Below are 1,153,433 nucleotides of genomic sequence, written 5' to 3'. Positions count from 1 at the left end.
GCCTTTGGCCTCCTCAGACCACGGTGTTATGTGTGTGCGACCCATCTCCTACGCCAAAAATGTGGCACAATGAGGTTCATAGCAAGTTCAACATTAGCTATTTACAGGAATTGGAATGTCAATGAATAGCCACGAACACATGGGAGTCCTGTGCAAGACTCATCACACAATACTCGTCCACACTTCTGTGGCGATGCAATGTGTGAAGCCAGCCCTATGTCTTGCACTAGTGCAATATAGCAAGGGACATATGCAATGGAAACGGAAAACGACAGAATTTTACATGATCCTCTGCGATCTTATTGAGCATCTGCCATCCCCAGAACGTCAGGTGGAGTTTCAGTACGTCAAGGCTAAGATTTTGGCCCTTACTCAGCGCCGATTGGAAGGCGTGGTTATCTAAGTGCGATGCCAAGACATCATCAATGGAGAAAAGCCCTCAATGCACCATGTCGTCGCAGATCTCAGACGCTATCGAGTGATGTTCCATTCTTTACATTCGCCTGATGATCGATGGCTGGTATCACAAGCCCATGCCACAACAGCATTTATAGATCTCTATCATCACGACCATTGTGAGGCAGACCCTAATGTTGTGGCACTTACAGACAAACCACAGACGATCCATTGTACCCTTGATGACAGGTGGCAGACTCTCGTTTAGCAAAGATCTCCACCGAAGTGCCGGCCGGTGTGGTCGAGCGGTTCTAGGCGCTTCAGTCTGGAACCGCGTGACCGCTACGGTCGCAGGTTCGAATCCTGCCTCGGGCATGGATGTGTGTGATGTCCTTAGGTTAGTTAGGTTTAAGTAGTTCTAAGTTCTAGGGGACTGATGACCTCAGATGTTAAGTCCCATAGTGCTCAGAGCCATTTGAACCATTCCACCGAAGTCATAAATGATGCAATCCCCAAGGGCGCTCTCAAGAGATCGCTAGGACCAGCTGTCCTGTGGATAGAATTTTATAGATCCTTTAAGGACTTGATGCTGCCATGATGGAGGGAAATGTACCAGGAGCTACATCCCGTATGGTTAGAATTTTATAGATCCTTTAAATCCTTGATGCTGCCATGATGGAGGGAAACGTATCAGGAGCTACATCCCGTACGACTGAAATTTCTGGAAGGTATGATTATTCCGATATCCAAACCCTGTAGAGGCACACGACATGACAGCTATTAGCCGAACACTTACCTCAGCTTAGAATTTAAGATTTTTACACGCGTCCTCATGATGTGTATCAGACAAAACCTGCATCAGGTTCAAATGGCTGGTTCAAATGGCTCTGAGCACTATGGGACTTAACTTCTGTGGTCATCAGTCCCCTAGAACTTAGAACTACTTAAACCTAACTAACCTAAGGACATCACACACATCCATGCCGGAGGCAGGATTCGAACTTGCGACCGTAGCAGTCGCGCGGTTCCGGACTGAGCGCCTTAACCGCGAGACCACCGCGGCCGGCCCTGCATCAGGTCTTGTTGTCCGAACAGACGTCCTTGGTCGGTGATTCTAGTATACAATGAACGCTATGTGATTATAGAGATGTCATCGACATTGCATCAGTTTGTCAACTACAGGGAGTCATGATTTCTGTCGACTTTGAGCAGGTATTCGATCGCGTGAACCTCACCTTCCTCGCAAAGGTGATGAATTGGATGACTGACTATTCCATCTACCTTCGTTCTTGTAATCGTGCACCTGCCTTGTGATGATTCATCAAGAGTGATGGTCGATGGACAGATGACGACACTAATATCGATTGCATAGTTAGTCCGACAGGGTTATCCGCTTTCAACGGTCATGTACGTCATCAAACTAGAAACATTTCTCTGTGGCCTGCAACGTCGTTTATCGGGCATTGTCCTGCAGGGACACACGTTCAAATACCGAGCCTGTGCAGACTACCTTGTCTTCGTAGTAAGCACCAATGAGGATGGTCAAGAGGCAACACAGTGGATCAAGCAATATGGGAGAGGAACGGGCAGCCATATTAATGTCGCCAAGTCCTTTGGATCGACCAGTGGAAGGGGACTCCCAGATGAAAGAGTGGCGCCGTTCAGGATGATGGAGACTCTACGTTGTCTAGGAATAGTTTTCACTCGAGTCACCCGTCACACCACAACGATCAGCTTTCGGTGTCTTCTTCAGAACATTAGGATGGGCGTTCGAAGTCACTTGTGAGCAAGAGGCGTATTGCGAAAGGTGCACTTTATTAATATTTACATGGCGTCCCGCATATCGCCCAAGATTTACCTCTCTCTACGGTAATGGCGCATCGAATGCAAGTGGCCTTTCGTTATTCTGTCAGTAATGGGCATATATTCAAGGGCAAGAATCACACCATCACAGCCCCTAAGTGAAGAGGGTGCTGTGGTCTTCAGTCCTGAGACTGGTTTGATGCAGCTCTCCATGCTACTCTATCCTGTGCAAGCTTCTTCATCTCCCAGTACTTACTGCAACCTACATTCTTCTGAATCAGCTTAGTTTATTCATCTCTTGGTCTCCCTCTACGATTTTTACCCTCCACGCTGCCCTCCAATGTTAAATTTGTGGTCCCTGGATGCCTCAGAACATGTCCTACCAACCGGTCCCTTCTTTTTGTCAAGTTGTGCCACAAACTCCTCTTCTCCCCAATTCTGTTCAATACGTCCTCATTAGTTATGTGATCTACCCATCTAATCTTCAGCACTCTTCTGTAGCACCACATAAGAGGGGGTATATCTCTGCTTATTGTCTACGTGCGTGCTACGGCTCTTTACGTACATACAATCTTGATGTTATGGAATCGCAGCCTCAACAGTATCACTGGATTTGTGGTCAACGAACTTGCACCTACTTCATGTCAATCGCGGGTCGTCATAGTCTACACTGCACCAGCACTGCCACATATCAAACTTTTTCTTTACTGTGGCCCCCACCACACGAGATATTTGTCGCCTTTTAATGCGGACTCATTGCCCGGAACGCTGCCAAAGGACATCACCCAGAACTTAGATTATTAGCGGTGTTAAGCGTAGTTCATCAACGATACCTCACCGCGGAAACGAAGCGCCGCCTGATACATCGTCGTTACCGGTAAATACCGGACGCTACACAAACACCATACCGTCAACCTGACTGACACCCTCACCTCTTCCTGAGGTGTGATGTGGACGACACGGACGAGCACCGTCTCATCTTCGTTGTGGCGGCGGACGTATGGTTCCTTCTCCGGCAGATACTGGCCCTTTATCTCTGGATTCCAACGCACATGGCAGTCCCAAATATGCTCCTCCACACGGATGCGCCTTATTTTCCGCCATCAAAGATGCATTTGGTCATGCGGATAAGGGTATGGCCAGCCTTCACCTAGTAGTGGGCCCAAGCACGTAAACGACTTTCGAATGTTTTACTAACATTATACCACATAATAAGAAGCCCGCCGCCGTGGCCGAGCGGTTCTAGGCGCTTCAGTCCGGAACCGCGTTGCTGCTACGGTCGCAGGTTTGAATCCTGCCTCTGGCATGGATGTGTGTGATGTCCTTAGATTAGTTGAGTTTAAGTAGGTCTAGGGGACTGATTTCCTCAGATGTTAACTCCCATAGTGCTTAGAGCCATCTGAACCATCTAATAAGAAGACACGTTAAATACCAGTCCTTTTTTGCTGACTACCTAGGGAGCACTTTTCCCACAGGCCTCACAGTTGGGACCTTCCCGGTGAGCAGCGTTGAGAGGCTCACTATGGCCTGTAAATTATCATATAAACTGCTTCCTCTAACATCATCGCTTGTTTGTGGTAATACAGTACACACATAGGCTAAGAGAGAGGTCAGTACTTAATATTAGACAGTCAACTTGAAACTTTCATTTTTTCTGATAGCGCTATAGAAGCTCTATATTGAAAAGTTAAAGTTGTTTTGAATTTGAATGTTGTCTTTTTTGATTGAAGCAAACACTGAATTTACTACCAGCATAGACTGCAGAGGTTGGAACTGATCCCTTGTACTTCATTGGATTTAAGCGAGGTGTCAGAACAGTGCAAGGTTGAAAGCCCTTTATGTTGTACTGATTCAGTAAGAATAATAGAAGTTAGGAATTTTAACCAACTACACTAAACTTCATAGCCGTGAAGCGGTACTGATGATTTCGCATTTCCCTGTGTTGTTAATGATACAAAACTTAAAAGAAATTTGTTCTCACACAGTAGTATACCAATTATAACTTGGATAACAGGTTGCTTTTCAGTCAATTAAAGACGTTGCTCTTCTTACATGATACGTTATCAGATTCAGAAAAAGCACTAATCGTCTCCCTGTTACAAAAATAAACTGAAATAATTAGCGGCTCTTGCCTTTTTGTAGTCGATGATAGTGAGCTGGTGGCGATGAGACACGATGCGCCACACTGTAGAGCTCACGTACTATTTTCACGGTCTCTTTCTTTGCGTACCTGTTTACTTGCAATTATACTATTTCAACAAATGTGCTTATTACTGGATCCGAGGATAATACTCATAATCTTGAGCAGAATGCAGCCTCATTTTGTCTGCTCTGTGATTTCCCTCGCCTCGCTCACAGCGCAGTACAGCCGTGTCTCTACAGGAGCACACACCACTACGAACAGTTTTACACACTGACGTTTTGGGTGCGCCAATGTGTAGCGCCCCTCCCCTTGTTGAGCCCGGATAAGTCCAAAGAATTACAAGCTATCTGTCAAACCGTGGTGAGCTAACACATTCTCTTAGATAATTACAATTTATTTGATGTAATTACTACACAAGTCTTCTGATGCAATTTAAATAGAAAATCCATAAAGCAGTAAAGTTGCAATAATCATGTAGAAACGATAAACACAATAAACGGTGTTAGACAAATAAAAAGACATCCGACGAAACAAATATATAGCTGTGTTAGATGTTTGTAAGTTGGCAGTGACTCCCTTCGAATCAGTTTTCACGTCCGTCTACGTTCCCCCATTTATATCGTGCACCCGCTCATCATGTTCAACACCTCATTAAACACCTAGAACAAATTCTCCGGCCCTACATCTCTTGTAAACTAAAGTCCCAACACAAAAATGTATATTAAGTCCTCGTGAACCCTTGTGAGCTCCCAAGCCACTACTATCAATTCTTCAAGCCACTCCGTACCTCCGAACATTCCAGTAGCCGTTCGCAGTGCAACTTCCATCGTCCTCGCCACCAACACTATGAAATAACCCCCAAAATCTACCCTTTCTATCTCTATTCACCCCAAATGAAGGCTGCAATCCATTCTTTCCCTACCTAGCTGCAATCCTACTTGCCTCCCAATATCTATATCTTATACATTAGTTCTTTTCCATATAGAACGCAACATTTCTGTTTACAATATCTTATTCAATCCCACAACCATATCAAATCTTTCCACCATCTCTGTACGAACTCATGTCACCAAAATCGTGCGATGAATCCATTGCTGTTTCATCTTGTTAAAATTTTTTTGCTTGGCCCTATAGTTGAAATTTAAATGACTAATGAGTAAATTCAAATAATTTTATCGTTTTTGTAACTTGTAGAAAACATTGTTTTAATAGCTTCAACAATTTATGGCTCACTGTGTACCTAGAGCACTTGTTAGTCTTCCTCTTTCTCTCTCTCTGACCCTCTCACTTTCTCCCTCCCTCCCTCTCTCCTTTTCTCTCTCTCTGTCTATCTGACTCTCTCCATCCCTCCCTCTCTCTCGCTCTCGGACACACACACACACACACACACACACACACACACACACACACACACACAAACTACGCGCGTACGGACTCACATCCATAGTTGATCGCCGGTTTTTGTAAAGGAGTTTGCCTTTCGACGTTTTACTCAACTGAGAGAGCTGGCTATTTACACAGCCATCCTGTATCGCTTTCTATTCTTTCCGGCAGAAACAAACTGTGGCGCGTTCTCTGCCATCGCAGGTGAACTTGAGCGTACTATACAGGAGGTTTCACAAACAGAAGGCGTAATTTTAAGTATTTATTACCCATAAACAGACACAAGAATTAATTACAGAATGTGTACGGAGCTACGGCAATCGAAACAGTGGTATTCGTCGCAACGCTTTTCTCCCTTGTGGTAGTTGCTGTGGCAGAGGACATTAACAGGATTGTTGATTCCGAGGCGAAGGATACGTTGTGTGTTGTGTTTGGCGCTCAGCATGTACTCCCATCAGGTGCTGGCTGAAGTGCACTTCATGTATGCTAAAGCAGACGGCAGTAACGCACTGGATCGTCGCTTGTAACAGGAGACGTACCCACAGGGAAAATATCCAGATCGAAAGACATTAGAACTTCTCCATCGCCGTCTATACGCCCATAAGTACACATCTTCCGGTTTCCAGAGGGAACGACCAAGATCTACCACTCCAGATGCAGCCGAGGAGATTCTGAACTTTGTACACATTACCCATTCTGCCAGCACACAAGGTTAGCTTTGTAAAATGAATATTCCTCATACGGCTGTCTGGAGACTGTTGCAAGAATAACAGTTGTATCCTTTTCATCTGAAACGTGGACAGGCTTTGTCGTTAGCAGATTAACCTGCACTAGTTACGTTCTGGAAGTGGTTCTTGCAGCAGTGTGATACAAATCTGTACTGTCTTGCCTCAGTGTTCTACATGCATGAAGCATAGTTCACACGAGATGGCATTGCCAACTTCCGCAATCAGTATGTATAGGCATATGAAATACCACATCCAATTGTTGCATCTCATCACCCAGTGCGGTTATCCTCCAACCTGTTCCTTCAACCCGTGGGCCACTATCATTGATGATCCGCTAGTTAGATCCCAGTTAGTGGACCTCATGCTCACCTGATTTGAACTATATCGATTTCTACTGGATACAGCCATTTGGAATCATTGGTGTATCCATCTCCGGGGCCTGACATGGAATCCCCTTGGAATTGAATAATTCCTTTCAGGCTGTAGGGAAATACGCAATACTCGTGGGATTTGGGATAGTGTTCGCAGTGTCATGAGGCATCGGTGCGAGGCCTGTATTCAAGCGGCAAATGGGGATTTTGAACATTTTTAACGGCAGCTACCAGAGGCAAGAAAAAGCTCATAACTCGAAAACCAAGCGTTTCCAGACGCATGTTAGTTAGTTTCGTGTTCCGTGGATCATGTGTACGACTAATCGTAATAATGTAGAACGGGTCAATTTATATCCACATTATACATTCATACGTAAATATGGCTATGGCTACATGCTCATTATTTACATCTTCTTCATAGTTCAACAAAATTAGCTACAAATAATTTATTGCTTGTTGTTTTTACACTGGTCCACGACAACTTGTTTCGGCATTTGCGGGTTTTTCAAGTGTTCCTGTTGACATTACATTTCTAAAGTATTTTATTCTACGTCTACATAACAGTACTATGACATTTTTATCTTATGTTATACTAACGTTCAGATGGAATGACGTCCATAAAACACCTTGGGACGTAATTTCTTTTATTTCCTGCGTTATAGGTTAGTGTGGGTCATGTATTTACCTTTTGTGGAAATTTCGAGTAACTTTTCGACAGTTGTCAAATGACAGCTCGTTACATTGATCCATTATGTTTGCAAGTACAAGTCAGAGATATTTTTTGCCGGAGATATTTTGCATTATGTACATGTGCAATCTTGATGCTATGTATTGTTTTTTGTTTATCGTGTTGTGTTCATCCTTTATCTTTTTCTGTTGTGGTAATAAAGTTTTCCAGATAAAAATCAAATGTGTGTGAAATCTTATGGGACTTAACCGCTAAGGTAATCAGTCCCTAAGCTTATACACTACTTAACCTAAATTATCCTAAGGACAAACACACACACCCATGCCCGAGGGAGGACTCGAACCTCCGCCGGGACCAGCCGCACAGTCCACGACTGCAGCGCCTTAGACCGCTCGGCTAATCTTGCGCGGCTTTCCAGATAATTTTTGTGTTTGAAGTCCATTTGTTCTTTTAGTATTAGGATATCTATTTGTGTGTGCATAAATTTCTAGTTCTTCCAGTATGTTCACGGTTTGATCTTTTGGTACCCTATGTAGAATTTTCGATGCATTTCGATTGAGTTCATTATGTGGTTCTTTTTCTTAAGTGTAGGTAAAAACTTGATTGGTTACTTTCGCAGTCTCCCCTGTCTTCTTTAAGTGTTATACTAAAACTTCGTCCTGCTTGTCGAATGTAATAACTATTGCAATCGTCACATGAAATTTTGTATACACCTGGAGAAGAAAAGACAGAGACTTCTCTTTTTCCTGATCTGAGCTTTGCTAGAGCTAACTTTGTAAAAGTTTAAAGATGATGCCATATTACAACCTTATGCAACCTACGGGCACGGAAGAAGATCGTCTACATCTTATTACGTACTGTTGTGAGTTAATAATTCCTACACTTCACCTTTTACGCATTCCAAAATTAGAAATTCTTCTACGGAATAGAAGAAGTTGTCAAGGAGAAACTTTTTCAGTTTTTTCTCAAATTTAACTTTGCTGTCTATCAGGTATTTTATCGCGTAAGTGATCAAACATCCCAGGCAGCATTGTGAACCTCTTATCGAGCTCAAGATAACTATAATGTGGAGTAATGAATGCCATTTTTTTTCTTCTGGTATTATAATTATGTACATCATTGTTCTGTTTGAACTGCAGCGGATAATTTACAACAAACTTCATGACGGAATAAAATATTCTGGGAAGCGATAGTCAGCATGCCTAACGCCTTAAACAGATGCCTACAAGATGATCGTGCGCGACCACTAGTTATTATTCTTACAGCACGCTTTTGAGTAATGAACATTTTCTTTTTTAAAGCTAAGCTACCCCAGAACATTATTCCATATGCCATTATTGAACGAAAACATGCAAAATATGTCAGCTTGCTAATTTGTCTCTCGTGAATATTCGTACTTATGGGAAACAAGGGTGAACTAAGTTGTTTTAGGAGTTCCAAACTGAGTTTTTTCCAGTTTAAATTTTCATTATTGTGGACACATAAAATTTTTGACGATTTCTCCCTGGTTATTATTTCCCCGCTATGTGTTGCCCTTATCATTGGTGTAGTACCTCCAGATGTGCAGAATTGAATATGTTGTGTCTTTTTGAAATTGAGAATGAGACCATTCGCAGAAAAGCACTCAGTAATACTTTTAAGAATGTTATTTATTATTACTTCTGTTGATGTGTGGATGTTTGGATTGATTACAACACTAGTATCATCTGTAGAAAGAGCTAATTATTATTACTGCTGTATGTTAGACAGCAGGTCGTTTACATATATCAGTTACAGCAATGGACCTAATATTGAGCATTGTGAAAGCACATAGAGAATTTTTTTATCCTCTACATATTGGGAGTATAGACTATACAAGAAGTTTTGCCTTCTGTTTCTGAAACACCCGGTATAAGATCTAGAATCAAGCTTTTTATGGAGATATTATCGGTATGCTTTGAAGTCAACAGCAAATGTTACCTTATGTCCAACAGAAACTTTTCGGTTAACAAGCAAAGAAAACTTTCTGACTGTGAATCTGTCTTACTGTTATAATTTTGTTAGTGGGCCATCACATGCGAACCAGTAAGATGCCTACGAACGAATTTTTATGTCGAATATTTCGCAGCTAAGAACGGTTGCTCCTAAGCTTCCGTGTGAACTCTATTCTCTCTAATTTTTACATTCGCGGCCTTTAACGAGATATTCGTAGGAGGAAGCAATATAGTGCTTGACTCAGCCTTGGAGAGAAAATGAAATAAAGCTGAATCTTACCACATGTCTATGTTGTACTTTCATCAAAATGTCTGAAATCAAATGAAAACTTTCACATATACAGACTAAAAAGCAGAAAATAACGATTCAAATAGAAAACTTTTTATATAAAACGTTTTTAAAACGGACTAAGAAGTATGAAATAATCTCTACTAGCCCCATACAGATTCCTAATGCCATACGGATAGTCCTGAAAATTTGTGCTTGTGAAATTTTAATAGGGATGACAATACTTGCAAAACCGAAAAACGGAAAACCTTTGCCGCATGCAACAGGTAATAGTAAGGAGTGCAGAGAGTAATAGTCGTTGAGAAAAAATACAGACCAGTTCAAATAATTTTAAGTACAATAAAATTGCTAGCAACTTTGATGGGTTAGTCATTCACTAATTACCTATTGCATGCGTCTCATGGTTTCTGTTTTAAATGTACAAATATTGTCATAGCTATTAAAATTCACAACCACAAACTTTCAGGGCTTTCTGTATGGAGCTAGAACAAATTATTTAAAACATTTAGTCCATTTTAAAAACGTTTTATATTAAAACGGTTTTGGCTTAAATAATTATTTTTAATTTAAATTTATTGAAGCTCTGGCTCTCTCTTTCCCGCTGGTTACAGCCAAAAATCGATGATTCTTTTTCCGTAAATGCTGAGGTGACGTGAACAGAAAACACATACGACACAATATTTTTAATTGATGCCTTGGTCAGTTGCACTTAAGGCAAATACTGTCAATTGTGGGAAGTATTTTTTCGCGAAAAATATTTGTCATCATTTGTTAATTTCCTTTGAATTTCTTTGCCAAATATAGTTTCATTGCCGGCCGGAGTGGCCGAGCGGTTAAAGGCGCTACAGTCTGGAACCGCACGACCGCTACGGTCGCAGGTTCGAATCCTGCCTCGGGCATGGATGTGTGTGATGTCCTTAGGTTAGTTAGGTTTAAGTAGTTCTAAGTCCTAGGGGACTTATGACCACAGCAGTTGAGTCCCATAGTGCTCAGAGCCATTATAGTTTCATTATATGGATCATCCTTGTATATACGATTATCCCTGTATATATTGTCTATCGCGTTGAGTTTATGTTGAGGATCACGTCTTTCTCAGTCATATGATTTTTCCCATTCAAATATATTACTCTGATTTATATATACATATGTTTATGTAATAGTTAATGCTTCTTTGTTTTCATCAGAACCACTTGCTGTATTATTTGTTTCCTTTTCAGCGGTACAAACGAACTAAATATATTTATAAATTTCAAACTTTGCAGCTTGTTACAACAATCGAAATGCGACAATACTGGCGATGCAACTAAAGGTTTTTCGTGTTGCTAGCGTTTGTGTATCGTGTAAATAAGGTTGAAATGGTTAAGCAGCTCAGCACTCGACAACAAGAATGTGGAAAACCTAGTAAAAATCACACTCAGGCTGGTGACAAAAGCGATTCGAAGCGACGCAGAATCAAAGTGAGACCGCTCTAACCTTCCCATGTCTGGCACACAACGACCAGACACATTTTAAGAATTACTACCTTAAAACTGCTCAGTTGAACTACATTATAATGTCTTGTACTCATGTACAAATAAGCTATGAGCGCATTCGCTCAGTCTTACTGTGAGCAGAAATATATTTCAGTTAGTTAGCTAGGGGATAATTATAATTTTGCAACACTGGGTTTCTCCGGAGTAGCCCTAGTTTTGGGGACGTCCAGAGGCTACTGGAGGGAGTTTTATACAAATGGCTGGGGTAAATACGGAACTTTTTTCGTATCTGCGAAAATTCGGTTGACTGGAAATAAACAGATTGTAATAAACATCAGTTAAAATTCATTAAATGAGAACCAGCCCGCAGGTAGTTTCTTCGTATTAGTCTCTAAAAAAATCGAGGAAAGCACGCTTAGACGCTTCCTTTACACATACAGGATGTTGCAAAATTATCTTTACCACTTTGATCCTGTATATTTCCCATGTTAGTTAATGACTGGCCACTCCCATCAATTGGCATATTGGAATGTGGGTGGAATTGTTATTGCAGACCAGATCTGACTCTCAGGCCTTGCTGACTCCCATTAAATTTTTTTCTTTGGGCGACACCTGCAGGAAAGGTTATCTCGCATCAGAGTAGCAACAGCACATGTTTACTAGGACGTACTAGGCTGAACATGATACTGGAATATCGTTTAGATATCCTGTGCGCTACAGATGGCGCACAGGTTTAAGGTGGCCTTCCCCCCCCCCCCCCCCCCCCCCTTTTACGTGACAGTCATTATTTTTTTTAGCACTGTTCCGAATTTTTTCAGCAGTATTTCTAGACATCTGTTTGTTCCGGATTTAGCAACGGTGAAACGATTTATCCCAAATTAGATATTCGTTTCACCTGTATCAACATGCTGGTACTGAAAGGGTATTTTCCCAAATAGGTAATGTATGGAGCACTGAAAAAATACAGTCTGTTGAAGAAACTACGAAAGCAGTGTTCGTGACTAGAGTGAATTATGATCTAACTTGAGTTGAATCTTTTCATATGCTGTTGTACTATACACATGATCTGAAGAAAATTTTCAGCGCTGAAAAAAAACTATATGTCTGCTCGCAATTCTTCATTTTAGAAGGTAGTAATTAAATATAAATTAATGTTCTTTTTGTAACAAATTAAAGTGATAGTTTACACATATTACATTTAATTAAGAGTTTTTTCGCAATATCAATTTTTTAATGTGTCCCGAATTTGGGTCTGGAAGCTATGGTCGCCTTAACACACTGAACTCTATTAAGCGGCTACTAGAACTTTAGGTACGTATAACATCATGCCGCAAACTGCACGTTTCTACCTCTCCCCACTTCTGCAATATGTGTGATCAAAATTGTAAAGATACAACGGTGAGTCAAATTAAAAATTTAATTATTTTTTAAATATTATTTATTGCGCAGAAGTGGTACGAAGCTGCATCACTTTTCAACATAATTTCCCCACACTCAATGCAAGTCCTCGAGCGCTTACAAAGTGCATAAATTCCTTTAGAAAAAAATTCTTTTGGTAGTCCGCACAACCACTCATGCACCGCGTGGCGTACCTCTTCATCAGAACGGAACTTCTTTCCTCCCATTGCGTCATTCAGTGTCACTCGGCTGTTTTCCTTCACTATGGCTTCAACTGCTGCAATGTTCTGTGGAGTCACAACTCGTTGTGCCTGACCTGGATGAGGAGCATCTTCCACTGAAGTCACACCATTTTCGAACTTCCTACCCCATTTGTAATCTTACTGCTGTGACATACATGCATCACCGTACTGAACCTTCATTCGTCGATGAGTTTCAATAGGTTTCACACCTTCACTACGAAAAACCGAATAACAGAACGCTGTTCTTCCCCGGTGCAAGTCGCAATGGGGGCGGCCATCTTTATACTGATACTGCGACAGTATGTGTGCATTTGCACTATGCTGCCACCTACAGGCCATTCTGAACGTTGTTTGTAGCTCACTTACCAACTTACAGGATAATTTCGATTTGTTATTACAAATTTAAGGTTTACATTTGACTTACCCTCGTAATATTGGAAAACCATGTATTTTCCGCACTTATTTGTTGAGGGAAAAAGAAGCAGCAGACAATTGGCGATTGCGTGCACCACGACGCAGCTCCGCCCGCCGAAAAACTGAATATTTTTAATGGCATTTTCCTTCTACTCATTCTGCTGTATCGAAACTGACTTAATTTACTTTCATATTCCTTACTGCAAATGAGTACTACGTTTGATCTTGGACGTCTCTATAGTGTTCTTTCACAAATCCTTGTTACTCCCGTCTGTATGATTTATACCTGCTGATCGGTAGGAGGCGCACGCAAGCTGGCGTTGTCAGTACATTATTTTCCAGACGCCATCTTTCATGACGGTTTATATGTGATAAGTTACGACAGTGAAAGGAAGCTGTGGTCACTGGAGACAATGCCATAAGTTTCCCCAAAATCGTAGCACAACATACACATGTCATACTAACAAATGTAAATCCACTTGATGATGGAGGCTTAAACCTTCTAAACGCGTCGTGGGGATAAATAAACAATAAATGATAACAGTAAATTTGTTATTTGATTCGATGAACATTTTGGAATTCACACGAACGTTGTGACTGGACTGAAGATTTATCGGTAGAGAGATTGAGGCACGTTGTTTTGAATAGTCATCGACAGAAGTGGAAGTAGCTTCAGTTGCACATGATGGGAGTATGTATGTTGGGAGCATTCTCTTCATGATGAGGACACAGATGAATAACAAATGTAGCAGCTGAGTGGAGTGACAATTACTGTGTGTGGTGTGGCTGGCTGAGATAGGCCAGGATGGTTATAGTTCACTATCGCGGGTGCAATGCTTTGGTGTTAGGCGTCAGGCAAGAGACTGTCAAAGAAATAATACTCGTTGAACGAGTCCTTTATTTCATAACAAGTACAACAGTGGAAATGGAGTTGGAAATGGAGTGGCGGCCAGTGCTTTTCGTGGCTGAGTCAGTCATTGCTGGTAAAGCGTGCTGGCAGTGGCATTGGTAGTTCCCTCTCTAGATTGTCGCACAGATGACAAAATGGTAGATGTCAAAATAGACGACAGAGGGATAGAGAAACAATTAAAATCGCTCAAAAGAGGAAAGGCCGCTGGACCTGATGGGATATCAGTTCGATTTTACACAGAGTACGCGAAGGAACTTGCCTCCCTTCTTGCAGCGGTGCACCGTAGGTCTCTAGAAGAGCGTAGCGTTCCAAAGGATTGGAAAAGGGCACAGGTCATCCCCGTTTTCAAGAAGGGACGTCGAACGGATGTGGAGAACTATAGACCTATATCTCTAACGTCGATCAGTTGTAGAATTTTGGAACACGTATCATGTTCGAGTATAATGACTTTTCTGGCGACGAGAAATCTACTCTGTAGGAATCAGCATGGTTTTCGAAAAAGACGATCGTGTGAAACCCAGCTCACGCTATTCGTCCACGAGACTCAGAGGGCCTTAGACACGGGTTCCAGGTAGATGCCGTGTTTCTTGACTTCCGCAAGGCGTTCGATACAGTTCCCCACAATCGTTTAATGAACAAAGTAAGAGCATATGGACTATCAGATTAATTGTGTGATTGGATTGAAGAGTTCCTAGATAACAGAACGTAGCATGTCATTCTCAGTGGAGAGAAGTCTTCTGAAGTAAGAGTGATTTCAGGTGCGCCGCAGGGGAGTGTCGGAGGACCGTTGCTATTCACAACATACATAAATGACCTTGCGGATAACATCGGATGTTCACTGAGGCATTTTGCGGATGCTGCTGTGGTATATCGAGAGGTTGTAAGAATGGAAAATTGTACTGAAATGCAGGAGGATCTGCAGCGAATTGACGCATGGTGCAGGGAATGGCTATTGAATCTCAATGTAGACAAGTGTAATGTGCTGCGAATACATAGAAAAAAAGATCCCTTATCATTTAGCTTCAAAATAGCAGATCAGCAACTGAAAGCAGTTAATTCCATAAATTATCTGGGAGTACGCATTAGGAGTGATTTAAAATGGAATGATCATATAAAGTTGATCGTCGGTAAAGCAGATGCCAGACTGAGATTCATTGGAAGAATCCTAAGGAAATGCAGTCCTAAAACAAAGGTAATAGGTTACAGTACACTTGTTCGCCCACTGCTTGAATCTGCTCAGCAGTGTGGGATCCGTACCAGATAGGGTTGATAGAAGAGATAGATAAGATCCAACGGAGAGAACCGCGCTTCGTTACAGGATCAATTAGTAATCGCGAAAGCGTTACGGAGATGATAGATAAACTCCAGTGGAAGACTCTGCAGGAGAGACGCTGAGTAGCTCGGTACGGGCTTTTGTTGAAGTTTCGAGAACGTACCTTCACCGAGGAGTCAAGCAGTATATTGCTCCCTCCTCCGTATATCTCGCGAAGAGACCATGAGGATAAGATCAGAGAGATTAGAGCCCACACAGAGGCATACCGACAATCCTTCTTTCCACGAACAATACGAGACTGGAATAGAAGGGCGAACCGGAGGTACTGAAAGTACACTCCGCCACACGCCGTCAGGTGGCTTGCGGAGTATGGATGTAGATGTAGATGTAGATTGGTCGCTGAGAAGGTTGCCACGCTGTGTTTTCCCTCAGGCTGTGGGAGTAGCTGGCAGACTACTGACGTCAGTATGGCGGCAAACAGCGAGCGGACAGCACACAGCTTGGGGCAGTTGTCTGCCGCCAATGTTCGGTGCGACGTGTACTGGTCCAACTGAGATCAGGCTACAACCTCCACCAAGGATGATGACGGTGTCATGTGCCCACATTCTTCTCATGTGGTGATGGCTGCCCAGCTGGATAGCCCACTTGCTGAAAGGCACCAAGCTGTCAGCATTCTGATTCAGCACAATAGCTCCGTCAAGATAACATTACAGGCCGCTATACAACTTTTTTTCTTTATTCACATGAAGTGCTGAGTGCTATTGACAAGGAATTTCGTATCGATTCCGTATTTCTGCATTTCCGGAAGGCTTTTGACACTGTACCACACAAGCGGCTCGTAGTGAAATTGGGTGCCTATGGAATATCGTCTCAGCTATGTGACTGGATCTGTGATTTCCTGTCAGAGAGGTCACAATTCGTAGTAATTGACGGAAAGTCATCGAGTAAAACAGAAGTGATTTTTGGCGTTCCCCAAGGTAGTGTTATAGGCCCTTTGCTGTTCCTTACCTGTATAAACGATTTGGGAGACAATCTGAGCAGCCGTCTTCGGTTGTTTGCAGATGACGCTGTCGTTTATCGACTAGTAAAGTCATCAGAAGATCCAAACAAATTGCAAAACGATTTAGAAAAGATATCTGTATGGTGCGAAAATTGGCAATTGGCCCTAAATAAAAAAAAGGAAGGTCATCCACACGAGTGCTAAAAGGAATCTGTTAAACTCCGGTTACACGACAAATCAGTTAAATTTATAGGTCGTAAATTCAACTAAATACCTAGGAATTACAATTACGAACAACATACATCGGAAGGAACACACAGAAAATGTTGTGGAGAAAGCTAACCAAAGACTGCGTTTTATTGGCAGGACACTTAGAAAATGTAACAGATCTACTAAGGAGACTGCCTACACTACGCTTGTCCGTCCTCTTTTAGAATACTGCTGCGCGGTGTGGGATCCTTACCAAGTAGGACTGACGGAGTACATGGAAAAAGTTCAAAGAAAGGCAGCACGTTTTGTATTATGGCGAAATATGGGAGAGAGTGTCAGAAATGATACAAGATTTGGGCTTTAAACCATTAAAAGAAAGGCGTTTTTCGTTGCGACGGAAACTTCTCACGAAATTCCAATCACCAACTTTCTCCTCCGAGTGCGAAAATATTTTGTTGACACCGACCTACATAGGGAGGAACAATCACCAAGATAAAATAAGGGAAATCAGAGCTCGTACGGAAAGATATAGGTGTTCATTCTTTCCGCGCGCTATACGAGATTGGAATAATAGAGAATTGTGAAGGTGGTTCGATGAACCCTCTGCCAGGCACTTAAATGTGATTTGCAGATTATCCATGTAGGTGTAGATGTATTATGTTTTCTCTTACTTCTTTGCTGCTTTTCTTTCATCATACATGGGAAAATGTTGTTTCAGAATGAGTGTACATTTAATTCTTGGTACAATGATGTTGCTGTTTACCTAACGTAATTGTTATGAATGTGATTGCCGTTTTCAGTTATTCATGTTGTATACTTTCTTACCTGTTAACATGTTCTATCTGAATTCATTTTCTGTGGAGGCATTAATATGAAATTTTGATTTTGTATAAAACTGTTAATCGATGTAATCAGAATTTTTGAAAGTGTTTTTGTGAAGAAAGGCATTTGAGCGATGTAGAATCATATCGAGAGGTTGGCAGAGAATGCATCAACAAAGAATCGGGAGCGAGAAGATAAGAGTCGACGTCATTGTCCTGCTGCTTATGTACTGCTATGCGTTGTGTTCATGGCCGGTGAAAAATATCAGTGTTCGAACACTGCTACATTTATGATCTTGATGTTTACCGCTGTTAAGGCACTAGTGACTTCACGTGTCACATTCCTCATTTGCCAGAACTGGGTTTTGACTCATTAAGCATAAAACTTTGAAATGCAGACCGGTAAGTTATGTGCACGCCGTAAAGATACTGTTTTCAATTGTAGACAGCGTAGACTGTTTAGTGCATACCAAGGACTGTGGAATGAAACAGAAAATATTTAACGCACTTACGTGTCGTATAGTGACAAAAGAACTTTAACGGTGAATGTATGATCTGCTAATTGCCGCATAACGAAGTGACTGCGTCGACAGTTGCATACGGCACTTCTTGTTCTGTTTAAACAACGGACTAATGATTTACAGTATAAGTGAATTAATTTACTTTCGTATTGTTGACGGATATACAGTGAAAAGTCCCGCTCTGCGATTGTAAAGCATAAATCTGAAAATTGTGGCTAAAGTGTTTAACAAACAATATGACGTCAGATTATGTTGCGTATTAATGGAAAGGATCGTGCGTTATTTTCGTCAAAAAATGGTTCAAATGGCTCTAAGAACTATGGGACTTAACAGCTGAGGTCATCAGTCCCCTTAACTTAGAACTACTTAAACCTAACTAACCTAAGGACATCACACACATCCATGCCCGAGGCAGAATTCGAACCTGCGATCGTAGCAGCCGCGTGGTTCCGGACTGAAGCGCCTAGAACGGTTCGGCCACCGCGGCCGGTTTATTTTCGCCATTATATGCAGATACACAGAGTGGAATTAATTCTGCAAACAACGAGCGTACCTGTTACGTTCACAACTTGCGTTCACGATCAAAGAGATCAAGAAGATAACAGCAGTAATCGCATTACTCGCTCAAGGATCACGAATCTAACGATTAGGATGTCAGCGACTCTCCAGCAATATCAGACAAGTGGAAACTGTTGTGGAGGAACATTGGCTAAGAGATACCACGAACTACATCTTTCTAATCAGTGATACAAAAACTCTTAATATAGGGACAACAGTAACATAGTCACTTCTTTTACGTAATTGTAAATTGTCATATTATAATATTAATCAGCTTGATTTTCAATAACATTCAGAGTAGCGGTGAAAACTAGTTTCATTCATTTATTACTTTTCATAACCGTAATAACTCTGCAGACGTATTAATTTCCGACACAGTAATTTTTCCAAACGATAGTTACTAACACTAATGAGATTAGAGCTAAAAAGTTTTTGTTTCTTGTAATTTGCTTTTAATTGCCAATGTTCACATATTTATGTATTCTGTGATGTTTCGTTGTTCTGCATGTAATCTTGGACGACGTATTGTGGTCTGCCGATGAATCTTTCGCACTATGCACTAACCGCCATTCGCTGGTAGGTAGAAACATGTCATGAGTTGTTCAGTTTGTTTAAAATAATATTTTATCGATGGTAATTTGTTTTATTTGGCATAATGGGTGATCATTTCTAATGTTATATAGTTTTTGGTCAATTACTTGCATGTTAAAATGTGATGTTTTGCCAAAATGAAGAAAAGCATAGTACTTATGATTCCAGTTAACTTAAAATACCCGGGCGTGTCAGATTATATGAGACAGATCGGGGTATTGTCAGTGTGAGTAGTTGAACACGGTCAGAGACAGATTGTGGTATTGTCAGTGTGAGTAGTTGAACACGATCAGTTATAGTACAGTTGAAGTTCGACAGGTGCTCTTTTGGATGACTCAGTTACATTCTGTGATACCCTATTATTCGTTATCGCCAGCGCTGGCCTCTAGCTATTGACAACAGTCGGATGGTGGTAGCATGCTGATTAATCTCTAATGGCAGATGGGTGTGGAGCTCTCCACATGACTAGTGGTTGCCAATGACTGTGTAACGTAGACTGAGAGTCTGAAGTAGGTGGTATATATTCATATCATGCCAGATAGTGTTCCTGAAATGGCATCAGTCCTGCCCACCAAGTCATAACAGAATGGAGGATCTGGACGTAATCGTTAGGTGGTCATGATATCATTTGTCCCCAGTAGACCTGTAATGTGTAGCAAATTCTCCTTTCAGAAGCCCTGGGCAGTGTCTTTTTTAATGTCGCGTTACTGAGTACATGTTCTTGTCTACTGAATGTATGTTCTTGCACAGGACACCTAGTTAGTCCTCCTTATGATGCCATTTTGTTGAGTTAGTCACTACACTAGGCCGAACTATGGCACAACACATCTTGCCTGTCCTTCACAGTAGTAGTATAAGAATATTATCAATACATGGGGTCAGAACAGCGAAAACAGTTTCCTTTTTGAAACGTCTTGGCAGATTAAAATTGTGTGCCGGACCGAGACTCGAACTGGGGACCTTCTCCTTTCGCGGGCAAGTGCTCTGCCATCCGAGATACCGAATCACGACTCACGCCCGGCCTTCACAGCTTTACTTCTGCTAGTATCTCGTCACCTACCTTCCAAACTTTACAGAAGCTCTCCTGCAAACCTAGCAGAACTAACACTCCTGAAAGAAAGGATATTGCGGAGACATGGCTTAGCCACAGCCTAGGGGATGTTTCCAGAATGAGATTTTCACTGTGCAGCGGAGTGTGTACTGATATGAAACTTCCTGGCAGATTAACACTGTGTGCCGGACTGAGACTCGAACTCGGGACCTTTGCCTTTTGCGGGCAAGTGCTCTACCCAAGCATGACTCACGCACCGTCCTCACAGCTTTACTTCTGCCAGTATCTCGTCTTCTACCTTCCAAACTTTACAGAAGCTCTCCTGCGAACCTTGCACAACTAACACTCCTTTCTTTCTGGGTAGCTCAGATGGTAGAGCACTTGCCCGCAAAAGGCAAAGGTCCCTAGTTCGAGTCTCGGTCCAGCACGCAGTTTTAATCTGCCAGGAGGTTTCATATCAGCGCACATTCCGCTGCAGACTGAAAATCTCATTCCAGTTTCCTTTTTGTTTCCTTTTTCCATCAAGTCTCACTGAGGCAGGCGGCGCAGTGATAAGAAACTGGACTCTTATTTGGGAGGAGGCAGTCCAAATCACTGAACGGCCAGCCCCGTTTATGTTTTCCATTATTTCGTTAAGTTACTTAAGAGGAATATTGGGATGGTTCCACTGAAAATGAACAGACGATTTCCTTCCCCATTATTCCCCAACAGGAGCTTGTGCTCCATCTAGCCTTTCTTCCTTTTCTTTCATATTGTCTGTCATTTAGATTGCAAATCAGTGTTATAAAATTCCATTTATCACAACTCAGACTCTACAGTGCGTTGATACCAAAAGAATTCAAATGGGATGCTTGCTGAAGATGGTCCTAAACTGTATATTCATGAAGGACAAAATTTAAGAGAGTTGTTGGGCTAGAAAGTGAGCTCTTCCATCGAAATAAAAGCCAGAATACTGATACTTATTTACTCATTTCAATGTGTATGCTATCATATTTCCTGAATTATGTGTCACATAGTGATACAATTTTGCAGGTACATTCAGTGCTATGTGTGGATGTTCCCTGTTAAATGAGTTGCAAATAGAGTATAAATTAAAACTACATGCCTGGTGTTGAATTTTTACTGCATGAATAGCAAACACATAGTAAGCGATAACTTTTTTCCCTTTCATTATTTTTCGGAAAATGTCAGAGGGAAAAAGTTTAGAAAACGTTTGAAATTATGTGTCACGTTTGTTAAAAGTCGCTAAGTGCTCTTACTCTCAGATACTGAATGAATATAGCCTGGGCAATTTTGGCATGAGACGGACGCTGCATGGGGGCATATACAGTTTCTTACTTTAATACTTGACTTATTGTTTTAAATCTTTAATGAAATCGTCAGATTATACCTCTTAATGAGTAGATTACTGCAGTGTTTTAAATTCTTAAATTCGGCCAATTATTGTATGAAATATTGAAAATAAAATTTTTGTTGCACCTGAAAGCCGTTAGACAGGAAACCTGCAACTGGTTTCGGATGACCATTATAACCATTAAAGTTGTCAGACGGTAACCATTAGACCACCACGAAATCATCATATTTCCATCACAACCTATTTTCTATGCAATTTTGTATGCATCGAAAACTTGAGGGAAAAAATCTGAACTTAACGTTACGCTGCATATACAGGATGTAACTTGGAGAAATTTCCGTTAATTTCCGCGTACAGCGAAAGCGTGCGGGGTTGCCGAGCACTATTTGATTAAGCAGAGCTGGTTAACGTAATTCTGTCGCGGTTGGGATGTATTAGGAAGACAAATGTTTGCGGGCTGTGAATTTCGTTCCATACCAGATGTCGGTAACCAAGTTTCACTCGCATATAGAGAACACCGACATGTACATCCTGCAGCTTTGTCTGCATGCTAATCCGTCATGATGGTGGAAATAACCTGTGTGTCTGCATGTTACTGCAATTGTTTTGGGCCAGAATTTTGTCCGATTACGTTTACTCGTGTAACTACATATGTGGACACCTGTATTTAGTTGGGAATGGTTTGTTAATAAGGGGTGGGACCCCCATTTGTTCGTAATACACGGTGTCCGAAAAGTCTTTCCCTGATTACATAAATTGATAACTCAGGCTAGAAGTAAGATACAAATATGAAACTGGTGTCTAATTGTTTACAAACTATCAAAGTTTTTTTTCACACATCAGTAAACTTCCACTTCCATTGTTGCCCAATGACAGTACACGTCGATATGACTTTGCGGTCGAAATGCTATCACGTATTGAGGACGATGATGGTTATCTCAGACGAATTGCCTTTTCCGACGAAGCGACCTTTTTTGCCAGTGGAGTAGTGAATCTCCATAATGTGCGCATGTGAGGTTCACAACCCCCTGGCGAGGTCATGGAGTGCACCAGAGGCAGTCCAAAGGCGAATGTTTGGTGCGCGCTATTGCACGATCGAATTATCGGGCCATTCTTCTTCGCTGAGGCTGCCATCACATCTGCAGTGTATCTAGACATGTTGCAACTGTATGCTGTTCCTCAGTTGCTTCAGTATCACCCCGATGTCTTGTTTCAGCAAGACGGTGCACCGCCTCGTTGGGGTTTGGACGTCCGTGCCTATCTCGATATGACTTTTCCTGGGCAATGGATTGGTCGTGATGGCCCAACGGTTTGGCCTCCACGATCTCCTGACATAACCCCATTAGATTTCTTTTTATGGGGTTATGTAAAGGACGAGGTCTACCGATCACGTGTACCAGATCTTGAAACCCTGCGGCAATGGATAATCACAGTTGTTGAATCGATCCCTCCAGTGATGTTGGCTAATGTGTGTACGGAAATTGAATATCGCCTAGATGTGCTACGTGCTGCCAAGGGTGCTCATGAGGAAGTTTACTGATGTGTGAAAAAAACTTTGATAGTTTATAAACAATTAGACACCATTTTCATATTTGTATCTTACTTCTAGCCTGGGTTATCAATTTATGCAATCAGGGAAAGACTTTTCGGACACCCTGTACAGCTGTTATTCTTCTTGGAATACTGGCTTATAATGATTTTATAGCCTCCAGTGGAATGTTATGCTACTCTTCAATCAGAACCTCTTCTATCTCTGCTAGTGTCGAGGGAGTTGGAAATTTGCTCTGCAGTCTGCGCTCCAATACCGCCCATAATGTTTCTATAATGTTCAAGTCAGAGAATTGTGCTGCCCAGAGAAGACACTGTAGTTCAGTTGCATGTTCCTCCTGCCACGATTGTACTGTCCTGGCTGTGTGAATGGGTGAATTATCGTCCTGAAATAAGGCATCATTATTGGCGAACAACATTTGAATCATGGGGTGCACCTGAGCCCCTAAACTGTTCACATAATCGTTGGCTGTAACGCGGCCGATGAGAGTAATGATGGGACCAGCAGAATACCATGATATGGCTGCCCACACTATCACACTTCCACCTCCATATTTAACCGTTGGAATCAAAGAATCAGGATTGTAGGCCTCTTTTGGCGTTCTCCAGACATAAACAGGGCCCGATGTTGGAAATTACGAATCCGTTGACTCGTCGGACTGTATGACGTGTTTCCACTGACCAACCGTCCAGGATTTGTACTCTTGACACCATTTTTTTTACGCTTCTTTGCGTTGGGTGTCGTCACAAATGATTTCGGTATAGTAGCTCGTTCATGAATATTCGCTCTGTGGAGCACTCCGCGGACAGTGTAGACAGACACGGAGCCCCGAAGATGGCTATTGAGCTCTGCAGTCACTTCAACCGCCGTAGGTTTGTGTTGTTTTGACACAATTCGTGTAATCATAATGTGATTTCTGTCATTTACTTTTGATTTGCGCCCACTATTATGTTTACACGATGATGTATTTCCATGTTTTGTGTAGGCTGTCATGACTGTTGAAACAGTTGCTCTTGAACCATTCAATAAGTTGGCTGTCTTGGTTACTGTCGCTCTAGTTAATCGGGCCCTCACACCCAGCCTTCTTTGGAACTCTGTTAGGCCTTTCATTGCACGTCGACCTTGGCCTCTGAATGCAAATACGAAGTGTGCACTATTCGTAAACAGCCTGCACTGTCCGTACTAAAAACGCAGACTCCAGCATAACACGTACCATACCTGTATTGTTGACCGTCAAACACAACCATCCCATTGCTACCACTGTTCACATTATTTTGCCTGTCTACTGTAGTTGGTAAAAAAAGGAATCACCACAAGTCATTTCTCTCATTGCTGACTGTCATAACCCCATGAACCAAATGTCTCCATCCTGCACCGTTACGAAGCTTCCCTTACAGGCTGCTGGAAAGGTAGATCAAAGTCTTCTTGATCTGTTCGATCTACCTGTTTGTTGATCTTTCCCTAAATTTCTTGTCCTCGATCTTCCCTTCCTTGATTTTTTCTTTAGGGATTCTTCATCTCTTCTCGCAGTGTGGCCGAATAACTGGAGAATTTTTTGGTTGAAACGAGAAGAAAGACGTCTGGAGATACTGACTTGCTCAATAACGGGCACAATTGTTCTTCTTTCACACCATTTTATGCGCAGGATCCTGCGCCAGCACCAAAGCTCAAATTCATCAATACGATGCTTTTCTCTGGCCTTAAGGGTCCACGTTTCGCAACCACAGAAGAAGCCAGAAAATACGAGTATTTCAAGAAGCTAGATCTTTGTGGTGTTCGTTATTGCTCTGTATAATGAAAACGGCTTGTCTGTGGTTACTACACAGATACCATAATTCCTGTTAGGTAAGACACCAATTGCAAATGTACGAAAAGATATAATATCTCTCTCATTATAACTCTCAAGTCCTCCAAGTGGTGAATCACCTCCTCTTAATATAGCAATCGTCAACCACAAATTGCCACTAACAACTTCTGTTGTTGTACAAGAAAATTGAATCTTGCAACCTACAAACGTAATAGCCCCTTGAAGTAACTCTTGTTGACCAGTCCCATTTGGAGTAATAGAAAAACTGTCCACACTCTTGTAGACCGGCATTCTGCTCTTCCTTCTATAAGTCCTCCTCCTGTAAGGCATGGCTGTGTGCTTCGTGCGGCTGCCTCGAGTCGAATGAGCGTGCAGCTGCCTCTGTAGCGGAAGTGCCTACTGATAAGACTGGGCGTGGCAGGAAGTAAGCCCGCTCAGTAGCGCAATGGCGGCACCAGAAACGGGTCTTTCCAGCGGATCGCGCTCACTTAAAACTGTAGCGCGATCCGCTGAACCCTAGCGGCGGCCGAGCGAAAATCGTTCAAGGTCACCCGCCAATATGGCGGCGCACACAGCCATATACTGTAGTATAGCCATCAATGCTACATTCGCCTGGTTCCAAATTTCGTCTGTGGTGGTTGGCATTGGGTCACAGTGCTGCACCTGCCTTTTCACCAAACCCCTCACATTTTCGACTGGTGGCAAGTCTGGCGATCTGGCAAGCCAGGGTAAAAGGCTGACATCCTGTGACAATAAGAAGGCACGGGTTCATACAGCATGTAAACTGCTGAAAACTGCTGTAAACTGCAATAAACTGCTTGAAACTGGCGTCTTGGGTATTGTGCAGAAAGGCTGCGGGGCCCAGGATGTCATTTACGTAGGTCACGCTAGTCACAGTGCCTGGACATGCACAGCTGTGATTTTTGATTGTACCCAACAGCACTCTACACCATAAGGCCTTGAGTTCACACTGTATGACTTGTGAGAATTCAGTCACTGTAAATGGGAGACGTCGATGAAATTGACGAAAAATGTCAATTTCGATTTATTTTTTATTTTTTAGTACAACTCATGGAGAGTAAGATCCCAAAGTTTCAATGTTGAAAGTGTCTGAAAATTAATTAAAAGTGTGACGCGGCCTCCCTGCAACGCCCACGTTTTGAAGCAGCACTTCAGTAGAAGTTCAGTGAACAACGATTCTGAGTATTACTTTCAACCAAACGTGTGCGGGATACATCTAGAAGGCCGTGATACATACTCTTTGGTTTTATATATCATCTTTGGCCCATCCTGCACTTCTCAAAAAGTGTGTTCACGGCAAAACCCAAAATCCAAATGAGTCTCTAAATTCACTCTGATGGAGACGATGCCCTAAAAACACATTTGCATTGGCTACAGTTGTCAGAATTGCAACTTATGATGCAGTTATTGTATTTAATGATGGGAACGTCGGGAGGATGAAGGTATTAGAAAGAATGGGCTTCAAGATAGGAAATTTTACTCAAGATATCCTGAGAAAAGTAGATTTACAGCGCATCTCTGCAGCTGAAAAGTCAGTTGAAGACCCGGTAAAGGAAAGAAGACAGACAACAAGAAACCAGAAGAGAAGCCTTGAAAGGAAAGACGACACAGAGTACAAATGTGGTGCCTTCTGAAGAAGTGACACAAGGAAAAAAGTTGGGTTGAACTTAAAATTGCATTTCCTGAAAAGTTTGTTTTTAAAGTTTATGTACCTTTTCCTCAGATTCTATGAATGCATTATGAAATTTTGTACACATATTTCTGTAAACCTAATAAACCTTGTCTCAAGAGAAAATTTTGGAATTCTGATTACAAGCTGAGATATGGGGCAAAGTGCTTGGAATTTTGCATGAATTTAAAATTGTACTTGTGGAATTATAATTAAAAAAAATATAAAAATTCTCCTATTTGACCTATTCCAAAAATCTCATGAGAGAAGCTTACAACACATAAAGATATGGAGCAGAGAAATTTTTGTACAAATCTCTTGAATACTTTCTGAGAAAAAGTAACATACATTATTTTATGAAAATAAAACTTCAAATTTCATTAAAAAAAGTTGGCGAATGTGCAGCAGTATGTTAGACGGCAATGGTGAACGAGACGATATCACTGGGTACAGGTATGGTTTCGGATAGTGTTTTCGGACGAATCTAGGTTCTTTTTGTTTGAAAATGATGGTCCCATTTTGGTTCGCCACAGACAGATGGAGTGGCATTACGGGGGGACGTTGGAGATATGGCAATGAAATTTTGTACCACGCTTTACATGAAAGTAACACATTTACATATAAAATCCTTTGATTATACATATATATATATATATATATATATATATATATATATATATATATATAACACACACACACACACACACATATATATATATATATATATATATATATATATATATATATATATATATAACACATTTACACACACACACACACACACACACACACACACACACACACACACACACACACACATATATATATATATATATATATATATATATATACACAATCAAAGGATTTTATATGTAAATGTGTTACTTTCATGTAAAGCGTGGTACAAAATTTCATTACACATTACACATTTACATATAAAATCCTTTGATTATACATATATATATATATATATATATATATATATATATATATATATATATACAATCAAAGGATTTTATATGTAAATGTGTTACTTTCAAGTAAAGCGTGGTACAAAATTTCATTGCCATATCTCCAACGTCCCCCTGTAATGCCACTTCATCTGTCTGTGGCGAACCAAAATGGGACCATCATTTTCAAACAAAAAGAACCTAGATTCGTCCGAAAACACTATCCAAAACCATACCTGTACCCAGTGATATCGTCTCGTTCACCATTGCCGTCTAACATACTGCTGCACATTCGTCAAAGGTAGGCAGAGAAGTGAACGACGCGCACGTCACCCATGCCGTAATAAACGGCGACGATTGGGGAGGAATTGGAGGAATGAAGAATTGCGGAATATATATCAGTCACGAAACAAAACCCAAGTCCAGCAAGGGAAAAGTTGTCGAGTGTTTATGAGACAACTTGAGATGTATCGGTAGGTCGGTAGGTGCCTCGCAGTGCAAATTTTGTAATAAGTTACTATGAACTCATTTGAAAATATCAAGTACGTTACGACGTGTTGACCAGTAGTTTTCTCACTCCATAAATATTTTAAAAGAGGACAAAGACTTACTTGCTGACAAGCGTGTGGAATTGTGTGCTAAGGACTTGAAGCCATAAGCAGTATATAAGCTTTCTAAACTTAGGGCAAACATTGATTGAAATGGGGAAATAAATATCGCTCAGTGGATATTAAATACCGCAATCTGATGGTATACAACATTGTGCGAAGAAAGCGTATGAAAGAAGATTCTTATTTCAAACATGTAGTTTTTACATTAACGTAATATGAAAAACGGACTACGTGTTTTCTAAAATGCGTTTGGGGCATTTAGTATGAACTGTTTTGGCAACTTATAATGAATTCAGCGAACCCACAACACAAACCATGGAAAAACTTATTAAAATTGATATAACGAGGATCATACTGGCTGGAACACACTAAGGTTAAAGAAACTAGAGTTCCAAAACCTTACGTCAGTTAACATAACGATGTAATACACATCTTCAGGTTCTTAGATCCAAAGGGTCTCGACCTTCAGAGATAGTTCTGCTTACTACAGGAAAGTTGTAGTAGATGTGACCTGATGAGGGTTCGAATTAAGAATAGTTAGTACTAATCTAATGAGGGTGAACTCGCAAAACAAATAAATACGAATAAGTGTGAAATACGACGAAAAATAAGAAAAGGAAAAATAAAATCCATCATTTTCTGGCCTACAATGAGTCAACATGCAGATGTATATCATTGATCCTTGTCTTGTGATACGCGGATAAAAAAATACTTTTCATCAACTTACCGAACCCTGCTCGTAACCCTACAATGGAAGCGTACAGAATAAACTACTGCTTAGCGTTGCATAACAGGAAGACGGGCACCCAAGCAATATTCATTTAGCCTGTTTGGGTTGCGCACAGCTTGGCTTGAATGGGAGTAAAGCGGCCTGCACGTTCTGCTGTTAACGTGCAGCAGCCTGCCTGTGTGGCTAACAGACAAGCATGGGCCGCTTAAAAGCGGGATGTGTACACCGTTGCTATGTGGCAAGAACACTGTTGTCACATCGTTCATACTCTGGGTACCAAACGCCGTATGCCAGAAGGACAATACGGGACGCCGCACAGCATTTCGCATCACAAACGCATTGAGGAATGTGCGGATTCTTGACTGGTCTTCCCAGCCCGTTGTTTTGTCTCCGACAGAGCGTGTCTGGGATGCGATGGGAAGACTTCTGTCTTCATACCAGCCGCCAGCCAGCAATCTTCACCAAATGACACTTCACGTGCATTACCCACACCAATACGTGTTTCGGTGGCTGGACTCTTCCGTGCTGCAATGAATATAGAATTGTGTTTGTGCCCACGAGGACCACTTCATTCTGTTGTTGATCAACATCAGCTCCGAATGGAGTGGAATGAAAGTTTAGTCATTTAATTGCCGTTACTTGATGAGCGTCTACACAAGGTTCGATAAATACTGGCTTTTTCATTTCCTTGGTGTTTATCGGAATTTAGGCCTAAATTCTAGCATATAAATGTACAGGGTGAAGCAAACTTCGGGCACTCGGAATCCACAGCATGATTCCTTGCATACCAAGAGTACGAAAATGTCCTGTGCATGTTTTCGGTAGAAAATGGACATCAAAGAAAGGCAATTTAGCAACACTGTAGTCGCGTGTACAAGTCTGTTCATCACGTACTCAGCAGCTCTGTTTTCTGTTTAACGCAGTGGATACGCTCGGGTTTGATAGTTCAATTCCGGGCCTAGATGGCCTGCATCATAAGGTAAGACTTTATACAACAGGTACAGCTGGTCTTACACAAAGCATCAGAAATTGTTTGTGTGGTGTCGCCGCCAGACACCACACTTGCTACGTGGTAGCCTTTAAATCTGCCGCGGTCCGTTAGTATACGTCGGACCCGCGTGTCGCCACTATCAGTGATTGCAGACCGAGTGCCGCCACTCGACAGGTCTAGTCTAGAGAGACTCCCTAGCACTCGCCCCAGTTGTACAGCCGACTTTGCTAGCGATGGTTCACTGACTACATACGCTCTCAATTGCAGAGACGAAAGTTTAGCATAGCCTTCAGCTACGTCATTTGCTACGACCTAGCAAGGCGCCATATTCAGTAATTAGAGTGAATTCTGAACAGACAATATTGTGAATCATGTCCCGTCAAGAGCGACGTTCATCATTAATAGATTAAAGTTAAGTATCAAACTAATTATGTCCGCTTTCTGAATTCTCATTCCTTGTCATGTTCCAGACCTCACGTCAGTATAGTTCTTCCCTCTTCACGCCAGCCTGCGTGAGCTAAAACGCGTGCATTTCGGCCTCCTCTCGTAACACGGTGTTGGCTCTTCTGCCAACACAACAGTTTGAATAGAATTATTCCGTTTTCAAAGAAGGTTACTCGTTTCTCTTTCTTGCTCTACACCCCTGCATGCTGTCCGATCCATTGTAGCATTGCTTCAGTTTTCTTCAGTTGTACCTCACTGCCTTCCTCTCCCCAGCAAAAAAATTGGCCTCTTTTAGTGAATGTCGTATGTATTTTTAACACCTCCACGTTGATAAGTTTTATAGTTATTTCTGACCTGCGACATATAATACATTTTAACTGATTATCACATGTTTCATCAACACGTTTAAGAAACAGTGTACTATATAACTATGGACTGAATTATATATACACCTTGACTTGGAATCGAGCTCGAGTATTCTAACGCAAAACCTTACCCCCAACACTAACTAGGCAGCACACGTACAGATACTGTATGAAGATAATTGCTGTACATGTGATTACAATGTTGACAAATTGGTTTTCTTTGACATAAGTTTTGTACCAAAAATAGGAATAGGTTGAAATTTTATTACAGACACTTTTGTACTGTTAATCTGCAAGTAATCGCACTGTAGAGTCCGTCTGCTCGAATTTTGTATCACCCTTTTGATCAAACTATGAACTGTTGATGTATAGAGTGTGGACAAAAATATGGAAACACCATGCCCAATTCGGTATAGAAAAAGAATTGACATTCAAAGCAGCTTGCAGTCTGAGCACTATGGGACTTAACATCGGAGGTCAAAAAATGGTTCAAATGGCTCTGAGCACTATGGGACTTAACATCTATGGTCAACAGTCCCCCAGAACTTAGAACTACTTAAACCTAACTAACTTAAGGACATCACACACATCCATGCCCGAGGCAGGATTCGAACCTGCGACCGTAGCAGTAGCGCGGTTCCGGACTTAAGCGCTTAGAAGCGCTCGGCCACCGCGGCCGGCGATAAATGCATATCCAGTATGTTTTTCGAGAGAATCTTATATTGTTCTTCCTGCAAAACGGTGGAAAGTTCAGGTAACGATGGTAGAGGTGCATAGCGATCATATATCCTTCTCGTCTTGGGAGGAAAATGTGCCTGGTCTGTACCCATTGGAACGCATTATCAGGCGCCAGTTGCGTGCCCGTGAACCACCATACGGTAATTTGCGTGAAATGCTTGACCTGTTCGTAGACATCTGTTGCACGTACTTCTGGAATCCTTTCAAGGACTTTTAGAATCCATTCCAAGCAGAATCCCTGTTCTACTGTGTTTGAAGAGTGGAACAACACGCTGTTAAACAGGTGGTCATAATGTTTTGGCTCAGCAGGATAGTTAGAAACTGTGTTACAGGCTGTGTACTCAGGCACAGTAGTTCACGGCGGGTAAATTACCCACACTATACTCATCCAGTATTTCAGTATGAAAGCACTTAGTGACTTCCAAAAAATTTTACACATAATTTCAGACTTCGAAACTTTGTCTTGCTGACCGCCCTCCTCCATGAACACAAATGCAAAACAAAGAGAGGAAAAACACTTGCCGCTTACTTCATTTTCGCTGTTCATGTAATAAGACTTCAGCGTTGGACATGACATTTCAATTTATTGCTTTCCTTCTACTAACTCTACTCGCAACACATTGAAAGGTGGCTACACTGAGCCACTGCGGCAGAGATTGCGCCAAAGAGTATTATTAAGCCGCCTCCACAGTGCTTGGAGAGAACTCGTAGAAGACAGTGCCTGTTAAGAACTCGTAGAAGTCAGTGCTTGTCCAGAGCTCGGAGTAGGGAGTGCCTGTTAAGAACTCGTAGAAGTCAGTGCTTGTCGTGAAGTCGGAGTGGATATGTGGTAGTAGGGAGCGTTTGTTCCATGTTTTATGCAGTTATTTGATGGGAGAGATAGCAGATGTTATTCTAATGAATATATTGTAATGATCAGAGTGCATTTCGTCAATATATATGAAGGTAAAAACCACTATGTTCTTTTATTATTTGTGTGTCTCAAATAATGCATCATTACAGGTTCAGTCAACAAAGCATCTGGCTTGTGTTCTTGTATTAGAGTGTAATTCTGCTTTCCTTACGCAATTATAGTATTTGTAATTTTCTTTTATCACGTCAGTATAATTGGTATTTAAAAATTCTTGTCTTGTTGAAGTGCATCTGCGGCTGCTAGAAGAGAGAAATCAGCTAAGCGTCCTGGTCGTTCAAAAATCTTGTCAGTTGGTCAGAAAGTGTTAATTAGGTCTCATCGTTTGTCTCACAAAGGAAAACGCTTGTGTCGCAAAGTTTTTCTGCTTTATAACGGTCCATATAGAATTCGTAAAATTATTCATGATAACACTGTCGAAGTAGAAACTCTTACATCTCGACGCTTTAAAGGAATACATCATATATCTAACGTAAAAATTTTTGTGGAATGACATACTTTAGAGAAACTCACAGCTACATGTAAACATGCGGAGAGTACAAGGATACCGCGCTGTGTTTTGGCGGCGGCACATACTCAAAGCAACAATCAAGTCTGCGCGCCGCACAAGGCAGTCATTGACCGCGAACAATTGCTTCCTACGTCACGCGCCTACAGCTGATCGAGCGCTCAGTGCGAATGCACTGACAGCCGTAAACAAATACACAGTTTAATTTCTCCGATTAAATTCAGTATAAAGCTATAGTGACTTGATGAATTATGTTATTAACGTTCAGTATTTTTCAGGATACGGTTGTATAAGATATTTAAGAACTTCAGGTAAATTCTGTGTGTCTCCGACGATAAGAGGACTTGCTATCGAGAAAATTTCAGGAAGAATGTAATTTCGAAGAAAAAAGTAATAAACTAAAAAAAGGTAACTGTTAATTGAGTTTATTTTTCAGGTAACATATTTCCACTTAGGTACGTACTTTAGACGTAATTTGCTGCTCGCGATTACGTGATTCATACTTTGTGCTAAATTTCATGTTCTATGAAATTACTTGTGAAGCGACGTGCTTGCGTACGTTAACTGATTTTGACAATGATTATTAATGAACAGGGTTGTTGTTTGTATATATTATGCATCGCTTGGCTGCTATGCTTTTTCACTGATGTCATATTTTTTAATTATGTGCATGCTGTGCTTATTTATTTAAGTTAAAATTGTCACCTGATTAATTGTGCTGATGTGGTTAGGTATGTAAGCTATACTTTGTGATTTATCTGCTTGCGCCTTCATGTTTACTTATTAAGATGACATATGAACATTTATTTGCTTATGCTGATATGATGCTAATGACCTGTTTGCTGCCTTGCGTATGGATTCCATATTTATATATTTCTGTTTGTTGTCATAACTACTCTTTAATTTGGTGTATAGAAATGCTGATATACTGTGTATGAACATGGAGTTTAGGTCACACTACGGTATTAATCATACATTGTTCGCTTGGCAGAGCCTCGTTGTAAGGATTGTGCTGCATCCACTTTTTGACATTCTGTTCTCTACTGGTATATTTACTCGCTATTGCTTGTTTTGCTTACGCTCAGTGCCTTATATTTTTAAGATAAGAAAATGAATTGCTATAATTCGACGAACGACATTGGTACAAAGAACTTCGTTGAAGCCATATGAGCTGGAGGTTTTATGGAAGCTGTATAAATGTATGCTAATAGGAAAGAAGCTAACGACATGACATACCAAAACTAGGTTTAGACCATTAACAGTTATTACACTGCATTTTTCGTGAGCAATTGAAATAGGAAGTGACACTTGACACAAGAAATACTCCACATTTTTGCTTCTGTTTGCCATAATTCTTGAAGTGGTGTACACACTGTGAAATATTATGATCATTCACACTCCGTAATCGTACTTAATTACTAAGAGTTATTCGAACTAAGTCTGTAGAGGTCATGTATGCATTTCTTTGTTTATAATTCATAATGAGCAGAAGATTTGGGTCAGAGGGATTACACAGAGGTTGTGTGTTGGCAATGTGTCTTCAGATTGTGTGGGATGATGAACTGAAGTTTGCATTAGGATTTTATCTGTACTTGTTCGAGGAGACTGACTAAAGAAAAGAGTTGTTATGGAAATGAAATGATATTGGTAATAAGGTTTATATGTATCGACGTATTGAAGAGGTATTATTGAGATTATGTGAAGTTGATGATTATTGGAGCTTTTGTGGACAAGAGGTAAGGTAAATGATATTGATGATAAGATTTATATGTATCGACGTAAGAGGTATTATTGAGGTATAGAGATTATGTGATGCTGATGATTATTGGAGTTTTGGTGGATAAGAGGTAAAGTAAGTGAGGAGCATTTTTTGTTGTTGACAGAATTACATTTACACAGTTAACACTATTCAGTTACACAGTAGTACTTAATGTGGATGAAAGATGAATGAGTGTGTTTTGTGTGTTTTCCTTTCCTAATCCTACCCACCTATTTCCTAAATATTATTTTATTTGTTTGTTGTGGCTTGCACTGACACCCATAAATATTATAGGTTTACTGATATTTGAGTATTTGTAATAGTTATTATGACAATTATCTGACATCATTTGAGTATTTGTTATGATTTGTATGTTTAGTGTAAAAGCATTTGTATGTGCATTCAAACTATTGTTCATGCCTGAACTATCGGATTAGTACTAGTGAATATTATGGACTGTTACTTGCACTTTTTCTACATGATTGGTGCCACTAGGACATGTTTAATTTGTGCTTATATACTCTGATGAACAGTGTGATCAGTAATAGTGAATATCATGGACTGCTCTCTGGACCTGCTCATCATTGCTAGGTGCAACTGATGGACTACTTGTATGGAAATGAAGTCACTTCTTGCTGTCTGCACCTACTCAACATTGCTGGGTGCCACTAATGGAACTGCTTCTACTGAAATGATGTCACTTGTCGGTGTCTGCACCTGCTCAACATTGCTGGGTGCAACTGATGGACTGCTTCTACTGAAATGATGTCACTTGTCGGTGTCTGCACCTGCTCAACATTGCTGGGTGCAACTGATGGACTGCTTCTGCTGAAATGATGTCACTTGTTGGTGTCTGCACCTGCTCTCAACATTGCTGGGTGCAACTGATGGTCTGCTTCTACTGAAATGATGTCACTTGTCGGTGTCTGCACCTGCTCAACATTGCTGGGTGCAACTGATGGACTGCTTCTACTGAAATGATGTCACTTGTTGGTGTCTGCACCTGCTCAACATTGCTGGGTGCAACTGATGGACTGCTTCTACTGAAATGATGTCACTTGTTGGTGTCTGCACCTGCTCTCAACATTGCTGGGTGCAACTGATGGACTGTTTCTGCTGAAATGATGTCACTTGTTGGTGATTGCACCTGTTGACCATTGCTGGGCTGGCATTATCAACTATTTGTTTTTTTTTGAACAATTAAAAGTATTTTATGTGAACATTTGTATAAACTGATTTTTTGTGTATTGTGTGAACTCTTATGTAAAGCCACATGTATGAAAAGAATTTGTATTGCCTACTGTATTTTATATATTAGGTTATTGAAAGGTCAGTGCGAAGCCAAAATTTTAACTAATTATGTGATGTTTAGGTATTAATATTATCTTTTATTTTTGTCTGTATTTTTGTGGACGAATTTGGTGGTATTTTCACCACCAATGCTGGCAAAAATACCATCAAATTCTGGCCTGTGGAGGAGGGGCATATGAAAGGTGGCTACACTGAGCCACTGCGGCAGAGATTGCGCCAAAAAGTATTATTAAGCCGCCTCCACAGTGCTTGGAGTGACCTCGTAGTAGTCAGTGCCTGTTAAGAACTCGTAGAAGTCAGTGCTTGTGGAGAGCTCATAGTAGTCAGTGCCTGTCGAGGTCTCGTGGTAGTCTGTGCTGAGATGTTGTAGCAGAGAGTGTTTGTTGAGATGTGCTATTAGGCAGTGCTTGCTGAGATGTGATATTGGAGAGTTCTGGTTGAGATATAATGTAAGGATTAGAGTGATTTTCATCAATATAAATGAGGTAACTAACTCCGTTTGTTTTTAATTTGAGTATCCTAAATAATGCGTCATTACAGGTTCAGTCAACAAAGCATCTGGCGTGTGTTCTTGTATTAGAGTGTAATTCTGCTTCCCTTACGCAATTATAGTATTTGTAATTTTCTTTTATCACGTCAGTATAATTGGTATTTAAAAATTCTTGTCTTGTTGAAGAAGAACCGTGCCAGATGTACGTTGAGTCACACTCCCACACACAGAACAATTACCTTTGTGCTTGGGTTTTGTAGGTTTTATAGTTGCTGGGGACTTAATTAATTAACTGTGTTTACGAAAATTTTCTTTCATTGTTTGTTTCAGTCAGATTGCGTAATAATTCTAGTCAGGGCCAACCGTTTACGAAACAGCGTAATCGGTCATACAGCTACAAAAAACTAAAAAATATTTTCAATCATATATTTAATTAAGCCCCCATGCAACATTTTACAGACAGTATCGAAATACGTTACTAAATGTAACTGCAAAAATTCCATCATTGTACGACACATAATTCAGTCGATATGGCGTCGAAAAGTTTGAGACGCGTAAGAAAAAATATGTCTTAAAACGGAGCGACTCGATTTTTTAAAGAAATGGAGGTTGGGAAATTACCGTTTTTTTACTATTTAACAGTTACCAATATTACTCTACTGGCCATTAAAATTGCTAAACCACGAAGATGACGTGCTAAAGACGCGAAATTTAACCGACAGGAAGAAGATGCTGTGATATGCAAATGATGAGCTTTTCAGAGCATTCACACAAGGTTGGCGCCGTTGGCGACTCCTATCACGTACTGACATGAGAAAAGTTACCAATCGATTTCTCGTACACAAACAGCAGTTGACCGGCGTTGCCTGGTGAAACGTTTTTGTGATGCCTCGTGTAAGCAGGAGAAAAGCGTAGCATCACGTTTCCGACTTTGATAATGGTCGGACTGTAGACTATCGCAATTGCGATGTATCTTATCACGACATTGCTGCTCGCGTTGGTCGTGACCCAATGACTGTTAGCAAAATATGGAATCGGTGGGTTCAGGAGGATAATACGGAACGCCGTGCAGGATCCCAACGGCCTCGCTTCACTAGCAGTCGAGATGACAGACATCTTATCCGCAAGGCTGTAACGGATCGTGCAGCCACGTTTTGATCTCTGAGTCAACAGATGGGGACGTTTGCAAGACAACAACCATCTGCACCAAGAGTTCGACGACGTTTGCAGCAGCATGGACTCTCAGCTCGGAGACCATGGCTGTGGTTACCCTTGACGCTGCATCACAGACAGGAGCGCTTGCGATGGTGTACTCAACGACGAACCTGGGTGCTCGAAAGGCAAAACGTCATTTTTTCGGATGAATCCAGGTTCTGTTTACAGCATTATGATGGTCGCATCCGTATTTGGCGCCATCGCGGTGAACGCACGTTGGAAGCGTGTATTCGTCATCGCTATACTGGCGTATCACCCGGCGTGATGGTATGGGGTGCCACGGGTTACACGTCTCGGTCACTTTTTGTTCGCATTAACGGCACTTTGAACAGTGGACGTTACGTTTCAGATGTTTTACGACCCGTGGCTCTATCCTTCATTCGATCCCTGCGAAACCCTACATTTCGGCAGGATAATGCACGACCGCATGTTGCAGGTCCTGTACGGGCCTTTCTGGACACAGAAAATGTTCGACTGCTTCCCTGGCCAGCATATTGTCCAGATCTCTCACCAATTGAAAACGTCTGGTGAATGGTGGCCGAGCAACTGGCTCGTCACAATACACCAGTCACTACTCTTGATGAACTGTGGTATCGTGTTGAAGTTGCATGGGCATCTGTACCTGTACACGCCATCCAAGCTCTGTTTGACTCAATGCGCAAGGGTATCAAGGCCGTTATTACTGGCAGAGGTGGTTGTTCTGGGTACTGATTTCTCAGGATCTATGGACCCAAATTGCTTGAAAATGTAATCACATGTCAGTTCTAGTATAATATATTTGCCCAATGAATACCCATTCGTCATCTGCATTTCTTCTTGGTGTGGCAATTTTAATGGCCGGTAGTGTATACTATCACTTAGTTAACAATAGCTTTCAGTTCCAGCAATCAGACCAGAAATATAATTCCCTTACGGAGCAACGTCTATTTAGAACTTATATTAAAAGAAAAAAAAACAAGTCATTTCCACGATCACTAGATATAAATTTATTTCTAAAAGTCTTTCCAAGAGCCCAAGGTAAAGGAATTAATGTCTGAAGGAGCGGTGGCGAGGGGATGGGGTGGAGCGACACCAATGATTCAGCTGCCCCTACAGAAGTCGTTTCGTGTAAACCGCAACTCTCTATATGGTCTTCAAAAGCCATGCTCGAGATTTTTGTATTCACTTGCTCGCTATGCGCGACATATTAGTCCGACAGGAAACTGAACGGAATCTTCCTGTAGGACATTTAACGTAGTAAAATTTTGTACTGCAATACGTTTTCGCTGGAGACCACGATTTTCGAGTTGTTAAAGAAAAACGTACGAAACTGACCTTCAAGGGCAACTCCAACGCCACACTCATCCATCACCAGTCAGGATTTCTGTGATGTTATTTGTGATACTCCTTCCTACAACTGTACTGAAATTTTCGACTACAATAATCATTCCCCATAGCCGATCTTCCTTGTTCTCTTTTGATTGGGCTATTACGCCACCAGAAAAGTCGGCTATTCCGTTAACGTGATTAATTGAAACGTGCCCTTGATGGCAATGAAAGAAAAACGACTCGTGTGAATGTTACGCTAAAACTAACGACGTTGACAGTTCGATCCAAACTTAACCCTTACAACCGCAATAGTTCTGTAGCCAGAAGGCCTGATAAATACAATGACGTAACTGTTTATTTTATGCCGTCAAAAATCACAACATTTGTTAATTTTACGATTTTTAAGTGTTCAACTGGCCCCGTTAATCGTGGCCTTGCCGTCGGTGGCGCGGCGTGCGTGCCTCAGCGGTGTAGATAACTGTACCACACGTGCAACCAAAATGGAAAGGGGTCTTTTGAACGGACAGAAGAGAGGCAGCAATTGTTTCAGTAGTTGCAGGGAAGCAGTCTGGATGACTGATTGACTTGGTCTTATAACCTCAACCAGGTACAGGTACTGCAAACGGCTGAAAGCAAGAGGAAACGAGAGCCAGAATTTTTCTCGATGAGATGTAGCTCTACTACGTGGTTAAATGATGATGGCGTCCTCTTGGGTAAAATATTCCGGAGGTAAAATAACCTCTCATTCGGATCTCCGGGCAGGGACTACTCCGGAGGACGGCGTCATCAGGAGAAACAAAACGGGCATTCCACGGGTCGGAGCGTGGAATATTAGATCCCTTAAGCAGGCAGGGAGGTTAGAAAATTTAGAAGTGGAAATGGACAAGTTGACGTTCCATGTAGAGGGAAATGATGACGTTCGGTGGCAGAAGGAACAGGACTTCTGGTAGATGGATATAGGGTTATAAATACAAAGTTATATAGGGGTAATACAGAAATGGGTTTAATAATAGATAAGAAAGTAAGAGTGCGGATACGTTACTATGAACAACATAGTGAATGCATTATCGTAGCCAAGATAGACCTGGAATCCTCATGTACCATAGTAGCACAAGTTTATATGCCATCAAGTTCCGAAGATGACGAAGAGATTGAAGAAATGTATGGTGAGTTAAAAGAAATTATTCAGATAATTAAAGGAGACGAAAATTTAATTCTTAAGGGGGCTGGAATTCGATAGTAGGGAAAGGAAGAGAAGGAAACGTAGTAGGCGAATATGGAGTTGGGGAAAGGAACCAAAGAGGAATCCGTCTGGTAGAATTATGAACAAAGCATAATTTATTAGCGCCAACACTTTGTGTAAGAATCATAAAAGGTTGTGTACGTCGAAGAGACCTGGAGACACTGGAAGGTTTCCACCTGATTATATAGTGGTTAGATAGAGATTTAAGAACAAAATTTTAAATTGTAAGACATTTCCATCGGCAGATGTAGAGTCTGAACACAATTTATTAGTTATGAACTGTAAATTAAAACTGAAAAAATTGAAAAAAAAGATAGGAAATTAAGGAGATGGGACCTGAATAAGTTGAAAGAACCAAAGGTTGTTGAGAATTTCGGAGGGAGCATTAGGCAACAATTGACTAGAACAGGGGAAAGGAATACAGTAGAAGAGGAATGGGTAGCTTTACGAGATGCAATAGTAAAGGCAGCGGAGGATCAAATAGGTAAAAAGAAAAGGCCTAGTAGAAATCTTTGGGTAACAGAAGAGATACGGAATTTAATTTATGAAAGGAGAAAATTTTAAAATGCAGAAAATAAAGCAGGAAAAATGAAATACAATTGTTTAAAAAATGAGATTGACAGGAAGTGCAAAATGGTAAGCAGGAATGGCTAGAGGACAAGCGTAAGGTTTCTAGAAGCGTATTTCGCTAGGGAAAGTGTGGATAACACCTACTGGAAAATTAAAAAGACCTTTGGAGTATGGAGATGCAACTGTATGAATATCAGAGAGCTCAGATGGAAAACCAGTCTCAAGCAAAGAAGGGAAAGCTGAAAGGTTTAAGGAGTATATATAGAGTCTGTAGAAGGGAAATGAACTTGAAGGTAATATTATAGAAAGTGAAGACGACATAGATGAAGATTAGATGGGAGATATACAGTCATACTGCGAGAAGAATTTGACAGAGCTATGAAAGATGTAAGTCAAAACAAGTCAGAACTGATTGCCTTGGGGGAGCCAGCCATGACAAAACTCTTCCATCTGGTGTGCGTGATGTATGAGACAGGCGAAATACTCTTAGACTTCAAGAAGAATGTAGTAATTCAAATTCCAAAGAAAGCAGTTGCTCACAGGTTTGAAAATTACCGGAGTATCAGTTTGGTAACTCATGGTTGCGAAATACTAACACGAATTCTTTCCAGGAGAATGGGGAAACTGGTAGAAGCCGATCTCGGGGAAGATCAGTTTCGATTCCGGAGAAATGTAGGAAAACGCAAGGCAATTGTGACCCTACGACTTACCTTAGAAGAACGGTTAAGGAAAGACAAAACTACGTTTATAGCCTTTGTAGACTTAGAGAAAGCTTTTGACGATGTTGACCGGAATGCTCTCTTTGAAGTTCTGAAGGTAGCAGAGATAAAATACAGGGAGCGAAAAGTTATTTAAATTTGTACAGAAACCAGACGGCAATTATAAGAATCGAGGGGCATAAGAGAGAAGCAGTGGTTGAGAAGGGAATGAAACAGGGTTCTAGCCTATCCGCGATTCTATTCAATCTGTGCATTGAACAAGCAGTGAAGGAAACCAAAGAAAAATTTGGAGTAGAAATTAAAGTTCAGGGAGAAGAAATGAAAAGTTTAAGGTTTGCCGACGACATCGTAATTCTGTCACAGTCAGCAAAGGACTTGGAATAGCAGTTGAACGAATGGACGGCGTCTTGAAAGAGGGATGTAAGATGGACATAAACAAAAGCAAAACAACGATAAGGGAACGCAGTCGAAGTAAATCAGGTGATGCTAAGGGATTTAGATTAAGAAACGAGTAGATTAGTACTGCTATTCGGGCAGCAAAATAACTCTGACGGCCGAAGTAGGGAGGGTATAGAATGTAGACTGGCAATTGCAAGAAACACATTTCTGAATAAGAGAAGTTTGTTAACCTCGAATATACACTCCTGGAAATGAAAAAAGAACACATTGACGCCGGTGTGTCAGACCCACCATACTTGCTCCGGACACTGCGAGAGGGCTGTACAAGCAATGATCACACGCACGGCACAGCGGACACACCAGGAACCGCGGTGTTGGCCGTCGAATGGCGCTAGCTGCGCAGCATTTGTGCACCGCCGCCGCCAGTGTCAGCCAGTTTGCCGTGGCATACGGAGCTCCATCGCAGTCTTTAACACTGGTAACATGCCGCGACAGCGTGGACGTGAACCGTATGTGCAGTTGACTGACTTTGAGCGAGGGCGTATAGTGGGCATGCGGGAGGCCGGGTGGACGTACCGCCGAAGTGCTCAACACGTGGGGCGTGAGGTCTCCACAGTACATCGATGTTGTCGCCAGTGGTCGGCGGAAGGTGCACGTGCCCGTCGACCTGGGACCGGACCGCAGCGACGCACGGATACACGCCAATACCGTAGGATCCTACGCAGTGCCGTAGGGGACCGCACCGTCACTTCCCAGCAAATTAGGGACACTGTTGCTCCTGGGGTATCGGCGAGGACCATTCGCAACCGTGTCCATGAAGCTGGGCTACGGTCCCGCACACCGTTAGGCCGTCTTCCGCTCACGCCCCAACATCGTGCAGCCCGCCTCCAGTGGTGTCGCGACAGGCGTGAATGGAGGGACGAATGGAGACGTGTCGTCTTCAGCGATGAGAGTCGCTTCTGCCTTGGTGCCAATGATGGTCGTATGCGTGTTTGGCGCCGTGCAGGTGAGCGCCACAATCAGGACTGCATACGACCGAGGCACACAGGGCCAACACCCGGCATCATGGTGTGGGGAGCGATCTCCTACACTGGCCGTACACCACTGGTGATCGTCGAGGGGACACTGAATAGTGCACGGTACATCCATACCGTCATCGAACCCATCGTTCTACCATTCCTAGACCGGCAAGGGAACTTGCTGTTCCAACAGGACAATGCACGTCCGCATGTATCCCGTGCCACCCAAAGTGCTCTAGAAGGTGTAAGTCAACTACCCTGGCCAGCAAGATCTCCGGATCTGTCCCCCATTGAGCATGTTGGGGACTGGATGAAGCGTCGTCTCACGCGGTCTGCACGTCCAGCACGAACGCTGGTCCAACTGAGGCGCCAGGCGGAAATGGCATGGCAAGCCGTTCCACAGGACTACATCCAGCATCTCTACGATCGTCTCCATGGGAGAATAGCAGCCTGCATTGCTGCGAAAGGTGGATATACACTGTACTAGTGCCGACATTGTGCATGCTCTGTTGCCTGTGTCTATGTGCCTGTGGTTCTGTCAGTGTGATCATGTGATGTATCTGACCCCAGGAATGTGTCAATAAAGTTTCCCCTTCCTGGGACAATGAATTCACGGTGTTCTTATTTCAATTTCCAGGAGTGTAGATTTAAGTGTTAGGAATTCTTTTTTGGAGGTATTTGTCTGGTGTGTAGCCATATATGTGGAAGAGAAACATGAACGATAAACAGTTTAGACAAAAGAGAACAGAAGGTTTCGAAACTTGGTACTACAGAATGTGGGTCGATCACGTAACCAATGAGGAGGTACTGAATAGAATTGGGGAGAAGAGGTATTTGTGGCACAACTTGACTCGAAGAAAGGTTTACTTGATAGGACACGTCCTGAGACATCAAGGTATCACCAATTTAGAACTGGGGAGAAGCGTGGGGTGCGAAAATCATAGAAGGAGACCAAGAGATGAGTACAGTAAGCAAATTCAGAAGCATGTAGGTTGCAGTAGTTATTCGGAAATGAAGAACCTCGCACAGGATAGAGTAGCATGGAGAGCTGCATCAAACCAGTCTTCCGATTGATGACCACAACAACGCAAGTGCTCGGCTAAGCCGGTGGCGGAATAACGCCAGTCAATGAAGACCGAAAAATGGCGAATGTGGGAAATACTTCGCGCAGTAGCAAATTCTTGTACAGTGATAGGAGGGACTGCCGTGAAGAACATTCCAGAAATCCTGACTGAGTGTGGGAGTGGGGATGTGTTTGAAGGTCACTTTTGTACGTTTTTCATGAGTAACTCGAAATCTACTGCCTCTAACGAAAACGAATCCCAGTACAAAACGTAACTAGTAAGTAGCGTTTTGAAATTAAACAAAGATGTGCTAAGATATCTCAACAATTTTATTTTTACATGAAAGCCTGTACCTTAATCTAATTTTCTACATAATTTCCGTCAATATTGAGGCACTTGTCATAACGTTATACCAGTTTTTGAATACCCTCCTCACAGAAGTCTGCCGCCTGACTTGTTAACCACTGCATCACCACTGTTTTGACTTCGTCATCGTCTTGAAGGCGCTGACCGCCCAGGTGTTTCTTCAAGTGCAGGAACAGATGGTAGTTACTGGGCCCAAGATCGGGGCTGTACAGAGGATGATCTAGAGTTTCTCATCGAAAAGATGTAATGAGATCTTTGGTCTGATTCGCCACATGCGGATGGACATTGTCTTGCAGCAAAACGATGCCCTTGCTCAACTTGCCTCGTCTTTTGTTCTGAATTGAACGGCGCAGATTGTGCAATGTCTTACAGTAAGCTGCTGCATTGATTGTCTCATTACGAGGCAGGAATTCCACAAGCAATACTCCCAAAAAACTGTGCACATGATTTTTCGGGCAGAAACTGTTTGCTTATACTTCACTTTTCTGGGTGAATCTGAATGCCGCCATTCCATGGACTGTCGCTTTGATTCTGGTGTGACGTAGGCCACCCATGTTTTATCTTGAAGAAACACCTGGGCAGTCAGCGTCTTCAAGACGATGACGGAGTCAAAACAGTGGTGATGCTGTGGTTAACAAGTCAGGCGTCAGACTTCTATGAGGAGGGTATTCAAAAACTGGTACAATGTTATGACAAGTGCCTCTATATTGACGGAAATTTGTAGAAAAGTAGATAAGGTACAGGCTTTCATTTAAAGATAAAATTATTGAGATATCTTAGCACGTCTTTTTTTAATTTCAAAATGGTATTTACTTAAAAAACACGCCTCGTACATTATATTCTCTACAGTAAGATGCTATTATTTTTTGCTGTAGGGTTAATTACTTGCGCGTAGCCAGTGAGAAAATATGAAAATCTCGTAGCGGTTTTTGGCGGCCAGAATAGAATTGCGGGATGCATCAGACGACATCGGTAGGGGCAACTGAATACCAGGTATGTCATGTGCGTGGAAAGATGTTCAACCCTGCAATAGGCAGTAAACTGTCATCTGGACTTTGCAAATGTACACGAGCAAGAGTGCAGACAATGATCACCGAGTGTTGTGGGGTTCTCTGAGTTCTCCTCTAGCCGTGTTGGATGCCTTAGCTTAGCAGATACGGGGAACTTCCACGCGCGCGTGTTTACTGCCGTCGTGAATGTGTACAGCAGAGATAAATTTCCCCACGTCACTACGCTGTGCAGCGCAACCAGATATTGAGCCCCTTGGTTCCAGGCTGCACTATCCGACCTAGTTCCCCGTCTGTTCAAACCTTCTGTACTGTATCGCGCAAGTTCACATCTGTACTTCTGTCTGCTGTATGCCCACGTTCGCGAAGCTGCGTCACAAATAACAACTTCAACAGCATATTACAGTGCCAGCCCTTCTCTACCACAACGTCCTCTACTAATGGCTCAGAGGATTAATCTTCCGTCTCCAGGTACACATCAAACAGAGCAATAGAATAACTGAAAATACAGTAATTAAAATCAAAAGTAATACCATAACAATAAAAAATTGTCTTAATGGCTGACAGTTACTGCCACCTGGGAATGCAAATTTACTTCAGCGTGGCAGCTCTTAATAACCATGAAATGTGTCAAATCAACCTTCATTCTCTGTATGCATGGTAGCTGTCATTAAGTTCATACTATTGGATAATAATTGCAGCAGAATGGAAAAGAGTTGAGATTCTGTTAAGGGGGGTAGGACGTCAAACGGGCCGTCTTGGAGCAGGAGAGACACCACAGGACATTTTAATTTCCACTGTCTATACTATTACAAATAAATTCATAAAACTTTGTCTGCATGACCAGGAAGGATTCAGGATTCACAGTCATAGCAGTGGAAGTTCAAAAATATAACAAAATAATTTTTTTTTACATGTGAAAGTTCATCATTTTTTCACTTCTATTGGCTGCATTTGTTGCTATAGGTACACGTTTCTTCATAAGTAAGAGAGATTCTTCGATGAATTTTGTACAGCATACAAACCATACTTACAGGTGTATGAAACTCTAGAAATTATTTAATTTATGAAAAAATGAATGTGCTGTTATATTTTAAACTTCATGTTTAGAAAATACTCAAATTTTATAGTTATTTATCTCAATTTTTACCACAGTTTTTAATAGATTTGGAAAATTCTAGAGTTTCATACACCTGTACGTAGGTTAAGACAAGGTTAAGACAAGGGCTCGTGATAAGCGAGAAATCCGCGTTCGAGTCCCAGTCCGGCACAAATTTTCCTTTGTTTCTAGTAAACGGTACGGTTGATTGATAATTGTATTCGCAATTTGCAAATGCATTTCATATATTTAATATGGCTGTAGATCATCAGAAGTGCCTGTTCCATCAGACACTCATGCACTTTCGAAGGACATTTGTATATAACTATACAGACTATACAGAAAATACAATAACTGTACTTACAATTACTGTAGAGACTTACTTTGACAAATGTAAGATGGGCTACGAACGGTTTTTTTTAAAATGCGTGACTGCTGCTTTTGTATTTAGGTGCACTCTCGGTAAATAATGTATTTTTTTATTTAACCGGGATGAAAATTTTGTTTAATAACGTTTCATCTGTAAACAGCACAGAGAATGGAAATGTAGGATGCATTTAACACAGTGCGAAAACTGTTCTCTGAGTGGATGATTACTTGGTTCTAGGTTGTACACACGCAGTAAGTGAAATGGATGTGACAGTTGTTCATAAAGGACGTTTCTTACACTCGTGTGATTCGTTCCAATGTTACGCGCAATGACACGAGGGCAGATGGAACGGTCTTGCTCCACATGCTGCTTCCTCAAATTTCAGAGTTCGTACTTAGCGACTTTGCCCCTGTCCAGGTAATCTGTTAAATGATGTAGTCTCACGCATACGTTGATGCACAGCAGTAACCTCAGATGATGCGGCATACGGTGATTGGGATATTTTGGTTGATAAAACCTCTGCGCTACTCGCCATGTAATAGGCACCAACCATAAAAGTGTACTCAGCCCAAGCACATCGCTCCATTAATAAACAACTGCTGTGCCGAGTCAAGACGTACAAATAAATGTGAATGTTAAACAGGTATCTCGACTGAAGAACAAAGTATGCCCGCCGGAAAGGCCGAGCGGTTCTAGGCGCTACAGTCTGGAACCGAGCGACCGCTACGGTCGCAGGTTCGAATCCTGCCTATGGCATGGATGTGTGTGATGTCCTTAGGTCAGTTAGGTTTAAGTAGTTCTATGTTCTAGGCGACTGATGACCTAAGAACTTAAGTCCCATAGTGCTCAGAGCCATTTGAACCATTTGAAGAATGAAGTATGCCCTTTACCAGCGAAGCGGGAACCATTACAGCAACAAATCAATTATTACAACTGAAGTGCGAATACGACCTCTACCGGATTGAAAAATGCTCTTAGGAAATTACGTCATCAGAAATAATTTTCTTGATGGCATTGCTTTCCTGTGCGAGACTGAGTAAGAATTACAGAACCACCTGAAAGGCATCAACCTTCTACTCACAACAGACAATAGATAATCATACACTACTGGCCATTAAAACTGCTACACCAAGAAGAAATGCAGATGATAAACGGGTATTCATTCGACAAATATATTACACTAGAACTGACATGTGATTGCATTTTCACGCAATTTGGGTGCATAGATAATGAGAAATCAGTACTCAGAACAACCAACTCTGGCCGTAATAACGGACTTCATACGCCTGGGCATTGAATCAAACAGAGCTTGGATGGCGTGTACATCTACAGCTGCCCATGCAGCTTCAACACGATACTACAATTCAAGAGTAGTGACTGGCGTATCGTGAAGAGCCAGTTGCTCGGCCACCATTGACCAGACGTTTTCAGTCGGTGAGAGATCTGGAGAATGTGCTGACCAGGGCAGCAGTCGAACATTTTCTGTACAGGATCTACAACATGCGGTCGTGCATTATCCTGCTGAAAACTAGGGTTCCGCAGGGATCGAATGAAGGGTAGAGCCACGGGTCGTAACACATCTGAAGTGTAACTTTCACTGTTCAGAGCACTTCAATGCGAACAAGAGGTGACCGAGACGTGAAACCAATAGCACCCCATACCATCACGCCAGGTCATACGCCAGTATGGCGGTGACGAATACCCGCTTCCAATGTGTGTTCACCGCGATGTCGCCAAACACGGATGCGACCATCATGATGCTGCACACAGAAACATTCGTGCACCAAGGTTCGTCGCTGAGTACACCATCGCAGGCGCTCCTGTCTGTGATGCAGCGCCAAGGGTAACCGCAGCCATGGTCTCCGAGCTGATAGTCCATGCTGCTGCAAACGTCGTCGAACTGTTCGTGCAGATGGTTGTTGTCTTGCAAACGTCCCCATCTGTTGACTCATGGATCGAGACGTGGCTGCACGATCCGTTACAGCCATGCGGATAAAATGCCTGTCATGTCGACTGCTAGTGATATGAGGCCGTTGGGATCCAGCACGGCGTTCCGTATTACCCTCCTGAACCCACCGATTCCATATTCTGCTAACAGTCATTCGGTCTCGACCAACACGAGCAGCAATGTCGCGATATGATAAACGGCAACCGCGATAGGCTACAATCGGAAACGTTGTGGTAAGCATTTCTGCGTACACGAGGCATCACAACAACGTTTCACCAGGCAACGCGGGTCAACTGCTGTTTGTGTATGAGAAATCGGTTGGAAACTATCCTCATGTCAGCACGTTGTAGGTGTCGCCACCGGCGCCAACCTTGTGTGAATGCTGTGAAGAGCTAATCATTTGCATATCACAGCATCGTCTTCCTGTCGGTTAAATTTCGCGTCTGTAGCACGTCATCTTCGTGGTGTAGCAATTTTAATGGCCGGTAGTATATATCCTTGAACAGAGAATTACAAGAAATGAGATGAGCCTAGGAAGAAGTGAGACAGTAGATTGTGCGACGTTTTGGTAGCGAGATGGAATCAAAAAAGAAAATTTGCAACATGACAGACAAACGAACTGAACATGTCAAGCAATGCGAGGAGACCGCACGAGTCCAAGGAGAAAGGATAGTAATCGTAGAGGGGTGGCTAGCTGAGGTCGAAAAAAAATTATTTGATATTACTACCATGGAGACGAAGGTGAACAATTTTGAACCAAGTGTGGTCGAACAACATTGGCAGATGAATTGAGTTGAAAGATATTTAAATGAAATATGGGAGAAGGTTAATAAAGTTTCAGGAGAAACTAAGCATCAGCTAAAAGGAGCGTTAGAGCGACTGACGGTTAGAAATCGAGAGATTATGGAACAGGAAATTCGCAGTACGAGAGAAGGCTCTGCAAGCGCGCAACCTATTCTCTTCGCGGAGACTGAAGAGATAAATTCCCTCCTTTGTTCTGAATAACCAAGACGAAAGAAATAAATGGTATCACGAGAACATGCATGCAAAGGTCAACAATTATGAGTATTTTAAGGAAGTTGCTCATGTCTTAAGCTGGAGGAAAAACGAAAATAGCAGTCACAATTGCACTCCGCATTGAGAAAATACGCGGTACGTTATGTGAGCAAGCACAGCAGTGAGCCGTGATCATGAATATTGTCCTGTTTCTCATGAGCAAAGAGAGAATCACTACTCTTCTACGAGTGGTTGCATAATGTTGCACGAAGTGGGTCTTTTGGTTTTAAACACTTTCTGTCAGTGTACAAGTTTCAGACGTTCAGTGACAATGGAAGTGTACTACATCTTCACACATGGACTGTACAAACTGATCACCCATTGCCTGGCAGTTGGCCTCTAGCTCATCAGTTAGAATTCATAGGCGGGTATCTGGATCATGAAGCTGCTGCACGAATGCAACCTGTAGCATTAGAGTGCGAATCATATAGGAGGTTCAGAGACGTATATTTATAGAATTATTGGCCGAGCAAGGTGGGGAACCGAATAAAATGTGATATTGTGGTGAGCCGGAATTTTGAAGGATCGAATTTCCTTAGTCCAGTGAAGTTCTTTGAAGTGCTAAGGAAGAATTTATTTTTGGATCTATTGTTTAGTTCCACCGAAACTGTTCGTCTGCGTTACATAAAGCCGCCAGTGAATTACAGACAGGTTCTTGGAGGACGCTGCAAAGTTGGGGAAGCATTTAAAGGATTACTACATAAACTGAAGTTTGAAGTTTGTGAGAGAGAATGAGAATGCAAGGAATAGGCCGTTGGAGCCAGAAAAAACAAATTTCAGACCTCAGCCATATTGAAATGACCATTGCTATGATAGATTTCGCCCACAAGATAGAGGTCATTTCCAACATTATGATTAAAACAGTGGGAAGTGAAGCAATTTCCACAAAAATAGCGAGTTTTTATTTTACTAGGGATCACGTGACCAGGAGAGACGTGTGTTACTTGTCAAAATAGTAGAAATATATTCGTTTGACTTGTGGAACATGGCGAGAAATTATCACCCTCTACCACAGCAGTAAATTGGAGTACTGAAGAAGGGTAGTCAAAGACGAACCTGGAGGAGCTGTCAGGTACGTGTAACATAATACAAGACTTAATGTTCATGTGTTAGTAGTTTTCTTTGTAATAGTCACATGGTATGTGAGTGTTATGTTTATTGTTATAGCAGATTTGCTACCCTTATCTTTTCTCAGGTGAGAGAAATTTGTGTTAGTTTATTCTCTTTGTGGTGGCCCTATTTCATGTGCAGGGCGTTTTGTGTTAGACAAAAGGTTTGAAAAAATCTCAACATTTTTCAAGTAAACAAAAGCCATGCTGCCAAAAGATGACAATAATTGATAACTAGCAAGTCCGAAGTATAGTCAACGCAAGTGCAGTAGAAGTTGAGACCATTAAGTCGAAAAAGTCGTGTGGGGTTCGTCGTGTGTCCAACATTAAACAATTCATAGATTACAATTGTAATGTAGAGATTAGTCTCTAGGATTGGATCCAATACGACAAATTGTAGTTTGTCGTCGAATTTTTGGAGGTTATGGTTAAATTTATTCGTCATGGTTTACAACGTATCTGTCAGATATTTTTTTCCTTGTGCAATCTGAAGAGGTTTGTAGAGTCATTACTGCTGTGTCTGCTCATTTCTTTTTCATTTAAGTTTACATGTTGGGACTTCCGTACCATCGTGATTGCTTTAAGTCCAATTTATTTTCAATAAAGATAGAGATGAGTAAGTTATTGATTCCATGAGTACTAAGGTTGCCAGAATAATTGATAACTAGCAAGTGTTGGAGGGCTGTGGTCTTTTGAATAAAGATAGAGATGAGTAAGTTATTGATTCCATGAGTACTAAGGTTGCCAGAATAATTGATAACTAGCAAGAGTTGGAGGGCTGTGGTCTTTGGCAAATATACAGATGTGATAGATTTCGGAAGTTTCAGACAACTGTGTTTTTTATTTATGAGTTGCTTTCATAAAGAATGGAAGTCGTAGAGTGATAAGAGAAATTGCAGAAGCTGACTGATAGGTGGTGCTGTTTGAACTTGTCATAGAAATTTTATTTCTTCTATTTCGGTATGAAATGAGTGCCCAATCATTTTTTTTAATGATTTACTTCTAACAGGATGATGAAGTTGCAGTTGTAGGTAAATGTATTTTTGCGTTGTGTAACCGGTGTCTGAGTTACTCTAGGCGTAGTCGTCGTCGAGGTTGACACCTTTTTTTTTATGGGGGAGTAAATTTGAGGTGAGAGGTTTTGCGAGACCCTGTCAGAAGCATATTTGAACCTTTTTTGTGAGCGGTGAGGGTTTTCCTTTTAGTTCTCGAAAGGAGCTTTGATTAGGGGAGCAAACCAATGTCTTCCCTAAACAAATAAGAGGAAAGAGAGAAATACATAAGTTTGGACACAATATAGAAAAGGATAAATTTATGGCAGTTGGATCACTAATGGAAATGAATATGCTTATATGGTAAATATGCTTTATTTAAGTGTTTATACTGTATGTGTTGTTGTGCTTAGAACCCAACTCATACACAGGAGACAACAGAAAAAGGAAGGAATTGGAAACAAGAAAGGAAACCCATCATGTGGAACAACAAGAAATGGAAACGTAAGGATCATGAGATATGAGTACTGACACAAGAAGGAACGTGGCAAGTAAAACGAGTGAAACTATCATAACTGTAATGGAAAAGGTGAGTATAACAGGTTGTTGTTAAATCTGAATCAGAAGTGATGATGCTACACTTTCGGGATGAGATGTCATCCATGAACACCATAGCTAATTAACTTAGCGCTTGCAGCCTTGCTCACAAAGACCGTAGACCTGCAGAGATTTTTTTGTTTTGCTTTTATTTAATCGAATTTTTATGTTGTTCATAAACTGCAACATTTTATAAGCCTTTCATGCTAATTAAGGCCACTTCTCCAAAAGTGCTTCTGACCATAAAGGGATTCTGGTAGCTGGAGTCCAAAGTTCTTGTTAATCATGCCTTTTGCGTTCTTATGGAGATATTTACAAGCGACTTTCAACCCCTAACAAATACACTGAAGAGTCAAAGTATCCGCTACAGCTTCCTAATCTTGTGTGGGCCCCGAGCGAGCACGCAGAAGTGCTGCTACACAGCATGGCATGGACTTGACTAATGTCTGAAGTACTGCTGGAGGGAATTGACACCGTGAATACTGCAGGGCTGTCCATAAGTCAGTCAGAGTACGAGGGTATATCTTCTGAACAGCACGTTGCGTGACATATGCTCAATAATGTTCACGTGGGGGACTTTGGTGGCCAGTGGAAGTATTTAAACTCAAAAGAGTGTTCCTGGTGTGGCTCTGTAGCAATTATGGACGTATGGGGTGTCGTATCGTTCTGCTGGAATTTCCCAAGTCCGCCGGAATGCACAATGGACATGAATGGATGCAGATGATCAGACAGGATGCTTACGTGTGCGGTACTTGTCGGAATCGTATCTAGACCTATCAGTGGTCCCATATCACTCCAACTGCACACACCCAACTGCGTTACACAGCCTCTACCATTTGAACATACCCCTGTTGACATGCAGGGTCCAAGGACTCATGAGGTTGTCTCCACATCCGTACACGTCTATCCGCTCGATACAATTTGAAACGAAACTCGTTTCCACTCATCAATAGTACAACGTCGGTGTTGACGGGCCCAGGTGAGGCGTAAAGCTTTGTGTCATGCAGTCATCAAGGGTACACGAATGAATCTTCGACTCCGAAAGCCCATATCGATGATGTTTTGTTGAATGGTTCGCACGCTGACACTTGTTGATGGTCCAGAACTGAAATCTGCAGCAGTTTGCGGGAGTGTTCCACTTCCGTCACGTTGAACGATTCTCTTCAGTCGTCGTTGGTCCCGTTCTTGCAGGATCTTTTTCCGGCTGCAGCGATGTTGGATATTTTATGTTTTACCGGTACATTCGTGAAATGGTCGAACGGGAAAATCCTCACTTCATCGCTACCTCAGAGATGCTGTGTCCCATCCCTCTATATAACAAGTTCATATTCACTTAAATCTTGCTAACTTGCCATTGTAATAGCAGTAACCGATCTAACATCTCCGCCAGGCACTTGTTCTTTTTAGGCGTTGCTGACCGCGGCGCCGTATTCTGCCTGTTTACGAATCTCTATATTTGAATACGCATGCCTATACCAGTTTCTCTGTTGCTTCAGTGTATTTCTCTATATTTAACCGAAATGTGAAATGTCAATTTTCTTAAATTTAGCTTTAAAAAACTTTTAATGTAATGAAATATTTCCTCAAAATTATCATCCCCTATCGCACTCCCTTAGGTGTTGAATTTCCAGAAACATTGAAAAAAGTTATTTTTTTAAAATTTCTAATCGAGAAGTAAAATACCAGTTGTCATGGATGTAGCCTTAAAAATCGTTAAGAAGTTCTTTAGTAATTATTTGTTTTTAAAAAAACATACACCCACTATTTTACCCTTTAGTCGTTGGATTTCCAAAAATGCTGAAACATTTATTTTCATTTTCTGACTGAGAAACCATACACCAGTTTTCGTAGTTCTAGCTTCAATATTCTCTTAATAGCGACGTACTTTCAAAAACCCTTTCACTCCTCTTAGGAGTGGAATTTCGTACGAACCCTTCTTAAATGATGCCTACAGTATAAGAGCCACACCCTTTCCAAACTTCAATTTCCTATCCTTAGCAGATGGGGCTAGGCGATGATGGGCCCATGAATCAGTCATACCCTATTTGACCCCTAAGGCTTGGCTTTCCGAAAGCAGAGAAGCCAAACACCAAGTTATGAGCTTTTGCTTTAAAAATTTTTTCACAATGAAATATTTTCATAAAATGTTTCACCACCTATTTTATGGTTTAAATTTCCAAAGACAGTGATATGTACATGTTTTATTTCTAACAGGGAAGTCAAATAAAAATTTTCATAGATTTAGCTTAAAAATTCTTGTGCAATGAAGTTTTTCCATAAAAACTTTCGTTCCCCGTTTGCAGCTTCGTACTTTCGATTGTAATCATGACTTTAATAAAAATGGCAAAAATAATGTTAATCAGAACACTGGGAGGAGTTGTGGTCTAAATAACAATAGATTTATTCATTCGCAACATAACAAAACAAATGGATAAAGGAATGGCACACAAACATTTTTTTATTGGACTAACGCTTTCAATGATATGCGGTCTATGGCGAACAAAGTGATCAGCAAGAGATCAACACACGACACTAACCAGAACTAATCGCTTTATCTGACTTCATACATGTGAATCCGTGATATCGCCCAAAAACTATGCTACTATCAAGCATCTCTACTATTCCATAAAGAAAAATATGGTTCCAAAGAACAGGGTGCTGAGTAGCATATACTGGAGCCCTACGCCATAGCAGCGAATACTTTACCCTCCTGCAGGTCAGGGCAGCACATCACGATGTGCTCGGCGACTGGAGTCATGGACGGCAGCAATCTGTTATTAATGGCGCGCGCCTGAATAATGTAAGTATGCGGTCTCGCGTGCGGCTAATTCGGGACGCAGGTACTTCCCTATGAGCCTCTGAAACACCAGAGGATTCCAGTGTGCAGGTGGACCGATTTGCTAGTCTGCCAAACAAATATGACTCCGTGCCACGACTATGCGTGACGGAATGTGTCAAATGTTTAGACGGCCGACTCAAAACAAATAAGTACATCCACACATCACTCGGTGTGTGGGTGATGCTAGAAGCAGTACCTCTGACAGTTCAGGTGGCGACTGGCACAGGCTCTAAGTGACACACTAGCGAAGGACACAAGTCTCACCATTTAGGTAAAGACATGCAGTTCCTTATCAGCGAAGTGCCAGCACAAGAGTGTCCTCTTCTCTTTTACTCAGTTTCCTCGTCAGATCGGTAGCCTAGCACACTTACATCTTAGACTACTCCCACTTTAGCACAAGCCAATCACGAGCTGGAGGACGGCAATCACAGCTGGAAGACCGCCCCTTGCTTTGCATACACAGGTTTGCTCAATTGGCGACTTTAAAAATTAATTGGGAGAAAAGGAAAAAATATTCAGCGCACACGTTTATGCAATGTCTTTTGCTAATAGCATGAACTGGATGGAACCACAGCCCTCCATAAAAGATTGTTATCTCCCCTGTCGTGCCCATTTCAAACTTTTCAAATAAGAGCCATAAACTCGCTAAAAGCCTCGTGCCTTCACAAATATGTTTCGTACCAGCGTCTGGACGTCTGGGCGCCACTGACCTGTCCCACGGAAATTCGCAGAAATACACAGTCATCTCATCAGCTTCTTGTCCAACAACGGCCCATCCTCTGCTTTATTGCCGGTCGTCAGTGCTCTGCCCATAGCAGCAGCGACTCCTTGGCGCTTGTCAGCCCACCTGGACGCGGCCGCCGACCGACCGGCGCCATCCAACGCGTCTGCACAATGAGACCGAGGAATTCGGCAGTCCACAACTTTTTCACCTAGGTTCCGCAGAAAAAAACGCTCCCTTCGGCCCTCAGCTGGCGTATGCTTTCACTGCAGTCGTTTAAATTGGCACCCTCTTCCTCTGAATGCGGGTAAAGTTTACCGGTATTCCTTGACTAGAGTACACAAGCAATAGCATTAACCACTGCCAACCATTTCATCATATGAATGAAGTCAGACCATATCCAGGTATAGCAACCAAGTAATAGTGGTCAACTTCCCTAAGAACACTGCAGAGGATAACACTGTATCAGAAGTGAGAGTGCCATACAGTCTCCCATTTCACCTCGATAGGGGCTGAATTTTCAGTAACAGTGAAACACGTATTTTTTAATTTCTAACTCAGAAGCCTAATTTAAATTTTCATAGATTTATCTTAAAATTCTTTCATAATAAAATATTTTCCTAACCCCATTAGGAGTTCAATTTACAGAAACACTGAAATGTTTATTTCTGTTAATTGTAACTCAGCAGTCAAATACAAATGTTCATAGATGCAACTGTAAAAATATCTTCCTAGTTTTTGAATGATGATGTATCTCCAGTAAAAGTTTTCACTCACTATTTTATCCCCATAGGGTTAAATTTCCATAAATGATGAAAAATGTATTTCTTTATTTCTGTCCGAGAAACTAAATATCAATTTCTGTAGTTCCAGCTTCAAAATTGCCTTAATAGGGACATTAAAAAAATCTTTATCCCCTATTTAGCTCCCTTATGGTTGAAAGTTCGAAAAATCCCATCTTAAATGACGCCTATAGTATAAGTTGCACACCTTCTCCAAATTTCAAGTGTCTATCCTTAGCAGTTTGGACTGGGCGATGATGATGAATTAGTCAGTCAGTCACGGCATTGCCTTTCATATACAGAAATTTTCTTTACGATAATTACCATGTAATAATTATAATAATAATAATAACAATAATAAATCCATTCCCAACAGAACTCAGGAAATGAACGCAGAAAAAGGGAACGACTCATCATACTCGTTTAATAATCCCTGTGACACTTATCTTGGAACCAAGGAATAAATAGAGGCAAATGCTGACTATTTATTCTCAAGATTGTGACGACCAACGAAATAGAGATGACAGTTACGTTACAGATCATAACACACGAGCGGTGCAATAAAATATGATGAAATGTGGAAAGATATTGACGAGATGCGAGGAGTTTGTGTAAGGCATATGCTCATACAGGTATGAAGCAGCGTTCTGTTTAAGAGATGAGACAGACATTGTAGGATGTACTGAGAGAGAGATTAAGTTGAGTAGATATAGATTTTTTGGGATTTTAGCTAGCTTCTTGTCCAGGCCTTGAAGGCTCGAGTGACGTTGACCGGCCCCCATATCATTCTCTGCCTTACCACGTCATGTGGCGTGGAGGTTGATGTGGAAAGCACACCGCACTCCCGGTCGTTTTGCCGACTTCATAGTGCATGGAGCCTCTACTTCTCCTTCAAGTAGCTCCTCAGTTGACGTCTTAAGGCTGAGTGTAGTCCATACCAGTCCTTCCACCAGAAACAAATCCTTGGCAGTACCAGAAATTGATCCTGTGTCCCCCACATGACAACCGTCTATGCTGACTACTCAGCTATGTAGGGGTGCTTTCTCAGATTTTGGTCTAAAATAAGCACTCACCAACACACCCTCGAAAGTAAAGTTCATGTGTATGGTGTCAGAATCTTTTCTAACGAAAAATGGTTCTGGGAGTACGATGGTCTGTCTTCTACTGTCTTTAATCTAGTTATGCACAAAGTCATCCGAAAGAGCGAAGGAGAAGTAAAATACGAAAACTGTTGGAAACCCACACGACTTGAAATATCTAAAAACGATAACCAGATTTCCTGCCTAGATTTCGCTGATAAACTGACAACACCGGCAGACGACGAGACGACAGAAATGCTTTCAGAAATCGAAATACTTCTGCTCAAAACATCCAGCTCAATAACTGATGGACAAATCCAGAGAATTTCATACTTCAAGCAGTTAAGGGCAATCATTTTTGCAAATTCGATGTGAAAACTAAAGACACCTTAGCGTAAAATCTGCAAGAATTGCAACAAAAAATGTACGTCCATGTATAAAAAATCAGGTACTATAATGAAGTTCTCAAGCTTTCCACTCGTGTGAAACGCTTACACTCTACGAAAATGTGATCTGGAAGATAGCCTAAAAGAAGAACGCCAAATTATAAGAGAGAACCTCGGATTAACAGGAAACAGAAGATGGATACAGACTAAAGTTTGGAAAAAACGTTCGTAGAATAACTCCGAAGAATACCCTTGATCCAACAGGTCGAACAGAATTTGGAAGAGGCTCATACAAGCCATCAAACATTTTCACCAAAAACTTAACGCGACAAAAGATCGGCGAGTTTAAACTAATGCCAGAGAATGAAGTCATCACCATATACCAGTGACAGAGTGGACTGAAGAAAGGAAAAGAATTCACCGAGGAAAAGTAAGAAGTGCTTCGAAACTCACAAGACGGAAAAAAAAGTGCGCGTTTTCCGGTACGGTCCAATCACGAGCGTATATACAGAGTGGTCCATTGATAGTGACCGGGCCAAACATCAAACGAAAAAACTACAAAGTACGAAACTCGTCTAGCTTGAAGGGCGAAACCAGATGGTGCTATGGTTGGCCCGCTAGATGGCGCTGCCATAGGTCAAACGGATATCAACGGCGATTTTTGAAATAGGTAACCCCATTTTTTATTACGTATTCGTGCAGTACGTAAAGAAATATGAATGTTTTAGTTGGACCACTTTTTTCGCTTTGTGATAGATGGCGCTGTAATAGTCACAAACGTATAAGTACATGGTATTACGTAACATTCCGCCAGTGCGGACGGTATTTGCTTCGTGATACATTACCTGTGTTAAAATGGACCGTTTACCAATTGCGGAAAAGGTCGATATCGTGTTGATGTATGGCTATTGTGATCAAAATGCCCAACGGGCGTGTGCTATGTATGCTGCTCGGTATCCTGGACGACATCATCCAAGTGTCCGGACCGTTCGCCGAATAGTTATGTTATTTAAGGAAACAGTAAGGGTTCAGCCACGTGTGAAACGTCAACCACGACCTGCAACAAATGATGATGCCCAAGTATGTGTTTTAGCTGCTTTCGCGACTAATCCGCACATCAGTAGCAGACAAATTGCGCAAGAATCGGGAATCTCAAAAACGTCAGCGATGGGAATGCTACATCAACATCGATTGCACCCGTACCATATTTCTATGCACCAGGAATTGCATGGCGACGACTTTGAACGTCGTGTACAGTTCTGCCACTAGGCATAAGAGAAATTACGGGACGATGATAGATTTTTTGCACGCGTTCTATTTAGCGACGAAGCGTCATTCACCAACAGCGGTAAAGTAAACCGGCAAAATATGCACTATTGGGCAACGGAAAATCCGCGATGGCTGCGACAAGCGGAACATCAGCGACCTTGGCGGGTTAATGTATGATGCGCCATTATGGGAGGAAGGATAATTGGCCCCCATTTTATAATGACATTCTAAATGGTGCAATGTATGCTGATTTCCTACATAAAGTTATGCCGATGTTACTACAAGATGTTTCACTGCATGACAGAACGGCGATGTACTTCCAACATGATGGATGTCCGGCACATAGGTCGCGTGCGCTTGAAGCGGTATTGAATAGCATATTTCATGACAGTTGTATTGGTCGTCGAAGCACGTTCACCGGATCTGACGACCCCAGATTTCTTTTTGTGGGGAAAGTTGAAGGGTATTAGCTATCGTGATCCATCGACAACGCCTGACAACATGCGTCAGCGCATTGTCAATGCCTGTGCGAACATTACGGAAGACGAATTACTCGCTGTTGAGAGGAATGTCGTTACACGTATTGCCAAATGCATTGAGGTTGACGGAATTCATTTTGAGCATTTATTGCATTAATGTGATATTTACAGGTAATCGCACTGTAACAGTACGCGTTCTCAGAAATGATAAGTTCACAAAGGTACATGTATCACATTGGAACAACCGAAATAAAATGCTCAAACGTACCTACGTTCTGTATTTTAATTTAAAAAAACCTACCTGTTACCAACTGTTCCTCTAAAATTGTGAGCCTTATGTTTTTGACTATTACAGCGCCATCTATCACAAAGTGAAAAAATCGGTCCAACTAAACCATTCATATTTCTTTACGTACTACATGAATATGTAATAAAAATGGGGATTCCTATTTAAGAAAACGCAGTTGATGTCCGTTTGACCTATGGCAGCACCATCTAGCGGGCCAACCGTAGCACCATCAGGTTTACCCCTTCAAGCTAGAGCCGGCCGAAGTGGCCGTGCGGTTAAAGGCGCTGCAGTCTGGACCCGCAAGACCGCTACGGTCGCAGGTTCGAATCCTGCCTCGGGCATGGATGTTTGTGATGTCCTTAGGTTAGTTAGGTTTAACTAGTTCTACGTTCTAGAGGACTAATGACCTCAGCAGTTGAGTCCCATAGTGCTCAGAGCCATTCAAGCTAGACAAGTTTCGTCTTTGTGGTTTTTTCGTTTGACGCTTATTTCGTGAGATATTTGACCCGGTCAGGATCAATGGAGCACCCACAAAAATTTGCGTCACCTCGGTTCCTAGAACTCCTGAAGATAGACGTTGACTGTGGATATTGTACCACAGACACAGTCTATTTGACTGTTCAGAGATGTCAGTAAACCCTCTCAAAGATGTAAATAACCATGCATGAATAGCGCCTATTGGACGGAGGGGATCCGACAGCCGGTCAGTTCCAGTCATTCCACCTGGAAGGAGGTACATGGCTCGTGTTGTCTGTAGTTCAACCATGCCCAGACAGTCAATATCGCGGTTCGATCACGTCGGCAGTCTTACTTTGTGCCAGGAAGGGCTCTCAGCAAGGGAAGTGTAAAGGCATCTCTGAGTGGACCAAAGCCATGTTGTTCAGACATGAAGGAGATACAGGGAGACAGGACCTGACAGCAACGCCACCACGTTAAATAGTGCTTTTCCTGCAGCCACAACACGTCGTGTTACGACTCAAACTGTGCGCAATAGGCAGCACGGTGCGCAACTTCAATCCCGACGTCCATGGCGAGATACATCTTTGCAACCACGACACCATGCAGCGCGGTACACATGAGCCCAACAACATGCAGAATGGACCGCACAGGATTGGCATCACGTTCTCTTCACCGATGAGTGTCGCATGTGCCTCCAATAACACAATCGTCGGAGACGTGTTTGGAGGCAGCCCGGTCAGGCTAGACGCCTTAGGCACACTGTCCAGCGAGTTCAGCAAGGTGAAAGTTCCCTGCTGTTTTGGTGTGGCAATATGTGGAGCCGACGTACGCCACTGCTGATCATGGAAGGCTCTGTAACGGTTGTACGATACGTGAATACCTTCCTGCGACCAATAGTGCAACCATATCGGCAGCATATTGGCGAGGCAGTCGTCTTCATGGACGACAATTCACGCCCCCATCGTGCACATCTTGTGAATGACTTCCTTTAGGATAACGACATCGCTCGACTAGAGTGTTCAGCATGTACTCCAGACATGAACCCTATCGAACATGCCTAGGATAGATTGAAAAGGTCTGTTTATGGACGACGTGACCTACCAATCACTCTGAGGTATCTACGCCGAATCGACGTTGGGGAGTGGGACAATCTGAACCAACAGAGCCTTGATGAACTTGTAGATAGTATGCCACAACGAATACAGGCACGCACCAATGCAAGAGAACGTGCTACTGAGTATTAGAGGTACCGGCGCGTTCAGCAATCTGTACCACCACCTCTAATGGTCTCGCTGTATGGTGGTAGAACATGCAATATGTGGTTTTCATGAACAACAAAAAGGACGGAAATGGCGTAATATATATATACATATATATATATATATATATATATATATATATATATATATATATATATATATATATATATATGGTGGGCCATTGATAGTGACCGGGCCAAATATCTCACGAAATAAGCGCCAAACGAAAAAACTACAAAGAACGGAACTCGTCTAGCTTGAAGATGGAAACCAGAAGGCGCTATGGTTGGCCCGCTAGATGGCGCTGCCATAGGTCAAACGGATATCAACTGCGTTTTTTTAAAGAGGAACCCCCATTTTTATTACATATTCCTGTAGTAAGTAAAGAAATATGAATGGCTTATTTGTACCACTTTTTTCGCTTTGTGATAGATGGCGCTGTAATAGTCACAAACGTATAAGTACGTGGTATCACGTAACATTCCGCCAGTGCGGACGGTATTTGCTTCGTCATACATTACCCGTGTTAAAATGGACCGTTTACCAATTGCGGAAAAGATCGATATCGTATTGATATATGGCTATTGTGATCAAAATGCCCAACGGGCGTGTGCTATGTATGCTGCTCGGTATCCTGGACGATATTATCCAAGTGTCCGGACCGTTCGCCGGATAGTTCCGTTATTTAAGGAAACAGGAAGTGTTCAGCCGCATGTGAAGCGTCAACCATGACCTGCAAAAAGTGACGATGCCCAAGTAGGTGTTTTAGCTGCTGTCGCGGCTAATCCGCACATCAGTAGCAGACAAATTTCGCGAGAATTGTGAAATTCAAAAACGTCGGTGTTGAGAATGCTACATAAACATCGATTGGGACCATATTTCTGTGCACCAGGAAATGCATGGCGACGACTTTGAACGTCGTGTACAGTTCTGCCACAAGAGGTATTACGGAACGATGACAGATTTTTCTGCACGCGTTCTATTTAGCGACGAAGCGTCATCCACCAACAGCGGTAACGTAAACCGGCATAAATGCACTATTGGGCAACAGAAAATCCACAATGGCTGCGACAAGTGGAACATCAGCGAGCTTGGCGGGTTATGTATGGTACGGCATTATGGGAAGAAGGGTAATTGGCCCCCATTTTATAATGGCATTCTAAATGGTACAATGTATGCTGATTTCCTACGTAATGTTATGCCGATGTTACTACAAGATGTTTCACTGCATGACAGAATGGCGATGTACTTCCAACATGATGGATGTCCGGCACATAGCTGCGTGCGCTTGAAGCGGTATTGAATAGCATATTACATGAAAGGTGGATTGGTCGTCGAAGCACACGGATCTGACGTCCCCGGATTTATTTTTGTGGGGATAGTTGAAGGATATTTGCTATCGTGATCCACCGACAATGCCTAACAACATGCGTCAGCACATTGTCAATGCATGTGCGAACATTACGGAAGGCGAACTACTCTCTGTTGAGAGAAATGTCGTTACACGTATTGCCAAATGCATTGAGGTTGGTGGAAATCATTTTGAATATTTATTGCATTAATGTGGTATTTAGAGGTAATACGCTGTAACAGCATGCGTTCTCAGAAATGATAAGTTCACATAGATACATGTATCGTATTGGAACAACCGAAATCAAATATTCAAACGTACCTATGTTGTGTATTTTAATTTAAAAAACCTACCTGTTTCCAAATGTTCGTCTAAAATGGTGAGCCATATGTTTGTGACTATTACAGCGTCATCTATCAGAAAGCGAAAAAAGTGGTCCAGCTAAAACATTCATATTTATTTATGTACTACACGAATATGTAATAAAAATGAGGTTCCTATTTTTTAAAAAACGCAGTTGATATCCGTTTGACCTATGGCAGCACCATCTAGCAGGCCATCCCTAGCACCATCTGGTTTCCCTCTTCAAGCTAGACAAGTTTCATTCATTGTAGTTTTTTCATTTGACGCTTATTTCGTGAGATACTTGGCCCGGTCACGACCAATGGACTACCCTATATATATATATATATATATATATATAAGTTTTTGATTCCGAGAATTCCGGAACCTGTACTGAAAATCGGAATAGGGATCAACAGAAACATCATTTCCGTCCTTTTTACTGCTTGTGAAAACCACACATAGCATGTTGCACCAGCATGCGGCGAGACCTTTAGAGGTGGTGATACCGATTGCTGAACACGCCGGTACCTCTAATACCCAGTAGCATGTCCTCTTGCATTGATGCATGCCTGTATTCGTTGTGGCATACTATACACAAGTTCATCAAGGCTGCGTTGGTTCAGATTGTCCCACTCCCCAACATCGATTCGACGTAGACCCCTCAGTGTGGTTGGTAGGTCACGTCGTCCATAAACAGACCTTTTCAATCTATCCTAGGCATGTTAGAAAGGGTTCATGTCTGGAGAACATGCTGAACACTCTAGTCGAGCGATGTCGTTATCCTAAAGGAAGTCATTCACAAGATGTGCACGATGGGGGCGTGAATTGTCGTCCATGAAGACGACTGCCTCGCCAATATGCTGCCGATATGGTTGCACTATTGGTCGCAGGAAGGTATTCACGTGTCGTACAACCGTTACAGAGCCTTCCATGATCAGCAGTGGCGTACGTCGGCTCCACATATTGCCACACCAAAACAGCAGGGAACTTCCACTTGCTGAACTCGCTGGACAGTGTGCCTAAGGGGTCTAGCCTGACCGGGCTGCCTCCAAACACGTCTCCGACGATTGTCTTGTTGGAGGCATATGCGACACTCATCGGTGAAGTCAAGGTGATGCCAGTCCTGAGCGGTCCATTTGGGCCCAACTGTACCGCGCTGCATGGTGTCATGGTTGCAGAGATTGACCTCGCCATGGATGCCGGGAGTGAAGTTGAGTATCATGCTGTCTATTGCGCACAGTTTGAGTCGTAACACGACGTGTTGTGGCTGCACGAAAAGCACTATTCAACATGGTGGCGTTGCTGTCAGGGTTCTTTCGAGCCATAATCCGTAGGCAGCGGTCATCCACTGCGTTAGTAGCCCTTGGGCATGTCATCGACAGTCCCTGTCTCTCTGTATCTCCTCCACGTCCGAACAACATTGCTTTGGATCACTCAAAGACACGTGGACACTTCCCTTGTTGATTGCCCTTTCTGGCACAAAGTAACAATGCAGACGCGATCGAACCGCGGTATTGCCGTCTACGCATGGTTGAACTGCAGACAATATGACCCGTGTACCTCCTTCCTGGTGGAATGACTGGAACTGATCGGCTGTCGGACCCCCTCCGTGTAATTGGCGCGGCTCATGCACGGTTGTTTACATCTTTGGACGGATTTAGCGACATTCCTGAACAGTCAAATAGACTGTGCCTGTAATACAATATCCACAGTCAACGTATATCTGTATAACTTCAGGAGTTCTGGGAACCGGGGTGCTGCAAAACTTTATAACAAAGAAAAAAATTGAAATTAGCTACCAGTGAACATTGATTTAAATGAATGAGCAAAGTTGAAAATGTGTCCTCCACTAGAGTTCGAACCTGGGTTTCCTGCTTACCAGGTAGATGCACTGACCGCTGTACTATTGGACACGATGGTAATTGCGCCTGGACTGACTACCCTCCGCCAGAGCCAAATTCTCAGCTTGACTACGTACTACTGATGTGCCCGTTGCCCACTACCCTCATTACTAGCGGAATTTTACCAATTCCTGTAAGAGTTCGAGTGTGGTGTGCACCCGAACTCTTACGGATATCGGCGAACTGTCTCAACTTATGAGGATAAAGGGCAAGGGACAATTCATTAATAGTGTGTAGATAAGTAGAGAATTAGGATCTGATGGGAGGCGTAGTAGGATAGTCTATGCAGTTGCAATGGCCACCGTGTCCAGATGGCACAGTGGTCAGTGCATCTGCCTAGTAATCAGGAGACCCGGGTTCGAATCCTAGTGCAGGACACCTTTTCATCTTTCCCCATTGATGTAAATCAGTGTTCAATATTAGCTAATTTCATTAATTCCTTTGTGTCTTGATTCATAATGGCTGCAGGATTGAAATGGTGGCTGTTCTTCTGGACGTGTCCGAAAGAACCGACACCACATACATACTATTCAGACAGCCTGCAGCCACGTAATCGATATACAATGAGGTGACAAGAAGAGTGGGATTCCGCGTCGGACCTCCTGTTGCCCTCCGTGGTGCAGGAACTCGACGTGGCATGGACTCAATAAGTCGTTAGAAGTCCCCTGCAGAAATATTGAGCCGTGCTGCCCCTATCGCCGTCCATAATTGCGGAAGTGCTGCCGGTGCAGGATGTTCTGCACGAACTGACCTCTCGATTATGTCCCATACATGTCCGATGGGATTCATGTCGAACGATCTGGGTGGCCAAATCATTCACTCGAATCGTCCAGAATGTTCTTCGAACCAATTACGGACACTTGTGTCCCGGTGCCATGGCACGCTGTCGCCTATAAAAATTCCATCCTTGTTTGGGAACATTGAGTCCATAAATGGCTTCAAGTTGTCTCCAAGTAGCGGAACATAACTATTTCAAATTAATGATGACGTAGTCCATTCCACCGTAAACACAACCCACACCATTATGAAGCCACCCCCAGCTGGCACAGTACCTTGTTAACTCCTTGGGTCCATGACTTCATGGGGTCTGCTCCACACTTGAGCCCTACCGTCAGCTCCTACCACTGCAATCGGAACTCGTCTGACCAGACCACGGTTTTCCAGTCGTCCTTGAGTCAACCGATACGGTCACGAGCCTAGGAGAAGAGCTGTAGGCGATGTCGTGCTGTTTGCAAAGGCACTCGCGTTGGTCGTCTGCTGCCATAATGAAGACCGTCGGCCACTGCGTTGTCTCTGGTGAGAGGTAATGCCTGACATTCGATATTCTCAGAATTCTGTTGACACTGTTGATCGCAGGATACTGAATTCCCCAACGATTTCCGAAATGTAGTGTTCCATGCGTTTAACTCCAGCTACCATTCAACATTCAAAGTCTGTTAATTCTGTCGTGCTGCTATAATCACGTCGGAAACCTTTTCACATGAATCGCCGCAGTACAAATGACAGTCCGCCAACGTACTGCTCTTTTATACCTTGTGTATGTCCACATTGTTATCCTACGACTTTTGTCTCCTCTCATAGCTTTGGGTGACTGTTAGCAAACGGAATCACACTGTAAAAAATGTGAGGATTGGGAAAGAGCTACACTGTATTTTTGGACAAAAGTATACCTTTTCCCATACTCATCCTAGTGTCTACACCCTTTCTTTGTGTAACTAGCGGCGTAGTCCTACAGGTGTTGGATGTGTCTGTAAGTTTATTTCGTTTACTGTATTTAATTTGTCATAAATGGTTCAGAACCGTTGCCTTATAAAATGTGATACGCTATCAGAAACAACGACATTAACAGGATATTTCAAAATGTGAAACATGGGTGTAACAACTTTCTGGTATACTATCCAATGAAAAGGTTAAGGGGAGGTTTACTATCTTTGGCCCGAGAAAAGCATGTTATATGAGAATTTTTTTTCTCGGAATGTGTTATAGATATCAATGTCAAATTTGGTCAAAATGTATATTGATATTTCCTCTACAAACTGAAATTTTTTCGATCGGAAATGTCTAAGAGCAAAGGTGGAAGTGCCGTCAGAACGAAACAAAATTTAGATGTAGACCTCCACGCGCGTTATGTCACCGGTCAGCCGGCTCTTCTGGAATCAAAATTGAGTTGACCTCAGCGAAGTATATAAGATTCTGTAGGACTTCTACCTCGCTTAAGTTATTTAAACCATAAGAAACAAAATGGGGGCCATTTGAAAAAATAGGGTTTTTTCATCCATTTTTTGACTTCGTCAGCCAAGTAAAAATATTTATAGTTGATGGTTCGGAATAAAAGTGGTACAACTCCTAGACAATTTAGTTAGCTTCGTCGGAAACAAAGAATCATGCAAATCGTTTCAGTAGATCTGAAGTTACCATACCGCGTGATAAAAAAAAAGTCATTTGGAGAAAAACGCGTTTGAAGTTTTGACTACATATAAATGCAATGTTATGCATCGTACGTTCAATCTGCTATTCCGGGTCCATAAACTAGTCCTTCCTCTCCCTCATAGAGGGCGTTCTGCTCGATCTGGGCCATCCTGCGCTGCTCGTACGGCCGGTGACCAGCGGTTTTCGGTCGCTGGAATCCGGTGGTCGTCCGTCGTTGTCATGGTCTTCAGAATTGCTGAATACCATTCCTTGAAGCTGCTCACTGCCAGCAAAGTCGCCAACTCTACAGTCTTCGCACCAGAATGCAAATGGTTGGAGGCTAACTTCCAAACACACGCGTTCTAACTTTCATTTCAATTTTGTGTGTTTCCTCCCAAGCACCGGTACAATAACTCGTCCTCCGAAAGAAAAAAACTGGCGCGTGAATAAGGCCGATTTTAGTCAGGTGCATTATTTGTTCAACCGCGAATAACAAACATATCCGATCCGTATTCGGAAAACCGTTTCAGCAGATGATTCTAAACATTTTTATGGATCCAAAAATGCAATTAAAAAAATCGATTTTTTGAACCAAAAGATAGTAAACCTCCCTTTAATTTATGATCGCCGCGTTGGTGTGCTAAAGTAGTTTCATAAACAAAATTTGTACAATAGCTCTAAGATGTCTTCTTATATTTTATCAGTTATTCTGCGACATTTTTACAATGTTCTTCACATCTCCTGAGCGAACTGGCTAACAACACTATTCTGCCATATGGGACTGCACAAAACGACATCGGTAGGAACAGCTGACACCCTGTCTATTGATCTTTGATCTTTTCATTGTGTTCTATGGCTCTGAGCACTATGGGACATAACATTTGAGGTCATCAGTCACCTAGAACTTAGAACTACTTAAACCTAACTAATCTAAGGACATCACACACATCCATGCCCGAGGCAGAATTCGACCCTGCGACCGTAGCGGTCGCGCGGTTTCAGACTGAAGCGCCTAGAAACGCTCGACCACTCTGGCCGGCCATTGGGTTCTATATCGGAACGTTGTTACTTACAAACTTCACGTTTTGATACCTCTTCTTAACTATGTAGATTCTGCTGTGAAATACACTTTATAAGCAACGTTTCTGAACCATTTAACAAATTAAGTACTATAATTGAAATAAACCTACGGAGACATCCAAAACTTGTATGAATACACCGCTAATTATACAGAAGAAGATTGGAGACATTTAGATAAGTATGACAAAGTGAGGTATATCTTGGTCCAAAAGTACAATATAACTCATGGCCAATCCTAATTTATATTTATTATAGTATGTTTCCTTTTGCTAACATCTCTGTGAGGGAACTTATGTTGATTGCATGGCTGTCGCCTGTGTGGATACCGTTCCTCGTACAGACCTAGTGCACTTTGCATAAAATAAGACCAGTATGGTCAGCTGAATCATCCCTATAGGTCGTCAGGCACTTTTTTTATGGTAAAATCTTATGGGACCAAACTGCTGAGGTCTTTGGTCCCTAAGCTTACACACTACTTAATCCAACTTAAACTAACTTACGCTAAGGGCAACACAACACCCATGCCTGAGGGAGGACTCGAACCTCCGACGGGAGGGTCCACTCGAACCGGGACTGGACGCCTAGACCCCGCGGCTACCCCGCGTGGCTGCGGGCACATTTTCTCTGGTGCTTCGGCGAATTCTTGCGATGTGTAGATGGAGAGGGCTCAAACAAATACTGTACGTAATTCGTCACTGGTTTAATGTGAGGCCTCTGCTAACGGGAAGTGTCGAAGTGTTTTTGGGTTCAAATGGCTCTGAGCACTATGGGACTTAACTGCTGAGGTCATCAGTCCCCTAGAACTTAGAACTACTTAAACCTAACCAACCTAAGGACGTCACACACATCCATCTCCGAGGCAGGATTCGAACCTGCGATCGTAGCGGTCGCGCGGTTCCAGACTGTAGCGCCTAGAATCGCTCGTCCACCACAGCCGGCAAGTGTCGTTTCTTTTTAACGTTCAGAGAATATGGTATTTAAAGCGGAATTTTACGTGACCATCGTACAGAGCAGCCTCAGATTAGTAAAGTGTAAAATTCGTTTTATTTAGTCTAGTGCGACATTCGTTTTATCGATATGTGGTAAAAGGGACAGTAAAACAGAAAGGATAACGAGCAGTCTGGCAGCGACTGGGTAAGCACTGCTTCACAGCGGTAACAGACAGCGTTGTCGAGGGCAGCACTCTCTCTGTTCAAACATACTGATTAAACGAATATCATACGACTACAATATTATACGGTATTATACGGCAGTTAAAAGTAACAGCATACGCAGGAGAACATGGAAACAGAGCAGCTGAGCGGTATTTCGGCCTTCCACCAACAGAAAAAACAATTCGCTATTGGCCATCTATTAAAGAACTGAAAATAGAGAGGAAGACTGAAAGTGCAAATAGGGGACTGTATGCAAACTAAAAGACGATTTACTGAAATGGATTCAAGGACACTGTCAAAATGGCACTGGAATTAATACAAAACTGATTCAAATACACTCTCCTAAGCTTGCGCTACAGTGGAACTTAACAGACTCCAGGGGTGTAGTCGATTGGTGTTGCAGGTTTATGAAGCGTCATGGACGTAGCTTGCGAACCAAAACCAATATAGCCCAGAAAATGCCATAAGAGTACGATGAGAAAATATTATCTTTCCATCGCTTTATTATTCAATATCAAAAGAAAATCCCGCCTGGAAGGCGGCGCGTGAGTCTGCTCCTATAAACTGAAAGGTAGGCCGAATGTAGGAAGCTAGGAGGAGCAGGTGAGGTAGAGCTCCCGGTACTGGAGCTAAAAGCGGTTTTACTGTCACAACACAATAACTTGCATACATAATAACGTGAATAGCTAACTTCGCACTGACGAGTACGTAGGTGCGAAGCCGGATGTATCAAAGTTCACAAAAGTTACACAGGCAGATTCTGTAGTGGCTCGCCCACTATGAAATAGGAACGATGTTGCTTGGTCGTCTACTCGGAATCAAATGGGTAGAATCTGGAGCGGCCCTCGTAGAGCTGCACAGCGCCGGCTAGAGGGCGCTGCCGTCGGTGTCGATGTCGTAGTGCCAACTTAAGAACTCGTACCTACACCCTGGCATCGTAGCTATCGATACCACAAAACTAGTGTGGAACTAAGCTACATAGCGAATATGGACGAACTTCGCTGACATTTGACGTGCCGAGTAACAGAACTGTTGCCGTGAAAGGTGCTAAAAATGTAACTATAGAAACAAATGAACATGAAAAAATGCACTACACTGCTGTCCTTTCATGTTGTGCTGACGGTTCCATACTTAATGCAAAGATAATTTTCAAACACAAAACAATGTCCAAATCTTCTGAAATACCGCCAGCTGTTGTTGCTCACGCATATGTCAATAGTTGGATAGATGAGGCTAGTATGAAATTATGGAGAGTGTGGGACAGAAGGAAAAGTGTAGCGCTACAGTCTGGCACCGCGCGGCCGCTACGGTTCGAATCCTGCCTCGGGCATGGATGTCTGTGATGTCCTTAGGTTAGTTAGGTTTAAGTAGTTCTAAGTTCTAGGGAACTGATGACCTTAGAAGTTAAGTCCCATAGTGCTCAGAGCCATTTGAACCATTTTTGACAGTCGAACATTGGGGAAGGTGCTTGACAAACATCGCGTGAAATAGGCGTGGAGAATCACTCGTCAGTTCCAGATTGCTACCAGCAGACCAGACAGCATACTGACTATACGTAGGGAAATAAAAAGAGGGTACAATGGTCAAACAGCTCTTGATAAGCCACACATTTCTAAAGTCAGTGAACATTGAGCGTTGAGCGTGCCGAGTTTCTGACGTCATAGCGTGGAATAGCACGTTCGGGAGTCTTTCCGAACGTGCAGAGCAATATCTGGCATGTCAGATATTATGAGCGTGCGTCGGAGCGTTGACCAATGATATGGCACAACGCCACCTACGTCACACGCACGCCGTCTCCCTTCAGCACAGAGTTGTGAGGCGCCATATTGGCATTCATTTCAAGCCTATATGTGTATATGCCGTTTCTGAGCACCAGCAAATTGAGTATCACTGGAGAACCCGTTGTTAACTGTGTGATTTTTTCCAATAAAATAATGAGAAACATCATATTCGTAGCAAAAGAATTATTGTAACTTGCGTATTATGAGTGTAGGCTATTTGAAGGCAGCGACACACTGAAGATCCACCCAAAACGCATTGTTCTTGGTACAACTTATTATAATCAAATTTCAATTAGTAACATATTTACGATTAAGGTTTTGAGCGTGGGGTAAGATACAATATTTATTGACACGTAGCGTGTCGTTGGTGTAGCGTATTGAGTATGTGCTGTACGGGTGGTGCAGTGGACAGAGTTTTGTATTAGTATGAAGGAGGTGGAGAGTTCGATCTTGGGTTCAAGTTTATGTTTTTGCGGAACCATTATTCTCCTTCGAATCATTTTTGCCGGCACGGTAGCTCAGCGTGTTCGGTAAGAGAGCCCGTTGGCCTCTGTAATAAAAAAAACTGAGTGGAAGGATCAACCACCGAACTTGAACAGGATGTCTTGCGACGTCCGCAACGACCAAACACAACGATCATTAACGAACAAAATGAAAAAAAAGTAGCGTCACTGTCCCGTACTGAGTTGTTTGTTGGGGCGGTGGTTCATGTCTTGCCACTTGCAAATTTTTTTCCTAACATTCCCGTTTTTATTAGGTTCTGATGCTTTATTATTAGTTTAATGTAAGTATATGCTATAATATTTGATGTTATGTAAATATAAGTTCACCTTTTTTTGAGGGGTGACTTTGTTCGATTGGCTTAATCTACAGGACAGCTTGCGCTACTTGTATAAAGATATTTTGCTCCGTTTCCTTTTACGCTTCGTAATTCACATGTTGCAAAGATTCTGCTACTGGGTAGGAACAGTGATCAAGTAAGACTGACCTTGGGGTTTTACTAAAATGCGGGAATGTTTATCTTATGAGGAAAAGTATTCCAAATTTGTACCGCACTGTTTGTAATGGAACTTTTATAAGCCTGTGTCCTTATTGATTGGACATGATACTTTCTTTTCGTGGACGATGGAGGAAATGCGCGTTTTAAAAGACCTAACGTCGGAAATTTACACGCGCCCGTTGAGTAAACAGTGTGATTTACGATCTAGAAACATCCCTGAACTGCCGCTGGAGTGCGTTGCGATCGCATATATCACGTTAGGGCCCATGTACTGTATGCCAAGTCGCATCGTTTCTGAGCGTTCAGCAGCACGTTGAACTTGGCACGCTCAACATTAACGTTCGACAGCACGGTTCGTGTGCCGACGGCTTAAGGGTGGCATGGAGTGGCATAAAGAGCTGCGGTACTAGACAGTGGATGACTGGAAACAAGTGATTTTCAGTGATGAGTGAAGGAATCCTATGGATGAGTTTGTGTTTGGCGGATGGCTGGGGAATGTTGCCTTCCATCACATGTAGTGCCAGCGGAGAAGGTGGTGTTACGGAATGGAGATGTTTCTCGTATTTGGGGTGTCGTCCCCTTATTGCGCTTAAGAAGACGCTAAATGGAGAAACATGAACACATTTTACGCCATTATGTATTGCGTGCAGTAGAGGAACAGTTCGGCTACGTTGAATGTTTCTGTCAGCATGGCAATGAAATCTGTCATTAAGCAGCATCTTTGAGGCAATGGTTTCTGTATAATAACATCCCTGAAATGGACTGGCCTGCGCAGGGCCCCGATTTGAACCAAACGGAATACCTCTGGGATTAGTTAGAAAGTGGACTTGGCCACAGAGCCCTACGTCTGACATCACTACCTTCGCTGGTTTCGGCTCTTCTGGTAGAATGGGATGCGATTATTCCATAGACATTCAGACGATTGAAAGTACCTCCAGCAGAGTTCAAGTAGTCATAAAAACGAGGTATTGCCACAATTCATATTAACGTTCACTAATATTTGTTCGAATGATAAAATCTTTTCGGATTGACAGGCGAGTCAATGTGTTGTTTTCCAGCAACGTTTCAGCAAGTTTCTTCCTTTCGTTCTTCAGGCGAAGTGTCGGGTTCATGCTGGTGCTTTCATCTAATACTTTCCCCTCTTTGGGGAAGTGTGAGGGGGAATTTGTAGCCTTTTTGGCTTTTACTCCCCTGTGTACATGTGTGTGTGATTTTTCTATATATTTTTGGTGTCTGTGATATGTGATGAATTGTTGTGAGTGTGTCTGGTACTTGCCTGAGGTAGGCGAGATGATTGGTGATATATGGGAAGGAACTGGATTAGGGATTGGGTATTGGGATTTTCTCTTCGACTTAATCGTCGAAGATCGTCATAGGGCGCTTGTGTTTATCGCGGGACATGTCATACCGACCTAGGGAGTGGACGAGTGCATTTCCGGATCTGGAAGTACCTTCATAGAAGGCCCTTGCCAGATCCTGGAAACGCTCTCTGAGGAGTGGGATTTCAGCTGCGGCGTGCAGGTCGTCTGTGGGGAATCCGAGAGGTAGATGCAGTGCCCTTCTGAGGGCGCGGTTCTGCAGCCTCTGGAGTTTGTCCAGGTGCTGCTTTGCCGCGTATCCCCAGACAGGGCACGCATACTCCATTACTGGCCGGATCAGGGCCTGGTATACATTTACTGCTACTGGGCAGGGAAGGGAGCTGGTTGTGTTCAGGATAGGGTGTAGGATGGACATTCTGGCGGAGACCTTCCTGTGGACCTCGTCTATGTGGGGTTTCCACGTAAGACGAGAGTCCAAGGTTACGCCAAGGTACTTGGCGGTTCTGCGCCAGGGGAGTTGGGTTCCATTTAGGTGGAGGTGGAGAGGGGGTGACGTTGAGGAGGTTCGCGCCTTCCGAGCCTGCGGGTAATCAGCATTGCCTGCGTCTTCTCCGAATTGATGGCGATGCGCCAGCGACGGGCCCAGGTTTCTGTGTCGTCTGAAACCCTTTGTAGCCTACGAATGACCAGGTCCTTGTTCGCATTTCTCGTGTAGAAGGCTGTGTCGTCTGCGTACTGCGCGGTGTGCACCAGGGGGGCCGCTGGAGTGTCCGCAGTGTACAAGCTGTACAATACGGGCCCCAGGACCGATCCCTGTGGCACCCCGGCACGAATACGCCTTCTGGTGGAGGTGGCAGTTTCTACTTTGACGGAGAAAGTCCTATTCGTGAACTATGCTCCCTGGAAACCCTTGTGAGTACAACTTGTAGAGTAGCCCTCTATGCCATACTGAATCAGTCGGGTTCATGTCTCGTTCGGATCTTTATAGACGCTGGACCATGGGCTTCTCTGCATCCTCGGCGCCGGTCGGGCCAATCAGGCGCGAGTGGAATCGGCGCGGCGGAGAGTGGTGGGGGGAGCCACGGGCGCCGGATCCTGGCGTCTCGTCTCGGTGCGGCCTGTTTATTCCATCCGCCGCCACCGACCTGCCTCCTTCGGTGCGCTCTCGTCTCATTATTGATAATGTTGTGTTCCACGCGCTGCTGAGTTGGAAACTACAATCCCGATGGACCAGGTTATCACTGACCCGTATCTCCACTGCCTCTTTAATAATAGAGTCCCAGAAACCTTTCGCTCTACACAGTCTCTTGGTTTCTTCAAATTGAAACGTGTGTTCTTCACTGAGGCTGTGCTCCGCTACCGCGGATTTTTCTTTTTGTCCTAGGCGGACGCTCCTTAGATGTTCAGAGATGCATTGTGTTATCAACGCTATGTCTGTCCGATATACTGTTTCCCACATTCACAGGAAATACTGTAGACACCCGGTGTTCTTAGACCCAAGTTGTCCTTCATTGATCCCAGCATATTTCTGATTTTTGCTGGAGGATGGTAGATGGTTTTTATCTTGTTGTTCTCCAGTATCCTGGCAATCTTGGCCTTGGGCGGCCCTGCGTACGGGAGGAACGTCAGACCTTTGTTGTTCTCTTCTTCCTGAAGGCGCTTCTCCTTCTTCTTGTTGCCCATCTTGAGAGCGCGTCTAATCTGCGTTTCGGTGTATCCATTCTTCTGGAAGGTTTTCTTCAGATGCTGAATCTCAGTAGATAAACTGTCCTTGTCGCATATGTCATTAGCTCTGCGGACAAGAGTAGTGAGCACGGATTTCCGTCGTGCCGGGTGATGGCAGCTGTTGGCGTTGAGGTACAGGTCTTTGTGTGTTTTCTTTCGGTAGACCGAGTGTCCCAGTGTGCCGTCCGTTTTCTTCTTCATTAGGATATTGAGGAAGGGTAGGCACCCATTCTCTTCCAATTCCATTGTGAACTTGATGTTCTCGTGTATGCTGTTCAGATGGTTGAGAAATTCCATTCGAGTGTCCTCGCCGTGCGGCCAGACCGCGAAAGTATCGTCCACGTGCCGATAAAAGACCTTGGGTTAAGGCGTGCTGTTTCCAAGGCGATATCCTCGAGGTATTCCATGTACAGGTTAGCGATACATGGTGCCAGTGGGGATCCCATTGCGACTCCATCCACCTGTTGGTAAAACTTGCCCCCACACTGGAAATACGTGGTCGTGAGTGCATGGCGGAATAATTCCACTGTGTCTTCGTCGAAACAATTCTCCAATAGTTACAAGGAGTCCTCTAACGGTACTCTCGTGAAGAGGGATGTAACGTCAAAACTGACCATAATATCATTTTTGTCAAGACGCCGCTCCTTGAGTGTCTTAACAAACTCCGTCGAATTCTTGACTCGGCTGTCAACCGGAGAAGATTTTATCATCGAGATTCGCCGAGAAACCCTGTATTCTCATATTTGTTCGGATGGTTTCTATCGTACACTGGATACAGTACGCTCACATTAAAGGCGTCTACATTCAGGAATTGTTCTGTAGTGTAGAAGGAATTATGAAGCAGTGATTTCACTTAGTATCTGAAGCTAACTTTATTGCCTGTTAGATTCTTCATATTACTGGGTATGTAGTCAACGATCGCTATGGTTGAATAACTCAGCCCATTCTGCGTCAGACGAGGGCGAACCGATGAATAATGTTTCATTTCACCTTCTATTATAATGTTTACAAACGTTACTGTCATTTGCGAACTGCGATTGGCGAAATGAGGCTTTGAGGTATGACGTATAGAAAAATTCAGCTTCCAGACAGGTTCCTGTGCAGATCAAATCCGATCTGGGCCCACCGACAGATACACAGTGAAAGACAAATTACGCCTGAAATTTTTTGTATGCTTTTCACTTGCTACCCCCTAAAGGCAGAGCAGTCGTTCCGAATGTCTTCACACTGTAGAGTCAGGAACATTTCAGCCATATAGCAGAGAACTGATTGTGGAGCAGGGGAGACGCAACTGGGACTAAAACAAGTTAGCGATTATACAGGTTGTATGTTATCCATCTATGCACTGTCTGATCAAAAGTATCTGGACACATATTAGTGGGCGCTGATATGGGATACGTCGATTCTTCACATTTATGGCGGCTTGAACTTTGCTGGGAACACTTCCAATGAGATGTTTGAACGTCTATGCAGGAATGGCAGACGTATCTTCCAAAAGTGCCGAAATCAGAGGAGGTAGTGATGTTGGAAGCGGGGGTCTGGAGCTATAACTCAATCGCAAAGATTGCGTTCATGTCGGAACTCTGGGCAGCAAAATCCGTATTAGGGATATGAATAACAGTAACAACGCTCAATACTCAATAACTGTTCAAATTATCACAAAAATTACAACAATCAAAAAGTCAAGAATGATGAGGTGTTTCCAAAAGCAGCATAGCTATATGAAGGTGTTTTACTCGCAGCTAACGGTTTCTCGTAGATATTGACGCATCTTCACGTTTATTATGGTTACAGTTCCGTTATGTAGATGGACAATGACGGAGCCCCCCCTTTCTGGAAGTAAAAGTCAAACCACGTGGTCGGTTGTCATAACGAAACTGAGTTCACCCAAAAGATGCTCGTAAAAATGTACAAAGCATGATTTCTGCATGCGCCGGGCCGGATAACACCAAGTAGGACATATTATGAGATCCGATAGACACCAACTGTATAGAACCAATGTAGTAGAACGTAAAGTTGAGGTTAGCAACACGCTTCAGTAGTGTATTGCTGGCCTATACCTACATCTACATCAATTTGGACACTCCGCAAATCATATTTAAGTGCCTGGCAGAGGGTTCATCGAACCACCTTCGCAGTTCTCTAGTATTTCAATTTCGTATAGTGCACGGAAGGAACGAACATCTATATCTTTCCGTGCGAGCTCTGATTTTTCTAATTTTATCATGGTGATAGTTTATCCCTACGTACACTATATGACCAGAAGTATCCGGACACCTGGCTAAAAATGATTTGCAAGTTCGTGGCGCTCTCCTTCGCTAATGCTGGAATTCAATATGGTGTTGGCCTACCCTTAGCCTTGATGACAGCTTCCACTCTCGCAGGCATACGTTCAATCAGGTGCTGGAAGGTTTCCTAGTGAATGGCAACCGATCCTTCACGGAGTGCTGCACTGAGGAGAGGTATCGATGTCGGTCGGCGAGGCCTGGCAAGAAGTCGGCGTTCAAAACATTCCAAAGGTGTTCTATAGGATTGAGGTCAGGACTCTGTGCAGGCCAGTCCATTACTGGGATGTTATTGTCGTGTAACCACTCTGCCACAGACCGTGCATTATGAACAGGTGCTCGATCGTGTTGAAAGATGCGGTTGCCATCCCCGAATTGCTCTTCAACAGTGGGAGGCAAGAAGGAGCTTAAAAGGTCAATGTAGGCCTGTGCTGTGATAGTGTCACGAAAACAACAAGGGGTGCAAACCCCCTTCATGAAAAACACAACACCCAGAACACCACCGCCTCCAAATTTTACTGTTGGCACTACACACGCTGGCAGATGACCTTCATCGGGCATACGCCAAACCCACACCCTGTCATCGGATAACCACATTGTATACCGAGATTCGTCACTCCATACAACGTTTTTACACTGTTCAATCGTCCATGTTTACGCTCCTTACACGAAGCGAGGTGTCGTTTGGCATTTACCGGTGTGATGTGTGGTTTATGAGCAGCCGCTCGACCATGAAATCCAAGTTTTCTCACCTCCCTCCTAACTGTCATAGTACTTGCAGTGGATCCTGATGCAGTTTGGAATTCCTGTGTGATTGTCTGGATAGATGTCTGCCTATTACACATTACAACTCTCTTCAACTGTCGGTGGTCTCTGTCAGACGCCGGCCACTGTGGCCGAGCGGTTCTAGGTGCTCCGGAACCGCGCTGCTGCTACGGTCGCAGGTTCGAGTCCTGCCTCGGGCATGGATGTGTTTGATGTCCTTAGTTTAGTTAGGTTTAAGTAGTTACAACTCTAGTGGACTGATGACCTCAGGTGTTAAGTCCCATGCTGCTTAGAGCCATTTGAACCACACACACACACACACACACACACACATATATATATATATATATATATATATATATATATATATATATATATATACAGGGTGAGTCACCTAACTTTACCGCTGGATATATTTCGTAAACCACATCAAATACTGACGAATCGATTCCACAGACCGAACGTGAGGAGAGGGGCTAGTGTAACTGGTTAATACAAACCATAAAAAAATGAACGGAAGTATGTTTTTTAACACAAACCTACGTTTTTTTAAATGGAACCCCGTTAGTTTTGTTAGCACATCTGAACATATAAACAAATACGTAATCAGTGCCATTTGTTGCATTGTAAAATGTTAATTACATCCGGAGATATTGCAACCTAAAGTTGACGCTTGAGTACCACTCCTCCGCTGTTCGATCGTGTGTATCGGAGAGCACCGAATTACGTAGGGATCCAAAGGGAACGGTGATGGACCTTAGGTACAGAAGAGACTGGAACAGCACATTACGTCCACATGCTAACACCTTTTTATTCGTTTTTTTCACTGACGCACATGTACATTACCATGAGGGGTGAGGTACACGTACACATGTGGTTTCCGTTTTCAATTACGGAGTGGAATAGAGTGTGTCCCGACATGTCAGGCCAATAGATGTTCAATGTGGTGGCCATCATTTGCTGCACACAATTGCAATCTCTGGAGTAATGAATGTCGTACACGCCGCAGTACATCTGGTGTAATGTCGCCGCAGGCTGCCACAATACGTTGTTTCATATCCTCTGGGGTTGTAGGCACATCACGGTACACATTCTCCTTTAACGTATCCCACAGAAAGAAGTCCAGAGGTGTAAGATCAGGAGAACGGGCTGTCCAATTTATGCGTCCTCCACGTCCTATGAAACGCCCGTCGAACATCCTGTCAAGGGTCAGCCTAGTGTTAATTGCGGAATGTGCAGGTGCACCATCATGCTGATACCACATACGTCGACGCGTTTCCAGTGGGACATGTCCCTGCAGATGCTGCTCGCCGACCGTGGCCCGTGTTTGTTACAACACGCAACTGAACGTCGGAGGTTTCAAGCGTCAACTTTAGGTTACAATATCTCCGGATGTAATTAGCATTTTACAATGGCACTGATTACGTATTTGTTTATACGTTCAGATGTGCTAACAAAACTAACGAGGTTCCATTTAAAAAAACGTAGATTTGTGTTAAAAAACATACTTCCGTTCATTTTTGTATGGCTTGTATTAACCAATTACACTAGCCGCTCTCCTCACGTTCGGTCTGTGGAATCGGTTCGTCAGTATTTGATGTGGTTCACGAAATATATCCAGCGGTAACGTTAGGTGACTCACCCTGTATATATATTAATTGATGACATCCATCTTTACAAATTTCCATTTTCTGGCGGACGCACGTCCAGATCGTCCGCTTATAGTAACCTCTCAAAACTCTGGAATCTCTCTCTCTCCACATCCACCACTGCTGGCGGCTCACCTTCAACTGCCCAACGCTACGCGCTGCTCACATCCAACTGCCCAACACTATACAAGCGAATATTCCAGCAATGAGTCCAACCGGCCACAGACTGCTCACAGCGCAGTCAGTGATTTTATACAGAGCACTACGTGGCGTTACCAACATAAAAACTTAATCAGCCTACTTACAAACATCAAATCTTCGACATCACTGCGGCTGGATAAAAGATCCTGCAAGAACGGGACCAACGACGACTGAAGAGATTCCTTCAATGTGACGGAAGTGCAGCCCTTCCGCTAATTGCTGCAGATTTCAGTGCTGAGCCATCAACAAGTGTTAGAGTGCGAACCATTGAACGAAACATGATCCATATGGGCTTTCGGAGCCGAAGGGCCAGTCGTGTACCCTCGATGACTGCACGATACAAATTTGTACGCCGCGACTGGGCCCGTCAACACCGACAATGGACTGTTGATGACTGTAAACAAGTTGCCTGGCCGGACGAGTCTCGTTTCGAATTGTATCGAGCGGATGGATGTGTGCGGGTATGGGGACAGCCTCATGAATCCATGGACCCAGCACGGCAGCAGGGGACTGTTGAAGCTGGTGGAGGCTCTGTAGTGGCGTGGGGCATGTACAGTTGGAGTGATATGGGATCCCTGATACGTCTAGATTCAACTCTGACAGATGACACGTACATAACCATCTTGTTGATCACCTGCATCTGTTCGTGTCCAGTGCGCATTCCGACAGACTTGGGCAATTCTAGCAGGACGATGCGACACCCCACACGTCGAGAATTGCTACAGAGTGGCACCAGGGACACTCTTCTGAGCTTACCAGGTGTACCGGTATGAAATGAGCGTTTTTTTTTAAATGAAACACTAATTTTTAATTGAAAAGTAAAAACATTTTATTCAAAGTACTGACCATTGCTTTCTGTACATTTTGACCACCTTTCTGGCAATTTGTGGAGACTACGCCAATAGAAATGTTCGTCTTTTGAAGCAAACCAATCAGACGCCCAATTTTCGACTTCTTCGTAGGAATCGAAGTGTTCCTCAGTCAATGCCTGTCCCATTGATGAAAACAAATCGTAGTCGGAAGGGGCCAAGTCTGGTGAATACGGTGGGTGGGGTAACAGCTCCCAGCCAAGTGTTTTGAGTGTATCCTGAAGCAGTTTTACTTTGTGTGCAGGTGCATTGTCGTTTAAAAAAATTACTTTGCCATGTCTTCTGGCCCATTCTGGTCTTTTTTCGATCAATGCATAGTTTAAATTGATCATTTGTTGTCTGTACCGATTAGTATTCACTGTTTCACCGGGTTTTAGAAGCTCATGATACACCGCTCCTTTCTGATCCCACCTAACACACAGCACTGTCTCCTTGCTGAATCGATCTGGTTTTGCAGTCGATGTTGATGGTTGTCCCGGATTAACCCATGATTTTTCCCATTTAGGATTCTTAAAATAAATCCATTTTTCATCGCCAGTAACAATTCGATGCAAAATTGATTTTCTTTCATGTCTTTGAAGCAAAATTTGACAAATGGTTTTTCGGTTTTCCATCTGTCTTTCATTCAATTCATGTGGCACCCATTTTCCACGCTTTAGGATCTTTTCCATAGTTTTCAAACGGTCAGAAATTGTTTGTTGTGCAACATTTAGCATTGCTTCCATTTGCTTCTGATTCAAAGTATCATCTTCATCCAATATTGCTTGGAATTCGGCGTCTTCGAACTTTTTTGGTGGTCTTCCACGTTCTTCATTTCTCACATCAAAATCATTATTTCTGAACCGTTGAAACCATCTTTTGCATGTTGCTTCTTATAGAGCATGATCACCATACGCCTCGACAAGCATTTGATGCGACTCTGCAGCACTTTTTTTCAAATGAAAACCAAAGATTAATGCTTTCCGCAAATCATCACTTTCTGGTATGAAATTCGACATTGTTAACACGATGAAAACATATGATGTTGTTTGTTTCATGACTTGATGTATACCTAATATCTTTGACAGATATCATACCAACCAAACAATCAAAATTAAGGCTCGTTCACAACAAATGTTCCCTATCGACACATTTGTATCTTAACGCTCATTTCATACCGGTACACCTGGTAAACACTTCTGCTGGCCACCAAACTCCCATATATGAACATTATTGATCATACCTGACATGTCTTGCAACGTGCTGTTCAGAAGAGTTCTCCACCCCCTCGTACTCTTACGAATTTATGTACAGTCCTGAAGGATTCATGGTGTCAGTTCCCTCCAGCACTACTTCAGACATTAGTCGAGTCCATGCCACGTCGTGTTGCGGCAGTTCTGCGTGCTCGCCAGGCTCTACACGGTATTAGGCAGGTGTACCAGTTTTTTCGGCTCTTCACTGTACTTCTGTGGGTGTTCAAATAGCGATGCCGTGAAATGCGATTTGAGCAGGTAACTGACGCGGATACAGTGAATAAAATGTGTTCGGTAGAGGGAGAGAGCGAAAACAAGGCGATCGAAGGACCCGTTATTGCGCACTGAAATTCGTTGACCTGTTATTCGAACTCGCAGGACAAAATTAGATTACCTGTAGCAGAGGTCGGCAAACCGCTGCTCGCGAGTCACATGCCGCTTTACGGCCCTTTGAGTGTGGCTCTTCCACAAAATACGATGTGAGGGCGCACTTACAGTGCGAGCTAAACTCCGTGTCCCATGCGCAGAAGTCGATTTTCGGCTTGGGTGAGTCTATTTTGAAGAAGTGGCGTTAGACGGGGATGTAACTGCAATTGCCAATCTCTCTCGGCAGTCAGACCTCGTACACTTCCTGCCACCCGCACCACTTTTGCTGCTTATGACGACGTGGGTGGTGGATAATGCTTCAAGGTCGAGCGCGTGAAATAACTTTCAACGTGCTGCAGTTCATGCAAAATAAAGCAGTGGAACAAATATCTGCTCCGCTGAAAAAATGCGAAATTGTTTCTCGGTAAGTGCGCAAAAAAATTCGATCGGGGAAAAAAGATAATTGTGTTAAAAATTAACTAACAAGGGATCATTTGGAAAGCAATTTTATAGTACCTCTTGACTTCTGAGTCGGAAATAACTGAAACACACTATTGTATTAACTTCCGTTATTGCGTAACAACACTTCTAAATACGAGGGAAGCTTTTCGCAACCCGTTACAAGAATTCATTCAGAAACAGTAAAACCTTTTCTGAAAAACGTCTTAATGCTTCTGTAACAGCATTAAATTTTTCCCCTTTTAGTGTCAGCACTATAAACTCTGAAATGCAATTTTTCGATTTAAAAGACAAGAAGCTAGAAATCTGAATGTCTTTGTGTTGATACAGAAAGATTGGAAAAAACAAACATGAACTTCGTTCACAGCACAAGTGGTCTGCTGGAGAAGGAAGATACGTTGATTTGTAACACCTGAATTAGTATTCCTGACTTATATAATCAGCGGAGCTAGGTAACCTTTGCTGGTTTTTCCCGATTCCCGTATACATATTCATGCGAAGTCATTTTTAAGCATACAATCTTTACTTACGAACATTTTACAAGACAATTTTTCACATTAGCATTTTTCAGTAATTGTCATGATTTAATTTTATAGGTATATTACAATTTAATTTTATCAATAAATAATATTGTTATGTTGTTGTGATTTATCTGTAAATAATATTGTTATATTGTTGTTAAGCATGTTATCAGTTTTTGTTCAACGTACCTGTAATTCAATTAAAACTTAAAACTTTAAGTAAAATGTATTAAGTCAATTTTCGGGAGCGTTACGAAGAGGTAGTGTCGAGTACTGAGAAAGATGTGTTGAGGTGGCTTATTTGTCTAAAAAGGATGAACGAAAGGAGGTTGACAAAAGACATGTACAAGACGAGTGTTAATGGCAGGATTGGAAAATGTGGATCTCAGGGAGTGTATCACAATCACATTGATGATGTTTTCAGGAAAGCCGAACTAAGGAGTGCCGTAGTTACGTTAATAACATCGTACCTACCTATACATTTTAAATTTAACAAATCTACCTCTCAGCTGCAATTCCAGTCGCTGTACTGTTGATATTTGGCTCTGTTGACTAATGAGTTTACCATCCACTGGCCTGTGCCATTGTTTTTAGTTTCTGGAACATGTGAAACTTCGTCAGGAAAGAAGAAAAATTGTGATACGAAATATAGAACATTGTGTTTTAGGTGGAATTTTGTAAACGCTTTTTCAATTTTCAGCGAATAACACGTGAGCAATGTAGTGCTCTTACAAATGTGACATGTAGCATTTCTTTGCAAATACAGTGTATTTCAGTTTTTCGTAAAAACATACGTATTGTGGCTTTTTCATGTTTTTCGGTTATCTGTGCAGTCTGGGGTCCACATTAATTCAGATAATCGAAGCCCTTAAGATGGTATGTCAAGATCTATACAATATTTTGAAGTCAATTAGGTTCTCTTTTGACAATAATGGCGTGTAACAAGGCGAGTCTGGACGACAATATCGTCTGTAGTGTAGAGTCTGGCTGCTTTAAAGAATAGAGTCTGTTCACAAAAACGTTATAGTGAAATATAAGCTAATGAGCAGCAACATCAAGTACATAGATGAAAGCTGAGCCAAAAAGAAAGAGAAGTCTCGATTGGTGAGTGTTTCATATACAATGCGTCAGTACATAAAAAAGACCTTGATTAAATTAGCGATAATTATGGTTTGCTTGGTTCAAATGGCTCTGAGCACTATGGGACTTAACATCTGAGGTCATCACTCCCCTAGAACTTAGAACTACTTAAACCTAACTAACCTAAGGACAGCACACACATCCATGCCCGAGGCAGGATTCGAACCTGCGACCGTAGTGGTCGCGCGGTTCTAGACTGAAGCGCCTAGAACCACTCGGCCACCAGCGGCCGACGATAATTATGACTGTGAGTGTTTCATATGCAATGCATAATTACATAACAAAACTGTGATTAAATTTGCGATAATTAAGACGAGCTGTATAGAAGGTGTAAAGGAATAGCATCTGAATATTATCGTTTCGTTGCCGTGTATCTGTACATTGCAAACTGAGGAAATGACACAAGCGTAAGGACCCTATAAGGAATCTTTTGAAGGGCCTGCGTCATAGTAAAACTGTGATATTTGTCACATTTGTAGTGTCAGATAATGATGCAATGTTCCACATGGGCAATAATCTCTCAAATGCGTCTTGTGCCAGCTTCTCTGCTCCTCAAACAAATACCAAAAGAAATGGCCTCTTTCAACTTAATCTGAGGACTGATATTCAGTTGTGTCAAATTTTATGGATCTGTAATGCATATCCCAGACGTTTTTAATGTATGTCGTAAACAAACTGAAGAAAATTCCACTCTTTACTTATGGCGGGGTGGGACACCGATTAGAATCCGTAAATATTTGTTAAGCGCGACATGGAAAACACGCCACGATCCACGCATACAACAGGACATTTTGCTTCATGAATAGCTCACGTGGTAGGAGTTATCTGGAATAAGAGGTTCGAAATGAACTACAATGTATTTGTAAAATGTAGTGCTTTAACAGTGTCTTGTAATAGTGTAGATAACTGAAAAATGCTAATCTTCTGTTGACAGGGAGAAGAAAATTCGAGAGTATGATAGAATGAAATGTTAGTTCAACATTCGTGCGCCATACTGCGTTTTTAGTAGGTGTACAATTAAGGTGAATAGTAATTTTAAATAGAGAATAAATTATTGGGAGACGAATATGAATCGAGACTGAGCAGTGGTTAAGGTTTGTGGAGACAGAACAGGTAGATGACTGATACCTGTATGTGAGATGACGACGTCTGAGCAGTGGCGAGATTGTTACAAGTTAGTTAGTAAATTGTTACGAGTTAGTAAATTGACGAAAGAATAAAACAACAAAGACTGGAAACATATTGTTAATCTACATATAACGTTATAAATGTCAATTGTAGATGGGATAGTCAGAGCCGTATTTTGGATCTATAGAGCGCTAGACTGAACAAATGGTGCCAGCGCTACCAGGTAAGATAAAAGATGCTGAAAAATGTTTGGGACATTTAAAAGAGCAATTCTTTTCATAATAGGTGGATTTGAACTCGTATAATTCAGTGTTTCAATTGCAAAAATAGCATTTCGTAACTATCAGCAAACACGTTTGTTAGGCAAATCCAATACAACAAGAGGAAAGTATTGGTCAAGCAGATTTTACCTATGTTAAGTTCAAACACAACTTTTTCCCTAGTAATCAGTCTTCAAATGAAAATTTTATCTAAACATTGGCATCTACAATTCGTATTAATCAAGCTAATTACATCATTTTTATAGCTTCGTTGTCTTAAAATATTATTTTTAGTATTAAACGATTGAAAAATGTTGAACCTGTCTTCCAAATTAAGTCTCGAAGTCTGTTTTTGATTTATTTTTATTCTGAAAATGACATTTTCCCGCTGCTGTCTGTGATGAGTGACAGGTACATTTTTAGAGAGACCTCGATATTAGGAAAAAAAAATTTGACCTTCTATGGGTGTTTGTTTGCATGTAATGAGATATGTGAGAAACTGAATTACTATGATAAAGAACTCATCACAAATTGCCAAAATAACTTTAATAATTCTTTAAAAATGGGTTGACTTTACCACCTATGGATGCTTTTGCCCAATTGCTGCTGGAAATTTGATTGTAGACTTTCCACTGAAAAATTCAGCCAAGTAAGCCCTTGCAGAATAATTACGTTTACGTTGTTACTACTATCACACTGAAACACAGACTTTTTTAATCTAAAATTTTTGTGGTGCTGTCCCCTTTGTGGTGCAGCCTAGATATCATGCGCGTAAATGCGACCCTACCTGTATTTCGCGCATGTCTATGAAACACTCAAGTGTTTCGTATCATCCGTACCGAAGTCTGTGAGCGTAAACAGTTAAGGGAGTCCGCGCTCCTCCCATCTAGCGGCAGTGATGGGTACTACTACTGTTGCCCTGCCACAGTCTTCCGAGAAGAGCCGCAGATGCTCCCTGTCGCTTTTCTCGCACGCATAGAGTAGGTTTATATTGGAGGTGCATCAAACGACAAAAGCGGCCATATTAGCGTAGCTGTGAAAATTATAGAAAAGGTTCCCGCAGGAGCGTTGATACTGGAGTGTGGTTCTGACCCATGCTTAGAAGCTGAGAAGCGAAAAGAATTTGGATAAATTCCTCTTACAGTCTTTTTCACTTGCATCTTGAATGGTTTTGGAAGTTTTATTGGTGAAACAGGTATCAGGTCTGGATTGCTGGACCAGAAAGGCCGTCATAATTAGGTTCCTTTTAGACAATTTTTCGAATGGAGAGACAGTTAAATTATAATAATTAGTGGCTCAGTGGCGAGGACCATCCAGTTGCGAAAAAAGGACCTACAGTTTAACGTGGAATCCGAACTACTGGCGACTCTGCCCATCGTTCAGAGGTGAAGGCCTCATTAAACGCGGACTGAAAATTTATGTGGTCCAGTCAGATATCGATCCCGGTTCGCGGTTAAAGGCGCTGCAGTCTGGAACCGCAAGACCGCTACGGTCGCAGGTTCGAATCCTGCCTCAGGCATGGATGTTTGTGATGTCCTTAGGTTAGTTAGGTTTAACTAGTTCTAAGTTCTAGGGGACTAATGACCTCAGCAGTTGAGTCCCATAGTGCTCAGAGCCATTTGAACCATTTTTTGATCCCGGTTCCACTCGGTACCCAGGGACACACTTTACCAATAGGCCATCAGCCAAGACCGAGTTAAACAGGAAACAAAACATCTGTGAAAGAGTTTATTTTCATAACAATAAACGTAGTAGTAATGGATACAGATAAAAATGAGGTTACGTTGAATATTTGTGGTCCATTAATTTCGACTTCCGGCGGAAGTTCGACAGTGAAATTGTTTTCACCGTAAGATTATATTTAATGCTTTCTCTATGAGTTATTAAATTATGCAGTAAACAAATACATTTAAAAATATCATTGGTCACATCTATAGAATTTTGTACTTACGTGACTAATATTCCTCACTTAGAATACATTATTCTAAATGAAAATTTTGCAGTTCTTCATGATTTTGATTATCTAGTAGTCAAATATTCTCTTTCAGCATGTGATGCTTTCCGTTGGTTACATTTATGAAATAATAAGTAGCATCAAACAGTTCTGCTGATACAACAGAACATCATGTTCGTAGTTTCTGAACAAGTAACCGGAATGAGCAAGGGAAATTACTCGAATAGTTTTTCTATCTGCACTCTCGAAGCAATTATAAAATCCAAATATTGTGGTATTCATCCACTGTTTTTCTGAAATCATCGACATCTGAAAATATCATTTTTGACAATCTTCCCTTGTAACTGTAGTTGCGTTCCTTACGATTTCCGCAACAGATGGAACTTCAACAAGATTAGAAAAAGCTAGGCTGATAAAAGACTGACTAGTAGATAGATTTTTGTAAACAAACACCGAGATTCAGTAAAATACATGTATTTTTTCAATTTATTATGTATAAATGTTTATGCAGTGTGGTTTTCAAGAGTAAGTTTGTAAAATTACGAGCGTTTAGTGATCTGAGTGTATTTGGACGGGTGTATGTAGTTAGAGTTACAAACGACGGCTGTCAAGTTTAGGCTCGGTCTGTGCATCTAACGACACACATTCTTCGACAGCCCAAGAGCATTCAGTAAGCTTCTTAGTGCAGTGCTATGAACATCGTAGCCAGTGCGAGCATTAAACGAGGACGTACCGAGTTCTCTAATGAATTTTTATTCCACTTGTTGCGAGTTCGCATGGTTGACGATGTTGATATGAAACAAAGTCTGCATATCAAAAAGTTTTACATTTGCCGCTACCAGCACAAAATTTGTGGGTTGCTTAAAATATTTAATTAGCAACGTGTTTCGAGGTTAGACCTCATCATCAGGCTACAGTAGAAGTACGAAATCATTTAACAGAAGTCAAAATAGACATTAAGATTGCTTTGTATAATCTTGGCACATGCTGTGGTTATTCTGTGGAGAAAGAGAGGGATAACCTAATAAGAAGCGAGTTAATTTTGTATGGTGGCCTGCTGTTCAGATGAAAAATTTCTAAATACGTAATCATTCATTTTGTTCTTGTATATGGTAGTCTTCTTACGATGTGCTGAAGTACCTCTATTTCTTGGCTCTTTTGAACATGTGAGCGATGTTTCAGAAACCTCTAAAGGTAAGTTGAAACACGGTATCACAAATAAATGAACAGTGCAGAAAACGAGATGGCGGTCAGAACAAAGCTTATTTCCATTTGACTATCGATATTTCGATCCTGGTGTTGTCAGTAACTTGTTCTTGTGTATGGCAGTCTTCTTATGATGTGCTGAGGTAACATGTGTTGCTGTAGGGTCATTCATGTTGGTTGGCGAAACGTATTACAAAATGAGCGACTGTGGTAATTCTGTAATAGAAACGGCAGTATCCAACGTTCATCTTAAGAACAACAAATACGTTGCTATGACCTAGACACATAGTACCTTAATATTACGTATTTTTTACTTTAAGAGTATTGAATTGAAATTGGTGAAGAAATGTGAGTTCATAAACTCTGTCATTAAATTTAGGATCTCGTTTCTCCACTTTTGGTCATGGATAAAAATTGAAAATAAATTATTTAAAAAGAAATTGATGTTTCTAATTACTATCGTTTATAAAGATGATAACAAATGAAGAAAACATAACACATACACTTTTGATACATCGCAAGAAAGAGAACGATGCAACCAATTACGACAACATAATACGTTTGCAGTCAAACAAAATTATAGATGTTTATAAAGATGCTGAGTGTGCCTTAACTACGATTAATGTACATGATCGTGTAGTGTGATACTAGGATGATGATAGCAGTCCATGATCCAACAGATCGCTATCTTTAACTAACCGTAACTCTATGTTTAAATCGAATCTGTAGTTCGTAATTTGAAGCCGAACCCATGAAAGCGCCAGATGTTGCAAAGAATTAGTAAATATATTCATAGTTGCTATAAAAATGAAGAAATATTTAAATATGAGGTTGCGAATTAACCATGAATAACTTTCTTTGTTCTAGCGTGTATTTATCAGGTGGTCCTAATAAAACTAACTGGGTTGACAGTGCTGCAGAGCGAGCTGTATGTATCACAGAACGTTGAACCATCATAGGTATGTTCATTAATCGGTATGCTCGCAGAGTGTGATGAACCACCAGGAGAAAATTTGGCGCTGTAAGCAGTCAGGATGTGGTGTGAGTGCAGGAAAAGGGAAGGAACGATCAAACACAGGATAACGGCGATTCTGGCACGTTTATTAGGATACAGTCGCAAGTTACAACAAGTGTTCAGTATGGTCTCCCAACTCAGCAACATGCTCCATCTGTAACACGGCGTGGTCGACAGTTGCTCACAGCATATCCGGTGCAATCAGAATGGTATGTCATGGTACATTATCCTTCTGATCAGGTAGAGTCTTGATGTTTCCCTGACAGACGCCATCTTTCCGATATCATCACTACCACAAGTCACACGGATTGAGGTAGGGGGGTCTGCTAGAGGTTACCAAAGGTTTCTCAAAGCAAATCATTTACCTAGCAAGTGACATATGTTGTAGCCCCATCTTGCGTGAAAATAGTGGTGTGGACACAGCTGGGAATCACGTGCATCGCTAATCCCTTACAACGTGCAGATGTCACTGTATCCTAACAGGCCTATGAGGTGTCAGATCCTCAAAGAAAAATGGACTGAGGATGATGGAGCTTCTGAAACCACACCACCTAGTCACATAAACTGAGTGCAGTGCATGTGCTGCAACACATGTAGTAGAGTAGAGCACCATATGCGACAGCTGTGTGCAGAGAAAAATGTGCCTAGTCCATCCAAAGAACATTCCCCAGCCACATTTCATACGTTTTCTACACTCCTGGAAATGGAAAAAAAACATAGACACCGGTGTGTCAGACCCACCATACTTGCTCCGGACACTGCGAGAGGGCTGTACAAGCAATGATCACACGCACGACACAGCGGACACACCAGGAACCGCGGTGTTGGCCGTCGAATGGCGCTAGCTGCGCAGCATTTGTGCACCACCGCCGTCAGTGTCAGCCAGTTTGCCGTGGCATACGGAGCTCCATCGCAGTCTTTAACACTGGTAGCATGCCGCGACAGCGTGGACGTGAACCGTATGTGCAGTTGACGGACTTTGAGCGAGGGCGTATAGTGGGCATGCGGGAGGCCGGGTGGACGTACCGCCGAATTGCTCAACACGTGGGGCGTGAGGTCTCCACAGTACATCGATGTTGTCGCCAGTGGTCGGCGGAAGGTGCACGTGCCCGTCGACCTGGGACCGGACCGCAGCGACGCACGGATGCACGCCAAGACCGTAGGATCCTACGCAGTGCCGTAGGGGACTGCACCGCCACTTCCCAGCAAATTAGGGACACTGTTGCTCCTGGGGTATCGGCGAGGACCATTCGCAACCGTCTCCATGAAGCTGGGCTACGGTCCCGCACACCGTTAGGCCGTCTTCCGCTCACGCCCCAACATCGTGCAGCCCGCCTCCAGTGGTGTCGCGACAGGCGTGAATGGAGGGACGAATGGAGACGTGTCGTCTTCAGCGATGAGAGTCGCTTCTGCCTTGGTGCCAATGATGGTCGTATGCGTGTTTGGCGCCGTGCAGGTGAGCGCCACAATCAGGACTGCATACGACCGAGGCACACAGGGCCAACACCCGGCATCATGGTGTGGGGAGCGATCTCCTACACTGGCCGTACACCACTGGTGATCGTCGAGGGGACACTGAACCAAACCGTCATCGAACCCATCGTTCTACCATTCCTAGACCGGCAAGGGAACTTGCTGTTCCAACAGGACAATGCACGTCCGCATGTATCCCGTGCCACCCAACGTGCTCTAGAAGGTGTACGTCAACTACCCTGGCCAGCAAGATCTCCGGATCTGTCCCCCATTGAGCATGTTTGGGACTGGATGAACCGTCGTCTCACGCGGTCTGCACGTCCAGCACGAACGCTGGTCCAACTGAAGCGCCAGGTGGAAATGGCATGGCAAGCCGTTCCACAGGACTACATCCAGCATCTCTACGATCGTCTCCATGGGAGAATAGCAGCCTGCATTGCTGCGAAAGGTGGATATACACTGTACTAGTGCCGACATTGTGCATGCTCTGTTGCCTGTGTCTATGTGCCTGTGGTTCTGTCAGTGTGATCATGTGATGTATCTGACCCCAGGAATGTGTCAATAAAGTTTCCCCTTCCTGGGACAATGAATTCACGGTGTTCTTATTTCAATTTCCAGGAGTGTATATCGAGTGCACTGTCGGCGCAATGAGGTGTGTAACACACAGTGTGTGGAAGGTGAAGTCCAGATGGAAAGTGGGAGTGGATTTCAAACAATACAATAATTACTGACTACTTTGATTGGTCAGTGTGACTACAAGAAGGGTCTTCTGCTGTGGAGCCCCATATTCAACACCTTATCGCCTACTTGTGATTCTACCATCCTTAAACCGCTTTCCACGGCAGTTCACGCCAGTAGCACGCTAACAGCCAACCAGCAATGCCATTTCTGACATGCTTGTTCTCAGGTAATGGGTAATAACACTCTGCCCTTTGTCAAGGTCGTTTATGCGAGAGGATTTCCCAACTTGCAATCCATTTCATAGTAAAAATATTTCCCCATTTCTCTCTGCTCCACTTGTATTGATTGCTGACCATATCGCGTGTTCGTAACTCCATCAGATATTGACCAATGGTCAAAATTTTTTGGCTCATCGGTACAAATTTCTCCGGCACAAATTTTGATCACATGACTCTCCCATTCTATAACTGGCAAGTTGAAGCCTCCTACTATTATGGCAGTGGTAGGCTCTCACACATAGTGGTGTATATATTACACATGGCATTCTGGCAGTGATTGGCCTCCAAATATATATTACACATGGCATTTCTGGTGGGATACGTGATTTATTACATGTGGCATCCTTTTTCAAATGGTTCAAATGGTTCTGAGCACTATGGGACTTAACTTCTGGCATCATCAGTCCCCGATAACTTAGAACTACTTAAACCTAACTAACCTAAGGACATCACACACATCCATGCCCGAAGCAGGATTCGAACCTGCGACCGTAGCGGTCGCGCGGTTCCAGACTGTAGCGCCTAGAACCGCTCGGCCACCCAGGCCGGCGACATCCCTTTTGGGTTGGGTGTATCATACATGGAATCACTGGGGCAGAATGCGCTTTTCCCAACAGATAGCGACCAGTGGACTTGAAACCCGAAAAGCAATTAACACTGAAGCGATTGCACTTTATAGTACAAGAGTAGGGAAATGCTTTTCTCTAATGTGCTGTGAGAAACAGATTACCGATTCAATAAACACTATTAAAACTATTACAACTAATGCATGGTGAACTTTCGTAGTTGACGTTTCGAAAGAGCAACATGTGGCTTCTGATGGACAGTAACTTTGAAAATTAGCAACCGGTAGAACTTTAGGAAACTTTGTGTGGAATGAGTCTGGATAGCCGGCCGGGGTGGCCGAGCTGTTCTAGGCGCTACAGTCTGGAACCGCGCGACCGCTGCGGTCGCAGGTTCGGATCCTGCCTCGGGCATGGATGTGTGTGATGTCCTTAGGTTAGTTAGGTTTAAGTAGTTCTAAGTTCTAGGAGACTGATGACCTTCGAAGTTAAGGTCCATAGTGCTCAGAGCCATTTTTTGAGTCTGGATAAATAGTTTGCAGACAGTAGATACCAAATTTTGTAAAAACGGTCTGTAACGGAAGACAAAAACGCAATCACGAGAGGGATGCAGAATGATAAGTGAGAAGAAAGAAGACATTATGAGGAGAAGCCATGATGGGAATGAGGAAACAAACGCTCAGTGCACCTGCAACAGGTGTCCAGGCAGGGAAGAAAAGCTTTAAATAACGTCTGTGAAAGACTGATAGAGTTTCGATTTTCATAATAAACTGAGACTGGAACCCATCTTCATTATAAATGAATACAGGTGTATAAAATGTTTTCTACGTACATCAAAATGTGAACTGAATACGTAGAAAACTGCTGGAAATCTATTTATTGAGTCTCACTTCTCTGTTGTCCCATTACAGTAAATGTTTTTATTATTGCTGCAATCAACATATAAAGAAAAACTTTTGAAAAAGAATGTCTCCGCTATCAAGATTACCAATCAGGTACTTCCACTGAGCGCTTCATAGGAAATCTTTTTAAGCAGTGTATTGCTTTAATATCTTAATCCATGCTTTCGAAATGATGTCAGATGTTTTATACATGTGTTGCTATTTGTGAAGTCATAGTCCATTAAACAGATGATATATTTATCGCGTGCAGAGTGGAAGTTACACCTGTTTCTCCTGTGTAGTACCTCGACCAGATGTTATATCTAATTTTATATTTCACTGAATGCAAACACTGTTCTTGTTTTAGGCTAGAGCTGATTCCAGCTGTAGTTTGTTGATAGTGGAAAAAAATTCAAATAAAGTGATCAGATCTGCTCCCTTTTGAAGAATGGTACTGAAATGGTCAGTTCAGTTCGTTTCATGAATGTTACTAATCTCTGTCGGCTTATCATGCTGACAGGGTTTAGTCCATTTGATATTTCACTCTGCGGCAGGTAGAAGTAGCCTTTGGAAAAGAGAGGTGTAGTTTTTTATTTTTTTTATTTTTATTTCTATTTTTCAGCTCTGCAGAGCCTGCTTTGTTCCCAATCTTCACTGTAAGTGCATCTGTGTGAGTAATGCGAACGTTAGAGGATTCTGAAGATGCTTCCAGTATCAGTAGAGCTCACGGAGATAGCGTTTTTACTAGAAACCTAACTTGGTATTCTGGAAGTGTATAAATCAGAGAGTTTTTCGATCCGCGGTGCGGCGAGAATTAGTCTAGTACACCACAGGACCGCAGTTGGTATTCTGCCGCTGCTGCAATGGTAACATCATCCAACACTGGTCACCGAGTGTACGGTCCAAACAACGGTAATTTCAGGCATTCTTTCATTGGCATCTGTAAGTATCGGACGCTTGTTTTAACAGTCCACTCGTAAGGGGAGAAACGTATCCATGTTACTTAAGTTTAATTTTAAATGATAGTTAATTTCATTTATTGCATTTGCGATGGTTTGGCAAGCAACTCGCAATCCCTTTTATTTCAATATTCTTGCGTCCCAATCTGTTTGCGCGAATTTGGAATTATGCCATCCGTCCTGGTAGTGGAGCGACCAGTTGCGTGATATTACCTTATAATGTTACAGTATCCTTAACGTACTGGTTGCTAACGGGATTTGCTTTTTCGATAATCCACGTGTTGGTTTGTGAGTCGTGATTTGCGAATATCTTTATGTGCTTGTCATTGCGTCTGACTGGATAGCGTTTAACTGTTGTGAATTTCTTGAAGAGATTGTGAACTTTGACGTTCAGCTCACCTCATGGTCTCCACTATGTTACTGGAGTTAAATACTGTTGCTCAAACTACAGATAAAGATCACAGAGTTGAACGGATACCTATATATGGAGATAGTGGATTTTGAACTCTTCAGCTCACCAGATTTCCTGAGTCCCATCATTTCGGGTCCATGTGCCCAATCACTTTATAAGGCATGTAACGATGAGCAAAATGAATCTATTTGCGCAAGAAATTCTTTCTGTTGCTGATTTGAATATTTTTATCCCTTTTTGCATGCTGATTGTGGAGACAACTCTCCAGGCCGAGAACTGAACCCTAACACCATTTGCTGCTCACTGGTCATTCGAACAATAGCAAATTGTGGAGTAAGTGTTGCTAGGGTACTAAATGTATTCAAAGGAGAGTAATCTGAGTGCTCTGTCTCCCCTATTATGCAGCTGGGCTGTCACAATTATGTGTCCTCAATTGTTTTATCAATTTATCTTATCTGATTGTGTATTGACGAACTGTTTATCCAAAGATTGACTATAGAGACCAGATGTCTGTTGATCAATGTACCTCTTGATACTATAAATGTATGATGATGACGGAGAAGTTGTTTTGATATTAACATGCTTAATATATTCGTACAGTGATTATCAAACATTGCTCTACTTCACGTTGCTTTGCCTCATATTCTAATCTGTCCCCACAGATGCCCCGAGGTATAGATATTAACGGCACCTAACAAAGATTCTGAAACTGAGAAAGAGTCAATGGTTAAGAAGTAATTTAGTGATTCTACATGCTTACTGCAGAGAAGTCATCTTCATCCTAGTTATCGATTGTGTGTAACAATAGTAATAAAATGTCTTCAACTACTGAACTGGTTCTATAACTTTTAACTGATTTGATGGGCATGCCGAAACATGAATGTGGTGTGAACGGATGTGAATCCAGTCCCAAGTGCCCCTAGAGGTATGAGTTGATCCCCACAGATAACCATTATCAAGGAGTGCATTTTAGAGAAGCAGCTAATGAGATAGTTAAAACTCCCCCCCTCCCCCTTTCCTGTGGTCGACCCTGTTTAGGATACTTCTTTCTGCAAGCGTTTTACGAGAAGCTGATAGATGATCGGTAGTATAGTACACTACTGGCCTTTAAAATTGCTCCACCACGAAGCTGATGTGCTAGAGACGCGAAATTTAACCGACAGGAAGAAGATGCTGTGATATGAAAATGATCAGCTTTTCAGAGCACTCACACAAGGTTGGCGCCGGTGGCGACACCTACAACGTGCTGACATGAGGAAAGTATCCAACCGATTTCTCATACACATACAGCAGTTGACCGGCGTTGCCTGGTGAAACGTTGTTGTGATGCCTCGTGCAAGGAGGAGAAATGCGTACCATCACGTCTCCGACTTTGATAAAGGTCGGATTGTAGCCACAGCGATTGCGGTTTATCGTATCGCGACATTGCTGCTAGCGTTGGTCGAGATCCAATGACTGTTAGCGGAATATGGAATCAGTGGGTTCAAGAGGGTAATACAGAACGCCGTGCTGGATCCCAACGGCCTCGTATCACTAGCAGTCGAGATGAGAGGCATCTTATCCGCATGGCTGTAGCGGATCGTGCTGCCACGTCTCGATCCCTTAGCCACCAGATGTGGACGTCTGCAAGACAACAACCATCTGCACGAACAGTTCAACGAAGTTTGCAGCAGCATGGACTATCAGCTCGGAGACCATGGCTGCGGTTACCCTTGTCGTTGCATCACAGACAGGACCACCTGCGATGGTGTACTCAACGACGAACTTGGGTGCACGAATGGCAAAACGTCATTTTTTCGGATGAATCCAGGTTCTGTTTACAGCATCATGATGGTCGCATCCGTGTTTGGCGACATCGCGGTGAACGCACATTGGAAGCGTGTATTCGTCATCGCCATACTGGCGTATCACCCGGCGTGATGGTATGGGATGCCATTGGTTACACGTCTCGGTCACCTCGTGTTCACATTGACGGCACTTTGAACAGTGGACGTTACATTTCAGATGTGTTACGCCCTGTGGCTCTACGCTTCATTCGATCCCTGCGAAACCCTACATTTCAGCAGGATAATGCACGACCGCATGTTGCAGGCCCTGTACGGGCCTTTCTGGATACAGAGGAAGGTTCGACTGCTGCCCTGACCAGCACATTCTCCAGATCTCTCATCAATTGAAAACGTCTGGTGAATGGTGGCCGAGCAACTGGCTCGTTACAATACGCCAGTCACTATTCTCTATGAACTGTGGTATCGTGTTGAAGCTGCATGGGTTGACTCAATTCCCAGGCGTATCAAGACCGTTATTAAGACCAGAGGTGGTTGTTCTGGGTACTGATTTCTCAGGATCTATGCACCCAAACTGCGTGAAAATGTAATCGCATGTCAGTTCTAGTATAATATTTTTGCCCAATGAATACCCGCTTAACATCTGCATTTCTTGTTGGTGTAGCAATTTTTATGGCCAGTAGCGTAATTTTTTTTTCATTTTCACGCGCCATACATTTCCTTTCGTGGTGCCAATCAGCGTTGATCTACGTCAATCATTTTGGGTAAAGTATCATGCATAGAGTTCAGTCTGTCTTGTAGTGTGTTCAGATCACAACTGGAACAGTTAAGGTGTCTTTTAATGTCGAATCAATAACGCATTCCAGCAGAGGTAGTGGGTGGCAGTAATAACTGTACACTGCGTTGATACCTGGTCTTTTTCTATTTTATCTGTAGTATATTATAATTTTATTTGACTTTGGAGTGTATGTCTCCATAAATTTTGGATTTCAGTCTGAGAGCATGAATTAGATAGCTGGCAGTAATATGTAGCTGTCATTCTCTTGTAATGATCTAATTATTGCACTTTGGTTATTTTGTCTTTTATGTAATGTCGCGTTACGGTGTTACTTTGATAATGTCCCAATTTCAACATGTATGCACGAATATTGTCATATGGCCATGAACTTCATGTAGCAACAGAATTCAAAAATTCCTTCCATTGTGTCTAGTGATGTAATGTCTTTGTGTCCCGCAGGTAGCATTTAGCTCTTAACTTCTTCATTTTATCGAAAGTTGGTTGCTGTAGTCAAATGATAATGCTCAAACTGTAGATCTTAAAGTATAGAGTTGAACAAATATCTATACATGAGATGAATTTCTATTTACTTTCCCGTTTCTGGATTTCGGACACTATTAAATATTTTGACCACGACATATTATATTGTGGTCAAGGCATAATAAAAGTGTTTGACTGCAATCAATGGCCACGCCATTTAATAGTACATATATGCAATTTATAGATATCTGAATTTCTTAAAGGCAGTGTGAACTAAGGACTTCCGCTCAACTTGTGCTCCCCACAATGCTACTGGAGTCAAATGTTGTTGCTCAAACTACATATCAACAAATATCTATAAGTGTGTTGAGTTTCTCTTATATATATAAATGAGACGGACATTCGTAGATGTGATGTAGGTTTGGAGACAAACAAATGATTAAAATTTCAGAAAAATTGGATGATTTATTCAAGAGAAAGAGCCTCACGAATTGAGCAAGTCAGTAAGGCGTTGAACCACCTCTGGCCTTTATTCAAAGAGTTATTCACCTTGGCATTGATTGATAGAGTTATTGGATATCCTGAGAGATATCGTGCCAAATTATGTACAATTGGCGCGTTGGATCGTCAAAATCCTAAGCTGATTTCAGAGCACTACCCATATTGCTCCAAACTTTCTCAACTGGGGAGAGATCTGGCGATCTTGCTGGGCAAGGTAGGGTTTGGCAAGCACCAAGAGAAGCAATAGATACTTTCGCTACCTGCGGAAGGGCATTGTTCTGCTGAATCACAGGATGGTTTGCGTGAAGGACAACAAACCACTGCGTGGAATATCGTCGGCGTACCGCTGAGCTGCAAGGGCGCCTCGGATAGCACTCAGAGGGGTCCTCCTATGAAATGAAACTGCGTCCCAGACCATCACTCCTCGTTGTCGAGTTGTATGGAGGGTGTCAGTCAGGTTGATATCTGAAACTGTCCAGGGCATCTCCAAACACGCCTTCGGGTTGAAATCTCATTGAATGGAGTAGATTTGCCTTTAGTGACGAGTCACAGTTCGAACGAAGCCATGATGACGGTCTGAAGAGACTCCCAAACACGGTGGGATACCAACCTGAATGTCACTCGCCGTAAGACCCAACAAGCTAGAGTGATGGTTTGGGAGGCCATTTAATTTCATAACACGAGACCTCTGGTGGTCACCCTTACAGCACAGAGGGTACGTGGACAAATTCTGCGCTCCTTTGTTGCCCTTCATGGTAAGCCATCCTGGGCTCAATTTTCAGGAAGAAAATGTCCGTCCGCGCACGCAGAGTTTCTAAAGCTTGTTTCGGTGCTTGGTAAACCCTAACTTGGCCAGTAAGGTTGCCGTATCTCTCCTCCACTGAGGACGTTTCGAGCGTTATGGTCAGAAGTTGTCACTATACCCCTCACGTGGTCATCCAACAACTAAATCAATCAATGCCAAGCCGAATAACTGCTTGAATATGGGCCAGAGGTGGATCAACGCGTTGTTGACTTGCTCAGTTTGTGAAGCTCTTAATCTTGAATAAAACATCCAGCTTTTCTACGATTGTAATAACTGGTTCTGCCTACGTGTGCATCACTATCGTTTTCTGCACATTCGGATGATTACATCGTGGTGAGTTGGTTTTTCTTTTTTTTCTCTCTTAGAGTGTGCTTAATACGCGTTTAATGAAATCGAAATGTTGTTTCCAGCATGATATACAGTAGTATGAAAAGGGTATTTTGATTCCTGGTTAGTAGCAGTAACGATGTGTTTTTGTAATAGGAGCATGTCCTCCTCTGCGCCGTATTTGTGAGTTTTGAGAAGAAGGACAGAGCGATGTAATAGCGTTTGCAGCCACAATTTTTTCAAAAGCAACTGTGGAATACTCTGTATTTGAGATACATAATTGCACTTCATTTTCATGTAAACATTATGCAACAGTGCTCGAATTTAGAATGTACACTACTGACCATTAAATTTGCTGCACCAAGAAGAAATGCAGATGATAAACGGGTATTCATTGGACAAATATATTATACTAGAACTGACATGTGATTACATTTTCACTCAATTAGGTTACATAGATTCTGAGAAATCAGTACCCAGAACAACCACTTCTGTCCGTAATAACGGCCTTGATACGCCTGGGCATCGAATCAAACAGAGCTTGGATGGCGTGTACAGGTACAGCTGCCCATGCAGCTTCAACACGATACCACAGTTCATCAAGAGTAGTGACTGGCGTATTGTGACGAGCCAGGTGCTCGGCCACCATTGATCAGACGTTTTCAATTGGTGAGAGATCTGGCGAATGTGCTGGCCAGGGCAGCAGTCGAACATTTTCTGTATCCAGAAAGGCCCGTACAGAACCTGCAACATGCGGTCGTGCATTATCCTGCTGAAATGTAGGGTTTCGCAGGGATCGAATGAAGGGTAGAGCCACGGGTCGTAGCACATCTGTTCAAAGTGCCGTCAATGCGAACAAGAGGTGACCGAGACGTGTAACCAATGGCACCCCATACCATCACGCCGGGTGATACGCCAGTATGGTGATGACGATTACACTTCCAGTGTGCGTTCACCGCGATGTCGCCAAACACGGATGCGACTATCATGATGCTGTAAACAGAACCTGGATTCATCCGAAAAAATGACGTTTTGCCATTAGTGTACCCAGGTTCGTCGTTGAGTAAACCATCGCAGGCGCTCCTGTCTGTGATGCAGCGTCAAGGGTAACCGCAGCCATGGTCTCCGAGCTGACTGTCCATGCTGCTGCAAACGTCGTCGAACTGTTCGTGCAGATGGTTGTTGTCTTGCGAACGTCCCCATCTGTTGACTCAGGGATCGAGACATGGCTGCACGATCCGTTACAGCCATGCAGATAAGATGCCTGTCATCTCGACTGCTAGTGATACGAGGCCGTTCGGATCCAGCACGGCATTCGGTATTACCCTCCTGAACCCACCGATTCCATATTCTGCTAACAGTTATTGGATCTCGACCAACACGAGCAGCAGTGTCGCGATACGATAAACCGCAATCGCGATAGGCTACAATCCTGTCTTTATCGAGTTCGAAAACGTGATGGTACGCATTTCTCCTCCTTACACGAGCCATCACAACAACGTTTCACCAGGCAACGCCGGTCAACTGCTGTTTGTGTATAAGAAATCGGTTGGAAATTTTCCTCGTGTCAGCACGTTGTAGGTGTCGCCACCGGTGCCAACTTTGTGTGAGTGCTCTGAAAAGCTAATCATTTGCATATCACAGCATCTTCTTCCTGTCGGTTAAATTTCGCGTCTGTAACACGTCATCTTCGTGGTGTAGCAATTTTAATGGCCTTAGTGTAGTACAATTATAACATCCATCAAACATTTCAAAATATCGCTAGATGTAAATGACGAAGAATAACGTAACAAACCATAGGCTATGTGAAAGGCGAACGATTGAAGTGTTTTTTATATTGTCTTTAAGTCATCTATGTGGTCACCCTTCGCCACACCGCACACATCATATTGGTAGCCCAGTTCTGCCCATGTTCGACCCAGCAGATCAGGAGTGACAGTAAGAACAGATTCTGCAATGCGTTTTGGAAGTATTCGAGGAGGAAATGTGGTGGGCACCGTCTTATTGAAACACGAAATCCCCGTTATCAGTCTGAAGCTGAAGTATGAGCCGCAATTGCAGCATGTCAGGATTGACGATACCATGAAGAAGAAGGGTCCACTGACTGTGTTGTTAGACACGGCTCAGAATACGTTAACTTTCTTATAATCCCGGACGTGTAAGACAGTTGCATTAAGATTCGTTGTCATTATATGCGGGTGTCGCGTAGGTTGACCTTTGTCAAAAGATAAAAATTGGCTGTGTCCTAAAGATAAATTTCCATGTGTAGTCGTCATGCTGTTGTAAATTGGTGGTGTCTTGTGAAACCTGCCAAAGTTATTTCTTTGCACACTCGCTACCGATTGAGAGCGGGTCATTTTCCAATCAAACGTGTCCGCGCAAAGCTAAAAAAGCCTTTTAGAATTTGTCTTCCACATACTGTAAATTTTGTTACTCTATGTTTAACCACTTACCTGTACCGATTTTTTAAAATGTTTCACCGACATTATAATTTCCCTGCATTTTCCTACTTTCTTGAAAACTCTTCTGTCATTAAAAGGCAGTGCATCATTGGAGTCCTCGTTTATAAACCTCTTTAATGCCGTAGAAAGGGGATGGTTCCAATGAAAACAAACGTAGTTCTTTCAATATTTCAACAAATACTTACCCACAAGACACAATCATTTCTTGAAACTCTGGCATCAGTTGTGATGAGTTTTATTCATATTCCTTTTACCAGGGAGACACTCACAACAGGGAAAAGTCTACAAAAGACATGATGTACAGTTACATAGAGCGACGACTCTTGATAAGATTTTTATTGTCGCTTACATAAACATGAGACTAATTTACATTACAAACAGAAATGAAAACTTTGTTACAGGCATTTTTACAAATATCACCATCACAAATTTACACTAACTACACATATTCTAGTATTCAGCTAACATCAACAAAGTTGTTCCCAATCTACATGTTACATAGAAGTACATCAACTTTTTTAAAGAAGAGAATGTTATTTATGCCTTAGTACATTCGCAAAGAGTGGGACAGGTATTGTTCACGCTTTCACAAAATGTACTTTTGACACTATTATTGGATGTAAAAAATATACAAGTGTTAGTGTGCGTGCGTGGAGAGGAAGTCATTTGAAGTAGAAAATTATTGTATTGGTCGTAACAGAAGCCTCTCTCAAACCTGACTGATTGTCTGCACAAGTTACAAAAATAGTGCGTGTGTTGTTTTCGCCTGATTGTGAAACCTAAGCTGTCATCTGTAATACCTGCATTGTTAGTCACTGGCACATATTGTGACCCTTAACACATCATACATTTTCATCTTTACCAGTAGCACCGCAATTTTTGATAAACTGTTCAGTCTTTGTCTTTTACCCCGTGTGATTCCTATACTTTCCTTCCATGCAGCTATTAATTTTGGTCATAAACAACCTTAATTGTATAAACAAAATGTTAGAAATGCTTGTAATGCAAGCGAAAGCCACTTTTTTTTACCAGAGCCCTTTAATAGCTTTTTGATATGATAAAGGGTAAGGGAATGTGTAAATGAATTGTTACACAATATCGAAAACGATCTTCAACTGCCAGTCCAAACTGCAAAGGAAACAGTTTAGAAACAATTACTTTATTAAAACTGTCTTAGACGAGGGGATGATTTCTATATAAACGGAAAGAATAACTGATTAATGAAGCTCGCTATCAGGCAGTGTTAGAGGAAAATATATACATCAAGGTGTTTCTGTCTTGCCTGAACTCGTTTGTGCCTATGGTATATAAAACAGGTTTAATAACTGACGAAAGAAATGTATAATTGTTTCTCTACTTGGTAATTTGTACTGAAATAAAAAGGGGCTGTCAGTGTAGTTAAATATAGCGTTTAAGTACATTGAACTGTTATGAAAGAAATAGTGTCTTTCACAAATAAAACAGTATCTTTCCATCGGATTTGGAATCCTACACAATTCAGCGATTTCGGGACACAGATTTTTAACGCTGAAAGTAGTTACACGCTTTTCGAAAATAATTTTATGCACTGCAATGACGGATGGAAATAGACAACTGAACCTCTGAAAGTGTGGAAATGGGAAGTTAGTTTTTCGAAGAATAAATGGAAGTTATTATAGGGTATTAGCAAACCGATTCTACTGCTATTGGCTGCTACGCCCTAGCTACGAACGTTTACCTGCCCGCAACGATAGATATCTACCCGACAAGATTAAAAATATGATGTAATCTGATTCTAATTTACAGATTTTGTCTACACACACCAATGACTAAAGCACAGTTATGGTCACATCTGTTAACTCATCTCCTGCTTCTTAGTTTTCTTGTGTATGAGCGACGAAAATTACGATGTAAGAAAATTTTATACGGTTTTTGACAAGTGCTGTCGTGAATAGACTGAATGTAACGTGTCATAGATTGTAGTGGAAACTTTGGTAACAGTATTTTAGATGTGATGAAATAGAAATACACATGCTAAAAATAAACAATTTAAAGATAAATCTCAAAATACTTTAGAAATGGCTTTGCGAAATGTTATCACAAAATATTTGCCAACTTGAGTGCAATATATTTGCTTTAGAATATTTTTGTTAGATGCATTGGGACCAATTTATTACGGGTGAAAGGCTGTCACAGGGCACTTGAGAAGACAACTCCAGCATCGAAACTGGTATTAGTATAGATTAATGCTCATAAATACTGGTAAATAGAGGCAAATATGCAAATGTAATACCTGGATACCCTGGAGACAGACACTGTAGACAGTATGACAGATTTGATACACAATAAATGAAGTATATACATCATTCGCTCATAACAAATATTACCGATCTCTTCACAAAATATATAACAGTCGCTATGCATATTTATTTCTTAGATTTATTTACACATAATTTGATTGTTTACGCTGTTCAATGTTTATGCAAGACAGCTCTTCTACAATTATCGTTGACAGTATGCATACTACTGACTTTTACGATGGCAACACTTAAGTGCTCGGTTTTCTTGCAAAAAAGAGAAATCGTTACTATGCAACAAACGCCATAAAAATACAAACGAACGTAATAATGGTATTTGTACAAAATCTTCTTCAGCTTCGTAGTAAACTATATGTAACACTATTACACGAGTACTACATAGGTTAACAATACTAATCAGAAAACATCGCGATGATCATATGTTAAGGTGCAGAGATATGAATGACTATTCTGTTCACTAGAGGACATGTCCATTGATAACACAGTGTAGAACTGATAATGCATGTGTGTAAACACGGAAGAGAAGAAAAGCCGAAAGAACGGAATACCGAATAGGAGAGCTACGAATGACAATGGAAACCACCGCTAAAACTGCGTTTCATAGATTTGTAAGCGTTAATAATGGCTGAATTGCAAGAGGTTGTACTAAAGAGCAGGGCTGCAGGTGCTATGTTGAAAACTCAATGGTTCCCTGCTCAGCTCCATCTGCTCTAGAGGTATATTATGGTGCTATATCTGCTCTAGAGGTATATTATGGTGCTATCATAGGAGAAAATGATTACATATTTGGTGTTCAGATTCCAGCGCGGCATTACATTCTTTTGTCACGTCTAAGGCTTGTGCTATCAAAGGCTGAAAGCGACAGTTTTCTGTCTTTGATGCAGTAAATACAAGGAAATTTTCTGTTTAGTAAAAGTTATGACATTAACGAGAAAACAACAGTCGGAGCATACCTGATGTTTATTAGAACGTCAGTAATGAACACCATTCACTGTAGGACATAAGTATATTTGAACTATGCAGAATTTCGTCGAATACTGGCGGCTATATTCCACAATGAACTTCAGAATGTAGCAGTTAGGACGCATAAGAAGTGTTTTAATGACTTATTTGATGTCCTCTTCCCCTGAATCACAGGCCAAAATTTATGCAAAAACCGTTATTGTTTTTAGAAAGTGGTTGGGGAAGCTCTATGTACACCGTACTTAGGAGGTAAAAAAATTGTCTATTAGATATGCTAAAAAAAAGCAGAAGTAGTTTCAGGCTCATTGTTCTGGGGCATTCATACTTAAGCTCACTTGGTATATCTGTACACTGCCACCAGTAGTGTTTTTATTTGTTATGTCGAAACTGACATGATTTGATAAAAACGAAGTGAATCAACTTAGGCACAAGGTAATGAATTCATTTAGTTCCCAGGCGCTGAATCTTTGCCACCAGCTACAAGACGACATTTTGCATAATCGAAGTCGATGAATGCACAGATTACCATTAAGTAAATTTTATTGTTTTATAATTGGTAGCTTTGCAAAAATTGACTTTTCTCGGCCTAGTGGTTTTTGGCATGGCTTCTGAGTAAAGATGCCTCCGACTGTTCCTCATTCATAGGGCTATAATGCGAAATCGGCTGACTAAACAGATTCCCGTTTTGACAAGGAAAAATTTAACCACAAGCGTTTCTTGATTCAGGATCCTTAAGACTGCCAGTTGTTAAAGGTTATGAAGCGGAAGTGAAATAGGTTAGGCATCTGGTGCTCTTGGTTGGGCACTAGGTGCTCTGCTACCTAACAGAATCTTGTACAGTGTTTTTAAAAGTATAGAATGTTTTAAGAGATGATTTCATATTGTTCGGTAGCTAAACTCAATTCTCTGGAGTAATAAAAACCAAATAAAACAAAAAGGATTATATAGAAAACAATAGCAGAAGAGTGTGTATAAAGGGTTATTCCTCAGAACCTGCAGGGCTCTAGAAGACGTCTGCTTGAAAACTACAATACGTACAGAAAAATGACCAGTGGATACAGCATCTCTCTAAAATTCATAAAACACGCGGCGGTGTATTTACACTAAGGGGCAGGCGTGCAGAACATCGTCCACGCCGTAGTGCAGTATCAAATTAGTTTGCATCTGCAGGTAGGCAAGCCAATGAACAGATTTCCAAAGCGGGCTGCATTGCGCTTTCCGTCAGTAGCGACTTGAATTATTTGCACGCTCGTATTGATGTTTTCCGCATCATATGCAGTACCCATACTCGATACCTGTAGTTTGAGTGAGAAACTTGGAGAGATGGAGAGATACTCTATCCACTGATTGATTCTGTTTTATATATGACTTCTATATTTCACGTAGTCATCTTCTGAAAGCCTGAAGTTAGTTATGAAAACGAGTCAGAAATTTGGAAAATAAGAAATAGAGAAAACAGATAAGCTATTAACTATGAAAATGGATTACTGGAGACGAAGTGCAGGAATGTCAAGATTACAATGGAGGAAGAAATCAGAAAAATGATGGAATGGGAAGGGGATATAATGGGAGGTATTGAGCTATTGCTGTGATACGCCATTTAGAATGAATTGATGATAGTAAATGGCCAAAGACGATATGGAGACGGATCCCAGAGGGAAAAACGAAACGATGTCGACCGCCTAGAATGTGGGTGACAGCTGTCAGGGAAGCTATAGACTCTTGGAATCTCCAGTATGAAGATTTGGAAGACTGTAAACAGTGAAGGCTGAGAAGCGAGAAAAAGCGTTATCTGTAAACAGCTCGCAATATATATATATATATATATATATATATATATATATATATATATATAGAGAGAGAGAGAGAGAGAGAGAGAGAGAGAGAGAGAGAGAAGAGAGAGAGAGAGAGAGAAAGAGAGAGAAACGTGATAGTGCGTGTCTTAAGGTACGGATATCTGTAAATTTTGTGTACAGAAACGCATTTCACTATTCATGTTCTTGACTAGAAAAGCAAGATGCCACTAAAGACTGAGATCATGTACTGCTTCCAAATTTTTTTACTGCATCTTTGTAGAAAACGTTTTCAGCCATTGATTAGCCAGAAAATGTGGTGTACCATCGCGACTTTTGGGTTTTTATCAATACTGCTAGCCTCTACGATATAGAGGTACAACTGATAATCCACAAGTTTACTTCTGACGTACCACTTAGTTACAAGTTTTACTGCACGGCGAACTGTGCATCAGATGCAAGCGAGGAATGCTACATATGTTAAGCCAGTTTATGCGTAACACGTATTGACTTTAACGCAGCGGTCCCGAAGGAGACTGAACCGAGAATTGAGCCTACGATACTGAAGCGTATCTCACAACAACTTCACCGCATATCTCACGTCCACGGGCTCCACTGTGAAGTGCAGTACGGAGAACTAGGCACTCGCGGACACGGTCACTGCAAGAGCTCTGTTCTCCAGCCGGCACAGCTGAGTGGTTCGCAAGCGTCTCCTGTGTGTGAGCGGATCGCCCAAGTGATGAGGATGTAGCAGCAGTCTTCTTCGGACAGGGCGCGGCACTCCCGAGAGGACTCGGCGGCCGCAGGGCTGCGGCGCGCCGCGGCGCCGTCGACGTCGCCGTCGTCGCTGCCGCCGCTGGTGAGGACGGCTGCCCTTAGGAGCCCTTGCCGTTGGAGTTGCAGAGACACAGCGAGGCGAAGACGCGCAGCAACAGACCGCGCGCTCGCGAGTGCCAGCGACCCCTCTTCCTGCTGCCGGCAGCTGCAACACACAGGGCACACACCCTGCTCTCACCAGCCGACAGCCTCAGTGCGTCATTGCATATAGCCTAGCGTTTGCGAAAAGTTGCAAAGCCTAGTGGTTTAACTAATGTACGTGAAGGGCAGTCAGAATATGGTTGAGCGTTCCAAATACACTACTGGCCATTAAAATTGCTACACCACGAAGATGTGCTACAGACGCGAAATTTAACCGACAGGAAGAAGAGGCTGTGATATGCAAATGATTAGCTTTTCAGAGCACCCACAAAAGGCTGGCGCCGGTTGCGACACCTGCAACGTGCTGACATTAGGAAAGTTTCCAACCGATTTCTAATACACAAACAGCAGTTGACCGGCGTTGCCTGGTGAAATGTTGTGATGCCTCGTGTAAGGAGGAGAAATGCGTATCATTACGTTTCCGACTTTGATAAAGGTCGGATTGTAGCCTAACGCGATTGCGGTTTATCGTATCGCGACATTGCTGCTCGCGCTGGTCGAGATCCAATGACTGTTAGCAGACTATGGAATCGGTGGGTTCGGGAGGGTAATACGGAACGCCGTGCTGTATCCCAACTAGCAGTCGAGATGACAGGCATCTTATCCGCATGGCTGTAACGGATCGTGCAGCCACGTTTCGATTCCTGAATGAACAGATGGGGACGTTTCAAGACAACAAACATCTGCACAAACAGTTACACGACGACGTTTGCAGCAGCATGGGCTATCAGCTCGGAGACTCTGCATCACTGACAGGAGCGCCTGCGACGGTGTACTCAACGACGAACCTGGGTGCACGAATGGCAAAACGTCATTTTTTCGGATGAATCCAGGTTCTGTTTACAGCATCATGATGGTCGCAACCGTGTTTGGCGACATCGCGGTGAACGCACATTGGAAGCGTGTATTCGTCATCGCCATACTGGCGTATCACCCGGCGTGTTGGTATGGGGTGCCATTGGTTACACGTCTTGGTCACCTCTTGTTCGCATTGACGGCACCTTGAACAGTGGACGTTACATTTCAGATGTGTTACGACCCGTGGCTCTACCCTTCATTCGATCCCTGCGAAATCCTACATTTCAGCAGGATAATGCACGACCGCATGTTGCAGGTCCTGTACGAGCCTTTCTGGACACAGAAAACGTTCGACTGCTGCCCTGGCCAGCACATTCTCCAGATCTCTCACCAATTGAATACGTCTGGTCAATGGTGGCCGAGCAACTGGCTCGTCACAATACGCCAGTCACTATTCTCGGTGAACTGTGGTATCGTGTTGAAGCTGCATGGGCAGCTGTACCTGTACACGCCATCCAAGCTCTGTTTGACTCAATGCCCAGGCGTATCAAGGCCGTTATTACGGCGAGAGGTGGTTGTTCTGGGTACTGATTTCTCATGATCTATGCACCCAAATTGCGTGAAAATGTAATCACATGTCAGTTCTAGTATAATATATTTGTCCAATGAATACCCCTTTATCACCTGCATTTCTTCTTGGTGTAGCAATTTTAATGGCCAGTAGTGTATTTATTGTGCAACTTATAAACATTTGAACTGGAACGAACATGCGAGAGGTAGTCAATAGTTTCAGTTAAAGTAGAGCTACATGTTTACACTCTAAGAAAAAAATGAACCGACTAACGCGAAGGAATTATCCGAAAGGAATAGAAATCGATAGGCGTACAGGTCAACAAATGGTTACAGTTTCAGAAAAATTTGATGATCTGTTCAGGAGAACGAACTTCGCAAATTGAGCAAGCATGGTCCACTTCTGGCCCATATGCAAGCAGTTATTGGGCTTGGCACTATTTGATAGAGTTGTTGGATGTCCTATGAACGATATCGTGCCGAATTCTGTCCAATTGGCTCTTTAGACCGTCGAAATGCCGAGGTGGCTGGAGAGTGCTGCCCATAATGCTCCATACGTTGTCAGTTGGGGAGAGATCCTACGATCTTGCTCGCCAAGCTAGGATCGATCGTGTGAAAACCAGCTCGCGCTATTCGTTCACGAGACTCAGAGGGCCATAGAGACGTGTTCCCAGGTAGACTTCTTGACTTCCGCAAGGCGTTCGATACAGTTCCCCACAGTCGTTTAATGAACAAAGTAAGAGCATATGGACTATCAGACCAATTGTGTGATTGGATTGAAGAGTTCCTAGATAACAGAACGCAGCATGTCATTCTCAACGGAGAGAAGTCTTCCGAAGTGAGAGTGATTTCAGGTGTGCCGGAGGAGGGTGTCTTAGGGCCGTTGCCATTCACAATATACATAAATGACCTTGTGGATAACATCGGAAGTTCACCGAGGCTTTTTGCGGATGATGCTGTAGTGTATCGAGAGGTTGTAACAACGGAAAATTGTACTAAAATGCAGGAGGATCTGCAACGAATTGACGCATGGTGCAGGGAATGGCAATTGAATCTCAAGGTAGACAAGTGTAATGTGCTGCGAATGCATAGAAAGAAAGATCCTTTATCATTTAGTTACAATGTGGCAGGTCAGCAACTGGAAGCAGTTAATTCCATAAATTATCTGGGAGTAGGCAATAGATTGATTTAAAATGGAAAGATCATATAAAATTAATCGGTAAAGCAGATGCCAGACTGAGATTCATTGGAAGAAAACTAAGGAAATGCAGTCCGAAAACAAAGGAAGTAGGTTGCAGTAAACTTGTTCGCCCACTGCTTAAATACTGCTCACCAGTGTTGGATCCGTACCAGATAGGGTTGATAGAAGAGACAGAGAAGATCCAACGGAGAGCAGCGCGCTTCGTTACAGGATCATTTAGTAATCGCGAAAGCGTTACGAAGATGATAGATAAACTCCAGTGGAAGACTCTGGTCGAGAGATGCTCAGTAGCTCCGTACGGACTTCTGTTGAAGTTTCGAGAACATACCTCCACCGAGGAGTCAACCAGTATATTGCTCCCTCTTACGTATATCTCGCGAAGAGGCCATGAGGATAAAATCAGAAAGATTAGAGCCCACAAAGAGGCATACCGACAATTTTTCTTTCCACGAACAATACGAGACTGGAATAGAAGGGAGAACCGATAGAGGTACTCAAGGTACCCTCCGCCACACACCGTCAGGTGGCTTGCGGAGTATGGATGTAGATGTAGATCTGCCGAGCACGAAGACAGGCAGTACGAACTCTCGCCCTGCGCGGACGGGCATTGTCTTGCTGTAATGTAATGCCAGAATAGTTGTCATGCAGGGCAACAAAACGGAGCGTAATATACCGTCGACGTACCGCTGTACTGTAAGGGGGCCGCGGGTGACACTCAAAGGGCTCATGATATGACATAAAATGGCGCCTCAGACCATCACTCCCGATTGTCGGACTGTATGGAGGGCGACAGTCAGTTTGGTAAACCTCTGCTGTCCAAGGTGTCTACACACACGTCTTCGGTGGTCATTGGGGCTCAGTTCGCAGCCATACCCATCGCTGAGGACAATTCTACTCTATTCGACGAGATCCTAGGCCGAAGACATGTCTGGAGACGCCTCAGACAGCGCTGGAATATCAACCTGACTTCGCCCGCCTTACGATCGGACAACCAGGAGTGATGGTCTAGGATGGCATTTCTTTTCACAGCAGCACCCTTTGGTTGTCATCCGCAACACCCATACAGCACATCAGTACATCGACGATATTCTACGTCTTGGTTTGTTGCTCTTCATGGCAAGGCTTACAATTCAGCAAAATAATGCCCATCCACACCCGGTGAGAGTTTCTACAGTTTGTCTTCATCCTCACCAAATCCTACCTTGAACAGCAAGGTCGCCGATACTCTATCCAATTGCCGGCTATCGTGGCCGAGCGGTTCTAGGCGCTTCAGTCTGGAACCGCGCTACCGCTACGGTCGCAGGTTCGAACCCTGTCTCGGGAATGTGTGTGATGTCATTAGGTTAGTTAAGCTGAAGTAGTTCTAAGTTCGAGGGGAGTGATTAACCTGACATGTTAAGTCCCATAGTGCTCAGAGCCATTTTAACCATTTGAATCTATCCAATTGAGAACGTTTGGAGCATTTCGGGGAAGGGTCCTCGAACAAGCTCGGGATTTTGCTGACCGAACGCGTCAACTGGACAGAATTTGGTACGATACCGCTCAGGAGGACATCTAACTCTATCAAACAGTGCCAAACCGAATAACTGCTTCCATAAGGGCCCGAGGTGAATCAACGTGTTATTAACTTTCTCATTTTGTGGAGCTCTTTGTCCTGAATAAATCCAGTATTTCTGAAATTGTAATCATTCGCTTGTCTTCACATTTATTGATTTTCGTTCCATTCGGATAACTTTTTCACAGCCCGTCGTCGTTTTCTTTTTTTTTTTTTTTTTTTTTTTTTTGGTCTTACAGCAACTGCATAAAGGTGTCGCTCGAAACCCCTCGATTACGCGTAGTCGATTAAAGGAGCCAGGGTATAGTGTTGTCTCGCGTTCTCATTTTGTATGTTTCCGAAACATTATTATCTAGACATGTTTCAAATACACGTAACTATTACAAATTAACGTAACAAGTTAGGTTTTTCTAATATAACTGTATTGAAAGGGCGGTCCTTAAGAGAGAAATTTCCATGTCGGCAATGATGCCATCGCCAAATAGGAACTTTCGTGGATTGGCTTGTAGGTGAGCACGATAGCTAGTGCTACAATCGTACCAGTGGACAATACGATTTCTCTTCAGAAAATAACTTAAACTTTTCGACTTACGCGGCAAAGGAGATATATAGTGATACACAGTGTGATGCACTTCAAATGGCTCTAAACACTATGGGACTTAACATCTGAGGTCATCAGTCCCCTAGACATAGAACCTAACTAACCTAAGGACATCACACACATACATGCCCGAGACAGGATTCGAACCTGCGAACTTAGTAGCAGCGCGGTTCAGGGCTGAGGCGCCTAGAACTGCTCTGTCACAGCGGCCGGCTGTGATGCACTACCTTGCATATTACGTCCCACGAGTGTTTGGAGTGTCGATATCTCTTTTAGTGTTCGTGATACTCTTATCTGAGTATAACGTGTGTAAGTGCTAGCGGCGATTTTTGAGATGTGCAATTTTCAGGAGCAACGATGCAAATTAAAATTTTGCGTGAAACGGAGGATAACTTCGACAGAAACGTTTCAACCTTTGAAGCAATCTTGCAGAGATGATACTATGCGTCGTGCGGAGTGTTATAAATGGTTTTTACAGTTTAAAGTAGACATCAGTCAACTGAAAAAAAAAATGAGCGTATGGCATTGGTGGCCGGGAGACCCCTCGCGGGGCGGTTCGGCCGCCGCTCCACAAGTTCTGTAACGCCACTACGGCGACCTGCGAGTGAATGAGGATGAAAGACGCACAACACCCAGTCATCTCGAGATAGAGACAATCCCTGACCCCGCCGGGAATCGAGCCCGGGACCCCGTGCGCGGGAAGCGAGAATGCTACCGCAAGACCACGAGCCACCGACAGTCAACTGAAGCTGACCCTCGACGGGGAAAACCTTCCACTCCAGCTAATGATTCATACGTTCAGAAAATCAACAATCTGATGCATGCAAGTCACCGATTGATTCTCAGAGAAATTGCAAGAGGTTTTAGCATCCCAATAGGGCCATGCCATGAAACTTTGACGGAAAATTGGAACATGTGTCGAGCTGCAGCAAAATTTGTTCGTCGTTTGGTGTCGTAACAGCAGGAAAGAAAATCGAGTCGACATTTGTCAGGGAACTCCTTAAACAAGCCAATGACAAAATGAAATGAAATGAGCGTGTGGAATTGTTGGCCGAGAGACCCCATCCGGGAAAGTTTGGCCGCCGAGCCAGTGACAACGGAATACTCATGCAAAGGATCATAAGAGGAAACGAAAGCTGGTTTACGGCTATAGCACGGAGACGAAAGTTCATGTTCTCAGTGGATTGACAAAGGACCTACATAGGGAGGAACGATCACCACGATAAAATAAGGGAAATCAGAGGTTGTACGGAAAGATATAGGTGTTCATTCTTTCCGCGCGCTATACGAGATTGGAATAATAGAGAATTGTGAAGGTGGTTAATTGAACCCTCTGCCAGGCACTTAAATGTGATTTGCGGAGTATCCATGTAGACGTAAATGTAGACCCACACGCTCAAAAAAAGCACGGCAGTCTAGATACAGTGACAAAGTGATTCTCAACTTTTTTTTCGACTTCAGTTGAATTCTGCATTTTGAATTCTTTGCTCGAAGTTAAATCATGAATCGTGTCTACTATCAAGGCGTTTTGCAACGGTTCCGTGAAAAAATCCTCAAAAAGAGACTAGAGCTGTGGCGAGACAACTCATAGTTCTTGCACCACGACAAATGCGGCTGCAAACTTAGCTCTGTCAGTTCTTCAGTTTTGTGCCAAATATCCTGTCCTCCTGCAGCCTTCTTGCTCGCCAGACCTGGCTCCCAGTTACTTCTTCTTATTTCAGAAATTAAAATCAGTGTTGCAAGGACGCCGTTTTCAGAGCAGCCTACTGATGACGTAACATTCGTCACAGATCTCGAAGCCTATCACAAATGAAGCTCTGCCGGCCGGAGTAGCCGAGCGGTTCTAGGCGCTACAGTCTGGAACCACGCGACCGCTACGGTCGCAGGTTCGAATCCTGCCTCGGGCATGGATGTGTGTGATGTCCTTAGGTTACTTACGTTTAAGTAGTTCTAAGTTCTAGGGGACTGATGACCTCAGAAGTTAGGTCCCATAGTGATCAGAGCCATTTGAACCATTTGAAATGAAGCTCTCAGGAATGCTTCGTGAAATGGAAACAGCGAGGGAAATGTGTGAATAGGGTAGGAGGAATACTTTGAAGATAGCAAGGACCAATAATCTGTAAAATTAATAATAAAGTTTAAAAAATAAAGTTTGGTTATGTTCTGAACAGACCTCACATACTCACTGTTGTGGTCAATACATCCACACTGAACTAAAACTTTTTCCTTCTATTTTTACTGTTATTTTTGTGAACAAATACTGAATATACCTATTATAAACCAGCAGCAATAATGATTTCTTCTTTGAAAAAAGTTATGTTTATACACGTAATTTGTACTGTAAATACGTTCCTTTTCCTTCCAATACGTTTTACTACAGTTCATACTGGTTTTCTCAGTTTATATACCCCAGTTCAGCTATGGTCGTTGTGGTCTTCAGTCTGAAGGCTGGTTTGATACATCTCTCCACGCTACTCTATCTTTTGAAAACCTTTTGATCTTCGAATAACTACTGCAAGTTAAAAGCTTCTCAGTCTGCATACTGCATTCATCTCTTTGTCTCCCTCTACGATTTTTACTCCCACCCCCACACATTTACTTCCAATAAGAAATTAGTGTTCTATTTCTAGTTCAGAATGTGTCGTATCAACCGATCCCTTCTTCTACTCAAGTTGTGTCACAAATTTCTTTTCTCTCCAATTCTGCTCAGTACTTTCTTATTGATTACGTGATACACCCATCAAATATTCGCCATTCTTCTGCAGCACCATGTTTCTATTGTCTTCTTGCCTAAATTGTTTATCTTCTATGTTTCACTTCCATACATGGCTACACCCCACATACTTCCAGAAAAAACTTCCTATCAGTTGAATTTATATCCGATATTAACAAATTTCTCTTCTTCAGAAAAACATTTCTTCCCTTTGCCATTCTACATTTTGTATCCTCCTGGTACCGAGAGAGGTGGCGCAGTGGTTAGCACACTGGACTCGCATTCGGGAGGACGACGGTTCAATCCCGCGTCCGGCCATCCTGATTTAGGTTTTCTGTGATTTCCCTAAATCGCTCCAGGCAGATGCCGGGATGGTTACTCTGAAAGGGCACGGCGACTTCCTACCCACTTCTTCCCTAATCCGATGAGACCGATGACCTCGATGATTGGTCTCTTCCTCCAAACAACCCAACCCTACTTCTCTACTTCGGCCATCATAAGTTATTTTGCTGCCCAAACAGCAAACCTCATCTATTACTTTAAGTGTCTCATTTCCTAATCTAATTCTCTTAGCATCATCTGATTTAATTCGACTACATTTCATTAGCCTTGTTTTTCTTTTGTTAATTGTCCATTCCGTTACACCGCTCTTCCAAGTCCTTTGCTGTCTCTGACCGAATTACAATGTCATCGGCAAACCTCAAAATTTTTATTTATTCTCCATAAAGTTTAATTCCTACACTACATTTTTCTTTGTTTCCTTTACAACCCGCTCAGTGTGCAGATTGACTAACATGGGGGATAGGCTACAAACCCGTCTCATTTCCTTCTATATCACCACCTTTTTTTTTTCTTTTTTTTGCCCCTCGACTCTTATAACTCCTGCCGGGATTCTGTACAAGTTTTAAATAGCATTTCGCTCCTTGTATTTTACCCCTGCTAGTATTCTAGTCAACATTGTCAAAAGATTTGTCCACACAAATTTTATAAACGAAGGTTTGCCTTTCTTTAACGTCTCTTTTAAGGTAAGACGTAGGGTCAGTATTGCGTCGCGTTTTCCTACATTTATCCGCAAACAAAACTGAGATCAGTCTATATCAGTTTTTTCATTATTCTGTAAGGAAATCGTGTTAGTATTTTCCAGCCATGAATTATTAAACTAATTGTTCCGTAATTTTCACACCTGTCGCCTACTGCTACCTTATGAACTGGAGTTATTACATTCCTCTTGACGTATGATGTTATTTTGCGTGTCTCACATACGTTGTCCACCAGATGGGACAGTTTTGTCATGGCTGGGTTTCCCAAGGATCTCAGTTATTCTGAGGGAATGGCGTCTAATCCAGGGGGCTTGTTTTGACTTAGGTCTTTCAGTACGCCATCGATTTCTTCTCGCGATATCGATCTCTCATCTCATTTTCATTGATGAGTTCTTCCATTGTTATAATATTGCCTTAAGTAGACCGTCTACATAGTCCCTCCACCTTTCAGCTTTCCCTTCTTTGAGAGCTTGATATTCATTGAACTGCTTTTCTTTTTCCAAAAGCCTCTTTAATTTTCCTGTATGCAGCATCTATCTTTCCGCTAGTGAAATATTCTGTTAAGTACTTGTGTTTGTCCTCTAGCTATTCCTGCTTAACCATTTTGCTCTTTCTATCAATCTCAGTTTATCCATTTGTATTTTCTTTCGTCTACTTCATTTTCTGCATTTTTATATTCTCTTCTCTCTTCAATTAAATTCAATATCTCCTGTGTTATCGCAAGATTTCTGCTAGGCCTTGTCTTTTTACCTATTTGATAGTATGCTGCCTTCACTATTTCGTCTCTCAAAGCTACCGAGTCGTTTTATACTGTATTCTTTTCCCCTGTTTTAGTCAGCCGTTGCCTTATGCTCCCTTTAAAGCACTCGGCAACCTCTTGTTCTTTAAATTTATCCAGGTCCTATCTACTTAATTTTCTACGTTTTCCCCAATTTCTTCAGTTTTACTCTACAGCATAACCAATAAATTGATAGGCCTGAATACGATCGAACACACGTGGGATGTGATGTTACGTGGCGTCAGAGCTCATCGCCCCCCTCCCCGGAATTTACGGGAATTAGGTGACTTGTGTGTGCAGATGTGGTGCCCACTCCCTCCAGCGACCTAGCAAGGACTCATTGCTTCCGTGCCACGACGCGTCGCCGCTGTTGTCTCTGCCAAAGGTAGACATACCGGGTATGAGGTAGGTGGTCGTAATGTTCTGGCTGATCAGTGTACGTTCCGGGTTTTACCACAGACTCAATTCTGCAGCAGTACGGACAACAGGTGCCGAAATGGCGTCGCAAGTGGAAACGTACTTGGGACAGTACGATTCTTGTAAGCACAACGTCTAAACTGCACACAGATTTACAGTGAATTTCTGGCGATGTATGGACGAAAACCAGTGTTGCGTCCAGCTGTGCTGAAGACGTGCCAACAAGTTGACCAGGGGTGCACAGCCACGAGTGATGCTGATCGGGAAAGAAGGACATCGGGATCGACCAGAGACAAAGAGATCAATGTCTGAAATGTCCGTGTGTGTGTAGGGGGGAGGGGGCGGGGGAGGGAAAGGGATTTTCCAACGACGAGGGCGTTCACACAGCAGAGACAGAGAGGTCAATGTCTGAAACGTCTGTGTGGGGGTGGGGGGGGGGGGGGGAGGGGGAAAGGGATTTTCCAACGACGAGAGCGTTCACACAGCGGTTCTCTTTTTCTTTGGAAATTTGTGGTAAGGTCTTCTGACACCAAACTGCAGAAGTCATCGGTCCCTCAGCCTACGCACTACTTAATCCAACTTAAACTAACTTACACTATGGACCACACACCCCCACGCCCGAGGGAGGACTCGAACCTCCGGCGAGGGTAGCCGCACGGACCGTGATAAGGCGACCTAGACCGCGCGGCTACCCCGCGCGGTCAGCGGTTCTCGAATGCCTCGGTAATCGAGGAGGGGACTTCTACCGTTGAGGAACTGAATGGTTGGAAGGAAGTTCCGGGCGTTGTTCAGTGTGACCTGGTGACTGTGCTGAAAAACAGTATCACATATCAGCCTCACTTCGAAGCGTAGTGCAGCATTAAGAGAAAGTTACATGCATGCCGTAATGATGTGTAACTCACTTTTTGAAGTCCCGTCATAAATAAAAAATCCATGCAGCAATTGCGTTTTTTCGTGCGTGGAGACACTAGTTTCAAGAATTTATTCCCGTTTTCATGTGCAGTGGAAATTTGGATAAGTATTATATTTGATGTGTGCTTGTGTGTTGTTCTGCTTATCTCACCTTGAATTCATCTTTTTATGGTTTTAAGCTCTTTTGCAACTGTCTTACTGATTTTGTAATACGTTATGATTTTTAGGTAAGTCAAAGATTGTAAGACATGGTTTGCGTGTGTGTGAATTTCCGCGTGATGGAGGGCGCACAATAACTTAAGACCAAATAAGTCGATTGCAAGGCAAGATAATGCGGATGAAGAAATACGCAGACTTCACATGCGATACTAATGTAATCTATACAGCACTTGAAAATGAGATAAATTTCTGAAACGCACAGTACTATGCATGAAACAATGTATCTGGCGCATTAATTTATTACTGCGATCAGTTTGACAAAGGTCGCAGCTCGCTGGGTCTACGGTTGCTCACATCCATTCAAAAAGACCGCCGAACCTAGAGAGCTGCTGAAGTATTGCTACTGTGTCAGACCAATCCATAAGACGAGTGCTGTGTATCTCACAACTATGTCGAGACAAAGAAGCTAAGCAATCAATTGAAACATGTCGTTTCACCACTGCCTGCAAAAGGCGAAGAGCCATGATCGGGCAAAGATATGCTGCGTGCTTTTTGGGACTGCCTTGGTGTGGTGCCAACAGATTGTGCTCGTAAAGGGCAAACAGTCACAGGCGCAAACTACCGAAATCTACACATTTTACGGCACTGTGTACTGTGTATAATAGAGTGAAAGACAGATACGATAAGCCGGCCGTGTTGGCCGAGCGGTTCTAGGCGCTGCAGTCCGAAACCGCGCGACTGCTACGGTCGCAGGTTCGAATCCTGCCTCGGGGAATTGATGTGTGTGATGTCCTTAGGCTAGTTAGATTTAAGTATGTCTAAGTTCTAGGGGACTGATGACCTCAGATGTTAAGTCTCATAGTGCTCAGAGCCATTTGAACCATTTTTGAACGGATACGATGACTGTTTGTATCAGCATGACAATACAGAAGGAACTATGAGGCAATGATTTGCGGATAATAGCATTCCTGAAATGGACCTCAACCCAATGGAACTCCTCTGGGATTAGTTAGATCGATGACTTTTCTCAAGATTTCAGCACCCAACATCACTACCTCCTCTGCGTTCTGGTCTGCAGTAAAATGGGCTGTCATTCCTACACAGACATTCGAACATCTCACTGAAAGTGTTCCTAGCAGAATTCAAGTCGTCATGCAGGCGAAGGTTGGACACACACCATATTAATCTCCACAAAGAGGTGCTCGGATACTTTTGATGAATTAGTGTACGTGTAGATGTACTCACAAACAAAAATAACGTATAATACATAGCCTGTAAACATACTCGTTCTACATCCTTTTTTTAATTCGTGCAAATGATTTACGGAGCATATAATTGACTAAGTGAGTACAAATACTAAGTATGTGGAGATTTGAGAAAAAATTAGGGTTACACAACTGCACATTCCTTCTGAGTTGGGAATTAAGTAAGGAAAAGAAAAACAACTTCAGTAAATCTTACACAGCTACTTAATGCTACATACATTATAACAAGCGGTGTCACACTTTCCCATAGCAGGCAGCGCACTATAAAATAAGATATGGACGCCACAGCATTTAGAGGTTAGTGGTTTCAACACTCATTTAAGCACATAAAACTGCGCCGTCAAGTGTGTTAATTAGCAACTAATTCCTGAGTAATCACACCCTGACCAAGTTAAACAAGATATCGTATGCAGTTTGATTAAAATTAATTTTTCTGATCACAAATGCAAAACAGATGCCATCCTGGAACAATTAGAACTCCAAGAAGAGCTTCAAATAGGCGAATACCATTGGGGTTTAACGATAAAGTCATTCAAGAGGCGTACTGATCCGCCTCCCCCCCCCCCCCCCGCCCCTAATTGTCATCATATCGTGTAGTCTTGAGAAAACATGAACTCGTGATGACTGGGTGTTGTGTAATGTCCTTAGGTTAGTTAGGTTTAAGTAGTTCTAAGTTCTAGGGGACTGATGACCATAGATGTTAAGTCCCATAGTGCTCAGAGCCATTTGAACCATTTGAAAACATGAACTGGATAAACATGATAAACTTCCCCAACGAATTCCCGATTGACGTGAAACTCCTCCCCGTAGTCAGGGCCACCCTGATGGACACGAAATCGAAGGAAGATTTCCACAGATGTCTCTAGCATTCCTTTGAGGCAAAACACAAATCCTACAAGATGATTTTTTCTTTCCTCTGCTATTAGTCTGGATTCACGAAATTTCATCCGAACCAGGCCAACACCTTTATCTCACTAAGAATGGGGACCATATTTAAAGGAAGCACATGTCGCGTGTAAGTTGGTCGACACACCCCAGTATTCCGCGGCCAATGGTTAATGACCTGCAGTCAGATCAAGTCGGCAGGTGTGCTATGAGTGTGTAACCGAAGAGAACACAGTGATTTTTGTGAGGCGAGGGACTGTTCGCAGAGTATTTCCATAGGGAAATTCGTCCCTTACATGGTGAAAACTGTATTTCATGGGAATTTGTGTTCGACTGGATGCAGGACTTCAGTAAACGACAAGAAAAATCACAAGCAAGGAGCGTTCTGGCCGCCCTGGTTATCCAGTGATGGCACATCGTTTCCCGGTGTAAGGTTATTGCACTACTGCCAGGACACATCGGAGCTGCAATTTAAGGAACCGCATGAATGTGTTATACCCCGAGAGGTTATTCGTTAGATGCGAACGCTGGCACAAGAATTCTATGATGCAGGCTTTTAATGCCTTGTCGAACGATGGGTTAACTATTTAAGTTTACAAGGCGAGTATGTTGTGAAGGGAAATATATTTCAGGCTGGTACACGCGGCTCAGATATTTGTATCACAGTTTGCGACTTATTTATTGACTCACCGACGTAGTAAGCTTTTAAACGGAAGACAAGCTCTGTTGGTCCATTCTGCCAGTTATCTCAAGTATTTAACTGAATACATCACAACATTGTGTTAAAGTTGCAGTATATTTACGAAAGGCATGGTTCACTACATCACTGGCATTGTTTCTGCATAGGAAAAGTTACGTTGAAAGTTATTCTATGTTGTTAAGGTAGTTTAGAGGGACACTTTACTATCTCAAAGACCAGAAATAACAAAGGTAATACAATGTTCTGTTCTTCATTTAAGTGAATTACAAAATGTCTTTCATTTTATCTTGATGAGGAGAAAGTAGTAGTTCTTTCCGTAGATGATGTAAGTATTGTTTTCAAGTAGAGCAAAGGAACCTTATCATGGAATGTAGTAAACACTGTATTGTGAATGGATTTAAATCTTCGGATATACTGGGCGTTTGAAGGTCTTTATATCACACATCTAGGGGTGATAGATCACTTCATCGAGAGAAACGTTTGTTAAAAGACAAGATGTTCGCTGACGCTTCCTGGGGAAGCCAACCCTGGGACGACGATATTTTGGCGAACTAGCAAGGTGTACTAACCATGTGTGCTACATTTGAATACCATCCCCCCCACTAAATTCGCAGATTTTCGACAAGAAAACGTTAAGAATAAATATCTCTAAGCGGAGAAATACGGTTTAGAAGCTGTTCCGGAACTTCAATTTTATCTTTTGACGCGGAGCAGATGGCTGGATTAAAAGCAACAGCCATTGCATACGCACGCTGCAAAGTGTCTATGTCCTGACACCTGTCACGTGCATAATCAGTAATACAAGACGTCCAGCGTCCCTGGGAAGCGTCAGTGAACATTTTGCCTCCAGCAAAAGTTGTTTCCTATGAAATCTACATCATACTCCGCAAGCCACATAATGGTGTGTGGCGGAGGGTACATTCTGTACCACTACCTGATCCCTCCAACCCTGTTCCACACGCGAACAGTGCGTGGGAAGAATTATTGCCGGCAAACCTCTGTATTGGTTCTCATTTCTCGAATTTTCTCCTCGTGGTTAATACGAGAGATGTATGTGGGGGGAAGTAATATGTTGTCTGACTCCTCTTGAAAAGTGCTGTCCCGAAATTTCAGTAGTAAATCTCTCCGTGATGCACTATGTCTGCCAGTGGAGTTTGTTTAGTATCTCCGTTACGCTCTCAAGCCAACTAAATGATCCCGTGACGAAACGCGCCGCTATTCGTTGGATCTTCTCTATCTCCTTTATCAGCCCTACCTCATAGGGATTCCAGATAGATGAGCAATACTCAAGAATCGGGCTAATAACCGCCTTATAAGCCACTTCCTTCGCGGATGAGTTATATTTCCTTAAGATTCTTCCGATGAATCTGAGTCTTGTGTCTGCTTTTCCCACTATCTGTTTTACACTACTGGCCATTAAAATTGCTACACCACGAAGATGACGTGCTACAGACGCGAAATTTAACCAACAGGAAGAAGGTACTGTGACATACAAATGATTAGCTTTTCAGAGCATTCACACAAGGTTGGCGCTGGTGGCGACACCTACAACGTGTTGACATGAGGAAAGTTTCCAACCGACTGCTCATACACAAAAAGCGGTTGACCGGCGTTGCCTGGTGAAACGTTGTTGTGATGCCTCATGTAAGGAGGAGAAATGCGTACCATCACGTTTTGGACTTTGAGAAAGGTCGGATTGTAGCCTATCGCGATTGCGGTTTATCGTATCGCGACATTGCTGCTCGCGTTGGTCGGGATCCAATGACTGTTAGCGTAATATGGAATCGGTGGGTTCAGGAGGGTAATAGGGAACGCCGTGCTGGATCCCAACGGCCTTGAATCACTAGCAGTCGAGGTGACAGGCATCTTATCCGCATGGCTGTAACGGATCGTGCAGCCACGTCTCGATCCCTGAGTCAACAGATGGGGACGTTTGCAAGACAACAACCATCTGCACGAACAGTTCAACGACGTTTGCAGCAGCATGGACTATCAGCTCGAAGACCATGGCTGCGGTTACCCTTGACGCTGCATCACAGACAGGAGCGCCTGCGATGGTGTACTCAACGACGAACCTGGGTGCACGAATGGCAGAACGTCATTTTTTCGGATGAATCCAGATTCTGTTTACAGCATCGTGATGGTCGCATCCGTGTTTGGCGACATCGCGGTGAACGCACATTGGAAGTGTGTATTCGTCATCGCCATACTGGCGTATCACCCGACGTGGTGGTATGGGGTGCCATTGGTTATACGTCTCGGTCACCTCTTGTTCGCATTGACGGCACTTTGAACAGTGGACGTTACATTTCAGATGTGTGACGATCCGTGCCTCTACCCTTCATTAGATCCCTGCGAAACCCTACATTTCAGCAGGATAATGCACGACCGCATGTTGCAGGTCCTGTACGGGCCTCTCTGGATGCAGAAAATGTTCGACTGCTGCCCTGTCCAGCACATTCTCCAGACCTCTCACCAATTGAAAACGTCTGGTGAATGGTGGCCGAGCAACTGGCTCGTCACAATACGCCAGTCACTACTTTTGATGAACTGTAGTATCGTGTTGAAGCTGCATGGGCAGCTGTACCTGTATACGCCATCCAAGCTCTGTTTGTCTCAATGCCCAGGCGTATCAAGGCCGTTATTACGGCAAGAGTTGGTGGTTCTGGGTACTGATTTCTCAGGATCAATGCACCCAAATTGCGTGAAAAGGTAATCACATGTCAGTTCTAGTATAATATATTTGTCCAATGAATACCCGTTTATCACCTGCATTTCTTCTTGGTGTCGCAATTTTAATGGCCAGTAGTGTATATGGTCACTCCACTTAAGGTCGCTCTGGATAGTTACGCCTAGATATTTTACGGCAGACGCTGTATCCAGCTGTTTGTCATCAATAGTGTAGCTGTACAGTAGTGGATTTCTTTTCACATGTATGGGAAATATGTTACATTTATTTACGTTCAGGGTCAACTGCCAGGGTCTGCACCATTCATCAATTCTCTGCAGGTCGTTCTGCAAATTCTTACTATCTTCTGGCGTTGCTAATTTGGTATAAACAACTGCATCATCTGCAGATAGCCTTAAAGAGAATCCGACGCTTTCTACTAGATTATTTATATATATTGTGAACAGCAACGGTCCTATCACACTTCCCTGTGGTACTCCAGATATTACTTTTACATCTGTCGATGTAGTTTCGTTAAGAGCGACGTGTTGAGTTCTATCTGCAAGAAAGCCTTGAATCCATACTACGATACTCCGTAAGCTCGTATTTTTTCGTTAAACGACAGTGCGGGACGGTGTCAAATGCCTTACTGAAATCAACGAACACGGCATCAACCTGAGCGCCGTTGTCCACTGCGCAGTGGATCTCATGGAGGAACAGAGCGAGCACCGAGCGTGGTGGCGCAGTGGTTAGCACACTGGACTCGCATTCGGGAGGACGACGGTTCAATCCCGCGTCCGGCCATCCTGATTTAGGTTTTCCGTGGTTTCCCTATATCGCTCCAGGCAAATGCCGGGATGGTTCCTTTGAAAGGGCACGGCCGACTTCCTTTCCCATCATTCCCTAATCCGATGAGACCGATGACCTCGCTGTCTGGTCTCCTTCCCCAAACCAACCAACCAATCAACAGAGCGAGCTGAGTTTCGCAGGATCTCTGTTTGCGGAAATCCATGTTGAGTTTTATAGGGGATCTGTTCATTTTCCAAGAACGTCATAATTCTTGAGCGTAAAATTTGCTCCATAATTCTACAACGGACTGACGTCAACGATATAGGTCTATAATTGTGTGGATCTGTCTTACGGCCTTTCTTAAAAACGGGAATGACCTGCACTTGTTTCCAGTCGTTAGGTACCTTTCGTTGCTCAAGCGATCTGTGATAAATTACTGCTAGAATGGGGGCAATAATCTTTATAGAATCTTATAGGTATCTCGTCTGGTTCTGAAGCCTTTCCGCTACTAAGCGATTGTAGCTGCTTTTCAATTCCGCGATCGGTTATTTCAATATCTGCCATTTCGACGTTCGCACGACAATTGAAAAGAGGGACACAGTTACGATCTTCCTCGGTGAAACAACTTCGAAAGACCGAATTCAGTATTTCGGCCTTCTCTCTGTTATCTTCCGTTTCGGTGCCTGTGTGGTCGCTGAGAGAATAAATAAATTATTTTGACCCACCTACTGATTTTACATACGACCAAAATCTCTTAGGGTTTTCACTCAGGTCGGTTGACAACGTCTTACTTTCGAAATCATTGAACGCTTCTCTCATTGCTCTCCTTACGCTCATTTTCGCTTCGTTCAGCTTTTGTCTGACATGATGTATCACCTCTAGACGTTCGACGCTAAGACTTTGAAACACTCTGTATGTAGTGATGAAAACAATGTCGTAAATCTGGTACAGTATTTACACAGTCCAGCCACATTAGTGTGAGCACCAGCTATGTTCGACGTCAACGTGTAACAACCACTGACAGATGACGGGTGGCAGCACTAGCTGCGGAGGGTGGAAAACAGTGCAGTCGCTGTCGTAATGTAATATATTGACTATTCCTTGCTACTGTGGTATTATCTTGAAGCTGTGAGAAAGGAGGACAGGCGCTCCAAGGCGCGGAAGCAGAGACGATGCTGAGAGCAGACGAAACTAGGAGAGATATTGTTACGTGAAGTAAACCGTAAAGGGAGAGCCTTGCGAAAATGCACACGCCCCCAGAAGCGGTTCCAGGGTGTTAGCTACTCTTCAAGGAATTAACATGTAACTTCGTATGTCGTCTAGACGCTGTGGTAGGCTGCCACCGTAGAACTTTGTAACCAACAGGCACGTATTGGCGATAAAGCCAGCTTGATACCAGCCCTGAGAACAGCAACGTCAGTAGGCTCACAAGGGTTAGAAAGAGAGCGAAAACGCCAAAAAAGTGTAGACCTAGCAGTCCCCACTCCGGGGAAGCCTGGGGGGGCTAAATGACGTTTAACAATTATGTCGCAAGCCTTATTTGCCAGAGCAGTTACGTTTAGCTTTTAGCTGGACAATGTTGATACCAAATATGGACTTAGTGCAACTGCCGTAACATCCCCGCCTTTGGAGCAGTAGAGGGGACCTAACTAAACCGTGATTGGCAGGCGCCTGCAAGAGTCCTGCGGGATTGGCTGGGTGGCTTTAAGGGGGAAAAACAGTGCCCCCACGCGACTCTTTAAAACTCCTAGATTCCGCATTTTGGCGAAATTCTCAGGCAGACGATCCGGGCGCCGAATCCGCGTCCGTCGACTCCAGCCTCGGTCCACCTTCGTGTAAGTCTGCTCTCACACTTGGAGTGTCTCAGTGAACAGTGTCTCATTCAATATGTTTTGTTTTGCAACCAAGTTGTTGCCTTAAGACGCTGCTACTATCTGATACTGTGGTTAGCACCCACTCCTCGGACTTCTGCACTGGCTTCTGTTGTAACAGTGTTATTCATGCATTTTCTAACCCTAGAACTATCCTCCAGGGTTTTAGTTAGTCCTGTCTGGAATAAACAACTCTGTTTGTCCAAGAGTCTCCACAACGAGTTCCCTACCAACTCTCACCACCTGCATTTCTAGTAAATGCCTGTACCACGGTTGACTCAGATAGAAGAAAACAATCAAATGTCGTCACCGTGAATTGTCCTTCTGCCTTCTGCTCTGTACCTATCGGGAGTGCAGACTGACCAGCAACCCCTTTTCTCGTTCTCCCACCTACGTCAGGACACAACAGTAAAGCGGAAACGGTGCGACTGATCTGATCCAAAATCGCATGATCATTGGCGTCGGGCCAACGATGGAAGCATTTTCGAAACGGCTAGGTTTTTAAACTGTTCACTTGCCGCAGTAGTTAAAGTACATGGCAAAATGGCGCTGTCCAATGTGGCGCAGAGGCTGCTGTGGTACACCACGGACGTTAGATGGTACGGGTGAACGCTGACTGCGGAGATATGTATGGACGAATAGACGTGGAACTGTCGAGCAGCTGACCGCCCAGATAAAGCAAGAGGCTGCCAAGATTCGCTCCTCAACGACTGTTGGGCTTTCGCAGCAAGCATCTGGTTCATGCACCCATGTTGACTGCTGTTCAACAGCGAAGGAGGGTGTAATTTGCACGACAATATAGCAACTGTACGTCTGCTGAGTGGTAACAGGTGACCTTTTCAGATGAATCTCGTTTTATGACCCATCAGACACATGGCGATAAGCGTGTGCATCGTGAAACGTCTGAAAGCAACGACCCTGCAACAGTCGTTGGGAGGGTCCAAGCTGGAAGGCATTCTGTAGGTGATTTCGTCGTCTGGAAGGAACAACGGATCAGCAGGTGTATGCATCCATCTTTGGGGGCCATTTACACCCCTCCATGCAGTTTTTTTTTTTGGCACGATGGTATCTACCAGCAGGACAATGCAATGTGTCACACAGATCGCAGCGTACGTGTGTTGTTCGAAGAGCGCCAGCATGAGTTTACAGTACTCCCCTGGCCACCAAGCTTCCTGCATTTAAGCCCAATCGAGACTTCGTGGCACCATCTCGGTCGGACGGACCTCAGATGGCAGCAGTGAATGCTGACTGCGGAGATATGTGTGGACGAATAGACGTGGAACTGTCAATCAGCTGACCGCCCAGATGAAGCAAGAGGCTGCCAAGATTGGCTCCCAACGACTGTTGGGCTTTCGCAGTAAGCACCTGGTTCATGCACCCATGCTGACTGCTGTTCAACAGCGACGGAGGCTGGAATTTGCACAACATAGCAACCGGACGTCTGCTGAGTGGTAAGAGGTGACCTTTTCAGATGAATCCCGTTTTATGATCCATCAGGCAAATGGCGTTTAGCGTGTGCGTCGTGAAATGTCTGAAAGCAAAGACCCTGCTACAGTCGTTGGGAGGGTCCAAACTGGAAGGCATTCTGTGGGTGATTTCGTCGTTCTGAAAGGAACGTTGAGCTGAGTGAACATTAACCGAGTAGTGAAACCTCCACTATTTTGTGATCACGCCATTTGTTCGTCCGTTGCTGCCCACAGGGTTGCAGTGAGACGAACAGCAACAAGTGGAGCGTGTCGAGTTGGCGGAATCTATTATCTGTCTTCTACTGCCTGTTGTTAATTTTGGAATTTTGTGTTATTGTTAGTGAAGTGCAACCAGCGGTATTTTACTACCTAGTGGCCGCTAACGCCCTAGTTACCTGCCCTGGAGGTTAGTGTATTTTTGCGTCAGTGCACTTTTCATCGTCTTGCCGATGCTGTCCAGTATGACGTGTAGTTCGACAGCCTCCTTGATTGCGGTGTGTAATGTGGTTTCTTCTCCCTTTCGATGTTCTAAACACCGGATTCTGAAGACACAGTGCTGTCTGTCACTTCGTTCTTGCTTGAATTATTTCGTTGTTGTACTGGTTATCACACGTTAGGTGGATTTGGTAAGAGCATTGACTGGCGTTTAAACTGTCCCTAGTTTGAGTTGCCATCCTGTTAGGCTGCCTGTATCACCGCTTAAGCAGCTGTAGGGACTTTACTCAGGTCGATCCTTGGAGCACTGTCTGTGGATCATTGCCTTCTTTATTTGGTCTGATTGTGTCAATTGTTTAGAAATAATATTTGTTTAAATTATTCCTATTACTTGTGGCCTTCAGCCGACAAATCATTTGAATTCTTCTTAATAGGGCCTTCAGTTGTCAGTGTAGCTTGTGTTGCAGTCCATTTTTTTAAAAAAATGTTTGTTTAAAAAAAATTATTTCCTTAAATAAAGTGTATGTGTTTACTGCAAAACCAACGGTAACTGATTAGGCCCGGTTCTCACCTTTTCCTACTTTCCCCAAGTCCCACGTTTCAGACTATTTGCATCTGGTGCAGAGATCGGAAACATAAACTATAGCCTCACAGTACATTTGAGGGTAGATGCAATTTACTGTCAACAATCCATAGGCGTTTGAGAGTAATAGTATTTTCACAAATGCAATACTGCGAAGGTTATTCGAAAAGCTCTGCGCACTTTAAAATAGAATTGAAGAAAATAAGCCGGCCGCGTTGATCTCGCGGTTCTAGGCGCGCAGTCCGGAACCGTGCGACTGCTACGGTCGCAGGTTCGAATCCTGCCTCGGGCATGGATGTGTGTGATGTCCTTAGGTTAGTTAGGTTTAAGTAGTTCTAAGTTCTAGGGGACTGATGACCACAGCTGTTAAGTCCCATAGTGCTCAGAGCCATTTGAACCATTTTTTTTTGAAGAAAGTAATTTATTTTATAGGCCCTCAATATGATGTCCACTCTTGGTTAAGACAGCTTCCGAACGATTTAGCGACTTCAGTATTCCGGGTAGGGCACCTCCATTGTTCAGCTGTCTGTTTACTCGGGTCACCTCACTGGAAGCTTCATCAGTTTGATGACATTGTGACGATTGAGACTTAAGCTCTCGCTCAAACTCTCGTATCCACGTTTTATCAAGTGCAACAATCCGTTTCAAAAACTATTTGTCTTTTCGATAACGTTTAAGCAATATTTCAGCGATTATTATGCGACCTGCTTTCTGTTCTTCACTCATATCATACGGAACCCATGTGGCAGCAACTTTTATCATCTTTAACATTTCAGTTATGATTCTGCAAACTGAAGTGACGATATCCTGGCCTCATGTGCAATTTCCTCACATGCTTTTCGTTGGTCCTGTCTCAATATGTCATTAACAATAACTTGAGAGACATAGTCCGTTGCAGTTGATGGTCTTCCACTTCATGGGTTGTTCTCAGTGACTACCCGACTTTTACGGAAACGAGCAAACCGCCATGATACTACGCTATGATCCTCTACTCTATTCCCACACACCTCTCTCAAAGCGTTGTACATTTCCGTTTGGTTCTCTCCATGAAGGGATTCGATTTTGATGTAGGAACGCCGGTCACTACGTGTAATCCGACCTGACTCGGTTTCAGCTTCCATTTCAAAAATGAATTACTCAAGACACAACCACGCGAACCAGCAAACACATACACGACCCTCACGCCGGAAGTCCCGTTCACAACTGGCATGCATTTCAACTTTACCACGTCACCGTAACGGTCACACATGGGCAGTACGCAGGATTTTTGAACTGACCCTCAATGGAGAGAGTGGCAAAACTCTCTGAGCATCTACTCGCGGAAATAAAATGACAAACTGGTTTCACTTGGGTTTTTAAAATCTTGACAGCTTATTAAACAATCTTTGAACAGCGGTAAGTAGTCACTTACTGTTGATTTTGTGGTGGTCTTCAGTTCTAAGGCTGGTTTGATTCAGCTCTCCACGTTAGACGGTACTACGCAAGCCTCTTCATCTCTGCATAGCCTATATCCTTTTGAACCTGATGACTGTAGTCCGGCGTTGGTCTCTGTCTACAGGTATTACCCCTCACACTTCCCATCATTTCCAAACTGTTATTTTCTTGATGCCTCAGGATGTGTTCTACCAACCGACCCCTTCTTTTAGTCAAGCTGTATCATGCATTTCTTTTTTCCACAGTTCGATTCAATAACTCTTCATAAACTGTCCGAACCACTCATCTCATCTTTAGCATTCAATGTAGCATAACATTTCTAAACTTTCTATTCTCTTCTTGCCTGAAATGTTTATCGTCCACAATTCACTTCCATACGGGGCTACACTCAAGGCCTGAAAGTGAAATTTATACTCGATGCCAACAAATTTCTCTCACTTAGAAACCTTGCTGTTGCCAATCTACAACTTCTACCCTTTCTGCTTCATCCATCGTCAGTTACTTTGCTGTCCAAAGAGCGAAACTCATCTACAGCTTCTAGTGTCTCGTTTTCTAATCTAATTCCTCAAAATTCTCGTAATAATTTACTTGTAATTGGTCAGCATGAATAAATATATTATTTAATAAATTTATGTCTGTCCTTCTAGTCAAATTTCCTCGTCACAATATTTATAGTGAGTATGGTTTTCGGAACATATTCTTCCTGACTAAGCAACTGAAAGCACCTGGTCAGAAGGAAGCATTATTGGATTAGACCGATTAGATTAATTTGAATGAGAACTAGATGAACGTATTGTAGCTGGAAATATACAATATGACAAAGTAACCAGCCTCCGAAGCAACTCCACTCTCTGATGAAAACGTTGGAAACCAAGTAGAGAAAGGAAGTAAAAGAATACACTGGTGGCAACGGCCGTTGCAAACATTGTCGTATGAATTTGACCAGATAAGATCACGCGTACAGTTGTAGGAGAAATTAAATACTAAAGCTAACCAGGTAAGGTTACCGTGTTTTGTCACTGTGCCTTCAATACCGTTGCTGGGGCCAACGTACAAATATTTTGTTTCTCGGAAATTTTATAAACAAGTCAACAACGAACAGCAGTATCTTCTTCCGCGAGATCCCTCTGTGTGCACAGTACGTCATAAGATTGTTCAGAGCTCATGCACAATACTGCTTTAAATCTCCCAGTATCAGTGTCTTCAGAGTTTTGCCCAAAGTCATCTGAGTATAATTCTATTGCCACGAGTACCGTAAGCCAGTCGTTGTGGCCGAGCGGTTCTAGGCGCTTCAGTCCGGAACCGCGCTGCTGCTACGGTCACAGGTTCGAATCCTGTCTCGGACATGGATGTGTGTGATGTCCTTAAGTTAGTTAAGTTTAAGTAGTTCTAAGTCTAGGGGACTGATGACCTCAGATGTTATTCCCATAGTTCTTGGAGCCATTTTTGAACGAGTACCACATGATAACCTTCAAGGCGGGCTTTGAGTGAGCAAATATTTACTATTTAATGAGTGAGACCAACACCCGTGGGATAGGGGACTACTCGTCTAAAAGCAGACCATTCACAGTTGCAGTAATGATCATAAAGTTACCGCATGGAAGAGAAAACGTTTCTACAGACCATTTTGTATATACCTCTGAACCCTTACACATATGATTATTCGGCTTGGCATTGACTGAAAGAGTTGTTGGATGTCCCGTGAGGGATATCGTGCCAAATTCAGTTCAACTTCCGCTTTAGATCATCCAAATCCCGAGATAGTTGGGGGGCCCTGTCAATAATGCTCCAAATTATCTCAATTGTGGATAGTTCTGCTGACCTTTGTTACCAAGGTAGGGTTTGGAAACCACGAAGACAAGGGTTAGATACTCTCGCCGTGTGCGGAAGGGCATTATTTTACTGAAATGTAAGTTGAGGATACTAGCGAAGGACAACAAAACCGGGCGTAGAATATCGTCGACTTACCGTTGTGCTGTAAGAGTGAACTGACCGGCTGTCGAACCCCCTCCGTCTAATATGCGTTGCTCATGCATGGTTTACATCTTTGGGTGGGTTTAGTAACATCCCTGAACAGTCAAAGGGACTGTGTCTGTGATACAATATCTACAGTGGACGTCTATCTTCAGAAGTTCTGGGAACCGGCGTGATGCAAAACGTTTTTTGATGCGTGTATATTACATAAAATCCGTGGTCTACTCATATCAGTTCAAATCGATCGCCGAACGCAGACTGCAGCGGAAATGTTGCTGTGTTGGGCCAATAAGTATGGACTTTTTAGCTATTTAATCACCGGCCGTCTTACTATGACAAAGGAGAAAAGTAAGCTACGCAAACGTGGTCATTCACAGCTACCGAAATAGGTGTCGAAACCAACCAACGTCGGGTAAGGTGATGCTGCGTGTTTCTTGGGATTGTCATTGTGTCGTGCTAACCGTCACAGGGATATACTACCAAAACGAATCCTCGGGGATGTACAGGGTGGTTATATTAAACTTTCACTACTTGAGAGCGTTCCCGTAAAAACGAGTGATTGTAGGGCAATGAAACTTTGTGGAAGCACTCTTAAGGACATGTGAATGAGAAATAGCGAATAAACCATTGAAAGAACGACATTGCACTTGTTAACTGCATCGTGTTTACGTTCCAGGTTACAAACGATATTCAATGTGGTGACTATCTGATCCTCCAGAATGAGATTTTCACTCTGCAGCGGAGTGTGCGCTGATATGAAACTTCCTGGCAGATTAAAACTGTGTGCCCGACCGAGACTCGAACTCGGGACCTTTCCCTTTCGCGGGAAAGTGCTCTACCAACTGAGCTACCGAAGCACGACTCACGCCCGGTACTCACAGCTTTACTTCTGCCAGTATCTCGTCTCCTACCTTCCAAACTTTACAGAAGCTCTCCTGCGAACCTTGCAGAACTAGAACTCCTGAAAGAAAGGATATAGCGGAGCCATGTCTCCGCTATATCCTTTCTTTCAGGAGTTCTAGTTCTGCAAGGTTCGCAGGAGAGCTTCTGTAAAGTTTGGAAGGTAGGAGACGAGATACTGGCAGAAGTAAAGCTGTGAGTACCGGGCGTGAGTCGTGCTTCGGTAGCTCAGTTGGTAGAGCACTTTCCCGCGAAAGGGAAAGGTCCCGAGTTCGAGTCTCGGTCGGGCACACAGTTTTAATCTGCCAGGAAGTTTCATATCTGATCCCCGATAGCCTAGAATGGTGCTATAGATACAATTTCACAATTGTTCGCAGCACTTTTCGAAGTGTGGACCATGGAATGTTTAGATGCCGTGGCACAGCTCATGCACTGACTGAAGATCGCACATTGCGTCCAGCATCCTCAACCATGGCAACCGTAACTTCTTCAAAAATATGTGGCGCAATTAGCTGTCGGCCTCTCCCAGGATCAATTTCCAGATCACCAGTTAATTCTAACTTATGAATCATGTTCGTCAACTCCGGTGGGTAAAGAGCACCTCTCCGTATTCCTGTAATGCGTCGATACCCGCGAAGAGCAGCAGCAGAAAAAAATGGTTCAAATGGCTGTGAGCACTGTGGGACTTAACTTCTGAGGACATTACACACATCCATGCCCGAGGCAGGATTCGAACCTGCGGCCGTAGTGATGGCGCGGATCCAGACTGAAGCGCCTAGAACCACTTGATCACAGCAGCCTGGCATTGATATTTTTCTTTTAGTTTCGATCCGATGATGTGTCTGCCGACACGTGTAATCTGTGTGGACAAATAAAGACACTTAATTCTGTACAATCGCTTCATCGTGGTCGCCGACCTCTGTGACGACTTTCTTCCTTCCGTTATCTTCTTCTCACCCACACTCATCTCTAATCAAAGTTGTAACAGAACTGCGTTCTTGGAATGTAAGATTCAGAGAACACACCTTCTTACAATTTTGCTTCTGATAGATAAGGATGCTCCTCGCAGCGATGCTTCTAACATTCTCCATCTTTGGGTGGGGCTTTCAGAAGCTGTTTCATTATGATAAACTTAATGTGTAAAGACGGTAATAGAAATTTTTCGTGTTTACGCGTTTTTGCGTAATAGTTCACTCTCTACAGACCTCAAAAATTTTATTACAGGTTAGCTTATTCGCCCCCCCCCCCCCCCACCCCATGAACCATGGACCTTGCCGTTGGTGGGGAGGCTTGCGTGCCTCAGTGATACAGATGGCCGTACCGTAGGTGCAACCACAACGGAGGGGTATCTAATCATAGCGTGTAGGCTTTCACGGCCGGCGTCTTCAGTAATTAAAACTTCCGGGCTAAGAGGCCGTGGTCCAATAGTAGAATTACTTCTCCCTGACGTTTCGTTGCCAGCTGCGGGCAACATCATCTGAGGTGAGTCTACGACTGGCTGCTAGGCCGTGGAGGTCCTGTTTATATAGAGCGCGTAGAGGGCGCCACCACTCGTCACGTGTTGTCAACAGTAAAACTATCTCTGGCTGGCGTCATTACTCTCGATCGAAGGCAATCGATTGTCACATCTTTGGTGTCTATAAGATTCCCTGTAGTTGTGGGAAGGTTTACATTGGAACCACGAAAAGAAGTATCAATACTCGCCTAACTGAACACAAAAGGAACTGTCGACTGGGACACACGGACAAATCGGCTGTAGCGGAACATGTTTTTGAAACGGGTGACCATGAAATTAAATTTAGTGAGACGAGCGTGCTAGCTAAGACACCGCATTATTATGCACGTATGTATAGAGAGGCTGTAGAGATTTTTAAACACCACAATAATTTTAACAGGAAAGAAGAAGGCTTGAAGCTAGATAAGATATGGCGATCGACTCTGTACCAAAGATGTGACAATCGATTGCCTTCGATCGAGAGTAATGACGCCAGCCAGAGATAGTTTTACTGTTGACAACACGTGACGAGTGGTGGCGCCCTCTACGCGCTCTATATAAACAGGACCTCCACGGCCTAGCAGCCAGTCGTAGACTCACCTCAGATGATGTTGCCCGCAGCTGGCAACGAAACGTCAGGGAGAAGTAATTCTACTATTGGACCACGGCCTCTTAGCCCGGAAGTTTTAATTACTGGAGGGGTATCTGTTGAGAGGCCAGACAAACGTGTGGTCCCTGACGAGGGACAGCAGCCTTTTCAGTAGCTGCAGGGGCAACAGTCTGGATGATTGACTGATCTGGCCTTGTAACACTAACCAAAACGGCCTTGCTGTGCTGGTACTGCGAACGGCTGAAAGCAAGGGGAAACTACAGCCGTAATTTTTCCCGAGGGCATGCAGCTTTACTGTATGGTTAAATGATGATGGCGTCCTCTTGGGTAAAATATTCCGGAGGCAAAATAGTCCCCCATTCGGATCTCCGGGCGGTGACTACCCAGGAGGACGTCGTTATCAGGAGAAAGAAAACTGGCGTTCTATGGATCGGAGCGTGGTATGTCAGATCCCTTAATCGGGCAGGTAGGTTAGAAAATTTAAAAAGGGAAATGGATAGGTTAAAGTTAGATATAATGGGAATTAATGAAGTTCGGTGGCAGGAGGAACAAGACTTTTGGTCAGGTGAATACAGGGTTATAAATACAAAGTCAAATAGAGGTAATGCAGGAGTAGGTTTAATAATGAATAAAAAAAATAGGAGTGCGGGTAAGCTACTACAAACAGCATAGTGAACGCATTATTGTGGCCAAGATAGATACGAAGCCCACACCTACTACAGTAGTACAAGTTTATATGCCAACTAGCTCTGCAGATGACGAAGAAATTGAAGAAATGTATGATGAAATAAAAGAAATTATTCAGACAGTGAAGGGAGATGAAAATTTAATAGTCATGGGTGAATGGAATTCGAGAGTAGGAAAAGGGAGAGAATGAAACATAGTAGGTGAATATGGATTGGGGTTAAGAAATGAAAGAGGAAGCCGTCTGGTAGAATTTTGCACAGAGCATAACTTAATCATAGCTAACACTTGGTTCAAGAATCATAAAAGAAGGTTGTATACATGGGAGAATGCTGGAGATACTAGTAGGTATCAGATAGATTATATAATAGTAAGAAAGAGATTTAGGAACCAGGTTTTAAATTGTAAGACATTTCCAGGGGCAGATATGGACTCTGACTACAATCTATTGGTTATGAACTGTAGATTAAAACTGAAGAAACTGCAAAAATGTGGGAATTTAAGGAGATGGGACCTGGATAAACTGAAAGAACCTGAGGTTGTACAGAGTTTCAGGGAGAGCGTAAGGGAACAATTGACAGGAATGGGAGAAGAAATACAGTAGAAGACGAATGGGTAGGTCTGAGGGATGAAGTAGTGAGGCAGCAGAGGATCAAGTAGGTAAAAAGACGATGGCTAGTAGAAATCCTTGGGTAACAGAAGAAATATTGAATTTAATTGATGAAAGGAGAAAATATAAAAATGCAGTAAATGAAACAGGCAAAAAGGAATACAAACGTCTCAAAAATGAGATCAACAGGAAGTGCAAAAAGGCTAAGCAGGGATGGCTAGAGGACAAATGTAAGGATGTAGAGGCTTATATCACTAGGGGCAAGATAGATACTGCCTACAGGAAAATTAAAGAGACCTTTGGAGAAAAGAGAGCCACTTGTATGAATATCAAGACCTCAGATGGAAACCCAGTTTTAAGCAAAGAAGGGAAAGCAGAAAGGTGGAAGGAGTATATAGGTGGTCTATACAAGGGCGATGTACTTGAGGACAGTATTGTAGAAATGGAAGAGGATGTAGATGAAGATGAAATGGGAGATACGATACTGCGTGAAGAGTTTGACAGAGCACTGAAAGACCTGAGTCGAAACAAGGCTCCGGGAGTAGACAACATTCCATTAGAACTACTGACGGCCTTGGGAGAGCCAGTCCTGACAAAACTCTACAATCTGGTGAGCAAGATGTATGAGACAGGCGAAATACCCTCAGACTTCAAGAAGAATATAGTAATTCCAATCCCAAAGAAAGCAGGTGTTGACAGATGCGAAAATTACCAAACTATCAGTTTAATAAGTCACAGCTGCAAAATACTAACGCGGATTCTTTACAGAAGAATGGAAAAACTGGTAGAAGCCGACCTCGGGGAAGATCAGATTGGATTCCGTAGAAATGTTGGAACACGTGAGGTAATACTGACCTTACGACTTATCTTAGATGAAAGATTAAGGAAAGGCAAACCTACGTTTCTACCATTTGTAGACTTGGAGAAAGCTTTTGACAATGTTGACTGGAATACTCTCTTTCAAATTCTAAAGGTGGCAGGGGTAAAATACAGGGAGCGAAAGGATATTTACAATTTGTACAGAAACCAGATGGCAGTTATAAGAATCTAGGGGTATGAAAGGGAACCAGTGGTTGGGAAGGGAGTGAGACAGGGTTGTAGCCTCTCCCCGATGTTATTCAATCTGTATATTGAGCAAGCAGTAAAGGAAACAAAAGAAAAGTTCGGAGTAGGCATTAAAAATTCAGAGTAGCAATTAAAATCCATGGAGAAGAAATAAAAACTTTGAGGTTCGCCGATGACATTGTAATTCTGTCAGAGACAGCAAAGGACTTGGAAGAGCAGTTGAACGGAATGGACAGTGTCTTGAAAGGAGGATATAAGATGAGCATCAACAAAAGCAAAACGAGAATAATGGAATGTAGTCTAATTAAATCAGGTGATGCTGAGGGAATTAGATTAGGAAATGAGACACTTAAAGTAGTAAAGGAGTTTTGCTATTTGGGGAGCAAAATAACTGATGATGGTCGAAGTAGAGAGGATGTAAAATGTATACTGGCCGTGGCAAGGAAAGCGTTTCTCAAGAAGAGAAGTTTGTTGACATAGAGTATGGATTTAAGTGTCAGGAAGTCGTTTCTGAAAGTATTTGTATGGAAGTGAAACATGGACGATAAATAGTTTGAACAAGAATAGAATAGAAGCTTTCGAAATGTGGTACTACAGAAGGATGCTGAAGATTAGATGGGTAGATCACATAACTAATGAGGAGGTATTGAATAGAATTGGGGAGAAGAGGAGTTTGTGGCACAATTTGACTAGAAGACGGGATCGGTTGGTAGGACATGTTCTGAGGCATCAGGGGATCACAAATTTAGCATTGGAGGGCAGCGTGGAGGGAAAAAATCGTAGAGGGAGACCGAGAGATGATTACACTAAGCAGACTCAGAAGGATGTAGGTTGCAGTAAGTAGTGGGAGATGAAGAAGCTTGCACAGGATAGAGTAGTATGGAGAGCTGCATCAAACCAGTCTCAGAACTGAAGACCACAACAACAACAGCTTATTCGGGTCCAATGTTCATTCCTGTCCCACTAACCAAGTAACATGAGAACTAAATAATTGTAATAGTATCTGTGATATAAATGGTTGTATCTTTTAAACACTGAGTGTCAACTGTAAAAATGGTGAGTGAAACGGCTTTTATGTTTCCGGAATCATATTATTAAAAAAAACATATTATCGTCGTTGAGTAGGAGACGTGTTCTAAAGTTTTGTGCTCAACTCATTAAGGATCTCACTGCTCGCCTTCAACATTGTGTCATTACCTTAGTGCCTTAGTGAATATTTTTATGCCATATTTTTCACACACATCATCAACACAGTGTACGTGATTTCGCAGTTTATCTTCAATTTCGTTAATTTTTATAACGTCGTCTGTGTACGATAAAATGTTTAAAATTATATCCTCGGTTAATATTGTACCTACGTCAGCTTTTTATTTTCCGCTGTCAACTGTGTCGTTTATGTAAATGTTTAAAAAGTGTTTGTGATATGGAACAATTTTTTTGAGTTGTCTCTTATTATTTTTTGATCCCCGTGTTCCTAAACTTATTACTATTTCGTACCTCCATGTAGATTTTTGTTCATCTTTATGACCTTCTTATTGCAGTATTTTTTCCATTTTGTATGTTCCACTTATAATTTATTGAAGAGGAATGGTACGATGCTAACCAGTCTATACTAACTGCACGGAAGCACGAAAAGAGCTGTCGCTAGTGTTACGTAACGAATGATTAGTGATGTAACGGTTCACTGTCGTTCGGCATGACAGCAGTATTTGAAACACAAATGGACCGGGAAGTTAAATCAAAATGCCAAATAACTGTTTTTTGCTCGAGAGCGCTTTTATCGTTCATTTCCGCCAGTACCAATGGGCAACAAATGTGTGCTCATTCAGTTATTGCCAACCAGTACGTGCATACAGGAACGATATGACAGCACACATTGGAGATATGTCGAAATTTGAGCCTTGCAGACTTACACTGTTCAGTGAGACCAGTATTTTGCAACTGCTATGTGAAAAGGACCTGAAAATATTGTTGCCTAGCCGTATGATTCTTTTAACCTGTTCTGTCATTTTAACAGAAATACTTGTTATGCTTCCTTTTCGCATTGCTAAGATTGTTATTCCCATTTAAAAATGGAACTATTATCTTGATGTTATTTTTATTTTCTGCCATGTCTACCATCTTCTGGGATACACTTTAAATAAATAGGATTTTTTTTCTTTCTTAACTAAGACAGAGAGCCTCATCTAAATCATACAAGTTTTGCTGTTATATTATTCTTCACCTTTTACATAATCCATAGAAGCGAAAGCTATTCTCTCTAGACCTGTGTATCCAGCTGACATTCAGTCACATTTTTTGAAGACCATAAATAACCGTTTAATGCTGCTTCTCAAAAATTTCCGGGAGAAATTATTTCAGCTATTTTTTAAGTGAATGTTGCTTCTTATTCCCAATTAAGTATTTGTATAATTTTATTTTTATTTGTTTAAAAAATAACCTAGTGCCCATAAGAAATTAGATTCTTCCAGTGACTATTTCTTTATTTTTTAATAATTAAATGTAAATACATCTGTATATAGTTAAGAAAAGTGAAATGACAAAGCCTGTATGAATGTACTACCTCTTCGCAAACAACAACGAAAGAAAATGTTATCGAGCGTTGCATATTTCTTGTGTAACCCCCCAGAAAGCGCCATCTGGTAACGAAATGCAGAGTTACAATGCTTCCAACTGTGCTTAGCTAATGGATAGCTGAAACGCTGTCAGGTACAATGTGACAAAACTCTTAGTAGTCATGGAATGAGTGCTGGAAATGTATGTTGTTTCAGAGCTGTCCATTGTGACCGAGCGGTTCTAGGCGCTTCAGTTCGGAACCGCGCTGCTGCTACGGTTACAGTTTCGACTCCTGCCTCGGGCATGGATGTGTGTGATGTCCTTCGGTTAGTTAGGTTTAAGTAGTTCTAAGTCTAGGGGACTGATGACCTCAGATGTTAAGTCCCATAGTGCTTAGAGCCATTTGAACCATTTTTGTTGTTTCAGAGCAACATTATTAACTAAAGGGACTAACACAGAGCTGGTTTACTAATTAAGGATAAAACAGTTTTCGTAGTGCAAGCAAAATTCTTTTATTGCGTATTCAGCCAGCGGATGTGACCAGAAGCTCAAAAATTTTATGAAGCTGGGTGAAGATACTGCTACAAACTACGAATTCAAATTTCAGACTTTAGAATAAGTCCGTTGGGACGTCTCAGGGAGGACAGAGCGCTGAGTCGACCCTGCAAAGCAGTGCTAGTACTTGTGAACTCGAACCGTCAGCATGAAATGTATTCAAGTTGCGAATATGGACAACCATCAGCTGTGTAATGGAATGACGACAGTGAAAATTTGTGCCGGACCGGGACCCGAGCCCAAATTTCCCACTGATCGCGGTCTGTCGCCTTATAATTTTGCTGTCCCACCACGAGTCACTATGACCCCCAAACTTCGATCTGCCGGCAGTCTTGTGCCTAAAAGCTGTGTTCTTATATCTATTACACACGTTCCTATTCAGAGAAGATATTTTACTTGAAATTCGCTTGCCTGGTGCCGGTGGATAAATACGATATCGCAGCGCCTGCGTTATTCCGAGTTACGATAGAATGTTCCTTTGGAAATGCATTGATGAAAGAAGAAAATTTAGAAGTGCTGCTGTATGAATATCAAGAACTCAGATGGCAAGCCAGTACTAAGCGAAGAACGGAAGCTGAAATTTGGAGGGAGTATATAGAAGCACTCTAAAGGGAAATGAGGCTGAGCACTATGGGACTTAACTTCTGAGGTCATCAGTCAGTGAAAATGAATTTCAACACAATAAAATAGAAATGGAAGACGAAGCAAATGAGGAAGAGATAAGAAATGTGATACTGCGAGAAGAATTTGATAGAGCACTGAACGACCTAAGTCTAATAAGAGTAGACGACATTGAGATCCTCGAGAGAGAAAGCCATGACAAAACTATTCCATCAGGTATGCAAGAAACTTCAGACTTCAAGAAAAATACAATAATTCCAATTCCGAAAAAAACAGGTACTGACAGGTGCAAATATTACCGAACCATCGGTTTAGAAAGATATGGCTAAAAGTACTGACATGAATTAGTATTTTCAGAAGAATGGAAAACTTGTAGAAGTCAACATCCGATATAAAGATCAGACTGAGTTCCTCCTCCTACCCTCCAATGACCTCGATGTCGACGGGAGTTTAAGCCCCCGTGCTCCAACGACTTATTTTATACTAAAGGAAGGAAGCTCTAGATATAAGGCATTTGTAGTTTTAGAGAAAGGTTTTGACAATGTTGACTGGAATACGCTGTTTGAATTTCTGAAGGGCAGCAGGGATAAAATGCAGGGAACGAAAGTTTATGTACAACTTGTATGGAATTCCAAAAAAATAGTTCATGCAGAGTAATGAAATTTTGGGAATACACTTGTCTAGGTAACACACTTAAGTGATTAACATCGCAAGATCATAGCCTAATGCAAGTGCGAGATAAGCCATTGCAAATGTGAAATGCTGGGACATTAATAACCATTGTAACCACTAGAAGGCCGAATGAAAACAAGCGAACGTGCATGCATTGTGCTGTAGAGGTGACAGATATCAGTTTGTGGAATGGCGTTCCATTCCTGTTGCACTTGGTCGGTCAGGCTCAAATGGCTCTGAGCACTATGGGACTTAACATCTAAGGTCATCAGTCCCCTAGAACTAAGACCTACTTAAACCTAACTAACCTAAGGACAGCACACAACACCCAGTCATCACGAGGCAGAGGTTGGTCGGTCAGCACAGGAACAGTTAATACTGTTTGTGGAGTTGTCGACCCATATTGTCCATTGGAGACTGATCTGGTGATCGAGCAGGCCATGGCAACATGTCGACACTCTGTAGACCATGTTGAGTTTTAACCGCAGTATGTGGACGAGCTTTATCCTCTTGGAAAACAACCCCTCGAATGCTGTTCATGAATGACAGCACAACAGGTCGAATAACCAGACTGATGTAGAATTTTTCAGTCAGGGCGCGTAGGGTAACGACGAGAGGACTCCTGGTGTCACAAGGAACTGCACCCCACACCATAACACCAGATGTAGGCCCAGCGAGTCTAGCACGCAAGCATGTTGGCTGCAGGCACTCAACAGGCCTGCTTCTAATCAGTATACGGCCATCACTGCCAGCGAGGCACAACAGCTTTCGTCACAAAACACATCAGATCTCATTTCTGACCTCCAAAGAGTTTGTCCGCAGCTCGTGGTCTGGCGGTCGCATTGTCGCAACCCGAGGACGGGGTCCCGGATTCGATTCCCTGCGGGGTCAGGGATTTTCACCTGCCTCGAGATGACTGGGTGTTTGTGTTGTCCTCATCATTTCCTCACCATTCATGAAAGTGGCGAGATTGGACTGCACAAAGGTTGGGAATTTGTACGGGCGCTGATAACCACACAGTTGAGCGCCCCACAAACCAAACATCATCGACATCATCCAAAGTGTTCTCGCTTGGCACCAGTGAAGTCTCAAACGGTGGTGGTTTGGGTCAGTGGAACGCACGCTGCAGGTCGTCTGTCTCGGAGCATTCACTGAAGTCACCGATTTGTATCAGTACGTTGTGTCACTGTGATGCCAACTGCTGCTCAAATGTGGTGCTGCAGATGCAGTTAGATGAGCCTGAGCCATACGGCGAACACGATGGTCTTCCCTCTCGGTAGTACCACGTGGCCGTCCGGAGACTGGTCTTCCTGTGACAGTACATTCTCCCAGCAATCATGTACAGGGTGTTTCAAAAATGACCGGTATATTTGAAACGGCAATAAAAACTAAACGAGCAGCGATAGAAATACACCGTTTGTTGCAATATGCTTGGGACAACAGTACATTTTCAGGCAGACAAACTTTCGAAATTACAGTAGTTACAATTTTCAACAACAGATGGCGCTGCGGTCTGGGAAAAACTATAGTACGATATTTTCCACATATCCACCATGCGTAGCAATAATATGGCGTAGTCTCTGAATGAAATTACCCGAAACCTTTGACAACGTGTCTGGCGGAATGGCTTCACATGCAGATGAGATGTACTGCTTCAGCTGTTCAATTGTTTCTGGATTCTGGCAGTACACCTGGTCTTTCAAGTGTCCCCACAGAAAGAAGTCACAGGGGTTCATGTCTGGCGAATAGGGGGGCCAATCCATGCCGCCTCCTGTATGTTTCGGATAGCCCAAAGCAATCACACGATCATCGAAATATTCATTCAGGAAATTAAAGACGTCAGCCGTACGATGTGGCCGGGCACCATCTTGCATAAACCACGAGGTGTTCGCAGTGTCGTCTAAGGCAGTTTGTACAGCCACAAATTCACGAAGAATGTCCAGATAGCGTGATGCAGTAATCGTTTCGGATCTGAAAAATGGGCCAATGATTCCTTTGGAAGAAATGGCGGCCCAGACCAGTACTTTTTGAGGATGCAGGGACGATGGGACAGCAACATGGGGCTTTTTGGTTCCCCATATGCGCCAGTTCTGTTTATTGACGAATCCGTCCAAGTAAAAATAAGCTTCGTCAGTAAACCAAATGCTGCCCACATGCATATCGCCGTCATCAATCCTGTGCACTATATCGTTAGCGAATGTCTCTCGTGCAGCAATGGTAGTGGCGCTGAGGGGTTGCCGCGTTTTAATTTTTTATGGATAGAGGTGTAAACTCTGGCGCATGAGACGATACGTGGACGTTGGCGTCATTTGGACCGCAGCTGCAACACTGCGAACGGAAACCCGAGGCCGCTGTTGGATCACCTGCTGCACTAGCTACGCGTTGCCCTCTTTGGTTGCCGTACGCGGTCGCCCTACCTTTCCAGCACGTTCATCCGTCACGTTCGCAGTCCGTTGAAATTTTTCAAACAGATCCTTTATTGTTTCGCTTTTCGGTCCTTTGGTTACATTAAACCTCCGTTGAAAACTTCGTCTTGTTGCAACAACACTGTGTTCTAGGCGGTGGAATTCCAACACCAGAAAAATCCTCTGTTCTAAGGAATAAACCATGTTATCTACAGCACACTTGCACGTTGTGAACAGCACACGCTTACAGCAGAAAGACGACGTACAGAAAGGCGCACCCACAGACTGCGTTGTCTTCTATATCTTTCACATCACTTGCAGCGCCTTCTGTTGTTGAAAATTGTAACTACTGTAATTTCGAAAGTTTGTCCGCCTGAAAATGTACTGGTGTCCCAAGCATATTGCAACAAACGGTGTATTTCTATCGCTGCTCGTTTAGTTTTTATTGCCGTTTCAAATATACCGGTCATTTTTGAAACACCCTGTACAATGGCTATACATTCCTGCCAAGCCTTTCTGCAATATCGCACAGGGACATCCAACTCTTCGTAGCTCTATTACAAGACCTTGTTCAAACTATGGTGTTCATAATGGCATATTTGTCGCCTTAAAGGAATTCTCAACTAATATCAACTCACCACATCCAATCGCAAAGACAACTAATGCCCACGACCATTACAGCGTGTAACTGAAGCAAACCTTATTGGCATCCTCATAGTGGCGCTACTAGTACTGCACTTACGCTACTGGCGCCAGAATTTGAATAGACATCATCTTCCAGATGTAGAAACGCTCCTATCAACTTTCGTTTAAGTCGCACAACAGCTTCTGGGTGTTGTGACTTTTTTCCCTCACCGTATACGAAAATGAGAGGGAAACAGTGATGCAGGAGTAAGAGAGACAGGCGTTAAGCCTCTCGGAGATGTTGTGCACTCTGTACATTGAGGAAGGTTTGAAGAAAACTAAGGACAAATTGGGAAACGGAATTAAAGTCTATGGAGGAGATATAAAAACGTCGAGGTATTCTGTTGACACTGCAGTACTGCCTGATACTGTAAACGATTTCAAATAACAACTGAAGGGAATGTATAGTGTCTTGAAATGAGGTTATCAAGTGAGTTTCAATAAGTAGTAGATAAGATATGCTGTTTGGACAGCAAAATCAATGATGAAAGGATGTAAAATGCAGACTTGAAAAGGAAAAGCGTGTCTGGAAAAGAGATATTTGTTAATAACGAATGTAAGTTATATTCCCCCCCATGAACCATGGACCTTGCCGTTGGTGGGGAGGCTTTCGTGCCTCAGCGATACAGATAGCCGTACCGTAGGTGCAACCACAACGGAGGGGTATCTGTTGAGAAGCCAGACAAACGTGTGGTTCCTGAAGAGGGGCAGCAGCCTTTTCAGTAGTTGCAAGGGCAACAGTCTGGATGATTGACTGATCTGGCCTTGTAACAATAACCAAAACGGCCTTGCTGTGCTGGTACTGCGAACGGCTGAAAGCAAGGGGAAACTACAGCCGTAATTTTTCCCGAGGGCATGCAGCTTTACTGTATGATTACATGATGATGGCGTCCTCTTGGGTAAAATATTCCGGAGGTAAAATAGTCCCCCATTCGGATCTCCGGGCGGGGACTACTCAAGAGGATGTCGTTATCAGGAGAAAGAAAACTGGCGTTCTACAGATCGGAGCGTGGAATGTCAGATCCCTTAATCGGGCAGGTAGGTTAGAAAATTTAAAAAGGGAAATGGATAGGTTGAAGTTAGATATAGTGGGAATTAGTGAAGTTCGGTGGCAGGAGGAACAAGACTTCTGGTCAGGTGACTACAGGGTTATAAACACAAAATCAAATAGGGGTAATGCAGGAGTAGGTTTAATAATGAATAGGAAAATAGGAATGCGGGTAAGCTACTACAAACAGCATAGTGAACGCATTATTGTGGCCAAGATAGATACGAAGCCCACACCTACTACAGTAGTACAAGTTTATATGCCAACTAGCTCTGCAGATGACGAAGAAATTGAAGAAATGTATGATGAAATAAAAGAAATTATTCAGATTGTGAAGGGAGAGGAAAATTTAATAATCATGGGTGACTGGAATTCGAGTGTAGGAAAAGGGAGAGAAGGAAACATAGTAGGTAAATATGGGTTGGGGGACAGAAATGAAAGAGGAAGCCGCCTTGTAGAATTTTGCACAGAGCACAACATAATCATAACTAACACTTGGTTTAAGAATCATGAAAGAAGGTTGTATACATGGAAGAACCCTGGAGATACTAAAAGGTATCAGATAGATTATATAATAGTAAGACAGAGATTTAGGAACCAGGTTTTAAATTGTAAGACATTTCCAGGGGCAGATGTGGACTCTGACCACAATCTATTGGTTATGACCTGTAGATTAAAACTGAAGAAACTGCAAAAAGGTGGGAATTTAAGGAGATGGGACCTGGATAAACTAAAAGAACCAGAGGTTGTACAGAGATTCAGGGAGAGCATAAGGGGGCAATTGACAGGAATGGGGGAAATAAATACAGTAGAAGAAGAATGGGTAGCTTTGAGGGATGAAGTAGTGAAGGCAGCAGAGGATCAAGTAGGTAAAAAGACGAGGGCTAGTAGAAATCCTTGGGTAACAGAAGAAATACTGAATTTAATTGATGAAAGGAGAAAATATAAAAATGCAATAAGTGAAACAGGCAAAAAGGAATACAAACGTCTCAAAAATGAGATCGACAGGAAGTGCAAAATGGCTAAGCAGGGATGGCTAGAGGACAAATGTAAGGATGTAGAGGCCTATCTCACTAGGGGTAAGATAGATACCGCCTACAAGAAAATTAAAGAGACCTTTGGAGATAAAAGAACGACTTGTGTGAATATCAAGAGCTCAGATGGAAACCCAGTTCTAAGCAAAGAAGGGAAAGCAGAAAGGTGGAAGGAGTATATAGAGGGTCTATACAAGGGCGATGTACTTGAGGACAATATTATGGAAATGGAAGAGGATGTAGATGAAGATGAAATGGGAGATATGATACTGCGTGAAGAGTTTGACAGAGCACTAAAAGACCTGAGTCGAAACAAGGCCCCCGGAGTAGACAATATTCCATTGGAACTACTGACGGCCGTGGGAGAGCCAGTCCTGACAAAACTCTACCATCTGGTGAGCAAGATGTATGAAACAGGCGAAATACGCTCAGACTTCAAGAAGAATATAATAATTCCAATCCCAAAGAAAGCAGGTGTTGACAGATGTGAAAATTACCGAACTATCAGCTTAATAAGTCACAGCTGCAAAATACTAACACGAATTCTTTACAGACGAATGGAAAAACTAGTAGAAGCCAACATCGGGGAAGATCAGTTTGGATTCCGTAGAAACACTGGAACACGTGAGGCAATACTGACCTTACGACTTATCTTAGAAGAAAGATTAAGGAAAGGCAAACCTACGTTTCTAGCATTTGTAGACTTAGAGAAAGCTTTTGACAATGTTGACTGGAATACTCTCTTTCGAATTCTGAAGGTGGCAGGGGTAAAATACAGGGAGCGAAAGGCTATTTACAATTTGTACAGAAACCAGATGGCAGTTATAAGAGTCGAGGGACATGAAAGGGAAGCAGTGGTTGGGAAGGGAGTAAGACAGGGTTGTAGCCTCTCCCCGATGTTGTTCAATCTGTATATTGAGCAAGCAGTAAAGGAAACAAAAGAAAAATTAGGAGTAGGCATTAAAATTCATGGAGAAGAAATAAAAACTTTGAGGTTCGCCGATGACATTGTAATTCTGTCAGAGACAGCAAAGGACTTGGAAGAGCAGTTGAATGGAATGGACAGTGTCTTGAAAGGAGGATATAAGATGAACATCAACAAAAGCAAAACAAGGATAATGGAATGTAGTCTAATTAAGTCGGGTGATGCTGAGGGAATTAGATTAGGAAATGAGGCACTTAAAGTAGTAAAGGAGTTTTGCTATTTGGGAAGCAAAATAACTGATGATGGTCGAAGTAGAGAGGATATAAAATGTAGGCTGGCAATGGCAAGGAAAGCGTTTCTGAAGAAGAGAAATTTGTTAACATCTAGTATTGATTTAAGTGTCAGGAAGTCATTTCTGAAAGTATTCGTATGGAGTGTAGCCATGTATGGAAGTGAAACATGGACGATAAATAGTTTGGACAAGAAGAGAATAGAAGCTTTCGAAATGTGCTGCTATAGAAGAATGCTGAAGATTAGATGGGTAGATCACATAACTAATGAGGAAGTATTGAATAGGATTGGGGAGAAGAGAAGTTTGTGGCACAACTTGACCAGAAGAAGGGATCGGTTGGTAGGACATGTTCTGAGGCATCAGGGGATCACCAATTTAGTATTGGAGGGCAGCGTGGAGGGTAAAAATCGTAGAGGGAGACCAAGAGATGAATACACTAAGCAGATTCAGAAGGATGTAGGTTGCAGTAGGTACTGGGAGATGAAAAAGCTTGCACAGGATAGAGTAGCATGGAGAGCTGCATCAAACCAGTCTCAGGACTGAAGACCACAACAACAACAACAACAAGTTATATTGTTAGGGAGTCTTCTTCGAACGCAAATTTCTGGAGTGTAGCATTGTACAGAAGTGAAATGTGTACAATAAACAGTTCACAAATGGTTCAAATGCCTCTAAGCACTATGGGACTTAACATCTGAGGTCATCAGTCCCCTGGACTTAGAACTACTTAACCCTAACTAACCTAGGGACATCACACACATCCATGCCCGAGGCAGGATTCGAACCTGCGACCGTAGCGGTCGCGCGGTTCCAGACTGAAGCGCCAAGAGCCACTTGGCCACACCGGCCGGCGTACGGGTATGGAGACAACCTCATGAATCCATGGACCCTGCATGTCAGCAGGGGACTGTTCGAGCTGGTGGAGGCTATGTAATGGTGTTAGGCGTGTGTAGTTGGAGGGCTATGGGACCCCTGGTACGTATAGACACGACTCTGACAGATGACACGTACGTAAAAATCCTGTCCGATCATCTGCATCCATTCATGACCGCTGTACATTCCCACGGATTTGGGCAATTCCAGCAGGACGATGCGACACGCCATATGTCCAGAATTGCTACAGAGTGGCTCCAGGAACACTCTTCCGAGTTTAAACCCTTCCACTGGCCACCCAATTCCCCAGACATGCACATTATTGAGCATATCTAGGATACCTTACAACGTGTGTTCAGAAGAGATCTCCACCCCCTCGTGCTCTTACGGTTTATGGACAGTCCTGCAGGATTCATGGTGTCAGTTCCCTCCACCACTACTTCAGACAGTAGTGGAGTCCACGCCACGTCGTGTTGCGACATTTCTGCATCCTTGCGGGGGGCATGCACGATATTAGGCCGGTGTACCAGTTTCTTTGGCTCTTCAATGTGTCTATGAGTCTGAGTAACTCAAAACATTTATACGTCAGTATGAAGGAAGCTTTTTCTTTTTTCAAGATGTAACTACTGTCAGCATACCATCCCCTCTAAACGGTTGGTGGTAACCCAAAGCTTGAAACAACTGAGTTCGCAGAGGTCTGTGACAGACTAAGCCCATCGAATGCCCGGGGATGCAAAACCAAATGAGGCCCCCAGTCTGTTTACAAATTGATGCATTTGAGTGTACATTTTGAAAAAAATGATAACTATAGATGTAATCAAATACATGTAATGTGTGTATTCTACCTTCAATAACTGTATTATACATGATTGAAGATATAGGTAAGAAACTTAAAATACAAACCAGCATTTAGAACAGCTGCAGTTAGGTAGATTGTTAGGAAATAATAAAGAATTGAATAAGAAAATTAAGTTTTGTTTTCCATGTGTGGAAACAATGCCTGAACAGTTATGATATCAATTACTTTAGTAACCTTAGTACGAGATAGTAGTTATTACTGATATTTTTATAGTACATGTTTTCATGACTTTATTTTATTGGAATTCTCAACAACGTCGTTGAAATAAAGTTCATTTGAATATTTTATTTCAGTTGATAAAATGAACAGATTGGCTAGTCGTTCTTGATTCATTGTACGGAGAAGATAATTTTTTACCAGTTTCAATATAGAAAACTCTTATCGCATGATGCTACTGAGACACATGTGGTCAAGAAGTTTTGGTTTATGAGTGATGTACAGGGTAATGATACACTGAAGTCCCATTCCATTATAAAATGAAGGATTTCTTGGGGTCTCCATCTAGCGGCAACTTCCTCACCATTATCGACTGGACGTATATGCCTACGATACCTTTCTATTGCTTGCAGCGCCTGTTCCTCATCGACGTCATGGTAAATTTCTACCAGATTCTTCAGTGTTGCTGCCAGAGCATCATCGGAAGCTTCAAGCATAAATTTGTTTCAAAAACGTGGAGGATTTTTGTGATTCCCCTTTCGACGATGTATCGTTGTGACAATTCTTGTATGAGTCGGTCGAGGCATTCAGTGATCGATAATCCAGCGTGATGAGTTAGTTTACCTGTCATTGTTTTATTTACGCTCCTTCTTCCTCTTTGGAAAATGTTAATGTCCATATTACTACAGTTTTTAGTGCCAAAAATAACAGCATTGTAGCACGTTCCATCACAAAAAACTCATTCACGATTTTTAATTTGGCGAGTCCTTTATCCAAAGTTGTTTTTGAAGACGATAGATATTGTTGGACTAAATTTACTTCCTCCATTATCCTGTGCCGAAAGATTATGTAGGTCAAGATGGTAAAATATCACATAGCTGGAAGGAGCAGGCTTGCTGCAGATCTAATAATAAGGTTTGCGTTGGATGGATCTTGAATATGTTCCAAAGTGCTCACAATACAAATCGACGTGAGTTCTGGGGTTTGGAAAGTAAGTGGCGTTCCTTCGTAATTTGTCACCCCTGAAAATGAAAATAATACTATATGTTTTTCTCTGCACAGCTACCCCTCTTACTAACCTAAATCGACCGCTAATTTACCTTCATTCAACTTCCTTAATTGCTCCTCGTATGTAGAGTTTAGCAAATGACTCGTTTTTATCATATAATTAAAAGATATATTCGAGTCAGAGCCTTTAACAATGAGCCGCTACTGGTTCGTCATTATGTCCCGTAAGCTAAAGACACAGTCCCGCCAGACGCCACACTAATTTTCATCCAGCTTATTATCAACTACTACTCGCACCCTCCTTCTAATACCACCTGTGAATATTTTGTCCACAACTACAGAAATTTCGCAACATTGCATTGTCTGTAGGTCGGTGAAGTAGATGGGACAAAGAGCTTCAAAGTTGACATTCGTTACCGCCGTAAAAATCAGTGATTGAGTGTCACAGCTAGAGGAAGGTGCTTACGCGTAATGTTGTGAGTGGTTTTATTTCATTCAAAACGCGTTAAAATATCAGGAAGCCAGTGTGTGAATAGCCCAGTTACATTTTGTTATATCTGTAGAACTTACGTGATAAGTACAAGACGTCGACAATTTACACAGTTTGTGCAGACATCATATTTTGCTTATTCCGACATGAAGCTCAGAGATCAGAACAAGTCATTAGCTCCACCCTTTTTGTGTTACACATGCGTGGAGCAATTAAAGAAGTTGAATGATGGTAAATTCAAATGCTTGAACTTCCTATTCCTACGGTATGGTGCGAGCAGAACGATCACGTCCAATACTATTACTTCTGTATGACGAAAATATCGAGATAAAACGGACGAAACATGATCAAAATCTTGTATCCGAACTTAGATTCGCCGATTACTCTGTCCCTCATGGTCGAGGGTTGCTGGTCTCCTCTCCACTGACGTCAATGGATACATTTGAATTCTTTTAACCAGAGGTAAGTCAAGAAAATAGTGAATCTGAGTATTCCATGTGTGGTACCGAAAGAAACCCGCAATCTATTACTCAAACAGAACTCAACGATATGGTGAAAGACTTGGGACTCTCAAAAGACGCTGTTCAATTATTGGGATCATGTCTGTGTGAAAATAACTGACTTGCACTACATCATATTCAGTGTACAAAAATCGTGATAGAGACTTTAGGCTTAACGGCGTTTCGTAAAGACATTGCCGAATTAGTGACGAAAGTGGGAGCTCAGAAGCATGGAAGTACGCAATGGAGATTATTTATAGATTTTTCAAAGCGAAGTTTGCAAGCAGTGTTGGAAATGAGCTAGGATCAATTACAATTCCACATTCAGTACATTTAAAAAAGATATGCAGTACTATGAAAATACTCTTTCAAAATGTGAAGTATGAAGTACACCAATGGCTTGTGTGTGGTTGTTTAAAATGACGGTCACACTTCTTGGCCAGCAATCAGGGTACACCAAAATGCCTAGCTACATTATTGAATGGGACAGTTAGAGTATATTATGAGCACTAAGACGCAAAACCTGGTAGCGGGATCGAAGAGCATTGTGAATAAATTATTTGGTTAACCCAGATAACATTTTACTGCCTCCATTGCACATAAAATTAGGGCTGATGAATCAGTATGTGAAAGCACTGGACGAAACAGGATACTGTTTACAGTACTTGTGTAGCCAGTTCCCAAATCTATTGTCTCCATAGTTGAAAGTAGGAATATTTGTTGGACCAGATATACGAAAGTTGATGTCTGATGACCACTTTCAAAATATAATGACGGAAATAGAACAGCAAGCTTGGAGAGGTTTAAAAATGTCGTGCATCGTTTCTCTTGGCCAGAATAAGAAGCCTGATTACTAGGAAGTTGCAGAAAATATGCTGCAATCATTTAAACAGTTAGGATGCAAGGTGTCTGTAAAACTATATTTTCTAATGTCACACTTAGACAATTTTCAAAAAAAAATTGGCTAACACATCAGAGCAGCATGGTGAATGGTTCTATCAGAAACTTAAAACTCTGGAACATCGTTATCAATGTCGGTGGGGAACAAGGATGAGTTCTGACTACTTCTGGTGCATCACACGTGAAGGAGAAGTGACGCATAAAAGGAAGAATGTTAAACAGTCATTCATAGATAAACTTAAACGGAAGTAATACTTCTGCCTGGCAAGTGTCCACCAGAATACTACTTCGTCTGATTCATACGCCTTTCACGATTCTTTTTTTTAACCATTTTAATGTTCCATTTCGTCTCCATCGTCCTGTAATTTCATTCCGATTTCACTGGATACAGATTTCGACGACGACGACGGTGATGATGATGAAGATAATGACGATGATGGTAGTAGTGCAAAACTCTGAGGTGTTGTAGAGAAACAAGCTTCAGTTTCGTGATCAGCGAAGTCGATTTAGTGAGAAATTCATAGTTTCATGCAAAGCCCAGACTAAAGTCAAAATTTGTCGACCTGTGCAATTGTTTCCAAGTTTTATTTAATGGCTTGAAATGAACTGCAATGCGAACTTCGGAATGAATCAGATAATCGTTTCAAACTTTTTCTTTTTTCTCCATCATTAAAAATCTTCCGATTATCTTTGTCAATGATCAAAAAATTTTTCTTGGTTTGTGACCGCATTGTCAATACGTAAAACTATCCACGTTTCAGTCACTGTTGCAAGTGACCTTCTTCAAGGTGTTTTTGTTTACACCCTGAAGAACGATAGTTTTACATATTGAAAATGCGGTCACAAACCCAGAAAAATTCTATTGACTGTGACAATGGCCGCAGAAGTCTACGTCTATGTCTTTGTCTGGTTTCACTAAGTTTCAAACCCGCACAACATGTTTCCATTTTTCTAAATCTGATAGTTTCTGAGGCTGTGGTTCATGCTTTGATGTATTTGGAATCAATTTCTCCAATGACAGAAGGCAGAAATAAATTTCTTTTTCTTTGTATCGCTCTCAGATGTAAATAATCGGCAGCAAAAACAGTACTGTTTCCTTGTTTATGGTGATTATAACATCAATTTCCTTAAATATTTAGTCTTTTGCAAATGTAACACCACGACGGAGCTAATCAATAATGTGTTTCTTTAGCGTGTTCGCTTGATCTTTCTGCAGATTAAAGAGGTCTCTCCTTGTTTTGATGTATTTTACTACCTTTTTCAATAACCATAATTCCGATATGCTTGGAAACATATATTGACCAATGTGAAATATCACTGGATGAAGAAAAGTCGACGTCAGATGCATCAGAAATATATTCATTCTCAGTAATTTTCTCATCATTACTATCTTCATAATTTTTTTCAGTTCCACACAGATCAAAGCCTTCAATAAAACCACAATCAGTAGACGTTTTACTCGTGTTTGTATTCATAACATCAAACTTACCGGTACGCTAGCGCCAGGTTCAACGGTATGATCTGCCTTCTCTGTCCTTCGCCATTTTTATTCTCTCCACGAGCGGAAAGGTATTTGGATAAAGATGCAGCGAGTGATTTATCATTTTCAGTCTTTGCTTTTCTTAGCTTTCGTTTTTGAAAGACAAATACGTGAATTCCTTATATTAAAAAAAATTCGCAAGCTTATTTTGGTGAAATATCATAGCTTGGTTGAAACTGGTTCAAACGGATCTGAGCACTATGGGACTTAACATCTGAGGTCATCAGTCCCCTAGAACTTAGAACTACTTAAACCTAACTAACCTAAGGACATCACACACATCCATGCCCGAGGCAGGATTCGAACCTGCGACCGTAGCGGTCGCGCGGTTCCAGACTGTAGCGCCTAGAACCGCTTGGCCACCCCGGTCGGCTCAAATCACTGTTTAACCCTTTTAACACTCCCACCAAAAATAAAAAATACATGAATCAAGTAATATTTCTTATCAAGCTTTATGAAGAATGAAATTAAATGAAGTTGACGTGAAACTCAAGGTAGTACAAAGCGCATGCAGGGCAGACTTGTTTGGTACTACCCGAGAATCTCACAAGGAAGTCGAAGGAAAGTCCTGAGCGGCTGCTATATTCATTTGGCCTCCTGGCAAGTTATAAGTTGTAAAATGATTTTACTACAATAAGGTTCATATTACAGAAAGTATTTTCTCTCAGGAGTAGAGTGTACGTCAATATGAAACTCCCTGACCGATTAAAACTGTGTGCTGGACCGAAACTCGAACTGGCTCCTTTGCCGTACACGGGCAAAGTACTCTGCCAACTGAAGCACTGAGCATGACTCACGAATCACGTACCTTCCAAACTTCAAAGAAGTTCACAGCAGAATGTTCACATTGATGCCTTCGTTGATATTCTTCATAATAATTACGTGTAACCTTTGAAAAAGTAACTTTTAGATTGTAATGCTTTGTTTACATAATTAATAAATTACTCGCAAGCTTTTCACTGTACTTAAGTGCGCCTGTGTAGGCGTTTCACGTAGAATATTTGCGTCTGGCAGACAGCTGGTTATCATTCTATTGTTTTTAAGTTTCATGTAACATTTTACAAAAATCTTACAAATTCTGTACGTATGTACTGACAGTTGTCATGGTCCGATAAAGGTAAGTAGATACCTGTGTTTATATTTTGCATGCCTACGGTGCCTGGAACTCCAGATCGCCTCTTATTTACTGAACATATGTTGTCCCTGTTTGGGATTTGCTTAAAAATGATATTATTCAGGGCCTCAAGATTTGGAGTCTCCTCCCCCGTCCCACCAGGACCAGATGCTGGAGGCGGGTTGGCCCCTACATCCCCCAGCCCCCAGACCCCCTTAGTCCGCCACTGGCTGAAATGGGAGTTCTATTGGAATAGAAGGCTGCTATCTCTGGCTCACAGACACAATAGCGTCCCGCCATCTGGACGGCTGACGGCGCAGACCAAAGCCTTATCTCCATAGAACTACCGCTAACAATGGCCGCAGCTAAGACACGTCAACTGCCATCTTGCGGTCATAAGTAAAGCCATTACAGTCTGCGATGTTTGGGCTCCACTGATACTGGTGATAAGTTCTGTGTAATGTTCATAAATATTTGCTAATAATGGTCAAATAGGTGAAAACCACAAAACACATTTTCTTCTTCTTCTTTCTTCATGAAATAGCCTTTGCCTGATACGTCTTCTTATTCAGTATCTCTTATTATTTGTGGTTTGTTTGTATTGCACCGCTCCAACTCTTTCTCAGCCTACTTATTGTTTTTTTCCCACTTTGGTGATAATTCATTATTATTTTTGACGTCCTGCTTTCATTCATTCTTGTGACATGATGTATTTGCTTACTTCTACACTTACTGTCTGTACATTTATGCTTCTAAGTCCTATATGTTGACTAATTGTCGTGTTCTTTATCACATCAGCTATTCTACAGACTGCTGTTTTTTTCTTAAAAGCCTCGTTTTGGCAACTTTCGTCCTTTCTTCACTTCCAGCTGTTGTTTTACAAGTCTCACTGCCATAAAATATGGATGGCATTGTCATCATTTTGTAGAATTTTATTAGAGCTCCTTCTTCAATATTTTTTCATTGTTCTGTACATGGTCTCGTCAGCGTAGCTGAATATTTAAACTGATTTTTCGATACGCCTTTTTCGTTTGTGAAGAAGGTGGTGTATCTCAAGAAACTGATGTGATTCACTCTTTCGTTTTCTGGTTGTTTATTAGAGTTTTACTTGGGAACGAGTTTGACTGCTAAAAGTCACAAATTTTGCTTCTTGGGTTGAGATTGTTAAGTTACAGCTCTCTTGGTAGTTATATTTAACCCGCAAATGGATTTTTGAGGGGCGTCCTGCCGTGGGTAACGCTTATTTCACAATACTTCCCGCAAACGTGACGTCATTTGACGTCACGCCCAATATCGACGACCGCATGATCAGCTATCGACCTCGTTAGCATTCGATATGGGCCTCTCACAAGATTTTTTGTGCACATACCGGAGATTTACAAAAGCACGTCATTCCTGGAATGATTTACTATAATTATTGCTATAATAAGATGTCACATAACGATTTATCGACGGTTAATGCCTTCATATAAGAGTACTCTTTTAGGAGTGAGTTATTATCGTCGATAATTTACAAAATTAAGGATGAAACACATTTTTTTACATTTTGCAGTATGGCGCTTCACTGTAAGGCGGCACTGAAAGTTTATCACAAACACATCATCATTATGCCCGCATCTCGTGGTCGTGCGGTAGCGTTCTCGCTTCCCACGCCCGGGTTCCAGGGTTCGATTCCCGGCGGGGTCAGGGATTTTCTCTGCCTCGTGATGGCTGGGTGTTGTGTGCTGTCCTTAGGTTAGTTAGGTTTAAGTAGTTCTAAGTTCTAGGGGACGTATGACCACAGCAGTTGAGTCCCATAGTGCTCAGAGCCATTTGAACCATTTGAACATCATCATTATCATTAAATGCTACTTTATAATGCATTAACGATACAAGCTTTCAATATAGAATATGATAACCAAGACCATAGTTATACGTAGGATGGTTAAGTGTTAGCATAATGAATAAAGTCGTGGTTTCTGGAATCGAAGGTTGTTGGTTCGCATTTCGTTATGTGTATTTTTTTCATGTTAGCGTTGTTAACACGTTCTGTTACTGCCTTATGAATGTAATACACGTATGTTCAGCAATATTAGATGTTATTTCCAGTCAGTCGATCTTGGGAACGAAGAATGAAATAAATATTTAGCGATTTCTGAGTATGTGGTTATCCAGGAACTTAAGAGGTTAGCTTAAATTTCTGGGTCGGAAACGAGCAACCACAAAATTCGTATTCTTCCGTCTCACAAATATGTGGCTCTTTGTTTCAGAGTATGTGCCGCCTTTCGAGTGTGTGGTTAGGCAAGAACCTAAGAGCACAGCTTAAATTTCTGCGTGTGAATCAAGGAGCAGTAATATTCATATTCGTGCTTGTCACAAAGTCGATAACCGATCAGGTGGTCGTCGAAATTACACGTGACATCAAAATGACGTCACGTTTCCGGGAATTTTTGCGAAAAGAACATTACCCTTCCACTCTCAGCTGTGAGAAGTCGGTCGTCAGCAAAGAGTGTTGTCATTATATAACTTCTTTGGTTAAAGTTACGGGTGTAAAACCATAATCTCACAATATCGCCAATAGAAATAATAAAAAGTATCGGAGATGAAGTGTATCCATATCGTGAACCTAGATTTGTTATTACTTTAACGTTCCCTTTTGCAGCAGTGACAATTTTCGGGTCTAGGTACAAGTCGTTAAAGGATACGTACCAGAAATGTAAGTTGCCTACAAATTATTGCGGCTGTAAAACTGGTTGTAGTTGAAAGAAGAGTAACAGAAGGGGAGCTTTCACAATTATTTACGCAATGTCTGCTGAAGAACACAAGGAAAAGAAAACTGAAACAAACCTCTAATTGGTTTACCTCAGATGGATGGAGCAAACAAGACACAATTTTTTTTAAAAAAAGAAAAAAGAACAATAGACATAACTGCCTCCCATTCGTGCTCAATACTCACTAAACATTTTCAGCTACGGCACAGAAAAGCATTGGATGTTGATCAAGCAAAGGGACAAGCTCAGTTTAGAACTGGGATAGCGCAATGGACCATTTGCAGACCGAGATCACAACCCTAGAACAGGACAGTGGATATGAATGACCGCTTTGCCTTGGAGGAGTACATTTTACGGAAGTTTCTTTGGTCTGGTTTCAACATAATTTGTAGTAGCAGCCTAAGACAAAGAAGATTCAGTCTGTTTTTACATATTGAAATATGTATGCAGTAGTGTGCAAAGCAAAGATGGAAGAGCCAGCCGGTGTGGCCGAGCGGTTGTAGGCACTTCAGTCTGGAACCACGCGACGTCTACGGTCGCAGGTTCGAATCCTGCCTCGGGCATGGATGTGTGTGATGTCCTTCGGTTTGTTAGGTTTAAGTAGTTCTAAGTTCTAGGGGACTGATGACCTCAGATGTTAAGTCCCATAGTGCTCAGAGCCATTTGAACCATTTTGAAAGAAGGAAGAACGTAAACATCGCTTGATGTATCACTGCCAAGTACTACAGTTCGATGAGACGTAGAACACATGTAGAAACATTTGCAGTATAGTACGGAAAGTAATCGAAGGAAAAACGCTATGAGACGAACATAAATGACACTTTCATTCAACGACAGTTATTACACTGTCTCACCGAGATTCATTATGTTCCCCTGGACATTACAGAAGGTGGGTCATGGTACTTGCAGTACTGTCCATTAATATTGCTACACCAAGAAGAAATGTAGATGATAAACGGGTATTCATTGGACAAATATATTATACTAGAACTGACATGTGATACATTTTCTCGCGATTTGAGTGCATAGATCCTGAGAAGTCAGTACCCAGAACAACCACCTCTGGCCCTAATAACGGCCTTGATACGCCTGGACATTGAGTCAAACAGAGCTTGGATGGCGTGTACAGGTACAGCTGCCCATGCAGCTTCAACACGATACCACAGTTCATCAAGAGTAGTGACTGGCGTATTGTCACGAGCCAGTTGCTCGGCCACCATTGACCAGACGTTTTCAATTGGTGAGCGATCTGGAGAATGTGTTTTCCAGGGCAGCAGTCGAACATTTTTTGTATCCAGAAAGGCCCGTACAGGACCTGCAGCATGCGGGCGTGCATTATCCTGCTGAAATGTAGGGTTTCGCAGGGATCGAATGAAGGGTAGAGCCACGGGTCGCAACACATCTGAAATGTAACGTCCACTATTCAAAGTGCCGTCAATGCGAACAAGAGGTGACCGAGACGTGTAACCAATGGCACCCCATACCATCACGCCAGGCGATAAGCCAGTATGGCGATGACGAATACACGCTTCCAATGTGCGTTCACCGCGATATCGCCAAACACGGATGCGACCATCATGATGCTGTAAACAGAACCTGGATTCATCCGAAAAAATGGCGTTTTGCCATTCGTGTACCCAGGTTCGTCGTTGAGTACACCATCGCAGGCGCTCGTGTCTGCGATGCAGCGTCAAGATTAACCGCAGCCACGGTCTCCGAGCTGATAGTCCATGCTGCTACAAACGTCGTCGAACTGTTCGTGCAGATGGTTGCTGTCTTGCAAACGTCCCCATCTGCTGACCCTGGTATCGAGACGTGGCTGCACGATCTGTTACAGCCATGCGGATAAGATGCCTTTCATCTCGGCTGCCAGTGATACGACGCCGTTGGGACCCAGCACGGCGTTCCGTATTGCCCTCCTGAACTCACCGATTCCATATTCTGCTAACAGTCATTGGATCTCGACCAACGCGAGCAGCAATGTCACGATACGATAAATCGCAATCACGATAGGCAACAATCCGACCTTTATCAAAGTCGGAAACGGGATGGAACGCATTTTTCCTCCTTACACGAGGCATCACAACAACGTTTCACCAGGCAACGCCGGTCAACTACTGTTTGTGTATGAGAAATCGTTTGGAAACTTTCCTCATGTCAGCGCGTTGTAGGTGTCGCCACCGGCGCCAACCTTGTGTGAATGCTCTTAAAAGCTAATCATATGCATATCACAGCATCTTCTTCCTGTCGGTTAAATTTCGCGTCTGTAGCACGTCATTTTCGTGGTGTAGCAATTTTAATGGCCAGTAGTGTAATGAGATGCGTGATCACATCGGACGGCAGTCTATGCTCTGGAACGTACTCCGACGGTGCCCGCAAGTCTGGTATGGAGGTCTTGTGTTAGGCTGTTCCATTCTGCCGCCAGCATGGATGACAACAGCTGGACGGTTGTTCGTGCATGTGGACGTGCTGCAGTATGTCTGCCTAACGCATTCCAAACGTTTTCGATAGGGTTTATGTCGGGGAACGAGCAGGACAGTCCATTCGCCGAGTATCCTCTCGTTCCAAGGGATCCTCCACGTGCGCTCATCGATGCAGTCGCACACTGTCGTCCATTGAAAATTAAGTCAGGGCCGAATGCACCCCTGAAAAGGTGCATATGAGGACGGAGTACAGTGTCACGATAACCTTCTCTCGTTTGGAGGTCAGTACACCCATGCAGAATTATGCCCCGCTACATAAGATAAAACAGGGCCACCAAAACAACCATGTTCGTCAATGTTTCTGGACGTATTTGGTGTTGCTACCTCTCCGTATAGGAGGATACGCCCAGAATCATTACTCAGACGGAGTCTGCTATCATTCGAGAAAAGCACGCGACACTAGTTCTACATCTATATCTACATGGATACTCTGCAAATCACATTTAACTGCCTGCCAGAGGGTTCATCTAACCACCTTCACAATTCTCTATTATTCCAATCTCGTATAGCGGCAGAAAAAATGAACACCTGCATCTTTCTGCACGAGCTCTGATTTCCCTTATTACATCGAGGTCGGTGTATTTTCGCATTCGGATGAGAAATTTGGTGATTGGAATTTCGTGAGAAGATTCCGTCGCAACGAAAAACACCTTTCTTTTAACGATTTCCAGCGCAAATCCTATATCATTTCTGTGGCACTCTCTCCCACATTTCGCGAAAATGCAAAACGTGCTGCCTTTCTTTGAACTTTTTCGATGTAATCCGTCAGTCCTATCTGGTAAGGATCCCACACCAAGCAGCAGTATTCTAAAAGAGGACGGACAAGCGTAGCGTAGGCAGTGTCCTTAGTTGGTCCGTTACATTTTCTAAGTGTCCTGCCAATATAACGCAGTCTTTGCTTAGCCTTCCCCACAACATTTTCTACGTGTTCCAATTTAAGTTGTTCGGAATTGTAATACCTAGGTATTTAGTTGAATTTACTGCTTTTAGATTAGAGCAAAGTTTAACGAGTTCCGTTTAGCACTCATGTGCATGACCTCACACTTTCCGCTATTTAGCGTCACCTGCCAATTTTCGCACCATTCAGATATCTTTACTAAATCGTTTTTCAGTTTGTTTTGATCTTCTGATGACTTCATTAGTCGATAAACGACAGCGTCATCTGCAAACAACCGAAGACGGCTCTTCAGATTGTCTCCCAAATTGTTTATATAGATAAGGAACAGCAAAGGGCCTATAACGCTACCTTGAGCAACGCCAGAAATCACTTCTGTCTGTTTTACTTGATGACTTTCCGTCAATTACTACGAACTGTGATCTCTCTGACAGGAAATCACAAATCCAGTCACGTAACTGAGACTATATTCCATAAGCACGACATTTCACTACGAGCCGCTTGTGTGGTACAGTGTCAAAAGCCTTCCAGAAGTCTAGAAATACGGAATCCATTTGAAATCCCTTGTCAATAGCACTCAGCACTTCATGCGAATAAAGAGCTAGTTGTGTTTCACAGGTACGATGTTTTCTGAACCCATGTTGGTTGTGTGTCAATAGACCGTTTTCTTCGAGGTAACTCATAATGTTGGAACACAATATACGTTCTAAAATCCTGCTGCATATCGACGTTAACGATATGTGCTTGCAATTTAGTGGATTACTCCTACTACCTTTCTTGAATATTGGTGCGGCCTGTGCAACTTTCCAGTGTTTGGGTACAGATTTTTCGTCCAGCGAACGGTTGTATATGATTGTTAAGTATGGAGCTAATGTATCAGCATACTCCGAAAGGAACATAATTGGTATACAGTCTGGACCAGAAGACTTTCTTTTATTAAGTGATTTAAGTTGCTTCACTACTCCAGGGATATTTACTTCTACGTTACTCATGTTGGCAGCTGTTCTCGATTCGAATTCTGGAATATTTACTTCGTCTTCTTTTGTGAAAGCATTTCGGAAGTCTGTGTTTAGTAACTCTGCTTTGGCAGCCCTCTCTTCGACAGTATCTCCATTTCTATCGCGAAGAGAAGGCATTGATCGTTTCTTGCCGCTAACATGCTTCATATACGACCAGAATCTCCTTGAATTTTCTGACAGGTTTCGAGACAAAGTTTTGTTGTGGAAACTGCTATAGGCATTTCGCATCTAAGTCCGCGCTAAACTTCGAACGTCTGTAAAGGATCGCCAATTTTGGGGATTTTGCGTCTGTTTAAATTTGGCATGTTTGTTTCGTTGCTTGTTGCAACAGTGTTCTAACCCGTTTTGTGCATCAAGGAGGATCAGCTCCGGCGTTCGTTAATTTATTTGTTGTTGTTGGACTAGTCCGTATGCTCTGGGCACCGCCGCAAACGATGCCGCCGATGTGTGGGTATCAACGGTAGACAACATATTGTTGCCGTGCCACAGTGGAGCTTGAGATTGCGTGCCTTGTAGTCCCGTTGAATGGGGATGCACTGCACCCGCTGTTTCACGTGGGTCCCTACTTGCCTGTTGCACAACGTGGCTGTTGTCCGCTGCTGTAGTTGATCGTAGTGGATCACTTCCCCTCCTTGTCTCGGGTTCGGAACGCTCACCTTGCACGTGAAACAATGCACAGTACCAAACTCCTCTGCTACCCCCTTCTTCGAGTTTCCGGATGACTCTTCCCCATACGAAGTCATCCGAATGTTATCTCTGGGCCATGTAGTAATGAAGAGCTCCACCACGATGCAACATAACTGCTCGCTCATTGACAGACACCGTCTTTTCACGTTCCATCAACTGCCTAGTGTCGAGGGCCAGTCACATTTGGTGCACTAGTCACGCTGACTTCACTTCTGGTGACGTCCAGTTTTCTGTACACGACTGGGAGACATCTGGCAACACGCTCCCACAATTTTCATCATTTCAACCGAGTTGTTAATGTGTTGTGTTACTTTATCTACAGGGTAGTAATTATTGAACTACATGAAAAAACTTAAATTAGTTACAAACTACGGAGTGCACACACTTTATTCAACATGTACTCGTAAACGTTACTACATATATTCGGGTGTAGGTTGTGACATGTTCGATATGCCTTCCATCATTAGGTATGATGTAGCACAGACGAATAGCGAGATTCTGCATGATCCGCTGAAGTGTCAGAACATCGATGCTGTCGATGACCTCCTGAATGGCTGTGTTCAGTTCAGCAATGGTTTTGGGGCTATTGCTGAACACCTTGTCTTGAATACGAGTATAGCCCCACAAAAAGGAGTCGCATGCTTTCTGATTCGGAGAATATGGCGACCAACCGAGGCCCATGCCAGTGGCGTCTGGTTACTCCAGAGCCAGAATGCTGTACCCGAAGTGCTCCTCCAGGACACCAAACACTCTTCAGCTTCGATGAGGTCGAGCTCCGTCTTGAATGAACCACATCTGGTCGAACTCAGGGTCACTTTGGATAATGGGTATGAAATGATCTTCCAAAACCATCAAGGAGTATCGCACAGATTATTCCGTGACTGGACACTGCACACTACACAGTCATCCATTTAGGGTGAAGAGACTTCTCGATTGGGAAATGTGGTATCGCAGTCACACAAATGCGCCAATTTTGCTTATTGAGGAACCCATCCAAATGAAAGTGGGCTTCGTCGCTAAATCAAACCATACTACTTCCCATCATGCCCCGCAGTTTGAATGTCCTTAAATAAACTGTTCGGACGTTTTCGGAATTTTGTTTCACATAGATCAATAGTTGTCACCCTGTATCTTGTCCTTACGTTTCACTCGGCTCTGTATATCAATGATATAGCTTCTATTAGACTTGAGCAAAGCAAAGGGAAATTCAGAATTGAATGAGCATTCAAGGCAAGTCGATTCAGCATCTTCAGACTGTCATGCTTTGAGCTCAAAGGGGTCGTAAGGTTACACGAAAGTTATCGCTTTCCCATCAGTACCATTAACCTAGATATACCAGTAGTCAGTTTTTCTATCCCTAGCGCAATAATATTTCGCTGCGTCACATAGTCAAAAATATCATATATTCATAACGATGGGTTTACATCCAGTTTGGTGATTTTGCTCAGCTGCCGGTAATCGACGCAGGAACACCATATGTCATCTTTCTTCCTCACGAGGGTCAAAAGGAAGGAATAAAGACTCTCTGGCGGCTAAATAATCATCTTCTGCACTTTCTCCTGAATTGTACGTCATCCAGCTAGAGACACATTTAGGGAGAGTTGGTGGGAGTGTACAGCAGTAATTCACCACCATATGACAGTTGTTAGGTGCTGCTGACTTTGAGGTCAGACGAGTCTGAATGACGAAGAACGTAGTGGCTGACCATCTCTCGGCAAAGAACCGGCAATGCCAAGGAAAGCGGAGACCGTGGTGCTAACAATCGAGGCTACAGTGGGAAAGTGAAAATCTCGTGTTCCACATTTTAAGCCTGGCAGAGGTCGCCGCTCGCAGAGTCCCGGGCCTGTTCACATCCATTCAGAAAGCACGCTGAACCGAGACAGCAGTGGAAATGTTGCGGGCGTAATCGGACAAGCCATACGGCTTCTTTAGCCGCCTCATCACATTGGACGAGAGGTGGGTGTACTACAGAGATACCAAGATGGTTAAAATGTTTAAATGGCTCTAAGCACTATGGGTCTTAACATCTGTGGTCATCAGTCCCATGGACTTAGAACTACTTAAACCTAACTAACCTAAGGACATCACACACATCCATGCCCGAGGCAGGATTCGAACCTGCCATCGTAGCAGCAGCGCGTTTCCGTACTGAAGCTCCTACAACCGCTCGGCCACAGTGGCTGGCAGATACCAAGACAAAGGAGCAAATGAAGCCCAAACTCACTGTGCAAACATTAGTGCACAACCAAAAATACCTGGAGGCGTACTGAGGAAATAGATGTGTTACAGATTATATTGGAGTGAACAAGAAGTCTGCTTCTTTAGTGCAAGCGATTAACATCTTCAGAGGATGTGACGTTTTCGGCGACCATTATTTGGTTGTGGCCAAATCAGCAGTATTAATAAGGTCGAAGAGACTCAAATGCTCAAAGTAAGATTTTCGAAAGGTCCTTCAACTTCAAATCTCTACCGACAGAGATTGTTTCATAAAAAAACCTACAGAAAACTATATGAACTTAGGTGGGGAAACGTAAAATATAGTACAAGTGATACAGAAGGTAAAGCCTAGGAAAAGAATATATATGGCAAAGGGAAAAAGGTCTTAAAATCTGGATTGAAGAAACTGATGAAATAATTAAAGAAAAACAAATAACAAACATGTGTTTTCTGCAACCTCCAAATGACCAAACAAGAGAAAACTACTGACTGATGAGAATAAAGGAAAATCACTGATAAGAAAGGCTCATTGAGATAATTGAGGTTAATTTGTAGCAAAGATACAACATGGTGCATACTGCAGTCAAGACTACGCTTTCAAAATAATAATACACTTGCATAGATCTGAGAAATATATAGCACAAATAAATGCAGTAAGTCAGGAACAATAGAGAGAACATCACAAGAATCTGTAGTATAATCCAAAGGCAAGTAGTCATTACTAAAATATAGCTATGATGCTAACGCAGATTTAATTACCTTACAAGAAATCGAAGATATAATTAAAAAACTAAAAATGCAAGAAATGCCCGGGACCTGACAGGATTAATACAGAGTTAATTGAAAGTAGTAGATTACTGCTTAAGGTGAGAACTTTACATCTGATCAATGCCTGCTGGCTAAACACTATAAACCCACAAGATTAGCTTCCAGCAAAAGTATTATCAATGTTTAAAAAGTAGATAGCAGCAAAACGTCAAAATAGAGAGGTGTCAGTATGTTAAATACTGCCTACGAAATATATTCACGTGTATGAAATAATTACAGAAGCTCTATTTCTAGAAGATCAAAGCGGCTTTATGAAAGCTAGACCATGTAACGATAATATATTTACTATGAAACAAACGACAAGGAAAGGTGAAAATTTACTCTAATTTACCGATGTAATTGGGTTTCACTGATTCTGAAAGAGCGTCTGGCGGGGTGGGTAGAGAGAGCGTGAGGGATATCGCAAATCACTGAATAAACTGCTTCGATAGTCTATATAGTACAACTTATACTTCACAGGGTAAAAGATTTTAATAAACCAAGGTATGAGACAAGGGCGTAGAAAAATTAATGCCACCTACTAAATTTAATTCGAAAGGATTATAATTTTATGGTAGTAGTACATAAAACTACGGCAATGTCATTCCATGGGAAGTACGAATCGAAACTGTAATCGAAGATCAGGATCTAGAAGAAATTCTGCACTTCGATTACCACGGGAGCTATATTACTTTTAACGAATAAGAGACAAAGAAAGGTAATACTATAATCTGCTGGGAAGAAATCCTGGGTTATGAAGATTTTGGATATGTTCAGGTATTTGAAATCAAATTCTCACGAGCAGTCGAAGGTTGCACTAAGTTAGACAAGGTTCCTAATGAAAACATTAAACAAGATCTGAATTTTTTGCAGTAAACGACAAAATAGAAGGACACGAAAAAAAACTGAAAGGAATATCTGGACCGAATGGAAGAAACAAGGATTCCAAAGATGGTCTCGCAATAAAATCCCACACAGGGACAAAAGACAGGCAGTTAAAAAGAGAACGCGCGCGAAAATGACGATAGTCAAAAGTTAATAGGGATTCGTGCGTCTCCGGAAAGATGTATACGCGAAGCAAGCAACAACTACTACGGTCAAACCTTAATAAAAGATCTGGAAGAAAACCCGAGAAAATTTTGATCCTATGTAAAAGCGAAAACCGGGTCTAAGTTTTCCATTCAGTCCCTTGTCGAGCAGTTTGGTGTGGCAGTTGAAGATACCAAAACGAAAGACGAAGTTTAAAATTTTGCGTTTAAGAAATCGTTCACCAGGAGAATCGAACAAGCATACCGTTGTTTGACCATCGAACAGACTCCTGTTTGGACGACATAGTAATAAGTATCCCCGGCGTAGAGAAACAACTGAAAGAGTTAAAAACAAATAAATCACCAGGTCGGTATGCAATCCAAGTTCGGTTTTACAAAGAGTACTCCGCGGCGTTGGCCCTTGCATTTATCGTGAATCTGTCGCCCAGCACGAAGTTGCAAGCAACTGGAATAAAGTGCAGGTGACTCCAGTATATGAGAAGGGTAAGAGAACGGACCCGCAAAATTACAGAGCAGTATCCCCAGCTTCGGTTTGCTGCAGAATCCTTGAACATATTCTCAGATCGAACATAATAAATTTCCTTGAGACCGAGAAACTTATATCTACGAATGAGCATTGTTGTAGAAAACATCGCTTGTGCCTTTTCTCACATGATAAATAGAGAACTATGGATTACGAGCAAGAGGCAGAAAGCATTTGACATGCTGCAGACTGTTCAAATGTCTCTAAGCACTATGGGACTTAACAGCTGAGGTCATCAGTCCCCTAGACTTAGAACTACGTAAACCTAACTAACCTAAGGACATCACACACATCCCTGCCCGAGGCAGGATTCGCATCTGCGACTGTAGCAGCAGCGCGGTTCTGGACTGAAGTGCCTAGAACCGCTCGTCCACAGCGGCCGGCTCGCTACACGATCATATGGAATAGTTTCCCAGATATATGAGTGGCTCCAAGACTTCTTAAGTAATAGAACGCAGTATGTTATCCCCGATGACGAGTTTTCGTCAGAGATGAGAGTATAGTTAGGAGTGCCCGAGAGAAGTGTGATGGGACTGCTACCATTTACTACATACTGTACATAAATGATCTGGCGGACAGGGTGGCTTGAGGTTGTCTGGTGATGATTCTCTGTTGCACGGTAAGGCGTCGTCGTTGAGTGATTGTAGTAGGATACAAGATGACCTAGACAAAATTTCTAGTTTGTGTGATGAATGGCAAGTAGCTCTAACTATAGAAAAATTTAAGTTGATGAGGATGAGTAGAAAGAAAGACGATCATGTTCGGATACAGCATTAGTAATGTCCCGCTTGACACAGTCACGTCTTTTAAATACCTAAGAGTAACGTTACACAGCGATGCGAAATGCAACGAGCATGTGAGAACAGTGATAGGGAACATGAGTGATCGACTTCGGTTTATTGGAAGAACGTTAAGAAAGTGTGGCTCACCTGTAAAGGAGATGTCATGTAGGGCTCTAGTGCGACCTGTTCTTGAGTACTGCTAAAGGTGTCTAGGATCCGTTCCAGGTTGGATTAAACGGAAACATCGAAGCAATTCAGACGCAGGCTGCTAGATTTGTTACCAGTACGTTCGAACAACGTGCAAATATTACGGAGGTGCTTCGGGAACTCAAATTGGAATCGCTGGAGGGAAAGCGAAGTTCTTTTTGAGAAACACTATTGGGAAAATTTAGAAAACCGGCATCTGAATCTGGCAGCATAATGATTCTACTGTCGCCAACATACATTTCGCGAAGGAGCCAAGAAGATAAGATACGAGTAATTAGGGCTCGTACAGAGGCATATACATAGTCATTTTTCCCTCACTCTATTTGGGGGAAATGACTACAAGTGGTACAGGGTACCCTCGGCCACACACCGTACGGTGGCTTGCGAAGTATGTATGTAGATGCATATGTAGAAAAGATGGAACTGAGGCCAGAACAGATCGATAGGTCTAATCTGCGAAAGCTAGAAGAAAATAAAAACAAACCATTCATGTCCCTGATATATTTCCTGCCATGTGCTGCTTAAATCGCCTGACTTGTGTGAAAGTGATGATATTCACTTCCTTAACGCAGTTCTCAGGATTTTTGCCGTAACTCTAGACAGTGGCCTGTAAAGAAGTCACTACTACACTAGACAAGTTGTCTGATTATAGATACTCCGTGCTACCTGTACGAAGCTGGAGTGAGTTGCTACTTTTTCTATAAATATCTGACAGTGCTAGAGCTCTTTTACTGAAGAAAGCCCGTAGCAGCATTGCTCCCTCGATAGGAGTACTTGTTCATAACTTTATCGTTCCGAATTTAGATGTTGTGAAAGTCGTTACTCTCTTTATTAGTAATCATCACCGAATAATAATCTGTATTAGGTATACTGTCCATTCACTGCGGTTACCTCGTTTGTGAACCTTAACACTGCTATGCGTTCCCATTCAATTTTTTTTCCTCTTCCGAAAATTTCAGTCATTTTCTTCGTTGCTCCTTCCATTTGTAACTTGAGCGTCAGAAGCGGCAAGCTGCAACTCTACCTTGCACCATTCCTAACACGAACTTCCTTTCCACTTTTATTATTCCCCTTGGTATTTCTAAATATTGTAGATTATTCGTCTGTCTCTACAACTTAGACCAAATCTTCTAAAGACTGTGAACAATTGATTCATTTCACATTGATGAGACTTTGAAAGTTGTCTGTTATATTTCTATAGTTACTAAGTTCCATAAATTCAGTTTGTTCTATGTCGATTATCTGCGAGTGACTCCAATTGCATCTTTAGGACCACTAATCGACTTTTATTACCGTCTCTGCTACGTAGTGTACTTGATGAGATTCTTTGGCCAGTGAGGTGCTTAGGAGTGCAGTCGCTTGCCATGATTTTGCAAATTTCGAAGCAGAACGATAACGATGGCTTCTTCCGATTCCGTTCGTGACCGTGGCAGGTATAAGGTGTTATTTCTTATTGAATGAAATGGTGTCCTATTGAAAGTGGCTGCATTTGTACACGCCGAGGAAGGGAGAGGGAGATAAGAAAACGACGCACCAAGAAAGAGTTATGCATATAGGTCGCAAATTGGTATTCATATGGGTATTGAAGAAAAATGAAAAACTGTAAACTCTGGTGGCTGATGAATGATTGTGTGACGCTGCAGCGTAGCTAACAAGGATAGTAAACAGGGGACATGTCGATATCAAGGCATAAACACTACGAATTTCATTCCGTGTACTCAGTTGGACTGTAATTATGTCTCACAGACAAGCACGTGGACAATATATGCAGATGTTAGTATTTGAGAGGGAACGTGTGGTTGGGCTGGTTGGGCTCAAATAAGTTGGCTGCGGTAATCGGCGAAATGCTCGACATTTGAATAGGAGCAATGCCACTATTTGAAGATGTTGGGAGGAATGGGTGAACTATGACCGAACACAGCTTCAAGAAGGAAGCGGTCGACCTAGAGAGACGACGGAATGTGGGAACAGAGCAATCGTTAAAGAGGCACTCAGAGCATCGGATTTATCATTATCATTATCCGACGTGCAAGTGGTACTTCAGTAACCGCAAGAACCATTAGTAGGCGGTTCACAGAAGAGGACTGAGCTCACGGTGCCCTTTACGCCGACTATCACTGACCATTGTACACCAACAAGTCCCTTTGTAGTGGGTCGGGCACAATCGGCCTGGAATCTGACTGGTGGACAACTGTCCTCAGAGAGGAGTCCCGCTTCGAACTGAGCCCCGATGACCAGCGAAAACGTGTCTGGAGAAGCCCTGGACAGTGGTGGGTTACCAGCCTGGCTAGAGCCCACCATATGGCCTGACAGCCAGGAGTCATGGTCTGAAGTGCCATATAATTTCATAGCAAGACCTTTTGGTTGTCATCAGCGGCACCCTTGCAGCACAGCGTAGGTAGACCATATTCTACGCCCAGTTATGTTGCCCTTCCTGCAAGCCATCCGGGACTTAAATTTCCGCAAGATTTTGCCCCCCCCCCCCCCCCCAACACGGCGAAAGATTCTATTGCTTGTTTTCGTGCTTGCCAAACCTTACCTCACCCTAATTGAGAACTTCTGGAGCACTACGAATACGGACCTCCAATGAGGTCGGGATTTTGACGTTCTAACGCGGCGGTTAGACATAATTTGGCACCATATCCCTAAGGAAGACATACAACAACTCTATCAATCAACTGCAAGCCGAATAACTGCTTTCATAAGGGCCAGAGTGGACAAACGCGTTATTGACATGCTCAATTTGTGTAGCTCTTTCTGCTGGCCGGAGTAGCCGAGCGGTTCTAGGCGCTTCAGTATGGAACGGCGCGACCGTTACGATCGCAGGTTCAAATACTGCCTCGGGCATGGATGTGTGTGATGTCCTTAGGTTAGTGAGGTTTAAGTAGTTCTAAGTTCTAGGGGACTGATGACCTCAGATGTTAAGTCCCATAGTGCTCAGAGCCATTTGAACCATCTGAAGCTCTTTCTCTTGAATAAACCATCTATTTTTCTGAAATTGTAATCATTTGTTTGTCTGCATACATCACATCTACCGATTTCCGCCCATTCGGATAACTCTTTAGTTGTGCGTCGTTTTTTGCCTTACAGTCTATCCAGGTGACAGCAGCAATGCATTGCGTGTGTGAGATATTTTATTGAAACAAAGTTCCTCTCGTGAAACGACTCTGGATAAAAAGGTAATAGAGTTACATTGCTAAATTCGGACAAGCTATTTTGGCTTGTCGAAATCTGACTGTCTCAAATATTGAATATTGTGGCAGATTGACTCTCACGAATTAGACTCAGGTGGCTTGGGGAATATGACGTGGATGTGTATATAGATTGTTTCCGGTCAGTTCGTGAAATGCATTTGCGTCACGATCTTGTTTAGCAAGGTGGTATTTTATTCATCAAATAGGCTGCATCATAAATGATTTGTCAATATATGTTGCACAACTGATCTTGTTTGGGTATGTTAAAGTCAGCACGTTCTTCATGTCTCTTTCATCGACGTGCAGTACGCAGGTTTTGTATGTATGAGGCACAATAAATCCAAGTTGACCTAAATCTTATACCTTTTATTTCAAACCCATACCATTCACATACACACATTAAAAAAGTTTTGTATCACCTCGGTTCCGAGAGTTCAGGAATCTGTACAGAAAATTGGAATAGAGAACAACATAAACATCACTCCCGCTCCTTTTATTGCTCATGAAAACCACACATAGCATATTGAACCACGATACAGCGAGACCTTCAGAGGTGGTGGCCTAGACTGCTGAACATACCGGTACCTTTAATACCCAGTAGCACGTCCTCTTGCATTGATGCGTGCCTGCTTTCGTCGTGGCATACTATTCACAAGTTCATCAAGGCACTGTTGGTCCAGATTGTACCATTCCCCAACGGCGATTCACCGTAGATCCCTCAGAGTGGTTGGTTGGTCAAGTCGTCCATAAACAGCCCTTTTCAATCTATCCCAGGCATGTTCGATAGGGTTCACGTCTGGAGAACATGCTGGCCACCCTCGTCGAGCGATGTCGTTATCCTGAAGGACGTCATTCACAACATGTGCTCGATAGGGGTGCGAATTGCCGTCTATGAAGACGAATGCCTCGCCAATATGCTGCCGATACGGTTGCACTATCGGTCGGAGGATGGCATTCAAGTATCGTACAGCCATTACGGCGCCTTCCGTGACCACCAGCAGCGTACGTCGGCCCTACATAATGCCACCCCAAAACAGCAGGGAACCTCTCACCTTGCTGGACTCGCTGGACAGTGTGTCTAAGGCGTTCAGCCTGATCGGGTTGCCTCCAGACACGTCTCAGACGATTGTCTGGTTGAAGGCATATGCGACACTCATCGGTGAAGATAACGTGATGCCAATCCTGAGCGGTCCATTCGGCATGTTCTTGAGCCTATCTGTACCGCACTGCATGGTGTTGTGGTTGCAAAGATGGGTCTCGCCGTGGAAGTAGGGAGTGAAGTTGCGCATCATGCAGGCTATTGCACACAGTTTGAGTCGTAACACGACGTGCTGTGGCTGCACGAAAACCATTCTTCAACATGGTGGCGTTGCTGTCAGTGTTCCTCCGAGCCATATCCGTCGGTAGGGGTCATCCACTGCAGTCCTTGGGTGGCCTGAGCGAGGCATGTCATCGACAGTTCCTGTCTCTCTGTATCTCCTCCATGTCCACCGCGCGAGGTGGCGCAGTGGTTAGCATACTGGACTCGCATTCGGGAGGACGACGGTTCAATCCCGTCTCCAACCATTCTGATTTAGGTTTTCCGTGATTTCCCTACATCGTTTCAGGCAAATGCCGGGATGGTTCCTTTGAAAGGGCACGGCCGATTTCCTTCCCAATCCTTCCCTAACCCGAGCTTGCGCCCCGTCTCTAATGACCTCGTTGTCGACGGGACGTTAAACACTAACCACCACCACCACCACCACCACTCCTCCATGTCCAAACAACATCGGTTTGGTTCACTCCTAGACGCCTGGACACTTTTCTTGTTGAGAGCCCTTCCTGGCACAAAGTAACAATGCGGACACAATGCAAATATAAAGCCTTGTATGAATACTTGGTGTGGTAGTAACAGGACTAAATATTTTTGTGGCCAGTCCACCTTATATTTAATTCAGCATAACTTTTACTCATAACGAAGATTCAGAAATAAGCCACTCTTTGTATTATTAAGCTAGTTTCCAGTCACATGAGGTCAGTCACTTCGAGAACTTCGAAAAAGCAGCTGCATTACCTTCTGATCACAGGTTTTGTGATGCGGTGGTATTAGAAGCTCTCCACGGTGAAAAGTAATCATGCTACATATGACTGTACAAATTTGGACCCGTATCGTACTAATTAGACAAAAGATAAATTTTAAGAAGATTCAATCTGTTTTCAGTAAAAGGAAAGTTAGCCAGTGGGACATTAAATTACATCAAGTATGAAATTTTATGTCCGTTGCGCTATTTAAGTATCGGTATCTGAGAACCATAACTGAGAGTAGTCAGATTGCATTATGTTAACTGGGGCTTATTCAGTTTTGCAGGAGGGACAACCTTTACGTGAGAGTTAATCACCTACAAGTGTTGGAGCACATTAAAATATAAGCAAACATCTTCACTATACAGACACTATACAGCATTTTCTAGGTCTAGAAACTCTAAGAAGATAGCCAGCTTTTCTTTCTTCCTTTCTTTTCTTTTTTCTTATTCCGCCCTCCATTATTGTGCTCAATGTCAGAAATGCTTCTCTGACATCTTTTTCATTCCTGAACGCTATTTCATTTTCTGTTGATTTCGGTGCGGGTTCTTGGTGATAAGCAACCCAACTCACATCACGAACTCCCAGGGTACATTATGTCAGTTGGGTTGCCTACCTTAAATTACACGAAATTTTTCTGAGCCAGTCTTATTTTGCCCACCGTGTATAATTTGGACGGCAGAAGGGACAAACTGCAACAACGCCTTAGACCTTCTTATCACGAACATGTATTCCACTTTTACTACTTCTACTTAGGTTTTGTAAATGTTGTGGGTTATTCATCTGTCTCTATACTTTAGACCAAATCTTCTAAAGATTTTGAACACTGGGTCCAATCTGCCTTCCACTATGACGCCCAGTGTCAAAATTGCTTATCTGATATGTTTTCCATTACCGAAATCAAACAGATTTCTTGTTGGTTTTGCTGTGGCTACTTGATTATACATGTGAAAAAAAAAAATTTCCCACCTTTTGCATTAATTATTTATTTTTGCTATAAATGTTTCGTATTATGAGCCCACTGTTTAAAATAACTGACAAATATGTTGTGCTCAATGGCGTAAACATAAACAGCAAAGAAATTCCTAGTATCAAAGAAAATTATTATTATTACTAAATGGTAAGTAATTATAAAGTCCTCGAAACGTCTTAAAAATCATAAATGGCTAAAAATAACATAAAAATGATATAGTAAGTGAAAGACAACTTCTCAAATTGCTTTTTGAACGTTGTATTGACAAATTAGTTTGGAAAGTCGCGGGGGCACAACTGACCTTAATTGCTGGAAATGGCGACGAACCAGGCAGAGAAATTATTCTTTGAGATAGGATTTGCCCGTTGCCAAACAGTAGTGAGTGCGCAAAGTGCTTTCTGTGCAAGTTTCGTAAATCACCAGTAGTTCGAAACCACATAGCGAAGTTGTACAAGAATTTCGAGTTGGATGGTTCTTTGTGCGATGCAAAATATTCGTGCGGACCGGGTGTGTCAGAGCAGAAAATGGACCCTGTAAGGGACGTGATGTTACGAGGTCCCACAAAGACTTCCTGTCGAGCTAATGTGGAATTGAAAATCCCTCAGCCAATGGTTTGGAAAATCCTTCGTAAATGATTAAGAATGAAGTTTTACAAATTACAGCTTCTGCAAGCCATAAGCCACGACGACAAACTGCGACGTCTGATATGCACAATGACGACTTCACGAGAAAATTAATCATCACTGACGAAGCCACATTTCATCTTTCGGCAAAGGGCAACCGACATAAATCACAGATATGGGAGAGAGAGAATCCACATTCCATTGTGGAACACACGTCCGAGATTCCCAGAAAGTTAACGGTTCTGCGTCGTGTCCATCAAGACAGTCTATGGACGCTTCTTCTTCTCTGAGAGAACCGTCAATGGTATCATCAGTCTACGCATGCTGGAATTGTGGCTCAAGCCACAACACGAAACGTATAGCAGAGATTTCATTTTTCGACAAGATGGCGCCCCTCCACATTTCAGCAACTGTGTTCGAGATTAACCTGAATGAGACGTTGCCACATCGCTATATAGGATGTGTTGCGGCTGCTGATCTGGCGCTGCTCGAATGACTACTTCGGTCACCGGACATGAAGGTTTGCGAATTTTTTTCTCGTGAGATTACATCAAGGATAGCGTTTATTTTCCACCTCAAGCACAGAACCTCGAAGACTTCCGAGACCATTTTGCAGTAGCTATTCTGACCCTCATTCCTGGTATGATGGGACAGAGCTGCACAGAATTGTAGCACCGATTAGTTGCATACCGTGTAACGAAGGATAAATAAATAGAACATTTACAAACATTGCAAAAAACTTTGGGAGCTACTTTCACATATTGTATCAATTGATACCTTATTCTTGGCCATTTATCTGTCCCGAGTTTAGGAGGTGTTTCATGGACTTAATGATTACCCTGTATACAAAATAATACACTCTCAACACGGCACAATAACATAAATAAAAAAAAAACGATTACTTGGCAAAACATATGTGGATTGGGCAAACAATCAGGTTTGGCAGTATCAAGAATTAGGGAGGAACAAAGGTCTGTTTGTTCACTCAGCAGCTGTTGAAGATGGTTCCTGAGAGGCCACTTCGTCTTCAGTATTTCGTGTAGTGACAGCTTCTGCACATTGTGCCCAGAGTACAGTATTTCTACATATACTGCGTAGCCGTGTCTGGTTTCTCGACAATTTATAGCAAAATTGGTCTGATCCACTCCATTTTGGTTCAATTGGGATTGCTTTTCTTTGTGGTTAAGCAGCAGACATTTGCCTTCTGTCTCTGTAGAACTGCAGGTCACAGAATTTTTCTTTTCCATCAGAATAACGCTAAATGTGGTAGATAATTTCCCAACAAACAGTAATATACATGTCTTTCTAAAGGCCGTATGGGACATGGTGGTGGATAAGCTAGTGTTTTAGCTTGATTTTTTTAAACTTTTTCTTAAGAATGCTGTTGATAAGAATGCGTCGGTAACCATTATTTAAATTATTGTTTTGGCTGGTTGTAATTATTAATCAAAGTCAGTGGTGTACATTAGAACTGACAGTAAATGGTGGATCATACATGTTTTTAGGAGGTAGACAATGGTCTAGTAATCCGAAATCTAGGCAGCGAAAAAGAAAAGAAAGTGAAACGGATGACAAAAATAGTGTTTTAACCAAATAAACTGATTTTCGTTCAGTGCGTTTTGAAAATACTTTCTATTTATGTGTATATTATTTTGGTCACTAGTCTAGAAACATGACCTGCCAGAGTAATCGTAAGAGTTCTCAAGTTTTTTCGCACGTGGCTTCTGTGATTATGCGTTAATTCTTTACTGGAAAACTGAGGGCGAGTCGCCCATTTCATGGAGTTTTGAGACCAATTCCAATAAGATTCTACTTCTTGCACTTCCTAAAGACTTTAGCGGATCGGACTGTTATTCACTGCTCTGTCCAACTCCTGTCGCATTACTTAACACCTGCCCCGCGGAGTGGCCGCGTGGTTTGAGGCGTCATGTCGCGGATTGCGCGGCCCGTCCCGCCGGAGGTTCAAATGGTTCAGATGGCTCTGAGCACTATGGGACTTAACTGCTGTGGTCATCAGTCCCCTAGAACTTAGAACTACGTAAACCTAACTAACCTAAGGACATCATACACATCCATACCCGAGGCAGGATTCGAACCTGCCGGAGGTTCGAGTCATCCCTCGGGCATGGGTGTGTGTGTTGTTCTTAGCATAAGTAAGTTTAAGTAGTGGGTAAGCCTAGGGACCGATGACCTCAGCAGTTTGGTCCCTTAGGAATTCACACACATTTGAACTTTCCACCTACTTCTTCCACATCAATTTCCTCTTTCACTTCAGTCACGCTTCGGGACATTTTATCGCTATCGTACAAACCTTTATCGGTTACTGTGTACGAATTCGGGCTCTAAAATCGACCACATGCATGTAGGAGCAATTGGAAAGTACATATGTGTAATAAATAAGCCGTTTCTGTGACGTCTTCTCCGTCTTTGACCTGTCGCGAGAGTCTACTGGGTCGGCACGTTATATCGGTTTTGGCAATGTTAGTTACAGCTGGTGCCCTTATGCCCTCCATAAGGCTACCACTTCTTTTTTTAATTGGCTTTCGGGGCGTGCCAATACTGCCATCTGAATAGTGGAATGTCAACATCCTGTCCCCGAGCGGAGAAAATGCCCGACCCGGCCGGGAATCAAAACCAGGCCCATTCGGTTAGCAATCTGCGGCGCTGACCGTGCAGTTGCCGAAGCGTAAAACGCCACCACTCCCCCCTCTGTCTCTCCTGATAATACTTTATTCTATCATTTCCAAGGGGCTTTATGGAATCGCTTTTATTTGCTATGTGACGATTAACAAACCTGGATTCTTACTAGAAAAAATGTTAAAAATATTTAAATAAGACAACTTCAGCAATCTTAGACGTTTTTACAGGAACAACATCTTTAATATCCAGGTCATTACACATAGGAACACTGTCCTGCTGGAAGGTAAAATTGTTTTCCATACCTACCTTCTTCCGTCTTTGTGTCCATGTTTGCCTTCGATGTATGAAGCTATGGATCCATAAATCATCATTTATCTATCTAGGGGCATTGAGCTTGGAGCTGTTTAGTTAGACTGCCGCTCGGTGTCTCCTTGCCAATTACAGCGTACTATCCATCATGTTATAAAACGTTAAATCTGCCTTCATCAGTCGAACTAGAAAAACGAGCTTTCTGCGTTATGTCGATTTTTAGTACGAAAATCAGCCCTTCTTCTAAACTAATTTACAAACCCAAGCAACTTTCCTAGTTACTCACTCCCTATAGCCTTATGCGCTGTACATATTCCTCACTGCGTTTGATAATAATTTTTCTCCCTCTTTGAATAGTTTAATCACTACTTTTGAACACCTAATTTTAATGTTCGTTTTAATGAGTTTCGTAATAAACTGCTTGTCTTTCTTCAGGACTGACTGCGGCCGTTCACTTCTTGAATATTAATGATTTTTTTCTGTTGAAAAGCGCTCAGTTATGTTGCCACTGTCGAGAAGCAATCTTTAGTGTTACTCTAACTGATAAACGTTTATTGTCAAAAAGAATTGTAGTTTTTTGCTCCTCTTTAATTGACATCCAATGCTTACGAGGTGTTTTTCGGACAGTGACGTTTCGACGACTACCTCTTCCTAGTTTGTAAAATAGCAATGCGTCATCTCTTATTTCAGCCTTCTTTGCACATTTACACTGACACAGTATTTCCTCCCACACAAGCTTCAGCGCTAAGTGCTTTTGTACGAAAACTCCATCTGTAAGCCAGCAGATAAATTCACTCAATTGTAATACAAAAATTTCTCCACAGGAACCATAGAAAGTAAATGAATAAATAAAAATAAAAAATTCACATGTGTCCGAATACTTGTTTATACGTGTCTGAATTCTTTACTCATACGTAAAACTGACGACTGCGTAAAGTTTTACTCATATGACATACAGTGTTTTTAAGATTTTTGCGCATCATCTGGAAAATTAATACTGCAGCATTTAAAACCTCCATTATATGCTCTTGTTATCACTTCTCCTATGGAATTTCCGTAGTCGAAATATCTAGGTGTTCAAATACTTTGTACCATTCACTGTATTTGGTCATACTGGAATGTGCAGTGTGGTTGCAGAGAATGGCATGTGGTGTGCACAGATTAAGTGCAGGCTGACACTGACTTAAGCCGTACCTATTGTCTACCACAAAAATCTCGTTTGCTTATCTGTAATATCATTCACTTTTCTCCATGAATATTTTTATATTTCTACAAGCAGTGTCTAACATTGAAATGTAGCTGAAAATTCCTTGCAGCCGACGCGGAAGCCGGAAGATCAGAAATGTCACTGCGCTTATGTCGAATGGCGGTGTCGTGTAACATGGAGATGCCCATAGGTTCACAGAAACCGTCCTAGTTATCGTAGAAAGATTTCCAACAAACTGAAGCAGGTGAAGAAGTGAGTATTTTTGTGCTTGATAAACTCTCGTTACTTTATACTTTCCAAAATATGTAAGTAACAATTTGCCTTTACGTAGTACTGCACAATTTTTTCATCAAAATCGAGCGCTCTTGAAAGGAGGATTGCAGTAATATGTGACTTCTCACGCTCTTTCGCGAAATATTTCGCAAAAAAAGCCTTGCTGCTCACCGACTAGCCTTTGAGTATAGTTGAGGCCTATGACGCGTAGCTACACTACTGGCCATTAAAGCTGCTACACCATGAAGAAACGCAGATGACACAGGGATATTCATTGGACAAATATATTATACTAGAACTGACATGTGATTTCATTTTCGCGCAATTTGGGTGCATAGATCCTGAGAAATCAGTACCCAGAACAACCACCTCTGGCCGTAATAACGGCCTTGATTTGCCTGGGCATTGAGTGAAACAGAGCTTGGATGGCGTGTACAGGTACAGCTGACCATGCAGCTTCAACACGATACCACAGTTCATCAAGTGTAGTGACTGGCGTATTGTCACGAGCCAGTTGCTCGGCCACCATTGACCAGACGTTTTCAATTGGTGAGAGATCTGGAGAATGTGCTGGCCAGGGCAGCAGTCGAACATGTTCTGTATCCAGAAAGGCTGCTGTGGAAAGCTTTTGGAGGGAATATTTTTCGGCGAAAGGTGTGTGTGTGTGTGTGTGTGTGTGTGTGTGTGTGTGTGCGCGCCCGTGTTTGTGCGTGTGTGTGTTTGTGTACAGTCAAAAGTAAGACACATTCAGGATGAATCTGGCAGAACTGCAAGGCAGAGTATATTTAGACATGCACTACAACAGAGGACAATGTGCAGATTCGCTTGATTTGAGGTGCTTGAGCGTATGCTAGAAGGCTGCTCAGGACTTTGTTTCTGGTCTAAGTTACGACGATCTTGCAGAATCATATTGTTATATTCTTGGTATAGCCCAGTTCAGTGATAGTATTCATGCTAACACACAAGTCAACACGGCCTCGTAATGATATGTGGTAAAGTACTACACTAAAATGCCACCAGCCGTCTTTCCATTTGTCTTAACGTAATTCCTAACACTCAGGAAAGCCTTCCATATATATATATATATATATATATATATATATATATATATATATATATATATAGTGCCTATATCATTCTTTTTACAATCATAATGTATGAAAAAAATATATTAATTTGTTCCATTCAAATACTTCACAGTAAGTTAAGAAGTAACTAGCATTCATTTAACTCTAGCAAAAACAGATAAAGATTGTGGAAACAGAGGCAGCTATGATGAACATTAATTACACTCCAGCAGTTGTAGATGTCACAGTTGATAGTTCCATTTAATAAACGTAACTTATGTAAATTAGCTTCTCAAAGTGAATGGCGTAATAAATATATCACTGCATAAATTTTCTTCCCAGTGTTTCGCTGATAAATAATTTCACCACAATCTACAAATAGATTTGTGTGTTTGTACATGTTCATCAAATTTTAGCTCTTTATCACAATAATTTAATTTCTTTGTTCCACAGTTGCCGCACAGTGACACCAAATTATGGCGCTAATTATCCAACTTTCATATACACTACACACTAACTCATCATCAGCATCATCGCTTCCGTACTCCCAACTTCACTCTTTCTCTGTACCGATTTTATATATGTTTCACCATCATCTAAACCGTAATCACTTTCCCTTTGTATATAATCTCACACACTCCCCTCCACATCACCCCATTACACCGAAGCACCAAAGAAACTGTTATAGGCATGCGCATTCAAATACAGAGATATGTAAACTGGCAGAACACAGTGCTGCCAGTGCTGCGGTCGGCAACAAGTGTTTGGTGATTTTGTTAGATCGGTTACTGCTGCTACAATGGCAGGTTATCAAGATTTAAAGAAGTTTGAACGTGGTGTTACAGTCGACGCACGAGTGATGGCACACAGCATTTGCGAGGTAGTGATGCAGTGGGGATTTTTACATACGACTATTTCACGAGTGTACCGTGAATATTATGAATCCGGTAAAACACCAGATCTCCGACATCGCTGCGGCGGTAGGAAAAAGATCCTCCGAGAACGGTACCAACGACGACTGAAGAGAATCGTTCAACAACAGAAGTTCAACCCTTCCTCAAATTGCTGCAGATTTCAATGATAGACCACCAACAAGTGTCAGTGTGCGAACCATTCAACAAACCATCATCAATAAGGGCTTTCTGAGCCGAAGACCCACTCGTGTACCCTTGGTGACTGCACGACCCAAAGCTTTACGCCTCGCCTGGGCCCGTCAACACCGACAGTTCACATAATATGCAAAAAACTGGTGATTTCTCAAACTGGGGAACAATCAAGAATGGGGTGCCGCAAGGTTCGGTCTTGGGTCCTCTGCTGTTCTTAATATATATTAATGACTTGCCATTCTGTATTCACGAAGATGCAAAGCTGGTACATTTTGCCGATGATTCAAGTATAGCTATCACACCCGAGAGACAAAAATTAACTGGTGAAATTGTAAACGATGTTTTACAGAAAATCATTAAGTGGTTCTCTGCAAATGGGCTCTCATTAAACTTTGACAAAACACTGTATATGCATACAGTTCCACACAGTAAATGGAATGACCCCATCAATAAATATAGACTTCGATCAGAAATCGGTAGCTAAGGTAGAATATTCAAAATTTCTAGGTGTATGCATTGATGAGGGGTTGAACTGGAAAAAACACACTGAGGATCTGCTGAAACGTTTGAGTTCAGCTATTTATGCTATAAGGGTCATTGCAAATTTTGGCGATATACATCTCAGTAAATTAGCTTACCACGCCTATTTTCATTCTCTGCTTTCGCATGACATCATATTCTGGGGTAAATCATCATTGAGTAAAAGAGTGTTCATTGCACAAAAGCGTGTAATCAGAATAATTGCTTGAGCTCATCCAAGATCATCCTGCAGGCACTTATTTAAAGAGCTAGAAATCTTCACTGTAGCATCACAATATATGTATTCACTTATTAAATTTGTTATTAACAATCCGAACGAATTCAAAAGTAATAGCAGTGTACATGGCTACAACACTAGGAGAAAGGATGATCTTCACTACTCAAGGTTAAATCAACTTTGGCTCAGAAGGGGGTAAATTATGCTGCCACAAAAGTCTTTGGTCACATACCTAATAGCATAAAAAGTCTGACAGATAGCCATATAGCATTTAAAAGGAAATTAAAAGAATTTCTTAATGGCAACTCCTTCTACTCATTAGATGAATTTTTAAATATAGTAAGTGAGTAATTTCCCAACCTCCACAAAAAAAAGTATTGAGTCTCATGTAATATTTTGTCTAATGTAATATCTTGTATGGACACCTTTTATTAACCTGACACGTTCCACATCATTACGAAGTGTCGCATTCATGATCTATGGAACAAGTACTAATCTAATCTAATTTAAAACATTGGACTGTCGATGACTGCAAACTTGTTGCCTGGTCGGACGAGTCTCGTTTCAGATTATATAGAGTGGATGGGAGTGTGCAGGTATGCAGACAACATCATGAATCCATGGACCCTCCATGTCAGTAGAGGACTGTTCAAGCTGGTGGAGGCTCTGCAATGGTGAGGGGCTTGAACAGTTTCAGTGATATGGGACCCCTGATACGTCTAGATACGACTCTGACAGGTGACACGTCCGCAGGCATCCTATCTTATCATCTGTATCCATTCATGTCCACAGTGCATTCCGACGAAATCTCCACCCTTTTGTACTCTTACGAATTTATGTACAGCCCTGCAACATTGACGGCGTCAATTCCCTCCAGCACTACTTCAGATGTTAGTCGAGTCCATGCTACGTCGTGTTACGGCACTTCTTCGTGCTCGCTGGGGCCCTACACGATATAGGCAGGTGTACCAGTTTCTTTAGATCTTCAGTGTAATTGCTATAAAACCCACTAATTTGTGTCTTCATACTCGTCTTCGTTCTGTTTTGTCTAATATGCGCTCTCCTCTTCTTTATCCTTTTATTTATTTATTAAATTCTTCGTAATAGCCACAATTTACGAACAAACATTGAGCTGTGTGTCTCTCTCACTTCTCCGTTGTTTGGGTCATCTTGTTTAATCTTGTTTGCTGTGTAATATAAAAAGGTTAGAATCCTCCCGCGGCCATGGGTGTGTGTGTTGTTCTTAGCAGAAGTTGGTTTAACTAGTGTATAAGTCTAGGGACCGATGATCCCTTAGGAACTCACACAAGTTTGAACATTCTTGATTCAACCACTTGTCTTTGTTTATACATAAGCATTTCTGTAAATGTTGTAAATTATTCCTGTGTGCTGTAGATAGTGTTTTTGAACCTAATCGACCAGTTATGAGGAGCGATAGGTATCATATAGACAATCAGTAGATGTTAAGGAACATGTACTTCTTAGTATGTGATTTCTGAGTGACGTATGTGAGAAACGTGTGTTACTTGTTGTAAGCAGCACATGTGTAGTTGTTGAACTGCTACTAATCCTGAAGTTTGTCTCATATTAACATGTGATTTTCTGCATCCAACACGGACTACCAACTGCTTGTGCTTAGTAGCATGATTATTTCTTACGGTGTATTTTATCAAATCAGAATATACTTCGTACAAATGTGTGGTGCGACAGAGGCAGAAATAAAATTTTCCGTAGCTTCCAATAGCGTCAAGTGTTTGAACACATCTGAGCTTTCGAAGGAGTGCACCTCGGCCGTTAGCAAGTGATGTGTAAACACCAACTGTCAATGGCCAAGCAGCACTTCTCAGAAAGCTCGGGGATATTTAAGCACTTGTCGCGGCTGGAAGGTTGAGATACTCTAATCGGATTATACTTGTCTGTAAGATAGACACCTCAACAGGCACTTGATTCCCTCATAAGCAATTACAGACATAACAGTATTTTGGGACAAGATGCAAGACGAATGTCTCAATGTCATCCTCTGTCTAGGCTGTCAGAATTCTTGCATCCGAATACAAAATAAAAGTGCAAACATTGATCCTCTGTGCTTGAATAGGCTTAGTGAGAAAATTTCTGAGGTAAGTTGGCGCTGGCAGTGTAAAGCGTAGTTTATGGAGTTTGGCAGCCATATAACATAGTCTTTCTTTTTCCCTTGGCGAAGGCAATCTTACGGCAGTGGCGCTAGACATCGCCAGATTGTGCAACACTCACTGCAAATTATCGTTGTCATTCATGTTAACGTTTTTCAGATTATTGCCTATTGTAATAGACGGCTGGGAAGACTAAGGCGGACAATAGATCCACACTGATACGAGGGAACTCCAAAAGATAAATTATACATTAATATCTCAAGCCCACTAACTTATATTGAATGCTGCAAAACACTTCAAAGTGACACAGATACATGATTCTGTTTTTCAGCGCAGTGACCAAGCTTCTGTAAACAGCGATCGGAATGTTCTATCAGTCGATCAATCCGTCAACGATAGAAATCCTTTCTTTGATCACTGAGCATTTCGAGAACCACTATTTGAATGTCCTCATCGTAAAAAAAAGTTCTTTCCCCCCAATATGTTCTTACAACCTGACGAAAAGCTGGAAACTGCTCGGTGCAAGATCGAGACTTCTCGATCAGCATCACCAACTTCTGTGTGGTCTTGATCAAATTGTTGCCACCATTTCACTACGGCTGGACCCGACATTGAATTTGGTCCATGTACGCCACAATTTCAAAGTGAATCTGAGCGCAGTTTAGTTTTGCTCAGAAGAATCGTGGTGCCCCGCGTACTTCAACTTCGGAATACGTTTCAAGTTGCCACATCTTCTCAGCCAGAGACTGTGATCCAGCTGTTATCCGTACTACAGCAGAACTGTGTCTGCAGGAATCCCGGAAAAGTTACTCTTTTCTGACAATGCGTCACTCTTGTTGCTCACTGGTTTTAACGTGGGGCGATACGTGTAATTTTCTCTCTGAGGACTGTACATATAACAGCAAATTAAAATTTATGTGTAGTAAGCTGGCTTATGAATTTTTAATACTACGTCAGATGTTAAGACAAGGACGCTACAGAGGTGGGATCTGCACAGTCTTATTGTTCAGATTTTGCGGGGGCTCACTAGTCAGAACCAACGAGGTGGTTTGTTGTTACTGACTTTATGTGATAATGTCCCATTAAATAACAGTTCCTAAGTGGGAAACAAATTTCTTTGTTGATGAAAAGAAACTGCACACTTCACAACTAAGGGGCTCCATTATACATGCAAGGCCCGCAAGTATGACACAGATGTTAAAAAGGGAAGGAAAGAAGCTCAGCTGTAAACACTTGACATAGGTCAAGTGAAAATCGCAGTGCCTGCACGTTATCGGAAATGGATTGCTCCTTACATCAGGCGCTCGCCATTTCATTGTGATCAAATGCGTAGACATCGTGCCTTGCCCATCCCGCACTCAACTATCTCAGTCACGGCCTGTTCAAGGTCATTCCACTCACGTGACTCGTTGAACTATTCCGTTGGTCAGGTCCGATCGGAGGTCTCTGTTTCCAACTGCAGCAACTACCTAGGATTCAACTGTTCATGGGAATGCCAATGTATTTTGTGTGTGTCTACACTATCTGATCAAAAGTATCCCCACATCCCCAAAAGCATACGTTTTTCATATTAGGTGCATTGTGCTCCCACCTACTGCCAGGTACTCCATATCAGCAACCTCAGTAGTTATTACACATCGTGAGAGAGCAGAATGGGGCGCTCCGCGGAACTCACAGACTTCGAACGTGATCAGGTGATCGTGTGTCACTTGTGTCATACGTCTATACGCGAAATTTAGATCCTCCTTAACATCCATAGGTCCATTGTTTCCGAAGTTTTGTGAAGTGGAAACGTGAAGGGACACGTACAACACAAAAGCGTACAGGCCGACCTCGTCTGTTGACTGATAAAGACCGCCGACAGTTGAAGAGGGTCGTAATGTGTAATGGGCAGACATCTATTCAGGCCATCACGTAGGAATTCCAAACTGCATCGGGATCCACTGCAAATATCACGATACACAATGTGGCGATCCGACGGCAGGATGTGGGTACGGCGAATGCCCGGTGAACGTCATCTGCCAGCGTTTGTAGTGCTAACAGGAAAATTCGGAGGCAGTGGTGTTTTGGTGTGATCGTGTTTTTCATGGAGGGTGCTCGCACCCCTTATTGTTTTGCGTGGCACTATCACAGCACAGGCCTACATTGCTGTTTTAGGCACCTTCTTGATTCCCACTGCTGAAGAGAAATTCGGGAATGGCGACTGCGTCTTTCAATAATATCGAGCACCTGTTCATAATGACGGGCTGTGGCGGAGTGGTTATATGACAATAACGTCCCTGTAATGGACTGGCCTGCACAGAGTCCTGACCTGATGCCAACAGAACACCTTTGGGATGTTTTGGAACGCCGACTTCGGCTTATCCAAGAAGCAGCAACCGCTTTAATAAAGTCACGAAATATATTTTAGCAACACAAAAGCATGATTTTAACAGAACTGAAACCTACTTTATTTCTCTACACAATCGTTTCCTTTATTTAAGTATATATTATACCAGTCAATGATCTTTCGACTTCCTATGTTGTCGTCAGCTACCGACAGTCCCTTAAGTCTGTTGTTCACTAAATTCTTCATCTCGTCATCACTTACTATCACCCAGAAACTTTCACAGCTTCGTGGAAAGGTGAGAATCGCTATGAGCAAGGTCCAGATTTGAGGGTGGGTGATTTACCATTTCCCATCGAAAATGATCCAGGAAGGCCCTCGTTGAGGCATCAGTATGAGGGGGGGCTATGGCAATGAAGAAGCACAATACTGCGAGACAGTAATTCGGGCCCATGATTTTGGACTGCTCGCCGTAATTTCTTAGAATGCAACAGTATCGATCTGCATTAATCGTATCACCTTTTGGTATCAGATCCACCAAGAAAACGCAATTATGATCCAAAAAACCGTCGTCATGAATTTCCGTCGTAAGGTGCTCTGCTCGAACTTACGGGGGTTCTTGGTGATGATGTATAATGTCACTCGAGAGATTGGAACTTGGTCGCGAAGGTGAAGTGAGGTAGCCACGTGATATCACGAGTAACAGTTTCATCAAGATAGGGATTTCCATTTGCTGATACCACGACAAAAATTCAATGCTGCAATCGTTCTCTGGTTACCTGCGGCAACTCAAAAGCCAGGGAACTCACGGTGTACAGATTTTGTTGTAACCAACATGTTTGGACACGATTTCACCATGCAAATAACGAGATATAATTTGGAAAGAAATATATTAAGTTACGCGACTGTCATGTATAACTTACACGTAGTCCTTCACTTGATTCTTTAAATTATCTTCATGAGTGCAGGGCATCTGGGTTAATCTCTTCATACGCAATTGTTCGTCGACAGTTAACAGTTTCAAACCACTTTCTCTCAATTCTTTGACACATTACTGTGACGTCAAACACTTCCTTCAGGTGACGGAAAATCTCTTTAGGATGCTGTTAGTGAACCTTTAAAAGTCCAGCAATACCTCTGATCTCATAGCCAGCTGGACTTTGTGATCACACAAAATGCACAGTAACAGCTTGTTTCAACTGGACCTCACGTTATACTAAGACAAGACGTCGAAGAAACGATTCGACACAGACTCGGACTGCTGTAGATCGGGTGTGAAAAGAAATCTGACACCATTCTGCTGAGTTGTCATTAGTAACAGACAGGGGCAGTAAAAATCATGTTATTTAAAAGGCAGTTTCGGTGGTTTTTTGCCAGTTTCAGTGTTACTTCTTGCCCATTTAGGTATCACTTTTTGACAATTTCGGTGCCTTTTTTGAAAATTTCTGTGTTACTTTTTTGATAATTTCTGTGATATCTTTTTTAAAAATTTCTATGTTATTTTTGGACAACTATATTATTACCTTTTTTTTGTTAATGGGAACGGTTTTGGTTTCGCTTCACCGTTACTGCTATTTATATACAAGGAAACAAAAAGTTCTCTATTATCTGTCACGGTTAGTTTATTGCCACAATGTGTTTCAAAGGTTTCAACCTCCGACGTCTGGTGGATTTTTCTGTATTAGTATGGCATGTGCGTGTCGTGTTACGACTTTGGGGTGATCTGTGACACGCCTAATGCAGAAAAACAAAACACTATTACAGAACATAGCTCTGCGATTATCTTTGACTAATGTAAATGAGAAAGTAAAATAACAAAAATAGAGTAGCTGCAGCGATGGAATGGTCCTTTCTCTGTTGTAATAAATCACCCACGGGAGAGTCGCGCAGTATTATTTGGCTTATCTCATTCAGACCCTCTAGCCACAATTGTGTACATTAACTTTTAATGTCTTAGCTGCAATAGAAGTATTTTTACCAATGGAAACCTTGTGAATGTGCAACCTTTTCATCATGAGCAAGTGCTGCCAACTGTTAGGCATCCCTATGAAATTAACAGCAAGTCAATGCAGCAGTGCGCAGCAGCTCGTGACCATCAGACTACATGCATGTGATTGGTTCGCTGTATTCCACTGTATAATTGAATATTGTTATTGTTATTTTGCATTGCAATTATTGAATTATCATTTCACTATTTATTGCAATAGAGAATGTTTCGTAATTAGTTATTTTAGTCCATAAAATGAAGCCAAGTGTTCAAAATACGTTTTGAAAATGGGTACATATTTTTGAATATATCTTGCATCTAAAATCATTAAAATATCACCTAAGAGCATTACCACATGAAGAAAAGTTTTCCTCCTTCCAGGAAAAATTCAAGTCCAAAAGGGTTGCAGCACTGGCCACTACTGTGCTTTCCTTTTCCACATTCAGATAGCACATGTGTACAGTCAGCAGTGGCAAGCTCGTGCATCCATACGCCGTGGAGCTAGATGTCTTCCTCCTCTTTTAAGTGCTTTGTCTGCTTTGAGTGCCTGATGTTGGTTGCTGTAGCTCTAAGCATGTGGAAGATAATTTGAGGCCTGTGGTAACTCTTTATAAGGTATGTGTTTAATTTCGTTCCAATATTCCAGTTATATATGTTATGGTAGGAATGGTATCTAACAAATGTTTCATGATAATTTCTATAAAAGAGCGTGCAATATGAACAGATCCCATGGCATGTTTGTTGTGCAATACTGTCCATCCGAATGCCTTTCAATATTGGTGAGAAATAATCCAAATTTTTAAATTATCTTTTCTTCTTCTTTCTGATTTTAGACCGACAATGGCGAAAAATGAGAGGGAAATGGAATGAAGAGTGTAGGAAGGCAAGGAAGAGGAAACTGAGGGCTCATAAAAGTGTAAGCCTCATTTTATCACATTTTAAACAACAATTAGAGGAGCAAGAAGTGATTGTGGAAAAGAGAAAGTCTGAAACAGTGTTGAATAAAGCTGAGCTTAAGTCGAGTTTTCGAATTGAAAATAAGTGTACGAAGTTTGGCCATGAAAAGCCGATTACAAAGCGGAGGTGAAAATTGGAATTTACTGGAAACAACGGGTCAGCACTATAGACAGAAATGGGCCTTATGTGTATGGAGTCATTTGAAGAATCCTGGGTGCAGTGTACCAAAGAGGCTGGGCACATGTTGGATGTATGAATCAAGATAATATTTTGTATTTTATTTGTGACCTCTGAGAAACAGTGAACTGATATAAAATAGTAACAAGTCCCCATTCTTATGTGTCGTGTTATTATTCAACAAGTATCAGTGTATCATATCATTAACAACTGTTAGTATCAAAGAAAATACAATGGATGATACTTCAAGATACTTTCTACAATACTTGTAATTGTAGCTCTTCAAGTCTGATGTACACTCTTTTACTTCTGATGTAATTAAGCACTACAAATAGAAAACAAAACTTATTACATTGCGCAGTTCATAGAACCTGTCTTAAAATAAGACAACAGAATATTAATGTTCCGACTAACAACTACAATTACTCAATAAAGTAAAAAAAAAAAAAATACTAGGCCAACACCACACGACTCTCGCCTATAATTATAAGCGTGTCTGAAAGAACAGACACTACCGACGATCCACAAATTTCCATATTCCCATAATATGACACTCATATGACACTCGCTACTGAGTTGTGGATCCATACCTAATACAGCTGATGTCAAGGAATCCGCAGCCAGCGAATAAATATCGAAAATCACATATACACTGTTACACTCTGTAAACAAAGATGTTGTCTACAAACTAATAACTACAAAGAATATATAACACACAAAAATACTATTTTTGAGCGAGTCTTAAATGATTGTGTCGAGCTGTAGTTGAGTAGGTGAATAGATATCCTAGTATAAATATTTTCACTGCTACAGAAATTTACGTAGCTTATACTTCGTATTCATTTACATAATCAGATGACATGTTGAAGAAATTAAGTGCAATAATTATTCTGTCAACAATGGCAAAATTATACATAAATAGCAATTCCAGCTAGGATTCAGAGGTAGGGGATGAAAGGAGTAACAAAAGGAGAGAAAAGATTTTATAATGCCTGAGCTGGAGGTTTGTTAAGATTACCAGAGTTAAATGTTATAATTAAGTAAATGTTTAAGGAACACACCGATAAGGGATTAAAAATATTCAGATAGGTACACATTTAATAATGTAAGCATGTATACATAATTTTCAGCTGACATGGGGCGCAAACTGTTTGTTCTTGGATGCTTCTATTGGATTTTGTGAGTCAGGTCAATTGTTCATTTAGATAATATCAAGGAAACATACAAATAACAAACAATTCATGGTAAATATGAAGGAGGTATGGGGGCAATGTGTGTGTGTGTGTGTGTGTGTGTGTGTGTGTGTGTGTGTGTGTGTGTGTAGCGTTTCAGATATGCCCAACAACAATATCAGAATATATGTGTCATTTTATACTACAAAGAGTATGTCTGCCTGTATTTTATCGTAAAGCATAATCAATGTATTACTGCTGCCTTTGCTGAGTTTTAATCTGTAACAAATGTAATGTTACGAGTAACTGCACACAACTCAGACATAATCAAAACTTCAGCCTCTTTCTCTGCTGTCACTAATTTCGACCATCTGTCTATGAATCCCTAAACACATACATACACAAACGAACACACACACACACACACACACACACACACACACACACACACACACACACACACACACTTTGTGTACATACCCCCTACACATTTACCAGGAATTATTTTAGTTATTCGCATGTTTTCTCGATATCCTTTGACAGAGCAGTTCGGTTGCCTGACTCATAAAACTCAGCAAGTGCACCAAACAGTCAACAAATTTGTAACCCATGTCAGCCTCAGAGTACCTATATCCATTCATATTAATAAGTGTACATTTATCTGCGTATTTTTAATTCATTATCAACGTGTTAATGCATTATTTAGTTAGTTACAGCATGTAAAAGGTGTAATATTTACAAACCCACAGCTCTGGTATAGCCAAACATTTGCTCTCTTCTGTCATTACCATCACCCATTACCTATGAATCCGAGCCTAAATTGATACACAGGGTGTAAATTTTAAGTTGACAAAGCAGGATAACTCGAAAAATTAGCTTCACATGAAAAAATGTGTAAAATCCAAAGTTGATTATTTTCGAGGGGGACAGCTGCTGGCGCTAAAATTAGCCCGCCACCCCACCCATTTGTTTTTATTCTTGGTAGCTGGCATTGTAATTCAAGAAACTCCACGTCCTCATTTTTAAGTGGAAAATGGTTACAGACAAATAAAATAAATAATTAAATTAAAATAAAATAAAATTAAAATAAAGAATTAAAAGTTGTGTGGCCTCATGACTACGAAACAAACAAAAAGGATTCGAATTTGCGGGAAAAATTAATATTTGGGTCAACATTTGTAAAACTCTAATTCATCTCTCTCAAACCGCAACCTATGGGGAGAGAGGTAGAGTTTTAGTTCACAGAGGTGGTAATATTTCTAGATGTACTTAATTTTAATTTATATTGGTTCTTTCGATCTTGAACTGAGGAAATTGGCCTCTTACCATTGTATAGAGGGGTGAGTACCACAACTTCTGCGGGGTGCGAGACAGGAAATGTTTTGTTGTTCCTCTTCCCGTACTTCCAGTACTGCCAACGCACAGGTGTGCGCGGACGTACCGATCGGCTCTTATGGTATAAATTTTGACATGAAAGTAACATTGATTAGTGAATGCGCATTATAGAGACGATAATCTTCAAAGGTGGTTCACTCGTTAGTAAGTAGGATGTTTGGTTAGTTAGTTAGCTAGTCAGATGAATTGTTTGATAATAAAAAGTTGTGTGGCCTCAGGACCACGAAACAAACAAAACTTATCCGAATTAATATTTGGGTCAACATTTGTAAAACTCTAATTCTTATCTCTCAAACCCATCCTATGAGGAGAGAGCGAAAGTTTTAGTTTCAGCGAATCAAAATTTACAAAGTAAATAAATATTTTTTATTTATCCGTAACCATTTTCTACGCAAAAATGAGAACATGAATTTTCTTGAATTACAGCGTCAACTACCAAGAATCAAAACAAATGTTTAAGACAAAATCTACGTAGTTTCTTATGTAGAATCTGATTCTTCAATAAAAATGGGGGTTCCCACATGAAATTTTAAAGTTGCCTCTAGCCCCACCCCCATGCGGCTGGGGTGGCGAATTTTAGCACCAGCAGATGTCCCCCTTGAAAATAATCAACTTTGGATTCTACACATTTTTTCGTGTGAAGCTTATTTTTCGAGTTATTCTGGTTTGTCCCCTTAAAATTTACACCCTGTATACGTTTAATTTTGCTACTGTTGGCACCATTATTATTGTATTTAATTTTTCAACATGTCATTTAAGTCCGTAAATGTATACAAGTATAAGCTACACAAACTTGACAGAAAAGAATTTCTGTACCATTGGAAATATTGACACTAAAATATCTGTTCATCTACTCTAACCAAAGATCTCCACAATCTTTTAAGACTTGCTCAGAAATAATGTATTTGCTTCGTTATATGTTCATTGCACTTTGAAACAGTGTTTCTGTTTGCTCCTTTTTTTTTTCTGGCAATTATTAACCTGTAGGCACCATGCTAGCTCACAAAGTGTGACCGTGTATATGAAATTTATTAAGATAGAGAAAGCAGCCTGTGAGCACTGGAGCTATTGTATTTCTGTTATTTTACTTTCAGATTTAGATTTACATTCAGTCTTTAGTCAAAGAACTCCACAGAGCCATTATTTCTCCACTAGACAGTGCAACAAACTACATGAAAGTCGTTACATAACACATACATGCCATATTAACACACACAAATCAACCTGATGATGGAGGTTCAAACCTTTGAAACGCATTTGGAAATAAGTAAACAGCGACTGCTAACAGTAAACTTGGATTTTCATTTGTTATCTTTTTGAAAATTTTTGTCACTTTTTTATGCCTGTCTTGGTGAATACTACTGTTCAGTGTACAAATTAATCTAAATATTTCGTAATACGAAAAGCATCCTTTGTGGCATTTTAGCTTCACAAATGTGGAAATCAACAGGTGGGTTTGTGTCTGTCAGCTAATGACAGCACAGAACATTTGCGTAAACGTGTTTCTCGTGCAAAAAGAGAACGTTTACGATGTTAATTTCAGTATACATTCCACATTATGTTTTATTATTTTGTGAATGAAGTTTTTGGAGACAGGTTAAGCTGTTGCGCAGACCTAGGTCTAGGTTAGTTTGAAAGATGATAGCTGTTTATGAGTTAGCGAAGCCTAATCAACTTTGACTACAATGAGTTGTTTGTGTGACGTCACATATCCCGTGCTATGATTCGCTCACAGTATAAAATCCAGCATATGCTATGTTATTTGCATAGTTTAAGTGCTGTACTTGATGATTTTCTAATATATGATTGCGTCCTACGATAATATGTAGTGTAACTGATGAAACAGATTAAACATTTCTTAAGCAAGCGTAATTTTTGTTACGATTTGTTGTGCAAAAGTGTTGGGAAATATGACGTAGCCGACTAACGACATCAAGAGCTATAGCTCTTTACGTGGGATATGAACAGTCATTTTAAGAACCTGGGTCTTGAGAAAAAAAGTCAAATTCCGATTTCAGTATTCAATAGCTATCAGTTACCATAATTAGTAAACTGCTTGTCTTATAAACTGAACAAAAAAGTTCGCAACACCAAGAAGAAGTGTGACATACACGAAAAGTGGTTGGTGTGTTTCTGCATCTGAAAGACGCTGTCTACTCCTATTTCGTGCCATTAGCGTAAGAGTGATGCTAGTGGCGCCACTACGGGGATGTAAATCAGGCTTGCTTTAAATACGCTCTGTAATGGACGTGTTAGTTACCTTCAAGATTGGACGTTGTGAGTTGATATTAATCAAGAACGCCTTTAAGATGACAAAGATGCCATTATTAACATCCCGCTGAGTTTGAACGAGTTCGTTTAATTGTGCTACTGGAAGATTGATGTTTCTTCTGCGATATTAAAGAAAGAATTGACAGAAATGTAGCCACTGCACATGACTGCTGCCAGCGGTGATAACGGAAACATACGATACCAAGCCTGGGCTCCAGCGGCTACGTGGCGTTGCCAACAGGGAAGACCATCGTGACTCTGACGCATCGTACTGCATCTGCAGTAGCAATTTCAGCTGCAGTTGGCATCACAGTGACAACGGACTATTAGAAATCGGTTACTTCAAGGACAGCTCCGAGCCAGACGTCCTGTAGCTTGCATTCAGCTGACCCCACTATTTTAGTGGGGTCAAGCGAGAGGTTCAAAAAAAGGTTCAAATGGCTCTAAGCACTATGGGACTTGACATCTGGGGTATCAGTCCCCTAGACTTAGAACTACTTAAACCTAACTAACATACGGACATCAAACACTTCCATGCCCGAGGCAGGATTCGAACCTACGAACGTAGCGGTCTCGCGGTTCCAGACTGTAGCGCGTAGAATCGCTCGACCACAGCGGCCGGCTCAAGCGAGAGGTCATTGGAGGGCATGGTGGAGGTTTGTTGTGTTTTGTGATGAAAGATGGTTCTGCCGCAGTGCCAGTCCAGTGATGACCGTGTGACGGTTAGGAGGCCAGTAGAGGACCTGCAGCCAACCTATCTGCGTCCTAGACACACTGGACCAACACTCGAGCTGTGGTTTGGGGTGTGATTGCGTATTACAGCAGGAGCACTCTCGTGATTATCCTATGCACCCTGACTGAAAATCTGTGTGCTAATCTGGTAGTTCGACCTGTTGTGCTGCCATTCATGAACACTGCATTTCAGTGGGTGTTTTCCTACAGGATAACGCTCGCCCACGTACCGCTGCTGTAACCCTGCATGGTCTACAGAATGTCGACATGTTGCCTTGGCCTGCTCTATCACCAGATCTGTCTTCAGTCAACCACATATGGTACATCGTCGGACGACAACTCCGCGTCATTCACAAACAGCTTTAATTGTCCTTGTATTGACAGACCAAGTGCAACAGCCATGGAACTCCAGCCCACAAACTGACATTCGGCATCTGGACGGCTCAATGCATATCGTTTACATGCTTACATGAACATTCTGGTAGTTACAACGCTTATTAATGCACCAGGACATCTCATTTGCAATGGTTTATCTTGCGCTTACATTAACCTGTGATCTTGGAATGTTAATCACTTAGATATGTTGCCTAGACAAATGTATTTCCGAAATTTCATTACTCCACACAAATTTTTTTTGGTGTTGTGATTTTTTTTTCATCAGTATATTTACACACGGGAACCAGGAAAATGGTAAATTCCGCGACATGTCATAAAAACCACCGGTTTCAGTTATCGTTTACGCGAAATGCGCAATAGGTCGCTACTTCTGGATTACCCTCGTACTTTGCCTAAGCAGCAATGCAGTACCGCAGTAGTTTGGAATACCACGGAATTCACTTAGATCGTTATCCTTCGCCCCAAGGTCGAGAGCTTCTCCATAACATTAGACTTTCTCATTTTGCTCATGTTATTATTCTTGTATTCAATCCGAAGACTGATCTGTCCTGTGCAAGTCTCTCAATCTCTGCGAAACTACCGCAATATGCATGCACTTGAAACTCTTTACTGAAGATGTCTTTGACTCCGTCTAAAAATAATTCACTGTTAATATACTTATCTTTTTCGTTGAAGGCCTCTTTGATACTGCCAATCAATTCCTTGTATCCTCTTTAATTTTGCTGCAGTCAGTCATTTTTATGCCCAAATGTGAATTCTTCCCTACTAATTTTGGCGACTCATTTCTTCATAAAATTCCCCCAGCATTACCTACTTCAATTTGACTATCATCCATTACACTTATTTTATTCTCGTTGGTGTTTACCTTATAACCTCTTTTCAAGACAATACCCGTTAGATTCAACTCATCTTCGATTCCCTTTGCTGCCTCTGATAGAATTACACGTTTATTAGCATTAACTATTAAATTTTTTGTCTTGGTCTTTAATTCCGCTTACAGATTTCTTCTTTGTTTATTTTACTCCTTGATTCCTGACCAGAATTTCAAATAATGTATTCCAATCTGTACTCTGAGATAAGTCAAACGATCAGTACTGCCTCGCGTGTTTCTATACTTCTCCGGAATCCAGGCTGATTTTACTCCAACTTCGATAACCCCAGTTGTGCCGTTCTTCTGTAGACAATTCGCATTCATATTTTGCAATCTTGACTCTAGTAAGTCAAAGGTTCGGTAACATACACTACTGGAAAAAAAATCAGTGCCTTCAAGGACTATGTTCAGTAACTACTGTATGTTCAGTAACACGTGCATACAAAGGGAATAGAGTGTTATTGATTTATCTGTCATGGTCACCGGTGATGAAATGGCAGTAAATGTGCTGAGTTTAGAGGTGAACAGAGGGTGCAACATTCATTCTAGGATGCAACCATGACCCACCGACGCGGAAGTTCTCGTGTTGAACAACTTCGGCCATTGGAACAGGGTAGCATTGTGGCCCTGTGGCAAGGTGGATGGACATATCGACACGCTGCTGCACATGAGAACAATGTATCATTGTCGGGCACGATGTTCCAGTGGTGTGCTGCTGCTTTCTCACACCTGTAGACCAGGTTCAGGATGCCCACGTAGTACAGAGACACTTCAAGATTGGCGCATTGTGAGAGCAGCAGTGGCAGACCGAACATCACCCGGAGAAGAAATATGTGCGTATGTTGCACCTGATCTTCACCGAGGACCATTGGTAACCGTCTGCTTGAGGCAGCAGTAAGGTCACGTGTGACTTTGGCCAGACTACCACTGACAACACGACACCACCAAGCATGGCTACTCTGGTTCAAATGGTTCAAATAGCTCTGAGCACTGTGGGACTTAACATCTGTGGTCATCAGTCCCCTAGAACTTAGAACTACTTAAACCTAACTAACCTAAGGACATCACACACATCCATGCCCGAGGCAGGATTCGAACCTGCGACCGGAGCGGTCACGCGTTTCCAGACTGAAGCGCCTAGAACCGCACGGCCAGAACGGCGGGCGCTACTCTGGTATTGTGAAAGAATCTACTGGACAGTGGAATGGCACTTTGTTGAGAGTAGTTTCTGTCTGTAAGCGAATGATGAAGTGGATGTGTACAGTGAAGACCTAGTGAGCGGCCTATTCTGGAGTGTAGAGGCCCACGACATGCAGATTCCACCCCAAGGTTCATGGTGTGGGAGGCCATCAGTTACAACTCGCCATCACATTTGATGTTTCTGCAAGGTAAAGTAACCAGTGCCTATTGCACTGAACAAGTTGTTATCCCTCTGCTAACGCCATTTCCTCGACTTGATGGTGATGTGCTTTTTTAGAAGTACAATGCAGAATCACATACGGCTGTTGCGATTTAACGAGTTCTTCATCGAGTACAATTGCCCTGTCCAGCAAGATCAACAGATCTGTCGTTAGTTGAACTCGTACGGGACATAATGAAGCGGTAACTTACTCGTTCTCCAGAGTCTGCAACACTCATTGCCGAACTTAAACAAAATGTGCAAGGTGCTTGGGACAATCTATCGCAGAATGCTACTCGGCACCTTTACGATCGTTTGCATGCGAGAATAGACGCCTGTGTTACCAACAGATCGGTGCTGTGTGTTGATGTGACTCTTCGGGTAACCTTTACTGTGACATCTGTGTTTCATTTGGTCTCAATTTGTTAACATACACTCCTACTGAACTACCTGTAACATCACTTCTCAGTAAAATGATCTTGTCCTTCGTGTTGCTGCATTTTTTCGAGCAGAGTATCTTCCTTCCATGTAATTCCGATTATTACATTCTTCTGTGAGTATAAGGGTATTTCATTTGCCTCATATACCCTGAAAATGACAAGGAACACTTTTGTCATGGTTGTGTCTTCCAAGTATATCAATAATTAAGAAAAAATGTATATTGTAGGTTCATTGTTTCCAGTTGGTTCTCCAGTTGTTTTTCGAATTCTTCTTGCAGTGTGACATCTGTCATCTACTTCCGCTTCCCTTTCCGTAACACCCTCTTTCAGTTCGCTTGCATTATACAGCACTTATATATACTTTTTCCATCTTTCAACATGCACTTTTTGCTTAGTACTGGCTTGGCATCTGAAAGCTTGATATGGTTCAAATGGCTCTGAGCTCTACGGGACTTAAATTCTGATGTCATCAGTTCCCTAAAACTTAGAACTACTTAAACCTAACTAGCCTAAGGACATGACAAACATCATGCCCGCGGCAGGATTCGAACCTGCGACCGTAGCGGTCCCGCGGTTCCAGACTGTAGCGCCTAGAACCGCTCGACCACTCCGGCCGGCAAAACTTGATATTTTCGTGTCTGTTTCTCTTTTTCCGATGGCTTCTTCAGCTTTAGGCGGTATGTATCCTTCCCAAGTCATGCACGTCTTTGTAACTTCTCATTTCTACTGTTGCTATTCCTGTGTTATCATTTTGCAGTTCCTATCAGTCTCGTTCTTAAGATGTTTGTAGTCCCTCCCACCTACTTCATGTTCTGTGTATTTGTATATTCCCCTTTCATCTATTGAAATCAATTTCTCATGTATTAGGTACTGGGCCTTGTAATTTTTTCCAGGGGCTGATCAGCTGCCATTTCTGTTTCAACTCTCAGACCTACACATTCATCTTCTATTACACTTCGGGATTTCCTCTATTTCAGTAAGCCATTGTCTAATGATTCTTTGGAATTCTGAAAAACTTCTAGATCTTTCAAAATCTCCAGGTCGTATCTCGTTCATTTCTTACCTTTTTGAAATTTTTTTCAGCATTAATGTGCAATTCATAACTAATAAATTTTGATCAAGAGTCCACGTCTGCTCCAGGAAAATTCTTTCCCCTTAAAATTTTAATTCTAAACCTTTATCTTGCCATTATACTCGTATTTTTCTTCCGTTTACTATTGTCGACTCCTACAACCCATCACAATTAAACTTTTGTCTTCCTGAACTTACTCAGTAGTTTATTTTATCTCATCATACATTCTCAAAATCTGTACATCGCCTGTAGAACTAGTGGGCATACGTACTTCTACTACTGTGGTGGGTCGTGGCTTTATCCGTACAGTTCAGAAGAGTGTTGAAGCACATGAAACTTGGTTGCATGACTGTGATATTTAGATTTCGAATCTGGCAAGCAGCATGCAACATTGACATTTTGCTGAGGCCCTGAATAGGCTACGATGAAAGTGTGAAGCATTTAAGAGGGAGATGCGGCGACAGTGACAGTGTCAGGAAGAAAGGACAAAATAAAAAAAATTAAAGAAGTAAATAAAGTTTATTCAGAAACCTCCAGTAGAAATACCATAAAACAGATACATATAATTTCAGTTATGATATAATTTAAGCTCATAGTCAATATGTTCATTTAATGCATGACTGATACATTGCAAAAGACGTGCACAAATCTGGTCGTGGAATCAGCCTTTCTACAAATAGGGAAACTTTGTTGCATCGTCGACTCCAGTACCATGCCCTAAGGACTTCTTGTTGTGGGGATTTGGGTATAGGCACCTATCGAGTCCGAGCACCATTCGTTCGTCTGCACCTATCTCTCATTACAGACATACATACACATTCCAATATAAACAGTTCTTCGGACGCCACAACAACACTAATGCCGCAGTAAGTTGCTACTTCGAAATACGTTTCCTAAAAGGTGGCTGTATTATCATTTTCTTAAATCGAAGGGGGGCAGTTTTAGTGTCGAAATTCTGTGCATTATTAGTCGATTAAACTGGAATAGGAAAATGACAGCTGCTACATTTAATATTCTGTCATATTGTGCTGTTAATAAATATTTCCCTCTTGATCTACACTTATAGAATACACACAGACTCAGAAAAAGGTCTTTCCGCAACAAAGAAGGCTTCAATTCAAATGTTCGCGCTCTAGTGCTTTTAAACTCAAGAGTTCTTCCTCAATTAGGAAAGTACTGTACTGGCGCGAATTAAGCAGCACTTTTTCTCTCATATTCAGTCACGCGGATACAGGATGTGGCTTATCTGCGCGATCCTACGGATAAAGATGTATTTACGCAAAACAGAAACTTTAGCTGCAATGCTCCTTCCTTAGTATGAAATAGAGAAACAATATCGCCATTATTTTGGAAATTATTTGTTGTATATGAGCTATCACTGTAGTCGTCTTCTATTGTTGGCATTTCATTTACCTGGTGACAATTATCGTGCTCACAGTTAAGATATTCTATATGATAGGACAGGCGAAGTTTCTCTCTAACTGAAGAGTAAAATTTAGTTTTCATCAGTGAGTATAACGTCTAAAGAAAATCGTCAACAACATTCGAAATGCAGCGAAGCTGTGATGCAAATTTCAGACTTGGAGTTACTTTACTTTTTGTGCCAACATTACATTAGATACAGTAGCTGGCAGGAAAGTTTCAAGAAGTGGTGCGTGTCCAGTGCCCTTGATGGGAGCGAACACAACGCACTTTGGGAGGACAGTGACGAACATGTTTACAAATATGGAGGAAATATCGATAGTGAATTTACTAGCGATAAAATCAAAGACTGGGATTAGAAAGCTGATGAATTTTGTAAGTGACAGTAACACTCTATTCACTGCCAAACCGACTGCTGTGTGATCCCCTGCCAATGGCGTCAATCGGATGCAGTATGGATGGGTGTGTAGTTAGCACATGGCTCTCCCGGCCGTTGTCAGTTTCCCAGACCTCAGCAGCTGCTTCAAGTTGCATCACGTTGCTAAGTGGTCCCTGTTCCAGTTCTTCCACCAAGGAAAAATTGTTAGCAGTACCAGAAATTGAATCAACATCCTCTGTGTGGAGTCATATATGCTGAACACGCAGCTATAGAAGTAGACTCTCCTAATGTTACAACAAAAAAAAATGTGATTAAGAATGGCCGTAGTGTGAACCGTTTTTGTAAAGGCGTAGCTTGATAAAAAACTTTTATTGTCCGAGTTTTTTTTTTTTTTCATTTCTGATCCCTCGACATTAAGGTGCGGCTTATGTTCGGGTATGGGTTAAATTCGATCCAATACGGAAAGTGGAGAGAAAAATGGAAAATCGTAGGAGGGCAAAATCAGGAAATTAGCTGCGCTCTCTGCCTATTTTACATCTTTTGTCAAACCGACACGCTATCCTTGCGTATATAATTACCTTTCTATGAAGTGGTTTTAGTAAACTAACACAGAAGTGCAGTGTGTACCTGCCAATATGATGCACTAAAGTAGCACACTGCTCCAGAGAAGGTACTGTGTTTGGGTCTTGTTACTACGAGACTCAAATCGAGGGCATTTGAGCGCTATTCGAAATACGGTACGGGATTGTACATTACTAGTTTCTGAAGAAGGATGATGAGGAAAAATACGTACTCTAAAATATCGCAACGGTCGGCCGCGGGAGGACGCGGAGGAATAGAGTCGGCACCCGGGAGCAGAGTGTGAAGGATTGGGGGTGGGCGTGCTGGCGAGCTGCAGGCCGCGAGCGCGTCAGCAAGAGCGCTTCCTGAAGAAGCAGGCGGACGCGATGATGGCGGCGTGGATGGCCGCCATGACGATGATGGCCATGGCGCACGTACCTCGCTCCGGCTCCGCCTGGTCCATCTGCAACAGCAAAGCCACCCGCGTCGGCATTAGACAAGCGCCGGACAAACCGGAGCCTTTGACACCGTCCATTGACTTTGACCAATGATGTCATAACAAACCCCAAAATGCGACACAAATATGATTTCAAAATGGCGCCCTATGATATTACCGGTTCTTATGGCGGCGGATTATACACTGACGTGAAAAAAGTCATGAGATAGCTTCCAATATCGTGTAGGATCTCCTTTTGGCCGGCATAGTGTAGGGAGTCGACTTGGCGTGGACTCAACAAGCTTTCGGAGTCCCCTGCATACATATTGAGCCATGCTATCTCTACAGCGTCCTGACCTCATAAATGCCTCATAAATATTCGATGGGAGTCCTGTTGGCTTATCTGGGTAACCAAATCATTCGCTCGAATTGTCCAGAACGTACTTCGAAGATGAAGTCCTTGAGTGGCTGCAAGCGGTCTTCAGTAACCGTATAACCATTTTCAGTCAATGATCGCTTCATTCCATGTAAACACGGCCCACACCATTATGAAGCCACCACCAGTTAGCACAGTGCCTTCTTAACTTGAGCCCATGCCTTCGTGGGGTTTCCACAACATTAAAATCCTACTATCGGCCGATACCAACTGAAATCGAGACTCATCTAACCAAGCCACGGTTTTCCAGTCGTCTAGGATCCAGTCGATATGGTGATGAACCCAGGAGAGGAGGCACTGCAGGCGATGTGCTGTTCACAAAGGCACTAGCGTCAGTCGTCTGCTGCCACAGCCCATTAACGCTAAATTTTGCCGTACTGCCCTAACGGATACGTCCCACATTGATTTCTGCGGTTATATCAAGCAATGTTGCTTGTCTGTTAGCACTGACAACTCTTCTCAAACGCCGCTGCTCTCAGTAGTTAAGTGAAGGCCGTCGGCCACTGCGTTGTCTGTGGTGAGAGATAATGCCTGAAATTCGGTATTCCCTGCATGCCCTTCGCGCCCGGGTTCCCGGGTTCGATTCCCGGCGGGGTCAGGGATTTTCTCTGCCTCGTGATGACTGGATGTTGTGTGATGTCCTTAGGTTAGTTAGGTTTAAGTAGTTCTAAGTTCTAGGGGACTGATGACCATAGATGTTAAGTCCCACAGTGCTCAGAGCGATTTTTGCATGCCCTTGACAGTGTGTACCGCGTAATATTGAGTTCCCTAGCGATTTCCGGAAAGGAATGTCCCACGCGCCTAGCTGCAACTACCATTCTGCTTTCAAAGTCTGTTAGTTCCAATTGTGCTCCCATAACCACGTAGGAACCTTTTTCACACGAATCATCTGAGGACAAATGACAGCTCTGTCAATACACTGCTTTTTTATCCCTCGTCTATGTGATCCTACCGCCATCTGTATATGTGCATATAGCTATCCCTTGACTTTTGTCATCTCAGTGTAAATGTGAAACACAGAATCTTATAAATCGTGTTTCAACCTAACAACGATACCACTTATTGTTGAAAAGAAGCACTATGCGAATCAGAACCATCTCTCTTTGGGGTTGGGGTGAAAACGGTGTGGTATACATAATGAACAGAGAGAGGGTGGGCAAAAGGAGATAGACAAATAGAGGGGGGAAGGAGGAGATGGATAGAGAAAGGGAGGATTAGGAGAAATACGCCCAGTCAAATAAATGTGACCACTGCCTATATTACGTCAAAGCACAAAAACCACTCACAGACGCCAGGTGGCACCGCTGACAGTGGAGGATGTATAAGGCACGTTGGGGGGGGGGGGGGGGGGGGACAGGGAAATCAGTATATTCATTATCTTACTGCGGAAACAGAGCGATTTATCTGACGTCCAGAAGGACATGATCATTGGCTTTCACGCCAAGGGGAATGATTTGGTAGCATTCCCTGCGCAATATCGTCATTCTAGAAGGCACAGAGGATAAACACAAGTATGCAACTGTCCATCGCTACGAGCAGTGTGTTTTTCCTCACCACGATTGCATCTGCCAAAAGGACAATGCAGCGTGTACACAGCTCGCAGTGTATACGCATGGTTCGCAGGGCAGCAGGATGAGTTTACCAGCCACCAAACTTCCCAGCTTTAAACCGAACTGAGAATCTGTGAGGCTACCTCGATGGTGCACTTCGCGCTATGGATCCTGTTGTGTACATAGTTCCGCGTAGTGAGCACGCACACAACTTTCCCAATAGAGCGCGCCCCGCTAAGCACAACAGCGCAGGTGCAGCGCTCGTCCGTCTCCGCACTACGAGATGGCGCTGTCTTAGAGACGGACCAAATTCTGCTTCCGCCGATCCGCGTATTAATATGTAACGCAGCCAATGAGATTGCTGCTAACGTAGAACCTTTTCTCCTCACGGATCACACTCGCGCAGTGATACCTGAACGCGCGAGGTATTATAATGAGTGTACAGACCTCCAATTAGTCAGTCTGCATTAGTCTGCATCAGTCTGTAGTCAAGTTTCAGTCTGCGCCTAATAAGATTATCATATTCGTGTACATAGCCATGAAGAGAAATGTATAGACACTTTGTCAAGTATCAGAGATATGTGAGAATAAGATTAACGTACCAAGACTAAAGGAACTTCAGATTGTCAATTGTAAATAGCATCCAGAATCAAGTTACGTAATATCTATGATATTTATTATTTTAATATATGTGTGTGAAAATTAATCAAGTTCTGTTTAAAGTTGGTCACCGTCAATCTGCTACTCTAAGCGTGCAAGTGGCATTTCTATCGTCTGACCTAACGGCAGATAAGACCACGAGACATATTGCTGACACTCGCCTACTTCGCTAGAGCGACAAGTCAAATAATCTGATGCTGTGTGTACCGAAGGTCTTACAGTACGCACACCACAGATCCTCAACCGAGGAACGTAGCGCAGCCACGGCGCTGGTGTCAGCATGCCTCCACATGTCTGTCAGTACCTTTCAGAACTTCATTGACTTTCTTCCTGCTCCATTCGCAACGGTCCGCGCTGAAAAACGTGGTTATTCGGGCTTTTCATGGAATAAAGAGCTAATAACAAATATGGAAGGTAACTAGAGAACCGCGGGAAACTGAGGGTTCTGGACATTTACAAACTAAAAAAAGTAGTAAAATATACAAAAGAAAGAATCAGAGAAATACGACACAATGCTTGGTTCCAAAGACTTCTAACACCAGACTAGCGGAAACCAGCTTTAGCAGGTATCCAAATATCAGCTGACCTCTACAGGTCAACTTGAAAGACCAACAGCGACACATGAAAGGCAATAACCGACAACAACACAAAAAGTCAGAATGAGATACCAATAAAGAAAACCAAATATTACCGCAGCTGCCGAAACACGATATCAGCATAATCACATCAGCTATATAAATGAACTGTAAAGGCTGAGAGCAGTACAGAAAGTTAAAAATGTATACCAATACAGAAAGCCAAAAGGCGATCCCCAGAAACATAACAAAAAAATCGGTAGAACTAATGAAACGTAGTATCGGAATATTTGAATAATATACCTCAAGTTAATAAGCCGATAGCAATACAAAAAAACCAAAACTGAGAGCACAACAAAAGAGCCAAAAAGCGATGCCAAGAAACGTAACCAACAATCGGGAGAACTAACGAAACACAGCATCAACAACACCACATGACCCTTGTATCTCATCTTAATACGACGATATCAATTCAAAAGCCTATAGCAGTACCAAAACCCAAAAAGTTATATAAATCGAAATAGCCAAAAATCGCTGCAGTCAACGAATCAGCTAACGTAACTACACTCCTGGAAATTGAAATAAGAACACCGTGAATTCATTGTCCCAGGAAGGGGAAACTTTATTGACACATTCCTGGGGTCAGATACATCACACGATCACACTGACAGAACCACAGGCACATAGACACAGGCAACAGAGCATGCACAATGTCGGCACTAGTACAGTGTATATCCACCTTTCGCAGCAATGCAGGCTGCTATTCTCCCATGGAGACGATCGTAGAGATGCTGGATGTAGTCCTGTGGAACGGCTTGCCATGCCATTTCCACCTGGCGCCTCAGTTGGACCAGCGTTCGTGCTGGACGTGCAGACCGCGTGAGACGACGCTTCATCCAGTCCCAAACATGCTCAATGGGGGACAGATCCGGAGATCTCGCAGGCCAGGGTAGTTGACTTACACCTTCTAGAGCACGTTGGGTGGCACGGGATACATGCGGACGTGCATTGTCCTGTTGGAACAGCAAGTTCCCTTGCCGGTCTAGGAATGGTAGAACGATGGGTTCGATGACGGTTTGGATGTACCGTGCACTATTCAGTGTCCCCTCGACGATCACCAGTGGTGTACGGCCAGTGTAGGAGATCGCTCCCCACACCATGATGCCGGGTGTTGGCCCTGTGTGCCTCGGTCGTATGCAGTCCTGATTGTGGCGCTCACCTGCACGGCGCCAAACACGCATACGACCATCATTGGCACCAAGGCAGAAGCGACTCTCATCGCTGAAGACGACACGTCTCCATTCGTCCCTCCATTCACGCCTGTCGCGACACCACTGGAGGCGGGCTGCACGATGTTGGGGCGTGAGCGGAAGACGGCCTAACGGTGTGCGGGACCATAGCCCAGCTTCATGGAGACGGTTGCGAATGGTCCTCGCCGATACCCCAGGAGCAACAGTGTCCCTAATTTCCTGGGAAGTGGCGGTGCGGTCCCCTACGGCACTGCGTAGGATCCTACGGTCTTGGCGTGCATCCGTGCGTCGCTGCGGTCCGGTCCCAGGTCGACGGGCACGTGCACCTTCCGCCGACCACTGGCGACAACATCGATGTACTGTGGAGACCTCACGCCCCACGTGTTGAGCAATTCGGCGGTACGTCCACCCGGCCTCCCGCATGCCCACTATACGCCCTCGCTTAAAGTCCGTCAACTGCACATACGGTTCACGTCCACGCTGTCGCGGCATGCTACCAGTGTTAAAGACTGCGATGGAGCTCCGTATGCCACGGCAAACTGGCTGACACTGACGGCGGCGGTGCACAAATGCTGCGCAGCTAGCGCCATTCGACGGCCAACACCGCGGTTCCTGGTGTGTCCGCTGTGCCGTGCGTGTGATCATTGCTTGTACAGCCCTCTCGCAGTGTCCGGAGCAAGTATGGTGGGTCTGACACACCGGTGTCAATGTGTTCTTTTTTCCATTTCCAGGAGTGTATAATACAGAAAACTGAGCGTTAATCTCTGAAAGCCAGTAGCACACGTCAAAAGAATTTTATATTCAAAAGAAAAATGGAGTCATAAATAATTCGAAGTTCATGTAAATTGTAAACAGTTTTCGCCCACTACTAGGAGAACCAAAGATAATGTTTAATTCTTGAATGATGAATGACATCAGCCACGGTAAGAGTATTCAAAAATGGTTCAAATGGCTCTAAGAACTATGGGACTTAACTTCTGAGGTCATCAGTCCCCTAGAACTTAGAACTACTTAAACCTAACTAACCGAAGGACATCACACACATCCATGCCCGAGACAAGATTCGAACCTGCCACCGTAGCAGCAGCGCGGTTCCGGACTGAGGCGCCTAGAACCACTCGGTCACAGCGGCCGGGTAACAGTATTCGTCACGACTCAAACTAGAGCGGTGGTATCGAAGGGTTAAGATGAGCCCAACCGCTAACGGCTTCGTCACTTCACGCGTCTCACATTGACTTTCCTTGTAGCTGTTGATTCTTAAATTATGAACTTTTTTTACACAAGTAGTACGTTTTATTGACCACTAGCAGGACTGATCCTAGAAGATTTTTTTACATAAGCAACATATCGTTTCCCGCCCCGTACATACCCTCCCCTAGACATTCCTTCCCATCTATATTACATATGTACTCCGCTAGCCACCAAGCGGTGTGTGGCGGAGGGCACAATTCGCGCCAAAGGCATATTCCCCCCCCCCCCCCTCCTGTCTGTTCCACTCGCGGAGCGCACCAGGGAAAAACGATTGAACGCATCAGTACGAGCTCTAATTTCCCTTATCTTTGAATGGTGATAATTGCGCGAATTGAAAGTCGGTGATAATAATATATGCTCTACATCCTTGGTCTCTTCATAACAAGTTTAGAAATAAATCTCAATGTAATGGTTGTGGAAATGTGTTTTTTTTCTTTTAAGATAACTATTACGTAGACATTCCTCTGTGACAAGAAATATGTTTTTTAAACTTATTGAAGAGCTAATTGTTAAGAAATATTTTTATTGATTTTTATGCAAGATTTATGCAAAAATATGTGCTCATTTTCATAATATACTTTGTACACTTGACTTCATTTTATGGACCAAAATAGCTAATTAAAAATACTTTCTATAGTAATAAAAATAATCATGCAGTAAATAGCATGCAAAATAACAATAACAGTATGAAATTTTCATTCTGCAGCGGTGTGTGCGCTGATATGAAACTTTCTGGGAGATTAATACTGTGTGCTGGACCGAGACTCGAACTCGGTACCTTTGCCTTCTACAGGCAAGGGGTCTATCACCTCAGCTACCCAAACACGACTGACGACCCCTCCTCACACTTTCACTTCCGCCAATATCTCGTCTCCTACCTTCCAAGCTTGTGAAAACGAGTGAAGCTGTAAGGGCGATTTTTTAGTTGCGCTGGTAGTTCATACGGTAAAGCACTTGCCTGCGAAAAGAAAACGTCCAGAGTTCGAGTCTCCGTCTGGCACACAGTTTTAGTCTGCCAGGAAGTTTCAATAATAACAGTGTTCATATACAGCGTGTTACAAAAAGGTACGGCCAAACTTTCAGGAAACATTCCTCACACACAAAGAAAGAAAATATGTTATGTGGATATGTGTCCGGAAACGCTTACTTTCCATGTTACAGCTCATTTTATTACTTCTCTTCAAATCACATTAATCATGGAATGAAAACACACAGCAACAGAACGTACCAGCGTGACTTCAAACACTTTGTTACAGGAAATGTTCAAAATGTCCTCCGTTAGCGAGGATACATGCATCCACCCTCCGTCGCATGGAATCCCCGATGCGCTGATGCAGCCCTGGAGAATGGCGTATTGTATCACAGCCGTCCACAGTACGAGCACGAAGAGTCTCTCCATTTGGTACCGGGGTTGCGTAGACAAGAGCTTTCAAACGCCCCCATAAATGAAAGTCAAGAGGGTTAACGTCAGGAGACCGTGGAGGCCATGGAATTGGTCCGCCTCTACCAATCCATCGGTTACCGAATCTGTTGTTGAGAAGCGTACGAACACTTCGACTGAAATGTGCAGGAGCTCCATCGTGCATGAACCACATCTTGTGTCGTACATGTAAAGGCACATGTTCTAGCAGCACAGGTAGAGTATCCCGTATGAAATCATGATAACGTGCTCCACTGAGCGTAGGTGGAAGAACATGGGGCCCAATCAAGACATCACCAACAATGCCTGCCCAAACGTTCACAGAAAATCTGTGTTGATGACGTGATTGCACAATTGCGTGCGGATTCTCGTCAGCCCACACATGTTGATTGTGAAAATTTACAATTTGATCACATTGGAATGAAGCCTCATCCGTAAAGAGAACATTTGCACTGAAGTGAGGATTGACACATTGTTGGATGAACTATTCGCAGAAGTGTACCCGTGGAGGCCAATCAGCTACTGATAGTGCCTGCACACGCTGTACATGGTACGGAAACAACTGGTTCTCCCGTAGCACTCTCCATACAGTGACGTGGTCAACGTTACCTTGTACAGAAGCAACTTCTCTGACGCTGACATTAGGGTTATCGTCAACTGCACGAAGAATTGCCTCGTCCATTGCAGGTGTCCTCGTCGTTCTAGGTCTTCCCCAGTCGCGAGTCATAGGCTGGAATGTTCCGTGCTCCTTAAGACGCCGATCAATTGCTTCGAACGTCTTCCTGTCGGGACACCTTCGTTCTGGAAAACTGTCTCGATACAAACGTACCGCGCCACGGGTATTGCCCCGTGCTAATCCATACATCAAATGGGCATCTGACAACTCCGCATTTGTAAACATCGCACTGACGGCAAAACCACGTTCGTGATGAACACTAACCTGTTGGTGCTACGTACTGATGTGCTCGGTGCTAGTACTGTAGAGCAATGAGCCGCATGTCAACACAAGCACCGAAGTCAACATTACCTTCCTTCAATCGGACCAACTGGCGGTGAATCGAGGGAGTACAGTACATACTGATGAAACTAAAATGAGATCTAACATGGAAATTAAGCGTTTCCGGACACATGTCCACATAACGTCTTTTCTTTATTTGTGCGTGAGGAATGTTTCCTGAAAGTTTGGCCGTACCTTTTTGTAACACCCTGTATACAATGGAGTATAACAAACCAATCATGATCATTATAGCTAAGCTCTCTGAATAAAATGTTAACTATCTCATTAAAAGAGTACGTTGGTCGCTTTACAGCTCAATATATGCTATATACCTAGTGCTATAGTGTCATGTGATGATAAAGGGATAATTTAAGACCTGTAAGCCATGGCAGTAAGGTGGCGAATATGACACAGTCGGTTGAATGGAATCGTTGCAATAAGATGTGCCGAAGTGACAGACTGGCTAACGGAGCTTTCGTGTTGGCAATTGTATATGACCTCACTGCGAAAGAAGCTGCCCGATCTGTGTACCAGAGCAGACCGTTCAACATCTTTGCAATGAATGGTGCAGCACTCGTAACCAAGTAAAACTGGCTAAAATAGTGGTTGTAAAAAGATCATAACCGACAGGGAAGTGGGACTAGTATTGTACAACGCCCAAGACATTCACCTTCAAAACCGACTTAAATCTGCTGATGTCAGTGGATGCCGGAGCATCTCACCCAGTTTCCAAGGGAACACTGCGAAGGGAAGTGCAAGCAGTGGGTATTTGGAAATGGATACGTCGCTTGAGGCCATTGCTAACTCGGTGCATAAAACTGCACATTTTCAGTGACCCAAACATTACATTAACTGGACAGTAGCTGCAAGTCGGTTGGGTGGTCCTAAGAGGCTCTTTCTGTGTCTTTACAAAACATATGAGGCGTCCAGAACACCGACGGCACAATTAGGCATGCGAACCACAATCCTGAATGTGTCTGTCGAAACATTAGTTGCGTTCACTCACGGATATTTATTTCAAGATTCTCGGTGACCAGCTGTCCTTTCTCACTCAGCTTCATGACGAGCGAACTGTGGATACTCCAGTCTTCCAAAACGCTCACAGGGTTGCACGCATACAACCCTTGTTCGTTGAAATCCCAGGCAGCCTATCGCATCTCGACTGCCCCGCTAAATTATCCGGTCTTAATCTCATAGGGAAATATTTGCGGCTATATGGAACAGGATGTAAAATGTACCAGTTTGGGTAGCTCTACGGAATCTGATCATCAAAGAGTATGGATATGGCAGACTTGAAGAAATTTGTAGATTTTCTTCCGCGCCGAATTGAAGGCATTGTGAAGGCTAGTGGCAGTGTTAAACTGAATTAGCGTGATGTCTACTGTGTGTGTGTGTGTGTGTGTGTGTGCGTAGGTTATTTTTTTATCCGATGCGCTCAGCTGCTCTATGCCCATACTGATAGTCTCATTCTCAGCTTTCGTGGTATAGTCTGTTTCAAAGGAACAACATCTTAACAAGTAACCACCATTAATAATTACTCTTAGTCTATGGGAGAAAACGGAGCACAAGTGTCATATCGTGAAAGATACAGCAGCGTAATTGTTTGAGATATGAACTGTTCTGAATACAAAAGAATGTAGTGTGTTTTTTGCAAAAAAATAAAAATAGATCCGTTACGATCAAGGTTTAACGCTGTGCAGATATTCATGAAAGTGTTAGCATGTTTGGATGTAAAATCAGAACTGAGCCGAAATAACTAGATGATTAACGAAGAAAATTACTGATACACATATGAACTACACGAAACTTCATGTGCAACGATTATAATAAGCTTCTCTCGAAACCATGTAAGCCTTAAATCTTTAAAGATTTTCCCACTGTCCGTGAGACAGCGATCGAAACATAGTTGTAATTGTAGTATTCAATAAGCTACAGAGGTTTACCGGGACAAATAGTAAATGGGCAAGGAAACAGTAGGGCCACACGGGAGACAAGTATATAAATTTCTGACAAGATTAGGGCTTACTACTGGTACAGCTTACTGAGTAGAGTAATTCCCAGGCAAATGCCGGGATGGTTCCTTTGAAAGGGCACGCCCGACTTCCTTCCCCATCCTTCCCTAATCCGATGAGACCGATGACCTCGCAGTTTGGTTTCTCCCCCGAAACAGCCCAGCCCAGAGTAATTCAATATCATATGCTCATTTTCTTCCAAGGTAACAATGAATAAAAGAGCAGTCGAATTAGTTGAAAGAGATATGTCGCACTATACTGCAAAACCTGATATGTGGCGTCTTCTCATGTTTGATAGTTTCATATTTGACATTCTGGGACCATAAATCTTACCTCAATCACCTGACCATCGAACGTCACACTCTTTTATTATTGCAAGGAAAAAGCATAATTGCACTGGTCTTTTCAAGTCAGATGGGTCCTAAAGAACATCTCATTTTTTCTGGACTTTGGGTTGAAGGGCATGGACCATTTCCTGGGCTCGCACGTCCTCGGATTTTATTTGCTCGAACATTTTTCTTTGTGGTTTCCGTGAAGAACACGTTAACGAAACGTCTGCCAAATACATGCGTTATCTATGTGGCATAATCAAATATTTAAAATAAATTATCTTTGCAGTTGGAGATGCGTTGCCGCGAACGCTACAAGTCGACTGAAGAAGAAATAAAATTTTATTGTATGTGTTGTGCATCAATCAAATTATAGACCGCGTTATTGTGTTGTGAAGGTTTAAAATACATTTTGGGGAACATCTTGCACTTCGACATACTGCTTAGCATGAACAATAACAGACCGAGGACCAAGTAACTTTTACTGAATGTTGCACCAGACTTTAAAGTAACACAGATTGAAGGATACATGATACCATTTTTCTACGTAGTCATCAACTCTTTGTCAATAACAGTCGAAATGTTCTAGCAACAGTTCTGTTCCTCGACGACAGAAATCATTTCATTGGTCAAGGAGCCATTTGAGAACCGCGGTGTGAAACTCCTCATTGTGGGGAAGTCTCTTTCCCACCGAGATGTTCTGTCAGCTTGCCGAATAGATCTGGAATTGCCTATTACCACCACGTTCGTGCTGCCTGGGTCAAATTGTTGGCAACATTTCATTACGGCTAAACACGACGTGCATTTGGTCCACATATTACCAGAGTTTTACTGTCAACCTGTGCGCAATTTAGACTTTTTGTCCACAGTAATCGCACTGTTTCGCGTACTTCAGCTTTGGAGTACTTTGTTAGATGCCACGCCATTTCACTCCCGCTCTGTAATGCGCCAGTTATGTGTACCGCGGCAGAGATGCGTCTGCAGGAGGTCCCCAACATTTACTCTCTTCTGATAACGTGCTCCTTTTTCTGTGCAATTGCCTTAGCCTGGGACGAGAAGTGCAACTTATCCCTACGTTTTAACTATGTACACAGAGTGTTTCACAATTCATTATTACAGCTTTCTAGGGGTAGTAGAGAGGACTTAGTAGACAAAGTTTTGACAAGGAACCTATGTCTGGAAATGTAAAATAATCTTGAAGATCTGATCACTTTCAAATCTCCCGCTTCACGATGCGCTCAGAGTGGAGACAGTGAACTCTCTCCTTCATGCTCTACAGGAGCACACGATATGGGCGGTATTTCAAGTATTCATCGTCGGTTGGTCTTCTACATGACGAAGGACTTCCTCTTGTAAGTCGAGAGCGGGATGCGTCTGTGGAGCTCCACACTCAACCTTCCTCGTACCAGTTTCCCGGAGCCATAGTGGTACGCGGACGAAAACGGTATGTGATGTCAAAATTAAAATAGGGACTAGAGACAGTGACCTCTTCTCAGTTAGGATGCGAACCGTGAAGCTGGAGATTTGAACGTGATCCAATTCTCAAAACTACACTCCTGGAAATTGAAATAAGAACACCGTGAATTCATTGTCCCAGGAAGGGGAAACTTTATTGACACATTCCTGGGGTCAGATACATCACATGATCACACTGACAGAACCACAGGCACATAGACACAGGCAACAGAGCATGCACAATGTCGGCACTAGTACAGTGTATATCCACCTTTCGCAGCAATGCAGGCTGCTATTCTCCCATGGAGACGATCGTAGAGATGCTGGATGTAGTCCTGTGGAACGGCTTGCCATGCCATTTCCACCTGGCGCCTCAGTTGGACCAGCGTTCGTGCTGGACGTGCAGACCGCGTGAGACGACGCTTCATCCAGTCCCAAACATGCTCAATGGGGGACAGATCCGGAGACCTTGCTGGCCAGGGTAGTTGACTTACACCTTCTAGAGCACGTTGGGTGGCACGGGATACATGCGGACGTGCATTGTCCTGTTGGAACAGCAAGTTCCCTTGCCGGTCTAGGAATGGTAGAACGATGGGTTCGATGACGGTTTGGATGTACCGTGCACTATTCAGTGTCCCCTCGACGATCACCAGTGGTGTACGGCCAGTGTAGGAGATCGCTCCCCACACCATGATGCCGGGTGTTGGCCCTGTGTGCCTCGGTCGTATGCAGTCCTGATTGTGGCGCTCACCTGCACGGCGCCAAACACGCATACGACCATCATTGGCACCAAGGCAGAAGCGACTCTCATCGCTGAAGACGACACGTCTCCATTCGTCCCTCCATTCACGCCTGTCGCGACACCACTGGAGGCGGGCTGCACGATGTTGGGGCGTGAGCGGAATACGGCCTAACGGTGTGCGGGACCGTAGCCCAGCTTCATGGAGACGGTTGCGAATGGTCCTCGCCGATACCCCAGGAGCAACAGTGTCCCTAATTTGCTGGGAAGTGGCGATGCGGTCCCCTACGGCACTGCGTAGGATCCTACGGTCTTGGCGTGCATCCGTGCGTCGCTGCGGTCCGGTCCCAGGTCGACGGGCACGTGCACCTTCCGCCGACCACTGGCGACAACATCGATGTACTGTGGAGACCTCACGCCCCACGTGTTGAGCAATTCGGCGGTACGTCCACCCGGCCTCCCGCATGCCCACTATACGCCCTCGCTCAAAGTCCGTCAACTGCACATACGGTTCACGTCCACGCTGTCGCGGCATGCTACCAGTGTTAAAGACTGCGATGGAGCTCCGTATGCCACGGCAAACTGACTGACACTGACGGCGGCGGTGCACAAATGCTGCGCAGCTAGCGCCATTCGACGGCCAACACCGCGGTTCCTGGTGTGTCCGCTGTGCCGTGCGTGTGATCATTGCTTGTACAGCCCTCTCGCAGTGTCCGGAGCAAGTATGGTGGGTCTGACACACCGGTGTCAATGTGTTCTTTTTTCCATTTCCAGGAGTGTATTTTATATCCAAACGTATTACATTCCCAGACAGGATTCGTTTCCAAAACTGTGTCTAAAACCTACCCTCTGCAGCCCAGAGAAGCTTGTAATAGGAATTGCGAAACATATACATCTACATCTACGTCTACATAGATACTCCGCAAGCCACCGTACGGTGCGTGGCGGAGGGTACCACGTAACGCTACTAGTCATTTCCTTTCCTGTTCTACTCGCAAAAGAGAGAGGGAAAAACGAGTGTCTGTCTGTTGACGTATGAGCCCTAATTTCTCGTGCCTTATCCGCAATTTATTTTGGCGGCAGTAAAATCGTTCGGCAGTCAGCTTCAGATGCCGGTTCTCTAAATTTTCTCAATAGTGTTTCTTGAAAAAAAGGTCGCTTTGGCTCCAGGGATTCCCATTTAAGTTTCCGAAGCACCTCCGTAACACTTACGTGTTGTTCGAACCTACCCTAACAAATCTAGCAGCCCGCATCTGTTTGCTTTGATGTCTTCCTTTAATCCTAGCTGGCACGGATGCCAAACACTCGAGCAGAACTCAAGAGTAGGTTGCACAAGAGTCCTATAAGCGTTCTCCTTTATAGGTGTACCACTATTTCCTAAAATTCTCCCAATAAACCAAAGTCGCCTTTCATACCACAGTTCTCTCATGCTCGTTCCATCTCATATCGTCTTCTACGCGACGATATGACGAGGGACTTCCTCTAGAAAGTCGAGGGCGCGACGCATCCGTGCAGCACCACACTCAACCTTCCTCGCACCAGTTTGTCGGAGCCATAGTAGCAGTCGGACGGAAACGGTGTGGGATGTCAAAATTACAATAGGGACTGCGCCCAGATACTTAAACGACATGACTGTGTCAAGCAAGACACTAGTAAAACTGTATCCGAACATTATAGGTTTGATCTTCCTACTCATCCGCACTAACATAGATTTTCCCACATTTAGAACTAGCTGCCATTCATCACACACACTGTAAATTTTGTCTAAGTCATTTTGTATTTTCCTACAGTCATTCAACTTCGGCATCTCATCGTACACCACGGCATCATCAGCAAACAACCACAGATTGCTGCCCACGATGTCTGCCAAATCATTTACGTTTATACAGAACAACAGTGGTCCCCTGGGGCACTCCTGACGATACCCTTATCTCCGATTAATCCTCGAGGACAACATACTTGGTCCATAATTTAAGAAGTCTTCGAAACACTCAGATATCTGAACTTATTGATATGCTCGTACCTTCGTCAACAGCCTACAATGGGGCACCGTGTCAAATGCTTTCCGGAAATCTAGAAATACGCAAGTTGTCTGTTGCCCTTCATCCATAGTTTGCAGTGTATCATGTCACAAAAGGACAAGAGCGATGGTTTCTAAAACCATGCTGATTCATGGACATTAGCTTCTCAGTCTCAAGTAAGTCTGTTATATTCGAACTAAGAATATGTTCAAGGACTCTGCGGCAAGCACCTTATAACTTCGGCGTAACTGAAGGGTCTAGCCATAGACCGGGAGGTCGTATCGTTGGTTTATAATGGAAAAGTGATGGGAACATCAGCAGATGTCCAATGACAGTTCGGAATAGTGACAGATCACATCAACTCAAGTAAAAGATATACAATGAACGCAAACGAGAACCAAGATTGGATACTGTTTGACTGTATTATCGGTACTCAATGACAGAGATCAATAACGGATCCGAGGGAGCCCATCTAGAACTTCTAAAGGTGGAAAGACCATGTAACTGTAATTGCAATGAAACAAAATACCAGTCAGATTCACTGAAAAAATCCTAAAGAGTGTGAGCTGACTATGGAAAAATTATATCTCGCCATTGCTTAAGAATTTGTTTGTCAGTCTGGGTCTCTTATTATTTTGCAGAAATGGAAGCCACAGAAGAAAGCTCGCGTAACGTCAGTGGCAGTAAAGTTAGATAAAAGTAGGATTTGTTAAGAGGTTCCGTTGGAATGGAGTAAAATGATATTTTCGTACATTATGTAATCTCCGAAACATGCTGCGCAGAGGATGTAGATTAAGTAATGCACATAATTTAGTTTGTGACATGACAGGAGTCAGCAACGTATCTAGCGCGTTTCCTTTTCGTCGAGGTACAACAGGCTGAATGAGCCACGAAAAACAACAACAGAGTGCTTGATGCCGATGTTAAGAGATGTTAAGCACTAAAGCCGTGACATGTACGGATTACAGCGGATCTGAAATGAGAATCATAGCTGTTCAGAAAGCTAAAGCCTATTGGAAGGCGGCATCGCAAGCGGCTCAGCCTCTAACGAGAGAAAGTCGCTCGTAATGTCCTGCTGGTCACAAACAATTTCGTAACCGAGTTTCACAATGCCGACAAGGTATTTAGGTTTACAGCTTGCTACCGCATACGTACTGTTTCCTTCACGGCTTTCTCACTACTCCTCATCGAAAATTACTCGAACACCTGGATTTATCTTAAAATGTGACTAACGTTCAGAGGACATTACTGGATGTGAACATGTCTTCAGACCACAGCGATTAACTGAAACAGCCACTTTCAACCTGATAAACCATGTCTTAAATGCAGTGGACCATCACAGAAATATCTCACGTTTATTACTGGACCAAACAAATGCTTTTGATGTGATTGACCTTTCTGTGTTCCTAAGGAAACTTGAACGGTATGGTGTAAGAGGTGTGCCAAATCAGTAGATTAAATCATATTTGAAATATCGTTCACAGGTAACTGAAATTAAGTACATGGAAAGAAATGAGCTCCAGGTACACTTTTCAGAATCATGTGGACTAATTCATGGTGTTCCACAGGGCTCCATTTTAGGTCTCCTCCTTTTATTGTTATACATTAATGACTTTCCATCACACATTAGGGATTCGCAACCTGTACTGTTTTCAGATGTCACTACTCTATTGATTGAAGGAAATAAAGAAGAAAATCTCACTGCATCTGCAAAAGATATTACAAAAGAAGTGCCTTAATGGTTTACCAGAAACAGGCTAATAGTTAATCTGCGAAAAACAGTACTCATAAATTTGCACACAGATCAAAATGAAAATGTGCCACAACCCGTAATATGTATAGATTACCAAATCATTAGTGCTGTCAATGAAACTAAATTTCTTGGGGTTCATATCCAGGAAAATCTTAGATGGAGCACTCATATCACATCTCTAAACTCTAAACTAGCAAAAATGAGCTATATAGGAAAAATTCTTTGCAACAATACTAGTTCAGAAACGGTTAGGGCTGTACACTTTGCTCGTGTACATTCAATACTGAAGGATGGTATCATTTTCTGGGGAAATGTACACCACGCCATAACAGTTTTCTGGAAATAAAATGCAACTATAAGAATAACGAAACAAGTGAGCATCAGAAAACCATGCAAATCTTTCTTTAAAGATCTTACCCCTCCCCTGCATTTAAATGCTGGAAGTAGTCATGCATGTCAAAAAAAGTATACTGAGAAAAGAAAACCTTTTTCCTCAAAACAAAAGTGTCCACGATTACAGTACCAGGTCAGACAGTGACATACATGTTAATCATTGTAACACCACATTATGCCAGAAAGGTGTATATCATGCAGGAACAAAACTATACAACAGACTACCAAGACATATAAAATCTTTTCCTGAACTACAGAGCTATAAAAAGTCTGTGACAGCCTACCTGCTGAAAAATTGCTAATATTCAATATCACAGTATCTCATGCAAGAAAAAATGTAATTTGTATCTTTAGTTGTAGAAATAAGCTAAAAATACACAGTATTTAAAAAACGGTAATTATTAACTGTATAGATCCAATTTGTTATAAAAATTTAAATAATGTATGTTTGATGTTTAAAAAACCAATAGATAAAAGGGTTTCCTGTCCATTAGCCTGTGTACGACATATGTTCTGAATACGAGATTTATATGGACAAATAAATTAAATAATTAAATATATTTACGAATTAAAAATGCTTCCCAGCAGTGTTATCAGTAGCTCACTATTTTAGTGCTATTTATGGTTGAGAGGCACGTTTCATCATCTACCTCTACATCAAAAAACTTTTTGCGTTACCTCTTTGTTCCAAGTTCGCGGCACAGGAAACAAACGTTGGTTCTGAGGCAATCGTATATATTCATTTGAAAAAGTGTTCAGATCACCAAATCATAAAAATAAACATACGTGTAGCGAACAAATCATATATATTCCATGGGAGGGTTTTTCACCGCGCCCCTTAGCAACTTGAGTATGTGTTGGAACGGCCCATTGCTCGGATGTAGGCTCGAATCCGTTGTGGCATACCATCGATAATATCATCAAACCGGCCCTGGGCAACATTTTAAATAGCGATAATGTGTAAGTCACGAAAAGTATGTGGTCGTTGTGGATGTCCAGAAACTGCTCGTCTCAGTAGATCCCGCAATTCTACACTGGATTCATATCCGGGGAGCAGGGCCACTTCATTCTGCTGATCTTAGGGTGCTGAATAAGCGTGTACACGAGAACAGCACGATGGGCACGCGAGTTATTATCCATCAAGATAAAATTGTCACCAAAATGTTAGCGATGCGTTGCAGAATCTCGTCCCTGTACCGTAAGAAGTGAGATTGCCCTCAGCAATCATGAGTGGTGTTCGGTGGTTCCATGGCAAGCCACCTCAGAACATCACTCCCCCATCTGTATGTTGCACATTTGGATCACGGTGTTGGGGGTTTTCGATATAACCGGGTTGTCTCCAGACACGTTGCCTGCGACTATCAGGGTGCAAACAGATCCGAGGTTCGTACAATTCTGGAGCGTCCATTCTGCATGATTTCTTGCCAATGCGCAACGGAGTCCACGGTGTTGTGGTGTACAACATGGTGCTCGCCACGGTCGCCAGGAGAGCAGATTCATGTCATGCAATCGTCTCCTAGCAGTCCGATGCTACATATGGCTCTTCGCAAGCAGGACGTAGTTCTGGGCACTCAACCCACAGTTCCTTTGACTCGAAAGCCGTAGACATCGGTCACCTCATGCACCTGTCAAACGTGGACGGCCTCTGAGGTGTAATTTCTCAACACTACATGTCCACGTTGGCACCACATCACTTTGAGTGCTAAATCTTTTGATATAGACACACGGGTGAATTCGTGTACCTAATTAAATAATCCTGAAGGGACATGATAGTAACAACGTTAAACGATATTCTGCTTTTGGACTGCCACTTAACAGTTGCTACTATTATTTCAGTTAATACGTTTGCTAGTTTATGTCGAATCTATTGAGTGAACAGTAAAAACTATTTTTTTGTTGTTGTACTTATGTAAAAGCGAAGTCTAGTAGAAAACAATATGTTTAACACATTGGTGTTACAGCAATGTATGTTCTCCTATAATTGTTTTCTCTGCGAACTATGGAACACTAAACTGTCTTCTTCTTGTCTTCGCATCGACACGATAAGGATGGAAGTTGCACTAGACGTATCTTTTTTTCAGTAATAATTGGAATATTGCATTTCAGTCCGGCCACGGTAGCTGAGTGGTCAGCGTGACGGATTGTCAATCCTAAGGTCCCGGGTTCGATTCCCGGCTGGGTCGGAGATTTTCTCCGCTCAGGGACTGGGTGTTGTGTTGTCCTAATCATCATCATTTCATCCCCATCGACGCGCAGGTTGCCGAAGTGGCGTCAATTTGAAAGACTTGCACCAGGCGAACGGTCTACCCGACGGGAGGCCCTAGCCACATGACATTTCATTTCATTGCATTTCAAACTTGTTTTTATTCTGTAAAAGAACAAATCTCTCAGATCTCCTGTTTTAATTACGCAGTTACTTTCTTGTTACCATCGATTACGTTAGAAGCGCCTTGTTTCGTGACGCAACCAACGAGCGCCTTAAGCGCTCTGGATACGTGGTCATTTTTCGCTAAGCGCGCCATTAACCAAAAATGGCCTTTTGACCTAAACCTAATTATTTTCATCCAGCCAGTCAAAGTCAATAAGTATAATTTTATTTGAAGTAAAAATAATTAGCAGTTATTGTAATATTGATCATCACATCTTTTATGCGAAGCCCGGTGTCGACGGAAAGCGAGGGTCTGTTTCCTGTTACGAACAAAATTATTTTTAAAACTGAATTTTACCTGCCCATTCAATAGAATGTACCAAATTAGTCAAGCGCGATATTCGTTTTATCGATATGTATTAACAGGGACAATAAAACACGAAGGCCGGCCGCAGTGGCCGTGCGATTCTAGGCGCTACAATCTGGAGCCGAGCGACCGCTACGGTCGCAGGTTCGAATCCTACCTCGGGCATGGATGTGTGTGATGTCCTTAGGTTTGTTAGGTTTAATTAGTTCTAAGTTTTAGGTGAGGGATGACCTCAGAAGTTAAGTCGCATAATGCTCAGAGCCATTTGAACCATTAAAACACGAAGAGTAATCACTACTCTAGAAGCGACAAGGCAGCGCTGCTGCAAGGTGGTAACAATCAGCGCGGGCCAGAGTGGTGCTGTTATTGTTGGAATCCTGGTTATTCTTCATGTTTTACTGACCCTGTTAGTAGATATTGGTAAAAAGAATACCTCAGTAGACTAATCTGGTACGACCTACCGAACGAAACTAAAGCTAAGCAAAACTCCTCCCGAAGATGCCACGAAGGCCCAAAGGTACCTACCGGCCGCCGTGTCATCCTCAGTCCGTAGGCGTCACTGGGTGCGGATATGGAGGGGCATGTGGCCAGCACACCGCTCTCCCGGAGCCGCTACTTCTCAATCTAGTAGGTCCTCAGTTTGTCTCACAAGGGCTGAGTGCACCCCGCTAGCCAGCAGCGCTCGGCAGACCGGATGGTCACCCATCTAAGTGCTAGCCCAGCCCGACAGCGCTTAACTTCGGTGATCTGACGGGAACCGGGATTACCACTGCGGCAAGGCCGTTAGCGAGCTATTGAATTGGCAATTAAAATTCCGTTTTGAAAATAATTTTGTTCGTAACGGGAAACAAACCGATGCTTTCCGTCGACACCGGGTGTCTCTTGAAGTAGGTGTCGAATAGTATTTGTTTGGGCTGACTCTAGCTACATAATGGAAAAACGAAATTGCCAATATCTGTCAAAAAATTAGGGGAAGTGTGCCTGACGACCCTTAAGAGAGAGACCCTGTATATATAAAAATAAAACAATAACATCAGTTACCAATGAGAATAGTTGCACTTGCTTTCTTAATCATCTTTGAAGTGGATCCTTTTGTCTGGGAGTTTATGATACTCTTATAATCAGGAAGATTAGTAAATTAATAATTTGATGCCATTTTGACTATTTTTCGACGTGACTGTCTCAAGAAATATGTAAAGGTTTTTTTTTAATTACCGCTACCAGTCACAAACTTTGTCACCTATTGTATTACTTATTATATTTAGCGATATGTTTCGAGGGAATACCTCACCTTCAGGCTAAATGGCATTACATTGCCTTATCGTAAATGCTGTGGTCATCCTGTGGAAGAAGAGAAAACTTAGTAAGAGGCGATGTCACTATGGATGCTGGACTGACGTTTGCACGAAAATGTTTTGTAACGGTCACTCACTTTATTCTGGCGTGGCACGCCAGAAGAATAAAACACTTACGTCAGCGTCCCGATAATCTATTACATTGACTCATTCACGTATATTAGACGGGGGTCATTATCATAAATGGATCAAATTGCGAAGATGAGCTCAACGGGAACAATATGTGCAAACTGGTGGCTTTGGAATGTTGTAAAACTGTAACCAATCAGTCAAGCGATCTTCTATTACTGACGTTAGAAATATCAGTGAAGTGATGTGTATGTGACAGCTGATTGTATGGAATCAGAGCATCCACATCTACATCTGTACTCTACAAACCACTGTGAGGTGCACGGCGGAGGGTACACCCATTGTATCAGTTATTAGGGTTTCTTCCCGTTCCATTCACGTATGCAGCGTGGGACGAATGATTGTTTGAATACCTCTGTGCGCGTAGTAATTATTCACATCTTATCCTCACGATTTCTGTGTGATTGATCCATAGCGGACTATAGCATATTCCTAGAGTTATTATTTAAAGCCGATTCCTGAAACTTTGTTAACTGAGTTTCTCGGGATAGTTTACGTCTATTTTAAAGAATCTGTAATTTCAGTTCCTTCAGTATCTCTGTGACACTTTCCCACGGATCAAATAAACTTGTGACCATTCAAGTTGCCCTTCTCTGTATACGTTCCTTATTCCCTGTTAGTCCTATTTGGTATGGGTCCCACAGACTTGAGCAGTATTCTACACTGAAGCGCCAAAAATCTGGTAATAGCATGCGTCTTCAAATACAGAGATATGTAAACTGGCAGAATACGACGCTGCACTCGGCAACGGCTATAAAACACAAGTTTCTGGCGCAGTTGTTAGATCGGTTATTGCTACTACAGTGGAACGTTATCAAGATTTAAGTGAGTTTGAACATGGTGTTACAGCCAGTACACGAGCGATGGGACACAGCATCTCCGAGGTAGCGACGAAGTGGGGATTTTCCCTTAATACCATTTCACGAGTGTACCGCGAGTATCAGGAATCCGGTAAAACACCAAATCTCCGACATCACTGTAGCCGGGAAAAGAGCCTTCAAGAACGGGATCAACGACGACTGAAGAAATCGTTCAACGCGACAGAAGTGCAACCTTTCTGCAAACTGCTGCAGATTTCAATGCTGGGCCACCAACAAGTGTCAGCGTGCAAACCATCCAAACCAAACCTCATCGATATGGACTTTCGGAGGCGAAGGCTCACTCGTGTACACTTGGTGACTGCACGACACAAAGCTGTACGCCCCGCCCGGGGCCCATCGACACTAACATTTTACTGTTGATGTACTGGAAACACGTTGCCTTGTCGGACGACTGTCGTTTGAAATTACACTCCTGGAAATGGAAAAAAGAACACATTGACACCGGTGTGTCAGACCCACCATACTTGCTCCGGACACTGCGAGAGGGCTGTACAAGCAATGATCACACGCACGGCACAGCGGACACACCAGGAACCGCGGTGTTGGCCGTCGAATGGCGCTAGCTGCGCAGCATTTGTGCATCGCCGCCGTCAGTGTCAGCCAGTTTGCCGTGGCATACGGAGCTCCATCGCAGTCTTTAACACTGGTAGCATGCCGCGACAGCGTGGACGTGAACCGTATGTGCAGTTGACGGACTTTGAGCGAGGGCGTATAGTGGGCATGCGGGAGGCCGGGTGGACGTACCGCCGAATTGCTCAACACGTGGGGCGTGAGGTCTCCACAGTACATCGATGTTGTCGCCAGTGGTCGGCGGAAGGTGCACGTGCCCGTCGACCTGGGACCGGACCGCAGCGACGCACGGATGCACGCCAAGACCGTAGGATCCTACGCAGTGCCGTAGGGGACCGCACCGCCACTTCCCAGCAAATTAGGGACACTGTTGCTTCTGGGGTATCGGCGAGGACCATTCGCAACCGTCTCCATGAAGCTGGGCTACGGTCCCGCACACTGTTAGGCCGTCTTCCGCTCACGCCCCAACATCGTGCAGCCCGCCTCCAGTGGTGTCGCGACAGGCGTGAATGGAGGGACGAATGGAGACGTGTCGTCTTCAGCGATGAGAGTCGCTTCTGCCTTGGTGCCAATGATGGTCGTATGCGTGTTTGGCGCGTGCAGGTGAGCGCCACAATCAGGACTGCATACGACCGAGGCACACAGGACCAACACCCGGCATCATGGTGTGGGGAGCGATCTCCTACACTGGCCGTACACCACTGGTGATCGTCGAGGGGACACTGAATAGTGCACAGTACATCCAAACCGTCATCGAACCCATCGTTCTACCATTCCTAGACCGGCAAGGGAACTTGCTGTTCAAACAGGACAATGCACGTCCGCATGTATCCCGTGCCACCCAACGTGCTCTAGAAGGTGTAAGTCAACTACCCTGGCCAGCAAGATCTCCGGATCTGTCCCCCATTGAGCATGTTTGGGACTGGATGAAGCGTCGTCTCACGCGGTCTGCACGTCCAGCACGAACGCTGGTCCAACTGAGGCGCCAGGTGGAAATGGCATGGCAAGCCGTTCCACAGGACTACATCCAGCATCTCTACGATCGTCTCCATGGGAGAATAGCAGCCTGCATTGCTGCGAAAGGTGGATATACACTGTACTAGTGCCGACATTGTGCATGCTCTGTTGCCTGTGTCTATGTGCCTGTGGTTCTGTCAGTGTGATCATGTGATGTATCTGACCCCAGGAATGTGTCAATAAAGTTTCCCCTTCCTGGGACAATGAATTCACGGTGTTCTTATTTCAATTTCCAGGAGTGTATATTGAGCGGATGGACGTGTATGGGTATGGAAACAACCTCATGAACCCAAGGGCCCTGCGTATCAGCAGAGGACTGTTCAAGCTGGTGGAGGCTCTGTAATGGCGTGGGCGTCTGCAGTTGGAGTGATATGGGACCCCTTGTACGTCTAGATGCGACTCTGATAGTTCACACGTGCGTAAGCGTCCTGTCTGATCACCTGCATCCATTCATCTACATTGTGCATGCGGACGGACTTGGGCTATTCCAGCAGGACAAGGCAACACCCCACAAGTCCAGAATTGCTACAGAGCGTCTCCGGGAACTGTATTCTGAGTCTAAACACTTCCGATGGCCAGAAGAGATGTCAACCCCCTCGTATTCTGACGGATTTGTAGACGTCGATGCAGGATTCATGGTGTCAGTTCCCTCCAGCCCTACTTTAGACATTAGTCGAGTCCATGCTACATCGCGTTACGGCACTTCTGCGTGCTCGCGCATGCCCTACACGATATTAGGCAGGTGTACCAGCTTCTTTGACTCTTCAATGTAGAGCCGGTCGATGAGTAATTTGTAAGCAATCTCTTTGTAGACTGACTGCGCTTCCCCAGTATTCTACCAATAAACAGAAGTCTACCACCTGCTTTACCCACAACTGAGCCTACGTGATAATTCCATTTCATATCCGTACAAAGTGTTACACCGAGTTATTTGTATGAGTTGGCCGATTCCAACAATGACTCATTGACATTACATTCATAGGATACTTCGTTTTTTCGTTTTGAGGAAGTGCAAAATTTTACATTTTTGAACCTTTAAAGCAAGTTGCCAATCTCTGCACCACTTTTAAATCCTATCAAAACCTGAATGAATATTTATGCAGCTTCTTTCAGGCAGTACTTCTTTATAGATAACTGCATCACCTGCAAAATACCAGATTTTACCATTATTGTTGTTTGCAAGGTCATTAACATACAACACGAATTGCAAGAGTCCCAGTACTGTTTCCTGTGAGGTAACTGAAGTCACTTGTACATCTGGCAATGGCTCTCCATCCAAGATAACATGCTGCGTGCACCCTATCGAAAAGTCCTCAACCTAATCACAAATTTACTTGATACCCCATATGATCGTACTTATAACAATAAGCGCAGGTGTGGGCCGGCCACTGTGGTCGAGTGGTTCTAGGCGCTTCAGTCCGGAACCGCGCTGCTACTACGGTCGCAGGTTTGAATCCTGCCGCGGGCGTGTTCGTGTATGATGTCCTTAGGTTAGTTAGGTTTAAGTAGTTCTAAGTCTATGGGACTGATGACCTCAGATGTTAAGTCCCATAGTGCTTAGAGCCATTTGAACCAAGTGCAGGCGTGGTACTGAGTCAAATGCTTTTTTGAAATCAAGAAATACTCCATCTGCCTGACTCCTTTGATCCAAAGCTTTCAGTATGCTATGCGAGAAAAGTGCGAGTCGGGTTTGACATGATCGATGTTTTCGGAATTCATTCTGGTTGCCATTGAGGAGGTCACTAGGTTCGAGATGCCTCATTATGTTTGAGATCAAATATGTTCTAAGATTCTAGACCAAATCGATGTTAAAGGAATTGGACGGTATTTTTTGTGGGTCATTTCCACTACTCTTCCTGTAAAAGGGTGTGACCTGTGTCTTTTTCCAGGAGCTGGGCACGGTTTTTTGTTTGAGGGATATACGATAGATTATAGTAAGAAGAGGGGCTAACTCAGCCACAAATTCAAAATTGAATCTGATAGCAATTCCATAGGACCCTGGAGCTTTGTTCAGTTTTAACGATTTCAGTTGTTTCTCAACGCCACTGACACTGATAATTATTTCATTCATCTTTTCAGTGGTACAAGGACTAGATTGGGGAAATTCTCCTGGGTTTTACTCTGCGAAGGAGCATTTGAATAAGTACTTAAGCATTTCAGCTTTTGCTTTGCTACACTCAATTTCAGTTCCTGTCTCATTCGCTATGAACTGAAGACTAACTCCGGTGCCATTAACAACCTTTACATACGACCACAATTTCTTTGGGTTTTGTGAAATATCATTTGACAATATTCTGCTACGATAGTCATTGAAGACATCACGCGTTGCTGTCTTGACAGCCAAGCGCATTTAATTCAGTATCTCTCTATCCGTAGCCCTATGCTTAGTCTTACACCTATTATGCAGTAATCTCTGTTTCTTTGGAAGTTTCTCTGCAGTGACTGTATACCATTATGAACTGTTTTACTGGATACATATTTATCCAGCGCGTGGTCAACTATTCTTTTAAAATTGAGCCATCGATCCTTTACTGAACAAGTGTATCTTTCTGTTTGTTTTACTTGTCCTTCGTAATTTGGTAATCATTGTTGCCATAACCGCGTCATGGTCACTGATACCAATTTCGACGTGGAAATCCTCAAAGAGGTCAGGTCTGTTTGTTGCCATTAGATCCAATATAGTCTCATCATGAGTGGGGTTCTAATTATCTGTTATAGGTAGTTTTCAGAGAAGGCATTCAGTAATGTTTCAAAAGATATCTTTTAACGCCCACCACTAACAAAACTGTAATTTTCCGAATTAACTGTTGGATGGTTAAAGTCTTCACCGACGATTACAATATGATTGTGGAACTTCCGCACAAGTGAATGAAGACGGGTCAAAGTAGAGACGTGACATAATGACAGAAAGGCACTATCGTGTTTTCCATGACAGCGCACTCAGTGAAGCTGCCTGATTTGTTGGTGTATCAACGCGTATTGTCGAACGTGTCTTCATAGAATGGTGTACCATTCATAGCCATGTGACACGGCATAAATACAGTAGTCGTAAAAAAGATTGGTGATGTTTTGGGAGTGATTTTTGTATCATGACTTGGACACATTCCTTCAGGTTAGGGTAAACATAAACAAGGAAGTTTAGTTCAACATTCTAGATGAAAGCTGTTGTGACTTGGCAAGACCGCCAAGCCACTAGGAGGTAGCCGAAAGGCACGCGTTTAAGCTCACGCAGGCTGGCGTAAGGTCTGGAACAGGTAAAGTAATTATACTAGCAAGAAAAGTACGTAGCTGCTGGAATACTTAACTTTAATCCATAATTGATAAACATCGGTCTGACGGTACATGCATCACAAGATAAATAGCAATTGATAATGGCGCGCCGGCCGCGGTGGTCTAGCGGTTCTAGGCGCTCAGTCCGGAACCGCGCGACTGCTACGGTCGCAGATTCGAATCCTGCCTCGGGCATGGATGTGTATGATGTCCATAGGTTAGTTAGGTTTAAGTAGTTCTAAGTTCTAGGGGACCGATGACCATAGATGTTAAGTCCCATAGTGCTCAGAGCCATTTGAACCATTTTTTTGATAATGGCGCGTTGCTAGGTCGTAGCAAATGACGTAGCTGAAGGATGTGCTAACTATCGTCTCGGCAAATGAGAGCGTAACTTGTCAGTGAACCATCGCTAGCAAAGTCGGCTGTACAACTGGAGCGAGTGCTAGGACGTCTCTCTAGACCTGCCGTGTGGCGCCGCTCGGTCTGCAATCACTGATAGTGGCGACACGCGGGTCCGACGTATACTAACGGACCGCGGCCGATTTAAAGGCTACCACCTAGCAAGTGTGGTGTCTGGCGGTGACACCACAAAAGCAATGCTCTTCTTCTACATCTTCACGATAAGTATGTTGTGGACACTCTTGTTTTCAAATGTGATAATAGCCATTTTCAAAGGAGTGCAAGCGTACACTCCTGGTTCAAGCACACTCAGGCATCCTACCGCACCTGGTCTGCCCGGTCAAATCACAGGAGATTAATTATGTAGTATCATTGCCACAGATACTACTACAACGCCGCGCAAACACAAGGTTGGCAGCCCGTCGTCTGCCGAGCACAGCGCACTCTAGCGGGCCGTGCAGCTCGACGGAACCGGAGTGTGCTTCGTTCACTTCTTAGCTAGATTTCAACCTAGGCAGACGAACTTTCATAATCGGCCCTTAGTCAGTTCTGTAATGTTTGTATTGATTCTCTGAGGAGGGCCCATCAGGTTTAACCCTGAAAATATGTTGTATTAGTTCATGGTATTCCATATTACGATATTGCCAGTTCATAGCCGCAGCTGCAGTCCTACAAGCTACTGAAGATAAGTAATTTCCTTTTACTATGCGTTTCTTGAATAATAAGCCGCCCGCATCTCGTGGTCGTGCGGTAGCGTTCTCGCTTCCCACGCCCGGGTTCCCGGGTTCGATTCCCGGCGGGGTCAGGGATTTTCTCTGCCTCGTGATGGCTGGGTGTTGTGTGATGTCCTTAGGTTAGTTAGGTTTAAGTAGTTCTAAGTTCTAGGGGACTGATGACCTAAGATGTTAAGTCCCATAGTGCTCAGAACCATTTGAATAATAAGCCTTTTCTCTAACAGTATGCCGTGCCGCATATTATTGCAACCTGGACTCTTTCAGCTCCTATCAACTCGGTCTCCTACTTATTTGCATTTAGTAACGAGCTGAAAACACCTACGCGTTTTGTGCCTCTAGACAGTGAGACACAATAAATCCGATAGATAATGTCTGTGATTGTTTGAAACAGCAGATGAAACGTAGCAACCATAATGTCTGCAGTTTGGTAGCAGTCGCCAATAAGTGGGTTCAACTCGACATGGCCTACCTGAAGAAACTTGTGGACTCTCTTTCTTGCCAAATTGAAGCCATTATCACGGCTAGAGGTGACATTACGAGTTACAGGGGTGGATAAAAATATGGAAACACCAAAAATACACTTGGTATTCAAAACAGCATCCAGTAGTCTCGCAACGGATAAATAGAGGTCTTTTGTGGCTTTCTTGGATTCTTAACCCATGCTTCCTGCGAACAGTGGCAATTACAGGTAATATTGATAGAAACCGTTAACAATCACACGCCCTTCTCTCCAAAGTAAATCAGAAAGGCTTAATAATACTAAGATCTGGTGACTGTGGTAGCCAGAGGAGATGCGAATATTCATCTTCATGTTCACAAAACCAGTCCTGGACCATGCCAGCTATGTGAACAAGAAACATGTCGTCTTGGAACACAGCAACACCATTAGGAATGTACTATGGGATGGACCTGGTCAGCCAAAATGGTCGCATACGCCTTGGTCGTAATGCGACCTTGCAGAGTAATCATGGGGCCTGGGGCTCATGGAATATCATGATATGGCTGTCCAAATCCTCATAGAGCCCTCCCGCCTCCATCCACCATGTTTTAACGTTCAGACGTAAACTCGGCCAGGAGGTGGAAACAGTGTGAAATGAGAGTCATCCGACCAAACGATTATATTCCATTGCTACATAGTTGAGGTTTTACGGCTTCGGTGCCACGCTTTCCTTATACAGTGGTTCGCATCACTGATGAGTGATTTTGGAATTCCAACGCGTACTGCAATTTCCGGCTCATGGAGCTCCAATCGCGTTGCTTTGGTGATGACAGGGTTCGCGAGTGCGACATTCAGTTTTAGAGTCGCCTTCGCAGCTGTCGTCGTCTTATTTTTCGTCGCAATCCTCTTCAATGACCGTCTATCACAATCACTTAACACAGTTTCGTTGTGACTTCTACATCTACATGGATACTCTACAAATCACATTTGAGTGCCCAGCAGAGGGTTCATCGAACTACCTTCACAATTCTCTGTTATTCCAATCTCGTATAGCGCGCGGAAGGAATGAACACCTGTATCTTTCCGTACGAGCTCTGATTTACCTTATTTTATCGTGGTGCTCTCCCTATGTAGGTCTGTATCAACAAAATATTTTCGCATTCGGACGAGAAAGTCGGTAATTGGAATTTTGTGAGAAGTTTCCTTCCAACGAAAAACGCCTTTTCTAAATGATGTCCAGCCCAAATCCTGTTTCATTTCTGTGGCACTCTCTCCCATATTTCGCAATAATACAAAACGTGCTGCCTTTTTCTGAACTTTTTCGATGTACTCCGTCAGTCCTATCTGCTAAGGATCCCACACCGCGCAGCAGTATTCTAAAAGAGGAAGGACAAGCGTAGTATTAGGCAGTCTCCTTAGTAGGTCTGTTACATTTTCTAAGTGTCCTGCCAATAAAACGCAGTCTTTTGTTAGCCTTCCCCACAACATTTTCTGTGTGTTCCTTCCAATTTAAGTTGTTCGTAATTGTAATACCTAGGTATTTGGTTGAATTTACGGCTTTTAGATTACACTGATTTATCGTGTAACCGAAGTTTAGCGAGTTCCTTTTAGCACTCATGTGGATGACCTCACACTTTTCGTTATTTAGGGTCAACTGCCACTTTTCGCGCCATTCAGATGTCTTTTCCAAATCGTTTTGAAGTGTGTTTTGAACTTCTGATGACTTTATTAGTCGATAAACGACAGAGTCATATGAAAACATCCGAATACGGCTGCGCAAATTGTCTCCCAAATCGTTTATATAGATAAGGAACAGCAAAGGGCCTATAACACTACCTTGGGAAACCCCGGAAATCACTTCTGTTTTACTCGATGACTTTCCGTCAGTTACTACGAACTGTGACCTGTCTGACAGGAGATCACAAATCCAGTCACATAACTGAGACGATATTCCATAAGCACGCAATTTCACTACGAGCCGCTTGTGTGTCAAAAGCCTTCCGGAAATCCAGAACTACGGAATCGATCTGAAATCCCTTGTTAATGGCAGAGGATGTTTTCCCGCTTTCCCTGATTGCGGTATAAATATTCGATACGGATCCTCTTGAAACAGAAAAAATTCGGTTCCTTTGGCTACGGAAGAATCCACCACGCAAGCACCAACAATATGCTCACGTTTGAATTCACTTAGCACCGACATAACGCATTCAGAACTACACAGAACAATCTTCTGACCATGACTGACATTTGCAACGTTTTGTGGACTTTACACAGGTGAGCTTCGTGATCAAATATAACAGCGGAAGCTGCAGACTTGGCTAGCATCAGCATTTATGTTCAAGCATGCATTTCTCGCGGTGTCTCCACATTTTTGTACAACCACTGTATTGGCATAATGTCTCCTGGAATTGACTTATTCGATTTGCTATTATGTATGTCGTGTCTCGTAATCGAGATATACAGGGTGTAAACGGTATAAGGCCAAAATTATACAGATGGCACATCTCGCAATGCTTGACAAAAGTCTAGTAACATGTTTGCGTATTTCCTACGGTTGTCCCAGAAAAAAACAATTCATCTCAGGATAATGGTTTTGGAAAAGCAGATACTTGGTCGTGCACGTTCGTAAGCAATCGGATCCTGTTATTGTCCGCTGCGCGTATTGACATCGCGAGCGTAAATCGTAAACACACAGGCAACTGCGGCCCGAGTGGCTGCGTCATTGTAATACACCGAGCGACGACAGTAGGCGAGTAACCTGTACAGATGTTATTGCAACTCTGTTAACTGTTAGGACGGAAAGGATTATCGAGAACGCTTCCCACAACGACGACTTCCTGCATGAAAGACATTTGCTGCTGTGCACCAAAGGTTTGTGTCATTGTAATTCTCTACTTGTATGCAATTATTATGCATTTACATCTTAATAAAGTACAGTAGTTATCTGCACCTTTGTAAATTTTCGTCCGTATGCGAAACGTATCTTCAGTTCTGATATGCTTTCCGTTTTTGTTACGTCGTGACAGAATACAACTGACGAGTACGTATTTAGATTGAGAGATACTGGCTCTTTACTGCCCCGCGCAGAAGGCAGAGGCCCACAACGCGCCGATCGTACATTAGAAGCTGAGGAAAGAATTCTGGACCGCATCCAGGAGGATCCTTCTCAGAGTACTAGAAGCATCGCCCGCCACGTGGGTATATCGCACACTGTCGTTCATCGCACTTTGCAAGAGGAGCGTCTGCGGCCTTACCACATTCAACGCGTACAAGCATTGGAAGAACAAGGTTTTTGTTATACAGTGCGCAGCATGATTTTGTCAACTAAATACTCGTCACAGATGAAGCGTGTTTCACTCGCGACGGAATAACTAATTTCCACAACATGCACACGTGGAGTGTACACAATCCTCGCCACGTAGTGGCAACACATTTTCAGCGACGAGTTTCCGTAAATGTGTGGGCGGGTGTGCTCGATAATTACATTTTTGGGTCCTATGTTTTACCTGCACGTTTGACTGGTAACTATTACCGAACGTTTCTAGAGGAAACATTGTTACCAACGTTGTTAGAAGACATTCCCTTAGGCATACGTCATAACATGTGGTTCCTCCACGATGGTGCTCCACCCCACATTGGTCACAGAGTACGCAGATTTTTGGATAGTCGATTTCCGGGACGATAGATCGGGCGTTCGAGCCCAAGTCGATGGCCAGCACGCAGCCCAGATTTAAATCCACTGGATTTTTACTTTTGGGGCCACATGAAGGAACTTGTTTATGCTGAGCCAGTAAATAATGTGGACGAATTGACGCAGAAGATCTTAGATGCTGCCTGTACCATGAAGGCCAATGTGCATGTGTGTGAACGAGTGCGACAAAACTGGGTTCGCCGTAATGAAGCATGTGTAGAAGCGAATGGTGGTCATTTCGAACATTTATTATAGTATTGGTGTAAGAGGAAACGAAGTAATGGGTTTCCTTTGCGTTACGATGTTGTTGTATAGAAGGAAAGTGTGGTGTCACCGCCAGACACCACACTTGCTAGGTGGTAGCTTAAATCGGCCGCGGTCCATTTAGTACATGTCGGACCCGCGTGTCGCCACTGTGTGATCGCAGACCTAGCGCCGCCACAAGGCAGGTCTCGAGATACGATAGAGCACTCGCCCCAGTTGTACGGACGACATTGCTAGCGACAATACGGACAAAGCCTTCCTCTCATTTGCCGAGAGTCAGTTAGAATAGCCTTCTGCTAAGTCCATGGCTACGACCTAGCAAGGCGCCAATTGTAACAGTGCATGTATCTTACGAGTCTCATTTGTATAGTCAAGAGAGATGTATCACAAGGAGTAAATAAAGTTAAGTATATTCCAAAGCTACTTATTTTCTTGATAGCAGTCATAACGTATCTTGTTCCAGAATTGACGCCAGTCGGCGTGTGTGTACGCGTGCCTTTCTTTCGGCTACTTCAGTGTGGCGTAACAGTCTTGTTACGTCACAACAGAAAGTAATGTGAATTTAGTATTCGTTATGGCATTGCCGTAAAAAGGTGAAGCAGTTGATTGTAATTAATGCACGACTATTTACTTGGTGATTGATTGAATTTGTACTAAGCGAATTACACATTTTTGACAACCCAAAAACCGTTTACATTCCTTTTTTCGGTACCACCTGATTATCACACCACGTCGTTGTACACGTCTAATGATTTCAATCCTCTGGTCGGCTCGTTGCCTTTCCCTGGCCGCCCCATCATTGTAGGCAATAAACTCGGTACGCCGTGTACTGTCGGTTGACTATGTAAACAGAAATGCTTATACTATCTACCTTACGAACATTAGGTTTTAATAATACAAAAATAAAGTACATGGTACAAGAAAATGTCATTAGACTTTTTTGTCAAGCACACCGAGATGTATAATTTTGGCGCCTTATACCGTTTACACCCTGTATGTGACACGTTAAATATTAACCCATTACTGGCCAAAACTCTATCGGACCATTTTTTGCAAACTTTTATACATAAGTACGTTACACTGAGTGATTAACTGAATAAAAAGTTGTTTTGAAAATTTTCATTTTATTGGAACAAAAACTATAGACCGTCCCAGTTTTGGGACATTGGCCAAATGCGCTATCCAAATTCACAACCTTATTCTCCGTGCATAATATTGTAAGAAACAACACAAACAATAAATAAAAAATGTTTTAATATTATTGAATGTCTATTCAGTATAAAATGAAGCAAAACACTTGTTCTGTACACCAGCATTGCACCTATCACAAATTTTTGTTGTTTTTTCCTTGCTGTAAGCACATCTCTTCTGTGTTTTACTTGGCACAATGAAATGATTTCCTAGATCTTGTCATACATCTGTGCTCACCCGTCCTCCCATCAATTTGCTTCCTTGTGGTCCTCTGCGTTTTGATACTGATCCTGTTTTCTTTGATAGGTAAAATATCACTATTCTCCGTCGGACATCCAAAAGTGAGAGCTTCTCATTAGAGTTAGCAATTAGGTATGCACGCCATGTGTTTACTACGCAGATATCCATCATCTGTGTGAATAATGGCCACCACCATTTCTTTGACCTTATCCTCGTCCTATAAAGTGGTATCTGCTTGTCCAGCAGCTCTACACCGCCCATATGGGCACATCAACAATAAATGATAGTGTAACATGCCATTGTCCCATTATTGGGACGCATAAAATATATCGATATTGCACTTACTTGAAAAAATCTGAAGTTTACGTAATCTTACACGGACATCCATATGTTCATAACAAACACGCCCAGACAACTAAATAACAGCTCATTGTCGTCCAGGAACTACCAGCAACCATACAGTGCTGCCAAGTGCGAGAACAAAAAATCGGCAAGTTTATAATTTTCCTGACATGAAGTACTTAGAAGAAAGTTATTTATTTTACATTTATAGGTATTATAGCAGTCAGTTGAACCTACAGGTGCAACAATAAAGGCTAAAAGCTCCATTGCTTACATAGAAATAAGTAAAATATACGCGTCCCAAAAAAGGGACAATGGCCAGTAAGGGGTTAAATCATTTCCGATCTGGACACAAGGAAATGGGACAGCGTCGTGGTAGGAAGGGCGCGGGCCACGCCCCTGTGCGGTGGCGCTGTTCGCCAAAGTGGTGCCTTGTCCACTGGGGCGTGGCACACTTCGATCTCCCACGGGCGGCACTTACTGCCGCTCAGCCGGAAAAGTGCTCCCTCGCGTTGACTTCGCTTGAGTACTGTTGTTACCTGTGCACAACATTCGACGCAAATACCATGTAAGCAAGGCAAATCGTATTATTCACAGTAACGTGCTTTCAGAGTGGTAAAAAGTCATCCAGTGTTTGAAATGACACTACGGCGGAGCACAGGAATTCCACGCAGAAAGAGAAGGTTTAGATCTCCAACAAAACTTTGTGCAACTGATTTTCCTTAAGTTTTTCTTCTGCTCCTCATTCCACGAGTGGGCGGGCTCACTCAAACTACCTCTCTTGTTGATGACAGACTCTTGATTCTCTCATACAGGGTGGCGCACGAAATGTGTTAGCAATTGTTTCCTTCACAATTTACGACACACATTAGTTATCCCGCTGGCATCTCTACAGCAGTACCAGCAAAGTTTGGAAAAACAAATGAGTTACGAAATGACATGTAATCCACGATACTCGCTAGGAGACTAGTAAGCAGCGATGGCTGAAAATGGAAGACTGACGACACAGCACCGATCGGCAATTGTATTACTTTCTCATGAAACGAAAAGCCTTGTTGTGACTCAGAGGCGTTTTCGACAACAGTTTAACACACGATGGGTCCCTTGCAAGAAGACCATCCACAGGTTGTACGAAAATTTGTACAGGAAGGAACAGTAGTAGAAACGAAGTGAACTCAGCCTAAGCCTGTTTGTTCGCCGGAGAATATTGAAGCTGTACGAGTTGCTGTACAGAGAAGTCCCGGGAAATCGTGTAGAAAGGCAGCAGTGTAACTGGGAATATCCAGACGCTCCGTTCAACGCATTCTAAAAAGTGACCTCCATATGTACCCATACAAGATGACCTGTGCACAGAAGCTCACTGAAGAACACAAGCACTAGAGACTACTGTTTGCTCAGTGGGCGGAGGATAGGGAAGAAACTCTCAACAACGTTTGGTTTTCAGACGAGGCGCATTTTCATTTAGACGGTGTGGTTAACAAACAAAATGTACGCTTTTGGGCCACTGAAAACCTACAAGTGCTTCATGAACGACAGCATTATGCTCCAAGGATTACAGCGTGGGCAGCAATTTCCAGTCACGGACTTATTGGACTCTTTTTCTTTGAAGAAACTGTGAACAGCGAGCGTTATTTGAGCATGCTTCGCAATAGCTTCATTCCACAGCTTCTTGCTACTGCCTTTCCCTTCACCACGCAATGGTTCATGTAAGATGGAGCAAGGCCACATACTGCAAACACTGTGTTGGAGTTTTTACACGAGCATTTCGACACGCGGATCATTTCACTCAGGTTTCCCGGTCGCTTCAATGACGGACAAAATTGGCCCCCCAATAGTCCAGACCGCAATCCATGTGACTTTTTTCTTTGGGGGTACCTAAAGGAAAAAATTTTCCCGAAACGTCCACGTGACTTAATGGAGCTCAGAAGACTTATTGTTCAAGCTTGCAGTGAAATTACGGAAGACATATGCCGTAGGGTAATCACTAATTTCAGTGTTCGTTTGAAGGAAGTTAGGAAACGAAATGGTGGACATATTGAGCATGTGCTGAATTAGAACAAATCTTCATGGACGGCTCTTCTTTATGGTATATATTCCTTTCAGATTGTATTGACAATAAAGTTTATATTAAAAAACAAACACGTTTCGTGCGCCACCCTATATCTTCTGCCAGCTTTAATTTTATCCACGACCTCTTGTCTCGATCGTCCTCTGTATCTTCTTCCCTCTATTACTAACTGGATGAGACTAGTGAGCTGGAATGAATTACGGAGTACGCGGCTAACCATATTGTTCCTCTTACGAATATGTTTCGTTACGAATATACTTCTTCTTTCTCCTGTTCTTTCCAGCACATTTTCATTTGAGATCCTATCAGCAAGCGATATCATCAACGTTCTCCTGCAACATCTCTCCTCCAATATTAAGTCTATACTAAAATATACGAATATCAGCCTAATATCTGACACTTCCCTTTTTTTTCGTTTATTGAATTTCGATTCCTCCCAAAGGGGGCGGGCTGGCAGCAGCTTAGTATGCCGCTCTTCAACCTGCAGACTTTGTTTTAATAAGATGAAGAGAATAAATAATAAAAACAGGCGATAAAATCGGAGACTTAAATAGTAACATGGATAAAAAATTGTGGAACTTAAAACATAAAACAAAGGGGTGATGATGCTAATAAAATACATACAAAGCAGACAGCTAAAATAATAGACAATTAAAAAACACGGCGACAGTCTGGTTTCTGTTCACAGAAGGCATAAAATTCACACCCAGCGACAGCATGGTTTCTGTTCGCAACACTAGAAAGACGAAACAACACTGGACATTCACTGGAACACTGCACTAAAAAGTTGGCAAATGTGACATACCACAGCCGAGAGCAGGTGGGAGGAAACTGGACAGATGATGGAAAGGTAAAAAAGGGGGGAAGGAGTGGAAAAGCGAAGGGGGGGGGGGAGGATACTTACTGTTTTTTTTTATATATTGAATTTTGATTCCCCCCTAAGGGGGCGGGCTGGCAGCAGCTTAGTACGCTGCTCTTCAGCCTATAGACTTTTTAAAATGTAAGGAGAAGATAAGAAACAATAAAAGCAGGCGATAAAAAAGCAGTCGATAAAACGGTGACTTAAATTGTAAAACGGCCGAAAATTGTGGAAAGTTAAAATATAAAACAAAGGGTTGGCAATGCTAATAAAATACACAGGAAGCAGACAGGTAAAATAGTAGACAGACAATCTGTTCGCAAGAGATATAAAAATCACACCCAGCAACAGTATGATTTCCGTTCGCAGCACTTCGGAAAAGACACAAAACGCTGAACACTCACTGTAAACACTGCACAAAAATGTTGGCACAAAGAAGATACGCCATAGCCATGGGCAGATGAGGGGGGGGGGGGGACCTGGACAGATGAGGGGGAAAACAAGGAGGGAGGAGAGGAAAAACGAAAGGGGGGGGGGAACCGAAGAAGGTAGACTCGTAAGGGGGGGGGGGAGGCACGAGAGTGAATGGGAAAAGGCAGAGGAGGGAAATGCAAAAGGACTCGGGGGAGAGAAGGGGGGACAGAGATAGGGTAGGTGGGGAAAAAAGAGGATGGAAGGGGGGGAGGGAGCCCAGGAAAAGGACAGAGGAAAGGAGGGGGGGTGAGGATCAGAGTTGATAGGAGGGTTTAAGGGAAGGAGAGAGGGCATCATACAGGAGAGGGAGTTGATGGAAGCCACCTTGGGAAAGGAGATGAAGGGTGTAGAGATGGAGGGTAGGGGGGACACAACAGTGAAGACGTGGCAGGGGGCGGGGATGGGAGAGGAGAGGAGAGGAGCAACCAGGGGGTGAGGGGGATCAAGGCGGCGGGAGGTATAGAGTATGCAGATATGTTCGAGGAATAGGAGCAGATGGGGGAAAGGAATGAGGTCATAGAGGATCCGCATGGGGGACGGGAGGCGTATACGGAAGGTGAGGCGGAGTGCATGACGCTCAAGGATCTGGAGGGACTTGTAGAATTTGGGGGGGGGGGGGGGGGTACGTCCTGCATCCGAGATCGTTTATGAAGCCGGCAGTAGCTCACGCCGGCCTCGCAGTAGTGGTAGTTCGCGCCAGCCTGGCACTGCCGCTGGGTGACCTTCCGCCTATCTCCTGTGGCCACAAACCTTCCTCGTGACTCTGTCTGTCTATTAGTGAAGACTGTACCAAAATCCCTACAGCAGTTCCTGAGATTAACCTTCACATCCACTTGCTGTGGTGTACGGGAAGGTGTCGTCATTGAGTGACTGTAGGAGGATACAAGATGACTTGGACAGGACTTGTGATTGGTGTAAAGAATGGCAGCTAACTCTAAATATAGATAAATGCAAATTAATGCAGATGAATAGGAAAAAGAATCCTGTAATGTTTGAATACTCCATTAGTAGTGTAGCGCTTGACATAGTCACGTCGATTAAATATTTGGGCGTAACATTGCAGAGCGATATGAAGTGGGACAAGCATGTAATGGCAGTTGTGGGGAAGGCGGATAGTCGTCTTCGGTTCATTGGTAGAATTTTGGGAAGATATGGTTCATCTGTAAAGGAGACCGCTTATAAAACACTAATACGACCTATTCTTGAGTACTGCTCGAGCGTTTGGGATCTCTATCAGGTCGGATTCAGGGAGGACATAGAAGCAATTCAGAGGCGGGCTGCTAGATTTGTTACTGGCAGGTTTGATCATCATGCGAGTGTTACTGAAATGCTTCAGCAACACGGGTGGGAGTCTCTGGAGGAAAGGAGGCGTTCTTTTCGTGAATCGCTACTGAGGAAATTTAGAGAACCAGCATTTGAGGCTGACTGCAGTACAATTTTACTGCCGCCAACTTATATTTCGCGGAAAGACCACAAAGATAAGATAACAGAGATTACGGCTCGTACAGAGGCATATAGGCAGTCATTTTTCCCTCGTTCTGTTTGGGAGTGGAACAGGGAGAGGAGATGCCAGTTGTGGTACGAAGTACCCTCCGCCACGCACCGTATGGTGGATTGCAGAGTATGTATGTAGATGTAGATCCAGACAGAATAATGTGGCGAGGAACTTTAACTTGTAATGTATAATATAGATGTTTCCAAGGAGTACTGCCATTCACCACTAGATGGCAATTGCGTTGCTTTCACAGCAACAGGCGGCATAGTTCAGTCAAATCGCGGAAAATATTTATAAATTATACGCGCAAAATATTTATAAATTATACGCGCAAAATACTTATAAATTATATATTCAATCTTCCTTGTGAACAGTCTCACTATTGGTGTTAATCATATCAAAATCCGTACAATAGTTCCTGATGTTAGCCCGAACATAAAATTTAATATTGACTGCATTTTACGTTAAAACGATAACAAAAAGTAAAATTTGCTCTTTTTTCCCATCTTTCCCACCTCTTTCTCAGCTTAGGTGGGCAGATCATGGAACCAATGAGGAGGTACTGAATAGAACTAGAGAGAAAAGAAATTTCTCGGAAAACTTGACTAAAAGAAGCGAGCGATCGGTCGATAGAACACATTCTGAGGCGTCAAGGGATGACCAGTTTAGTACTCGAGGGAAACGTGCGGGGGTAAAAATCGTAGATGGAGAGCAAGAGATGAATACAGTAAGCACATTCAGAACGATATAAACTACAACAGTTATTCGGAGATGAAGAGGCTTGCACAGGACAGAGTGGCGTGGAGAGCTGCAGCAAACCACTCTTCGGACCGAAAACCACGACAACACCAACGGCAACAACTCATTTTCCAAGTATTTTTATGTTACACTACTTGTTAACGGTTCTACAATCGAGGAAAATAGCCAGGAGGAGGCATTTCAACGTGAGGACGAAGAAGCTCGAGGGGAATTTTAAAAAATGGAATCTATTGCTTCGTCTCTGAAATCTATAGTTGAAGCACGGGACAGAAGGATTAACGCTCCATCAACGCCGAGTTCATTACGGTCGGAGCACGAGCACACTAGGCTGGATTGTCTTTTCAAAGGAACCATCCCGGAATTTTCCACAATCGATTTTGGACAACTACAAAAAGCCTAAATCCGAATGGCCGAACTGGTATCTGAAGTGCCGCCGTCTGGTACGCGACTCTAGTTTCTAACCACCTCGTCTGATAACAGAAGAAACGACTCCTAGGGCTACGCCTAAATACAAGTATATACAAGTACAGAAGATGTACCACAATTAATAGCGAAAACTCACACGCTTGAAAATATGCGGAAGAAGCAAACCTTTTCCAATGAACGTGAGTCCACAAACGAGCCGTTTGCAGGATTATTGAGAATGTGTGGTTACAAGACGGCACTTACTTTATTACGAAATATTGTCCCAGTTAGCACGAAAGTACTTGTAAACTTCTAGCTTACACCCCCATCTAATGAGGCCCCAAATTTCACTACGGTCAGTGAATCGGGTACATGCGTGACGAGGCACCGACGCATTTTGCTGCTCATTTGAGACGACTTTAAAGCTCCAGTATGGTCCAGCACGAATAGGCAGAGCAGTGCCTGTACCTCAGTCTCCAAGATATCCTCACCTCAATCCTCTGGATTTTTCTGTCTGGATTCGTCTCTAAAGTTAAGTGTTGAGCATTCCCGTCGGTACTGTTGAATAGACCCAGTAGCGAACTGGACAGTTTTGACAAGGTTTACGAGAGTGGTCGGAGGTATTCGAAACTATCCGTAACTCAATACAGACACGAGCGCGGTATGCCATCCAAAAAACCAGGTCGACACGTGGAACACCTCCTGTAACAGGTGTGAGTGTCCAGTAAACTGCTGATCTAGATTTGTATCTCTTGTTGAGGTAGGCCATGGGTGAAATTTGAGCCCAATTAGATGGGGACGTAATCCAAAAGTTTACATTTCGAATACGTTTCTAGTAACTAAGACTACATGCCATGATGAAGTCAGTGGCGGTTCGTAGCCACACATTCGCAATTACGTCACAAACGTGTCGTTTGCGAACTCATCTATATTACTAAACGGCTAAAACGGTTGCAGAATTCCAGTTGCAGATTGCTTATTTAACGGCTTGCAGGAGGAAAAACATTTTCTTTTCAGTATTTCTTACGGTCCATAAAGTCAAATAATACTGTCGGTGGAACGCAGTGGTCTCGTACTAACTTTAAGTAAAACGACAGTCGAGATCGCAATAACGTTTGTTCATTACGTTAAAGCCATCCTCAGACTTTTTGGGGCCCCTATGACTGGTGCTCGCGAGTCCTCGATTTTTCATAGCGTACGATCGCGGTATCACGCGAAAAACCGAGGATCCACCAGCACCAGCCACAGGGGGCCCAAAAGGTGTGAGGATGGCTTTAACGTAAGCCGAAACCGGTCGTTATAAACAAACGTTATTGCGATCTCGACTGTTGTTTTAATCAGAATTCATATGATTGTTGAAGGAATGTAAAAATGTAAAATACTGTCGTAATCTGCTCATTAAGTGGAATAATCTTAAGTTTAAAGTTTAACACAATACGTTTAGTACTAAAATCAGAAGCTGTCAACATATCTTGAGACAGCGTAATCACAGCGCTCAAACTTTCCAGACTATATTCATACAGTATTTGAGAATGACGGCACTTAGCCATTGAAAACAAACTTTGCACGTAATTTAAAATTTTTCTAGTAGATATCCCCTCCATATAAGTTCATTCCGTAAACCTTCAGCATAAGGCATGACGTTTCAGTTTATTACTTCTTTACCACTAACTGTATTCACAACACAATTGTACCACTGAATGTAGCTGGAAAATAACATCACCGAACGACACGTACACCAGGAAATATGACATCATAGACACTGCCACGCGTGAAAAACTAGTGTTTCTTAAAACGGAGCTCAAATTACCCTCACTGTATGCATCCAATGGCTGATTGCACTTTAAGACTTTAACTAACTTCAAAAATAATTTCAAACATTTTCTAAAAATTTTCTGGCTTACAGCCCTACAAAAAAATGAAAGGAAAATATTAGACTCTTAAGCATGGCTGCAGCAGCAGCTGTTTAGATAAAATATATGGAATAAAAACAACCACCAGTTGCGGAAGGTAGTAGTCAAAAGTTCTTGACCTAGGTTTCAGTCCAAATAAATGGGCCTTCTTCACAAATCTTATTACGTTTTACATGACGATCACGATGTGCCGCCAATAGGCTTAGTCATAATTGAAATTGACAATCGTGTAAGCAGCCGTCTGGCTTTATCCTACAAAAAATAAGACACAGATGTGGTGTGTGTGACCAGTAACGGATCACGGTACGACAAAAGCCAGATGGCTGTTGTTACGATTGTCAATTTTAATTATGACTAAGTCTATTGGCGGCAGATCATGATCAGCATGTAAAACTTAAAGACTTCTGAAGAAAGCCGTTCTATGGGTTGAAACCTAGGTAAAGCGATTTTGACTACTACCTTCCGCAACTGTTGGATGTTTTTAGTCCATATATTATGAACTGAAAACAGTTTATCGATTACGAAATGTTGGTTGTTCATGCGTTAAAACTTCAGCGTCAAGCATTACGTTTTATTACTTCTTTTAATACTAACACTATTCGTTATGCATTTTGCAGACAGTATCCACATACGACACTGAAGATACCCACAAAATAATATCATTTTACGAGAGAAACTAGATTTTTCAGGAAAATTTAAACTGTTATCAACATCGATTCTAAGCATGTTTATAGAATTACAATTAACGCCTAAAATAAACGATTTCACAATATGCACTATTTGCCAAACAGTATATGAAGGGGTACGCACTTGTTCGTTTACCAGTTTTGGTTTTGCCTTCTAGAGCAATATGTGGGTGAATAATCCGGAACTAATAAAACCAACATAATCAGTATTTTGCGTCTTTAATGTCAAATATTTAACACAATAACTCATTTGTAAGGTTATCAGGCGTCTGAAACTGTTTTATACATGCGAGTTAGATTCCTTAAAGATCCAGTGCGGGGGGTTTGCTGGGTTTTCTGGAAAGTTTTTGCTTGTGTCATCGTATGTTTTCACCCGTGTCAGTTTCCACTGTTAATTATTGTACACACTGTGTATCAAGTTTATGAAACTTGCTGCCACATGAAAATTGTGTGCCGGGAGGGTACTCAAACACAGAACCTTGGTCTTCTTGGGCGAATGTTCTTACCCTCTGAGCCATCCATGCACGACTCACGACCCGCCGTCACAGCTTTACTTCTGCCAATATCTCTGTCATCCCTGTCATAATCAGTCGGCAGGACATTTGCCCTCGAAAGGGAAGATCCCGGGATCCGGTCCCTGTCCAGCAAATAATTTTAATCTTCCGATAAGATTCAGACCTACATCTACATGACTACTTTGCAATTCACAGATATTTCTCTAGCATTCCACTCACGATTAGCACGTGGGAGAAATGAACAACAAAATCTTTCTTTGTGAACTCTGCCGCGCGGGATTAGCCGTGCGTTCGAAGGCGCTGCAGTCATGGACTGTGCGGCTGGTCCTGGCGGAGGTTCGAGTCCTCCCTCGGGCATGGGTGTGTGTGTTTGTCCTTAGCATAATTTAGGTTAAGTAGTGTGTAAGCTTAGGGTCTGATGACCTTAGCAGTTAAGTCCCACAAGATTTCACACACATTTGAACATTTTTGAGCTCTAAATTGTTTCCTTTTAGTGTTCGGAGGAGAAACTCTATGTTTGTAATTTTGTGAAAGATCTCGCCGCGTCGGAAAACGCATTTGTTTTAATGATTCTCATCCCATCTCGCCTACCGTATCAGTGACACACTCTCCCCCAGTTCGAGTTAACACAAGCAGATGTCTAGTTTTTTGAAATTTTCCTATGCTGTACGTCAAACACATCTGGTAAGAATGCCATGCCGCTGAGCAGTAGTCACAAGTGGACGGTCAAGAGCCATATATGATCTCTTCTTAGTTGATCTGTTGCACGTTCTATGTGTTATGCTAACAAAATGCAGTCTTCGGTTCACCTTTCCCACAACATTTTCTGTGCATGGCTTCAGTTTGTGTTAATCGTAATTGTAAACTCTAGGTAGTGCTTATTTAGTCGAACTCACAAACTTTAAATTTGTAGGAGATATGGTGTAGACGCAATATAAAGGATTTTTTAAGTACTCTTTTGTCTGACTTCAAACTTTTTATTGTTCAAGGTCAATTGGCACTTTGCGTACATGCAGATATCTTGTCCGAATCATTTTGTAATTCTTTTTTTATATTCTGTTGACACAACTAACAGATAAACGTCAGAGTGGCTGTGCGGTTCTGGGCGCTACAGTTTGGAACCGCGAGACCGCTGCGGTCGCAGGTTCGAATCCTGCCTTGGGCATGGATGTGCCTGATGTCCTTAGGTTAGTTAGGTTTAAGTAGTTCTAAGTTCTAGGGGACTGATGACCTCAGAAGTTGAATCCCATAGTGCTCAGAGCCAGCCAGTAAACGTCAGAATAATATGGAAAAAATCGAAGAGAACGTCATATTGTTACCTAATTCATTTGTTTCAAAGAACAGAGGGCCTTTAACGCTTCTTTAGGCAGCCACAGACATAGCTTGGATTTTACTAGATGAATTTTTGTAGGGTACTCTGAAATGTGACCCTTCTGACAGTAAATAACGAGTACAGTTGCTCAACTAAGACGTTATTCCATAAGCACGCAATGTGATTAGAAAAAAATGTTCAAATGTCAAATCTTATGGGACTTAACTGCTAAGTCATCAGTCCCTAAGCTTACACATTACTTAATCTAAATTATCCTAAGGACAAACACACACACCCATGCCCGAGGGAGGACTCGAACTTCCGCCGGGACCAGCCGCACAGTCCATGACTGCAGCCCCGTAGACCGCTCGGCTAATCCCGCGCGGCAATGTGATTAGAGAAGAGACAGAAAGGACGATATGGAGGAGCACAAGCGCGGGATGTTACAAGGATGGGGAAAGAAATTGGCCGTGTCCTTTCAAAGGAAGCATACCAGAATTTACCTGCAGCGATTTAGGGAAATCGCGGAAAATATGGATCCGGATGTCGGACGCGGATCCTCCAGAATGCGAGTCTAGTGCGGTAACAACCACCCAGTGCCACCTCGCTTGTTAATTCGATTAGAATCCACGCTTTGTGAAAATCTACGAATAAGGAATCACCTAGACATCCGCTATCGATAGTACTCATTACTTCATGCGAATAAAGTACCGCCGGCTGGAGTGGCCGTGCGGTTCTGGGCGCTACAGTCTGGAACCGAGCGACCGCTACGGTCGCAGGTTCGAGTCCTGCCTCGGGCATGGATGTGTGTGATGTCCTTAGGTTAGTTAGGTTTAATTAGTTCTAAGTTCTGGGCGACTGATGACCTCAGAAGTTAAGTCGCATAGTGCTCAGAGCCAAGCCAATAAAGTGCCACTTGTGTTTCAGAAGAACGAAAGAACGATGTTTTCTGGTTTTATAGTTATGCGTTAGTAGATCTCTTTCTTGAAGTATTTCATAATTACACATTGCCTGTTGGTTTCTGTCTTGGGTCCATCGGCCGACGTTTGTTTGATCATTTTCTGACGTTTCGCCAGTGCGAGTGGTTGGCATTGGCAAAGTTTCACCCTACATTTACTGGTGGCGAAATGGACTAGAGCTCGCGGCCGCTGATTATTGGTATCTGGCGCGCCAACATCCAATGGCATTTCGATGGTTATTACCGCTATGTTTCTCCCCTAGTTACGTGCAATGATCGTTCTTTGCAGCCGATCTGAGACAGTCTTTGATTTTCTTTGTCGGTTTATAAATAGTCTTTAAGCCATGTTTGCGCAGTATAAGGCCGATTCTGTACATCACTCTGTGAATGAGTGGTAGGAAGGCCGTACACAAGACTTCTATTTCCGACGTGTCACTTCACCGCATGTTTGATTCTGTGACAATTCTTACGTAACTGTTGGCGGACCCATTGCTCATCATAACGCTTTTCAGGTATTGCATCTCGCGTCTGAGGAGCAGCGGCTCACCTATTCGTCTCGCGTTACGACTGCGTTAATCATGCCTCCTTTCTGGCTCGGGCAGTTATTTGGTAGTTGTTGCAGGTATTGGTCCGTGTGTGTCTGTTTTAGATACACCCTGTGTCTCAGATCAGCAAAGGAGAAAATGGGCCTTCTTGCGATGTCGAGAATGTTCTGTATACCATGTCCGTGTGGAAAAGTGTATGTTGAAATGACGGGACGATGTGTCAACACCAGGGCCACCGGACATAAGCGGCATTGCAAGTTTGTTGAGTTAGAGGAATCGGCCCTGGAGGAGCACGTGCTGTGTGAGACCGACCACATAGTGAAATTCTCTGACATGAAAGTTGTAGCTATAGACAAGAGCTATAACATCCACTTGTTCAGGCTAGCTATAGAAATGCTCAAACGTGACAAGAGCTTCAACAAATAAGAAAAAAGCCTAAAGGTGAACGGATTCTGGATTCCCGGGCTGCAGAGAACGACCGCCACAGATAGCAAGGAGAGAACCGTAGCGGTAATGTCCGAGGAGAAGCCCTTGGACGCTGGGGCTCCAGGTACATACAACCTGCGGCCGCGAGCTAGTCCATCACGTGAAACGTAGAGTGAAGCTTTGAAAATGCCAGCCACTGGCGCTGACGAAACGTAGAAAAATGTTCAAACAAACGTCGGCCGAAAAACCAGAGACAGAAGCCATCAGGCAATGTATCAACAAGTGGCCATGAAGGCCTTAAAAATTTTGTATTTCATAATGTTGGAACCCAGTATGTTCTAAAATCCTATTACAGATCGATGTCAAAGAAACAGTTCTGTAATTCAGCAGACACTCCACTCTCGTTCCACTGCAGAGTGAAAATTCATTCTGGAAACAAACCTATATTTCACAGATACGGCAGCTTCTTAATTTACTTATTGATGCTGTAATCTGTGACGGTATAACGTCTCTGAAGTAAGGTCCTCGATGGACTGGGAGCCCGCTTTTTGCATGTAATGTAGACAGGCGCTGGAGCAGTCAGTGAAAGCGCGGTAGCGGGCGGGCTATGTCTCCCTCCCCCTGCTGAACGACGCATATTGTGCGGCGCGCCGGGGAAATGGGATATCGACTGTCGCGTTATCCTCCGCGCGGCCGGTCGGCGGGATCGAACACAGAGGGGTGCCTGCGGTGCTGGGGTGCTGGGGTGTGGGGTGGGCAGCCGAGCAAGAGGAATTGAGACCACCTTCTCTGGGGAGAGGCGCCGCCCGTATGAACCTCGACGACACACGCTGTTCGCACATGAGCCGCTCCGTGTCGTACAATAAAAGGATCTTTCTTCTTCTTCAACATCATCATTATCACGTATTAGGTACTCTTTTGCGCTTCAGTTCACTGGTTTCAGGCTCCTCTCGGATCCAAGGTCAGGGGTGGGGGTGGAGGGGGGGCGGCAGAGGACTTCATTGGCGTTATGACCCCCCCCCCCCCCCGAAAAAAAACGGAATTACTGTGCTTAATTACTAATGCAAGCAAATTATTGTGATCATATTAACATATTTTACATATGTTTTATTTTTATTATTCCAATACAGTCTAAAAGAAGCTCCCTATCAGAGCTTCGCAAAACAAACAAAATTACATACGAAGAAAGGACTGAGAAAATGGGACGATGATGCCGGAAAAGCTGTAAAGGCCTGACGATAATGATTTGTAATGTATCTGTAAATAAAGAAAGACGAAGTTAATATAGAATACGATAGAATGGGCACTTGCTAAAAGAGATACATAGGGAACACAGAACTGGGAAGAATTTATATCCCATGTAGAAAATTATATTTACAGACTCAAACCAAAGACCTTCATAATTATTAAAAAGATAAACAGTGAGATAAAAGAGATTGTGAAACTGAATCCCATCCCTTTACCTAAATGGTTGCAGCACATTCAAAGTCTATGGCCTCAAACATCAATGTCAATTAATACAACTCTCGTGGCTCTACTGAAGAGCAATAATCTCTCAGTATGATCTTAAAGAAGCATTAAACACAATAAAAACTAATAAAGACCCAGGAGAATATTCAAGCAATCTAGAGATGTTTAAATATGTAAACAAGTCATTTATACACAGATTCCTAAATTTAAATATGATCTGGCCAGTATATAATATACCTGTGAGATCAACTAAACCAATTGTCATTCCTATCTTCAAAAAAGCATATCACAAGCTTTATGGTAACTACCGAGGAATAAACTTGATGGACTGGGTATATAAAATTTTTGACATCATCATGAAAAATAAATTGTACAGATATTTTGAACTCCTCATTGGGTTTGAAACACGTATGTAACGTAGCAGCGATGGCGAGGCATTGCAGCGTCTCTGACCAGAGAGTATGCGCTTGACCGCGCGAGTGTTGCGAGCAGTTCGTTAGTTGTCGCTATGCAGAGCAGTACTCTGTCAGTAGTCGTTGCGAGCAGTAGCTCTGTTCAGTTGCGTGCAGTACGCTAGTAGTCGTCATGCAGAGCGGTCGGTCAGTGGTAGCAGCCCATTGCGGTTGTGTGATGTAGTCTGTCGGCATTCTGGTCAAGATGCTGAATGAGGTATTGTTAATTAAGGTAATCTTCAGATAATGTAAAGTTTATTTATTGTAATTAATCTCCAACAAGTGCCCCAATAATAATTTTTATTCCAAAGCAGTTTTTACAAAACAAAATTTATTTAATTGCACTTCCCATTTCATTCCACTTCCGTTAAAGAAAAATTTCAGTTAAATCACAAAAAAAAGGGAATATTATTATTTGCAATGCAGTTCCTCCAAGCCGTGCGCAAGAATAAGAGCAGAAATTTGACTAGCAGTTACAATGAGGTAAGACTTTAATTCTGATTGTTTTACACAGGGCCAAAGACCGATATTTCGGTTTAATTGAATTTCATTAGCACTGAATTGTTTTTCATTATTTTTGTGGGAGCTTACACCAGAGTCAGATTGCGAATTTCACATTTTTGTTGCCTTGGTCAGTACATTTCATTGCAGGGAGATTATTCTTGGCTCCTATTCATTTATTATTTCTGTCTTTAAAATTTCAGTGGAGAGGTTACACTTAGCGAAATGTCCATTACCATTTCTATTAAGTATTGTCATTACTTTAAAATTTTTGTGGGGAGGTTACACTTGGCGACACCCAGTCCAGGATCGTATTTCGTTGAGAGTCTTTTGAAAAAACAGTCAGATATCTGCTCTTATTTGCTTAAGTATAATTAGAATTTGGCGCAACGCTTTTATTAATCTTGTGACTTTCTTTCCACAGATCAACGACAATTCGTTTGCTCTGTTGTATTTGTGTGTTGTTTTTGCATTGTGCTTATTTATTTTGTGAAAAATTTTGACTATTGTAAAAATGCCGCGAAAGACTGTGAATAGTGTATCGCGAGGTATTGTGAACGAAATTACCGACTTAAGCAACTTAACCGATAGTAATTGTGACACGCAGTGTGATGATGACAATCCTGCGTTCAGTAACAATCAGTGCATTACAACCATTAATGATGACTTTTATCTTAATGATGAACAAACGAACTCAATTGTCTCTTCTGTTAATTTGACGACAATTGATGACGCGGGACGCTCTATTGTAATGAGCGCTACCCAGCTTAATACAACCGGTTTGGAAAATTCAAGTAACATACAAACAAATTTTTCGAATGAAAATGGTCAGTGTAGTGAGAGTACGACGGATCCATTTAATTCCGAAATAATGTCTGACAGTGTACATCCGACTGACAAACCTTTTTCTAAATCTCAGAATAACCAAATGGTTACAGTAAGCGAGAAAGTTCCAGATCCACCACTAAACAGCACAGAGAGTATAAACGCTAACTTTGGCTTTGAACAAATTATGGCAAGATTGCTACAACAACAATTTAGTGAGCAGAACAAAAACTTCAGACAACAGAGTGAAGATTTTAGACAACTTAGTGAACAGGTCAAACAAGATAATGAAAAACTCAAACAACAGTTAAATGAAAAATTAGACGACAATTCCAGACAGCTTAGTGAACAAATAAGAGCCGTTGGCGCGCAGTGTCATGACACAAAGGAACAGTTGTGCGTGGAAATTGAGGCTTGTTCACAAAAAAATAGCGAAGAAATTAAATCTGTTGCGCAAGAATTAAGAGAAATGCAAACAGCCGCAACAGAAAGACTCAGAGACGAAATTAGCGGAGTCGCTAAACAATGCTCTGAAAAAGCTACACAATTACGCGACGAGTTTAAAGCAATGACGGTAGAACTTTCGCGCACAATGGACACTAAGATAGACGCGAAATTCGAACAGCAGAACACTCAGATTAACGAGCGCTTTAATCAGCACATACAGAACAGTGATACGCGTTTCCGCAAATTTATTCAGGATCAAAATAAAGTCAAACGTCAGGTCATGGAAACAATCACTGCACAAAGACAAGAAGACAAACGTAAAATGTTCGCGAAAGCGAAGACGTATGTAGACAATAATATTGCTACAGTGTCCGACGAAGTTAATACCATCAAACAGTCCAACACAGAATTACGTGACGAAATTTCCAATCTTAAGTCGAATACAGACACATACACAACCGATTTTCAAACAGTGACCGACAGACTAGAACAATTAGAACTAGCACATGATTCAGATGTCGTCAAAACTGACGTTAAAAAACTGAATGAAACTACGCGTAAATTGCAAAAACAGATTAATGCCACTGACACTAAAACCGATGATCAGGCAAAAATACTGACTGAAAAATATGATGAATTGGCCAGTCGTATTGATGCTATCGAAAGTGCTAATGACAATAAATCAGACGATACTTCACCGGTTTCATTTAACCAAACACCTGAATTTCAAAATTTACAGCAGACAATTAATGAGATTGATTCGTCTAATAACACGTTGCGTAGAAAATTGTCGAGTTTACAACAAGAAGTAACAGAGATGAAAAACATTTCAGTTAATAACACATCACAGCAGACGCCACTTGGCGAACATCTGTCAGAGTCACGCAGTGCGTATAATTTGAGCAATTTACAGCAAATACGCGACTTAAAATCAGAAAAGCTACGCAACTTGAAGTACGAAACGACACAGACAAACAGATTCACACACAAACCCGAACGTGTTCTCAAATTCAGTGACGAGAACGTTGATAATAAGCAGTTTGCATTTGTAAGAAAATGTAAAGAATTTAATAATGACAGAACACAGATAAACGATTTACACTGTATACGACAATTTATCTTTGTACATTCACCGCTATTACCTGTAATGCAGAAACTAGCTTTGAACCAGAGGCGACAATTTGCTATTGTATTTTCATCAGCATTACGTATTATGCAGAAACTGGAATTAGCAAGAATACAGCGTTTTACTTTTGGAATTTTACCGCTATTGCTTGCAACGCAAAAGCTAAAATTTATTTACAGTGCGTAATAGACCTCAGGGGATTCATTACGCTTTAATGAATATGTGCCGTAGCGAGCATAGGGCCCCGAGCTGTAGTAGTGCTGTTTCAACTTTAGTTTTCTGCACTGCTGCCTTTTCTTCTACTATCCTTTATATCTATCCAAACTGCTCTTTAACTATTGCTCTATCTAGGATTAAGAACATGTAATGAAAACGCGATGTGACAAACTTTTACCGAATGTGACAATTTTCATTAGGCACTCCAGAATCACGAGAATTTTAATAACGGATAAAATCGTAATCATCAGTATGTGTAAAATTTTTGAGCAATCGGAACCAAATTTTGGTAACAATAGATGTTTTTCACCACAATAGCATGAAAGTGAGCCGCTTAGCATACGTAACCAACAATGCAGTCTACAAGGTCAACCAAACTTTAATGTTTCGCCGCGTGCACGTATAGTCCCAGATCCAACAAATAGTAACGCATGGCAGCAAAGAAATAACCACGTACAGACAACACACTATTTCAACTCGTATCGCAATGCGCCGTATAGAAATTACTATCATGACAGACGTAAAAATAACGAGCACAATTTTCAGCGTACATTTAATAACAGTCGATCTTATGAGCAGCAACAACATCAGCAACAACTTATTATGATGAATGAAACAGACAATAGGTGTCATCTATAGCGTAACACGTCAGTAAGAAATAACAGAACAGTTCATATAGTGGATATGCCACAGCATCCTCCCGTAAATAATAGCACGTACGACAGAATTTGACCCGACATAGTACAGATTGCATATTCCAGTAACATAAGCACTACTTTAGACACGCAGAATGTTATCCACGAAAATGTAATTACGTTTGACGACATCAGAGACACTCTTTTGCAGGAAAGACCATTTGTTTAGAAATCTATTTCACATCCTGTTATCGAAATTAAAATTCGTTCATCGAAATTCTCAGCAGTAATTGATTCCGGATCACCTATATCAGTAATAAATGAGGAGACTTTTAATGAGTGCAACAAAGAGAATACCTATCCGACATTACCTTTAGGCAAAACAAAAGTAAAAGGAGCAGTATCGAGTAAAGGAGTAGACGTTAAATTACAGACGCATTTATCATTTTGTATTGGAGGTCATACTTTTCACTCTAATTTTTGGATTGTTCCTTTATTGACTACAGACGTTATTTTAGGTACGAATTTTCTGGTACAACACGACGCAGTTATTGATTTTCAGAATTCTTATTTAATGTTAAAGGATGAAAATATACAATTTGCTATAGAATTTCAGCACTCACTATCTACTGAAGAGCAAACAATTAATCGCACAGAGGTCATTTCCGCAACACGTGACATAGACTGTAATCCCACATTGTTCACGGATACGTACGTACACAACTATAATACTCCAGACGAAGCTGACTACGACGTAATGCAATTGATTTCTGATAAGGTTAAAGAGAGCAGTGCAACTACAGACGACGAACGAACGCAATTACACAAAATTATTTTACAGCAAGCTCCAGTTTTTGACAACATTCCTGGTACTATGGCCGGCTTTATGTATGAATTTCAAGTGAAACAGCACGACACATTTAGAGCAAAGCATTATCCCATTCCGTATATTCACAGAGAACAAGTTAAAAAAGAATTGCAGGATATGCTTGATCAAGGAATTATTGAACCAGCAGTTAGTCCGTACATTAACCCGCTACATATTGTTAAGAAAAAAGATGGCTCACTTCGCCTTGTACTTGATTCACGTCACATTAATGACATTATTATTAATGAAACAGATCGACCACAGACATTAGAGGAACTTTTACAGAAATTTCATGGTACAGCTATTTATTCTACACTAGATTTGAAATCGGGATTTTGGCAAATTCAACTTCAGCCAAATTGCAGAAAATATACAGCTTTTCTCTGTTTCGGCGACTGTTATCAATTTCGCAAATTACCGTTCGGCTTAACTATTTCTTCTGCAGCTTTTATTCGCGGTTTGAACACAATACTTCCGACAGTACTTAAAGACAGAATTACGACGTACGTAGACGATATTCTTATTGCAGAAGCTAACTGGTCTGAACACAGTCTGATTCTTGAACAACTGTTACAAACTTTTCGTGCACCAGGACTTACAGTTAATCTTAGTAAATCGCACTTTGGCAAAACTTCCATAAAATTTCTTGGACACGTAATTTCAGCAGAAGGCATTGCACCTGATCCGGAAAAACTTCAAGCTCTACGTGACATTACTGTTCCTACGACGAAGAAGCAATTACGCAGTTTTTTGGGCTTAATTAACTTTTTTCGTAAATTTATTCATCACTCTGCTTTAGACACGCCTAGACTATGCCAATTAACAGGTAAAAACAGTATTTGGTCTTGGGATAAGCAAGCACATTCTGAATTCGTGAACCTGAAACATGCTCTGTTGAATGCTCCACTTTTATCGCACCCAGATCTTAGTAGAAATTTTTCCATTGCCACTGACAGTTCCAATACCGCTTTAGGCGTACACATTTTCCAGGAAATAGAAGAAGATGGTTCAACAGTAATTAAAAACATCGCATTTGCAAGCCGCATTTTGTCACCTGCTGAGCGAAATTACTCCGTTACAGAATTGGAAACATTATGTGTTGTATGGGCTTTTACGAGATTTAGGCATTTTCTTTATGGCAGACATACCACCGTTTACACAGACCATAGAGCGATACAATTTTTACTTTCGGCTAAATTTACTCATGACAGATTAAGTAGATGGAAACTATATTTACAAGAATTTAATTTTACGATTGTTCACATTCCTGGCACACAAAATGTTATAGCAGACGCACTATCGCGTTCTCTCAGCAACAATCAGCAAGACGTAGCAACCAACTTCTGCAAAACAAATTTCAGTGTAATGTACATTCAGCAAGTAGCATTTGAAAATTTTATTTCATCGTCATTACAGGACATAGCACAAGAACAAAACAAAGACAACGTATGGAAAGAAATTAAACACTTTTGGCAAGATAGGAATAATGCTACGATTAGAAACCATTACACTGTACGCAATGACATTCTGTTTCGCCGCTCTCATCCTGACAGCAACAATTGGTTATTATGCATTCCTGACGAACTGGTTAACAAATTAATCTGGTACACTCATTTAAGTTACGCACATTACGGAGCAAGAAAATGTTTTCTTATACTGAGACAGAACTGTTATTTTACCAACATGGAGAAACGTATACGACGAGTTTTAGCGTCTTGTAAAATTTGCCAGAAAGCTAAATCAGACACCACTTCACATATTCCTCCTTTATATCCCATTGTACCTGTTAAATTAAGACATATGGCCGCTGTAGATATTTTTGGTCCGATTCCCAGAACTAACAGAGGTTTTTGCTACATCTTTGTAGCTGTTGAGCTCACTTCAAAATTTGTTACTTTCACTCCATTACGCAAAGCTACTGCCAAAACTGTTTCGAAGGCATTTGTAAAACATTTTCTATCTCATGTAGGGCATGTGATGAGAGTAATTTCTGACAATGGATCTCAATTTCGTAGTACCATATGGACACGCATGTTACGAGCTAGAAACATTTCTCCGATTTATATATCCAAGTACCATGCTTCTTCGAACCCCTGTGAAAGATTAATGAAAGAAATTGGTAAGCTGTGCCGAATATACTGCCACAAAAGACATATTGATTGGGATACACACATACTCTCATTCCAAGATGTAATTAATTCCATTCCAAATGAATCCACTATGCTATCTCCGTCTGTTATATTGAAAAACGTTGAACCACCAAACAAAATTAAAGAATTAGTAAACTTCCCTAAATGTCGTCGACTAAGACACCATGAAATAATTGACATTGTGCTGAACAACGTCAAACGTGCCGCAGAGCGCCGGAGAAGACAGCAAAAACAGGTTTGTAGACGCCGAGACTTTCACGTTGGACAGAAGATATTAGTACGTACACACTATTTATCCAGCAAATTAAAAGGTAAGTGCAGTAAATTTGAACTTCTATACGCAGGTCCGTATCGGATTCGCAGCATCCCTCACCCCAATGTTGTACACGTCGAAACTTTGAGAACCAGAAAATCGAAAGGCAACCACTATATCTCAAACATTAAATCGTTTATTGAATGAAGACACTTTATGATTCAACACACTATGATGTCATTTACTAATGCAATTATTTCACCTGACTAATTACTGATGATTATCGTATTTTTTCTTGGCAAGTGCCCGGCAAGGTAAGGTAAGCAGGTCGATTTTCTTGTCGTTACACATCAGACCGTGCACATTTTCCACCTTTTTTTGTGTATGATTGTACTCCAGTTTTATTTGTATGTATTGTGAAATAGTTAAGATATAACACACACCAGTTGACTTTGACATTTTTTGCTTTATGAAATCTCAAGATCGTGACTGTTTTACATTTTTTTGCTGCTGCATTGTGATATTCTCTGTACATTTTGGCTTTGAACACTGTCAATGTCTTTGACATATTACGTTTTCTGTCATGTTATGCTGTATGGCTAATTGTGTCACCATTAACCAGTCATTATTTAGTGGGTATATGATTTAAATGCAAGACATTAATCTCTGTTCATCAATTTCAGAAAGAAATGATGCGTGTAAGAAATAAATTCAACAGAAATGGGAATTTCACCTACGGAATAAACGAAAGAAGATGCAATAACTTTATGAGGAAGAGTAAATGGATCAGGATTAACAAGCATTAACAAGAATATACTATGCTCATCGTAGAATAGCAGTCTCAACTAATTTTTTCTTTCAGAATACAAGGTGATTGATGCAGGCTGTCAGACAGAACTACACATCTTAGTTTTAGTGATGAAATATGCTAGAGATAAGGGATAGTTGTATAATGAGTAATGAAGTGATTTTTTGCAGATGATATACTGATGAATAATGATGAAGGAAATGGTATTATGAATAATGAAGTTTTTCTTTACAGGTGATGATAATAGTGAAGTTATGATGATATGGATAATGAAGTTTTCTTTACAGATGAGGATAATGTTGAAGTTATGTATTTATGCTATGTAGTTATTTAAGTATTTGTTGCAGTTTGTTTTGACAGCAGGTGTTATATTGCATAGTGGGATGACGGAAAGTTTTGGAAAGGACAGCTATGGAACACATTTTTATACACATTTCACTACCTGTTAATTCGAAGTTCACTACTTTTCAGCATAGTGTGCGTTTCTTCTTTCAGGTCAATAATCCTTTTTGTATTTTTTCCAGGAGAAGCTTTTTATGATACTTACTAAACCAGTTACTTATTATACCTGTTCTAGTACTTGCATTTTTATTTTTTTACCCATTTGTGTTTATCATTTATAAATGTGATCACATATACTGCCTTGTTACATAACCTTGCTACAGCTGACTCATGACGAATGACGTTCCCTATCCTCATTTGCAGCAATAGGTCAAAAGCAAATAGTGTTATGCCTCAGCAGTTAATTATCGATCCCAACGCAATGCATTGCTAACAAAAAAAAAACAAAAAAAATGTATTACCAGTCCCAAATAGTGATACCAGTTTGAGAAAGTTCTGAGTAATGCTGATCAGCTCTGAATAGTATGTCACTTCAGTAATGACTTCTTAATGATACAAAAAATATACATATATAAAATAATGCTTTGTAACTAGCTAATAACTGCCACTGTTTATTGTAATGAGACTACTTATAATGCCCATGATTATTAATGCTATGACTGTAATTAACTGATTTTAATAATGACTTTGTAATGATCTGAATACTACTGAATGAGGAACACTGTTTATTGTAATGAGACTACTTATAATGCGCATGATTATTAATGCTATGACTGTAATTAACTGATTTTAATAATGACTTTGTAATGATCTGAATACTACTGAATGAGGAACACTGTTTATTGTAATGAGACTACTTATAATGCCCATGATTATTAATGCTATGACTGTAATTAACTGATTTTTAATAATGACTTCGTAATGATCTGAATAATACTGAATGATGAACAATGTTTTATTCTATTCAATACTTGCTGGCCACTGAGTGCCAATAATTAATGTCAGTCAATGAATTATGTTATTAATTATGCCATTAATTAGATCTTGTTTTTAATGTTGTTACTTTGTAACTGGAAAAGAATGTGATTGTTTCATAATGCTTTGTAATTAGAAGAAGGCTAATGATTCTTACTGTACTGGAATGATTAATTAATTATGCTATTCTTAATTATGCTCTGTAACTGGAAAAGAATATGATTGTTTAATAATGCTTTGTAATTAGGAGAAAGCTAATGATTATTACTATTGGAATGACAAATAATTAATTAACTATGCCATACTTTGTAACTGGAAAAGAATGTGACTGTTTAATAATTCTTTGTGATTAGAAGAAGGCTAATGATTCTTACTATATTAGAATGACAAATGATTGATTAACTGTAATTAGGAAAAAGCTAATGATTATTACTATTGAAATGACAAATGATTAATTAACTGACACATAATTAATTATCTATGCTATACTTTGTAACTGGAAAAGAATATGATTCTTACTATATTGAAATGACAAATGATGCTATGCTTTGTAATTAGAAGGCTAATGAATCTTTATTACTGTTTAATAATGCTTTGTAATTAGGAGAAGGTTAATAATTCTTACTATATTGGAATGACAAATAATTAATTAACGATGCCATACTTTGTAACTGGAAAGGAATGTGACTGTTTAATAATGCTTTGTAATTAGGAAAAGGCTAATGATTAATACTATTGGAATGACAAATGATTAATTAACCATGCTATACTTTGTAACTAGGAAAAGAAGGTTACTGATTCTATGTAAAACAATTCATGAACATTTTTCTGTAATACTACATACTTGGTACAGAAATGTTCAATAACTGGGCTATGAATGCCACAAACTACTAATGAAGACTGTAATTGTGAATATTATGTGACTTAATGTCCTTCACCTCATGAGCTAACTACCCTGAATTACTGCAATGTCCATTTGTCCTGTTTATCCCAGTGATCATGGAGCACTATTTGGTTTTGCACTAATTCTACGTTGGTGTGCCTTGTAAGAGCGTGGTGTTGACACGACATGCTGTCCACCACCGTGAGCGATGAAGACGTTATTATGGTCCCACTGTTTGGTGTACCTAATGTACTGCCAAAATGAGAACATGGAACATTACTACGACAGTTCAGTGTCTTGGCTACACTGATAAATTCTGATGGGAAAAGAACTTCAAGTTGTGTCACTTGGTGTTGTACTTCTGTGGAAAGATATGGACTTTCAGAACAGTTGTGTGCAATCTAAAGTGCTACAACCATGATGCAATCCTTCCCTTTCCTATCCTAATTCTTGTCACATAGTGAAAATCATTTTTTGCTAACATCATTTATGTTCATGGGTTATACATTTTTTTTTTTTGATTCGCTGAACTCCAGTGCGAGTACACTTATGTCACTTATCGATATGAGTTTTTTTTTGCCATTATGTTTATTTATTGCGAAAATGCTAAAGACATTTTTTTGCTTTGTTCTGAAGTACAGTATATGTACACTCTTGTCTTTTATATTGTACATACATTTTTTATTTTGATGATATGTTCTGAACTACAGTGCATGTGCACTTATGTTAGGTGTTAATATGTTTTCTACTGAACTTCAGTGCCTGTGCACTTTTCTCATTTTTCAATATGATTTGTACTCATTCTGTATATTCAATACTTCAGTGCGTATGCACTTATGTCATTTGTTACTAATTGTATATACATTTCATCATTTGCTGATATGTTCTCAACTGCAGTGCATGTGCACTCATGTCACTTGTTAACATGATTTTTTTTTTTTTTTTGCCATTCTGTTTATTCATTCTGTTTATGCTAAAGAATTTTTTCAGTGCCTGTGCACTTTGTTTTCTGTCAAATAATTTGTATATACATTTTTCTGATTTGTTACTATGTTTTGTACTCACATTTTGTCTTTGTCTGATATATTTTGTACTTAGTGCGTGTGCACAACATTTAATTCATGTACTACATCTAAACATTCTGTAAATTGTACAAGTTGACTAATTAATGAAAAATTTTGCCGCGCTTGGCAAGTCCAAATGACTCACCATCGCTGCCAAATTTTTGCCCCCCAGTGGAGGGTTATGAAACACGTATGTAACGTAGCAGCGATGGCGAGGCATTGCAGCGTCTCTGACCAGAGAGTATGCGCTTGACCGCGCGAGTGTTGCGAGCAGTTCGTTAGTTGTCGCTATGCAGAGCAGTACTCTGTCAGTAGTCGTTGCGAGCAGTAGCTCTGTTCAGTTGCGTGCAGTACGCTAGTAGTCGTCATGCAGAGCGGTCGGTCAGTGGTAGCAGCCCATTGCGGTTGTGTGATGTAGTCTGTCGGCATTCTGGTCAAGATGCTGAATGAGGTATTGTTAATTAAGGTAATCTTCAGATAATGTAAAGTTTATTTATTGTAATTAATCTCCAACAAGTGCCCCAATAATAATTTTTATTCCAAAGCAGTTTTTACAAAACAAAATTTATTTAATTGCACTTCCCATTTCATTCCACTTCCGTTAAAGAAAAATTTCAGTTAAATCACAAAAAAAAGGGAATATTATTATTTGCAATGCAGTTCCTCCAAGCCGTGCGCAAGAATAAGAGCAGAAATTTGACTAGCAGTTACAATGAGGTAAGACTTTAATTCTGATTGTTTTACACAGGGCCAAAGACCGATATTTCGGTTTAATTGAATTTCATTAGCACTGAATTGTTTTTCATTATTTTTGTGGGAGCTTACACCAGAGTCAGATTGCGAATTTCACATTTTTGTTGCCTTGGTCAGTACATTTCATTGCAGGGAGATTATTCTTGGCTCCTATTCATTTATTATTTCTGTCTTTAAAATTTCAGTGGAGAGGTTACACTTAGCGAAATGTCCATTACCATTTCTATTAAGTATTGTCATTACTTTAAAATTTTTGTGGGGAGGTTACAGGTTTCGATAAGGAAGATCATGCTATGACGGCTACTTTATTTAAATTGCTGATAGAAAAACGTACAGAATTCAATCTAGATTCTCGTAGATGAACGAGTACCCAGAAACATGTTGATAATGTATACAAAATTTGCAGAACAAATTTAATCTGTATCAAGAAAAAAAGTTATCACAGGAGAACAGAATACACGCAGGAGTGCGACAAGGATGTGGTCTTTCATCACGCTTGTTTATTATTTATAGGAATAAAATCATCGAAGACTGGCGACAAATACCACATGATTCAATTTCACAGAAATGCAAAGCTGGATGCTTTACGTTTTGAAGACGGTCTGGTTCTTGTAGCATCTTCAGAGGACTATCCGCAGCGCTCTGTACACAATTTACAAATTATATCCGACAAACATAGCATAGAAATCAACACCGAAGAAACAAAAGCAATAGTCTTCTGCTGAAAGTACCCAGTACGAAGTAAGATGTATGTGAAAAATAAAATCCTAGAAAGAGTGAACACATTCACATATTTAGGCTATAAGTTATCCTCTCTGGAAGAAATGGACCTAGGTGAAAAAGGCACAAGGTATCCAAAAAGAATGGTAGTCATTAATAATGTAACGAAACCTTCCGTAACCCAGAAGCACAAGAGAATACACCTCTACAAGACCTTAGCAAGATCTGTGTTGCGCTGTTGGAGTGTAGCCTGGGCGATAAGGGAAAGTGCAACAGCCTGTGAAATGAAATTCCTGAAACGAACAGCTTGTTACACCAAATATTTGTCTCATTGTTCATTTCTTTCAGTTACCTTTTGTACAGAAACCAGATGGCAGTTATAAGAGTCGAGGGGCATGTTAGGGAAGTAGTGGTTGGGAAGGGAGTGAGACAGGGTTGTAGCCTGTCCCCGAAGTTATTCAATCTGTATATTGAGCAAGCAGTAAAGGAAACAAAAGAAAAATTCGGAGTAGGTATTTAAATCCATGGAGAAGAAATAAAAACTTTGAGGTTCGCCGACGACATTGTAATTCTGTCAGAGACAGCAAAGAACTTGGAAGAGCAGTTGAACGGAACGGACAGTGCCTTGAAAGGAGGATATAAGATGAACATCAACAAAAGCAAAACGAGGATAATGGAATGTAGTCGAATTAAGTCGGGTGATGCTGAGAGAATTAGATTAGGAAATGAGATACTTAAAGTAGTAAAGAAGTTTTGCTATTTGGGGAGCAAAATAACTGATGATGGTCGAAGTAGAGAGGATACAAAATGTAGACTGGCAATGGCAAGGAAAGCGTTTCTGAAGAAAAGAAATTTGTTAACATCTAGTATAGATTTAAGTGTCAGGAAGTCGTTTCTGAAAGTATTTGTATGGAGTGTAGCCATGTAAGGAAGTGAAACATGGACGATAAATAGTTTGGACAAGAGAGTAGAAGCTTTCGAAATGTGGTGCTACAGAAGAATGCTGAAGATTAGATGGATAGATCACATAACTAATGAGGAGGTATTGAATAGAATTGGGGAGAAGAGGAGTTTGTGGGACAACTTGACAAGAAGAAGGGACCGGTTGGTAGGACATGTTCTGAGGCATCAAGGGATCACAAATTTAGCATTGGAGGGCAGCGTGGAAGGTAAAAATCATAGAGGGAGACCACTATACTCTAAGCAGATTCAGAAGGATGTAGGTTGCAGTAAGTAGTGGGAGATGAAGAAGCTTGCACAGGATAGAGTAGCATGGAGAGCTGCATCAAACCAGTCTCAGGACTGAAGACAACAACAACACAACCTTCTGTACTATACTGTAGCAGTTCTTTCGGTGTGGGTTCCAAGTTGCACTGATGTATGTTACTTGGCGGTAACACATCGTGTGAAAGTTACTTTAGTCATTCAGTTTTACACACCACAGTATAACTCTGTGTGGGGTTGTTTGAGGCAGACACTGCATCCAAATGTTCCACTGCTTGTTCTCCTGACCTTGACATCCAGAAAAGAAATGGTGTCATCTTTTCCACTTTATGAGATTTACTTTTTACATAGCAAAATAAATAATTATGACCGAAGAAGAGAGGATGTAAAATGCAGACTGGCAATAGTAAGAAAAGCGTTTCTGAAACAAAGAAATCTGTAAATATCAAATATAAATGTTGGTAAGTCTTTCCTGAAGGTATCTGTGCAGGGTGCCTTTCACGATAGCGAAACGTGGGTCAGACAAGAAGATGATAGAAGCTTCTGAAATTTGGTACTACAAAAGAATGCTGAATATTAGACGGGTAGCACAAATAACTAATAAGGAAGTACTGAATCGAACTGAGTAAAAAGGAAATTAATGGCACTGCGGAAGGGATCAAGTGACAGGACACACCTTGAGGCATCAAGAAGGAATGATAAATTTAGTAAGACAGGGAAACGTTAAGAGTAAAAATTGCAGACGAAGTCCTGAATACATTAAGTAGGTTCAAACTGATGTAAGTTGCAATAATTATACAGAGATGAAGGGACTTACATAAGACAGACTAACATGGAGATCTGCGTCAAACCAGTTTTCTAAATGAAGACCACAACAACAACATCTGCTTTCCGCCTTTTCTAGCATGCAATAATGCGGATGTATTCTGATTTACTTTCCAAAATAACCCCTACCTGACGATGAAAACACAATATCATCACTCAGTTTCCCATGAACTTCGCTCAGTGGAAGGGGAGTCCAATTAAGCGAATACATGTCTCGGCTCATCCATAGATACTCGCCAATTCTGAAAATAAGACGGTCTAATTTTTCAAGTTATTTTCTAGGTATTTTATGTGCATTTTAGCGCGAAATACCCTGGCACGGTGGTTAGTGTCGCGGTTTCTTAATTTTGCACCCCGTGTTCAAAACCCGATTATTGTTTCTGTTTATTTTATTTTTATTGTTTTCACGTATCTACCTATATCTGTAGAAGGTTAATACACGAATGTTTCTTATCAAACTACGAGGTACAAGGGCGTTATATCAGCTGTAAAATTACAACCGTATTCCACAGCAAGTGTTATACATTTATCATATAGTATATATATGTGTGTATGGTATGTTAAGAACTGACTATCTTTTCATTTCTCGTATTCTTTTATTTTATTGTCATTTTAATTTTCACATTAACTTTTATATTGTATTCATGTATTTATTTATTCTTCAGGAATGTTTGGTGCGTTTTGCTGGATGATTCCGAACGTAGAGGCATTCGAAACACAGACGTTCCGTGCACCACAAGCATCATGCGACGGTAAGTTTGCACTGTGACATTTGTTCGTATCAATCTCACTCGGGAAAGACACGTCGTTAACATTGCTGAAGATTTCGCGCGTCGGCAATAATTTCGAGGGAAACCATGCATAACGAATCACTTTTCCAGAAACTGGCTTTTGCAGTTGATAATGAATCAAGATATGATACAGGAATTTTACCAAAAACAATTTCAAACTATTTTCTCGTTTTTTCTTTTCTTTTTAATTCATTCATCTGACGTACAGTTAGTAGACAAGTAAGGATGGCATACAATTAGTAGACGAATAAGAACAATACTGTATCAGTATACACTGAATAGCATCCGTGTAGTAATCCTCTACAGGCATGGGTATGTAAATTAAAAATTAAAAATAAAAGTAATATCGGATGTCGAACACGGTGCGCTAAATTACACTACTGGCCATTAAAATTGCTACACCATGAAGAAATGCAGATGATAAACGGGTATTCACTGGACAAATATATTATACTAGAACTGACATGTGATTACATCTTCACGCAATTTGGGTGCATAGATCCTGAAATCAGTAGTCAGAACAACCACCTTCGGCCGCAATAATGGCCTTGATACGCCTGGGCATTGAGTCAAACAGAGCTTGCATGGCGTGTACAGGTACAGCTTCAACACGATACCACAGTTCATCAGAAGTAGTGACTGGCGTATTGTGACGAGCCAGTTGCTCGGCCACCATTGACCAGACGTTTTCAATTGGTGTGAGATCTCGAGGATGTGCTGGCCAGCGCAGCAGTCGAACATTTTCTGTAGCCAGAAAGGCCCGTACAGGACCTGCGACATGCGATCATGCATTATCCTGCTGAAATGTAGGGTTTCGCAGGGATCGAATGAAGGGTAGAGTCACGGGTCGTAACACATCTGAAATGTAACGTCCACTGTTCAAAGTGCCGTCAATGCGAACAAGAGGTGACGGAGACGTGTAACCAATTGCACCCCATACCATCACGCCGGGTAACACCCCAGTATGGCGATGACGAAGACACGCTTCCAATGTGCGTTCACCGCGACGTCGCCAAACACGGATGCGACCATCATGATGCTTTAAACAAAACCTGGATTCATCCGCAAAAATGACGTATTGCCATTCGTGCACCCAGGTTCTTCGTTGAGTACACCATCGCAGGCGCTCCTGTCTGTGAGGCAGCGTCAAGGGTAATCGCAGCCACGGTCTCCGAGCTGATAGTTCATGCTGCTGCAAACGTCGTCGAACTGTTCTTGCAGATGGTTGTTGTCTTGCAAACGTCCCCAACTGGTGACTCAGGGATCGAGACGTGGCTGCACGATCCGTTACAGCCATGCGGATAAGATGCCTGTCATCTCGACTGCTTGTGATACGAGGCCGATGGGATCCAGCACGGCGTTCTGTATTACCCTCCTGAACCCCCGATTCCGTATTCTGCTAACAGTCATTGGATCTCGACCAACGCGAGCAGCAATGTCACGACACGATAAACCGCAATCGCGATAGGCTACAATCCGAACTTTATCAAAGTCGGAAACGTGATGGTACGCATTTCTCCTGCTTAGACGAGGCATCACAACAACGTTTCACCAGGCAACGCCGGTCAACTGCTGTTTGTGTATGAGAAATCGGTGGAAAGTTTCCTCATGTCAGCACGTTGTAGGTGTCGCCACCGGCGCCAACCTTGTGTGAATGCTCTGAAAAGCTAATGATTTGCGTATCACAGCATCTTCTTCCTGTCGGTTAAATTTCGCGTCTGTAGCACGTCATCTTCGTGGTGTAGCAATTTTAATGGCCAGTAGTGCAGAAAGCCGCGACGCTAACCACTGTGACGCCATGTCCTCTGAGGACACTCTCCCATAGAACGCACACAGAGTAGTTGGAAAAATACTTCGAAAATTTGACAGTAGCATTTCATAAATGGTCGAGTATCCACGGATAAACAGAGGCACTTGTTCGCTTGTTTTGACCCCTCTTCCACTGAGCGAATTTTCTAGGAAATTGGGTTGTGGCACTTGCCATGTTCTCTCGTGAGTAAAAAGTGACTTCAAACGTTAACAATGCAGTATTGTCACTGGATGATCAATAACTATACCGAGAGTGGCCATTAAATGGAATTCGCGAGTTCCCCAAGTGCACGCGCCCCTCGCGCTAACGAGTTGGCTTTCACTCGCCGGCGGCTGCCCCGCGGTGCTTCATAACGCCCCCTGCGACAACGGAGAGTGTCGCCAGCTTTTCGCCGTGCCGCTCTCACGAAGGCTATTAGCCCGCCTGCGGAGTTAATTTATTTTTAACGGCAGGGGCAGGAGAAGGGGGGGCCGCCCCAGACTGCGTGCTGCTCTGACCTTTCGCCGGCAGTATCCTCTGCCGCCGCCATCGCGGACGCTGCACAAACATTGCCGACATGAAAAATTTTCCGGGCTCTTAAGATTGGGAATTCTAGTCGGCGTTCCTCGACGTATCAAGCCACACGAAACTGTTCGTGCAACTCCACGATACAAACTGGCAGAATAGAGGACTTCAAGGAATTGAGAATTGTGTTCCGCGGTATCAAAAGAAATCTAGTATATCAACATCTGCATATTACTGTGCTAAGTAAGGGTTCGTACAATCAATAATCTCATGACCGCATGTCTTAGCGGCAAATGACTCTTTCGGGTTGTATTTTCGTGGTCCATGAAACTTTTTCAGAATGTAAATTAACCTTTTTTAAAAATCATCCACTTTTAAGATGTTTATGGGTAGCTTGGTTTGTAGTCAGGTCCCTTGGAAAGTTCTAGAGTCATCTGAATATTCTTTAAGTAAAAGCTATCAGTTCGCAGACCTTTGATGTTTGTCTTACACTGAGCTACTTGCCGTGTATCGACGCTAAAACTAAATTCATGATACTTTGCTATGTCAAAATAAATCTTTTTCTCCTTTGCAAACCTTTTTCCAAGATTCACTACTAAGGCAAGCTTTTTGGAGAATTTTTGCCACAAAGTAATCAGTAAAGTCTTCTGTTTTCATGAGAACAACAGAAAATTTGTCTTCCTTCTACGAGGAATCCAATATCATGTCTATCACATCACTAACAGTGTAATATACACACATCAGAAAAGGGTTTTGCATCACCCTGGTTCCCAGGACTCTTGAAGATAGACGTTGACTGTGGGTATTGTATCGCAGAAACAGTTCCTTTGACTGTTCAGGGCTGTCAGTAAACCCGCCCAAAGATGTAAACAACCATGCATGAGCAGCGTCTATTAGACGGAGGGGGCCCGACAGCCGACCAGTTCGAGTCATTCCGCCAGGAAGGAGGTAAACGGCTCGTGTTGTCTGTAGTCCAACTATGCTTAGACGATCAATACCGCGTTTCGATCGCGTCCGCATTGTTACTTTGTGCCAGAAAGGGCTCTCAACGAGGCAAGTGTCCAGGCGTCTCGGAGTGAACCAAAGCGATGTTGTTCGGGCATGGAGGAGATACAGAGAGACAGGAACTGTCGATTACATGCTTCGCTCAGGCTGCCCAAAGACTACTACTGCATTGGATGACCCCTACCTTCCGGATTATGGCTCGGAGAAATCCCGATAGCAACGCTACCATGTTGAATAATGCTTTTTGTGCAGCGATAGTACGTCGTATTGCGACTCAAACTGTGCACAATAGGCTGAATGATGCGCAGCTTCACTCCCAACGTCCATGGCGAGGTCCATCTTTACCAACCACGACCCCATGCAGCGCAGTACAGATGGGCCCAACAACATGCCGAATGGACCACTCAGGATTGGCATCACGTTCCCTTCACCGAAGAGTGTTGCATATGTCTTCAACCAGACAATCGTCAGAGACATGTCTGGAAGCGATCCGGTCAGGCCGAACGCCTTAGACACACTATCCAGCGAGTTCTGCAAGGTGGAGGTTCCCTGCTATTTTGGGATGGCATTATATGGAGCCGACGTACGCCGCTGGTGGTCATGGAAGGCGCCGTAACGGCTGTACGATACTTGAATGCCATTCAAACCGTTAGTGCAATCATATCAGCAGCATACTGGCGAGGCATACGTCTTCATGGACGACAATTCGCACCCTCGTCGTGCACATCTTGTGAATGACCTCCTTCAGGATAACAACATCACTCGACTAAAGTGGCCAGCATGTTCTCCACACATGAAGCATATCGAACATAGCTAGGATAGATTGAAAAGGGCTGTTTATGGACAACGTGACCCACCAACCTCTCGGAGGGATCTACGCAGAATCGCCGTTGAGGAGTGGGACAATCTAGATCAACAGTGCCTTGATGAACTTGTGGATAGTATGCCACGACGATTACAGACACGAATCGATGCAAGAGGACGTGCTACTGGGTATTAGAGGTACCGGTGTGTGCAGAAATCTGGACCACCACCTCTGAAGGTCTCGCTGTAAGGTGGCACAACATGCAATGTGTAGTTTTCATGAGCAATAAAAAGGGCGGAAGTGATGCTTATGTTGATCTCTATTCCAATTTTCTGCACAGGTTCCGGAACCCTCTGAACCGAGGTGATGCAAAACCTTTTTTGATGTGTGCAGTTGGTTGGTTGGTTGGTTTTTGGGGGAGGAGACCAGACAGCGAGGTCATCGGTCTCATCGGATTGGGCGTGGATGGGGAAGGAAGTCGGCCGTGCCCTTTGAAAGGAACCATCCCGGCATTTGCCTGGAGCGATTTAGGGAAATCACGGAAAACCTAAATCAGGATGGCCGGACGCGGGATTGAACCGTCGTCCTCCCGAATGCGAGTCCAGTGTGCTAACCACTGCGCCACCTCGCTCGGTGTGTGTAGTTCCTGCTTTCTTAGTTGTCTCCTGATGACTCCAAAATCCCAATCATACCTATCCCTTTCTGCAGTAAGTGATGAACTCTACCTGTTGCTAGGGGCGCTTTGTTGCCTGTGGACGAGTTCCGCATCTTGAGTAAACGATGCTACGCAGTTTCACTTCTTCGATGCAATAAGCCGAATTTTGGAAATTTGGACACGTTTCCGTTCTGCAAATGGCGAGTCATTTATTCCTAAGAGTTAGGTTTTACTGAAAATGTAAGTACCATTTCTTTTACGGGTTCCATTTTCTTACATAGTCTCCAGGACGTTCTATGACCTTAGCCACCGCTGTGTAAGAGCACGCATTCCCTATTGACAATAGTTGAAAATGATGCACCCAGGATTCGTCACCTATAACAATCAGTTTCAGAAAGGATTAGTCTCAAACTGCTCTAACAGGTTACATGGGATGACTTTCCTTTGAACCTTGTTCTTTGTTGTGGGCATTCGTGAAACCCATCTTGAGCACACGCACTTCCAATGCTCACAGATAGCTGTAGAACTAGTTGTCGAGTTTTAATGCGCTAGTCTGCTCGTCTAATAGCACTCGCGCGATTCACCACGTCGGGAACGGTGTCCGTGTGCGCCTGTGCACTGCAATGTTCACGACGGTTTCCTTTTCCGCAACTAAGAACCAATTACAGCACGTTGCTTGTAACGGGTGTCTTGTGTAGATGCCATTTAAATGCTTCACTACTGCTCCGCTGTGTGTTAGAATTATTCTAAACTTCACACACGTGCGAAAGAAACAACAGATTTAAGGAATCTAAAAGGCCGTTTCTGCACACTTACTAACAGCTGTAGACTAAAACTTCGGGCATTATTAACTGAACGACCCTCGTAATGAAAGTTTTGATTTAAATTACACTAATACATCCGAGAACAACCGACAACTAATCTCGTCGTGGTTGCTAGCGCTGCCGACACAAGCGATTCGGGATGTGTGATGATGGAAGGTCTTGCTATCGGATGTGGTATTCGAATACTCGAAGCTGATTTTCGAGAACACCTAGCACAGCTACAAAGGAAGGAAGATTGGATTTAACGTCCCGTCGACATTGAGATCATTAGAGGCGAAGTAGAAGCTCGGTAGTGTCAAGGATGGAGAAGCAAAAAGGCCTTGCCCTTTCAAAGGTACCATTCCGGTGGCATTTCCCTGGAGCAACTTAGGGAAATCACAGAAAACCCAAATTTGGATGCGGGTTTGAATCGTCGTCCTCCGGAATGAGATTCCAGTGTTTCCAGAATGAGATTTTCACTCTGCAGCGGAGTGTGCGCTGATATGAAACTTCCTGGCAGATTAAAAGTGTGTGCCCGACCGAGACTCGAACTCGGGACCTTTGCCTTTCGCGGACAAGTGCTCTACCATCTGAGCTACCGAAGCACGACTCACGCCCGGTCCTCACAGCTTTACTTCTGCCAGTATCTCGTCTGCTACCTTCCAAACTTTACAGAAGCTCTCCTGCGAAACTTGCAGAACTAGCACTCCTGAAAGAAAGGATACTGCGGAGGCATGGCTTAGCCACAGCCTGGGGGATGTTTCCAGAATGAGATTTTCACTCTGCAGCGGAGTGTGCGCTGATATGAAACTTCCTGGCAGATTAAAACTGTGTGCCCGACCGAGATTCAGATTCCAGTGTGCCAACCACTGCGCCATCTCTGTGGTAGCACAACAACACTGCGTATTATGATGTATACAGAGTGTTCGGATATTCCCGTTACTAACTTCTAGGACTTGTTGAGGGGAGCGGGTACATAATATTTTAGATAGGAACCAATGTCCGGAAACTAACCGTTTCCGTTCTACGACTGTTTCAATTTAGATGTTTAACTCATCCAATTCTGCATGAGGAATTGAAATAAACGTTAGGTAACAGTTCTAAAGGAAACATACTGAAACATCCATTCATCACTTAAGCACATTTGTTAGTAATAACTCTTACACATTATGTGTTTACATTATTCCGAAACAAAGAGGAACCCAGCATGTCGCACGTACAGTAGAGTACTGATGCATTACAACAGCTGCTCGATGTGGTGACCATCAGCGTTGTTACAGACAGTGTGCCTACAAAGCATGTCCTGTTACACACTCTCCATCGCACCTTGAATATTTTCAGTATCTAGTGCAGTGGCCAGAAATCGTGCCAGCAGATCTCTACAGAAGACCTGTACATTAAACTTTGCATACGATCCCACGAGAAGTAGTCTATAGGAGTTAAATTCGGCAATCGCAGCGGCTACGCGGTTGGATCACCTCGGCCTGTCCATCTTTCACCATATCGTCTGCTGAAATGTCTCCGAATCACACGTGAGAAGTGAGGCGATGCACCATCAGGCCGAATCCACATTTCCTGACGGGCATTCAGTGGCACAAATTCTAAGAACGGGTCCAATAAGTTTTGTCTCGCTATTGCATACTAGACCAAGCATCTCTGAGACTTTTCTCTTTTCCTCAGCAGACGTGGTCGCGTTACACAACTGAATTGAAACCGCCGTAGAACGGAAATGATGTGCTTCCGCTCATGGGTTCCTATTCAACATACACTACTGGCCATTAAAATTGCTACACCAAGAAGAAATGCAGATGATAAACGAGCGTTCATTGGACAAATATATTATAGTAGAACTGACATGTGATTACATTTTCATACAATTTGGATGCATAGATCCTGAGAACCACCTATGGCCGTAATAACGGCCTTGATACGCCTGTGCATTGAATCAAACACAGCTTGGATGGCGTGTACAGGTACAGCTGCCCATGCAGCTTCAACACGATACCACAGTTCATCAAGAGTAGTGACTGGCGTATTGTGACGAGCCAGTTGCTCGGCCACCATTCACCAGACGTTTTCAATTGGCGAGAGATATGGAGACTGCGCTGGCCAGGGCAGCAGTCAAGTATTTTCTGTATCCAGAAAGGCCCGAGCAGGACCTGCAACATGCGGTCATGCATTATCCTGCTGAAACGTAGGATTTAGCAGGGATCGAATGAAGGGTAGAGCCACGGGTCGTAACACATCTCAAATGTAACGTCCAATGTTCAAAGTGCCGTCAATGCGAACAAGAGGTGACCGAGACGTGTAACCAATGGCACCACATACCATCACGCCGGGTGATACGCCAATAAGGCGATGACGAAGACACGCTTCGAATGTGCGTTCACCGCGATGTCACCAAACACGGATACGACCATCATGATGCTGTAAACAGAACCTGGATTCATCCGAAAAAATGACATTTTTCCATTCGTGCACCCAGGTTCGTCGTTGAGTACACCATCACAGGTGCTCCTGTCTGTGATGGAGCGTCAAGGGTAACCGCAGCCATGGTCTCCGAGCTGATAAACCATGCTGCTGCAAACGTCGTCGAAGTGTTCGTGCAGATGATTGTTGTCTTGCAAACGCCCCCATCTGTTGAGTCAGGGATCGAGACGTGGCTGCACGATCCGTTACAGCTATGCGGATATGATGCCTGTCATCTCGACTGCTAGTGATACGAGGCACTTGGGATCCAGCATGGCATTCCATATTACCCTCCTGAACCCACCGATTCCATATTCTGATAAAAGTCATAGGATCTCGACCAACGCTTGCGGCAATGTCGCGATACGGTAAACCGCAATCTCGATAGGCTACAATCCGGCCTTTATCAAATTCGGAAACGTGATGGTACGCATTTCTCCTCGTTACACGAGGCATCACAACAACGTTTCACCAGGCAGTGCCGCTCAACTGCTGTTTGTGTATGAGAAATCTGTTGGAAACTTTCCTCGTGTCAGCACGTTGTAGGTGTCGCCACCGGCGCCAACCTTGTGTGAATGCTCTGAAAAGCTAATAATTTGCATATCACAGCATCTTCTTCCTGTCAGTTAAATTTCGCGTCTGTAGCACGTAATCATCGTGGTGTAGCAATTTTAATGGCCAGTAGTGTATTATGTACTTACTCCCCTCCACAAGTCTTAGAAATTTGTAACGGGAACTTCCGAACGCCCTGTATATGCAGACGGAAGCAACGAATGAAAATTTATAGCAGGGTCAGGATTCGAACCGGGGTATCCTACTCACTGGACAGACGCTAGCTAATCCGTGCGCCATGCGGACACGTTGGCTTTGCACAACTGAACGGACTACCGTAGCATGCCTCTCTCGTCAGTCATACCATGTCTGTGGTACTAACTAAACTCCATTCTTACCACAGAAAACAATGTCTTATCTGGTATACATATGCGTACACACACTAGATATATTAAAGGAGACAGTACACCTACTGTCCAAAAATAGAAAAAAAGCTTATGCCTGGAAATGAAACTAGAGTCAATGATGCCATCCGAAAGTAGCAGGCTATGTGCTGGTACTGGTTTTCACACACTCCCTTCTCTCTCTCATCGCCATCAAAATAGCTCTGAACACTATGGGACTTAACCTCTGAGGTCATCAGTCCCCTTGACCTAGAACTACCTAAACCTAACTAACCTAAGGACATCACACACATCCATGCCCAAGGCAGGATTCGAACCTGCGACCGCAGCTGTCGCGCGTTTCCAAACTGTAGCGCCTAGAACCGCTCGGCAACTCCGGCCGGCCCGTGGTATCAAAAAATATAAATATGCCACTACAACGTACAGTTACTCATACTGGATACGTATAATTAAGCTGCAATCGTCACACTTCGCCGGCCGGGGTGGCCGAGCGGTTCTAGGCGCTACAATATGGAACCGCGTGACCGCTACGGTCGCAGGTTGGAATCCTGCCTCGGGCATGGATGTGTGTGATGTCCTTAGGTTAGTTAGGTTTAAGTAGTTCTAAGTTCTAGGGGACTGATGACCTCAGAAGTTAAGTCCCATACTGCTCAGATCTATTTGAACCTCACACTTCGTAAAGTAAAGGTGGCACTGTGCACAAGGAAGAAAGACCTGTTCAGTAGGGTGGCTGTGCAACCAGTTGGAGTCTCTCATCCAATAGTTCCAAATAACTTCATATTTCCTTCACTTCGTAAAAATAACGGTAAGACATACAGTTTCACGAAGTGCGTCTGCAAAGCACACATTTTCAAAGCATTTGAACTTCAAAATGTAAAACATTTTTCTTCGAGATAATACCTCCTGCTAAAAACTCTTATATCTGACATTCAAATTATGGATAGAACGGGCAAATCATGGTGAAAAGAGGGGAAAACATGTTTACGTAGGTGTGAAATGTAGTGCGCATAAAAAAATGTGTAAAAGAGAAGAGGGGAAGGCTATGTTTACAAGGTGGTTTCCTTATAGTATGCAGCAAGAATGTCTTGAGTTCCGCAACTTGGCTGGAGCGGCAAGTTTTGGAGCAAGTGCGCGAGGCAATTTCCCGCAGCTACACGTGCCGGCCTTACGTGACAAGTTAACGCCGCCCTTGTTCCTGGCAGCCGCGCCAGATAAGCAGTGACGTCTTGAACGAGGTCGCCTGCTCGCCGTGCCCGCCGCGCATGCACTACAGCGTGAATTCGAGCAGACAGTGCCGAAATTCAGCCTTTTCTCGTAAGTGTCACTTTGTTATTTTATTCCATAGTTATTTTTTTATTTGTTTAATTTATACTTCTCCGGCTAGACACGAGAAGGCAGCGTCCAAAATGCGACTACTGAGTCACGAATTTTACAAAATTGCTTTATTAGTATAAAATAATTTTTCCGCAGCCGCGTATGAGCACCAAACTGTAGAGCAGATTTAGGAACGGGAATTTTGGGGATTCGTGGTAAGTTCTATGGGACCAAACTGCTGCGGACATCGGTCCCTAAAGCCGTCGGCACACGGACCGTGCAACCGAACGTTGACCGTTGAGCGTGCCGAGTTTCTGACGTCATAGCGTGGAATAGCACGTTCGGAAGTCTTTCCGAACGTGCAGAGCAATATCTGGCATGTCAAATATTCTGAGCCTACGTCACATGCACGCCATCTCCCTTCAGTACAGAGCTGTGAGGCGTCATATTGGCATTCATTTCAAGCCTATACGTATATATGTCGTTTCTGATCACCGGCAAATTGAGAATCACTGGAAAACCCGTTGTTAACTGTGGGATTCTTTGCAATAAAATAATGAGAAACATTATATTCGTGGCAAAAGAATTATTGTAACTTCCGTATTATGAGAGTAGGCTATTTGAAGACAGCGACACACTGAAGATCGACCCAAAACGTATTGTTCTTGGTACAATTTGTTACAATTAAATTTCAATTAGTAACATAATTATCTACGATTAAAGTGTTTAACACGAGTAATACAATATAAATTAGTATGCGGAGCGTGTTGCTGATTAAGCGTAATGAGTAGCGTCTCTGTACGGAAATGAGTTTTTGTTGGGGTGGTGGATCGCGTCTTAATATTTCCTAATTTTTATTCTAACATTCGCGTTTTGTTAGGTTCTGATACTTTATTATTAGTTTAATATAAGTATATTCTATAATATTTGATGTTATGTAAATATAAGTTCACCTTTTATCGAGGGGTGAGTTTGTTCGATTGGCTTAATCTGCAGGACTGCTTGCGCTACTTCTATAAAGATATTTTGCTCCTTTTTCTTTTACGCTTCGCAATTCACATGTTGCAAAGGTTCTGCTACTGGGTAGGAACAGTGATCAAGTAAGACTGACCTTGGGGTTTTACTAAAATGTGGGAATGATGAAACAATGTTTATCTTATGCGGAGAAGTATTCCAAATTTTTACCGCACTGTTTGTAATGGAACTTTTATAAGCCCGTGTCCTTATTGATTGGACATGGTACTTTCTTTTCCGTGGACGATGGAGATGATGTGCGTTTTAATAGAGCTAACGTGAGAATTTTACGCGCTCCCGTTGAGTAAACAGTGTGATTTACGAACTAGAAACATCCCACAACTGCCGCTGGAGTGCGTTGCGATCGCGTATACCACGTTGGGGGCCCACGTACCGTGTGCACAAGTCGCATCGTTCCTGAGCGTTCAGCAGCGCGTTGAACTTGGCACGCTCAACGTTAACGTTCGACAGCATGGTCCGTGTGCCGACGGCTTAAGCTTACAGACTACTTAATCTAACTTAAACTAACTTACGGTAAGGACAACATAGACACCATTGCCCGAGGGAGGACTCGAACGACCAACGGAGGGGAGGGGAGGGGAGGGGCGGGGGGGGGAGGGAGGCCACAAGATCCGTGACAAGTCGCCTGAGACCACGCGGCTAGCACGCCCGGCCTACGAACGCACTAGCTCCGGTTAGTGCAGGCAGAGGCGCTTTTTTTGTTCTCAGTGCTCCCGTGAGCAACTGTGTTGCAGCGACAGGCCCACGGGTCTCTTGTTACAGCCGTACACGCATCTAATGGCTATCTAAGTGGACAACCCACACCGTCCTCGTTGTCGCTGTTTCTGTACTCATGCACAGAGCGCTCGCGTGCAAATGCTAAAGCCTAAGTTTATAGATGATTGTACTGTTGGGATAACGTTGACTGCTGTTTTTCGTTTAGCTACTGATTTATGTGAGAACGAGGCCAGTTGAAACATTCGCATAGTACTCGAATTCTTAGATTGGTTCAAATGGCTCTGAGCATTATGGGACTTAACTGCTGAGGTCATCAGTCCCCTAGAACTTAGAACTACTTAAACCTAACTAACCTAAGGACATCACACACATCCATGCCCGAGGCAGGATTCGAACCTGCGATCGTAGCGGTCGCGCGGTTCCAGACTGTAGCGCCTAGAATCGCTCGGCCACTCCGGACGGCCGAATTCTTAGGTATCTGAAACGTTAGAACTGTGGGATTCTAATCAATTTCTATGCTCTTCGCTACCATTGATTTGAAAATGATGCGTCGAAACGTACTCCAGTCTACCATTTTGGACCTACAAACATTTGGGGAAGATATTTTGTGTGCAATTCGTAGAGACGGAAATGCCATACTTCAGTGTCAGTTACAAATTCACAACGCTGACCGCCGCTCTTAGTATTGTCATAAACAATAGAAAGTGCAATGACACACAACGTAGCGCAGTACACAATTACAACTACTGTATGGAAAAAAAAGCTGCGGAAGGAGGGAGTTTTCATGTATAAATTAGCAGAAAGTTAAACTCATTGTTTTATTTTACCATATACCAAAACTACCTCTTAAGAAACTGTCATATGATGAAACCTTATTTTGATATCTTCACCTATTTATGAAATTTACTGATGCAACCATTACGCGAAACAATAATATATGAAAAAAATGGCGTCACAAAAAGCTGTCGGTGGAGATAAGATCATTACATGAGGACACGTATTCACTCCGTTCTGAAAGCTAATTTGTGCATACATCGTGAATTTTACACAATTAAAGCAAACGAGAAATAATTTTTGTCGCAAAAGATAATTCGCACTTTCTCGAGTGACTGTCAACTTTGAAGGTGGGACGTAACACCATTTTCGTCTGTTACTGTAATCACGATTAATTTTACTTTTTCGTGTGATGGATTATTTATGAAAAATTATTAGAGAATTAAGATTTTTTCAGACGGGCATGGATATGAATTAATGGATGACCCCAGCGCATCCTGAAGGGCAAAACGTTGTAGACACAAACGCTCCACTCCCAGCTGTTGGAAGCTGTCAGCAATGACAATGTTGGAAGTGGAGGTATATTAATCAACTCGTAAATTTCCACAACCAATTTCAATGTGCATTTTGCAGCTCATTTAAACAGCCGCTGCGCTATTTCTCATGCCACAGCGTTATTTAATAACATACAAGCATTTAAAGCAGAAAAATGTTCAAATGTGTGTGAATTACTAAGGGACCAAACTGCTGAGGTCATCGCTCCCTAGACTTACACACTACGTAAACTAACTAACACTAACTTATGCTAAGAACAAGAGACACACTCACGCCCGAGAGAAAACAAATGGTTCAAATGGCTCTGAGCACTATGGGACTTAACATCTGTGGTCATCAGTCCCCTAGAACTTAGAACTACTTAAACCTAACTAACCTAAGGACATCACACACATCCATGTCCGAAGCAGGATTCGAACCTGCGACCGTAGCGGTGGAGGGAAAACAGAACAAGTAGTTCCTCCCTACTTCTATCTGTCTCCTCTTGACTTTGATGTTGAAGCAACTACGCAATGAATAATGTATCGGAGAAACGCCAAGTGATTTTCGCCATCGTACAACAAAATCATCATGGTTGATCGAAAGGCGCTACAGTCCGGAACCGCGAGACCGCTTCGGTCGCAGGTTCGAATCCTGCCTCGGGCATGGATGTGTGTGATGTCCTTACGTTAAATAGGTTTAAGTAGTTCTATGTTCTAGGGGACTGATGAACTCAGAAGTTGAGTCCCATAGTGCTCAGAGCCATTTGAACCATTTTTTTGATCGAAAGCACAGGAAACGTTTCAATAAGTTGTTCTAGCAGTGGTGTCAAGTAAGATAAAGGAACTTCAGCCTATTAAAAGTAAATTGAATCCAGTAAAGGTTACGTAAGTGGCGCCCTGAAAAATGTTTATAGAATGTCACGATCACCAAATAACCTAGATAACCTGCTGCTAGCATCAAAAACTGCCTATAAGCCACCACTTTCAACTGCACAGATCACCATCAGATCCCTGTGTAATAACGAAGAATCATGATCAATATTTGACTAATTTTGTCGCGTAAAAAACCGCAATGCGATGCTGATCTGTGTGATCTAACCCAGTAATCAACTTTTATTCAAGCAGCAGCTGTTGGAAAACAAAACTCTTCCAAAGCAACATAGGCCCATATTTGCAATCAAGTGATACAATCGACTAATTCCATGAGTTGCAGTCAGCTGCACCTCGGAGTACAAGATGTTTTTGTAGGACGTTTTCACTTCAGAACGTCTGTCACTTTCCTTCTAAAATAACCTCTACAGGAAATTGTAGTAATATGGCCAGTACTATAATAAGGAAAGAAAGGATATCATTCAGTACTAAACGCCCCACTCATGAGCGATAAATCGCTGGCAATATCGGTAGCGATATCGCCCGCAATCGGTCTGTCGCTTCGACACCGCCACAGTTTTATCCGGAATTTCGAGCGTTCCTGTGTCGTGAAGTTCTGCAAAGCTACAGTGGCAGTTGATCTTCGGGCGAAGACTAGTATTTGCAATAAAGCAAAAAGGAAAATAAAAACGAGAGCTGAAATTCGTTAAACCTGCAAGGCTTATCTTTAGAGCTGTAGGCAATGCTACAGAATACATTGCATTTTTAACTGGTTCCACATGTATTGTGTTTATCTTTGCCTTTTATTAATTTTGTTGTTTAACTACAAGTATTTGGCCGGCCGAAGTGGCCGTGCGGTTAAAGGCGCTGCAGTCTGGAACCGCAAGACCGCTACGGTCGCAGGTTCGAATCCTGCCTCGGGCATGGATGTTTGTGATGTCCTTAGGTTAGTTAGGTATAACTAGTTCTAAGTTCTAGGGGACTAATGACCTCAGCAGTTGAGTCCCATAGTGCTCAGAGCCATTTGAACAAGTATTTGTAATAAGGATTCGAAATTACAATATGTCTATAAAACATCATCAAAAGCAGCGTTGCTGGTTACTGTAATTCTTGTTGTTTTATGAAACTGCAAGGAATTTAAGTATATTTCTAGAATAGGTATGCCTTGAAAAATTTAAATTATAATTTCTTTACCTCATTCTCTTTCGAAGACAAAAATTTAATAAAGCGTCAAGTTGTTTCATGATTGCCTAGAAATCTGTGTGTGACTTTCTATTTCTGCAGAAATACTTATCACTACAAAATCCGAGAGTGTAATTGTTTTTGGGCGCTACAGCCTGGAGCCGAGCGACCGCTACGGTCGCAGGTTCGAATCCTGCCTCGGGCATGTATGTGTGTGATGTCCTTAGGTTAGTTAGGTTTAATTAGTTTTAAGTTCTAGGCGACTGATGACCTCAGACGTTAAGTCGCATAGTGCTCAGAGCCATTTTAACCATTTTGAATTTTGTAATTGTTTTTATATTTGTCTTTCTTCTAAATATAATTGGCAACCCTGCATCGACTTCACTTGTCTGAATGGTTCATGGTTCATGGATGACTAAAAATCCTCACGTAACATCTTTACTTCTCCACGTGGACATAGTGAAACGAAACAAAACTGTAGAGCAAGGCTTTATAGTAACAGGAAAGGATTACAATCAGCCTGCCATTTGACCACACACGCCGCACTGCTTGGGAATTACTTGCGATCAGCTATCGATTGCTGCAAGCTGTGATTTGTCATTGACCTGAAGACAAACTGCTGTGATCCGTTGTTCGCGTGTAGTGTCCTACATACAGCATCAGATAAGCATGATAACATTGACACTACCGATAACTATGAAACGGGTGAGGGCGAAGAACGCATTTAGTTCCGACATCGATGCTCATCTGCCAGCAGCGTAGAAAAACATGTTTTATGTGGACAGCAGTTGGGGGTGACGTGCAAACGCAGCAGGTTGTTTACGAGCTAATGAATAAAGCAGCGGAAGCAGCCGCGAAGCAGATGCGGTCAGACGCTAATGGACGAACGCTGTCTGCGAACTTAGCCTGGATTTGCTTTTAAAGCTCGGCTCAGGTGAACGAACCTGTCATACGTGAGTGAGGCAACCTGGTGGCAGGTTGGCCCGGCTGTCAGCGTGGGTGGATCGCTGCCAGGCGATGGTTGATGGGCGGGAAAAGATGGCGCGGAGCAGTGCCTCACTGTCTAACTGCAGCAACTCTCGCAGCCTAAGTTTGAAACGCGTCTACTTTTCGCCTCGACTCGTTTCATTAATGCGTCAACATTACGATACTCTTTGTCTTCTCGAAAGAGGCACGTAGTTTAGACATGTTGCTGTCGATGGTAGCGCGTTCGCATCTTCACATACCGCACGCACGACTCATCTTGCGCAAATTACGCTATTTGACTAGCACCAGCCATTCTTGTAGGCTATAGTGAGTTTTCAATTGGTGACGTCAAGCGGAACAACACGCCGCTGCTGCAGGGTAACTCTTGTGTAACGGGATACTTAATGTATAACAACTTTTGTAATACAAACGAACACAAGAAAACAGTTCTTAAAGAAATAAAAAAATCACCACCTAGTTCAAAGGAACGTACCTTACTTGAGTATCACTGAAAACTGTAACTTATGTATTTTTCATGTTTTTTCAAAGAAATGCTTGCACATTTCCCTTTCTACCCCACCCACAGGGCAGTATGGGATGAGGTCCTTTGTGTAAAGTAGGATGTGGTTTGCAGGTTTCTACATACGACCACCGCCTATTCGGTGTCTGACGCCATTTCAATTAGGTCTCGCCGCGCGGGGTAGCTTCATCATCATCATCATCATTTGTGATAGTGACTAGATTGGACTGTGTAAAAGATTGGAGTGCGAAACAATTGGGACTTTGTACGGGAGCTGAAGACCGTGCAGAAGAAACACCATCTTCCTCAACATCAGGCCACTGTCACATCCGAATATGGATGCTGCACGATTCGACCAGTCGGCCAAGTGGACATCTCCAGTGAGGCCATTTTCAAACTCTGTCAGGTGCTGACAAAGCTATACCACACAATTACGTGGCCTCTCTGTGTTCTTCACACTGATCGTTCAATATCTGATGCTGTTCACGCCTGTTATAATACCGCAGCAGTCCTGATAGCAACGCTTCTACCGTTCTACCGCTCACAAACAATTACAACTTTAATCATTTATGCAGTCGCAGACGGGTAGGAAGTCACACTTACAGCGGACCACATCTTCTCGTGCTTGACTTTTTTTTAAGGCGGTGTACTTGGAAAGAAATTGTGGTAAGTTCTCATGGGACCAAACTGCTGAAGTCACCGGTTGTAACTTAAACTAACTTACGCTAAGGAGAACACACACGCCCATGCCCGAGGGAGGACTCGAATCTCCGACGGGGGGAGCTGCACGAACCGTGACAAGGCGCCCGTAGACCGCACGGCTATCCCGCTCGACGATGTACTTAGGGTGTTGGGGTGTCGTGTCTTAGCTGTCTGTCCTTGTCCACATGATAATGAGTTCAAAAATATTGAGTACAACTATAAGACGCGAAATATAGTGCAACTAAATCATCATCTCCAGTGATTTCTCTGATAAACACAGACATCCAGACATCCAGACATTAGGATTCTTCTGTGTAAGATGGTCATAAAAAAGTATAGCCGCTATTGTACTGTTTGTTGCAGCTCTAATGTGAAATACAACACACTGCCGAGCTAAAACCGACCAAGTACAGGGACGAGTTTTTGACTGGAAATGAAGGAAAAAAAGTCCAATGAACATGTGTCCAGAAATGCATCGTTGCCATGGTAGATGGCGCTGACGATTGACAGGTCTTGTGCCTATGAGCCGCGTGTTCCTTGTGCGTTTGACGTGATAGGGATAGCAGTAGTTGTCATGCAGGATACCCATAATCATACGTTGGCTTACACCATGATGGCGGGTCACTTGTCCAGAGCTCGTACTAGTAGTTTTGACCTTAATAACGCGTAGAACCCGGTACACCAAATCTTGTTTACGCACAGTCCGCCGACTCCCTCCACGTTCGTCTGTCTGAAAGGACCCGTGATCACACAGTTCGCAATTCGTGGTCTCGCGATTGGATTCTCGTTTTCCGAGAACGGGGTCCCGGGTTCGATTCCCAGCAGGGTCGGGTATTTTCAGCTGCCTCGAGATGACTGGGTGTTTGTGTTGTCCTCATAATTTCATCATCATTCACGAAAGTGGAGAGATTGGACAGAGCAAAGGTTGGGAAATTGTACGGGCACTGATAACAGCGCAGTTGAGCACCCCACAAACCAAACAGGATCATAATCATGATGACACAAACGCCCAAAAAGGGCTTTAAGTGTTGTGTGGTGTGTTTGGTGCCTGTGAGGGGAATTGTTTTGGTGTAGCCGTGCTGCCTCTCGACCGTTTCCATCTGCTCGGCCGTACACAAACATCCTCTCGACTTGTTCCCGACAAGAATACCGGACCATTCTGTTGCTTACAGTACGCTGTGTTAATCACGGAGCCTGCAACACGCAAGGAACACACGGCACCTGAACAGAGGCACTGTCATTCGTCAACGCTATCTGCCGCGGCAATGGTGCATTTCCGGACACGTGTTCATAGGACCATTCTTCGTCCATTTCCAGAATCGAATCCATCCCTGCAGTTGGTCGGTTTTATTAATATATTGTATGTTAACCGGGGGCCTAGAAACGATGGAGAGGCTCCGTCCCCGCCGCAGCCGCAGCCGCAGAGGTCCACAGCCCCACGACGACTACTGCAGTCCACTTCACCCCTCCGCCACCCCACACCGAACCCAGCGTTATTGTGCGGTTCGGTCCCCGGTGGACCCCCCCAGGGAACATCTCACACCACTATGGGACTTAACATCTATGGTCATCAGTCCCGTAGAACTTAGAACTACTTAAACCTAACTAACCTAACGACATCACACAACACCCAGTCATGTGTAGCCCCTATGTTTGCGTGATAGAGTAATGGTGGTGTACGCGTACGTGGAGAACTTGTTTGCGCAGCAATCGCCGACATAGTGTAACTGAGACGGAATAAGGGGAACCAGCCAGCATTCGCCGAGGCAGATGGAAAACCGCTTAAAACCATCCACAGACTGGCCGGTTCACCGGACCTCGACACAAATTTGCCGGGCGGATTCGTGCCGGGGACCGGGCGCTCCTTCCCGCCCGGAAAGCCGTGAGTTAGACCGCACGGCCAACCGGGCGGGCTATACATATATAGTCTGTATTCAGTATCAGAATTAAATTTTTCAAGTACAATTGATCCATGTTTATTTGGTAAGTCATTTTCAGATTATGCGCATTTCTTGGATTTAAACTTTGCTTAACAGAATGCAATGTTTATAAACGTTGTTGCACATTCCACAGAGTAGTAGTCATTATCGTTCAGATTCAAATGGCTCTGAGCATTATGAGACTCAACATCTGAGTTCATCAGTCCCCTAGATTTAGAACTACTTAAACCTAACTAACCTAAGGACATCACACACATCCATGCCCGAGGCAGGATTCGAACCTGCGACCGTAGGAGCAGCGCGGTTCCGGACTGAAGCGCCTAGAACCAAAAAATGTGTGTGAAATCTTATGGGACTGCTAAGGTCATCAGTCCCTAAGCTTACACACTACTTAACCTAAATTATCCTAAGGACAAACACACACACCGATGCCCGAGGGAGGACTCTAACCTCCGCTGGGACCAGCCGCACAGTCCATGACTGCAGCGCCTCAGACCGCGCGGCGGAGCGCCTAGAATCGCTCGGCCACAGCGGCCGGCAGTCATTATTGTGACCATGTGGATATGCTGGGATGATAACACTTTTTCGTTTGCACTATGTACACATATAGGGCAATAAGATTTTTCATTTGTATTCTTTGAAGTGACTGTCGATCCTCTAACAAAGTTGAAGCTGGCTTGACAAATAAAGCTGTATATATGTGGTTTGTGGATACCTTTTCCGACACCAAGTCCGCTGACAGGCGTGCTACGCTTGTGTATGGGAAGCGAATCAAGTTTTATACTTCCTACGACGATGAATTTCATTGTACTCGTACGTTGAGAAGGAGCACACGCTCGCAGTTAGCTAGTGGTACTTAATGAGGTACTCACGTCGAAACTAAGAAGTTTTGCACCACCCTGTATTACAAGTTGAGATGAAACGGAATTCCGTCAGAGGCTGGCTAGGAAATCGCTTTCTTTGGCGGCGGTCCGTAGCCTCTGCGAGCCCTGGCCAGGCACATTAGCTGCCCTTTCAGACGCGCCGCCTGTCAGCTGGGCGGACAGACGGCAGCCGCTCTGATAGCGGCCACCCCGCGTGGCGGCGCGGCGGAGGCGGAGGCGGAACCACGATTTAGACATCACGGCGGACAGAGTGAGTGCCTCCACCCGTCTGCTAGTGACTGACTGCGTGCAGGGCGGAAAATACACGCGAGAAAACACCTGAGGGAGACTGCTGCAGTCGTCATACGTACAAGGTGTATACAAAATATAGCGCGAATTTTTGTCTTATTGATTTACTCGCCTACGGGAAAGTAATCCCCTTCAAAACAATTCATATTAGATACACTACTGGCCATTAAAATTGCTACACCGAGAAGAAATGCGGATGATAAATGTGTATTCATTGGACAAATATATTATACTAGAACTGACATGTGATTACATTTTCACCCAATTTGGGTGCATGGATCCTGAGTAATCAGTACCCAGAACAACCACCTCTGGCCGCAATAACGGCCTTGATACCCCTGAAAATTGAGTCAAACAGAGCTTGGATGGCGTGTACAGGTACTGCTGCCCATGCAGCTTCAACACGATACCACAGTTCGTTGAGAGTAGTGACTGGCGTATTGTGACGAGCCAGTTGCTCGCACCAGACGTTTTCAGTTGGTGAGAGGTCTGGAGAATGTGCTGGCCACGGCAGCAATCGAACATTAACTGTATCCAGGAAAGGCCCGTACAGGACCTGCAACACGCGGTCGTGCATTATCCTACTGAAATGTAGGGTTTCGCAAGGATCGAATGAAGGGTACAGCCACGGGTCGTAACACATCTGAAATGTAACGTCCACTGTTTAAAGTGCCGTCAACGCGAACAAGAGGTGACCAAGACGTGTAACCAATGGCACCCCATACCATCACGCTGGGTGATACGCCAGTATGACGATGTCGAATACAAGCTTCCAATGTGCATTCACGGCGATGTCGCCAAACAAGGATGCGACCATCATGATGCTGTAATCAGAACCTGGATTCATCAGAAAAAACGACGTTCGTGCACCCAGGTTCGCCGTTGAGTACACCACCCGCAGGCACTCCTGTCTGTGACGCAGCGTCAAGGGTAACCGCAGCCATGGTGTCCGAGCTGATAGTCCATGCTGCTGCAAACGTCGTCGAACTGTTCGTGCAGATGGTGGTTGTCTTGCGAACGTCCCAATCTGTTGACTCAGGGATGTGGCTGCACGATCCGTTACTGCCATGCGGATAAGATGCCTGTCATCTCGACTGCTAGTGATACGAGGCCGTTGGGATCCAGCACGGCGTTCCGTATTACCCTCCTGAACCCACCGACGCCATATTCTGCTAACAGTCATTGGATCTCGACCAACGCGAGCAGCAATGTAGCGATAGGCTACAATCCGACCTTTATCAAAGTGGGAAACGTGATGGTACGCATTTCTCCTCCTTACATGAGGCATCACAACAACGTTTCACTAGGCAACGCCGGTCAACTGCTGTTTGTGTATGAGAAATAGGTTGGAAACTTTCCTCATGTCAGCACGGTGTAGGTGTCGCCACCGGCGCCAACCATGTGTGAATGCTCTGAAAAGCTAATCATTTGCATATCACAGCATCTTCTTCCTGTCGGTTAAATTTCGCGTCTGTAGCACGTCATCTTCGTGGTGCATCAATTTTAATGGCCAGTAGTGTATTATAGACATACGTCATCGCTTCTTCTAAAGCTCTACACACTTCTTAACTCGATCTTTGTGACAACTTTTAGCTGTCTCAGAGATTTTAATATCATTTGACTGTGTGAATCACACTGTTCTCCTAGATCAATTAATTAGAAAATATGACTGCATGCTCATATTTACAAAGCTTTTTAGTATGCAGATATTAGTCGGTAATTCCTACTCACTACCTTTTAAAAATTACAACTATAGAAATTCTTCTATGGAATATAAGAAGTTGTCAAGGAGAAACATGTTTAGTTTTTTTGTTTTTTTTTGTTTTTTGTTTTTATTTTACTTTGCTGTCTGATACACATTTCGCACCACTGGGTAAGTAGTCATCAAAGATTTGAGTTGTAACATTGTGTACCTTAGTGCTAAAGACAACCTTAATGTGGAGTTCAGAACCTCTGGTATTGTAATTAGCACCTCATCGTTCCTTTTGAACTGTAGTGGATTATTTACAACAAAATTCATGAGGGAATAATTATACTGTGAAGCAGTAGCCAGGATACCCAACTCCTTAAGCAGATATCCACAGGATGAACGTGGGTGAGCAGCACATATTATTCTTACAGTACTTTTTGGGCAGCGAAGAGTTTCTTTCTTAAAGATGAGTTACTCCAGAACATTATTCCATAAAACATTATTGAATGAAAATATACAAAATATGTGAACTTACTCATTTGTCCCTTCCCAAAATCTGCGACGATTCTAAGTGCAAATGTATCTGAACTAAGTTGTTTCTGTAGTCCCAAAACGTGCTTTTTCCACTTTAAATTTTCATAAATATGAACACCTAAGAATTTTGAAGTTTCACCGTATTTAATATTTCCTCACTTATCATTGGTGTAGTACCAATAGACGTGCAGAATTGAGTATGTTGTGTATTTCTAAAATTGAGTGTTAGACCATTCGCAGGAAACCAGTCAATTGCACTTTTAAGAACATCGTTCACCATTTCTTCTGTTGCTGTACGTCTGCTTAGACTGATTACAGTACTAGTGTCACCTGAAAAAGGAAGTAATTTGGCTTTTTGTGTATTAGACGTAAGATCGTACAAATGTATGAGAAACAACAGTGGGTCTAAGATTGAGCCTTAGGGGGCCCTGTAAATGATTTCTCCTCAGTCTGAATTACATGCCTGAACTATATTGGTTAAAACACTAAATACAACTTTCTGCATTGTTTTGGTTAAATGTGACATTATCGATTGATACCAAAAATCTAATAAAAACTTCAGATGGAGTCCAATACGTGCTCCACATGCCCGCCGTCCATGTGGAGCACGTAATGGTCTCACCGTGGACTACTAGTACTCAGTCACACGCAATTGATATCATCAAAGTGTACGGGCCTGAAGATGGCATTGACGCAACGTTGAAACTAGTAGCCAAATAAATATGAAATATTACGTACAGCTGGAGGAGATTCATTTTTAATACAAAATTCTGCTTGTAGTTTTAGATTGTCGCCTTGAAACCCTAGAGACGTGAATAACCCTTATTTATTTTCCTGGCTGTTTAGAGTGAAAGTGTATATAATCCACTGAAGTTCAGAAGAACTGCTCCATAAGCAGCGCTGAAATGAATATAAATATCGAGACTAGAGCATAGCTTATGACAGTAAGTAAGACACTAAGCTGATGTACGGAAACTGTGGCCACGATGTGTTCTGGCAACAGGCACCTGTATGAAGAAGCGTTGATGGAGAAGCGACACGGACAGAAGCATAAAAAGCCGGAGCATTTGTATTTGGTGCAAAGCTGGACACAAATGTAAGCAAAGAGCGTGTCATTGCCAGTCCAAAGGCGAGACTCACTGCAGCAAGCAGTCCAAAGCAAAGCCCATCGAAAACACAACATGGAACAAGCCTCAAACAACAGCTTTCCGCCATACGCGTTGCCGGGCAGCAGCAGTGGAAGCTCGTATTTACAGATTGACACTCATGTACAATGGAATGAATTTCTTTTCAACTGCTTCAGTAACGTCAAGGTCCTAGTGTCTTGTAGAAGACGTCTTCCAATACAGTTTCCCATTCTGTCTTTTATGCTAATTCTAAAAAGCGTGTTAGTTTACTTTTGAAAACAGCACGGTCAATTATAAAGGTACGCTGAAAATGTAATGCATTCCAAAATTAAGTCCTATCGCAATATTAGGAACACTAACTTAAGTATAACGGAAAAGGGACTGTTGTCTCTGCGCGTACAAGAAGGACTTAACAGTGTTAGTCAGTGGACGAGCTGATATATTCTACTACACTGATAAGACAGTTCTGGCCCGTAAACTGACCAGTAAGGCAAACGTAGACCTTCTAGTGTTGTTAGACATGGAGCTATCAAACCCGATCAGAAATTATTTTACTCTTGGTGAATTATGAAACTCATTGATTATAGGCGACATTTTAAAACTACACACAGGACCGGGACACGAAATCAAGTAAATCGTGTTCTTAGACACGGATCCTACAGTTGACCCTCTCGAGCGTAGCTTGAGAACAGACTTTGTCAACTCGCCACATTCTCGACCCGATAATTAATGCTGGGTACCGCCTCCCATGCAAGCGCGCCCCGGTTCGATTCCCGTCCTGTTTGGAGATTTTCTCCGCTCGTGGACTGAGTGTTGTGTTGTCTTCATCATCACTTCACCCTCATTACCGGCGCACAAGTCGCCCAATGTGGCGTCGAATGAAATAAGACTTGCACTTGGCGGCCGAACTTCCCCCAATAGGGGCCTCCCGGCCAGCGATGCTATACGCTCATTTCTAATGCTGGGTACGAACTGTCAAATTCGAGGGAATTCCATCTCATTTACCAGCCAATAGTTGTTGGCCATACTCTCCGCTTCATTCATTCTACCAGGAGGCTCTACCGAAGTCTGGAAGGAGAGGATACTCCGTGGGGCATGCTTGGATGATACAATTGGCGTAGATTGAGGTTCGAGAGCCAGTGCGTCACAGAGTTTTAACTTAGCGCACAAATTCATCTTCATAGTATATACATTCGTCTCGGATGTACACCGATGACTAAAAATACTGCGATTACTTGCTTAATAGCGTGTAGTTCCACTTTGGAACGCATTGGAGCGGCGATTCTGCATGTCATTGATAGCACAAGTCCTTGGTAGGTCGAGGTGGCGCAGTGGTTAGCACACTGGACTCGCATTCGGGAGGACGACGGTTCAATCCCGTCTCCGGCCATCCTAATTTAGGTTTTCTGTGATTGCCCTAAATCGTTTCAGGCAAATGCCGGGATGGTTCCTTTGAAAGGGCACGGCCGATTTCCTTCCCAATCCTTCCCTAACCCGAGCTTGCGCTCCGTCTCTAATGACCTCGTTGTCGACGGGACGTTAAACACTAACCACCACCACCACCTTGGTAGGTTTCCGGGTGTATGTAGTACCAGCCTACGAACAGGGCACGAAGTTCCGGCAGATTATGGTTCAAGTGGCTCTGAGCACTATGGGACTTAACATCTGAGCTCATCAGTCCCCTAGAACTTAGAACTACTTAAGCCTAACTAACCTAAGGGCATCACACACATCCATGCCCGAGGCAGGATTCGAACCTGCGACCATAACAGTTGCGCGGTTCCGGACTGAAGTGCCTAGAACCGCTCGGCCACCGTGGCCGGCGCAGATTATGGACTGGTGGTTAGTGGGAGCAGAGATGGTTCCTGATAGCGTTCCAGATGTGTTCATCCATGCTGATCAGGCGAAAGTGATGATCGAGACATCAACGTGAGTTCACTATCATGCTCTTCCAATCACGATTGCTATCTTGTGACACGGACAGTTACACAGCTACCACACATCATCGCCACTGGGGAAGACATCAAGCACGAAAGGATGCAGGTAGCCTGTAATAATGTTCATCTAGTCCGCAGCTGTTACGGTGCTTTCGGTTACCAGCACAACACTCATGGAAGCCCAGGTCGAGGCGAATGTCCTCCATAGCATTATATCGCCCCTCTGGCCTGGAGTGGTCTAAGGCGCTGCAGTCATGGACTGTGTGGCTGGTCCCGGCGGAGGCTCTAGTCCTCCCTCGGGCATGCGTATGTGTGTTTGTCCTTAGGATAATTTATGTTAAGTAGTGTGTAAGCTTAGGGACTGATGACCTTAGCAGCTAAGTCCTATAAGATTTCACACACATTTCAACATTTCATTTTATCGACCTGGTGTCACAAGCAACGTGATTCATCCGACCACGCGGCACTATTCATTTATCCACTGTCCAGTTTCGATAATCCCGTATCCATTTCAAAACTTAGACACAGTCTGCTGCAAAGTACCTTGTTCAACAGTGTGCACCGAACTATGTTCTCCGAAGCACTTGTTTCTGTATTAAGATTATACTCTGTCGTGACCTATGTCACAGATGTCCGCCCACCCTACTTTATACAGAGTGGATCACCTAAGACTTGCATCGCAAATATTGCGGTAATGGAAACTTCTATTAATGTGCGGCTTTCACAGAATGCATTGGTAGTCAGAGGCTCGTACTGCTATCCAATCAACAGATGATAGCCGCCCGGGGTGGATGAGCGGTTCTAGGCGCTACAGTCTGGAACCGCGCGATCGCTACGGTCGTAGGTTCGAATCCTGCCTCGGGCATGGATGTGTGTGATATCCCTAGGTTAGTTAGGTTTAAGTAGTTCTAAGTTCTAGGGGACTGATGACCTCAGAAGTTAAGTCCCATAGTGCTCAAAGCCATTTGAACCAACAGATGATAATAATACTTAGAAAGTGTATTTTTTGTGCAGACAAACACTTTTTTAAATGGAATACTGCTTATTGGCAATAATAAACTAAAAGTCGGGGTAAATTAGAAAGTCATTGGTGTTTGTGAGCAAGGTTCTAGTAAGAGTCGTTTACGAGATATCGCATTTTGAATAGCTCTCAAACCAGCACTTGTACAGTACCTGTGGTAAGACACACTAAAGAACAACACAAGCGCATGCATTAGTTTTATGGATTCTGACCAGTAACGAGACAATTGACCATCGTAGGTTGTGTTCAAAATGACCACTGGCAGTGGCATTACACGCTTCCGGTCTGGTGTGGAACGACTGCTGCACACCTGGTGGTATTTCAGCGGCGACAATTCGTGCAAACATGCTGCAGTACTTCATGCACTATGGGCTGGACAGCCATCATGTTGGTAGCAGAGTTTCCACCTAGTCTGCAGAGGAACGTCTTCTAACATCCGTGGAAGATGGTCTGTTAGGAGGCTGTGATACTTGTGCGCCTATGAGCTGATGGTTCATTATCCCATACCACACGTTTACTGTCCATGGACGCTGACATTCCGCCTGACGAAGTCAACGGAGATTGTATTGCCAATAGACCAACAGTGCATGTTTCGGCGGTTTACCTGGCCATGACTGGTAACTGTGACTTCATCACCAAGCAAGATACGTAAGTATCCCGTCTTAATGCCCATGAACAGAAGTTAACACGGTTCTCATAATCTTTCCCATGCAGCCTGCGATGGAGAGAGATGTGACTGTGATGGAACCTCTGTCGATGGAGAATGCGTAAGACATTTGCCTGATTCGTGGCACTTCCTCGTGCGATTGCTCGCGATTTAACGTGCGGTACAACTGCAACAGCAGCAAGAACATTAATTTCCACCTCTTCTGTCGTTACTTGTTTCCTTCTGTTAAGTTGTCTGGGTGTTACACTATCATTTCATGTAACTGTTGAAAAGGTTGATAAATTATTGCCAAGATGGTTGTCGTCTATTGGGATATTTTGCTGCATACACGGTACAAGGATGAACTGCATTCTTCCTGTACTCTCCATACACCATGAGCATGTCGGCTTTTTCTGCATTGGTAAATCCCATCATCCACTCATGACCTACTGCTTGGTATGACACACACTAACTGTCTAGCAAGTCGGATTGCACTCAAGGAAAACACAAATACATAAGCACATCGTAAGCAAAGATAACAGCATCGAATCTAGCAACTACGCAGATTGAATGGTACAAACAAATGTCTGCGTGGGAACTTTCAAAACACAATATGTCTCAAACCACTCGCACTAGAATCCTGCCACAACACCACTGACATTCTAATTTACCTTACTTTTAATTAGTTAATGTCAATAGGCATTGTTACATTTAAAAAAGTGTATGTTTGCACAAAATACTCTTTCTAAGTATTACAACAATCTGTTGACTGGCTAATAATACGAGCCTCTGACTACCAATCCTTAAAAAAAAAAAAAAAAAAAAAAAAAAAAAAAAAAAAAAAAAAAAGGGTTCAAATAGCTCTGAGCGCTATGGGACTTAACTTCTAAGGTCATCAGTCCCCTAGAATTTAGAACTACTTAAACCTAACTAACCTAAGGACATCAGACGCATCCATGCCCGAGGCAGGATTCGAACCTGCGACCGTTGCGGTCGCGCGGTTCCAGACTGTAGCGCCTAGAACCGCTCGGCCACCTCGTCCGGCTACCAATCTTTTCCGTGAAAACCGCACATCAGCTGGAATGCGACTACTCTCGTTGATGAGTTACCCGTCTCCGAAATTCTTCGGACGAATTTCCTCTGACGTCTGCCTTCTTCACATCTAGTGTGGTCTTTCAACCTTACGGTGTGGTAAAGTAATATCGAGGCTTTTCTTCAATTCACGCGCACGACATTTCATTTCCAATAGTCGAGTGTCTGCGTTGAGCGTTGGCCATCTACAAGTCTTTTTGCACTTCGCACTTTTATTCTACTGGTGCGATCTCTCTGAATGCAATTACGTCGTTCGAGAACAACTTCAAGGAGCAAATGACGTTACGTATAAGGTTATTCGAATGCATCGTGAACATTAAATATCCTGTCGTATTTATCCGTTCGCTCCTGATGGTGACAGAGAACAACGTACTGAATTGTTACAAGAAGTCTTCATTTGGTATGATATTCGATGTGTAACATCAAGTTTATGACATTTCATTTTTTCTTAACGGGAAATATGTCACTCATGCTAATCGTCTGGCTTGATCATTAGCGAAGCCAAACAGAATACAGAGCTTGCACGTAACGATAAAATAATACTTCATCAAAATTATATGGAATGATTGTATATAAATCTCATACATGTAAACGCTATTAATACGACCATGTAAATTACTTAGATTTCAAAAATTTTCGTAAAGCAAATGTCCAAATATAGCCTATGGCTCAGACAAGTGAAGTATGTGCATTTTAAAGTTTCGGAAAGCATGCAGTGTGTACAGAATGTAAAACCTCATAATGACAATGCAAATAGTCGTGTGAAGATGAATATGATGTTACATGCTCGTCAAGCGATAAAGCAAAGGTGAATAAAGAAACGTTAACTTCTTCTTCAAGTATTAACAGTATTTCAGTAATACTAATTGAATTTCCTGTTCGGACATTGTAACAAACTGAAACCGACAAAGGCATCATGATACCTCTGACAGGCATAGACGTACGATTTATTTGATGCTACGTAGAGCACAGTCGTGCAGCTTTCAGATTAAAAAATGAGATACAATTTTATTACCGATATTCAGGATTCGGGCTGTGTACATCTACTTGGACATCGGATCAGAAACATATTTCCTAATGCTGGATACTAAGCCATGCGCAAAGAAACCTTACTGGAAAGTAGCTTTTCTCGTTGTGTGTACGTAAATGTCTGTATTGCACATGTGCAGTGTCCCGAGCAGCATGAAGATGCCTCTTACACGTGTAAAAAATGTTGTTCAGGCTGTAAGTACAGCAAGCGATGAAGAAAGCTAAGAAGAAATTTACAAGACGAAGAGAAATAAAATTTTAAGTTTTGTTGGTAATGTTATAATTTTGGCAGGGACGTAAAAGGACTTGGAAGGTCAGTTAAATGAAATAGATAGTTTCTTGAATAGCTGTTGTAAGATGAAAATTACTAGAAATAGATCAAGGAAAATGGAGTGTTGTAGAATTAAATCAACTGATTCTGAGGGAAGTAGATCACGAAACGAGACGTTTAAAACAGTAGAATGGTTTTGTTATTTTGGTTGCAAAATTAATGAGTGGCAGAAGTAAAGAGAATATGAAATACAAACTGAAAATAGTTAAAAAAAAAACTTTTCCTGAAAGGGAGTGAATAACTAACATGGTTACAAAATTAAGACTTGTAATGCCTGGAGTGTAACATAATATGGGAGTGAAACGTCAACGAAAAATGGTACAGACAAGAAGAGAACCGACGCTTTTGAAATGTGGTGATACAGAGGACTATTGAAGATTTGATTAGTAAATCTGATAACTCATCAGGTGGCAATACAGTCAATTGCGAGAAATGAGGTTAATAGCACAACCTAACTAAAAGAGGGAATTGACTGATGGGATGCATCTTGACATCTTGAGGCATTTAGGTATGTTTAATTTGTGAATGGAAGGAAATGTGTGAATGTGTGTGTGTGTGTGTGTGTGTGTGTGTGTGTGTGTGAGAGAGAGAGAGAGAGAGGGGGGGGGGGGGAGGGGGGGAGAGAGAGAGAGAGATAGAGAGAGAGAGAGAGAGACAGAGAGAGAGAGAGAGGTGGTGGGAGGGGATAACTTAGACAAAGCGTGAAAACGCTTGAATAGAGTAATCAGATTCTAATTAGATGGAGGTTGCAGTAATTACAGGAAATGAAGAGATCTGCGTAGAGAGCTGCATCGAAACAATCATGGGATCTGAAGAATACAACAACAAGAACAACAATAACAACACTGACCATTTCCGCTCTGCGACTGTTATTGTTACAGAAATTCAGTTTGTGGTATGTTTGTGAGGGTCCTGTTACCCGCCAGGAGAGGCAGTGTGAAAGTTCGCTGTCCCTCTCACAGGTGCCAGAGCATTGCAAAGCGGTCAGCTGGCGTATGTATGTGTTTCGAACACTCAACATGTAGTTTGTACAGAGAGCTACAGTGCTTGATGTAATGGCGCTATAGATGGTTCATGACCCAGTACCATGTACTGGTGCGAATAAAGACTTTCTCGACCTACACTGTATTTAAACGACTCCAATGTTTCCGCCCAGTAGTCAGTATTGGAAAACTGTGACTTCAACAAGTCTCATATTCATCCTCTTTCGGGTTATATTTTGGTCGAAATCCAGACAGTGAGGATATGTGAGGCCATCCGTCACTGTATCTGCTGAAGGTGACTTGGTTATTCATCAAAATATTGTGCATAAAATTGGAAACACCAGACCAGTGGGATACACGGAAAGCTGCTACAAATTCTTTGAGGAATCCCCATCATTTTCGAAACCACTGCTTCCACTAAAAAGCAAATATAGTTATTGACTAAATCATTGGATTGAATAACTATTACAATTCTATTCTTCATAATGATTAAAGGATAGTTCCAGTTTATTAAAGCTACATTTCTGTAACTGCCAGTGATGACTGTACTTAGTTTTTAATGATTCCTCATTAGTCATTACTAACCATTAGCATCGCACAATATATTTGTTAATTTCTTTAATGCTGCAGTAAAATATTAAATAAGGTAATCGTAGTGGATCATTGTACACTACGAATCATGTTTTGATAAAAAATTTATCGTGTGTAGTATTGTATTGTTGAGAACGACTGTAGTCCGCAGTTGGTGATATGAAAGTGGTTTGACGTGTGAGTAAGATTTTGTTACAGTTTCTCACAGTTTTCTTACTGTGTGTGCAGGGCTTACTAGCGACAGACTTTCTACATCGGGTGCAGTTTTGTAATTGGTTTCTTCAACAGCCAACGACGATTCCGGGGTCTCACAGATGAGGCCGCCTTTAGGCGAAGTGGTATCTTCAACTTTCATAAAAGTCATCTGCAAGATAGGATGCAGAGCCCCCATGGTATGGTGCCAGCCAACCATCAGCATTGGAGCAGCCGGAATGTGTGAGCCGTGATAACTGACAACCGTTATTTTGGGACCAGTCTTCCTTTCACGTCGCCTAACAGGCCGGAACTATCGGCGTTTCTTGCGGGTGACTTTACCTCCCCTGACAGAAGAAGTGCCATTGACGACTCTGTTATGAGGCTGCTACATAATGGTGCTTCAGCCCACTTCGCCGTTAATGTTCGGACACATATCAATCGCGTCGCCCTGGTCGATGGCGCGGACGAGGGGGTCCAGTTGCACGGTCTACTCGTCCACCGGATATGAAACCGTGCGATTTCTGATTATGGTGCCATCTCGAAAGTGTCGTGTATGCAGAGCCCGTTCGAGACACTGAAGCAGCTTATTCGTACTGACTTTGACACTGTTCAGATGCAGCCTGGTCGATGTGAACATTTGAGACAGAATATGCTACGGCGCGGCACATGGAACCTATTTTCAACACATATTGTAACTATGGCTGCAGACTCTGTAACAATTTATGATTGAGTATGTTGTGTCTAGACAAGACAGCCTAGACACAATGAGAGGAAGCCGAAAGGCACGCGCTTAAACTCACGCAGGCTGGCGTGAGGTCTGAAACAGGATACGTAATGAATGCTATAAAGAAAAGTACGTAGCTTCTGGAATACTTAACTTTAATCCACATTTGTAGAACATCGCTCTTGATGATACATTAATAGAATCTCAATATCAATTGAATACGGCGCCTTGCTAGGTCGTAGCAAATGTAGCTGAAGGCTATGCTAACTATCGTCTCGGCAAATGAGAGCGTATTTGTCAGTGAACCGTTCCTTGCAAAGTCGGCTGTACAACTGGGGCGAGTGCTAGGAAGTCTCTCTAGACCTGCCGTGTGGCGGCGCTCGGTCTGCAATCACTGATAGTGGCGACACGCGGGTCCGCCGTATACTAACGGACCGCGGCCGATTTAAAGGCTACCACCTAGCAAGTGTGGTGTCTGGCGGTGACACCACAGAGTAAATGGTCTCTCGCATGAAAACCATGCATTTCCTGACATAATCTCATTAGACCTGTTTTGTTCCATATCATCTCATCAATGAATCCCTAGAGTTTGTGCACGGTGGAAAAAACACCTTGTACAGTTGCTTACAGTACTATACAGAAAGAATTTCAGCTGATGTAGTCGATTCCTAAGCTAATGATACCACTGGTCCACTTACATTCTCATTTTTTTGCGGACACAATTTGTATACAAAAGTGATAACGGTTCCTGAAAACCGAAAATATTAGTAGAGCCATCACTTCAAATCATCCACATTACATTCACATCCAGACCGTTACACTGAAAAAAGTCAAATTACATCATACAGACTCCATACTTATGTGGGTAAACCTAAGGCATGATTTTATTAAAAAAATTCAGATAGCTGCATACCCTACACATTGGGACAGATGTTTGGAATTTGTTTTCGGTAACAGCATGATCATGCTACGTGTCGCAGGCAAAGCCCATTGCTTCTAACTTCTGATAAACTCAGGTGGTTTTGTAAGGACTGACTTATCCCAAATCACGGGCTGAAGGCCAAAAATCTTCTTTGCAAGTTTGTTGAGTGCCAGATCTTCACACACATATACACGACATCCACTATTAACGGCGCTTCATTGTACAGAAAGTTAACGGGATGAATTCCCCAAAGAAACAGTATCAAAATAATTTCCTGGACGCTGATCATAACATAGCTATAGTCCTTGGCAGTAATGGCAACATTTATCCCGAGACGTTTGGTCACATAATTTTATGCTTCGCAACGTTCGTTGTACTAATAATGGATCTGGATATTTGTCAATGAGACTACAATAGATGAAGATGATATGCCAAGGGCGCCTCTATCAGCTGGATTCTACGGAACTCTAGAGAATGCTGTGAGCTGCGGGACTATGCTACGCCAGGTGCGTGTCAGCATGCTAGTTTATGATCGGCCAAACGCTACTCTGAAGCTAGATGAGTTTTACCTTCGTCGGCTGTGATACTCACTGCAGTCGCTTGCTGTTTAGAACAGTTTAAAGGTGTCGCATCACGGGCGGTCGCAGGAACTAATCCACCGGAAGGCAAACAAAATAAGAAACATTGCATTTTTTTCGTATTGCATCGATATCTGCGGATATTAAAACATGGTTTATTTAGGCACATAAGAAAAATATGGAATCTTTTAGCATACATAAAATGTCGTTATTTTTACATTTAATCAATATTTGTAATCTGCTACTTTCCATCAGGACATATTCTATCTTGTCTCCGCTTTTCGGTGATTCACATCATGTGTTACATAAAGATATACGTTTCATTCATTTACATATCAAACACAATGCTGTATACAGCCTGATTCAGGAGGAATAATAAATATTTTAGGAGATGGAAGTATAGACTAATTCGAATAAACCATACCATATAACAGGAATACCACTTTTATTGTTTACAGAGATATAACTGGTCACAGAGATAATTTTTCATCACGCGTGTTGATGCTCCAGTTGGTATGGGTTTATTTATCGAGTGTTATTTTTGTTACCAAGTTACGAAGTTGTGTTTGATTTTATATAATTGAACTGTGATTGAAATATTTTGACAAATACTACTGTATCGCTTAAACATGCGACCCTATTTACAAATGCTGAGTGCGCCGATGTGGTATTTGTGTAAAGGTTTTGACTGAGTTTTCTGATGCTGATAAATGAGAAGAATCGATCTGTTTTACTCGGCAAAATACTTAAGAAAGCCAAGATCGCATAAATATTTCTTTATTTTCAACAACCGGCTTCGACAGAATTTGCTGTCATCTTCATATCTTGAAAATGTTTATTTCAAATCGTGCTCACTATGATTTGGAACTTCATGCCAAGCTGTTTTATTAGTGAATAAAATGTAGTACATTATACAAAGCTTTGTCGCAAACAAAACATTTACAATCAAAAAGCACCTTGTGTACATAGCTATGTCCGTATATGTAGCGCTCATAGATAATTGTTACGTCATAAAAACCACAACATACAACAAAATGCAGAATAACACATCCGTTTACGTTAGCCTGACATGTTCCATTCATTCATGATCCACCATAGAAGGTGTACATGTAATGGAAGCGCTGCTATTGGTTGTAGAGAATACGGTAGCAGATTATCTAACCGCGAAATACTACATTCAAGAGTGCTACTTGGTTTTCCACTAAACTGCGTAAGAACGATGCAGCAATCAAATCTCATTTAAACGTGGAGGTGAACAGACTGTGAATGAAGTAGAAGGCATTATTCAGTTGATAAATGGTAACATGTGTCAACCACACGTTCCTCAAGGGCATTTCCGTTACAAGACCTGGTTTGTGTAATATTACGTTAGATTGCCTGCGTAATCAAGTTCATTTACTATACACTATAAATGACAGCATAAATCTGCCTCATATGTAGTTGTCGACAGTAATAAGTGGATATCAATTTAAATGGGTACCAGAGAATATCGAAGCGTACCTTAATACTTCCAGACAAAACCAGGATAATGAATTTAGAAGAATTCGGGCTGGGAACCGGCGTGGTCATAATACACCACTAACGCAATGTGATTCTGATTTTTACAGAAAAACATATAATCTAACAGATACTGTGTTTGATCAGTAGGAAGTACACCTGTTTGATAATGGATTGTCATACAGTACCATCAGGCGACGTTGCAACAAAACCTAGGTTTGTTAATTTCCCAAAATATTCCTGCCTTAGACGGTGTGCTATTGACGACTGCTCAGTGTAATGAGGTGCCTGTTGTGATAAACAAGATAGTGGAGTCAAAATCTAACAATAGGTCAATCTTCATCTACAAGGTCTTCAGAAGATAACATGATAATAAAAAAAAAAAAAACTCAAGTATAATAGTGCTCCTACAGTGCGTGCGGATAATTCAATGTCAGCAGTAGTTATATCAAAAGAACAGTATGTGAGTAACTCTAAACAGTTCAGCAAAGAACCAAATAGATAACAGTAGGTTCGACTCAACAGCTAAATATTTGGCAGGTAATAAAAAAACACTAAAAATTGCTAAAATTATTCCCTGTCCTCATAAAAATAGGCCCTTAATACCGATGAACCCTGTTACCCTTAGACCTCGAGAAGTCGTTCCGATGAATCAAGAAAATATGCCTCTCCACCCAACTACTAAGACAAGAAGTGATCCTGGTTATCAAGTAGAGAAGCTCTTAGCCAGAGATCTGGATAAAAATTTTAAACATCCAGTAAAGTGCAACACAGAAAATAGGAATGAACTTACCAGTAAACTATCCGAAAGGAACTTCACTTGTTTCCTTTGACATCAAATGTATACAGATATTCCGGCAGACCAGGTACGGCGCATAGTGAGAATCTTAAGGAACATAGTGGAAGACTGTCAGACAAGACTGACGATGTACATTAGCTTCTGAAGCTGATTTTAAACTTTCACTATTTTATATTTGGGAATAATATATAGTGTATGTACAAACACATGTCTTGGCAATGGCCTTGCCATTTTTATGTTTTCTAGCCAATATTTTTATGACTTTTGAACAGAATATAGTGGTTAACTTAAATAATTATTCTAGCAGGACAGTGGATGATACAAGAGTTCCTTTCAGAATTGAAATGATTTTCTTGTGGTCTTGAATAAAATGCGTGATAATATCCAGTTTAGCCTGGAGGAAAGTACTGACAGGGTCCTTCCCTTTTTTTGATTCGTCCATCAGTATTAATGGTAATACAGTCAGCTACGATAGTTACAGCAAGCCAACTACTTTGAACCTAGTAATTAATAGCTCCTCTAACTAACCATTTCAAGAACCCAACAGTTCAAATTCCTACTGATAAAAAAAAACTGCATTGTCTCCACCACGGCCGCTTTCCCTACCTGTCCCAACCTGCAATGGTGCTTATTTTGTGTGATCCTGGTGTCTATTGGTCATCCAGTCATTTCAACATTAACTTTTCCGCTTGTACTTGGTATGCGGCATATGCCCGCGCGTTTTTTAACTACACTCCTGGAAATTGAAATAAGAACACCGTGAATTCATTGTCCCAGGAAAGGGAAACTTTATTGACACATTCCTGGGGTCAGATACATCACATGATCACACTGACAGAACCACAGGCACATAGACACAGGCAACAGAGCATGCACAATGTCGGCACTAGTACAGTGTACATCCACCTTTCGCAGCAATGCAGGCTGCTATTCTCCCATGGAGACGATCGTAGAGATGCTGGATGTAGTCCTGTGGAACGGCTTGCCATGCCATTTCCACCTGGCGCCTCAGTTGGACCAGCGTTCGTGCTGGACGTGCAGACCGCGTGAGACGACGCTTCATCCAGTCCCAAACATGCTCAATGGGGGACAGATCCGGAGATCTTGCTGGCCAGGGTAGTTGACTTACACCTTCTAGAGCACGTTGGGTGGCACGGGATACATGCGGACGTGCATTGTCCTGTTGGAACAGCAAGTTCCCTTGCCGGTCTAGGAATGGTAGAACGATGGGTTCGATGACGGTTTGGGTGTACCGTGCACTATTCAGTGTCCCCTCGACGATCACCAGTGGTGTACGGCCAGTGTGGGAGATCGCTCCCCACACCATGATGCCGGGTGTTGGCCCTGTGTGCCTCGGTCGTATGCAGTCCTGATTGTGGCGCTCACCTGCACGGCGCCAAACACGCATACGACCATCATTGGCACCAAGGCAGAAGCGACTCTCATCGCTGAAGACGACACGTCTCCATTCGTCCCTCCATTCACGCATGTCGCGACACCACTGGAGGCGGGCTGCACGATGTTGGGGCGTGAGCGGAAGACGGCCTAACGGTGTGCGGGACCGTAGCCCAGCTTCATGGAGACGGTTGCGAATGGTCCTCGCCGATACCCCAGGAGCAACAGTGTCCCTAATTTGCTGGGAAGTGGCGGTGCAGTCCCCTACGGCACTGCGTAGGATCCTACGGTCTTGGCGTGCGTCCGTGCGTCGCTGCGGTCCGGTCCCAGGTCGACGGGCACGTGCACCTCCCGCCGACCACTGGCGACAACATCGATGTACTGTGGAGACCTCACGCCCCACGTGTTGAGCAATTCGGCGGTACGTCCACCCGGCCTCCCGCATGCCCACTATACGCCCTCGCTCAAAGTCCGTCAACTGCACATACGGTTCACGTCCACGCTGTCGCGGCATGCTACCAGTGTTAAAGACTGCGATGGAGCTCCGTATGCCACGGCAAACTGGCTGACACTGACTGCGGCGGTGCACAAATGCTGCGCAGCTAGCGCCATTCGACGCCCAACACCGCAGTTCCTGGTGTGTCCGCTGTGCCGTGCGTGTGATCATTGCTTGTACAGCCCTCTCGCAGTGTCCGGAGCAAGCATGGTGGGTCTGACACACCGGTGTCAATGTGTTCTTTTTTCCATTTCCAGGAGTGTATGAATGTCTTTAAAAAAGTAAAAAAGTTCCTAATGGCTATATAACACGTAATAGTACGTAAGTTAAGACGTACTCTAAGGCCAACCCCACCTTTCATGTCATAGCTAGCATCAGTTCGTTCCGAGAATCGCGCTAACGCCAGCTCGCTCACATATCTCTTAATTCCGACTCATCAGTGCAGTTTAACCTGGCGCCATACACATTTCTGTGCTGTCTACAGCGTTGGAAGACATTCAAGCTCTGTTATACCTACCTGTTGAAGCTAAGACATATTGACGTGGTGTTTTTAGTTAGTTCGTTTAGATATATGGCAGTCTGAAATTTAAACAGGTTTTTTCTGGTTCCCTATCACTTACAGGCAATCCGTGGCCCCAGTCAGTTTAATCACGGGCTACCACTTTCAGCGTGTTATCTGTTTCTATCTTGACGATGAACGATGGGACTTGGCTCTAAGCAATCACTTTGCCGCGCCATTCAAATGGTTCAAATGGCTCTGAGCACTATGGGACTTAACATCGGAGGTCATCAGTCCCCTAGACTTAGAACTACTTAAACCTAACTAACCTAAGGACATCATACACATCCGTGCCCGAGGCAGGATTCGAGTCTGCGACTGCAGCAGTCGCGTGGTTCCGAACTGAAGCGCCGAGAACAGCTCGGCCACCGCGGCCTGCCGCGCCATGACTCTTTAAAAAACCCGTGAGTACACAGCTCTCATTGACATATTTTGATTTATGGTATTTCACATCTATTTTCAAGTCTTTTAGTTCAGTAAAATTTTAATTTCTTGCACAGATCACCTGAAAGTGCATCTCTGCTGATGTGAAACCTGTAATGACTTCTTAATGAAAGTATTGTACCAGTCAAAGCGGAAGATTTTATTCATTATGGGAAATTCTGGCTGCGTTTGCCCGACCTTTAAAATAAACTTAACTTTGTGTTCTGCCTTACGGCAGGTCTCGCCATGGGGGAAGCCTCGTCAGAGAGGTCCACCGCATGAGCCTCTAGGGAAGTGATTCCAGTGGTGGTTTCCCGTTGCCTTCCACTGATGATGATGATGAAATGATAATGAGGACAACACAACTCCCAGTCCCTGAGCGGAGAAAATCTCCTACCCAGCCGGGAATGAAACCAGGGACACTTTGCGTGACAGACCGCCGCGTTGACCACTCAGCTATCGGGGCGAACGACCTTTAAAATAATATTCATTGGTAGAATATAGTCTTTAAACAACCGTACACAAAATTACTAAACGTAAAATACAATAATATGCCATTATATATGCACGGCCTCAGTTCTCACATTTACAGTTGATTCAGAACCTTAGAGAAGGAAATGTAGGCAGACGATTGGAATTTTGTCGTTGGCTAGTTGAAAATCGCAGAGTAATTCCATTAAAACTGTTTAATGATCAATCGACTTTCACTCGTGACGATGTCTATAGCACTCGTAACTCACATCAGTAGTCCGGTGAAAATTCACATGGCTTTGTTGAGACGGATTTTTAAGAACAGTTCTCTGTAAATGTGTGGTGGGGTATGATAGACATTCTTTCGACTGGACCTCTTGCGTTACAGAGCCGCTTTATCAAGAATTTCTTGAAAACGAGTTTTCAGTGTTATTGGAAGAGATTTCTTTGGCTACAATGATGGATATGTTCTTCCAGCAATGACGAGGCTCCTGCATATTCCTTTCGTCATGTGACACATCATCTAAACCGAAGATTCCCACGGAAATGATCGATCATGTGTCTTGGCCACCATGACCCCTGGACCATACCCTCTAGATTTTTGCAAGTAAGGATAGCTCAACGGCGAAGCCTGCAAAGAGAAAATAAAAATGAGAGACGAATTGATCGGTTTGGATTACCAATAGCGCCGTCATCATACAATAACGCAAAGACAACTTGAGAAGAGCTACACGCAGTGTTGTTGAGAGAATCCGACAGTTCTTTGAAGCCGGCTGTGTAATTTATGAAGATCATCTTTGAACATAATCTTTTGCCCTCGCTTAATATTTTCTGCAAGTACAGGGTCCAGCAGAATGAATACTACGATATACAAAGGACAGAACCTGGAAATGAACAGATAAATTTATTGAAACGCACATTGAAAACAAAGAAAAATATGTGGCATTACATCTCATATACTCCCTTTACTTGGTTTTGAATATAACACCATAACACAACGCCATCACTATCCATGGATTCTTCCAGGCAGGAAACGAAAGCTTCCGTCAACTTATTTAGCATATTCAGTGAGATCTACACAGCAGTGCACGTACTATCCTTGACTTCAGCCACGCCGGCCGCTGTGGCCGAGCGGTTCTAGGCGCTTCAGTCTGGAACCGCGGGCCGCTACGGTCGCAGGTTCGAATCCTGCCTGGGGCATGATGTGTGTGATGTCCTTAGGTTAATTAGGTTTAAGTAGTTCTAAGTTCTAGGGGACTGATGACCTCGGAAGTTAAGTCCTATAGTGCTCAGAGCCATTTTTTGAACTTCAGCCACGGTTATGAGGACGTCGCGCGTACCCTTGGCTCTTCAAGTTTCTCTATAAGAAGAAATCAGGAAGTGTAAGGTGGAGGTTCATCGGGCAACTTCATCCTTTTCGTTTAGTTTCTGTACGCCTTGCAGTTTGCGTGGGTGTACGTGCAGTTTGTGACGGATGATGTGCTACAGGGAACGATCTGTCATTGTCAGAGCCAAGGTCTGTCGGGCGGTGGAATGGCGAGAACTTCGGAAGACTGTTTGATGAGCTTCCTCCAGTCGCTCTGCGGTCCACTGCGTCCTTCTTCAGCCTGGACTTTTCTGCTCTGTACAGGATGCAGTAGTCCTGAATCGTTGCATCCGCAGTTCAATCAATGAGCCAGGACTATCACGTCGTTTCAACTCGAAGTGGCGACGAAAGAGTCGCTGAACTGTGGTGGGAGACTTTATTTTTTTTTTAATACGCCTCGAGAGCGAATATTCGATACTCTGAACTCCACAAGGCCATAATTATGAATGGCAGTCCCTCCTTAATGCAGCACTCACTCGCGTATTTCGCACGGGCCCAACGGCGACGCCATACTACGTGACTCAAATCACACTGTTCATTCTGTTGGACCCTGTGTTTGTTTGGGTTACATTGTAAGGGCTACATCTCTGTAAAGAATAAATATTAGACACGTATGGAATGTTTTAATCAAATTATTCTCCAATACTACCACGTAGCACATTTACAGTTTCTGCTGAAATAGCATGTATCTTAAGATATTACGGGAAATTTTAGGCGGACATTTTTCTCCAACAGAATAGGTCAAAGGCGGGGCAAACCGTAAAGGCATATGGACAACGTGACTGGACGCCACTGGTGTAGCCTCGGTCAGGGTGTCGATCTGCTGGGATTAAGATGACACGAGACCGCGCTTCTGGTGGAAATCAAGGCGATCAAAACTGCGTTGATTCCATCTCCTGAGGCGGATTCGTCTCGTCATGCTCACCGGCTTGGTGCTGTCAATATTCCGATACGTTTACACGCCGCTTTGAAACCAGATTGAGAGTAAACCAAAGAAAGGCGAAAGTCACAAGGAGTAGCAAAAATAGGTTAGTGTCAAACTTAACATAAAAGTTGAGATCCACGAAGTACACGAAGTGAAAAAGCTCTGCTACCTTGGATGCAAAATAGCCCTTGATGAACGAAAACATAAATAAGTAGACAAGCACAGTTAAACAGGGCATTACGGCCAAAAGAAGTCTACTACACTCATGCTCATAAATTAAGGATAATGCTGATACATGGTGAAACAACGCTTTGACGAGCGGTTTGCATGTTTAAATCACCACGAGGTAGGACCATGCGGTGCATTTGACCTGCGGTCGTCGCGCGGTGGCGCTGGCAGCAGTCCACATACACAGAGGTGTCTTGGTACATGTCAGAGTACAGAGCAGCGAGTAAGTGTGCAGAAGTTTTCTTATGCGCTAGTGGTGCCTGTATGTTGAAAATGGCTCAAAGAACACATATTGATAACGTTCTGAGGGGTAGAATACTAGGGCGACTGAAGGCTGGTCAAACACAGCAGGTCGTAGCACGGGCCCTCCATGTGCCACAAAGCCAGATCTCAAGATTATGGCAACGATTCCAACAGACAGGAAACGTGTCCAGTACGAGACTTCCACAGTGTAAAACACCACGATATCTCACCATCAGTGCCCGCAGACGGCCACGGAGTGCCGTAGCCACTGAAACAGTTGTCTCCAGACACACAGTCTACAGACGACTGAACAGACATGGTTTATTCACCCGGAGACCTGCAAGGTGCATTCCACTGACCCCAGGTCACAGGAGAGCCTGTAAAGCCTGGTGTCAAGAATACAGTAGATGGTCATTGGAACAGTGGTCCTAGGTTATGTTCACAGGGATTCTCGCCGGGTTTTCATCTGGCGTGAAGCAGGAACCAGATACCAACCCCTTAATGTCCTTGAAATGGACCTGTATTGAGGTCGTGGTTTGATGGTGTGGGGTGAGATTATGCCTGGTGCACGTACATCCCTGCATGTCTTTGACAGAGGAACAGGTCAGGTGTATCGGGACGTCATTTCGCACCAGTATGTCTGACTTTTCAGGGTTGCAGTGGGTCCCACCTTCCTCCTGGTGGATGATAACGCACGGACCGATCGAGCTGCCATCGTGGAGGAGTAACTTCAAACAGAAGATATCAGGCGAATGAAGTGGCCTGACTGGTCTCCAGACCTAAACCCCGTCGAACACGTCTGGGCTGCTCTCGGTCGACGTATCGCTGCACGTCTTCAAACCCCTAGGACACTTCAGGAGCTCCGACAGGCACTGGCGTAAGATTGGGAGGCTGTACCCCAGCAGCTGCTCGATCACCTGATCCAGAGTATGCCAATCCGTTGTGCGGCCTATGTACGTGTGCATGGTGATCATATCCCATATTGATGTCGGGGTACATGCGCAGGAAACAGTGGCGTTTTGTAGCACATGTGTTTCGGGACGGTTTTCTCAACTTATCACCGATATCGTGGACTTGCAGGTCTGTGTCGCGTGTGGCCAAAATGTGCCTATGCTATTAGCGTCAGTTTTGTATAGTGCCACGTTGTGTGGCACCACATTAAGCAATTATCCGTAACTGATGAACGTGAGTGGTGTATCAAACATGGCCTTAGTTGCAGGAAGACATTTCTGAGAATGTACTGCTGGAGCACAGCATCGTATGGAAGAAAATCATGTCTTACGTCATAGAGTAAAAAAGGAGGAGAAATTAAAATTTTTCCTAAGTTCACGTTAGCATACCTACAGGCGGCACCAGCCGGAGGTGGTGATGTAGCTATGCAGCACAAAGAAACAATAAATGCACTATGTCGGTCGCGGACATGAGCACACGTTGCTACAACGGCACAATTAAATGGTTCAAATGGCTCTAAGTACTATGGGACTTAACATCTGAGGTCATCAGTCCCCTAGACTTAGAACTACTTAAACTTAACCAACCTAAAGACATCACACACATCCGTTCCCGAGGCAGGATTCGTACCTGCGACCGTAGTAGCAGCGCGGTTCCGGACTGAAGCGCCTAGAACCGCTCTGCCACCTCGGCCGGCTTGGCACAAATCGCCAGGCACAAGTTACCCATTCAGCAGAACGTTCTCTTAGGGAATGAGACAGAGATGTACTCGTTAATTCTTGTTACGTGGAGCAACAGGCAAGAGCACCTGTAGAAGGCTTGAAAATGGATTTAAGAGCCTGTAACAAGCCGTTGAGCAAACACAGTGGAACGACGACTGCTAACTTTAAAGAAGCGGGCCACATTTGGTCATACGGAATACAGCCTCAAGCCATTACCTACCGCCTGTGTCCATAAATACAGCATTTCTCCAGCTATCAATCCAGTTGGTCATTACGGTCGATGGCGTTTGTACCGAATCACTTGAGTCAATGATTATTATGGTGCAATGACATGCATGTATTGGGTATTCCAGCACTTCCCTTGAACACGCTGCTTGCCGTTCCAGAGATGGCGCTATCCAAGTAATCACGACCTGCTGCTCCTGCCTACCACATAGCTGATGAGGAGACTGAGGGTGTTTCACCACCTGTACACTTCGCAGTGCCTATGGTACTAACACCACTGGATGAGAGGGCCGTCCGGTGCCTCTGTTCCTGACCATCGATGCAGGCACTTTCGGATGCAAGATCCCATCTGTCCGGTTGGGCCAGGATCAGCCGACCCCTGAACACAGGAGAGCCCGTAAAGCCTGGTGTCAAGAAAACAGTACATGGTCATTGGAACAGTGGTCCCAGGTTATGTTCACGGGCGACTCCAAGTGTAATGTGAACAGTGATTCTCGCTGGGTTCTCACGTTGGGTACCGATGGGTCACGGCGGATCATCGCCATTTTTCGGAAGGGCCTGGAGGACATTTCGACGCAGTGTGATGGCATAATCTCACCCTACGGGTTCCCCTGCAGAATGAACACTTCATCTGAAATGCTAGAGCAGCGGCCTTGCCGGTCGAGCCGACAGCAGGTGTCGGCGGAATATCATAGTGTCACTGACACATGGCGTCAGTGGAGGCTGGAGAGAAGACGCTGCCGGCCGTTGTGGCCGTGCGGCTCTAGTAACTTCAGTCCGGAAGCGCGCTGCTTCTACGGTCGCAGGTTCGAATCCTGCCTCGGGCATGGATGTGTGTGATGTCCTTAGGTTAGTTAGGTTCAATTAGTTCTAAGTTCTAGGCGACTGATGACCTCAGAAGTTAAGTCGCATAGTGCTCAGAGCCATTTGAACTATTAGCTCTAAAGGTACGCATATTACAGGCCATTTTCACTAGAAAATTTTGCTTCAAAAATTAGTTCCAGTTATATCCCTGAATATTGACCACTCCTCCTGACACGCATGTATACAACAGATAATTGAGGACATTGGCTGTGAGTGCTGCAGTGCGATAAACAGCTTGATACAGGAGAGAAATTTGTGGGGAGCCGCATCGAACTATATAGGGGACAGATAACCTGCTGACGCTCACAGAGAAAAAAAAACAGTTCCGGAAGAAATTGATCTCGATACGATTACCTTAATTTAACGAGGGATACGACTTTTTAAGACCTACATTGCATATAACTGGATATATACTTAACTAACAGGAAGACTTCACACTTCGATAGGTAAAAAATGAAAATGTGATATCCTATTTCACTGGGCACACAGGACAAAAAATTAGCTATCCCTACGAGGCCTCAGGCTAATATCGTGGACACCACCTTTCACCTTAACAATGACCTCAATTTGGAAGGAAAGAAGCGCACACGTTTCTTCAGTTACACCATATCCAGCAGCAGCTACACATCGATGTTGAGGTACTGTTCATTTCACAGATTGGGGGATGCTGATTGCTATGTTTCACCCGCTATTCGAAACAAACCCAGACTTTTTTATTCCGATTAAGAACGTGTGATTTATTGGGCCAGCTGAAGTGCGATAGGGTGCCTGAATCCTCGTCAAATCAGAAAAGTGTGTCTGCTGCCCTGAAAACAGGTTTATGGTTGTCCTGGAAGACAGGAATGTCCACAGCATATTCATCTTGATAATAAAGAAGAAAAGTTTCCGTGTAGTTCGGTCCACTGAGGACGTGCAGCCAATGTGCTGCTGTGCGGAATGGCCTCTCCAGAGATCCACGACTCCAAATGTTCTTTGAATGTGCCTTATCTGCCCACAATTATCTATGTAAAGAGGTACTGAACACTAGATGCCAAGAAAAAGACGATCCTGTGAAACCCAGATCACGCTATTCGTCCACGAGACTCAGAGGGCCATAGACACTGGTTCCCGTTCCCAGGTAGATGTCGTGTTTCTTGGCTTCCGCAAGGCGTTTGATACAGTTCCCCACAGTCGTTTAATGAACAAAGTAAGAGCATTTGGACTATCAGACCAAATGTGCGATTGGATTGAAGAGTTCCTAGATAACAGAACGCAGCACGTCATTCTCAATGAAGAGAAGTCTTCCGAAGTAAAAGTGATTTCAGGTGTGCCGCAGAGGAGTGTCGTAGGACCGTTCTATTCACAATATATATGAATGACCTTGTGGATAACATCGGAAGTTCACCGAGGCTTTTTGCGGATGATGCTGTAGTATATCGAGAGGTTGTAACAATGGAAAATTGTAGTGAAATGCAGGAGGATCTGCAACGAATTGACGCATGGTGCAGGGAATGGCAATTTAATCTCAATGTAGACAAGTGTAATGTGCTGTGAATACATAGAAAGAAAGATTCTTTATCATTTAGCTACAATATAGCAAGTCGGCAACTGGAAGCAATTAATTCCATAAATTATCTGGGAGTAGGCATTAGGAGTGATCTAAAATGGAATGACCGTATAAAATTAATCTTCGGTATAGCAGATGCCAGACTGAGATTCATTGGAAGAATCCTAAGGAAATGCAGTCCGAAAACAAAGGAAGTAGGTTACAGTACGCTTGTTCGCCCACTGCTTGAATACTGCTCAGCAGTGTGGGATCCGTACCAGATAGGGTTGATAGAAGAGATAGAGAAGATCCAACGGAGAGCAGCGCGCTTCGTTACAGGATCATTTAGTAATCGCGAAAGCGTTACGGAGATGATAGATAAACTCCAGTGGAAGACTCTGCAGGAGAGACGCTCAGTAGCTCGATACGGGCTTTTGTTAAAGTATCGAGAACATCCCTTCACCGAGGAGTCAAGTAGTATATTGCTCCCTCCTACGTGTATCTCGCGAAGAGACCATGAGGATAAAATCAGAGAGATTACAGCCCACACAGAGGCATACCGACAATCTTCCTTTCCACGAACAATACGAGACTGGAACAGAAGGGAGAACCGATTGAGGTACTCAAGGTACCCTCCGCCACACACCGTCAGGTGGCTTGAGGAGTATGGATGTAGATGTAGATGGAGAAACACGATAGCTGCTTTCTGTTACTGTGTCACGTTTCCATGTCGATACATCATGCTGCGCTGATTGTATACAACCGATCTGCACAAACAATCAATCTGCACACGTGCACCACTTCAGTGCCAAGACTCTCGTCAGCTGTGTCACGTGACCGCCTGTCACTATCTGTACAGCATCTACAGTAAGCAGCAGCGTGTTCTTTTGAGCGAGTGACTAATGCTCTGTGTGAGTGGCGAGAGCGTGGAAGGCCTTGCGGGTGCAGAGGTGAACGAGTGTAGCCTTGGACAGCGATCTGCTATCCGACTGATGCAACTAGAAGACGCTGAACAGTTTTATGTGTACTAGATCAGTGTGACGCAGTGGAAACTATTGCGGAACATTCTGGTGTAGACGTGATAGAGTGATAAGGAAGTGAATAGCAGACTTAAGTACAAATATTGGCTGCTGAGTTTCCAGTAGGAGGTGTACTATCATTTCAATACATTACCAGCACGACGGTATTAAGAGTGTACCAGAAAGAATGGTCAGTATTCAGGAATATGACAAGACCGATCATTTGAAGCAAAAAACTTTATGTTGACATATGACCTATTCCGAATGTTTTTCGATATAGAATACATTTAATGTACATCGTTATTTTTTCCGTATTATTCAGTACTCTATCATCATTAATAACGTACACAGTAGCTTAGAGGAAGTCGACACCAGCAATCTGAAATGAGACACCTGTGCCCTATCAAGTCGGCAAATTACCTCAAATTGGCCTACAAAATCAAGCTGCGCTGCAGCGCATGTGCGTCACGCGAAATTTTTAATACTCTTTCGCTCAAACTGTAAGTCCTAGAGATAGATGAAGGAGACCTATTCGTAGAAAACTTAATGTAGTTCAGTTTTGCACTGCAACAGTTTTCGCTACTGACCGCAGTTTTGGAGTTATTAAAGAGGAACGTTCAAACGTGACGTTAAATATGTTCTCTGTCAGAATCCATTTGCAGTAGGCAATATGTCCATATGAAGTTTTTTTGCTTCAGATGAGAGTTCCTGTCATATCCCTGAACACTGACAATTCCTCCTGGTACCCTGTATACTTTATTAATGACACAGAATCAGTTAGGCTGAAAAAGAATTTTGGAGGTTCATTTTGCGTAGGTACTTTATCGTACTGGTTGCTTTAAGTACTTGTACGAGGTGCATTTAAGTTCTAAGGCCTCCGATTTTTTTTCTCCGGACTGGAAAGAGATAGAAACATGCGCATTGTTTTAAAATGAGGCCGCGTTCATTGTCAATACGTCGCAGATATGGCAGCACCGTAAGGCAGATGGAATTTTACCGCCAGCGGCGAGAATGAGAACTGTTTTAAATACTTACAATGGCGACGTTTTCCTTACTTGAACAGCGTGCAATCATTCGTTTTCTGAATTTGCGTGGTGTGAAACCAATTGAAATTCATCGACAGTTGAAGAAGACATGTGGTGATGGAGTTATGGATGTGTCGAAAGTGCGTTCGTGGGTGCGACAGTTTAATGAAGGCAGAACATCGTGTGACAACAAACCGAGACAACCTCGGGCTCGCACAAGCCGGTCTGACGACATGATCGAGAAAGTGGAGAGAATTGTTTTGGGTGATCGCCGAATGACTGTTGAACAGATCGCCTCCAGAGTTGGCATTTCTGTGGGTTCTGTGCACACAATCCTGCATGACGACCTGAAAATGCGAAAAGTCTCATCCAGGTGGGTGCCACGAATGCTGACGGACGACGACATGACTGCCCGTGTGGCATGTTGCCAAGCAATGTTGACGCGCAACGACAGCATGAATGGGACTTTCTTTTCGTCGGTTGTGACAATGAATGAGATGTGGATGCCATTTTTCAATCCAGAAACAAAGCGCCAGTCAGCTCAGTGGAAGCACACAGATTCACCGCCACCAAAAAAATTTCGGGTAACCGCCAGTGCTGAAAAAATGATGGTGTCCATGTTCTGGGGCAACGAGGGCGTAATCCTTACCCATTGCGTTCCAAAGGGCACTACGGTAACAGGTGCATCCTACGAAAATGTTTTGAAGAACAAATTCCCTCCTGCACTGCAACAAAAACGTCCGGGAAGGGCTGCGCGTGTGCTGTTTCACCAAGACAACTCACCCGCACATCGAGCTAACGTTACGCAACAGTTTCTTCGTGATAACAACTTTGAAGTGATTCCTCATGCTCCCTACTCACCTGACCTGGCTCCTAGTGACTTTTGGTTTTTCCAACAATGAAAGACACTCTCCGTGGCCGCACATTCACCAGCCGTGCTGCTATTGCCTCAGCGATTTTCCAGTGGTCAAAACAGACTCCTAAAGAAGCCTTCGCCGCTGCCATGGAATCATGGCGTCAGCGTTGTGAAAAATGTGTACGTCTGCAGGGCGATTACGTCGAGAAGTAGCGCCAGTTTCATCGATTTCGAGTGAGTAGTTAATTAGAAAAAAAATCGGAGGCCTTAGAACGTGAATGCATCTCGTATATGTCTTGTTTTATTTCACGTGTGTACTAAAACAATTTTGCATACTTAGAACCATTTATGTATGTATTAAAGCAGCGACATTAATTGCTGTACTGTTTCCCCTCTCTGATTTTTCGCAGTAACTAATTAAATGTATGCAATGCGAACTTGTCATTCACTCAATGTCCTTTTTCCTCTTTCACGACTTAATAGTGGTATTTATTTCCTTACACAACAAATGACCAGGCTTTCGTCTCGGTCCACGTCTGTGTAATGAATTTCCTGACGTTTTGCCTGCACGACTGGCTGGCAGCCAGTGCGCCACCTGCTATTGAGGGTGACTCATTCGTGAAGGCGAAACGTCAGGAAGGTTATTACGCAAATTTCGGCAGAAGATTTCAAGACGAAAGCTGACATTCACTATGTCAACAAGTGACCACAAAAGCCTCAACAATTTGTAGTTTTCACATATAGACTGGCAGCCTGAACCATGCCATTTCAAATTCGACCATGGAGAATCATGTTTCGTTTTCATAACATTTCGCGTAAATAAAATGTTGGTTTTTCAGTTTTAATCAAAATCATACAACAACTGATAACTGGTTTCAGACTGCAATTGCTATCATAATTACTCAGTAAATAAAAAGTAAATATGCATACCTCAACCACGCCATATCAAAATTGACCATGGAAAATCATGTTTGGTTTTCATAACGTTTTGCATAAATAAAATGTTGCTTTTTCGGTTTTAATGGAAATCATACAACAAATGATGACTGGTTTCAGACTGCAATCGCTATCATAATTTCTCAGTAAATAAAAACTAAGTATGCATGCCTATGGGCTTAACTAATTGTGAATCCACGATGAAGTAGCGAAGCAGAAGTAGTATGTTGTATTTTTATACTAGCCACATAGTCGTATTGTTCTCCATATGCATATGTTCGTCTGTCGAGTACTGATTGTTTGGTTCTTTATGGAGAGTATTTACATAGTAAACTACTTATGCATCCATTTCATATGTTTTTTAATACAAATTTTAGGGGTTGAAACTGATTCTCAAGTTTGCTGCGATTGCGCTAAGCTCTGATAAAGAGAATTTGATAACATTTCCGCATCTGTTCTTCATTGCACAGTGAAATATCTCGCTTGTAACACACTTTGCAGAGACGTATAGAGGCTGTGTCGTAACCTCTATAGCTGTAGAGACCAGTCACTTTACAAAGAAGTTAAAGTAAAATAAAATTTAAACAGCTGTTCCAATTATACGTTCGGATGGGTTATAGAATTACGAGTTCAACTGTTATTAAAAAAAGGATGACTTTATTTCAGTAGATTACGTCCGTCCTCTTTTAGAATACTGTTGCGCGGTGTGGGATCCTTACCAGATAGGACTGACTGAGTACATCGAAAAGTTCGAAGAAAGGCAGCACGTTATGTATTATCGCGAAATATGGGAGAGAGTGTCACAGAAATGATACATGATTTGGGATGGACATCATTAAAAGAAAGGCGTTTTTCATTGCCGACGGAATCTTCTCACGAAATTGCAATCACCAAATCTCTCCTCCAAATGCGAAAATATTTTGTTGACACCGACTTACATAGGGAGGAAAGATCACAAAGAAAGATGTAGGTGTTCATTCTTCCCGCGCGCTATACGAGATTGGAATAATAGAGAATTGTGAAGGTGGTTCGATGAACCCTCTGCCAGGCACTTAAATGTGATTTGCAGAGTATCCATGAAGATGTAGATGTAGCAAAAGCAATTTACTGAAGTAAGTCACCAAATATAGCTCGCTTGAGCATAAGACTATCTAATGGGTGGCGCGGAAAAATTTCTGGGTTCAGCTATCTATTAATTCTTAAAAACATGAACAAACACTGTCCGAACAGGCCTTGAAGGCCGAACAGTACCGACTAGCCGCCGTGTCATCCTCAGCCCGGAGGCGAAACCGGATGCGCATACGGAGGGACATGTGACCAGCTTACCGCTCTCCCGGCCATTGTGAGTTTTCGTGATCAGTGCCGCTACTTCTCAGTCAAGTAGCTCCTCAATTGGCATCACGAGGGCTGATTGTACTCCGCTTCCGAACAGCACTCGGCAGACCCGGACGGTGACCCACCCAAGTGCTAGCCAAACCTGACAGCGCTTAACTTCGCTGATCTGACGGGATCCGGTGTTATCACTGCGACAAGGTCGCTGGCATTTATTAATTCATAAAGTCCTCAAAACAGCGTAAAATTGCAAAAGATTTAGTGGCCGTTGGTTTCAGAAATCCACGTCAAGGCGACGGTTATGCGGAGAGGCACCGGCTCTCCGAAGGCCAGACGCCTGGCGCTACCCCAGTACAGCCAACCTGTGCGTGGGCGGGCCGAACAGCCCGTCGGCCGAAAGCCTAAGACACCGTCGGCATTCCCACCCCCACTCACGTCGGCAGCAGGGACATTTTACTATCGAGGATGAAGCATATGGTGCCGAGGAAAAGAGGTTCCACAACTACGGAGAGATGACCTCTCGGCGCTCGGCCTCACTTCATGGCAGTGCCTGGTAATCTTTACATGGTGATCAGCAGTCGTGCGGTAGTAACCGCCATTTTTACATTGTGTGTTCGTTTTCATTGCCTTGGTAGCAGACATGCACAGTTAAGCTCTGTTTCTAACAAGTCATACGGGATAGAAAGCTTATAGCAAATACTGACTTTGCGCAGCGAAACCACCCTCATGGTCTTATACATGTTAAATCGCTAATCTTTCGTGCCGTCCTGTCCGTGTACTCGCTGCTTGTTTCTACTCATACTCGTTACCTTAATTTGTAATCCGAGTCCTGGATTCGTCTTTATTAAGCTGCATCAAAAGTCTCACTTCGTATTTTATATCTTTTAAGGTACCTGTGGCTTGGCCTACAGAAAGTCTGCGGATCGGTCATGCAGTCAGAAACTGTAGTCCGACTAGTCACCATCTATTTGTATCAAGAGTGCCTCTCATTTCTATGTGCTTAGGGGACTGTATCTGATTTTCTTTTATCTGTCTGTTACTGGTCTATAATGTACCCCTTATTCTCTTCACTAATCAATTAATCTCAATCAACAATCGAAATACGAGAAGAAAAACCCGACGTTATCACGGTTCAGAGAGAAATGGACCACCGGGTGGGGTTGTTCTAATCTGATAGTAGGGAAGACGGTGACCGGCAGAATTCATTTATTTCTTTCATTTTAAGCCCTCCGAAGACAAGACAAGCAAGCTACAGGCTTCATTGTTAGCTACTCGTTCCCAAATGGAGAAGTGCTTTCCCTCCCCAAACGCCCATTCAGTCGCCCTCCCCCCCCCCCCCCTCTCTCTGTTCTTCCCGCTCCCTTCGTGCCTTGCTCCAGATCTCTCTTCTTTCCTATGTCTTTCTTTTCCCCTTAACCAACCTCTTCCAGAGTCCTTCCGTTTCCCACCACCTTCTTCTTAATCTCACTCACTCACTCTCTCTCTCTACATTATATATATATATATATATATATATATATATATATATATATATATATATAATAGAGAGAGAAAGAGAGAGGCACGGAGAGGGAAGGAGGGGGCGAGGGTGGGAAACAGAAAAGCAAAGGCTTCAGATGGAAGGGAGTATCGAGTGCGAAACTACACAATTCATAATGTATGCAACCCGCACTGTTTCTCCGTTAGGCGCATTGCAGTCCACACGGCGTTGGCTGCAAATCTAAGGTCGATGCAAACGGGAAACAGATCAATAAACGTGTTCTGTAGCAATAAAGCAGATACGTCTACACTCACATAAGCTAAGCATGTCATTTTTTAGTCCCTGTTTCTGCTCCGTATCCACACACGTCACCAAATACCACTACTTTCAATGGAATGAAGTGGGAATGCTTTTCAATAGCAGACATCTTTCCCACTGGACAAATATTGGCGTTTGCTTCTTTACATTACTAATAATATTGTCTTATTCATTCATAATTATCTGATATTTGATATTTCTTGTCCTCCAGTAAGACATCCTCACTTAAGATATTAAACTAGTTCACTTTAATGTACACTATTGGCCATTAAAACTGCTACACCACGAACATGACGTGCTAGAGACGCGAAATTTAACCGACAGGAAGAAGATGCTGTGATATGCAAATGATTAGCTTTTCAGAGCATTCACACAAGGTTGGCGCCGATGGCGACACCTACAGCGTGCTGACATGAGGAAAATTTCCAACCGATTTCTCATACATAAACAGCAGCTGACCGGCGTTGCCTGGTGAAACGTTGTTGTGATGCCTCGTCTAAGGAGGAGAAATGCGTACCACCACTTTTCCGACTTTGATAAAGGTCGGATTCTAGCCTATCGCGATTGCGGTTTATCGTACCGCGACACTGCGGCTCGCGTTGTTCGAGATCCAATGACTGTTAGCAGAATATGGAATCGGTGGGTTCATGAGGCTAATACGGAACGACGTGCTGGATCCCAACCGCCTCGTATCACTAGCAGTCGAGATGACAGGCAACTTATCCGCATGGCTGTAACAGATCGTGCAGCCACATCTCGACCCCTGAGTCAACAGATGAAGACGTTTGCAAGACAACAACAATCTGCACGAACTGTTCGATGCCGTTTGCAGCAGCATTGACTATCAGCTCGGAGATCATGACTGCGGTTACCCTTGACGCTGCATCACGGACAGGAGCACCTGCGATGGTGTACTCAACGACGAGCCTGGGTGCACGAATGGCAAAACGTCATTTTTTCGGATGAATCCAGGTTCTGTTTACAGCATCATGATGGTCGCATCCGTGTTTGGCGACATCGCGGTGAACGCACATTGGAAGCGTGTATTCGTCGTCGCCATACTGGCGTATCACCCGGCGTGATGGTATGGGGTGCCATTGGTTACACGTCTCGGTCACCTCTTGTTCGCATTGACGGCACTTTGAACAGTGAACGTTACATTTCATTCGATCCCCGCGAAACCCTACATTTCAGCAGGATAATGCACGACCGTATGTTGCAGGTCCTGTACGAGCCTTTCTGGATACAGAAAATGTTCGACTGCTGCCTTGGCCAGCACATTCTCCAGATCTCTCACCAATTGAAAACGTCTGGTCAATGGTGGCAGAGCAACTGGTTCATCACAATACGCCAGTCACTACTCTTGATGAACTGTGGTATCGTGTTGGAGCTGCATGGGCAGCTGTACCTGTAGACGCCATCGAAGCTCTGTTTGACTCAATGCCCAGGCGTATCAAGGCCGTTATTACGGCCAGAGGTGGTAATTCTGGGTACTGATTTCTCAGGATCTATGCACCCAAATTGCGTGAAAATATAATAACATGTCAGTTCTAGTATAATATATTTGTACAATGAATACCCGTTTATCATCTGCATTTCAACTTGGTGTGGCAATTTTAATGGCCAATAGTGTAATATGTCCCAAACAGTGATGACCATCGTAACAGCACTTTCAGAGAGACTGCGTCAGAAACTTGATATGCACACAGTTGTGGACTACGCCACAACTGTTGAAACAGTAGTAGAAGTACTAACTGTGACTAAATATGTACAAACGATCAACCTATAATGTACGTTCTTCCCAAATATGTGAGTGAGAACACTGCTTGTGTGCATTACATGTGAGAGCAGCTCTTCTTCAGAGATAAATTACAATTTTCAGTATAGATTTGTCACGAGTTTAACGACTTTCTGCGTTTTTAAAAGTAAAAGTGCAGCTGTCATCGATCCGGAGGTTGGCTTGAACACCACAGTGTTTCACTTGGCAGGGTGCTGATGAAGGTGGTATGCCGTTCCTCCCTGCCACTTCTGAACTGACTTACACGGCCAGTTATAGGAGGACATACAGTTCCGTGTTGATTATGAACGACGGTACAAGTGGATATTTTCACGTTCAAAAACACTGCCAGAGGTGAATGAAGTGAAAAGTGAAGGATAAAGAACCTGCGACTGACCAGGCATCAAACCAGAGACTTTAATATCCGTACGCAGGTACTTTGTAACCAAGCCACTTTTTTTAAAACTAAAATCCTTTATTGCGCTGAAATATAGTGAACTATGAGGTGCGTTCAATAAGTAATGCATGGTTTTACTCATTGTTCCAGTACACTATATTATTCTCGCATCTTCATATTTTGGCGGCGCAAATACCGATCCATAATATTATGGGCGCGCAGCCGCATAAATTTGTCTCCTTCTTCTAATATTTCGGCTGAATACCGTCCAGCCATCTTCAGAGTGAGCCGAGGTGACTGACGCTCCAGCACTTGCTCCGTCCTTTTAAAGCCGTGGACCGCACCACTGCCCGTGCTGCCACAGATACACAAGACGCCAGAGACGTTAATCGGCGGCAAAGACGTATGGCATATGCATGGAAATAGATATATGGCTGCGCAGTCAATCCACACGGTGATATCGATGTATGACTGCGAGCTGCACCGTCGCGACTTCTTTGTGATTTTATTACAGAAATTGCCGGATTCCAAGATTTGTCCCAGGTGAAGCCGCTATCTCTATTAACTAAATTCGTCGCCAAGCGAATTTCAATTGCTTCCTTCACTACTGAGTCTCAGAAGGATGAAGTCGAGGCTAAAATTTTGACGTTATCGTACGCCATAGAGTGCCCAGTGTCAATACAGTGCTCTGCCACCGCAGATTTGTTAGGTTGGAAGAGCCGGGTGCACCGGCGGCGCTCTGTTCATCTCTCCTGGACAGTACGTTTGTTTGATGTATGAACGGCCGCACTCACAGGGGATCTTGTAAACCCCAGGCTTCCGAAGCACCAAATCATCTTTAACGGAACCAAGGAGTGCTGCTGTCTTTGGTGGAGGGCGAAAAATCACTTTCACTTCATGCTTACTGAGAATTCGTCCTATTTATGACGACAGGCTCCCCACGTATGGCAGAAAAGCCATCGATTTAAAACTTTCCTTGTCTTCTTCTGATGATGGCACCTTGGGACATGCGGTTTATCCAAAACCGACTCATACGGATTTATATTTACGCGCAAATAGCTGCCCTCATCCTTCACAGACGATGACTATACTCAGAACTCTAGTACACAGAGCACATGTCATTGCTGACGAGAGTAGACTGGAGGATGAGCTTTTACTCCTGAGAAGAGTATATCTATTTCCATGCGTATGCCATACGTCTTTGCCGCCGATAAACGTCTCTGGCGCCTTGTGTATCTGTGGCCGTATGAGCTGTGGTGCGGTCCACGGCCTTAAAAGGATGGAGAAAGTGGTGGAGCTTCACTCACCTCGGCTCACTCTGAAGATGGCTGGACGGTATTCAGCCGAAATATTAGAAGAAGAAGTCGAATTTATGCGGCTGCCGCCCGAAATTTTATGGATCTATATTATTCCCCTTTCTTTTGGCTACAAAAACCTTCTCTTCAGCATTATCTTTGTTCCATGCGACGGCCTTACGGTACCTTAGTGGGAGGGCCCGTATGCCCTCAGGGTAGCACTCAGTGGTGGACATCGGAACCAACGTCTTGCTGCATCAGCAACCGCCCAGTCACCCACGTACTGCATCAAGTGGAGTGTATCCGTCATTGGGCCAAACTGATGGAAGCGGAAGGCGCGAGATCCTAACAGTAGGGTGAATGAGGAAGAACAGTCCAGTGAAGTTTTGTGAGTCCTCTCGGGTGCGTAGACTTGTGTGAGGCCTCGCGTTGTCGTGAAGAAAGAGAAGTTCGTTGTCATTTCTGTGGCGACTAACACACTGCAGTCGTTTCCTCAGTTCCCTCAGGGTAGCGCAATACGTTTCAGAGGTGATCCTTGCACCACGAGGGACGACATCAACCAGAATAACCTTTCACAGTCTCAGAAGACCGTAGTCATGACTTTAGCGGCTTAGGGTGCGGCTTTGAACTTTTTGTTCGGAGGAGAGTAGGTGTTGTGCCACTCCACGGATTGCTGTTTCGTTTCCGGTTCGAAGTGATGAACACATGTTTCATAGCCTGTGACGGTGTTCGACACGCCATTGATCACCTGGTGGACGAGTGTGTCAGCTCTATAAACAGAGACGTCCAGTGAAGCAGCGAAGTGTTTGACTGTGATCCGCCGATCTCTTCGAATGAGAGTGTTCACGCGTTCCAACATTGCACAGCTGTTTGCGACCGGCCGCCACGCGGGAGATCGGACAGGCCTGCACGATCTTGCTGCGATGATGACAATAGTCTCGTCCAACGACTCACCGTGATTTTGTTCACCTGCCAGATCGGCGTAGACATTTCGCAAGCGGCTATGGATATCTGCAGTGCTTCGGTTTTGGGCCAGAGGAATCTCAATGACGGCTCTTTGCTTGTAACGCACCTCCGTTGCAGACGCCATATTGAAGGCTACGTATAGCGCAGCGATCTATCGGAACTTCGTGAAACTACAGTGGCTGGTTGATTTTGGGGAGGGGACCAAACAACGAGATCTTCGTTCCCATCAGATTAGGGAAAGATGGGGGACGAAGTAGGCCGTGCCATTTCAAAGGAAACATCCCAGGATTTTCCTGAAGCGATTTATGGAAATCACGGAAAACCTAAACAAGGGTGGCCGGACGCGGGTTTGAACAGTCGTCCTCCCGAATGAAAGTCCAGTGTGCTAACAGTGCGCCACATCGCCCGGTAAAACTAAAGAGGCTAAAGGTAGATACGTGAATGCGGCACGGAAGCCTTTTGGTAGCAAAACAAGCTTAATAAAAGATGAGACAGGGAATATAATAACTGAAGGGAAGGGAATATGCGAAAGATGGCGCAGGTATTTTGATAGTCTCCTCAACCCTAGAATAACTATACCAGAGAACCCAACAGACACGAACGGGGAAGAGGACCCAGACAACAACACTACCCCACCAAATATAGAAGTGAAAATTGCCATGAAGAAATTCAAAAACAACAAGGTAGCAGGGACAAAAAAAAATGGCTCTGAGCACTATGGGACTTAACAGCTGTGGTTATCAGTCCCCTAGAACTTAGAACTACTTAAACCTAACTAGCCTAAGGACATCACACACATCCATGCCAGAGGCAGGATTCGAACCTGCTACCGTGGCAGTCGCGCGGTTCCGGACTACGCGCCTAGAACCGCGAGACCACCGCGGCCGGCTGGCAGGGACAGATGGTATTCTAGCAGAACTGTTTAAGCAAGGAGGCAGAGCGCTGGAACAAAGCCTTCTGAAAATGGTCACCAGAATATGGGAAGAGGAGATAATGCCCCAACAATGGCAAGAGGGAATCATATGATCAATATACAGGGTGTTACAAAAAGGTACGGTCAAACTTTCAGGAAACATTCCTCACACACAAATAAAGAAAAGATGTTATGTGGACATGTCTGCGGAAACGCCTAATTTCCATGTTAGAGCTCATTTTAGTTTCGTCAGTATGTACTGTACTTCCTCGGTTCACCGCCAGCTGGCACAATTGAAGGAAGGTAATGTTGACTTCGGTGCTTGTGTTGACGTGCGACACATTGCTCTTCAAATGGCTCTGAGCACTATGGGACTTAACATCTGTGGTCATCAGTCCCCTAGAACTTAGAACTACTAAAACCTAACTAACCTAAGGATATCACACACATCCATGCCCGAGGCAGGATTCGAACCTGCGACCATTGCTCTTCAGTACTAGCATCAAGCGCATCAGTACATAGCAATGACAGGTTAGTGTTCATCACGAACGTGGTTTTGCAGTCAGTGCAATGTTTACAAATGCGGAGTTGGCAGATGCTCATTCGATGTATGGATTAGCACGGGGCAATACCCGTGGCGCGGTACGTTTGTATCGAGACAGATTTCCAGAACGAAGGTGTCCGGACAGGAAGACGTTCGAAGCAATTGATCGGCGTCTTAGGGAGCAAGGACCATTCCAGCCTATGACTCGCGACTGGGGAAGTCCTAGACCGACGAGGACACCTGCAATGGACGAGGCAATTATTCGTGCAGTTGACGATAACCCTAATGTCAGCGTCAGAAAAGTTGCTGCTGTACAAGGTAACGTTGACCACGTCACTGTATGGAGAGTGCTACGGGAGAATCAGTTGTTTCTGTACCATGTACAGCGTGTGCAGGCACTATCAACAGCAGATTGGCCTCCAAGGGTACACTTCTGCGAATGCTTCATCCAACAATGTGTCACTCCTCATTTCAGTGCAAATGTTCTCTTAACGGATGAGGCTTCATTCCATCGTGACAAAATGGTAAATTTTCACAATCAACATGTGTGGGCTGACGAGAATCCGCACGCAATTGTACAATCACGTCATCAACACAGATTCTCTGTGAACGTTTGGGCAGGCATTGTTGGTGATGTCTTGATTGAGCCCCATATTCTTCCACCTACGCTCAATGGAGCACGTTATCATGATTTCATACGGGATACTCTACCTGTGCTGCTAGAACATGTGCCTTTACAAGTACGACACAACATGTGGTTCATGCACGATGGAACTCCTGCACATTTCGGTCGAAGTGTTCGCACGCTTCTCAACAACAGATTTGGTGACCGATGGATTGGTAGAGGCGGACCAATTCCATGGCCTCCACGCTCTCCTGACCTCAACCCTCTTGACTTTCATTTATGGGGGCATTTGAAAGCTCTCGTCTACGCAACCCCGGTACCAAATGTAGAGACTCTTCGTGCTCGTATTGTGGACGGCTGTGATACAATACGCCATTCTCCAGGGCTGCATCAGCGCATCAGGAATTCCATGCGACGGAGGGTGGATGCATGTATCCTCGCTAACGGAGGACATTTTGAACTTTTCCTGTAACAAAGTGTTTGAAGTGACGCTGGTAAGTTCTGTTGCTGTGTGTTTCCATTCCATGATTAATGTGATTTGAAGAGAAGTAATAAAATGAGCTCTAACATGGAAAGTAAGCGTTTCCGGACACATGTCCACATAACATATTTTCTTTCTTTGTGTGTGAGGAATGTTTCCTGAAAGTTTGGCCGTACCTTTTTGTAACACCCTGTATAGAAGTGCCCACACCAAACATATCCTATACACAAATTACGAAAGGAGCTGCTGTATGGACCATATTATCACAGACATCTTCTTATCCGCATTCGACATATTCACTCATAACAAATTTTGTTCTCTGTAAGAAGTGGCTCTTGAAAATGGGGGCAGCCTGAAACTAGGCAGCCAGTAAATAAATGGAAGCTTTGATGTTAAACATTTAAAAACGTATTTTGTTTAATGTTTGAGAGCTTCAAAACGCGGCGTACTGAAGAAGTTAAGACATAAAACAGGTTAGAGAAAAAGCAAATGCCAAGCTAAGATTCACTGGACGAATCCTAAGAAACGTAAGTTATCCACCAAAGAACTGAGTTATAAAACACTCGTCAGACTGATACTTCACTATTGCCACCAAGTCTGAGGCCATTTTCAGATAGGATTAATGGTGGGGACAGGTAAGATCGAAACAAAAGCGCCGCCTTTTATTATGTGTACGTTTACCGTTACCAAAATGCTAAAATTCGGGTACCAGTTGCTACAAGAGAGGCGTTGAGCATCGCGAGAGGAAGTCTACTGTTAGAATTACGAGAGCGTACGCTCAAGGTAGAATCGTATAACATGTTACTCTCTCTTAGATACATCTCGCGAAAAGACCTCGACAAGAAAATCCGAGATATTAGGGTTCATTTGGTGGTGTACTGACGAACTCTCTTCCCACGAAACTTTCGCCGGTGTAACAGGAAAGTGCAAAATTATAATGATATCAGAAATACCATCCGTCCCCCATCGTACGATGGTTCGTACAGTATAGAAGTGGAAGCAGATGTTAATCGACCCCATACTACAATCCCAAATAAAAAGGGACAGCCGGACAGTTGTATGAAACAGAATTGGTAAATTGTTTATAAACAATTTTCCCAACGTGTAAATACGTAAGATGAAGGCGAGAGGTAGGTATTTACACTCCTGGAAATGGAAAAAAGAACACATTGACACCGGTGTGTCAGACCCACCATACTTGCTCCGGACACTGCGAGAGGGCTGTACAAGCAATGATCACACGCACGGCACAGCGGACACACCAGGAACCGCGGTGTTGGCCGTCGAATGGCGCTAGCTGCGCAGCATTTGTGCACCGCCGCCGTCAGTGTCAGTCCAGTTTGCCGTGGCATACGGAGCTCCATCGCAGTCTTTAAGACTGGTAGCATGCCGCGACAGCGTGGACGTGAACCGTATGTGCAGTTGACGGACTTTGAGCGAGGGCGTATAGTGGGCATGCGGGAGGCCGGGTGGACGTACCGCCGAATTGCTCAACACGTGGGGCGTGAGGTCTCCACAGTACATCGATGTTGTCGCCAGTGGTCGGCGGAAGGTGCACGTGCCCGTCGACCTGGGACCGGACCGCAGCGACCCACGGATGCACGCCAAGACCGTAGGATCCTACGCAGTGCCGTAGGGGACCGCACCGCCACTTCCCAGCAAATTAGGGACACTGTTGCTCCTGGGGTATCGGCGAGGACCATTCGCAACCGTCTCCATGAAGCTGGGCTACGGTCCCGCACACCGTTAGGCCGTCTTCCGCTCACGCCCCAACATCGTGCAGCCCGCCTCCAGTGGTGTCGCGACAGGCGTGAATGGAGGGACGAATGGAGACGTGTCGTCTTCAGCGATGAGAGTCGCTTCTGCCTTGGTGCCAATGATGGTCGTATGCGTGTTTGGCGCCGTGCAGGTGAGCGCCACAATCAGGACTGCATACGACCGAGGCACACAGGGCCAACACCCGGCATCATGGTGTGGGGAGCGATCTCCTACACTGGCCGTACACCACTGGTGATCGTCGAGGGGACACTGAATAGTGCACGGTACATCCAAACCGTCATCGAACCCATCGTTCTACCATTCCTAGACCGGCAAGGGAACTTGCTGTTCCAACAGGACAATGCACGTCCGCATGTATCCCGTGCCACCCAACGTGCTCTAGAAGGTGTAAGTCAACTACCCTGGCCAGCAAGATCTCCGGATCTGTCCCCCATTGAGCATGTTTGGGACTGGATGAAGCGTCGTCTCACGCGGTCTGCACGTCCAGCACGAACGCTGGTCCAACTGAGGCGCCAGGTGGAAATGGCATGGCAAGCCGTTCCACAGGACTACATCCAGCATCTCTACGATCGTCTCCATGGGAGAATAGCAGCCTGCATTGCTGCGAAAGGTGGATATACACTGTACTAGTGCCGACATTGTGCATGCTCTGTTGCCTGTGTCTATGTGCCTGTGGTTCTGTCAGTGTGATCATGTGATGTATCTGACCCCAGGAATGTGTCAATAAAGTTTCCCCTTCCTGGGACAATGAATTCACGGTGTTCTTATTTCAATTTCCAGGAGTGTAGTTTAATGTTCCATAGATCATTTGTCTGGTTGATCATAGTTATATGGAACGAGTCATTTCATTGACAGAACTCATTAAAATTTGACATAGCTACATGCTGACCGTTTACAAGATTTCCTAAATACAAATGTGAATTACAATCTTCTATGCATTACAAAAATAGAAATTCCTTTACGGAGTAGAAGAATTTTTTCAGGAAGAAACTTTTTCAGTTTGTTTTAAAAGTTAACTTCGCTGTCTGAGGTTTTGTGTAATTGGGTAAACGATAAAAAAATTGCAGTACTGTGCACTAGTTTTTGTGCTAAAGACGACTGTAATGTGGAGTGATGAATGTCATCTTTTCTTCCAGTGTTGTAATTGTGCACATCATTCATCCTTTTGAACTGCAGGGATTATTTACAACAAATTTCATTAAGGCAAAACATATACTGGGAATCAGCAGCGACAACGCCTAACTTCTTAAAAAGATGTCTACAAGATGATCGTGGGAGGGCACCATTATTCTCACACTACGTTTTTGAGAAATGTAGACTTTCTTTCGTAAAGGTAAGTTACACCACAACATTATTCCACATGACATTATTGAATAAAAAAAAAAACGCCAAGTATGCGAACCTATTTATTTGCAATTATTTGAATTTAAAATTTTCTTAGGAGTACCGAAATTTGATTTTTTGATTTTAAATTCTTATCAATAATGCCACTTATAAATTTCGAAGTACCCAGTACCCACTCTAGTTATCATTTCGTCACCATGTGTTAAAATGGTTCAAATGGCTCTGAGCACTATGGGACTTAACATCTGAGGTCATCAGTCCCCTAGAACGTAGAACTACTTAAACCTAACTAACCTAAGGACATCACACACATCCACGCCCGAGGCAGGATTCGAACCTGCGACCGTAGCAGCCGCGTGGTTCCGGACTCAAGCGCCTAGAACCGCTCGACCACATTGGCCGGCAACCATGTGTTACGCTTGTCATTAGTGTAGTACTTCTAGACGTACAGAACTAATACGTTATGTTTTTTATAAGCGAATCGATGTCTCCATATGAAAGCCACAATGGTACTGTGTGTCAGTATCCGCGACTAGCTAGTCTATTCGATTCGCATAAGGAACAGCGGGAAAATGACTATCTATTTGTATCGGTTAGCATTCTAATCTTTCTTCTTTTCGCTATCTCTGGTCATATATGATGGAGGCACTGAAATTGTTTTACGGTCTTCTATGAACAGTGGTATTCCAAATATACACAACAAAGTATCTGGCCAACAAATAACACCTCGGTCGTTTCCGGACCACGGTCTCTTATCTCAAATTGATAACATTTACCCTTTACCCTTCATACGTAGTAGGAAGCAATATATTGGTTGACTGTTCTAGGAACGTATATTGTAGCAGTTTTAACAGTAAGATGCAGAACGCCTCTCTTGCATTGTCTGCCACTGGAGCTGACTCAGCATCTCAGTGACGCTTTCGCGCTAACTGAACGAACCTGTAATGAATGGTGCTGCTCTTCTTTGGATCTTCTCTATTTCCTGTGTCAGTCCTATTTGGTACAGGTCCCAAACTGACGAGCAATATCCAAGTATTGGTCGGACGAGTGTTTTGTAGGCTACCTCCTTTGTTGATGCACTACATTTCCTGAGAATTCTCCCAAGGAATCTCAAGTCTGGCGTTTGCCTTACCCGTGGTTAATTTTTTGTGGTCGTTCCATTTCAAATCGCTCCTTACGCATACTCCTACATATACTGTTGAGGAAGTAACTGCTTCCAGTGATTCTTCTGCAATCGTGTGATCGTGCGGTAAGTGATGTTTCTGTCTGTGTATTCGCGATACGTTACGTTTGTTTATGTTTAGGATCAACGCACCAAGGTTCGATCTTCTGCAGCATTTCTGCACCTCGCTCCAATATTACAGCCTTGCGACTTGTCTGTGTCACGCGGGAAAAGCGTCACTGAACTTCCGGCGTTATCTGATAGTTCATTTATTTAGAAGGTATTTCGGTGCTGACGTTAGAAACTTTCAGGGATGATGAGAAGGGTAAAATTACCAATTTCAGGCTACGGACCCTGGTCCAAAAGATCGTTCGGTTGTATCTGACAGTCAAATACATGCACCAGTGCTGTTGTTGCTAAGATTTTTGGGCAGGCAACTATCTGAGGTGATAGTATGGACGAAAATATGCAAAAAATGTCAAATACGTGAACTCTAAAATGCACATCTTAACAGCGATGAGCACTTGTTCATCTTCGATACCGTAAAATACGTCTTCTGCTGCAAGATCTTTAGTTATCATATTTTTGGAGGATATAATATGTACCAAACAAGGAAAAATCCAGCAAATATGGTCTCCAAAATAGGTACGTCAAGATATTTTGGAAGTTGTTCAGTAGACGAGATATGTTACCACAGTATCTACGATGAAGAAGTGTTCATAGCTCTCAAGGCGTGGATTTCAGAATCCACTTTCACTAGACGTTTTTCTTTACTTCGTTGCATACTACCATGTAGGTTGCAGTAAGTACTAGGAGATGAAGAAGCTTGCACAGGATACAGTAGCATGGAGAGCTACATTAAACCAGTCTCAGGGCTGAAGACCACAACAACAACTACCATCTTCCAAAGCAACAGCAGTACCGGCACATGTATTCCACTATCAGAGCTATCAGAACGATTTTAGCACTTCGACTCAGTCGTTTCCGGACCAGTCACTTACCTCAAATTCATACTTTCTACCTTCTTCATCATACCTGGAAGTTTGTAGCATCATCACCGAATCACCCTGTATATTGTGAAAATTCCCTTGTGGAACACCCGAAGTTACTTTTACACGTGAAGACCTCTCTCCGTTGAAAATGACATGCAGTATTGTATTTACTAGAAAGTCTTCTATATTAACGACATAGGAGACAATCTGAGTAGCCGTCTTAGATTGTTTGCAGATGATATGATGCTATCATTTACCGTCTTGTGAAGTCGCCAGATGATCAAAAGACTTGCAAAATGATTTAGATAAGATATCTGTTTGGTGCGAAAAGTGGCAATTGACCATGAATAAGGAAAAGTGTGAAGTTATTCACATGAGTACTAAAATAAATCAGCTAAATTTCGATTACGCGATAAGTCACACAAATTTGACAGCTGTAAATTCAACTAAATACTTAGAGATTACAATTACAAATAACCTAAATTGGAACGATCACATAGATAATATTGTGGGTAGAGCAACCTAAAGACTGCGATTCATTGGCAAAACACTTAGAAGGTGCAACAGGTCTATTAAAGAGAATGCTTACACCACGCTTGTCCGGCCTTTTCTGGAGTATTGCTGTGCGGTGTGGGATCCGTATCATGTGGGACTGACGGATGACACGGAAAAAGTACAAAGAAGGGCAGCTCGTTTTGTAATCACGAAATACAGGAGATAGTGCCACAGACATGATACGTGAATTGGAGTGACAATCATTAAAACAAAGGCATTTTTCGTTGCGACGGGATCTTCTCATGAAATTTCAATCACCAGTTTTCTCCGACGATTGCGAAAACATTCTGTTGGCACCCACCTACATAGGGAGAAATGATCATCACGATAAAATAAGAGAAATCAAGTATCGCACAGAAAAATTTAAGTGCTCGTTTTTCCCGCGTGCCTATCGAGAATGGAACGGTAGAGAGACAGCTTGAAGGTGGTTCATTGAACCCTCTTCCAGGCACTTTATTGTGAATAGCAGAGTAATCTCGTAGATGTAGTAGACGTAAATGTAAGTGGCCTCGTATTGAGTGTATCTGTATTTTATTCATTAGGTGGCAGCGTGGAACTGTGTGGAACGTCTTCTGAAAATCAGGAAACATTCCATCTACCTGGACGCTTCTATCTATTGCTTTCTGGGTGTCGTGGACGAACACGGCGAGCTGAATATCACACGATTTTTTTTCCGAAGCCATGTTGATTCCTACAAAGGAGTTTTTCGGCCTCTAGAAATGTCATAATACGCGAGCATAAAACATGTTGCCGAATTCTACAACAGATCGACGTCAGTGATACTGGCCTACAGTATTGTGCGACTGTTCGACCCTTCTTAAAACAGGAATGACCTTTGCTTTTTTCCAATCATTAGAAACGCTCATCTCCTCAAAAGACCTACGGTACATTGCTGCTAGAAGAAGAATAACGTCTTACGCATAATCTGTGTAGAATTGAATTACAAGAAGATTACTGTCTGAAGGTCCGAGTCGTGCTACAATTCGTACTTTTTCTGGGCGCAATCCGACATCTCAAAACTTTCATGAACTCATAATGCCCAAAACAAATTATAGTCCTAAACAACAAACAAGATTGGACTTAAAATTCAATAAATTTTGTGTCAAAACTACACTCCTGGAAATGGAAAAAAGAACACATTGACACCGGTGTGTCAGACCCACCATACTTGCTCCGGACACTGCGAGAGGGCTGTACAAGCAATGATCACACGCACGGCACAGCGGACACACCAGGAACCGCGGTGTTGGCCGTCGAATGGCGCTAGCTGCGCAGCATTTGTGCACCGCCGCCGTCAGTGTCGACCAGTTTGCCGTGGCATACGGAGCTCCATCGCAGTCTTTAACACTGGTAGCATGCCGCGACAGCGTGGACGTGAACCGTATGTGCAGTTGACGGACTTTGAGCGAGGGCGTATAGTGGGCATGCGGGAGGCCGGGTGGACGTACCTCCGAATTGCTCAACACGTGGGGCGTGAGGTCTCCACAGTACATCGATGTTGTCGCCAGTGGTCGGCGGAAGGTGCACATGCCCGTCGACCTGGGACCGGACCGCAGCGACGCACGGATGCACGCCAAGACCGTAGGTTGGTTGGTTGGTTGGTTTGGGGGATTAAAGGGACCAGACTGCCATGGTCATCGGTCCCCAAGACCGTAGGATCCTACGCAGTGCCGTAGGGGACCGCACCGCCACTTCCCAGCAAATTAGGGACACTGTTGCTCCTGGGGTATCGGCGAGGACCATTCGCAACCGTCTCCATGAAGCTGGGCTACGGTCCCGCACACCGTTAGGCCGTCTTCCGCTCACGCTCCAACATCGTGCAACCCGCCTCCAGTGGTGTCGCGACAGGCGTGAATGGAGGGACGAATGGAGACGTGTCGTCTTCAGCGATGAGAGTCGCTTCTGCCTTGGTGCCAATGATGGTCGTATGCGTGTTTGGCGCCGTGCAGGTGAGCGCCACAATCAGGACTGCATACGACCGAGGCACACAGGGCCAACACCCGGCATCATGGTGTGGGGAGCGATCTCCTACACTGGCCGTACACCACTGGTGATCGTCGAGGGGACACTGAATAGTGCACGGTACATCCAAACCGTCATCGAACCCATCGTTCTAACATTCCTAGACCGGCAAGGGAACTTGCTGTTCCAACAGGACAATGCACGTCCGCATGTATCCCGTGCCACCCAACGTGCTCTAGAAGGTGTAAGTCAACTACCCTGGCCAGCAAGATCTCCGGATCTGTCCCCCATTGAGCATGTTTGGGACTGGATGAAGCGTCGTCTCACGCGGTCTGCGCGTCCAGCACGAATGCTGGTCCAACTGAGGCGCCAGGTGGAAATGGCATGGCAAGCCGTTCCACAGGACTACATCCAGCATCTCTACGATCGTCTCCATGGGAGAATAGCAGCCTGCATTGCTGCGAAAGGTGGATATACACTGTACTAGTGCCGACATTGTGCATGCTCTGTTGCCTGTGTCTATGTGCCTGTGGTTCTGTCAGTGTGATCATGTGATGTATCTGACCCCAGGAATGTGTCAATAAAGTTTCCCCTTCCTGGGACAATGAATTCACGGTGTCCTTATTTCAATTTCCAGGAGTGTACTTACTACCCCAGTGGCTTTATTTCGAAAACACTCACAGAGAAAGCAATAAAACCTCAAACTGAGTGTACAATAGTTTTGGATATACTCACTTTCACTGCCAATGAGGTCCTCAATATGGCCACTATAAAAAAGAATCACATGTTACAGTCTCCTACAATTATGTAGTATAATTCCTGCGCCGACTGCTGTAAGTGGCTGCTACAGCGAACCACAATGGAGAGTCAAAGTGACTAGTACACCTGCCTAATATGGTGAAGAGCCCTCGCGAGCACGCAGAAGTGCCGCAACACAACGTGGCATGGACTCGACTAATGTCTGAAGCAGCGCTGGAGGGATCCGACACCACGACTCCTGCAGAGCTGTACATAAATCCGTAAGCTTACTAGGGGGAAGAGATCTCTTCTGAACAGCACGTTGCAAGCCATTCCAGATATACTCAATAATGTTCCTGCCTGGGGAGTATGGTGGCCAGTGGAAGTGTTTAAACTTAGAAGAGTGTTCCTGGAGCCACTCTGTAGCAATTCTGGACGTGTGATATCCTGCTGGAAGTTCGTTTCATTGTATATTTGAAAGCAAATTCGCATTTATTCTAGACACAATACGACATCTCGAAACTTTCATGAACTCATAATGCCTAAAACAAACTATTGCTCTAAATAACAAACAAAAATGGGCCTAAAATTCAGTAAATTTTGTACCAAAATTACATGCTGCCCCAGTGGCTCCATTTCGAACACACGTGGAGAAAGCAATAAAACCTCATACTGAGCGTACAATGGCTTTGGATATAGTAACTTTCGCCGACAGTTGTGGCCGAGCGGTTCTAGGCGCTTCAGTCAGGAAATGCGCTACGGTCGCAGGTTCGAACCCTGCCTCGGGCATGGATGTGTGTGATGTCCTTAGGCTAGTTAGGTGTAAGTAGTTCTAAGTTCTAGGGGACTGATGACCACAGATGTTAGGTCCCATAGAGCCATTTGAACCATAGTAACTTTCACTGCCATTGAGGTCCTCAACATGGCAACTATGGAAAAGAATCGCATGTCACAATATCCTACAATTATGTAGCACAATCGCCGCGACGACAGCTATAAGTGACTGGTACAATGAACTACATTTGTAGAAGTTCCTCAGTGTACCACTAGATGTCTCTGTCCTGCTATAGGATCGGTGGTTTCGCCTGGTCAGACGAGTCTCGTTTAAAATTGAATCGAGCGGATGGACGTGTACAGTTATGAAGGCAACGTCATGAATCCATGGACTCTGCATGACAGGAGGGGAATGTTCAAGCTGGTGGAGGCTCTGTAATGGCGTGGGACGTGTTCAGTTGGAATGATATAGGACCCCTGATACGTCTAGGTACGACTCTGACAGGTGACAGGTATGTGCCAAAGGCATCGGCACTTGAAAATTGAAGAAAAAAAAATCCATGAAATTGTGATTTCAGGCATAAACCACTGGTTCTCGAAGGGTTAAACATGTAGTCATAATGTTTTGCCTCTGTAGTGTTTTCTCCTTATGGGTATATTGACAACTTTAAAGAATCGTACTCTCTCTTTATTAAAAAATTAAGAACCTACATCTACATCTACATTGATACTCCGCAAGCCACCCAACGGTGTGTGGCGGAGGGCACTTTACGTGCCACTGTCATTACCTCCCTTTCCTGTTCCAGTCGCGTATGGTTCGCGGGAAGAACGACTGTCTGAAAGCCTCCGTGCGCGCTCTAATCTCTCTAATTTTACATTCGTGATCTCCTCGGGAGGTATAAGTAGGGGGAAGCAATATATTCGATACCTCATCCAGAAACGCACCCTCTCCAAACCTGGCGAGCAAGCTACACCGCGATGCAGAGCGCCTCTCTTGCAGAGTCTGCCACTTGAGTTTATTAAACATCTCCGTAACGCTATCACGGTTACCAAATAACCCGGTGACGAAACGCGCCGCTCTTCTTTGGATCTTTTCTATCTCCTCCGTCAACCCGACCTGGTACGGATCCCACACTGATGAGCAATACTCAAGTATAGGTCGAACGAGTGTTTTGTAAGCCACCTCCTTTGTTGATGGACTACATTTTCTAAGCACTCTCCCAATGAATCTCAACCTGGTACCCGCCTTACCAACAATTAATTTTATATGATCATTCCACTTCAAATCGTTCCGTACGCATACTCCCAGATATTTTACAGAAGTAACTGCTACCAGTGTTTGTTCCGCTATCATATAATCATACAATAAAGGATCCTTCTTTCTATGTATTCGCAATACATTACATTTGTCTATGTTAAGGGTCAGTTGCCACTCCCTGCACCAAGTGCCTATCCGCTGCAGATCTTCCTGTATTTCGCTACAATTTTCTAATGCAGCAACTTCTCTGTATACTACAGCATCATCCGCGAAAAGCCGCATGGAACTTCCGACACTATCTACTAAGTCATTTATATATATTGTGAAAAGCAATGGTCCCATAACACTCCCCTGTGGCACGCCAGAGGTTACTTTAACGTCTGTAGACGTCTCTCCATTGATAACAACATGCTGTGTTCTGTTTGCTAAAAACTCTTCAATCCAGCCACACAGCTGGTCTGATATTCCGTAGGCTCTTACTTTGTTTATCAGGCGACAGTGCGGAACTGTATCGAACGCCTTCCGGAAGTCAAGAAAAATAGCATCTACCTGGGAGCCTGTATCTAATATTTTCTGGGTCTCATGAACAAATAAGGCGAGTTGGGTCTCACACGATCGCTGTTTCTGGAATCCATGTTGATTCCTACATAGTAGATTCTGGGTTTCCAGAAATGACATGATACGCGAGCAAAAAACATGTTCTAAAATTCTACAAGAGATCGACGTAAGAGATATAGGTCTATAGTTTTGCGCATCTGCTCGACGACCCTTCTTGAAGACTGGGACTATCTGTGCTCTTTTCCAATCATTTGCAACCCTCCGTTCCTCTAGAGACTTGCGGTACACGGCTGTTAGAAGGGGGGCAAGTTCTTTCGCGTACTCTGTGAGAACCACACTCTAGCATGTTAATGGCAGCAGAACTAGTGGTTTACAGGTGCCATCCGTGTAAAAGAACTGTTGCTCGGAAAACCGATTTCTGGTGCGTGCTGGGACAAGTGATTCAAGGTCCGTTACGAAAACGCGGCAGTGGGAAGAAGGTTCGGATATTTGATATTCGTCTTCCGCAGTCTGTGTCGCGGGTGAACTCTGCGACTGTTCGGCCCGGAGGCGCGTGGAATGGTGGAGTGGCTGAGAGGCTGGGCGTGTGAAGCGGAGCAGGTGAGCGACGGGAGAGGCCCGGAGTATTCCCGGCCGCCCTGGGAGGCGCGCCGTCGGCTTTGGTGGGTGCCCAGGCTTAGCGAGGCGGGCGGCGCGGCTCGCCGGAGCCGACGCGTGGGAGGCGACACCTGCCCGCCGCCCCCACCCCGGAGTTGCCGTGGAGCGACGTCAGGCAGAGCCAGCGCCTGCCGGCAGATTTCTGGGGCTGTCACAATGGTGCTGCCGCGGAAAGCGAACACGGGCTCGACAGAGGGGGATTACGAGGGGTGGTGAAATGGAATAAGTCATTCGTACGTCACGAGGGTCGTTGGGGGGCACCACAGGACACCACCACCACCACCACCACTGTTGTGTTGGCAGAAGAGCCAACACCATGTTACTAGAGGAGGCCGAAATGCACGCGTTTTAGCTCACGCATGCTGGCGTGAGGAGGGAAGAACTATACTGACGTGAGGTCTGGAACATGACAAGGAATTAGAATTCAGAAAGCGGACTAATTAGTTTGGTACTTAACTTTAATCCATTAATGATGAACGTCGGTACATGACGGTACATGATTCACAATATTATCTGTTCAGAATATAGTAACTGAATATGGTGCCTTGCTAGGTCGTAGCAAATGACGTAGCTGAAGGCTATGCTAAACTGTCGTCTCTGCAAATGAGAGCGTATGTAGGCAGTGAACCATCGCTAGCAAAGTCGGCTGTACAACTGGGGCGAGTGCTAGGGAGTCTCTCTAGACTAGACCTGCCGTGTGGCGGCGCTCGGTCTGCAGTCACTGACAGTGGCGACACGCGGGTCCGACGTATACTAACGGACCGCGGCCGATTTAAAGTGTGGTGTCTGGCGGGGACACCACAACCACCACCACCACCACCACCACTACTACCATCGTATCATTATCATCATCACGCTACATTGTAGCACCCTTTTCGCCAGTTGGATATTTGGAGTAGGTTAGGGACAGGAAAGACGTCGAAGTGTCGTCCAATTGAAAGACTTGCACCAGGCCATTGATCCACACGAAGTTACTAAAACAAAAATCTATATATTTACACTGAAGAGCCAAAGAATCTGGTATAGGCATGCCTATCCAAATAAATAGATGTGTAAACGGGCAGAATACGGTGCTGCCGTCGGTATCGCCTATACAAGACCACAGGTGTTTGTCGCAGTTGTTATATGGGTTACTGCTGTCACAATGGCAGGTTATCAAGATTTAAGTGAGTTTGAGCGTGGTGTTATAGTCAGCGCACGAGCGATGGGACACAGCATCTCCGAGGTAGAGATGAAGTGGGGATTTTCCCGTACGGCCGTTTCACAAGTGAACCGTGAATATCAGGAATCCGGTGAAACATCAAATCTCCGACATCGCTGCGGCCGGAAAAAGATCTTGCAAGAACGGGACCAACGACGACTGAAGAGAATCGTTCAACGTGACAGAAGTGCAACCCTTCTACAAATTGCTGCAGATTTCAATGCTGGGCCACCAACAAGTGTCAGCGTGCGAACCATTCAATGAAACATCATCGACATAGGCTTTCAAAGACAAAGAACCACTCGTGTATCCTTGATGACTGCACGACACAAAGCCTTGCGCTTCGCCTGGGCCCGTGCACACCGACATTGTACTGTTAACAACCGGAAACATGTTGCCTGGTCAGACGAGTCTCGTTTAAAATTGTATCGAGCGGATGGACATGTACAGGTAAAAAGGCAACGTCATGAATCCATGGACCCTGCATGTCAGCAGGGGAATGTTCAAGCTGGTGGAGGCTCTATAATGGTGTGGGGCGTGTTCAGTTGGTATGATATAGCATCCCTGATACGTCTAGATACCTCTGACATGTGACAAGTATGTAAGCATCCTGTCTAATAAACTGCATCCATTCATGTCCATTGTGCATTCCGACGGACTTGGGCAATTACAGCAAGACAATGCTACACACCACACGTCCAGAATTGCTAAGAGTGGCTCCAGGAGCACTCTTTGGAGATTAAACACTTCCGCTGGCCACCAAACTCCCCAGAGCTGAACATTATTGAGCATATCTGGAATGCCTTGCAACTTGCTGTTCAGAAGAGATCTCCACCTTCTCGTACTCTTACGGATTTATGGATAGCCTTACAGGATTCATGGTATCAGTTCCGTCCAGCACTATTTCAAATATTATTCGAGTCCATGCCACTTCTGCGTGGTCGCTAGGGTCCTACGCGATACTAGACAGGAATACCAGTTTCTTTGGCTTCTCAGTATATAAACATGTTCGTATTTTGTACATATTACACAGGGGCCAGTCACATTAATTTGTCTACCACCTGTGTTCGACATCAGCATGCAATAAACACTCGGCGGCCGGGGTGGCCAAGCGGTTCTAGGCGCTACAGTCTGGAACCGCGCGACCGCTACGGTCGCAGGTTACAATCCTGCTTCGGGCATGGATGTGTGTGATGTCCTTAGGTTAGTAAGGTTTAAGTAGTTCTAAGTTCTAGGGGACTGATGACCTCAGAAGTTAAGTCCCATAGTGCTCAGAACCATTTGAACCAATAACCACTCACAGACTGCAGGTGATAGCATTAGCAGTGTATGGTATGGAAAACGTGTCAAGGGTATTTGGAAAACAGTGAACTCATTGTCAAAATGTGGAAACGGAGCGATTTATCTGGTATCCAACAGGGTATGATCATTGGCTTTCGAGCCAAGGGTGGAAGCCTTTCTGAAACAGCTTAGTTTGGAGAGTGTTAGTGTGTGTCGTTGCTGAAGTATACATCGACATCTACATCTACATGATTACTCTGCAATTCACATTTAAGTGCTTGGCAGAGGGTTCATCGAACCACAATCATACTATCTCCCTACCATTCCACTCCCGAACAGCGCGCGGGAAAAACCAACACCTAAACCTTTCTGTTCGAGCTCTGATTTCTCTTATTTTATTTTTATGATCATACCTACCTCTGTAGGTTGGGCTCAACAAAATATTTTCGCATTCGGAAGAGAAAGTTGGTGACTGAAACTTCGTAAATAGATCTCGCCGCGACGAAAATGTCTTTGCTTTAATGACTTCCATCCCAACTCTCGTATCATATCTGCCACACACTCTCCCTATTACGTGATAATACAAAACGAGCTGCCCTTTTTTGCACCCTTTGGATGTCCTCCGTCAATCCCACCTGGTAAGGGTCCCACACCGCGCAGCAATATTCTAACAGAGGACGAACGAGTGTAGTGTAAGCTGTCTCTTTAGTGGGCTTGTTGCATCTTCTAAGTGTCCTGCCAATGAAACGCAACCTTTGGCTCACGTTCCCCACAATATTATCTATGTGGTCTTTCCAACTGAAGTTGTTCGTAATTTTTACACCCAGGTACTTAGTTGAATTGAGAGCCTTCAGAATTGTACTATCTATCGAGTAATCGAATTCCAACGGATTTCTTTTGGAACTCACGTGGATCACCTCACACTTTTCATTATTTAGCGTCAACTGCCACCTGCCACACCATACAGCAATCTTTTCTAAATCGCTTTGCAACTGATACTGGTCTTCGGATGACCTTACTAGACGGTAAATTACAGCATCATCTGCGAACAACCGAAGAGAACTGAACAGATTGTCACCCAGGTCATTTATATAGATCAGGAACAGCAGTGGTCCCAGGACGCTATCCTGGGGAGCACCTGATATCACTTCAGTTTTACTCGATGATTTGCCGTCTATTACTACGAACTGCGACCTCTCTGACAGGAAATCACGAATCCAGTCGCACAACTGAGACGATTCTCCATAGGCCCGCAGCTTGATTAGAAGTCGCTTGTGAGGAACGGTGTCAAAAGCCTTCCGGAAATCCAGAAACACGGAATCAACTTGAGATCTCCTGTCAATGATAGCAAAATGACGCTTTAATAACAACTGCGAAGATGTATATGGGTCAGTAGACGTACATATGGGTCACTACATCAGGCACCTGGTTCGTGCACCCATGCTGACTACCGTTCGTCAGCGATGAAGGCTGAATTCTGCACGACAATACCGCAACTGAGCGTCCACTGAACGGTGACAGATGAATCTCGTGTTAGGCTCTATCGGACAGATGGTTGTCGGCGTGAAACGCCTGAATGTAAACATCCTGCATGCTTAGTGGGTTGTGGAACATTTTCGTGGTATTTCGTGGGTGATCTCGTCGTTCTGGAACGCACAATGCGTCAATGAATCTATTCTTGGGGACTATGTCCACCCATACATTGTTTACCATTCCTCGGCACGTTCGCATCTACCAGCAGGACAATGCAGCGTGTCGCTCAGCTCTCAGTGTACATGCATGGTACAAACACCACCAGGATGAGTTTGCCATACTCCCCTGACCCTGAAACTCCCCTGGTTTAAACCTAATCTAGAATAAATGGGATAACTTCGACCGGGCTGTTCGTGCCAAGGATCCTCAACCGAGAAACATAGTGCATGTGGCTCCAGCACTGGAGTCGGAAGAAACTGGACGGTACGAACGCGAGAAGCAGGATCTGACGAGTCACAGTTTCCTTCGTTTCGAATAATGCTAGGCTTCAAATACACCGACAGCTCAATCAAGCATTTAGTGTTTCGCTCTTTGGATATAAGCTCAGCCAGAAGTTGGGAACAGTTTGAAATAAGACTCATCCGACCAAATGATTTTCTTCCATTGCTCCAAAGATAGTTGTTAAGGATGACGTTTCCTGCTTTCCCTATAAGCGGTATAAATCTTCGATACAGTGCTTCTTGAAACACCAAATACACTACTGGCCATTAAAATTGCTAGACCACGAAGATGACGTGCTATAGACGCGAAATTTAACCGACAGGAAGAAGATGCTGTGATATGCAAATGATTAGCTTTTCAGAGCATTTACACAAGGTTGGCGCCGGTGGCGACACCTACAAAGTGCTCACATGACGAAAGTTTCCAACCGATTTCTCATACACAAACAGCAGTTGACCGGCGCTGCCTGGTGAAACGTTGTTGTGATGCCTCGTGTAAGGAGGAGAAATGCGTACCATCACGTTTTCGACTTTGATAAAGGTCGGATTGTAGCCTATCGCGATTGCGGTTTATCGTATTGCGACATTGCTGCTCGCGTTGGTCGAGATCCCATGACTGTTAGCAGAATATGGAATGGGTGGGTTCAGGAGGGTAACACGGAACGCCGTGCTGGATCCCAACGGCCTCGTATCACTAGCAGTCGAGATGACAAGCATCTTATCCGCATGGTTGTAACGGATAGTGCAGCCACGTCTCGATCCCTGAGTCAACAGATGGGGACGTTTCCAAGACAACAACCATCTGCACGAACAGTTCGTCGACGTTTGCAGCAGCATTGACTATCAGCTCGGAGACCATGGCTGCGGTTACCCTTGACGCTGCATCACAGACAGGTGTGCCTGCGATGGTGTACTCAACGACGAACCTGGGTGCACAAATGGCAAAACGTCATTTTGTCAGATGAATCCAGGTTCTGTTTACAGCATCATGATGGTCGTATCCGTGTTTGGCGACATCGCGGTGAACATACGTTGGAAGCGTGTATTCGTCATCGCCATACTGGCGTATCACCCGGCGTGATGGTATGGGGTGCCATTGGTTACACGTCTCGGTCACCTCTTGTTCGCATTGACGGCACTTTGAACAGATGTGTCACGACCCGTGGCCCTACCCTTCATTCGATCCCTGCGAAACCCTACATTTCAGCACGACCGCATGATGCAGGTCCTGTACGGGCCTTTCTGGACACAGGAAATGTTCGACTGCTGCCCTGGCCAGCACATTCTCCAGATCTCTCACCAATTGAAAACGTCTGGTGCGAGCAACTGGCTCGTCACAATACTCCAGTCACTACTCTGGATGAACTGTGGTATCGTGTTGAAGCTGCATGGGCAGCTGTACCTGTACACGCCATCCAAGCTCTTTTTGACTCAATGCCCAGACGTATCAAGGCCGTTATTACGGCCAGAGGTGGTTGTTCTGGGTACTGATTTCTCAGGATCTACGCACCGAAATTGCGGGAAAATGTAATCACATGTCAGTTCTAGTATAACATATTTGTCCAATGAATACCCGTTTATCATCTGCATTCCTCCTTGGTGTAGCAATTTTAATGGCCGGTAGTGTACTTCTACTCTCGTGGTTGTGGAAGATCTGGCCATATGAACAACACCAATTTTCTCACATTCGAATTCACTTAACTCCGACCTAATGCACTAACAACCACCCAGAACACTGTTCTGAACCATGACCGACGCCTGCAACATATTGAGGACATTGCACAGATGACGTTCATGATCAAATAGAAGAGCGCACTCTGGAAGCTTGTCTAGCATCTGCATTTATGCTGAAACATACGTTCCCCATTCGATGAACCTGGCACAGTATCGCACCTTGACTAGCCTACTAAATAAGCAGATCTTAATTACACAGAGAATGTCTGGAGTTGTTTGGAACAGCTGGTGAAAAGTAGTAATCAACATCTTCGCGACTTGGATGGTTTCAGCTGGATGTGAAACACCTGAAGAAATCTATGGACTCTTTTCCTCTTCGAAATTAGGCTATTATTATATCTAGAGGAAGTTTTATACAGTATTAGCGCAATGTCTCCTGGAAGAGACGAAATTTTAGTTCAGCGCCTCGTTGTATGAAGTTGTTCGAGGTCGAGCAAAGCGCACTATTGGTTTAAGAGAAATGGTGCGGAGGGGAGTGGGCCCATGCGGTTAGCGCGTGTCAGCTGAAATTGCCTCCGGCGCCAGACTGGGAACAAAACGAGCAACGGACGTGGACTGTTTACTCTGCCAATGCGGGGAAACAGCCAGCGCGGGTGCAATCAGTGACGTCAGCAGGCGATGAGTGGCTGATGAATAAGTTCGTCCATCAGCTAATTCTCTGCTCTCTCCCTCTCTCTCTCTCTCCGTCCCACTCTCCTGTTGTGACAGCTGATGAGTGGAAAGCCTGGAGGCACCTACCGCTGCTGCCCACTGCGACAGACGCCTCTTCACCATGGCCAGTTATCTACTGAGCTCTGCTTCTAGTAATTGCACTAAACGTTCCTTTCAACTAACATGACGAGCTACTTCTAGACAGAACTAGGGTATATTATTTTTTGTTTTAAATTATACATGTGTTCCGTTTATCTTCACCATTTCAAATAACATTTCATCAAAAAAAAAAAAAAGTATCAAACAAATGTTGTTTAGCTGCCAGAGGGACATTAACCAGTAGGTTTGCCTCTCTTGTAACTACTTCCGATACGACGTTATTATTCTGAACAACAGTACTTCTTTTTCGAGTAGCGCCCTATATGTTTTACTGGGTAATCCACCTCCTCTCTTCAAGACATGTTCAAAAAGTATCACAATGTCCCATTCACGGATATCTGACGTTGTTAAAAATGCAGCACCAAAAACTGATTTTGACTTTTCTGTACTAGCGCAAAGTGGAGGTGCCCAGGATAGCGTAGCTCGTCGACTTGCTACAGTTGAGAGTAAACAAATGGAAACACAAGGAAAAGACACACCGGTTAAAAAATGGTTCAAATGGCTCTGACCACTATGGGACTTAACATCTGAGGTCATCAGTCCCCTAGACTTACAACTGTTTAAATCTAACTAACCTAAGGACATCATACACATCCATGCGCGAGGCAGGATTGGAACGTGCGACCGTAGCAGCAGCGTGGATCCGGACTGAAGCGTCAAGAACCACTCGGCCACAGCGACCGGCTACGAACAACCGTTTTTCAGTCAAACGTCTTCATTCAAAGTTTTACATGAGTACAATATACGCCAAGAAAAAGAGACGGTATAGATGCCGTCCATCTATGAAGGATGTAACTTGTACCTTTGTCGAGGAACAGACCAAGAAAATTCCTTCTTAAGCACGCAGTGCAAAAAATTAGCCCCCCCCAGGAGATCCATCTTCTTATCTCGTGTCTTTCTACATCTATATCTACACCTACATAGATATTCCGCAATCCACCGTACGTTGCTTCGTGGAGGGTACCATAAACCAATACTAGTGACTTCCTTTCCTATTCCACTCTCATAAACAGCGAGGGAGAAACGACTATCAATATGCCTCGGTAGGAGCCTTAATTTCTCGTATCTCATCTTCGTGGCCCCTATGCGCAATGTTTGTTGGAGGCAGTAGAGTCGTTCTGCAGTCGGCTTCAAATGCCGGATCTCTAAATTTTCTCAATGGTGTTCCACGAAATGAACGTCGCATCCCTTCCAGCGATTCCCATTTGAGTTCCCGAAACACCTCCGTAACACTTACGTGTTGTTCGAACCTACCTGCAGCCCACATCTGAACTGCTTCGATGTCTTCCTTTAATCCAACCTGGTACGGACCTCAAGCACTCGAGCAGTACTCAAGAACAGGTCGCACTAGCGTCCCGTACGCAATCTCCTTTACAGATGTACCACAATTTTCTAGAATTCTCCACATAAACGGAAATCGACCATTCGCCGTCCGTGCCAAGATCCTCACGAGCTCTTTCCACTTCATATCGATTTGCAGTTGCGTGATTCTGTCGAGCAGGACCCCATTAATTCTGTATCTCAACATTACGGATTTGTTTTTCCTACTCATCCGCATTAACTTACATTTAGAGCTAGCTGCCATTCACCACACCAATCAGAAATTTTTTCTAAGTCATATTGTGTACCCCAGCAGTCACTAAACTTCGACAACTTACCGCACACCATAGCATCATCAGCAAACAACCGGAGATTGCTGCTCATCCTGTCCGCCAAATCATTTTCGTATACAGGGTAGTCCATTGATCGTGACCGGGCCAAATATCTCACGAAATAAGCGTCATTCGAAAAAACTACAAAGAACGAAACTTGTCTAGCTTGAAGGGGGAAGCCAGATGGTGCTATGGTTGGCCCGCTAGATGGCGCTGCCATAGATCAAACGGATATCAGTTGCGTTTTTTTAAGTAGGAACCCCCATTTTTATAACATATTCGTGTAGTACGTAAAGAAATATGAATGTTTTAGTTGGACCACTTTTTTCGCTTTGTGATGGATGGCGCTGTAATAGTCACAAACGTATAAGTACGTGGTATCAGTTAACATTCCGCCAGTGCGCACGGTATTTGCTTCGTGATACATTACCCGTGTTAAAATGGACCGTTTTCCAATTGCGGAAAAGGTCGATACCGAGTTGATGTATGGCTATTGTGATCAAAATGCTCAACCGGCTTGTACTACGTATGCTGCTCCGTATCCTGGACGACATCATCCAAGTGTCCGGACCGTTGGACGGATAGTTACGTTGTTTAAGGAAACAGGAAGTGTTCAGCCACGTGTGAAACGTCAGCCACGACCTGCAACAAATGACGATGCCCAAGTAGGTGTTTTAGCTGCTGTTGCGACTAATCCGCACGTCAGTAGCAGACAAATTGCGCGAGAATCGGGAATCTGAAGAACGTCGGTGTTGAGGATGCTACACCAACATCGATTGCAGCCGTACCATTTTCTATGCACCAGGAATTGCATGGCGACGACTTTGAACGTCGTGTACAGTTCTGCCACTGGGGACAAGAGAAATTACGAGACGAAGGCAGATTTTTTGCACGCGTTCTATTTAGCGACGAAGCGTCATTCACCAACAGCAGTAACGTAAACCGGCATAATAAGCACAATTGGGCAACGGAAAATCCACAATGTTGAAGCGGTATTGAATAGCATATTTCATGACAGGTGGATAGGTCGTCGAAGCACCATACCATGGCCCGCACGTTCACCGGATCTGACGTCCCTGGATTTCTTTCTGTGGGGAAAGTTGAAGGATATTTGCTATCATGATCCACCGACAACGCCTGACAACATGCGTCGAGGCATTGTCAATGCATGTGCGAACGTTACGGAAGGCGAACTTCTCGCTGTTGAGAGGAATGTCGTTACACGTATTGCCAAATGCGTTGAGGATGACGGACATCATTTTGAGCATTTATTGCATTAATGTGGTATTTATAGGTAATCACGCTGTAACAGCATGCGTTCTCAGAAATGAGAAGTTCACAAAGGTACATGTATCACATTGGAACAACCGAAATATTCAAACGTACCTACGTTCTGTATTTTAATGTAAGAAACCTACCTGTTACCAACTCTTCGCCTAAAATTGTGAGTCATATGTTTGTGATTATTACAGGCCCATCTATCACTAAGCGAAAAAAGTGGTCCAACTAAAACATTCATATTTCTTTACGTACTACACGAATATGTAATAAAAATGGGGGTTCCTTTTAAAAAAAAACGCAGTTGATATCAGTTTGACCTATGGCAGCGCCATCTAGCGGGCCAACCATAGCGCCATGTGGTTTCCCCCTTCAAGCTAGACGAGTTTCGTTCTTTGTAGTTTTTTCATTTGACGCTTATTTCGCGAGATATTTGGCCAGATCACGATCAATGGACCACCCTGTACAGAGAATAATAGAGGGCCTATCACACTTTACTGGGGCACTCCTGACGATACCCTTGTCTCTGATGAAAACTTGCCGTCAAGGAAGCATACTGAATTCTATTATTTAAGAAATTCTGGATCCACGCACGTACCTGTGAACCTATTCCATATGCTCGTACCTTCTTTAACATTCTGCAATGGGGCATTGTGTCAAACACTTCCCGCAAATATAGAAATATGGAATCTGCCTGTTGCCTTTCATCCATAGTTCTCAGTATATCACCTGAAAAATGGGCAAAGTGAGTATCACATGAGCGATGCTTTCTAAAACCTTGCTGATTCGTGGACATAAGATTCTCGGTCTCAAGAAAGTTTATTATATTGGAACTGAGAATGTGTTCAAGGGTTCTGCAGCAAACCAATGGTAGGGATATTGATCTGAAAGTTTCTGGACCTGCCCATTTGGGCTTCTTATATACAGGACTCACCTGCGCACTTCTCCAGGCGCTTGAGACTTTATGTTGCGCGAGAGAATTGCAATAAATGCAAGCTAGATAAGGGGCCAATGCTGGACAGTACTGTTTGAAAAACCGAATTGGGATCCCATCCAGATCTGCTGACTTATTTGTTTTCAACTACTTCAGTTGCTCTACGGCATGGATGCTTATTACTATGTGATCCATACGGGAGTCAGCTCGATGGTCAAACGACGGTATGTTTGCACGACTCTCCTGCCTGAACGATTTCTTGAACGTGAAATTTAAAGCTTCAGATGTCGTACAATTTGTCCTGCATCTGCGCAGGGGCGGAATGGTTAATAACAGATGTGTCATGTTGACGTAAGGGGGTGGACAGTTGACCTTCTTGTCGCCACCTTGTTACCCTGTGGGACGAAATATGTGAACCAAAATCGTCTGCGTGTAGTGTTATTTATATGAAAGTGTGCAAAAGCTTTCTAAATGTGTAACTGTGGCGGGACTAGGGTACCAACCCAATATTCACCTAATCGTATGTGGAACACCACCTAAAAGTCACATCCAGGCTGCGCGGCAAACAGACCGTCGTCGTTAATCCATCTGGTGTATTCTATCCGTGATCAGCGCACGTTCCCATCTCTCCACCGGCGCTTTAACACCCTCGGTTACACGCGCGTACCCCAAACAGATATGTACGGTTTATATAACCAGTGTAATGGCCTCAATGGGCGAAGAGGAGAGACCAGGTACGCCATATCCAGCTGAAGCAACTCATTGATGAAGAGGTCTCATCAGAAACAGAATTTCAGGGGTGTTGATGGCTAACTTTTAGCCGCAGTTCGTAAGTTCCCAGACAGCTGCTATCGACTAAGGATCGGGTGATGTACCGAGCAAGTCGAAATGCGATGGGATGAGTGTTCGTCAGAACACGAATGTAGCTATTGTCATTTTGGAAGCCAGGAGTGTCCACAACGTACTAATCATGATGAGCACTTGGGCACCAACAATGTTGAAATAAACATCATGCTCATTGTTCACGCCATAATGAATGGTTGGGTCCAAGTCATGGTACGAAAAACTTCTCCAAACATCAGAGAACCAATTCTGTCTTGAACTGCTCCCCCCACATACTGCTGGTCTACTCCCCATGCGGCCATCTGTACTCTCAACGCCTTGTATCAATTGAAAGGAGCCAAAATCGCAAATCGTCAGAGAACACTTTTCGCCTTTAGTCAGTACGTGTCCAGCTTCTACATGGTGGAGCAGAGGAAACGCATGTTTTTTGAACCGCTAGTACGCGATGACGAGAGGGGATATTGACCTTGAATGAATGTTGGCAGACTGCCCATACAATGCAATTTCAGTAGCTATCGAGAGTTGGAGCGTACAGCTTCATGTGTTCGTTGTCGAGCAGTACTTAGAAACAATGATTCCGTAGTCGCAGTGCAACGTCTTTTCCGTCAAAATTTTTGAGTTGAGCGTCGAGGTGCAGCGCCTGACCGAAACACTGTACTCCGATGGGTTGCAGTGTTTAGAAGTACTGGATCTGTGATGAAAAAGAAACCACCTGATCTTCTCCGTTCAGTTCGTACTCCGGAAAATGTAGACCGAGTGAGAACGGCAGTTGTTGCCAGTCCGAAACGATCGGCTAGACGACAGGCTGTAGCGCTGGGTACGTCACGTCGTTCGCTTCACCGCATCTCACATCATGATGTTAAGTTTCAACCGTACAAGATGATGGTCGTCCAGCAGCTTAGTGAAGGGGGTTTTGTGCAGTGCAGAGAGTTTTGCCGCGTAATGGACGAAATTTTTATGGAAAACGCAGATGCTACAGTATTCTAGAGTCATGAAGCACATTTTCATGTAGACGGTTACGTCAATGTTCAAAATTGTCGGTATTGGGCGCCGGAGAACCCACATGAATTACACCAAAGACCTCCCCGCAGTTTAAAGATAACAGTGTGGTGCTGCATTTCAAAGATGGGGGATTGGTGGGCCTAATTTTTTTTTTGAAGTGGAAGGAACTGCAGTTATTGTGGCATCAGCGCGCTATGTTAAAATGTTAAAAAACTTTCTTCGTCCAGAACATGAGAGAAATATGGTTTCAGCAGGGCGGTGCCACAGTTCACACGGCGAGAGCATCCATGGAAGTGGTTCGACAAATGTTCCCAAGACATGTTATTTCGAGACATGGTGATGTTTACTGGCCCCCTCGCTCATCCGATTTGTCGATATGCGACTTCTTTTTGTTGGTATATTCGAAATCAAAAGTCTACATGAACAAGCCTCACACAATCGATGACCTGAAGAATTCCATTCGTCAGCAAATTGGAGCCGTGCCGAATGAAATGTTGGAGAGAGGCATGCGTAACTTTCGGGGAGGATCCGAATTTGCATCCAGCAAGAAGGACGACATCTCCAAGACATTATTTTTCGATCCTGATTAAAGTATGTATATTTCAAAACTGCATTAAAAATCTATCACTCAATGCTTGTTTTTATTATTTTTATCAAACCGTGTCCCAGTCATTCAATAGTGAAAAGCATGCGTTTCCTCTGCTCCACCCTGTATATTGTTTAGCCGATTTAAGACATGTGCTCCATCTAACGCTGCAAGCAATGGCATTTTGTGTGTTCTCGGTACTAAACGTCCGTTGCACACGGATTCCGCCACAATTTTCGCTCAGAAACCAATTGAGATAGCTTGTATCCACTGACAGCAGCATTTCTGTTGGGACTGAATCTGATTGTCTTGGCAAACGTTGAATGTCGTCTCCAGTCCCTGTCCACTGTTCTTACGTGGTTCGTTCGTGTGGTACACCATTCCTTGTATACACGATGAACAGTCTGCACTGATACACCAATCAACAAATGGAGCAACGTCATTTACGGTGATGCCATGGGCATGTCGAAACACGATAGCTACTGTCTACAATTCTGCCACATCTGCTCTGGTCCAATAGAACCGAGTGGCAGTTACACATCACTTTACTACCACGACGGATCGGACCGTTGGAAGGTCACCGCCTGGTACCACTACAGTCTACAGTGTTCCAAAGTGAACAGTGTGCTTTTTAAAGAGGTGACAAGTACCGGGTGGTTATAATTAAACCGACGGTGTTCGAACCTACCTGCAGCCCACATCTGAACTGCTTCGATGTCTTCCTTTAATCCAACCTGGTACGGACCTCAAGCACTCGAGCAGTACTCAAGAACAGGTCGCACTAGCGTCCCGTACGCAATCTCCTTTACAGATGTACCACAATTTTCTAGAATTCTCCACATAAACGGAAATCGACCATTCGCCGTCCGTGCCAAGATCCTCACGAGCTCTTTCCACTTCATATCGATTTGCAGTTGCGTGATTCTGTCGAGCAGGACCCCATTAATTCTGTATCTCAACATTACGGATTTGTTTTTCCTACTCATCCGCATTAACTTACATTTAGAGCTAGCTGCCATTCACCACACCAATCAGAAATTTTTTCTAAGTCATATTGTGTACCCCAGCAGTCACTAAACTTCGACAACTTACCGCACACCATAGCATCATCAGCAAACAACCGGAGATTGCTGCTCATCCTGTCCGCCAAATCATTTTCGTATACAGGGTAGTCCATTGATCGTGACCGGGCCAAATATCTCACGAAATAAGCGTCATTCGAAAAAACTACAAAGAACGAAACTTGTCTAGCTTGAAGGGGGAAGCCAGATGGTGCTATGGTTGGCCCGCTAGATGGCGCTGCCATAGATCAAACGGATATCAGTTGCGTTTTTTTAAGTAGGAACCCCCATTTTTATAACATATTCGTGTAGTACGTAAAGAAATATGAATGTTTTAGTTGGACCACTTTTTTCGCTTTGTGATGGATGGCGCTGTAATAGTCACAAACGTATAAGTACGTGGTATCAGTTAACATTCCGCCAGTGCGCACGGTATTTGCTTCGTGATACATTACCCGTGTTAAAATGGACCGTTTTCCAATTGCGGAAAAGGTCGATACCGAGTTGATGTATGGCTATTGTGATCAAAATGCTCAACCGGCTTGTACTACGTATGCTGCTCCGTATCCTGGACGACATCATCCAAGTGTCCGGACCGTTGGACGGATAGTTACGTTGTTTAAGGAAACAGGAAGTGTTCAGCCACGTGTGAAACGTCAGCCACGACCTGCAACAAATGACGATGCCCAAGTAGGTGTTTTAGCTGCTGTTGCGACTAATCCGCACGTCAGTAGCAGACAAATTGCGCGAGAATCGGGAATCTGAAGAACGTCGGTGTTGAGGATGCTACACCAACATCGATTGCAGCCGTACCATTTTCTATGCACCAGGAATTGCATGGCGACGACTTTGAACGTCGTGTACAGTTCTGCCACTGGGGACAAGAGAAATTACGAGACGAAGGCAGATTTTTTGCACGCGTTCTATTTAGCGACGAAGCGTCATTCACCAACAGCAGTAACGTAAACCGGCATAATAAGCACAATTGGGCAACGGAAAATCCACAATGTTGAAGCGGTATTGAATAGCATATTTCATGACAGGTGGATAGGTCGTCGAAGCACCATACCATGGCCCGCACGTTCACCGGATCTGACGTCCCTGGATTTCTTTCTGTGGGGAAAGTTGAAGGATATTTGCTATCATGATCCACCGACAACGCCTGACAACATGCGTCGAGGCATTGTCAATGCATGTGCGAACGTTACGGAAGGCGAACTTCTCGCTGTTGAGAGGAATGTCGTTACACGTATTGCCAAATGCGTTGAGGATGACGGACATCATTTTGAGCATTTATTGCATTAATGTGGTATTTATAGGTAATCACGCTGTAACAGCATGCGTTCTCAGAAATGAGAAGTTCACAAAGGTACATGTATCACATTGGAACAACCGAAATATTCAAACGTACCTACGTTCTGTATTTTAATGTAAGAAACCTACCTGTTACCAACTCTTCGCCTAAAATTGTGAGTCATATGTTTGTGATTATTACAGGCCCATCTATCACTAAGCGAAAAAAGTGGTCCAACTAAAACATTCATATTTCTTTACGTACTACACGAATATGTAATAAAAATGGGGGTTCCTTTTAAAAAAAAACGCAGTTGATATCAGTTTGACCTATGGCAGCGCCATCTAGCGGGCCAACCATAGCGCCATGTGGTTTCCCCCTTCAAGCTAGACGAGTTTCGTTCTTTGTAGTTTTTTCATTTGACGCTTATTTCGCGAGATATTTGGCCAGATCACGATCAATGGACCACCCTGTACAGAGAATAATAGAGGGCCTATCACACTTTACTGGGGCACTCCTGACGATACCCTTGTCTCTGATGAAAACTTGCCGTCAAGGAAGCATACTGAATTCTATTATTTAAGAAATTCTGGATCCACGCACGTACCTGTGAACCTATTCCATATGCTCGTACCTTCTTTAACATTCTGCAATGGGGCATTGTGTCAAACACTTCCCGCAAATATAGAAATATGGAATCTGCCTGTTGCCTTTCATCCATAGTTCTCAGTATATCACCTGAAAAATGGGCAAAGTGAGTATCACATGAGCGATGCTTTCTAAAACCTTGCTGATTCGTGGACATAAGATTCTCGGTCTCAAGAAAGTTTATTATATTGGAACTGAGAATGTGTTCAAGGGTTCTGCAGCAAACCAATGGTAGGGATATTGATCTGAAAGTTTCTGGACCTGCCCATTTGGGCTTCTTATATACAGGACTCACCTGCGCACTTCTCCAGGCGCTTGAGACTTTATGTTGCGCGAGAGAATTGCAATAAATGCAAGCTAGATAAGGGGCCAATGCTGGACAGTACTGTTTGAAAAACCGAATTGGGATCCCATCCAGATCTGCTGACTTATTTGTTTTCAACTACTTCAGTTGCTCTACGGCATGGATGCTTATTACTATGTGATCCATACGGGAGTCAGCTCGATGGTCAAACGACGGTATGTTTGCACGACTCTCCTGCCTGAACGATTTCTTGAACGTGAAATTTAAAGCTTCAGATGTCGTACAATTTGTCCTGCATCTGCGCAGGGGCGGAATGGTTAATAACAGATGTGTCATGTTGACGTAAGGGGGTGGACAGTTGACCTTCTTGTCGCCACCTTGTTACCCTGTGGGACGAAATATGTGAACCAAAATCGTCTGCGTGTAGTGTTATTTATATGAAAGTGTGCAAAAGCTTTCTAAATGTGTAACTGTGGCGGGACTAGGGTACCAACCCAATATTCACCTAATCGTATGTGGAACACCACCTAAAAGTCACATCCAGGCTGCGCGGCAAACAGACCGTCGTCGTTAATCCATCTGGTGTATTCTATCCGTGATCAGCGCACGTTCCCATCTCTCCACCGGCGCTTTAACACCCTCGGTTACACGCGCGTACCCCAAACAGATATGTACGGTTTATATAACCAGTGTAATGGCCTCAATGGGCGAAGAGGAGAGACCAGGTACGCCATATCCAGCTGAAGCAACTCATTGATGAAGAGGTCTCATCAGAAACAGAATTTCAGGGGTGTTGATGGCTAACTTTTAGCCGCAGTTCGTAAGTTCCCAGACAGCTGCTATCGACTAAGGATCGGGTGATGTACCGAGCAAGTCGAAATGCGATGGGATGAGTGTTCGTCAGAACACGAATGTAGCTATTGTCATTTTGGAAGCCAGGAGTGTCCACAACGTACTAATCATGATGAGCACTTGGGCACCAACAATGTTGAAATAAACATCATGCTCATTGTTCACGCCATAATGAATGGTTGGGTCCAAGTCATGGTACGAAAAACTTCTCCAAACATCAGAGAACCAATTCTGTCTTGAACTGCTCCCCCCACATACTGCTGGTCTACTCCCCATGCGGCCATCTGTACTCTCAACGCCTTGTATCAATTGAAAGGAGCCAAAATCGCAAATCGTCAGAGAACACTTTTCGCCTTTAGTCAGTACGTGTCCAGCTTCTACATGGTGGAGCAGAGGAAACGCATGTTTTTTGAACCGCTAGTACGCGATGACGAGAGGGGATATTGACCTTGAATGAATGTTGGCAGACTGCCCATACAATGCAATTTCAGTAGCTATCGAGAGTTGGAGCGTACAGCTTCATGTGTTCGTTGTCGAGCAGTACTTAGAAACAATGATTCCGTAGTCGCAGTGCAACGTCTTTTCCGTCAAAATTTTTGAGTTGAGCGTCGAGGTGCAGCGCCTGACCGAAACACTGTACTCCGATGGGTTGCAGTGTTTAGAAGTACTGGATCTGTGATGAAAAAGAAACCACCTGATCTTCCCCGTTCAGTTCGTACTCCGGAAAATGTAGACCGAGTGAGAACGGCAGTTGTTGCCAGTCCGAAACGATCGGCTAGACGACAGGCTGTAGCGCTGGGTACGTCACGTCGTTCGCTTCACCGCATCTCACATCATGATGTTAAGTTTCAACCGTACAAGATGATGGTCGTCCAGCAGCTTAGTGAAGGGGGTTTTGTGCAGTGCAGAGAGTTTTGCCGCGTAATGGACGAAATTTTTATGGAAAACGCAGATGCTACAGTATTCTAGAGTCATGAAGCACATTTTCATGTAGACGGTTACGTCAATGTTCAAAATTGTCGGTATTGGGCGCCGGAGAACCCACATGAATTACACCAAAGACCTCCCCGCAGTTTAAAGATAACAGTGTGGTGCTGCATTTCAAAGATGGGGGATTGGTGGGCCTAATTTTTTTTTTGAAGTGGAAGGAACTGCAGTTATTGTGGCATCAGCGCGCTATGTTAAAATGTTAAAAAACTTTCTTCGTCCAGAACATGAGAGAAATATGGTTTCAGCAGGGCGGTGCCACAGTTCACACGGCGAGAGCATCCATGGAAGTGGTTCGACAAATGTTCCCAAGACATGTTATTTCGAGACATGGTGATGTTTACTGGCCCCCTCGCTCATCCGATTTGTCGATATGCGACTTCTTTTTGTTGGTATATTCGAAATCAAAAGTCTACATGAACAAGCCTCACACAATCGATGACCTGAAGAATTCCATTCGTCAGCAAATTGGAGCCGTGCCGAATGAAATGTTGGAGAGAGGCATGCGTAACTTTCGGGGAGGATCCGAATTTGCATCCAGCAAGAAGGACGACATCTCCAAGACATTATTTTTCGATCCTGATTAAAGTATGTATATTTCAAAACTGCATTAAAAATCTATCACTCAATGCTTGTTTTTATTATTTTTATCAAACCGTGTCCCAGTCATTCAATAGTGAAAAGCATGCGTTTCCTCTGCTCCACCCTGTATATTGTTTAGCCGATTTAAGACATGTGCTCCATCTAACGCTGCAAGCAATGGCATTTTGTGTGTTCTCGGTACTAAACGTCCGTTGCACACGGATTCCGCCACAATTTTCGCTCAGAAACCAATTGAGATAGCTTGTATCCACTGACAGCAGCATTTCTGTTGGGACTGAATCTGATTGTCTTGGCAAACGTTGAATGTCGTCTCCAGTCCCTGTCCACTGTTCTTACGTGGTTCGTTCGTGTGGTACACCATTCCTTGTATACACGATGAACAGTCTGCACTGATACACCAATCAACAAATGGAGCAACGTCATTTACGGTGATGCCATGGGCATGTCGAAACACGATAGCTACTGTCTACAATTCTGCCACATCTGCTCTGGTCCAATAGAACCGAGTGGCAGTTACACATCACTTTACTACCACGACGGATCGGACCGTTGGAAGGTCACCGCCTGGTACCACTACAGTCTACAGTGTTCCAAAGTGAACAGTGTGCTTTTTAAAGAGGTGACAAGTACCGGGTGGTTATAATTAAACCGACGGTGTTCCGAATGCTGCAGTGCGACCTGTATGCATTACAGGGCGCTCAGACATCGTAGGTATGTTCATTTGCGGTGCGCTCACGGAATATGCAGAAAAAATAATAGTTCCACTTTGTGCCACCAGGTGATAATATGACGCTGCAAGCAGTGAGAATGTGAAATGTTTCGTGTGCTGATGTCAGTATGCTGTTTGTTGCTTGGCGACCTGTGTTGATTTCTTATGCGAAGTGGCTGTTGGTGTAAAAGTTTAAGAAGCTGAAGTCCGTACGAAACGCAATGACTTTCGAGAAGAAACACGGTGCACTGCTGGTAAAGCTCTTTTATCAGATCCGCACCGCTGCATTGTGGGAATATCGTCGGCAGAGACAGCTGCGAAGAGGCCGCATGTCAATAAACGGGCGAAAGAATGTGATCAAGGAATACGAAGAAACAGGCGACTTGGGTGGTACAGCAGGGATAGGGAGGCAGCCCGTTCCCGTGACAGTTGTTGATGAGGTTGCTGTAGTTACAGCCGACCGTGCAGCACATGGCTTAATTATGCAGGCAGTGCTCGAAATGTGTCACGGGAAATGTCTCTCTCCCGGTCAACAGTTCAAAGAATTTTGCGGCACATTGTAGACTTGTGGTTCTACAAGATTCAGAATGTGCACTGAGCTTCAGGATAGGCTACAATGCAAGACTACAGTGACTTTGCCCTTCACTTTTTGGCACGCATGGGAATGGATAAAATGTGGCCGGGGAATATTCTTCGGGTGGACGAAGAATATTTACTGCGCTCGGTGCCGTGAAAGCACAGAACTGTTGCACGTAGGTTTTTGCTCCGCCACACGTTGTGGTGGAACATCCACTGCGCTCAGCTAATGTGCCTGTGTGGTGTGGTTTCAGAAGTTCCTTAAGTCTTGGTTCGCTTTTCTTCAAGACGATGATACCCGGGCCTGTTAGGTGTACAGTAACATCTGCACGTCATAGGGGCCGGCCGGAGTGGCCGAGCGGTTCTAGGCGCTACAGTCTGGAACCAAGCGACCACTGCGGTCGCAGGTTCGAATCCTGCCTCGGGCGTGGGTGTGTGTGATGTCCTTAGGTTGGTTAGGTTTAAGTAGTTCTAAGTTCTAGGGGACTGATGACCTCAGAAGTTAAGTCCCATAGTGCTCTGAACCATTTGAACGTCATAAGGACATCTGTGTGCAAACGTGATTGAATCGTTGCAGAAACGCTGTTATGTCCGCACCATTGTATGTAAGATGGAGCGACACAACACGTCGATGGTCAGGTGAAAGACTTGCCTCGAGGCACTTTCGGTAACGACTGTGTCATCTCTAGGCAATCTCAAAATGGGTGACCGTCCAGATCCGCCGACCTAAATCCGTGTGACTTCTGGTTGTGGGGATATCTGAAAGATCGTGTCTACCAAGGACGTATCCGGACTCCTCCTGTCCTGATGAACAGCATACGGCGATATATCACTCTGATTACACAGGATATGCTGCGAGCAACTGTCAAAAAATGGTTCAAATGGCTCTGAGCACTATGGGACTTACCTTCTGAGGTCATCAGTCCCCTAGATCTTAGAACTACTTAAACCGAACTAACCTAAGGACACCACACACATCCATGCCCGAGGCAGGATTCGAACCTGCGACCGTAGCGGTCGCGCGGTTCACGACTGTAGCGCCTAGAAACACTCGGCCAAACAACTGTCAACCATGCCGTGGTACGGATGCAGCACATTGTTGAACACATGTTTTAACTTGTTGCCATATCTTAAGAAACATACCACAACCATTGTTATCATGTGTTTGGTAGTTTCTCCCCTTTTTTCCTGCACCCACACAACATTCTTACTGATTACAGCACAATACATTTCCACCTGTGGCAGAAAGGGGAACTATTTTTTTCAGCATACACAGCGAGTGCACCGATTAATGAACATACCTACAATGTTGCAGCGTCCTGCGACGTATACAGGTCGCAGCGCAGCACTCGAAACACCGTCAGTTTAACTGTAACCATCCGGTATTTTACCCAGTCAGATTACCTAACAGGGGATATCCATCAAAGAACATGTTGTATTTATTTAAGTTTCCGAGGAGCCAGGAGTTTATGTCCCAAGCACGCTGATGGGGCAAGAATGATTTGAGGTCACAACATTGGTAGAATGCAATGAGCGATATGGTTAGTGACGCACTTCCAGACAGTTCACGCGCTATGATTTTTTGCTATGTGCGCAGGTCACTGAACCATTTTGGAACGCAGCACAGCAATACAATCGAGCCGTTTATCACTTCAGATGCTGCAGCCAATAGGGAGATCCAACGTCACACCTTTAATGGCTTTTTTACCGTGGTGTTTCTCTACCAAGATGTTAATCATGATGTTTCTACATATTCGTGGCACTCAGAAATAAAGCCTATTTTAAGAATGATGGTGATTTACACAGTTGTATGTATGGTGATCAAAAATTCAGTATAAATTTGAAAACTGAATAAATCACGGAATAATGTAGATAGAGAGGTACAAATTGACACACATGCTTGGAATGACATGGGGTTTTATTAGAACCAAAAAATACAAAAGTTCAAAAAACGTCCGACAGATGGCGCTTCATCTGATCAGAATAACAATAATTAGCATAACAAAGTAAGACAATGCAAAGGTGATGTTCTTTACAGGAAACGCTCAATATGTCCACCATTATTCCTCAACAATAGCTGTAGTAGAGGAATAGTTTTTTGAACAGCACTGTAAAGCATGTCCGAAGCTATGGTGAGGCATTAGCGTCGGATGTTGTCTTTCAGCATCCCTAGAGATGTCGGTGGATCACGACACACTTGCGACTTCAGGTAACCCCAAAGCCAATAATCGCACGGACTGAGGTCTGGGGACCTGGGAGGCCAAGCATGACGAAAGTGGCGGCTGAGCACACGATCATCACCAAAGACACGCGCAAGAGATCTTTCACGCGTCTAGCAATATGGGGTGGTTCTAATAAAACCCCATGTCATTCCAAGCATGTGTGTCAATTTTTACCTCTCTATCTACATTATTCTGTGGTTTATGAAGTTTTCAAATTTATACTGACTTTTTGATCCCCTGGTATATATATATATATATTCCTGTTGGACCACACCGACAAATGACAAGTGTTTCTCGCGAACATTTGGCGTTCCCGTTGGATCTATATTTATGACAAGTATTACAAGAGCAGCTTACTGACAGTTCTTGCTTACAAAACTACTGGACAGAGCTTCGTTTTTTGTTTGAAGTCAATCTGATGGAGCGTTTTGTGGACTGGCAAGACAGCCAATCCACAAGGACGGCAGGCCGAAGGGCACGCGTTAAGCTCACGCAGGCTGGCGTGAGGTCTGGAACAGGTCAAGGTCTTATAGTAGCAAAAATAGTACGTAGCTTCTGGAATACTTAACTTTAATCCATAATTGGTGAACTTCGTTCTGACGGTACATGCATCACAAGATAAATAGCAATTGATAATGGCGCCTTGCTAGGTCGTAGCAAATGACGTAGCTGAAGGCTATGCTAACTATCGTCTCGGCAAATGAGAACGTAATTTGTCAGTGAACCATCGCTAGCAAAGTCGGCTGTACAACTGAGGCGAGTGCCAGGAAGTCTCTCTAGACCTGCCGTGTGGCGGCGCTCGGTCTGCAATCACTGATAGTGGCGACGCGCGGGTCCGACGTATACCAACGGACCGCGGCCGATTTAAAGGCTACCACCTAGCAAGTGTGGTGTCTGGCGGAGACACCACAGAGCGTCAGCATACTTCAGTATTGATCCAGGTCGCAGCTAACTGTAGACTTTAGGGAGCAATCAACAGGTCGAGCAGGACCTGTTGCGTGGCCAGCACGTTCTCCTGATTCAGCGCCCCTTAATGTATTTGATTTCGGCGCACTTCAAGAGTTTGACACGCAATGTTTTGACTGCCGCCAAAGGTGAGCTGAGTGGTGGTATCAGTCATGTGTTTCAAGACGTAAAAAGTGATCTTTGGACGTGATGGTTATCACAAACGTGAAGTAAACTGCCTGATTTGTTGGAGAATGGACAGTTCCCTTCAACGTGTCTGCAACTCGCAAATATGTAACATGAGGTTGGGACAGTGGTTGTAAGAATCTTATCCAACAGGGAAAGGAGGGTGTCTCACCTCGACAAGAATCACAGTTGTCAGTGAATGTGAGTGCTTCTCAACCAGTTTAAAAGCGAATATTTGGAAGAGAACTGCACAGAATGGACTTTAGGGGTTGGGTATCTCGAATAAGGCCATTACTCACTGTGGCCTTTAACGGTTCCATCAAAACAGACTCTGGACTGTAGCAGGTGGGAGGCGTCTTTGTGGTCCGAAGGGCTGTGATTTTGTCTCTTTTTAAATGACTCAGCACGTCAAGTGTACTGGCAGCCCAATGAGGCGTTTAACCCCCCGTGTTCAGGATCTTATAATGCTGCTATATTTACCATCAAAATAGAATCTGCAATAAGTGACGATCTAACACGAAAATTATCTACTTTGCTTATTTCCATTCGCTTCTAATATACGGCGTTATATTCTGGGGTAACTCTTCCCATTTGGCTCAGAAATGGTCAGTTCGAGCAATATGTGGTGAAAGTTTGCAAACAACTTGTTGGCCCCTATCCAGGAATCTGCGAATTCTGACATTGGCCTCTCAATATTTATTTTCTTTAATGTCGTATGTTCTTAATAATATGAACTTATTCCCAGGAATAAGCAGTTTTCACTCATTTAACTGCAGGCAGAAATGGAATCTGCATTTGGATCACACCTCCTTGACCCTTGTGCAGAGAGGAGAGAAGTGATCTGCAGTACTCAGTAATGCTCGCACATTCAGGTCTCCAGTGAAGAATTTCCTCGTGGATCATTACTTCTATTATGTCGGCAAGTTCCTACTGATTATGGTAATGTATTTCACCGTTTGTCATCTCCTTAGGATTCGTCTACATTTTATTTTATTTACGTTTGTTTCATGTACCGACTCGTTAAACGTCCAAAGGGACTATGTCCCTGATTTGGTCCTACGGAACTACATGTGTGACACAAATAAACAAACAAAACCCAAGCTGTGTGAAGGGTATAGTCAGGTTGGAGATGGCTCTATTTTGTTTCGGGAGTATTTTTCGTATGATGACTTGAGCCTACTTAATAATATTACCTTGAACATGAACCAAGATGTAGTTGAACGTTATTAGTGGCAATGTTTAGCCATTTATTTTACATATTCACTGTGAGTACTCTGCCTTCCAAGCTCACAACAGCCGTCGTCAGAAAACTCTATCTGCACGTTCCTGCTTTGACGAACACGCGGGCATCCTGTTGCGTTTAGACTCGTCCACTAAATCACCATAGAAAATGCATGCAATTTGTAATACCTGGTATCACCAGATGACAAAGAGAGAACGACCTGTACTTGAAAGCTGCCGGTCGTGAGTCTCAACTTAACTTATCGTTTCAATGCCTGATCCCGTCTAGACTGGAATCAGTACGCTCTCGATTTTTCCACACTAATAATATAAAAAATTTAGAGCAACGGATAACACACAATTGTTCCTTAACTGAACCATTAGTGCTGGTTTTGCAAAAATTATTAAATGATAGGGCAGGGATTGTCTGACTATGGATACGATACAAGAAGTCCATATTTTCTCAGTTTAATCTCTCATGAGCACACAAATGAGAAAAGAAAAAGGATATTTACATATGAAAAAGAAACACCATTAATAAAGAATTGCTTTCATTAGACATTAAACACTTGTGAGTGGGTCGCAGAGAACAGGTAAAACAAAATCAAATCTGGTACAAATTTTCGTTTGTCGCTTCAGTCCGCGTATACAAGTACACTGAAGCGCCGAAGAACTGGTATAGGCACGCGTGTTGAAATACAGACATATGTAAATACGCAGAATACGGCTCTGCAGTCAGCAACGCCTGTATAATATTCGGCGCAGTTGTTACATCGGTTACCGCTGCTACAATGATAGGTTATCAAGATTTAAGTGAGTTTGAACGTGATGTTATAGTCGGCGCACGAGCGGTGGGATACAGCATCTACGATGTAGCGATGAAGTGGGGATTTTCCGTACGACCATTTCACAAGTGTACCGTAAATATCAGGAATCCGGTAAAACATCAAATTTCCGACATCGCTTCTGCCGGAAAAAGATTCTGCAAGAAAAGGAGACTGAAGAAAATCGTCCAACACGACAGAAGTGCAACCCTTCCGCAAATTGCTACGATTTCAGTGCTGGGCCATCAACAAGTGTTCGCGTGCGAACCATTCAACGAAACATCATCACTATGGGCTTTCGGAGCCGAAGGCCCACTCGTGTACTTTTGATGACCACACGACACAAAGCTTTATGCCCTGCCTGGCCAGTCAACACCGACATTGGACTGTTGATGCCTGGAAAAAAGTTGCCTGGTCGGACGAGTCTCGTTTCAAATTGTATCGAGCGGATGGACGTATACCGGTATGGAGACAGCCTCATGAATTCATAGACCCCGCAAGTCAGCAGGGGACTGTTCAAGCTGGTGGAGCCTCTATAATGGCGTGGGGCATGTGCAGTTGGAGTGATATGGGACCACTGATACGTCTAGATACGACTCTGACAGATGACAACTACGTAAACATCCTGCCTGATCACCTGCATCCATTCATGTCCATTGTGCATTATGACGGACTTGTGCAATTCCAGTAGGACAATGCGACGTCCCAACGTCCAGAATTGACACAGAGTGGATCCATGAACACTCCTCAGAGTTTAAACATTTTCGCTGGCCACCAAACTCCCCATACATGAGCTTTATTGAGCATATATTGGATGCTTTGCAACGTGCTGTTCAGAACAGATTTCCACCCCTCGTACTCCTACGGATTTATCGACAGTCGTGCAAGGTCATGGTGTCAGATCCCTCCAGCTCCACATCTGAGATTAGTCGAGTCCAAGCACGTCGTGTTGCGACATTTCTGAGTGCTCTCGGGGGCCCTACACGATATTAGGCATATGTACCAGTTTATTTGGCTCTTCAGCGTACATCATACATGTTTGAGACTTCAGAAGGTCTCTACAACCACATAGTTTCATTTGATTCAAGAAGCTATGCCAGGGTTTCAGGCAGGATGCCCTGTTCCTTTGGATGCTGTTCCAATACAGCTGATAGTCTCTGCAATGCTGTTAGTTGTTCGAGTTTAGGAGGAATACCAATTGGGCTGATGTGTGAATGGGAACTTGGATGACAGAGAGGCGTGCCAGGGCAGTCCATGTAGTTGTGCAAAGTCGCTACGTCAGGGTAGCATAGTGGGTAGCACATCTGCCCACTGGGCAGTAGACCCAGGTTCGCATCCCGACCTTGGCACAAATTTTCATTAGTCGCTTGACTGTGCATATATACATCACAGATGTTTGAGACTCGACAAGGTCTCTGAACCATATAGTTTCATTTGATTAATATGAAAATTGTCGCCTCGAAGGATCTCTATGACATTTACGTTCGCCAGTCGTGAAGAAACACCTGTGCCGATCGAAATCTGGATCCAGAGTATCATAAGCGTTCCTCCTCTACACTCCCTAGAGTCCCCATGGTAAAAATCACGTCTAAACTTGCATCATCTGACCAAAGTGCGTAACCAGTGGCCACGCCAAGAGACAAAAGAAGGTCGAATCTTTGAAATCACCTCTTAAGAGAATTTTGAAAATAGCCAACCGGACAGTCCCACGCAAGAAGCGCAAGGGGTGGCGCCAATCTGGCCGGAAAACTGCTGTGAAGTTTGGAATGCAGGCGACAAGGTGCTGGCGGAAGTAAAACTGTGAGGATGCGTCATGAGTCATGCTCGGGTAACTCAGTTGGTGGAGTTCTTGCCCGGGAAATGCAAAGGTCCAGGGTTCAGATTTCGGTCCGGCACACAGTTTTAATGTATCAGGAAGCTACACTGTGTTCATGGAAGAGTGTACTTCCCATTGTACCATGTGTTAAGGTAGCTCACCGTTCCAATCGTGTATGAAGCGTAGGAAAAATGATTGCTTAATTGTCTGTGTGCATGCTGCAATTTGTCTAATCTTGTCTCCACAGTTCCTACGGGATCGATACGTAGGTATCTGATGAGTATTTCCAGATTCTTCACCTAATACTAGTTCTCGAAACTCTTTAAGTAGGTCTTCGTTGGGTTATTGCCAATTAGGTTTTCCTTCGTACGTAAGGCAGATGACTGACTTTTGTTATTTGGTAGAATATTGCATCCATCCAAAAATATTGCTCATGTGTATTGTACCAATACCAAACGCGATTAGCGCTGCTGCTACGGTCGCAGGTTCGAATCCTGACTCGGACATGGATGTGTGTGCTGTCCTTAGGTTAGTTAGGTTTAAGTAGTTCTAAGTCTAGGGGACTGATGACCTCAGATGTTAAGTCCCATGGTGCTCAGAACCATTTGAACCAAACAACGATTGTAAAGAGTGCATACACAGAAGGGAGATACTCATGGCCAATATGTCTTTGACTCACAGTGAGCGTCACGGAAGTCGGTGTAACAAACTACCACACCAACATATTTGTGTGAGTTCACTGAGTCTAATCGTGATTATTGACATTGTAGTCATAGCACACTACGTCACTCGTTTTGTGAAGTATATAATTTTCTTTTTCTGTGTGGGAGAAATTTAAAACTTTATGACGTACACTGGACTAAGACAGGGGGATGCCATTTCACCTATTTTATTTAATCTCGTCTTGGAGAAGATCGGTAGGTAATTTAGTACAGTTCATCCGAAAGAGATCCAACTGCACGAGGTGAACCTAGTTAGACTTGCCTACGCAGATGATGTAGCACTAATAAACGTAATTCCAAAACACAACTATTCAGAATGATGCAAAACTATTGCAATATCACTGAGAAAACAAGAATACGTGTTAAAGAAGGAAAGACAGAATACTTGGTCATAAATAAGAAAATCAAAAGTGATGCTCCTTTGAATGTAGATGGGTTCATTTCCAAGACTGTTGACCGCTATGAGGTACTTAGGCAGTCTTTCTAGTAACACCAATAGAATGGATATAGAAATTGATGCCCATCTAGCAAAAGCGAACGAAACATTTTTTGGTTTCATCAGAATTCGAAAGAAAATATCACTTAGTCCTAACTTCAAAATTCGCTTCTATCGATCGACGATTATACCGGTAAAAATCGTATGAATTTGAATCATTAATGTTTAGAAAAAAATGAACAAAAACTGCTAACATTCAAAAGAAAAATATTAAGGATAACTTTTGGACCTGTACATGATAAAAATAACATGGAATAGAGGATATGAATGGTTCAAATGGCTCTGAGAACTATGGGACTTAACTGCTGAGGTCATCAGTCCCCTAGAACTTAGAACTACTTAAACGTAACCAACCTAAGGAAATCACACACAACCATGCCCGAGGCAGGATTTGAACCTGCGACCGTAGCAGTCGCGCTGTTCCGAACTGAAGTGCCTAGAACCGCTCGGTCACCGCTGCCGGCTGAGGATATGGAAAACATGAAGAATTAAGAGAACGGTTCAAACACCACAATACCGTCGAAGTGGTAACGAAGAGAAGGTTGAACTGGGTAGGCGATGCAGCAGGAGTGATGGAGAGTAAACTATCTAGTATAGCATTTTGCAAAACAGTGGATGGTTCAAGAGGAATAGGAAGACCCAAGATTAGGTGGCGAGATAACATCTGGCAGCGCACAGGTATCATGAACATCGATACCAAATGGGGAAACAGTGTACTCAGCCGAAAGAATGCGCTCAACGGTAAGAAATGGAAGAGACTCGCAGAGCAGGCGTACGGTACATAAGGACCTTGCCACGTGTAAAGTAAGTAAAGCGCGTTTGGAGCAAGTTGCCAATCTCTGCATCGGAAAGCTTTTTTATACACGTCATTACAGGTATTGGCATCATATTCAGGGAGTCAGAGGTTACTGTTACTGTCTGCAATGCCAACGTCAAATCGTTTGCTTACCCAACTGAATCCTATTGCACTTCTCTGCCATCTACCGTATTTTCTCTTCAACAGCCACTTTATATTAGGAGGTGACACACGTGCACGAGCTACCTCTATAAATCTTGATGCTTGCGATTTATATGTCACAACACAAGTTTTTAACAAGCGTATGCAATGCGAGCGAATTCAGGCGGATAGGAGAGACTCTACCTGTGATGTATTTTCATACAAATTAGGCACGAGACCGGGCGATGCTCGTGCTGGCTGTTCCTTTTGTAAACCATTCTGCAGCGACGGATCCCGCGAGGGCTCTCCTGGCAGACGACGTTGCTCCGTCGCGCAGCTCCGCCTCTCCAAATTGCTGCCACGAGAAGCAAGCCGGCAATATGGCGCCCGGTGCAACTTAACAAGCAGCTAGCTCTTATTGAATTTGCGCGAGACGACAAGGTCTGCAGATTAAAGAAACGCAATAAGCCCAAAGACCTCTGCCTCTGATGAAATGGGAAGCTCTACTTTTTGCTTCAGTTCTTTTTTCCGCTGGCGTTGCTCTCAGGATTACCGTGTGGAGAGGAAGGTTGGTAGGTAGGTTCGCGATTTGCACGGAATAAATATGTCTTCTTTTATATACAGCGTAGTAATCTAGATGGCTGTTCAATAACTTCACTTCTGGAGGATGTCGAATGATTATTACGAGGGTCGTTTAATAAGTAATGCAACACATTTTTTCTAGGCCAATTTCCATTGAAAAATGTCGAATTTGTTGTGGAACATTGCAAGTATTCTCCCTTCAGCCCCTGTAGTCTCACGAAGTTCCGATATGTGGGGGCGCTATGCATAGCCTTCTCAGTGGCTTCTATAAGGGAGGTACGTTCCAAACAGGGAGCTGTTATAGCGTTTCTTTTGGCATAAAACCGCAGCATCGCAGATATTCATAGGAGCTTGCAGAAAGTTTACGGAGATCTGGCAGTAAACAAAAGCTAGGTGAGTCGTTGGACGAGACGCGAAATTTAACCGACAGGAAGAAGATGCTGTGATATGCAAATGATTAGCTTTTCAGAGCTTTCACACAACGTGTTGACATGAGGAAAGTTTCCAACCGATTTCTCATACACAAACAACAGTTGACCGGCGTCGCCTGGTGTAAGGAGGATAAATGCGTACCATCAGGTATCCGACTTTCATAAAGGTCGGATTGTAGCCAATCCCGATTGCGGTTTATCGTATCGCGACATTGCTGCTCGCGTTGGTCGAGACACAATGACTGTTAGCAGAATATGGAATCGGTGGGTTCAGGAGGGTAATACGGAATTCCGATCCCAACGGCCTCGTACCACTAGCAGTCGAGATGACAGGCATCTTATCCGCATGGCTGTAACGGATCGTGCAGCCACGTCCCGATCCCTGAGTAAACTTGGGGACGTTTGCAAGACAACAACCATCTGCAGTTCGACGACGTTTGCAGTAGCATGGACTATCAGCTCGGAGACTATCGCTGGGGTTGCCCTTGACGCTGCATCACAGACAGGAGCGCATGCGATGGTGTACTCAACGACAACCTGGGTGCACGAATGGCAAAATGCCATTTTTTAGGATGAATCCAGGTTCTGTTTAGAGCATTATGATGGTCGCATCCGTGTTTAGCGACATCGCGGTGAACGCACATTGGAAGCGTGTATTCGTCGTCGCCCGGCGTGATGGTATGGGGTGCCATTGGTTACACGTCTCGGTCAGCTCTTGGTCGCATTGACGGCACTTTGAACAGTGGACGTTGGATTTCAGATGTGTTACGACCCGAGGCTCTACCCTTCATTCGATTCCTTCGAAACCTTACATTTAAACAGGATAATGCACGACCGCATATTGCAGGTCCTGTACGGGCCTTTCTGGATACAGAAAATATTCAACTGCTGCCCTGGCCAGAACATTCTCCAGATCTCTCACCAATTGAAAACATCTGGTCCATGGTGGCCGAGCAACTGGCTCGTCAGAATACGCCAGTCACTACTCTTGATGAACTGTGGTATCGTGTTGAAGCTGCATGGGCAGCTGTAGGTGTACACGCCATACAAGCTCTGTTTGACTCTATGCCCAGGCGTTTCAAGGCTGTTATTACGGCCGGAGGTGGTTGTTCTGGGTACTGATTTCTCAGGACCTATGCACCCAAATTGACATATCAGTTGTAGCACACTATATTTGTCCAATGAATACCCGTTTATCATCTGCATTTCTTCTTGGTGTAGCAATTGAAATGGCCAGAAGTGTAATATGGTGTATTTGATGATGAATAAAATCAAAGTGCTTTCAGAAAAATTTGGTTCCATTATTTTTTGAACGCCCCTCGTGTAACACATAGGAAGAATGTTAGTTCAGTTTAGTAAAACTCTTTAATAAACGAATGTTTAACTGCATGCTATCCAGCCTCACATGAATGATAATACATATTTAGTACTGCCACTGAACACATTGATAACTGTTTATTTCTTGAATAGTACTAAATGACAATGAATATAATATTTCATTTAACGATTAACTTTGGTACACTGTTCTATCTGTATCTGGTCTACGACGATGCTGCTATCATAGACGGCTATCAAGGAGTGGGGCGAGTGGCTCTTACAGACATGAAATCTCTTTTACTGGACTGAAGGCCCAAGTCTTTGACTCAATGTTCGCCGAAACCGTCTACGGTCTGAAGAGTACTGGAGCAGATGAGACTTTTCGGGCTGTGAAGTTCCTCATCTCCGACACACCAATGCTTCCTTTCCAACAGAGAAATCAATTCATAATATGAAGATCTCCATGTTTCGCATCAAACATCAAAGCAAATGGGTGATATTCTCCCAAAATCGAGGGCATGTGAGAAATAATGGCAATGCACTGCCAAGTGCAGTTGCAAAAGAAAAAGCATTAACAATACCTACTGTTGCGCGCTGTAGTATAGTCGAGGCACCGAAAACTGAGTTGTTGGGGAGAAGTGGGGAGACAAGCTACGGCTGTTGAGGCCAACCACCCATTTGTGACATTTCTTTCTAATCATTGAGGGGGGGCTGTAACGTACTGCGTACAAATTGGCTGAGATAACTGTTATTATTTGATTACGTTATTGCAGAATTGCTAGAAACAGTCATCCATTAAATGCGTGGGAGTGTGCGGAGTGATTTAAACTGGAAGAACAACGTAATACTACTCATAGAAAAGGTAAGTCCCAGACTGAGATTAATTGGAAGAATACTTAGCGTAGTCCACCCATAAAGTGTATAAGCCTTGTTTTATCGTTAATTGTATCGATCCTCGGTTTGGTTCAAATGGTTCAAATGGCTCTGAGCACTATGGGACTTAACATCTATGGTCATCAGTCGTCTAGAACTTAGAACTACTTAAACCTAACTAACCTAAGGACACCACACAACACCCAGTCATCACGAGGCAGAGAAAATCCCTGACCCCGCCGGGAATCGAACCCGGGAACCCGGGCGCGGGAAGCGAGAACGCTACCGCACGACCACGAGCTGCGGACTCCTCGATTTGGAAGTCGTACTACCTTGAACTGATAGAGCAAATGGAGGAGATACAAAGAAGAGCTGCGAGATCCATCACAGTTTCGTTTAGAAAGCGCGAAACCATCACGGAGATGCTCATTCACATCCAGTGGCAGACGTTACGGGAGAAGTGTTCTGGATCAGTGTGTTGTTTGCTGTTAAAATTCCGTGAGAGTACTTTTTTAGAAGAGCCCTCCTTCGTATACCTCGCGAAGAGACCATGAAAATAAAATGAGACATTCGAGTCCACAGGGAGACTTACAAGCAATCGTTCCTCCCGCACACCGTTCACCAGTGGGACATGAAAGCGACAAAGATGCACAAAGTATTCTCAGTCACACGCTACAAAGCGCATCGCGGAGTAAACACGTAGATGTAGGAGGGCGTACTCCGAAGTTTGTAGTGCAATACGAAAGGGTGAATATCGGTGCTTTACTGACAAGTTTTCTCTGCAGAAGACGTGATACATCAATACACATACCTGTTATGAAAATGTATGTATGTACATCTCCTAACCCACTGGCTCGATTTCAAAGAAACTTGGTACACATTATCACTTATTTCCTGGAAAGATTTGGTGTGGGATTAACAACCCCATGCTTGTCACAGGAGTGAGGCTGGGGATTGAAAAGAACTAAAAGATTATGCGAAATCACTTGTTCCCATTCTAGTAATAACTTATCGTCGATCGCTTGAGCCACGAAGGGTACATAGAGACTAGAAGAAAGCGCAGGTTATTCCCATTTTTAAGAAGGGCCGTAAGACATGCACACATTTATAGATCTACATCGTTGACGCCAATCTGTTCTAGAATTATAGAACATGTTTTATGCTCAAGAATTTTGACATTCTTGAAGAAAGAAACTATCCTCTATAAAAATCAACGTTGATGCCGCAAACAGAGATCCTGCGAAACTCAGCTCTCTCTGTTCCTCCATGAGATCCAAGTGCCGTAGACAATGATGCTCCGATTGATGCCGTTTTCCTTGACTTCAGAAAGACATTTGACACCCTCAACTCTGCAGTTTAGTGGAAAAAAAGATACGAGCTTATCTAGAATCGGAGCAGATTTGTGACTGGATTCAAGAAAGAACTCAAACCGACGCTCTTAACGGAACAAAATCGACAGATGTAAAGCTAATTTCCAGTGTACCCCAAGGGGGTAGGACCGTTGTATCGTATTGTATGTTAACCGGGGGCCTAGAAACGACGGAGAGGCTCCGTCCCCGCCGCAGCCACAGTGGTCCACAACCCCACGACAAGTACCGCAGTCCACTTCACCCCTCTGCCGCCCCACACCGAACCAGTCTTTCAGGGTTATTGTGCGGTGCGGCCCCCGGCGGACCCCCCCGGGAACGTCTCACACTAGACGAGTGTAGCCCCTATGTTTGCGTGGTAGAGTAATGGTGGTGTACGCGTATTCATTTGCGCAGCAATCGCCGAGAGAGTGTAGCTGAGGCGGAATGAGGGGAACCAGTCCGCATTCGCCGAGGCAGATGGAAAACCGCCTAAAAACCATCCACAGACTGGCCAGCTCACTGGACCTCGACACACGTCCGCCGGGAGGATTCGTGCCGGGTACCAGGCGCCCTTTCCCAATCCGGAAAGCTGTGCGTTAGACTGCACCAGTCGGGCGTGGTAGGATTCTTACTATTTACAATATGCACACATCAAAAAAAGTTTTGCATCACCCTGGATCCCAGTAATCCTGAAGACAAACGTTGATTGTGGATATTGTATCACAGACACAGTCCCTTTGACTGTTCAGAGATCTCACTAAACCCACCCATAGATGTAAACGACCACATATGAGCAGCGCCTGTTAGACAGACGGAGTCCGACAGCCGATCATTTCCAGTCATTCCACCAGGAAGGAGGTACACAGCTCGTACTGTCTGTAGTTCAACCATGCCAAACGGTCAATACCGCGATTCGATCGCGTCCGCATTGTTACTTTGTGCCAGGAAGGGCTCTCAACAAGGCAAGTGTCCAGGCGTCTCGGAGTGAACCAAAGCGATGTTCGGACGTGGAGGAGATACAGAGAGACAGGAACTGTCGACAACATGTCTCGCTCAGGCCGCCCAAGGGCTACTAATGCAGTGGATGACTGCAACTTACGGATTATGGCTCGGAGGGACCCTGACAGCGACGTCATCATGTTGAATAATGCTTTTCGTGCAGCCACAGGACGTCGTGTTACGACTCAGACCGTGCGCAATAGGCTGCATGATGCGCAACTTCACTCCCGGCGTCCCTGGTGAGGTCCATCCTTGCAACCATGACACCATGCAGCGCGTTACAGATGGGCCCAACAACATGCCGAATGGACCGCTCAGGATTTGCATCACGTGCTCTTCACCGATGAGTGACGCATATGCCTTCAACCAGAGAGTCGTCAGAGACGTGTTTGGAGACAACCCGGTCAACCGGAAGGCCTTAGACACGCTGTCCAGCGAATGCAGCAAGGTGGAGGTTCCTTTATGTTTTGGGGTGGCATTATGTGGGACCGACGCACTTCGCTGGTGGTCGTGGAAGGCGTCGTAACGGCTGCACGATACGTGAATGCCATCCTCCGACCGATAGTGCAACCATATCGGCAGCATATTGGCGAGGCATTCGCCTTCAGGGACGACAATTCGCACCTCCATCGTGCACATCTCGTGAATGACTTCCTTCGGAATATCGAAATCGCTCCACTAGAGTGGCCAACATGTTTTCCAGAGATGAACCCTATCTAACATGCCTGGGATGGATAGAAAAAGGGATGTTTATGGACGACGTGACCCACCAAACACTCTGAGGGATCTACGCCGAATCGCTGTTGAGGAGTGGGACAATGTGGACCAATATTGCCGTGATGAACTAGTGGATAGTATGCCACGACGAATACAGGCATGCATCAATGCAATAGGACGTGCTACTGGGTATTAGAGGTACCGGTGTGTACATTAATCTGGGCCACCACTTCTGAAGGTCTCGCTGTATGGTGGTAGGACATACAATGTGTGGTTTTCATGAGCAATAAAAAGGGCGGAAATGATGATTATGTTGATCTCTATTCCAATTTTCTGTACAGGTTCAGGAACTCTCGGAACCGAGGTGATGCAAAACTTTTTTGATGTGTTAAATGATCTAGAAGAAATCGCCGGATGCTCTCTAAGGCTGTTCGCAAATGATGCTGTTGTCTATAACAAAGTAGCAACGCCAGAAGATGGTAAAGATTTGCAGAATGACCTCCAGAGAATATGCTGAATGACGTAGGGTCTCGCACTTGACCACGAACGTAAACAAATGTAATATATTGCGCACACATAGGAAAACAAATCCACTACTGTACAGCTACACTATTGATGACACATCGGTGGAAACAGTAGCTGCCGTAAAACATCTAGGAGTACCTATCCGGAGCGATATTAAGTGGAATGACCATATAAAACAAATAGTGGGAGAACGAGATGCCAGACGGATTCGTAGAAAGAATCTTAAGGAAGTGTAACTCATCCACGAAGGAAGTGGCTTGTAAGTCACCTGTGCGACCCGTTCTTGAGTATTGTTCATTTACCTGGGATCCCTGCCAGATAGGACTGATAGAAGAGATAGAGAAGATCCAAAGAAGAGCGGCACGTTTCGTCTCGGGATCGTTCAGTCGCCATGAGAGCGTTACGAAGATGCTCAACAAGCTCCACTGGCAGACGTTACAAGAGAGGCATCGTGCATCACGGAGAGATTTACTATTGAAATTTCGAGAGAGCATTTTCCGGAAAGAGTCGGACAATGTATTACTTCCCCTTAATACGTCTCGCGTACTGACCATGAGAAGAAAATTTGAGAACAAAAATGGTTCAAATGGCTCTGAGCACTATGGGACTTAACTTCTGAGGTCATCAGTCCCCTAAAACTTAGAACTACTTAAACCTAACTAACCTAAGGACATCACACACATCCATGCCCGAGGCAGGATTCGAACCTGCGACCGTAGCGGTCGCGCGGTTCCAGACTGTAGCGTCTAGAACCTCTCGGCCACTCCGGCCGGCAAAATTTGAGAACTTTGAGAGCCAATACAGAGGCTTACCGACAATCGTTCTGTTCGATGATGTGGATGTAGATACCCCTGGCCTCGCGAATACCCAAACTTTATTCATCGAATATTTTAGAACGAGAGCACTTAGCACATACAACAAACTTTGCACATAGTTTCAAACCTGTAGGAAACTTTTTCTCGCTGACAACCCTCACAAAATGATGAAAGGAAAAACGTTTGTCGTACTAAATTTTATTTGTTCATTCAGTAAGATTGCCACATCAGGCATGATGTTTTAATTTGTTAATTCTTTACCACTAATTGTATTAGCGACACATTTTGCAGACAAAAAAATGGTTCAAATGGCTCTGAGCACTATGGGACTTAACTTCTAAGGTCATCAGTCCCTTAGAACTTAGAACTACTTAAACCTAACTAACCTAAGGACATCACACACATCCATGCCCGAGGCAGGATTCGAACCTGCAACCGTAGCGGTCACACGGTTCCAGACTGGAGCGCCTTTAACCGCTTGGCCACACCGGCCGGCATTTTGCAGACAGTATTCTGCCACTGAATGTACCGCTGCTACTGCTACTGTAATTTATTACTACTAACTCTATACGCAACCCGTTTCGCAGACAATATCCAAATATACCACTGAATGTATATGCAAAATTACATAATTTTACGACGCATTGTTCAGGCGGTATGACGTGGTAAATATTGAACTGCGAGAAAACGGAGCTGCAGGGTGAGATTCGCTAGAGTTGCGGGTGAAATATGTGTCAAATGCGTGTGAATTAAGTTAAATATATGTGAGATGTGCGTACTCTGGCAAAGCTGCCCGTAAAAAGCTCCTCCTAAACCTCTGGATCGATTTCAGTCAAACTTGGTACACGCCTTACTTACGATCTGGGAAGAAATAGCGTGGGGGTATGAATCACCAGCCTGCTATTGGGGTGGGGGTAATAACTTGGTGGTGGAGAGAGAAGATACGGAGGAGGGGATGGACATAGGGGAGGAGGAAGGAGATGGAAAAAAAGAGAGGGATATGAAGAGACTGATAGAGGGGGTGGAAGAGGAGATGAACAGAGAAAGGGGTTGGAGGAGTTTGGCAGAGGGGGATGGACAAGGTGGACTGTCAGAAGTTCGAGATGGATACATACGTGGGCAATGCCAGGTACTGGGCTAGTTTAGTTCTAAGAGTCGGTGAAGTTCTGCTGCTAGTCACTGTATTTGAGAATTATGTGACACATGTCAACAAGAATGTCTGTGAGAAATACAGCTTTTGTCTTCATCGGTATTTCCGTAAAAGGAGGCCAGTGTTTACTTTCTGTCTGCAAAGTCCACTTGCGAACGGCGACTACCGCAATGCAGAGGACGCAACGAACGTCGGTATCTCCGGAGCGACTCGCATATTCATGAGGGCAACGACCGGAGTAAGCGTTTTTCGTTTTCACACGGACAATGGATATCTGGTGTATTTGCGTAATTGAATTTTTTATCCGGCTGCTTGTTATCCCGCGGATCGGGAATGGTCAGGTTACGTGTGTGAATTAGCTTACTTATTTCCTTTTTCCGCTGTTGGAATTTCTCTCTTGCTGCGTGAAGTTACATAACGTACTTGTTGTGCATTTATGATTTAATTGGTAATAAATGGCTTATATAAAATGAAGATGAACTTTACGTAAAAAATTTCTTCACATATTTTTTAAAGCTTTTATGCAAAGTATTTCAATATGAAGAATGTAGCTCGTTTCAGAATAGTTATATATTTTTTATATTAAAAACCTATACACACAATTCAACGATATCTATTTCATATTAAGAAACAGACTGTTGTTGTGGCTTTCAGTTCTAAGACTGTTTCGGTGCAGCTTCCCACAGCACTCTACCCTGTGCAAGCCTCTTCATCTCCGAATAACTACTGCAACTTACATCCTTCTAAATTTGCTTCCTGTATTCATCTCTTGGTTTCCTTCTACAATTTTTACCGCCCCCCCCTCCCCCCATTTCCCTCCAATACTAAATTTATGATTCCTTGATGCCTCAGAACCCTTCTTTTAGTCAAATTATACCATAAATTCTTTCATCCCAGTTTCTGTTCAGTACTTCTTTATTAGTTACGCGGTATATCCATCTAACCTTAAATATTCTTCTCTAACACGATATTTCAAAAGCTTCTACTTTTCTTCTCGCATAAACCGCGTATCATCGATGTTTCACTTCCGTACGAGGCTGCACTCCAGACAAATACCCTTAGAACTGGCTTCCTAAAACTTAAATTTATGTTTGATGTTTTCATATTATTCACGTTCAAAAACGCTTTTCTTGTCATTGCTAGTCTACATTTTATATCCTCTCTGCTTCCGTCATCATAAGTTGCTTTACTGCACAAATAGAAAAACTCATCTACTACTTTTAGTGTCTCATTTCTTAATCTAATTCCCTCAGAATCGCCTGATTTAATACGACTACATGCCACTACTCTTGTTTTTCTTTTGTTGATGTTCATCTCATATCCTTCTTTCAAGACACTCTCCATGCCGTGCACCTGTTCTTTCAATGACCAATTATGACAAAGACGCATATTTTCCGGAGCTCAAACCGTTTTTAAATAGCAAAATATTCGAGCATGACATGTGCAGTGTTGCGTATCATTATTTTTCCGTCTCCAGAGTAGAAAAAAATTGTGGTCAGTATAATCGAAAAGACATTTATTGGTCCCTGGATGTTCATCTGTCTTCCTCTTTTCGGAGAGGAAGATGATTCGAGAGAGACAAGTTAATTGTGTTTCGTCCTCTTAATTAAAAGGGCGTAATAACGATCTGATATTGCAGTTCCTTCGGGGAACGTAGCAACGTTCTTCTCAACGACACAGGCACTGCAATATCGTATTCATCCTCCGATATCAGGAAGCGACTTTCAATTAAAATGTCATCCGCTGTACGGGAATTACAGTAAGTGCACGAGTGGAGGTGGTTATTAAGAACAGAGGCACTGATATTTCATCTTTACATTAGGTTTTGAAGTTTATCTGCACTAGAGGCAACAGTAACGACGACACATGGTCATTTGGGTCTGGCCGTGGACAAATAACCAAAGCGGTTAAGACTTTGTTTCGCCACTGCAAAAAAAGTCGTCACTGTAATTTGGCAATCTATTTGGTCAGCTATTACGTTACAGTATTTAACTAATGACAAAGTGCATACACAGCATTGTGTTAAAAGCAGAAAGAAAAAAAATAATGTAAAAAGGCGATCTAATTTTATGTCTTATGTGTCACTAATACCACGGACATCATATTCTCCAGAGCAAAAGTCCACGACACTTACCAGAACTAGTGAACGAAAGTAATATAAAAAAAATACTGAAACTGGTCAGGAATAGTGTAACAGAAAATTTAATCTGAGAAAGAAGGAATAAGAATTAATGGCGCATACGTGAAATAACTCCGATTCACTAACGCCATTTATACTGTTTGCCTCTAGTGCAGATAAACTTCAAAACCTAATGTAAAGATGAAATAGCAGTGCCTCTGTTCTTAATAACATAGACATTGCTATATCGTAATTATTCGGAAAGACCAGGCCCTCGACTCTCAATAAATATGCCATTTCTGGATGGAAATATACAGCACAGTTTGTGACGCATAGATAACGGGATAGGAAGGTTTGGGTCTGACCGTGATTCGTGCACGGATAGCTGAAGCGGTTAAGACACGCGAGAAATCCGGGCTCGAGTACCGCTCCGGCACAAATTTTCACTGTTGCCTTCCCAGTATACAGTTCATGGTGGGTCTTATTCGCAACTGCGAATACAATTCCTGTGCTAATGGAAGGACTTTAGAGCGTTCTAGACATCAGTGCGAAGACTCGTTTGACGGAAATCTCCACCCAAGTGTGTCCAGTGCAAACCATTTGCAGTGTACGCGCTTGAGAATTGTCCTGCAGAATGATGGTCAAGTACTGCAGAAAGTGTCACCACTTCTGTCTCTATGGTATGCATTTTTGGAACACATCCTACGACCAGCTTAGAGACAAAAGTAATGGCACTTTCTGCAGGACCTGATCACGATTTGCAGGACAAAGCTCAAGCACGTACAGTCCAAGCTGTTACTGATTTGTTTGACTGATGGGGCTGCTATGTGCTATACCACCTACTACCGTCCCCTGACTTAAGCCCTCGTGAGTTCAACTCGATTTCTAAACTGAAGGAAACACTTCACGGCATTCGCTTCAGAACTGCTACAAATTCGTTGGGCAATAGACCGCGCCGCTCGAACTGTCAACAGAACTGGCACTGATAAGATTATCCTACGACTTCCACATCGCTGGCAACGAGTTATACACAATGCTGGTGACTACTTTGAAGATCAGTAAAACTCTGAAATACTCATCTATTTTATACGAGCTGTAAATAAATAGTTGCCGCTATTAAAGTTCCAACCCTCGTAGTTAGATGTAACAATACGGAGACGAGGGTTAACAATAAAACTTGAGGACAACACAGCCTATCTGTAATTGTAGGAATCTGCTATTGAGGTGAATTATTTGGTGGTCAAGGTTTATATAGACTATTTATTTATTTAATTGGTTATATACAGGGTTGATATGATTCTAATTTTAAGATTTATCTTTTAACTTTTATTTTTTGAATATTTATTTTGGTGATATTATTTTTCGTTTACTTAAATAGCTTATAATTAGAGCGTGACACTGAAGATGTTAAGGAAGTATTTTTTACTTTTAGGTATTTATAAATATAGATATATATTATTTTTACAGTGAAAATGTAATGTTTTATTTAAACTATATAAATTTTAGAAATGTTAACGGAGTTTAACCGCTAATATAAAAAGTTAGCAGCTTTCATATTGGCTTTACATTTCCTTAATTGGAACTTTATAGTTCAATTATATTATTAACAGTAATACGCCTCTTTTTGGCTTCAATTAGTAAGAATAAGGGTATTTTATTTACCAATCTTCCAGGTCGAAACTGACTGCAATATTTCGCTTCTTATTCTATTTAAGGTTGATTGATTATATCAATACTTTTTGAATGCAACCCAAATGTTATAGTTAACTACAACCCTTTATTCTGCTCATTGTAAGGCTCCTTGATTTCATTCATGGTATAGTCCACCTAATAATACTATGATAAAAAATATTGTTGATACTGTTCAGATTATAATGTCTGAGGTTTCAAAAATAATTACAATTGGAAGGATTAGTGCGATTTCTACATCAAAAATTAAGAAAACAGTGGGGCATTGACACATAGCAGTAGTTCTGCGATAATCTATCGTGGCACACATACGCCCAGATGGTAGTCAAAGTCTTAAGCTATGACTCGAAACTAAATGCTGGTGCACGCCTGTTTGTGGTGCCGAAGCTTCACTGCCATTGATCCCGTTGGTGCCTTACAGTCTCAACACACCGGATCACAGCGAAGTGACATCCATCGGAAGTAGGCGTGAGTGGCGGACCCTCCTCTGTTTCTCTCCCCCCCCCCCCCCCCTACTGCCGCTTTTAATAGTCAGTTAATGGTTTCCAGGTTGGCTGTTAGCGGCTATACAGGCTTAATAGCTTTTCTTTTTTCGCATCAACTACTCTGAGCCCAGCCGTCGCACTCACTGCCACAAAAAGCTAATTTCCGTACATCGAAATTGGATTTTGTAAACGTCGCATGATTAATGTTTTCCTCTCTTTCGCTGGTCACTATCAAAACTGACGGAGATATGGTACATTAAAAACTTGCGCATGGGCAACAGATGGTCCTAGTATTTCCGTCCAAACCAAAAATTTAACGGAACCGCCCTTAGTCAATGAAGAATAAATGTATTAATACGAAATGAGAGCAGACATTGCCTTCAGGAGAAACAGCGGTTGTTGAATTGAAGTTTATCAGAACAGCCACAAGTCTAGTTCACGTTCTTCATCGACCAGTTTCGTTCAAGTCCTCCGTCAGAAACAGTGCAATTTACAGTTCAAAATAGTTCAAAGTAGTTTAGAATCAGCCGACTACATAGAACCGTGAATTCCACAGTTTCTGACGACGCTTTGTTAAACGAACGAAACCGGTAAACAAAAAATATTTAGCGCGACTTCTGGTCTCCTGAAAAACTTATAAATTTGTTTTGATAATGGTATGCAACTGTCTTGTAGTGAAAACATCTGAAATGAAATAAAGTTCGTACATCGTATCTGTAAGGAAAAGCAATTCCGTGATAACTGTTTTTTGAAACTGCCGCAAATTAATGTACCCCATTCTTCACTTACTGCTCTGAAACGGCTACAAGTAATATGTTAATGTATGCGAGAAAGCAGGGCGAAGTCTGAGTTGCACCAATTTCAGTAACTTTAAAATTTTACTGAAATCTAATACACGAGGTGATTCCGTGATGCGGTTAGAACCTTTGAGGTAAGTGATTCTGGTCCGGAAACGACCTAGTCGAAAGTTATAAGCGAAAATCATTTTGATGCAACTGACGGCGGACAACATATATCGGTACTGTTGTTGCTAGGATTGTAGGGTAGGCAACTTCCAGAGATTCAATAAATATGGTTTCTAAACTGGAAACCTTCAGAGGTATGGGGACTTACTCAGTAGAAGGAATGTGTTTCACAGTAGCGAAAGATGAACAAGTGCTCATAGGTCTGCAGCTATAGCTCGTTTCCTAAGCATTTTTTTTCTTGATTTGGTGCGTACTACCACCTCTTAACGTTACCGACGCTGCCCCCTTAGCAAGAGCAGTGACAATTTTTTGAATGATTTCTTGAAGCCTTCAGCTGCCATTCTCTTTATTTTCTGTAGGATTAGACAATTTCGGCCTTAGGCCATTTTCAAACGGAAGTTTCATACATTGGATACGTTAGTGACACTTGTCATTTTGATGTAGGAACAAGTCACATCTGTAGATATGCTAGGCGCTTTATAACTTACTTTACGGATGGTTTTTAGTAACAGATTATGTCATATACGTCATTGCTCATATGACGTCATGTTATGCTCATAAATTAGTTCGAGGTGTTCACTCTATTTTAGGAGCACGTTACTTTCGAGCAGTTGTTGCAAAGCTCTTCTATACGGGGGGTAAATTTTAAGTCGACAAACCAGAATAACTCGAAAAAGAAGCTTCACACGAAAAAATGTGTAGAATCCAAAGTTGATTATTTTAGAGGGGGACATCTGCTGGTGCTAAAATTACTCCGTCACCCCAGCCCCCAGGGGGTGGGACGGGAGGCAACTTCAAAATTTCAAAAGGGAACCCCAATTTTTTATTGCAGAATCAGATTCTTCATAAAAAAACTACGTACATTTTGTCTTTAACATTTGTTTTGATTCTTGGTAGTTGCCACTGTAATTCAAGAAAATCCATATTCTCATTTTTGCGTGGTAAATGATTACGGATGAATAAAAAGTACTTATTTACTTCGTAAATATTGATTCGCTAAAACTAAAACTCTACCTCTCTCCTCACAGGGTGGGTTTGAGAGATAGGAATCAGAGTTTTACAAATGTTGACGCAAATATTAATTCGGGTAAGTTTTGTTTGTTTCGTGATCATGAGGCCACACATCTTTTAATTATCAAACAATTCATCTCACTAGCTAACTAACTAACCAAACATCCTACTTACTAACGAGTGAACCGCCTTTGACGATTATCGTCTCTATAATGGTTCAAATGGCTCTGAGCACTATGGGACTTAACATCTTAGGTCTTCAGTCCGCTAGAACTTAGAACTACTTAAACCTAACTAACCTAAGGACATCACACACATCCATGCCCGAGGCAGGATTCGAACCTGCGACCGTAGCAGTCCCTCGGTTCCGGACTGCAGCGCCTAGAACCGCACGGCCACCGCGGCCGGCCGTCTCTATAATGCTCATTCACTAATCCATGTTACTTCCATGTCAAACTTTATACCACAACAGCTGATCGGTACGTTCGTGCACACCTGTGTGATGGCAGTAGTGGAAGTACGGGAAGAGAAACAACTAAACATTTCCTGTCTCGCACCCCGAAGAAGTTGTGGTACTCACCCCTCCATCCAGTGGTAAGAGGCCAATTTCCTCAGTTCACGATCGAAAGAACCAATATAAATTAAAATTAAGCCCATCTCGAAATATTACTGCCTCTGTAAGTATATTTGTTTTTAACTGTGTACGAAAACTACACTCTTAAGAAGCTAGTGACCTTAGCTGATGTTTTTGGGTTCGGCTGTTAGTCACTAGGTGCAGATTCCTATGAAATTCGGCTGAGAAGCACGGGGCGCAAGAATACTTGACTAGGGGCGCATGCGGCCCGCGGGCCGCAGTTTGACGACCACTGCTCTGTATGGTCACCAATATTCGAGCACTTCACAGCCGAGCAAGCAAGCATGTAGTTTCTTAAGCGCGAGGACTCTGGATCGAATCTCACTGCTGGTACTTTCTTTCATTCCCACGTAATTCTTACAACATATTTATTATAAATGTGCAAATTATCGATTCTTAATGCTTCATTTATTATTTACATAATATTTATCCACAAAAACGAGGAAAACTTTTTTTCGTAAGGAGACTGGAAGTAAAAAAGCGTATATATGAGAACTTTCAATCAAATCAATGTTGCCATTTGGTTTACATTATCGTCTCCACAGTCGTGAGAAGTATAATTTGTAACCTATGGAAAACAAGAACTGTTGCGACATACAGCACGTGTGACCAATGCTGAATTTTTGCATGTGTGTAGTTTTTCAATGTGTCTACTGGAAAACAACCTTCATTTTAAGTTCATAAAGGGTTCTAGGTCATGACAAAATTTAGGGGCGTGCCACGACTATCGAAGCATACCATCGAATATTGCTGCAGACCTCTGATGGTGTACGATGGATCGAATTCTTATGCAGTCATCTCTAGAAGATATCTCACTATTTTATTCCATGGTGTACGCGCAATTTTGTAGTCATTTTACAAGGTTCTTCGACTACATATCGAAATAAGCGATACAAGATTGCACTAATGGAGTACATTTGGGAGGAATTACTTTAATACTGCACGTAGGCAGAATAACGTGGAAATGATGGATATTGTATATCAGTAACCAGAATCTATCCATGGACCTTGAGCTTATGAAACTAACAGCTCAGGCTCATTAGCTCGGTTGCGCACTCCTCGAATGCTAGCGATCATACAAAGTACAGATATATTCAGAAAAAAAAGAACAGGAAACCCTGAACACCTAGAGATAGGACGTTCATATTCACAGGGCATGTACGTTAGTATGATATGCAGAAATGATTAGCATTTGAACCATGTCGGCCATTGGGTTCAAAGTCAATATCATTATCTCTGCGCAACACCACCTAATGGCTGCGACTCTCGTTGCTGCTATAAGCCGAAGGTAATGGATCAGTGTAGCCTGAGTAGATGTGCACGATGCATAACAGATGTGTGCGCGAACCATACCGTCAAATCAGTGCGTTTGAAAGAGGGAGCATTATTGGTATGAGAGAATGTGATGCGTCCATCTGGAAAATTGCTGATCGTGTGGAACGAACTGTTTCAGCAATGCAACGCGTGTGTGCAGCATGGTTTATGAAAGACAGTATAACACGCCGAGGTGGGTCAGGTCGTACCATCCAGACCACATCCCGAGAAGGTCGACACCTCATCCGAATGGCAGTACGGAAGAGATCTACGTCCACCTCGGCCCTGCCGCAACAGTATAACAGTGTAACACGTCATTCACTATCAGGGGCGACAGTCTGTCGTCGTTTACTACGGCATCTTCCACTTCTCCGCGTAACTTTGAAGAATGTGCAGAAACACACCAGACGGCAATGGTGCATGGAACGATGTCACTGGGGATGGGACTGGAACAGATAGTGTTTTCGGACGAATCCAGACTCTGTTTGTTTGAAAATGATGGCCGCATCTTTGTTCGCCGCAGACCGGGAGTGGCATAACAGTGATGCTTTCCCACAAGAAATACAGCGCCAATTCAAGGCCTTATGGTAACACGTACACATTGGGTACAGCCACAAATCACACTTGGTGCTTGTCCAGTGCACTGTGACGAGTGTGGCCTACGTGAATGACATCCTGTGACATGTAGCTATACTCTTTCTGCACAACACCCCAAACGCCATTTTTCAGCAAGGCAATGCGCAATCATATATTGCTGCACGAACACGTGCCTTCTTGATGTCACAGGATGTCAGCATTTTCCCTTGCGTGCTAGATCACCAGACTTGTCGCCAATCGAAAAACTGTGGGATATGGTGAAACGACAGGTGCAACACTGTGACCCAATGCCAACCACCACAGGTGAACTTTGGAACCACGTGAATGCAGCATCAGTCGCTATACCACAGGACGCCATTCGCGGCTTATAAGCGTCGATGTCATGACGCATGGATATAGTTTTCAGGGCCATGGCGGACCCTGGGCCTACTAGGCAACAGGGCACATGCTGAATTACGGTGACTGAAATGCTGATCATTTCTGCAGAACATACTAATGTACATGTCCTGTGAGTATGAACGTCCTGTCTCTAGTCGTTCAACGCGGTGTTTTTTTTTTTTTTTTCCTGGAGGTGAGTGTATGTAAGGAGGCCTAAATTTTTCAAACTCTATTTTCTCAAAACCGGTTGAGAGTTGCGTCTTCCTGTTTACATAGGTTGATGTTGTATCGTGCCCTACACACTCTGTCAATATGAAACACACCTGTGAGGGAAAGTTCGTACAATCCCATTGTTAGTAGGTACGAGAGTCACTCCAAAAGAGATGCACACTATTTTTGTAAAAATACAGTTTACATTCTGCATGTGTGAAAGTTTTACAGTGTGCAGATACAGCCTTCCCGCTTGTTTTCAAACTTAGTTCATCCTGTTTCCGTGAGTGGCGCCGTCACAGCATGTCTTCAAGATGGCTGCTACACTTGACGTTCGTCAGAAGCAACGTGCTGTCATAGAATTCCTGTGCTGTGAAACCGAGACAGTGGGAAACATCTACAAGCCGTTGGAAAAGGTGTATGGAGATGTTGCTGCCGACCGCAGTACAGTTAGTCGGTGGGCAAGCAGGTTACGTTATGAAAGCGGGCACGGTAATATCGAGGATTGTCCTCGCAGCGGCAGGCTTCTTACTGGACACACTCCACACAACGTGCAGAGAGTTAACGAATTGGTGACTGCTGACAGACGCATCACGGTGAACGAATTGTCACGCTACGTTGGGATAGGGGAAGGAAGTGTTAGCAGAATATTTAAAGTGTTGGCGTTAAAAAGGTTTGTGCCAGGTGGGTTCCCAGGATGTTGACAGTGGCTCACAAAGAAACAAGAAAAACGGTATGCAGAGAACTTTTGGAACAGTTCGAGAATAGTGGAGATGAATTTCTTGGAAGAATTGTGACAGGTGATGAAACATGGCTCCATCATTTTTCACCAGAGACGGAGAGGCAATCAATGGAGTGGCATCACACAAATTCACCCAAGAAAAAAAAAAAAAATTCAAAACCACAATTTCTGCTGAAAAAGTTATGGCTACAGTGTTTTTCGATTCCGAGGGACTCTTGCTTGTGGACATCATGCCAAGTGGAACCACCATAAATTCTGATGCATATGTGACGACACTGAAGAAACTTCAAGCTCCACTGAGTCGTGTTCGACCACATCGCCAAAAGCAGGATGTTTTGCTGTTGCACGACAATGCACGGCCACATGTCAGTCAAAAAACCATGGAAGCGATGACAAAACTCGGATGGACAACACTGAAACACCTGCCTTACAGACCTGACCTGGCTCCATGTGACTATCATCTCTTTGGGAAACTGAAAGACTCTCTTCGTGGAACAAGGTTTGAAGATGATGACTCCCTTGTGCACACTGCCAAACAGTGCCTCCAACAGGTTGGTCCAGAATTTTACCGTGCGGGTATACAGGCGCTGGTTCCAAGATGGCGTGAGGCCATTGAGAGAGAGGGAAATTATGTGGAGAAATGAAAATATTGTTCCTAAAGGATCTATCTACCCACTGTAAAACTTACAAACATGTAGAATAAAAGATGGATTAAAAAAAATAGTGTGCTTTTCTTTTGGAGTGACCCTCTTACAATGAAGTTATGTGTGTTTGTCTTCAGGTTTACTGAGACACTTCCCTTTCTCCCTGAACTACCACGGCTTCGAGAGGCGCGTCATGAAAACGTAACGCTGTTGTTTTTATGGAGCAGAGTTTTCAGCAGGCACTGTAGACCAGTGTTTGGTAGCGGCCGTCTAAGCAAGCGGCACTACGCGAGGGCGCAGGATAATTGGCTCAATAAGGAAGTTACTGGTGCGCCTGGCAGACGTTACAATAGCCTGTTAAACGTAATGGCACTCTTAGCTGCGAGGCGGCGGGCCCGAATCTTCCCAGCCGGCGTGATGAGGATGGGAGTTGATTACTCGGAGTGGCCCCACGAGGGAAGCTTCACCCCTCTTTGGGGAAATGTCCGCCTTCTGAAGGAAAGAGCACCACGGCAGAGGCGGCAGAGGTTATGCAAGTAGGATTATGGCAATCACGCAAGTTCGCTCTGTGGAATATGCTCGGTATTTCGGGAAAGATACGGCAACTCAACGGGATTTTACAGTTTCCGGCTCTCATGTAGGCACTGCAGTAAGCGTTTAAAGCTAACGAACGCTTGGATGGAGGCAAACCAGGGTATGAGTGTTACACCGAATCTGGAAGAGAACGGAAACAATGGTGAAGACTGCCATGAAAGCTTCGAATGAAAGTATACCTGACAGTACGTCAATATAAATGGGAAGTGTTACACAATGGGCACTTTATGGTATCTCAGATTTTTTCCTCGAGACTGATTAATTGTGTGTTTCCGGGTATTCAGCTGATCTGTTGTTTCTATTTTATGCACAATATTTAAATGTAAGCAAATTACAGGCATGTGAAATGAAGTTCCTCAGAAGTAGGATAGGAGTAACAAGGAGCGATAGGATGAGAAATAAAAGAGGAAGGAAAATGGTGAAAGAGGAACGCTTGCAGAGCAGGATAGAAACACCAAGACTAAGATGACCTGGGCACTTAAAGAGAATGGAAAACAAGCGGATTCCCTAGAAGATACATGAAATGGAGATGCAAAGGAAACGACCAAGAGGAAGACTGAAGAACCGATGGCTGAAAGGTCTGTAGGAGTGTGTTGAGAAATGAGGCAAGGACTGGACCAGAGTGAACACAGAAAGATGGTGGGTGAACAGAAGTAGATGGCGAGGCTTACATTCCAAACTGTTCAAGATGATTGTGATGAGTTAGACATCCGACCTAGCTGTCTTCTTCATACGCTGCGAATTGTGCTGTTATGTGGACTCGCTGCCTGGTAGGACACATGAACAGCACATGTTGCGGACCTGAAGAAGACGAATGGGTCAGTCTTCTAAATATTGTGCGCAACATGGAAACAACTCCACAGAACAACAGGTAGCGAACCGTTAATTAACATCTTCGTTAGATAAAAAGTCAACCTCATTACTTTCCTCACCTACCTCCTATGTTCGAAATGGACAGGCGACCATAATTTTAAATTCCTACAACTTCTAATTACAGATCTGCGTGACCTAAGAGAAACGATTAAAATCCGCAGTGTTTCGGAGAGGAATAAATAAGTTCGAATCCAACAGCTTAATTAATCATTAATAACAGAGCCTCGATCAAATCTTTTGTAAAACAACAGCTCACACGACTTGTATAGTGTTGTTTATGAACTGGTGTTACAAGAGGAATAACGATACAACAAAATTACGTGAACCCCTACGTACTATCATTTGCCGGAAACTTCGTTTCGATAACTGAAACTTTCAGGAAATAAACCATAATCTTTTACGCGAGTTACTCTTAACATATGACATGGATAGGATTATGTGTCCGAAGGTAAAACAAAAACTATAAAAAAAGGAGTGCAAAGTACAAATGAACTATCCGCCGTGGTCTGGGCTCACACAACAATACAATGCATCTGTACAGAATTAGTGCCGTTCATGTGTTGTTAACAGAAGGAAATGGAACACTTTTGGATTCCTGTCTGTGGCTTATAGTAAAGGTAATGCCGGGTAAATCGTGGTCTGACGAGGCATGGTTCTACCTTGATGGATATGCCAGTGTACAGAATTCCCGCATTTGGGCTATGCAAAATCCATATTAGTTACACGCGTCACTTATGCACGTGCAAAGACGGGGTGAGTGCTACAGTTCTTATAACCAAGAACACCCTTGCTTTCTTGGATCAATATTTTTTAAGGGATTGTGTCCTCCTTAGTCTTCAGATTTATATCCACCTGACTTTTGGTCTGAGAATTCCATAAGGATGTTGCTTACTAATCTGACCTGACGATATTCCCAAACTACAGAAAGAAATTATACGACATACTGCTGCAATTTGTCAAAAAAATTTACAGCCTGAGTTAAGAGTATGCAACGTTATATTCGATTATTTGAATTGCATAATAAAGGGGATTTTCAATTACGTTCGTTTCTTAAGACTTTTCTCAGAAGTTTACGTTACTTTTTGTACACCCTGTACAGCAAATATTTTTTAACTGCCGTAATTTGTGGTTGTAATAAATAATTTTCTCATCAAATTTAAAAAAAAAAAAAAAAGCACTCCGTCTTCAGGCTACAAGTGGCCTACCCGGACCATCCGACCGCCGTGTCATCCTCAGGGGAGGATGAGGATAGGAGGGGCGTGGGGTCAGCACACCGCTCTCCCGGCCGTTATGTGGTATTCTTGACCGAAGCCGCTACTATTCGGTCGAGTAGCTTCTCAATTGGCATCATGAGGCGAAAAACATCTTTGTGCTTATGGCACCTGTCCACCAGAACTCTCCTGTCACGTCCGCAAATGTCATTTTACAGTCAGTGTAATGTGGATCAACGGTGATTCATTCGTAACGAGCTGCTTTCATCTTTTGTCATTTTTATAGGAAAATCTAAATATTTCCTGGTGCTCGATCTTAAACATCGTAATAGATTGGGATTAAAAAGATTCTGGCAAGCCTCTTTAATAAATGGTGTAAATCTGCTAAGACAGGCGCCCCTTGATACGTCCAGAAAGAATGAACACACTGCCTGAAAAAAAGGAAGTACCCAGAAGACTTGGTCGGATTTCAGTGTATCTTCTTGCACGTACATATCATCGGCAGGTAAGTAAAAGAGTAGCAGTAACCGGACTAGGGGATCATTGTCCCGTGCTTAGGTTGCCGTTGCAAACATAGCGAAATCGGCTGTGTTTGGAGTGGTGAATGCCGTTACATTGTGATCAGTGGTAAACAACGGTTCTGTCAGGCTCGGATGACCCCCATTCTTCCAATGTTTTGGAGGGACACAGCGGTGTTACTCCGGGTGTCGTAGTGTGGAGAGCCACCGCTTACGTCTGCAGGTCACGGCTGGTACTCATGGAGGGAACCCTGACGACAACGCTACGTTACAGAGGACTTGCACCCTCGTGTGTTACATCTCATGGGACAGAAAGGTAATATTATTTTTCCATCAGTAGAATGCCCTTCCACACATGGCACTCGTCTCTATTAATCGGCTGCATGTTGCTGAGGTCTGGCCAAGGGCCTTGCCGCAGTGGTAACACCGGTTCCCGTCGTATCACCGAAGTTAAGCGCTGTCGGGCTGGGCTAGCAGTTGGATGGGTGACCATCCGTTCTGCCGAGCGCTTTTGGCAAGCGGAGTGCACTTAGCCCTTGTGAGGCAAACTGAGGAGCTACTTGATTGAGAAGTAGCGGCTCCGGTCTCGGAAACTGACGCACAACCGGGAGAGCGGTGAGCTGACCACATGCCCCTCCGTATGCGCATCCAGTGACGCCTGTGGGCTGAGGATGACACGGCGGCCAGTCGGTACCTTCGGGCCTTCATGGCCTGTGCGGGAGGAGTGTGTGTTTTATGGTGCTGAGATACTCCAGTGGCCAGATCTGTCCGCGATAGAATCGATGTGGGACCACTTCGGACGTCAACTCCGACCAGAGCCAGAATCCAGGTTATCAAAGACTAGTTACGACAGTTGTGGGCCAGTCTAACTTAGGAGACGATATAACGGCTTTCTGATACTCTTTCCAACCGAAACTGTGTATGTATCCGGGCCAGATGGGGATAAACCTCACGCTGATAAGTGGATACATCCTGGAAAGTTCTTTGCGAATTTGAATCGATGTTATCATTGAAATAACAGCACACACTCCCTCAAGCAGTGAAGTTTCATTTCGTTTCCTCCTTCCTTCCGGGTTCTTCACTTTCTTTTGTCAGGCAGTGTACATCGAGGTGCGGTTGCCACTAAGTTATGGCGTGTAACGTGGAGAATTTCCTAAGGAACCCTTAGACGTGCCGAATCATAAAAACCAGTTTTTTTCCTTCACGGCGGCATCTGCTTTTTTCTGTGCCATTTAATGAAGGTCCTCGGCTTTAAAGATTCCGACTACTATAGTTCTAAAACATTTCCCCTATTACAGTACTCAAAATTCTCCAAACATCTTCGCTGAAGAAGTTAGAAATCACATTACAGGGCGAATTAAACGTAAGTTGGAGTTCACATATCAGGAGTAGATGCCGACAGCAGATCGAAGATGACAAAGTACTCTAAATTTTACTCAGTATAATATAGACACATCACAAGACAACTGTGAATTAAACCAGAAAAATACTATTTTGATTGTTACGTGTGAAGACTGAGATATTTACAATACAAGTAATGAAATACACTGTTTTACACTTCTGGTGTATCTTAAAACGATTTCCTGAAAAATATACAGTCAATAGACAATTTCAAATGAGCTACAAAAGGAGAGTAAAGTAATTTTAACTGCAACGTAAAAGCAAGTAATTTCCGTTTCAGGACTATATATTGACAATTTTATTTTTGTATCGGAAGGAGTCTTCACCGTTCCTCACTTCTTTCATCCTCATACCATCGGATTAGGAATTTTATTACTCGCAAGCTACTTATACTTCATTGTTTACCTCGACCTGATTCTTTCTTCTCCCCATTCTTATCCTTTGCATGGAAAATGTACTATGCAAATATCGTGGGCCACTATTCCTGCAAATCGCTCTTCATTTTTAGCCCTTCATTCCTCTCTGAAGATGAAGTTCCGTAGTATGTCTTCCTCTACTGACCGTACAATTGAATTTCAACATATTTACGTCACTCGTAGGTCCTAGACGTTAGACAATTTGACTGGGACTCTTCTAGTTCTGTGCGTCACAGGCACTTCGATCTTTTTCTAGGATCTTCGCTTTTATGAAAGTATTTTTTTTATCTTTCACTACACCAAACATTATGGCTTGTCTCTGTATGCAAAGATCAAACTTGTATAAAATTACGTATTATATTGATAACTGTACTCTCTAATTTTATATTTCGATAATTTGGTCCTTATTAGAACACTAATCTTGGTGTAGAGCAAATGTTTTCCAAGCCTCTAAGTTCCGACATTCTTCCTCCACTATGAAACTGTCTTCATGTATCTTCATATAACTTTACACACTACAAAATGGCTTCCGAATGCAGTTGCTGGATCATTTAGCCTTGCATTAAACAAGGATGCAGCTTCGTTCTTACAGAAGCAAGATTTACCTTCCAAATATTGCATTCTTTCTTAGGTTGTTAACTCATGTTTTTCTTCCCTGGACATGTTTTGTACCTTCTGCACACTGATCTATGAATACACATGTAGCTCTATTTTAAAAAAGTGCAGGAGTTCTACAATTCCTTTTGCTATTTGCCAAAAAGTGGATCTGCAACTGCAGTTGCCTTTCCTGACATCAATCCAAACTTTTGTAGCACTGTATCTGTTTCTACAGTAAACGTTCCCTCTAACATATTTTGAAAAATCTACATGAAAAGTGATATAAATCTACAACTTCTTTGGTTCTAGCACAAGGCATGTAAACATAAATTAACATTATCATCATCCTTACTCCTCTCAGCTGTTATTGATTATATAACCTTTCATAATAGGCCTACATTTTTATTTTAAAACTTTCACTGAAGACATCCGTTTTGCACCATGTACTTAAGGGAGATGGTTGTCCCTGGATTTTTCCTTCAGTCAGTGAACTGTGATCATTTAACAATATCCGTTCACTCTATCTGTGTGGTCAATTATATGTACTTCCTTGTTAATGCCTTTCTACCACATCAATTTAACGTCGTGTTTGCAGCTATAGCTTCCCTTCAGTTATACTATCTAAAATGAAAGAGAAATAAGTAGCCACAGAAGGCTGGTTTACCGTAGACTGTAAACAAGCGATGAGATCTTACAGAGATCCGCTGTCTCAGTATCAGCTTAGTGTAAGTTTCTTCATACTACTGCCGCAGAGAAACAGAAGGAAGCGTCCCAGTTTCCTTACCTGTGAAAAAACAAGAAACCCAAAAATCAGTTTAAAATAGTTCACTGTTAAGCTGATAACAACAATAAATTCATAAATATATCTTAATATTTTTGTCTTTGTTAAAGATAAAATGCTTGCCCTCATCACAATAAATTGCCCAGAATAAAGAGTGTTGCAAAAAACTTTACAATCAGGCTACTTTGTGTCAAATCTACTTTCGTAATGAATTAAGGGAAGATCATAGTAGTCGTTGTTGTTGTGGCCTTCAGTCCTGAGACTGGTTCGATGCAGCTCTCCATGGTACTCTATCCTGTGCAAGCTTCTTCATCTCCCAGTACCTACTGCAACCTACATCCTTCTGAATCTGCTTAGTGTATTCATCTCTTGGTCTCCCTCTACGATTTTTACCCTCCACACTGCCCTCCAATGCTAAATTTGTGATCCCTTGATGCCTCAAAACATGTCCTACCAACCGATCGCTTCTTCTAGTCAAGTTGTGCCACAAACTTCTCTTCACCCCAATCCTATTCAATACCTCCTCATTAGTTACGTGATCTACCCACCTTAACTTCAGCATTCTTCTGTAGCACCACATTTCGAAAGCTTCTATTCTCTTATTGTCCAAACTAGTTATCGTCCATGTTTCACTTCCATACATGGCTACACTCCATACAAATACTTTCAGAAACGACTTCCTGACACTTAAATCTATACTCGTTGTTAACAAATTTCTCTTCTTGAGAAACGGTTTCCTTGCCATTGCCAGTCTATATTTTATATCCTCTCTACTTCGACCATCATCGGTTATTTTACTCCCTAAATAGCAAAGCTCCTTTACTACTTTAAGTGTCTCATTTCCTAATCTAATTCCCTTAGCATCACTCAGTAGTCACTTGACTACGTTCCATTATCCTCGTTTTGCTTTTGTTGATGTTCATCTTATATCCTCCTTTCAAGACACTGTTCAACTGCTCTTCCAAGTCCTTTGCTGTCTCTGACGGAATTACAATGTCATCGGCGAACCTCAAAGTTTTTACTTCTTCTCCATGAATTTTAATACCTACTCCGATTTTTTCTTTTGTTTCCTTTAGTGCTTGCTCAATGTACAGATTGAATAACATCGGGGAGAGGCTACAACCCTGTCTCACCGAACTATCAGTTTAATAAGTCACAGCTGCAAAATACTAACGCGAATTCTTTACAGACGAATGGAAAAACTGGTAGAAGCCGACCTCGGGGAAGATCAGTTTGGATTCAGTAGAAATGTTGGAACGCGTGAGGCAATACTGACCCTACGACTTATCTTAGAAGAAAGATTAAGAAAAGGCAAACCTACGTTTCTAGCATTTGTAGACTTAGAGAAAGCTTTTGACAATGTTAACTGGAATACTCTCTTTCAAATTCTGAAGGTGGCAGGGGTAAAATACAGGGAGCGAAAGGCTATTTACAATTTGTACAGAAACCAGATGGCAGTTATAAGAGTCGAGGGGCATGAAAGGGAAGCAGTGGTTGGGAAGATCACAGTATCGCGTCACAAAGGAGCGATCTGGTCCGCAAACACTATGTCTTTATTAGTTAGTCGATATACCCACCCACCCATTCAGAATTCTTCTGCAGCACCACATTTTTAGCGGTTCTATTCCCTTCCTGTCTGTACTGTCTATCGTCCACGTTTCGTTTCCGCATATAAGGCAACAATCGAAACTCTCACAGAAACTGCTTGGTAACACTGAAATTTACTCATATATTTGGTATCAACGTACATAATTTTGTTTTGCGGAAAGCCTTTAATAGCTAACGCCAGTCTACATTGTATATCGCAAAACTCACCATCTACATCAAGCGTTTTGTTTTCTAACCTGGTTCCCTCAGAATCGCCTTACTTAATTCGACTACACGTCGTTACCCTTGTTTTACTTTATGTTCATTATTAGGTCTTTATTTTTTCAAAGAAACTGTACTCGAAAGTATAAACTAAGACTCGGGGATCACTACCATCTTCAATCCTAAATGGGACAAATATCAACTTCTTTCCCTCAACAAGGAGTCTAGAATTAATAGGAGATGAAAAACTAAACTGGGCTGACCACATAACATCACTGTACAAGAAGGCATCATCCCTACAGAAATATAAAAACATAAAAAGAATAAAAAGCTCTTGCCCCTTTGACCTGAAAAAGGAATTTGTGCAGCCATTTATACTTCCATTTGTTGATTACATCAGTGTTATCCTGCAAGGTCTTTCTCAGGAATACTCAGAAAGTCTGGAACTGTTGATAAATGCCTGCGCTCGGACTATCTATACGATTCTACTCTTTGATCATATTTCGCCATCTTATGCACAGCCGTTCTGGCGACGTGCAGATAAGCGTAAGGAGTCCCACGAACTTTGTCTTCTCCATTGCCTTATCAAACTACAATGTTCCTCATATCTCTCTCGACTTTAACACTCTATTCTTAACAATACAGCAGAATTACTAGTTCCTATCAGAGCAAGAGGATATCAGAACAAGAGGATATAAGATGAACATAAACAAAAGCAAAACGAGGATAATGGAATGTAGTCGAATTAAATCGGGTGATGCTTCGGGAATTAGATTAGCAAATGAGACGCTTAAAGTAGTAAATCAGTTCTGCTATTTGGGGAGCAAAATAACTGATGATGGTCGAAAAAGAGAGGATATAAAATGTAGACTGGCAATGGCAAGGAAAGCGTTTCTGAAGAAGAGAAAATTGTTAACATCGAGTATAGATTTAAGTGTCAGGAAGTCGCTTCTGAAAGTATTTGTATGGAGTGTAGCTATGTCCGGAATTGAAACGTGGACGATAAGTAGTTTAGACAAGAAGAGAATAGAAGCTTTCGAAATGTGGTGCTATAGAAGAATGCTGAAGATTATATGGGTAGATCGCATAACTAATGAGGAGGTACTGAATAGAATCGGAGAGGAGAAATTTGTGGCAGAACTTGAGTAGAAGGAGGGATCGGTTGGTAGGGCATATTCTGAGGCATCAAGGGATCACCAATTTCATGTTGGAGGGCAGCGTGGAGGGTAAAAATAGTAGAGGGAGACCAATAGATGAATACACTAAACAGATTCAGAAGGATGTAGGTTTCAGTAGGTACTGGGAGATGAAGAAGCTTGCACAGGATAGAGTAGCATGGAGAGCTGCATCAAACCAGTCTCTGGACTGAAGACCGCAACAACAACATCAGAGCAAAATCTTTTCTGTCTCACTGCATCATTCAACCATCGTTTTCAGTAGCATTACATCAGAGAACTGAATACATCCCCAGGTTCAAAAGATAAATGAAGACGTAATTATCTGCTGAAGCAACAATAATATCTTCCTCTGACACTGTAAGCACTCGTTACCGCATTATATCCTTCTTTCCAACCAGACCTTCTTTATTTCCCAATGGTCTTAGATAGTGCAATCTATGCAAAATTCTCTGCATCAGAACTCACTTTGTCAGAAAATATCATTTTTGTACACATGTAAGTACATTTTGTAGCAGCAACTATTATTATTATTATTATTATTATTATTATTGGTCGACCTGTGCAAATAATTCGCACTCTATAGTGATCAGTCACTGATTGGTAATATAGTAATTGAGAAACAAGTAAATGCAAATATTTACCACTAAAAGGCATTACATTTTTGATAGAAGTAGCAAATATAAGTTTCATTGGAAAAAATCAGTATCACAGTATACAATATGGTTAATTGTAAAATATATGGAAAGCAATTGTGTCAAATTAATTTTCTTTTTTAAAACTTCTTTATCTTACAAATCTTCTTTGAAAACAGTATTAACAGTTGTAACGTGAACATCGTTTAGTTCTTGCCTGTATGTGTTTGTAGCAGAAACATAAATGTCACTGAATGTGAAAAACCGTGAAAAAGCCACTTGTAACCTTCGTTACTGGTAAATACAATCCTGTCTTTTGAAGCGCCTGACCTTGTCCTACAATAATTGTCATAGCGAAATATAATTTTATTGGGAATTGTTTTCTTATCATTTGGAAAGGTTTGAATTAGAACGAGTGGGGTTAATGCGGGGTATGAGCACAGTTTTTATTTTTTGGAGTCAATGAGTATAGCATTGATGACGTTCTCGACTAATCACTAATCTTGCACTATTAATTAATACCTGATTAATGTTAAGAGCCGGCCGGGGTGGCCGAGCGGTTCGGGGCCCTACAGTCTGGAACCGCGCGACCGCTGCGGTCGCAGGTTCAAATCCTGCCTCGGGCATGGATGTTTGTGATGTCCTTAGGCTAGTTAGGTTTAAGTAGCTCTAAGTTCTAGGGGACTGATGACCACAGATGTTAAGTCCCATAGTGCTCAGAGCCATTTGAAGCCAATGTTAAGATTTCTAATTGACATAATAATAGCATCTTTATTTAAAATCACGTGATAAGGTGGTCAACCGGACACAGTTAAAAAAGTTCAGTAGTTATACAGCATGCAATTGAATGTTGTTTATTTCAAGTTGGACGGAATTACAACTGAGATAAAACTTTCCCCCTCCAGGTAACAAATTGGCAACGACATATTCATTAACACTCGCACAAACAACATTTGTTGGACATAGGATCGCCGTTGAATAGAACTGCGAAACATTTAATTCATTAATTTCTGTGGTACTGGATATTGTCGTATGAGAGTAAAGTTATAGAGCAGTTTTGGAAAAAAAGAAAGGTTGGCCTAAGAAATGCAAAACTGATAAAACCAAAAGTGGCAATGCGTCTTCAAACTGGCACCGCAAGTTCTGCGAATTTTACCAGGAGGAAAGAATGATTAAGTTCCTCGGATGTTATGTACGCTTACTTAGCTGGTGTGCGAAAGTAAGCAATTGGGAAAAAAGTATTTTATTGTGATAGCTGAAAATCTGAATCAGTAGCTGCTGTGTCGTCCTAACGCGCCACAGCCAGGGCTGAAACACCACAGGCACAAAGGTGCGAGCTGGTGCCAGTGCCATAGAGACTCGCCACTTGCGCCAGTTCCACCAGCGCCACAGGTGGCCCAGTTCAATCTGCCAATGACCGGACCACAACGGACAGAAGCCTACTCGGAAGGTAGAAGAGCAGCTCTCGCCCACTTGGTTGTACATAATCGTTGTGTTCATGGATTGGATTTGGCCGGTACGAAGTCTGAATCACGAAAAATGTGTGGATGCAATGGTCATATTCCAGTTTTGTGAAGTCAAGAGCAGCTCTCGCCCACTTGGTTGTACATAATCGTTGTGTTCATGGATTGCATTTGGCCGGTACGAAGTCTGAATCACGAAAAATGTGTGGATCCAATGGTCATATTCCAGTTTTGTGAAGTCAAGAGCAGCTCTCGCCCACTTGGTTGTACATAATCGTTGTGTTCATGGATTGCATTTGGCCGGTACGAAGTCTGAATCACGAAAAATGTGTGGATCCAATGGTCATATTCCAGTTTTGTGAAGTCAAGAGCAGCTCTCGCCCACTTGGTTGTACATAATCGTTGTGTTCATGGATTGGATTTGGCCGGTACGAAGTCTGAATCACGAAAAATGTGTGGATCCAATGGTCATATTCCAGTTTTGTGAAGTCAAGAGCAGCTCTCGCCCACTTGGTTGTACATAATCGTTGTGTTCATGGATTGGATTTGGCCGGTACGAAGTCTGAATCACGAAAAATGTGTGGATCCAATGGTCATATTCCAGTTTTGTGAAGTCAAGAGAAACTCTCGCCCACTTTGCTGTAGATTATCGTTCTGTTCATGAATTGGATTTAGCCGCTACGTAGTCTGAATCACGAAAAATGCGTGAACGCAATGGTCAGATTCCAGTTTTGGGAAGTCACTAATAGCATTTTGTGCAGTCACAGCTTTGCCATACGGCTCTCTCATTACCTGTCCTAAGAGGCCTCGGAAGGCCCAACAGTACCGACCGACCGCCGAGTCATCTTTAGCCCGCAGGTGTCACTGGATGCGGATATGGAGTGGCATGTGGTAAGTACACTGGTCTCCTGGCCGTTGTCGGTTTTCGGGACCAGTGCCGCTATTTCTCAGTCAAGACACTACTTAGTTGGCATCACAAGGGTCGAGTGCACCTCGCTTGTCAACAGTGCTCAGCAGACCCGGACGGTCTCCCTGCTGAACAATCTCTGTCTGACTAATACTGCTGTCAGGCTTTATATGAACCTATCTGTCAGCAGATTGGTTGTAAAAATCTGCAAGTGGCTCGAAAACTCAATGTCTAGTGGCCATAGCCAAATGCAAACGCAAACATGACGCCACTAGTGCCATAATGTAAGTACACATTTTAATAGTTGCAAAAAATGGTTCAAATGGCTCTGAGCACTATGGGACTTAACATCTGAGGTCATCAGTCCCCTAGACTTAGAACTACTTAAACCTAACTAACCTAAGGACATCACACACATCCATGCCAGAGGCAGGATTCGAACCTACGACCGTAGCAGACGGGTGGTTCCGGACTGAAGCGCCTAGAACCGCTCGACCACAGCGGCCGGCTTAATAGTTGCAAATTGGACTTTAAATATTTATGACAATGAAAGACACATAGAGCAAAGCAGTCGTCACATTGTGTTCCGGTATTATTATGGATTAGTCTCACTTTGTTCAATTTTCAATCGTAGTATGAGATTTAAACAACTTAGCGGAATTGTTTATAATTACATGCTAATATAGCTACGACAATGACGCCAAAGCAAATTAAGGAAATAAGTGGCTTGCGTTTGAAATACGATGTATTCTGTTACACTGTATGCTACAGGGTGTTCATTTTAACTGTATACATTGAAATATCTCAAAAACTACACATTGAATGAAAAAAAGTTATAAATCCAGTTTTTTTTGTCTCGGAGGGGGACATCCAACGACACCACACTCGACCCGCAACCCTGTCCCATGCCATGCGAAGGTGGCGTGTGTGTGTGTGTGGGGGGGGGGGGCCTGCAAATTTGAAATCTTCGATGGGAATCCCAGTTTATATCACAGATTACGATTCTACGGCAAAGTCTACGTACACAGACGGTGCTGTAATCGGAGGAATAGAAATGGATGCACAATCGTAATTTTCAACAAGCTACGCAATGCCCCTTGAATATTCAATAGTACTTGAGATCCCACCTCCATGCTACGAGGATAGGACAAGCTAGTAATCTGTAATATCTATTTCTAAACCCCATTCGTAATGTTGTATTCCTCTGACATATCGAACAGGGGACTACTCGTCGCAGTCGCAGCGGCGTGGCCGTGTAGCGAACTGCGACGTATCATTAGACGCAGTAAGTACACTGCGATCGGAGCTCACATGTCGTGCAGGCGCAGAACAGATAGCGGCTCTAAACATTACAATATTTGCGCTATGTTTATTGCCTGCACACTTATCTATCGTTTGGAGGATACACGTGCAAATAGACGATGAATGTTGCAACCACAGAAGAAAATTGAAATGATTCTGTTTTACGAAGAATGTGGGAGAAATGTTGAGGCTGCTGTTGGTTTGTATGTCGAGCGCTTTCAAAAGAAGGCTAGCCCACGTTCGTCCTTATACAAAGTTGTGAACACCTTCATGCCTGATGGCAGCTTACAGAACGGCAAAACGAAAGGAATCAAACGTGTTATGGCAAAAGCTAATGAAATAGCTGTACTAGCGGCAGTGCACCACAACCCCCGGATAAGCGGCCGGCAATTAGACTGCGATTCTGGGATGTCCATAGGTAGTACGTAGTAGGTAGTGGGTGCATCGTCATCCATACCACGTGTCACTGCTTCAAGAAATTCATGGCACGATTTCCATAACCGGGTAGTGTTTTGTGAAAGAGAACTTCGACAAATGCAAACGATGCCCACGTTCTTTGTCGAGGTACTATTTTCCGATGAGTCAACATTCACAAACTATGGAAGCGATAACCGGCGTAATATGCATTCTGGAGTGTAGAGAATCCCCATTGGTTACGGCAAGCTGAGCATCAATGTTCTTGGTCGGATAATGTAAGCTGTCGCATCACGGGGAACACACTCATTGGTTCATACATTATCGACGGCAGGCTGAATGGACGCAACTATTGAACGTTTCCGGGACAGGAACTACCGATGCTACTGCAGTATGTTGCTCTGGACGTTCGACAACGTATGCGGTTTCAGCATAACGGTAGTCCATCGCATTAACCAACTGAAGCACTGGTCGATGGATCGGCAAAGGTGACCCTAATAATTGGCCCGCTAGGTCGCCAGATTTTACGCCGCCGGATTTTTTTTCTGTGGAGATATCTAAAAGATAAGATGTAGCAGCGAGTGCCCACGGGCTGTGAAGACATGGTCGACTGCATAAGACACACCTACGTTGATACTCTCACAGATATGCTATTGTCCTGTGGACGGTCATTTGAAAAGTGGATCATTCAGTGTATTGAAGTTCGAGGTACTACGTTTGAACGCCTACTCTAATTGGGAAAGTTCTGAGCCACGGCTACAGTTGCGCGACGAGTAGTGCCCTGTTCGATATGTCGAAGGAATAAAACGTTGCGAACTTCGTTTCCAGTTAGAAGTTATGAAATACTGATCTGTCCTACCCTGGCAGCATAGGGGTGGGTTCTCACGTGCCAATGAATATTCAAGGGCCATTGAGTAGCAACTTGTAAATTACGATTGTGTACCCATTTGTAGTCCTCCGATAACAACGCATTATGTGGCGAACCGAAGAAAATGCTTCAGACAAAACGTACGTAGACTCTGCGGTAGAATCGCAATATGCGATAAAAAACGGGGGTTTCCATTGAAAGTTTCAAAGCTACTCTCCACCAACCTTGCACGGAGTGGGTTGGGTGGTCGAGTGTGGTATCCGCGAGCACGAAGGAGTGCCGAAACACAACGTGGCGTGGACTCGACTAATGTCTGAAGTAATGCTGGAGGGAATTGACACCATGAATCCTAAAAGGCTTTCCATTACTCTGTAAGACTACGAGGGGTTGGAGATCTCTTCCGAACAGCACGTTGCAAGGCATCCCAGAAATGCTCCATAATGTTCATTCTGGGGAGTCTGGTGGCCACGAACCACACCATTACAGAGCCTCCACCAGCTTAACAGTCTCCTACTGACATTCAGGGTCCATGGATTCATGAGGTTGTCTCCACAGCCGTTCACATCCACCCTCTCGATACAATTTGAAACCAAACTCTTCCGACGGGGTACCATGTTTCCAGTCATCAACACTCCATTGTAGGTGTTGACGGGCCCAGGCGAGGCTCAAGGCTTTGTGTCGTGCACTCACCGAGGGTACACGAATGGGCCTTCGGCTCCGAAAGCCCATATTGATGATTTTTCGTGGATGTCCTCCTCCAAGACAATTTTTTTTTCCTGTATTGAATTTCGATTCCCCCCGAAGGGAGCAGGCTGCCAGCAGCTTAGTACGCTGCTCTTCAGCCTACAGAATTTTTAAAACATAAGAAGATAGGAGACAATAAAAGCAGGCGATAAAACGGTGACTCAAATTGTAAAACGGCAGAAAAGTGTGGAAAGTTTAAACATAAAACAAAGGGTGGGCAATGCTAATAAAATATACAGGAAGCAGGCAGGTAAAATAGCAGACAGACAATTAAAAAAACACGGCGACAGTCTGGTTTCTGTTCGATAGAGATATAAAATCACACCCAGAGACAGTCTGATGTCCATTTGCAACACGTCGGAACAGACGCACGACACTTAACAATCACTGGAAACACTGCTCTAAAAAGTCGGCACAAAGATGACACACCACAGCCAAGGGCAGACGGCAGTGTTGGGGGGGAGGGTGGGGGGGGGGACCTGGACAAAATGGCTCTGAGCACTATGGGACCTAACATCTGAGGTCATCAGTCCCCTAGAACTTAGAACTACTTAAGCCTAACTAACCTAAGGACATCACACACATCCATGCCCCAGGCAGGATTCGAACCTGCGACCGTAGCGGTCACGCGGTTCCAGACTGAAGCGCCTAGAACCGCACGGCCACACCGGCCGGCGGAACCTGGACAGATGAGGGGAAAAAAGGGGGGGGAGGGTCCAAGACAAACAAATTTGATTTCTAACTTTTATTGATCCGATGTGTAGTTTTCGAGATCTTTCAATGTCTTCAGTTGAAATGAACACTCTTTATAGAGGAGTCGGCGAAAGGAGCTTCATGAAAGCTGCAGTGGGCGTGGCGTAGCTGTTCATGCAGTTAACTCAACAAGCAATGTAACTCAATTTTGGACACGGGTTTTCGTAAACGAGTTTATGGCAACACCCTCAGTGTGGTCGCAGCTCTATAGACGACCACTGTTTTCGCCGGAGGCCGTTTGTTCCTCGGAGTTGAAAACTGTCAACAACGCTGTGAGCTGTCAGAGCTGTATTTTCGCTGGCTCTGCTATAGCTGCTCGTTTGTTATTCACGCCACGTCAATAACTAGGCTGGCTTTGCACTTCTCCCTTACCCTGTGCTAGGTTTCCCAATATCTCTGCACCGGTAACAGTGTGTACACTTCCCGGAAAACCATCTCGCTCAGCGCTGGGGAAACAGCCGACAGGTTTAAAAATATTGTATTTCAGCGGAAACGAGGAAGGCATTCCTCAAAGCAAACTATTTCGAGCCGCCGTAAAGCCGGTGGGTACGCGCGCGCGGCTCTTACGCTGACTTCCTGCGAAAACAAACTTGGCTCGGTGCGGCGGCCGAGTTTATTTGCCGAGCACTGGGCGCCCGCCCTCTGCCGCCGATTGCTGGCGTAACGAGCCAGACACGGCCCTCCTTTCGTCGGCTCGTCTTGCCGCCCTGTCGTACAGCGTAGGGTTACACGGACACAGCGGGGCGGCCCAGGGCGTAAGAGCACTCCAGCCTATCGCTGCCGCCGCATACACTGTGTGACAGCCATTGCTTTTCGTTCGCTGTTTACACATAAATCAAGAAAGGCGATATTCTAAGGCTAGACCAATCTAAGCACATAATCTAAATGGCTAAAACTGTCATCCGATGTGATTTTCAACATTTCATACAATTATTCTGTATCTCATGCAATTATTTCAATAGCTGTTATCATCTACTCATTAAGAAGCATAATCCTACGTTAAAGGTTTGACAACATGCGACAAGTATTAAAGTTAGAAACTGTGTACATGTCTTGTGGCAGTGAAACTCGTGACGTGCAAATTATGCACACTGTATTCGTCCACTGTTTCAGAAAGAGAGCACTTAATGATTCCAAGAAACCTTAAACACATAATGAGATTTTCACTCTGCAGCGGAGTGTGCGCTGATATGAAACTTCCTGGCAGATTAAAACCGTGTGCCGGGCCGAGACTCGAACTCGGGACCTTTGCCTTTCGCAGGCAAGTACTCTACCAAGTGAGCTACCCAAGCACGACTCACGCCCTCTCCTCACAGCTTTACTTCCGCCAGGAAGCGTCATATCAGCGCGCACACTGCTGCAGAGTGAAAGTCTCATTCAGGAAACATCCCCAAGCCCGTGGCTAAGCCATGTCTCCGCAATATCCTTTATTTCAGAAGTGCTAGTCCTGCAAGGTTCGCAGGAGAGCTTCTGTGAAGTTTGGAAGGTAGGAGACGAGGTACTGGCGGAAAAGCCGTGAGGACGGGGCGTGAGTCGTGCTTGGGTAGCTCAGTTGGTGGCCGGCACGCTAGCTAAGCGTGTTCGGTCAGAGGGGTAGCTGGCCTCTGTAATAAAAAAACTGAGTTAATCGATCAACAACGAACTTAAAAGGGTGTCTTACGACGTCCGCCCCAAGCAGATGCGACGAACAAAAGCGAACAAAATGAGATTTGCCGGCTCAGCGTGTTCGGTCAGAGAGCCGGTTGGCCTCTATAATAAAAAACTGAGTGGAAGGATCAACCACCGAACTTGAACGGGATGTCTTGCGACGTCCACAACTACCAAACACAACGATTAAAAACGAACAAAATGCAAAAAAAAAAAAAAAACCGAGTTCGAGTCTCGGTCTGGCACACAGTTTTAATCTGCCAGGAAGTTTAACTTTAAACACAGTTTCACACCTTTTTGAATGTTTTTCAAACTGACACCCCAGAAAATTGTCAGAGTCAAGGAGTATAAGTGAAAAACTCATTATAAAATAAATATACAGAAAATGGTTCAAATAGGTCTAAGCACTATGAGACTTAACATCTGAGGTCATCAATTCCCTAGACTTAGAACTAATTAAACCTAACTAACCTAAGGACATCACACACATCCATGCCCGAGGCAGGATTCGAACCTGCGACCGTAACAGCAGCGCGGTTCCGGACTGAAGCGCCTAGAACCGCTTGGCCACAGCGGCCGGCAATAAATATACACTGAAGCTGGCTAAAATGGTTCAAATGGCTCTGAGCACTATGGGACTCAACTGCTGTGGTCATAAGTCCCCTAGAACTTAGAACTACTTAAACCTAACTAACCTAAGGACAGCACACAACACCCAGCCATCACGAGGCAGAGAAAATCCCTGACCCCGCCGGGAATCGAACCCGGGAACCCGGGCGTGGGAAGCGAGAACGCTACCGTACACTGAAGCGCCAAAGCAGCTGGTATAGGCATCTGTATTCAAATAAAGACATATGTAAACAGGTGGAATACGGCGCTGCGGTCGGCAACGCCTATGTAAGACAACAAGTGTGTGGCACAGTTGTTAGATCAGTTACTGCTGCCATATCGGCAGGTTATCAAGATTTAAGTGAGTTTGAACGCGATGTTACAGTCGGCGCACGAGCGGTGGACACAGCAACTCTCGGGTAGCATCTCAAATGGGCATTTTCCCATAAGAACATTGCACTAGTGTACCGTGAATATCAGGAATCCTGTAAAACATCAAATGTCCGACATCGCTGGGAGCGTGAAAAGATCCTGCAAGAACTGGACCAACGACAACTGAAGAGAATTGTTCAACGTGGAAGAAGTGCAGCTCTTCCGCAGTTTGCTGCAGAATTCTGTGCTGGGCCATCAACAGGTGTCAGCGCGCTAACCATTCCACGAAACATCATCGATATGGGGTTTCGGAGACGAAGGCCCACTCGTGTACCGTTGATGACTGCACGACACAAAGGTTTGCGCCTCGCTTGCGCCCGCCAACACCGACAATGGACTGTTGAAGACTGGAACATGTTGCCTGGTCGGACGAGTCTCGTTTCAGATTGTATCGAGAGGATGGACGTGTACGGGTATGGAGGCAACCCCATGAATCCATGGACCCTGATGTCATCAGCGGAGCCGGCCGAGGTGTCCGAGCGGTTCTAGGCGCTACAGTCTGAAACCGCGCGACCGCTACGGTCGCAGGTTTGAATCCTGCCTCGGGCGTGGATGTGTGTGGTGTCCTTAGCTTAGTTAGGTTTAAGTAGTTCTAATTTCTAGGGGACTGATGACCTCAGAAGTCAAGTCCCATAGTGCTCAGAGCCATTTCTTTGTCATCAGCGGACTCTTCAAACTGGTGGAGGCTCTGTAATGCTGTGGATCGTGTGCAGCTCGACTGATGTGGGATCCCTGATACGTCTAGATGCGACTCAGACAGATGACACATACGTAAGCGTCCTGTCTGATTACTTGGATCCATTCATGTCCATTGTGCATTGCAACGGACTTGGCCAATTCAAGCAGAACAATGCGACGCCCCAGAATTGATACAGAGTGTCTCAAGGAACATTCTTCTGAGTTTAAACACTTCCGCTGGCCACCAGATTGCCCCGATATGGACATCATTGAGCATATCTGGGATGCTTTGCAGCGTGCTGTTCGGAAGAGATCTCCAGTCCCTCGTACTCGCAATGAACAGCCCTGCCGGATTCATGGGGTCAGTTCCCTCCAGCACTACTTCAGACATAGCCGAGTCCACGCCACGTCGTGTTTCGGCACTTCTTCGTGCTCGTGGAGGCTCTACACGGTATTAGGCAGGTGTACCAGTTTCTTTGGTTCTTCCGTGTATGATCACACAAGGAGAGCGAGTGCAATGCTCGTCCTTTTATCTCAGTTCTTAATATAACTGACCATTCTCTTTGGCCACGGTGCACAACGGTAATGCTCTCACAGAGAGACAGTAAGTTTAGGTGTACACAAGGTTATATTTATTATTAGTGCGTCGCCTAACCATGCAAAAGTTGTAGGACAATATGTATAAGACCTTGGAATCTAAGTTAAAGACTGAGATACGAGATATTTATCTTCCATAGTGGTTGACAAAAACCACTACAAAAATTAACACAGCAAAAATTTCTCTAACACTCAAATACAATAACAAAATGACGCTAACACTGTGGGGAGGTACCAAAAATTTGGGACGCTGCTTTTCTTTGACAAAGAAATATGATGAAATGCGCTGCAGTTGCTAGTACCACAATTGCTTTTTGTGTGTATTTGGAAGAAAAGCGTCGGAAGAAAGAAGACATACTTGGATGAGGCCATAGGTATTACGTCGAGATAGTAAAAGTTTTCATCAAAATTTGTTACGAGAGCTGCAAGTGGAGGACGTCAAGTTTTACATATAAATTACATACGAATGGATGAGTGTGTATTTCAGTATTTGCTCAGTAAAGTGGCTTCTCATATTACCAAACAGAAAACTCTCTTGAGAAATGCTGTATGTGCAGAAGACAGGCAAACTGTGACATTGAGATTTCTTGATACTGGAGAGAGCTACTCTAGTTTACAATACAGTACTCGAATATCACATTGCACAGTAACCAAAATAATTGCAGAAATGTCTGAAGCGATTTATAATGCACTGAAAGGGGAATATGTGTAGGAAAATAAATGTTTAATACGCTATACGGGCAATGAGGCTATTTATATTTTTGCACTAAAATCAATTTTACTAATTCATTGTTTTACCTAATTTGTCTTCAACATATGTAAGTTAGTTATGCGATCGCCTTTTGTACGCACGTTGGTTAGCGAACGCTATATACGTTTAATGTCTACTGCCGGCCGAAGTGGCCGAGCGGTTCTAGGCGCTTCAGTCTGGAACCGAGCAACCGCTACGGTCGCAGGTTCGAATCCCGTCTCGGGCATGGATGTGTGTGATGTCCTTAGGTTAGTTAGGTTTAAGCAGTTCTAAGTTCTAGGAAACTGATGATCTCAGATGTTAAGTCCCATAGTGCTCAGAGCCATTTGAACCATTTTTTAATGTCTACTACTACGGTGCTATAATCATGCCTCTACAGCTCTATGTTTGTGTGATCCGCTTGGAGGGCTGACGTGTCCTCTTCTAGACCGCATTATCTGTTATTTGTCAACTGTACACAACGCTCCCTGCTGCGCACGCCGGAACGCGGTTGTCTCCGTGTTACATAAATTTCTTAAATTTTTCTTGGTTTGTCATAGTTGCCATGTCCAGCAGACACTCCAGTTATACTTGGTATTGTATTCTCGGATCCAGGTTCCGTAATGCTTTTATTCGTCCCATGACGATAGGCGATCGTCCTTGTGAAATTTTATCTTAATGCTTATGTGGGCATTAATGTACGCATGTTGGTTTTCCACATTAATTTTTATGTAAGTCCACAGTTAAGGGTAATTGTAGTGATGGCTGCACAGCCTGGAACTTTGCCTCTTTCATATTTTTATATTAACTGCATTTTCCCATTTTAATCTGCATATGCCTCACGATTGTCATTTTTCACCCTTAGCTCAATCTAATGATGCCCCAAAAGGGCGAAACACATCATTTCCTGTAAATACGAGGGCTGTTCGGAAAGCACGGTCCGATGGGATGCGAAATGGAAACTGCTGAAAATCCGATGAAGCTTTGCACAGATGTGTTGGGCAGTGGCTCTAGTATTCCCGTCGGTCGCGTCACGTCGCTCTTTTCAGTTCCGAGCGCACAGTGAGCACGTAAAGTTGCTTAGAACAACAGTGTCTCCTGCCAAGTATGAGGGCCTGGTGTGAGATTTCGCCTGAATTCATGCAGCCCACAAAACGTAACTGTCATGCGTTTCCTTCTGCATGACAATTCTCGACCGCACTCTGAAGGGGCAGTGAAGATGCTCCTGCAGCGTTTTCGATGGGAAGTGTTTGATCACCCACAACAGAGCCCATAATTGACTCTCCCTAAGTTTCGTCTCTGCTCACAAGCTAGCTATGAAGATAACGTTGTGGCACAGACAACGAGCTGTAGACCAGCGTAGAGAATTGGCAGGAAGCACAGGCGGCTGGCTGTCTTCTATAACGAGGGTATTGGAAAGTTGTACAACGCTATGACAAATGTCTGAATCGGAGGGGCGACTATGTAGAAAAGTAGCTGGAAAGTGTAGTTAACTGTTGTAAATAAAACATTTTTTATTTTCACGGTGTTTTTTTCATTTTGCTGTCGATCAGACCGTACTTTCCGAATAGGCCTTATTACAATAAACAAAACAGACACATTTGGAATGGTGCCATGATCGAGAAGCATGGACTGCTCATGAAGAGCGTCACATTGTGTTCAGCACTGAACTGCAGTTCTGCAGCACCCGAAATGACCACCGTCGGCCAGTATGGAGGCGACCTGCGCAGAGCTCCCATTCTCTCAATGTATTGCAGAGGCACAGAAGTGATACTGCTGACATCATGGTGTGGGGAGCCATTGGGTATTACTTGAGGCCACCACTGATAGCGATCGAAGGAACTCTGTCGGTACAACGGTACATCACGGACATCCTGCAGCGTTATGTGTTCTCTTACATGTGTCAACATATTGGTGCCATGCTTCAACAGGACAATGCTCGTCTAAGCATGGTTCTATGAATTCTCTGCGTGTCGTTGAGGTACTCCTGTGGCTACCAAGATCCCCAGAAGTGTCCCCAAAGGAACATTTATGGGACCGGGTCGGACGTCAAAGGTGTCCCCGTGCCAGTATCCAGTAGATCAAGGACCAGTAAAAACAGTTGAAATCCAGTTTGCCTCGGGAGAGGATACAACGTCTTTGTTACACTCTTACCAACCGCATCAGTGTGTATGCATCAACGCCAGAGGATGTGCAACGTCATACTGATAGGTGGGCACGTACTCTCAAGTTCTTTGTAAGCAATAATGACACATTTCCTGAACGAGTCTGTAAGCTTGTCCTATTCACTACTGTGTAAACCAAAGCCGCGAGGGATTAGCCGAGCGGTCAAGGGCGCTGCAGTCATGGACTGTGCGGCTGGTCCCGGCGGAGGTTCGAGTCCTCCCTCGGGCAAGGGTGTGTGTGTTTGTTCTTAGGATAATTTAGGTTAAGCGGTGTGTAAGCTTAGGGACTGATGACCTTAGCAGTTAAGTCCCATAAGGTCTCACACACATTTGAACATTTTTTTGTAAACCAAAGCCAGTTTCCAGTAGCTGGGGAAGAGGATGGGGAGGATCTTTTTTTTTCACTCTCAAACTGATGAGTCGGTCTGTACATAGTCCTCCTAATTGGGTACTGGTCTGAACATAAAAGATTAACTTCAAGGTGAGTGATCTCCCTGCCACTGTCGGTCTTTTACAACACCTGTTGGACAGTAACTTCCGAGAGTGGTAGCAGGAAGCTGCACTTACAAAAGCACTGTTAGCGAGAGCAGGAAATGGCCAGTAAAGAAGCCAACAGGCTGCTCCTGATTCTGTTTGTCATTTGCTGAAAGGGCTGAGCATCAGGCATATCTTACAGCTTCTGAGACGCTTGAAGATTCACAACGACGGTGTGATGTAAATGCTGTACGACAGAGAGACGTCGTGGCTTTACATTTTACGACGTGGTAAGCTTCCAGTAAGGCTGGTTTAGATTGTGATATGCGAGGATGTCTGGTATTAACATGCACACACGTGAGGGCAGATGACGTACGTTGCACGTACAAAACCAGTGGAAGAGACAAAGGTAAATGTAAGCGCGAGCGGAGCCATTGCAAATGTGAAATGGTGGAACATTAATAACCGGTGTAACCACTAGAATGTTGAATGCAACCATGCGAACTGTCAGTTCTTAGTTTGTGGGATTGAGTACCGCATCCGTTGCACTGAGTCAGTCAGTACACGGATGGTTAAATCTAGTTGTGGATGATGCTGGAGTTGTCGTCCGATGATGTACCATATGTGCTCCATTGGAGACAGATCTGCTGATCGAGCAGGCCGAGACAACGTGTCGACACTCCGTAGTGCATGTTGGGCTACAACAGCGCTACGTGGGCGAGCGTTAACCCGTTGGAAAATACCACCTGGCACTGCAAAAGTTCGAATCACCCGAATGACACATAGATTTGCAGTCACGATGCGTGGCATAACCTCGCGAGTTCTCCTCCTGTCATACGAAATCGTACCCCAGACCCTAACTCCAGGTGTAAGTCCAAAGTGTCTAACATACAGACAAGTTGGTTGCTGGCCCTCAACTGACCCTCTTCTAATCAACACACGGCCATCATTGGCAGAAGCAGAACCAGCGTTCACCAGAGAACACAACAGACCTCTACCCTGGCCACCAATGAGCTCTCGCTTGACGCCGCTGAAGTCTTAAATGGCGGTCGTTTGGGGTCAGTGGAATGCACGATACAAGGCATCTAGCTCGGAGCTGTCCTTGAAGTAACCTTTTTGTAATACTTCGTTGTGTCACTGAGGTGCCAACTGCTGCTCAAGTTGCTGATAGAGATGCAGTACGATGCGACAGAGCCATACTCAGAACACGATGGTCTTCCCTATCGTTAGAGCAACGTGGCCTTCCGGCGCCCGGTCTTCTTACGTCTGACCGTACATTGACCATCGCTGTCAGCAATCATGTACAGTGCCCACATTCTTGCCAAGTCTTTCTCCAGTATCTCAGAAGTAACATCCATCTTCTCGTAGCCTTACAATACGACCTTGTTCAAACTCAGTGGGGGTTGATAATGTCGTCTTAGTGGCCTTAAAGGCATTCTTGACTAACATCAACTCGCCACTCTTATGCGACTGACGCGAAATTTGAATAGACGTAATCTTTCAGACGTAGAAACACTCCTACTAACTTTCGTTCATATCGCACAACTCCCTGTTGGTGCTGCAATTTTTTTCCGTCAGTTTATTATAAAATTTTCGCAGCATCCAACCAGAAATTGCTTATTTTCCTTCTTCGTCGAGTTGGACTTTGTTACTCCGTCACGCTGAAGCAGCTAAATGAACTTTGGAATGGATAAAAATGGTTCAAATGGCTCTGAGCACTATTGGACTTAACTTCTGAGGTCATCAGTCCCCTAGAACTTAGCACTACTTAAACCTAACTAACCTAAGGACATCACACACATCCTTGCCCGAGGCAGGATTCGAACCTGCGACCGTAGCGGTCGCGCGGTTCCAGTCTCTAGCGCCTAGAACCGCTCATCCACTCCGGCCGGATTTGCAATGTAGATAGCCTATATCATAATTAACACGTAGGCTAACTTTTTATTCCGAAACACACCACTGTTCCGGTGGGATAGTCAACGTGACTATTGTTCACGTGGGATAGGTATAACGTGACTAAAATGTCATCCATGAAAATTAGCTATCAAATGAATGCATTAAGTTTAGCGTAGGGGTTAGGTTTTTCCTTAAGTAAACGTGTGTGTTGTGAGCGACATGTATTCTGTCAGCTTCTCCAATCGTCTCAAGATTTGGTATAAGATCGCACGGTTTGTTGAGCCGAATGTTGCTCGCACTTCGGTGCCTGCAAGAGATAGCTTTTGTGATGTCGCGCACGCGTGGATATTGAATTTCGGCGTTAACATTTCTTTATAAATAACTGTTTAGTCGAGGGTAACATCGCAGGCCGCACTTTAAAAATCTGAGGTATTTTCAGTGTATTCTAATGACTGCAATGGTTTCATATTAACCATTAATGACTCCCCTTTTAAGACACATGTCGTGATGTTTGGAAGTGTTTCGTTCGCATGTTAACGGGGTCCATTAGTGAAACACACGTCGACACACTTTGAAATATTACAGTGAGTTGTTGAAATTACTCCAGTAATGAGGTTCTGATGGAATGAGCTACTGTCACCCACGCATTCCTGTTTAAGTGCATGTTATCACGAAATGGGGCTACATTACTCATTACTGGAGCTCGTCATCTGTTAACACATTTACCTGCTAACACGGAGAGGGTACGCGCTGGTGTTTTATCGAAGTATGCTAATTGTCATTTTAAGCCTATGTAGCAATAATCACATAACAATATCACACCATCGACAGACTGTAACACGACGCGTGCTTTTGGCGGCTGCGTGACAGAAAGCATTGTAAACCGACGTAAAAATAAGTTAGTTTAAAGAGTTCATAAACACCGTTTCCTAAGTAGTGAAGATGTTTACTTGGATAGGACATGTGTCTTGGTAATGTGTGCTTACAGTAATTTGTATTTATAATGTTATTTTATCTGCGTTGGATCTTGTGAACTCCGTGGCTATTAATGATGGTGAATGGCGCAACCAGCCACAAATACTTTTTGCATGTTTTATTTGACTGCTATAACCGATCTCGGGCTACCAAGTCCATCTTTAGATGGACAATATATTTCATTATGTAGATGTTTTGGCTAACACCGTGTCGTCTGCTTCACAATGCACAAGAATATTTGAGATTTAGCGCCACTTTATCAGTTGGTTCATTAATAAAAGTACGCTAAAGTGCTTGAATTATATTCCATGTGGTTTTCCAGCTCGATGTATATGTTCTTGAATTGCACCACAACACACGTATTGTAAGTAAGTTACTATGGCACACTTCACAAAGAATATCATTAAGCATTTGCATTGTAAAGAAAAATATCAAGTGTGTAACACATGTGCAATGGTCAACATGGATTTTACAAATATTGTGAAGTGTGTCACAGTAACTTATATACAATACAAGTGTTGTGGTGAAATTTAAGAACATGCACATCGAGCTGGAAAACCACATGGGTCACAACAAGACGAACCATCATCTACTGGAGCATATGTAAGTGAACACGGCTATTTTCCATTATATATATATATATATATATATATATATATATATATATAGGGTGTTACAAAAAGGTACGGCCAAACTTTCAGGTAACATTCCTCACACACAAAGAAAGAAAATATGTTATGTGGACATGTGTCTGGAAACGCTTACTTTCCATGTTAGAGTTCATTTTATTACTTCTCTTCAAATCACATTAATCATGGAATGGAAACACACAGCAACAGAATATACCAGCGTGACTTCAAACACTTTGTTACAGGAAATGTTCAAAATGTCCTCCGTTATCGAGGATACGTGCATCCACCCTCCGTCGCATGGAATCCCTGATGCGCTGATGCAGCCCTGCAGAATGGCGTATTGTATCACAGCCGTCCACAATTCGAGCACGAAGAGTCTCTACATTTGGTACCGGGGTTGCGTAGACAAGAGCTTTCAAATGCCCCCATAAATGAAAGTCAAGAGGGTTGAGGTCAGGAGAGCGTGGAGGCCATGCAATTGGTCCGCCTCTACCAATCCATCGGTCACCGAATCTGTTGTTGAGGAGCGTACGAACACTTCGACTGAAATGTGCAGGAGCTCCATCGTGCATGAACCACATGTTGTGTCGCACTTGTAAAGGCACATGTTCTAGCAGAACAGGTAGAGTATCCCGTATGAAATCATGATAACGTGCTCCAATGAGCGTAGGTGGAAGAACATGGGGCCCAGTCAAGACATCACCAACAATGTCTGCCCAAACGTTCATAGAAAATCTGTGTTGATGACGTGATTGCACAATTGCGTGCGGATTCTCGTCAGCCCACACACGTTGATTGTGAAAATTTACAATTTGATCACGTTGGAATGAAGCCTCATCCGTAAAGAGAACATTTGCACTGAAATGAGGATTGACACATTGTTGGATGAACCATTCGCAGAAGTGTACCCGTGGAGGCCAATCAGCTGCTGATAGTGCCTGCACACGCTGTGCATGGTACGGAAACAACTGGTTCTCCCGTAGCACTCTCCATACAGTGACGTGGTCAACGTTACCATGTACAGCAGCAACTTCTCTGACTCTGACGTTAGGGTTATCGTAAACTGTACGAAGAATTGCCTCGTCCATTGCAGATTTCCTCGTCGTTCTAGGTCTTCCCCGTGCTCCCAAAGACGCTGATCAATTGCTTCGGACGTTTCCCTGTCGGGACACCTTCGTTCTGGAAATCTGTCTCGATACAAACGTACCGCGCCACGGCAATTGCCCCGTGCTAATCCATACATCAAATGGGCATCTGCCAACTCCGCATTTGTAAACAATGCACTGACTGCAAAACCACTTTCCTGATGAACACTAACCTGTTGATGCTACGTACTGATGTGCTTGACGCTAGTACTGTAGAGCAATGAGTCGCATGTCAACACAAGCACCGAAGTCAACATTACCTTCCTTCAATTGGGCCAACTGGCGGTGAATCGAGGAAGTACAGTACATACTGTTGAAACGATAATGAGCTCTAACATGGAAATTAAGTGTTTCCGGACACATGTCCACATAACATCTTTTCTTTATTTGTGTGGCCGTACCTTTTTGTAACACCCTGTATATATAATTTCCTTGGTCCTTTGTCCCACTTCAATGCAGGGTCAGCCCTGTTACTACAGACTTGGTGGTGTTAGTGTCGGAGGGTGGCCCAGATGCCCTTCCCGTCACCACCCCATACCCCCCGCCCTCCCCCACCCTCCCCCGGGACAGAATTAGGGTATCCAGGCTGACTGTATCTAGTGTACGCCATTAAATAATGCGACCTCTTTTCAAATGTCTGCGACTCGTGTAACTGAGGCGGGACATGGGAACCAGCCCAGTATTCAGCTAGTGGGATGTGGAAAACCGCCTAACAACCCCATCCGCTGGGCGGATTCGATCTGTGCAGAGTGATGCAGGTGATATGCCATTAGCCGAAAAATCTCTGTAACGAAAAGTATTAGCCATCTCAAGATTGGTGTGGTAGCCCAAAACGGGCTAAAGTAGTAAAATAAAACACTCAAAAAGTATTTGTGGATAGTTGTGTCATTTGCCAACTTTCTGTACTCACTTTTTGAAAAACGAAATTTGTGCCTTTGATAGTTGGTTTTATTCCCAATCACAACGACTGGAATTTTCATCTCAGAGTATGTTCCAAGTGAAAATCTTGAAATAAAGTACTACTTTTTCTTTCCAGCTTAAATATAGAGAGTAAACGATTACTGCTTTCGACACACCACAGTGTTTAGGGGAAGTCGAAACGAACAGTTTTGTATTTGACACGTATGGTCCGTCAAAAGTATTGGTGCAGAACTACGATTCGTCGCTGAAAGCAATGCGACGGCTTGCAGCAGCAGTCCATGCTTCCAAGTCATGCCACCACCCCAAACACAGGACTGTGCTATTAACGCAGGATATGCATGGATGATAGTTCCCTAGTCTGCTGGTGCTAGTCTGCGACGAATGGTGCAGGATGGCACAGAGTTTGCCGGGAGTCCATTGCTTGTTCCCAGATGGGAGACAGGAATCAGATTTCATCGGCCGGAAACTGTATGACGAGTATGCCTGCCCTAACTTTCCTGCGTAGTCTAACCTCACGCCACTGTCACATACGAAAGCCCCACAAATCTGGATATTACAGGATTCAATCAGCCAGTCACATGGAGACAGACAATGAGGCCGCTTTAAATTTCTGACATGCTAATAACGCTGTCCCACGAGTACTTGACATCACCGAGTTCTTCGCAGTGATCACTCAAAACTGACGGTGTTCATTCCTCTTAGATATCTTACGAAACTAGTAACCACACAAATGTATTCTGATAGGCGCTCTGCCTCCCACAGATAATTGCAACTCTAAAAATTTACTCAAATACCGGTGATGTGTATGTATATGAGCTTATACTAACATCTCTCCATATCTTCTGGGTGTTTCAGTTCTTTTGACTGACAGCATGTATCAAAAATTGTTTTTAATAGTGACGTTTTTAGATAACAGACTTCTCAATTATGTTCTGTGTTTTAGTTTGTGTGTTTTCACATCGCCTTGAGAATAAATAAGAAAGAAAAGTTAGACAGATCTTGTACTCAAGCTTAAAAAATATGTTGTTTTTATTATGTTCACTTCGTTGTCCATTACTACCCATTCTCGTTGTTGGCATATTTTTCTCTAGTGGGATTTCCTGCTTCTGAGTTCGGAGTTCCAGTTTTTGAACATGCATTACTAAATAAATGTCACAGGGTTTTTGTTTAAATTTTCCAGGTTTTATTAGTTATACTAACTTTTAATCACTTCCACTAGATACAAGGTCCAGAATAAAATCCACAACTCAAACAAACTGGACATAAAGTTACGATACCACCAAACATTTACATGAAAGGTATTACGATACAAATTTTCCAATACTTTCAAAGACAATGTTTCAACAAAGCAGATGAAATAGTTTTTACTCTGCATTTTTTGTGATTAACATTTATAAATGTTTCAATAATCAATTACGATAGTGGTACTAATTGAAAATCGATTTTCAACAACAAAAATTAATCTCTCAACGAAGATATGAGCGATCAATAAGCAATAAAGTAACATTGAACATAAAGAAACTAAGGCCATTGAATTTCATTTTGAAGAGGGAAAATGACAATGTTAAATTAAATGAAGATGGACCTCTATAGACTGTGTAACAAATGCAAAATTTCTATAAATGAATATTGATTCACAATTGAGGTGGTGTGAACAAGCAGAGATACATGCAAATAGAATCTCATCAGCATGTTATCAGCATGTTATGCCCTTAGACTCCTATCATCAGTGTGTAACATGCAGTATTTTTTAGTTTCATTCTATTCATATGTACGCTCAATTCTTAGCTATAGCATTCTTTTTTGAGGCACAAATGCACAAAATATGAACACAATTTTAAAACTCCAGAAAAGAGCCGTATGTATAATAACCAAAAATAGTAGTCGAGTTCATTGTAAAGATCTGTTCAAAACACTGGGGATTTTAACTGCTCCGTGTGAACACATTTGGAAGTCAATCAAAAATAACAATGGTAATTACTGCACAAACAGCTCTGTCCATGACAATGGAACAACAGCTAGACTCAACGTACATTTACCAAGAAAAAACAAACATAAAACTCAAAACAGCTTTTTTACCAAGGAATAAAATTGTACAATAGTTTAACAAAAGAGATTAAGGAAATTCCAAAAATACACTTATTTAAAAGAAGGCAGCTAAAGAATACCTGTTATGCAATACATTTTGTACAGTGAAAGATTACTTAAATCAAACTCAGTAGGGATTTGGAAAAAAAGGGTTATATAAAAAATAATATTAGTAATAACAATTATAAAACATCCAACATTCCACATAACATCTTCACACAATGTTTCTTTCCTGCTTCTTTTCCTTTTCTAGAAAGACTTACCCCCCAAGCTATGCATAGCACAATACTAACACATCTTCCCCTTTCTGAGTTCAACATCTCACTCATTATAGAGGGCTGCTGACTCAGTTTTTCAGTATAGCAGATGGGAAGTTGCGGTACAGAAAATGGCCCAGAGATCACCTGTGTGTGTGTGTTTCTGTGTGTTGTGAGTGAAGTGTTACGAAACAATGTATGTATAGTGTGTGCAGTCACTGATAGTGAGATATGAGTGAACAGTGTGACATTACGTTATTTAGTAAGTTATTTGTAAAAGAACTATTGTATAGCAGGAGTAAATCTAATGATTGTCTCTAACTAGAAGTCCGTAAATGTATGTGTATTCGGATTAGCTTATTTTAAATTGGTCTAAACTTGTAAATACTTTGCTATGTCCTATATCCTTGTAAAAAGAGATCTACAGATGAATAAAGCTACTACTGCTACTAAAAAAACTATAAAAAGTTAAGAAAATCTGTAGGACATTCGAACCAACACAACTCAGATGCAAAAGCATCTGCATGTTTCTTTTCACATTGACACATGTGTGTCAATGCCATTTAAGTAATAGATATAGATATAAAAAATTATTGTATGTGAAGTGTAATTGGATCGTGTTGTATACTAGTCTAGTGTATTGTGCTGTTCAGTAGTGAATGAGAGTGTAGAACTGGCCAGTTTCATTACACCATTAATGCGACTGCTCGGCAACTTGTTGCTGCGCTAAGCGCTGAAGCGCCGCAGCAGAGGGGGGCATGGCGCACGAGCTAGCTAGGTGGTATTGCAGCGTTCTGCGAGCTGGTGCGGTTGGCAGCCCTGGCGCGCACTAATTTTGGCCGCTTGCCGCGGTGGATCCCCGGCGGGACGCGCGGGTTTGGGAAACAGCTCGGGGTGAATATGAATGAGGCGCAGGCAGCCGGAAGAAAGGGCCGGGCTGTGTATTGTGCAGGAGACGCGTCCTCGGCTTGTTGTGCCGAGTGCTGTCTGCGACAACAGCTGCAGCCTCCCCTGCTCTTGTCTGCTTCGCCATTAATACGGTTCGCGAGCACCGTCTGCACCAGCTCGCCCTACTACACGACTTTACCTGGCCGTGCTCCGGCGACCCGTGCCACCTGCTATAACCCTTAGAAATCTGAGGTCAATCTCACACTAGTGGCCATTAAAATTGCTACACCAAGAAGAAGTGCACATGATAAATGGGTATTCATTGGACAAATATATTATACTAGGACTGACATGCGATTACATTTTCACGCAATTTGGGTGAATAGATCCTGAGAAATCAGTTCCCAGAACAACCACCTATGACCGTAATAACGGCCTTCATACGCCTGGGCATTGAGTCAAACAGAGCTTGGATGGCGTGTACAGGTACAGCTGTCCATGCAGCTTCAACACACTACCACAGTTCATCAAGAGTGGTGACTGGCGTATTGTGACGAACCAGTTGCTCGTCCACCATTGACAAGACGTTTTCAATTGGTGAGAGATCTGGAGAATGTGCTGGCCAGGGCATCAGTCGAACATTTTCTGTATCCAGAAAGGCCCGTACAGGACCTGCAACATGAGGTTTTGCATTATCCTGCTGAAATGTAGGGTTACGTGGGGATCGAATGAAGGGTAGAGCCACGGGTCGTAAACACATCTGAAATGTAACGTCCACTGTTCAAAGTACCGTCAATGCGAACAAGAGGTGACCGAGACGTGTAACCAATGCTGACCCATACCATCACGCCGGGTGATACGCCAGTATGGCAATGACGAATACACGCTTCCAATGTGCGTCCACCGCGATGTCGCCAAACACGGATGCGACCATCATGATACTGCTTACAGAACCTGGATTCATCCGAAAAAATGACGTTTTGCCATTCGTGCACCCAAGTTCGTCGTTGAGTACACCATAGCAGGCGCTCATGTCTGTGATGCAACGTCAAGGGTAACCGCAGCCATGGTCTCCGAGCTGATAGTCCATGCTGCTACAAAACGTCGTCGAACTGTTCGTACAGATGGTTGTTGTCTTGCAAACGTCTCCATCTGTTGACTCAGGGACCGAGACGTAGCTGCACGATCCGTTACAGCCATGCGGATAAGATGCCTGTCATCTCGACGAGGCTGCTCGGATCCAGCACGGCGTTCCGTATTACCCTCCTGAACCCATCGATTCCATATTCTGCTAACAGTCATTGGATCTCGACCAACGTGAGCGGCAATGTCGCGATACGATAAACCGCAATCGTGATAGGCTACAATCCGACCTTTATCAAAGTCGGAAACGTGATGGTACGCATGTCCCCTCCTGACACTTGGCATCACAACAACGTTTCACCAGGCAACGCCGGACAACTGCTGTTTGTGTATGAGAAATCGGTTGGAAACTTTCCTCATGTCAGCACGTTGTAGGTGTCGCCACCGGCGCCAACCTTGTGTGTATGCCCTGAAAAGCTAATCATTTGCATATCATAACAAGTAACTTACGGGATTTCAGTCGGACAACGTCCTCGACAACTGCCAACATCATCGAGTGAGCACCCCGACATTTCCAAGGCACAAATGAAATGTGAGATTTCTGCATCGCACTGCAATGCAGATTTAAAGGCCATTTCACACTGTTCGCCACGGCACTGTCACATCACGGCTCCGTCACGTCAGACCGTATTCACACTGTGCGCACGACATGACACGTCAAGCCAATTCAGTTCACGTGATCTCCACTCACGTTCTCGAAGTCCTCAACTGGTTTTTCCCTGGAATTGCGATCTTCGCAAGATGTTTCTCAACTGTTTTTACGCGTGAAGTCCACATACGTAACGCGATAACTTATGTACGCGGATCCTGGAGTCAGATTTCTGTGAAATTTACACTTGGTGCAGGGAGTGGCAACTGACCCTTAACATAGACAAATGAAATGTATTGCGAATACATAGAAAGAAGGATTCTTTATTGTATGATTATATGATAGCGGAAAAAACACTGGTAGCAGTTACTTCTGTAAAATATCTGGGAGCATGCGTACGGAACGATTTGAAGTGGAATGATCATATAAAATTAATTGTTGGTAAGGCGGGTGCCAGGTTGAGATTCATTGGGAGAGTCCTTAGAAAATGTAGTCCATCAACAAGGGAGGTGGCTTACAAAACACTCGTTCGACCTCCACTTGAGTATTGCCCATCAGTGTGGGATCCGTAACAGGCCGGGTTGACAGAGGAGATAGAGAAGATGCAAAGCAGAACGGCGCGTTTCTTCACAGGGTTATTTGGTAACCGTGATAGCGTTACGGAGATGTTTAGCAAACTCAAGTGGCAGACTCTGCAAGAGAGGCGCTCTGCAACGCGGTGTAGCTTGCTGTCCAGGTTTCGAGAGGGTGCGTTTCTGGATGAGGTATCGAATATATTGCTTCTCCCGACTTATACCTCCCGAGGAGATCACGAATGTAAAATTAGAGAGATTCGATCGCGCACGGAGGCTTTCCGGCAGTCTTTCTTTCCGCGAACCATCCGCGACTGGAACGGGAAAGGGAGGTAATGACAGTGGCACGTAAAGTGCCCTCCGCCACACGCCGTTGGGTGGCTTGCGGAGTATAAATGTAGATGTAGATGAAGAGGAACTAACATTTTACAAATATTTTAGAAAATCGAAACACCCATTTTTTCAACTGTTATGTCAAACAGCGCACAGAATTGCAAGAAGGAACACAATGTTACGAGCTGCCATCACACCCTATGAAAAGTTGCTTTGTGTTAGTTCAGTTGCCAGTCCAGTGCAAATCTTTGTTCAACAATCATATCTCACTTAATATTTTTCTACCCAATACTTAAAGGTTTTCGTTGCCTCTCGTATATGGCATTCAATAGTTCAGATGCCTTATCTGTACTGTGATTAGCTAGTGAAACCATACAAATACTGACCACTGATGCTTGCACAAGTTTCACACAAATCCATAGAGCTTTTTAACAATCAATAAGCCTGCCACAAACAAATATTTAAACAAACAAATTTAATACATTACTTGATGTATACTTCACAAAAAATAATTGCGGGTGTTGCAGTACCATTTCTTCATGAAACCTTACGAATGCCTGACAACAAACACACAACATACAAATAAATTTCACTTACTAATCAATCTGATTCTACCCACAGAACTTTTCTCACTTCAAGTTGCAGCCGTATTACAATCCATTTCATTTAAAAGTGTTACATACGGCACCGATCCGCATAAAAATCCACTTTATAAATGAAGTAAAGCGCAAGTAATTTACTACGCTCATGTCATACAATTGAGACTGCTGCCTCACTGCTTCAATTAATATTTCGGCATTCATTATAAAATAATGAATTTTAACTAAATGAACGAAACGAAAAAAATTATAACAAATAACAAAAGCAACGAACAACAAACTGATATCAAACATGAAAAGCATGACGACATGTGCGCATGGCTGTGAATATGGAAGAAATGAGCTTGGGAGCCACATGATCAACAAAGAACGATGAAGTCAGCCGTCACAGCTTTCTTCCTGAGCAACCTTGACGGTGCCGTGAGGTGACAGGACGTGACTTGACGTGACGGCCAGTATGAGTGGCCGCATTTGAAATGCACCGCAGAATTTTTCGACGTGACGTGACGTGACGTGACGTGACGTGACGTGACGTGACGTGACGTGACGGCCAGTGTGAATTGCCCGTAAAACCTAGTTGGTGGGTCTACGCTAACCAGAAATGAGAAGAAATGCTGGAATAAAACAAACCGTAAATAACTGGCGCCACCAAACCAAAGATTACTAACGTCAGATATGTAGATTGATGACTTTCTCCCATTCTTTGTTGTTTTTTTTTCTTTTTTAAAATGTTGCACGACTGTTAAATAGTCTGTATGTGGTACTTATACTTTCACATCTAACGACAAAGCCTTTTTAGCTTATTACATTGTGACCGCACCATAATTACAAATATTGACTCAATGTTGTTGTTGTTGTTGTGATCTTCAGTCCTGAGACTGGTTTGATGCAGCTCTCCATGCTATTCTATCCTGTGCAAGCTTCTTCATCTCCCAGTACTTACTGCCACCTACATCCTTCTGAATCTGCTTAGTGTATTCATCTCTTGGTCTCCCTCTATGATTTTTACCCTCCACGCTGCCCTCCAATGCTAAATTTGTGATCCCTTGATGCCTCAGAACATGTATTACCAACCGGTCCCTTCTTCTTGTCAAGTTGTGCCACAAACTCCTCTTCTTCCCAATTCTATTCAATACCTCCTCATTAGTTATGTGATCTACCCATCTAATATTCAGCATTCTTCTGTAGCACCACATTTCGATAGCTTCTATTCTCTTCTTGTCCAAACTATTTATCGTCCACGTTTCACTTCCATACCTGGCTACACGCCATACAAATTTCTCTTCTTCAGAAACGATTTCCTTGCCATTGCCAGTCTACATTTTATATCCTCTCTACTTCGACCATCATCAGTTATTTTGTTTCCCAAATAGCAAAACTCCTTTACTACTTTAAGTGTATTGACTCACACGGCCGGGGTGGCCGAGCGGTTCTAGACGCTATAGTCTGGAACCGCGCGACCGCTACAGTCACAGGTTCGAATCCTGCCTCGGGCATGGATGTGTGTGATGTCCTTAGGTTAGTTAGGTTTAAGTAGTTCTAAGTTCTAGGGGACTGATGACCTCAGAAGTTAAGTCCCATAGTGCTCAGAGCCATTTGAACAATTTTTTGTATTGATTCAAAGTGATTAACAAACTGTACTCTAGTATGGACATGTGTCATTTATGTATACATTGATTTTTGAATGCCTTACTTTGTAAGTTTGGTAAACTTTGTATGCCAAGATGTCTCCGTCTTATTATTTATCAGGTCTCTAAGATGGCCATCATAGACGAAAATTATGTCGTCCATAAATTGAGTAAATAAAGAGTCTTTCCCGGATTATTTTGATGTTTGTTGCGACTCTGTCGCAAATCATTTCCTTAGTGCAGATGCACAACAGGCTCGAACTCTTACGGGAATCTGTTAAATGCCGCGAATAATGAGGATAATTGGGAAAGGGCATTATATTAGTAGCGTGTGGATAAGTTGAGAATTTGGTTCTGACAGGAAGCGTGCTAGGGTAGTCCGTGAAGTTGCGATGACTGCCGTGTCCAGGTGGCGCAGTGGTCAGCGCGTCTGCCCAGTTAGCAAGAGACCCTGGTTCGATCCCTGTCTGGCACAAATTTTCAACCTCCCCCATTGATTTAAATCAATGCCCACTTGCAGCCCATGTTTGTAATACCTTTGTGTTTTAATTTCCTTAACGTGTTGGTCGGTAAGAAGGATAATTTATTGGAACCCAATTCTGATGTCAATGTCAGTACTGAAGTGGATGCACGGGTCCTCGCCAGCTCCCGGAGGTTAAGTATCATCGGGCGTGGCCAGTATTTGGAAGGGTGACCGTCCGAGGACGCCGCGTACTGTTAACAAATTTCCCCTTTGCCTTTACAGTAGAGGGATGATGAGGGGTGCTGGTGTAAAGTACCTGATCACTGGTTTGCGCCAATGTCCTGGATCAAATTCTAGTCCTCTTCGCAGTGTATCGTGAGTGAGGACATGTGACACTGTTGAGTAATCGTCCGTAAGTTGATGACGCTAAATTCGTCGGCCGCCATGGTACACTTGTGCGGTATCGGGTTTCATCCTGTTCCTTTTCTCATCATCTTCAACACGAATACGATGCTACACAACACGCACAAAATTACGATCATCTATACATAACATACGCACTTACGCACTCAGCTCCCATACTTTGCAAACGAACGGTGCCCGCGGGCACAGAGTATAGCCAAATCCTTTTCAATTAGGCTGTTGAACCTACCCTTTGGGATCTCCCATCCACTCATGCCACACGACTTCACTTTGCTCTAACTGATTTGTGCCTTCGGGTTTATAGTTATCACCATCAGGCTAGGTTCATAGGGCCATGTCACTTCAGGCTCTGCAAGTTTGTCAGCTGTGTTAGCTGACCTTGTGGTTAACTTCCGCAGATCAGACGCCTGTTGTACAATCAACAAACCTTTCGTCGGGAGTGTCTATCTGCATCTCCATTCATACTCTGAAGACCACTTTAAGTGCATGGTAGTGGCTACTTCGCAATGTAACAGTTATTATGGTTTCTTCCCATTCAATCTACTGATAGATCTCGAGAAGTACGTTTCTGTGAGCACTGTAATTGGTATAATCTTGTCCTTGCGATCCTTACGGGAGCAGTGCGTCTGTGGTATATCACCAGATTCATAAACTAAAACGGGTTTTTGAAATTTTGAAAGTAGATTTTCTCTGGAGGCTTACCGTCTGAGCTCTTGATATTCACACAGGTGTTTCTCTTTCCTACAAAGGTTTCTCTATTTTGTATGCATGCTTCTATAGATTCACATTTCTCCTCTAGCCATTGCAGCTTTACCAGTTTGCATTACCTCTCAATCTCAGTTTTTAGTTGACTGTGCTTCTTTTTGCTTGCTTCACTTGCCATGTTTTTGTGTTTTTTCCTTTCGTCAGTTAAACTCAATATTTCGTGTGTAATCCAAGGATTTCTACTGGACGTTCTCTTTTTGCCTGTTTCATCCTCTGATGACATTATTTTCTATCTCTCAAAGCTACCTGTTTGTCTTCTACTATATTTCTTTCTCCTGTTTCCGCTAGTCATTGCGTAATGCTCCCTTTCACTCTGAACCATTGGTTCTTTTAATTTATCCGCGTCCCATTTCCTTACTTTCCCACTTTTCTGCAATTTCGTCAGTTTATAACCAATAAATTATTGCCAGAATCCAAATTTTCCTCTCGAAATGTCTCACGTTTTAAGATCTGGTTTTCAGATCTGTGTCCTATCGTTATATAATCTTTCTGTACCAGTACAATGTCTCCAGGTTTCTCCCACGTAACAAACCTTCCTTTATGCTTCCCGAAACAAGTGTTAGCTGTGTTTTAATTGTGCTCTGCGCAGAATCCTACCAGGCTGCTTCCTCTGCCATTCCTTTCACCAGTTCACGTTCTCCTACTAATTGTTGTTCTTTCTCTTTTCCTACTATTCTGCAGTCCCGTATCACAATTACATTTTCGTCTCCCTTAACGATATGAATAAATTATATTAACTCACGGTACATTTTCTTTCAATCTTTTCATCTTGTTGACGATGTTAAGAATATAAACCAGCAGTATTGTGATGGGTATTGCCAATGCGTCTATATTTGTTACAATAATGCGCTCACAACGCTGTACGTTTTCCAAACCATGGGAAAAGAAGAACCCATATGACAGGATAAACACTAACAATTTGTTTCACAGTACTACAGTTATCGCTACTACTATTGATTCTATACTACCATTACTGATGTTACTTTGTTCCAGATGTAACGTCGGCCTTATTTTCATATTTTACTGCTCCTTTTTGAACACTGTCTTGCTCTTCACAGCATGATAAACATGTGACTATGAGAATACTTTGCTTTGTGAATATCAAAGTAAAATCACGTAGATGAACTACGCCAGCGACATTTTGTCTGTCGACACGCAAAGCTATCTGACGAATAGAGATCGCCTCTAACGGAGAGCAAATTCAGCCGCAAGAGCGTGACCCGAGTTGCGACCTGATGAAGCAGCAATCTGTCGGAATGCGCCGTTGAATACAGCATGAGGCGTACACGTGGTTAGCTTAGCCTAGACAGATAGGTGGATAGAGCTTTAGTCGTGGATGAAATGGAAACTGTTGGTAGCTGACGACTCTATCCGATGGTAGCGGGTAAGTAGTGTCACATAGGGGAGAAGCGAGAAGACAAAAATCATGGAAACCCGTAAATAGAAATGTTCGTTGTCACGGTTTCTGTACTTCAGCGCCTGTTCTCCTTCCTCTGCTTTGTTCAACGGATTACGAGCGTTCTTCACTGGCCCAGAGGAGTCGTAATTCTTTCACTGTAAAAGAGTGAATCTAATATTTTCTCTGTAATACACACTATTCTGTGCCAAACTAATTTTACATGCTGAGTTCAATGACATTGTTGTATTTTTTATTTATTTATCGTAGAAAGCCTGGAATCATAAGACCTTCTGTTACACCCAACCAGGTATTCTACATGTTTTACGTTACATTAATTGGGGGAAGGTGTCACATCTATATCTGTGATGATGATGAGGTCCCATACTCCGAGGAGCGTAGGGGACGATGCAGGAGATCCCCACCGCCATACTAGGCAAGGTCCTAGTGGAGGTGGTTTGCCATTGCCTGCCTCCGACCGTAATGGGGATGAATGATGATGATGAAGACGACACAACAACACCCAGTATTTAGAGGCAGGGAAAATGCCTAACCCTGCCGGGAATCTAACCCGGGACTCCGTGCGCGGGAAGCGAGAACACTACCGTAAGACCACGAGCTGCGAACATTATATCTTGAAAAGTTCTTGACCAAGAATCGCGAAAAGTTTTTGACCAATTTACTTCAAATTTTTACACAATGCTCTAATAAACATTTGGTCGGACATAGGCTTTCTATATTCTTATGCTTTATATATAATTTTGCACAGAAATTGTATACACAACAATGTGCTGTTTTGATTTCTTCCCACCAGTCCGTTCTGATAGAAAACAGGAAAATTGTATTTATGTGTAACTTCGTATTTCTACCCGTTCGCAGATTAAAACTATGCGAAATACTCTCATTGAAGCTGCCATTCTCTCACAGATCCAGCAACTGGAGAGATCTCTCTCATACGCCGTACGGATTGAGCCCAAGAGATTTACCTACATATTTTAAGCGACTTCACTTTTCAGTTACGTCTTGATTTACAATAACAATAAACAAGGCTCAAGGTCAGAGGAGGGGGGGGGGGAAGAGAAGATGGACAGAGAGAGGGGGGAGGTGGATAGAAAGAGGGAATGCGTAGGAGGAGATGAATGGAGTGAGGGGAATGGACGTAATGGTCAGAGACAGGGAGAGGAGCAGGAGATGGACGAAGAGAGGGTGAGAGGAGAGGGACAAACAGAAAGAGGACAAAACGATTAGGGCGTATATCCAGCTCCTAGACATATTTAGCAATTGCGAAACATTGCCGTGTTCGCTAGTCTAATCTAGAACCGAAAATTAATGAATTACTATGACATAAATAAGGCATTAAATACGTAGAGTTTATACTCATTGACAAGAAGTAGAACAACACAGACAAATTATAGGCAGGTAGAGTTAATTTATGAGCGGTAGCAGCAATGGACATGATAGAAAGGATAAAAGAGGGAGCAAGAAGAGGAAGATGATAAAAAAACTCTACTCGCAGAGAACAGAGTAAATTGTTCCAGAGGCAGACAGCAGCAACAGAGAAGGAATTACAGATTGTTTCTGTTTTGTGGATGGTCACTGTTGCGGTAGATAAGTGAGATCTCGTGTTGTCATTATGATGAGATGACAGGCAGTTAATCTCTGATGCGAGGTTCTGAGACGCATGCGCACTGTGGAACGAATGGAGGTATTCGTTCTCGTAAACCGGTCTCCATCGTGTACAGTTACATTTTGACAATGAGTGTACGTCATGTAGCAATTCAAATGTATCTATCAACATACTTTAGGAAAGAATATGGCGAGCAATATTATGAGGGGTGGAGAGGATCCGATGTGATAAAATAGTAGTGCTGCGAAAGCAAAGAGAGCGAAGTGAAGTGAATGTCTTCCAGACAAAAAAATTAAAAAAAAAGAAGAATACCGGAGCGAAGCCTGAATGAGCATAAGGTAAGCGGAGTGAAAAACTTTCAATGAATAGAAAAGTAAAATTTTCGCTAGGAAAAATCATCTATCTAGTCACTGAATGACCACAGTGGCAGTGAAGCGGAAGATGACAAACAGTAGGCTGACATGATGAATGTGGAGTTCCAAAATTGTTCCACAGCGGATAACTGTGATACGGTTTCTCTGCTCAGTTGCCGTGCGAAAGATTAAATGACAGAAATTGAGGTAAGAGGGTGTCGAATAGATGAATAGAAAAATCGCTCAACCGTTGCAAACCGTATGAACCTGATGAGATACTAGAGATTCAAATGGTTCAAATGGCTCTGAGCACTATGGGACTTAACTACTGTGGTCATCAGTCCCCTAGAACTTAGAACTACTTAAACCTAACTAACCGAAGGACATCACACACATCCATGCCCGAGGCAGGATTCGAACCTGCGACCGTAGCAGTCGCGCGGTTCCGGACTGCGCGCCTAGAACCGCTAGACCACCGCGGTCGGCAGATACTAGAGAGATTCTATACAGATTATGCTCCATTCTGGTTTTCCCATAGATCATGTTTCACTGCCATAGAAGGCTGTGCTCCAACGTACATTCTCAGAAATTTCTTCCTATGTTTGATCCTCTTGGTCAATGCTAGTCTCTTTTTGATATCCTCCACTTCACTAGTTACACTCCTGGAAATTGAAATAAGAACACCGTGAATTCATTGTCCCAGGAAGGGGAAACTTTATTGACACATTCCTGGGGTCAGATACATCACATGATCACACTGACAGAACCACAGGCACATAGACACAGGCAACAGAGCATGCACAATGTCGGCACTAGTACAGTGTATATCCACCTTTCGCAGCAATGCAGGCTGCTATTCTCCCATGGAGACGATCGTAGAGATGCTGGATGTAGTCCTGTGGAACGGCTTGCCATGCCATTTCCACCTGGCGCCTCAGTTGGACCAGCGTTCGTGCTGGACGTGCAGACCGCGTGAGACGACGCTTCATCCAGTCCCAAACATGCTCAATGGGGGACAGATCCGGAGATCTTGCTGGCCAGGGTAGTTGACTTACACCTTCTAGAGCACGTTGGGTGGCACGGGATACATGCGGACGTGCATTGTCCTGTTGGAACAGCAAGTTCCCTTGCCGGTCTAGGAATGGTAGAACGATGGGTTCGATGACGGTTTGGATGTACCGTGCACTATTCAGTGTCCCCTCGACGATCACCAGTGGTGTACGGCCAGTGTAGGAGATCGCTCCCCACACCATGATGCCGGGTGTTGGCCCTGTGTGCCTCGGTCGTACGCAGTCCTGATTGTGGCGCTCACCTGCACGGCGCCAAACACGCATACGACCATCATTGGCACCAAGGCAGAAGCGACTCTCATCGCTGAAGACGACACGTCTCCATTCGTCCCTCCATTCACGCCTGTCGCGACACCACTGGAGGCGGGCTGCACGATGTTGGGGCGTGAGCGGAAGACGGCCTAACGGTGTGCGGGACCGTAGCCCAGCTTCATGGAGACGGTTGCGAATGGTCCTCGCCGATACCCCAGGAGCAACAGTGTCCCTAATTTGCTGGGAAGTGGCGGTGTGGTCCCCTACGGCACTGCGTAGGATCCTACGGTCTTGGCGTGCATCCGTGCGTCGCTGCGGTCCGGTCCCAGGTCGACGGGCACGTGCACCTTCCGCCGACCACTGGCGACAACATCGATGTACTGTGGAGACCTCACGCCCCACGTGTTGAGCAATTCGGCGGTACGTCCACCCGGCCTCCCGCATGCCCACTATACGCCCTCGCTCAAAGTCCGTCAACTGCACATACGGTTCACGTCCACGCTGTCGCGGCATGCTACCAGTGTTAAAGACTGCGATGGAGCTCCGTATGCCACGGCAAACTGGCTGACACTGACAGTGGCGGTGCACAAATGCTGCGCAGCTAGCGCCATTCGACGGCCAACACCGCGGTTCCTGGTGTGTCCGCTGTGCCGTGCGTGTGATCATTGCTTGTACAGCCCGCTCGCAGTGTCCGGAGCAAGTATGGTGGGTCTGACACACCGGTGTCAATGTGTTCTTTTTTCCATTTCCAGGAGTGTATTTTGCTGCGTACGTAGCAGAAATTCTTAACTTCGTGTACTTCGTGCCCATCAATCGTGACGTTTCCCGCTGTTCTCATTTCTGCTACTTCTCATAACTTTCGTCTTCAATCGATTTACTCTCAGTCCATATTCTGTACTCATTAGACTGTTGATTGCATTCAGCAGATTCTGTAATTCTTCTTCACTTTCACTGAGGATGTCATCGACGAATCTTATAATTTGTATCCTTTCACCTTGAATTTTAATTTCATTCTTGAATCGTTCTCTTATTTTCATCATTGTTTCTTCGATGTACTTATTGAACAATGGAAGCGAAAGACTACTTCACTGTCTTAAACCCTTTTTAATCCGAAAACTTTCTTCTATTACATTTAGGATTAGTTTTTCATTTATCCACAACAAGTGTTCATTCTGACGTCTACCGGATGCACGACGGTAGTCAAACACATCCAGCGCTTTTTCGAGCACATCTGGAATTTATGTACTCACTGCTACGGCTACACGGCGACATCTAAATTTGATGGAAATTGAGGCACATTGGCGGAATCATAAAAGAATCAGAAATGACTGATGGCGTTAGCACAGATAACTGGCTCCAATTAAAAAGCCACAATAGAGAGAAAGCAATTCTCATAGGCGAGCTACAAATACATAACGTATGAAATAAATTGTATAAATATTATTACAGTATAGTGCCCAATAACAGAGGCGTGAGGTTCAAAGTATGTGAACGTAGAACAATTATTGCTGTGAGAGCGCGGTTCTGCTCTCGGCGCTTTGCACTGGGACAATGTTTACAGTTTATGAGCGAGATCTTATTCTACGCTGCTACGAATGATAACATACATCGCACGAGGTAAACCGACAGATAACATTTTTTAACTATTCATTGGTAGGTGTTCAAAAATGTGTGTGAAATCTTATGGGACTTAACTGCTAAGGTCATCAGTCCCTAAGCTTACACACTACTTAACCTAAATTATCCTAAGGACAAACACACACACCCATGCCCGAGGGAGGACTCGAACCTCCTCCGGGACCAGCCGCACAGCCCATGACTGCAGCGCCTGCGACCGCTCGGCTAATCCCGCGCGGCAGTAGGTGTACGCTTGGTTGTTTTCATATAATCTTCTACGGTGTTCTTCTGGTACGTTTGCCGGATATATTGGGCATATTTGACGAAGGCTTTTTGGCAGTAATTATAAAATATTTTATTCATTCTTTCTTGTCTTTTACGTCATATGTATTTATGTTTTTGGTTTTCACTTTTGAGCATAGTAGCTCATTTTTCATTGTACTCCCGGATAACCTTATGATGCACCACTCAAGTAAAATGCGTCTTCTTTGAACCAATAATGAGCATTTTTCTACCTAGGACTGTTTTTTTAATATTAATTACAATGTAAGATTGCTGTACCACCGTGCCACAATGGCCAGGAATAAATTTTGAAAGCTTTTAGTTTCGATGTGTAAGTTAAACTTCATCTCAAGTTTCTGTCTTCATTGAAGAAATAGTCTTCTGAAACCGATAGATATTGACGAAACCTTTTATCAGATAATCTCTCTCTTCCCGCAGCTGTGAATGAAATAAATAACCTATCATTTCACACAGAAGGTATGCTACCCTGACGTAACAAATGAAACGAGAATTTTATCAGATTTCATATAATGAGACTCTAGCAGCACTGTTGACGGCAGGACACAGCAGTCCAAATAGAAAGCTTTGTTTTACCGAGCAGATGCAGGAAGTCTTTCAGAGGCACGAGTCAGTGCGGTGTAGCGACGTCGTTGCAGGTTCGCTACGGAGGCAGAGACAATGCGTGCTGAGGCCGGTTCCTGATGTTTACGAGCTACCACAGCTGTATTTCTCCGACCGAGTACGTGCCGTGCGTGTTGCGGTCTGCGTGGCGGTGTGGCCCCTCACAACACAAACGGTATTTTCGCTTTCTTGACGCCTGGCACGCAATTAAGCGAAGCATTCGATGGAAATTTCCAGAGTGGCAGATATGGGCACAGGGCAAATGCACAGCCGGAGAAATGCAACACCCTCAAGGGCTGTCATCTTTAGGGTATGCCGACCGGTGTAGCCGAGCGTTTCTAGGCGCTTCAGTCTGGAACCGCTCGACCGCTACGGTCGCAGGTTCGAATCCTGCCTCGGGTATGGATGTGCGTGATGTCCTTAGGTTAGTTAGGTTTAAGTAGTTCTAAGTTCTATGGGACTGATGACCTCAGATGTTAAGTCCCATAGTGCTCAGTGCCAATTGCACCATCTTTAGGGTATAATATGTCCATACTGGTAGGCTGTAGTGTCAATGATTCATTTGTCGCGATCATCGGCGATCGGAGGCCGCTCAGGAGGTCTGTATGTGGCTCCTTTGTGTTGACTTGCTGGCAGTAACTGTGCTGAGATGAACAATGTGTGCAACATTCATTCTAGGGTAAAACCAAGCCCCACCGACGAGTACATATTACTGATGAACATCTCTAGCCAATTGAACGGGGTCGCATTGTGGTCTTGCGAGAAGCCGGATGGAAATGTCAGCGAATTGATGCACATGTTGGGCACAGTGTGTCGGTGGTGTGTCGCTCCTTTCATCTGAGATCTGCAGAACATTCCGACATCAGTAGAGCAGATTCTGGACCTCCTCGTAGCACTGAACCACCACAAGGTCGAAATGCGAGGTGCATTCAAGTTCCAAGGCCTCCGATTTTTTTCTCCGGACTGGAAAGAGATAGAAACATGCGCATTGTTCTAAAATGAGGCCGCGTTCATTGTCAATACGTCCCAGAGATGGCAGCACCGTACGGCAGATGGAATTTTACCGCCAGCGGCGAGAATGAACTGTTTTAAATACTTAAAATGGCGACGTTTTCCTTACTTGAACAGCGTGCAATCATTCGTTTTCTGAATTTGCGTGGTGTGAAACCAATTGAAATTCATTGACAGTTGAAGGAGACATGTGGTGATGGAGTTATGGATGTGTCGAAAGTGCGTTCGTGGGTGCGACAGTTTAATGATGGCAGAAGATCGTGTGACAACTTACCGAAACAACCTCGGGCTCGCACAAGCCGGTCCGACGACATGATCGAGAAATTGGAGAGAATTGTTTTGGGGGATCGCCGAATGACTGTTGAACAGATCGCCTCCAGAGTTGGCATTTCTGTGGGTTCTGTGCACACAATCCTGCATGACGACCTGAAAATGCGATAAGTCTCATCCAGGTGGGTGCCACGAATGCTGACGGACGACCACACGGCTGCCCTTGTGGCATGTTGCCAAGCAATGTTGACGCACAACGACAGCATGAATGGGACTTTCTTTTCGTCGATTGTGACAATGGATGAGACGTGGATGCCATTTTTCAATCCAGAAACAAAGCGCCAGTCAGCTCAATGGAAGCACACAGATTCACCGCTACCAAAAAAATTTCGGGTAACCGCCAGAGCTGAAAAAAATGATGGTGTCCATGTTCTGGGACAGCGAGGGCGTAATCCTTACCCATTGCGTTCCAAAGGGCACTACGGTAACAGGTGCATCCTACGAAAATGTTTTGAAGAACAAATTCCTTCCTGCACTGCAACAAAAACGTCCGGGAAGGGCTGCGGGTGTGCTGTTTCACCAAGACAACGCACCCGCACATCGAGCTAACGTTACGCAACAGTTTCTTCGTGATAACAACTTTGAAGTGATTCCTCATGCTCCCTACTCACCTGACCTGGCTCCTAGTGACTTTTGGCTTTTTCCGACAATGAAAGACACTCTCCGTGGCCGCACATTCACCAGCCGTGCTGCTATTGCCTCAGCGATTTTCCAGTGGTCAAAACAGACTCCTAAAGAAGCCTTCGCCGCTGCCATGGAATCATGGCGTCAGCGTTGTGAAAAATGTGTACGTCCGCAGGGCGATTACGTCGAGAAGTAACGCCAGTTTCATCGATTTCGGGTGAGTAGTTAATTAGAAAAAAAATCGGAGGCCTTAGAACTTGAATGCACCTCGTATTGTGTGACAGTGGTGGTTGATTGAACATCATTCGGGAAGAGAATCCGGTCACATCTTGCACCTGCTCTTCGTAACGGACCGTTGGGAACCCTCCGCTCGCAGTAGGGTTAAAATCTCGTGTGCCTCTAGCCAGCTCATCAGTGACACGACGATACAGCTAAGCATGGCCTCTGTGGTGTCATGAAAAGTTGGCTCGAGGATGGAATGACGCTCTGTCGTCTTCAGCGATGACAGTAGGCCCTGGACGTAGACATGTATGGTGTAGACCTGGGGAGCTGCCGATTCCACAGTGCATGGATGATCAACGGGAAGTGGAAACGAGGTAGCGTGTCCATTTTCTGCATGTGACTGCTTTTGGCTGATGATCCACAGGAGCTCGCCTACATGCTAGGCTATTCCAGCAAATTTATTACAGGAACTTAGGGCGCCTGGGAACACGATAACAGGTAGCCATTGTACCACAGGTATCTTAGTTTGTGGATTTTCCTGCCAATGTGAAGATCGCACGGTCTCTAGGACCTAGACGGTAGAGAGTGGGAAGTTTATAATTGCCCAAAGCGGGGGTGCGCAGGGGGGGGGGGGGGGGGTGAAACGGAGAGTAGTTTTGCCGCTAGCGCGTGTTTGCGTGTGGCGAAGAGGAAGTGGTGAATGAGTATAGTCTTGGGTAGCAAGCAACCATCCGACCGAAGCAAAAGTGAAACAGTGAACAATTTCACCCGACTTAGGCGAGGTTGCTTGGTTGTAAAATAGTTAGGCACTGAAGTGTAGAGAGCGAGGAGGTAATAAACAACTTAATAGTTGAATTTGCAATCACAGACTAGAGGGGGATACGCTACAATGTAAATAAGTTTCCGGTACTGGGCTGGCCTTCGTAATCACGGCCGAAACTTGATTTTATTAAGTTCTGAGAATTAAAACGTGGTCCAAGTAGGCTGTATTCTTTTTCAATGGCCTACGATTCAAAGTGGCCTACCTCACGTACAATAGAAAGAATACAGGGGCGCGGGATTAGCCAGCAGCTGGCTGGTGTGGCCGAGCGGTTCTAGGCGCTTCAGTCTGGAACCGCGCGACCGCTACGGTCGCAGGTTCGAATCCTGCCTCGGGCATGGATGGGTGTGATGTCCTTAGGTTGGTTAGGTTTAAGTTGTTTTAAGTTCTAGGGGACTGATGAACTCAGATGTTAAGTCCCATAGTGCTCAGAGCCATTTGATTAGCCGAGCGGTCTAAGGCGCTACAGTCACGGAATGTGCGGCTGGTCCCGGTGGAGGTTCGAGTCCTCCCTCGGGCATGTGTGTGTGTGTGTGTGTGTGTGTGTGTGTGTGTGTGTGTGTGTGTGTGTGTGTGTGTGTGTGTTTGTCCTTAGGATAATTTAGCTTAAGCAGTGTGTAAGCTTAGGGACTGATGACCTTAGCAGTTAAGTCCCATTAAAAAAAAAAAAAAAAAAAAAAATAAATACATCCCACGTGGACCATGATCTCATTCTAAAAAACACGTTGCGGCTATGAAGCCCCGCAAAAATAAAATTTTAAAATATTTTATTAAGTTGACACGAAATCTATTTGTATTGAAAGTAAAGTAACATTATTTGACAGTTCTATTTCTATTCATGTATTTCCTTCGCTATAGTTAGTCTACCTTTTTCGTTTCATTAAGGGTTTTATATGTTTTATCATAACGGAGGTTGTCGAGTTGATAATATCTCTGAATATTTTCCCATCCAACAAACCGTAATCACACCCTTGACAGTGAAGTAGAGGTCTCAAGAAAGCACGTTTCCGACAGCCTTTTAAGAAGAAAAGTGAGGCTGGTGTCCGCAGTGTACCACCTAGCAGGTATGGAGGGAACTGAATGGCCGTTGATGAACTGCTTGGGTTGTATCTCTAGTAGAGGTGTCCTTATTTAGAAAGAATTAAAGGCGAGAAGGGCAGTCGTAAAACAAGCACGTTGCCAGAAAGTTGCCATTGAAGGTGACTATTTTAAGTTAGTTTATAACAGAGAGAACGTAGCTTGCCTTTCAGAGTGAGCAGACGCAATAGCGCCTTTCTTAGCAATCATATACAACCGCTCACTTGACGAAAGGTCTGTTCCTAAAGACTGGAAAATAGCACAGGTCACACCAATATTCAAGAAAGGAAATAGAGTAACCCATTGAATTACAGACCCATATCACTGACCTCAATTTGCAGTAGGATTTTGGAGCATATACTGTACTCGAACATTATGAATCACCTTGAAGAAAATGACTTATTGATACATACCCAACACGGATTCATAAAATGTCGATTTTGTGCAACGCAGCATTCCCATGAAGTAATGAGTGCTGTCGACAAGGGTTCTCGATCGATTCGATATTCCTAGATTTCCAGAAGGATTTTGATACCGTTCCTCACAAGCGACTATTAATCAGATTACGTGCATATGGAGTATCGTCTCAGTTGTGTGACTGTATTCGTGATTTCCTCTCAGAGAGGTCACAGTTCGTACTGGTAGACGGTAAATCATCGAGTAGAACAGAATTGGTGTCATACGCCCTTTGCTGTTCCTGATTTACATAAATGATCCAGGTGATAATCTGAGCAACCCCTTAGATTGTTTGCAGATGATGCTGTAATTTACCGTCTAGTAAAATCATCAGACGATCAATTCCAATTACAAAATGATCTGGAGAGAATTTCTGTATGGTGCGGAAAGTGGCAATTGGCACTAAACAAAGAAAAGTGCGAGGTCATCCACATAGATACTAAAGGAAATCTGATAAATTTTGGGTATACGATAAATCGCACAAATCTAAGGGCTGTCAATTCGACTAAATACCTGGGAATTGCAATCACGAGCACCTTAAATTGGGAAGACCACATAGGTAATACTGTGAGGAAGGCGAAAAAATGACTGCGCTTTGTTGGCAGAACACGTAGAAGATGCGACAAACCCATTAAAGAGACAGCCTACATTACACTTGTCTGTCCTTTGTTGGAATATTGGCTGCGCGGTGTAGGATTGACGGAGTACATCGATAAAGTGCAAAGAAGGGCAGCTCGTTTCGTGTTATCGTGCAATACGGGTGAGAGTGTCACTGATATGATACGCGAGTTGGGGTGGCAGTCACTGAAACAAAGGCGGTTTTCTTTGCGGCAAGATCTATTTGCGAAATTTCAGTCACCAACTTTCTCTTCCGAATGCGAAAATATTTTGTTGACACCCACCTACGTAGGGAGAAATGATCATCATAATAAAATAAGAGAAATCAGAGCTCGAACGGAAAGGTTTAGGTGTTCCTTTTTCCCACGTGCCATTCGAGAGTGGACAGGTAGAGAAGTAGTATGAAAATGTCTCGATGAACCCTCTGCCAGGCACTTAAGTGTGAATTGCAGAGTAACCCTGTAGATGAAGATGTAGATGAGCCAACGATTCCTGGTCGTGGACGGAATCCTGCATATTGTGGACATAACTGGCAGTATTAGTATGCGGACGTACATCTACATCTACATACATACACCGCAAGCCAAAGTACGGTTCATGGCGGAAGGTAGCTCATACCACTACTAGCCATTTTCTTTCCTGTCCCACTCGCTAGTAGACCCAGGGAAAAACGACTGTCTATAAGGCTCAGTAGGAGTCCTCGTTTCTCCTACCTTCGTCGTCCTTAGGCGAAATGTACGTTGGCGGCAGTAGAATCATTTCTTAATGGACCTCAAGTACCGGTTCTGTAAATTTGCTTAGTAGTGCTTTGCGAAAAGACTGTCGTCTTTCCTCCAGCGATTCGCATTTGAGTTCATGAAGCGTCTCCGTAATACTTGTTTGCTGATCGAACCTAGTGATAACAAATTTAGAAGCAGGCCTTTGAATTGCTTCGATGCCTTTCTTTAATCCGACCTACTGGGAACTCAAACACACTATCAGAACTCAAGAATGGGTCGAAGTAGTGTTCCATACGCTATCTTCTTTACGGATGACCCAACTTCGCCAAAATTCTCCCAATAAAATACAGTCGTCTTTTCGCCTTCCCTACTACCAACTTGATGTCCATCGCATACCATTTTGTAGCGTTACGTCTAGAAAATTAATCGGTGAGTCTGTGTCATGCAGCAGACTACTAAAACTGTGTTCGAACGTCACAATATCGAAGGTATTTCTACTAAAATTACGTATCTGTAAAGCACTGTTTACCGTGGCGCCAGGAGGGGGAGACAGACAGTCCCATCGTCCTGGTCACCTTTTACCCCCACAAAGGATCCCCAGTACTCAATCTGATAGGAGTCTGAGTGGACCTGGGGCCATCGTTGGGGACTGCTTCGAGCTGACCAGCGAAGACAGTGTCTGGAGACGAATTGTTATGACCTTTTGGTTTCCAATCATCAGATTATTATGATGCCAGAAGAGTCTGCTTTAACATGTAGATAACGTATGTTATGTGTCATTGCAGGCTAAGGATAAATAACAAGTCTTACTCAACGAAAAATGGCCAGCTTACTTCTCGTATCGTTTGACGGCGCATTTGACTCTTCCCTTCAACAACTTCCGTTTACTACTTGGGCTTTCTTTGTGACAATTTGACAAAAATTAATGTATGTAATGCTGACAATCGTCACAGGTATATAGAGATCGTAGTACTCTTAGTAATTTACAAATTTATTTCCGTCTCAATACTTAAGTCTTTGTGTGGCTGTGGTGGCCTAGCTGGACTTCCGCCCTGGATGTCATGGGTTGAATACCGGGCGGGAGCGGAGATTTGTCCCAGTCGCAGTCCCCCACGATGGCCCCAGGTCCACTCAGACTCCTATCAGATTGAGTTCTGGGGATCCTTTGTGGGGGTAAAAGGTGACCAGGCCGATGGGACTGTCTGTCTCCCCCTCCTGGCGCCACGGCAAACGAACTCTTAGTCAAGCCAGAAACCCGTTCACGACTGAGGGCAATAGACTGTAATGAGCTGTCCAGTTAGATGACATCTCCCCAGCCTGACTTGGCACATTCGCATTATATGGTGACATGGTCAATGGGGTGTAGCTATCGCAATACTGTTGGTAATATAAAAATTTTTACTTCTGTTTCGATCACAAAGTATTTTTATCGATACATATCGTATGTTGATAAAAATCTGTGCGATAGAGAGGGAAATGTCATATATTTACAAAAAAAAAAAAAAATCTCAAAGACCGCCAACGGCCTTGCCACGATGGTAACACCGGTTTCTGTCAGATCACCGCAGTTAAGCGCTGTCGAACTGGGATAGCACTTGGATGGGTGACCATCCGGTCTACCGAGCGCTGTTGGCCAGCGGGGTGCCCTCAGCCTTGTGAGGCAAACTGAGGATGTACTTGATTGAGAAGTAGCGGCTCCGGTCTCGAAAACTGACATACGGCCGGGAGAGCGGTGTGCTGACCACATGCCCTCCATATCCGCATCCAGTGACGCCTATGGGCTGAGGATGATACGGCGGCCGGTCGGTACCGTTGGGCCTTCATGGCCTGTTCGGGAGGAGTTTTCTTTAACCTCTAAGACCAAAACACGACGCACCACCAAGAAATTACCCGAATGGTACATAAATCAGTAGATATGATCTAAATGTACAGACAAACAAATGATTACAATTTCAGAAAAATTGTATGACTTATTCAAGAGGAAGAGATTCAGCAATTGACCAAGTTAATGAAGCGTTGGTCCGCGTCTGTCTCTTATGCAAGCAGTTATTCGGCTTGGCGTTGATTGATAGAGTTGCTGGATACCGTCGTGAGGGATTTCGCGCCAAATTCAGTGCAATTGACGTGTTAGATCGTTAAAATCCTGCTGAAAAGTCCTGCCTATAATACTCGAAACATTCTCAGTTGGAAAATGATACGGCGCCCTTGCTGCCCAAGGTAGCGTTTGACGAGCACGAAGACAGATTAGATTAGATTAATACTTGTTCCATAGATCATGAATATGGCACTTCATAATGATGTGGAACGTGTAAGGTTAATAAAAGGTGCCTATACAAGATATTACATTACACAAAATATTACATGACACTTAATATTTGAATTTTTTTTTTTTGTGGGGCTTACGGAAATTACCCACTTACCACATCCAAAAATTCATCTAATGAGTAGAAGGAGCTGCCATTAAGAAATTCTTTTAATTTCCTTTTAAATGCTATATGGCTATCTGTCAGACTTTTGATGCTATTAGTTAAGTGACCAAAGACTTTTGTGGCAGCATAATTTACCCCCTTCTGAGCCAAAGTTAGATTTAACCTTGAGTAGTGAAGATCATCCTTTCTCCTAGTGTTGTAGCCATGTACACTGCTATTACTTCTGAATTCGTTCGGATTGTTAATAACAAATTTCATAAGTGAATATATATATTGTGAGGCTACAATGAAGATCCCTAGCTCTTTAAATAAGTGTCTACAGGATGATGTTGGATGAGCTCCAGCAATTATTCTGATTACACGCTTTTGTGTAATTAACACTCTTTTACTCAATGATGAGTTACCCCAGAATATGATGCCATAAGAAAGCAAAGAATGAAAATAGGCGTGGTAAGCTAATTTACTGAGATGTATATCACCAAAATTTGCAATGACGCTAATAGCATAAGTAGCTGAACTCAACCGTTTCAGCTGATCTTCAGTGTGTTTTCTCCAGTTCAACCCCTCATCAATGCATACACCTAGAAATTCTGAATATTCTACCTTAGCTACCGATTTCTGATGGAAGTCTATATTTATTAATGGTGTCATTCCATTTACAAGCAGTCGGAGATCTCGCCGTGTGCGGATCGAAGTTTTCTTGCTGAAATGAAATCCCAAGATGGCGTGCCGTGAAGGGCAACAAAACGGGGTGTAGAATGTCGTTGACGTACCGCTATGCCGAAAGTGTGCCGCGAATGACAGCCAAAGGAACCCTTCTGTGAAGAGAAATGGTTGTCTGGCAGTGTTCCAAATGGTTCAAATGGCTCTAAGCACTATGGGACTTGACATCTGACGTCATCGGTCCCCTAGACTTAGACCTACTTAAACCTTACTAACCCAAGGACAGCACACACATCCATGCCCGAGGCAGGTTTCGAACCTGCGACCGCAGCAGCAGCGCGGTTCCGGACTGAAGCACCTGGAACCGCTCGGCCACAACGGCCGGCTCAGGCAGTGCGGTGGGTTGGGCGACAGTCCAGTTAGTATACCACTGCTGTCCGGGGCGGCTTCACACGCGACTTCAGTCTGGAATCTCGTTGCTGGAGAAGAATTGTCTCCAGTGACGAGTCCCGCTTCGAACTGACCAGTGAAGACGCGTCTGGAGACGAATTGTTATGACCTTTTGGTTTCCAAATCCCACAGGCAGACAAAGAATATTTGCGACCAATACCCAAAGGTCAGAACGTCAAAACGGACTGCACCTTCTCCCACAGACCGTAGTTTTCAGACCCCTGGCCTAGAACCTCGCACCACAAAAGTTTCATAGCAGCGTTTGCATATATAACTTATTGCAAGCGCAAATTTTATAGAACAGGGAAATGTAGGGGACATAGTGAGGAAATTCCAGAATGTGGTTCTATTCGCACCATCCAAGCATGAAACAGAAACTGACATTAGTGAAATGAACTACAGTAACTAACATTATCATCATGGACGATGCAGTGGATTTCTAAGTGCAAATATCGTAGCCAAAGACGTGTGAAAAGGCAAAATAACATAGAATGATTTCCTGAATTGAAATTAAAATTCATTACCTCGTGCAAACTGTGCACCGGAAAGGCCATCTCATTAAAGAAGAATAGTAATTTCTAGGCGGCATAACAATGTAAACTTTCCTCACAGCAGTAATTTCCTTTCGTCAACAACAGCTGTTCGCTGCTAACGAGAGAAAAACAAGCAGCAAGGGTAATATGTGGGCCGGCTTCTAAGCAGCAGCATTTTACAGTAGGCTAAAAACAAACTTTCATACCCACTGCCTGGGGAAATCCGTGGTCAGATTGCTTGGTGAATTACTGCTTGCAGTCGCTGGCCAGTGCCAAGCCTTTTGTCACGTTCCCGAGATCAAAGTGCAAAGTTTCGCAAGTTGTGAGGGAAGCTGCACGTAAATTACAGACAGAAATAGAGGTCTAGCAGTCCGTACTGTACCTAATTCATAAAAAAATCTCTGCTTACATGGAGCGAATAAAGTAACACAAATGCACTCGAATTAACATGTGATTCTCGGAAATCGTTGTTTGACATATATGTGAGTTCAAACGTTGCCTTTCTTCTTTTCAATAACTTTTTTTCACGCAAAATCACATTTAAGCTCTGATGTCTCCAAATACCCGTCTCGATAGGCATTTCTTTCTTTTTCTTCTTTTGCTTTTGCGTTGTATTGTAACATATTTCGAGGTGAAGTTCATTACTGATTCCATCTGTTATATTTAATGACAATACAATTTTGTATGTCACTAATGTGATAACAAGTATTTTATATTGTCACTGCTTGTACAGGTTACGTCACATCTACAACTGCATATATGCCCTACAAGCCACTATACAGTGCATGGCGGAGCGTACATCGTACCAATATTGGCAAATTCCTAACCTTTTCCATTCACGTACTGCGCGGCAATCTACAGGCTTCCGTACGTGGTCCAGTCTCTTTTAACTTATTCTATTGATCCTGCACGAGATATACGAAGGTTGAAAACAGGTGAAAGATCGGTCCTATTCGTAACTACAAGGTGGCAATTATTGAACCAAAACTAAATTCCTCCTGAACAGGCCTTGAAGGTCCAACTTTACCGACCGGCCGCCGTGTCATCCTCAGCCCATAGGCGTCACTGGATGCTGATATGGAGGGGTATGTGGTCAGCACACCGCTCTCCCGGCCGTACGTCAGTTTCCGAGACCGGAGGCCCTGCTTCTCAATCAAGTAGCTTCGCAGTTTGCCTTACAAGGGCTGAGTGCACCCCGCTTGCCAACAGCGCTCGGCAGACCGGATGGTCACCCATCCAAGTGTTAGCCCAGCTCGACAGCGCTTAACTCCGGTGATATGACGGGAACCGGTGGTACCACTGAGGCAAGGCCGTTGGCAATTATTGAACTATATGAAATAAAATAGTTATAACTTCTGAACGATTTGCGTTAGGAAGTTCAAAATGCACGGTTGCCCACGGGGCACGATGGGAATTAGTGTGGCATGATGGTTTGGTTTAGCGAAGAAGCCCACTTGCATTTGGATTGGTTCGTCAATAAGCATAATCGGTGCATCTGAGGGACTGAGAATCCGGATTTCGCGGTCGAGACGTCTCTTCGCCCTCAACGGATGACGGTGTGGCGTGGAGTGTGCAGTCACGGAATAATCGGTGCAATACTGCTTGATGGCATGGTGATTATTGAACGTTACATAAAGGTTTTGGAAGGTGATTTCATGCCCATTTTCCAAAGTGACCCCGATTTCGACAAGATGTGGTTCATTCAAGACGGAGCTCGATCCCATCAAAGCAAGAGAGGGTTTGATATCCTGGAGGAGCGCTTGGGGGACCGCATTCTGGGTCCGTAGTACCCAGAGGCTACTTGCATTGGCCTTCGGATCTGAACACACGAGACTCCTTTTTGTGGGACTATAGTAAAGACAAGGTGCACAACAATAATCCCAAATCTTCTGGTAAACCTTCCGGGATGTAAGGTCGTGGTCCGTGAAACTCTTCAGCTCCTAACGTTTCGTCCAGATCTGCGCTGGACATCTTCAGAGGGGTGCTTCTCCTCCGGTAAGTCTTACCAACTGACGGGTCGGACGTCTGAGAGCGACTTATATATCGTAGAAAGTGGGCGTGACCAGAGTTACACGTCACTTTCTACGATATATAAGTCGCTCTCAGACGTCCGTCGGCAAGACTCACCGGAGGAGAAACACCCCTCTGAAGATGTCCAGCGCAGCTCTGGACGAAACGTTAGGAGCTGAAGAGTTTCATGGACCACGAACTTACATCCCGGAAGGTTTACCAGAAGATATGTCATCCGGTCGTGAAAGCTTTCATACAATAATCCCAAAACCATTGCTGAGCTGAAAAGAGCCATTCAGGAGGTCATCGACAGCATTAATGTTCCGACACTTCAGCGTGTCATGTAGAATTCGTCTGCGCCACATCATCGCCAATGATGGCATACATACCGAACATGTCATAACCTAAATCCGAATATCTGTAGTGACGTTTACGTGTTGAATAAAGTGTGTGCACGACGTAGTTTTTAACTGATTTACGTTTTTTTTTTATAGTCCAATAATTGTCACCCTGTACATGTTCTAAAATATTTATTGCACTTGTCGATTATGGGACTGGTTGTTAAAGGCAGTTGTCACACAGTGAATTCAGTATTACTTTGCTCTTACGGCCGATAACCTATACGTAGTGTTCTCGGTCGATACTGGGCAGCTTATAGTCAGCACCTACTATTTCATGCTGATGCGTCTCTGTATAAATCGCGTTATTGACATTCATGGTCGATTCTCACTTTTAAATTACCTATCATGTCCGCCCCGATAGCTGAGTGTGACGGATTGCCGTCCTACGGGTCCGGGTTCCATTCCCTGGTGGCTCGGAGATTTTCTCAGCTAAGGGACTGGGTGTTGTGTTGTCTTCACCATCAGTTCACCCCCATCTGGCGCGCAGGTCGCCCAATGTGGTGTCGAATGTAATAAGATCTGCACCAAGGCGGCCGGACCTCCCCCGCAAGGGGCCTTCCGGCCAATGACGCCAAATGCTCATTTCCATTTTCCATTAGCTAAGATCATCGCTTATCTGTCGGTGCTCCTATAATTTCAAACTGAGATAAAAATCATCAGCTGGGTGTTATATCTGGCAGCCACAGTAATATTCCAACACTGTATTACCACATCTGAATTGTATTTCTTTCGTGGATTGTTTCCCATATGAACTACGTACTTTTAAGTATTTAACTGATACGGTAAAGCAATCATCATGTATTTGCGTTCGCCGCCCTATGTTTTTCCATGTACTATCATCTTGTCTGCTTGGAAGTATGTCTGCCATCTGCTTATGTATCTATAATATGTGTATTTGGCTTGGGGTAAGATTCTTTGAATGCAGGGGCAGCTTAGCCAACATTCGAGGGAAACTGTTCTGGGTCAGGGTGACAAAAGCGACCGCTGGCCCATCACTTTGTTAAAGCTGCCACAGGTAGAACGTGTATATTGTCTACGCTGGCTTGCGGTCTGGCGCCGGCCGCGGTGGTCTAGCGGTTCTGGCGCTGCAGTCCGGAACCGCAGGACTGCTACGGTCGCAGGTTCGGATCCTGCCTTGGGCTTGGGTGTGTGTGATGTCCTTAGGTTAGTTAGGTTTAAGTAGTTCTAAGTTCTAGGGGACTTATGACCTAAGATGTTGAGTCCCATAGTGCTCAGAGCCATTTTTGCGGTCTGGCGTAGAGCACTGAAGTCGAAGCGAGCGGCTTTACTGCGCTGGGAATCGTCAGAAAGTTTACACCAAATTTTAGTTCTTAATCTTAGTAATTTTCTGAACCTGTAAGTTCAGCTCAACTGAGTCTACTTCATCTCGTAAGTAGGTTCCAGAAATTGCTGACTAGATAGGGACAGTTTGCGCATGTAAGAATTACGAGTAATTTGCGAGTTTCGGAACTTATTACAATGTTCTTTGTCCTCTTTGTCTTTGCGATAGAGGGGCATGAAGCCATATGTATGTGTGAGTGTGATTATCTCTCTGAATCAGTCCTTAACTGGTCGTGAACACTGGATCTGTATTTAACATTCCGACGATCATATTAAAGTCAAACTGTGTTTTGTGGAGATTTGATTCAGTATCATTTTAAATGGCTTTCATAGCTATTACCACGTCTTTGTTCATTAGATTGTGCTCGCGGTATTCTACAATCACTAAGGAACCAATATTCGCTTTTAAACAAATTCTCTTGCACTATATTTTGGTTTCATGATCTTTATTTGTCTTGATTTTCGTAGATGGTCGACATTTCTTTGTACTGGATAGCCACGTGGCTACTACTGATTTACAGTAGCTTTATCCTTAGGAATAATTGTTCACAGAACGTTTTTTTTTTCATTCTTCCCGTCATTGCAATTCCGCTTAATTTTTGCTGTGAATTTCGGTGTAATTTTGTGTCCGAATACACAACCATCGAGCTACTTCAGCTAACACGAAAAACATTCTTAGCACTGAAATTTAGTTTGTGACACGTAGTTCGTTAGGTGAGACTTAATTGTTGCTTAATTAACTATACTATTACTCCGGTGGTGACAGGTGGAGTTGTCTGTCTGATATCTGCATAGATTCTTTCTATAATTTATGAGTAACTTCTTTCTCTGCGATAAATGGCTAGTCTGAATGAGTGCGTGTGTAGTTCATGCATTCTACTGTACTCCAGAGTTTCAGAAGATCGTATCAAGTGTTCAATTATTCCATTTATTATTCCAGTAATGTTCAGTAAAAACACTCCCTGGTAGGTTAAGATTAGTAATAATATGGTTGTTCATGTGTATTTTTTGAAAATCGTAATCCAAGAATAAACATCAGTAAAAGGTATTCTTGATGTTACTAATTCAAACGCAGTTTTTCAAAATCGTATCGAGCCTCTTCTGGGCCAACCTAGATCACATGTGTGACTATCAGGTTATTTTCAAAAGGCTTTCTTAAACCTATTTTTTTTCAGAGATAATTACGTAGTTCTCAGTATGTATAAAGATATAATTATTTTCTTGAACTGAGCTCTATTCACTAATCAGCTCTTATCTTAACTTTCATAGAAATTAATGTACAATATATTCATAGGATTCATTCAAGCGTTGTCCCCGTAAAATTTGTAAGAAAACGTAGCGATTGCCTGCTCGAGGCTACACACTGATCAACCAGACCATCTACCTAATAGCTGGTAAGTCCATCTTTGGCACGGATACCACCGGCGTTGTGTCATGCCATGGAAGCAATGAGGCCTTGGTAGATCGCTGAAGGAAACTGGCACCATATCTGCACACACACCTAGTTCCCGTAAATTCCGGGGAGGGAGGTGATGAGCTTTGACGCCACGTTCTATTACATCCCAGATGGGTTCGATCGGGTTCAGACCCGGGGAGTTGGGGGCCAGCACATGAAACAGAACTCCCGCTATGTTCCTCGAACCACTTCATCATATTCATAGTCTTGTCATTGTTGTTGTTGTTGTTGTTGTTGTTGTGGTCTTCAGTCCTGAGACTGGTTTGATGCAGCTCTCCATGCTACTCAATCCTGTGCTAGCTTCTTCATCTCCCAGTACCTAATGCAACCTACATCCTACTTAATCTGCTTGGTGTATTCATCTCTTGGTCTCCCTCTACGATTTTTACCCTCCACGCTGCCCTCCAATGCTAAATTGGTGATCCCTTGATGCCTAAGAACATGTCCTACCAACCGATCCCTTCTTCTAGTCAAGTTGTGCCACAAACTTCTCTTCTCCCAAATCCTATTCAATACCTCCTCATTAGTTATGTGATCTACCCATCTAAACTTCAGCATTCTTCTGTAGCACCACATTTCGAAAGCTTCTATTCTCTTCTTGTCCAAACTATTTATCGTCCATGTTTCACTTCCATACATGGCTACACTCCATACAAATACTTTCAGAAATGTCTTCCTGACACATAAATCTATACTCGATGTTAACAAATTTCTCTTCTTCAGAAACGCTTTCCTTGCCATTGCGTCTACATTTTATATCCTCTATACTTCGACCATCATCAGTTATTTTGCTACCCAAATAACAAAACTCCTTTACTACTTTAAGTCTCTCATTTCCTAATCTAATGCCCTCAGCATCTCCCGACTTAATTCGACTACATTCCATTATCCTCGTTTTGCTTTTGTTGATGTTCATCTTATATCCTCCTTTCAAGACGCTATCCATTCCGTTCAACTGCTCTCCCAAGTCCTTTGCTGTGTCTGACAGAATTACAATGTCATCGGCGAATCTCAAGGTTTTTATTTCTTCTCCATGGATTTCAATACCTACTCCGAATTTTTCTTTTGTTTCCTTCACTGCTTGCTCAATATACAGATTGAATATCATCGGGGATAGGCTACAACCCTGTCTCACTCCCTTCCCAACCACTGCTTCCCTTTCATACCCCTCGACTCTTATAACTGCCATCTGCTTTCTGTACAAATTGTAAATAGCCTTTCGTTCCCTGTATTTTACTCCTGCCACCTTCAGAATCTGAAAGAGAGTATTCCAGTCAACATTGTCAAAAGCTTTCTCTAAGTCTACAAATGTTAGAAACGTAGGTTTGCCTTTCCTTAATCTAGCTTCCAAGCTAAGTCGTAGGGTCAGTATTGCCTCACGTGTTCCAGTATTTCTACGGAATCCAAACTGATCTTCCCAGAGATCGGCTTCTACTAGTTTTTCCATTCGTCTGTAAAGAATTCGCGTTAGTATTTTGCAGCCGTGACTTATTAAACTGATAGTTCGGTAATTTTCACATCTGTCAACACCTGCTTTGGTTGGTTGGTTTGGGGAAGGAGACCAGACAGCGAGGTCATCGGTCTCATCGGATTAGGGAAGGACGGGGAAGGAAGTCTGCCGTGCCCTTTGAAAGGAACCATCCCGGCATTTGCCTGGAGCCATTTAGGGAAATCACGGAAAACCTATATCAGGATGGCCGGACGCGGGATTGAACCGTCGTCCTCCCGAATGCGAGTCCAGTGTCAACACCTGCTTTCTTTGGGATTGGAATTATTATATTCTTCCTGAAGTCTGAGGGTATTTCGCCTGTGTCATACGTCTTGCTCACCAGATGGTAGAGTTTTGTCAGGACTGGCTCTCCCAAGGCCGTCAGTAGTTCCAATGGAATGTTATCTACTCCCGGGGCCTTGTTTCGACCCAGGTCTTTCAGTGCTATGTCAAACTCTTCACGCGGTATCATATCTCCCATTTCAACTTCATCTGCATCCTCTTCCATTTCCATAATATTGTCCTCAAATACATCGCCCTTGTACAGACCCTCTATATACACCTTCCACCTTTCTGCTTTCCCTTCTTTGCTTAGAACTGGGTTTCCATCTGAGCTCTTGATATTCATACAAGTGGTTCTCTTTTCTGCAAAGGTCTCTTTAATCTTCCTGTAAGCAGTATCTATCTTACCCCTAGTGAGATAAGCCTTTACATCCTTACATTTGTCCTCTAGCCATCCCTGCTTAGCAGTTTTGCACTTCCTGTCGATCTCATTTCTGAGACGTTTGTATTCCATTTTGCCTGCTTCATTTACTGCATTTTTATATTTTCTCCTTTCATCAATTAAATTCAATATTTCTTCTGTTACCCAAGGATTTCTACTAGACCTCGTCTTTTTACCTACTTGATCCTCTGCTGCCTTCACTATTTCATCCCTCAAAGCTACCCATTCTTCTTCTACTGTATTTCTTTCCCCCATTCCTGTCAATTGTTCCCTTATGCTCTCCCTGAAACTCTGTACAACCTCTGGTTTATGCAGCTTATCCAGGACCCATCTCCTTAAATTCCCACCTTTTTGCAGTTTCTTCAGTTTTAATCTACAGTTCATAACTAATAGATTGTGGTCAGAGTCCACATCTGCCCCTGGAATGTCTTACAATTTAAAACCTGGTTCCTAAATCTATGTCTTAGCCCCAATCCATATTCACCTACTACTTTACCTTCTCTTCCTTTTCCTACTACCGAATTCCAATCACCCGTGTCTATTAAATTTTCGTCTGCCTTCACTACCTGAATAATTTCTTTTATTTCATCGTACATTTCTTCAATTTCTTCGTCATCTGCAGGGCTAGTTGGCATATAAACTTGTACTACTGTAGTAGGTGTGGGCTTCGTATCTATCTTGGCCACAATAATGCGTTCACTATGCTGTTTGTAGTAGCTTACCCGCATTCCTATTTTTCTATTCATTATTAAACCTACTCCTGCATTCCCCCTATTTGATTTTGTGTTTATAACCCTGTAGTTACCTGACCAGAAGTCTTGTTCCTCCTGCCACCGAACTTCCCTCATTCCCACTATATCTAACTTTAACCTATCCATTTCCTTTTTTAAATTTTCTAATCTACCTGCCCGATTAAGGGATCTGACATTCCACGATCCGATCCGTAGAACGCCAGTTTTCTTTATCCTGATAACGACTTCCTCTTGAGTAGTCCCCGCCCGGAGATCCGAATGGGGGACTATTTTACCTCCGGAATATTTTACCCAAGAGGACGCCATCATCATTAACCACACAGTAGAGCTGCATGCCCTCGGGAAAAATTACGGCTGTAGTTTCCCCTTGCTTTCAACCGTTCGCAGTACCAGCACAGCAAGGCCGTTTTGGTTAGTGTTACAAGGCCGGATCAGTCAATCATCCAGACCGTTGCCCCTGCAACTACTTAAAAGGCTGCTGCCCCTCTTCAGGAACCATACGTTTGTCTGGCCTCTCAACAGATACCCCTCCATTGTGGTTGCACCTACGGTACATCTATCTGTATCGCTGAGGCACGCAAGCCTCCCCACCAACGGCAAGGTCCATGGTTCATGGGGGGAGGGGGGGCATTATCCTGTTGAAAAACGCCACTGCCGTCGGGAAACACGATCATCATGCAGGGGTGTACGTGGTATGCAATCAGTGTACACTTCTTGGCCTTCATGTTATCTTGAACGATCTCTAGTTGTCCCATGTTCCCCAGAGCATAATGGAATAGTCGGCAGCTTGTCTTCGTACCGCAGTGCAGGTGACGAGGTGCTGCTACCCTGGAAGACGACGGATTCGTGCCCTCCATCGGCATGATGAAGAAGGTATCGGGATTCATCAGATCATGCAACGCTCTGACACTGCGTCGAAGTCCAGTGACGTTGGTCCCGCACCCATTTCAGTCGTAGTTGCCGACGTGGTGTTAATGTTGCCACATGCCAGGACGTCTACTGCGGGGGCGCATCATTAAGATTATTCGGTGCACAGTGTGTTCAGTCACACTTGTACTCTATCCAGCACTAAAATTTGATGTTACTTCCGCAACAGTTCGCTGTCTTTCCCGTTTTATCCCTCTGCCCAGCCTACGACGTCCGACATCTGTAATGAGAATTGGTCACCCAAGAGGACGACCTCTGAACGTGGTTTGACCTTGCTTTCGCCACGTGTTGAAGACACTCGCCACAGCACTCCTCAAACACCCGAGAAGTCGTGCAGTTTCCACAATGCACGTGCCGAGCCTCCGGGCCATCATAACCTGCCCCCGTTCAAACACAGATACAACGCGTGCCTCAACCATACTACAAACGAGCAGCACGCCCACTAATACTACAGCCAATCCTCGCGAGATGACACTGCTACCGCCTGGATATGTTTATATCGATAACAGGTCGGTGAACATAATGTTCTGGCTGGTTTCCTACGCAGTTTATCAGACAGACCAGTCTACCTGTCTCCAAGGGAGTAATAGTGTAATTAAATAAGCAACAGCTAAGTCTCAGCTGATGAGCTACGTCTCACAATTTAAATTTCAGTGCTAAGGTTGCTTTTCGTATTATTGAGTCTAGACTGTCTTTGAATGAATCAACACCCATGTGTGTGAATCTGGTGATCGGAAGAGAAATCTGACTATCAAAAAAATCGTAATGCATTGTAGGCGATATAAAGCAGGCGACGCCACGGGAAACAGATTAGGAAATGAAACACTGCGAATAGTAGACGAGTTTTACTATCTGAGGGTCCGCCCCTTGTAGCTGAGTGGTCAGCGCAACGGTATGTCATACCTAAAGCCCCGGGGTCGATTCCCGGCTGGTCGGAGATTTTCTCCGCTCAGGGACTGTGTGTTGTGCTGTCCTTATCCTCATCATTTCCTCCCCATCGACATGAAAGTCGCCGAGGTGGCGTCAACTCGAGAGACTTGCACCAGGCGAACGGACTACCCGACGAGAGGCCCTCCCCACAGGGTATTTACATTTTTACTATCTGAGCAGCAAAATGACAGATGATGGGCTAAGTAGAGAAGATATTTAAATTGAAGACTGGTAAAAAAAGACGAATTTGCTAACAAAAAATATAAATTAAGTGTTAGGAAGTCCTTTCTGAAAGCATTCGTCTGTAATGTAGCCTTGTACGAAAGTGAAACTTGGACATTTGTAACGTAGTCTTGTAGGACGTGAAACGTGGGCGATAGGTACTTCAGACAAGAAAAAAAAAGAAGCTTTCGAAATCAAGTTTTATAGGAGAATGCTGAAGATCAGACGGGTTGATCGAATAACAAATGAGAAGGTATTCATCCGAATTGAGAGAAAAAGAAATTTACTGCTCAACTTGACTTAAACACGGGATCGACTGATAGGACACATTCTGAGGCATCAAGTAAGTGTGGGGGGTGCAAATCGTAAACGGAGACCATAGCTTGAATAAAGTAAGCAGGTTAAAATGGATGTAGGTTGCAGTAGTTGCACGTAGCTGATGAGGCTTGCAGAGGATACACTAACATGGACAGTTGTACCATGTGTTATGGAAAATTTCGCTACTACCTGCAATGAATTTCGTCGATTTTTCAATTTTTAGTGGGATGCAAAGGTGACTAGCAGTAAGCAGTTAATATTTTAAGCTTTTCATATGAGTCAAACTATCCATACTGCCGTCTATCACTGTTAACGTACAACTAGCACGGTCAGTAAAATAAGACCCAAGACAGTCGATCAGTGCTGATTGGAAACGTCAGGTCTAAGAGTAAAGCGGGCTTTACTATTATCGGCATAAAGTACCATGGGTGAATAGAACACGGTTATTTCCAAACACGACGCACTGCGCATACTGTCGACATTGTTCTTGTGAAACCCATTGTTCCTATGTAACACAACTAGCTCTTTACACACACCAAGTGTTGAGTGCTATTGGCAAGAAATTTAATATTGACTCCGTATTTCTAGATTCCCAGAACGCTTTCTACACTGCCCCACACAAGCGGCTTACAATGAAGTTGCGTGCTTATGGAATATCGTCTCAGTTACGTGACTGGATTCGTGATTTCCTGACAGAGGCGTCACAGTTCGTAGTAACTGATGGTTCAGATGGCTCTGAGCACTATGGGACTCAACTTCTGAGGTCATTAGTCCCCTAGAACGTAGAACTAGTTAAACCTAACTAACCTAAGGACATCACAAACATCCATGCCCGAGGCAGGATTCGAACCTGCGACCGTAGCGATCTTGCGGTTCTAGATTCCAGACTGCAGCGCCTTTAACCGCACGGCCACTACGGCCGGCTCGCAGTAACTGACGGAAAGTCATCAAGTAAAACGGAAGCGATTTTTGGCGTTCCCCAAGATAGTGTTACAGGCCCTCTGCTGTTTCTTATCTATACAATCGATATAGGAGGAAATATGAACAGCCGTCTTATGTTGTTTGCAGATGATACTGTCGTTTATCGTCCAGTAAAGTCATGAGAAGATCAAAACAAAATGCAAAACTATTTAGACAAGATATCTGTACGCAGAATGAGATTTTCACTCTGCAGTGGAGTGTTCGCTGATGTGAAACTTCCTGGCGGATTAAAAATGTTAATTTTGGAAACATTCCCAAGGCTGTGGCTAAGCCATGTTTCCGCAATATCCTTTCTTCCAGGAGAGCTAATTCTGAAAGGTTCAAAGGAGAGATTCTGTGAAGTTTGGAAGGTAGGAGACGAGGTACTGGCAGAAGTGAAGCTGTGAGGACGGGTCGTGAGTCGTGCTTGGGTAGGTCAGATGGTAGAGCACTTGCCTGCGAAAGGCCAAGATCCCGAGTTCGAGTCTCGGTTCGGCACACCGTTTTAATCTGCCAGGAAATTTCAAGATATCTGTATGGTGCGAAAATTGGCAACTAATCCTAAATAGTGAAAAGTGTGAGGTCATCCATATGAGTGTTAAAAGGAATCCGTTAAACTTCGGTTACTCGATAAATCAGTTAAATCTAAAAGCCGATCATTCAACTAAGTACGTACAAATTACAATCACGAACAACTGGAATTGCGAAGAACACATATAAAATGTTGTGGGAAGGGCAAACCAAAGACAGCGTTTTATTGGTAGAACACATAGAAAACGTAACAGACCTACTAAAGAGACTGCCTACACTACTCTTGTCCGACCTCTTTTGGTGTACTGCTGCGCGGTCTCGGATCACTGCCAGACAGGCTTAACGGAATTCGCCGAGAAAGTGCAAAGAACAGCAACACGTTTTGTATTATCGGGAAATAAGGGAGAGAGTGTCACTGACATGATACATGATTTGGGGTGGACATAATGAAAACAAAGGCGTTTTTCGTTGCGGCGGAGTCTTCTCACGAAATTGCAATCACCAACTTTCTCCTCCGAATGCGAAAATATTTTTTCGGCGCCGATCTACATTAGGAGAAACGATCATCATAATAAAACAAGGGAAATGAGAGCTCGCACGGAAAGATGTAGGTGTTCGTTTCTTCCGCGCGCTGTTCGAGTTTGGAATAATAGAGAATTGAAACTTCCAGGCAGATTAAACTGTGTACCGGACCGAGAGTCGAACCCGGTACCTTTGCCTTTCGCGGTTTAACGATACCACCACTTGCAAAGTAGGTTAGAAATCACTATTAATAATATTTCTCACGCAGCATATGTTCGCTTTATCGGGCAACAACAAAGTTATTGACTGTTTATGGTATCGTCAGAATAGAAATAATGAGGTCACTGTAAAAAGTCGTTAATTAGGCACTTATCTTGAATGAATTCCCACGTAGATTTCGTCGAAGTCGTTATGGCTCATCTTGTTGATTTCAGGGTGATTCCACTTTGCCTGCTAGAAGGTCCAGATCTGTATTCTAGCAATATTTGAAGGCCTAACAAATGCATTTTTCAAGAAATTCTTAATAATCAAACAATTCCAGATCAGAACAATGGCATCGTAGAAGTAATTTTTGACTTGGTGTTCACGATCCACATTTTTATTAAACTTCTTGTAAATTCACATATACTTCTTCTTAATTGTCACATCATCAAGAAAACAGTTTTATATCAATCTTCATATATTTAACTTCCACTTTAACCAAACACAAGACTTGACTGTTCTTTTACAAAGCGAAATAACAACTTCTGCCAAAGTGAAACAAAGACTACTCTGTGCGCATACGCGCCAAAACGGTTACAAGAAAGTCAAAGATTATGACAGTCTCACAGAAATGAATACACACAAGAACCATATCACTGTAATATATCGATACATCGGAGTACCTATACATTAATAAAACCAAGTATGAATACTGTCGGCCGGCCGGAGTGGCCGAGCAGTTCTAGGCGCTACAGTCTGGAACCGCATGACCGCTACGGTCGCAGGTTCGAATCCTGCCTCGGGCATGGATGTGTGTGTTTTCCTTAGGTTGGTTAGGTTTAAGTAGTTCTAAGTTCTAGGGGACTGATGACCTCCGAAGTTAAGTCCCATAGTGCTCAGAGCCATCATCTGAATATTGTCACAAAAATATGTCTGTTACTTCTCTGAAAAGTAGTACGACATTACTGGTATCGAGAACTGGGGTTGGAAAGCCGTAATGGTCACGTAAATAGAGAACCATTACAGCGGGCAAGTGTTCTGGGTAGAGCGCTCTTGGTAGAGCATGTGCCCGCGAAAGCCAAAGGCCCCTAGTTCGAGTCTCGGTCCGGCACACAGTTTTAGTTTGCCAGGAAGTTTCACATCAGCGCGCACTCCGCTGCAGAGCGTAAATGTCATTCTGGTAACAGAGAATTATTGTGAAGGTGGTTCAATGAACCCCCTGCCAGCCACTTAAGTGAGATTTTCAGAGTATTCATGTAGATGTAGATGCCCATGTAGATGTAGATTTTCACAGTTGTGTGGATATTTTCAGTGCAACACAGATACAAAGATAAAAGAGGGAAAAATGAAACTAACTGCACTTCCTCTGTAATGAGCCATCGATGACGACTGATCCCTTGCATTAAACTGCTTAGAAAATACCCCGTAACCACCTGCGAAATACTGTCGTCGGAGTTGGGATTCGCCCTTTAGACGAGGGAACAATGCATCTGTAAACAGATTAAACAACTGTAGTTCTGTTGGTCCGTTTGACCTGGGTACGCTTGCCTCCTAGAAGGTGAGGCTCTGGCGTAGCAACTGTCTGCGGTCGGGTTAACAGGTGCGCGGCGTAAGCAAGGAGCCACGGGAAGCAGCGTGTTCATTATAGCAGGCGAGGAGCGCTCGTGACGTCACAGGCGAGTGGCGCTTCACACACGCTTCCCCCTGCCTTTACGCAAGAGCTGGCAGCTGCGGAGGCTGCGACCAAAACACACGCTCAATGCATTGCTCTTATTTGCAGGGCGTTGTGAGACACGTGGCAGATTCCAGACGAGCTGTACTTCGATATATCTCAATGCTGCAAGGGTGAGGTAAATGACTCTGAGCACTATGGGACTCAACTTCTGAGGTCATCAGTCCCCTAGAACTTAGAACTACTTAAATCTAACTAACCTAAGGACATCACACACATCCATGTCCGATTCAGGATTCGAACCTGCGACCGTCGCGGTCTCGCGGTTCCAGACTGTAGCGCCTAGAACCGCACGGCCACTCCGGCCGGCGGGTAAGGTAAGATAAGGCATCAACCCAAAGTTTGGCTTGAAAACCAGGATGCTTTCCTAAGTACGGTCCCACTGGAAATAATGTGTTCTTGGCTTCCTTCGTCCTTTGAAGTGACTTATATGGGGGGGCGTGGAGTTCAACGAGGATCCCGAAAATCGTTCAACTGTGCATTTTCCTCATGAACATGTTACTCTTTTTCTCACTCATTTTACTGAGACGAGAACTTGTCATGTTTTGTAAAACGTGTCTGTACTGTTATCTATGCAAAATGCCCTGGAAGAGTCTTGCCTCTGAGCAGATGATCAGTATCTGTGTTTTCCTCAGTCAGATATTGTGATGTATTTTCCTGTACGTTGTCCTCGATGGTGGGTGTTCATCGGAGGTGAGGGTATCATCTGGAGTGCCCCAGGGAAGAGTGGTAGGTCCGCTGTTGTTTTCTATCTACATAAATGATCTTTTGTATAGGGTGGATAGCAATGTGCGGCTGTGTGCTGATGATGCTGTGGCGTACAGAAAGGTGTCGTCGTTGAGTGACTGTAGGAGGATACAAGATGACTTGGACGGGATTTGTGATTGGTGTAAAGAATGGCAGCTAACTCTAAATATAGATAAATGTAAATTAATGCAGATGAATAGGAAAAAGAATCCCGTAATGTCTGAATACTCGATTAGTAGTGTAGCGCTTGACACAGTCACGTCGATTAAATATTTGGGCGTAACATTGCAGAGCGATATGAAGTGGGACAAGCATATAATTGCAGTTGTGGGGAAGGCGGATAGTCGTCTTCGGTTCATTGGTAGAATTTTTGGAAGATGTGGTTCATCTGCATAGGAGACCGCTTATAAAACACTAATACGACCTATTCTTGAGTACTGCTCGAGCGTTTGGGATCCCTGAAAGGTCGGATTGAGGGGGGACATAGAAGCAATTGAGAGACGGGCTGCTAGGTCTGTTACTGGTAGGTTTGATCATCACGCGAGTGTTACAGAAATGCTTCAGGAACTCGGGTGGGAGTCTCTGGAGGAAAGGAGGAGTTCTTTTCGTGAATCGCTACTGAGGGAATTTAGAGAACCAGCATTTGAGGCTGATTGCAGTACAATTTTACTGCCGCCAACTTACATTTCGCGGAAAGACCACAAAGATAAGAGAGATTGGGGCTCGTAGAGCGGCATATAGGCAGTCATTTTTCCCTCGTTCTGTTTGGGAATGGAACAGGGAGAGAAGATGCTAGTTGTGGTACGAGGTATCCTCCGCCCCGCACCGTATAGTGGATTGCGGAGTATGTATGTAGTTGTAGATTTATGCTGATTTCCAAAGATACATGTTTTATTGCTCAGCACCCCATATTTCTAATTCATGTTCCTGACGTTCCGATCTGCACGCTGTAGCATGATTTACCTGTTTTGTGATAATACATCTCGAGCCGAGATCAATGACTCAGTTGCATCTCTTCAGCGTTAACTGACTCCACATTCTAAAAAGTCGTCCTCAGTGTACATTTTATCAAATCAGACTGTATTTGTCAGTATGAATTCCTAATCACAAATTTCTGATCTAGTTGTCCTTGTTAAGATAATCTGTGACCATTGTGGCCCAGCAGGCAGAGCACTGGACAATGGCGCTGGATGTCGCAGGTTCAGTTCCGGGTAAGGGCGAGGAATTTTCCTCGTGTATGTCCCACTAAGATAGCCCCATGTGCATTTAGCCTGCTATCAAATGAGTACCGGGAATCATTCCAGAGCGTAAAACGTGCCCGAGGCGCTGCTCTCTCCACCCGACCCCTCCTACTGCCGAGGCAAGGAAAGGTTGGACTCTACCTATATTCTGGCCAGTAGCCTGGTCACGGGCTTGTGCGACAGGCGTTACCTTTACCTTTCAAGAAGCTTATCCATGATGGATATGCAGGATGTCCCAAATAAAACAGATACGCCGCATGCCAGAGACTCAAGTCCAAATGAACCAACTAGAAAGGAATAGATAAAAGTAACGTTAAAAACATGTACTCATGCTCATAAATTAAAGATAATGCTGATACATGGTGAAACAAAGCTCTGGTGGGCGGTTTGAGGGTTTAAATCACCAAAATCACCTCAGGGTATGACCATGCGGTGCATTTGACCTGCGGTCGTCGCACGGTAGCGCTGGCAGCAGTCCACATACGCAGAAGTGTGTTGGTGCATGTCACAGTAGGGTGCAGCGAGTAAATGTGTAGACGTTTTCAGACGTGATAATGGTGACTGTGTGTTGAAAATGGCTCAAAGAACGCATAATGATGACGTTATGAGCGGTAGAATACTAGGGCGACTGGAGGCTGGTCAAACACAGCAGGTCGAAGCACGGGCCCTCCGTGTGCCACAAAGTGTGATCTCAAGATTATGGAAACGATTCCAGCAGACATGAAACGTGTCCAGGCGCTACAGTACGGGACGTACACAGTGTACAACACCACAAGAAGACCGATACCTCATCATCAGTGCCGGCAGACGGCCACGGAGTGCTGCAGGTAGCCTTGCTCGGGACATTACCGCAGCCACTGGAACAGTTGTCTCCAGACACACAGTCTACAGACGACTGAACAGACATGGTGTATTCGCCCGGAGACATGCAAGGTGCATTCCGCTGACCCTGGTCGCAGGAGAGCCCGTAAAGCCGGGTGTCAAGAACACAGTACATGGCCATTGGAACAATGGTCTCAGGTTATGTCCACGGACGAGTCCAGGTATAGTCTGAACAGTGATTCTCGCCGGGTTTTCATCTGGCGTGAACCAGGAACCAGATACAAATCCCTTAATGTCTAGCGATCCGAGGAGTAGGTTTCCTAGACACCCCATCTTTGACAATAGGAAGGATTCAAAACTCTGCTTTTATAGAAAAGTCATTGATCGGTTGACTACTTCAAAAAATCACCAGTTTTTCTCGTTATGATTCTAATTTTTTTAAACTCTCCTAAAAAAATCATGAATCAATCGGGGATCATACCACTATCCGGACATTAAGAATAGTCACTGCTAAAGGGTGAAAACTGAGGTGATGTACGCTATTTTTCGTGTGAATTTATCCGTTTTCAACTGATACTAGCAGGCAAAGGCATCTTATGTAGACACAGGCAGTAGATCAGCTGTTTTCTAGTATTAGTGTAAAGTATGAATGAACAGCTGAGTTGCAGTTGTTTCAAAAAAATGGTTCAAATGGCTCTGAGCACTATGGGACTTAACAGCGGAGGTCATCAGTCCCCTAGAACGTAGAACTACTTAAACCTAACTAACCTAAGGACATCACACACATTCATGCCCGAGGCAGGATTCGAACCTGCGACCGTAGCTGTCGCGCGGTTCCAGGCTGAAGCGCCTAGAACAGCTCGGCCACACCGGCCGGCTGTAGTTGTTTCAAAGAACATCTTTTTTGCATGCTGCGCATCGAAATTTTGATTTTTATTTATGCACCCAGACGCTTGTTAAGTTAGGCTATTATGTCGCAAGTTTGTTGTGATTTCTCCCGTTATTAACTTTTTAAAGCAAATGGAGCATTGTATTTCACTGACACCGCACTTCATGAAATGCTTCCAGACTAGGGATGGTTCCATTCCGTTACGCAACTGATGTTCGACGACGACAGGGAGGACATATATAGACCAGGTGGGGAAAAGTCTTGCACACTTTATGTACATGCATACCATCCAGTACGCCACGCCAATTGCTAAGAGGTACATTATTGTCTCAGCAATGCTGTACCAATTCTTATGTCATGTGTATGTTACTCGTTGCTGTCAGCACTGTTATTAAAATTGCACTGATCGCTCTTCCACTTTTCTATAATAACTCAATATTTCAAAGCAATGCATATTTTACCAATAAAAATTACTCGTTCCTTAAAAAAGCTATGGCTATTGATATGTCGGTTTTTTTACCCGGTTATTAGTAAGAAGAAAGAACACCTATTATAACTGAGACCAAATAGATATCTAAAAATGTCGGTTATCCAGAACTAAAACACCGGCATTGGTTTTAACCGGTTGGTTTTTCTCACCCCTGGTCTGTTGTGCGAAACAGGTTGACGAGCGGGTTGCAGCGCTGTGAGGGGTACGGCACCGGACGCCGTAGCAATTCGTTTCCCCGCTGTCGGAATGGCGGGCCGGACACAGCTAAATCTGACAAGAGGGGCGCGAGCCACAATTGTAGCCGTGGTTGGGGGAGGCGGGGAGAGGAGGGGAAGGCCGCTTTCAGAGACGCCGCTGACGGCCATCTGCGCCGCCCTTCTCCCCGTTAATTCCCCTCAATTCCCCTGACACGACACACTGGTACGCAACAGAGCTACACGGTGTTTGCCACTCGTCTCTCTCTCTCTCTTTTTTTTTACACACACACACACACACACACACACGCGCGCGCGCGCGCGCGTGCACACACACACTATTTGGTAGGCCTTCAGCACGCGTCAAATATTTACTAAGTCTAAAGCGGACGAGAGCGTGTTAGCACGGTATAAAAGCTCACTACAAGAACAGAGTGGTCTTCGGTCAACATCTCTTCTTGTTACGACGGAGTTTATTTGCGTGTTGCGGTAAAGGGAGTGGCACCGTGATTTCCAGACGCTCTTACCCTCGGCTTAAGTTTCCGTTCAACCCCTGCTCGACGTAAATAATGCATTCCACTTTTTCTGGATAAGTTAGAGTACATGATTATTATACGAGGGTAAATCTGCAACTATCTGCACTTTAGTTCTAATCTTGTTTAGGTTGGCAGTACGGCTCAGTGCGTAAGTTTACCACCCGCTGCGCGTCACCGATCATTTCGCTTGTGTCAGTTTTCAGCGTTGGCACAACACTTCGCTTTTCACTCCTGCGATGTAAAAACGGCGAAGCTACTCTCCCTTCGCACCAATGTCTTCTGTAAGAAGAGTAGCTGGAGCTCAATTATATAAAAGAGTTTCAGCACAAGACGGGGACAATGTTTTGTTGCTAGGGTGAAGCAAAGTATCTATTGTGGATACAACACGACGAAAGCAACTGAAAAAGCGTGAAGGACGAGGAAAGAACAGGACGCCCAGCTGACGCCAATGCTCAGCAAGTCCGTGATCTGATTTTGAGTAACCAAATAGTGACTGTTATTGAAATACCGTACCGTATGCGCATTAATTACAGTGCTGAATAGGACATCATCCACAACAGGCATTTACATTTTTACTATCTGAGCAGCAAAATGACAGATGATGGGCTAAGTAGAGAAGACTGGCAAAAATGTTTGATCTGTTCCCAAGTCCCACTACTAATTCATTACCTATAGAAGCGTTTCTATACGTCTTGTTGTTGCATTCAGAGCGCCAGATTTGTAACTGGTGACCAAATTTGGAGCTTTTCTTCAGCGTAAATTGGTTCCGCTTTAACGCATTAGCATATTTACCAAGCTTCGCTGCCAGACGATAATTACAGTCCACACTGGACCTCCGCCATTAGCTGCGCTTTAATTACAACCACACAGTTCATGTCCCGTGGTATTTTTTTTTCCAATTCCGAAGATCGGTGTAAGATAGAAAAATAAATTTGATACTATCATCAGTTTTCTTACGTATTTTATTGTCAAGTAATACAAAACAGTAGTTTGTATTTCAATTACAGACCATTCTACGGATGATATTTAGTGTGTGACAGCACGATCGTTACACATATCTACTTAAACTGGGTATGTTTTATGAAACCACTTCTTACAGTCAATGGACTGAATCCAGTCCACTTACAGTCGGTTGTTTGTTTTCGTTGTGGTTTCTATTACACACAATAAACCGATATCGAGGAGGATCCATAATGGTGTGCGCAGGGATTATGTTGACCACTCGAATACCTCCTCCTGAAATCGTACGGGTGAATCAGGAAGATTGAACTACTGTTAGGTAACATGAGGAGATCTTGGGATCTTATGCGCGTTTGTTGCGAGGTGCTATGGGCCCAGACTTCGAAGTGACGGCCGATAATGCTATGGCTTTATGGATGTGGAAGTTTTCTTGCATTTGTATAAGATGTTTGTCATGGCTGCTTATTCTCATTATTTTCATTTCTTGTTCCAAGTTTGTAGGATGATGGTTGTAGTGTTTTAAATGCTCTACAAATGTGGAATGGTTTGTTTCATACTTCCAACATCTGATATGTTCTTTGTATCTTGTTTGAAAATTCCTGCATGTGATGCCTATGTATACTGCATCACAACTTTGACATTCAAGTTTATATATTCCTGATTGTTGGAATTTGTCTCTCTTGGTAGCTGGCTGGCTTAGGTGTGATTGAAGGGTTTGCCCAGGCTTATATGCTATTTTGAAGCCCTGTCTCTTTAAGATGTTTGCAACTCTGTGTGTTAGTTTATGTGTGTAGGTCATGGTGTACCATCTGGTTCTTTTCTGTGTGGTGTTGTCATTGTGTGTGTTTGTAGGTTTTCAGCTTGTGAGTTCTTTTGTATTGTGGAACTGTTGTGTTTGTTTTTTATTTGTGTTTTTATTTTTTGATTGAGCTTGTGTACCACATGTGTGTCATACCCATTGTTCCTAGCTATTTGTATGATTGCACTCATTTACTGTTCATAGTTTCTCTTGCTGAGTGGGATTCTGTTTAATCTATGTAACATGTGTCTTAGTGCTGCAAGTTTCTGGCTGTGGGGGTGGTTGGATGTGGAATGTATTATTGTGTCTGTGGCACTAAAGTTGTGTTTTATTCAGTTGCTGTCCGATGGTCCATATTTTTTTGTGCTGTGTGTGTATTTTGGTGTTTTTATATATATATATATATATATATATATATATATATATATATATATATATAACACGAAAATACACACACAGCACAAAAAATATATATATCACACCAAAAAACACACACACATACGCAAACGCACACACAAATGCATACACGAACAGACCACAGATACTTCAATAGTTACACTCATAAGTTTGGCAATAACATTCGATCTTTGGCAAAAACATTTGACAGTCGGCAACAGAAACCAAAACATTGCTTTAAAACAAGCGTTCAGTGCATAGTGTTGTGGAATGGGGGAAAAAACCGCAAATTGGCGTTCATAAGAGAAAGAACAACACCAAAAATGCAACAGGAGCGTAATATGTAGGAAATTGTCCACGCAACCTGTAAGTATAGTTCAAAACATTACTACTTAATAGGAAATACCAACCACCAGAACTGTTTATAACCTATAGGCACAATGACAAAAATGTAAATAAAATAGCTAACATATGTACATATTCCAGGCCACTGATGATGCCTTGCAGAAAATAAAGGCGAAACGCGTATGGCACTAAAGTTGTGTTTTATTCAGTTGCTGTCAGACGGTCCATAAATAAAAATTATTAATATACCGTAAGAATTCAGATTAAGTAATCCTGCAGGCCATGCATCTGGAAAACCTATGGAGATAACACGTCAGTGGAAGCTTGTGTTAAGAAGATCTTTCAGTGGGCGAATGACGCTAGGTGTTGCCCCATCTTACAAGAAAACAGCGGTTCCCACACAGCTGCGCTCTTCCAGAGCAGGAATCACATGCTGTTCAAGGACGTCTCGATAACGTGCGGATGGCACGGTACACCTGACAAGTCTTCTGGATGTTTCTCTTTCAAAATGATGGAGTACAACAAACAGTCGTCCTTTCCTTTCAGGTTTTATTAAGGCAGATCTATATTTCGGCTAGTAAGCAGCCATTATCAATGAAGTAGTTTGAACACATGTCCTAATACGTCAGCCCCCTGTCGCTCGGGTTCCTGACACAGTTCATTCAAGACTACTGTATAATGAAGGTGGGCTTTGCGCAGAACACATCGGTTGGCTGTGTGGTCGGTTGGCTGTGTGGCGTCCTCTATATGTACCACGTATATGACGCCCTCTTTATGTACTACGTACTTCTGGGTGTATTCTCTTCAAAGAAGAATGAACCGAAAATAATGGTGCTTGTGAATCCACACCACTCACAAGGGGAGGCCGCCAATTGTGAAATTCAGATTCGATTCATACTGCGCATAATAAAAGCTCATGGCCAGAGGTGTAATGTGGCAAAGCACCAAGATGCACTTCTCAGCCGTTGTCGAGAAAATCGACAGTTAAAAGAAACCGTTGCGGTGAAATACTCTCTACGATTTATGATTTCCTACAGCGTCGTGACGCAGCGGTAAGTGCTCGGGTTCGTAATCCGAAGGTCGCCGGATCGAATCTCGCACCATGCAACTTTTTTTTTAGTATTTGTTTTTTGTATATATATATATATATATATATATATATATATATATATATATATATATATGTAATTCCCGGCAATCGGTTGCAACAATTATGGATATAATAAGTTGTTGAAAGTCGTTTGTCGTGGAAAAACTGGCGACTTCGAACATGATTATGTTTTCCGCAAACAAAGTTGTATTTCACAAATGTTATTAATTATCTTCATAATGTTTACACGTGTAGTTAACGGAAGACGTAGAAACGATATTCCGAAACGAATACGTATAGTGTAAGTCAAACGTTCGAATCAGAGACCCCACGATATATACACTCCTGGAAATTGAAATAAGAACACCGTGAATTCATTATCCCAGGAAGGGGAAACTTTATTGACACATTCCTGGGGTCAGATACATCACATGATCACACTGACAGAACCACAGGCACGTAGACACAGGCAACAGAGCATGCACAATGTCGGCACTAGTACAGTGTATATCCACCTTTCGCAGCAATGCAGGCTGCTATTCTCCCATGGAGACGATCGTAGAGATGCTGGATGTAGTCCTGTGGAACGGGTTGCCATGCCATTTCCACCTGGCGCCTCAGTTGGACCAGCGTTCGTGCTGGACGTGCAGACCGCGTGAGACGACGCTTCATCCAGTCCCAAACATGCTCGATGGGGGACAGATCCGGAGATCTTGCTGGCCAGGGTAGTTGACTTACACCTTCTAGAGCACGTTGGGTGGCACGGGATACATGCGGACGTGCATTGTCCTGTTGGAACAGCAAGTTCCCTTGCCGGTCTAGGAATGGTAGAACGATGGGTTCGACGACGGTTTGGATATACCGTGCACTATTCAGTGTCCCCTCGACGATCACCAGTGGTGTACGGGCAGTGTAGGAGATCGCTCCCCACACCATGATGCCGGGTGTTGGCCCTGTGTGCCTCGGTCCTATGCAGTCCTGATTGTGGCGCTCACCTGCACGGCGCCAAACACGCATACGGCCATCATTGGCACCAAGGCAGAAGCGACTCTCATTGCTGAAGACGACACGTCTCCATTCGTCCCTCCATTCACGCCTGTCGCGACACCACTGGAGGCGGGCTGCACGATGTTGGGGCGTGAGCGGAAGACGGCCTAACGTTGTGCGGGACCGTAGCCCAGCTTCATGGAGACGGTTGCGAATGGTCCTCGCCGATACCCCAGGAGCAACAGTGTCCCTAATTTGCTGGGAAGTGGCGGTGCGGTCCCCTACGGCACTGCGTAGGATCCTACGGTCTTGGCGTGCATCCGTGCGTCGCTGCGGTCCGGTCCCAGGTCGACGGGCACGTGCACCTTCCGCCGACCACTGGCGACAACATCGATGTACTGTGGAGACCTCACGCCCCACGTGTTGAGCAATTCGTCGGTACGTCCACCCGGCCTCCCGCATGCCCACTATACGCCCTCGCTCAAAGTCCGTCAACTGCACATACGGTTCACGTCCACGCTGTCGCGGCATGCTACCAGTGTTAAAGACTGCGATGGAGCTCCGTATGCCACGGCAAACTGGCTGACACTGACGGCGGCGGTGCACAAATGCTGCGCAGCTAGCGCCATTCGACGGCCAACACCGCGGTTCCTGGTGTGTCCGCTGTGCCGTGCGTGTGATCATTGCTTGTACAGCCCTCTCGCAGTGTCCGGAGCAAGTATGGTGGGTCTGACACACCGGTGTCAATGTGTTCTTTTTTCCATTTCCAGGAGTGCATATATACACTGATGTATCTGACCCCAGGAATGTGTCAATAAAGTTTCCCCTTCCTGGGACAATGAATTCACGGCGTTCTTATTTCAATTTCCAGGAGTATATATATATATATATATATATATATATATATATATATACAAAAAACAAATACTAAAAAATAAAGGTTGCATGGCGCGACATTCGATCCGGTGACCTTCGGATTACGAACCCGAGCACTTACCGCTGCGCCACGACGCTGTAGGAAATTATAAATCGTAGAGAGTATTTCACCGCAACGGTTTCTTTTAACTGTCGATTTTCTCGGCAACGGCTGAGAAGTGCATCTTGGTGCTTTGCCACGTTACACCTCTGGCCATGAGCTTTTATTATGCGCAGTATGAATCGAATCTGAATTTCACAATTGGCGGCCTCCCCTTGTCAGTCACATAGGGCGACTGTAATGTCTCTCCGTGTACAACAGGCGGTTTAAGAGTATTCCAGATTCGGCAGTTTTGCGTATCCACTGCACTCTGTAGTGTAAAATGTGCCTCGCCAATACATAGAATATATCCCTTTCCAGAAACTTAATAGCAAATTCTGAACGTTGCTGCGGATCATGAGGTTTCAATTGCTTCACCGTCTGGATTTGTACGGGAACCAGTGTAAAAATACCGCAAAACTTTCCGTACTGTTGACCATGGGACGGAAAAAACTCGTGACACTGTGGGAGTATTAGCACTACCCCGAACGCGTACTGCATGGTCGCTTACAGCAACAGCAACCTCGTTCATAATGTCCACCGGAATAGGACGACTTCCTCTTCCAGGTATCACCCCAAGCTCACCCGTGTTTTCTAATTTGATTATCGTCTTCTTGAAATCATTTAAAGACAAGGTGCCTCTCCTCAGACCTATGAGCCGGCGATACTCTCTCAATGCATCACTTTTATTGCTGACGTTCACATAAAACCGTTTCACTAACAGCGTACGGTCTCTCTTCTCGATATTCACTCATGTTACGGCTTGTCAAAAGACAGCGTGGACGTCACACCGTCATACAAACAGGGTGCAGCGTCAGATTTGCCCCTAGTGACAAAAACTGTTTCAGCGTAAATCGGTTCCAAATTACCACATTATCGTATCTACAAAGTTTCGCTGCCATACGATAATTACAGCCCACAGTGGACCTCCGTGAGGAAATGCATTTTAATTATAACAACTCAGTACATCTGTTTTCACTTTGAGGAAACTTTGCCAAACATTTATGATTAATTTCCTTTTAAATGTCTGAAAATACCCGTCATAATTTCATGTAGAAGCAAAACGTATGGCACCTTCCCCCAACGCACTATAATAATTTTGGACTGTTGAGAGTCAAAGCGAGACTGGCGATCCTCAATTAGACTAGTTTTACGTATATAACACTGCAGAGAATTAATACAAGCCCATAAACACTTCAGGTTAGATCGGCGGATTAGTACAGGGCTATTACAAATGATTGAAGCGATTTCATAAATTCACTGTAGCTCCATTCATTGACATATGGTCACGACACACTACAGATACGTAGAAAAACTCATAAAGTTTTGTTCGGCTGAAGCCGCACTTCAGGTTTCTGCCGCCAGAGCGCTCGAGAGCGCAGTGAGAAAATGGCGACAGGAGCCGAGAAAGCGTATGTCGTGCTTGAAATGCACTCACTTCAGTCAGTCATAACAGTGTAACGACACTTCAGGACGAAGATCAACAAAGATCCACCAACTGCTAACTCCGTTCGGCGATGGTATGCGCAGTTTAAAGCTTCTGGATGCCTCTGTAAGGGGAAATCAACGGGTCGGCCTGCAGTGAGCGAAGAAACGGTTGAACGCGTGCGGGCAAGTTTCACGCGTAGCCCGCGGAAGTCGACGAATAAAGCAAGCAGGGAGCTATTTTCATCTCTCAACAGGATGGTGCTCCACCGCACTTCCATCAAGATGTTCGGCATTTCTTAAACAGGAGATTGGAAAACCGATGGATCGGTCGTGGTGGAGATCACGATCAGCAATTCATGTCATGGCCTCCACGCTCTCCCGACTTAACCCCATGCGATTTCTTTCTGTGGGGTTATGTGAAAGATTCAGTGTTTAAACCTCCTCTACCAAGAAGCGTGCCAGAAGTGCGAGCTCGCATCAACGATGCTTTCGAACTCATTGATGGTGACATGCTGCGCCGAGTGTGGGAGGAACTTCATTATCGGCTTGATGTCTGCCGAATCACTAAAGGGGCACATATCGAACATTTGTGAATGCCTAAAAAAACTTTTTGAGTTTTTGTACGTGTGTGCAAACCATTGTGAAAATATCTCAAATAATAAAGTTATTGTAGAGCTGTGAAATCGCTTCAATCATTTGTAATAACCCTGTAGTTTGTATCGAGCTCCGATCATCGCCAAGAGTAAGTGCGTTCTGGGGGCAGCCGCGCGTGTTGTTTGACGTGACGTCACGGGAGCGCCGATTCACGAACGAAAGTAACGTTCCACGGTCACTGCGAGTGTCTCGTACATTGCTCCAACGTCGCCGATGTACCGGTCAACAACAAGCCGTTGTTGTAGCCCTCTCCAAGTAACAGACATAACCATTTACATTCAATGATCGATTCAGTTGGACCACAGGACACAGTCTGTGCCGGCCGGTGTGGCCGAGTGGTTCTAGGCGCTTCAGTTTGGAACCGCGCGACCGCTACGGTCGCAGGTTCGAATCCTGCCTCGGGCATGGCTGTGTGTGATGTCCTTAGGTTAGTTAGGTTTAAGTAGTTCTAAGTTCTAGGGGACTGATGACCTTAGATGTTGAGTCCCATGCTGCTCAGAGCCATTTGAATCATTTGACACAGTATGTTACATGTAAACACACGCCACACCAGCTTGCACGGTGCCTTGTTAACAAATTGGGTAGATGGGTTATCAAGTCAGTCTGTTAATTCCCGTTGTGCGGTAATAATCACGTCGGAAACCTCTCTACATGAAACACCCGTGTACAAATGATAGCTCCGCCGTTGCTTGACACTTTTATATTTTTATACTCTTATATGTGCGTACCGCTATCACATGACTCTCGCCACCTCGGAGTATAAATACCGACCGCGTAGCCAGGGGCATCAAATTGGCGATTCATCGAGTCAGCGTCCATTGTAGAGTGGGCTTCCGCCGTGAGACCGCCATCGCTCAACCGTAGTTCTGAGTGGGCCTCCCGCTGGGGGGGGGTGGGGGGGGGGGTCCAGTCCAGTCGCAGTACCGATGGGCTGAGGTTCGACTGTGGCCACCCCAGCCGCCAGTCGACTGGATGTTCGCCATACTCTGAGGCAGACCACCAGCCCACCTTCCCTACACCCTGTCGAGGCCGAACCGCCTCGCCAGTAGCTGACCCTACACAACAAGGCTGCCCAGGAACGCTATCCTCGCAAGGTCACTCCTATCCTCGCAAAGTCGCCCTGCCGTCGAACCGAACTCCGAGTAGTGACTGCTAGCTACGTCTGTTCTAAATATCTTGCACTGCGGACTGTGGGCTAGACACCCACCACAAGCGGCCCATCCGACGTGTGCACCAGTCATCAGTAATGAACTGTTAGGATAACAATAAAGAATTCAAATATCTTCAGGGTGTTCGTGATTTCTGCTGCCTACCTCCACTAGAGGACTTGGCCCCTACAGAAGTATTTTTCCCTCATTTTCGCGACTTGAATTATGAAGCTGATACGAGGGGCGTTCAATAAGTAATGTAACACATTTTTTGTCGGCCAATTTCAGTTGAAAAAAAGCTGAATTTCTTGTGAAACATCGTAGAATACTCCCGCTTTAGCCCATATGGTTTCATGAGATTCCGATAGGTGGCGGCACTGTACGTAGCATTCAAAATGGCGCCTGTACTGGAGGTGCGTTCCTGGCCTAGAGCTGTCACTGAGTTCCTTTTGGCGGAAAACTAGAGCAGCGCAGTATTCATAGGCACCTGCAGAATGTTTGCGGAAATCTGTCAGTAAGAAAAAAAAGTAAAAATAATAAAAAAACCGCTGAGTCGTTTGGCGAGGAGTTTATGATCAGTGCAACAAGATAACGCAGACCTGCCCGATCTCTCGCGTGCCGGCTTGCCTGACATAGCTGCGACTCCTGGAATGTTGGAACGTGCGGACACTCTCGTTGGAGGTGGTCGATAGATCACAATCAATTGGACGTGTCTGTTGGTAGTTCTGACACACTCGTCCACCAATTGGGGTACTCAAAAGAGTGTGCCCGCTGGGTTCCTCGCCTCGTAAAAGAAGACCACGAAGAGCAACGAAGGGGCATCAGTGCAATGAAGGATGCACTTCTTGGGAAGTAGTGCGTGGATGATGTGGAGGTTACTGACGCAGCAAGACGGTGGCTCCGACTTCGACCAGTAGATGATGATGATGTTTGGTTTGTGGGGCACTCAACTACCGGGTCATCAGCGCCCTTACAAAGTCCCAATTTTTACACAGTCCAATTTTTTAACTCTGTCCAATCTAGCAAGTGAGGAATAATATGATGCACTGGAAAAGTGCTACGTTACTTATTAAACGTCCCTCGTAAATATCGACAAAAAGGCCACTTTCTGTAGACTAGAGCGTTTCAGGGATACACAGCAAGGTGGATCTGGTCGTTAGAAGAAACCAATACCAGGCAACTGCACTGCTGCAAAACACACAGTTAGGCTGACAACATCAATAGTGTCAACTTTATTTGGGAGCAGGAGTTGAATGGTATCCAAGCTTAGCAGTGGCTATAGCTTTCAGGGCTGCCGTGGAGAGGTCAACAAAAGATTCAGCGATAGGTACGGTCACCGTCCGGTCCACATGGACCGCCACGTTGTAGCATTGTTCCTGAGTGATGAAGTCTGAGATGGACATGGAAGGATACCAGTTTTCGACGAGCAAATCTCTTAATTATCTTTTTGCTTGATAGTCAGGACACCCCGATTACTAAATATTACAATAGTAATTCGAATGTATCGGCGCAATCGAACCACGAAGTGAACCAACCTGCCGCTCAGCTGTTTTGTCATCTCTGCCATACGTCTATCTCGCTCTTCTTTATTTTCTTCTGTATCACAATAATTATTTTGTGTAGCTTTCCCCCCGTGATGTAAGCAGTGACTGTGGCACATTTTGAGCACACTTTGCCACACATATAAATGCGATCATGTTAACTGGTTTACACAATATGTATACTTACTTGAGCCTGTGTATGACGTTTATTTAAGTATCGCTGCTATCTCTTCACTTGCCCTTAACTTCTATTAGCAGATTGGTCATAATGCCAGTGGCTAAGCGAGTGGTTGAAGTTAATTCCCCCTGCAAGTACGAGAGGAAGCTGGTACCAGGGTCACAATCAGCCCAGTAAACAGAAAGGCAGGTGGCCATTTTAGCAAGAGGAGGCAGCAGGGCGTGGAGAATCATTACAAGCTGAATAATTGTTGATAAGTAAATACAGGCATATTGCTCTATTTCGGGAAAGTTGATTTTCTGGTTCTCGGTACTTATTTCTTTAGGCCAATAAACCATCTGGCCTGGATGTTTGTGTGTCAGGGCCGATTTTAGGCCTGCTGTTGACACGTTAGATTTGTAGTTACGCTGCGCAATAGAATTAAGAGATCACGTTCTCTAAACTCCGTAATTCCCACCCATCACGACGTTTGAGCTTGAAATTTGGCTCGAAGTTGCGTAAAACCTTCCTCTGTAATGATGTAAGTGTCACGCTATGCGACGTCACCCTTGGCTCAACAACGCTTCAATCGGCAAAGTGTCCACAATCGTGAAGAAAAGGCCGCGGGTTAGTGATGCCACATTGGAACCACCTGTCACCTCAGTTCTGCCCAATTGGCACCATGGACATCTCAAATGATCGAAAGGTCGTCACCTTATCTGGTCCACACATCACCCTTTCTTTTGACACCTCTGCGATGGAAATTAGAACCACAACGCCCAGCGTTGAAATCGCGCGTTTTTCTTATGTGTGGCTGAGGAAAACATTCCAGACACTTCCATTCAGAATCGGCACTAAAATGCCGCAGGGATTGCATAAACGGCTTCAATGAAACCAGTCCTTTTCCTGGAGCGTTGATTCCTACACTCTCACACACAGTGCGATGAGCAACAGGAAAACGTTCTTCACAACCTTTGACATTGCTGACACCGTCGGTTTCAATCCTTCCCTAAGGTTATTGTGTGGCTGCATCTCCATCGAACGTGATCGCACCCGTTTGGCAGTGCGATCGCAACTTTTGCTCTAACGTACAGGAGGGAACGACTAGGGACAGTTCAAAACCATTCGACAAAATTTGAACTTGAACCTAAGCAGCTAAGAGTCCTTCTTATCCTTTTTCAGCGCCGGCCGGTGTGGCCGTGCGGTTCTAGGCGCTTCAGTCTGGCACCGCGTGACCGCTACGGTCGCAGGTTCGAATCCTGCCTCGGGCATGGATGTGTGTGATGACCTTAGGTTAGTTAGGTTTAATTAGTTCTAAGTTCTAGGCGACTGATGACCTCAGAAGTTAAGTCGCATAGTGCTCAGAGCCATTTGAACCTTTTTCAGCGCTCCTACTATGTGTCCCTTTTGGTGTGATCTCGAGGGGGATGCGACATTGACACATCTGTGAATAATACGGTAAAGCGTCCCTCTAAGAACCCCCTCCCCCCTCCACAAGTTCGACAAAACCCTCTGTGGCACCCGCCCACCTACACTGAGAGTTTTAACAACGTACCTGTGCAGACATAACCTGTGGAGAGAATATCAGTCGCCTGCAGGCAGGCAACCCTGCTTGCTGCTCATTCGCTATTACTCTTCTGCTCTTGTGCCTGATAGTGGGCCATCTGCAATTGGAGAGTGTCAAAGGGGCTACCGGTCTGCAAGCGCTTAGGACGACGTCACGGATTCTGTCTTAGAGGCATATTTTTAAAATTGTCAATAAAGGTGGGCGGGTGCCATCGCGGGTTTTACCGAATGGGTGGGTTGGGGGGTGGGGGGAGGGACACTTTGCTGTTTTATTCACCCATTTACCAATGTCGCATTACCCTCGTAATCACATCACAGGGAAACACAAAATAGGAGCGCTGAAACAGTGTAAGCGCACTTAGCAGCTTCGGATAACTTTCAGATTTCGTCGAACAGTTTTGAAGGGTTCCCATTGGCTCCATCTAGTACACGAGAGCAAAAATTGTGGTCGTGCTTCGTTCCAAAAGTGTGCGATCGCATTCTACGGAGACGCGCTCCACAATGTCTTTAGAGAAGGTCTGAAACGCCCGAGAGGGTCAGCAGTGCCAAAGGTTGAGAAGAACGTCTTTCTGTTGCTCATAGTGCTGCGAACCGTCATTTTCGACCGCGAAATATGTGGGAATCAACGACGCAGGTAAAAGGGGTGGTTTCATTAACGCTCTTTCCACCACCCCTTGAATCTTTTTCGAGTAGATTCTGAGCATCGGCTGCCTGGAATGTTTTCCTCACTGGAAAACGGCGTGATTTCTACGCTGGGCGTCGCGGTTGTGACCTCCATCGCAGAGGCGTCAAAAGAAGGGATGAAATGTAGATTAGAGTGGGTGTGACGACCTTCCGATCGTGTGAGTCGTCCACGGCGGCACTGGGCAGAATTGTGATGATATACGCTGCCAGTATGACGTCATTAACTCACCTTACATGTCACACTAACTCTTGAGCCGCGGCCTTTTGTCCTTAAGTGGCGGCACCTTGCTTTTTGAAGCGTCGTCGAGGGCGAGGGTGACGTCGCAGGACGCCACGATTTTGCACCATTACGGAGGATGGCTATACACACCTTTGAGCCAAATTTCAAACTTAACCATCGCAATGGGTTGGAATTACAAGGGTTCGAAAAACTGAGTCTTTACTTCTATTACGCGTGTAGTTCTGGCGGATTTTCAATACTCTAATGCAGATCTGTGCTACATGCACTCTTTGTGGTTAGAGGTAAGTCGTTCACGAGCCCAAAGGAACGGTTCATCAAGATGAACGGAACGACCGATGAACGAATTCTCAGGAAAGGTCCTTTTTCGTTCACTTCGGTCGCGGCTTTCTACCTATAGCTCCCAGGAACGAGAAACGGTCGGTCTCGTTCCCGCAACGGCACGTCGGCCGGTCACGTTCCAGCCTCCGTCCCGTTTCCGTCGGTCTCGGTCGCGTCTTTCTACTCATAGTTCCCAGGAACGAGAAATGGTCGATCTCGTTCCAGCTTCGGTCCCGTTCCCATCTGTCACGCTCTCACTCGGCCGGATTCGTCCTTCTTTGCGTGGCAACTCGTTACAGTTCCAATGGCGACTGCTCATAGTTCAGTATAGAGTCGGTCGTTTCGTTCGCTGCGCACGCCCATTCTAGATCTGTTCCAACCCTTTTTTGAACTCTGAACTTCTGGTTCTTTTCGTTTACCGGTAATTAAAATGTATTTTATAATTACGTATCTTGCATAAAATTACGTGGCATGTAATACATCTTTTCAGGTAACAAAACGGCATATCAGCTTACTTCACTATTTCGAAAAACATGCAAAAGAAGTCGGCACGGCACACACGAGTGGTCATTTGCCGTCTTTTTTTGATCCAAGGTAAAAGAGCATGTTCACTATTATCGACTTACAACCGAATGAAGTCCGCATTCCATAATCGAGGTCTGGTGTCACATCTTGTAAAGAAAATATGATAACTTCTACAATATTATTTCAGTGGTACAGGGTGGCGCACGAAAAATCGGCCTCGAGTACTAGACTGCTCATCGTCGCCTACCAATCGTCATCTATTGTTTCGAAGCTGTTGTTTGCATTAGCGTATTTGCTATTTCTTCAATACCTAATTATTACATGTTTATCTATTCTGCTCGTAGCGGTCAACAAATCCTGCGTAATGGGCGAGGAGTCTGAACACGGGGCCGGTTTTTCGTGCGCCACCTTACATTATTTCACTGCGATCAGCCACCTGACGCTATAGTTTCCTAAACGAGAGATTTTGCACAATCACTAAAATTACAAGTGTGTGAGAATTCTGTTATGAACCAAAACTCTGTACTCCAGGGCGGAAGCAAGTGCCCCTCTTGGCGCCTTCCATCCTTCAGTCACCTATGCTACTAATTTTCAGTTTTTCATAAGAACCGTATACCAAGCACAAATGAACGGTGAACGAGTCAAAATGAACAGTTCCTAGAAAAGAGGGATCATCACCGAACTAGTTCCCAAGGATGAACGAGTTTGTCCATCTCTATGCGTGATTCTTGTTTGCCGTGTCCCTGCTACAAGAGAGCAACCTGAAACACACTCGCAACCAGCTGGTGGCTACGCTTTAGGCATCGTCTGCACTACAGGCACGAGTGCCTGCAGTTCAAACACCGATTCGCTCTCATTTCGTATGTTGGTAAATGTTCCAGACAACAACAAGCACCACGGAGTGTCTGGCAGCCGCGAAAAGAGGCGCCAGGCCTTCTGCCAGCAGAGCAAGCTGCCACGAACACGGTGCTGTGATAGCAGGCACTGTAGTGCTGCATGATGTCACATGCCCGAAAAGGAAAATGTACCGAAGTCTGAATAGCAAACTGCGTGCAGAAATAGATCAGGTTAAGAGAAAATGGACTCAGCTGAAGTACTAGAGTGGAAGGGAGGATATGATTTACTGTGCAACACAGTAAAGACTACAACATGGGACCAAAACAGACCAGGGGTTGCTGCTGTGGAAATTCTAAATAAAGACGAAAATATACTGTACAAAGACCATGAGAACATCCTACAGACAAGGGAAGACTATTTCAAACAGCTATGCCACCAAAATTTCAGGCCAACAACCTTGAAACTTAAATCCGTGAACAGTGTAAATGATGATGGGAAATGACAAACTATCATTACGGATGAAGTAAAGAGCGCAATAGCTGCAATGAAAAATGGGAAATCGGTAGGTACAGTTACAATACCACGATAAATACTAAAATATCTAAACCAAGAAGGTGTAAATAGAAATATTGAGGCTATGTAACAAAATACATGACAGCAGTGAAAGTCAGGACTTTCTGACGATAGTAATGTTTCCCATACAAAGAAACATATAACCAAGAAACGCAATGAGCAAAAGACAATTACTCTCACTTCAGATGCAGCGAAAATTACGTTATGAATCAATTAATAAAAGTCTGGAAAAGGTAATGAAAGAGAATCTTGCTGAAAAACGATTTGGTTTTAGACTGAATACAGGCACAAGAGATGCAATAGAACTCTTGCGAATCTGGGGAGAGAGGTTTACTGAGAAGTGTCTCATAGAGCTGGAAAAGGATTTTGATAGGCTTTGAAATGTTCGCGCTACCTCGGCAAGCATTCCAATTGCTATCGATGTGATAAGCGAGTTCTTCACATGTTAGAGATTGCATCGAATAGTAATATCGGCACTTACAGAATTAAGCACATGCTTCTTTGTTGCTGTTACGGAATACTTAACCTACATTCCTTTGGATGTAGGTTGCTCCGCTAGGAAAGAGAATCCTTGGTCTTACTGCAGCTAGTCTTCCTGTATGTGTATGTTGCAATAATAATGTGTAGAATTTTTGAGTCATCGTCGTTTATTCACGAAAAATACACAACATTTTCACTGTCCAATCGTTCCATCAACACCAGCCACGTCCAATCAACTGCCGTTAGAACCTCCCTCCAAAACCCATCTCCTCCAAAGAACAAACAATTGACAAAACACAAACATCTTTGGAAATGGAAGATTAATGATTTAATCACTAAAATCAATATTAATAATTCCGTCACACTAGAAAATGCATAATTATGATTTGATTAACAGTTGGCATAAAACCGAAAGTAGACACTAATATCTCCACGTAGTAAAACGCGTAATTAAGATCTGCACATAATTTGCATATAAACGAAAGTAGACACTAAGATCTGCGCATAGTAATGGGAAGGATAGAAATGGGAAGGTGGTTCCATTTCAGCTTGCAACTATAATGAGGGAAAACAGAGTAGACTGGAAAAGAAGATGACTTATAAACTCAATATACTTGAATCGAAAAAAGTGAAAGTGAGAGGAGAATGTACCAAGTGAACAGAAAACTTGGAAAAGGAGACAGACAGAGTTGCTGTCTGTCTCCTATACTTTTCAGTCTATCTTAGAAAATACGACTGACCACTGTCCACTAGATGACAAAACTGGAGGAAGGAGAATATGGCGTTCACGGTATGCAGACAACATGGTCTTCCTAGCAACAGGTCAAAAAGAATTACAGGAATAGTGGACAACACTGAAGCTACAGGGAAATTTTTTGGAATGAGAACAAATACAAATAAAACAAAAGTAATGGCACCATGAGTAAATAAAAACGTAAAGATAATGCTGAATGAAGAAGTGTTAAAGAACAGAGCTATTCAAAAAGAAGGAACAGATTTCAAACATTTATTGCTTCCAAACTACAAAAAATAGAAACACAATTCCAACATCCCTGGAAAGAGAAAAGTTCAAATTTTTATGCATTACATGTGAGCACCATGTGTTACACGACAAATATCAAAACAGTGACTCATTTCCTGCCAAACACGAAGGAGCTGGTCTCTCGTTATCGAATTCATAGCTTCAACAATGCGATGTTGCAGACTTTCAAGAGGGTCAAGCACACGGTGATAAAAACGCGGTCTTTTACGTAACCCTACAGACAGAAGTCGCAAGGTGTGAGGTCTGTAGACCTGGGTGGCCACCGATGATGAAATTCATCCTCTGCTCCTCCTCTTCCAATCCAACGTCCTGGAATGATGGCACCAGGTAACGTATGACGTGCTCAGAGAAACTTTTAGAGACATTTATGCTGGCGCACAGCCACAGAATGGCAGTTCCGTCTCAGCTATCAAAATAGCCATTCCTTCGATTTCGCTGGGCAAGGCGCAGGCCACAGTAGTGATCCACCAGCCAGAGGTCTCGCTAGGTGCCATTGTCGGACAGTTAACCTCTAATTCCTATCGAGCCTAGGAGAGGGACGTTACTTCTTGAGACTTTGACCATACGCCAGCTAAGTGCATATTGTCTCCCTTTGAGGAGACAACGAAAAATTGTATCATTAACTCCAAAAAATTCCTCGTAAGTCCGGACTTAAAGTTTTCTTACTCACTTAATCATTATTTTCCCTCCTTGTTGTGAAGTAACAAACGAGCTTTCATTTGTATGTAACTTAAAACTGTACGAAGAAGAGCTGGATATAATCAGTGACTACAATAAGTTCTTGTAACTAACTTAGTTACAGTTCTTGTAAATAACTTACTTGATTGTGTACATATTAATAGCTCGTTCTGCATTGGATAGCCGGCCGAAGTGGTCGTGCGGTTAAAGGCGCTGCAGTCTGGAACCGCGAGACCGCTACGGTCGCAGGTTCGAATCCTGCCTCGGGCATGGATGTGTGTGATGTCCTTAGGTTAGTTAGGTTTAACTAGTTCTAAGTTCTAGGGGACTAATGACCTCAGAAGTTGAGTCCCATAGTGCTGAGAGCCATTTTTTTTGCATTGGATATCTGGAAGTGTGCTGATTGCACCTCCGTCAGAGCGCAACATATCATTGTTGTGCTCACGTGGGTCTCATGTTTCATGTGCAGACAAAATACGTACTTCAGCACTATTCGACAAGCTTATTTGCAATCACTAGGTATGCTTCTCATATTCTCCAACTAGCCACGGAATATGTACACTCAGGAAAAATGAAAGTTGCGCACCAAGAGTAGAGCATCGGATCGAAACAAAATTTATGGGAGATTCACTTGATCAAGACATGTAAACAAATACAGTGAGTACATGTAGCCCAGATGCAAAAGCCGCTAACTACGTGATAATCGAAACCGAGATAATCGCGAAAAACTTGTCCAGTCCAAACTATTAAAGTTAAAGGTCGCATTTTCTTTTTAAAAATAAGTAAAAAAATAATTACTTACTCGGTTTTAATGGCTGAAATCTGCGCTTAAGTTAAATGTTGAGAGAAATGTTGACTTATCGGTTTTTGCACCCGATTTGTGCAATTAGCAGTTTAAGCAAACGTATCGATCCAACAACGAAACAAACATTCGGTTGCAAAACTCGCAATTCGGTGATATGTTAGGAATGACAGAAGGGTGGAATTTAATTATGGCGATAATAAACAGAATACGTTTTACTTCAAAGAGAAGTCTCAAAGTTCTACAAAATTGGCATATAAAAACACGAATGTGATATTATTTTACCACGACAAATTGACTTACCTAGCTTCAAAGAGAAAACAGAAATGAATGTTCAACATCAGGTTTTTTTTATAAAAATACACCATCGTGCTTTCGACGTCACAAGATACTGTGGAAAATACAGGGTTATTACAAATGATTGAAGCGATTTCACAGCTCTACGATAACTTTATTATTTGAGATATTTTCACAATGCTTTGCACACACATGCAAAAACTCAAAAAGTTTTTTAGGAATTCACAAATGCTCGATATGTGCCCCTTTAGTGATTCGGCAGACATCAAGCGGATAATCAAGTTCCTCCCACACTCGGCGCAGCATGTCCCCATCAATGAGTTCGAAAGCATCGTTGATGCGAGCTCGCAGTTCTGGCACGTTTCTTGGTAGAGGAGGTTTAAACACTTCACCATTAAGAAAAAATGTTGCTTCATCACTGAAAACAAGTTTCGCACTGAACGCATCTTCTTCCATGAGCTGTTGCAACCGCGCCGAAAATTCAAAGCGTTTGACTTTGTCATCGGGTGTCAGGGCTTGTAGCAATTGTAAACGGTAAGGCTTCTGCTTTAGCCTTTTCCGTAAGATTTTCCAAACCGTCGGCTGTGGTACGTTTAGCTCCCTGCTTGCTTTATTCGTCGACTTCCGCGGGCTACGCGTGAAACTTGCCCGCACGCGTTCAACCGTTTCTTCGCTCACTGCAGGCCGACCCGTTGATTTCCCCTTACAGAGGCATCCAGAAGCTTTAAACTGCGCATACCATCGCCGAATGGAGTTAGCAGTTGGTGGATCTTTGTTGAACTTGGTCCTGAAGTGTCGTTGCACTGTTATGACTGACTGATGTGAGTGCATTTCAAGCACGACATACGCTTTCTCGGCTCCTGTCGCCATTTTGTCTCACTGCACTCTCGAGCGCTCTGGCAGCAGAAACCTTAAGTGCGGCTTCAGCCGAACAAAACTTTATGAGTTTTTCTACGTATCTGTAGTGTGTCGTGACCATATGTCAATGAATGGAGCTACAGTGAATTTATGAAATCGCTTCAATCATTTGTAATAGCCCTGTATAATAACGTCCAAACTGCGTCTTAGCAAAACATCGATAAAATTTTAAAATAATAATCAAATTGCTAGAAAGTTGCATCTTCGTTAAAACAGCGATAAAAATTCTATAAAATGAAACTGGCTGAAAACTGCTTTTAAGTGACACCAGCCTCAACACCGTCCAGCAACTTAAAATCGCTTCCGGTTTGTTCCTCATTCTGGGGGTTGGTAGCAGGAGGAGCGATTCTAGGAGTGCTTTCCTGCTCGTCTAACACCTCTGTGTAGAATTTGAGTTTGTCGTTGGTCATCCAGTCTTCACCAAAGTGGAGCTCCAAAAGCTTTTTGACGTCTCCGAGTTTGGCTTCTGAAAGTTCTACACTGCCTGTGATAAGTGTTGGACCGTTTCCTATGATGAAATTTATCCCTTCTTCAGGATGCTCTTCCCCTCTCCAACTTAAAAATTGTAGAATAGTTCTTTGCTAACTAGACAAATCTTCTTGTTATGCGAAAACAATTTCTTTGGATTTTCGAATCTGGAAATGCCAGTTACCACCCACTTCCACTAAGCTTTCCTTGTATGTCATAGCAATTAGTGTCAGCACAGTTTTCACTGCATAATATTCCTTTGATAATACTTTTCATGTGCTTACCTTTCTGTTTTGGAAACATTTCTTCTACACTGGTCAGGACGCTGCTTCTTTTTCTGGGGGGGAGTGAGCCGTCGCCCTCTCGCCCTCTGTGTCATTCTGGTCATTTTCAACTATTACTACTGGTTCGATTTCTTGCTGAGTTCCATTTAGATTACTGTCACTTCGTTTGTACCATCTTCTGCATTTAAAATGCCCACAAATCACTCATTTTCTTTAAAAAATCATGTAAATACGTCAACACACACCTTGCTGATCTGTGATTACCGGCGAATATTTCGACAATGCATCGGCAGCAAGAGCTTCACTGTTGCACACGCTTTTCCTACAGCGCAGCCAACCTATTTCTGAATAAGAAAAATGTCCCTTCTAATCTTTAGGGTTGAATGTCTAGATTCGTAAGCCTGATTCCAGTTGGCGTACTTTGCATCCGGACATGGCACAACGACCGCCATGGCTGTTCAACTTGGCGGGTTTTACAAACTGATATTTAGCGGACTTTGCTCCCGAAGACAACGTGCACTTAACGGCTTTTGCAACCGCACTAGATTTTATACAGCCATTTTCAACGGTTTAGTGCGGGTCTTGCTCCCTGAAACCCATTCCATCTGAAGAAATCCATACGGCAGTGTGCTCAAAAAATCTTCAAGAATTGCATTTAGCAGCTTGTGCATCTGGGCTACTCACTGTAGACAATAACAATGCAACATCAATAACGCGTTGGACCCTCTTTGCCCAGATACGTTACCGTAAGAAGATTCTCCCACAAATTTTGAACAACCACCTCCAAATCATGTACGGAGTGTCAACAGTGGCATCTAGTGTTTAAGATGGTCCCACACATTATCTGTAGGGCACAAGTCCAGGGAGCAGGCCGCTCATAGAAGAGTCAGCATGATATAAGGAAGTCTTGAGCAACTTGAGATCTATGCGAACGAGCATTATCTCGTTGGAAAAGTGTACCCGATGGACCACGTAGGAAAGATTTCACATGCGGTTCAAGAACGTCGCCAACAAGAAGGAACGTCGAACAGATGTGCAGAACTATAGACCTATATCTCTAACGTCGATCAGTTGTAGAATTTTGGAACACGTATTATGTTGGAGTATAATGACTTTTCCGGAGACTAGAAACTTACTCTGTAGGAATCAGCATGGGTTTCGAAAAAGACGATCGCGTGAAACCCAGATCGCGCTATTCGCCCACGAGACTTACGAGTTCCCAGGTAGATGCCACGTTTCTTGATTCTGCAAGGCGTTTGATACAGTTCCCCAAAGCCGTTTAATGAACAAAGTAAGAGCATATGGATTATCAGACCAATTGCGTGATTGGATTGAAGAGTTCCTAGATAACAGAACGCAGCATGTCATTCTCAATGGAGAGAAGTCTTCCGAAGTAAGAGTGATTTCAAGTGTGCCGCAGGGGTGTGTCGTAGGACCGACGCTATTCACAATATATATAAATGACCTTGTGGATAACTTCGGAAGTTCACTGAGGCTTTTTGCGGATGATGCTGTAGTATATCGAGAGGTTTTAACAATGGAAAATTGTACTGAAATGCAGGAGGATCTTCAACGAATTGACGCATGCTGCAGGGAATGGCAATTGAATCTCAATGTAGACAAGTGTAATGTGCGGTGAATGCACAGAAAGAAAGATCCTTTATCATTTAGCTACAATACAGGAGGTCAGCAACTGGAAGCAGTTAATTCCACAAATTATCTGGGAGTAGGCATTAGGAGTGATCTAAAATGGAATTACCGTATAAAATTAATCGTCGGTAAAGCAGATGCCAGACTGAGATTCATTGGAAGAATCCTAAGGAAATGCAGTCCGAAAACAAAGGAAGTAGGTTACAGTACACTTGTTCGCCCACTGCTTGAATACTGCTCACTGGTGTGGGATCCGTACCAGATAGGGTTGATAGAAGAGATAGAGAAGATCCAACGGAGAGCAGCGCACTTCGTTACAGGATCATTTAGTAATCGCGAAAGCGTTACGGAGAGATGATGGATAGACTCCAGTGGAAGACTCTGCAAGAGAGATACTCAGAAGCTCGGTACGGGCTTTAGTTGCAGTTTCGAGAACATACCTTCACCGAAGAGTCAAGCAGTATATTGCTCCCTCCTACGTATATCTCTCAAAGAGACCATGCGGATAAAATCAGAGAGATTAGAGCCCACAAGAGGCATACCGACAATCTTTCTTTCCACAAACAATATGAGACTGGACAGAAGGGAGAACCGATAGAGGTACTCAAGGTACCCTCCGCCACACACCGTCAGGTAGCTTGCGGAGTATAGATGTAGATGTAGATATAGATGAACATACCGCTGATCCGTTAAGGTTCCACGAACCACAATATTAGAGGGGAGCGGCTATCGTAGGCTGTGGCCCTCGAGACCATTAAGCCGCCGGCCTGTGTGGCCGAGCGGTTCTAGGCGCTTTTGTCTGAAACCGCGCGACCGCTACGGTCGCAGGTTCGAATCCTGCCTCGGGCATGGATGTGTGTGATGTCCTTAAGTTAGTTAGGTTTAAGTAGTTCTAAGTTCTAGGGGACTGATGACCTCAGATGTTAAGTCCCATAGTGCTCAGAGCCATTTGAACCATTTGAACCATTAAGCCGGCTGTGCGAGAGTGGTGGCGAGCGATAGCGTGGCTGGAACGGTACAGTTCACCAGGCAGCCTCCACAGCAGTAATCGTCAAAAAGAATTGGAATAATTCATCACTAAACACCACTTTCTGCCAGTCTGTGGTAGTCCACGACTTTCTGGCATAGCACCGCTGTAGATGAAGTCGGCGATATCTCGGTGTTAACGGCAGTACATGACAAGAGCTCCGAATTGCAAGTGCGGATCCGCAAGGCGTCTGTAAATGGTTTGTGGAACAAATGGCACGCGAACACTTGATTGTATCGTGGAGGATCCCTGATCGCCTGTCGCACTATCCTTCAATCATTTCGTCTCGTCGCTCCAGACCCGGTACATCGCACATGGGTGCCATCTCGAGTCCACTGCTACCAGGATCGCCTAACTGAACACTTCGAACGATCTGCTTGGCAGGTTACACGACATGTCGACCAGCATGAGATTTTCATGCCCTTGGCTATGCCCATCTCAAAGTGCATTGGCTGTGAGAAATGTCGTCTAACACGTGTATCAGACACTCGGAGCCTGCTAACGTTCTTCTCGGGTCGGTATGTATTGGTCAGATGTATGACTCTTCTACTATAAATAGGGCCACCTGCCCAGTAGCAGGGCCACGTAGGGTCTGTGGGCATGCGCATTGACACCATACTTTGGTCATTTGCATATCGGAACTCACTGAACTTACCTGAAAAGTTTCGCGTTTGTATCTTTCTTCACTCCTGGATGTATTTACAACCTCATCGAACCTCCAACCTCGTCCATATGAGTTAAAAACAGGACAAGACAAGCAAGTACATACTTCACAGAAGCCCACACACCTACACAAACAGTGCATGAAAGTGCTTCAAATAACTGAATGTATACATGATACTTTCACACTTCATCTCAGCAGTAATTCCTTGACAAGCTGCATCCTCCAGTAATTAAGTAGGCAAATATAAGTACAGCAGAAAAAAATTAGTCACCCCGAGGAAAAATCATGCTAGTTCTATGTAACACTACCTCTAGTCATGATCAAGACCTCAGTTCGGCTACTGAGAGAATCGAAAAATTTAGTCAGGTATGTGATATCCAACTGGAGACACCCATTGATTATTACATCCTGCAGAACTACCACTACGTGGTTGTTGATTGCTAAGTTTCACGCACTGTTCCAAAGGAGTCTAGACGTTTTCTATGGGACTAGGATCAGATGATTATCGGACAAGTCGAGGGGCACTAGGGTGCTCGAATATTCCTCAAACGAGGAACGTATGTGTGCTGTCGACTTGAAAGACTGGAGTGTCTACAGCATGCTGACATGAAGAAGTAGAAGAAAGGTCAACAATCGGTCACCTAGAATGTTGAAACAAACATCCTCGCTGACACTGACGGCACCTAAACGAGTGGACTAAGTCATAGTACGAAAAACACCCCAAAAAATCACAGTACCACCTCTGGCCTGGACGATAACGTCAATACGCTGGGGCGTCAACCCTCTTTGGCCATCGGTCCGCTCGACGCCTGGCATCGTTTGCAAACAGAAAAAACTGCTACTCGTCGGACCAGCTACATGCCTCCAGTCAGCTACTGCCCAATTTCGGCTTTTTCTTTTGGATCATTGAAGATGCACACTTTTTTGTGCCACTGTGAGCAATGGCCTTTTGCGAGATACGTGCCACAAAAAAATCCATTGCAGACAGTTCCCTTCGCAGTGTGTGCTCGGAATCTGTTTCGGGTGGACATGCATTCAGTGACAGCAGCGATTCATATCGGGTTTGAAACGAATTGTCATCGACAAGGCATGTCACTTGTCTCCGATTCCTGTAGCTTAGGATCTTTTTACGACCACTATTCTTATGTTGTGTTACATGGCTGCATGTGGCTCATTGCTCCTTATGGCCCAGTCAATAAGGGGCAAAAAAGTCTAACAAAGGAAAAACACCGCGTAGATGCAAATTTCTGTATGGTTGTGGAGAGTGCCGGGGGTGGGGGGTTGGAACTGCCATGAACAACACAGTAAAAGCGCTGACAGGTGGTGTGTCAGCGTAGGGTTGCGGGTGGGAGAGGTGGCGTTTAAACTTCCCTTTTTTGTGTTTTTCCTGAATATCTCGAGAACTGTGGATTCTAGCGAAAATGATTCCCAGTTCAAACGTATAATCATTAAATTTTCTACATCATTGATAGTTTCCGTGTTGCCGACGATGGAGAAATAGGAGATTACTACAATAGTGTTTTAACCTTACAGGATTAATGTTTATTGCTAAATAAAGTGGGTTAAGAACAAATATTAAATTTGTTTACCACACGTAAATGCAGTAGAACCGTATTGAGGGAGTGGGTGGGATAGAGGGTAGACGCGGGAGGGAAGAAAGGTCATCAGTTTCTGGTGATGCACTTCCCCTTTTCGTAGATCTGCGAAATGAAGAACGAGCAGGCGAGTCCCCACTTTCTCTTTCTCACTACGCCGCAAAAAGCCACTACAGGGTGTTACACAAAGTTCTGCCCTTCCGCAGGTCGCCTAAAGTATCACTGGCGACGAACTACGCGTACGCTCCCGGGAAGAATTTACTTTTCACAAAATGTGTTAAAAGTACATTGAATGGAGATATGAGTTACTAATAACACTAATTCAAGGAAAGAACATACACAGATTCTACCTAAATCTATGCGCCATGTTCGACGCTGACAGGGGCGAAATTGATTCTAAGTCATCGTGTACCACAGTTGTAGCATTCTTCCGCGAAAGGCTGCTTCCTCTACCATGGCTGCTACTCACATTTTAGCTTACAGACACACTATTTTTTTTAGTGTATTGGCCTGCGGGACGCGCCCATATAGTCATCCAAATAGTGGAATGTGAATTACGATTATGCGAATGTAAGGACAGCCCCGAGCGGAGAAAAACTCCAACCTGGCTGGGAACTGATTGCGGGCCCCTTGGGTTAGCAATCGGCCGCACAGCTACAGAGGCGGATGTGGCACACACTGTCTCCTCAGCGGTTCCTGTCCAGTTCTCTTATGTAAGCAGACAAAATAACTGCACTGATCTCGTGTTACATAGTGTAGCTATTTTCAGTTTATCAAGTGAGTACTTATTTGTGTCCGCTCCCTTTTCCCACTTCCAATACATTACACCCTCACAACATAGTTTATTCTTTGATTTCTTTGATACGATTCTGCTCCACTTAGATGTGGTACACATGTTTAATTTTTGTTCTTAATCAACTTTATTTGTCAATAAACATTAACTTCATACGCTTAAAACGCTATTTTCAATAATCTGCGATTCTTCCGTCCACTGAAACACGGAAACTATTAAAGCTAGTGCGAAAATGAATAGAACCTTTCTTACAGGCAGTTTGATGTAGTTTAATTTTGTGCTGGGAAGCATCTACATCTACATGGTTACTCTGCAATTCACACTTAAGTGCCTGGCAGAGGGTTCATCGAACCATTTTCATACTACTTCTCTACCATTCCACTTTCTATTATTTTAACATTATGATCATTTCTCCCTACGTAGGTGAGTGTCGACAAAATATTTTCGCATTCGGAAGCGAAAGTTGGTGATTGAAATTTCGTAAAATCGATCTCGCCGCAAAGAAGACCGCCTTTGTTTCAATGACTGCCACCCAAACTCGCGTATAATGTCAGTGACTCTCACCCCTATTGCGCGATAACACGAAACGAGCTGCACTTCTTTGCACTTTTTCGATGTCCTCCGTCAATCCTACCTGGTAAGGATCCCACACCGAGCAGCAATATTCCGGTATAGGACGGACAAGTGTAATTTAGGCTGTCTGTTTAGTGGGTTTGTCGCATGTTCCAAGTGTTCTGCCAACAAACCGCAGTGTTTGTTTCGCCTTACCCACAGTATTATCGATGTGGTCTTTCCAATTAAGTTGGTCGTAATTGTAATTCCTAGGTATTTAGTGGAATTGACAGCCCTTAGATTTGTGCGATTTATCGTATACGCAAAATTTATCAGATTTCTTTTAGTATCCATGTGGATGATCTCGTACATTTCTTTGTTTAGTGCCAACTGCCACTTTTCGCACCATACAGAAATTGTCTCTAGATCATTTTGTAATTGGAATTGATCGTCTAAAGATTATACTAGACGGTAAATTACAGCGTCATCTGCAAACAAACTAAGGGGGCTGCTCAAATTATCACCTAGATCATTTATGTAAGTCAGGAACAGCAGAGGGCCTACGCCACTACCTTGCGGAACGCCAGATAGCACTTCTGTTCTAGTCCATGATTTGCCGTCTATCACTACGAACAGTGACCTCTTCGAAAGGAAATCACGAATCCGGTCACACAACTGAGACGATACTTCATATGCACGCAATTTCATTAATAGTCGCTTGTAAGGAACGGTATCAAAAGCCTTTCGCCAGAAGCCACGGTTTTTGAGGTATCGAAGGAAACCATAAGAAAGTGGCCATTAAACACCCCCACCCTCCAAACACCCTCCTCCTCCCTGCCGCCACATCTCACCGCTCGGGATGTTTAGTATGTTGTTCATGACACTCCCTACTACCACTGTACAAAAATTTGCAGTCACACGAATTTTACCCCAAATTTTCCATTGTTGTCTGGAATATTCTAGACATGTTTGACAGTCCTCGTTGATAAAGCAATAAATCGGACAAGTTTATTCACAATGTGGTCATGATCATGTTCGCCGCGCGAGATTAGCTGAGCGGTCTGAGGCGCTGCAGTCATGGACTGTGCGGCTGATTCTGGCCGAGGTTCGTGTCCTCCCTGGGGCATGGGTGTGAGTGTTTGTCCTTAGGATAATTTAGGTTAAGTAGTGTGTAAGCTTAGGGCCTGATGACCTTAGCAGTTAAGTCCCATAAGATTTCACACACATTTAAACACATGGTCATGTTCAAGTCTTTAGCAAAATCGTTCAGCGGTTCAGGTTTCCAAGCAGGCCGTTGTGGCCGAGCGGTTCTAGGCGCTTCAGTCTGGAACCGTGCGACCGCTACGGTCGCAGGTTCGAATCCTGCCTCGGGCATGGATGTGTGTGATGTCCTTAGGTTAGTTAGGTTTAAGTATTTCTAAGTTCTAGGGGACTGATGACCTCAAATGTTAAGTCGCATAGTGTTCAGAGCCATTTGAACAATTTTTTTTTCAGGTTTCCACGATGGTACACGTTACTGCGCTCATTCCATACGACTGGACACTTCACTACCACGACTTACGCGAGAGGGCGAAGTTGGGGAAAGGGCAGGAGGGGGGGGGGGGGGACTACATGCCCTCCTGGTTCCAGGTCTCCACCATACACAGCACTCCGAAGCGACCAGTGTGCTCCTTTAAGGGAGTGACGAATACTTTGTCCGGCGAGTTAGGTATTTACAGCAGGCGCCAGTTGCGATCCAGGCCACCTGCAGGCTGCGGTGTGAGCTGTGTTGCTAACGCGGCCACACGTGCTGGGAGGCCGGTGTCGGCGGCCACCTGTGCTTGTGGTACCCTCGGCTGCGGCTGGCCGGAGATCGATAGGCGGACGCAGTGAGGGCCCGGGCTGCGCTGCCCCATCCAGCCCAGCGCCGCCTGCCCCTCACCATTCACACAGGTGGCAGGCTGGCCCGCCACACGGCGCAGCTCTGCCTGCCCTCATACCTTCCTACTCACCCTGGCGCACGATTGTACAGGTGATGTTCCAGCGAAGCCAACACCAGGTGACATGGTACCACAAGCCGCACGCTACATGTTGAAGAAACTTCGGAATAGTGCACGTTGTCTCTGCAATTGGTAGCAGAGGCGCTCAGTGAATAATGCAACACATTTTATTTCGGCCGGTTTCGGTTGAAAAACTACAGGGTTTGTTGTTGGACATCGTGTAATATGCCCGCTTCAGCCCCTATAGTTTCATGGACTTCCGATAGGTGGCGGAGCTATACATAGCCTTTGTAAGTAGGTTGTATTTACCATAATAATGTTCAAAAGTCAAATATGTAACATCCATCTTTACAAATTTCCTTTTTCTGGCGTACACACGTCCCGATCGTGCTCACATAGTAATCTCTCAAAACTCTGGCATCCCTCTCTCCACATCTACCACTGTTGGCGGCTCACCTCCAACTGCACAACGCTACGCGCTGTTCACATCCAACTGCCCAACACTACAATAGCGAATATTCCAACAATGCCAATCAGCCACAGACTGCAAACAGCACAGTCAGAGATTTTCATACAGAGCGCTACGTGGCGTTACCAACATAAAAACCTAAACAACCTACTTACATCTTCAAAATGGCCAGATCGTGCTCACACAGTAATCTCTCAAAACTCTGGCATTCCGCTCTCCACATTCACCACTGCTGGCAGCTCACCTCCAACTGCGCAACGCTACGCGTTGTTCACATCCAACTGCCCAACACAACAATAGCGAATATTCCAACAATGCCAACCAGCCACAAACTGCACACAGCACAGTCAGAGATTTTCATACAGAGCGCTACGTGGCGTTATCAACATAAAAACCTAAACAACCTACTTACACCTTCAAAATGGCACCAGTAATAGAGGTATATTGAGCAAGCAGTAAATGAAACAAAAATTCGGAGTAGGTATTAAAATCCATGGAGAAGAAATAAATACTTTAAGGTTCGCTCATTACACTGTAATTCTGTCAGAGACAGCAAAGGACTTGGAAGAGCAATTGAACGGAATGGACAGTGTCTTGAAGGGAGGATATAAGATGAACACCAACAAAAGCAAAACGAGGATAATGGAATGTAGTCGAATTAAGTCGGGTGATGCTGAGGGTATTAGATTAGGAAATGAGACACTTAAAGTAGTGAAGGAGTTTTGCTATTTGGGGAGCAAAATAACTGATGATGGTCGGAGTAGAGAGGATATAAAATGTAGACTGGCAATCGCAAGGAAAGCGTTTCTGAAGAAGAGAAATTTGTTAACATCGAGTATAGGTCTAAGTGTCAGGAAGTCGTTTCTGAAAGTATTTGTATGGAGTGTAGCCATGTATGGAAGTGAAACAAGGACGATAAATAGTTTGGACAAGAAGAGAACAGAAGCTTTCGAAATGTGGTGCTACAGGAGAATGCTGAAGATTAGATGGGTAAATCACATAACTAATGAGGAGGTATTGAATAGAATTGGGGAGAAGAGGAGCTTGTGGCACAACTTGAGTAGAAGAAGGGATCGGTTGGTAGGACATGTTATGAGGCATCAAGGGATCACAAATTTAGTATTGCAGGGGAGTGTGGAGGGTAAAAATAGTAGAGGGAAACAAAGAGATGAATATACTAAGCAGATTCAGAAGGCTGTAGGCTGCAGTACGTACTGGGAGATGAAGAAGCTTGCACAGCATAGAGTAGCATGGAGAGCTGCATCAAACCAGTCTCAGGACTGAAGACCACAACAACAACAACAACAACAACAACAACATATAAGACAAGATTAAACCTCAAAGTCCGTGTTTTTCGACCAGTTAATTAAGCTGGGTGTGAGAGTGAACAAGTCATCGGGAATTCCTGGGTATGAATGAAGTGGACAGCGTTGGACTAAATGTTCAATTGTCTGCTGCTCTTGATTACATTCACACATTGGTGAACTGATCCAGCCCCATTTGTACCTGAAGTAGCTACAACAACCATGTCCAGTCCTTAACCTGTTAAGGCGGCACCAAAGATTCCTCGGTAGGTCAAAACCTTTTGGCTTCTTTGGTGGGATCAAGGTGATGGGCTCTTGTTCCCAATGTTTTTGTTGACCATTCATGCTTCCAGCTTTCATTTAGATCAAACCCATCCGCGATGAGTTGTTTGGCAGTAACACCTGCTGGTCTTCTTGCACGCAATCGTTGCTGTGGCGTGTGACAAAATTCCTGGTGCAGTGGTAGAGAAGGTGATGTAGAGATTTTCTTGGCCTCCCTCAGTAGAGCTTGTTTCCGCCTTAAGTGAGGTGGAAGAATGTGACACAGTACAGCTAACCAGTGGCATGGGATTGGTTTGATGGAACCAGTAATGCAGCACATTGTGTCGTAAGTTTTGTGTCTACCTTCTTCACATGTACACTTTCCAACCAGACAGGTGCACAGTACTCGGCCACAAGCCGCATGCTACATGTTGAAGAAAATTCGGAATAGTGCATCTTGTCTCTGCAATTGGTTCAAATGGTTCAAGTGGCTCTGAGCACAATGGGACATCTGAGGTCATTAGTCCCCCAGAACTTAGAACTGCTTATACCTAACTAACCTACGGACATCACACACATCCATGCCTGAGGCAGGATTCGAACCTGAAACTGTAGCGGTCGCGCGGTTCCGGACTGAAGCGCGTAGAACCGCTCGGACGCCGCGGCCGGCTTTGCAAATGGTAGCAGAGGCTACGAGGGCGCTCAATGAATAATATAACACATTTTGTTTCGACCGGTTTCAGTTGAAAAAGTACAGAGTTTGTTGTTGGACATCGTGGAATATGCCCGCTCCAGTCCCTATAGTTTCATGAATTTCCGATAGGTGGCGGCGCTATATGTAGCCTTCAAAATGACACCTGTAATGGAGGTGGTTCCAAACACAGGGATGTCAATGAATTTTGAAGGAAAACCAGAGCATCGCAGACATTTATAGCCACTTGCGCAATGTCTACGGGGACCTGGCAGTGAACAAAAGCACGTGAGTTGTTGGGCGAGGCTTCTGTCATCATCGCAACGAGATCGCACAAACCTGTCAGATTTCCACGTGTTGGTCAGCTGGCCAGCTGTGACTTCTGCAGTGTTGGAACAATAGGACACACTTATTCGAGGTGACCGGTGGATTACAATTACACACCTCGCTGCTCAGCTGCTCAACTGGACATCTCTGTTGGTAGTGCTGACACAAACGTCCACTAGTTGGGGTACTCCAAGGTGTGTGGCCACTAAGTTCCTCGTCGTCTAACAGAAGACTATAAAGAACAATGTAATACCATCTATGCGGAATTTCTAGCACGTTTTGAGGTTGATCTTGACAATTTTTTGTCGAACATCGCCAGAGGCAGTTAAATGTGGGTTCATTGCACCCATGGAGTGGGACCATACCACCTCTCGTCCAAAAAAAAAAAAAAGTTCGAAGCTGTACACTCAGCGGGTAAAGTCATGGCGACAGTCTTCTGGCGGTTCAAAATGGTTCAAATGGCTCTGAGCACTATGGGACTTAACATCTATGGTCATCAGTCCACTAGAACTTAGAACTACTTAAACCTAACTAACCTAAGGACATCACACAACACCCAGTCATCACGACGCTCTTCTGGCGGCCTGAAAGGATTATTCTGTGTGATGTCCTCCCTCTTGGTGCAATGATCAGCTGTGAAGTGTTGTGCTACCTTTGGGAAATTGAAGAAACGACTTCAGAGTGTTCGTCGCACAATAATGCAAACAACTTTTCCTTCTCCGTGACAACACAAGGCTTCACATAAGTCCGCGCATCCGAGAAGTTCAAATGGTTCAAATGGCTCTGAGCACTATGGGACATCTGAGGTCATTAGTCCCCTAGAACTTAGAACTGCTTATACCTAACTAACCTACGGACATCACACACATCCATGCCTGAGGCAGGATTCGAACCTGAAACTGTAGCGGTCGCGCGGTTCCAGACTGAAGCGCCTAGAACCGCTCGGCCACACCGGCCGGCCATCCGAGAGGAACTCACAAAACTTCACTAGACTATTCTTCCTCATCCACCGTACAGTCCGGATTCCACACCTTCCGTCTGTTTGGCCCAATGAAGGATGCACTCGACGGGATGCAGTACTTAGTTTATAGTCAGGTTACTGATGCAGCAAGATGTTGGCTCCGGACTTCGAACAGTAGAATGGCACAATGCGGGGGGCATACAAGCTCTGCCAGTATGATGGCATAAGGTCGTCACATTGAACGGATATTACATTGAAAAATATGGTTTTGTAGCCAAAAGAGAGGAGAATAATATTGTGTTTTGGAATCCTGAATAAAACTAATCTGCTCTCAGAAGAAACTGTGTTGCATTACTTATTGAATGCAGCACCTAAAATTGTACTGCTGCCCTGATCCCATTCTGTAGCAACTGTTAGTACAAATTTATGTGTGTATAGGTAGTGCACAAAGGAATGTTTTCTAAATTGTGTCAAGTAATGCGCAACGGTATATAACATGCTCTAGAATTCTTTCATCTCGCATTCGCAGGCTGCTTTCTTGAGTCTGGGTCCTTAGAGATGAAAGCCCCTCGTAATTTCCTGGCCGTAACCTTCAGCCTTTTTTTCTTTTCCATGGCGTTTATCGCGCCTAGTAAGAGGTCTGCTTTTTCAAGAGTTTATTTTATTATTTAACTTTGAGGATGCCTCTCTTGCTGCCACAGTTACCAATTTAAGAGAAGGTTTTCACATGCAACATCTGTCTGTGAATCGTATAACTTTATTGTTGGTGTGTCCGTATATTAACTTTTTGCGTATCGTATTATTCGACGTGGAATTTGGAAACCAGCCCAGTATTTGCCGAAACGAGTGTGGGAAAGCTCCTAGAAACCATACTCCAGCCGGCCGTTGTGCCAGCTCACTGCCGTAAATCCGCCGCGCAGTTTCAATCACAATCTGGCTTCACCTTCCCAACTTGCAAGCTGATGCAGCTGCGCGTCGCGTTATACGACCAGATTGATCGTGACTTTGACTAACAGAAGAAAACAAAAGGGGAAAAAAACATGATCGTAATGTCGAAATTTTTTTGAGGTCAAGAACCTCGGAATGATGTTCTCAGAAAACTGGTTAACTAGGTCACAAAATTTTTACACAAATGGGTTTAGAGGATGTTCAGGTACATGCTGGATAAATTCACACCAGTCATATGAAAATCGTACACCATCCATCGTGACGCAAAATCGGCTGATGACATGTTGTTCTTGACTAAAGGTGGCAGTTGTCCTTCAATCGTGTACGTGTGCTGGGTCTCTGAACCGAGTATTTCAAGAATTATTCCACAAGTAGTCAAAGTTACAATACCTGTTCTGTACGATTTCCTATTAGGAAAACAGTGACATTGTTTTGCATATACAGGGAGGTCAGAAATAGCTTGTAAAGGTTGTTGCAGGATACGTTGTGCTTAGAAATAACTATTAAAAAAATTCGATATGTTTCGCCGTTTCCGAGCTAATTAGCACTGAAGTCAGCCAATCAGGCCGTTGTGTGTGCAAATCCAAGCGGCTCGCCGGACAGTGTTGCCAAACGTATTCTTCGTTGGATTTCCTAAAACCAGACAGGAGAACGATGCAAGAATTGGACACAGGACGTGCTTGGGCATTATCCTGCAAAATGATAGTCAGGTACTGCAGAAGGTGTCATCACTTCTGTCTCTAAGCTGGTCGTAGGCTGTGTTCCAAAAGTGAAAAGCACAGCGACGGAAGTGATGACACTTTCTGCAGGACAGTGCAAGCTGTTACTGATTTGTTTCATTAATGGGGCTGCTAAGTGCTATACCACCTACTGCACTCCCCTGACTTAAGTCTTCGTAAGTTCAACTCTATTTCTAAACTGAAGGAAACACTTCAAGGCATTCGCTTCAAAACTGCTACAAATTCGTCAGGAAATAGACAGCGCCGCTCGAACTGTCAACACAACTGGCACTGCTAAGAGTATCCTACGACTTCCACATCGCTGGCAACGGGTTATACACAATGCTGGTGACTACTTTGAAGGTCAGTAAAACTTTGAAACACGTATCTATTTTGTACGAGCTGTAAATAAATAGTTGCCACTATTAAAGTTCCAACTCTCGTAAATAACGTTTGGTTGGTATTGGTTATTTGGTCGTTTAGCGTCTGTTTCTTTCTGTGATTGCCATTTGAATTTAGAAAAAACACAATGTTTTCTCTCTGCTTTTTTTTTTTTTTTGAGTCATCAGTCCTCTGACTGGTTTGATAATACATGCCACTAATTCCTCTCCTGTGCCAACCTCTTCATCTCAGATTAGCACTTGCAACCTACGTCCTCAATTGTTTGCTGGATGTATTCCAGTCTGTGTTTTCCTCTGCAGTTTTTGCCCTCTACAGCTCCCTCTAGTACCATGGAAGTCATTCCCTAATGTCTTAACAGATGTCCTATTATCCTGTTCCTTCTTTTTGTCGGTGTTTTCCGTATATTTCTTTTCCCTCCGATTCTGCGCACAACCTCTTCATTCCTTACCTTATCAGGGCACCTAATTTTCAACATTCGTCTGTAGCCCCAGATCTGATATGCTTCGATTCTCCTCCGTTTCCATTTTCCCAAATTCCATGTTTTACTACCATGCAATGCTGTTTTCCAAACGCAGATTCTCAGAAATTTCTCCTCAAATTAAGGATTACGTTTGATACTAGTAGATTTCTCCTGACCAGGAATACCCTTTCTGCCGGTGCTAGTCTGCTTTTTATATTCTCCTTGCTCCGTCCGTCATTGGTTATCTTGCTGCCTAGGTAGTAGAATTCCCTAACTTCATCTACTTCGTGACCATCAATGCTGATGTTAAATTTCTCACTTTTCTCATTTCTGCTACTTCTCATTACTTTCGTCTTCCTTCGATTTAGTCTCAATCCATATTCTGTACTAATTAGATTGTTCATTCCATTCAGCAGATCATGTAATATCGTTGATATCATTTCACTCTCAGTTTTAATTCCACTCCTGACCCTTTCTTTTACTTCCATCATTGCATATTCGATGTACAGATTGAACAGTAGGGACAAAAGACTACTGTCTTACACTCGTCTCAATCCGAACACTTCGTTCTTGGTCTTCCACTCTTATTATTCCCCCCTAGGCTCTCGTACATGTTGTATATTACTCGTCTCTCCCTACCCCTTTTCTCCCTGCAATTTCTAACATTTTGCACCAATTGACATCGTCGATAGGTTTTTCTAAGTCGATAAATTCTATGAACATATTTTGATTTTCCTTTAGTCTTGCTTTCATTATCAGCAGCAATGTCAGAATTGCCTCTCTGGTGTCTTTATCTTTGCTAAAGCCAAATTAATCGTCATCTAACATGTCCTCAGTTTTATTCTATTTTCTATTCTTCTATATATTATTGTTGTCAGCAGCTTGGATGCACGAGCTATTAAACTGAATGCGATAATTGTCACACCTGTCAGCTCTTGCAATCTCAGGAATTGTGGGATGATATTTTTCCGAAAATCAGATGGTATGTCGCCAGATTGATGGATTCTACACACCAACTTGAATAGTCGTTTTGTTGCCACTTCCCCCAATTATCTTGGATATTCTGTTGGAATGTTATACATCCCTTCTGCATTATTTGATCTTAAGTCTTCCACCTACAGCAACCTAGACTGCCGAGACGGGTAGTGGTGCTCGGTACACTGATGTGGAAAATATCCCAAGTGCAGCCATCGTTCCCTAACCTCTGGCAGGCTGTCGTCGAGATGGGAATGTGTACAAGTTGTAGCGATATAGTTGTTACGCGACCACAATACACGGGGCGCCGACCGCAACATCCTTCATTGGCCTCAACAGACCGAGCTTCGTTACTTGTGCAGCTCAGAAACCAGATACGGCAACACATGTCGGTAGCCGCCTAATGTTACCCAACCTCATGTACACCGGGGCACTCATATGTTCAGGCTGCCTGGCAAGCGGTTTTAAACTGTCACGAAGTATCAAGATGACACACGCTCCGCTGAGTAGCGAAAAATTCAGACCGGAGGTATTAAAATTCCTTGATATGACAAAAACGGAAGAATGTGATGGAAATGCTGAAATACTGAAACTGACAAAAGTGGAACCGAACCCCTTCTTGTCTATGAAATGACTATGAGCTTAATGCAAAGTTGACACCACTTGCCGATGGCCGCATTTAGGGGCGACTTTGCTCATTGTGTACACTGTTGACCATCATAATTTCAGCGCCATGAAGGTAACGTGCAACAAAGGTCAAACTGAGATGACGTGCGCTTCACACTTGGATATGTAAATGATTAATATATCACCACAACTGCAGAAATTAGGTGGGGCGAAAGATATATACACTACTGGCCATTACAATTGCTACACCACGAAGATGACGTGCTACAGACGCGAAATTTAACCGACAGGAAGAAGATGCTGTGATATGCAAATGATTAGCGTTTCAGAGCATTCACACAAGGTTGGCGCCGGTGGTGACACCTACAATGTGCTGACATGAGGAAAGTTTCCAACCGATTTCTCATACACAAAAAGCAGTTGACAGGCGTTGCCTGGTGAAACGTTGTTGCCATGCCTCGTGTAAGGAGGAGAAATGCGTACCATCACGTTTCCGACTTTGATAAAGGTCGGATTGTAGCTAATCGCGATTGCGGTTTATCGTATCGCGACATTGCTGCTCGCGTTGGTCGAGACCCAATGACTGTTAGCAGAATATGGAATAGGTGGGTTCAGGAGGGTAATACGGAACGCCGTGCTGGATCCCAACGGCCTCGTATTACTAACAGTCGAGATGACAGGCATCTTATCCGCATTGCTATAACGGATCGTGCAGCCACGTCTCGATCTCTGAGTCAACAGATGGGGACGTTTGCAACACAACAACCATCTGCACGAACAGTTCGACGACGTTTGCAACAGCATGGACTATCAGCTCGGAGACCATGCTTGCGGTTACCCTTGACGCTGCATCACAGACAGGAGCGCCTGAATCCAGGTTCTGATTAGCGCATCATGATGGTCGCATCCGTGTTTGGCGACATCGCGGTAACGTACAGTGGAAGTGTGTATTCGTCATCGCCATACTGGCGTATCACCCGGCGTGATGGTATGGGGAGCCATTGGTTACACGTCTCTGTCACCTCTTGTTCGCATTGACGGCACTTTGAACAGTGGTCGTTACATTTCAGATGTGTTACGACCCGTGGCTCTATCCTTCATTCGATCCCTGCGAAACCCTACATTTCAGCAGGATAATGCACGACCGAATGTTGCAGGTCCTGTACGGGCATTTCTGGATACAGAAAATATTCGACTGCTGCCCTAGCCAGCACATTCTCCAGATCTCTCACCAACTGAAAACGTCTGGTCAATGGTGGGCGAGCAACTGTCTCGTCACAATACGCCAGTCACTACTTCTGATGAACTGTGGTATCGTGTTGAAGCTGCATGGGCAGCTGTACCTGTACACGCCATCCAAGCTCTGTTTGACTCAATGCCCAGGCGAATCGAGGTCGTTATTACGGCCAGAGGTGGTCGTTTTGGGTACTGATTTCTCAGGATCTATGCACCCAAAGTGCGTTAAACTGTAATCACATGTCAGTTCTAGCATAATATATTTGTCCAATGAATATCCGTTTATCATCTGCATTTCTTCTTGGTGTAGCAATTTTATAGGCCAGTAGTGTAGGTACATTCCTCATGTATAATGAAACATTACGTAGTGGGCTGATCGTTCGGAATTCACATATGAACGTTCACTATTTGAAAGTATATTGTTTTATGCTTTGTGTCATAAGGACGAACGTCTAAAAGCGCATGTTGTTATTCGACATTAGCAGGTTTGTAGGCTGCCAAGGTTACGGTTTATTGTTTCACAATACAGCTGCTGGCATTGGTCGGATTCCCACGACCGTCATGGAAGGAGAACATTAGTGTTTAATGTCCCGTCGACAACGAGGCCATTAGAGTCGGACCGCCATGCTAATATAGAATCGATTTATTCAGGAATACCACACTCAGCGCCATGCAGGATCTCTAGGATCGTGCCCTTCTTACTCCAGTGGTTGAAGAAAAAGAATGTTCTTTCTGGTAACATTTTGCAACCTTATTTTTTAAACGAGTAGATATGATTATCCTTCTATATTGCCCATCATACTCGGAGTAAAAATATTGATATGCAATGACGGAAAAATAATCGCAAAACCAGAAAATAATAAATATAGAATAATGAAATTTCGGGAGTACATTTGTCTGGATAAAATATTTAAGTAATTAACATTGCAAGATCACAGGTTAATGTAATCGCGAGATGAGCCATTGCAAATATGAAATGCTGATACGCTTATAACCAGTGCAACCGACAGCATGTTGAATTCGAGCATGCAAACGTGCATGCTTTGTGTTGCACAGGTGCCGGATGTCAGTTTGTGCAATGGATTGGTTCAAATGGCTCTATGGGACTTAACATCTGTGGTCATCAGTCCCCTGGAACTTAGAACTACTTAAACCTAACTAACCTAAGGACATCACACACATCCATGCCCGAGGCAGCATTGGAACCTGCGACCGTACTTACTTATGCCGTGCCGGTGTAGGATTTTGTCCTCAGAGTGGCCTCTCGATTACCTCACGTAAATGTTCGATGGGATTCATTGCGGGCGATCTGGGTGGCCAAACAATTCCCTAGAATTGTCCACAATGATCTCCAAAGCAATCGCGAATATTGTGGCCCGGAGACAAGGCGTAGTGTCATCCATCGTTGTTTGTTACATGAAGTCCATGAATGGCTGCAAATGGTCTCCAAGTAGCCGAACATAACCATTTTCAGTCAATGATTGGTTCAGTTGGACTACAAGACCCAGTCCACTCCATGTAAACACAGCCTACGCCATTACGGAGCCACCAGCAGCCCATGGCTTCATGGGGTCTGCGCCACACTCAAACCATACCATCAGCTCTTATCAAATGGTTCAAATGGCTCTGAGCACTATGGGACTTAACTTCTAAGGTCATCAGTCCCCTAGAACTTAGAACTACTTAAACCTAACCAAGCTAAGGACATCACACACATCCGTGCCCGAGGCAGGATTCGAACCTGCGACCGTAGCGGCCGCGCGGTTCGAGACTGTAGCGCCTTTAACCGCTTGGCAACCGCGGCCGGCTCAGCTCTTATCAACTGACATTCTACATATACATCTACATGGATACTCTGCAAATCATATTTAAGTGCCTGGCAGAGGGTTCATCGAAGCACCTTCTCTATTATTCCAATCTCGTATAGCGCGCGAAAAGAATGAGCAATTTCCGTACTAGCTCTTATTTCCCTTATTTTATTGTGGGGTTCGTTCCTCCCTATGTAGGTCGGTGTCAACAAAATATTTCCGCATTCGGAAGAGAAAGATGGTGATTGGAATTTCGTGAGAAGATTCCGTCGCAAAGAAAAACGCCTTTCTTTTAACTATTCCCAGCCCAAATCCTGTATCATTTCTGTGACACTCTCTCCCATATTTCGCGATGATACAAAACGTGCTGCCTTTCTTTGAACTTTTCGATGTACTCAGTCAGTCCTATCTGGTAAGGATCCCACACCGCGCAACAGTATTCTAAAAGAGGACGTACAAGCGCAGTGTAGGCAGTCTCCTTAGTGGGTCTGTTACATTTTCAAAGTGTCCCGCCAATAAAACGCGGTCTTTGGTTAGCCTTCCCCACGACATTTTCTATGTGTTCCTTCCAATTTAAGTTGTTCGTAATTGTAATACCCAGGTATTTAATTGAATTTACGGCTTTTAGATTAGACTGATTTATCATGTCACCGAGGTTTAAAGAGTTCCTTTTAGCACTCATGTGGATGACCTCACACTTTTCGTAATTCATGGTCAAATTGCGACTCATCTGACGGGGGCACGGTTTTCCAGTCGTCTAGGATCCAACCGATGTGGTCAAGACACCAGGAGAGGCGCTGCAGGCGAAGTCGCGCTGTTAGCAAAGGTACTCGTGTCGGTCGTCTGCTGCCATAGCCCATTAACGCCAGATTTCGCCGCATTGTCCTCACAGATACATTAGTCGTACGTCCCACACTGATTTCTGCGGTTATTTCAAGCAATATTGCTTGTCTGGTAGCACTGAAAACTCTACGCCAACGCCGCTGCTCTCGGTCTTTAAATGGAGGGTTCCAGTCAGCAGTGATAGGTGAAGCCTGAAATTTAGTGTTCTCCTCACACTCTTGACACTGTGGATCTCGGAACATTGAATTCCCTAACGATCTCCGAAATGACATGCCTCATACGTCAAGTTCCAGCTTCCATTCCGCGTTCAAAGTCTCTGTTAATTCACGTTGTGCGGCCATAATCACGTAGCAAACATTTTCACATGAATACGAGGGTTGTTTTTTTAAGTAAGGGCCGTTCGCGCGTATAGTCCCGTAGTTCGCGCGGACGCCGCAACAAGCCACCGCGCCACTTGCCGGCATCCTTCCCGTTCACACTGATGCAAGTTGCAGCTCTGTAGCTGACGTGTACGCATCGCTGTGCTACTTTATAATGTTTACGATTACTGAATCGCCCGCCGCGTGTGAGATACGGTCAGTGATACGTTTTTTGACCGCGAGAAGCCTATCAGCTGCAGAAATTCATCGTCAGTTAACAGAAGTTTATGGCTTGAATGCAATGAGTGAAGGTAAAGTGCGTCAATGGGTTAGAGAGTTTAAAAATGGCCGTCAAAACGTCCATGACGAAGAACGCTTAGGCCGGCCCTCTGTGATCACTGATGATTTGGTGGCTGCAATCGAAAGAAAGATTCGTGAGGACAGAAGATTCACAATTTCCACTATTTTTTTGGAATTTCCACAAGTTTCAAGACCGGTTTTGTACAAAATTGTGTCTGAAAACCTAAACTTTAAGAAACTGTGTTCTAGGTGGGTGCCCAGACTCCTCACAGAGGACCACAAAGGGAAGAGATTTGCCACTTCATTGGACTTTTTGATTCGTTACGGGGAAGAAGGGGATGACATGTTGAGTCAAATTGTCACTGGAGATGAAACATGGGTATCCCATATCACTCCCGAAAGCAAGCGACAATCGATGGAATGGCGACACACAACCTCACCCGTCAAGGTCAAAGCCAAACAGACGCTGTCAAAGCGCAAGATTATGGCAACTGTGTTCTGGGACCGGCGCGGTGTTTTGCTAGTGGACTTTGTGCCACGACGAACGACAATCAACTCAGATGCCTACTCTGCAACTCTAAAGAAGCTCCGCAGAGCAATTCAAAACAAAAGGCGCGGCATGCTGACAAAAGGAGTTTTGCTCCTGCACGATAACGCTAGACCCTACACCTCTCAAAAGACTCAGGATTTGATTGATTCTTTTGGCTGGGAAGTTTTGGACCATGCACCATACAGCCCCGACCTTGCTCCTAGCGATTTTCACCTTTTCCGGTACCTGAAACACCATCTTGGCGGGCAGCGCTTCAATGACGACGATGAAGTGAAAGCGGCCGTGAACTCTTGGCTGTCGGAGCAGGCGGCCGAATTCTTTGAAGAGGGAATTAAAAACTTAGTTCTACGGTATGACAAATGCTTAAATAAACAAGGCAACTATGTAGAAAAATAGGTAAAAGTGTGTAGAATCAGAAAATAAAAGTTTTCTTACAAAAGTATATCTATCTTCTTTTTAAAATAAAAACGGCCCTTACTTAAAAAACAACCCTCGTAACTTGGGTACAAATGGCAGCTCCGCCAATGCATTGCCTTTTTGTACCTTGTGTCCGCGATAGTATCGCCATCTGTATATGTGCGTACCGCTATCCCATGACTTCTCTCATCTCACTGTATGTGTAGAACAATCCGCCCGTATTGTGACGCTGCAGCAAGTTCGCACCGGTACTAGCATGAAATATTGCCTTCCTAGCATCGTGCCGTGATAGTCGGCGTGAAACTTTCATCAGTCCTGCGAGCTACTGCGTAGCGCGCGGCTCATAAAGCGGACTTTGTTTTAAACTTTCAGCAGGCGCCCCGGCAGTAAAGGTTCGCCCAGGCCGACCGCACGTATCCTTCCGCGCAGTCGTCATGCCTGCTGAACAAATAAGCCGCGGTTCCCGCGGGATGACGGGAATAGGTTTTATGGCGACCTGCTGCTCCCACCTTTTTATTTATGCCTCGGACGCGAGCTCAGGCTGTCAAACGGGAGAAGCGGTGTAGAAAACCTGGCCTCGCTACGGACGCTAAGCGCCGGTACTCTCCCCCTGTGACATCAGGTACCGCTAAGTTGGGAAGATGCTCCGTAGTTTAACAGTCCTGTTTGTGACTGACGCCTTACCTTTAATCTCCTCCTGGCTTAAAAAAATGGCTCTGAACACTATGGGACTTAACTTCTGAGGTCACCAGTCCCCTAGAACTTAGAACTTCTTAAATCTAACTAACCTAAGGACATCACACACATCCATGCCCGAGGCAGGATTCGAACCTGCAACCGCAGGGGTCGCGCAGTTCCAGACTGTAGCGCCTAGAACCGCTCGGCCACCCGGGCCGCCGGCCAGAATGGCCGAGCGGTTCTAGGCGCTACAGTCCGGAACCGCGCGACCGCTACGGTCGCAGGTTCGAATCCTGCCTCGGGCATGGATGTGTGTGATGTCCTTAGGTTAGTTGGGTTTAAGTAGTTCTAAGTTCTAGGGGTCTGATGACCGCAGTAGTTAAGTCCCATAGTGCTCAGAGCCATTTGAACCATTTGAACCACCCGGGCCTACCCTCCTGGCTTAATCCCAACCTTATGTTTAAGTACAATAAACTCTTCTACGAAGGACGCTCATTAACGGGGGTAGGACGTCAAACGGGCTGACTTGGAGCAGGAGAGGCACCACAGGAGATTTTAATTTCCGGTGCCTATACTTTTACAAATAGATTCATAAATCTTTGTCAGCATGACCAGGACGGATTCAGGATTCGCACTCATAGCAGTGGAAGTTCAAAAACACAACAAAATAATTTTTTTTACATGTGAAATTTCATCATTTTTTCACTTACAATTGGATGCTTTTGTTCCTATAGGTACATTTTTCTTCACAAGTAAGAGAGATTCTTTGATGAATTTTGCACAGCATACAAACCATACTTACAGGTGTATGAAACTCTAAAATTTTCCAAATCTATTAAAAACTATGGCAAAAATTGAGATAATTATGAACAAAATTTAATTTTCTTTTTCTAAACATAAAGCTTAAAATGTAAGAGCTCGTTCATTTTTTCATAAATTAAATAGATTCTGGAGTTTTACACACATGTAAGTATGGTTTGCATGGTGTGCAAAATTCATCGAACAGTCTCTCTTACTTATGAAGAAATGTGTACGTATAGCAACAAATGCAGCTAATAGTAAGTGAAAAATGCACGAAATTTCACACGTAAAAAAATTTATTTTGTTATGTTTTTGAACTTCCACTGTTATGAGTGTGAATACTGAATCCTTCCTGGTGATGCTGACAAAGTTTTATGAATTTACTTGTAAAAGTATAAACAGTGGAAATTAAAATGTCCTGTGGTGCCTCTCCTGCTCCAAGTCGGCCCGTTTGATGTCCTACCCCCCTTAAATAATGCAACTTTTTTTTCTGAAAGCAGGTTGGTTTTATTCAGGTTTCCAGTACACCATAACATTCCCCACTCTTTTGGATACAAAACCGTATTTTTCAACATAATCTTCGTTCAATGCGACGGCCTTACCCCACCTCACTGGCAGAGCCTATACTCCCGCGTGGTACCATTCTACTGGTTGACGTCGGAGCCAACGTCTTGCTGCATCAATCACCACTCCATCATCCACATACTGCTTCCCTCTGGAGTGCATCCCTCATTGGGTGCAACAGATGGAAGTCGGAAACTGCGAGTTTCTGGCTGTAGTGTCGATGAGGAACAACAGTCCAATGAAGTCTTGAGAGTTCCTCTCGGATGCGCAGATTTGGGGGAGGCCTTGCGTTGTCTTGGTTAACGTGGAGTTCGTTTGCATTTTTGTGGCGACGAGCAGTCTATGGCTGTTTCTTAAATCTCCTAAGGATAGCACAATAGACTTCAGACTGCGTAATGAGATTTTCACTCTGCAGCGGAGTGTGCGCTGATATGAAACTTACTGGCAGATTAAAACTCTGTGCTGGACCGAGACTCGAACTCGGGACCTTTGCCTTTCGCGGGCAAGTGCTCTACCATCTGAGCTGCCGAAGCACGACTCACGACCCGTCTTCACAGCTTTACTTTTGCCAGTACCTCGCTTTCTACCTTCCAAACTTTACAGAATCTCTCCTGCAAACCTTGCAGAACTAGCACTCCTGCAAGAAAGGATATTGCGGAGACATGGCTTAGCCACAGCCTGGGGGATGTTTCCAGAATGATAATTTCACTCTGCAGCGGAGTGTGCGCTGGTATGAAACATCCTGGCGGATTAAAACTGTGTGCCGGACCGAGATTCGAATTCGGGACCTTTGCATTTCGCGGGCAAGTGCTCTACCATCTGAGCTATCCAAGCACGACTCATGACCCGTCCTCACAGCTTCACCATGAACGGGTGACCGTGTGGCGTGCAGTCACGGAATAAATGGGGCAATATTCCTTGATGGCATGGCGACTACCGAACGCTACATGAAGGTTTTGGATGATGATTTGATCCCCATTATCCAAAGTGACCCTGATTTCGACAAGATGTGGTTCATTCAAGACGGAGCTCGATCCCATCAAAGCAAGAGAGGGTTTGATATCCTGGAGGAGCGCTTGGGGGACCGCATTCTGGCTCCGTAGTACCCAGAGGCCACTGGCATGGACCTCGTTTGGCCGCCATATTCTCCGGCTCTGAACACATGCGACTCCTTTTTGTGGACTAATAGTACAGACAAGGTGCACAGCAATAACCCCAAAACCATTGCTGATCTGAAAACAGCCATTCAGGAAGTCATCGACAGCATCGATGATCCGACACTTCAGCGTCTCATGCAGAACTCGTCTGCGCCACCATCATCGTCGATGGTGGTAGGCGTATCCGAACATCTGAAGTGACCAGAATGGAAGGTGGGAGACGAGATACTGGCAGGAGTAAAGCTGTGAGGACGGGGCGTGAGTCGTGCTTGGGTAGCTCAGATGGCAGAGCACCTGCCCGTGAAAGGCAAACGTCCCGAGTTCGAGTCTCGGTCCGGCACACAGTTTTAATCTGCCAAGAAGTTTCATATCAGCGCACACTCCGCTGCAGAGTGAAAATCTCATTCTGGGAACATCCGCAATATCCTTTCTTTCAGAAGTGCTATTTCTGCAAGGTTCGCAGGAGAGCTTCTGTAAAGTTTGGAAGGTAGGAGACGAGCTACTGGCAGAAGTAAAGCTGTAAGGACGGGTCGTGAGTCGTGCTTGGGTAGCTAAGATGGTAGAGCCCTTGCCCGCGAAAGGCAAAAGTCCCAAGTTCGAGTCTCGCTCCGGCACACAGTTTTAATCTGCCAGAAAGTTTCAGACTACGTGTCTTTACCGGTCGAGGGTGCGACTTTCAAGTTTTTATTCGGACGAAAGGTGCTATGGCGCCACTCTATGGATCCCTGTTTTGTTTACGGTTCGAAGTGATGAATAAAAAATAGAACTGCAGCTATCATTTGAAAAGACTGAGACAATGGTAAGAGATCCGCTAGTAATCAACTACATAACAGTAAATAACGGGGAAGGAAAAATAGCGAAACAATTTCAATACCTAACAGAAATTATAGCATACTACTTGGACGAGACCTGCATGGCAAGAATAAACTAACAAAATGATAAAAACTCAAAAACTGACACGGTCTACATACAATAAAAGATGCGTATCAGTCAAAACTAAATTAAAACAGTGGTTCAACCAGAGGTGGCGTACAGAAGTAAAATTCTTTTCAAAGTCACACAGGGAAACAGAATTGACAAAATGTTGAAATTAGAGAGAAGAAAGCTAGAACATGCACAAATAAGAAATATCAAAAAGATGGACAATGTCGGATAGTGCAAAATTAAGTGGTTTACAGCGAATTAGACCCCATTACTGGTAACATAACGAAAAAAATATTTATTGTTTTGGTCACATTATGAGGAAACGAGATTACCAAGAAAAATTACAGAAAAACTTTGGAACATGAAGAGGGTGGCTACTCAGACTTGGAGAAAGAAAAAAAGACCTGAGAATTCCAGGTGTGAAGAGGAAGATAATGTCAAGAAGCTGCTGGTAAATTAATGGTGACCGCAGGCGGGCGGTGTCATAACAAAATAATGACCTTCTTTCCTCGCATCTTAGATATACTAGCTATAAGCAACAGCTCAACCGCAGTTTTCAATAGGGATTAACTCAAAATTTGTGATTTATGGAACTCAATGAAATTAGATTTCAACGGTAGTTTTAAAAACACGGGACTCTCTGAAATTTTATTAAACTCTTGAAATTCCCCGAGTTTTGCATGGCTTTTCCAGGTAAAATATAACTCACCGAGAATTCCAGGTTTTTTTTAGATGAATCGCCACTATAATGAAGCAAGAAGTAGGGTGCATAATGGAGATCAAGGATGATGAAAAGAGAGCTAGAATGAACCTTGGGCGATATACAATAAAATACAAAACAAAAAATTACAGAAACTCGAAAATATAAAAGAAAATTTAAACTAAAAATAGAGCTACGACAAACAATAAAAAGGGTACTTGCAGATGAGGAACGACAAAAAAGAGGAGAACGAATGAAAGAAGTACTGGTCAATTCGGAAAGAAAAGCTACTAAAGGACATGACCAGAAAATGATTGACTGAAGTGGTTCAATGAGACCGTAAAAGCAGAAGAAGAAGAAGAGGCAAACGAAATTTTCTTCACTTTCCGTCATTATCCTGTCACTGAACAACAATTAGAAATTAATATTTTTCTCACATTTGAAATTAAGTTTTCAGCAGGGAATAAAAAAAAAAGAATATACCGTATGTATTCTTCAACACTGTCAGTGGCGAGATACGTGATCTGTTGATTTAAAACATGTCTGGATAAAAATCCTGCGACAAGATTACAAATTTTCTTTTTGATTAGCAGTTGCGACTCATTGCCTAGCCATCCTCAGACCAGTCTAAAATGTTGTTCAACGTATGACAATCATTACACCTCGTCGCATTCTTAGAACTGAGTCGTACTAAAATAAAAATCGTAATTGGTCATGTAAAATGAGAACGGTAAGCGCTAATCGCGGATTCTTACAGTGCCCATATTGTCACCCATGTGCGCGATCGATCGACAGCAGTGATTGTTGCATCGCCAATGGGTGAATGTCATGTTTTCGTGTAGCCATCACGCTACACTTCAGCCATTTAGCTGACAGCTGTCACACAGACGCTTCCTTGTCCTGTTGTGAATATTAGAAGTGATATCTTGTTTACATTCACTCAGGGGCGATGCACCTACAATAGCTGTCGATCGATTTGTAAACATGTGTGGCAGTATGGGCACTGTAACAATTTTTGATTAGTGATCAGGTTGCCAGTTTACACAACCAACTACGATTTTTCATTTTAGGGCGACTGAGCTCTAAGATAGCGCGACTGAACTCTTAAGAATACGACGATATGTAATGAGAGTCACACACTGAATAATGTTTTAGATTGATCTGAGGATGGCTCGTCAATAAGTGACGTAAGATTTTTATCCATACCTGATTTAAAACGTGTGTAATTGGACTTTAACAATGCTCGGCGTAACACCGCATGTCTTAAAAACGTAAGAGGCGCTGTACGCCGCTAGGAGCAAAGTGAAGTAAGAGAAGAAAACAAATGCCTGTGCTGCGGCCACCTGCGTGAATCGCCGCGCTATCTGGCGGCGCATCTGACGGCGCTGCTCGCGTGATGGATGTGCACGCGCGTTGCCCCGCAGTCAGTGGCTGGGCTCCATCCCCCCCTCCCCTCCCTCACACCCCTTTTCTCTTGCTTTACTGGCGGCTTACGCTGAAGGCATCAGGGTCGCCGGCTTTGATCTGTCCGCGGCGAGCAGAGGTCCCCTCTGCTTTCTTGTCCCGCTCTCCGCTAATTGGCTCCAGTTTACTTACTGCTGCCCGCAGACCCGTTTCTTTGCCTTTTCAATTGAATCTGTTTCTCTTTTTCTTACTTGCTCCCGATCCAGTTCGAACAACCCGTTCGCGGAAGCTCTTGTACCATACTTTTCCGCTACGTTAATCGTTACTTTAACCTACAAACACCTCATACGGAGCCGGTGCGCGGGAATATAGCCAAAAAAGACAGTAGTTTTATCATCTGCAATTATACAACGTGATGAGGCAATATTTTTACATTTTAAATGTAAGGGTGTCTTCTCTATAAGGAGGCGTAGACTTAAGATTCTTATTTGTTAGCAGGTAACTAATTACAAACGCATTTCCAACCAACACTTAATTCTCAGAGAAGTACACAAAAAATTCTTCTTTTTGTACCAGTAATGACATTGCTGTTTCAACGCAAAACTGTAAGAACATTTTTTTTGTCGCCACTGAAAAACCTTATCATAAGAAACTTACAAACACAGCTACAGAAGACTATATATACACTACTGGCAATTAAAATTGATACATCAAGAAGAAATGCAGATGATAAACGAGTATTCATTGTCAAATATATTATACTACAACTGACATGTGATCACATTTTCACGCAGTTTGGGTGCACAGATCCTGAGAAATCAGTACCCAGAACAACCACCTCTGGCCGTAATAACGGCATTGATACGTCTGGACATCGAGTCAAACAGAGCTTGTATGGCGTGTACAGGTACAGCTACCCATGCAGCTTCAACACGATACCACTGTTCATCAAGAGTAGCGACTGGCGCATTCTGGAGAATGTGCTGGCCAGGGCAGCAGTAGAACATTTTCTATATCCAGGAAGACCCGTACAGGACCTGCAACATGCGGTCGTGCATTATCCTGCTGAAATGTAGGGTTTTGTAGGGATCGAATGAAGGGTAGAGCCACGGGTCGTAATACATCTGAAATGTAACGTCCACTGTTCAAAGTGGCGTCAGTGCGAACAAGAAGTGACCGAGACGTGTAACCAATGGCACTCCGTACCATCACGCCGGGTGATACGCCAGTATGGCGATGACGAATACACGCTTCCAATGTGCGTTCTCCGCAATGTCGCCAAACACGGGTGCGACCATCATGATGCAGTAAACAGAAACTGGATTCATCCGAAAAAAATGACTTTTTGCCATTCGTGCACCCAGGTTTGTTGTTGAGTACACCATCGCAGGCGCTCCTGTCTGTGATGCAGCGTCAAGGGTAACCGCAGCCATGGTCTCCGAGCTGATAGACCATGCTGCTGCAAACGTCGTCGAACTGTTCGTGCATATGGTTGTTGTCTTGCAAACGTTCCCATCTGTTGCCTCAGGGATCAAGACGTGGCTGCACGATCCGTTACAGCCATGCGGATAAAATGCCTGTCATCTCGACTGCTAGTGATACGAGGCCGTTGGGATCCAGCACGCCGTTCCGTGTTACCCTCCTGAACCCACCGATTCCATATTCTGCTAACAGTCACTGGATCTCGACCAAAGCGAGCAGCAACGTTGCGATACGATAAACCGCAATCGCGATAGGCTACAGTCCGACCTTTATCAAAGTCGGAAACGTGGTGGGACCCATTTCTCCTCCGTACACGAGGCATCAGAACAACGTTTCACCAGGCAACGCCGGTCAACTGCTGTTTGCGTATGAGAAATCCGTTGGAAACTTTCCTCATGTCAGCACATTGTAGGTGTCGCCACCGGCGCCAACCTTGTGTGAATGCTCTGAAAAACTAAACATTTGCATATCACAGCATCTTCTTCCTGTCGGTTAAATTTCGCGTCTGTAGCACGTCATCTTCGTGGTGTAGCAATTTTAATGGCCAGTAGTGTATCACCACTGGCTACCAGCTAGTCGAATTACGAAGCCACCAGGCAGTCAACGAACGAATTATATAGAGCCAGTGAGTGAAGTAACGCCTTGCGATCTCTTTCATTTGATTTTAAATCACAATTAGTGTCACTGACACACACATTACACATAAGATATAGTGAATCTGAAACCACCATCACTGCGTGCTCAACCCAAAATGCTATTCGACTTATCCATATGATTAATGGCACAGAACATGCTGTTAATAAGTAACTTAGTATACTTCTTAAGAAACATTACACATATGTGAAAGAACACAGCATAAAAATTCTTACTATATCGCCAATAAAATTAAAAGCATGATTCCTGCCAATGGAAGATTTATATCACTTGACATATGAAACCTTTACACAAACACTGTGGTAACAGAGACGATTAGAATAATTAAAAGTAACCATCTTGTATACAAGAAAGTCAGTCCAAAGTCTATGAAGTAGTAGAACTACAGTTAATCACTGCATAAAATGTTCTCATTCCAAAACACAATTTATCTCCGAGACGTTGGGATAGGAATGGTTCATGCCTTGCGATCGCTTTAATAGACATTTTTATTAATGCTAGAAGATAAGCTTTTTAGTAGGTTCACTGAAATGAGTGAGAAAATAGTTTATTATCATAGGTATGCTGATGACATTTTAACTGTATTTGATTGCACATATGGGGGCAGGCAAATAAAAGTGACTGGGACTAGTGGATAGGACTGGACGTGAAAGTATGCATGTAACCACACCTCGTGAAGCGTACATCACGTGTACATCCGCCATATGAGCGTCGTGTGGGCTGTATCAGTGTGAGTGGAGCAGTGCAAACGGGACGATGGTACTCACAGCGGAGCAGTGGGTGTTCGTTGCGGAAAGGTACGTGACAACAGAGCCGTGGAAACGGCGTTTACTGAAAAGTTTAATGGTGTCAAAGTGCCAGAAATGAGTGCTATGCAACGCTTAGTCCGAAAATGGCGTCAGGCACGAACAGTTTTGAACAAGTACAAAAAACCTTCCGAGACGTACTTGCACACCAGAAAATATGGCTGCGATCGCCAGAAAATGCTTCAGAGTCCTACCAAATCAACCCGACGCCTTTGGTAAGACCGGCGTATCACGTCGATCATGCGGAAGAACACTCCACCTGGACCCGCACATGCATCCCTACCGAGTGTCTGTTGGTAAAACCAGCAGATGCTACTCAGCGCCTCCAGTTTTGTAAGCTGCTGTTCTCTGAGATATCAATGAATGGTTTGGACATGGATTTGCTCTTTATGTCTGATGAAGCCTGGCTTCACCTGAGTGGTTATGTCAACTCACAGAATCACAGGTTCTGGGAATAGAAGAATCCGCATAGCTTCCACAAAACACCATTGCATGATCAAAAGGTTGGGGGTTTGGTCTGCAGTGTCTTCACGCTTCATCATTGGTCCTATATTCTTTCATCAGACGCTGACTTCGGCACATTACATTGCCAACATTTTGAAACGATTTGTGGCAGCGTTAAGGGAGGAAGGAAAAACCTACAGTTGCTTCGAACAGGATGGAGCAACAGTCCAAACAGCCGGCCGAGCCTTGGAGCAGATTTACACAGTCTCCGCTCCTGACAAGAGTTGTTAGCAGACGCCGGTCTGGACGAGGTCCTAGCTGGCCACCCACGTCACCGAATCTGTTAGTTTGTGATTACTTTGTGTGAGGAGCCATCAAGTCTAAGGTGTGCGGCAACAACCTTCATTGTCCTCAACTCCAGCAGAATATTTCGAACGACACTGCAGCAATTTCAGCAGTCCAGCTTCGATCCGCCTTCAGCAACTTGCTGACCATGGCAGATAAGTACCGAGAGATGAATGGTGTAACTTTCAACATCTGCTATAGTCTGGTTATTACAGTATTTCCTTTCCTCTGCCGTGTTTCTTTCTATGCGGAAGCTCTGTTCTCCGGACCACTTTATTTGCCCCATCCTGTAGTAATTTTATGAATATACATTTAAACAGCTTACGTCATAAGATTTCGATTGAGAGATATGAACATACAATCGATATACAGGGTGTCCCAGCTATCTTGTCCACCCAAAATATCTCTGGAACAATAACAGCTATTGGAAAACGACTTTCACCGGTATCAATGTAGGGCTGGGGCCCATGAATGTACATATTTGGAAACATTCCAAATCGAAAGCATATGTGTTTTTAACACAAACTTATGTTTTTTTAAATGGACCTCCTATATTTTTTCTTCAGCAATCCATAGCATGACAAAGCACATACACACTGGCGTTGATTGCATCGCAATATTCCCATTACATCCCGAGATATTGAGACGCGAAGTTGACGCTTGAAACACCCGACATGCGCTGCTAGCACACGTCCTGAGGCTCAGGCGTGAACCCCATGCTGCCCGTAATCGCGATGTGATTGACATGTGTAATCACACCTCCATACTTATCAAGAGGTCCGAAACGAATAATATGGTCTGCTGCCATCAACTCTCATAAGCACATAATGGTTTCCCTCTCGCACGTTTTACGTATCTACGTACACAATATGAACCAGTACCGATCGGTGTACACCCGCCAGGTTGTCTTACGTATCCTGCACACCCAAAATAAGGTTTATCTAATGCGTTATATGACCCATTGTGCCTGTCGCGCAGGGCCTGACTCTACCTAGTCAAGTGTCCAACGTAGTTCCCACTACTGCCACAGTTACCACTTCGCCTTGTTTATGATTTGCGACCCATGCTAACTCCTGTACTCCACCACCCTCCGAGCATCCCATTTGTTGTTGCTTTGGCGTGCAGGTCACCGCTTGCCAGTGTAGTCGTGCATCAGAGTAATCTAGTGACGGCACGGAGGTAGTACACATTGTGAATAAACGTTGTGTTGTGGAACTTATACTGTACAGTATAGTGCACACACATGAAGATATGGTAGAAATGCTGCTGGTCTATGGAGAATGTACGTTGACGGGAAATACGTTATGAGATTGCTTGTTTGTTGATAGTACTGTTAGCGAACATTATGATTATTAAGTTAATATGTCTGTTTTCTACCCTACTCTAGATACCTGTACTGTACCCTGTTGTAGGTGGACAAAATGCTGTTCAGGCAGAACGACTGTACAGAAGATTATTCCCTGACAAGTCATCGCCTTCGCGCCGGATGTTTGGTCGTCTCACATCTCGTCTACGTGAAACAGGAATCTTAAATCCAAGACCTCGACATCGTCCTAGAACACGCACAGATGAACGTGCTGAAGCTGCTGTGCTCGCTACCATAGCTGTGAATCCTCAAATCAGTACACGTCAAATTGAACGTGAAGTTGGTGTGTCGAAATCAAGTGCACAGCGTATTCTTAAACGTCATAAATTTCATCCTTACCATGTTCGTTTATACCAGGGTCTTCATGGAAATGACTTCCGCAATAAGGTAACATATTGTCGGTGGGCTCAGAAAAAACTTCTGACTAATCCAAATTTTTTCCAGATGTTATTTTTACCGACGAGGCATCATTCTCCAACAAAGGAATTGTCAATATGAGGAATATGCATTATTGGTCCGCAGACAGTCCAAAATGGCTCCGTCAGGTAGAGCATCAACGTCCGTGGAAAGTTAATGTTTCGTGTGGGATTACTGGAGATACCATTATCGGCCCTTTCTTTATTAATGGAATCCAAAACGCAGACAATACTCCAGCTTTATACGACACAATCTTCCTGTTCTCTTGGACACCGTATCTCTGAACCGGAGAATGGTCATGTGGTATCAGCATGACGGATGCCCTGCACATAACGCCTTACGAACACGACGACATCTGAACCTTAAGTTCCCTGGTAGGTGGATTGGACGAGGTGGCCCAGTTAGGTGGCCTGCCCGATCTCCAGACCTTACACCGCTGGATTATTTTCTTTGGGGAGCAGTGAAGGATGCTGTTTACCAACATGAACCAACAACACCGGAGGACATGAAGCAACGCATTATTGATGCTTGTACAGCCATCAAAGAGGAAACAGTAGCACGAAGTAGGGCATCCTTCATCCGCAGAGTGACCCTATGTATGCAAGCCAATGGGCATCACTTTGAGCATGAGATGTGAACGCTATGTTTAGTATGTAGTGCTGGTATCACAGTGGAAGTTTCTACAAAGGGCCATTTTACCCAGTGATGTTAAGAAACATTTGCTTGCAACAATTTGTCATTTAACGTATTAGATAAACATAACATTGATAATTATGTGATAATAAAACTAATTGGTTAAACATGTTTACATTCATCTTCTATGTCCTACCTGAACTTCCCAAATCAAAACATTTTTACCTAAACAACGGTAAAACTTTCAGTCCACTTGCTCGTTTCACTAAAAACATCAACATGAATTTTACTATTACGAGTGAATGATTAACTGTCACTTGCGCTAGATCTACAGTAAAGTAAAGTTTTAACGTTGAACGGCATTACCTTTTTAGTAACGGATTAACGATAAGCGAAGTTAACTTTATGACTAACGTTGCGGTACACAGATATGTTACAGAACCGCATCACCCCTAGCCTATGGGACAAATACCTTCTGGAATGTACGACGTTAATGCAGGATGGCAGCAGACCGTATTATTCGTTTCGGACCTCTTGATAAGTATGGAAGTGTGATTACGCATGTCAATCACATCGCGATTACGGGCAGCAAGGGGTTCACGCCTGAGCCTCAGGACGTGCGCTAGCAGCGCATGTCAGGTGTTTCAAGCGTCAACTTCGCGTCTTGATATCTCGGGATGTAATGGGAATATTGCGATGCAATCAACTCCATTGTGTATGTGCTTTGTTATGCTATGGATTGCTGAAGAAAAAAATAGGAGGTCCATTTAAAAACCATAAGTTTGTGTTAAAAAACACATATGCTTTCATTTTAGAATGTTTCCAAATATGTACATTCATGGGCCCCAGCCCTACATTGATACCGGTGAAAGTCGTTTTCCAATAGCTGTTATTGTTCCAGAGATATTTTGGGTGGACAAGATAGCTGGGACATCCTGTATTTTGTAAATCCACCACAATAGGCGTAATAATTCACAATCAATCGCGTCACCAGATGACACAATAAACTTGAACATTTTCACGCTATGATTCTGAGACTGGTCAATCTAACACAGGAAAAAGGAAAAGGTAGAAGAGGTTCTAAAAATCCCCCTGAATGTTGCTGCAGAAAAAAAGCTAACGTAAGACACTCAGAAGAAGAAATAAGTTTAATGGAAGAAAACAAAGTTCATGTGCGCCCATAATTAGGTACAGTTTGCGACAAAATAGCCTGCTGCTTTAAGAATGCAAAAGTGAGAACACGTTAAAGGAAAAATAATTGTTTACAAAGTCTGTTGCGACATATGGCACGTAAATCGGTAACTTTATTACAGTCACCCGGTATAAAGAGCACGCAACTGGTGAATCACACAACTTGGCCATTTACATTTTCCTATCCCAGAACTCATATGTCAGACTGTTATACTGCGTGCAACACTTGGCTTATTTAAATTGTCCATCGTTTTCCGTCGTCTTCTGGGAATATTGGCGTTAGCTATTTGTCGCGACAATATTCTTGCCGCCTGCACCTCCCCCCCCCCCTTTGTTGCGAGTACATAAACAACTTAGTCGGTACGTACGCGACTCTTGCAGCGAATGTAACGCTCGATCGGTGTAGAGTGATGTCAGTATACAGGAAATTGATTGACATAGAATATTCATGACATTTGCGTGCATCATCTCTGTACGTTGAATAGGTCATCTCCGTATATCTGCATATACTGTAGCGTTTTATCTTTGTAACAGCATTTCTATAGTCCCATGCCCGCATCAGACATTGTGCAATCAGTGTGAACTGGTACATGGAAAAACATGTAATTTTAAAATTGTGGCGTGCACCCGTAGAAACGATGCTTGTGGTACTCATGTCATGAAAAGTATTATACTTTCACCCATAAGGGCAATATCAGTGGCCGCCATTGTACGTCAGAGATCTTATGGCGTCATGTGGCATCGTTAAATAATAAGTCTTTATTGATGCTAGCACACTTTAACTTTTGACTTGTCCGGCACTTAACGTTTAACTAATGTTGCTTCCATGCAATACGATACTTGCTAATGCTCTAAGACCTAAAATGTGCAATCGCACAAAGAATAAAAAATGACGTCAAAACATTTAAACAATTTGTTGCAGCTTCGGGCCCAGTTTCTACTAGGATCTTTCAGAGTGCGAGTTTGGCGACTGCCAACAGAAATAAACAGTGTTGCAGGAGAACTGTCTGAGGTAAAGAATCATGACAGGCTGAAATGATGTATCACACTAAACGAGAATGTAAAAATCTCACTCAGAGCTGCATCAGTTCAGCTATCATAGCATGCATACGAACGGTATCAAAACTTCAGGTTTCAGATCGCCTGTCCAGCTTATTCCCCTTTAATACGTACTTTTAAAGTGCCGCCATCACATAGGAACAAATTTCGTACTATTGTCACATTTACGTAGTATGGGAACTACCAAGGCCCCCTGCCAACGGAATTGAGTCTGCAACTTTCCGTGGCTCTTTTCAGTCCGAATACAATCTTCTGAATGTATTGGTTGGTTGGTTGATTTGGGGGAGGGGACCAAACATCCAGGTCATCGGTCCCATAGGATTAGGAAAGAGCAGGGAAGGAAGTCGCCCGTGTCCTTTCATAGGAACCATCCTGGCATTTGCCTGAAGCGATTTACGGAAATCACGGAAAACCTGAATCAGTATGGCCGGACGCGGATTTGAACCGCCGTTCTCCCGAAAGCGATTCCAGAGTGGTAACCGCCGCGCCACATCGCTCGGTGAGTGTATTAGTCGCAACATTTATTTTCACATTCGACACCCAGGGTTTCAGTCTCCAAAATGTTCAACAATTTGAAAAATACTGATTGCTGGGTGAGTCCCTGGCAATGGTACTGAAACAGTGTTGAATAATAAAATTATGGAATATGTTATCTGGTTGGCGCTATTGCGTTGTTGCTCATGAGAATATAGATTTGAAAAACAGTTATGAATGACACAGTTAGAGAATTAAAGTGCTAAAATAATAAGGGACCTGAAGGAGACGTGGACTTTAACATCATGCTATTAAATAGGAATCACTTTTCTGTTGTTCGGCAGTACATTTTGCAGAACATCAGGAAAAGTTTTCATGTTCTTCAAGCATGGACGGAAAATTTGGTTCATACTGAACATTGTGGTTTTATGAAAGCCTCACGATCAAACATTTTACCTTGCACTCACTTGGTGTACAGATCATATTCTTCACTGAACACAAAAAACATTCAAGTACTTAAAAAGTACGCAGACCCTAAGGTTTCTTGAATGAAATATAAACACTTCCTATAAGTTTCCAAGAAAGTATGGTATCCACAACAGCACTATTACCTGTCCGCTGATACTGTTAAATGCTAGAAAATAATCTGTCTCTGAATATTCCTTGTTAAGCATCCCAGTATTTACGAGCATCAAGAACGAACGATTTTGTCAGTTTTAATTACCTGAAGTACGTTTTTGTAAATAAATGGTGCAGCATCTATAGCCAAACGCCCCTTTCTTGCTAGCGTAACAATACGTTTCGTAAAAAATTTTTAACCTGAAAATGTAGGCGGGAGAAGAATTTTTAAATTCACTGTGTGTACCAGTACGGAAATGAGGACTGCGTGTGGTCGAACAATGCATGGGGGACGTGAGGATACGTGATGAGGAAACGTGACGAAGGCCCAGATGTCGAGAACTCCTTCGGTCCACTGCACATGCAAAGGATGGGCGGAACTGGCGATGTGATCGATTTTGAAGAAGAGGAGGTGGTGGCGGTACAGTGGTTGGGAACAAATATCTCGGAAGCGGTGAGGTCGCCAATGTTCGCGTGCTGGCGTCATTAGTGCGCTTGCCCGTTCACTAAAGCACAATAGTCGTCATCCGTGGCGTAGCTACAGGAGCGAACAATGCTGGGGAAGGTACCAGTGTTTGCAGCACGTTGCTCACCGCACAATGCTGGCATCCCGTCAAACGATCCCTACGTCTCTCCTCGTTTTCCTGCCTCCCCCTCCCCACCCCTTCGTAGCTGAAGTCGCTAAAGCACGTCTGTGCAGTGGCACTCGAATCAGAGGTACCCAGTTCTAATCCTGGTGCTGAAAGAATTTTCCACAACGAGTATCTGGCGAGCAAAGTCTATCAACATAAGTGATCTTTTGGATAGGACGGATAGCAATGTGCGGCTGTTTGCTGATGATGCTGTGGTGTACGGGAAGGTGTTATCGTTGAGTGACTGTAGGAGGCTACAAATGACTTGGACAGGATTTGTGATTGGTGTAAAGAATGGCAGCTAACTTTAAATATACATAAATGTACATTAATGCAGATGAATAGGAAAAAGAATCCCGTAATGTTTGAATACTCCATTAGTAGTGTAGCGCTTGACACAGTCACGTCGATTAAATATTTGGGCGTAACACTGCAGAACGATATGAAGTGGGACAAGCATGTAATGGCAGTTGTGGAGAAGGCGGATAGTCGTCTTCGGTTCATTGGTAGAATTTTGGGAAGATGTGGTTCATCTGCAAAGGAGACCGCTTATAAAACACTAATACGACCTATTCTTGAGTACTGTTCGAGCGTTTGGGATCCCTATCAGGTCGGATTCAGGGAGGACATAGAAGCAATTCAGAGGCGGGCTGCTAGATTTGTTACTGGTAGGTTTGATCATCACGCGAGTGTTATTGAAATGCTTCAGGAACTCGGGTGGGAGTCTCTGGAGGAAAGGAGGCGTTCTTTTCGTGAATCGCTACTGAGGAAATTTGGAGAACCAGCATTTGAGGCTGACTGCAGAACAATTTTACTGCCGCCAACTTATATTTCGCGGAAAGACCACAAATATAAGATAAGATAGATTAGGACTCATACAGAGGCATATAGGCAGTCATTTTTCCCTCGTTCTGTTTGGGAGTGGAACAGGGAGAGAAGATGCTAGTTGTGGTACGAGGTACCCTCCGCCACGCACCGTATGGTGGATTGCGGAGTATGTATGTAGATGTAGATGTGGAATACTCTGAGGTCACAAATGTCATGTGGTTTCTCCTAATATTGCGTCGGATCTCCTTTTTCCCGGCGTACTGCTGCAATTCGACGTGGCATGAGGTAAATAAGTCTTTGGACGTCCCCTGAAGAAATTCCGAGACGTTCTCCCGCTACGGTCGTCCATAACTGCAAAAGTGTTGCCGGTGCAGGATTTTGTGTACGAACTGACCTCTCAATTACGTCCGGTAAATGTTCGATGGGATTCATGTCGTGCGATCTGGGTGGCCACATCGTTCCAGAATGTTCTACAAACCAATCGGGAACAATTTTGACCCATGGTACACAGTCATTCATAAAAATGAAGTCCATTAGTGGTTGCAAATGATCTCTAATTAGTAGTATTTACAGTCAATGATGGCTTCAATTGGACCAGAGGACCCAGTCCAGTCCACGTAAACACAGCCGACACCATTATTGACCCACCACCAGCCTGTACAGTGTCTTTGAGAAATTGGGTCCATGACTTCGCATGTGTACGTCACACTCGAACCCTACCATCAGCTCTTACCAACTGAAATCGGGACTCATCTTACCAAGACACGGTTTTCCAGTCCTCTAGGGTCCAACCGATATGGTCATGAGCCGTGGAGAGCGCTGCAGGCGACGTCATGCTGTTATTTCCATCATAGGAACTCGCGTCGGTCATATGTTGCCATAGCCGATTAACGCCAAATTTCGCCGCACTATCCTCAAGGATACTGTCCTTGCCACAATGTCGTAACCGATACGTTCGTCGTACGTCCCGAATTAATTTCTGGGGTTATTTCACGCAGTGTTGCTTGTCTGTCACGCTGACAACTCTACACAAATGCCGCTGATCTCGGTCGTTAAGTTGAGGCCATCGACCACTGCGTGTTCGTGGCGGCGAGCCGGTCGAGCGGTTCTAAGCGCTTCAGTCTGGAACCGCGCAACCGCTACGGTCGCGGGTTCGAATCCTCCCTCGGGCATGGATGTGTGTGATATCCTTAGGTTAGTTAGGTTTAAGTAGTTCTAAGTTCTAGGGGACTGATGACCTCAGAAGTTAAGTCGCATAGTGCTCAGAGCCATTTGAACCATTTTTCGTGGCGGCGTATTAAAGTAAACGTCGACAAGTGCGAAGCAGTTCTGTTTACACGCAGACCGAAACTACTGCGCAAGCATCAACAGAGTAGACAGATAACACTACATACACGCCCTATACGTTTCCGAGAGAAAGTCAGATATCTCGGTGTCTGGCTGGACCGGAAACTCACATCGGGGGACCACATCGAATACGCTGCCAACAGAGCGCACGCGAGGCTCAAACAACTCTACCCAATGCTCAACAGGGAAAGCACATTGAGTAGGAGGGTGTCGAGGTCCATATAAATGACACTGATTAGACCTCTGATGACGTACGCAGCTCCCGTCTGGGGATATGCAGCACTTACACGACTATGGCGCCTGCAGATCATACAGAACAAAGTGCTCCGCATCATTAGCAACGCTCCACGCTACACACGCACCGTGTATCTTCACAAAGATTACTGCCTGGAAACCCTCAAGGAAGTATTCAAAAAACACGCCACACGACTATACAGGAACTCGAGAAACTGGAACAATCCTTTCGTCCTTACTCTCGGAAACTATGATCACAACCATAGGTGGAAGCATAAGCGGCCAAAGAGGCCACTGATTAGGACATAACCACCTATGGCAAGCTAACATACAAGCGACAAACGTCGGCAAGCCCCTGCATATCAGCAACGTTGACTGGAAATTACCAGCTGCTATTAGAGCCGACCAACAGGCCACAGTAGGGAAACCGACGAACTCGCCCACTGACGCACAAACAAATCGCCAACATCACCCTACAATGTGCATCCGATATATGACCTATCGGACACAAAAACGGACGCACAAACAAATCACCAACATCACCCTACAATGTGCATCCGATATATGACCTATCGGACACAAAAACGGACGCACAAACAAATCGCTAACATCACCCTACACTGTGCATCCGATATATGACCTATAGGACACAAAAACGATGATAAACCTAACTGTTGCATGTTGCTGAAGGTGATCGAGAGTTCAACACCGGCACCCAGCGGCAGCCGCCGAGCAACAGCAATGCACAACGTCAAAGGTATCGACATGCATGACATCGAAAAAGTACAAAGAAGGGCAACTCGTTTTGTATTATCGCGAAATAGGGGAGATAGTGTCAAAGACATGATAGGGCTACGTGAATTGGAGTGGCAGTCATAAAAACAAAGGCGTTTTTCGTAGCGATGGGATCTTCTCATGAAATTTCAATCACCAGTTTTCTTCTCCGATTGCGAAAACATTCTGTTGCCACCCACCTACAAAGGGAGAAATGATCATCACGATAAAATAAGAGAGATCAGGGTTCGCACAAAAAAATTTAAGTGCTCGTTTCTCCAGCATGCCGTTCGAGAATGGAACGGAAGAGGGACAGCTTGAAGGTGGTTCATTGAATCCTCTGGCAGGCACTTTATTGTGAATAGCAGAGTAATCACGTAGATGTAGATGTAGATGATACCCACTACTAACAAAGCCTACCCTTCCATGACCTACCGCAGGCAGCGAGACATCCGCTACTGCTCTTACCACCCGACCTAACTATCGCAGAGGTTTTTTTCCCTTGGCTCTTGCCTTGGCACTTTTTTTCCTCTGCCCTTCAAACCGCTACACTTCGTTCGTCTTCGACACAATCTATCACCAGATGAGCGCGTATTAATGGTTAACGTTAAGCAGACGTACGCAAACATCACAGTACCCACATCCTGCGACACCTCACTCTAGTGAAAACTAAGCCTTATGCAGAGATGGCAGTAGACCTCGAAAGGTCTCTGTTGGATTCCTTTCATGTTAATTTCTTAAATATGTTGTCATTTACGGCATAAATTCCTCTTCTAAATTTACTGTGGTGTTTCTGACTATCTGGGAGGAGACTGAGCAGTGGAATGTGTTACTTTTACACATAAACAAGAACGATCTGTCACACTACTACACTTTAAAACACAGTTTATATATAATTCATGTCACACAGTCTCATACGGAACCTACATCTGCTTTCTTTTATATACTGTATATGATAAGATACTGTCATCCCCCTTCCCTTCTGTGTGAGAGGATGAATGAGAAAATGTATTTCTAGTTGCATGCTTGATGGTAGCAGACAAGCCTGTCTGCTAGAGAACAGTAGGACCAACATCAGAACAGGTAGCTACGCTTTCTAAAAGCAGAGAGGTTTCTATTCTTAGTACGGTCCTGTCCGTCCCTTGTCATGTTGGTATAGGAAGCTGCCTCTCTGGTCACTTCCGTTTGTATCTGTTAAGCACGCTCGGTAGGAGCCCAGGTCAGTCGGTCTGCAGCGAGCGTCTGAAGTGGTAAGATCTCCGGCTAAGCGCGTGTCTGCTAAGTCAGTAGGACAATGGATTTCTTATGTTCTGCCTAACTGAAAATTTAATCACCTTTATTTCAGGTTTAGCTCTAAAATATCTAATGTTATCTTGAATTGCAACGCAGTGTAATTCAAGTGTGAAGTTCAGAATATCTTCCGGTAGTTGCTTTGTCACTACTTTGTGAGTAAAGTGGAACCATGTGTTGATCAGTAACTCTAACTAAGACCATCAATGTTAAATGCGAATGTGCGTGAGATTATAATGTCTCGTCTTGACAATATTTTTCAATATAGCAACTTTTCTTTTTGTTCAACCCATGTGGGGTGTACTTTGTGAGACCAGTACCACGTGCTTATACAATTGTTCGACCCATCAGGTTAATAGTAAGACGATAGTAACCAGTTCGAGGTTTTTCTCTTGTAAATAGAGTTTCGATGTAATTTATTTTAATTATCAAAATTATTGTGGAGTTACATTCTTTGTGTAAACCAAGTTGACCACGTAAAGCATGTGGTGTAAGCATCAAAGTAGTCCTCAGCTATTCTTTTCTGGAAGATTTCACAGAGAGTTAGTATGAATTTAGTATACCAGTGTGTGGTAATTTCATGATGGACAGGATTGCGCTACGAACGTAACTTCTTTGGGTGAAAATTGAATCGGTTGGCTGTGGTTGATTTCCTCTTGGATATGTTTCAATGTTCTTCGTGTGTTATTTTATGAATGCAGTGTTGTATGTAGTCTCCCAATCTTGGCTCCCTATTTGATGTGTTCCGTAAGATTACAAACTCACATTTTCACAATCCTAACCAGTTTAGTTATGAATCAAGTTTGATATGCTGAAATTTTAACGGAACAATGATCAATGTTAAAATAAATGTCCAAATATAAATTGATTTATTTCTTTTTATTTAAATTGTCTTTTTATATATATATCACTGGTTATCGTAAGATGAGTACTAAAAGATTATAATTAATGTTAGTCTGGTTGGGAATTTGGTAAGCTAGACTGGATACCTGGTGAACCAGTTGCGCAGTAATGCAAGGTTAACTTCCTCACATAGCTCACAGTTTTTAACCCACTTTTATGGTCTTGAATATCAGCACCGCTTTCAGAATAAATTAATGAAGCAAATTACACATAACAACATTACAACCTTTTCAGTTGGCCATCATGCCGGTGTGGGCGTGGAGGGGTTGCACCTCTATTAATGAAGCGGTGAGAGGTAACGCTTGAAATTGGGTGTTCTCGTCACATTCTTGACGCTGTGGATCTAGGAATATTGAATTCCCTAAAGATTTCCGACGTGCGACCGTAATCACGTCCGAAGCCTTTGCCCTTGAATCACCTGAGTACAAATGACAGCTCCGCGAATGCTCTGCCATTTTATACCTTGTGTGCGCGATCCTACCGCCATCTGTATACATGCACGTCGCTATCCCATGAGTCCACTCACCTCAGTGTAGAGTAAGAGCATTTTGCACTATTGACGGTAATCCACGATGGGGCTGTTAAGCGTTGCGGTCCGCATGGCGTTCTTCGAGAGGATTAAGCTACTGCATGTGCCATCGTAAAACATAAAATATGGCACCACCATAAACAAAGATCCGCGTTAGTAGAAGTGTTTAAATTTTTACCACATTTTTATTAGGGCGCTTTCTAGTCAGTCTGTCTGTTTAGTACAAACTTTGCAGGTAATTTTAAACTAACTTCCCGATGAGTTAGAGACTAGAGACTTTAAGCATAGCTCAGTACTTGATGACAATGCCGCATTATCTCGCTCTCTTATCTGTCTGGACCACCTAATTCCCATATGGGAAGAAGTGGGAGTAAAAAGGGTTGGTAACTTACGACATCTCCAGTCCCCTGTGCGAACTGTGTGTTGTGTGCGCAGTATCGGAATGCGTTCCAGGTGGTTTCTCAGTCGACGAGCATGGAGCAGAGATAGGAGGGAAGAGGAGGTGTATATCGCTTGTCTGTGTGTCCAGTGCAAATTCTGCAGTTGATATTAGACTATTTTCCTGATGAGCTAGAGACTTGAAACTTTAAAGATAGCTCCGAACTGGATGACAGTCCAGCATTAATTCGCTTTCTTGTCTGCTGCGCGCAGAGGATACCATATTTTGTTCACCACTATCATTTCCCGATGACCTAGAGACAGTAAACTTTCAAGACTGCTCAGAACTGGATGACAATGCAATATTAGCTCGCTTTCTTGTCTGATGTGTGGTGGAGTGTACACAAAGTAATCTCTGCCGCTTGCACTCCCCTTTTCCTGTTTCAGTTGCGAATGGTTCGCCGAAAGAACGGTTGTTGGTAAGCCTCCATGTGAGCTCGAATCTCTCTAATTTTTACCTTCACAATCTTCTCGCGAGGTATTTGTAGCAGGAAGCGATGCACTGAGTCAGATGAAGAGAAACTGAAATTAACCACATGTCTCTGTTGTAGTCTCATCAAAATGTTTGAAATCCACTGAAAAATTTCACACACAAAAAACTAATAAGTATAAAATAATTACTTGAATAAAAATGAAATTTCAATACATCACGTTTTTAAATCAGACTAAAAAGTATGAAACAATTTACCAAATCCCATACAGATTCCTAGCCCCATATAGCGAGGCCTGAAAATGTGAGATTCAGAATTTTTAATAGCTATGAAAATACATGTAAGATGTAATTGATACATCAATAGTTCACCTCCTTGCTATTACACTACTTACTAATTGATGCATGAACAGCTCACCTCCCTGTTATTATTTATTATATTATTGGTTTAAATCTTACAAAGATAGATTCCTTATCATTTAGCTACAAAATAGCAGGTCAGCAACTGGAAGCAGTTAATTCCATAAATTATCTGGGAGTACGCATTAGGAGTGATTTAAAATGGAATGATCATATAAAGTTGATCGTCGGTAAAGCAGATGCCAGACAGATTCATTTTCCTAAGGAAATGCAATCCGAAAACAAAGGAAGTGTGTTACAGTACGCTTGTTCGCCCACTGCTTGAATACTGCTCAGCAGTGTGGGATCCGTACCAGATAGGGTTGATAGAAGAGATAGAGAAGATCCAACGGAGAGCAGCGCGCTTCGTTACAGGATCATTTAGTAATCGCGAAAGCGTTACGGAGATGATAGATAAACTCCAGTGGAAGACTCTGCAGGAGAGACGCTCAGTAGCTCGGAACGGGCTTTTGTTAAAGTTTCAAGAACATACCTTCACCGAAGAGTCAAGCAGTATATTGCTCCCTCCTACGTATACCTCGCGAAGAGACCATGAGGATAAAATCAGAGAGATTAGAGCCCACACAGAAGCATATCGACAATCCTTCTTTCCACGAACAATACGAGACTGGAATAGAAGGGAGAACCAATAGAGGGACTCAGGGTACCCTCCGCCACACACCGTCAGGTGGCTTGCGGAGTATGGATGTAGATGTAGATGTAGATTCTCATAGCTATTAAAAATTCACAATCACAAATTTTCAGGGTTATCTGTATAGGGATAGGAATCTGTGTAGGACCAGGAGAAATTATTTGATACATTTTATTCCGATTTAAAAACTTGACATATTAAAAATTCATTTTTAGTTAGTCATTACACGTATCAACTTCAGAACTTCATAGCTAACTTCCGGAAATAAGTTAGCAGGGAAATTAAGTCTCGAAAGTGGCACGGAATTCTTCCTACATACTATTCGTGGGTCGTACGACCGAGAAATAGTCTGAAACTCGCTCACTTAGGATTGAATTGCAGAGTAATCCTGTAGATGTAGATTCAGGATCTTATCGTTCCAGTGAAAATGTGGTGTTCTGTATTGTGGTGTGCGTACTGTAAGACCTTCGGTACACACAGCTTCAGATTATTTAACTTGTCGCTCTAGCGAAGTAGGCGAGTGTCAGCAATATGTCTCGTGGTCTTATCGTGGCGTGTTTATCTTCTGCCGTTAGGTCAGACGATAGAAATGCCACTTGCACGCTTAGAGTAGCAGATTGACGGTGACCAACTTTAAACAGAACTTGATTAATTTTCACACACATTTATTAAAGTAATAGCAAGCATAAAAATGACTTAACTCGGTTCTGGATGCTATTTACAATTGACAATCTGAAGTTCCTTTGGGCTTGGTACGTTAATCTTATTCTCACATATCTCTGATACTTGACAAAGTGTCTATACATTTTTCTTCATGGCTGTGTACAGGAATATGATAATCTTATTAGGCGCAGACTGAAACTTGACTATAGACTAATGCAGACTGACAAATCGGAGGTCTGTACACTCGTTATAATACCTCGCGCGTTCATGTATCACTGCGCGAGTGTGATCCGCGAGGAGAAAAGGTTCTACGTTAGCAGCAATCTCATTGGCTGCATTACATATTAATACGCGGATCGGCGGAAGCAGAATTATGGTCCGTCTTTATGGCAGCGCCATCTCGTAGTGCGGAGACGGACGAGCGCTGCGCCTGCGCTGTTGTGCTTAGCGGGGCGCGCTCTAGCGGGAAAGTTGTGTACGCGCTGACTACGCGGAACTATGCACAGAACATGTATGGACTCATTTTCCGCATTAGGCAACACTGCTGTACTGAGCCCCTTAATAGTCTGAAAGGAAATGTAGTATAGCTGTGCCCGACATCGTTGAATATCTAAAAATTTATTATCCATAGGGAAGATATTACTGGGGAAGCAGGCAGTCGACCGTGGAGCGTGACAGTTCGACGTTCATCACAATATCGAGTCCTCACGACAGCACATATAAGCCTGGGAGTAGTTTTGAGCAGTGATGGGAATTTCTCGTACTTTTCATGCAGGGGCACCGCCGTTCCTCCTGCCGGGATACGGCCTGTCACGAAGACATCACTTTAAATGACACTGTTCCACCAATAGGCAGCAAACCGGCTGCGTACCATTCCGTGAATGGGCCCCTGACAAGCGCGAGCGATTCACATACGACAGATTTATGGCCAGTCTGAAATAGTGCACCAGCCGCGACCGCCTTCCGCCGTTCGATATCCCAGCGACCACAAAAACCTGCCCCAAGCCACTGCCGTACATGACGGATTGGTCCTTAAACGCTCGTTTTTCTGAAATTATCTGAAAACCACTGCAGTGTTTAAGAAGGGTAGTAGGAGTAATCCATCGAACTACAGACCTATATCATTGACGTCGCTTTGCAGTAGGGTTTTGGAGCATATACTGTATTCAAACATTATGAATCACCTCGAAGTGAACGATCTATTGATATGTAATCAGCATGGTTTCAGAAAACATCGTTCTTGTGCAACGCAGCTAGCTCTTTATTCGCACGAAGTAATGGCCGCTATCGACAGGGGATCTCAAGTTGATTCCGTATTTCTAGATTTCCGGAAAGCTTCTGACACCGTTCCTCACAAGCGACTTCTAATCAAGCTGCGGGCCTATGGGGTATCGTCTCAGTTGTGCGACTGGATTCGTGATTTCCTGTCAGGAAGGTCGCAGTTCGTAGTAATAGACAGCAAATCATCGAGTAAAACTGAAGTGATATCAGGTGTTCCCCAGGGAAGCGTCCTGGGACCTCAGCTGTTCCTGATCTATATAAATGACCTGGGTGACAATCTGAGCAGTTCTCTTAGGTTGTTCGCAGATGATGCTGTAATTTACCGTCTAGTGAGGTCATCCGAAGACCAGTATCAGTTGCAAAGCGATTTAGAAAAGATTTCTGTACGGTGTGGCAGGTGGCAGTTGACGCTAAATAACGAAAAGTGTGAGGTGATCCACATGAGTTCCAAAAGAAATCCGTTGGAATTCGATTACTCGATAAATAGTACAATTCTCAAGGCTGTCAATTCAACTAAGTACCTGGGTGTTAAAATTACGAACAACTTCAGTTGGAAAGACCACATAGATAATATTGTGGGGAAGGCGAGCCAAAGGTTGCGTTTCATTGGCAGGACACTTAGAAGACGCAACAAGTCCACTATAGAGACAGCTTACACTACACTCGCTCGTCCTCTGTTAGAATATTGCTGCGCGGTATAGGATCCTTAACAGGTTGGATTGACGGAGGACATCGAAAGGGCGCAAAAAAGGGCAGCTCAGCTCGTTTTGTATTATCACGTACTAGGGGAGAGAGTGTGGCAGATATGATACGAGAGTTGGGATGGAAGTCATTAAAGCAAAGACGTTTCTCGTCGTGGCGAGATCTATTTACGAAATTTCAGTCACCAACTTTCTCTTCCGAATGCGAAAATATTTTGTTGAGCCCAACCTGCATAGGTAGGAATGATCATCAAAATAAAGTAAGAGAGATCAGAGCTCGAACAGAAAGGTTTAGGTGTTCGTTTTTCCCGCGAGCTGTTCGGGAGTGGAATGGTAGAGAGATAGTATGATTGTGGTTCGATGAACCCTCTGTCAAGCACTTAATGTGAATTGCAGAGTGATCATGTAGATGTAGATGTAGATGTAGAAGTTAGGAATGGGCATATTGGCGTACGAATTGATAATTTACAAAGGTCTTGCAGAACATAAGTAGGATGGTACAATATTATGGAAATGGAAGAGAATGTACATGAAGATGAAATAGGAGAGTAATTTACATCTATACAATGGTCTCCGATTCTAACACAATGAATAAAACTCCTGGCTTATGCAGATTATATAGTGTTGCTGCGTGAAACTGAAGAAGAACTGAAAGACATGTACAGATCTCTCAGGTACAGTGCCAGCAAAATGGTGCTTTTGATTAACCAAGAGAAAACAGAATATATGGAAGTAGAACAAGTCATAAACCCTAATTTTTACTTTGAAACTGACCAACATTCTAAATTCAGAAAAGTTCTTCAGTTTAAATACCTTGGATCACGTTTCAGCAGTAAAAATATCATAACAATGGATATAAATAAAAGAATAGCCTCAAGGTTAAGACGTCTGTACTCACTAAGCAACCTACTCTAAAGTAAAGCTTTGCCAATCACCACAAAGATGAAGATATACAACACTATTATCTGCCCCATAGTACTGTACGGTTCAGAAAGCTGGACGCTTACAAAGAATGAAAGAAAAGTAATGAGAAAAATCTGGGCACCTGTGTTGGAGAATGGCGTATGGAGGATTCGAAAGAACAATGAAATTTATCAGTTAATGAAGCAACCCACTATCACCCAGAAATTAAAAAGTAGGAGGCTGCAGTGGGCTGGACATGTGGCTAGAACGGAAAACAACGGAAAACAACAAATCACCAAGGAAGCATTTGAAGGAACTCTCCAGGCAAGACCATTGTGCCGACCTCGTACAAGATGGAAAGATGACATAGAGAAGGACATCGCAGCATTAGGAATTTCCGCAGGGTGGAGAGAGACTGCGAGAGATAGAAGGCGGTGGAAGCATATCGTTGATGCAGCGCGTGGTCTACAGGGCTGAGAAGAGAGAGAGAGAGAGAGAGAGAGAGAGAGAGAGAGAGAGAGAGAGAGAGAGAGAGATTTGAAAAGAAAATAATACCTGACCTATCTTTGCCTGGAGACGCTTGAATGTTTCTTATTGGTAAAACACCTGCTGTCGGACAAATGTGTCTGTAGATTCTATTCGAAATTGTAATTAAACAGGACACAGTTTAAATAAACTAAACATTTTATTCAGAATGACTGACAACACGTCACCCACAAAATAAAAACTTTTCTTAACGAAACGTACAGTTTGCTCAAACTTCTGCAATCGACATTCGAGAGAGAGAGAGAGAGATGAGCAGATGAAAGTACATAGGATGATGCGCCGTTGTTTGATGTGGCGGTCCGACGGCACGTATCATCTGGCACAGTGGGGGGCTTCATGATAGGCGACACTTGTCATCGCTCCCCAATGAGAGGAATCAAATCCGACCATTCTACTACGGTATTCCGTCCTGTCCGACGGTCAGGAAACTTTTCATTCAGTCTTCGCGTTCCAACAAGGGAAGCGAGTGACGGGCAGCCATCCTATTGGAATCAAATACGTTGTCGCTTATCCAGTGGTACGTCTTCCGGAAGATCACGTGGAACGTCCGTAAGAATGTTAGCATACGTATTTCCATAAGCAATTTCCTTTGATGGCACATCATACGTTTATGCTCCACGCTCGTTGGTGTTAAACCTGACGAAGCATGCGTGGATTTTTCGCTGCCTAGTAGTGCATGTTACGTAATCATTACTGTGGTTTGTAAACGTTGCTTCGCCGCCAAAGAGAACACACTGGAAAAACGTAGTGTCGTTTCCCAGTTGTTGCAGAGTAAACCGATGAACTTCTATATGCCGTTCGGAATCACGTCCTCTGAGTGCCTGATACAACGTTCTAAATCACGTTCTCCGCGTGCCTGACTTCGTGACAGATGATATGGGTAGAATTTATGTCGCTGCAAGAGGGATGTTACGTCTTACGTGACTCACCCTGTATAATGCAGATAGTGTTTCGGCCACCGTCTCGCTAGAGAAGCTAATTCCAAGCATTACAAGCACAATTATGAATAATACAAATTGTACCTAATTACCTCTTCAGTAAAAAATTAAACGAAAGATTGAAAGCACACTCAGGGAGAAAAGAGCTTTGTGGCACGACTTCACTAAAAAGAGGAATAGGTTAATAGGGCACTTCCCATGGCATCAAGGAATAGTTAACCTGATAATGGGTTGAGGTGTGAGGCTGTAACCGTTATTGAAGGAGACGAAAACCTGAGTGTAGCATATATTACTGATGGAGATGTGAAAATACTTGCACAAGATAGACTACACTAGCCTGACACCTGCACAAAAGCACTCTTTGGACCGATGATTACATAAACGTAGTAAAGTTTTCGAAAGCCATTAAACTAATAAAAACGTCTGACACATCGTGCCGTCTTACAGGTCGTAGCTGTCGTTCCAGACTGTACCGCCCACAACTCGAGCAGTCAAGCTGGAAGGCTCTGTACGACAGTCCGAAAGCACTCGGCTGCCTTCGCTCAACCGTCCGCTGCTCCATCAAAGCGAGCAGTCGCCGTCCCACACGACAGCTAAAAGCCGCCCTGACTACCGGTTACATTGCCGGCCATTAAAGTAGGCGTGAAAACCTCTCCGCTCTCCGTTGACGCCGTCAGCATAAGACTGAAATACTACTGGTCCTCTATGGACATTCAGACCTGGTAAATACACGGTCCAGACACACCGAAGGCTGTCTGAATAGTACTGTCACAAAACCCACGTCCGCAAGATTAATTTTACACCATTTTCCCTTCCCGTATACATTTTGCAACTACAAATTTAATCAGTAATTCGCACCTGAACGAATGAGTGGCTTTTAAGCTAACAAAATCTGATTTATCACAAAAAGTGTCTCTTAAGTAGTCCAGTAGTCTTATTTACTTCCTACGTTACCCTTTAAGCCTCTCGAGATTTGTGGTGTGCACAGAATGAATTGACATAATCGTTTATTTTTACGTTCGTTCGCTAGTTGTATGTGACCGTCACCATAAAATGTCCTGCAAATGAAAAAATCGTGTTGTTACAATCAAATGGAAAGAAATCAAACTCCTCAACAGTTACTTACTCACTTCCTCTTCCAGGGTTAAGCTATTAGTCTATACCGACCACAATTTTCCAGCCGTCTCTTCATGGGCCGACCAACATCTCTTCTTCCACGCAAGCTTTGGAAGTGTACTGTCCTCCTCTCTAAACGTGTGGTTTGGTTTCCCTTGCTCTGGTAATTTCTGTCATTCAACGAAAATATATTTCATTTATGCCTTATTCCTTCATTGCGTTTTATGTCATTTAGGGACTATTCTTTTTCTGATGAGCCGCATTTCAGACAATTGTATTTTGTTTCGAAGATTTCATTTAATTATTACACTTGTTTGTGAAAAACACCATTTTAATTAAACAGCAGATGAACCCTTTCCCGAATGATTAATCATCATGAAAAGAATTCAAGTATGGCTGTAATTATGAAATTACTGTGGGTCTTGGAGCTGAATGATTGTTTAACACAATAACACACCAAGGGTGCTTCGAAAATATTTCACAAAATTTATAACAAAATACCGACGCCGCCTAGAGAATGCGTCACGAAATGATATTCAAGAAACGTGTATAGAATTCGCACTGAAATACATCACTTTACAATACAACTTTACCTTCATTGATTTCACATGCACACGCTGTATTATGTAGCGCTGTGACCTAGAAATCAGTAACATAAACGTGGTGGCGATTGTCATTTGAAGGGCGAAAGGCTACTGTAAACTGGAAAGCTGAGAATGTTCTATAATTTTAACAATAGCTGAGACATGGACATCCAACAGATTTGTTAACATGCCTAACTATATGGCCCATTCGAAGTAAGTTTGAAGTTCATGATGTCGTGTATGACGCGTACCGGTACAAGGGTGCAATGCATTCTAAACCAACACGTTCCACTCTCTCTGGAGCCTTCACACACTCACAGAAGAAATCTACGCCGCTCCGTATACGCTTAAGTTGGCAGATCAGTTACGGACATTCTTAAAGCAGCAGGAATTGAAATCTTAATGACATGAATTAGATGAGGATGAACGTAACTGAAGAATACATTGCTGTGGATGTTTCGTATCATGTTGCAAGAAGATGAGGACATTGTTTAGAAGGTGACAGAACTTTGTGCGACGATGCCATATCTGCATTAACGCTAGGGGACGTAATTTCTAACAACTGTTGTAAATTTAGCAGCTAGTGAAACTTGTGCAGGAAAATGGAATTCATTATTATCACAGCGTAGAATTAGCATTTTCGGTGTCTCTAACCTCAAGTTACATGCACCGTTACTAGTCCATCAAAAGCGGAAATTATCTGAGTGATTTTGCTGAGTACTAAGCGGGAATTCTGTACGTCATGATCAGGATTCGGAAGTCGGGGCACTCAGTCTGAGCGCTGGGCGAGGTTAAGGTGGAACTTGAGTAGATTTTTTCGCTCATACCTTTCGACTCAGTTGTTTCCGGACTAGTGTCTCTTTCCACAAACTGCTACGTCTTCTCCATCATCTCTGAAAGTTTTTAACATCATCACTGAATCGCCTTGAATAATGCTAGAAATTATATGCCCAAGATTTGTGATGCGAAATACTAACCTTCTTTCATCTTTCTAAGCTCAGAATCTTCATTTTGGAGAGGATCGTTGTATTAAGGTGACTTGGCTAATATCATTTAAAATGATACGTGGAAGAATGAACAACTAGCTACTCTTTTAACTCGAGTAAATATATGATGGTGTGAACTTAAAATTGGAATTATCTGTGTTCCAAAAGAGTCATATTCTATTAAGGTGACTTGGCTAATATCATTTAAAATGATACGTGGAAGAATGAACAACTAGCTACTCTTTTAACTCCAGTAAATATATGATGGTGTGAACTTAAAACTGGAATTATCTGTGTTCCAAAAGAGTCATATTCTAATAAAAGAGTAAATAAAGAGGCTTTTGCACAATTAGCTACATAACTTTGCTACGAACGATTCTGAATGTCTGTTGCTTTCATCCTCAAGAATATCAGGACTATTCGTAACAGAAACATCCCAAAGGAAAGTCGAGACATTTGGAAATTATTCTTAAGTTCCTATGGGACTAAACTGTTGAGGTCATCGGTCCCCAGGCTTACACGCTACTTAATCTAACTTACGCTAAGGACAACGCACACGCCCTGCCCGAGGGAGGACTCGAACCTCAGACGGGGAGAGCCGTGCGTGCCGTGGCAAGGCGTCAGACCACGCAGGTATCCCGCGCGGCCGAAATATTTGAAAAAAAAAGTAATCTTAGGATTCTGTAATTTAACGCAACCACCGCACCAAATATTGATTTATTAACGATGTTTTGAAGCAAGGATCCGTGCAGTCGGAATGGTAGCAGCCAGAAGTGAGTCTGCAGGTTCCCTAACAAAACAAGTTTCGTAAATGGTGTGCGAGTATCACTGCCTGATTTCAGATACGGTCTAGTGTAAGTAATCGGTGGGTGTGGTTTTAGTGCGGAGGGCGGGGGGAGGGGGGGTATTTAGAGGACAAGTTTCGCACTCTGTTTCCCCTGAGGTAAACGTGAACTCTTTTAGATTTGAGATATTTTAGCAGACTTCCATTTAAGATAACTATCCAATCTTTTACGAAAATTTTTGTGTTGTTTACGAGGGGAATTAGCCTGCACTATCCGAAGAAATTGATTTCGTTTTGGTCGTGAGTGTTATAATTCAGCTTGTGATCAACAAGATAGTTATAGACAATGAAATATCTCGACTTTTTATTACAGTTAAAAATACTGCATCATAACCTCAGTAACAAATTACTCTAGTAATCGCTTGCAGGGAGTTATTAAAACTATAACTCCCTGAATTAGAGCTAACAGTTTGGATTTAGAAATACTTTTCATTATGTCTAATTAAGAAAAGAAAAATTTCTAGGTGTTCTATCATTCCCTGTCGTGCTGTACGATTGTCTTGTGGAACATTGCAGTTCAGGTAAATAAAGGTGTTTCTTCACCAAAAGCGAATGGGAATGTTATGTAGGAGATACTCGCACACCTTCCAAGGGCCTCTTCTAAGGTCTTTCGAAAACAAAAAAACGAAATTAGTTTACGTATACACTTTCTTTCGTTTTCTAAGTTTCAGAATGAGCTCTCAAGGACTGTAACAAGATCCTAACCAATGCAAAATAAGAAACTGGCAGTCTGTGCATATAAAGTATTTTATTAGCTATTCAGCTTACAAATTACCTAATGATACACATCCAAAAATGAAAAACTGAACTAGCAGTATGAGAAATAACAGTGATATTACACTGAGGAGACAAAAGTCGTGGGACAGCTCCTAGTATCGTGTCGGACTTCCTTTTGTCCAATGTAATGTATCAACTCGACGTGTCACAGATTCAATAAGTCGTTGAAAGTCCCATGCAAAAAATATTGAACCACAGCCGTCCATAATTAGGAAAGTATTGGCGCTGCAGGATTTTACGCACGAACTGACCTCACGATGATGTCCCATAAATATTCGAAGGGATTCATGTCGGGTGATCTGGGTTGCGAAATCATTCGCTCAAATTGTCCAGGATGTTCTTCAAAACAGTCGCGAATAGTTGTGGCCCAGTGACATGGCGCGTATTCATCCATAAAGATGAAATCCATGAATGGCTGAAAATGGTCGCCAAATAGCCGAACATAACCATTTTGAGTCAATCATCGGTTAAGTTGGATCAGAGAACCCAATCTATTCCGTGTAAACACAGCCGACGCTATTATAGAGCCACAACCAGCTTGCACGGTGCCTTGTTGACAACTTGTGCCCATGGCTTCATGGGGTCTGCGCCACACTCGAACCCTACCGCCTGCTCTTACCAACTGAATTCGTTACTCAACCGGCCACGCCACGGTTTTCCAGTCGTCTAGGGTCCAACTAATGTGGCCACGAGCCCAGGAAAGGGGCTGAAGGCGTTGTTGTTCAGTCAGTAAAGGCATTCGCGTCGGTCGTCAGTTACCATAGACCATTAAGGACAAATTTCGCCGCATTGTCCTAACGGAAACTTTCGTCGTACGTCCCACATTGATGTCTGCTGTTATATCACGCGGTGTTTCTTGAATGTAGTAATGACAACTCTGCGTAGACCATGCTGCTCTCCAATCCCGCGTCCGGTCATCCTGATTTAGGTTTTCCGTGATTTCCCTAAATCGCTCCAGGCAAATGCCGGGATGGTTCCTTTGAAAGGGCACGGCCGACTTCCTTCCCCGTCCTTCCCTGATCCGACGACACCGATGACCTCGCAGTTTGCTCTCTTACCACAAAACAACCAAACCCTTCCATGCTGCTCTCGGTCGTTAAGTGAAGGCCTCCGGCCACTGCCTTGTCCACGGTGAGAGGCAATGCCTGAAATTTGGTATTCTCGACACACTCTTGACACTGAGAATCTGGCAATATTGAATTCCGTAACGATTCCCAACAGGGAATGTCCCACGCATCTAGCTCCAACTAACATTCCGGATTCCGGTTCAAAGTCTGTTAATTGCAATGCTGCGGCCATAATCATGTCGGAAACCTTTTCACGTGGATAACCTGAATACAAATGACCGCTGCGACGATGCTCTGCCCTCTTATACCTTGTGTACACGATAGTACCACCATGTGCAAATGTGCATATCGCTATCCCATGATTTTTGTCACCCCAGTGTGAATTCTTACAACATGCAGGCAACTTTTGCCTTAATTATTCAGATGAAAATATATGGTTCCAATGACCTTTTCAAATCTCAAACATCTATGACGTATGAGGGTCACTCCAAAAGAAATGCACACTTTTTTAAAATCCATCTTTTATTCTACATGTTTGAAAGTTTTAGTGTGTAGATACACCCTTTGGAATAATATTTTCTTTTCTCAACATGATTTCCATCCCTCTCAACTGCCTTACGCCATCTTGGAACCAGCGCCTGTATACGCGCACGGTAAAATTCTGGACCAATATGTTGGAGCCACTGTCTTGCAGCGTGCACAAGGTAGTCATCATCTTCAAACCTTGCTCCACAAAGAGAGTCTTTCAGTTTCCCGAAGAGATGATAGTCACATGGAGCCAGGTCAGGACTGTAATGCGGTTGTTTCAGTGTTGTCCATCCGAGTTTTGTGATCGCTCCCATAGTTTTTTGACTGACATATGGCCGTGCATTGTTGTGCAACAACAAGACATCCTGCTTTTGCCGATGTGGTCGAACACTACTCAGTCGAGCTTGAAGTTTCTTCAGTGTTATCCCTTACGCATCAGAATTTATGGTGGTTCCACTTGGCATGATGGCCACAAGCAAGAGTCCTTCGGAATCGAAAAACACCGTAGCCATAACTTTTCCAGCAGAAGGTGTGGTTTTGAATTTTTTTTTTCTTGGGTGAATTTCCATGATGCCACTCCGTTGGTTGCCTCTTCGTCTCTGGTGAAAAATGATGGAGCTATGTTACATCACCTGTCACAATTCTTCCAAGAAATTCATCTCCACCATTCTCGTACTGTTCCAAAAGTTCGCTGCATACCGTTTTTCTTGTTTCTTTGTGAGCCACTGTCAACATTCTGGGAACCCACCTGGCACAAACATTTTTTAGCGCCAACACTTTCAGTATTCTGCAAACACTTCCTTCCCCTATCCCCTGTGATGCGTCTGTCAGCAGTCACCAAGTCGTTAGCTCCCTGCACATTGTCTGGAGTGTGTGCAGTACGAGGCCTGCCGCTGCGAGGACAATCCTCAATATTGCGGTGCCCGCTTCCATCACGTAAGCTGCTTCCCCACCGACTAACTGTACTGCGATCGACAGCAGCATCTCCATACACATTTTCCAACCTCTTGTGGATGTTTCCCACTGTCTCGTTTTCACAACACAGGAATTATATGACAGCACGTTGCTTCTGACGAACGTCAAGTGTAGCAGGCATCTTGAAGACATGCTGTGATGGCGCCACTCACGGGAACCAGTTGAACTAAATTTGAAAACAAGCGGGTAGGATGTATCTACAGACTGTAAAACTTTCACACATGCAGAATGAAAACTGTATTTCTACAAAAATAGTGTGCATTTCTTTTGGAGTGACCCTCGTATACATTTAAACAGAAGCGATGAACGATAAATTTGTACAAATGGCAGTCTTCGAATACTGCCTCCTGCTCACTATGCAGTTGCGGTGAACACTACGCCACCCTGATGCAGCGGCTTTGCACAAATGCACGTACTACCCTAGCACACTTCCCTTGTGGTCAGCACACCTGCCTAGTGAGCAGGAGTCCAGGGTTCGAGTCCCAGCCTTGGCACACATTTTTATTCATTACTTCAGTCTGCATCTTTACATACTTAATTATTACTTAAATTATCAGTAGCTAGTAAATTAGGGGTAGTAAATAAATTGCTAGTTAATGTAACTAAGGAAGACACACCGGATTTCAAAGTAGGTCTATGGCACTTTCCTACACTGATCATTCAACGCGTAATAACTCAGTGATAATTATTAATGCACCATACATAATTAGTTCCTGGCAGTTGCTTCTATTTCTTAGTGTATACCTTGGATAGTTTCACATTGTTGAAGATTCTTCTTCATGACGGAATCTGCAGAATGGAGTGAATGAATCGATGAAAAAGTGAATGAAGTAATAATCTTGCATCAAGAGATTTACGCTGTAGCAACTTTCCCAGCTGAAGTTGTGCCGTGTACTTCACTCTCCTAGGTTCTTAAACGCTCTGGCAAGAATGGAGAAAACTTCCGCGGCTAAAACTCCACCGCCTGTTTGTGAAAAGTCTGATCACAGCTGAGATTTTATTGGTTTTATTTCGTGCTTCATATTTTGAGGAGAATGCGTGTATCAAAGCTATTTTCACAGCCTTTGTTAAGTAACGACGAAAGGAACGTTAATCAGGCCCTGCGTAGAAACCACTTCGAAACTGATGTTACATAATCTATGAACAGGATCCATTTAACTTCCTTTACTTTATGTACTGACAGAAATATTTTATAAACAGTTTAAGAAATAGAAAAAAGTGGTTTCGAAAGACGACAGCACACTAAGTAAATAATTCGTTGGATCTCTGGACTATCGAGGTACTTAATGGTTCAAATGGCTCTGAGCACTATGGGACTCAACTGCTGTGGTTATCAGTCCCCTAGAACTTAGAACTACTTAAACCTAACTAACCTAAGGACATCACACACATCCATGCCCGAGGCAGGATTCGAACCTGCGACCGTAGCAGGCCCACGGTTCCGGACTGCGCGCCTAGAACCGCGAGTCGAGGTACTTAATCAACTATGTTTTCTTTTAAATGGTATGATGTTTCTTGTGGAATACATCTGCAGGTGTATTTCTCAACCAAACATGCTGTCTGTGTGAGGTGTGGCAAAACTACTTTCCCCCTTCCTTTTCCATTCACGACTGTGTACGGGAAGATACTGTCGCCTCCCCCTCTTTCTCCACCACAATATACGTCCGGATTGTTCTAATATCACACTTGAGGTCATCATCCGAGACATATGCTTGAGGAGACTGGTGTTCTTGACTCATTTTAACGTGCGTTCCCACAATTTTGAGATTGAGGATTTCAGAAACGCACAGCACCTTCGTGATAACGTCTCCGGTTGAAGGTGATTGAGTATTTGTGCGAGGTTCTCACATTGACTAGAAAAATACATGACAAAGATGGAATCTTAGAATCTCGTCCATATCTGCCGTTAATCCAACTTGGTAACAGTCCTACACCAAAGAGCAATACTCAATATCTGGAAGATGGAGAGCTTTTGTTAGTGACCTCTTTCCACTGTGGACTACAGTTCCTACGGTAGGGCTAGGATTACGTGATCACTCCGCATGGAACTGCCCCGGACAGATACTCCCGGATACGTGACGGTCGTTAACATGCTAGTGACCGCAATGAGATTTTCACTCTTCAGTGGAGTGTGCGCTGATATGAAACTTCTTGGCAGATTAAAACTGTGTGCCCGACCGAGACTCGAACTCGGGACCTTTGCCTTTCGTGGGCAAGTGCTCTACCATCTAAGCTACCCAGACACGACTCACGCCGCTTCCTCACAGGTACTGGCAGAAGTAAAGTTGTGAGGAAGGGGTGTGAGTCATGTTTGGGTAGCTTAAAAAAATGGCTCTGAGCATTATGGGACTTAACATCTCAGGTCATCAGTCCCCTAGAACTTAGAACTACTTAAACCTAACTAACCTAAGGACATCACACACATCCATGCCCGAGGCAGGATTCGAACCTGCGACCGTAGCGGTCGCGCGGTTCCAGACTGACGCGCCTAGAACCGCTCGGCCACACCGGCCGGCTTGGGTAGCTTATACGGTAGAGCACTAGCACTTGCCCACGAAAGATAAAGGTCCCGAGTTCGAGTCTCGGTCCGGCACACAGTTTTAATCTGCCAGGAAGTTTCATGCTAGTGACCATCTACTAAACGAGTTGTCAAACGATATCGTGTCGATTATTATTTAGTTTCTTCTGCCTTAAAAGTACTGCAAAGGGGTTATGCACCAGAAGCGACTGTTGCACTTTCTTTGTCGAGCGTCATCGTATTTTTAACTATATTGAAGCTAATGGTGTTTTCGTCTCGATGCCAACAGAGGCTGAAGTCTACAAAAGTATAATTTTACTTTCGGTATAATTTTTCCGCTTTTAAAAACCCGCTTTTGTTTTATCTGCATACGGTTTTGCTGCACTCGATTTTCATGTCGTACAACTTCATACATGTTGACTCCTCACAAGCTGTAAGAATATACCGAGTGACGGACGATTTTTGTGATTGGATTCAGGACTTCCTAGCAGGTAGTACTCAGCACGTTGTTTTTAGTGGGATGAATTCGACAGATTCCGGCTGTTCTTCAACGGAAAGTTATACGGCCAAAAATCTGCAGAGTATGTACGACACTTGTTGGGACCGGCAGTTTATCCCGAATGTAAATAAATGGAACGTATTGCACACAAATACGTGAGGAGATCCATTATTGTTCAATACGATTTGCCGATAAACCACTGGCTACAGTAACAACAGCCTTGGAGAAGACGACAGGAGCAACATGAAGTGGAATAAAACAAACTGCAGAAAAAGAAGGCGCCGAGTTAAGACTTATAGGAGGACTATAACTTGATTAGATTAATAGAAGAGATAGAGAAGAAGCAACGAAAAGCGGTGCATTTCGGCATGGGGTCGTTTAATTGGCGGGGGAACGCGACGCTGGTACTAAATAAACTCTAATGGCAGGCTCTACAAGGGATGCACACAGCGATGTCAACTGTTGAAATTACAAAAGAACACGTTCCAAGAAGAATCGGGCAACATGTTACTTCCTCCTATATAAGCCTCGCGAAACGTACACGACGACTTAAATCAGAGAAATTACAACTCATTTGGAAGGATACCGACACTCGTTGCTGGACTATACTTTCGGTTTTGAAATTTTCTTCCCATTAAAAAAGACATACTGGATTCCGTTAGTCCCAAATTCAATCGCGTGCTGCTTTCGACATTTAGTTAGTACGTATTGCGCTCACTAGGCGTCCTCGGGAGTCGACCTGGCTGCACGAAGAGACCAAGTCGAATTTCACTTGACAGCTGTTTTGCGGAATCTGTGTTACTCTGTAACATAAAATGTTTGGCAGGTAGTACAGAAAAATTCGTTCCTTCTGGGCTACTTTTTCCATTCAACAGACAAATAATTGTATAGCACTGGTAGATTACGGAGTATGGTAAAAAAATAAGTTTACGTTATTGTTAGGTGGTGTTTCATTTCTAATATGACCAGTGGTAAATACCAATATGTTTGTTCTTATCAAATGTAAGGCACTGTGCTGCATAATATCGAATAATTGGCCAACATGCAGTTAGCTATACAAACAAACATGTCATGTACACTGACTGTAAACTGAGTTGATACGCATAATTTCTGATTAAATGTCCAGAAGTTCGGAACTGAGCACTACACAAAACGTAGAGACGCACTATTCTATGACTGCAATATTAGTAAGTCACAACTAACAGTCAACCCATACAAATACACACGTGTAACAATCCATGAGGGCATGAAATGGAATGATCGCATAGGTTCAGTCGTAGGTGAATAGCATCACAGTCATTGGTTCATTCCGACCAATAACGCCTTACGACCGTTTTTATTGGTAAGAAGCTACGAAAATGCTGTACGTCTACAGGGGAAATTGCTTACGGAGCTCTCGTGTCACGCACTTTAGAACATGGCTCAAGAATAAGGAACCCACACCAGTCTACTGGGTGATTCATATTTACGTTTAAAAACGCCCAAAGGGACGCGGATGACGCTGGGAAAAGTAATTTACTATAAGACACATGGTGCCGCAGATGTCGGGAAATACCCGAGAAGTGGAAGAGATATATTGAACGCGTGACGTCAACAGATGACCAACTTAGCCGCAAGTGCAGCGGTTGGGCTTGAGCGTGAAGGGATGACCGAAGAATTGCAGTACCTGCATTCGAGCAAACGGTACAAATTTCGAACACCAGTTGTAAATATGATGTGTTGTAAATATAGAAGTTATGAAATAGTTGTCCTGGGTGTAACCAAGAAAAAGCTGTTTTTATTTTATGTTTCATTCCTTTCTTCCTCTTTTTATTTACAGACATGTAGTAACGAAAACGTAGGCCATTTACTGGTATCGACGCAGTTCGGAAGCTTATGCTTATTTACTTGTGACGCAGGCTTTTGTTGTACTGCACTTTGCAATAAACCAGCGGAGACTGAGAGACCAGTAATTAATGACTCTTACCACACTGTAAAAATACAACTAACTCAATGAAGAAAATACTGCTCGTCAGTCGCAAGACTCGACTCCTGAGCCCCACGAGGCAAAATAGCGTACGTAGGCCGGGATCCACACCGACGTGAATGCTTGACTTTAGTTGGAATGAGCAGCTATGACAGGCATTATAGGCACAGCCACTGCAGGTGCGACGAGGTACGTCATCTGGTGACGTCACATGTTCAACATTTGACATCCACTTTTGGGGTATTTCAAGACATCTGCTGCCCCATTAGTCTCAGTCTTGACTTTTTAAGTAATTGAACCCAATACGTTGTCCTCGATGGTGAGTGTTCATTGGAGGTGAGCGTATCATCTGGAGTGCCCCAGGGAAGTGTGGTAGGTCCGCTGTTGTTTTCTATCTACATAAATGATCTTTTGGATAGGGTGGGTAGCAATGTGCGGCTGTTTGCTGATGATGCTGTGGTGTACGGGAAAGGTGTCGTCGTTGAGTGACTGTAGGAGGATACAAGATGACTTGGACAGGATTTGTGATTGGTGTAAAGAATGGCAGCTAACTTTAAATACAGATAAATGTAAATTAATGCAGATGAATAGGAAAAAGAATCCTGTAATGTTTGAATACTCCATTAGCAGTGTAACGCTTGACACAGACCCGTCGATTAAATATTTGGGCGTAACACTGCAGCGCGATATGAAGTGGGACAAGGATGTAATGGCAGTTGTGGGGGAGGCGGATAGTCGTCTACGGTTCTTTGGTAGAATTTTGGGAAGATGTGGTTCATCTGTAAAGGAGACCGCTTATAAAACACTAATACGACCTATTCTTGAGTACTGCTCGAGCGTTTGCTATCCCTGTCAGGTCGGATTGAGGGAGGACATGGAAGCAATTAAGAGGCGGGCTGCTAGACTTGTTACTGATAGGTTTGATCATCACGCGAGTGTTACGGAAATGCTTCAGGAACTCGGGTGGGAGTCTCTAGAGGAAAGGAGGCGTTCTTTTCGTGAATCGCTGCTGAGGAAATTTAGAGAACCAGCATTTGAGGCTGACTGTAGTACAATTATACTGCCGCCAAATTACATTTCGCGGAAAGACCACAATTATAAGATAAGAGAGATTAGGGCTCGTACAGAGGCATACAGGCAGTCATTTTTTCCTCGTTCTGTTTGGGAGTGGAACAGGAAGAGAAGATGCTAGTTGTGGTACGAGGTACCCTCCGCCAGGCACCGTATGGTGGATTGCGAAGTATATGTGTAGATGTATATATTAAATTACTTATCTCAGCGTCATCTAGTCGCTGCAGAGTTTTCTAAAGGTTAATCAGAATCGCCATGTATATCACTTCATAGTTAAAACGATAACCCGGTCGGTCACCTTGTTCCAGTAACGAGTAGCTTATCCAACGGCTTCCAGAGGCAAAAAAAGCAGTAATTTTCAGTACTTCATATAATTATTGATCGAATTTAAGAATTCAGAAGTACAGTTCTACGATAAAGGTTTAACACTATAATTCAACTATTAACGTTAATAACGGTGTGTATGTCTGTCTTGTAACTCAGGGCGCGCAAATTGTGTATTCATCCAGTATTGTGATTATGAATACTCAGCGACTTCCAACAAATTTTGCACATGACTGCAACACTTTCCGAAACTTTTTCTCGCTTCACAGAATTATGAGACGAAAACAGTTTGTTGCTTACGATATTTTTGATGTTCTTGAACTTCATCAGACACAAAGTTTTTATTACTTCTTTAGTACTCATTTTATTAGCAACACATTTTGCAGGCAGTATTCACAAATACCACTGAATGTACCTAAGAAATTATATCACTGAACGATATATACTTCAGGTGATATACGTCATATATAATGAGATGCGTGAAACACCAGCTTCTCTTAAAATGGAGCGCAAGTTTTGCAGCCTATACTCGTCGAATGTTTGATAGTGAAAGAACTTAGCGGGTGCCAAGAAACTTTAAACATAATTTGAAACCAGCTTGCGTTTTGACGTTTTTATTAAATACGGGTGAGTAATCAAAAACTAACAAAACCAACATAATTAGAGCTTGCGTCTTGAACCACAAAGGTTTTACATGCTCGACGTCACAAATTTAACACATTAACTCATTCTTAAAGCAATCAGACGTTTAACGCTGTTTTATGCGTGGGGGTGGCGGTGGAAGGTTAATGGTATGGACTAACAGGAGATGCTGCAGGTATTCCAAGATGGGAAGTGCGAACGGTTTGTTTTATTCACGGGAATACTGAGAAATTGAATAGGTAGATGCTTGAGAGAATATGCGAAATATCTTGCGAAAACATGCTTAGCAGTTTATTTGATTCACGGGAAAGAGTCACGGGAATACTGAGAAATTAAATAGACAGATGCTTGAGTGTATATGCCAAATATCTTGCGAAAACATGCTTAGTAGGTTTCAAGAGACAGTGTTGTGTGAGTAATCTAGGAATACACTAAAGTTCTTTACATATCGCTCCTGTAGGGGCCGCGAATACAGGTTTTAACCATTTACATCAGATACGGGGCCATTTAAACATTCATTCTTCCCACTCTAAATACGCGAATGGAACCCCAAAATATGGTACAGTTACAAGTACCCTCCGCCATGCACTTCGCACTGATTTTCGGAGGCTGGATGTGGGTTTACAAATTGTGTAAATTATTTATAAAATTTCTAACTCAAAAACTAATTACTGAATTGTGCCTACATTGGAGTTGTTTGATCTTAAAATAAAATTTATCAATACAAATTCAAAATACGTAACACAGTCACCAACAATTTGACGCCAGGGAATAATTGAACAACAAATACCGTATCAACACATAAAATCGCTTTTCTAATAAAGTAACAAAAATGCCCGGTCGACAACGAAACAATTGGAAACAAAGTACAAACTAGGATATTATATGGCTGGGGAAGGAAACAAGCCGAACCTTCTCAAAGAAACCGTCCTAATATTGCAATTAATGGATTTAGGAAAACCGCAGGAAACTTTAATTCCCGATCGAATGGGTCCCCAGTGCCTTAACATATGGGCGCGCTCTCTCGATGGGATGTTTAAAGCTGAACTATGGCGGCAGACTACGGTCAAAATTTAGCATATTTCTGGCTCTTTGTACGAAATGTTTCAGTGCGAACATAGATATGAGCAACGGGAAAACTTTACGAGACGTTCCAAACGGATTGTAAGACATGTAGGACATACATTACATGCATATATATGGTACTGAAACACAAACAAGAAATATGTCTACCACTATAAATCATAAAACTTGCCATATCGGAAAAATGTCGTACGCCGTACTTTTTTACGAAGTAATATCCCACCAAGTCCCATGTAGTTCGTATATTTATTTTTGCAGGGGGCGCCACGTCTGTGAAGATTCGAAACTAATTTCTGTATCATGAATAAGAGACACAACCAAAGTCACTGTATTTCATCGCCAGCTTCCCTTACGTTCGGACTAACATTGATGTTTAGCTGCAGTTATTCTAGAGTAACCAAATGCTCTTCAGCTGTGTATTATATTACACTTCATTTACCTTAGCTGCTTCAGTATAGTGGTAAGTAAATGTTACAAATATTTTCCTTATAGAAAATCACTCGACCCTCTGCATATAGTCAGTCGTCGAGTACCTTGTACCGTTATTTTCACTGGTGGGGTGAAATAGCGCAGGTGAGAGTGCGTTATATCAGTTAATGATGACGTAAAGTACACTGTCGAACTGCAGGACGTCTACAATTGGGATAAATTCTAGCGTTTGATTCCATCCGTCAGCTTTGACCAGCGACATCATACCGGGCCCTACGATGCAACACTCACAAAATTTCAAAATGACGACCAATACTCTTAAAAGTTTCCATGGAGGCGAAATGTAGTCATGAATCACAGAAGTGCGGAAATGCTTAAAAATAAATAACTAAACTTACGGGACAACTGTGGGAAAATGGGTTTCTGGGATGGGAGACACTAACATGTACCGTAAGAACCTCAGAATCACGGTAACAGTAAAATATAGAAGACGAAAAGAACAGGAACAAGATGTAGCTAAAAATGATGAATAATTCGAAAAGTGGAATCGACAACTAGGACTGAGCTACATAACACAGGTTCACTAAGAAATGAAATCCTAAAAGAAATTGCATTACAATCCTATAGAGATATCAGGAAAAATAACGAAACGTGGAATCAATCACTAGAACTGAATTATACAGCTAAAGTAGATAGAGTGATAAAAAAACCTAAAATAAATCGTGCCACATTCGGAAAAAGACAAATATATGCGAGAACCAAGTTTATAAATATGATTGCTGCTCGTTTCACTCGCAGGAATATGAGCTGTTCTCTTAGGTTCCTTCCTAATTACTACCTCGAAAATCGTGCCACATTCGGAAAGTAACAGCCTAATATTTGTGAGAACCACGATTTCACACGCAGCAAATTAAGCTGTGGTCCTAGGTTGCTGCCTAACCACGCCCTCGGAAATCGCGGCATGTTTGGAATAAACAGGGCAGCTTGCGCCAATTACTAGGACAACCACATATAACATTTAATGACTGGCCAAATACATCCTTCTCATCGTAAGCTAATGCGTCGCACATGACGTCGTGGTTCAAAGTCTATATTTGGAGTCGCACGCTGGAATTTCAACTGATCGGACACGTGAAAGCAATTCACGAAAGTAATGTTACAATGCAATATGAATAATATGACACAAGAATGATATGACGCAACTGAAGTACGTACTTACTGATGCAGACAGCCGATGCGGACGAACGATCCAACCGTCACCTCGCAACGGTCGTGGCGGTGTGCCGTCATCCGACATTGTTGTTGCAGATCGCCGAGGAGTTCCCGCAGCAGATCATGTAGCGCTGATTGTTTATACGGAAGAAGGAAAATATTTACTATAGCTGACAGGTTTTCGTCAGAAGCTCTCGTGCCTACAGCAGTTCCGCAAGAAATTCAAGTACCTATAAGATACTATTTACCGTTGATATCTGGACTACAGCATAAGTTGTTATTAGAAGTGTGCATTGGAAGTGTACACTACTGGCCATTAAAGTTGCTACACCACGAAGATGACGTGCTACAGACGTGAAATTTAACCGACAGGAAGAAGATGCTATGATATGCAAATGATTAGCTTTTCAGAGCATTCACACAAGGTTGGCGCCGGTGGCGGCACCTACAACGTGCTGACATGAGGGAAGTTTCCAACCGATTTCTCATACACAAACACCAGTTGACCGGCGTTGCCTGGTGAAACGTTGTTGTGATGCCTCGTGTAAGGAGGAGAAATGCGTACCATCACGTTTCCGACTTTGATAAAGGTGGGAGTGTAGCCTATCGCGATTGCGGTTTATCGTATCGCGATATTGCTGCTCGCGTTGGTCGAGATCCAGTGACTGTTAGCAGAATATGGAATGGGTGGGTCCAGGAGGGTAATACGGAACGCCATGCTGGATCCCAACGGCCGCGTATCACTAGCAGTCGAGACGACAGGCATCTTATCCGCATAGCTGCAACGGATCGTGCAGCCGCGTCTAGATCCCTGAGTCAACAGATGGGGACGTTTGCAAGACAACAACCATCTGCACGAACAGTTCGACGACGTTTGCAGCAGCAGGGACTATCAACTCGGAGACAATGGCTGCGGTTACCCTTGACGCTGCATCACAGACAGGAGCGCCTGCGATGGTGTGTTCAACGACGAACCTGGGTGCACGAATGGCAAAACGTCATTTTTTCGGATGAATCCAGTTTCTGTTTACAGCATGATGATGCTCGCATCATCCGCAGCAGGATAATGGACGACTGCATGTTGCAAGTCTTGTACGGGCCTCTCTGGATACAGAAAATGTTCGACTGCTGCCCTGGCCAGCACGTTCTCCAGATATTTCACCAACTGAAAACATCTAGTCAACGGTGGCCGAACAGCTGGCTCGTGACAATACGCCAGTCACTACTCTTGATGAACTATGGTATCGTGTTGAAACTGCATGGGCAGCTGTACCTGTACACTCCATCCAAGCTCTGTTTGACTCAATGCCCAGGCGTATCAAGGCCGTTATTACGGTCCGAGGTGGTTCTTCTGGGTACAGATTTCTCAGGATCTATGAAGCCAAATTGCGTGAAAATGTAATTACATGGCAGTACTAGTATAATATATTTGTCCAATGAATATCCGTTTATCATCTGCATTTCTAATTGGTGTACCAATTTTAATGGCCAGTAGTGTAGTTATAATGTCACTATATTGTTGGGTACCTCAGATATCGCCTCACAGTTTTTTTGACATACACATGGTTAAGATTCTTCATACGTACATGAAAATCTGAATTAATTCCTAAACTCAGTGCCCCTTTGCTGAAGCTGTTGACTTTAAAAGTATCATAAAGTAAAGGAACTGTTCAAATGGCTCTAATCACTATGGGACTTAACACCTGAGGTCATCAGTCCCCTAGACTTAGAACTACTTAAACCTAACTAACCTAAGAACGTCACACACATCCATGCCCGAGGCAGGATTCGAAACTGCGACGGTAGCAACCGCGTTGTTATAGACTGAAGCGCCTAGAAAAAGGAACTTTTCAATGGAGTATTGCCCTCCTCTAACGATCAAGTAGAGTGGCCAGTTTTGTTGCTGTCAATCCCTGCGTGCTGTTCACGTGATCACAGCACGGAACGCAGGTAGAGGCACCCTGGTAAAGGGACGCCATGCCAATGTGAGTCGGACGGTAACTGTGTGAGGACAGACTGGTGTCGTGGGACTGCGTGCGAGGAACTGATAAGGTTAACACTTTGTGTAGGATGTCGCTGGTGCGAAGAACAACACGAGTATGGCTAGTAAAATAATGAAACAGGTACTGAAATTATTTCGGGGTTCGACGATGTGTCTAACATGATGGCTTAAGGATGTTGCAATGGGTGTTAGTTTTGTATGTTAACAGTTGGTTCCGATAAGTAGCGTGAACAATAATAAAGTACAGCTAAAAAGTTGACTAGCTGTGGTGTTTTTCCTCTAATATAATCATCTTCCCAAAAAGAAATACTGCAACAAAACTTTACAGTAACGTCACATGGAATCAGTAACGCATTGAACCAGGATTCGCTCCATGGTACAGATAAAACACAGCACACTATTAGCATGTTCCGGAAACCGCCATCTTATGTGCAGATTACAGATAAAGGCATACTTTAACATAAAGACTTTGGGATTCAGTGATCAAGACCAGATATTGCATCTCACAGATTTTTTCTCTAACATTTTCTTTTGCTGTCAGATTAGATCGTACAAAAATAAAATCATTTCGCTAATAAAAAGTAAAAGTGACATTTATAGGGTACTAAACATTTACAGGCAGTTCTTATACTGCAGAGTAAACATTCAAAAGTGATGCAATTAATTAATTACACACGAAGCAACAACTTCACTCCTCAGGTTTGAAGTCGTAGTATACCGTGTATAGTTCTCAATGACATGTCGAACCAGTCTTTCGACGATACATTACTGTGCAAACAGTCGCATATCTACACAAATACTCGCAAACCACTTTACAGGGTACTTAGATTGGTACCACATGATTGCATTTCTTCCCTTTATATCTCTGTGTGAGGTGTAAGTAGACTTAATTTTATTTCACAGTCCCTACGGCAGAGATACGTAAGTGGCCGTAGAATGTCTCTAGATCTTCCACTTAATACAGGTTCTACAAATTTTGTGAGTAGACTTTCGCGGGGTAGTGTGCGTGTATCATTAAGCGTTTGCATATTCAGAGTTTCCAACATTTCGGTGAAACTCTTCTTATGAATCAAACTTTCTTATGTACGAAAAAAACCTGTGACAATGCCACCTTTCTCTGTATACGTTCAGTTTTCCCTGTCACTCTAATGTAATATGTCGCAAACACCTGCGCAGTATTTTAAGATGGAACTCGCAAGTGATTTATAAGCCCTCTCCTTTGTAACGTGACTGCATTTTTCCGGTATTCTACCAATGATCCGAAGTCTGCCATCTGATTTACCTACGACTGAGTCTTTGTAATCCTTCGTTCCATATTCCTACAAACTGTCGCACCCAGATACTCGCCTGACATGACGTATAGTTGTGAATGACTGTTTTTATAATAGTGGTATAACACGTTATTTTGTTTCGTGAATAGCACAATATTACGTTTCTGTACATTTGATGCAAGTTGTAAATCCTTTTACCACTTTGAAATCCTATCGATATCTGACTGAATGTACCTACAGCTTTTTGCAGACAGTACTCCATTACAGATAACTGCATCATCTGCGAAAAGTCTTAGGTTACTACTAATAGGTATTGTGAACGACAAGGGTGCCAACACACGTCCCTGTTACATGTCTGAAGATACTTCTACATCTGTCGACGACTCTCCATCCAAGGTAACACGCCGCGTGTTACCAATAAATCCTCAATCCAGTGATCCAGCGACCACTTTCGCTTGACATCCGATGCGATCATACTTTCGATAATATGCGTAGGTGTAATACTCAGTCAAATTCTTTTCGGAAGCCAAGAAATACAGAATCTAAATGCCTAACTTGGCGTCTGGTTTGACGACGTCATGCGAGAAAAGCACGACCATGAGATATCACGACTGATTTTTTAGTGGCAAAAGAGGAGAAATAACGTGTAATTCAAGAGACAAATACTATTAACAGACATTTAACACAGCGGCTTTTATCTACATCTTTGTCTGCATAAATTAATTCAATGTAAAAGATTTCGCTCCTTTCCATTCACCAACTAAGCAAGTGGAGAGCACATTTGACTGCAGCAGTTCGAGGTTTTACCAGTGAAATTGTAAGGACGATTCTGCGAACGGTTCATACAGTATTTGATGCAGCACTCCATGCTACTCTATCCTGTGCAAGCTTCTTCATCTCTCAGTACCTACTGCAGCCTACATACTACCGAATCTGCTTAGTGTATTCATCTCTTGGTCTCCCTCTACGATTGTTACCCTCCACGCTGTCCTCCAATACTAAATTGGTGATCCCTCGATGTCTCAGAACATGTCCTACCAACCGATCCCTTCTTCTTGTCAAGTTGTGCCACAAGCTCCTCTTCTCCCCAAATCTATTCAATACCTCCTCATTAGTTATGTGATCTACCCATCTAATCTTCAGCATTCTTCTGCAGCACCACATTTCGAAAGCTTCTATTCTCTTCTTGTCTAAACTATTTATCATCCACGTTTCACTTCCATACATAGCTACACTCCATACAAATACTTTCAGAAATGACTTCCTGACACTTAAATCTATACTCGATGTTAACAAATTTTTCTTCTTCAGAAACGCTTTCCTTGCCATTGCCAGTCTACATTTTATATCCTCTCTACTCCGACCATCATCAGTTATTTTTCTCCCCAAATAGCAAAACTCCTTTACTACTTTAAGTGTCTCATTTCCTAATCTAATTCTCTCAGCATCACCCGACTTAATTCGGTTACATTCCATTATTCTCGTTTTGTTGATGTTCATCTTATACCCTCCTTTCAAGACACTGTCCATTCCGTTCAACTGCCGGCCTAGGTGGTCTAGCGGTTCTAGGCGCTCAGTCCGGAACCGCGCGACTGCTACGGTCGCAGGTTCGAATCCTGCCTCGGGCATGGATGTGTGTGATGTCCTTAGATTAGTTAGGTTTCAGTAGTTCTAAGTTCTAGGGGACTGATGACCACAGATGTTAAGTCCCATAGTGCTCAGAGCCATTTGAACCGTTCAACTGCTGTTCCAAGTCCTTTGCTGTCTCTGACAGAATTACAATGTCATCGGCGAACCTCAAAGTTTTTATTTCTTCTCCATGGATTTTAATACCTACTCCGAACTTTTCTTTTGTTTCCTTTATTGCTTGCTCAATATACAGATTGAATAACATCGGGGATAGGCTACAACCCTGTCTCACTCCCTTCCCAACCACTGCTTCCCTTTCATACCCCTCGACTTTATAACTGCCATCTGCTTTCTGTACAAATTGTAAATAGCCTTTCGCTCCCTGTATTTTACCCCTGCCACCTTCAGAATTTGAAAGAGAGTATTCCAGTCAACATTGTCAAAAGCTTTCTCTAAGTTCACAAATGCTAGAAACGTAGGTTTGCCTTTCCGTAAGTCGTAGGGTCAGTATTGCCTCACGTGTTCCAACATTTCTACGGAATCCAAACTGATCTTCCCCGAGGTCGGCTTCTATCAGTTTTTCCATTCGTCTGTAAAGAATTCGCGTTAGTATTTTGCAGCTGTGACTTATTAAACTAATAGTTCGGTAATTTTCACATCGGTCAACACCTGTTTTCTTTGGGATTGGAATTATTATATTCTTCTAGAAGTCTGAGGGAATTTCGCCTGTCTCATACATCTTGCTCACCAGATGGTAGAGTTTTGTCAGGACTGGCTCTCCCAAGGCTGTCAGTAGCTCTAATGGAATGTTGTCTACTCCCGGGGCCTTGTTTCGACTCAGGTCTTTCAGTGCTCTGTCAAACTCTTCACGTAGTATCGTATCTCCCATTTCATCTTCATCTACATCCTCTTCCATTTCCATAATATTGTCCTCAAGTACATCGCCCTTGTATAGACCCTCTATATACTCCTTCCACCTTTAAGCTTTCCCTCCTTTGCTTAGAACTGGGTTTTCATCAAAGCTCTTGATATTCATGCAAGTGGTTCTCCTTTCTCGAAAGGTCTCTTTAATTTTCCTGTACGCAGCATCTATCTTACCCCTAGTGAGATAAGTCTCTAAATCCTTACATTTGTCCTCTAGCCATCCCTGCTTAGCCATTTTGCACTTCCTGTCGATACCATTTTTGAGACGATTGTATTCCTCTTTGCCTGCTTCATTTACTGTATTTTTATATGAATGAACCTGATAGTATCAAAATTATATGAAAGGTGCTAAACCTCTGAAGCGAGTCATGAAGTTTAAATATCTAGGGGCAAAGTTATGATCGATGTGAAGTAAAACGAACACATGAAATCAATAGGGGAAGCGAACGAAATACGTAGATTTGGAGCGAGCTTTCAGAGAAAATGTGGTGCATCGGTTACTGAAAGATCTGTTCTACAGCAATGCTCTGGTGTCTGCAGTCCTTACGAAGTAAGCACTCCAGCAGACACCAAACGAATGCAGAGATGCCTTGTTCTCGTCGTATCAGACCAGACAAGCCCTTATAATTGGTACCAGGTGGTCGTGGGACCCTCCGCCTACGACTACATCATGTTACAGTGAAGTGTTGTGTATGTGTCACTGGGTTATACAGGGGCTGGACAAACTAAAATCCATCCGAACAGGCCATGAAGGCCCAACGGTACCGACGGGCTGCCGTGTCATCCTCAGCCCGCAGGAGTCACTGGATGCGGATAAGAAGGGGCATGTGGTCAGCACACCTATCTCCCGGCCGCATGTCAGTTTACGAGACCGGAGACGCTACTTTTTAATCAAGTAACTCCTCAGTTTGCCTCACAAGGCCAGAACACACCCCGCTTGCCAACAGCCAACAGCGCTGGGCAGACCGGATGGTCACCCATCCAAGTGCTAGCCCAGCCCGCAAGCGCTTAACTTCGGTGATCCAACGGGAACCGGTGTTACCACTGCGGCAAGGAGGGGCTGGACAAAGAAATGGAAAAACCAAGAGTAACCCATGCTTGAACGTAAATGCAGACGCTAGCGAAGCCTGTAGATTGCGTCGTTGTATTTGACCACGACGGCACCTGTCCAATGCTCTCAATACATTGCAAATGTAAGTCATGGTGTGCACTATACCAGAGTTAAGTGAATTATGACGTAGGTAAATTGTTAGTGCTCGTGTGGTGTGTGCTTCTGTGACCAAGGTAGCCGAAGTGTCTGTATGTTTCAAAAGGCACCGTATCGAAGGTTTACATCGTGTACAGGAAAAGTAGAGAAGCGTCTTCCGCTAAGTCACAACGCGGACGAAAGCGTGTGTTCAATGATTGTAGCAGAAGACTATTGAAGAGGATTGTGAAGAAAAAGCAGGGAACGACAGCCGCAGAATTCACTGCGAAGCTATATGTCGCATTCACGAAACCTGTCAGCACCAAAACAATACGATGGTAGCTCCAGAAGCAGCGAACCGCAGGGCGAGCTGAAATTACAAAACCGCTCATTAGAGTTGCAAACGCACATAACAGGAAAATGTGGTGCCGTAGCCACAAAGCCTGTACTGTGGAGCAGTGGTAGAAAGTTATTTGATTGCGTGAGTCGAGTTTCACGCTGTTTCCAACTTCTGGCCGAGTTTACTTCCCCTGTGTGAAACGTGGGGGGTGGGGAATTCGGTGACGTTCGAGCAGCTGTATCGTGGTATTCCATGGTTCCCATGGTTACTTCGCAAGTTCACATTACTGCCAAGGATTAGGAGACCATTTTGTCTTATCAGATCCATTTTTGTGCCCCAGTTGTGTCGCTATATTGCAACACGACAGGACTGCAGTGCACACCCGGCATCGTCCAAAACTGGTTTTGTGAGCACGATGGTGAATTGTCGCATCTCCGCAGGCCACGACAGTCGCCAGATCTCAATATTATTGAGCTTTTGTAGTCCAATTTGGAGAGAAGGTTGCGAGATTGCTATCCGTCTCCATCGTCGTTATCTAAATTACCCACTATTTTGCAGGAAGAATGGTATCAGATTCCATTGATTGCCTTGTAAACCATACAGAACTCGTCTTTATCCATTCCGAGAAGACTGGGAGCTATTCTGAATGACAACGCTTTTTCTACATCGTACAAGTCACGGTAATTTGTTGTGCTTTTGGTGCTTTGATATTCGTGTTCACCCCATGTAGGTAATCAGTGCAGTGGACACGTGGGGACACGACACGATGAGAGAAAGGAGCTATCGTGCCTGGACGGGTATACGACCAAACCGTGAATTAAGCTGTCCAATTTGTTGGCTTATCAAAGCGGACTGCCCAGCTCGTCTACAACGAACGGTGTACCACACGCAGGCCATGTAGCGTAGCCTAATGAAATCGGTCGTAGAAGGATCATAACGCTCAGGGAATGAAGACGAGTGTCATTCTCCGACATGGGCAGTCTGTTTCGAACTGGAGAGGAACTGTTGCTGTCAGTGACTGAAGGTCCATCGCAGCCAGCTTTAGGAAGAACTATGCGAAAGGAACTGGACGCAAATGGCACTGGAGTCAGGTACTCGCAAAAGTCCACTGTTCTTCAGTGGACCGACACTAAAAAATCTGGACTGTAGCTGCCTGGAGGCTTGTACTGCGGTCCGAATAGACACAGCTTTGCCTCATTTTCAAATGTTGGAAGGCACTGAATGCTCCGATGGCCCAATGAGGTGTATAACCAACAGTGTGTGGAGAGTGTAGTTCAGGCTGGACGCGATTCTGCGATGTTTTGGAGGTGTTTTTCGGCCTCTGTCTCGGGTCCACTCATTTAGGTTATCACTAACGTGAACTATGACTTTTATTTCGAAATTTTCGGTCACCAGGTGTTGCCCCTTTCTTCTACATCTTCATGATGATAGTGTTTCTGACACTCCCATCTTCCAAAATAACAGCTGTGTTCACAGCGTCTCTGCTCCGACCAACACCCAAGCTCCATATAACATCTCGACTGGCCTGCTAGATCATTCAGCATCAGTGCCACATAAGCTGTCTGCGACTGTTAAGAATGGCGAGTGAAACAACCCCGCTGTTTGGTAGCTCTACGAGATCTAATAAACATGAGTGGCCTTATCTGGATGTGGCATACCTAAAAAAAAAGCTTGTGGAATCTCTTTCTCGTCGAACTGGATTCTGCTGTCAAGGCTAGAGGCTGTATTACACGGTATTAGAGCTATGCCTCCTGAGGAAGAGTAGCTTTTTGTCAGCTGTCTTTGGTTTCAATAGTTACTGCGCCATAATTTGTAGACACTTACTGAAAATCATGCTATACCACTACTCGGATAATATTTTTCAACAGTTCCTCTAGTTTCATTATAAATGTCGCAAAACGAGAATTAGAATGACATAGAAATCTGTTCCTCCATTAATCCTAAACGGATCACAAATAACTTTTTCTCCTTCTCCAAATAATTTGGGGGTAATTATGGACCGTTACTGGACTCACAACTACAGTAGGTGAGGTAGCTTCAAATCATTCACTACAGAAATATAAAGAAATGTTTTTCTTGAGCTTGGAAAAGAAACTTGTAGAACCACTAATACTCTCCACATTTCATTATGGTGATCCTATTCTTCAAGGACTGTCGTACGAGAGTTCACGCTGGCTGGAATTGGCGACGAGTGCTTGTGTATGGTACATTTTTGACGTTCGCTATTTAGACTATACCAGCCTGCCTACGACCAATTAACACGTACCGATAACCACAGAATCTGTGTTTGCTCTATCGTCTTCTCAACCATTGCATTCCCTCTCACTGTATTCAACTCTTACTCACTACCTAAACAACAAGGCAAGCTTTGTTTTGCTTTGTTTGCTTTAGGGCGCAAAAACAACTAAGGTCATAAGCGGCCGTGCCATAATCTTAGATCACCAAGAAGTACAAGAACTTAAAAGCGACTGTGCGTTAAGCGCAAGCAACGGAAGAAAACGGAGCTTGTAACCTTCCCATAAAGAATGTAAATGAAAATGTAAATGTGAGCCAAGTGTAACCTCCCCACAAAATATCGTTAATGGAAATGGAGCCAACTGTAACCTCCCCGCAGCGATTAATAATTAAATGATAATGTGAGCCAAGCGTAGCCTCACCACAAAAAAGATAATAATTAAATGAATTTTTCTAATATTGTAACCTCTGAACAAAATTGGCTCCGATTTATAGTCTCTGTGCAAAGAATGCATTCACACTTAATATTCTCACAAAATTCTTTTCTCATTTAATGTCAAGTTCGAAATAGAAAAATTCCTAAACACCAAAATTAATAAAAAAGGTTCTGTAACCTGATAAATTTTATGAGGACAGCAGCGCTGACCTTCGGCCCTGTATTCTGAATAAAAAAGCAAAAGATTCTTACCTCAATAAAGCTGCAATTATATCCGCTCTTAATTACTCATTTTTCGACACAGCTTCGTGCAATGCTGGCGTATACTTTTTTTTATTTTTTATTTTTTTTTTATTTTTGGATGCAATGATAATGCATTGGAAATTCTATAAATTGAAATGAATGCTTTTCTTTAAAAGAGTTGCTTTATATTATAAAAATTATTATTGTGGCATTTTTTCTGAACAAATTAAATTACAATTAACATACATTATTTAATATGCGCAAGGCTGATTCTTTACCTTCTACAACAATATTCATCCTCCAGAGTCCTGACCAGAGTCGCGACCAGAGCACACAGCCGACGCATGCCGACTCCCGCCGACTAGCACGGACTAACACGGACTGACTACTACTGTCGACTCGCGCGGTCAAGCGCAGACTAGCAACAGCTAACGATAAACAACTCTCTGGTCAGAGATTCTGTCATGCCTCGCCCATCGCCGGCAACGTGTACGTCTTTCAAGCTAAGAACAAGGACTTCTTAGTGGTGTAAGATCCACAAAATAGGCTGTAGAGACAGCGGAGGCCCCAAGGATTAAATGTCCCTCGCCATTTTGCTCTTTCATATACTTGTCTGTAGTCATCAAGCTAGAACATTACGACCAGCGACCTACTGTCAATGTAAACGCGCCAAGGCGATAGCAGCGTCACCTGGCAAGGAATTACTGCTAGTCAGACACATGCACGGTGTCTTTTTTAATTATAGCACTATGGGACTTAACTTCTAAGGTCATCAGTCCCCTAGAACTTAGAACTACTTAAACGTAACTAACCTAAGGACATCACACGCATCCATGCCCGAGGCGGGATTCGAACCTGCGACCGTAGCGGTCTCGCGGTCCCAGACTGTAGCGCCTAGAACCGCTCGGCCACCACGGCCGGCGCACGGTGTCTGTAGTACTGTAGTACCAGTGAGCGTGCTGTCCAATTGCAGAGGAAGGAAGGAGCGCGATGTATCTGAGTTTGACCGAGGGCAGATTGTGATGTTCCGGAGGTTGGGCACGATGATTTCGCAAAGGGCACGAGTTGTCGGGTATATGAGGATTGCCGTGGTGAGTGTCTTCAATATGTGGTGAAACCACGTCCACACCTCGTTGGGTTGAGCGCCCACCCCTCATTACAGATGTCGGATGTCGTAGATTCGACAGACTAGTAAAACAGGACAGGTGGCGGACTGTGACGTAACTAACATCAGATTTAATGCTGGGCACAGTACAAGTATGTCTGGACAGACAGTTCACCGAACACTCCTAACGCTAGGCCCCCCGCAGCCGACGACCCATATATCTGCCAATGTTAACACCGCGACATGGGTAACTATGACTGAAATGGTCACTTACCCATCGGCACTGGACGTTGGCGCAGTGGCAGAGCGTTGCATGGTCTGATGAATGCTCTTCGTCATGCTGATGGGAGGGCGTGAATCCGTCATCTACCGGGATAAGAGCTCCTTGACACGGAATGGAGGCAAGCTGGCGGAGGCTCCATTCTGCTTTGGGTAACATTCACGTGGGCATACATGGATCCAGTAAAGCTCGCGCAAGGAACCATGACGGCCAAGGAGTGCCGTAGTCGTACTGTTGCAGACCATGTACACCCCTTTATGACGATCATGTTTCCCAACGACTGTGACTTTTTCAACAAGATAATGCCCCAAGTAACAAGGCCATAAGTATGATGGAGTGGTTCGAGGAACACGGGAGTTTCAGTTGATGTGCTGCCCCCCCCAACTCGCCAGATCTGATCCCGACAGAAGATATCTGGAATATGATTCAACGTGGCGTCAAAGCTCACTGCCCCCTTCCCGGAATTTACGGAAATTAGTTGACTTGTGTATGCTGATGTGGTACCACCACCCTCCAGCGACCTAAGAAGGCCTCATTGCTTTCATGCCACAAGGCATCGCCACTATTATCCGGGCCAAAAGTGGGCATATCGGCTTTTAGGTACATGGTCGTAAAGTTCTGACGGATCAGTGTCTAATTCATTCTCATAAATTTACCACCACCCCAACTAATCTTCCCTCCCCCCGTCTATAGAGTCCTCTACTGAAACTGCAAATATTTTTCCATGACAGCAATTACCGTCTTGTCTCCCAGTGAGATAATGTTGGACGTCAACTTGCAATAACCACTCATAGACGGCAGGTCGCCGCACTAGCAGTGGAGGCTATATAATGCGTGTTGGAAGGGGTGGGGAAGGGGGGGGGGGGAGATGCGGAAACAGTACAGTGGTTGTCGCTATGTGGAAACGGAGCAATTCATCTGGCATCCAAGAGGGCACGATCATTGGCTTTTGGGCCAAGGGTGGAAGCATTTTCGAAACAGCTAAGACTGTAAACTGTTGGCGTGCTGCCTTGTTTAAAGTATGTCGCGAATGGTAAAAGGGCACTATCCAAAACGGGCCCGGAGGCAATTGTGGTGCACCAGGGACCATAGATAACAGGTGTGAACGACGAGCAACTGCTGAGTAACTGACCACCCAGATGAACCAAAGGGACACCAACAGCGTCTCCTTAAGCGAATGTTGCTGAGTATGGGTCTCCGCAGGTAGCGTCTGGTTCGTGCACTTATGGTGCCTGCTGTTCATCGGCGATGAAGACTGGAATTTGCACGTCAATAGTGCAACTGGACAACCACTCAGTGTCAACAGGTGGGCTTTTCCAATGAATCAATTTTATGCTCCATCGAACAGATGTTCGTTGGTGTGTATGGTGTGAAACATTTGAGAGCAATCATCCTGCAAGAGTCGTCGGAAGGGTCAAGGCCGGTAGAGGGAGCGGTAAGGTCTGGGGAATGATTTCGTGGCATTCCCTGTGAGATCCCGTCATTCTGGAAGGCACAGTGGTATAACACAAGAATGCATCTATCCTTGCTGACCACGTCCACCCCTAAATGTACTTTGTACACTACTGGCCATTAAAATTGCTGCACCGCGAAATTTAACGGACGGGAAGAAGATGCTGTGATATGCAAATAATTAGCTTTTCAGAGCATTCACACAAGGTTGGCGCCGGTGGCGACACCTACAACGTGCTGACATGAGGAAAGTTTCCAACCGATTTCTCATACACAAACAACAGTTGACCGGCGTTGCCAGGTGAAACGTTGTTGTGATGCCTCGTATAAGGAGGAGAAATGCGTAATATCACGTTTCCGACTTTGATAAAGGTCGGATTGTAGCCTATCGCAATTGCCGTTTTTCGTATCGCGACATTGCTGCTCGCGTTGGTCAAGATCCAATGACTGTTAGCAGAATATGGAATCGGTGGGTTCAGGAGGGTAATAGGGAACGCCGTGCTGGATCCCAACGGTCTCGTATCACTAGCAGTCGAGATGACAGGCATCTTATCCGCATGGCTGTAACAGATAGTACAGCCACGTCTCGATCCCTGAGTCAACAGATGGGGACGTTTGCAAGACAACAACCATCTGCACGAACAGTTCGACGACGTTTGCAGCAGCATGGACTATCAGCTCGCAGACCGTGGCTGCGGTTACCCTTGACGCTGCATCACAGACAGGAACGCCGGCGATGGTGTACTCAGCGACGAACCTGGGTGCACGAATGGGAAAACGTCATTTTTTCGGATGAATCCAGATTCTGTTTACAGCGTCATGATGGTCGCATCCTGGCGACATCTCGGTGAACGCAAATTCGATGCGTGTATTCGTCATCGCCATACTGGCGTATCACCCGGCGTGATGGTATAGGGTGCCATTGGTTACACGTCTTGGTCACCTCTTGTTCGCATTGACGGCACTTTGAACAGTGGATGTTACATTTCAGATGTGTTACAACCCGTGGTTCTACCCTTCATTCGATCCCTACGAAACCCTACATTTCAGCAGGATAATGGACGACGGGCCTTTCTGGATACAGAAAATGTTCGATTGCTGCTCTTGCCAGCACATTCTCCAGATCTCTCACCAACTGAAAAGTCTGGTCAATGGTGGCCGAGCAACAATACGCCAGTCACTACTCTTGATGAACTGTGGTATCGTGTTGAAGCTCCATGGTCAGCTGTACCTGTACACGCCATCCAAGCTCTGTTTGACTCAATGTCCAGGCGTATCAAGGCCGTTATTACAGCCAGAGGTGGTTGTTCTGGGTACTGATTTCTCAGGATCTATTCACCCAAATTACGTGAAAATGTAATCACATGTCAGTTACAGTATAATATATTTGTCGAATGAATACCCGTTTATCATCTGCATTTCTTCTTGGTGTAGCAATTTTAATGGCCAGTAGTGTATTTCATGCGCGATGGCATGTATCAACAAGACAGCGCAACGTGTCCTACAGCTCGCAGTGTAAGTGTGTGGTTCAAAGAGCCCCAGTATGGGTTTACGGTGTTACTTTTGAAACAACAAACAGTTTACTTATTTTTTTCCACATCTTTCATCTTCATTTGATTGCCCCCTATACTTTCCTTAATTAATCTACGTCCTACATGAGTAGTATCAAATACCGAAACTCGTTCATTCTTGATATAAAATTTTAGTCCTCATCATATTTATTAATCTGTAAATGGGTAAAACGTAGTCAAATATACAGACAAATCTTGTAAACATTGCCTAGAAAGTGACTCGTTCCACCTCATTAAGTTAGAAACCGTGTGCGTCTTCTTTGGAGTATGGGATCGACTGCTTAACTACCGAAATAACTGATTGTACTTAGTGAGGAGACAGGTTGGCGTGCACCTGCTGGTTTCCATCCTCGCTCAGGAACGGAGGGCGAGATTTCTCGCACTTCTCTCTTCCCTCCTCCCTTGCCCCGAGCCTTGACTCGGCGTCTGCTGGCGCCACTCCGATTACCTACTCCAGTGCTTTCTCGTCGGCTGCGAGAGTGGAGGCAGAAGACGAGCAAGAGCGTCGCAATTACAGACGAAACGCTCCTCGCGCCGCCAGTGCGCCGTCCATTTCCCATTCCCCCCTACCGTCCCTTCCCACCGCCGGGCCCATGACGTCACACCGGCGCATTAATGTTGCATGAGGCGCCGCCATTCCACCAATTACTACTCGGCGCCTCCCTACCCATTTTGACAATCGACGGCGCCAGACTCCGAAACCTGATGACGCAGTCCTTCTGATCTAGCACGGTTTCTAGCGGGTTTGTGACCAGCTGAAGGATGGCGTTGCCATACATTCCGATTAAACGGGAATGTTCTGATTTTTAGTTCTTTGTCCTAGCGTCCCAAAAAGGCTCAACTGGGCACTACATGTACCGATTTTCAAGTACGAGTAAGAGTATCGAAGATTTATACGAGGGTGAGTCAAATGAAAACCTTAAATACTTTATTAAATATTATTTAGTGTGCAGAAGTGGTACAAAACTGTATCACTTTTCAACATAATCTCCTCCATGCTCATTGCAAGTCCTCAAGCGCTTACAAAGTGCATAAATTCCTCTAGAAAAAAATTCTTTTGGTAGTCCGCACAACTACTCATGCACCGCGTGGCGTACCTCTTCATCAGAACGGAACTTCTTTCCTCCCATTGCGTCTTTGAGTGGTCCAAACATATGGGAATCACTTGGGGCAAGGTCAGGGTTGTTCGCTCTCTTCGTTTCCGGTTGGTGGAAGTGAGCTCAGGTTTCGTCCCCAGTAACGATTCCTGCAAGGAAGCCATAACCTTCTCGTTCAAAGCGCCGAAGGAGATCTCCACAAGCGTCAACACGTCGTTGTCTCATTTCAGGAGTCAGCTGCCGTGGCACCCATCTTGCAGACACTTCGTAGAAACTGGAGCACATCATGCACAATGTGGTGTGCTGACCCATGACTAATCTGTTAACATGCTGCAATGTCATTCAGTGTCTCTCGACGGTTTTCCTTCACTATGGCTTCAACTGCTGCAATGTTCTGTGGTCACACCTGGATGAGGAGCACCTTCCACTGAAATCACACCATTTGCGAACTTCCTACTCCATTCGTAGACTTGCTGCTGTGACAAACATGCATCACCGTATTCAACCTTCATTCGTCGATGAGTTTCAATAGGTTTCAAACCTTCACTACGCAAAAACCGAATAACAGAACGCTGTTCTTCCCTGGTGCAAGTCCCATGTGGGGCGGCCATCTTTATACTGACACTGTAACGGTATGTGTGCATCTGCACTATGCTGCCACCTACAGGCCATTCTTCACGCTGCTTGTAGCACGCTTACCAACATACAGATAACGGAGCGAAATTTCGATTTGTTATTACAAATTTAAGGTTTTCTTTTGACTCACCCTCGTGTTTCATTGACTCACTATATTAATTTTTTGTTAATACATACCTATAAGTAACCGCCAGCGTCCAACTCTCATTCTACGAGGGCGGTTCAGAAAGTAACCTCCGATTGGTCACAGTGCGGGTTGTGGGGGGAGTAGCGACGCCATCTGTGCGTTCACGCACTCAACAGGTCAGTCGGCATCAAGCCGTGGTCGAGTGAACGTCGTACCTGCGCTAGTTTAGTTTTTGTGGCAGTTTGAAATGTGTGCTGCAATAGAAAACCCCGCCAAATGTGAAGTGCGTGCTGTCATAAGGTTTTTTACAGCCAAAGGATATTCTGCAGCAGCTATTCATCGTGAGCTTTGTGCCGTGTACGGACCAAGAGTTATGAGTGAAGGAGTTGTCCGTGAATGGGTACGTTTATTTAAAAGTGGACGAGAAAACGTTCATGATGAAGAGAGGAGTGGTAGACCATCATTGGTGACTGACGAACTCGTTCAGACAGTTGATGCAAAAGTTCGTGAAAATCGACGTTTCTCAATGTCGGAGTTGTCTACTGGTTTTCCACAGATTTCTAAGACTCTCTTGTACGAGATAGTGACAGCAAGATTGGGTTACCGTAAGTTCTGTGCACGATGGGTGCCCAAAATTCTTACCGACCACCACAAAACTCAAAGAATGGCCTCTGCATTAGACTTTCTGTCACGTTATGAGGACGAAGGAGAACCATTGTTAAACAGAATCGTGACCTGTGACGAAACCTGGATTAAGTACGTGAACCCTGAGACAAAAGAACAATCAAAGATGTGGGCACATTCAAATTCGCCTACCAAACCAAGAAAAGCCTCGCAAGATTTTTCTGCCAGAAAACTGATGGCAACGGTGTTTTGGGATGCCAAAGGGGTGTTGTTGGTTGAATTCATGGAACGTGGTACGACCATTAATCAAGACGTGCACTGTGAAACAATAAAAAAGTTACGACGGGCTATACAGAACAAACGCCGTGGTATGCACGATAACGCCCGTCCTCACTCTGCTCGCAGAACAACGGCCCTTCTTGAGTCCTTCAAGTGGGACGTTATCAACCATCCACCTTACAGCCCAGACCTGGCGCCAAGTGATTATCACCTCTTCATGCATTTGAAGAAATGGCTCGGGTCACAGCGGTTTGATGACGACGAAGAGCTCAAAGATGCGGTGACAGGCTGGCTCCAGGCACAAGCGGGTGATTTTTATGCAGAAGGAATTTCAAAGCTTGTGAAGAGATACGATAAGTGCCTCAATCGCTATGGAGACTATGTAGAAAAATAGTGCAAAGATGTAGTTGTAAGATGTATATATTAAAATATTTTTATCTAACTTGGTGTTTTTTTTTTTAAATCAACCGGAGGTTACTTTCTGAACGGCCCTCGTATAACCACGTGACTACAGCTGGCAATGCTGTATAACAATCATTATTCTCTTGTTCGTATTGTTGCGTAACTTGAGTTTCGAGTGGGGCCGAAGTGTTATTTCCGACTATCAGTTGCCGTTACTACGGTTATTTTTTTTATATCAGCTACTTTTTGCAGTTATTTGTAACTATCAATTATTTTTACAACCGAACTGGAAACGAGGGTGCAGTTAACACTGGGCGCCCGCGAAACACGAGCGGCTATATTTCCCTCAACCCACGTATGCGCTAGCTCAGAGTAATTTCACTCCGATGTATTTTTTATGGGCGGGAATTCCGTCACTTTATCTCTAGCGAAGAATTCGTTTCTTAAGGTAGCCAACTCGCAGTGCCTCGTCGCACGCCAGCCCAATTGTGTGATATGGTAGTCCATTTCGAAATATTTTACTTAATTAACATTTTTCAATTTTTTTATTGTAGTCCTAGTTAAATCTGCGAAACATACGTTGAGCTATTTAACTTTTTTTACGTGGCTTGGTAGTCGTGCAAGTTGATCATAGCACGCGCTACAGTTTCAAGGCACCTGTATGTGTGGCGGCATGTGGATCACGAAGGGCAATAACAATACAGTTGTTGTACACTCTGTGGATGCCCCTGATGGCCGGCTGTTATCTCCATAGAAGTACAAAAACACTTGTTTCAGTCGAATATCTATTCTCCCTGGAAATATGGGGTGTTAAAAAAGTCTCTCCGCAGTGCCGTATGATTGTTAGCCGCGCGTGCCGTTATGATTGTTCGCCTGCCTGGGCTACTTCCCTTCAAGTCGACTCTCCCAACATTCCACTATTCCATTTATCTCAACCAGCGTCAGTAGTATCGTTGGTGTGTGTCGTTACGTGTTGACGTGAACGTTTAAGTTTAGTTCCTTTGTTCGTTTGTTTCGTTTTTGTCACTGTTAAAATGCTAACCATTGAAGAACGTGTGTTTTTAGTCGAGCAAGTGTTCAAAGCTGGTGGTAAATACACAGTTTCAGTTCCTCAAACATTTAATTCGGTTTTCCCGGAGACAACACTTCCATATCGCGATACTGTACGAGATTTGATTAACAAATTTCGAACTACGGGTTCAGTGACAAATGCACTTAGAAGTGGTCGTCCTAGCGTTTTGTCTGTGGATGAACTACTTGATATGTGCGATAAAATTTTCATGAGTCCAAACAAGTCAGTAAGAAAACTCGCCCAGGAAATCGATGTTAGTGTCGGAACGGCCCAGACAGCTGTAAGGAAAAAATTAGAACTTTTTCCATACAAAGTGACAGTCGTGCAAGAACTAAAAAATACTGACCATGGAAAGAAACTGCATTATTGTCAATGATTCAAAAACTTCGTTCAACAAAATGGAAGGGATATTCCTAATGAAACGTTTCTCACTGACGAGGCGTGGTTTCATTTATCCGGGTACATGAACTCTCGTATATGGAGTACTACAAATCCATTGTGTATTCATGAGGATCCACTTCATTCTGTGAAAATAAGAGTTTGGATTGCAATTTCTAGACGTCGGATTGTCGGTCCCATATTTTTCAACGAAACAATAAACGCACAACGATACTGTAGTGGTATTCTGTACTCATTGATAGAAGAACTTGTGTTAAGTGAATTACTGAACGGTTATTTTCAACAAGATGGTGCAACCGCGCATACAGCTCGCGTTTCAACGTCACTGCTTGCTGATGTTTTTGGTGATCGCATAATTTCACAGGGACTTTGGCCTCAACGATCGCCTGACCTAACACCTCCTGACTTTTTCTTCTGGGGTGCAGCGAAAGCCACTGTCTATAAAAACCGTCCAAAATCCATCTATGAATTGAAAACTGAAATATCCACTTTCACTGCTTCTGTTACAGAAGAAATTTTACATCTTGTGTTTGAAAACATGATTAGACGAATTGAATTGTGTATTCAACAACAGGGGGGACACTTTCAACATTTAATGTGATAATTTGTAATTAAAATGAATACTCAATAAAAATTAATAACTCGTATTTCACTAAGTTTCATTTCGGTATATTCACTGCGGCGTACGGCGCGCGCGGCTAACAATAATACGGCACCCTGGAGAGGCTTTTTGAACACCCCGTATCATCATCTGCTACCACCTACCTGAGTCTGCGACAATTACCATCTTCCAGGACTGAGGTATGGAATCGTTTGGATATATTAATAACTGAGAGCATCTTACACTGTTCTTGAAGCTTTCAAATGAGCTCTGCCAAGTTCTGTAATTATGCAAGCAAACAAACAGATCCTTTAAAAAAATGGCTCTGAGCACTATGCGACTTAGCTTCTGAGGTCTTCACTCATCTATAACTTAGAACTAATTAAACCTAACTAACCTAAGGACAACACACACATCCATGCCCGAGGCAGAATTCGAATCTGCGACCGTAGTGGTCGCTCGGTTCCAGACTGTAGCGCCTAGAACCGCACGGCCACTCCGGCCGGCGATCCCTTAAAAGCAGTCAAATCATTTGAGAAGTATGACAGGTCCACAAAATAATCTGTGTAGATATTGTGTATGTAAGTAAGTATATTTCTAAAGTATTATGCTCAGTAGTAACGCATAGATTAACTTTCCAGGCGTTCGAAGTTCCTCCCCGCCTTCATCTTATGAATGGATTTCTGTCGACTGTGTCCCGATAGTAGTACCAACATTTATGGAAACTCTACATAAGGAGTATCGCTCCACTATTGAGTTTTCTTCTTATGTTTCTGGATTGTTCCTTTTGCCATATTCTATTCATAAAGTCATCTCTGTCACAACAAGTGTGCCCTGTTCCAAAAACAGATATGGTACACATTGCCTCCTGATCAAACCTACATTAACGGCTACTAACAAGGGAACCTCCCCATCGCACCCCCCTCAGATCTAGTTATAATTTGGCACAGTGGATAGGCCTTGAAAAACGGTACACAGATCAATCGAGAAAACAGGAAGAAGTTGTGTGGAACTATGAAAAAAATAAGCAAAATATACAAATTGAGTAGTCCATAGGCAAGATAGGAAATATCAAGGAGAACGTGAGCTCAGGAGCGCCGTGGTTAGCGTGAGCAGCTGCGGAGCGACAGGTCCTTGGTTCAAGTCTCCCCTTGAGTGAAAAGTTTACTTTCTTTATTTTGGCAATGTCCGTTCGTTCATTGAGATCTCTGTTCACTGTAATAAGTTTAGTGCCTGTGTTTTGCGACCGCGCGGCAAAACCGTGCGATTAGTAGACGAAAGGACGTGCTTCTCCAATGGGAATCAAAAATATTTGATCGCAAGGTCATAGGTCAACCGATTCTTCCACAGGAAAACACGTCTGATATATTTTACACGACACTGGTGACGGCATGTGCGTCACATGACAGAAATATGTTGTCGACCCACCTAACTTGTACAATTGTCGGGTGGGTAAAAAGATTCTTCTACCTTGCCTGATTTAGGTTTTCTTGTGGATGTGATAATCACTCCCAAAAAAGTGATGAAAACATAACGGACGGACGGATAATAATTGTCTGAAAATGAAAAAATTAAAATTTTGATACGAGTGAAGAATCGAACCAAGGACCTCTCGCTCCGCAGCTGCTCACGCTAACCACGGGACCACGACGCTCCTGGACTCACGTTTTCCTTGATGTTACCTATCTTGCGTATGGACTACTTAGTTTGTATATTTTGCTTATTTTTTTCATAGTTCCACACAACTTCTTCCTGTTTTCTCGATTGATCTGTGTTCAGTTTTTCAAGGCCTATCCACTGTGTCAACTTATAACTAAATCTGGGGGGGGGGGGGGGGGGGGAGGGGGGTGCGATGGGGAGGTTCCCTTGTAAGAGGCATTCCACTATAAAAGAGGTTTTAAAGTAGTAGCTCGCCATGAACTGTCTTTTCATACAAATTCTATCAAAGTAGCTGCTAAACAAATTTTCAGCACCACAAATGGACAGCAAAACTGAAATTTTACTTTTTTGTGTATACACTATAGTATTTGAAAATGAAAAATGTCAAGTCTGTGGCGATCAACCACGAGCGGACTTGTGGCTTGAAGGCATCCTTCGTTCGCCACGTCACTAGAAAGGGTAGGACGGTGAGCACATCGCCCCAGACTCCTTTTGCCCCTAAGAAAGGGTCCCAGGTTTAGTGGACCTTTGGCTGCCCTGGAAGGAATGGAACGATGAATATTCCCTGCTCCTACCCAGGATTGAACCACGGACTTTCAGATCCATGACTGTGCAGTATACAGCACTCCGTCTTCAGACCACAATAGGCCCATCGGGACCATCCGACAGCCGTGTCATCCTCAGCTGATGATGCGGATAGGAGGGGCGTGTGGTCAGCACACCGCTCTCCCGGTCATAATGATGCTTTTCTTTGACCGGAGCTGCTACCATTCGGTCGAGTACCTCCTTAGTTGGCATCACGAGGCTGAGTGCACCCCGAAAAATGGCAACAGCGCATGGCGGCCCGGATGGTCACCCATCCAAGTGCCAGCCACGCCCGACAGCGCTTAATTAACTTCGGTGATCTGACGGGAACCGGCGTATCCACTGCGGCAAGGCCGTTACCCGTGCAGTATACACGGTGAATGTTAATAAAACCGACAAAGCGCATGGACGGATTCCTGACCAGAAATGGAGGAAGAAAGATACTACGAACTTGTGTCCGGAAATGGACGGTAAAAATCAGGGGGTTTAAGTCCGATGATCTAGCAGGCCGTGCTATGGGGGCAATGCATGCTATCCTACGCACGGGCAAGATGTTGCTGAGGTGTCAACCAATTGTAATGCGGAACTGGGATGGTGCCCCGTCATGCAAAATCCACATAACCTGTCGTACTGCCAAATGCACTTTCTCAACCATCCCAGCAGAGTACTCCGCAGGAAGTCCAAGCAAGTTCCTCTGTCAAGGCACTGTGGAATAATAACCGGTTTAAGTATGTGGAAAATCTGTGCGAGACCGGAAGTCGAAGCCGTATACCTAGCTTATCGGGGAGAACAGCCTAACCAGTAGTTAGCTAAGCACGCCTTCAGACCTGTCTCAAACTTTGATGCCTCCAGCTATGATATCCGAACACTACGCATGTGTTCTCCTTCACATTACTTCAGAGAATCTAATTCAGATAATTTATATCTTGTGTGGCAGTATAACGCACAGTCCTCTAATTCCTATATACCACATGGGATAACCTGTGCCACCAATATTCAAGAAATCGTAGACTGACATACCAGTAACAGTGAAAGTCCGAGACAAGCTTGGAGGCGTGCTAAGCGATACTCGCGATTAGCAAGTAGTCTGTCCTCGAGCCATGGTCCGGCACATATTTTCAATTGTCACATCATACTGATTCTCCTATAGTGTTTAGAGTAACCTCCGTGTCAAAGAGTGCTTCATTTAGATATTTAATTTATACTTAGAGAAGCGATAGCGACCTGCTTGTATAGCATAACGCGCCGTGTGTTGGCTGGTGAGACAGAGAGGTAAGCTAGACCCAGATCGAATGTGTGTGGCGAGACGGCACACCTATTAACTGAGTGAAATTACAATGAAATGAATACCCCTAGCTCCATACAGGCGTTGATGTAAGTCAACGGGGACAGGTGAAAATGTATGCCCTGACCGGGACTCAAACCCGGGATCTCCTACTTACATGGCAGACGCTCTATCTGTCTGAGCCACCGAGGACACACGGGATAGTATATATATATATATATATATATATATATATATATATATATATATATGACTGAGTGTTGTTTTTAGGCGATTTCCTAATCTCTTTTATGCAAATACTGGGCTGATATCCAGATTTCGCCCAGAGAATACGATACATATACAGTTAAAGTAATACACGGGGCAAAGTTTACACGGTTCACAGACAGACAGAGCACAAGACTTCCGTCTCTTAGGTTACCATAAAGTAAAATCATTAAAAAAATTGTCAAATCCTGAAGAACTGGATCCTGTACTAGACGGAATAGGCGCTAGAATAAAAAGAAGAAAAAAGAATAAGACATGGAACCTATAGTATCGGGCGCCTATACAATAATACAGATTGCGTGTAATTTTTTAATGAAAGGACTTTGATTTTTTCAGTTTCTTTGTTCCGGAGAGAAGTGAGAATCGCTTTTCTCAATCACTCCCACTTAACTATTATATGTATATGGTTACCTTCCAGTTATTATCAAACCAAGGTCGCGTTGTTAATTTCTAGTCCATCGCTGCTCTCTGCAGAAACATCAGAAGAAGAAATCAATCCAAGCAAGCTGTTTACTCTCATCTTTTTATGGCCGTGACACGAGGTGTCTGCACTGAGAGAGACGAGGGGCTGATAAGACGGAAGTTTCTTAAACGCCCGCTCAACTGGAGTAGCCAGATCCTATCCTACAGCCGGCCGCTGTGACCGAGCGGTTCTAGGCGCTTCAATCCGGAACTGCTACGGTCGCAGGTTCGAATCCTGCCTCGGGCATGGATATGTGTGATGTCCTTAGGTTAGGTTTAAGTAGTTATAAGCCCAGGGGACTGATGACCTCAGATGTTAAGTCCCACAGTGCTCAGAGCCATTTCAACCTATTCTATAGTCGGCGAAAGAAGATTCCGGAAAGATGCAGTGGGCTTGGCGCGGCTGCTCCCCGTGGCTACATCAAGCAATCACGAAACGGCTCTTTAAATGACAATATTCTCTTCGCCCGCAGCCGTTTGCGTTTCGGAACTGAAAGCTGGCAACTCGGAATTGAAAGCTGACCACAGGGCAGCCAGACATCACGGATCTTCCTTCGCTGACTCTAGCGGCAAACATCAACCCTTTGATTGTTAATTAATTCAGTGGGGCCATGTAGTAGTACAGGCCTTAGCGTCGGCGCCAGCTGACACACCTAGGATATGCTGCCACTTTTCCTGGCGCGGAGACAGTACATCCACTCACCGGTCACGAAACACTGACGTACTCCTCCCACACGGTCGCTATATATTTACCAGGGAAATCCTCCTGCGGTGACAATACGGCCCACGGTTAGACGAGACCAGCATCCTCACCGCGGCAGCAAGGAACGTATTAAGTCTGTGAGCTGCGTATAATATCATGACACCAAAATTTGATCTTTAGAAATTGCTAGGAGACATGTAGCTACTGCCGCAGATGCACTAAGTACGTGGAAACGGATACATGTGCTCACTGAAACCGTGTAAGGTTCGATGTGACATTACAGTAGTCACATACGCTGCGGTTGGTAGAACACTCCCGGAGATGTCATAGAACAGACAAGTGTGTTACTGATCAGTAGAGTCCGCAGCTCGTAGTCGTGTGGTAGCGTTCTCGCTTCCCGCGCCCGGGTTCCCGGGTTCGATTCCCGGCGGAGTCAGGGATTTTCTCTGCCTCGTGATGACTGGGTGTTGTGTGATGTCCTTAGGTTTAAGTAGTTCTAAGTTCTAGGGGACTGATGAGCATATATGTTAAGTCCCATAGTGCTCAGAGCTATTTGAACCATTTTTTTTTATCAATAGAAAACAACACCCGGAAGCGAGCAGTTGATATCAGGGTTTTTATGTAATATTTTGTTGTGGATTGGCAAGAGAGCCAACCCTGTATGAGAGGAAGCTGAAAGGCACGCGTTTAAGCTCACGCAGGCTGGCGTCAGGTCTGGAACAGGACAAGGAATTTAGACTTCAGAAAAAAGGAGGTAACTGGTGGAATACTTGACTTTAATCCATTAATGTTGAACGTAGCTCTTGTCTGTACATTATTTACAATATCAATAGTAACTGAACATGGCGCCTTGCTAGGTCGTAGCAAATGACGTAGCTGAAGGCTATGCTAACTATCGTCTCGGCAAATGAGAGCGTATTTTGTCAGTGAACCATCGCTAGCAAAGTCGGTTGTACAACTGGGGCGAGTGCTAGGAAGTCTCTCTAGACCTGTCGTGTGGCGGCGCTCGGTCTGCAATCACTGATAGTGGTGACACGCGGGTCCGACGTATACTAACGGACCGCGGCCGATTTAAAGGCTACCACCTAGCAAGCGTGGTGTGGCGGCGACACCACATATTTCACAAGCCCTAGGCATGCAGTATGGTAAATTCCTCGTACACGATTGCTGTAAACGGTGATATTTACTGGAGAGCGAAATTCTCCTCTGCAGGAGTCAACATGGGTTCCACAAACAGTGTTATGTGAAACGCAGCTCACTCTGTCTACGAAACCCAAAAGGTAGTAGGCACCAGGGCCCAAGCTGATGCTATGTTCCTTGACTTGCAGAAGGTGTGTGATAAAAGTTCCGCACCGTCATCTAATGGACAAAGTAAAAGCGTACGCAGTATGACACCAGCTTTGCGATTTTGCGATTGGACTGAGGAGTTCCATACAAATAGAACACAGCGTTTCATTCATAACAGAGAGAAAGCCTCGGAGGTGCCGCAAGGGGAGGTAGTTCATGAATGATGATGTTAAATACCGTAAAGTCGCAACGCTAGAAAACTGTAGCTACATGCAGGTAAAGGAAGACCTGCAGGGGACTGATGGTTGGTCCAGGGACGGGAAGTTGATCCACGACATAAACTTATGTAAAATGCTGCACATGAGTGGGCGGAAAGGCCAGTTATTGCTTGATAACATGATTACTAAATAGTCACTGGAAACACCCGCAACCATTAAATGTCAGTGAGTATTTGTACGAAGAGATTTAAAGGAGCACCTACACAAAACTACTCGTAGGGCAGGCAGATGAGGGACTGAAATTCATTGGAAGCTCTTTAATCCATACGCGAAAGAGGTAGGAAGAACTGTGTGTTTCGACGCAGATTTGTTTATTGAGCACGAAAGTGTCAAGGAAGTGCTTATCCAACTCTTAAATGCAAACATTACATGAGAGGTGTTATACATTATGGCACGCGATACTGATAATTCCAAAGGTGCATGTTCCTAGAAGAGTCAACCAACATATTGATATTGCTTCCTCCAGCGTATATCTTGCAAAACGATCATCAAAATAAAATCGGAGAAATTCAAGTTCATGCGGAGGCCACAGTCGTCAGTCCGACGCATCATTTGAAATGGAACTGGAAAGTGAAAAAGCGCGTGAGGCATACGGAATACACTTCCTCACAGAACGTAAAGTGGCATTCGAAGTACAGACTCAGATGAAGGTGTACGTAGAGACATAGCCCTACATTATCAAACCCTCATAAAATATACGACTGCAGTAGGGTATAAAACAAGACATTTTGTACTCAATTGGAGATTTAATAATTGTAATTAACTAGCGCATAATCTATACATTATGGCTTTCTTTGAATAAATTTCGATTAGTACAATTTACGATAATTTAGTAACGACCCCCACGCATGATACTTTCGTATGTGAATGTGGAATTTCACAGTATATATTGATGATGAGAAGCTGAACGTGCACAGTATTTTCATTGTGTTCAGTAGATGATGGATATAATACGCACCAAAACGATGGAATTTCAACGTCGTTAATCGATTGAAAACCTTAGAAATTGTTCCATAATCTGATTGGTTGGTTGGTTTGGGGGATTAAAGGGACCAGACTGCCATGGTCATCGGTCCCTTTTTCCAAAGACAAAGAACACCCACAGAGACCATAATCTGATATTAGACTCAATGTATGTTAACAATTACCAGACGCTGCGTTGTTTTTGTGGAATGTAACATGGGTGGAGACCTCATTTACAGAGACGGTGCAGAGCAACAGTCCAGATAAAACAATATGTTGTCATTTTGCAGCAAAACGCTATACTCTTTGTTCAACTAATTACGTGTCAAACTTTGCTCCATCATTCAGTGTACATTGACAGCCAACGACCTATTATACAACGTGATACAGTTCCGATTCTGCATCGTCATTTTAATCACATGGGTTTCAATACAGGTTATTTTTATGTGCTTGCATTGTCTACAGATGAATGACCCCTTTTGAATTGAGCAATTTCTGTGTCCAATTTTTCATACGTGTAAAGGCTGTCTCATTTGATGGACAGTTAATGACTGCGCAAATAGATAGATGACGCTGGGGAAAAAGCAGATCTGCCGCAGTGTCCTAATGTAACTCTTCCAGCACAGCATGCAATGCTACGATGACATGAACAACGATTTGTTCGTGGTGGTAGGGACATCATTTGTGGTATCTCAGTTTTTCAGTTGGTACGTAATCTACAGTCGTGCACTGTGCCCAGCGACTTCGCAGAGAGGTTTCCTGGATGGCACTACAAACCTTCTTCAACGCGACATATGGAGGGGTAATGACGTATACCTGCGCCCAGGAGAACTGAAATACTGCGTCCATCTACTGGAATTTGATTAAGACTCTATATAAGTTTTACAAATGTTGAACAGTTAGTTACAGAAACATAGAGAATTATAGTTTTAATATTGTTTTAGACTTCCTGAAAAAAAAAAAAACTGAAGAACTCAGAAGGGAAGTAGGAAACCAAATGAAACTTCTCAGCAAGAGCATGTGTGACTACAAAATAGAACCAAATTTAAAAGGATGTTACTAGTATGAACTCAATTATTATTACGACGCTGCACCCACTATGGCCTGGACGCATGCACTGATTTGGTTCGGTAGGGTGTCCTAAAGCACCTGTATCCTCTTCTGGGGCAAGTTGGCCCACAACTTATCCTTGATATCCATGGATAGTGGCACAGGGACAGAACTAATGTCTCACCTGGTTCCCCACATATTCTGTCAGGTATAGATCACAAGACCTTCCTGGTCCGGGAGTATCCGACCACGATGTAGACAGCTAATCGAGGCATGCACCATGTGTAGACGAGCACTGTCCAGTTGTAAAATTGTACCACGATACTGGTGCATGACCTGTGACCTGATGTCATACTCGATGGCTCCCCACACCATAAAGCCAGGAATAACGTGGATATGCCTCTCCAAAAGGTTGAAAGAATGGGACATCTCCCTAAGTCGCCGCCATACTCGTTGGCTATTTTCGTAAGTGGTAGTGCAGAAGCATCAGTCATCGCTGAACACAGTGCGACGCCATTCACCAGCAGCCCATGTTTCCCGATCATGCCAACACTCTAAACGCAGCCGTTTGTCCTGTGGTGTTAACGGCAGTTTATTTCTGGGACAGTAATGACTTATTCCAGATGCTGCTAATCTCCGACCAATGGTGCAGAATGAAATATCTCACACGAAGTCCATTACTTGTTTTCCGGTGGCAGGTGCAGATGTGAATGGACCACGATGTGCTTGCTTCACACTTGGGCGGTCCACGCTTCTGGTAATCGGACATGGTCGACCGGAACCTTAATCACCTGTATGCCTGCCCTCATGCAATCCAACATCAGGCCACTGTCACAGCAAAATGCCCCTCAGATCTGAATATTGTACGATTCGCCAAACCAGCCAAATGGAAGCCCACAATAAGGCCTCTTTCAGACAGCTTAATGACATTCGCCAAAAGCCCCGCAATTGAGATGTTATACTATTTTAATTACCAGTTTCGCTGCATTCCATTATGCCATTTTCAGGCCTCTCATGCATATTTCAAAAATAAACGATACTGGCATACAGTGGCCACATGCTCCTGGATGTCTTGAATTCTATACCATATCCCAAGAGCTCACTTCGGCCAAAGGCAATCAAGTCTTCGAAGGAAGCACTTGGGTTACGGTTTCATGACACCCAGGAACATATGGATCCAGTATGCCAATATCGCTTATTTTTGAATGATGTATATGAGGCCTGAATATGACACAATGGAATGCCGAAACAGGTAGTTAAAATAAAATAACATCTCAATTTCTTGGGTGTCTTTCAAACAATTACTCGTGCTGATAACTCTGTCTCACATGAGTACGCGACATCTCCGTGTCCTTTAAGCGACCATTCAACATCTGACGCTGTTCACGCCCCGTGTGTATCCAACCAGGTCGGATAACAACGCTAAACACGTATATACTAATGCACTCTGACGGTTGTTCTACCTTTCACAAAGATTTGCAACCCTAATCAATTACATGCCTCCCAATGGTGAGTACATGTACGTTCTTCTTGGTCTGTACGCTTTTTGACAAAAAGTGAATGTTTAAATGGCACTACATTTTGCGTGACTGGCTTATTTGATTTCCTTGTTGCCTAAACCGACGTGTTTACATCTATCAAACCAGAGAATGCAATTATATTTGGTATTTTGTTATTAAGTCTTGTAATCTCTGATGTATGAGCACACAGTCACTGATTAGAAGGTTGTGTGTGGAGGGGCTGGAGATTACCCAAATTTTTCCGAAGGTATGTTTCGACCATTCGACCAAACACCTCATCGTTTTCCAGTGACCAGTGACGAAGTACTATTCCATCTCGTCAACGACATATCCTGATTAAATTTCGTTTTCGCTCTGTTCCCTATCTTTATCTTCCATGATTCTTCTCGAGTGATGGGTCTATATATGTGTTATTATTTGTTTCATTTTGCTGTAGAATTGTTAAGCGATAGTAATCTTTCTCCTTCTCATTTTCAGAACTGTAAAATGTTCCTGAGTCGAGTCTGCCTCTATGTGGACAGGGACGGGCGATGCTGGTGTATCGAGCAAATGTTTCTTGCCTAAATTATTGCAGAGGCCAAGAGGCTGCTAAAACGTGTACGTGTCATTTATTTTCTCTGATGGTCAACTGGACTCCCCAACTTGTTTAACTTTAAATATTTCGGCCCACTTTGGGATTGAGAGGGCGAGTCTACTAGCAACAGCAACGGCCACAACTAAACATCGATCTTCCACTAGATTCTTATTGTTTAAGTGCATTTGATCCTTCAACCTGCCTGCAGGTAAAAATCATAACGAGAGGCACCCGGAGATCTTAAAGACTAGGAGACTACCGCTTGATCTCTTCTCGAGTCACAGACAACGAATTCTGTCCAAGGCTGCATGGGTAATTGCTCAATGTTGCTGAAAATATCAATAGAGTCTTTCATTTTCTGTCTTATGATCATAGCTTTGCTGTTTAAATTACAGTCTCACGAAATGCAGAACGCAGTTTTTAGGTCAGTTTTACTGTGTAATCTTTCACAGCAGAGTCGACCACGGCGCGCCTAATTACACGCAAGTATGACATGCAGACTGTATGCGGGCCGAAGCTCTGCCTATCTCGGCTTTGTTCGGTATTTCTCGGAAGTGCTCGGCATAGTGCGACATTTCATTTAGCACTACGGTGCGGCATTTTTCGGTCGGCATGGCGTTCTTCAGCTCGACGGAATCGTTGTGTCATCGCTTTTAACCCTTCGCTACTTGTTCGAGGTATAAAAGAAGTTTACAAGTTCAGTGACTGTTGGCGCAAAAAAAATGTCAGTCTAGCGATCTATCGTCGTAAGTCTTTAAAAGTGAATGAGAATGACAGAAGTGAAGGATAAGAATTCTCAGTATCTATTACGCGAAATATAGTCACATAATCGACGACATTAGAGCACCATGCAGAAAGAATTTAAAAATTTGGTTGACGGGGGCCTTAGACACACGACGCTTCGTTTAGCAGTTGCATGTATTATTCTACTGTTATTTGCAACAATTTCCGATGCCGAGAACAATTTTCCATTTAAAACCCACAATTTTTGAATTTATGAAGGAAAAAGAAGAACAGGAACGAAAATTAGAACATCTGGAATGGATTTTAAACCTTGCATTTTAAGTGGACTTGAATCCTCACTGCCCACAGTAAGACACTGCAAGGAGAGAAACAACTTTTTTCTGATTTGATAGGGATGCAATCAAAAAGAAAATCGCGTTGTGCAAGGGACAAATTCTGACAATTTAGAATCACAAGGAAAGTTTTTGAGAAGTTGAACATCTGTTTTCGAGCTGCTTTCGAGATACCTTGCCGTTTCTGACAATTTAGAATCACAAGGAAAGTTTTTGAGAAGCTGAACATCTGTTTTCGAGCTGCTTTCGAGATACCTTGCCGTTTCAGTTGAAAGCACCCCTGTGCATTTGCAGGTGGAATTGATTGATCTACAATTTTATTCTCGTTTAAAACAGAAATTCTATACTTTATAACTGTCCAGGAGGTATACATTGTTTTCTTCGGGAAGAGTTTCCACGTCTCCATAATGAGACTGCAACCGCGCAAAAATATTTCGATCAACTTATGCGTGTGGAAGGTTATTTTAGATTATGAAACCAAATACTGAATTCTATGAAACTGCCTGCATTGTCTGTTTACCAGCAGTTTGTACCAGATGAAAATAATATTGTGTCTTCAGCGTGCTAACAGGAATTAAATAATACTGGAAATTTGTTTTGTTTGTGACCTGTGTTGTTTAGAAATATAATATCAAGTGATATGCAGTACGGCTGCGTTGCCAATTAACTGCGGTGCGTTCGCAATTACCCCCTCTTCCCCCTCCTCAAACACAGAGAATGTGGCGTGGCAGTGGGGGGAAGAGTGCAACCAGGAGAGAGACTTGCACGCACGCAAGCCGGAGTCCTGCTTGTATGCCAAATGCGTCGCCGTACCTGTTCTATGGAAATCAAAATGGACGCATCCAATAAAAATTCTATCAACCATCTATGCGTAAAATTCAGTTGCATTGTCACTAGTTGTAACTGTAACAAAGGGACTCATTTTCCATGGTTGTTTATAATGTACACTACTGTCCATTAAAACTGCTACACCACAAATACGACGTGCTACAGACGCGAAATTTAACCGACGGGAAGAAGATGCGGTGATATGCAAATGATTAGCTTTCCAGAGCATTCACACAAGGTTGGTGCCGGTGGTGACACCTACAAAGTGCTGACATGAGGAAAGTTTCGTACCGATTTCTCATACACAAACAGCAGTTGACCGGCGTTGCCTGGTGAAACGTTGTTGTGATGCCTCGTGTAAGGAGGAGAAATGCGTACCATCACGTTTCCGATATTGATAAAGGTCGGACTATAGCCTATCGCGATTGCGGTTTATCGTATCGCGACATTGCTGCTCGCGTTGGTCGAGATCCAATGACTGTCAGCATAATATGGAATCGGTGGGTTCAGGAGCGTAATACGGAACGCCGTTCTGGATCCCAACGGCGTCGTATCACTAGCAGTCGAGATGGCTGGTATCTTATCCGCATGGTTGTAAAGGATCGTGCAGCCACGTCTCGATCCCTGAGTCAACAGATGGGGACGTTTGCAAGATAACAACCATCTGCACGAACAGTTCGACGACGTTTGCAGTAGCATGGACTATCAGCTCGGAGACCATGGCTGCTGTTGCCGTTGACGCTGCATCACAGACAGGACCGCCTGTGATGGTGTACTCAACGACGAACCTGGGTGCACGAATGGCAAAACGTCATTTTTTCGGATCAATACAGGTTCTGTTTATAGCATCATGATGGTCGCATTCGTGTTTGGCGACATTGCGGTGAACGCACACCGGAAGCGTGTATTCGTCTTCGCCATACTGGCGTATCACCCGGCATGATGGTATGGGGTGCCATTGGGTACGCGTCTCGGTCACCTCTTGATCGCATTGACGGCACTTTAAACACTGGACGTTACATTTCCGATTTGTTACGACCCAGCCGTCCGAAGTGGCCGTGCGGTTAAAGGCGCTGCAGTCTGGAACCGCAAGACCGCTACGGTCGCAGGTTCGAATCCTGCCTCGGGCATGGATGTTTGTGATGTCCTTAGGTTAGTTAGGTTTAACTATTTCTAAGTTCTAGGGGACTAATGACCTCAGCAGTTGAGTCCCATAGTGCTCAGAGCCATTTGAACCATTTGTTACGACCCATGGCTCTACCCTTCATTCGATCCCTGCGAAATCCTACATTTCAGCAGGATAATGCACGACCACATGTTGCAGGTCCTGTACAGGGCTTTCTGGATGCATAAAACGTTCGACTGCTGTCCTGGCCAGCACATCCTCCAGATATCTCACCAATTGAAAACGTCTGGTCACTGGTGGCCGAGCAACTGGCTCGTCACAATACGCCAGAGACTACTCTTGATGAACTGTGGTATCGTGTCGAAGCTGCATGGGCAGCTGTACCTGTACACGCCATCGAAGCTCTGTTTGACTCAATGCCCAGGCGTATTAAGGCCGTTATTACGGGCAGAGGTGGTTGTTCTGGGTACTGATTTCTCAGGATCTATGCACCCAAATTGCGGGAAAATGTAATCACATGTCAGTTCTAGTATAATATATTTGTCCAGTGAATACCCGTTTATCATCTGCATTATTTTCTTCTTGGTGTTGCAATTTTAATGGCCAGTAGTGTATTAAGAAACACTGAGGTCAGATTCCTCTCCTTCCTATCCGTTTGACATGGTTCAAATGGTTCTGAGCACTATGAGACTTAACTTCTGAGGTTATCAGTCCCCTAGAACTTAGAACTACTTAAACGTAACATCCTAAGGACATCACACACATCCATGCCCGAGGCAGTATACGAACCTGCGACCGTAGCGGTCGCGCGGCTCCAGACTGTAGCGCCTTGAACCGCTCGGCCACTCCGGCCGGCCCGTTTGACATGCTGAATGGTTTGAAATATAGTACTGACATTATGTTGTTCTACATGTACATCCACACCTACATTTGTACTCAGAAAGTCACCTAACGGTGTAATGTGGACGGAACTCTTGTAGTATTATCACTTCCCCAACGTTTCAACATTCCTGTCTCAGGAGGAATTATTATTAGAGACTCCGTATGAGCTTGAAATCCTCTGGTTTTACTTTCATGGCTGATTCGACAAATATTTGTTGAAGGAAGTTGTATGTTCTCGTATTCTCGTAGAACAAAGTCTCTCTGAATTTTAACTCTAAACTCCTTCGCGAAATGCATTGCAATCTGCTGTATGGTTGGCTTACGCATTTTCTGACAGCAACACACTTTGCATAATACTTCGGCGGCTGTCGACTTCCTAGCAGACAACACACAAGCGCGACCGCACTGGACATGACCACCAGACGGCGTACTAAGCGACGACTGAGGTCGCTGACCCCGCGGAACTCTTTCTTACGCCGGCCACGACCGTCTGTATCCTGGTGCCGTGGGCTGTACTTACGCGTCCTGCGAAGCCAGTTCACTTCTTGTATCAGGGACTCACTCGGAGCCAGCGCTACGACATGTCGGCTGCCCCTGCGTCTTCGTGACCCAGAACCTCCGAAGTGGCGTTCTCAGTGGAAGATCTAGTGCACACCATCTTAGTGACCAGTCATCGGGCTCTGTAATATTACACTACTAACTATTTCCATCCAATCCCAAAGAAAGCAGGTGTTGACAGATATGAAAATTACGGAACAATCAGTTTAATAAGCCACAGTTGCAAAATACTAACACGAATTCTTTACAGACGAATGGAAAAACTAGTAGAAGCCGACCTCGGGGAAGATCAGTTTGGATTCCGTAGAAACACTCGAACACGTGAGGCAATACTGACCTTACGACTTATCTTAGAAGAAAGATTAAGGAAAGGCAAACCTACGTTTCTAGCATTTGTAGACTTGGAGAAAGCTTTTGAGAAAGTTGACTAGAATACTCTCTTTCAAATTCTAAAGGTGGCAGGGGTAAAATACAGGAAGCGAAAGGCTATTTACAATTTGTACAGAAACCAGATGGCAGTTATAAGAGTCGAGGGGTATGAAAGGGAAGCAGTGGTTGGGAAGGGAGTAAGACAGGGTTGTAGCCTCTCCCCGATGTTATTCAATCTGTATATTGAGCAATCAGTAAGGGAAACAAAAGAAAAGTTCGGAGTAGGTATTAAAATCCATGGAGAAGAAATAAAAACTTTGAGGTCCGCCGATGACATTGTAATTCTGTCAGAGACAGCAAAGGACCTGGAAGAACAGCTGAACGGTATGGGCAATGTCTTGAAAGGAGGATATAAGATGAACATCAACAAAAGCAAAACGAGGATAATGGAATGTAGTCGAATTAAGTCGGGTGATGCTGAGGGAATTAGATTAGGAAATGAGGCACTTAAAGTAGTAAAGGAGTTTTGCTATTTGGGGAGCAAAATAACTGATGATGGTCGAAGTAGAGAGGATTTAAAATGTAGACTGGCAATGGCAAGGAAAGCGTTTCTGAAGAAGAGCAATTTGTTAACATCGAGTATAGATTTAAGTGTCAGGAAGTCGTTTCTGAAAGTATTTGTATGGAGTGTAGCCATGTATGGAAGTGAAACATGGACGATAAATAGTTTGGACAAGAAGAGAATAGAAGGTTTCGAAATGTGGTGCTACAGAAGAATGCTGAAGATTAGATGGGTAGATCACATAACTAATGAGGAAGTATTGAATAGGATTGGGGAGAAGAGACGTTTGTGGCATAACTTGACTAGAAGACGGGATCGATTGGTGATCAAGGGATCACCAATTTAGTATTGGAGGGCAGCGTGGAGGGTAAAAATCGTAAAGGGAGACCAAGAGATGAATACACTAAACAGATTCAGAAGGATGTAGGTTGCAGTAGGTACTGGGAGATAAAGAAGCTTGCACAGGATAGAGTAGCATGGAGAGCTGCATCAAACCAGTCTCAGGACTGAAGACCACAACAACAACAACTATTTCCATTACGGGAAACTTAGTCTCTTTCTATAACTTCTAAACACTGACTGCAGCTCCTCCTCTTGGATCCTAACCAAGTGTACTATATGCTAGTGTGATATTCTTACTCAAAGTTCTTGCACGCCAAGTTCATAATGTGAAATTTTCTAATACACTGTGGCAGTCTGGGTCGCAATAACCTTTCTTGTGTTCTACAATCATACAAGAAGTCTATTTGGGTTTTATAAGTGTTTCACCACAAGCCTACAGCTACATCTACATCTACGTGGATACTCCAGTTCCAGTCTCAAACAGTGAACAAGAAAAACGAAAACCTATATCTTTCCGTGTGAGCTCTGATTTCCCTTATTTTATTATGATTATCGTTCCTCCCTATGCAGGTCGGCGTCAATAAAAAATGGTGCGAAACCCCAAATAACGAAAAGTGTGAGGTCATCCACATGAGTGCTAAAAGGAACTCGTTAAACTCGGTTACATGATAAATCATTTTAATCTAAAAGCCGTAACTCAACTTAAAACCTAGGATTACAATTACGAACAACTTAAATTGAAAGGATCACATAGAATGTGCGTTTTATTGGCAGGACACGTAGAAAATGTAATAGACATACTAAGGAGTCTGCCTACACTACGCTTGTCCGGCCTCTTTTACAGTACTGCTGCGTGGTGTGGGATACGTACCAGGTAGGACTGACGGAGTACAGCGAAAAAATTCAAAGAGAGGCAGCACGTATTATCGCGAAATGTGGGAGAGAGTGTCACAGAAATGATACAGGATTTGGCTGGACATCATCAAAACAAAGGCGTTTTTGACTGCGACGGAATTTTCTCACGAAATTTCAATCACCAACTTTTTCCTCCGAATGCGAAAATATTTTGTTGACACTGACCTACGTAGGGAGGAACGATCACCACGATAAAACAAGGAAATCAGAGCTTTCCGCGCGCTAAACGAGATTGGAATAACAGAGAATTGTGAATGTGGTTAAATGAAACCTCTGCCAGGCACTTAAATGTGATTTGCAGAGTATCCATGTAGATGTATATTCGGAGGAGAGAGTTAGTGATCGAAATTTCGTGAGAAGATTCAGCCGAAACGAAAAACGCCTTTGTTCTAATGATGTCCACCGAAAATCCTGTATCATACCAGTGACACTCTCTCGCCTATTTCGCGATAATACGAAACGTGCTGCTCTTCTTTGACCTTTCTTGGTGTACTCCGTTAGTCCTATCAGATAACGATCCCAGACTGTGCAGCAGTACTCCAAAAGAGGACGAAAAAATGGTTCAAATGGCTCTGAGCACTATGGGACTTAACAGCTGTGGTCATCAGTCCCCTAGAACTTAGAACTACTTAAACCTAACTAACCTAAGGACATCACACACATCCATGCCCGAGGCAGGATTCGAACCTGCGACCGTAGCAGTCGCGCGGTTCAGGACTGCGCGCCTAGAACCGCGAGGCCACCGCGGCCGGCCAAAAGAGGACGGACAAGCGTAGTGCAGTCTCTTTAGTAGATCTGTTACATTTTCTAAGTGTTCTGCAAATAAAACGCAGTCTTTGGTTTGCCGTCCCCACAACATTTCTGTGGTTCTCTCCAATTTAAGTAGTTCGTAATTGTAATTCGTAGGTATTTGGTTGAATTTACGGTCTTTAGATTTGATTTATCGTATAACCCAAGATTAACGAATTCCTTTTAGCACTCATATGGATGACCTCACCCTTTTCATTATTTACGGTCATTTTTCACACCACACAAATATATTTTCTAAATCGTTTTTTTTAAATTTTTGATCTTCTGATGTCTCTACTAGAGAGTAAACGACAGCATCATCCGCTAACAACTAAGACGGCTGCTGAGACAGTCTCCTAAATCGCTTATACAGATAAAGAAAAGTAACAGCCTATAACACTACCCTGGAGAATACCAGAAATCAGTTCTGTTTTACTCGATGGCTTTCCGTCAATTACTGCGAACTGTGCCCTCTCTGATAAGAAATCATCCATAACCACGCAATTTCACTCAAAGCCGCTTGTGTGGTACAGTATCAAAAGCCTTCTGGAAATCTAGAAATACTTGAAGATAGCCACCAGCCTCCGCCTTATATTCTTCTGTTAAGGTAACACAATTTACTGAAATTTTGTTCGTTATACATATACAAGTCTTAAAACAGTCAGTGTCAAGAGTGTTCTTGTGTTCGACAAATATTCATGACTTAACCTTATTGAACTCTGTGTGTTCAACACTTCCTCCTGTCGGAGCTGGTTGTTTGAGTTTACTAAACGTTTTAATCATTTTTATCTGGGTGAGTTTTCCTCGTCTCGCCTCGGCGAATACATTATACTTCTTGTAGTGTCTGCCACTGAAGTTCCACGAGCGTCTCTCTGATGCTCCCGCACCTCCTGAAGGAACCCGTGACGTAATATGCTGCTCTTATTTGTATCGGCTCTATTTTATCTGCTAATCATAATCGCACCTTATAAAAATTAGTCACCCTCAGTAGACAGCATGACAATATCGTGTAACATGGAGGCGCATAACCCGCCGCTTGCGGTCGAAAGTAAGTATCAATGCGGCCCAAGAAGTGAGCATCCATCGCACGACCGGGAAAAAGAAAAGTAAACTTGGACAAGTGCAAGGAGGACTCGTGTACTGACAGTTCCGTGTTAATTATGTGCATATATATATAGGCTAGTTCGTCCTAAATGGGTACTGAGAATCTCAACAGTTTTTGTCTGTTTCCGATAGAGTTACTGGCAAGACAGTATCAGTCTCTGCCACAGTTCCTCAGACTAGCCCGGACAAACAAAAAGGAGCGAGCAGGGGACTTCAGTTTATACACTGAAGCGCCAGACAAACTGGTATAGGCATGCGTATTCAAGTACAGAGATATGTAAACAGACAGAATACGTCGCTGCGGTCGGCAGCGTCTATATAAGACAAAAAGCGTCTGGCGCAGTTGTTAGATCGGTTACTGCTGCTACAATGGGTCTGAACGTGGTGTTATAGTCGGCGCTCGAGCGATGGGACACGTCTCCGAGCATTGATGAAGTGGGGATTTTCCAGTATGACCATTTCACGAGTGTACTCGGAATATCAGGAATTCGGTAAAACACCAAATCTCCGACATCGCTGCGGCTGGAAAAAGACCCTGCAAGAACGCGACCAATGACGACTAAAGGAAATCGTTCAATGTGACAGAAGTGCAAACTTTCCGCAAAGTGTTGCAGATTTCAGTGCTGGGCCATCAAAAAGTGTCAGCGTGCGAATCATTCAACGAAACGTCCTCGGTAATGGTTTTCGGAGCCGAAGGCCCACTCGTGTGCGCTTGACACAAAGCTTTCAAACTCACCTGGGCCCCTCAACACCGACATTGGACCGTTGGTGACTGGAAACATGTTCCCTGGTCGGACAAGTCTCGTTTCAAATTGTATTGAGCGCATGGTCGTGGACGCTGTGGAGACAACCTCATAAATCCATGGACCCTGCACGTCAGCAGCAGACTGTTCAAGATGGTGGAGCCTGTGTATTGGTGTGTGGTGTGTGCAGTTGGAGTGATATGGGACCCCTGACTCGTCTACATACGACACGTATGAAGCGTGCTGTCTGACCATCTGCATCCATTTATGTCCATTGTGCATTCCGACGGACTTGGGCAATTCCAGCAGGACAATGGGACACCCCATAGCCCAGAATTGCTACAGATTGGCTCCAGAAACACTCGCCTGATTTTAAACACTCCCGCTGGCCTCCAAACTCCTCAGACATGAACATTATTGAGCATATCTGGGGTGCCTTGCAAAGTGCTGTTCACAAAAGACCTCCACCCCCTCATACTCCTACGGATTTATGGACAGCCTTGCAAGAGTCATGGTGTTAATTCTCTCCAGCACTACTTTGGGCGTTCGTCGAGTGCTTCGGCGTGCTAACGGCGGCCCTACACGATTTTAGGAAGATGTACCAGTTTCTTTGGCTCTTCAGTATATATGTAGATATAGAAGAATTAATAAAATATTTTTATTTACTTACGAAATCATGATTAAAAGTTACACATTTTATGTTTGCATGCAGTTATGTTCGTCTACTATGCTTCTGAAGGACGATGAATGCAGTGTCTTTCCTAATGGCAAAAAGGTAATTTTTATGTGATATAATTTAACGATTTTCATACATTTTTACGTTACATGTAGTGTGAAACTGTGCGTCCTTGCAAATTCCGTGACTCTAGGGCAACAGGAAGTACCTTACAAGTTTTGATGAGTGAATTTGCGAGTATCAAAATGTGTGACATAAATAACCGTATCTTTTGACTAAAAAAAAAAGCTATAAAATTCCTTTAATGTAAAGTTACGCCAAACTGAATGTTTTTAATTTTCAATCTGAAACTGCAGCTACACGATACTATTCTACCTCTTTTTTTATTTTTTATTTTTCCAGCGGTTATTATTACTAGTGTCAGGTATATTACGTGCGGCTCAAAAGCATGGGCACCCCTGCTATTGCGCCTCGTCTAGCCTTGATAACGAGCTCGTTTCGGCGAGAAAGAGTGTCCTCATATTTTTTTTCATTTATACCATACCCAGCTTATGCCTTTCGCTGATGATTAGTTCTCGTACAGCTACAAAATTGCAAGGATATTGGCTACAGCGTTTCACTTGTGATTCAAAATATTCCCATGCACTTGCTATGGGATCAAGATCGGTTGGTTTAGCGGGCCAGTTGAGGTGCGATAGGTTTCGATTAACAAGACTTATCTGGACTAGTATGTGACAAGAAAGAAGCAGACTTAATTCTAACTTGAGAATAAACATAACTAACACAATACACAACAATAAACATTATTTGTACTTACACGAAACATCTTCTTGTCCTATGTACACATAACAGATCGTAATCGCGATAAAAGTGATTTTACTCAAGTTTAAAGCATATACAGGACAGTTTGATTATAAATTTCGGTCTTTGAAATGCCGATTACGAACAAAATAGAGGAGGACTGTGTTCAGCAGTGAATGTCAAATGGCCGGTCATGCTGGTCATATAATGGATCACTCTTGATCAGAATACAAAAATCTTATTGGCTTAGCAAAAAATCCGCTTCCATTTCTTTCAGGATAAGTCATGGTTTGTCATCATAAATAGAAATCAAGAGAATCCATACTGGTAATGAGAAAATAGGCAAATGAACGTAAATTTGAGTGACAGGTAGAGCTGTCTTATCTTTCCGGCTGCAGCTGTGTTATGAGAATTACAGGCAACGAGCGACAGAATATATATCTGCAGCTCAGAGCAAAAAACACACTTTTCAGCTCTGACAACGCGATCGTGTTTAGAGAAGTAAATGTTGGTGGATAGCGGGCACCAATGTGTTGGCAGACAGCATGAATTGCTCACTGCGAGTTCCGCTAGGATCACTCCACTTTGTCTCGTTTGGTCTACGATCCATAATACCAGGCAGGTGCCCATTCACTTTCAACTTCACAAGACAGTTCGATTCATATTCCAACGGGTGTCTACTCTCCAGGTAGCAAGACATTCTATAGCTAGTGATTAATGCCACGTTAACCAGTATGTAATGCCTCCTCTGTCGACAGGCATTAATCACGAGAAAGACTCAACCTTATTTGCAATGGATCTCATTAGTGAATAACCGGTGGCTGTTCCGACAGAGGTCGCTGCGGACTCGCTGCTTTGATTGATGTAAGAAAACTTGCTGAACCGGTCCTTGCTGCGATCAAATTACTTTGTAGGGACTCGCATGCACACATCCCTTTGCTTTGTGTCACTTAGCAGTTGGAATGTGTAGAACTCATACAAGCAGAACCTACAACTGTAACTACCCAAGTCGTCCAGGTATATCCAACACACCAAAATACCTCGGGCTAATTCTGAACAGGAAAGAAGATACCACAAGCATTAGCGACGGCTCTTTGCAATAAACCACAGTGGACTCTGGACTTTCTTAAACCATTACCCCTGAGTGCAATTAGGCATCAGCTCGAACCCCCCGCCCCCCACCCCGCCTCCGTTTGTTGCCCCCCTCCACCACATTATCGCCAACTTTAGCACCTAACTAAACTGTAGAGTGAAACTCTTTTCTTGGAACACTTTTATTTTTAAAAAAGATGGAAGGTGAATGATATTAACTTGTGTGTGTGTGTGTGTTTGAAAGAGAAAGGAATTCGTGGTATATCGCAAATGCTACCCACGACTTCTTTTCAGGTATAAAAGCTAACTATATTCAGTGAGGCCAGACACTTGTTATGAAACTTACCTCCCACGCATTACCCCTCTCTATTGTGGCACATGCTTCATCTGCACGCTGCAGTGTGTGCACTATAGTTACTGTTCGTAAATGACTTCATTGCTGTACTCCTTACTCCTGAACTTGCAGAAATTGGAAGACTTCAGGCTGTTAAATCCTTGTGTCTGATCACAGACACTAATAGTAATAGTAATAATAATGTGTGCAGCAAAACAGTAGTCCTTACGTAGATACTGCTCTGTCGTGCAGTAAATTAATTCATTTATCTATTTCGAAGCGAATAATGAAGCAATTTCTGTAGTACTGCAAGTACTATCTAAAACTCTGGCAAGATATTTGCTTGAGATATTTAGCATTTCTTACGCATATATCTCACTTTTATCATCAGTGACGTACAGGACAAAGCACTACATACGTGTGTAGTGCGAAGGACTATTTGAGAAACCTGTAACCTCCACTGCATTAATGCGACTAACTGAGAAGAAGTAATTATTTATAACTGATATAATCAATATTACAGTCTTACAATATTGTGATAGTAATAATGATCTTTTGAAAATAATTTAGTTTCGTGATTGAAACAGAATCTAGTCGTTTAGTTTTTGCCCCTCACAAAATTTCATTTTGCCCCCCAGGTTGCGAACCACTGACATCGTAGGACAGTGAGAGTCGAATTCTCAGTGGAACATATAGCCAAATGCTGAACGTTGTGCTTCAAGAGAACAGTTTGTGATTGTATGCATCAAATGATGATTTCATAGTCAATGACAGTGTTAAAAATGAACCATCTCCCACAGCACTCAAAGAACCAAAACTTGTGGACGGATGATTGTAGTTTCGTCTCGTGACAACAGGAACCTTACTTACTAACCATCGAGCCTACAATGAACTAAAGCTACTGACCAGCCGAACTTGAAAATGGTACCCTTCCTATGTGCTGCACACCTAGAAAGCCATGATCTGTCCAGTCCTCTGATATGCCAAGGTAGCCATCAACGTTCTGACACTCCTTCCAGATCCTTGAATGACACACAAACCATCTAGATTTCCGCCTCTGTTGACTATCCCCTGCAAGGATCCTCACACACACTGAACACCTCCAGTCATTAGCCTTCTGACTGGTTTGATGCTGCCCACTTCATCTCAGAGTGGCACTTGCAACTTACGTCCTCAATTATTTGCAGGAGGAATTCCAACCTCTGCCTTCCTGTACAGTTTTTACCCTCTGCACCTCCGTCTAGTACCATGGGAGTAACTCCCTGATGTCTTAACGGATATCACATCACCCAGTCCCTTCTTCTTTTCAGTATTTTCCATATATTCCTATCCACGCCGATTCTTCAGAGAACCTCCCCATTCCTTGCCCTATCAGCCTACCTAATTTTCAACATTCTGCTGTAGCACCATATGCAAATATTTCTATTTTCTTCTGTCTCGAATTTCTCAAAGTTCATGTTTCACTGTCAAACAATTCTTGGCTCCAAACGCATATTCCTAGAAATTAACATCTATGTTTAATACTGGTAGAATTCTCTTGGCCAGGTGCTAGTCTGCTTTCTACGTCCTCCTTGTTCAGTCCACCGTGGATTATTTTGCTTAGGTAGCAGAATTCCTTAATTTCATCTACTTCGTGATCACCAATTATGATGTTGAGTTTCTCCACTGTTCTGATTTCTGCAACTTCTCATTAATTCCGCCTTTCTTCGATTCACTCTCAGTCCATATCCTGTACTCATTAGACTATTCATTCAATTCAGCAGGTCCTGTATTTCCTCTTCACTTTCACTGAGGAAAACAATGTTATAAGAGCATCTTAACACTGATATCCTTTCATCCTGAATTTTAATCCCACTCTTAAACCTTTCTTTTGTTTCCGCCATTGGTTCGTCGACATATAGACTGAACAGCAGGAGTAAAATTCTGCATACCTCTCTTACATCCTTTTTAATCCGTGCACTTCGTTCTTGGCCTTCCACCCTTTCCCTCCTGGTTCTTGTACACGTCCTACACATCGGGATGAATCGACTCCAACACACGCATGGCCTCTTCTCTAATCGATGCTTTCGATGAGTTCTGGAAGTCCAAACACAACATTGTTTAGGATCTCAGCGGTCACACGCGACTAGATCTCTAGAGGACAGACATACTGTGCGCTCGGCAATGCAGGATCGTTCTGCCACGTCATGTACCTCGAGTTACGAAATGGGCTTGTTTGCATAAAAACAAATATCCACAACGGCATCATGGAGTGTCAGCATGGCGGCCGTTGTTGGGGATTACCTTGACGCTGAGGCAGAGAGAGTTGCGCCGACAGTGGGTCGCCCAACGACAATACTGGTCACAGGAGTGTCAAACGTCATCTTTATGGACGAATAGCAGTTCTGTATATAACATCACGATGGACGTAGCCGTGAGTGGAGGCTGCATTCGTCATCATCGTATGAACCCTGTCATGATGCTATCGGGTAGCTTTGGGTAAACAAAATGGCCACATCTGGTTCACATCGGTGATTTGGATAGCAGGCCAGTAACTGTCCTGTGTCGAGGTCTCTGTGGTGTTATCTTCCAACAAGATAACGCTAGACCACAAGTTTCTCGTGTTGTTCTGTCCTACGTGATACGGAGGTTATTCGATTGTTGCACTGGCCAGCATGTGCTCCAGACCTCTAATCCTTGAAAATATTGGATCATAGGTTGCCAAAAGACAGTCGCATACAAAACCCCCTCGTAGTACCTAACATCCGCAGACGTTTCTCAGTGAAGCCTCGAGACCGTAGAAAATGGTTTAGGTGACGTACAGCACAACTGGTGACGCCTTCCCACATGAGACTGTGCTAGTTAAGGTGACCCTCTCCTGGGCCATCTTAATGAATCACCATGTAAGATTTTCTCCTACCTATCTTCTGCGAATCTCTCTTTGATGTTATACCTCGAAGCAGTTCTTGAAGGGCACTGGATTCGTAAGAAGATGCAACCAGGCGATCGGTGATTATAAATGACATGCGGGTAGCTAACTGACTTGAAATTAGTCCCTGGATGGTATTATGATGCATTTATTACTAAACACCTTAAAATAGTTACAATTAAATAGACTTCATCGGTTCACCTCAAAAATGGATGACATTCGAGATCATGGTAAAACCAGCTATCACAGAATGACAAGCTCCGATTACGTCCTATAGCCGACTGCGTAAATTGCTGTGCAGTCCAAATTTCTTGGATGCTTCGTAAAACTTCTTAGCTATCTGTACATCATCGGTGTCTTAACAATATTCATTTCTGTACTGATTTAACTGGTTTGTTGTATAGTGATAGTGTCGCATTAGAGCTCTGATGACTCTTAGGCTCCTCCTAATGTTTGCTATGCCGAAAGTAGATAGAAGTAGACCATCTGCATACACTGAACATTCCGCAATAACTTCAAATAACATTTGAGTATCAGTATATTTTGTAACATCACTATTTAAACTGCTTGTACTTAAAGCATATGTAGGATTAATGCCTACATGAAGGCTCGGTTGAACATTTGTATTATGAAGTCTAATATTATACCCGGCAGAAGCAATATCAGCTTTTTCTATTAAATTATTATATCCAGATGCTTCTGCATTTGTGACTGGAGTAACAGCTCCTACTAATTGTTCTTCCATTCTTGCCGGTTCAAAAGGGATTAAAGAAAAACTATCACATGACATAAAAGGATTACAGTGCTTATCAGCATTAATATTATACCTTTGAATTACATTTTGAGCAGTACTTGTAATAGGAAATATATCAACATTAGCTACTTTTGGAATTTTGAGAAAACCTAATGTTGGTGTGTAAGTATAGTCAACAATAACACTTCCTGTTCGTGCATCTGCATCTACTTCAGAAACACAAGACTGTACACATTTCCAACCCCAATTATGTAAACCCTTATCTTTTGAGCTAGAAACACACGCATAATAATATTTCAAATTAATGGGTTGTCCAAATTGATGTGCAGGCACTTTAGTAAGAAACTCTGCTGCATCATTTCTATAACCATACCATGACTTCCAAATGGAATCAAACTTTCGTTTATGATCTATGGCGGTTGTTTCCATAGGTGCATTTGTTGTAAATGCTGTAGGTTTTACATTAATACCCGGTATTTTCAAATTAATCCCTACACTTGTAATCATATTCTTATTTTGATTTAATGTTGCGAGTTCTGTATCACTTGAATTAGTGGGAAAAGCAATTCTAGGATTTCGTGCAATTACTTTTACAGAACAAATGAACAATTCTACTACCATCAGTTAATAAATCGCACAGAGCACTTGAGTTATGGCGTTCGAACTAGGTTGTGCAACGGTTGATTTGTGTTGGGCCGCCCCCAGGGGCTCAGCATTCGTTTGCTGGGTACGGGCTTGGCGACCCCGGGGTCCTGAGCTAGGGACTGGTCAGCGCCGCCAGTCTCCTGTCACCGTAACCCCCGGACATGCTTCAGCGACCACCGCATGGCGCGGCGGTGGAATGTTGTGTGCTGCGGGGAATGGTACTCTTGGCTTGACCGCCTGGATTGCGAGGAAGGTAAACCTCTATAAAAAACCCTCAATCTTACGGTGTGCTGCGCGCTTATAAGATGCATGGCTGTTGGGGTGGAACAGTCGCTAGCGGGCAACCTCTGGGGCACCTGCCGCACCCCAGTTGTATACGGCTTACTCAGGCACGCGGGGCTCTGTCTGAGCGGACCTTTAGTTCCCTAGCTGCTCGTGGGACCGCAATGGACCCTTCGACCTCTACATTTCCCCCTACCAGTGGATTGGGTGGGCCGCTGGTAGGCAAACACACCCCTTCGAAAAAGCGACTTCGTGCTTCGAGTCCTCCAGCTCCTGGTGTTGCTAGAGATTTATCAGACTGTTGTAACAGAGCACATGCTGATAATCAGAATGTGTTTTTGATTATTAAACGAAAGGAGGGTAGCTTTGAGAGGGTTTCTCCCTTTTACATCCACAAGGGTCTTGAAGGAATTGCAGGTACACTGAAATCTGTTAAGCGACTGCGCAATGGTACTCTCTTAGTTGAGACTTCTAGTTCCCGTCAAGTCGCTTCTCTTCGGAAAGCACCCAGTCTCGGAGAGTACGCTATCGAGACCGAGCTCCACTCCACACTCAACTATAGTAAGGGTGTTGTGACATGTAGGGACTTGGTGGATATCTCCACAGACGAGTTGAAATCTGAGTGGGCTGACGAAGGTATTGTTGACGTGCAGAATATTATGAGGCGAGTCGATGGGGACCTAGTAAAATCCGACTCGTTTATTCTCACGTTCAGTTGCCCGAGACTTCCAGAGCATGTTAAAGCGGGGTTCTTACGTTTGCCAGTACGGCCATATTTCCCCAACCCAATGCGCTGCTTTAAATGTCAGCGCTTTGGGCATACTACATTGGGGTGCAATGGGATAGCCACTTGCGGTAAATGTGGTCAGCCTGCCCATGAAGGAGCCGATTGTTCATCGCCTGTGAAGTGCGTGAATTGCTTTGGGAGTCACCCTGTCTGGAGCCGGGTCTGCCCCATCTATCTCGAGGAACGGAAGATACAGGAGATCAAAACATCTAAGCGCATCCCCTATGGTGAGGCCAAGAAGCTCTTTAAGGCCATGCAACCTCCTGTGTTTACTACATCTTTCGCTTCCGCCCTGAAAAAACCAGTACAAATGGCCACTGTTGCTACGCAAACGGAGGTTGCTAGTGTTAGCACTAATACCTGCGTTTGCCAGTGCACTTGTGCTGCTGCGGTTGTTTTGCAACCTGCAGCTCTCCCCGCAACGTCGGACAAGGCCGTGGTTGCTGACATTGGGGTACTTCCTGCCTCTTCCCCTATGGCGGCGCCTTCTGCCCAGGCGAGTAAAGCTCCAACTGCTGACATGGCTCTGCATTCTAAGCCCCCTAAGACCAAGACGCCGAAGGTGAAGATTTTGCCACCTGCGGAGACTGATCAGGGTCGGTCCGATGACGAGGCCATCGTACTGTCTGACATCTCCCGTGGGTCGTCTTCGGAGCGGATGGACATTGATGTCGACCGGGGGCGCTCTTCTCGCCCCAGGAATAAATCTCCGGCCAGTACGGGCTCTCCTCCAAAACACAGAGGCAGGGTGAAAGTTCAGCCACCCTGATCACTGGCTCCCATCTTACAGTGGAACCTGAATGGGTTCAGGACGCATGTGGCCGAACTACAACTCCTTGTACGTGAGTTCCCTTTGTGCTTATGTCTCCAAGAGACACATTTTCGGGCCACTGATGCTCCTTCTTTACGGGGCTATACCGTCTATCGGAAAGATGATCTGACGGGGGAAAGGGCAAAGGGTGGTGTTGCGGTTTTTGTCCGTGACATGCACCCCTCATCTGAGCTCCCTCTCGTTACAGACTTGCAAGCAGTTGCAGTTGACCTTCTTGTGGGTCGGAGGCTCACAGTCTGTTCACTTTACTTACCTCCTCAGGATGCGATGGACTCTGAGGCTCTCTCAGACCTTATTGGCCAACTTCCCCGCCCCTTTCTTCTTCTGGGGGACTTCAATGCTTATAATGTCTTATGGGGCTCGTCGACTACTTGCCCCAGGGGTCGCATTCTGGAACGCCTCATGGTGTCTGAAGAACTGTGCATCCTCAACTCTGGTGCCCCCACTCATTTCTGTACTGCTTCTGGGTCGTCGTCAGCTATTGACCTTTCCTTTTGCTCTCCAGCACTAGCGGATTCTGCTCTATGGGAGGTTGATGCTGACCTCCATTCTAGTGACCACTTCCCCCTTTGGATTCGCCTCCTGGAAGAGGCTATGGCATTTCCGGTACCGCCCCGGTGGCACTTCTGCAGGGCTGACTGGACACTTTTTAGCCACCTGGCCGTTTTGGAACACCGTGACAGCGTCCACGAATGGGTCGACCATGTTACAGCTGTGATCTCCCATGCTGCTGAATTGTCAATCCCACGGTCATCCGGACATCCCAAGAGGCGTCCTGTCCCTTGGTGGACCCCTGAGTGCCGCTCAGCCATCCGAGCCCGCCGTGCCGCTCTGCGCCGCTTCAAGTGCCGTCCCACGGCTGACAATCTTGCAACCTTTCGGGTGGCAAGGGCTAAAGCGCGACGCGTGATTAAAGAGAGCAAACGACGGTCATGGCAATCGTTCTTGAACTCCATCTCCCGCTCCACTAGTTCTACGAAAGTATGGGAAGCCATCAGGAGGATTTCCGGGAAACTCGGCCAGCTACCCGTCACGGCCTTGCTGCATCAAGGAAGTCTCCTCACGGCGCCGAGAGACATTGCCCAGACACTGGCAATGCATTTTGCGGAATCTACCGCCACTATTAACTGTGATCCAGATTTCTGCCGCTACCGCACTGCCATCGAGAGGGGTCACTTGGACTTCCGGTCTCCTAATTCTGAACCCTACAACTGCCCCTTCACAATGTGGGAACTGGATTCGGCGCTGTCTGTGGCTCATGATACTGCGCCTGGTCATGATCAAATCCGGTATAGCATGCTGCGGCACTTGTTACTGCCTTCCAAGGAAGTTCTCCTGAATTGTTTTAATATGATATGGTTATCCGGCACGTACCCTGACTCGTGGAGGGAAGCGATTTTGATACCCCTCCTCAAGCCAGGGAAGGACCGAACGCATCCCAGTAGTTATCGAAGTATCGCCTTGACGAGCTGTGTCGGGAAGACGTTGGAACGCATGGTCAATCGTCGCCTGGTTTGGCTGCTCGAGACCAGGCAGCTCCTTAGCCCCTCTCAGTGTGGCTTTCGGAGATGGCGTTCCACTATAGACAACTTGACCCTGCTTGAGGCGGCCATCCAGCAGGCCTTCCTGCGTAACCAGCATTGTCTAGGTGTATTCTTTGACATTCATAAGGCGTATGACACTACTTGGCGCCGCCATATCCTCAATCAACTCCATGAGTGGGGCTTTCGCGGCCGTCTCCCCATCTTCATTCGGTCCTTTCTTTCCCACCGCCTCTTTCGCTATAGGGTTGGTAATGTGCTATCTGATTTGTATGTGCAGGAGAATGGTGTTCCTCAGGGAAGCGTTTTAAGTGTCACCCTCTTTGCCGTCGCCATTAACAGTATTACGTCCACTATCCGGAGTCCTGCCCAATGCTCCTTGTTTGTGGACGATTTTGCTGTTTTCTGTTCTTCCTCCAGTCTTGTCACTGCTGGTCGACAGTTGCAGCTTACGATACGGCGATTAGAGGCATGGACTGCGCAGACGGGTTTTACCTTTTCTGCAGACAAATGTGTGTGTGTTCATTTTAATCGTTCTCGACGTGCTTTTACCTCCCCTGAATTGCGTCTGAGGGACACCATTCTTCCTTTTAGCGACACTGTGCGGTTCCTGGGCCTCACTTTTGATTCAAAGTTGTCGTGGTTGCCTCACCTTAAAGACCTCAAGGTGCGGGCCCTGAAGGCAATGAATATTTTGAAGTGTCTGAGCCATCGGTCCTGGGGAGCAGATCGGGCGCGTCTGCTGCAGTTTTATAGGGCTTTCGTCCGATCGCGACTTGACTATGGTTGCACCGTGTATGGGTCAGCAAGGCCTTCGTATCTGAAGATTCTTGACGCAGTACACCATGAGGGTATCAGGCTGGCCACTGGTGCCTTCCGTACTAGTCCCATCCCCAGCCTGTGTGCTGAGGCAGGGGAACCGCCGCTCGCCATCCGGCGGAAACTCCTCATGGTGCGACGGGTGTGTCAATTCCTTGCCTGTCCTACCTCCCCTGCATACCCTACCGTTGCCCGACCGCCTATGGAACGTCTCTTTTCCAGTCGTCCCAGGGCAACGAGACCGTTTGGGATTCGTGCCAAGCATTTGCTTGAGTCCCTTGGTGTGGAGCGTGTGGCCCCCCAACGACAAGGTTTTACTCGCCTGCCTCCCTGGTTGCTCCAGAGGCCCAGCGTCGTTTTAGACTTGTCGGAGTACCGGAGGAGCTGCACTCCTGCGTTTGTTTTTACCGCCTTATTTTACGATATTTTAAACCAGCATCCCGACCATGTACCAGTATTTACGGATGGCTCTAAACAGGGGGACTCTGTTGGTTGTGCTGTTGTTTTCCCTGATCGACTCGTCAAGTTACGGCTTCCTGCGGCGTTTACCATCTTTGATGCCGAATTGTTTGCGATCATGCGGGCATTGGAGCAGTTGAGATGTGTCCCCAGTCGTAAGTTCCTCATCTGTTCTGACTCCCTGAGTGCCCTTCAGACCGTGCAACACTTGTACCCAGCGGATACGGTCGTCCAGAACATCCATGATGCCCTACTCCACCTGCAGCGGCAGGGGAAGGAGGTTTCCTTCTGCTGGGTGCCGGGGCACGTGGGAATTACGGGAAACGAGCTGGCGGATGTGGCTGCCAAAGATGCATGTTCCCTCCCTGACGTTGTTGAATGTGCCGTCCCCCTCCATGCTGTTACCTCCCTCCTGCGTTTTCGCGTTATGCGTCAGTGGGAAGAGGAGTGGCTGGCAGTCGGTGAAAATAAGCTGCGTCTGGTGAAGGCCACCACGCGGCCATGGCGTACTTCCTCCCAGTCATGCAGGCGGGATGAGGTTCTCCTCACTCGCCTCCGCATCGGGCACAGTCCCTTCACACATGGTTTTCTACTCCGGCGGGAGGATCCCCCAATCTGCAGTGCTTGTGGCGTCCAGATTACTGTCCGCCACATTTTACTTGATTGTCTTTTATTCTCTGACCAGAGGGCGGTGGTTTCTTTGCCACCGGATTTGCCCTCTATTTTGCAAGACGACGCATCGTCTGTGGTGAAGGTTTTACGGTTTTGTGTCCTGTCCAATTTGTTGCCACGGATTTTAGGGAGAGGGTTTTAATGTGCAGCTGGATGACTGGCTCACCCAGATTTTAGGTAAGAGGTCCGCCAGTCACGAATACCTCCTTGTTTCCCTTCGGTTTCTGTCCTCCCTTCCTTGTGTTTCCTTTCCTTTTTTCGTGCACTCCTTCTCCTCTTGTTTTGCCTCTGTACGTGAAGATTTGGAACTGCGTCTTTTCGCTGTTCCCCTTGTTCGCTGTTCGTCTTAGTCCCTTCACTGCATGTGTTCCTGTTTTTATACGTTTGGGCGCTGATGACCTCACTGTTTAGCGCCCGTAAACCTCAAACACACACACACACACTGTGTTGGGCCGGTTGTGCAGAACGATGGCAGTGCCTGAGCGATGTAGTATAAGGTAATAAAAAAAGGATGATTGTTCTTTGTAGCCGTGCGGATATGTTAATTTCCACAACTGATTTAACCACAATTGTGATCCCATGTAATTCCTTTCAGAAATGTTTCAATAATAACTTTTGTTCTCAAGAAAACTGCCGGCCGGGGTGGTCGAGCGGTTCTAGGCGCTACAGTCTGGAACCGCGCAACCGCTACGGTCGCAGGTTCGAATCCTGCCTCGGGCATGGATGTGTGTGACGTCCTTAGGTTGGTTAGGTTTAAGTAGTTCTAAGTTCTAGGGGACTGATGACCTCAGAAGTTAAGTCGCATAGGGCTCAGAGCCATTTGAACCATTTTTTTGAAGAAAATTTTTGCCAGTCATGTATCTGATTTTAAAGATTTTACGAATTTTTCCTGTGCACACTTATATTGGTTAAGCAAAAGAAAATCTGTTGTTTTCCTACAAATGAAAATCTAGTGGTCAGCATTGCACTGGGCTTTGACAAAAATTTCTTATAGGAGCAGATATATAGATAGCGTTATCCGGCGACATCATTATGAGGTAATAATTTTTCAGTTTATTCAGGATGATTCCACAGGGCCATGACGCAGCGCTGCTGACGTCAAAACTTATTAATCTCGATACGCAGTCATTCTTTAACGAAAGGTCACATTAAAACTTGAAATTTTGTTATAGGGAAGAATTTTTTTTTTGGGAAACTGAAGCGAGATTCTTCTGTTAGGAGGTTACACTAAATATGAATATTATAATTATTTTTCTGTTGGGAGCTTACAACACTTATGATAGCTAGTAAAAATTGATATCCGTATTTGTTTATACATTTCCGTACCTACGCGGTCACACACAATCTGTAGCTATTTCGTCGAAATCCAACCTCGCAAAAGAATAAAAAATAGTTCTTCGTGTGAGAAACTGTAACAGCCACAATGGAACAAAATAACGGGAAACGCTGACGTTTTACGTAAGATATGCACTCATGACTCGAAAAAAGAAATTTAATGAGGTAATGAACATTGCAGGGAAGCTCTATATCTTGTTATCAGAGAACGTAAAGACAGGGGAGAACATTTACTTCGGTCACAACGGTTTCGCACAAGGCGCAGGTGGATATCTCCCGCGGCGAGACGCCATAACTAATCATTACACGCGGCCTGAGATTTACGAAGACACTCCAGCAACTGTCGGGTTTGCGTGAATCATCTCCCTAGCCGTCTCCAGTCCATAACTTCTGGGTTGAAGAACGACAGGTACTCTCCACCGAAATCGTGATGAATCAGACAGGCTACGAGGGCCTCGGAACAAATCAGGGGAAAAAAATTACAGAAGTAGGGACATAAAGCCGTCGCTACAGCTTCCTTCATAAGTAAATTATCCATTAGCAAAAGAAAAAAATATATATATATATTCGAGAATTTCTGGCTATTAGTGTGTCCAATAAATTAAGCAAAAAGGCAGCTGGGTTCGTTTTACTTCCAGTGTCCCGCGACCTTTATGGCGGAAGTTAAGGAGATATTAGCGGTGGAACGATAAACCAGAGGCTCAGTTTATAGCGCTGTACTTTTCAGCCGTGGGAATACTTGATCAGATCCACCAACATTACTGCAGCGGTATTTTACTACCACGCCGAGTCGCCAACATTTATGTTCCTCCGCCACTCCCCCACGACTAATATACCCATCGACCGGTCCTGACTGTTTCGGCGCATTTGGGGACCAGGCCGAGCGTATATGCGAAAAGTGAGTAAAAACACGACGTGACGAAACTGAAAACGGTGCTTGTGTTCCATGACATTGAAGAAGTACTGAAGATTAAGCTTCGTACATTAATCTAACGGGTTGTCAATGTCCACGTTTGATGGTTTGACAAATGAAACCTTGCTAAACAGTCGTTGAGATTTCTTCTCCGTTATCTACTTCGACACACACTGGTGCGCAAAACTTTACGATGGAAGTAATTTTCGCTTGATGTGTCACTCCCAAGTAGCATAGCTCGATGCAACTTGGACCATACATAGAAAGAACTTCTACAGAAGGGTAACTGAAGGAAACTCGCAATGGGACGGGTTGAAAGACAATAATTACATAGAAGTAACAGCTTTTCATGATGGTCCTCTGGACGTTACAAAAGGCAGTACACATTTCTTCATAGGGTGTGTGATTACTACAGACAGCAAAGCATCTTCTGCAACGTGCTCCCATACTGGCCAGAAGGATGGTAGTAAGGAGTTCTTGTGGTAGAACGTTCCAGTCTTCCACCAGCGATGTTGTCCGCAGCTCATGGTCTAGTGTGCCGGCACGGTAGCTCAGCGTGTTCGGTCAGAGGGTTTAACTACCCTCGAGCAGTACTCAAGAATAGGCCACATTAGCGTCCTATACATCCTGTTTCAAAAATGACTTTACAACTTTCAAAATTCATATAAATTAATTCATAGTACCTACAGAGGTGATTGTAGTGTCAATTTGTAGGGAAATACAAGTTTTGATCGCGTGGTTTGCTAGTCCGAATCGCACAATAAGGAGCGCTAGCGGCAGTTGCGTTAAGGATGGCGGCCTTTACTGGACCCGACCGTGCTGTGTGTTTTGGTTTGAAGAATCGAAGTCGGCGACAACAGTTCAGTGAAAATCCACATCATACTTTGCAACTGAATGTTTTTTGTGCATGGAGCACGAACAAAGTACACGGCCCTTTTCTTTCCGTGAGAGGACCATCAAAGGGATGGTGTACCTGGATGTTGTTGTTGTGGTCTTCAATCCAGAGGTTGGTTTGATGCAGCTCTCCATGCTACTCTATCCTGTGCAAGCTTCTTCATCTTCCAGTACCTACTGCAACCCACATCCTTCTGAATCTGTTTAGTGTATTCATCTCTTGGTCTCCCTCTACGATTTTTACCCTCCACGCTGCCCTCCGATACTAAATTGGTGATCCCTTGATGCCTCAGAATATACCCTATCAACCGATCCCTTCTTGCAGTGAAGTTGTGCCACAAATTTCTCTTCTCTCCAATTCTACTCTATACCTGCTCATTAGTTATGTGATCTACCCATCTAATCTTCGCCATTCTTCTGTAGCACCAGATTTCGAAAGCTTCTATTCTCTTCTTGTCCAAACTATTTATCGTCCACGTTTCACTTCCATACATGGCTACACTCCATACAAATACTTTCAGAAACGACTTCCTGACACTTAAATCTATACTCGATGTTAACAAATTGCTCTTCTTCAGAAACGCTTTCCTTGCCATTGCCAGTCTACAATTTATATCCTCTCTACTTCGACCATCATCATTTATTTTCCTCCCCAAATAGCAAAACTCGGTTACTACTTTAAGCGTCTCATTTCCTAATCTAATTCCCCGAACATCACCCGATTTAATTCCACTACATTCCATTACCCTCGTTTTGCTTTTACTGATGTTCATCTTATACCCTCCTTTCAACACACTGTCCATTCGGTTCAGCTGCTCCTCCAGATCCTTTGCTGTCTCTGACAGAATTACAATATCATCGGCGAACCTCAAAGTTTTTATTTCTTCTCCATGAATTTTAATTCCTACTCCTAATTTTGTTTTGTTTCCTTTACTGCTTGCTCAGTATACAGATTGAATAACATCGGGGATAAGCGACAACCCTGTCTCACTCCCTTCCCAACCACGCTTCCCTTTCATGCCCCTCGACTCTTATAACTGCCATCTGGTTTCTGTACAAATTGTAAATAGCCTTTCGCTCCCTGTATTTTACCCCTGCCACCTTCAGAATTTGAGAGAGAGTATTCCAGTCAACACTGTCAAAAGCTTTCTCTAAGTCTACAAATGCTAGAAACGTAGGTTTGCCTTTTCTTAATCTATTTTCTAAAATAAGTCGTAGGGTCAGTATTGCCTCACGTGTTCCAACATTTCTACGGAATCCAAACTGATTTTCCCCGAGGTCGGCTTCTACCAGTTTTTCCATTCGTCTGTAAAGAATTAGTGTTAGTATTTTGCAACTGTGGCTTATTAAACTGATAGTTCGGTAATTTTCACATCTGTCAACACCTGCTTTCTTTGGGATTGGAATTATTATATTCTTCTTGAAGTCTGAGGGTATTTCGCCTGTCTCATACATCTTGCTCACCAGATGGTAGATTTTTGTTATGACTGGCTCTCCCAAGGCTGTCAGTAGTTCTAATGGAATGTTGTCTACTCCCGGGGCCTTGTTTCGGCTTACGTCTTTGAGTGCTCTGTCAAACTCTTCACGCAGTATCGTATCTCCCATTTCATCTTCATCTACATTCTCTTCCATTTCTATAAAACTGTCCTCAAGAACATCGCCATTGTATAAACCCTCTCTATACTCCTTCCACCTTTCTGCTTTCCTGTCTTTGCTTAGAACTGGGTTTACATCTGAGCTCTTGACATTCATGGAAGTGGTTCTCTTTTCTCCAAAGGTCTCTTTAATTTTCCTATAAGCAGTATCTATCTTACCCCTAGTGATATGCGCCTCTACACCTTACAGACCTGGATATGTTACAGAAATTTTTGATACCACACATCGATGAGGATGACGAAGAACGAAATGTTTACTTCATGCAGGATTGTGCACCACCTCAATGCCTGGCTGACGTCCAGGATTTTCTCCGTGATCGCTTTCCAGGTCAATGGACTGTCGGTGATGCGCCAATTGCCTGCCCCGCCCCCCCCCCCCCCCCCCCGCGTTCCTCAGACCTGACACCACTCGACTTTTTTTATGGGGATTCATCAAGGATATTGTGTTTGTATCTCCTGTTCCGGCTTCTCTATCTGAACTTAAGCAAGAATTTACGCCGCCACGGAGCAAGTTATACCTGCAATGCTACAGCGAGTTTGTGAAGAAACTCACTTATCATGGGATGTGCGCAGGATAACCAACGGAAGCCACATACGACATCTTTAGTTTAAGGCAAAAAAGTCGATGTGTTTCCCTACAAAATAACACCAAACCCAGCTCTATATATTATTTCAATAAATTTATATGAATTTTTAAAGTTGTAATGTCTTTTTTGAAACTCCCTGTATATGGTCTCTCTTACAGACGACCCAAACTTCCCTAAAATTCTACCAATAAACCGAAGTCGACCAGTTGTCTTCCCTACCACAGTCCTCACATGCTTGTTCTATTGCATATTGCTTTATAACGTTGCGCCTAAATATTTAAACGACTTGACTGTGTCAAGTGGGACACTAGTAATACTTTATCCGAACATTGTTGGTTTGTTCTTCCTACTCATTCGCATTAACTGAGATATTTCCGCATTTAGTGCTAGCTGCCATTCATCACAGGAACTGGAAATTTTGTCTAAGTCGTCTCGTATCTTCCGACAGTCACTCAACTTCGGCACATTACCGAACACCACTGCATCATCAGCAAACAACGGCAGTTTGCTGCCCACACTGTCCGCCAAAGACATAGAAACAACAGCGGTCCTATCACACTTCCCTGGGGTATTCCTAACGATCCCCTTGTCTCTGATGAAGCCATACTGTCGAGGACAGCATACTGGATTCTATTACTTAAGAGGTCTTCGAGCCACTCACATATCTGTGAACTTATTCCACACTCTCGTACCTTCGTTAACAGCCTGTAATGGGGCACCACGTCATATGATTTTGGGAAATCTAGGAATATGGAATCTACGTTTCTCTTCGTCAGTATTTCATTTGAGAAAAGGGCAAGCTGAGTTTTGCACGACCTATGCTTTCTAAAACGATGCTGATCCATGGACGCAAACTTCTAGTTCTCAAGAAAATTTATTAAATTCGAACTGAGAATGTGGTCTAGGATTCTCCAGCATACTGACGTTACGTACTGGTCTGTAATTTTAGGGACCGTTCTGTTGTCCTTCTTATATACGGGAGACACCTGCGCTTTTTTTCAGTCGCTTGGGGCTTTGCAATGGGCAAGAGATAATACTCAAAGTGCTAGAGGGGAACAATACATACTATTCATTGGAGTGCTACCCCTGAAACGGATACTACACTGCACAATAAAAATTGGCTAATCCCATCAAAAATTTATTAAATAGTGTGAGAGGCACTACTAAGCCAGTGGGGAAATAAGGTAGGGTTGAGAGTTCCCCAGACGCAGCATTTGGCGGGAGACCGCCTATCCCAAACACGCGGCAATCTCCCCTCCCCCCTCCAACCCCCCTCTGATACCAGCTCCAAACGTTATATCTGTAAATGAAAACCACTTTCGTAGAGAAAAAGGAGACTATTTCAACTATCTATGAGTGAAATTACAACGAAATGAATACCCCTAGCTGCGTTCAGGCGTTGATACAAGTCAACGGGGACAGTTGAAAATCTGTGCCTTGACCACGACTCGAACCCGGGATCTCCTGCTTACATGGCAGACGTTCTATCCTTCTTTTTTTCCCTACATTGTTGGTTGAATTTGTTTGTGGCGGACGTCCGATGGCACCCGTTCAGGTTGTTCGTTGATCCGTTCACTCAGTTTTTTTTATTACAGAGGGTAGCTAAACCCTCTGACCGTACACGCTGAGCTACCGTACCGGAATACTTTTATTTGTTTTTTAAAAAAAACTTTATTGATACAACAACATCATCATTATGAAACAATCGAAAGAAGGTATTATGATACAAATTATTTATGAAATCAACAAACATTGTGAGATACACATTGACCCACCACCTTATCTAATTAGTGGGTCCAATTATTATGCTTGAGAAAAAGAAGCAGCTTATTCTAGTTACTAACTGGCACTTGCTATGGACAAGGTTAATCTAACTACTTGACTGCTCTTGATTATTCTAAGACTAGCTACTCTGCAGCGTTACATGTGTGCCAGACAGAATACAAACCTACTAAAAAACGGCCTGCTCACTGAGCTAACCCCAGTGAGCGTGCCCCTGGCACTGGGCTGGCCTACCGGAATACTTGTCAAACTTTGTCGCGAGGCCCACATTCCCAACCTAATGTCCCGCACTATATTCATAGTGCCCCTGCCCATTATACTGGTTACTCGCGGCTTTTTGCCGATTCCCGTAAGAGTTCGGGCATGTTTGTGCATCCGCACAGAAGAAGAAGATGGTCAAATGGCCGGTGAGCCTTAACTATATTTATGTATGAAGATGGTATCTGTTCTTTCGGACATGTCCGAAAGAACAGATACCATCTTTATATATAAATATCTGTGAGTGGTTTGCCAATATTACAAGCCAAGTATTCAGAAACCTTGCACAGCACGGGGAACCAGAATTAGGGGGCATTCCACTAGGATGTGAACTATCGCAACCACAGTAGTCAGAAGAAGTATAGTTTCAAACCTTCCTCCAGCCAACAACCTACACGAACTGGAACAGCAACTGTTTCAGTCGTGCAACGAAACGTCTGAAGACAATATTCGGAGGCTGTTTACTTACAGGTTACAACCAGTACAAGAGTGTGTTCGTGCCTGTGAGAGCCATACCTGATACTAATGGTGATGAGGACATGAGTTCTGAATGGAATGAGTGCTTAATCATTTAATACGCGTTACATGACGAACAGCGCGCCAAAGTTTGACAAGTATATATTCAAGACACCGTTTGTGAATAAAAGAAATTGCGTTTGATGCGGACGGTTTTTCGAAAACCGATGTTGATTCTTTTATTCCAGGAACGTCACATTTGTTCGAGCTTAAATTATGCTTCGTGGTTCCATAACAGCAAAGCTGGCCTGTAATTGTGCGTACATTGTTTTACGTTATTTGTAAACAGGAGTGACTTGCGATCTTTTTCAGTCACGTGGGATGCTTTGGCTACGCGTCGGCTACACGTCTTTCGGTCGCTGTCCTGAGGATGTGTCGTGTGCTGCTGAAGAGGCGGCGCCTGCTCAGCTGTGTGCAAACTGAGGAGGGCCCTGAGGGAGTTATCTGACGCGCGGGCGCTTTCAAGGGTCACGTAGCGTCGCCCGCCGGCAGCCAATGTTACGTGCGAGCGGGCACAACGAAACAGTATCGCCAATTTGCCACAGACTCAAATTTAACCCATCGGCCTGCTGCTCACATACAAGGTTACTCTAAATGATTGTTAGGGTTCCACAAAACAATGACGCACAATTCAGGCTTACCCATTATGGATAACGTAGAACACCATTTTAATCTTCTGGTACTTGACTCATCATCCTTCGTCTTCTTGCATTCCAGTACGTGTCGTTGAGTTTGAATTACAACTCTTAATTTTTTTTTTACACTCTGTTAAATATTCTTTGTTCGTGGTCGAAGCAATCTTGTGACACAGAACAGATGCAGGAGATGACAGGATAGCGATCTACTCTGGTGGGCGGCCAAGTAATCATGTCAAATACGCCGCCGGAACAGCCTACTACTTCACTTCTTGGTACACTACTGAGTGTTCCATGAGGCTTCTCCAAATATTTCGTTCACATGACTGTTATTTTTGTGTCGTTTTTTACTAGAAAATCGGCATTTCGTTACCAACTAAGCCGCACTGACATGGTATCCACTGAATCGCAATCGTCTTGTTCTTCTGATGAACTAATTTAATTACTTGTTACCCTTCTTTCAGTTGAATGATTTTCTTAATCTCGTGTTTTGATCACTGCTGAAATTGTTCCTCTAGAAGAATAAAATATGACCACTTTGTTGAATGCGCCGGCACAGTAGTTCAGCGTGTTCGGTCAGAGGGTTAGCTGCCTTCTGTAATTATAATAATAATAAAAACTCAGTGAATGGATCAATAACGAACATCAACGGGCGTCATGGGACGTCCGCCACGAACAATTGCAATGAACTATAACGAACAAAATGAGATAAAAAAAGTGGCTAGCGTTGCTGCCTCTGGATCACGGGTTCCCGGGTTCGATTCGCGGCCAGGTTGGAGACTTTCTCTGCCCGGGGACTGGGTGTTCGTGTTGTTATCATCATCTGTGACAGTGGCTCGATTGGACTGTGTAAAAATTAGGACTTTGTACGGGCGCTGATGACCGCGTAGTTGAGGGCCCCACAAACCAAACATCACCACCCATCTTTTCCTATTAATGGGGCATCTGTGTAGATGTGGTGCAATTGATCGTCAAGGTATCGCAGGTTTATTGTTTCCAATGCTGTAGCTCTCGTTATTAATTAATCTGTTCCATTTTTCTTGTGATTATCCATGCATTTGCGGCTAGTCAGTTACGAAATATTTTTTTTTTATTTACATGAACTACCTTTAGATTTTCTGATTCATGTTCAGATGAGGCATGCACAAGAATACATAAATTTCTACATACTTCGTCTGAAGGTGATGTTGAAATGGTTCGAAAAGTAATTCATGGAAATAAGGAAATATTTCAGTAAGTGTTTGGTCACAGTTATCTGCATCTATATTGAAATAATTCACAGTGCAATTGATGTTATTTTATTGTGTACTAATTTCTAACATATATTATTTTATAATTTTTTCTAGATGTATTACAAATGCAGTTGTTAGATCGGTTTCTGCTGCTACAATGCAGGCTATCAACATTTAAGTGAGTTTGAACGTGGTGGTATTACAGCAACTCTGAGATAGCGATGAAGTGCGGAGTTCTTCGTACGACCATTTCACGAGTGTACCGTGACTCAGGAATCCGGTAAAACATCAAATCTCTGACATCGCTGCGGCAGGAAAAAGTTCCTGCAAGAATGGGAGCAACGAATACTGAACAGAATCGTTCAGCGTGACAGAATCTGCGGAAGGGTTGCACACCCTTCCGCAAATTGCTGCATGTTTCAGTGCTGGGTCATGAGCAAGTGTCAGTGTGCGAACCATTCAACGAACCATCATCGATATGAGCTTTCGGAGGCGAATGCCCACTCGTTTACCCTAGATAACTGCACGACACAAAGCTTTACGCCTCACCTGGGCGCATCATCACCGACATTGGACTGTTGACGACTGGAAACATGTTACATGGTCGGACGAGTCTCGTTTCAAATTGTATCGAGCGGATGGACGTGTATGGGTATAGAGTAAATCTCACGATTTCGCGGACCATGGATGTCGGCAGAGGACTGTTCAAGCTTGTGGAGGCTCTGTAATGGTGTGGGTCGTCTGCTGTTGGAGTGATATGGGACCCCTGATACGTCTAGATACGACTCTGAAAGGTGAAAAGTGCGTACGCAGCCTGTCTGATCACCTGGATCCATTCATGTGTTTCGTGCATTCCGACGGACTTCGGCAATTCCAGCAGGACAATGCGACGCCCCACACATCCAGAATTGCTACAGAGTGGCTCCAGAAACACGCTTGTGAGTTTAAACATTTCTGCTGGTCACCTAATTCCCCAGACATAAACATTATTGAGCATATCTAGGATGCCTTGCAACGTGCTGTTCAGAATAGATCTCCATCCACTCTTCCTATTACGGATTTATGGACAGCGCTGCATGGTGTAAATTCCCCCCAGCACTACACCAGACATTAGTCGAGTGCATGCCACGTCGTGTTGCGGCACTTCTGCTTGCTCGCGGGGTCTCTACACGATATTAGGCAGGTGTAGCAAGTTCTTTGGCTCTTCAGTGTATAATACCAACACAAGCAATAGTTCACACCTTCAGCCCATTTTCCCCTACTTAAATCCTCAGTACTGCCGTGGCTCCTGTACAGCGTCTTTGAAGGAATACAGAGACTTTCATTCCAGAATAAAACCAGAATAACTTTGTGGATGAAGGATCACTGTGGACTTGCAGTGAAGGCAATGAAGACGTAGATACACTGGCTGGGAAACCAGTGGGCGAAGGATTAACGAAATACTACAAAGGACCAGCTTACGACTTATTTTTCTTTTCATGCCCAAAGTTAGGAATCATCGGAATTACACGATACCAAATACGAATGACCGTGATACGAAAGTAGGTTAAGAGATGCCGCAATGTCCACCACTGCCCCACTGCCGAAACATCCTCAAAATGGTTCAAATGGCTCTGAGCACTATGCGACTTAACTTCTGAGGTCATCAGTCGCCTAGAACTTAGAACTAATTAAACCTAACTAACCTAAGGACATCACACACATCCATGCCCGAGGCAGGATTTGAACCTGCGACCGTAGCAGCAGCGCGGTTCCAGACTGTAGCGCCCAGAACCGCACGGCCACTTCGGCCGGCGAAACATCCTCAGTATGACAAAAGTAATTACAACTGTAACTTCCAAGATAAAATACTGAACCTCAGATTTAATTAAAGGAAGTGACGGCAATACCTATATCAATTCAATGGGGTCCCAGTTCCGCACAATGACTGCAGCTTCTACGAAAACCCCACCCATATTTACTTCGGTTCTCACCGAAGAATTCAGACCACAAAATTACGGTAGGAAGTGGAGGCATTGGAAAATGAACCCCAAGTGAACTTGAAAATCATATTAGCGGCAAACAATATAGGCATTTATTCTTACAGACACCTATACAACTGTCTGCCTCGGTAGGTGAGGAGTCAGCGTGGCTGGGTGCCCACCGGAGGTGCCCGGGTTCGATTCCCGGCAGAGTCGGTGATTTTCTCCGCTCTGGGACTGAGTGATGTGTTTCCGTTATCATCATCTCATCACAACCGACTTGCTAGTCGCCTAAATGGCGTCACCCAGAAGAGTGACTTTATAGTAGTGTCAGACAAAGATAAATTTTCAGCTACATTACTTGGGAAGTTGTTATAATGCAACAAAATAATCATACTAAACTATGATTTATGTAATATTATTTTACATTATGTACCGCCAGAGACACAATCAATGATGCCTGAACAAAACACACAATGACTGACCCGGAAGTCAAAAGAGCAAAAAACAAAAATAACGGCTAACTCACGTGGGAACGGGCACATGACGGTAGTATCTCGAAAGTGAAGATGGTTTTCTGATGCATATTATTTTTAATGTGGAATCCATGTAGCTCTTACTTACTGTGTGGACCATTACTGGACAGTTCTACTTATGGCTTCAGAAACACTATTTCAGTTCCACCTTACTTAATTACAAATTCAAAATGTGCCATAAAAATTTGAATGCTTCTGGTGGCAAAGAAGTCATAGCAATACTGTGAGATTGTTCATAAAGTTCTTCGTTACGCTTAGAAAGCTCTGAAATTGCTAGGAATTAGCCTCTACACATTTCGAGGCAGCAGGTAGATACCTCCAAGAGAAACACGGTACCGCGTTACATGCGTTTCCTGACCATCAGGTATGCACGAGCCTGATAGGCGAGAACTACAACGTTAGTATGGTGACTCACAGAATGAAGACGTATCACACTGTTGTTGAATGTTGGTCCATCTGTTGTTAGCCTAAAAGACACATACCTCTGCTGTCTTCTCACAGTTCTGCGTGAGGAGCAAATCCCTGCTCACTGCAGGTTGTTTGCTTCGAGTCAGCTCTCAAGTAATTCCACAATTGTTAAACAGCATAGGTACCTGCAACAAAAAAATAGTAATTCTCAGCATTTTGAGCCAAACTTTATTTTTGTTCACATAATTCAAATCAAGGATTTAAAATGTTTACATAATCACTTCATAACAGTATTACGGACAAAAATTCCTGAATTATGTACAGTTTAAGAAATTTACTCTTCTTTCATCTGTATTCTGAAGACAGCAGTAATCACCGACACACAAATCGTTCTGAAATCAGTTACAGAAATCGGAACAAAAGAACAAGTAAATACTTCCCGGAATAAAATACAATGAAAAACAGACGTGCAGACAAAAGATTACTTACTGAAAATAAAACAATTACCGATTCTCTCATGGCAAGAAGAATGGAACAAAAATCAAAAAACAAAGGTAAAAACGTTGCAAGTTTACAGTCGTCATGTAACAAGACCGCCGTGGTTTGCAAAGTACGCAAAATCAAGAATAGTAATTGCATCCATTGTGCTAATGCGTCTCAATCATGGTTTTCACCCCGTCCTTTTAAATAAAATCGATGTATTGGACACACCCTACTGTCAATGTGATGATGTAACAATTAGTGTAAATTACATGCTCTTTCAGTGCAACCATTATGAGAAAACCAGAGCCAGTTTTTTTAGGGAGCTCTCCAGACTAAGTCACCGCCTATCGCTTTGCACTGTCCCAGTGCTTGGAGATACAACGAGAAGTCCATACGACGCCGTCTCCAGATTTATACACAGCACAAGAAAAAATGGATATCCACAAATAATGATGGGCGTCGAAATTAATGAAGTAATTGAAATAAATGTTTTAATACAAACATGTTGCTAACAATCAATTTACATCTAATAACATAATTGTACATCTGTAACAACTTCAACCTGACGACAAATTTAAGAACGAGTGCCCTAAAACATATGAATGTAGATAATATTTTACTATATTTGTAAAACCTTTTAATTTGTGATCGGTAAAATGCATGTATGCTAGAAGACACTAATGAATAAATAAACAAATGAAATCATTTTTTCTGTAGGGAGCTACCGAAGTACATATCATTGTTTAACCTGAACCGTTGTAGAAAATTCATTTCCTCTTCTTACCTCACATGTTAGATAGCGTGTTTAAGAGAGAGAGAGAGAGAGAGAGAGAGAGAGAGAGAGAGAGAAATGGTAGGCGGGTGAAGGGGGGGAGAGGAGAGGGGTAGAGGGGAGAGAGAGAGGGGGGGGGGGAAGAGAGAGAGAGAGAGTGCACATGAGATAATACTCGAAGATGACAGATTTATCGGATGTTACACTAGACGTTTCTCCATGAACACGTTTCCTCCAACTGGTAACAACAAACTTTGGTCTATGATGAAAATTTAAGTTTCTTGGTAACGCGTGAGGCATTGTTGTCGTTCCAGTTTGGCCAGTCCGTGGACAATACCGATGTCATTTAACTTTGTCATTAATCACACATCTCTCAGCAATGGCCTTTGTGCACAGTAAGGAGTTAAGCTGAATGTGAGCACCCTGCACCCTGTGGTTGAACGGATACCATCGGGTAGCACTTGCACACACGGCAGACTGCCACAAGAAAATTTCATCTCGGCTATTCATAAAATGCAACGTCGTAGAGGCACTAGTTATACATAGGCCTACACAATAATTTTAACCACCTATAAATTATCTCAAATAGAAACTGAATTTAACAAGTTGGGCCCGCTCGTGCAATGCCGCAACAGTGATAACTTAAAGCACATAAAAAGCAATTTGATTCAACATATTAGATTTATAGTAAAGCAATTTATATCCAAACAAATGAAGTACTTTAGATTTTTCTGTTACAGTTTTTACGAAAAACCGAAGTATCATTAGTTTAGATCAGATTAATAGAAATGAAACTGATATACAAATAAATGAAGTATTTTTAGATTTTTGTGTAACAATTTTTAAGAAGAACAAGTATTATCACTAACTGACAAACCACACACACCCTCCCTCACCCACTATCTTTTGGGCCCTCTCTTTCTCGCTCTTCCTTTGCGTCTTGTATATGACTAATTCGAAAGTTAGAACCCAAATACGATGCAAAAATTCATTTAATAATTGTGGTCTATTACTTGGGCAAGGTATGCAAAACCGATCCATCAAGAGAAACGGGGACCGGACCTTCCACTGATGCCCTGAAGGTGGCGTGATGCTGTCATTGGTGGGGTCAGTGCTCAGGTTAAGGTCTGTAACAGTACAATCTGTTTTTAAACGCTGAAGCGGACAATAGATCAGAAATCATGTAAGCAGGCTGTTTATGTTTTCTCTATGTAAGTAGGCTGTTTATGTTTTCTTATTGGCAACGTTACGTAGCGCTCAATATGAAAATCACTGGCTGTGCTGTGTGCAGTCTGTGGCTAGTTTGCATTGTTGTCTGCCATTGTAGTGTTGGGCAGCGGCAGCTGGATGTGAACAGCGCGTAGCGTTGCGCAGTTGGAGGTGAGCCGCCAGCAGTGGTGGATATGGGGAGAAAGATGGCGGAGTTTTGAAATTTGTCATGAACTGCTATATTTATATATGATGATATCAAGGTAAATACATTGTTTGTTCTCTATTAATATCTTTCATTTGCTAACTATCCCTATCAGTAGTTAGTGTCTTCCATAGTTTGAATCTTTTATTTAGCTGGCAGTAGTGGCGCTCGCTGTATTGCAGTAGCTTGAGCAGCGAAGATTTTTGTGAGGTAAGTGATTTGTGAAAGGTATAGTTTAATGTTAGTCAGGGCCATTCTTTTGTAGGGAATTTTGAAAGTCAGATTGCGTTGCGCTAACAAAATATTGTGTGTCAGTTTAAGCACAGTCTCGTGTAGAATTGTTCAAAGGGGACGTTTCATATGTCGACCCTTAGCCGAGGATACCTCACTGGAATCTTCTGATTTTTTTCTTGTAGTTTGTGTAATTAGTGTAGATTTTGTTTATTGCTAGCGCGTAATTATAGAGAGAATTTCCTTTGTAGTTGTAGTTTTTCATTGTTGTACAGTAAAACAGTTGTGGCATGCATGTAGATTTGCAGCAAGTTTTTCGCAGCTGCGCTTGCAATTAACTAAATATTATTTTCAGTGCTATGTTAATGTGTTCTCTTATTTTTGCTCTTCAAATTCTGCTTTTCTGTGTTGTCGTGTGAAATATTGTGACAATAATGCCGTGTGAAAATACTAGGCTCCAAAGTAAACTGAGAAATGACAGTGAAGACGAAAGCAGTGTGATAGCGCCGCAGAGTAATGAATTAACAGACATTCAAAGTAGTAATTTGGTAACTGTGCATAGGGAAATGGAGCAGGCGGCAAACAATGGCGTGGACAGTGAAACAATTAGTGAAGAGGGACGCATTATCGATCGATCGGTCGGCAACAGCTTGCCTCAGGAATCGGGAATGACAGGACACAATTTTGCAAATACTGTAGACTCAGATTTTGGGTTCTCACCGTTTTCTCAAATGAGTCAAGACACATTTTCTGCTTGTCAAAATGTGAATGTTGCCGGTGCAACTTCACTGCCGAAAAGCACTGAGGAACATGTTTCAGACACCAGTGCATTGTTATTACAATTAATGCAACAAATGGGACAATAGCTTGAAAAGTTAGACACAATGGAACAACACCAGAGACAAACACAGCAACAGTTAGACACAGTGGAACAAAATCTCAAAAAGTTAGACACAATGGAACAAAATCTTCAAAAGTTAGACACTACACTTGAACAAACACGTGAAGATTTAACCACTGAGTTACATAACATCGAATCGAAATGTCAAAAGGTCTGTAATGACGTAAAAACACAAATTTGTGAGCATTTCCAACCTATTTTTTCGCGTCATGAAAATGTATTACAGAATCACGAAGCAGCCATAAAAGAACTGCAAACTATTGTTCATGAAAATCATGAGACCTTGCAAGCTAAAATTGACTCAGTTGCATCTACCGATTCGGTTACGCAACTTGCAAGAACTCAGGAAAACTTAAAGGACACAGTAGATACCCTGAAAATTGGTTCAGAAAGACACATGGAGGAAATAAGTACACTATCGGAGAAAGTAGCCGAACTTTCGGATCAGGTCACTAACTTATCTATAAAGGTAGATGATGATCTGAATGACACAAGAAAAAAATGGCTCTGAGCACTATGGGACTTAACATCTATGGTCATCAGTCCCCTAGAACTTAGAACTACTTAAACCTAACTAACCTAAGGACAGCACACAACACCCAGCCATCACGAGGCAGAGAAAATCCCTGACCCCGCCGGGAATCGAACCCGGGAACCCGGGCGTGGGAAGCGAGAACGCTACCGCACGACCACGAGATGCGGGCTAATGACACAAGACCCGTAGCCTTCACTGACACAGAAGAGTATGAACAAATAAGAAAATTCAAACAAAATCAAAATCAAATCAATACACAGTACAAAAGAGAAATCCGGGAAGTACAAGATCAGTTGACGCAGGTAATACAAGAATTACGTATTTCAGAGGACACTCGCGCTCCAATACGGGAAGAGGGACATAGAAATACGGAACAAACACAAAATAATAACACAGGACACTTCGGAAATTATGAAAGAAATTGGCAAGGCGCATTGGATTTTGAGATGGAACCGCCGAAACGAAGTAACAATGACCGACATGCGACTCGCCGACATGACGATTTTGACTATAAGCTGTTCATTACTACACGTAAATTCAAAACATTTAAGAATTCTGGCAACGACATTCATCCACAAGCATGGCTCCATCAATTCTCTCATTGTGTTCCTCCCAACTGGCCGTTAGAACACAGATTAGAATTTATGTGTGGCTACTTAGAGAATGAACCAGCTGTAAGAATGCGATCGGTCATTCACGATTGCCACAGTGAAGGAGAATTTTACCACGCCTTCCTCTCAGCATATTGGTCTCAAGCCACACAAGACCGAGTAAAACATGGCATCATAATGATGAAACATTTCGAACAATCTGAATTTTCCAGTCTTGTGAAATATTTTGAAGACATGTTGCATAAGAATCAGTATCTTTCAAACCCATACAGCCCCTCAGAACTCATCCGCATTTGCTTACTCAAATTGCCTGAACATTTACGACATATTATTTTAGCAGGACGTTGCAAAGAAGACATTGAGGCTTTTCAGGGACTGTTACAAGAACTGGAAATTGACACAGACAGTCGCGGGATGCGAAAACAGGAAAACAATCACTACAGGTCACATCCGTCACAATTCCGTGACGACAGAAACAATAACTGGACACGACAGGTCTATTCTTACAACGCAAATCGTGACCAAAATAGACACCACCCGTATGACAACCGTTGGCAGAGTAGTAATAACTACAGGGAAAGATCACCTCTCCGTGGTAATGACTATCACAGAGACAATAAGAGAAACAGACAATATGGGAACCAAAATAAATACTATCAAGGGAGACAGAATAACTTTAGATGCAACGGACCAGCGCGCAGTTACGATTCAGGGAGAAATTCTCCACCATGCGACCGACAAGAAAGAAACTATGGAATCTACCGACATGACGACAGACGATATGATCGTAACGACAGACCTGAATTGCATCAGAACTGGCGGGATTCAAACAGAGCAGGGCCCTCTCGTCACGGTGAATTTGTAGAAGTTAGGTCTCCAAATCCCAATAACGACGCGCGCCAACAAAGGGACAGACAATGACTCGCACCACAGGCAGCCGCTTGCGCCGGCTGGCTCAGAGAAAAATGACATAGACGCTAACCTTAAGAAAAATTCCAGTATTCTTTACCGACGTATACTGCATGACAATTGCATTCAAGTTCAAACTCTGAGTACTATGAAGAGTAAAGGTTTACACCAGATTTCACATGTAAAACCGTTTATTGAAAGATAATCTGCTTTTTAACTTTGTCTTTGCCATATAACTTTTCACTTTACATTACTAGTATGCTTTGTCAGACTTAGAATCTGTTAATATGCAACACTGTTTGAAGTTAAATATCCAGTCAAGAACCAAGAGAACTTATTTAAACAGAAATTACGAATGCATTGTTATTGTGAACAGACGACACAGTGTTATTGTGTGTGTACATTCTTGCATGCTAGTTGCACGTTTACGTAATGACTATAAGGCTCACATACTTAGAACATTTACCAGTACTGCTAATGAGATTTTAGTGCAACATTTTGGTTTACTTGAAAATACATTCTGGATTTAAAGTACTTTCTGTGGAATTAATGATGACTTAGCATTTGGTTTCTTTGACAGCTACACGATTATATCACGACGCTACTAATGAGTGACAATTTACAATGTTGTTTTCGCGGTGTATCTGTTTTATATCCGCACAGTTTTTCTGAATTCTTATGGAAAGCAAGACATGTTTTAGTAGTAAGCTACAAAGTGAGAGCCTTTTTCGTAGCACAACAATACTTTACAGTATAGTACTTTCTTGATCACAGTAATGTACGTAATAACTACGATATCTATACACAAAGCATTTCACTTTCGTTTATCATGAGGTAAGTACATTGTCTTCTGCAGAACTTAGCTTTCGGAGGACGATAACTACGACACTTCCACAGAGATTATCTTACAGCAAGACGCATATTTAGCGCTACAGGACACGTATTTGAGTGATTAATTTTGTACTTTAAAAATAAATGTTTTAAGATTTTTGAATTACAAAGAAAGTTTTCCGTGATACATTTCATTCCTTTGCTGTAATCTGTAACACCTGAGGGTATAATTACATTAATCCTCAGGGGGGTACACGCTTACTTTGTCTACCATGTGTGTGGCAACCACAAGGAACCCTAGCTAATATGGTATTTGCTTATACAACTTTACACATCGGTACCATATTTCTCTAACACACAAATTACACAACTATCTGATCATTTAACTGAGAGATAAACATTTTTTTTATTACATCAGTGTCAGATGTTTACGCAATTACACAGTTGGATAACTTCACACTTATGAAATTGTATTTTGTCTGTACTTTGTGAAATGCTCATATTTTTTCGGAACCATTGTGATACTATGAGAGCTTTGAATGATGTATTTGGTATGGATTCATGATTTTTAAAGTACGTTTGAGGCAGATGACACTTTTGACATGAGCAGAGAATTTTTTTAATTATTGGAGGAAGCTACGACGATTTTGAGATTTGACTGAGGTGTTATGATGTTATTTTTATGACGACGATGTGTATTATGCTGCTGAGGTATGTTTACGATTAATAGGCTGAGGCTATATGAGTTATTTGATTATGCTTCATATTTATAATGACGAAATATTGACGAGTGTCGATGGATACGTATATGTGTAATAAGGTAAGGAGTAATGAATAGTGGGTAGGGACTCTTGACTTGTGAAAAAGGATGTTGGAAACCAAGAATCGTACTTTAAGAGTTATGAAATGTGTGTAAATGCGTGAATGTATCACAATGCTGGCGAAAATTTTTTGGACAACGTTATATTCATAGGATTTTCTTTCTACAGATTTGCAACGCTAATTCTTGACCTGTGAAATATTTTTATGTGCGACTGTCACTGTAGCGGAAACTGGTGTCGTAAATATTTCCGTAAGAAGGTTAAGTGACCACCTGCACGTAATGCGTCGTGGGCACGCAGCTGTGTCAAACACCTGGAGAACAAGCCATTAGGGTGTGCCTTTCCGGAAGCACAGGTAGAAAAAAAAAGAAAAAAGGCAGGCCTTTATCCTCGCCATTGACATTCCTTTAGGGAAAATATTGCAAATGCGACACCCTCATTACTTCCATTAACCTTGCTATTGACATTCCTTTGTAGAAAGCATCGCAAATATTACACGCTCATTACCTGAAAACATATGATTACTCGTACTTTGTGCTAATTACTGCAATGCTTATGAATTGATGGGAAATATTCGTACATCTGCACACCTGATTATGACAAGTGTCTTTCTATGAGAGTTGAGAGCTACTGACTTACGAAATGCCACATGACTATTGAATGATATTTTTATGCTTTGCTTTTCGTAGTTGCTTATTTCACTTGATATCTGGTTTCCAGCTGTGTTGCAGCATTGATTTTATAAAATAAAATGCATTTGCTAATGTGAACACTTTCTGTCAACAGATCTATTAAATAATAATTTTGTAATCCACATTCTGTAAAAAAGGAGCACTTGGAAAGGAAAGAACAATAAGAAGGGACTAGTAACAGTAACTGGACACATAATTCTCTTTTCAAGCACATGGTAATATTTTTTTTTTTTTACAATAAGTTGTTGTGGTGCACCACTTTAGTTTATATAGACATTAAGATGTGAATATACACTTCCCTTATCTGCATTGTTGTTTTTACTGTAATATCTTTTCTGCTTGAGCTTTGTCATGTATAGATATAAGTTTTATATTTTTTATATTTTTTATATTTGCTGCTGCTGTTTGCCAGGCATAGTGCTACTGAACTTTAAATTGTGTTACTCTGTTAAGCTAGTTTTACTACTGACTTATTTTTCCTGTTACTGTACATTGGCTCATATTAGTTGTAATGTTGCATTGCTTGGTAATTTATATTTACTGTAGCTTTCCATTTTTTTGCATTGCTGTTTGTGTTAATTTGTTATGTGCTGCTGCATTGCCTCGTCCCGTAGTTTAGTATCTGAGCTCAGTAGATTTAAGTTAGCTTAAGAGGAGACTATACACTCCTGGAAATTGAAATAAGAACACCGTGAATTCATTGTCCCAGGAAGGGGAAACTTTATTGACACATTCCTGGGGTCAGATACATCACATGATCACACTGACAGAACCACAGGCACATAGACACAGGCAACAGAGCATGCACAATGTCGGCACTAGTACAGTGTATATCCACCTTTCGCAGCAATGCAGGCTGCTATTCTCCCATGGAGACGATCGTAGAGATGCTGGATGTAGTCCTGTGGAACGGCTTGCCACGCCATTTCCACCTGGCGCCTCAGTTGGACCAGCATTCGTGCTGGACGCGCAGACCGCGTGAGACGACGCTTCATCCAGTCCCAAACATGCTCAATGGGGGACAGATCCGGAGATCTTGCTGGCCATGGTAGTTGACTTACACCTTCTAGAGCACGTTGGGTGGCACGGGATACATGCGGACGTGCATTGTCCTGTTGGAACAGCAAGTTCCCTTGCCGGTCTAGGAATGGTAGAACGATGGGTTCGATAGCGGTTTCGATGTACCGTGCACTAATCAGTGTCCCCTCGACGATCACCAGTGGTGTACGGCCAGTGTAGGAGATCGCTCCCCACACCATGATGCCGGGTGTTGGCCCTGTGTGCCTCGGTCGTATGCAGTCCTGATTGTGGCGCTCACCTGCACGGCGCCAAACACGCATACGACCATCATTGGCACCAAGGCAGAAGCGACTCTCATCGCTGAAGACGACACGTCTCCATTCGTCCCTCCATTCACCCCTGTCGCGACACCACTGGCGGCGGGCTGCACGATGTTGGGGCGTGAGCGGAAGACGGCCTAACGGTGTGCGGGACCGTAGCCCAGCTTCATGGAGACGGTTGCGAATGGTCCTCGCCGATACCCCAGGAGCAACAGTGTCCCTAATTTGCTGGGAAGTGGCGGTGCGGTCCCCTACGGCACTGCGTAGGATCCTACGGTCTTGGCGTGCATCCGTGCGTCGCTGCGGTCCGGTCCCAGGTCGACGGGCACGTGCACCTTCCGCCGACCACTGGCGACAACATCGATGTTCTGTGGAGACCTCACGCCCCACGTGTTGAGCAATTCGGTGGTACGTCCACCCGGCGTCCCGCATGCCCACTATACGCCCTCGCTCAAAGTCCGTCAACTGCACATACGGTTCACGTCCCCGCTGTCGCGGCATGCTACCAGTGTTAAAGACTGCGATGGAGCTCCGTATGTCACGGCAAACTGGCTGACACTGACGGCGGCGGTGCACAAATGCTGCGCAGCTAGCGCCTTTCGACGGCCAACACCGCGGTTCCTGGTGTGTCCGCTGTGCCGTGCGTGTGATCATTGCTTGTACAGCCCTCTCGCAGTGTCCGGAGCAAGTATGGTGGGTCTGACACACCGGTGTCAATGTGTTCTTTTTTCCATTTCCAGGAGTGTATAAGAAACTAACTATTATAAATTTATAAGAAATGCATTGAGAAGCTATCAGAAAATGGTCTGGCAAAATAAAAAGGATACTGTACAGTGGAGAAATACTATTATTGACAGAGGATGTGAACAGAATACAGAAAGCAGAGAGAAAAACTATTTTTGACAGAGGATGTGAACAAAATACAGAAGGCAGGCTTAGATAGGACTTTTGGGAATAATGATGCATGAAGGGAGATCTCCAAGAAGCAAAGAAAGTTTTGTTTGCAAAATACTGCAATGAAACAAACCCTGTCCTTTCCTTTTGTGTTATCCCACTATGTGTTTGGGTACCCTTGTGTATATATGTTCTTCCTGTCTTTATATGTTTACCTCATCAGACTTATGTTGTAGAATTTTTCTCATACTCAGCTACATGAACTATGATGAGGAATACTGTTATCCTCAAATATAATTTGCATTAATAATATGTTATTTACTTTGTGAAGATGTTAGACATTATTAATTCTGTTTTGTTTAAATGCTCATGTGTAAAGTTGATGTTTCAAAAGTTATTCTGAACTTTTATGTATTTACTTATGTCATAATTCCTGTAACACTGATGTATATGTTTATTTCTATTCTTTTGTAAAGCCCCTATTACTACAAATATTATCTGTATTATTATGTTTTTAATGATGTGTTTTGTACCTTTGTTATTGTATTCTTATGTTATAAAATTGTATAGACACCAGTTCTTCAAATTAAGTTACATTTCACTGCACACATTTCTGTTGGTCATAGTATATGGACAATATGTGAGAAGTAGGGACTGTTAGTGTTTGCACATGTGTTGATAATTCAGCAAGGGACTGGATAACAGCATTGCTCGTTCTAAGGACAATTCCAAAAACTTTGTGAGTGCACAAGTGGTGGTTTATGGACTTGCTATATTCTCCGCAAGACTCTTCGATGGTGAATGTGCACCTGCACAATCGCAACAGATGGCTGCTGGACATTTCTACAAGGACTACAGTGGGTCTGCACCTCTGGTGGCCCACCAATACCATTATTTCTACAAGGACTACAGTGGGTCTGCACCTCTGGTGGCCCACCAGTACCATTATCTCTACAAGGACTACAGTGGGTCTACATCTTTGATGATCCATCAATACCATTATTTCTACAAGGACTGCAGTGGGTCTGCACCTCTGGTGGCCCACCAATACCGTAATCTCTACCAGGACTGCAGTGGGTCTACTCTGTGGTGACCTACCTACCAATATTCTTCAAAACGTCGAATGACTCTGCTGTGGGTTTGCTCTGTTGTGGCCCATTACCTGTATGCATGTCAAGAGTCAGCACTGTCTTTCCATTGGAAGGACAACACTACTTCTTCAAGACTGCATGGAAATCCACTACTTCTGTGTGCATTTTCTTTTACTGCTCAGACTTTGAGAAAAACTCTGCAGTTTTACTGTGATGTACAATCTGGACTGTCTTTATGGACTGTGAGAAATTTTTAGCTTTTGTCCAACATTGTATCAATAAGTGTGTGCATTTGATTTCTTTGTTATTGTAATTATGAAATTTTTTTTTCAAATCTGTATTGGCCACTGCCCAAACCAATTTGTAAAATTTTTTGTGGGGAGCATGGGGGCTATGTAAGTAGGCTGTTTATGTTTTCTCTATGTAAGTATGCTGTTTATGTTTTCTTATTGGCAACGTTACGTAGCGCTCAATATGAAAATCACTGGCTGTGCTGTGTGCAGTCTGTGGCTAGTTTGCATTGTTGTCTGCCATTGTAGTGTTGGGCAGCGGCAGCTGGATGTGAACAGCGCGTAGCGTTGCGCAGTTGGAGGTGAGCCGCCAGCAGTGGTGGATGTGGGGAGAGAGATGGCAGAGTTTTGAAATTTGTGATGAACTGCTATATTTATATATGATGATATCAAGGTAAATACATTGTTTGTTCTCTATTAATATCTTTCATTTGCTAACTATCCCTATCAGTAGTTAGTGCCTTCCATAGTTTGAATCTTTTATTTAGCTGGCAGTAGTGGCGCTCGCTGTATTGCAGTAGCTTGAGCAGCGAAGATTTTTGTGAGGTAAGTGATTTGTGAAAGGTACAGTTTAATGTTAGTCAGGGCCATTCTTTTGTAGGGAATTTTGAAAGTCAGATTGCGTTGCGCTAACAAAATATTGTGTGTCAGTTTAAGCACAGTCATGTATAATTGTTCAAAAGGGGACGTTTCAATCAACAGACATAATTTACCTGTATGGACCAGAAAAATGTAGACCGTCTGGATGTGAGGGGGAATGCTATTTTTGGACAGTTTACGTCACAGATCGTGAATTTTCTGGATATGCTCGAGGTTTTGATCGCCCTGCAATCTAGCGACCATTATTGCTACTGTCCTGACATTTCTTAGCGTTATTAATGTTGTGCGGATTTTAATAACGAAAATGACAGTGAAACATGGACTATTGTATCACGTATGGTACAGGTCACAAATAAAAATGGCAACTCATTAATAAACAAAAGAAAAAAAAATCACGATTCAGTCCAGTTCTCGAGCTTTCCGTTGTCCAGCCATCTAGCGGCTTCTATTGCCACTATCTCCAGGACGGGCCTTGCAACTGTAATTTTATCGTGCGATCGCAATTACAATCTGTTTAACATGTTTTACTTCATTTATTAGGTATTTAATTCTCGATTAATATTCTTTGATGTTTCATCTTTATATTACCATGTTGTTTCCATGCTGATTAAAATGTAATCCATGGTGATTAAAATGTACGCTACTGGCCATTAAATTTGCTACACCACGAACATGACGTGCTACAGACGCGAAATTTAACCGACAGGAAGAAGGTGCTGTGATATTCAAATGATAAATTTTCACAGCATTCGCACAAGGTTGGCGCCGGTGGTGACACATGCAACGCGATGACATGTGGAAAGTTTCCAACCGACTTGTCATACACAAACAGCAGTCGACCGGCGTTGCCTGGTGAAACGTTGTTGTGATGCCTCATGTAAGGAGGAGAAATGCGTACCATCACGTTTCCGACTTTGATGAAGGTCGGATTGTAGCCTATCGCGATTGCGGTTTATCGTATCGCGACATTGCTGCTTGCGTTGGTCGAGATCCAATGACTGTTAGCAGAATATGGAATGGGTGGGTTCAGGAGGGTAATACGGAACGCCGTGCTGGATCACAACGGCTTCGTATCACTAGCAGTCGAGATGACAGGCATCTTATCCGCATGGTTGTAACGGATCGTGCAGCCACGTCTCGATCCCTCAGTCAACAGATGGGGACGTTTGCAAGACAACAACCATCTGCACGAACAGTTCGACGACGTTTGCAGCAACATGGACTATCAGCTCGGACACCATGGCTGCGGTTACCCTTGACGCTGCATCTCGGACAGGAGCGCCTGCGATGGTGTAAACGACGAACCAGGGTGCACGAATGGCAAAACGTCATTTTTTCGGATGAAGCCAGGTTCTGTTTACAGCTTCGTCATGTTCGCATCCGTGTTTGGCGTAATCGCGGTGAACGCACATTGGAAGCGAGTATTCGTCATCGCCATACTGGCGTATCACCCGGCGTGATGGTATAGGGTGCTATTGGTTACACGTCTCGGTCACCTCTTGTTCTCTTTGACGGCACTTTGAACAGTGGACGTTACATTTCAGATGTGTTACGACCCGTGGCTCTACCCTTGATTCGATCCCTGCGAAACCCTACAGGATAATGCACTACCGCATGTTGCAGGTCCTGTACGGGGCTTTCTGGATGGAGAAAATGTTCGACTGCTGCCCTGGCCAGCACATTGTCCAGATCTTTCACCAATTGAAAACGTCTGGTCAGTGGTGGCCGAGCAACTGGCTCGTCACAATACGGCAGTCACTACTCTTGATGAACTGTGGTATCGTGTTGAAGCTGCATGGTCAGCTGTACCTGTACACGCCATCCAAGCTCTGTTTGACTCAACGGCCATTCGTATCAAGGCCGTTATTACGGCCAGAGGTGGTTGTTCTGGGTACTGATTTCTCAGGATCTATGCACCCAAATTGCGTGAAAACGTAATCACATGTCATTTCCAGTATAATATATTTGTCCAATGAATACCCGTTTCTCATGTGCATTTCTTCTTGGTGCAGCAATTTTAATGGCCAGTAGTGTAATAAGTTATTCCTTTGCTTGTTTGTAACCCACTTACTGAATCGTAACTGTCGGTAGTAATCGTATAACATATTGTACTGGCTTCACAGTCAAGTAATATCTTTTAAAGGATAACATGTTCGCCTCTGACTGGTGTCTTTACTTAAATATTACCATACTCACTGTATGAGGTTCTTACAGCAAACTTGTTCAAATACGACACGAGTTTTTACAGTGGTTGTAGTTTCTCGTGTTTCGTTTGCACCTGCGCTGCCGAATTCAGATGTCACGTGGTTTTCGAGCTGCGCTTGATACCGCCCGGACCCCTGCAGAGTACACAAAATCTAGGGCTCCTTCGAAGGCGAGTTTCGTTTGCCCAGCACTACTGGCAGGTTGTAGCTTGCCATACACCATGTAGGAGACATTTGACGCTCACTGTGTTTTCAGATAAATATGAGGGTGGTATCTTGGACTGGCAATGTCCGTCTATTTACTCCAAAATTCTCCAAATGTTCCTTCTTAAGCTACATCGGCGTAACGAAGTCGAGAATTCTGAACAAATATCAGGCTGCACTGGCAGTGGTTCCGTTCGCCATCTACAAATCGCCGTAGTTGTAGATCGAAGACTTACATAATATTCACGATTTTTACAGTAAGAAGATGTCAAAACCAGCACCCGGATGAATGAGGCTCGTGTTTGGCTTTGTAATGTATGCTGCAGCTGAAGGGTCCTGTAAGCTACGGCGTAAAGTCTTGGCAGGAAGCCTTGGCAAGAAGCCTATCGCTGTGAAACATGAAGACAGACACCTGACGGCCGACAGTGGCAACCGTCTGGGGATTCCTAACTACTAGCAGATGTATTAGAGCAATGTGGCCTGCCCATGTCAGGTCTCTGGGGATGTCTGCGACAGATTCACGTTTTCACAGAGTTAAGTGTTTCACGTAAATAACCAATAGGAGCAGAGAGAAAGAGAGAGAGAGATAGAAAGTGAGACAGATTTTATAAACCAGAAAAGAAAGACAATATTGCCCATAGACTAGAAATATACAGGGTGTTTATAAATGAATATCGGGGTTTTAACAGTGTCTAATATTTATTATATTAAACTTACAGTTATAAATGATAAGACAAATGAAAGAGCAACTCAAACAGTTTTACCAAGCACTTTACAAATGTTCACTGTGAGTACCATTTGTCACAGGGCACACATTAAGTCTGTATCTAAGCGTTGGATAGGCCGCAAGGGGCCCAATGCCAGGGCTTGCTTTGCATGGCCTCCACGTTCACCCGACCTAACGCCATGCGATTTTTTCCTTTGGGGCTTCATCAAGGATCGTGTGTACGTGCCTCCGCTACCAGCAGACCTCCCTGAACTAAGAAACCGGATTGAAGCAGCTGTTGCTACAACCACTGAAGACACACTTATCAACGTTTGGGAAGAACTCGGCTGTAGACTTGATGTGTGCCGTGTGACAAATGGTGCTCGCATTGAACATTTATAAGGTTCTTGGTAAAACTGCCAGCATAGCGTACTGAGCAAGTGGCCAATTTCGAACCTAAACAATCAATTGACGTTAGTACATCGTTGTTGTTTATATTTTGCACCAAGGCCGAAACTTATTTGCCCTAATTGTACGCCTCTGTGCAGTGTGTTTCACACACATTCTTTTTCTGTGTAACTTACAAAATTATATTTGAACGGAATATTTATGTACATAGGTGCGCATAAGAAACGTTACTCTTCCTGCGGATTTAAGAAAACAGTTTATTTAGTTATTTTCCAGTGAGTTCCCGGCAACGAATTATAATTACATATTAATGTAACATTTTTTTATTATGTAGTTGATGTTTAGGGTGTCCACATTAAAACATCGCTGATTTCCAGATTCAGATAAAAAATACTTTGAGGTGTAGATACTTCTGGTTTGCGGCATCATTTAAAGTAAATCAAAAAGTTTTATGTACGTTTTTTTGAATGTTTCTTTTTGTTTTGATTCGGGTGCTAAATAACTATGAGAAATAACTACGCGTCAAGAAGGAGCCTAATATGTGGTGTGGTACGTGAAAATGAAATCATACGTTGCTGACTATTGAAATTTCCACATGAATTTCAGAGGGCACTAGTAGACGTCAAGACGATTCAGGCTTGGTACGACAACTTGCTAACCAATCGGAGAGTTTTCAGATAGTAATGTTCTCGCAGAAAACGCACATCTGATGAAAAGTTAGATGGGATCAGATACGCCCTACAAAGAAGCCCTTCTAACTTAGTTCTTCAAGCATCATGAGAGAGATGAAGATACGTCGCTCAACAGCTCAAAATGCGCTGAGTAAACGACTTCGACTGCACGCCTACGAATTTCAGATTGTGCAAACATTGAAACGAAACGACTTGAAGCTTCGCCACGAATTTGCTATTGAAATATTGAACCGGATCGGGAAAAGCCCCAGTTATTTAGGAAATATTGTTTTCTCTGACGAAGCAAACTTTTTGACATGTTGGAATGTTAATCGGCACAATAGTCGCATCTGGGGTTTGGATGAAAACCACAGTTTCCGGTATCATGTCAGAGTCAGCGAGAAGGTGAATGTCTGGTGCGCGATGATGAAAGACAGCATAGTTGAACAATTTTGCTTTAGCGAGCAAACCAACAGGAATCCTTATCTCAACATCTTGAGCAACTTGCTGTCCCTGAGCTTCTTTCCCTTTACTCAAACGTGATCCTTCAGAAGGATGGTGCACCAGCACACTGGAATTTACACGTTCGTGGCTTCCTGGACTTATTACTTCCGCAGCGATGGATAGGAAGTGATGGACCAACCAAGTGGTCATCGCGAACTTCATAGTCCCCCTGGATTTCTTCCTATGGGGTTACGTGAAAGACATTATATATGCCTCGCCTGTAGTGATATTGGCGATCTTCGCAGAAGAATTGTGGATGTAATAACCTGCATCAGCTCGCAGAAGCTTGCGTGCACATCGGTTGAGATACAATATCGTCTAGGCGTTGGACAGGTTACGAATGTAGTCCAAGTAGTATGGATTTTTTGTACAAAGCTTTTTGAGTTACATTACATGACGCCACGAACAGGAAGTACGTTGAAACTTCCTGGCAGATTAAAACTGTGTGCCAGACCTAGACTCGAACTCGGGACATTTGTCTTACGCGGGCAAGTGCTCTACCAACTGAGCTACCCAAGCACGACTCACGCCCCCTTCCTCACAGCTTCACTTCTGCCAGTACCTCGTGAAGACGATGTCTTATCAGAGATTCTTTCCTAGAATACTGTTAATGATTGTATGGAACTGAACCCCAAGCTTTATCATCCCTGAGAGGAAATGTTTTCCATGTTGCTGGAATTTGGAACAACCGAGATAAAACGGTAAATATCTCCAACGGCTTAATTACTGAAATTACAAATGCCTCAACTTATTAGTTTTAAGCGATGCAAACGAGCAATGAAACTACCGTGATTCAATATCATCCTATTGATTGTAGAGATAACCCTGGAGTAGGTATACTGACACTTTATGAAAACAAATTAATCGAGGTGTGAGGAGATGAACGACATCTTTAATACTTTTCTTTTTTCACTTTTGCTGTTTCTGTTCCTCTTTCCACTGGGTCCTGACTTCCATTTCGACATTCCATGAGAAGTTGGTCAGTCGTAACTAGATATTTAGGTAAGCTCCAGATATAGCATCTTCCTTAGCCAGCTGGTTTTATTCTACAAAATTTCTTTGTGAGAGTTCATCCATAGCACATAAAAGTATTTATGTCTTCGAGATCACTCCCATCCTTCACGAGCTGTGTCGAGAGCTAGTTTACTACTGCGTTTTCCCCTGTTACTGCTAGTATGGTTTATCAATAAGAAGCAATTCCACATCTACATCTACGTGGATACTCTGCAAATCTCATTTAAGTGCCTGGCAGAAGGTTCATCGAACCACCTTCACCACTGCTTCCGTTTTATAGGAAGAGGCTGATGATGGAAGTTTACAATTTTCATAGCGATTCTTTTTCGGTCACAAGAAAGCACACTTAGCTCTACCTTCTGACGCGAAATGAATCCACTGTGTATATGAAGATCTTTGCTAATTTTCCATAGGGTTACGTACTGGCTATCAAATTGAGACACAAAGGAAATACAGACGTTGGCTGCGAGTGGAAAAGTTAAAAATTTGTGCTGGACCGGGATTCGAATCCAGACCTCCTGCTTGCTTGGCAGATGCACTGAGCACTGCGACGACCTGTCACAGTGGTCCAGGGACGGATGCGTGGACTACCCTAGCACGCCTCCTGTCAGACCCAAATTCTCAGCTTATCCACACACTACCACATTACTCGTAGCATTTCGACGATTCCTGCAAGAATTATCTCCAGTACAGATGCACACTAGGCTTGGAGTCTTATGACAATCGGCGAAATGCCACGAGTAACGATGAGAATGAGCAAGGGTCACTGTATCAGTAGTGTGTGGAAAAGTTGAGAATTTGGTTCCGACGGGAGGCTTGCTAGGGTAGTCCGTTCAGTTTCAATGACCACTGTGCCCAGACGGCACGGCTAGTGAGCAGGAGACCCGGGTTCGTATCCTAGTTCGGCACAAATTTTCAACTTTCGTCATTGATTTTAATCAATGCCACATCGCAGTCAATGTCTGTAATTCTTTTGCGTCTCAATTCGTAGTGACCAAAATGACTTCTATTCTTTCGGACATGTCCAACAACTGAGGTTTACACTAACTTTCAAGGAGAAAAGCGAAACGATAGACATGCAGAGCCGGAAAGGCCATTCGGACGTAGGAAGTCTCTTCGAAGAAATGGTACTGTAGACTTTTCAACGTCTGAAAACTTCTGAAGAAACTGAGGATCGATATCAGCTTCTGTTATCAAGAAGAGAGTAAAGTATTTCACATTTGTTAATGAATGGATGTGTCAGCGCTATCTTGTGCAGTAGATATTTGCTGGTAAGCCACTGGTGCCTAATAAGAGGAGGCATTTTCAGTGTTTCAGTTCCTCTAATAACATCGCGTTTGTAAGAGTTGACCTCATCGCAACAAAACAAGTACGTGCACAGGTATATTGCAATGCACCTAATTTATGGGTATACTTTAACTCTCGCAACCAAGGGGGGGGGGGGGGTCTATATGCCCATATTTTGAAAATATTGTAATCTAGTCGTATGCTTTAAATATTTAAATTTTGAAAAATAATCATTAACGTTTTTAATTAATTATTCTACTTGGTTCCATAAGCGTTTTAAATTTTTCAGTTACGCTTCATCCAAAAATGTCTTACAAGAGTAGGCCATGACGTTGGGATCACGGATTTACTTAAAACTTTGCACAGCTTTAGTAGGCCATTATAACAACACACTGTGCAGATAGTAAAGTGCACTACTCACGCGATTCCGAGAAAATTGCGCGAGCAGTCTTACGCGTCTGTTATGTGGTTTATGTTCCTGTGCGTAGGTGCTGGAGGTTACAGTTCATAGCGGTCAAGTGATCAACGTTCGAGGGTCGTAAAAGGAACGTGCCTGAGGCAACGAATCGACACCCGATCGAATTTAACTTTTAATCTATACCATCGGAAGAAAGAGAAATTTTTCAAAATGTCAATGAGGTGTGTTTTCCCTTAGAAACCCTAAACATTTCCTGTAAATGCAGGAAAACTGCATTCATTCGATTTAGTAGATGCCGTTTCAATTTATGTTTTCCATGTCTGTATGACAAATAGCACCCGGCAACGTGTGATGTCGAGAGCACATCCGACGAGTAATTATACATTACTCTTGTGGTCTCGTACATTGAGACTTACTATATTACGGAATAACCTCATTCACATAATTATTTATCGAGGTTTGATTTGGGCTTTCCAAGCATGTCAGTCATCCTGGAAAATTTAATTAAAAATAATAAATAGACAACAACATATGAAATTCACCACAACTTCATTTCATGAAAATGCACGTGGTTTTTTCACGTCTTCAGTGTCATATGAATTACGTAATGTGACCAGTGATGAAATAACTTTTTTTCTGAGTCGTCAGTCTTCTGACTGGTTTGACACAGCACACGACGAATTCCTCTCCTGTGCCAACTCTTCTTCTCAGGGTAGCAATTGCAACCTACGTCCTCAGTTATTTTCTGGATGTATTCCAATCTCTGTCTTCCTCTACAGTTTTTGCCCTCTACAGCTCCCTCTAGTACCATGGAAGTTATTCCCTGATGGCTTAACACATGTCCTATCATCCTATCCCTTCTCCTTGTCAGTCTTCTTCTTATTTTGCTAGCGCCTTTGTCCTGCATCTTTGCGCAGGGTCGGCAAGGTTAAATCGGATTTGGCATGGTTCATTTTAAGGGGTGTCCAGATGCCCTTCCTTCCGCCACCACATACCTCTGGGACAGAATCAGTGTACTCAAGCTGTCTGAATCAAGTGTAAACCATGAAAGAGTGCAAACGTTCTTCAAATGTCTGCGAGGCGTGTAACTTAGGCGGGACGTGGGACCAGCCCGGTATTCACATAGTAGGATGTGGAAAACCGCCTAAAAACCACATCCAGGCTGGCCGGCACACCGGCCCTCGTCGTTAATCCACCAAGCGGATTTGATCCGGGGGCCTGCGCGCGTACCCGAGTTCAGAAATCAGCTCATTAGCGCTCTCGGCTAACCTGGTGGGTGCCTTTCTACTTGTCAGTATTCCTTTCCGCTCTGATTCTGCACAGTACCTCCTAATTCCTTACCCAATCAGTTCACCTAATTTTCAACATTCGTCTGTAGCACCACATCTCAAATTCTTCGATTCTCTTCTTTTCCAGTTTCCCACAATCCATGTTTCACTTCCATACAATGCCACGTTACAAACGTACATCCTCAGAAATGTCTTCCAAAAATTAAGGCCTATGTTCGATACTAGTACAATTCTCTTGGTAACGAATGGCCTTTTAGCCACTGCTAGTCTGCTTTTTATGTCTTCCTTGTTCAGTCTGTCATTGGTTATTTTGCTGTCTAGGTAGTAGAATTCCTTAACTTGGTCTATTTCGTGACCATCAATTCTGATGATACGATTCTCACTGTTCTCATTTCTGCTACTTCTCATTACTTTCGTCTATCTTCGATTTACTCTCAGTCCATATTCTGTACTCATCAGATTGTTAATCCCATTCAGCACATTATGTAATTCTTCTTCACTTTCACTCAGAATAACAATGTCATCAGCGAATCTTATCCTTGATATACTTTCACCTTGAATTTTAATTCCATTCCTGAACATTTCTTTTATTTCCATCATTGCCTCTTCGACGTACAGATCGAACAGCAGGGACAAAAGACTACATACTTGACTTACACCCTTTTTAAGCCAGGCACTTCGCTCCTGGTCGTCCGCTCTTATTATTCCCTCTTGTCTATTGTACATAATGTATATTACCCGTCTGTCCCTATAGTTTACCCCTATTTTTCTCAGAATTTCGAATATCTCGAACCCTTTTTCCAGGTCGACAATTTCTATGAACGTGTTTTGATGTTTCTTTACTCTTGCTTCCATTATCAATTGCCTCTCTGGTTCCTTTACCTATCCTAAATCCAAAGTGATCGTCATCGAACACATCGTCAGTTTCGTTTTCGGTTCTTTTGTATACTATCTTTTGTGGCGCCGTTCGTAGCGACAAGCAATTCGCTGTAGAAACGGCTTACGAAGTCACCGCCACACTTTTAATAGCGGGCCGACCGGTCCGCTGGAACAGTGAACAGAAAGATGAAAACCCAAACACTCTGATTAAATAAAAGTCGGTACTTATCTTTATTAACAAAGATACAGAAACACAGTAGTTAACTCCGTGTCTACGGAGATCTGTCTAGTTCGAATCGGAGCGGCTAGGTCAGCGTCGGCTGACGACAAACAACAACTCTGCTGCGATGAACACACAACTGACTAGCAAGTACACAAGTCGGTGGCGAGTATACAACTGAGCGGCGAATACAGAACTGTCCTAGCGCTCGCGATTCCAGCGCTTAAGAACCCAGAAGCCAGCGGTGGCGCGCGCAGACTTGGGGCGATTTCCTGTCTCGCTGGCGCTGCTTACGCGGACGGCGTCCGGACTCTGATTCTGCCAACCTTTTGGCAGCGGGCTCGGGTGGCATTATTGGCTAGGATATAACACTATCCTTGTCAGCAACTTGGATGCTTGAGCTGTTAAGCTGATTGTACTATAACTCTTGCACTTATCGGCTCTTGCAGTCTTCAGAATTGTGTGGATGACATTTTTTCGAAATTCAGATTGTATGTCGCCAGACTCATACCTTCTAGACACCAACGTGAATAGTCATTTTGTTGCCACTTCGTCTAATGATTTTAGAAATTCTGATGGAATGTTATCTATCCCTTCTGCTTTATTTGATCTTAAGTCCTCCAAAGATCTCTTAAATTCTGAGTCTAATATTGGATCCCTTATCTCTTCTAAATCGACCCCTGTTTCTTCTTCTATCACATCAGACAAATCTTCCCCTGCATAGAGGCCTTCAATGTACTCTTTCTATTTATCCGCGCTCTCCTCTGCATTTAACTGAGGAATTCCCCTTGCACTCTTAATATTACCACCCTTGCCTTTAATTTCACGAAAGTTGCTGAGTCAGTCCTTCCGACAATCATTTACTCTTCGATTTCTTTACAATTTTCATGCAGCCATTCAGTCTTCGCTTCCCTGCATTTCCTATTTATTTTATTCCTCAGCGAATTGTACTTCTGTATTCCTGAATTCCCTGAACATTTTTGTGCTTCCTTCTTTCATCGATCAACTGAAGTATTTCTTCTGTTACCCATGGTTTCTTCGCAGTTACCTTTTTTGTACCTATGTTTTCCTTCCCAGTTTCAGTGATGGCCCTTTTAAGAGATGTCCATTCCTCTGCAACTGTACTGTCTGCTGCCCTATTCCTTATTGCTGTGTCTATGGCCCTAGATAACTTCAAGTGTATCTTGTCATTCCTTAGTACTTCTGTATCCCACTTCTTCGCGTATTGATTCTTCCTGACTAATCGCTTAAACTTCGGCCTAGTCTCCATCGCTACTACATTGTGACGTGAGTCTATATCTGTTTTTCGGTACGCCTTACAATCCATTATCAGATTTCGGAATCTCTGTCTGACCATGAAGCAATCTAACTGAAATCTTCCCGTATCACCTGGACTTTTACAAGTATACCTCCTCCTCTTGTGATTCTTGAACAGAGTATTCTAGCTGAAATTTGTGAAAGAAATAAGTGTTAGCAGGATTCGAACTGGCGCCTCACCTACGACTCCGTTACTATGCGCAATCGCTAACCACCTTCTTTTTTAATCTCATATTGTTGGTTGCACTTGTTCGGGGCGGACCTCCACTGACACCCGTTGAAATTCAATAGTTGATTCATTCATTCAGGTTTTTTTTTATTACCGAGGGCTGAGTTACCGTGCCAGCAGCACTTAACCACATTGACTTATGACAGCCTGTGCCTCCGCAAAGATACATCAGTTACATAATAAGCGCGTACAATTTCTCTTGCAATTTTCTCGAAATTGCCAAAGTATTGCAGCTTACTACTTACACATTATGTTGTTTTAATGGCCTACTAAAAGTGTACAAAGTTTGAAGTAAATCCGTGATCCCAACGTAATGGCCTCCCCTTGTTAGTAGTCCACAATGAAAGTCGTATTCAGTATTTTCAGGTTCATGACCTTACTTACAAATCAGTATCTCTTTAAAAAGTAAGTTGTTAGAAAAATTCAACAACAATTAACTAAATTACAATAAAAAGATTTTTTAGGGTAGCATTAAAGTACTCCCCATCCCCCACCCCAGTAGTACACGTTATTCAAAGTGCGCTGTTGTTGCTAAGAGTGTGCTAAAAATATTTTCATGTTCTGCACCCTACTAACCCACCAGTATCTCTTTAAGAAGTATGTTGTTAACATAAATCAACAACAGTTAACGAATTTTGCTTTTTTTAATTTTTTAGTGGGGGCATAAGATACTACCCCGCCCCTCTGATAACACACGTTACGGAAAATGCGTTGGTGTTGCTAGGGTTAAGCTAGCATTCGCGTAAACAGTACAACCATACTTGATCCTGGTCCTAATTAATTCCCGATATATGATCATTAGAACACTCGTGTTGTCGCTGCACCAGGCTCTGTCTTATGATATGAAGATATTCATGTTAGGGGGCCAAGTGTTAATAGTGAAATCTATGTGAGGAATATAGCAGAGCCTGGAACAGAACGACATTGCCCAGGACTTGATTTTTTGTTAACCCCTCAAGCCGTCGATTTATTGAACCTCCTGTTAAAATAAAAGAGACATTAGAGTCGATTATCATGCATACTGGTAGTTGTTCTCACTGCCGCACATTCACGAATGGAACAGGAATGTGGAAGAAATGAAAATAGTCTCAGAAGTATCCTCCGATGTACACTGTAGGGTGGATTGTGGAGTGGAGACGTAGAATTCAAAGCGTGTTTCATAAATTATTACTATGTTGGCAGCAATCAAATGAAATGTACATCTACTATATCTGATTATAACTTCAGTACGTGATCAGGCAACGGAATCGGCTAACCGATTCCTGAGGCATGCTTTATGAGAATGGCTGCTCTGTGTATTAAGCAGCCGGCCGGCCGAAGTAGGCACGTGGTCTCCTATTTAGGAGGGAGCCTACGCACGTCCTGCGAGCCTTTAATATTCCACGCTCAGAGAAAACCGGTTTTTAAATTAGAGAGCTTGACTGCCCGCGTGATATGCCGCCGTAATCGTTAAATTACCGACGGATTCAATAATAAGAATACCCACCTCATAAGCGCTAAATGAGGTGTTAGGCGCGTCTCGTTAATCACGCCCCCGCGTTTCTGGTGAAGTGAAACATAAGCCAGGAATTTCATTTACATCTTAACTGCCGCACATCAATTCTTGATAATATAACATCAGCGGAAAAATGTTCCTATTAGAGCGCAAAAATGGAATGTACTCCTATTTAAAAGACTGACGGAAAAATGGGGTACGAGCTGCCTCATTCTATCTTCCTCAGCACTTCTAAAAATGTTCCCAAAAATTTTAGCATGCGAACATATTCGCGCTCTTTTTAACTTGCAGCTTATAACAGCCCCTGTTTGCTACCGCTACACCATAACCTTAAATTGTAGGCAAGTCGTGAAATAAAACTATTTTGTTAAAGCAATTATGGTATAAAGCAGCAGAGTAGTGTTACCCTCTGAGAGTAGTTTTGTTATGTTGACCGTGTTGTACCTAACGGGGGTGGCTTATCGGAAGTGAAAGTCAGAATTACGTAAATATTTGAACAGTAACAAACAAAATTTTGCCTATCTGCACTGTTTAACGAATAAAGAAAACGGTCGCCAGCCTAACTAGGCATGAAAATGATTAACATTCTCGTTCAGGAAAATAGTTATTAGTAACTTTAATGGATAAACACAACCTATACTTTGTCACACGCGAGTGCAGTGAACTTTGAGACATACATATGTATACGGTAAGATTGAAACTAACAGTTAGAGGAGCACAAACTATTTGCAAAATTATAACAGATACCGAAACACACTATTACTTTCAGGGCTTAAACAAACTGAATGCTCTTTATAACGTTATTATTACTATTCACTGCAGAATCATTAATTGGATATAAGTTAAGTCTCTCTCAGTTAAATACTTTACTATTTAAAATGAAAGTTAATTGGAATCCACTGAAAGGTTGCTTCTCACTATCATTTGAAGAGATAAATTATGATTTTCATAATTAATGATCTTTCCGTTACTTGTTACCGAGCATTAACACAATAGACAAACTGTGAATCCTGTTATACTATTAACATGCACTTCTAATACACAAGAGAGACAAACACTTAGCAAACATGAGTATATAACGTTTTACAACTGCAGTTTTCCACTTTTACTACAGCGAGAGACAAAATTAACACATATGTAAGACACTGGCTCACCTTCTGCGATTTACAACAGGCAGTAATGTGATCATTTACTAAGCAAAACTTTATAAGCGTCAGACTTAAGAACTTTTAATTTGAAGTTGGCAACAACACATTAATAAGCAGTTTTACTAGGAAAATTATTTTCAGCAAGGATCATTAACTTTAACTCACTCTCTTGCCACATAACTTTAACTTTCTTTTTACTATGTTCAAGAGCCATCAATTAGAAAAACACTGGGCTTTAATGTTCTTTCAGTAAGGACACTCGGAAATCACTTTAGTTCAAACGGAGAGGAACCTGAGAGGTGTTATGATAGGGAGAAAAATCAAGGTAGGTACACAAATTCAGTTATAAATTACCTTATATTTGAGCACACTAACACCTCCATTAAGCTGATCCTTCACTGTACATCATTGTAGCATTCCGATGCAATGATTGCGCAATGTGGTGGCAACTGCATGTTGGTAGGTGGAATTGCAGGTAGAATTGCTGGACTCTGTCATTTCTTGGTGGCGATGATAGATACAAATTCCAGAATAGTTCCAGCTATTTATCCATCCATCCGAGGCATTGGAAAGTAGCAGAAAAAGCCTCTCTCGGAACCAGCACAATATGCATCTTTTACATGGCAGTGCACAGTTTGGTAGCTCGTCCCCGACTGACTCTTGTTCCACCTTTTCTACCTAGGCCAACCACAATTTGCGCGCGCTGCACAGTTCCGTTCCCGAACGGAACCACAACAACTTTTACATACAGAATAACTAAGAACCCTAAGTGAGGATCAGCTGCTTACATAACAGCAACCAAACACATTAAATAAAACAGAACATTTGCATATATTGACATTTCTACAAAAAATTATTCACACAGAAATTACAATTATATACAGTAAGTTTTGTTCCCTCCAAATGGGACAAAGAATTTAAATGACAGATATATTACATTTCATAGAATCAAGCCATGATATCAAAGTTTTTTTTTACACAGAATTGAATAAACACTCTCATGATATCGATTCAAACACATTTACAGATACTCAATGTTATAACATTAAATGAAACAAAAGCAAAATAAATCAGCAGAATATTAGAGCTATGGTGTTACAAGCTCACCTCTCGCACCCACAAGGTCCCCTAACCGTATCACGGTCACACCCACTTGTGGATCGCTGTTAAGTCGCTCATCTCCAAGCCACTCCCGGTTGCCATTCTCGCTCACTCATTTAGCCCATATCCGTCTCATTATCTCTTTGTGTCTCTCTCACTCTCCTTGTTTCTTGTCTCACAACCATAGTCACACTCGTTCTGTCCTAATACTAGCGACTCCTCCGACTGTGACTGCCTCCCTCTTGCTACCTCTTACTGCTACTATCCCATTCATTCCTTCCCACTGCTGATTTCTCACTGTCACTGTCTCTCTCTTCCTCGTTGTCATTGTCACAGACTCTGTCTCTCATTATCACTGGCTCTGCCCCACTTCCACGATCTCTTTCTCTTTATTTCTCTCCCACTCTCACCGCATCCTTCACTCTTTTCCTAGCACTGCTCTGTCACTCTCAATTATTTTCCACTGCCGCTCTTTCTCTCACACTGCAATTCTCTCCTTCGCTATTTCTTTGCCACAACCACTGCCTACTATGAAATGATAACTAAATCAAGACCCTACGCTTCCGACAGGCGCTAATATACATCAACGGGGACAGTTGAAAATGTTAGTTAAGGCTAACCAGCCATTCACCGTCTTCTTCTGTGCGGCTGCAGACGTATAGCCCGAACTCATACGGGACTCGGTAAGACTGTCTGGCGTGAGGAGTGAGTGTAACGGGCAGGGCCACTACGAATGTAGTGTGTGGATATAGCCGGCACGGTAGATCAGCGTGTTCGGCCAGAGGGCTGCTCACCCTCTGTAATAAAAAACTGAGTAAAGGAAGCAACGATCAACTTGAACGGATGTCTTGTGACGTCCACCCAGACCAAACGCAACGAACAATACCGAACAAAGTGAAAAAAAAAGATGGATAGAGCGTCTGCCATGCACGCAGGAGATCCAGGGTTCGAGTCGGGACATACATTTTCAACTGTCCCCGTTGTTGTACATAAACGCCTGTCGGCAGCTTAGGGTCTTGATTTAATTATCATTTCATTCTAGAGCGCAGCATGGTCACCGATGGTATCTGTTCTTTCGGACATGTCCGAACAGATACCATCTTCAGATATGTTCCAGTATTTATCACTTTCCCGTCTCTTTCACACTGCCACTATCTCCTGTCTCTAAGCACATAAAAGTGCGAATATGGTCACATGCCAAAATTTTTAGGAAATTTTTTAAAGATGCTGAGAAAAGTAGAATGAGGCAGCTGGTACCCCAGTTTGTAATCAGAGTCTTTTAAACAGGAGCATATTCGCATTTTATGTCCTCCGATTGCAGCATTTTTCCGCTGGTTCCCTTCTTTTACTTCCTATTGCAGGGCACGCCACTCATACAGAAAGAACTTTATGGGTCAGCGAAAACTGTGTGCTTTACTTATGTGAAACTGAAATACCGCAAAACTAACTTTACACCTGAGACTAGATTTTACGTGCACAAAAATATTACATATGATTCAGTACTACAATGTCGGGTTCCCAGAACCCTTATGATGATAAAACGGATATAACTTACAACATAACTGCCCATGCTACGTCACTTCATAAACTACGTTTCCGCCACACACCAGATTTTGCGTGTGTGTTTTACACTTTCAAGCAGGATAACTTTGAACCTCTGTACCTGGAAAACATAAAATGTAAATGTCGTGTGACTAGGGCCTCCCGTCGTGTAGACCGTTCGCCGGGTGCAAGTCTTTCGATTTGACGCCACTTCGGCGAGTTACTCGTCGATGGAGACGAAATGATGATGATTAGGACAACACAACACCCAGTTCCTGAGCGGAGAAAATCTCCGACCCAGCTGGGAATCGAACCCAGGCCCATAGGATTGACACTCTGTCGCGCTGACCACTCAGCTACCGGGGTCGGACGGAAAACGGCTGAAGATATCAAGAAAATTTTCAAGGCGTTCGAGATAAGGATCTTAGGAACATTTCGCGAATATTTCAGCTATTTGCTGTGAACAGCGGTCTTGGAACCAGGGACACGGTTATGGAGCCGAAAAATCATGTTTTTGAGGAGTTTCTCGATAACAGAGAAAGATTTTTGAAAATGGGAAGATGCCACTTCCAGATAACTGCCAAGAGAATGTACCGTCAAAATCTGAGCACTTTGCTGCAGTGAGTTATTTACAGGGTGTTTCAAAAATGACCGGTATATTTGAAACGGCAATAAAAACTAAACGAGCAGCGATAGAAATACACCGTTTGTTGCAATATGCTTGGGACATCAGTACATTTTCAGGCAGACAAACTTTCGAAATTACAGTAGTTACAATTTTCAACAACAGATGGCGCTGCAAGTGATGTGAAAGATATAGGAGACAATGCAGTCTGTGGGTGCGCCATTCTGTACGTCATCTTTCTGCTGTAAGCGTGTGCTGTTCACAACGTGCAAGTGTGCTGTAGACAACATGGTTTATTCCTTAGAACAGAGGATTTTTCTGGTGTTGGAATTCCACTGCCTAGAACACAGTGTTGTTGCAACAAGACGAAGTTTTCAACGGAGGTTTAATGTAACCAAAGGACCGAAAAGCGATACAATAAAGGATCTGTTTGAAAAATTTCAATGGACTGGGAACGTGACGGATGAACGTGCTGGAAAGGTAGGGCGACCGCGTATGGCAACCACAGAGGGCAACGCGCAGCTAGTGCAGCGGGTGATCCAACAGCGGCCTCGGGTTTCCGTTCGCCGTGTTGCAGCTGCGGTCCAAATGACGCCAACGTCCACGTATCGTCTCATGCGCCAGAGTTTACACCTCTATCCATACAAAATTCAAACGCGGCAACCCCTCAGCGCCGCTACCATTGCTGCACGAGAGACATTCGCTAACGATGTAGTGCACAGGATTGATGACGGCGATATGCATGTGGGCAGCATTTGGTTTACTGACAAAGCTTATTTTTACCTGCACGGCTTCGTCAATAAACAGAACTGGCGCATATGGGGAACCGAAAAACCCCATGTTGCAGTCCCATCGTCCCTGCATCCTCAAAAGGTACTGGTCTGGGCCGCCATTTCTTCCAAAGGAATCATTGGCCCATTTTTCAGATCCGAAACGATTACTGCCTCACGCTATCTGGACATTCTTCGTGAATTTGTGGCGGTACAAACTACCTTAGACGACACTGCGAACACCTCGTGGTTTATGCAAGATGGTGCCCGGCCACATCGCACGGCCGACGTCTTTAATTTCCTGAATGAATATTTCGATGATCGTGTGATTGCTTTGGGCTATCCGAAACATACAGGAGGCGGCGTGGATTGGCCTCCCTATTCGCCAGACATGAACCCCTGTGACTTCTTTCTGTGGGGACACTTGAAAGACCAGGTGTACCGCCAGAATCCAGAAACAATTGAACAGCTGAAGCAGTACATCTCATCTGCATGTGAAACCATTCCGCCAGACACGTTGTCAAAGGTTTCGGGTAATTTCATTCAGAGACTACGCCATATTATTGATGCGCATGGTGGATATGTGGAAAATATCGTACTATAGAGTTTCCCAGACCGCAGCGCCATCTGTTGTTGAAAATTGTAACTACTGTAATTTCGAAAGTTTTTCTGCCTGAAAATGTACTGTTGTCCCAAGCATATTGCAACAAACGGTGTATTTCTATCGCTGCTCGTTTAGTTTTTATTGCCGTTTCAAATATACCGGTCATTTTTGAAACACCCTGTAGATATCCGCTGCCGATGCCGAAAAAATGGTGAAAAACGCTTTTTCGATTTTTCGTAGGGATCGCCCATGAACTAAATGGTGCCTCCATAACCTCCTTAAGGCGCATCTAATGCTGTAAGAACCAACTGATTTGCCCAAGGTGGAGGATATGTGTGAGTTTCAAATATTGGCTTGTACTGTAAGATAGTTACTGTATGACTATCCTTCTGATGCGTGTAAAAATGGTCCCTAGACCAAGGGCTATCCAAAACACTGATTGGTCCTATCTTTCTATCACTAACGGAGCCCGAGATATGAGTCCAGGAAAAATCCTGTTTTTATGCTTACCGTTCTGGAACATACTGATAGCGCATACTCCTGAATGCGTACCGATTTCTAATCTGTTTGCTTTAATATATTTCGTATTCACACTGGTGAATATTGCTACCCACCAGAGATTATTGTAAAAAGGTGACATGTCTCAAGATTTTAAACATGGCTGAAACAGCAACTGTTGAAATTCTTCACGGTAAATGATGGCTGCCAAAACAGTTGCAGGATAAAGGTTTATTAAAATTCTTGACCACGATTTCGGTATATATAAATATACCTTCATCAGAAGTAAAATACCTAAAATTACATCTTGCAATGGAGATTAATAAAACAATTGTGCCAAAGGCGTCGTCAGTAGTTAAAACATCATCTCCATTTATAGAACATAATTATGGACAGAGCGTCGATGCGAACACAGCTTAGCATCAGTAATTCGCCTATGAACTGATGATGCCTTTGGCACAATTGTTTTATTAATCTCCATTGCAGGATGTTATTTTAGGTATTTAACTTCTGATGAAGGTATATTTATATATACCGAAACAGTGGTCAAGAATTTTAATAAACCTTTATCCTGCAACTGTTTTGGCTGTCATCATGTACCGTGAAGGTGACAAGTACTTGACCTTTTGTCCAGATTTGATTTTTAATTATTTAAACTGACCGGGTTTTGGCATTTTGTGTGATTCTGAGTTTTAGTGCATAAATGTAAGTACGGTGTTTTCTACGTAGCATTGCATTGCATTAGTAACACAAGGTCCCACAAACATAGGGTTTTCTTTTTCTTGTTTGAGTAAAATAAACGTACCTTAATGATATTTAAATTCTTATCACTAAAAATAATTCAGGGGTTGGTTATATTTATTATATTATTACGGTAAACAGAAATCACAACCGAAGCACCAGAAGGTTCCAATGGCTCTGAGCACTATGGGACTTACCGAGCGAGGTGGCGCAGTGGTTAAACTCTGGACTCGCATTCGGGAGGACGGCGGTTCAATCCCGCGTCCGGCCATCCTGATTTAGGTTTTCCGTGATTTCCCTAAATCACTACAGGCAAATGCCGGGATAGCTATTTTGAAAGGGCACGGCCGACTTCCTTCCCCGTCCTTCCCTAATACGATGAGACCGAGGACCTCGCTGTCTGGTCTCAAACAGCCCCAGTACTTCAGCTTCATTATAAGATCAAAATTGATGAGCCGAATTTCCACCCATCACGTTACTACTTTAAAGCTGACCTGAAACAGTCGTTTATGATTAACATCATCCATGTTATGTCCAATGTGTTTTGGGAACACTCATTACACACCGAGGTTCTTCATTACTATTTATTTTCAGGACTGATTCAGCAGTGAGTACTGGAGCAGTACTTGGAGCGAAAGTACATTTCTGTAAGGCGCTACCTGATTTTGGCTATAGCCCGGAGAGTTGCCCTGCTTTGTAGCTGTCAGAACCACTACATCTTTGTCGATAGCGAATTCATTATCAAAACGGTCGAAGAGAATTTGGGAATATACCTTAAGTTATTATTTAATTGCATGACAGTACCGACATTGTGCTGTGTTTGGCATCCTTACGTGTGTTTGCTACATCGTACTCAAAGGAGCTTTGTTATACTGGTTGAATTAAGTGCAGCTTTCAGGCAAAGCTTGATGCATTTAAATTTCTTTACTGTGATATCTAAGACGACACTTGAACAAAGCTACCTGCGTACCTTTCTTTTCCGCTTCTCATGAAATTGTATTCACAAAATCAGTGCAGCTGAGATAGCGGCTGCCCGTGTGGCCGAGCGGTTCTAGGCGCTTCAGTCCGGAACCGCGCTGCTGCTACGGTCGCAGGTTCGAATCCTGCCTCGGGCATGGATGTGTGTGATGTCCTTAGGTTAGTTAGGTTTAAGTAGTTGTGTGTCTAGGGGACTGATGACCTCAGATGTTAAGTCTCATAGTGCTCAGAGCCATTTGAACCATTTGAGGTAGCGCGTCTGTGAAACTCACTCCCATCTAAGCCACACGGTACGAGGCGGGGCAGAGTGAAATCTCATAATTGTTCGATTGCATCGGACGAATAGGTGGATGACAACAGCTGAAATTCGGGCAGACGTCACAGGTAGCGTATCACCACCAATTTTCGCGAACAGACTACTAAAAGTAGTAAAGTTTAGTTGACAGGTCATGCGGTAGCGTTCTCGCTTCCCGCGCCCGGGTTCCCGGGTTCTATTCCCGGCGGGGCCAGGGATTTTCTCTGCCTCGTGATGACTGGGTGTTGCGTGATGTCCTTAGGTTAGTTAGGTTTAAGTAGTTCTAAGTTCTAGGGGACTGATGAGCATAGTTGTTAAGTCCCATAGTGCTCAGAGCCATTTGACCCATTTTTAGCTGACACCATATCAGAGACAACAGTCGCTTGCCTGTTGTAGGGTCAGTCAACTGGGACATTGATGGGCATTCTGTGGTGTTCAGCAACGAGCCTCTGTTCTGTTTGTGGCGGTCAGTCTATCTCGGAAGGCTCCCACAACGCACAGCAGTATTCTAAAAGAGAAGGGACAGGTGTAGTGTAGGCAGTCTCGTTAGTATGTCTGTTACATTTTCTAAGTGTCCTGCCAATAAAACACAGTCTTTGGTTAGCCTTCCCCACAACAGTTTCTATGTGTTCCTTACAATTTGAGTTCTTCGTAATTGTAATACCTAGGTATTTAGATGAATTTACGGCTTTTAAATTAGACTGATTTATCGTGTAACTGACGTTTAATGAATTCCTTTTAACACTCATGTGAATGACCTCACACTTTTCGTTATTTAGGTTCAACTGCCAATTTTCGTACCATTTAGATATCTTTTCTAAATCGTTTTGCAATTTGTTTTGATCTTCTGAGGACTTTATTAGTCGATAAACGACAGCGTCATGTGCAAACAACTTAAGACTGCTGCTCAGATTGTCTCCCAAATCCTTCCTACAGATAAGGAACAGCAAAGAGCCTATAAAACTACCTTGGGGAACGCCAGAAATCACTTCTGTTTTGCTCGATGACTTTCCGTCAATTACTATGAACTGTGATCTCTCTGACAGGAAATCACAAATCCAGTCACATAACTGAGACGATATTCCATCAACATGCAATTTCACTAGATGCCGCTTGTGTGGTACAGTGTCAAAAGCCTTCCGGAAATCCAGACGTATGAAATCGATCTGAAATCTCCTGTCAGTAGCACTCAACACTTCATGTGAATAAAGACCTAGTTGCGTTTCACAGGAACGATGTTTTCTAAACCCATGTTGACTGTGTGTCAATAGACAGTTTTCTTCGAGGTAATTCATAATTTTTGAACACAATCTATGTTCCAAAATCCTGCTGCATATCGACGTTAACGATTTGGGCCTGTAATTTAGTGGATTACTCCTACTATATTTCTTGAATATTGGTGTGACCTGTGCAACGTTTCAGTCTTTTGGTACGGATCTTTCGTCGAGCGAACGGTTACATGTGACAGTTAAGTATGAAGCTAGTGTATCAGCATACTCCGAAAGGAACCTAATTTGTATACAGTCTGGACCAGAAGACTTGCTTTTATTAAGTGATTTAAGTTGCTTCATTACTCCAAGGATATTTACCTCTACGTTACTCATGTTGGCAGCTGTTCTCGATTCTAATTCTGGAAAATTTACTTCGTCTTCTTTCGCGAAGGCATTTCGGGAGGCTGTGTTTAGTAACTCCGCTTTGACAGCACTGTCTTCGATAATACCTCCATTGCTATCGCGCAGAGAAGGCATTGATTGTTTCTTGCTGCTAACAAATTCCACATACGAGCAGAATCTCTCTGGATTTTCTTTGGACTTTCTGGTAGGGTTTCTAGTGTATTGGTAGAATGGTAAATCCTTAATGATCAGCGTACCGAATAACATACCCCAGCTGGGTGAAGCAGCACCCTACAGAGCAGTTCGCACCACAGATACCTTGAGGAATGTACGGATCCTTGACTGGTCTCGCTGGCTCTGAGCGCTATGGGACTTAACTTCTGAGGTCATCAGTCCCCTAGAACTTAGAAATACTTAAGCCTAACTAAACTAAGGAAATCACACACATCCATGCCCGAGGCAGGATTCGAACCTGCGACCGTAGCCGTCGTGCGGTTCCAGACTGTAGAGCCTACAACCGCTCGGCCACTCCGGCCGGCTGACTGGTCTGCCCAGTATCCTGTTGTATCACGCGTGGTACATACCTGGAATTCGATAGGAAGACGTATATTTTTGTACTAGCAGTCTTCATGAAAATATAGATTATGAATTTCAGTCATGACAGTATTTCCCTCGAGATGACACTCAGAAGCTATTTGTTTTCGTGTCACAGTCTGATGTTGACGAGGAACATCTACTCAGACTGGAATGTGAGTTTACCCATGTAATACCTTCGAAGTGATCAACACCTCCGCAGAGTTTGATAAATATCGCACTGTTACGTCACAGTGTAACACTTAACATTTCCGCTACCAGTGCATCACATCATAAGCGTAAAAAAGGGACAAAATCAATACGTTACAGATAAGGCGGTAAGCAAATTCCTGAAAAGAAGTGTTTACACCGTCGAACTGATGATGTTTTGTGTGGTCAGACGGCATGGACTGGCGTGTGGGTTGCGGGCCGAGCGGCGCAGCATTTAGGGCGGCATTAGCCACGCCACGGCTCCAATTAGGACCGGCTCTGCGCCGCCAACCCGTCATTACCAACCCGCGCATGCGCAGTCGCCAGCCGCCGGCCTCAGCGTCTCCATCAGCTACTGTGTTCCCCGCGCCGAGTGCAAAGCGGACCGCAGGGCCACAACACAGAGCAGGGACAATGCGACCAGCACGCTGACGAACAACACGCAACAAGAGACTGCGGCCCCGACAACGCCATGACGGCAGCTCCATGCCATGTTGTGCATCCGAGATAAGTAGGCTTCTATCCAGCTATCCATTACAAACCACACTGGAGTGGCTGGTATTTAAGGGGACTTTTCGGCTACGTCGGACAGATTGATACGGTACTTGTGTCACATCCCCCCTCCCACCGCAACACCCGAGTCTTTTAAAGCATCGAAATTCTATGAATAAAACAGCTTCAGACGTCAGATTACATATGAGTTAATTCATTAAACATCTGACATTAAGCATATATCTTCAGTGGTACAAGTGAATATTATCTGCAACATTAGTAGCGCATAGAGTTAGTACTAAAGAAATGCTTGATGCTAAAGTTTTTCTGTGTGAACAACAAATACCTACTAATCGTTAACCTGTTTCAGTTTCATTATTTTGTCGGGCTGTAAGCGAGAAAAAATTTGGAAAATGTTGAAATTACGTTTAATGTTCTCATTATAAAACGCTGGATATAAAACGAAGGTGTACATGTCCAAAAGAACAGACAACACACATACATACATTACTGGACATTAAAATTGCTACATCAAGAAGATAATATGCTACAGACGCGAAATTTAACCGACAGGAAGACGATGCTGTGAAATGCAAATGATTAGCTTTTCAGAGCATTCACACAAGGTTGGCGCCGGTGGTGACACCTACAACATGCTGGCATGAGGAAAGTTTCCAATTGATTTCTCATACACAAACAACAGTTGACCGGCGTTGCTTGGTGAAACGTTATTGTGATGCCTCGTGTGAAGAGGAGAAATGCGCACCATGACGTTTCCGACTTTGATAAAGGTCGGATTGTAGCCTACCGCGATTGCTGTTTATCGTATCGCGACATTTCTGCTCGCGTTGGTCGAGATCTAATGACTGTCAGCAGAATGTGGAATCGGTGGGTTCAGGAGGGTAATAGGGAACGCCGATCTGGATCCCAACGGCCTCGTATCACTAGCTGTCGTGATGACAGGCATCTTACCCGCATGGGTGTAACGCATCGTGCAGCCACGTCTCGATCCCTGTGTCATCAGATGGGGACGTTTGCAAGACAATAACCATCTGCACGAACAGTTCGACGACGTTTGCAGCAGCATGGACTATCAGCTCGGAGACCATGGCTGCGGTTACCCTAGACGCTTCATCACAGACAGGAGCGCCTGCGATGGTGTACTCAACGACGATCCTGGGTGCACGAATGGCAAAACGTCATTATTTCGGATGAATCCAGGTTCTGTTTACAGCATCATGATGGGCGCATTCGTGATTGGCGACATCACGGTGGACGCACATTGGAAACGTGTATTGGTCATCGCCATACTGGCGTATCACCCGGCGTGATGGTATGGGGTGCCATTGGTTACACGTCTCGGTCACCTCTTGTTCGCATTGACGGCACTTTGAATAGTGGACGTTACATTTCAGATGTGTTACGACCCGTGGCTCTACCCTTCATTCGATCCCTGCGAAACCCTACATTTCAGCAGGATAATGCACGACCGCATGTTTCAGGTCCTGTACGAGCCTTTCTGGATACAGAAAATGTTCGACTGCTGCCCTGGCCAGCACATTTTCCAGATCTCTCGCCAATTGGAAACGTCTGGTCAATGGTGGCCGAGCAACTGGCTCGTCACAATACGCCAGTCACTACTCTTGATGAACTGTGGTATCGTGTTGAAGCTGCATGGGCAGCTGTACCAGTACACGCCATCCAAGCTCTCTTTGACTCAATGCCCAGGCGTAACAAGGCCGTTATTACGGCCAGAGGCGGTTGTTCTGGGTACTGATTTCTCAGGATCTATGCACCCAAATTGCGTGAAAATGTAATCACATGTCAGTTCTAGTATAATATATTTATCCGATGAATACCAGTTTATCATCTGCATTTCTTATTGGTGTAGCAATCTTAATGGCCAGTAGTGTATAATCAGTTCGCCTAGCTGGGCAATGGATCTACGTTCTTCAGTGCGGATGCACAAATACATCCGACTTCCTGCGGGAATCTCAGAATAGAGAGCATGGAGAAATTGTACAGAGACAGCAGATAGGTGGCCCTCGGTGGGAATGTGGATTGGCCGTGAGGCCCGAGGAGGGTTCGCGCTGTTTCGATGGACAGTGTCCCGTGCGGCGCAGTGGTTCACTCACCTGTCTAATAAGCAGGAGGTGCCGATTTCGAATCCCGGTCTGGCACACATTTTAATTCGTCGCCGCTGGTTCTGCGTAATGTCCCGATGCTGCTGGAATCAGTAATCCCTTTCCTTCCATTCCCTACGTTTCTCCCCCCCCCCCCCCCCCCTCCATAGTAAATTTACACATAATGTATCACATCTGTGGATTCCGCATGGTGCCTGTTCTTTCGGACATGTCTGAAAGAGCAGACACCATGCATTTATATAAACTCTGGATGAGTATGGTGCGGGTAATTTGCGCTTTGATTTAAGGAACGCTGGTTTTTCACGCATCTCACTGTTTATGATTTCATATCTCCTGAACTATGCGTCGTACAATTATTAACTTTGAAGCGACATTCAGTGGTATATACAGTGTGTCCCAGCTATCTTGTCCACCCAAAATTTCTCTGGAACAATAACAGCTATTGGAAAACGACTTTCACCGATATCAATGTACGACTGGGGCCCATGAATGTACATATTTGGAAACATTCTAAAACGAAAGCATATGTGTTTTTTAACACAAACTTATGTTTTTTTAAATGGACCTCCTGTATTTTTTCTTCAGCAATCCATAGCATGACAAAGCACATACACAATGGCGTTGATTGCATCGCAATATTCCCATTACATCCCGAGATATTAAGACGCGAAGTTGACGCTTGAAACACCCGACATGCGCTGCTAGCGCACGTCCTGAGGCTCAGGCGTGAACCCCATGCTGCCCGTAATCGCAGCAGGACAGCAGCAGACCGTATTATTCGTTTCGGACCTCTTGATAAGTATGGAAGTGTGATTACGCATGTCAATCACATCGCGATAACGGGCAGCATGGGGTTCACGCCTGAGTCTCAGGACGTGCGCTAGCATCGCATGTCGGGTGTTTCAAGCGTCAACTTCGCGTCTTAATATCTCGGGATGTAATGGGAATATTGCGATGCAATCAACGCCATTGTGTATGTGCTTTGTCATGCTACGGATTGCTGAAGAGAAAATATAGGAGGTCCATTAAAAAAAAACATAAGTTTGTGTTAAAAAACACATATGCTTTCGTTCTAGAATGTTTCCAAATATGTACATTCATGGGCCCCAGCCGTACCTTGTTACCGGTGAAAGTCGTTTTCCAAGAGCTGTTATTGTTCCAGAGATATTTTGGGTGGACAAGATAGTTGGGACACCCTGTATACTAAGGTGACAAAAGTTGTGGGATAGCCATATGCAGATATACAGACGGAGATAGCGTCGCGTACACAAGGTATAAAAGGGAAGAACAGCTGTCATTTGTACGCAAGTGATTCATAAGAGATTTCCGACGTTATTATGGCCATGTGAATCAACAAATTTTGAACGCAGAATGGTAGTTGGAGTTAGATGATTGGGATACTCCATTTCGGGATTCGTTAGGGAATTTAGTATTCTGAGATGCACAGCGTCAAGAGTGTGTCGAGAATACCAAATTTCGAGCATTTCCTCTCATCATTGTAATATTTCTGGTTTGGTCAGCCATCATTTTAGTCTCCAAGAAGCTGTTCCCAGAGCAGTGGAGATGCAAGAGGTATATAGATGACGAAATGCGGTGTGAGGTACCTGTGACAAATATTAGATTCGGTAGCATTCCCGTGAGATAGACCGCCTGCATAATGCTACTGCTCTGTGATTGGCTGCTGTGTTCGGAGCAAGGGCGCCAAAACGTTAAAGTATAGTTATTATTATTAGTTAAACTACTCATTGGAATGACTTCACTTTTTAATATATATATATCAATCAATAGCTGCCTATCAATCAGTCATTTTAGAATTATTAAAAACAATTTAAATCAAAAACAAAAGACTGACGAAATTGCAGACGAAGCACTTCGGAAGCGTTCGGGTCACGCCTTTTCTGGTATGGCATGCGAAGTGTTTCGAGCTGTTCGTCACTCTGGATTAGGCAGTCGAGAAGAACAGACATGTTGTCTGTCGAAGGATGTGTTTCCAATTTTTACTTAAGTTTCTGTTCGTCACTCTGGATTACACTCATGCTGTCTGTGGCAGGATGTGTTCGCCAGTACTCAGTATTAAAAGGTTCACTCCGGTAGTCATGAGGCACAGACACGTGCCACAAATCGTGTAAAAATACATTTTCATCAACATTGTGTTTGATCATGTACTTTGTTGTATCAGAAGGTGTTGTATTAAGATCATGTAGTCTTATCGTGTGGCTATATTAAAATAAGCGAGTGGCATCCCAAAGAAGTGATACATTGTTTCAGAACAGACCCTCGCTAAAAGTCAGTTTCAGCCTCAAGATACAGAACCTACGACCTGCCTGCTGTTTTCTGCGCTGGGGACATCAGCTTGAAGACACCAGGTTAGTGAACTATAACAGAACCTGTTGTGTTACTAGAGGAGGCCGAAATCCACGCCTTTTAGCTCACGCAGGCTGGCGTGAGGAGGGAAGAATTATACTGACGTGGGGTCTGGAACATGACAATGAATTAGAATTCAGAATGCGGACGCTGCTAGTTTGATACTTTAATCCATTAATGGTGAACGTCGCTCTTGACGGTACATGAGTAAAATATTATCTGTTCAGAATTCATTCTAATTACTGAATATGGCGCCTTGCTAGGTCGTAGCAAATGACGTAGCTGAAGGCTATGCTAAACTATCGTCTCGGCAAATGAGGGCGTATGTAGACAGTGAACCATCTCTAGCAAAGTCGGTTGTACAATTGGGGCGAGTGCTAGGAAGTCTCTCTAGACCTGCCGTGTGGCGGCGCTCGGTCTGCAATCACTGATAGTGGCGACACGCGGGTCCGACGTATACTAACGGACCGCGGCCGATTTAAAGGCTACCACCTAGCAAGTGTGGTGTCTGGCGGTGACACCACAGAACCTTCGTATTCCACACAGTGCAGTGGAAACAACTAGGCGCCTCACGTGTACTGCATGCACAGAACAGATGTGCTCAGTGACACGTCATCCGCAGTAATGCAGAGGAGGTAAAGGAGGATGATCGTTATGAACACCAACAATCAATTCATTGTTCCTTTCTTGCCGAATCAAGGACAACGCAGTTGCCGACGGCCTTCACTTAACCACCCACAGCAGTGCCGTTTGCGCAGAGTTGTAGGTGATAACAGACGAGCAACACTGCGTGAAATAACCACATAATCAGTGTGGGATATACGAACTTGTCTGTTACGACAGTGAGGCGAAATCGGGCGTTAATGGATTGTGGCAGCAGACGACCGACTGGAGTGCTTCTGCTGACAGCACGATATTACCTGCAACGACTCTCCTAGGCTCGTCACCATATCAGTTGGGTCCTAGACTACTGGAAAACCGTGGCCTGGTCAGATGAGTCCAAATGGCACTTGGTGAGAGCTGTTGGTAGGGCTCGAATCTGGCGCAGGCGCCACGAAACTATGGACCCAAGTTGAGGCACTGTGCAAACTGGTGGTGCTTTCACAATGGCGTGGGTTGTGTTTACGTCCATTTGCAGCCATTCATGCGCTTCATGTTCCCAAAAAACGATGGAATATTTGTGACTCACAATGCGCCAAGTCACCGGGCCTCAGCTGTTCGCAATTGGTTTGAAGAACATTCTCGAGAGTTTGAGGGAATGCTTTGGCCGCCCATATCGCTCGACATGAAACTCATCGAACATATATGTGACTTAACCGACAGGTCAGTCTGTGCACTAAATCCTACAGCGGCAACACTTACGAAATTACAGACGGCCATAGAGCCAACATGATCAGCCTTTCTGCAGCGAGTTCCTGCGACGTGATGAATCCGTGTCACATCGAGTTGCTGCACTAAGCCGGGCATAAGCAGGTCCGACACGATGTTTGGAGACATCAAATGAGTTTTGTCACCTCAGTGTATGGCTACCGTCTGCACAATGTGTCCGTCTGCGAAATGTGTTCGTCTGCGCCGCGCGTATAGGCCGCGCGGTTTAGGGCGTCCTGTCACGGACTGCGCAGCCCCTCCCTCCGGAGGTTCGAGTCCTCCCTCGGGCATGGCTGTGTGTGTTGTTCTTAGCAAAAGTTAGTTTAAGTAGTGTGTAAGTCTAGGGATCGATGACCTCACCAGTTTGATGCCTTAGGAATTCACACGCATTAGAACATTTTTTGTTCGTCTGAGAAATGTGTTTTGCATATAAGTAGTAAAGGAGTAATTAAATTAAAAATTGATGCCCGACGCTGAAATTTTACTGCATGAAAAGGGAAAATATAGTAGGCGAGAAACCTTGTTTCCTTTCATTATTTTGTAGAGGTTGGGAGATGGGTGGAGTGTCGGCGAGAAAAGTTTCGAACACGTTTGAAACTGGGTGTGAAGTTTTTCGGAAGACGTGAAGTGCTCTCATTCTCACATGCTGGATAAATTATAATAAAATATAAAAATATAATAATATTTATAAATAATATAATAATTATACGTAGACAGAAGACCTTGTTGGTGCTTCACATTTGATATTTGTTCTGTGCGACGGTGAAGTTTCGAACCGTTCTGGCAGATGGCAGAACCGTACTACACGTCAAAATGGCATCTACATACGACTCACGTTACAAGCAGCGTGCTGTTATTGAAGTCTTGTGTTCAGCAAAAGAAACCGTGGTAAACATTCATAAAAGTTTGTGTGTAGTGTATAGCGATGTTTCAGTGGATAGGAGTACAGTTGGGCGTTGGATAAAGAAAGTTACAGCCTCGGGAAATGCAGAAACAGAGCTCCATGATCAGCCACGCTCGGGCCGTCCTGTCACAGCGACTGCTCCAGACATGCTGAATCGTGCGGATGCCATTATTCGTGCCGACCGCAGCATCACAACTCGACAAATGGCTCTACAGTTGTCGGATAGCATCGGAAGTGGGTCTGCAATGATCGAGACTCTCAGATATTCCACGAGTGCTCACAGCGGACCACAAGATTCAAACAAAGACCATTTCATTTGAATTGTTGGAGCGTTTTGAGATGGACGGAGAGGCCTTTCTGTCAATGATCGTTACGCGGAACGAAAGCTGGCTGCACCACTTTGCGTCGGAAAAAAAAGGTAGTCCATGGAGTGGCATCATCCGCATTCACCACAAAAGAAAAAATTCAAGACGACCCTCTCTGCCGGAAAAGTCATGGTGGCAGACTTCTGGGGTTGTGATCGCGTCATTCTCGTGGTTGTGATGCCAAGAGGATCAATCATCAATGCAGAGGCATACGTGAAGGCTCTGAATAAAATCAAGATCCGTTTCCGACGTGCTCGATCGGACAAGAATCCAGTAGAAATCTTGCTCCAACAGGATAATGCACGCCCACACCCAAGTTTGAGGACCCGGGAACACATTGCCTAATTGGATTGGACATCATTGCCGCATCCCCCCTACAGCCCAGACCTGGCGCTTACGGACTACCATCTATTTGGGCCGCTTAAAGATTCTCTAAGGGGAACACACTTTGAAGTGGCGAGAGAGTCAGTCAAGCAGTGAAAGCATGGCTACGCCTACAGGACAAGAGCTTTTGCCAGCAGGGAATATATGCTCTTCCATGACGTTGCCGTACGGCCATAGGACGTGATGGAGACTACGTAGAAAAATAGGACATGGACAAGACATGTTTATGTATGTTGTCACCAAATTCTGACTCTTAATAGTAAATGCGTTCTGAGAAATGTGGGTCATTACTTATTGAACGACCCTCGTAAATAGGTGTTTCTTACCCCACAGCGATTCTTTGCAGGCAGTAAGACCTATACACAGTTTCTGACTTTAATAGCAGACTTATAGTGTGAAACCCTTTGATGCAAGATTAACTTCTTAATGAGTAGATTATGATCGAACTGTAAATTTTTTAATTCGGTCATTAATTATATTAAACGCTGAAAATCATTGTTAGGTACTCCTACAAGCGGTTACATAGACAACCTGCAACTGGGAGTTGATGCCTGGGTGACCCATTTCAGTCTTCAGTAATACGAATTGTCAATAATTGTACTCCAAGCTGTCCCGGACATATCAGATACATTCTCCGATACGCTGACTGCTCTGAGCTGTGACTTCTGGTTCGTGCTGGCAGACGCAATCTCTTGGCCGTAGATGGCGTGCTGTAACCAGTAACAACCAGCTCCTCTGTCACTACACGCTGACGCGAGAGCGCTAGATTAGCGCTTCACTTGTTAAACGGACAGATATACTGATGTACGCAATTTGGACACTCTTCAGAGCTCTTAATAAGTGACTTGGCATGCCTCCTGCTACTCAACTAAGACACATTATGCCGACATCGGTTGAAAGGAATACTGCAACCAGTGTCACGCGATTCCCTTCTTTAATGTCATGCTTCCCCTAGTACCGATTTGACATTTCGTTTTTGAGCCCTGCGGGTACGTACAGACGAAGTATGGATTGTTTCATCAGCTTCTTAATGAACCCCGGCTGCCAATCGGGAAGAATCATTTTGTTTCTCATTACATGCCAAATTACGTAATATTTCCTGAAAGATTAAAACAGTATGTAGTGTCCGGATTCGAACCTGGCATATGGCACAAACACTGTCACTGGTTGATCTTGCCACACACAACACATTGTACGTCTTAGTCGTTCCACCAAATACACGTTGAGTCATCTGTTCCAAAAATAAAATAAAATAAAATGGGAATACTAATGAATAGTTATCTGGTTTCCTGCCGGGTGGTAGCGTTAAAATAAATTTCGAAGGATGTCATACTTATCATCCTCGCACAGTCTCGCAGCAGTAGGATTTTTGTTTACTCATGAAACTTGTATTACATCGGACGAAATAGCATTCGTCGGCGCTTTGGTGCGTTCTTAGATTTACTGCTGAAGGAGGCTGAGTTGTTACTATAACACACACAAGAAGTATTAAATCACTTAATTGTGACCTGAACAAGGCGAAATACTTAACTTTTAAACAGTCGACTGCACAAGAATATCATGTATTTTTGTTAGTATCACTGAACACGAACGTATCACTTGATACAGTACTAGGCAATAGCCTCGTCTCTGGAAATACAATTGACTGCAAAGCTTGCTGCATAGTCTTGATTAATACAGATCTCTCACTGCTGACTGTACAAAAGACGATGTTGTCGTCTACTGCTGACTGTAGAAAGATAGTGTTGTCGTCTTCGACAGTGATTGCAGACGGGGCTGAGTGCCTACAGACGGGGCTGAGCGGCACTCATCTCAGACTTAAGTAAGCGTACTGTAGCGGTGACGCGGGGCCCCCTTGGCCGCGTCTACTCCAAGATTTCCCATTAATCGTCGTTTCTGGCAGCGACTATTACTGCTTAAGGAACTATGGTTCACGTCGCCACGGTACAGCATTCTTTGCTTCTGGCAGCGACCATTCGTGTTTAGGGTCTTGCGGTTCCGTCGCTAAGGTAAAGCGTTCTTTGAATAATGTTATCCTACCTTTGCCAACTTTTCAATTTTGCATTTCTGCGCAAGTGGTCTATATGGATCAAAGACTCATTACGACTGCGAGAGAAAGAGAGATTATTTCTGACTCGCGATAAAAAAACTCTGTGTATACAATGTGAAACATTACGTGTACTATGAACTTTTTACTTGTGATGTAGCAATTGCGGAGAGGAAATAGTTGGGATGAGCGTAGCTGAAATATAATTAGCGGCATTGATGGGAGCTGCCATTTTGAATACGGAACGTACATTGATTAATTATGACAACATCTCCTGCAAGAGGATGATGTATTCTGAAATGTAGCGACGAAAATCATTTATGCAAAAATATATAATTTCACGAATGGAAAACGCATATTTAATTCTTTGGTTATTTTAACTTCTCGCTTGTCTCTGGCTCGGAACATTATTTGGTGTGTCGTAACTCGCAGGAAACTTTGCATCCTGGGAAATCTGTAAAGCCTCCACCACGGTCGTTTATGCTCTATTTTGGGAGGTTAATTTCTGGACTTTATTTCTCGTCAGAAGTCTACTGCAATTAGAGAATAATAAGATACTCTTCTCTGCTGCAGAATCTCATGTTCAGAAATGTGCGCTGAGTCGCGTGCTCCGATGCACTTGTGCCTAAACCAGAATTGTTCTCTTTTACTAAGGAAAATCGCCAAACAGCCACAAATTTGAGAGGTTATTTTATTTTTGACAATGGATCAACAGAGATAGAATTGTTCTCCGTCGTCGTGTCCTCCAGGATCGCCCTGTTTTACAGAGCGGGCAAGCATACGTCCTTCATGTTCAGTGATGAGCAGTGGACATCCAACACGCACTCGCAAAATTGTTATTTCACCGTCCTTCAAGCGCTTCCAATAATGTTCACTATAGCACCACGCGGACAACCGACGAGATTTGCTGTTGCCAAGATGCTCGTTCGCAGGCGCCAGGTCATAAGGAATCTGCCCTTTGTCACAGACATCTACATCTACATCCTGAAACACGTATGTAACGTAGCAGCGATGGTGAGGCACGTTAAAATCTTTGACCAGAGAGCCTATTATCGTGGTTAGTATGCGCTTGACCGCGCGAGTGTTACGAGCAGTACTCTGTCAGTAGTCGTTGCGAGCAGTAGCTCAGTTCAGTTGCGTCCAGCAGTATGCTAGTAGTCGTCATGCAGAGCAGTCGGTCAGTAGTAGCAGCCCAGTGCGGTTGTGTAATGTAGTCTATCGGCGGTAGTGATTTAGTCCTGTCACGGTCGCGACCGGGACGGAGTCGGCGAGCGTCGACATGGCATTCTGGTCAAGATGCTGAATGAGGTATATTGTTAATGTAGGTAATCATCAGATAATGTAAAGTTTATTTATTGTAATTAATTTCCAACAAATGCCCAATAATAATTTTGATTTCAAAGCAATTTTTAACACAAAAAAAAATCATTTAATTACGATGTCCTTTATTTCCCTTAAAGAAAAGTTTCAGTTAAATTTCAAAAAAAAAAATATATATATTATTTGCAATGCAGTTCCTCCAAGCCGTGGGCAACAATAAGAGCAGAAATTTGACAAGCAGTTTCAATGAGGTAAGAATTTAATTCTGATTTTTGCACAAGGGCCAAAGACCGATATTTCGGTTTAATTGAGTTATCATTAACACTGAGATATTCTTATCACTGAATGGACTTTAATTTTTTTGTGAAGAACTTATATTTGAGTCAGATTGCGATTCTCATTTTTTATTTTCATTAAATTTAATTGCTAGGGAGGTTATGCTTCTTGGCTCAATTTGTATTAAATATTGTGCTTTTCAAAATTTCTCTGGAGAGGTTACACTTAGCGCAATGTCCATTAGCATTCATAATTAAATGTTGTCATATATAAAATTTTTGTGGGGAGGTTACACTAATATTGTCTATTAAAAGTTTTTGTGGGGAGGTTACAATCCATACTCCGCAAGCCACCTGACGGTGTGTGGCGGAGGGTTCCCTGAGTACCTCTATCGGTTCTCCCTTCTATTCCAGTCTCGTATTGTTCGTGGAAAGAAGGATTGTCGGTATGCTTCTGTGTGGGCTCTAATCTTATATCAGTGAATTTTCCAACTTGCCTGGTCCGGGATCGTCGCTAGGAATATTACCCATTTGTCTTCGTTCTGTACATACACCGAGGAGCCAAAGAAACTGGCACACCTGCTCAGTATCGTGTACGGAACCCCCGAGCACGCAGAAGTGCCGCAACTCGACGTGGCATGGACTGGACTAATGTCTCAAGGAGTGCTGGAGGGGATTGACGTTATGAATCCCGCAGGGCTGTCTATAAATCCGTATGAGTACCAGGGAGTGGAAATCTCTTCTGAAGAGCACGTTGCAAGTGATCTCAGATATGCTCAATAATATTGATGTGTGGGTAGTTGGGTGACCAGCGGAAGTGTTTAAACTCGCAAGAGTGTCCCTGCGGCCACTCTGTAGCAATTCTGAACGGGTAGAGTGTCGCATTCTCCTGCTGGAATTGCCCACGTTCGTCGGCATGCACAATGGACATGAATGGATGTAGGTGATCAGACAGAATGCTTGAGAATGTGTCACCTGTCAGGGTCGTATCTACATGTATCAGGGGTCCCATGTCACTCCAAGTGCACACGTACCACACCATTACAGAGGCTCCACCAACTTGAACAGTCCCCTGCACACATGTAGGGTCCATGGGTTCATAAAGTTGTCTCCATGCCCTTACACGTCTATCCTCTCGATAATATTAGAAACAAGACTCGTCCGAGCAGGCAACATGTTTCCAGTCATGCAACAGTCCTATGTCGGTGTTGATGGGCGTAGACGAGGGGTAAAGATTTGTCTCGTGCAGTCATCAAGATTATACTAGTGGGCCTTCGGCTCCGAAAGCCCATATCGATAAAGTTTCGTTGTATGTTTGCACGCTGACACTTGTTGATGGCCCAGAACTGAAATCTGTAGCAATTTGCGGAAGGGTTGCACTTCTGTCACGTTGAGCGATTCTCTTCAGTTGTCGTTGATCCCGTTCTTGCAGGATCTTTTTCCGGCTGTAGCGATGTCGGCGACATGATGTTTCATCGGATTCCTGATATTCACGGTACACACGTGAAATGTGTCCCATCGCTCGTGCGCCGAGTATAATACCACTTTCAAACCAACTTAAATATTGATAACCTACGATTGCAGCAGCAGTGACGGATCTAACCACGGCGCTAAACACTTGTCAGTGCATATACTGAACGACTGTCTGAATTATACATGGACTAGCGACCCGGCCAGGCTTTACACAGATTACGTTAAGTGTCTACGGCCACACGACTTGTTTGACGTAGCGTATTTTGTTTGCGAGCCATTACGTAGAGTTATGAATAAATTTCAGAGAATAATTTTAAGTAACTGAATACCATTACTTTCATACAACCTACGCGATTTAAGCAGCTCACGGTAGGAAAGTGTCTGGAGGCAAGAATGTTCCATATTGAATTGGCTTTTGGTGTGACATCTCACGGCAATGATGGAAACTCATCGTGAGGTAAGTAATATTTTTACGACCAAAGTAAATACAGTTCTCGAATTATGGATGTATATGAGTGACTCGCTCGTCATGCACATGTCTAGCCCATAACAGAGTACTCTGTTTGTGAAATTTAGTACGCACTTTCATGCACTGGGGAGACTCTTGCCGCAGTTCGTTGTCGGGGGCTCTTTATGGCAGACTTTTTCGCCGTGCCACCCAATGAATCGTGTCCATATCTAGGTTTGATTCAAGTAAGGCACAAAACTGAAAGCTGAGTCATCTGTTGTACTGTTGAAGGAATGTAGTGCATTTAAAAGAAGTAAAGTTTTTCGGAATAAGTTTTACTTCGAGCGCAAAGAATAAAACAGCAAATATTCTGGATTCGCAAGCTTTTTCGCTATGCGGTTTTTCTCAAACGACTGCAAGGAAACTATTGCTTAAAAATGTGTGGTTATTTCAAATAGTAAGTTTCGAATCACAGATTGAAGATGAGGTGGCTATCTTTTCGTAATTCTTCATGTTTATTACGATATTTCAAAGTTCTTTTACTCACTGTCCATTGCTGGAAGACTTTGCAGTGAATGAAGCGTGTGAATTGTGACTGCTAATCTGAGGGAAGGAGAAACTGACAGACTGAAATTAATGCTAAGTTAAAAGGCACAGTGAAAAATGCTGTCCCAGCCAGAATTCGATCCCGCAGCCTTTTAGTTCCCAGCCACACACTATACCGCTGTACCACCACACCAGATGTGACTTACATCCTGCATGCTGCGTTCTTAAAGCACTGTTGCTCTCTCAACTTCATGGCGGCTGTTCACTAGGTGACAATGGCGTCGTTTACACAACTTTAATTCATCATAATGCGCACTATCTGTACGAAATATTTATAAATTGTACACTTGAATCACTGCATCTATTAGTGAAAACCCGATCAAAGTCCCTACAGTGCCTGAGATTGCCTGCATGTGGAGGTAGACACGAGCAAGCGAATTCAGTTTACATAAACAGTGATTCCACTGCCCCTATTGATGTGTTTTATGCAACCCTCGATGCCTTCAAAACAACTAGCGAGATTCTCACATTCTCTCACTCGCTATGTGCAAACTGTAAGTCCTGCAGAAAAAATGAACGGGACCTTTCTGTAGGAAATTTTATGCAGTTAAAATTTTCTAATGGGATATCTTTTCGCTGGAGGCTACAGTTTTCGAGTTATTCAAGAAAAACGCATTCGAAGGTCACTTTTGTAGGTTTTTTTTAAATAATTCAAAGACTACAGCCTCTACCAAAAATGTATCCCAATACAAAAATCGACTATATTAATTTTTGCTATCAAAAAGGTCTTTTTCATTTTTCTTTAGGACTAATAGTCTGTAAGTAGTGAGTGAGCCAATATGAAATTCTTGCACATGATAGTCGAAGGCATTGTGGGATGCATAAAACCCATCAGTGGTGGCACCCAGCACATAGTAATTTATTAATATGATATTTCTATTTCTTACCACATATTAATTTGTGTTTTCTTTTCAGTTACATATAAAACTAAATTTAATCATTTTCATCAATTTCCAACTACCTTCACGACAAAGTTTCTGAAATTTACTAAATTTGGTGAGTTTTCTTCATATGTAACAAAAGAATGTAAGCAGATAAACAGTGTCTTATCTTTAATAAGTCAGTGTAATCAGTGTAAAATTAAATGCAATTTTTTGTATTTCCCTCCTCGTTTTTCTGATAGAAAGTGGAATACTGTTACAATTAGAAAATTCCAGTATTACACCAAAAAAGATAGAAATTTTACATTTTAATTTTTTGCATTCAGTTTAATGGATAGCATACTTTTGTTCAAGTTACAACAACACAGTAGGGCTGGTTGTCTCTATTTTGCACTAAAAACTATTAAAGATATTTCAAAGACTTTTTTAAATATTTAGCACTGGAATAAGATTCAGAAATTTATTTCTGTTACAGAGAAACGTCAAAATAGTACTTATTTTGAAATAAAAAATACAATTTTTCTATAGTTATACTGAAATTTATTTTTGCTGGCCTTACCACGAGCCCAAGGAGCGACAATTATTCTGTGTGCGTGGAGAAGGGTGTCCCCAAATGAAATGTCACATGCTCGTAATCGATCGCTTATTCACGAGAACAGTGGACTATTCAGCACAATTACATCACAAAGTTACTGTAAAAGTCACTGCGCACATCCGTTAATAGTCTTTTCTATTTACTGGAGCCTCCTCTGTAGTCGTAGTTCAAAAATGTTCAAATGTGTGTGAAATCTTATGGGACTTAACTGCTAAGGTCATCAGTCCCTAAGCCTACACACTACTTAACCTAAATTATCATAAGGAGGAACACACACACACACACCCATGCCCGAGGGAGGACTCGAACCTCCGCCGGGACCAGCCGCACAGTCCATGTCTGCAGCCCCCAGACCGCGCGGCTGCAGTCGTAGTTGTTCAAGTAATAGAGGATAGGCCTATATATCGTCTTTTGCGACTGTAACAGAAGTCTTACCTACAGTTTCGCATTTCGCTTTATTTCAACGCATCTTCAGTCGTCACTGCAATAGTGTAGTTTTTCTTGTAAATTTGACTGCCAAGAACGTAAACAATTCACATGTTTTAAATTAACTTTATTAAAAAGTGTTAAGTTACTACCGTTACACATTACATTTCGTTTCCTGCTTCATCCCTAACAATCTACGAATCTAGTATACTGCCCTTCCCTGCCAGTGAACGTATTTGCCTTTTCATTTTGTATTTAATGGCTCCACTTACATCTCGTGTACCTTGTTTTGATGTTGCAGAATGCGGTCGTTTTTTGATATGTTACAGAAGAATGTGTGTGTGTGTGTGTGTGTGTGTGTGTGTGTGTGTGTGTGAGAGAGAGAGAGTTTGTGTTTCTATTTTTCCATTGGTGTGTGTGCGTGTGTGTGTGTGTGTGTGTGTGTGTGTGTGTGTGTGTTTAAGGAGACGCTCACTCACAAACGCACACCCATCAGTCGAAAAATACACACACACACCACACACACACAGACACACACACACACACACACACACACACACACACACACAAGCAGACAGTGCCACAGTCGCAAAAACAAAACAAAAGACAATTGGATTACCCAGCATTAAAATAACGTGTTTGAGGGGTAAGTGGAGCTACAGAACGTGAAAACGAAATTGTACTCCGTGTCAGTGAAGTGCAGTGAACAAAAATCTAACACTTTTCAGTAAAAGTACGTTAAAAATAAGGTAGGAAAGACAAAAACATGATTAATAATAGTAATTTATGCCTGTTTAATAGCTGCAATTTAAAACAGTTGAACTGGTTTCGATCGTGATAAACAATCACAATATTAAAGAGGCAGCTGGAGATGCTTTAAGATAAGGCGAAACTCGTCTGCTCTGAATAAGACTTTTGTTGCTGTTGCGAAAGACGATAAATGTTCTATTATTACTTGTATCCATTAGCAGATTGGAAGACGAGATTTGGAGCCCGGCAGGAATCATAACGGTATCGAACGGAAGCGAGCGCCGGTGGCGTGTGCTGGGAAGAGATGCCGGCACGCGCGGTGTCGCATTGCAGGGAGCAGCTGGGAGCTGGCCGTCGGTCGCCTTACAGCGGACACACGGCCGCCGCGGCCATCGACTTTCGCCGCCGCGGTGTTCCCGCTCACAGGAAATCCGACCCTGCCCTGCGGCCGGGCTGTCCGCCGGCGCTGCGTGGCAGGCGTTTAGTGAAAGCGGCCGCCGCTCCTCTCGTCTTTGGGATTCCGCGCGCCGGGAACGCACCCAGCACAAACAAACCCTGACGTCAAGAGGGACCGGACCTCCAGCTGTGGTGTGGCAGTTCTTACACGCTACTTTAGTCTACTGCGTGTTATTCGTAGCCAGACAGTTTATATTCATATGTGAAGAAGGTCTCTGTTCTTTCGGATATTAGTGACCACGCAGCTCGAAATTACAATGAAATGAACACCCCTAGCTGCATACAGGCGTTGGTATAAGTCAACGGCGACAGTTGAAAATGTGTGCCCCGACCGGGACTCGAACCCGGGATCTCCTACTTCCATGGTAAACGCTCCATCCAGCTAAGCCACCGAGGACACAGAGGACAGTGCGACTGCAGGGACTTGAGACCCACATTCCCAACTTATTGTCCCGCACTATATTCATAGTGCCTCTGCCCATTATATATCTTATATCAACGCCCGTATGCAGCTAGGGGTATTCATTTCATTTTAATTTCAGTTAACGAGCTGCATGGTCACCGATGGTACCTGGTCTAACGGACATGTTCGAAAGAACAGATACCATCTTCACACACACACACACACACACACACACACACACATATATATATATATATATATATATATATATATATATATATATATATATAGGGTGGTCCATTGATAGTAACCGGGCCAAATATCTCACGAAATAAGCATCAAACGAAAAAACTACGAAGAACGAAACTCGTCTAGATTGAAGGGGGAAACCAGATGCCGCTAAGGTCAAACGGTTATCGACTGCGTTTTTTTTAAATAGGAACCCCCATTTTTAATTACATGTTCGTGTAGTACGTAAAGAAATATGAATGTTTTACTTGGACCACTTTTTTCGCTTTGTGATAGATGGCACTGTAATAGTCACAAACGTATGAGTACGTGGTACCAGTTAACATTCCGTCAGTGCGCACGGTATTTGCTTCGTGCTACATTCCCCTTGTTACAATGGACCGTTTCCCAGTTGCGCAAAAGGTCGATATCGTGTTGATGTATCGTTATTGTGATCAAAATGCCCAACGGGCGTGTGCTATGTATGCTGCTCAGTTAACTGGACGACATCATCCAAGTGTCCGGACCGTTCGCCGGATAGTTACGTTATTTAAGGAAACAGGAAGTGTTCAGCTGCATCTGAAATGTCAACCACGACGTGCAACAAATGATGATGCCAAAATAGGTGTTTTAGCTGCTGTCGCGGCTAATCCGCACATCAGTAACAGACAAATTTTTGCGAGAATCGGGAACCTCAAAAACGTCGGTGTCGAGGGAGGAGGAGGAGGAGGAGGAGATTAGTGTTTAACGTCCCGTCGACAACGAGGTCATTAGAGACGGAGCGCAAGCTCGGGTAAGGGAAGGATGAGGAAGGAAATCGGCCGTGCCCTTTCAAAGGAACCATCCCGGCATTTGCCTGAAGCGATTTAGGGAAATCACGGAAAACCTAAATCAGGATGGCCGGAGACGGGATTGAACCGTCGTCCTCCCAAATGCGAGTCCAGTGTGCTAACCACTGCGCCACCTCGCTCGGTGTCGGTGTTGAGGATGCTACATCAAGATCGATTGCACCCGTACCATATTTCTATGCACCAGGAATTGCATGGTGACGACTTTGAACGTTATGTGCAGTTCTGCCACTGGGCACAAGCGAAATTACGGAACGATGACAGATTTTTTGCACGCGTTCTATTTAGCGACGAAGCGTCATTCACCAACAGCGGTAACGGAAACCGGCATAATATGCACTATTGGGCAACGGAAAATTCACGATGGCTGCGACAACTGGAACATCAGCGACCTTGGCGGGTTAATATATGATGCGGCATTATGGGAGTAACGATAATTGGCCCCCATTTTATCGATAGCAATCTAAATGGTGCAATGTAAGCTGATTTCCTACGTAATGTTCTACCGATGTTACTACAAGATGTTTCACTGCATGTCAGAATGGCGATGTACTTCCAACAAGATGGATGTCCGGCACATAGCTCGCGTGCAGTTGAAGCTGTATTTGAATAGCATATTTCATGACATGTGGATTGGTCGTCGAAGCACGTTCACCGGATCTGACATCCCCGGATTTCTTTCTGTGGGAAAAGTTGAAGGATATTTGCTACCGTGATCCACCGAAAATGCCTGACAACATGAGTCAGCGCATTGTCAATGCACGTGCGCACATCACGGAAGGTGAACTACTCGCTGTTGAGAGGAATCTCGTTACACGTATTGCCAAATACATTGAGGTTGACGGACATTATTGTGAGCATTTATTGCATTAATGTGGTATTTACAGATAATCACGCTGTAACAGCAGGCGTTCTCAGAAATGGTAAGTTCACAAAGGTATGTGTATCACATTGGAACAACCGAAATAAAATGTTCAAACGTACCTACTTTCTGTATTTTAATTTAAAAAGCGTACCTGTTACCAACGGTTCGTCTAAAATTGTCTGCCATATGTTTGTGACTATTGCAGCGCCATCTATCACAAAGCGAAAAAAGTGGTCCAACTAAAATATTCATATTTCTTTACGTACTACACGAATATGTAATAAAAAATGGGGGTTCCTATTTAAAAAAACGCAGTTGATATCCTTTTGACCTATGGCAGCGCCATCTAGCGGGCAAACCATAGCGCCATCCGATTTCCCCCTTCAAGCTACACAAGTTTCGTTGTCTGCAGTTTTTTCGTTTGTCGTTTATTTCGTGAGATATTCGGCCCGGTCACGATCAATGGACCACCCTGTATATAAGGCTCACCGGCCAGATGACCATCTTCTTCTCTGCGAATGCACAAACAGTGCCCAAACTCTTACGGAATCGGCAATAAACCGCGAGTAATGAGTATAATGGGCAGGGGATATAGTGCGGACAATAAGTTGGGAATGTGGGTCTCAAGGGAGGCGTGCCAGAGATAAGTCCCTGCAATCGCGCTATGCTCTGTGTCCTCGGTGGCTCAGATGTATAGGGCGTCTGCCATGTAAGCAGGGGATCCCGGGTTCGAGTCCCGGTCGGGGAACACATTTTCAACTGTCCCCGTTGACTTATATCAACGCCTGTATGCAGCTAGGGGTACTCATTTCATTGTAGTATCATTTTATATTCGATGACTCAGCGCAAGGCTATCAAACCAGTCACATTTTAATAAAAATACTTATCGATCGAGAGGTAAAAAACATATGGGTTGTTCGTTTTATCTTAAGGCAACCTGGCATACCCCTCTGTCACTTTAACAACATTTTCAGCCAGATTAACGTTTATATTTTAGGTCGTGAACTCTCTTGGTGTTCCCCAGTACTGTATGCGGTATGTGTGGTTTGACACTTTTACATGGGGAAACTGTGTTCAGAACGTTCTTATAACTGCATGTGCTATCTGTCGAAAACTTGCACCCAAGGGGCCATAATGAAAGTGGTGGAGAACAGGGAGAGAGACAAGTTGGGGGCCATAAATGTTGCAAGCAGACACCTGGCTGTGTGAGTGATTCTGGGAAGCAGCGCTCAGTCGCCCGTACCCGTAGAGGGACTTCTGGCCGAAGTCCTCTCCTCCTTCCATATGGGGTCGGACAGACGGCCGTCAGTTCGCCAAATATTTTACCTGGGCCAGGTGGCAGCCTGTCGTGAAGCCAGCAGATTGTTGGGAAGTGGGTTGAGGAAGCCATTTAAGAGAGGCTGCTATGAACTGAGCTTTTGTGCAAATCGTAGGAAGGTCATACAACTCTGTGCATTCTCATGTTAGAAGCTGGGACTTTACCGACAGGGAGGCTGGTGCACGTGTTTAGTGGAGGCAAGACTGTACCCCCTCATGCCAGGAAGTTGCCCGGTTCTTTTAGTGAGTGACAAAAAAATACATTTCATAGGCACAATTGTCTGGGAAGTTTAACAGCCTTCTTTGAGAAATTGGTAATGGTTGGCCCGGAAAGATTAAATCTTTCGTAAATGAGGGGCTGTGGTCCCATATAGGTAGATGTTTTTTGCCAAAATATTACCATGCATACCGTGAGAACAACTCCTCCAATTTTCTTTTTTCAGTCAAGAGAGATTTGGAGTCGCTGATTGGTTGCTCTCAGGATAAATAAAGTGGAGGCTTGCCCCCCCAGCGTGGGAACCCCGGTGCTGTGTCTGGATTGGCTACCAGTCCAATAGAATAGTCAAGAGGGGAGATTCAATGAGTTTGTGCAATGTCGGGACGGTTTCGGTTTTGCTAAATCCCCTCCCGTAGCAAGGCTGGGGGAAACGTGGCTGTAATTATTTGCCTGCTTCGTCTTCTGGTCCTCCCCTGGTGGAGTACTTCTGGTCTTTCCATAGTGGGTGAGATTTGTGGTCTGTGTCTTGTGGTGGACTAAGAGCCAGTGTCAGTTTACAACTGTACCGACAGTGGAACTGCATATCATCTCTGAAGTATCGTGTGTCACGAGGGTGAACTTATTCGCCCAAAGCCGGCCGTCTGACGTTTAACAGTTCCAGCACGCACTGTCGTGGCCATGAGTCAAATTGGTCTGGCCAGACCAGGGAACGGGTGCACCTCACACTGAAATCTGCAGGGATTTCAGGGCTCTGATAGGGAAGTTCCCCACGTTGTGATAATCAGAACGCCAGACCGTGTAGTTTGAAAATTTTCTTGGACGCGTCAGAACGTTACAGTTGCCGCAGCGCACCGCTCCTCGCTAACAGCGCGCCTTTTCTCCTGCCACCTGAATTAAGGTGAAAAGGTAAAATACTGCTGCACCAGCATAGGGTTGTTAAATGATGTTCACAGCTCCCAGTTCTCACGTGAACCATACATTAAGGTATAATTGCTCGTAGTTGATTCCGTTTGAACAGAGTTGGGCCTCACAGTGGATTCATGTGAACAAAGTCAGATTCTAAATGGGGTTAATTCGGGGAAGAATTTGTATAGCTTAAACGCCAATGTATGTTTTCCCAATCAAACACCATTCCTTTTTTATCTGTGTTTGCCATTTTTGAGTAAGATTTATCAGCTAGTTCCAGTTACAAAAGGATTAATAAAACCTGTCATTATTTTTTAAACTTAAATATGCTACTGTTCTCATTCATACTACCTCAACTATTCACTGCTTTGATTTTATTGTGATGGCACATGGGCATGCAAGCAATTTAAGGTCCAGTCTTATTAAATTAATTAAATTGATTATTAATTTGAGTTCTAAAAATGACCACAGACACAGCTAACAAAAGTGCCATGAGCAAATTCAATAATTCATATACAAAAATTAAGGGTGCATTTCCCCATTTGAAGCGTACTGAGAAGATCACTCAGACATATATTTATGATTAGAGCAAGGTACGGCTTGCAAGGGGACATCAGTCAGTGCTACAACTAGCCACCTATTAACCAAGGACACCCCGTCCTGCGTGTGAGGGTCAACTTCGTATTTTAAAATGGGAACACGCCGTTTTTACTAATATTCGGATTCTGCGCCAAAAGATACGTGCTGTTTACTCAAACCATTGTTCACCATTCGTGGTAGATGGCGCTGTAATTGACAAATATCACATGTGTTTGTTTTTGCAATTAAGAACTAGCGCATTTGATTCTACAGGGTGACACACGGGAGACGCACGGTTCTTAATGAAATAATACTCAACCAACTTTAAAATTAATGCTTGTTTATTTACACAAAATCAAAGCTCAGTATTCGCCATGACAGTTCTTAGACGCATGTTTCCTGGCCGGATTATCTCGCATTTTGGCAATGTTCCTTGGCCTCCCAGGTGTGCGATGTTGCCCCATCCTGCTGGAACCAAACACGTTTTAAAGGGATTCGTCGTCCTCTTAGTTCTGGTTTCACGAATGTTTTAAGCATACGAATGTAACGAACCGAATTAAAAGTAACTGTGGCCCCGTTCTCTTCAAAAAATAAGGTCCAATAATGCCAACAGCGCCAAGAGCACACCAGACTGTTAGTTTTTGAGTGTAGAGGACGCTGGTGGATAAGGTGTGGATGCTCTGGAGCCCAGTAACGTAGGTTTCGCTTATTCACGGTCCCGTTTAAATGAAAATGAGCTTCATCGCTCATCAATAAAATTTCATTTTCATTCGACTCCAAAATCACTTGCATTCTGTAAGTGAAGTCTTCTCGTACAGCAAAATCAGTTTCCATAAGTTGTAGGACAATGAGCATTTTGTAGGGATGGAATTTTAATTCTTTATGTAAAATTCGTCTAACCGATTCACGATTGATTCGTAACTCACTACCATGACGTCTAGCTGACCGTCCTGGGCTTCTGACTGCCGCTTGCCTTACCCTTTCAACATTTTCTGGTGTCGTTACTCTGCGTCTCGGGCCAGGATGCTTCTTATCCAGTGTTTCCAGTTGATCTGAAGTTTTCCACCCATCTGAGGATTGGGTTGCAGCTCGGAACAGCTCCATGTCGACCGACATTAAACCGTGCACGAAACAAATGGTTCAAATGGCTCTGAGCACTATGGGACTTAACTTCTGATGTCATCAGTCCCCTAGAACTTAGAACTACTTAAACCTAACTAACCTAAGGACATCACACACATCCATGCCCGAGGCAGGATTCGAACCTGCGACCGTAGCCGTCGCACGGTTCCAGACTGTAGCGACTAGAACAGCTCGGCCACCACGGCCCGCTGTGCACGAAACAATCGCTGCGTAGCAATAATAGACTCACCACTTTTCACGAAACTATCACAAACAAACACTCGACGTTGCAAGTCCAACTGCTCCATAGTGACTGAGTAAATGAAATGGCGTCTTGTGTGGATCAGAACTATCCTCACCACGACCACCTCCCACCACAGCGCCCTCAGTACCACGCTGTTCAAAACCATCAGTCTCCCGTGTGTCACTCTGTACATTTCTTTAACGATGTGAATTTAAACTTTTGTGTTTCAACGGTTGATACTGATAGTCATACGTTACCTGAGTACTGAAAATGTGGTTGTACAGCACAGAGAATATGGCTAGACATTGACATTTATAGAAAATAACCTACTTTGCACACTAACATGGTTTACTGTGCCCTACAGGGACCCCAAATCATCTGAATGCCGTTCTCGAACCTGGCCACCGCACCTCTCGCACTGGCCGTACGCGCCTACCAGTGGAACCCAAAACACAACCGTTGTAATAAGGTAAAATGTCCACGAAGTGAGAGTGACAGGCGCGCCTGCCATGGATACTTACATATCGTGTAAAATGGTTCAAATGGCTCTGAGAACTATGGGACTTAACTTCTGAGGCCATCAGTCCCCTAGAACTTAGAACTACTTAAACCTGACTGACTTAAGGACATCACACACATCCATGCCCGAGGTAGGATTCGAACCTGCGACCGTAGCGGTCGTTGGTTCCAGACTGTAGCGCCTAGAACCGCTCGGCCACTCCGGCCGGCATATCGTGGATACACACTCGCCCCATCGCTCAGCGTCACAACACAACACGCGGCACGCCCCACTGCAGCGGCAGGGCCTTTATAAGCGCGAGCACCGAACGTGTCAGGACCACTCCTATCTGGGATCCGTTCTGGCATAGCTGTAGTTATGGATGTTTTGTAGGTTGCAGAGAAAATGGAAAAAAATTACTTTGTTGCGAGGCTGCAAGAAACACCCCAGTGGCGAGACACAAGGGAACTCATAAAGTGTGTTCAAATGTGTGTGAATTCCTAAGGGACCAAACTGCTGAGGTCATCGGTCACCAGACATACACACAACTTGGCCCAAGCCCAAGGGAGGACTCGAACCTCCGTCGGGAGGGGCAGCGCAATCCGTGACATGGCGCTCTAAACCGCGCGGCCACTTCGCGCGGCACAAGGGAACTCACCGAAATGAAGCACACCAACCGAGCGAGGTGGCGCAGTGGTTAGGACACTGGACTCGCATTTGGGAGGACGACGGTTCAAAACCATGTCCGGCCATACTGATTCAGGTTTTCTATGATTTCCTTAAATCGGTACAGGCAAATGGCGGAATGGTTCCTTTGAAAGGGCACGGCCGACTTCCTTCACCATCCCTTATCCAATGGGACCGATGATGTCGTTGTTTGGTCCCTTCCCCAAATCAACCAACCACCGAAGCACCCCAATGGCGAGAGGCGAAGGGGGTTGATCGATATCAGGTATTACGAAGTGAACAGAAAACTGATACATGCGTCTCATTGTTCCTGGGTCAGACTAAACATGAGCGGAGCAGCCGCGCGGTTTGAGTCGCCTTGCCACGGTTCGCGCGGCTACCCCCGTCGGAGGTTCGAGTCCTCCTCGGGCATGGGTGCGTTTGTTGTCCTTAGTTTAAGTTAAATTAAGTAGTGTGAAAGCCTAGGGACCGATGACCTCAGCAGTTTGGCCCCATAGGAACTTACCACAAATTCCCAAATTTTTCAGGCTAAACGTAATTCTAACAAGACATTGAAGCAGCTAACCATATTGTACTGTGCAATCAAATTTGCGACACGAAAGTAAATTTCTAACATCAGAATCACCCGTTGGAACAAAAAGTTTCACATTTGCGTCTTAAGCGAAATGTAGGATTAAATGCGTCGGTTATTAGTTGCAAAATGAGATACACTTGATATTTATTGATTAGAGAGCCACCTACCACGAATTGAGAACAATAGTTTGAGTAAGCTGTACGTATTTATGGCGTAGATTCCGCATGTGCAACAAAACTGGGAGGGTGCCCTTTTGAAAATACAAAGATGACGCCGCTCACGCAGGAGGGGTGGTTAGGAGGTGACTAGTTGTAACACAGACAGATGTTCCCTTTATTAATATCAACTTTACACCTGGATCATATTTTCCGTACGATGCGCCGTCTTCGAGATATGTAGTTGTCTCAAGTTAAAACAGCACGTATAATTCCCAGAAATTATCATAACACGAGTCGTAGGAGAAAGGCTAAACGTTATAAACAGATGAATATAAAAAAAAACCTAATTGGCTACAATTTTGCATGCAAATTAGTAATAGCATAAATATTAACTTCATTTTGCACGAGCTGCGTCATTGTATGCAAAGTACATACGTTTTAGGTAAGCGGAGAGCGGCGGTTCTTTGAACCACACGAAACCGCCGTTAAGTTGCACTGCAGTTACGATGTGTTAGTGGCTCACCACGTGGGCAGAGACATTTCTGCTCTGACACACCTCCTCCTTGAGGTTAGTTCACTACTTCTCATCTTTCTCATTCCTCTCCCCCCCCCCCCTCTCCCTAATCTGCCACTCTCCCTCCATTGTTGTCGTTGGTATTGGTGGCGGTGTGTGTGTGTGTGTGTGTGTGTGTGTGTGTGTGCGTGCGCGCATGACGTGTTCCTGAATCTTAAACTGCACGACTGCGGAAAAGGCATTGTACTAATGAAACTAATGTGACACAGACTGGATATAAGCTTAGGAGGGGCAGGGGGGGGGGGGGAGAGGGGGCACTTACCACAGCCTGGAATCTGGGTGCAGCCTTTCTATTCATTAGAGAATTCTCTAGAATTTCTAGAGATTCCAACAAACAGCGGATTTAATATCGTCGACTACGGCAAGGAATACTGCAGCTTAAGCGATCGCCATCTATCTTAGGTTTTCTTTGATGTCGTTCTGTTCATGGGAAATTATTGCAATTCGTTGCTGCAAGTACGGTTTCAGCGCTCATCTGCAGTTGAGGTGGTTACGAACCTTTACAGAACCGTGCCGAAGTAATATCCTCAATCTTTATGCGTCTCATTTTCGTCCAGTCCTTACAAACATCACTCTAAAAAAGAAAATTTTCTGCGTTAGAAGACAGGGAGGAAAGTGTGAAATTTCAACGTAAAAAAAGTACTCTCCAGGTTTGCGACCTCCACAATGTTTGCAGGTGCAATACGACGTCAGACGCAGACACAGTAATGTGACAAACTGCAGTGACGATGATTACTTTCGTGCAAAATGGAAATGAAAATGGTTAAAATGTCTCTGAGCACTATGGGACTTAACACCTGAGGTCATCAGCCCCCTAGAACTTAGAACTACTTAAACCTAACTAACCTAAGGACATCACACACATCCATGCCCGGGGCAGGATTCGAGCCTGCGAGCGTAGTAGTCACGCGGTTCCGGACTGAAGCGCCTAGAACCGCTCGGTCAACACGGCCGGCGAAATGGAAGTGAGCGTACGGCATTGTGTGCCGGGAGTCCCCCATTCGGGGAAGTTCGGCCGCCGAGAGCAAGTACTTATTGCATTCGACGCCATATTGGGCGACTTGCGCGTCTGAGATGGGGATGAAATGATAAGGACAACACAACAAGCACTCCATGAGCGGAAAAAATCTACCGCCACAGCCGGGAATCGATCCCGGGCCCCTTGGCGTAGCATTCCGCCGGCCTAGCCACTCAGCTAACGGTGGCGGAGACCGTGGTGCACTTTTAGGCTACTAAAAGTTGGGAGGGTTCCTACACTCATCCATTGGCTCTGGACTACACTTTACTTAACAAACCTAAAAAATTTAGCTTTCAAGATACATTTTGTTCAGCTGCAGTTATGACATTCGACAGTAAAAAGTAGTAATAAACCTATCAATGTGAACGGATGATTTTATAAGCAAGCAACGTGTTACAAACAGCATCAACATTGAATAAGCCTTAGTGAACGTTTACTCCTTTTTTCCACACTCCGTGGGGTATTTTTGTTGATGTCCAGCAGGAGTTTCTCAATCATTTTGATTTTCTTCTAGTTCCGATTTTTCATTAGTTCCAGTCTAACGCTGTAGGAGTATGAATTACTTATTGTGAATATTTTCTGACTTTATTTGAGGAATCGTCGGGTACTGTGGGCTTAACCGTATGTGGATAGAATCTGAGATCGTTGAACCAAACGCAAAAATATGTAGCTTGTGTATATCGTTGAAATATACTTACCGTGTAAGTACCAAGGTAATCTACCTTAAAAACGCAATGAGATACTACAATTTTTATGTGCTTCTTCTCAAATTTATTTCTTGAGTTACAACAGGTTTTCAAATTCACCGAATCAGTAATATCGAAACTGTGAACCTTTGAGTCTCGCTCCGTCTTGGAAAAATTTCTGCGGATGCACGTGGATACATGATAACATTGTTCCACTGGAAGACATTAGCATCACTTTCTGCCGTCGGTGCCCTACAGCTCTGTTGAGAGGTATTCATAAAGTTTTAATTACAGTACGCCATAAATAATCCATCACAATTTGAGAAGAAGATTGATGTACATACCTAAAACGCTAGAAAGAGTGTGTGTGTGTGGTTTGAGGTTTTCGGGCGCTAAACAGCGTGGTCATCAGCGCCCAACTAGAAAGAAAAATTATCTTTATTACCTGTTATATCCTAGCCAGTAATGCCACCCGAGCCCGCTGCCAAAAGGTTGGCAGCATCAAAGTCCGGACGCCGTCCGCATAAGCAGCGCCAGCGAGACAGCAAATCGCCGCAAGTGTGCGCGCGCCACCGCTGGCTTCTGGCTTCTTAAGCGTTGGAGTCGCGAGCGCTAGGACAGTTCTGTATTCGCCGCTCAGTTGTATACTCGCCACCGAATTGTGCACTTGCTAGTCAGTTGTGTGTTCATCGCAGCAGAGTTGTTGTTTGTCGTCAGCCGACGCTGACCTAGCCGCTCCGACTCGAACTAGACAGATTTCTGCAGACACGGAGTTCACCACTGTGTTTCTGTATCTTCGTTAATAAAGATAAGTACCGACTTTTATTAATCAGAGTGTTTGGGTTTTCATCTTTCTGTTCACTGTTCCAGCGGACCGGTCGGCCCGCTATTAAAAGTGTGGCGGTGACTTCGTAAGCCGTTTCTACAGCGAATTGTTTGTCGCTACGAACGCCGCCACAAAATTACCATTGTTAAAGCTGTCAGTGGCTCAGAGTAAAGTTCAATATGCAGCAACTATAATTTCTGATTATTTTCCTGATAACATAAAATGTCTAACAAGTAGTAGTGAAGCAGTTTTAAAATTTAATTTGAAATCATTTTTCCTTGATAATGCGTCCTGATGCATTGACGAATTTCTACTCAAAAACTGGCTGCCAGTAAAAAGAACAAAATATAGTTGAATGAGTAGGACTAAGAATAGTAATGTGTTCATTAATAAGTTATGTATTTAATTTTTTGTCTGGTTGCACTACATGTCCGTAGACATTGAAATTCTGTGCAGCAGTACCATAGCCGCCACTTGGTAAGTCAAAACAAAACAATAAAGCCCACTTATAAAGTTGAGTATCGCGAGATAATCATTTTCTTGCATTTTAAGGCGAACAGCGCTGCAACAGTCCATGCTGACTTGGTGAAAGCGTACGAAAATAATGAGCCATCAAATGACACAGTGGTGGTATAACGCAGACGCTTTCGGTGTGGTCAAACAACGCTCAATGACGAAGACCGAAACGGCATCCCACCTCTTTGCGGCAGACTGGGAATCACAAGGGAAGTGCACGTTCTGTGGTTCGAAGCCCGGCGAATCACAATCTAGGCGATGGTGGATAAAGTTAAAATCAGTCCTGGATCAATTCTGAACATCTTCTTCGACATTAGAATACGCCACAGGTCGCTGCCCATTGGTTTCTGCGACTGCTCAACACTCTTTCGAAAAGGCCGTCGAACCGAGGCACGACTGTGGCCGAGTGCTGCACGCTATCAGTACGACTCCGAGACAATGAAGCAAAGCAAGCACTGGGAAGAGTTCGAATAAAAAGGTACGAAACATCGTAACAGCCAATCCGGTTGAAACTTGCATATGCCGTTCTGAGACGCCGTAGTGAGACATCTAGGGACACGAATGGAGTTTCGGGAGTGTCTGTACATATGTGTCACCTCCCCGTAAAAGATTCATATCGGTGCCCTCAACAGGCAAGATAATACTCAACGTCTTTTTCGACGGCCTAATTTCTACGGACGACCTAATTCCTACGGTCGAATGTGTATTGTGACACACTCCGTAGCCTACGCAAGTCCATCACGAGCAAACGGCCTGGGTGCTCACCGAGTGAGTTATTCTGTTCCGCGATGACGCGCGTCCATGCGTTTCAAAGGTCACACAAAACGTACTGGTCAAGTTCAAACAGGAAGAGCTTAAGCATGCACCCTACAGCCCAGACATGTTGCCTACGACTTCCATGTGTTTCGTCTGCTGAAATAGCATCTCAAAATGAAGCGCTTCAAGCCGGATGACGAACTGAAGGACACAGAGGATGACTCGCCCCTGTCACACTCACAGTAATTCCGAGAACAGGGAATCCAGTTCGTGAAACAGCAGAATGATTACACTCAGGCCTCTGCTGATTACTTTTGAATACAGACTTCAGTTATAGCCACAGTGTCGTTTCGTACCTTTTCTTTTGAACACCCATCATAGATTCACCATCACCGAAACATAGGAAGAGCCAGCATTCATCGTACAAGATATGTTCACTGTCTGGTGTGGTTGCCACAGAAGTAAACTACCGAAATCTCCTGCTGGAAGCTTTCCGAGGGGGTGTCTATGCTCCACGACGACGCCACAGCTCATTCGGCATAGGGCAGTCACGCATGCTGCTTCTTTGGGCTATCGCATGTTGACTCACACCCGTATTCTCCTGCACTGACTTCTACCTCGTTTCTCGGATGAAGAACTCACTGCATGGCAAGTCACGCATTTTCATAACTGCAATGAGATGATATCCGATGTAGAATACGTTGCCTGAACAGTGGAGATGATGATTTCTGCAACCAAGATGCCCGCTACTCCATTGATACACCAAGAAGAAATGCAGATGATAAACGGGTATTCATTGGACAAATATATTATAGTACAACTGACATGTGATCACATTTTCACGCAATTTTGGTGCATAGATCCTGAGAAATCAGTAACCAGAACGACCACCTCTGGCAGTAATAACGACCTTGATACGCCTGGGCATTGAGTCAAACAGAGCTTGGATGGCGTGTACAGGCCCATGCAGCTTCAACAAGATACCATAGTTCATCAAGAGTAGTGACTAGCGTATTGTGACGAGCCATTTGCTCGGTCACCATTGACCAGACGTTTTCAATTGGTGGGAGATCTGGAGAATGTGCTGGCCAGGGCAGCAGTCGAACATTTTCTGTATCCAGAAAGGCCCATACAGGACCTACAACGTACGATCGTGCATAATCCTGCTGAAATGTAGGGTTTCGCAGGGATCGAATGAAGGGTAGAGCCACGGGTCGTAACACATCTGAAATGTAACGTCCACTGCTGTCAATGCGAACAAGAGGTGACCGAGACGTGTAACCAATGGCACCCCATACCATCACACCGGGTGATACGCTAGTATGGCGATGACGAATACTCTCTTCCAGTGAGCGTTAACCGCGATGTCGCCAAACACGCATGCGACTATCATGATGCTGTAAACAGAACCTGGATTCATCCGAAAAAATGACGTTTTGCCATTCGTGCACCCAGGTTCGTCGTTGAGTACACCATCGCAGGCGCTCCTGTCTGTGATGCAGCGTCAAGGGTAACCACAGCCATGGTCTCCGAGCTGATAGTTCATGCTGCTGCAACTGTTCGTGCAGATGGTTGTTGTCTTGCAAACGTCCCCATCTGTAGCCTCGGGGATCGAGACGTGGCTGCACGATACGTTACAGCCATGCAGATAAGATGCCTGTCATCTCGACTGCTAGTGACACGAGGCCGTCGGGATCCAGCACGGCGTTCCGTGTTACCCTCCTGAACCCACCGATTCCATATTCTGCTAACAGTCATTGGATCTCGACCAACGCGAGCAGCAATGTCGCGATACAATAAACCGCAATCGCGATAGGCTACAATCCGACCTTTATGAAAGTCGGAAACGTGATGGTATGCATTTCTCCTCCTTACACGAGGCATCACAACAACGTTTCAACAGGCAACGCCGGTCAACTGCTGTTTGTGTATGAGAAATCGGTTGGAAACTTTCCTCATGACAGCACGTTGTAGGTGTCACCACCGGTGCCAACCTTGTGTGAATCCTCTGAAAAGCTAATCATTTACATATCACAGCATCTTCTTCCTCTCGGTTATATTTCGCGTCTGTAGCACGTCATCTTCGTGGTGTAGCAATTTTAATGGCCAGTAGTGTATGTCACGTTGAAGGTTAAAAATGTAGAGAAAGACTGAAAACGTCAGCAAGTTTCAAGGTAACAGCTTCATATTCTCTATGTAATAATTGAAACTTTGCGACCACCTCTCGAAAAAAAATATTGTCAAAACGTATCTTTTGGGGTTTTTAAGATGCTGTTACTGCAGCACTCCGCACTGACACAAACAAGGAAGGAGAGAAGTTGCAATGGCCGGTGGCAGGAATCTAAATTAATAAAATACTTTATTTCTAAAAAGTAAAGAAACATAACTTCTCGTTATGAAGTGCCTTCCTGTGCCTCCTACATGCAGTTACTGTTACACACTATTACTGCTCGAAGGGCTCAGGCTAAGAATCGTCTTCCTATTACTCAGTACTGATGACCTCGACGTCTGCCATCTAATAGAGACCGACCAGCGGCGGGCGGCTCTTTTTTTTTCCTTTATTGTCATTTTACACCTTACACAGGGTGGGTTGGCATCGGCAACTTTACACCGCTCTTCAGCCACAGGCAGTACAAAGAGAGAAAAACGATGAAGACACAGAAGTAACAGAACATAATGGTGGACAAAAAACTGTAGACCCAGTAATTAAAAAACACGGAGCCATTCACACGCATAGAAAAAAACAAAAAACTGTCAGCACTGTACACGAACACTGATGATTGAGATGACACACGTGAACGATGGAGCGTGGGCGGCGAAAACACTGCAGCACAAACACGACGGCACACATACAAAAACCGATGGCGATGACCTCCAGCGCACAAGTCCGGGGACCTGCCAAAAGGGGAAAACGGTGGGGGAAGAGGGAGAGGGGAGGGTGGAGACGCCAGTGGCAGAGGAGATAGGGGGAGGAAAGAAGGTGTGGGGCATAGGGGAAGCCAGGGGGGAGGAAGGGATGAGGTAGAGAAGGGAGAGAGGGCGCCCTAAGGAAAAACACTGGAGGAGGAGGATCAAAGTTGATAGGAGGGGTAGATGGAGGGGATGTTGGCATCATCAGCGAGGGGGAGCTGGTAGAAGCCACCTTGGGAGAGGGTATGGAGAGTGGAGAGATGGTGAGCAGGTAGGATGCAGGCGTGACAGCGGATGGGGGTGGGAGAGGATGGGAGACAGAAGCGGGTGAGGGGGATCAAGTTTATGGGAGGCGTAGAGGATCCAGATCCATTTGAGGAAGAGGAGGAGGTGGGGGAACGGAATAAGGTCGTACAGGATCCGCGTGGCGGAGGGGAGACGGATGTGATAGGTGAGGTGGAGAGCATGGCGTTTGAGGATTTGAAGAGATTTGTAATAGGAGAGGTGGAGATCCAGGCAGGGTGGGCGTAGCAGAGGATATGGCGGATAAGGGATTTATAGGATTGGAGGATGGTGGAGGGGTCCAGACCCAATGTGGGGCCAGAAAGGAGCTCGAGGAGACGGAGTCGGGAGCATGTCTTTGCTTGGATTGTCCGGAGATGGGGGGGGGGGGGGGGGGGTCCAGTAGAGGGGACGGTCAAGGGTGACGCCAAGGTACCTAAGGGTGGGGGTGAGGGCGATAGGACGGCCATAAATGGTGAGGGCGGCTCGGTATATCACCGTTGATAGATGGCTTGGTTCAAATGCCTCTGAGCACCATGGGACTCAACATCTTAGGTCATAAGTCCCCTAGAACTTGAACTACTTAATACTTAAACCTAACTAACCTAAGGACATCACATACACCCATGCCCGAGGCAGGATTCGAACCTGCGACCGTAGCAGCCCCGCGGTTCCGGACTGCAGCGCCAGAATCGCACGGCCACCGCGGCCGACAGCGTTGATAGAGCTCGCTGAACTCTGTCTCCCTGGAGGTGTGGCGCTGCCCGCTCTTTGGCGCGCGGGTCAGCGCCTTCTTGATGCCGTTTCGCGGCGCTGCGCTGGGCGGTGTGCAGTCGATGCTTTAGGACTGCCCAAAAGCATCACAAGATATCTTGTCTTTTTACAGTGTCCAGTCACATTACTGTAACGCCCTGTCAAAAGCCTGGATAACTAACTTTCGTAGCGCGAATCACTGCAAGAAGTTCAGGAAGAGAGGCAATGAGGTTCTGGAATGTACCGACCGGGATATGAAGCCATGACGACTCCATTGCCGTGGCACGCTGCGCCAGGTTTCTCTGCCGAGGATCCGTACCGCGAACAGCCCCATCAAGATGGTTTCACAGTATCTCGATTGGGTTAAAAACCGGGGAGTTTGGCGGCCAGGACAACAAGGTAAGCTCATCCTGCTGCTCTTCGAACCTCGCACGTATATTGTGAGCTGTGTTACACGTTGCAGTGTCCTGCTGATAGATGCCATAGTGTCGAGGAGAAACAACTATATGTAGGGGTGGACATCATCCCCAAGGGCAGCCACATACTTGTGTTCATCCATTGTACCTTCTAGAATGAAGATATCATCCAAGGAACGACACGAAAACATTCCCTGGACCATAACGTCCTCTCCTAGTTGCAGGTTGTTTGTTTTCAGACGTTTCATGCCGTACACGCCAGCGGCCATCTGTCCGCCAACCGTCGCCACTCAGTGGGCGTTCGGTTGCGGATTGGCATGCAAATTACAGGCTTTGTCGCCAATGAGCAGCAGTCAGTGTGGGTGTTTGAACGAGGTAGCTGCTGCGGAAGCCGATACGCAGCAACGTTCGCTGAACGGTCGTTGAAGAGACTGTTGGTAGCTGTTGGTACATATGGGCGGTCAGCTACCCAGCATTTACACGTCCTTTCGCCCGTACACCTGTTTGCACGTTGACGTCGAACTTATGCAGTGGTGAGATTAATGTGATCGTGAATTTTACGTTAGGCCTTTGCACTTTGTCCTGAAGTCGTCTCGGTTACAGTGAAAATGCCATAAACACGTAGTCTTCTACAGAAAATCATCGTGCCTCATACTGCGGTAGCTATATATGGCTGCGTCTCGAAAAGGTCGGCGAATGAAGCAACGAAATGAACGATGGTATTGCGTTACTATTCAGGAGATCCGTATGGATTTGTTTGGTCACGTGGTGGAAGTTTTTCTATTTGAACCCACTTCGGCTGCATGCGGGTAGGTAAAGATAGGATGAATGAGGAGCTCTACACAAATACCCTGTCGCCGACCGAAGAAAATCTCTGACTTGGTCGGAAATGGAGCCTCCTAGTCCAAAAAAAAAAAAAAAAAAATTGCCTGTACCCTTTTTTCCTGACCGATATCTTGGTGGTAGTCATGCCAATGTGAAAGATCAAACAGTCTTTACATACATTGCTTAGTTGGGCATCTCCGTAAAAAGACCAGCCGAGCGCCTCCATAACTCGGAACATAAACTGATGACAGAGATATCTGACAGTTGCTGCTGAGTCAGCTGTGATGATTAAGGCTCACAATATGGGAATTATTATTGGTTTTTCTGTCTTAAGCAAATTGCAATTGAAGTGTGTTTATCGCCGGACCCGTTTCTGTTTTATTTATGAGATGACTTCTATGGTCGCTGGAGTTTTTGCCTATTCACCACAATGTTTGAAGTTCACTGGTTTCTTCTCCGTTGTTAGCATAGGTTCATGCACAAAAATAGTGGTTGCACATATACTTTTCGGATTCAACCCACTTTTCTTACGCTGAATTTGTGTTTTTCTGCTTCATCTCGCTCTTTTGTAAACTTCACAAGAGAAATGGTACTGTGGTTTGAAGTGGTCAACCACTCAGCACAGTGTTTATATCGTTCAATGATTTGCCCATTTCTTCATAACTGTAGCAACGAAGAAATCGATTACCTCCAAGCACGCAAGCCAGCTTTCGGACTTGACCTGGCTGAGAGTGGCAGGAAACTTTTTTAAGATGAGGACAGGGGCAGATAGATATTCCCTGGTGATATGAAATATTCTCCACCCTTGGCTGTCAACACCGGCAACACCTTTGCCCCAACGGTATCTCGGCAAACATCTGCAGCAGCCCGCTATATCAGCAATAATGCCAAAGTCATGCCGCAAACTGCTGTGATAGCAGCCACATTGCAGCAATTACAAGAACACTAATACGGCAAAACTTTGTCACAAAATATTGCCCGTGTAAACGCACCTTCAGGAGCCCCGCACACGAGCAACGAATCGTCGGCGACATTGGTGCAATCGGTAGCTCGCTTTGCTCCCGTCACACATAATCAATTTACCAAGCAGTTGCGTAGAACCAGTATTACACGCAACTGTGTCGAAAAGTTGTGCGATGGAAAGTGAACTGCCATGTTTTTCACCAGTGGTAGTTGATCTACTTATCTTTACGAAAAAAATAATAGTAATAAAAAAGATGTCCAGGTGCGAATAGGACTCAGGTATTGAGGGTTCCCTACAGACTTAATTATGTATACAGAGAGTCCATCCATTCCGGGAATCGAGAATCTTCATGGTTTTTTACTGTTATCGACCTTGATACTGGTTACATATCGGTCCCGCGGATTCCAAGACTTTCGAGAACGTTTTAATTTCAAGCCTGAAGTCGGGCAACAAATTTCTGATTTTTTTCTTTACTTGTGTCGTGAAATCTTCTTCCTTGCGAAATTTAACGATTTTACGCCAATAGGAAGTAACCTGCAGGTTGTGATGACTGAGTTTGCGAGTGTCGAAATCTGTGACGTAAACGGCCCTGTGTTTTGACTGCGTTCACTCAGAAGTTTAATATTTTTACATCACCAAAGGACTACAGATATTAATACCTGACAAAAATTTTAAATTGCTGCGTGAAACCATTCCTGAGAATAAGGAGTCTTGAGATGGACGGGAAAACAGACAGCCCCATAACAAAAGACGAAATTTTTTTCTTGTGACACAATTAAAAATTAATAGTTTTCGGATTTTTTCCTTTGGTTGTAGTGCACAAGCTTGCTTCTTGCCAAATCTAATGGTTCTAGGTCAAAGGGAAATATGGGAAATAACTTGTAGGTTTTGATCTGTGAATTTTCGAGACTCAGAATTTTATAACGTAAATGGCCATATTTTTTGAGTGCTTTGACTTAGAAGCGTCACTATTTTACATCCATAGATTTTAATATCTGACATAAATTTGAACTTAATATGTCCATTGTTCCTGAGAAAAACTATTTTTAACAGTCGGACAGAAAGACAGAGAGACAATCAAACAGAATTAGGGACAACAAAGTGATCCCATAGCGTTCCCTTTTTCACCGATTGAGGTATGGAACACTAAAAACGAGAACAGATATTTATTAAATCTCTTTTGAAACGCTTTTCTCAGGAACTGTAGATGCTTACATTTTTCATCAACGAAGAATTGGTTGTGTACATCTTTCCCGCGTGCTAAGCCAATTAGTTTTTCATTTATTGCCGATCGCTGTGGCCGAGCGGTTCTAGGCGCTTCAGTCCGGAACCGCGCGACTGGTACGGTCGCAGGTTCGAATCCTGCCTCGGGCATGGATGTGTGTGATGTCCTTAGGCTAGTTAGGTTTAAGTAGTTCTAGGGGACTGATGGCCCCAGATGTTAAGTCCCATAGTGCTCAGACCATTTGAACCATTTTTTTCATTTATTAGTCCATATTTCCCTTTCATTAACTGGTGTTGTAGGTTAGTAGGAAGTATCTGCACTCTCGATGACTTTATAGAAATGTTGTCAATAGTGGCACAGCTGATTTCCACAAGACTTGTTACAAATTATTCGAGGAAGGGTTTGATTACATGAAATGACAAAGTACTTGAGTGTAATAGGTTTACTTGATACATTTAAATTACAATGTTGACTTCATATTGCACTATGATACTCTGTTTAGAAGTTATAAACTTTAACAATTGTTTCACAAAACTCAAAATTGCCAGACAGAGCCCTGTACTTCGTAGCATTACAAGAAGCTTCTGACTTCCAGTATGATACTTCTGGAGTGCACTTTTGGCAATATCCTCCCGTGACATTTCGGAACTAGCAATACGCGTATCATCAGTCATCTTCAATAAGTTTTCAATGAAGTGACCTGCAACGGAACCTATCGTAAGGGTCCTGACTCTTCCAGTATTATCATCATTGATAACCAGACAAGCATTATTTGAGGACGTTTAAACAATAATAGATGAGAAAAATAATGTTAGTGGGCGTATCTTCTTAATGAGATTATTAAAGCTTTCATTTGGGTTTTGCATTCCGTCATGTGCGCGTTCCTTTAATAAATCATACTCAATCGGATCGTACATGGTTCGTCTAGAGATGTCTTCTGTGATGGCAGCAAATAATAAAATATCGCAAAAATGGACAGCGATGTTTAGAAAAGGGGTCGTGACACTGCGCATTGGTTGAAAAAAGATGGCTTTTACGTCATCTGTAGAAAGTATTATATTGAGAAACTGGAGACAATATTTCTAACATGCTACAGAAATATCTGGTGGCAAAAAAAGCAATATTTTTGATAATTTTACCTACCCATCCCTTTTATACACTACTGGCCAATAAAATTGCTACACTACGAAGATGACGTGCTACAGACGCGAAATTTTACCGAGAGGAAGAAGATGCTGTGATATGCAAATGATTAGCTTTTCAGAGCATTCACACAAGGTTGGCGCCGGTGCGACACCTACAACGTGCTGACATGAGGAAAGTTTCCAACCGATTTCTCATACACAAACAGCAGTTGACCGGCGTTGCCTGGTAAAACGTTGATGTGATGCCTAGTGTAAGGAGGAGAAATGCATACCATCAGGTTTCCGAATTTGATTAAAGAGCGGATTGTAGCCTATCGCGATTGCGGTTTATCGTATCGCGACATTGCTGCTCGCGTTGGCCGAGATCCAATGACTGTTAGCATAATATGGTATCGGTGGGTTCAGGAGGGTAATACGGAACGCCGTGCTGGGTCCCAACGGCCTCGTATCACTAGCAGTCGAGATGACAGGCATCTTATCCGCATGGCTGTATCGGATCGTGCAGCCACGTCTCGATCCCTAAGTCAACTGATGGGGACGTTTGCAAGACAACAACCATCTGCATGAACAGTCCGACGACGTTTGCAGCAGCAGAGACTGACTATCAGCTCGGAGACCATGGCTGCGGTTACCCTTGACGCTGCATCACAGACAGGAGTGCCTGCGATGGAGTACTCAACGACGAAGCAGGGTGCACGGATGGCAAAACGTCATTTTTTCGGATGAATCCAGGTTCTGTTTACAGCATCACGATGGTCGCACCCGTGTTTGGCGACATCGCGGTGAACGCACATTGGAAGCGTATATTCGTCATCGCCATACTGGCGTATCACTCGGTGTGATGGTATGGGGTGCCATTGGTTACACGTCTCGGTCACCTCTTGTTCGCACTGACGGCGCTTTGAACAGTGGGCGTTACATTTCAGATGTGTTGTGACCCATGGCTCTACCCTTCATTCGATCCCTGCGAAACCCTACATTTCAGCAGGATAATGCACGACCGCATGTTGCAGGTCCTGTATGGGCCTTTCTGGATACAGAAAATGTTCGACTGCTGCCCTGGCCAGCACATTCTCCAGATCTCTCACCAATTGAAAACGTCTGGTCAATGGTGGCCGAGCAACTGGCTCGTCCCAGTACGCCAGTCACTACCCTTGAACTGTGGCATTGTGTTGAAGCTGCATGGGCAGCTGTACCTGTACACGCCATCCAAGCACTGTTTGACTCAATGCCCAGGCGTATCAAGTGCGTTATTAGGGCCAGAGGTGGTTGTTCTGGGTACTGATTTCTCAGGATCTATGCACCCAAATTGCGTGAAAATGTAATCACATGTCAGTTCTAGTATAATATGTTTGTCCAATGAATACCCTTTTACCATCTGCATTTCTTCTTCGTGTAGCAATTTTAATGGCCAGTAGTGTAGCTAGATAAAGGACTCCACCGAATGGGACTTATGAGATTCCGTGGGAATTTTGAGCGATTAGCGATTGATCATGGCGATGCGCGATTTGCCCAAACACGTGTGATCTGCGGATAGATAGCACGATCTGGCGACGGATGGCTGCGCCACGCGGGGAGAGAAAGTGAGGGCGCTGTGAGCTTGTGCAGTCGGGCCACGTCCGCCGCGGCTGCAGGCTAGGCGAATGCCAGGAAGCTCTCTGCTTTAGGACTGCCGGCTGTTTACGTGCTTCCAGCCGCAGTACTATCGCTATCGCAGCCAGGGCCGCCTACCGCCGCTGCGATACCGTCGCTGATTTAGTGCGCTGCCGTCAGGCCACACACACACACACACACATCCTTGTGCTGCTAACCGCGCCTGCACAGTCACTGCAGTCATCTCAAACGTCGATCTACGTGAGTCGTCAATTGAAGGGTTGGTAACAGAGCGCACAGCTTCTGCGCATATTCATCCTGCCGACACCAACCGTCTACTTTGACCACTGACGTCATCAAAATGATGTACATATACACTGCGTACTACCTCATGACGTTGGCACACCGGACGAAGCAGCTAACGGGATATGAAATGTCACAACACACTAAGCCATCCGCACACGACACGAGCTCGCTAACGTGATTTTGCGCTCTCAGCTCTCTCCAGCGGCAGTTATCGGCTTTATCTGGCTCGCAAACCACATAGTTCTTCCTGAAAATGGACGCGCATAGAATCACTAGTTAGGCTTTATTAGAAAGCACATTTCCTTTCTTGACCGTATGCTAGTCAAGTTATTACACAGTGTGGTCCATTGATCTTGACCGGGCCAAATACCTCACGAAATAAGCATCAAACAAAAAAACTACAAAGAACGAAACTCGTCTAGCTTGAAGGGGGAAACCAGATGGCGCTATTGTTGGCCCGCTAGATGGCGCTGCCTTAGGTCAAATGGATATCAACTGAGTTTTTTTTTTTTAATAGCAACCCCAATTTTTATTAAATATTCGTGTAGAACGTAAAGAAATATGAACGATTTAGTTGGACCACTTCTTTCGCTTTGTGATAGATGGCACTGTAATAGTTACAAACGTATAAGTACGTGGTACCACTTATCACTGCGCCAGTGCGGACGGTATTTGCTTCGTGATACATTATCCGTGTTAAAATGGACCGTTTGCCAATTGCGGAAAAGGTCGATATCGTGTTGATGTATGGCTATTGTGATCAAAATGCCCAACAGGCGTGTGCTATGTATCCTGCTCGGTATCCTGGACGACATCATCCATGTGTCTGGATGGCCTGATAGTTACGTTATTTAAGGAAACAGGAAGTGTTCAGCCACATGTGAGACGTCAACCACAACCTGCAACAAATGATGATGCCCAAGTAGGTGTTTTAGCTGCTGTCGTGGCTAATCCGCACATCACTAGCAGACAAATTGCGCTAGAATCGGGAATCTCAAAAACGTCGGACTTGAGAAAGCTACATCAATATCGATTGCACCCGTACCATATTTCTATGCACCAGGAATTGCATGGCGACGACTTTGAACGTCGTGTACACTTCTGCCACTGCGCACAAGAGAAATTACGGGACGATGACAGATTTTTTGCACGCGTTCTATTTAGCGACGAAGCGTCATTCACCAACAGCGGTAACGTAAACCGGCATAATATGCACTACTGGGCAACGGAAAATCCATGATGGCTGCGACAAGTGGAACATCAGCGACCTTGGCGGGTTAATGTATGGTGCGGCATTATGGGAGGAAGGATAATTGGACCCCATTTTATCGACGGCAAATCTAAATGGTGCAATGTATGCTGATTTCCTACGTAATGTTCTACCGATGTTACTACAAGACGTTTCACTGTATGACAGGATGGCGATGTACTTCGAACATGATGGATGTCCTGCACATAGCTCGCGTGCGGTTGAAGCGGTATTCAGTAGCATATTTCATCACAGATGGATTGGTCGTCGAAGCACCATACCATGGCCCGCACGTTCACCGAATCTGGGGTCCCCAGATTTCTTTCTGAGGGGAAAGTTGAAGGATATTTGCAATCGTGATCCACCGACAACGCCTGACAACATGCGTCAGCGCATTGTCAATGCATATGCACGTATTGCCAAATGCATTGAGGTTGGCAAACATCATTTTGAGCATTTATTGCATTAATGTGGTATTTACAGGTAATCACGCTGTAACAGCATGCGTTCTCAGAAATGATAAGTTCACGGTACATGTATCGCATTGGAACAGCCGAAATAAAATGTTCAAACGTACCTACGTTCTGTATTCGAATTTAAAAAACCTACCTGTTACCAACTGTTCGTCTAAAATTGTGAGCCATATGTTTGTGACTATTACGGCGCCATCTATCACAAAGCGAAAAAAGTGGTCCAACTAAAACATTCATATTTCTTTACGTACTACACGAATATGTAATAAAAAATGGATGTTCCTATTTAAAAAAACGCAGCTGATATCCGTTTGACCTATGGCAGCGCCATCTAGCAGGCCAACCATAGCGCCGTCTGGTTTCCCCCTTCAAGCTAGACAAGTTTCGTTCTTTGTAGTTTTTTCGTTTGACGCTTATTTCGTGGGATATTTGGCCCGGTCACTATCAATGGACAACCCTGTATATGTGGTATGCATAATTAAAGACTTCACTATCTGCTAACGTGTAATTAGGCGAAAATGACACATGTCCAGTCAGAATGGACATTTGCTTGTAAAAGTTCACTAAATTGATCAAACTCACTTCTGAAAGAGAGCGTCCTTATATTTACATAACATCTAGGAAAACCCCACACCTCCTAGAAAACGCGAAGATAAAAAATAAATTGCATACAGCAGGTTAAGAATCCTCTGGTTTCGTAATGTGGAGCCCCTGCCATCAACTACGCTATGCTGTAATTCTGCTGCTAATGACCTCGTATTTTATATTGGTCTTGTAAAGGATTTTATCGCTGAAGTATCATTGTCATTTAATTAGAACACATCCTAACAAGAACGACACGTTTTCATGAATCTTCAATGGGTCGTGCATTAAAACGGTTTACTCTTATAACACGCGTGTTATAGTGCGAAAATACGAAATACAAAAATTCTTTACCCACCAATATATCGTGTTCCGTCATTTTATTACAACCAATCCTACAAATAACGATTCGCTTTCGAGACATACAATGTCCTGGTGCTTAGAAACAGCATATATTCACAGGGTGTAACGTGTAACAAAAAACCCATCTAATATGGGCATTGCCCAAATATCACAGAACTTATTTTGTGTTTCACGTGATGAAATGGCTGCTCAAAGAGAAATAACAGGAAGTGACGTCACAGAGCTCGTAGAGCACCACTTCGACGCTAGCAAACACATCCCGCGTACCGACGGCTTTACCGAGTGAGATGGAGCAGTAGTGGGCAGTCTCGAGTTGCATTTGGGAGGAGGATGGTTCAAATTGAAACTTCTTTATTAAAATTCTTTTCTGCTTCTATTGCTGAATGAAATGGGAAGTTGAAGCTTCAACATTGTTTAATTCTGAAACAGCTGAGTAAAACTGAACGTACTGAGCCTACTATCTCTTTACTTTTTCTTATCATGTCAACACTGACCCACAATATTCTAGCGCAACGCAATCTGACTGCTCAAAAAAAGATAACCTAACTTCAAATAATTAATTCAAAAGAATGGGCCTTGCTAAAAAGAAATCTTAACAATAACCTACACATTTCATTAAGCACTTACCTCACAAATATCTCCATTACGCGAACTACTGCAATACATCGAGCATCAATACTTCTAGCTAAATAAAAGATTCTAACTACTAAAGCCCTAAAGCCCCTAACTGCTAATAACCATGTGGTCAGCAAAGGAAAGATTTTGTTGCAAACCAAATAATGTATTTTTGTACCTTAATAATGTGACATCCAGTTCAGACACGAAAATAAATCGTCATTGATATCTAGTACAAAGGTATATAATCAAGAATAATATTCAATCTCGAAGTCGAACATGTACAGATCGTTAGCCTACGCTAACACTTCAGACCTCTACCCTCCATCAATGCTAACTTCTCACGTCTAACATCCATCACTGCTGGCTGTTCATCTCCAACTGCCCAACAGTACCTCTGTCACTGCTGGCGACTAACTTCCAACTTCCCAACAGTATTGGCGATTAACTTCCAACGAGTCCAACCAACCACAGAGTCTCTTACAAAGGAAGCGCAGACAGAGATCCAATGCAAAGCGCTACACAGCGCTGTCAACACAGAAGTAGCCCACTTACAAAATCTCCGTTCGGCCGCCCAGGTTTCGGTTTCCGCGAATTCCTTAAATCGCTCCAGGCAAACGCCAGAATGGTTTCTTTGAAAAAGGCAAGGCCAATTTCCTTCACTGGATAGTGATCCGAGCTTGTGCTCTCTCACTGTTGACCTCGGTGTCGATGGGACGTTAAACTCTGATCTTCCTTCCCTCCTTCCTTCCTTTTGCGCACGCCATGATCTCTATCGTGTTCAGGTTTGAAACCAACGTTTAATTCAAATAACGGACGCCAAAAAGCCGTGTCTCTTGCCATTAAGCACTACACAAGGTGGAGCCAACATTTACAGTTTCTCTCGTTTATAGCTGAAATCAAATACAGAGTTTAACAACAGAACGACTTGTTGTGTTTTTGAAGGAACGTTACCTGTGAAACGATATATTAATACCTTTCACATATACTATGTGATTAAAAAAATCCGGATACCTGGCTGAAAATGACTTACAAGTTCGTGGCGCCCTCCATCGGTAATGCTGGAATTCAATATGGTGTTGGCCCACCCTTAGCCTTGATGACAGCTTCCACTCTCGCAGGCATACGTTCAATCAGATGCTGGAAGGTTTCTTGGGGAATGGCAGCCTATTCTTCACGGATTGCTGCACTGAGGATAGGTATCGATGTCGGTCGGTGAGGTCTGGCACGAAGGGCGTTCCAATACATCCCGGAGGTGTTCTACAGGATTCAGGTCAGGACTCTGTGGAGGCCCGTCAATTACAGGGATGTTATTGTTGTGTAACCACTTCACCACAGACCGTGCATTATGAACAGGTATTGAAAGATACAATCGCCATCCCCGAATTTCTGTTCAACAGTGGCAAGCAAGAAGGTGCTTAAAACATCAGTTTATCCCTGCGCTCTGGTATTGCCACCCAAAACAACAAGGGGTGCACGCCCCATCCACGGAAAACACACCATAGCACCACCACCTTCGAATTTTACTGTTGGCACTACGCACGCTGACAGATTACGTACACTGGCATACTCCATAGCCACACCCTGCCATCGGATCGCCTCATTGTGTACAGTGATTCGTCACTACCCACAACGTTTCTTCACTGTTCAATCGTCCAATGTTTACGCTCCTTATACCAAGCTAGGCGTCGTTTGGCATTTACCGGCGTGATGTGTAGCTTATGAGCAGCCGCTCCATCATGAAATCCAAGTTTTCTCACCTCCCGCCTAACTGCCATAGTACTTGCAGTGGATCGTGATGAAGTTTGGAATCTCTGTGTGATGATCTTGATAGACGTCTGCCTATTACACATTACGATCCTCTTCAACTGTCGGCGGTCTCTGTCAGTCAACAGACGAGGTCATCCTTTTGTGCTGTACGTGTCCCTCCACGTTTCCACTTCACTATGACATCGGAAACAGTGGACCAAGGGATGTTTAGGAGTGTGGAAATCTGGCGTTCAGACGTATGACGCAAGTGACACACAATCACCTCATCACGTTCGAAGTCCGTGAGGTCCGCGGAGCGCCCCATTCTGTTCTCTCACGATGTCTAATGACTACTGAGATCGCTGATATGGAGTACCTGGCTGTAGGTGGCAGCACAATGCACCTAATATGAAAAACGTATATTTTTGGGGTGTCCGGATACTTTTGATCACATAGTGTATGTTTCACTGCAACCAAACGCTGCACAACGTTCCACTACTGTAATAAAGAAACTTTGACCGAAAATACTAAAAATTAACATGAAAGTAAATGGAACAATATTCCATAGGTCGCCTGGAAATGAATGCTGGCATCAGTCAGCTGATTGATATGATAGTTTCAAAATAATGACATCATATGCGGTCTATATCATCTATAGTCTAAGCCGTAAACCACATATCGACATGCAACAGGCGTAACACGCACCGCGACAAGAATCAATTATATTCTTATAAAACCACAGTCGTTTGATTCGCAAAGTCGTCGTCCAACTAGAAACTTCCAACTCAGCGTAAAATACCTCGGACTACGCTATGGATCAGTCTGGTAGCACAATTAACTTTCCATAAAATAATATAGAAGGAAAAAAATATAATCAGTGTTGTGTTCTGTATCTGTTTCCGCTTGCGTAACGTCACATAACACGCCACCGTTACGTCACTGCCCAAAGTAGACGTCACTGTTGGTAGGCTGAACCAATTCCAACTCACTCACATGCAAATTTAGAAAGGAACCTGAATACGCAGTCATGTTTCTAACTCTGGACCGTAAGCATACTCGTATCTATGATACAGAAATGTAACAATCGTCCACGGAGGCCTGAGTGCGTACATATCACTTGGTTCTAACAAGGGAACCTCCCCATCGCACCCCCCTCAGATTTAGTTATAAGTTGGCACAGTGGATAGGCCTTGAAAACCTGAACACAGATCAATCGAGAAAACAGGAAGAAGTTGTGTGGATCTATGAAAAAAATTAGTAAAATATTCAAACTGAGTAGTCCACGCCAAGATAGGCAACATCAAGGACCATGGGAGTCAAGGAGTGCCGTGGTCCCGTGGTTAGCGAGAGCAGCTATGGAACGAGAGGTCCTAGGTTCAAGTCTTCCCTCGAGTGAAGAGTTTAATTTTTTGTTTTCAGTTTATGTGACAAACTCTTATGTTTTCATCACCTTTTTGGGAGTGATTATCACATCCACAAGAAAACCTAAATCGGGCAAGGTAGAAGAATCTTTTTACCCATTCGCCAAGTGTACGAGTTAGGTGGGCCGACAACATATTCCTGTCATATGATGCACATGCCGTCACCAGTCTCGTATAGAATGTATCAGACGTGTTTTCCTGTGGAGGAATCGGTTGACCTATGACCTTGCGATCAAATGTTTTCGGTTCCCGTTGGAGAGGCACGTCCTTTCGTCTACTAATCGCACGGTTTTGCGGTGCGGTCGCAAAACACAGACACTAAATTTATTACAGTGAACAGAGACGTCAATGAACGAACGGACAGATCATAACTTTGCGAAAATAAAGAAGGTAAAATTCTCAGTCGAGGGAAGACTTGAACCAAGGACCTCTCGTTCCGCAGCTACACTCGCTAACCACGGGACCACGGCGCTCCTGTGCTCACATCTTCCTTGATGTTGCGTACGTTGCACATTGACTACTCAGTTTGTATATTTTATTAATTTTTTTCATAGTTCCACACAACTTCTTCCTGTTTTCTCGATTGATCTGTGTTCAGTTTTTCAAGGCCTATCCACTGTGCCAACTTATAACTAAATCTGAGGGGGGTGCAATGGGGAGGTTCCCTTGTAAGTAAAATTTCTCGATAAACCTTGTGACAGGACTACGTGAGCTCAAGGTGTATAGAAGCTAATTTCCCCGTTGCCTTCAGCAGTGTCGCAGTATCCATGCGGCAAATCGATGTCGGCTAACGTTATAACGCCTGATCACTCAGAGTACTGCGCTGTAACTACTGAAAGCAAAGGATGCTGCCCTCTGCTACGCAGGGTCTAAGAAATCTCGTCAAGTATTGTTAGAGGAAGCGATACAAGGAAGTGAGAGGCGTGTTGTCTGTTGCTGGAGCTGTAACCGGTCGGTTAAGTCAGGGAAAAACTGCTACGGATATGTCTGGGAAACTTCCGTGGGAAGCGTTAGAAGGAACACGTGTTATTTCCACGCGATGCTGCTGGATGAGTTTACAGAGCCAGTGTTTGAGGTAGGTTATAAAATTATTTATTGCCTAACTCGTACAAGTAGCGCAAAGGTGCGATTATTTGGCTCATGTTTTACTGCAATTTGTTGCAGTAATACTGTTGTGCCGATATTGCAGAAAAGTATGGACATAATGACCAAATATACTGGCTGACAAGGAAACTGAACCGCCGAGAATGCATGGCCATGTGTCAGTGGAACTTGGGACACGTCCACGCCATGAGGAAAGTTGCAGTTCTCTGTACCAGGTAGAACGGCCACCAGAGCGCATACTGTTATTCGTGTTTAGTGATGTTACCAGGCCTATTAGAGGTACATAAGGGACGTGAACAGCGTCAGATATTAAGGGATAATTATGAAGGTCGTACAGCTGCAATGTACTGGTGTGAGGCAGCGTTATCTGCACCTGACACAGTTTGAAAGAGGTCTCATTGTGGGGGTCTATTAGGCGGTAGCATCGAACTGCATAGTAACCAAATTTTTGGGGTATTCGGATGTGACAGTGCCGCATTGTTGAACTGCATGGGAACGTGGGGGCAGGATTACCCGCGACCACAAGGGAGGATAGCTTTTTCCAAAGCTGTTTTACAGAGGAAGACTGCACTGTAGTTGCCTCTCTAGATTGTCGCACAGATGACAAAATGGTAGATATCGAAATAGACGACAGAGGGATAGAGAAACAATTAAAATCGCTCCAAAGAGGAAAACGATACCAGTTCGATTTTACACAGAGTACGGGAAGGAACTTGCCCCCTTCTTGCAGCGGTGTACCGTAGGTCTCTAGAAGAGCGTAGCGTTCCAAAGGATTGGAAAAGTGAACAGGTTATCCCCGTTTTTAAGAAGGGACGTCGAACAGATGTGCATAACTATAGACCTATATCTCTAACGTCGATCAGTTGTCGAGTTTTGGAACACGTATTATGTTCGAGTATAATGACTTTTCTTGAGACTAGAAATCTGTTCTGTAGGAATGAGCATGGGTTTCGAAAAAGACGATCGTGTGAAACCCAGCTCGCGCTATTCGTCCACAATACTCAGACGGCCATTGACACGGGTTCCCACGTAGATGCCGTGTTTCTTGACTTCCGCAAGGCGTTCGATACGGTTGCCCACAGTCATTTAATGAACAAAGTAAGAGCATATGGACTATCAGACCAATTGTTTTATTGGGTTGTAGAGTTCCTAGATAACAGAACGCACCATGTCATTCTCAATGGAGAGAAGTCTTCCGAAGTTAGAGTGATTTCAGGTGTGCCGCAGGGGAGTGTCGTAGGACCGTTGCTATTCACAATATATATAAATGACCTTGTGGATAACATCGGAAGTTCACTGAGGCCTTTTGCGGGTGATGCTGCGGTATATCGAGAGGTTGTAACAATGGAAAATTGTACTGAAATGCATGAGGATCTGCAACGAATTGACGCATGGTGCAGGGAATGGCAATTGAATCTCAATGTAGACAAGTGTAATGCGCTGCGAATACCTAGAAAGAAAGATCCTTTATCATTTAGCTACAAAATAGCAGGTCAGCAACTGGAAGCAGTTAATTCCATAAATTATCTGGGAGTAGGCATCAAGAGTGATTTAAAATGGAATGATCATATTAAGTTGATCGTCGGTAAAGCAGATGCCAGACTGAGATTCGTTGGAAGAATCCTAAGGAAATGCAATCCGAAAACAAAGGAAGTAGGTTACAGTATACTTTTTCGCCCACTGCTTGAATATTGCTCACCAATGTGGGATCCGTATCAGATAGGGTTGATAGAAGAGATAGAGAAGATCCAACGGAGAGCAGCGCGGTTCGTTACAGGATCATTTAGTAATCGCGAAAGCGTTACGGAGATGATAGATAAACTCCAGTGGAAGACTTTGTAGAAGAGACGCTCAGTAGCTCAGCAGGGGTTTTTGTTGAAGTTTCGAGAACATACCTTCACCGAGGAGTCAAGCAGTATATTGCTCCTTCCTACGTATATCTCGCGAAGAGATCATGAGGATAAAATCAATGAGATTAGAGCCCACGCAGAGGCATACCAACAATCTTTCTTTCCACGAACAATACGAGACTGGAATAGAAGGGAGAACCGATAGAGATACTCAAAGTACCCTCCGTCACACACCGTCAGGTGGCTTGCGAAGTATGGATGTAGACGTAGATTTAGATAGCTTTAGTGTGTAACAAGCACATAGCAAGCTCTTCACATATGCACCTGGACGTCCTGCAACATTCTGTTTGATCCCGCAGCGTCAGTCGGAAACTAGCATAAACCGGACTATGAGTCGACTGTTGTTAGACTAAAGTCGACACCACTATACGAACGGATACGGTTAGAGTAGGGCGGCAGCCGGGAAGCATGGACAATTGATCAATGGCGTCGCTCTGTATCCAGCTGTTCTGTACTAGCTCAAATGACAATCGGCGGCGAGTATGACGGGAACTTGTGGAAAAGTCTCATTCTTCCAATGTTTGAAGAGGCGGAGCAGCGTGCCACTCCTGGCGTCGTGAAGGGGGGAGGGACCCAATGGGGATGACTTCAGGTCACGGCTGATAGTGATTGAGGGAGCCGCGACAGCACAACAATACATCATTCACATCCTGCGTCCTCGCGCGTTACCTCTCAGTACTGTGGTGACATTTTTCAACACGACAGTGCTCATCCATAGATGGCACGTGTTTCTGTGAGTTGTCTGCCGCGATTCTGAGGTAGTCTCCTAGCCAGCAACATCCCCAGTTCTGTCCCTGATACAAGATGGCTCCTATGCCATATTCGACACTGTACCAGTATCCAGGATGTTAAGAACCAGTTACAACTGTTGTGGGCAGGCTTACCTCTTGAGCGTATAAAAAGGCTTTATGGCGCCCTTCCCACCCGAACAGGTACATGCATCGAGGCCAGGTTGAATTTAACGTCATACTGGTAAGTGGGCTCATATTTTGCCTAGTTTATTGTAAATTTGACCGAAATTCACTGAAATGACACCACCTACCCTCTCAAATTGTGAAATTTAATATCGATTCCCGCCCCCCACCCCTCTTCCTGGGAGCTTCACTTATTTTAGCATTTCAATGTCTATACGATATTGTTCAAAAATGTGTCTGAAATCTTATGGGACTTAACTGCTAAGGTCATCAGTCCCTAAGCTTACACACTACTCAACCTAAATTATCCTAAGGACAAACACACACACCCATGCCCGAGGGAGGAATCGAACCTCCGCCGGGACCAGCCGCTCAATCCATGACTGCAGCGCCTCAGACCGCTCGGCTAATATTGTTAATTAAAATATCATCCTTATGCGAGCTTATTACCACAACAGAAAGAAGTCATCCCCACAGGTGAAGAGTGGTGTGAGCACGTGATGGCTATTGGCTGTGTCTAACGTTGCTAGATATTTACAGATGAAGATCGCAATGCTGAATGCCCGAGCGACGTACATGTGCACGTGTAGACCAACACTGCAAATTACAACACAAATGCCTTGAGGAAAGTGCGGATTCTTGACTGACTGTCCGACGGAGGGTGAGGCTGATAGCCTGGCTAGTGCTACGTAAGCATAATAAATCTGATTGTCGTCTCATCACATCAACGATCCATGTTGCCGATCCACAACAGAGATGCCTGATAAGAGAGAACTTAATGAGGACCCCCGTGTGGACTCTTCCAAAGACATGCTCCCGTTGAAATTTTCACTGTGGAGCGAAGTGTGCGCTGATACGAAATTTCTGGCAGATTAAAACTGTGTGCTAGACCGAGACTCGAACTTAGGACCTCCGCATTTTGCGGGCAAGTGCTCGTGCTACCCAAGCAGACTCACGACACACCCTCGCAGCTTTACTTCCACCAGATGACTTGCTCCCGAAAGGCAAAGTTCCTGAGTTCGAATCTCGGTCCGGCATACAGTTTTAATCTGCCAGGATTTTATAGATGTTCCAGTTGCTTATCACGGGTAAGTGAAGTAGAAGTGAGTGAAGTGGCTCGACCATCTATTATCCATTTGAGGAGATCGACACCGCTAACTCATTTTACTAAACTACGCGACTAAATAACCATATTCCAATGATTCGGAGAGGCACAGCGGTGTTATTCCTACCGTCATATTATTATGATCCATCGGGAATAACCTCAGGTTACAGTTGGTATTGACTGAGGGAACTTTGACGATACAACGGTGCGTCACAGAATTCTGCGTCCTCAAGTTTCCCGCTAATACGACAGTATCGTCATGCCATTTTTCAACAGGATAATGCTCGTTCACAAGCTGCACGTGCCCCTATAAACTGTCTGCGTGATGTTGAGGGTACGCCCGCTGCGAACAAAATCGCCAGATCTGTCCCGATACAACACATGTGGCGCCAGCTCGGACGTCAACTCCGTTTCAGTGACAGTATACGGTGTAACAAGAAATAGTTGCGGAGCAGCTGGCCTCAGAAGACGATAAACAACTTTATAGCACACTTACCAATAGAATCAGTGCATGCAAACAGGCCAGAGGCTGTCCAACGTTTTACTCTTGAGTGGTCTCATACTGTCAAAGTATTTTGTAAATAAGTATCGACATTGTAATCACAGGAAGAAAATCACACACCCTTTCAACATGCGAAGTTTCACTTCGTTTCCTGTATCCTTCTCGGTTATTCACATTTTTTGTGAGGCAATGTATACGGGGAACATTTCGCTTGTTTAAAAGGAAACGCATCTACTACGCCCAAATATTTTTTTCTCACTTATGCTCTTTCATCGTGGGTTACAACAGAACAACATCTGCACCTACTTGCCCTATTTCGCTTTCGCCCCAAGTACGAGTAGGGGCACTACTGTAACCTGTGTGGCGACTTCCGAACCGGAAATGTGTTGCCTTAAGTACTGCCCAGCAACAGTATCGATCAAAGCTTTCCGACATCTAGCTACATTTGGCGTTGGGCAAACACTGCCGGAAAGTGTTCCTGGGGTGTATTTTCAGCAGCTTGTACCGCATGTATACACACTGAGGTGACAAAGCTGAGAGACAGCCATATGCACAAATACAAATGGCGGTAGTATCTCGTAAACATAATGGCAGTGCATTGGCAGAGTTGTCGTTCGACCTCAGGCGATTAATGTGAAAAAGTTTCCTGCGTGATTGTGGCCGCACGGTGGGAATTAAGATTTGAACGTGGAAAGGTGGTTGGAGCTACATTACTGGCCATTAAAATTGCTACACCACGAAGATGACGTGGTACAGACACGAAATTTAACCGACAGTCAGAAGATGCTGTGATATGCAAATGATTAGCTTCTCAGAGCATTCACACCAGGTTGGCGCCGGTGGCGACATCTACAACGTGCTGACATGAGGGAAAGTTTCCAACCGATTTCTCATACACAAACAGCAATTGACCGGCGTTGCTTGGTGAAACGTTGTTGTGATACCTCGTGTAAGGAGGAGAAATGCGTACCATCACGTTCCCGACTCTGAAAAAGGTCGGATTGTAGCCTATCCCGATTGCGGTTTATCGTATCGCGACATTGCTGCTCGCGTTGGTCGAGATCCAATGACTGTTAGCATAATATGGAATCGGTGGGTTCAGGAGGGTAATACGGGACGCTGTGCTGGATCCCAACGGCCTCGTATCATTAGCAGTCGAGATGACAGACATCTTATCCGCATAGCTATAACGGATCGTGCAGCCACGTCTCGATCCCTGAGTCAACAGATGGGGACGTTTGCAAGACAACAACCATCTGCACGAACAGTTCGGCGACGTTTGCAGCAGCATAGACTATCAGCTCGGATACCATGGCTGCGGTTACCCTTGACGCTGCATCACAGACAGGAGCGCCTGCGATGGTGTACTCAACGACGAACCTGGGTGCGCGAATGGCAAAACGTCATGTCTGGTCAATGGTGGCCGAGCAACTGGCTCACCACAATACGCCAGTCACTACTCTTGATGAACTGTGGTATCGTGTTGAAGGTGCATGGGCAGCTGTACCTGTACACACCTGTTTGACTCAATGCCCAGGAGTATCAAGGCCGTTATTACGGCCAGAGGTGGTTGTTCTGGATACCGATTTCTCAGGATCTGCCGGCCGGAGTGGCCGAGCGGTTCTAGGCGCTACAGTCTGGAACCGCGCGACCGCTATGGTCGCAGGTTCAAATCTTGCCTCTGGCATGGATGTGTGTGATGTCCTTAGCTTAGTCAGGTTTATGTAGTTCTAAGTTCTAGGGGACTAATGACCTCTGAAGTTAAGTCCCATAGTGCTCAGAGCAATTTTTTTCTCAGGATCTATGCATCCAAATTCCGCGAACATGTAATCACATGGCAGTTCTAGTATAATATATTTTATGATCTGCATTTCTTCTTGGTGTAGCAATTTTACTGGCCAGTAGTGTAGATGCATGGAACGTCCCATTTTGGAAATAGTTAGGGAATTCAGTATTCCGAGATCCACATCGTCAAGAGTATGTCGAGAAAACCACGTTTCCGGAATTACCTCTCACCATGGACAACGCAGTCGCACATGGCGTTTACTTCATGACCGAGAGCAGCGGCGTTGCGTAGAGTTGTCAGTGCTAACATGCAAGCAACACTGTTTTAAATAGCAGCAGAAATCAACGTTAGACGTTCGAAGAACCTATCCGTTAGGACAGTGCGGCGAAATTTGGCGTTCATGAGCCATGGCAGCAGACGACCGACGCTAATGCCTTTGCTTGACATCGCCTGCAGCGCCTCTCCTGGGCGAGTGACCATATCGGTTGGGCTCGAGACAAATATAAAACCGTGGCCCAATCAGATGAGTCCCGATTTCAGTTGGTAAGAGCTGACGGTAGGGTTAGAGTGTGGTGCAGATTTCACGAAGCCACTGACCCAAGTCGTCAGAAAGGCACTGTGCAAGCTGGTGGTGACGTCATAATGGTGTGTGCTGTGTACTTGCAGCCTCTCATTGGCATCATGTTCCCAAATGTTTGTGGATGACAATGAATCTTGTCACCAGGCCACAGATGTTCGCGACTGGTTTGAAGAACATTGCGGACAACTCGAGCCAATGATTTGGTCATCCATATCACCCGACATGAATCCCATTGAATATTTATGAAACTTAGTCGAGAAGTCGGATCGTGCCCAAAATCCTGCACCGGCAACACTTTGGCAATTATGGGCGGCTATGTAGGCAGCATGGCTCAATATTTCCGCAGGGAACTTCCAAAGAGTCGTTGAGTCCATGCCACGGCGAGTTACGCACTACGCCCGGCAAAAGGAGGTCCGACAGGGTAATAGGAGGTAACACATGACTTTTGTCACCTCAGTATACACAACTTCAGGAACATGTAGCTTTCAGAGACTGTGGGGCGAATTTACGCATTGTTTCTCATTTCCCACGCTTCATTCACGAGCAGAGCAAGAAATCATGTGTAGTTGTCCTTTGTCGCCTGCCGGTGTGGCCAAGCGGTTCTAAGCGCTTCAGTCTGGAACAGCGTGATCGCTACGGTCGCAGGTTCGAATCCTGCCTCGGGCATGGATGTGTGTGCTGTCCTTATGTTAGTTAGGTTTAAGTAGTTCTAAGTTTTAGGGGGACGGATGACCTCAGAAGTTAAGTCCCATAGTACTCAGAGCCATTTGAACCATTTTGTCTGTTGTCATACTCAGCTGTCCGAAGACTTGCTTGATGCATCACTCCATCCTAGCCTATCCTCCTCAAGTCTCTTCGTACTTATATAAGTGCTGTAACCTACGTTAATTTTATCCCCCCCCCCCCCCGTTGCCAAATTATTATTTTATGCCTCAGGACGTGTCCTACCAACGTAAACCAGTATTTAGACTAGTTACACCACAAAGCTCTTTGCTCCCGAATTAAATCCGCACCCCCTCATTGTTACTCGATGTAATTATATAATCATCATCATTCTTCTGCAATATTACGTTTCAAAGTCTACTATGTCTTCTTGTGTGTCCTGTTTATCGTTCACGTTTCACTTCAATAAAGTTCGACACTCCACCCATCTATTTTCAGAAAAGTTTTCCTAAGACTTAAATTTACATTCGGTTTTCACTTATTCCTATTTTACAGTAAAGTTTTTCTTGCCACCACCAGTCTACATTTTATATCATTTACTTCTGCCGCCGTAAGTTATATTGTTACTGAATCAGAAAACCTCGTCTACTACTTTCTGCATCTCATTTTCTGATCCATTTCCCTCAGCATTACTTAACTGGTTTGGATTATACTCCATTATCCTTGTTTCACTTTTACTTGCGTTCATTTCACAACTTCTTTTTAATACATTATTCACTTCGCGCTACTGATCCTCCAGTTCCGTCGCGGTCTGTAACAGAATTACAAAGTAATAAACGCTACCTTTCTCGGAAATTTAATTCACTTTCCAAATTCCTCCTTTTTTTTCTTTAATTTTTTCTCAAAGTACAGATTAAATAACATTGGGGCAAGGTTACAACCTTGTCTCACTCTCTTCTCAAATACTGCCTCACTTCCATGTTTATCTACTCTTAGCACAGCTGTCTGGGTTCTGTACAAGCTGTAAATTATTTTTCTGTTCCTGTATTGTATCCGTGATGACTTTAGAATTTCAAATAGTGTATTCCAGTCAGTTCTGTGAAAATCTTTTTCTAGATCAACGAATGGTGCCTGAGGTTCACTATGAGACTTTCGGGATAGTGGTGCTCAGAATATAGGCTGGCCCACAGCCGTGGAACCCCAAGGTAAACACAGACTTGATGTAAAACAGTATTAGATGGGAACAGGGAAAACCTATGAGGCTATGTTACCAACATGGCGACCATTTTGGAAGCCATCATCTTGGATGAAGCTCCTAATTTCCAGGACCACGTGACGTATCAAACATACAGGGAATCACACGAGAAAAGCAACTGTGCCTTTTATTTGAGCATAGCTTTATTCACTCTCGAGTTATTACGGATATTTCTTTCTTGCAGGTGACGTGAAACCTGATCGCTTGAACAAATGCCGAACGTATTGAGGTTGCTCTGACATCGTGAGAGAGGAGCAGCCTTCTTACCACATTATTCGGAAGTTCGAATTTATTGGCGAGATAGGAATTGCTTCTGGAAGAGACTGACTGCCAATTTGGAATTAAAATGTGTTTCTTTCAGTGATTTATTCGTTATTTCTGTGCTGCATGTCGTTAAAATTTTTTCCACAAAATGGTAACCTAGCCTCATAGGTTTTCCCCTGTTCCCATCTAATACTGCTTTACATCAAATCTGTGTTTACCTCGGGGTTCTACGGCTGTAGGCCAGCCTATATTCTGAGCACCACTCAAAACCGTAAATGCATCGGCTTCGATCTGCGCGAAAGACATATTTACATTGTCTGTAAACGAATTCGACTGAATATTGGCTCAAATGTGTGGGTGATGTCCCAGAAATATTGGCCATTGTTGGCGCCAACGTTATCATCAACTTGTTGTGAAGGGCAACAGCTGGCCAGTGTAGAAATGCTCGTTGAGAGAAGCGAGCGCTAGTCGTATCGTGTACAGGAGCCTCAGCCACCCAATAGCCAACGACACTTCTTCTTCTTCTTCTTCTTCTTCTTCTTCGCGGATGGATCACTTAGGACCACGCGTAATCAACATTTGTTGGCCTTCCTTTTCGCCCAGTATTCCTTCATAAACACCGAATGGGCTAGCTTTCGTTGCATAGACCATGTATGTCGGATAGTTTTTCTCTCTTCTTCCTCAAAACCCCGTGTGTTTGTGATTTTTCTGATTTCATTTCTATCATGTAGATTTGGAGATCCTAATTCTCTCAGGTCTTTTTCTGTCTGTTTGTACCAGTTCGGTCTTGTAGTTTTGTCCTTTAAAAATGTATGGATTTTGTGCGTTAACCTGTTTGAGTCCATTCTTTCTAAGTGCCCCATGAATTGGATTCTTCTCATGCGCATTGTGTCTGTTATTTTGGAGATATTTTTATATATTTCTGCATTGGGTTTTGGATAATGTACCCCATCTTTAGTTCTTGGTCCTAGGATTTTCCTCATTATCTTACGTTCTTTCACTTCTAATTCCTTTTTTAGTGTTCTGTGTTGAAGGTTTAGTGTCTCAGATGCTTAGAGAGCTTCGGGTCTAATTACTGTTGTATAGTGTCGTATTTTGCAGGTCCACGAGACACTCTTTTTGTTGTAAATGTTTTTTGTTAACTGAAACGCCGTCTCCATTTTCTGGACTCTTGATCTGACAGATTTCTTTTCATTACACTAATATAATAATATTGAAAAACGTTAACAAATATAGAAACCCAGAACTCAGGGAAAGTGTCAGTAAACATAAAGAGACGTTACAATGATATACAAGATGATGAAAAAGTGCCCCAGTTGAAGTCCGGCATGTGATCCCGCATCCAGATTCAAGAAAAAAGTTTATCTAGCAAAACCAGATCGGGTTCATTTTGAAAACACATGTATGAAAACGAGGAGCTGGCAAGATTTTCTCACCATGCAGCGCATTGGAATGGTGGAATATACAGAAGAATGCGTATCACCTGCCCCCCCCCCCCAAAAAAAAAAAAAAAAAAAAACTAACTACCGTACCACCCATCCATCACGGAACTACGGTTCGACTGCTTGTCATGTTCCTTTTTTTTATTTTTTAAACGTCCGTTCCCTAATTCTCATCGTTCACAAGCAGGACATTATTTCTGACACTGCAATAGCCTATCACGTGACTATGTGATCCATTAAACCACATGCATGTGTCTACTAACCGCACAATACACAACCATTACTGGTCCTATTAGGTTCATCTAGGGCGGCTTCTCGATGCAGTACACCAACGATGTACACGTCGACATACTGTTGGTGCTGGGTGCATCCGATAATCAAGCTGCAGCTGCTAGTCTTGCGTATACTCCACGGTATCGTCAAAGCCGCCATCACGATAAGAATGATTTCGACGGCTGGAGCAACGCCATCGGAAAACCGGTAATCTTCATCCACAAGTAATGGACACAGGTCGTCCAAGGGTTAGACTGTACTCCACATAAGGAGGACGCGATTCTTGAAACAGTTCACCTGTCACGTTGCGAAGTACCCGTGATATTGCAAGGCAGTTCCAGATATCTCGAAGACTGGTTGTTGAAGCGCTACACGGTGAAGAACTGCACCCATATCTTTACACGTCAACTCAACACCAGCGTCGAGAAGACCGCGTTAGACAAGTATAGTTCTTTGAATGGCTTTTGAACCAAGTGGAAGATAATGAAGATTTTATAAATAACGTGATATGAACTAATGAATCTAACTTTACTCGTGAAAGTATTGTCAACGTCTGCAACAGCCATTACTGGTCGGAACACAAGCAACATGTTACCCGTGAACTTGGTTTCAGGCACGCTTGGGCATACACGTGTGGGCTGAATTGTGGGAGGAGTGCTTTTGAGGTCTTACCGACTGTCAGACAAATTAAATGCACCTCTATACTTTGCCTGATGCATTAAAAAGACGTTCCACTTGGTGTTCGGTGACAGCTATAGTTTGAGCATGATGCACCGCCACACTTTGGAATGAATGTGTGTAACTATTTAAATGGGACTTTTCCAGGGAAATGGATTGATACTGGGGATCCAATGTTCTGGCCTCTATGTTCCATGAACCCTTATCCACTAAGAGTTTTACTTGTGGGGGGTCCTTAAAGGAACAAGCTATAGTACTCCATCCATGGATGGAAGCGATATAATAGTTCGGAAGCATGCCGTTTCGGCAGCAGTGGATGCAGCTGTGTTGCGTAGGGTCCAGGAAATTATGATCCAGCGAGCGACAAAGTGTCTGCAAACGCAATATGTTCACATTGAACCTCTCAAATGTGAACGTTGCTCATATGTGTACGCTGCCTGGACGTCAAACGCACATAATGGAATTATTGTCCGTAGCATTATGTGCAATCTAGTGTAGCCCGCCTATTGTTCTTTTTGTCTGTCATTGGATATAGACGATGTTACTGCATCCATTATTATTTCCTACTGGCGTTATTTGTGTCATGGATGAAAGAAATTGATTATTTACGCCTGTAAGTAGTTCACATTATTACTTATGTTTAAATAAAGTTAACAGTTCAAATGGTTCAAATGGCTCTGAGCACTATGGGACTTAACTTCTAAGCTCATCAATCCCCTAGAACTCAGAACTACTTAAACCTAACTAACCTAACGACATCACACACATCCATGCCCGAGGCAGGATTCGCACCTGCGACCGTAGCGGTCGTGCGGTTCCAGACTGTAGCGCCTAGAACCGCTCGGCCACCACGGCCGGCAAAGGTAACAGTAACAGAAAGAAATGCACAAGAAGAAATGAACAAGATACCGCATTCTGGAGGTGTAAATTTTATACAATTTGATGCTTATTTGGATTTAAGAAAAAAAAGGATAAAAGAAACCGCGACTCGAACATCGGCGAATCTATTTATCCGTCCCCCCCCCCCCCCACCCCCAACATGAAACTTAATTTTGTAACGAAATATACGTCACAACACCCTACACAGACGATGCCGACCTTTAATCCAACGACCATACACAATACAATTATCTGAAATCGTGACAAAACAATCACCTTCACAAAACTTCTTTAAATAAATGTCCACTACAACACGTGGCATTCAATATTTTAGATCTTTAAAAAAAAAAAAATTTCGCGAGCGGTCTGGCGCGACCAATAACCACCACAATCAATTACTCGTAAATATACCACAATGGCAACCACTTTCCTTTTCTAATATGCCAGTACCGATATCCGCACCTTTGATTGTTTGGCACCAACGAAAAATCTGTACACTTCACTAAAGATTAATGGTGACTGTATGTTATATTACAGACAATAAAGTTGTCCTACCCGAGAACCAGCCTTATCTATCCCGTGAGATTTTTTTTTTTTAAGTATAAACACTAATCACTTTTTGTTTGGTGGCCGTGCTTCTCTTGGTTGCTCGCTAGGCGGGTGACCTTGAAGCGGACTTGGCCGCTGCGTCTCACTGAGATATGGGACAAATCTGGCGCAGCGCAGAGTTCATACTGCCTGTTCTTGACCACGCTGCACGCAGTCATAAGGTTGCCAGAGCCTCGTTTTTTAAATATTCTTGAAATGAGATGCGCAACCACATGCCGAACGCCAAGTGTGGGATTTTTCCTTTACCCTACAAAAATTTAAAATTTTGCGGAACACAGCGACCTCAAGAGCATCGGGGACACGATGTTCCGATCACCGTGCCGAAGGTAGGCAGGTGACGGCACAGCCGGCATACAGAACGCACCACACGTCCAGCCAGTCTCTCGTGACGAGCCGTCAACGCAGCAATGCGCCAACCAGCGCACCATTCCTTCGACGTCACGGAGCCAAATAGTCACCGTGACGTTATATACAGGCATCGTTGGAACCACCGCTGTGCTGCCGAACCACTATTGCATCCACTGGAAAGGCCGTAGTTATCAACCCGCCACTTGTACGCCGCTGTGGTAGCGATGGCGGTTATCGCTGAAACATCCGGTTTCGGTTATTTCATTGTTTTTTCCACGTCAGTTTAACCTGAGTGTTAAAACCGTTCAAAATAACCAGTTTATTAAATATCCGATTTTCGTTGAATGGATGAAAAATTTAACTCTCCCAGTTTCAAAGTAAATAGAATCAAAATATTAAATTAAATACGCAAATAAAAGAAAACTTAGTCCGTCAACCGTTCGCTGCTATTTTCTAAAAGTGACAAATGACTGAATACTACAAAAGACCGTAGTATTCTCCTATTGATTCTAGTTTTTTGAAGCTCTGCTCAAAAATCATGTCGTAGTTGGAGATCATACCACTGTTTGGGCGTTGGGGATATTCAGCACTAAAGGGTGAAAACTGAGGTTGGGTAACTCCACTTTTCTTGTTAATTTGTCCGTTTTCAAGGGCCACAAACAGATAAAGGCATATTATGTACACACAGGCATCAGTTCAGCTACTATCTTTATTGTGTACTATTAATGAATTGTTAACTGTTTAATTTAATACTGTAACTATAATTCCTTTCCTCTTCTATTATTTCATAGAAATGGCAGACAAATCTAACCTCTTAGCATATGAAGCATCGTACTTCATTGCTACATCACTTCACTTCATAAAAATGCACACATCAAAAAACGTTTTGCATCACCTTGATTCCGTGAGTTCCGGAACCTGTACAGAAAATTGGAATAGAGATCGACATAAGCATTTCCGCGCTTTTATTGCTCATGAAAACCACACATTGCATCTTTTACCACCATACAGCGAGACCTTCAGAGGTGGTGGTCAAGAATGCTGCACATACCGGTTCCGCTAATACCCAGTAGCACGTCATTTTGCATTGATGCATGACTGTATTCGTCGTTGCATACCATCCACAAGTTCATCAAAACACCGTTGGTCCAGATTGTCCCACTTCTCAACGGCGATTCGGCGTAGATCCCTCAGAGTGGTTGGTGGGTCACGTCGTCCATAAACAGCCCTTTTCAATCTATCCGAGGCATGTTCATTAGGGTTCATGTCTGGAGAACATGCTGGCTACTCTAGTCGAGAGATGTTGTTATCCTGAAGGAAGTCATTCACAAGATGTGCACGATGGGGGCACGAATTGTCGTCCATGAAGAAGAATACCTCGCCAATATGATGCCTATTTGGTTGCTCTATCTGTCGGAAGATGGCATTCACGTATCACGCAGACGTTACAGCGCCTTCCATGACCACCAGCAGCGTACGCCGGCCCCACATAATTCCATCCCAAAACAGCAGAGAACCTCCACCTATCTGCACTTGCTGGACATGTGTCTAAGGCTTTCAGTCTGACCGGGTTGCCTCCAAACTCATCTCCGACGATAGTCTGGTTGGTAGCATATGCGACACTCATCGGTGAAGATAACGTGATGCCAATCCTGAGCGGTCCATTCGGCATCTTGTTGGGCCCATCTGTGCCTCACTGCAGGGTGTCGTGGTTATTTATTTATTTATTTATTGTTCCGTGGGACCACATTTAGGAGAAGTCTCCACGGTCATGGAACGAGTCAATACATGAAATTATAACACGATTGTAGAAACAGATAAAATGAAATATAAGAAACATATTCAGGCGACAAGTCGTTAGTTTAAATAAAGAAAATCAAGAATGTAACACTGGAATTTGCTTAATTTTTTAGCTCTTCCAGGAGCTCCTCGACAGAATAGGAGTGAGCCATGAGGAAACTCTTCAGTTTAGACTTAAAAGTGTAAGGGCTACTGCTAAGATTTTTGAGTTCTTGTGGTAGCTTATTGAAAATGGATGCAGCAGAATACTGCACTCCTTTCTGCACAAGAGTCAAGGAAGTGCATTCCACATGCAGATTTGATTTCTGCCTAGTATTAACTGAGTGAAAGCTGCTAACTCTTGGGAATAAGCTAATATTGCTAACAACAAACGACATTAAAGAAAATACATACTGTGAGGGCAATGTCAAAATTCCCAGACTATTGAATAGGGGTCGACAAGAGGTTTTCGAACTTACACCATACATAGCTCGAACAGCCCGTTTTTGAGCCAAAAATACCCTTTTTGAATCAGAAGAATTACCCCAAAAAATAATACCATATGACATAAGCGTATGAAAATATGCGAAGTATACTACTTTTCGTGTTGAAATGTCACTTATTTCGGATACTGTTCTAATGGTAAATAAAGCGGCATTTAGTTTCTGAACAAGATCCTGAACATGGGCTTTCCACAACAGCTTACTATCTATCCGTACGCCTAGGAACTTGAACTGTTCCGTCTCGCTTATAACATGCCCAAAGTCTTACTGTGATTTAGCATCAAATTATTTTCCACAAGCCACGAACTTATATCATGAACTACATTATTTGATAATGTTTCAATATTACACACAAGATCCTTCACTACCAAGGTGGTGTCATCAGCAAACAGAAATATTTTTGAATCACCTGTAATACTAGAAGGCATATCATTTACATAAATAAGAAACAGCAGTGGCCCCAGCACCGACCCTTGGGGAATGCCCCATTTAACAGTGCCCCATTGGGACTGAACATCATTACCACTCTCAATATTGCCGAGGATTACATTCCGCTTTCTGTTCTTAAAGTAGGAGGCGAACCAATTGTAAGCTACTCCCCTTACTCCATAATGTTCCAACTTCTGCAGTAATATTTTGTGGTCAACACAGTCAAAAGCCTTCGTTAAATCAAAGAAAACACCTAACGTTCGCAACCTTTTATTTAATCCGTCCAAAACCTCACAGTGAAAAGAGACTATAGCATTTTCAGTTGTTAAGCCATTTCTAAAACCAAACTGTACATTTGACAGCAAATTATGTGAATTTAAATGCTGCAGTAACCTTGTATATACAACCCTCTCGATAACTTTAGCAAACACCGATGGCATAGAAATAGGTCTATAATTGTCAACATTATCCCTGTCTCCCTGTTTATAAAGTGGCTTCACTACCGAGTACTTTAATCGGTCAGGAAACCGACCACTCCTAAAGGAAAAGTTACAGATATGGCTAAGTACTGAGCTAAGATGGACCTCGCCATGGACGTCGGGAGTGAAATTGCGCATCATGGAGCCCACTGCGCACAGTTTGAGTCGTAACACGACGTCCTGTGGCTGCACTAAAAGCATTATTAAACATGGTGGCGTTGCTGTGAGGGTTCCTCCGAGACATAATCCGCAGGTAGAGGCCATGCACTGTAGTACTGGCCCTTGGGCGGCCTGAGCGAGGCATGTCATCGACAGTTTCTGTCTTTCTATATCTCTTCCGAACAACATCGCTTTATTTAACTCCGAGACGCCTGGACACTTCCCTTGTTGAGACCCCTTCCTGGCACAAAGTAACAATGCACACGCGATCGAACCGCTGTATTGACCGTCTAAGCATGGTTGAACTACACACAACACGAGCCGTGTACCTGCTTCCTAGGTTAATGATTGGAACTGACTGGTTGTCGGACCCTGTCCGTCTAATAGGCGCTGCTCATGCACAGTTGTTTACATCTTTGGGTAGGTTTAGTGACATCTCTGAACAGTCAAAGGGACTGTGTCTGTGATATATCTACAGTCAACGTCTATCTTCAGGAGTTCTGGGAACGTGGGTGATGCAAAACCTTTTTTGATGTGTGTATTTGCAGACTATGGCTCGTACCGTTTTGCAATACAACAGATGTCAGGCGACGACAGCGATAAACTACCGTATAGACCAGATGGCGGCAAGTCTTGCACACTGCCCGCACACGCGTGCCTTAAGCCACTACGCACTGCAACAGGGACATTAGTGTCTGAGCAATGCTGTACCAATTCTGATACAATGTGTTTGTTACTCGTTTCTGTCGCCATTGCTATTAAAATGGCACTGATCGCTTTTGCCACTTTTTATAATGTTGCAATATTCCAAAGCAATGCAAATTTTACAAATAAAAAGTACTGTTTTTTTTAAAAAAAAAGGTTATTTAAAAACATTTTAGCACTGCTGTTATGGTAACAGATATCTTTTTTTCTTTTACTCGGCTAGTTGTAAAAAATTAAAATAAAAAAAATGGTTCAAATGGCTCTGAGCACTATGGGACTCAACTGCTGTGGTCATAAGTCCCCTATAACTTAGAACTACTTAAACCTAACTAACCTAAGGACATCTCACACATCCACGCCCGAGGCAGGATTGGAACCTGCGACCGTAGCGGTCGTGCGGTTCCAGACTGAAGCGCCTTTAACCGCTCGGCCACTTCGACCGGAAAAAAAATAAATAAATTAATTAAAAACTCCTGTCATAGCCGAGACCAAATAAATACACAAAAATACCGTTTATTCAGAACTAAAATACTGGTGTCGGTCTTAACCGGTCGGTTTTTCCACTCCTGCAGTGCGGAGACCGTGCCCGCCAGCAGCAGACTAAATACTTGGTGCTCAGCACAGCCGAGCCACCACGCAGCCGCCCAGCCAACGCTGCGACACCAACGCCTAACCTCGCCCATGGAACCTGTACGTCGTGTTCACGCCAGGCCGCGCATCCGGACGAGCGCGCGTCTGTAACTGCTGTAGGTTGATGGGGCAATACAATGTTAACATGCACGCCGTCTGCCTAGCTGCAGCCACTTTCGCCTCTAAGGGACTCTCATAGCCTTCGAATCCACAATGCGCGGGTGAGGGAGCCGACGCCGTCCTGGCCACTAGAAGAACGACTCTTCCAAGACTCCGTAATGGTCACCTCACCCCGAGGTTTTGGCGTTCACCGTGGGGCACATGCGACTACCAACGAAACACATGCGATGCTCCATCTTGCTGCACCTCTATAGTAAATTATAGGTGGAGGGGGAAGAAAGGAAAGGAAAGGAAAGGAAAGTAGGGCGAGGTGAAGGAAGTACACTACTAGCCATTAAAACTGCTACACCAAGAAGAAATGCAGATTATAAATGGATATTCATTGGACAAATATATTATACTAGAACTGACATGTGATTACATTTTCACGCAATTTGGGTGCATACATCCTGAGAAATCAGTACCCAGAACAACCACCTCTGGCCGTAATAACGGCCTTGATACGCCTGGGCATTGAGTCAAACAGAGCTTGGATGGCATGTACAGGTACAGCTGCCCATGCGGCTTCAACACGATACCATAGTTCATCAAGAGTAGTGACTGGCGTATTGTGACGAGCCAGTTGCCCGGCCACCATTGACCAGACGTTTTCAGTTGGTGAGAGATCTGGAGAATGTTCTGGCCAGGGCAGCAGTCGAACATTTTCTGTATCCAGAAAGGCTCGTACAGGACCTGCAACATGCGATCGTGCATTATCCTGCTGAAATGTAGGGTTTCGCAGGGATCGAATGAAGGGTAGATCCACGGGTCGTAACACATCTGAAATGTAGCGTCCACTGTTCAAAGTGCCGTCAATGCGAACAAGAGGTGAACGAGACGTGTAACCAATGGCACCCCATACCATCACGCCGGGTGATACGCCAGTATGGCGATGACGAATACACGCTTCCAATGACCGTTCACCGCGATGTCGCCAAACACTGATGCGAACATCACGATGCTGCAAACAGAATCTGCATTCACCCGAAAAAATGACGTTTTGCCATTCGCGCACCCAGGTTCGTCGTTGAGTACACCACGCTGTCTGTGACGCAGCGTCGAGGGTAACCACAGCCATGGTCTCCGAGCTGATAGTCCATGCTGCTGCAAACGTCGTCGAACTGTTCGTGCAGATGGTTGTTGTCTTGCAAACTCCCCATCTCTTGACTCATGGATCGAGACGTGGCTGTACGATCCGTTACAGCCATGCGCACAAGATGCCTGTCATCTCGACTGCTAGTGATACAAGGCCGTTGGGATCCTGCACGGCGTTCCGTATTACCCTCCTGAACCAACCGATTCCATATTCTGCTAACAGTCATTGGATCTCGATCAACGCGAGTAGCAATGTCGCGATACGATAAACCGCAATCGCGATAGGCTATAATCCAACCTTTATCAAATTCGGAAGCGTGATGCTACGCATTTCTCCTCCTTACACGAGGAATTACAGCAACGTTTCGCCAGGCAACGCCGGTAAGCTGCTGTTTGTGTATGAGAAATCGGTTGGAAACTGTCCTCATGTCAGCACGTTGTATGTGTCGCCACCGGCGCAAACCTTGTGTGAATGCTCTGAAAAGCTAATCATTTGCATATCACAGCATCTTCTTCCTGTCGGTTTAATTTCGCGTCTGTAGCATCTCATCTTCGTGGTGTAGCAATTTTAATGGCCAATAGTGTATATATGTCAGCTGCACCGATGCTTTATGTGGAAACAGTGTCGACGAGTAAAAATGTATGCCAGAGCAGGATTCGAACCCAAGATCTGTTGCTTACTACGTAGTTGCATTAACCACTGCGCCATCCAGACACACTGCTTACCGAAATTGCACGGATTATCTCGGCACGCCTCCCAACCGACCCACACTCCACCGAGAACCACCTGTCTGCAGTCCCCATCCGTGTCTCCTGTTCTTGTTGGTCGAACGTACGAGTAATTATGCACCCTCATTGAAGGTGGTGAATTCATTGACCATCGAGGCGACCCAATCATCTGAATGTATGGTGTCCATTCTTTTCGACATGCCCGAAGCCAGACGCCACACATTCATATAATAAATAGAGTTTAGTACCAATAAGTAGAGATCATATCGTGAAAATAATCGCTGACAAATATTTACGGAGACGCACGAATTCATTTCAAAGTTATATGATATCAATCTTAGTAAAACCAAGTGGTGGCCTCGAAAGTTATTGGACATAGGATGTAAAGTGAAATTACAATGAAATCCAGACCATTAGCTGCTTACAGGCGTTGATAAATATCAACGGGGACAGTTGAAAATGTCTGCCCCGACTGGGACTCAAGCCCGGGATCTCCTGCTTACATGGCAGACGCTCTGTCCGACTGAGCTATCGAGGACACAGAGGATACTGCGACTGCAGGGACTTATTCCTGGCACGATCCCCGTGAGACCTACACTTCCAACTTACTTTCCACACGTTACATTTGTAGTGACCATGCCCATTATACTCTTTACTCGCGGCAGTCAATCTACCGAATCCCGTAAGCGTTTGAGCAATGTGAGTGCATCGGCACTAAATAAGATCGTTGGCCGATAAGCCTTATCTGTATGAAGATGATATCTGTTCTTTCCGACATGTCTGAAAGAACAGATACCATCTTCATATAGGATGTAAAGTGGTCGTACTGGAAGTAGCGAAAGTCTTAATTGAAATGTTCAACATTATACTGTTGTGCCAGCATTATGTCACTTTACAACAGGCAAAGAATACTGTATGCTATTTAGGAGTTGTAATGATGATGATTACGTTTGTTCTGTGATGGTTCGTCAATACTGAAACGTCTTCAGCACTAGACACAAGCCAGAATAAGAGAAAGAAATATGGACCGATGTTCTGCACTAAGCATGGTAAAATATCCGTTTATCCAACCAAAGACATTATTGTACATTGTTTCACAGTCGCCACGGGCCATGTAATCACGAGAAAGACGCAGAAAAACTGATAAGAAACAGCAGACTCCTGCAACAACAGTGGAATCTGTCAACAAGTATGTGAAATAACTCAGTATGCCTTATAGTTCTGCATATCAGTTGGTAGAGAACAAATCACCATCATCGATGTAGTTCCTAGGAACTTTAAACAATGATCTGCTTGTATAGCGTAACACACACTGCACTGACTTGTGAGACAAGGAGATGGACCAAACACGAATCTAATCCATGTGGTACATTAACAATTGTGGGCTAGCACACTGGCCACCCAGAGTATGTATTTTAAGCAGTTTGCAACGCTCATTTGGCAAACAGTGGTTTTATACCCTCTTTCCACTTCAGAGAATATGATACATAAACAGTTAAAATACGATACGGAAAGATGCGAACTTTACATGATTCCCAGAGAAATTTCACACGTGATGTCCCTGCCTTAGCTTACCTTGGCAATTATGGAAGGGCATCTCATGACAAAGTAAATCATATAAATATATAAAAGTGTACAGATATATGTGTGTGTGTTTATGTTCCACATCTCCTCCTGAACCACTGGATCGATTTCAGTTAAATTCTGTACATGTACTACTTGTTGTCTGGGAAGAAGTACTGTGTGGCTAAGAACCGCCTAGCTCCATTGGGGGTGGAGGCGGAAACGGCTGGTAACCTGTCACATCTAGCTTGCCCTGCATGACAGGTGTATTGTGCAGGCTGTATCGGAATGTGTTCCAGAAGTTATATGTGTGGATGGGCATGGCTGAGCAGACAGAAGGGGAGGAGGAGATGGATAATGAAGGGGGCAATGAGATGAACAGAGGATGGAGGGAGCACATGGACAAACAGAGGTGGGTGAATGAGATGGATAGAGAGAAAAAAGGGCATAGGACATGAGCAGAGAAATCATGAGGAGGAGATGGACAGAGAGAGGGGTGAGGAAAGGATGGACAGAGAGAAGGGGAAGAGGAGATTACAAACAGAGGGGGAGGAGGAGACTGCCAGAGAGGGGGAGGTGAGGAAGTGCTGGTCAGAGAGAGGAGAAGGAAGAGATGAACAGAGGGTGAAGGGGGAGGTGCAGGAGGCAGGTGGAAGAATCAGAGGACTGTGGAGAAAGGAAGAGAAGGTAAGAGGGAGAGGAAGAAGAGAGGAGGAGGTGATGAAGAGAGAGATGAGACAAGGGTTGAAGGACAGAGAGATGGGGAAGGAGAAGATGGACAGAGAGTTGGGAGAGGAAGAGATGGACAGAGAGATGGGGGCAGGAAACGGACAGAGAGAGACTTGGAGCAGAGATGGAAAGAGAGAGGAGGAGGAAGAGATGGACAGACATTCGGGAAGAAAGAATTGGAAAGAGAGAGAGAATGGGAGGTGCTGAACAGAGAGTGAGAACGAGGAGGAGATGCGAGCAATATATGAGTATGTGTGCGAAGCCAAGGGTAAAATGCTGGTAATAAAATAAAATTTGTCAAATCCTGAATAAGCAGACTCCGTACTAGGCCGGATAAACGCTAGGGAAACGAAGGCTAGGGACTTTAGACATGGCATCCAACAAAAAGGGATAGAAAAGTCCGCTAATGTTACGTTGGGTCTTCACGAAACAACATGTACTAGAGAGAAGTCGATGTAAATTCCTCTTTTAATGGCTTCGCTATCCATGTCTAGATAATAACACGGTATAATAAATTACCCATCGGGTCACTTACGCCTCATAGTCGTTGAGGGCGCTCCTGGAACCTCGTCCGTTACTGCGTGGAGCGCGCGGCACTCGCGCCGATCTGAATCGGCGACCGCAGATCCGCACCCGCGCTGGCGCCGCCGACATCAAAGCCCGCGTGGTCCCGGCGCCCAACAGGCAAATTAATTCATTTCAGCCGTGCGCTGCGCGCCTAATGGCTGCCGCTTGTTACGACATAATTGCGCCGCGCCGAGTCATTTAAAGCGGTTCCGCTTTTGGCTGTGAAATTGCTATCGACAGCTCTGTCAGTTTACTTTTCCGCCGTCTAAAAATGCCCGCTTGCGACCTGTGTTAACACCACTACGTTCCAAGTGCCCTTTCATGTTTGGAATTACGCACTTGGTTCCCCTCGGAGAGTAAAACTGCTTTCGAGACTTGATTCTGTATTTCTACTTCTACGAGTGCCATTCAGAAAGGAAGATCCGATAGGTCGCGCAAAGGAAACGACAGTGAAAATCTGATGAAGCTTTGCACAGATGTGTTGGGCAGTGTCTCCAGCATCCCTGTCGATCGCACCACGTCGCTCTGTTCAGCTCTCAGCGCACAGCGAGCACGTAAAGATGCCTAGTACAATTCAAAGCGAATCAAAAAGGACTTTACAACTTTGTAATAATATAGAAATTTATTGAGATACAGGGTGTTTCAAAAATGACCGGTATATTTGAAACGGCAATAAAAACTAAACGAGCTGCGATAGAAATACACCGTTTGTTGCAATATGCTTGGGACAACAGTACATTTTCAGGCGGACAATCTTTCGAAATTACAGTAGTTAACAATTTTCAACAACAAATGGCGCTACAAGTGATGTGAAAGATATAGAAGACAACGCAGTCTGTGGGTGCGCCATTCTGTACGTCGTCTTTCTGCTGTAAGCGTGTGCTGTTCACAGCGTGCAAGTGTGCTGTAGACAACATGGTTTATTCCTTAGAACAGAGGATTTTTCTGGTGTTGGAATTCCACCACCTAGAACACAGTGTTGTTGCAACAAGACGAAGTTTTCAACGGAGGTTTAACGTCCACGTATCGTCTCATGCGCCAGAGTTTACACCTCTATCCATACAAAATTCAAACGCGGGAACCCCTCAGTGCCGCTACCATTGCTGCACGAGAGACATTCGCTAACGATATAGTGCAGAGGATTGATGACGGCGATATGCATGTGGGCAGCATTTGGTTTACTGACGAAGCTTATTTTTACCTGGACGGCTTCGTCAATAAACAGAACTGGCGCATATGGGGAACCGAAAAGCCCCATGTGCAGTCCCATCGTCCCTGCATCCTCAAAAAGTACTGGTCTGGGCCGCCATTTCTTCCAAAGGAATCATTGGCCCATTTTTCAGATCCGAAACGATTACTGCATCACGCTATCTGGACATTCTTCGTGAATTTGTGGCGGTACAAACTGCCTTAGACGACACTGCGAACACCTCGTGGTTTATGCAAGATGGTGCCCGGCCACATCGCATGGCCGACGTCTTTAATTTCCTGAATGAATATTTCGATGATCGTGTGATTGCTTTGGGCTATCCGAAACATACAGGAGGCGGCGTGGATTGGCCTCCCTATTCGCCAGACATGAACCCCTGTGACTTCTTTCTGCGGGGACACTTGAAAGACCAGGTGTACCGCCAGAACCCAGAAACAATTGAACAGCTGAAGCAGTACATCTCATCTGCATGTGAAGCCATTCCGCCAGACACGTTGTCAAAGGTTTCGGGTAATTTCATTCAGAGACTACGCCATATTATTGCTACGCATGGTGTATATGTGGAAAATATCGTACTATAGAGTTTCCCAAACCGCAGCGCCATCTGTTGTTGAAAATTGTAACTACTGTAATTTCGAAAGTTTGTCTGCCTGAAAATGTACTGTTGTCCCAAGCATATTGCAACAAACGGTGTATTTCTATCGCTGCTCGTTTAGTTTTTGTTGCCGTTTCAAATATACCGGTCATTTTTGAAACACCCTGTAACTTACAGAATCGGTACATGTGTCGTTTTGTAGCAAACAAACTCAAATTCCACATGAAAGTGACAAGAGTCATTTTGATTCGATGTGACTACTGTTGGTGATGCGGCAAACATTGGATCAGTTTCTTCCCATGCTCGTTGCAGCAAATCAGGGGCAGCTTTTGCAATGGCAGCGCAGATTCGATTTTTTAGACTCGGTTTTTCAGGCAGATAATTTTCTTGTTAGAAGAGGAACATACACACAGTCTTCACAAAAACCCCAGAGAAAGAAATCCGTTGATGTCAGGTCTGGGGAGCGAGCACACTCTGCACCAGTGAAAGTAGCCATTTTAACTGTGCACTATGGTGGCGCTCCTGGTGGCGGAATGGGGTACTGATGCACTACGTGAATCAAACTTGAGGCTAAGTATGCTACAGAGTGACACATCTACCGATTTTGTAAGTTATCTCAACAAATTTCTCTATCATTCCAAAGATGTAAAATTCTTTTTGACTCACCCAGTAGAGTCTCCCACCAAACATGAGTGTCCACTGCGAGGTAACGCCTGGTTTCATGCAACCCCACTTAACGAACCTGTCATTCATTTCCTTCTTCCTGACAATTCTCGGCCGCACCCTGCAGGGACAATGAGGACGATCCTGCAGCATTTTCGATGGGATGTATTTGATCACCCACCCCACGGCGCAGACTAGGCTCCCTCTGATGTTCTCTGCTCACATGAACCGCTGGTATGAAGACAACATTTTGTCACGGACAACGAACTGCAGACCACCGTAGAGAAGTGGCAGAACGCACAGGCGGCTGCTTTCTATGACAAGGGTATTGGAAAGTTGGTGGAACGCTACGACCAATGTAGCAAGTTGGAGAGGCAACTACGTAGAGAAGTAGCTGGAAGATGTAGCAAATACAACATTTTTGGTTTTTACTTTGGCTACCATTTGGCGACCGATCAGACCTTATTTTCCTAATAGCCCTAGTTCTTCCTACAAAGTTCCATGACTCTAAAGGCACTGAGAAGGTTGTGTCATAAATACATTTACAAATTTTGCGGGACCGATTCTCAAAACCAAAACACGAAAATATAAAGTGTCATTTATCCTATTAACTTATTTCACCTCCCACAGACATTCTTTGTTTAAAATAACGTATTTGAGAAATTTGTTTGTTGAGAAATGAGTGATATCTTAGTCTAATGGATAGTCATTGAAATATAAACAGAAACATTACATGTAACGTTCATGTGTGAAGCTGCAACAGACACGAGGAATGTTTAAAAGTGTTTGTGAACCATATTTCTTTGTGTGCTACGTGTGCGCTGTTTCCACCTCAGACATAAGGACGAGAATGAGACAAATCGCCGTTCACTAGAACAAATATAAGAGCACATAACTCACTCACTTTATATGCTACCAACTATACCATGTTAGCGAATTCGTTTGTATATCCAAATCACCTACACAGCATATGATTTGGCAGTAACCAAGCACGTACTATTACGCAGCGCATGAGAGAACGGCATGCTGCTGACGTAACTAAAACTGTAATAAAAAAAAAGCAGCCATCTCTAGATGTGAATGATAGCCCGGAACCGGTCACAGCCGTTAAGGAAATTACAAGCATGAAACAAAGGAAATTACAAGCATGAAACATGCATCCAGAAGTCCTCCACCTGGTAATGAAACAATATTTTACAACATCCTTAACTTGGAAAAATCATACAAGTATTATTTTTCACGAAAATTCTAAAGCACAATGTAACACACTCATTTAAAGTTATTTACAAGAGAAATGCAGGATAAATATTGATGTATGGAGATCCTCTGTGTGCTATTCTTTATCATCTTACATCAACTTGTAAACATAAATCAGATACAGAGTCGCCAGAATCACACGAAAGGGTAGAAAAGGACCATAATACACTCCTGGAAATTGAAATAAGAACACCGTGAATTCATTGTCCCAGGAAGGGGAAACTTTATTGACACATTCCTGGGGTCAGATACATCACATGATCATACTGACAGAACCACAGGCACATAGACACAGGCAACAGAGCATGCACAATGTCGGCACTAGTACAGTGTATATCCACCTTTCGCAGCAATGCAGGCTGCTATTCTCCCATGGAGACGATCGTAGAGATGCTGGATATAGTTCTGTGGAACGGCTTGCCATGCCATTTCCACCTGGCGCCTCAGTTGGACCAGCGTTCGTGCTGGACGTGCAGACCGCGTGAGACGACGCTTCATCCAGTCCCAAACATGCTCAATGGGGGACAGATCCGGAGATCTTGCTGGCCAGGGTAGTTGACTTACACCTTCTAGAGCACGTTGGGTGGCACGGGATACATGCGGACGTGCATTGTCCTGTTGGAACAGCAAGTTCCCTTGCCGGTCTAGGAATGGTAGAACGATGGGTTCGATGACGGTTTGGATGTACCGTGCACTATTCAGTGTCCCCTCGACGATCACCAGTGTTGTACGGCCAGTGTACGATGTTGGGGCGTGAGCGGAAGACGGCCTAACGGTGTGCGGGACCGTAGCCCAGCTTCATGGAGACGGTTGCGAATGGTCCTCGCCGATACCCCAGGAGCAACAGTGTCCCTAATTTGCTGGGAAGTGGCGGTGCGGTCCCCTACGGCACTGCGTAGGATCCTACGGTCTTGGCGTGCATCCGTGCGTCGCTGCGGTCCGGTCCCAGGTCGACGGGCACGTGCACCTTCCGCCGACCACTGGCGACAACATCGATGTACTGTGGAGACCTCACGCCCCACGTGTTGAGCAATTCGGCGGTACGTCCACCCGGCCTCCCGCATGCCCACTATACGCCCTCGCTCAAAGTCCGTCAACTGCGCATACGGGTCACGTCCACGCTGTCGCGGCATGCTACCAGTGTTAAAGACTGCGATGGAGCTCCGTATGCCACGGCAAACTGGCTGACACTGACTGCGGCGGTGCAGAAATGCTGCGCAGCTAGCGCCATTCGACGGCCAACACCGCGGTTCCTGGTGTGTCCGCTGTGCCGTGCGTGTGATCATTGCTTGTACAGCCCTCTCGCAGTGTCCAGAGCAAGTATGGTGGGTCTGACACACCGGTGTCAATGTGTTCTTTTTTCCATTTCCAGGAGTGTACATTATCTGATCAACAATAATCGTATACCCATTATTGGGATGTATCCACGCTTTACCTTTATGATGGATTGAATTCTGTTGGAGACGCTCTGAATAAAGTGTCAAAATATCTGTGAAGAAATGGCAACTCATTATACCTCAAGAGCTGAAAAATGGTTCAAATTGCTCTGAGCACTATGGGACTTAACTTCTAAGGTCCCCTAGACTTAGAACTACTTAAACCCAACTAACCTAAGGACATCACACACATCCATGCCCGAGGCAGGATTCGAACCTGCGAACGTAGCGGTCGGGCAGTTCCAGACTGGAGCGTCTAGAACCGCTCGGCCACTCCGGCCGGCCGAAGAGCCGAATCCAGAGTAGGTAGTGATCTTGGAAGCTGAGGTCTGTAGCAATGTCGACATTCTAGCCCATTCCAAAGGATTGAATTCTGTTGGAGACACTTTGAATGACGTGGCAAAATATCTGTGAAGAAATGGCAACCCATTATACCTCAAGAGCCGAAATCAGAGTAAGTAGTGATCTTGGACGCTGGGGTCTGAAGCAAAGTCGACATTCTAACCCATTGCAAAGGTAAAAAAAAATGGTTCAAATGGCTCTGAGCACTATGGGACTTAACATCTTAGGTCATCAGTCCCCTAGAACTTAGAACTACTTAATCCTAACTAACCTAAGGACATCACACAACACCCAGCCATCACGAGGCAGAGAAAATCCCTGACCCCGCCGGGAATCGAACCTGGGAACCCGGGCGTGGGAAGCGAGAACGCTACCGCACGACCACGAGATGCGGGCTGCAAAGGTCACTTCATAAGTTTCAGGTCAGGATTGTGGGCAGGCCAGGATATTTCAAGAACACTACTGTCACTACTTCACAGATGCCGCTTTGGCAGGATGCATTTTCATGCTGATGCAGTTATCGTCTTCGGACTGTCCCTCTACTGTACGCAGTACACAATGCTTTAAAGTGCCTTCACACCTTTCCGCGGTTTCTAACGGAGACACCTAGAGGATGAGTTAAACATCAACTCTGCTCCAGATGACAGATTCCACCATTATTACCTTCTCGGGTTTCGGCTTTAAGGGTATAATGCGTTGCCATTTCTGCACGAAAAACTGTCCCATACTGTAAAACCAGCTCTCCTGTACTTCCCTGTTCCCACTGCACGTGATGGGAGGTAACGTTCTGCAGGCATTCGCAAAACAAATACCCTTCCATCGGACTGTCAAGCCTATAGCATAATTCGTCACTCCAAATTACTCATTTCCACTTATCCACTGTCCAATGGCGTCGCTCTTTCCGTCACCTCAACCGTCGTTTAACATTCCCTACAGAAATTTGTGGCTTGTGAGGAGCTCCTCGTCCACTGTATCCCATTCTTTTCAACTCCCTGTGAGCAGACATTGCGCTAGCTGGACTGTTGGTAGCACTTTGAAGCTCATGAGTGATTCCTTCTGCTGATTCATTGCGATTGTTTACAATCACCCTCCGCAACTCTCGACAACCCAGTCCGTTAGGACAATAGGTCTGCTTGGTCTTGGTTGGTACTTTGCTTTTCCACTTCCAAGCCACACCACTAACAGTCCACTTGAGTAGCTTTGGTCAGTATTTCACAATACGAAGTCACGTCCCGTTTTGCGGGAATGTGCACAGACTGGAGTTATGTAGTTTATTGTGATGTAATGTACTCCACTTTGGACTTGGATCCATATATCTGGCAGATTGAGATTTAACGGCGTATTGGAATTTCGCGGTTTATTAGTTGGGCTGACAACGAATGTTCTATTCCATGTAACAGTATTGTGTAGTTACATGTCACCTGAGAATGTGGTTTTCAGTGTCACGAAACCAGTTGTGATCTGATAAAAGATTACATACAGTTAAGTCAGCGGGCCGGCCGGCCGGAGTGGCCGCGCGGTTAAAGGCGCTTCAGTCTGGAACCGCACGACCGCTACGGTCGCAGGTTCGAATCCTGCCTCGGGCAGGATGTCCTTAGGTTTGTTAGGTTTAAGTAGTTCTAAGTTCTAGAGGACTTATGACCACAGCAGTTGAGTCCCATAGTGCTCAGAGCCATTTGAACCAAGTTAAGTCAGCTTCTTATTCGCCAAGCTGTAGGATGGTTGAAATCTCCCTTGTGGATTTGTTACCCGGATGACAGGCAATGATGAGTTCAAGTTTGAGGTTACTGAGCTCTCCTGGCCCATCCAGGCTACCATTATTGTTCCTCTATTGACAATTTGATGTCTCTCCCCCCCCCCCCCCCGCCCCCCACACCCGCCTCCTTTTACCCTGGAGGGTCCACCTCTCGTGACATCTAGTGGCCAACCTAGCATCACACTGGGTTGTCCCAACACTCTCCATCAAATAATGTAACTGAAACCACCCATCGATGATCAGATCCTGTAGAGATTCCAAACGAGACATTTCCTATGAAATTAAGATGGCCTATTGTAGCAGACCAGTCTAGGTGCGATAGGACGTCAGTGTCTACGTCGAATCACCGAATTATGCTGTAGCCCTGTCAACATGACGGTTGTTATCTTGAAACACTAGAGTGTCCTCAGCCTACTCACCATGAAGATGTAGAAATAAGAGCAACACTAGGTCACTGGAAATAACGTAATATACCGAGCGAGGCGGCGCAATGGTTTGTACTCTGGACTCGTATTCGGGAGGACGACTGTTCAAACCCGCGTCCGGCCATCCTGGTTTTCAGTCATTTCCCTAAATCGCTTCAGGAAAATTCTGGGATGGTTCCTCCGGAAGGACGCCGCCGACTTCCTTCCCCATCCTTGCCGATGAACTCGCTGTTTGGTTCCATTACCCAAATCAATCAACCAACCAACCAAGTGTCGTAACAAACACCCAGGTTTGTGCTCAAAATACCCTCAGTGAGTGCTCACAAGTAATGTTAGGAAAAACACTCCAAAAGCATCACACAACAAACTGAACTACACTCCACACACTGCGGACTAAACACCTCGGTACACTCGATGGCTTGTATCATTCAAAAGAAAGCAAATCTCGACCCGTCGTACCACACTTAAAGTCGACTGGTGTCCAGATTCTGAGCTGTTTGGTCCTCTGAAGGCGTACTTCTTTATGTTATGCTGTATATAATGGCCTTTTTGCAAAGAACCCAACTGCAAATGTCCCATAGCAGGATGCTGTAACTTAGGAAATGATGGAGCGACTGATTGAGTTTGGATGACAACATATTTATTGTAAAGCACTAAATATAACGTGGCTACGTAAACTTTCCCAGCGAAATAATTGGTCGTATTCATACCAGGTCTCCAGCTGGAACATCTCATCATCTGGACACGATATTTCGGTGGTCCACCTCGCCATCGCACTATCTCGCCGGAACTGAAATCAAACACCCCGCGGCACTCCTTTATACACCAATCCTACGTCCACCGCGATTGCGTGAGCATAACTGCCCTCTAGCGACAGGCACAACAACACGGAAACGATAAATCGATATCAGAACTACTGACAGTTTTCGAAGACCGAGACGTGGATCGTTGTTTCTTAATGTCAAGCAGAACAGGGTTCCAGCTCTTACTTAAATGATACCCCTTATCTCTGTTTAAAATATTGTCAGACAGACGGATTTCAATGGCTTCTTTCACTAAACAGAAGTAATACCGCGATGCAGAGGTAACCACTTGTGTCTCATCATACAACATTTTATGTCCTTCAGTAAGAGAATGTTCCACCACTGCAGATTTTACTGGCTGAAATAAACGCGTGTGGCGATGGTGCTCCATGCAACGATCCTGGACCGTACGAATCATATGTCATATACAGACCTTCCTGCAATGGCAGGGAATCTTGTAGACCCTGGGCTTTCTCAAACACAAATTATCCTTCACTGAGCCCAGCGCGGGTCTTGTATTAGCTGACGAACGGAATACACTTTTAATATTAAATTTCTTTACAATTCTACCTATTTTTGAAGATACGGTCCCCGCAAAAAGTAGGAATGCCACAGATTTGCTTTATTTTCTGTTGGTTCCATCGAAGGTCCAATCTGTAGAGCAAGTATAGCTACTCTGCTTGAACACAGCTTTTAGGTGGTCCAATTCTTGTGCCAAACTATCTGCAAACCTTGTTCTGTTTGACATTAAGAAACAACGATCCTTGTCTCTCGGTTTTCGAAAACTGTCAGTAGTGTTTGATATCGATTTATCGTTTCCATGAGCTTTCCACCACCGGCGCAACCTGTCGCTAGAGGGGGTTATGCTCGTGCACGCGCTCTGGACTCATGGTTGGTGTATAAAGGAGCGTGTTTGATTTCAGATCCGGCGATATAGTGAGACAACATGCTGACCTCAAGATGTCCGCCAGTGGACCGCCGAAATATTGTGTCCAGATGACGAGATATTCTGGCTGTAGAACTGAAATGAATACAACCAGATAAACATAAATTTTTTCAAATTTAACCACTAAAAGAAATACTGATACATTTATTCCAGAATCATAACTGGATGTCAACTCCGAATATATAGTCAACGTTCACAATTTGAAAGCCGTAAAAGGTCGTTACAAATCTGTGTTATGGCGTCACAAACCTAAGCAAATATATGCAACAGATACGTTTACATGAGCACACAATTTGCAGGATGATTACAAGTCACATTCATGATAACGCTTTGTAGTCAATGACACAACTCACAACCACGCTCTACTTAGTTCTCGCATATGCATTTCAAATGAAAATGATCGCTTAAATGAAGCAAAATATTTTTTTAATCCCCAGGTGAGGTTTACCTTAGCCCAAGCCCATAAATTTATCTTCAGAGATAGAAAGCAGGAAACAATGGATAGCTTAGAAATCAGCTAATGCAATTAGATCTTGCCTACGAGTCAAGTTTGTAACAACTCACTAGTTTCAAATCTTGAAGGTGATCGATGTCCAAATATATATTAACGCGAACACTGTTAAAATAGATAACTTATAATGCAGAAGTTCGAGAAGGATTAGATGAAGTTTATCAAGACAGTACCTTTAGTAACTGTATTCTCGAATGTTGTCGTGATAAATTGGCCTGTTTAGCTAAATGTCACCATACAACATTACATCGGCTCCAACATGACATGACCATTTGATACATGACCAAACCACAGTAAAATACATGAGCTAAAGTAGACTAAAATTCAGAACATTGTGGAGAGCCTAATACATCAGTATTAGTGGAATCTGACGCGTCCAGGAAACAATTTTGGCAACACCTCAGAGTATCATTTTCACAACGGCTTCTACTTTCTGCTTATTCCACAACCTATAAAATAATATTATTACGGAGCACCATCGGAGCACAGTCACTTGCACAGTATATCTATAGAACAATCTTCCGCCAGGAAATCTGTTGTTATTGTGGTTGCCTTATCATATAACAAGTCAGCCAGGGCTCCAAAGCCACGCGCCGGATCGGCCGCGAATGGCACACTGATGCGATAGCCACAACATGTCCGCCGACTCCGGTCCCTAGCCGTCACTCCTCACTTCCTGCTTCGCACTCGCTAGATAAACACCTTACTCGCCAGACATGTATGATGACTCAAGTGGCGTGCCAACCACGGTACAGCCCATGCATGCACTTCCGTTTGCAGTTGCATTTCCTGTCGGGTTTGAGTCATTGATAAGCCGTTAAACTCGTCTCTGGCCACTAGCGGCCAGGATCTTTCCACGAGCACTGTTCTGTGTTACATGGCTACGAAAAAAAAAAAAGGTTCAAATGGCTCTGAGCACTATGGGACTTAACAGCTATGGTCATCAGTCCCCTAGAACTTAGAACAACTTAAACCTAACTAACCTAAGGACATCACACAACACCCAGTCATCACGAGGCAGAGAAAATCCCTGACCCCGCCGGGAATCGAACCTGGGAACCCGGGCGTGGGAAGCCAGAACGCTACCGCACGACCACGAGCTGCGGACTTCATGGCTACGAGTGGTGCACCATTTCCTGTAGGGACGTTACAGTCCTCGCTGATACGTCAACAAATCTAGCAGCTTTATTTGCCGTGTTGTCATGGACACGTCCAAACCCAGTAGCTTATTTCTGTTGGTCTGTCACATCTCCACATCAATCCTACACTCTTCTTGTACTGACACAGAGATGATGGCTCTGAGCACTATGGGACTTAACTTCTTTGGTCATCAGTCCCCTAGAACTTAGAACTACTTAAACCTAACTAACCTAAGGACATCACACACATCCATGCCCGAGGCAGGATTCGAACCTGCGACCGTAGCGGTCACGCAGTTCCAGACTGAAGCGCCTAGAACCGCACGGCCACACCGGCCGGCCACAGAGATGATACGCCACACTTATTCATCATGGATCGGTCTTGAAAACGAACATAGACCATCCGCCCAGATAGCAGTGCACGTTAAAACGTCAACGTCCAGGACCAGGACTGGGTTGCGTGCAGGCCCCGGTTCGTATCCGCCCGGATGATTGTCCACGAGGGCCAGCGTATCGTGCAGCCTATATGTGGTTTATTGGCCGTTTACCCGCATCCCACTTGAATATCGGGCTGGCATCCACATGCTGCCTCAGGTACATGCTACGCAAGCATTTGGAATACTTTCTCATTTGGACACAGAATTTAATTTAGACGCAGACAGATGGGGTAAACTGATTTCGTTATGGAGGCGGTGAATAGGAGACTGATGACCTCACACTTTGGTTTCTTTAAATCCATAATGAGCAGCAGCACAGACCTAAAACACGGGCCATTTGTAATGAAAGATATCGCAGATATCAGAGAAAGTACACCGTAGCAACTTCAGTATGGCTGACGTCTACTGGTCCATCACCAGACTTAAAATAGAACAGTCCACCATGTCGGAGTCCGCTAACTCCTACAGTTTAGTGCCCTACACAGAACTGCAACTTGAACTGTTTCCAAACACTCGCAAGGGAGCTCCGACCGTGGCGCACGCAGCACGTGCCGTGCGTGCATGTAATGTGATCGCCCCAGATTTCCGCTCCTCTCTTCTCGGAAACCACGTCTGCGAGAGAACCACGCAGTATCTCTGTGCCTCTCCCGTTCTCTGAAAGTCTTCTGCTGTCAGCGAGGAGAAGTGACGCTGTAATCAATAACTTAGTCTTGTTTTTGAGAGAAGCGAGTTATAATTTCATTCGGCAATCTATGTTTGTAAATGTGTTTTTTATGGCTTTTGTTTGGGCTCCACTTTAAATAATGATACTTTTGTTAGCTCCACGTTGTGAAGCTAGTTTACGCTGAGCAGTCAGAACTTTATGATCACGGACCTACTATCGGAGTAAAGCCGTCCAGGCGATACCATCGTCACTTGGCGAGGAATGACTGCTTGTCAGACACACACTAGCTCCGTGTAGTATCAGTGAGCGAGCTGTTCGTGTGTAGAATAGGGAAGGGGCGCGATCTATTTGAGTTTGACCGTTGTGATGACCTGGAGGTTCAGCAGGACCATTTCGGAAACTGCACGACTTGTCATGTGTTGGAGGAGTACTGTGAGGAGTGTCTTCAAGAATTGGAAAAACCAAGTTGAAATCACTTCCAGACGTCGTGGGGTCCAGTGGCCACCCCTCATTACAGATGTCGGACGTCGTAGGTTGGGCGGACTGGTAAAACAGGACATGTGGTGAGCTGTGGCGGAACTAACATCAGACTCTAATGCTGTACAGCCTGAAAACACAGTGCACTGAACACCCCTAACGGTCGGCCTCCGCAGCCGACGACCCATGCACGTGCCATTGTTAACTCCACGACAACAGCAACTACGACTGAAATGGGCACTTGACAGTTGGCACTGGACGTTGACGCAGTGGCACAGCGTTGAATAGTCCGATAAATACCGATACCTTCTTTATCATGCCGATGGGAGGGAGCGAATTCGTCACGTTCAAGAAAACAGCTCCATGACACCTATTACTGCGGGACCGAGACAAGCTAGCGGCGGCTCCATTATGCTCTGGGGAACATTCACGTGGGCAACCATGGGTCCAGCGGAGCTCATATAAGGCACCATGACGATATTATACAGGGTGTTACAAAAAGGTACGGCCAAACTTTCAGGAAACATTCCTCACACCCAAAGAAAGAAAATATGTTACGTGGACATGTGTCCGGAAACGCTTACTTTCCATGTTAGAGCTCATTTTATTACTTCTCTTCAAATCACATTAATCATGGAATGGAAACACACAGCAACAGAAGGTACCAGCGTGACTTCAAACACTTTGTTACAGGAAATGTTCAAAATGTCATCCGTTAGCGAGGATACATGCATCCACCCTCCGTCGCATGGAATCCCTGATGCGCTGATGCAGCCCTGGAGAATGGCGTATTGTATCACAGCCGTCCACAATACGAGCACGAAGATTCTCTACATTCGGTACCGGGATTGCGTAGAAAAGAGCTTTCAAATGCCCCCATAAATGAAAGTCAAGAGGGTTGATGTCAGGAGAGCGTGGAGGCCATGGAATTGGTCCGCCTCTACCAATCCGTCGGTCACCGAATCTGTTGTTGAGAAGCGTACGAACACTTCGACTGAAATGTGTAGGAGCTCCATCGTGCATGAACCACATGTTGTGTCGTAATTGTAAAGGCACATGCTCTAGCAGCACAGGTAGAGTATCACGTATCAAATCATGATAACGTGCTCCATTGAGCGTAGGTGGAAGAACATGGGGCCCAATCAAGACATCACCAACAATGCCTGCCCAAACGTTCACAGAAAATCTGTGTTGATGACGTGATTGCAAAATTGCGTGCGGATTCCCGTCAGCCCACACATGTTGATTGTGAAAATTTACAATTTGATCACGTTGGAGTACATACTGTCGAAACTAAAATGAGCTCTAACATGGAAATTAAGCGTTTCCGGACACATGTCCACATAACATCTTTTCTTTATTTGTATGTGAGGAATGTTTCCTGAAAGTTTGGCCGTTCCTTTTTGTAACACCCTGTATATTCACTTTTGGCACGAGGAAATTTTAAGTTGATGGGCTCCAAAGAATGATGTGTATATGCTACAGACTCTAAGCACGTCAAAGAACTGCTCTCATAATTGCTAAGAGGGTGGGGTTTGGAAGGGAGTGAGACAGGGTTGTAGCCTCTCGTCGATGTTATTCAATATGTATATTGAGCAAGCAGTAAAGGAAACAAAAGAAAAATTCGGAGTAGGTATTAAAATCCATGGAGAAAAATAAAAACTTTAAGGTTCGCCGATGACATTGTAATTCTGTCAAAAACAGCAAAGGACTTGGAAGAGCAGTTGAACGGAATGGACAGTGTCTTGTAAAGAGGATATAAGATGAACATCGACAAAAGCAAAACGAGAATAATGGAATGTAATCGAATTAAGTCGGGTGATGCTGAGGGAATTAGATTAGGAAATGAGGCACTTAAAGTAGTAAAGGAGTTTTGCTATTTGGGGAGCAAAATTACTGATGATGGTCGGAGTAGAGAGGATATAAAACGTACACTGGCAATGGCAAGGAAAGCGTTTCTCAAGAAGAGAAATTTGTTAACATCGAGCATGGATTTAAGTGTCAGGAAGTCGTTTCTGAAAGTATTTGTATGGAGTGTAGCCATGTATGGAAGTGAAACATGGACGATTAATAGTTTGGACGAGAAGAGAATAGAAGCTTTCGAAATGTGGTGTTACAGAAAAATGCTGAAAATTAGATGGGTAGATCACATAACTAATGAGGAGGTATTGAACAGAACTGGGGAGGAGTTTGTAGCACAACTTGACTAGAAGAAGGGATCGGTTGGTAGGACATGTTCTGAGGCATCAAGGGATCACCAATTTAGAATTTCAGGGCAGCGTGGAGGGTAAAGATCGTAGAGGGAGACCAAGAGATGAATACACTAAGCAGATTCAGGAGGATGTAGGTTGCAGTAGGTACTGGGAGATGAAGAAGCATGTGCAGGATAGAGTAGCATGGAGAGCGGCATCAAACCAGTCTCAGGATTGAAGATCACAACAACAATTACTTTTACCGGAAAAACTAGTAATCACAAACTCAGATTAATAGGTAGTATGACAGACATAATGTTTTATATTAATTAACTATGAACGATGCAATCCCTTATTTTGTTCGCTTGGTGACGACTTTTCTGTGATGATCGACTAACCTGAATAGGAATTGCTTTTGTTGTTCATCAATGAAGTTTTCGTTAAACTTTTTTATCTGCACGATTGCTCTTTTTGTGGTATCAATGAGCACCAGAAGACCATTCACATGGCTTCTTTGAGAATCACTGCAGTATTAAGTCACGTCTTGAATCCCTAACAATTCACAGAACGTCTTTGATTGATTAGTAAGAAACAGCTCAGGTCATTTCCTTCAAAAACTACGTTTTGACCCTCTAATTTAATTTTTATTTGCAAGTTTGGTTTCTAATTTTTAAACTATTTTCCTTAATAGCCTGAAAAATACATCTGTCCAAAAAAGCCAAACCTAAATTTGTTCCTGACAAATACCAAAAATCTCTATTAGCAACCGTGAGAGCACTATCTTGACGTGTTAAGAATCTGCAGCATATAAAATTGCCTTGTGCCAAAAGCGAATATATGTATACTTTCCCTCTTTGCTCTTCTAGAAAGCCTTAAACGAAACTTTCTTCATCCAGCATTCTCGTAAATGACTTCCTATCAAGTGGAGAAAAATCTTTATGGATGCTGTGACACAACACTCCTCAAACACTCATTTCATTATTAGTTCATGGGTGTGATGACGGCAAGCCAACCACAATGATGTTCGTCCGAATTCCCTTTCAATTCTGGTACAGCCCCCTTGGATTAGTCCTGTATTAGCTGCTGCAATATCACAAGATATACCGACGATATTACCACGTAGCCCAGACCGGTCCTTTGTTGCAACCCTTTGCCAGTCATTTGAAGAGCAACACTGCCTTTCAAAGTACTGACATTCCAACGGGTAACTGAGTGTAACAGTTTACTATCCCAGTTCAAGACCAAATGAGTAGGATTTTCAGAAAGAAACTGGTCGATTTTCTTATGTGTTCCTTCTATTGATTGCCCGAGCTCAGTAAACGGTATCTGGAATACATAAATTTTTGAAACAGAGTGGCCAAGGGTCTTTGTAGTTGCTATAAATGAAGTACTTCCTTGTGGAATAAAGAACTGTTCTCGATCGCAAGTAGACGAAAGTCTAATGTAGGACTTGCCCTTAATTTTTTTGTTGCAGGAGACAAAAACGCGGCCTCTTTGCAATTAGGCTTTGTTGATGACGAAGATGAGTCTTCCAGTACAAATGTCTTATTGATTCCAGCCATACCTTTGTAATATTTATTCATATATGGATCTTTTTTCCTTCTTTTATACACTTAGTTCTTATTTTCGAGGCGAAAACTTGTCTAGTCCTCTCATTGATGAATTCATACGATCTTCTCTTTGTGACTAAGAAATTCTTTACGTTGTTGTGATACGCTGGTCTTGTCCATCACATTTTTTCTGGAAATTTCAATTAAGTCGACGAAATCATCATTACAAATCTGCTGTCTCACATTTGCTGTTTCCGTACTCTACAATCTCTCTTTATCCAGATTTTGGTGCTCTTTGTACAGCTTCTGTATACCAGCACAGATATTCGCCTCGGTCTTAGTACGAATACTTGCTTTCCTCTGCGCTTCATGTAGTTTAGTGCTAATAGATTTATCAGCGTCCGAAAGTGTTTCTTTCATTTCGTTATGATGGTAGAAAAACTAAAAGTACTTGCTCTTAAAAACTCACCACTAGGCACCTTTCCCGGCAGCCAAATTCCTCTTTTGGTTCCCATTACCTGCAAAAGATGAAACAAATATAAGAGACTCACATTCGGGCAAAATTCTTCAATGATTACTTCAATGAGACTTGCGACGTAAGTAAGCAAAGTCATATAAAAATCACATCTTTGAAAAAATGATACATGCTGATGCTGAATACCGTTTCAGTGTTCGGTGTCTTTGTACACAGTGCAATAACGCACTCCCATTCACAAATACCGTACGCAACCACGAAAGCAACTTGAAACGGAGACCATAAGAATTTTTCTCAATTGCAGATTACTCAAATTCAGCGTTAAGTAATACCTTTTAAACTTATAGCATGAACATTCAAATAACACATTTTCCATCGCGTTTCTATAGTGATTCAAAAACCATCAAACGGTATTTTACTGGCGGACTGATTCAAGAGCCAGTGAATAACGGAAATAAAACGTCACAATCATGATCCATAAAAGTCTTGAGTGAAAAAAAAAAGAAACAAAAAAAATTGAGTTTGCTCCAGACATTCTAGAATTACTACCGACTGATTAGTTAGACACCATGGCGGCGCATATACACAATGTGTCCCAGTTCCGTTAGATTAGATTAGATTTACTTTCATTTCAATTGCTCGGTAGTGAGGAGGTCCTCCAGGATGTAGAACATGTCAGAAAAACAATAATACATGACAAATATTTACAAATGAAATACATAAGCTAATGCACCTTCCACAGGTCCCGAGTGGGATGATCGTCATTTTTTTATTGAACGCTATATGAAAGGATCATTTTACAAACACTAATGCACTGAATTTAAAATAAAAAAAGTTTATTTATTTATAAGGTAATACACATGTAATAGAACTGCTATAATACTTATTTGCAATGAACACATTACTGCACTGAAATAGTGCGGAAGTTAGATTGTACACACACACACACACACACACACACACACACACACACACATACTTATTTATAATGAACACATTACTATACTGAAATTGTGCAGAAGTTATACTGTACTTATATACATACAAACATACACAAACAAATCAGTTGGTTCTACTGAGTAATTCATCAATGGAGTAGAAGGAGTTGGCCACCAATAAATCCTTTAGGCGTCTCTTAAACTGAATTTCATTTGTTTTTCAGCTTTTTATGGCTGCTGGCAAGTTATTGAAAATGTGTGTTCCTGAAGAATGTACACCATTTTATAGAAGAGTAAGTGACTTTAAATCCTTGTGAAGATTATTCTTATTTCTACTATCGATTCCATGAATTGAGCTGTTGGTTTGAAAATGTGATATATTTTTAATGACAAATTTCATTAAGGAATAAATATATTGGGAAGCAGTAGTTGGAATGAAAGTATGCATAGTATGCCAGCTTTTTCATTTCTATATCCCGTATGTCTGACACACTTCGCATTGCAAATAGAGATTTGTTAAGACGCTTCAGCAGTTCTGTGGTGTGCTCCTCCCAGTTGAATTTGCTATCAAGCTGTAACCCCAAGAATTTAACACTGTCCACTTCTATCTGCTTGTCATCGTATGTTAAGCATATACTCGTGGAACACCCCGTACAAGTTCTGAACGGCATGTAGTGTGTTTCTTCAAAGTAAAGTGACAAAGAATTGGCTAGAAAACAGTGACTAATGTCCACAAATATTTTATTAGCCGATCTTTCTTGCTATTTATTGCAATGTTTGTATCATCGGCAAACAAAAGGAACTTGGCATCTGGTAATGTTACAGATGAAAGGTCATTGATATACACAAGAAGAAGTAAGGGCCCTAAAATGGAACCTTGTGGGACCCCACATGTAATTAGTTCCCAGTTGGATGATGCCTGATAGCTTAATACATGTCTCTTTCCTAATAACATCCTTTGTTTCCTGCCAGAGATATAAGATTTGAAACATTTTGCAGCATTTCCTGATACACCATAATACAGGACTGCTTGTTTGAAATTCCGAACTGCTATGCTATGTCGCGGTGAATTGCGGTGTTACGATCCTTTAATTTTCAACGACAGCTGTGTAGAACAGTGCAGCAGGCGCTCGGGCCACCAGTGTAATAGTATGTGTCCGACACTTGTCGGAAAATAACAGTGGAGCAGCGAGGCGACGTCAAGCTTGCTATTACGTTTCGTGTTTGAGAGCGAATATTCGTCAAACCAGACCGAAATATCGAGAGACTGGTCCCTGGTTGCTCCTCTACGACAACGCCCCAACCCACGAAGCGAAGATCGTACGCTAGTTTTTGGTCAGCAAACGGACCACTGTCCTGGATCACCCGCCGTATTCACCGGATTTGACCCCATCCGATTTGTGGTGCTTCCTCAAATTGAAGCTTGAAATGAAGGACAACATTACAACCCAATTAAGGGCATTCCACAAAACTGTACTGCAGTACTCAACGCAATTCCAAAAAAGGACTGCAGTGACTGTTTCACAACACTTTTAAAACGATTGTTATGCTGTGTATTGGTTTAGGTGGAGAACATTTTGAATAAATACAGTGATTTTGTGAAGATAGCTTATCGCTTTTATTTTTCATAACCACAGTTCTAAAGCCAATAGGACCACTAAGACTCGTTCGGTAAATATGAGCTACACAAATTAAATTTTAATGAGTCATACTTAACTAAATATGTGCGTTTTGGCGCAACATCTTCATTTAAATATATAATAATGGGAGTTAAATACATGATAGCGGCTTTTAGGTTTATGGATTAATTCTGTTGGTCACAGAAAGTCTTTATTCGTCCAACTGCGGTAGTACATTTTCTTTAATCACAACAACATCAACGAGCAGTTTTCCTTTCCTACGCTTGGATCGCATACTAAACAAGAACGACATTTCTTTGTGGTTCTTGCCTGCAAGATGTCCTCTTGGAGGGTAGATTATAGTGCACTACTTCAATGGAAGGTCACCCTCCACAAAAAAAAAAAAAAAAAAAAAAAAAACGTCAGTATTGTTCTGAAGCATCGCTTTCTGAAGTATCGCATTGCAGAGTGCTTCAATACTAACAGAGTAAGAGTGACACCGTCTACGAATGCCATTTCCTCAATTTTCTTCACCCATTTTTAATAACAAAATAACATCCTTAGTAATGTCCATGTATTTAGACCTACCGAAACGACATTTCGGCAAAAATGCTGATTGCATTTATCGACTTATTAGTCGACTGCAGGTCAAACCAACTTCATCATCATCATCTGTGCAATATAATTTTGTTTTTCTCTAACTCCATGCAACACTCTGGCCCCTAATATCAGACCTGTTTTTAAACCAACAATGAAAATATGTCCAGCTCTCAGCACTGTTCTGTCGGAATGCGGGGCACATTGGAACTACAAAGAGAATCGTGGTTACATGCCTGAAGGAACACTAAGTTCTTTTCCTAATAGGGAAAGTAGAAAAATTAGCTGCAATTAGGAAACGACGAAGTGAAGATTTCCGAAAGCAATATTTTGTCTACTATCACGAGCTACGCAGGGACCTCAGAAAGTAAGTTCACACGTTACCCCACGCTGAGGTCATTGCGCGACCAGACTGTCGCATTGTCAGAAGAGAGTGCGAGTTCCGAGTTTTCTGCAATCACAGCTCTGCTCTTGCGCGTATAACGCGCACGGTCGCAGGTTCGAATACTGCCTCTGGCATGGATGTGTGTGATGTCCTAAAGTTAGTTAGGTTTACGTAGTTCTAAGTCTAGGGGACTGATGACCTCAGATGTTAAGTCCCATAGTGCTTAGAGCCATTTGAACCATTTACAGCGTATAAGGACAAATGCAATATCGCAGTACAGCCGTAGTGAAATGGAGACGATTTGATCAGGGCGTCATAGGCGTTTGTGATACTGATCCGCAATACAGTCCAGGTCTTGCACTACACGATTTCTAACTGTTCCGGAATTTGAAAGAACTTCTGGGAGGGAAGTGATTTTCTAACGATAAGGACGTTCACACAATGGCTCCCGAAAAAAGCTCCGTGAACAAGAAGCGGATTTCTGTAATCGAGGAATTTAATCTTTTGTAGAACGTCCCGGCTGTTGTTTACACAGACTTTGTTGGAAAATAATCTTACTTTGCGTAATTTTCAAGTGTCCTGCAGTATTCAATAACAATTACTTGGGTTGCCATAATAATGTGTAACTTACTTTCTCATTTATTCAAGTCCTCTCACATCAATTACAGCTTTGTAGAGAAGCCGTTGAAATACAGGATGTTAGGGGAATACGTGCAGATCTTGTGATCATTGATACCTTAATATGTACCCACTTCAGTGGGTTGTTTTTAAACGCGTCTAACACTCTTCCCGCAAACACGTCGCATAATTTACTATCTGATGTTTTCCACACAGTCGTAATTGCACCAAGTGGACTACCCCTGTCAGTATAGACTAACCATTTTGAGTCGTCCGACTTCAACACCTGACCTGCTCCACAGAGGAAAACAAGTATTAATGGCTTGCTCTTGCCGTAAGTACTTGGAGCTACTAACCAACCCAAAAACATACTACGCATGATGTTTGTATTTATTAGTCTCCGCCGGCCGAGGTGGCCGAGCGGTTCTAAGCGCTACAGTCTGAAACCGCTACGGTCGCAGGTTCGAATCCTGCCTCGTGCATGGATGTGTGTGATGTCCTTAGGTTGGTTACGTTTAAGTAGTTCTAAGTTCTAGGGGACTGATGACCTCAGGAGTTAAGTCCCATAGCGCTCAGAGCCATTTGAACCATTTATTAGTCTCCAGACGATGTAAATACTGATGTAATGTTGTTCAGTACACTGTCCTCAGTCACCAATAAAAATATATGCTCTTATACCCCAACATCTTGAATATAAACAACGGAATATAAAAAGCCATGAAACTGAAGGATGTATCGATAGTAGCTCTACAGAATCGACATATGAGTATTCATCTTTGACAGACGACAGTTTAGTAGCCAAGTTTCATCTTTGGCCAAAACTGTCTCTGCTGATTATGTGTAAGCTTTTACCAAGCCCCATTTTTCCTCTGTTTATGCCAATCTCCAACGTACGAACCGTCAGTTGGTAAGACATAGCGCAGCCAGGAGAGCCTATGAAGTCCAATGCAGCTCTGGAGGAAAAGTCAGGAATGATAAAGTGTCATGGACCTAGAAGATTCTCCAGCAGCTTTGTGCCCTAGCTTCTCTGGCACGGAACGAATCATTTAATACACATTACACACAAAGATGACCTTGGAAAACCAGACGTCCGTTCCGACCTCTGACGACATCTTGGGCTTTATAGGACCTCCGCACTGAACTGTGAGCCTGGAGGTGCAGTGAGAAACATGCACACACGAACGCGTTGAAGGACATCTGTACAAACGCCGTAAGAGAGCTCTGTGAGCTGTGAATCCTCTGCAGGTCAACCTCTCCTCTTTGAGCACCTGACGCCGGCCACGAATGAACAAATAAAGTCTACAGAAGAAGCGACTTGTCTTTGCTCATACAACAAGCAGTTGCACAACAGACTTTTTAGCGCCTCCGCTACGCCGACAGATGTTTACGTGGCCTTCCCAGGCTCGCTACATCTGATATGATGTCCCTGCACCGTGCAAGTCTGACTGTACCAGTACTTTACAACGTTTGCCTTTAGTCTTACACTTGGCTCAGGTTTCCGTTAGACGGGCCTTAGTAATTCAGGGGTACTACACGTTGAGCAGATCAACAGCTTTTCCCTGTTACACACACTATTGGACAAATATATGTACGGATTTCAGAAAGTAAATTACAAATTTCGTCCCACGACAAGACTACTGCGCAACAATAATGGCACATTGTCAGAAGAGAGTATATGTTGAGTGGTTCCTGCGAACACAGTTCAACTGCGGTACGGATAACAGGTGAATCACAGTGTTCCAGTAAAATACCACAGCAACTGGAAACGTACTCCAAAGTATGCGGGGCAGTGCGATTGTTGTGTGCAAAACGTCTAAATTGCGCACAGATTCGCCGCGAAATTCTGGCGGTCTGTGGACAAAATGTAATGTCACGTCTCGCGGTAGTGAAATGGCGCCAACAATTTGGCTAAGGCCGCGCGTACCTGGGTGGTGCTGACCGGGGAAGAGGACCATCGACATCGGCCACAGACGGCAATGTCCAGGGAATAGACGAACTGATTCAAAGAAATCTCAGAGTGTAAACACATAAAACCGCAACCAGTCACTTTTTTTTTGAATAATTATTTATTGTTCCATGAACCGGTTTTCGAACCTTTTCAGGTTAATCTCCAAGTGATTTCTGGAAGTTGCATCACTATTTCTAGCATAATGCTGGGTGCTGACTGTGACAATAAGATGGAACACGCTTTAATGTATCACCATGACTATTGTTTATCTGTCGATATAGATGCATATTTTGTTCTTGATTTTAAATATTAAGTGTACGGTCGTACAAACAGCTTTAGTCCATTAAAATACTATTACTTTTTCATATATTATCTTTAGCTAAAATAAACAGAATCTACTCTTACTAAATTCCAGATCATGTCAACATAAGAACGGAAATAAGTGCCGGCCATGGTGGCCGAGCGGTTCTAGGTGCTTCAGTCAGGAACCACGCGGCTGCTACGGTAGCAGGCTCGAATCCTGCCTCGGGCATGGATATGTGTGATGTCCTTAAGTTAGTTAGACTTAAGTAGTTCTAAGTCTAGGGGACTGATGACCTCAGATGTGAAGTCCCTTAGAGCCATTTGAACGGAAATAAGTTAACAGTTCATTTGAAGGTTTGTTACTGTTTTAAATTTTAAATGTAAATATAAAGGTCATGGTCATACAAATAGCTGTGTCTCGAGTGCAAATAACACAACTCCGTTTTGAAATAGAAAATAAACAATTTTTTCAGCCTTCAGTTGCAAGGTAATTTTTACTCGTATACCTAGGTTTCGATTCCAGTAATGGAATCTTCTTCAGAACAAAAATTAAATTACTTTGAGAGCCAAACACTGGCCATGTTCTGAAGAAGATTCCATCACTGGAATCGAAACCTAGGTAAACGAGTAGAAATTACCTTGCAACTGAAGGCTGAAAAAATTGTTTATTTTCTATACATATACGGTTGCTGACGCGTTGCATTATGTTAAAGATTTGTGAACAACTCCGTTTTATTTTATTCCTGGGCATTCATGTTAATCCCAATCATGATTAAAATATTTGCTCATCAACTAACAGTGTTATACGTTAATACACGAGTAGAAATAAGACATCAGATCACTTGAAGTTAGTTCTTGTAGTAATTCATTCATTTATTTATTTTATTTTGAGTCCTCATGTTATCGCCAGCCTGATTAATATATTTGCCCTTATATCGACTTTAATACACGTAAACAAGAACAAATTACCTCTCTGAGCAAAGTAGGACTATGCCTTATCTTTTTGTCAAGATTTTTGTTACAGGCAGCAGTTGTATAGTAAATACTGGATGCTGGCAAAGTTTTCCTGGCACATTGTAAATGAATATAGATTGTGGAAAAGTGTATGAAGTGATATACCAACTGGCCATCAAAATGGAAGCTAACAGATGGACACGAACGCAAAAAGCTGCCCATAGCGCCGCAGTAACTAAAAATATAAATTTGCATCCATATCGACAGATAAACAGTAGTCATGGCACTATTTTAAAGCATGTTCCACCTTCTTGCGACAGAGTCAGCACCCAGCATTATGCTAGAAATAGTGATGTAATTTCCAGAAACCATGTGAAGATGAACCTGAAAAGGTTCGAAAACCGGTTCATGGCATAATACATAATTATTAAAAAAGTGACTGGTTGCAGTTTTCTATATTTACATACAAGTAACAGTCACGGGTTCTAAAAATCCGTAATGGATAAGCTTAATAAATCGTAGAGTTCCTATTGCGGACACTGCTCAGCAGATGTGCATCACAATACGCAGCGCTCATTCCTTCATTCGAAATCGGATATTCTGCTCACGCTGCGTTTCGCAATTACTGTCACCTTGAAAGAATCGCCCCCCACCCCTCCCACTTGTATTGAACCTCCAGAAATGTCTCAGATCAGCCAGAGTCCGCAGAGGATGGTATATGAGGCGTTCAGTATGACTGACCGTGCTTCTCTATCCGACATTTGCGGATGTTAAGACAATCCGTCCGTGACTATCTTACTGAGTCGTCGTTTTGGATTCTTTCCACCTGGTTTGACGAAAAGCTCTCGAAATTTGTGGTCCTCGTAGAAACAGTATTAGCGCCGTCGGCGTCTCTGTAAAGCGCAGTTCTACTTCCTGTGATTCTAAGTGACGAAGGGGGAAGCTATATTATTCGGAATAACGTTCAGAAGAGATGCCATTGTAATGTATTTACTTAATTAACACCGTATACTGATAATATCGATGTAATTAATAACGATTAACTGCAAACTAACAATCTGCTGAGAGCAGGTTCTTACGACAGATCTTCACGAAAGCGCCAAAGAAACTGGTAAAGGTATGCGTATACAAATACAGAGATATGTAAACAGGCAGAATACGGCACTGCGGTCGGCAACGAATATATACGCCAAAAAATGTCTGGCGCAGCTGTTAAAACGGTTACTGTTGCTACAATGGTAGATTATCAAGATGTAAGTGAACGTGGTGTTACATTCGACCAACGGGTGATGGGACACAGCATCTTCGAGGCGGCGATGAAGTGGGGATTTTCCAGTGCACCTATTTCACGAGTGAACCGTGAATATCAGGAATCCGGTTACCACCAAGAGTCAGCTTGAGAACCATTCAACGAATCATCATCGATGTGACCTTTCGGAGCCGAGGGCCCACTTGTGTACCCTTGATGACTTCAAGACACAAAGCTTTACGCCTCGCCTGGGCCTGTGAACACCGACTTTGGACTGTTGATGACTGGAAACATGTTGCCTGGTCGGAGGAGTCTGGTTTTAAATTTTATCGGGAGGATGGACGTGTTCGGGTATGGAGACAACCTCATGAATATACGGATCCTGCATGACAGCAAGAGACTGTTCAAGATCGTGGAGGCTCTGTAATGGCGTGGGGCGTGTGCATTTGGAGTGATATGAGATCCTTGATACGTTTAGATACGACTCTGACAGGTGACACGTACGTAAGCATCCTATCTGTTCACCTGCATCCATTCATGTCCATTGTGAACTCCGAGGGACTTGAGCAATTCCAGCAGGACAATGCGACACCTCACACGTCCAGAATTGCTACAGAGCGGCTCCAGGAACACTCTTCTGAGTTTGAACACTGCCGGTGGCCCCCAAACTCCCCAGACATGCACATTATTGAGCATATCTGGGATTCCTTGCAACGCGCTGTTCAGAAGAGATCTCCATCCCCTAGTACTCTTACGGATTTATGGACAGCCCTGCAGGATTCATAGTGTCAGTTCCCTGCGGCGATACTTCACACATTAGTCGAGTCCATGTCACGTCGTGCTGCGGCACTTCTGCATGCTTGCGGGGGCCCTACACGATATTAGCCAGGTCTACCAGTTTCTTTGGCTCGTCAGTGTAAATCGGAAAGCATTCCGTCGGCGACTGGCTACTATGGCACTCAGTTTGTACCTCGTAAATACATTCATTATATGTCATAATAGTTCGTTCATTTTCGTTATCTCAAAAACTTATTACGATGATCGGTTTCCGGTGTTGTGAAATTGTTGTAAGAAGGTACTTATGACCGGTAGGCTACTCCTAATATCTGTATTGGAAAAAGAGTCTTTTATTTGCAAATAGTTACTGAGCGAGATCACATGCTTCGCGTCACAATAACTGTGCATTCCGTACGTACCTCGCTGCTGACGCAACGGGCGTCTTCATGTCTAGCCACAGCGCCTCTCAGCACCGTGCACTGACAACGCCAAATGGTCCATCGGCTCCTTCAGCCAGCGTGGGAACTGAAATCTTACTCCCAGTTGTGTGCGTACCGTAGGACCGCTTTACTCACTGAATACTACACGATATTTGTAGACGCGATACAAAATTTTAAAACTGGAAAATAAAGAAATAGAATGTGACCGTTACTGCTCCAAAGACCTGACACATGACTAGCCGGTATGGAACTAACGTGACGTGCCTGGAAAACAATTAATCGGATCCGCACAGGCCACGGCATCTGTGCTGAAAACCTCTAACGATGGGGAAGGGCTTCATCTTCTTAGTGTGACTGTGGAAATGAACATCAGACGATCCATCACACTGTAACAAACTGTAGCAGAAGAGCCTACCGTGGGAACTTGGAAGATTTCTTTGAAGTGGCAGAGGCAGAAAAATGGTTCAAATGGCTCTGATCACTATGGGACATAACTTCTGTGGTCATCAGTCCCCTAGAACTTAGAACTAGTTAAAACATGCCCGAGGCAGGGTTCGAACCTGCGACCTTAGCGGTCGCACGGTTCCAGACTGTAGCGCCTAGAACAGCTCGGCCATTCTCGCACGGCGAAGTGAGAGAGGCAGTTCTTGAATGGATCGACGAATTAGATATTAATTTATAGACCTATTTTTTAAATTATAAATTATGAAATTAATATACCTTTGTAAAATTTTGCAAAATTATGTAACCCACAATTGTAAGTCACTGTTCATATGTAATGCCATACGCTAAATAAATTTGCTGAGCCTCATCATCACGTGCGATGAGAGATGAGTCCATCTTTCCTCACCTGTAAGAAAGAGAGGTTCTAGGGATTGGAGATACATCTCCTTGCCACCGCGGGAGAAATGCAAAATTGCGCGATCAGCGGGGAAGGTCATGGCCACTGTTTCCTTCGACTGTGAAGGAGTTATATACACAGAGTTTACGGCAAACGCCACGGGCATTAAAGTCGGCGCTTACTGCGCAGCACTATCGTAAACAGCAAGAGGCGTTGAAAATTTAGCAAAGGCATTATTCTCCTGCACGACAAGGCAATATCCCACAGCGCTCGCAGAACAAGAACTTTGATTCAGCGTTTCCTATGGGAGGTTTGTAATCATCCGCCATACAGTGCAGATCTTGCACCATGAGATTTCCATCTTTTCGGCAAGCTGATCTGGGATAAAGATTTTTCCAGCGATGAGAATGCTCGCACAGCGGTTATCGAATGCCTCCGTGAGCAAGGAGTGAATTTATATCGTCGAAGAACTGAACGATTGCTAGAACGTTCCGGCCTTTCTTTACAGAGACTTGGTGACTGTTGAAAAATAGTAACATGTATCTGTGGCACTTTGAAGCGTAGTACGTCACTCAGTAAAACTTACTTGGTCTGCCACAAGGTGTAACTTTCTTTTTGTGCACGCTTCAGATCGATGTCTCGAACATACTGACCTACAAACAAAAATAGTTTTAATCCCCTAGTTTCGACCTTGCTCAGAATGTTTTAACTGGTTTTAAATCAAATGCTCAAACTGGTAACCTCCACTAATGCTCACCATACTTGAGACACCCTTCGTCCCATTCCCAGCTGAGGAGAACCACATTCTACATCGTAGAAATGTTACGGAGAAGCTTTGGGAACTGAAGTGGGAACGCTGTAGGTAAGGTGACGTTGTTTTCGAGAAAGACTATTGAGAAAATTCCGAGAACCGGCATCTCAAACTGACTGCAGAACGATTCTACTGCCGCCAACGTAGATTTCCCTCGAGAACGGTAGAGTACCCTCCGCCACGCACAGTACGGTGGCTTGTGGAGTATCTATGTAGATGCAGATGTAGATAAAAGTGGATGGTATCCTACGATACTCGTAGATTGTCCCAAGCATCTTGCACCTTTTGTTCCGACTCGAAATTTTAGTCGAAATTCGTGAAGCATTTGATGTTATTTTCAAGAGGGTTAAGATCGTCTTATTGCCGCCCATATCATACAGGAAATTCAAAGTGTCACATGAGTGTATTTTAATTTCAGCCTGTAGTGTGGCATTCATTAACGTTAGCATTTTCCGCAAGGAACATTACCGGAGGACCTTCTACGTTATTCAAATCACAAAAAAAGTTAATTTCTTGATGCAATAATTTACCAACAGCCGTATGTATTGTAGAAATTTATTTTATTTTATGACCTTGTATGTGCTACCAGTTTCGGCATTATATTGATGCCATCTTCAGGCCCCACTCGTCATAGTCGTAAAATCACTATACACGGAAGGAGCCATATAACTCGACCCGTGAGTCAATTCGTCCTGCAACAGCTCTTGGTGGCTGGGCGACACAGACTCAGCCACCAAGAGCTGTTGCAGGACGAATTGATTCACGGATCTAGTCATACGGCTCCTTCCGTGTATAGTGATTTTACGACTATGACGAGTGGGGCCTGAAGATGGCACAAATATAATGCCGAAACTGGTAGCACGTAGAAGTTCATAAAATAAAATAAATTTCTACATTACGTACGGCTATTGGTAAATTATTGCATCAAGAAGTTCATGCAGCGGCCGTCCCACGATCCATAATAGATCAACGAAGATTAATTCGTTAATTGTTGTTGATGTATATTGTAACATACTTTTTATAGAGTTGGTGATGTGTAAGTAAGGTTCTGAATCTGAAAATACTGAATATTAGCTTAGCGGCCGCTGCTTTGCCCGTGTAGACTGCATGGTCTGCACAGATTTGTTTTTTCTTTAATAGAATTCTTATGGTGTTCACAAACTGCTACATCTTCTAAAGTTTGCAAGCTAAATAAGGTCATGGAAGCATTTTTATTTGCCAAGTGTACTTCTCACCAAAAAAGGATTGTGGTAGCTGGAGTTCAAGGTTTTTGTTCATCCTGACTTACGTGTTCTCGTGGTAGTACTTGTATTTGCATAAAAACTTCATCTCCGAACACATGTTTCTTTACATCTAACGGGGAAGTGAAATACCAGATTTCATAGATTTCTCTTTAAAAAAAATTTAATGTAACGGAATATTTTCTTCAAAATTTTCATTCCATATTTTACTCCTTTAGCGGTTGAACTTCCAAAGATGCAGACTTACTTTTTTCATTTCTGACTGAGAAACCAAACACTCATTTTCGTAGGCCTAGCTTCAAAATTGCCTTAGTAGAGACATGTTTTCAAACAACCTATCATCTCTTATCTCACTCCTGTAGGGGTGCGATTTCGTAGAAGTCCCCTCTCAAACGACTCCTACAGAGTAAGATCAACACCCTCTACAAATTTCAAGTTTCGTTCCTTAGTGGTTTAGGCTGGGCGATGACGAGTCAGTCACAGAGTGAGTGAGTGAGTCATGATACTGCCTTTTATATACAGAGATTACATTCATTGTGGAAAGCGGCAACACTTTTAAGACTTACGTTTTAGGTTACAGCTCAGTAGCCGTTCGTGCATGTGGCTGCAAAATAGCCGATTATGAACTGCCCTAAAAAAAGAGTGAGTCATATATTAAAGGATTTATGATAGGCTTGTAAGGAATAAATTGCAATATATGGAACGTATTGCTTTGACATCAGATAATCGGATGTCAGGCAATAAAAAAAAGTATTTTCAGTCTCATCGTCGATTTCATATTAGAAACAAAATTGCAATAAAAAGGATATGCACACTGCGTAGACGCTAACGAGAGAAATGAGCATTAGAAAAAATTTCCTATCAATTCGGTTTGCTACCGAGTTACAATCCGAACAGATGCGAACGTGGCAAACGAGATCGAACGTTAGTTTAGCTTTTCCTGCCAACTCGGAATGAACGAGCTTAGGGTCAGCTCGGTTTATGCAACGGACTAAGTTTGATTGGGTTATTACTAACTTGAGTTGACCGCGTTGCACTGCAGGCAGCACTGAGTTAAGGTTTGTTTCGCACTAGTTCGGAACTGACCGCCGCTTTCGCACTGACCGAAACAAGGTTTATACCAGTCAGATTACACCTTCATTAAGGCGCGCAAACTGAACGTTGTCACAAGTCTATCTTCAACATTTCAAGCCAAAAGACCACAAATTGCGCCCTATGCAATATCTGTCACAGTCGTGACTAGTATATGATTACATATCATCAATTGGTTAACTGAAATGAATCGTAATCTGCTCAGACGCGAAACAGAGAGGGCGTTGAATGTTATCTCACTCTTTTTTTTTCATCCCAACTCGGTTTAACGCAAATGTTCAACTCGGTTTGGCGTAAAACCATGCTGGCCCATCACTAGTTTGTACACCACGAAGAGCACAGTGCGTCGCAGCAGCCCTATGTGAACGTGCATTGTCTTGCTGAAATGGTGCATCATCTTCCTGTCGAACAGATGGCAACAGCAACCGCACAATAGTCTGTGCATTGAAGCGGGCACCAGTTACTTTACCCCGCAGAAACAGCACATGTGACTGCCCAACACCACGAGGCCTGCGCTGCGATTGGACCTGTATGTCGCGGGCGAATGCACCCTGGAACAGGCAGCTCAGCAAGTGTTCGCCATACAAGACTGCGACCATTACTAGCATCCAGACAGAACCCATTCTCATCACTGAAAACAACAGAGCGCCTTTCCAGTCTCCAGTCAACATTTTCACGACTACAGAAGAACCATACTTGGTGTTGTTGAGGTGACAGTGGTAGCCTGGCCAGAAGCAGAAGTAATCTTAATCGTGCTGCAGGCAGACGAATCCCAGCAGGCGCACCATGAGGCCCTATTTCGTCTCTGAACGATTTCTGGACGGCCACCGCTGCTCGCACAATGCATCGATCTCGACGTGCGTCTGTTCTATGCGGACGCACAGAGTCTGTTCTATAGGTGTGGGAATGTTCTACGGACCGCTGTTGAAAGCAACGACTACCACCTATACACTGTGCCCAACCAGGTGCAACACTCGGTCGACACATCCATCAAGATTCACTCAGGCTCACAATGCGACCACGTTCAAATGGCTGACGCTGTTAAACAGGATTACGTACCTTGGCGGGGTATGGCTGTACCCTTGAATGAACGTTGTAAAGACTGTTCGCCTCCAAACTGAGCACAATTACTGGCTGTAGAGTCAAAACATGGGGTAAACAGACAGGCCTTCCGTGCGGCATCTGATCCCTGATGACCGTGACCAATCAGTCACTAACACTACAACCTCTCAGAATGCACCTATAATATCCTGGTGCCACTGAACAGAGTGTCTGAGGGTGTCGCATTTTTTTATACATCTACATCTAAATATATACTCCGCTAGCCACCGAGCGGTGCGTGGCGGAGGGCACTATTCCCGCCATATATTTCCCACCTTCTGTTCCTCTCGCGGATCGCGCGAGGGAAAAACGACTGTCTGAACGCCGCAGTACGAGCTCTAATTTCCCTTATCTTTGAATGGTGATCATCGCGCGATGTGAAAGTTGATAGTAATAATATATGCTCTACATCCTCGCCGAAGATCGGATTTCGGAATTTAGTGAGCAGCCCCTTCCATTTAGCGCGTCGTCTATCAGCATAGGTGTCCCACTTCAAACTTTCTATGAGATTTGTAACGCTCTCGCGATGGCTAAATGCACCGGTCACGAATCTTGCCGCTCTTCTTTGGACCTTCTCAAACTATTGAATCAGACCCAACTGGTAAGGGTCCATACAGACGAACAGTAAGACTGGACAAACTAAAGTATTGTAAGCAATTTCTTTTGTTGAAGGACTCCATCGCTTCAGGACTCTACCAATAAACCGCAATCTAGAGTTCGCCTTACCCGTTACTTGTGTAATCTAATCGTTCCATTTGAGATCATTTCGAGTAGTCACACCCAGATACTTAACGGATGTTACCACTTCCGAAGACTGGGCATTTAATTAGTACTCGTACATTAATGGGCACTTTCGCTTTGTCATACGCAGTAGGTTACACTTACTAATATTGAGAGATAGCTCTCAGTCATTACACCACGCATTTATTTTCTGCAAATCCTCATTGATTTGTTCACAACTTTCACATGATACTACTTTCCTGTAGACTATAGCATCATCGGCAAACAGTCTAATGCCGCTGTAAATAGCATCAACCAGATCGTTTATATAAACCGTAAAAAGCAGCGGACCTATTACGCTACCCTGGGGCACAGCTGATGTTACGCTTGTTTCTGCTGAAGTCTCCCCATTCAGGACGACATACTGCTCTCTGTCTGTTAGAAAACTTTCTATCCAGCCGCATATGTCATCGGATAGACTGTAAGCACGCACTTTTAGGAGCAAGTGACAGTGCGGAACTGACATGAGTCGAACGCCTTTCTAAAGTCGAGGAATATGTCATCAACCTGGGAACCGGTATCTAGAGCCTGTTGTATATCATGCCCAAAGAGGGCCAGCTGTGTCTACCATGACCGCTGTTTCCTAAAACCGTGCTGGTTTCTGCAGATGAGCTTCTCAGAGTCTAGAAAGGTCATTATGTCTGAACACAAAATATGTTCCATGATTCTACAACAAACCAATGTCAGTGAAATTGGCCGGTAATGATGTGCATCCGATTTTCTACTCTTTTTATAGATTGCTATGACCTGGGCCTTCTTCCAGTCCCGTGGAACTTTTCGCTGTTCCAATGATCTCTGATAGATGATGGATAAGAATACTTCTATATTTGTAGCATAGTCAACATAAAATCTTACTGGGATACCGTCTGGGCCAAATGCCTCCCTGGCGTCTAACGATCTTAACTGTTTGAGAACACTATGTCAGCCATCCTCGCGTTTGTTCGACAGTTGAAAGGGGGAAAGGTGCAGTCCTTTACCGTAAACGACATTATGGTTGCTAATACCTTCTTCTAGGTTAACTTCCACAAAGAGATCATGTCTGTCTGTCGCCAAGATATCTAATATGTTCTCATACGAGTTGGGTTTCTAACCAATCGTTCAAGGTTGTATGTTGAGAGCGCTTCTAGAATAACTTCACACGAGTCTATGCTTCTGCCCCCTGCGAGAGACGTGTAATTTTCCCAGGCAATGGACGCCAGATTAAAGTGTCCACCTATAACTAATGAAGAATTTGGGTATTTATTTCCTATGTATTCAAGATTTTCCCCGAAACGTTCAGGGACGTTTGTTGCGGATGCTGGTGGTCAATAAAAACACGTTAATACAATGGTGACTCCTTGTTTGATTGACAGCTTTATCCAGACTATTTCACAGTCCGACCCAGTATCGATTTCAACTGCTTTTAAACGGCTTTTAACTGCAATGAACACACCACCTCCCATAGCATCAGCCCTGTCCTTTCTGAACATTGTCCAATCCGAGTTCAAAATTTCACTGCTATTTAAGCCTGATTTCAATCAGCCTTCGGTACCTAATGCAGTATTATCATTAGTAATGTTTATTTCGGAGAGTAACTCGAAGACCTTGCTACAGACACTTCGAAAATTTTCTAACATGACATTTAGCATGTTTAAATCCTTTGGAATGACCTGTTTAGGTGAACTAACAAGTTTTGCAGTTGGCACACCCACATCAATGTCATGAACTGGTAGTTTATCAGGCCAACCGTTTGTATCCTATGGGAAGGAACCTGATATAAAAAAAACCTATGTGTACGCCACAAGTGTTGTGCTACCCATGTAGCTGCTTCCTGTGTGTAGTGCACCCTGATTAATCGAGAGGCGTCCTACAACCTTCCCATAGCATAGGTCGAGGAATCTACAACCATTTTCGTCACAGCATCGACGTAGCCTCTGGTTTAGATTCTCCACTCGACTCCAAACCAGAGGACCCCAGTCCATCCTGGGTACGATGTTGCAAACCGTCAGCTCGGCTTCCACTCCTCGAAAGATGGAGGCCGCCTTCGTCAATTTAGTCAGCCGTCGATAGGACCCAAGGATTTCCTCGGAACCCCGACCAACAATCTGCAGCTGGCTGCACCCCGTACGCTCCATAGCCGCCGGAAGAACATCTTCCACATCCCAGACAAGGCCCCCTGGCAAGCACATTGAGTGAACGTTGGATTTCTTCCCCGCCCTAGCCGCTATCTTCCTGAGGGGCTCCATGACCCGTCTAACATTGGAGCTCCCAATAACTAACAAACCCCTATCCGCACGTGCCTGTTCGGACCTTGCTGAAGGAGTGGCCACTATCCTGGCAGAAGGTGCATTCTGATCCGGCTCAGCCTCCCCCACAGCATCAGATAGCACACTGAATCTATTAGCAAAGTGCATGGGATTTGGCAAGAGCCTGCGTCCCCCACGCAGCCTTTGCCTTGAGACTCGCGACCTCGACTCAGTCCGCCACCCACACTGAGGTGAGAGTGGGCCGGCCGGCTCAGTCGCACCTGAGGTCTGCTCAGTGACAGAGAGCTGTGACATCCCCCCCTGCACATATAGTACAGCAGAGGCTGCCTCAGGCACCCCATCCACACCGCACCTCAAGGTGGCACTCTGGGCCTGTTTACTGTGGCCAACAAAGCTTCCAGCTGCATTTGGACTGTGGCCAACTAATGCTGCATCCGCACACAACAGACACAGTCCCTATCCATCTAGCTAATACGCGATTTACTATAAGAAAATTAAGGAAAAGTACTACCACACAAGGTTAACAGCTACACTCTAGTTGGCAGAAAGGACACTCAACAATGAAAAACTGTAACTATGCATGGTAGAAGCTAGATCTGGTGCTTATTTTCCTGCTAGGATCTATCTAGAGAAGACTAAAGGAAAAAAAACTGCTAGGGGCTATCTAGTGAGTATTATTAAAGAAATAAACAGTAACCTACAGTAAGCTACACCTTCTGATTATCCCTCGTATTTATAATGTAAACAAACATTTACGTACACGCGAAAATGACCTAATAAAACAATACAAACTGCTACCTTCAATGTATCGAGTCGAAATGACATTAATAAAAGTAAATACTGAGTATTGTACACTGACAGATGCAGGTAGAAAACAAGACCTTTAGGTAACAATAAGAGTTCAGAATGTAAAGCACAAATACGAACTTTATAGGACCCGATGGGCTTACAGTACACGATCACTAAAGCCCACAACAACCTAACGAATTTGAGCAGACGGCTAAGTGAGTTTTAGCTTTCTGATAACTAAACCTTATGTAAGAAGAGCTCAGAACTTGTATTATAACACTGATTTACTCAGGTATTGTATTGTAACGCTAATTTACTGCGTATTTTACGTTTTCGTAACTGTTAACACTCGCAGGTTGCGCTAGTCAAATGTATACAACTGAGGTTAGAATTCACTGTCAGTATCACTTTTCCTAATAAAACGTATAAAAACTGCTAACTTCAACGTTCGAATCTAAATGACACTAATAAACGTGAATACTGAGTATTGTGCAGTAACTTAAAACTGATGAACTCTCGTACTTATAATGTAAACAAACATTTACATATAAAATGTATAAAAACTGCTACCTACAATTTTCCGGCACTGTAGTTCAATTAAAAGAAACCATTCTCAGTGACATAATAATTCTGCAGCTATAAACTTCAAAATTACAAGCGTATGTTGGAAAATTCATCCGCAGTTGAGAATCGTTAAGACACACTCAACTACGGAGTTGTTACTGCCCTTACTAAAACAGTTATTGACGAATATGGCTCTAACTTCTAAACGTTATTTAGAAAAATCGTCATGTATTATCTCAGTTAACTCATACTTTTTGCAAACCCTCGTCGCCAGTTTTGTAAAGGCCTCGTCGCTACTGCTGTGGAGGCCGAGTTGCCACTATTATGACGGTAAGCCGAGTTTGTGAGTTCGTAGAACGCCTTCTGGTGCAGTACACCGCTAACGCAATTTCTCCCTGCCACTATCACACAGCTATGCCCCAGGATCAGGTAACAAGATAGGAGAACTAAGGTACTACAACACTTCAACAAATTAGTAACAAAGTCACAAAAATGAGTTTAAAATGTTTACTTGTCTTTGAGACTTGTCGAATAATGACGTTTGCAACGCTGCGTGTAATATAACGCAAAAAATGCCCATAATGGCCAAGTGGAGATAATCGTAGGTTAACTTCAAATTACATAGAAAATGCAATTTACAACAACTGTCTGTTTACTTCAAAGAGTTCCTAAACGACGTTCACTGTCTAAGTTAGCCATGAAAGACGATCAGCCGGCCTGGGTGGCCGAGCGGTTCTAGGCGCTACAGTCTGGAACCGCGCGACCGCTACGGTCGCAGGCTCGAATCCTGCCTCGGGCATGGATGTGTGAGATGTCCTTAGGTTAGTTAGGTTTAAGTAGTTCTATGTTCTAGGGGACTGATGACCTAAGATGTTAAGTCCCATAGTGCTCAGAGCCATTTGAACCATTTTTTTTAAAGACGATTTATGCTCATATGGGCGAGAGTTACTCTTCTATATTCCGAGAAGTCTTCTGTCCGCTGTCGACAGGTCATTGGGGGATTGTACTCGGCCGGCAACTGACCGAGGCGAAGTCGATATCTTCATCCTCAGCGCCGCCCGTGGCGTTGGTGGAACATGCTCAAGTGGCGAGTCTCTATAGCACTGGCACCAGCTCGCACCTTTGAGCCTGTGGTTCTTTTGCCCTGACTGTGTCTTGTTCGGACGACACAGCAATACTGTCTCCCATTTTCAATGGCGTTCACATACACGCTCACAGTGTCGTCAAACTGTACAAAACTGATCAAATATTATCATTTTAATGTCTTCCTAAAACACTAATAAAACAACAGACAGGAGGAAGAGGTAATAATTCGTGGTTTTGACTCTATACACTTAATGAAGCAGCTGTCCTGCCAACGCATTAAATGCATGCCCTAAGAAATTAGGGACCAAGAAAGTCTCTTCGGGTTTGCTGCCAGATCCTAAAATCAACTTGACTCGATATTTCGGCCATCCAACTGGTCGCCATCTTCAGGAAAATGCTGCTTCTGCTGATGAGTCCCGCTGAGAACTGGCGCGAGGTTTTTTTTTTTTTTTTTTTTTTTTTACTTTATTGTTATTTTAAAACCTGTACAACAGGCAGGCTGTCAGCAGCACACTACGCTGCTACGCCAGGTTGCAAATCGACGTCCTATATAGGCCACCGTTCAGTACACGGCGCATGCGCCGCCCATCACGATTGCTGCCCTCCAAGACAGGGAGGTGGCGCCGCCCTTAGTGGAACACTGCTGGTAACGATATATCGCACTCAGGGCCGCACCGAAGAACGTTCAGTTTTGATGCGAGATAATACAGGATTCCATGTTTTGCTTAGAAGAAACCCATTGTCTCTGTTGATTAAATTATCAGCCAACCTAATTTCAACCGCCTCTTTATAGACACTCTTCCAAAAACCGGAAATGTTGGCAACCACAACAGTTTCCTCAGATTTCATTTTGTGTCCCTCATTTAGGCAGTGTTCTGCTACCGCCGATTTTTCCGGCTGTTGTAGCCTCGTATGACGGCGATGTTCCACACACCTGTCACGCACTGTGCGAATAGAACGGCCAGCGTAAGATTTCCCACATTGACACGGAATTTTGTACACCCCGGGTTTCCTAAGCTCCAAATCATCCTTCACAGAGTCGAGCAGAGCCCTAATCTTAGAAGGTGGATGGAACACACTCTTAATGTTAAAATTCCTTAAAATTCGTCCAATCTTAAACGATAAGCGTCCAGCATAAGGAAGAAAGGCCACAGATCTATGTTCCTCTTCGTACACCTCCGGAGATGGTCCAAACTCCATACCCCAACGAATCTGCTTCTCGGTGTATCCATTTTCCTTAAAAACAGTCATCAAATGCTCAAGTTCTTGGGTTAAGCTGTCTGCGTCGGAAATGGCATATGCTCTCCGTACCAAAGTCCTAAGGACGCCACTACGTTGGTGTGGTGGATGACAACTCTTAGGATGCAGATACCAATCTGTGTGTGTCGGCTTTCGGTGAACACTGTGTCCCAAAGTTTCATCTGGTGTTTAATAAACCATTGGGTCTAAAAATGGAAGCATCCCATCATTTTCAACCTCCATAGTAAATTTGATGAAGACAGTTGAAGTGGCCCAAAAATCTGTTAAGAGCATCACGTCCATGCGGCCAGACGAAGAAGGTATCGTCCACGTATCTCCAGAAGCACGTTGGTTGCAAAGCTGAAGTCCTCAGTGCCATGTCCTCGAGGTCCTCCATAAATAAAGTGGCGACTATGGGTGACAAAGGACTACCCATAGCCACTCCGTCATTCTGTTCAAAAATGTTACCGTTAAACAAAAAATACGTGGAGTTCAGCACATGACAACAGAGCTTCACCATCTCTTCATCCAGTTTTTTTTATTTAACGGAAGCGGAGACAAGTGAGAAGGATCAACCAATACGAAGCTGACCTCGCATAGAGTCGTATCTTGCAGCCAATCAGGTTTTACGATTGTGTAAAGCCTCGTACAATTTCATTTGCCTTCCTGCCGAAGCCGTACAGCGGTTTCGCTTGTGAAGAGATTAGACGCGGACCTTGCATCGCATACAATGAAGACGTGACAGCCTGCCACGTGTTCAAACACGTCAGAAACGTGGCATGCTTTGTTGTCCGGCTACCTTTACGACGCGTCTGGTCTTCATAGGTACTCTTTTTCTTCCTTCTGCCTTTTTTTGCCGCGGCTGTTATTCGCGCAGCGTTTCGTAACAGCTTTCCCGAGACTCAGCTGCCGACGGAAACAGGATATCCCTGCGGTAACGAGTTATCGTTCCTTAATAAGCAGCTATTCTAGAACACCTCTGGCGCTAGCTACGGGTCTTTCCTTCTGTATCTACGCAGTTAATTTGAGTAACGCGGACTGAGTGGAGAGAGGGGATTCTCAAACGCGCGAGAAACTGTATCTTCCGTTATCTTTTTATCTTTGTTTACGTTTTTATCTATTAGAGGACTGCTAGTATAGTTTGCATATTTTTAGTCAATACTGTCATGCGACGTAATCTTTCGGATCAATGCAGCTAAGGTGAGAAAAGTATTTGTTCTACATAGGGGACGGATAACAATAACGTGCTAAGTTGAAATCTCACACAAACCTGTTTACCGTCGTATGAATTCTTATACTTACGTGGCAATATATATACTGGGTGATCAAAAAGTCAGTATAAATTTGAAAACTTAGTAAACCACGGAATAATATAGATAGAGAGGTAAAAATTGACACACATGCATGGAATGACATAGGGTTTTAGTAGAACAAAAAAAAAAAAAAAAAAAAAAAAGTTCACAAAATGTCCAACAGACGGCGCTGGACAGCAAAACGTCAGTGACTGCGCATGACAATCGTGTATAAAAGGAGCTGTAATGAGAGAGAGAATCAGATGCGCCAGCAGTCGCAGCATGTTGACGTTACCTGGAAAGACGCTTTTAGTGAAGCTGTATTATCAGAATGGGGAATGTGCTAGTTCAGCGTTACGATCTTGTCGCCATAGGAAGGGGATTCGAACGGGTAAAGATCCGTTGACAAATGCAGCTGTGGCGAGAATGATTTCGAAGTTCGAAGCCACGGGTTGTTTAGACGATAGACCCCATAGTGGCCGACCGAGCACAAGGCGTAATGCTGCAGAGACAGTTCAGGAGGAAATGGAGATTGTAGGGGGTTCGTCTATGCACGGGGAAGTCAGCGCTCGTGCAGTCGCACGTCGCACCGGCATTCCATACACTACTGTTTGGCTGGCACTGAGGCGTACCCTCCGGTGCTATCCGTACAAAATCCAACGGCACCGTGAATTGTTACCTGGAGATTTAGTGAAGCGGAGGGCATTTGCGGTGTGGGCGTTTCAAAATATGGCGGAAGATGACGATAGGTTGAGTAATCTGTTGTGGACCGACGAAGCTCATTTCACGCTCTGAGGGTCTGTCAACGCCCACAACTGCAGAATTCGGGCTACCGAAAATCCTAGAACTGTCGTGGAAACTCCATTGCACGACGAGAAAGTCACGGTATGGGCTGGATTTACCACATCTACCGTTATCGGGCCTTTTTTCTTCGAGGAAATGCGTGATTCTGGTTTTGTAACTGCTACCGTGACGGGTGAGAGGTACGCCGATATGTTACAGAATCGCATCATCTCCAGCCTGGCTGATAAACACCTGCTGGAACGTACAATGTTTATGCAGGATGGCGCTCCACCTCATATTGCTAGACGCGTGAAAGATCTCTTGCGCGCGTCGTTTGGTGATGATCGTGTGCTCAGCTGCCACTTTCGTCATGCTTGGGCTCCCAGGTCCCCAAACCTCAGTCCGTGCGATTATTGGCTTTGGGGTTACCTGAAGTCGCCAGTGTATCGTGATTGACCGACATCTCTAGGGATGCTGAAAGACAACATCCGACGCCAATGCCTCACCATAACTCCGGACATGCTTTACAGTGCTGTTCACAACATTATTCCTCGACTACAGCTATTGTTGACGAATGATGGTGGACATATTGAGCATTTCCTGTAAAGAACATCATCTTTGCTTTGTCTTACTATGTTATGCTAATTATTGCTAATCAGATGAAGCGCCATCTGTCGGACATTTTTTGAACTTTTGTATTTTTTTTTTTGGTTCTAATAAAACACCATGTCATTCCAAGCAAGTGTGCCAATTTGTACCTTTCTATCTACATTATTCCGTGATTTATTCAGTTTTCAAATTTATACTGACTTTTTGATCACCCGGTACTTCTTAAATCTGGGATTTACAACCACAGTATTAAAAATGATTTTTATGCGCATGTCTCTCAAGGATTCAGAATAGAATTTTGTAATTCAAATGCAAAAATCTGTAACACGTTTCTGAGCAGACACCAGGCAGACTGGAACTTGAGGTTGAGTTTTTTTGACCATGGTACTGCATTTTATACCGTATTTCGTAGCCACGCATTTTATATCTGATGGAAATGGAAATGCCGTGTGGCTAGGCCCTCCCGTCGGGTAGACCGTTGGCCTGGTGCAAGTCTTTCGAGTTGACGCCACTTCGGCGACTTGCGTGTCGATGGGGATGAAATGATGATGATAAGGACAACACAACACACAGTCCCTGAGCGGAGAAAATCTCCGACCCAGCCAGGAATCGAACTCGGGCTGTTAGGTATGACATTCCGTCGCGCTGATCACTCAGCTGCCGGCCGGCGTGGCCGAGTGCTTCTAGGCGCTTCAGTCTGGAACCGCGTGACCGCTACGATTGCAGGTTCGAATCCTGCCTCGGGCATGTATGTGTGTGATGTCCTTAGGTTAGTTAGGTTTAAGTAGTTCTAAGTTCTAGGGGACTGATGACCTCAGATGTAGTGCTCAGAGCCATTTGAACCATTTGATCACTCAGCTACCAGGAGCTGACTATATCTGATGATGGTGCTGAAGCCGCTCCTGCATTCTAATACAAAAGAAGGAAGTATACAACTAGGGTGGAAATCGAGAGATGTGACGTACATGTGCAGACAAACAAATGATTGTAATTTTTGAAAACATTTCGCTCGTTTATTCAAAAGAAAGAGCTTCACAAATTGAGCAAGTCAGTAACACGTTGTTTCATCTAGAGCCCTTATGTCAACAGTTATTCGGTTTGGCATTAGTTGATAGAGTTGTTGGATATTCTCCTTGCCAAACTATGTTCAACTGGTGTGTTACATCTCCAAAATCCCAAGCGGGTTAGAAGACCTTGCCCATAATACTCCAAATGTTCTCAATTACGGAGAGATCCGGTGACCTTGCTGGCCAAGGTACGCTTTGGCAAGCACGAAGATGAGCACTAGGAACTCTCGCTCTGTACGGGCGGGTATTATCTTGCTGAAATGGAAGCCCAAGATGGCTTGTCATGAAGGGAAACAAAATGGGGCGTAGAATATCGTTGGTGTACCACAGTGCTGTACGGATGCCTCAGATGACAACCAAAAGAGTGGTGCTATGAAAAGGAACAGCATCCCAGATCATCACGCCCGGTTCTCGACCCATTCGGCGGGTAACAGATGTACTACCGATGTCTGGGGCGTCTGCAGACAAGTCTTGTGCCTGGAATCTCATTGAGTGGAGTAGAATTATCTGCTCACTTCGAACTCAGCTCCGATGACCAGAGAAGACGAGCGGTGCGATACCAACCTGAATGTCGCCTGCCATGCGGCCTGACCACCAAGAGCGATGGTCTGCGATGCCGTTTCATAGCAGTACCCCTTTGGTTGTCATCCGAGGCATCGTTACAGCGCAGTGGCACATCGACGACATTCTACACCCCGTTTGTTCCCCTTCATGGCAAGCCATCTTGGGCTTATATTTCAGCAAGATAATGCCCGGCCGTACACAGTGAGAGTTTATAGTGCTCACCTTGTGCTTGCCCAAGCCTGCCTTGGCCAGCAAGATCACCGGATCGCTCCGCAATAATTATGGGCAGGGCTCTCCAACGAGTTTGGGATTTTGCCAATCTAAAACGAAAATTGGTCATAATTTTGAACGCCATCCCTCAGGAGAGCATCCAACAACTCAGTCAATCAATGATAAGCTCAATAAATGGTTCCATAAGGAACAGTGGTGGACCAACGCGCTATTGCTCAATTTGTAAAGCTCTTCCTCTTGAATAAATCATCCTATTTTTGTGAAACTGCAATCATTTGTTTGTCTGTACAAGTACATCATGTGTGCGGGTTTCGGTCGCATTCGGATAATTCTGTCGTGGTACGCTGTTTCTTTTGTACGCGCATGAGCATTTGTGCTCTTCACACATGTGACAGCAATATGTGTGAAGAGCACAAACGCTCATGAAGTTCGGATATCTACGGAACAAGATATCTTATTATGTCTTGTCCTATACTGGTACGAGTGGTACCTGGGGTTATTTATGCGACAGGCCTGAAGATGACGGGACTGGAACGTCGAACTGGTTGCCTAATAAAGCAATAGCAAAATAACGGCTGTTGGTACAGTATTATTACGTTTCATCGATCAGCAGCTCCTGAGCCCAACATAGAATTACTCTTATAATTCTGATCGAACGGAATTATGACATTCCCAAATTACAGCTTCTAAAATTCGCGAGAACCGGTTATTAGTCACTCGCTCCACCGCAGTGCAGTCGCTTAATGTCCCAGCGCCAAGCATGGTAGATTAGAATCAGAAAGTGGTTTGTGAAATACTGCATTTTTCATTATGTGAAAGTACGGTTTTCTAACTTCTAGCCTGTGCCAGAGATCTCTTTGCTCTGAACATTTGTATGTTGCGATTCACAAACACTGTGCAAATGTATCAAACGAATGAGTGTCTCATTAAAGATGTAACGTAGCGCTATTTAATTATTAATCTCGCAGTAGTCTGTTATTTTCTTTGGATTTTAAAACAGACAATGTTAAGATGAAGTCCATACGCGGGAGATGTACTATTCTTCGACGTGATTGGCATGTTTCCTTAATAATTCTTCAGTTGCTTAGATTTACTCATTTTGCTTTTGAGGTGTATACACGTATCAGCCAGAACATTATGATCGCCGACCTACTATCAATATAAACCCACTCAGGTGATAGCACCGTCACCCCGCGAGGAATGACTGCTAGTCAGATACACGCACCGTGCATGTAGTGTCAGTGTGAGTGATGTCCGTGTGTAGGCCGGCCGGAGTGACCGAGCGGTTCTAGGCGCTACAGTCTGGAACCGCGTTCGAATCCTGCTTCAGGCATGGATGTGTGTGATGTCCTTAGGTTAGTTAGGTTTAAGTAGTTCTAAGTTCTAGGGGACTGATGACCTCAAAGGTTAAGTCCCATAGTGCTCAGAGCCATTTGAACTATTTTTGTCCGTGTGTAGAATGGGGAAGGGGTGCCAACTACCTGAGTTTAACCGAGGGCAGATTGTGATGGCCCGGAGGCTCGGCACAACTTGTGTGTTCGAAGAGTGCTGTGGTGAGTGTCTTCAACACGTGGCGAAGCCAAGGTGAAAGCACGTCCAGACGTTGTGGGGTTGGGTGATCACCCCTCAGTACAGATATTGGAGGTCGTGGGCTGGGCAGTCTGGTAAAACAGGACAGGCGGCGAACTGTGGTGAAGCTAACATCAGACTTAAATGCTGCACAGAGTGTAAGTGTGTCTGAAGAAACAGTGCACCTAACACTCCTAATGATGGGCCTCTGCAGCTCATGACCAATGCATGTGCCGTTGTTAACACCACGACATCGGCAACTACGACTGAAATGGGCCCCTGACGCCGAGCGGGATAGCCGTGGGGTCTTCGGCGCCTTGCCACGGATCACGTGGCTGCCCCCGTCGGAGGTTCGACTCCTCTCTTGGGCATGGATGTGTGTGTTGTCCTTGGTGAAAATTAGTAGGATTAAGTAGTGTGTAAGCCTAGGGGCCGATGACCTCAGCACTTTGATCCCACAGAACTTACAGCTCATTACAGTTTTTTTTGGGGGGGGGGGGAGGGGGGGGGGGGGTCACCTGACCATCGACACTTGAGGTGGCGCAGTGGCAGAGCGTTGCATGGTTTGGTGAACCGCGATACCTTCTTCAACATGCCAGTAGGTGAGCGCGAATCCGTCGTCTTCCAGTGGAACTGGTTCTTTACGCCTGTACTGCGGGATGGAGGCAAGCCGGCTGGCAGCTCCATTATGCTCTTGGGAACATTCACGTCGGGATCCACGGGCACAGATGAGCTCGTGCAAGGCACCAAGGAACATCGTACACTGGTCAGACGATGTGCACGGCTTCATGACGATCATGTCTTCCTGCACTTGTGGGATTTTTCAACAAGATATTGCGCCATGTCACAAGGCCAGGAGAGTGATGGAGAGACTCGAGAAACTCAGCGGCGATTTATAATTGATGTGCTGGCCTCCAACTCGCCAGATCTGAACCCGATTGAACACATCTGCGATGTGATTGGACGTGACGTCAGAGCTCATCACCCTCCTCCCCAGAATTTATGGTAATTAGGTGACTTGTGAGTGCTGATATGGTGCCAACTCCCTCCAGCAAAGCACCAAGGCCTCGCTGGTTCCGTGCCACGACGCGTCGCTGCTGTTATCCGTGCGAAAGGTGGACGTACAGGCCATTAGGTAGGCTGAGCAGTGTATAAAGCTGCAGAATATCAAACGACAATATTGTTAATAACACTGAACGTATATGATCGTGAAGCTAACATATTATATACCGTACTCACATTACTAACTTTCTTCCCGCGCAGGATAAAGTATGTTCTCGAACAAGATTTGCTGGTCGAAGTCGCCGTGCGGTTCTAGGCGCTACAGTCTGGAGCCGAGCGCCCGCTACGGTCGCAGGTTCGAATCCTGCCTCGGGGATGGATGTGTGTCCTGTCCTTAGGTTAGTTAGGTTTACTTATTTCTAAGTTCTAGGCGACTGATGACCTCAGAAATTAAGTCGCATAGTGCTCAGAGCCATTTTGAACAAGATTTCGTAACGCGTTTGACAGATGCGTCCTTCTCCCCTTTCTCTTCCATCGCCTTCAGGACCCCGCGAATTAGAGGACACTGGTTGTCGCTCTGCTGCACAGTACAGGGTATTTCCAAAAATATACATATTTCGAATGCATATATTTATTAAACTGGAAGACATACGAATATGAAACTTTACACCCGTATTTACGAACCTCTCAAGCACAGATTACAGATGTTCAATATGTCCTCCATCAGCGACACGAACAATATCACATCGATACTCAAGTATGTCCTTCGTCACTGATGCTATGGCAGTAGGATTCGGTTCTTCAACTCTTCCAGGTCTGTGGGAGTGGTGGTACATAAACTTGTCTTTAACGAAACCCCACAGGAAGAAGTCAGGGGGTGTCAAATCCGGTGACCGTGGAGACCAGCTGAGACATGGTAAGTCGCCAGCCCTTTGACGAGCAATCGAACGGTTCGGTAAAGTTTCACTCAGATATTCATGCACTTGACGACTCCAGGGAGGAAGTGCCCCGTCTTGTTGAAAAATGAAGTTGTCTTCGTGCAGTTTTGTAACAAAGCAAGATACTGCTGAGCATTAACCGTGTTTCCATCAAAGAAGAATGGGCCGTGAACAGATGATCGGGATATCGCACAAAACACATTGACTTTGAGCGAATCTCGTACAAGTTCAGTGGCTGCATGTGGGTTCTGTAGGCCCCAAATTCGAACACTGTGTTTGTTTACCTGAACACGAACTTGGAAAGTCCATTCATCACAGAACACGATGCGTTATGCGAAAGTATTATGATTGTCAACAGCATCAAGAATCTCGTTACAAAATGCCACACGTTTGCGTTTGTCATTAGGACGCAGAACTTGTAACAGCTATAACTTGTACGGCTTCATAACCAACCGACGTCTCAAAACATGCCAAACTGTTGTTGTAGGCACCTGTAACGCCCGACTGGCAAGACGAGTTGATTTTGAAGGACTACATTGGAAAGCATGAATTCGTGCAACATTTTCTTCAGGACCACGAGGGCGGCCAGGACTCTTTCCTTTACATACACATCCTCTATCTAGAAACTGTCAGTATCATTCGCGACTGGTCCACCCATTGGGAGGATAAATTTGGTACCTCAACCTGAAACGTCTTTGGACTGTAATCACGGAAATGTACTTCGCAAACTCGAGAACACAAAATAATTTCTTCTGCGGAATAGCCATTTTAAACATATGACGGTTACCAAGCAAAACAGAAGTCAATTGACATCTAGCTGCTATTAATATAAACTAGACTATGTATTCGTTTCTCCAATAGCCGAACCGAGGCGCAGTGATCGATAGTTTTGACAAAATAATACTTTATAATACGTATACATTTTTTTAAACGCCCTGTACTTTCTGCTCGAGAACTAGGCGCCGGCAGTGGGGCAGAGCAAGTGACAAACAGTTGCGAGCGAAAGTTAAAAATTGTACATTCTGAAAGTCATAACAGCGTACTATCAGAATTTAGATCTAAATTTTCGCTCGAGATCGATTGCTGGGGCTGTTATCTTGCAAGTGTACTTCTTCCTGCTTAAAGTACAAGGTCGAAAAAAAAATGGTTCAAATGGCTCTGAGCACTATGGGACTTAACTTCTGAGCACATCAGTCCCCTAGAACCACTTACACCTAACTAACCTGAGGACAGAACACACATCCACGACAGAGGCAGGATTCGAACCTGCGACCGTAGCGCCTAGAACCGCTCGGCCACCCTGGCCGGCTACAAGGTCGAGTTAGTGAAATTGCCTTGTAAGAAGACAGAAATCCCCTATGACGGCTTTGCCCAATGTTACATTGACGGCCGGCCGGTGTGGCCGAGCGGTTCTAGGCGCTTCAGTCTGGAACCGCGGGACCGCTACGGTCGCAGGTTCGAATCCTGCCTCGGGCATGGATGTGTGTGATGTCCTTAGGTTAGTTAGGTTTAAGTTCTAGGGACTGATGACCTCAGATGTTAAGTCCCATAGTGCTCAGAGCCATTTGAACTATCATTTTTGTTACATTGACGTACACGTAAGAAGGCGGCTGATGGGGCGATGCCAAGTCGGAAGGGGCAGTGTAGCACGACTATCTGCAGCCCTTAGCGTCATTCTCCCGCGTCGGTCTGTAATGTGCGCTTCGTGATAGGCGCAGAACATTTTAGCACTCATGCCGGTATAGGTATGTTGACGATGCTACCACTGTTGTTTTCTCTATGTGTGTCATAAGGGAAAAGCGATTGGTAGTGTGCTACGAAGAGACAGTGATAGTTTTGCAAGCAAGCAAATTTTTGGTGGCGCGAGTCAAAATCCGAAACACTTGTCCACTGTAGTGCTTCCTGTTACCAGGGTAGGCGGCGGCTGAGCGTGTGACAGAGAGATTACACTGGTGACGCCAGAAAGTATTCTCTATCTGCGGTGAACGCATTACGCACCCACCTTCTTACACGTACGCCTGTGCCGCTCTATAGCTGCTGTTGAAACCCGGTCTCATTGCTCTCAAATGCCGGGCAAACCTGGGACCCAAATAGACGGCAGTCGCTGCCAGCCACTGTAGCATCCACACCTGTCACGCGGAAGCCAGCAGCCAACTCCGGCGCCACGGCACTGCCCTGAACAAGTACTGCACACACACACACACACACACACACACACACACACTAGCGGAAATCGACTATGACCGCAATACGCCCATCATAATGTATCACGTGCAATGTCGCGGCTATATGCCCAAGAGGAAAATAAAAAAAAAATGGTTCAAATGGCTCTAAGCACTATGGGACTTAACTTCAGAGGTCATCAGTCCCCTAGACTTAGAACTACACTACTGGGCATTAAAATTGCTTCACCACGAAGATGACGTGCTACAGACGCGAAATTTAACCGACAGGAACAAGATGCTGTGATATGCAAATAATTAGCTTTTCAGAGTATTCACACAAGGTTGGCGCCGGTGGCGACACCTACAACGTGCTGACATGAGGGAAGTTCCCAACCGATTTCTCATACACAAACAGCACTTCACCGGCGTTGCCTGGTGAAACGTTGTTGTGATTCCTCGTGTAAGGAGGAGAAATGCCTACCATCACGTTTCCGACTTTGATAAAGGACGAATTCTACCCTATAGCGATAGAAGTTTATCGTATTGTCACATTGCTGCTCGCGTTGGTCGCGATCCAATGACTGTTAGCAGAATATGGAATCGGTGGGTTCAGGAGGGTAATACGGAACGCCTTGCTGGATCCCAACTGCCTCGTATCACTAGCAGTCGAGATGACAGGCATCTTATCCGCATGGCTGATAACGGATCGTGCAGCCACGTCTCGATCCCTGAGTCAACAGATGGGGACGTTTGCAAGACAACAATCATCTTCACGAACAGTTCGACGACGTCTGCAGCTGCATGGACTATCAGGTAGGAGACCATGGCTGCGGTTACCCTTAAAAGACAGGAGCGCCTGCGATGGTGTACTCAACGACGAACCTGGGTACACGAATGGCAAAACGTCATTTTTTCGGATGAATCCAGCTTCTGTTTACAGCATCTTGATGGTCGCATCCGTGTTTGGCGACATCGTGCTTAACGCACATTCGAAGCGTGCATTCGTCATCGCCATACTGGCGTACCACTCGGGGTGATGGTATGGGGTGCCTTTGGTTATAGGACTCGGTCACCTCTTCTTCGCATTAACGACACTTTGAACAACGGACGTTACATTTCAGATGTGCTCTACCCTTCATTCGATCCCTGCGAAACTCTGCATTTCAGCAGGATAATACACGACCGCATATTGCAGGTCCTGTACGGACCTTTCTGGATACAGAAAATGTTAGACTGCTGCCCTGGTCAGCACATTCTCCAGATCTCTCACGAATTGAAAACGTCTGGTCACTGGTGGCCGAGCAACTGGCTCGTCACAATACGCCAGTCACTACTCTTAATGAACTGTGGTATCGTGTTGAAGCTGGATGGGCAGCTTTACCTGTACACGCCATCCAAGCTCTGTTTGACTCAATGCCCGGGCGTATCAAGGCCGTTATTACGGCCAGAGATGGTTGTTCTGGGTCCTTATTTCTCAGGATCTATGCACCCAAATTGGGTGAAAATGTGATCACATGTCAGTTGTAGTATAATGCATTTGTCCAATGAATACCCGTTTATCATCTGCACTTATTCTTGGCGTAGCAATTTTAATGGCCAGTAGTGTACATAAACCTAACTAAGAGAAGGACGTCACGCACACCCATGCCCGAGGCAGGATTCGAACCTGCGACCGTAGCAGCATTGCGGTTCCGGATTGAAGCACCTAGAACCGCTCGGCCACGACGGTCGGCATGGAAAATGAAAAGTGAGCATCATGGCGAAATGAATCAAATTCCTGTTACACATGCTTCCCGGACAAATTATTAGTCACGATCCTTAATACAAGTTACGGGTCGTTTGGAGCGCTGCACACGGTGCAGAACGGTTCCGTGCAGTCAGGTAAACGTCCGCTGCTGACGTGCGGTATGGCAGTGAAGTGCCGTGTATCTGTCACTCTGCTAGAAGGAGCCAGCGTACCACGGCGGCTCGACATCAAGACGTGACAGAATGGCACGAACGAGCTATCACCTTCGGAAAAACAAATGACCACATCGTGACTGAAGTCGCCCGATTTCTTTGGTGTGTCTGTACCAGCTGTCCAACAAGTCAACGCGGAGTGGTGCACCACTCGCAAACATGTAACACGGCGTAAGAATAGTGTAAACAATTACCTGTCCGATAGGAACGATAGACAAGTGTCACGCGTTGTCAAACACTGTCGTTTACAAACTCGACAGGAATAGCTGGTGTCAGCTAATGCAGATCCATCTCAGGCAGTTTCCGAGCGAACACTACGAAGGGAATTGCATGCAATGAAATTGATACTCTTGTCAGGTCTGCTGCAGTATCGTGCAATTTTCTGGCCTCCACCTTCACGTGAGAACGCTGAATGCTAATCTCGGCGGAACTGATTCATACCGTGAACGACGGTCTTTTTATACGCCGCAGAGGACGAGCAGCACCTGCGCCAGAAGTCGTCACTGCCGTTCCCGAGGGCAAATTAAGCTACATTGCCAGTGATGATGAAATCTGGGAGAAAACTACGAATCGCTATCGAGTACCACAGTCGATGTGTGGTCGGCGCGACAGAATGTCAATCCTAAGGGCCCGGGTTCGATTTCCGGCTGGGTCGGGATTTTCTCCGCTCACGGACTGGGTGTTGTGTTATCCTGATCATCATCATTTCATCCCCATCGACGCGCAAGTCGCCGAAGTGGCGTCAAATTGAAAGTCTTACACCCGGCGAACGGTCTACCTGACGGGAGGCCCTAGCCACACGGCATTATTATGCCACAGTCGATACAATCTGCGAGACAATGCAGTTGTTGGCAGAATGAGATTTTCACTCTGCAGCGGAGTGCGCGCTGATGTGAAACTTCCTGGCAGATTAAAACTGTGTGCCGGACCGAGACTCGAACTCGGGACCTTCGCCTTTCGCGGGCAAGTGCTCTACCACCTGAGCTACCCAAATACGACTCACACCCCATCCTCACAGCTTTACTTCCGCCAGTACCTCGCCTCCTACCTTTCAAACTTTAAGGAGCATTGCCCGCGAAAGGCAAAGGTCCCGAGTTCGAGTCTCGGTCCGACACACAGTTTTAATCTGCCAGGAAGTTTCATAACCCCGTTGTTTTTTAACGTTAGAAAAACAACGTCGCAGATCTTACTTGACAGGTAACCTTTGTCTCTATTTTGAATATTGTCTGCCAGTCTAATTTGAATGGATTCTTTTAAAACAGCTCCACTGACGAAATGCAGCGGTTATCTTTTGTGTCCTATCATAGAACATTCTGCGTCCCTCGATAAGACAATGCTCCCCCACCGACATCATCTCAGGCTGTAACAGACGTGCGTGACGATTGTGCTTGAAATATCTGCCAGTGTCAATAGTTTGGGCCAATAAGCGCCTTTCTACAGTGAAAGGGATTTTGTAAACAGCTGACTTTCTCAGTCCGTGGCCGTCTTTCACTTAGCCAAGCACAGCGCTAATCTTGCTTGTGAATTAAATAAACTTTTCCATATCTACATCTACAGAGACACTGCGCAGGTCACCATACGGTGCGTGGCGTAGGGTACCCTGAACCATTACTTGTCATTCCACTACTATTGCACTCCCAAACAGAACGAAGGAAAAACGACTATCTATACGCCTCCATATGAGCCATAATTTCTCGTATCATATCTTCGTGGTCCTTCCGCGCGATGTTTGGTGGCGGCAGTAGATCTTTCGGCACTCAGCTTCAATGCAGACTCTCTAAATTTTCTCAATAGTGTTTCACGAAAAGAACGTCGCCTTTCCTCCAGAGATTCCCATTCGAGTTCCCGAAGTATCTCCGTAACACTAACGTGTTGTTCGAAGCTACCGGTAACATATCTAGCAGACCGGCTCTGAATTGCCTCGATAATTCCCTTCAGTCCGACCTGATACAGGTCCCAAACACTCGAGCAGTACTCAAGAACAGTTCGCACCAGCATCTTATGTGCGGTCTCCTTTACAAGTGAACTACTCTTTCATAAAATTCTCCCAATAAACCGAAGTCGACCATTTGCCTTCCCTACCAGTTCCGACTGTTACTAACCTTCAACAGGTGCAAGAAGTTCCTGTGTGTGCAGGACGATTTTGCTAAATGGGGACTAATTGCAGTTGAAGATAAGGACCAAAAAATATTAGATTGACTTATGACGGTAAACGCGTTCGAAAGGAAATACACTCATTCTCAGGTCGAGATAAAAGGTCTTTGACAGTGTAAGTATCAATCATTGAAACCACATGTAGGAACACGCCAGGCAAGTAGAAATCTTCTGTCTCTATTAGTGCTTTCGCTCCACACTGAAGAGGGTAATAACGTCGTTCACGACAGCGACGCGCTCAAACGTGGGTACTAGGTGACATCCGCTGGACCGGTGATGCCGACTCACTTTGGTGTAGACGTGTGTGGTCCTCAGCTCGTGGTCTCGCGGTCGCGTTCTCGCTTCCCGAGCACGGGGCCCCGGGTTCGATTCCCGGCTGGGTCAGGGATTTTCACCTGCCTCGAGATGACTGGGTGTTTGTGTTTCATCATCATTCATGAAAGTGGCGAGTTTGGACTGAGCAAAGGTTGGAAATTTGTACGGGCGCTGATAACCATGCAGTTGAGCGCCCCACAAACCAAACATCATCATCATCGTCAGGTTTTCGCGGCGCAAAGACTGCTCCATTAAATTTCGGGAATGCAGCCGCATAAATTCTGCTTCTTCTTCTAATATTTCGGCTGTATATCTTTCAGCCATCTTCAGAGAGAGCCGTACGACTGACGCTCCAGCGCTCGCTCCATCCTTTTAAACTCGCGGACCGCGCCACTGCGCATGCGGCCACAGATGAACAAGGCGCCAGTGATGTTGATCGGCGGCAAAGACGTAACATATGCATGAGTTACGTCTGTGGCTGCGCATTCGATCCATGCTGGGAGATCGATGTATTACTGGGAGCTGAACTGTAGCGACGTCTTTGTAAGTTCAATATTGAAAGTGCCGGATTCCATGATCTATCTAATGTGAAACCGCTGTCTCTATTAATTAAATTCTTCCCCAAGCGGATTTCAATGGCCTCTTTTACTACGGAGTCCCAGAAAGATGAAACAGAAGTCAGAATTTCGACATTTTCATATACCATAGAGTGACCTGAATCAATACAATGCTCTGCCACGGCCGATTTACTGGGTTGTAAGAGCCGAGTGTACCTGCGATGTTCCGTACACCTCTCTTGGACTGTACGATTCGTTTGTCCGATATATGAAAGGCCACATTCACATGGTATTTTGTAAACTCCAGGTTTGCGGAGTAGTAAGTCATCTTTAACGGAACCCAGGAGTGCAGCCGTCTTCGCCGGTGGACGAAAAATCACTTTTACTATATGTTTAGTGAGAATCCGTCCTATTTTGGATGAAAGGCTTCCCACATACGGCAGGACAGCCATGGATTTAAATGTTTCCTCGTCATCTTCTGCATTCCTTACGGACACCTTAGGTTTTATTTGTAGTGCCTTACGTATCTGTTGTGGAGAATACCCGTTGTCCTCAAAAACTCTCTTCAAATGTAAAAGTTCGTCTTTTAAACTACTTTCATCAGATATGACGTGTGCTCGGTGTACCAAAGTTCTTAGAACACTACTCGTCTGCGAAGGATGGTGACAGCTATATGCACGTAAATATAAGTCCGTATGGGTCGGTTTCCGATATACTGCATGACCCAGAGTGCCATCTTCTTTACGCCGAACCAAGACATCCAAAAATGGAAGACATCCCTCGTTTTCCACTTCCATTGTAAACTGAATTTGTCCATGGATGGAATTCAAATGGTTTAAGAAGTCCTGCAATTTGTCCTCGCCATGGGGCCACACTACAAAGGTGTCGTCAACGTACCTCCAAAAAACTGTAGGCTTCAAACTAGCAGACTCCAGGGCCTTCTCCTCGAAATCCTCCATAAATAAATTGGCCACCAAGGGTGACAAAGGACTACCCATGGCAACACCGTCAGTCTGTTCAAAAAAGTCGTTATTAAATAAAAAGTATGTGGAGGTCATCACATGGTGAAACAAAGCTAAAATCTCCTTATCAAAACTTTTTCCAATGAGATCTAAAGATTCAGAGAGAGGTACCTTAGTAAATAGCGACACTACATCAGAGCTGACTAATAGATCAGAGGTGTTCAGTTTCAAAGATTTTAATTTGCCAATGAAATCTGCAGAGTTCCTTATATGATGATCACATTTCCCCACAAGCGGCCTCAATAGTGACGCCAGGTGCTTGGCACAATCATAGTTGGGAGAACCAATATTGCTCACGATAGGACGTAGAGGAACGTCTTTCTTGTGGATCTTTGGGAGACCATAAAGCCTTGGAGGCACTGCACCACTTGGTTTCAGTCTTCGTATGACTTCCGGTGGAAGTGGGGAGGCATTCGAAAGCGACGCCGTCTTCCTTACCACCTTGTTGGTGGGGTCCTTACTGATCTTCCGGTACATACTATCATTCAGTAAGCTGTATATCTTATCATGGTAGTCGTCACGGGACATTAAAACAGTGGCATTACCTTTATCAGCAGGGAGAACCACCGTTTCGGTATCTTGGCGGAGCATACGTAGTGCAGTCCTCTCTGCCACTGATATATTGCTTCTTTGGGGGCGAGCCTTCATAACAGCTCGACAAGTTTCGCGTCTTATTTCATCTGCAGAATCCGTAGAGAGTGGTCGAACAGCTTCTTCAACGGCACTGATGAATGCAGGTATAGGCAAAACCTTTGGCGTGGGTGCAAAATTCAGTCCTTTGCTTAAGACCATCATCGTAGCGTCGTCCAAATCTCTATCCGTTATATTAATGACGGAGCGTCGAATGATACTTTCTTGCTGTGGAGATGGCTCAAGTCGGCTGAACTTTGCAGTCTGTCTTGATGTCGCTACCTCACGAACCCAGTCTGATTTGGCCCATGTTGTACCCTCTATCCAGTTCCAAGAGTCGCTGGGTAACTCCACAGACATCTTCATATTAGAAGAAGAAGCAGAATTTATGCGGCTGCATTCCCGAAATTTAATGGAGCAGTCTTTGCGCCGCGAAAACCTGAAGATTCACATCAAGTACCTCTTCGGGGAGGAGATGATTTTATGTTTTCGACGACTGGACAAGCTACGACATTTGAGAGCGAGATTATTGAGCTCTTTAAGTTTTTTACTGAGGTGCCGTGACCATGGCATAATTCCGAGGTTTGCCAGGTTAGTACATTTTATAAAATCGACTTCCATGAATAAGATTTTATTTACAGCTGGTTCTGCTATCGTTAAGGAGAGGATCCGATTTACACGAAGGAAGCTGGATCTTGTTTCTCAAGAACTTTATCGTCTGCACCTGAAGATGTCTGTGGAGTTACCCAGCGACTCTTGGAACTGGATAGAGGGTACAACATGGGCCAAATCAGACTGGGTTCGTGAGGTAGCGACATCAAGACAGACTGCAAAGTTCAGCCGACTTGAGCCATCTCCACAGCAAGAAAGTATCATTCGACGCTCCGTCATTAATATGACGGATAGAGATTTGGACGACGCTACGATGATGGTCTTAAGCAAAGGACTGAATTTTGCACCCACGCCAAAGGTTTTGCCCATACCTGCATTCATCAGTGCCGTTGAAGAAGCTGTTCGACCACTCTCTACGGATTCTGCAGATGAAATAAGACGCGAAACTTGTCGAGCTGTTATGAAGGCTCGCCCCCAAAGAAGCAATATATCAGTGGCAGAGAGGACTGCACTACGTATGCTCCGCCAAGATACCGAAACGGTGGTTCTCCCTGCTGATAAAGGTAATGCCACTGTTTTAATGTCCCGTGACGACTACCATGATAAGATATACAGCTTACTGAATGATAGTATGTACCGGAAGATCAGTAAGGACCCCACCAACAAGGTGGTAAGGAAGACGGCGTCGCTTTTGAATACCTCCCCACTTCCACCGGAAGTCATACGAAGACTGAAACCAAGTGGTGCAGTGCCTCCAAGGCTTTATGGTCTCCCAAAGATCCACAAGAAAGACGTTCCTCTACGTCCTATCGTGAGCAATATTGGTTCTCCCAACTATGATTGTGCCAAGCACCTGGCGTCACTATTGAGGCCGCTTGTGGGGAAATGTGATCATCATATAAGGAACTCTGCAGATTTCATTGGCAAATTAAAATCTTTGAAACTGAACACCTCTGATCTATTAGTCAGCTTTGATGTAGTGTCGCTATTTACCAAGGTACCTCTCTCTGAATCTTTAGATCTCATTGGAAAAAGTTTTGATAAGGAGATTTTAGCTTTGTTTCACCATGTGATGACCTCCACATACTTTTTATTTAATAACGACTTTTTTGAACAGACTGACGGTGTTGCCATGGGTAGTCCTTTGTCACCCTTGGTGGCCAATTTATTTATGGAGGATTTCGAGGAGAAGGTCCTGGAGTCTGCTAGTTTGAAGCCTACAGTTTTTTGGAGGTACGTTGACGACACCTTTGTAGTGTGGCCCCATGGCGAGGACAAATTGCAGGACTTCTTAAACCATTTGAATTCCATCCATGGACAAATTCAGTTTACAATGGAAGTGGAAAACGAGGGATGTCTTCCATTTTTGGATGTCTTGGTTCGGCGTAAAGAAGATGGCACTCTGGGTCATGCAGTATATCGGAAACCGACCCATACGGACTTATATTTACGTGCATATAGCTGTCACCATCCTTCGCAGACGAGTAGTGTTCTAAGAACTTTGGTACACCGAGCACACGTCATATCTGATGAAAGTAGTTTAAAAGACGAACTTTTACATTTGAAGAGAGTTTTTGAGGACAACGGGTATTCTCCACAACAGATACGTAAGGCACTACAAATAAAACCTAAGGTGTCCGTAAGGAATGCAGAAGATGACGAGGAAACATTTAAATCCATGGCTGTCCTGCCGTATGTGGGAAGCCTTTCATCCAAAATAGGACGGATTCTCACTAAACATATAGTAAAAGTGATTTTTCGTCCACCGGCGAAGACGGCTGCACTCCTGGGTTCCGTTAAAGATGACTTACTACTCCGCAAACCTGGAGTTTACAAAATACCATGTGAATGTGGCCTTTCATATATCGGACAAACGAATCGTACAGTCCAAGAGAGGTGTACGGAACATCGCAGGTACACTCGGCTCTTACAACCCAGTAAATCGGCCGTGGCAGAGCATTGTATTGATTCAGGTCACTCTATGGTATATGAAAATGTCGAAATTCTGACTTCTGTTTCATCTTTCTGGGACTCCGTAGTAAAAGAGGCCATTGAAATCCGCTTGGGGAAGAATTTAATTAATAGAGACAGCGGTTTCACATTAGATAGATCATGGAATCCGGCACTTTCAATATTGAACTTACAAAGACGTCGCTACAGTTCAGCTCCCAGTAATACATCGATCTCCCAGCATGGATCGAATGCGCAGCCACAGACGTAACTCATGCATATGTTACGTCTTTGCCGCCGATCAACATCACTGGCGCCTTGTTCATCTGTGGCCGCATGCGCAGTGGCGCGGTCCGCGAGTTTAAAAGGATGGAGCGAGCGCTGGAGCGTCAGTCGTACGGCTCTCTCTGAAGATGGCTGAAAGATATACAGCCGAAATATTAGAAGAAGAAGCAGAATTTATGCGGCTGCATTCCCGAAATTTAATGGAGCATCATCATCATCATCATCTGGACGTGTGTGTTGTAGCCCGGCGCTGGGGCTCGATGGCCCGATGGCCCGCTAGGTCCTTACATACGGACAGGCAAATGGCAATGGGCGGGCGGCAGCACGACACTACTGGGAGAAGTATCTTTGCCGACAGCAACCGCACCGAAAACCGATTAGAACAGTTGAAATGTCCAAATGGCTCTGAGCACTATGGGACTTAACATCTGAGGACATCTGTCTCCTAGACTTACAACTACTTAAACCTAACTAACCTAAACACGTCACACACATCCATGCCAGAGGCAGGATTCGAACCTACGACCATGGCAGCAGCGCGGTTCCGGACTGAAGAGCCTAGAACCACTCAGCCACAGTGGTTTATAATAGTACTTACTCATTTGTATAAGACAGGCTCGTTTACGGGAATGGATAGCCATGAAAGGCGGGTGCACTCGGTACATTTTTTTATTTTTATTTTTATTTTTATTTTTTTTATTTTTTTTGTCATCAGTCTACTGACTGGTTTGATGCGGCCCGCCACGAATTCCTTTCCTGTGCTAACCTCTTCATCTCAGAGTAGCACTTGCAACCTACGTCCTCAATTATTTGCTTGACGTATTCCAATCTCTGTCTTCCTCTACAGTTTTTGCCCTCTACAGCTCCCTCTAGTACCATGGAAGTCATTCCCTCATGTCTTTGCAGATGTCCTATCATCCTGTCCCTTCTCCTTATCAGTGTTTTCCACATATTCCTTTCCTCTCCGATTCTGCGTAGAACCTCCTCATTCCTTACCTTATCAGTCCACCTAATTTTCAACATTCGTCTATAGCACCACATCTCAAACGCTTCGATTTTCTCTCGGTACATACAGGGACCTTGGAGGAACAGGTGATGAATACAAATATATGACCCCAGTATCAGCAATAGGCAGGGGGCCCGCCCACACGGGGTAAGCCAGACGATCGTGTGGAACATTCGCCACGGCAGCTGCCAATATCCGTATCACGTACAACGGGTGCAGGCCTTATTACCTACGGACTTGCCTCTGCGGCGACGGTGTCGTCGCTGTTTGCCGCACAGCCTACCACGGTGCTGGGATATCTGTCATCCGTCCTATTCACAGATGAGGCTACTCTTCGAGGGATGATATCGTCTATCTTCACAACACAAGAGTGTGGGCTACGGATAGCCCCAAGATATGGTGACAGCGAACCGTCAGCACTGGTTCAGCCTCAATGTGTTGGCGGGGTTTATCGGCCTTCCACAACGGTTCACAGGCGATGGGTGGGTCCATTTATTGCGGGGTGTCCCTGCCTCCCCTCCTGGAAGACGTACCTTTGGTGGTGTGAAGTGTTATGTGGCTACTGCACGATGATCCGACAGCTTATTTTCGTGTTCCTGGCCGATGGATCGGACGGGACGGTCCAGCCACAAGGACCGCCTGATCACCTGACTTCAGGCGTTTAGACTTCAATTGTGGGTGTACCAAAAACATGGTTGAAATGGTTCAAATGGCTCTAAACACTATGGGACTTAACATCTGAGGTCATCAGTTGCTTAGACTTAGAACTACTTAAACCTAACTACCTTTAGTACATCACACACATCCACGCCTGAAGCAGGATTCGAACCTGCGCCTGGAACCGCTCGGCCATCGCAGCCGGCCCTAAAAGATGTGTATGCGGAGCCCAACCTGGACGTGCCGACAATGGAAAAATGCATCCATGGTCCCTGTGACGCCATTCGTTTGCAAGTTGGCAATTTCCATGTGTGCGTCACTGGATGATGCGGCTAGCTTGTGGAAATTTAGAGGCCTGTGGGAATCACTTCGAACACCTCGGCTGGCGGTGTTCTTATCACAGCATATCGTCCACTGCATTGCATTGCACAAGCGTGATGAATTAATAAATATCCTGTAGCATAGATACCGTGCACTTCCGGCCATATATCCGTATGACTTCCTTTGCCCTTTATCGTTCTAGGGATCGTTTTCTGCAGTTTCTCTCTGTTTAGAAAAATCACTCTGTAAGCATACATGACGTCATGTACATATCCACACAAATTCAGCAACTGAAATATAAACTTTTATTATATCTGATTACAAATGGTAACATTTGAAAGCGGTAACAAAGATTTTCATAACAGCTTACGACGGTACAACATAATTTGCACCTCTTCACTTATTCTATCTGTTTGGCTCAAATGGTTCAAATGGCTATGAGCACCATTGGACTTAACATCGGAGGTCATCAGTACCCTAGAACTAGAACTACTTAAGCTAAACTAACCTAAGGACATCACACACATCCATACCCGAGGCAGGATTCGAACCTGCGACCGTAGCACTCGCGCGGTTCCGGAGTGAAACGCCTAGAACCACTCGGCCGCCGCGGCCGGTGTCTGTTTAGCGTCCCAGCTGACGAGCAGTTCTCAATAATTGTAAGCCATTTAATTCGAGGATAAATTGCATTTTATTATGCTCTCAGTGTGGCATATGCTTTTTCTATAAGTTTTATCTCAAACTTCCTATCAGATTAAACCTATGCTCTGCATCGAGACTCGAACTCGTGAGCTTTGCCTTTCATGATCAAGTGCTCAACTGACTGAGCTACGAAAGCACAACTCACGACACGTCCTCACAGCTTCACTTCCGCCAGTATCTTATCTCCCAACTTCAAAACTTTACAGGAACTCTCCCGTGAAACTTGTGGGATTAACGAAGTGGAAGAGAGAATAGTGTAAAGATCCGGTTTAGCCAAATCCTAGGGGATGTTTACAGAGTGAAATTTTCACTCTGCAGCGCAGTGTGCGCTGATATGAAACTTCGGGGTCCCAAATTCGAGTCTCGATCCGGCACACAGTTTTAAACTGCCAGGGACGTTTCATGTTAGCGCACATTCCGCTGCAGAGCGAAAATTTCATTCTGGAGTTTTATGCGGTAGATCTGGACGGATAGCCATAGTTATTCTACGGTAGTTAGCGTTTGTAGACATTTTCCATCATTAGCGTAACTAGACTGTCTATTTATCTGCAGAACAGTAAATTTATTTAGGTTCAGCGTCAACTGCGAGTCCCTGCAAAAAAAATGTGTGTGAAATCTTATGCGACTTAACTGCTGAGGTCATCACTCCCTAAGCTGACACACCACTTAACTTAATTTATCCTAAGGACAAACACACACACCCATGCCCGAGGGAGGACTCGAACCTCCGCCGGGACCAGCTGCACAGTCCATGACTGCAGCGCGTCAGACCGCTCGGCTAAACCCGCGCGGCGAGTCCCTGCACCATTCGTCGTTTCTCTGCAGGTCTTCCTGCATTTAGCTGCATTCTTCTGGCGTTATAACGTTCCTGTAGAAAACAGCATCAGCCGCAAACAACCTTATGGAGCTTCCGATGTTACCCAATAGTATTTATGCGTATTGTAAACACTTCTTTGGAGAACTCCCGAAATTAAACTTACGTTTGTCGTTTCTGTCCCGTTGGAGGTGACGCATTCAGTTCTATTCGCTTGGAAATCGTAAGTAAATTCAAAATCCCGGTTCAATACCCGGTAAGCTCGTATTTATTTTCTACACTAAGCCACAGTGCCGATTTGTATCGAATATCTTCCGGAAGTCGAGGCACACAGCATCAAACTTGGCAGCGCTGTCTACGGTGCACTGGCGGCAGGAATGGACAGAGAAAGTTGCGTTTCAGAAGATATGGCGGCTAAAAAATTCTATAGTTGTGGCCCTCAGGTAATTGATGCCAATAACACGATACTGGAATCACAGCCTTGACTTAATTTTTCGATGAGAAAACCATTTTAAATATCCATCGTCGGCTGTAAAATTCTATATACAAGATGAACTTTATCGCATCACGCATTACGTTACATTACATTACAGACCAGTTACGGCCTGTGGCGATTTTTAGATATTTCAAGGTAGACATTCCGCATTTCACTGTTAAAACGTCTACGTTCAATAACAACGCTAAAGCTATGGACCCAGTCCGCATCAAAATTATCGGTGCTATGTGTGTCATATTTACAAATTATTTAGTTCTATGTAGTAACAGAGACTACAGGTCGAAAATGTGATACATTATGTAATAAAGGTCATCTTACACAGAAAAAAAATGATAGGAAAGTCTATGGTGGATGGTTTTATCATTCACTCTTGCACCCTTTGTTGAGAGTAGAATTTAGGATGTCGATTTTATGTGCTTCCTTAACTCCATCACTTCCTGTGTCTTGTCGCAGCAGCTTGAAACATTGACTGTGCCCACGTCGTTCATCTCCGCTTGCGCCATCTTATATCTCGTTCTAATTTTAGCCTCTAAGCTCACAACGAAAAAAGTTATTTACGACGGCGTACTCCAACACTGCGATATTGGCGAGAGAGACTTCCCGTGTAGAAGGCGTAGTGCTTCTGACGATAGCGCTTGACGCTACTTGATCTAGGAGCGAAGATAATCAAACTTTTTTCTGTAACTGAAGAAATTCACTACGATGTAGTTAACGGCAAAAGCTGCGTAACTTCAGTAGCTGTCTATTTCTTCGAACTAGTATCGGAAACGATATGAAGGAAATTTACCTAATTTTCGAAGAATGCGAATATGTCCTCAGTATAAGTTTAAATAAGTACATTCACCGGAATTTAGAAAAATAAAAAAAAGCATCTCTGACAATATCCGGATTATTTAGAGACAGCAAAAGTAATGGCAGAGCCGTTTTCGCTTGCCTGTATCCAAGCAGTGGATACAAAAAGTTGATTTCATTTCTTAGTGAGAAATGACGAAGCCGTAGCTGTGCTTATAATTTTAAATTAAATACGGAACCTCACAGAAAAAAGTGTTTTGATTATAACGAAGCACAGAAAGTTGCTCCAAGATGTGCAGGCTTCAGCCCACCTCAAGAAAATTAATCTACAGAAAGGGACATTCTGAAAGTGAACAAGGAAAAAAGGAAATTTCATGAAGGAGGCGAAATTTATGTTGGATCAAAGGACATGCTGACAATATGGTTGGCTCTGAGCACTATGGGACTCAACTGCTGAGGTCATTAGTCCCCTAGATCTTAGAACTAGTTAAACCTAACTAACCTAAGGACATCACAAACATCCATGCCCGAGGCAGGATTCGAACCTGCGACCGTAGCGGTCTTGCGGTTCCAGACTGCAGCGCCTTTAACCGCACGGCCACTTCGGCCGGCGTGCTGACAATAACGAAAAAGCCGATGCCTTAGCGAAAAGCCACTTTTAAAAAGATCAAGCTACCGCCAACAGACCTGAAGACTATATTATATTGAAGAGTAAGATGCCAATGGAAAGACGAACATCAACCATCGAGATGTAATAAAGGGAAAAATACAGCCAAATGGTTCCTCGAAGCACCGGTTCCATCCAATTAAATTTACTAAACTATTTGGGTGTCTGAGTTCTATAGTCTGCACGAGATAATTCACCAATCATATTCACCGAATACAAGTACCAAGTAACCATTACTGTGAATACTATGGAGCAACAACAGGAGATATGAATCATATTTGCTTCGCATGTCGGCTGTATGAAAACTACCAAACGGATTTCCTATAATAGTTCATCAATTATTTTAATTTTTAGCTAGGATAACATGCTCAGTTCAGGACAATTTCCTAATCCACCATGCTCTGACCAAAGTTTTCGGGAGGCTTCCTTTAGTTGCAAGGCGTAACCAACCAGCAATTCTCCATCAAAATACACTGACGGGAAAAAATCGTTTACACTAGAAAATAATTAATAAAGAGTATTGTAATTTCGAGAATACATTTGTCAAAGTAACATATTTAAGTGATTAACAATGCAAGATCAGAAGTTAATGTAAGCGCAAGATTAGCCATTCCAAATGTGAAATGCTGGTACATCTATAACCGAAGTACCCGCCAGAAAGTTGAATGCAAGCATGCAATCTTGCATGCATTGTGTTGCACAGGTGCCGGATGTCAGTTTATGGGAAGGAGTTCCCTTCTGTTGCACTTGGGCGGTCAGTACACAGGCGGGTAATACTGGTTGTGGCTAATGCTGGAGTCGTCCGGTAACGTCTCTTACGTAATCGATTGGCGACAGATCGGGTGATCGAGCAGGCCAAGGCAACATGTCAGCACGTTGTGTTATAACAGCGGTAAGTGGGCGAAAGTTATCCTGTTGGAACGCACCGCCTGGAATGCTGTTCATGAATGGTAGCGCAACAGGTCGAATCACCAGACTGATGTGGAAATTTTTAGTCAGGATGAGTGGAATAACCAAGAGAGTGGTCCTGCTGTTATACGAAATCGCATCCCAGACCATAACCCCACGTGTAGATCCAGTGTTTCTAGCACGCAGGCTAGTTGGTTGTAGGCACGCATTTGCTCTCCTTGGCACCTTGAAGGGTTCAAATGGTTCTGAGCACTATGGGACTTAACATCTGAGGTCATCATCCCCTAGAACTTAGAAGTACTTAAACCTAACTAACCTAAGGACATCACACACATCCATCCCCGAGGCAGGATTCGAACCTGCGGCCGTAGCGGTCGCGCGGTTCCGGACTGAAGCCCCTAGAACCGCTCGTCCACATCGGCCGGCTCCTTGGCACCTAGGCAGAACCAGCTTTCATCAGAAAACACAACGGACTTCCACCCTGCCCTCCACTCAAGCCGCAGATGGTGGTGGTTTGGTGTCAGTGGAATGCACACAACAGTGCGCTGGCTCGGAGCTGTACTTCAAGTAATCGATTCGTAACTTCGTGGTTTCACTATAGCCCCAACTGCTGCCCAAACTACTGCTGCAGATACAATACGATGCGCCAGATCCATAAGCCGAATACGACTCCTGTCTTCTTGCGACCGTGTATTCTAGTGATCACCGCTGTCAGCAATCATCTATATCTACATCTACATGTACACTGATACTCTGCAAATCACATTAAGTGCCTGGGAGAGGGTTCATCGGATCACCTTCACAATTCACTATTATTCCAATCTCGCATAGCGCGCGGAAAAAATGAACACCCATATCTTTCCGTACGAGCTCTGATTTCCCTTATTTTATCGTGGTGATCGTTCCTCCCTATGTAGATCGGTGTCAACAAAAATTTTCGCATTCGGAGGAGAAAGTTGGTGATTGGAATTTCGTGAGAAGATTCCGTCGCAACGAAAAACGCCTTTCTTTTAATGATGTCCAGCCCAAATCCAGTATTATTTCTGTGACACTCTCTCCCATATTTCGCGATAATACAAAACGTGATGCCTTTCTTTGAACTTTTTCGATGTACTCGTCAGTCCTATATGGTGAGGATCCCACACTGCGCAGCAGTATTCTAAAAGAGAACGGACAAGCGCAGTGTAGGCAGTCTCCTTAGTAGGTCTGTTACATTTTCTAAGTGTCCTGCCAATAAAACGCAGTCTTCGGTTAGCCTTCCGCACAACATTTTCTATGTGTACTTTCCAATTTAAGTTGCTCGTAACTGTAATACCTAGGTATTTAGTTGAATTTACGGCTTTTAGATTAGACTGATTTATCGTGTAACCGAAGTTTAACCATTTCCTTTTAGCACTCATGTGGATGACTTCACACTTTTCGTTATTTAGGGTCAATTGCCACTTTTCGCACCATTTAGGTATCTATTATAAATCTTTTGCAGTTTGTTTTGATCTTCTGATGATCTTATAAGTCGATAAACGACAGAGTCATCTGCAAACAACCGAAGACGGCTGCTCAGATTGTCTCCCAAATCGTTTATATAGTGGCTACTTCCCTTCCAAGTTTTTCAGCAGTACCGCAGAAGCATCTATCTTCTCGTAGCCCTATTACACGGCCTCGTTCAAACTCAGTGAGGCGTTGATAATGGCGTCTTTGTCGCCTTAAAGGTATTGCTGAATAACATCAACTCACCACGTCTATCTCAAAGGTAACCAACGCTCATGAGCGTTACAGCGTATATTTAAAGCAAACGTGATTTCCATCCTTGTAAACTCTTATGCGACTGGCGCGGAATTGAAATAACCATCTTTCAGATGGAGAAACATATCGCAACATGGAGTTGGGCGACATAAACAAAAATTGGTAGGCACCAACTTTCGTTCATGTTGCCCAACTGTTGTTGGCGTTGCGATTTTTTTCCGCCAGTGTAGTATATTAATTTAAAAAATAATTATGAAAATACTGACTGAATGTAATCTTGCCCTGTGACGTCCTAGAAAATTCCAAACACCACTGAAAGAATGCTAATGTGGAGCACTCAGCTCATTATAAGGGCAAGAGCAAAAATATTCTAATTGTGTTACGGAACAAACACAAGGCGTATTTTAGGATTCATATATTTTAAGTTCTAGGATGACTGGTCTGACACGGTATTTGAACACCTTACCAATCGCAGAAATACCTGAAAAATGTGAAATCAGACAACACTTCCAAATGTAAGAGGAAATCAGATAAAAATACTATAAATAAATATTACTACTCAACATGTTCATATTTTCTAACGAACTACTTTGGATCTAGAAATCAAACCAAAATTGTAAATATCTTTTATTAACTACACACTTTTTTGCATTGTTTCGCAAAGCTTTATTATTTTTGTACGACCTAGTTTTCGAGTTGTAAGCCCATTTTCCAGTACACAAATGATTCCAAAGACGCCAACCAAGCAAATACAAACAATTGTCAACTTCTTAATCTATTTAGTTCTCGACTTAAGCTCTAAAAATTGTCTGTGTTGACTATACTGACACAGTTACATTTGTATTGTACTATCTTCTGACACTCATTACGATAGCATCTGTTCTAACTATGAGTAAACATGCACTGGAGTGGAGTCATGTCCACAGGAATGGGTATTTATCTGACAACCTGTTTATGAATAAAGACACAAAGGTTCACTCCTACGCAGAAATTGTAACTTTATATAAAAGGGGTGAATAACTGAACAGAGTTTGCTCATTCATTAGTATAGGGGCAGTCAAATGAGAAAGAGACAGATGCAAAAAAGTAAGCAAACTGTTTAATATTTCAAAAGTAATCACCCTAACCGTTAATACATTTATCCTATTGTGAGACATGCCGGTCAATGTCTTCACGGAAAAATATTTACGGTTGCCTACAGAATCATGACTGTCCCCAGGCGTGCACTACTTCGTCCGAAGCAAATCGGCGGCCACAGTTGTCTTTCTACATGGCTCCAAAATGATGGAAATTGCATGGGGAGAGATAGAGACTGTCTATCTATATCCGAATCCCGCTCCAGCTACTGCCGGGTCTGGGTGCTGACGAGTCCTCTCCATTTGGCTCGGTCCTCCCACCACTTTTCTTCCTCCACTTGCTGCCAGGTCACACCTCTCCTTTACACAGATATTCTCACTCCCATTTTCCACCTTGTTCTTGGGCGCCCTCTACGTCTTTTTCCATCCATCTTTAGTTCTTCCATAATTTTGGGGAGTCTCTGCCCATGCATCCTCTTAACATGCCCATACCAACTTAATCTCTTTCTTTCAATTTCTTCTGTCATACATTTTTGTTTGAGGTCCTTTCTAATCTCTACATTCCTTACTCTGTCCATTCTTGTTTTTCCCTTAACTGCTCTGAGAAATTTCATTTCCCCTGCTTGCAGTCTGCTCCAGTCCCTTTCTGTCATTGTCCATGTTTCTCCACCATAGGCGACAATAGGGATGTAACAATTGTTATACATAAGGAGTTTTGCTCTTTCTGAAACTTCATTATTCCAAATCAGATGTTTTATTGTTTGGTAGAAATTGCCTCCCTTCTGTAACCTCCTATTAATTTCGTTAGTCAATAGGAGTTTACAGAAGGGAGGCAATTTCTACCAAACAATAAAACATCTGATTTGGAATAATGAAGTTTCAGAAAGAGACTGTGCGGAGAATATTTCCAACGAAACTCCTACGGCGTAGTCGGCAGCATGTGGACAGGATCCGGCAACAGAATGATTCCGTCGTCAACATTCCTGTGCGTTTGTACTATATGTCGCGCTTCAGTTTTTTGCGAAGTGTCCACCTACTGCCGTGCGTTAATTAATTTCCATATTTTTGGAGCCATGAAGAAAGACATCCGCGGCATTCGATGTCTGGGTACGATCATGGTTCCGTAAGCAACCACAAATATTTTTCACGAAGGCATTGTCCATCTTGTCATGCAGTGGGATAAATGTATTGACAGTTATAGCGATTAACAATTTACTTACTTTTTTCCATCTGTCTGGTTTTCATTTGACTGATTGTTATATATGTGAGAAAAGACACACAAGTCTTTTATTAAATTTCTAACTGAGTGAGCTTCGCAGTCTTTCCTTCGACGTGTAGGACTTCTACATCTATTACGCACACTGAAGCGCTAAAGAAACTGGTACAGGCATGCGTATTCAAATACAGAGATACGCAAACAGGCACAATAAGGCGCTGCGGTCGGCAACGCCTATATACGACAATGTCTGGTGCAGTTGTTAGGTCGGTTACTACTTCTACAATGGCAGATTATCACGATTTAGTTAAGTTTGAACGTGGTGTTATATTCAGCCCACGAGCGATGGGACACAGCATTTCCGACGTAGCGATGAAGTGGGGATTTTCACGTAAGACCATTTAACGAGTGTACCGTGAATATCAGGAATCCGCTAAAACATTAAATCTCCGACATTGCTACGGCCGTAAAAAGATCCTGCAAGACTGGACCAACGACAACTGAAGAGAATCGTTCAACGTGACAGAAGTGCAACCCGTCCGCAAATTGCTGCAGATTTCAGTGCTGGGGCATCAACAAGTGTCAACGCGAACCATTCAACGAATCATCATCGATATGGGCTTTCGGAGCCGAAGGTCCACTAGTGTAACCTTGATGACTGCACGACACAAAGCTTTACCCCTCACCTTCGCCAGGTTCAAGACTGGAAACATGTCGCCTTGTCGGACGATTGTCGTTTCAAATTGTATTGAGCGGATGTACGTGTGCGGGTATGGAGACAACCTCATGAATACATAGACCCTGCATGTCAGCAGGGGACTGTTCAAGCTGGTGGAGGCTCTGTAATGGTGTGGGGCGTGTGCAGCTGGAGTGGTATGGGACCCCTGATACGTCTAGGTACGACTCTGACAGGTGACGCGTACATAAGCATCCTGTCTAATACCTACATCCATTCATGTCCATTGTGCATTCCGACGGACTTGAGCAATTCCAGCAAAACAACGCGACGCCCCACACATCCATAATTGCTACAGAGTGGCTTCAGGAACACACTTCTGAGTTGAAACACTTGCACTGGCCACTAACTCCCTAGACTTGAAAATTATTGAGCATATGTGGGATGCCTTGAAACGTGCTCTTCAGAAGGTATCTCCAGCCCACGAATTTATGAACAGCCGTGCAGGATTCCCTCCAGCACTACTTCTGACATTATTCGAGTCCATGCCACGTCGTATTTTCTTTGGCTCTTCAGTATTTTAGTGGTCTTCTTTAAGCAATGCTCAGCAAATGTTTGCATTTTATCTTTGTGTGTGTGTGTGTGTGTGTCTTTAAAAACAGCACAAACAGATAAAGTCCACACACACACACTCACGAAAATAGACAGACTAAAATCTGCAAAGTCGCACCATTTACACTCAAAAGGAATACCATATAAAAGTCAACACACACAGCTAAGAAGCGCACAGGAAACACACACGCACACACACGCACACACGCGAGCGCGCGCAAACACACACACACACACACACACACACACACACACACACACACACACAAAGATAAAATGCACGTTTGTGAAAAATACTTGGTATAGTTACGTGTGCATCACAACAGCTCAGCATTATTCGGAGAATGGAAGTACTTGCCGCACGAAAACGCAAGTAAAATCGAACATAGGCGCGAAAACATCGCGAAAAATTGAATTACATTCTAGAAGATAGGTTAACTCACAGAAAAAAAATTCTCATCAACTTCGTTTGGTTGCAGATGACAAGCTACCTGCAGTAATTAACACACAAGTGATCCAAAAAATTCATGCACACCAAATGTAAAGATATTTACAAAAAGAAACGATCTGTTGTTTGAACTAAAAATTTACATAATTTTATAATCATTTAACAAAAATGTTCACATTGAAGAACAAATAAAAACGAAAACCCACTGATGATGGCACAGTGGTGCCGGAACATGTTTGGGTACTGAGAAAAACGGTGTTTTGCATGACTGGCGAACCTCACATCCAAACAATTTTAACTACAAACACGGCCAATACAAGGAGCTATAAATCAAAATGATGGGTACGTCTTCAAATACTCGGATGTCAGTAAGGTTCAAAGTGGCTCTGAGCACTATGGGACTTAACATCTGAGGTCATTAGTCCCCTAGAACTTAGAACTACTTAAACCTAACTAACCTAAGGACTTCACACACATCCATGCCCGAGGCAGGATTCGAACCTGCGACCGTAGCGATAGCGTGGTTCCAGACTGAAGCGCCTAGAACCACTCAGCCACAACGGCCGACGGATGTCAGTGCGCCCATGCAACATTATACGAAACGACACCATAATATCGCTTCAAAACTATCATGTTCGACAGTATTTCTGGTTGCATTACGTGTTCTCACCTCTCACCTCGCACGTGTGGGTACATAATGCACTCAGTAACATTGTCGAATATGATCGTCTGGCATTAGAGTACTGACCTCCAAATCTTTTAACACTCTACACTCACCGATCAACGATATTGTGAAACTGTACTCCTTTCCCTTTGCGCAGGTGGAGGAACTGTTGGATCGAGAGGATGTTCCGTGAATGGACGCCATCGAACCCGTGTGGAATGCGTTGGGGAGAAATACAGCAACATGTCCACATACACCACCGGTTATCCAGCAGATGTCATCGCGCGGGTGAATTAATGACAATCTCTACTATAAGAAATTCTTACCAACCTTGTGGCCAAAACGGTGTATCGTTTCAGGACGTGCTTTGCGGTCTGTAATGATCGCACCATATTAATATCTATGTCCAGCCTTTTGCAATGTCAAGGGCACCATCGCGAACCGCGGTGACGTGAATGCAGTTACATTCTTGAATAAATGAGTTATTTCTACTCGCCTCATGACGCATCTCTTTGTGTTATCGTCCTGTACTACAGGTCTTTCTGTGTATGGTTCTACACTACTGGCCATTAAAATTGCTGCACCACGAAGATGACGTGCTACAGACGCGAAATTTAACCGACAGGAAGAAGATGGTGTGATATGCAAATGATTAGCTTTTCAGAGCATTCACACAAGGTTGGCGCCGGTGGCGACACCTACAGAGTGCTGACACGAGGAAAGTTTCCAATCGATTCCTCATACACAAACAGCGGTTGACCGGCGTTGCCTGGTGAAACGTTGTTGTGATGCCTCGTGTAAGGAGGAGAAATGCCTACCATCACGTTTCCGACTTTGATAAAGGTCGGATTGTAGCCTAACGCGATTGCGGTTTATCGTATCGCGACATTGCTGCTCGTGTTGGTCGAGATCCAATGATTGTTAGCAGAATATGGAATCGGTGGGTTCAGGAGGGTAATACGGAACGCCGTGCTGGATCCCAACGGCCTCGTATCACTTGCAGTCAAGATGACAGGCATCTTATCCCCGTGGCTGTAACGGATCGTGCAGTCACGTCTCGATCCCTGAGTCAACAGATGGGGACGTTTGCAAGACAACAACCATCTGCACGAACAGTTCGACGACGTTTGCAGCAGCGTGAACTATCAGCTCGGAGACCATGGCTGCGGTTACCCTTGACGCTGTATCACAGACAGGAGCGCCTGCGATGGTGTACTCAACGACGAACCTGGGTGCACGAATGGCAACACGTAATTTTTTCGGATGAATCCAGGTTCTGTTTACAGCATCATGATGGTCGAATCAGTGTTGGCGACATCGCGGTGAACGCACATTGGAAGCGTGCATTCGTCATCGCCATACTGGCGTATCATCCGGCGTGATGGTATGGGGTGCCATTGGTTATAGGTCTCGGTCACCTCTTCTTCGCATTAACGGCATTTTGAACAGTGGACGTTACATTTCAGAAGTGTTACGACCCGTGGCTCTACCCTTCATTCGATCCCTGCGAAACCCTACATTTCAGCAGGATAATGCACGACCGCATGTTGCAGGTCCTGTACGGGCCTTTCTGGATACAGAAAATGTTCGACTGCTGCCCTGGCCAGAACATTCTCCAGATCTCTCACCAATTGAAAACGTCTGGGCAATGGTGGCCGAGCAGCTGGCTCGTCGCAATATGCCAGTCACTACTCTTGATGAACTGTGGTATCGTGCTGAAGCTGCTTGGGCAGCCTTACCTGTGCACGCCATCCAAGCTCTGTTTGACTCAATGCCTAGGCGTATCAAAGCCGTTATTACGGCCAGAGGTGGTTGTTCCGGGTACTGATTTCTCAGGATCTATGCACCCAAACTGCGTGAATATGTGATCACATGTCAGTTCTAGTATAATATATTTGTCCAATGAATACCTGTTTATCATCTGCATTTCCTCTTGGTGTAGCAACTTTAATGGTCAGTAGTGCAGTTTCACCGAGCTACGTTACTTGACAGTGACGCATCAGGCTCAAGTTACTTTCGTCCTTCAGTTTTGCACACCAGAGTACAATGTTTCAATAAGAACCCGCAGTTTAACTAATTGAAATGCAAATATCTTCTTCCGAATTACTGCAGGAATACTGTATGTACCGACACAACACTCACCAGCACCCTGCCTGCCTTTACGAATTGCCTTCGCGACTGGTTCTTCGTACTGCGGCATACCATTGGTCGCCGTACTACTCTTAGAGCGCATCTGTCACTTTCCTGGAGTGGGTAGCCCAGCCGCCGAATTATGACCGGTCTTCACGTATCGTGCGAGCCGGAGGAGAATGGACGCACTGCCGTGCTCCGCTTTCTACGCACAGCAGGGGACAGAAGGCCGGCTGGCTTTCTCTTGTAGGCCGAGACGTCTTAAGCGTTTGTCTGCAGGCCACGTTGAGGGCGTGGTTCTCACGGCGTTCGCAGGATATGTGTCCGTCACGACATTTCCGAAAAGACTGAGGTGGTGATGTGTTTTACTGCATAGCGTTACTTACTACTGGTGTTATACACTGAAGCATAGGTATGGCGTATAAAGAGATATGTAAATATTCAGTATACAGCACTGCGGTCGGCAACGTCTATATACGACAAAAAGTGTCTGGCGCAGTTGTTAGATCTGCCTGCGTCCGTGGCGCGCTGCACGTTTCGAGCCGCCGTTCACCTCTGACGGCGTTTGCGGAGACGGCCAGCGACATAGTACATCAAAAATGCGCTTCATGTGAAGAGCCGACATGTTTCCATTGATCGACGGTCGAATCCCCATGGTCCCATTCCCACTGCAATCGTAATTGACAATGTCTTTGAGACAACATGTGAGCACGTAGGAGTGGTTAGATGCGGAGCTCCATGTTTAACAATGTACGATAAACGGTGTGCTCCGAAGCATTTGTGCTTGCACCAGCATTGTGCTCTTTCAGCAGAGATGGCACAGAGCACCATCTGTCCTACCTTACAGAGCAGACAAGCCTCCGAACCCCACGTTCTGTGAAGATTCGGGGAGGTACAACGCCTAGTAGTAGTTTCACTGTCCTTCAAACCGCTGTCTGTAGATGTTCGCGACAGTAGCACGTGAACATTCGACCAGCTTCGCCGTTTCCGAGACACTCGTTCACAGGTTTTGCGTATAATAATTTGCCCTTTGTCAAAGTCGCTTACGTCAATGAATTTCCCCATATTTTCACTAGGCTGATCCCCTGTACATGTCTGCTCCGCTTACACACTTTCGTTACCACGTCACTTGCCCGCAACGCCAACAGGCGGTATCCAACGTTATGGTGGGCAGTGGTCATAATGTTTTCGCTTATCAGTGTGTATATTAATACATTTAAACATTTTATTTTTACATTAAAATTTCACATTTCGGTTGTTATTACTATTAAAATCATAGGCATCTACGATAAGTAACAAGTGGGTATGACGACAAGTCATAATTGGGGAGAGAAGAGGGAGTAACTAAGTAAGACATCCTCCCTCTCCCCTCCAAAAAGGTTCAAATGGCTCTGAACACTATGGGACTTAACTACTGCGGTCATCAGTACCCTAGAACTTAGAACTACTTAAACCTAACTAACCTAAGGACATCACACACATCCATGCCCGAGGCAGGATTCGAACCTGCGACCGTAGCGGTCGCGCGGTTCCTGACTGTAGCGCCTAGAACCGCTCGGCCACTCTGGCCCGCCTCTCCCCTCCTCAGTCTCGCAGAGCCGAATACAGGGAACACGTTTGTCTGCATGGTAGACAGTTTTTTTCCCCGTAGTGCTTCTCTTACATTTCGACTGTATATTAGAAATCAGAATGGAAAGAATCAGACAAGGACAATCTACATCACTAAAACTATTCTCAGCTTTGATACAGGAAGTGTTCAGACTCCTCAACTGGTATAATGAAGAAGAAACGCAAAAATGCATGTTTATGGAACGTACGTGAGCCACTTTCGCTTTGCTGGTGCCATTATAGGGCTCCCTTTGGCCTTAGTTGCAATAACTAACGGAAGAACTTGGTAGTGGATGTTTGACAGAAGCTTCGAAATTCTGTTAAGAGGGGTAGGACGTAAAACGGGCCGACTTGGAGCAGGAGAGGCACCACAGGACATTTTAATTTACACTCTATACTTTCACAAATAAATTCATAAAACTTTGTTAGCATAACCAGGAAGGATTCAGGATTCACACTCATAGCAGAGGAAGTTCACAAACATAACAAAACAATTTTTTTTTACGTGTGTAATTTCATCATTTTTTCACTTGGTATTAGCTGCATTTGTTGCTGTAGATACACTTTTCTTCGTAAGTAAGAGAGATTCTTCGATGAATTTTGCACAGCATACAAACCATACTTACAGGTGCATGAAACTCTAGAATTTCCCAAATATGTTAAAAACTGAGGTAAAAATTGAGATAATTAACTATAAAATTCGAGTTTTCTCTAAACACGAAATTTAAAACGTAACAGCCCATTCATTTTTCCATAGATTAAATAAGTTCTAGAGTTTCATACACCTGTAAGTATGGTTTGTAAGCTGTGCAAAATTCATCGAAGAATCTCTCTTACTTATGAAGAAAAGTGTACCTATAGCAACAAATGCAGCCAACAGTAAGTGAAAAAAATCATGAACTTTCACATTTAAAAAATATTATTTTTTCGTGTTTTTGAACTTCCACTGCTCTGAGTGTGAATCCTGAATCCTTCCTGGTCATGCTGACAAAGTTTTATGAATTTATTTGTAAAAGTATAGACAGTGCAAATTAAAATGTCCTGTGGTGCCTCTCCTTCTCGAAGTCGGCCCGTTTGACGTCCTACCCCCGTTAAAACAACAAGAAAATAGTAAAAAGTAACAATGAATTCCGCCAACTTGTTGCGAAATATTGTTTATTTAGGACAGAAGAAGACAGACTGGATAAACAGCAAAAGACATAAACAAAGAGCAAAAAAGATCTGTCTTACTATTTTTAAACTACAAATGGTTTTCAAAATTAAGGTGCCTATGGCTTTGTAAAGAAAATCTTACAACCAGTGTTTATTAACAATTTTTGTTCTGAGGGAGGGACAGACACGGACCTCTAATATGAAAACCATTCGAAAACTGAGGGAGATATGCAAGTTGTGAATTAGTAAGAGGGACACAAAGAAAACTAAAGTGGAGAGCAAATTATAACTGTAACGAGAATGAAGAAAAGGCGGACTCAGTATGTAGCCACGAGAGTGGATGGTAGATTGACTAATGAATTTGTTTCTTTAAGTCTGACATCTTTGAGAGCACCATCTCGGTATTCTCCTTTAGAATGTTCTAAGAAAAGGAAAGGAGAAATGCCAGATAGGTTACAAATCCCAATCCCTGCTCCGTATGTAGCCACGAGACTGGATGGTAGATTGACTAATGGATTTGTTTGTTTCAGTCTGACATTGTTGAGAGCACCATCTTTCGATATTCTGCTTTAGAATGTTCTCAGAAAAGAAAACGAGAAATGCCACAAAGGTTACAAACCTCATCCCTGCCAATCACAGTTAGTATCATTGCGCTACCTCGATCAGCTATTAATGTTGTAGGCTTCAGTCCGAATATTAGTTTGATACTACTGCCCAATTTCATATACTGTGAGAACGCTTTCTCATATCTGCATAACTACTGTAACCTGCGTCTATTTCAAAGTGCTTACTGTGGTTAAGCTTTAGTTTATGACGTCTTGATGCCTCAGGATATTTCCTATCTTGTGATCCCTTCTTTCAGTCAAACTTTTTTTCTCCCCAGTTGGATTCACTATCTCAGCGAAAGTTACCCGGTCTGTCCTACTAATTCCCAGCGTTACTGTGTAGCTACACACCTCTTCTTTACTGAAATATTTATCGTACACGCTTCAGTTCCGTACAAGGCGGCACTCCAGATGTATACCTTCAGGAAAGACTTCCTAATGTTGAAATTTATATTCATTGTTAACAAGTACATATTTTTCTGATACGTTCTTCTTGATATTGCCAGTATGCATGTTCTAGCCTCTTCACTTTGCCCAACATCAGTTATTTTGCTGTCCAAATAGTACAATTCATCTACTACGTTTCGGGTTTAACTTCTTACTCTCATTCCTTCAGCGTACTACACTCCATTACACTCGTGTTATTTTTGTAGCTTTTCACCTTACAACCACTTTTCAAGGACGCTATCCATTCCGTTCAATTGCTCTTCCAAGTATTTTGCCGTCAGTGACGGAATTGCAATGTCATTGGCAATTCTCAAACATTTTATTACCTCTCCTTGAACTTTAATTTCCTTTGCATTTTTCTTCTCCGTTGTTTCGTTTACTGATTACTCAGTGTACAGATTCAATAACATCCATGATAGGCTGTAATCCACTCTTACTTCTGTAATTACTGCTTCCATTTCATGTCAGTTGACTATGATAACAGCAATCTGGTTTTTGTACAAAAAGCAGAAGACATATTTTCACTCCCCGGATTTCATTCCGCTACCTTCAAAAATTGAAAGAGTATATTCCAGTTGAAATGGATGTGGTCAATACACCATTTTCACCCCAAACCAGAACACGCATTACGCACAAATAGTTGGAGTACTCGATTCTCTCGGACGACTTCATTACTCGATACACGAAATTACTTAAGAAATCATTCATTTTGGTTTCCTTTGGTATGATTAAATAAATTACAGAAATTTATTTCACTCACGTAAAAAAATGCTACAATGAATAATAATAAACTATTTCAAAATGTGATCACTCGAATTCTGAAAGAAACCTTTTAAATAACAAATTTATTACTTTACTATTTAAATAAGATATTAGATTATAATTTGAAGAGCATCTATAATGCAAATGATATCAAATATTACTGGCTTATAAATTTTATCTTTCGATGTAACCAATCGTATGTAATAGTAGCGTTTTTGAGTTACAACGGAACATGAGTATTGCTGGTCGGTTTGTATGGGAGCTTGTTTGTGGTGCATATAAATGTCTGTCAGCAATCTGGACTCTTCTTTGTTCTGTTGCAAGAACTAGCGATTTCAGGTTTTACTTGTGAATTATGATTGAAAGCAAACCTTTGTGGAATATGTCAAATTTTTAATTAAATTAATATGCCGCACAGATAGGAAACCTTTTGTCCTACTGCAGCCAACAGCGAGAATTATATCTCTTAGACCATGAAGCCTATGTGAGGAAGAAAACTAGACCTATCTGAAGAAGAAAATTACACAGGATTACGACAGAAAAGTTAAGTGGATCTTCACAGACTTAATAGTTACTATGCGACTGATATTTAAACACTGATGTTCTACCTTTTTTACGCCCCAGTTGTTTATCGTACTGTAGAATTCCAGGACAAACTAAGTGGTTGCTAAAACGAGCTTTGTGCATACATCTGTAGGAAGTAAGCAACTTTAGTAGAAGTGTTGGTGGGAACCATTAGACAGTCAACGTTGTCCCTAATCATAGAAATCCATTATCGAGAAAACATTGATGTAGGATTTTCTGCTATCAGTTGGTAAAGGAGGGCATCTGTATAGTCACAATGTCTGCCCGCGCAGGAAAGACGGGGCGTGGGCAGCCTTAACGAGTATTACAGCGAGAAGACGATGTGTTTGTCTGATCACTGTAGGTTTATTTCTACATGTAGTAAGATCGGCCGCGTTTGGAAAAGCATGTAAGGTCGCGAGCTATTCTTGGTAGAGCTGAGTGCTGATCACTTTAAAAAAGTAACTTTGACCGTCTCGAAAGAATTCCTTGTAGAGGTAATGAAGGAAAACACGTCCTTGCTAGTTGGTTGCAATGCAAGAGAGAACTCCGACGCTCACCAGTGGCCATAGGCATGCAGCACGGAATTCCTCACCTAAGTGCCCTATTGGCTACACACAGTGATTACGTAGGGGGCAGGTTATTCGTCAACAGTTCAGAGGAACAAGCAATCCCCGCTGAGGCGACGATGGGTTCCTAGTGTAAAGGCCACAATGAATTATGAGCCCACTGTACAAAATATTCGTTCTACCATTAAACGAGCACTACGGTTTCTTAAGAACGCTGTATATGGTGCAAAATTAGCACCAGTTGGTCATACGACCCTCCACCGCTGGCGGAAGTCATGGCAGTGAAGTAATGTGTACTTTACAGTCGGTTGTATGGAATCAGTGCAGTAAGATGAGCCGACGTGGAGAGCCACAGACTGCCACACAGGAGCAAACGGATTTTGACGTGACCACGACGATACCTTAAATGAAATTGCCGGATTTAACGGCGTATCGACGCCGACTGTCCAGACCGTTAACAAGGAATGGTGTGCCACTCGCAGCCATATAACACGGTAGAAGAACAGCGGTTGTAAAAAGATTCTGACAGGGACTGGAAATGAGTGTCATGCCTTGTCAATGACTATCTATTTCTAATCTGAAAGATATTGATGCTGTCAGTGAATGTCGGTCCATCTCCAACAGTTTCTGTTTGCTACAGAAACCTTGAAGACATTCTCAGTTCGATTATGATAAACTTTCTTGAGACTGAGAAGCTTATGTGCACGAATGAGCTTGGTTTTAGAAAGCATCGGTAGTGCGAAACTCAGCTTCCCTCTTTCTCACATTATATACTGAGAACTATCGACAAAGGGCGACAGGCAGATCGCATGTTTCTAGATTTCTGGAAATCATATGACATGGTGCCCAATTGCAGGCTGTTAACGAAGGTACGAGCATGTGGAATAAGTTCACAGGTATGTGAGTGGCTCGAAGACTTCTTAAGTACGAGGGCAGTTCAATAAGTAATGCAACACATTTTTTTTCTGAAACAGGGGTTGTTTTATTCAGCATTGAAATACACCAGGTTATTCCCCAATCTTTTAGCTACACAACACTATTTTTCAACGTAATCTCCATTCAATGCTACGGCCTTACGCCACCTTGAAATGAGAGCCTGTATGCCTGCACGGTACCATTCCACTGGTCGATGTCGGAGCCAACGTCGTACTGCATCAATAACTTCTTCATCATCCGCGTGGTGCCTCCCACGGATTGCGTCCTTCATTGGGCCAAACATATGGAAATCCGACGGTGCGAGATCGGGGCTGTAGGGTCCATGAGGAAGAACAGTACACTGAAGTTTTGTGAGCCCCTCTCGGGTGCGAAGGCTTGTGTGAGGTCTTGCGTTGTCATGAAGAAGGAGAAGTTCGTTCAGATTTTTGTGCCTACGAACACGCTGAAGTCGTTTCTTCAATTTCTGAAGAGTAGCACAATACACTTCAGAGTTGGTTGTTCGACCATGGGGAAGGACATCGAACAGAATAACCCCTTCAGCGTCCCAGAAGACTGTAACCATGACTTTACCGGCTGAGGGTATGGCTTTAAACTTTTTCTTGGTAGGGGAGTGGGTGTGGCGCCACTCCATTGATTGCCGTTTTGTTTCAGGTTCGAAGTGATGAACCCATGTTTCATCGCCTGTAACAATCTTTGACAAGAAATTGTCACCCTCAGCCACATGACGAGCAAGCAATTCCGCACAGATGGTTCTCCTTTGCTCTTTATGGTGTTCGGTTAGACAACGAGGGACCCAGCGGGAACAAACCTTTGAATATCCCAACTGGTGAACAATTGTGACAGCACTACCAACAGAGATGTCAAGTTGAGCACTGAGTTGTTTGATGGTGATCCGTCGATCATCTCGAACGAGTGTGTTCGCACGCTCCGCCATTGCAGGAGTCACAGCTGTGCACGGCCGGCCCGCACGCGGGAGATCAGACAGTCTTGCTTGACCTTGCAGCGATGATGACACACGCTTAGCCCAACGACTCACCGTGCTTTTGTCCACTGCCAAATCACCGTAGACATTCTGCAAGCGCCTATGAATATCTGAGATGCCCTGGTTTTCCGCCAAAAGAAACACGATCACTGCCCGTTGATTGCAACGCACATCCGTTACAGACGCCATTTTAACAGCTCCGTACAGCGCTGCCACCTGTCGGAAGTCAACGAAACTACACGAGACGAAGCGCGAATGTTTGAAAATATTCCACAAGAAATATCCGGTTTTTTCATTCAAAATTGGCCGAGAAAAAAAAAGTGTTGCATTACTTGTTGAACTGCCCTCGTAATAGAAACCAGAATGTTGTCCTCGACGGCGAATGTTCACCAGAGACAAGGGTATCATTGGGAGTGTCCCAGGGAAGTGTGATAGGACCGCTGTTGTTCTCTGTATACGTAAATGATTTGGCTGACATGGTGGGCAGCAATCTGTGGTTATTTTCTGATGATGTCGTGGTGTATGGTAAAGTGTCGAAGTTGAGCAACTGTAGGAAGACACAAGACGACGTAGACAAAATTTCCGGTTGGAGTCATGAATGACGGCTAGCCCTAAATCTGGAAAAATTAAGTTAATGCGGATAATTAGGAAGATCAAATCTGTAATGTTCGGATACAGTATTACTAATGTCCTGTTTGACACAGTCAAGTCGTTTAAATATCTGGGCATAACGTTGCAAAGCCGTGTGAGGTGGAACGAGCATGTGTGAGGTTGTAGGGAAGGCGACTGGTCGGCTTATTGGGAAAACTTTAGGAAAGAGTGGTTCACCTGTAAAGGTGACAGCATATAGGACGCTGGTGCGACCTATTCTAGAGTACTGCTCGGATGTTTGGTATCCGTACTACGTCGGATTGAATGAAGACATCGAAGCAATTCAGAGGCGGGCTGCTAGATTTGTTACCGGTTAGAACAACACGTAAGTGTTATGGAGATGCTTCGGGAACTCAAATGTGAATCGTTAGAGGAAAGGCGACGTTCTTTTCGAGAAACACTCCTGAGAAAATTTAGAGAATCGGCATTTGAAGGTGGCTGCCGAACGATTCTACTGTCGCCAACATACATTGCGCGTAAGGACCACGTAGATAAGAAACGAGAAATTAGGGCTCACACCAACGCATACAGACAGTTGTTTTTCCCTCGCTCTATTTGCAATGGAACAGGAAAGGAAATGACAAGTCATGGCACATCGTACCCTCCGCCATGCAACATACGGTGGCTTGTGGAGTATCTACGTAGATGAAAGATGTAGATGTGGAAATGGATGTTTAGAGTCGGGTGCCTCTACTAGAGATAATCTCGTGACAGAAAAGAGCTCGCTGGGGCCCATTAATGCACGTGTCTTTAATGAGGCAAGCTACGCAGAAACTGGTCACAACCGACTGAAGACGAGTAGTGCGAACCGAAGAGTCACGATTTTGCTTCTGTTTAAATGACACAGGGCTTCTAGTGTACCGGATGCACATTGAGCGTTTAAATTACAGTGTGCGGAGAGTGTGTTTCTGTGACGTTTTGAGGGTATCGTGACTACATCCAACTGTTTTGGGTTAGAGTCAACAAAAATCAAGACGTTTATTCAACGTCCCCGGAGCCCACGAGTTGCCCTTTTTTCTACATCTTCATGCTGTGGACAAGCCTTTCTTGTAAAATCTGGCGTGTTCAATGGACTAAGTGCATATGTTTCTGGTTTTGACGGAGATTCGGGCTCGTCCGCTGACTCACCCATCCTTTGTCCCAGAAATATCTGGGACTGTTTGGAACAGCTGGCGATACGTAACGATCAATACCCTCGCAACCTGGTAGGTCCGCCGTAACTAAAAGATGAATCAGCGGCTTCTGCTGGCTGTGGCATACCTGTAGAAACTTGTGAACCCTCTTCGATACTTGGTTTCACGAAATAATGTTGAACGAGTTATTTTTCAGGATATGTATACATCATTGGTGTCAGTGAACGGTCATGTAGGCCATTTACAAGTTCCTAAATTGTACACTCCCCTAAATTTAACTTTAAAGAAAATATTCTTTTCCGTTCTATTCCTGCAGCTACAATGGAAACTACATTTTCTTCACAGACTCCCGGTCACTAAATAAAAATCTGTGTACAGAATAATACGAGTTTCCTAGAAGAAATGATTTTAGGTTGGTTTTTAAATTGCTTTACATCCTGTCAGACATTTTATGTTCACAGGGAAAAGATGAAACATTTGTGGTGGTCCAGACCGAACTCTTTTCAGACAGTTTCAGCTAATAGTATTGAAGGTAATTTCTTCTTCTAGCGTTGTAAGTATTGGCATCACCACATTTCAAACTATGATACATTATTTACGATGAATTTTACCAGCAAATGTAAGTATCGTGTAGGTGTTGTTAAAATGCGTAACTCTCTGAAAAGGGGACTGCAGGTGATCGCCACATATGATTCTTACTGTTTGTTTTTGTGCAATCAATACTGTCTAAGTGACAAGTTATCCAAGAAAATTATTCCATAAGTCATTATTGTTTTCAAGACTACTAATTATACGTGCACCAAAAATAGCTGAATTAACTGTTTGAGCAGCTCAGTAAAGTTCATATTTTCATCAGTATTACAACCATAATTTGGAACATTCTACCCAGTCGACTGACTTCTGTCGTACGTATGACTCTCTTTGTTCTATACATAACGGAAGTTCAAATAATGTTCAAATGTGTGTGAATTCCTAAGGAACCAAACTGCTGAGGTCATCGGTCCCTAAACTTACACACTACTTAAACTAACTTATGCTAAGAACAACACACACACCAATGCCCCAGCGAGGACTTGAACCTCCGGCGGGAGGGACCGTGCAATCCGTGACATGGCGCCTCAAACCACGCGGCCACTTCGCGTGACATAACAAAAGTTAATGTTTTCTCAAAATAAAGGGAGAGTGCATTGTCACTCACAAATTTTTTTGAAAAACATCATTAACTGTATCTTTAGTTCCTTTCTCTCTGCAAAAAAGTACGAATCCTACACGGTGAATGTTCAATGGAGGCCATTCACATACGTAAGGAATAAAAATGGACCCAAAATTGGACTCTGTTGGACTCCCATCGTGACTGCACCCTAAAAATTAAAATAATCACTCTTTCCAACACTGTTTGAATTCTTCAACACAACTTTTTGCATTCTGTTTGTTAAACCTTAACTACATTCGTGGGGAACTTTATTACTACACGCGTCACTCTCTTGTTTATGATTGCGTTCCAATTGCAACGCTGCCACTCCGCTTCTGTGTAATCTTAGTACCAGCTGTGCTTTTGCATTGTGCAGGCAGCGACAGTTGTTTCCGTAAGTATGAACCAATTGGGGTCGAAAACTACGCCACGAAGTTATAAACCTTACTTTTCTTATTTGTCGTAAAAAACTGTGTTAGACAGAATGGAATGACGTTTGAACGATGATCAAATTTTGGAATTATTGTTAGCTATTGAAGGCGACTGACTCATCGGATACATCAGAGTCTTTTCAAGATGTCACCGAGTTTTTTGACAGTGAAACAGAAATACCTGATTAAGAAACTGAAGCGAAATAGAGAGCTATGAAGAGGCACAAGAAGAGCATATACGAGGAGGCAACTAAGAAATAATAAGACAATCTCGCTATGTTTATGGAACAAACTGTTGTAAATCAGATTAGCAAGATTGTGCATAGAGATTTTACGAAAAAACTCGACATACTACGTATCAGAGCAAATTAAAAGTAGAGGAAAATGAATTCTACGAACTTGCGGACTGCAATGGACAGAGTTCTTTGTAAAAATTTTGAAAATGATGACAGGGTCGACGAATCTGTGGTGCACGCCCATGCGGAACCGAGTCACCCAAAAAAGTCAAAGATGTCACGATGCTACATATGTCCACTCCTCAAAGACATAAAAGCTACCAAAACATGTTCTACATGACGAAAATACGAGTGCAAAATTGTGCAAAACGCATTCCATTGACAAAAAGTTATATCTTCCCTGATTACTTAATTCACTCATGTACCAACAAGTTTATTACGCTACAGAAAATTATTCTTTATGTTTCATCTTTATAGTTTACTTAATTCATTATTATTTTATCTCAGAACATGTTACTGTATATTTTTGAAGTAGATGTTATTCGTTTTTTAAGTTAATTTCAAAAACTCTCTTTCACAGACACTCAATGTAGGAACATTTATTATCAGCAGGATCATGTTTTTTTTTAAATAAAGATTGATTTTTCATAAACAGAAGCCTCTCTTTTGTTGATTGTTTAGCAACAGCTTAGAGTAACATAGAAGTAAATTAGTTTCTGATGGTTTTTGTTTTCGGGGTCGAATGCTACCCTACAAAGTTGTTAACATCAGTTAAAATAGCGAGTGTAGTTAAGGGCTAACTAAGATTCAAACAAATAGTTTGTAAAGCCATTGATTACAAATAACTTAAATTTTTCGAAGAGGCTTACATGATGTTCACAATCAAACGCCTTCGAGACTTCACAATAAACACCAACTGTCTATGTTCGTATTATTTAAGGTTTGTAACGTTTGGGCTAGAGGCGGAGCCATACCTTATTAGGGTGAGAGCTCCTGAAGTTAACTAATTGTTTTGTCTCGTGTGCCTGACTGAACCACGTACAGCGTTTAAAGAAATAAAAATTGACCAGATGCAAGTAAGGATTCTGTACGAACTTAATTATGTATATAGGCAGTTCATCCATCCTGGGAAACGGAAGGACTCCACAATTTTTGCCTGTTGTCGACATTGATACTGGCGTGATACAGGTCCAGGGAATTCCAGGTCTTCTAGGATGTTTTAATCTTAAGGTTAAATTTGGATAACAAGTGAGAAAAAAATACTTTTGGGAACATTGGAGAGGTATCCCATATGATATAAATGTAAATTAACAATTTTAGGACTTTTTCTTTTACTTGTACTATGAAACCTTGCTTCTTGCCAAATTTAATGATTCTAGAACGGAACGTACCCTAGAGGTTATAATGACTAGGTTTACGAGTGTCAAAATATGTAACATAAAGGACTGTATTTTTTTACTGCATTGACTTCGAAGCTAATGTTTATTACACCGCTAAGGGAATATAGATCTTAGTATGTCATATAAATATCAACTCAATACGTCCACCCGCACCAGAGAAAAAGTGGTCTTAACAGACGGACAGACAGACAATCAGTCGGACAACAAATGGTACTTTTCGGGTTTTTTGTTTCACTTTTACTGTGAAAGCTTGCTTCGTGCAAAATTTCTTGATTCTAAGCCAACGAGAAGTACCCTGTAGGATTTGATGAGTGAGTTTGCGAGTGTAAAATTTTTTGACACAAATGGCTGTATCTTTTGATTGAATTGACTTAGAAGGTAACGTTTATTACACCGCAAAAGGATCATAGACCAAAATTTCAACTTGATACATCTACCCATTTCTGAGAAAAGGGGATCTTAATAGTCGTACCGAAAGACTGAAAATCGGATAAAAAATGAAAAATTCTTTTCCGTGTGATATAATTACAAAATAAAAATTTTCAATATTTGTTTTTCCTTCAGTTGTACTGTGAAACCTTGCTTCGTACCAAATTTTATGATTCCAGGTCAATGTGTAGGATACTATAGGTTTTGATGAGTGAGTTTGCGAATATTGAACTGCCGTATGTGACATAAATGGCAGTATCTTTTGATTGCCCTGACTTACAAGGTTCAGTTTGAACTTGATACGTGCACAACAATAGGCATTTATGGTATTTATAAAAATGAAGCACACATTGAGGAACCGTAAAGAATATCTTCCAAATCTTGATTTCTATTATGGTTCCCCGTCTTCAGCGGCCTATGTTGAGAGCCGAAAGTAAGCGATCGGAAAAATATGAAGTATTTTTCATCGGATTTTGCAATCAACAACAAGAATGTGAACACGTCAACACCACACAAAATGAGATGGTAGAACAACAGGCGAAGCAGGGATACTTCTACCCACAAGTATTACGAAGACATTCGACAGCTATGCACAATGGATTTCACCTGCTGGAAGGCAGTTGTATGACGACACATACGTCTGTGTGGTAAAGATAACAAGTTATGAAGCATGCAATCAAGGAATCACTACAAGAAGGTGTACTGATGTCGAGATATAATTATTATAAGAGCAAACATAAAGATAGCTGAAGGAAACATGTTAAATATATAGGGGATTCAGCGGTCCCTACCTACGGGTTTTATGGAATCCACAGCGCCTTCAAATACCAAACACGAGCTTTTTATATTATCTGGCTTGGTACATGCAAACTATTAGAACTACAGAAAAAAATGAAGAGGAACTCTTTGTAGGAAATTTAATGTAGTTAAATTTTGTAGTGGGATACGTTTTTGCTAGCAGGTGTAGTTTTCGAGTTACTCAAGAAAAACGTAGGAAGCATCAAACGCGTTTTTCTTGGATAACTTGAAAACCACGGCCTCCAGAGGAAACGCACCCCAGTACAAGTTCCCGAGAAAAAAGGTTTGTAGCAGCTGGACACGCAGACAGAGGAGAACAAAGTGATCTTATAAGGTTCCGTTTTTGCCGACTGTGGTACGGAAACCTAAAAATTACAATTCAGACTCTCTTCGCCTCGAGTAGAGCTCTTGACCCTCCGGTATAAATTGGCTCAAGAGCCCAGAGCCGCCGAGTCATCAAATTATGAGTGTGCTCCGTGAGAGAACAGCAGGAGCGGCGCCGAGCCACGGCCACCTGCTGCGAACTGATGGGGGAGATGGATGGTTGGATGTCGCGCTCGGCGCTTAACGAGTACACGGCGCGGCCTGCGGGTCAGAGGTCACGTCATGCTAGGCCGCAACGTCACACACGCAGGCACGGCTACACCGAGCAGCGGGCGTATTTGTTGCCGCCTCATCATTCTCTCTCTCACAAACAGAGAGAGAGAGAGAGGGGCTAAAAGTTAAATCCCATCAGTTTCATAGGATAAAAACATCTGCTTTATTGTGAAATTGTGGGCACCAATGCAAATTTGCAATTATTCTACAAAACCGTATGTAACTGCGTGATCGTTCTGCCTTATTGATTTCTCGGGTGACTTGTCCCGTACTTATTAACGTTATAAAGGGTTGTCAGCTGCCCCTACCTATAAGTTTAATGCAATCCGCAATGTCTTCAAAAACCACACACAAGATTTTCATGGTCTCTTGTTCACAACGCAAAACTATTGGTCCTACAGAAAAAATGCACATGATATTTTTTTGGAAATTTAATGTAGTTAAATTTCGTACTGGAGTACGTTTTCGTTGGAGGCTATGGTTTTCAATTGATTCAAGAAAAGAACGCGTTTGAAGGTCACTTTTGTCGTTCTTATTGAAAAACTCTAAAACTACGACTGAGAACAAAAGCCGGCCGGAGTGGCCGAGCGGTTCTAGGCGCCACAGTCTGGAACCGCGCGACCGCTACGGTCGCAGGTTCCAATCCTGCCTCGGGCCTGAATGTGTGTGGTGTCCTTAGGTTATTTAGGTTTAAGTGGTTCTAAGTTCTAGGGGACTGATGACCTCAGCAGTTAATCCCATAGTGCTCAGAGCCATTTCAACAATTTTTTGAGAGCAAAAACGTATCCAACTACAAAATTTAATTGCATTATATGTCCCTCAGAGAGGTCCTCTTCATTTTTTCTGTAGTTCTAATCGTTTGCCTGTACCAAAAAAAACTTCGTGTGCTGGCTTACGGCAGGTCTTGTCATGGGGGAAGCCTGGTCAGACAAGTCACCGCATGAGTGTCTAGGGAAGTGATTCCAATGGTGGTCTCCCGTTGCCTTCCACTGATCATGAAATGATAATGAGGTCAACACAACACGCAGTCCCTGAGAGGAGAAAATCTCCGACGCAGCCGGGGATCGAACCCAGGCCTCGTGGTGGCGTGACAGACCGCCGCGCTGACCACTCACCTATCATGGCGGACAGCATGTACCAACTCAGAGAATATAAAAATCTTGTGTTTGTTATTTGAAGGCGTTGTGGATCCCATAAAACCCGTACGTAGAAACAGCTGAATCACCTATATATTTAACATGGTTCAAATGGTTCAAATGGCTCTGAGCACTATGGGACTCAACTGCTGTGGTCATCAGTCCCCTAGAACTTAGAACTACTTAAACCCAACTAACCTAAGGACATCACACACATCCATGCCCGAGGCAGGATTCGAACCTGCGACCGTAGCGGTCGTGCGGTTCCAGACTGTAGCGCCTTTAACCGCTCGGCCACTCCGGCCGGCTATTTAACATGTTTCAATCAGCTATCTTTATGTTTGCTCTTCTAATAATTATATCTTGACATCAGTATACCTTCTTGTAGTGATTCCTTGATTGCATGCTTCATAGCTTGTTGTCTTTACCACATAGACGTATGTGTCATCATACACTGCCTTCCAGCAGATAAAGTCCACTATGCATAGCTATCGAATGTCTTCGTAATACTTGTGGGTAGAAGTATTCCTGCTTCCCCTGTTGTTCTACCATCTCATTTTGTGTGATATTGACGGTTTCACATTCTTGTTGTTGATTGCAAGATCCGATGAGAAAAATTTTGCCTTCTTCCGATCGCTTACTTTCGGCTCTCAGCATAGGCCACTGAAGACCTGGAGCCACAATAGAAATGAAGATTTGGATGATATTCTTCTCAGTTTCTCAATGTGTGGTTCATTTTCATAAATACCTGTTGTTGCACTCTTCATTTCGAAGACAGATTTGATGCAGTGACTGCTTTGATGCAGCTCTCCACGCCCATTTAACCAGTGCAAATCTCTTCGTCTCTGAATAACTACTGCAACTTACATAAGTCTGAACCTGCTTATTGTATTTATTACTTGATCGCCTCTACAATTTTTCGCTCTCACAGTTCCTTCCATTTCAAAACTGACTATTCATTGGTGATTGGCGATGTGTCGTATCAGCCGAGCTAGCCGATCGCTTCTCTAGTCTAATTCTACAGGACGATAATCAGTTCAGACTAGAAGGGAATAGAAGAATGGAAGCTTTTGAAATTATATATATATATATATATATATATATATATATATATATATATATAATTTCTCCTTTTTGGGAAAGTTTTTCTTACTGATCTCAGGCTGCACTCTATATCCTCTCTACATTAGCCATTATTTATTTGACTGCCCAAAAGGCAAAACTAGTCGACTGTGTCTCACTTCCTAATCTGATTTCATAACCATCACTCAAGTTAATTCGACTGCATTCCGTCAGCCTTGTTTTACTTTTTGTTAGTATTCGTCTTATAAGTTCTTTTCAAGACACTGTCCGTTCCCTACAACTGCTCTGCTAAGACTTTTGCTATTTTTCAAAGAGTAATTATCTCTTTTCAATTATGTCCTCGGTTTCCTTCACATCTTGCGCACTGTACAGACTCAATGGCATAGTTTACATTTTACATTCCTGTCTCGCTCCTTTCTCAGCGATTACTTCCCTTTCAAGTCCTTTACTCTGTAATATCAGTCTGGTCTCTGTACAAGTTATAGTAAAACAATTCATTCACGTATTTCATTAGCACTAAATTCATAATTTCAGAGGATGTGTTCCAGTTAGGATTGTCAAAAGCATCTTCTAAATCTACGAATGCTGTAACTGTACGTTTGTCTTTCTTTAACCTATCTACCTATCTTCCAAAATAAGTCGTACTGTGAATACTACCTCGCGTGTTCCTATATTGCCCCGAAACTGAAACTTTAAATAGTTCGAGTCAGTACTTTGCAACCATAACTCACTAAACTAATAGTTCAGTAATATTCACACGTATCAGCACCAACTTTTTTGTGGTTTTAATCATTACATTGTTCTTTAATTCTAACGGTCTCTCCTTCACCAAGCTGAAAGGTTTTGTGATGGCTAGTTCTATCAAATATTTGGTTTGGCGGGCTGCACTGTAGCCTACGTCAACCCCTTTTCCAGTTGGGATGTTTGCTCCTGTTGTTGCCATTGTTGGTATGCCTCTTATCTTCAAACGTGGAGAAAGGCGGAATATGACAGCTGGGTAGGTTGCTATTTCCCTTATTTGATGTTTCCTATCGCAGGGCTATCTACTTCGTTGTAATGAATATCAGGGTGCCCCATTAACCATAGTACATGAACCCTGTTATCCTCTTACTGCTCTGTCATAAATGTAATTATTGGTATGTGGTTTACATTTCTCACTCTCCAACTACTCCAAAACACTTAAAGGGTCGATAGGGATTACTGTTTTGCTTCATTTTAGGTTTCCAAATAGAACAGCTTCTTTGATTGGAGTTACTTTTGCAGTATAAACTCTTCTTACTTGTGGAATCGAAAATGTTTTCACTATCTTCAGTGCAGGGAATTAACATGAACTACCAGTTACTTCATGTGTTCAGGGCCCTTAGCATATGCAGAGTGTTCAAAAAATGTGTCGAATACTCGGAAAGGAGGTAGTAGTCATCAAAGCAAGAAAAATAAGTCCAATAAACATGGGTACGGAATTCGCATGCTTTGCGAGGTAAACACGTGTTTACAGGAAGGACTGCGCGACGCTTCGCTGCGGATATTAGCACTGTCGTTCACAGGCGCTCCGTCAAATGTGTCGGCAGAGTATTACGATGTCTTAATCACAGTACTCTGCCTGCCATTAGGTGGTCAGCAGTCAGTTGTGCGGTTCGAGTTGTGTTGTAGGCTACGTGATTTTAGTCGTGTTTGTGTGCCTTATTGAACAGTACTGTCAACCCTGGGTACGTATCACTATGTTTTACCTTCTTCCAAACGCGGATACACTTATGTGTTTACTGTTATTGCGTGTTTGTACTTACACATGGTGTGGTACATTTACCTTTTCTCTCTTCCACCACTTGTTAGCAATGGAAGCCTGCTACTCGACGGATGAAATGGCAGGTATGATATTCTGCTACGGTTGAGCAAATGGACGGAGCCTGCGAGCCCGTGTCCTTGCTGAAAAATATTCACGGCACAGAATGTCCTCTGATAATCTGTTCGGCAGACTTTTCCAGCGTCCGAGGGATGCAGGTACCCATGCACCTAAGAGGACGACAGCGCAAGGTCCCGCTCAGTCCACACGCCTGACACGGAGGAGCGCGTGCTACGTTCGGTGGAAGAAATCCCTGGGACCACTGTGCGACGATTAGCAACAGCAGAAGGCGTGTCTCGCTCTCTTATCTGGGGGGTTCTCCATGAACAATTGCTAGACATATCTACATCACTTTCAGGTCCTAAGTTCACAGGATCATCATGGCAGACGGCTGTTCTGTCAATAGCTGTTGCACAAGTGTGCCGCAGATCCAAATTCCACATCCAAGATTTTACTTACCGATGAGGCAGGGTTCACAAGAGATGGTGTTGTGAATTTCCATAACCAGTATGTATAGGCAGATGTAAATTTCCAAACAATACAAGAAAGGGGGCATCAACACCGATTCTCAATCAACCTATGGGCAGGCATATTTGCTTATAAATTTATTGGGCCACACGTGCTACCTCAAATGTTAACTGGGGCGCATTATCCGGACTTTGTGTGATTTATGTATTGCCTACGTTTCTAGAGGCTGTGCCATTGCAGCAACGAATAAAAATGTTGTTGATTCACAATGTGCGCAAATAGGTATCGTAGATATTTCAGAACCGTTGGACTGCTCGTTCCCCATACCTCAATCCTCTAGACTTTTGGTTATGAGGACACTCAAAGGAATTGGTGTACGCCACGCCAATCAAAAATATGCAGGCGCTACAGGATCGCTTCTTCAATGCATTCCATCAGGTACAACAACCACCGGTTGTTCTTCAAAGGGAGCGTCGTACCTTACTCCGGAGGGCAGAGGGGTGCATTGACATGAATGGACGCCACGTTGAACATACGCCAGCATACTCGTGTTTGTCGCAGAATGGTTCAAATGAGTCTAAGCACAATGTGACTTAACATCTGAGGTCATCAGTCCCCTAGACGTAGAACTACTTAAACCTAACTAACCTAAGGACATCACACACATCCATGACCAAAGCGGGATTCGAACCTGCGACCGTAGCAGCAGCGCGGTTCCGGGCTGAAGCGCCTAGAACCGCTCGGCCACAGCGGCCGGGGCAGAATATATGCGTATCTGGAACCATGTTTACTGGACTTATTGTTTCGGTGAATGCTACTACCTCTCAAAGTATTCGACACTTTTTTTCGAACATCCAGTACACACAAATTCCATTACAGACTTCTAGGGATTGTAGAGGGAAGTTAACAGAGAAAATTTTGATAAAAACTTATATCAGGAAATACACCATTCGGATACAAAATGAGTTTGATCGTCGGATCACCTTCAAGTATACCGCTTCACGGAACGCACACAAGCAGAGATGAGGGCGCCATTGTCTGTTCCTGTTGTACTTTTTTTTTTTTTTTTTTTTTGAGCCATGGGTCTTTTGATTGGTCTGATGCGGTCCGCCACGAATTCCTCTCTTGTGCCAACCTCTTCATCTCAGAGTAGCACTTGCAACCTACTTCCTCAGTTATTTGCTGGATGTATTCCGATCTCTGTCTTCCTCTACAGTTTTTGCCCTCTACAGCTCCCTCTAGTGCAATGGAAGTCATTACATCATGTCTTAACATATGTCCGATAATCCTGGCCCTTCTTCGTGTCAGTGTTTTCCACATATTCCTTTCCTCTCTGATTCTGCGCAGGACCTCCTCATTCCTTATCTTATCGGTCCACCTAATTTTCAACATTCGTCTGTGGCACCACATCTCAAATGCTTTGTTTCTCTTATGTACCGCTTTTCCCACAGTCCACGTTTCACTATCATGCTCAAGACGTACCTTCTCAGTCATTTTTTCCTCAAATTACGACCTGTGTTTGATACTACTAGATATCTCTTGGCCAGGAATGCCCTTTTTGCCATTGCTAGTCTGCTTTTGATGTCCTCCTTACTTCGTCCGTCGTTGGTTATTTTACTGACTAGGTAGCAGAATTGCTTAACTTCATCTACTTCGTGTCCAACAATCCTGATGTTAAGTTTCACGCTGTTCTCATTTCTGCTGATCCTCATTACTTTCGTCTTTCTTCGATACACTCTCAACCCATATTGTGTACTCATTAAAATGTTCATTCTATTCAGCAGATCATGTGATTCTTCTTCACTTTCTCAGGATAGCAATGTCATCAGCGAATCGGGTCATTGATATCTTTTCCCCTTGAATTTTAATTCCACTCCTAAATCTTCTTTTATTTCTATCATTGCTTCTTCGATGTACAGATTGAACAGTAGGGGCGAAAGACAACATCCCTGCCTTACACCCTTTTTAATCCGAGCACTTCGTTCTTGGTCGTCCACTCTTATCATTGCCTCTTGGCTTTTCTACATATTGTACACGGCGGTCCATTGCTAGTAACCGGGACAAATATCTCACGAAATAAGCATCAAACGAAAAAACTACAAAGAACGAAACTCGTCTATCTTGATGAGGGAAACCAGATGGCGGTATGGCTGGCCCGCTAGATGGCGCTGCCATAGGTCAAACGGATATCAACTGCGTTTTTTTAAATAGGAACCCCCATTTTTTATTACATATTCGTGTAGTACGTAATGAAATATGAATGTTTTAGTCGGACCACTTTTTTCGCTTTGTGACAGATGGCGCTGTAATAGTCATAAACGTATAAGTACGTGGTATCATGTAACATTCCGCCAGTGCGGACGCTATTTGCTTCGAGATACGTTACCCGTATTAAAATGGACGGTTTACCAATTGCGGAAAAGGTCGATATCGTGTTGATGTATGGCTATTGTGATCAAAATGCCCAACGGGCGTGTGCTATGTATGCTGCTCGGTATCCTGGACGACATCATCCAAGTGTCCGGACCGTTCGACGGATAGTTACGTTATTTAAGGAAACAGGAAGTGTTCAGCTACATGTGAAACGTCAACCACGACCTGCAACAAATGATGATCAACAAAGTAAGTGTTTTAGCTGCTGTCGCGGCTAATCCGCACATCAGTAGCAGACAAATTGCGCGAGAATCGGGAATCTCAAAAACGTCGGTGTTGAGAATGCTACATCAACATCGATTGCACGCGTACCACATATCTATGCACCAGGAATTTGCATGGCGACGACTTTCAACGTCGTGTACAGTTTTGCCACTGGGCACAAGAGAAATTACGGGACGATGACAGATTTTTTGCACGCGTTCTATTTATGGACGAAGCTTCAGTCACCAACAGCGGTAACGTAAGCCGGCATAATATGCACTATTGGGCAACGGACAATCCACGATGGATGCGACAAGTGGAACATCAGCGACCTTGGCGGGTTAATGTATGATGCGGCATTATGGGAGGAAGAATAATTGGCTCCCATTTTATCGATGGCAATCTAAATGGTGCAATGTATGCTGATTTCCTACGTAATGTTCTACCGATGTTACTACAAGATGTTTCGCTGCATGACAGAATGGCGATGTCCTTCCAACATGATGGATGTCCGGCACATAGCTCGCGTGCGGTTGAAGCGGTATTGAATAGCATATTTCATGACAGGTGGATTGGTCGTCTACATCTACATCTACATCTATACTCCGCGAGCCACCTTACGGTGTGTGGCGGAGGGTACTTATTGTACCACTATCTGATCCCCCCTTCTCTGTTCCATTCACGAATTGTGCGTGGGAAGAACGACTGCTTGTAAGTCTCCGTATTTGCTCTAATTTCTCGGATCTTTTCGTTGTGATCATTACGCGAGACATATGTGGGCGGTAGTAATATGTTGCCCATCTCTTCCCGGAATGTGCTCTCTCGTAATTTCGATAATAAACCTCTCCGTATTGCGTAACGCCTTTCTTGTAGTGTCCGCCACTGGAGCTTGTTCAGCATCTCCGTAACGCTCTCGCGCTGACTAAATGTCCCCATGACGAATCGCGCTGCTTTTCGCTGGATCATGTATATCTCTTCTATTAATCCAACCTGGTAAGGGTCCCATACTGATGAGCAATACTCAAGAATCGGATGAACAAGCGTTTTGTAAGCTACTTCTTTCGTCGATGAGTCACATTTTCTTAGAATTCTTCCTATGAATCTCAACCTGGCGCCTGCTTTTGCCACTATTTGTTTTATGTGATCATTCCACTTCAGATCGCTCCGGATAGTAACTCCTAAGTATTTTACGGTCGTTACCGCTTCCAATGATTTACCACCTATGGCATAATCGTACTGGAATGGATTTCTGCCCCTATGTATGCGCATTACATTACATTTATCTACGTTTAGGGAAAGCTGCCAGCTGTCGCACCATGCATTAATCCTCTGCAGGTCCTCCTGGAGTACGTACGAGTCTTCTGATGTTGCTACTTTCTTGTAGACAACCGTGTCATCTGCAAATAGCCTCACGGAGCTACCGATGTTGCCAACTAAGTCATTTATGTATATTGTAAACAATAAAGGTCCTATCACGCTTCCCTGCGGTACTCCCGAAATTACCTCTACATCTGCAGATTTTGAACCGTTAAGAATGACATGTTGTGTTCTTTCTTCTAGGAAATCCTGAATCCAATCACAAACCTGGTCCGATATTCCGTAAGCTCGTATTTTTTTCACTAAACGTAAGTGCGGAACCGTATCAAATGCCTTCCTGAAGTCCAGGAATACGGCATCAATCTGCTCGCCAGTGTCTACGGCACTGTGAATTTCTTGGGCAAATAGGGCGAGCTGAGTTTCACATGATCTCTGTTTGCGGAATCCATGTTGGTTATGATGAAGGAGATTTGTATTATCTAAGAACGTCATAATACGAGAACACAAAACATGTTCCATTATTCTACAACAGATTGACGTAAGCGAAATAGGCCTATAATTATTCGCACCTGATTTATGACCCTTCTTCAAAATGGGAACGACCTGCGCTTTCTTCCAGTCGCTAGGTACTTTACGTTCTTCCAGCGATCTACGATAAATTGCTGATAGAAAGGGGGCAAGTTCTTTAGCATAATCACTGTAGAATCTTAAGGGTATCTCGTCTGGTCCGGATGCTTTTCCGCTACTAAGTGATAGCAGTTGTTTTTCAATTCCGATATCGTTTATTTCAATATTTTCCATTTTGGCGTCCGTGCGACGGCTGAAGTCAGGGACCGTGTTACGATTTTCCGCAGTGAAACAGTTTCGGAACACTGAATTCAGTATTTCTGCCTTTCTTCGGTCGTCCTCTGTTTCGGTGCCATCGTGGTCAACGAGTGACTGAATAGGGGATTTAGATCCGCTTACCGATTTTACATATGACCAAAACTTTTTAGGGTTCTTGTTTAGATTGTTTGCCAATGTTTTATGTTCGAATTCGTTGAATGCTTCTCTCATTGCTCTCTTTACGCTCTTTTTCGCTTCGTTCAGCTTTTCCTTATCAGCTATGATTCGACTACTCTTAAACCTATGATGAAGCTTTCTTTGTTTCCGTAGTACCTTTCGTACATGATTGTTATACCACGGTGGATCTTTCCCCTCGCTTTGGACCTTAGTCGGTACGAGCTTATCTAAGGCGTACTGGACGATGTTTCTGAATTTTTTCCATTTTTGTTCCACATCCTCTTCCTCAGAAATGAACGTTTGATGGTGGTCACTCAGATATTCTGCGATTTGTGCCCTATCACTCTTGTTAAGCAAATATATTTTCCTTCCTTTCTTGGCATTTCTTATTACACTTGTAGTCATTGATGCAACCACTGGCTTATGATCACTGATACCCTCTTCTACATTCACGGAGTCGAAAAGTTCCGGTCTATTTGTTGCTATGAGGTCTAAAACGTTAGCTTCACGAGTTGGTTCTCTAACTATCTGCTCGAAGTAATTCTCGGACAAGGCAGTCAGGATAATGTCACAAGAGTCTCTGTCCCTGGCTCCAGTTCTGATTGTGTGACTATCCCATTCTATACCTGGTAGATTGAAGTCTCCCCCTATTACAATAGTATGATCACGAAACTTCTTCACGACGTTCTGCAGGTTCTCTCTGAGGCGCTCAACTACTACGGTTGCTGATGCAGGTGGTCTATAGAAGCATCCGACTATCATATCTGACCCACCTTTGATACTTAACTTAACCCAGATTATTTCACATTCGCATTCGCTAATAACTTCACTGGATGTTATTGAATTCTTTACTGCTATAAATACTCCTCCACCGTTGGCGTTTATCCTATCCTTGCGGTATATATTCCATTCTGTGTCTAGGATTTCGTTACTGTTCACTTCCGGTTTTAACCAACTTTCCGTTCCTAATACTATATGCGCACTATTTCCTTCAATAAGAGATACTAATTCAGGAACCTTGCCCTGGATACTCCTGCAGTTTACCAATATTACGTTAACTTTTCCTGTTTTTGGTCTCTGAGGACGGACGTTCTTTATCAACGATGATAATGTCCTCTCTGGTAAGCCGTCAGGTATTTTATCGTTTCGCCCAAGGGGGGGTCCCTCTAACCTAAAAAACCCCCGTGTGCACGCCACACGTACTCTGCTACCCTAGTAGCTGCTTCCGGTGTGTAGTGCACGCCTGACCTGTCTAGGGGGGCCCTACAGTTCTCCACCCAATAACGGAGGTCGATGAATTTGCAACCATTATAGTCGCAGAGTCGTCTGAGCCTCCACACGGCTCCAAACCAGAGGACCGCGATCGACTCTGGGCACTATGCTGCAGATATTAAGCTCAGCTTGCACTCCGCGTGCGATGCTGGTTGTCTTCACCAAATCAGCCAGCCGCCGGAAGGAACCAAGGATGGCCTCAGAACCCAAGCGGCAGGCGTCATTCGTTCCGACATGTGCTACTATCTGCAGCCGGTCACACCCAGTGCGTTCAATAGCTGCCGGAAGGGCCTCCTCCACATTACGGACGAGACCCCCCGGCAAGCACACCGAGTGCACACTGGCATTCTTCCCCGACCTACCCGCTATTTTCCTGAGGGGCTCCATAACCCGCCTAACGTTGGAGCTCCCTATAACTAATAGGCCCGCCCTCTGTGACTGTCGGGACCTTGCCGGAGAATCGGCCACTGGCCCAACAGGCGAGGCATCCTGTGGTGGCTCGGAAACGATGTAATCACCACTAGGAAGCACCCCGTACCTGTTGGAAAGGGGTAAGGCAGCTGCCACGCGGCCAGATCCCACCTTCGCCTTTCGGCCAGGCACGCGCGAGCCCACCACTGTCCGCCATTCACCCTGGAGTGATGGCTGACCGGTAAGATGCTCACTGCCGGCACTGCCGGCACCGTACCATGGCCCGCACGTTCACCGGATCTGACGTCCCCAGATTTCTTTCTGTGGGGAAACTTGAAGAATATTTGCTATCGTTGATCCACCCACAACGCCTGACAACATGCGTCAGCGCATTGTCAATGCATGAGCGAATATTACGGAAAGCGAACTACTCGCTGTTGAGAGGAATGTCGTTACACATATTGCCAAATGCATTGAGGTTGCCGGACATAATTTTGAGCATTTATTGCATTAATGTGGTATTTACAGGTAATCACGCTGTAACAGCATCCGTTCTCAAAAATGTTAATTTCACAAAGGTACATGCATCGCATTGGAACAACCGAAATAAAATGTTCAAACGTATCTACGTTCTGTATTTTAATGTAAAAAACCTACCTGTTACCAACTGTTCGTCTAAAATTGTGAGCCATATGTTTATGACTATTACAGCGCCATCTATCACAAAGCGAAGAAAGTGGTCCAACTAAAACATTTGTATTTCTTTACGTACTACACGAATATGTAAAAAAATGGGGGTTCCTATTAAAAAGAAAACGCAGTTTCTATCCGTTTGACCTATGGCACCGCCACCTAGCGGGCCAACCATAGCGCCATCTGGTTTCCCCCTTCAAGCTAGACACGTTTTTTTTTTTTTGTTTGACGCTTATTTGGTGAGATATTTGGCCCGGTCACGATCAATGGACCACCCAGTATATCAGCCACCTCTCCCTATAGCTTACCCCTACTTTTCTCAGAATTTCGAACATCTTGCATCATTTTACATTGTCGAACGCATTTTCCAGATCGACAAATCCTGTGAACGTGTCTTGATTTTTATTTAGTGTTGCTTCCACATATGACATCACATATCATTTTTGTCGCACTACGACAACGGCTATGGGAATCTGGTACGTCCTCATCTAGGACAGTTTGAGGTGCTATATCTACAGGGTGTTACAAAAAGGTACGGCCAAACTTTCAGGAAACATTCCTGACACACAAATAAAGAAAAGATGTTACGTGGGCATGTGTCCGGAAACGCTTAATTTCCATGTTAGAGCTCATTTTAGTTTCATTCCAACGTGATCAAATTGTACATTTTCACAATCAACATGTGTGGGGTGACGAGAATCCGCACGCCATTGCGCAATCACGTCATCAACACAGATTTTCTGTGAACGTTTGGGCAGGCATTGTTGGTGATGTCTTGATTGGGCCCCATGTTCTTCGATCTACGCTCAATGGAGCACGTTATCATGAATTCATACGGGATACTCTACCTGTGTTGCTAGAACATGTGCCTTTACAAGTACGACACAACATGTGGTTCATGCACGATGGAGCTCTTGCACATTTCAGTCGAAGTTCAAAATGGTTCAAATGGCTCTGAGCATTATGGGACTTAACTTCTAAGGTCATCAGTCCCCAAGAACTTAGAACTACTTAAACCTAACTAACCTAAGGACATCACACCCATCCATGCCCGAGGCAGGATTCGAACCTGCGACCGTTGCGGTCGCGCGGTTCTAGACTGTAGTGCCTAGAACCGCTCGGTCATCCCTCAGTCGAAGTGTTCGTATGCTTCTCAACAACAGATTCGGTGACCGATGGATTGGTAGAGGCGGACCAATTCCATGGCCTCCACGCTCTCCTGACATCAATCCTCTTGACTTTCATTTATGGGGGCATTAGTAAGCTCTTGTCTACGCAACCCCGATACCAAATGTAGAGACTCTTCGTGCTCGTATTGTGGATGGCTGTGATACAATACGCCACTCTCGAGGGCTGCATCAGCGCATCAGAGGATTCCATGCGACGGAGGGTGGATGCATGTATCCTCGCTAACGGAGGACATTTTCAACATTTCCTGCAACGAAGTGTTTGAAGTTACGCTGGTACGTTCTGTTGCTGTGTGTTTCCATTCCATGATTAATGTGATTTGAAGAGAAGTAATAAAATGAGCTCTAACGTGGAAAGTAAGCGTTTCCGGACACATGTCCACATAACATCTTTTCTTTCTTTGTGTGTGAGAAATGTTTCCTGAAAGTTTGGCCGTACCTTTTTGTAACACCTGAATAGATCCATAATTTTTGCCATTGATCTATACTGTCTAGTATGTAGGAAACGTCGATTTGAAAGACTATTTAATATTTCTTAGTAATAATACTGGTAACATCTGGTCCTTCAGTATAAAAAGATATGCGATGTTGTAAAGGATATAAACCTTATCCTGCATCTTATGAAAAGTGTCCCTATAGTTAGATGGCGTCGGACTAACTATCTAGCGTACACAGACGATACCTGTGATGCAATGACTGCTCCGCACGCATTAAGAAGAAAGGGAGCTAGCGGATCTACGTAAGGGGCGCAGACGCAATTATTGTAAAACAATGGGCAACGTACAGTGGTGTGTGTGCCGGCCAGCTGCGCAGACTGCGAACGTACGCCAGAGAAGCGCAGTGTCACGGCATGTAATGAACCAAAACAGCGCCCCGTCTGCGCCACACGACAGCGGCACTGCGACGCGGCTGCGGTGCACGTATCATTAAAAAGACGACGACGAATCAAAGGGAAATCTTCTCAGCGTCCGAGCACGTCCCTATTGCTTCCGAAAATGAAGTTATACAATAGACGCGGCTCTGGCTAATGGGAACTCGGGAGGCAGTTCCTAGAGCCAGTCGTACACCTATTAATGCGCGTCACAAGCATCACATTATCACAACTGTTGTTATCGCGCCGCTATTTATAGGCCAATTCTTCTCCCGGTGCCCGCTACGCTCCTTGATAGTCATTTGTTTTTCTGATCCCGCGCTGTTATTGCGTGAAGCGCACATTCTCTCAGCGCTCTCCATCTCTCGTGGACGAGATGGCCGGGGAGATCTTAACAAATCGAGTGTCAGACCCCAAGCCTTGTTTACTCTACGTATATTACTTAAAATCTAAGACAGCCACCAGGGCTCATTTCCAAATTGCCTATGTAACGGTTTACAGGGTGGGAACAAAAATTTAAATTCCGGTATTTCCCGGAATTACTAACCTATTGCTATTTTGTCATATGATGACATGGTTGGAGACCGTGGCTGTTATTTGAAGACAAATGTTAATGGTGTTGGGACAGCAACCAGTCACAAATTTACTTTCAGTTCCTTCATTCAAATGGTACCGTTACCGGTTTCGAATCGTTGCGATTCGTCTTCACACGGTTTCCATGCTTTCATTACAACATACAACATGTAATGCGTTTTTTTTTTGTTTTTTTTTTTTTTTACAGATTAATTGCCGCGAAATGTCCAAACCGACGTTTCACGACAATGTTTGAATAAAGAAACTGAAAGTAAATTTGTGACTGGTTGCTGTCCCGACACCATTAACATCACTAACCTAATTTAAAAAATTTAAAATCTTATTGTAACCTACTCACTGAGAGAGGTATAATATTATGTTAGAAGTTTAAAACAACAGGAGAAGTATTACAATTAGAAAATGTTTGTCTTGAGATAGCGGAACTGAGATACCAGGCCTTCATTCGTCCAACGTTTGAAAATGAGAGCATTTGGCGGCTTCCAACAAAATTGGCACATAATTCCTAACCTTTAAGAAACTCTTTATCATTGGCACCCCCACAAACCGATTAAAAGGACAAAGTTTATCGCTTACTGCATGTTCATTGTTCATGCAGCAAAACTTCAATTTCAGACATGACGTTTTAATTTCTTATTTCTTTACTACCAACTCTGTTAGCAAAACTTTTTCAGACGGTGTCCACATATGCCATTGAATGAACCTGAAAAATTATAAAATTCAACGACACATAGGTCAAAAAAATGGTTCAAACGGCTCTGAGCACTATGGGACTCAACTGCTGTGGTCATCAGTCCCCTAGAACTTAATACCACTTAAACCTAACTAACCTAAGGACATCACACACATCCATGCCCGAGGCAGGATTCGAACCTGCGACCGTAGCAGTCGCACGGTTCCGGACTGCGCGTCTAGAACCGCGAGACCACCGCGGCCGGCACACAGGTCAGGAGATATTGCGTCACGACCATTGAGAAGCGCGACCAACTTTGATTTCGCTTAAAACGGGGAGCAAATTACCCAAATTATATTCACCCAGTATCCATTAACGACAGCGCTCAGAGAGTTTCAACAAACTTTAAGCATGCTTTCTAATCTTTCAATGCCACATGGCGGTTAACTGGGAAAATAAAGAAAGGAAAAAAAAGTTATAGCTTACTACTTTTGCACTGCTCGTGCAGTAAAATTTGAAAATCAGTCACAGTATATTACTTTGTTATAACACATTTTGCAGTCAGTATCCACATCTAACACGGAGTGTACTGGGTGACAATTACTGAATTACGCGGAAAAAACGTTAATTAGTTACAAACTACGGCGAGCACACACTTTACTCAACGTGTGAACGTCACTACAGATATTCAGATTTAGGTTAAGACATGTTCGATATGCCTGCCATATTTGGTGATGATGTGGCGCAAACGAATAGCGAAATTCTGCATGACCCGCTGAAGTGTCGGAACATCGACGCTGTTGATGACCTCCTGAATGGCTGTTTTCAGCTCAAAATAGTTCAAATGGCTCTGAGCACTATGGGACTTAACATCTGACGCCATCAGTCCCCTAGACTTAGAACTACTTAAACCTAACTAACCTAAGGACATCACACACATCCAAGCTCGAGGCAGGATTCGAACCTGCGACCGTAGCAGCAGCGCGGTCCCAGACTGAAGCGCCTAGAACCGCTCGGCTACAACGGCCGGTTTTTCAGCTCAGCAATGATTTTGGGGTTATTGGCGTAAACCTTATCTTTAATACAGCCCCACAAAAAGGAGTCTCATGTGTTCGGATCCAGAGACTATGGCGGCCAATCGAGGCTCTGGGTACCCAGAGCCAGAAAGTGGTCCCCCTAGTGCTCCTCCAAGACATCAAACGCTCTCCTGCTTCGATGAGGTTGAGCTCCATCTTGCTTGAATCACGTCTTGTCGAAGTCAGGGTCACTTTGGGTAATGGGGATGAAATCATCTTCCAAAACCTCCACGTGCCGCTCGGTAGTCACCGTACCATCAATGAACATCGCACCGATTAATTATTCCGTGACTGAACATTGCACTCCACACAGTCACCCGAGGGTGAAGAGACTTCTCGATCGTTAAATGCGGACTCTCTGTTCCCCAAATGCTCCAATTTAGCTTATTGACGAACCCTTCCAAATGAAAGTTAGCTCCGTCGCTAAACCAAACCGTACATATACATATATGCTAATTACCAAAATGCCCGCGGCCAATCTTGCAGTTTCAACGTCCTAACGCAAACCGATCAGACGTTATGACGATTTTATTTCATATAGTTCAATAATTAACACCCTATACTTACGAAATTATTGCACGAAACATACTTCAGGAGGAATGACGTCATAAACATTGAGATATGTGAGAAACTAACTTTTGTGAGAACGAAACGCAAGTTGTGCAGACTATAGTCATCGTGCATTTAATAATGAGACCACTTAGCGACTTTCAAGAAACTTTAAGCATAATTTCATATTTTTTCGAAGCTTATTAGGATACTGCGACTCCATTCATAAAAGTTTTGCGTGTTTAACATCAAATATTTAACCCGTTAACTCATTTGTAAAGGAATCAGCCATCTGAAGCTTTTTTATACATGAGAGTTCGACTATTTGGTGCTGTGCATTAAATGTGTAGTGATTGCTGACTCAGCCTAACAAATGAGCATCAAAGGGCACCGGGAATCGAACTCGGTTATAAATAGAGACGCCATACGTACAACACTTCACCGTCTCATTGGAATCCGGGCATAGCAAAACAGCTTCGAGCACCTGCACGAGAGGCCTAGGTCGCTGGCTGAAATATTGTGTCGAAAAAAGAATCAACAACTCGGCACACAATAATCAATACGCCGAGATAACCTGAGAGATTACATATCATGTCCTGCACGATACGGAAATATGAAAAACGCAAAAGGAGTTGGTGTACATGGAATCATACACAGGTACGTAAAAGCTATACACAAAATATTAATCTTCTGTGTAGATATTCTCATGATTCCTTTCTTGGTGGTTATGTTGTGGTATCTTTGCAATTTTCTTGGAAACGAGTACATACACTAAATATTGTGCGAAAAGAGTTTGAACTCTATTTTAGAAGCATTATCATTGGCCTAAATGGCAAGGGCCTATACCAAGAAAGTAGCATTTCAGTTACCGAGCCTATGGCTAGAGGCATCTATCAAGCAAGTCACATAATCTGATAAAAGCAATATTTTACAAAAGATTGTTTCTGTCGAAATAAATTTTATATTGATATTAGCTTTTTAGGTTAATATATCCTCTACACATAGCAGATCACTGGAAAACATTTGTTTTTTGATCATTTTTAATACAAACTTAATTTTAAGAAGGTAAGTCAGTGTTGCAAATGGGCGTTTCAAAGCAAAATCATTAAAGCATTTGAATAATTTTTAAAGTACAAATAATGCCAATAATTCTTCAGCATTTCCACTGAAGTCTGCCCTATCTCATGATGTTGAATCATCATACAAATGTTAAACTGATAGGATGAACGATCCCATGGACTGCATAATTTATTTACTTAATTTTCATTGACAGCGATGGGAGGTCGGGACTGTCATTACATTTGCTCTTTAGTGTTCCGTTTCTTCCCAACAGTAGCTGTAGGGTTTACTTCTATTTAGTACTCAAAACACGAAAGCCTCGTGTTTTCTGTTGTCTATATATTCTAATTTTCATCAACGTAATTAACAATGGAATCAAATAAGTATACATGTTTCTAAAATAATGGTGAAATGAAGGAGGTGAAACATACTAGTTCAATTCTGCTAAAACAGTACTGAAAATACATAGATTTAAAAGTAATTTTGTTGGAAGCAACGAAATTTCGAATCCTTTCCCTTCAGATGGGATAACTGCGTCTGGCACCGACAGTGTTACCAACTCAAATTGAGTCGTTTTGTATTTATGACTGTGTAGCACAGGTGAGATGAGGGACTTAATAGAGATTTCAACGCTTGTTTACAGACAATATGTAATATGCGAAGGCCTCAAGTTCATTTTTTTCCATTATGTGTGTGATAGACGTCTATGGCAAAAGGTCGCTCGGTTGTGGCCTGTATAGATATAAGAAATTATTACATGTAGAGAATAACAAAACAATGCTATACGCCATAACTTGTTTAAGGTACCAGGTACCTCGATAGCAACCTCCACATGTCGTATCAGCAATTCAAACAAGTGGGGAAGCCTGAAGCTGTCGTCATCTTTCGTTGTACGCAATTTAAGATACCAAGCACCTCGATAGTAGCCCTCACATGTCGTAACAGCAATTCAAACAAGTGGGGGAATCTTAGGCTGACGTCATCTTTCGTTGCACACAGCCAGCTTTTACGAAATGAAGTCCCATGATAAATGCTGGTTTCCCTGGCACCCATCATTATACGAGGTGCGGCTAGAAAAAAACCGGACTGATGCTGGAAAAAACATTTATTTACAATTATTTACAATTTCATGTTATCTCCTTCAATGTACTCTCCTCCTCGGTCTCTACACCGCTCCATACGAATTTTCCACTGTTCATAGCAATGCTGCAGATCATTTTCGGTAAGTCCATACATTACTTCCGTCGCTTTTTCTTTTACTGCTTCAACAGTCTCAAATCTAGTTCCTTTCAAAGCTGACTTGACTTTAGGGAAAAGAAAAAAGTCACAGGGGGCCAAATCAGGTGAGTAGGGTGGATGATCTAAGATGGGAATGTTGTGTTTTGCCAAAAACGTCTTCACTGACAACGCACTGTGAGCTGGGGAATTGTCTTGGTGAAGGATCCATGACTTTTTTCTCCACAAATCGTTCCCTTTTCTCCGTACTCGCTCACGTAGGGTAGCCAGGACGCTAATGTAGTAATGCTGATTCACTGTTTGTCCCTCTGGTACCCAATCAATGTGCACAATCCCTTTGATGTCAAAAAAAAAAACAATCATCATTGCCTTGAATTTCGATTTTGACATTCGTGCTTTTTTTTGGTCGTGGAGAACCAGGTGTTTTCCAATGCATCGATTGGCGTTTAGTTTCGGGATCGTAAGTAAAAAACCACGATTCATCGCAAGTAATAACATTTTGTAAGAAGGTGGGATCACTTTCAATGTTTTCCAGGATGTCAGAACAAATCATTCTTCGGCGTTCCTTCTGTTCAATTGTGAGACACGTTGGAACCATTTTTGAACACACTTTGTTCATGTTGAAACTTTCATGAAGAATCTGCCTAGCACTTTCCTTGTCAACTCCTGTTAACTCAGACACTGCTCTGATTGTTAAACGGCGATCTTGTCGAACAAGTTTACCGATTTTTTCAATGTTTGCATCAGTTTTTGCTGACAATGGTCTGCCAGTGCGAGTGTCATCACTGGTGTCTTCGCGGCCATCTTTAAATCGTTTAAACCACTCAAACACTTGTGTTCGCGATAAACAATCATCGCCATACACTTGTTGTAACATTACAAACGTTTCACTTGCAGATTTTCCTAGTTTGAAACAAAATTTGATGTTAACACGCTGTTCTTTCTGTACACTCAACATTTTCCGACGCACAGACAAAACGTCAACTACTTAAAACAGACGCCACGGGCAGACTGAGTGCAGGAGGCAGATGAAACTCGAGCAGTAAGCGGAGCGAGAGTCACGTGACAGGCCACGCGACTTTCAGCCTTATTGCATTCGTTTTATTGTTTCACCAGTACTAGTCCGGTTTTTTTCTAGCCACACCTCGTAATACCATTACTTTTTGCGCAAGCCGTAGTTTTGATATACGACAATCTACGCTCATTGAATAACGTAAGACTCTTAATTCTTCCCTATTCAGTCTACTTTAGTGTCACTGTGCAATCTGACAAGCCATAGCGACCTCGCACACGACGTTAACTCTCGCAATGCAATACACTACTTTAATCCATTTTTAAGCACGCCCAAAACGGCCGCTCAGTTTGTACTGCTTAGCCCCGGCACGTATGTGAATTTAAAATTCTAATTACTTGTATTTGCATGCCATATCTTGTCGTAATTATATCGTAAGTTCGCATCATCTCTATCCAACCTACGTTACGATGCAGCTGTTTCGGAAACAAAAGAGTACGTGTGCTCTTGTGAATGGAAGTCTATTTGTCTGTAGTCCGTCCTATAGGTACATTTCAGTGAGTCGCAGAATTACGGAAAATTGAAGTAGAGAGATAAGACGTCACGCAAAACTCTTTTCTGGGAATGTGCCGATGCAACTGAAAGTTGTTTGGATTTCCCATTCTCGCTCTCCTCCTCTTCCAGCCTGTTGTGGTCTTCAGTCCTATCACTGGTTCGATACAGCTCTCCATGCTACTCTACCTAACCGTACAGTAGAGTTGCATGTCCTTGGGATAAATTACGGCAGTAGTTTCCCCTTGCTTTCAGCCTCTTGGAGTATCAGCACAGCAAGGCCATTTTGATTTATGTTACAAGTCAATCATCCGGACTGCTGCACCGCTTCAGGAATGACACGTTACTCTGAATCTCCACAGATGCCCCTCCGTTGTGGTTTTACCTACGGTACGGCTATCTGTACCGATGAGACACGCAAGCGTCCCCGCCAACGGCCAGGTCCATGGTTCATGGGAACGGGGGCGGGGGGGTATGGGGCTTCCAGCTTATTATCATCTATTCACTGGAGCTGACTCGGACCGTGTTAAATCTTGAAATCTTGTTGCAGTTCTCACTGAATTACGTTTGGTCCGCGGACAAACTTACTTCATTCTTTATGGGTAGGTTTCTTTGCGTTCCTCCGTCTACGACGCACCAGATCTTGCTTTTGCTTGCTCGTCTCGATTCCCCCCGTTTCTTAATATCTTTTCACAGAAGCGACGTCAACTGAAAGAATCTTCGAGCTTGCTTTATAATGTATGTCATAAAGATGCCGAAGTCTTGGGGTAGCGCGTCTCTGGCTAAAATCAAATGTCGTGGATCCTGGGTTTGAACCTAGCCACTGCTTAAATTCTGAATAAAGCTCATCGTGAATGGCGAAGGAAGGGACATATGGAAAACTCTGAGGAGAAGAAGAAGAAGAAGGGACAGGGTGATATGGCACTTGTTAAGACATCAGCGAATAACTTACATGATACTAGGCGGAGCTGCAGAGGGTAAAGACTGTAAAGGAAATGCAGAAATTGGAATACATCCAGCAAATAATTGAGGATATAAGGTGCAAGAGCTACTCTGAAATGAAGAGGTTAGCATAGCAGAGGAATTCGTGGTGGAACGCACTAAAACAGAAGACTGACGACAAAAAGAAACATAATTAGCAGCGAGAAGTGACACAGATCGAAGTACATGATAATAGTAGCACGAACGTTCAGTAAAATGAGTCCGAAAGGGAGCCATTTGCGAGATAACTGCGAATGTGGGACTGCGAGCCAGTCATTTACTTCAGAATGAAATACTGTGTTACGTAGTACAAATATATTCGAAATTTAAGCTCTTCAACTAATTCCGTATCTAATGAGGCCAAACTTTAATTCATTGCTCACAGCTGAGGAATGTAGTACATGAGCGATAGAGCACCTGCACGATTTGCATTGAGCACATCCAATAGGCCTATATGCTGCGACTTGAATAGTTGAAGCAAGACCTGTAGCTTGGCATCCAAGATCACTTTATCTCGATTCTCTAGGTTTTCCTGTCTGTGGGGTTATTTCCAAAGTGAAGGGTAAATTCCCACTGATACAGTTGAAGAACTGGAGAAGTGAACTGTACATCCCTGTCACGCTTTGCGAGACGGTAAGGACGTGTTCGAAAGAATTTGTGACCCACAGCAGAGACGAGAGCAGTATTGCATCCAAAATACGAGGACAACATCTGGAACACCTCCTTTAACAGATACGAGTGTAACGTGCTGCTGTAGTATTGTACGTCTTGTTAAAACTTACAATAGATGGAGATCTCATCGAAAAGATTTCATTTCAAATAATTGTACTGACCACGACATAGCTACTCGTAGTCACAAATCTCGCAAACAGAAATGCACCCCACGTTTAGCGGAACGATTTTACTTTTCCTGTCGTATAGTTTCATCCATTTCAACTATCGTTATTAATCATGATATATGTTGTATAATGTGGAGAAGCTGTGTGTGTGTGTGTGTGTGTGTGTGTGTGTGTGTGTGTGTGTGTGTGTGTTGGGGCTTATGGGCGCTTATCGTCGAGGTCATCAGCGCCCTGACACACATTGAAGTAACGAATGTGGACAGACCTAATAAAACTACAGCACACGCCAAAGATAGAAGGAAAATGCTACATAAGAAAGTAGAACGTAAGGAAAATCATGGCATTTCGGTTTTGGGTTTTGCATCCAAACATATTATATGCCACTGCAGACAGGTTGCTAGCCGCAGCAAATTAAAGTAAAAATTCGAGCTGTTGACGATCACATTTTTTATTTTTTGACCTATCTGTGAATATTGTTTCTCGGTCTACGACAGTTACTAAGTTGTTATAAAGAAGTGTGGGGAAAAGAATCAAAGAAGACCTGCATTATTCGTCACAGGTTTGTTTAGTCAATGTGAGAGCGTCGCAGATATTCTCAGCAGACTGCAAGGAGAGGCCTACCTGTAGTTATCTTCACGTCAGCGTGTTCCAGAAAAGAGCTTGTTCTTTAATAATGCATTTATATTTAAACTCTAGCCCGCGAAACGGTTTGTTATTGCATACATTTTATACGGCATAAGACTCAAATGAAAAAATAGCTTTTTTCCCTCTTCTTATAGCTTGATTTGGTTCGCTTTTGTCCCTTGTCTCTATATAACATGGGTGTTCAATAATCTACAACGTGTACAGGTGTTGGCAGTAAAATTTTATTTCTTCGTATGTGAGATACATGTTCAAAATGGTTCAAATGGCTCTGAGCACTATGGGACTTAACATCTATGGTCATCAGTCCCCTAGAACTTAGAACTACTTAAACCTGACTAACCTAAGGACAGCACACAACACCCAGTCATCACGAGGCAGAGAAAATCCCTGACCCCGCCAGGAATCGAACCCGGGAACCCGGGTGTGGGAAGCGAGAACGCTACCGCACGACCACGAGCTGCGGACTGAGATACATGTATAATTCTTTTTGTACAATGCTGGTTCTTATTATATTCAAATTATCGAAGCATTATCGCTACTAGTAATGTTTCATCAATTGTTTAGGTGAGGACGCAGTTCATGTATCTAATAAGCAAACTCCATGTGTTTATCGTGACGAAACGACTTCTTTCTAACGAGCAATTGAAGCATTACTAAATGCATCAGATAGCGAGAAGAAAATTTTTGAAGATAAAACCACACTACTATCACTAGCATTCGTCCCACAACTGAATCAGAAGACCCTGCAAACGCTGTAAAACTGACTGCTGGTCCAACAAGATATACTACACCCGAGCAAGTGGTATAAAATAGTCTTTTCAAGCTGTGGAACTGACTGTTACTGAAAAAAAGGTTGTGCAGACAGCTTGGAAGAATTAGATCAAATTGCACTTGAAGCATATATGCGTTTGGTGTAACTGGCTGCTGTGCATAAATCGTATGGCGAATCAGCAAAAAATCTATGAGATCCAGAAACAGGTAGAGCCATCTTTCCTGCCATAATGTCACAGAAACGATTCTGTTGATCTCACGTGTGTCACATTTCGATGACAAATCGGATCGAACAGCACAAAGAGCAAATGAGAAATTATCACCTATAAGAGTTCTGTTGGATAGCGGCTGGACTTGAGCAAATAGAACCTAAATTTCAAATTACAATACTTTTCAATACTTTATGAGTATTATGCATTTCAGTAAAATTGGGGTCATTGTGACACGAAAGAACATGTGTGTATGGTTCAGTTCTTCTTTTTTTTTTTATCGCATACCGGATTACTCACAGGACTCCGACAAACAACCTTTCAAAAAGAGTGTAGAAACTTAATACTTCCTAACAATTAGTGAACTATGGGTCTATACAGAAGGATACCGACAATTTTTTCTTCCTGCAAATCATCCGTGCATAGATTAGGAAGATAGCAACTTGCGGGCTATAGGCGTAGATGAATATCATATCCCTCTTCGGATGTTGTTCAGTGTATCGACTACAAGTTATGTATTAAAAATGTTTATTGATTAATATAGTTTTGATTACGTTACTTAACTGTTACATCGGACCAGGGCATTTTCTTACTGTAGATTGGTTCGTAAGACTGGGAACGTTTTTGATATGGATATTCAAACCAAGTGTTCTCGGGGTTATCAGTTCCTTCTCGTGTGACATTTTGTCAAGATTCTTCAGTACAAGAGAACAAGCAGGAATAATATCGACATACGGCGTCCGGAAGAAGTCGTTAGAGGCTGATAACGCAATAGCATGTCATCAGTGAAATTCCCTGAGAAATCGAACATTCACACTGGACTACAAACTTGCATTTCTCTTCTGACCGAAGTCATTCGTTTCCTTCCCTACTATTACTTTCATTATGTTTGAAAACATTACTGGAGACGGTCAGCGATCAAAATGGAACATCTGAAATTAATTATACAGCGATCTAGACTGCAAAGATCCGCTTCGAATATCACATGATCACCTTCAGACCTTCAAAATCATGTAGATGGACACATGGAACAGGAACAGCAGAATGACGTTATCATGCTCCATGTATAGCCACTTTTCATCAATACGGTTTTGAAGGTCTAAAGATGATCATGTAATGATTGAAACCGGTCACCTTTTAATAAACGTGCCTTTGGGACTAGACTGTTCCACAATTAATTTCCTTTTATTGCTACTTGATTATTGTGGGATCGTTTTTACCTCCTTAAATGTGATTTCGAAATATTTTGGTCTTTCGAATTTACATCAGGGCTTACATAAAAAGTTTGTTGAAAAGTTCTAAACTACAACAAAGCTGATGGAGGTAAAGAAAGCTTGATTCGCACTAGGTTTATTGACCGCAGTTTTTCCTCCCAGTGGATAATTCCAGGTCACGAGGGTCAACTCACAGCACTCCGCGTCGATACGACAGCCGAAAAAATTTCGCCTTATCATTAAGCAGTGCGCTTTCACGGAATACATAGGCAGCAGGTTGTCAGAACATGTTCCTGTTCCGTCCTAGGTCTAATGATGCGAGACACTTTTATGTAGTTTTTAGTCAATTACAATTTTTAGTGGCTGTTGTAATTAAAAAACAAGGCGATAAAGTCTTAATATAAACGTGGTTATTAAATGTTGAATATTCATGACAGGTTATAACAGCATGCCGAAATTGGTATCAGGACTCAGACGTCAACTTACAGCGGACAGTGCTCCTTCAATAGAGTCGTAAAACTAGTATCAACTGGCGGCAAATTTAACAGCACATGGCCTCCCATATGGCATTTGCAAGTGCATAAGGCTAGTTGTGCGTAATTAGATGCGAGTTTCTAAAGCACACTACCGGAAAGAGTGTCATTTCATACATTTCCGTTTTCAAATAAGTTTACAAGTATTTAAAACTGCACCATTGTTAAAACTTCGTTAGAATTATAAGATATTCATATGATGTATACGCACAATTTAATCTTATAAAAATACATGTTTTAGTTACTAGGTGGCAGGTTATTTGTAAATGGCAGCAGACAAGAGTTCATACGTTAGATGCATATGGTAGTATTACAGGCTGTGTGAATTTTAATGATGCCTGTTAGGTTAGGAGGTAATTGGATGTCCGGCGTTGAGACTTCACTCACACGTAATCAAGGGCTCGTTGCAACGCGTCCTCTGCACAAGGTCGAAATAAGCGTTATCTTGATGTCTAAGCACATCTTCACCGTTTTTGTTCAGTCATCAGTCAGAAAAATAGTTTGGTTTAGCTCTCCTTTCTGTCTTGTGCAACTCTTTTTCATTTCTCCATAGCAGCTGCACCTTACATCCATTGGAACCTGCATCTTATACTAAATTTATTTTCCCCATTTGTCTTCAGTATCTCTTCATTGGTTACACGATATATCCATCTAATCTTCAACTTTCTTTTGCAGAACTATATTTCATAAGCTTCATCTTTGTCTATACTGTTTATCTTCCATGTCAAACCTCTGGACAAACCTACCGTCTAAGCGAATAAACTCCGCAAATACTTTCTACCGCCTTAATTTATATTCGATATAAACATATTTCTCTTTTCATGAAAGTTTTTCTTGACATTGTTCGCCACCGTTTTATATCTATTTTACTTCTACCATCGTCAGTTATATTGCTGCCCAAATGGCAAACCTCCACTACTAATTTTAGCGTCTCATTCATTAATTTAATTTCCTCGGCATCGTCTGATTTAATTAGACTACATTTATCCATTTTTATTTCGCATTTATTTAAATTCACTTAAAACTTCTTTTCAAGACATTATCACTTCCGTTCAGTTTCAAGACATCATCACTTCCGTTCAGCTATGCATCAAGCCCTCTGCCATCTCAGACATAATTACGAGGCGACTGGCAAACCTTGAGGTTATTTCTTCTCGTCGAATTTTAATTCATTTTTAAACTTCTCCGTAGTTTCGATCACTGTTAGCACAATGCACGTGCTGAATAACAAGAGGACAAACTACAAACATGTCTCAGTCGCTTCTCAACCGTATCCTGCCTATTATGTCGTTTGGATTTTAGAACTGCAATCTGGTTCCTCTACAAGTTGTGGATAAACTTTGGCTCATTGTTATCCTTGACAACCACAGAATTCCGAAGAGTGTACTGCAGTCAACATTGTCAAAAGACTTGCATTTGGAATACAAAATCCAGCGAAAGTGCAACGTCAGAGCGGAACGCACTGGGAATTTGCTGGAGTGAAACGATATCAAAGTGTGAAAAGTGCTTGGAATTTTAAAAAATAATTAAGCTTGATACTACATGAGAAATAATGTATAATTGTAGGCTATAATTTTCAATATGAACAAGAAAAATAAAGCAGTTTCGCCTACGAAATAAAATGAGAAAATTAGAAAACTGATAAACACTACGCCGTGAATTAGTATTCTTGCATTTTAATTATCAATTAATGTTTGCATAAACTGCCACAGACTGATAGCAGGTAAAACATTTCTTGACTATGTGAAATCATAATCACGAATTATCGCCTTTTTCAACAGTGAACGTCTATAAGAAGATTCAAATACACTGAAAAGCCAAAGAAACTGGTACACCTGCCTAATATAGTGTAGGTTCCCTGTGAGCACGCAGAAGCGCCGCAGCACGACATGGCATGGACTCGACTAATGTCTGAAGTAGAGCTGGAGGGAAGTGACACCACGAATCCTGCTGGGCTGTCCACAAATCCGTAAGAGTACTAGGGATGGTGTCCTTTCTGCACAGCACGTTGCAAGGCATCCAAGATATGCTCATTAATGATCATGTCTGGGGAGTTTGGTGGCCAGCGGAAGTGTTTAAACTCAGAAGAGCTTCCCTGGAGCCACTGTATAGCACTTCTGGACGTGTAGGATGTTGCAATGTCCTGCTGGAACTACCCAAGTCCGTAGGAATGCACAATGGACGTGAATCGATGCAGATGATCAGACAGGATGCTTACGTACGTGTCACCTGTCAGAGTCGTATCTAGACGTATCACTCCAACTTCACATGGCCCCCACCATTACAGAGCTTGAACCAGCTTGAACAGTCCCCTGCTGACTTGCGGTGTCCATGGAGTCATGAGGTTGTCTCCATAACACGACCATCCACTCGAAACAATTTGAAACGAGACTCATCCGACCAGGCAACATGTTTCCAGTCATGAACAGTCCAATGTCGGTGGTAATGGGATCAGGCAAGGTGTAAAGCTTTGCGTCATGCAGTCATCAAGGGTACACGAGTGGTCCTTCGGTTCCGAAAGCCCATATCGATGATGTTTCGCTGAATGGTTCGCACGCTGACATTTGTTGATTGCCTAGCATTGAAATCTGCAGCAGTTTGCGGAAGAGTTACACTTCTATCACGTTGGACGATTCTCTTCAGTCATCGTTAGTCCCGTTCTTGCAGGATCTTTTTCGGCCGCAGCGATGTCGGAGATCTGATGTTTTATCGGATTACTGGTGTTCACGGTAGACTCGTGAAATGATAGTACGGCAAAATCCCCACTTCATCGCTACCTCTGAGATACAGCATCCCATCACTCGTGCGCTGACTATAATACCACGTTCAAACTCACTTAAACCTTGATAACCCCCCGTTGTAGCAGCAGTAAGCGATCTAACAACTGGGCCAGACACTTGCTGTCTTATTTAGGCTCTGCCGACCGCAGCGCCGTATTCTTTCTGTTTACATATGTTGGAAAGGCGGGTACAAGGTTGAGATTCATTGGGAGAGTCCTTAGAAAATGCAGTCCATCAACAAAGGAGGTGGCTTACAAAACACTCGTTCGACCTATACTTGAGTATTGCTCATCAGTGTGGGATCCGTACCAGGTCGGGTTGAAGGAGGAGATAGAGAGATCCAAAGAAAAGCGGCGCAGGGTTATTTGGTAAGCGTGATAGCGTGAGTGTATAAGTTTGGAACTAATGATACAGACAGATAGAGGCGACACCTCTTAAAAATGAAGTCATGGCAATTTAGAAAGTAAGGCAGAGGTACTTTCTGGCGTTATGGATATGACGACATGGAGAAAAACGGAGGGATATTAAAAGAAGAGAAAAATCTAACATGTAGCCGCAGCTGACCTTGTTAATAATGGTCTGGACATGTCGAATGAAAAATAATACCAAAAAGTTTGGATAAAAAAACCATGTAATATATTTATAGATGTTGCCCTAAGTTGTACGAACAAACCATGTATCATAATTTATTCAACCTCGATGAATAGTATGAGGAAACTCACACAAAAATAATTATATGGTTGTTAAACGCTAATAATTTCTTCAGTACAACAAGAAGGTTGATCACAGTCTCGATGATCATTTATTATATTCTCGAATGAGTGTTTCATATAGGTTCGTGTATTATGAGAATCACTATTCATGCAAAGGTTCAAAAAATGGTTCAAATGGCTCTGAGCAGTATGGGACTTAACTTCTGAGGTCATCAGTCCCCTAGAACCTAGAACTACCTAAACCTAACTAACCTAAGGACATCACACACATTCATGCCCGAGGCAGGATTCGAACCTGCGACCGTAGCGGTCGCGCGGTTCCAGACTGTAGCGCCTAGAACTGTTCGGCTACCCAAGCCGGCTCATGCAAAGGGCAAGCCATATTACCTGTAGCTTTTGAGAGGATTACCTGGACATTAATAGCTCATCTCACTCGACGTTAATGAGGCAACGCCTTTCATTGTCTAGCTTTTGCGACATCACTACAGAGACCAAGAAAGCGCAAGTCTGACAAAGAACGGCGAGGAGTTTTTCTAGTGAATGGAAATTGAACTACCTCAGAAGACTCTTAAGAAAAGGCGGCTCCTGAAATGTCACATTTATGTTGTAGCTGTTACCGTTATAGTTGCCATCCAAGCCAAACAGAATTTGCTGAACATATCACAAGGAACATCTTCACCCACACTGGGTTCGCGTTCTGTGATTTGTCTGTCACTTGCAGTGCAAACTGTCGGGAAACAGCTGCTTCAGATGCGGATCGCGATGCTCTGTCTGCAAGATGCAGCTGCTGGAACGATTTATTAATAGAGATCAAGGTCAATTGGGTCTGCGGCTAGTTAAGCAATCGGGTCTCGCTATCATGGAAGGCTACTGCAACATAAACATATTTTGATGAATACTCTCATGCCAAGGTATTCGTTCCTCAATTTCATCTACTCTTTCGAATCGCCAAAAAAAGAAGATTGCAGTTAATTAGTATAGATCACTTGCTTGAGATCATTAGAACTGAAAAGACGAAACTACAGAATTCTAGCGTTCGCGTATGAGTTATGGCAGGGCTTTGGATATTTTCCCTGGCTGTAAGGTGTGACATTTCTGGTTTTATAACCCGTGATATTCTACCCCACGGTTCATTTCAGACTTTGGTTGAAACTGCGTTAGATGAGGTGTGACGTACGAAGTGAAGTAAGAGGCAGGCGGCAGATGGTACAGTGAGTATGAATGCCGTGAGAAATTTCCACAGTTTAGTAGGAGGATAATCTGACTAGGTTCCATCACAGGACCCAGCACGCAATATCATTAACACATTTCAGAGCTCTTTTCATGCAGTACCAGTGGACAATGACTACCTTCTTTGCATTCTGTTGATAGTTCAGTTTAGGTCACCCGCTGTTTTTTTCATCTATATTGTCGCCGTATATTCGAATATCATTACTGCTCACAAAACCGTCCAAGTCAGTTCCTATTTAGGTGATGCAGTAAGTGACCCAAAACCCATTCCATGAAATATAATGACTCGTATCCCAACAGAATTACGTAAACACAATGGCGTGCACGTAACGTACTCGAACCGCACTACCTCTCCCTCCCAAAGGGGGCAGAAGAGCATAAAAATAAAGTAAGCAGTCACGTTTGATGTGAAATGCAGCAGCTCGTCTAAAAATGGACACTGCTCTGCCTGCATGGTATAGTTTCAAAGAACACAGGTCGAAGTTCGAGCCAGCGACACTCTGGCGTTCGTGTCCGCTAGCGCTGTTCCAGTTCCCGAGCCGGCGTTGCTGGTTCGTGCATCGCGTATATTTCATTATTTGATGTGACTACGGCCAAAGCAAGCTCAGCTAAGCGCGTAACATTTATTAAAGCAGACCCAGGATTTTTTTAGTTACATTTCAGTTTTGTCGAGATTATTCGATAAAATGCATCGATCGAAGTTTGTTAGAAATTGTTATTTATTGTCCATTAACAGTTCCAAGGGTGTCACTGAACTATTACCCCGCAGTGACTGCGATGTATCTTCGTGTCAGACAGTAAAGCTGCTATTGTAAATGCATCACTATTAAGCGTAACAAAGTGACGCAATCAACCAGCATGTTAAAAGTCGACCCGATGGTGTAATGTTACAACAAAGGGCAGTGATGTAAAGCTAGTCAACATGGGTTAATAGTGCGTATCACAAAAAAATTAAAATGATACAATCTTTTAAATTTAAAGAATTTTGAAGGCATGCATATATATACAGGGTGACTCACTAACTACTGCTACCTAGAATAACTCCGAAAGTATGATAGTGCTGAAAAGTTTGTAGGACAAATGTTGCATGAGACAACAGGAGCCATAATATGACGTTGGTTTTCTGTTGCTGAGGGGGGGGGAGGTCGCGTCAGAGATATGAAGGTCAACTTTTTTTTTTTTTTTTTACATGGGATGCTGTAGTTTGGTATTTATTTTCTGATAGCGGCTATCGAGACGAATCCAATGATGTATAACAGTAAGGTCTTTGAAGGTCAACGAAGGTCAAAAAGGTGGCATGAACGTCCATCAGAGAAGGTGTTCGAAGTGATAACCACTGATATCAATGCAGTGATGCTATCTTCTTATCATGGGTTGAGTGGTATTCATTATCACTTTTGCACTTATCGAAGCACATGCTCTGACAATTCGTGCAAATAGTAAGTATTCGCCGAATACGGCGTATCAATCTAACGCGTCACTGACATGTAAACACCGTTCGACTGTTTCGCAATACAACACTAATAGGAACGGTAAGACTAGTATCGTCGAATCAAGCGAATGTGAATGATGTGTTCCTTCGAATAACAAGTCGATATGCTTCTCATTTACGGAGAATGCCAACGAAATTCAGTGAGAGCTAGAGACTTATACGCTGAAAGATATCCTCAACGTTCTCATCCTACACGTCGTACATTTAAATATGTGTATGATAAATTGAGAACAACTGGATCTCTAACGCATCGGAAACATATCTGGCAAAGGAAACGGAAATTGGCACTCTTGCCACTGTGGTTCGAGATCCTTGTGTTAGTTCGCGTCAAATCGCAAGGGAATCTGTCGTGAGCCAGGGTAGTGTCGTTCGTGTTCTGCATCGCCATAAATATCATCCTTATCATGTCAGTTTCCTCCAAGAATTAACTGGTACGGATTGCATGCGTCACATTGAATTCTGCCGATGTTCTCTACTTCAGATTTAAAGGGATGACACATTTATTAATTTGATTTTATTTACTGACGAGGCTACATTCACGAACCATGGAAATGCTAATTTGCATAACATGCATTATTGGGCACTGAAAATCCATGTTGGCTGCGGCAAGTTGCACACCAAAAACCGTGGTCGGCGAATGTATGATGTGGGATTCTGGAGGACAGATTTATAGGCCCCTATTTCATCGAAGGAAATCTTAATGGTAGGAAGTACACCAAATTCCTGGAAGAAACATTAGGTCTGTCACTGGGAGAAATACCTTTAGGAACAATAAACAGAATGTGGTACCAACACGACAGGTGTCCGGCACATTTTTCGCTGATGGCTAGAAATGAGCTGCAGAGACAATTCCCAAATCATTGGATTGGACGCGGAGGAGATGTGTCGTAGCCGACTCGTCTGCCAGACTTGAGGCCTCTGGATTGTTTCTTGTGGGGGTACGTAAAAGACGTTGTTTGCAAAGACGTTCCAACTACACTTGAAGATAGGCGAGAGAGAATTGTCAGAGAATATGCTTCGCTAAGTGCCGATGTGATAAGGAATACCACTTAATCTGTGATAAGAAGATTGCAACACTGCATTGATACCAATGGTCATCACTTCGAACACATTCTGTACATGGACGTTCATGCCATATTTGTGACCTTCGTTGACCTTCAAAGACCTTACTGTTACACATCATTGGATTCGTCTCGATAGCCGCTATCAGATAATAAGTACCAAACTACAGCATCCCATTAAAAAAAAAAAAAGTTGACCTTCATATATATATATATATATATATATATATATATAATTAGGGTGATTCACGAAGATATGCATATATTTTAATACTTTGTTGTACAAGTAAAACTAAAGAAAAAGTTCTATAAATATTAGGTCCGCAATCCGCAAATGTTTAGTTACGGAGTTACGGTTAATAAAAGATTTTGCCTGAAATTCAGCAACTTCACTAATATGAAGCCATCGAAAAACTGTACGAGATTAAAGTAAAGCACGATTTTCATACATTTTGTAGTTATTGATCTGATGAATCTAATAAAACATGTCCCAGATGTGTACCTGCAGTAGTTTTCCAGGACATCCAGAGAAGCAAAGAAGTAATTTTGTAAAATATTTAATTTATTTACTACTTGACCCAATTTGTTTTTTAAATTCCAGACTATTGCACAAAGCTGTCAACAGAAGTTGCACAGAATTTAATTTTGGAATAATGATGGTAATAACTTTAACTGAAACTGTATGAATGTGTCAGACAATCTGCTTCTATTAATACCATAGCACACGTGAATTCATGTTAAACCGGTAAATAAAAAAAGCTCAGTCTTATGGAAGTTGTACACTGTACAAACAGTTTCAGAAAACTAAATAGTTTCAAGATTAGTAAACGACTGAAGCAACTCACTAACGGTTGCCAACAATGACATAAACGTTTCTACACTCTTAATGGAAAGTAAACAAATTTACTTGTGTAATAATCATTGCTTCCATGGATGTTCTGGTAAACTACTGCAGATACACGACTGGGACATGTTTTATTAGTTTCACCAGATCAATAACAACAAAATAAATGGAGATCTTGCTTTACTTAAACCGCGTACTGTTTTGGGATGGCATCATATTAGGAAAGTTGCTAAATTTCAGGCAAAATCTTTTATTAGCAGTAACTCAGTAACTAAAAATTTGCCGAAATATGCATGTATGAACTTTTCTTCTTTTCTTTTCCTTGTAGAATAACATAAAAAAAAATATTTGCATATCTTCGTGAATCACCCTGTCGGAGCACAGAATAGACGAACAGGCTCCTGGTTGAAAGTTCTGATTGAAATGTGGGATATCAGCTGCTTCATTCTACCTTCCTCAACACCTTCAAAAACTTTCCCACGTTGAGTAGCTACGCGTCACTGCCCTTTGCAACATCACACCACCGGGTCGACGATGGGACGCAAATTGATAGATGTGATGTACATCTACAGACAAGCAAATGATTACAATTCCAGAAGAATTGGACGATTTTTTCGAGAGAAAGAGTTTCACAAATGACCAAATCAATAATGCGTTGGTCCTTACGCGAGCAGTTATTCGGCTTGGCAATGATCGATAAGAGTTGTTGGATGTCCTCCTGAGGGATATCGTGCAAATTCTGTTCAACTGGTGCGTTAGCTCATCAAAATCTCACTCTGATTGATGAACCCTGTCCATATGTTCCCTAAGTTCGCAAATGGGGAGAGATCTGGCGATCTTTCTGGTCAATGTGGGCTTTGGCAAGCACGAAGACAACCAGTAGAAACGCTCGCCGTATGCGGGTGGGATTATCTTGTTGAAATGTGAGCCTAGGATGCCTTGCCACGGAGTGCAACAAATCAGGGCTAGAATATCGTCGACATACCGCTGCTCTGTATGGATGCCGTGGATGATAGCCAAAAGTGTCCTGTTATAAAAGGAAATGACACCTTAGGTCATCCGTCTTGGTTGTCGGGCCTTACGGCAGGCGACATTCAGGTTGCTATCCAACCGCTGACCAAGGCATCTCCAGACACACCATCTCATTGACTGGAGTAGAATTGTGATCAGTGATGTGTGCCACTTCGAATCCCAATGGCAAACGTGTCGGGAAACGCCCCGGGCAGCGGTGGGATACCAACATGAATGTCACCTTCCATACGGCCTGAAAGCTATGGGTGATGGTCTGGAGTGCCATGTCTCTTCATAGCAGGACTCCTTTGGTTGTCATCTTCAGCACCCTTGCAGCGCCGGCTGGTGTGGCCAAGCGGTTAAAAGCGCTACAGTCTGGAACCGCGTGACCGCTACGGTCGCAGGTTCGAATCCTGCCTCGGGCATGGATGTGTGTGCTGTCCTTAGGTTAGTTAGGTTTAAGTAGTTCTAAGTTCTAGGGGACTGATGACCTTAGAAGTTAAGTCCCATAGTGCTCAGAGCCATTTGAACCATTTGAACCAACCCTTGCAGCACAGCGGTACGTCGACGATATTCTACGCATTTTATTGCAATTCAATGTTTCTTGTTACATTGAATTGCAATAAAATGCGTAGAATATCGTCGACGTACCGCTGTGCTGCAAGGGCTTACATTTCAACGAGATAATACCCTTCTGCACATGGCTACAGTTCCTACCGCTCCAGGTAATCACTGGAAGCAACATAAGTAAGGAGAGGAAGCTGAACAACGGATTGCCTCAAGGATCAGTTCTCTCATCCTTACTGTTCAACTTATATCTATCTGATCTACCTTACACTTCGTCCAGAAAATACTGCTATGCCGATGATCTGGCTCTAGCCGTCAAACACCAGGAAATGAAGACAACAGAAGAGATTTTAGCCAATGACGTGTCTGCATTAGACAATTACTTCAAAATCTGGAGACTCCAACCCAGTGTGAGTAAAACAGAAGTGTGTTGCTTCCATCTAAATAACCAGTTGGCGAACGTAAAACTGGAGGTAAGTTTCAGAGGCAGAATTCTTCATCACAACTGGAACCCAAAATATCTTGGTGTCACCCTGGATCGTACACTATGCTTCAAACAACACCTTCTTAACTTAGCTCAAAAGCTGAGGACTCGAAACAACATCCTCCATAAGCTATGCGGAACTACCTGGGGATCTTCAGCAACCACCCTGCGAACTTCAGCTCTGGGCTTGGTATACTCAAGTGCTGAGTATTGTGCACCTGTTTGGATGAATAGTCATCATACAAGGCTTGTTGATACCCAGCTGAATACGACAATGCGCATAATATCTGGCACAATCAGATCTACTCCAGTTTATTGGCTTCCATTGTTAACTGGTATAATGCCTCCTGATCTACGCAGATGTACTGCCCTTATGAGAGAATTCCACAAGATCTCCAGGAATTCTAACCTACCCGTGCATAGCGACCTGCCACTTTTAAATCGCAAGAGACTGAAATCACGTCATCCAACTCTGTGCGATGCTGCTGACATGGTGGCTAAGAATTTCAAACCTCTTGAAGAATGGAAAGGTCGGTGGGAAGCAGTGACAGATGTGCACCTGCATAACATCTTCTCAGGTGCTAAACTTCCAAGTGGATTCGACTTACCACGCAAGACGTGGTCTACTCTCAACAGAATCCGTACCAGCCATGGGCGATGCAGGGATGCTCTCTTTAAGTGGAACAAGCTGCCTGATCCAGCTTGTGACTGCGGGGCTCCATACCAGACTGTTCACCACATTGTCAGTGAATGCAGGATTCAAGCCTATCACGGCGCCAAAGAGGACTTCCTGCTAGCAACTCCAGATGCAGTGCGCTGGATTGAAGGACTGGATATTCAGTTGTAAAAACAAACTTAAGTTTCTTGTGTGCCAATATGTACATATATATATGTAATTTCATGATATGTCTGTATTAGCCATACGCTAAATAAATAAAATATTGCAATTCAAGTCACGCCATCCTGGGCTTACATTTCAACGAGATAATACCCTTCTGCACATGGCTACAGTTCCTACCGCTCGTGTCCGTGCTTGCCAAACCCTACCTTGGCTAGGAAGGTTGATGGATCTTTCCCAAACTGGGAACGCAGGGAGCATTACGGGCAGGCACACCAATCACTTCAGAGTTTTGACGATCTAACGTGCCAGTTGAACAAAATTTGGCACGATACCTCTCAGGAGGACACCCAACAACTCTATCAATCACTGTCAAGTCGAATAACTGTTTGCACAAGAGCCAGAGGTGGACCAATGTGTTATTGACTTGCTCGATGCCTCTTGAATAAATCATCCAGTTTTTTTTCTGAATTTGAAATTATTTGGTTTTTACATCACACCTACACCGTTTTCCATCTCAATCCGACAATTACTTCGTGTTGCGTCGTCTTTTTTTTTTTCTTCTTTTTAGAGTGGATCTGAGTAGTTCAACCAGCTCATGAGAATGAGTACTGCACGAAGGTAGTAATTTTATCAGCGTGTTTCGGGGCTAAAGATCAAGCACCTGGCTGAATAGCACAGATATGTTTCATACCCTCTCTAGAGGATGGCGTAAAGCAGCGCAGAATTAGACAGCTGCGAGCGTTTGTTATGAAAACGCTTCAGACAAATAGAAGGCAATCGGTCATATTAAACTGAATAGACAAAGAGCGAAACTGTTGCCAAGAAATGAAACAGATCATCAACTTGAGGGTATGCGAGAACTTGTCAGCACTAAGCGGGTTGGTGAATATGAATATCAACGTGAAAGTCACTTTTAAGGGATGAGAAAAAAAGACGTGACGTGTGTGTGTGTGTGTGTGTGTGTGAGAGAGAGAGAGAGAGAGAGAGAGAGAGAGAGAGAGAGAGAGATGTGTATGCGAGCGAAGCTTCGGATAAAAAGCTAGTTGTCAATGAAGTGTTTTTCAAAATAGATGGCGTACTGTGACTACAGGATGGAAAATGGGATTATACATACAGATGATGTTTGCTGATTGGTTTGTGGTTTGTGGGAAATAATTTTTGTCTCTACTTGTTCGTTACTGCGCAAGTCGTTCAATTTGTGTATTGCACTGAGAGTACTAGCACACCGGTAGAAATGCGTGTCGTATAGCATATGCCTGACGTTTGAAAACTACGAGGTGGCTAACGGGAACAGCCCATTCCCGAAATAGCCAGTGTGTGTCGTCTAGGCAGGTAGGATAGGGCATCCAGTGGTCATTGACCGCGCTATAAAAGGCCATGTCGGTAGAAACAGTACACGATGGCGCAGCACATTTTTGCATATGGCTCGTATGTGTGAAATGGTGAGTTTATCTAGACTGCTTAGAGGCTTTTTTTTGCGTACTTTTCAAGCTTACTGGCAGCGATAACAATTTAAGTGGCAATATGATTCTCAGGTTGGTTCGCTGTGTTAGAAAAACACGTACAATATTGTAAAGTCCCTAGAGCCAAATAAGACTGTAAGGGATTCGGAAAAACATCGAAGGGATTCTGAGACCATTACTACCCGCAAGCAGAGGTGCACTTGGGTTAAGTTTAAGTCATTAATCGGATCGTACAATTATGCGAAAGGATCGAAACTTCTCCTGCATAATACGCGCGTTTAGCAGTTTATGGCGTTACATTAGGAACTACAACAGATCTTTGTCATTCGTACGAAAAATCTGTCCGAAGAAAATGAATATCCAGTAATCGTGTGCGAGGAAACTGATTCCCATTTGAGTGGGTACCCGTGGATCAATAATGGAAATTTCGGTTACTGTGCAAACGAGACACCTCGAAAACTTCGCGAAAAGGTTTCAACCCAGAATTTGCTACAGCCTGGCGCGCAGCTAGCATTTTCCCCCCATATTTTTCAACGTGAATACGTTGTTTCCGTGGCAGTCACTGCTAAATGCTACGTATTCATTTGCTTGCGTCCACATAAGAGAAGACGACGTATACCTAACATTCAACATGTTTACATCCAATATGAGTGTGCAACACAACACACTGCATGATTGCGATTGTTAGCGGCCTTAGCTTGCTCCATCTCTCCTAGAAGTGTAATTTCACGGACTCCAAGACAAACTCAAATCAGGTGTGAGCTCTTACAAATCCCTCCCCCCAGTCTGAATGAAATAAGTAATCGACCAGAAAGTGTCAAAAACTAGTCGTGAGGCGTCGGAAACGCGTAAAAGCGAATTTTCAGCGAAGAAATGAAAATTACATGAAATAAGTACCGTATCCGCACGTGATTCTCTTTAAATGTTAATAATCACTGAACGTGGCATACTATCAGAAGTTTTTTTCTTTCATGTAATAAAACTGGTTTCTCCTTAGAAAGCATATGAGTGCTGTTCATTTCAGATACGTAAGTTTACCTTGGATCACCCAGTACACAAATTCTTTACACTTCTGGCACGCGCAGTAGAGAGCATAGCTAAATGTCCTGTTGCCTCTTTGCTCCCAGGCTCGATGTCTGACAACACACAAAAATTGCCGGTCGATCTTTACATACAACTAACGCTACAGGAAACAGCACCCAAGATAGGACAGGGTAGCAAATATTCGAAGCTTGAGCTCCTTGAGGCAAGCGATCATTTAACATTGCTGTCAACAGCGAGTGCCGCGAGTAAAAGGAAACTTTTTCTGGGCAGACAAGACGCACAATGTACTACATAAATTTTCGCCCGTATGTCGTCCAACACAGCCGCAAAGGTAATTATGCTAGCAGATTAAAGAATACTCTTCTAATGACCCACTGGACAATAAGCGTTCTTGACATCGAAACGCTTATCAGGCAACCATGATCAATCTCTCGACATTTGTCAAACACTCTACATCCCTATTTATATTCCGCAAGATACTTAGTGTGTGGTGGAGGATACATTGTGTTCCACTATTATGCCTTCTCTAGCATCCAACTTTCCATCCCCTCTTTTCCCTGTCTGGCTCCTCCAATCGTGACTGATGTTCTCACTGTACATCTGTACAGGTTGGACTTTTTTCGACTTTACTGCTACCGTCATTTCGCGAGATAGTCTATCTATGGGACAAAGCAATAGCTTTTTTTTTATGCGTGGCACTTCTCTTGTAGTCTCTGCCACTGCTGCAGACTGAGCATTCCACGACGCTCTCACATAGATTTCGCGAATCCACAATAAAGCGGCCAACTCTTTTTTTATTCATCTCTATATCTAGTACAGGGCTATTACAAATGATTGAAGCGATTTCATAAATTCACTGTAGCTCCACTCATTGACATATGGTCACGACACACTACAGATACGTAGAAAAACTCATAAAGTTTTGTTCGGCTGAAGCCGCACTTCAGGTTTCTGCCACCAGAGCGCTCGAGAGCGCAGTGAGACAAAATGGCGACAGGAGCCAAGAAAGCGTACGTCGTGCTTGAAATGCACTCACATCAGTCAGTCATAACAGTGTAACGACACTTCAGGACGAAGTTCAACAAAGATCCACCAACTGCTAACTCCATTGGGCGATGGTATGCGCAGTTTAAAGCTTCTGGATGCCTCTGTAAGGGGAAATCAACGGGTTGGCCTGCAGTGAGCGAAGAAACGGTTGAACGCGTGCGGGCAAGTTTCACGCGTAGCCCGCGGAAGTCGACGAATATAGCAAGCAGGGAGCTAAACGTACCACAGCCGACGGTTTGGAAAATCTTACGGAAAAGGCTAAAGCAGAAGCCTTACCGTTTACAATTGCTACAAGCCCTGACACCCGATGACAAAGTCAAACGCTTTGAATTTTCGGCGCTGTTGCAACAGCTCATGGAAGAGGATGCGTTCAGCGCGAAACTTGTTTTCAGTGATGAAGCAACATATTTTCTTAATGGTGAAGTGAACAGACACAATGTGCGAATCTGGGCGGTAGAGAATCCTCACGCATTCGTGCAGCAAATTCGCAATTCACCAAAAGTTAACGTGTTTTGTGCAATCTCACGGTTTAAAGTTTACGGCCCCTTTTTCTTCTGCTAAAAAAACGTTACAGGACACGTGTATCTGGACATGCTGGAAAATTGGCTCATGCCACAACTGGAGACCGACAGCGCCGACTTCATCTTTCAACAGGATGGTGCTCCACCGCACTTCCATCATGATGTTCGGCATTTCTTAAACAGGAGATTGGAAAACCGATGGATCGGTCGCGATGGAGATCATGATCAGCAATTCATGTCATGGCCTCCACGCTCTCCCGACTTAACCCCATGCGATTTCTTTCTGTGGGGTTATGTGAAAGAATCAGTGTTTAAACCTCCTCTACCAATAAACGTGCCAGAACTGCGAGCTCGCATCAACGATGCTTTCGAACTCATTGATGGGGACATGCTGCACCGAGTGTGGGAGGAACTTGATTATCGGCTTGATGTCTGCCGAATCACTAAAGGGGCACATATCGAACATATGTGAATGCCTAAAAAACTTTTTGAGTTTTTGTATGTGTGTGCAAAGCATTGTGAAAATATCTCAAATAATAAAGTTATTGTAGAGCTGTGAAATCGCTTCAATCATTTGTAATAACCCTGTATTTATTGTACCTGGCTTGGTTGCCAGACTTTGACTAGCAGTGAATAATCGGCCAAATAAAGACTTGGTAACGTACCTCATACGTGGATTAATTATATTTCCTGGCAAATATTCCTGTGGACTAGATCTGTTGACATAATATCGATATATCGATACATTCGGAAAAGATATCTATAGATTTCGACGAGATTTATTACTCGTTATATCAGTATATCGATATCGAAATGGTGATAACCTTTCACTACTACTTTTTGAGCTCCCATCACGTCCAGTCCTTCTCTTTGACTGGGTGAAGCAAATATAGGTGGCACAAAGAAAAAGTCATATTTCACTGGGGAGTGGCAGTGTGAATGGAACAACCAAGATTTCCGACGTAGAGAAATGGCATACCAGTTGCTTTAAAAAACAGTTTTTGACGCAACTAGCGTGCTATTTCCACATATCGGCATTTTCACAAACAGTTGCTGAAAAAAGATGACCATAGTCTAAATGACAAGATTCGTTTCTAGGTGGGCGGAGATGTGTGAAGGGAAATGATGACCTCATCGGCGATCGGTGCTATCAACAGAAACTGCAACGTTTAACTTCACCTCGCGATTTTGACACTGCAATTGCTATATTACTGGCGTTTGCAGAAATGAAAAAAGAGGAAGCCGGCATGAAGTGCTGCAGACGAATCCGATACGTGACTAAACCGAACGACGGTCCAATCGGACAGCTGTAATTGTGCCACTTACATGCAGTTACCATTGTTAGCACAGTGGTTATTGCCAAGCGTGAAAGTGCATCGTTTTCTTTTCAGTTCTTGCTGTAAGGAAGGTAAGCAGGCAGCTAGCTTGTCGATGTACAGAATATCTAATAATAAATCTGTCTCTCTCTCTCTCTATTCGTTTAGTCGGTTCCGACTCTTCGTGACCCCATGAACCAAATCACGCCACTTTTACCTTTCTTGCACTTTCTCCCGTAGACCTTCCAGGTTGGAACACATTGCTTCTGTCATGCCATCGATCCATCTCATCCTCTGACGTCCTCTTCTTCTAGTTCCTTCAATCTTCCCCAGCATTAATGTTTTTTCCAGCGAGGCATGCCTTCGCATTGTGTGTTCAAAGTAGGTCAGCTTTTGTTTTAAGATTAGACCTTCCAGGGAGAAATCTGGTTTAATTTCCTCCAATATTGATCTGTTGGTTCTCTTTGCAGTCCATGGAATCTGTACTTAAAATCTGTACTTAAAATCTGTACTTAAATACAAAGATCTAAAACCGGCAGTATATTTATAATGTGCAGCCGATAATTTTATAGGCCGGTCAGTCGATATTTTATCCGTCGATGTATCTATACATTTTACGATAAATCGAAGGCGGATAAAAATATTATTACTACATCGATATATGGGATTATCGATATTTTGAAAAATATCAACAGTCCTAATATAAACTTTAGCCTGGCATCTACTTCCCCATGTACAAATTGTATAGCGTCTTCCCATCTTAATTACCTCAACCCGCAATGTCTTAGTTATTTATTTATTTATTATTGTAGTTGTTCACCGTCTATGGTGTAATGTAAGTGGCCTTTTCGCCCAATTACGCATAATACGTGACATTTGTTTGTACCGAGGATCTACTATTAGTCCATACACTATATGTCGTTACTTTCATGTCTCAAAACATTTCGCTTCCCCTCTCTCGGCGTTACGACTTGTCGCGTACAGCACGCATCCAGACTTAACCGACAAAATTTCGGAGTTTGTTCAGGTATATTTTCTGAGTATTTTCGTATAAAGGACCCGTGGTTACCGGTCGCTCCCTTACAGAGTAATTACATTTCGTTTCATTTCTTACCGTAATTTGTCTGTGTGTCTGTGTTGCGCAGATAATGTCCACACACCAGTGCAAACGTCGACAGTAGGTCCTGTGCGTGTCGTCTGGAAACAAACTTGATCCGTGCACTTAACGGTGCCTGCTGTTGACAAGAGTCCTCAAGCTTGCATTCAGTACTGATAGGATTTGTTTTGCCTTCAGTGATTGTTGTACGTTAACAGTTATCCACAGCAATGTGGGCAAGTTGGCCGATTTGAACCTAATTCTGTGAATGCAGTCGAAGAGCGGCAGGACAACGCTATGCGGACCTGTTCGTGCAGCACTTTACCATCAAAGGGCGGTTGCATTACGCTGTATTTTGTGTTGTGCATTTGTTCGTTATATGTTGCACGGTTTTTTACTGTCGTGCAAGTATTTTCACGAAAACTAAGGTAATTGTGGTAAGTAAGTGAACAGAACTTAATTATACATGGTCATTCAAAAGAAAGAACACATTTCAGTTTTTTTTTTATTACAGACAGCTATAAAAGATAGTACACATTGCTCATGTCAATGAATAGTGGAGGGTTCAAATTTTATGTTCGCACAGACACTATACCTTGCACTCAACATGAGCACCATGCGTTGCTCGAGAAACACCGAAACGGTAGTCCATTTCATTGCACACACGAATCAACAAGTCCCTGATTATTGAATCGACAGCTCCAACAATTCGATTTCTCAACTCTTGAAGAGTAGTTGCCATAGGTAGGACAAATAATTGTCTTTTACGTACCCGCGGCAACGGCCTTGCCGCAGTGAATACACCGGTTCCCGTGAGATCACCGAAGTTAAGCGCTGTCGGGCGAGGTCGGCACTTGGATGGGTGACCATCCAGGCCGCCGTGCGCTGTTGCCATTTTTCGGAGTGCACTCAGGCTCGTGATGCCAATTGAGGAGCTACTCGACCGAAAACTAGCGGCTTCGGTCAAGAAAATCACCATAACGACCGGGAGAGCGGTGTGCTGACCCTCCGCCCCTCCTATCAGCATCCTCAGCTGAGGATGACACGGCGGTCGGATGGTCCCGGTAGGCCACTCGTAGCCTGAAGATGGAGTGCTTTATGTACCCGCAAAGAAAACAATTACAAAGTGCGAGGACTGGTGACTTAGAATGCCAAAAGTAATGAACACGATCCTGTTACCACATCTCCCAATCCAAGTTGTGTGATGGTGTTGCTACGATAACGCCGCACCTCAAAGTCAATTTGTGGCAGGGCGCCGTAATGCATAAAAATGACACCATTGGAATCTTCGTCACGTTGAGGAAACAACCAGTTTTGCAGCATGTCCAGGTATAATAACATCCCTGTCACAGCTTTCTCGGCAAATAAGACAGGTCCGTAAAATTTATGAACAGAAATGGCACAAAACACATTCAGTTACGGTGAGCTTCTTTCTCGTTCGACGACGAAGACGCCAGGATTTTGTGACCTCCAAATTCTTGCATTATGGCGGTTTACTTAACCCGATAGATGAAACGTGGATTCGATTCGAAAAGATGAGTCAAAAATGTTCGAATTTGTGTGCTAAGGTCACCAGACCCTAAGCTTACACACTACTTCACCTAAATTATCCTAAGGACAAACACACACACCCATGTCCGAGGAAGGACTCCAACCTCCGCCAGGACCAACCGCACAGTACATGACTGCAGCGCCTCAGACTGCTCGGCTAATCCCGTGCGGCAAAAGATGAGTTGTTCAGAGAAAGTGTCCTCTGCCATATCCCGGAAAACTCAAATGCAAAATTCGTACCTTCTGTTATAGTCGCCAAGACGCAATTGCTGCAGTAACTGCAACTTGTAAGGCTTGATAAGCTGGTATCGTTTCAGAACACGCTACACCGTCGTTCGAGAAAGTTGAAGTTCCTGGCCTGCCCGTCTCGTGGACTTCCGAGGCCTCTGTGTAAGCGCATCTCGGATACGCTCGACATTTCCATCAGACATATATGGCCACGCTATGCTCTTCCCTTTGCATATGCAACCAGCAATCAAGAATTTTGTATGCCAGTCATTTATCTGATTGTGCAGAGGCAGTTACTTGCTCAATCGACGGCGGAAGGCACGTTGCACTTGAACAATGGATTGACTTCGCGGAAATTCCGACACACAAAACAATTTCTCTTGTGATGTAGTCAGGATATTGCCACAAACAGTAACGCAGTTGTGTCAGAACTTTGAACCTTCCTCTATCCAGAGACATGTGCAATGTGTTTCCATCTTTTATAGTTTGTCTGTAATGAACATCTGAAATCTGTTCTTTCTTTTTGAATTATCCAGTATTGTTACTCAGCAATGAGCCACCGGAGATCACGGTTCTCTTGCACGTTAAAAAATACTCATATAATACCCCTGTGCCGGCCTGTGTGGCCGTGCGGTTCTAAGCGCTGCAGTCTGGAACGGAGCTGCTGCTACGGCCGCAGGTTCGAATCCTGCCTCGGGCATGGATGTGAGTGATGTCCTTAGGTTAGTTAGGTTTAAGCAGTTCTAAGTTCTAGGGGACTGATGACCACAGATGTTAAGTCCCATAGTGCTCAGAGCCAATACCCCTGAACAACCTCTGAAATGTTGTCGGTGAAATTCGGGCTCAACCTGTATAGATTGTGCAACGTCCCCGTTTTCAGTGCCTCGCAGCTACGGCGGCGTCTGAAGAAGTCACGCTTGCGGTCGCCGCCAGAATCCAGTCCACGCTTTCTTGGCGATGCGCGGCGCGCGAGACAAATTACACGACGCACCGCGCCGCATATTTAATTGGAATTGTCTATTGGCTGACTCGGATTAATTATCTGCCTCGCCGTACTATCTAATCGTTCCAAATGAGTGTCGCCTGCCTAGCTCTGACACGCGAGACAGGATTAAAACTTCTCGCCACTGCAATCATTAAAAAGCCCTCTATCTATCTAACAACTTTTACAAAGATTTAAAGAACCGACCACTGAACCGGAATATGTACAGCGCCATCTTGAGCCTAGCAACTTCGTTCAGATAGTGTCCACGACAACAAAACAGGAACACAGTTTAACAGCAATACGTCAAATGACATAGTCACTCACTCAAATCTCCATGGAAACAAATGGAATGTATTTCCTTGTTTAAACTTGGTCAAATCCAGTTCACTCAGTGAATGTCATCTCCAACTAGCCAATGGCTCCACACTATGATAAGATGACACTTTTCATCGGGCATCGAAAGGCAACAGCCACCTAGAACACTGGAAAAGGACTGAACAGAATTCTGTATTTGAAAGGCAACTTTGTTGATCACGAAGAATCACGATCTCCCGATTACAGTTAAACAATTCAAAACACTCCGGTGTGCAGGAGACGTAGCTTGCCACATAGCTCCAAAAATTCTCCACGAAATTATTTAACAATTACATTTCCCAGCCTGTCAGAGCACAATGTAGAAATTTTCTCCCGCTAATAACGTTTTTGTAAATCTCCTATCCAAAACACTGGGCATCATGGAAAATCAAAAAGCTTTAAGCCAGCCTTGTAGGTTCTGACTTCAACCGATTTAGGAGGATTTGTCGCCTCCATACTGGAGAAAACCATTTCCACCGACTACCAGAAACTAGCGCTGATATCGACAGTAGCGAACAGGATATGATATACTATTCGTACTACCTAAGTACTCGTATGACGTGGCAGTAAGGGATTTCCAACGCTTCCTTGGAGTATGCCGGAAGCTTTTACACAGCTGACGACTTGCCTGTGTTGAGAGCGATTTAGCCTCCAAAGATGAATTTCTAGGGAGATTTCTCGGGATGCGCATGATTTATGGAATGTGTGGAATAAGTTGCACCCATTGTATTTTTTATAGTTCATGAACTATATACGTACATAATATGGCCAAAATATCCGTTGGAGACTTGTCCATTATATACGTCTTCTGAGTTTCCCTTGCCGCTTTTGTTTTTATAATTAAAAGTGCCTTAAATATGGCAAAGTGAGCTAAATATTGTACAAATGCAGATATCAGGCTACACCAAAGACCAATGTCTTACCACAACCTTCATTTCGAAATCGCATTCCTTGGCTTCGCCCACTCACAACCACCTTACCAACCATCAACTCACCTTAGACCTCAGGCTACACTAAAGATCACTCTGTCACCACGGCCAAGATTTGAAGTGGTCAGGGGATGGAGAGGGACGTAGCCACTCTTATACTTTCGTCTAAACATTTAACACATCTCTGACGATTTATTTCCGTTGAGTACGAATGAATCTGGGCTTGCACGAGATATGGAGAGATTATATAGGCGGTAAAAGTTATGTAGTGTGTCATTCTAACAGTTTCTTTATTTATGTGCTACACACATACATAATATGCACCAAAATACTCGTTGGACACTTGTCTGTTGTAGAACATTACTGGAGTTACAGGGTTTCTCAAAAGGTGCAGTACAGCTTCAGTGTATTATAGCACGCAAACTGATTAAGATATTCACACCATGTTTGGCTTACGTGACAGACAAACTCACAAAGTTTTGTTTTTGTGTGTTGCAGTTTGTTGTGAATGTAGTACAATGACACCGGTTCAAGAAGAGGCTCCGAGTGAGGAATGGTTTATGTAGACCAAATCGGACACAAAAGTTCAAACTTCCAAACACTGTACAGGGAGCAATCACTCACGCGGACGTTTTGGAATTCTATGCTGTCAGAAAGCATGCGAGATTTTCTGGACGAGGTGTTCCCAGATCGCTGGATTGGCAGGGGTTGTCCAATTCCCTGGCCTCCTAAATCACTTGACATTACACCGATGGACTTCTTTCTACGTGTGTTTGTCAAGGACGGAGTCTACCAAACACCTGTTAACTACATAAATGATTTAAAACACGAAATCGTCGCTGCTATTGTCACAGTTGATGTGGATATGTTTTCCTGAGTGTCGATAGAGCTTGAATACAGACTGGATGTTGTGCGTGCCACCAAACATGCACATTTTGAAACTGACTGAGTACCACATAAGGTTTGTGAGATATTAGAGCCGCCTGCCTCAGGCATGGATGTGTGTGATGTCCTTAGGTTAGTTAGGTTTAAGTAGTTCGAAGTTCTAGGGGACTGATGACCTCAGATGTTTAGTCCCATAGTGCTCAGAGCCATTTGAACCATTTATTGAGATATTAGATAAGTCAAACATAGTGTGACTATCTTAATTATTTTGGATGCAATAACACATTAAATTTGTACCGAACATTTTGAGACACCCTGTACTTCGCAGTTTTAGTTTTCTTAACGAAAAGTGCGTGAATGTAGCCATCAGGCTACACTAGAGATAAATGTGACACCACAACGTTTATTTCACATTCACGTCCTCCATTTCACACCCGAACTGTCACCTTCCAACCTAGCCTAGACCTCGGGATACGCTAGAGGGAAGTCTGTCATTACAACCAAAATTTCATGTTATATTATAAACAAATAAGCCCTCAGTCACAAATATTAAGTCAAAATTGACCAGGTTTCGACGCTACTATGAGCGTCGTCTTCAGAATTAAACTAACTGTTCTAAAAATGGTTCAAATGGCTCTGAGCACTATAGGGCTCAACTGCTGAGGTCATTAGTCCCCTAGAACTTAGAGCTAGTTAAACCTAACTAACCTAAGGACATCACAAACATCCATGCCCGAGGCAGGATTCGAACCTGCGACCGTAGCGGTCTTGCGGTTCCAGACTGCAGCGCCTTTAACCGCACGGCCACTTCGGCCGGCTAAACTGTTCTAAAACATATTAGATATATAATACATTAATAAAATTAAAGTTTGTACTGACGGGAAAGAGATGCAGTACTTACAAGTCACATTTAAAAAAAATCTAAGCCGAAAAGGCGACGTCATGAATAGTTGTCAGTAAGATGGCGAGCCGCTAAGGGCTGCTCGTACTTGCAACTCTTGTTTACTCAAGTACGAGCAGCCCTTAGCGGCTCGCCATCTTATTGACAACTATTCATGACGTCGCCTTTCCGGCTTAGATTTTTTAATATATAACTTGTAAGTACTGCATCTCTCCAGTCAGTACAAACATTAATTTTATTAATGTATTATATACCTAATATGTTTTGAACAGTTAGTTTAATTCTGAAGACGACGCTCATAGTGGCATCGAAACCTTGTCAATTTTGGCTTAATATTTGTGACCGAGGGCTTATTTGTTTCTAATATAATTCTGAGACGGTCACTGAACCTCAGCAGCTATGTTCAAAGATTTACAGAATTTCAAGGTTGGTTGGGGACGGGGAGGGGGGGGGGGGGTGGGAGAGGGAGGGACGAGAGCTCACACACTCAAGCCCGCCATTTAACAGTTTCCTGGGATACGACCGAAGCTATTTACACAGATTACGATTTGAGACCGACGGCAAGGAAGTAACGTGGATAAACGTTTTTGTTTGGGTCTTGTACGGGATACGCGGCATGTGCGCAACTGGGGGACGCACCTGTGCAGAGCGTTCCCTGGCCCGGCGCGAGGCCTCCTGCTGCGCGCGCTCCAGCAGCTCGGACACGAACTTGGAGGCGGCGTCGACCACCTCGGGGTCGGGGTCGGCGTCGGCGCCGGGGGCCGCCGAGCAGCTGGCGCCGGGGTCGGGTCCGGGCAGCGAGCCCGGGCGCTGGGGGCGCGCCGCCGGCGGGGACCGCATGCCGCCGCCAGACGCCGTCTCGGCCGAGTGTGGGGCGCTGCCGCCGCCGCAGCTGCTACTACTGCTAGTGTGGCTGCCGCCGCTGGCTGGGGCGCTGTTGCTGTCCGGTAGCTCCGAACTGCGTGGTGGTCGGCGGCGCACTGGCGCGCCGAATCGCGCCGCCCGCCGCCCGGCTCGCCGGGCCGGGATGAGTCACTGCGCACCTGCACTGCGCAGCCGCCGCTTCGCGCCGTACGCATCGCGGCTCCGGCGAGCTTTTTCACACTATACTGCTTCCGCTCCGTACATTGTGTAAGCAAATAACTTACAAACCATAACACATAAATTCCATGAAGTCTAAGAACGTACGTGATAAATGTCTTTTTACAACTGCCAAGAAATGTTGAACAAAACGGTTCCTTGTTTACTACCGGTTTCGATCATCTGCCCATCTTCAGGGATAAAATCATTCACTACAACCAACATGACAACCGTCTTTTTGTGGCGTCAAATAAAATAAGTACCATCTCGCGACACTGCTATTAATACTGAAACAAATTGCAGGTCAGTAGTAAAATGAACTGATAGCAAAGAATCTTCGTATATTGTCATAATCAAGATCTGCCTGTTCGTGTGGCGTGTCTGTACAAACTTTGGAAACCGTACCCAATACACGTGAATGCCTTCATTTTTTTTGTGGGTTTGGAAATTGGCTAGAAACACGAGAAAAATGTTGCGAATTCAACATACATCGCTACTGAATGACTTTACAACACGGATTCACCAGGCACTTTCGGTTACTCGGAGAACCGCGGCGAACAGCGTAGTATTTTAGTAATTTCACGTCAAAAAGGTGTGGTTATATTGGCTACAGGTCTGTATCCATTACATGCCCTGGCTTCCTTCAAACTGATATGCTGATTAGGTACGTCTGTCTGTGTTACGTGAAGGTGCGGGATACATTTCCGAAGATCTTATCTCTTTTTGTCTGTCGGTGGGTGGATGGGGGGAGGGGTTATTCTTTTCTTTTTTTTCTTTTTTAACTAGACAGATTTGCAAGACAGCTCTTACATTACTCCTTCAGGCACTGGGAGCAGCTTTTTTAAACTATTATTTTGAGTCTTTTGTCACCAGTAACCCGGACCCTCCCGCCCCCACGATGTTTTAAAGAATTTAATCAGTCCGTATTTAAGAAGAGCTTGTTTTAACGCTTTTCAGTGTTTATGACGACATATCTCCTAAACCCTACCCCCATGAACCATGGGCCTTGCCGTTGGTGGGGAGGCTTGCGTGCTCAGCGATACAGATGGCCGTACCGTAGGTGCAACCACAACGGAGGGGTATCTGTTGAGAGGCCAGACAAACATGTGGTACCTGAAGAGGGGCAGCAGCCTTTTCAGTAGTTGCAGGGGCAACAGTCTGGATGATTGACTGATATGGCCTTGTAACACTGACCAAAATGGCCTTGCTGTGCTGGTACTGCAAACAACTGAAAGCAAGGGGAAACTACAGCCGTAATTTTTCCCGAGGGCATGCAGCTTTACTGTATGGTTAAATGATGTTGGCGTCCTCTTGGGTAAAATATTCCGGAGATAAAATAGTCCCCCATTCGGATCTCTGGGCGGGGACTACTCAAGAGGACGTCGTTATCAGGAGAAAGAAAACTGACGTTCTACAGATCGGAGCGTGGAATGTCAGATTCCTTAATCGGGCAGGTAGGTTAGAAAATTTAAAAAGGGAAATGGGTAGGTTAAAGTTAGATATAGTGGGAATTAGTGAAGTTCGGTGGCAGGAGGAACAAGACTTTCGGACCGGCCGGGGTGGCCAAGCGGTTCTAAGCGCTACAGTCTGGAACAGCGCGACCGCTACGGTCGCAGGTTTTTATCCTGCCTCGGGCATGGATGTGTATGATGTCCTTAGGTTAGTTAGGTTTAAGTAGTTCTAAGTTCTAGGGGACTGATGACCACAGCTGTTAAGTCCCATAGTGCTTAGAGCCATTTGAACCATCTGAACAAGACTTTCGGTCAGGTGAATACAGGGTTATAAATACAAAATCAAATAGGGGTAATGCAGGAGTAGGTTTAATAATGAATAAAACCATAGGAATACGGGTAAGCTACTACAAACAGCATGGTGAACGCATTATTGTGGCCAAGATAGACACGAAGCCCATGCCTACTACAGTAGTACAAGTTTATATGCCAACTAGCTCTGCAGATAATGAAGAAATTGATGAAATGTATGATGAGATAAAGGAAATTATTCGGGTAGTGAAGGGAGACGAAAATTTAATAGTCATGGGTGACTGGAATTCGAGAGTAGGAAAAGGGAGAGAAGGAAACATAGTAGGTGAATATGGATTGGGGGTAAGAAATGAAAGAGGAAGCCGTCTGGTAGAATTTTGCACAGAGCATAAATCATAGCTAACACTTGGTTAAAGAATCATGAAAGAAGGTTCAATACATGGAAGACGCCTGGAGATACTGGAAGGTCTCAGATGGATTATATAATGGTAAGACACGGATTCAGGAACCAGGTTTTAAATTATAAGACATTTACAGGGGCAGATGTGGACTCTGACCACAATATATTGGTTATGAACTGCAGATTAAAAGTGAAGAAACTGCAAAAAGGTGGGAATTTGAGGAGATGGCACCTGGATAAACTGATTAAACCAGAGTTTGTACAGAGTTTCATGGAGAACATTAGGGAACGATTGACAAGAATGGGGGAAAGAAATACAGCAGAAGAAGAATGGGTAGCTTTGAGAGATGAAATAGTGGAGGCAGCAGAGGATCACGTAGGTAAAAAGACGAGGCGCAAATCACTAGGGGTAAGATAGATGTGCCTGCAGGAGAATTAAAGACACCTATGGAGCAAAGAGAACCACTTCATGAGTATCAAGAGCTGAGATGGAAACCCAGTTCTAAGCAAGGGAAAGCAGAAAGGTGGAAGGAGCATATACAAAATCTATACAAGGTCGATGTTCTTGAGGACAATATTATGGAAATGGAAGAGAATTTAGATGAAGATGAAATAGGAGATAAGATACTGCGTAAAGAGTTTAACAGAGCACTGAAAGACATAAGTCTAAACTAGGCCCCGGGAGTAGACAACATTCCATCAGAACTACTGACAGCCTTGGGAGAGCCAAGACTAACAAAACTCTACCATCTAGTGAGGAAGATGTATGAGAGAGACGAAATACCCTATGACTCCAAGAAGAATATAATAATTCCAATCCCAAAGAAAGCAGGTGTTGCAGATGTGAAAATTACGTAACTATCAGTTTAATAAGCCATGGCTGCAAAATACTAACACGAATTCTATACAGACGAATGGAAAAACTGCTAGAAGCCGACCTCGTTGAAGATCAGTCTGGATTCCGTAGAAACATTGAAACACGTGAGGCAATACTGACCCTACGACTTATCTTGTTGTTGTAGTCTTCAGTCCTGAGACTGGTTTGATGCAGCTCTCCATGCTACTTTATCCTTGCAAGCCTCCTCATCTCCCAGTACCTACTGCAGCCTACATCCTTCTGAATCTGCTTAGTGTATTCATCTCTTGGTCTCCCTCTACGATTTTTACCCTCCAGTACTAAATTGATGCCTCAGAACATGTCCTACCAACCGATCCCTTCTTCTAGTCAAGTTGTGCCACAAACTCCTCTTCTCCCCAACTCTATTCAATACCTCCTCATTAGTTATGTGATGTACCCATTTAATCTTCAACATTCTTCTGTTGCACCACATTTCTAAAGCTTCTATTCTCTTCTTCTCTAAACTACTTATCGTCCATGTTTCACTTCCATACATGGCTACACTCCATACAAATACTTTCAGAAACAACTTCCTGACACTTAAATTTATACTCGATGTTAAATTTCTCTTCTTCAGAAACGCATTCCTTGTCATTGCCAGTCTACATTTTATATCCTCTGTACTTCGTCCATCATCGGTTATTTTGCTCCCGAAATAGCAAAACTCCTTTACTACTTTAAGTGTCTTATTTCCTAATCTAATTCCCTCAGCACAACCCGACTTAATTCGACTACGTTCCATTATCCTCGTTTTGCTTTTGTTGATGTTCATCTTATATCCTCCTTTCAAGACACTGTCCATTCCGTTCAACTGCTCTTCCAAGTCCTTTGCTGTCTCTGACAGAATTACAATGTCATCGGCGAACCTCAAAGTTTTTATTTCTTCTCCATGGATTTTAATACCTACTCCGAACTTTTCTTTCGTTTCCTTTACTGCTTGCTCAATATACAGATTGAATAGCATCGGGGAGAGGCTACAACCCTGTCTCACTCCCTTCCCAACCACTGCTTCCCTTTCATGTCCCTCGACTCTTATAACTGCCATCTGGTTTCTGTACAAATTGTAAATAGCCTTTCGCTCCCTGTAGTTTACCCCTGCCACCTTCAGAACTTATCTTAGAAAATAGATTAAGGAAAGGCAAACCCCCGTTTATAGGATTTGTTACCTTAGAGAAAGCTTTTTACAATGTTGACTGGAATACTCTCTTTCCAGTTCTGAAGATGGCTGGGGTAAAATACAGTGAGCGAAAGGCTATTTATAATTTGTACAGAAACCAGATGGCAGTTATAAGACTCGAGGGCCATGAAAGGGAAGCAGTGGTTGGGAAGGGAGTGAGACAGGGTTGTAGCCTATCCCCGATATTATTCAATCTGCATATTGAGCAAGCAGTAATGGAAACAAAAGAAAAATTCGGAGAAGGAATTAAAATCCATGGAGAACAAATAAAAACTTTGAGGTTCGCCGATGACATTGAGAATCTGTCAGAGACAGCAAAGGATCTGGAAGAGCAGCTGAACGGTATGGACAGTGTCTTGAAAGGAGGATATAAGATGAACATCAACAGAAGCAAAACGAGGATAATGGAATGTAGTCGAATTAAATCGCGTGATGCTGCGGGAATTAGATTAGGAAATGAGACGATTAAGGTAGTAATTGAGTTTCGCTATTTGTGGAGCCAAATAACTCATGATGGTCGAAGTAGAGAGGATATAAAATGTAGACTGGCAATGACAAGGAATGCGTTTCTGATGAAGGGAAATTTAACATCCAGAATAGATTTAAGTGTCAGGAAGTTGTTTCTGAAAGTATTTGTATGGAGTGTAGCCATGTATGGAAGTCAAACATGGACGATAAATAGTTTAGACAGGAAGAGAATAGAAGCTTTCGAAATGTGGTGCTATGGAAGAATGCTGAAGATTAAATGGGTAGATCACGTAACTAATGAAGAGGCATTGAACAGAATTGGAGAAAAGAGAAATCTGTGGCACAACATGACTAGAAGAACGGATCAGTTGGTAGGGGATATTCTGAAGCACCAAGGGATCGCCAGTTTGGTATTGGAGGGCAGCGTGGAGGGTAAAAACCATAGAGGGAGACCAAGAGATGAATACACTAAACACATTCAGAAGGATGTAGGCTGCAGTAGGTACTGGGAGATGAAGAAGCTTGCACAGGATAGAGTAGCATGGAGAGCTGCATCAAACCAACTGAAGTCCACAACAGCAACAGCAAGAAATCTTCGTATACTGTCATAATCAAGATCTGCCTGTTCGTGTGGCGTGTCTCTACAAACTTTGGAAACCGTACCCAATATACGTGAATGCCTTCATTTTCACATTTTTTTGTGGGTTTGGAAATTTGCTATAAGCACATAGAACGCTACTGAATGGCCTTACAATACGGATTCACCTGGCACTTTCGGTTACTAGGAGAGGTGGCGAACAGCGTAATATTTCAATGATTTCACGTCAAAAAGGTGTGGTTATATTGGCTGCAGATCTGTATCCATTACATACCCTGGCTTTCTTCAAACTGATATGCCGTTAAGGATGTCTGTGTGTGTTACGTGAAGGTGCGAGATACATTTCCGAAGATCTTATCTCTTTTTGTCTGTCTGGGTGAGTGGGGGGGGGGGGGGGGGGAGGGGGCCAGTTGTCCTCTGCTAGTCTTCGCTAGTATGCCTTTTTTTTCTTTTTTTTACCAGTCAGCTTTGCAACACAGCTCTTACAACATTACTCCTTCAGGAAAGGGCACTGAGAGCAGTTTTTTTAATTTACCTTCTACTACAATGAATCTTTTGTCACCGGTAACCCCACTCCCCGATGTTTTAAAGAACTGAATCAATCCGTTTTCAAGGGAAGCTCGTTTTACGCGCCTTTCAGCATTTATGACGACATGTCTCCTAAACTAATTGTCGTACAGTGAAACAATTTTGCAGGTACATTGAGTGGCATATGTGAGTACCGTCTGCAAAATGTGTAGCTATTAGAGCTCGTGGTAAAGAAATAATAACTTAAAACCTCAGACCTGATCCTGAAGTTTTGCTGCATTAATAGTAAAAATGTACGCAAGGAACCTTTTCCTTTCGTTATTTTGCAGAAAGTGTCAGTGTGAAAAAATTTCGAAAGGTTTGAAATTTTGTGTTATGCTTGTTGTGACTCGCTAAGCGGTTTCGTTATCAAATACTAGATGAAAATGGTCAGCATAATTTTCATCCCATGTGTTACTCTGCCTAAAGACAAATACACAGTTCCTAATGTTAATACTTAACTTATTGTGTTAGACCTTTACTGTAAGATTATGGCCCTTAATTCGGTCAATGTTTATATGAAATATCCATTTTTTTTTGCTTAAGAAAGCCTTTAGATAGGCGACCTGCACCTGGACCACTTGATCGGATGACCGATGTGGTTGTTCAGTGATATAGATTACCTGATGACCCGGGAAGCAGGTGAGATGTCTTGGTAGTAAGAAATTCTTCATCGGCTCCGTTTTCCAAAGTGCATTTCTTCACATGTACCCACCAAACAATATGATCTAAGATATTTGGGCAATCTCGTCTTGCAAGAGGAAGAGGAGGTAACTGCCTACTTAGTACTTTTCATATTTTCCAGAAAACGAAGAAACAAGCATGACACAAATGCAAATGAAATATTTTTTGATGATTCATTAAGCCGTAAATGAAAGTCCTTATAAGTGTACCTCAGATCTCACTTACTGAGAAAACGTCCAAGTCTTTGGTTTGTACTTTCGTTCGCCCTTTCGTCAATGAAAGCATTTTATTCGGCAATATACTCGTATATATTTTATTTGAAACAGTAAACTGTATTTGCTAATGCACATAGAAAATACGATTGTTAATGCATATATTTTTGAATTATTTGATTCCCAATACAAGTTTCTGTTGACACTCTACATCAACGTCATAAAAGTAAGAAAGTAATAATCATACAATAAGTTCTGGCAAGTAATAATTTGCTAGTTCCCGTGAATAAATCTTTATGGTACGTCTTACGATATGCTTCAAAACAAGTTTTTTTTGCAATACATAAATGCAGCCCACATTTGACGCACACGTCCTTTATCTTGGATTAATAGCTATGTTTCTTGCATTTTGATGCATTCCTTGCCTCAAGAAATTTTGGTGTTTGGCCAAGATTGTATAAGCTAACTTCTGAAATTGGTTGCATTTTCTATGTCATCTACATCTTCACTGTCGGAGGAATCCAAGTACTAGGGCTCCGTCTTTTCCTAACTACCGGAACGACATCTAACGCTATTATTGTTTACAACTCAGTTTCATCAACCTCAGCAGGCCATTTTTGGGTCAAAAACGAGAATTCTTCATCCTCCCAATCAGATAATTCTTCGTTGGTGTTATTAAGAAGAGTGTTATTAATAAGAGCTTCTAATTGTTCGTCAGGGATAATCTCAAGCATTGCTGTTGAGTGTAGAAATAGCAGTTATTCCAGTATTCCATTATCGAAGACCAAATTGAAATTATAAAATATGCATTGTGATCTGCGGTCCAGAAAATGGATGAATTCGTATGACACAAAATTTGTACAAATCTGAACTAATTCTCAAAATCTAGAATAGTTAGCGAACTTGAGGTAAAAAAGGCAGTTTCCCGGTCTAATAGTAAAGCATATAGACACTCAATGTGTCAGTTGAGTACTCCTGGAGAAAGAAACAGACATCATGGTAATCATTGTTACCTTGTAAAGAACTTTCTTTCTCAGATTGACAGTAGACCAAATAAACTCTCTGCAAACAATTTTTGTTTATGAGGTGCAGTGAAAGGGCTGTAGACCCAGGCCTCCAGGTAGACTGTCAAAATCTCAACTGGTTGTCTAAAAAGAATCATACCAGATTCAATCACTACCATAAGATAAAATACGACAAAAAATATGAAACAAGTTTCTTAGTTTGTTATGTCTGCCGTCTTAATAAATTAGCTTAAATCAGTTTATTATTATTATCATATGCTTCAATTACAGTAATACACATTTAGCAAAACAAAGAAATATATATAAAAAAGAACATCCTTTTCAATTTGTAGAAGTAACCATTTCCTGCGTACGACCAGGCGTAAATTAACACGAATCGTTTCCTGCAAGGTGCTGCGCCCTGGTTTTATAACTAAGAACTAGAAGGTGCACGCTCACGGACCTTGGTTTTATAAACGTAAAAATACGCAGAGGAGAAATGAAAAAAAGAAGGTCCGCATGTGTGGCCCAAGGGAACGAAAAGGTTACACCCACTAATAGGTCTCCGGATACATTCGATCAGACAGAGTGGCGCAGTTGATGTTTAGCTAGACGCTTGGCGGTGATGGTGTGGAAACGAAGAACGTCAGTGCAGCAGTCCATACTCCAGGGGCGCTGACTGCGGCTGCCGGGCGCCGAGGCTGCGCCACCGCGAAGAAATGGCAGTGCGCTGAGCTTTCGGTGAGATACATCTTACGGCTGCGGTTCCACCACGGAGACAGGCTGACATACTTATTACCTCGCATTGCACTTCATTTGGCGACGCAAAGTTACTTATTTGCTCTTTCTTGACTGCCTCTTAATTCTCTATCTATTTCTTGTGATAGCGAAAGCTGTAGAATAGTAGAAGCTAATTTTACTATGTTTTAAAATACACTACTGGCCATTAAAACTGCTACACCAAGAAGAAATGCAGATAATAAACGGGTATTCATTGGACAAACATATTATAATAGAACTGACATGTGATTACATTTTCACGCAATTTGGGTGCATAGATCCTGAGAAATCAGTACCCAGAACCACCACCTCTGGCCGTAATAACGGCCTTGATACAACTGGGCATTGAGTCAAACAGAGCTTGGATGGCCCGTACAGGTACAGCTGCCCATGAAGCTTCAGCACGATACCACAGTTCATCAAGAGTACTGACTGGCGTATTGTGACGAGCCAGTTGCTCGGCCTTCATTGACCAGACGTTTTTAGTTGGAAGAGACCTGGAGAATGTGCTGGCCAGGGCAGCAGTCGAACATTTTCTGTATCCAGAAAGGTCCGTACAGGACCTGCAACATGCGGTCGCGCATTATCCTGCTGAAATGTAGCGTTTCGCAGGGACCGAATGAAGGGTAGAGCCACAGGTCATAACACAACTGAAATGTAACGCCTACTGTTCAAAGCGCCGTCAGTGCCAACAAGAGGTGACCGAGACGCGTAACCAATTGCACCCCATACCATCACGCCGGGTGATACGCCAGTATGGCGATGACGAAAACACGCTTCCAATGCGATGTCGCCAAACACAGATGCAACCATCATGATGCTGTAAACAGAACCTGAATTCATCCGAAAAAATGACGTTTTGCCATTCATGCACTCAGGTTCGTCGTTGAGTACACCATCGCAGGCGCTCCTGTCTCTGATGCAGCGTCAAGGGTAACCACAGCCATGGTCTCCGAGCTGATAGTCCACGCTGCTGCAAACGTCTTCGAACTGTTCGTGCAGGTGGTTATTGTCTTGCAAACGTCCCCATTTGTTGACACACGGATCAAGACGTGGCTACACGATCCGTTACAGCCATGCGGATAAGATGCCTGTCATCTCGACTGCTAGTGATACGAGCCCGTTGGGATCCAGCACGGCGTTCCATATTACCCTCCTGAACCCACCGATTCCATATTCTGCTAACAGTCATTGGATCTCGGTCAACGCGAGCAGCAATGTCGCGATACGATAAACGGCAATCGCCATAGGCTACAATCCGACCTTTATCAAAGTCGGAAACGTGATGGTACGCATTTCTCCTCGTTACACGAATCATCACAACAACGTTTCACCAGGCAACGCCGGTCAACTGCTGTTTGTGTATGAGAAATCGGTTGGAAACTTTCCTCGTGTCAGCACGTTGTAGGTGTCTCCACCGGCGCCAACCTTGTGTGAATGCTCTGAAAAGCTTATCATTTTCATATTACAGCATCTTCTTCCTGTCGGTTAAATTTCACGTCTGTAGCACATCATCTTCGTGGTGTAGCAATTTTAATGGCCAGTAGTGTACATCTTAAGGGTAGAGCAATTTGTTGCCTGTCCCTGGAATGCCTGTTTTGATAGAGTCGACTCTTCCCAGTGTTGTGTTGCCTTATATTTTTATGCACTCCCTACGTCTCAGCAGAAGCCTCCTTCTGCAGGAACTTACTGCTGCCTAATGGTTCCACGTCAACCAAAGCCCACAATCATTGTGCCTTGTGGTACGACATGTTGCGTCACAATTCTCCAGTATGTGAAATGATTAAAGGAATGGACGAACTGAAAAATGGAGCATTTCTCTCGTGTGATAGGTGAATTGTGCAAAAGTTCAAGACCAATATTATTCAAGAATTTGAAGCCATTTTGACTATTTTTCGTCCGTGACTGGTTCAAGAAATAGGTAAAGGTTTTTTTAAATTACCGCTACCCGTCACAAACTTTGTCAACTATTGTATTATTTATTTTTCGACATGTTTCCAGGGAATCCCCCATCTTCAGGCTAAATGGCATTACAAAAACCACTTTACAATAAGGTCATACTAATGTTACATAATCTTTTCGGAAATGCTATGTTCATCCTATGGAAGAAGAGAAAAGTTAGTAGAGGCGATGTCACTTTGGAAGTTGGACTGCTGTCTGCACGACAATGTTTAGTAACGGTCACTCACTTCGTTCTTCTGGCGTGCCAGTCTCGTTGTGATGCGCTGAGCCGTTTCCATTTCCGTGGCTCTCTTGGTCACTGTTCACAAATTGTCACTAACACAGCAGTAGCTTGGAAACACGATCACAAACACTTGCTGGACTCGCATTCGGGAGGACGACGGTTCAATCCCGCATCTGGCCATCCTGATTTAGGTTTTCCTTGATTTCCCTAAATCGCTCCAGGAAAATGCCGGGATGGTTCCTTTCAAAGGGCACGGCTGACGTCCTTCCCCGTCCTTCCCTAATCCGATGAGACCGCGGACCTCGCTGTTTGGTCTCTTCTCCCAAAGAACCCAACCCCAACAAACAGTTCTGTAGTGTAGTGGACAATATGGCGGTACAAATACAGCTGGTTTCGATTTGATTATCGATTTTCTAACATTCTGCGTGGTGTCTGTTTGTTCTATATCGTGTCTCCCTACCACTTTCAAACAACGACGCTCTGAGCGCCTTTTTTAGGGAATTGACTGGTAAGGAGACACCAGACCACACATGACATGTGGAATTCAGAAAAGTTCAGTGAGACTAGCGATGATATAACCAAATACTTAATGATTTCAGCGTCAGCTCCACTGCACTCCCTGTAAAAGAATCTTAATACTGACTTAATTTAGTGGAAGGGGTTCAAGGCTTTCCTATTTTTAGTTAGCTGGTAAAATAACGTCGAAAAAGCAGTTAAGTTTGACATTGGAAATTTTATTCTACTCACAAAACATTGTTTATAAATTGCACTATTGATAAAAGGAAATGTTTTAATACAGGATGGTAAAAACCAACTGCGTTCAACAAAAATGTGAACGAATATTCCCTGAATGGGTTTCCAAGTTCTACAATGGATCGAAGGATGACCTATGCCATATCACATCTATAATCTAGGTTTAAATTAAGTTTAACAAAAGAGAAAACTATCAAAATGGTCTACAGTGACCCTCAATTATCTTTAATTACTTTCTAACTTGTCGTAAGTTACAGTGGCTGATGTGGCTTCTCAATAAATAAATAACAGAAAAATCATCGCGTTTCTGATTTTTACTTCAAGTGGCAAATGTGAACACCATGAGCTTTAATTGACGATCGACACTGGTATTACGGAAAAAGTGGTTGTAACAGATGAAACTTCTGCAGTTCTGAGTGAAGCTTTATGCACTGTTATGTGGCATCGCGTGCGTTCATTACCTTGTCAGTGTTCGTCAGGGGGCGGCGGGCAGCACAGCTCCACTCACCTCGCCGTCTCAGAAGCAACTCCCTTCTAACTTCTCCTTACTACAATTTACCGAAGTTGGTTTAAAAAAACTATCTGGCTGTGTTTTCATCTGACCAATGAGGGTCTCAATGTTAACCTTAAGCTCTGCCTACAAAAATTCTGTCCATCCAATGAGAAACGTTATACTTTTCGTGGTGGGGCATTGTTTTTAAAGTTTGCAACGTAACAGAGACGCAAAAAAGTCTCACGCTAAAACTTGCAGCTGGTGTGGTCCTTTTAGTGTTATCGTAAGATCTATATTGTTCTTCTGGAGGGCTCTATCTTTTTTCATGGGCTGGGGGGTGGTCCTGACGTAAGAGAGACGGGAAAAAGTCTCACGCTAAAACTTGCGGCTGGGGTAGCCCTTTTTGTGTTATCGTAAGATCTATACAGAAATACAAGTCGCCAAGGAATGAAATAAATAGGAAGTGCAGGGAAGCTAAGACGACATGGCTGCAGGAAAAATGTGAAGACATCGAAAAAGATATGATTGTCGGAAGGACAGACTCAGCATACAGGAAAGTCAAAACAACCTTTGGTGACATTAAAAGCAACGGTGGTAACATTAAGAGTGCAACGGGAATTCCACTGTTAAATGCAGAGGAGAGAGCAGATAGGTGGAAAGAATACATTGAAAGCCTCTATGAGGGTGAAGATTTGTCTGATGTGATAGAAGAAGAAACAGGAGTCGATTTAGAAGAGATAGGGGATCCAGTATTAGAATCGGAATTTTTAAAGAGCTTTGGAGAACTTACGGTCAAATAAGGCAGAAGGGATAGATAACATTTCATCAGAATTTCTAAAATCATTGGGGGAAGTGGCAACAAAACGACTATTCACGTTGGTGTGTAGAATATATGAGTCTGGCGATATACCATCTGACTTTCGGAAAAGCATCATCCACACAATTCCGAAGACAGCAAGAGATGACAAGTACGAGAATTATCGCACAATCAGCTTAACAGCTCATGCATCGAAGCTGCTTACAAGAATAATATACAGAAGAATGGAAAAGAAAATTGAGAATGCACTAGGTGACGATCAGTTTGGCTTTAGGAAAAGTAAAGGGACGAGAGAGGCAATTCTGACGTTACGGCTAATAATGGAAGTAAGGCTAAAGAAAAATCAGGACACTTTCATAGGATTTGTCGACCTGGAAAAAGCCTTCGACAATATAAAATGGTACAAGCTGTTCGAGATTCTGAAAAAAGTAGGGGTAAGCTATAGGGACAGATGGGTCATATACAATATGTACAACAACCAAGAGGGAATAATAAGAGTGGACGATCAAGAACGAAGTGCTCGTATTAAGAAGGGTGTAAGACAAGGCTGTAGCCTTTCGCCCCTACTCTTCAATCTGTACATCGAGGAAGCAATGATGGAAATAAAAGAAAGGTTCAGGAGTGGAATTAAAATACAAGGTGAAAGAATATCAATGATACGATTCGCTGATGACATTGCTATCCTGAGTGAAAGTGAAGAAGAATTAAATGATCTGCTGAATGGAATGAACAGTCTAATGAGTACACAGTATGGTTTGAGAGTAAATCGGAGATAGACGGAGGTAATGGGAAGTAGTAGAAATGAGAACAGCGAGAAACTTAACATCAGGATTGATGGTCACGAAGTCATTGAAGTTTAGGAATTCTGCTACCTAGGCAGTAAAATAACCAATGACGGACGGAGCAAGGAGGACATCAAAAGCAGACTTGCTATGGCAAAAAAGTCATTTCTGGCCAATAGAAGTCTACTAATATCAAATACCGGCCTTAATTTGAGGAAGAAATTTCTGAGGATGTACGTCTGGAGTACAGCATTGTATGATAGTGAAACATGGACTGTGGGAAAACCGGAACAGAAGAGAATCGAAGCATTTGAGATGTGGTGCTATAGACGAAAATTAGGTGGACTGATAAGGTAAGGAATGAGGAGGTTCTAAGCAGAATCGGAGAGGAAAGGAATATGTGGAAAACACTGATAAGGAGAGGGGACAGGATGATAGGACATCTGCTAAGACATGAGGGAATGACTTCCATGGTACTAGAGGGAGCTGTAGAGGGCAAAAACTGTAGAGGAAGACAGAGATTGGAATACGTCAAGCAAATAATTGAGGACATAGATTGCAAGAGCTACTCTGAGATGAAGAGGTCCTAGCGGTTAGCTGGCGACGTGGGTGTCCGTCCCTTATTGTAGGGCCTTCCAGCTTAACACGGTTCTGCTCTCGGCTTCTGTTCTCGTTTCTCCCCTCGGAACTGCGTCTGTCTCACAGTGGGAAGGTATGACATGCATTTAGGCACTCTTGTGTTAGTCTGTGGTATTCCATTTGCTCACTCGTTACTCGTATTACTTTGGTTAATTTAATGTCACAATTTATTCGGAGCTATGTGACATATTACTGGATTTGCTTATCATGTCAGGGTTTTCATGGAAGGTGTTGGATTTTCCTGACACCTTACATATCACCACCCTTCGAACTTAATTTTTGTACTGAAGTTAGGCAATGATTGAATCGTTGTCTAAGCCAGTCAAAAATTATTCCGTTATCTAAATTTTGTTGCCTACTGTTCTGCCACGTTATTCTGTTCTATGCTAGTTTGTATTACTAATTTATATTTTTATATTCTTCCACATTATTATGAAAAATATGTTTATATTGACAAGGGAAGAATATTTTTATTCTATTATTATCATTATTTTTTAATTATTTTCTTTCTTTATTTAATTGTGAAGTTTGTTTTTTAAGAAGTTTGTAATCGAAAGTGAGGTGTCTTTCACATCGATTTTCTTAGAAATATTGTTTTTATAAATGAATTATGTAAGTAAAATCTATTCCTAACACATTTTCTAAATATCATGTACAAGTAAAATGTTTTTGTTTCTAGACACTCATTTCAACATTGTTACACTAACAAATAAGAATTATTTCCAAGAATTGCTTTGACAAAGAAATATACATACACAAGTATTGAGATATTATCCTAACAAATGGTACAAATGTTAAAAAAAGGGAAAACATCCATCAAGATAATTTTTTATTCTTTGTTTTTATAAGGAGAAAGTAAGTAAAATATAGTTATTCTTTTATTTTTATGAGGAGAAAATAAGTGGCATATAGTTTAAGTGTTTATTATGCCTTACTTTTGTTCTTTATATACTGTCCATTTCAGAACTAATGACTTATTTTTATTGATAGTCTATTTTTTACTTAAGTCCATAGTCAATGACTGTTATTTTGTAGTTTATTAGCTGGCTGGTGTGCTTAACTTATTTACTTTTTCACATGTTTCTTTTACATAATTCCTACATCACATAATTTGATTTCACACATTCACACAATTCTATGAATGTTTAAGCATGAGGTTGGCGAATGTTTTTGCACTAAGGTGATGGACTTGAGCGAGATGGATGTGGGCAAGTATTTGATGTACAGCTTTGTTCGTCATTCCTTGTTGGCTTTGCAAGTGTGTGTTGCTGTTGTGGAGGTCCCATAATGGAATGGAGCTGTGAGTGCAGAATCTCGTGGTTTACTGGCTTTGTATGCGTGAAAGTCATCATTATGTGTCGCTGAAAGCGGTCGTTTTTCGTTGTAATACTTCACAGACGACTAGTTTACAATAGGATAGGGATTTGGGAAGGTATGTCGTCTATTCTTCACCCATCTTCTTTCTTGGTCTCAATCTTGTGAATCTTCAACTTCTGTTCTTCCTGCTTTTTATCTGCTTCTTACTTGCTTCTTGGTTCTTCTCTGGGCAGGATATGGAAATATTTATTGATAACTAGTCGCTTTGAAGTTCTCCTCTTAGTAACAGTTTGATAAATTGTTTGGGCGTGTCATTTTTACTTTGTGGAATTTTTCTTCAGTTTTGTGCATTAGCGTGCTGTTTAATAGCAGTAGTGTGACTTTTACACATTTTTTTTTTTTTGCCAGTGGTGGCTTGCTCAAGTGGTCTTCTCATCCAGCCGTTTTTTGCTCGCTCCACTGAGTCGGGGCGTTTGGTGAACCCTTCTGGCATTCGGTGTCCTGTCATGTCTCTGCAGGGTTCCGCCACTGTGTGGTTCCGTGTACTGTCACAGCAGCATTCCGCCACCCTGTGGTTCAGCTTGGCAGCAGATTTATTTACTGCCCACTTCGACTACAAGGGCCTTCTGTTGGTCTCACTGTCCTTTCCCTTCTCTGGACACTTCAGCCTTGTAGGAATCGTATCTCGCTAATTACGTCCTTTCCTTTCTTGATACTTCTCGCGTTGCAACTTGTGGGTCGTTGCATCTCGTCCTTGCTGGAGTTTTTACAATCGTTCTTACAAAAAGTTTTACTTATAATCATATAACATATGTCTAGTACCTACATTGTTTTATGCCTTCATAAAAGCTTTACAAATTTTGGCGCCCTTTTCATGTTACAATTCAAAGATATTTTGAGTCTTAGCGTCTACAATAATCCTCAAATTCGTTTTTTATTTTTGTGTAGTGTCATGGTGTATAGCATTTTAGTATTTCATGCTGTTAGACTATCTACACTTTATCCCTTCACCTTAATCTATGGTGCTATTGATGTCATTTTTGTTTTTGTTTTTATTGAAACTACTTTCTTTTTCCCACCTTCCTCTCTCTTCATTCTTCTTTCTCCTGACGATCTTATCTGCAACATAATCTTGAAATATTGTGCTGATTATTTACCAGTAATAAAATTAATCTTCAAACTTTTTGATATGGCTCACATGGTGAAGTCCTAAGGTTTTGCCTGTTTTTGGGTTCATTAGTTCCACAGCATTATCATGAACAGTTCGGCTAATTATGACAGGTCCTTTGTATGCAGCATAAAACTTATGTATTTTGTGTTTCTGTTTGATGGAGAGATGGTGTGTTTTTACAAATACTTTCTGGCCTACTGAGAATGTTCTTTTAATTGCTGTTCTGTCTCCCCTTTTTTTTCTTTTAATGGCTGCCTTTCTGATGTTGGAGAGTGCTGTTGCTATGACTTGTTTGTGCTGTCTACGTGGTACAATAGGAAATCTAACATTTTCTCGGGTTATGTTTGGGGATTCAATATTTTTAAGTACAGTAACTAGAGTTAGTAGTGTACTGCTATGTGGCATTTCATTTATTACTTCTTGAAAATCTTTAAGGTATATATCCCAAGTTTTGTGTCTTTTGCCTGCATACAATCGGCATAAAGTGCCTATGTCCTTCATAGATCGTGCTGCTGGATTTACGCTAGGTTTGTACTTAGATATGTAGATGGGTTTTATTTTGTGTTGTTTTAACGTGTTCTGCCATTGCACTGATTTGTATTGTGGGCCATTATCCGAAATTATTCGTTCCACTCGACCTACTTGTCTGAGAAAATCTTGTCTAAATGCTTTACTTATAGTAAGACCTGTTGCCTGTTTTAATGGTGTCAAGGTAATATATTTAGAAGTAAGTTCCAAAACGACAGATATGAAAATATATCCATTTTTGTGCGTGGGAGGGGCCCCATCAAATCTGTTGCAGCTATTTGTTTTAATCTTTTAGGGATTATTGGAAACATAGGTGGTTTGGTTTGGAAAGTGAGGTGTTTAGCCCTCATACATTTTTTGCATTTGACTAATACTGTTCTAATTCGTCTTTCCATATTAGGAAAATGGCTTGTTTGTTTTATTTTTAAAAAGCATTTATTTGGTCCAAAATGGCCATTACTTAAATGTGTATACCATATATACTTATTAATTAGTTCATCTGGGATATAAATTAACCATTCATTCGTTGCAACATTTCGTCTAAAAAATAAAACATTGTTTTTTTACGAGATAGTGCTGTCGAATGTCTGGAAAAATCCTTACTTCTCCACTTGTGTTTGATTCCTAGTATTTCGGGATCCTTGTCCTGTTCTTTGCCTATGTTTTTCAATGCTGTCGTAATGTAGTTTTCGAAAGGTACTTGTTTCATATAGTACATTGTAAACTGGTCTTCTGCTGCTTCCAAACCTATGTTATTGGATGCATCCTGTGGACATCGTGATAAAGCATCTGCTAATACATCCGCTGGTCCTGGTATGTGTGTAATAGTGAAGTCAAATTCTTGTAGCATTAACATCCATCTGGCAAACCTCCCATGAGTTAGTTTGGCGGATAACAGAAATTCTAATGCTTTGTGGTCAGTGTATACTTTTGTTTTTCTTCCGAATAGGAAGTATCGAAAACGTTGGAAGCCCCATACAATGCCCAATGCTTCCAGCTCCGTGATTAAATACTTTTTCTCGCTTTTCTCGTATTCTTGGAATAAAACAACTCCTAAACCTGTTTTCGCACTATCAGTGGCCATACAAAAATTTTGTGTTAGATCAGGATGTGCTAAAATCGGTGCTGTTGTTAGTGCGTTTTTCACTTTTAAAAATTCTTCATTGGCTTGTTGATCCCATACCCATGGCGTGTTTTTTCCAGTCAATGCACATAGGCGTGGTGTTGCGAGAGAGTCGATCCAAATAAATTTTTTATAGAATCCGGTGAGACCTAGAAATCCTCTGAGAGTTTTCTTATTATATGGAGTACAGAATTCTTTGATTGCCGTTAGTTTTTCTGGGTCGGGCATTACCCCTTTCTCGGAAATTACGTGTCCTAGAAATTTGACCTCTCGCCTTCCAAATTTGGATTTTGTTATATTTACAGTGACCCCATGCTCTTTCATGATCTGTAAAAACTGATTTAATGTGTCGTTGTGATGTTCCCAAGAGGGTTCTGCTATAATCACATCATCAACATAACAAGTAATTTCTTGTAAAATTTCAGGACTGAGTATAGAGTTAAATCCCCTAATAAACGCTGCTGATGATATGTTTAAACCAAATGGCAATCGTTTAAACTGGTAACATCTAACGAATACGATAAATGCTGTAAATTTTCTACATTCTGGGGCCAATTCTATTTGCCAGAAACTACTCCGCACATCAATTGATGAAAATATCTTAGCACCGTGAAGTTTTGTATCAATTCCTCTAATTTTTCTGGGCGATCTGTCTCAGTGATAATGATTGTGTTGATCTGTCTGGAATCAAGCACTAACCTGATGCTCCCATCTCGTTTTTGTACCATGTGGAGCGGGCTGTTATATGTGGAGGTAGCTAGTTCAATAATATCGTCATCTAACATTTTAGGTATCTCCTGGAATACTTTATTCCTGTAGCTTAATGGGATTGTATTGGGTGGCACTCTAAATGGTTTGTGCTGTTTTACTTCAAACTTGTACTGAAAGTGTTTAATACTGCCAGTCTTAGGTAAAAATACCTCTGCTTTATCTCGTAAAATACCCTCTAATTCTCTTTTACTGTGTTCCGAAATACCTTGAACTTCTTGCAATTTTTCGTCGATTTCTTTATGGACTTCTAACATGAGTTGAGGCCTTTTGTGCATACCATTCTAATTCTTCATCCTCTTTATCTCGCGTCATTCTTAATTGTTTGTTTATAACTGGTATTTCTTCTAATTTTAGCTTTTGCTCAAAGAGAAGTGTGACATTCCCGAATGTTACGCTACCTTTCCCCATATCTATTATCGCTCGTCTCTCATTTAAAAAATCTGCACCTATAATCAAATCTACAGTTAGTTTAGGTAGAATCACGAAGTTGGCTTCGATCTTTTGACCTTGACACGAAAGAGTTAACCTTGTTTGTCTCGTAACTTCCGCAGCATTGTTTCTAATAGGACCTCTTACTTTAATCTTACGTGTTTTCAGAACTGGCAATTCCTCATTGGCATTACACTGCATGAATAAATTTTCTGAGATCGCAGTCAGTTCACTTCCGCTATCAATTACAATATTGACTGGGATATGCTTTACCATGGCCTTCACAATTGGTTGAATTTGAAAGGGTTGGTTCTGTTCTTCTTCTTCTTGCATCAACGAATCCTCCACTGAATCATAGATGAGTCTTTTTAGGAATTTCCCTTGTGAATTCGAACTTTCTGTAGGATAAGCTTCGACTGCTACTTCTTTCTCTTTTATTTCCTCTTCTCTATTTCCTCCTTCATTTACGCTTTCTTCAACATCCTCTACTTTTTCCTCATCCTCGTCTATCTTCTCCTTCTTCGTCGCTGCTTCCACATAATCGCATCTAAACGCTCTAATTATCGCTTCATAACTTCCTTCATTATATACGTTTGGTTGTGTGCCCACTCGTAACTTATTTTCAACGTCTGTCGACTGCGCATTATCCTCATTGAATTCGCTTTCCCTGGTTTCCATCTCAAATAGCTCTGCAATACTCATTACTTTGTCCTTTCCTCCTACATTCGTTGTGCATGCCTCTGGTAATTCATCTTCCTCGTCAGTATTCTCCCAATTAATTTCGTCCCAAGACAATATTGTTATTTTCCTGTCTTCGTTTTCATCTGGTCCCTGCGGTTTTGTTTCTTCCTTTTTCTCTTCTCGTGATAAGATATTTGTTTCTCTGTTCAAGGTGCTGCAATTATCCTGGGTCGGTGCGTCATTCCCTTTGGCATGGGCGCTTAGCTGTCAATTCGAACGTTTTTAGGGGTTTGGCGGTCTTACCTCCACCTCTTCTATCTGTATTCTGTTTTCTTGTTCAGCTTGTTGATAGTGGTTTCTTTGTTGATAATTTGTCGGTCTACTGGTTCTCCAGTACCCGTTCCGGTTGTCGTTATTCCCTCTGTAATAGTTGTTGCTGTTCCTGGGTGAATTACAGTTATTGCCATATTCTCTTCTAAATCTATAACCGGTTCTTTGTTGAAATCTGTTGTCGTTTCTTGGTGCGAAGTTATGACGTGGTTCGTAAGTATTGTTTCTTCGTACTGTGTCTTGTGGATTCCACTGCTTTTTGCTTTCGTTTTCACGTGCGCTTCGTCTTTTTTTTGCGTCATCTTCCGAAAATATGAGCTCTAGTTCCCTTAGAATACCTTTAAATGCTTCGACGTCATTGCCTCCGCGCCCTACTAATGATTGCTGGTATTTCAATGGTAGCTTCATCGCGCATAATTTAATCAACTCTCCGTCACTGTATGGTAAATCTAAGCATTGATTTTTCTTTGCCATTAATTCGAAAAATTTCACGGGACTCTTCTCTCCTGAATTTTCAAAATATGGGTTCTGTAATAATTTGTGCTTCACTCTGTTCTGTGCTTCGCTGGACCAATATCGTGAGAGAAATTTCACTCTGAAATCTTCGTACGATCGGCATGTCGCTGCAACATTCTACATGGTTTCTGCGACTGTTCCTGACATATGTGCACATATAAAGTCTAATTTGTGTGCTAGCGTCCAGTGTTCTGGTAATCCGATTCGGAATTGATCAATAAAAGTTCGTGGATGTAATGAGTTTCCTTCTCGAAAGTGTTGAAATTTTCTGACTGTGAGGAAATGATCGTTGTCGTACTTCGTCACAGTTCCATATGAAATTCGCGATTCTTCGCCACTTTTGTTTCTGAACATTTCTCCCGTCGTTCTTTCCGGTTGTGGTAGATCCATTGGATATTGTCCACTGTAACTTTCGCCTACCCTTGCGTAGTATCGTTGGAGTGGTACGCAATAATTTTCTTCCATCGGTTGTGAATGTGTAGCTGAATGCATTGCACTGTACTCTTCGCGACCTGGCTTTCCATTGTCAGGTATTGGTTCGGTATCTTGTCTGGCTAACCTTGCTGCTTCATTGCACGATCCAAACTGTCTTGAAATATACATTTGTGGTTCCGCATGTGTTTGTGATGACGTTTGTTCATCAAGAATTTCGAAACGTGTTTGTTGCTGTGCAGGCTGTCTGATTTCACGTATGTTACTTTCCGCCTGTGATTGGAATCGCAAATGCGTAATATCTTCGTTAATTGCTTGTTTTTCCGGTGCTGTTACAGATACGGATGTGGTTGCAGACTCTGTGCTTGTTCGATCCTGTTCACTACGCTCTTCAATGGTTTGCAACAACTCTGTTCGCAATTTCTGAAAATGTCGCTTCGTTTGCGCTTCTATTTTGACTATGCGGTTATTACATCTTTTCAGCGCTGCTTTTGTGATACGTTTCTGTAACACGCTGTTTTCAACAATTTCAAGCGCTGTACCTTCTGCTTGTCTAATAATTTCGTTTATCTGTTTCTCTAGTTTCTTGACTTCTCCCTGGGTGTTGTTACGTAATGTTTTGATCTCGTCCTGAATGTCATTACGCAATGTTTCTACGTCCGCTTGTACCTTGTCAATGTCTGTTCTCAATTGATTGTGACCTGTTATTAAGTTTCCTATCACTTCTCGAGATTCTTTTGCCTCGTCTTCAATATGACTTGGGTATAACTGAAATTTTTTGTTTTGTTCTTTAATCTCACGCATTTCTCTCGTGGTTTCTGCATTCTGAATTTGAATTTGGTTCGCTATGTCTTTATTTTGCCTTGTCATGGTTTCCGTAATTTGTCGTAATAATTCTGCCAGATTGGTGGGTCCAATTGCGTTTTCTTCCGACGTCCTACGCTCTGTGTTTTCGCCCAAGTGTTGGTTCGCAACCGATTGCATTGAACTGTGCTGTGACACGTTTCTGCTCGCATTCCTTGTACTCTGTGGTGAGGGAGTTCTGATTGCTTGTACTATGGCTTCTACGTATTCAAGACGCAAGTTAGAATCCTCATCGACTGTCTCTATACTTTCTGCTCCTCTGTCGTATGCTGACTTACGTTTTCAATGCCTTGACGTACATTATCCTCGTTATGGTGCGTTATATGTCCTATTTCTCGCGATACTGCATCGTCTGTTGTACTGTCGTCTCTTCTCTGTCCATTTTCATGCGGGGTCTCTACCTCAATTCGGTCAAGGTCTCGATCTGCCATTGCTAATCTTTCCGAATCCCTTATTTTCTCTTTTAAAAGCAATTCACGCGCCCTACTTCGAGTCAACATGCGCTCATACGATCTCACACGTTTGATAAACTTTTTGTTCACATGACTTGACAATCAATTCACTATCTTGTTGGGTCAGAACCAGCTTGTCACAGATGTATCCGCCACCTGTGCGCTTGCATTGAGGAGAAAACTTAATTCTAACAATTTTTAAACTTCATAACTTAATTATGCTATTGTCTCTGCTAGAATGTCTCACTATCTATCGCTGCAGCTACTGTTTTCAACTATTTATGCCTTTCCAAAAAAATTTTTTTTTATTACGAAAATTTTTTAACAGGATATTTTTCTGACCTAGTTAGTCATGTGGTCGACCTTCAGTCATGGTATTTTACCATCCTGGCAGGGTCGCCATTCACTAACATTCTGTGTGGTGTCTGTTTGTTCTATATTGTGTCTCCGTACCACTTTCGCGCAACGATGCTCTGAGCGTGTATTTTAGGGAATTGACTAGTTTGAACCTGGGACCTGTTGCTGGTAAGGAGACGCCAGACCACACATGACATGTAGAGTTCAGAAGAGTTCAGTGAGACTAGCGATGATATAACCAAATACTTAATGATTTCAGCGTCAGCTCCACTGCACTTCCTGTAAAAGATTCTTAATACTAACTAAATTTAGTGGAAGGGGTTCAAGGCTTTCCTATTTTTAGTTAGCTGGTAAAATAACGTCGAAAAAGCAGTTAAGTTTACCATTGGAAATTTTATTCTACTCACAAAACATTGTTTATAAATTGCACTATTGATAAAAGGAAATGTTTTAATACAGGATGGTAAAAACCAACAGCGTTCAACAAAAATGTGAACGAATATTCCCTGAATGGGTTTCCAAGTTCTACAATGAATCGAAGGATGACCTACACCATATCACATCTATAATCTAGGTTTAAATTAAGTTTCACAAAAGAGAAAACTATCAAAATGGTCTACAGTGACCTCAATTATCTTTAATTACTTATCTAACTTGTCGTAAGTTACAGTGGCTGATGTGGCTTCTCAATAACTATATAACAGAAAAATCATCGCATTTCAAATTTTTACTTCAAGTGGCAAATGTGAACACCATGAGCTTTAATTGACGATCGACACTAGTATTATGCAAAAAGGGGGTGTAACAGATGAGACTTCTGTGGTTCTGAGTGAAGCCTTATGCACTATTATGTGGCATCGTGTGCGTTCATTACCTTGTCGGTGTTCGTCAGGGGGCGGCGGGCAGCACAGTTCCGCTCACCTCACCGTCTCAGAAGCAACTCTCTCCTAACTTCTCCTTACTACAATTTACCGAAGTTGGTTTAAAAAAACTATCTGGCTGTGTTTTCATCTGACCAATGAGGGTCTCAATGTTAACCTTAACCTCTGCCTCCAAAAATTCTGTCTATCCAATGAGAAACGTTATACTTTTCGTGGTGGGGCAATGTTTTTAAAGTTTGCAACGTAACAGAGACGCGAAAAAGTCTCACGCTAAAACTTGCGGCTGGGGTAGCCCTTTTTGTGTTATCGTAAGATCTATACTGTTCTTCTGGAGGGCTCTAGCTTTTAACATGGGCTGGGGGGTGGTCCTAGCGGTTAGCTGGCGACGTGGGTGTCCGTCCCTTATCGTAGGGCCTTCCAGCTTAACACGGTTCTGCTCTCGGCTTCTGTTCTCGTTTCTCCCCTCGGAACTGCGTCTGTCTCACGGTGGGAAGGTATGACATGCATTTAGGCATTCTTGTGTTAGTCTGTGGTATTCCATTTGCTCACTCGTTACTCGTATTACTTTGGTTAATTTAATGTCACGATTTATTCGGAGCTATGTGACATACTACTGGATTTGCTTATAATGTCTGGGTTTTCATGGAAGGTGTTGGATTTGCCTGACACCTTACAATTTGTCGATCTATGTGGTGTCAGATGTTTACATGACTTCTGAAAGACTTGTTATCGTATTACAGATGTAGGTTGACGAAATGTATAACAAATTGAGCATTTGTTACATTATTATTGAACACATCATAATATAAACTATATATTTTACATATTTCTAAGATATTGCTGGGGCTAGAGTCAAACGACTGTCATGTTATGTATCTTTTATTCGAGGAGTACTGTAGTGAAATTGGAAAAGAAATGTGAATTTTTGAAGTATTTCATTTCATTCAGCATCGCTTTACTTCCTATGTGGCCATGGATGAATATTTCCATTTCTTCCAAGATGTCCATTTTCCAGCTCTTTTCTAAATTATGTGGAACTTAGAGATCGTTGTCTGTTATAACACTGTGTCCTCTTTCATTTATAAGTTTCGCTATAGCTGATTTATTCGGTTTGCCAAGTCAGAAACAGTCAATGTCGGGTTTTAAAATTTCTTCCCGTTTGACCAACGTAATATTTGTTGCAATGACTGCATGTAATTTTATAAATTCCTGCTTTCTTAAGTTTGTCTGTGGGATGTGAGACGTATCAGTTTCTTTTTTAAGTTATTTTTTGTGGCAGTGGTGATCCTGATGTCTGTTTTTTTTTTAAACAACTTGGCTAACACCTAAATATGGTAACGTTATGTACTTGGGTTTTTGGATGTTGTGTGAGGAAGCTGTGTCACATTGTTTGTTGTTAATTTTACTTGTGCGTTGTCGTAGTGTGTCTATTTCATGTTCGTGATAGCCATTATTATTTTCGTGCAAACATCAGTCCAGATTCCAAAGTGACATCGCCCCTTACTAAGTTTTCTCTTCTTCCACAAGAGGACCACAGCATTTACAAAAAGACTATGTAACATTAGTATGACCTTGTTGTAAAGTTGGTTTTTGTAATGCCATTTAGCCTCAAGATAAAGGATTCCCTCGAAAGATGTCGCTAAATAAATAAGTAATACAACAGTTGACAAAGTTTGTGACTGGTAGTGGTAATTAAAAAAAACTTTAAAAAACCCTTACACTATTATTTATTCAGTATTTGACATTCAGATTAAATTGAAAGATACAGTAACGAAAAAAGTCGCAACTCCAAAACATAATTAACGCAGAGTAATGAAATTTCTGGAATACATTTTTTTAGGTAACATATTTAGGTTGCAAGATCACAGGTTAATGCAAGCGCGAGGTAGGCCATTGCAAATGTGAAATGCTGGTACGTTAATATCCGCTGTAACCGCCAGAATGTTGAATGCTCGCACGCAAACGTGCATGCATTGTGTTGTACAGGTGTCGGACGTCAGTTTGTGGGATGGAATTCCATGACTGTTGCACTTGGTAAGTCAATTCAAGGATGATTAAACCTGTTTGTGGATAACGCTGGAGTTATCGTCCATGGTGTTCCACATGTGCTCGATTGGAGACAGGTCTGGTGATCGAGCAGGCCGAGATAACATCGTTGGCCCTTCCTAGAACATGTTAGGTTATAAAAGCGGTATGTGGATGAGCGTTATCCTGTTGGAAAACACTCTCTCGAATGCTGTTCATGAATGGCTGCACAACAGATCGCATCGCTAGACTGACGTAGAAATTTGCAGCCAGGGTGCGTGGGATGACCACAACACTTCTAGGACCCAGACCATAATTCCAGTTGTAGATCCAGTGTGTCCAGTATACGGACAGGCTGCGTGCAGATCATCAACCGGCCTCTTTCTAACCAAGACACGGCCATCAATGGCACCGAGGCAGGAGCAGCTTTCATCAGAAAACACATCTCCACCCTGCCCTCCAGTGGTCTGACGCTTGATCCAATGAATTGAATGCACACTACAGGCCGTCTGAGTCGGAGCTGCTCTTGAAGTAACCGATTTGTGACAGATCAAAAAAATGTTCAAATGTGTGTGAAATTTTATGGGACTTAACTGCTAAGGTTTTCAGTCCCTAAGCTTACACACTACTTAACCTAAACTATCCTAAGCACAAGCACACACAGCCATGGCCGAGGGAGGACTCGAACCTCCGCCGGGATCAGCCGCACAGTCCAGGACTGCAGCGCCTGTGACTGTTCGTTGTGTCATTTTGGTGCTAACTGCTGCTCAGATTGCTGCTGCAGATGCAGTATGGTGCGACACAACCATACGCCGAACAAGATGGTCGTCCCTCTTGGCATTGCCACATGACCATCCGCTGCCAGCAATCATGTATAGTGGCTACATTCCTGCCAAGTCTTTCTGCAACACCCAGCATCTCGTAGCCCTAATACACGAACCCATTCAAACTCAGTGAGGTGATGGTAAAGGCGTCATTTTCGCCTTAAAGGCATGCTTGACTAATATCAATTTACCACGTCCAGTCTCAAAGGTAACTAACGCTCAAGACGGTTATGGCATGTATTTTTTGGAAATTTGCCGTAAGTTCCTATGGGACCAAACTGCTGAGGTCATCGATCACTACGCTTACACACTACTTAAACTAACTTACGCTAAGAACAACAGACACATCCATGCCCGAGGCAGGCCTCGAACCTCTGACGGGGGCAGCCGCGCGAACCGTGGCAAGGCGAGTGTATTTAAAGGAAACCTGATTTTCATCCTCATTGTGAATCTATTAGCACCACTCTTGCGCGACTGGCGCAAAATTTGAATTTACATCATCTTTCAGATATAGAAACATGCCTACCAACTTTCGTTTATGTTGCACACCTCCATCTTGGTGCTCAGATCTTTTTTCCGTCAATGTACTTCGAATAACAATTACCGAAATTGTTGCTTAGAGGAGCGATCTGGGGAATGACGGTTATAAGTTCCTGACATCGAAATCTGTACTTTGACCGACTCGTATAGCTCCTTCTGGGCGCTGCGAGCAGAAGTAACCCTTTTTTTAAAACAAAAAAGTGACATGAATGCGTATACAGTGTGTTTAAAAAACGTGTCACATATTCTTGTTGGAAATAGTACTGGTCAAAACTAGATGAAAAGTTCTTACAATAATAAGTTCGGAAACGAATACCTGTTGAGGTAGGAGTCATATCATTCCCATAATAGTGTTACGAAGAAGTAGCCACTAAGGGCGGTGTTTACCACGCATCGTCATACATCTTTCAGCTTCCTTCGCAGTGAATCACGCACTCTTCCCAATACACCTGGCTTCATTCGGAATGCGTCACATACACTGGTTACACACTCCTGAAACATCTGCGCACTGTCTATGAATTGGGCATATACCATTGTCTTTAAATGTCCCCACAGCCAGAAATCCAACGGATTCAGGTCAGGTGAACGGAGAGGCTATGATGCCGGACTTCCTCGAGCAATCCATCGCATGTAAAACGCTGCAGTGAGGGACTGTAGCATGACCCATAGAAAATGTCATAGCATCCTGTTGTGCGCAAACCACAGTCGCTGTCTTTGTGCGAGGTTAGCGTCCTCCAATAACGCTGCTAACTCGGCGGGCAAAAATCGGTGACTTAGGGCACCTGCTAATCTGTTTGGTAAAGTGTGTGGTCCCGTGAATCTGTCACCGACTGTTTCTGCCTCCACATTGATACTGAAGCGATAATGATGCCACCACCCCTATGATTGGTCTAGGATTTGCGTCTACCCACATGTGTGTACTGTAGTAATTTACTATGTATTATCTCGTGATTCCTCCCTCATCCGTAAATAAAATTCAGGCTGCGTACTGCAGATCTTCAACGACCCATAACTCAACAGGTATTGATTTCCGGCTGTATCATTAGAGGAACTTTTCGTCTACTCTCGAACTACCTCCTTGATACATTTTTTAAGCATGATATATATGTCCAGTATATGTCATGAAGTGTCGGCAGAAGTGCCAACACCGTGTTGTTTGAGGAAGCCGAAATGCACGCTATAAGCTCACGCAGGATGGCGTGAGGTCTGAAACAGGATACTTAATGAATGCTATAAAGAAAAGTACGTAGCTGCTGGAATACTTAACTTTAATCCACAATTGGTGGACATTGGTCTTGTTACTGTACATGCTTCATTAGATACATAGCAAAGGATAAATGGCGCCTTGCTAGGTCGTAGCAATTGACTTAGCTGAAGGCTATGCTAACTATCGTCTCGGCAAATGAGAGCGTAATTCTCAGTGAACCTTTCCTAGCAACGTCGGCTGTACAACTGGGGCGAGTGCTACTAAGTCTCTCTAGACCTGCCGTGTGGTGGCGCTCGGTCTGCAATCACTGATAGTGGCGACACGCGGGTCCGTCGTATACTAATGGACCGCGGCCGATTTAAAGCTACCACCTAGCAAGTGTGGGGTCTGGCGGTGACACCACATGTCAGATATTATTTAAAAAATTTAGCTAGTGCATAAGCACAACGTGAGGAAAGTGCTATGTCATTCTATTTTATTTGCAGTGTAATTGTGTGTGTACGCTCTGCGTTGGCAGTACTCCACTTGATAATGGCCACACGACCGAAATTGCTATTATGGACTTAATGAATAAATAGTTTTGAAATCAAGACGCTGGCCGGTGTGGCCGAACGGTTCTAGGTGCTTCAATCTGGAACAGCGCGACCGCTACGTCGCAGGTTCGAATCTCGCTTCGGGCGTGGATGTGTTTGATGTCCTTAGGTTAGTTAGGTTTAAGTAGTTCTGAGTTCTAGGGGACTGATGACCTCAGGTGCTAAGTCCCATAGTGCTCAGAGCCATTTGAACCACTTTGAGTAATCAGAGCCGACTATGATGCCTGTAAAAACAAAAAGCATGGCTGTGACCTACAGCCGCTATAAGTTAATGGCTCTGAGCACTATGGGACTTAACATCGGAGGTCATCAGTCCCCTAGAACTTAGAACTACCTAAACCTAACTAACCTAAGGACATCACACACATCCATGCCCGAGACAGGATTCGAACCTACGACCGTATCAGTCTCGCGGTTCCAGACTGAAGCGCCTAGAACCGCACGGCCGCTATAAGTTAATCGGCAAGATTTCCTTCAGAGAAAAAGTATCATTTGTTTTATGACATCTACTCGTAGATTAAAATCTAGTGTTTCTTTTTGTTTTGCCGGCCGGAGTGGCCGTGCGGTTCTAGGCGCTACAGTCTGGAGCCGAGCGACCGCTACGGTCGCAGGTTCGAATCCTGCCTCGGGCATGGATGTGTGTGATGTCCTTAGGTTGGTTACGTTTAATTAGTTCTGAGTTCTAGGTGACTGATGTCCTCAGAAGTTAAGTCGCGTAGTGCTCAGAGCCATTTTTTTCGTTTTACTTGTTTGTTTGTTAGATTTTAAGAACTTTAGATAAGCCAAGTTTTCGTTGCCGTGGGTGTTCAAAAATGTGTGTTCAAAAATGTGTGTGAAATCTTATGGGACTTAACTCCTGCCGTGAGTGGCATGTCACAAATACACTCCTGGAAATGGAAAAAAGAACACATTGACACCGGTGTGTCAGACCCACCATACTTGCTCCGGACACTGCGAGAGGGCTGTAGAAGCAATGATCACACGCACGGCACAGTGGACACACCAGGAACCGCGGTGTTGGCCGTCGAATGGCGCTAGCTGCGCAGCATTTGTGCACCGCCGCCGTCAGTGTCAGCCAGTTTGCCGTGGCATACGGAGCTCCATCGCAGTCTTTAACACTGGTAGCATGCCGCGACAGCGTGGACGTGAACCGTATGTGCAGTTGACGGACTTTGAGCGAGGGCGTATAGTGGGCATGAGGGAGGCCGGGTGGACGTACCGCCGAATTGCTCAACACGTGGGGCGTGAGGTCTCCACAGTACATCGATGTTGTCGCCAGTGGTCGGCGGAAGGTGCACGTGCCCGTCGACTTGGGACCGGACCGCAGCGACGCACGGATGCACGCCAAGACCGTAGGATCCTACGCAGTGCCGTAGGGGACCGCACCCCCACTTCCCAGCAAATTAGGGGTATCGGCGAGGACCATTCGCAACCGTCTCCATGAGCTGGGCTACGGTCCCGCACACCGTTAGGCCGTCTTCCGCTCACGCCCCAACATCGTGCAGCCCGCCTCCAGTGGTGTCGCGACAGGCGTGAATGGAGGGACGAATGGAGACGTGTCGTCTTCAGCGATGAGAGTCGCTTCTGCCTTGGTGCCAATAATGGTCGTATGCGTGTTTGGCGCCGTGCAGGTGAGCGCCACAATCAGGACTGCATACGACCGAGGCACACAGGGCCAACACCCGGCATCATGGTGTGGGGAGCGATCTCCTACACTGGCCGTACACCACTGGTGATCGTCGAGGGGACACTGAATAGTGCACGGTACATCCAAACCGTCATCGAACCCATTGTTCTACCATTCCTAGACCGGCAAGGGAACTTGCTGTTCCAACAGGACAATGCACGTCCGCATGTATCCCGTGCCACCCAACGTGCTCTAGAAGGTGTAAGTCAACTACCCTGGCCAGCAAGATCTCCGGATCTGTCTCCCATTGAGCATGTTTGGGACTGGATGAAGCGTCGTCTCACGCGGTCTGCACGTCCAGCACGAACGCTGGTCCAACTGAGGCGCCAGGTGGAAATGGCATGGCAAGCCGTTCCACAGGACTACATCCAGCATCTCTACAATCGTCTCCATGGGAGAATAGCAGCCTGCATTGCTGCGAAAGGTGGATATACACTGTACTAGTGCCGACATTGTGCATGCTCTGTTGCCTGTGTCTATGTGCCTGTGGTTCTGTCAGTGTGATCATGTGATGTATCTGACCTCAGGAATGTGTCAATAAAGTTTCCCCTTCCTGGGACAATGAATTCACGGTGTTATTATTTCAATTTCCAGGAGTGTATCACTTCGAGAAACAGAGCTCAGGATACAAATAGAAACTATTTATGACAGACAGTTTGTTAATTTCCGCTGGGTTTATCATGAGAGCTTTAACAGATGCAGCGGAAACAATGCGATGAAATACCGTACTGAATCGGGGACATTGTTCCAGTAAGGTAGCGGCTGAGTTTTCATTTTGCTGTGTGTGGGCATCGACGACAGTGTCTTCGAAGTGAGTGCTGTGCTGGTTATAATGCAGTCTGTGATGCCACACCTTCAAGGATTGTCGATGAAATAATTACACAATTTTAATTAACTAGAATAAAGAAAGTGAAACACTTGCAGTTTATAGAAGGCTGGCGGTTTTCAATAACATAACCATCTAAGCAGCTTATTACCTGCTTGTAGTGACAACTCAGTAACGAAGATAGCTCGAACGTTTGAGCACAACCTAAGTACGAAGTCATCCATGCTGCCGCTCAAGTAACGCCAAATATTCTGTTACCGTCGTATCATCTGATAAACATCTCTCACATTCGTCTTCATTAAGTTGTGTATTTCATTATTTCTGTTGAGAGAATTGACCGAGCAGTGACTGCTGGTCAAATAGCCTGTAAAAGCTGAACAATCTATCTCATGCCAGTGCTGTTACATTTTGCCACTCATGCCAGTGCTGTTACATTAACTGATTAAGCGAGCATGTTATATCAGTAATTGAGGGGTTTATTCAGTATGCAGGGGGGAGGAAATAAAATTGGTCCTGAATCTATTTCATGGACGTTAAGACAGACAACCCAATTTATAGCATCCGTGCCTGGGGCAGATGATGTAAGCTGCCTTGCCTATCTTAACTTGCGTGGGATAATTTAAGGGTCATTTTTATTTTGCATATTCTGTTTGTTTGGGTCTGTGTATGAACTTTATTTATGCATCGTTGCAATCTGTTCATTTGTTCTTCATTTTTATCATTAGCTTTCCCATAATAACACAGATTAAGCAATAGACAAAATACGAAAAAGCAGATGCTCGAGTCATGGTCATGAGATTAAGCTGTAAGGCAGGAGCCCATTTTTGTAACAGACAACCGCAAAGCGAATTTTGCGCCGCGTCATTGCTTCAGTGACTTGCCCATAAGGATGAAATAAGGAGATGCAAGTTACAAGGCAAACAGCAGCGACACCGTTCAAATTGAAATGTGAGAACATTGTATTAACGAAGGCAGGAATTTATTGCGCCAACTGATAATCGGTGGAAGGCACAAGTAAATCTATACAAAGAGTGGATGGTTGCTGAATTTCTAAATGTAATCCTGTCGACAGCTACAAAGCTCAACCATAATTAGCATGGATAAATTAATGTAAATGCTCCTGGCATTGTCCTTAAGCTGCGTAAATCTGGATGATCGGAAGGAAATTTGAACTCCCATGCAGCCGGATAGGAGTCCAGTGTTTCACCACTGTTCCAAAGCGGTCGGTGTTTCGATTCAACCCAAGCCTGCTCAGTCAGCCTCATGTCAACAGGTATCGCAATATATTGTTGTCGATTGATTCTCACCTCCTGGAGGAAGCTGTTCAACACGTGGGCAGCTTGTACTTGTTCGTTACTGTACTCAAAGATGAATCATTTCCGAAATGTTGGCTGTGGGATGGACAGTAGTTGGTCTGTCCTGTCCCAATACGGTACACTCTTGAAATTCAAAGTCGCCTGCCCTCAGACACATTTTACGCCATATATTCATGCACGTGTCATCTGTCTGAAAGAATCCAGAGTCACTTCACCATCTGCTAGGGTAGCTTATCATTGGATGGAGACTGTGGGTTTGTGTCTCAGAGAGTCGCCTGAAATTTGACACGCACCAGCTAATACAGTACTGCTCAAATCTTAAGAACGACAGCAACTTCCGCCTTATGTGTTAACACAAAGTAACGTAGCTGGATGAAACTTGAACGATGCATGGAATCAACTGCTACAGTGTAGTACAGAAGGTAAGTGAAATGAATACACAGTGAGGCGAACACAAACGAATTTATTCAAAAACAATAATTATATTGAAGTCACCGCGATTCATGATGTTGCGCATGGACGTTACATAAGGCGAGACATGGTTCTTAACAGAATGTATTGCTGTGTTAGTATTAGTCTTAGTCGTAGGAAAGGGGAAGTTTGTTAAAATTCAGTAAATGCGCGGTTGGGCGATCAAGTCTGGGGCCGCTGTTAATGTGTGGTAATAGTCAGCAGCCAGTAGGCTAGGAAGGGTAAACATGGGACGGAGCTGCAGCGGCGTTTTGCACGTACGATTTGTTTGGAGTGGAGCAACAGCGAGGCAGGGAACTGCAGCGTCGCTTTAGGCTATTGCAATGTATGGGGTGAGGCAGTAGGCCAGAGCTGGGAGTGGCTACGTGTAAGTGGCTGATGTATGGGAATTTCCCCATGCATAGTTTCTGTCTCTCTCTGACGCTACGTCAGAAGCGAGGGGAAAAGCCGCATAAATGGTAAGGCACTTTTAGCTTTAGGGGTGTGCCAGGTCAGTCGAGAGTTGGGTCAGACCTGTGCTGGTCTACGCTTATAGGGGCCAGTCTGAGAGCGATGTTGTAAATATTCTGTGTAAACCTGTACTTTGTTTCTATGTACTTGTTCGGGCTGTATTCCGCCTCCGGGGCACAACACTGGGGTGGGACAGAATGGCAGCCGTGTACTTGGAGATTGCATGGTCTGCCTGAAGGAGGGCAGTGACAGCGGTCTGCAGCGGGTCCAGGATGGGCCACATTTGCTTTCTACCTGGTGTACCGGGTCTGGGCCAGGCGTACGCTGTGGGAGGCGCAGCAATGCGGCGGCGGGTGTTGCCATCCAGCAAGCACCACTAGCAGCAAGTTGTGGCATGGCGTCCAGGAGGGCGCGGGTTCGAGTCCAGTCCTGTCCTGGGAGCAGCAGCAGCTGAGGGTCCTGGGTGACCAGTACAGTCACCTTCGTCCCATGGTCAGACAGAGCAGGCTAAACGGTGCAGAGAGCAGTGGAGTGGCGCCAGTCTCTACAGCTTGGCGGGCGGCGACTGGGTGAGCGTGGCTGACTTTCACCATTGGGCGGCCTTGATGACCGCTGCAGTTGTGTCAGCAGTCCAGGAGTGCTGAGACCGCTGGACTCGCTGAACAGCGCGCGGGTGGCGCGCCTACAGTATGCTTCTGTAAACTAGCTGAATAAAGGAAAACTTCCGAATACCGCTGTATCACTCTGCACTGCCCCTTGACGCTATTTAACTTGCTTTTCCTCCTGACGAGAAACGGTGCAGTGGGCCCCGGCTTCAGCTCTGCCAACTAGAGTTGCGGGTTCGACCATCGACGGTCAGCAACAATATGATCACCACGGATGGCAATGCATGCTCTGCAACGTGCTCTCATGCTGGCCACAAGGTTGGTAAGGAGTTCTTATGGCAGGGCATTCGATTCCTCCACGAGCGCGGTTGACGAGAGCTGTACGGTCATTGGTGCATATGGGCGAGCTGCAATACATCGCCCCAATGCAACTCACATGAACTCGATGGGATTTAAGTCGGGAGAACGGGCAGGCCAATTCATTCACAGAATGTCACCTAGTACCAAGAAGAGCTCCTCCACCTGTGCACCAAGCGAGGTGGCACAGTGGTTAGCACATCGGACTTGCAGTCAGGAGCACGACAGTTCAAAACCCACGTCTGCTATCCTGATTTAGGTTTACCGTGATATCCCTAACTAGCTTCAGGTCAATGCCAGAATGGTTCCTTTGAAAGGGCACGGCCGACATCCTGCCCCATCCTCCCCTAATCCTATTAGACCGATGATCTCGCTGTTTGTTCACATCTGCCCCAACCAACCAACTGCGCTGTTTCATGACGTCGGGCATTGTCATCCATAAAAGAGAAATCGGGGTCGAATGCATCACTAAAAAGACGCACGTGGGAAAGGAGTACAGTGTCGCAATAACATCGACCGGTGAGTGTAACGTGTCATAGATCTGGAGGTCAGTGCGTCCTTGCAATATTATGCCCCCCCCGCCCCACCCTAACACTTGACCGCTGATATGATCATAATTATCATAGCGATGCTGAAGCGCCGGTAAAATTGGAAGTTTTCCTGCCTTTCGTAATGGATACTACTGATCGCATAGGGCAAAAGCTCGAAAAAGAGGAACATCGCGGTAATCTACCAACCCATCCGGAATATACAAGATCACCTAAAATCGGAAAAGGGTGCTCGCCAACCCTTAGAAAAGGCGGGGATTTATAGGATACCGTGCAGTTGTGGGGAGGTGACGTGGCTACTACAAAATAACGGTCAAATAACGACTCGAAGAGCACAAGGGAAACTGTAGAAGAGGGGAGATTGACAGATTAGCTGTTGCGGAACATGCTTTGCAACCAGGGGACCACCATTTTCATTTTGACAGAACTCAAGTAGTGGCAGCCACAAGCAGATACCATGATTGGCTATACAGAGAGGCCATAGAGATTGAAAAACACCCCAGGAAGGAGGAGAGCATGAAGACGAGTGACATCTGGATTCTGGAATTTTGCTGCAGTCATCTGGGAGCCAGGGTGTGCATCAGACATTCAAAGAAACTACGTCCCCCTTGAACCCCCTTGAAAATGTCATCCGCAGATGGGGACGGAACGTTGGGTTTTAATGTGAAATCCATTTGACCACGGCATAATGGCCTGGAACATTTTATTAACAGTAACATTTCCAGCCTTTAAAGTTTAAATTTTACAACAAAAACGACCATGTTCAACAACGCTGAACTCATATGACCAGAGGGTGGAACACGTAATGCATCCAAGAACTAAATTGAGAAACAAAATTAGTCGAATTGCGTTTCTTCACATATGGGTCAGATTTCGTACAAAGGGGTTATGTTTCAGGGCAATAAAAACCAAGGTCATAATCTCTTTTGAACTCACAGACTCACTAGTGTAAGGCTTTCAAAACTGCCCTGACAGTAATGATACTAGGTGACTAACCCACCACCTGCTGAACCTGTGGGGCTACACGTTTGAGAGTTAGAATGGTACCTGGCCGCCTCAGCAACCTTGAACAACGATAATGAAACCCTGCACTCGCTGGAGAAGAGAACTGGTCCAGCCTTTTTTTTAGATGTTCCTTTTCCTATCTTCTGAATATATCACAAAAGACGGATTTGCATTGTTGTTCGTGGTGAACGCGTATGTTCCTGACTGTGTGGAGACAGAACCGTACCGTCTGGACCGACACAGCCCCGTTAGATGCCTCCGAAAGGCAGTACACCGTTCTTTTTAATTCTCCTCAAGGTACCTATCAGCCATAATTCACATGAAGCACTTATCAACTGTTTTATTGGATGCGGGCGACTGGTATGATCTCCAATAATTTCATTGTTCCCATTCTCGTCCAATACAATTCACATTAAGATCAGCAACTTAAAAATAACTTGATAGATTGCAGAGACTCATAGTTGTTAAACACATCTCATCAAGCTATTGGGCATCGCCCCTGAAAGTGGTTCGAAAGCCAACGGTTGTTCTTCGCATGTGTCGTGACTTCACGTCAACAGTCAATGCACAATCCGTTATCAACTCCTATCCCACTGTGCAGAGCAAAGAATCGTTCACTAAATTAGATAGATTCGACTATTCCTCGTAAATAGATTTAGGTAACACATATTTGCAACTAGTTCTCGAAGAGCTCCCATAAAATATAATTATGATTTGCACAATGCTCGCCTTCTAGCGTTGCACTTATCTGCTATTCGGTCAACCATCACAGCATAACATAAATACAGTTTGTGCGTTTATTATGATGACTCTCACATAAAACACCCAAAATGTCGTCCTTGAGCACTGATGGACGCTATAAAGCGATTCCCGACGGGCAAATCTGCACGCTGAATTAAATTTGGACTTGTCGCAGAAGAGGCCAAAATTTTACGGCATTTTACGTCTTCAGTAGTCGTCAATGTTTCTTTGTAGAAACTGTTTCTTTTTTTCGAGAGATGTAAAGTCTGGTGGACGTACAACTCATTTTTGTTTCCAGAACGACCGAGCTAACGATATCCAAAATTTATGTTAAGAGGTATGTAATTACATCTGCGAATTGAACAGGACGTTGGTCATGTTGGTACCACATGGATTATCTCACGTGCAGTTGGTTTGTAACGCGTCCATTGGGTTTTATAAGGTGAAATGGCTTTCCTATTAATCCATGTTGACCGCAGGCGGTTGAGATACACAACGTCGTCTTACAACCAACGTCAATGCAATCACACGTTGGAAGAGTATTCCATTTTAACGTATGTTTGTTTTATATTTCTTAAAAAAGGAACAGGTTCAAATTATAAACCGTAACTTGATCAGTGTTGACGGAAGCATGATCAACAACTTGCAGTGAGCACAACAAATACTTCATTCGCGTACTACGTTATACAACAAATAACATGTCACTACAGCGGAACACAATTCAACACGTGCATACAACACTATTGTTAAGCATGCACAGAATTTATAAAAATCGAAAATTCAAACGTAATATAATAACGAACATATCTGGTACTCAGTGTAGTGCTAAGAAATGACTTTGGAATCGTTCGGATTCAAATTGATATCGTAACTGTTGCTGGAAATTAATATAGTGTTATCAAAACTGAATTGTAGTTATAATACTTATAATTTAGAAACGAACACGACAGTCTCTACTAAACTTCCTGTTTATCTTTGAACAAAATTCGTATCAAAACCGTTCACAGCCTTCACAGTTTTATTATACATTTGTTAATTAATTCCACTTGAACTGTTTCCATAAAACAGCGGTTACTTTTGCTCACCTTTGCTGAAAGAGCTCTCTTTTAATAAAATAATCTTGTTACATGATTGTCTATAATAAGGTAGATCATTACAATTCAAGCTGCGAAAATATAATTCGTATCTTTGGCTTGCACTACACCTCTCTCATTCCCTTTTTTTCTGTAAAACTGTAATTGGTAACAGTAGGAGTCAACTACTTAAAAATACCGGTCTGAAATGCAAGCACACTTTAATAATTTCTTCGTACGTAGGAGGGAGAATTTGAAGATGGAGCTGAATTTATGAAATTTTACGTAGCTGTAGAGTAATGCAGTGGATTGTCGGTGTCCACAACGAAGTTTATGCTGCTGACAGCATTATCAGTGACTTCACATCCTTCATATCCTTGTAATGAAGTGGCTTCCTCCATAAAGTTAAGATAGTACAAGCCTGCGGAACCACGTCATATCAGTCCAGAAGCCAGCACACTACTCGTTTTCCACCGACCACAGCAATTAACTACAAACGTTGTCGATCATTGATTCCGAAGTCTGATTGTTTGTCTTCTTGTTCAACAACAAAAAGTATCTCTGATCTAAGCTGCGCAGCTCTCGCTCTCAAATATTAACAAAATGTGTATAGTAAATATTATCTTCCGTATGACACATACTACTATTTTAATATAATTTTAATCGTTAAGAAAATGATTTCGAATGTGTAGTAAGTAATAAAGTAATAAAAACAATTATGATTTTCCACGTACCTTACCAAAATTGAAATAATTTCACACTCAACTAATAGATGGCAGTGGTTGTTACTTTTATAATATATTTGTACATATATTGAAATGCTTCAAAGTGAATGATATATTTGTATTTGTGAATGTGGGCAACTATCAGCTGTATAATGGAATGACGAATATGAAAATTTGTGTCAGACCGGGACTGGAACCTGGATTTCGCGCTTATCACGAGAGGTCACCTCAACATTACGCTATTCGGGTCCGGTTCGCGGCCAGGTCCAAACTTCCATACTCATGTATGCATGTTCGAAGAAAATAGTATTAAAATTCGGAGTAGCACAGGCACTACAATATCGCAACGGTATAATACACACATCACAAAATGTTTTGCATCATCTCGGTTCCTAGAGTTCCTGAACCTGTAAAGAAAACTGGAATAGAGATCAACATAAACATCATTTCTGCCCTTCTTATTGCTCATGAAAACCACACATTGCATGATGTACCACCATATAGTGAGACCTTCAGAGTTGTTTGCTGTACACACCGATACCTCTAATACTCAGTAGTACATCCCCTTGCATTGATGCATGTCTGTATTCGTCGTGGCACACTACCCACAAGTTCATCAAGGCACTGTTGGTCCAGATTGTCCCAGTCCTCAACGGCGATTCCGCGTAGAACCCTCAGAGTGGTTAGTGGGTCACGTCGTCCATAAACAGCCCTTTTCAATCTATCCCAGGCATGTTAGATAGGGCTCGTGTCTGGAGAACATGCTCGCCACTCTAGTCGAGCGATGTCATTATCCTGAAGGAAGTCATTCACAAGATTTGCAAAATGGAGGCGCAAATTGTCATCCATGACGACAAATGCCTCGCCAATATGCTGCCGATATGGGTGCACTGTCGGTCGGAGGATGGCGTTCACGTATCGTACAGCCGTTACGGCGCCTTCCATGACTACCAGCGGCATACGTCGGTCCCCCATCACACCACCCCAAAACAGAAGAGAACCTCCATCTTGCCGCACTCGCTGCACAGTGTGTCTAAGGCGTTCAGCCTGTCCGGGTTGCCTCCAAACACGTGTCCCACGATTGTCTGGTTGAAGGCATATGCGACACTCATCGATGAAGAGAACGTGATGCCAATCCTGAGCGGTCCATTCGGCATGTTGTTGGGCCCATCTGGTGTCGTGGTTGCAAAGATGGACATGGGGAGTGAAGTTTCGCATTATGCATTCTGTTGCGCACAGTTTGAGTCGTAACACGACGTCCTGTGGCTGCACGAAAAGCATTATTTAACATGGTGGCGTTGCTGTCAGGGTTCCTCCGAACCATAATCCTTAGGTATCGGACATCCACTGTAGTAGTAGCCCTTGGGCGGCTTGAGCAAGGCATGTATCGACAGTTCCTGCTCTCTGTATCTCCTCCATGGCCGAACAACATCGCTTTGGTTCACTCCGAGACGCGTTGACACTTCCCTTGTTGAGAGCCCTTCCTGGCACAAAGTAACAATGCGGACGCTGTCGAACAGCGGTATTGTCTATCTAAGCGTGGTTGAACTATACATACAACATGGTCCGTGCACCTCCTTCCTGGTGGAATGACTGGAACAGATCGGTTGTCGGACCCCGTTCGACTAATACGTTGCTCATGCCTGGTTGTTTACATCTTTGGGCTGGTTTAGTGACATCTCTAAACTGTCAAAGGGACTGTGTCTTCAGGATTTCCTGGAACCGCGGTCATGCAAAACTTTTTTGATGTGATAATTGACAACAAAAAGAAAGAAAAATTAATTGAACTTAATGTCTCGAATTTACTATGTTATTGCAGGCTGTTTTTCACTGCCTGAGGAATCAAATCTGTCAAGATCTCTAGATGCTTGTGACTATTTTAATGTTTCATCAGTGAAACAGTGAACAATGATACTAATCTTGGGAACTCCTCACTACACACTGACAGACCGAGATAGTTATAGAAATACGTAAAATATTAAACAATTAATTCATCTTAACCCTGAATTATTATCGATATTTTTGACTATCACAACTACTATCGTGGGGTTATTAGAGATCCAAAAAATTATTAGTATCTCCATTTACTTTGATTCAATTTTTATGGTAATTGTTTTATACGCATTCATTTCAACTTATTTACAACTGATTTAACCTAAATATGAGGTATAAGAAAGATAGAAACTCGTACAGAAGATGCTTATTTAAATGTCTACATTTTTTTAATTCTCAATGAAGAGGTAATTTTAAAGTAACACATTTTTCAGTTTAGTAGTAACTCTTCTTTTTTGCTTCATCCGCCTAGTTTATTAAGGTCCAGATTGATCTCTGAAAGGAAAAATGTAATTTTTAATGCATAGTAAAGAAATGAACGGGCATTACTATATGCTTAACAAAAATTTCAATTTCTAAAATATTGTTGTACATAATAGTTATTCTTTGTTACATTGTACACAATATGCCTTCTGCTGAGAGTGGTTTTCGCAGGCATATTTTTTGCATCTTGAACAAGTGACTGACACATTTTTTGTCATGATTTCTTGAGCAAAAGTTACATCTTTGGGGCTTTTTAGGCCCACATGAGCTTGATGGTTGTAACTGCTCTTCCAAACGAAATGCTGAATTAATTGTTTTCAAACTTGGTGATAGAATTGGTACAGTAGCATGTTTTATGTGCTTTTCAGTTACTCTTGTTGACAGCTCTTTCATAAATTGACAACATGACATCTTTGTTTTAGGATTGGTGCAATGCCTTATTACGTAGCTGTTAACAATAACAATATCCATTCCAGCCCACCATATGGCTAGTGGCCACCATTTACATCTTCTTCCACATTTATAGAAAGCACACTTCAGGTCAACAGCATCCACGCCCCCCTTTGTAGAAGTGCAAAATAGAATAATATCAGGTTTACCACTCTGCTGATCAATGCGCTTGTCATGATGCATTGATGATAGCATGAGTACTGATTTACTTTTCTTGGGGACGTAGGAGCATATTGTTAAACCCTTTGTGAAACCAAAATTTTGTATGTCCCGCTTCATATGATTTATTGGGCAAGAATCCTGCTGGAATTTCACGTTTCTGTTTCCGAAGAGTACCGACTTATGTCAGGACAATATTTTGTAGTTCATTAGCCACTTCTACAGAGATGAACCAATTATCTCCATTTACGTTTCTGTTTGTCTTAGCAATTGGCTGAACCAGCTTCAGAACAGATTGTGTTGGGATGCTTAGTTTTGATGGATTTAGTGTTGTCGCCTTCCCTGAATAAATAAAAGCGTTTAGCACATAGTGGGACTTTACATAACACAAACACATAATTTTCAACTCATATTTTTGGGGTTTGTTTTGTAGATACACTGTAAAAAACAGCGTCCACGAAAACGTACTAGCATTTCATCAACTGTTGCAGATTGTGGGCAGCTATAATTTGCTGCGGAGTTGAATATAAACTTGATAAACAATTCAGAATTATGTAAAACATTATTGGTTTTTTTGCCGGGATAAAATCTCAAGCTTTCGACTATAGCCTCCATCGTCATCGTCAGGAGCAACTATCTTCACTGCTGCTGTGTTGGCCTTATATAGCGCGTGGACGGCTTCTGATTGGTCGGTTTTTGATTGGTCGGCGATTACTTACTGCCGTTGCAGACGGTGTCAATGTCTGCTCTGGTAGCGCCACCACTTCCGTGGGAGCGTAAACCCCGCAAGGGATGTCTCTGCTGCATCTCTGCATCGAGCACTCGTTTCCATGCACTCTTCAGATAGTTGAAGTTCTTCTCGTTCATTCTTATTTCAACAGCCTTCTTAATAACAGCAGCCGTCCATGGGCTATAAAAGGCCACCACAGTAGCAGTGAAGACAGTCAGTTACTCCTGAAAATGATGATGGAGGCTATCGTCGAAAGCTATACCAAATTCATGCGGGAAGAAAACCGAGAATGTTTTACATATCAGTGCCGTCACGAAAGACTTAATTCTCATACAATTCAGAAATAGCTGCCAACGTATCACCTGATTGTTTTGTCTGTTCCTTTGTTGCTCGGTTATCAAATCTGATAACAGACAAAAGAAAAAGAAACCGTTCCCTGGACACTGTTGCTTTAAGTAATATTGGTCTTTCTGTTAGCTCCGTAGAAAAAAAAACGATTCTGCATTCTCATGATTTGATTTACAAGCACCTGCGAGATAAATCAATCCGAAAACAGCTTTCATTTCTTCTAGAGACACATGATCAACACAAGTCGCAATCACACCATAATTTGCACTCACTTCAGAAATTTGTGCATTTGTGTGATCTATTGTAGTGTTCAGCGCATCACCAGAATGTAATAAGCAGAGACCATGTTTCAAATGGCCTAGAAGGCTTACATAGCCAAGCAGGTCCAATCAATCCCAGTAACTGAACAATAATATTAAATTTTCTCGTTCTAGAACTACTGGGCGGGTTTCGCGACCGTTTGAACCTGTTTTTCCCCTGGTAGGAACTACCAAAACCATTTTCAGAGATTTCATCTTCTGAGACATCCAAATCAGAAACTGTTGTGCCTGTATTGTGAGCACTGTGTTCACTTTCACAATCACTTATATCGGAATCATGTTCCTGGCTTCGTTCTTCTTCTGCAGATTCATTTTCTATGTTATCTAAATAGTCCATAACCTCTTCCGCCGTCATAACCCGTCCGTCGATGCGAATAGATTCACTACTCATAGCTAGACACACACACAACTCCAATGGCGGATTTACGTGTAGGACCACTAGGCACGAGACCAGGGGCGGCATTTTTTGCACTGTGCTCATTTTAACCTTTTACGTTTTAAAATAACTGCTGTTACAAACGACAAAAATTTTTAGTACTATTAAACAACTTGCTAGTCTAAATAAAGCTTAAGAACGAAATTCAACAATACAAGTTGTAAGTAGACTGTTTAGGTTTTTTTATTGGTAACGCTACGTAGCGCTCTGTGTGAAAATCACTGGCTGTGCTGTGTGCAGTCTGTGGCTGGTTTGCATTGTTGTTTGCTATTGTAGTGTTGGGCAGCTAGATGTGAACAGCGCGTAGCGTTGCGCAGTTGGAGGTGAGCTGCCAGCAGTGGTGGATGTGGGGAGAGAGATAGCGGAGTCTTGAGAGCGGATGATCTGGACGTGCGTCCATCAGAGACAGTAAATTTCTGAGACTGGATGTCATGAACTGATATATATATATATATTATGACTTTTGAACACTATTAAGGTAAATACATTGTTTGTTCTCTATCAAAATTTTTCGTATGCTAACTATGCCTATCAGTAGTTAGTGCCTTCAGAAGTTAGAATCTTTTATTCAGCTGGCAGTATTGGCGCACGCTGTATTGCAGTAGTTTGGGTAACGAAGATTTTTGTAACGTAAGTGCTTCATGAAAGGTATAGGTTATTGTTAGTCAGCGCCATTCTTTTGTAGGGATTTTTGAAAGTCGGATTGCGTTGCGCTAAAAAATATTGTGTGTCAGTTTAGTGTTGATCAGAATAAGTAAATAGCGAAATGTCTGAGTACGTTCAGTTCTGCTCAGCTGTTTGAAAATCAAGTAACGTAAGGGGTTTGTCAGCACAATCACTCACAAATTTTTCTAAGGGAACGTTTCAAAGCTTGGAAATATACATAGTTTACTTGGTGCCTGAATGGAAATTTAACACTGGTTTTCTGTCTGGTATCATCTTCACGACTGTTCAAAATATTTTGAGTAAGCTGTCAGGACGGCAATCTGCAATACAATGTCTGAAATGTTATTATTCCGAGAATGTTGTTGGCTTCTACTTAACGCTGCCATATTTTCCCCGTGAAAATACTGGGACCCCTGAAAAGCTGTTATAAACTAATCAGCAGTTTCTTAAATACTGTAGTATGTGTAGGCCTCAGTACGTAAAACCCGACTCTGTTTACATATATTGTAGAAATTACCGGGAAGTATCAAGTCAGCCCTCCATTACTGTAATTAATATGGAAGCTGTGTGGTCTTCAATATCTGAGCTTTGATTTAATGACAGCAAATTAACAAAACATGTTGATATTGGGAATGTTTTAAATTTTTAGACACATGTTTATAAGAAAGGAACGTAAGCAAACTATTTAATAATATGTGAAATACATTTCACAGCAGTTTAAAAATTTTATTTATTTACGTAGTTACTTTTTTTGGCGAAAAAAGAAGAAACCAACTTTCGTTTGTCTCATTTATTGTGCTGCAGCCTGCACGATATCAAAGTTCCCACTCTGTGCAATCGAATAGTACGTGGCATTGCAAATTTAATATTAAACTTCTTAACCAAGCTTTTTTTCTTCGAGGAAAGGTTATTTTTATGTTGGAACAAAAGGTGCATTTTCGTGTAGACATAACAGCAGTGTTCACACAGATGACAACACATCACATCAACTGCTAACAAGACTACTTAGAGTTTGTAGTCTGTCTTTTCTATCCACAGAAACCGCTAAAATGTTGTAAGAATAAGTGGGATAAGAGTCGATCCAGCACACATCACTGCAAGAAATCACAAAAAATAATTATTTTCTTTTTAAATTAGAAAGGCAGTGTCAAGAATATTCAGAACATATTTGCGTCCCAGCTAAAATTCCGGCGAAACAGAAGCCAAAAAAGGGACTGTCCCGTTTTCTTTACGAGATGAATTCCAGCAGGCAGGTGTGCTTTAACTGTTCACTGTCAACAGAGAAACAGGCGACAGTGAATTTAAATTATTCTGTGTTGTCGTTGTTTCATAGCACAGTTACGTCGCTCCGTGTTTAAAGGAAAAATCTTCGTTCTCGTGTGCTGTGTTCAAAGCAGAAAGCTTTGTGCTCATGTGCGGTCTAGTACGATTGGAACTGGATACAGAATTTCTTTCTTTCCTTTTACATTTTTTCTTTTGTTTTGACAGTTGGTTGACAATTTTGTAAGTGCCTTAACATGAATAACAGTGAAAAAAATCAAAAGTGCAAAATTAAGTATGCCGGCATTTCGGGAATTATCGAAGGAAAGGCGAGAACGGGAAGCCAATGTTCTAAAAATACTTGGCAGAGTAGATAAATTTTTCGCAAAAAATGTTGCTGATTCGACTTCGAGTTCAAGTGGTACGGATGATATTTCTGGCACTGCAGCTCTTGTAACGAAGTAAATACAGACGAAGCAAAAGTTAAAAATGAAGAAAAGTTTCACGAAGAACTGTCGAGTCAGACATTACAAAAAGAAATAACTTCGTTAGTGATCATCCTGCAGAATGGTGTGGCAATGAATCAACAATTGACATTCTCTTACAACGTGGCATTAATCAGAATTGTAATGCTGATTTTTCTAATTCAAGAAGATCAATAGGCGATAAATCCAGATATTTGAACAAAAATGTATTTTACTGTAAACTTTTAAATGGTGAATCAACTTTGTGTGATTTTCTAGCATACTCCTGTAGCACCGGTGCTGTTTTTGTGCACCGTGTAAATTGTTCGAAGGTAAGGCGGCGATTGCTACTAATGGTACTGCAGATTGGAAAAATATTTCTATGTTTTATCTCATGATGAGAATTCACTTCAACACAAAAATTCTGCGTTATCACCCTTAACAAGAAAAAAGTCACTTGCAACAATAGATAACCATTTCGAGTCATATGTTGAGACAGAAAAAAAATGTATTGGCGCAGTGTGTTGAAAACGGTGTTTGCAGTAGTGAAGAAACTAACAAGTCGTGGACTTCCCCTACGTGGACACGTTGAACTATTCCATTCATCACATAATGGTCAATTTATGATGTCTCTTGAACTTATAGCCGAGTTTGATCCGTTTCTAGCAGAGCACATTGAACGATATGGAAGTACAGGGCAGGAACATACGAGTTATCCTTCAACAATATGTGATGAAATAATAGAGATTCTTTCTGAACGAATAAAAAGGATTATCATAAGTGAAATAAAACAGTCCAGATATTTCTCTATAATAGTAGATTCTACTGCGGACATTTCACATATTGATCAGTTATCTTTCATATTAAGATATAAGAATTGTGAACCTGTTGAACGTTTCCTTCTGTTTTTACCAAACCCTGGACACAAGATCGAAAACTTAGCCGAGGCCGTACTGAAAGTCCTCTTCATGTTGTTGTTGTGGTCTTCAGTCCTGAGACTGGTTTGATGCAGCTCTCCATGCTACTCTATCCTGTGCAAGCTTCATCATCTCCCAGTACCTACTGCAACCTACATCCATCTGAATCTGCTTAGTGTATTCATCTCTTGGTCTCCCTCTATGATTTTTACCCTCCACGCTGCCCTCCAATACTAAATGGGTGATCCCTTGGTGCCTCAAAACATGTCCTACCAACCGATCCCTTCTTCTAGTCAAGTTGTGCCACAAACTTCTCTTCTCCCCAATCCTATTCCGTACTTCCTCATTAGTTATGTGATCTACCCATCTAATCTTCAGCATTCTTCTGTAGTTAACAAATTTCTCTTCTTCAGAAATGTTTTCCTTGCCATTGCCAGTCTACATTTTATATCCTCTCTACTTCGACCATCATCAGTTATTTTGCTCCCCCAATAGCAAAACTCCTTTACTACTTTAAGTGTCTCATTTCCTAATCTGATTCCCACAGCATCACCCGATTTAATTCGACTACATTCCATGATCCTCGTTTTGCTTTTGTTGATGTTCATCTTATATTCTCCTGTTTAGGCACTGTCCATTCCGTTCAACTGCTCTTCCAAGTCCTTTGCTGTCTCTGACAGAATTACAATGTCATCGGCGAACCTCAAAAGTTTTTATTTTTTCTCCATGGATTTTAATACCTACTCCGAATTTGTCTTTTGTTTCCTTTACTGCTTGCTCAATATACAGATTGAATAACATCGGGGATAGGCTATAGTCCTGTCTCACTCCTTTCCCAACCACTGCTTCCCTTTCATGTCCCTCGACTCTTATAACTGCCATCTGGTTTCTGTACAAATTGTAAATAGCTTTTCGCTCCCTGTATTTTACACCTGCCACCTTCAGAATTTGAAAGGGAGTATTCCAGTCAACATTGTCAAAAGTTTTCTCTAAGTCTACAAATGCCTTTCCTTAATCTAGCTTCTAAGATAAGTCGTAGGGTCAGTATTGCCTCACGTGTTGCAACATTTCTACGGAATCCAAACTGATCTTCCCCGAGGTTGGCTTCTACTAGTTTTTCCATTCGTCTGTAAAGAATTCGCTTTAGTATTCTGCAGCCGTGACATATTAAACTGATAGTTCGGTAATTTTCACATCTGTCAACACCTGCTTTCTTTGGAATTGGAATTATTATATTCTTCTTGAAGTCTGAGGGTATTTCGCCTGTCTCATACATCTTGCTCACCAGATGGTAGAGTTTTGTCAGGACTGGCTCTCCCAAGGCTGTCTGTAGTTCTAATGGAATGTTGACTACTCCCGGGGCCTTGTTTCGACTCAGGTCTTTCAGTGCTCTGTCAAACTCTTCACACAGTATCATATCTCCCAATTCATTTTCATCTACATCCTCTTCCATTTCCATAATATTGTCCTCAAGTACATCGCCCTTGTATAGACCCTGTATATACTCCTTCCACCTTTCTGCTTTCCCTTCTTTACTTAGAACTGGGTTTCCATCTGAGCTCTTGATATTCATGCAAGTGGTTCTCTTTTCTCCAAAGGTCTCTTTAATTTTCCTGTAGGCAGTATCTATCTTACCCCTAGTGAGATAAGCCTCTACATCCTTGCATTTGTCCTCTAGCCATCCCTGCTTAGCCATTTTGCACTTCCTGTTGATCTCATTTTTGAGACGTTTGTATTCGTTTTTGGCTGCTTCATTTACTGCATTTTTATATTTTCTCCTTTCATCAATTAAATTCAAATGGCTCTGAGCACTATGGGATTCAACTGCTGTGGTCATCAGTCCCCTAGAACTTAGAACTACTTAAACCTAACTAACCTAAGGACATCACACACATCCATGCCCGAGGCAGGATTCGAACCTGTGACCGTAGCAGTCCCACGGTTCTGGACTGCGCGCCTAGAACCGCGAGACCACCGCGGCCGGCAATTAAATTCAATATTTCTTCTGTTACTCAAGGATTTCTACTAACCCTCGTCTTTTTACCTACTTGATCCTCTGCTGCCTTCACTATTTCATCCCTCAAAGCTACCCATTCTTCTTCTACTGTATTTCTTTCCCCCCTCCTTGTCAATTGTTCCCTTATTCTCTCCCTGAAACTCTGTACAGCCTCTGCTTTAGTCAGTTTATCCAGGTCCCATCTCCTTAAATTACCACCTTTTTGTAGTTTATTCAGTTTTAATCTACAGTTCATAACCAATAGATTGCGGTCAGAGTCAACATCTGCCCCTGGAAATGTCTTACAATTTAAAACCTGGTTCCTAAATCTCTGTCTTACCATTATATAATCTATCTGAAACCTATCAGTATCTCCAGGCTTTTTCCATGTATAGAACCTTCTTTTATGATTCTTGAACCAAGTGTTAGCTATGATTAAGTTGTGCTCTGTGCAAAATTCCACCAGACGGCTTCCTCTTTCATTTCTTAGCCCCAATTCATATTCACCTACGACGTTTCCTTCTCTCCCTTTTCCTACTGACGAATTCCAGTCACCCATGACTATTAAATTTTCGTCTCCCTTTACTACCTGAATAATTTCTTTTATCTCATCATACATTTCTTCAATTTCTTCGTCATCTGCAGAGCTAGTCGGCGTATAAACTTATACTACTGTGGTAGGCGTGGGCTTCGTATCTATCTTGGCCACAATGATGCGTTCACTATGCTGTTTGTAGTAGCTTACCCGACTTCCTATTTTCCTATTCATTATTAAACCTACTCCTGCATTACCCCTATTTGATTTTGTGTTTATAACCCTGTAGTCACCTGACCAGAAGTCTTGTTCCTCCTGCCACCGAACTTCACTAATTCCCACTATATCTAACTTTAACCTATCCATTTCCCTTTTTAAATTTTCTAACCTACCTGACCGATTAAGGGATCTGACATTCAACGCTCCGATCCGTAGAACGCCAGTTTTCTTTCTCCTGATAATGACATCCTCTTGAGAAGTCCCCGCCCGGAGATCCGAATGGGGGACTGTTTTACCTCCGGCATATTTTACCCCAGAGGACGCCATCATCCTTTAACCATACAGTAAAGCTGCATGCCCTCGGGAAAAATGACGGCTGTAGTTTCACCTTGCTTTCAGCCGTTTGCAGTACCAGCACAGCAAGGCCGTTTTGGTTAGTGTTACAAGGCCAGATCAGTCAGTCATCCAGACTGTTGCCCCTGCAACTACTGAAAAGGCTTCTGCCCCTCTTCAGGAACCACACGTTTGTCTGGCCTCTCAACAGATACCCCTCCACTGTGGTTGCACCTACGGTACGGCTATCTGTATCGCTGAGGCACGCAAGCCTCCCCACCAACGGCAAGGTCCATGGTTCATGGGGGGAGGGTCCTCTACATATTCCATTGATATTACTGAAGGTAGGGGCCAGTCATATGACAATGCAAGCAATATGTCAGGAATCTACAATGGTTTGCAGGCACGCATTAAAGAACGAAATGCGAAAGTGCATTATGTGCCTTGTGCAGCACATTCTTTGAATTTAGTCGGCACCAGTGCTGCAAGCTGTTATCGGGAAGCATGTTCATTTTTCAATGTAGTGCAAAAACCTTTGTAATTTTTTCTCTCATTCTACACAGTACTGAGATAAACTTCTTTCTTTCATGAAACCAGGAACCAAAATGGTAAAAAGTTTATCAAAAACACGTTGTGCAGCAAGAGGGGAAGCGTGTGTAAGTCTACATGAAAAATGGGAGGACGTTATCAATGACCTCACACATACTGCCAATAATACGTTTGAAAAACGACTTGTGCGAAATGAGATTTCAGCTTTATTGAATCAACACTGCCAATAATACGTTTGAAAAACCGGTTGGCGAAATGAGGCTTCAGCTTTGTTGAATCAACCCAACAGACTAGAAACAGTATTCATGATGACAGTTTGCAAGGGCATGCTCCAGAGGTGTAATAGTGTAAATCTGAAATTGCAACGTGTAAATATTTATACTAAAACAGTGTATGAATTATATGAATCACTTGTAGGATGTATTACATCTATTTGTGGCATGTTCGACTAATATGAAAATAAATACATAAGGACTGTGACTGATATCGACTATGAATGCACCTATAAAAGATGACAAAAAGTCAAATTTCATGATGACGAAGAACCGGACTATGCAGAAGTTTCTCTGACTGGAAGGGAAAACTTTAGAGTCGAAACATTTTTCCCAGTACTCGACAGCTTGTACGTCGAATTAGTGAGGAGGAAGGAAAGCTGTAGAACACTGTTGCACTCCTTCACAGTTTTCAGTAACCTTAAGAACAGTTCATCTGACGATATTGTTGAACGTGCAGCAAAACTCCAAGCGTCATATGACACAGATTTGGAGCCTCCCTTCCCAAGTTAATGTGTATATTTCGCGGAACTTTTGAAATCTTCTGAGATTAGTGATACACCGTCCGCTCCGATAGCTGAGTGGTCAGCGTGACGGAGTGCCGTCCTACGGGCACGTGTTCGATTCCCGGCTAGGTTGGCGATTTTCTCCACTCAGGGACTGGGTGTTCTGATGTCTTCATCATCATTTCATCCCCATCCATCGCGCAGGTCGCCCAATGTGGCGTCGAATGTAATAAGACGTGCACCACGGCAGCCGGACCTGCCCCGCAAGAGGCCTCCCGGCCTATGACGCCAAACGCTCATTTCAGTGATACACCAGTCGAAAAGAGTACATTTTTACGAAAAGAGAGGTTACAGACCGTGTTTCCTAATGCTAAAATTGCTCTTAGAATATTTCTATGTATGGCACTCACAAATTGTTCAGCAGAACGCTCGTTTTCCGCTCTTAAATGACTAAAATCGTACCTACGCTCTACGTTGTCTGAGGAGCGACTGAACGCCTTGTTCATCCTTCACATCGAAGCCGACCTCGTAACTGATAACCGTCTGCCGTGTGCCGTGATGAACTGTTCCAGAATCATAGTGTGTGGTTTACTTCCTCGCAAGCTGTATCCACCTTAAACAAAATCACGTAAATGGAAATTTCTCCTGTCATTTTGTTTAACACTCAATTGTGATCGGATAAGGACGGTGGTAGCAGGCTTTGAGTGAGGCTGGAAGCTAGTAGTCCGGACCTCCACATGGGAGGCAGGTGTGCGATGGTCGCCTCCCTGAGAACCCGTGTGACTACTCGGGGATCCGGTCCTGCATCTGCGACTGGGTAGGCCTATTTGAGATGACCGCTGCCCACCCTGAATGGGGAAGGCCCCAGAAAATGTGGGCTAAACATCGGAAGTCACCCTTGAACCAGGCTGGGAATACCCACCCAAAAGGTCACTCCTTATACTGCGGACGAAAACCAAAGAAGAATGAAATGATAATGACCACAGGAACATCGAATATCAGGACCCTCTTGGACGTGAACAGTGACAGGCCAGACAGAAGAACCGCTCTTATTAGCCATGAACTAGCTGGGCTAGATATAGATATAGCTGCCTTGGGTGAGACTAGATTATGATGTGAAGGACACAACAGTGAGGCAAGCTCAGGGTACGCCATCTTCTGGGAAGGATAGGATGCAGAAGAGCCACGCATGCGTGGTGTAGGATTTGCCGTAAAAATAACATTAGTGATTGCACATCGACTCACACCTGTTTCAATCAATGAAAGGCTCATGACTCTTAGAATACCCTCTGGTTTAGACAGCTTCATCACCTTCGTCTCTGCATATGCTAGTACTTTAGATAGCGATGAAGATTCAGAGAATCAGTTCTACCACCAGCTGAACAGTACTCTCTCTAAGATACCTGTTAAAGATAAATTAATCCTATTGGGTGACTTCAATGCCAGAGTGGGAAGGGACTACCTTTTTTGGGTAAACAAGGGGCGCGAAAGTGCAGTGCAAATGGGCCATTACATCTTGGTCTAAGTGCTGAGCACGACCTCTTCATCATCAATACGCAATTCTCCTTGCCTAACCGCTATAACACCACATGGATGCACCCACGCTCTGAACATTGGCATCTTATAGACTGTGCCATCACTCGACAGCCTGACAACAAAGACATCCTCATCACAAAAACAGTTTGAAACATCGATGATTGCTGGACTGATCATAAAATTTTAGTTAGCCGTCTGAGGTTACCAAAGTATTGTAAGCCACGATCCCATTTCTCAAACCCCCGCGCAGAAAACTCAGCGTCAACAACCTGCAGAACAAAGACGTTCGCTCACACTTCCAAGACGAGATGTCAGGCCAACTCCACAAATCTCCGGCAATCAAAGATGATGTCGAACAAGAATGGACCGCATTAAAGAACATCATCAAAGGGACTGCAGAGAATGCTATTGGATTTCGTGTGCGGAAGAGAAGTGACTGGTTTGACGATAGCAATGAAGAAATCCAAGTCATCATCAGTGCAAAGCGGTATGCTTACTTACCCCTTGCTCAAGATCCGTCCTGCGCATAATAGAAAACACACTTTCAAGAGCTCAAGCAGAAATGTCAGAGTGAAATACGAGCAATCAAGAACAAATTGTGGCAACAAGAAACCTCGGAACTCCAAAATCTTTCCGATGCCAGGAACCTGCGTGGCTTCTACGCTGGAATTAAAGAGCTTTATGGACCCATCCGCTCCTCATCAGGAACACTGAAAGCTGCTGACAACACCACAATTCTCACTGAAAGTCAGGACATCTCAAATCGTTGGTTCAGCTCACTGTTGAACTGCACTTCTACTGCCGCTTGAGTCTTTCTCAAACATGTTCCACAGCATCCTCCACAATCCTGGATGGCTGATCCTCCAACTTTTCAGGAATTCAGCAAGGCATCCGATAGTATGAAGCCAGGAAAGGCTCCTGAACCTGACAACATCCTGTTGGAACTTATTCAGGGTGGCGGCTTTACTCTGAAAACTAGGCTCTTCTCACTCATACTATTAAGTGGGAAACCTGCAAGGTACCAGCCGACATGAAAAACTCCACAATTGTGCACATGGTTTATTTTTAGATTATGTTCCTCCCCACGGGAAACAAACAGTTGGCCTGAAAAATTACCAGTTCATGACACTTATGTGGGTGTGCCAGCTGAAAAAATTGTTAGTTCGTCGAAACAGGTCATTCCAAAGGATTTAAATATGCTAATCTTATGTTAGAAAATTATCGAAGTGACTGTAGTAAGATCCCCGAGTTACTCTGCGAAATAAACAGTAGTAATGCCAATATTGTATTAGGTACCGAAAGCTGGTTGAAACCAGACGTAAATAGCAGCGAAATTTTGAACTCGGATAGGACAGTGTTTGGGAAAGATAGGACTGATGCTATGGCAGGTGGTGTGTTCATTGCACTTAAAAGCTGTTTAAACACATTTGAGATCGATACTGGATCAGACTGTGAAATAGTCTGGATAAACCTATCAATCAGACAAGGAGTGACCATTGTATTAGGATGTTTTTATAGACCACTAGCATCCGCAACAAACGTCACTGAACGTTTCAGGGAAAGTCTTGAGTATATAGGAAATAAATATCCAAATTATCCATTTGTTATAGGTGGAGACTTTAATCTGGCGTCCATTGACTGGGAAAATTACACTTTTATCACAGGGGGCAGAAGCAAAGACTCGTGTGAAGTTATCCTTGGAGCACTCTCAACATGCGACCTTGAGCAATTGGCTAGAAAACCAACTCGAGATGGGAACATATCAGATATCTTGGCGACAACAGATCTGATTTTAAAAAAGTAATGGTAGAGTTTTCGTTTTTGGGAAAGCAAATAAAAGTGTCATTAACGAATATCTTCATAGTCAGCTCCAAGTATTCACCTTGGGACACAAAGATAGTGAGTACATTCGGTTGGAATTTATAGGTAGTGTCCACCATGTGCTAGAGAAATATGTGCCTAGCAAAAATATAGGGGAGGGAAAGGATCTACCTTGGTTCAATAAACATATTAGGAAGTTGCCGAGAAAGTAAAGAATTTTGCACAGTGACTGCCCCACTGACAAATAGAAACTACGTGAAATGAAAGCAGCTGTCAAAAGGTCAATGAGAGAGTCTTTTAACGAATTCGAAAGCAATATTTTATCTGCAGATTCAAAAAAAAATCCCAAAAAAGTTTGGTCGCACATAAAATTTATGGACGCTCCAAATAATTCTATACCTTCTCTTGCTGACAGTACGGGTAATGTAACGAATGATGATAAACAGAAGGCTGAAATTCTAAACCTAGCTTTCAAAAACTTATTTACGGTAGAGGACTGCAGCACAATTCCCCCTTTCAGTTATCGAACAAACGCAAGGATGGCTGACGTAGTGTTTGCTGTAACTGGGATTGTAAAACAGTTAAGATCCTTAGACGCCAGGACAGCATCTGGCCCAGACTGTATCCCCGTAAGATTTTATGATGACTATGCTACAAATATAGCACCATTCTTATCCATCATCTATCAGAGATCATTGGAACAGTGGAAAGTTCCACGGGACTGGAAGAAGGCCCAGGTCATAGCAATCTATAAAAAGGGTAGAAAATCAGAAGCACGTAATTACCGACCAATTTGTTGTAGAATCATGGAACATGGGACATATGTTCAGACATAATGACCTTTCTAGACTCTGAGAAGCTCATCTGCAGTAACCAGTACGGTTTTAGGAAACAGCGGTCATGCGAGACACAGCTTGCCCTCTTTGTGCATGATATACAACAGGTTCTAGAGTTCGGCTCCCAAGTTGATGCCATATGCCTCGACTTTCGAAAGGCGTTCGACTCATTTCCGCACCGTCGCTTGCTGCAAGAAGTGCGCGCTTACGGTATATCCGATGACGTATGCGGTTGGATAGAATGTTTTCTAACAGACAGAGAGCAGTATGTCGTCTTGAATGGGGAAATTTCAGCAGAAACAAGCGTAACATCAGGTGTGCCCCAGAACGGCGTAATAGGTCCGCTGCTTTTTACGATGTACATAAGCGATCTGGTATTGACAGCAGCATTACACTGTTTTCTGATGATGCTGTAGTCTGTAGGAAAGTAGTATCACACGAAATTTGTGAACAAATCAATGAGGATTTGCAGAAAATAAATGCGTGGTGTAATGACTGGAAGTTATCTCTCAATATTAGCAATTGTTAGCTACTGCGAATAACAAAGAGAAAATCCCAATTAATGTACAAGTACTAATTAAATACCCAGTCTCTGGAAGCGGTAACATCCGTCAAGTATCTGGATGTGACTAATTGAAATGATCTCAAATGTAACGAACAGAGTAAACAAGTAACGGATAACGCGAACTCTAGAGTGCAGTTTGTTGGTAGAATCCCGAATCGATGCAGTCCTTCAACAACGGAAATTGCTTACAATACTTTAGTTCGTCCAGTATTAGAGTACTGTACGTCGGTATGGGACCCTCAACAGTTGGGTCTGATTCAAGAGATTGAGAAGGTCCAAAGAAGAGCGGCAAGATTCGTGACTGGTACACTTAGCAATCGCGAAAGCGTTACAAATTTCATAGAAATTTTGGAGTGGGACACACTTCGCCGAGGATGTAGAGCATATATTATTATCACCAACTTTCAAATCGCGCAATGATCGTCATTCAAAGATAAGGGAAATTAGAGCTCGTACTGCGGCGTTCAGATAGTCGTTTTCCCTCGCCTCCGCCTCCGGCTCCGCCACATACCGCTTGGTGGCTAGCGGAGTACAGGGTTATTACAAATGATTGAAGCGATTTCACAGCTCTACAATAACTTTATTATTTGAGATATTTTCACAATGCTTTGCACACACATACAAAAACTCAAAAAGTTTTTTAGGCATTCACAAATGTTCGATATGTGCCCCTTTAGTGATTCGGCAGACATCAAGCCGATAATCAAGTTCCTCCCACACTCGGCGCAGCATGTCCCCATCAATGAGTTCGAAAGCATCGTTGATGCGGGCTCGCAGTTCTGGCACGTTGCTTGGTAGAGGAGGTTTAAACACTGAATCTTTCACATAACCCCACAGAAAGAAATCGCATGGGGTTAAGTCGGAAGAGCGTGGAGGCCATGACATGAATTGCTGATCATGATCTCCACCACGACCGATCCATCGGTTTTCCAATCTCCTGTTTAAGAAATGCCGAACATCATGATGCAAGTGCGGTGGAGCACCATCCTGTTGAAAGATGAAGTCGGCGCTGTCGGTCTCCAGTTGTGGCATGAGCCAATTTTCCAGCATGTCCAGATACATGTGTCCTGTAACGTTTTTTTCGCAGAAGAAAAAGGAGCCGTAAACTTTAAACCGTGGGATTGCACAAAACACGTTAACTTTTGGTGAATTGCGAATTTGCTGCACGAATGCGTGAGGATTCTCTACCGCCCAGATTCGCACATTGTGTCTGTTCACTTCACCATTAAGAAAAAATGTTGCTTCATCACTGAAAACAAGTTTCGCACTGAACGCATCCTCTTCCATGAGCTGTTGCAACCGCGCCGAAAATTCAAAGCGTTTGACTTTGTCATCGGGTGTCAGGGCTTGTAGCAATTGTAAACGGTAAGGCTTCTCACTTTAGCCTTTTCCGTAAGATTTTCCAACCGTCGGCTGTGGTACGTTTAGCTCCCTGATTGCTTTATTCGTCGACTTCCGCGGGCTACGCGTGAAACTTGCCCGCACGCGTTCAACCGTTTCTTCGCTCACTGCAGGCCGACCCGTTGATTTCCTCTTACAGAGGCATCCAGAAGCTTTAAACTGCGCATACCATCGCCGAATGGAGTTAGCAGTTGGTGGATCTTTGTTGAACTTCGTCCTGAAGTGTCGTTGCACTGTTATGACTGACTGATGTGAATGCATTTCAAGCACGACATACGCTTACTCGGGTCCTGTCGCCATTTTGTCTCACTGCGCTCTCGAGCGCTCTAGCGGTAGAAACCTGAAGTGCGGCTTCAGCCGAACAAAACTTTATGAGTTTTTCTACGTATCTGTAGTGTGTTGTGACCATATGTCAATGAATGGAGCTACAGTGAATTTATGAAATCGCTTTAATCATTTGTAATAGTGCTGTATAAATGTAGATGTGGATCTTCAAGAAAGACGACAGAAACATTAGTGGTAACTACCGTGCAATATTCTTGCTCTCTGGTGCTGGTAAAATTTTGCCAGAATCCTTTTAAATCTCCTTCAGACACTTTCAGAGACGGTGCTTCCTGAGTCTCGATGAGGGTTTCGCCCATCAAGAGGGACGATTGAAATCATGTTCTGTGCACAACAACAGCAGGAGAAATGCAGAGAACAACGAAAGTCTTTACTATTAGTTTTTTACGACCTAGAAAAGGCCTTTCATACAATTCCCAGAGAAGCCATGTGGATGGTTACAGATTTGCAATGGGGTGTGACTCACGTGAAATGTCGGTCCACCGACATTCCACGTGAGTCACATCCCAATGCAAATCGGTAACTCAGCCATCTTTGTGACGTGCTTATAATTATGTATTATTTATATTTTAGGATATCTAATCAGTAAAAAACGCAGAACGTGTTGTAATGAAAGCGTGAAAGCTGTCTGTCGATGAATCGTAGTGATTCAAAACCGGTAACGGTACCTTTTGAATAAAGGAACTTAAAATAATTTTTTAGCTGATTGCTCTCTCAACACCATCAACATTTGTGTTCAAATAACAGCCACGGTCTCTAACAATGCCATCATATGACAAAATCGAATTATTTAACCAACCCAGACTCTACTCAAAAAAGTTAACAAATACTACTCGTGTAACAGAGCTGCAGTATGCTGACGACAATGCCTCTCCAGTTCATTCACCTGCAGAGATGCAGCAGCCTGTTACTTGTTTTAGCAGGGCATACAAGTGATTTGGTCTTTCCATTAATATTCAAAAGACAAAGGTGCTCGCACAGCCAGCTCCTGGCTATTCCCTTCCCGATTTCAGCCTATCCATTTCTGGCACACTCTTGGAACAAGTGGACCATTTCCTTTATCTAGGAAGAATATTGCCATCCAATTGCTCATCTGAAAAAGACAGATAGAGCAGAATACGTGCTGCCCATGTAGCATTTCGCCGTCTCAGCAAACGTGTCTTCCTGAATAAAGACCTAACACTATACACCAAACTGATGGTGTATAAAGCTGTTGTCATCTCAACGTTGCCCTATGATTGCGAAACCTGGACATTATATCACCGCGACCTGAAGAAACTAGAACGCTTCAACTAACAGAAGCTGAGACACTTCATGAACATGAAACGGGATGACTTTATATCAAATACCACCGATCTTGAGAACGCGAAAATGAATAGTATTTCATTATTGGGTACCAACTAAGATGGGTTGGGCAGGTCCAGCGGATGAGAGATGACAGACTTCCACGTCAAATGCTTTATAGTGAAGTGAGCACAGGTAAAAGGCCGCGAGGTGATCCTCTTAAATGCTATAAGGATCAGTAGATGAAAAATCTAAAAACCTTGAAGATCGATCCGAGTAACTGGTCCACCATAGTAGAAGATCGCAGTCGCTGGCGCTCAACTACCCCAAATTCTCTTCAGAACTTTGAGCGGGAACGTCGAAGACTGGAGAAAGACAAACGCAAGAGACGTAAACTCCTCCAGGCGCAGCCACGTCCTCCATCTTCCATCATTAGTAATTTCTGTGGTCGCATGTCCCATGCCAGAACTGGACTACTAAGCCATCAAAGACATTTCCTCGCCTGAACCGTGACAAAGGAAATCTCAGGAGAGAAACGAAACTCAGATACGAGTATCAGCCGACGGGTATAGTTGTATGATTTACTGTAGAATATTAGAATGAGTATAAAACATTCTTCGTAAGAAGGTAGAAAGCATTATGTTGCTGCTGTTGTCGTGGTCTTCAGTGCGAAGACTGATTTGATGCAGTTCTCCTTGCTACTGTATCCTGTGAAGCCTCTTCATCTCCGAATAGCTACTGCAACCTACATCCTTCTGAACCCGCCTACTGTATTCATATTTGGATCTCCCTCTATGATTTTTACTTCCCTCCCCCCATCACCACATTTCCCTCCAGTACTAAATTGGTGAGCTGTTGATGTCCCAGAATGTGTCCGATCAACTGATTTCTTCCAGCCAGGTTATGCCACAAATTCTTTTCGCCCCAATTCTATTCAGCACATTTTCGTTAGTTATGTGATCTACCCATCTAATCTTCAGCATTCTTCTGTAGCACCACATTTCAAAAGCTTCTATCCTCTTCTTGTTTAAACTGTTTATCATTTATGTTTCACTTCCATACGTGGCTACTTTCCACACAAATAATTTCAGAAGAAACTTCCTAACACTTAAGTATGCATTAGATGTTAATAAATTCCTCTTCTTCAGAAATGCTTTTCTTGCCATTATCACTCTACATTTTATATCATCTCTACTCCGATCGTCGTCAGTTATTTTTCTGCCCAAATAGCAAAACTTATGTACTACTTTAAGTGTTTCGAATCCTAATCTGACACCGTCAGCATCACCTAATTTAATTCCACTATATTCCATTATCCTTGTTTTGCTTTTGTTCATGTTTATCTTATATCCTCCCGTTCAACAATGTCACTGGCAAATCTCAAAGTTCTTTTCTTCTCTCTGCACTTTAATTCCTACTCCAAATTTTTCTTTGGTTTTCTTTACTCCTTGCCAACTACTGTTTCCGTTTCATGCCCCTCGCCTCATATAACTGCCTTCAGGTTTCCGTACAAGTTGTAAATAGCCTTTCGCTCCCTATATTTTATCCCTGCTACGTTCAGGATTTCAAAGAGAGAATTCCAGTCAACACTGTCAAAAGCTTTATGTCTACAAATGCAATAGACGTAGATTTACATTTCATTAATCTGTTTTGCAAGAGAAGTCATAGAGTCGATATTGCCTCGCTTGTTCTTATATTTCTCCGGAAACCACACTGATCTTCCCTGAGGTCGGCTTCACCAGTTTTTACATTCTTCTGTAAAGAATTCGTGTTAGTATTATTGAAATATGACTTATTAAACTAATAGTTTAGCAAAGCTCAAACCTGTCAACGCCTGCTTTCTTTGGAACTGGAATTATTATATTCTTCCTGAAGTCTGAGGGTATATGATATACGTCCTATTCTATGATACTGCCTTCACTGCATCTGTATATTCCTTCCACCATTCCGGTTTCCCTCCTTTGTTTAGGACTGGTTTTACATCAGATCTCTTGGTATTAATACAGCTGCTTCTCTTTTCTCCAAAGACCTCTTTAATTTTCCTGCAGCCGGTATCTATCTTTCCCCTAGTGGTATAAGCTTCCAAATCCTTCCATTTGTCTCCTAACCATCCCTGCTTAGCCTTTTTGTACTTACCGAACGTTTCGTTTTTCAGACGTCTGTATCCTTTTTGCCTGCTTCATTTACTGAATTTTTAAATTCTCTCCTTTCATGAAGTAAATTCAATATGTCCTGTACTATTCAAGGATTTCTACTAGGCTCTATCTTTTTGCCTATCTGATCCCCTGCTGCCTTCGCTATTTCATCTCTAAAAGCTCCCCGTTGAACTTCTATTGTATTCTTCCCCCTATTCTTGACATTTGCTGCCTAATGCGTTTTTGAACAGATCAATAAACTCTGGTTCTTTCAACTTATTCAGGTCCTACCTCCGTAATTTCTAACCTTCCGCAAGTTCTTCAGTTTTAATCTACAGTTCATAACCAATAAATTGTGGTCAGAATCCACATCTTCCCCTAGAAACTTCAATTTAAAATCTGGTTCCGAAATCTCTGTCTTATCATTACATGATGAATCTAAAACCTCACCGGAGGAGAAACACCCCTCTGAAGATGTCCAGCGCAGCTCTGGACGAAACGTTAGGAGCTGAAGAGTTTCATGGACCACGACCTTACATCCCGGAAGGTTTACCAGAAGATAAATCTAAAACCTTACAGTGTGTCCAGGTCTCTTCCATGCATACGCCCTTCTCACGTAATTCGGATACCAAGTGTTTTTGATGATTAAATGACGCTCGATGTAAAATTCTGCCAGGCGGCTTCCTCTTTTATTTCTTTCCCCCAGTCCATACTCAACTAATATTGTTCCTTATCTTCCTTTCCCTACTGTCGAATTCCAGTCCCCCATCACCATTAAATTATAATCTCCCTTAACTATTTGAATAATTTCTGCTATCTAATCATACATTTCTTCAGTCTCTTCATCATCTGCATAGCTAGTTGGTATATAAACACGTACTACTCTGGAAGCTTTGGGCCCTGTGTCTGTATTGGCTACAATAATGCGTTCATGCTGCTCATAGCAGCTTACCCATATTCCTATTTTCTTATTCATTATTAAACCTACTCCTTCATACCCCTATTTGATTTCGTATTTATCCGGACCGGAAGTCTGCTCCTCCTGCCTCCGAACTTCACTAATTTCGCTATATCTAACTTCAACCTATTAATTTCCCTTTTTAAATGTTCTAACCTACCTGCCCGATTAAGAGACCTAACATTCCACGCTCCGTTCCGCAGGACGCCAGTTTCAATTCTCCTGACGACGACACCCTCCTGAGTAGTCCCAGTCTGGAGATCCAGTCGGGGGTTATTTTACCTCCAGAATATTTTACCCAAGTGGATGTCATCATCATCTAACCATACAGTAAAGCTACAAGCCCTCGTGATAAAATATCGCTGTAGATTTTCCTTGCTTTCAGCCGTTCGCAGTACTACCACAGCAGAGCCGTTTTGTATGGTGTTACAAGGCCAGATCAGTCAATCATCCAGACTGTTGCCCCTGCAACTACTGAAAAGGCTGCTGCTCCTCTTCGGGAACCACACGTCTGTCTGGCCTTCGTTGTGGTTGCACCAGCGGCACAGCTATTGTATCAGTAGGTGCGCAAGTCACCACACCAACGACAATGTCCATGACGCATGTGGGGAAAATGTATGATTATACAATTTAATTAACAAATTATTCTTACGTAGTTGCTGAACAGTTTTAATTAAAATAGTCCGCAAAACATCAAAAGCGTTGCCTCTGTTCACCAGTAGATGGCTGCATTTGTAAAACGTTCAAACTTCGCTTGTTGTACCATGATGTAAAACGTAACAGAGGCTCAGATTCATTAATTATCGAATCTGCGATCTTGTCAAATGTTAGAATATCCTAAAATGTCTGCTAAAGTTCATCAGCAGTGCAAAAATTGTAATGTTTACGTCGAATATCACAATGTATTAGTCAAGTATAAAGACGTTATTTTCCACATATATTCGTCAAATTAGTATCTAAAACAAGACTGTGGACTCTAATCTATGCTACTTCCGTGCCTTAACACGTATTGTTTAAGAAAAATAACAGAAAGGTGACATTGAAAGTTAGGCCTGAAAGGTCGAAACTAACTTGATCAGGATAAAATATTAGGGAAACACACAGAGGAATAGGTGATCCAAATGTACTTATTGAAGTATACTTAGGTATACCGTTTTTCACTTCCATCTTAGGGTGAGGGCAAAAATAATGTGTTACTAGAGAAATATAATCGACTATAATGATCGGCAATTATTACAAATGATTAGACCTAGGCGAAATTAAGTATGATCCAAATTGCTGTAAATGGAACTGTGGCTCTCTAGACTGTTTACTGACTCAAACCAAGGCTCTGTAAAACATTAGTGCCCTATTTCCTATGGAAAATGGAAATGAGCGTTTGGCGTCATTGGCCGGAAGGTCCCTTACAGGGCAGGTCTGGCTGCCGTGGTGCAGGTCTTACTACATTCGGCGCCACATTTGGCGACCTGCGCGCCGGATGGGGATGAAATGATGATAAAGACAACACAACACTTAGTCCCTGAGCGGAGAAAATCTCCGACCCAGCTGGGAATCCAACCTGGGCCTGTATGACAGCAATCCGTCATGCTGACCACTCAGCTATCGGGACAGACCCATATTTCCTATAATCATCACCACATGTGATAAAAATACCAACACCCAATACAGTCACACATGTGATAAAAATACCAACACCCAATACAGTCAATCACAATATTTTAGTAAGAAAGATAAAGGGTGTTCTATTACGACATATACGAGGTGCGACAATAAAGTAATGAGACTGGTTTTCTTTTCAAGATGTGGCAACCATTCAGGCTTGCGTAGGAACAATGTCTTAGGCCATGGTCTATAAACTGCTTCTAGTCCAAGCGGTACATCGATGCAACTTCTCAGTCGTGAGCTGTGATGTAGTACGTTAACACGTGTTTTTGTCGCTCGTCACTGAAAGGGAACTGCATAAGATTGCGCAACAGTATGCCATTTCTTCTTGCATTAAATTGGGTGAAAACGCGATGACAACTTACGGTAAGCTTCAAAAGGCTTTTGCAGAGGAGGTTATGTCAAGAGCTCAAGTTTTTCATTGTCATAAAATGTTTAGGACGGATGTTGAAGATAAAGCCCGTAGTGGACGACCATCAACCTCACGGACGGATGTCAACTTGGCCAGAGTGCGTGATATCGTACGATCTGATCGAAGATTAACTGTGAAAATGATTTCAGATCAACTGAACATCAATCAAGAAACGGTTCATCTAATAATAACTGAAGATCTTGGTATGAGAAAGATGTGTGCAAAAATGGTTCCCAAAAACCTCATACTACAACAGTGAGAAATAGGGAAAAATGTGGCAGCCGATCTGTTAGAGCAAACGGAAATCAATCCAGAATTGTTGAGCCGTATTATCACTGGTGATGAAAGTTGTTTTTTTTTCAGTACGATCCAGAGACAAAACGCCAAAGTTCGCAGTGGTGCTCAAAGGGATCACCGAGACCAAAAAAAGCTCGCATCTCAAAGACAAAAGTGAAACGCATGCTTGTGTGTTTCTTTGATTCCAGAGGAATTGTTCATAAAGAGTGGATGCCTCCTGGACAAACAGTTAACCAACATTACTACAAAAGAACTTTAGAAAGACCTCGTAAAAGAGTTCTTCATGTCCGTGTCAACATTGCTGATAATTGGATTCTGCATCATGATAATGCGCCATTCCATACTGCTCTGTCACTACAGCAATTTTAACCTCAAAACAAATTTCAGTACTACCACAGCCACCTTATTCACCAGATACCGCTTCATGCGACTTTTTTCTATTTCCAAGAGTCAAAACGGCGATCAACGTACACCATTTTCAAACAGTACAAGATGTCCAAAAAGCTGTGACGAGGGTCTTGGAGGTATTACAGAAGATGAGTTCCAGAAATGTTTTCATCAATGGCAGAAGCACTGGAAAAAGTGTGTGCAATCAGAAGGGAACTACTTTGAAGGAGACAACACTAAACTTGACTAAAACGGTAAGCAACATTTTTTTTCACATCAGTCTCATTACTTTATTGTCACACCTCGTAAAACTGGAGAACGATTACTATAATCACACGCAGACAGACAACACGACCATAAACGACAAGAGATATGTAAATTCGCCTCCAAAAACAAGGACATAGTCGATATTCTGTGATACATGTCGAATACGAACACACACACACACACACACACACACACACACACACACACACAGACACACACGCACACACACACACACACACATACAAGGTGCTTATTGTATTACATAAGCATAATTAGAGATCTCTACAAAAATTCGACCAAAGAAGAAAATTAATATGGGTCAAATGGCTGTAAGCACTATGGAACTTAACATCTGAGGTCATCAGTCCCCTATACTTAGAACTACCTAAACCTAACTAACCTAAGGACATCACACACATCCATTCCCGAGGCAGGATTCGAACATACGACCGTAGCAGCCACGTGGTTCCAGACTGAAGCGCCTAGAAACGCTCGGCCACAAAGGCCGGCAAAAATGAACTTATATTATTTCTCGAAATATGTAAGATTTTGAACACCAACCAAACACAATGGACCTACAAATTAAATATTTCGACATCTAATCTGTCTGCGTTATTTTTAAAAATGCACATAGCTTACGTTTTGACGGTAATGCTAAAAACGTGTAGGCTAAACAGCGCTCGTTAAAAACGAAAGTGCGGTCGCTGTAGAACAGTTTTCAAGCTCTATGAACACTCATATTAAATACATCACCATCTAACTTGTCTGTACACCTTATTAAAATACACGCATGGTATTTATTGACAATACTTCAATAACGTATGTATCTGTTGTCGACAGTAGTTCGATCTGAATACTGCGTGTTATATTCATCTAAATATGTAAAAATTGGTTACAGAAACACGCACAACAGCAGTACTGCAGGTCTAACGTGCAACTTCAAATGCTCCGAGAATTGCCGATATTACTACACTCCTGGAAATTGAAATAAGAACACCGTGAATTCATTGTCCCAGGAAGGGGAAACTTTATTGACACATTCCTGGGGTCAGATACATCACATGATCACACTGACAGAACCACAGGCATATAGACGCAGGCAACAGAGCATGCACAATGTCGGCACTAGTACAGTGTATATCCACTTTTCGCAGCAATGCAGGCTGCTGTTCTCCCATGGAGACGATCGTACAGATGCTGGATGTAGTCCTGTGGAACGGCTTGCCATGCCATTTCCACCTGGCGCCTCAGTTGGACCAGCGTTCGTGCTGGACGTGCAGACCGCGTGAGACGACGCTTCATCCAGTCCCAAACATGCTCAATGGGGGACAGATCCGGAGATCTTGCTGGCCAGGGTAGTTGACTTACACCTTCTAGAGCACGTTGGGTGGCACGGGATACATGCGGACGTGCATTGTCCTGTTGGAACAGCAAGTTCCCTTGCCGGTCTAGGAATGGTAGAACGATGGGTTCGATGACGGTTTGGATGTACCGTGCACTATTCAGTGTCCCCTCCACGATCACCAGTGGTGTACGGCCAGTGTAGGAGATCGCTCCCCACACCATGATGCCGGGTGTTGGCCCTGTGTGCCTCGGTCGTATGCAGTCCTGATTGTGGCGCTCACCTGCACGGCGCCAAACACGCATACGACCATCATTGGCACCAAGGCAGAAGCGACTCTCATCGCTGAAGACGACACGTCTCCATTCGTCCCTCCATTCACGCCTGTCGCGACACCACTGGAGGCGGGCTGCACGATGTTGGGGCGTGAGCGGAAGACGGCCTAACGGTGTGCGGGACCGTAGCGCAGCTTCATGGAGACGGTTGCGAATGGTCCTCGCCGATACCCCAGGAGCAACAGTGTCCCTAATTTGCTGGGAAGTGGCGGTGCGGTCCCCTACGGCTCTGCGTAGGATCCTACGGTCTTGGCGTGCATCCGTGCGTCACTGCGGTCCGGTCCCAGGTCGACGGGCACGTGCGCCTTCCGCCGACCACTGGCGACAACATCGATGTACTGTGGAGACCTCACGCCCCACGTGTTGAGCAATTCGGCGGTACGTCCACCCGGCCTCCCGCATGCCCACTATACGCCCTCGCTCAAAGTCCGTCAACTGCACATACGGTTCACGTCCACGCTGTCGCGGCATGCTACCAGTGTTAAAGACTGCGATGGAGCTCCGTATGCCACGGCAAACTGGCTGACACTGACGGCGGCGGTGCACAAATGCTGCGCAGCTAGCGCCATTCGACGGCCAACACCGCGGTTCCTGGTGTGTCCGCTGTGCCGTGCGTGTGATCATTGCTTGTACAGCCCTCTCGCAGTGTCCGGAGCAAGTATGGTGGGTCTGACACACCGGTGTCAATGTGTTCTTTTTTCCATTTCCAGGAGTGTATTATGTCTAAAACTAAGTGGAAGTTCGGTATTCCTACTATTTTTCGCAAACACAAAGGACCTTCAAATTAAATATTTCCGCACCTAAATTGTCTACATAAGTTATTAAAATATACAGGGTGAAAAGTATTTAATCCGACAAACTCTGGGAGGTTGTAGGGGACATCAAAACAAATATTTTTCCCTAATGTCATTTTTTCCTATGAGGAGTATTTAAACCAGTAGAGGAAGATTTATCTGGTGGCAAATCAATTAAACCGATAAACACTTTTTCATTTTTTTATGACCAAGAGAGAACAGATTAACACAACCCAGTTTCAATTACAGTACATTTTCAAAAATGCCTCCATTGACACGTAAACATAGGTTACACCGTCGGATCATGTTCTGTCTGACACGGGCAAAAACCCTAGGAGTATCCTGAATTGTTCCTGCTGCTGCTACTATTCGGGCAACCAGATCCTCTTCTGAGCCGGCCGTGGTGGTCTAGCGGTTCTAGGCGCGCAGTCCGGAACCGCGCGACTGCTACGGTCGCAGGTTCGAATTCTGCCTCGGGCATGGATGTGTGTGATGTCCTTAGGTTAGTTAGGTTTAAGTAGTTCTAAGTTCTAGGGGACTGATGAGCACAGATGTTAAGTCCCATAGTGCTCAGAGCCATTTTCCTCTTCTGATGCAACAGGAGTTGCAGAAACAAGGTTGCGCATCTCTCCCCACACAAAAAAGTCCAGAAGGGACATATCTGGGGATCGAGCAGGCCATGGTACAGAACCACGTCTGCCAATACAAGTTTCTGGGAACCGTTGGTCCAGGAATCGACGCACACTACGGCTGAAATGTGCCGGCGCCCCGTCATGTTGGAACCACATGTGTTGTCTTGTAGGGATTGGGACGTCTTCCAGAAATTCTGGCAATACTCTGGCGAGAAAATTTTAATAGTGCCTGCCATTTAATGGCCTAGGTAGCAGATACGGCCCAATTAAACAGTCCCCAGCAACACCGACCCACACATTAAAGAAAAACCGCACGTGATGAGCGGTAGTAACTGTGGCATGTGGGTTATCCCCACTCCAAACATGTGAATTGTGAATGTTGAAGACTCCACCACGCCAGAACGTTGCTTCATCGGTAAACAACACAGAGGATGGAAATGTAGGATGCATTTCACACTGTTCCAGGTACCACTGCGAAAACTGTGCTCTGGGTGGATAATCAACTGGTTACAGGTTGTGGCCACGCTGTACGTGAAATGGACGTAACAAGTGCTCTCGAAGGACTGTTGTCACATTCGTCTGATTCGTCCCCATGTTACGTGAAATTTTACGAATGCTGATTGAAGGCTCCCGTTCCACATGTTGCAAGGTAGCTTCCTCAAATTGAAGCGTTCTTACCGTGCGACGGCGTCCCTGTCCAGGTAATCTGCTAAATGACCCGGTCTCACGCAGACGTTGGTACACAGCAGCGAAGGTCGTATGATGCGGGATACAGCGATTAGGATACTGTTGTTGATAAACCCGCTGTGCAGCTCGTCCGTTGTGGTGCGCTACGTAGTACGCACCAACCATATCAGTGTACTCACTCCAGGTGTATCGCTCCATTAGTAAACAGAGACAATGCACTACTACACTGATGGACAGCAGTTGCCTTCAACTGAAGATCGTAATACGACCTCTAACAACTGAAGAGCGTAATACGGCCTCCACCGGATTAAATAATCCTCATAGGAAAAAATGACATTAGGAAAAAAAATATTTGTTTTGATGTCCCCCACAACCTCCCAGAGTTTGTAGGTTTAAATACTTTTCACCCTGTATACAGGTCGCTTACTGACAACATTATATTCATCTAGAGCAGATTTCACTTACAGCCTAAGTGCACTGAGATTTAACAAAATAAGCGATATGATCAGAATGCCTACAACCAACGCTGTAACAGAATGTGATCATCCTCTGCTGTCATACAGTGGAAACTTCAGGTGGGTGGGGAGAACTGTATTCCCTGAGTAATTGGGTACAATGTTTCCTAATTAAAGTAAGCATTAGAGCCTTTCGTTCCTAATACATTTTATGATGTTATTGCCTCACAAAAGTAAGCATTGCGGAGAGATAAAGAAAAAATTACACTGATGTATAAAAGAGAGAGATGATGATGATGATGATGAAGATGATGATGATGACGATGAGACAGATATGAAAATATTGTATGTAATTCTTTTTTGTGTTGTGTGCACATAAGTGTGATAAAAATTAATGACGAGGCAGATTTGAAAACATCCAAGCACCATTACCCTGTATACTATTAGTTGGAGAATGGTGGTCAATGTAGAATGGAGAATGGTGGTCAGTGGAGAAAATAATGGTCAGTGGAGAGAAGCATGGTCAATAGAAAAAGTGATGACCAGTTGAGAATGGATGTTTGAATAGTAAGCAGTGAACGGTAAACGGTGACTGGTAATAGGTGAATGGTAAGTGGCTAATGGTAAACGGTGAATTGAAAACGGTGAACAACGAGAATTAAACGGTAAATGGCGAACAATAAATTGTGAATGTCAAACTCCTGAACGAGTAACAATAATGGACTAGACGAGGCTAGAACACCTTTATTGTCAAAAGCACTAAATTTTGCACCGGTTTCTAACACACTATCTAAACAGGCACTCATTAGCAGCGTTGAGAAAGCCATTCAGGGACTCCCTCTGACACCACCGAAGGGGTGAGGAGAGACACTTGCAGGGACCATGATAAAGCAAAAATGCCGAAAACTAACATCTCTGTGGCAGAATGCAGGGCGATCAGAAGACACAGTCGTCCTAACAGCTGATAAAGTCAATGCGACGATAATGCTACGCTCAGTTGACTAATGAGAGAAGACTGAGACACTATTCAAAGACCCAGCCTACATGCAAGTAGAAATGGATCCAACACCAACGGCGACAAGGAAGGCCATTTCACTCCTAAACAACTCAGGAATGGACAGGGATACTGTCAGAAGGCAGTACCCAAGAACACCGAAACCACCACGGCTGTATGGCCTCCCATAGATAACAAGACGCGAGTTCCACTACTTCCAATACTGGTCACGATAAATTTACCAATATATGGGTTAGTACTATATAGATATAGCACTATATAGATATTAAACTATCAGACGAATGGAAAAACTGGTAGAAGCCGACCTCGGGGAAGACCAGTTTGGATTCCGTAGAAATGTTGGAACACATGAGGCAATACTGACCTTACGCCTTATCTTAGAAGAAAGATTAAGGAAAGGCAAACCTACGTTTCTAGCATTTGTAGACTTAGAGAAAGCTTTTGACAATGTTGACTGGAATACTCTCTTTCAAATTCTAATGGTGGCAGGGGTAAAATACAGGGGGCGAAAGGCTATTTACAATTTGTACAGAAACCAGATGGCAGTTATAAGAGTCGAGGGGTAGGAAAGGGAAGTAGTGGTTGGGAAGGGAGTGAGACAGGGTTGTAGCCTCTCCCCGATGTTATTCAATCTGTGTACTGAGCAAGCAGTAAAGGAAACAAAAGAAAAATTCGGAGTAGGTATTAAAATCAATGGAGAAGAAATAAAAACTTTGAGGTTCGCTGATGACTTTGTAATTCTGTCAGAGACAGCAAAGGACTTGGAAGAGCAGTTGAACGGAATGGAGAGTGTCTTTAAAGGAGGATATAAGATGATCATCAACAAAAGAAAAACGAGGATTATGGAATGTAGTCGAAATAAGTCGGGTGATGGTGAGGGAATTAGAATAGGAAATGAGACACTTGAAGTAGTAAAGGAATTTTGCTTTTTGGGGAGCAAAATAACTGATGATGGTCGAAATAGAGAGGATATAAAATGTAGACGGGCAATGACAAGGAAAGCGTTTCAGAAGAAGAGAAATTTGTTAACATCGAGTATAGATTTAAGTGTCAGGAAGTCGTTTCTGAAAGTATTTGTATGGAGTGTAGCCATGTATGGAAGTGAAACATGGACGATAAATAGTTTGGGCAATAAGAGAATAGAAGCTTTCGAAATGTGGTGCTACAGAAGAATGCTGAAGATTAGATGGGAAGATCACCTAACTAATGAGGAGGTATTGAATAGAATTGGGGAGAAGAGGAGTTTGTGGCACAACTTGGCAAGAAGAAGGAACCGGTTAGTAGGACATGTTCTGAGGCATCAAGGGATCACAAATTTAGCATTGGAGGGCAGCGTGTAGGGTACAAATGGTAGAGGGAGACCAAGAGATGAATACACTAAGCAGATCCAGAAGGACGTGGGTTGCACTAAGTACTGGGAGATGAAGAAGCTTGCACAGGATAGGGTAGCATGGAGAGCTGCATCAAACCAGTCTCAGGACTGAAGACTACAACAACAACAACAACATGGGATAGCTAAACATTTGGGGCAGCTACCAAAGCCTCTCGAGGGTCACCACACTACGCCAGACACTCAGCGGAGATTGTGAACGTGCTTCAGGGAATGTATCTGGACAAGGGAGATCTCCTGGTCAGTTTCGATGTCACGCCGCTTTTCACGCGGGTCCATTGGAGAACTCCTTGACTTTACCAGGGAGACAATTCCACTAAGACACCGTGGAATAGCTCCGAAACGCGCAAACACTACCACGTGCTTCCACCGTTGTAGAAAGGTCTACCAACAGTTAGACGAAGGCGCCATGGGGTTCGTCCTAGCGGCAGGCATTACAAACCTATAGATGGCGCACTCCGAGGGGATGAGTCCTGAAGCTGCGCTCCTAAAACTGAAGACGTTATACCAATGTGTGGACGATACATTCATGGTGTGGCCGTATGTTGAAGAAAACCTGCATGAATTTCTTGTCCACTTGAACAGCATGTACGACAATACTAAGTTCGCTATGGAGGTAGAAGAGAATGGAGCCTAGCTTTCCTCGGTGTCCTGACAAAGAAGAAAGCTGACGGCATACTAGGACATTTTGTCTACAGCAAAGAGAAGCAACACCGACCTGTACCAAACGCCAGCAGATGTCACCATCCAGCACAAATCCGTGCTCACCACCTTGGTCTGCAGAACACTAAAACATATGAGACAAGGATAGTCTACTCACCGAACTGCGACATTTTGGGGAAATCTTTCGCGTTCTACTCGAAGACACAGATGTGCTCTCCAGCCACTCAATACGAAGCATGAAGATAAGCCGATTCTTAGCTGAAGTGTGGTAGGTGATGGACGTATTGAGTAGTGCTGTGTTGATTTGTGATTGTATCTGTCAGATGATGAAAAATTTACTGTAAAGGGCAGCAAGGATGAATATCATGTGTATATTGGAAGGCGAAAAGTCTATAAATTTTGAAAAATGTTATTAGTTTTGACGAGAAGAAGTTTTCTGTAAGATTGTAGCACTGCGCACCTAGTTTGTCGGAATAATTATTGTCAGCGACTTAACTTGCTCAGAGCTGAGAGACTACCTCACTTTCCTGAGGCATTCATTACGATTAAGCTGTTTGGTTTTTATAGAAATTCTCTGTCAACATTGTACCCTTTTCAAATCAGTGTTCACTTTGTTAAGCGTGGTATTGATCAAACCAATGTTAAGAGTGAAGATCACGCGAAATTTCACTCTGTCTTTTTGAATACATACTTCATTCTTGTGTTGGAATATCATTTCATAGGAATAGTTACTTTCCCCATTCCACTGTTTAAAGAAGGTTTATCATTACCCAGTACCCCCTTGCATCATATGGTATGCAACAGTTTGAATATTGTTCCAAAATTTTATTTTAAAAATAGAAATTGAACTTAACCGTTTCCTGCTTGCAGGTCGCTATTGTGCTTTCGAGAAATCTGCAACAATGTTGTCAAGACGCGAGGTAAGTGGAAATTTTGATTAGGGCCAGATAATTGTTTTATTTCAGTTGCGCATTTAATATAAACACAAGTTTTATTGAGACCAGTTACAGTTCAGTTCAAATTAGGTTTCTTTCAGTACGAGTTTAAGCTGGATAACAGTTTGTGCGTATATAGTTCTGGTAATACGTAGACTTTTTGTAGAGTGGGAGGTAAAGTTGGGCTAACCGCACGAAGTGGCCGTGCGGTTTGAGGCGCCATGTCACGGATTGCGTGACCTCTCCCGCCGGAGGTTCGAGTCCTCCCTCAGGCATGGGTGTGTGTGTTGTTCTCAGCATAAGTTAGTTTAAGTAGTGTGTAAGTCTAGGGACCGATGACCTCAGCAGTTTGGTTCCTTAGGAACATTTGAAAGTTGGGCTAAATTTCATACAGAAACATATAGTGGGGAGGTAAGAAGCGTACTCCTCGGCCAAATGGACAAATCTGCAGTCGCAGACCACAGTCTCAAGGTAGGTCATATGTTTAACATCGAACAGACCAAGGTGCTGTGCCGAGAGAACGGGTTCTGGGACTCTGTCATTAGAGAGGCAGTGGAGATACGGGTCCATGATGATCTTGTAAACCGGGATAGCGGTTTCTAGGTGAGCTCCGCATGGGATGTGGCTGTTGAAAGAAAACGCTTAGAGCGCTCTGATGTGAAGAAGACGAAGTCAGCAGATAAAGTAGACAGGCAGAAACAGGACGCGACGCCAAGCCCTCCAGCGCGAGCCTCGAATTCCAGATCTTACTACTCATTTTATATTGCTTCGCTCCGACATTAGAAGCTTGTAATAATAGTCATAATGTTTCACCATTCATCGTTCACTGTTCTCTACCATTCCCCCACTGGTCATTAATCTCACCACTGAAGGTAATTCTCTCCATTGGTCGTGATTCCCTAGAGACCAAAGTTCTCTCGATCGACCATCATTCTCTCTATTTAATACACTACTGGCCATTAAAATTGCTACACCACGAAGATGACGTGCTACAGTTGCGAAATTTAACCGACAGGAAGAAGATACTGTGATATGCAAACGATTAGCTTTTCAGAGCATTCACACAAGGTTGGCGCCAGTGGCGACACCTACAACGTGCTGACATGAGGAAAGTTTCCAACCGATTTCTCACACACAAACAGCAGTTGACCGGCGTTGCCTGGGGAAACGTTGTTGTGATGCCTCGTGTAAGGAGGAGAAATGCGTACCATCACATTTCCGACTTTTTTAAAGGTCGGATTGTAGCCTATCGCGATTGCGGTTTATCGTATCGCGACATTACTTCTCGCGTTGGTCGAGATCCAATGACTGTTATCAAGAGTATGGAATCGGTGGGTTCCGGAGGGTAATACGGAACGCTGTGCTGGATCCCAAAGGCCTCGTATCACTAGCAGTCGAGATGACAGGCATCTTATCCGCATGGCTGTAACGGATCGTGCAGCCACGTCTCGATCCCTGAGTCAACAGATGGGGACGTTTGCAAGACAACAACCATCTGCACGAACAGTTCGACGACGTTTGCAGCAGCATGGACTATCAGCTCGGAGACCCTGGCTGCGGTTACCCTTGAGGCTGCATCACAGAAAGGAGAGCCTGCGATGGTGTACACAACGACGAACCTGGGTCCACGAATGGCAAAACATCATTTCCTGGATGAATCCCGGTGCTGTTTATAGCATCGTGATGGTCGCATACGTGTTTGGCGACATCGTGGTGAACGCACATTGGAAGCGTGTATTCGTCATCGCTGTACTGGTGTATCACGCGGCGTGATGGTATGGGGTCCCATTGGTTTCACGTCTCGGTCACCTCTTGTTCACATTGACGGCACTTTGAACAGTGGATGTTACATTTCAGATGTGTTACGACCCGTGGCTCTACCCTTCACTCGATCCCTGCGAAACCCTACATTTTAGCAGGATAATGCACTACCGCATGTTGCAGATCCTGTACGGGCCTTTCTGGATAATGTTCGACTGCTGTCCTGGCGAGCACATTCTCCCGATCTCTCACCAACGGAAAACGTCTGGTGAGTGGTGGCCGAGCAACTGGCTCGTCTCGTCACAATACGCCAGTCACTACTCTTGATGAACTGCGGTATCGTGTGGAAGCTGCATGGGCAGCTATACCTGTACACGGCATCCAAGCTCTGTTTGACTCAATGCGCAGGCGTATCAAGGCCGTTATTACGGCCAGAGGTGGTTGTTTTGGGTACTGATTTCTCAGGAAATATGCACCCAAATTGCGTGAAAATGTAATCACATGTCAGGTCTAGGATAATATATTTGTCCAATGAATACCCGTTTCTCATATGCATTTCTTCTTGGTGTAGTAATTTTACTGGCCAGTAGTGTAGTATGCAGGGTAATGGTGGCCACATACATTTTAAAACAAAAAAACAAAAAAAAAAAAAAAACGACGCACCGCAAAGGATGTGACGGAAATAGGTGTACATGTTCAGACAAGCAAATGATCACAGTTTCATTAAAATTTGATGATTTGTTCAAGAGAAAGAGCTTTACGAACTGAGCAAGTCAGTGTCTCGTTGGTCCACCACTGGCCTTTGTGCAAGCAGTTATTCGACTTGTCATTGACAAAGTTGTTGGATGTCCTCCTGAGGCATATCATGCCAAATACTAATTGGCGCTTTCGATCGTCAAAATACTGAGGTGGTCGGTCGGCCTTACACATAATGCACCAAATGTTGCCAGTTGAGGACAGATCCGGCTACGTTTCTGGCCAATGTATGGTTTGGTATGCACTGAGACAGGCAGTATAAACCCGGTGTGTGCAGGGGAGCATTATCTTGCTGACATGTGAGTCCAGCATGGCTTACCATTAAAGGCAACAAAAAGGGGCGCAGAATGCTGTCGACATACCTCTGTGTTGCAAAGGTGCTGCTGATGACAACCAAGGGCGTCCTGCCATTAACAGAAGTGGCACCCCAGCCCATCACCCCTGGCGAGCGACAGGGCAAGCTGGTATCTCACCACTGTCTGGGCCGTTCCAGACACGTTTTCGCTGGTCATCGAGGGTCTTTTCGAAACGAGACTCATCATGACAGACAATTCTACTCCACTCAGTGAGATTCCCAACAGCTCTTGCATTAAGCTGTAATTTCATCATTTCACTGAAACTCCACATTTGCAATTTTGTGATAAATAACAGAAGAATGTACAACATAGCCACCTCTATTTTGGGAAATGTGAGTCTATAAGTGCTACATATGTTAATTTATAGTGTTTAAAGCAAATTTTTAGGTTTAGTCAAGACAACAAGACAATACAACATTTATGATTTTTGTGAAACTTATCTTAGCCTTTCGAGATTCCCTAGTTAGATCAGGTAAATTAACTCATACACTCAAGCTCATAAATTAAGGATAATGCTGATGTATGGTGAAACAACGCTCTGGTGGGCGGTTTGCGGGTTTAAATCACATCGGGGTATGACCATACGGTGCATTTGACCTGCGGTCGTCGCACGGTGGCGCTGGCAGCAGTCAACATACGCAGAGGTGTGTTGGTGCATGTTAGAGTACGGTGCAGCGAGTAAGTGTGCAGATGTTCTCAGACGTGCTAATGGTGACTGTGTATTGAAAATGGCTCAAAGAATACGTACTGATGACGTTATGAGGGGCAGAGTACTAGGGCGCCTGGAGGCTGGTCAAACACAGCAGGTCGCAGCACGGGCGCTCCGTGTGTCTCAAAGTGTGATCTCAAGATTATGGCAACGATTCCAGCACATATGAAACGTGTCCAGGCGCTACTGTACGGGACGTCCAAAGTGTACAGCACCACAAGAAAACCGATATCTTACCATCAGTGCCCGCAGACGGCCACGGAGTACTGCAGGTAGCCGTGCTCGGGACCTTACTCCAGCCACTGGAACAGTTGTCTCCAGACACACAGTCTACAGACGACTGAACAGACATGGTTTATTAGCCTGGAGACCTCCAAGGTGCATTCCACTGACCCCTGGTCACAGGAGAGCCCGTAAAGCCTCGTGTCAAGAAGACAGTACATGGTCATTGGAACAGTGGTCCCAGGTTATGTTCACGGACGAGTCCAGGTACAGTCTGAACAGTGATTCTCGCCGGCTTTTCATCTGGCGTGAACCAGGAACAAGATACCAACCCCTTAATGTCCTTGAAAGGGACCTGTATGGAGGTCGTGGTTTGATGGTGTGGGGTGGGATTATGGTTGGTGTACGTACACACCTGCATGTTTTTGACTGAGGAACTGTAACAGGTGTACCAGGACGTCATTTTGCACCAGTATGTCCGCCTTTTCAGGGGTGCAGTAGGTCCCACCTTCCGTCTGATGGGTGATAACCCACGGCCCCACCGAGCTGCCATTGTGGAGGAGTACCTTCAGACAAAACATATCAGGTGAATCGAATTGCCTGCCTGTTCTCCAGACCTAAACCCCATCGAGCACGTCAGGGGTGCTCTCGATCGACGTATCGCTGCACGTCTTCAAACCCCTACGACACTTCAGGAGCTCCGACCAACACTGGTGCAAGAATGGGAGGCTATACACCAGCATCTGGTCGACCATCTGATCCAGAATAAGCCAACCCGTTGTGCGGCCTGTATACGTGTGCATGGTGATCATATCCCATATTGATGACGGGGTACATACGCAGGAAACAGTGGCGTTTTGTAGCACATGTGTTTCGGGACGATTTTCACCTACACCGTGGACTTAGAGATCTGTGTCGGCTGTATTCCCTACGTGCCTATGCTATTAGCGCCAGTTTTGTGTAGTGGCACGTTGTGTTGCACCACATTCTACAATTATCCTTAATTTATGAGCATGAGTGTAGTTACGCGAACATCACAGTAGATAAAGTGTTACCTATAATGGAAAATTAGTGTACCTTGCGCTATTATCAGGGCAACGGCCTTGCCGCAGTGGATATACCGGTTCCCGTGAGATCACCGAAGTTAAGCGCTGTTGGGCGTGGCCGGCACTTGGATGGGTGACCATCCAGCTGCCATGTGCTGTTGCCATATTTCGGGGTGCACTCAGCCTCGTGATGCCAATTGAGGAGCTACTCGACCGAATAGTAGTGGCTTCGGTCAAGAATACCACCATAACGACTGGGATAGTGGAGTACTGAACCCACGCCCCTCCAATCCGCATCCTCAGCTGAGAATGACACGGCGGTCGGATGGTCCCGGTTGGCCACTCGTGGCCTGAAGACGGAGTGCTTGCGCTATTATCACCGCTCACAAACCATATTTACATATCTTGAACGAGACAAATCATGAAACTTGCATAGGGCATTCCTACTTGTTTCTTTACTTTTTGACGAATCACTGGGTAACTTGGCAAAGGTTCGAGAGACTTTGCGCTGCTGTCCGTTTCAGAGGTGGGCAGGACTGCTCGCGGTCTGCGCTTATCTTTTAAGAGAGCTCTTAGACTGAAATGTCCGTTCATAAAGTTTATAGCCACTGAATAAGAGGAGCTGTGCAATGTGAACGCCCGCTCTGCAGCGAAAGGCTTCGCCGTTTACGACCTCATGGTCCACCGCTAACGCTTCAGAGAAAGCTGTAGCACTCCCTAGCGCAACGTTTTCACAATAGTGCAAAGATCGGTGCAATATACTCAACGCGCAAGTTTCTTAAAACACGTTACCAAACTTCCTGTCATATTATAGACCTCTTCCTACTTTCTCGTTTCCAGAAATAGGTACCAACTGCTATTCATGTGGCTTAACATATAACACACCATGTTGTTGTTGTGGTCTTCAGTCCTGAGACTGGTTTGATGCAGCTCTCCATGCTACTCTATCCTGTGCAAGCTTCTTCATCTCCCAGTACCTACTGCAACCTACATCCTTCTGAATCTGCTTAGTGTATTCATATCTTGGTCTCCCTCTACGATTTTTACCCTCCACGCTGCCGTCCAATACTAAATTGGTGATCCCTTGATGCCTCAGAACATGTCCTACCAACCGATCCCTTCTAGTCAAGTTGTGCCACAAACTCCTCTTCTCCCCAATTCTATTCAATACCTCCTCATTAGTTATGTAATCTACCCATCTAATCTTCAGCATTCTTCTTAGCACCACATTTCGAATGCTTCTATTCTCTTCTTGTCCAAACTATTTATCGTCCTTGTTTCATTCCATACATGGCTACACTACATACAAATACTTTCAGAAACGACTTCCTGACACTTAAATCTATACTCGATGTTAACAAAATTCTCTTCTTCAGAAACGCTTTCCTTGCCATTGCCAGTCTACATTTTATATCCTGTCTACTTCGACCATCATCAGTTATTTTGCTCCCCAAATAGCGAAACTCCTTTACTACTTTAAGTGTCTATTTCCTAATCTAATTCCCCCACCATCACCCGACTTAATTCGACTACATTCCATTATCCTCGTTTTGCTTTTGTTGATGTTCATCTTATATTCTCCTTTCAACACACTGTCCATTCCGTTCAACCGCTCTTCCAGGTCCTTTGATGTCTCTGACAGAATTACAATGTCATCGGTGAACCTCAAAGTTTTTATTTCTTCTCCATGGATTTTGATACCTACTCCGATTTTTTCTTTTGTTTCCTTTACTGCTTGCTCAATATACAGATTGAATAACATCGGGGATAGGCTATAACCCTGTCTCACTCCTTTCCCTACCACTGATTCCCTTTCATGTCCCTCGACTCTTATAACTGCCATCTGGTTTCTGTACAAATTGTAAATAGCCTTTCGCTCCCTATATTTTACCCCTGCCACCTTCAGAATTTGAAAGAGAGTATTCCAGTCAACACACCATATATAGCGTATATTATTTTTATCTTGTCTAACTTGTACTTGGCGTAGTGTTCAAAATTTCGAAACATGACCTGTGTACCGGGTGTTCAGCGAAGGAGTCAAAGATTTCAAAATTAAATACCTGAAAAATTAAGATCGAGCGATGAGGATAACAAACGGTTTTTTTATTTTATTGTGAAAGCTGTGAGAATTTATACAGAAATTTGGAAGTGGTTCGAAAAGCTGCTAACAGAGGGCATTGTAGTTGCAATACGTAGTGCCTACGAATAGTTCGCCGCAGCTGAGAGCCATGAATTCCACCGTCCAAAGCAGAAAGGAGGTTAGCATACCGAACGAAGTTGTTGAAATCATGTGTTCCATAGAGCAATGTGTTTTTCTGGTACGTAAATACCACAGCTTAGAACACAGTCTTACGACGACAAGGTGCAGTTTTCAAACATGATTTAATGTTCCATAGTGACCTTTTGCAAGCTCTCCGTGAAATTCTAACGGACAGGCAGCGTGACTGATGATCTAGGGGGGAATGTTACTCCTGAAAATATCGACACAGTTTCAGAAATTATTCATCAAAATCCAAGGAAATCCGTCAGAAGAATTACAGCACAGACTGTCCCAGCACGTAGAAAACACTGAGACAGAACCTACACATGTTTCCACTCAAAATACAAAGCCTCCAGACCACATCTGTGCGAGCTGTGCGACAGAGGGTGGCTTTGGGTACTAGATTCTCACAATGTTTGATAATGAAGGATTTGATTTGATGTTGGCTGCATGTGGTTCAGACACGTCCACCCGAAAGAAGTCATGAATAAAGAAAACTGGAGATTCTAGAGTTCCGAAAATCGCCACGTGTGTGAAGCGAAACCACGGTATTCTGCCAAAGTTACTGTTTGGGCTGCGATATGCAGCAGAGATATTATTGGCCCTTTTTTATGCGAAGACTGCTTGCAGAGGACGAGTGTAATTATATACGCTGGTAGTGTAGGAGCTGCATAGCGTACAGCACCATCTGCTAGCATCATTTCGAACTACTTCGAAACTTCTCTATGAGTTCTATATAATTTCGCAATAAACATACCGCTTGTTGCATTCGCCTATCGCTCTTAGTTTTCGAGGTATTCGGCTTTGAAATCGCTGGAAACGCTGTTCAATTTCTCATCCGTACTATTTTTTTTCTTTGTACGCTACAACAACAATTTGGTTTTTTAAATGTAGTTATTCTGAGAATTAATATGCGATCACAGAAAATAAATAGTGTAGAGATGCGTCAACCCAGTCTCAGGACTGTAAACCTCAATAACAACAAACACAATATTGTGGAAAACAAACTATTTGTATTGCTAATATAAATTTAACAATGTAGTGAAAAGGTAGATTGTACATACCATATAGAAAACAAATTAAGTTGTAAACAGGCACAATTAAAAGACACTGAAATAAAGCTTTATGCCACTTTCTTCATCAGCAAAAGAGAAATACACACCATTCATACAAGCAAGTAAGGAAAGCTCGTGTACACGTGTCCACCAACACCGATAGCTGCCGGAGCTGACGTTCACGTGTGTCTGAGGTGTGCTTGCTTGCGTGTATGATTGGTGTGTATTTCTCTTTTCTTGTTGAAGGCAGTGGCCGAAACCCCTATGTTCGTATTTTTTTATTGTGCCTGTCTGCAACTTAACGCCCTTCTTTACGGTAAGTACAGGGCTATTACAAATGATTGAAGCGATTTCATAAATTCACTGTAGCTCCATTCATTGACATATGGTCACGACACACTACAGATACGTAGAAAAACTCATAAAGTTTTGTTCGGCTGAAGCCGCACTTCAGGTTTCTGCCGCCAGAGCGCTCGAGAGCGCAGTGAGACAAAATGGCGACAGGAGACGAGAAAGCGTATGTCGTGCTTGAAATGCACTCACATCAGTCAGTCATAACAGTGCAACGACACTTCAGGACGAAGTTCAACAAAGATCCACCAACTGCTAACTCCATTCGGCGATGGTATGCGCAGTTTAAAGCTTCTGGATGCCTCTGTAAGGGGAAATCAACGGGTCGGCCTGCAGTGAGCGAAGAAACGGTTGAACGCGTGCGGGCAAGTTTCACGCGTAGCCGCGGAAGTCGACGAATAAAGCAAGCAGGGAGCTAAACGTACCACAGCCGACGGTTTGGAAAATCTTACGGAAAAGGCTAAAGCAGAAGCATTTCTTAAACAGGAGATTGGAAAACCGATGGATCGGTCGTGGTGGAGATCATGATCAACAATTCATGTCATGGCCTCCACGCTCTCCCGACTTAACCCCATGCGATTTCTTTCTGTGGGGTTATGTGAAAGATTCAGTGTTTAAACCTCCTCTACCAAGAAACGTGCCAGAACTGCGAGCTCGCATCAACAATGCTTTCGAACTCATTGATGGGGACATGCTGCGCCGAGTGTGGGAGGAACTTGATTATCGGCTTGATGTCTGCCAAATCACTAAAGGGGCACATATCGAACATTTGTGAATGCCTAAAATAACTTTTTGAGTTTTTGTATGTGTGTGCAAAGCATTGTGAAAATATCTCAAATAATAAAGTTATTGTAGAGCTGTGAAATCGCTTCAATCATTTGTAATAACCCTGTATTTTTTCCTAAATTGTTGATATTCCCACCTGGAGTTTTCATTGTTACATATAAATGTTAATAGTCTAAACTGTAATAAGACTGAGAAAGCTCTGTATGAATGTATAATGTGTGTAAATGTGATCAAATATTATCGTTTTGATTTTTATATTTATTTATTTTAAATTTTTGGTAATTTCCTATGGGATCAAACAGCTGAGGTTATCGGTCCCTAGGCTTACATACTACTTAAACTAATTTACGCTTAGGACAACACACACACCCATGCCCGAGGGAGGACTCGAATCTCCGATGGGGGGGGGGGGGGGGAGGGGGGCTTAGACCGCGCAGCTACCTCGCGCGGCTTCGTTTTTATGAAGTCACTGTTAATATGCTGCGTGCACTCAAGGGAGTCGGGAGCGACGTGACTAAACCGTACTATTTTGTACGTCCGTGAGAAGACAGGCGTTGCAGTCGCGTTTACCATTTGACAGCCTGTAGCGTGACAGAGACAAAACTGCGATGGGCACGTTCAACTGCTCATTGGTATGAGATGGGAGTTCACCTAGATGGAGACGGAGACGCAAATGAGCGAAGAGGTACGCTCACAATTGTGCAGTTGAATGAATGGACTGCGCCTTCATCATTGCCACGTTTACGGTAATACGCGGCTTCCATACTGTTTCTGGGACGAGCATTAGATAAATATTGTAAACTGGGTCACTTATTTCACTTCTGAAACTAAAAATAATGTATAGAAGATTAATGTAAAAAAGTAAAGCTTGTGTTCGAGTACAGTAGGTCACTCATTATCAAAGGAAGTCCCTCTCTTATTTTAACTTCAAAAGCTGTTAAAAATCATACCCGATTGTTATATTCATTACTAAAATTTTAAAATTTCTGATGTTAATTGATGCAGAATTACACTGAGGAGCCATTTAGATACAAAAAGCAACTGCAGCATTGCAGTTCTGATGTTAATCTTCATTGTTTAAGTACATGTATTTATCAATTACTGTATGTGTGTGATATAAATGATGAATAAATTTACTGATACGAAACAGTGAGTGGGTAAGTCCTGCTCATCATTGTTGTTAATTCTGTTTCTTGAGAGTGGTGCTTAGATCGAAGTGATTTCGATAGCGTTACTTGGATATACCGCCCTGTGATCACCGTTGACATTTAAATTAAGTGTCCTCTGCTTCCTTTCTTATGATTGTTTTAACTGTGTTATGTCAGACTGAAATAAAATAAAACCTCAGGAATGGGTTAAAACTAAGGATGAAAGTGTAGCAACGATAACACTCGCTGACGACATTGCTATCCCAAGTTAAAGCGAGGAATAATTTCAGAACATACTAAAGGGAATGACCAGTTTAGTGAATAAGGAATAGAGACTGAGAGTAAACTGAAGAAAAACCAAAGTAATGAGCTGTTTATATTCGAAAGGAAAACACTTCCAAATGTTCTGCAAAATTGTACTTATTCGGTCACGAACCGGCTTTCGGCTTCTTAGGCCATCTTCAGGTAACAATGTCTCAGGACAGATAAGCATAAAGTGCTACTTACACGGATTTTATTTATACAAAAGATGCAAGAATGACAAAGTGTTTACATAGGGAATCATTACAATAATTGCATTTATTGAAAAAGAGGGTAAACAAAATGTTTAGTTTATGTAATTATTGTAACATTTCCCTACGTTAACACTCCGTCATTTTTGTATCTTTTGTACAGATAATATCTGTATAAGTCCCATTTCATATATATCTCTGTGTCATTCATACCTGAAGATGGCCTGAGAAGCAGGAAGCCGGTTCGTGACGAAATAAATATAACTTTACAGTGAAGGCTTTCACGACCGGATGTTTCAGCTGCCGAGAATTCTTCCGGGTTTTATGGCCGTGGTCCATGGAACTGTTCTATCCTTGCTCCTGATTGTGCTGAGTCTTGCCGACAGACGAGTTGGACGTCGAAGAACGGCCTAAATACCGTGGAAAATGGGCGTGGTCTGGATAGCAGAGATAAACCTGTCAAGGATAAATTATGACTATCGATCATAGTACGTCAAAGATAAAAACTTCTCATCGATTCTGTAGCGCCACTGTCCACATATCGCTAAGTTTCATAGCTTCTTGTAATCTGTTAAAATTATCCCCATGTTTATGCATTTCTACGGCTTCTCTATATAGCCGTGGATAATAATTCGTCATAGTACATAAAACTTCAGTTTCCGAAAATTTCACCACGTGATCAGCCGACTGAAGAGCATGTTCCGCCACGGCTGACTTGTCTGTTTTCCCTAGTCGGCAAAGACTTTTATGTTCGTTCAACCTTGGATTTACACTTCTATTTGTACTTCCAATGTAGACCCTACCACATGTACACGGAATCTTGTATACACCACTTGCAGACAGAGGGGGACGTTTATCCTTAACGGAACGAAGTGGTTGGCCTAGTTTCTTAGTTTTATCTCTGCTATCACGTGAAATCCAGACCACGTCTGCTTTCCACGGCATTTAGGCCGTTCTTCGACGTCCGACTCGTCAGTCGGCAAGACTCAGCACAACCAGGAGCACCTCCGAAGATGTCCAACGTAGCTTTGGACGAAACGTCAGGGATAGAAGAGATCCATGGACCACGGCCATACAACCCGGAAGAATTCTCGGCAGCTGAAATATAACTTTGGACTACATTAAGAAGTGTTTCCCATTTTAATGTTATTATCGTATTCTGTAAAGAACCGCTGGAAATGATTCTATTAATGTAATGAGGTCTGCCGGCCGCTGTGATCGAGCGGTTCTAGGCGCTTTAGTCTAGAACTACGCCGCTGCTACGGTCGCACGTTCGAATCCTGCCTCGGGCATGGATGTGTGTGATATCCTTAGGTTAGTTAGGTTTATGTTGCTCTAAGTCCAGGGGATTGATGACCTCAGATGTTAAGTCCCATAGTGCTCAGAGCCATTTGAACCATTTTTTGTAATGAGGTGTAGTACAAACGAAATTGGTAATAAAGTTAACGTCAGAACTGGGGTACGGTACGTGAACTAGACGAACTTAAGGTTTTCTGCTACCTTAGTAGCAAAATGACGTATAATGGTCGAAACAAGGAGGGCATAAAAGACAGAATAGCACAATGAAGAGTGCGTTCCTAGCTACAAGAAGTCTACTAGTATCAAACTTTGGCCTTAATGTTATGGAGAATTTGATGAGAATGTGCTTCTGAATCGCAGCATTGACTGGATGTGTATCATGGACAGTGGGAAAATCAGAATAGAAGAGAATCGAAACATTTGAGATGTGGTTTTTTAAAAGGATACTGAAAATTGAGTGGACTGCTAATACGAGGCGTGTTTATTAAGTAAGTAGTGTGCTAAGATATCTCAATAATTTTATTTTTACATGAATGTCTGTACCTTTCTACATAATTTCCGTCAATATTGAGGCATTTATCATAACGTTGTACCAGTTTTTGAATACCCTCTTCATAGAAGTCTGCCGCCTGACTTGTTAACCATTGCATCACCACTGTTTTGATTTCGTCATCGTCTTGAAGACGCTGACCGTCCAGGTGTTGCTTCCCCGTCTTGAAGACGCTGACCGTCCAGGTGTTGCTTCAAGTGCAGGAACAGATGGTAGTCACTGGGCGCAAGATCGGGACTGTATGGAGGATTATCTAAAGTTTCCCATCGAAAAGATGTGATGAGATCTTTGGTCTGATTCACCACATGCGGACGGGCATTGTCTTGCAGCAAAACGATGCCCTTGCTCAACTTGCCACGTCTTTTGTTCTGAATTGAACGGTGCAGATTGTGCAGTGTCTTACAGTAAGCTGCTGCATTGATTGTCTCATTACGGGGCAGAAAGTCCACAAGCAATACTCCTTTTCTGTCCCAAAAAACTGTGCACATGATTTTCTGGGCAGAAATTGTTTGCTTAAACTTCACTTTTCTGGGTGAATCTGAATGCCGCCATTCCATGGACTGTTGCTTTGATCCTGGTGTGACGTAGGCCACCCATGTTTTATCGCCAATAATAATTTGACTTAAGAAATCATCACTGTCGTTATGGTACCGCTCAAGGAAAGTCAATGCACTGTCTAAAAATTTGGTTTTGTGCACATCCGTTAACATTTTCGGTACCCAACATGTGCCCAATTTTCGGTAATTCAGGCGCTCGGTCACAATGCCATACAAAATACTACGAGAAACATTAGGAAAGTCATCCTGAAGGAGGAAATCGTAAAGCGTCTGTTTTCTCTTACCTTATTGTCCACATCGTGCACCAAACTTTCATTAACGGAAGAAGGACACCCATTCGGTTGTTCATCATGCACATTTGTGCGGCCATCTTTAAATGCTCTCACCCACTTTCTCACCATTCCATCACTCACAATGTTTTCTCCGTAAACTGCACAGATCTCACGATGGATATCGATCGCTTTCAGGCCTTTAGCACTAAGATATCTTATAACAGCACAGTCGGCGGGACTCTTAATTATCGGAGGCATCTTAAACACTCGGTGCACAACGTAAATAAGGAAGAATCAGACTGCAATGGCGTCAGTGCGTAGACAACAGATGTAGGTACCCAGTGCGCAAAACGCCGACCGCAGCGCTGCGGCGGCAGTGTGGTAAAACATTACTTATTTAAAAAACACGCCTCGTATAAGAAATGAGAAGTTTCTCTGCAGAGTCGGCGAAGAAAGGTACACATGGAAAACACTATCAAGAGGGCCACGATGATGGACATGTCTTAATATGTCAGGGAGTAAATTACTTGGTACACGAGGGAGCTGAAGACGGTAAAAGCTCTAGAGGAAGACAGGGGTTGGGAAACATCTAAAAAATAATTGAGGGCGTTGGGTGTAACTGCTGCACCGAAATTAAGAGGTTTGCACAGGACGAGAAGTCGCGGCGAGCCGCATCAAACCAGGGAATCTGTATTTTACACTGATAAGCCAAACCATTTTGATCACTTCACAATGCGACGTTGAATGCCGCCCGGTGGCGTTGTGGGCACGTGACGCGGTAACAAAAGTACGTAAGCGGAGCAGCCACGGACGGGGGATCACCCTAGTGAAGGTATGGGTTTCAGATGGGGAAACCCATTGAGATATGTGACTTTGACAAAGGGCAGATCATTATTACGCAGAGCCTGTGAATGAGTATCTCGGCGAAGCTGGTCGAATCTACATGTGCTACTGTCGTGAGCATCTACGGAAAGAGGCAGGACAGTGGAACTACCACTAGGTTGGACGCCCACAACTTTCCACAGAAGGTTTCGGAAACTTGTCTGCTCTGTAAAGTAGGATAGATCTATGGCATCTCCGCCAAAAGAGCACAACGATGGTGACACACAAGTGTGGAGCACCTCGTTCATCGTACATTGTCGAACATGGAGTTCCGCAGCAGACCACCCCTACGTGTTCACATGTTGACCCAACGGGGCAATTACGATTGCAGTGGTCACAGGACCATGGGGATTCGACAGTTGATCAATGGAAACGTGTCGGCTCCTCGGGTGAATCACATTTTTGCTACATTATGTTGATTGTCAGACGACAAACGCCGTCATCGAGTGAACGGCGGCCCGAAACTTGCATCGCGCCACGGACGAAGGCTGGTGGGAGAAGTATTATGCTATGGGAAACATTCTCCTGCGCTTGCATGGGACCTGTGGCAGTTATCGAAGACACGCTGACAGCTGCGAACCACCTGCATCCCTCCATGCTTGACATCTTCCCCTACAGCGACGTCATCTTTCAGCAGTATAATTGTCCGTGTCTCGGAGCCAGAACCGTACTATAATGGTTTGAGGAGCAATATAGTGAACTCATATTGATGTCTCGGTGACCAAATTCGTATGATGTAGATTCTACAAGCAAAACGAGGATAATGGAATGTAGTCAAATTAAGTCTGGTGATGCTGAGGGAATTGGATTAGGAAATGAGACACTTAAAGTAGTAAAGAGGTTTTGCTATTTGGGGAGCAAAATAAATGTTGATGGTCGAAGTAGAGAGGATATAAAATGTGGACTGGCAATGGCAAGGAAAGCGTTTCTGAAGAAGAGAAATTTGGTAACATCGAGTATAGATTTAAGTGTCAGGAAGTTGTTTCTGAAAGTATTTGTATGGAGTCTAGCCATGTATGGAAAGTGAAACATGGATGATAAATAGTTTGGACAAGAAGAGAATATAAGCTTTCGAAATGTGGTGCTACAGAAGAATGCTGAAGATTAGATGGGTAGATCACATAACTAATGAGGAGGTATTGAATAGAATTGGGGAGAAGAGGAGTTTGTGGCACAACTTGACAAGAAGAAGGGACCGGTTGGTAGGACATGTTCTGAGGCATCAAGGGATCACAAAGTTAGCATTGGAGGGCAGCGTGGAGGGTAAAAATCGTAGAGGGAGAAAAAGAAATGAACACACTAAGCAGATTCAGCAGGATGTAGGTTGCAGTACGTACTGGGAGATGAAGAAGCTTGCACAGGATAGGGTAGCATGGAGAGCTGCATCAAACCGGTCTCAGGACTGAAGACAACAACAACAACAACAACAACAACAACAACAACAGATTCTATAGAACCCATCTGGGTGGTTATCGGGCGCCGTCTCTGCGTACACAAATCACCGACCAGTTATTACATGACCCGTGTCTAAACATCTAATGCCACATACCTCCACAAAACAATCAACGAACTGTCGGATCAAAAAAAAAAAAATAAAATAAAATAAAATAATGGTTCAAATGGCTCTGAGCACTATGGGACTTAACTTCTGAGATCATCAGTCCCCTAGAAGTTAGAACTACTTAAACCTAACTAACCTAAGGACATCACACACATCCATGCCCGAGGCAGGATTCGAAGCTGCGGCCGTAGCAGTCACGCGGTTCCAGACTGTAGCTCCTCGAACCGCTCGACCACTCCGGCCGGCAACTGTCGGATCCCTGATACGCAGGATCAATTATATATTTCGTTCCAAAGACGGACAAACAGCTGTTAAGCAGGTGGTCATAATGTTTTGGTTCATCAGTGTATAGGTTGCGGCCATATTTTACACTTCTACGACCAAAACATGATATCAAATTCAAGGAGTGAGTGTACAAAGGGATGAGATGTCCCTACGTGGCGCCTACTGATATACGCTGATGGCAGGCCACTGATGATTTAAGTTATTGGTGACATTCTCCTTACTGATATCTTTGTATGCTCACACCACTTCAGCTGAAACTCAATATTTACAGATAATATTATTGTTTAATCACACAATCAACAGTATAATCATACAAATTTGATGTCACAGTGCCATACTTTTTCTTCATTCTCAAGCTCGTGTTGCTATTCTTTCGGGTCAGCATAGCACTATTGCTTCTTTACCATCTCTGACGGTTTCATTTGCTTTCTCTAACACGGATTCTGAAATTCTATCTGTAATTACAATATTGGTATCAATATCTAACACGGATTCTCAAATTCTATCTGTAATTACAATATTGGTATCAACCGCAAACAGAAAGTTTCCTAATGCTGAACAATGTAAGCTAGTCACGGAATTAATGGTCCTAAGATGCTAGTTTCAGGAACTAACATTTCAATGTATTTTGGCTCTGCTAATGTTTTACTAAAATTTTCCCCTCATTTGCAGTTCATTATATCCGTACCCTTTCTGCGCTGTTCTCCCGATTTGGTGGGAACTGTACATTTGCTACTCCACTCACTACTAATCACTTTACTTTTGCAGTCGAAATTTATGACTAACAATCTCAAAGCTCTTGCGTAGATATTTAAAATATGTATTTAAAAGATGCGTGTTATGTAGCTGTCATTGTCTAGTGCATGAAGTATCGCTTTCATAAACTCCACCTTAGCTTATTTGTTCTTCTACTTCAGGATCAAATTGTGCTCCGCTATGGAGGCAACACTTGTTCAGATGATTCATTTGTCTGTCTCACACAAGAGACATACTTGTCACTTCTCACATCATCCTTCAATACTGGTACAACTTTCGTGTGTTTCAGATACCCGGGAAAGTTAGCTGGGCTGAAGTCCTCGCTTATTATAATAGTTACAGAAGCTCATATTGCGTCAATACATTCTTTCAGTTTACACACTGGCACTTTATCTGCACCTACTGTCTTGAATTGTTTAATTTTTGTATTATTATCCTGACTTCAGGCTCTGTAGTAAGGGTCTACTAAAACTTACTGTATATTATTTTACATAACCTACATGTCTATGAGGAAATTTTTATTGTAACATTTCTGCAATAATGAAAAAATTTACTCGCAGAGTCATGCTCACCCTTCTATATCATTCATTCTTTTCCAATAGATGTAGTCATTATGTTTCTGTCTGCTTCTATCAGTTTTCCTTTTTACAACGTTCGAGATCGTATGGCATTTATTTTCAGTGTTCGATATTATTGCTCATACCAAGAGATGTGTGTAGAAAACAGTATTGTCCTCTAAACTTTTTGTGGTGATGATAAAAGTCAAGAATATCTGCCTCACTTTATTGCCTTTTTAGGGACCTGAGGCATTTAAGGCTCTCAGAGTATTTTCTGATCTTGTTGTTATCCACATACTTTTGTTGGACATTTCTGCTTTAGTTTTGGAGATGTCTGCTGAGCATAATGGTGCAGTGAATTTTTAAATCTGCATTGGTTTCTCCCTTATAGCTTTGATTTAATAATACCTTTGTAAAATTCTGCATTTTATGTTTTGAGAAAAGTGTTTGGCGGACTTGAAGTTTGATGAGCTTTTCTAAACCAGCTTTTATACTTATTATTTCGGCAGAATGGTCGAGAAAGAGTCATAAATCTTTTACATTTTCATACCTGTCTATATTTGTAGGCAAATGATTAATTAATGACACTGAAGTTTTAGTAGCTTTTGTTGAACTGTTACCAACTGCGAGATGCCAAGACTTTGAAAGATCTTTTTGAGGATGCTTTGTGACCTACAAATGAGGTGGAAATTTTAGTAAAACATCACTAGATCCAAAATACATTGACATATTATTTTCTCAAGCTAGCATCTTAAAACTAGTATTTCCGTGACTTGCACACACACACACACACACACACACACACACATATATATATATATATATATATATATATATATATATATATATATATATATATATATATATATATATATCATGTCTTATTTTTAGGAGCTGAGCCTCAATTTTTGCTCACAGTGGCAGTTTCTTATGAACAGTAGCTCTGTTAACAAGATGACTCCGCTGGCACTGTGGCCTAGTATACAAACATTATATTTCAAGCATGTGCGATAATGCTACGCTGGTTTTGTATGTATCTTTTGACGACTCCACGATGGTTTCATTATATTATGACATGTCTTAAAACACATCTGAAGATGGTCGTCGCTAACCGAAGCCAGTAGCTAAGGACGAAACAATTTTGTGATCTTAGACAGAAATAAAAGGAATTTATTCTATGCTTTCTAGATCACTGTTCTATTTGGAATCGTGTTGCAGCTTGCCATACTTAATTAACTTTTTTTAGAAAGTGTAATACCGTCATTAAGTTAACGAAATACACGAAGAATGATTCATTTTTTTTGTACATGCTATTCTCTTTTAGTTCATTGACTGAAATTCCAAAGTATTTGTCATCAGTAACTGTGGTAAGGTCATGTCTTACTATCAGTTGTGATCCTTTCTCGACATAAATGTGTTATCCTTCATCCTCTATGGAAGCTGATAAAAATGGTTTCTATATGAGTATAATACTACTTGTAGAACTTCTGTCCCTCTACACCAGTGTTCTGTGGTTCATCTTATTATTTTGTGTAAGGAGTGAAGCTCAACCTTAAGTTATTGTACTTTATTTTTTATTGACTGTATAACCATTTATATGGAAATGACAGTTATGACTTCCCTACCTATTTTAGTTAATACCCCTGTTAACACGTTAGTGAAAGCATGAGGTGTGGAAAGAGGTTGCAATAAGATCGATAGTAGGAGCTGAATCAAGCGCGCCTACCAGGAGAGAGGTCAAAGACAGACTTGCAAGCAACGCACTGCCAACACCCTCTCGACCACCAGTATTTAGATCGCTGCCGCGGACTGAAGGGCCCAGTCAGTCACAGACAGTCAGCCCAGTCGCAGACAGATTCACAGTCAGAGTCACAGTCTCTAGTTCAGAGTGAGTCAGTCGCAGTTTAGTTACTAGCTCAGTCACTACTCTAGTTGGCGTCTGTCAGTTCACGTCGCCGGCAACGAGACTGCAGTGTTTATAGCGGGACTTGCACCTCACCAATAGTGAGGCTAACGTGGACTATTATGGAAGAGCTTGTACCACAACAACTTTCTTAAAGATAAGTAGCTTCTTGTTCGTATGAATAAAGAAACCTGTTAATAAATGTGTGCAGTTTGTGTTGTAGAAAGAGAATACCTCTCCTTACTTCTCCTGGTACAAGACTCTACAGTGGCAAGGAGACGACACAAATTGAGGTATGTTATCTAACTCGAACATGTACCGCGCTGGATTAATACGATGCTGAGCAACCGAAGTATCTTAATTGAAACATATTTTTTGCTCCCAAAACTGGAAGTAGTTGAGGCCAGAAGAAAATCACGCGTCTGCTCTACGTAATGACCTGTTGAATTGTATGCGCGTATCTAAAGGTTTGTCGTTTGGACCTAGCGTTGTTTATTACACAGCGTACTTCGTGGATTTATTTCCTCATTCGTTATCATGCCTTTACGTTGCCTGAAGAAATAGTCTTAGATATCTTAGATGTTAAGACCTATAGTGCTCAGAGCCATTTGCACCATTTGAATAGTATATGAATGAATCTGTCTGCATTATGGTTTTGCAAATAATCCGTCACTGCAATTCGCATTGGAGGTGTGACGGTGGGACTTGTAGTCCCGTACCACCCTCTGACGGTGATGGTGCTGCATGAGTCAGGCAGAAAAATTTTGCCTAACATGGGCGGGTGAAGGTGTGGCGGTGGGACTTGTAGTCCCGTACGAACACTTTTACGGAGACTCTCTTTGAATTTTACTGATTTTCAAATCCGACTGCGAGACAGAAGAAATTATTGGTAGGTGTCTTCAGCTTATTTCAAAGTGAACCTACTACCAAATGACAGCAGGAGCAAATTTTACTGTGAGACATTGATACATTATTGTTATGTACCTTCTGCTATGTAACTCGATCACTGGTTTCTTCAAAGTCAAGCCTGTACTAAATGACACGAGAGGTTAATTTAATTTCGTGTCTCTATGACATGACGACGAGGCAATACGATTCTACACGCTCGAGCGAATAATACGTCTGTCCTTTCAGCCGTCAGTCGTGTGATGTCTAATACTTCATGGCTTTGTACATGGCCTTTCTCATCCACTCGCATGATACTCATTGAACCTGGAACAACGCGAGCAGGAATATCAGCGAACGATAACCGGAATCGTGATTGGCCACGATCCTGCCATTGTCCAATTCCGACAGGTGCTAGTAGTAGTTTCTCCTTCTTACACCTAGTTTAATATCACAAACAAACAAACAGTAGTCATGAGCCGCGCGGCTCGTGTTCGTGCCATTTATTGAAACTTCCTGGCAGATTAAAACTGTGTACCGGACCGAGACTCGAACTCGAGACCTTTGCCTTTCGCGGGTAGGTGCTCTACCATCTGAGCTACCGAAACACGACGCAGGCCCCGTCCTCACAGCCTTAATTCCGCCAGTACCTCGTCTCCTACATTCTGGAAACATCCCTCAGGCTGTGGCTAAGCCATGTCTCCACAATATCCTTTCTTTCGGGAGTGCTAGTCCAGCAAGGTTTGCAAGGGAGCTTCTGTAAAGTTTGGAAGGTAGGAGACGAGGTACTGGCGGAAGTAAAGCTGTGAGGACGGGGCGTGAGTCGTGCTTGGGTAGCTCAGATGGTAGAGCACTTGCCTGCGAAAAGCAACAGATCCCGAGTTCGAGTCTCGGTCTGGTACACAGTTTTAATCAGCCAGGAAGTTTCATATAAGCGCACACTCCGCTGCAGAGTGAAAATATCATTCTGGATGCCATTTATTGTTTGTCGTCTTCTTTTACGGTACTGCCGCCTCGTTTTCTTGTTCCATTTACTGGCGTCACTAACTTCTGCCTTACTTGCCTGTGATTGGCAGCAACAACGTTTATCGGTAAGTGCACTGTCGTACCATCTCTAAAGACACCGATGGTACTTCCGGGTCGTCGTGTGTCTGGAAGTCAGTTGGAGACGGACCAGGAGTGCAGTCAGGTACGGAGCAGCGTCGGGGACGGATCACCAGTGAGGTGCTGACAGACAGTACTTGCCGACTGCTGCGAACACACATGCACTGTTCGACGGAAGGAGACTTGTTGGTCGTACTGTCGGTCTTCTCATCGGCCGGCGTGTATTTGGTCTTTTGGCCGTTTCCGTGTGTGAGGCAGTCGGGTCGGTTGGGGCAGAGCAGCGAGGATGTCTCCGTGGTACGTAGTCAGGTTGGGGCCGCTGACTGCGTGCACGCGCGATTGGAGTGAGGCGCTTCTTGCGAGGGTTACGAAGTTCGTCGCTCCCCGACCCTGGACACTAAAGTTGAGTGCTCACTTAACCTACTATCAAGCCTCAACTGCTATCACAGCTCTTCGTTTGATCGTGGTAGTCGCTTTCTGGGAGATTCCCGCGAGCAACAAAGTGTGTGTGTGCACTGAAGTCGGCCAGAATGGCAGCCGTGTTCCTGTGTGGTGTTTAACTTAATTTAATTCATTCGTTCATTAATGAAGTGTTCCAGCGGTATCTCCTGCCTTGTGACATTCCGGTTACCTGCCCTGGTCGTTAAGGATGTTTTCGGCAGTCTATTTTCCTCGTCGTGTTTATGCTGTCCAGCACGGCGTGTAGTTCGACAGCTGAGGTGTTGTTGGTAGTTTTGGGCCTTTATTCTGACTTGGCTGGATTGGGCACCAGTATTAAGAATGTTGTGCTATTGACATCTTCTTGTCGTTTTGCTTGTCAGGTGGAGTAAAACTGATCTTGTTCGTTGGTTCGTCGGCTGGCCTTCAGTTGACTTGCTTTCCGATTAAGAGGTTTTCGGTCTGGCTGCCTGTTTCACCTAAACGTGCGTTAGTGTTACCTTCCCAGGCCGATCCTTGGAACCTTCTGAGCGCCGTACCTTGTGTTTTACTTAGTGATTTCCTATCAGTCTCAAGTACTCTGTGTGGCCTTCAGCCGAGTTTTAGCTTATTAAAATTGCAAGGCTTCTCTTCTTAGGCCTTAAGCCGTAAAAGAAATAAAATAAAAAAAACTTGTTTCTTGTTTGGTATGTAGGCTTCAGCCGAGTCTTCAGCCTTTCAAATCAAAAGTTGAAAATTTTGTCCAGGCCTTAAGCGTTAAGAAATATTTTCTAGTTTTTATGTGACCTTCTGCCGAGTTTTTCACCTTAAATTAAAAATTGGAAATTTCATTTGTCTGGGCTTTAAGCCGCGATATTGTTTGGGTTTCGTATGTGACCTTCAGCCGAGAGTTATGTGAAGCATTTTAGGGTAAAGCCTTTAGCCTATTTACGTTGGAATTTAGAAGCTCTTCCCTTTAGACCTTAAGCCATGAAATTGTTCTCTGCATGGTGTGTGGCCTTCAGCCTAGTTTTAATCTCTCTTAAATTAAAACTTCAAATCCTTGTCATAAGATTGTTATTCTTTAATATGAGGCCTTCATTCGAGTTTTACACGAAATATTTGAAGATAAGGCCTTCAGCCTTTTCAAATTGAAAGCTCTTTGATGATATGCTGCCTTCAGCAGAGTTTTCAGTAATAAACATTGAAAATCTTAGTCTCGGCCTTAAGCCGTAACACTGTTCCTCATTAATGTGTGGCCTTCAGCCGAGTTCTATGGGAAAGATTTAAGCTAAGGCCTTCAGCCTATTTGTATTGAAGATAAAAGTTTTTTAAAGAAGCGAAACCTACAGAAGAACTCCTCCACCTCAATTTCTTGCTTAGACCTCGTGCCTTGGATTTTCGACGTGGCCTTCAGCCGATCTAAATTAAATCAAAGGAGGTCTTTCGTTAAAACTTTGAGTTTTTGATTCTTGCTTGTGTGACTGTGTGGTTTAAGAAATAATGTTTATACACTCCTGGAAATTGAAATAAGAACACCGTGAATTCATTGTCCCAGGAAGGGGAAACTTTATTGACACATTCCTGGGGTCAGATACATCACATGATAACACTGACAGAACCACAGGCACATAGACACAGGCAACAGAGCATGCACAATGTCGGCACTAGTACAGTGTATATCCACCTTTCGCAGCAATGCAGGCTGCTATTCTCCCATGGTGACGATCGTAGAGATGCTGGATGTAGTCCTGTGGAACGGCTTGCCATGCCATTTCCACCTGGCGCCTCAGTTGGACCAGCGTTCGTGCTGGACGTGCAGACCGCGTGAGACGACGCTTCATCCAGTCCCAAACATGCTCAATGGGGGACTGATCCGGAGATCTTGCTGGCCAGGGTAATTGACTTACACCTTCTAGAGCACGTTGGGTGGCACGGGATACATGCGGACGTGCACTGTCCTGTTGGAACAGCAAGTTCCCTTGCCGGTCTAGGAATGGTAGAACGATGGGTTCGATGACGGTTTGGATGTACCGTGCACTATTCAGTGTCCCCTCGACGATCACCAGTGGTGTACGGCCAGTGTAGGTGATCGCTCCCCACACCATGATGCCGGGTGTTGGCCCTGTGTGCCTCGGTCGTATGCAGTCCTGATTGTGGCGCTCACCTGCACGGCGCCAAACACGCATACGACCATCATTGGCACCAAGGCAGAAGGGACTCTCATCGCTGAAGACGACACGTCTCCATTCGTCCCTCCATTCACGCCTGTCGCGACACCACTGGAGGCGGGCTGCACGATGTTGGGGCGTGAGCGGAAGACGGCCTAACGGTGTGCGGGACCGTAGCCCAGCTTCATGGAGACGGTTGCGAATGGTCCTCGCCGATACTCCAGGAGCAACAGTGTCCCTAATTTGCTGGGAAGTGGCGGTGCGGTCCCCTACGGCACTGCGTAGGATCCTACGGTCTTGGCGTGCATCCGTGCGTCGCTGCGGTCCGGTCCCAGGTCGACGGGCACGTGCACCTTCCGCCGACCACTGGCGACAACATCGATGTACTGTGGAGACCTCACGCCCCACGTGTTGAGCAATTCGGCGGTACGTCCACCCGGCCTCCCGCATGCCCACTATACGCCCTCGCTCAAAGTCCGTCAACTGCACATACGGTTCACGTCCACGCTGTCGCGGCATGCTACCAGTGTTAAAGACTGCGATGGAGCTCCGTATGCCACGGCAAACTGGCTGACACTGACGGCGGCGGTGCACAAATGCTGCGCAGCTAGCGCCATTCGACGGCCAACACCGCGGTTCGTGGTGTGTCCGCTGTGCCGTGCGTGTGTTCATTGCTTGTACAGCCCTCTCGCACTGTCCGGAGCAAGCATGGTGGGTCTGACACACCGGAGTCAATGTGTTCTTTTTTCCATTTCCAGGAGTGTATAAAGCATGTCGGGGGACGCGGAGCACAGCGCAGTCGTTGTCGTACTGCGGAAATGCAGCCATTTGTCTTAGTCCAAAACGGCAGGGTCAGTGGCTTTCGGGCCGAGGGCGGAAGCATTTCTGAAACTGCTATATTTGTAGATTGTTCGCATACCACCGTGGTTGCGTCAATGGCTCTAAGAGAACCGGCACCGAAGCAACTGTGGTGCACTACGGGCCACAGGTGGCAGGGGTGAGAGACGGCTGCCTCATGTTTACTGGCGAATAGACGTGCAACTGTTAAGGAACTAGATGAATCAAGGAGTTGCGAGGTGCCGGGGTGGAGAAGAGTTTGTACCTCTTTAATTCAGGCGAATTTTGTATGAGAACGAGACATGCACTCGACCCCCTACTTATCTACCAGCTAATTAATTATGCGCACAACGGTAACGGAAGAAAATGATGTCGGACCCTGCTAGTTGGTAAAATAAGGAGTGCACACTCACAATAATTTAATAAAAATCGTATCTACAAAATGATATGCGGATTAAATATTACAATGATATTTATTATACCTCAGAACATAAACGCACATACTTATCGACACAAACAGTGGGTTAAAGGATAGGGTATACTGAAATATTATGAGAATAAGAGTTCGCTCGAGAACAAGGGCTCCTACTCTCTGTGATCCAATAGATTGACGATACTGACTGGCGGTCCTAATGAATCAAATATTAATCTCCCGACTGCATAGCAGTATCGCAATTAGTAGTGAGAACTCAAATGGGATCACATGGAGAAACAAGCAAGGAGGACTTGTAGCAAAGCGAGCATGCATGCTGCTGAGGGATTCAGAATAAAAGTCATAAGATCCTACAATGCCGGAGCTGCAAAATACTGTACCAGTACTGAAATCTGCAGCACGTCGTCGGTAGGCAGCGTCCTGATGATGAAGGCGCCGACTTCTGCCGTGCAGCAACTCTGTGTCAACCCCTGGCCGCGAAGGCTGTCCGAGAATTCTAAGTTCTGCCGAAGAAAGGTCCGATTAAGTCGCAAGGCTGTCCAACTCTGACGAAGATCAGATCCCGACTCCCTTGCCCGCGCAACGCAAGAGCGAAGCCAACATTGCTCTACTCCCTACTCTCCTCGAAAACCGTGAATCAGCATTCAGTTCAGATTCCAAAATTCCCCCACACTGTCTCAGAACATCATTCGCGCCAATAGCGACCGTTCCCTCCAATTTCAAGCAGGGCTTTATGACGTCATCTAGCCTCAGTTTTAGTTGACCTATCATGCCTCTGCTATTCAGCTGAGGGCACTGAACTTGCCATTTGACTGGCTACGAAAACAACCTGCCTGGACCACCGGCCATCCGGCGCCAGACAGTCGCACCCAGCAGGGCACGGCCACAAGTATTCTCATAATCAAGAGGACAATGCAGTCAGTCGGTGCCAGAAATCTTCGTTCCGGACGCGCCGGAACGGTAAACACATAAACTGCGGCGACACTCACAGGTCGTTTCGCCCTGGATACAGTAGAAGACACTCGACCGACGTCAGTCGTTCCGCCAGGCGCTTAAGCCTATTTTATGAACCCCTCAGAATTCAGAGAAGTCCAGCCCCCAACCGGGAACGCAGTGTGCCGCGTCCTCTAATGCTCGCCTCGCACAGGCCACCCAGGGAACTAACCCAACATGTATAGGAATCAAGTGAAAAGTATTTTTGAGCTCTCAGTACAAATACTCTCATTACAATAACCTTATTAGGTCTGTTACTACCGTGCAATGAAATAGAACACTAATAAAATTGATGAAAATGAGAGGCTGGAAAACCTCTTACGTTATTTGATTTTCAATCAGGCACTTATTCTGATCATTACTAAACAGACACACAATATTTTTAGCGCAACGCAATCTGACTTTCAATAATCCCTACAAAAGAATGGCCTTGACTAACAACAACCTATACCTTTCATGAATCACTTACCTCAAAAAAATCTTCGTTACTCGAACTTCTGCAATACAGCGAGCGCCAATACTGCCAGCTAACTAAAAGTTTCTAACTACTGAAGGCACTAACTACTGATAGGCATAGTTAGCAAATGAAAGATTTTCATAGAGAACAAACAATGTAGTTACCTTAATAATGTTCAAAAGTCATCATATATATAAATTCATGACACCCATCTTTACAAATTTCCTTTTTCTGGCGGACACACGTCCAAATCGTCCGTTCTCAGAACTCTGGCATCTCTTTCTCCACATGCACCACTGCTGGCGGCTCACCTCCAACTGCCCAACACTACACAAGCGAATATTCCAACAATGAGTCCAACCAGCCACAGACTGCACACAGCACAGTCAGTGATTTTCATACAGAGCGCTACGTGGCGTTACCGACACAAAAACCTAAACAGCTTGCTTAAAACCTAACTAATCTAAGGACATCACACACATCCATGACCGAGACAGGAATCGAGCCTACGACCGTAGCAGCAGCGCGGTTCTGAACTGAAGCGCCTAGAACCGCTCGGCCACACCGGCCGGCCTATGTAATGGTATGATGTACCGTAGCAGCACGTTAAAAATGGTCCACTTGAATTGATTCTGGATTATTTCTCTTCCCCATGTCCTTGACATTAATGCTACCAAGTGTGGTACTCGTACGGCAATTAGTTTCCATTTTATAACGTGTAAAATAGGGAAAGTTTAGTTATAATTACCGACCGCTGTGGCCGAGCGGTTCTAGGCGCTTCAGGCCGGAACCACGCGGGTGCTACGGTCGCTGGTTCGAATCCTGCCTCGGGAGTGGATGTGTGTGATGTCCTTAGGTTAGTTAGGTTTAAGTAGTTCTAAGTCTACGGGAGTGATGACCTCAGTTGTTAACTCCCATAGTGCTTAGAGCCATTTGAACCATTTTTAGTTATAACCACCCGGTAGATCTTTAATCCGCCGGGCGCATTCGATCCTGGTCCGGCGCGCCCCACCGAAACCCGGAAGCGGCGTGCAAACCAGTGCACCTATCCGAACGGGTTATACCTTTAAAAGCAACTAACAAAAATGTCAAGAATCAGTTTTTTTGTGAGGAATCTAAACATATTCTTCGCCCCCTTTTCAGAGCTAGCTAGGTTTGTTACCGGTGGGTTCGATCAGTACACAAGTATTACGGAGGTGGTTCGTGAACTCAAATGGAAATCCCTGGAGTGGAGTCGACGTTCTTTTCGCGGAGCACTATTGAGGAAGTTTAGAGAACGGGTACTTGAGGCTGTCTGCAGAGCGGTTGTACTACTGCCAACATACGAGTACAATATTTCGCGTAAGGACCACGGAGGTAAGGCGAGAGAAATTAAGACTTGTACGGAGGCATACAGACAGTCGTTTTTCCCTCGCCCTACTCAGAATGGTTCAAATGGCTCTGAGCACTATGGGACTCAACTGCTGAGGTCATTAGTCCCCTAGAACTTAGAACTAGTTAAACCTAACTAACCTAAGGACATCACAAACATCCATGCCCGAGGCAGGATTCGAACCTGCGACCGTAGCGGTCTTGCGGTTCCAGACTGCAGCGCCTTTAACCGCACGGCCACTTCGGCCGGCTACTCAGAATGGTAACGGAACGTAAGTGACTACTAGTGGTACGTGGTACCCTCTGTCATGCACCGTAATCTAGCCTGCAGAGTGCGTACGTAAATGTACCGCTTCTGTGGGTCCGTGAAGATAAAATTAGACTGATTACAGGACGCAAAGAGCCGTTTAAGCAGTCATGCTTCCCTCACTCACAGCGTCAATGGATCGGGAAGAAAATCTAACATTCAGAATGAAGTTTTCACTCTGCAGCAGAGCGTACGCTGATATGAAACTTCGTGACCGATTAAAACTGTGTGCCGGATCGACACTCGAACTCAGGACCTCTGACTTTCGCGGGCAAGTGCTCTGCCAACTGAGCTACCCAAGCACGACTCACGCCCCCTCCTCTCAGCTGTACTTCTGCCAGTGTCTCGTCTTCTCTTCCAAACTTTACAGTTCACATCAGCGTACACTCCGCTGCAAGTGAAAATCTCATTCTGGAAACATCTCCCAGGCTGTGGCTAAGCCATGCCTCCACAATATCCTTTCTTTCAGGAGTGCTAGTTCTGCAAGGTTCTCAGGAGAACTTCTGTAAAGTTTGGAAGGTAGGAGACGAGATACTGGCGGAAGTAAAGATGTGAGGACGGGGCGTGAGTTGTGCTTGGGTAGCTCACTTGGTAGAGCACTTGCCCGCGAAAGGCAAAGGTCCCGGCTTCGAGTCTCGGTCCGGCACACAGTTTTAATCTGCCAGGATGTTTCAAAACCTAACAAGTTTTACCATGATAATTATCCTGTCCGTGCACTGCACAGTGATTTGTACAGGCTGTGTGTACTTGTTCAGGAGAGGAGAAGGATCAAATTCGGTGATATAGCTTACTGAATACTCCAGAATCATGTGCCCTTTTTTTGCAGGAAAATAACTGCACCCGAGGAGAGCAGTGCATCGGGCGCTGGCTCTTCTGAGACGGCTGCTGTCCTCGTTACTGGAGCGGCTCTGACTGTGCGGTGACTTTTTGTCCTCTCGTAGCCGTACCGCGTGGTACGAGATTCCAGAGAACCAATTAGCCGCCGCCAGACGTCGCATACCCGGAGCAGTGTATAAGGTGACACCGCTACCAGACGGCCAATCGTTTAATTTATCGCCCCGCTTGTTTCGTGCGCCCAAAGTAACGGCGTACGTTGCGCGTAATCTGTAGCGGATATATCTCTGTTAATGGCCCGGCTCTCAGGAACCGGTACGGCGATGACACAATGCCCCTGTAACGAACCAGTCCTGATCCACTCCGTCATGCGAGGGACGCTGAACTCGGGACAGGGGAAGGCCTACCCGGCCGGTGGCCGGCAGTTGTACAAAAGGGAGCTGGCTTCAAAAGAATCTCGCTTCGGTTACCAGGGGCAGCACACAACTGTTCAGCTGTAGGGGTTCATAGAGTAAAGACTCATGGAGTGAGTAATCAAAAGAGCAGAATTTTTGTCTCCTACATAAATCGCCTCAAGCAGTTATAAGACCATAAGTACTCTGCAGATTAAATCGCAGTCACAGACGGATACAGTGGGATGAAAGAAATATGGATACACCAAAAACACAACATATTACCATTTCTAATAGACTACTGGCCATTTAAAATTGCTACACCAAGAAGAAATGCAGATGATGAACGGGTCTTCATTGGACAAATATATTATACTACAACTGACATGTGATTATATTTTCACGCAATTTGGGTGCATAGATCCTGAGAGATCAGTACCCAGAACAATCACCTCTGGTCGTAATAACGGGCTTGATACGCATGGGCATTGAGTCAAACAGAGCTTGGATGGCGTGTGCAGGTACAGCTGCCCATGCAGCTTCAACACGATACCACAGTTCATCAAGAGTAGTGACTGGCGTATTGTGACGAGCCAGTTGCTCGCCCACCATTGACCAGACGCTTTCAGTTGGTGAGAGATCTGGAGAATGTGCTGGCCAGGGCAGCAGTCGAACATTTTCTGTATCTAGAAAGGCCCGTACAGGGCCTGCAACATGCGGTCGTGCATTATCCTGCTGAAATGTAGGGTTTCGCAGGGATCGAGCGAAGGGTAGAGCCACGGGTCGTAACACATCTGAAATGTAACGTCCACTGTTCAAAGTGCCGTCAATGCTAACAAGAGGTGATCGAGACGTGTAACCAATGGCATCCCATACCATCCCACAGGGTGATACGCCAGTAAGGCGATGACGAATACACGCTTCCAACGTGCGTTCACCGCGATGTTGCCAAACACGGATGCGACCATCATGATGCAGTAAACAGAACCTGGATTCGTCCGAAAAAATGACTTTTCGCCATTGTGCACCCAGGTTCGTCGTTGAGTACACCATCGCAGGCGCTCCTGTCTGTGATGCAGCCTCAAGGGTAACCGCAGCCAGGGTCTCCGAGCTGATAGTCCATGCTGCTGCAAACGTCGTCGAACTGTTCGTGCAGGTGGTTGTTGTCTTGCAAACGTCCCCATCTGCAGACTCAGGGATCGTGACATGGCTGCACGATCCGTTACAGCCATGCAAATACGATGCCTGTCTTCTCGACTGCTAGCGATACGAGGCCGTTGGGATCCAGCATGGCGTTCCGTATTACCCTCCTGAACCCACCGATTCCATATTCTGTTAACAGTCATTGGATCTCGACCAACGCGAGCAGCAATGTCACGATACGATAAACCGCAATCGCGATAGGCTACAATCCGACCTTTATCAAAGTCGGAAACGTGATGGTACGCATTTCTCCTCCTTAAACGAGGCATCACAACAACGTTTCACCAGGCAACGCCGGTCAACTGCTGTTTGTGTATGAGAAATCGGTTGGAAACTTTGCCCATGTCAGCACGTTGTAGGTGTCGCCACCGGCGCCAGTCTAGTGCGAATGCTGTGAAAAGTTACTCATTTGGATATCACAGCATATTCTTCCTGTCGGTTAAATTTCGCGTCTGTAGCACGTCATCTTCGAGGTGTAGCAATTTTAATGGCCAGTAGTATATGATGTGTGAGACGCATTCGAAATCAAAGCAACCTCCAGTGGCCTCGGAATGCATAAATATAGTTTTCGTATGGTTTTCAAGGCAATCTCATAAACTAGTGGCAACTTCGCATAATGAGGGTGGAGGTGGATAGCGACCGCGCACCCTTATCTCCAAAGAAGACCACAAGGCTCAATAATATTGTGATATGGTGACTGCGGTAGTCAGGGAAGATGCGAAAATTCATCCTCGTGCTTATAATACCAATCCTGGACGATGCTTGCTGTGTGAACAGGGTCCTCGTCGCCTTTGAGCACAGCTTCACCTTTGGGGAACAAAAATTGTACCGTGGGTTGGTCCTGATGAGCCAAAATAGTCGCGTAATCCTTGGCAGATTTGCGACCATACACAGTCACTACAGCACAACCGGAATTCCAGCATATGGCTGCCCAAATTTTCACCGAAAACCCCTCCCCAAATCTATCTTGGCCAGAAACTGGAAACAATATGTGATGTACGAATCAACCAACCAACTTACACTACCGTCCATTAAAATTGCTACACCACGATGATTACGTGGTACAGACGCGAAATTTAACCGACAGGAAGAATATGCTGTGATATGCAAATGATTAACTTTTCACAGCATTCACACAAGTTTGGCGCCGATTGCGACACCTACAACATGCTGACATGAGCGAAGTTTCCAACCGATTTCTCATACACAAACAGCAGTTGACCGGCGTTGCCTGGTGAAGCGTTGTTGTGATGCCTCGTGTAAGGAGGAGAAATGCATACCATCACGTTTCCGACTTTGTTAAAGGTCGGATTGTAGCCTATCGCGATTGCGGTTCATCGTATCGCGACATTGCTGCTCGCGTTGGTCGAGATCCAATGACTGTTAGCAGAATATGGAATCGGTGGGTTCAGGAGGGTAATACGGAACACCGTCCTGGATCCCAACGGCATCGTATCACTAGCAGTCGAGATGACAGTCATCTTATCCGCATGGCTGTAGTGGATCGTGCAGCCACGTCTCGATCCCTGAGTCTACAGATGGGGACGTTTGCAAGACAACAACCATCTGCACGAACAGTTTGACGACGTTTGCAGCAGCATGGACTATCAGCTCGAAGACGACGGCTGCGGTTACCCTTGACGCTGCATCACCGACAGAAGCGGCTGCGATGGTATGCTCAACGACGGACCTGGATGCACGAAGGGCAAAACGTCAGTTTTTCGGATGAATCCAGGTTCTGTTTACAGCATCATGATGGTCGCATCCGTGTTTGACGACATCGCGGTGAACGCACATTGGAAGCGTGTATTCGTCATCGTCATATGGGATGCCAGTGGTTACACGTCTCGCATTGACGGCACTTTGAACAGCGGATGTTACATTTCAGATGTGTTACGACCCATGGCTCTACCCTTCATTCGATTTCTACGAAACCCTACATTTCAGTAGGATAATGCACGACCGCATGTTGCAGGTCCTGTACGCACCTTTCTGGGTACAGAAAATGTTCCACTGCTGCCCTGGCCAGCAAATTCTCCAGATCTCTCACCAATTGAAAACGTCTGTTTAACGGTGGCCGCGCAACTCGCTCGTCGTAATACGCCAGCACTTCTGTTGATTAACTGTGGTATCGTGTCGAAGCTGCATGGGCAGCTCTACCTGTACACGCCATCCAAGCTCTTTGACTCAATGCCCAAGCGTATCAAGCCCGTTATTACGGCCAGAGGTGGTTGTTCTGGGTACTGATTTCTCAGGATCTATGGACCTAAATTGCTTGAAAATGTAATCACATGTCAGTTCTAGTATAATATATTTGTCCAATGAATACCCGTTTATCATCTGCATTTCTTCTTGGTGTAGCAATTTTAACAGCCAGTGGAGTACTCTCTTCCATTGCCCCTTGGTCCATATTTTATGACTTCGACATCACGTCTTCCTGTTCCTCTACATGATTACTCTGCTATTTACAATTAAGTGCCTGATAGAGTGTTCATCGAACCACCTTCAAGCTATTTTTCTGCCGGTCCTTTCCCTGTCAGTTGCTCTTTATTAGAATTCCGGAATATTTGCTACATCTTCATTAGTGAAGGAATTATGGAAAACTGATTAATAACTCTGTTTAGTAGCACTATCATCAGTAACATCACCACTGTTTTTGTGCAGCGAAATTATTGACTGCATCTTGCTCCTGGTGTACTTTATTTATGACCAGACTATTTGGGTTTTCTGTCATATTTTGAGACAGAGTTTCGTTGTGGAAGCTATCAAATGTATCTCACATTGACGTTTGTGCTATATTTCAAGCATCTGTAAACCTTCGCCAATCTTGTCGGACTTGTGTTCCTTTAAATTTGGCGTGCTTTCTTCGTTGCTTCTGCAACAGTGTTCTGACCTCTTCTGTGTACCATGCGGGATCAGTACCGTTTCTTATTAATGGCTCTGAGCACTACGGGACTTAACATCTGTGGTCATCAGTCCCCTAGAACTTAGAACTACTTAAACCTAACTAACCTAAGGGCATCACACACATCCATGCCCGAGACAGGATTCGAACCTGCGACCGTAGCAGTCGCGCGGTTCCGGACTGAGCGCCTAGAACCGCTAGACCACCGCGGCCGGCTCTTATTAATGTATTTGGTATATATTGAAAGGTGGTGACCCTCTGGGTACTACATCTTCCAACCCTTGCTAATTACAAAGTCTCTGCAGAGCCGTTGCTGCCATCTCAGCCACTTAGCGAGCCCTCAGGACGAGTAATTGCAGGTATGACAGGGCATGACGGAGTTTGTTTGTCGCTATCAGTAATAGTAGTAGCACTATATTGCTTCTGTGTGGGCAAGGACGGACGGGAGGCGTGGCCCGAGCAGCAGAAGTCAAAGAAACAACCAATAGCTCTTCCAGGAAAGCGTACAGGCTCCTACAAAGGCGTGACCACATTGTTTTTGAGCGCAGGCGGTGGCATCTCGCCACGAACTCGACCCAAGAGAGCGGCCCGGTCTTCAGTAGGACAATGGTCAACGACCTGCATTCTGGAGGTGTATTTTCCACGTCAGGCGCGCGACCAACAAACGGGTGCCGAGTTTTATGATTTGCACTGGGAATGTAATGTCCGGCGCAGGCGTGGAGTGCACACGCGTTTCTCTGGAGCCAAGTTTAGCGGGGCAGAACATAGATTTTGGAGACAAACTTTATCACTGGAGGAATACTGCTATGCTGTATCTAGGAGGGGGTTCTGGCGCGGTGCTACAAGTACGCCAGTGGCGCAATTTGCGCAGAGAGCTTGGCCGTTGAAGGGGACAATTTTCGGTGACACCACGTACATTTCATGTCGAGGAATGGGAAGAGAACAGAAATTTCCGAAGCATTTGACGGATGTCCACCACTGTGGACGGTTTGGGCTATTCGGCTGAGGTATACTGTACTCTCGGAAAACTGGCAGAGAGCTGCCACAGAGAATAGTCTTGGTTTTTACTGCACGCCAGCCGTAATTCTCTGCACATCTCGGCGTGTTGGTGCGCTGCCGTGACCTTTGCAGTTGCGCACCTACGGCGAGTCTCCTCGTCACCCATTGGGCAGTTCAGTGGTGAGTGTATCGGCCAGTATTGAGTTTCACCACAAAAACCTTGTGGTCACTAATTCTGTATCCATCATGCAGCTCCCTATTTACTCAGGATGATTTGTTGCTAAGAGGTCAAGTACGAGGCCTGTTCGGGAAGTAAGGAACGATAGGTCGTGAAACAGAAACCACAGTCAAAATCGAAACTGTTTTATTTGCAACATTTAACTACAACTTCCAGCTACTTATCTCCATAGTTGCCGGTCCAACTTACACGATTGTCGTACGTTGTACCAACTTTCCAATACCCTCTTTATAGAAAGCAGCCGCCAGTGCTTTCCGCCAGTTCTCTACGCTAGCCTACAGCTCGTTGTCTGTGCCAAAATGTCGTCTTCACAGCCAGCGGATCGTGTGAGCAGAGATGAAACTCAGAGGGAGACAATTACGGGCTGTGTTGCGGGTAATCAAACATTTCCAACTGAAAACGATGCAGGAGCATCTTCATTGCCCCTGCAGAATGCGGCTGAAAATTGTCTTGAAGAAGAAAACGCACGACAGTTATGTAATGTTGGCTGCACAGTTTCAGGCGAAATTTCTCACCAGGCCCTCGTACTTGGCGGGAGACACTATTGTTCTAGGTATCTTTATGTGCTCCCTGTGTGCTCAGAAAGAACGACGTAACGCTATCCACGGGCATACTAGAGTCACTGCCCAACACACCTGTCATCGCGGGAAGATTGAAGTTGGTGTCAACTATAATTTTATGAGTGGTGTACCAGTTTGAAGGGAGACTCAAGTTTTCTTTGAACTGTTCAGCAACAGTATTCTCTCAGTCGGCTATTAGTAAAAGGAACTAATTATTAATTTGTTAGGGTTATCAAATATAGCCACCGTCCATACTAACTTACAAGAACTGTCTACTTCAGTTTCTGACAGCAATAAACACTTTCACCACGAACTGTATTTAATCTACCCTTTCTGAACACGGTTAGGACCTTTGTAAAAAATTTGGCTGAACTTATTTTCGGTTTTAGCCAGTTTTTCCTATCCATAACGATTCGAGCTTCAGTGCTTTCTAATGGCCCTTGAAACTTTAGTTCTTTCCCTAAACCGCTGCGACCATCACAGTTACAATACTGATTGTCGCTAGGTCTACCTTCCTGTGTTTGCTCTGCATCCTTCTAGACTGATACTCTTTCTGCAATTTCCTCAGGCCCTCTAACCTAAGAAAAGGAAGCCTTTCTCGTCCTCTCCACACTGCCCCCACTATCTGTGTAGACACTTCCTGTCTATAGTGGAGCCCTGATCTATTCAGCGAAATCGGGAAACCTACCATCCATGGCGCATGTCGAGGAATCTGCAGCCTACACGGTCACAGATCCGTCTGAGCCTCCAGTTCAGACCCTCCACTCGGCTCTGTACCAAAGGACCACAGTCGGTTATGTCCCCATACTACAGATGGTGAGCTCTGCCTTCATCTCGCGAGCAAGACTGGCAGTCTTTACCACTTCAGACAGCCACCAACAACCAGAGAGAATCCGTTCAGATCCAAAGCAACGCACAACGTTAGTACCTGCATATGGCTGCCTTCTGTGCTCTTTGTGACATTCGGAAACAGCCTTTCCACATCTGTAATCATTTCTCCCGATATGCACACAGAGTGCACACTGAATTTCTCCCCTCATTGGCAGATATACCTCCAAGGGGCCCTCCATCTGTGCATACTTGCCGAGAGGCTTCCTCTGCAACAGACTGAGCGACTGCATCTGGCTCAGGAACTTTGCTACCGATAGCTCCCGAAACATGTTTGTCAGATGAACCGGGGAGGCCCTCCGATTGGCCCATCCAGAATGTATTTCGCTTCCTGCCACACCTTGGAACTACCTCCAACTCAGGTGAGTGTCCAACCTGAATGTGGACACTACCCGGGTTGGCATCAGTAGTAGACCGATTGTGGGCACCTGGAACGTACCAGCTGCCCCTCGGGTCTCCCCGTCTAGTCTGCACAATGATGCCCACTAGCAACAGCCTCAAGCTGTGTCACTGTAGCAACCACCACCGGGAGCTGTGAGCGAAGGGTCACCAACTCAGGTCGCATCTGAACACATTAACCACAGTCTGTATCCATACAAAGAAGGCAAAACTCTACGCTATACAGTTATTAGAACGTTACACTGTGCCTAGTAAGCACACGAACACGCAAGAAATTTAAAAAATGAACTAGTAACCACACAGATAACATAAAATATGTTGCTTCTGATTGAAGCGTGTACAGTCTAGTCGCCTTATCTGCTGCAAGAGCGCAAGGAACAGTCTCACAAACGGTCTAACTGACGCTGAACCGTTCCACCAAATCATCATCATCATCATCATTTAAGACTGATTATGCCTTTCAGCGTTCAGTCTGGAGCATAGTCCCCCTTATAAAATTCCTCCATGATCCCCTATTCAGTGCTAACATTGGTGCCTCTTCTGATATTAAGCCTATTACTTCAAAATCATTCTTAACCGAATCCAGGTACCTTCTCCTTGGTCTGCCCCGACTCCTCCTACCCTCTACCGCTGAACCCATGAATCTCTTGGGTAACCTTGCTTCTCCCATGCGGGTAACATGACCCCACGATCTAAGCCTGTTCGCCCTGACTGCTACATCTATAGAGTTCATTCCCAGTTTTTCTTTGATTTCCTCATTGTGGACACCCTCCTACCATTGTTCCCATCTACTAGTACCTGCAATCATCCTAGCTACTTTCAAATCCGTAACCTTAACCTTGTTGATAAGGTAACCTGAATCCACCCAGCTTTCGCTCCCATACAACAAAGTTGGACGACAGATTGAACGGTGCACAGATAACTTAGTCTTGGTACTGACTTCTTTCTTGCAGAAGAGAGTAGATCGTAGCTGAGCGCTCACTGCATTAGCTTTGCTACACCTCGCTTCCAGTTCTTTCACTATGTTGCCATCCTGTGAGAATATGCATCCTAAGTACTTGAAACCGTCCACCTGTTCTAACTTTTTTCCTTCTATTTGGCACTCAATCCGCTTATATCTCTTTCCCACTGAGATTACTTTCGTTTTGGAGATGCTAATCTTCATACCATAGTCCTTACATTTCTGATCTAGCTCTGAAATATTACTTTGCAAATTTTCAATCGAATCTGCCATCACAACTAAGTCATCCGCATATGCAAGACTGCTTATTTTGTGTTCACATATCTTAATCTCACCCAGCCAGTCTATTGTTTTCAACATATGATCCACAAATAATATGAACAACAGTGGAGACAGGTTGCAGCCTTGTCTTACCCCTGAAACTACTCTGAAACATGAACTCAATTTACCGTCAACTCTAACTGCTGCCTGACTATCCATGTAAAGACCTTTAATTGCTTGCAAAAGTTTGCCTCCTATTCCATAATCTCGTAGAACAGACAATAACTTCCACCTAGAAACCTGGTCATATGCCTTTTCTAGATCTATAAAGCATAGATACAATTCCACTCATAACACTTCTCCATTATTTGCCCTAAGCTAAAGATCTGGTCCTGACAACGTGTAGGAAGCCTAAACCCACACTGATTTTCATCCAATTGGTCCTCAACTAATACTCGCACTTTCCTTTCAACAATACCTGAGAAGATTTTACCCACAACGCTGATTAAAGAGATACTTCTGTAGTTGTTACAATCTTTTCTGTTTCCATGTTTAAAGATTGGCGTCTTTACTGCTTTTGTCCAGTCTAATGGAACCTGTCCTGACTCCCAGGCCATTTCAATTATCCCGTGTAGCCATTTAAGACCTGATATTCCACTGTATTTGTTGAGTTCCAACTTAATTTCATCCACCCCAGCTGCTTTATTGCACTGCAATCTATTGACCATTTTATTCACTTCCTCAAATGTGATCCTAATTCCATCATCATTCCTATCCCATTGTGCCTCGAAATCTGAAACATTACTGATCGTATTTTCACCTACATTGAGCAACTCTTCAAAATATTCCCTCCATCTGCCCAAGGAATCCACAGGATTCACCAGCAGTTTTCCTGACCTGTCCAAAATATTTGTCATTTCCTTCTTACCTCCCTTTCGAAGACTGCTAATTACACTCCAGAATGGTTTTCCAGCAGCTTGACCCAAAGTCTCCAACCTGTTTCCAAAGTCTTCCCAAGATTTCTTCTTGGATGCTGCAATTATCTGTTTGGCTTTGTTTCTTTCTTCAACATAACTTTCTCTGTCTACCTGAGTTATAGTATGTAGCCATTTTTGATACGCCTTCTTTTTCCTTTTACAAGCTGCCTTGACTGTGTCATTCCACCAAGCTGTTTGCTTCATCCTACCTTTACACACTACTGTTCCAAGACATGCTTTAGCCACTTCTATTACTGTGTCCCTGTACCTTGTCCATTCCTTTTCCAATGACTGTAATTGACTACATTCAACTAATTGGTACCTTTCTGAGATCATTGTTATGTACTTGTGCCTGATTTCCTTATCCTGAAGTTTCTCCACTCTTATCCTCCTACATATGCACCTGACCTCCTGCACTTTCGGCCTCACAATCCCAATTTCACTGCAGATTAAATAATGATCAGTGTCATCAAAGAATCCCCTGAATACACGTGTGTCCCTCACAGCCTTCCTGAATTCCTGATCTGTTATTATATAGTCAGTGACAGATCTGGTTCCCCTGCCTTCCCAAGTATACTGGTGAATGTTCTCATGTTTAAAAAAGGAGTTTGTGATTACTAAACCCATACTGGCACAGAAATCCAAGAGTTGTTTCCCGTTCCTGTTGGCCTCCATATCCTCTCCAAATTTACCCATAACCTTTTCATACCCTTCTGTTCGATTTCCAATCCTGGCATTAAAATCACCCATGAGCAGAACACTGTCCTTGTCCTTTACTTTGACAACTACATCACTGAGTGCCTCATAAAAGCTATCCATCTTATCTTGATCTGTCCCTTCACAATGCGAATATACTGACACAATCCTAATTTTCTTGCTAGACACTGTCAAATCTATCCACATCAGTCGTTCGTTTACATACCTTATTGCAACAACGCTGGGTTCCATTTCTTTCCTGATGTAAAGCCCTGCACCCCATTGTGCTATTCCTGCTTTGACTCCTGACAGGTAGACCTTGTGTTCTCCCACTTCCTCTTCTTTCTCACCCCTTACCCGAATGTCACTAACAGCTAAAACGTCCAGCCCCATCTTACTTGCAGCCTCTGCCAGCTCTACCTTCTTCCCAGAGTAGCCCCCATTGATATTAATAGCTCCCCATCTCATTACCATTTGTTTGCCAAGTCGTATCTTAGGAGTCCCTGGTTTGTCAGTTAGAGGTGGGACCCCGTCACCTCCAAAAGTCCGAGGCATATTGCTCTGATTGTTGCCAGCATCATACTTAAAGTACCAGGGAAGCAGGTTGCTAGCCTTACTTGACCCGAGTCCCATTGAGTTTTACCCCTAACGGTTGAGGGACTAACCGGTGGATTTGGTAGTCTTTGCCGTATGAGCACAAAGGTGACCACGACTCAGAATATGTCCGAGATGCCCAGCCTTATTCCAAAATAACTGGTATCCCGACTGTCGGGACCACTTACTTGGCCACTCATACGTTGCCCATGGTTCATGAACAAGGACATGAGTACAGGAACCCACACCATGAACCACCGTTCCACCAAAACGAACAAAAAAAACCTCCATTGTACAAAGGTCGATACAAGCATTTGTAACGGAAACTGCATCCCAAGCGCTATTACTGTCTGTCCTAAAGTAATATTCCAGTGTTTGGAGTCGCTATCAAAGAAGCATGAAGAGAGACACAGAACAAATTAAAAGACGCGGTGCTTTCATTGTAAGAAATCGGTACATGCGTTATGGAAATGTAGCGGAAGTGCCAGTGCCAAATTCTTCACCCACAGTTCTCAGTTATTTGTTGCACACTTTCCAATCCTGGTCTACTGCTACAGTTTTTAGTCTCTATATCTCCATTAACTACCATGGAAGTTATTCCATAATATCTTAACACATGACGTACCATTTATCCCTTATCCTTGTCAGTGTTTTCCCCATATTTCTTTCTTCGCCGATTCTGCAGAGGAGCTCCTCGCGTATTACTGGTTCACCTATTTTTCATCAACCTTCCATAACACCGCATTTCAAACGGTTAGACTGCCTTTTTTCTGGTTTTCCCACTGTCCATGATTCGCTTCCACACAGTTCTGTTCTCTAAAAATACATTCTCAGAATTTCCTAAGTCAAATAAATGCCCATTTAATAGACATTTTAACGATGAATTCTCTCTTTGCCTACACTAGTCTACTTCTTACTTTCTTCTTGCTTCTTCCGTCATATGTTATTTTACCCCCAAGCTAGCAGAGTATCTTAACTTCATCTACTGCCTGGTACCCAATTTTGATGTTAACTTTATAGCTAATCTCATCACTGCTACTCCTCATTACTTTCACCTTTCTTCGGTTTACCCTCAATCCTTGTTCTTTACTCATCATACAGTTCTTTACATCCATCACGTTCTGTAATGTACAAATACCTGCATTTCCACTGACAATAACACTGTCATCATCGCATTTTATCTCTGATATACTTTCACCCTGAATTTTAATCCCACTCCTGAACCCTTCTTTTATTTCCATCATCTCCGCTTCGATGTCGAGGTTGAATAGTAAGGGAAAAAGATTGCATTCCTGCTTTACGCACTATCTAAACCGAGCGCTTCCGTGTTGATATTATATTCTTACTGTCCCTCTTTGTACCTGCTTGTACTTTGTATTACCCGCCTACCCCTGTTGCTTGTGATTTTCTGATTTGTATGATACCTGGCACATTAAATGCATTTACTTGTGCAGATATCTGTAAGTCAATCCAACATAATTTTCCTGCACTATTGTGTGTACCCCAAATTGTATTAACACATATTGGAAGATGGTACTGGCCGGCCAAAGTGGCCGTGCGGTTAAAGGCGCTGTAGTCTGGAACCGCAAGACCGCTATGGTCGCAGGTTCGAATCCTGCCTCGGGCATGGATGTTTGTGATGTCCTTAGGTTAGTTAGGTTTAACTAGTTCTAAGTTCTAGGGGACTAATGACCTCAGCAGTTGAGTCCCATAGTGCTCAGAGCCATTTGAACCATTTTTTTTGAAGATGGTACTGTATGGAGCTCATCCTGACATAATAGGTTTTATGGAGAACTACTTCATTAAAGTGATTCATGAAATCAGATATGTGATGATTCACAAAGATTTGAATTACAATTAAAAGGGTGTATTTCAATAAATTCTGAATTAATATATAAAGCCACATCAAAAGTTTAATTAACTCATGGAAATTTATCATATTAATATTTTAATACCAGAAACTTCCTTTACACACAAAAACTTTACACATAAAAAGCAAGTGAATCACTTGCAGCTACATGTTCTTTTGATAATTTAAATTTTTGAGGGAAGGTAGTTCTTCCAAGTCACCACTAAAATTGTCTTCTCTGGAACCCAGCCCAATAAGAGAATTATACATACCGTACTATTCCCATACCAAAGCAACTGGCGTCTTGCGAGGGCCACCATTTAAAGTTGGAATCCATTTATTTAGGTTTGATTCCAGCTAAAATGTCACCCTTAAATGTGAGGAGGGAAGCACTTTAATTACCACTGATGCTGAGTGAGAAAAAATATTCAGTTTCTCTAGTTCTGTCTGTAATTGGGTAGTAGTGATAGTTAATTCTCAATCATACCATCGGAACAACTTAATAGTTTGGGCCTCTACCATTCATAAGTACGATGACGGGTGAAGCTAGAAAATTTCAGTCACAGTTAATGAAAGTTTACATAATAACTTAGCTGATCCATATGATGAGGTACTAAAGTTTGATATCCTCAGGGGTTGTTGCTTCAGAAAGTCCTCGAATTCTTCGTCGCTGTTGTAGTAAGCTTTAAATAAAACGCAGAGTATAACACTTTTCTTGTCATATGTTGTGGCTGGTTATCAAGTACATGGGTGGATTATACAATGGTCGTCTGACAGCCTCTCACGCAAACATCTTGCGAAAAACAATAATGCAGACTGACTTCGTGGCTCATGCGCCACTTGCTTTTATATAAAACCAAACAATCGAATACATTATTGAATTAAGATTCACAAAATAAAAATTAAAAGTCAAGAGATTATTTTTTTACTTACATAAAAATGGGCCATATATTGCGCTCCATGTTCTGATATTCAATTTGAAATATTTTGCTTAATTTCATGTATAATTTCAATGAATTTATAATACAACAATTAAAATTACATTTTAGTTAATTATAAAGAAATCACTTTGAATAAAATATTGTTATAAATATTTCGGTTTGTTATCAAGTAGTGGTCTCATTTTAAATGATCATAATGAATAAATATCGGAGCTTTTCACAAACAGGGGATAGTTAAATTTTCAAGAATATGTGTTTCAACATGACTGCACAGTTCATATAACGAAATTTCAAGGTTGGATTATTAACAGACGGCTTATTCCCCTTAGTTGCCAATATAAATCAGTTAGTATATTAATGTGAAATTTAAACTGAGATAATAAATTCACTTGCAGTAATTTTTAAAGAGGAGTTTACTACTGAATTGGGTATGGACTTAACAGTATAAAGTCCAGAAAGTTAAAAATTAAAGCTAAAATGATCTCTTCAGTGGCTTTTGATATGATGAAGGAATTTCAGATAGGGATGGGAAGGCAGTCCCATTTTAATTGAAAATGTCCACCAAGTAACTTACATTGTATAAAGTTTATGTAATGTGTTAGACTACTGCATTCTTCCATACATCTGATGATATCTGAAAAAGTTAGTCTATAATAGTTGATTGTATATTTTCGTATTTAATTTGGAAACATTCTGCCGCTGTTAACTTCAGAAATAACAGTGTATATGATAACATATCAGCATACGACTTTTATTACAGCAGAAGTGTAGTATTATTATTCCAAGTAAAGTAAAAGTACTCTTTGACAATAAAGCAGTAACAGTGCAGAAAGAAACCCGCAATATGAGGGCTGAATTTTTATCCAGCTTTCGACAGGTTCCTAACCAGTAACGAGACGATAACGAGAGAGAGAATTTATATACGAATTGTACATGTCTGACTTCAAAGCTGAATAGAATAATTAACAGCCACTGGTTGCTTTGCTTTTCAGTGAAAATCCATCCATATTTTAATGCACTGTAAATAATTTCGTTATGTCACTCTCCGACAAAACAGCGCTTCTATGTCACTCGTTGATTTCCAGTTCCCTAGAAAAGTTATTGATGAACTTTGTAGCTCAATCACTATTTTGAGTCCTTTTGTAAGCTGAGTAATTTACCAGAAGTCCTGTCCTACTTACGGAGCCTGCAGGTTTCACTTCCACTTTGCCTTTGCACTATTTACTGCATCTTGGAGCTGAAAAGAAACTTGAGGAAAATTTCTGACCTATACTAGAATTATTTAATCCACGTTGTTGTTTCATTAACGTAGTTCAAGTACCTGTGTCGATGACAGCTTAGTGTTGCCGCAGGTAGACCCATTTGTTTTGAGAAATGAAAGAATTAACTTCATTCCGTGTCGCCTCAAGCTCATGCGCTCTTTAGCTGTCAGTACTATCAGACAATGACAGTTTCTTTACCGTATACTGAGTAAAGGCAGCGATTATATCCCAAAATTACGTGTAAATTATAGAATTTACGGAGCAATCTTTACGAGCCGCACTTTACATAAATTCCGGTTGCCGTGCAGTTGCCTCAGTTTATTGCGCATGATTGTCGAGTAACACCCTTATTTAAATTTTACGAACACTTGTCTGTAGCGTTTGTTCTTTGATGTAACCACAACTTATTTCAAGCGTTTCATATTCTTGCGTTACAATCTGCGTGGCTCAGTAACAAAAAATTTTTCCTTCTATTTCTTTGCAAATGACCCAGTTCTTGCGAGATCCACGCGTGATAGTATTTGCTTCTTCTGGATCTCTGTAGTGACTTCTACGATGGTTCTACACCAATGACCCTGATCAGCATCCAGCGTGAGGCTGAATGCCGCTTGGTAGTATTGTGGGCACATGGTGCGATGGAGAAAGTATACAGTCGGAATAGAGAAGAATGAGATATCATTCTGGCGACTATACGGGCCGCAGAAGGGGTAACCATTGACTTAAGCGACGTTGATAAAGGGCAGATTGTAATGGTCTCGCGCCTAGAAATCTAGGAATTGGCGAAGCCGGTTGGATGTTCACATACTGCACTCGCGAGCATCTATGGAAAGTGTCTTTAGGACATTGAAACCACTAGCAGATGACAAGGTGATGGATATCCACGCCTCTTGACAGAACGTGGAGATCGGAGGCATGACTTCTTTGTAATGCAGGATAGGCGGCAGTGTATGGCTGATCTTACGACGGAGTACAATGCTGGTGCAGGAGAATATCATTCAGCACGCACTGTCGAAGACGAGGTCCCAGAGTATGCGACTCCTATCTATTCACATGCAGGCCCAACGAAATCTTCAATTACGATTGCAGTGGGCACCAATTCATCTATGTTGGACCGTGGATCAATGAAAACGTGTCATCTGGTCGGGTGAATCATGTGCTAGGTTGATGATCGGTCCGGATACGTCGTCATCCAGTTTGTTGCTCGAAGCATGCAGCGCGAACTGGCAAGCCAGAGAGGGTAGCGTTAAGCTATTGCGGAAATTCACCTGTGCTTCCATGGGACCTGTGGTACTAATCAAAGATACCATGACAGCTGTCGCCAAGTGACCATTATTGTTTACCACCTGCATCCCTTCATGCTTGACATTGTCCCTGATGGTTGTGGCACATTCCAGCGCGATAACCGTTCGTGTCAAAAGGCCAGAATCGTTCTGCAATTGTTTGGGGAGAATGAGAGTAAACTCTCGGACATCAAATTCGCTTGATTTGAACCCGATCTGAGATGCTATCGGGTACCAGATCCGCGCTCACGAACAACCGGCCCGTGTTTAAAGGGAACTCCGGCCCCTTTGCGCGGACATCTGGTAGCAGATGCCAGCAGAAAGCTGTCAAAGACTTATTAAATCCATACCACAAAAAATCACTGGTGTACTGCGTTCCGCAGGTGGATCAGCACGCTATTAAGTAAGTGGTCGTAATGTTTTGAGTCATCGCCGCATCACCGATTGTGACAAAGCGATATGTTACACAAGGATCCGAGTCCGGACCCCTACATTTCTCTGCCAGTGGGGTATTGTCAACAAATATCTGATTTGACCTTACATTCTTCCCGACAGGATGAAGAGAGTTGTATACAAAAAGTTGCTTCAGCAAGTCCTTCCATTTGTCCTAGAAGATGTGCTGCTGAGAATTCGTCAGTTTCAACAACACAGGGTACTGGTCCATTTGTACTCGATGTTACGAACCACACTGATGAAAAGTTCGTACACACATAAAAAAGTTTTGAATCACTTCGGCCGCGAGAGTTCTGGAACCCGTACAGAAAATTAGAATAGAGATCAACATCAACATCATATACGCCCTTTTTATTGCCCATGAAAAACACACGTTGTATGTTGTTTCACTATACAGCGAGACCTTCAAAGGTGGTGGTCCACATTGCTGTACACACCGATACCTCTAATACGCAGTAACACGTCCTTTTGCATTGATGCATACCTGTATTCATCATGGTATACTATCTGCAAGTTGATCAAGGAGTTATTGGTCCAGATTGTCCAACTCGATTCGGCGTAGATACATCAGAGTGGTTGGTGAATCACGTCCTTCATAAACAGCCCTTTTCAATCTATCCCAGGCATGTTCAATATGGTTTATGTCTGGGGAACACGTTGACCTCTCTAGTCGAGCGATGTCGTTATCCTGAAGGAAGTCATTTACAAGATGTGGATGATAGGGGTGCGAATTGTCGACCATGAAGACGAATGCCTCGCCAATATGCTGCAGACATAGTTGCACTATCGGTCGAAGGATGGCATTCGTGTATCGTACAACCGTTACGGCGCCTTGCTTGACCACCAACGGCGTACATCGGCCCCACATTATGCCACCCCAAAACAACAGCGAACTTCCACCTTGCTGCACTCGCTGGACAGTGGGTCTAAGGCGTTCAGCCTGACCGGGTTGCTTCCAAACACGTCTCTGATGATTGCCTGGTTGAAGGCATATGCGACACTCGTCGGTGAAGAAACGTGATGCCAATCCTGAGCGGTCCATCCGGCATGTTGTTGGGTCCATGTGTACCGCGCTTCATGGTGTCGTGGTTGCAACAATGGACCTAGCCGTGGACGTCGAGAGTGAAGTTGGGCATTACGCAGGCTATTGTGCAGTTCGAGTCGTAACACGACTTCCTGTGGCTGCACGAAAAGCATTATTCAACATGGTGGCGTTGCTGTCAGGATTCCTCCCAGCCATACTCCGTAGATAGCGGTCATCCACTGCAGTAGTAGCCTTGGTCGGCCTGAGCGAGGCATGTCATCAACAGTTCCTGTTTCTCTGTATCTCCTCCATGTCCGAACAACATCGCTTTGGCTCACTCGGAGAGGCCTGGACACTTCCCTTGTTGAGAGCCCTTCCTGGCACAAAGTAATAATGCGAAAGTGACCGAACGGAGGTATTGACCGTCTAGACATGGTTGAACTACAGACAACAAGAGCCGTGTACCTCCTTTCTGTTGGAATGGCTGGAACTGATCGGCTATCGGACACCCTCCGTCTAATAGGCGCTGCTCACGCATGATTGTTTCCATCCTTGGGCGGGTTGAGCGACATCTCTGAACAGTCAAAGGGCTCGTGTCTGTGATACAATATCCACAGTCAACGTCTATCTTCAGGCGTTTTGGGATGATGCAAAACATTTTTGATGTATGTATAACAATCGGTTGGTGCTTGTGCCTTATTCCATGGCCAATTCGGTCATTACCCAGTACTGCAGTGGATATCGCTTTCCGGTGTAGAGTGAGGAATCTAGTCTATGAGACTGCATTCAGTACTTACATGGACATGATTACTAAGACTGTTACAGATACTGAATAGTGCGACATTTGTGCCATGATCAAGGTGATCGACATTTGGAACAACGTCTATAAGGAAAGAGTTCTGCATTTTTAACGCACTGCACTGTCTTGCACTGGGAGAACAGATAGAACACACTGTAACAAAATTATATGTGAGGGTGCACTGCTGCCCATTAAAATTGCAGCACCAGGAAGAATAGGAAAAGGGGAATTTTACTTGTCATACGTTTATAGTACAGTTGAAAGAATGGTTAATTAGCACGTTCGTGCTGGCATGTATCACCGCTATTTCATGCCAGAGCCTCCATCTGGGTGGCGTGTACCACTGATGGATCAGTTCCTTCCATTGGGCAGCATGGACCACCAGTGGATCACACTAGGTTCTTCCATGGGTCAGTATGTACCACCCGTGGTTCACGACAGAGCCTTCCATTGGTCGACGTGTACCACCGCTGGATCGCAGTATATCACTCCACTGGGCAGCATGTGCCATAGGTGGATGGCTCCAGATCCTTCCATCGCGTGACGTGCACCTCCGGTGGCTCACGCTCGACTCTACCATACATAATACCAGCGCCACAATAATGTATGGTGTTTTACCTATCACCCACGCGTAACAAACAGCTGCAAGAACACTTTGTGTGATCCTTCAACGAGAGAGCTTTCCGAATAAATGAGATATCTCGTAATTTGTGATTCAATTAGTATAATATTACTTTAAGCCTTCTCGTATTATTGTAAAAGAATGAACTTATGCTATTTTCAAAATAAAAGATCACTATATTAAAATAGAAGCCTAGGACGTTTAAACGCGATCACTGCCACACGGTGAGATGTGGCAAAGCAGCGCCGCCAGCTGAAAGAAAGCATGAACACATGCTCCGTTCCATAGCGAGAAACACAGTTCTCAGCGCCGGCGTGAACTTGTTCAATTCTTACGTGATTTGTGGGTACACAGGATGCAAAAGTACGCGCACAGCGCTGCCAACTGTAGCAGCAAGAGTGGCACTAACATGGCTGTGTATCAAGCCCAAATGAGTTTAAATGGCAGTGCGGCGAACGTCGTTTAATGCTGCTTCACCTGTGTGCCAGACTTCATCAGCTGTAGTGGTCGCTAGTGGTGACGCAACAATCTCTCTGCGAATCATGACCAAATTTTATTTGTTTTTTCAATGGGTGATAGATGTGGGGAACGTCCTGGGCGGGGTAACATTTAAAGACCCTCTGTATCAATGTAGGTCAGAATAGCACAGGGACCGTATCTTACTCAATGATAAAATCACGAATACCTCGAAGACAGGGCACAGCCTCTGGATGTAGACACGTAGTGCCTACTGTCAAAATAACCGGTTGTATGGTCCAGAAGTGATGTTGTGCCCCTTGTCATCTTGGCAAGTGTTGGATACATATGATGAAAATGAAAGCAGTCTGGCAATGTTCTTTCCTCTCGGTGTCCACACATTGATACAGCAATCGTAATGCTGTGCACTGAAGTAGGACTCGTCTGTGAAGACAACGTGATCCATACCTGCGACCAGGTCGCTATCGTGTCGAAGGAAGCTGAATCAGTAGTCGCTCCAGGCATTGATGAACTGTCCGTTTTGAGATTCTTCTTGCTGTAAACATGATCATTTTCTGTCTAAAGGTAGGTACGTGACGTGGCTGTACAATCCTGCACGGTGTAGTGAACAATATTTCTGTGCTCCCTCAGGCGCTAGTGTTTTGCGACCGTTGAAATACTGCTTGCCTTTTAATATGGGGCACCTGAACCCATCGATTTCATATTCGCATGACAGTCTTGGAACCCTGATCAACGCGAGCAGTAGTATCGTGGAACGGTAACCCAGTCTTGTCAAACCACGATCATGGCCCTGTCGAATCCCGCCACACGCTGGTAGAGTTCTCCTCCTTACGATAGGCATAACACGATATCCCCACGAACGATCTGTTGTGTCGGCTACTGTGGGAGTCAGCACAGATATAGACAAGGGATGGGAGAAGTTGCAATGGCCAGTGACTGGGATCCAAAATGATCTGTACATGACACATGAAGATTAACTGAACATTTTATTTCTAAAAAGGAAACAAACATAACTTATTTCTTTCGCTTCCTGTGTCTCCTACGTACAAGTACTTTACTGTCTATTAGTATTTGCAGAACGCAGGCTAAAAATCGGTTTGCTATTACTTGGTACGGATGCTCTCGAAGACTGCGACCGAACTGGACAGAGCAGCTATGGGCGCCTGGTTAGGTCAGCGTTGAAAAGGGGCGCTGAACTATGTCTTCCATTCGCGTGTGGTTCAGTGCTTTCCTGATTCCATTTCGCTGCGCTGGTCGGTATGCAGTCGATGCTTTAGGACTGCACACAAACAATATTCAAATGTGATTTCTGAACGAAAGACCCTCTGCCTAATAAATCCTTGTTTACAGATGTAGATGACAGTACCCCTACTTTGTGTGGTTGTGATGAAATGCTGATCATTTGCACTTCCAAGCCAATTTGGCGTTCGTTTCAAACCTCCTTCAAAAATGGCTCTGAGCACTATGGGACTCAACTGCTGAGGTCATTAGTCCCCTAGAACTTAGAACTAGTTAAACCTAACTAACCTAAGGACATCACAAACATCCACGCCCGAGGCAGGATTCGAACCTGCGACCGCAGCGGTCTTGCGGTTCCAGACTGCAGCGCCTTTAACCGCACGGCCACTTCGGCCGGCAAACCTCCTTCATAGTGTTGCACTTTCAGTAGCCAGCCGTGTAGATTCCAATACCGAAACGCCTGTTCTGACATGCTACACGACACACGGTTACTAAATACACGATTGGCTGTCTGCAGTTCAAAAATGGTTCAAATGGCTCTAAACACTACGGCACTTAACATCTGAGGTCATCAGTCCCCTAGACTTAGAACTACTTAAACCTAACTAACCGAAGGACATCACACATATCCATGCCCGAGGCAGAATCCGAACCTGCGACCGTAGCAGCAGCGCGGTTCCAGACTCAAGCGCCTAGAACCGCTAGGCCACAGCGGCTGGCTGTGTGCGGTTCGAACAAGGCACAACACAGTGACAAAGAAATAAATGAAAAATAATTTTTTCACTGTCTAATGTCGTAGTAAGTACTGTTCCGCCGCAAAGTAATACATTGCATAGCTGACAGCAACTGCAAGTGCTAAAATTTTCAAATTCTGTTGTTCAGTTCAGCAAAGAGCGCGAGACGGGTTGGGGGAAGCGGGCGGTATACTGATAAAGAAAAAGAGAATAAAATACCAAATTTCCTGGTCACAAATGCAACACATACATAAAGTAATAAGCAAAGAACACATGGTTTTTGTTATCAAACCTCTATTAATATACACTCCTGGAAATGGAAAAAAGAACACATTGACACCGGTGTGTCAGACCCACCATACTTGCTCCGGACACTGCGAGAGGGCTGTACAAGCAATGATCACACGCACGGCACAGCGGACACACCAGGAACCGCGGTGTTGGCCGTCGAATGGCGCTAGCTGCGCAGCATTTGTGCACCGCCGCCGTCAGTGTCAGCCAGTTTGCCGTGGCATACGGAGCTCCATCGCAGTCTTTAACACTGGTAGCATGCCGCGACAGCGTGGACGTGAACCGTATGTGCAGTTGACGGACTTTGAGCGAGGGCGTATAGTGGGCATGCGGGAGGCCGGGTGGACGTACCGCCGAATTGCTCAACACATGGGGCGTGAGGTCTCCACAGTACATCGATGTTGTCGCCAGTGGTCGGCGGAAGGTGCACGTGCCCGTCGACCTGGGAACGGACCGCAGCGACGCACGGATGCACGCCAAGACCGTAGGATCCTACGCAGTCCCGTAGGGGACCGCACCGCCACTTCCCAGCAAATTAGGGACACTGTTGCTTCTGGGGTATCGGCGAGGACCATTCGCAACCGTCTCCATGAAGCTGGGCTACGGTCCCGCACACCGTTAGGCCGTCTTCCGCTCACGCCCCAACATCGTGCAGCCCGCCTCCAGTGGTGTCGCGACAGGCGTGAATGGAGGGACGAATGGAGACGTGTCGTCTTCAGCGATGAGAGTCGCTTCTGCCTTGGTGCCAATGATGGTCGTATGCGTGTTTGGCGCCGTGCAGGTGAGCGCCACAATCAGGACTGCATACGACCGAGGCACACAGGGCCAACACCCGGCATCATGGTGTGGGGAGCGATCTCCTACACTGGCCGTACACCACTGGTGATCGTCGAGGGGACACTGAATAGTGCACGGTACATCCAAACCGTCATCGAACCCATCGTTCTACCATTCCTAGACCGGCAAGGGAACTTGCTGTTCCAACAGGACAATGCACGTCCGCATGTATCCCGTGCCACCCAACGTGCTCTAGAAGGTGTAAGTCAACTACCCTGGCCAGCAAGATCTCCGGATCTGTCCCCCATTGAGCATGTTTGGGACTGGATGAAGCGTCGTCTCACGCGGTCTGCACGTCCAGCACGAACGCTGGTCCAACTGAGGCGCCAGGTGGAAATGGCATGGCAAGCCGTTCCACAGGACTACATCCAGCATCTCTACGATCGTCTCCATGGGAGAATAGCAGCCTGCATTGCTGCGATAGGTGGATATACACTGTACTAGTGCCGACATTGTGCATGCTCTGTTGCCTGTGTCTATGTGCCTGTGGTTCTGTCAGTGTGATCATGTGATGTATCTGAACCCAGGAATGTGTCAATAAAGTTTCCCCTTCCTGGGACAATGAATTCACGGTGTTCTTGTTTCAATTTCCAGGAGTGTATGTCTTAAGTTCTGTTCTTACCTTGTTCCACATCAAAACAACAGCAGACCCTTGACCAATCATCGCAGTGCCTCCATCTGTTGCAGTCAATGAAAGTTTTTCCCAACAAACGTCATTTTGTCAACAGTGTTTCCTAAGCAAGAACATATATCGTCGACAGTTAAACAATGAGTGCCTCGATGAAGCTAAACTCAGCCCCAACACTTCTTACAGACACAGAAATCAGGCAAACTCTGTTACATCCATGCTTTCATCGAAAGCCAAAGAGAGAAAAATCAAATGTTTAGTCATACCTTTCAGTTGCGTTCTCTCATCGTTTGCCATTTCTCCGATGCGTCTGCAAACTGTTCTCCGTGTTAGAGAAACTGTCTTTGGACACAAGATTGTTGCGGCAGCAACGAAACACTCTTTCACAAATTCTCTATCGCTGAAGGGACGCACTGTGCTGGCTACTTTCAGAGCTATGTTATAGCCTGCTCTCACTACATCATGATTATGGATGACAAGGTGCTCTTCCTGCAGATAGTTTGCAAAGAAGAAGTAAAATCGATGGCATAACCACATAATGAAGTAAAATAAGAACATTTAGACCGAGCGAGGTGGCGCAGTGGTTAGCACACTGGACTCTCATTCGGAAAGACGACGGCTATCCTGATTTAAGATTTCCGTGATTTCCATAAATCGCTGCAGGCAAATGTCGAGATGGTTCCTTTGAAAGCGCACGGCCGACTTCCTTCTCCCTCCTTCCCTAATCCGATGAGACCGATGACCTGGCAGTTTGGTCTCTTCCCTCAAACAACCCAACCAGTAACATTTTCAAGAAATAACATATAAGTGTGTGAACTTCCTACTTCGCCTGTTTTAACTCGAGAAGTTTGGCCGTCCTATCCTCAGTAGTCTATGCAAAGTGGTCACGAATTTCTCACAAAAGACTTGAAAATGTCGCTTCATATTGTACGTCTTCCACGCCGATAAAGTAGCATTACAAAATAAACAACAAGAGCCTGTATGTGGTTCAGCAATAAAGTACTCTTCTCCTCACTTGGACTGAAGCGTAGGGATTACATCGATTTTCGTTTTGAAAACCTTAGCGCCTCAGCCATTTTCTCTCACTAATTTTGTCCTATCGTGAGCGCTAAAGACACGTCGGCACCTACAACCGTAACGACAGGAAGTAAACACACCCGTCATGCCGCGTGCGCATTGTTAACAGACGAGCGCCGGCCGCGGTGGCCGAGCGGTTCTAGGCGCTCAGTCCGGAACCGCGCGACTGCTACGGTCGCAGGTTCGAATCCTGCCTCGGGCGTGGATGTGTGTGATGTCCTTAGGTTAGTTAGGTTTAAGAAGTTGTAAGTCTAGGGGACTGATGACCTCAGATGTTAAGTCCCATAGTGCTCAGAGCCATTTGAATCATTTTTTTTCTAACAGACGAGCGCTGTTAGCAGAGATGTGAGGGGAATGGCTGACAACGCCAGCAGACATGTGGAGGGGGAACTGATGGCTGACAGCGCCCACGGGCAAGCAGTGTGGGCACACTCGGGAAATTCTGCAGCTCGTGGTCCAGTGGCTAGCATTGCTGCCTCTGGATCATGGGGTCCCGGGTTCGATTCCCGGCCGCGTCAGGGATTTTCTCTGCCTGGGGACTCGGTGTTTGTGTCTCCCTCATCATTTCATCATCATCATTATTCGTGATTGTGCCTCTATTTGGCTGTGTAAAACTTGGACTGTGTAAAAATTGGGGCTTCGTACAAGCGCTGATGACCGCGTAGTTGAGCGCCCAACAAATCAAACAGTCGGGCGCCCGTGCTGGCAGTTGCGCACTTGCCTACCTGTGTTGTAAACTAATCTGCCAAATGCTTGCAACTAGTAGTATGGCTCGCGGAAGCACACGCCTCTTTGTGCTCTGCATTGTCTTGCTGTAACCAACTTCTCCATCGTTCCTCCCCACTTACTGTGAGTTGCCCTCCGGCAAGAAAACACTGTCCACTACCCAGGTCAACGACGTGCGCGTACAGCTGTCCACGTCCTGTCCTGTGTTGACCGTTGCTCGAGTGTAACTGATTCCCTGACACTGATCTCTCTGTCACAATGTGTTGACCTCTGTGCCAGTGATGCCTGTCGATTGGAATCGGGTACTATGAACACTGCTGCTGTATTACACTGCTCGTTTCCACAGTGTTCTCCCCTCCAGTCTCTTTTGCTCGGAGGAAGTCGACGAACGTCTGCTTGCTCCACCACCTCTAAAGACGTAGGCCAAAGGGCCTCTCGCGTCGGAAACTATCCATGTCAAGTGCTCCCTTGCGGAGTGTACTACCACAAACCACCAGGAACCTCGGCGACGGCACAGCAAAATTCGAATTTGGAGACGTTACACGTTATTCTTAAGGGTTATATGAAACTTGAAACCAAAGTTTTTTCGTTGTCTGCTGCGGTTAGCACAAATCAGGAGCTTACAGTGAACCCTTAATTTTCGTGAGAAATATTCGCAACATGCTTTCAGTACTACTCAATACTTCGGTAATTATAGAACGACAGTACTCTTAATCGTCAATCACGAATGATGCTCTCATATCTGGAGAAGTTCCAGCGCTAGCAAACTGCAGCGAAATGCAGGAAGACCTGCGGAGGATCAGTACTCGTACAGTTGTAATATTTATGATTTTGCAGCCATCAGATTAAGGTACAGGAAGCTCTTCTTAGAGCAGTTGAGAAAGCAGCAGTGGAAATGACTTAATGTGATGTGAGTTACCGATGACAGATGGTTTGTTCGGTACGAGAATCGTGAGAAATACCGCCTAAATTGTGATCCTTTTCCGCGACTAGCTGCTGCATTCGGAAGCTGCGCGCCAAAATGATAATCTTCTGTTAGTAATATTAGATAAACTAAACAGCGTATTTACTTGCATTTCAAATCAAAGCATCTCTCAATAGCTTGCTATTATTTAATTATTTCACAACTATTAATAAACAGCAGAATGATAAATAACTGCTAAACGAAACGGCAGACGAAGCACATCGATGATCTTCCGATCGCGCCTAACTTGGATGACAGGCGAAGTGGCTCGGCTGTAAGATCAGAGCTGGTTCAGTAGTGTCGGAGGACACATATGCTGTCTGCTGCGGTCGGCATCAGTTAAGACTTTATTAGCAGACTCTGGTTAATTGGACATGTAGTTGAGAGCAGTGTGATAGTAATTACGGAAATATGCAGTTCATTACTTTGTTGAAGAATGGAAATTATGTGTGACTCTAAAGTGGAATGTAATTGAGCAGTTTCTCGTGATCTGCTAGTAAAAAGCGAGTGGCATTCCCTATAAACAACTAATGGTAAATTTAATTATTTCTAAAATATTTGTACCTCGCTAAGAGTTTATTACAGCATAAAGACAACGGATTCATGATCTATGTGCTGTTTCCTGCGCAGGGGACAACAATTACGGAAGACTGCAGGTTGGTGAACATTCATTAGAACTTACGCATTCCACTCAGGACATTGGAAGCAAATAGGCACCTCGCGTGTACTGTAGTCTTAGTAAAAATGAGATCAGTGACACGTTATGTGCGGTAACGCAGAGGGGGTATGAAGGAGAGAAGTTTGCGAGGGAAAGGGTTTATCACACGTGCGTATATATCACGCTCTCTGTCTCCCCCCCCCCCCCCCTCTCTCTCTCTCTCTCTCTCTCTCTCTCTTTAGTTCTCTTGGTCAACTTGCGGTATAGTAACTCCTCAACATAAACAAATGTAATGTATTGTGCGTATATGGTGAACATCTCTATTATTCTGTGATTCCACGACTGAAGAACAATCACTGGAAGCCATCACTCCCGTAAAACAACCCGCATTCACTCAAAAACGCAACGAGTGCACACTAGGTTATGGTAGTTGCGGGACACCGAGTCGTGGCAGAGTCGGTTGTGACGTCAGCGGCGCAGTGTACTACTGCGCACACTCGCCGTGATCCTTACCGTTCATTCCGACAACCTTGCTGCAACCCATTCCTTCTCCACTGCCCAGCCTGCGGTGACATGGACTCCTCCATGTTTTAGCGGGACGTTAACCTCTCCCCCTGCCGGACCGCAAAGTGCGACACGTGACCTCAGGCAATGCCGACCATCACAAGCTTACGTGGCGAGACGGCGGCTGTGGATCAGCATACAATGGACTCGCTCGCCTACCGCAGCCTGAGTGATGTGGACAGCAGAACTGCCGACGGACGGCAGGAATCTCTGAGTCATCTTATCCCGCTTGTAACATACTGAATCGATTTATCAGCATTTCATTTTCTCCTAAATACTAATACTGTGAACGCACCTGCAGGAACGAGAAGGTTTTTTTTTTCTACTCTTACATTACTGCATTACAGTGACACGATATACGAGGTGGTCTGTAAGTGTGGAATTACACTTCTTATACGAAAACGGGTGAGTAAACTGAAACCTGAAGTCATACAGCACGCGATAGGAGAGGAAGGGGGAGCGGGAGAGAAATTGAGAGGCTGTGTTACCAACACAGCGGGCATTTTAGAAACGTCCATCTTGGATGCAACTCATAATTTTCAAATGGAAAGGGGGTCATCTGATACATCAAACAGATATAAAATTATTACTTTCTCCGTGCACAGAGAATGCTGTTACCCCACAACGGAATAGAGTACTCAATTAATGAACTGCTGCTCCAGTTGCTGACATGTACTTTAGTTAAATCAATGACCGGTTTCAACCCTGACGTTCAGAACCTTTTCTAGTGGATCTGACACTGAGATTGTAAATGATTAATACACCGTTATCCAAAACTTAAGGACGAAAATAAGTTTCTTGTTACGTGTCATTGCCTATTAACAGAGTTTGACAAAACTCGAATCTCACATAGAAAGAACTGCTACAGTGTAATACAGAAAGTAATGGGAAGAAATACGAAATGAGAGGAACAGAAATGACTCTTTTATCCAAAGACAACAATTACAATGAAGTCGTCGGGATTTTTGCTGGTTCCTTGAACATTAAAAAGACGGGACATGTTTCCTAATTACGGGTGTGGTCACCATGGACGGCAACGCAACTCTGCAACGTACTCCCATGCTGGTCACAAACTTGGTAAGTAATCCTTGTCGTCTCCTGTTTCATTCTTCCACCAGTGCGCTTGACAACTGTTGGATGGACGTTGGAGCACATGGACTTCTCCCCAACATATCACAGAGTGCTGGATTTGTTGTATGTCGGGAGAACGGGCAGGGCAGTCCATTCACCGTACATCCACTCGATGCAAGAGCACATCCACCTGCTCTGTTGTATGTTATCGCGCAGTGTCATATTTAAAAATGAAGTGATTTGTTATTATGGAGTGTGGGAAGAATGATTGTTTAAAAGTGGGCTGTAATTAATCTAACCCTGTGCTCAAGATCTCTATGGGAACCATTTGTAGGGCTTTTTATCATATTTCCACAGTCATCATTGAAAACTGGCTCATGAAACTTTGCGATAAGGTGTGTGACTGTTGGTCCAGGCAACACATTCTCTAAGTCTTTCGCCCAAAGAAGATATATACCGACTGACTGTCAGATCATCATTCGTCAGGAGCTATGATTGATGATCACTCACCTGACACTACGATTGGTGAACCCTGGCATGGAGATGACCTAGCATGGAATAACGTATCAGTATGTGTCAAACTTGGTGTCCAGCCGGGCAGGTTGTATTCTCTGTATTCCTGACACACGTAGCAAAAGCAATAAATGAGCTTACCTTGCAAAATAATAATAATAATAATAATATGAAGTTCACAGTATGATATGACATGTTAGCTCCAATGATTCTCTTGCTATTTAAAAACTTGAATTTAAACACTAAGTGCTGTTACCTAAGTTAACATTTTGTTCTCAATGTGTAATCTGTGTGACTGTTTAGATAGAAAATCAGTGTACGGTGAAGGGACCAATAGCGATAAACAGATAGTCAATTCGTCATGTGTTACGAGATATGGTCTCAGATGTTATCGAGGAATGCGCCACATTTTATAAGCTCGTATTTGCACTTGTTGTTAGATTAACGCCAACGGCTTTGCCACGTTGGTAACACTGGTTCCCGCCCGATCACCGAAGTTAAGCAACGTTGGGCCCGGCTCGTACTTGGATGGGTGACCGTTCGGGGAAAACCGGATGCCGTTGCCTTCAGCACACGGAAGTCGCCTAAATGGCGTCCAATTGAAAGACTTGCACCAGACCGTTGTGCCACACGACATTTATTTGTCCGCCTCCACAGCTGAATGGTGCTGACACGGTAGCTCAGCGTGTTCGGTCATAGGGTTAGCTGCCCTTTGTAATTAAAAAAAAAAAAAAAAAAAAAAGAACCTGAGTTAATGGATCAATAATGAACTTCAACAAGCGTCGTTGGACGTCCGCCGCTAACAAACAAAAAGATAGTTGTCATCGCGGCAGGATGCCATGCGTGGGGTCCGGGTTCGATTCCCGGTTGGGTCGGAGATTTTCTCCGTTCTGGGACTGGGTATTGTGTTGTCCTCATCATCATGTGATCCTCATCGATGCGCAAGACGCCGAAGTGGCGTCAACTACAAAGTCTTGCACCAGGTGACTGGTCTATCCAAAGGGAGGCCATCGCCACCCGACATTTCATTTCATAAGAACCATGAACCATGGCCCTTGCCGTTGGTGGGGAGGCTTGCTTGCCTCAGCGATACAGATGGCCGTACCGTAGGTGCAACCACAACGGAGGGGTATCTGTTGACAGGCCAGACAAACGTGTGGTTCCTGAAGAGGGGCAGCAGCCTTTTCAGTAGTTGCAGGGGCAACAGTCTGGATGATTGATTGATCTGGCCTTGTAACAATAACCAAAACGACCTTGCTGTGCTGGTACTGCGAACGGCTGAAAGCAAGGGGAAACTACAGCCGTAATTTTTCCCGAAGGCATGCAGCTTTACTGAATGGTTAAATGATGATGGCGTACTCTTGGGTAAAATATTCCTGAGGTAAAATAGTCCCCCATTCGGATCTCCGGGCGGGGACTACTCAGGAGCACGTCGTTATCAGCATAAAGAAAACTGGCGTTCTACGGGTCGGAGCGTGGAATGTCAGATCACTTAAGCGGGCAGGTAGGTTAGAAAATTTTAAAAGGGAAATGGATAGGTTAAAGTTAGATGTAGTAGGAATTAGTGAAGTTCGGTGGCAGGAGGAACAAGACTTTTGGTCAGGTGACTACAGGGTTATAAATACAAAATCAAATAGGGGTAATGCAGGAGTAGGTTTAATAATGAATAAAAAAATAGGAGTGCGGGTAAGCTACTACAAACAGCATAGTAAACGCATTATTGTGGCCAGCCTACTACAGTAGTACAAGTTTATATGCCAACTAGCTCTGTAGATGATGAAAAAATGGATGAAATATATGATGAGATAAAAGAAATTATTCAGGTAGTGAAGGGAGAAGAAAATTTAATTGTCATGGGTGACTGGAATTCGAGATTAGGAAAAGCGAGAGAAGGAAACATAGTAGGTGAATATGGATTGGGGGTAAGAAATGAATGAGGAAGCCGTCTGGTAGAATTTTGCACAGAGCATAAATTAATCATAGCTAACACTTGGTTCAAGAATCATGAAAGAAGGTTGTATACATGGAAGAACCCTGGAGATACTGAAAGGTATCAGATAGCTTATATAATGGTAAGACAGGGATTTAGGAACCAGGTTTTAAATTGTAAGACATTTCCAGGGGCAGATGTGGACTCTGACCACAATCTATTGGTTATGAACTGTAGATTAAAACTGAAGAAACTGCAAAAAGGTGGGAATTTAAGGAGATGGGACCTGGATAAACTGAAAGAACCAGAGGTTGTACAGAGTTTCAGGGAGAGCATAAGGGAACAATTGACAGGAATGGGGGAAACAAATACAGTAGAAGAAGAATGGATGGCTCTGACGGATGAAGTAGTGAAGGCAGAGACGATCAAGTAGGTAAAAAGACGAGGGCTGGTATCAATCTTTGGGTAACTGAAGAAATATTGAATTTAATCGATGAAAGAAAAAATATAAAAATGCAGTAAATGAAGCAGGCAAAAGGGAATACAAACGTCTCAAAAATGAGATCGACAAGAAGTGCAAAACTGCTAAGCGGGGATGGTTAGAGGACAAATGTAAGGATGTAGAGGCTTATCTCATTAGGGGTAAGATAGATACTGCCTACAGAAAATTAAAGAAACCTTTGGAGAAAAGAGAACCACTTGTATAAATATCAAGAGCTCAGATGGAAACCCAGTTCTAAGCAAAGAAGGGAAAGCAGAAAGGTGGAAGGAGTATATAGAGGATCTTGAGGACAATATTATGGAAATGGAAGAGGATGTAGATGAAGATGAAATGGGAGATATGATACTGCGTGAAGAGTTTGACAGAGCACTGGAAGACCACAGTCGAAACAAGGCCCCGGGAGTAGACAACATTCCATTAGAACTACTGACAGCCTTGGGAGAGCCAGTCATGACAAAACTCTACCATCTGGTGAGCAAGATGTATGAGACAGGCGAAATACCCTCTGACTTCAAGAAGAATATAATAATTCCAATCCCAAATAAAGGCCGGCCGAAGTGGCCGTGCGGTTAAAGGCGCTGCAGTCTGGAACCGGAAGACCGCTACGGTCGCAGGTTCGAATCCTGCCTCGGGCATGGATGTTTGTGATGTCTTTAGGTTAGTTAGGTTTAACTAGTTCTAAGTTCTAGGGGACTAATGACCTCAGCAGTTGAGTCCCATAGTGCTCAGAGCCATTTGAACCATTTTGAACCCAAATAAAGCAGGTGTTGACAGATATGAAAATTACCGAACTATCAGTTTAATGAGTCACAGCTGCAAAATACTAACGCGAATTCTTTACAGACGAATGGAAAAACTGGTAGAAGTCGACCTCGGGCAAGATCAGTTTGGATTCCGTAGAAATGGTGGAACACGTGAGGCAATACTGACCTTACGCCTTATCTTAGAAGAAAGATTAAGGAAAGGCAAACCTACGTTTCTAGAATTTGTAGACTTAGAGAAAGCTTTTGACAATGTTGACTGGAATACTCTCTTTCAAATTCTGAAGATGGCACAGGTAAAATACAGGGAACAAAAGGCTATTTATTTTATTTATTTATGCATTTATTTTACCTGGCAAGATTAGGGCCTTTAGGCCCTCTCTTACACCTAACCAAGCATACTCAGATTCAACAAATTTCAGTTTCTACAGAACATTAAGGACATATAACATGTCATACAGTATTAATGTTAAAGAAAAAAAATAAAGCATATAAAAGTAGTACAACGATAACTATAACAATAAAAAAATAATTATAACAATCAAGAATAATAATAATAATAATAATAATAATAATGACTATGTATATGAAAGTAAACATATTTTTCTTTTATGAATGTTGGGAATTTTTTCGTTATATTCTTGTAGCTTGTGAGTTATTCTCATCAAGCAGAGACATAAGACGATAGAATGGGGTGAAAGAGATATAGAAGAGGTAGATAGGTTAGAGGAAGAGAAATAGAATGGTAAAATTCGAAGCTATGATGGAGAGGAGAAAGAAAGAGATAAGAGGGGCACAACAATGGTGGCTATACCGTCCCTAATATGTAAGTCTTGAGTTCCCTCTTGAATGTTGAGTGGTTCTGGATAAGACGCAGATCACAGGGGAGCGTGTTCCATAGTCGTATGGCTGAGATGGAGAATGACACGGAGAAAGATTTTGTGTTATGTAAAGGTACAGCCAAGATGCTAGACGTATCCGATCTGGTATTGCGGTTGTGGAATGATGATAGGTGTTTAATGTGAGAAGATAAGTATTGGGGGCACCAGTGGCTAAGAAATCGATGAAGTAAGCACATCGTGTGGAGATCGCGTGCCTTATGTGGGCGTATCCAACCTAGCTGGGAGTATGAAGGACTGATATGATCATACAACCTATGTTGCATACGTATCTAACGCAAGCATTCATCACTAGCTCGAGGCATCTCGAGTTTTCACTATTTGTGCCGTGTTGAACTACATCACAGTAGTAAAGATTAGGCAAGACTAGTGTTTGGACTAATTTTTGTTTAACATGGGTTGTAAATATTTTTCTAAATTTTTGAATTGCATGTAGGGAGGAGAGCGATTTCCGGCAAGCTGTTTGTTCTTCCCAGTTTAGGTGTTCATCCAAGATTATTCCAAGGTCTTTTACTGTTTTTTGGTATGGTAGTTGGGTACCATTGAAGAGTATTTGAGGGACTGTTTCGCGAAAGTACCGACTGATTAACTTTGGATGAGATATAAGTATGACCTGGGATTTCTTGGGGTTTAGTTTCAGACCTAGGTTCTGTGCCCATCGAGAAACAGAGCAAAGATCCGCGTTCATACTCGCTACTGCGTCAGAAATGTTCTTGGGGCTTGCACTTATGTACAGTTGGATGTCGTCGGCATATAGATGGTAGTTGCAGGAGTGAATCACTGAAGAAATATCATTAATGTACAGTGAGAAGAGTAATGGACCAAGGACGGAGCCTTGGGGAAGTCCAGAGCGCACGTTTTTCCATGATGACTTTTCCGACCCACAAATGACTTGTTGACTTCTGTTTTTGAGGTAGCTGTCGAACCAGTGTATTGCGCTGTTTGAGACTTTCAGCTGCTTCATTTTAATTAGTAATATATCAAAGTTAACTGTATCAAAAGCCTTGCTAAAGTCAAGCAATGTTAGGATGGTAGCTTCACGTCTGTCCATAGCATGTTTAATGTCATCAGTTACTTTGATTAATGCAGTTGCTGTACTATGGTGCTTTCGAAAGCCTGACTGATATTTGTCGTGGATGTTATGAAATTTGAGGTAATCCGTCAGCTGTTCATGGACGATGTATTCTAGGGCTTTAGATATTGCAGGTAGTATGCTGATCGGCCTGTAGTCACCTGGCGACTTAAGGTTGTCAGTCTTGGGTATAGGTTGAATTAAACTTTGCTTCCACTCAGTAGGATATGTACTACTGACAAGAGACAGGTTGAAGATGTCTGTGATAACTGGAATAATAGTGTCTACGACGTTCTTAATCATGCCAATGCTCACTCCATCATTTCCTACTGCCTCGAAAGAGATTCTCATAATTGCCTTGTGTACTGTGCCGGTAGTGACATGTTTTAGGAAAAACTTGTCTCTCGAGAGATTGATATCTTGGGGCTGGCAATTTGTCGCTGCGTGGCAGTTTACAGCTGTCGAGAAGCAATCGTTTAATTCTTCTGCAGACGCTTGATAAACAGCGTCAGATCTTCGCTTCCTTACATCGAAACTGCGCAGCTTTTTCCACAGTGCAGCAGGTTTTGATATGCCGCATACGACAGAGCGGGCATGTCTGATTTTGGCATTCCTCACGCTTTGCTTGGTTCTATTTCGGAGTTTCCTATAAGCTTCGTACGCCTCGGGAGTTGTGTTACGCTTGAAGGCCCTATGTGCAGCATCACGTTTATTCATTAACTGGGGTAATGCAGTGGTGAGCCACGAAGCGGGAGCTCTCTTTACCATACAGTGTAATAATTTTGCGACATAATTCCCGAATTTTTCCGTCTAAAGTCGGTTCATTGCCTATATCATGCCAAGGGATGTCTGAGCAATCCTTTTGAAGAGCGTCATGGTTAACATTTTTTAGGTTTCTGTAGGTTACCAGGTGAAATTTTTCTTTGGTAGTGTGCACTGAGTAATTTAAGAATATCACGTCATGAGCAGAGAGTCCCGGAGCGGCTGTCTGATTGGCGCGAATTATTTTATCTGGTCGCTTTGTTGCTATTGTATCTATGAGTGTATGGCCGTGTGGCGCGTGATGAGTTGGGTCCAGCGGTGTTAAACTCATATCATTGGAGTGGAACAGTCTCCTTAGTTTTTCTACAGAGGGAGATTTTAACTGTAAATCGACGTTTGTGTCGCCCATAATGATTATGTGTTCATTCAGTGCCACGAGCGAGGACAGGGCAGACTGAAAGGAGGGCATAGCACCGACGTTTGGCGGTTTATAGATTACTCCAATTAGCAGCTTATGATTTGATGTATTTATTTCGAAAAGCAAGAACTCTGCTTCTCCTTCGCCCTTTGCATCCGATGTGCATAGTATAGTAGGTCTCAGATCAGAGCAAACATAGGCACCCACACCACCCCCGAGTCGTGTTCACGATCTGCCCTCAGGAGAGAGTAACCAATTTTTTTTTACAATTTGTACAGAAACCAGACGGCAGTTATAAGAGTCGAGGGACATGAAAGGGAAGCAGTGGTTGGGAAGGTCGTGAGACAGGATTGTAGCCTATCCCCGATGTTATTCAATCTTTATATTGAGCAAGCAATAAAGGAAACAAAAGAAAAATTCGGAATAGGTATTAAAATCCATGGAGAAGAAATAAAAACTTTGAGGTTCACCGATGACATTGTAATTCTGTCAGAGGTAGCAAAGGACTTGGAAGAGCAGTTGAACGGAATGGACAGTGTCTTGAGAGGAGGATATAAGATGAACATCAACAAAAGCAAAACGAGGATAATGGAATGTCGTTGAATTAAATCTGGTGATGCTGCGGGAATTACATTATGAAATGGGATGCTTAAAATAGTAAATTAGTTTTGCTATTTGGGGAGCAAAATAACTGATGATCGTCGAAGTAGAGAGGATATAAAATGTAGACTGGCAATGGCAAAGAAAGCGTTTCTGAAGAAGAGGAATTTGTTAACATCGAGTATAGATTTAAGTGTCAGGAAGTCGTTTCTGAAAGTATTTGTATGGAGTGTAGCCATGTATGGAAGTGAAACATGGACGATTAATAGTTTGGACAATAAGACAATAGAAGCTTTCGAAATGTGGTGCTACAGAAGAATGCTGAAGATTAGATGGGTAGATCACGTAACTAATGAGGAGGTATTGAGTAGAATAGGGGAGAAGAGGAGTTTGTGGCACAATACGACAAGAAGAAGCGACCGGTTGGTAGGGCATGTTCTGAGGCATCAAGGGATCACAAATTTAGCATTGTTGGGCAGCGTGGAGGGTAAAAATCGTAGAGAGAGACCAAGAGAGGAATACACTAAGCAGATTCAGAAGGATGTAGGTTGCAGTAGGTACTGAGAGATGAAGAAGCTTGCACAGGATAGAGTAGGATGGAGAGCTGCATCAAACCAGTCTCAGGACTGAAGACCACAACAACAGCAACAAGATTAAGGGCCAGTGGTACAAATCTACAATACTGATCCTACGTCATTTGGTATTATGTAACCATAGGAGGCTATATTTTCCTGTCAACACATGTCACTATTTGTCAAAGAGGTGTTCACTCTACTTCTAAGATTGAGATTCGCCCTCTAAACAGCCTATAGGCTGCGCTTTTACCGTTTCACAGTAGAATGCTAGTCCAGTGCAGTATGGGGATCTTAGTGGAGTTTAGAAGATAGATAACAGCACGAGCAGAGAGTAAGGGCAAGTTCGCGATTCATGCACGGATAGCTTAGTCGGTGAAAATACTGCACACGAAAGGTAAGGGGCATAGTTGAAAACCCAGTCCTTGAAATGTAACAATTCGAATAGTTAAGTAGCCACTGTAACCCTGTAACAAAAGTGTGCTTTGTAAATGTAGACACATCATAACATTTCGTAACGTAACGTTTGCTATACACAAGGCAACAGAACGAACAATAAAGCATAGACGGGTTTAAATAGGCTAAGTTAGTTTAATTTAATCATCGGATTTAGTAACTAAAAAGCGTCGGATTTCGGCTTTGAATGACGAAACGATATTACAGCGGTCCTCTGTAATTGCTGTGATTCTTCCCCACAGTCACAGAACCAAATGCTTGTTATTTGAGAAGCATTTACCGAATAAAGCTAACAACCCAAAAAGCCACTAAATCTTCTTCTAGTTACAACTCACCTCACATAAGCGGCGACATCAGCGTACAGTGTAAATTTTGAACAAAATCACACTTGAAAACTGTCAGTTGGAAACGGTCTTTCAAAGCATTCACCTTTACGAGAGTTATTAACACTATGCACGGACTACCTCTACCACTAATGCTATAGTCTACAGCTGCGTATAGAAGGTATATCTATAAATTATACTTTGGAAGAATAGTTGTGCGACTAATCCGGTGTCAGCATGGCAGAATTTTGAGTAGCATGCCAGTGTGGATTGTAGTCAAAGCGTTCTGACTTCTTTTTCCTTCACTGGGACTAGATTCATCACAAGGACGCTGCGTATACCAATTCGATGGCTGACGTTTCATTTCGATGACTATTTTTGTACTGCAACATACAGGAATTTGGGGTGAGATCATTGCTTGCAAGCACGCATTGGTGTTATATCTGATTCGCAGTGTTCTAAGCCTTATAGATCAACTGATCTTGTGGCAAAGGTTAAATCCATTGTTCAATACAAGAGGTTTTGTTCCTCGTTCAAGGACCAGCATCGGTATTTCATTTATTCATCTGTGAATGTAGACCATGGAATATGTTATTATCCCACTCATTTAATATTATTAAGGGACTTTAAGATCCTGCGGAGTATCTTTTATTTATGATTTTAACGCTTCATCCAACTGGTCTTTGAGTTAGAGATCAAATGGAAATAGAGCCTTGCTACTGCAGTTTCAAACTTGTTTCTTGGATAATAATACAGAGTTATTCTAAATTATATTTAGTTATATTGATCTCTAGATCATCTCTGAAAATCATTGCGTTTCCTTGAGCTGTTCTCGTGGTTTTCGTGTGTTCCTGTATTCCTAGTACTTAAATCGTTAGCTGATACGAGCGCAATTTACTAGACATGTTTCGCATCCAGCAGAATAGCTTTCGGAATAAGCTGCCATCAGCACAAACATTTTCAGTTTTTTGCTTGAATTTTGCATTTAATATGGACTAGCATTGTGTTGCTGAGAACTTCTAGAATTCCTGCTGATCCTAAATATGTTCGGAGTGTTTATTGTTAACCATGTTCATTGAGAATAAGTGGTTTAAAATCCTCATTGCACCTATCCCTTCCAGAACGAAGGATGCAGGTACACGTTTAGAGCGTATGAGATACTTTATAATGTGTTGGTACTAGTGTTTCATTCATTTAAATATATGTTCAAGTTCTTAAATTACTCATTGTGATACAAAAATCTTTCCTACTCCTGAGTGTAGCAATTACATATCAAGCGTTTCACACCCACAGTTGTATATTCATGTCAACAGTTTAATACCACACTTACACTCAGCACAAAAATTGGTGTGCTTGATGGAGAGACTTTGAAATATGGCACAAAAGTGTATCGAATCATGACAGAATTTTCTAGGGTCTGATTAACTGTATCAGTAATCTTTGAATACAATCCTTAGGCAATTCTGCTGACCATAATTAAGATTTAATTATTACTTGCAGTTAAAAATGAAGCAGGTTAGCAGAACATAACACTACAGTATGATGTAACAAATGTGAAGACAGTGTTATGACAGATGAGACACCTTCGGACTTCAAGAGAAAAGTAATAACACCAATTCCAAACACAACAGGGCCGGATATTACAGGACTATATGTTCAATAATTCATTATTGCAAAATATTGACACGAATTATTTAAAACTGTTAATAGCCAACTTTGGAGAAGATCAGTTTGAGTTTCGTAAAAATCTAAGAACACGCGAGGCAATATTGACGCTACTACTTACCATAAAAGATAGACTGAACAAAGACACATCTACGTTAATAATTGTAGATTTTGAGGAACCTTTTAAGTGTGTTGATTCCAGTACAACCTTTGAAATTCTTGGCACAACAAGGATAAACTTCAGGGAGCGGAAAATTATCTACAAAGATTAGATTGATAAATAATTTAGGGAGATCCCCTTGAGTTGTACTAATTTTTTATTTAAATCATGACTTTTTCGAGGGTTTAAAATCCCACCTTCAGGTGAATGAAAATGTAACATAGAAAGGAGAGGGGAGAAGAAATATAACGCAAATATCTGTAAAAATACAGAAGAGCAGACTACTGAAACAAGACGACTCACCTATTGTATTTGGTAAAGCATTTCATGCGGTCAGGTCAGTCAGTAAAAGGGCTCCAAATCGGTGCATTTTCGTGGAACTAGGAAAAAGGAGAGGGCCTAATAACCAAAAAATATAACTTCCGGAAAGGTGGGACGAAGGAATCAGAAACCGAGAACAAACACTTTATTCACACTGTCCGCCATCGGGCAGCTGCGCGGTATGGACACCAACCACCACTAAATGGAGGGCAGGCGGCAACGGTGTACAAGCAAGTAAACTGACGATATTAACGAAGATACAGAAAGTCTGGGCTGACTGCTCCGAGCACTTACAATATTTGATTTAAAGGCATAACAGAATGTGAACGAGCTGTGATGTGCCCTTAGGGTAAGTAACACTCCTACATGTAACAACATGTGGCCTTTTTACGCAACAAGGTATTGGTACATAGGCAAAATCAATGAACAAAAGGGCAAAAACAGTGATAAAAACTAATGGTAACAAAGACCATGTGAATTAAATCGTCACCTGTGTGATACCTTATGGGCTCAAGTGACGTAAAATAAAATATATTGAAAAAAACCGCAAATCTAAAATGTGCCTACAGTAACATAAGCAGCGAAAAACAAACAAATGATTAGGCTGAGCACCCTACATTATACAAAGCTATAATGATATTCGAGGTGGATACGAGGGGAAACAACTAAACCTAAACCTCACAGCCTTGTAACAATATGTGCCGTAATAAGAAATCAGGCAGCTGGTAAATAGGGCAAATGAGTGAACGCGGGATTAGACAGAAAAAGCTGTGATAAAAAGTAGTGGTGAGATAAACTACATCAAGCAAATCATCATATATGTAGCATACATTATGCGCTCAGGTGATGTAAAATGATATATATAAAAATATGTAAATGTAAGAACCATCATAAAAATCTAAAATGTAAGTGAAATGACAAATTAACATGATCGAGCTGAGAGACCTTTGTTAGACGAAATAATCTTAACATCAAAACAATAAACGAATGGAGTTTAGACAAAAGGGCCTGAACCTTTGACATATTACTTAAGGAACTTTAGTTATTCCGTACAATTGCATGTTTCAATGTGGTTTACTCATTTAGTGTATATAGTGGATTCTGGATCAAATCGCATAAATTTCAATTTCTTCCAATAAGACAAGGACTCGGCGTTTAAGCTGCAGGGGGAGGCTGCTTATGTTACAACTTATTTCAAGTGTAAAGTGCTTGCGTGTTTGTAGGTGATTAGGTAACGCAGACCTCGAGTTACTAAAGTCTTGGTGCTCTTTGAACCGAAATGGGAAAGTACGTCCTGTATGTCCAACATAAAGACATTGGCCGTCATTAGAATTGATCTAATAGACACCTGACACTGCGTTTGGTTTGTGGTTAAGTGCTTGTCGGGGTGGTCGAGCGGTTCTAGGCGCTACAGTCTGGAACCGCGCGACCGCTACGGTCGCAGGTTCGAATCCTGCCTCGGGCATGGATGTGTGTGATGTCCTTAGGCTAGTTAGGTTTAAGTAGTTCTAAGTTCTAGGGGTCCCATAGTGCTCAGAGCCATTTGAACCATTTGGTTAAGGGCTTCGTGCCGTATGAACCCTAGGCTCACTTCATTCGGTATGTAAAATGTTGGAGTCATACTGGCTTTTTGTAACCATTTGCCAGCTTTGTCAGAAATAATTACTACATCTATGTGAGGTATTTTACAATATACGTTGCATGCATGATCCTTAACGGTAGATGTGAGAGTGATCCTGTAATTACTGTCTTTATGCCTCTTTTGCTGTATCTGTTGGTTAAGCATGTCTACTATTTGCATAGTATATCCATTAACACGTGCTGTGCATATAATAATTTTCAGTTCTTTTTCATAGTCTTGTCTGCCGAGAGGTACTTGGCTGGCTCGCTGCAACATAGCCTGTAATGCCACCATATTATATTTGTGTGGGTGGTTGTATTAACTACGGATGCCCGCATCTCGTGGTCGTGCGGTAGCGTTCTCGCTTCCCACGCCCGGGTTCCCGGGTTCGATTCCCGGCGGGGTCAGGGATTTTCTCTACCTCGTGATGGCTGGGTGTTGTGTGCTGTCCTTAGGTTAGTTAGGTTTAAGTAGTTCTAAGTTCTAGGGGACTTATGACCACAGCAGTTGAGTCCCATAGTGCTCAGAGCCATTTTTTGAACTACGGATGATATTATTAGTAGTTGTTTCCTTCCTAAAAAAGCCGTACATAATTTTATTGCCTCGTAAGGCTTTTACATGAGTTTGTTATAGGCAGTTGTTTTCTTCCTTATAAGACATTACAGACATTTATAGGAAGTAAACGGCATCCACCAATGCGTATAACGTTTTGTGGGTGAATGCGTCCAGGTCTTTCTAGCGAGTTGCTTTGTTTGGGCTCAACCATTCCTTTCTTTTCTTCATGCTAACATAAAGACACCATTTCTTGTCTCCATTAACGATACAGGACAGGAATGGTCGGTGTTGCTCACGAGTTAATTGATGACTAGCAAGCAAGATGCTCATATGGCTACCAGCTGATTTTTGTGATTTTGTCTTAGACCATGTGGTACCCATACACCCGATTTTTGAACCTTCGCCATCGCACGCAAATGGCATACGATGGTAGACTTCATCACATTTTCCAGTTCTACAGTACGCTGACATGGATCATTGTGGATTAATGCGTTTAAACGATCATCATAAAACCCCAAAGGTCTTCCTGAATGTGGAAAGTCACTGTCAAAACAGTCCTCCTCAAAATGAATAAAAAAAAAAATTCTTGCTGTGCTCTATCAAATGGTATTACCCCCACACCCGGCTCAAGTGTTTCGGGCTGTATCCGTTACTGTCATCTCTCTATTGAACTCAAACAGAAGAATATGTCGAAAAAGTTCCGATTTCTCCACTTGGTACTCCATTTTCTAGTGCCCACAGCTCCACTCGCTATCTCCAAATGACAAAATGTTAAGTCCAATAACAACTGTGAACTATTAGTAAAAAATAACAATCCATAAATAAACCCATAGCAACTGTAACACCGACATGCAAAACAAAGACGCTACTAAAGTGAGCACTAGCCTAATAGTATCCTCTAGACATCTTCTATTTTGTATTACTATTGGCCCCAGATTAATCATTCTTCACTATAATTACTGACTGTCACTATATGTAACTCCCATAGCTACCAGCGTGTGCTGTACAATTGATGTAGACTCAACTAGTGTAGAATATCCGTAATGGATAAAGTTAATAATGAGAAACATCCTATTATGGAAGTCAACATGTTAACTGATTGATTAATACACCACAACAGGCCAATCTTTCAGAGCAAACCGCTTTTTCCATACAGTGCCAAGAAGACCAGAGACTTGGTGTGTGAAACTGGAATCTACGCCGGACGCTATTCCGCAGTGGTTTCGTAATTAATGAACCTGGAAATCGGAATTGGACGGACGGGCATGCGACGAGCTTCGTGTTTAAGCGGGCGCTCCGATGTAATTGGAATTCCCCGTCAGCTGTCCGCTCTAGCCGAGAAAAATCCTGTTCGATTCTGCACCCGCGCTCCAAGCGTCAGCTCTGAAATTACCAATTAGCAGGGGGAGGCGTTCCACGAAGGTGTCATCAGGAGCGTTCTGCGAAGAAGCTCTGAAAACACGCGCATCTACCAGCCGCCATGTCTCGTGATACCGAAAGGGGTAACTGCCATCGGGGTTTTAGAATCAGGGAGAAGGAGAAGCTAACATTAGCGTGCAATATTTTGTCAAACAGGCCCTTCCTACGAGCACGGAAGGTTTGTTTCAGTAGTAATAAATGATATTCCTTCTGTCTTTCATCGATTTCCGTCATCTTTAGATCACGTTAAGTGACGTACTCATGATTTTATCTTCCTATCTGATTCTCAGAATTTCCAGCATTTTTTCGTTCTTTCATTTTTTCCATCTTGTTTCTCCTGGCCACAGCGTGCTACACTTTCTGACCTTTTCCTGAGAACCCCCGAACTTCCTAATCTTGTTTCGGAAAGTTAACTCACCTAGAATTTCTGCTTTCATAACGTTAATTTCTGCTAAGTCCTTTTAACTTGTAACTTTTGTACTTCTAGCTGCCTATGTGAAATCATTATGCGAGACCATTTGACACTTCCGTATCTGGACTTCCAAAATATATTGTGTACGCTTTACGTAATATATATGTAGTCCACAAATCTGACCTTTTAGATCTTCTTGCTGTATAGCTGTGTTAACACTATGCATAAACTTTATATATGAACTTCTAATACAGAATATTTATACAACTTTTAATTGTATAACGTCAACACCTCTGTTAATCAAACCAGCGTTTTTATACATATCGATGCAGGATTCTTGATTAACGACTGAACTAATCATTGAATGTAAACTGTACCTATTCACTGCTGTCAGTATAGAACAACACAATATGTTTAACACGGTTCTGTGAAAACGATAGTACGTTTGGCCGATCAACTGTAATTGATAGACGTAAGGGATAAACATACTGTAGCTGAAGGTAACTTGAATCTGTGCGAAATGAATAAGCACTCACTGCTTCTGAAACACAATAAACTGTATCCGAACCTGGCCCTGAGGTTGATATAGCTTACCCACGTTACAACGGAAACGTAGCTCTATCTGCAATGTATGCCTATTTGGATTACAATCATCTACAACAAGTTGAGCTGAAAAAAAAACAACGCAGCTTTCGACAGTACATAATTCAATTTCACTACGTTGAATTCTAGTAAGCAAAGCATCATTAAAGCATTAAATAATAATCTTATCGCGCAAGCTGCAATGCCTGTACCGATAACCGTACTTAGAAATTTTTGAATGGGCACGTGGAATGTGAAGGCTCAGTAAGCAATAGCTTGAAAACTATCGTGACTTAGGTGTGTGTTAATCATGAACAATTAACACGAACGGAATTAGAAAGAAAGGAACTTAGTTGCACTGACGATCACGGTTATCAACAATTAATGTAATCTAGACACTGGTGAGCCAAAGCGTTATCACCACATGCTTAATATCTTTTTTGTCCGTCTTTGAAACGAAATACATCACCGATTCTGCGTATCGGGGTTCATACAGTTTGTTGGTTTGTTGCATTATATAGCGTATATATAAAGTCCGGGAACACTTTCAATTATTTATTGCGCAAGAACCAAACATTGTACAGATATCATACATATGTCATTTTGAAGAGAAACCCTGGTTTTTTTTTTTTTTTTTTTTTTTTTTTTTTTTTTTTTTTTTTTTTTTTACACTGCCACAGCGTAGTTTGGTAATTTGCCGGTAGTCAGCGCTAGTCGCAAACATGGCGAGTTCAGGTGCGGAGCGAGCTTTCTGTGTGTGCGAGTTCATGAAATGACCTCGATCGCCAATTCTCACTCAGTGTGACTTTTTTCTGTGGCGACACATTAAAGATCTGCTGTATATACCGCCTCTACCACGTGATGTAGCAGAGCTCCGGGAGAGAATACGGGAAGCGACTGCCACAGTCGACGATGCCATGCTGGGACGGGTATTTCAAGAATTCGATTACCGTATTGACCTCTGCCGGGTCACTCATGGTTCGCATATCGAATGTTTGAAAAAAAAAGAAACTTTCAGAGTTTCTCTTCAAAATGCATTATATATGACATCTGTACAATGTTTAGTTCTTGTGCAAAAAATAATTGAAAGTTTTCTCGAACTTTATGTACACCCAGTATTTCTACGCACAGGTCATGTAATTCGCGTAAATAACGGGTCGCTGATTTGTGTACGAGGTGATAACGCTCGATAACGACCCGGATGGTTTCCACAGGATTTGCATCAGACAAATTTGGTCGCCGAGACATCAGCGTGAGTTCACTATAATGCTCTTCAAAGCAACAACTGTAGCTCCGAGAAGCAGACAATTATACTGCTGAAAGATGACATCGCTGTCAGGGTAGACATCAGGCATAATGCCATGCAGGTAGTTTGCAGCTTTCAGCATGTTTTCGATTACTACCCCAGGTCCCACGCAAGCGCAGAAGAATGTCTCCCACGACGTAGTACTGCTCCCACCTGCCTGCGTCCGTAGCGCTCTGCACATTTGGAGCCACCATTCACCTCGATGACGGCCACTGCCCACTGCAATCGTAATTGACGATGTCGTTGTATCAACATGTGAACACGTAGGGGTGCTCTGCTGCGGAGCTCCCTGTTCAATAATGCACGACGAACGCTGTGATCCGAAACACCTGTGAGTGCAAAAGCATTGTGCTCTTTCGGCAGAGATGCCACAGATCACAGTCTATCCTACTTTACAGAGCAGACAAGCTTCCGAACCCCACGTTCTGTGAGGAGTCGTGGACGTCCAACCTTTTAGTGCTTAGTGGTAGATGCTCACGACAGTAGCACCTGAATATTCGACGAGTTTCGCCGTTTTCAAGATACTAGTTCACAGGCTCTGCGTAACAACAATTTTCCCTTTCTCAAAATTGTTTATCTCGGTGGATTTTCCCATCTGTAGACCATATTTTCGCTGGGGTGATCTCCCGTACTTCTTTGCTCCGCTTACATACTTTTGTTACCGAGTGCCCGCAACGCCACCAAGCGGCGCCCTACGTCGTAGTGGGCAGTAGCCATTATGTTTCGGCGTATCTGTGTGAATTTAAAAGGCAACGTCTTGACTGTCCGATTCATCATCGCCCAGCTCAAACCGCTAAGGACAGAAACTTGAAATTTGGGGAGGTTGCTGGTCCTACATCTTAGGCGACGTTTAAGAAGGAAGTTTTCGAATTTCCATTCCTAATGAGTTGGAATAAGGGAGTAAAGATTTTATTTTGAAAATATGTACCTATTGAAACAATTTTGAACTATGAAGATGTTTTCAGTCATAAATAAGGAAATATGTGTTTCAGTATTTTTCGAAATATAACCACTATGCGGTAAAATAGTAGGTCACAATCTTTTTTGAAAATAAATCATTACTAAATAATTTCTAAATTATTTTAAGCTACATCTATGAAAACTGATATTAGACTTCTCTGTTACAGATAAAAAATATGTGTATTTCAGTGTTTATAGAAATTCAACCCCTTAGGCAGTGAAACAGGGGATGAAATATTTTATTAAAATATTTCATTATGATAACATTTTTGAACATAAATGTATGAAAATTTGAATATAGCTTTCTCGGTTGGAAATAAAAAAATACACGTTTCATGATTTTTTGGAAATCCAACCACTGTTGCTGTGATCTAGAGGGTGAAAGTGCTTGTGGAAATATTTCTTTATACGAGCATTTTTTAAGTTAAATATTTAAAAATTTGTCTTTGGCTTCCTTGCTAGAAATAAAAAAATACATTTCACTGTTTTTCGAAATTCAGCTTCAAAGGGGTGAAATAGGGGACGAAATATTTTACTGTAGGTGTCGTTTAGGAAGGGATTCCACTCCTAACAGGGTGAAGTAGAGGATGAAAGAATTTTTGAAATTATGTCGATATTAATGCAATTTTTAAGCTAGAAGTACGAAAATTGGTATTTGGTCTGTCTGTCTGTCAGAAATTAAAAAATATTTGTTTCAGTGTTTTTGGAAATTCAACCACTATGGGGAGTAAAATAGTGGGTGAAAGTTTTTTTGAAAGTTAGTAATAATTGAAGAACTACTAAAGCACTTTTCAAGCTACATCTATGAGAATTCGTATTAGGTTTCTCTGTTAAAAACAAAAAAAATACGTGTTTCACTGTTTTTTGGAAATTTAACCCATTTGAGGTGAAATAGAGGATGAATACCTTTAAGAAAATACTTCGTTATACTAAATAATTTTTGAAGCTGAACCTATCAAAATTGGTATTTCACATCTCGGTTAGATATAAAGAATAAGTGTTAGGGGGTGAAACGGAAAAGGTATGATTAAAAAAATTTTGGATTCAGCTACCTGAATAGTTTTTTGGTCAGAGGTTCATTCGGTAAAGACTATGCTTCTATGGCCTTAATTAGCGTGAAAAGTTTAGAAGGCGTTGCAGATTGTGAACAACATAATACTTCGGTTAAAAGAATAATTTTTGGACCATACAGTGTACGCGAACGAAGCAACGGACGCGAAACAGATAGCTGATGGGGTGTGAACGCTTTTTACAAAACATCTTCTTACATCTAGCACTTTAAAAAGAAAGGTTAACAAATGTTCAAATGTGTGTGAAATCTTATGGGACTTAACTGCTAAGGTCATCAGTCCCTAAGCTTACACACTACTTAACCTAAATTATCCTAAGGACAAACACACACACCCATGCCCGAGGGAGGACTCGAATCTCCGCCGGGATCAGCCGCACAGTCCATGACTGCAGCGCCTTAGCGCGATCGGCTAATCCCGCGCGGCTAAAGAAAGGTTAAGAGTGGCGTGATGCTTTCCTGTGTTCATGCATATTATGAAGTGCTCAAACCGACGATGACCTTATAGTGAAAATACAAGTAATAGTACTGAAAAAGGTTAAACTGAAAACCTTCCATAAACACGAAGTTCCATTTCTTGCAATGTTAGCGCACGCCATTGCGTAGCCAGATATTACCTTGTTTGATATATCACAAGCTGTAGCATTTGCATTCCGAAATCAAGCCTTCATACCAGCCCGGCCAAGACAACTCGTCTGGATCCAGCGATGCTCGACAAAGAAGTGTTAGCCAGCACGGTCTGTCTAAGCGACAACAATATAAACTCTGTTGTCCAAAGAGTCTCCTCTGTACATGTACTCACGAAATACACTCACTGTGGCAAATATCAGAAACAAAATTACCATACCTCATAATATAGAATCAATACAAACTGATTTGCGATTTAGGATTTTCATCGAAAGAGTTACGTTCCTTTTTTTTTGTCAGGCTTTCGCAGTTAATTCGAACCAGGTGGCCATAAATCGAAATTTTCTATTTTCCTGAGAGCAGCAGATGGTTATTCAGTTGGAGTGTAGATTGCTTCATTGCTGCTTCTTCTTCACGTACTCCCAACTTTTCTTGGCCGAGTGTTACCTGTAGTACCTTCGTTTCCTTTTTCTTCAGTTCCTCAATTTTTCCATTTTGATGAGAACTAAACATTCTGTTGCATAACGGGATTTCTATTGTAAATGTTCTTCATTATAGATAAGCTATTTTCCATTTCCCGAGCTTTATTGTTGTTTTCTTCTTTATCTAGACCGTTTGACTGTATTATTTCCGCTGAATACCAAATAAATTAATTCATTGTGTTCATCCTGCTGTATCTGCTGTTTAGGAGTTTTGAAGCATTTATAATGTTCGTTACGAATTCTGTCTTCTTAAAACAAATATGTCCAGTCTTTCCCGCCATCTCTTTCAACGGACTGATTTGCACAGCTTTCCAAAAATATTGCTAAACCATCTGCAAGGCTAGACAGTTGAATCTGTCGTTCAAGTTTTTGTATCCCAGTGCGAGTTCTTCGACTTTCTTTTAATATTTTTCAAAACGCATTTTGTTTGCGGTATCTTTTTCGCAACACGTACATGAATGTTTGTTCTGTAACTTCAAAACAAGTAGGAACAGACGACAAGAATCTAATTCTTTAAGCACTGAACTCTTTTCTCATTAATAACCTTCGCTACTTTGAACTAACATATAGTTCACAGTTTTCATAAAATAAATCTGAAATTCTCGCCTGATCAGCAGCGAAGTGCTTCATATCATTTACCTTTCCAAATACGAAGTATGAAAATTACAAAAGCAAGAGAAATCAATGTGAATATATATAGAATATTCGTAAGAGTTTTGGGAGAGCACCGTTTAAGGTATGGCCAGATAAGACGAAATGCTGTATTCGCAAGACATACGAGTAGTTATAATTAACATTTCATTCATCTAAAAGCTGTGATATGAACTGTTTCGAATCTATGAATAAAACGAAAACTGTATTTTCCAGAAAAAACCACAGAAGATGCCTTTATTAAAAAATGGTAAAATGCGTTTAGAATGTAAGTATGCCTTGCGTTGCAACAAGAATAAGGGGTTTGAAATTTCCAAAGAGACTATTATTAAATTCAGCTACTGGTTTCAGGCACAGCCCATTCGAATTGATACAATAATGTAACATCAAGGGCTTAAACAGAACATTTACCGGACTTCACCAGAAAAATATGAGGTGCAATGTGTAACATACCAAACTACAGAAGGATGAGGATACAAATACGCAACAGCACCTAGAAGGATTAAAAGCTCATGTAAGAGGAAATGAAAATGTATATGAAGGTTAAAATAAGATCTGACATTACTTGGCTTCCACAAAAAATACTGAAATATGTTAAGAAAAATATGTCCTAAAATGCACATTCTTACAGAAATGAATAATGCATATAAGAATATTAAAATTATATCGGATATTGTGAAATGGGAGGCAGGACAACCAGACAGAGTACAAGATACCATAACTGTGAAACTGAATGACAGTACCGTAACTGATAATTCGCTAGTTGCGAATATTTTTAGCAATCATGTAGCAGCAAAAATAGTATTAATTAATGGTGAAGTTGATGAAGGAAGAGAATACAATAAAAACATCATTCAACGAAACCTTAAGCAACTAGAAATAGCACCAAAATTTTCACTGAAATTAATAGAATTCTAATAATTCTAAAAATAATGTCTTGTACTGATGAAATTTCAGACTGAATTTTGAAAAGTTGTTCTAACCTAGTAAATAATGTTTTTAGTTATATAATGTAATGTATCACCGGTGCATATAAATTTTTCATACATTAAAACATGCAATTGTTAAGCATCTTTATAATAAAGGTGACAAGAAAGTCTTTAATAATTATTGTCCAGTTTCCTTACTGATGACTTTTTCCAAAATATTGGAGAAAGTAATGTACTGGCACTAAATAGTAGTCTCACTTTCAAGCAGAAAGAATTTACATAGCACACCACAATTTAGAAGCAAAAAGGGTTGCTTGACTGAGAATGCTGTTTATACATTCACTCACTAAGTATTAAAGGCCAGTTGTTTTTTTGTGATGGAATAAAGATGTGCTGAATAATTAAAATAATTTTGGAAGGAGAGAAGATTTAAATGACTGAGGAGAAATCATAAAAGGAGCCCCCAGGGTTCAATATCAGGTATATCTGCAAATGATACTAGTGTTACAATAAATCCCATTAAGGAGAAAGCAATAGGGGAGAGTGTTAATGAAGTATTGCAAAGAATTATTAAGTAGTTTTCTGGAAATAATCTCTCCCTACATTTCGACAAAGCACTCTACATTCAGCTCTGTACAAGAAATAGACTCATACCAACAATTGATGTAGAACATGAACAGGAGTCAGTAAATGGAGTAGATTCTTTCAAATTTTTGTGAGTACATGTTAAGGAAAATTTGGGATGGAAAAAGCATATTACCGAGTTACTCAAACAGAAAGTTCAGCTAGTTTTACTCTTTGTGTAATTACTAGTCTTGGAAACAAATGAATCAATCTCCTGTCATATTTTGCACATTCCCATACAACAATGCCTTACAGAATAATTTTCTAGGGTACCTCATCACATAGAATTAAATTATTGACTGCACAAAAGCAAGCAGTGAATGACCTTCATTATCAGTTACTGAAGTTGTTAGTGGCTCAGAGAGGAGATCAATATGCAGCAACAAAAATTTTTGAACATCTGCCCTGTAACATAGAACATGTAATTAACTAACTGACCATCGCTCAGCGCTTTCCTCTTTTGTAAACACAAAATGTAAGTGCGACATGCACAATATACTACTTCTACTAATAAAATCTGTATTTTGCTTATGAATCGCTTGTTACAGTACAAGAAAATTGTACTTGCATATTGCAAAACTTGAAGCATCTAGGCAAAGTCAGAATCACAATAGACACTGAAAGACAATCAAAGTTGAGAGGGCAGAGAGCCATGCAGTGTTCTGCGCAAGATGCGTCAGGACCACATTAGAAGTGAAGAAGTGCAAAATATATCTTCCGTCAAGATTTTCTGCCATCAGTGATGGTGAATTAGGCTTTCTCTACAGCACGACATGTGCATCATATGTTGCAGAAGAATGAACTACAAGAGCACAGATGATTTCGAACATAGTGATACAATTTATCGACCTTTTTTTCCATGTGTGCCTTGTAGAGAACAGCATACACAAAAATGTCAGTTTTTATACGGAAAGTACTATGCAGGAAAATTATAAGAGGTATTAATATTCGCTCTCTAAAAGAAGATTGTAGTGGCCCCGCGTTTAATCCGCAGGAGTGTTTAGTTCTCACACACAGGGTCATTGGTTTGGTTTTCCGGAAGTGAACATAATACAATCACTGAAGGGTCAGTTCTTTACAGATTCTGAATACTTCATAGTTTTCTAGGTGTATGATAAGTATGGATGTATTTATTACACTAAATTGTATCTATGTAACACCATGTCATTTCAATTTTATTAAGGCAGATCAGCTGTCAAATCTTGTTTTGTAATAAAGATATCTGAAATCTTTACTCAGGCTGTAACGATGATAATCTAAAAAGTGTCGATGATGACGCAGAATGCACACTAAATTCGTATGTTTCCACTGTGTGGTGCATAATATGATGAATGATTTGTGTTGCAGGTCAAAGTTAACTGTGATTGATTGTATCAAAATGTAAAAAAATTATATCTACCATCAGTACTTCTTGTTTGTTTGTTTCTTAACACCCTCTGTAATGTATTTTAACGTTGTTGCCCCATTAAAGCAAGCATTACAGAGTAACAGAGGAGATTTACTGTGGTGTATAAATCAGGCAGATGAAATTTATTGATTATGGTAATGATGAGGCAGATGTGGAAACACTGAATAGGGGTTTTTGAAGACGTGTGCACACAATTTAATGACAGGGCAGTGTCGTATTTATAGAAGTAAAACGCAGTACATTATTCACAAGAGAGAGAGAGAGAGAGAGAGAGAGAAAGTTTGATAGCACCAATTTCATCAGTTCAGAGGCAAATATCTTCCAATACGGCGCTAATTCAGGTGAAGCTTACATAAATTTTCTGCATGGAAATATTTTATGTCTGAAATAAAGGCCCAATTCTTATCCAGGTCATGTGAATTTTAGCCACTTCTTTTAAACACTGCACAGTGAACACGTCGCCATTATTATGCAATCAGAATTAAGTTATGTAAGCTGACAGCTACATTGTGATTGGTTATCTCTTTTAAATGACCACAAAAATACGACACTGTTATTTAGAGGAGAAAGGGTGGGAGAAAATAGATGGGTAGGGGGAAGGCGTAGCTTCTCACTGGATGATGACATCATTGGGAAGGGTCACAAGGTCAGTGATAAGAGTGATTACATCACTGATAAGGCGGTGGTACTCGTGACAGGCATCTATATATATATATATATATATATATATATATATATATATATATATATATATATATCATATATACTATCATTTCTTGTAAACGATATTAACTTATTCCCAAGAATAAGCAGCTTTCACTCAGCTAACACTCGACAGAAATCAAACAGGCATTTGTGTCGGAGTCCCTTAATTCTTGTGCATAAAGGTGTGCAGTATACTGTTGCATCCATTTTCAGTAAGCACCCCTCGAATTCAAAAATTTTAGCAGCTATCCTCGCGCTTTCGAATCTAAACTGAAGAGTTTCCTCATGGGTCACTCTTTCGAGTCTGTCGAGGCGTTCCTTGAAAAATTAAGCTTATTCTTGTTGTATTGTTGACTGCTTTTACTTAAACTTACGGATTGACTTATTTCGGGTTCATAAACATTTTATTTTTATCTGTTATTACTTTTCTATTGTAATTTCATGTACTGACACGTTCCATGACCTTGGAGATTTGCTCCTCCATTTGTTTCTCCGGAACTTGACGTGTAAATAACATAAAAATAATTATTTTGGTTTCCTGCCACTGGCCATTGCAATTTCTCTCCTTGTTTGTGTCGGTGCTGACCCCCACAGTAGCTGACACAACAGAGTATTTTAACGAGCTTCTTTACTGCCCTAACCGAGAATTACGTTTCAGGGAAAACCAAGAACGCCGGCCGGTGTTGCCGAGCGGTTCTAGGCGCTACAGTCTGGATCCGCGCGACCGCTACGGTCGCAGGTTCGAATCCTGCCTCGGGCATGGATGTGTGTGATTTCCTTAGGTTAGTTAGGTTTAAGTAGTTCTTAGTTCTAGGGGACTGATCACGTCAGAAGTTAAGTCCCATAGTGCTCAGAGCCATTTGAACCATTTTTTGAAACCAAGAACAATAAAGCGCCAGTAGAGGATATGGTCTATGCTGAAATGTTGAAATATGGAGGAAACAGACTACGTATCGAACTCTGCAAACTTGCTCAGCTCATTTGGAAGACAGGTGTTATTTTACAGTTGGAAGACAACAGACATTTGTCCAATAGACAAGAAAGGAAGCATGATGTATTGTTCTAATTAGGGAGGAATCAGTTTACTTAAAGTGGTATGCAAGGTCCTTTTTAGATTTATTTTAGAAAGCTAAAGCCATTTTTGCAGAAAATATCATGGGCAAATATCAGACTGCATTGCGTCCAAAGAATTCAATAATTGAAAATATTTTCAAAGAGCTGAGGGAGTTACGAATCCTAAATAAGCTCACTGAAATGATAAGAGTATGTGAGCGTCAATTGAGAGTCGGTGGAAGAGCTGTTGGGGCAAACGCACAACCTTTCACCGAGGAGAGAGGTGCAAGAGAGAGCAAAGTTGAAACTGTAATGGGCAACGAATGAGAGATGGAAGTTTTCAGATATTTGCTTACAGACGACCTAGTGAGGAAAGTGAACAAGATCTCGCCGAGATATACATGGTGTCCATAATTAAAGTTCTTGTTTAAAAATGCTGTAGGAACAGAACCACTGCTCCGAATGACGTCAAATTTGAAAAAAGAAAGAGAAAGCAAATTTGATGAATAGATGGCGCCGAACCGTCAGAATATGCATAAGAACAGTCGCGTGGCACACTGGTATTTCTCACTTTGCATCCGAGATTCCAACATGTCTCCATGAAGGATCACGAGCTGGTGGTTAAGCTTTTTTGTAACAACAATGATTGTGCGCTAGCAGCCCTACAGGAGTTACGGAGACTCGATGGTACGAAAAAAGCTATTGGCCCGATGTTTGCTATGGGTCTGGAGAAAAAGAGTAACAAATTCGACAACACAGATTCTTTTAAAGCGTAGTGTGGCAGAGGGAGGAAAGCAGTTGATCCGACGTCTATCGAAGATGTCGCTACATCACTGCAGGAGGGGGTAGAGCTGCGGTGTGCAAAGAGAATTGCCCGAACATTGGACATGCCCTCCAGCAGGGTGCATAAAATCGTACGCATGATGTTTCATTGCTGTCCATATAAAATCACCCATGTTCAGGGGGTTGCTTCCTGCTAACCTGCCAGAAAGACAAACGTTCACTCTAGAATTTCTTGTCCGCATGGAAGTGGACAATGAATGGCCGTGGAACATTCTGTCAGCAGACAAAGACCATTTCCAAGGACACGTTAATGCGCAGAGTTGCAGAGTGCGGTCAACGGTAAAACCGCATGCACATCACCTGGTACCACTTCATTCTGCAAATGTGACTGTGTGGAGTGGGAGCCGATTTTTTCGAGGAGATGAATACTGCGGGTCCTGTTACCTATACCGTGACTGGCAAATGCCATGAGACCCTTTTGCGCATCATGTCACTCCAACCCTTCAACAGCGTGGATGTGCAGGCAGAATCACTTTTATGCAAAGTCGCGTTCCTCATCGCACAGCTAGTGAAGCAACTGTTGCAGAGACTTTTTGGAAATGCTGGAATTATCAGCCGTCATTTCCGTACAACCTGGTCGTCCAGATCACTTGATACTGACCCGTTTGACTTCTGGCTGTGGGGTTATCTGAAAGATGATGTGTTCGTTCCAATTACTAAAGTAGTTGCATTGAAGACACGTGTTGCGCAACACATTCTGAACGTGACCGCCGAGGCAGCCAATCTGTTTTCGATCATGCTATTTCCCGGTTTCAACTTCTGACAGAAAACAATGGACAACGTATTGGACATGTCTTACACCGGTCTCACGACAATTACAAACCGATGTCATTTCCCTTTTTGCGCTGTTTCTGGCCCTAGGATAATTAAAAACCGATGAGTTTTGCTTTTGTGTGGTTTTTGAGCCGAAGCAAATCAAAAACCGATGTCCTTTTGCTTTTTATGTGATTATTGGCAATGGAAAACCGATTTTTCCCATCCGATGTGGTACGGCCTTGCCGTAGTGGATGGACTTACCTAACTTAACAGTGCCAACCATGTTGACTGCTGACCTTGTGCAATCAGGCACATTGAACAGTATGGATGGTGTTATGTGCAACTCAAACCATAGCTGTCGTACTGCGATTTATCTGTCGGTCATGACCCCATTTACGGTAAGAAGCTTACAGCTCCATCTGTTGATGAAATTTACTTTAATTGTGATCACTCTGTAGAAAAGGATCGCCATAGTAACAACTAATGCGAGACAACTCGTCAATACACAAAAAACAGAACATGTGTCAATAGGCAGAACTAAATAGGCACAAGAGCACTCCCCTGTTAACGGAGACAAGTTCAAGTCCATTGATCACTTAAAGTACTGAGGAAAAGTACACTTGTTGTAACCAAATGCCAGTAGATGGTATCGATAGAATTTCGGCCGGCTCCAGATGTCCATATACCTATGGAGATATATTCAAGGCTAAAGCCGCATCACATTCAGCGCAAACGAAGATATACAATGCCGGTATGCGCTTCATTGTCCTGTATGGTTCAGAAAGCTGGACAATAACTAAAAGGGAAACGGAAAAGCTTATAACATATGAAAGAAAGCCGAAGAGAAGAATTTGGGGCGTAGTGAGAGACGGAGATACGTGGAGATAATGAAATTTTTGAGGTCATGAACCAGCCCAACGTTTTAAAATATCAAAAGAGCAAATAACTTCAGTGGGCAGGTCATGTAATCCGTATCCCAGAAACCTGATGTAATAAGCAGACTTTCATTGACCACCTTACGACAAAAAGAGCGTTGGATAGGCCATAAAACGGATGCGAAGACGGCGCAAAGGAAGATGCCGAAGCTCTGAATGTAGTCAACTGGAAGGAAACAGTGACAGAGAGAAAGCATTGGAGACAGATTATTGACGCAGCTCATGGTCTATACGGCCGGTGACCGCAGGACAATTAAGTAACATTCCCTGCTCTTATTGAGTAATGTTTTACTGAAGCTGAAATTGCTTGTATAAAACCTTACGTCATGCAGAGAAGGCTGCCGCTTTTAATAAGAAGTGAAGAACGACAAGAATTAGGGCGGCGAGCATTCCATCAACTTTCATAAATTGTTGACAGTTGCAATAAGTATTCTTTCATTTTTAGGACAGCTTAATAATTCATATTCATACTAGCTATTATGGATGGAAATCAAATTATCACGTCATGATCTAAATTTTACACTCCTCTGATATCGTCTATATGACGTAATTTTCACAGGAAGGAAATTGATTTCATGCATATTATAGACACATGGTACTGAGCGATATAGCATCAGATTCCTTGCCACCCGAGGTCTGAACTCACGAGCAAATAAAATGTAGCTACAGGGGCGACAAGAGGTTCGTGAACTTCACACCACTTATTACCCGAACCGCCCGTTTCTGAACCAAAAATACCTTTTAGAAAGGGTAGAGTTACCCCAAAATATAATACCATACGACATAAGAGAATGAAAATAAGCAAAGTAGACTAATTTACGTGTCGAACGATCAGTCACTTCAGATATCATTCGAATAGAAAATCTTGAAGCGTTATGTCTTTGAACGAGATCCTCAACGTGGGCTTTCTACGACAGTTTGTTATATATCTGAACACCTAGAAATTTGAACTGTTCAGTTTCACTAACCATGGGCCTATTATGTGAAATTAAAACGTCAGGTTTTATCGAACTGTGTGTCCGAAACTGTAAAAACTGAGTCTTACTGTAATTTAGCGTTAGATTATTTTCTACAAGCCATGAAGTTATGTCATCAACTGCACTATTTCAAATCGAGCCAGTGTTGCACACAACATCCTTTACTACAACAAACAACAGCAAACAAATATTTCCCGTATTACTAGACGGCATATCATTTATATAGATAAGGATTAGGTGTGGTCCCAACACTGATCCCCTTGACCGTACCCCACGCACAGCCATTCTTAACATTGTGAGTAATGAGCTTTTGCTGTCTGTTGCCAAAGTAAGAAGTGAACCAATTGTTAGCTACTACCTATATTCCATAATGGTCCAGCTTCTGGAGCAATATTTTGCGATCAACACAACCAAACGCCTTAGCTCAATCAAAAAATACGCCTAGTTTTCGAAACTTTTCGTTTAACCCAACTAGTACCTCACAGAGAAAAGAGAATATAGTCTTTTCAGTTCTTAAACGACTTCTAAAGCCGAACTGTACATTTGATAGCAAATCGTGTGATATAAAATGATCAATTATCCTTACATACACATCCTTTTCAATAACTTTAGCAAACACTGATGGCATATAGATAGGTCTACAGTTATCTACATTATCCCTTTCTCCCTTTTTATAGAGCGGATTTACTACTGAGTACTTTAATCGTTCAGGAAATTGACCAGTCCTAAAGGAATTGCAAATATGGCTAAATACAGGGCTAACATGTACAACACAGTACTTCAATATTCTGCTAGGCACTCCATCATTATCATGAGAGTCCTTAATCTTCAGTGATTTAACTATTGACTCAATCTCCCCCTTGTCTGTATCACAGAGGAGTATTTCAGACATCAGTCTCGGAAAGGCGTTTGCCAAGGAAGTTATATGATTGCCTGTAGAAACTAACTTTCATATTTAATTCACCACCAATGCTCAGAAAATGATTGTTAAATACTGTACATATATGTGATTTATTATTAACAGAAAATTTTTTACTACGAACTGACTTTATATCTTCGACCTTGTGCTGCTGACCAGACACTTCCTTCACAACCAACCATACGGTGAAAAAAAAAAAAAAAAAAAAAGGTTTAAATGTCTCTACGCACTATGGAAGTTAACATCTGAGGTCATCAGTCCCCTAGACTTAGAACTACTCAAACCTAACTAAACTAAGGACATCACACATATCCATGTCTGAGACAGGATTCGAACCTGCGACCATAGTGGCAGCGCGGCTCGTGACTGAAGCGCCTTGAACCGCTCGTCCACAGTGGCCGGCCATACGGTTTTAATTTTATCCAGTAAATTAGTTATTCTATTTGCATACCACATACTCTTTGCCTTCCTAATAACTTTTTAAGCACCTTACAATACTGTTTGTAATGGGCTACTGTAGCTTGATTGTGACTGCTTCTAACATTTTGATATAATTCTTGTTTTGTCCTAATCCTACTAGTTACCCAGGTGGGCTGCCAGATACTGCTAGTACCCCGTTTAGGACGTTCTAATGGAAAACAACTCTCAAAGAGAATGGGAAATGTGTTAAGGAAAGCATTATATTTATCATCAATGTAATCGGCACTAAAAACATCCTGCCACTCTTGTTCCTTGACAAGTTTCAAAACCACTCTATTGCTGTTGGATTAACTTTCCTACATAGTTTGTCGTTATATGTGACATTTGTTTAAGTACAAAAGCGTTTTAATGTTAAAATTTGTGCATCATGGTCTGAGAGGCCATTCACCCTCTTACTAACAGAATGTCCATCTGGTAATGAAGAATGAATAGAAATATTGTCTATGACTGTGCTACTGTTTCCCTTCACCCTAATAAGAAAAAACACAGTCTGCATCAGATCATATGTATTTAGGAGATACACCAACATCCTTTTTCTCACACCATCATCTTGCACCACGACCTGCACATAACACTTTCAAATTAATAGAACACTGTATTTCTAAAAAGTGAATAAATATAACTTAACTTCTCGTTACGAGGTGGCTTGATGTGCTTCCTGTGTCTCCTACATACAACTACATTTACTCTCTACTACCACTCGCAGAACTTCCTGTTATTAGGTACTGACGCCCTCGAAGACTGCGATTGAACTGGCCCGACCAACGATGGGCGGTTGGTTGAGTCAGTGTTGACAGGGATCGCTAAACTCTGTCTTCCTGCAGCATCCATAATTTTGTTTACATTTGTGTCATCGTGGTTCTGACTTCTTTTCTTGCTGTTTTCACATATCGGAAGAATCTCCACTTTCGGCTATGCAGTTCCAAATATTGAAGATTTTTTGTTAGGTATTTTCTCTTTTCAGTTCTCGGTACCCTTGATGTGTGTCTGCACGCTAATAGATATGTTTCCTTCAGAGTTTAGTTCAAAAGGCTCTGAGCACTATGGGACTTAACATCGATGGTCATCAGTCCCCTAGAACTTAGAACTACTTAAACCTAACTAACCTAAGGACAGCACACAACACCCAGCCATCACGAGGCAGAGAAAATTCCTGAGCCCGCCGGGAATCGAACCCGGGAACCCGGGCGTGGGAAGCGAGAACGCTACCGCACGACCACGAGATGCGGGCCAGAGTTTAGTGAAGTGCTCCGAATCCTCCGGAGGAAACGTGGTAATTCGCCCCCCCGCCTTGATGGGATCGTCAACGAATATCTCCATCGGCTACCACATAAACCCCTGATCCTATTCACCAGGATCTTTAACCGTTGTCTTCATAGTGGCCTTTTCCTTGCGCAGTGGAATCAGGCAAAGCTTATTGCGATCCCAAAGCCTTCTAAGGCCCCTACAGTCCTTACCAACAATAGGCCCATCAGCCTTTTGAACACCATGGCGAATGTCCTGGAGTCTGTCATACGCCACCGCATGTCCCAGCCTCTGGCAGCAGCCGGGACGATCCGTCCCGAACAGTTTGAGTTTACCTCACACCTGTCCGCTGAAATGAAAGTTCTCCGGATCACGGAGCACAAGGATTTTAACTGCAGCATGTCGACGGCAGCGGTCTTCTTAGACGTGCAGAATGCTTATGATAAGATTTGGTAGGATAACCTGTTGTATAAGATGCTGACGCAAACGACCATCCCTGACATTTACGTTAAGATTGTGGATGATTTCCTCCACCAGAAGACCTTGCTCAGCGGGGAAAGCGCTCCATTGTACGTCACATGTCGATGGGTACCCCTCAGGGCTCTGTGTTGTCCCCTCTTCTTTCTAATGTCCAGGTCAGTGACATGCCCGTCAACCACCACTGCCATTCGGCACACTACGTCGATGACACAGCGCCTTATACGACCGGCAGCAATCCTGAGCAACTCATTGCTCGCCTCCAAAGGCGAGTGGACGCAACGGTCACCTGGTGTCGCTCCAATAAGATTGCCCTCAATGCCGCCAAAACTACGGCTGCGTGTTTCACTAAACGGCCCCTATACTCCGCCACATCTCCATCGGGGGCGTCCGAGTCCCGTCGGCCCAAGATATCAAATATCTCGGTGTCTGGTTCGATAAGAAACTTTTCTTCCACCGCCACGCAGAATACATCGCCCGTAAGGGGTTAAAGTGGACTAGGGACTTGTACCCTATCTTCTCCAGCCGAGAGCTGAATTTTGATACCAAGTTCCGGCTGTATCACTCCGTTGTGCTACCCTCACTAACATATGGTTCCTCTACGTGGGCCACGATTAGTAACTCGCGGATGCTGCCGCTCCAGCGCCTACAGAATAAAGTTCTACGGTGGAGTCTTCACGACCTTCCGCTCACCAGGATTGTCACTCTGCATGAGGAGACAAATACAGCCCTTGTCAAGACGACCATTCGCCTTAACTTCTTGATGCAATAATTTACCAACAGCCGTACGATTTGTAGAAGTTTATTTTATTTTATGAACTTCTATGTGCTACCGGTTTCGGCATTACATTGATGCCATCTTCAGGCCCCACTCGTCATAGTCGCAAAATCGCTATACACGGAAGGAGCCGTGTAACTGGATCCGTGAATCAATCGTCCTGCAACAGCTCTTGGTGGCCAGGCGACACACGACCACGTTTTAATGTCCGTTTAGTACAATCGCTAGCAACGGCTTGTCCTCGTCCAGCCAATTTTTTTCCTTCACTGTAGAGCTGGAGCATTACTACTCCCCTCCTCTGTACTTCCACCGTCGGAGTGTGGCACGGAACTTATAGTTCCACCGCCATACCTTCAAACTGCTATGCTCGGCTGTTATTCAGCCTTTGCTTTGAGTCTCCTCTCACTTGTCCACCGAGACAGTTGGACCGAATCTGAACCGGTGACGCTGTGTAATAGTCAACTGCCCAAAAAGAAAAAAGAGTTTCGCGCTTTCTTCCAGCTCTTCACTATACCTGCACCTTCGCCGGCCGCGGTGGTCTAGCGGTTCTGGCGCTGCAGTCTGGAACCGCGGGACTGCTACGGTCGCAGGTTCGAATCCTGCCTCGGGCATGGGTGTGTGTGATGTCCTTAGGTTAGTTAGGTTTAAGTAGTTCTAAGTTCTAGGGGACTTATGACCTAAGATGTTGAGTCCCATAGTGCTCAGAGCCATTTGAACCTGCACCTTACTCAAACCATCTTCTTTCTCCCTGCTTTTCTTTCCTTCTACCCATCGCTTTTTTCACAACATTTGTCACGGGTGTCTTCCGTATCAGAAAAAATGGTTCAAATGGCTCTGAGCACTATGGGACTTAACGTCTGAGGTCATCAGTCCCCTAGAACTTAGAACTACTTAAACCTAACTAACCTAAGGACATCACATACATCCATGCCCGAGGCAGGATTCGAACCTGCGACCGTAGCGGTCGCACGGTTCCAGACAGTAGCGCCTAGAACCGCTCGGCCACTCCGGCCGGGTCTTCCGTATCATCTGCATTTTTAGTATATCGAAACAAAAGGAGCTTATGTTGTAATACGATTTTTAAAAATATGTTAGCGCTGTGGAGCGCGTTTTAAAATATATTTTGATTCATCATCAACTACAGTACGGAAGAAGGCAATGATAAATGGCCACGATCTGACCAACACGCTACTCTGGGATGTCTCGCACTGTCATCATGTTCAGTTACGACGAAGAAGAATTAAGCCTGTGGTCTAAAATTATTCAGCTGAAACACTAAATTAACCAAACCATCACTAATACATATCCGTCATAAGAGAGAAGGTCTAGAATTATTCCAGTGAATGAAGTTAATCTTAAATCCCATTTTATGACGTTTCATCTACGTCTCAGTCTATACGTTGCAAGCCACCTACTGGTGTGTGAGGGAGGGTTCTTCCGGAATCACTACTTACTTTCTCCCCCATTCCATGTTCCCTTCGCGAATGGCACGTGGGAAGAATGGTTATCGGTAAATGTCCGCATTACTTGTAACTTTTCTCAATTTGTCGTTGTGGTGTTTTTACGAATGTATGGTGGAGAAAGTCATATGTTGCCCGATTCTACTTGGAACTACGATTTAATTCCAATAGCAAACCTCTCCGTGATGCACGATGCCTCATTTGAAGCGTCTGCCACTAGTTTATTGAGCACCTCTCTGCCGCCGACTGAAAGATCTGGTGACAAAGCTCCTCGCTTTCTGTTGGAGCTTCTCTATCTCTTCTACTAACACAACATGGTAACGGTTGTAGACTCGAAAACTGCTCAAAAATCGACTGAACTAATGTTTTGTAAGCCATTTCTTTTGTAGATGGTCCGCAGCTCGTGGTCGTGCGGTAGCGTTCTCGCTTCCCACGCCCGGGTTACCGGGTTCGGTTCCCGGCGGGGTCAGGGATTTTCTCTGCCTCGTGATGACTGGGTGTTGTGTGCTGTCCTTAGATTAGTTAGGTTTAAGTAGTTCTAAGTTCTATGGGACTGATGACCATAGATGTTAAGTCCTATAGTGCTCAGAGCCATTTGAACCATTTTTTTTTTTTTTTTTTTTTTTGTAGATGAATCATATATCTGTAAGATTCTTCCAAGGAATCTGAGCCTAGCGTCAGTTTTATCTATGAGGGGCGTTCAGTAAGTAACGCGATAAATCTTTTTCTCGGCCAATTTCGGTTGAACAGATGCATGATTTTTGTGTGACTTCATGGAATATTCCCGCTTCAGCCCCCATAGTTTCATGAAGTTATGATAGGCGGCGCCGCAGTATGTAGCCTTCAAAATGACATCTGTAATGGAGATGCGCACCAAGCACAGAGCTTCCATTGAGTTTCTCTTGTCGGAAAAGCAGAGGATCGGAGATATTCATAGACTTGACAGTGAACGAAAGTACGGCGACTCGTTAACCGAGGAGTATGTCATCATGGCAGCAGGGTTGCGGAAACGTGACTGATCTCCCGCGCAACGGCCGGCTGCACACAGATGTGATTCCTGCAAAGTTGTAACGTGCGGACACTCCCATTCGAGGTGATCAGTGGGTCACAATCAGACACTTTACTGCACAGCTGGACGACTCTGTTGATAGTGCACGATGCACAAACATACCGTCGTTTGAGTCTCGAACAGATTCCCGTATGGAGGACATAGTGGTAGACATCCCTGGGATTGTGAAGCAGCTGAATGGGTTGAAAATAAATAAATCGCCAGGTTCTGATGGGATTCCAGTTCGGTTTTACAGAGAGTACTCTACTTCTTTGGCTCCTTACTTAGCTTGCATTTATTGCGAATCTCTTGCCCAACGTAATGTCCCGAGCGACTGGAAAAAAGCGCAGGTGACGCCTGTATATAAGAAGGGTAGAAGGACGGATCCTCAAAATTACAGACCAATATCCTTAACATCGGTTTGTTGCAGCATTCTCGAACATATTCTCAGTTCGAATATAATGAATTTCCTTGAGACAGAGAAGTTGCTGTCCATGCATCAGCACGGCTTTAGAAAGCTTTGCTCCTGCGAAACTCGCCCTTTTTTCACATGATATCTTGCGAACCATGAAGGGTATCAGGCGGATGCCATATGCCTTGACTTCCTGAAAGCGTTTGAGTGGGTGCCCCCATCTAGAGTCATAGAAGACCGCAACAACGTCTTTACCGGTAGAATGTGCGACCTTCCTAACTAAGGTACGAGCACATGGGATTGGTTCCCAAGTATGTGAGTGGCTCGAAGACTTCTTATGTAATAGAACCCAGTACGTTGTCCTCGATGGCGAGTGTTCATCGGAGATGAGGGTATCATCTGGAGTGCCCCAGGGAAGTGTGGTAGGTCCGCTGTTGTTTTCTATCTACATAAATGATCTCTTGGACGGGGTGGATAACAATGTGCGGCGGTTTGCTGATGATGCTGTGGTGTACGGGAAGGTGTCGTCGTTGAGTGACTGTAGGAGGATACAAGATGACTTGGACAGGATTTGTGATTGGTGTAAAGAATGCCAGCTAACTCTAAATATGGATAAATGTAAATTAATGCAGATGAATAGGAAAAAGAATCCCGTATGTTTGAATACTCCATTAGTAGTGTAGAGCTTGACACAGTCACGTCGATTAAATATTTGGGCGTAACATTGCTGAGCGATATGAAGTAGGACAGGCATGTAACGGCAGTTGTGGGGAAGGCGGATAGTCGTCTTCGGTTCATTGGTAGAATTTTGGGAAGATGTGGTCAACCTGTAAAGGGGACAGCTTATAAAACACTAATACGACCTATTCTTGAGTACTGCTCGAGCGTTTGGGATCCCTATCCGGTCGGATTGAGGGAGGACATAGAAGCAATTCAGAGGCTGCAAGATTTGTTACTGGTGGGTTTGATCATCACGTGAGTGTTACGGAAGTGCTTCGGGAACTCGGGTGGGAGTCTCCAGAGGAAAGGAGGCGTTCTTTTCGTGAATCACTACTGAGGAAATTTAGAGAATCAGCATTTGAGGCTGACTGCCAACAATTTTACTGCCGCCAACTTACATTTCGCGGAAAGACGACAAAGATAAGATAAGAGAGATTAGGGCTCGTACAGAGGCATATAGGCAGTCATTTTTCCCTCGCTCTGTTTGGGAGTGGAACAGGGAGAGAAGACGCTAGTTGTGGTACGAGGTACCCTCCGCCACGCATCGTATGGTGGCTAGCGGAGTGTGTGTGTAGATGTAGATGTAGTGGTGACACGCTCATCCAGATGACATACTCTAAGGTGTGTGCCTGCTGGATTCCTCGCCGCCTAACACAGCACCATGAAGAGCAACGAAGGACCATCTGCGCAGAATTGCTTGCGCGTTAGGAGGATGATTGTCGAACACAGTCACAGGTGACGAAACATGGCGTCATCACTTGTAACCGGAAACATAACGGCAGTCCATGGAATGGCGTCACACCAGCTCACCTGCAAAGAAAAAGTTCGAGGTCGCACATTCTACCGGTAAAGACGTTGTTGCGGTCTTCTATGACTCTAGATGGGTTATTCTGTTTGATGTCTTCCCTCATGGTGCAACGATCGACACTGAAGCGTACTGTGCTACCCTCAGGAGACTGCAGAAATGATTTCAGCGTGTTCGTCCTCACAAAAATGCAAACGAATTTCTCCTTCTGCATAACACAAGTCTGCGTACCCGAGAGGAGCTCACAAAACTTCATTGGACTGTCCCTCCTCATCCATCCTACAGTCCGGATCTCGCATCTTCCAGTTTCCATATGGTTGGTCCCATGAAGGACGCATTCCACAGGAAGTAGTACTTGGATGATTGATGAAGCAAGACGTTGGCTCCATCGTCGGTCACTAGTGGTACAACGATGGCATACAAGCCCTCCAAGTAAGGTGGCTTGGGGCCATCGCACTGAACGGAAAATAGGGTGTTGTAGCCAGAAGAGCGGGGAACAACATGGCGGAGCCGTGGGTGCCTCGTGTTGTGCGTCGGATTAAACCTTGATTTCTATTCTGTATATAGTCTCCCGCGGTTATCGCGATAATGCTGTTATCCTCTCTCTCCGCGAGTGGCAGCAGCGGTGTGTATCGATATTCGCACCTTGTACTATCTTTGACGTGGTGCTTATAGTTTCCGGCTGTGCTGTGTGCGGAAAGTCGGTCGGTTGGCGGGGAGCAGCGAGGAAATCTCCGCGGCGCGTAGTTTGGCCGAGGCCGCTGGCGGCGTCCACACGCGGTCAGAGTGTGTGGTGCTGTTCCCATTGCTACGAGGTGCGTGGCTCACCGATCCTGGACACGAAAGTTGAGTTTTGACTTAATCTACCAGCAAGTCACGACTTCTCACATTGTGACGTTTGGATTTCGTTGTCGGCTCCTGGGATATTCCCGCGAGCATCAACCTGTGTTTTCAAGTTGGAAAACTTTAGCCACCCCCCAGTGGAGTTTAACTGTACTTGGTTACTTTGACTGGAAGTGCACCAGCGGAATCTTCTGCCTTGTGGCCGTTAACGTTCCGGTTACCTGCCCTGGCCGTTGACGTAAATCCATACAGTGTATTTTCCTCATCGTGTTGTCGCTGTCCAGCACGGTGCGTAGTTTGACAGCTTAATGTATAATTAGTTGTGGGCATCAATACCTTCTACGTTGTTCCATTGAAGCCGGCCGCTGAGGCCGAGCGGTTCTAGGCGCTTCAGTCCGGAACCGCGCTGCTGCTACTGTCGCAGGTTCGAATCCTGCCTCAGGCATGGTTGTCTGTGATGTCCTTAGGTTAGTTAGGCTTAATTATTTCTAAGTCTATTGGACTCATGTCCTCAGATGTTAAGTCCCATAGTGCTTCCATTTGGACTAGTTGTTCCATTGAACTCCCTGTTGTGTGCTGGTCGGGTGGAGCGGAAGTTATCTTGTCGGTGGGTCCATTGACTGTCTGTCGGTTGGGTTGTCGTCATACCGAGAATATTTGGGCTGACTGCCTGTCTCACCTAAGCGGGCGTTAGTGTTTGAATTCCAGGCCGAACCTCGGAAACTTCTGAGCACTGTTGGGTGTACTGCCTTTTCTTACCTGTTCTTTTTGTTTGTATTTGTATAGTTTCTAGCCGTCTTTTAAATAAGGTTGTTTTTACCTTAAGGCGTAAGATTGTTTGGGCCTTCAGCTAAATTTAAAGACCTGTTTTAAGGTAACACCTTTGGCCTTTTAAAAATTTGTTTGAGTTCTAATGATGGGCTTTCAGCTGATTTTTAAATTAAAGTTATTTTGCTCTTAAGGTGTCAGAGTGTTTGGGCCTTCTGCCTAAGTGAAAGAACTGAATAAGATAAGGCCTTCTGCCTTTTAAATTTCTGATTTTGTTTTGAGTTTTAAGTTATTGGCTTTCAGCTGATTTTAAATTAAAGTGGTCTTGCCCTTAAGGCGTAAGATTGTATGGCGCATTCAGCCGGCAATTTAGTTCCAAAATTTAAAGATTTTTTTTTTTTTTATGTTCTTGGCTCTTGTAATGTTTGGTCAAATAAATGAAGCTGTATGTTAGAGTGTAACCGACAGCCGCTTATTTTGGCCCCTTCCCAAAATTTAAACTTCCTGTCGTGTCCTGCGGGTTTACCAGGGCGTCTCAATGGTGTACTGGGATCCTGAATGAAACCAATCTGCTTCGAAAAAAAGGTGTTGCATTTCTTATTGAACATCCCTCGTGCTCTTTGCCTTATTAAGTCATTCCACTTTAGATCGCTCTGGCCGGTTGCTCCTAGTTATTTTACGGTAGCTAATATTTCCAGTGATCTGTTACCATAGAGCAATGTAGTAGTAGTGGTTCTCTTCGCCTACTTATGTCAATATGCTACATTTATTTGTATTGAAGGTCAACTGCGTATCCTTGCAAGAATCGTCTCTCCGCGTTTCGCTACACTCTTCTGGCGTTCCAACCTTATTATAGACAACGCCAAGTTCTGCCAAAGCCTCATGGAGCTTCCGTGGTTGTATACTAGGTCGTTTATATGTATTGTTAACAGTAACGGCCCGCCGGCCGCGGTGGTCTCGCGGTTCTAGGCGCGCAGTCCGGAACCGTGCGACTGCTACGGTCGCAGGTTCGAATCCTGCCTCGGGCATGGATGTGTGTGATGTCCTTAGGTTAGTTAGGTTTAAGTAGTTCTAAGTTCTAGGGGACTGATGACCACAGCAGTTGAGTCCCATAGTGCTAAGAGCCATTTGAACCATTTGAACCAGTAACGGCCCTATAACAATACTTATGTTATTCCCGAGATTATCTTTACATCTATCGAATTTATTCTACTGACAACAGCGTGTTGAGTTCTGTCTGCAACGAAGTCCTGTACCCAATCACAGACCTGTTCCTATATTCCCATACTCACTAAACGGAAGTGCGGAACTGAATCGAGCATTGAAGTAACTGACAAAACGTACATCGTACAATTCACCTTGAAAAGTGTAATAAAATGAGTAAATAATCCTTGGATATTTAACACAAGACAATATAAGGAGACGAATAAGACAAAGACAAATTTAGGAACACTGCTTGTTGTTTCTGTATTTCCTTTTCACAGAACCTCTGACGAAGACAGTGTGCCACGAGAGCTGTTGACACCAATATCTTCTACTCTGTTGACATTATTTTGACTGTGTTGCTAAGAACTGGCTCGCATTATAATTAGAGAAAAAAATGTAGAAGTTTTTGTTACGTAAATCTACAGACGAAATCCTGGAAAGTTTTGCACACTGTGGAAAATCACTACTGATGTACCACAAGTTCATGTCCAGGTCCCTATAGATTTCATCTTCGGAAATAATGTTCCATTTAATACACAATAGGACATAACTAGTTTTTCTTGCGCGTAACACAATCTTTAAAATAAGCTCCAGAGAATATAATACGAAAGTGTAGCCGAAGAAATAATTTGCAGTGTTACTTTGACTGCGTATTTCGTAAACATAACCAGGTACCTCATCCCATTATAGCATAAAAATTCTTCATTGAATATTCAAGAAGCAAACTGACACTGAGAAAAACATACCAAATACGAATAACACCCATACCTATTATAGAGATGGAGGTATATATGTGCGTGTGTATGTGTATATGTTCAATATCTACTCCGAAACCACTGGAATGATTACAACCAAACTTGGTACAAATATGCCTTACTGTCGGGTAATAACTCCAGTGGGGGTAAGAACCATCTACCTATTACATTTCAGGAGATGTGAATTCATAAACATAGAGATGCGTGAAAAAGTGTCGCATTTTACTACAACTCTACTTGCTATGCGTTTCACAGACAGTATCCGACATGCCGCTGAATGCAACCACACAAATTAGTATTGTGCGACGAAGGGAGGGGTCGCGGAAGGGAGGGAAAACCGCTCAGGTGAAGGGGAAAAGGTGCGAACAGGGAGCCCAGAGGAGGTGGGCGCATAGTGGGATTAGTGCTGGTAGGACGGGTAGATATCAGGGCGAAGCTCGTTACCTGGGAGAAATAGGGGCTGGAAGGAATGCTGTAAAGGAGGTGGAGGGCATGAAGACAGAGAAAGGGCAGGACACAATGGTAAAGGTGCGGCAATGGGCTGGTGGTAGAGAGGATAAGAGACACCAGGGGTTGTGAGGGATCGAGTCTGCAGGCGATGTTCAAGGTGCGGATGTGTTCAAGTAAAAGAACAAGCTGTGGGAATTGGTGAGGTCATACAGGACCCGTGTGGGGGACGGGAGGCGGATACGGAAAGTAAGGTGGAGTGCATGGTGATTGAGGATTTGGAGGGCTTTATAGAATCTGGATCCAGCGGAAATCCAGCTGACGCTGGCGTAACAAAGGATGAGACAGATCAAGGCTTTGTAGAGGTGAAGGATGGTGACTGTTGTTTCAGGAGGTGTAGTCTATTGTGGGCTTTGTGTTGGATCATAAGGAGATGGGGAGACAAGGTGAGGGGGCAGTCGAGGGTGAGGCCAAGGTTTTTCAGGATAGTTGTATAGGATGACCATTAATGGTAAGGTAAAAATCGTAGAGCCAGAAGCAGGGGGTGGTATGACCAATGATGACTGCATCTTGGAAGGAGCCACTGATAGCACCAGGCAGTGAACTGGTTGAGTTGGGTTTGAAGGGTACGTTGGAACCGTTGAAGGGTAGGACAGAGAGCCAGGAGCGTGGTATCATCAGCAAATTGGAGGAGGTGGACAGGGAGGTTTGGGCATATCTGCAGTATACAGGAGATAGAGGAGAGGGAAAAGGACAGAGGCTCTGGGCATGCCCACTGTGGGCTAGAATGTATGGGAGTTCATATTGTGGATAGTGACATAGGACGGACGAAGGGAGAGGAAGGAAGCAATGAGATGGACGAAGCTGACACGACGAGCGTAGGTCCAGTGTTTAAAGAGGAGCCCTAGATGCCAGAAACGGTCATAGGCGTTCTGGAGGTCGAGAGAAAAAAGATAGCGGAACGATGGGAGTTAAATTGACGGGAAAGAAGACTAGTAATGTCAAGGAGCTGGTCATCAGCTGAAAAGGAGGGCCAGAAGCCACACTGGGTAAGGGGAAGGAGCTGGTCCTGGTTAAGGTGATGATAGATACATTGGGACAGGATTGACTTGAAGACCTTACTAAACATGGTTATGACGCATCTGGGACGATAGGAAGAGGTGTCAGACGGGCATTTGTTGGGTTTGGGGGCCAGCAGGATGTGGGAAGTGTTCCACAGGTCAGAAAGCAAGGACAGCCAGGAGGGAGGAGAAGGGGGGGGGGGGGAATTCCTTGAGGTGGTGGTAGGTGGCACCAATGTGACGCGCTGTGGTGTTTCATTTGAAGGGGAGTATGAGTTTGATCTCATGTGCTGTAATGGGAGTATTGAAATCAGAGGGGGTGACTGGTCCAAGTACTGGAAACATGGAGCGAGTGGGGGGATGGATGTATCACAGCATTCATGGACTCTTAGGAAAAGGGAGTAATCAAATTGAGGATCATCGGGAATGGAGAAGACCTCAGAGACTTGGGAAGCAAAATGGTTAGCCTTACTTAGGTTGTCAGGGAAGGGGCAGTCGTCATGGAGAAGGGGATAATGCAAAGCAGGATGGCTATCAGTCAGGCTGTGGAAGGCAGACCAGTACTTGAAGGAACTGAGTTATGTACATGTCTGGCGCCAGTCCAGCCCTTTCTTTGCTGTGAAGAGGTTGCAGATGTGTCACTGTAATTGCTGATGATGAAGTGTATCCCCGGTCACACGTGTGGAGGAAGGAGTGGGAGAGCTTACGGGATTTGTGGAGGAAGAGTAGGGTGGTGAGATTGGATAACTTTGGTAGGAATGTGGGCTTTCATGGCGTCAGTGATTGTCTTCTGAAGGAAGAACAAGACATGGGTGATGTCAGTGGGATGGTGAAAGGTAAATCGGTAGCTATCGACCTGTGATGTAATGGATTCCCAGTAGTCATCCCAGTCAGCTCAGACTTTGGAGGGGCAGCAGGGTAGGGTCAGCAGGTGGGCAATGAGCTGAGAGTGAGAAGCACGGGGAGATGGTTGCTACCAATGGTTTCAAGGGTGTCTGTGACGATATGACCAAGGAGATTGTGGGAAACGAGGACGACATCAGGGGGTGGAGTTACTTTTGGGACACATGTGCTGTGGGAGGGGAACAAGGTCACTGTGGTGAGTAGCGAAGAACTGATGCCATTGCCAAAGGGTGGCAGCTGTGGATACTGAGGTCTGCTGCAATCCCATAAGTGGTCACTATGGAAGATGTATTCATAGAGGAGAGCAGCTGCAGGATGGACATAGATAGTGGCAAAAGTGACTGTGGGAATTGTTGGGGTGGATGGGCTGATCGATGGTTCAACAGGAATGGTTTGCTTGGGGTTGTTGGAGGGGTTTGGCCTTATATTTGGAGAAGTAGGTGGGGTGGGGTTCGTTGCAGATGAATGCAGGAAGGAGCAGAGATGAGGTTAAGACACTGTTTGAGGAAGTGGGAAGCCTTACAGTAGTGGAAGGTCGTTTTTTTTTTTTTTTGCAATTTTGGGTTAGGTGAACATTGTACAGGAGAAAGCATTGGCAGCAGAAGGACTGGGGAGGAGGATGGGAGGGGTCAGTGGGGTGGTGACACTAAAGAATCAGGGCTCCCTGAGTGAGGAGGTGATCTATGGAGGAGGTGGACACTGTGAACATACACATCAGGAAGGTAGGGCCAGAGTTGTTATAGATGCATCATGCTGAGCGGATTTCCCGGGTGGGGCAAGTATTCAATTTTGCCAACACCTCTGCCTCTGTGACCACAGGCTGAGCATTGTAATCACAGCAGTCAGGGTCAGCAGGCAATGAGAGAGTTGGGGCTGAGGGGGAGAGGAGGAGTAAGGAAAGTTGTGAGAGATACATGTGGGCCAAATGTGATACGGGGAAGTTTCTGGAGGTCAGTGTGGAAAGAGGAAGAGGGATATTTGACAAGGACAGAGTCTTTGCATGGGATAAGCTGAGCAATGGGGGCACTGGGCATATACTTGCCGATTTCTAGCGTGAGGGTACAGGCGTCAAGGAATTTTCGATTGAGGCCGAGTCGTTGCCGCCAGCCCTCCTGTATTGTGGCTGCGGAGGGCCCTCATGGTACTGAGCCACTGAAGGCATGGCTCAGCGGGTGTGCTCCATTAGATCAGCCAGATCCTGCATAATCACTATTAGACGAAAACTCGAATTCTGTTGTTAACTTAATGCCCGTGGGGGTGGCTTCAATATGTGATGTTGTTAACTTAATGCCCGTGGGGGTGGCTTCAATATGTGATACCACAAGTACGAACTGCACTGACAAAACTTCATAAGTTATTCTAGGACATTTTCTCCAGTGGCTCGTTCAAAGTAATGGGATTTCTTTTAATTCCTTGCCGCAGTTTATCTTTGACTCTGTATTGGAATGAAAATACAGGCTCACAATTATTGAACTATAAGAAATAAAATCGTCACAACTTCTGTACAGTTTCCGTTCAAACTGCACGATTGGCTGCGGGGCACGATGGGCATTAGTATGCGCATGCGCACGTGCCTTGTTGTTGTCGGTCATTTCCATGAGAAAATGTCATTTGGATGGGTTCCGCAGTAAGCAAAATTGGCGCATTTTGGGGACTGAGAATCTGCATATCGCTATCGAGAAGTCTATTAACCCTCAACAGGTGACTGTGTGTTGCGCAATGTCCCATTAGTGCAATATTTCTTGATGGCACGGTGAATACCGAATGGTACATAAAGCTTTTGGAACAGGATTTCATCTCTATTATCCAAAGTGACCGTGATTACGACAAGATGTAGTTCATGAAAGATAGAGCTCGACTCCATGGAAGCGGGAGAGTTTTTGTCGCCCTGTAGAAGCACTTTGAGGACAGGATTCTGGCTGTGGGGTACCCATAGGCCAGAGGCATGGGCCTCGATTGGCCGCCATATTCTCCGGATCTGAACACATACAACTCCTTTTTGTAGGGCAAGGTGTACAACAATAACCACAAACCATTGCTGAACTGAAAACAGCCATTCAGGAGGTCATCGACAGCACCGATGTTCTGCAGATTTTCGCTTTTCGTCTAAGCCATATCATCGCCAAGGATGGCAGGCGTATCGAACTGTCGTAACCTAAATCGGAATATCTGTAGTGCCGTTTACATGCTTCACAAAGTGTGTGCACGCCGTAGTTCTAACTAAAAATGGTTCAAATGGCTCTGAGCACTATGGGACTCAACTGCTGTGGTCATCAGTCCCCTACAACTTAGAACTACTTAAACCTAACTAACCTAAGGACATCACACACACCCATGCCCGAAGCAGGATTCGAACCTGCGACCGTAGCAGCAGCGCGGCTCTGGACTGGAGCTCCTACAACCGCACAGCCACCACGGCCGGTAGTTCTAACTAAATAAGGATTTTTCCATATAGTTCAATAATTGTTACACTTACCTGCACGACGGTTTGTTTGGAAATAAACTTTTTCAATTCATTCATGGTACCTACTATTGATAACTGTAATCTCCACATTACTCTACGCCCTCAAATTTGTACTTAAAACTGTATGGCGCTGTTTAGCAGCCATGTTAATTGCACATAACAGTGATACATTGCAGTATGCATAGGTTTACTGTTGAACAGCTAGCCTATATACGCTTAGTGACCGCAGTCTAAGAGTGGCACAACGCCGCTATGCTGAGTTTTCACTGCAGTAACGGTGAAAGGGTACAGTACCGCCCGACATTGAAAATAGGTACAACATACTTCATTGTTTTTGTCAGAACAACACATTTTTTTTGTAAAATAACTCAATTTCAATTAATACAGCGAAGACGGATACCAGTATGGGAAAGAATGACAATTTATTTATTTAATTGATCACATGTGCACTCCCACAAAATAAATCCCTACATCCAGTTTGGTGAGATCTGTGAAATGAATGAATGTATGGTCGTCTGCTAACCGCAGATAGTGAATGTGAATATATGATCATCTTTGAGACGATCCTTTGGCCACCTTTGGTGGGACCAAAGATATGAAATTTACCTGAGCTTTGAGTGCCTGAAATGTGGCTGACCAATACGGTAGCATGGTCCTCCCCCAACTCGACAGAGGTGCGAGATGACCTGAAGAACAGCCATGTTTCAGCACTCTGCTGCTGGATCTTGTGCTGTTAAGACCTGTCTTAGTTGTGCTCCCTAAAGACAAAAGCGTGGAGACATGGTATGCATGTGGAATATTTAAGAGTAGTTTGAAATAATAATTTCTCTATTTCAGGAACTTTTGTGGGGAGAATTAAATATCAGGCAGGTAATATTAGTGGGATCGTAGTAATCTTCGGAAGTGTCCAACGGTCACAATGAAACCACGTGTAGCAATAAGTTGAAATACTTCCGTGTGCTTAAGTTAAGCTGAATTACTAGCGTGTGTACTATAAGTTGAAATATTTAAGAAATAGCGTGTGCAGGACTTGAAATTAGAGGCAAGTACTTCCACGTGGTGAGTAATGTGTGAGTCTCAATCTGTGTATGAGACAAAGGATAAAGAGAAGTACTCGTCCATGGTATCAGTTGAGAACTCGTGTGTGTGATGAATATGTTCTTAATATTACTTTGCGAGATATGTTTCCGTGTGACGCTTGATTCAAACTATAATACTCTGAGAGAGAAGCATGGTGAGTCAGCCGTCTATCCAGCAACGCCACATGGCTTTCATTGCACGGGAAGACGTGCTTATATCTCCAGAGTTCAAAGTAGGAAAGTAGAATTACGAAGTGGGGCAGTGTCGTGTGAAACTGGGATAAATACTAATTGAAGTGGGAAAGCTGAAAGTGATACGGTTGTGACTATTTATTGTATTGTATTCCATGTTGTAGTGTGGTGTATGCCATGTAATTTGGGTATGTGCGGTTTGCATGGGAGAGTAGCAAGGTAGTTTCAAAAGATTAGTGGGTTATGCTTGTTCCTTCTGCACCACTCGATCTGGAGGAAAGTTTCGTGATGATGATTGTGAGAGTCGAAGTGTGAGATATAATAAAAGATCCACCATCCTATCCAGAAAGTGCACTGTAGCGTTAAATAATTACGAGACCATAAGGTAGAGAATCACCAATGTAAAGCCATGCCCACTGGGCGGAATTTCTCATGTTATTGTTGTAGGTTATAGAATTTGTGTGTTTAGGTTATAGAATTTATCGGAATAAATAAGATAGTGAAAAGAAAAAGATTGGTGGACTTTTCCTTCGAATTGTATGTTGTCATGATGTCCCGAATTTATAATGTGTGCGCCATTCATATTCAGTGCGGTGGCCATGTGTTGATAAAAGCCGTTAAATAAAAGACAACAGGAAAACGTGGTATTGCCAGTGCATAGTGAACAGTCAGGGTTCTGTAAATTACTGATTGTCAGAAGTGCGTTTCCGTTGCGTATTATTCATACAGGAGGATAATTTGTAAATTAATTGAGAGTACGAGAGTTCATATTACTCGATAAATAAGAATGAATCCACTCGCTTGGCAGACCACTCATCTTGGAGGCCTGTCTGCTTGATGCCACAGTATGAGCAAGGCATGTGGGTGCCTCTCATAATTTCGACCCAGCCAGGATATTTTGCCAGGATAGTTTGCTGTTACGGTTTGCTTTTAAGATTTTTTTTATGGAATATATTGTGATAGCGCTAAGAAAAAAAAAATTTTTTGTTTGCAATTTCTTTCTGGATTGGTGAGGATCTTTTATTTTTTTTATGTAATTAATTGCTATACCGCCCAAGGTTGGAAGATCGTTGTATAATTTTTTTTTGCGTAATGTCCGTGGTAACTAGGTCGCAGTCAAAAAGTGTAGTCACCATGGAGAATAATGATTCTGGGGTGAACGTAGCAGTGCAGCAGAAAGTAGCTGTCGACCATGGGCTAATGAGCGGGAATGGCAAACACTCGGAAGGGGCTGAATTGTTCAACGGACCGCGGCTAGGTGATCCTTTATGCGGCAGGATTTGTCCACAAATGGGGGCTTTTCCCGACGACGCGGGCGAGCCGGGACTAGGTCAGGTATGCAGTGAAAGTGCAGCTACCCTTAGCAAAGCTACGGTTTCTCAGGCGAACGAGGTGAGCGCGCCGAAAGTAGCAAATGACAATGTGCTACTGCAGTTTTTACAGAAGATGGATAAAGATAATAAGGAAAGGTTAGAAGCGATGAATAGAGATAATAAGGAGAGAGATAGGGAGAATAAGGAAAGATTGGAAGCAATGGATAGGGAGAATAAGGAAAGATTGGAAGCGATGGATAGAGATAATAAGGAGAGAGATAGGGGGACTAAGGAAAGATTGGAAGCAAATAAGGAAAGATTGGTGGCAATGGAGAAGGGAAATAAAGAGGCAATGACGAAGCTACACACAGTTATCGATGAGCGTCTGCCCGCAGTTAATAATCGGTTAGATGAGGGGGAGAAGAATCTGGGTGCATTGAAGCAAGTATGTGACGCCGTGAAAGAAAAAGCCAATAATTTGGAGGTACGAATATTTGCAATAGAGAGTGATACTACTGAACGTAGGGATGTGTTGCCGGACGAGCGAATCAAAGAGGTAGTGGTCAGAATGCATACGATTAGTGCATATGTAGAAAAGCTCAGTATAAGAGGCGAGACAGGCTCTGACGGTACGCAGCGAGAGGTTTATGCCAACCAGGGGGAGATACAATCGCTATTACAGCTTAAAGAGGCGCAATTAGAAATAAGTAGGAAACATAGTGAGGAACTAGCACAGTTGCAATTAGCGTGCAGTAGCAAAGGTGACACACCACCAGGTAGATTGCAGAGGGAGAGTGAGATAAATTCAAAAAACGAAAATAGGCAGAAAGAGGAAGACGAATTCAGAGAGTCAGAAGAACGGTTGTGTCGGATAAAACAGGTGGCAAACCCAACCGAGTATAGTCCAAGGCTGTCTCAATTTCAAGATTCATTACCTTCATCGTGGGGACTACCTCTCAAAATGAAGTTTGTGTGTAACCATTTGAGGGACGAGGCTAGAGCGAAAATGCAGGAAGTTATTAAAGACTGTAGTAGCCATTTAAATGAATTCTGGTCGAAGAGTAAGCAGGACCAGGTTACGCAAAGCATATTGATGATGCCAAATTGTAACGAAGGTGTTATAAGAGATCCAGTGGCGTGCTATCAGGAAATGCTGAGACGAAATAGGTATTTGGATGTGCCATACGAACCTGGGGAGGTCTTTAGGATCTGTATAACGAAGTTGCCAGTGAAATTGCGCAGAGATATAGTGATAGCAGGCAGAGGCTTAGACGATTCTTCGTCATTTCAGCACTTGTTACAGGAACTTGGTAATGAGAGCAACATCGTAAACGGAGCCACGACTCATAGGTCAGACAGAGTTGAGGATAGGAACGGCAGAAACTATCAGAATGACAGAAGAGCACGGAATCCTGGCATTTCATTCTTGTCATAACGGATTGAAGAATAGGAGAAGCTAATCCAACATATCAGCCCTTAGAATCTTGCCTTAAAACACATGCAGCTGGCACTGAAAATTGTCTATGTAACAGACATACTCTACTGATATGTAGGAATGCAAATACCATACTTCTGATCAGAGAATAAAACACCAGTAATGGCATCTGTTAGGCTGGTCTCTCAGAGCAAAATTTGCAAATTTTTATTTCGAACACTAAAGTAAAATGACTGTTTCCTCAAAACAAACCAGTTGCTAAAAAAATGTTATGTAATAATGCCAATGAGTCCAGTTTAATTAGTGTGATTTGACTATTGCAGGTACTTAACACGTAATGTAAAAAGTAAACATTGTGATCTGTATGGAATAGGGTACGTTTATACTGCTGTTACAGGTAACATCAGTAATGTGTTCGAAGTTTTTAAATTAGATGCCATCTGATCTATAGTATTTCATAGTCGTGGTGACAGTTATAATGAGGTGCTGTGTATGGTTGTTCGGAATCTGGTGTTAGTGAAAGAGGCCACTAGCACCAAAGTTTCTAACACTTCGGCTGTCCCATCTCTTCCAGCTTGTATATTCTCTGCACACATTTAATTTTCATGTAAGCTTAGATTCCTAACTAGCAAATTCTTTACTGTGCATAGTGGACCATTCAGAGTGAGGCGGATTGTCCATGAAAATGCTATACTGATTGAGACGATCGAGGGAAAACAATCTCATGGGCTTCATCACATTTCTAACATCAAATTATGGAAAAGTGAAGGATAGGTCGAAAGTAGGCAAGTTATGGTAGATAGTCAGTGTATTTATTTGTGGTGTGTAACGTTGTGCAGGGTCAAATTGAACATGAGAATTTTCAGGCGGGATGTCAGGAAGTATAACGGAATAGACTGGTCGAATGAGTCATGAACAGGAGTCGACAGAGTGGTGTATGTAGATATTTCTTGTCGTATGAATAAGGATCAAGCAGAAACGACGTGATGATTAATGAGTGGATAAAGATGGTAGATAGAGAAGCGACGTGATAAATAGTAGTGGATAAAGGTGATATTTAAGGAGAGAAGCGACGTGAAGCAGTGTGATTAATAAAGAGAGATTCGAGGTGATGAAACAGTGGTAAATAAAGGTGAGTAGAACTAATAATGTGGAGATGTCTTAGAGGTAAGTTAGAGAGAGGCCTGTGTGTGCTGCAATCGAGATCGATGCGAATGGCGAAGGATGACCAGGAAATGATGGAGTAATCGACGGACAGAGAGCCGAAATACGAATGAAGAGATGAGGACAACTGCACAATGTGAAGGGACATAAAGGGAGTATGAGATCCAGATGGTGAACGTTGTGGAATACTGACGTAAGATGTAATATAAGTGTAAATCTAATTCTTACCATAACATTTGCAATTTGGCGAAAATAATATTTTTGTTGTTGTTGAAGCCTGGTACCAGTATAACTAATCAAAACGGTACCAAGAATGTGTACAGTTATTTTGCAGGATGAATAATTTGTGTATTTTTTGTTCTTAGATGAAATGTCGCAATTCTAAGTTGATATTAAGCAGGATGAATAATCGGTAAAGTGAATGCAGAGGTAAGCCAATGGAGAGAGGTGCCAGAGTGAAAGGACGAATTCGGAGACTGAAAAGCTATCTCCGAAACAGCTTCATGTGTTATGTGGTTGAGTATAAGGGAGCAAAGGTATGGTATGTTGTCGTGAGTGTGGTGGTGTTAAGGTTAGCTGACTTCTAGACCTATTCTGTTAGTGTATTAATGGATTGAATGAGAAGGAAAATGTGATGTCTGGTGAGTGAGAGTCATAGAGTAGTGTGATCAATGCGCACACTCCTGTAAAGTGGATGCTACCGATCCATAACTAAAACACAATTGTGCTTTATTGTTTGATGTGGATGGACCTCGATGGCAGGTCAGGATCTGACATCATGTGGATGGTACATACATGTCCTAGAAATGTTGTTATATATAATAAAAAGGTAAAATATATAAAGAGATACTAATTTCAGTCTGTCACAAGCACAAAGGTTCGCTGTATATTGTAGTTTTAGAATAAACAGTTTCTAATATTTTTACTGTGATAGTCTACTATTTGATTTTGTAATTATGAGCTGTATAGATTGTTTCTTATTCCTCTTTTTTTTTTTTTTTACACTTTTATGTTTTGTATGAGGGACGACAGGTACAATCAATAGCACAAGTGTGGGCTGTACATAGAAAAGGGATAAATGTTGATGTTGTATGTGTAGAAAACTAGGGTGTATGATTTTATGTTTTTTAGAACAAAGATTCTTTTATTACCAATGTATCTAATAGATCATACATGTAATCAATGAGCATTTAAATACTATAAGAATATCTTTTTGTCTGTGATGTTGCGAGATGCATGGAAGGGTCTGACTGATTGGGTGTCGTAGCATCGAGGGGCTACACAGAACGCGCCCGTACCACATAAGCCAAACGGACGTCGCCAACAGAGCCGGTGCGCTCCCCACTCCACTGCCGGCCGGGGTACACTCCACGCGCCCGCTGCATCAGGTCAACGGCCTGGGGCGACACGCAAGTACCACTGGCCATTCATAAGTTCCGCCACCCTTACGACTGGGGAAAGTATCCCGCGGAGGCAACAGCAGGTGGTTTCTTCTGCTCAACGGCGCGCGCGGCGGCGCCATGGCAGAATGAACGACGCGCAGCAGAGTCTGGCGGGCATTTTGTAACAGCAACTATTAACTAGTAGTGGACTGTGGAGCCGTGAAACAAGATGACTGCTCATATGTCTCCATAAGGTGGAAACTGAAGGACTGGTGTTTCCGCGTTGTGAGTGGTGAAAAAGATTTTGTCTTTAGCAGACAGGACGATTGTTTTGTTTTGTCTCGATCACTGAACGGTGGGATCCATAAACTTTTGGCAGTGACTTGTTAGGTGTGCTTTGTGAATTGCATGTGGGATGCTTGGTATTCTTGAAGAGGACAGTTGTCGTTTGGTGACTAATTATTGGATGAACGCAAGAAACTAAAGTGGGACATTGACATTTGCATTTGTAGTAGCAGACATTTCTTTAATTGGTGTGGAAATAAGTGCTGTTTGTTGGAACTTACGACTTTTAATTACACCATGAACTGAAAGGACAGAACGGTGGATAATAGTAGTTGTAGGGCCATTTCTGGACGACCAGATTCGTGTGGATGGTACGCTGAGAGTGACTATGACATTTGTGTTTAATGTGAGATACAGTTTACTGTTCAGTGCGTGTTCAAAAGGCCGATTTGAGTGACTTAAAGACTTTCGTCCGGGTAACCATGGGAGAGCTTTGACACCGAGACAGTGTTTCTAGGGAACCTGTCAGCAACTTTTTTGACCCCAAGAAAATCACAGAATGAAATGATTCGATGTGACTCGCAAGATAGGGAATAATGTATTTGTACTTGTAATTGTGTAAATTTTTTTTATATGTGTCATTCCTGAAGGGACAGCAAGTGTAATTGTATTTCATTAACATTTGTGTTTAGAATAGTTAGTGTTTTTGTTTTTGTTTGTTCTGGGTTACCAGTTCATGTAGCATGTTTATTAGAATATTTGGTACATTGATGCTTTAATTATTAGCCAGTGGCGTAATAGTAACTTAGCGGCTCTTTGTTGCATTGGTCAGTAAGGTTGTCACAGGGGACAAGAGTTTGCATTGCACAACAAATATCGTAATTAACTGATGCATTTTGATGTCGTGGACAGTAATGATCTTGTTGGTGTGTTGACTGAAGCCACTTATTTTCATTATCACAGTGGAGATATTTCACATTAAAGTGTAACGAAGGCTAGTCGAAATGCAAGTTCTTGTCATCTAAATGTGTAACAACAGAGAAATGAGCAGTAGAGTAAGATACAAGAGCTACTGGTGGATTCAAGCACTTACTGCTAAACTATTTACTGGGCGTATTGATCAAAGTTGATGGACTGACTAGCTCAGCAGCAGGTATTTGTACCGATGGACAAGGATAAGGTTAAACTCACAGTCGAGTAGTGGTGGCAATTGCTTAAGTGATGATAGTTAACGAGGTATGACATGATGTCTTAGGTTGACTATATTACGTAACCAGTATGTAACTTGTAGTATATTTCATTGTTTTTCTTCTCAGTTTTATTTCTCTGTAGGTTTGATGTTTGTTTTAGAGTACTGATATGGAGCCTGACTTCTACATGTAACTAGTGTACGTAATTTTTTTCTTTTGTTGATTTTGTCTTGTATTTAGACATTGCAGTGTAAAGATTATTACAACGCAATTTATGAATGTCAGATTACTTGTTCTGTGTTTGGACGGTGAGCTATTTAAAATTTCATGAGTACAATTAGTATTTTTTTTATTTGTCATAGAATTAGTGAAGTTTGGATTACTCATAAAAATAATGAAGATCCCAGTAACTAAGCAAATTTTTATCTCAACAGTATTTTTTATTTGTATGATGTAATGTTTTATTTGTCATTTGGATTGTTGTAAATTTGTATGGGTACGTTACTCCGGACTGTGGAGAGTACAATAATGCAACAACTGTGTCAATAATTTGGTAAAGTAACAGCATTTGGTCGTCTATTTGAGGTCACCAGGCGCTAAGCTCTCCTCCTGGTTATTTTGATGACTTGCTACGTTTGTTCTAATACAGTTTTCTTAAAAAAATGTTCGGAACTACCCTCGCATTGCAAGGATAGTACCGTGCCATTTTTTTCTGCATGGGTAGCCGGTGGTGAAAGGGTACAGTACCGCCCGACATTGAAAATAGGTACAACATACTTCATTATTTTTGTCAGAACAACACATTTTTTTTTGTAAAATAACTCAATTTCAATTAATACAGCGAAGCTGGATACCAGTGTGGGAAATAATGACAATTTATTTATTTAATTGATCACATGTGCACTCCCACAAAATAAATCCCTACATCCAGTTTGGTGAGATCTGTGAAATGAATGAATGAATGGTCGTCTGCTAACTGCAGGTAGTGAATGTGAATATATGATCATCTTTGAGACGATCCTTTGGCCACCTTTGGTGGGACCAAAGAGATGAAATTTACCTGAGCTTTGAGCGCCTGAAATGTGGCTGACCAATACGGTAGCATGGTCTTCCCCCAACTCGACAGAGGTGCGAGATGACCTGAAGAACAGCCATGTTTCAGCACTCTGCTGCTGGATCTTGTGCTGTTAAGACCTGTCTTAGTTGTGCTCCCTAAAGACAAAAGCGTGGAGACATGGTATGCATGTGGAATATTTCAGAGTAGTTTGAAATAATAATTTCTCTATTTCAGGAACTTTTGTGGGGAGAATTAAATGTCAGGCAGGTAATATTAATGGGATCGTAGTAATCTTCGGAAGTGACCAACGGTCACAATGAAACCATGTGTAGCAATAAGTTGAAATACTTCCATGTGCTTAAGTTAAGCTGAATTACTAGCGTGTGTACTATAAGTTGAAATATTTAAAAAATAGCGTGTGCAGGACTTGAAATTAGAGGCAAGTACTTCCACGTGGTGAGTAATGTGTGAGTCTCAATCTGTGTATGAGACAAAGGATAAAGAGAAGTACTCGTCCATGGTATCAGTTGAGGACTCGTGTGTGTGATGAATATGTTCTTAATATTACTTTGCGAGATATGTTTCCGTGTGACGCTTCATTCAAAATATAATACTCTGAGAGAGAAGCAAGGTGAGTCAGCCGTGAATCCAGCAACGCCACATGGCTTTCATTGCACGGGAAGACGTGCTTATATCTCCAGAGTTCATAGTAGGAAAGTAGAATTACGAAGTGGGGCAGTGTCGTGTGAAACTGGGATAAATACTAATTGAAGTGGGAAAGCTGAAAGTGATACGGTTGTGGCTATTTATTGTATTGTATTCCATGTTGTAGTGTGGTGTATGTCATGTAATCTGGGTATGTGCGGTTTGCATGGGAGAGTAGCAAGGTAGTTTCAAAAGATTAGTGGGTTATGCTTGTTCCTTCTGCACCACTCGATCTGGAGGAAAGTTTCGTAATGATGATTGTGAGAGTCGAAGTGTGAGATATAATAAAAGATCCACCATCCTATCCAGAAAGTGCACTGTAGCGTAAAATAATTACGAGACCATAAGGTATAGAATCACCAATGTAAAGCTATGCCCACTGGGCGGAATTTCTCATGTGTTATTTTTGTAGGTTATAGAATTTGTGTGTTTGGGTTATAGAATTTATCGGAATAAATAAGATAGTGAAAAGAGAAAGATTGGTGGACGTTTCCTTCGATGTGTATGTTGTCATGATGTCCCGAATTTATAATGTGTGCGCCATTCATATTCAGTGCAGTGGCCACGTGTTGATAAAAGCCGTTAAATAAAAGACAAAAAGAAAATGTGGTATTGCCAGTGCGTAGTGAACAGTCAGGGTTCTGTAAATTACTGATAGTCAGAAGTGCGTTTCCGTTGCGTATTATTCATACAGGAGGATAATTTGTAACTTAATTGAGAGTACGAGAGTTCATATTACTCGATAAATAAGAATGAATCCACTCGCTTGGCGGACCACTCATCTTGGACGCCTGACTGCTTGATGCCACAGTATGAGCAAGGCATGTGGGTGCCTCTCAACGGTAACTTCATTCTAGTACGTTTGTATGTAATGGTTGTTGCATTATTCTGTGTTTTGTGTTGCACATTTTGATGATAGCAAATTATGGTCTTTTTCATTGTTGTGGAGGTATTTTCACAGAAACAAAGGTATTTGGAGTAAGAAAAAGAATAAATCGTAATCTTATTATTATTCTGTAACAGCCCACCGGAGTTCAAGCGTCCTTACACCGTAGCGAAGGTTTGGATAGAGTGCGAGCGCGCGCTTGATTTTAAATAATGCTTATTGACAACCATACATCATAATAGAAACATTTAAATGACAACAGAAATCCTTGACAGTTAAGACGCAAAAATAGACAATATGCTGCCCAGAAGTAATTCTTTAAAATGAGCAGAGCATAAAACAATAGTAGCAAAAAACTTATTCTAGGCAGATACACTATCCTTCAACAACAATCTAATTCGATGCCAGAGACAAACAAGCAGGGCACCAAACAAGAACAGCCCAAGTAACTCTATAAGGAGGCACACAAAGCAACCCTGTACTCGAGAAATGAACATCTGCCCCAGTAAGATATACGAGTAATTATGCTCTATTAGCAACAGCCTCCATCATCTACTTTACTGTAGGCCTGATCCCGTTTGGTTTTCAGTGCATTGCACACATGCCGTAATAAGGACACCGCTCAGTGTTTTTAAAGCTTTGGCAAGGGGAATTTGCTTGCTGGGCTATTTTATGTATAGTATTCCATGTACCCATGGTTACCAAATATCACCGAATCCGAAGGTAACTAAATAAAAGTGAAACGCTTCATTGGGAAATAATAAAAAAAATTTAACACTGCTACGAAGACTGATCGTTTCCTCAAGTATAAAGTCGGTCAATAAGCAATAAAATGACGATGAATATAGAGAAAACGAAAGTCACGAATTTCATTCTGAATTTCGAAAATGACACTGTTAAATTAAATGTAGATGGCACCTCTATAGACTGTATAATGAATGCAAAGTTTGTAGGAATGATTATTGAATGTCAGGCGACGAGGTACGAACACAAAGAAATCCACACAGAGAAGGTCATCAACAAGTTATGCTCTTAGAGTCGTGTTATCAGTCTGTAACACCCAGAGTCTTTTAGTTACGTACTGCTCAATTTTTAGCTATGGCTCCCTTTTCTGGTGAACGAATGCACAAAATAAGAACATAATTTTCAAACTGCAGAAAATGGCCATAACAGTAATAAATAAAAACAGCAATTGAGCTCATTGCAAAAATCTGTGCAAAACACTGGTAATTTTAGCTGTGTCGTGTGAATATATTTACCAATCAATTGTACATGTCAGAAATACCATTTGAAACTACTGCAAAAACATTTCTGTCCATGACCATAGAACAGGATCTAGACCGACTTATATTCAATAATAACGAATAAACAAACTCAAAACAGCATTTTCTACGAAGGAATAACACTGCAGAAAAAAATTACCAAAGGAGGTCAAAGAAATTGCTAAAACCAATTTATTTACAAAGGCAGTTAAAAAGTGCCTGTTAAGCAATACATTATATACACTGAAGGATTTACTTAGATAACAAAACATAGAGGTTTCGTAAATAATATTATACAAATAAATAACAATAACGATAATAAAACATCCATCATTTCACATAACATTTTCACATTGCGTTTCTTCGTTCTTTATTTTCTTTTCTGGAGAAACTGGTTCCCGTTGCTATGCAATGTATAATACTAACACCATTATCCTCTATCCGAGCTCAGTATCTCACTTGTTATAGAAGGAACCAGATTCAGTTTGCCGACCTAGGAAATGGGAATTTGTTGTACACAAAATGGTCCTGACGACAGCTGATACTGTGAATAGTGTGTGCAGATGTGTGTATAGTATGTGTAGTGTTTGCTGTGACTGGGGGTGAGAAATGAATGTGTTGTGTCTAGACAAGACAGCCTAGACACAATGAGAGGAAGCCGAAAGGCACGCGCTAAGCTAAAGCAGGATGGCGTGAGGTCTGAAACAGGATACGTAATGAATGCTATAAAGAAAAGTACGTAGCTTCTGGAATACTTAACTTTAATCCATCCTTTTGGTACATCTGGAGATTGTGGCGATACAAGTGAGACTCTTTAGATACATGCAATGTTACTAATGGCGCCTTGCTAGGTCGTAGCCATTGACTTAGCTGAAGGCTATTCTAACTATTGGCTCGGCTAATGAGCAATGCTTCGTCCATGTAGTCGCTAGCAAAGTCGTCCGTACAACTGGGGCGAGTGCTAGTCCGTATCTCGAGACCTGCCTTGTGGTGGCGCTCGGTCTGCGATCACACAGCGGCAACACGCGGGTCCGACATGTACTAATGGACCGCGGCCGATTTAAAACTACCACCTAGCAAGTGTGGTGTCTGGCGGTGACACCACAGAATGAACAGTGTAGAATTGGCCTTTTACGAGGGCGTGATGACGAAGTGCTGCCTCTGCATTTTTTATTCCGTTCTCAATATCGGTTGAGTTATTAAATGTGTTACATATTACTCGGTCGGCTTTCCTGCTGCGTTGGCGCTAGTAGCAACTAGAGGGCTCCGAATTGTAGCATGTAACACGGCAATGTGTAACATGACTATGTTGGTGCGTGGCAAACGGAACGTAATTTAATGTAAACGTAGGCTTCCGCGGCCGTTGTCACGACCAATAAAATTCTTCTGGGTTTGAGGCCGCTTTGTCATTTGTAAAATTGCGACGTTTCAGTGACTGTTGCAAGGCGCCTTCCTCAGGGTGTATTGCTTAACTGCAGTTAGTAAGTAACTATGTGAACTTTGTAACAAAGTAACTTACCCGTTACCTTGCTGCAGGGTATCACTGTTGCTAATGGTAAAGTTCAAAACTCCACCACAGAACACTGATGGCCCATGAAGGACGACTTGTGCAGCTACATAGTTCTCCGTATTAGTAGCAATATTATCTATTGCTTTATACACTGTAAGGCGGGTACGCCTTCGCCTCCTGTAGTACCATGGCATCTTCTGTGTGAGCGGTCCAATGACGTTGCTCACGCGGCTGCACGAGGACTGACGCCTTCTTACCAGATTCATTACTTATATTGACAAAGCTGTTGCATCCTTGAGCCCCTGTATTCAGATGTACGACAACAGGTTCTCGGCTGACGCTACTGGTCAGAAATTTTTTAAGTCCGAAGTCAGGTGAATATCGCGTACGGATGCTGTGGTGAAACCATCAGCACGCGTCTCATTTGGCTTGTCATGTCTGTAAACAAAGAGCGATAAGCGGTTGCGTAACGACCAAGATCAACGCCCACACAGAATATCTCCCACGTGGCTGATGCAAACTCGTCAATGACCTTACCCATTACTATAGAAATTAAATAAAGTCTTTCCTTTCCCTCATTCCTAACAAAAAACAATACCAAATAAAAAACAAAAATTACAAAGCCATTGCATCAGCCACATGGAAGATATTCTGTGTGGGCGTTGACTTTGGTCGTTACGCAACCGCTTATCGCTCTGTGTTTACAAACATGACAAGCCAAATGAGACGTGTGCTGCTGGTTTTTGTACGGGATGAGCGTATGGGCAGGCGGTGGGTGTTATGGAATGATTAAGATAATTTTTAGACAAAGGCCATTTATTGGCGAAAGCGTGTTAAAAAGGCGTCACATAGGCCTAGGGAGGTGAGCGTAAGCCAGAGCGTAGAGTTTGGAGAAACATTGGAACTTTCCAGAACGTTGCGTGCTAAGCGACACCTGGGGCGGCGTTACCTCGTAAGCACATGAGAGAGGTGCGTGATCAAGGTGTCCTCCCTCGGTGCTGACTTCCTGCTGCTAAACCGTGGGACGAAAGAATTTACAGACAGCTAACACTGCCGGCCCTGGCTTGGCCGCAAAGGAAAAATGAAGTTACCGTTTGGAACCTCATATAATAAAATAAAGTCCCCTACTGTCTAGCTCATCCTTTACATTTTACTACAGCATGCGTACGCGATATCCACCCGACTTCGGACTTAAAAAATTTCTGACCAGTAGCGTCGGCTGAGAACCTGTAGTCGTACATCTGAATACAGGGGCTCAAGGAGGCAACAGTTTTGTCTATATAAGTAATCAATCTACACCCTGAAGAAGGCGTCTTGAAACAGTCGCCGAAACGTCGGAATTTTACAGATGACAATGCGGCCTCAAGCCCAGAAGAATTTTATTGAGTCAGAATGTAATTTAGTTTATAACCATAAAAAACATGCCTCAAAATGGATTTCATAGTAGAATGACAGCTGTGTACGGTGATGCTTACACCGAGATCAGTAATGTGTAACACAGGGTTGTTCGTGCTCGTAATAAAGGGAACGGTGATGCTAACCTCAACGTGTGTGAGAGAGCACGCGAATTGTTTCCTAAACTTTACGAACACCTTCGAGGACATCACTTTGATAGTGATGAAGCGCTGCAAGAGGAGGTGAGGTTGTGACCCTGTCAACAAAGTCAAACATTCTGCGGTGGTGTTATCAACAAGTCGGTCTCTCGTTGGGAGAGATGTCTTCGTCGTCAGGTGACTATGTTGGAAGAAAAGAATACGTAGATGCGAAGAATAAAAACGTTGAATGTAAATAAAGTGTGTTCAATTTGAAAATCTTTAAGAGTTCCACATACAAAATTCGGAGTCGTTACTTTTCAGCACGCTGTCATACGTTATTAAATAACTCGTTGTACGCTAGGGATGAGGCAGCACTGTTTTAAACAGAGTGGCGCTGTATTCGGGTGGGTGGAAGCTTCACCCTTCATCCAGCCATCCTGCTTCACGTTTCTCGTGGCTTCCCTAATGCAAATGCCGGGATGGTTCCTACTTAAGGCCATAGCCAATTAGCTGCCACATCCTTTTCATGCTAGACCTGTTAGTATGTAATGTCCATATATGTCAATTACTTTATTTCAGTTGTTCTTGTTATATCCTAGCCAGTAATGCCACCCGAGCCCGCTGCCAAAAGGTTGGCAGCATCAAAGTCCGGACGCCGTCCGCATAAGCAGCGCCAGCGAGACAGGAAATCGCCGCAAGTCTGCGGGCGCCACCGCTGGCTTCTCGCTTCTTATGCGCTGGAGTCGCGAGCGCTAGGACAGTTCTGTATTCGCCGCTCAGTTGTATACTCGCCACCGAATTGTGTACTTGCTAGTCAGTTGTGTGTTCATCGCAGCCGAGTTGTTGTTTGTCGTCAGCAGACGCTGACCTAGCCGCTCCGACTCGAACTAGACAGATCTCTGTAGACACTGAGTTCACTACTGTGTTCCTGTATCTTCGTTAATAAAGATAAGTACCGACTTTTATTTAATCAGAGTGTTTGGGTTTTCATCTTTCTGTTCACTGTTCCAGCGGACCGGTCGGCCCGCTATTAAAAGTGTGGCGGTGACTTCGTAAGCCGTTTCTACAGCGAATTGTTTGTCGCTACGAACACCGCCACAAAAGTTCTTAAATTGTAATACCAAGGCATATGCATTATCATTGTAAAAGAGAACTACTACTACTACTACTACTACTACTACCACTACCACTATCAAAATAGACAAACTCGGCCGTCGCCGCTGTATTTGGCACAGACGACGCACCATAGGATTTTCAGGCGCATCACGACGTCCACGACAATAACCTCCAGATGATGTTAATGTTGCTTTCCCGTACAGCAGACACTTTCGCTCTGTCGCGGCGACGCAGGAAGCCTTGCAGTGGTGGTACTGCAAACTACACGCCGCCAAATGTACTCTCTGGAGCGGTAACAGTGTTATACCCCGGCACATATCACCGATCACAGCGACGCTGTGGACGTGTTAAAGATACTTTTCACGATGTTGAGTGTAATATACTCTTTGGAATACTGAAGACAACAGGAATAAAATACAGAAACCGAAAATAGAAAACAGATTGAAGTTATATAAGGTGAAACACATGAAAGGAAAGCAGTAATTGAGGAGGGAGAGAGGATTGTAGGCTCTTCCCGATGTTATTACGAGGAGCAGTAAAATGAAAATGAGACAGAAGGAAAAAATTAAGTAATCTGTTTATTATTTCAAAAGTAACCGCCATTAAGGTAGCGTGAGGGAATCGCATTGAACGGAGATTGTGTCGAGAAACAGGGTTTTGTAGCGAAAAGAGTGATGAATAATACGGTGTATTCGAATCCTAAATAAAACCAGCCTGCCGCCAAAAAAAAGTGTTGCATTCTTTACTGAAGGCCCCTTGTATTAGTCATCACTCACTGGATTCAGAACATGACCAGTGTTCAGAGTTCGACCAGACAACTGAACTTTCAATAACCTTTCCCCGTATCACCTTCACACACAAGGTACGTACTGTATATTTTCTCTTAATAAATTATTGTAAATTGTTTTCAGTTTTGTAGTAATTTATACAAACCCCCTTGGGCCTATGACGAGGCCGTATAGTCGCTGGGTGCAAAAATGGAACCTTAGTAAAAGTAACTACTTCCGGTTTTTGGGGGTTTTCTTCCTGCAACATTTGTTTGTTGGACGCACGCCCCTTAGCGTCCAACTGCCGTGCAGAGGGCCTGGGTCCGATTCCCGGCCGGTTCGGAGATTTGCTCCGTTCGACGAGTGAGTGTTGTGTTCATCATTTCATCATCGACAAGCACAGTCATCTGAAAAGTCTGAAAAGGCTTGCAATTAGGAGGGAGGATTTCCCCATGTGGGGACTCCTGGCTATCAGTGCTGAACCGTGGCGACTGGCGGTAGGCTGTTGTAGTGTTGTACTTGGATCGCTGATATCGATTTGTGGACATTAACCACTGGATCCTAGCCAATTCCTGGTCGCTAAACTTTGAAAAGACACACTACATGCAGTTCAGAACTTGTAAGGGGTGTCCCACGAGTATATGCCTAACATACGATGACAAGCAGATAGAAGAAGTGGACAGTGTTAAATTCTTGGGATTACAGCTTGATAATAAATTCAACTGGGAGGAGCACACCACAGAACTGATGAAACGTCTTAACAAATCTCTATTTGCAATGCGAATTCTGTCAGACATAGGGGATATAAAAATGAAAAAGCTGGCATACTACGCTTACTTTCATTCCATAATGTCATATGGGATTATTTTTTGGGGTAATTCATCAAGCCAAGCTAAAGTTTTCCGGGCACAGAAACGAGCAGTAGGAGTTATATGCGGTGTGAACTCAAGAACATCCTGCAGAAGCCTGTTTAGGGAACTAGGGATACTAACTACCGCTTTCCAGTATATTTATTCTTTAATGAACTTTGTCATTAAAAATATATCACTTTTTCAAACCAACAGCTCAATTCATGGAATCAGTACTAGAAATAAGAATAATCTTCACAAGGATTTAAATTCCCTTAGTCTTGTACAAAAAGGTGTGCAATATTCAGGAACACGCATTTTCAATAACTTGCCAGCAGCCATAAAAATCTTAACAACCAATGAAATTCAGTTTAAGAGAAGCCTAAAGGATTTATTATTTATTGGTGGCCAACTCCTTCTACTCCATTCATGAATTTCTCAGTAGAACCAACACACACATATATATATATATATATATATATATATATATATATATATATATATATATATATATACAGGGTGAGTCACCTAACATTACCGCTGGATATATTTCGTAAACCACATCAAATACTGACGAATCGATTCCACAGACCGAACGTGAGGAGAGGGGCTAGTGTAATTGGTTAATACAAACCATAAAAAAATTCACGGAAGTATGTTTTTTAACACAAACCTACGTTTTTTAAAGTGGAACCCCGTTAGTTTTGTTAGCACATCTGAACATATAAACAAATACGTAATCAGTGCCGTTTGTTGCATTGTAAAATGTTAATTACATCCGGAGATATTGTAACCTAAAGTTGACGCTTGAGTACCACTCCTCCGCTGTTCGATCGTGTGTATCGGAGAGCACCGAATTACGTAGGGATCCAAAGGGAACGGTGATGGACCTTAGGTACAGAAGATACTGGAACAGCACATTACGTCCACATGCTAACACCTTTTTATTGGTCTTTTTCACTGACGCACATGTACATTACCATGAGGGGTGCGGTACACGTACACACGTGGTTTCCGTTTTCAGTTACGGAGTGGAATAGCGTGTCCCGACATGTCAGGCCAATAGATGTTCACCTTTAACGTACCCCACAGAAAGAAGTCCAGAGGTGTAAGATCGGGAGAACGGGCTGGCCAATTTATGCGTCCTCCACGTCCTATGAAACGCCCGTCGAACATCCTGTCAAGGGTCAGCCTAGTGTTAATTGCGGAATGTGCAGGTGCACCATCATGCTGATACCACATACGTCGACGCGTTTCCAGTGGGACATTTTCGAGCAACGTTGGCAGATCGTTCTGTAGAAACGCGATGTATGTTGCAGCTGTTTGGGCCGCTGCAATGAAGCGAGGACCAATGAGGTGGTCGCCAATGATTCCGCACCATACATTTACAGTCCACGGTCGCTGTCGCTCTACCTGCCTGAGCCAGCGAGGATTGTCCACGGACCAGCGATGCATGTTCCGTAGATTCACTGTCCCGTGGTTTGTGATACCCGCTTCATCGGTAAACAGGTAGAACTGCAACGCATTCTCTGTTAATGCCCATTGACAGAATTACACTCGATGATTAAGTCATCACCATGTAATTGCTGATGTAGCGACACATGAAACGGGTGAAAGCGGTGACGATGCAGTATGCGCATGACACTACTTTGACTCAGTCCACCGGCTCTCGCAATGTCCCGTGTACTCATGTGTGGGTTCATGGCAACAGCAGCTAACACACCAACTGCACCCGCTTCTCCTGTGACGGGCCTCTTACGGACCTGTTTGCGTACTGCGACCATACCTGTTGCATACAGTTGGCGGTAGATGTTTTGCAATGTGCGGCACGTTGGATGCTCTCTGTCCGGGTACCGTTCTGCATACACCCTGCAAGCTTCAGCTGCATTTGGTCGACACTCGCCATAGATGAGTATCATCTCCGCCTTTTCAGAGTTCGAATACACCGTGGTCACAGTTCCTACAACACTACACTATCACAGACGTCTGGTAACACGGTGTACTACAGTTGGTCTGTGTGCGGAGACGAATGCAGAATAACAATAGCAGCAAGCGCTACATGCGGACACTGCGACAGCTAGACCAAACCACAACAGTGCACTACAGCCACACTCGTAAACGTGGTCGTCATCGTAAACATGTCCCTGCAGATGCTGCTCGCCGACCGTGGCCCGTGTTTGTTACAACACGCAACTGAACGTCGGAGGTTTCAAGCGTCAACTTTAGGTTACAATATCTCCGGATGTAATTAACATTTTACAATGCAACAAACGGCACTAATTACGTATTTGTTTATATGTTCAGATGTACTAACAAAACTAACGTGGTTCCATTTAAAAATCCGTAGGTTTGTGTTAAAAAACATACTTCCGTGCATTTTTGTATGGTTTGTATTAAACAATTACACTAGCCCCTCTCCTCATGTTCGGTCTGTGGAATCGGTTCGTCAGTATTTGATGTGGTTTACGAAATGTATCCAGCGGTAACGTTAGGTGACTCACCCCGTATGTATATATATATATGTGTGTGTGTATAAGTACAATCTAACTTCTAACTTCTGCCCCATTTCAGTGCACCAATGTGTTCATTGTAGTTGTATTACTTTTTTTAATTTTAAATTCAGAGCATTTCATACAGTGTTCATTAAAGAAAGACGAACATTCCACTTGGGACCTGTGGAATGGTACATTAGCTTATTTGTATGAGTTGTAAAAAATTGTCATGTTCAAAAATGGTTCAAATGGCTGTGAGCACTATGGGACTTAATTCCTGAGGTCATAAGTCCCCTACAACTTAGAACTACTTAAACCTAACTAACCTAAGGACATCATACACATCAGTGCTCGAGGCAGGATTCGAACCTGCGACAGTAGCGGTCGCGTGGTTCCAGACCGTAGCGCCTAGAACCGCTGGGTCACCCCGGCCGGCTGAGTTATTACTATCCATTCTTATTAAACACTTATGTGAATCATTTGTGTATCTTTATTTTCCCTGTGTGCCAGTTTTGCGACCTTGGTTGGTCCACTTTGCATTTTTAGTATAGGCATGTTTCACTGTGGACCTTTATGTGGGCTGTTCAGTTTTATTAAGCTTTAAGATCTTTGTTTTTTAATAAAGATGTGGTATTATGTGGCTGTGTCAGTTTGGGTTGAAAGTGTATGGTGTTACTAGTCTTTTGAGATATCGTTAAACAAGAACGATTGTTTATGATTGATTATTTCACCGTGCCTACTATCTATGATTTTGGTTGCGGACGCAAAATTTGATTCTAATTCGTGGTTATGTAATTCAGTTAAAGCGAAGATTTGTATATTCCATCAGTAAGAGGGCAAACGTCCGAATTGAAGTTTATAATAAAGTCTGTTTTGAGTCAAATTAAAATTGTAAAACAATCACAAGCTTCTCCATCACTAGTGATCCCGGGCTTCCAATTTTCTTTAAATAACTTTCAAATTCTGAAGGTGGCACAGGTAAACTACTGGGAGCGAAAGGCTATTTACAATTTGTACAGAAACCAGATGGCAGTTATAAGAGTCGAGGGACATGAAAGGGAAGCAGTGGTTTGGAAAGGAGTAAGACAGGGTTGTAGCCTCTCCCCGATGTTGTTCAATCTGTATATTGAGCAAGCAGTAAAGGAAACAATAGAAAAATTCGGGGTAGGTATTAAAATCCATGGAGAAGAAACAAAAACTTTAAGGTTCGCCGATGGCATTGTAATTCTGTCAGAGACAGCAAAGGACTTGGAAGAGCAGTTGTGTGATTGGATTGAAGAGTTCCTAGATAACAGAACGCAGCATGTCATTCTCAATGGAGAGACGTTTTCCGAAGTAAAAGGGATTTCAGGTGTGCGGCAGGGGAGTGTCGTAGGACCGTTGCTATTCGCAATATACATAAATGACCTTGTGGATGACATCGGAAGTTCACTGAGGCTTTTTGCGGATGATGCTGTGGTATATCAAAAGGTTGTAACAATGGAAAATTGTACTGAAATGCAGGAGGATCTGCAGCGAATTGACGCATGGTGCAGGGAATGGCAATTGTATCTCAATGTAGACAGTTGTAATGTGCTGCGAATACATAGAAAGATAGATCCCTTATCATTTAGCTACAATATAACAGGTCAGCAACTGGAAACAGTTAATTCCATAAATTATCTGGGAGTACGCATTAGGAGTGATTTAAAATGGAATGATGATGCAAAGCTGATCGTCGGTAAAGCAGATGCCAGACTGAGATTCATTGGAAGAATCCTAAGGAAATGCAATCCGAAAACAATGGAAGCAGGTTACAGTACGCTTGTTCGCCCACTGCTTGCATACTGCTCAGCAGTGTGGGATCCGTACCAGATAGGGTTGATAGAAGGGATAGAGAAGATCCAACGGAGAGCAGCGCGCTTCGTTACAGGATCATTTAGTGATCGCGAATGATAGATAGACTCCACTGGAAGACTCTGCAGGAGAGACGCTCAGTAGCTCGGTAAGGGCTTTTGTTGAAGTTTCGAGAACATACCTTCAGCGAGGAGTCAAGCAGTATATTGCTCCCTCCTACGTATATCTCGCAAAGAGACCATGAGGATAAAATCAGAGAGATTAGAGCGCACACAGAGGCATACCGACAATCCTTCTTTCCACGAACAATACGAGACTGGAATAGAAGGGAGGACCGATAGATGTACTTGAGGTACCCTCCGCCTCACACCGTCAGGTGGCTTACCGAGTATGGATGTAGCTATAGGTGTATATGTAGATGGACAGTGTCTTGAAAGGAGGATATAAGATGAACATCAACAAAAACAAAACGAGGATAATGGAATGTAGTCGAATTAAGTCGGGTGATGCTGAGGGAATTAGATTAGGAAATGATACACTTAAAGTAGTAAAGGAGTTTTGCTATTTGGGGAGCAAAATAACTGATAATGGTCGTAGTAGAGAGGATATAAAACGCGGACTGGCAATGGCAAGGAAAGCGTTTCTGAAGAAGAGAAATTTGTTAATATCGAGTATAGATTTAAGTGTCAGGAAGTCGTTTCTGAAAGTATTTGTATGGAGTGTAGCCATGTATGGAAGTGAAACATGGACGATAAATAGTTTGGATAAGAAGAGAATAGAAGCTTTAGAAATGTGGTGCTACAGAAGAATGCTGAAGATTAATGGGTAGATCACATAATTAATGAGGAGGTATTGAATAGAATTGGGAAGAAGAGGAGTTTGTGGCACAGCTTGACTAGAAGAAGGGATCGGTTGGTAGGACATGTTCTGAGGCATCAAGGGATCACAAATTTAGTATTGGAGGGCAGCGTGGATGGTAAAAATCGTAGAGGGAGACCAAGAGATGAATACACTAAGCAGATCCAGAAGGATGTAGGTTGCAGTAGGTACTGGGAGATGAAGCAGCTTGCACAGGATAGAGTAGCATGGAGAGCTGCATCAAACCAGTCTCAGGACTTAAGACCACAACAACAACAACTGTGGTGAGATTGTAATTTTTGATTTTCTAAAGAATTGAGTAGTACTACGGTTCAAGTGCTGTTCGATCATTTGATTTATTTTACATGACAGTCGAATGTTAGATGGAAGGTGTATTTATTGAACACAACTTTTGTGGACTGGCAAGACAGCCAATCCACGAGGACAGGAGGCCGAAGGGCACGCGTTTAAGCTCACGCAGGATGGCGTGAGGTCTGGAAAATGACAAGGAATTGAGACTAGCAAAAAAGGTACATAGCTGCTGGAATACTTAGCTTTAATCCATAATTGGTGAACATCGGTCTGACGGTACATTCATCACAAGATAAATAGCAATTGATAATGGCGCCTTGCTAGGTCGTAGCAAATGACGTAGCTGAAGGCTATGCTAACTATCGTCTCGGCAAATGAGAGCGTAATTTGTCAGTGAACCATCGATAGCAAAGTCGGCTGTACAACTGGGGCGAGTGAGTGCTAGGACGTCTCTCTAGACCTGCCGTGTGGCGGCGCTCGGTCTGCAATCACTGATAGTGGCTACACGCGGGCCCGACGTATACTAACGGACCGCGGCCGATTTAAAGGCTACCACCTAGTAAGTGTGGTGTCTGGCGGTGACACCACAACAACAATTGTAGTAAATGCAGCGCGAGTACTAAATGCCGAACTAACAGGCGCCACATATGAGGAAAAGGCTCCTGCAGATGTTAATAGTAAAGTTTTACGAGGGCTTTTTCCCTCCTATTGATACGGATTATCTGGCATTTCAGACGGGTCCTATCTGCTGTCCGTTTTATGGCCTGTGTTGGGAGGGAGGTATCTGCTTTGTAATGAGACATTTGTTGGCAGAGCTTCACGCCAGGGTGAGGCGAGCAATGAAAACAGCACGCAGTTGCAGTCCCCGGCAGACGTGGTTTGATTGTGCATTGCCTGATTTGCATCTCTTTACTTCTATAAGGCTGTGTCACAACACCGGACTGGAATGCTACTTAAAAGGGAATGCTTACTGCAGCAACGTTGTAAGAGAATAGACGTGCGGGAGCTGTAGCGAGCTGGATGGACTGCTCCTGGCCAAACGATGGGGGAGGACCTGAAGGAAACGTTTTACGACCGGCGGTAAACAGAGGTTGTATGGCCGCCCGTGCGACACAGCTGGCTGTATATGACGTCCGGTCGGACTCGTACGTTGAGATTCCGAGCGTCGGTCCTCCCACGCTGGGACGCAAATGAGGCAACGGTCTGGACGCTGACGCCAGCACGTCGAAAAATGATCGAGACCAGTTCGTTTCCATGCACTCAAGAAAATAAAAACCTTGGGCAGCAGTCGTTTATTTATCGAGCCGTAAATGACTTGCGGAATAAAATACTGTAATTCGTAGTAAAAGCGGTCCATATTTCTCCTGTTGTATTTGCATCATACTAGTGAGGATGTTTATTAGGCTTCGTGATCGCCGGAGCTGGGCGCGCACACCTGTTTATGCCTGACAGGATGTAGCAAATCAGAGGGTTTTACGCCTTTTCTCGCAGGCGAATAGCCGCGGTGCCTGCGTTTCGTCGCTTTGGAAGCCAGGCAACGACTAGCTTGTGCGACAGAAATGCAGAGTAATGAGTACTCCGAATGTTTGTCTCCTTGGTACATAGCGCTGCGCGGTTTACAAGGGTGTACAGTTTATGAGCCGTTATGTTGCTTGGATTATTAAGAAAGCAGACACCATGTAGACTGGATGATATAAAGCGACTCGGTATGTGTGTAACAAGTAAACACATGTCTTATACATGTAGTGCTCTGCAGCTAGTGCCAGAACGCGCGATCAAAGATAACAAAAAAAGTGAACTGATGCTTGGAACATGTGGTTTGGCTAATTTTAGAATTATCTGACAAGAGAGGATGTCATTTGAGTAATCCATGCTTTCGCCTTCCCGACTGAGGAATGTAGCTTTCTTTTTGTTTATTTATTATTTTAAAATTTATACCAGAGCAGATTAAGGCATTCAGACCCACTTTATACACCGTACCAGAACCTTACACTTTCAGTACATCTGTTTTTTTACATCATTGTTCCTTAAAATTGGTAATTTCAGTTTGATAAATTAAAATGATATTGATAGAATTAAAAATAATTTCTAAAAAGATGGGAGCGTATCTGATGACTAAATAACAATACTGTCATAGAACTAACAGCGTTAACTCTAGCAATAATACTACCGTTATTATTATTGGTAGTAATTAGTTGTAGTAGTACTTTTGGTGTTAATAATAATAATAAGAGATATTTTGTTTATGGGTGTACAAAGGGATATTTTGGAACATTCCGAGTACTCTGAGATAAAAATTTAGAACGACTTCACTAGCAAACGGATTTAGGAAACAAGGAAGTGACAGGAAAGTGGTTGTAAGTGGATAAGTAGTCTCTAAAATGTTGGAAAGTGAAGACTTATGGAAGCTCCGAATTAGAGTAGGTCAATCAAAATTTTCTCTTGCAAACACCATATTGTAAGTAAACTTAGTTTAAACTGAAACGCACAGATAAATTCCAACTTTCGTATTACCTTTGTTTCCACTGCACGGCTCAGAGTTCGAGACCTCCATCTTCTATTGATATTTTTACTACTGCTACTACTCCCCTCTCTCTCTCTCTCTCTCTCTCTCTCTCTCTCTCTCTCTCTCTCTCTCTCTCTCTCACACACACACACACACACACACACACACACAGAGAGAGAGAGAGAGAGAGAGAGAGAGGGAGGGAGAGGGAGAGAGGGAGAGAGGGAGAGAGAGAGAGAGAGAGAGAGAGAGAGAGAGAGAGAGTTGAAATAAAAATAACGTTTTGGCTTCAGTTCCTACCTGCTCCAGTATTTGTTACAGCAAATATTATTTTACGATCTCAAATGGTTCAAATGGCTCTTAGCACTATGGGACTTAACATCTGAGGTCATCAGTCCCTAGAACTTAGAACTACTTAAACCTAACTAAACTAAGGACATTACACACATCCATGCCCGAGGCAGGATTCGAACCTGCAACCGTAGCGGTCGAGAGTTTCCAGACTGTAGCGCCTAGAACCGCTCGGCCACACAGGCCGGTTTTTGCTATCTCATCCTAATCGTACTGGATATTAAGAAAATTTTCGCTATCCTGATTCGGTTTGTGGGTAACGAGTACTTGTACACAGTAGTAATTCTCAAATATTATGGTAACTGGTTTAAAGCGCGGGTGTATGTGTTTTGCACTCAGTGTTGTGATGTGTCTTCAAGTGAGCTCACAGTGTTGTGTTATGTGCTCATAATTGAATCCAAGAACACTGCCGTACTCCTGTTCGTATAAATGAAAGATATTTTTGGAGTTTGTCTAACGCGGATGTGTAATCACAAGTGGAAGTATTTGTATTGTTTTGTGTGTTAACCGGGGATCTAGAAACGATGGAGAGGCTTCGTCCCCGCCGCAGCCGTAGTGGTCCACAACCCCACGACGACTACCGCAGTCCACTTCACCCTTCGGCCGCCCCACACCGAACCCAGGGTTATTGTGCGGTTCGGCCCCCCCCCCCCCCCCCCGGGGGAACGTCTGAACGTCTCACCAGGCGAGTGTAACCCCTATGTTTGCGTGGTAGAGTAATGGTGATGTATGCGTACGTGGACAATTTAATTGCGCAGCAATCGCTGACATAGTGTACCTGAGGCGGAATAAGGGGAACCGGCCCGCATTCGCCGAGGCAGATGGAAAACCGCCTAAAAACCATCCACAGACTGGCCAGCTCACCGGACCACGATACAAGTCCGCCGGACGTATTCGTGTCGGGGACCAGGCGCTCCTTCCCACTCTTGAAAGCCGTGCGCTAGACCTGTCGGCTAACCGGGCGGGCCGTGGAAGTGTTTAGTAATTCGTTGGTGTAAGAGCTAGATGTTTCGGTTGTAAACGTTAAATTGGAATTTGTATCTTTGGGAAAGAGGAAAGATCCGGTAATCAATGGAATGGAAATTTGGTTCTTTTAGTAGCTTTGTAAACACAGTGGTAACTTTGGCTTAGCAATTTGCTACTTTTCAAGGACACTATCAGAAACGGCAACTGGATACTCTTGACGAAAAGGAAAGAGCCAGATGAGCGGTTCCAACGTGTGACGAGCGTGACAAGGACGGAAAAGATCGATTTTAAAGTACGACGAGGACAGTGCAGCTATTTTTTAATGAACGACACAGATGTGTCCTTAGAGTTTTTCGTGTTTTAAAAGTTTTGTGTGTCGACAACCTGATGTTGAGAGTATTGTCTCTCCGTACAGAGCACTGTGTCATATGAAACTCTGTTAAAAAAGTGCAAGTCTTGACTGTTAGTTAAGGACACATGCGGCATGTAATTGGTCACTATCGTATTGATCGCAATATGAAGAACCAACTAGGTATATGGTCTTAGTTTTTGAACAACCTGTAAGTAGGCTGTATAGGTTTTTTTTTATTAGTAACGTCACCGTCACGTAGCGCTCTGTATGAAAATCACTGGCTGTGCTGCGTGCAGTCTGTGGCTGGTTTGCATCGTTGTTGGCTATTGTAGTGTTGGGCAGTTGGCTGTTAACAGCGCGTAGCGCTGCGCAGTTGGAGGTGGCCCGTAGGAAGTGGTGGATGTGGGGAAGTGAGATGGCGGATTTTTGAGAGCGGATGATCTGGACGTGTGTCCATCAGAAACAGTACATTTGTAAGGATGGATGTCACGAACTGCTATATATATATTATGACTTTTGAACACTATTAAGGTAAATACATTGTTTGTTCTCTATCAAAATCTTTCATTTGCTAACTATGCCTATCAGTAGTTAGTGCCTTCAGTAGTTTGAATCTTTTATTTAGCTGGCAGTAGTGGCGCTCGCTGTATTGCAGTAGTTCGAGTAACGAAGATTTTTGTGAGGTAAGTGATTTGTGAAAGGTATAGTTTGATGTTAGTCAGGGCCATTCTTTTGTAGGGATTATTAAAAGTCAGATTGCGTTGCGGTAAAAATATTGTGTGTCACTTTAGTGAATGTCTGAGAACGTTCAGTTTTGCTCAGCTGTTTGAAAAACAAATAACGTAAGAGGTTTATCAGCACAGTAATTCATTAATTTTTCTAAGGGGATGTTTCATATGGCGACCCTGCCAATATGTGAGAAGTAGGGACTGTTAGTGTTTGCACGTGTGTTGATAATTCAGCAAGGGACTGGTTAATAGCATTGATGGTTCTAAGGACATTTCAAAAAAAATTTTTGTGAGTGCACAAGTTGTGGTTTATGGACTTGCTATACTGTCCGCAAGACTCTTCAATGGTGATTGTGCACCTGCACAGTCACAGCAGATGGCTGCTGGCCATCTCTACAAGGACTACAGTGGGTCTACATCTTTGCTGACTCACCAATACCATTATTTCTACAAAGACTGCAGTGGGTCTGCACCTCTGGTGGCCCACCAATACCATACTCTCTACCAGGACTACAGTGGGTCTACTCTGTGATGACCTACCTACCAATATTCTTCAAAACGTCGAATGACTCTGCTGTGGGTTTGCTCTGTTGTGGCCCATTACCTGTCTGCTAGTCGTGAGTCAGCACTGTCTTTCCGTTGGAAGGACAACACTACTTCTTAAAGAGTGCATGGAAATCCACTACTTCCATGTGCATTTTCTTTTACTACTCAGACTTTGAGAAAAACTGCAATTTTACTGTGATGAGTGATCAGGACTGTCTTTATGGACTGTGAGAAAATTTTAGCTTTTGACCAACATTGTATCGATAAGTGTGTGCATTTGAAATCTTTGTTATTGTAATTATGAAAAATTTTATCAAATCATTATTGGCCACTGCCCAAAACAATTTGTAAATTTTTTTGTGGGGAGCATGGGGGCTATGTAAGTAGGCTGTATAGGTTTTTTTATTGGTAACGCCACTGTCACGTAGCGTTCTGTATGAAAATCACTGGCTGTGCTGCGTGCAGTCTGTGGTTGGTTTGCATTGTTGTTGGCTATTGTAGTGTTGGGCAGTTGGCTGTTAACAGCGCGTAGCGTTGCGCAATTGGAGGTGAACCGCCAGCAGTGGTGATGTGGGGAAGTGAGATGGCGGAGTTTTGAGAGCGGATGATCTGGACGTGTGTTCATCAGAAACAGTACATTTGTAAGAATGGATGTCATGAACTTCTATATATATTATGCCTTTTGAACACTATTAAGGTAAATACATTGTTTGTTCTCTATCAAAATCTTTCATTTGCTAACTATGCCTATCAGTAGTTAGTGCCTTCAATAGTTTGAATCTTTTATTTAGCTGGCAGTAGTGGCGCTCGCTGTATTGCAGTAGTTCGAGTAACGAAGATTTTTGTGAGGTAAGTGACTTGTGAAAGGTATAGTTTAATGTTAGTCAGGGCCATTCTTTTGAGGGATTATTAAAAGTCAGATTGCGTTGCACTAAAAATATTGTGTATCAGTTTAGTGCTGATCATAATAAGTAAAGAGAGCAATGTCTGAGAACGTTCAGTTTTGCTCAGCTGTTTGAAGAGCAAATAACGTAAGAGGTTTATCAGCACAGTAATTCATTAATGTTTCTAAGGGGATGTTTCAAACCACCATCGGATCTCCAAATATTGGTAGAAATAGTTATGAGTAAAGGAAGTTACATTGTTCGAAGCTCAAGATATTGTAAAAGATTATATACGAGGGTCACTCCAAAAGAAATGCACACTCTTCTTTTTTAATCCATCTTTTATTCTACATGTTTGAAAGTTTTAGTGTAGATACATCCTTTAGGAACAATATTTTCATTTCTACACATAATATCCATCCCTATCAACTGCCTTACGCCATCTTGCAACCAGCGCCTGTATACCCGCACGGTAAAATTCTGTATCAACCTGTTGGAGCCACTGTTTGGCAGCGTGCACAAGGGAGTCATCATCTCCAAACCTTGTTCCACGAGAGAGTTCTACAGTTTCCCAATGAGATGTTAATCACATGGAGCCAGGTCAGGACTTTAAAGCAGGTGTTTCAGTGTTGTCCATCTTTTGTGACCACTTCAATGGTTTTTTGACTGACATGTGGCCGTGGATTGTCGTGCAACAGCAAAACACCCTGCTTTTGCCGATGTGGTGGAACACGACTCAGTCGAGCTTGAAGTTTCTTCACATATGCATCAGAATTTATGGTGGTTCCACTTGGCATGATGTCCACAAGCAAGAGTCCTTCGGAATCGAAAAACACCGTAGCCACAACTTTTCCAGCAGAAGGTGTGGTTTTGAATTTTCTTTTCTTGGGTGAATTTGCATGATGCCATTCTTCGTCTCTGGTGAAAAATGATGGAGCCATGTTTAATCATCTGTCACAATTCTTCCAAGAAATTCATCTCCACATTCTCGCACTGTTCCAAAAGTTCTCTGCATACCGTTTTTCTTGTTTCTTTGCGAGCCACTATCAACATTCTGGGAACACACCTGGCACAAACCTTTTTTAACGTCAACACTTTCAGTATTCTGCAAACACTTCCCCTGTGATGCGTCTGTCAGCAGTCACCAATTCGTTAACTCTCTGCACATTGTCTGGAGTGTGTGCAGCACGAGGCCTGCCGCTGTGAGGACAATCCTCAATATTGCCGTGCCTGCTGTCATCATGTAACCTGCTTGCCCACCGACTAACTGTACTGCGATCAACAGCAGCATCTCCATACACCTATTTCTACCTCTTGTGGATGTTTCGCACTGTCTCGTTTTCACAGCACAGGAATTCTATGACAGCATGTTGCTTCTGACGAACGTCAAGTGCAGCAACCATCTTGAAGACATGCTGTGGTGGCGCCACTCACGGGAGCAGGTTGAACTAAGTTTGAAAACAAGCGGGAGAGATGTATCTACACGCTGTAAAACTTTCACACATGCAGAATGAAAACTGTATTTTTACAAAAATAGTGTGCATTTTCTAGCATTTGTAGACTTAGAGAAATCTTTTGACAATGTTGACTGGAATACTCTCACATTCTGAAGGTGGCAGGGGTAAAATACAGGGAGCGAAAGGCTATTTACAACTTGTACAGAAACCAGATGGCAGTTGTAAGAGTCGAGGGGTATGAAAGGGAAGCAGTGGTTGAGAAAGGAGTGAGACAGCATTGTAGCCTCTCCCCGATGTTATTCAATCTGTATACTGAGCAAGCAGTAAAGGAAACAAAAAAAAAAAAATTCGGAGTAGGTATTAAAATTCATGGAGAAGAAGTAAAAACTTTGAGGTTCGCCGATGACATTGTAGTTCTGTCAGAGACAGCAAAGGACTTGGAAGAGCAGTTGAACGGAATGGACAGTGTCTTGAAAGGAGGATATAAGATGAACATCAACAAAAGCAAAACGAGGATAATGGAATGTAGTCAAATTAAATCGGGTGATGCTGAGGGAATTAGATTAGGAAATGAGACACTTAAAGTAGTAAAGGAGTTTTGCTATTTAGGGAGTAAAATAACTGATGATGGTCGAAGTAGAGAGGATATAAAATGTAGATTGGCAATGGCAAGGAAATCGTTTCTGAAGAAGAGAATTTTTTTAACATCGAGTATAGATTTAAGTGTCTGGAAGTCATTTCTGAAAGTATTTGTATGTAGTGTAGCCATGTATGGAAGTGAAACATGGACGATAACTAGTATGGTCAAGAAGAGAATAGAAGCTTTCGAAATGTTGTGCTACAGAAGAATGCTGAAGATAAGGTGGGTAGATCACGTAACTAATGAGGAGGTATTGAATAGGATTGAGGAGAAGAGAAGTTTGTGGCACAGCTTGACTAGAAGAAGGGATCGGTTGGTAGGACATGTTCTGAGGCATCAAGGGATCACAAATTTAGCATTGGAGGGCAGCATGGAGGGTAAAAATCGTAGAGGGAGACCAAGAGATGAATACACTAAGCAGATTCAGAAGGATGTAGGCTGCAGTAGGTACTGGGAGATGAAGAAGCTTGCACAGGATAGAGTAGCATGGAGAGCTGCATCAAACCAGTCTCAGGACTGAAGACCACAACAACAACAACAGTGTGCATTGCTTTTGGAGTGACCCTCGTATTTAAGACGATAAAAACATAAGCAGAAAATTTAATTTCTTGTATCTTGAGCGTTCACCAATATGATTTTCCTTACTCTTAACCATTTCCACCCATTTTTCATATATCTGGAGGTGGTGGTTCAACAACTGAAGTCGATCATCAAAACTCATCTTTATATTGCGATGAAGATAAGTAAATCTATAGTCAACACTTAAAGTGATGGAATGCTAGCAGTTATTACAGAGAGAAATCATATTATGGAATGGTCGAGATACAACAAATTAATATTCTCAAGCGATATTTTTTATAGAACTTCGCGCCATCCGCTATACCGTCAAGCTTAAGCCGAGACCCCCGTTGCTGTGACACGCAACGCTCCACCGCCGGGCCGCACGCCCATCTCTGAAGAATGCCGGAGCTTACCAACACAGAGGACTGGACGCGCTCGCCAGTCCCCAGCGCTGGAATCCCTGATATTCCAAACCCGTAACCCGCCATCACAGACCGAGCTCCCTGAGGCACTCGCCATTCGTCACTACAAAGGAGGCGCGGGTGGCTTATCTGAAGCCACGGACGCGGCGAGCATTATCCCCACCATTATACTGAGTCGGTTCATACGTTCGTAGGGTTTTTGTTTTGCACATTGGTATTCAGCTTGCTATGGCTTTATTTATCGATTGTCACAATTTATTTGTAGTTCACTGTTGCTATTTGAGTTAACATATTGTCATTTTGTTATTGGAAGATCGTAAGTAGATCTGTGGATGCTAGGAAATGGGGTGCCAAATAGAGAAGTCGAAACATTTCCGACATATCATTCTGTTTGTGTTCAATAGAGGGGTGACAGCAGCGGAGGCAACCAGAAATATTTGCGTCGTGTATGGAAATAATGCCACTGAACAAAGTGTTGTGGCGTAGCAAGACAGCCACGCCACGGAAGTAGCCGAAAGGCACGCGCTAAGCTCACGCAGAATAGAGATAGGTCTGCAACAGTATACGTCATGAATGCTATAAAGAAAAGTACGTAGCTCCTGGAATACTTAACTTTAATCCATCCTTGTGGTACATCGTTCTTGATGACACAAGTGAGACTCTGTAGATACATGCAATGTTACTAATGGCGCCTAGCTAGGTCGTAGCCATTGACATAGCTGAAGGCTGATCTAACTATCAGCTCTGCAAATGAGCGAGGCTTCGTCAGTGTGCATCGCTAGCTACGTCGTCCGTACAACTGGGGCGAGTGCTAGTACGTCTCTCTAGACCTGCCGTGTGGTGGCGCTCGGTCTGCAATCACTGAAAGTGGCGACTCGCGGGTCCGACATGTACTAATGGACCGCGGCCGGTTTAAAGCTACCACCTAGCAAGTGTGGTGTCTGGCGGTGACACCACATAAAGTACGGCAGGAAAAGGGTTTTCTCGTTTCAAGAAGAATCGTTTTGACATTAGGAACTCCCAACGTTCAGGAATACCTTCAAGGTTTGATGAAGAAAGTTTAAACGCATTAATCCACAATGATCCATGTCAGCGTACTCGAGAACTGGTGGTTATTCCACCATCGTGCGACATTTGCACGCAAACGGGAATGTTAAAAAAATCGGGCGTATGGCTGCCGCATGTCAAAATTACAAAAATCAGCGGATGGCCATTGTGCATTTCTGCTTGCTCGTCATCAACTGGCTCGTAAACAGAGTCGACCATTCCTATCCTGTGTCGTTACTGGTGAAGAGCAATGGTGTCATAATGCTACAATTCTAGCATTTGTAGACTCAGAGAAAGCTTTTGACAATGTTGACTGGAATACCCTCTTTCAAATTCTGAAGGTGGCAGGGGTAAAATACAGGGAGCGGAAGGCTATTTACAATTTGTACAGAAACCAGACGTCAGCTATAAAAGTCGAGGGACGTGAAAGGGAAGTAGTGGTTGGGAAGGGAGTGAGACAGGGTTGTAGGCTCACCCCGATGTTATTCAATCTGTATATTGAGCAAGCAGTAAAGGAAACAAAAGAAAAATTCGGAGTAGGTATTTAAATCCATGGAGAAGAAGTAAAAACTTTGAGGTTCGCCGACGACATTGTAATTCTGTCAGAGACAGCAACGAACTTGGAAGAGCAGTTGAAAGGAATGGACAGTGTCTTGAAAAGAGGATATTAGATGAACACCAACAAAAGCAAAACGAGGATAATGGAATCTAGTCAAGTGAACTCGGGTGATGCTGAGGGAATTGGATCAGGAAATGAGACATTTAAAGTAGTAAATGAGTTTTGCTATTTGGGGAGCAAAATAACTGATGACGGTCGAAGTAGAGAGGATATAAAATGTAGACTGGCAATGGCAAGGAAAGCGTTTCTGAAAAAGAGAAAATTGTTAACATCAGGTATAGATTTAAGTGCCAGGAAGTCGTTTCTGAAAGTATTTGTATGGAGTGTAGCCATGTGTGCAAGAGAAACATGGACAATAAATAGTTTGGACAAGAAGAGAATAGAAGCTTTCTAATTGTGGTGCTTCAGAAGAATGCTGAAGATTAGATGGGTAGATCACATAACTAATGAGGAGGCATTGAATAGAATTGGGGAGAAGAGGAGTTTGTGGCACAGCTTGACTAGAAGAAGGGATCGGTTGGTAGGACATGTTCTGAGGCATCAAGGGATCACCGATTTAGTATTGGATGGCAGCGTGGAGGGTAACAATCGTAGAGGGAGACCAAGAGATGAATACACTAAGCAGATTCAGAAGGATGTAGGCTGCATTGCGTACTGGGAGATGAAGAAGCTTGCACAGGATGGAGTAGCATGGAGAGCTGCATCAAACCAGTCTCAGGACTGAAGACCACAACAACAACAAGGAAAAGAAAGGGATGGATGAGCCCAAACGAAACAGCAACCCTCCGTACAAAGAACAAATTTATCTTGGAACTCTTCGATTTGGTTCGTGTTTGCATAGAAAAGCAACAGTATCAGAAACTGAGTCCGCCTTAATGCAAAACACCTTGTTATTCGTTTATTTCTTTATCTTCCCAAACTAGATTCGGCGACAAATATCACCATCATCAGTGGGTTAGTTAATCTTGTCTATTGTATCTTACAGCATGTTTCTGAGCAGTATTGTCGCTGTTTGCGACATATTTTCTGTGTGCTTTTTTTTGTTGTTGCCGTTTTTATTCAGCGAACATCATGTCATCTACAAGTTCGTTGGATGATATGTAGCGATTCTATACGCATAAAAACAAAACTTTCCCGAACAGCAAGATGGCGTAATATTCTTGATCATAAACAAAGTGCGAAAGTTTTGTTTTTATGTGTACAGAATGAGCTACATACCAACCAACGAACTTACAGATGACATGATGTTCGCTGAGTAAAAACGACAACAAAAAAAGCTCATAGAAAATATGTCGCAAACAGCGACAATAACTCTCAAAAACATGCTGTAAGATGCAATAAATAAGATTAAAAAAACCACTGATGATGGTGATTATTGTCGCCAAAACTAGCTTGGGAATATAAAGAAATAAAGGAATAACAAGGTGTTTTACATCAAGGCGGACTCAATTTCTGATATTGTCGTTTCTCCGTACAAAGACCTGTGCGCATGCACAAAAGATATGCATCTAGTGGAACAGCGATGCTGTGTTGTGCTACGAATTGCTTCGCCGGGGTATACCCTTCACTGCTAATATTTATTCTCAACAACTGAGACGTCTAGCAGACACAGTCCGAGAACGACAACCAGGAAGACTGCGTGATGTGCTGCTACTTCATGATGTCGCCTGCCCGCATTCTGCTGGACCAGTTTTTTTTCAACAATTTTGAATGCGCAACCTGTTTCCAAGTAAAAAATTCTGTTGACCCCCTGAACCGTAATTAGGTTATGTTAGCGATTTCAAAGAGAACTTTTTTTATTAACATTACTGATTGAGAAACGAGATGGACTGTGGAAGGTAGTCTCAGCGCTCTGATACGTTTCTTTGCGAAGATGGAGGAATGGGTGCGAGAAGGACTCGGCTGTCGCATAGGCCTCACGTTTCAATCGGTTGTCCCAGTATGCTAGCGAATACGGACGCAATTATTGTGCCTTTGCGCTTCGCTCCGAGCGAGAAATAAATGCTTCTCAAAAGCTGTCCAAAAGCTGCTCTGTTCTCTACGTCTGGTACAAGTGGTAGTGGCGGAAGCGAACCAAAACCGAAAAGCAAACTTTATGACGACAAATATTTGAAGCATGGTTTTACTGTCATGAATAATAAACCTGTATATATAATTTGCAGCGAAGTATGGTCACGTGAGAGTATGAAACCATCTCAGCTTATGCCTCACCTCTCAACAAAACGCTCCATTGTAGCTGATAAACAGCTGAATTTCTTGGAAAGGAAGCTTACAGCCCTTATCCTGCAGCAAACTACTATGATTCAGATATTAAAATGGTATTGCTGTTTGTTGATCAAAATATTATGTTATTAATTTGTTTTTATGATTGAACAATTTTTATGTATTATAGGTATCCAGTGTCAACGAGAAAGTGTTATTAGTTAGCTACAAGTTGCTGAAGCAGGAAACCTCCACAGATGCCGAGAATCTTATTTTGTCGGCAGCCCTGGATATGGTTGAAATTATGCCAAACAAACAGCAGATAACAAGCATACCAATTTACGATAATACCATTAAACGCAGAATAAACAAGATGGCAGGTTATATTAGAAAACAATTAGTAGAAAAATTAAAGAGCCCAATTTTTGCTTGGCCGTTTGATACTTCAGATTGTCGAAGACATTTTATTTTGCAAATCAATTCCTGTGAACGTTACTGGCCAGTGTTTGTACAATATGTTTTAAGAAATCAATCACAACAATGAGTTCTTTTGGACAAAACGCATCGCCATTTGTAGTGATGCTGTTAAAACTATAACGTAATAAAAGTGTACTCGTTGCGTAATTAAAATAAATGTCACATGTTTCATGGAGACACTGCTTTCTTGATCTAAAAGCTCTGGCAGCCACGGTTTTTCCTTCTGATTGAAACGATAGGCTTAAAGAGGTTGAAACCTTCCCGTCTCCTCTATATCTCTTTTGTTACGCAACCTTCCCTTTTACAATAACCTATGAAACCTTCCCTTAGGATTTCTATCTCTTGCTTAATAATAATAAATGAAATCTTCCCTCTGAAATTAATTCTCTTTCTCAATCTTCGCATACAAATTTAAATGATGCTTATTAAAAGCGATTTTCTGATTATTTCGACGAAACATAGAATGTGTCGTCGTCGTGGCCCTCAGTCGTTACCTACAATAACCCAAAACTGTTCCTTACCTTTTTTACTGTTACTGGATCGCCATCTGACTGCTACATCCAACTGCGACATGAATATACTTGCTCTGTTTTACTATACTTTATTAGCTGCTGGTGGGCTGTCATAATAAGTGGCTGCATTTATTACCAAAGCTGACGTTATTCTTTAATAGCAAAGCTGACGTTACTCTTTAATTAATTTGATTGACGTTACGTAATTCATCGTTAAACTTTTTCTTCACAACAATAAAACTTTGCAAAGTTTTACGTTGATGGTTTTTGGGATGGATTATAATCAGTAAGGCAACATTGCTGACAAAAATTAATTATATTCTGAATGAAATGATTTTACAAACCTTCAAATGGGACTAACGTTGTACAATAATCTTACAGCTAGCATTGCGCAAACATACCTTCAGTAGTCTTGAGTTTTTCAAAAAAATAATTCAATAATATTAGTTCCTCTTATGATAATAGTTAGCTGATGTCTCTGTACATCTGTTTATAATCTCTTGTAAATCATAGCTAGTGGCTGGCAGACACACCGCTCCTCTCAACCTCTCACTTCAGACCTGCTACAGACTCGCTTCACATCTCGCTTACTACTGACTTCCTACGAACGCTAAAGTGTGGTCTCTCCCGCCAACAATGCTTTCTGGTGCAGACAATTCCTGCTACCATTACAAAATGTATCAATGCCTGGTCTTTCCCGCTATTTTCTTAAAATGTATCCACACGCGGTCTCTCCCGCCCTTTTTAAAATTATATCAATGTGGGGTCTCTCCCGCTAACAATACTTTGGTGCAGACATTCCCTGCTACCACAATTATTTCCAAAATGAAAAATATTAGTTACTCATACTTAATCCTATTAATAAAATATAAACATCTTTCTTAAATTGTGGTTTGACAATAGACAATAGAAATATACACGTCTTACAAGGTGATCAAAGTTGTAAACTCTATTAAACATAAAGCGTCGCAAACTCGACTGCTTATGACGTGAGTTCGCTCCATCAAACTGTCAAGTACCGCACAGAGGTCAGGTGGTTTTCTAACGGAAAGGTATTGACACTAGTCCTGGAACAAAAATTTGAATTGCTAATGTTCTTATAAGTTGCTAAGGGTGGACATGTGAATTAGTTTTGTTATCCTGACTGGCTATTCAGATTAAAATTTCTCGCTGAATTTTTTAACCACGTAAAAATTTTCAAACAACCTCGAAGGGAGAGAAGAAAAGGATAAAATCAAAGGATTCCTCGCAGTACGTCACCGTTTTTGCAAAAGGTGATGGTAGTCTTTCCCTTGAGTTCAGACGAATGGTGAAGAAATTGCAGAAGACCAGTCGACGGTATAAAGTTTTCGAAATTCTTGCATGTTGTAGAGCTTGCGTAATTTGAAAGAAAAACCATTCAAATAGCATCTCGTTACGACAACTTCTCACGTTGTGCTACATGTATACGGGTGGTACACAGCTCCCTGCAGACGCGGTGGACAGTCCGCGTTGATATATCAACAAATCGGGCAACTCCATTTCAGATGTCGTCAAGAGCACATATAAAAACGGTATCTTCTTTCTGCCATTCTGTCATGTCTCCACGTCAACCCTTCTTGCTGGCCTCATAGCACCAGTGGTCACATGACCGCCTGGAACTGAAAGATATAGGTTTCAACTGGATGGAGTTTGTAACACATCGTTTAGGAGTTGGTTTATTTTAAGTAACTGTGTACCTGCAATTTATGAAGTGTGCATTGTGTGTTGTTTTAACTCCTTGCTGTACGGCAACAAAATCAGACTTTTGTAATTTATATATGCAATAAACAAAAGAATATGTTGAAATTTTAAATTATTATAATATGAATATATTTATGAAAGAAGTATGTTTGTTAAAAGCTGGTTCATGATTAGGGCATTTGCATTTGTAACATGTAAACGCTGTAGGGAAGTCCCTCAGCAAAGAAAGTGGCATGGCGTAATGTAAAAGGTGGGTTTGGCGGTCGAACTGAGCGGCCCCTTTCTGTGAATGGCACGCAGTGTGTGGCTAGCTTTACCACGGTACACCTCGACGGTGCTAAGAGAGGCAATTGGAAACTGCCTAGAAGGGATTTGCCTAGGATGTGTATCTGGCTGCTATATGGTATTCAAGGAATAACAGAATGGCTCTAATATGTTGAAAATCCGATACCAAGATTTATAGAGCATTCGCACATCAAGAACTGTTAGTACAGTTAGCAGCCATTGCACCTGCCACCAACTTCGCCACCGCTTCACAAACTTCATCAAGTCAGTTAAGTAATGTATATGGGCAAGGACCAGTTAATTTGTGTGTTGTTTTAATAATAATCACATAAAACATAAATTCGTGTCGGGAACCATATTTTCAATCCTGACCACGAACCTACGCACGGTCCTCACCTAAGTGCTACTAAAACCGAGTATCCTGATTTAAATGAACAGTTCTGCCATTCATTTGTTTACAAGTATTTTTTGTCTAAAGTAAAAGGAATAGTAAAAGTTAAAGTAAGAGTAAAATTAGGATGCTTTGTTTATGGACTACTTCAAGCGAAATTGTTAAGATAGGAAGTTTAACCACAGAAATTTAAAGATAGTAATAAAAGTGAAGTTGGAAAGGCTTTTACTAAAGTATCCTTAGTTTATTATAAAATATAGTTTTGCAGGATTACAGTGCAAGATTGTGTAAATATTATTGCCAAGAATACCTGCTTCACAGGTGATTAAAGTATGAATACGTATAAATCTTTAATGAAACAGTTTTCGGGGTAGTACTATTAGAAGTGAAGTTATGCGCATTTTGAAAGCTAGTGTAGCTTTGGTACCCGTCATAAATGGTTCCTTTTGAAGTTAATTAAGCCCAGTGTTGCATTTTATTTCCTTTCAAAGTAATTTAAGTGAATGATTAGCTTTTAGAGATACTTTAGCAGTAATCAAAGAACCTTGGCTAGTGAAATTATACCAGTTTATGGGTCCCCATCACATTGTCCTCCTATTAAGAAAAAAATGAACTATTGCTGTTACCAAGGAAAACTGCTACGTGCAGAGGAGCTTGAACAGTGTAAGGTGTTAAAATGGTTCAAATGGCTCTGAGTACTATGGGACTTAACTTCTGAGGTCATCAGTCCCCTAGAACTTAGAACTATTTAAACCTAACTAACCTAACGACATCACACATCCATGCCTGAGGCAGGATTCGAACCTGCGACCGTAGCGGTCGCGCGGCTCCAGACTGTAGAGCCTAGAACCGCTCGACCACTCCGGCCGGCATTTAAGGTGTTATTCATCTTTATTTGTGTTATTCGTGTCAGTCAAGATGGAAGCCCCTCAAGTTCAAAATTAGTTCTGCACTACATGCAGTGATGTTTCAGTATTTTGATTAAGTAATGGTAACGATTGTGGCCATCATTAGTATGAGTTGGATAAAATTTTGCTACCCACAATTTACTGGCATGTGTTATTGATAACTGCTGCTACACACAGTTCAGAGTACACTGTGTCAGTTTGAATCCTGTTTGCTATTCAAAGGGAAATCTCAACAAAAGTAACTTCAATAACTAACATCCAGTTTTTTCAAATATAATTTCCAAATTAATGTGCGTAATTAAGCTGGCGACAGTTCCTTTTTTTCATTCACTTATAATTTTACCACTTCTGTTAACTCCCAAGGTTAAGGCCCGTTTGGTTTTAAGGCCAATTTCACAAAGTTCGAAATTATTGTTAGACATCCTTTTTCCATTAGACATACGCACGGTCGAACTTTGAAAGCCTCTCAGAGAGTAACATTAGCGTGTTTCACAGCACGTTGCTGTTATATGTAGCTTCTCCCGTGACAGAACTAAAGGTTCAGTTATTATGAAATAGTGTTATAAGTTCAAGTCTTTTTCCTCGAATTTTCTCATAAATAGATTACCCACTCCTGGACAGCAAGTAGACAATAATTACACATACCCGACGTATTGTCGGTGGCCAATACAGTACTGAAAAAGTACGTGATTGTGTTTACAGTCGCAATTTATTTATTTTGGCTGGTGGCTACATTTTTCGATACAACTTTTGCCTATGATTATACCTATAACGAGGCAACCCCCGCCTTTTGCCTCCCCTCTTTTGCCCCTTCCCTGCTCAGCTCCACCCCTCCTTCCCCCGTTATATAACCTACACAATATTCCTGTGTGAAAATATGGTATTTAATTTAGTATACTGCACTGTCTACTGTGTTTTAAACGGTTGACGTTAAAATTGATTTCAAGATAACAGGAGCCCTAGCACCACGATATTTTAATAAACTTGTCTTACTGTTTCAATTTGTGGATGCCCAATGTTTCTTCGGACTTCTAATCGGCTCATGGCTTATAGAAACACAGCACCAGGAAGATCAGAACATAATAATTGGATTACAGTGACACAATAGGATAATGTTCATAGTACAGCACGTTTGTTTGTTGTCCTATGTGGATGGCTAATCCCAAAGCCCATCGATGCATCCTTTCACAACGGCACGTTACTTGCGTGTGGTAGTTTCCGCGGCCGTGGCTGGCGGATGACCCGCGACACGGCGTGGAGAGTACTCGATGCAGCGCCACTAACAGCTCTACTGTACACGTGGCCACTGCTTGAGCAAAAATGAAATTGAAGATGCGGACAAAGACTGTCAGCTGAGGCTGCAAAGTAGTTCATAGCCACAGCATGCCACTGTTTCCTCTGAACGGTGGATTACTTTTCTATAGAAATTAAAATGTGTTCCTATTAGTAACACAGTTTTGTAAATTATAGATGGCAGCAATCAGTCGTCCTTTTTAACCTTTAATACGCAGATCCAGATTTCGCAGATTTCGGCTAGAAGCTAACCATTCTCAATGCACTATTATTTTCGCTCAGTGCATGTAAGTCCCTGCTGATCGGGCTTCACCCATAGTTCATTGACTGATTGCTGCAATTTATAATTTACAAGTCAATACAACAGTCGCTGAGCGTAACTGCTTTCCGAATGGAAGGTAACCTGAATAATACAGTTATTACGACAACACTTGCTTAATTTGAAAATTCATGGTCGGATCGATGTTTGATAGTGGTGTGAACTATATATAACGGTAAAATGTAAACTCGGCTTTACACATGTGTGGTTTCGCTTTAAATTTTTTATTGCTGTTGGGATCATTTCATTGTGTAATTTCTTAATTACCAATACTATGTAATTTTTAGATGTCTTTTACACTCATGCTTTTTTAAGAAGTAAAATAATAATAATAATAATTAATAAAATAACATAAAATAAACTCTGTACATAGGGGGCACTCTTATCACCGCTGGTCGCAATTTACATCTCGAGAGCACCAGCAGCAGCGAGTACTGTTTGTATAAAGCGTTTATTTTGCATTTTGTTTACGACCTTCCACTAAGGAAGGGATTCTATTTGTGTTTATCTGCTCTGCATAGTAACTAACAGTTCTTGATAAAACTTTACGTAGTTTTCGTGTTAGATTTCTTAGTGTTTTCTTGATCGTTTAGAACAGAAAGCGCCCTAAAACCGTCTTTTGTTTGTTTCGCGGCCGTTAGCCACTAGTCACTTGAATCAGCAGTTGTCTTGTGACAGCCAGAGCGAGAGCACCAGCAGCAGCGAGTACTGTTTGTATAAAGCGTTTATTTTGCATTTTGTTTACGACCGTCCACTAAGGAAGGGATTCTATTTGTGTTTATCTGCTCTGCATAGTAACTAACAGTTCTTGATAAAACTTTACGTAGTTTTCGTGTTAGATTTCTTAGTGTTTTCTTGATCGTTAAGAACAGAAAGCGCCCTAAAACCGTCTTTTGTTTGTTTCGCGGCCGTTAGCCACTAGTCACTTGAATCAGCAGTTGTCTTGTGACAGCCAGAGCGAGAGCACCAGCAGCAGCGAGTACTGTTTATATAAAGCGTTTTTGTACTTATTTGCTGCGCTTAGCTTTTAAATAGTTTTTCTGGGAAAACCTAGCGTAGTTTTCGCGTCTCGTATTTCAGTGAGTGTTTCTTGATTATCAGAGTAGCTCATCAGAAGATTATCTTGGGAATTTGTCACCGTATAGAGTAGGGTAAACATAGTCATGTGTAGGGACTGTGGTTGTTGTGAGCGGACGCAAGGAGAATTGGCCACTCTTCGGGGGCAGGTGGAGACTGTCTGTTAGGCTCATCGAGCTCGAGGCGCAGGCGTCGGCTCGTAGTGGCGTTGGGGCAACTGTGGTGAGACCTATGCCTACTTCGGTGGCCTTGGAATCACATGGAACCCCTGATGTCGCTGCGTCTTCCGGCAGTGAGCATCTTACCGGTCAGCCATCACTCCAGGGTGAATGGCGGACAGTGGTGGGCTCGCGCGTGCCTGGCCGAAAGGCGAAGGTGGGATCTGGCCGCGTGGCAGCTGCCTTACCCCTTTCCAACAGGTACGGGGTGCTTCCTAGTGGTGATGACATCGTTTCCGAGCCACCACAGGATGCCTCGCCTGTTGGGCCAGTGGCCGATTCTCCGGCAAGGTCCCGACAGTCACAGAGGGCGGGCCTATTAGTTATAGGGAGCTCCAACGTTAGGCGGGTTATGGAGCCCCTCAGGAAAATAGCGGGTAGGTCGGGGAAGAATGCCAGTGTGCACTCGGTGTGCTTGCCGGGGGGTCTCGTCCGTAATGTGGAGGAGGCCCTTCCGGCAGCTATTGAACGCACTGGGTGTGACCGGCTGCAGATAGTAGCACATGTCGGAACGAATGACGCCTGCCGCTTGGGTTCTGAGGCCATCCTTGGTTCCTTCCGGCGGCTGGCTGATTTGGTGAAGACAACCAGCATCGCACGCGGAGTGCAAGCTGAGCTTAATATCTGCAGCATAGTGCCCAGAGTCGATCGCGGTCCTCTGGTTTGGAGCCGTGTGGAGGGTCTAAACCAGAGGCTCAGACGACTCTGCGACTATAATGGTTGCAAATTCATCGACCTCCGTTATTGGGTGGAGAACTGTAGGGCCCCCCTAGACAGGTCAGGCGTGCACTACACACCGGAAGCAGCTACTAGGGTAGCAGAGTACGTGTGGCGTGCACACGGGGGTTTTTTAGGTTAGAGGGACCCCCCCTTGGGCGAAACGATAAAATACCTGACGGCTTACCAGAGAGGACATTATCATCGTTGATAAAGAACGTCCGTCCTCAGAGACCAAAAACAGGAAAAGTTAACGTAATATTGGTAAACTGCAGGAGTATCCAGGGCAAGGTTCCTGAATTAGTATCTCTTATTGAAGGAAATAGTGCGCATATAATATTAGGAACGGAAAGTTGGTTAAAACCGGAAGTGAACAGTAACGAAATCCTAGACACAGAATGGAATATATACCGCAAGGATAGGATAAACGCCAATGGTGGAGGAGTATTTATAGCAGTAAAGAATTCAATAATATCCAGTGAAATTATTAGCGAATGCGAATGTGAAATAATCTGGGTTAAGTTAAGTATCAAAGGTGGGTCAGATATGATAGTCGGATGCTTCTATAGACCACCTGCATCAGCAACCGTAGTAGTTGAGCGCCTCAGAGAGAACCTGCAGAACGTCGTGAAGAAGTTTCGTGATCATACTATTGTAATAGGGGGAGACTTCAATCTACCAGGTATAGAATGGGATAGTCACACAATCAGAACTGGAGCCAGGGACAAAGACTCTTGTGACATTATCCTGACTGCCTTGTCCGAGAATTACTTCGAGCAGATAGTTAGAGAACCAACTCGTGAAGCTAACGTTTTAGACCTCATAGCAACAAATAGACCGGAACTTTTCGACTCCGTGAATGTAGAAGAGGGTATCAGTGATCATAAGTCAGTGGTTGCATCAATGACTACAAGTGTAATAAGAAATGCCAAGAAAGGAAGGAAAATATATTTGCTTAACAAGAGTGATAGGGCACAAATCGCAGAATATCTGAGTGACCACCATCAAACGTTCATTTCTGAGGAAGAGGATGTGGAACAAAAATGGAAAAAATTCAGAAACATCGTCCAGTACGCCTTAGATAAGTTCGTACCGACTAAGGTCCAAAGCGAGGGGAAAGATCCACCGTGGTATAACAATCATGTACGAAAGGTACTACGGAAACAAAGAAAGCTTCATCATAGGTTTAAGAGTAGTCGAATCATAGCTGATAAGGAAAAGCTGAACGAAGCGAAAAAGAGGGTAAAGAGAGCAATGAGAGAAGCATTCAACGAATTCGAACATAAAACATTGGCAAACAATCTAAACAAGAACCCTAAAAAGTTTTGGTCATATGTAAAATCGGTAAGCGGATCTAAATCCCCTATTCAGTCACTCGTTGACCACGATGGCACCGAAACAGAGGACGACCGAAGAAAGGCAGAAATACTGAATTCAGTGTTCCGAAACTGTTTCACTGCGGAAAATCGTAACACGGTCCCTGACTTCAGCCGTCGCACGGACGCCAAAATGGAAAATATTGAAATAAACGATATCGGAATTGAAAAACAACTGCTATCACTTAGTAGCGGAAAAGCATCCGGACCAGACGAGATACCCTTAAGATTCTACAGTGATTATGCTAAAGAACTTGCCCCCTTTCTATCAGCAATTTATCGTAGATCGCTGGAAGAACGTAAAGTACCTAGCGACTGGAAGAAAGCGCAGGTCGTTCCCATTTTCAAGAAGGGTCATAAATCAGATGCGAATAATTATAGGCCTATTTCGCTTACGTCAATCTGTTGTAGAATAATGGAACATGTTTTGTGTTTTCGTATTATTACGTTCTTAGATAATACAAATCTCCTTCATCATAACCAACATGGATTCCGCAAACAGAGATCATGTGAAACTCAGCTCGCCCTATTTGCCCAAGAAATTCACAGTGCCGTAGACACTGGCGAGCAGATTGATGCCGTATTCCTGGACTTCAGGAAGGCATTTGATACGGTTCCGCACTTACGTTTAGTGAAAAAAATACGAGCTTACGGAATATCGGACCAGGTTTGTGATTGGATTCAGGATTTCCTAGAAGAAAGAACACAACATGTCATTCTTAACGGTTCAAAATCTGCAGATGTGGAGGTAATTTCGGGAGTACCGCAGGGAAGCGTGATAGGACCTTTATTGTTTACAATATACATAAATGACTTAGTTGACAACATCGGTAGCTCCGTGAGGCTATTTGCAGATGACACGGTTGTCTACAAGAAAGTAGCAACATCAGAAGACTCGTACGTACTCCAGGAGGACCTGCAGAGGATTAATGCATGGTGCGACAGCTGGCAGCTTTCCCTAAACGTAGATAAATGTAATATAATGCGCATACACAGGGGCAGAAATCCATTCCAGTACGATTATGCCATAGGTGGTAAATCATTGGAAGCGGTAACGACCGTAAAATACTTAGGAGTTACTATCCGGAGCGATCTGAAGTGGAATGATCACATAAAACAAATAGTGGGAAAAGCAGGCGCCAGGTTGAGATTCATAGGAAGAATTCTAAGAAAATGTGACTCATCGACGAAAGAAGTAGCTTACAAAACGCTCGTTCGTCCGATTCTTGAGTATTGCTCATCAGTATGGGACCCTTATCAGGTTGGATTAATAGAAGAGATAGACATGATCCAGCGAAAAGCAGCGCGATTCGTCATGGGGACATTTAGTCAGCGCGAGAGCGTTACGGAGATGCTGAACAAGCTCCAGTGGCGGACACTTCAAGAAAGGCGTTACGCAATACGGAGAGGTTTATTATCGAAATTACGAGAGAGCACATTCCGGGAAGAGATGGGCAACATATTACTACCGCCCACATATATCTCGCGTAATGATCACAACGAAAAGATCCGAGAAATTAGAGCAAATACGGAGACTTACAAGCAGTCGTTCTTCCCACGCACAATTCGTGAATGGAACAGGGAAGGGGGGATCAGATAGTGGTACAATAAGTACCCTCCGCCACACACCGTAAGGTGGCTCGCGGAGTATAGATGTAGATGTAGATGTATTTAAAGCACAACATTGACCTTTTGTTTTAGTATTTGATGTGGTGTCACCGCCAGACACCACACTTGCTAGGTGGTAGCTTAAATCGGCCGCGGTCCATTTAGTACATGTCGGACCCGCGTGTCGCCACTGTGTGATCGCAGACCGAGCGCCACCACAAGGCAGGTCTCGAGATACGGACGAGCACTCGCCCCAGTTGTACGGACGACTTTGCTAGCGACTACACGGACGAAGCATCGCTCATTAGCCGAGCAGATAGTTAGAATAGCCTTCAGCTAAGTCAATGGCTACGACCTAGCAAGGCGCCATTAGCCTTACATAGTTTGATAGTTATCGTATGAAATGTCTCATCAAGAACGCTGTATACAACAAGGATAGATAAAAGTTAAGTATTCGAGGAGCTGCATACTTTTCTTAATAGCATTCACTACTTATCCTGTTCCAGAATTCACGCTCGTCTGCGTTAGATAGCGTGCATTTCGGCCTCCTCTATCTACAAGGTGTTGGCACATTTGCCAACACATCATTTGACATAACTACTTAGAAAGCCAGTATGACGACTGCGTGCCAGGACTAATATGTTACCTATACATTTTAAGGTTCACTATATACCGGGCGATTGCTGCATAAAGGATAAATCGCTCTTGCACTACTGTTCTAAGTATGTAATTGAATCAGATGGTGGGGTCGCCTGATGATAGTACTACGTACCGATGTCGGTAGCAACTAGGCAAACTTAATAAACTGCAACTGTACACTCAGACGATAGTTACTATGTTAAAAATATCGGCTGTTGTACAGGAAGTGAGCTGATGTCAGTACGTGACTGAACGGCTTACGACGGAACTGCTCTTTTCGAAATATATGTTGCCGAATTTTGATCATTAAAATTTGGTTGCTAGCTATGGATCACCCATAAACGCTTAACGGAAAAAGCAGTCTTAAGAGGAGATTTACTACCTTTTAGTTCAAAAATCGATTTTTTTGATGTGTTGGCAAATGTGCCAACACCTTGTAGATAGAGGAGGCCGAAATGCACGCTATCTAACGCAGACGGGCGTGAATTCTGGAACAGGATAAGTAGTGAATGATAATAAGAAAAGTATACAGCTCCTCGAATACTTATCTTTTAATTCTTCATGTGTGTGAATACAGCATTCTTGATGAGACATTTCATATGATAACTATCAGACTATGTAAGGCTAATGGCGCCTTGCTAGGTCGTAGCCATTGACTTAGCTGAAGGCTATTCTAACTATCTGCTCGGCTAATGAGCGATGCTTCGTCCGTGTAGTCGCTAGCAATGTCGTCCGTACAACTGGGGCGAGTGCTCGTCCGTATCTCGAGACCTGCCTTGTGGTGGCGCTCGGTCTGCGATCACACAGTGGCGACACGCGGGTCCGACATGTACTAAATGGACCGCGGCCGATTTAAGCTACCACCTAGCAAGTGTGGTGTCTGGCGGTGACACCACATTTTTAAATTGCGTTTTTGGATCCATAAAAGTGTTTAGAATCCACCCCTGATACGGTTATTCTGAATACGGAACGGCAACGTTTGTTATTCGCGGTTGAACAAAAAAATGCATCTACCTGAAATCGACCTTCTTCACCCACCAGTTTTTTTTCTTTCACAGGACGAGTTATTGTACCGGTGCTTGGGAGGAAACACACAAAATTCAAATGAAAGTTTGAACGAATGTGTTTTGAAGTTAGTCCCCAAGCATTTGGATTCTGGTGCGAAGACTGTGGAGATTGCAACTTTCCTGGCAGTGAGCAGCTTCAACGGAGGGTATTCAGCAATTCTGAAGACCATGACAACGATGGACGTCATCCTGGAACTCTATTCGACGCAGTTCGCCAAGCATTCGGACGACCACCGGATTCAAACGGCCGAAAATCGGTTGTCACCGGCCGTACGAGCGGCTCTGAAGTAGCTCAGGATGGCCCAGATCGAGCAGAACGCCCTCTACGAAGAAGAGGAAGGACTAGTTTATGGACCGGAATAGCAGATTGAACGTAAGTTGCATAATATTGCATTTACATGTAGTCAAAATTTCAAACGCGTTTTTCTGGAAGTGACTTTTTTTATCGCGCGGTATGGTAACTTCAAATCTACTGAACCGATTGGCATGATTCTTTCTTTCCAACAAAGCTAACTAAATTGTCTAGGACTTGTACCACTTTTATTCCGATCCATCAACTATAAATATTTTTAGTTGGCAGTCGAAAAATCTATAAAAGGAACCCTCTTTTTTTCAAATGGCCGCCATTTGGTATCCTATGCTGCGAATAACTTAAGCGAGGTACAACTCCTATAGAATCTTATACACTTCGCTAATGTCAACTCGTGTTAATCCGTAGTCCAGTTATCAGCCGGCACGGTAGCTCAGCGTGTTCAGTCAGAGGGTTAGCAGCCCTCTGTAATAAAAAACTGAGCTAATCGATCAACAACGAACTTAAACGGATGACTTACGACGTCCGCCCCGAGCAGATGCAACGAACAAAAACGAACAAAATGAGATTAAAAAAAAAAAGGGTAGGGTCTTTGATTCATAATCAAAACGTCTTCGGTCCCGGGTTCGATCCCCGCCACTGCCTAAATTTTGATAAATAATCAGCATTGGCGACCGAAGACTTCCGGCATAAGAAGTCAGCCTCATTCTGCCAACGGCCTTGTCAAAGAGGGCGGAGGAGCGGATAGAGGTTCAGGGCACTCTTTTGTCCTAGGGGTGGGAAATTGCCCCTAATGGCCGAAGAATCAGCAATGATCAACGACATGAGGATGCAGAAGGCAATGGAAACCACTGCATTAAAGACACGTAACGTGTATCCACAGGACATGTGGCCTGTAATTGAAGAAGTGTCATGATGATCTCTCCATTGGCAAAAGATTCCGGAATAGTCCCCCATTCGGATCTCCGGGTGGGGACTGCCAAGGGGGAGGTTACCATGAGAAAAAGATTGAATAATCAACGAAAGGATAACGTTCTACGAGTCGGGCCGTGGAATGTCAGAAGCCTGAACGTGGTAGGGAAACTAGAAAATCTTAAAAGGGAAAAGCAAAGGCTCAATCTAGATATAGTAGGCGTCAGTGAAGTGAACTGAAAGGAAGACAAGGATTTCTGGTCAGATGAGTATCGGGTAATATCAACAGCAGCAGAAAATGTTATAACAGGTGTAGGATTCGTTATGAATAGGAAGGTAGGGCAGAGGGTGTGTTACAGTGAACAGTTCAGTGACCGGGTTGTTCTAATCAGAATCGACAGCAGACCAACACCGACAACGATAGTTCAGGTATACATGCCGACGTCGCAAGCTGAAGATGAACAGATATAGAAAGTGTATGAGGATATTGAAAGGGTAATGCAGTATGTAAAGGGGGACGAAAATCTAATAGTCATGGGCGAACTGGAATGCAGTTGTAGGGGAAGGAGTAGAAGAAAAGGTTACAGGAGAATATGGGCTTGGGACAAGGAAAGTTAAAACAACCTTTGATGACATTAAAAGCAACGGTGGTAACATTAAGAGTGCAACGGGAATTCCACTGTTAAATGCAGAGGAGAGAGCAGATAGGTGGAAAGAATGCATTGAAAGCCTCTATGAGGGTGAAGATTTGTCTGATGTGATAGAAGAAGAAACAGGAGTCGATTTAGAAGAGATAGGGGATCCAGTATTAGTATCGGAATTTAAAAGAGCTTTGGAGGACTTACGGTCAAATAAGGCAGAAGGGATGGATAACATTCCATGAGAATTTCTAAAATCATTGGGGGAAGTGGCAACAAAACGACTATTCACGTTGGTGTGTAGAATATATGAGTCTGGCGATATACTATCTGACTTTCGGAAAAGCATCATCCACACAATTCCGAAGACGTCAAGAGCTGACAAGTGCGAGAATTATCGCACAATCAGCTCAACAGCTCATGCATCGAAGCTGCTTACAAGAATAATATACAGAAGAATGGAAAAGAAAATTGAGAATGCGCTAGGTGACGATCAGTTTGGCTTTAGGAAAAGTAAAGGGACGAGAGAGGCAATTCTGACGTTACGGCTAATAATGGATGCAAGGCTAAAGAAAAATCAAGACACTTTCATAGGATTTGTCGACCTGGAAAAAGCGTTCGACAATATAAAATGGTGCAAGCTGTTCGAGATTCTGAAAAAAGTAGGGGTAAGCTATAGGGAGAGACGGGTCATATACAATATGTACAACAACCAAGAGGGAATAATAAGAGTGGACGATCAAGAACGAAGTGCTCGTATTAAGAAGGGTGTAAGACAAGGCTGTAGCCTTTCGCCCCTACTCTTCAATCTGTACATCGAGGAATCAATGATGGAAATAAAAGAAAGGTTCAGGAGTGGAATCAAAATACAAGGTGTAAGGATATCAATAATACGATTCGCTGATGACATTGCTATCCTGAGTGAAAGTGAAGAAGAATTAAATGATCTGCTGAACGGAATGAACAGTCTAGTGAGTACACTGTATGGTTTGAGAGTAAATCTAAGAAAGACGAAGGTAATGAGAAGTAGTAGAAATGAGAACAGCGAAAAACTTAACATCAGGATTGATGGTCACGAAGTCAATGAAGTTAAGGAATTCTGCCACCTAGGCAGTAAAATAACCAATGACGGTCGGAGCAAGGAGGACATCAAAAGCAGACTCGCTATGGCAAAAAAGGCATTTCTGGCCAAGAGAAGTCTACTAATATCAAATACCGGCCTTAATTTGAGGAAGAAATTTCTGAGGATGTACGTCTGGAGTACAGCATTGTATGGTAGTGAAACATGGACTGTGGGAAAACCGGAACAGAAGAGAATCGAAGCATTTGAGATGTGTGCTATAGACGAATGTTGAAAATTAGGTGGACTGATAAGGTAAGGAATGAGGAGGTTCTACGCAGAATCGGAGAGGAAAGGAATATGTGGAAAACACTGATAAGGAGAAGGGACAGGATGGTAGGACATCTCCTAAGACATGAGGGAATGACTTCCATGGTACTAGAGGGAGCTGTAGAGGGCAAAAACTGTAGAGGAAGACAGAGATTGGAATACGTCAAGCAAATAATTGAGGACGTAGGTTGCAAGTGCTACTCTGAGATGAAGAGGTTGGCACAGGAAAGGAATTCGTGGCGGGCCGCATCAAACCTGTCAGTAGACTGATGAAAAAAAAAAAAAGGTCAACTCAGTTCTGATTTGAGACGAGCCGGCTGACCTCTGACGTACCACGCGTGGAGGCCTACATCGAAATTTTGTTTCGTTTCGATGGCACTTCCACCTTTGCTATTTGACATTTCCAGTCAAAAAAATCCCGGTTTGTAGAGGAAATATCAATAAACATTTTGATCAAATTTGACATTGATATCTATAACACATCCCGTGAGAAAAAATTGTCAAAGAACATGCTTTTTTCGGGCCAAAGATAGTAAACCTCCCCTTAAAATAATTACTCGATACAGTGATTAAGTAGACCTATGGGGAGCTGTCGTCACAACTTATGCATCGAATTAAAATATTTCTCCAAAGCAGTGAAACACGTATCAATCCCATCCTTTAAAATGCTTATGATTCTGCTTTTCTGGATACTCTCCTGTATCATCGCCAGTTCTAGTAAGTCCTTTCCTGCCTCCGTGAACCACACTTTCTTGATATTTTTGTTCACGCCATAGTGGAAAATCCCATTGTTCAACTCTGCAGGATTTGAACAAGCAATGTGTTTGCAGAAGAAAATCCTCCTCCTATGAATGTTTTTCGTCGTTTTCTACAAGCTTATGAAGTTCGTAATTGCGTCGTCTTTTGAATACGGCATTTCCTTTGATTTGATATAAAGATTTCCGTAAGACTCATTTTCCGTTATTTCTAATTTCTCGATCTTATCGCTTTTATTCATAGGAAAGAAAATCTGTGTCGTACAGAGTACCTGGTCGTATTGCTATTGCCGGCCGCTGTGGCCGAGCGGTTCAAGGCGCTTCAGTCCGGATCCGCGCTGCTGCTACGGTTGCAGGTTTGAATCCTGCCTCGGGTATTGCTGTGTGTGATGTCCTTAGGTTAGTTAGGTTTAAGTAGTTCTAAGTTCTAGGTGACTGATGACCTCAGATGTTAAGTCCCATAGTGCTCACAGCCATGTGAACCATATTTTTCATATTGCTATTGTAAAGAATGAAGCCCTGTCGGAATATATTCCCTTAACAGATATAACGAGACCACCTGATTTTTGGCCGTATTTGAACTTATTTTCAATAGTAAAGTATTTTATTCATGATTTTCAATATTTATCACGATTTCTAGTACTTGGGCGAAACGCTCGCACATGCATGTTTCAAGTTTATATATTGATAGTTACTTACGCTACGAAATTATTACACGAAAGTTAGTTTTCCAACAAATGTTAGGACAAGCATGTAAAACAGAATATTATAACTTATTCTTATTTTGCCAAGTCAGCTTTAGTCATTCAAAACAGTTGTGTATATATATATATTTTACTGCTTTACAACAGATGTCTGATTAAGACATCGACTTAGCATTAAGCCAACTTACTCTAGTTTTTCAACAGTGTTACTACCTGCTAAAAGAACTTAGATTTGCGAAATATATATTTTAAATTGAATAAATTATGAAACTTAAAAACGGAAGATACCGAGACAGTAATTTCTTCTATAGAACTTTCTGGAAGCTTCTAGAACAATCCGTGAGGTACACATTACTCTCGCTTGGCACCAATTGCGTCAGACTCGTTCCCCATCAGAGAGAGTGAATACGATGTGAAGATCTTTGACTTGTTGTGGATAGAAAGACAATGGATGTATTCTTATCTTTTGTTATGCATTCCGAGTTCATACTAGCCTTGTCTTTGCGATTGGGGATTGATTAATGTTAAATGGAGATAAAACATCATAATCTGAAAATAAGTTATTAAGCTTCTGGCGGGTCGTTTCTCAACCCAAGACCTAATGAGTTGTATTAAGACTAAGCAGTTATTGCCAACCTCCGACGCAGACATCATTTGCAAGTTAATTATATAATTAATAATACGTGCGAAGATGCGTCTCTTGAGCTTTATATACGAACATTACATTTGGAGTGGTTTACACTTAAAAGGAATGCCATTTAAAATTAATATCTGTAGTGTTGAAAATTAAGGGAGGATATTTACGCTATACAGTATTGATGCTGGTTTCTTCTCATACCCACTTTTGGTTGGTTGATGTATTGTTTTCATTTTCCTGTTCCGTGATGCAGAGTCTACTTTGTCAAGGGTGTTTTAACCTATCCGCTCTCCTAGGTATCTAAATTTCTCCGTTCGTTTGATTTCCCTTTCTTCTATCTGTAGTCCTTTCTTCTATCTGTAGTACTCCGGACAGTAACTTGGTGTTTATAATAGATTATGTTTACACGAAGGAGATATGGAGTGCTGCTTGTGTTCTCTGATTTTTTCTGCGGCTGTCTGCCAGCATTGATTCAGAAAAAAGTGTGATATCGTCTTTAAAGGCTGTCAGTTATCTGTCACTTTCATTTTTCTGCAGCCAAATGATTCCATTTTCAACCCCAGTTCAAAAGTAGAGGCAAGAGTCCAAAGCATCTGAAGTCTCTCCCAAGAACTTCACTTTGGTTGTGGCGTTAGTAAGACCTCTTGGATAATAGCTTTTGTTTTGTTATCTAAGCCAAATTCTTTCATAATTACGAGAAAAAGGTATTAGATAAATTGACTCATAAGCCTTCTTGAAATCAACGTAGATCACTACGAATTTCTTACTTCTATACGTTTCTGGTAAGTGAGAACACGCTCAAGATTCAAGATCTGTTTGGCCTGTGAACGTTCTTTCCTGAATCCTCACTGATATTCATCCAGTTATGAGAAGAATTTTTTTCTTCTGTAGTCTGAAGCGCTTGCAGGTTATTAAGAGACGAGAAATGCCACTATAAATGTCTACGTCCATTCTGTCACCTTCCTCATCAGTCGTGAGAATAAACCACTAACATCTTTTTCAGTTTCACAGATCTTTCGGATTACTTCAGTTTATCGGTCGTCCTTTTTCCAGCGTTATCCACATTTTGGCACTGTATGATATGTGTAATTTATTTTCTTTTGTGGGAAATGATTATTCAGGATTGAATATGGTGGGTTTTCGCTTCGTGTCTATGTCGACTTTCATACTTCATTCATTATGCTGACCATAGTACGCTCATTTCTATTTCATTATTCATTTATAGAGCTACTCCTGCTATAACTCTATTTGATGAATTTATTACGCTATACTCAGCTGATGGGAGGTCCCCTTCTTCCTATCACAACGCTTCAGTGATTCCTCCTATGTATAACTTCAAATCATTCACTACCCTTCTCAAAGGTCTCTAACCTACCTACCAAATTAAGTAATCTAACAGTCCACGTTCCCACCAACAGAACGCAAATTTTCGGTTTCCTGATGACAACATGCCCCTGAATAACCCCTGCACGGAGTACGAATGGTGAACTGTTTTACCTCCAAAATACTTTACGCAAGAGAATCCCATCATCATTAATGTCATGTGCACTGAAGTGTCAAAGACACTGTTACACCTGCCACGTATTGTGTAGGGCACCCGCGGCAACGCAGAAGTGCCGCAACACGACGTGGCATGTACTCGACTGATGTCTGAAGTAGTGCAGCAGGGAACTGACACCAGAGCTACAAAATTTTTTTTTGTGGTACGTAGGCTTCAACTGTAAGGCCATTTTCCAGTACACAAATGGGTTTACAGCCAGAAACATAGGTCCTACAAATTAAAAAAGTTTTGTGAAACAAGGCAAAATAGTGTTTCGTTTAATGAATATACTCTTTCATGAAGAACCCACTACTAGTATGACTACTACATACAACAAAAAATGTTTTGCATCACCTCGGTTCCGAGAGTTCCGGAAGCTGTACAGAAAACTGAAGAGAGATCAACATAAACAGCATTTTCGCCCTTTTTATTGCTCATGAAAACCACATATTGCATGTTGTACCACCATACAGCGAGACCTTCAGAGTTTGTGGTCCAGTCCGGTACATCTAATACCCAGTAGCACGTCCTCTTGCGTTGATGCATTACTGTAATCGTCGTGGCATACTATCCACAAGTTCATCAAAGCACTGTTGGTCTAGATTGTCCCACTCCTCAACGGCGATTCGACGTAGATCGCTCAGAGTGGTTGGTGGGTCCCGTCGTCCATAAACAGCCCTTTTCAATCTAAAATGGTTCAAATGGCTCTGAGCACTAAGGGACTTAACATCTGAGGTCATCAGTCCCCTAGAACTGAGAACTACTTAAACCTAACCTAACCTAAGGACATCACACACATCCATGCCCGAGGCAGGATTCGAACCTGCGACCGTAGCGGGAGCGCCGTTCCAGACTGAAGTGCCTAGAGCCGCTCGGCCACACCGGCCGGCTTTTCAATCTATCCCAGGCATGTTTGATAGGGTTCATGTCTGCAGAACATGCTGGCCACTCTAATCGAGCGATGTCATTCACAAAATGTGCACGATGGGGGCGCGAATTTTCGTCCACGAAGACGAATGGCTAGTCAATACGCTGCTGATATGGTTGCACTATCGGTGGGAGGATTCATGTATCGTACAGCCGTTACGGCGCCTCCATGACCACCAGCGGCGTACGGCCCCACATAATACCACCCCAAAACAGCAGGGAACCTCCACCGTGCTGCACTCGCTGAACAGTATGTCTAAGGCGTTCAGCCTGACCGGGTTCCATCCGAACACGTCTCCGACGATTCTCTGGTTGAAGGCATATGCGACACTCATCGGTGAAGAGAACATGATGCCAATGCATTCGGCATGTTGTTGGGCGCATCTGTACCGCGCTGCATGGTGTCGTGGTCGCAAAGATGGACCTCGCCATGGACGTCGGGAGTGAAGTTGCGCATCACTCAGCCTATTGCGCACAGTTTGTGTCGTAACATGACGTCCTGTGCCTACACGAAAAGCATTATTCAACACGGTGGCGTTGTTGTCAGGGTTCCTCCGAGCCATAATCCGTAGGTAGCAGTCATCCACTGCAGTAGTAGCCCCTGGGCGGCCTGAGTGAGGCATGTCATTGACAACTCCTCTATGTATCTCCTCAATGTCCGAACAACATCGCTATGTTCAGTCCGAGACACCTGGACAGTTCCCATGTTGACAGCCCTTTCTGGTACAAAGTAACAATGTGGACACGATCGAACCGCGGTACTGACCGTCTAGGCGTGGTTGAACTACATACAACACGAGCCGTGTACCTCCTTTCTGGTGGAATGACTGAAACTCGCCGGCCGAAGTGGCCGTGCGGTTAAAGGCGCTGCAGTCTGGAACCGCAAGACCGCTACGGTCGCAGGTTCGAATCCTGCCTCGGGCATGGATGTTTGTGATGTCCTTAGGTTAGTTAGGTTTAACTAGTTCTAAGTTCTAGGGGACTAATGACCTCAGCTGTTGAGTCCCATAGTGCTCAGAGCCATTTTTTGACTGAAACTCATCGGGTGTCGGACCCCTTCCGTCTAATAGACCCTGCTCATGCATGGTTGTTTACATCTTTGGGCAGGTTTAATGACATCTCTCATCATTCAAAGAGACTGTGTCTGTGATACAATACCGACAGTCAACGTCTATCTTCCAGATTTCTGGGAACCGGGGTGATGCAAAACTGTTTTTGATGTGTGTATTATCACAGCGGCTGTGGGCTGTCGAATCTCTGAGTAGCGTGCGTGGATGGCGCAGTTAGTAGTGCACTGCGCGCGGAGACCAACGACTGGAATTCGAGTCACGGTCTGATAATTTTGTCAGATTTCAACACAGGCTCCGGAAAAGAGCAGGAAGTGTCGCTTTAACTTCACGTCACTAGAAACGGACAGTACAAATAAAAAAAAATATGGTTCAAATGGCTCTGAGCACTATGGGACTTAACATCTGAGGTCATCAGTCCCCTAGAACTTAGAACTACTTAATCCTAACTAACCTAAGGACATCACACTCATCCATGCCCGAGGCAGGATTCGAACCTGCGACCATAGCGGTCGCGCGGTTCCAGACTGGCGCGCTTAGAACTGCGATAGTACAAATCGTTTTCGTGGTTTCGACATGTGGCCGAGTGATGTACAACGAGGAAAATAAATTTGCAGTAGAACGTCACTAATCCGAGCTCGGATGGTCCGTCTCCCCGCTCAGTCCGACCGTCAAATTTGAGGTGTTTGTTTACGTACTTGGGCCGCTGCTACAGTTATGTATGGAGTTATCGATGACTCACTGGTTGCGATACGGATCCGTAGGCAACTGACCGTTGCCAGGTGCGATAATTGGACAAACTTTAGTGTGAATTAACTTATATCTAACTCGACCAATAAGTATTATTGACCACACGTTTGTTTTATAAATTACTGACGATGTTTTTCTTTCATGTTGAAGTGTATAAAACTAAATTACGGCATCAACTAAAGCTAAACATGTGACGGTGTCCTTACAACTGGATGTTGAGTCCAGCGACGTAAGTTGACCGCACAACTGAAGCATAATTAACTGACGGCCAAATCGGTGATACATCGAACAACTCTCTACGGCTACCACAGTAGACGTTTTGTGAATCAGAAAATGGCGAAACATCCCGACAAAGTCAACGTTTCAAATGGTTCAAATGGCTACGAGCAATATGAGATTTAACTTCTGAGGTCATCAATCCCCTAGAACTTAGAACTACTTAAACCTAACTAATCTAAGGACATCACACACATCCATGCCCGGGGCAGGATTCGAACCTGCGACCGTAGCTGTTGCACGGTTCTAGACTAAAGCGCCTAGAACCGCTCGGTCACAACGGCCGGCTCTTACCCTACAATACAGACATATTTTATAGTACAGGCAGTACTGTACGTTACACTTTCGTGTAAGATTTTTTAGTGTGTCGACGTCTTCTTTTCATTTTGTTACTATTTTAAAGTGGAACGATATTTTAGGCACTATTTCCAGTTGAAAATTCAAGTTGTACTGTATCTATTGCGATGTTATGGGTCAATAAATGTTCATCTGACATTCCGAACTTTTTGCTTTCCTACCATGCTCCCGGTGTCTAAGGAACGGATTAGCGAGGTTCTACTGTAAATCGCAAGACCGACAAAACTGCGGGTCTGCATCTGTGTGCACGCGAGAACTATACGCGACAAACAGAGACGACGTTTGGCGGGCGAATCCAATTACTGGCTGACTGCTTGCGGGTAATGGCGTGAAAGTGGTTCCCGGCTGGGATCACTAATGACGTCAGAGCGGAGCACTCGATGCAATTTGCCGACGGCACTTCGGCCAGGTGGAGGCAGGCGAGGCGCTAATGCGATCAACACGCCCAGAATGTCGGGCCAGCGCCACCAAGCCACTCCCAGCGCCAGCAGCTCACCCCGACTCGCTGCCTCACGTCGCTCATCTTCCAGTTGGTTCCATGCCCTTCACAGCATCTTCCAATATTTTACTTATATTTTCGTCTGTAGGTGCCTGCGCTACCCAACGTACTCGACAATCAGTTTGAACATTTCTTGAGCAACTAAGATGTATGCCTGACTCGGCCTCGCTTCCAGATCTCCTGCTTTTCTTGAACACTGGTCATGCAGAATATTTCTTTGCGTGTTTATTTATTTATGTTTTGTTTAATTAAGATTATTTACGTTACCTGACATATGCAAATTTCATACAGTGTCTCATGTATCTTGACAACTTCAAACAAAATTTTCTTCCGAAGCAAAATAAAAGATATTGTAAACACGAGAAATGCCAGAACTGGTCGTACAAATTTGAAATCGTATTATTATTATTATTGCTATAATAATAATAATAAAACAGTTTCAATTTTATAAGACCAATGCTGGAGTTTCCCTTGTTTGCAACACTTGTTGTGTGGTCGTGGTGCACAAATTTCTGAATCTCAGAAAAGATAAAAACCGTATCAACCAAATGTTATTTAGCTGCCAGAGGGACCTTAACTAGCGTGATTGCCTTTCTTGTAACTTTTTGCGTTGAGAATATATGAACAGCAGTACATCTTTGTTAAATAATGCGCTATATTTTCATTCAGAATTTCACTTCCTCTCCTTAAGACTTGTTGCAAAACGTACCACATATACAATTGACGTAAACATGGTGATATAAACCCATTGAGTGAGTGGTAAATATGTATAGCAGTGGTCTTAAATGCTGTTTATTACTTTATTTACTATAAAAATAGATTTTATTGATTGTAATGTAGTAACAATAGTTTCTCCTGTAAGTATTTATTTATTTGTCCATATGAATCCCTTTCTTGGTATATATATTCAGCACATGATACTGGATAGAAGAATCTTATTTATTATTAGTTTTACATCCATCAGATATACATTTACATTTTTATGAGAAATTTTGTGCTATGTTGTGAATAATTACGAACTTGACTATATACTGTACATTTACAATTCATTTCTACAATTAAAAGTATGAATTACATGTTTTCATTCATATGATATCGTAAGGTTGAGTAAAAACAGTTTTTCAGTAAGTAGGCTGTCACAGACTTCTGTTTCGGAGTCCAGGAAGATATTTTATATATCTTGGTAATCTGTTGTATAGTTATCTTCCTGCGTGATAAACACCTTTTTGGTATAATATATAAATACTATTTGACCGAGCGAGGTGGCGCTGGGGTTACCATGCTGAACTCACATTCGGGAGGACGAGGGTTCAAGCCCGCGTCCGGAAATCCTAATATAGGTTTTTCGTGAGTTCCCTTAATCGCTTCAGGCAAATGCTGGGATGGTTCCTTTCAAAGGTCACGGCCGATTTGTTTCTCCATCCTTCCCTAATCCGAGCTTGTGCACCGCCTCTAATAAACTCGTTGTCGACGGGACGTTAAACACTAATCTCCTCCTCCTGAATACCATATGTAAGTTTCAGTATTGGTAGGTATGAGATATGAGCGAGTAACTGTACCTGTACGAATATTTACCGATGATCTTTGAGGCACTCTTGTTCAGAGCCGGTTTTGTGTTCAGTTAGCGTTTGTCACCTGTGGTTTACTCTTACGATGCAAACGACGACACAGTTAATTCATCATAACATTTCCTGCACTATAAAGTACAAAATCAGTATGGGAATCGTGTGGAAGGATATTTACAGCTAGTTTTATTCTGCCCAATACGAGAAAACAAATTTATTCTTGTGAGTTCAGTTCCTACAGTTGGGGCCACGAACGATGGCGGTCGAGCTTAGGCTTGTCCGCGCTTCTGCGTCATGCATTCTCCGATAGCTGATGACCGTTCACTCGTGTTCTGAGCGCAACTGCGAATGCTGTAGTTAATGTGAGCAGTAAATGTGATGGTAGCGAGTTGTATAGTGAATTTCTATTTCATTTGTTGCGATGTGTCATCGGTGATGGTGATGGTAAGTGGGAAATTCTGCATAAGGAAGCAAAAGACATAATTAGCTGGATATACACTTTCTTCAAGCGGAAAGCATGTGCATGCGCGTATCTCAACTGTGACTTGGAATGTGCAACAGTACAATCCCCGTCCATGTCTTGACATGCACAAACCGCCATCATTCGTGGATCGGACAATAATTACATCCAGTTTTACTGATTATATGCTGTCAAATGCTGCTTCTTATGATGAATGAACATTGCAGACGATATTGTTTCGCAAATTATTTCAAAAATGGTAGCCGATGTAATAATATAAATTACTTCCACTTACAATGCATATGCAGGATAGGTACTGAAGACATGACGAAAACGGTTTAGCCACAGAGCTGAATGTAATAGGCACATTATTTTCTCACTTGTGGTTGGTTTTTATAGTTAATGTGCTTGTATAAGCTGTCGCCAGCACAGCAGGTGGCAAAGAGGTTGCGACAAGATCGATAGCAGGCGCAAGCAACGCGCCTTTCAGGAGAGAGGCCAATGACAGACTCACAAGTTATCCGCCACCAACACCCGCTTGGCCGCCAGTATTTAGATAGCCGCCACAAATGAGAGGCCCAGTCAGTTCCAGTCTGTCATAGAAATATCAGGTGCAGCCATGTCACTTGCAGTCGCAGACAGCCACATGTAGCATATAGCGACTGGTGTGGTGTACATACATAGTGGTTGTACTTCAGCAGCAGTGAAGCTAACATGGACTATACGGAGAGCTTGTACGACAACACCTGGACTATCTTAAGTAGCTTTCTTATTCTTATAAATAAATAAGCCTGTTAACAATGCATGCAGTTGTGTTATAGAAAGAGGATACTGACGACATACTGTCATCCTCTCCCTGCTTCCCATGGTACAAGCCTACAGTGACAAGGAGACGTCACAAAACTTAGAGGAATAATACTGACATTAATGAATATTTCTTTTAGATCCATACGAATGACATCATGGAGGTGGAGTGGTTCCATGGCAGATGGTGTGGCTGTGAAGAGGTTTCACAAGAGGAGGCAAAAGGCTCAGAATTCGGAGAAGACTCTGATGGTGGTGATGTAGCCAGTATCTCTACTGTTGCACACACTACTACGGCAACTGATGCTGGTTTGTGTTACACAGTGCCAAGTGGACAAGTTGCTGAAACGTTTAGTACAGACACAACAGGTGGGCTAGACTGTTACACTATGCTTGAAGCAGTATTTCATCAAAGCCGTGAAACTGACTCTGATACTAAAGAGGCTAAAAATGTGGATTTCTAGCCATGGTATAAAGTTGGTTTGAACCTCTCTTCTCTAGAAAGTTGAAAGGCGAAGGGTTTTTGCCAGCCGACTTCCATATTTACTTCGAATTTTATTTAAAAGTTTTCTCTTTCGGCTTTTGCCAACTGACTTCAGTATTTATCTCGTATTTTATTTAAAAGTTTTCTCCTTCTTTTTCGTTGAGAATTTTTCTCTATTCGTTATGTTATCAAGTTACATTCATAACAACAAGTACATTGGACCAGGAACTGGATTATAACATCTTCTTTCTCTGTTTTTATTCTAATGGATGGTGGCAGAATCTGAATTTCGTTGCATGTGAGCTTTTGAACGGAGGCCTGGTTGGTTTTACCTGCCTGGGAAAGAGAGCCGTGTAGGGAAGGTGGATGGATGTCCCACAAGTGCTTGAAAAAGCATCGTCCCAGAATATTGTGCATCGTCCCAGAATATTGTGCTTGGAACTAGTGACAGCAATCTGGCACATTTCTGATAATTATTCTGGATGTATCTCGGGCCCGTAAAATTCGTTCCCCTGACAGTTAGCCAATCAACAGATTGTAATATTTCTTTAAAAAAATATATTTCTGCGAGAATATACTTTTTTGAATGGACCAATCCCTATTGATATTAACAAAGTAAAAGTAGGTTAAATTAGAATGTCATTGGTGCTGCTGGATTCTAGTGCGAATCGCTTACGAGGTACTGTATTTTGAAAAGTTCCCACCCCGAACCTTGTATCTGCCATTGAACCAGCATAGTTGCTAGGTACGACGGTGTTCCTTTAGAACACTGGGATTTCATAGTCAGTTAGTGTGTGACAATCCAAGGAGTTAAAAGTTTGCAGTTACATTTTTTGTAGTTAAGTTTAGTTAAGTGAAACATACCTTTGGTCAGCAATCCCTGTATCACACAGGAATCCTACCAGATCCAAAATGAAGTCCTCCTCCATCTTCTTCGTGCCCATAGAGGTCCTGCGGCCTACCTTGGCAGCTTCTATTATCCACTGCTCTGCTCGCTCAATACGCATTTCATTCGCTTTTGTGTAGAAGCTGTAACAGGCTGGTCTGTTCTCAAGTTCGAGTACGTTCGTAGTTTCCATGGGCCGCCGTTGAAATTACATGGTGACTTTTTCTTCGATTGTGAATGGTTTTTGGAGACTTTTTTCACCAATCGCCTTATAACTCGGTAACGGACTTTCTAGCGAACTTGGGATGAACACTACAATAAAGTAGACATTGCAGGACTCACTTTAAGCAAAAAATAAATTACTTTCTTGAAATTTTCAAAGAGGGATTCCCCGTTAATTACGCACACTTCCGTGCGCTCCTTGCTAATTGGCTGTCGTTATGTGTCCATAGCTCCACATCGATGCATTTCCGACCTGTGGTTATCTGGAAAATTTTGCCCAATTCCAGGTCGCCTTCCCGCTCTCACCTCGTCATCGCGTTTCTTACTCCTCGCTGTAATTGTTCTATAAGCAGATGCCATGTCGGCAGTGCAATCCTGGAAGGTCCCAAAATACAAGTTACAGTTGTAATGGTCCAGCTACATACTTTTTTCTACCCCCCACCATCCCTGCTACATTATTTTAAAATGTAAAAGAGAAGATAATGAATCTTGAGCGACTGATGAGTACTGGGAGAAGGATGAGGTTGTGCCAGCCCAAGGCCACTGCAGAGATGGCGAATCGTTACTCAAGCCTTGAGAAAGTTTAGTTCTACGAGGTGCAGCGTCTGTAATTTTATTGGGAGACAGTATTAAGCTTTAATGATCGATGGTTTATTGTACAGAGTGAACTAATATCAATTTGTGCTAACTGTATTAACAGTCAATTTGAGTAGGGTGAAACTTCAAAGAGTAATATTATTTCATGAAACTGTCAGTTCCAATTCAATTGTTCTATTAGCAACGCCAAGCGATGGAACGTTTTTGTTACAGTAGTATTTCAGATGTTATCCTTAAGCATGTTAAAATAGTCACCTCAGTGTTCTTGATTTGGTCCTTTAATGCAACAGTTCAAACGAGCGAAATCTATTACCTATACTAATAACAAAACTATAAAATCGTCATGTTTGTCTGTGTGTTTGAATAAGGTAATCTCCAAAACTACTACCATATATATGATAGTCCACACTCTTTCTCACGGTTCATACTCTCTCCACACCAAATGTGTGTGTATATATACCTACCGCTAAGAGTATGAAGTAGGGGATGGAACATCTTTAATTATTTATTATTAAATTATTAAATTTGTTTCATTATGTTACGTTGTTACATGTAAGTTACATCAACAGCACGATGTTTCGATACACACGCCTCCTCCCTCCCCCCCCCCCCCCAACCCTCTCACACACAACTCAGCAGTGGAGCATTGGGGCGGTGGAGCAGCGGTGAGAGCAGGGGTGGGGGTCAATTCTCAATATCATAATATCATGTATAGCTACATCAGTAGCAATGCTCAGATGCGCACTCCTGCCCACACTCCTCCTCACACACCACTCAGCTGTGGAACATTGGGGTGGGGGGCGGCAGAGGGGGGGGGGGGGGGGGGGAGTTAAACCAATAGCTATCCTTACCAAAACAGACAAGTGGTGAGGGCAGCTAACCTTATTGCACGTACAACAGCTTGCTTGCTTAGCATCACTCATCATAACTAAACTACTGCTGTTGCTACAACTAACTCCTAGTTATAAAAACGAACTTACGTTTAAATTCAACTGCAGCACTCGTGATTCGAGCTAACTAACAACTTTCTAGTAAAATTGCGCTCCTTTTGAGAAAAGGAACTGCCACATTGCTGCCTTCATTGTTCTCAGTCATGAACTTGTTTAGACGTGGAAATAAGTGGACTTACGGGACACCAAATCACGAGAACAAGGTTGATGTTGCAACAATTCATAACACAAACTCGATTAGTTTCCTCATTGACATAGCACCCATATGGCCAGGAATGTTGTCATCATAATTTTATTTTACTTTATTTTATTTATTTATTTATTTTTGATAAGAACTCTTCTTTCAACTTCTTCATCCATTTAGCACCGAAGTAGTGTTCGCCATTTGTCGTTCTAACCTCTGCAAAGCAATCAGTGCGAAGAATCCCCTATGTTTCCGTGAAAAAGCTGCCCATTATCTTTCAGTTATATAATCTTGACCATTCTCTTTTTAGAGATGTGTGACTGGCTCTTATCTCTTGTCTTGACAGCTGTTACATATTTGTTGACAAGTGTTAGAGATACGCCTCCATCAACAGTAACAAGTCGACACACAAAGTCAGTTGGTTTTTGTATTGAAAAGTCCAAATATTATAGGAAGCTAATAATCGAGTGAGAAAGGACTGGGTTTAGAGCAAAAAACTCCCATTCGGGAGGACATCGGTTCAAATCCTCGTTTGGCCATCCACATTTCGATTTTACATTATTTCCTTAAATCTCACAGGGCAAACTGCGCGATGGTTGCATTGAAACGGCACAGTCGACTTCCTTCCCCATCCCTGAAACATTCCAAACTTGTGCTCCGTCTCTAATGACCTCGGTGTCGACGGGACGTTAAATCGCAGTCTTTCTTTCTTTTTACGAAGCCAATATCCGCTTCAGGCACAATGTTTTTTTTTCCCCTTGCTAAAAAGCAGCCAGTATTTTTTCTGTTTGGTGGTTTTACGTTTGGCTACTGCACGGAGACGTTACGAGTAATGACTCAATGACAAATATAGGGCTTTTTTGCGACCCTAGAAATGTGTAAGTTTTGTTCTCGAGGTTGGCTGCTGAAAACTAATTTTTACTAACCAACAAGTTTAGTATGTAGGTCTGAGTTGTTGATTCCTACAGTAACATAGACTCAATGATTTTCAGACATCGTAGCTCAAAACTGAGATATTTCTGAGTTGTGAAACTATTCCACCAGGGTTATGAATTATCTTGAGGCTGATCTGTTTAGTATGCCTCGTTACATCTGTGCTCCAAAGTACACAAATTATTAGACGTATTTCACGTTTACCCTACCTGACCTTGCTGTTTATATCGTTCGTACTCTCACGGTTTGATAACAGTCACTTACAGATACTTAATTTACAGCCTTTAATCACACCTTTTTGAAGTTCCTGATCATTATGTCTTACTTGTAGTACGACAGATTTTCTGTTGCCTTCATTTTCATTTCAAGACCCCACTCTACATACGCTACTGGCAATTAAAATTGCTACACCAAGAAGAAATGCAGATGATGAACGGGTATTCATTGGACAAATATACTCCTGGAAATTGAAGTAACAACACCGTGAATTCATTGTCCCAGGAAGGGGAAACTTTATTGACACATTCCTGGGGTCAGATACATCACATGATCACACTGACAGAACCACAGGCACATAGACACAGGCAACAGAGCATGCACAATGTCGGCACTAGTACAGTGTATATCTACCTTTCGCAGCAATGCAGGCTGCTATTCTCCAACGGAGACGATCGTAGAGATGCTGGATGTAGTCCTGTGGAACGGCTTGCCATGCCACTTCCACCTGGCGCTTCAGTTGGACCAGCGTTCGTGCTGGACGTGCAGACCGCGTGAGACGACGCTTCATCCAGTCCCAAACATGCTCAATGGGGGACAGATCCGGAGATCTTGCTGGCCAGGGTAGTTGACTTACACCTTCTAGAGCACGTTGGGTGGCACGGGATACATGCGGACGTGCATTGTCCTGTTGGAACAGCAAGTTCCCTTGCCGGTCTAGGAATGGTAGAACGATGGGTTCGATGACGGTTTGGATGTACCGTGCACTATTCAGTGTCCCCTCGACGATCACCAGTGGTGTACGGCCAGTGTAGGAGATCGCTCCCCACACCATGATGCTGGGTGTTGGCCCTGTGTGCCTTGGTCGTATGCAGTCCTGATTGTGGCGCTCACCTGCACGGCGCCAAACACGCATACGACCATCATTGGCACCAAGGCAGAAGCGACTCTCATCGCTGAAGACGACACGTCTCCATTCGTCCCTCCATTCACGCCTGTCGCGACACCACTGGAGGCGGGCTGCACGATGTTGGGGCGTGAGCGGAAGACGGTCTAACGGTGTGCGGGACCGTAGCCCAGCTTCATGGAGACGGTTGCGAATGGTCCTCGCCGATACCCCAGGAGCAACAGTGTCCCTAATTTGCTGGGAAGTGGCGGTGCGGTCCCCTACGGCACTGCGTAGGATCCTACGGTCTTGGCGTGCATCCGTGCGTCGCTGCGGTCCGGCCCCAGGTCGACGGCCACGTGCACCTTCCGCCGACCACTGGCGACAACATCGATGTACTGTGGAGACCTCACGCCCCACGTGTTGAGCAATTCGGCGGTACGTCCACCCGGCCTCCCGCATGCCCACTATACGCCCTCGCTCAAAGTCCGTCAACTGCACATACGGTTCACGTCCACGCTGTCGCGGCATGCTACCAGTGTTAAAGACTGCGATGGAGCTCCGTATGCCACGGCAAACTGGCTGACACTGACGGCGGCGGTGCACAAATGCTGCGCAGCTAGCGCCATTCGACGGCCAACACCGCGGTTCCTGGTGTGTCCGCTGTGCCGTGCGTGTGATCATTGCTTGTACAGCCTCTCGCAGTGTCCGGAGCAAGTATGGTGGGTCTGACACACCGGTGTCAATGTGTTCTTTTTTTCCATTTCAAGGAGTGTATATTATACTAGAACTCACATGTGATTACATTTCCACGCAATTTGGGTGCATAGATCTTGAGAAATCAGTACCCAGAACAACCACCTCTTGCCGTAATAACGGCCTTGATACGCCTGGGCATCGAGTCAAATAGAGCTTGGATGGCGTGTACGGGTACAGCTGCCCATACAGCTTCAACACGATACCACAGTTCATCAAGAGTAGTGACTGGTATATTGTGACGAGCCAGTTGCTTGGCCACCATTGATCAGACGTTTTCAATTGGTGAGAGATCTGGAGAATGTGCTAGCTAGGGCAGCAGTCGAATACTTTCTGTATCCAGAAAGGCCCGTAAAGCACCGGCAACATGCGGTCGTCCATTATCCTGCTGAAATGTAGGGTTTCGCAGGGATCGAATGAAGGGTAGAGCCACGGGTCGTAACACATCTGAAATGTAACGTCCACTGTTCAAAGTGCCGTCAGTGCGAACAAGAGGTGACCGAGACGTGTAACCAATGGCACGCCATACCACTACGCGGCGTGATACGTCAGTATGCCAATGACGAATACACGCTTCCAATGTGCGTTCACTGCGTTGACGCCAAACACGGATGCGACCACCATGATGCTGTAAACAGAACCTGGATTCATCCGAAAAAATGACGACTTGCCATTCGTGCACCCAGGTTCGTCGTTGAGTACACCATCGCAGGCGCTCCTGTCTGTGATGCAGCGTCAAGGGTAACCACAGCCATGGTCTCCGAGCTGACAGTCCATGCTGCTGCAAACATCGTCGAACTGTTCGAGCGATCCGTTACAGTCATGCGGATAAGATGCCTGTCATCTCCACTGCTACTGATACGAGGCCGATGGGATCCAGCACGGCCTTCCGTATTACCCTCCTGAACCCACCGATTCCATATTCTGCTAACAGTCATTGGATCTCAACCTACGCTAGCAGCAATGTCGCGATACGATAAACGGCAATCACGATAGGCTACAATCCGACCTTTATCAAAGTCGGAAACGTGATGGTACGCATTTCTCCTCCTTACACGAGGCATCACAACAACGTTTCACCAGGCAACGCCGGTCAACTGCTGTTTGTGTATGAGAAATCGGTTGGAAACTTTCCTCATGTCAGCACGTTGTAGGTGTCGCCAGCGGCGCCAACCTTGTGTGAATGCTCTGAAAAGCTAATCATTTGCATATCACAGCATCTTCTTCCTGTCGGTTAAATTTCGCGTCTGTAGCACGTGATCTTCGTGGTGTAGCAATTTTAGTGGCCAATAGTGTATTTCTCTTCAGCGTTCGAGACATATAACTTGCGTATTCTGTATTTCTAATAACCTGATAATCGACATAAGAATGGTCGTGGAGGATGCATTCTCCTTCTGCAGTTACAATGTTACTACGTTTGATACTTCTCATCTTGAGGGTAGTAGTGCTGTTACACAGATTTCTAACAATCCATTTTAGAGTACAAATTCCGTTTAGAACCCATACCCTCATTGTGCTAGCACACCGTCACTATTGAATCGTTTCACAGTTTTCGACTGGGAATTTGACACGCCATCATTCCTCATATTTATCCAGAACTGTCTGCTTGACCTTTGTAAATACATGAGTGACAAGTGTTTAGTCTCGTTGTCTTCCCCAGTGAGCTGAATTTTCATACCGTCGTAAAGGCCTCTTCCTGACGCCCCTAGGATGGATAATGACGACGTGGATAACCGATAACTTTTTATATGCGGACGTGCTGAAAAGAAAGGACTCCGAATTGTTTATGTGAAATCTCTTAAAGCTTTAGCCGGCCGGTGTGGCCATGCGGTTCTAGGCGCTTCAGTCTGGAACCGCGTGACCGCTACGGCCGCAGGTTCGAATTCTGCCTCGGGCATGGATGTGTGTGAGTCCTTAGGTTAGTTAGGTTTAAGTAGTTCTAAGTTCTAGAGGACTAATGACCTTAGAAGTTAAGTCCCATAGTGCTCAGAGCCATTTTTTTCTTAAAGCTTTTTAAATAAAACGAACTTCATTATCATTCTACATCTTTATTCATTACGTCTCCATGTTTATTTGTTAACATAGCCACCCTGGCGACAATCACAGCGACCAGTTTGTAGATACCGTTAAGGTAGAATGTTTGACTCTGTTGAGGCAGCCACAACCTTACCTCTGCCTGCACCGCTTCATCACTATCAAAGTCAAGTGAAAGGTGTTCTTTAAGTTTTGGAAACAGATGAAAATCGCATGGGCCCAAGTCAGGACTGTATGGAGGATGATCGATGACAGTGAACCCAAGGCGTCGTATTGTTGCAGATATCGCAGCGGTCATGTGTGGTCTGGCATGGTCAAGTCAAAGGAGAGGGTACTCCACGCGTGGACGAACTCTTCGAAGTCTGAACACGATTACAGCACACTGTTTCTCACGCAGTGACATAGTTACTTTACCCACTGGCTTGTTACGTATTACAATTCGTAACCCTCTAGTGGCAGAGGGATGCAACTTGCGTCAGCGAAACGGGAAAGTCGACAGAGTAATATGCATGACATGTAACACGTCAAACAATACAAAATTTGCAGGCATTACTTTCCAGCATGCCCTAGTAATAACTGTCTCTGCCTACCTTCTTGCTTCATAACGCTTTTTACTGTAGAATTCCGAAGACTGTCTTCCTGCAGAGTTCCACACTAGCAGAAATAAGAAGGGAAATTAGAGGCCTAAGTCCAGTCGACGACGAGGTCATTTTTAGACGGAGCAAAAGCGTACGTTGGAGAATGACAACCGTGATTTTTCAAAGGAAGAATCCCATCATTAACCTGAAACGGTTTTCGTAGTTCACGAGAATCCTTAATCTGGATGACCGGACGGGAATTTAAACTGCTGTACCTCCGAATAAGAGTCTCTTCGCCATCTCGCTCGTTTAGTCTCTCAGATGCAAGCCTTCTTGTTGTCTGTAAATCTACTGAAACACTGATCAATTTATATCTAATGTGTTCGAACCTTGGGCTACCTGTACATTTTTGGCTCACACACTTCGTTCTGTTACCACACTAACATTTTGCTGATGCCTTAAGAAGTGCCCTATCGAGCTATCCCTTCTATTAGTTAAATTGTGCCATAAAGTTATTTTCTCGTCTACTCAATCATTATTTATCTACTAATATCCGACATTCTTCTGTTGCACCACATTTCAAAAGCTCCTATTCACTTCTTGTTCGTGCTGCACATCTCCTACATTTCGCTACCATTTAAAATTCCCAGCACTTAAATTTATCTTCAATGTCAAGATATTTCTCTTCTTGAAAAATGCTTCTCAAAGCATTTTTTTACAGATGATGGAGTGAAGCCCATATACCCCAGCCCCCATCCGGAAGGACCAGGTAAATTTTGCTGATGATTTTGTTCCGTTAGACCGATTGTCTTTCTACGCTACAGGGTTCGTTTAACACCTGTCTTCAGAACTGCACCATCCACTTGACCACTGGGATGTTGCTGATCCTCCTCTGCCCTCGAGGTCGTTGGATCCTGTATGCTGATTATCTCTTGTTAGCGGTTCTAGGCTCTTCAGTCCGGAACCGCGCTGCTGCAACGGTCGCAGGTTCGAATCCTGCCTCGGGCATGAATGTGTGTGATGTCCTTAGGTTAGTTATGTTTAAGTAGTCTAGGGGACTGATGACCTCATATGTTAAGTCCCATAGTGCTCAGAGCCATTTGAGCTCTTGTTATGCATAAGAGACTCGCCTTTCACCCTCTTCCATTAGTTGCATAACATGTATCCATTGTGAGCTATGCATCGTTCAGGGGACATGGAAGTCGGATTTGTTGGCAGAGCTGACGTGAACTTTCAGCCTTCAAGTTCTAACCCTTCACCAGATGCCAGTGCACGTTACTCGGGATTTGATGCTATTCGCGCTTCGGCACCCTGGACAGTCTCCGAGGTCCTCCGCCAACATTATATCACTCAGTTACTGAAAACATCGTTACGTACGGAGCGGAAAGCCGGCTAGTAAACAAGTGTTACATAAACCATTTGCTTCGCTTAGAGGTTGACTTTTGGAGTCGAAGTTGTGGCACCTCCAGCGTGGACCATGTACCAAATACCAACGTAACATACACTACGGGTGTCGATAAATCAATAATAGGCTCCATAGAGGTGAAACGCCTAAAACGGTATGGACATTTAGAAACGATGGATGATAGCCGATGGTCAAAGAAAGAGTGGCCGTCGACCACAGAAGAAAGCGTGGCGATCCAGGAGGAGTATGAGCCGAGATGTCCGGTACGTGATGGATGCCAGAGGACTACAAGAACGAGATTGTAATGATCGGAGGAAATGGAATGCGGGAAGCGAGAAGCGGTGCCAGCCGTAGAATACTCCAGTATTATAATGAAAAACGCTTTTTTCTTCGCTGTAACCAGTAAACATTTTATACCCTCTTTGTCCTTCCATCGTCAATTATTATACTGCCCAGCATCATCAGACTTCATTGGACGTCACTCCATTATCCTTGTTTTAATTCTCTAGGTGATTCTTCTTATAATTTATTTTCAAGACATTCTCCGTTCATTTCAACGGATCTTCCAAGTACTTTTTCGTCTCTGACAGAAATGCAATGTCACCGTCAATCGTTAAACTTTTTATTTCTTCTTCTTGATCTTTAATTACACTCCCGAAGTTCTCATTAGTTTCCTTTACTGCTTGCTCAGTGTACAGATTGAGTAACCTGAGGGTTAGGCTACAACTCTGCCTTGTTCCTGTCTTAATTACTGTGTCCCTTCCATGTCCTTCGATTCGTGTAAATGCAGCCTAGTATCTATACAACTTCTAAACAACTTTTCACTCCATGTATTTATCCGTGGTAACTTGAGACCTCCAAAGAGTTGTAAGTGCGTACATTCCAACTGAGTAGTGACGAATCCACGCTGTTTTGAATTAAGGAAAAATTTGGTGTGGGAGGACAATATTAAAGATACCATGGACTGACAGTATCAGACGAAAAAATGATGAGACCATCAAGAGAGACAATTAGTCTATTCAAAACAGTCACTCCTTGGAGGAACAACATAATAAGCCACCTTTTCCGCCATTGACCCCATCTCACTACCGTGTTCGAGGGAATGAGGAAGGAAAGAAGACAGACAGGACAGCCAAGACAAGAGTTCATGGATGAATTGTAGCTTACGTGCGTACTATCATTGCCGGATTTAAATTACACACACCATTATGAGTTATTTTGTAATTATTCTCGTTTATATGCTTTTTGCACGCTTAAGTATAGAAGAGCTCTTTAATAAAAGTGATGCCTAAGAGCTCAAAGTTTACTTGCTGCAGAGCACTGAAATCCAGTCGATCTTAATTATAGTTAGTCCATGTCAATTCTAGCTTGTATGTTACTAAATACACAAAGGCTACATGTCTTACGTCGTTACTGAAGAGGCCTTCTATTTATACTGCTATACTTCAATACTGAGTAAATACAATGCACAAAAAAATTAAAATGCCACTTCTTTTGAAACGCTATCATTTTCCTCCATTGCAACGCCGCAATGTGAAATTTGGCTCATACGTGCTTTCAAGTTTCCTCTGTAATGGTGCAAAAGCGTGTCGCACTTTGACATAACCTCGGGCTCGGGTGCGCTTCAAACAACAAGGTGTCGACACATGTGTCAAGAAGGCCAAAGCTCAGAAGGCCATGTGGTGTAAGCCGGATTAATGAGGTCACAGCCGCACCAAATTAAAAAAAAAAAAAAAATCCGCCCAAGTGGACATTTCAGACGATGAGATTAGCAAACCCACTTTAACGACAGCACATTCCTTCTCTTGAAGCCCCTATGATGGAGGTCAGTACTGCGATGCTCTGTGTAGCAATCATGCAGTTTCCTTAAAGGGGCTGAGAAAACCATCTTCAGACACACCTCCTACTGCTCAGAATCGGCAAGAAAAGGCACCAAGAGGTGACATAAAGGGCGACTATTAAACTACCCCTTGTCTTGGGACTTTTATTTAGATACATTTCGCTATCGAAAACAATAGTTTGAAGTGCAATGTGCAACAGAACGACATTATTGACAACCTTTGACACTGCTGACCTCTTCCAAACGATTCACCCCTTCTCTAAGGTCGTTGTGTTGCTACAACCCTCCCCCGTTGGAGGTTCGAGTCGTACCTCGGGCATGGGTGTGTGCGTGTTGTCCTTAGCGTAAGTTAGTTTACGTTAGATTAAGTTGTGTGTAAGCTTAGGGACCAATGACTTCAGCAGTTTGGTCCCTTATAACTTACGACAAATTTCCATTTTTTGCTACAATCATGTTGAATGTGATCTGACTCCTTTGTGGTGTAGCGAGACCCCAATGTTTGCTCTAGGACAGAGGATGGAACCACTTGGGGCCGTTCAGATACATTCGAGATTTGAATATGATCTCCTTGAAACAGGAGGACTGAAAAAGCGTAAACACCGTTTGCTGCTTCGGATCAAATGGTTCAAATGTCTCTGAGCACTATGGGACTCAACTGCTGAGGTCATTAGTTCCCTAGAACTTAGAACTAGTTAAACCTAACTAACCTAAGGACATCACAAACATCCATGCCCGAGGCAGGATTCGAACCTGCGACCGTAGCGGTGCTTCGGATCACGTTCAAACTTTGTCAAATGGTTTTGAACATTCCCCAGTGCTCCCGCGCCCCGTATACTGGAGCAAAAATTGAGGTCGCAGTACACTCCAAGCCTATCAAATCACTTTCAATGGGGTTGCAGCCATACGATGTCCTTAGAGAAGGAGTAAATCGTCCGGGGACTGACGCCAGTGCCAAAGTTTGCCAGGAACGTTGATCTGTTGCGCATCGCATTGCAGATTCTCTTATTTACCGGCGAAATGTGTCTAAATCGACGCCCCAATGGAATGAGTGGTTTAACTTTACGCAACTTCATGAGACCCTTTCGTGAAGATTCTGAGCGGCGGTGTGTTTTGAATGTTTTCCTCAGCCACCCATAAGATAATCGCGATATTACTACACACGGCGCTGCGGTTCTGGTGTCCATCGCAGAGGCGTCCAGAGAAGGCCTGAGCTGTGGTTAACGCTGGATGTGATGATCTTACCATAGCATACACTTTCACGATTTCTCTGGGCAGAGCTGTGGTGAACTTTGGTGTCAATGTGACTTCATGAATCAACATTACAACTCACATGAACTTCTGATCTCTGGCAGTTTTTTCACGTACGTCCACACCTTATTGTTGAAGCGCCGCCGAAACCGACGATGACGTGAACAGGTGCCACAGATTTGCCACACGGATGACGGTGGTAAGCACGTTTGAGACAAATTTCACTCTTCAGCCAGCGAAAGGGTGAAAATGACAGGGTTTCTAAAACGTGACCCTTCAGTTACTTTGAGTAGCGTAATTGTTTCAAACATTAATGAATGAACATTACAAAAAACCGATATTTACAGAGTACATCCTCCCTGTGTCACCATAACGTAGCAATAATCCAACGATGTTGTGTTATAATTCTGCCTCCCCTTCCCCCCTCACCCCAGTTACAGATAACTTGTGCTAACTTTCGGTTACTTGCTAACAAGGCTCTTTTATAAATACAAAAAAAAAAAAGATTGTTTCTCAACCGAACTTGATTCATTATTTTAAATCAGACTGTGTGCTATAGATTATTTTATTCTTAATGTCGTGGTTAAATAAAAGTTTGTAATCACTCCAGTATCTATAAGTAAATTCACCGTCTTTGTGTCTCTGATTTTTATAGCTATTCAGGCTTTTTGTAACCTTTCTTATCAAGGGAAGGGAAATTCATTCTGCATAGAATTAAGTCTGCTATTGGGGTAACTCGAAAATAAGGAACTCAAAGGTGTGTGTTAATTGTGAAACGGAAATCCAAGTTTATTTTCCTTTCAAGTATAGACTTGTTGCGTTTGAGCTTCATTACGTTCCAAGTGGTGCTACTCTTGGCCTTCCATTCATAAAAAAATTAATTGCCACCGCCACTATAACATAAATTACAAATTTCAATAGCAAATCTTATCCATTTCAGGCATTATCGTCTGTTTACCAATACTCAGCTTATCATATTTATTATGAGTCTGCGAATACTCGAAGCGATAATTTCACAAATGACAAAAATCGCTGTTTGTAGTCTTCCTACAGATCCTCAGTAGTATTGGGAAAATTGGTAATTTGGTTGTTCCTACGGTGATTTTTGCTACTAATGAAGTTACGCAGCAGCTCGAGATATCCACTAAACAACGGTAGTAGCCTCCTTTTCATCATCAAATTTTTACAACTGAGACTTTCTTAGCACTCAGTTTGAACTGTCTGCAATCCAAAAACACACCGAAAAAAGGAACTGTAACCTTTATAAACAGATAAGGTTCTGTCAATGAATTCCCACTCAGACATCCACACAAACAGTTCGAGACGTTATTGACTCAAATGTTCACAACACGTTTCTACCAAACTGTACCGCAGCTTACGTAGAACCCGTTAAGAGAGAGTCAAACTAAATCAGAATAATTAAATCCCCATCAGCTACTGAAATGCGAATTAGTACTATTGATCGCAAACACATAACTACTTATATTATAATTTGCCATGTTACACTGTTCGCATAGCTAAATCAGAAGACACCGTAAAAGCAGGTAAGAATCCACTGAGGACGAGGAGCAGGATGTAGGGCCAGTAGTACTATTCGCAGAATCGCCACTCACTTCTCATTGTAGAGATATAGGGGTCCGGTCCCAGGCTCCTGCAGTCGTCAGGGGAGAGACGGACGGTGTGCCGTGGTCAGGACCTAGTTACGCTCGAGAGAGCCAAGAAAATATGATTGACGATAACGCATTTATTGGGCAGTAATACAGGATTGTCTTCCAAAGCCCCGCATCAGAGCCGGATCGGCAGAGTGGCGCATCGTCATGCAGTATCCGCAGCACAGCGAAGGGTCGGGTGGCGGCTGTTTCGTCACGGGTGGCCGTCGACCCCGCAAACTCCGTCAGCCTCCAGCTCTACGAATCGATCTCCAAACTCTACGAATCGATCACACATCACACATCACGCATTGCAGATGTTGTTGTCAAAGATATGCACTCAGGAGATACGCCCCTGGTCCACGTGAAGCACTCGCTGGCTCTCAGATGTCGGCTCTCAGCGCCTGCTTTGCAAACAGGAGCAAGCAGAACCGGCGTTTTCCGCAGGAACGGAAAGACCGGTAGAGGTGCGCGCCCACTCGAAGGCGGATGACGGAGAGCGTCCAGGTCACGCAGGTCAAGTCTGCAGCAGACCTGCTGGGTGATGGCGGCGTCCGAGCCCAGTCAGTGTGGCCTCGAAGTTGGCAGTGCAGTTGCCGACACGGACGAACAGAAAGCAACTTGAAACCTTCTGGCAGACTAAGATGGTGTACTGAATAAGCCATCGGACCTGGATGTTTCCTTTTGGGGGCAATTTATCCACCGACAGTCGAAGGAAAGAGATGTGGTAATGGCTGCGCTGTGACCCAATGCCAGCCACCACTGATGAACTTGTAACCAGGTAAGTGCAGCCATTCATAGCTTATACACGTCGATGCCATCACGCATTGAATAAGTTATCACGGCCGACTGGTGGACCCTGTGCTACCAGGCAACAGGACATATGCTGAGCCGAGGTGACTGAAATGCTAGTCATTTCTACTGAACATACGAATATACATGTCCTTTGAACATGTGCGTCCTATCTCTAGTCGTTCAAGATGTTCCGTTTCTTCCGAACGTGAGTCTAGATCGTTAGTGCGTTCGTCTAACTGTAGTTCACACATCTTCTCACTTTCAAATCTTACCTATGATGTGTCAATCAATGTGTGGCCAATAACAACAATTTACAGGGTAAAAAAAGATATAATTTTTAGACATCTTTCAGCATTGTGGAATGCTACAAATTTGATTAAGGGAACAGTCGCGAACGCTTAAGACCCCGTAAAATGGATATTTTGCTTCAACATGTATGTATTTTTTTAAAGAAAAATGATAGTCAAACCTGTGTAGGCCTACGTTTCCAACAGTAGCCTTTTTGCTTCTTTTCGCGGAATATGTCTCGCCTGTAAATCTGTCAGTTTTTCAGGAATAACCTAACACAGCATAATTGGAATTTACGTCTACTTTGATCATCTGCTTAGTTTTACTTTTGAATTTCATTTTCAGGTTTTCAAAGCATATAAGCCTATACTACGCTTTGTGATATACCAATAGTCAGTCAGTTAGTTACATGTTCCATGTTCATTTGCACGATAAATCGCAATGAAGTCATTATATATTGGCACCATTATTTTAAAAAAATGCCTCAATGTTGATCTCTTATTGATTTTTCGGTTTTTTAATTACAGACAGAAATGTGTTATTCAGATAATATTCTGCGAAAAAGGAGGAGTTGTCAAAACGTTTTCAGTTTCGTTTCAAATTTTACTTAGTTGTCTGTGACGCATTTTGTATCAATGGGTAAGTGATCAAAACTCTTGCTTTTGTGAACCCCTGTTTGTACTACAGATAACTTCAATGCGGCGCAATGAACGTCATTTTACTTGCGATATTGTAATTATGTACATCATTATTGCGGCTGAAGTGCAGTGGATTATTTACAACAAACTTCGTGGCGGAATAAGTATACAGTGAAACACGCATGACCACTGTCTCCAGTTCTGATTGAATCTTTTTTAGAGGGCGGAGAAAATGTGAACAATGAATAATTATCGGCGAGTGGAATTTAGGGTATGAGATGCTGCTCCAACAATCAGCGCGATTACGTAGCCGTGTTGTGATGGGACGAGGCCGTTGATACAGTGTGTCTCGGATGTCGGAGTCTTCGCGATTTGCATGGCAATGAAAACCACAGGAAAGGATAGAAAGAACGGACATTAAGTAAAGTAAGGCACATTTAAAATCAAAAGACAGACATAAAACCACTACAATAAAAGTAAACTGTGCAACCATAATTCATGTATACAGAGCCAAATATCGCTTGCTCAGCTCCACTTACGAATGAAACTTGATGCCTTTAAACTTTACATTACGACCGGATCGATTAGTACACCCGTAAACAATACAAACCAGCATGTTTGATGAAACAATTGCGTCTCCATAGAACCAGAGCACCCAGCACGGTCGAACCTTGGCACGGACACGTCAGAGTGACGTTACGGGAAAGTGTCACCACGGTGAACCAAGAGGATATGAATGCGGTGAATCTCATATTTTGGGCTACTTACGATGCCGGACGTCGGCTTCAAGTTTGTGACGCCATGATAGCTCCCTTCTCTTTTTACTTTTGTTTGTGTGCGCTGCCGCTAAGGCAGAGGTCGAGATGGAATAGGTCCGTATTTTGAATTAGACAGCAAGGACCTGCCTCCCCCCCCCCCCCCCCCCCCCATTCACCCAAGTCCCGTTCAGGTTGAGCATTCTCTTCCAGTTCAGTAGTTTCCATGAAAAATCGAACGGACAAAAAAAGTTGTAAACACCTGGAAGGACATGAATGTTATCGTCATAAGTTTCTGAGTCACTGTCATATGCACTTAATAACTTGTCGCCTTGCTTTCGCGGAATCTGTCGTCATCGCAAGCGAGTCTGATAGTATTAAATGTTAATCACACTCTGATTATTCAGGAAACATTGTCACTCATTTGACTGGGCTTGTTAGTCACATGTCAATGAAACGAGTCTTTTTCTCCCACAGCACTTTTTTTTTGCTATCAATGTCAGCACAGTAAGATCGGAAAGTCATGACTCGAGTAATGTCAATGTTCCATCACGATCGCTGTAGATACAGTCTGGTCGAAGAGCAAAGACACATTCTTTTCATTTTTCAGTAAATGAACAGCGTCTTGCAGCTCACAATACACATTACTTATGTGTGGTTCACTAATATTTAAAGTGCAATTCTTCACAAAAGAAAAACACAAATCGTTCAGCACGCACTATGACAAGAAAAAACATTTATACACTCCTGGAAATTGAAATAAGAACACCGTGAATTCATTGTCCAAGGAAGGGGAAACTTTATTGACACATTCCTGGGGTCAGATACATCACATGATCACACTGACAGAACCACAGGCACATAGACACAGGCAACAGAGCATGCACAATGTCGGCGCTAGTACAGTGTATAGCCACCTTTCGCAGCAATGCAGGCTGCTATTCTCCCATGGAGACGATCGTAGAGATGCTGGATGTAGTCCTGTGGAACGGCTTGCCATGCCATTTCCACCTGGCGCCTCAGTTGGACCAGCGTTCGTGCTGGACGTGCAGACCGCGTGAGACGACGCTTCATCCAGTCCCAAACATGCTCAATGGGGGACAGATCCGGAGATCTTGCTGGCCAGGGTAGTTGACTTACACCTTCTAGAGCACGTTGGGTGGCACGGAATACATGCGGACGTGCATTGTCCTGTTGGAACAGTAAGTTCCCTTGCCGGTCTAGGAATGGTAGAACGATGGGTTCGATGACGGTTTGGATGTACCGTGCACTATTCAGTGTCCCCTCGACGATCACCAGTGGTGTACGGCCAGTGTAGGAGATCGCTCCCCACACCATGATGCCAGGTGTTGGCCCTGTGTGCCTCGGTCGTATGCAGTCCTGATTGTGGCGCTCACCTGCACGGCGCCAAACACGCATACGACCATCATTGGCACCAAGGCAGAAGCGACTCTCATCGCTGAAGACCACACGTCTCCATTCGTCCCTCCATTCACGCCTGTCGCGACACCACTGGAGGCGGGCTGTACGATGTTGGGGCGTGAGCGGAAGACGGCCTAACGGTGTGCGGGACCGTAGCCCAGCTTCATGGAGACGGTTGCGAATGGTCCTCGCCGATACCCCAGGAGCAACAGTGTCCCTAATTTGCTGGGAAGTGGCGGTGCGGTCCCCTACGGCACTGCGTAGGATCCTACGGTCTTGGCGTGCATCCGTGCGTCGCTGCGGTCCGGTCCCAGGTCGACGGGCACGTGCACCTTCCGCCGACCACTGGCGACAACATCGATGTACTGTGGAGACCTCACGCCCCACGTGTTGAGCAATTCGGCGGTACGTCCACCCGGCCTCCCGCATGCCCACTATACGCCCTCGCTCAAAGTCCGTCAACTGCACATACGGTTCACGTCCACGCTGTCGCGGCATGCTACCTGTGTTAAAGACTGCGATGGAGCTCCGTATGCCACGGCAAACTGGCTGACACTGACGGCGGCGGTGCACAAATGCTGCGCAGCTAGCGCCATTCGACGGCCAACACCGCGGTTCCTGGTGTGTCCGCTGTGCCGTGCGTGTGATCATTGCTTGTACAGCCCTCTCGCAGTGTCCGGAGCGTCCGCCCCAGTAGCTGAGTGGTCAGCGTGACGGATTGCCGTCCTCTGGGCCCGGGTTCGATTCCCGGCTGGGTCGGAGATTTTCTCCGCTCAGGGACTGGGTGTTGTGTTGTGTTCATCATCATTTCATCCCCATCCGGCGTGCAGGTCGCCCAATGTGGCGCCGAATGTAATAAGACCTGCGATATGGCGGCCGGACCTGCCCCGCGAGGGGCCTCCCGGCCAATGACGCCAAACGCTCATTTCCATTTCCAGTGTCCGGAGCAAGTATGGTGGGTCTGACACACCGGTGTCAATGTGTTCTTTTTTCCATTTCCAGGAGTGTATGTAGACTCAGATGTAAATGTACTCTAACTCCCAAATATAAACAGTCTATATTGGAGTTCACTGAGAAGATACGTCATGGACTTTATAATGGAATAAAGTAACCTTCAATGATGAGAAGAAGTTTAAATTGGATGGGTCAGATGGATTTCGATATTATTAGCGTTCTGAGAATAGAGCAGAGGGTAAGAATGAGTAGAAATTTTGGTGGTGGAAGTGAAGTGAAGCGAAGTGAAGTGCTCTATCGTGTTAAAAGATGCAATCGCAATCCCCGAATTGCTCTTCAACAGTGGGAAGCAAGAAGGTGCTTAAAACATCAGTGTAGCCCTGTGCTTTGATTGTGCCACGCAAAACAACAAGGGGTGCAAGCGCACTCCATGAAAAACACGACCACACCGTAACACCACCGTCTACGAATTTTACTGTGGCCCTAGACACTCTGGCAGATGATGTTCACCGAGCATTCGCCATACACACCCTGCCATCGGATCGCCACATTGTGTACCGTGATGTTCAATAATGTGTGTGATTTCCTGAGGGACGGAACTGCTGAGGTCATCGGTGCCTAGACTTACAGACTACTAAAACTAACTTAACCTAACTTGCGCTAAGGAGGACTCGATCCTCCGGCGGGAGAGGCCGCACGATTCGTGACATAGAGCCTCTAACCACGCGGCCACTCTGCTCGGGGTGTACCGTTATTCGTCACCCCACACAAAGTTTTTCCACTGTTCAATCGTCCAATATTTACGCTCCTTACACCAATCGAGGCGTCGTTTCGCATTTACCGGCATGATGTGTGGATTATGAGCAGCCGTTCGACCATGAAATAAAAGTTTCCTCACCTCCCGGCTAACTGTCATAGTACTTGCAGTGGATCCTGATGCAGTTTGGAGTTCTTGTGTGATGGTCTGGATAGATGTCTGCCTATTACACATTACGACCCTCTTCAACTGTCGGCGGTCTCTGTCAGTCAACAGACGAGGTCGTCCTGGACGCTTTTGTGCTGTACGTGTCGCTTCACGTTTCCACTTCATTATCACATCGGAAACAGTGAACCTAGGGATGTTTAGGAACGTGGAAACGTCGCGTACAGACGTATGACACAAGTGACACCCAATCACCTGACGACGTCCGAAGTCCGTGAGTTCCGCGGAGCGCTCCATTCTGCTCTCTCACGACGTCTAATGACTACTGAGGTCGCTGATATGGAGTACCTGGCTGTAGGTGGCAGCACAATGCACCTAATATGAAAAAGTATGCTTTTGGGGTTGTCCGGATACTTTTAATCACACAGTGTATCTGCAGAAACGGCACATACGCAGACACTAACACTACACAGATCTGACAGCCTTTTTTTTATTTCCCCTTTCTGACATCGAATGCGATACCATTAGACTGCATTTGTCAGTATACTGGATCTCATACTACTGCACGCACATTGAGCACAACTATTACAGCCGACAATGTTGATTTTCCATGCCTTTATACTAATTTCTGCTACTGTATTAAGGCATGCCGCCAGTCTTCGGAAACTGAGTAGAAGAAAATACGGATGCCTGACGGTTGGAGGAAGGCACGAGCGGAAATTTCAATCGTGGCGCCGCACAGGTCCCTCACGCCATCTGATGCCCTGCGACGGACCAAAGCTGCCACAAGCTGCTCAGTTCCTCATTCGCCCGTACTTCACTTTCACCGTCCACTGTAAGGTTCCAGGCGCTGCAGCGATGCCCATATAGATTGTTTGACTACTATTGAAACAAAAAAAAGTGACGAGTAAAGGACAATGAAACATCAAATAATCCTAACAAAAATAGATCCGGGAACTAATAGTCTCCCTAATACGAAGTTTTACGAGTGAGTACAAGCACAACTTATGTAGAGTCCATGAGGACCCAGACTGCAGATATGCACTTGAGGACGAGCACATGACAACAAATGTTCCATACGGCCACCGTTCGTGTCAAGACAGTCTTCAGGATCTCCCCTCGTCGTTGCCTATACATGTTCAAGGATCCCCACGGTGTCAGAATGCAGTGAAAGCTATCCACAGTGGGTTCCTCGACACAATTGACACTACCGACAAGACTGGAGTTCAGGACAGTTTTAGAATACCCCAACACAAAAATACAAGACAAAAAATTCCAATGGGTTCAAGCTGGAGGTGGATGGAGATACCTGAGGGGCCATGGTATTGACAAGCCATGCCATATACATTTGTTGTCGAACATTTATTTATTTATTTATTTACACGTCAAGTTCCGTGGGACCAAAGTGAGGAGCAAATATCCAACGTCATATGAAACTTCTTTACTTAAATGAGTGTGACTGTACTGAAACTGATGAATGACTGAGATCCACAATCTCCTAGTGCAACGCAATCTGTTCAAAAAAAAGGGGGGGGGGGGTGGGGAGAGAGAGAGAATGGTCCTGACTAAAAAGAAATCCTAACAATAACCTATTCATTTCATTAAGCACTTACCTCACAAAAATCTTCATTACACGAACTACTGCAATACAGCGAGGGTCAGAGAGTCACTACTGCCAGCCAAATTGAAGATTCTAATAACTACTACAGCCACTAACTACTAATAGGCATGTGGTTAGCAAAGGAAAGATTTTGTTGCAAAGCAAATAATGTATTTTTTACCTTAATGATGTAACATCCAATTCAAACACAAATACAAATCGCCATTTACATCTAGTGCAAAGGTTTATAATCATGAATAATATTCAAGTTGAACGTAGGCGGATCGTTAGCCTGCGATAACACCTCAGACCTCTACCCTCCATCAATGCAAACTTCTCACATTTAACATCCATCACTGCTGGCATTTCACCTCCAACTGCCCAAGAGTATTTCCATTACTGCTGGTGACTAACTTCCAACTGACCAACAGTACTGGTGATTAACCTCCAACAACGAGTCCGACCAGCCACAGGGTCTCTTACTAAGAAGGCGCAGTCAGAGATCCAATGCAAAGCGCTACACAGCGCTGCCAACACAGAAGTAGCCTACTTATACATGGAACGTGTCAGTACATGAAATTTCAACATAAAAGTAATAAGAGATAAAAATAAATGTTTATGAACCTGAAAAAAGTCAGTCCATAAGTTTAACTAAACGCAATCAACAATACAACAAGAATCAGTATAATTTTTCAAGGGACTCCTCGACAGAATAGAAGGAATGGTCCAGGAGGAAACTCTTCAGTTTCGATTTGAAAGCGCATAGATTACTGCTAAGATTTTTGAATTCGATTGGTAGCTTACCGAAAATGGATGCAGCAGTATACTGCACACCTTTCTGCACAGGAGTTAAGGAAGTCCTTTCCAAATGCACGTTTGATTTCTGCAGAGTATTAACTGAGCAAAAGCTGCTTATTCTTGGGAAGAAGCTGATGCTGCTAACAAGAAATGACAGTAAGGAATATATATATATTGAGAGGACAATGTAGAAATACCCGGACTCATGAACAGGGGTCGACAAGAGGTTCGTGAACTTACACCAAGTATTGCCCGAACCGGCCGTTTCTGAGCCAAAAATATCCTTTTAGAATGGGAAGAGTTACCCCAAAATATAATACCATACGACATAAGCGAATGAAAATAAGCAAAGCAGACTAACTTTCGAGTCGAACGATCACTCACTTCAGGTATCGTTCGAATAGTAAAAATCGCAGCATTAAATCTTTGAACAAGATCCTAAATGTGGGCTTTCCACAACAGTTTACTATTATCAGAACACCTAGAAATATGAATTGTTCAGTTTGACTAATCCTATGCCCATTCTGTGAAATTAAAACGTCAGGTTTTGTTGAATTGTGTGTTAGAAACTAAAAACTGAGCCTTACTGTGATTTAGCGTAAGTTTATTTTCTACAACCCATGAACTAGGTCATGCACTGCACTGTTTGAAATCGAGCTACGTTGCACACAACATCCTTTACTATCAAGCTAATGTCATCAGCAAACAGAAACATTTTAGGGTTACTCATAATACTAGAGGGCATATCATTTATATAAATAAGGAACAGGAGTGACCCCAACACTGATCCCTGGGGCACCACGCACTTGACTGTACCCCACCCAAACCCAACATCACAGCCATTCTCAACATTGTGAATAATGACCTTTTGCTGTCTGTTGCTAAAGTAAGACGTGAACCAATTGTCAGCTACTCCCCGTATTCCGTAATGGTCCAACGTCTGTAGCAATGTTTTGTGATCAACACAATCAAGCGCTTTAGTTAAATCAAACAATACGCCTTGCGTTCGAAATCTTTTGCTTAACCCATCTAGTACCTCACAGAAAAAATAGAATATAGCATTTTCAGTTGTTAAACGACTTCTAAAGCCGGACTGTACATTTGATAGCGAAGTGTGTGGTATAAAATGACAGATTATCCTTACATATACAGGCTTTTCAATAACTTTAGCAAACACTGATGGCATAGAAATAGGTCTATAGTTGTCTACATTATCCCTTTCTCCTTTTTCATAAAGCGGCTTTACTACTGAGTACTTTAATCGCTCAGGAAACTGACCATTCCTGAAGGAAAAATTAGAAACATGGCTAGGGCCAATATGTGCAGCACAGTACTTTAATATTCTGCTAGCCAGTCTATCATAACCATGAGAGTTCTTAGTCTTCAGTGATTTAATTATTGACTCAATATCCCCGTTGTCAGTATCACAGAGGAGTATTTCAGATTTCAATTTCAGAAAGGTATTTCCCAAGAAAATTATACGATTGCCTGTAGAAACTAAATTTTTATTTAATTCACCAGCAATGCTCAGAAAATGATTGTTAAATCCCGTACATATATCTGATTTATCATTAACAGAAATATTTTTACTACGAACTGACTTTATACTGCCCACCTTGTGCTGCTGGCCAGACACTTCCTTCACAACTGTCCATATGGTTTTAATTTTATCCTGTGGATTAGCTATTCTATTTGCATGCCACATACTCTTTGCTCTCCTAATAACGTTTTTAAGCACCTTACAGTACTGCTTGTAATGGGCTACTGCAACTTCATTGTGACTACTTTTAACATTTTGATATAATTCCCACTTTGTTCTACATGATATCCTTATCCCACTAGTCAGCCACCTGGCTACCTGTTACTGATCGTGCCCTGTTTAGAACGTTCTAATGGAAAGCCGCTCTCAAAGACCACGAGAAATGTGTTAAGGAAAGCATTATATTTATCATCTATGTTATCAGCACTATGAACTTCATGCCACTCTTGTTCCGTGACAAGGTTTAAAAAACTCTCTATTGCTGTTGGATGAACTTTCATACATAGTTTGTAATTAAATATGACATTTCTTTTAGTACAAAAACCTTTTAGTATTAAAATTTGTGCATCATGGTCTGAAAGGCCATTCACCCTTCTACTAACAGTAAAATAATTATAATGAAGAATGAATAAAAATATTGTCTATGGCTGTGCTACTGTTCCCCTGCACACTAGTTGGAAAAACACAGTCTATATCAGGTCGCATGAATGTAGGAGATCTACCAACATCCTTTTTCTTGTACTATCATATACAAAATTTATATTTAAGTCACCACATTTAACTAATTTCTGGTACTTCCTACAAAGCGAATCATGAATCCTCTCTAGCTTGATCAGAAATTCTCTGAAGTTAGAATTAAGGGACCTACAAACTACAACAATTAGAAACTTAGTTTCATTAAATTCAACTGTCCCTGCACAACATTCAAATATCTGTTCAGTGCAGTGCCATGATACGTCTATGGACTCAATTGGAATACTGTTTTGTGTGTAGATAGCCACTCCCCCACCCTGCAAGGAACTCCCTGAAAAACAGCCAGCTGATCTGTATCCTGGAAAAGGAAGCTTCTGAATTGTCAAATTATTTAAGTGACGCTCTGACATACCAATAATTTCAGAGTCAATATCTGCAAGCAGTTCACTAAGTTTATCTCTAATACCTCTTATATCTTGATGAAATATGCTAATTCCTTCTCTATCTGGAAACATGACATCCTCTGAATGTGAGTCCTTATTTAGAGGGACTTCCTTTAAGCAGTTTTACCTATCAACTGACTTCAGCCTGAAAAAAGTGCAGCTCTAACACCAACTACTACAGGAATTTTTCCATGAGTGACCCCACCATCACCCACTACACTGTCACCTGTAAGCTTTGCCAGCCTCCCCTTCCCATACCTATTGAGGTGCAGGCCATAACTGGCACCACTCCAATGTGAGCCATGACCTCTGTCATCCGCTCCCTCTCCAGCCCCATGTTAACGCGCCTGACAGCCACATTAAGATGAGGCCGATCATGACGCTGAAACAGTTGCACGAAGTGAATATTAGTGCCACCAGTTTGAGTAGCTATCTTTACCAGGTCACTACCTACATCATATTCCCCATCTCTATCAAGACTGTTCCCTGCTCCACCCACTGTCACTACCTGATACTACTTCGTAAAATCCCTATATAACTCCCCTATATTGTCAGTCCCTGAGCCAACCCTGCACTTGGCTTCACAATGCTGGTGACCTGGTACTCACTTCCCAACACATCCTCAAACTGCTGGCCCACACTTCTACTGTGCGAACTACCTAGCAGCAGAACCTTCTTCTTTCTGTTAGACTTTGCAACTAACCAAGGCCTCCTAACTGCTGAGGGCTGGTGCATGTACCCTACATCTACAGCTACAAGAGGCTCCTCTCAACGCTGTCGGTCAAATCCAGTCCATATTGGCAAAGTATAACTGTCTGAATACCACCTCCTTCTCTTAGCTGCCTTCTTGCCAAGTGCTAGTTACCATTCCTCACCACCCTTCATCCTCCTCAACCTATCTAGCTCCTCCTTACATTCGTACTACATATTCCCAGACAGCCACATGCGCACCACTCCGCCATAAGGAACATGATCCGAATGTAGCCTTAACATTGACGGTATTGTAACATAGGCATAACTGCACTTGTGCATAGACCATATCACAGAAACCACTGGTACTCGCGCATGTTCATTAAGATTATTTGCTTGTTTGATTGTCCTCCACTCGTCCTATTCGTTTGTACCTATGTCAGATACGTTAAGTAAGTGGGAAAGTGTGTCAACGGCAGCAGCGAGTAGTTTCTACTCTCATATCGACTGTGGAGACAGCTACGAAAAGCGCAAAGATTTCATTAGACGCGGCTCGATACCGAGGCTTTATGCAGACATGCCACCGCTAAATACTCCGAAGACATATATGTTTTGTCTGTCTGCGCTAATAGTTAGCCAGAAATTTTGCCAGCGCAGCACTGGAAGCGCTCTTGCCTCGGCTCGCCCGTGGATTTCCACTGCAGGAGAGAGGGTTGTCAGGGCGCGGCACGCTGGCCGTGCGTCTCTGGAGACGAGGGAGGAGGCGGCAGCCGCTGTGAGCAAACCCAGCCTGCCCTCTGGGGGGCACGCCGCCATAACTCAGACACGGCCTGCCGCTTCTCACCGCGCTGAGGACGATCACAAATCTCTGAAACGTCTCCGAGGTCACTGCATTTTTCGCACCACATTTTTCTTGCCAGCACTTTTTATGGCTCAGTTTTGTTTTCAGTTTTACTCATGTTGATTCAAATAAATTTATCGGTGACAGCAAAGGTCTTGAGTCGAACTGATGTTTTGGGAAGAAATTTTACGTTGCAGGATGTAATAAAGTTAAATATTACACAAAGTGAGTGAATTTTAGGTATAATTATTCACCATTCTTGCATTTTTTAACCATCATTGCATGGAAATAATTACAAACAAAACTTACCTTTTCTCTTGCTTCCTGTTCATAGTCGAAGGTTGACTTTATTATGTGCTGACTGAAACACATTTCTTCGCCTTTTTCATCATCATTTCTTAACATCATATCAGCTGTCCACGACACTGTTGCTACAGACGAATTACACAAATGAAAAAAAACCTTTGGACGAGTCGCATAGTATCTTTCAAATACTATGTTAATAACAGAGTCAACTGTATAGCACATTCAGAGGTCAAAAGCAAACACAGACTCCTGAATTGTCGGGCAATGCCCATACTTATGATCTCTCATTTACCATGAGAATTTTTGCGAAACAGAAACTTTTCATTGCAACACACGCATATTATAAAAATCTATGTGAGTGTGTTTGTGTATGCATGTGTGTCTGCGTGTGTTTGAGTATGTATGTTCCACCTTTCCTACTAAACCGATTTCAATCATACCTTACTCTCAGGCGGCAAGAGGTGTAGGGGTAAGAACCACCTACATGTCGAAAGGGTGGACATGGGGTGAAAAGTAAGTGTAGCTCACGACGCCTGAATTCCCAGATTTTACTCAACCGGTATTTGAGAATGACAGAACTTAGTGACTTGCAACAAACTTTACACATAATTTCAAACATTTACGAAATTTTTTCTCACTGACAACCCCTGCAAAATGATTAAAGGGAAAACGTTCGTACGTGGCATGACGTCATAATTTTTTACTTCTGACCACAACATTTATTCGCCACACGCTTTACTGACAGTATGCACATATATCACTGAATGTTTGTGCAGAATTATATCATTATACGACTCTCAGTTCAGAAGACATGACGTCATAAACAATTAGATGCGTGAGAAACTGCTGTATCATGCATGACGTTTAAATTTATAACTACTTTCCTACAAACTCTATTCGAAATAAGTTTTGCGGACGGTATCCAAGTATGGCGCTGAATGTGCGTACAGTACTACATCACTGTACGATACTTAGTTCAGGAGATATGACGTCATAAACATTAAGTACGACGCCAAACGTTGCGTGGTGCGGGTGTAGACGCACCAGCGCCGGGTTTCTCCACCAGTAATTTTACAATTAGCACATAAATTTTGACAAAAGCATACGTTTTTAGAAACTTGACAACTAGGGTTAGAAGAACATAGTACTGGATATTCAAATCTTGATCATTTAATTTCACCCATTTCTTTCAGTTGCAGTGAATTAATATATCTCGCTATGTCAGATACAAAACTGAAAATCTATATCGTTGCAGATGATTAGCATCGCTTCTGTAATTTAATATTTCGTATTTTCAAAATAACTGAGGCACATAAAGTGTCTTTCTTATTAGCCTTCCTCTTGCGGTTCTCTTCACGTGAGTATGCATTTCCTCGCTCTTGTAATTTTGCTTATAACACTAAGGTTATCAAAGTTAATTTGTGCTTTTATTTAGAAGTGATCGGTCCATTTTCCTCTACTAATTATGTATACAGAGTTTGTTTGTCTTTCAGCAATATAGCGACGTTGTGAAGCGATTGGTTTGGTGATGTGTCGATTGCGCGCCACAGCGCGTACCATATACACAATTGCGGTTTTACAAGCCGAATACAAATCACTTGTTACATTATGCTTCATATTATCAAGGTCCGCCATTACCAATCTTTTCCGCTCCCCAACGACAATTCTTCATCTGGCTCTACAAGAAATCAGAGAATAGCAGGTAACCGAATCGCCTTTGACCTAGTAGGAATCATTACACAAGTTAACATGAAAATTCTGATTATCTATCTTGTTAATGGGATCCTGTTAAGGTCACTGTGATGTGTCCCGCCTCAGAACAGTTAGTTTTCAGAAGTTTAAAGTAGACTCATTTTATCACACGATCATTCATCGAGGGGTACATCACACAGTCTTACATCTATCACTGAATTCTTTTCTTAAAATAAAAGTAAAGTAAAGAAACAGCCTTCAATCGCAAATAATGACTTTATTTCAAAGCACGTTGCATTTCGAGCGATAGGGGCTCATCTTCAGTTACTTGATCAGTCCACGCCATCCTTAAAATTTACTTTAACACTCGTCCTGTTAAGACTGCACAAATATAACTACCAAGTGGCACATTGTGAATGTAAGTTTGTACAAAACTAAGACAACATCGAAAAATTCCTGTTTCCAGTAGTCGTTAGATGGTTCTGAAGTACAGTGTAAGTAGTCTTAGTTACGTTCATTTTATGCACTTTTCGTCATATAGATATCTGTAAACATAATTAAAAACAAGTGGAAGAATATCAGAAGATAGGGATGGTACCCTTCTACATATAGGAGGGTGTTGTTATTTCAAAGAAGCCACAAAGATACTACATTATTAATTATACAAACATGCTGTTGGGGAGCAATTGTTTTGTACAAATATCGGATGTGACTGTATGTAATGAACTAGCTGCAATTTAAGAATTTTTCTTTAGAAAAAAATAAGCGTTTAAAATAGCTGCATACATAAACTGTGGCTATTAGACTCTCTTCATTTAACACGTCTTCAGAAGATTTTTGTAACATTATCTATAATGGTCCAGTAAGTTAAGATTTCTATTATTATTTTCTGTATGGAGTACAGTTAGGCTGTTGTGGATGTCACTTAGCCTGTGTCTATTAAGCTACTACATGTGATTAGCTATTGCTGGTATGCCATTGTGGTTGGGCCTGAAAGCATCTGTGTGTTCTTTGTAATGTATATGGAAAGTTCGTTCTGTTTCGCCCATGTAAAATGCATGACAAGAGTTACACTGCAATCTATACATTTCACTGTGTACAGTTATTGGGTTGTTTATGTTTACTGTGTAAAGCAAGTGGTGTCCAACGTTGTTGTTTGTGGTGAAAGATATTTTTATATTGGTAGTTCTGAATAAGTTTTTATGATACTGTACATTAATAGGGAATGCTTGTGAAGATTTGATTTGTCTCAGTTGTTTCCCTATAGTGCTTTTGTAACTGATAGTATATAATTTAATTATAAATTTGTGGTAAGGTGTTATGGGACCAAACTACTGAGGTCATCGGTCCCTAAGTCTACACACTACTTAATCTAACTTAAACTAAGGACAACACACACACCTACGCCCGAGGGAGGACTCGAACCTCCGACGGGGGGAGCCGCACGGACCGTGACAAGACGCTTACTGATATTGACCTCTATTTTGTTAATAGTTTGTCAACTGATTTTACTGAATACCAGTTATCCACTGCGACTACTTTGATGTTTCCCGAGTTAGTGCTTTGCGTTTTCAAGGAAATGTGTGTGCCCTGATCAACATGGGTCTAAATGAAGCACATGTGTGTGTCAGGATAGCGTGATGATTTTTATGTTGTGCTGTAAATGTAAAAAGTATGTTCTTACTGTTAACTAACAACATTAAGGTCTAATATTTATGGACCGGTTTGTTTCATGTTCTATTGTGAACTTTATTTTAATATGGAGTGAACTGAATATTGTGAATAGTTAATAAAGCTCATCTTTTGTACCATCAGACAGGAGTAGTGTGTCATCCACATTTCTCCTGTAATAAACATTTTTTTCAGAATTTTTACTTTTCCTTCTATAAAATTTATTTTCTAAGTGATTGATAAATATGTCAGCTAGGAGGCTTGACATGCTATTCCCCACAGCTGAGCCTTATTTCTGTTGGTATATTTTATCACTTAATGAAAAATAATTGTAGGGTAGTATTAGTTCAGGCAGAGCAACAAATTCAGAAATGTCTGGTGTGGTTAGTTCTTTCTGTTTCGTAAGTTCTTACCTAATAATTTCAGTTGTGTGTTTCACAGGTGCGTTAGTGACTAGGTAAATAATTTCGAACGAAGCAAATCTGGATTTTTAGGTCTTTGATGAAACTTGTTAGCTCATATATTTTTTTATTGAATATGTGACGCCAAAACTGTACAACTCCCTGACGATATTATTAATAGTTGCGTGGTTGGTACGCTGGTGTATTCTTGGAGTTGACGGTTGGTCTAACTGGAGAGTTATGTCTGCGGAAGTTATGATATTTATACAAATAATTGCTTTCCAGACGGCATCAATGTTCAATTAATATTGTAACATTTTCGTGTCTGCTTTGAAATAACAGATCCTTTCACGTGTTTTTAACTGTGTTTGCCGTTTGCGGTGACCGTGTGGTTCTAGGCGCTACAGTCTGGAACCACGCGAATTCTGCGGTCACAGGTTCGAATCCTGCTTCGGGCATGGATGTGTGTGATGTCATTAGGTTAGTTAGGTTTAAGTAGCTCTGAGTTCTAGGGCACTGATGACCTCATATGTTAAGTCCCATAGTGCTCAGAGCCATTTGATTTAAATGTGCTGTAGAAAGAAAAGTGTACAATGTACAAAAATACGACCACTATACTGTACTTCTGTACACCGATCTATCGTACACCGCTGATTTCATATACCTGAATGGCGCATGACTTTCTTCAGCAGAGGAGGATCGCAGGGCCACCCGGTATCAGTTCTACACCGTTTACAAAGTAGTCTCTCAAGGGGGTGTCCAATATTTTTTTATGGTTAGCTTTTTTCCATTCGCATCTTCTTTCCAATACACTTCCACTTGGAATGTGTACCTCTACATAAATGAAAAAGAATTTAAAGTGAGAAGAATGAGAAAGGTACTAGCAAGAATGATAAAGAGTGGCAGCGGAAATAATAAGACTCGAAAAATTGCTTTCCTGATGCGGAGGTGAACGTATCAAATCAAGACTAACGGATATATTTCCAGGCGCACAATGCTAGTATGAAAGAAAGACGTGCAAAGCGCTACACACCTTCGTTGGCGAGAGAATGTCAGTGATGCAAATTTTTAAGGGTGCTTTTAAAAGCTCAATAGGATGGAAATTGCGAAATTAATCTCGCGATTCTGTGTATCTATGGAAAAATCTCATAAAACGCTTTTAATTGAATCGCTCACGCTTGGGATGTTTCGTCCTTTCTTCGCTACTGAATGGAGCTCTGATGCAAAATTCGTGACCTGACCACCCTCTTTCAGCGATAGCAAACACTGCCTTTTGTAATTTTTTTCCAACAAATATACCAATTTCTTGGTCACAGCCTTCTACACAAACTATTTCATTCTTATACTAAATAATGGATAGAGATTTTTACTTTTTTGTCATGTAGACGTTAAGTGAGGTATTTTTTCTTGGGGATATTAACAAGAGGTTGTTCACTATTTACAAGCCCATCTCTTCGGTAAGTTTTGTGCTCTTTTTTAAGGCAGGAAATCAAGTCTATGCAGTAGTTCATACTGCATACAGCATTTATTATTAATGATTCTAAAGACATCGCAGTCACACACTCATACATCTTGAAAGGGTCCTGTAGCCACCTTTCATTAGTCCGGTAGCCCACTTTCACTAGCATTTCTCTTACTTTTCCTTGTTTCTCTTTTTTCATAACTGCTTGAATGAATGTGGTTGTGTGTCACATTGCTAGACGGAGGCGTAGTCTGCTGCATGAAGTCTGCGATAGTCATACAGATTCAGCAGCAGTTGTACAGAATAGCCAACTCTTGTAGTGTTCAAGCAGGCAAAGAGGTTCGCACGACTTGTGAGAAATCTACCTGCGTTAAGTTGGTGGTGGAAATGGAGCGGGCCAGGGTGGCCGAGCGGTTCTACGCGCTACAGTCTGGAACCGCGCGACCGCTACGGTCGCTGGTTCGAATCCTGCCTCGGGCATGGATGTGTGTGATGTCTTTAGGTTAGTTAGGTTTAAGTAGTTCTAAGTTCTAGGGGACTGATGACCTCAGAAGTTAAGTCCCATAGTGCTCAGAGCCATTTTAACCATTTGGAAATGGCATCTTTGGGTTTTCCGGGCCACGCGGAGCCGGGAAGAGGCTAGAGAAGAAAAAGCGAGGCAGTCTGCCGCCGGTACGGGAAGCGTCCAGAGCTGTGTTCCAGTCAAAGAAAGGTGAGTTAGACTGACCGACTGGCGCGTTGTTACTTGGGGAGGGGAGAGCTGTTAGCTTTTGGTCTAGCCTTTCAATTCTGAAAGATTGCTTTACCTTGTCGCAGCTAGGAATACAAAGAGTTGGCAGATTTTTCTTTTAGTAAATTTCTATAATAGACTTGGATTCGCCAGCAGAGCGCAACACAAAGGTGTCGCATCTATAAGAAGTGAGCCCTCGCTTCTGTATGAATGTCTGTTTGCCATCAGCTGTGCCTTTGCCTTCTCGTAAATTTTCCTTGCTTTATGTATCTTTTGTCCGAGGCGAGCCAACCACGTGGTTGAACATTAGAGTTTGCTGGGCTACCGTCATCACTAACTGTTCGATCTCATGTGTGTTTTAAAGAATGTTAACTGTTCATGATCGCGTGATGTGATATTGTTGCAATTTGGCCACGATACCTAGAAATTGCGTCTCCACAAACCGCGTGGGCACGCTAGTGTACTGCGAAATGTGTACCGTTTCACGAGCCATTACAATCAGTTATCAGGCAACCGCAGTCGTATGAATGATTCACACCAATGATTTTAGGTGTAGATTATAACGGCGAGTGTATCCATGCTTCTCTTTAATGTTTTAGGAAGTAATGTTGTCAGGAATTGTGTACATGCCTCACATCCATGTCTTAGGAATAAATTATTTTATCCACAATTTTCTCTTGTACTCCGAGGTTACGTTTTTGCACCTAAACCAGTCATCTCGTAGCTTTCCCGTTAGCACATCCAACGCGTTTCCTTATGCACAGGTCCAGTGATTAGTTCCCTCTTTTACTTTAAAACAAATGCTTTAGATTAAGTCTTGTTTTCAGGTGTGTTGCTAGGAGCTGATCTTATGTACAGTGTTCATGCACTTTCTATTTTAAATGTTTGATTCTCGTGAACAGTGCTCAGGCAATGCTATTAATTACATCGCATCCCCTATGAGCGATATCACAACGTATGCACTTCTGTGAGTTTTTGGTCTGTGATCAAATTAATTTTTTTCGACTCGGCCAAACCTTTGATTAGTTGTATGGTTAGAGTCGGTGGCGACCCTAATCTTCTCACGTTAATTTCACAATCAATAAGCATTTTTTTTGCACCTGGTTCATTTAAATATTTGGACACAGTTCCGAGCGCTATCTTTTGTTGACTCACAGGCGCTTCATGCCACTTACGCAGAACGCAACAAGTACACGGCTGTCTTACACGATTTATTCACAGGTGCCGCACAACGACCGCCTGCAGCGACCATTTACCCATGCTTTAGTTTGATAGTAAGAAGTAACCAAGTGAGTTACACGGAGTCGGTGCCGACACAATAATAACGTAATAACCCGTAGAAACAGGTTAGTTACAATCTCTCCGCACATTATTTTCCTGTGAGCTTTCTTCATATTACGCAGTTCCATTACTTTACAACACGCGTGAGACAGGATGTTCCCCGTCATACGCCCATTCGAAACTTATATAGCTGATTTCACAGTGCGAGGCGTCCATCCAAAATAAATCCAAAAAGAGAAAATATATCGAGATGCAATTTTCGCTATGTTCTAGTAAACAATGTGAATATTTTAATGTGCGCAAGCTATTCTCAAAGATTATAGCTGCGGAAGCTTAACCTATTCATTTATTACCCAACGCAATATGACTGCTATACAGTGACATCATCACTTCCAATAATTAACACAAAAGAATGGCCCTGAATTGCAAGAAATCGTAATAATAAAAGTCCAATAAAGAAATATGAGCCTACCTCAAGCTCTGTTAATTGCCTAAACTCATTTCAATCACGAACCCCATTCTTTTATAAGTCACATACCTCACAGAAAATCTTCATAACACGAACTACAGCAAGCAGCAACTACAGCCAGCGAAATAAAAAGCTTCTAACTACTATAGGCTCTAACTACTAGGAGGCATATGGTTAGATAAAGAAAGATATTGTTGAAGAGAAAACAATGTATTTAGAAAATTTTACCTTATTCATGTGACGTCCAGTTCCAAAAATTATATTGTTGTCAATAATTCCACTGCCCAAACATTACCAACCATCAAATAATTAAAACTTCCGGGCTAAGAGGCCGTGGTCCAATAGTAGAATTACTTCTCCCTGACGTTTCGTTGCCAGCTGCGGGCAACATCATCTGAGGTGAGTCTACGACTGGCTGCTAGGCCGTGGAGGTCCTGTTTATATAGAGCGCGTAGAGGGCGCCACCACTCATCACGTGTTGTGAACAGTAAAACTATCTCTGGCTGGCGTCATTACTCTCGATCGAAGGTAATCGATTGTCACATCTTTGGTACAGAGTCGATCGCCATATCTTATCTAGCTTCAAGCCTTCTTCTTTCCTGTTAAAATTATTGTGGTGTTTAAAAATCTCTACAGCCTCTCTATACATACGTGCATAATAATGCGGTGTCTTAGCTAGCACGCTCGTCTCACTAAATTTAATTTCATGGTCACCCGTTTCAAAAACATGTTCCGCTACAGCCGATTTGTCCGTGTGTCCCAGTCGACAGTTCCTTTTGTGTTCAGTTAGGCGAGTATTGATACTTCTTTTCGTGGTTCCAATGTAAACCTTCCCACAACTACAGGGAATCTTATAGACACCAGGAGTAGCTAAAGGGTGTCGTGCATCTTTCGCCGATCTTAAGCATTCACTAATTTTCTTGGTGGGTCTGAAGATTGTATCAACTCTGAACTTGGCCAGCACTTTCCCGATACGGTCCGTAATATTGTGGATGAATGGAAGAAAAACTTTCCCCACCGATGGTTGTTGTTGTTGCACGTTTTCGGACATTTTTCTTCTGGGATGGAGTGCTCTATCTATCTCCTTGTCAGTGTACCCATTTTTCTGGAAAGCGGTTCGCAAGTGGTTTAGTTCCTCTTGCAAATAAGCTGGCTCACAGATTTTATTAGCCCTGTCCACCAATGTCTTGATGATGCCTCTCTTCTGCCTGGGATGATGGTTTGAATGCTTATGAAGATAACGATCGGTATGCGTATCTTTTCTGTAGACTTTGTGACCCAGAGTCCCATCTGTTCGTTTAATTACTGAGACGTCCAAAAAATTTATCTGTCCATTACTTTCTGTCTCCATAGTAAATTGTATTTTTGAATTGATGCTATTCAAATGCTTCAAAAAACGGTTCAGTTCTTCTTCACCGTGATTCCATACGACAAAAGTGTCGTCCACATACCGATACCACTTCAAAGGCCTTTTTCTGGCTGACTGCAGTGCTTGCTGTTCAAAAAATTCCATAAAAATATTAGCAACGGCTGGACTTAGAGGGCTACCCATTGCCACTCCATTAATTTGTTCATAGAACTCATTATTATACTGAAAATAAGTCATGGAAAGGCAATGTCTAAACAAAGCTACTATATCAGTCGGAAATATGTCAGATATGCAAGCAAGAGCTTCGTTGACAGGAACCATGGTGAACAGAGACACCACATCAAAGCTGACAAGAATATCACTGGGGCTGACGGTAATCTCCTTCAATTTTTCGATAAAGTGCATAGAGTTTTTAATATGATGATCAGTTTTTCCAATGAACGGTTGTAACAAGGTGGCAAGATGTCTAGCCAGCTCTTGAGTAGGGGATCCAATAGCACTTACTATCGGTCTAAGTGGGACATTAGGTTTATGCACCTTAGGTAGCCCATATAATCTAGGAGGATAAGCTTCCGTTTTACAAAGATCTTTTTTATCCTCTGAAGGAATAGAAGACTTTTTTATTAATTGATTGGTAACTGTCAACACTTTCGTTGTAGGATCCTTTTTCAACTTTTTATAAGTGGTAAGATCCAAAAGGTCACTGATCTTCTTGTGGTAGTCTTCACTCTTCATCACCACGGTAGCATTTCCCTTGTCAGCCGAAAGTACAATAATACTCTTGTCCGCATTAATCTCCCGTAATGCTTTCTTTTCTCCTTGAGACAGATTACTGCTAGGTGGCTTAGCTTTACGCAGTATCCTGGCTGTTTCCATCCTAACTTCATCAGCAGTGTGTGATGGTAACAGCCGAATCCCGGCCTCTATATTAGCTACAATATCCTCCGTTGGAATCTTCAGTGGAGTAATTGCAAAATTACCTCCTTTCGAGAGAACAGAAGTTTCTTCCCTGGATAACTCTTTTCCGGACAAATTTATAACCGTTCGAGAATTGTCTATAACCGGTGTTTCCTGTCTGCTCTTATGTAGATAGTCAAACTTCTTCTTCTGTCTATTAGAAGACACTTCTGCACTACGTTCCATGGATCTAAATGTTAGCCCATCCACCTTATTCCAATCGCAAACCTGCATTGTATTGCTAATAAATAGATGGAGATTTAATAGTTGACTGCATGTTACCGCCAGTCCTCGACGTGTTTGATGGATCCGTTCTCGTAGCATTGCCAGTTCCATGCGTGAATAGATACGGCTAGCTTGCGCTGAATGAAACAATCTTCTCACCTTCAAAAACTTCGGAACCGCACCGGTGTCACGACAACGTAGCAAGAAAGTGAGCGAACAAAGCTGCTGGGCCTTCTTCTTGCGTAGGCTCTCCAACCGTCGTACCATAACCGACATATCCTCCCCGTAGAGGCGTCTAATCATAGCGTGTAGGCTTTCACGGCCGGCGTCTTCAATAATTAAAACTTCCGGGCTAAGAGGCCGTGGTCCAATAGTAGAATTACTTCTCCCTGACGTTTCGTTGCCAGCTGCGGGCAACATCATCTGAGGTGAGTCTACGACTGGCTGCTAGGCCGTGGAGGTCCTGTTTATATAGAGCGCGTAGAGGGCGCCACCACTCGTCACGTGTTGTCAACAGTAAAACTATCTCTGGCTGGCGTCATTACTCTCGATCGAAGGTAATCGATTGTCACATCTTTGGTACAGAGTCGATCGCCATATCTTATCTAGCTTCAAGCCTTCTTCTTTCCTGCACGTATGTATAGAGAGGCTGTAGAGATTTTTAAACACCACAATAATTTTAACAGGAAAGAAGAAGGCTTGAAGCTAGATAAGATATGGCGGTCGACTCTGTACCAAAGATGTGACAATCGATTACCTTCGATCGAGAGTAATGACGCCAGCCAGAGATAGTTTTACTGTTGACAACACGTGACGAGTGGTGGCGCCCTCTACGCGCTCTATATAAACAGGACCTCCACGGCCTAGCAGCCAGTCGTAGACTCACCTCAGATGATGTTGCCCGCAGCTGGCAACGAAACGTCAGGGAGAAGTAATTCTACTATTGGACCACGGCCTCTTAGCCCGGAAGTTTTAATTATTGAAGACGCCGGCCGTGAAAGCCTACACGCTATGATTACCAACCATCCTCATAATACATTTCCTTGCAGTCTCAATTTACAATGCATGTCCTGCCAACACAGAGTCTCCACTAAGAAAAAGCTTGTCCATAGCTTTCTCTATCCACTCGCTAACTGTCCAACTACAGAATCTCTTGCCGAGGGCGCAGAGCGATGTCAGCGATAGTGACACAGTCTATAGCGCTACCAACATACGAACAGGCTACCTACAAGAGCGCTTCAGTGGCATAACATGTGTGGTGCTTGAGGAAATAGTAAAAAGATAGCAACGCCGGAAATGAATGTCCTTTCAGTAGAAAATGTCCCACAAACATTAGGTACGGTTCGTGTGCTTATTACTGTTATGACTGCCACGCCAAGTGCTCAAAATGTTGTCTTTGATACTTGATATAAAGCGATTCCTGACTGACAATACAGCACGTCAAATTTCATCTGGACTTACCGGATCTCGCGCTAGTGTTATACAGCATTTCATGTGATCGAAAGTAGTCTGTATTTCCTTGAAGGCTTCTTGTTTAATTTTCTCGGCAGATAAAGGTCCAAAGGTGTTAAGCTGGTAGGGCATGCAAGATACAGGGTTATTAAAAATGACTGAAGCGATTTCACAGCTCTACAATAACTTTATTATCTGAGATATTTTGACAATGCTTTGCACACACATATAAAAACTCAAAAAGTTTTTTTAGGCATTCACAAATGTTCGATATGTGCCCCTTTAGTGATTCAGCAGACATCAAGCCGATAATCAAGTTCCTCCCACACTCTGTGCAGCATGTCCCCATCAATGAGTTCGAAAGCATCGTTGATGCGAGCTCGCAGTTCTGGCACGTTTCTTGGTAGAGGAGGTTTAAACACTGAATCTTTCACATAACCCCACAGAAAGAAATCGCATGGGGTTAAGTCGGGAGAGCATGGAGGCCATGACGTGAATTGCTGATCATGATCTCCACCATCACCGATCCATCGGTTTTCCAATCTCCTGTTTAAGAAATGCCAAACATCATGATGGAAGTGCAGTGGAGCACCATCCTGTTGAAAGATGAAGTCGGCGCTGTCAATCTCCAGTTGTGGCATGAGCCAATTTTCCAGCATGTCCAGATACACGTGTCCTGTAACGTTTTTTTAGCAGAAGAAAAAGGGACCATAAACTTTAAACCGTGAGATTGCACAAAACACGTTAACTTTTGGTGAATTGCGAATTTGCTGCACGAATGCGTGAGTATTCTCTACCGCCCAGATTAGCACATTGTGTCTGTTCACTTCACCATTAAGAAAAAATGTTGCTTCATCACTGAAAACAAGTTTTGCACTGAACGCATCCTCTTCCATGAGCTGTTGCAACCGCGCCGAAAATTCAAAGCGTTTGACTTTGTCATCGGGTGTCAGGGCTTGTAGCAATTGTAAACGGTAAGGCTTCTGCTTTAGCCTTTTCCGTAAGATTTTCCAAACCGTCGGCTGTGGTACGTTTAGCTCCCTGCTTGCTTTATTCGTCGACTTCCGCGGGCTACGCGTGAAACTTGCCCGCACGCGTTTAACCGTTTCTTCGCACACTGCAGGCCGACCCGTTGATTTCCTCTTACAGAGGCATCCAGAAGCTTTAAACTGCGCATACCATCGCCGAATGGAGTTAGCAGTTGGTGGATCTTTGTTGAACTTCGTCCTGAAGTGTCGTTGCACTGTTATGACTGACTGATGTGAGTGCATTTCAAGCACGACGTACGCTTTCTTGGCTCCTGTCGCCATCTTGTCTCACTGCGCTCTCGAGCGCTCTGGCGGCAGAAACCTGAAGTGCGGCTTCAGCCGAACAAAACTTTATGAGTTTTTCTACGTGTCTGTAGTGTGTCGTGACCATATGTCAATGAATGGAGCTACAGTGAATTTATGAAATCGCTTCAATCATTTGTAATAGCCCTGTATTTGGTGTATCTGAAACGACGGCTCCAGCTGTCTCTAAATGTTAACTTCCTGTATTTATCTGTGCGGAAAGGACAGGACATCCGTAGTGCGGCTGCCACATACATGGTCTTACGTCCTCTGGTATGTCTAGCAACAACTACTGCAGCATATCTGTTAAGAACTGTAGATACACTGCTGTGCAGAACATAAGGACGAAAATTACTTTCGCTGATGTATACCACTGCTAAATGACGTAGCCCCACGAAACTTTGACAGGAAGAACTGCTACAGTATCGTACAGAAGCTAACTGAAAGGAAGTCAAAAATTACACTAAAGACGTTACGATTTATGATGATCCCAAGGACATTACAAAAGACGGGACATCGTTCTTAATAGGGCGTGTAATCACCACGAAGAGCAATGCATGCTCTGCAACTTCCTCCCACGCTAGCCACTAGGGTGATAAAGAGTTCTTGTGCCAGCGTGTTCCATTCCTCCACCAGAGCTCTTGTCCGTCCCCGATAGCTGAGTGGTCAGCGCTACAGAATGTCAATCCCATGGGCCCAGGTTCGATTCCCAGCTGGGTAGGAGATTTTCTCCGCTCAGGGACTGGGTGTTGTGTTGTCCTAACCATCATCATTTCATCCCCATCGACGCGCAAGTCAACAAAGTGGTGTCAGTCGAAAGACTTGCACCCGCCGAACCGTCTACCTGACGGTAGGCCCTAGTCACACGACACTTACTTTTACCAGAGCTCTTGACAACTGCTGGATGGTCGTTGGTGAATGTGGACGTGCTACAATACGACTGACAAAAGGATCCCACTCGTGATCGATGGGATTTATGTCGGGGGAACGGGCAGGTCAGCCGAATATCCTCTCGTTCCACAATCCCTTCCACCTGCGCTGTTCGTTCCATGAAGTCACTGCGCCACTGTGGAGAGTGAGACTGTGTCTTTCAGAATGCCCCATATGTACGTGAAACAGTGCTATGAGCAATACCCGTCTCCTAGGCTACTGTTTTCACACTTTGTCCTGCATCCACTTTCCCGATGATTCTTATACCTTGCCGCTCGGGATAGACGCACGGTCTCGGGCTCCTTGAAACGGTTCGCGAGTCTCTCTACCTCCCCCCCCCCCCCCCGCCCCGTGTGCTAATCAGCGTCTGGAGAGAACTGGGGCCTTGCTTCCTCGCGCAGCGTTCTTATATATAAAGCCGCGGTGCGGACGGCTAAGGGAACGCCTGATCAAATCGGCTCTCCCGACTAGCCGCTGGGCTAGTAATGCACCACTTTAAGTTATTGAATAAATCATCGCTTCCTTTGCTGATGGCCGATGAAGCTCTCAATTTAAATGTGCATTCAGCACACAGGTAAGTAATCATAATAAAAGTCTGACGTGGCTAAGTCAAATATTTTGGGCGAGAGAATTAATTTAATTACACTACACGCAGTAGATGAGCTCTGAACTTGCCCTTTGGAGATACGCTATCGCTATAGTTTTATAGTTATTCAATTGAAACTTCTCATATCTTTATGATTATAGCGGATCTCCCTTCTACTTAAATTTAAACATCCTAGCCTTATTTATTCGCCTACTTAATCTATCTTGCTTCCTTCATTTTTAAGACAAAAACCAGAAAATCATGAATTTCAACTAAAATTTTAATTTGTGAGATCCAGAATACTGTTTCTACTAAATTATTATGAAAAAGGAATCTAAATATAAATTTTTAAGTTTCTAGCTCTTGTCTGTTGCGCCAATGATTTTTACAGAAAAACGTCCAAATTTTGAAAATGGTTAAAGTTATTGAACTGATATTCAACACATATTGATTTAGTATTACTCCTGACATGCTAGAAACGTTTCAGGTTATTTACTTGATTTTTAAAGTATTGCGCAACATTTATGACGTCAGAGCTAGTTACAGCGGACTAGGCTGGCACACAATGGAAAGACTGATGTGAATTTTATACGGCGTGAGTAGGCTGCTTCCCTACACCCCACGCCCACCTCCCTGCCCTGTCAGAGGTTCGAGTACTCCCTCGGGCATGGATATGTGTGTTGTCCTTAACATATGTTACTTTAAGTTAGATTAAGTAGTGTGTAAGCCTAGGGACCGATGACCTCAGCAGTTTGGTCCCATTGGAACTTACCACAAAATTCTTATACCTTCCATTAACTGCCTCGCTTTACCGGACCAGCCCCATTTGTCGCTGGCCCCACGCTGACCTCACGTCATTTGACGTACATCTTTCTGTGCACGACTGGAAGACCTCTGGAAAACACTCTCCCGCACTTTCATTCGTTTCGAGCAAGTAGTTAATGTGTTATGTTGGTTTATCTAGCGCGTCCTTAAGTGCTGCAGAGGTATGTACTTTTGGTTATTTAGTCACCTCGATAAGTCAGGAAGTAATGATACGAGTGCTGAAGAGCCCGCAACATACGTTGACACACCAATGTCGTTTATCCGCGTCTCTCAGCCATCGCGTATTTTTGTATCATCAGTAGCGCAGTCCGCCTGCTTAGCTGTGTGGTAACATCCTTGCTTACCATGCAGTCGGCCTGGGTTCGATTCTCGGCCGGGTTAGAGATTTTCTCAGCCCATGGACTGGGTGTGTGTCCTAATTACAGACGCGCAAGTCGGCCAGTGTAGCGTCACCTTAAATCTTGCAACTGGCGCCCAAAATTTCACTGACGTGGCCTCCCGGCCAGGAATGCCATTTCATTTACTAAAATTCAATCATGTCTAGCTTCTACCTTTTTGACAATGCAGTTGCTACTTTTCCTGTTCACACCTGGACAGCAGCATCACATTTACGCGTTCCCGCCGGCGGACGTGCTCAGGAATGTCTGATTTTTGCAGTGATTGCGCAGATACCGTCCGCAAATGTGCAGCGCAGTGGCTATGTTGCGATAGCTGCAGGTTGGCTTGCGTCTCTCACACACCGGGCAGCCGTGCTCTCTGCAGGGCATCGTGCATCACTGCGGGGTTAGCCCCCATCTGGTGCGCTCTCGTTCCCAGGTCACGCGCGTGGAGAGCTAGCAGCTGCTCATTGTGTGACGGGAATCGCAGAGTGTCATCTGCCAGCGGAACCCGCTGCTCAGCTGCGGCTCCTAGGGAAATACTCCGAGGCGAAGCCACGCCAAAATATGCACATTAAAATTTATGTCTCAATGATGAGTTCCAGAATTATCAGGACGCAACTCGAATATTTCCCTTACGGATTTAAATGAAGGTGTCCACGTAAATACCGGACCAACTGTGTGACTGGATGTAAGTGACTTCTGACATACCCAAAGAGAACGTTATATGTCTATAGCTTTTCACAATATACACTGACGGAAAATAATCGGAACACAAAAAAATTAATTATGTACAGTAATGAAATCTGGGGAACACATTTGTCTAGATGACATGTTTAACATTGCAAGATCACAGTCTAACGTAAACGAGAGATAAGTCATTCCAATGTGAAATGCTGGTACATTAATAACAGGTGTAACCACCAGAACGTTGAATGCAAGCAGGCAGACATGGATGCACTGTGTTGTACAGATGCCATATGTCAGTTTGTGGGATGGAGTTTCATTCCTGTTGCACTTCGTCGCTAGGTACAGGGGCGGTTAATGCTGTTTGTCGATGACGCTGGGGTTATCGTCCGATGGTGTCCCATATGTGCTCGATTGGAGACAGATCTGGTGGTCGGGCAGGCCAAGGCAATATGTCGACGGTCTATAGAGCTAAAAAAAATGGTTCAAATGGCTCTGAGCACTATGGGACTTAACTGCTGTGGTCATCAGTCCCCTAGAACTTAGAACTACTTAAACCTAACTAACCTAAGGACATCACACACATCCATGCCCGAGGCAGAATTCGAACCTGCGACCGTAGCGGTCACGCAGTTCCAGACTGTAGCGCCTAGAACCGCACGGCCACTCCGGCCGGCGTCTATAGAGCGTATTGGGCTACAAAAGCGGTATATGGGCGAGCGTTATCCTGGAACGTCCCCTGGAATGCTGTTCATGAATGCCAGCATAACATCTACATCTAAATGATTACTCTGCTATTCACAATAAAGTGCCTGGCAGAGAGTTCAATGGACCACCTTCAAGCTGTCTCTCTACCGTTCCGTTCTCGAACGGCATTCGGGAAAAACAAGCACTTCAATTTTTCTGTGCGAGCCCTGATTTCCCTTATTTTATCGTGATGATCATTTTTCCCTATGTAGGTGGGTACCAACAAAATGTTTTCGCAATCGGAGGAGAAAACTGGTGATTGAAATTTCATGAGAAGATCCCGTCGCAACGATAAGCGCCTTTGTTTTGATGATTGCCACTCCAAATCACGTATCATGTCTGTGACACTATCTCCCCTATTTCGCGATAATACAAAACGAGCTGCTCTTCTTTGTACTTTTTCGATGTCATCCGTCAGTCCCACATGATGCGGATCGCACACCGCATAGCAATATTCCAGAATAGGGCGGACAAGCGTGGTGTGAGCAGTCTCTTTAGTAGACCTGTTGCACTTTCTAAGTGTTCTGCCAGTGAATCGCAGGTTTTAGTTTGCTCTACTCACAATGTTATCTATGTGATCGTTCCAATTTAGGCTATTTGCAATTGTCATCCCTAAGTATTTAGCTGAATTTACGGCCTTCAGATTTGTGTGACTCATCGCGTAATCGAAATTTAGCTGATTTCTTTTAGCACTCATGTGAATAACTTCACACTTTTCTTTATTCAGGGTCAATTGCCACCATACAGATATCTTATCTAATTCATTTTGCAAGTCGTTTTCATCACCTGATGACTTTACAAGATGGTAAATGACAGCATCATCTGCAAACAATCTAAGACGGCTACTCAGGTTGTCTCCTATGTCGTTAATATAGATCAGGAACAATAGAGGGCCTATAACACTTCCTTGGGGAACGCCGGATATGACTTCTGTTTTACTTGATGACTTCCCGTCTATTACTACGAACTGTGACCTTTCTGACAGGAAATCACGCATCCAGTCACACAACTGAAGTGGTACTCCGTAGGCACGTAGTTTGGTTAGAAACGCTTGTGAGGAACGGTGTCGAAAGCCTTTCTGGAAATCCAGAAATATGGAATCAATTTGTCATCCCCTGTCGATAGCACTTATTACTTCATGAGTATAAAGAGCTAGTTGTGTTTCACAAGAACGATATTTTCTGAACCCGTGCCGACTATGTGTCAATAAATCGTTTTCTTCGAGGTACTTCATAATGTTCGAATACAGTATATGTTCCAAAACCCTACTGCAAATCGACATTAGTGGTATAGGCCTGTAATTCAGCGGATTACTCCTACTTCCCTTTTCGGGTATTGGTGTGACTTGAGCTATCTTCCAGTCTTTAGGTACGGATCTTTCTGTGAGCGAGTGGTTGTCTATAATTGCTAAACATGGAGCTGTTTTATTAGGATACAGGTCAAATCACTAGATTGCCGTACAAATTTGCAGTCATAGTGAGTGGAATAACCACGAGAGCGCTCCTGCTGTCATTCAGAATCGCACCCCAGACGATTACTCTAGGTATACGAACTGGAGGGTATCTAGCACGCAGACAGGTCGACACAAGGCCCTTCCAACTTACACGCACCATCATCGACACCGAGGCAGAACCGCTTTCACCAGACAACACAACAGACCTCCCCCCCCCCCCCTCCCCCAATGAACTCTCGCTTGATACCAGTGAAGTCGCAAATGGAGGTGGTTTGGGATCTGTGGAATGCACGCTACAGGGATTCTGGATTCTGCCTCTGAGCTATTCCTGAAGGAACCGATTTGTAACAGTTCTATGTGTCATTTTGGTATCAACGCCTGCCCAGATTGCAGCTGAAGATGCAGTACGATGCGTCAGAGCCACATACCGAAAACGATGATCTTCCCTCTGGGTAGCGCCGCGTGACCGTACATTCAAGTGACCTCCGCTACCAGCAATCGTGTTTAGTAGTTGCATTCCTGCCAAATCTTTCTGCAATATCGCAGCTTCTCGCAGTCCTATTAGAAGACCTCGTTCAAGCTCAGTCGCCTTACAAGCATTCTTGACTAACACCAACTCACCACGTCCAATCAAAAAGGTAACTAACGCTTACGACTGGGACACCATGTATTTATAGGCTACCTTAACTGCATCCTCATAGTGGCGTTACTAGCGCCACTCTTACCCCACTGGCACCAAATGTGAGTACACATCATCTTTCAGATGTAGAAAACGCCTCCCAACTTTCGTATATGTCGGACAACACCACCTTGGTGTTGCGATTTTTTTCTGTTGTTGCCTTTCCCCACTGTTGTTTAACGCATACCTTGAAGAGATTATTGCGAAAGGCTTAGATGGGAAAAGAGGAATATGTATTAGTAAAGAAAATAGAATGTATAAGATTTGCTGATGGCATGGTGTTAGTGGCAGAAAGTGAGCGGACGGTGAATAACATGCTGAAAGATCTGAATGAAGCTTGTGTGAAATATGCGACGCAAATAAACACAGCGAAAACAAAGAGTATGGTCATCAGTACTAGATGCAGACTGTCCAGTATTAAAATAGGACAATCTACCATTAGCCAAGTAAGTGCATTTAAACATCTTGGAAGCACAATAACTGAAGACTTGAGATGACACTAGGAGGTGAAAACTCCAATTGTCATAGCGAAGGAGGCATTCAACAGAAAGACGAGACTCTTATTTGGCAAATTAGATGAATATCTAAGGAAAAGGCTTGGTAAATGTTTTGTGTGGCGTGGGACACAATATGGGGCAGAAACATGGACGCTGAGACGAGAGTATGAAAAAAGGTTAGAAGCATTTGAGATGTGGATGTAGAGGAGAATGGAGAGAATAAGCTGAATGGAAAGAGTGAGTAGTGAAATTGGAAAGGGTTGGTGCGAGAAAATGTCTGCTGAATGCTGTAAGAGAAAGGAAAAAGAACTGGTTGGGACATTCATTGAGAAGGGAGTGCTCGCTAGCAGATGCTTTAGAAGGACTGGTTTGTGGGAGAAGACTGAGAGCAAGAAGGAGATACAAAATTATAGACGACATGAAGGGCAGAGGAAATTATGCAGACCTGAAGAGGATGGCAGAAGTCCGGACAGTCAGGAGAACTACCATGTGAAAACCTGCCATTTGGCAGAACACTGATGATGATGATGTATATAAATGATACAGTAGATAACATCGGAAGTTTCATGGGACTTTTCGCGGATGATGCTATTGTACACAGAGGAGAAAACTGTAACTAAATGCAGGAAGACCTGCAGAGGTTCGACACTTGGTGCAGGGATTGGCAATTCGAGCTCAACATGAATAAATGTTATGTACTGTGTCTACATGGATACAAATACCATCATTGTATAGTAACTAACTGCAGGAAAGACAGCTGCCATACCGCGCTTCATTAGAAGTATGAGGGTAATCCCAAAAGTACAGAACTCTGTTTGTGTGGCAGTTAATCACACTGTTATGAAGAGTGCTTCACACGCTGTGTGTAAACATGCGAACGTT

At 43.4% G+C, this 1,153,433-nt stretch overlaps 1 protein-coding gene, 1 non-coding gene and 5 pseudogenes across 2 annotated transcripts; 4 read left to right on the top strand and 3 right to left on the bottom strand.

The window, feature by feature from the left end:
* Positions 1-226,022: 226,022 nt before the first annotated feature.
* LOC124623399 lies at positions 226,023-226,140 on the bottom strand (annotated as a pseudogene).
* Positions 226,141-295,019: 68,879 nt separating this feature from the next.
* On the top strand, positions 295,020-295,093 carry Trnaa-cgc. The gene has a single exon. It is a non-coding gene; the product is annotated as a tRNA-Ala (tRNA).
* An 8,669-nt stretch (positions 295,094-303,762) lies between these two features.
* On the bottom strand, positions 303,763-908,902 carry LOC124622826 (histone-lysine N-methyltransferase SETD1A-like). The gene is made up of 3 exons (XM_047148618.1): positions 908,719-908,902; positions 864,719-865,092; positions 303,763-303,824 (listed from the first exon to the last, which is right to left on the bottom strand). The coding sequence occupies exons 1-3, from the start codon at positions 908,900-908,902 to the stop codon at positions 303,792-303,794; spliced, it is 591 nt and encodes a 196-aa protein (XP_047004574.1). The 3' UTR covers positions 303,763-303,791.
* On the bottom strand, positions 577,513-577,634 carry LOC124623511 (annotated as a pseudogene).
* Positions 859,023-859,140, top strand: LOC124623218 (annotated as a pseudogene).
* A 34,846-nt stretch (positions 908,903-943,748) lies between the features above and the next one.
* Positions 943,749-943,865, top strand: LOC124623316 (annotated as a pseudogene).
* A 53,907-nt stretch (positions 943,866-997,772) lies between these two features.
* On the top strand, positions 997,773-997,892 carry LOC124623259 (annotated as a pseudogene).
* Positions 997,893-1,153,433: the final 155,541 nt, after the last annotated feature.

Source organism: Schistocerca americana, chromosome 7 (assembly GCF_021461395.2).
Source record: "Schistocerca americana isolate TAMUIC-IGC-003095 chromosome 7, iqSchAmer2.1, whole genome shotgun sequence".
In the NCBI taxonomy this organism is placed as follows: domain Eukaryota; kingdom Metazoa; phylum Arthropoda; class Insecta; order Orthoptera; family Acrididae; genus Schistocerca; species Schistocerca americana.
Note: the sequence above shows the minus strand (reverse complement) of the source record. Positions and strands in the feature narration are given on the sequence as shown.

Excerpts from the sequence above, each read along its gene's own strand:
- LOC124622826 (XM_047148618.1), bottom strand. The coding sequence starts at position 908,902 with ATGACGGCGGAAGAGGTTATGGACTATTTAGATAACATAGAAAATGAA. Across the intron at positions 865,093-908,718 it reads AATCTCTGAAAATGGTTTTG|CCGGGCGGCGGGCGGCGCGA; the intron begins GTAGTTCCTACC and ends CGGCCCGGCGAG. Across the intron at positions 303,825-864,718 it reads CCAGGGAACGCTCTGCACAG|TTCCTGCGACCGCCCGTGAT; the intron begins GTGCGTCCCCCA and ends CCGGTGGATTAG.